The sequence below is a fragment of the Chiloscyllium punctatum genome, chromosome 10 (assembly GCF_047496795.1).
Source record: "Chiloscyllium punctatum isolate Juve2018m chromosome 10, sChiPun1.3, whole genome shotgun sequence".
In the NCBI taxonomy this organism is placed as follows: domain Eukaryota; kingdom Metazoa; phylum Chordata; class Chondrichthyes; order Orectolobiformes; family Hemiscylliidae; genus Chiloscyllium; species Chiloscyllium punctatum.
Genome location: NC_092748.1, coordinates 116,078,980 through 116,978,968, shown reverse-complemented (window position 1 = coordinate 116,978,968; position 899,989 = coordinate 116,078,980). Strand labels below are relative to the sequence as shown.

Sequence of the window (899,989 nt, the reverse complement as noted above, 5' to 3'; positions counted from 1 at the left end):
TGTTTATTGCTATTTCTCCATCTCACTCACCCTTAGGCCTTTTCCTGTTTCTTTGTGTTGATACTTCAGAGACGATTTTAACACATTCCAAAACTTGCACAGGCTTAAACTGGCTGCTTACGTTTTTTTTCTCTCCCTTTATACCTCGCAGTCTCTCTCCCTCTGCCTTAACCTGTGTGTATCTCTCCTGTCATCCTTTTGTGAAACTCTGTGTCCTTGTCTGTTACTCATCCCTATCTGCCGCAAGAGATGGAGAAATCTAGAATATAGCATCAGGAGGGGACAACTTGGTCTTTATGTTCCCATCTTTATCATTCGGACTACAATTGTAATCCTCTATTCCCTTCATCCAGGTCTCGTCATCGTCTGTCCCAACACCCATCAATACTATACCCTTCAAATCCTCCCTTGGGTGGAGCAAGTTCTTTGTCGTCTGATGTAAGAACATATTAGATTAGATTAGATTACTTACAGTGTGGAAACAGGCCCTTCGGCCCAACAAGTCCACACCGACCCGCTGAAGCGCAACCCACCCAGACCCATATCCCTACATTTACCCCTTCACCTCACACTACGGGCAATTTAGCGTGGCCAATTCACCTGACCTGCACGTCTTTGGACTGTGGGAGGAAACAGGAGCACCCGGAGGAAACCCACGCAGACACGGGGAGAATGTGCAAACTCCACACAGTCAGTTGCCTGAGTCGGGAATTGAACCCGGGTCTCTGGCGCTGTGAGGCAACAGTGCTAACCACTGTGCCACCGTGCCGCCCACCTATGAACTAGGAGCAGGAGTAGGCCATTTGGCCCATCGAGCTCGTGACGCCATTCTCCTCACCTCAGTCCTAAGTCCACTCCCCCTTATTTTGAGGCTATGCCCCCTCGTTCTAGTTTCACCCACTAGTGGAGACGATCTCTCTGCTTCTATCACATCCATTCCCTTCATAAAGCAGATACTCCTGAATTTCCAGTTGGGTTCCTCAGGCACTGTTTTGTGACATTGGTCTCTACTTCTGCTGTGCTCCACAACAGGAGGCTTCCTCTCTGTGGGAATGTTTCACAATGTTAAAGTGTTCAATGAGGACTCTGCAATGTGTGGGAGAAGGGACTGGGGTGGGTGCGGGGAGAGAGGGAAAGAGAGTAGGGGAGAGAGTGTGTCGTCCATTTAATGATGTGGAAGAGCCGGTGTTGGACTGGGGTGGACAAAGTTGAAAATCACACAACACCAGGTTAGAGTCCAGCGGGTTTAATTGGAAGCACTAGCTTTCGGAGCATAGCTGCCTGATGAAGGAGCAGTGCTCTGAAAGCTTGTGCTTCCAAATAAACCTGATGGACTGTAACCTGGGAGGAGAAAGTGAGGGCTGCAGAGATCAGAGTCAAAGCGTGTGGCGCTGGAAAAACACAGCCAGTCAGGCTGTATCTCCTGCTCCTCGGATGCTGCCTGACCTGCTGCGCTTTTCCAGCGCCACACATTTGGACTATAACCTGGTGTTGTGTGGTTTTTAATCTCGTCCATTTAAGACAGAGGTCAGGAGAATATCTTTTCTCGCAGGAAGTCACGAGTCTTTGCACCTCTCCCTCCTGAAAAGACTCTTGTTAAGCAAAGGATGGGGGTGTGAGGTAAAAGATTATCAGGGGTACGTGGAGTAATTAGATCCAACACGATCTTACAGAATGGTGGAACAGGCTTGAGGGGCTGAATGGCCTGCTGCTAGTTCACATGTTCAAACGAGTGGGAGACAGAAGAAAATAGGGAGAGAGCTGGAACGGGACGAGAGACAGAAGGGGAGAGAGACAGAAAGAGAAAGTGAGTGAGGCATTGAGATACAGTAACCAGATAATTTGAAAAGCTAACCAAGTTATATCCTCACTGCATTACCTCCCTTTTAGCTTTGGAAATGAAGTTCATAAATATTTAACAATGAAAAGAATTAAGCATCTGGATGTAGGTTTACTCGCTGAACTGGAAGGTTTGTTTTCAGAAAATGAAACCTCCCAGCTCAGTGAGCAAACCTACATCCAGAACCTCGATCTGAGCTGCAAATCTTCTCAAAACTTGCGAATTAAATATATGTGGAAAATGGATTAAGTGGAGAGCTCTTTCCTTGTACTTGCAGCTCGATAAATAACCTCCATCACTGCTGAAAAAATTCCTTATTGCTTTTAGCGTCAATGGTTGACCTCTCATGTGGTCTGGTGCAGCCCAGCTTACTATTCAGTTGTATGTGTGTGCCATTTCCAAACTGCGCTGTCTTGATTCAGCAAGGGCCCTCAGACAGCACCTTCCAAACCCACGGCCACTTCCATCTCGAAGGACAAGAACAGCAGATCCATGGGAAAACCACCCCCTGCAAGTTCCCATCCAAGCCCCTCACCATCCTGACTTGGAAATATATCATCGTTCCTTCAGTGTCACTGGGTCAGAATCCTGGAATTCCCTCCCTAAGGGCATTGTGGGTCAACCCACAGCACATGGACTGCAGTGGGTCAAGAAGGCAGCTCAGCCCCACCTTCTCAAGGGGCAACTAGGGACAGGCAATAAATGCTGGGCCCAGCCAGCAATACCCACATCTGTAAAAGAAAAATGAAATGGTTAAGTGCAGGCATCTCCATATTTATTGGCTGTCTCACTACCCTTCATTAATAGTGAGGGAGCGATCTGAGAGAGATTTTCTTTACCAAACTAGTGAGGGGAGTTTCATTTAATAACTCTGATTTCAGAATTTCAGTCATTGAACAAAGGACCAGGCTACATTAACAAAGACAGAACATTTTTTGACAAGATTAGATTCCCTATAGTGTGGAAACAGGCCATTCAGCCCGACAACTCCACACCGACCCTCCGAAGAGCCACCCACTCACACCCACCCCCCTACATTTACCCCTGAAAAATACACCTAACACTAGGGGCAATTTAGCACGGCCAATTCACCTGACCTGCACATCTTTGGACTGTGGGAGGAAACCCACACAGATACGGGGAGAACATGCAAACTCCACACAGACAGTCGCCCGAGGCTGGAATCAAACCTGGGACCCTGGTGCTATGAGGCAGCAGTGCTAACCACTGTGCCACCATGCTGTGGGAAGTGTCCAGAACCCACTCCCAGTGCCGGAGTTTGACAGTACAGGAAGTTGTTCACTTTGCAAACTCAGAAGACATTGTGATAGGGATTGGATCACCCAGGTCACGAATCACAGACTCACATAGAATTGTTACAATGGAGGAGGAGGCCTTTTGGCCCATTGATGAGTTGCTAGGAACTGATGAATACTTGTTGTCAAAAGTATTGAACAATTGGTTGGGATGATTGGGGGGTGGGAGGGGCAGTGATGTTGGTGCATCCTTTGACCAATGGCCCAAGGGTGTGGTGTGGTGAAGGGTAGTTAGAGACGGGAGGTTATGTGAACAAATCGCCCTGAGATCTGTCAATAATTAGCCCTCCCATTCGGCCACACCCTGTTCTAACACTGCCTGGAGTCTTCCTGAAGCAACCACAGTGGGTAACATTCGGAGAGACAAATCAATTGTGCATTGGCCTGAAATGTCGACTCTCCTGCTCCTCGGACGCTGCCTGATCAGCTGTGCTTTTCCAGCACCACACTCTTCGACTATTGTGTATTTGGCCAGGCAGCCTGGTGAGAACTAGGAACAGAGGGAAGCCAATCAACTGGCTAGAGCCTGTCCACTGTTAAACCTGTTAAACTATCTCCACATCCCTGTCTAGGGCTCTACACCTGGTCTGATAGAGATCCATCAATCACAGACTTAAAATGAAGAATTGATCTAGAATCTACTGTTTTTTACAGGCGAGAGTTACACCCTCACACCTCACATTCTGTGTGAAGGTGGGGTTTTTATTAATTTATTCACGGGATGAGGGTGTCTCTGGCTAGGCCAGCATTTATTGCCCATCACTAAGTGCCCAGAGGGCAGTTAAGAGTTACCCACAATGCTGTGGGTCTGGAGGCCAGACCAGGTAAGGATGGCAGTCTCCTTCCCGAAAGGACCTTCGTGACCCAGATGGGTTTTCCCAACAATTAACAATGGATTCATGGCCATCAGAGATTGCTAATTCAGATTTTTATTGAATTCAGACTCCACCATCTGCCGTGGCTGGATTCGAACCCGGGTCCCCAGACCATTACCTGGGTTTCTGGATTAACAGTGAAAATATCGCGAGGCCATTGCCTCCTCGAACCTCTCTAGTGAATAACCTGGCTCAACTTTTAATTTATGTCACCCTCTGTTAGACCCCACAACACGCATAATGAAAGGACCCTTTAATCATCTACAAACCTCACTGTAATTATGTTGAATTCGTCTCAGGGAATCAGGGCATGTGGCAAGAGGACAGGAAAGTGGATCTAAAGCCAGTGTATTGAATATTGCAGCAGTGTGATGGGCTGAATGGTCTACTTCTTGTGTTTTTATAACCTGAGCCCTGTCTGTGGTGCTATTCGATAGAAAGGGTGTGAGTGTATTGGAGAGAGTGCAGAGTGATTTACCAGAATGGCTCCAGGGATCAGAAACTTCAGGGATGAGGGTAAGTTGAAGACCTTGGGACTGTTCTCCCTGGAGAGAAGAAGGCTGAGAGGGAGATTGGATGGAGGTTTTCAACACCACGAGGGGACTGGACAGAGTCGACAGGGAGAAGGTGTTCCCGCTTGTGAAAAAACACAAGAACTAGAGATTTAAAGTGAAGTGCAAGTGAAGCAAGGGAGGTGTGAGAAAAACTATTTCACCCAGTGAGGCGTTAGGGGGGGGAATGGAGTGCCTTGGAATGGGGGGGGGGGGGGGGGGGGCAGAAAAACTGCAAATGCTGGATGTGGAATGAAATGTGGGGAGGCAGGTTCAATTAAGACATCTAAGAGGGGCATTGGATGGTTACTTGGATAGAAGTGGTGAGCAGGGATAAGGGGAAATGGCAGGAGAAAGGCACTGGAGAATAGAGCCAGGCTGGATAGTAGAGTTGGTGCAGGCTAGATGGGCCGAATGGCCTCCTTCAGCCCTGTATAATTCTGAGATTCTGCAGTAACATTCTGGTGGAGCTGTGCTGCTTTGTGAAGAGGAATTCTCACTGGGACATTATGGGAGGAAGCCATTTGGCTTTGCCCCCACCCTCCACACCTGTCTCACCGCCACCCCCATACTCACGCCCTCACTAGTGAATGTAAACCTTGGCATCGTTTGCCACTGTCTGCGAAAGCTGAGGGCACAGTTAATAGAGGGGACCTTTAAAACTAATCTGCAGTGAACAAATGGAGCTAGCTCCTGAGGGAGACATCGGGAGTGCTTTGTATCGATTTAAATGACATAGATCACTTTCAGAAAATATCATTTTGGGATCCAGTATCTGAGTAATTTGAGACGTGATGTGTGGTGAGTGAAATACAGCTTGAGAGAGAGAGAGAGAGAGAGACAGGTGACTTCAGATGTGTATGCTTTCCACAGCTGCCCACCGGGGAAAGCCAGTTTCAGGTTCTGGGCTGGCCCTGAGAGTCCTTAGTGAAAGGTAATGTCCTTTTGTTTTATGTGTTTCCTACGGGTTTGCTTCTGTGTCTCTTTAGACGTGTCTGTGGGGGGTGTCATTGTGGATGTACACAGGGTCTTCAGTGGATGAAATACAAACTGGGAATGCTCAACAGGTCTGGCACCAAAGAGAGAGAGAGAGAGAGAGCTCACATTTCAGGTAAATGACCTTAGTCATAAATTGGAGGACATTAGAAATTTAACAGATTTTCAATAGACTGACAGACAGATAAACAGGTGTCGGCATAGATAGATAGACCGACAAAAGATACAAACATAGATAGATAGATAGATAGATAGTTAGATAGACCGACAAAAGATACAAACATAGATAGATAGATAGATAGATAGTTAGATAGTTAGTTAGATAGATAGACAGACAGACAGATAGATACAACACAAATGATATTCTGAATCAATTCATAACATTGATAGAAAATTATTAAGATAAACATAAGCTGTAAAATGATCAAATTAAATAATTAAATATTAGATAATAATAGCAATGAAGTAATGATTTATGGGAAGATAGTGATGTTGTGGGAATGTCATTGGATTCAAAGCTTCCGGCTAATGTCCGGGGAATGTCGATTTGAATCCCATCATCGCAGCTGCTAAAACGTAAATTCAATTAATAAATGATGGAAGCTAAACCTCAGAGAGTGTGACCATCGTCAATTGTAGGAAAAAAAACCCCACCTGGTTCACTCATGTCCTTCAGGGATGGAAACTGCCATCCTTACCTGGTCTGGCCTCCATGTGACTCCAGACCCACAGCAACCCTCAGTTGTCCCTTGGTTACCCTCTGAAATGGTCCAGCAGGATTCTCAGTTCAAGGGCACTTAGAGATGGGCAGTGAATGTTGGTCTTGTGGAAATAAATGCATTTCCATTGAAAGAATAAAGAAGGAAAATAAAAGGTTTTGAACTTTTTAGACACACATGGAACTGTGGTATACTGCAAAAGGCAGCTGTCCTTAATTTACAGAATAAAAGGCTGACTATATTCATAGATTCATCCAGCACAGAAAGGGCCCTTCGACCTTTTGAGTCTGGACGACAATAACTACCACGGAAAGTGCTCTAAGCCCAATCTCCTGCACTCGTCCCATACCCTTGAAGGTAATGATATTCGAAGGGCTCATTTAAATATGTTTTAAAGGTGAGAAGGTTTCCAGGCTCCACTACCCTCCAGCCAGTTCAATCCAAATTCCTGCCACCTGCTGAGTCAAAATGTTTTATTCCTAAATCCCCTCTGAGTCTTCTGCCCCTTACCCTAAAACTATGCCCTCCTGTGATTTACCCCTCAATCGGGGTAAATCCACCTGGTCCTACCCCTCAGAATCTTACACACCTCAATCAAGGGCCACCTCAGGCCTTTCTGCTCTAAAGAAAAGAATCAAGTCTAGCTCAATTTCTCCATCCAAAGCAACGTCCTGGTTAACCATGTCTCACCCCCCTTCTATCTATCTATCTATTTATCACAATCTTCCTGGAGTGAGGTGTTTAGAACTGTACACAGTATTTCAGCTGTGGCCTAACCAACACTCTGTACAACTCCAACATTACCACCTTGCTCTTATACTCTATGCCACACTGATGAAAGCAAATACCCCATATGCCTTCTTAACTATCCTATTCACACGCTCTGCCAACTTACCCCAAGATCCTTCTGTTCCTCGGAGCGACCCAGTGTCCTGTCATTCATTAAATACTTCTTCGTCTTGTTTCTGTTGCTGAAGTGAATAACCTTGTGCTTATCAGGGTTAAATTCCAGCTGCCTATCTGACCAAACCCATCTTTATCTTCCTATAAACTACAACCATCTTCTTCACTATTAACCACTAACTACCTTGGTGTCATCTGTAAATTTGTTCAATGTTCCCCCACCTTTTCATCTATATCATTTATGTATATAACAAATAATAAAGGTCTCCCAATACTGATCCTTGTAGTACACTGCTAGACACCAGTTTCCAGTCACACAAATAGCCTCCTACCACTACCATTTGCGTTGTATTATTAAGCCACCTTCTGATCCATCTCGCCAAGTTTCCCTCAATTCTACCTTCTTCAAACATTCAATCAGTCTCCCATGGGCACCATTGCCAAAAGTTTTGCTAAGGTCCATATAAACTACATCAACTGAACTTCCCTCATCCACACATTTGATCACATTTTCAAAAGAAATTCTCACAAATTTATTAGACAGGACCTCCCTCGGACAAAGCCATGCCTTTCCAAATGGGTATTAATTCACTCCTTCAGAATTTTCTCTAATAGTTTCCCTAACGCTGATGTACGACTCACCATCTGTAATTTCCTGGTTCATCGCTACTACCCTTCTTGAAACGTGAAGCCACATTAGCCATCCTCCAGCCCTCTAGCACCTTCCCCATGGCCAGAGAGGAATTAAACATTTCTGTCAGAGCTCCTGCAATTTCCTGCCTCATCTCCCACAGCAACGTGGGACACAATTCATCTGGGCCAAGGGATTTGGCTGTTTTTAAGCCTGACAGAGCCTCCCATACCTCCCCATTTCCTATGGGAAACTCTGTAAGCTGCTCACCAACCTCCTTCTGTCCCATGGATTTTGAAAAATTAAGTCCCAAAGGTCAGATCATTTTAGCGGATAAACCCATGGGAGGAGCTAAAGGGAGATTCTGATATGGGCTGGAGGGTTAGAGTTCATTAACGAAAGGGATGATGGTGTGATGGAAAGGGAGGGGGCTGATGATGAAGGTGTCCCTGGATCAGAGGAAAGGGCATGAGACTGACAGAACCTAGAGCATAGAACAGGACAGCACAGTACAGACCTTTCGGCCCTCAATGTTGTGCCAACCTTTTATCCTACTCTAAGATCAAACTAACCGAGATACCCTACATTTTACTATCATCCAATCATCTATCCAGCAGTTGCTTAAATGTCCCTAATGTATCTAATTCTACTACCACCGCTGACAGCGCATTCCACACATTCACCACTCTTTGGGTGGCACAGTGGTTAGTACTGCTGCCTCACAGCGCCAGAGACCCGGGTTCAATTCCAGCCTCGGGCAACTGACTGTGTGGAGTTTGCATATTCTCCCCGTGTCTGCGTGGGTTTCCTCCAGGTGCTCCGGTTTCCTCCCACAGCCCAAAGATGTGCAGGTTAGGTGAATTGGCCGTGCTAAATTGCCCGTAGTGTTAAGTGAAGGGGTATATGCAGGGGAATGGGTGTGGGTGGGTTGCTCTTCAGAGGGTCAGTGTGGACTTGTTGGGCCGAAGGGTCTGTTTCCACACTGTAGGGAATCTAATCTAAAAGCCTGCCTCTGACATCTCCCCTAAACACCTTGAAATGATGCCCCCTTGTGACAGACATTCCTGCCCTGGCTATCTACTGTACTTCTGAAACCTGTTTCTATTTCCGTTCTTGGTTTGGAGGGGAAGGAGGGGTCAGTGGCTGGAGGAGGTGTCACTCTGTCCTGCCTGCACACTCTGTTCTGTGCTCTTTGTCAATACCCACTGGCTGTGAGCAGGAGGGAGGAGTATCTGCCTCCTAAACCACAAGACCTAGCCCATTTCACACCCTCAGTGGCGCTAGGTAAATTCAAACTCCATTCATTGTAGGCAACGAGTGCTCTGGGGATAGAGGTGACGTGAGGGTGATGGGCGTCAGCTGTGACGCTTCATGCAGTTGCATAGCTTGACTGTTGAGGTCTCCAATGTGTGAACCCACAACCACTTGACAGGGGGCACTAAGGGGCTGCTGGCATCTGTGCAACGGGAAAGAGAGGAACAGAGTGAGGAAACGCACTGTAGGAGATCTGAGGGGCGATGTCATGGTTACCACTTGGAGCAGGGAAAGGTCACAGGAGGGTTAACGGAGAGACCTCACAGGGAAAGGTTCTGATGGAGTAACATTAGAACTGAGGAAGGGGGTGTCTGTAACTAAAGAAGACGGGTTTAGAAGAATTGCTGAAGAACCAGAGAGGGAGATGAGAACACTTCTTTACTCAGTGAGGTGTTGTGATCTGAAAGAGGGCTGGAACAGATTTAATCAGAACTTCCTAAAAGGAATTGGAGAAATATTCAAAAAGAAACCATTGACAGGGGGTCGGGGGGGGGGGGGGGGGGGGGAATAGCAGGGTGTGGGGGAATAGCAGGGGGTGGAGGAATAGCAGGGATTGGGGGGAATAGCAGGGATTGGGGGAATGTAGTAGAGGGTGAGGAACTAACTGGAGAGATCCTTCAAAGTGCTGGAACAGCCAAGATGGGCTGAATGGTATCCTAGAATTCTCAATTAAATATGCACAATGCAGGTTCTGGCAACCGAGTAGAATATACCTCATTAAAAATGCAGGATTAGCACTTGTTCTTATTATTGCACTCGGACTCCTGGCAGAAGTCAGTGCTGACAGTATCGCTTTAAGGCAGTGACCCAGACTCCCTGCTGATCAGTTTTCTTCAGTTAGCTCAGCAGGGTCAACACAGGATTGAGAGGGATGCAGCACATACACGGCAACCACTCCCAGTATCTTGAAGGACAACTCCCTTTCTCAATGCAGTGCACACTGCCCTGGTGAGTTCACTGCCTGTCTTTACTGTCTGCTATGTATTATTCACTAGGCTCTGTGAGTGAGAGTCTGGATCAAAGTGTGTCACTGTGAGAGTGTGTTTCAGAGTATGTGTGTGGGTGCACAAGTGTGAGTGTATGTCTGAGAGAGAGTGTGTGTGTGTGTGTCTGAGAGAGTGTGTGCGTGTGTTTGTGTGTCAGTGTATTTCAGTGTGTCTGAGAGAGTGTGTGCGTGTGTTTGTGTGTCAGTGTATTTCAGTGTGTCTGAGAGTGTGTTTGTGTGTGAGTGTGTTTGCGAGTGAGAGTGTGTGTGTGTCTGAGAGACTGTGTTTGTGTGTCAGTGTGAGGGTGTATTTCAGTGTGTCTGAGAGAGTGTGTGAGTGTGTCTGAGTGTGTTCGCGGAGTGAGGAGTGTGTGTGTCTGAGAGACTGTGTGTGCGAATGTTTGTGTGTCAGTGTATTTCAGTGTGTCTGAGAGAGTGTGTGTGTGTGAGAGTGTGTCTGAGTGTGCGCGCGAGTGTGAGTGTGTGTGTGAGTGGGTATGTGAGTAGGGGGAGTGCCCTGATGTTCACTATCTGTGTCCTTTCTAACAAGTGTTGGTGACACTTTGCAATGAGGTGATGAGGCCTGTTGCCTGTGAACATGTTGAAGTGTGTCCAGGAGAGATCGGCCTGTCCTGATGATGAATTACCAAGAGAGTCCATTGAGAATATCCAGTACAGCGTGTGCATATTGTCCAGGGGTAACGCAGAAGGAGTTAGTGGGGGGGATGTTGTCGATAAGTTAATGACTTGGGCAGAGTACCAAGAGAACAAGCCGCACTGCTGCATCCATCACTACCCAGGGACAGTCACATTGCCGAGCAGCATTGTAAGAGTTAATCCACATCCCCCTCCTTTCCAAAAGGTTCCTGTCCTGGATAGAGAGTCACCGATACAGGCAGCATTACTGCCAGTGAAGAGAAACTGTTACCTCTCACACTCCATTAGAGACATAAAAGCTGCAGGTGATGGAATCCAAAGTGGACAGGCAGGAGGCTGGAAGATTACAGAAAGACAGTTTCTTCACCTCCTGATGCTGCCTGGCTTACTGTGTTCTTCCAGCCTCCTGCCTCTCACACTCCGGAACTTAAAATATGGAATTTTCTTTTAATTCACTCATGGGATTTGGCTATCGCTGACTGGATCAGCATTTATTGCCCCATCCCTAGTTGCCCCTTGAGAAGGTGGGGGTGAGCTGCCTTCTTGAACCGCTGCAGTCCTTGTGCTGTGGGTAGACCCACAATACCCTTAGGGAGGGAATTCCAGGATTCTGACCCAGTGACACTGAAGGAACAGAGATATATTTCCAAATCAGGATGGTGAGGGGCTTAGAGGGGAACTTGCAGGGGGTGGTTTCCCATGGATCTGCTGCTCTTGTCCTTCTAGATGGAAGTGGATGTGGGTTTAGAAGGTGTTGCCTGAGGATATTTGGTGAATTTCAACAGTTCATGTTGTAGATAGTACACACTGCTGCTACTGAGTGTTGGTTTTGGAGAGTTTGGATGTTTGTGGATGTGGTCCCAATCAAGCGGCTGCTTTGTCCTGGATGGTGTTGAGCTTCTTGAGTGTTGTTGGAGCTGCCCCCCATCCAGGGCAAGTGGAGTATTCCATCACACTCCTGAACTTGGCCTTGTAGAGGCTTTGGGGAGTCAGGAGGTGAGTTACTCATCGCAGTGTTCCTCGTTTCCGACCTGCTGTTGTAGCCATTGTGTTTATGTGGTGAGTCCAGTTCAGTTTCTGGTCAGTGGTAACCCCCAGGATGTTGGTAGTGGGGGATTCAGTGATGGTAAAGCCACCGAATGTCAACAGGTGGTGATTAGATTGTCTCTTATTGGTGTTGGTCATAGCCTGGCATTTGTGTGGTGCGAGTGTTACTTGCCACTTGTCAGCCCAACCCTGGATATTGTCCAGATCTTGTTGCATTTGAACATGGACTGCTTCGGTATCTGAGGAATCATTAATGATGCTGCAGATGATGCAATCATCGGTGACCATCCCTATTTCTGACCTTATGATGGAGGGAAGATCATTGATGAAGCAGCTGAAGATGGTTGGGGCCTCGGACACTCCCCTGAGGGACTCCTGCAGAGATGTCCTGGAGCTGAGATGACTGACCCTCCAACAACCACAACCATCTTCCTCTGTGCCAGGTATGACTCTAACCAGCGGAGAGTTTGCCCCCTGATACCCATTGATTCCAGTTTAGCCAGTGCTCCTTGATGCCACACTCGGTCGAATGCAGCCTTGATGTCAAGGACTGTCCCTCTTCCCACTCCTCTGGAATTCAGCTCTTTTGTCCATGTTTGACCCAAGGCTGTAATGGGGTCAGGAGATGAGTGGCCCTGGCAGAACCCAAACTTGGCGTCACTGAGCAAGTTATTGCTGAGCAGTTGCTGCTTGATAACACTGTTACTGACCCCTTCCATCACTTTACTGAGGATCGAGAATAGACTGATGGGGCGGGAATTGGCTGAGTTGGATTTGTCCTGCTTTTCTTGTACAGGATATACCTGGGCAATTTTCCACATTGTCGGGTAGATGCCGGTGTTGTAACTGGACTGGAACAGCTTGGCTCGGGGTGCGGCAAGTTCTGGAGCACACGTCTTCAGTACTAATGCTGGAGTGTTGTCAGGGTCCGTAGCCTTTACAGTATCCAGTGCCTCTAACTGTTTCTTGATATCACGTGGAGTGAATTGAATTGGCTGAAGACTGGTATCTGTGATGCTGGGGACTGCTGGGGGAGGTTGAGATGGATCATCCACTCTGGTTTTGCAGAAGCTGAAGATTACTGCAAAAGCTTCCGCTTTATCTTTTGCCCTGATGCACTGGGCTCTTCTATCATTGAGGATGGGGATGTTTGTAGAGCCTCTTCCTCCAGTGAGTTGTTTAATTGTCCACCCACCATTCACAACTGGATGTGGCAGGACTGCAGAGCTTAGATCTGATCCATTGGTTGAGGGATCACTTAGTTCTGTCTATCATTGGCTGCTTATGCTGTTTGGCAAGTAGTCCTGTTTGGTGGCTTCACCAGGTTGGCACCTCATCTTCAGGTATCCCTGATGCAGCTCCTGGCATGCCCTCCGACACCATCCATTGAACCAGGGGTGATCCCCTAGCTTGATGGTAATGGTGAGTGGGGGGAATGCCGGACCATGAGGTTCCAGATTGTGAACATAGTTCTTTGAAATTTGCATCTCAAGGGCCTGTACTGCACTGTTATGTTCTATGTTCTGTTTTTGTGCCACATCAATGACCCTTCCCTCCATCATAAGGTCAGAAGTGGGATATTCACAATTATTGCACAATATTCGGCACCATTCACAACTCCTCAGATACCGAAGCAGTCCATGTTCAAATGCAACAAGAACTGAACAATATCCAGGCTTGGGCTGACAAGTGGCAAGTAACAATCGCACCACACAAATGCCAGGCTATGACTCATCTTATAAATATAAGAACAGGTGGCACAGTGGCACAGTGGTTAGCACTGTTTGCCTCACAGCGCCAGAGACCCGGGTTTAATTCCCTGCCTCAGGCGACTGACTGTGTGGAGTTTGCACATTCTCCCCGTGTCTGTGTGGGTTTCCTCTGGGTGCTCTGGTTTCCTCCCACAGTCCAAAGATGTGCAGGTCAGGTGAATCGGCCATGCTAAATTGCCTGTAGTGTTAGGTGAAGGGGTAAATGTAGGGGAACGGGTCTGGGTGGGTTGCTCTTCTGAGGATTGTGTGGACTTGTTGGGCTGAAGGGCCTGTTTCCACACTGTAAGTAAATTAAATCTAACAGGTCAGGGGTTAGGAATCCTGCAGCAAATAATTTACTTCCTATCTCCCCAAAGCCTGTCCACCATCTACAAGGTCCAAGTCCGGAGTGTGATGGAATACCTCCCCACTTGCCCTGGATGGGGGCAGCTCCAGAAGCTCCACACCATCCAGGACAAAGCAGCCGCTTGATTGGCACCACATCCACAAACACCCACTCCCTCCCCCACCAACACTCAGTAGCTGCAGTGTGTACCATCAATAAGATGCTCTGCAGAAATTCACCAAAGATCCTCAGACAGCACCTTCCAAACTCACATCCACTTCCATCTAGAAGGACAAGGGCAGCAGATATAGGGAACACCACCCCCTGCAAGTTCCCCTCCGAGCCCCTCACCATCCTGACTTGGAAATATATCACCGTTCCTTCAGTGTCACTGGGTCAGAATCCTGGAATTCCCTCCCTAAGGGCATTGTGGGTCAACCCACAGCACATGGACTACAGTGATTCAAGAAGGCAGTTCACCCCCACCTTCTCAAGGGGAAAGTAAACAAGGGAAATAAATACTGGCCCAGGCAGCAGTGTCAATGCCCCAAGAGTGAATACATTAAGTCATCTCCTGCAGAATTATTAATGTTTTCCCTTCTGGGATGAATTAAAAAAGCTTATAGACCAACTGCAACCCTCCCCCCAGTTGCTTTGTGTAGACTGGCTCTGACACACTTGTCTGCATTACCAGTGTGTTGTCTAGATTAGATTTCCTACAGAGTGGAAACAGGCCCTTCAGCCCAACAAGTCCACACCAACCCTCCAAAGAGTAACACACCCAAACCCATTTCCCTCTAACTAATGCAGTTACACTATGGGCAATTTCCCATGGCCAATTCACCTGACCTGCACATCTTTGGACTGTGGGAGGAAACCGGAGCACCCGGAGGAAACCCACGCAGACACGGGGAGAACGTGCAAACTCCACACAGACAGTCGCCTGAGGCTGGAATTGAACCTGGGACCCTGGTCCTGTGAGGGAACAGTGCTAACCACTGAGCCACCGTGCCGCCTGATTTTTTAATATTCATTCACAGGATGAGGGCTGGGCCAGTATTTATTGCCCATCCCTAATTACCCAGAGGGCAGCAAAGAGTCACCCACATTGCTGTGGGTCTGGAGTCACATGTAGGCCAGACCAGGTAAGAATGGCAGATTCTTTCCTGAAAGGGTATTAGTGACCCAGATGGAATTTTCCGACAATCACCAATGGATTCATGGTCATCGTTAGACTCTCAATTCCAGATTTTCATCAAATCTGAATTCCACCATCTGCCGTGGTGTGATTCATGCCCAGATTCCAGGCACCTTACCTGGATCTCCAGATGATGCCAGAGATAATTCCAGGGTGCTACCATCACCATGTAGAGCAGGTGTTTGTGTGGCTCTGGGAGAAAGGTATTGAGAAGGGAGGGATCCTTTGTAACTGAACCTTGTTAGGCCCCAGCAGGTGGAGAAGGTGGATAAAGGAAGAAACCAGTTCGTCCTTCCTCACTGGGAGTGTATCAATTTGGGATATCCTGCCCAGAATGTTGACCACGGACTGGTGAGAGAGTGCAGCACTGTCAGGGGTACTGAGGCCTCACAGGAACATCACCTGGTCTCTCGGGTACGAAGAGGAGATCCCAAAGCTATGTTGGAATGAAGGCAGGCAGGTCTTCCCCGGTGCCCTCACCAACATCGATCCCTCCACCAGCATCACCGCAGCAGCTCCCTGGCTGTTTACTGCCTCACTGGTCTGTGGGATCTTCCTGTGCACAAGGGGTCGAAGAGTGACTGTGATTGACAAGGTTGTCATTGGCTGTGAAGCTGTTTGGGATCTCTGTCCTGAGGACGTGCAAGGTGCTCTCAAAATGCAGGTTCTGAGAGGGTGCGGAGGGAGATTTACCAGAATGGGATGAGGGATGGGGGAATCCAGCAAATGAGGTGGGAGCTGGAGATGCTGTGCTTCCGGGTGTTCAAAATTATACAACAGTTTTGATTAATGAAGGAGAAACATGATTCCAATGACAGGACAGTAACAGGAACATAAGGCCATTCAGCCCCTCCAGCCTGTTCCACGATTCAATGAGATCATGGCTGATCTGTGGCCTAGATCCATATACCAGCCTTTGGCCCATATCCCCTAATACCTTTGCTTAACAGAAAAAAAAATTACCTCAGATTTAAAATGAACAACTGATCCAGCATCCACTGGTGTTTGTGGACCAGAGTTCCAAACCTCTCCCACCCCTTTGTGTATCAAAGTGCTTCCTAACATCTCGCCAACCGCAGGGACACAGATCTTTGGAGGGAGGCAGCAGAGGGAGAGATGTAGCGTACATTTTAACTTGGCGATGTGGGAGGAGCTGCCTGACGGGACGCGGAAAGGAGATTCAACAGAAACGTTCCAAAGGGGGAGATTGGAGAATTGCTGGAAAGCGAGAAATGTGCGGGGCTGTGGGAACCAGCAGTGGGAGTGAGTGAGTCCTATTGGATAGTACCTTCCATAGAGTCATAGAGATGTACAGCATGAAAAACAGACCCTTCGATCTAACTTGTTCATGCCAACCAGATATCCTAAATTAATCTAGTCCCATTATACCAGCCTCCACCACTTCCTCTGGCAGCTCATTCCATACACGTACCACCCTCTGTATGAAAAGGTTGCCCCTTAGGTCTCTTTTATATCTTTCCCCTCTTTCCCTAAACCTATGCCCTCTAGTTCTGGACTCCCCAACCCCAGGGAAAAGACTTTGTCTATCCTATCCAATCCCCTCATGATTTTGTAAACCTCTATAAGGTCACCCCTCAGCCTCTGACGCTCCAGGGAAAACAGCCCCAGCCTGTTCAGCCTCTCCCTATAGCTCAAACCCTCCAACCCTGGCAACGTCCCTGGAACTCGTTTCTGAACCCTTTCAAGTTTCACAATATCCTCCCTACCGCAGGGAGACCAGAATTGCAAGCAATATTCCAAAAGTGGCCTAACCAACGTCCTGTACAGTTGCCCGAGGGTGGAAGCGTATCTGGGTCCCTGGCACTATGAGGCATTAGTGTAAGGCAGAGTGCTGCCCAATAGAGGATTGAGAAGCCTTTAGAAACCATCGGATCACAGAAAGAGAAATAAAGGGGGAGGAGGTGAAATGCGAGAGTCAGCTAGCTAGTAATAGAAAAGAAGGTTTTGATTAGATTACATTACAGTGTGGAAACAGGCCCTTCGGCCCAACAAGTCCACACCGACCCGCCGAAGCGCAACCCACCCATACCCCTACATTTACCCCTTACCTAACGCTAGGGACAATTTAGCATGGCCAATTCACCTGGCCTGCACATCTTTGGACTGTGGGAGGATGCTCGAATTCTGTTCGGTATCTGAAATGTAAGAGAGAGGCAAGAGTAAACATTTGATGCTGGAAAATGAGGCTGGAGGAAGAGTATTATGGAACAAGGAGGGAGTGCAGCCACCAGGGACATGTGACCTCCTTTAATGCTCCATAATTCAGTGATTAACAATTTGTTGTTTTGGGGAAATGTTCAGCTTTTCATAATCTTGTTTATTTTAGCAGATTGTGCAGTGGTCCAGCAGTGTGTCTCCGTGCCAATGGCCTCACTCAGGCCCAGTGTGCGTAAGTATTCACTCGGGCAGTAACCATGGCAACACGGTGAGGTTCAGCGGTGTGTAAATGGGTGTGGTAGGGGAGAGGGTGGGACAGTGACAGGGCATTGACACCCCATGTCCCCAAACCCCCCACATCCCCAAAACCCCCACATCCCCAAACACCCCACATCCCCAAACCCCCACATACCCAAACACCCCATATCCCCCAACCCCCACATCCCAAACTCCCACATCACCAAACGCCCACATCCCCAAACCCCCCATATCCCCAAACCGCCATATCCCCAAACCCCCCATATTCCCAAACCCCAACATCCCCAAACACCCCACAGCCCCAAACCCCCACATCCCCAAACCCCCACATCCCCAAAACCCCATATCCCCAAACCCCCACATCACCAAATTCCCACATCCCAAACACCCATATCCCAAAGCCCCAATATCCCCAATCCCCCCATATCCCCAATCTCCCCATATCCCCAAACCCCCCACATCCACAAACCCCCCACATCCCCAAACCCCCAAATCCCCAAACCCACAAATCACCAAACCCCACATCACCAAAACTCCATATCCATAAACCCCAACATCCCCAAACTCCCATATTCCCAAACCCCCATATCCCTACACCCCAAAATTCTCAAACCCCCCATATCACCAAACCTCCACGTCCCCAAACCGCAACATTGCCAAACCCCTATATCCCCAAACCCCAACATCTCCAAACCCCAACATCCCCAAACTCCAACATCCCCAAACTCCCACATCCCCAAACTCCCAAATCCCCAAACCGCCCATATCCCCAAACCCCCACATCACCAAACCCCCACATCCCCAAACCCCAACATCCCCAAACACCCACATCCACAAAACCCCACATCACCAAACCCACACATCCCCAAACACCCCACATCCCCAAACACACAAATTCCCAAACACCCACATCCCCAAACCCCACATCCCTAAACCCCCCACTTCCCCAAACCCCCACTTCCCCAAACCCCCACATCCCCAAATACCCCACGTCCCCAAACACCCAAATTCCGAAACACCCACATTCCCAAATCCCCATATCCCTAAACACCAACATCCCCAAACCCCCCACATCCCCAAACCCCCCATATCCCCAAACCCCCACATCACCAAACCTCTACATCCCCAAACACCCCACATCCCCAAACCCCTAAAACCCCAAACCCCAAAATCCCCAAACTCCCACATCCCCAAAACCCAAAATCCCCGAACCCCCCATTTCCCCAAACCCACACATCACCATACCTCTACATCCCCACACCCCCACATCCCCAAACCCCCACATCCCCAAACCCCCCACATCCCAAACCCCCAGATCCCCAAACCCCAACATCCCCAAACTCCCACCTCCCCAAACCTCCACATCCCCAAACACCTCACATCCCCAAACATACAAATTTCAAAACACCCACATTCCCAAACCCCCATATCCCAAAACCCCCACATCCTCAAACCCCCGTTTCCCCGAACACCCCACATCCCCAAACACCAACATCCCCAAACCCCCCCATATCCCCAAACCCCCACATCACCGAACCCCTACATCCCCAAACCCCCACATCCCCAAACCCCAACATCCACAAACTCCAACATCCACAAACTCCCAAATCCCCGAACCCCCCCATATCCCCAAACCCCCACATCATCAAACCCCTACATCCCCAAAACCCCACATCCCCAAACACTCCACATCCCCAAACACCAACATCCCCAAAATCCCCAAATCCCCAAACACCCCACATCCCCAAACACCCACATCCCTAAACACCCCACGTCCCCAAACCCCCACATCTCTAAACACTCCACATCCCCAAACACCAACATCCCCAAAATCCCCACATCCCCAAACACCCCACGTCCCCAAACACCCACATCCCTAAACACCCCACGTCCCCAAACCCCCACATCCCTAAACACTCCACATCCCCAAACACCAACATCCCCAAAATCCCCACATCCCCAAACACCCCACATCCCCAAACACCCACATCCCTAAACACCCATATCCCCAACCCCCCACATCACCATACCCCTACATCCCCAACCCCCCACATCCCCAAACCCCCACATCCCCAAACACCCACATCCCCAAACACTCCACATCCCCAAACACCAACATCCCCAAAATCCCCACATCCCCAAACACCCTACATCCCCAAACACCCACATCCCTAAACACCCCATGTCCCCAAACCCCCACATCCCTAAACACCCAAATTCCGAAACACCCACATTCCCAAACCTCCATATCCCCAAACCCCCACATCCACAAAACCCCACTTCCCCAAACACCCCAAATCCCAAAACACCCAAATTCTGAAACACCCACATTCCCAAACCCCCATATCCCCAACCCCCCACATCCCCAAACCCCCACTTCCCCAAACACGCCAAATCCCAAAACACCCAAATTCCCAAACACCAACATTCCCAAACCCCACATCCCCAAACCCCCACATCCCCAAACACCCCACATCCCCAAACACACAAACTCCGAAACACACACATTCCTAAATCCCAATATCCCTAAACCCCAACATCCCCAAACCCCTACTTCCCCAAACCCCCCACATCCCCAAACCCCCACTTCCCCAAACACGCCAAATCCCAAAACACCCAAATTCCCAAACACCAACATTCCCAAACCCCACATCCCCAAACCCCTACTTCCCCAAACCCCCCACATCCCCAAAACCCAATATACCCAAACCCCCACCTCACCAAACCTCTACATCCCCAAACACCCCACATCCCCAAACCCCTAAATCACCAAACCCCAACATCCCCAAACTCCCACATCCCCAAACCCCCAAATCCCCGAACCCCCCATATCCCCAAACCCACACATCACCATACCCCTCCATCCCCACACCCACACATCACCAAACCCCCACAACCCCAAACACCCCACATCCCCAAGCACACCACATTCCCAAACACCCCAGATCCCCAAACACCCACATCCCAAACCCCCAGATTCCCAAACCCCAACATCCCCAAACCCCCACCTCCCCAAACCTCCACATCCCCAAACACACCACACCCACAAACACACAAATTCCGAAACAGCCAGAATCCCAAACCCCCATATCCCCAAACACCAACATCCCCAATCCCCCCAAATCCCCAAACCCCCACATCACCGAACCCCTACATCCCCAAACCCCCACATCCCCAAACCCCTACATCCCCAAACCCCAACATCCACAAACTCCAACATCCACAAACTCCCAAATCCCCGAACCCCCCCATATCCCCAAACCCCCACATCATCAAACCCCTACAACCCCAAAACCCCACATCCCCAAACACCCACATTCCCAAACATACACATCCCCAAACACCCCACATTCCCAAACACTAACATCCCCAAACCCCCACACCCCAAACACCCACAACACCAAACCTCCACATCCCCAAACACCCCACATCCCTAAACACTCCACATCCCCAAACACCAACATCCCCAAAATCCCCACATCCCCAAACACCCCACATCCCCAAACACCCACATCCCTAAATCCCCCACTTCCCCAAACCCCACATCCCCAAACCCCCACATCCCCAAACACACAAACTCCAAAACACCCATATTCCCAAATCCCCATATCCCCAAAACCCAGTATACCCAAACCCCCACATCACCAAACCCCTATATCCCCAAACCCCCACATCGCCAAACCCCTATATCCCCAAACCCCCATATCCCCAAACCCCCACATCACCATACCCCTACATCCCCAAACGCCTACATCCCCAAACCCCCACTTCCCCAAACACCCACATCCCCAAACACTCCACATCAACAAACAGCAACATCCCCAAAATCCCCACATCCCCAAACACCCCACATCCCCAAACACCCACATCCCTAAACACCCCACGTCCCCAAACCCCCACATCCCTAAACACCCAAATTCCGAAACACCCACATTCCCAAACCCCCATATCCCCAACCCCCCACATCCCCAAACCCCCACTTCCCCAAACACCCCAAATCCCAAAACACCCAAATTCCCAAACACCAACATTCCCAAACCCCACATCCCCAAACCCCCACATCCCCAAACACCCCACATCCCCAAACACACAAACTCCAAAACACGCACATTCCCAAATCCCAATTTCCCTAAACCCCAACATCCCCAAACCCCTACTTCCCCAAACCCCCCACATCCCCAAAATCCAATATACCCAAACCCCCACATCACCAAACCCCTATATCCCCAAACCCCAACATTCCCAAATTCCCACATCCCCAAACCCCCAAATCTCCGCACCCCCATATCCCCAAACCCCCACATCACCATACCCCTACATCCCCAACCCCCCACATTCCCAAACCCTCACATCCCCAAACACCCACATCCCCAAACACTCCACATCCCCAAACACCAAAATCCCCAAAATCCCCACATCCCCAAACACCCCACATCCCCAAACACCCACATCCCTAAACACCCCACGTCCCCAAACCCCCACATCCCTAAACACTCCACATCCCCAAACACCAACATCCCCAAAATCCCCACATCCCCAAACACCCCACATCCCCAAACACCCACATCCCTAAGCACCCCACGTCCCCAAACCCCCACATCCCTAAACACTCCACATCCCCAAACACCAACATCCCCAAAGTCCCCACATCCCCAAACACCCCACATCCCCAAACACCCACATCCCTAAACACCCCATATCCCCAACCCCCCACATCACCATACCCCTACATCCCCAACACCACACATCCCCAAACACCCACATCCCCAAACACTCCACATCCCCAAACACCAACATCCTCAAAATCCCCACATCCCCAAACACCCCACGTCCCCAAACCCCCACATCCCTAAACACCCAAATTCCGAAATACCCACATTCCCAAACCTCCATATCCCCAAACCCCCACATCCACAAACCCCCACTTCCCAAAACACCCCAAATCCCAAAACACCCACATTCCGAAACACCCACATTCCCAAACCCCCATATCCCCAACCCCCCACATCCCCAAACCCCCACTTCCCCAAACACACCAAATCCCAAAACACCCAACATCCCAAACACCAACATTCCTAAACCCCACATCCCCAAACCCCCACATCCCCAAACACCTCACATCCCCAAACACCCACATCCCTAAACACCCCATATCCCCAACCCCCCACATCACCATACCCCTACATCCCCAACCCCCCACATTCCCAAACACCCACATCCCCAAACACTCCACATCCCCAAACACCAACATCCCCAAACACCAACATCCCCAAACACCAACATCCCCAAAATACCCACATTCCCCAAACACCCCACATCCCCAAACATCCACATCCCTAAACACCCCACGTCCCCAAACCCCCACATCCCTAAACACCCAAATTCCGAAACACCCACATTCCCAAACCTCCATATCCCCAAACCCCCACTTCCCCAAAGACGCCAAATCCCAAAACACCCAAATTCCCAAACACCAACATTCCCAAACCCCACATCCCCAAACCCCCACATCCCCAAACACCCCACATCCCCAAACACACAAACTCCAAAACACACACATTCCCAAATCCCAATATCCCTAAACCCCAACATCCCCAAACCCCTACTTCCCCAAACCCCCCACATCCCCAAAACCCAATATACCCAAACCCCCACATCACCAAACCCCTACATCCCCAAACCCACACATTGCCAAACCCCTATATCCCCAAACCCCAACATCCCCAAACTCCCACATCCCCAAACCCCCAAATCCCCGAACCCCCCATATCCCCAAACCCCCACATCACCATACCCCTACATCCCCAACCCCCGACATTCCCAAACCCTCACATCCCCAAACACCCACATCCCCAAACACCAACATCCCCAAAATCCCCACATCCCCAAACACCCCACATCCCCAAACACCCACATCCCTAAACACCCCACGTCCCCAAACCCCCACATCCCTAAACACCCAAATTCCAAAACACCCACATTCCCAAACTCCCATATTCCCAAACCCCCACATCCCCAAACCCTCACTTCCCCAAACACCCCAAATCCCAAAACACCCAAATTCCCAAACACCAACATTCCCAAACTCCACATCCCCAAACCCCACATCCCCAAACCCCCCACATCCCCAAACCCCCACACCCCAAACCCCCACATCCCTAAACACTCCACATCCCCAAACACCAACATCCCCAAAATCCCCACATCCCCAAACACCCCACATCCCCAAACACCCACATCCCTAAATCCCCCACTTCCCCAAACCCCACATCCCCAAACCCCCACATCCCCAAACACACAAACTCCAAAACACCCATATTCCCAAATCCCCATATCCCCAAAACCCAGTATACCCAAACCCCCACATCACCAAACCCCTATATCCCCAAACCCCCACATCGCCAAACCCCTATATCCCCAAACCCCCATATCCCCAAACCCCCACATCACCATACCCCTACATCCCCAAACGCCTACATCCCCAAACCCCCACTTCCCCAAACACCCACATCCCCAAACACTCCACATCAACAAACAGCAACATCCCCAAAATCCCCACATCCCCAAACACCCCACATCCCCAAACACCCACATCCCTAAACACCCCACGTCCCCAAACCCCCACATCCCTAAACACCCAAATTCCGAAACACCCACATTCCCAAACCCCCATATCCCCAACCCCCCACATCCCCAAACCCCCACTTCCCCAAACACCCCAAATCCCAAAACACCCAAATTCCCAAACACCAACATTCCCAAACCCCACATCCCCAAACCCCCACATCCCCAAACACCCCACATCCCCAAACACACAAACTCCAAAACACGCACATTCCCAAATCCCAATTTCCCTAAACCCCAACATCCCCAAACCCCTACTTCCCCAAACCCCCCACACCCCCAAAATCCAATATACCCAAACCCCCACATCATCAAACCCCTATATCCCCAAACCCCAACATTCCCAAATTCCCACATCCCCAAACCCCCAAATCTCCGCACCCCCATATCCCCAAACCCCCACATCACCATACCCCTACATCCCCAACCCCCCACATTCCCAAACCCTCACATCCCCAAACACCCACATCCCCAAACACTCCACATCCCCAAACACCAAAATCCCCAAAATCCCCACATCCCCAAACACCCCACATCCCCAAACACCCACATCCCTAAACACCCCACGTCCCCAAACCCCCACATCCCTAAACACTCCACATCCCCAAACACCAACATCCCCAAAATCCCCACATCCCCAAACACCCCACATCCCCAAACACCCACATCCCTAAGCACCCCACGTCCCCAAACCCCCACATCCCTAAACACTCCACATCCCCAAACACCAACATCCCCAAAGTCCCCACATCCCCAAACACCCCACATCCCCAAACACCCACATCCCTAAACACCCCATATCCCCAACCCCCCACATCACCATACCCCTACATCCCCAACACCACACATCCCCAAACACCCACATCCCCAAACACTCCACATCCCCAAACACCAACATCCTCAAAATCCCCACATCCCCAAACACCCCACGTCCCCAAACCCCCACATCCCTAAACACCCAAATTCCGAAATACCCACATTCCCAAACCTCCATATCCCCAAACCCCCACATCCACAAACCCCCACTTCCCAAAACACCCCAAATCCCAAAACACCCACATTCCGAAACACCCACATTCCCAAACCCCCATATCCCCAACCCCCCACATCCCCAAACCCCCACTTCCCCAAACACACCAAATCCCAAAACACCCAACATCCCAAACACCAACATTCCTAAACCCCACATCCCCAAACCCCCACATCCCCAAACCCCCACATCCCCAAACACCTCACATCCCCAAACACCCACATCCCTAAACACCCCATATCCCCAACCCCCCACATCACCATACCCCTACATCCCCAACCCCCCACATTCCCAAACACCCACATCCCCAAACACTCCACATCCCCAAACACCAACATCCCCAAACACCAACATCCCCAAAATACCCACATTCCCCAAACACCCCACATCCCCAAACATCCACATCCCTAAACACCCCACGTCCCCAAACCCCCACATCCCTAAACACCCAAATTCCGAAACACCCACATTCCCAAACCTCCATATCCCCAAACCCCCACTTCCCCAAAGACGCCAAATCCCAAAACACCCAAATTCCCAAACACCAACATTCCCAAACCCCACATCCCCAAACCCCCACATCCCCAAACACCCCACATCCCCAAACACACAAACTCCAAAACACACACATTCCCAAATCCCAATATCCCTAAACCCCAACATCCCCAAACCCCTACTTCCCCAAACCCCCCACATCCCCAAAACCCAATATACCCAAACCCCCACATCACCAAACCCCTACATCCCCAAACCCACACATTGCCAAACCCCTATATCCCCAAACCCCAACATCCCCAAACTCCCACATCCCCAAACCCCCAAATCCCCGAACCCCCCATATCCCCAAACCCCCACATCACCATACCCCTACATCCCCAACCCCCGACATTCCCAAACCCTCACATCCCCAAACACCCACATCCCCAAACACCAACATCCCCAAAATCCCCACATCCCCAAACACCCCACATCCCCAAACACCCACATCCCTAAACACCCCACGTCCCCAAACCCCCACATCCCTAAACACCCAAATTCCAAAACACCCACATTCCCAAACTCCCATATTCCCAAACCCCCACATCCCCAAACCCTCACTTCCCCAAACACCCCAAATCCCAAAACACCCAAATTCCCAAACACCAACATTCCCAAACTCCACATCCCCAAACCCCACATCCCCAAACCCCCCACATCCCCAAACCCCCACACCCCAAACCCCCACATCCCCAAATCCCCACATCCCCAAATCCCCACATCCCCAAACTCCCCAATCACCAAGCCCCCACATCTCCAAATCCCCATATCCCCAAACACCACACATCCCCCAAACCTCAAATCCCCAAACTCCCATATCCACAAACCCCCACATCCCCAAACACACATATCCCCAAACACCCATATCCTCAAACCCCCCACATCCCCAAACCCCCCACATCCCCAAACACCCCACATCCCCAAACACCCACATCCCTAAACACCCCACGTCCCCAAACCTCCACATCCTTAAACACCCAAATTCCGAAACACCCACATTCGCAAACCCCCATATCCCCAAACCCCCACTTCTCCAAACCCCCACTTCCCCAAACACCCCAAATCCCAAAACACCCAAATTCCCAAACACCAACATTCCCAAACCCCACATCCCCAAACCTCGACATCCCCAAATACCCCACATCCCCAAACACACATACTCCAAAACACCCACATTCCCAAATCCCTATATCCCTAAACCCCAACATCCCCAAACCCCCACTTCCCCAAACCCCCCACTACCCAAAACCCAATATACCCCAACCCCCACATCACCAAACCCCTACATCCCCAACACCAACATTCCCAAACCCCCCACATCCCCAAACACTCCACATCCCCAAAACCCCACATCACCAAACCCCTACATCCCCAAACCCCCACATCCCCAGACCGCCACATCCCCAAACCCCCACATCCCCAAACATCCCACATCTCCAACACCCACATTCCCAAACATCCCACATCCCCAAACATCCCACATCCCCAAACACCCCACATCCCCAAACACCCACATCCCCAAACCCCAACATCCCCAAACCCCCACATCCACAAACCCCCACTTCCCCAAACCCACACATTCCCAAACACCCCACATCCCCAAACACACAAATTCCCAAACACCCACTTCCCCAAACCCCCACATCCCCAAATACCCAACGCCCCCAAACACCTAAATTCCGAAACACCCAAATTCCCAAATCCCCATATCACTATACCCCAACATCCCCAAACCCCCACATCCCCAAACCCCCCACATCCCCAAACCCCCCATTTCCCCAAACCCCGACCTCACCAAACCTCTACATCCCCAAACACCCCACATCCCCAAACCCCTAAATCCCCAAACCCCAACATCCCCAAACTCCCATATCCGCAAACCCCCAAATCCCCGAACCCCCCATATCCACAAACCCACACATCACCATACCACTACATCCCCACACCTCCACATCACCAAACCCCCACATCCCCAAGCACACCACATTCCCAAACCCCAACAACCCCAAACCCCCACTGCCCCAAACCTCCACATCCCCAAACACCCCACACCCGCAAACACATAAATTTTGAAACACCCACATTCCCAAACTCCCATATCCCAAAACCCCCACATCCCCAAACCCCCATTTCCCCGAACACCCACACATCCCCAAACACCCCACATCCCCAAACACCCAAATTCCGAAACACCCACATTCCCAAACCCCCATATCCCCAAAGCCCCACATCCTCAAACCCCCCATATCCCCAACTCCCACATCCCCAAACTCCCTCATCCCCAAACCCCCACATCCCCAACCCCCCACATCCCCAAACACTCAAATTCCCAAACACCACATCCCCAAACTCCAACATCCCCAAACCCCCCACATCCACAAACCCCCACATCCCCAAACCCCCCATATCCCCAAACCCCCACATCCCCAAACACCCACATCCTCAAACACACCACATCCCCAAACACGAACATCCCCAAACCCCCCATATCCCCAAACACCCATATGACCGAACCCCTACATCCCCAAACCCCCACATCCCCAAACCCCTACATCCCCAAACCCCAACATCCACAAACTCCAACATCCACAAACTCCCAAATCCCCGAACCCCCCCATATCCCCAAACCCCCACATCATCAAACACACACATCCCCAAACACCCCACATTCCCAAACACCAACATCCCCAAACCCCCACACCCCAAACACCCACAACCCCAAATCCCCATATCCCTAAACCCCAACATCCCCAAACCCCCACATCCCCAAACCCCCCACATCCCCAAACCCCCTATATCCCCAAACCCCCACCTCACAAAACCACAACATCCCCAAACCCCCACATCCCCAAACCTCTATATCCCCGAACCACAACATCCCCAAACTCCCACATCCCCAAACCCCCAAATCCCTGAACCGCCCATATCCCCAAACCCCCACATCACCATACCCCCAAATTCACTAACCCCTACATCCCCAAATACCCCACATGCCCAAACACCAACATCCCCTAACCCCTCACATCCCCAAACACCCCACATCCCCAAACACCAACATCCCCAAACCCCTCATCCCCAAACACCCCACATCCCCAAACACCCACATCCCAAACCACCACATCTCCAAACCCCAACATCCCCAAACCCCCACATCCCCAAACACCCCACATCCCCAAACACCCAAATTCCGAAACACCCACATTCCCAAACCCCCATATCCACAAACCCCACTTCCCCAAACACCCCACACACAAATTCCCAAACACCCACATACCCAAACCCCACATCCCTAAATCCCCCACTTCCCCAAACCCCACATCCCCCAACCCCCACATCCCCAAACACACAAACTCCAAAACACCCACTTTCCCAAATCCCCATATCCATAAAACCCAATATACCCAAACCCCCACATCACCAAACCCCTACATCCCCAAACCTCCACATCCCCAAACACCCCACATCCCCAAACACCCAAATTCCGAAATACCCACATTCCCAAACCCCCATATCCACAAACCCCACTTCCCCAAACACCCCACACACAAATTCCCAAACACCCACATACCCAAACCCCACATCCCTAAATCCCCCACTTCCCCAAACCCCACATCCCCCAACCCCCACATCCCCAAACACACAAACTCCAAAACACCCACTTTCCCAAATCCCCATATCCCCAAAACCCAATATACCCAAACCCCCACATCACCAAACCCCTACATCCCCAAACCCCCACATCGCCAAACCCCTATATCCCCAAACCCCCATATCCCCAAACCCCCACATCACCATACCCCTACATCCCCAACCCCCTACATCCCCAAACCCCCACTTCCCCAAACACCCACATTCCCAAACCCCACATCCCCAAACCTCGACATCCCCAAATACCCCACATCCCCAAACACACATACTCCAAAACACCCACATTCCCAAATCCCTATATCCCTAAACCCCAACATCCCCAAACCCCCACTTCCCCAAACCCCCCACTACCCAAAACCCAATATACCCCAACCCCCACATCACCAAACCCCTACATCCCCAACACCAACATTCCCAAACCCCCCACATCCCCAAACACTCCACATCCCCAAAACCCCACATCACCAAACCCCTACATCCCCAAACCCCCACATCCCCAGACCGCCACATCCCCAAACCCCCACATCCCCAAACATCCCACATCCCCAAACATCCCACATCTCCAACACCCACATTCCCAAACATCCCACATCCCCAAACATCCCACATCCCCAAACACCCCACATCCCCAAACACCCACATCCCCAAACCCCAACATCCCCAAACCCCCACATCCACAAACCCCCACTTCCCCAAACCCACACATTCCCAAACACCCCACATCCCCAAACACACAAATTCCCAAACACCCACTTCCCCAAACCCCCACATCCCCAAATACCCAACGCCCCCAAACACCTAAATTCCGAAACACCCAAATTCCCAAATCCCCATATCACTATACCCCAACATCCCCAAACCCCCACATCCCCAAACCCCCCACATCCCCAAACCCCCCATTTCCCCAAACCCCGACCTCACCAAACCTCTACATCCCCAAACACCCCACATCCCCAAACCCCTAAATCCCCAAACCCCAACATCCCCAAACTCCCATATCCGCAAACCCCCAAATCCCCGAACCCCCCATATCCACAAACCCACACATCACCATACCACTACATCCCCACACCTCCACATCACCAAACCCCCACATCCCCAAGCACACCACATTCCCAAACCCCAACAACCCCAAACCCCCACTGCCCCAAACCTCCACATCCCCAAACACCCCACACCCGCAAACACATAAATTTTGAAACACCCACATTCCCAAACTCCCATATCCCAAAACCCCCACATCCCCAAACCCCCATTTCCCCGAACACCCACACATCCCCAAACACCCCACATCCCCAAACACCCAAATTCCGAAACACCCACATTCCCAAACCCCCATATCCCCAAAGCCCCACATCCTCAAACCCCCCATATCCCCAACTCCCACATCCCCAAACTCCCTCATCCCCAAACCCCCACATCCCCAACCCCCCACATCCCCAAACACTCAAATTCCCAAACACCACATCCCCAAACTCCAACATCCCCAAACCCCCCACATCCACAAACCCCCACATCCCCAAACCCCCCATATCCCCAAACCCCCACATCCCCAAACACCCACATCCTCAAACACACCACATCCCCAAACACGAACATCCCCAAACCCCCCATATCCCCAAACACCCATATGACCGAACCCCTACATCCCCAAACCCCCACATCCCCAAACCCCTACATCCCCAAACCCCAACATCCACAAACTCCAACATCCACAAACTCCCAAATCCCCGAACCCCCCCATATCCCCAAACCCCCACATCATCAAACACACACATCCCCAAACACCCCACATTCCCAAACACCAACATCCCCAAACCCCCACACCCCAAACACCCACAACCCCAAATCCCCATATCCCTAAACCCCAACATCCCCAAACCCCCACATCCCCAAACCCCCCACATCCCCAAACCCCCTATATCCCCAAACCCCCACCTCACAAAACCACAACATCCCCAAACCCCCACATCCCCAAACCTCTATATCCCCGAACCACAACATCCCCAAACTCCCACATCCCCAAACCCCCAAATCCCTGAACCGCCCATATCCCCAAACCCCCACATCACCATACCCCCAAATTCACTAACCCCTACATCCCCAAATACCCCACATGCCCAAACACCAACATCCCCTAACCCCTCACATCCCCAAACACCCCACATCCCCAAACACCAACATCCCCAAACCCCTCATCCCCAAACACCCCACATCCCCAAACACCCACATCCCAAACCACCACATCTCCAAACCCCAACATCCCCAAACCCCCACATCCCCAAACACCCCACATCCCCAAACACCCAAATTCCGAAACACCCACATTCCCAAACCCCCATATCCACAAACCCCACTTCCCCAAACACCCCACACACAAATTCCCAAACACCCACATACCCAAACCCCACATCCCTAAATCCCCCACTTCCCCAAACCCCACATCCCCCAACCCCCACATCCCCAAACACACAAACTCCAAAACACCCACTTTCCCAAATCCCCATATCCATAAAACCCAATATACCCAAACCCCCACATCACCAAACCCCTACATCCCCAAACCTCCACATCCCCAAACACCCCACATCCCCAAACACCCAAATTCCGAAATACCCACATTCCCAAACCCCCATATCCACAAACCCCACTTCCCCAAACACCCCACACACAAATTCCCAAACACCCACATACCCAAACCCCACATCCCTAAATCCCCCACTTCCCCAAACCCCACATCCCCCAACCCCCACATCCCCAAACACACAAACTCCAAAACACCCACTTTCCCAAATCCCCATATCCCCAAAACCCAATATACCCAAACCCCCACATCACCAAACCCCTACATCCCCAAACCCCCACATCGCCAAACCCCTATATCCCCAAACCCCCATATCCCCAAACCCCCACATCACCATACCCCTACATCCCCAACCCCCTACATCCCCAAACCCCCACTTCCCCAAACACCCACATTCCCAAACACTCCACATCAACAAACACCAACATCCCCAAAATCCCCACATCCCCAAACACCCCACATCCCCAAACACCCACATCCCTAAACACCCCACGTCCCCAAACCCCCACATCCCTAAACACCCAAATTCCGAAACACCCACATTCCCAAACCCCCATATCCCCAACCCCCCACATCCCCAAACCCCAACTTCCCCAAACACCCCAAATCCCAAAACACCCAAATTCCCAAACACCAACATTCCCAAACCCCACATCCCCAAACCCCCACATCCCCAAATACCCCACATCCCCAAACACACAAACTCCAAAACACACACATTCCCAAATCCCAATATCCCTAAACCCCAACATCCCCAAACCCCTACTTCCCCAAACCCCCCACATCCCCAAAACCCAATATACCCAAACCCCCACATCACCAAACCCCTACATCCCCAAACCCACACATCGCCAAGCCCCTATATCCCCAAACCCCAACATCCCCAAACTTCCACATCTCCAAACCCCCAAATCCCTGAACCCCCATATCCCCAAACCCCCACATCACCATACCCCTACATCCCCAACCCCCCACATTCCCAAACCCTCACATCCCCAAACACCCACATCCCCAAACACTCCACATCCCCAAACACCAACATCCCCAAAATCCCCACATCCCTAAACACCCCAAATCCCCAAACCCCCAAACCCCCACATCCCTAAACACCCAAATTCCGAAACACCCACATTCCCAAACCCCATATCACCAAACCCCCACATCCCCAAACCCCCACTTCCCCAAACACCCCAAATCCCAAAACACCCAAATTCCCAAACACTAACATTCCCAAATCCCACATCCCCAAACACCCCACACCCCCAAACCTCCACACCCAAATCCCCCACATCCCCAAATCCCCAAATCCCCACATCCCCAAACTCCCCAATCACCATGCCCCCACATCTCCAAATCCCCATATCCCCAAACACCACACATCCCCCAAACCCCAAATCCCCAAACTCCCATATACCCAAACTCCCACATTCCCAAACACCCATATCCCTAAACCCCAACATCCCCAATCCCCCCATATCCCCAAACTCCCCACATCCACAAACCCACCACATCCCCAAACCCCCACATCCCCAAACATCCGACATCCCTAACACCAACATTCCCAAACCCCCCACATCCCCAAACACCCCACATCCCCAAACCCCAACATCCCCAAACACCCACATCCACAAACCCCCACATCCCTAAACCCACACATCCCCAAACACCCCACATCCCGAAACACACAAATTCCCAAACACCCACATCGCCAAACCCCACATCCCTAAAGCCCCCACTTCCCCAAACCCCCACTTCCCCAAACGCCCACATCCCCAAATACCCCACGTCCCCAAACACCCAAATTCCAAAACACCCACATTCCCAAATCCCCATATCCCTAAACCCCAACATCCCCAAACCCCCACATCCCCAAACCCCCACATCACCAAATCTCTACATCCCCAAACCCCTAAATCCCCAAACCCCTAAATCCCCAAACCCCGAAATCCCCAAACCCCAACATCCCCAAACTCCCACATCCCCAAACCCCCAAATCCCCAAACACTCCACATCCCCAAACACCAACATCCCCAAAATCCCCACATCCCTAAACACCCAAATTCCGAAACACCCACATTCCCAAACCCCATATCACCAAACCCCCACATCCCCAAACCCCCACTTCCCCAAACACCCCAAATCCCAAAATTCCCAAACACTAACATTCCCAAATCCCACATCCCCAAACACCCCACATCCCCAAACCTCCACACCCAAATCCCCCACATCCCCAAATCCCCACATCCCCAAACTCCCCAATCACCATGCCCCCACATCTCCAAATCCCCATATCCCCAAACACCACACATCCCCCAAACCCCAAATCCCCAAACTCCCATATACCCAAACTCCCACATTCCCAAACACCCATATCCCTAAACCCCAACATCCCCAATCCCCCCATATCCCCAAACTCCCCACATCCACAAACCCACCACATCCCCAAACCCCCACATCCCCAAACATCCGACATCCCTAACACCAACATTCCCAAACCCCCCACATCCCCAAACACCCCACATCCCCAAACCCCCACATCCCCAAACCCCAACATCCCCAAACACCCACATCCACAAACCCCCACATCCCTAAACCCACACATCCCCAAACACCCCACATCCCGAAACACACAAATTCCCAAACACCCACATCGCCAAACCCCACATCCCTAAAGCCCCCACTTCCCCAAACCCCCACTTCCCCAAACGCCCACATCCCCAAATACCCCACGTCCCCAAACACCCAAATTCCAAAACACCCACATTCCCAAATCCCCATATCCCTAAACCCCAACATCCCCAAACCCCCACATCCCCAAACCCCCACATCACCAAATCTCTACATCCCCAAACCCCTAAATCCCCAAACCCCTAAATCCCCAAACCCCGAAATCCCCAATCCCCAACATCCCCAAACTCCCACATCCCCAAACCCCCAAATCCCTGAACCCCCCATATCCCCAAACCCACACATCACCATACCCCTATATCCCCAAACCCCCACATCCCCAAACCCCCACATCCCCAAACACCCCACATCCCTAAAAACCAACATCCCCAAACCCCCCACATCCCCAAGCACACCACATTCCCAAACACCCCAGATCCCCAAACACCCACATCCCAAACCCCCAGATCCCCAAACCCCAACATCCCAAACCACCACCTCCCCAAACATCCACATCCGCAAACACCCCACATCCCCAAACACACAAATTTCGAAACACCCACATTCCCAAACCCCCATATCCCAAAACCCCCACATCCCCAAACCCCAATTTCCCCGAACACCCCACATCCCCAAACACCCAAATTCCCAAACACCCACATCCCCAAACCCCACATCCCTAAACCCCCAACTTCCCCAAACCCCCACATCCCCAAACCCCCACATCCCCAAACACCCCACATTCCCAAACACCCAAATTCCGAAACACCCACATTCCCAAACCCCCATATCCCCAAATCCCCACATCCTCAAACCCCCATATCCCCAACTCCCACATCCCCAAACTCCCTAATCCCCAAACCCCCACGTCCCCAACCCCCCACATCCCCAAACACTCAAATTCCCAAACCCCACATCCCCAAACTCCAACATACCCAAACCCCCCACATCCCCAAACTCCCAATTCCCCAATCCCCCATATCCCCAAACCCCCACATCATCAAACCCCCACATCCCAAAAACCCCACATCCCCAAACACACACATCTCCAAATACCCACATCCCCAAACACCCCACATTCCCAAACACCCACATCCTCAAACACACACATCCCCAAACACCCCACATTCCCAAACACCAACATCCCCAAACCCCCACACCCAAACACCCACAACCCCAAACCCTAACATCCCCAAACCTCCACATCCCCAAACCCCCACATCCCCAAACACCCCACATCCCCAAACACAAAAATTCTGTAACACCCACATTCCCAAATCCCCATATCCCTAAACCCCAACATCCACAAACCCCCACATCCCCAAACCCCCCACATCCCCAACCCCCCCATATCCCCAAACCCCCACATCACCAAACCACTACATCCCCAAACCCCCACATCCCCAAACCTCTATATCCCCAAACCACAACATCCCCAAACCCCCACATCACCATACCCCCAAATCCACTAACCCCTACATCCCCAAACACCCCACATGCCCAAACACCAACATCCCCAAACCCCTCACATCCCCAAACACCCCACATCCCCAAACACCAACATCCCCAAACCACTCATCCCCAAACACCCCACATCCCCAAACACCCACATCCCAAACCACCACATCTCCAAACCCCAACATCCCCAAACCCCCACATCCCCAAACACCCCACATGCCAAACACCCAATTTCCGAAACATCCACATTCCCAAACCCCCATATCCACAAACCCCAACATCCCCAAACCCCCACTTCCCAAAACACCCCACACACAAATTCCCAAACACAAATTCCCAAACACCCACATACCCAAACCCCACATCCCTAAATCCCACACTTCCCCAAACCCCACATCCCCAAACCCCCACATCCCCAAACACACAAACTCCAAAACACCCACATTCCCAAATCCCCATATCCCCAAAACCCAATATACCCAAACCCCCACATCACCAAACCCCTATATCCCCAAACCCCACATCGCCAAACCCCTGTATCCCCAAACCCCACATCGCCAAACCCCTATATCCGCAAACCCCCATATCCCCAAACCCCCACATCACCATACCCCTACATCCCCAACCCCCTACATCCCCAAACCCCCACGTCCCCAAACACCCACATCCCCAAATACTCCACATCAACAAACAGCAACATCCCCAAAATCCCCACATCCCCAAACACCCCACATCCCCAAACACCCACATCCCTAAACACCCCACGTCCCCAAACCCCCAAATTCCGAAACACCCAAATTCCGAAACACCCACATTCCCAAACCCCCATATCCCCAACCCCGCATATCCCCAAACCCCCACTTCCCCAAAGACCCCAAATCCCAAAACACCCAAATTCCCAAACACCAACATTCCCAAACCCCACATCCCCAAACCCCCACATCCCCAAACACCCCACATCCCCAAACACACAAACTCCAAAACACACACATTCCCAAATCCCAATATCCCTAAACCCCAACATCCCCAAACCCCTACTTTCCCAAACCCCCCACATCCCCAAAACCCAATATATCCAAACCCCCACATCACCAAACCCCTACATCCCCAAACCCACACATCGCCAAACCCCTATATCCCCAAACCCCAACATCCCCAAACTCCCACATCGCCAAACCCCTATATCCCCAAACCCCCATATCCCCAAACCCCCACATCACCATACCCCTACATCCCCAACCCCCCACATTCCCAAACCCTCACATCCACAAACACTCACATCCCCAAACGCTCCACATCCCCAAACACCAACATCCCCAAAATCCCCACATCCCTAAACACCCCACGTCCCCAAACCCCCACATCCCTAAACACCCAAATTCCGAAACACCCACATTCCCAAACCCCCATATCACCAAACCCCCACATCCCCAAACCCTCACTTCGCCAAACACCCCAAATCCCAAAACACCCAAATTCCCAAACACCAACATTCCCAAACCCCACATCCCCGAACCCCCACATCCACAAACCCCCCATTTCCCCAAACCCCGACATCACCAAATTCCCACATCCCAAACACCCATATCCCTAAACCCCCACATCCCCAATCACCCCATATCCCCAAAGCCCCCACATACACAAACTCCCCACATCCCCAAACCCCCACATCACCAATCTCCCACATCACCAAACCCGCATATCCATAAACCCCAACATCCCCAAACTCCCACATTCCCAAACACCCATATCCCTAAACCCCAACATCCCCAATCCCCCCATATCCCCAAACTCCCCACATCCACAAACCCACCACATCCCCAAACCCCCACATCCCCAAACATCCCACATCCCCAATACCAACATTCCCAAACCCCCCACATCCCCAAACACCCCACATCCCCAAACCCCCACATCCCCAAACACCCCACATCCCCAAACCCCAACATCCCCAAACACCCACATCCCCAAACCCCACATCCCTAAACCCCCCACTTCCCCAAACCCCCACATCCCCAAATACCCCACGTCCCCAAACACCCAAATTCCGAAACACCCACATTCCCAAATCCCCATATCCCTAAACACTAACATCCCCAAACCCCCCATATCCCCAAACCCCCACATCACCAAACCTCTACATCCCCAAACACCCCACATCCCCAAACCCCTAAAACCCCAAACCCCAACATCCCCAAACTCCCACATCCCCAAACCCCCACATCCCCAAAACCCCCATATCCCCAAACCCCCACATCACCATACCCCTACATCCCCAACCCCCTACATCACCAAACCCCCACTTCCCCAAACACCCACATCCCCAAATACTCCACATCAACAAACACCAACATCCCCAAAATCCCCACATCCCCAAACACCCCACATCCCCAAACACCCACATCCCTAAACACCCCATGTCCCCAAACCCCCACATCCCTAAACACCCAAATTCTGAAACACCCACATTCCCAAAACACCATATCCCCAAACCCCCACATCCACAAACCCCCACTTTCCCAAACACCCCAAATCCCAAAACACCCAAATTCCCAAACACCAACATTCCCAAACCCCACATCCCCAAACCCCCACATCCCCAAACACCCCACATCCCCAAACACACAAACTCCAAAACACGCACATTCCCAAATCCCAATATCCCTAAACCCCAACATCCCCAAACCCCTACTTCCCCAAACCCCCCACATCCCCAAAACCCAATATATCCAAACCCCCACTTCACCAAACCCCTACATCCCCAAACCCACACATCGCCAAATCCCAACATCCCCAAACTCCCACATCGCCAAACCACTATATCCCCAAACCCCCATATCCCCAAACCCCCACATCACTATACCCCTACATCCCCAACCCCCCACATTCCCAAACCCTCACATCCCCAAACACCCACATCCCCAAACACTCCACATCACCAAACACCAACATCCCCAAAATCCCCACATCCCTAAACACCCCACATCCCCAAACCCCCACTTCCCCAAACACCCCAAATCCCAAAAAACCCAAATTCCCAAACACCAACATTCCCAAACACCACATCCCCAAATCCCACATCCCCAAACCCCCCACATCCCCAAACCCCCACACCCCAAACCCCCACATCCCCAAATCCCCACATCCCCAAATCCCCACATCCCCAAACTCCCCAATCACCAAGCCCCCACATCTCCAAATCCCCATATCCCCAAACACCAAACATCCCCCAAACCCCAACATCCCCAAACCTCCCACATCCCTAAATACTCAAATTCCCAAATCCCACATCCCCAAACACCGCATATCCCCAAAGCCCCCACATCCTCAAACCCCCCATATCCCCAACTCCCACATCCCCAAACTCCCACATCCCCAACCCCCCACATCCCCAAACACTCACATTCCCAAACCTCACATCCTCAAATCCCCCATATCCCCAAACCCCTCACATCCCCAAACCCCTCACATCCCCAAACTCCCCATATCCCTCAACCTCCACATCACCAAACTCCCACATCCCCAAACCTCCCATATCCCCAAACCCCCATATCACCAAACCTCTCATATTCTAAACCCCAACATCCCCAAACACCCCACAGCCCCAAACCCCCACATCCCCGAGCCCCCACATCCACAAACCCCCCATTTCCCCAAACCCCGACATCACCAAATTCCCACATCCCAAACACCCATATCCCTAAACCCCAACATCCCCAATCCCCCCATATCCCCAAACCCCCCACATCCACAAACTCCCCACATCCCCAAAACCCCACATCACCAAACTCCCACATCACCAAACCCGCATATCCATAAACCCCAACATCCCCAAACTCCCACATTCCCAAACGCCCATATCCCTAAACCCCAACATCCCCAATCCCCCCATATCCTCAAACTCCCCACATCCACAAACCCACCACATCCCCAAACCCCCACATCCCCAAACATCCCACATCCCCAACACCAACATTCCCAAACCCCCCACATCCCCAAACACCCCACATCCCCAAACCCGAACATCCCCAAACACCCACATCCACAAACCCCCACATCCCTAAACCCACACATCCCCAAACACCCCACATCCCAAAACACACAAATTCCCAAACACCCACATCCCCAAACCCCACATCCCAAAACCCCCCACTTCCCCAAACCCCCACTTCCCCAAACCCCACATCCCCAAATACCCCACGTCCCCAAACCCCCCATATCCCTAAACACCCACATCACCAAATCTCTACATCCCCAAACCCGTAAATCCCCAAACCCCAACATCCCCAAACCCCCACATCCCCAAACCCCCAAATCCCCGAACCCCCCATATCCCCAAACCCACACATCACCATACCCATACATCCCCAAACCCCCACATCCCCAAACCCCCACATCCCCAAACCCCCACATCCCCAAACACCCCACATCCCTAAACACCAACATCCCCAAACCCCCCACATCCCCAAGCACACCACATTCCCAAACACCCCAGATCCCCAAACACCCACATCCCAAACCGCCAGATCCCCAAACCCCAATATCCCCAAACCCCCACCTCCCCAAACCTCCACATCCCCAAACACCCCACATCCCAAACACACAAATTCGAAACACCCACATTCCCAAATCCCCATGTCCCTAAACCCCAATATCCCCAAACCCCCACATCCCCAAACCCCCCACATCCCCAAAGCCCCCATATCCCCAAACCCCAACATCACCAAATCTCTACATCCCCAAACCCCTAAATCCCCAAACACCCATATCCCCAAACCCCCACCTCCCCAAACCTGCACATCCCCAAACACCCCACATCCCCAAACACACAAATTTCGAAACACCCACATTCCCAAACCCCCATATCCCAAAACCCCCACATCCCCAAACCCCAATTTCCCCGAAAACCCCACATCCCCAAACACCCAAATTCCCAAACACCCACATCCCCAAACCCCACATCCCTAAACCCCCCACTTCCCCAAACCCCCACATCCCTAACTCCCACATCCCCAAACTCCCTCATCCCCAAACCCCCACGTCCCCAACCCCCCACATCCCCAAACACTCAAATTCCCAAACCCCACATCCCCAAACTCCAACATCCCCAAAACCTCCACATCCCCAAACCCTCACATCCCCAAACCCCCCATATCCCCAAACCCCCACATCCCCAAACACCCACATCCCGAAACACCCCACATCCCCAAACACCAACATCCCCAAACCCCCCGTATCCCCAAACCCCCACATCACCGAACCCCTACATCCCCAAACCCCCACATCCCCAAACTCCTATATCCCCAAACCCCAACATCCCCAAACCCCCACATCCCCAAACTCCCACATCTCCAAACCCCCAATTCCCCAAACACCCACATCCCCAAACACCCATATCCCCAAACCCCCCACATCCCCAAATCCCCCACATCCCCAAACCACCCACATCCCCAAACCCCCACATCCCCAAACTCCCACATCTCCAAACACCCATATCCACAAACCCCCACATCCCCAAACACACATATCCCCAAACACACATATCCTCAAACCCCCCACATCCCCAAACCCCCAACATCCCCAAATCCCCACATCCCCAAACCCCAACATCCCCAAACCTCCCACATCCCTAAACACTCAAATTCCCAAATCCCACATCCCCAAACACCCCATATCCCCAAAGCCCCCACATCCTCAACCCCCCCATATCCCCAACTCCCACATCCCCAAACTCCCACATCCCCAACCCCCCACATCCCCAAACACTCAAATTCCCAAACCCCACATCCCCAAACCCCAACATCCCCAAACCCCACACATCCCCAAACCCTCAAATTCCCAAATCCCATATCCCCAAACACCCCATATCCCCAAACCCCCACATCCTTAAACTCCAACATCCCCAAACCCCCACATCCTGAAACGCCCCACATCCCCAAACTCCAACATCCCCAAACTCACATATCCCCAAACCTCCCACATCCCCAAACCCCTCACATCCTCAAATCCCCCATATCCCCAAACCCCTCACATCCCCAAACCCCTCACATCCCCAAACACCCCATATCCCCCAACCTCCACATCCCCAAACTCCCACATCACCAAACTCCCACATCCCCAAACCTCCCATATCCCCAAACCCCCATATCCCCAAACCCCCCATATTCCAAACCCCAACATCCCCAAACACCCCACAGCCCAAAAACCCCCACATCCCCGAACCCCCACATCTAAAACCCCCCATTTCCGCAAACCCCGACATCACCAAATTCCCACATCCCAAAGACCCATATCCCGAAACCCCAACATCCCCAATCCCCCCATATCCCCAAACCCCCCACATCCACAAACTCCCCACATCCCCAAACCCCCACATCACCAAACTCCCACATCCCCAAACCCCCATTTCCCCGAACACCCCACATCCCCAAACCCATTTCCCAAACACCCACATCCCCAAACCCCACATCCCTAAACCCCCCACTTCCCCAAACCCACACATCCCCAAACCCCCACATCCCCAAACACCCCACATCCCCAAACACCCCACATCCCCAAACACCCAAATTCCAAAACACCCACATTCCCAAACCCCCACATCCCCAACCACCCACATCCCTAAACACTCAAATTCCCAAACCCCACATCCCCAAACCCCCACATCCCCAAACCCTAACATCCCCAAACCTCCACATCCCCAAAACCCCACATCCCCAAACACCCCACATCCCCAAACACCCAAATTCCAAAACATCCACATTCCCAATTCCCCATATCCCCAAACCCCCACATCCCCAAACCCCCACATCCCCAAACCCCCCACATCACCAAACCCCCACATCACCAAATCACTACATCCCCAAGCCCCCACATCCCCAAACCTCTATATCCCCAAACCACAACATCCCCAAACTCCCACATCCCCAAACCCCCAAATGCCTGAATCGCCCATATCCCCAAACCCCCACATCACCGTACCCCCAAATCCACTAACCCCCACATCCCCAAACACCCCACATCTCCAAACACCCCACATCCCCAAACCCCTCATATCCCCAAACACCCCACATCCCCAAACACCAACATCCCCAAACCCCTCATCCAAACCCCCCACATCCGCAAACCCCCACATCCCCAAACTCCCACATCTCCAAACACCCATATCCACAAACACCCCACATCCCCAAACCCCCCACATCCCCAAACCCCAACATCCCCAAACCCCCACATCCGCAAACACTCAAATTCCCAAATCCCACATCCCCAAACACCCCATATCCCCAAACACCACACATCCCCAAAACCCCTCATTCCCAAACCCCCATATCTCCAAACCCCCACATCGCCAACCCCCCACATCCCCAAACCCCCATATCCCCAAAAACCCATATCCCCAAACACCCAAATTCCCAAACCCCCAGATCCCCAAAAACCCATATCCCCAAACTCTCCACATCCCCAAACCCCACATTCCTAAACCCACCACATCCCCAAACCCCAATTTCCCCAAACACCCCACATCCCCAAACACCCAAATTCCCAAACACCCACATCCCCAAACCCCACATCCCTAAACCCCCCACTTCCCCAAACCCCCACATCCCTAACTCCCACATCCCCAAACTCCCTCATCCCCAAACCCCCACGTCCCCAACCCCCCACATCCCCAAACTCCCAAATCCCCAAACTCCCCATATCCCCAAACCCCCACATCATCAAACCCCTACATCCCAAAAACCCCACATCCCCAAACACACACATCTCCAAACACCCACATCCCCACACACCCCACATTCCCAAACACCAACATCCCCAAACACCCACAACCCCAAACCCCCACATCCCCAAACCCCAACATCCCCAAACACACACATCCCCAAACACCCACATCCCTAAACCCACACATCCCACAAATCCCAACATTCCCAAACCTCCACATCCCCAAACACCCCACATCCCCAAGCACCCACATTCCGAAACACCCACATTCCCAAATCCCCATATCCCTAAACCCCAACATCCCCAAACACCCACATCCCCAAACCCCCCCACATCCCCAAACCCCCCCATATCCCCAAACCCCCACTTCACCAAACCCCTACATCCCCAAACCCCCACATCCCCAAACTTCTATATCCCAAAAATACAACATCCCCAAACTCCCACATCCCCAAACCCCCAAATCCCTGAACCGCCCATATCCCCAAACACCCACATCACCATACCCCCAAATCCACTAACCCCCACATCCCCAAACTCCCACATCTCCAAACCCCCAATTCCCCAAACACCCGCATCCCCAAACACCCATATCCCCAAACCCCCCACATCCCCAAACCACCCACATCCCCAAACCCCCACATCCCCAAACTCCCACATCTCCAAACACCCATATCCACAAACCCCCACATCCCCAAACACACATATCCCCAAACACCGATATCCTCAAACCCCCCACATCCCCAAACCCCCAACATCCCCAAATCCCCACATCCCCAAACCCCAACATCCCCAAACCTCCCACATCCCTAAACACTCAAATTCCCAAATCCCACATCCCCAAACACCCCATATCCCCAAAGCCCCCACATCCTCAACCCCCCATATCCCCAACTCCCACATCCCCAAACTCCCACATCCCCAACCCCCCACATTCCCAAACACTCAAATTCCCAAACCTCACATCCCCAAACCCCAACATCCCCAAACCCCACACATCCCCAAACCCTCAAATTCCCAAATCCCATATCCCCAAACACCCCATAACCCCAAACCCCCACATCCTTAAACTCCAACATCCCCAAACCCCCACATCCTGAAACGCCCCACATCCCCAAACTCCAACATCCCCAAACTCACATATCCCCAACCTCCCACATCCCCAAACCCCTCACATCCTCAAATCCCCCATATCCCCAAACCCCTCACATCCCCAAACCCCTCACATCCCCAAACACCCCATATCCCCCAACCTCCACATCCCCAAACTCCCACATCACCAAACTCCCACATCCCCAAACCTCCCATATCCCCAAACCCCCATATCCCCAAACCCCCCATATTCCAAACCCCAACATCCCCAAACACCCCACAGCCCCAAACCCCCACATCCCCGAACCCCCACATCCACAAACCCCCCATTTCCCCAAACCCCGACATCACCAAATTCCCACATCCCAAAGACCCATATCCCGAAACCCCAACATCCCCAATCCCCCCATATCCCCAAACCCCCCACATCCACAAACTCCCCACATCCCCAAACCCCCACATCACCAAACTCCCACATCCCCAAACCCCCATTTCCCCGAACACCCCACATCCCCAAACACCCATTTCCCAAACACCCACATCCCCAAACCCCACATCCCTAAACCCCCCACTTCCCCAAACCCTAACATCCCCAAACCTCCACATCCCCAAAACCCCACATCCCCAAACACCCCACATCCCCAAACACCCAAATTCCAAAACATCCACATTCCCAATTCCCCATATCCCTAAACCCCCACATCCCCAAACCCCCACATCCCCAAACCCCTACACATCACCAAACCCCCACATCACCAAATCACTACATCCCCAAACCCCCACATCCCCAACCCTCTATATCCCCAAACCCCCACATCCCCAACCCTCTATATCCCCAAACCACAACATCCCCAAACTCCCACATCCCCAAACCCCCAAATCCCTGAATCGCCCATATCCCCAAACCCCCACATCACCGTACCCCCAAATCCACTAACCCCCACATCCCCAAACACCCCACGTCTCCAAACACCCCACATCTCCAAACACCCCACATCCCCAAACCCCTCACATCCCCAAACACCCCACATCCCCAAACACCAACATCCCCAAACCCCTCATCCAAACCCCCCACATCCCCAAACCCCCACATCCCCAAACTCCCACATCCCCAAACTCCCACATCTCCAAACACCCATATCCACAGACACCCCACATCCCCAAACCCCCCACATCCCCAAACCCCAACATCCCCAAACCTCCACATCCGCAAACACTCAAATTCCCACATCCCACATCCCCAAACACCCCATATCCCCAAACACCACACATCCCCAAAACCCCTCATTCCCAAACCCCCATATCTCCAAACCCCCACAACCCCAACCCCCCACATCCCCAAACCCCCATATCCCCAAAAACCCATATCCCCAAACACCCAAATTCCCAAACCCCCATATTCCCAAACCCCCAGATCCCCAAAAACCCATATCCCCAAACTCTCCATATCCCCAAACCCCACATCCCTAAACCCACCACATCCCCAAACCCCAATTTCCCCGAACACCCCACATCCCCAAACACCCAAATTCCCAAACACCCACATCCCCAAACTCCCTAATCCCCAAACCCCTATGTCCCCAACCCCCCACATCCCCAAACACTCAAATTCCCAAACTCCAACATCCCCAAACCCCCCACATCCCCAAACCCTCACATCCCCAAACCCCCCATATTCCCAAACCCCCACATCCCCAAACACCCACATCCCGAAACACCCCACATCCCCAAACACCAACATCCCCAAACCCGCCATATCCCCAAACCCCCACATCACCGAACCCCTACATCCCCAAACCCCCACATCCCCAAACTCCTATATCCCCAAACCCCAACATCCCCAAACTCCCACATCCCCAAACTCCCAAATCCCCAAACTCCCCATATCCCCAAACCCCCACATCATCAAACCCCTACATCCCAAAAACCCCACATCCCCAAACACACACATCTCCAAACACCCACATCCCCACACACCCCACATTCCCAAACACCAACATCCCCAAACACCCACAACCCCAAACCCCCACATCCCCAAACCCCAACATCCCCAAACACACACATCCCCAAACACCCACATCCCTAAACCCACACATCCCACAAATCCCAACATCCCCAAACCTCCACATCCCCAAACACCGACATTCCGAAACACCCACATTCCCAAATCCCCATATCCCTAAACCCCAACATCCCCAAACACCCACATCCCCAAACCCCCCCACATCCCCAAACCCCCCCATATCCCCAAACCCCCACTTCACCAAACCCCTACATCCCCAAACCCCCACATCCCCAAACTTCTATATCCCAAAAATACAACATCCCCAAACTCCCACATCCCCAAACCCCCAAATCCCTGAACCGCCCATATCCCCAAACCCCCACATCACCATACCCCCAAATCCACTAACCCCCACATCCCCAAACTCCCACATCTCCAAACCCCCAATTCCCCAAACACCCGCATCCCCAAACACCCATATCCCCAAACCCCCCACATCCCCAAACCCCAACATCCCCAAACACACACATCCCCAAACACCCACATCCCTAAACCCACACATCCCACAAATCCCAACATTCCCAAACCTCCACATCCCCAAACACCCCACATCCCCAAGCACCCACATTCCGAAACACCCACATTCCCAAATCCCCATATCCCTAAACCCCAACATCCCCAAACACCCACATCCCCAAACCCCCCCACATCCCCAAACCCCCCCATATCCCCAAACCCCCACTTCACCAAACCCCTACATCCCCAAACCCCCACATCCCCAAACTTCTATATCCCAAAAATACAACATCCCCAAACTCCCACATCCCCAAACCCCCAAATCCCTGAACCGCCCATATCCCCAAACCCCCACATCACCATACCCCCAAATCCACTAACCCCCACATCCCCAAACTCCCACATCTCCAAACCCCCAATTCCCCAAACACCCGCATCCCCAAACACCCATATCCCCAAACCCCCCACATCCCCAAACCACCCACATCCCCAAACCCCCACATCCCCAAACTCCCACATCTCCAAACACCCATATCCACAAACCCCCACATCCCCAAACACACATATCCCCAAACACCCATATCCTCAAACCCCCCACATCCCCAAACCCCCAACATCCCCAAATCCCCACATCCCCAAACCCCAACATCCCCAAACCTCCCACATCCCTAAACACTCAAATTCCCAAATCCCACATCCCCAAACACCCCATAACCCCAAAGCCCCCACATCCTCAACCCCCCCATATCCACAACTCCCACATCCCCAAACTCCCACATCCCCAACCCCCCACATCCCCAAACACTCAAATTCCCAAACCGCACATCCCCAAACCCCAACATCCCCAAAGCCCACACATCCCCAAACCCTCAAATTCCCAAATCCCATATCCCCAAACACCCCATATCCCCAAACCCCCACATCCTTAAACTCCAACATCCCCAAACCCCCACATCCTGAAACGCCCCACATCCCCAAACTCCCACATCCCCAACCCCCCACATCCCCAAACACTCAAATTCCCAAACCGCACATCCCCAAACCCCAACATCCCCAAAGCCCACACATCCCCAAACCCTCAAATTCCCAAATCCCATATCCCCAAACACCCCATATCCCCAAACCCCCACATCCTTAAACTCCAACATCCCCAAACCCCCACATCCTGAAACGCCCCACATCCCCAAACTCCAACATCCCCAAACTCACGTATCCCCAAACCTCCCACATCCCCAAACCCCTCACATCCTCAAATCCCCCATATCCCCAAACCCCTCACATCCCCAATCCCCTCACATCCCCAAACACCCCATATCCCCCAACCTCCACATCCCCAAACTCCCACATCACCAAACTCCCACATCCCCAAACCTCCCATATCCCCAAACCCCCATATCCCCAAACCCCCCATATTCCAAACCCCAACATCCCCAAACACCCCACAGCCCCAAACCCCCACATCCCTGAACCCCCACATCCACAAACCCCCCATTTCCCCAAACCCCGACATCACCAAATTCCCACATCCCAAAGACCCATATCCCGAAACCCCAACATCCCCAATCCCCCCATATCCCCAAACCCCCCACATCCACAAACTCCCCACATCCCCAAACCCCCACATCACCAAACTCCCACATCCCCAAACCCCCATTTCCCCGAACACCCCACATCCCCAAACACCCATTTCCCAAACACCCACATCCCCAAACCCCACATCCCTAAACCCCCCACTTCCCCAAACCCACACATCCCCAAACCCCCACATCCCCAAACACCCCACATCCCCAAACACCCCACATCCCCAAACACCCAAATTCCAAAACACCCACATTCCCAAACCCCCACATCCCCAACCCCCCACATCCTTAAACACTCAAATTCCCAAACCCCACATCCCCAAACCCCCACATCCCCAAACCCTAACGTCCCCAAACCTCCACATCCCCAAAACCCCACATCCCCAAACACCCCACATCCCCAAACACCCAAATTCCAAAACATCCACATTCCCAATTCCCCATATCCCTAAACCCCCACATCCCCAAACCCCCACATCCCCAAATCACTACATGCCCAAACCCCCACATCCCCAAACCTCTATATCCCCAAACCACAACATCCCCAAACTCCCACATCCCCAAACCCCCAAATCCCTGAAGCGCCCATATCCCCAAACCCCCACATCACCGTACCCCCAAATCCACTAACCCCCACATCCCCAAACACCCCACATCTCCAAACACCCCACATCTCCAAACACCCCACATCCCCAAACCCCTCACATCCCCAAACACCCCACATCCCCAAACACCAACATCCCCAAACCCCTCATCCAAACCCCCCACATCCCCAAACCCCCACATCCCCAAACTCCCACATCTCCAAACACCCATATCCACAAACACCCCACATCCCCAAACCCCCCACATCCCAAACCCCAACATCCCCAAACCCCCACATCCGCAAACACTCAAATTCCCAAATCCCACATCCCCAAACACCCCATATCCCCAAACACCACACATCCCCAAAACCCCTCATTCCCAAACCCCCATATCTCCAAACCCCCACATCCCCAACCCCCCACATCCCCAAACCCCCATATCCCCAAAAACCCATATCACCAAACACCCAAATTCCCAAACACCCAAATTCCCAAACCCCCAGATCCCCAAAAACCCATATCCCCAAACTCTCCACATCCCCAAACCCCACATCCCTAAACCCACCACATCCCCAAACCCCAATTTCCCCGAACACCCCACATCCCCAAACACCCAAATTCCCAAACACCCACATCCCCAAACCCCACATCCCTAAACCCCCCACTTCCCCAAACCCCCACATCCCCAACTCCCAAATCCCCAAACTCCCTCATACCAAAACCCCCACGTCCCCAACCCCCCACGTCCCCAACCCCCCACATCCCCAAACACTCAAATTCCCAAACCCCACATCCCCAAACTCCAACATCCCCAAACCCCCCACATCCCCAAACCCTCACATCCCCAAACCCCCCATATTCCCAAACCCCCACATCCCCAAACACCTACATCCCGAAACACCCCACATCCCCAAACACCAACATCCCCAAACCCCCCATATCCCCAAACCCCCACATCACCGAACCCCTACATCCCCAAACTCCCACATCCCCAAACTCCCAAATCCCCAAACTCCCCATATCCCCAAACCCCCACATCATCAAACCCCTACATCCCAAAAACCCCACATCCCCAAACACACACATCTCCAAACACCCACATCCCCACACACCCCACATTCCCAAACACCAACATCCCCAAACACCCACAACCCCAAACCCCCACATCCCCAAACCCCAACATCCCCAAACACACACATCCCCAAACACCCACATCCCCAAACCCCCACATCCCACAAATCCCAACATTCCCAAACCTCCACATCCCCAAACACCCCACATCCCCAAACACCCACATTCCGAAACACCCACATTCCCAAATCCCCATATCCCTAAACCCCAACATCCCCAAACACCCATCCCCAAACCCCCCCACATCCCCAAACCCCCCCATATCCCCAAACCCCCACTTCACCAAACCCCTACATCCCCAAACCCCCACTTCACCAAACCCCTACATCCCCAAACTCCCACATCCCCAAACCCCCAAATCCCTGAACCGCCCATATCCCCAAACCCCCACATCACCATAACCCCAAATCCACTAACCCCCACATCCCCAAACTCCCACATCTCCAAACCCCCAATTCCCCAAACACCCACATCCCCAAACACCCACATCCCCAAACCCCCATATCCCCAAAAACACAAAGACCCATATCCCCAAACCCTCACATCCCCAAACCCCCCATATTCCCAAACCCCCACATCCCCAAACTCACATATCCCCAAACCTCCCACATCCCCAAACCCCTCACATCCTCAAATCCCCCATATCCCCAAACCCCTCACATCCCCAAACCCCTCACATCCCCAAACACCCCATATCCCCCAACCTCCACATCCCCAAACTCCCACATCACCAAACTCCCACATCCCCAAACCTCCCATATCCCCAAACCCCCATATCCCCAAACCCCCCATATTCCAAACCCCAACATCCCCAAACACCCCACAGCCCCAAACCCCCACATCCCCGAACACCCACATCCACAAACCCCCCATTTCCCCAAACCCCGACATCACCAAATTCCCACATCCCAAAGACCCATATCCCGAAACCCCAACATCCCCAATCCCCCCATATCCCCAAACCCCCCACATCCACAAACTCCCCACATCCCCAAACCCCCACATCACCAAACACCCACATCCCGAAACACCCCACATCCCCAAACACCAACATCCCCAAACCCCCCATATCCCCAAACCCCCACATCACCGAACCCCTACATCCCCAAACCCCCACATCCCCAAACTCGTATATCCCCAAACCCCAACATCCCCAAACTCCCACATCCCCAAACTCCCAAATCCCCAAACTCCCCATATCTCCAAACCCCCACATCATCAAACCCCTACATCCCAAAAACCCCACATCCCCAAACCCCCACATCACCAAACTCCCACATCCCCAAACACCCATTTCCCCGAACACCCCACATCCCCAAACACCCATTTCCCAAACACCCACATCCCCAACTCCCACATCCCCAAACTCCCTCATCCCCAAACCCCCACGTCCCCAACCCCCCACGTACCCAACCCCCCACATCCCCAAACACTCAAATTCCCAAACCCCACATCCCCAAACTCCAACATCCCCAAACCCTCACATCCCCAAACCCCCCATATTCCCAAACCCCCACATCCCCAAACACCCACATCCCGAAACACCCCACATCCCCAAACACCAACATCCCCAAACCCCCCATATCCCCAAACCCCCACTTCACCAAACCCCTACATCCCCAAACCCCCACATCCCCAAACTTCTATATCCCAAAAATACAACATCCCCAAACTCCCACATCCCCAAACCCCCAAATCCCTGAACCGCCCATATCCCCAAACCCCCACATCACCATACCCCCAAATCCACTAACCCCCACATCCCCAAACTCCCACATCTCCAAATCCCCAATTCCCCAAACACCCACATCCCCAAACACCCATATCCCCAAACCCCCCACATCCCCAAACCACCCACATCCCCAAACCCCCACATCCCCAAACTCCCACATCTCCAAACACCCATATCCACAAACCCCCACATCCCCAAACACACATATCCCCAAACACCCATATCCTCAAACCCCCCACATCCCCAAACCCCCATCATCCCCAAATCCCCACATCCCCAAACCCCAACATCCCCAAACCTCCCACATCCCTAAACACTCAAATTCCCAAATCCCACATCCCCAAACACCCCATATCCCCAAAGCCCCCACATCCTCAACCCCCCCATATCCCCAACTCCCACATCCCCAAACTCCCACATCCCCAACCCCCCACATCCCCAAACACTCAAATTCCCAAACCCCACATCCCCAAACCCCAACATCCCCAAACCCCACACATCCCCAAACCCTCAAATTCCCAAATCCCATATCCCCAAACACCCCATATCCCCAAACCCCCACATCCTTAAACTCCAACATCCCCAAACCCCCACATCCTGAAACACCCCACATCCCCAAACTCCAACATCCCCAAACTCACATATCCCCAAACCTCCCACATCCCCAAACCCCTCACATCCCCAAACCCCTCACATCCCCAAACACCCCATATCCCCCAACCTCCACATCCCCAAACTCCCACATCACCAAACTCCCACATCCCCAAACCTCCCATATCCCCAAACCCCCATATCCCCAAACCCCCCATATTCCAAACCCCAACATCCCCAAACACCCCACATCCCCGAACCCCCACATCCACAAACCCCCCATTTCCCCAAACCCCGACATCACCAAATTCCCACATCCCAAAGACCCATATCCCGAAACCCCAAAATCCCCAATCCCCCCATATCCCCAAACCCCCCCACATCCACAAACTCCCCACACCCCCAAACCCCCACATCACCAAACTCCCACATCCCCAAACCCCCATTTCCCCGAACACCCCACATCCCCAAACACCCATTTCCCAAACACCCACATCCCCAAACCCCACATCCCTAAACCCCCCACTTCCCCAAACCCACACATCCCCAAACCCCCACATCCCCAAACACCCCACATCCCCAAACACCCCACATCCCCAAACACCCAAATTCCAAAACACCCACATTCCCAAAACCCCACATCCCCAACCCCCCACATCCCTAAACACTCAAATTCCCAAACCCCACATCCCCAAACCCCCACATCCCCAAACCCTAACATCCCCAAACCTCCACATCCCCAAAACCCCACATCCCCAAACACCCCACATCCCCAAACACCCAAATTCCAAAACATCCACATTCCCAATTCCCCATATCCCTAAACCCCAACATCCACAAACCCCCACATCCCCAAACCCCCCACATCACCAAACCCCCACATCACAGAATCACTACATCCCCAAACCCCCACATCCCCAAACCTCTATATCCCCAAACCACAACATCGCCAAACACCCACATCCCCAAACCCCCAAATCCCTGAATCGCCCATATCCCCAAACCCCCACATCACCGTACCCCCAAATCCACTAACCCCCATATCCCCAAACACCCCACATCTCCAAACACCCCACATCTCCAAACACCCCACATCCCCAAACCCCTCACATCCCCAAACACCCCACATCCCCAAACACCAACATCCCCAAACCCCTCATCCAAACCCCCCACATCCGCAAACCCCCACATCCCCAAACTCCCACATCTCCAAACACCCATATCCACAAACACCCCACATCCCCAAACCCCCCACATCCCCAAACCCCAACATCCTCAAACCCCCACATCCGCAAACACTCAAATTCCCAAATCCCATATCCCCAAACACCACACATCCCCAAAACCCCTCATTCCCAAACCCCCATATCTCCAAACCCCCACATCCCCAACCCCCACATCCCCAAAAACCCATATCCCCAAACACCCAAATTCCCAAACCCCCATATTCCCAAACCCCCAGATCCCCAAAAACCCATATCCCCAAACTCTCCACATCCCCAAACCCCACATCCCTAAACCCACCACATCCCCAAACCCCAATTTCCCCGAACACCCCACATCCCCAAACACCCAAATTCCCAAACACCCACATCCCCAAACCCCACATCCCTAAACCCCCCACTTCCCCAAACCCCCACATCCCCAACTCCCAAATCCCCAAACTCCCTCATACCCAAACCCCCACGTCCCCAACCCCCCACGTCCCCAACCCCCCACATCCCCAAACACTCAAATTCCCAAACCCCACATCCCCAAACTCCAACATCCCCAAACCCCCCACATCCCCAAACCCTCACATCCCCAAACCCCCCATATTCCCAAACCCCCACATCCCCAAACACCTACATCCCGAAACACCCCACATCCCCAAACACCAACATCCCCAAACCCCCCATATCCCCAAACCCCCACATCACCGAACCCCTACATCCCCAAACCCCCACATCCCCAAACTCCTATATCCCCAAACCCCAACATCCCCAAACTCCCACATCCCCAAACTCCCAAATCCCCAAACTCCCCATATCCCCAAACCCCCACATCATCAAACCCCTACATCCCAAAAACCCCACATCCCCAAACACACACATCTCCAAACACCCACATCCCCACACACCCCACATTCCCAAACACCAACATCCCCAAACACCCACAACCCCAAACCCCCACATCCCCAAACCCCAACATCCCCAAACACACACATCCCCAAACACCCACATCCCCAAACCCCCACATCCCACAAATCCCAACATTCCCAAACCTCCACATCCCCAAACACCCCACATCCCCAAACACCCACATTCCGAAACACCCACATTCCCAAATCCCCATATCCCTAAACCCCAACATCCCCAAACACCCATCCCCAAACCCCCCCACATCCCCAAACCCCCCCATATCCCCAAACCCCCACTTCACCAAACCCCTACATCCCCAAACCCCCACTTCACCAAACCCCTACATCCCCAAACTCCCACATCCCCAAACCCCCAAATCCCTGAACCGCCCATATCCCCAAACCCCCACATCACCATACCCCCAAATCCACTAACCCCCACATCCCCAAACTCCCACATCTCCAAACCCCCAATTCCCCAAACACCCACATCCCCAAACACCCACATCCCCAAACCCCCATATCCCCAAAAACCCAAAGACCCATATCCCCAAACCCTCACATCCCCAAACCCCCCATATTCCCAAACCCCCACATCCCCAAACTCACATATCCCCAAACCTCCCACATCCCCAAACCCCTCACATCCTCAAATCCCCCATATCCTCAAACCCCTCACATCCCCAAACCCCTCACATCCCCAAACACCCCATATCCCCCAAACTCCCACATCACCAAACTCCCACATCCCCAAACCTCCCATATCCCCAAACCCCCATATCCCCAAACCCCCCATATTCCAAACCCCAACATCCCCAAACACCCCACAGCCCCAAACCCCCACATCCCCGAACACCCACATCCACAAACCCCCCATTTCCCCAAACCCCGACATCACCAAATTCCCACATCCCAAAGACCCATATCCCGAAACCCCAACATCCCCAATCCCCCCATATCCCCAAACCCCCCACATCCACAAACTCCCCACATCCCCAAACCCCCACATCACCAAACACCCACATCCCGAAACACCCCACATCCCCAAACACCAACATCCCCAAACCCCCCATATCCCCAAACCCCCACATCACCGAACCCCTACATCCCCAAACCCCCACATCCCCAAACTCGTATATCCCCAAACCCCAACATCCCCAAACTCCCACATCCCCAAACTCCCAAATCCCCAAACTCCCCATATCTCCAAACCCCCACATCATCAAACCCCTACATCCCAAAAACCCCACATCCCCAAACCCCCACATCACCAAACTCCCACATCCCCAAACACCCATTTCCCCGAACACCCCACATCCCCAAACACCCATTTCCCAAACACCCACATCCCCAACTCCCACATCCCCAAACTCCCTCATCCCCAAACCCCCACGTCCCCAACCCCCCACGTACCCAACCCCCCACATCCCCAAACACTCAAATTCCCAAACCCCACATCCCCAAACTCCAACATCCCCAAACCCTCACATCCCCAAACCCCCCATATTCCCAAACCCCCACATCCCCAAACACCCACATCCCGAAACACCCCACATCCCCAAACACCAACATCCCCAAACCCCCCATATCCCCAAACCCCCACTTCACCAAACCCCTACATCCCCAAACCCCCACATCCCCAAACTTCTATATCCCAAAAATACAACATCCCCAAACTCCCACATCCCCAAACCCCCAAATCCCTGAACCGCCCATATCCCCAAACCCCCACATCACCATACCCCCAAATCCACTAACCCCCACATCCCCAAACTCCCACATCTCCAAATCCCCAATTCCCCAAACACCCACATCCCCAAACACCCATATCCCCAAACCCCCCACATCCCCAAACCACCCACATCCCCAAACCCCCACATCCCCAAACTCCCACATCTCCAAACACCCATATCCACAAACCCCCACATCCCCAAACACACATATCCCCAAACACCCATATCCTCAAACCCCCCACATCCCCAAACCCCCAACATCCCCAAATCCCCACATCCCCAAACCCCAACATCCCCAAACCTCCCACATCCCTAAACACTCAAATTCCCAAATCCCACATCCCCAAACACCCCATATCCCCAAAGCCCCCACATCCTCAACCCCCCCATATCCCCAACTCCCACATCCCCAAACTCCCACATCCCCAACCCCCCACATCCCCAAACACTCAAATTCCCAAACCCCACATCCCCAAACCCCAACATCCCCAAACCCCACACATCCCCAAACCCTCAAATTCCCAAATCCCATATCCCCAAACACCCCATATCCCCAAACCCCCACATCCTTAAACTCCAACATCCCCAAACCCCCACATCCTGAAACGCCCCACATCCCCAAACTCCAACATCCCCAAACTCACATATCCCCAAACCTCCCACATCCCCAAACCCCTCACATCCCCAAACCCCTCACATCCCCAAACACCCCATATCCCCCAACCTCCACATCCCCAAACTCCCACATCACCAAACTCCCACATCCCCAAACCTCCCATATCCCCAAACCCCCATATCCCCAAACCCCCCATATTCCAAACCCCAACATCCCCAAACACCCCACATCCCCGAACCCCCACATCCACAAACCCCCCATTTCCCCAAACCCCGACATCACCAAATTCCCACATCCCAAAGACTCATATCCCGAAACCCCAAAATCCCCAATCCCCCCATATCCCCAAACCCCCCCACATCCACAAACTCCCCACATCCCCAAACCCCCACATCACCAAACTCCCACATCCCCAAACCCCCATTTCCCCGAACACCCCACATCCCCAAACACCCATTTCCCAAACACCCACATCCCCAAACCCCACATCCCTAAACCCCCCACTTCCCCAAACCCACACATCCCCAAACCCCCACATCCCCAAACACCCCACATCCCCAAACACCCCACATCCCCAAACACCCAAATTCCAAAACACCCACATTCCCAAACCCCCACATCCCCAACCCCCCACATCCCTAAACACTCAAATTCCCAAACCCCACATCCCCAAACCCCCACATCCCCAAACCCTAACATCCCCAAACCTCCACATCCCCAAAACCCCACATCCCCAAACACCCCACATCCCCAAACACCCAAATTCCAAAACATCCACATTCCCAATTCCCCATATCCTTAAACCCCAACATCCACAAACCCCCACATCCCCAAACCCCCCACATCACCAAACCCCCACATCACAGAATCACTACATCCCCAAACCCCCACATCCCCAAACCTCTATATCCCCAAACCACAACATCGCCAAACTCCCACATCCCCAAATCCCCAAATCCCTGAATCGCCCATATCCCCAAACCCCCACATCACCGTACCCCCAAATCCACTAACCCCCACATCCCCAAACACCCCACATCTCCAAACACCCCACATCTCCAAACACCCCACATCCCCAAACCCCTCACATCCCCAAACACCCCACATCCCCAAACACCAACATCCCCAAACCCCTCATCCAAACCCCCCACATCCGCAAACCCCCACATCCCCAAACTCCCACATCTCCAAACACCCATATCCACAAACCCCCCACATCCCCAAACCCCCCACATCCCCAAACCCCAACATCCCCAAACCCCCACATCTGCAAACACTCAAATTCCCAAATCCCATATCCCCAAACACCACACATCCCCAAAACCCCTCATTCCCAAACCCCCATATCTCCAAACCCCCACATCCCCAACCCCCCACATCCCCAAAAACCCATATCCCCAAACACCCAAATTCCCAAACCCCCATATTCCCAAACCCCCAGATCCCCAAAAACCCATATCCCCAAACTCTCCACATCCCCAAACCCCACATCCCTAAACCCACCACATCCCCAAACCCCAATTTCCCCGAACACCCCACATCCCCAAACACCCAAATTCCCAAACACCCACATCCCCAAACCCCACATCCCTAAACCCCCCACTTCCCCAAACCCCCACATCCCCAACTCCCACATCCCCAAACTCCCTCATCCCCAAACCCCCACGTCCCCAACCCCCCACGTCCCCAACCCCCCACATCCCCAAACACTCAAATTCCCAAACCCCACATCCCCAAACTCCAACATCCCCAAACCCCCCACATCCCCAAACCCTCACATCCCCAAACCCCCCATATTCCCAAACCCCCACATCCCCAAACACCCACATCCCGAAACACCCCACATCCCCAAACACCAACATCCCCAAACCCCCCATATCCCCAAACGCCCACATCACCGAACCCCTACATCCCCAAACCCCCACATCCCTAAACTCCTATATCCCCAAACCCCAACATCCCCAAACTCCCACATCCCCAAACTCCCAAATCCCCAAACTCCCCATATCCCCAAACCCCCACATCATCAAACCCCTACATCCCAAAAACCCCACATCCCCAAACACACACATCTCCAAACACCCACATCCCCACACACCCCACATTCCCAAACACCAACATCCCCAAACACCACAACCCCAAACCCCCACATCCCCAAACCCCAACATCCCCAAACACACACATCCCCAAACACCCACATCCCTAAACCCCCACATCCCACAAATCCCAACATTCCCAAACCTCCACATCCCCAAACACCCCACATCCCCAAACACCCACATTCCGAAACACCCACATTCCCAAATCCCCATATCCCTAAACCCCAACATCCCCAAACACGCACATCCCCAAACCCCCCCACATCCCCAAACACCCCCACATCCCCAAACCCCCCCATATCCCCAAACCCCTACATCCCCAAACCCCCACATCGCCAAACTTCTATATCCCAAAAATACAACATCCCCAAACTCCCACATCCCCAAACCCCCAAATCCCTGAACCGCCCATATCCCCAAACCCTCAAATCCCTGAATCGCCCATATCCCCAAACCCCCACATCACCGTACCCCCAAATCCACTAACCCCCACATCCCCAAACACCCCACATCTCCAAACACCCCACATCCCCAAACCCCTCACATCCCCAAACACCCCATATCCCCAAACACCAACATCCCCAAACCCCTCATCCCCAAACCCCCCACATCCCCAAACTCCCACATCTCCAAACACCCATATCCACAAACCCCCCACATCCCCAAACCCCCCACATCCCCAAACACCAACATCCCCAAACCCCCACATCCGCAAACACTCAAATTCCCAAATCCCACATCCCCAAACACCAACATCCCCAAACTCCCCACATCCGCAAACACTCAAATTCCCAAATCCCACATCCCCAAACACCAACATCCCCAAACACCCCACATCCCCAAACACCCACATTCCGAAACACCCACATTCCCAAATCCCCATATCCCTAAACCCCAACATCCCCAAACACCCACATCCCCAAACCCCCCCACATCCCCAAACCCCCCCACATCCCCAAACCCCCCCATATCCCCAAACCCCTACATCCCCAAACCCCCACATCGCCAAACTTCTATATCCCAAAAATACAACATCCCCAAACTCCCACATCCCCAAACCCCCAAATCCCTGAACCGCCCATATCCCCAAACCCTCAAATCCCTGAATCGCCCATATCCCCAAACCCCCACATCACCGTACCCCCAAATCCACTAACCCCCACATCCCCAAACACCCCACATCTCCAAACACCCCACATCCCCAAACCCCTCACATCCCCAAACACCCCATATCCCCAAACACCAACATCCCCAAACCCCTCATCCCCAAACCCCCCACATCCCCAAACCCCCACATCCCCAAACTCCCACATCTCCAAACACCCATATCCACAAACCCCCCACATCCCCAAACCCCCCACATCCCCAAACCCCTCACATCCCCAAACACCCCATATCCCCAAACACCAACATCCCCAAACCCCTCATCCCCAAACCCCCCACATCCCCAAACTCCCACATCTCCAAACACCCATATCCACAAACCCCCCACATCCCCAAACCCCCCACATCCCCAAACACCAACATCCCCAAACCCCCACATCCGCAAACACTCAAATTCCCAAATCCCACATCCCCAAACACCAACATCCCCAAACTCCCCACATCCGCAAACACTCAAATTCCCAAATCCCACATCCCCAAACACCAACATCCCCAAACACCCCACATCCCCAAACACCCACATTCCGAAACACCCACATTCCCAAATCCCCATATCCCTAAACCCCAACATCCCCAAACACCCACATCCCCAAACCCCCCCACATCCCCAAATCCCCCCACATCCCCAAACCCCCCCATATCCCCAAACCCCTACATCCCCAAACCCCCACATCGCCAAACTTCTATATCCCAAAAATACAACATCCCCAAACTCCCACATCCCCAAACCCCCAAATCCCTGAACCGCCCATATCCCCAAACCCTCAAATCCCTGAATCGCCCATATCCCCAAACCCCCACATCACCGTACCCCCAAATCCACTAACCCCCACATCCCCAAACACCCCACATCTCCAAACACCCCACATCCCCAAACCCCTCACATCCCCAAACACCCCATATCCCCAAACACCAACATCCCCAAACCCCTCATCCCCAAACCCCCCACATCCCCAAACCCCCACATCCCCAAACTCCCACATCTCCAAACACCCATATCCACAAACCCCCCACATCCCCAAACCCCCCACATCCCCAAACACCAACATCCCCAAACCCCCACATCCGCAAACACTCAAATTCCCAAATCCCACATCCCCAAACACCCCATATCCCCAAACACTACACATCCCCAAAACCCCTCATTCCCAAACCCCCATATCTCCAAACCCCCACATCCCCAACCCCCCACATCCCCAAACCCCCATATCCCCAAAAACCCATATCCCCAAACACCCAAATTCCCAAACCCCCATATTCCCAAACCCCCAGATCCCCAAAAACCCATATCCCCAAACTCTCCACATCCCCAAACCCCACATCCCTAAACCCACCACTTCCCCAAACCCACACATCCCCAAACCCCCACATCCCCAAACACCCACATCCCCAAACCCCCGACATCCCCAAACACCCGACATCCCCAAACACCCGACATCCCCAAACACCCCACATCCCCAAACACCCCACATCCCCAAACACCAACATCCCCAAACTCCCCACATCCTCAAACACTCAAATTCCCAAATCCCACATCTCCAAACACCCCATATCCCCAAACACCACACATCCCCATAACCCCTCATTCCCAAACACCCATATCTCCAAACCCCCATATCCCCAACCCCCCACATTCCCAAACCCCCATATCCCCAAAAACCCATATCCCCAAACACCCAAATTCCCAAACTCCCATATTCCCAAACCCCCAGATCCCCAAAAACCCATATCCCCAAACTCTCCACATCCCCAAACCCCACATCCCTAAACCCACCACATCCCCAAACCCCAATTTCCCCGAACACCCCACATCCCCAAACCCCCACATCCCCAAACACCCACATCCCCAAACCCCCGACATCCCCAAACCCCCACATCCCCAAACCCCCACATCCCCAAACTCCACACATCCCCAAACACTCAAATTCCCAAACCCCACATCCCCAAACCCCAACATCCCCAAACCCCCACATTCCCAAACACTCAAATTCCCAAATCCCACATCCCCAAACATCCCATATGCCCAAACTCTCCACATCCCCAAACCCCACATCCCTAAACCCACCACATCCCCAAACCCCCACATCCCCAAACACCCATATCCCCAAACCCCCCACATCCCCAAACCCCCCACATCCTCAAACCCCAACATCCCCAAACCCCTCCCATGCCCAAACACTCAATTTCCGAAATCCCACATCCCCAAACAAACCTTTTCCCCAAACCCCCCTATCCCCAAACATCCCACATCCCTAACCACCACATTCCCAAACACCCATATCCCCAAACCCCCCACATCCCCAAACCCCACATCCCTAAACCCCCCACTTCCCCAAACCCCCCACTTCCCCAAACACCCACATCCCCAAACACCCACATCCCCGACCCCCACATCCCCTAACCCCCACATCCCCAAACTCCCACATCCGCAAACTCCCATATCCCCAAACACCCACATCCACAAACCCCCAACATCCCCAAACTCCCACATCCCCAAACACCCATATCCCCAAACCCCCCACATCCCCAAACCCCCCACATCCTCAAACCCCAACATCCCCAAACCCCTCCCATCCCCAAACACTCAAATTCCGAAATCCCACATCCCCAAACAAACCTTTTCCCCAAACCCCCCACATCCCCAAACACCCCACATCCCCAAATACCCAAATTCCAAAATACCCACATCTCCAAACCCCCATATCCCCAAACACCACACATCCCCAAAACCCCACATTCCCAAACCCCCATATCTCCAAACCCCCACATCCCCAACACCCCATATCCCCAAACCCCCATATCCCCAAAAACCCATATCCCCAAACACCCAAATTCCCAAACCTCCATATTCCCAAACCCCCAGATCCCCAAAAACCCATATCCCCAAACCCTCCACATCCCCAAACCCCACATCCCTAAACCCACCACTTCCCCAAACCCCCACATCCCCAAACCCCCACACCCCCAAACTCCCACATCCCCAAACTCCCATATCCCCAAACACCCACATCCCAAAACACCCACATCCCCAAAAACCCATATCCCCAAACACCCCATATCCCCAACCCCCACATCCCCAAACCCCCCACATCCCCAAACCCCACACATCCCCAAACACCCAAATTCCCAAACACCAACATTTCCAAAACCGACATTCCCAAACCCCCCTCATACCCAAACACTCACACCTCAAACCCCCACATCCCCAAGCCCCCACATCCCCAAACTCCCACATCACCAAGACCCCACATCCCCAAACTCCCATATCCCCAAACCCCAACATCCCCAAACACCCCACATCCCCAAACACCCCACATCCCCAAACACCCCACACCCCCAAAACCCACATTCTCAAACACCAACTTCCCCAACCCCCCACATCCCCAAACCACCCACATCCCCAAACCCCCACATCCCCAAACACCCCACATCCCCAAACACCCCACATCCCCAAACGCCCACATTCCCAAACACCCATATCCCCAAACCCCCACATCCCTAAACCCCCCACTTCCCCAAACTCCCACATCCGCAAACTCCCATATCCCCAAACACCCACATCCACAAACCCCCCACATCCCCAAACCCCCCACATCCCCAAACTCCCGTCATCCCCAAACCCCCACATCCCCAAACTCCCACATCCCCAAACACCCATATCCCCAAACCCCCCACATCCCCAAACCCCCACATCCCCAAACTCCCACATCACCAAGACCCCACATCCCCAAACTCCCATATCCCCAAACCCCAACATCCCCAAACACCCCTCATCCCCAAACACCCCGCATCCCCAAACACCCCACACCCCCAAAACCCACATTCTCAAACACCAACATCCCCAAACCCCACATCCCCAAACCCCCCACTTCCCCAAACCCCCCACTTCCCCAAACACCCACATCCCCAAACACCCACATCCCCGACCCCCACATCCCCTAACCCCCACATCCCCAAACCCCCCACATCCCCAAACTCCCGTCATCCCCAAACCCCCACATCCCCAAACTCCCACATCCCCAAACACCCATATCCCCAAACCCCCCACATCCCCAAACCCCCACATCCCCAAACTCCCACATCACCAAGACCCCACATCCCCAAACTCCCATATCCCCAAACCCCAACATCCCCAAACACCCCTCATCCCCAAACACCCCGCATCCCCAAACACCCCACACCCCCAAAACCCACATTCTCAAACACCAACATCCCCAACACCCCACATCCCCAAACCACCCACATCCCCAAACCCCCACATCCCCAAACACCCCCCATCCCCAAACACCCCACATCCCCAAACACCCAAATTCCAAAACACCCACATTCCCAAACCCCCATATCCCCAAACATCCCACATCCCTAACCACCACATTCCCAAACACCCATATCCCCAAACCCCCCACATCCCCAAACCCCACATCCCTCAACCCCCCACTTCCCCAAACCCCCCACTTCCCCAAACACCCACATCCCCAAACACCCACATCCCCGACCCCCACATCCCCTAACCCCCACATCCCCAAACTCCCACATCCGCAAACTCCCATATCCCCAAACACCCACATCCACAAACCCCCAACATCCCCAAACCCCCCACATCCTCAAACCCCAACATCCCCAAACCCCTCCCATCCCCAAACACTCAAATTCCGAAATCCCACATCCCCAAACAAACCTTTTCCCCAAACACCCCACATCCCCAAATACCCAAATTACAAAATACCCACATCTCCAAACCCCCATATCCCCAAACACCACACATCCCCAAACCCCACATTCCCAAACCCCCATATCTCGAAACCCCAACATCTCCAACTCCCCACATCCCCAAACCCCCCACATCCTCAAACACTCAAATTCCCAAATCCCACATCCCCAAACACCCCATATTCCCAAACACCACACATCCCCAAAACCCCTCATTCTCAAACCCCCATATCTCCAAACCCCCACATCCCCAACCCCCCACATTCCCAAACCCCCATATCCCCAAAAACCCATATCCCCAAACACCCAAATTCCCAATCCTCCATATTCCCAAACCCCCAGATCCCCAAAAACCCATATCCCCAAACCCTCCACATCCCCAAACCCCACACCCCTAAACCCACCACTTCCCCAAACCCCCACATCCCCAAACACCCCACATCCCCAAACACCCCACATCCCCAAACACCCAAATTCCAAAACACCCACATTCCCAAACCCCCATATCCCCAAACATCCCACATCCCCAACCACCACATTCCCAAACACCCATATCCCCAAACCCCCCACATCCCCAAACCCCACATCCCTAAACCCCCCACTTCCCCAAACCCCCCACTTCCCCAAACACCCACATCCCCAAACACCCACATCCCCGACCCCCACATCCCCTAACCCCCACATCCCCAAACTCCCACATCCGCAAACTCCCATATCCCCAAACACCCACATCCACAAACCCCCAACATCCCCAAACCCCCCACATCCCCAAACTCCCGTCATCCCCAAACCCCCACATCCCCAAACTCCCACATCCCCAAACACTAATATCCCCAAACCCCCCACATCCCCAAACCCCCCACATCCTCAAACCCCAACATCCCCAAACCCCTCCCATCCCCAAATACCCAAATTCCAAAATACCCACATCTCCAAACCCCCATATCTCCAAACACCACACATCTCCAAAACCCCACATTCCCAAACCCCCATATCTCGAAACCCCAACATCTCCAACTCCCCACATCCCCAAACCCCCATATCCCCAAACACCATGCATCCCCAAAACCCCACATTCCCAAACCCCCCACATCCCCAAACCCCCTCTTCCCCAAACCCCCCACATCCCCAAACACAAAAATTCCCAAACAGCAACATTCCCAAACCCCACATCCCCAAACCCCCCACATCCCCAAACCCCAACATTCCCAAACCCCCACATCCCCAAACACCAACATCCCCAAACCCCCCACATCCCCAAATACCCCACATCCCCAAACACCCAAATTCCGAAACTCCCACATCTCCAAACCCCCACATCCCCAAAACCCATATCCCCAAACACCACACATCCCCAAAACCCCACATTCCCAAACCCCCATATCTGCAAACCCCAACATCCCCAACTCCCCACATCCCCAAACACCACGCATCCCCAAAACCCCACATTCCCAAACCCCCACATCCCCAAGCCCCCACTTCTCCAAACCCCCCACATCCCCAAACACACAAATTCCCAAACAGCAACATTCCCAAACCCTACATCCCCAATCCCCAACATCCCCAAACCACACATCCCCAAACACCATCATCCCCAAACCCCCACATCCCCAAACACCCCACATCCCCAAACACCCCACATCCCCAAACACCCCACATCCCCAAACCCCCATATCCCCAAACAACACACATCCCCAAAACCCACATCCCCAAACCCCCCATATCCCCACACCCCCCACATCCCCAAACCCCCCACATCCTCAAACCCCAACATCCCCAAATCCCTCCCATCCCCAAACACTCAAATTCCGAAATCCCACATCCCCTAACAAACCTTTTCCCCAAACCCCCCACATCCCCAAACACCAACATCCCCAAAACCCTCCCATCCCCAAACACCCCACATCCCCAAATACCCAAATTCCAAAATACCCACATCTCCAAACCCCCATATCCCCAAACACCACACATCTCCAAAACCCCACATTCCCAAACCCCCATATCTCGAAACCCCAACATCTCCAACTCCCCACATCCCCAAACCCCCATATCCCCAAACACCATGCATCCCCAAAACCCCACATTCCCAAACCCCCCCATCCCCACACCCTCTCTTCCCCAAACCCCCCACATCCCCAAACACAAAAATTCCCAAACAGCAACATTCCCAAACCCCACATCCCCAAACCCCCCACATCCCCAAACCCCCCACATCCCCAAACCCCAACATTCCCAAACCCCCACATCCCCAAACACTCAAATTCCCAAATCCCACATCCCCAAACACCCCATATCCCCAAACCCCCCACATCCCCAAACACCAACATCCCCAAACCCCCTACATCTCCAAACCCCCACATCCCCAAAACCCATATCCCCAAACACCACACATCCCCAAAACCCCACATTCCCAAACCCCCATATCTGCAAACCCCAACATCCCCAACTCCCCACATCCCCAAACCCCCATATCCCCAAACACCACGCATCCCCAAAACCCCACATTCCCAAACCCCCACATCCCCAAGCCCCCACTTCTCCAAACCCCCCACATCCCCAAACACACAAATTCCCAAACAGCAACATTCCCAAACCCTATATCCCCAAACCCCCAACATCCCCAAACCACACATCCCCAAACCCCCCACATCCCCAAACTCCCGTCATCCCCAAACCCCCACATCCCCAAACTCCCACATCCCCAAACACCCATATCCCCAAACCCCCCACATCCCCAAACCCCACATCCCTAAACCCCCCACTTCCCCAAACACCCACATCCCCAAACACCCACATCCCTGACCCCCACATCCCCTAACCCCCACATCCCCAAACTCCCACATCCCCAAACACCCATATTCCCAAACCCCCCACATCCCCAAACCCCCACATCCTCAAACCCCAACATCCCCAAACCCCTCCCATCCCCAAACACTCAAATTCCGAAATCCCACATCCCCAAACAAACCTTTTCCCCAAACCCCCCACATCCCCAAACACCAACATCCCCAAACCCCTCCCATCCCCAAACACCCCACATCCCCAAATACCCAAATTCCAAAATACCCACATCTCCAAACCCCCATATCCCCAAACACCACACATCTCCAAAACCCCACATTCCCAAACCCCCATATCTCGAAACCCCAACATCTCCAACTCCCCACATCCCCAAACCCCCATATCCCCAAACACCATGCATCCCCAAAACCCCACATTCCCAAACCCCCACATCACCAAGCCCCCACTTCTCCAAACCCCCCACATCCCCAAACACACAAATTCCCAAACAGCAACATTCCCAAACCCTACATCCCCAAACCCCCAACATCCCCAAACCACACATCCCCAAACACCCACATCCCCAAACCCCCACATCCCCAAACACCCCACATCCCCAAACACCCCACATCTCCAAACACCCCACACCCCCAAAGCCCACATCCCCAAACACCAACATCCCCAACCTCCCCACATCTCCAAACACCCCACACCCCCAAAGCCCACATCCCCAAACACCAACATCCCCAACCTCCCCACATCCTCAAACACTCAAATTCCCAAATCCCACATCCCCAAACGCTCCATATCCCCAAACACCACACATCCCCAAAACCCCTCATTCTCAAACCCCCATATCTCCAAACCCCCACATCCCCAACCCCCCACATCCCCAAACCCCCATATCCCCAAAAACCCATATCCCCAAACACCCAAATTCCCAAACCCCCATATTCCCAAACCCCCAGATCCCCAAAAACCCATATCCCCAAACCCTCCACATCCCCAAACCCCACATCCCTAAACCCACCACTTCCCCAAACCCACACATCCCCAAACCCCCACATCCCCAAACCCCCACATCCCCAAACACCCCATATCCCCAAACCACCACATCCCCAAACTCCCCACATCCCCAAACTCCCCACATCCCCAAACATTCAAATTCCCAAACCCCACATCCCCAAACCCCACATCCCCAAACCCCCGCATCCCCAAACTCCCACATTCCCAAACTCCCCACATCCCCAAATTCCCCACATCCCCAAACATTCAAATTCCCAAACCCCACATCCCCAAACCCCAACATCCCCAAACCCCCATATCCCCAAACACTCAAATTCCCAAATCCCGCATCCCCAAACACCCCATATCCCCAAACCCCCCAAATCCCCAAACACCAACATCCCCAAAACCTCACATCCCCAATCCCCCACTTCCCCAAACACCCCACTTCCCCATACACCCAAATTCCCTAACACCAACATCCCCAAACCCCACATCCCCAAACCCCCCACATCCCCAAACCCCCATACCCCAAACCCCACATCCCCCAACCCCACATCCCCAAGCCCCCACATCCCCAAACCCCCATATCCTCAAACACCACACATCCCCAAAACCCCACATTACCAAACCCCCACATCCCCAAGCCCCCACTTCCCCAAACACCCCACATCCCCAAACACCCAAATTCCCAAAAACCAACATCCCCAAACCCCCCACATCCACAAACCCCCCACATCCCCAAACCCCCACACCCCAAACTCGCACATCCCCAAGCCCCCACATCCCCAAACCCCCATATCCCCAAACTCCCACATCCCTAACCCCCCTCATCCCCAAACACTCACATTCCCAAACCCCACATCCCCAAACCCCAACATCCGCAAACCCCCCACATCCCCAAACACTCAAATTCCCGAATCCCACATCCCCCAATGCCCCATATCCCCAAACCCCCACATCCCCAAACACCCACATCCCCAAACCCCCCACATCCCCAAACCCCCACATCCCCAAACCCCCACATCCCCGAACTCTACGCATCCCCAAACACTCGAATTCCCAAACCCCACATCCCCAAACCCCAACATCCCCAAACCCCCACATTCCCAAACACTCAAATTCCCAAATCCCACATCCCCAAACACCAACATCCCCAAACTCCCCACATCCTCAAACACTCAAATTCCCAAATCCCACATCCCCAAACACCCCATATCCCCAAACACCACACATCCCCAAAACCCCTCATTCTCAAACCCCCATATCTCCAAACCCCCACATCCCCAAACCCCCATATCCCCAAAAACCCATATCCCCAAACACCCAAATTCCCAAACTCCCATATTCCCAAACCCCCAGATCCCCAAAAACCCATATCCCCAAACCCTCCACATCCCCAAACCCCACATCCCTAAACCCACCACTTCCCCAAACCCACACATCCCCAAACCCCCACATCCCCAAACCCCCACATCCCCAAACACCCCATATCCCCAAACCACCACATCCCCAAACTCCCCACATCCCCAAACTCCCCACATCCCCAAACATTCAAATTCCCAAACCCCGCATCCCCAAACTCCCACATTCCCAAACTCCCCACATCCCCAAACTCCCCACATCCCCAAACATTCAAATTCCCAAACCCCACATCCCCAAACCCCAACATCCCCAAACCCCCATATCCCCAAACACTCAAATTCCCAAATCCCGCATCCCCAAACACCCCATATCCCCAAACCCCCCAAATCCCCAAACACCAACATCCCCAAACCCCCCACATCCCCAAACACCCCACATCCCCAAACCCCCCACATCCCCAAACACCCCACATCCCCAAACCCCCATACCCCAAACCCCCACATCCCCAAACCCTCACATCCCCAATCCCCCACTTCCCCAAACACCCCACTTCCCCAAACACCCAAATTCCCTAACACCAACATCCCCAAACCCCACATCCCCAAACCCCACATCCCCAAACCCCCCACATCCCCAAACCCCCATACCCCAAACCCCCACATCCCCCAACCCCACATCCCCAAGCCCCCACATCCCCAAATCCCCATATCCTCAAACACCACACATCCCCAAAACCCCACATTACCAAACCCCCACATCCCCAAGCCCCCACTTCCCCAAACACCCCACATCCCAAAACACCCAAATTCCCAAAAACCAACATTCCCAAACCCCACATCCCCAAACTCTCCACATCCACAAACCCCCCACATCCCCAAACGCCCACACCCCAAACTCGCACATCCCCAAGCCCCCACATCCCCAAACCCCCATATCCCCAAACTCCCACATCCCTAACCCCCCTCATCCCCAAACACTCACATTCGCAAACCCCACATCCCCAAACCCCAACATCCGCAAACCCCCCACATCCCCAAACACTCAAATTCCCGAATCCCACATCCCCCAATGCCCCATATCCCCAAACCCCCACATCCCCAAACACCCACATCCCCAAACCCCCCACATCCCCAAACCCCCACATCCCCAAACCCCCACATCCCCAAACTCCACACATCCCCAAACACTCGAATTCCCAAACCCCACATCCCCAAACCCCAACATCCCCAAACGCCCACATTCCCAAACACTCAAATTCCCAAATCCCACATCCCCAAACACCCCACATCCCCAAACACCCAAATTCCAAAACACTCACATTCCCAAACCCCCATATCCCCAAACCCCCACATCCCCAACCCCCCACTCCCCAAACACCCCACTTCCCCAAACACCCAAATTCCCAAACACCAACATTCCCAAACCCCACATCCCCAAACCACACATCCCCAAACACCCCACATCCCCAAACACCCCACACCCCCAAAACCCACATCCTCAAACACCAACATCCCCAAAACCCCCACATCCCCAAACACCAACATCCCCAAAACCCCCACATCCCCAAACACCCCACATCGCCAAACACCCAAATTCCAAAACACCCACATTCCCAAACCCCCATATCCCCAAACATCCCACATCCCCAAACACCCAAATTCCCAAACCCCCATATTCCCAAACCCCCATATCCCCAAACACCAATATCCCCAAACCCCCCACATCCCCAAACCCCACATCCCTAAACCTCCCACTTCCCCAAACCCACATATCCCCAAACACCCACATCCCCAAACCCACACATCCCCAAACTCCCACATCCCCAAACCCCCATATCCCCAAACACCCACATCCCCAAACCCCAACATCCGCAAACCCCCCACATCCCCAAACACTCAAATTCCCGAATCCCACATCCCCCAATAGCCCATATCCCCAAACCCCCATATCCCCAAACCCCCCATATTCCCAAACCCCAACATCCCCAAACACCCAACAGCCCCAAACCCCCATATCCCCAAACGCCCACATCCCCAAACCCCCACATCCCCAAACCCCCACACATCACCAAATTCCCACATCCCAAACACCCATATCCCCAAACCCCAACATCCCCAATCCCCCCATATCCCCAAACCCCCCACATCCCCAAACCCACACATCCCCATACCCTCACATCACCAAACCCCCATATCCATAAACCCCAACATCCCCAAACTCCCACATTCCCAAACCCCCATATCCCTAAACCCCAACATTCTCTATCCCCCACATCACCAATCCCCCACATCCCCAAACCCCAACATTCCCAAACTCCCACATCCCCAAACCCCCACATCCCCAAATCCCCATATCCCTAAACCCCAACATCCCCAAACCCCCACATCGCCAAACCCCCACATCACCAAACCCCTACATCCCCAAACCCCCACATCCCCAAACCCGTATATCCCCAAATCCCAACATCCTCAAACTCCCACATCCCCAAATCCCCAAATCCCCGAACCCCCCACATCCCCAAACCCCCCAGAGCCCCAGACACCCCACATCCCAAACCCCCCAATCCCAAAACCCCCACATCCCAAAACCCCAACTTCCCACATCCCCAAACTCCAGCATCCCCAAACTCCCACTTCCCAAAACCCGCCACATTCCAAGCCCCCAACTTTACAAGTCCCCCCCACATTCCCAAAATCTCCACATTCCCAACCCCCCAACATCCGAATTCCCCACATCCCCAAAGTCCACACATTCCCAAATCCCCACATCCCCAAACCCCCATACTGCACACGACCCTCCACATCCCCAAATCCCACAGCTCCAAACCCCCACATCCTCAAACTCCCCAAATCCAAACCCCCTACTGTAACCTGGCCTTATCTGGAGTGAGGGTGTCAATCTTATTTAATGTGCTCAGTTTTTTATAGAAATTGGAGGTGGCCATTCAGCCCCTCGAATGTATCACACAGGAACTGGAAGCAACTAATCCATCAGGATTATTCCATCATTCAATTTGATTTTGCCTGATGCCTGTTTCATGACCATTTACTCACATTTTTGTTCCTTGTCACTTTCACCCACAGAAATCAGTCTCCACAGAAATCAGTCCCTGCAGAATTCAGAGACTTCAGAAATCAGTCACTTCAGTAATCTGAGACCTCAGAAATCAGTCCCCTTTGAAACCAGTCCTCTCAGAAATCAAACCCCACAGAAATCAGTCCCCATTGAAATCAGTCCCCATTGAAACCAGACCCCACTGAAATCAGTCCACATTGAAATCAGTCTCCCTTAAAATCAGTTCCAGCAGAAATCAGTCCCCACTGAAATTAGTTCCTGCAGAAATCAGTCCCTTCAGTTATCAGTACCCACTGAAATCAGTCCCCTCAGAAATCAGTCCACACTGAAAACTGTCCCCATTGAAATCAGAGCCATCAGAAATCAGTCCCTACAGAAATCAATCCCCTCAGAAATCAGTGCTTGCAGAATCCAGTCCAATCAGAAATCGCCTCCACTGAAATTTGTCCCCTGAAATCTGTGCCTACTGCTATCACTCCCTTCAGAAATCAGTCCCCATTGAAAACAGTCCCCATTGAAATCAGACCTTTCAGAAGTCAGTCCCCAATGAAATCAATCCCCACTGAAACCAGTCCCCATTGAAATCACTCCCTACTGTAATCTGCCCCTTCAGAAACCAGTCAGCTCAGAGATCAGTCCCCTCAAATGAATTGCCTCAAAATTCATTCACCACTGAAATTGGTGCCAACAGAATTCAGTCCTCATTGAAATCAGTCCCTGCAGAAATCAGTGCCTATGGAAACCAATCCCCTCTGAAATTAGTCCCTTCAGAAATCAGTCCCTGCAGAAATCATTTCCCTCAGAAATTAGTCCCTATTAAAATCAGTCCCCACTGAAATCAATCCCCACAGAAACCAGTCCCTACAGAAATCAGATACCTCAGAAATCAGTCCCTAATTAATTCAGTCCCTGCAGAAATCAATCCCAACTGAAAGCAGTCCCCATTGAAATCAGTCCCAGTGAAATATGTCCCCACTAAAATCACTCCCTGCAGAAATCAGTTCCTACAGATCTCAGTTCTTGCAGAAATCAGTTCCCATTAAAATCAGTCCCCTCAACAATCATTCCCCAGAGAAATCAGTTCCTGCAGAAATCATAAACCTCAGAAATCAGTCCACATTGAAATCAGTCCTCACTGAAATCAGTCCCCTCAGAAATCAGTCCCCACTGAAATCAGCTATCATTAAAAATAGCCCCTTCAGAAATCAGTCCCCACAGAAATCATTCCATTCAGAAATAATTCCCCATTGAATCACCACAAAAATCAGTGACCTCAGAAATTAGTCCACATTGAAAACAGTCCCAATTAAAATCAGTCCCCACTGAAATCAGTCCACATTGAAATCAATCCCCACTGAAATCAGTTCCCTCAGAAATAAGTCTCCATTGAAATCAGTCCCTTCAGAAATCTGTCCAAATTGAAATCAGAACCTGCAGAAATCAATCCCGACAGAAATAATTCCTGGCAGAAATCAGAGACCTCAGAAATCAGTTCCCATTGAAATCAGTCCCTTCAGAAATCAGTACCCATTGAAATCTGTCCCCACTGAAATCAGTCCTCCCAAAAATCAGTCTCCACTGAAATCAGTCATCACTAAAATCAGTCCCTTTAGAAATTAGTCCCCTCAGAAATCAGTCCCCCAAGAAGTCAATCCCTTCAGAAATCTGTTTCCATTGAAATCAATAGACAATAGACAATAGGTGCAGGAGTAGGCCATTCAGCCCTTCGAGCCTGCACCACCATTCAATATGATCATAGCTGATCATTCCTAATCAGTATCCTCTTTCTGCCTTATCTCCATAACCCTTGATTCCACTATCTTTGAGAGCTCTATCCAAGTCTTTCTTAAATGAATCCAGAGACTGGGCCTCCACGGCCCTCTGGGGCAGAGCATTCCACACAGCCACCACTCTCTGGGTGAAGAGGTTTCTCCTCATCTCTGTCCTAAATGGTCTACTCCATATTTTTAAGCTGTGTCCTCTGGTTCGGGACTCACCCATCAGCAGAAACATGTTTCCTGCCTCCAGAGTGTCCAATCCTTTAATAATCTTATATGTCTCAATCAGATCCCCTCTCAGTCTTCTAAACTCAAGGGTATACAAGCCCAGTCGCTTCAGCCTTTCAATGTAAGGTAATCCTGCCATTCCAGGAATTGACCTCGTGAACCTACGCTGCACTCCCTCAATAGCCAGAATGTCTTTCCTCAAATTTGGAGACCAGAACTGCACACAGTACTCCAGGTGTGGTCTCACCAGGGCCCTGTACAGCTGCAGAAGAACCTCTTTGCTTCTATACTCAATCCCTCTTGTTATGAAGGCCAGCATGCTATTAGCCTTCTTCACTAGCTCCTGTACCTGCATGCTTATCTTCATTGACTAGTGTACAAGAACACCCAGATCTCTCTGTACTGCCCCTTTACTTAAATTGATTCCATTGAGGTAGTAATCTGCCTTCCTGTTCTTGCCACCAAAGTGGATAACCATACATTTATCCACATTAAACTACATCTGCCATGCATCTGCCCACTCACCTAACTTGTCCAGGTCACCCTGTAATCTCCTAACATCCTCCTCACATTTCACCCTGCCACCCAGCTTTGTATCATCAGCAAATTTGCTAATGTTATTGCTGATACCATCATTAATATATATTGTAAAAAACTGCGGTCCCAGCACGGATCCCTGCGGTACCCCACTGGTCACTGCCTGCCATTCCGAAATGGAGCCGTTTATCTCTACCCTTTGTTTCCAACAGCCAATCAATTTTCAATCCAATTTAGTACTTTTCCCCCAATACCATGTGCCCTAATTTTACTCACTAATCTCCTATGTGGGACTTTATCAAAAGCTTTCTGAAAGTCCAGGTACACTACATCTACTGGATCTCCCTCGTCCATCTTCAGAGTTACATCCTCAAAAAATTCCAGAAGATTAGTCAAGCACGATTTCCCCTTCATAAATCCATGCTGACTCTGTCCTATCCTGTTACTACTATCCAGATGTGCTGTAATTTCATCCTTTATAATAGACTCCAACATCTTTCCCACCACTGAGGTCAGACTAACTGGTCTATAATTTCCTGCTTTCTCTCTCCCACCTTTCTTAAAAAGTGGTATAACATTAGCCCCCCTCCAATCCTAAGGAACCGACCCCAAATCTATCGAACTCTGGAAAATAATCACCAACGCATCCACGATTTCCCGAGCCACCTCCTTCAGTACCCTGGGATGTAGACCATCAGGCCCCGGAGACTTATCAACCTTCAGACCTAACAGTCTCTCCAACACCAAATCCTGGCAAATATAAATTCCAGTAAGTTCAGGTCCTTCAGCCACTGTTACCTCAGGGAGATTGCTTGTGTCTTCCCCAGTGAACACAGATTTAATTCTTCTGCCATTTCTTTGTTCCCCGTAATATATTCCCCTGTTTCTGTCTTCAAGGGCCCAATTTTAGTCCTAACCATTTTTTTGCCTTGCACGTACCTAAAAAAGCTTTTACTATCCTCCTTTATATTGTTGGCCAGTTTACCTTCGTACCTCATTTTTTCTCTGCGTATTTCCTTCTTAGTAATCCTCTGTTGCTCTTTAAAAGCTTCCCAGTCCTCAGTTTTCCCACTTATCTTTGCTATGTTATACTTTTTCTCTTTTAACTTTATATGTTTCTTAACTTCCCTCATCAGCCACGGCCACCCATGCCTCCTCCTGGGATCTTTCTTCCTTTTAGGAATGAACTGATCCTGCAACTTCTGCATTATACACAGAAATATCTGCCATTATTCCTCCACGGTCATCCCTGCTAAGGTATTGCACCATTGAACTTTGGCCAGCTCCTCCCTCATAGCTCCATAGTTCCCTTTATTCAACAGAAGTACTGTCACTTCCAACTGTACCCTCTCCCTCTCAAATTGCAGATTGAAGCTTAATGTATTGTGGTCACTACTTCCCAATGGCTCCTTCACTTCAAGGTCTCTGACCAATTCTGGTTCGTTACACAACACCAGATCCAGAATTGCCTTCTCCCTGGTCGGCTCCAGCACCAGCTGCTCTAAGAATCCATCTCTGAGGCACTCCACAAAGTCTCTTTCTTGAGGTCTAATACCATCCTGATTCTCCCAGTCTACCTGCATGTTAAAATCCCCCATAACAACTGTAGTAACATCTTTGTGACAGGCCAATTTCAGCTCCTGATTCAACTTACATCCGACATCCAGACTACTGTTTGGGGGCCTGTAGATGACTCCCATGAGGGTCTTTTTACCCTTAGTATTTCTCAGCTCTATCCACACTGACTCTACATCCCCTGATTCTAGGTCCCCCCACGCAAGGGACTGAATATCCTCCCTTACCAACAAGGCCACCCCACCCCCTCTGCCCGTCAGTCTGTCCTTACGATAGCACGTGTAGCCTTGAATATTCATTTCCCAGGCCCTGTCCACTTGAAGCCACATCTCAGTTATCCCCACAATATCGTATCTGCCAATTTCCAAAAGAGCCTCAAGCTCATCCATCTTATGTCTAATGCTTCGTGTATTCATGTATAGTATTTTTAAATTTGTTACTGCCCTCACCCTTCCCATCAACCCCTATTTCACTCAACCTTACAGCATGATCCCTTTCCAAGTTTTCTGCCTCATTGATACAGTTGTCTTTCTTGACTTCTCTTGTTCTAACTTTCCCTTCAATTTCCTTTTTAAACATCCAGTTTGTCCCCTCCCCCCCCGCTACTTAGTTTAAATGTAGCTGTGTTGCAGTAGAAAACCTGTCTGCCAGAATGCTGGTCCCTAACCTATTAAGGTGCAAACCGTCTCTCTTGTAGAATTTATGCTTACCCCAGTGATCCAAGAACTTAAATCCTTGCTTCCTGCACCAGTTCCCCAACCACACGTTCAAGTTCATTATCTCCCTGTTTCTGGCCACACCAGCCCGAGGAACTGGAAGCAAACCGGAGATATCCACCTTTTCAGCCTTCTTCCTAGCTCCATACTACAGCTGTAGTATGTTCCTCCTCTTCTTCCCGAAATCATTTGTGCCGACTGAATCAGTCCCCACTGAAATCAATCCCCATTGACATTAGGCCCTGTAGAAATCAATCCCTGCAGAAACCAGAGACTGCTGTCCACTGAAATCAGTCCACATTGAAATCAGTCACCACTGAAATCAGTATCATCAAAAGTCAGTTCCCACTGAATTTAGTCCCCACTGAAATCAGTTCTTGCAGAATTCAGTCCCCACATAAAACAGTTACTTCAGTAATCAGTACCCACTGAAATCAGTCCCTCAGAAATCAATACTCACTGAAGTCTGTCCCCATTGAAATCAGAGCCATCAGAAATCAGTCCCTACAGAAATTAATCCTCTCAGAAATCAGTGCCTGCAGGACCCAGTCCAACCAGAAATCTGTCTCCACTGAAATTTGTCCCCACTGAAATCCATCTGCACCAAAATCCATCCCTATTGAAATCACTCCCTTCAGAAATCAGTCCCCATTGGAAACAATGTTACTAGCGGTGTTCCGCAAGGATCTGTTTTGGGACCATTGCTGTTTGTCATTTTTATAAATGACCTGAAGGAAGGGGCTAGAAGGTTGGGTGAGCAAGTTTGCGGATGATACGAAAGTCGGTGGAGTTGTTGACAGTGAGGAAGGATGTGGCAGGTTACAGCGGGATATAGATAAGCTGCAGAGCTGGGCAGAAAGGTGGCAAATGGAGTTCAATGTGGGTAAGTGTGAGGTGATCACTTTGGTATGAGAAACAAAAAGATGGGGTACTGGGCTAATGGTCGGATACTTGGTAGTGTGGATGAGCAGAGGGATCTTGGTGTCCATGTACACAGGTCTCTGAAAGTTGCCACCCAGGTAAATAGTGCGGTGAAGAAGGCATATGGCGTACTGGCTTTTATTGGTAGAGGAATTGAGTTCCGGAGTCCTGAGGTCATTTTGCAGTTGTATAAGACTCTGGTGCGGCCACATCTGGAATATTGTGTGCAGTTTTGGTCACCATACTATAGGAAGGATGTGGAGGCACTGGAACGGGTGCAGAGGAAGTTTACCAGGATGTTGCCTGGTATGGTAGGAAGATCATATGAGGAAAGGCTGAGGCACTTGGGGCTGTTTTCATTGGAGAAAAGAAGGTTTAGGGGTGACTTGATAGAGGTGTACAAGATGATTAGGGGTTTAGATAGGGTTGACCATGAGAACCTTTTTCCATGTATGGAGTCAGCTATTACGAGGGGGCATAGCTTTAAATTAAGGGATGGTAGGTATAGGACAGATGTTAGGGGTAGATTCTTTACTCAACGAGTCGTGTGTTCATGGAATGCCCTGCCAGTATCAGTGGTGGACTCTCCCTTTTTATGGGCATTGAAACGGGCATTGGACAAGCATATGGAGGACCCACAGCTACCTGGATTACACTCTTCCCACCCTACCTCTTCCAAAAATGCCATCCCGTATTCCCAATTCCTCCGCCTCCGCCGGATCTGCTCCCAGGAGGACCAGTTCCACCACAGAACACACCAGATGGCCTCCTTCTTTAGAGACCGCAATTTCCCTTCCCACGTGGTTAAAGATGCCCTCCAACGCATCTCGTCTACATCCCCCACCTCCGCCCTCAGACCCCACCCCTCCAACCGTAACAAGGACAGAACGCCCCTGGTGCTCACCTTCCACCCTACCAACCTTCGCATAAACCAAATCATCCGCCAACATTTCCGCCACCTCCGAACAGACCCCACCACCAGGGATATATTTCCCTCCCCACCCCTTTCCACCTTCCGCAAAGACCGTTCCCTCCGCGACTACCTGGTCAGGTCCACGCCCCCCTACAACCCACCCTCCCATCCTGGCACTTTCCCCTGCCACCGCAGGAACTGTAAAACCTGCGCCCACACCTCCTTCGTCACCTCTATCCAAAGCCCTAAAGGAGCCTTCCACATCCATCAAAGTTTTACTTGCACATCCACTAATATCATTTATTGTATCCGTTGCTCCCGATGCGGTCTCCTCTACATTGGGGAGACTGGGCGCCTCCTAGCAGAGCGCTTTAGGGAACATCTCCGGGACACCCGCACCAATCAACCACACTGCCCCGAGGCCCAACATTTCAACTCCCCCTCCCACTCTGCTGAGGACATGGAGGTCCTGGGCCTCCTTCACCGCCACTCCCTCACCACCAGACGCCTGGAGGAAGAACGCCTCATCTTCCGCCTCGGAACACTTCAACCTCAAGGCATCAATGTGGACTTCAACAGTTTCCTCATTTTCCCCTTCCCCCACCTCACCCTAGTTCTAAACTTCCAGCTCAGTAACTGTCCCCTTGACTTGTCCGGACTTGTCCTACCTGCCTATCTCCTTTTCACCTATCCACTCAACCCTCTCCTCCTTGACCTATCACCTTCATCCCCTCCCCCACTCACCCATTGTACTCTATGCTACTTTCTCCCCACCCACACCCTCCTCTAGCTTATCTCTCCATGCTTCAGGCTCACTGCCTTTATTCCTGATGAAGGGCTTTTCCCGAAACGTCAATTTCGAAGCTCCTTGGATGCTGCCTGAACTGCTGTGCTCTTCCAGCACCACTAATCCAGAATATGGAGGATAGTGGGCTAGTGTAGGTTAGGTGGGCTTGGATTAGCGCAACATCGAGGGCCAAAGGGCCTGTACTGCGCTGTGTTTTTCTATGTTCTATGTTCTATAATCCCCATTGAAATCAGACCTTTCAATAATCAGTCCCCACTGAAATCAGTCCCCATTAAAATCACTTCCCACTGAAATCAGTCCCTTTGGAAATCAGTTTAGAAATCAGTCCCCTCAGGAATGAATCCCCTCAAAAGTCAGTCCCCACTGAAATCAGTCCCCTCAGGAATAAGTGCCAACAGAAATCAGTCCCCCTTAAAATCGGTCCCTTCAGAAATCAATTTGATCAGAAACCAGTTCCACTGAAATCAGTCCCCATTGAAATCAGAGCCCTCAGAAATCAGTCCCTTCAGAAATCAATGACCACAGAGATCAGTCCCTGCAGAAACCAGATACCCCAGAAATCAGTCCCCATTAAATCCTTCCCTGAAGAAATCCGACCCTTCAGGAATCAGTCCCCGCAGAAAGCAGTCCCCACAGAAATCAGTCCTCACAGAAATCAGACTTTATGAAATCAGTCCCAACAGAACCAATTCCAGTCAGAAATCTGTGCTCACTGAAATCCGTCTGTGCTGAAATCCATCCCTATTGAAATCAGTCCACACTAAAATCAGTGCTTTCAGAAATCTGTCCCCATTGAAATCAGTCTCTGCAGAAATTAGTCCCTTCAGAAATCAGTCTGCATTTAAGCCAGTCCCCATTGAAATCACTCCCTTCAGAAATCAATCCCCATTGGAAACATGCCCCATTGAAGTCAGAGCCTTCAGATATCAGTCCCCCACTGAAATCAGTCTCCATTGAAATCAGTTCCCACTTAAATCAGTCACCTCAGAAATCAGTCACCACTGAAATCATTCCCCTCAGAAATCAGTGCCAACAGAAATCAGTCCCTGCAGAAATCAGTGCTCATGGATATTAGTCCCTGCAGAAATCAGTGCCAACAGAAATTAGTGCCAATGGAAATTAGTGCCAACAGAAATCAGTGCCCACTGAAAACTGTCCCCTCAGAAATCAATCTCCATTGACATCAGTCCCCATTGAAAACAGACCCATCAGAAATCAACCCCCACAGAAATCATTTCCCTCAGTAACCAGTCCCCCTTGAAATTAGCCCCTGCAGAAATTGATTCCCACAGAAATCAGTCCCTACAGGAATCAGAGACCTCAGAAAATGGTTCCCAGTGAAATCCATCCCTGCAGAAATCAGTCCCCTCACAAATCATTCCCCACTGAAATTAGTACCCACTGAAATCAGTCCACATTGAAATCAATTCCCACTGAAATCAGTATAATCAAAAAATAGTCCCCACTGAAATCAGTACAATCTATCTTCCTTGAAAGCAGTCACCACAGAAATCAGTCCCTGTAGAAGTCAGTCCCCTCAGAAATCAGTTCTCACCCAAACCAGTCCCTACAAAAGTCCATGCCAACAGAAATTAGTACCAACAGAAATCAGTCCCTTCAGAAATCAGTCCTCAATAAAAACTGTCCCCTTAGTAGTCAATCCCCATTGAGCTCAGTCCCAATTGAAATCAGACCCTTCAGAATTCAGTTTGTTCAGAAACCAGTCCCCACTGAAATCAGTCCCCATTGAAATCAGGGCCCTCAAAAATCAGTCCCTTCAGAAATAAGTCTTGCTGAAGTCAGTCCCCACTGAAATCAGTCCCTGCAGAACCCATTCCAATTAGAAATCTGCCTGCACTGAAATCTGTCCCCACTGAAAGCTATCCACACTGAAATTCATCCCTATTGAATTCTGTCCCCACTGAAATTAATCCTTTCAGAAATCTGTCCTCATTGGAATCAGTCCCTGCAGAAATTAGTCCCTTCAGAAATCAGTCCCCATTGGAAACATACCCCATTGACGTTAGAGCCTTCAAAGATTAGTCCCCACTGAAATCAGTTGCAATTGAAATTAGTCCCCACTTAAATCAGTCCCCTCAGAAATCAGTCTCCACTGAAATCAGTACCTCAGAAATCAGTGCCAACAGAAATCAGTTCCCATTGAAATCACTCCCACCAGAAATCAGTACTCATGGGTATCAGTCCCCCAGAAATCAGTCCTGACTGAAATCACTCCCTGCAGAAATCAGTGCCAACAGAAATCAATCCCCACTGAAAACTGTCCCCTCAGAAATCAATCTCCATTGATATAAGTTCCCATTGAAAGCAAACCCTTCAGAAATCAATCCCCCAAGAAACCAGTCCCCATTGAAAGCAGAGCCCCCCAGGAACTAGTTCCTTCAGAAATCAGTCTCCATTGGAGTCCATCCCTATTGAAATCAGCACCTTCAGAAAACTGTCTCTGCAGAAATCAGTCCCTACAGAAATCTGAGACTTGAGAAATCAGTTCCAAATGAAATCAATCCACACTGAAATCAGTCCCCACAGAAATTTGACCCCTCAGAAATCAACCCCCACAGAAATCAGTGCCAACAGAAAGTAGTCCCCTCAGAAACCACTCCCCACTGAAATCAGTCCTGCAGAAATCAGTACCCACAGAAATCAGTCCCCATTGAAATCAGGGCCAGAGAAATCAATCCCTGCAAAACTCAGTGCCTACAGCAATCAGTGCCTACACAAATAAATCCCCTCAGAAATCAGTCCCAATTAAGATCAGTCTACACAATAATGAGTCCCCATTGAAATCAGAAGCCTCAAAAATCAGTCCTCATTAAAATCAGTCCCCACAGAAATCAGTCACCTCAGAAATCAGTCCCCACTGAAATCAGTCCCAACTGAAATCAGTCTCCAATGAAACCAGTCCCAGCTGAAACCAATCCCCACTAAACCAGTCCCTGTAGAAATCTGTCCCTGCAGTAGTCAGTCCTACCATAAATCAGTCTCCACTGAAATCAGTTTGCTCAGAAATCAGTCCTCACTGAAAGCTGTCCCCATTGAAACCAGTCCTAAATGAAATCAGTCCCCACTGAAATCAATCCCCTCTGAAATCAGTCCCCAGTGAACTCAGTTCCTGCATAAATAATTCCCCATTGAAATCAGTTCTGACTGAAATCAGTCCTTTCAGAAATCTGTCCCCACTGAAATCTGTCTCCATTGAAATCGCACCCTCTACAATCAGTTCCCACTGAAATCAGTCCCCATTGAAATGAGTCCCCATTAAAATCAGTCCCCATTGAAACCAGTCCTCACTGAATCAGTTCCACCTGAAATCAGTCCCCACTGAAATCAATGCTAAGAGCAATCAGTCCCTGCAGAAATCAGTACCCACAGCAATCAATGCCAACAGAAATCAGTCCCCTCAAAATCAGTCCCAAATAGAGTCATAGTCATAGAGATGTAATGCATGGAAACATACCCTTTGATCCAACTTGAACATGCTGACCAGATATCCCAACCCAATCTAATCCCATTTGTCAGCACTTGACCCATATCTCTCTAAACCCTTCCTATTCATATACCCATCCAGATGCCTTTTACATGTTGCAAATGTACCAGCCTCTACCACTTCCTCTGGTAGCTCATTCCATACACATACCACCCTCTGTGTGAAAAAGTTGCCCCTTAGGTCTCTTTTATATCTTTCCCCTCTCACCCTAAACCTATGCCCTCTAGTTCTGGACTTCCCCACCCCAGGGAAAAGAATTTGTCTGTTTACTCTATCCATGCCCTTCATGATTTTATAAACCTCTATAAGGTCACCCCTCAGCCTCTGACGCTCCAGGGAAAACAGCCCCAGCCTATTCAGCCTCTCCCTATAGCTCAAACTCTCCAACCCTGGCAACATCCTTGTAAATCTTTTCGGAACCCTTTCAAGTTTCACAACATTCTTCTGACAGGAAGGAGACTAGAATTTCATGCAATATTCTAAAAGTGGCCTAACCAATGTCCTCCCAATAACCCATTTCCTCCCAACTGCTATACTCAATACTCTGACCAATAAAGGAAAGCATACCAAACGCCTTCTTCACTATCCTATCTACCTGTGACTCCACTTTCAAGGAGCTATGAACCTGCACTCCAAGGTCTCTTTGTTCAGCAACACTCCCTAGGACTTTATCATTAAGTGTATAAGTCCTGCATTGATTTGTTTTCCCAAAATGCAGCACCTCACATTTATCTGAATTAAACTCCATCTGCCACTTCTCAGCCCATTGGCCCATCTGGTCAACATCCTGTTGTAATCTCAGGTAACCTTCTTTGCTGTTCACCACACTTCCAATTTTGGTGTCATCTGCAAACTTACTAACTGTACCTCTTATGATCATATCCAAATCAATTATGTAAATGACAAAAAGTAGAGGACCCACCGATCCTTGTGGCACTCCACTGGTCACAGGCCTCCAGTCTGAAAAACAACCCTCCACCACCACCCTCTGTCTTCTACCTTTGAACCAGTTCTGTATCCAAATGGCTAGTTCTCCCTGTATTCTGTGAGATCTAACCTAGCTAATCAGTCTCCCATGGGGAACCTTGTCGAATGCCTTACTAAAGTCCATATAGATCACATTCACTGCCCAGCCCTCATCAATCCTCTGTGTTACTTCCTCAAAAAAACTCAATCAAGTTTGTGAGACATGATTTCCCACACACAAAGTCATGTTGACTATCCCTAATCAGTCCTTGCCTTTCCAAATGCATGTACATCCTGTCCCTCAGGATTCCCTCCAACAGCTTGCCCACCACCGAGGTCAGGCTCACTGGTCTACAGATCCCTGGCTTGTCCTTACCGCCCTTCTTAAACAGTGGCACCACATTAGCAAACCTCCAGTCTTCCAGCACCTCTCCTGAGACTATCAGTGATGCAAATATCTCAGCAAGAGGCCCAGCAATCACTTCTCTAGCTTCCCACAGAGTTCTAGGGTACACCTGATCAGGTCCTGGGGATTTATCCACCTTTACACATTTCAAGACATCCAGCACTTCCTCCTCTGTAATCTGGACATTTTTCAAGATGTCACCATCCAAGTTCCCACTTTCTATATCTTCCATGTCCTTCTTCACAGTGAATACTGATGCAAAATACTTATTTAGTATCTCCTCCATCTCCTGCAGCTCCATGCAAATTGAAATCAGTCCATGCAGTAATGAACCTAGTCCCCATTGAAGGCAGTACCCCCCAAACACAGTCCCCATTGAAATCTGTTCACACAGAAATCAGTTCCCATAGAAATCAGTCACCTTAGAAATCAGTCCCTTCAGAAATCAGTCCCCACTGAAGTCAATCGTGACTGAAATCAATCCCCACTGAAACCAGTACCTGCTGAAACCAGTCCCCACTGAAACCAGTCCCGTAGAAATCATCCCTGCAGAAATCAGTCTTACCAGAAATCAGACCCCACTGAAATCAATCCCCTCATAAACCAGTCCTCACTCAAAACTGTCCCCATTGAGATCCTTCCCCACTGAAATCAATCCCCACTGAAATCAGTCCCTACTGAAATCAGTCACCACTAAAATCAGTCTCTTAAGAAGTCCCCTCTGAAGTCCGTTCCTTCAGAAATCAGTTTCAATTGAAATCAGTCCCTACAGAAATCAGTGCCCATTAAAATCAATCCTCTTTGCAATCCATCCCTGCAGAAATCAGTCCCCTCAGAAATCAGTCCCCTCAGAGATCAATCCCTTCAGAAATCAATCCCCACTTAAATCAGACCCCATTGCAATCAGAGTACTCAGTAATAAGTCCCTTCAGAAATCAGTCTCCACTGAAGTCAGTCCCCACTGAAATCACTCTCTTCAGAAATCAGTCCCAGCAGAAACGTATCACTTCAGAAATCAGTTCCAAATGAAATCAGTCCCCACTGAAATCAGTTTCCTCAGAAATCTGTCCCCTCAGAAATCTGTCTCCTCAGAAATCTGTCTCCTCAGAAATGAGTCCCCACAGAGTTCAGTGCCAACCATAATTAGTCCCCTCAGTGAACACTCCCACTGAAATCAGTCCTTTCAGAAAACAGTCCCTGCAGAAATTAGTGCCCACAGAAATAGGTCCCAATAAAATCAGTGCCCAGAGAAATAGGTCCCTGCAGAAATCAGTGGTCACAGTAATCAGTGCCTGCAAAAATCAGCCCCCTCAGTAATCAGTCCCCATTGAAATCAATAGCCACCAAAAATCAACCTACACTGAAATCAGTCCTGACTGAAATCAGTCCCCACTGAAATCAATCACCACTAAAATCAGTCACTTCAGAAACTAGTCCCCTCAGAAATCAGTCCCTTCACAAATCAGTTCCCATTAAAATCAGTCCTTACTGACATCAGTCCCCATTGAAATTAGTCCTTGCTGAAATCAATCCCTGCAGAAATCAGTCCTTGCAGAAATCAGAGATCTCAGAAATCAGTCCCCATTGAAATCTGTCCATTCAGAAATCAGACCCCATAGAAATCAGAACCATCAGAAATCAAAATCATCAGAAATCAGTCACCACTGAAATCAATCCCCATTGAAATCAGTCTCCACTGAAATCAGTACCCATTAAAATCAGTCCCACTGAAATCAGTCCCCTCAGTAATCAGTTCCCATTGAAATCAGTCCCTGCAGAAATCAATCCCCAGATAAATCAATCCCTGCAGAAATCGGAGACCTCAGAAATCAGTCCCCATTGAAATCTCTCCATGCAGAAATCAGACCCTTCAGATAATAGAACCATCAGAAATCAGTCCCCACTGAAATCAGTCCCCATTGAAATCAGCCCCCTCGGAAATCAGTCTCCATTGGAATCAATCCCTTCAAAAATCAGTCCCTTTAGAAATCAGTCCCCACAAAAATCAGTTCCTGCAGAAATCAGTGCCCCACAGAAGTCAGTCCCTTCAGAAGTCTGTCCCCACTGAAATCAGTTCCCATTGAAATCACCCCCCTTGAAATCAGCCCCCTTCGAAGTCAATCTCCACAGACATCATTTCCCACAGAAATCAGTCCCTGCAGAAATCTGTGTCAACAGAAATCAATCCCCACAGAAATTAGTCCCCATTTAAATCAGTCACCTCAGACATTAGACTCCATTGAAATCAATGCCCTCAGAAATCAGTCCCCATAGACACCAGACCATCTATGTCTTGAAAGCTTCAATTGAGCAGAAGCACTGAGAGATGTTTTGGGGAGGGGTGGGGTGTGGATGAATTCCACATTTTGCCGTTGCTGGGTTTAATGTAGAAAAGATAAATACTGTGATGGGGGAGCAGGCAGCAGAGAGCAGTGAATCCTCTCGAGTCGTGTGTGTGCAGAGGGAGCGGGGTATCCTGAAGACGATGCCCTGACAGCTCAGTGTAATTGTTGTTGAGTGAGTTTCCTCACAGCCCCTGGTCAAAGACTGTAGGATCCTCACAGCAGGAAATGACACGGGGTTAGAGAGGGTTCCTGCTCCTGATCTTTATCGAGTGACCCCTTTCACAGTGGAACGCGAGTGTATATCGATAGCAAGTGTGCTGGCTTTCCAGGTTGAATAGCTTGTTAGTATTCACTCTCTGAGAACGTAAGAACTAGGAACAGGTGGAGGCCATTCAGCCCCTCAAGCCTGCTCCACCATTTAATATGATCGTGGATGATCTCATCTTGGCCTCGACTCCACTTTCCCACCCGCTCTCCATAACCCTCCAACCCGTTACTCAGTAAAAATCTCTTCATCTCCTTAAATTTACTCAATGTGCCAGCATCCACCAGACTCTGAGGGAGTAAATTCCACAGATTTATTACCCTTTCAGAGAAACCATTCCTCCCAATCTCTGTTTTAAATCTACTTCCCCCCCATCCTAAAGCAATGACCTCTTGTTCCAGATTGTCCCACATGAGGAAGCATCCTCTCTATGTCTATGGTCAACCCTCTTTAGCATCTTCTCAACCCCAGTTAGATCTTCACTCATTCTTCTCAACTCCAGAGAGTATCTGCCAAACCTGCTCAATCTGCCTAACCTGCTCAATCTGTCTAACCTGTTCAATCTACCTAACCTGCTCAATCTGTCTAACCTGTTCAATCTACCTAACCTGCTCAATCTGTCTCATCTGCTCAATCTGCCTAACCTGTTCAATCTGCCTAACCTGCTCAATTTGTCTAACCTGTTCAATCTGTCTAACCTGCTCAATCTGTCTAACCTGTTCAATCTGCCTAACCTGCTCAATCTACCTAACCTGCTCAATCTGCCTAATCTGCTCAATCTGTCTAACCTGCTCAATCTGCCTAATCTGCTCAATCTACCTAACCTGCTCAATCTGTCTAACCTGTTCAATCTACCTAACCTGCTCAATCTGCTCAATCTAACTAACCTGCTCAATCTGTCTAACCTGTTCAATCTGCCTAACCTGCTCAATCTACCTAACCTGCTCAATCCGTCTAATCTGCTCAATCTACCTAACCTGCTCAATCTGCCTAATCTGCTCAATCTAACTAACCTGCTCAATCTGTCTAACCTGTTCAATCTGCCTAATCTGCTCAATCTACCTAACCTGCTCAATCTGTCTAACCTGTTCAATCTACCTAACCTGCTCAATCTGCTCAATCTAACTAACCTGCTCAATCTGTCTAACCTGTTCAATCTGCCTAACCTGCTCAATCTACCTAATCTGCTCAATCCGTCTAATCTGCTCAATCTGTCTAACCTGCTCAATCTGCCTAATCTGCTCAATCTGTCTAACCTGCTCAATCTACCTAACCTGCTCAATCACTTGGAGTCATACAATATGCAAACACACCCTTCAGTCTAACTCACCCATGCTGACCAAGTTTCACAAGCTAAACTAGTCCCTCTGTGTTTGGCCCATGTCCCTCTATACCTCTGCTACCCATGAACCTGTCCAAATGTTTTTTAAACAGTATAACTGTACCACTTCCTTTGGCAGTTCATTGCACATACTAACCACCGTCTGTGTGAAATATTTGCCTCTCAAGCCCCTGTTAAATCTTTCTCCTATCACCTTAAACCTATGCTGTCTTGTTTTGGATTCCCCGACTTTAGGGAAAAGAGTTGCTATTCACCTTATCTATACCCCTCATGATTTTATGAACCTCCATTAGGTCACCCCTAAACCTCCTCCACTTCAGTGAAAAAACTCCCACCCTATCCAGCCCCTCCTTAGTACTCCATTCCTCGTAACATCTTGGGTCTTATGAACTTTCTCCAATTTAATAATATCTTCTTGTACGTATTTTCATAAGATAAACCCTCCATCTCTGGAATCAATCTCTTCAACCTCCTATGAACTGTCTCCAATGTCACTATATACACAGGACTCCAAACACGATCGCACTAATGCCTTGTATGGTTACAGCAACATCTCCCTATTTTTTACTCTATTCCTTCCGTATTAAATGTCAACATGAGACTGAACAGGCTGGGGCTGTTTTCCCTGGAGTGTTGGAGGCTGAGGGGTGACCTTATAGAGGTTGATAAAATCATGAGGGACATGAATAGGGTGAATAGACAAGGTCTTTTCCCTGGGGTGGGAGAATCCAAAACTAGAGGATATAGGTTTAGGGTGAGAGGGGAAAGATATAAAAGGGACCTAAGGGGCAACTGTTTCACACAGAGGGTGGTACGTGTATGGAATGAGCAGCTAGAGGAGGCTGGTACAACTGCAACATTTAAGAGGCATTTGGATGGGTATATGAATAGGAAGGGTTTGGAGGGATATGGGCCAGGTACTGGCAGGTGGGACTAGATTGGGTTGGGATATCTGGTCGGCGTGGACGGGTTGGACCGAAGGGTCTGTTTCCATGCTTTGTGACTCTATATCTCTAAACATCCATTGGTTAACTGGTGAAGTGTTGAACAGACAGTGAGTGGAGTAACTCGCTCAACACTTGCTCAAGGGGCTTGCTAGTCCCAGAGGGGGTGAAGGAAGAGAGGGGTTGACCAAGGGACACGATGCGAGACCTGTCTCTGATCCCCAGGCACCTTACCCTGTGCTCGGTCTGCTCTCTCGCTGCAGGTCTCCAGGTCGATGAGAACCTCCAGTCAATGCTGGTGGGCTCACTGATGAGGAAAGTCAAATCCAGGAACTGGAAACGGCAACGATATTTCAAACTGCAGGATGACTGCATGAGCATCTGGTACAAATCGAAAAAAACCGGGAACCCTAAATCTACCTGTAAGTAGGAACTGGGAGGGGGAACAGGGACGAGAGAGAGGAACAGGGATGGGAGTGCTGGAGAGGGAGAAGGGGGGAGAATTAGAGGAAACAAGGAGATTTTAGATTTTAGAGTCTATTGTCACGTGTTCTCAAGTACAGGAGTACAGGTCACTCTGCTATAACCTGTGTTCCGTCCGCGTGAATTGGCTGTAATGCAATTGATGAGTTTTGGAGATTGTTTGGATAACACAAACTTTCTACTGAACAGGTAAAGTGATTTTCTATAGTGCAGGGTCACAGAGGAACACTGCTGTCACATTGTAGCAGAGTGAACTGTTCAGTGAAAAGTGTTTAATATCGTCACACACGGCGCCATCTTAGATATCAAGGTATCTCGGTTCAAACAACATAAGTACAAAGTCATAAGAGAAATGAGAGTTAAAAAGTTAAGCATTACTTCATGGAATAGCAGAAAAATAAAGAAATAAGGTCATAGTTAACATTAAAGTCTTTAGTAGTTTAAACAAAGAAAATAAAGGAATAAGTTAAAATGTTCATCTGTCTTTGATGAGTCCCCTGTTGATCTCACTCTCTGGGAGACCTCAGCTACCTATTCTCAAAGCAGCTGCCTCCCACAGATACCATTGCTGCTGCTGAAACTGCCCCCTCTCCGATCTCCTCCAGTGTCTTGGGAATATGCCCGGGCAGGATCCACTCGCACACTGAGCCAAGACACCGCCATGAGCTGCCAAGAGAACAGGCCAAGACCCATCATGAACTGCTGAGACCTGGCTGAGACCCACTGAGAGACCAGGCTGAGACCCACTGAGAGACCAGGCTGAGACCCACTGAGAGACCAGGCTGAGACCCACTGAGAGACCAGGCTGAGACCCACTGAGAGACCAGGCTGAGACCCACTGAGAGAGCAAGGATAGAAAGACAGGAGAAGATGGGATAAAGAGAGAGTGAGGAAGAAAGTGAGTGGAGAGGAGGGAAGACATGGAAAGAGAAAAGGATTGATTTGATATATTGACATATGTTTGTGAGCAGTACAGGCAGATCATAGCAAGCAAGGACATGTACATTATAGGGTGTTTAGTCAGAGGGAGGATACACTGTCCAGGAGATGTGCAAAGCAAGATCAACATTAACAAGATCAACATTATTTGAAGTTAGAGAGTCCATCCATCAGTCTAGTAATGGAAGGGAAGAAGCTGTTCTTGAACATGTTGGTGCGTTTGTTCAAACTTTTGACTCCTCTGTTTGACAGGAAAGGTTAGAGGACAGCATTACCAGGGTGGGATGGATCTTTGATGATGTTGGTTGTCTTTCTGCAGCAACAGGCCGTGTAAATGGAGTCCATGGATGGGAGGTTGGCTTCTGTCATGGTACACAACCTTCTGTAGTTTCTTATGGTCCTGGGCAGAGCAGTTGCCATACCAGGCAGTTATGCACTTGGACAGTATGCTTTCTATGGTGAATCTGTAGCAGTTGATGAGGGTCCATACGGATGTACCAAATTTCCTAAGCCGCCTGAGAAAGAAGAGGCATTGTTGTGCTTCTTCACCATTGTATCTACACAGGAAGTCCAGGACAGACTGTCGAAATCATCACTCCAAGGAATTTGACACTCATCACCCTCTCAACCTCAGTTCCGTCGGTGTAGATGGCGCGGTGCGGTGTGCGTGTTCCCCTCCTTTCTTTCTGAAGGTGACGAGCAGTTATTTTGTTTTGCTGACGCTGAGAGAGGTTGGTCTCATCGCACCACAATAGACAATAGACAATAGACAATAGACAATAGGTGCAGGAGTAGGCCATTCTGCCCTTCGAGCCTGCACCACCATTCAATATGATCATGGCTGATCATCCTTAATCAGTATCCTGTTCCTGCCTTATCTCCATAACCCTTGATTCCAATATCCTTGAGAGCTCTATCCAACTCTTTCTTAAATGAATCCAGAGACTGGGCCTCCACTGCCCTCTGGGGCAGAGCATTCCACACACCCACCACTCTCTGGGTGAAGAAGTTTCTCCTCATCTCTGTCCTAAATGGTCTACTCCATATTTTTAAGCTGTGTCCTCTGGTTCTGCACTCACCCATCAGCGGAAACATGTTTCCTGCCTCCAGAGTGTCTAATCCTTTAATAATCTTATATGTCTCAATCAGATCCCCTCTCAGTCTTCGAAACTCAAGGGTATACAAGCCCAGTTGCTCCAGTCTTTCAGTGTAAGGTAATCCCGCCACTCCAGGAATTGACCTCGTGAACCTACGCTGCACTCCCTCAATAGCCAGAATGTCTTTCCTCAAATTTGGAGACCAGAACTGCACGCAATACTCCAGGTGTGGACTCACCAGGGCCCTGTGCAGCTGCAGAAGAACCTCTTTGCTTCTTTGCTTCCACGTCATCAAGCCTTCGATATCCCTTCTGTATTTTGACTTGTCATTGTTAGATATCTGTCCAACTACGATGGGGTCATCAGTGAACCTAGAGATGGTGTTCATATGGAATGTGGCCACACAGTTGTGGGTGCACAGCGAGTACAGTAGGGTGCTGAGGATGCATCCCTGGGGGACTCCAGTGTTGCGTGTTATTGTGGAGATGGTGTTGTCGATCTTCACTGATTGCGGTCTGTGGGTCAGGAAGCTGAGGATCCAGGTGCAGAGGGTGGAGCCGAGACCAAGGTCACAGAGTTTTGAGATCAGTCTAGGGGGAATAATGGTGTTAAAGGTGGAGCTGTAGTCAATGAGCAGGAGTCTGACGTAGGTGCCCTTGTTGTCCAGATGTTCCAGGGATGAGTGCAGAGCTAGGAAAATGGCGTCCGCTGTGGACTCATTACATCGGGCGGATAAATGTAGGGGATCGAGGCAGGCTGGGAGACTGGAGTCTGAGTGCTCAGCCAGGGACACCATCTGGACTCATCGCTTTGTGATGAGAAGTGAAAGGTCGAGAGATAGAGGGAGAGAGGGCAGATAGAGAGAGGGACTGGGGAGAGAATGTGGGGGGGGGGGAGGGGGGGGGAGAGGGAGCGAGGAGAGAGGGAGGGTCTTGAGAAAGAGAGGGATGAGAGAATGGGAAAAAAGGGGTAGAGAAAGAGAGAGGGTGTGAGATGAGGAGGGGGAGGGCAGGAGAGTTGGACAGAGTGTGAAGGAAGGGGTGGGCAGTGAGAGAGTGGGGGTACAATGAGGGAGGGGCAGATAATGAAGGGGAGGAGACACTGGGAGGAGAGACAGTGAGAGAGGACAGTGAAGAGGGTAGACAGTGAGGGACGGGAACACAGTGAGGGGGAGACAGTGAGGGAGGAGGGAACACAGGGGGGAGGACAGTGAAGGCAAGGGGAGTCACAGTGACGGGGCGACAGTGAGGGAGGGGGAGGCAGTGAAGGGGGGCAACAGTGAGGGGGGAGACAGTGAGGGAAGGGGGAGACAGTGAGGGAGGCAACAGTGAGGGGGGAGACAGTGAGGGAGGGGAGATAGTGAGGGCGGGGAGACAGTGAGGGGGAGAGACAGTGAGAGGGAGACAGTGACGGGGAGACAGTGAGGGAAGGGAGAGACAGCGAGGGGGAAGACAGTAAGGGGGAGGCAGTGAGGGGGGCAACAGTGAGGGGGAGACAGTGAGGGCGGGGAGACAGTGAGGGGGAGACAGTGAGAGGGGGAGACAGTGAGGGTGGGGAGACAGTGAAGGGGGGACAGTGAGGGTGGGGAGACAGTGAGGGAGACAGTGAGGGAAGGGAGAGAAGGGAGGGGGAGACAGTGACGGTGTGAGGGTGGGAAGATAGTGAGAGGGAGACTGTGACGGGGAGACAGTGAGGGAAGGGAGAGACAGCGAGGGGGAAGACAGGAAGCGGGAGGGAGTGAGGGGGGGCAACAGTGAGGGGGAGACAGTGAGGGTCGGGAGACAGTGAGGGAATGGAGAGACAGCGAGGGGGAAGACAGTAAGGGGGAGGCAGTGAGGGGGGGCAACAGTGAGGGGGAGACAGTGAGGGTGGGGAGACAGTGAGGGGGGGAGACAGTGAGGGAATGGAGAGACAGCGAGGGGGAAGACAGTAAGGGGGAGGCAGTGAGGGGGGGCAACAGTGAGGGGGAGACAGTGAGGGTGGGGAGACAGTGAGGGCGGGGAGACAGTGAGGGAATGGAGAGACAGTGAGGGGGAGACAGTGAGGGTGGAGAGACAGTGAGGGAAGGGAGAGACAGTGAGGGGGAGACAGTGAGGGGGAGACAGTGAGGGAGAGACAGTGAAGGGGGGGCAGTGAGGGGGGGAGATGGTAAGGGAGGGGAGACAGTGAGGGGGGAGACAGTGAGGGTGGGGAGACAGTGAGGGGGAGACAGTGAGGGGGAGACAGTGAGGGTGGGGAGACAGTGAGGGAAGGGGGAGACAGTGAGGGGGGAGACAATGAGGGAGGGGAGACAGTGAGAGGGAGATAGTGAGGGAAGAGGAGACAGTGAGGGTGGGGAGACAGTGAGGATGGGAGACAGTGAGGGTGGGGAGACAGTGAGGGAAGGGAGAGACAGTGAGGGGGAGACAGTGAGGGGGGGAGACAGTGAGGGAGGGGAGACAATGAGGGTGAGACAATGAGCGAGGGGAGATAGCCCAGTATCGTGTCTGTGACTGGGATATGGGGCAGTCGATAATGTCTGTATGAGTCAGGGTGTGAACTCCCTGGGTTTCTCTGAGTGGGTTGACTCTGAGCTGGACATTGAGGTAAAAACAATGACTGCAGATGCTGGAAACCAGATTCTGGATTCGTGGTGCTGGAAGAGCACAGCAGTTCAGGCAGCATCCAAGTAGCTTCAAAATCGACGTTTTGGGCAAAAGCCCTTCATCAGGAATAAAGGCAGTGAGCCTGAAGCGTGGAGAGATAAGCTAGAGGAGGGTGGGAGTGGGGAGAGAGTAGCATAGAGTACAATGGGTGAGTGGGGGAGGGGATGAAGGTGATAGGTCAAGGAGGAGAGGGTGGAGTGGATAGGTGGAAAAGAAGATAGGCAGGTAGGACAGGTCATGGGGACAGTGCTGAGCTGGAAGTTTGGAACTGGGGTGAGGTGGGGGAAGGGGAAATGAGGAAGCTGTTGAAGTCCACATTGAAGCCCTGGGGTTGAAGTGTTCCAAGGCGGAAGATGAGGCGTTCTTCCTCCAGGCATCTGAGCTGGACATTGTTGAGTGATGGAGTAATTTCTCTCTATTCCCTCCCCCCCCTCCCAGTCTCGATCAGTGACATTGAGGCCGTGCGTGAGGGTCACCAGTCCGAGATCCTGCAGAGTATTGCTGATGAGTTCACAGCTGACCGTTGTTTCACCGTGGTTTTCCGGGGAAGACGAGCAAACCTGGATCTGGTGGCTGACTCTGCCCAGGAGGCGGATCACTGGATCCAGGGAATCCGCAAACTCATCGAGAATGTCAAAAACATGGACCAGAAGGAGAAACTCGACCAATATCCTTCTTCAATAAAATCAACTTACTGTTAATGAGCGTCGTCTGGGGAGGGGAGTGGTGAAGTTTGGTGAGTGGGGTGTCAGAGATGAAGGTTTCAATGTTCCCATTGAACATTTTCAGTAGGAACCACACAGGACACAGTATCAGCGCTAACCCAGCTAGATACATGGGATCTAACCCCGTGCTGTCCCTATCCTGGGAGTGGTTGATGGGGACAGTGTAGAGGGAGCTTTACTCAGTATCTAACCCCGTGTTGTCCCTGTCCTGGGAGTGTTTGTTGGGGGACAGTGTATAGGGAGCTTTTCTCTGTATCTAACCCCATGCTGTCCCTGTCCTGGGAGGGTTTGATGGGGGGACAGTGTAGAGAGATTTACTCTATATCTAACTCCGTGCTGTCCCTGACCTGGGAGTGTTTGATGGGGAGAGTGTAGAGAGAGCTTTACTCTGTATCTAACCCTGTGCTATCCCTGTCCTGGGAGTGTTTGATGGGGAGAGTGTAGAGAGAGCTTTACTCTGTATCTAACCCTGTGCTGTCCCTGTCCTGGGAGTGTTTGATGGGGAGAGTGTAGAGAGAGCTTTACTCTGTACCTAACCCTGTGCTGTCCCTGTCCTGGGAGTGTTTGATAGGGGACAGTGTAGAGGGATCTTTACTCTGTATCTAACCCCATGCTGTCCCTGTCCTGGGAGTGTTTGATGGGGGACAGTGTAGAGGGATCTTTACTCTGTATCTAACCCCATGCTGTCCCTGTCCTGGGAGTGTTTGATGGGGGACAGTGTAGAGGGATCTTTACTCTGTATCTAACCCCGTGCTGTCCCTGACCCGGGAGTGTTTGATGGGGACAGTGTAGAGGGAGCTTTACTCTATATCTAACCCCGTGCTGTCCCTGACCTGGGAGTGTTTGATGGGGACAGTGTAGAGGAAGTTTTACTCTGTACCTAACCCTGTGTAGTCAGTATGTTGCAGAAGGCTCTGTGTTTCCTTTCCCTAACTCTCTGACGTGGATCAGTGATTGGTTCCATAAAGCCGATAAAGATAAAGATGGGTGCATGAACTTTAAGGAGGTGCGGCTTCTGTTGAAGATGATGAACGTCAATATGAATGAGGACCACTCCCTGAGGCTCTTTAAGGTGGGTCCTTCCTCCTAATCCCACTCTCTGCAGAGTCCATAGGTTAAGCGATGGTGTAGTACACAGGGAGGCCATTTGTCCCATCGTGTGTATACTGGCTCTTTAACAGAGCTGTCCAATTCATATCATTCCCCTGATGTTTTTCATTAAATCGGTGCTGAACCCTCCCTGCTCTGAGGAAGGTAACCCCAGCTTCTCCCGTCTCTCCACATTCCCTGGGCCCCCTCACCCCTCATCCTGTTCTGATCAATCTCCCTCCGTGTCCTTCCTAGGGGAATTAATGTCCTTCCCGAAGACCTGCTCTGTTCACTGTCACCCCCACAACAGGCTGTTACTGAGCTGCCACAATAAGGCTAAAGAGGTGGAAGAACAGAAGTAGGCCATTCGACCCATCGAGTATGCTTCACCATTCCACGGCCACCTGATCATCCTCAACTCCACTTTCCTGCCTTTTCCCCCCAAGATCTTTGAACCCCCCCCCCCTTCCTGGTTAAAAACTCTGACTGTCTCTGCCTTAAATCTGCTTTAATGACCCAGCCTCGACCACCCTCTGTGGGAAAGACTTCCACAGATGTTACACAAACCTGTGAAACCAATCTGAAGCCCATCTAACCTACACTATTCCATTTCCATCTATATGTTTATCCAATGCCCATTGAAATGCCCATCAAGTTGGCGAGTCCTGTACTGTTACAGGCAGTCCCTTCCTGTTGAATTCAGTGTAAAACTGAGATTGACAATAACTATGGAACTTCTGCCAATTGCTGGGGAAAAGCCCTGATGAGTTCACTAATGTCCTTCAGGGAAGGAAATCTACTATGTTTAGCTGGTCTAACCACCCCCCCCCACCCCGGCTATCCCTGTCCTCGGAGACAGTGTGACTCCACACATGACTCCAGACCCACAGCAATGCAGTTGCCCCCCAACTGCCCTCCGGGCATTAAGTGATGACCACCTCCTGTGAATTTCAGAAAAAAAAAACATTTCACGTGACACAGGTTCAGCAGAAAGTGAGATTGGTTGGAAAATGTTGTGTCGCAGTGGGGCAGAGTTTCACATGGGCAGTATGTTCAGGGAGGTGTCACACTGCAGAATAGGGGAATGGGTATCTCCAGGCAGTCCAAGAGAGGGAGGGGGTGCAGGGGTCCCCTGAGTTAGAGGGTTAGAGTTAGTCTTAGTGAATTGCTTTTGTTGTTCTGGTTATTGGTGAGGGTAATGCTTCCTCAGAGGAATGCAGTATATTGGCTCAGTGGTTAGCATTGCTACCTCACAGCACCAAGGACCTGGGTTCGATTCCACCCTCGGGCGACTGGCTGTGTGAAGTTTACACGTTCTCTGCACGGAATCTTCTGGGTGCTCCGGTTTCCTCGTATGGTCCAAATAAATGTACAGGTTAAGGTGGTTTGGCCATGGGAAATTGCTCATCGTGTTCAGGGTGAGTGGGTAAGCCATGGGAAATTGCCCATCGTGTTCAGGGTGAGTGGGTAAGCCATGGGAAATTGCCCATCGTGTTCAGGGTGAGTGGGTAAGCCATGGGAAATTGCCCATCGTGTTCAGGGTGAGTGGGTAAGCCATGGGAAATGCAGGGTTACACGGCATGGGGGTGGATTTGGTTGGGTAGCTGTGGACTCGAAGGGCTGAATGGCCTGTTTCCATAGGGATTCCTTGAGTGCAGCAAGAAGCTGGCACGGTAACTGGCTGGGAAAGCAGAAGATGGGAATGTCCAGATCTCCACTATCTGCAGGTCTTTGGGGTTTTTTTGCGATAAGTTATCTGTTAGTTAGGAAAGGAGAGAGAAAGAGAGACAGAGGTGGGCTTTTCTGGTGAAGGACTCCTGTCTGAGATGTCGATTCTCCTGCTCCTCGGATGCTGCCTGTCCTGCTGTGCTTTTCCAGCACTCCTCTCCCGACTCTGATCTCCAGCATCTGCCGTCCTCACTTTCTCCCGGATTATTGTGTTGTGGTTATAACAAACTGCTGACTAAGGAAGACAGAGCAGAGTGTTAAATCTTCCTGGATACAAGCAGTTCTGTAAAGCTATGACAGGGAGGCAGTGTTGGTCAGGAGAGTATTGCAGCTCTAGAGATAGAGGACATTTCAGAGGGTTAAAAACAGAATTGATTTGATAGAGCTACAGAACAGAAAGGGCATGATTACATTACATGACATAGTCTATAGACCATTAAATGTTGGGAAGGACATTACAGAGAAGTAGAGAAATTATAGAGTGGTTTAAATGAAGGTCATTAATTATCTGAATATAGACTGAGATACTGGCAGTGTAAGGAGCAAGGGTTCATTTAATTGTGTTTGAGAATTTCATACAACAGTGTACCATAGAATCCATACAGTGTGGAAGCAGGCCATTTCACCCATCGAGTCCATTCTGGCCCCCTGAAGAGCAGCGCACCCTAACCTATCCCTGCATTTCCCATGGGTATCCAACCCAGTCTGCACATCCTTGGACAATTTCCCATGGCCACTCCACCTTAACCTGCACAGCTTTGGATTGTGGGAGGAAACCCACACAGACGTGGGGAGAATGTGCAAACTCCACAGACAGTTGCCTGAGGCAGGAATTGAACCCGTGTCCCTGGTGCTGTGAGGCAGCAGTGTTAACCACTGAGCCACTGTGCCACCCCCATGTATGTCCAATCCAAACAGAATGGAGACCCCGTGAGACTTGGTTCTCGGGAATGAGGTGAGCCAAGTAGTTGAAGGGTCTGCGTGGGAGCAATTCCGAGACCATGATCATTATAAGAGTAATTAACGGGGGGAGTGCTGACTTCATTGAGACAGAACTGGGTCATGCAGATTGGAGCTAAAGGTTGTGGGCAAACAATGGGCTGTCTCCAAAGTGGTTATACCCAAGATACATTCCCTCGGTAAGGAAAGGTAGGTTAAACAAATCCAGACTTCCCTGGACGACAGCGGTGATAGAAAGAGTCAAACAAGAAAGAAAGTGTGTTTATGACAGGTGTCAGGTAGAAAATACAAGAGAGAGAAGCAAGCTGAATGCAGATATATCTGAGGGGGGGGGGGGCGGTGGTCGCAGAGTGAGAAAGCAAACAGAAGAAACAAAGAGGGATTATGAAGAGAAACCATCAGCTAACACACACAAGAGAATCGTGAAGCCATCGACAGGTACATACAGAGTGGGAAAAGGGAGATTTATACCCAGAGGCTGAGGTGTTAAACAATGTGGAGGTGCCAGTGTGGGACTGGGAGTGGACAAAGTCAGAAATCACATAACACCAGGATATAGTACGACAGGTTTATTTGAAAATACAAGCTCTCGAAGCGCTACTCCTGCCGGACTATAACGTGGTGTTGTGTGACTTCTGAAAGTACAATAGAATAGAATAGAATCCCGACAGTGTGGAAACAGGCCCTTCAGCCCTGCAAGTCCACATCGACCCGCTGAAGAATATCCCACCCAGACCCATTCCCTATTACTCTACATTTACCCTGACTATTGAACCTAACGTACGCATTCCTGAACACTATGGGCAATTTAGCACGGCAAATTCACCTAACCTGCACACCTTTAGACTGTGGGAGAAACCAGAGCATCTGGAGTTAACTCACGCAAACACGGGGAGAATATGCAAACTCCACACAGAGGGTTGGCTGAGATAGAAATCAAATCTGGGTCCCTGACACTGTGAGGCAGCAGCGCTAACCGCTGAACCCCGGTGCCATCCAAACATGTTAAACGAAAACTTTGCATCTGTCTCTACAAAGAGGGAGATGGCCAGGGTTGAGGAGAGAACTCACTCAGGACACAGTTTTAAAATTGACAAGGAGGAGGTATCTGAGAAACTGAGGCCGGGTGAAATGTATCGAGGGATGTGAGTGCAGAGGCACAGCCAATAATCCCCCAGCCTTCCCCAGAAAACAGGGTGGGATTGAGGGGGGGAGGGGGGGGGGGGTCTCCAGTGTCAATGTGCTTCTCTGAGTTCTTTGTCCCTCCAGATGGCCGACAGGTCACACTCAGGAACACTGGAGGGCGACGAGTTTGTTTTGTTTTATAAAGCTCTGACTCAGCGCGATGACATTCGCCGACTCTTCAACGAATTCTCCAAGGACAGGAAGAAGCTGACCCTCCTGGAGTTTGTAGATTTTCTGAAGTACGAGCAACTCGAGCAAGTGCAGAATTTGGAGACATTTGCCATGGATCTAATTGCCAGATATGAACCGTCGGAGACAGGTATGGGAGCTGGGGAGAGGGGGCAAACATCCCATCGTACACCGGGACAATAATCCAGGGTGACCACATCCTCTGAGTGAAGGCACCGGATCCCCTCTCTCCATCTTCACCAACTCTCGATTCCCAATCGAGGGAGCAACATCATCTCAGCTCTCATCCCGTCAATTCCAATCACTCCCCCCCACACCCCTACCACCTCAATCTTGTATCTTTCAAATAAGGTCACCTCTCATTCTCCTAAACTCCAATGAATACAGGACCAACCTTCTCAAACTCTCCTCAAAAAACTGTCCCTCTATCCCTGGGATCAGCTCCCAGTGAACTCTCTCTGGACTGCCTCCAATGCCAGTCTATCATTCCTTAGATAAGGAGCCCAAACCTGGCCACATTATTCTAGCTGTGGCCTGAGTCAGACGTCACATGACACCAGGTTATAGTCCAACAGATTTATTTGAAATCACAAACTTTCAGAGCACTGCCCCATCATCAGGTAACGTGAACATGTGAAGGGGCAGTGCTCTGAAAACTTATGATTCCAAATAAACCTGTTGGACTATAACCTGGTGTCATGTGACTGCTGGCTTTAGTTTTTTTTTGGATTACTTACAGTATGGAAACAGGCCCTTCGGCCCAACAAGTCCACACCGACCCGCCGAAGCGCAACCCACCCCCTTATATTTCACCCCTTCATCTTTGCTCCCCCCAGTCCCCCCAGTCCAAACCAGCACCTGTGGTCTGACTGGTGACTTGCATGTTCATAGCTAAATCTCCCTCCTTTTTCCCCACTCCCTTTGAAATAAAGATTAGCATTCCATTTACCTTTCCTGTTACTCACTGTTCATGGACTTTAGTTTTTTTGCGATTTGTGTATGAGGATTCACAAATCCCTCTGTAATGTAGCTTCCTGCAGTCTTTCTCCATTTAAACAATATTCAGCTCCTCTATTCTTCCTGCCAAAGTGCATAACCTCACATTCCCCATGAGGGGAAGCAATGGCTTAATGGTATTAATCTAGAAACTGAGCTAAGGTTCTGGGGACCCGGGTTCGAATCCCTCCACGGCAAATGGTGGAATTTGAATTCATTAAGAATCTGGAATAAAGAATCTAATGAGGACCATGAATCCATTGTTAATTGTTGGAAAAACCCATCTGGGTCACTAATGTCCTTCAGGGAAGGAAACTGCCATCCTCACCTGGTCTGGCCTCCATGTGACTCCAGACCCACGGCAACATGGCTGACTCTGAAATAGCCTAGCAAGGCTCTCGTTCAAGTGCAGCTCGGGACGGGTAGTAAGAACTCCTATCCCATGAGTGAATAAAAAAACCCATTACATTCTATCTGCCAATTTTCACCCCTCACCGGACTCTCTGTGACGCCCTCACCCAGACTCTCTGTGACGCCCTCACCGGACTCTCTGTGACGCCCTCATCGGACTCTCTGTGACGCCCTCACCCAGACTCTCTTTGACGCCCTCACCCGGACTCTCTGTGACACCCTCACCCAGACTCTCTGTGACACCCTCACCCAGACTCTCTGTGACGCCCTCACCCAGACTCTCTGTGACGCCCTCATCGGACTCTCTGTGACGCCCTCACCCGGACTCTCTGTGACACCCTCACTACTTACCCACCCACCTGCAACCTTACATTAATCCAGGTTGTAAGTAATGGCAGTCCCAGTCTGATCCCTGTGCCTCTCACTGGTTGCAGGTTGCCATGCTGAAAAAGCTCCCTTTATCCCAACTTAGAATAGAATCCCTACAATGTGGAGGCAGGCCATTCGGCCCATCGAGTCCACGCCAACCCTCCAAAGAGCTTCCCACCCAGACCCCCACCTCCACCTCCTACCCTATCCCTGCAACCCTCGTGGCTAACCCACCTAGCCTGCATGTACCTGGACACTATGGCCAATTTCCCATGGTCAATCCACCCTAACCCGCACATCTTTGGACTGTGGGAGGAAACTGGAGCACCCGGAGGAAATCCACGCAGGCACGGGGAGAATGTGCAAACTCCACACAGACAGTCACCCGAGGCTGGAATCGAATGGGGGTCTGTGGTGCTGTGAGGCAGCAGTGCTAACCACTGAGTTAAGGGGCCACACATCCTCCTCTCAAACAAGAATCCCATCAGTCCTGGAATCAGTGGAGTGAACCTTCTCAGAACTGTCTGCAATGTCAGTGAGTTCCTCTCCATGTAAACTGGCCAGGATTTGAACCCAGCGCTGATGGAGCACTGTGCTATTGAGCACAGGGTGAGCTCTGAGTTCAGATTGGCATGCCATGTTTGCAAGTGAGTCAAAGGGTGTAATAATTGCTGTTCTCTCTTTCTCTTTGATATCTTTTCAGCCAGGAACCTCCACGCTATGACATTAGACGGATTCCTCATGTACCTGTGCTCTCCTGATGGCTCCATCTTTAACCTTGAACATGAAGCTCTGTATCAGGATATGTCACAACCTCTCTGCCATTACTTCATCTCCTCATCTCACAACACATACCTGATGGAGGACCAGCTGTGTGGACACAGCAGCGTGGAGGGCTACATCAGGTATGAACATGGCTTCACCAATGCAAAGGCGTACGCTAGAGATCGGAAATAACTTAAATGGAAAGTGCTGGAGAAACTTAGCAGGTCTGGCAGTGTCCGTGGAGAGAGAAACAGGGTTAATGTTTCAAGTCCAGTCTGACTCTTCTTCAGAACTGAAGAATGAGAAAAGTTTTGCAAGAAAAGATAGATCTTGTTGGAAGTTTGCATCTCGCACTCATCACGACACTTCTCAAGAATACCAACTCAGGGGGAAACCAAACCTTATACTGCAAGGGAGGAGAGTGCTGATTGGTGGAAAGTTGATTCTTTTTCTCTCTTCCTCTCTCTCTCTCTCTCCAGATTCCATATGCCACATACAAAGGATGTAAAAACAAGCAAGGTTGTAGTGGTGGATGATCTTAACTTCCCCTATATTGACTGGGACTCACTTCGTACTAGGGGATTGAATGGGGCAGAATTTGCTAAGGACCATTCAGGAGGGTTTTTTGACACAGTATGTAAACAGTCCAAGTAGGGAAGGGGCCTGGCTTTGGGAAATGAGCCTGGCCAGGTGGGTGAAGTCTCAATGGTGGAGCATTTCTGAAGTAGTGATCATAATACTGTGAGTTTTAAGGGGCTCAGAGATAGGCATTATAGCAATCCTCAGGTAAAGGTGTTCAGTTGGAAGAAGGCGAACAATAACAATATTAGGCAGAATCTTGATTGGAGGCAACTGTTTGAGTGTACATTGGAAGTGCAGGAGTATTTCAGATGGCAGTTGGTAAGAGTTCAGCGGAGGCATGTTCCTGTGAGAATGAAGGATAGATGTGGCAAATTATGTGAACCTTGAATGACCAGGGATGTTATGACCTTGGCCGAAAGAAAAAGGAAGTATACATAAGATCTAGGAAGATGGGAACTGATGAAGCCCTTGAAATATACAAGGAAAGTAGGAAAGAACTTAAACAAGGAATTGGAAGGACTAAAAGGAGTCATGAAAAATCATTCGCAAACAGGATTAAGGAGAATCCCAAGGCCTTTTGTACGTATATATAAAGCAAGAGGGTAGCCAGGGAAAGGGTTGGCCACTCAAGGACAAAGGAGGGAATCTATATGTGGAGCCAGAAGAGGTAGGTGAGGGTCCTAAATGAATACTTTGTGTCAGTATTCACCAAAAAGAAGGTATTGGTGGAGAAAGATCTCAGGAAAAGGGAGTGTCAAATTGCCAAGACAAGTTGCTATTAAAAAGGAAGAGGTGTTGTGCATCTTAAAAAGTATTGAGGTAGATAAGTCCCCAGGCCTTGATGGAATCTATCCTAGAATATTGAGCGAGGCAAGAGAACAAATTGCTGGAGCATTGACAGACATCTTTGTATCCTCTTTGGCCACAGGTAAGGGCCCAGAGGACTGGAGAATAGGCAATGTTGTACCATTGCCCAAGAAGGGCAGTAGGGGTAATCCATGATATTACAGGCCTGAGAGCCTCACACCAGTGGGAGGGAAGTTGTTGGAAAAGATTCTCATAAACAAGATAAATGCATGTTCAGAAGAAAATGGACTTATTAACGATAGACAGCATGGTTTTGTGAGGGGGAGGTTGTGTCTCCCTAACTTGATCAAGTTTTTTGAGGAGGTGACAAAGATGATTGATGAGGGAAAAGTGGTTGATGTTGTCTACATGGACTTCAGTAAAGCCTTTGACAAGGTCCGTCATGGCAGACTGGTATGAAAGGTGAAGTCACATGGTATCAGGGTGAGCTGGCAAATTGGATACAGAACTGGCTTAGTCATAGGAGACAGGGTAGCGGTGGAAGGATGCTTTTCAGAATGGAGGTTTGTAACTAGTGGTGTTCCTCAGGGATCAGTGCTGGGAACCTCTGCTATTTGTGGTCTACATAAATGATTTGGAGGCAAAGGTAGCTGGTCTAATTAGTAAGTTTGTGGATGATACAAAGATGGTTGAGTTGTGGATAATTAGGAGGATTGTCAGAGAATACAGCAGGATATAGATCAGTTGGAAGCATGGGCAGAAAAATGGCAGATGGAGTTAAAACTGGACAAATGTGAGGTGGTGCATTTTGGAAAGTCAAGTACAGTGAATGGCAGAACCCTCAGGAGGATTGATATGCAGAGAGATCTGGGTCTGCAGGTTCACAGATCACTGAAGGGGGCAGCACAGGTAGGTAAGGTAGTAAAAAGGTTCATGGCATGCTTACCTTCATTGGCAGGGGTATTGAGTATAAGGATAGATAAATTATGTTGCAGCTTTATAGAACGTTAGTGAGGCCACACTTGGAATATTGTGTCCTGTTCTGGTCATCACACTATCAGAAGGATGTGGATGCTTTGGGGGAGGGTACAGAAAAGGCTTATCAGGATGTTGCCTGGTCTGGGGGATTTTAGCGATGAAGATAGGTTGGATAGACTGTGGTTTGTTTTTACTGGAACACAGGAGATTGAGGAGTGACCTGATAGAAGTTTATAAGATTGTGAATGGCAAGGATAGAATGTGAAGTATGAGGCTTTTTCCCAGGGTGGAGGGGTCAATTACTCAGGGGCACAGGTTCAAGGTGCAGAGGGATGGGGGAAGTTTAAAAGAGATATGCGAGGCAGGTTTATCACACAAAGGGTGGTGAGTGCCTGGAGCACGCTGTTAGAGGAGGGGGGTGGGAGCAGACACAATAGCAGCATTCAAGAAGCACCTGGACGGATACAGAAATAGGAAGGGAATAGAGGGATAGGGATCCTGTAAGTGAAGATAGTTTTAGTACAGAAGGGCAAAATGTGTCAGTGCAGGCTTGGAGGGCTGAAGGGACTGTTCCTGTGCTGTATTGTGCTTTGTTTTTTGATTGGTATAAAGAACAAATATAAACAATCAGTACTCTCCTCCCTCACACTATAACCTTTGGTTTTCCTTTTGAATTGGTATTCTTGTAGAGTGTCCTGATGAGGGTAAGTTGAAAAGCTGTGACAAGGTGAGTCTTCCTTCAGCATTATACAAGGTCTGTCTGACCAAGCAATTGAGGGAGTGGTGGGGAAGTGATGGGATATTTTGTAGGGAAAGGTAGGGAGGAGCGAGTGGAACACTGGGAAGGTCGGTGAAAGCACAGAGGCTGAGGGAGAGTAGAGGTCACAGCAGTGTCAGGTGTTCAGACCCTGGAGGACAGAGAACATGCTGAGAAGCTGGTTAACTCTGTGTTGAAGAGTGAAGACTGGAAAGCGCCTGTGCGGATATTGAGATGTTGTTCATCCAGTTTGCACTCGGCTTCACCCAGAACACAGCAGCAGGTTCCGTGATGGAAATTGCAACGTGGGAGCAAGATGGTGTATTAAAACGAGAAGCAACTGGACAGTCAGAGTCATACTTGTGGGTCTGAGGGGAGGGGCACAGCTATGTGGCTGCTCAGTTTGTGCTTGGTCTCCCCAGGGTACAGGAGATTGCATTGTGAGCAGGATTAGACCAAACTGACAGATGTAGCAGTAAATAGGCGGGACTTAGCGTAGTCATGGCCTGCCTTGGGCTGTCTATATTCTAACCCACGGCATGTCCCTGTGACCATGGACCAGCTTTAATTCCCAGTCTGCTATCACCTTGACTTTTAAACTGATGTTCGTCTTTTCCAATCCCTTCCTATTTGATTCGTTTTATTATTGTCACATGTACCTAGGGACAGTGAAAAATGTTGTTTTGTGTGCAGTACAGGCAGATCATACCATACAAAGTGCATTAGAGTAATAGAACAGAGCGAGGAACACATTGTTATAGCTACAGAGAAGGTGCACAGGGAGTGGGATCAACATTAAATTTAAAATTTGAGGGGCCAATCAGAAGTCTGATAATGGCAGGGAAGAAGCTGTTCTTGAATCTGTTAGTCTGTGTGTTTAAGCGTGTATATTTCTGTAATCTCCCTCACGCCCAGACACCTCTAAGAGCTCTGTGCTTCCTCCTGCACCCCCCCCCCCCCACACCCCTCCCCCCCACCCCCCAAACAAAAGCCCATCTCTGTCTCTCTTTCTCCCATCTCTCACACAAATTCACTCCCTTCAGTATTCCTTATACTATCTGGACCATAACTCTGCAATTCCTTCCTTAAACCTCTCCAGCTCTCATAGAACATAGAACGTTACAGCGCAGAGGCCCTCAATGTTGCGCTGACCTGTGAAATTAATCTGATGCCCATCTAATCGACACTATTCCATTATTATCCGTATGTATGTCCAATGCCCATTTAAATGCCCTTAGTGTCAGCGAGCCTACCACTGTTGCAGGCTCTGTCCTCCAGGGTCTGAACACCTGACACTGCTGTGACCTCTACTCTCCCTCAGCCTCTGTGCTTTCACCGACCTTCCCAGTGTTCCACTCGCTCCTCTCTACCTTTCCCTACAAAATATCCCATCACTTCCCCACCACTCCCTCAATTGTTTGGTCGGACAGACCTTGTATAATGCTGAAGGAAGACTCACCTTGTCACAGCTTTTCAACTTACCCTCATCAGGACACTCTACTGATGCCCCTACTACACTGAGTAAAGATATTACATAGAACATAGAGCATGGAACATAAAATAATACAGCACAGAACAGGCCCTTCGGCCCTCGATGTTGCGCTGACCTGTGAACTATTCTCAGCTCATTCCCCCTACACTATCCAAAAATCATTGTTGTGCTTATCCAAGGATTGTTTCAATCTCCCTAATGTGGTTGAGTTGACTACATTGGCAGGTAGGGCATTCCACACCCTTACCACTCTCTGAGTAAAGTACCTGCCTCTGACATTTGACTTAAATCTATCAGCCCTCAATTTGTAGTTATACCCCCTCGTACACGCTGGCATCATCATCCTAGGAAAAAGTCTTTCACTGTCTCCCCTATCTAATCCTCTGATCATCTTATATGTCTCTATCAAATCCCCCCTTATCCTTCTTCTTTCCAATGAGAACAGAGCCAAGTCTCTCAGCCTCTCCTCATAAGACCTTCCCTCCAGACTAGGCAACATCCTGGTAAATCTCCTCTGCACCTTTTCCAATGCTTTCACATCCTTCCCGAAATATGGGGACCAGAACTGTACACAATATTCCAAGTGTGGCCGCAGCAGTGTTTTGTATAGTTGCAGCATGATATTGCGGTTCCAGAACTCAATCCCTCTACCAATGAAACCTAACCCACCGCATGCCTTCTTAACAGCACTATCCACCTGGGTGGCAACTTTCAGGGATCGATGTACATGGTCTCCAAGATCCCTCTGCACATCCACACTGCCAAGAATCTTTCTATTGACCCAGTACTCTGCCTTCCTGTTATTCTTCACAAAGTGAATCACCTCACATTTAGCTGCATTGAACTCCATTTGCCACCTCTCAGCCCCAATTCTGCAGTTTATCCAAGTCCCCCTGCAAACTGTAACATTCTTCCACACTGTCCACTACTCCACTGACTTTAGTGTCATCTGCAAATTTACTAATCCATCCACCTATGCCTGCGTCTAAGTCATTTATAAAAATGACAAACAGCGGTGATCCCAAAACAGATCCTTGTGGCACACCACTAGTAACCGGACTCCAGGCTGAATATTTTCCATCAACCACCACTCGCTGCCTTCTTTCAGAAAGCCAGTTTCTAATCCAAACTGCTAAATCACCCTCAATCCCATGCCTCTGTATTTTCTCCAACAGCCTACCATGTGGAATCTTATCAAAGGCTTTACTGAAGTCCATGTACATCACATCAACTGCTCTACCCTCATCTACCCCGAATGTCTGTCCTAAATCTATCACCCCTCAATTTAAACCCCCTCATGTTAGCCATCACCTTCCGAGGAAAATGGCTCTCCCTGCCCACCCTATCTAACCCTCAGATTATCTTATACGGCTCGATTAAGTCACCTCTCAACCGTCTTCTCTCGAATGAAAACAGCCTCAGTTCCTTCAGCCTTTTTTCCAGAAAGACCCCATACCAGGCAAATCCCAGTAAATCTCCTCTGAACCCTTTTCAAAGCTTCCACATCCTTCCTATAATGCAGTGACCAGAACTGTACGCAATACTCCAGGTGCGGCCGCACCAGTGTCTTGTACAGCTGAAGCATGACCTCATGGCTCTGAAACTCAATCTCCCTACAATAAACGGCAACACACCGTGTGCCTTCTTAACAACCCTATCAACCTGGGTGGCAACTTTCAGGGATTTATGCACCAGGACGCTGAGATCTTTCTGCTCATCTACACTATCAAGAATCTTACCATTAGCCCAGTACTCTGCATTCATGTTACTTCTTCCAAAGTGAACTACCTCACACTTTTCCACATTAAACTCCATTTGCCACTTCTCAGCCCAGCTCTGCATCTTATCTATACTCCTCTGTAACCCACAACATTCTTTGGTACTATCCACAACTCTGCCTACCTTAGTGTCATCCTCAAATTGACTAACCCATCCTTCTATGCCTATCTCCAGATTATTTATAAAAATGATAAATAGCAGTAGCCCCAAAACAGGTCCTTGCGGCACACCACTGGTAACTGAACTCCAGGATGAATATTTCCCATCAACCATTACCCTCTGTCTTCTTTCAGCTCGCCAATTTCTGATCCAAACCGCTAAATCACCTTCAATCCCAAATCTCTGTATTTTGTCCAATAGCCCACCGTGTGGAATCTTATCCAACACCTTACTGAAGTCCATATAGATCAACCACTTTACCCTCATCCATGTGTTTTGTCACCTTCTCGAAGAACTCAATAAGGTTAGTGAAGCACGACCTACCCTCCACAAAACCATGTTGACTATCCCTAATCAAATTATTCCTTTTCAGATGACTATAAATCCTATCTCTTATAACCTTTTCAAACACCTTACCCACAATCGAAGTAAGGCTCACTGGCCTATAATTACCAGAGCTGTCTCGACTCCCCTTCTTAAACAAATGAACAACATTTGCTAGCGTCCAGTCCTCTGGCACTGTTCCAGGTGACAATGATGACACAAAGATCAAAGCCACTGATCTGGAGATTTAACAATTTGTTTCTCCTTTGAGAATTTTAACTGAAATGTTCTGTTTCTGTAGCTTCACATGAATAGAAACCTGTTTCCTGAACAAATTCAAGGAATCTAAGAAAAGCTCCTCAACAAGAGATGTCTCTCTCAGCCCTTTTACTTGACAAGCTATAAACATGGATTTTATGCTTACCATCCCAATAACGCCACACCGTTAGCTTGACTATTTAAATATGGTCTACACACACTCCCAAAATACGGTTAACAAAAGGTCAATTCAAATGTATGAACAGTGGATTTTTGTTAGGTAGGGATACCAATGATATGGAAGCTAAAAACGTAAAAGATCCAGCATGATTGAACAAAATAGTGGAACATTTGGGAAATGAACTGGCAAAGTTCTTTTCCTGTAGATACAGATGTATCTCCTGGTAAAACCTGAGGTAAGTCCATGATAAAGTTTGTACTTGTCACACGTAGAACAATAAGTGACTACCTTGTCACAAGCTGCTTAAAGATCCATCCCACATGGTTGACAAATATAAATTATATAACTGATGAGGAGACTGTGACATGTGTGAGAGGGCTTATTTGTTGCCAGGTAATGGAAATATGTTGTGATGACTTCTAAGCTAAGCAGCTTCCGGCAGATGTACTGCAGGAACTAGTGTGGGACTGGGAATGGTACAGTAACCTTGTCATGATCTGGGAATGGTAACACTACATTCAACAACTTAATGAGGTGTGTACCAGTCACTATGTCCTTGATGAGGTGTGTACCAGTCACTATGTCCTTGTTGAGGTGTGTACCAGTCACTATGTCCTTGATGAGGTGTGTACCAGTCACTATGTCCTTGTTGAGGTGTGTACCAGTCACTATGTCCTTGATGAGGTGTGTACCAGTCACTATGTCCTTGTTGAGGTGTGTACCAGTCACTATGTCCTTGTTGAGGTGTGTACCAGTCACTATGTCCTTGATGAGGTGTGTACCAGTCACTATGTCCTTGTTGAGGTGTGTACCAGTCACTATGTCCTTGATGAGGTGTGTACCAGTCACTATGTCCTTGTTGAGGTGTGTACCAGTCACTATGTCCTTGATGATGTGCCAGTCACCATGTCCTTGATGAGGTGTGTACCAGTCACTATGTCCTTGTTGAGGTGTGTACCAGTCACTATGTCCTTGTTGAGGTGTGTACCAGTCACTATGTCCTTGATGAGGTGTGTACCAGTCACTATGTCCTTGTTGAGGTGTGTACCAGTCACTATGTCCTTGTTGAGGTGTGTACCAGTCACTATGTCCTTGATGAGATGTGTACCAGTCACCACGTCCTTGATGAGATGTGTACCAGTCACCACGTCCTTGATGAGATGTGTACCAGTCACCAAGTCCTTGATGATGTGTACCAGTCTCTATGCCCTTATGAGATGTGTACCAGTCACCATGCCCTTGATGTGTACCAGTCACCATGTCCTTGATGAGGTGTGTACCAGTCACCATGTCCTTGATGAGGTGTGTACCAGTCACTATGCCCTTGATGTGTACCAGTCACCATGTCCTTGATGAGGTGTGTACCAGTCACCATGTCCTTGATGAGGTGTGTACCAGTCACTATGCCCTTGATGAAGCAGATCCACATCTATTGTTTCTGCCTTGAGAGGCCTCAACTGTTTAATAACTAGCTAACTACCTAACCTTTTGATAACTACCTAAATATCTAACTGTTTAATAACTACCTTAAAAAGGTGAGTAACTATTCTTATGGCCAGCAAGGATCCAATCAGAAAGCTTACCAGTGTGTTTTTAGATTAAACTCCAATACCACATTTTGCAAAGAGCGATTTCCACGACTTGATTCTTTCCAACCTGTGTCTGCGTTAGGTTAACAAATATTCCTCTGTGAACTGCTCAGCAGATTGACAGGGAAATCATTAAAGATGAAGACAAGACAAGAGCAATATTAAAATGTATTGCCAAAACAATACATTTGTGTCAAAAGTGCTTCTGCTCCACCACTGAACCTGCCCATTTTACTTTGTGAAGCAAGGCACTTAAAATAATTTACTGGTAGAATAAACATGTTCAAAATAGGATTATTCAACATAAGTTGGAAAGGAATGTTTGTAAGGTAAATTTTATTAAACACAAGACATTAACACAGTTGCTTTTCAATTGTGCCAGTGCCTATAAATTCAGGTATCCCCAACATCATTGATCAGTGTTTAGTTTAACACCTAACAGCTCTTCTGGGTGGACAAGCATGTTCACATGGTCAGTATATTCCAATTTTCCTGTCTTCTTGGAGTTCTTGTGTATCACCTTGTGAATGTGTGTCCAGCTGGTTACTTTGGAAAGCAGGAGTTTTCCTTCCTGACAACGCTCCCTTAAAACGTGCCACTATGACCTGCCCCAAATATCTCATAGTTGAATGTCGGGCCTCAGCAAAACTACCCCTCCACTGCACCCCCCTCCACACCCAATACCCCCCCAGCATGGTCTCACGGTTGTACTGTTGGGAGTGCTCTGATTTCCAGTCTCACTCACCCCTCAGAGCGCTGAAGAAGGGATGTCGCTGTGTGGAGCTTGATTGTTGGGATGGTCCGAACCTGGAACCTGTTGTGTATCACGGTCACACACTCACCTCCAAGATTCTCTTCAGAGACGCCATCTCAGTGATCAACAAGTACGCCTTCCGGGTAGGTACATGCGGAAACTTGTGGACCAGGCCCTTCAGCCCATCCTGTCCACACCGGTCAGAGAGTCATACAGCATGGAAACAGACCCTTCGGCCCATCCTGTCCACACCGGTCAGAGAGTCATATAGCATGGAAACAGACCCTTCGGCCCATCCTGTCCACACCGGTCAGAGAGTCATATAGCATGGAAACAGACCCTTCGGCCCATCCTGTCCACACTGGTCAGAGAGTCATATAGCATGGAAACAGACCCTTCGGCCCATCCTGTCCACACCGGTCAGAGAGTCATACAGCATGGAAACAGACCCTTCGGCCCATCCTGTCCACACCGGTCAGAGGGTCATACAGCATGGAATCAGACCCTTCGGCCCATCCTGTCCATACCGGTCAGAGAGTCATACAGCATGGAAACAGACCCTTCGGCCCATCCTGTTACACCGGTCAGAGGGTCATACAGCATGGAATCAGACCCTTCGGCCCATCCTGTCCACACCAGTCAGAGAGTCATACAGCATGGAAACAGACCCTTCGGCCCATCCAGTCTATGCCACTAAACTATCTCACCTGCGTGCTCCTAGCCCATTTCACTCTAAACCTTTCCTATTCATGTACTTATCGAATGCCTTTTAAACACTGTAATTGTACCCACACCCACCATTTCCTCAGGAAATTTATTCCATACGTGAGCCACGCTTCATGTAAAAAAGTTGCCTCCATGTCCTTTTAAAATCTCTCTTCTCTCACCTTAAAAATAAGCCCCCAATCTTGAAATTCTCCATTCTGGGAAAACCCACCTGTCCTTAACTTTATCTATACCCCTCATTATTTCTATAAACTCTATAAGACCATGTTTCAACCTCAAACGCTCCAGTGACAAAAGTCTCAGTCTATCCAGCCTTTCCCTATAACTCAAACCCTCCATACCCGGCAAATCCCTTCTGAATCCACTCCAGCTTCATCACATCCTTCTGATAACAAGGAGAACTGAACTGGACACAGTCTTCCAGAAGAGACCTCACTAATATCCTGTTCAACCTCAACGTGATGTTCTAGCTCATATCCATTTCCCACCTATTGACCCATAGCCCTGGAAGCTGTGGCAATGCCAATGAATATGAGAACCTTGTTGTTAAACTAGAGTTTGGCTCGGTCACCCTTTTCAGATGATGTGTTCTAAACTCTCTCACGGCTAAACCTTCCCCCCATCCCCACCCCCAACTCCAGAGTTGAATTCTAATGTTCACTTGGAGAGCCAGCATTGACACAATGGGCTGAATGGTCTCTTTCTGTGCTGGAAGAATCCTGTGATTGGTTGATTATACTTGGTCTCTATGATATCGGTGATTCCCTGCTGCTGAGGTTGAGGTGAGGAGCGCCCACACACATCACCGGATTGGGAATGTGGTTGGGAATGTTTTGCTTCAGTTTGTTTGCAGCTTCATTGACGGCCTGTTGATGGTGGCAGGTCTCGGATTTCCCAGTGATCCTATCGATCGAGAATCACTGCAGCATTGAGCAGCAGAGTGTCATGGCTCATCACCTGCAGAACATCCTGGGAGACAAACTGGTGAAAAGCACCATCGACGGGAAGGTCCCAACTCGCTTCCCATCTCCTGAGGTAAGACCTGGGAACAGGAACTGACAGCAGGGAAATTCGGGAATGCCCCATTGGACCCAGTCTGATCAGTGACACAGGAGTGAGTTATACACCATTCTACACCAGCTGTGTGTGAGAGTGGGTGTGAGTAAATGTGATTGTGAATGTGTGTGAGAGCGGGTGTGAGTAAAAGTGATTGTGAATGTGTGTGAGAGTGAGTGTGAGTAAACGTGATTGTGAATGTGTGCGAGAGTGTGAGTAAACGTGTTTGTGAATGTGTGTGAGAGTGAGTGTGAGAGTGAGTGTGAGAGTGAGTAAAAGTGATTGTGAATGTGTGTGAGAGCGAATGTGAGAGTATGTGTGAGTAAACGTAATTGTGAATGTGTGTGAGAGTGTGTGTAAAAGTGATTGTGAATGTGTGTGAGAGTGAGTGTGAATAAAAGTGATTGTGAATGTGTGTGAGAGCGAGTGTGAGTGTGTGTGAGTAAAAGTGATTGTGAATGTGTGAGAGAGTGAATTTGAGTAAAAGTGATTGTGAATGTGTGTGAGTGTGAGAGTGAGTGTGAATAAAACTGATTGTGAATGTGTGAGAGTGAGTGTGAATAAAAGTGATTGTGAATGTGTGTGAGTGTGAGTAAACGTGATTGTGAATGTGTGTGAGAGTGAGTGTGAGGAAAAGTGATTGTGAATGTGTGAGAGTGAGTGTGAGAGTGAGTGTGAGTACACGTGATTGTGAATGTGTGTGAGTGTGAGAGTGAGTGTGAATAAAAGTGATTGTGAATGTGTGAGAGTGAGTAAACGTGATTGTGAACGTGTGTGAGAGTGAGTGTGAATAAAAGTGATTGTGAATGTGTGTGAGTGTGAGTAAACGTGATTGTGAATGAGTGTGAGAGTGGGTGTGAGTACACGTGATTGTGAATGTGTGTGAGAGTGAGAGTGAGTAAAAGTGATTGTGAATGTGTGTGAGAGCGAATGTGAGAGTATGTGTGAGTAAACGTGATTGTGAATGTGTGTGAGAGTGTGTGTAAAAGTGATTGTGAATGTGTGTGAGAGCGAGTGTGAGTGTGTGTGAGTAAAAGTGATTGTGAATGTGTGTGAGTGTGAGAGTGAGTGTGAATAAAACTGATTGTGAATGTGTGAGAGTGAGTGTGAATAAAAGTGATTGTGAATGTGTGTGAGTGTGAGTAAACGTGATTGTGAATGTGTGTGAGAGTGAGTGTGAGTAAAAGTGATTGTGAATGTGTGAGAGTGAGTGTGAGTGAGTGTGAGTACACGTGATTGTGAATGTGTGTGAGAGTGAGTGTGAATAAAAGTGATTGTGAATGTGTGAGAGTGAGTGTGAATAAAAGTGATTGTGAATGCGTGTGAGTGTGAGTAAACGTGATTGTGAATGTGTGTGAGAGTGAGTGTGAATAAAAGTGATTGTGAATGTGTGTGAGTGTGAGTAAACGTGATTGTGAATGAGTGTGAGAGTGGGTGTGAGTAAAAGTGATTGTGAATGTGTGAGAGCGAGTGTGAGAGTGAGTGTGAGTACACGTGATTGTGAATGTGTGTGAGAGCGAGTGTGAGTGTGTGAATAAAAGTGATTGTGAATGTGTGAGAGAGTGAGTGTGAGTAAAAGTGATTGTGAATGTGTGTGAGAGCGAGTGTGAGAGTGTGTTTGAGTAAAAGTGATTGTGAATGTGTGAGAGAGTGAGTGTGAGTAAAAGTGATTGTGAATGTGTGTGTGTGTGAGAGTGTGTGTGAGAGAGTGTGAGAGTGAGTGTGAGAGTGAGTGTGAATAAACGTGATTGTGAATGTGTGTGAGAGTGAGTGAGAGTGAGTGTGAATAAAAGTGATTGTGAATGTGTGAGAGAGCGAGTGTGAGAGTGAGTGTGAGTAAAAGTGATTGTGAATGTGTGTGTGAGTGAGTGTGAGAGTGAGTGTGAGAGTGAATGTGAGTAAACGTAATTGTGAATGTGTGTGAGAGTTTGTGTAAGAGTGAGTGTGAATAAAAGTGATTGTGAATGTGTGTAAGAGTGAGTGTGAGTAAACGTGATTGTGAATGTGTATGAGACTGAGTGGAAATGAGAATAAGAGAGTGCTTGTATGAGTGTGAATGTGACTATGTGTAAGTGTGTGTGAGAGAGTATATGAGTGTGCTTGTGTGAAGATGAGTGTGTGTGAGTGAGAGAGTGTATGTGAATGTGTGCGAGTGTGGGTCAGTCTGAGTGAGAGTGTGGATTAGAGTGGTGCTGGAAAAGCACAGCTGGTTCAGGCAGCATCCGAGAAGCAGGAGCATCAACGTTTCGGGCATAAGCCCTTCATCAGGAATAATTTCCTCAGCCGTCATCATCACATTCCCGATGAGGAGCTTATACCCAAAACGTTGATGCTCCTGCCCCTCGGATGCTGCCTGAACCAGCTGTGCTTTTCCAGCCCCACACTTTTTGACTCCCTTGTTCATCAATCCATTGACAGAGAGAGTGTTGGAGAAACTCAGCGAGTCTGGCAATACCTGTGGGGGGAGAGAGAGAGAGAGAGAGAAACAGAGATAATGTTTTGAGTCTGGCTAGTCTCTCCCAGAAGGGGAAGGATCCTTTCATAAAGTCCCATCGGGGTCTTAAAAAGATAAAAATCACAACAGATTACTTTCCTGTTATCCTAGCTGGTCCTAATGTGCTGCTTTCCAACCACTTTGTAAATGTTTAGCATTTGTTCAACAATTAAAGCATATTAACCTCTGACTTGTTTCATCAGGAGAGGGTGAGAGAGAGCTGGAGGGGAATAAATGAATTAATAATAAGCAATAAGTGAACAATGTGATGGATAACAGTTTGAGCACTAGGACAGTGAGTGGAGACAGTATTGCAGACAGCGGGGACAGACACTCAGGGCAGGAGCAGACAGCACAGTCTCAGAATAAAAAGGTGCCAATTTAAAACAGGGACAAGGAGGAAGTTCTCTCAGGGGGTTGAGTGTCTTTGGAGTTCATTGTCACAGAGATCCGAGGGGGCACAGACTGAAATAACTCCGCAGAGGCTGGTATCCCATCGCCAAGACTCCCTTTCTTTAGAAGTGGAGAGTAATTAACTTTATTACTGTCCCATTCAGGGTCAGGTACCAGAACAAACAGAATCTCTGACACTTGTGGTTTTAATCTGTCAGCCAGGGCTCCCTGATTGGGGCTGTTAATCCGGTCCAATCAGGGAACTCATTTTCTATGAGGTGCAGCTGACTGACCTTGTTCCAATCCCTACAGAGTCCTTGTTTATATTTAAGGCTGAGAGGGATAGATTCTCGATCAGTCAAGAAGGGGGAAAAATCAAGGTCTTTTCCCTGGGGTCGGGGAGTCCAGAACTAGAGGGCATAGTTTTAGGGTGAGAGGGGAATGATATAAAAGAGACCCAAGGGACAACTTTTTCACACAGAGGATGGTACGTGTATGGAATGAGCTGCCAGAGGATGTGGTGGAGGCTGGTACAATTGCAACATTTAAGAGGCATCTGGATGGGCACATGAATAGGAAGGGTTTGGAGGGATATGTGCAAGGTGCTGGCAGGTGGGACTGGGTCAGATTGGGATATCTGGTCCGCATGGACGGGTTGCACCGAAGGGCAGCACGATGGCTTAGCGGTTAGCACTGCTGCCTCACAGTACCAGGGTCCCCGGTTCGATTCCAGCCTAGGAGGTTCAATCCCAGTCTGTGTGGAGTTTGCACATTCTCCCTGTGTCTGCGTGGGTTTCCTCCGGGTGCTCCAGTTTCCTCCCACAGTCCAAAGATGTGCAGGTCAGGTGGATTGGCCATTGCTAAATTGCCCGTAGTGTTAGGTGCATTAGTCAGAGGGAAATGGGTCTGGGTGGGTTACTCTTTGAAGGGTCGGTGTGGACTGGTTGGGCCGAAGGGCCTGTTTCCACACTGTAGGGAATCTAATCTAATCCTGTCTGAGGGCGAGAGACAAAGAAAGGACTTGCATTTCTATAGCACCTTCCACAACCCAGAGAATATTTAATCCAATTCCATTGTAAACACGGGAAATTTGGCAGTTAATCTGCAGGCAGCAAGGCCTGACAGACAACAATGTAGTTTGTTGAGTAATTGTGAAGGTACTGACCCCCACCCCCAGGGCTTTGTCCAGGAGTTACCTCAGAATATGTTCTGATATTAAATGTGTCCAACGAGTGTGAGTACCCAGGAGGAATCTTTCTCCCCCCTGCCCTGTGTTTGTGTCCAGTGCAGCCCCTCTCCTAACCCTATCGCTCAGTGCAGACCCACGCTAAACTCTGGGACCCACAACAACCTGCATTCAGATAGAGCCTTCAGCTCAAAGTGTTTCATAGGAGCAATAACCAAACAAGATGTGACACCAAAGGGACATAACTGAGGGGAGACAGTGGTGCAGTGGGATGTGTAATCCAGAGGTCGGGCTGAAACGTAGGAGCCAGACGGTTGGTGGGATTTAATGCAGAAACTGAAAGATAGTCCCAGTGATGGTGAGCGTGACACTGTCGAAAACATCCATCTAGGTCACTAATGTCCTTCAGAGAAGGACACTGCTGTCCTTATCTGGTCTGGCCTACACGTAACTCCAGGCCCACAGCGATGGGGTTGGCTCTTAACCACCCTCTGGGTTGGCTGAGCCAGCCACTCAATACAGATATAAGAACAAGGTCAGGATTAGGGATAGGGAGTGGGGGAGGGAGAGGGTGAGGGGTTGGAAGAGGGTGTGGGAGAGGGTGAGGGTGAGGGTGAGGGTGTGGACGTGGGTGAGGGCGTGGGTGAGGGCGTGGGTGAGGGTGAGGGGGCGTGTGGGTGAGGGGGAGGGTGATGGTGAGGGTGTGGGTGAGGGTGTGGGTGAGGGTGTGGGTGAGGGTGTGGGTGAGGGTGGGTGTGGGTGAGGGTGTGGGTGAGGGCGTGGGTGTGGGTGAGGGTGTGGGTGAGGGTGAGGGTGTGGGTGAGGGTGTGGGTGAGGGTGTGGACGTGGGTGAGGGCGTGGGTGAGGGCGTGGGTGAGGGTGAGGGGGCGTGTGGGTGAGGGGGAGGGTGATGGTGAGGGTGTGGGTGAGGGTGTGGGTGAGGGTGTGGGTGAGGGTGGGTGTGGGTGAGGGTGTGGGTGAGGGCGTGGGTGTGGGTGAGGGTGTGGGTGAGGGTGAGGGTGTGGGTGAGGGTGTGGGTGAGGGTGTGGGTGAGGGTGAGGGTAAGGGTGAGGGTGAGGGCGTGGGTTAGGGCGTGGGTGACAGAGAGGGTGTGGATGTGGGTGAGGGTGGGGATGAGGGTATGGGTGAGGGTGGGGATGAGGGTGAGGGTGTGGGTGACGGTGTGGATGAGGGTGAGGGTGTAGGTGAGGGTAGGGATGAGAGTATGGGTGAGGGTGAAGGTGAGGGTGTGGGTGATGGAGAGGGTGTGGGTGAGGGAGAGGGTGTGGGAGAGGGTGAGGGTGTGGGTGAGGGTGTGGGTGACAGGGTGTGGGTGTGGGTGAGGGTGAGTGTGAGGGTGTGGGTAATGGTGTGGGTGAGGGTGTGGGTGAGGCTGAGGGGGAGGCTGAGGGGAAGGCTGAGTGGGAGGGGGAGGGTGTGGATGAGGGTGAGGGTGTGTGTGAGGGGGTGAGTGAGGGTGAGGGTGAGGGTGTGGGTGAGGGTGTCGGTGAGGGTGAAGGTGAGGGTGTGGGTGAGGGTGAGGGTGTGGGTGTGTGTGAGGGTGTGGGTGAGGGTGAGGGTGTGAGTGAGGGTGTGGGTGAGGGTGAGGGTATGGGTGAGGGTGTGGGTGAGGGTGAGGGTGTGTGTGAGGGTGAGGGTGTGTGTGAGGGTGAGGGTGAGGGTGTGTGTGAGGGTGAGGGTGTGTGTGAGGGTGTGTGTGAGGGTGAGGGTGAGGGTGTGTGTGAGGGTGTGTGTGAGGGTGAGGGTGAGGGTGTGTGTGAGGGTGTGTGTGAGGGTGAGGGTGTGTGTGAGGGTGAGGGTGTGTGTGAGGGTGAGGGTATGGGTGTGGGTGTGAGGGTGAGGGTATGGGTGTGGGTGTGTGTGAGGGTGTGGGTGTATGTGAGGGTGTGTGTGAGGGTGAGGATGTGGGTGAGGGTGAGGATGAGGGTGTGTGTGAGGGTGAGGGTGTGGGTGTGTGTGAGGGTGTGTGTGCGGGTGAGGGTGTGGGTGTGTGTGAGGGTGAGGGTGAGGGTGAGGATGAGGGTGTGTGTGCGGGTGAGGGTGTGGGTGTGTGTGAGGGTGTGGGTGAGGGTGAGGATGAGGGTGTGTGTGAGGGTGAGGGTGTGGGTGTGTGTGAGGGTGTGTGTGCGGGTGAGGGTGTGGGTGTGTGTGAGGGTGAGGGTGTGGGTGAGGGTGAGGATGAGGGTGTGTGTGAGGGTGAGGGTGTGGGTGTGTGTGAGGGTGTGTGTGAGGGTGAGGGTGTGGGTGTGGGTGAGGGTGTGGGTGTGGGTGTGGGTGAGGGTGTGGGTGTGTGTGAGGGTGAGGGTGAGGGTGTGGGTGTGTGTGAGGGTGAGGGTATGGGTGAGGGTGTGGGTGTGTGTGAGGGTGAGGGTGTGGGTGAGGGTGAGGGTATGGGTGTCTGTGAGGCTGTGTGTGAGGGTGAGGGTATGGGTGAGGGTGTGTGTGGGTGTGGGTGTGTGTGAGGGTGTGTGTGAGGGTGTGTGTGAGGGTGTATGTGAGGGTGTGTGCGTGGGTGTGGGTGAGGGTGTGTGTGAGGGTGAGGGTGAGGGTGAGGGTGAGGGTATGGGTGTCTGTGAGGGTGTGTGTGAGGGTGAGGGTGTGTGTGAGGGTGTGTGTGAGGGAATGGGTGAGGGTATGGGTGTCTGTGAGGGTGTGTGTGAGGGTGTGTGTGAGGGTGAGGGTGAGGGTGAGGGTATGGGTGTCTGTGAGGGTGTGTGTGAGGGTGAGGGTGTGTGTGAGGGTGTGTGTGAGGGTGAGGGTGAGGGTGTGGGTGTGTGTGTGGGTGTGTGTGAGGGTGAGGGTGTGTGTGAGGGTGAGAGTGTGGGTGGGTGAGGGTGAGGGTGAGGGTATGGGTGTCTGTGAGGGTGTGTGTGAGGGTGAGGGTGAGGGTGAGGGTGTGTGTGAGGGTGAGGGTGAGGGTATGGGTGTGGGTGTGAGGGTGAGGGTGTGTGTGAGGGTGAGGGTATGGGTGTGGGTGTGGGTGAGGGTGAGGGTGAGGGTGAGGGTGAGGGTGTGGGTGTGGGTGTGTGTGAGGGTGTGTGTGAGGGTGAGGGTGTGGGTGAGGGTGTGGGTGTGGGTGTGAGTGTGTGTGAGGGTGAGGGTGTGGGTGTGGGTGAGGGTGAGGGTGAGGGTGAGAGTGTGTGTGAGGGTGAGGGTGTGGGTGTATGTGTGGGTGTGTGTGAGGGTGAGGGTATGGGTGAGGGTGTGGGTGTGTGTGAGGGTGTGGGTGTATGTGAGGGTGTGTGTGAGGGTGAGGGTGTGGGTGAGGGTGAGGGTGAGGGTGTGTGTGAGGGTGTGTGTGAGGGAGAGGGTGTGGGTGTGTGTGAGGGTGTGTGTGCGGGTGAGGGTGTGGGTGTGTGTGAGGGTGTGTGTGAGGGTGAGGGTGTGGGTGAGGGTGAGGGTGAGGGTGTGTGTGAGGGTGTGTGTGAGGGTGTGTGTGAGGGTGAGGGTGTGGGTGTGTGTGAGGGTGTGTGTGCAGGTGAGGGTGTGGGTGTGTGTGAGGGTGTGTGTGAGGATGAGGGTGTGGGTGAGGGTGAGGGTGAGGGTGTGTGTGAGGGTGTGTGTGAGGGTGAGGGTGTGGGTGTGTGTGAGGGTGTGTGTGCGGGTGAGGGTGTGGGTGTGTGTGAGGGTGTGTGTGAGGGTGAGGGTGTGGGTGAGGGTGTGGGTGAGGGTGTGGGTGTGGGTGTGAGTGTGTGTGATGGTGAGGGTGTGGGTGTGTGTGAGGGTGAGGGTGTGGGTGTGTGTGTGGGTGTGTGTGAAGGTGAGGGTATGGGTGAAGGTGTGGGTGTGTGTGAGGGTGAGGGTGTGGGTGAGGGTGAGGGTATGGGTGTCTGTGAGGGTGTGTGTGAGGGTGAGGGTATGGGTGAGGGTGTGTGTGGGTGTGGGTGTGTGTGAGGGTGTGTGTGAGGGTGTGTGTGAGGGTGTGTGCGTGGGTGAGGGTGAGGGTGTGTGTGAGGGTGTGTGTGAGGGTGAGGGTGTGTGTGAAGGTGAGGGTGAGGGTGTGGGTGTGTGTGTGTGGGTGTGTGTGAGGGTGAGGGTGAGGGTGTGTGTGAGGGTGAGGGTGAGGGTATGGGTGAGGGTATGGGTGTCTGTGAGGGTGTGTGTGAGGGCGAGGGTGTGTGTGAGGGTGAGGGTGAGGGTATGGATGTCTGTGAGGGTGTGTGTGAGGGTGAGGGTGAGGGTGAGGGTGTGGGTGTGTGTGAGGGTGAGGGTGTGTGTGAGGGTGTGTGTGAGGGTGTGTGTGAGGGTGTGTGTGAGGGTGAGGGTGTGGGTGGGTGACGGTGAGGGTGAGGGTGAGGGTATGGGTGTCTGTGAGGGTGTGTGTGAGGGTGAGGATGAGGGTGTGGGTGTGTGTGTGGGTGTGTGTGAGGGTGAGGGTGTGTGTGAAGGTGAGGGTGAGGGTGTGTGTGAAGGTGAGGGTGTGGGTGGGTGACGGTGAGGGTGAGGGTGAGGGTATGGGTGTCTGTGAGGGTGTGTGTGAAGGTGAGGGTGAGGGTGTGGGTGTGTGTGTGTGGGTGTGTGTGAGGGTGAGGGTGTGTGTGAGGGTGTGTGTGAGGGTGTGTGTGAGGGTGAGGGTGAGGGTGAGGGTGTGTGTGAGGGTGAGGGTGTGTGTGAGGGTGAAGGTGAGGGTGTGGGTGTGTGTGTGGGTGTGTGTGAGGGTGAGGGTGAGGGTGAGGGTGTGTGTGAGGGTGAGGGTGAGGGTATGGGTGAGGGTATGGGTGTCTGTGAGGGTGTGTGTGAGGGTGAGGGTGTGTGTGAGGGTGAGGGTGAGGGTATGGATGTCTGTGAGGGTGTGTGTGAGGGTGAGTGTGTGTGTGAGGGTGTGTGTGAGGGTGAGGGTGAGGGTGAGGGTGTGGGTGTGTGTGAGGGTGAGGGTGTGTGTGAGGGTGTGTGTGAGGGTGTGTGTGAGGGTGTGTGTGAGGGTGAGGGTGTGGGTGGGTGACGGTGAGGGTGAGGGTGAGGGTATGGGTGTCTGTGAGGGTGTGTGTGAGGGTGAGGATGAGGGTGTGGGTGTGTGTGTGGGTGTGTGTGAGGGTGAGGGTGTGTGTGAAGGTGAGGGTGAGGGTGTGGGTGTGTGTGTGTGGGTGTGTGTGAGGGTGAGGGTGTGTGTGAGGGTGTGTGTGAGGGTGTGTGTGAGGGTGAGGGTGTGTGTGAGGGTTTGAGTGAGGGTGAGGGTGTGTGTGAGGGTTTGAGTGAGGGTGAGGGTGAGGGTGAGGGTTTGAGTGTGTTGGATTTGCTTTACCATTCAGTATGATCGTGGCTGCTCTGATCTCGGCCTCACCTCCACTCTCGTCCCCGCTGCCTGTTTCTGATTAATAACCTGTCTATCTCCTCCTTCCATTTACTCAGCATCACAGCCTGCACCACCCTCTGGGGGAATCACTCCCACAGGTCCATTCCCCTTTGAGAGAAGCAATTCCTCCTTGTCTCTGTTGAGATCAGCCGCCCCTTATCCCTCGTGTTCTATATTACCCCACACGAGGATCACCCCTGTTAAATCCCATATCCCTCGGTTTTGTTCCCTGTATCTAAGGAAGACTGTGCTGGCCTTGGAGGGGGATCCAGAGGAGGTTTACAAGAATGACCCCAGGGACAAAGGGCTTGTCGTATGAGGAGTGGTTGAGGACTCTGGGTCTGTACTCGATGGAGTTTAGAAGGATGAGGGAGGATCTGATTGATAGAATACTGAGAGGCCTGGATAGAGTGGACATAGAGAGAGACTGGGACCCAAGGGCACACCCCCAGGCTGATCGACGCCCCTTTAGAACTGAGATAGAGTCATAGAGATGTACAGCATGGAAACAGACCCTTCGGTCCAACCTGTCCATGCTGACCAGATATCCCAACCCAATCTAGTCCCACCTGCCAGCACCCAGCCCATATCCCTCTAAACCCTTCCTATTCATATACCCATCCAAATGCCTCTGAAATACTGCAATTGTACCAGCCTCCTCTGGCAGCTCATTCCATACACGTACCACCCTCTGTGTGAAAAAGTTGCCCCTTAGGTCTCTTTTATATCTTTCCCCTCTCACCCTAAACCTATGCCCTCTAGTTCTGGACTCCCCGACCCCAGGGAAAAGACTTTGTCTATTTACTGTATCCATGCCCCTCAGAATTTTGTAAACCTCTATAAGGTCACCCCTCAGCCTCCGACGCTCCAGGGAAAACAGCCCCAGCCTGGTCAGCCTCTCCCTGTAGCTCAAACCCTCCAACCCTGGCAACACCCTTGTCAATGTTTTCTCCAACCAGAGGGTGGGGAATCTGTGGGACTCATTGCTGCAGAGAGTTGTGGAGTCCGAGTCACTGAGTGTGTTTGAGACAGAGATAGATTCTCAATTAGTAAGGTTACAGGGAGAAGGCAGAAGAACAAGGCTGAGAATCATGTCAGCCATGATCGAATGGTGGAGCAGACTTGATGGGCTGAATGGCCTCATTCTGCTCCCAAATCTTATGGTTTTACAGTCAATTAGAATCTTCCCTCATTCTTCTAAACAGCAGACAGGATCGGCCGAAACTGCTCAATCTCTCTTCATGAGAAACACCCCTCACCTCTGGAATTAATCAGGTTTAAGGGGCAATTGGAAATGGGCAGTAAAATCATAGAATCCCGACAGTGTGCAAGCAGGCCATTTGGCCCATCAAGTTCACAGCAGCCCTTTACCCAGACCCAACCACTATAACCCTGCATTTCCCACAGCCAATCCACCCTGACCAGCACATCTTTGGACTGTGGGAGGAAACCCACGCAGACCCGGGGAGAATGTGCAAACTCCACACACCCAGAGGTGGGAATTGAACCCGGGTCCCTGGTGCTGGGAGGGTGCAGTGCTAACCCCTGAGCCACCATGGAGTATTGAGCACAGCCAAAAGATTTTGTTGGAGGGATTTCCAGGCTCAGGGCCTGGTGATGAGGTTATAGTGGGGAAGACATGGAGGGTCTGGGTCTCGAGGAGATCCTGGCGATAGGGCGGGGTGAGGCTGGGACACACATTTCAAAGAATGAGTAACTCCCAGCTGAGATGGGTCCAGACCAGGAGCCAACGATGTCTCTTGCTCCCCCCCCTGTACTACACCAGGCAGCTAATAACCATCGGGCTTACATTGGGAAAGTTTTCTCAAATATTTGTCTTGACAGGCGCTGAAATGGAAAGTCCTGGTGAAGGGAAAGCGGATTGGCCAGTTGGAGGATTACCTGGATGGGCAGGGAGAGGATCACGATACTGGCGAGGTCACCGACGAGGATGAAGCTGCTGAGGTCGACGATGAGAACATCAAGAACGAAGTGAAGAGGAAAGGGAAGGTAAAGGTTGCATTGGGCTTGCACCAACTCAAGCCCTGTTGACATGGAGGCCCAGCCCTCCTCTTTACCCTGGAATGGTGGGGTGGCTGTGGTCTGCAGGGTGGGGTGGGTGGAGAAATCTTCCGCTGCAGGGTCAGGGAGGACCCTGGTGGAGATTTGAAGACTCGAGCTGGTCAATGTGCTTACTGTCTAAATCAGGCCTCCACCCTGACCCCGGGCACTGCCATGTTGAGACCCAAGGGGCTCCGTCTCACCTTCTCAAGGACAATTAGAGACAAATATCACCTTCACATCCATTTGAATAAAGACTTTACAAACCTACAATAAAGATCTTAAAGACTCTAAACTGAAGTTTTGGTTCATGTTTTGTTCTGAATATCTGTTTTATCTAAATCTGATAGTGGGCTTGGGGAGTGAGTGTTATTCACTGCATAAGTGTCAGGCAATGACTGCCTCCATCCACCCATTGTTCAATAGTGTCACCATCAGTGAATCCCACTTTGAACATCCCAGGGGTTACCATTGACCTGAAACTCAACTTTTCACAGAAACACAGCAGCTACAAGAGCAGGTCAGAGGCTGGGAATACAGCAGCAAGGAACTCCCCTCCTGACTCCCAGGAGTCTGTCCACTATCTGCAAGGCCCAAGTCCGGAGTGTGATGGAATACTCCCCACTGCCCTGGATGGGGGCAGCTCCAACAACACTCAAGAAGCTCCACACCATCCAGGACAAAGCAGCCACTTCATTGGCACCACATCCACAAACACCCACTCCCTCCACCACTGACGCTCAGTCGCAGCAGTGTGTCCCATCTACAAGATGCACTGCAGAAATTCACCAAAGATCCTCAGACAGCACCTTCCAAACCCATGACCACTTCCATCTAGCAAGGGCAGCAGATACATGGGGACATCACCCCCTGCAAGTTCCAGGCCACTCACCATCCTGACTTGGGAATATATCACTATTCCTTCAGTGTCACTGGGTCAGAATCCTGGAATTCCCTCCCTAAGGGCATTGTGGGTCAACCCACAGCACACGGACTGCAGCGGTTCAGGAAGGCAGTTCAACCCCCACCTTGCTATCCATGTCACCCCCTGACCCAGTGCAGCTCCTGTGTCTCTCTGTACCCAGTGTTGCAGCAGGATCACCCCCTGCCCCAGTGCAGCTCCCATGTCTCTCTGTACCCAGTGTTGCAGCAGGATTACCCCCTGCCCCAGTGCAGCTCCCATGTGTCTCTCTGTACCCAGTGTTGCAGCAGGATCACCCCCTGCCCCAGTGCAGCTCCCATGTCTCTCTCTACCCAGTGTTGCAGCAGGATCACCCCCTGCCCCAGTGCAGCTCCCATGTCTCTCTCTACCCAGTGTTGCAGCAGGATTACCCCCTGCCCCAGTGCAGCTGCAACCCCTCCTCTGTTTATTTCTAAATTCCGTTCTGTCTCTGATTGTCAGGGGTCTAAGCAGAGGTTGGCCAAGGAATTGTCGGATTGTGTGATCTACTGTAAGAGTGTCCATTTCCATAGCTTCAAACATTCCCGAACACATTACAGATTCTACGAGATCTCCTCCTTCACTGAATCCAAGGCCAGGAAACAGATCAAAGAGTCTGGTGAGTGAAAATAAGATAATTAAGACTGGAATCTAATGGAGCGGGTCAGGATGGTTTAAAAATTGAATAACAGATTCCTGGGAGGGAGTCACTGACTGGAATCTAATCGAGGCGTTTGGGTGGTTCATATACAGAATAACAGATTCCCGGGAAGGAGTGACAGACTGGAATCTAATTGAGGGGTTTGGGTGGTTCATATACAGAATAACAGATTCCCGGGAGGGAGTGACAGACTGGGATCTAATTGAGGGGTTTGGGTGGTTCATATACAGAATAACAGATTCCCGGGAGGGAGTGACAGACTGGAATCTAATTGAGGGGTTTGGGTGGTTCATATATAGAATAACAGATTCCCGGGAGGGAGTGACAGACTGGAATCTAATTGAGGGGTTTGGGTGGTTCATATACAGAATAACAGATTCCCGGGAGGGAGTGACAGACTGGAATCTAATTGAGGGGTTTGGGTGGTTCATATATAGAATAACAGATTCCCGGGAGGGAGTGACAGACTGGAATCTAATTGAGGGGTTTGGGTGGTTCATATACAGAATAACAGATTCCCGGGAGGGAGTCACTGACTGGAATCTAATGGAGGGGGATGTGGCAGTGAGGGGATATGGATGATATTGGGTGTTTAAAAATATGTTGCTGGAAAAGCACAGCAGGTCAGGCAGTATCAAAGTAACAGGAGAGTCGACGTTTCGGGCATAAGCCCTTCTTCAGGAATGAGGAGGGTGTGCCAAGCAGGTTAAGATAAAAGGTAGGGAGGAGGGACTTGGGGAAGGGCTGTTGGGAATACGATAGGTGGAAGGAGGTTAAAGTGAGGGTGATAGGCCGGAGAGGGGGTGGGGGTGGAGAGGTCGGGAAGATGATTGAAGGTCAAGAAGGCGGTGCTGAGTCTGAGGGTTGGGACTGAGATAAGGTGGGGGGAGGGGAAATGAGGAAGCTGGAGAAATCTACATTCATCCCTTGTGGTTGGAGGGTTCCTAGGCGGAAGATGATGCACTCTTCCTCCAGGTGTCGTGTTGCCATGGTCTGGTGATGGAGGAGTCCAAGGACCTGCATGTCCTTGGTGGAGTGGGAGGGGGAGTTGAAGTGTTGAGCCACGGGGCGGTTGGGTTGGTTGGTGCGGGTGTCCCAGAGGTGTTCTCTGAAACTTTCCGCAAGTAGGCGGCCTGTCTCCCCAATGTAGAGGAGGTCACATTGGGTGCAGCAGATGCAGTAAATGATGTGTGTGGAGGTGCAGGTGAATTTGTGGCGGATATGGAAGGATCCCTTGGGGCCTTGGAGGGAAGTGAGGGGGGAGGTGTGGGCCCAAGTTTTGCATTTCTTGCGGTTGCAGGGGAAGGTGCCGTGAGTGGAGGTTGGGTTGGTGGGGGGGGTGGATCTGACGAGGGAGTCCCGGAGGGAGTGGTCTTTCCAGAACGCTGATAGGGGTGGGGAGGGAAATATATCCTTGGTGGTGGGGTCTGATTGGAGGTGGTGGAAATGACGAAGGATGATACGATGTATCTGGAGGTTGGTGGGGTGGTAGGTGAGGACCAGTGCGGTTCTGTCCTGGTGGCGACTGGAGGGGCGGGGTTCAAGGGCAGAGGAGCGGGAAGTGGAGGAGATGCAGTGGAGGGCATCGTCAACCATGTCTGGAGGGGAAATTGCAGTCTTTGAAGAAGGAGGCCATCTGGGTTGTTCTGTATTGGAACTGGTCCTCCTGGGAGCAGATGCAGCGGAGGCGAAGGAATTGGGAATATGGGATGGCGTTTTTACAGGGGGCAGGGTGGGAGGAGGTGTAGTCTAGGTAGCTGTGGGAGTCGGTCGGTTTAGAGTAAATGGCCGTGTTGTGTCGGTCCCCCGAGATAGAAATGGAGAGGTCTCGGAAGGGGAGGGAGGAATCTGAGACGGTCCAGGTAAATTTGAGGTCAGGGTGGAAGGTTTTAGTAAAGTAGATGAACTGTTCAACCTCCTCGTGGGAGCACGAGGCAGCACCGATACAGTCATCGATGTAGCGGAGGAAAAGGTGGGGGGTGGTGCCAGTGTAGCTGCGGAAGATGGACTGTTCCACATATCCTACGAAGAGGCAGGCATAGCTGGGGCCCATGTGGGTGCCCATGGCTACTCCTTTGGTTTGGAGGAAGTGGGAGGATTGGAAAGAGAAGTTGTTCAGAGTGAGGACCAGTTCAGTTAGTCGAAGGAGGGTGTCAGTGGAAGGGTACTGGTTGGTACGGTGGGAAAGGAAGAAGCGGAGGGCTTTGAGTCCTTCGTGATGGGGGATGGAGGTGTACAGGGACTGGATGTCCATGGTGAAGATAAGGTGTTGGGAACCAGGGAAGCGAAAATCATGGAGGAGGTGGAGGGTGTGGGTGGTGTCCCGAACGTAGGTGGGGAGTTCATGGACTAAGGGGGACAGGACCATGTCGAGGTATGCAGAGATGAGTCCGGTGGGGCAGGAGCAGGCTGAGATAATGGGTCGGCCAGGGCAGTCAGGTTTGTGGATTTTGGGCAGGAGGTAGAAACGGGCGGTGCGGGGTTGTGGGACTATGAGGTTGGAGGCGGTGGATGGGAGATCCCCTGAGTGATGAGGTTATGGATGGTCTGGGAGATGATGGTTTGGTGATGGGAGGTGGGGTCATGGTCAAGGGGGCAGTAGGAGGAGGTGTCCGCGAGCTGGCATTTAGCCTCAGCGGTGTAAAGATCGGTGCGCCAAACTACCACTGCGCCTCCCTTGTCTGTTGGTTTGATAGTGAGGTTGGCGTTGTAACGGAGGGATTGGAGGGCTGCACGTTCCGTGGGTGAGAGGGGTGGAGAAGTTGAGGCGGTTAATGTCGCGGCGGCAGTTGGCTATGAAGAGATCGAGGGCAGGTAAGAGGCCAGCACGGGGTGTCCAGGTGGATGGGTTGGGTGTGTTGGCGGTGGGAGAAGGGGTCGTCAGAGGGTGGGCGAGAATCCTGGTTGAAGAAGTAGGTGCGGAGGCGAAGGCGGCGGAGGAATTGTTCAATGTCTCGCCGCGTGCTGAACTCGTTAATCCGAGAGGGTAGGGGAATGAAGGTGAGGCCTCTGCTGAGGACTGATCTTTCATCCTCAGAGAGGGGGAGGTCTGGAGGGATGGTGAAAATACGGCAGGGCTGGGAGCAAGGACCTAGGACCTGGTGTGGGACTGGAGGTGGGAGTGGGGTCGGGGTTAGGAGGGGGGACGGGGATCGGCGTGGGGGCGGGGATTGGTGCGGTGGTGGGGATTGGTGCGGCGGTGGAGACACATTCGGCGTGGTCGCTGTGCAGGCGAGTGACGTCACTGGGGGGCGGAAGTAGATGCGGCACCGGCAACTCCGGGGGCAGAAGTGGCTGCAGCGAATGCAGAAACGGTGTTGTTCCCGGTGGTTGTGGACCCCGCAGAGGCCGCGAATCTGTCAGCGATGGTCTTCCTGGCGATCGTGGAGGCGGTTGTCTGGGCGGCGATCGCGAAGGCTACATGGTCAGTGGGGGCGGAAGTGACATCATGGTTCGCGGCAGTGGTTGCTGCAGTGGCCGCGTGGTTAATGGCACCCGAGCGCTTCCGGAGGCCGATGGAAGATTCTGGAACAGTTGAGGAACCCGGAGTGTGGGGGTAAGTACATGAAAGTTTTTGGTACTTACTGTCTTTAATTTCCGATATGGCTAGGAAGAACTGTTTGTTTAGTGTCTGGATCCTTCTGTGGATGAAGAACAGTAGAGGTCCTTTACAGGTCTGTGAGAGTGTTGTCCTGGGCTGGGGTAGGGCTGACTGCAGGGAATGTAGGTAGTGGCTCATGGCTGCAAGCGTGGAGCGGAGAATCCGGAGGGAAGTCTGTTCCTGGAAGCTTCGGATATGTTGCAGGGACCGGTTGTCCTGGTTGGGTCCAAATTTTGTTGGTCTGAACGTAGTCGGGAGTCCGTGCGGAGTCAGTCAGTTCCGTAGACAGGTGCTGAGGAAGGAGATGTGGCTGCGGTCGTGAGTCTGTTTGAGGACTTGGCTGAAGAGCTTCAGGGCAGAGGAGATGACCTGGGGGGTGCAGTGAGAGAGGGACTCACTGAGATCCTTGTAGAGGGAGGAAGAGAACATCTTCAAGGAAAGCATCCTTGCAAGAGGATTCGCAGTAGGTTAAAATCAGCTAGGAGAAAGTGAGGACTGCAGATACTGGAGATCAGAGCTGAAAAATGTGTTGCTGGAAAAGCGCAGCAGGTCAGGCAGCATCCAAGGAGCAGGAGAATCGACGTTTCAGGCATAAACCCAGCTTCAGTTTGGGTGGTTTATATACAGAATAACAGATACCCCAGAGGGAGTTACAGACTGGAATCTAATCAAGGGGTTCGGGGTGGTTTATATACAGAATAACAGATACCCCGGGAGGGGGTTACAGACTGGAATCAAATCGAGGGGTTCGGGGTGGTTTATATACAGAATAACAGATACCTGGGAGGGAGTTACAGACTGGAATCTAATGGAGGGGTTTGGGTGGTTTATATACAGAATAACAGATACCCCGGGAGGGAGTTACAGACTGGAATCGAATCAAGGGGTTTGGATGGTTTATATACAGAATAACAGATACCCCAGGGTGAGTTACAGACTGGAATCTAATGGAGGGGTTTGGGTGGTTTATATACAGAATAACAGATACCCAGGAGGGAGTTACAGACTGGGATCTAGTCGAGGGGTTTGGGTGGTTTATATACAGAATAACAGATACCTGGGAGGGAATTACAGACTGGAATCTAATCGAGGGGTATGTGTGGTTTATATACAGAATAACAGATACCCGGGAGGGAGTTACTGACTGGGATCTAGTCGAGGGGTGTGTGTGGTTTATATACAGAATTACAGATACTCGGGAGGGGGTTACAGACTGGAATCTAATGAAGGGGTTTGGTTGGTTTATATACAGAATAACAGATACCCGGGAGGGAGTTACTGACTGGTATCTAGTCGAGGGGTGTGTGTGGTTTGTATACAGAATAACAGATACCCGGGAGGGAGTTACAGACTGGAATCTAATCAAGGGGTGAGGGTGGTTTATATACAGAATAACAGATACCCCGGGAGGGAGTTACAGACTAGAATCTAATCGAGGGGTGTGTGTGGTTTATATAAACAATAACAGATACTTGGGAGGGAGTTACAGACTGGAATCTAATCAAAGGGTTTGAGGTGGTTAATATGTAGAATAACAGATTCCCGGGAGGGAGTTACAGACTGGAATCTAATCAAGGGGTGAGGGTGGTTTATATACAGAATAACAGATACCACGGGAGGGAGTTACAGACTGGAATCTTATTGAGGGGTTCAGGATGGTTTATATATATAATAACAGATACCACGGGAGGGAGTTACAGATTGTAATCTTATTGAGGAGTTCAGGGTGGTTTATATATATAATAACAGATACCCAGGGAGGGAGTTACAGACTGGAATCTAATTGAGGGGTTTGGATGGTTTATATACAGAATAACATACCTGGTAGGGGGTTACAGACTGGAATCTAATTGACGGGTTTGAGGTGGCTTATATATAGAATAACAGATACCCGGGAGGGAGTTATGGACTGGAATCTAATCGAGGGGTTTGGGTGGTTTATATATATAATAACAGATACCACGGGAGGGAGTTACAGACTGGAATCTTATTGAGGGGTTTGGATGGTTTATATACAGAATAACAGATACCCCGGGAGGGAGTTACAGACTGGAATCTAATGGAGGGATTTGGGTGGTTTATATACAGAATAACAGATACCTGGTAGGGAGTTACAGACTGGAATCTAATCGAGGGGTTTGGATGGTTTATATACAGAATAACAGATACCCCGAGAGGCGGTTACAGACTGGAATCTAATGGAGGGATTTGGGTGGTTTATATATAGAATAACGGATACCCGGGAGGGAGTTATGGACTGGAATCTAATCGAGGGGTTTGGCTGGTTTATATACAGAATAACAGATACCCGGGAGGGAGTTATGGACTGGAATCTAATCGAGGGGTTTGGGTGGTTTATATACAGAATAACAGATACCCGGGAGGGAGTTATGGACTGGAATCTAATTGAGGGGTTCAGGGTGGTTTATATACAGAATAACAGATACCCGGGAGGGAGTTATGGACTGGAATCTAATCGAGGGGTTTGGGTGGTTTATATACAGAATAACAGATACCCCGAGAGGGGGTTACAGACTGGAATCTAATGGAGGGGTTTGGGTGGTTTATATACGGAATAACAGATACCCCGAGAGGGGGTTACAGACTGGAATCTAATGGAGGGGTTTGGGTGGTTTATATACAGAATAACAGATACCCCGGGAGGGAGTTACTGACTGGAATCTAATGGAGGGGTTTGGGTGGTTTATATACAGAATAACATATACCCCGAGAGGGGGTTACAGACTGGAATCTAATGGAGGGGTTTGGGTGGTTTATATACAGAATAACATACCCCGAGAGGGGGTTACAGACTGGAATCTAATGGAGGGGTTTGGGTGGTTTATATATAGAATAACAGATACCCGGGAGGGAGTTATGGACTGGAATCTAATCGAGGGGTTTGGGTGGTTTATATACAGAATAACAGATACCACGGGAGGGAGTTACAGACTGGAATCTTATTGAGGGGTTTGGATGGTTTATATACAGAATAACAGATACCCCGGGAGGGAGTTACAGACTGGAATCTAATTGAGGGGTTTGGGTGGTTTATATACAGAATAACATACCTGGGAGGGAGTTACAGACTGGAATCTAATTGAGGGGTTTGAGGTGGTTTATATACAGAATAACAGATACCCGGGAGGGAGTTATGGACTGGAATCTAATCGAGGGGTTTGGGTGGTTTATATACAGAATAACAGATACCCGGGAGGGAGTTATGGTCTGGAATCTAATCGAGGGGTTTGGGTGGTTTATATACAGAATAACAGATACCCGGGAGGGAGTTATGGACTGGAATCTAATCAAGGGGTTTGGGTGGTTTATATACAGAATAACAGATACCCGGGAGGGAGTTATGGACTGGAATCTAATGGAGGGATTTGGGTGGTTTATATACAGAATAACAGATACCCGGGAGGGAGTTATGGACTGGAATCTAATCGAGGGGTTTGGGTGGTTTATATGCAGAATAACAGATACCCGGGAGGGAGTTACTGACTGGTATCTAGTCGAGGGGTGTGTGTGGTTTATATACAGAATAACAGATACCCGGGAGGGAGTTACAGACTGGAATCTAATCAAGGGGTGAGGGTGGTTTATATACAGAATAACAGATACCCCGGGAGGGAGTTACAGACTAGAATCTAATCGAGGGGTGTGTGTGGTTTATATAAACAATAACAGATACTTGGGAGGGAGTTACAGACTGGAATCTAATCAAAGGGTTTGAGGTGGTTAATATGTAGAATAACAGATTCCCGGGAGGGAGTTACAGACTGGAATCTAATCAAGGGGTGAGGGTGGTTTATATACAGAATAACAGATACCACGGGAGGGAGTTACAGACTGGAATCTTATTGAGGGATTCAGGATGGTTTATATATATAATAACAGATACCACGGGAGGGAGTTACAGATTGTAATCTTATTGAGGAGTTCAGGGTGGTTTATATATATAATAACAGATACCCAGGGAGGGAGTTACAGACTGGAATCTAATTGAGGGGTTTGGATGGTTTATATACAGAATAACATACCTGGTAGAGGGTTACAGACTGGAATCTAATTGAGGGGTTTGAGGTGGCTTATATATAGAATAACAGATACCCGGGAGGGAGTTATGGACTGGAATCTAATCGAGGGGTTTGGGTGGTTTATATACAGAATAACAGATACCACGGGAGGGAGTTACAGACTGGAATCTTATTGAGGGGTTCAGGGTGGTTTATATATATAATAACAGATACCCCGGGAGGGAGTTACAGACTGGAATCTAATTGAGGGGTTTGGATGGTTTATATACAGAATAACAGATACCCCGGGAGGGAATTACAGACTGGAATCTAATGGAGGGATTTGGGTGGTTTATATACAGAATAACAGATACCCGGGAGGGAGTTACAGACTGGAATCTAATGGAGGGGTTTGGGTGGTTTATATACAGAATAACATACCCCGAGAGGGGGTTACAGACTGGAATCTAATGGAGGGGTTTGGGTGGTTTATATATAGAATAACAGATACCCGGGAGGGAGTTATGGACTGGAATCTAATCGAGGGGTTTGGGTGGTTTATATACAGAATAACAGATACCACGGGAGGGAGTTACAGACTGGAATCTTATTGAGGGGTTTGGATGGTTTATATACAGAATAACAGATACCCCGGGAGGGAGTTACAGACTGGAATCTAATTGAGGGGTTTGGGTGGTTTATATACAGAATAACAGATACCCGGGAGGGAGTTACAGACTGGAATCTAATTGAGGGGTTTGAGGTGGTTTATATACAGAATAACAGATACCCGGGAGGGAGTTATGGACTGGAATCTAATCGAGGGGTTTGGGTGGTTTATATACAGAATAACAGATACCCGGGAGGGAGTTATGGTCTGGAATCTAATCGAGGGGTTTGGGTGGTTTATATACAGAATAACAGATACCCGGGAGGGAGTTATGGACTGGAATCTAATCAAGGGGTTTGGGTGGTTTATATACAGAATAACAGATACCCGGGAGGGAGTTATGGACTGGAATCTAATGGAGGGATTTGGGTGGTTTATATACAGAATAACAGATACCCGGGAGGGAGTTATGGACTGGAATCTAATCGAGGGGTTTGGGTGGTTTATATGCAGAATAACAGATACCCGGGAGGGAGTTACTGACTGGTATCTAGTCGAGGGGTGTGTGTGGTTTATATACAGAATAACAGATACCCGGGAGGGAGTTACAGACTGGAATCTAATCAAGGGGTGAGGGTGGTTTATATACAGAATAACAGATACCCCGGGAGGGAGTTACAGACTAGAATCTAATCGAGGGGTGTGTGTGGTTTATATAAACAATAACAGATACTTGGGAGGGAGTTACAGACTGGAATCTAATCAAAGGGTTTGAGGTGGTTAATATGTAGAATAACAGATTCCCGGGAGGGAGTTACAGACTGGAATCTAATCAAGGGGTGAGGGTGGTTTATATACAGAATAACAGATACCACGGGAGGGAGTTACAGACTGGAATCTTATTGAGGGATTCAGGATGGTTTATATATATAATAACAGATACCACGGGAGGGAGTTACAGATTGTAATCTTATTGAGGAGTTCAGGGTGGTTTATATATATAATAACAGATACCCAGGGAGGGAGTTACAGACTGGAATCTAATTGAGGGGTTTGGATGGTTTATATACAGAATAACATACCTGGTAGGGGGTTACAGACTGGAATCTAATTGAGGGGTTTGAGGTGGCTTATATATAGAATAACAGATACCCGGGAGGGAGTTATGGACTGGAATCTAATCGAGGGGTTTGGGTGGTTTATATACAGAATAACAGATACCACGGGAGGGAGTTACAGACTGGAATCTTATTGAGGGGTTCAGGGTGGTTTATATATATAATAACAGATACCCCGGGAGGGAGTTACAGACTGGAATCTAATTGAGGGGTTTGGATGGTTTATATACAGAATAACAGATACCCCGGGAGGGAATTACAGACTGGAATCTAATGGAGGGATTTGGGTGGTTTATATACAGAATAACAGATACCCGGGAGGGAGTTACAGACTGGAATCTAATGGAGGGGTTTGGGTGGTTTATATACAGAATAACAGATACCTGGTAGGGAGTTACAGACTGGAATCTAATCGAGGGGTTTGGATGGTTTATATACAGAATAACAGATACCCCGAGAGGGGGTTACAGACTGGAATCTAATGGAGGGATTTGGGTGGTTTATATGTAGAATAACGGATACCCGGGAGGGAGTTATGGACTGGAATCTAATCGAGGGGTTTGGGTGGTTTATATACAGAATAACAGATACCCCGAGAGGGGGTTACAGACTGGAATCTAATCGAGGGGTTTGGGTGGTTTATATATAGAATAACAGATACCCGGGAGGGAGTTATGGACTGGAATCTAATCGAGGGGTTTGGGTGGTTTATATACAGAATAACAGATACCCGGGAGGGAGTTATGGACTAAAATCTAATCGAGGGGTTTGGGTGGTTTATATACAGAATAACAGATACCCGGGAGGGAGTTATGGACTGGAATCTAATCGAGGGGTTTGGGTGGTTTATATACAGAATAACAGATACCCCGAGAGGGGGTTACAGACTGGAATCTAATGGAGGGGTTTGGGTGGTTTATATACGGAATAACAGATACCCCGAGAGGGGGTTACAGACTGGAATCTAATGGAGGGGTTTGGGTGGTTTATATACAGAATAACAGATACCCCGGGAGGGAGTTACTGACTGGAATCTAATGGAGGGGTTTGGGTGGTTTATATACAGAATAACAGATACCCCGAGAGGGGGTTACAGACTGGAATCTAATGGAGGGGTTTGGGTGGTTTATATACAGAATAACATACCCCGAGAGGGGGTTACAGACTGGAATCTAATGGAGGGGTTTGGGTGGTTTATATATAGAATAACAGATACCCGGGAGGGAGTTATGGACTGGAATCTAATCGAGGGGTTTGGGTGGTTTATATACAGAATAACAGATACCACGGGAGGGAGTTACAGACTGGAATCTTATTGAGGGGTTTGGATGGTTTATATACAGAATAACAGATACCCCGGGAGGGAGTTACAGACTGGAATCTAATTGAGGGGTTTGGGTGGTTTATATACAGAATAACATACCTGGGAGGGAGTTACAGACTGGAATCTAATTGAGGGGTTTGAGGTGGTTTATATACAGAATAACAGATACCCGGGAGGGAGTTATGGACTGGAATCTAATCGAGGGGTTTGGGTGGTTTATATATAGAATAACAGATACCCGGGAGGGAGTTATGGACTGGAATCTAATCGAGGGCTTTGGGTGGTTTATATACAGAATAACAGATACCCGGGAGGGTGTTATGGACTGGAATCTAATCGAGGGGTTTGGGTGGTTTATATACAGAATAACAGATACCCGGGAGGGAGTTATGGACTGGAATCTAATGGAGGGATTTGGGTGGTTTATATACAGAATAACAGATACCCGGGAGGGAGTTATGGACTGGAATCTAATCGAGGGGTTTGGGTGGTTTATATACAGAATAACAGATACCCCGAGAGGGAATTACAGACTGGAATCTAATGGAGGGGTTTGGGTGGTTTATATACAAAATAACAGATACCCCGAGAGGGGGTTACAGACTGGAATCTAATGGAGGGGTTTGGGTGGTTTATATACAGAATAACAGATACCCCGGGAGGGAGTTACAGACTGGAATCTAATGGAGGGGTTTGGGTGGTTTATATACAGAATAACAGATACCCCGAGAGGGGGTTACAGACTGGAATCTAATGGAGGGGTTTGGGTGGTTTATATACAGAATAACAGATACCCCGAGAGGGGGTTACAGACTGGAATCTAATGGAGGGGTTTGGGTGGTTTATATACAGAATAACAGATACCCCGGGAGGGAGTTATGGACTGGAATCGAATCGAGGGGTTTGGGTGGTTTATATACAGAATAACAGATACCCGGGAGGGAGTTACAGACTGGAATCTAATTGAGGGGTTTGGATGGTTTATATACAGAATAACATACCTGGTAGGGGGTTACAGACTGGAATCTAATTGAGGGGTTTGAGGTGGCTTATATATAGAATAACAGATACCCGGGAGGGAGTTATGGACTGGAATCTAATCGAGGGGTTTGGGTGGTTTATATATAGAATAACAGATACCCGGGAGGGAGTTATGGACTGGAATCTAATCAAGGGGTTTGGGTGGTTTATATACAGAATAACAGATACCCGGGAGGGAGTTATGGACTGGAATCTAATCGAGGGGTTTGGGTGGTTTATGTACAGAATAACAGATATCCCGGGAGGGAGTTACAGACTGGAATCTAATCGAGGGGTTTGGGTGGTTTATATACAGAATAACAGATACCCGGGAGGGAGTTACAGACTGGAATCTAATTGAGGGGTTTGGGTGGTTTATATACAGAATAACAGATACCCGGGAGGGAGTTACAGACTGGAATCTAATTGAGGGGTTTGAGGTGGTTTCTATATAGAATAACAGATACCCCGGGAGGGAGTTACAGACTGGAATCTAATTGAGGGGTTTGGATGGTTTATATACAGAATAACAGATACCACGGGAGGGAGTTACAGACTGGAATCTTATTGAGGGGTTCAGGGTGGTTTATATATATAATAACAGATACCCCGGGAGGGAGTTACAGACTGGAATCTAATTGAGGGGTTTGGATGGTTTATATACAGAATAACAGATACCCCGGGAGGGAGTTACAGACTGGAATCTAATCGAGGGGTTTGGATGGTTTATATACAGAATAACAGATACCCGGGAGGGAGTTACAGACTGGAATCTAATTGAGGGGTTTGAGGTGGTTTATATATAGAATAACAGATACCCGGGAGGGAGTTATGGACTGGAATCTAATCAAGGGGTTTGGGTGGTTTATATACAGAATAACAGATACCCGGGAGGGAGTTATGGACTGGAATCTAATCGAGGGGTTTGGGTGGTTTATGTACAGAATAACAGATATCCCGGGAGGGAGTTACAGACTGGAATCTAATCGAGGGGTTTGGGTGGTTTATATACAGAATAACAGATACCCGGGAGGGAGTTACAGACTGGAATCTTATTGAGGGGTTCAGGGTGGTTTATATATATAATAACAGATACCCTGGGAGGGAGTTACAGACTGGAATCTAATTGAGGGGTTTGGATGGTTTATATACAGAATAACAGATACCCCGGGAGGGAGTTACAGACTGGAATCTAATCGAGGGGTTTGGATGGTTTATATACAGAATAACAGATACCCGGGAGGGAGTTACAGACTGGAATCTAATTGAGGGGTTTGAGGTGGTTTATATATAGAATAACAGATACCCGGGAGGGAGTTATGGACTGGAATCTAATCAAGGGGTTTGGGTGGTTTATATACAGAATAACAGATACCCGGGAGGGAGTTATGGACTGGAATCTAATCGAGGGGTTTGGGTGGTTTATGTACAGAATAACAGATATCCCGGGAGGGAGTTACAGACTGGAATCTAATCGAGGGGTTTGGGTGGTTTATATACAGAATAACAGATACCCGGGAGGGAGTTACAGACTGGAATCTAATTGAGGGGTTTGGGTGGTTTATATACAGAATAACAGATACCCGGGAGGGAGTTACAGACTGGAATCTAATTGAGGGGTTTGAGGTGGTTTCTATATAGAATAACAGATACCCCGGGAGGGAGTTACAGACTGGACTCTAATCGAGGGGTTTGGGTGGTTTATATACAGAATAACAGATACCCGGGAGGGAGTTACAGACTGGAATCTAATTGAGGGGTTTGAGGTGGTTTCTATATAAAATAACAGATACCCCGGGAGGGAGTTACAGACTGGAATCTAATCGAGGGGTTTGGGTGGTTTATATACAGAATAACAGATACCCCGGGAGGGAGTTACAGACTGGAATCTAATCGATGGGTTTGAGTGGTTTATATACAGAATAACAGATACCCGGGAGGGAGTTACAGACTGGAATCGAATCGAGGTGTGAGGGTGGTTTATATACAGAATAACAGATACCCCGGGAGGGAGTTACAGACTGGAATCTAATGGAGGGGTTTGGGTGGTTTATATACAGAATAACAGATACCCCGGGAGCGAGTTACAGACTGGAATCGAATCGAGGGGTGAGGGTGGTTTATATATAGAATAACAGATACCCGGGAGGGAGTTATGGACTGGAATCTAATTGAGGGGTTTGGGTGGTTTATATACAGAATAACAGATACCCCGGGAGGGAGTTACAGACTGGAATCTAATCGAGGGGTGAGGGTGGTTTATTTACAGAATAACAGATACCCCGGGAGGGAGTTATGGACTGGAATCTAATCGAGGGGTGAGGGTGGTTTATTTACAGAATAACAGATACCCCGGGAGGGAGTTACAAACTGGAATCTAATCGAGGGGTGAGGGTGGTTTATTTACAGAATAACAGATACCCCGGGAGGGAGTTACAGACTGGAATCTAATGGAGGGTTTTGGGTGGTTTATATACAGAATAACAGATACCCCGGGAGCGAGTTACAGACTGGAATCAAATCGAGGGGTGAGGGTGGTTTATATATAGAATAACAGATACCCGGGAGGGAGTTACAGACTGGAATCTAATTGAGGGGTTTGGGTGGTTTATATACAGAATACCAGATACCCGGGAGGGAGTTACAGACTGGAATCTAATTGAGGGGTTTGAGGTGGTTTCTATATAGAATAACAGATACCCCGGGAGGGAGTTACAGACTGGAATCTAATTGAGGGGTTTGGATGGTTTATATACAGAATAACAGATACCACGGGAGGGAGTTACAGACTGGAATCTTATTGAGGGGTTCAGGGTGGTTTATATATATAATAACAGATACCCCGGGAGGGAGTTACAGACTGGAATCTAATTGAGGGGTTTGGATGGTTTATATACAGAATAACAGATACCCCGGGAGGGAGTTACAGACTGGAATCTAATCGAGGGGTTTGGATGGTTTATATACAGAATAACAGATACCCGGGAGGGAGTTACAGACTGGAATCTAATTGAGGGGTTTGAGGTGGTTTATATATAGAATAACAGATACCCGGGAGGGAGTTATGGACTGGAATCTAATCAAGGGGTTTGGGTGGTTTATATACAGAATAACAGATACCCGGGAGGGAGTTATGGACTGGAATCTAATCGAGGGGTTTGGGTGGTTTATGTACAGAATAACAGATATCCCGGGAGGGAGTTACAGACTGGAATCTAATCGAGGGGTTTGGGTGGTTTATATACAGAATAACAGATACCCGGGAGGGAGTTACAGACTGGAATCTTATTGAGGGGTTCAGGGTGGTTTATATATATAATAACAGATACCCTGGGAGGGAGTTACAGACTGGAATCTAATTGAGGGGTTTGGATGGTTTATATACAGAATAACAGATACCCCGGGAGGGAGTTACAGACTGGAATCTAATCGAGGGGTTTGGATGGTTTATATACAGAATAACAGATACCCGGGAGGGAGTTACAGACTGGAATCTAATTGAGGGGTTTGAGGTGGTTTATATATAGAATAACAGATACCCGGGAGGGAGTTATGGACTGGAATCTAATCAAGGGGTTTGGGTGGTTTATATACAGAATAACAGATACCCGGGAGGGAGTTATGGACTGGAATCTAATCGAGGGGTTTGGGTGGTTTATGTACAGAATAACAGATATCCCGGGAGGGAGTTACAGACTGGAATCTAATCGAGGGGTTTGGGTGGTTTATATACAGAATAACAGATACCCGGGAGGGAGTTACAGACTGGAATCTAATTGAGGGGTTTGGGTGGTTTATATACAGAATAACAGATACCCGGGAGGGAGTTACAGACTGGAATCTAATTGAGGGGTTTGAGGTGGTTTCTATATAGAATAACAGATACCCCGGGAGGGAGTTACAGACTGGACTCTAATCGAGGGGTTTGGGTGGTTTATATACAGAATAACAGATACCCGGGAGGGAGTTACAGACTGGAATCTAATTGAGGGGTTTGAGGTGGTTTCTATATAGAATAACAGATACCCCGGGAGGGAGTTACAGACTGGAATCTAATCGAGGGGTTTGGGTGGTTTATATACAGAATAACAGATACCCCGGGAGGGAGTTACAGACTGGAATCTAATCGATGGGTTTGAGTGGTTTATATACAGAATAACAGATACCCGGGAGGGAGTTACAGACTGGAATCGAATCGAGGTGTGAGGGTGGTTTATATACAGAATAACAGATACCCCGGGAGGGAGTTACAGACTGGAATCTAATGGAGGGGTTTGGGTGGTTTATATACAGAATAACAGATACCCCGGGAGCGAGTTACAGACTGGAATCGAATCGAGGGGTGAGGGTGGTTTATATATAGAATAACAGATACCCGGGAGGGAGTTATGGACTGGAATCTAATTGAGGGGTTTGGGTGGTTTATATACAGAATAACAGATACCCCGGGAGGGAGTTACAGACTGGAATCTAATCGAGGGGTGAGGGTGGTTTATTTACAGAATAACAGATACCCCGGGAGGGAGTTATGGACTGGAATCTAATCGAGGGGTGAGGGTGGTTTATTTACAGAATAACAGATACCCCGGGAGGGAGTTACAAACTGGAATCTAATCGAGGGGTGAGGGTGGTTTATTTACAGAATAACAGATACCCCGGGAGGGAGTTACAGACTGGAATCTAATGGAGGGGTTTGGGTGGTTTATATACAGAATAACAGATACCCCGGGAGCGAGTTACAGACTGGAATCAAATCGAGGGGTGAGGGTGGTTTATATATAGAATAACAGATACCCGGGAGGGAGTTATGGACTGGAATCTAATTGAGGGGTTTGGGTGGTTTATATACAGAATACCAGATACCCGGGAGGGAGTTACAGACTGGAATCTAATTGAGGGGTTTGGGTGGTTTATATACAGAATAACAGATACCCCGGGAGGGAGTTACAGACTGGAATCGAATCGAGGGGTGAGGGTGGTTTATATACAGAATAACAGATACCCGGGAGGGAGTTACAGACTGGAATCGAATCGAGGGGTGAGGGTGGTTTATTTACAGAATAATAGATACCCCGGGAGGGAGTTATGGACTGGAATCTAATCGAGGGGTGAGGGTGGTTTATTTACAGAATAACAGATTCCCGGGAGGGAGTTACAGACTGGAATCTAATCGAGGGGTGAGGGTGGTTTATTTACAGAATAACAGATACCCCGGGAGCGAGTTACAGACTGGAATCGAATCGAGGGGTTCGGGGTGGTTTATTTACAGAATAACAGATACCCGGGAGGGAGTTACAGACTGGAATCTAATCGAGGGGTGAGGGTGGTTTATTTACAGAATAACAGATACCACGGGAGGGAGTTATGGACTGGAATCTAATCGAGGGGTGAGGGTGGTTTATTTACAGAATAACAGATACCCCGGGAGGGAGTTACAAACTGGAATCTAATCGAGGGGTGAGGGTGGTTTATTTACAGAATAACAGATACCACGGGAGGGAGTTATGGACTGGAATCTAATCGAGGGGTGAGGGTGGTTTATTTACAGAATAACAGATACCCCGGGAGGGAGTTACAGACTGGAATCTAATCGAGGGGTTTGGGTGGTTTATATACAGAATACAGATACCTGGATCTCCTCATCTTTTCCAGGAATTTCTGTTTCTGTTTCTGATTTACAACATCTGTAGTTCTTTTAGTTTTTAATTGATTCCCGGGTGGGAGTTGCAGACAGCAATCTAACCGAGGGATCTCTGAACTCTCTAGGTTACCGATATCTCGATGCTTTGATGTGTTGAATGGTTTGGTTTCGTGACTGGATTCCCTTCATTTTGCTTGGCAAGGCATTGACCAGTTCGGTTTCTGCTGTGATCTCTCTGCTGTGATTATTCTCTGTGCTGCCTGCTCTGTTTTTCCACACAGCGAATGAATTTGTCCGTCACAATGCCTGGCAGATGACCCGCGTGTACCCCAGTGGATTCAGAACAGATTCCTCAAACTTCAGTCCCCAGGAGATGTGGAATGCAGGCTGCCAGATAGGTAACCAATCACCTCATGGGATCCAGTGGATCAGGGAGCTGTGGTGCTCTGTGAGTTGCTCAGGGTGGGGGAACAGAATCTGCATAACGGATGCGAAACCTTCCTCTTAAAGATAGGGTGGGAAATATGGACCTTCATGTTTCAGAATCATACGATGGTTAGAGTGCATAGGAAGACCATTCGGCCTATTGACTCCATGCTGGTCTCTGTAAGAGCTACTCAGTAGTGCCACTCCCCTGCCCCACCTTTCCCACGTGGCCCAGTAAATGTTTGCTGTTCCCACACTCACAAACGGCACATGAAAGATTGGAACCACTCTCTGCGTATTTACCAGTGCATTACCCCGACCCCATCTGATTGAATTATGTTCACGAACCTCCCCCAGTGGGACCTTATCTAAAATTTGCTGAAAATCCAAATACACCACATCCACTGGTTCCCTCATCTCGTAGCATTCTAGTGAAACACGAACAAGTTTTGCCAGTCACGGTATCCCTTTCACAAATCCATGTTGACTCAGTCCCAGTCAAATCACCATGTTTTAAGTGTCCAATAATTGTGTGCTTTAGAATAGATTCTAGAATGTTCCTTATTTCTGATGTTTGACTAACAGTAGTTAATCTCTCTATTTCTTAAACAGTGGGCTGACATTTGCAATTTTCAGTCTGCAGGTACTTTGTCAGAACGATTAGAATTTGGAAGAATTATCACCAATACACCCACCTCTCAATAACCCCCTAAGATGGGTCTCAGTAGTTAAACTTCAGTCCCATTAACTTCTACAATATTATCTTTTTACTAATTTGTTTCAGTTCCTCACTCTCACTAGTCCCTTGGATCGCTATCATTTCCAAGCGATTTCTGATATGTTCCTATCAGACACAAAATAATTATTTGGTTTCTCTGCATTTTTTCTGTTTTGCATTACAAAAACTCCTGCCTTTGCCTATAGTGGACTGACATTTATCTTCATTAATCTTTTGATGTTTCACCTTTTTTAAACGTATTTTTACATTTAGAGACTTTTACTGCCTGTTTTTATGTTTCTTGCTAAATTATATTAATTATCTATCAACTTTCTTTATCAACTTCTTCATCTTTTGCTGAGCTCCCAATCCTTAACCATATTACTTTATTTTTGACAACTTTAAAAGTCTCTCTTTTTGATCTAGATAAATCTTTAACTTCCTTTGTTAGCGACAGTTGACTCATTTTTCCTGTTGGGAATTTTGTGCCTTAAATTAATGATGTTCATCGTAAACCTTGTACTAATTCTTTAAATACTAGCCATTGCCTGGCCACCATAATATCTTTTAATGTATTTTCCCAGTCTACAACAGTCAGTTTGCTCCTTATACCTTTATAGTTTAATTTGTTTAGATTTAAGACTTGAGTTTCAGGTTCAACTACATCCTTTTCCAACTTAATACATTTTCTAATATATTATGATCGCTCTTCCCTAAAGGTTCTTTTACAACAGGACTATTAATCAGCCCTTACAAATTGCATAGCTCTATAAAAACCGATTTCCTGGGTTTTTTTAATTGCTTGTGGGACATGGGCATCACTGGCTGGGCCCAGCATTTATTGCCTGTCCCTAGTTGCCCCTTGAGAAGGTGGGGGTGAGCTGCTTCTTGAACCACTGCAGTCTGTGTGCTATAGGTAGACCCACAATTTCACTTAGGGAGGGAATTCCAGGATTTTGATCCAGTGACAGTGAACGTAAAGCGATATATTTCAGGATGGTGAGTGGCTTGGAGGGGAACTTGCAGAGGGTGGTGTTCCCATGTATCTGCTGCCCTTGTCCTTCTAGATGGAAGTGGTTGTGGATTTGAAAGGTTCTGCCTGAGGGTCTTTGGTGAAGTTCTGCAGTGCATCTTGTAGATAGTACACACTGCTGCTACTATTGAGTTGGTTCCTCAATGTGCTGTCCAGAGAACCATATCAATCACATTCTAGGAACTCCTGCTGCACTACAGTGATTCACATCAAGAAATAGACTCAGAGAGGTCTACAGAGTAGAAACACACCCTTCGGTCCAACCAGTCCATGCCGAACATAATCCCAAACTTAACTCATCCCACCTGCCTGCTCCTGGACAATATCCCTCCAAACATTTCTTATTCATGAACTTACCTAAATATCTTTTAAATGTTGTAACTGCACCTGCATCCACCACTTCCTCTGCAAGGTCATTCCACACACAGACCACTCTCTGTGTAAAAATGTTGTCCCTCATGTCTTTGTAATGTCTTTCTCCACTGAGCTTAAAAATATGTCCCCCTATTGAAACTCGTCCACCCTCGAGAAAAGGCGTCGGCCATTCCCCATAGCCATGCCCCTCAAGATTTTATAAACCTCTGTAAGGTCACCCCTCAACCTCCTGCTCTGCTGTGAACAAAGTCCCAGCCTATCCAGCCTCTCCTTATCATTCAAACCTTCCATTCCCAGCAACACCCTGGTAAATCTCTCTGAACCCTGGATAGTTTTAATAATATCCTTCCAATAAGAGGGTGACTAGAACTAGACAGAGCACTCCTGAAGAGGCCTCACCAACTTCAACGTTATGTCACTACTCCGATACTCAAAGGACTGAGCAATGAAGGCTAGTGTGCGCAACACTTTCTTAACCTCCCTGTCTACATGAGATGCACTTCAAAGAATTATGTACCTGAACCCTGAGGTCCCTCATGTTCTACAACACTACCCAATGCTCCACTTTTAATTGTATGAGTTCTACCCTTGTAAATTAAAATCATCCACGTTTACTACATTGCCCTGTTACTGGCGTTTTTAATTTCCTGAATTATACATGCCCTACATTAGCCCGTTACCATTTTGAGGCGTGTTAAGAATTCCCATCAATGTTTGATGCTCCTTGCTGTTTCATAATTCCACCCGAACATTCTATAGATTAAAAGTCATTAATATATTGCCAAGTGAACCATGATTCTGGGAATCCCGGAGGATGTTGCCTGGTATGAAAGGTGCTAGCTATGAAGAGAGGTTGAGTAGGTTAGGTTTATTTTCATTAGAAAAAAGGAGATTGAGGGGGGACCTGATTGAGGTTTACAAAATCATGAAGGGTATAGACAGGGTGGATAGAGACAAGCTTTTTCCCAGGGTGAAGGATTCAATAACCAGAAGTCACGCTTTCAAGGTGAGAGGTGGAAAGTTTAAGGGGGATATGTGCATCAAGTACTTCACACAGAGGGTGGTGGGCATTTGGAACGCGTTGCCAGCAGAGGTGGTAGAGGCAGGCACAGTAGATTCATTTAAGATGCGTCTGGACAGATGCATGTGTAGGTGGGGAGCAGAGGGATCCAGATGCTTAGGAATTGGGCGATGGGTTTAGACATTGGATTTGGGTCGGCTCAGGGTTGGAGGCCGAAGGGCCTGTTCCCGGGCTGTAAATTTTCTTTGTTCTTTGGTTGTTAATCTATGGAATTATTTGCACAGTGATGAAACTTCAATAGACGCTTTTAAAGCTAAGGTTGATATATCTTTGAACAGTGAAGGAATTAAGGGTTACAGTGAGAGTGTAGGAAAGTGGGTCTGAGTCTATGGAATGGTGGAGTGGACTCGAGGAGTCGGATGGCCTACCCCTGCTCCTAGTTCTGATGTTCTTATGCGATTCTATTATGGAATGGTGGAGTGGACTCGAGGAGTCGGATGGCCTACCCCTGCTCCTAGTTCTGATGTTCTTATGCGATTCTATTATGGAATGGTGGAGTGGACTCGAGGAGTCGGATGGCCTACCCCTGCTCCTATTTCTGATGTTCTTATGCGATTCTATTATGGAATGGTGGAGTGGACTCGAGGAGTCGGATGGCCTACCCCTGCTCCTAGTTCTGATGTTCTTATGCGATTCTATTATGGAATGGTGGAGTGGACTCGAGGAGTCGGATGGCCTACCCCTGCTCCTAGTTCTGATGTTCTTATGCGATTCTATTATGGAATGGTGGAGTGGACTCGAGGAGTCGGATGGCCTACCCCTGCTCCTAGTTCTGATGTTCTTATGCGATTCTATTATGGAATGGTGGAGTGGACTCGAGGAGTCGGATGGCCTACCCCTGCTCCTAGTTCTGATGTTCTTATGCGATTCTATTATGGAATGGTGGAGTGGACTCGAGGAGTCGGATGGCCTACCCCTGCTCCTAGTTCTGATGTTCTTATGCGATTCTATTATAAACATTCCTCCTGTCCGATAAACATATGTTCACAATATTCTCCCTCCCCCCGACACTCAGCAAATTTTGGATCTTTTCCCCGATGTCTCTTTTATTCTCCATGAGCTCTGACCTGCCCACAGCTCGATGACATAACATCAACAGCATCCCCTTCGTCTAACCCCTCTGCAACCCGTTACCAACCCAGACTAGATCCCCAAATCTGATTACCATCCGGCAGGATCCAGAATGTACTTTTAAGTAGGCAGAGCTTGAAATCCCAGTTACTTATCAAGAGAATAATGTCACAAGGTTCCAACTTTAAACAAACAGAAGAAAATTGTACAACAAGAGTCAACAAGTAAATGGTGAATCTGACCTGTCTTATACTCTAACATTTGGAAATAACATGCGGTAAACATCAATTAACAGGTAAACTGTGGGCGAATGCACCATCAAACGACTCCTTAAGTACCAGGCACAACTGAGGCAGGTCCTAGGAACTTCTCAGTAACCAACCAGATGAGTGTAGTCACTAGGGGGTTCCAAACATTTGACAAAACTCCCACACAATAGATTTCAGCTGCTCTCTTTTGAGGATCCAGCCTCTGATTTCCCTCACTAGCCCCTCCCACTCTGATTTCCCTCACTAGCCCCGCCCACTCTGATTTCCCTCACTAGCCCCTCCCACTCTGATTTCCCCCACTAGTCCCGCCCATTCTGATTTCCCTCACTAGCCCCGCCCACTCTGATTTCCCTCACTAGCCCCTCCCACTCTGATTTCTCTCAATAGCTCCTCCCACTCAGATTTCCCTCACTAGCCCCTCCCACTCAGATTTCTCTCAATAGCTCCTCCCACTCTGATTTCTGTCTGTAGCCTTCCCACTCTGATTTCCCTCACTAGCCCCTCCCACTCTGATTTCCTTCACTAGCCCCTCCCACTCTGATTTCCTTCACTAGCCCCTCTCACTCTGATTTCACTCACTAGCTCCTCCCACTGATTTCCCTCATTAGCCTCGCCCACTCTGATTTCCCTCACTAGCCCCTCCCACTGATTTCCCTCACTAGCCCCTCCCACTGATTTCCCTCACTAGCCCCTCTCACTGATTTCCCTCACTAGCCCCTCCCACTCTGAATGCTGCTTCCCAATAGCTCAGCTCCCCCCTCCTGAGATTGGATTCTCCTGGCTGATATTGAATCACCAACATGGTTCTATCTCTCCAGTTGTTCTGAATGGAACCCCCCTGTACCGGGGCATCAGTCTACCCCACGTACAGCTTCACTAACAGCCAGCCACTGGCTCTGTTTGTAAAACTGTCCACCTCTCTCAGACACATCATCCTGTCCATCCCACTGCACTGATAAGTGTCCCAGAACTTTTCCCAGCTCCCAGCCTGTAACCTCAGTCACCTTCATAGCTCCGAGTGTGAAAATGTAAGTGTGTGAGCATGAGAGTGTGAGAATGTGTGTGTGTGCGCATGTATGTGTGTGAGTCGCTGTGTGTGTGTGTGAATGTCTGTGTGAGTCTGTGTGTGTGTGTGTGTGTCTGTGTGTGTGTCTGTGTGAGTGTGAGTGTCTGTGTGTAAGTGTGAGTGTCTGTGTGTGTGTGAGTGTGTGTGTGTGTGTGTGTGTGTCTGTGTGTGAGTGTGTGTGTGTCTGTGTATGTGTGTGTCTGTGTGTGTGAGTGAGTGTGTGTGTGTATGTGTGTGAGTGTTTGTGTGTCTGTGTGTGAGTGTGTGTGTGAGTGTCTGTGTGTGTGTGTGTGAGTGTCTGTGTGTGTGTGTGAGTGTGTGAGTGTCTGTGTGTGTGTGTCTGTGTATGTGTGTGTCTGTGTGTGAGTGTCTGTGTATGTGTGTGTCTGTGTATGTGTGTGTCTGTGTGTGTGTGTCTGTGTGTGTGTGTCTGTGTGTGAGTGAGTGTGTGTGAGTGAGTGTGTGTGTGTATCTGTGTGTGAGTGTGAGTGTCTGTCTGTGTGTGAGTGAGTGTGTGTGTATCTGTGTGTGAGTGTGAGTGTCTGTGTGTGAGTGAGTGTGTGTGTATCTGTGTGTGAGTGTGAGTGTCTGTCTGTGTGTGAGTGAGTGTGTGTGTATCTGTGTGTGAGTGTGAGTGTCTGTCTGTGTGTGAGTGAGTGTGTGTGTATCTGTGTGTGAGTGTGAGTGTCTGTGTGTGAGTGAGTGTGTGTGTATCTGTGTGTGAGTGAGTGTCTGTGTGTGTCGCTGTGTGTGTGTGCGAGAGAAGTACATTTGGTGACCCCCCCCCGGTCACAGTTGGCTCTCTCGTCTCCATGGTGACAGCACTGACTGACACGGTTTTTCCTGTTGTTTCCTGTGAAGTGGCGTTGAATTTCCAGACAGCTGGGGAGGAGATGGACTTGAACGACGGCCTCTTCAGTCGGAATGCTCGCTGCGGCTTTGTCCTGAAACCCACCTTCATGAGAACGGTGGCATCGAACTTTGACCCTGAAAACCCCCGAGGTACGGCTGGTTATCGGCCTCTCAATCTAACGATCCAGGTAAGCTCATTAATGTCTCCCCTCCATCTCTCCCTCGGTCTCTCCTTTCTCTGTCACCCTGAAGACCAGAAAACATAGAAGCCAGAATCCTGTACCTGAGTGCACTCTCACTCTGGTTCAGTACCGAGGCCCCTTGGTACCTAAGACAGTGCCATAACCATTACAGTGTACTCCTGCCAGAACATGTCATAACAAAGCCAGTTCTGATCCTACAGAAATAGACCACTCAGCCCATCTGTCTGCCTCAGCTTTGAGAACCCTCTGTGGTAAAGTTAATATCCACCCAACACCAGGTTATAGTCCAACAGGTTTATTTGGAAGCACTAGCTTTCGGAGCGCTGCCCCTTCATCAGGTCACTAGTAGAACAGGGTCACAGTATTAAAAGATTCGCAAGCTTGTATTTTCAAATAAACCCGTTGGACTATAATCACCCCCAATACCTGAGCAGTTTGAACTCTCTAATTCCTGAAACTTCCTGCAGCCTTTATTGTTCCCTCTAATCCAGGTAACATTTCAATCTCTCAACTGCACACACTGTTGTTGTGGTTCTGTTCGCCGAGCTGGGAATTTGTGTTGCAGACGTTTCGTCCCCTGTCTAGGTGACATCCTCAGTGCTTGGGAGCCTCCTGTGAAGCGCTTCTGTGATGTTTCCTCAGGCATTTATAGTGGTTTGAATCTGCCGCTTCCGGTTGTCAGTTCCAGCTGCCCCCAGCCTGACCCTCACCGCCGACCACACACCGCCCCAAGCCTGACCCTCACCGCCATCCACACACCACCCCCAACCTGACCCTCACCGCCATCCACACACCACCCCCAACCTGACCCTCACCGCCATCCACACACCACCCCCAACCTGACCCTCACCGCCATCCACACACCACCCCCAACCTGACCCTCACCGCCATCCACACACCACCCCCAACCTGACCCACGTCTGCAACACAAATTCCCAGCTCGGCGAACAGAACCACAACAACGAGCACCCAAACTACAAATCTTCTCCCAAACTTTGCACACACTGTAACTGTGCATCTACTCTTACACACACTCAGTCACTCACTCAGTCTCTCACTCACTCAGTCTCTCACTCACTCAGTCTCTCACTCAGTCACTCTCTCACTCAGTCACTCTCTCACTCATTCATTCACTCACTCACTCACTCACCCACCGGAGTGACACGGTGGCACAGTGGTTAGCACTGCTGCCTCACAGCGCCAGAGACCCGGGTTCAATTCCTGCCTCGGGTGACTGTCTGTGTGGAGTTTGCACGTTCTCCCCGTGTCTGTGTGGGTTTCCTTCCACAGTCCAGAGGTGTGCAGGCCAGATGAATTGGCCACGTTAAATTGCCCGTAGTGTTAGTTGCATTAGTCAGAGGGAAATGTGTTACTCTTCGGTGGGTCAGTGTGGACTTGTTGGTTCGAAGGGCCTGTTTCCATGCTGTAGGTAATCTAATCACTCTCTCATTCAGTCATTCTCTCACTCACTCATTCACTCACTCTTTCACTCAATCTCTCACTCTCTCACCCACTCACTCTCTCATTCACTCACTCACTCTCTCATTCACTCACTCACTCTCATTCACTCTCCCATTCTCTCATTCTCTCACTCTCTCACTCTCATTCTCTCACTCACACATTCACTCACTTACTCACTCACTCAGTCACTCACCCACCCTCTCACTCATTCACTGATTCATTCACTCACTCACTCTCACTCAATCACTCCTTTCACACTCAGTAAACCTGTCTCCCTTTCTCTCACTTCCTCACACTTCTTCTCTCTCTTTCGTTTTCTTTCCCTCTTACTCACCTTCCCCCCCTCTCTCTCTCCCCCCCCGCTGTATCTCTCACTCTGACTCTACCACTGTCCATCTCTCTCTCTCTCTCCCCCCCCCCACCCTCTCTCTCTCTCTCTCTATCTCTCTCCCCCCACCCTCTCTCTCTCCCCCCACCCTCTCTCCCTCCCCCCACCCACCCACCCACTCTCTCCCCCACTCTCTTCCCCCACTCTCTTCCCCCCACCCTCTCCCTCTCTCCCACCCCCACCCTCTCGCCCCCACCCTCTCCCTCTCTCTCCCCACCTCTCCCTCTCTCCCCCCCACCCTCTCCCCCCCACCCTCTCCCTCTCTCTCTCTCCCCTCACCCTCTCTCTCTCTCTCTCCCCCCCCCACCCTCTCTCTCTCTCTCCCCACCCTCTCTCTCTCCCCCACCCTCTCTCTCTCTTTCTCTCTCCCGCCCACCCTCTCTCTCCGTCCCTCCCCCCCACCCTCTCCCCCCCTCCCCCCACCCTCTCTCTCTCCCCTCTCCCCCCTCCCCCCACCCTCTCTCTCTCCCCCCTCCCCCCAACCTCTCTCTCGCCCCCCCACCCCCTCTCTCTCTCTCCCCCCACCCTCTCTCTCTCTCTCTCCCCCCCACCCCCTCTCTCTCTCTCCCCCCCCACCCTCTCTCTCTCTCTCTCTTCCCCCCACCCTCTCTCTCTCTCTCTTCCCCCCCACCCTCTCTCTTTCCCACCACCCTCTCTCTTCCCCCCCCACTGCCCTCTCTCTTCCCTTCCCACCACCCTCTCTCTTCCCCCCTCTCTCTTCCCCCCACCCTCTCTCTTCTTCCCCCCTCTCTTCTCCCCCCCACCCTCTCTCTTCTCCCCCCCACCCTCTCTCTTCCCCCCCCCACCACCCTCTCTCTTCCCCCCCCCACCACCGTCTCTCTTCACCTCCCACCACCCTCTCTCTTTCCCCGTCTCTTCCCCCCTCCCTCTCTCATCCCGCCCTCCCTCTCTCATCCCACCCCTCTCATTCCCCCCCATCCCCCCACCCTCTCTCTTCCCCCCATTCCCCCCCACCCCCCCACCCTCTCTCTTCCCCCTCACCCTGTCTCTTCCCTCCCACCCTCTCCCTTCCCCCCCAAACCCCTCTCTTCCCCCCCAACCCCTCTCTTCCCCCCAAACCCCTCTCTTACCCCCCAACCCCCTCTCTTCCCCCCCAACCCCCTCTCTTCCCCCCCAACACTCTCTCTTCCCCCCCAACCCTCTCTCTTCCCCCCCAACCCTCTCTCTTCGCCCCCAACCCTCTCTCTTCCCCCCCAACCCTCTCTCTCCCCCCCAAACCCTCTCTCTTCCCCCCCCAACCCTCTCTCTTCCCCCCCCAACCCTCTCTCTTCCCCCCCCCCGCCAACCCTCTCTCTTCCCCCCCCCCCCGCCAACCCTCTCTCTTCCCCCCCCCCCCCCCCCCCCCCCCGCCAACCCTCTCTCTTCCCCACCCTCTCTCTCTCCCCCTCTCCCTCTAGGTAATCAGTGGGCAGCAGTTACCGAAGGTGGCCAATAGCAAGGAGGGATCGATAGTGGATCCATTGGTGCGAGTGGAGATCCATGGAGTGGCTATGGACACCGTGAAACAGGAGACACGGTACATCGATAATAACGGTATGAGCACCCACCCCTCCCCAGATCATTGCCCCCCCCTCCCCATGTCCCCATCTGTCTCCTCCATCTTACCCCCCTCCCCATTCCTCTGTTCGCATTCCCATCGCCCCCACCGAGTTCCCCCATTAGCTCCCACCACCCACCCCCCCTCACATCCCCCCTCACATCCCCTTCCCTCACACCCATCCCCCACACCCCACTTTCTTGGGAAGAGAGAGTGAGTGAGAAACAAAGGGAAAGACAGAGAATGAGGTGGCGAGAATGAGACAGAGAATGTGAGAGAGGTAGAGGCAGAACGAGTACAAATGAGGGTGTGAGGGATTGAGAGGAAGAAAGTGAGTATCTGACAGTGAGAATATGGGGGGTGATTATAAAACGGGAGAGGGTACAAAACACTTTTTACCAGCGACAGGAGGGTTTGAGCTACAGAGAGAGGCTGAACAGGCTGGAGCTGTTTTCCCTGGAGCGTCGGAGGCTGAGGAGTGACCTTAGAACATAGAAGAATATAGCGCAGTACAGGCCCTTTGGCCCTCGATGTTGCGCCGATCCAAGCCCACCTAACCTACATTAACCCACTATCCTCCATATGCCTATCCAATGTCCGTTTAAATGCCCATAAAGAGGGAGAGTCCACCACTGCTACTGGCAGGGCATTCCATGAATTCACGACTCGCTGAGTAAAGAATCTACCCCTAACATCTGTCCTATACCTACCACCCCTTAATTTAAAGCTATGCCCCCTCGAGGTTTATAAAATTATGAGGGGCATGGATAGGATAAATAGACCAAGTCTTTTCCCTGGAGTCAGGGAGTCCAGAACTAGAGGGTTTAGGGTGAGAGGGGAAAGATATAAGAGATCTAAAGGGCAACATTTTCACACAGAGGGTGGTACGTGTATGGAATGAGCTGCCAGAGGAAGTGGTGGAGTTTGGTACAACTGCAACATTTAAGAGGCATCTGGATGGGTATATGAATAGGAAGGGTTTGGAGGGATATGGGCCGGGTGCTGGCAGGTGGGACTAGATTGGGTTGGGATATCTGGGCGGTATGGACAGGTTGGACCAAAGGGTCTGGTTCTGTGCTGTCTGACTCGGTGATTTATATAAGTGGATCTGGAGCACATGAGAGTGAATGGGAATGTGTGTGACAGTGTGTGTATACATACGTGTGAGTGTATGTAAGTGAGAGGGTATGTGAGTGTGTGTACGAGAGAGTGCATGTGTATGTGAGTTTGTGCGTGTGAGTGTGAGAGTGTGTGTTACTGTGTGAAGGTTTTGGTGTGTGTGTTAGTATGAGAGTGTTAGTGTGTGTGAGTATGATGTGTATTAGTGTGTGTTAGTGTGTCTTAGTGTATGTGTTAGTGTGTGTTAGTGTGACAGTGTATTAGTGTATGAGAATGTTAGTGTGTGTATTAGTGTGTTGAGTATGAGAGTGTGTTAGTGTGCATGTTAGTGTGACAGTGTGTGAGTATGAGTGTGTGTTAGAGGGTGTGTGTGAATATGAGAGTTTTAGAGGGTGTGTGTTAGTGTGACAGTGTGTTAGTGTGTGTGTATGAGAGTGCGTTAGTGTGCGTATTTGTGTGTTTGAGTATGAGAGTGTTAGTGTGCATGTTAGTGTAACAGTGTGTGAGTATGAAGAGTGTGTTAGTGTGTGTGTGAGTATGAGTGTGTTAGTGTGTGAGAATGAGTGTTAGTGTGAGTATGAGAGTGTGTTAGTGTGTGTGCTAGTGTGAGAGTGTTAATGTATGTGTGAGTATGAGAGTGTGTTAGTGTGAGTGTGTTAATGTATTCATTAGTGTAAGAATGTGTTAGTATGTGCGTCAGTGTGAGAGTGTGTGAGTGTGTATGTTTGTGTGAGTGTGTTAGTGTGTGTTAGTGTGAGAGTGCATTAGTATGTGTGTTAGTGTGTGGGTCAGTGAGAGAGTGTGTTAGTGTGTGCATCAGTGTGAAAGCGTGTTAGTCTGTGTGTTAGTGTGTATGTTAGTGTGTGTTAGTGTGAGAGTGTGTTAGTGTGTGTCAGTGTGAGAGTGTGTTAGTGTGTGCATCAGTGTGAGAGCGTGTTAGTGTGTGTGTTAGTGTGTGTGTCAGTGTGAGTCAGTGTGAGAGTGTGTTAGTGTGTACGTCAGTGTGAGAGCGTGTTAGTGTGTGTGTCAGTGTGAGAGTGTGTTAGTGTGTGCGTCAGTGTGAGAGCGTGTCAGTGTGTGCGTCAGTGTGAGAGTGTGTTAGTGTGTGCGTCAGTGTGAGAGTGTGTTAGTGTGTGCATCAGTGTGAGAGCGTGTCAGTGTGTGTGTCAGTGTGAGAGTGTGTTAGTGTGTGCGTCAGTGTGAGAGCGTGTCAGTGTGTGTGTCAGTGTGAGAGTGTGTTAGTGTGTGCGTCAGTGTGAGAGCGTGTCAGTGTGTGTGTCAGTGTGAGAGTGTGTTAGTGTGTGTCAGTGTGAGAGTGTATGTCAGTGTGAGAGTGTGTTAGTATGTGCATCAGTGTGAGAGCGTGTTAGTGTGTGTGTCAGTGTGAGAGTGTGTTAGTGTGTGCATCAGTGTGAGAGCGTGTCATTGTGTGTGTTAGTGTGAGAGTGTGTTAGTGTGTGTCAGTGTGAGAGTGTGTTAGTGTGTGCATCAGTGTGAGAGCGTGTCATTGTGTGTGTCAGTGTGAGAGTGTGTGTCAGTGTGAGAGTGTGTTAGTGTGTGCGTCAGTGGGAGTGTGTGTTAGTGTGTGCGTCATTGTGAGTGTGTTTGTGTCTGTGTCAGTGTGAGAGTGTGTTAGTGTGTGCGTCAGTGTGAGAATATGAGTGTGCTAGTGTGTGTTAGTGTGCGCGTTAGTGAGAGAGTGTGTTAGTGTGTACATCAGTGTGAGAGTGTGTTAGTGTGTGCGTCAGTGTGAGAATGTGTTAGTGTGTGTTAGTGTGTACATCAGTGTGAGTGTGTTAGTGAGTGCATCAGTGTGAGAGTGTTAATGTGTGTTAGTGTGTGTTATTGTGTGAGAGTGTGTTAGTGTGTGCATCAGTGTGAGAGTGTGTTAGTGTGTGTTAGTGTGTACATCAGTGTGAGAGCGTGTTAGTGTGTGCGTCAGTGTGAGAATGTGTTAGTGTGTGTTAGTGTGTACATCAGTGTGAGTGTGTTAGTGAGTGCATCAGTGTGAGAGTGTTAATGTGTGTGTTAGTGTGTATTATTGTGTGAGAGTTAGTGTGTACGTCAGTGTGAGAGTGTGTTAGTGTGTGCATCAGTGTGTGAGTGTGTGTGTTAGTGTGTGCATCAGTGTGAGTGTGTTAATGTGTACGTCAGTATGAGAGCGTGTTAGTGTGTGTGTTGGTGTGTGTGTGTTGGTGTGTGCGTCAGTGTGAGAGTGAGTGTTCCCGATGATTTGGGAGAGAGTGTGCTATCATCTGCTCACACCACATGGACCCCCCTTCAAAGCATTTCAGGAAAGTAGCCTGGACCCTAACCTTGCTGGGTGGTTTAAGGTGTAGTGTGGACATGCCAGGAGTGATACAGTTGGCCCAAGCACTTAGTTTTAAACAAAACAGAATTTATTTGCAAGATTACCGAATGAAACACAAACAAAAGAGAACAGAATACAGAATAAGTACAGAATTGTGTAAGACACAGTTTGTAATGTGAAAATATAAATGCTTCTAAGTAGTCCGCAATGCATGTACAAACAAACACACATAAACCTCAGGCAAAGGGAGGAAATGGTTCAGAAATTTTAAAAACTCCTTCTGGCCAATGGAGACGATGCTTGAAGGGATAAAGGGATAAGATGTAGACTGTCATGAAACCCCTCAGTCTGGTATTCTTACACATCATAATTGATGAAATTGAATTGAATTTATTGTCCGGTGTCCCGAGGCACAGTGAAAAGCTTTGTATTGCGAGCAATACAGACAGATCACAGAGCTAAGTAACGTAGTAAATAATCACACATGGTATTCTGTGCTGCATTGGCAGACACAGCTTGCTCAGGAAATATAACATTGAGAGAAATGTATTGAGTCACTCCAGGTTTTGCCCTGAGCTCAGAGCTGTGGGCTGGGCAGCTTGTCCTGTAGCAGGTTTTCCTCCTTCAGAATATTCAAACCTGACCATGCAAAGCTGCAGAAACTGTTCAAATGAAATAACCAGAAAACCCAGTCTTACACCAGTCTGAGGTTTTCCTACAAGTGGGTTAGAATCCAAGTATCTCCACAATCCTTCAAACGCAAGCCCACAAAAATGATTAAATATGAAGCATTCTTTCTAACGCTGGGTTTGAGTCTGTGTAAGTCTGAGTGGGTCACGGTTTCTGGCCTCCTCAGTAGCAAAAGGTTCTTGAATGGTTAAAAAAAGCAGCACGCTGCTGTGCAGAGGGACCTGGGTGTCTTGTGCATGAATCACAGAGGGTTGGTCTGCAGGTACAACAGGTAATTAAGAAGGTAAATGGAATGTTGTCCTCCATTGCTAAAGGGATTGAGGTTAAGCGCAGGGGGGTTATGTTGTAGCTGTACAGGGTGCTGGTGAGACCACACCTGGAGGACTGTGTGCAGTTTTGGTCTCCTTACTTGAGAAAGGATGGACTGGCACTGGAGGGGGTGCAGAGGAGGTGCACCAGGGTTTAATCTGGAGTGGATGGGGTTGTCTTATGAGGAGAGACTGAGTAAACTGGGATTATATTTGTTGGAATTCAGAAGATTGAAGGGGATCTTATAGAAACATATAAAATTATGAAGGGAATAGATAAGATAGAAGGATAGAGGATGTTTCCACTGGTGGGTGAGACTAGGTCAGGAGGGCATGGTCTCAAGATTAGGGTGAGCAGATTTAGGACTGAATTGAGAAGGAACTTCTTCACCCAGAGGGTTGTGAATCTGTGAAATTCCCTGCCCAGTGAAGGAGTTGACATTACTTCAGTAAAGGTTTTTAAAGCCAAGGGAGGTACTTTTTGAACAGTAAAGGAACTAAGGGATACGGTGAGAGGGCGGGTAAGTGGAGCTGAGTCCATGAAAAGGTCAGCCCTGATCTTCTTGAATGGTGAAGCAGGCTGCAGGGGCCAGGCGGCCTACTCCTGCTCCTAGTTCTTATGTTTATCACAAAAAAAACTAAATTTGCCGGAGTTTGGAGAAGGAGTAAACCGAGGAAGCAGAAGGAGGGGGATTAATCTGAGAGCTCTTTCAAAGAGCTGGTATAGGAACAATGGGCCCAATGGCCTCTTTCGGTGCAGTCAGAGCCTGAATTGTGTGGGCTGTCTGTCTCACAGTCACCACCTTCTCATTTTCTGTTTGCTCCAGGTTTTAATCCCGTGTGGTACGAGACTCTGAGTTTTATTGTTCACGTCCCTGATCTCGCTCTGGTCCGATTTGTGGTTGAAGATTATGACTTGGCTTCAAAGAACGATTTTGTGGGTCAGTACACATTACCCTTCACCACCATCAAGGAAGGTGAGCTAGCTGCCTCTTAACCCTTTACTGACATGAAATAATCACCCCATTTCTCTTGGGCCTTTTACGCTCTCTACAAAGATTAAGAACAAAGGAAATAGCAGCCACTCAGCCCCTCCAACCTGCTCCTCCATCCTGTAGGATCATGGCTGATTTAATAAAGCTCTTCGAAACCCCACTTTCCTCTCTGCCGCCCCCCCCCCCCCCCCACATCAACTTTGATTTCCTCTTTAATCAAACACTTGTCAATCAGCCTTCAGTGCTTCTCTGAGGGAATCAGCCTTCTCTGAGGGAATGAGTTCGAAAGATCAATGAGCCTCTGAGAGCAGAAATTCCTCCTTATCCTGGTCTTATTCTGAAACTGTGCCCCTTGTTGGAAATACTGCACTGGGCTGGGGGTTGGGAGGGGGTGGGGGAGGGGAACTGTCTTTGTAGCCCCCACACTCTCACCAGTGACTAAACTACAATGCAGTCTCCTCCACACTGGGGAGACAGGACGCCTTCTCACAGACCACTTCAGGGAACATCACCGGGACACCTGCACCAATCAACCCCACCGCCATCCCCTCACTGTCAGACACCTGGAGGAAGAACGCCTCATCTTCCCCCTTGGAACACTTCAACCCCAGGGCATCAATGTGGACTTCACCAGTTTCCTCATTTCCCCTCCCCCCCACCTTACCCCAGTTCCAACCTTCCAGCTCAGCACCGTCCCCATGACCTGTCCTAACGGTCCATCTCCCTTCCCACCTATCCACTTTGCCCTCCTCTCCGACCGATCACCTTTACCCCCACCTCCATCCACCTATCACACTCTCAGCTCCCTTCCACCACCCCCCCTCCCCCCCCCAGCCCCACCCCTCTTCCAACTTATCTCTCCACTCTCTTGGCTCCCAGTCTCATTCCTAATGAAGGGCTTTTACCCAAAACATCGACTCTCCTGCTCCTCGGATGCTGCCTGACCTGCTGTGCTTTTCCAGCACCACACTCCCAACTCTGATCTCCAGCATCTGCAGTCCTCACTGTTAATAGACAATAGACAATAGACAATGGATGCAGGAGTAGGCCATTCAGCCCTTCAAGCCTGCACCGCCATTCAATATGATCATGGCTGATCATTCCCAATCAGTATCCTGTTCCAGCCTTATCTCCATAACCCTTGACTCCACTATCTTTAAAAGCTCTATCCAATTCTTTCTTAATAGACAATAGACAATTCCTACGTTATATGCTTTCCCTTTTGCTGTTATGCTATCCCTGACTTCCCTAGTCAGCCTCATCCCCCCCCGGACCACGCCTCTTTTTCCTCAGGTTGAATCTCTGCTGCATCTCCTGAGTTCCCAGAAACCCCTGCCTTTGAGTTTCTGCCAATGGAACATAATGTGGGTAAACGTGAAGTTGTTCATTTTGAAAGGAAGAAGAAAAGAACAGAATATTATTTCAATAAGATTTAACTGTTCATGGTGTATATAAACGGTTTGGAAGAGGAGACCCAGTGTAACGTATCCAATTTTGCTGATGACACTAAATTGAGTAGAAAGGCAAACAGTGCAGAGGGTGTGGAGGGTCTGTGGAGAGATTTAGATAATTAGTGAGTGAGCAAGGGTCTGGCAGATGGAGCACAGTGTTGGTAAATGTGAGGTTATGCACTTTGGAAGTATAAGTAGTAGGTCAGTATTATTTAAATGGTGAAAGATTGCAGCATGATGTCGTGCAGAGGGACTTAGGAGTGCTCACACATGAATCGCTGCAAGTTGATTTGCAGGTGCAACAGGTCATCAGGAAGGCAAATGGAATATTGGCTTTCATTGCTAGAGGGATTGAATTTAAGGTTAGGGATTCTGCTGCAATTGTACAAGGTGTTGGTGAGGCCACACCTGGAGTATTGTGCACAGTTCTGGTCTCCTTACTTGAGGAGGGATACACTGACTTTGGAGGTGATGCAGAGGAGGGTCACCAGGTTGATTCCAGGGATGAGGGGGTTACCCTATAAGGAGAAGTTGAGCACCTGGGACTGTACTTGCTAGAATTTAGAAGATTGAGAGGGGATCTTATAGAAATATATAAAATTATCAAAAGAATAGATAAAGTAGAGGCAGGCAAGTTGTTCCTGCTGGTGGATGAGACAAGGACTAGGGGACCTGGCCTTAAGATTAGGGGAGTAGATACAGGACAGAGATGGGAAGGCACTGCTTTCCCAGAGAGTAGTGAATCTATGGAATTCTCTGCTCAAGGAAGCAGTAGAGGCAGCTTCGTTAAGTATATTCAAGACACATTTGGATGGGTTTTTGCATGTTAGGGGAATGAAGGATTTTGGGGATAATGCAGGTCGGAGGAGCTGAGACGATGGATAGATCATCCATGATCTTAATGAATGGTGGACCAGGCTCAATGGGCCAAATGGCCTACTCCTGCTTCTATTAATATGAGATAATGAAATGGAGGGAAACTGCAGAAAGCTGCAACACAAAGGGACTTAGGGGAGACTTGGACACGAAACACAGAAAGCTAGCACACGGATAGCAGGTAATCAGGAAGGGTTCATGGAATGTTGGCCCTCATTTCAGGGGAGTTGGGGTATAAGAGTAGGGAAGTTTTACTGCAAACTGTACAAGGTGCTGGGGAGACCACATCGGGAGCACTGGGAGCAGGCTTGGTCCCTTACTTAAGGAACAATGTCATTTTATTGGAGGCAGCTCAGAGAAGGTTCATTAGGGATGATCCCTGGGATGGAGGGATTGTCTCATGAGCAAAGGTTAAATAGGGTTGGGACTCTACTCACCGAAGGTTAGGAGAATGAGAGGTGACCTCATTGAAACATATTGGATACTGAAGGGGCTTGACAGGGTCAATGCTGAGAGGGTGTTACCCCTCATGGGAGAGTCCAGGACCAGAGGGCACAGCCTCAGAGCAAAGGAGCACCAATTTAAGACTGAGATGAGGAGGAATTTCTTCTCTGAGGGTTGGGAGTCTTTGGAACTCCTTACCACAGAGAGCTGTGGGGGCAGAGTCCTTCTGTGTATTGAAGGCTGAGATGGAGAGATCCTTGGTCAGTCGGGGAATAAAGGGTTACTGGGAAAGGGCAGGAAAGTGGACATGAGGAATGTCAGAGTGTTCAAGGGGCCGAATGGTCTACTGTTGTTGTTGTTTCTTATGACCTTGTCCCTTTGAAAACTCTTTGTGTTATCTTTACAGTGTATTTATCTTTTGGCTACAATACATTCAGTCCCTCCATCCCAATCTTTCAGATGGAGTTCAGGTCCCAGTGCTGTATTCCACTGGTTAGTTTGTTAACCTGACTCAAATTGACTCAAACTTTGCACAATGCTCTTTAGCCGATCTTCTGTGCATGTTAATATATCACGATCATCTTGTTTTCTTGTAGTAACCTTTTATGTGACACCTTATTAAATACCCTTTTGCTAATCTAAATATACCACAGTTACTGGTTCCTCTTTGACCCACCCAGCTTGTTATATCTTGATAAGCTCTTTACATTAGTTGAGCACAACTTACCTTTCACAAACAAATTGTGTTATGATTTTCTAAACGCCCTGTTACTACATCTTTATTAATGGATTCCAGTATTTTCCCAGTGACAGAGTTTAAGCTCAAAGTCACACAATGCCAGGTTATAGTCCAACAGATTTATTTGAAATCACAAGCGCTGCTCCTTTGCCAGGTGAAGTCAGGTAGAGAAGGGCAGCGCTATGAAAGCTTGTGATTTCAATTAAATCTGTCAGACTATAACCTGGTGTCATGTGACTTCTAACCTTGCCCGAAACGTCGATTTCGCTGCTCGTTGGATGCTGCCTGAACTGCTGTGCTCTTCCAGCACCACTAATCCAGTATTTGGTTTTCAGCATCTGCAGTCATTGTCTTTACCTTGACTTCTGACCTTGTCCAACCCCAGTCTAACACAGGCTCCTCCACATCAGAGTTTAGACTGACTGCTCTGAAGTTGCCCATTTTCACTCTCCCTCCTTTATCGAACTGAGATGTGCTTTTCCAACCCATCGGGACCTTTTCAGAATCGAGGGAGCTTTGGGAAGATTCCAGTCAATACCACCACTTCCTTTTAAGAGCCAGGATGTTTCTACCTGTGTGTGCTTCGAGTCGATTCACAAGGTGTGGGCATCTCGTGCCAGGCTGGTCTTTATTGCCCATCCCTTATTTGCCCTGAGAGTGTGGCAGTGAGACCAAGGCCTCCCATTCCTGAGCACTGACCATGGCCAGCAAGTATTGGCCGTCCCAGGAACACTCGATCAAAAGCAGATCGAGGAGGGGGAGGATGGTGGGGGAGAGGGAGGATGGGGAGAAAGAGATGGAAGTGTGCAGAGGAAGAAGGGAGTGTCAGAGGGGAATGGGGAAGTGGAGGATTGGGGAGAGGGAGGAGGGAGACCGAGTGGGAGGGTGAAAGAGGAGTGTTAAAGAGATTAAGGATGAGGTTTTCTTTGTTTTCCAGGTTACCGCCACATTCACCTGCTGTCAAAGGATGGGACAGGAATCCCTCCATCCTCTCTGTTTGTCCACACAAGGATTACTGAGGCCTCAGGAAGTTAGCCAATCCAACATGGTGAAGATAAATCCCTCCACCCTTAGCTACACTGCACCCTCCCCCGGAATTGTTTTTATAGCTATTTACAGATTTACTTGTATTTTTTATATTTATTTTCCTGTTATTTATAATCAGTTATTTGGTAGTTACCAAACTTGCATATTGCTGAAAAAAGACACAGTTTTTCAAAACTCTAAATGTTCTATTCATCAGGACAATTTGCGAGAATGCCAATGTCATGTGAAAATAATATTTTGCAGAGTGGCATGTTGACTGGTTGGAGCAAATGGACTAGGCTGAGGGGTGACCTTATAGAGGTTTACAAAATTATGAGGGGCATGGATAGGATAAATAGACAAAGTCTTTTCCCTGGGGTGGGGGAGCCCAGAACTAGAGGGCATAGGTTTAGGGTGAGAAGGAAAAGATATAAAAGAGACCTAAGGAGCAACTTTTTCACACAGAGGGTGGTGCGTGTACGGAATGAGCTGTCAGAGGAAATGGTGGAGGCTGGTACAATTGCAACATTTAAAAGGCATTTGGATGGGTATATGAATAGGAAGGATTTGGAGGGATATGGGCCAGGTGCTGGCAGATGGGACTAGATTGGGTTGGGATATCTGGTCAGCATGGACGGGATGGACCGAAGGGTCTGTTTCCATGCTGTACATCTCTATGACTCTATGACTAATACCGATCCTCATCCAATGACTATCTACTTGCCAACCAATCAATACTCTCTTTATTCAGTCTAAAAATGTTGTTCCCGTTTTGCTTTGGTATTCTTGCGAATTGTCCTGATGAGGTCAAATGAAAAGCTTCAATGAAATGAGTCTTTTCTGTTATTTTCCAAGTTCTCTGGAGCTGCTCCTTCGTCAAAGATCCATTTGCAGGTCACAGGTCAAAACAGGGGGTCACAGTTCAGCAGTGGTGAGTTGAAGTAAATGTAAAACCTATTCCATTGGAGGAAGGTTAGCTGCTAAGTTTCTATGGGGAGGTTCCTTGACATGGCTTCCAACCCCAAATCTAGGTTCTCACTTTCTCAGGGACACCAGGGTTGGTCAACATTGTACCTTTGCTGATAAGTTGGACATCTCAGGGTAGGTGGAGCCTGTTGGCATGGCAGCCATCTTGACCAGCCCTCTCATTGGTTGATGTCCAAGACCAGCTTGTCAGTTTCCTCATTGCATTGTCAAGTGGAATGGCTACCATGGGAACATGATTCCATGGTGAAGGAGTTGGTGAGAGCTTTTAAAGATTCTTATTCCAGTGCATTCCCGATACAGGGCACAAAGTTTCCCTGAAGAAGAATACCCCTGCCTGAATTGAGTGGCTACATTGGGACCCCCATTACAGAGAGATCTCTCCATCGAGACCCCATTACAGAGAGATCTCTCCATCAGGAATCCCATTACAGAGAGATCTCTCCATCAGGAATCCCATTACAGAGAGATCTCTCCATCAGGAATCCCATTACAGAGAGATCTCTCCATCGAGACCCCATTACAGAGAGATCTCTCCATCGAGACCCCATTACAGAGAGATCTCTCCATCGAGACCCCATTACAGAGAGATCTCTCCATCAGGAATCCCATTACAGAGAGATCTCTCCATCAGGAATCCCATTACAGAGAGATCTCTCCATCAGGAATCCCATTACAGAGAGATCTCTCCATCGAGACCCCATTACAGAGAGATCTCTCCATCAGGAATCCCATTACAGAGAGATCTCTCCATCAGGAATCCCATTACAGAGAGATCTCTCCATCGAGACCCCATTACAGAGAGATCTCTCCATCAGGAATCCCATTACAGAGAGATCTCTCCATCGAGACCCCATTACAGAGAGATCTCTCCATCGAGACCCCATTACAGAGAGATCTCTCCATCAGGAATCCCATTACAGAGAGATCTCTCCATCAGGAATCCCATTACAGAGAGATCTCTCCATCAGGAATCCCATTACAGAGAGATCTCTCCATCGAGACCCCATTACAGAGAGATCTCTCCATCGAGACCCCATTACAGAGAGATCTCTCCATTGAGACCCCATTACAGAGAGATCTCTTCATCAGGAATCCCATTACAGAGAGATCTCTCCATCAGGAATCCCATTACAGAGAGATCTCTCCATCAGGAATCCCATTACAGAGAGATCTCTCCATCGAGACCCCATTACAGAGAGATCTCTCCATCGAGACCCCATTACAGAGAGATCTCTCCATCAGGAATCCCATTACAGAGAGATCTCTCCATCAGGAATCCCATTACAGAGAGATCTCTCCATCGAGACCCCATTACAGAGAGATCTCTCCATCAGGAGTCCCATTATAGAGAGATCTCTCCATCGAGATCCCATTACAGAGAGATCTCTCCATCAGGAATCCCATTACAGAGAGATCTCTCCATCGAGACCCCATTACAGAGAGATCTCTCCATCGAGACCCCATTACAGAGAGATCTCTCCATCAGGAATCCCATTACAGAGAGATCTCTCCATCAGGAATCCCATTATAGAGAGATCTCTCTATCGAGATCCCATTACAGAGAGATCTCTCCATCAGGAATCCCATTACAGAGAGATCTCTCCATCGAGACCCCATTACAGAGAGATCTCTCCATCAGGAATCCCATTACAGAGAGATCTCTCCATCGAGACCCCATTACAGAGAGATGTCTCCATCAGGAATCCCATTATGTGGGTGGCATGGTGGCACAGTGGTTAGCACTGCTGCCTCACAGCGCCAGAGACCCGGGTTCAGTTCCCACCTCAGGTGACCTCTGTGGAGGTTGCACATTCTCCCCGTGTCTGTGTGGGTTTCCTCCGGTTTCCTCCCACACTCCAAAGATGTGCAGGTTAGGTGAATTGGCTATGCTAAATTGCCCGTAGTGTTAGGTGAAGGGGTAAATGTAAGGGAGTGGGTCTGGGTGGGTTGCGCTTTGGCGGGTCAGTGTGGACTTGTTGGGCTGAGGGGCCTGTTTCCACACTGTAAGTAATCTAAAAAAAAATTACAGGGCGATCTCTCCATCAGGAATCCCATTACAGGGAGATTTATCCCTCAAGACCCCCATTACAGGGTGATCTGTCCATCAGGAATCCCATTACAGGGAGATTTATCCCTCGAGACCCCCATTACAGGGTGATCTGTCCATCAGGACTTCCATTACTGCAGGTCTATCCCTCAGGTTGGATCTATCAGACCCTTCGTGTTTGGAAATGAATAGCCATCCCCATCGCTCCAGTTTCTAGTGGAATGAAGGAGAGATTGAGGTGAAAAGATTGAGAGAAAAGGTTAATAAACCAGAAACAGAAGTAAATGTTGCTGGAAAAGCTCAGCAGGTCTGGCAGCATCAGTGAAAGGAAAACGTTTCATGTTCGGTGACCCTTCCTCAGAACTGAGCTTTTCCGGCAACTTCTTGTTTCTGATTTACAGCATCTGCAGTTCTCGCGGTTAAAATAACGAGGCCTGGGATTGACCATTTCTGCTGGTAATCCCTTAACGAGAGGAATTTAAGGAGTGATCTCAACAGGGTGTCTAACATCTCATTCCCGGTGAGGTCACACAATGGGCAGTCGAAAATCTGGAACATTTTCCCCCTGCAGAGGCCTGGGGGACAGCGGGACAATTGAACATTTCAAATTCTGACGGAGATTGTTTGATTTCTGTTGAGTAAGAATGTTATGAGACAAGGAGACGATGCAGGCGCTACCATAGGGACGATCGATGTGATTGGAATAAACACGATTGGTTGAATGGTCTCCTACTGTTCATGCAAGGGGTTCTTGAATTATTGTGGCTTTCCAGTGCAGGATTCTGGCCTGGAAGATTCTGGAACCTTGCCAATGTGGATGGTTGATAGTGTTGGTATGTCGATTTTTGCCATGATGTCACGTGACCAGCTCAGTTACTCTGTGATCTATTGGTCAGAGGATAGCTGTGAAGCTGATTGGGTCTCCTGTCTCTCCCTGGAACATCCCTGCTTTGACCAGCATGTCCCCTCAGCAAACCTCGTCCTGTCCCTGAATCTGACATGTAGCTCAAACCCCCAGCCACGCCTTTCCAGTAAATTAAACATTAAAATGGTGACATATCACTGTATTTGTTTACTTCTTTATCTCTGGGGGAGTGATGGAGAATGAAGAAGTCGAGCCCTAAATGAAGAGTCCTGAATCGAAATACTGTTGGTTCTGATTTGACGCGATAACTCTGTTCTTGTGCAACTTCGTGTTTAGAAAATCACGCAATAGTCCCGCCATTTTAAACTAATGGGGTCAGAATCATGTTATCGCCAATACAGGCAAGGAAAGCTCACATTCGACGTAAAACAGGCTAAATTCTTCAATCACATTAAAAGTTAACTTGTTTTGAAGAAACATGCATTATAATAGAACCGACTGTTAATGGAACTAAGAGGGTATGAGACACAGATTGGTACGGATAGATGGGGGAAATCTTACAACGTTGTGAGGGACAGAGATGGAGTAGACAGGAGGGACCTGGTTCCCTGCACAGAGAATTCAAAAGCCAGGGGTCACAGAATCAGGCGATGTGGCAGAAGGCTTAGAGTGACATGAGGAAAAGCCTTTTTTACGCAGAGGGTGGTGGGTGTCTGGAATTCACTGCCTGGGTTCATGGTGGAGGCAGAGACCTTATACTCTATTAGAAAGGAGCTGGATCTGCTCTAAGTGCTGGGAGCTGCAGGGCTGTGGGTCACCTGCAGGAAGATGGGATTAGAAAGGGCACCTGGGTGTCTTTGGGTTGGTATGGACAAGATGGGCCAAATGGCATCCTTCTGTGGAGTATCATTTCTCTGGTTCTATAAAGGGGTTGATTGTGGCTAGGCAATGGATCATATTTAAAGAGGTGCGTGACTTACAATTCAATTAACCCATTTCAGTCTGGAACAAATAAAAGGGAAGCTGTCTCAACCCAGGGCTTCCGAAAGAAATTAGGAGTTAGTATTATATCCGAAAAGGAAACATAAAATTGCCAGAAAAAAAAAATCAGCAAGCATGAGGATTGGGAACATTTTAGAATTCAGTAAAAATGGTAAAAGGTTTATTCAGGAGAGGGATATTTAAATATTGGAGAGAATTGTGAGGAACATAGGAACTAACAGTAAAAACTTCCATAAATATGTAAAGATTAGCCAAGAGCAAATCTCTTACAGTCAGAAGCCCAGGAGGTTATAATGAGGAACAAAGAAATGACATAAGGAATGAACATGTACTTTGGTTCTGTCTTGACATCGTAATCTGATAAAGAACTGTGACAAGGGGTATAACCTACCTCTCACCCCCACAATCTGTTATAAAGGGGTGGTTAAATGAAATTAAATCTTTTCACTCAGTCAATAATCCACAAGTTACAATTTATTTATCTAACTCCATCAGTGAACAAATTAACAGAATCACAAACAATTTCCCCTCTAACTATTAACTATTCCTGAAGAAAACAAAATTCGAATGTTTTGCTGTTCCAATACAGTACAAATTCCATTTACATAACAAAGCAATAGAATTTACTCTCTCAACATTATAGCCAGGTTACATCTTCTGGACCTGTTTGTGTCTTCTCTGTTGATCTTCCTTCAGGAACGCTTCCTCCTTTGAATCCTTGCATCAGAAACACCTCTCTCTGCCAAATTCCGATGTCAGGAATAACTAAGAGCACTGCTGAAGCTTTAGTCAGATGATGGTTACTCTCAGAGCACTTAACCTCCTCAAGTAGCAGCTTGCTGGCTGCTGACTTTCAAATCCCCTCTTCTTGCACCCCTTTGATGACCTATTAATTTCTTTACAATTGGATTGGTTCTAGGCTGTCAAAGCCATCAGATTTATACTTAATTGGTCCTTAGTTTACAAGTGCCTGGTATAAATTGATTGTCTAAATTTAAAAACCTGTTGCCTTGGTAAAAAGGCTGCTTTCCCTGCAAACAGTATAAACGTTTGATAAAAATGTTCCAATTTGAAGACCTGCCAACAGGCAAGCTTCCACCCACAGACAGTCATTTTTTAGTTGCTAAGTGTGGGGAAACAGAAAAAACATCTTTTAAAGGGACCATGCATCCCCCATCCTACCTTCCAATCTACAAACACTCTACCCAACTTCACAACACCTTTCTCCTTCAGAAAAAAACAACTGTTATGATGAAAAGATTGCTTTATTGTTTTTTCTAAATCTTAATGCCATTATTACTAGATCCAGAGGTCATTAATCTAAAGTTACACATTTCATAGTAATTTTGTAAACAGATGTAAGTTGAACACTACTGTTTCTGTCTTATCTACACATCTTTCTTTGAAACCCGTGATAATGCATCTGCAATAACATTTTCACGTCCTGCAATCTGTAAATTAAATGCTTGTAACAGAAGACATCAACAAAATAGTCTGGTGTTCTTGTCCTAAAATCTTTCCAAAAATATCACAGGCTTATAATCAGTGTACACAATTTTCAATGATACATTGTCTGTAACATAAACATTAGGATCACTTGCACATCCACTAATATCATTTATTGTATCCGTTGCTCCCGATGCGCTCTCCTCTACATTGGGGAGACTGGGCGCCTCTTAGCAGAGCGCTTTAGGGAACATCTCTGGACACCGGCACCAATCAACCACACCGCCCTGTGGCCCAACATTTCAACTCCCCCTCCCACTCTGCCGAGGACATGGAGGCCCTGGGCCTCCTTCACCGCCGCTCCCTCACCACCAGACGCCTGGAGGAAGAACGCCTCATCTTCTGCCTCGGAACACTTCAACCCCAGGGCATCAATGTGGACTTCAACAGTTTCCTCATTTCCCCTTCCCCCACCTCACCCCAGTTCTAACCTTCCAGCTCAGCACCTTCCCCATGACCTGTCCTACCTGCCTAACGTCCTTCCCACCTATCCACTCCACCCTCCTCCCTGACCTATCACCTCCATCCCCTCCCCCATTCACCTATTGTACTCTATGCTCCTTTCTCCCCACCCCCACCCTCCTCTCATTTATCTCTCCATTCTGCAGGCACTCTGATGAAGGGCTTTTGCCCGAAAGGTTGATTTTCCTATTCCTCGGATGCTGCCTGACTGGCTGTGCTTTTCCAGCACCACTCCAATATAAACATTATGATGTTGTAAGGCCAGTACCAAACTCAATAACTCTTTATCGATGGTTGAATATTTTGGAGTTAGAGAGTCATAGAATCCTACAGCATGAAGACAGACCCTTCAGCACAAACTGGTCAATGGTGACCAAAACATTTCTCTCTGGTGGATAATGAGTTTCTTGGAAAAGTAACTGATTAGCCTTTCAATTCCACATTCATTCTCCTGTAACAACACAGCTCCATCCTGTACATCACTTGCATCAATGGTGACGTTAACGAGTTTCAAGGAATTTGCCTTGGCTAAAACTGGTGCTGTGTTTAACATGGCTCTTAAATTCTCAAATGCCTCCTGACATTGTTCTATCCACCAAAATTTCACGCTCATTTTTAACAAATCCGTCAGTGGTGCCACTACGTTACTAAAGTTTGGTAGAAATTTCCCGTAGAATTCGCTCAGTCCCAAAAATCGGAGCACTTCCTTCTTCGAGGGAATTCCTCGATGGTCGTCTTCTTCATGTTCCTCGGTGTCACCTGCCCGTATCCAAAGGTTGTGTCCTAACGATGTCACTTCCACCTTCACAAATTCGGCTTTTGCTAAATTTATAACCAACTTTGTCTTCCACAGTCTCTCAAAGAGTTCTGCCAAATGTGCCATGTGATCGTTGCACAAATGGCTAAAGATCACAATATTATCTTATTGACAGCACCATGGCTCAGTGGTTAGCACTGCTACCTCACAGCACCAGGGAGCCAGGTTCAGTTCCAGCCTTGGATGACTGTGTGTGGAGTTTGCACGTTCTCCCCGTGTCTGCGTGGGTTTCCTTCAGGTGCTCCCGTTTCCTCTCACAGTCCAAAGATGTACAGGTCAGGTGAATGTGTTATGGGATACTTCCCCATAGTGTTCAGGGATGTGTAGGTTATGTGCATTAGTCAGGGGAAATGTAGAGTAACAGGGTAGAGGAATGGATCTTCAGAGGGTTGGTGTGGACTTGTTGGGCCAATGGCCTGTTTCCACACTGTAAGGGACTCTATGATTCATCTGTGTCGACAGCACAATTAGTCAATCCTGCAGCAATTCTGTTCATAAGTCTTTGAAAAGTGGCTGTTGCACTTTTCATTCCAAAGGGCATTACTTTAAATTGATATCGCCCATTTGGGGTTACAAAAGCCAAAACTTCTTTTGCTCTCTCCAACAAAGCTAATTGGCAGGAACCGTGAAGTTGTGTCCAACTTGATGATGTAAGTGGCTTGTCCACTTTTTTCCACACAATCCATCAGCCGTGGAATTGGGATGAGTCAGATTGGGTATTGGTCACAGGTTTGACCTTCTGATAATCTGTGCAGAATTGTCAAGTACCATCAGGTTTGGGAACCAATACGATTGGTGAACTCCACTCGCTTTGAATCAACTCGATGATGTTTTCTTGGCATATCTCATCCACTTCCTTCTGAACATACGCTTCTTTGAGAGGATTAAGCCTGTAGGGGTGTTGTTCTATTGGAACAGCATTCCTTAGATCAACCCTTCTCCAAGTGTCACAACATCCTTCCAATAAGAAGGAGACCAGAATTGCCCATGATATTCCAAAAGTGGCCTAACCAATGTCCTGTACAGCCGCAACATGACCTCGCAACTCCTACACTCAATACTCTGACCAATAAAGGAAAGCATACCAAATGCCTTCTTCACTATCCTATCCACCTGAGCCTCTAACTTTCAAGGAGCTATGAACCTGCACTCCAAGGTCTCTTTGTTCAACAACACTCCCTAGGACCTTATCATTAAGTGTATAAGCCCTGCTTTGATTTGCTTTTCCAAAATGCAGCACCTCGCATTTATCTGAATTAAACTCCATCTGCCACTCCTCAGCCCATTGGCCCATCTGGTCAAGATCCTGTTGTAATCTGAGGTAACCCTCTTTGCTGTCCACTACACCTCCAATTTTGGTGTCATCTGCAAACTTATTAAAGTGACAACATGGGGTAACACCCCCACCCACTAATTTAAAACCGACGCATAGAAAAGTTTCACCCCGTGCTGTAATCTGTGAAATTCGAGAGGCAAGTAATTATTCCCAAGAGTCACTATTTAAAGTAAAAAGTAACAGCTTTATTTCTTAAAGTATAACAGTGAATAATTAACTAACAACTACTTACAATTCCTTCTACAATACCTATCTTTTACTTTCCCTTCTATAAAACTAGTCTGATAAACCTCTCCCCCTCCTGAAAAAGATTTACCAAAAATTCAAATTTCAAAACCAGGCAGCTGTCAAATCTTCCCTTTGTATTTTCCTCTGTAGATTTTCTTCTTCTTATGGATTTCTGTTTTACAGGTCACTGATAGATATAGGCACCTTTAAGAGAGTTATGTTTCAGGCAGTCTGTACATGCTGGTGGCTTGGCAGTTCTCCCCTCAACTGTTCAAAGTTTGCTAGTCTTATACCCCAAAGCATTGGATTGTTTTATTAGTTTTAATATTGTCAATATACGAAATTCAAGCTTGATGGGAGGGTTGGTATTTTGAGGTATAATTTAAACTGATTGGCCAAATTTGAATTTTTTTTGTCTCATAGCAACTCAGCCAGTGTTAGCTGCTGGACTAAATGTTACATTGTAAATTCTCCAGCACTTGGTGTGTTTCACTCTCTCAAAGGTACAGCACACTTCTACTCTTTCATAACACTAAATATACCTCCCATGTTCGCATCTAAATCATTTATATAAATGATGAAAGGTAGAGGGCCCAGCACCGATCCTTATGATACTCCACTGGGCACAGGCCTCCAGTCTGAAAAACAACCCTTCACCAACACCCTCTGTCTTCTACCTTTGAGCTAGTTCTGTATCCAAATGGCTAGTTCTCCCTGTATTCCACGAGATCTAACCTTGCTAACCAGTTTCCCATGGGAAACCATGTTGAATGCCTTACTGAAGTCCATATAGATCACATCCACCACTCTGACCTCATCAATCTTTGTCATTACTTCTTCAAAAAACTCAATCAAGTTTGTGAGACATGATTTCCTATGCACAAAGCCATGTTGACTATCCCTAATCAGTCCTTGCCTTTCCAAATATATGTACATCCTGTCCCTCAGGATTCCCTCCAACAACTTGCCCACCACCAATGCCAGGCTCACTGCTCTATAGTTCTCTGGCTTGTCTTTACCACCCTTCTTAAACAGTGGCACCACGTTAGCCAACCTCCAGTCTCCCGGCACCTCACCTGTGACTATTGATGATACAAATATCTCAGCAAGAGGCCCAGCAATCACTTCTCTGACTTCCCACAGAGTTCTAGGCTACACCTGATCAGGTCCTGGGGATATACCCAACTTTATGTGTTTCAGGGCATCCAGCACTTCCTCCTCTGTAATATGGACATTTTTCAAGGTGTTACCATCTATTTCCCTACAGTCTATATCTTCCATCTCCTTCTCTATAGTAAACATAGTAAACTTGTTTAGAATCTCCCCCATCTCATGCGGCTCCACACATAGGTTGCCTTGTTGGTCTTTGAGGGGCCCTATTTTCTCCCTAGTTACCCTTTTGTCCTTAATGTATTTAAAAAAAACCTTATGATTCTCCTTAATTCTATTTGCCAAAGCTATCTCATGTCCCCTTTTTGCCCTCCTGATTTCCCTCTTAAGTATACTCCTACTGTCTTTATACTCTTCTAAGGATTCACTCGATCTATCCTGTCTATACCTGACATATGCTTCCTTCTGTTTCTTAACCAAGCCCTCAATTTCTTTAGTCATCCAGCATTCCCTATATCTACCAACTTTCTCTTTCACCCTGTCAGGAATATACTGTCTCTGGACTAAAGTTATCTGATTCCTGAAGGCTTCCCATTTTCCAGCCATCTCTTTACCTGCGAACATCTGCTCCAATCAGCTTTTGAAAGTTTTTGCCTAATACCGTCAAAATTGGCCTTTCTCCAATTTAGAACTTCAACTTTTAGATCTGGTCTATCCTTTTCCATCATGATTTTAAATCTAATAGAATTATGGTCGCTGGCCCCAAAGTGCTCCCCCACTGACACCTCAGTCACCTGCCCTGCCTTATTTCCCAAGAGTAGGTCAAGTTTTGCACCTTGGAGACAGTGGGTACTGCAGATGCTGAAAACCAGATTCTGGATTAGAGTCGTGCTGGAAAAGCACAGTAGGTCAGGCAACATCCGAGGAGCAGGAAAATCAACATTCGGGCAAAAGCCCTTCATCAGGAATGAAGCAGAGAGCCATTAGGGATGGAGAGATAAGTGGGGGTGTGGGGCTGGGGAGAAGGCAGCTAAGAGTGCAATAGGTGGATGGAGGTGGGGGTAAAGGTGATAGGTCAGAGAGGAGGGTGGAGTGGATAGGTGGGAAGGAAGATTGGCAGGTGGGACAGGTCATGGGGATGGTGCTGAGCTGGAAGGTAGGAACTGGGGTGAGGTGGGGGAAGGGGAAATGAGGAAACTGGTGAAGTCCACATTGATGCCCTGGGGTTGAAGTGTTCCGAGGTGGAAGATGAGGCGTTCTTCCTCCAGGCGTCTGGTGGTGAGGGAGCGGTGGTGAAGGAGGCCCAGGACCTCCATGTCCTCGGCAGAGTGGGAGGGGGAGTTGAAATGTTGGGTCAAAGGGCGGTGTGGTTGATTGGTGCGGGTGTCCCGGAGATGTTCCCTAAAGCGCTCTGCTAGGAGGCGCCCAGTCTCCCCAATGTAGAGGAGACTGCATCGGGAGCAACGGATACAATAAATGATATTGGTGGATGTGCAGGTAAAACTTTGGTGGATGTGGAAGGCTCCTTTAGGGCCTTGGATAGAGGTGAGGGAGGAGGTGTGGGCACAGGTTTTGTAATTCCTGCGGTGGCAGGGGAAGGTGCCAGGATTGGAGGGTGGGTTGTAGGGGGGTGTGGACCTGGCCTGAATCAAAAAAGTTTCTTGTACACACTTAACAAATTCCTCTCCATCTAAACCCTTAACATTATGGCAGTCCCAGCCTGTGTTTGGAAAGTTAAAATCCCCTACCAGAACCACCCTATTATTCTTACAGATAGCAGAGATCCTCTTTGTTTCTCTATTCCTGGGAAAGATAACTCACTACCATATCACAATCCTTTCAGACTTCCTCATTATTTAATTTATTCTGAGCCATATCAATCATCTGGATTTGATTCCTCAATCTGAGTGGCAGTGACTAAAACCTGTTTTTCCAGTTCCCTTTCCCTGTCATAGTGCTGTTTCAGCATGTTCACATGACATGCTCGATAATTTTTTTCCTATTTGGCACCTTTACCAGATAATTCACCCGACTTAACTTTTCAATCTGATAGGGACCACTAAACCTTGCTTTGAAGGGATCTCCTACCACTGGTAACAGCACCATAACTTTATCCCCATGGCAAACATACAAATTTTAGATTTCTTATCTGTTTCTTGCTTCGGATGTTGTTGAGCTAATTCACCGACTCTGTTTAATCACCTCAGAGACAGAATCCAACTGAGGGATCTCTGACTTTGGACCTATCAACTTTTCCTGAATTAATTTTAGAATCTGCCTTACTTCATGTCCGAATATCAATTCAAATGGAGTAAACTGAGTTGATTCATTCGGAGCATCCCTAACAGCAAATAATAGAAACGGGATACCTTTATCCCAATCACTTGGATAATCCTGGCAATTATCCCCCAACATGGTCTTTGGGGTTTGATGCCATTTTCCCAATGCTCCCTGGGATTTAGGATGGTACACACTTGATTTAAGGTGTTTGATGCCCAAACTATCCAAGAGCTCCTTAAATAAAATGGCAGTAAAATTGGACCCTTGGTCTGATGGAATCTCCCTGAGTAATCTGTAATGGATAAAGAAAGCCAGCAACTCCTCCACAACTTACTCTGCCTTGACATTCTGTAATAGAGTTGCCTCTGGAAACCTGGCAGACGCATCCATCACGGTTAGCAAATACCAGTTCCTGATTTTGGTTTTAGGGAGGGGACCTACACAATCAATTCTAACCCGAGTGAAAGGTTCCTCAAATGTGGGAATTAGCATCAAAGGCATTGGCGTTATCACTGCTTGTGGCTCTCCTGCTATCTCACACGTATGACTGGTACGGCAAAATTCAACCTCATCTTTACACAATCCAGGCCAATAAAGGTCCTGCTGCACTTAACCTGAGTTTTCCTCATTGCTGGGGGACCTCCTCCAGGTAATTTGTGCTACCCACAATACTTACTGTCTGGATTCTACCAGTAATCTGCTGAACTTCTGCCCATCTCTCGTCTGCTCTGACCTGCTAAGGTCTCCATTTCCACCTAACGATTTTATCCTTAAGGTAATATCATTCTGGAATACATTCTGATTTGTTTTCCGAGAAGGATTTATGTTATAAGTCTTTCATCATCTCACCTTTCTGTTGTAAGTCCATTTGCCTTTCAGAACTAAACACCTCAACCTGATCCTCTCCCTGTTCAGGTTTCTCCTTTACCATCTCATCAGAGTGTCAGCTAACTGGACCTCAATTCCTTCACCTTTCCCATTTGTTCTCCCTTCTTGTTTTACTTTATGGCTGTGCAATCTTGTCTGTGGAACCTTATCAAATGCCTTACTAAGTCCATATACACCACATCAACTGCTTTACCCTCATCCACCTGTTTTGTTATCTTCTCAAAGAACTCAACAAGGTTAGTGAGGCACGACCTACCCTTCACAAAACTGTGTTGACTATCCCTAATCAAATTATTCCTTTGCAGATGATTATAGACCTTATCTCTTTTAACCTTTTCCAACACCTTATCCCCAACCGAAGTAAGGCTCACTGGCCTATAATTACTAGGGTTATCCTGACTCCCCTTCTTAAACAAGAGACAACATTTGCCATCCTCTAGTCTTCTGGCACTGCACCTGTTGACAATGATGACATAAAGATCAAAGCCAAAGGCTCTGCAATCTCCTCCCTGGCTTCCCAGAGAATCCAAGGAAAAGTCCCATCCGGCCCAGGGGTTTTATCTATTTTCAGATCTTCCAAAATTGCTAAAACCTCCTCTTTGTCAACCACAATCCCATCTAATCTCATAGCCTGTATCTCTGTATTCTCACTAACATTGCCCTTTCCAATGTGAATACTGATGCAAAGTATTCATTAAGTGCTTCCCCTATGTCCTCAGATTCCACACACAACTTCCCACTACTGTCTTTGATTGGCCCGAATCTTACTCTAGTCATTCTTTTATTCCTGAAATACCTATAGAAGGCCTGAGGGTTTTCCTTGATCCTATCCACCACCAACTTCTCCTGTCCCCTCTTAGCTCTTCTTAGTCCTCTCTTTAGATTTTTTCTGGCTAACTTATAACCCTCAATCCCCCCTATCTGAGCCTTCACGCCTCATCCTCAGATAAGTCTTCTTCTTCCTCTTAACAAGAGCTTCAACTTCTTTAATAAACCATGGCTCCCTCACTCGACAACTTCCTCCCTGCCTGACAGGTACACACTTACCAAGGGCCCGCAGCAGCTGTTCCTTGAATAAGCTCCACATTTCAGGTGTGCCCATCCCTGCAGCTTCCTTCCCTATCCTATGCATCCTAAGTCTTACCTAATGGCATCTTAATTGCCTTTCCCCAGTTATACCTTTTTTCCCTGCCGTATATACCTATCCCTGCTCATTGCTATTTTAAACATAACCGAATTGTGGTCACTATCACCAAAGTGCTCACCTACCTCCAAATCTAATACCTGGCCAGGTTCATTGCCCAGTACCAAATCCAATATGGCATTTCCCCTTGTTGGCCTGTCTACATACTGTGTCAGGAAACCCTCCTGCACACATTGGACAAAAACTGACCTGTCAAAACTACTTAAACTATAGTATTCCCAGTCAATGTTGGGGAAGTTAAAGTCTCCCATAACAACTGCCCTATTACTGTCAATCCTGTCGGGAATCACCTTTGCTATCCTTTCCTCGACATCCTTTGAACAATTTGGAGGCCTATAGAAAACTCCCAACAGGGTGACCTCTCCTTTCCTGTTTCTAACCTCAGCTCAAACTACCTCAGTGGATGAGTCCTCAAACGTTATCTCAGCCGTTACAATACTACCTTTGATTAACAATGCCACCTACCCCCACCCCCACCCCACCCCACCCCACCCCAACTTTTACCATCTTCTCTGTTCTTACTGAAACATCTAAATCCTGGAACCTGCAGCAACCATTCCTGTCCCTGCTCTATCCACGTCTCCGAAATGGCCACAACATCGAAGTCCCAGGTACCAACCCATGATGCCAGTTCCCCCACCTTATTCTGGATGCTCCTGGTGTTGAAGTAGACACACTTCAAACCATCATCCTGATTGCTGGTGCCTTCTTATGACCTTGTAAACCTATCCCTGACCTCACTACCCTCAACCTCCTGTGAACTACACTTCAGCTTCCCATCCCCCTGCTGCAGTAGTTTAACCCCACCCCCCAAAGAGCATCAGTAAATATTCCCCCCAGGATATTGGTACCCTTCTGGTTCAGGTGAAAACCATCCTGTTTGTAGAGGTCCCACCTTCCCCAGAGAGAACTCCAATTATCCAAGAATCCAAACCCCTCCCTCCTGCACCATCCCTGTAGCTGCATGTTCAGCTCCTCTCTCCCTATTCTTCACTTCACTAGCACATGGCATGGGCAACAAACCAGAGATAACAACTCTGTTTGTTCTAGTGTTAGTCTGGAAGAATTCCTTTTAGCTCCTCTGTTTCATCAAACACAGAACATTGCAGGACAGTACAGGCCCTTCGGCCCTCGATGTTGCACTGACCTGTGAAACCAATCTGAAGCCCATCTATCCTACACTATTCCATTCTCACCCATATGTTTATCCAATGACCATTTAAATGCCCTTAAAGTTGGAGAGTCTACTACTGTTGCAGGCAGGGCATTCCACCCCCTTACTACTCTCTGAGTAAAGAACCTACCCCTGACATCTGTCCTATATCTATCACCCCTCAACTTAAAGCTGCGTCTTCTCGTGCTAGCCATGCTTTCCTGGATTTCTTTTGGCTATTCCACGACAACAGGCATCACTCCTACCTGTGTTTCCAAGAACAAATTGTATTCCTGGAGTAGCCACTCTTTCTCTCTCTCCCACTGTCACTTGTCCAGTCTTGACTGAACTTTCTCGCGTTATCTTACATTGGGGAACCGGATACCTCTCTTCATTTATTCCACACATTACCAATCTCTCGGGCAAGGAATGCAAATGTTTTCATCTCTTACTATTCGAGACAGACTAGCTCTTGTATCTCTCAATATTTTAACCTCTTTACCTCCTCCCCCTGTTCCACCTGAGTAAACCTTACCCACACAGGTCAAATCTTTGAAATGATTGGGTGCTCTCTTACTATCCAGCCCCACGGAAGGATATGCACTCGCCTGCAGCTCTACAACTTCTCTTGGGATTTCCTTCACTGCTTTAACAAATCCCACCGATTTAACCTCGTCTACCACATCCTATTTCCCAGTGCCTTTTTTTAAACCACCAGCTCTGTGACTTTGTGTGTCCCACCTTATTGCAGTGAGAAACCTGAGTTCTCTCACCTCTTTTCCAGCCTCTTGGGTTTCTTTTCCACCGGTGGTAAACTGTTCCCAGTGTGATCTCCTTTTGGCTTTTCATTGAAAATTCTCAATGTTTATCCCTCACAGAATGAAATATATATATTTAATTACATATATTTTTTAGATTACTTACAGTGTGGAAACAGGCCCTTCGGCCCAACAAGTCCACACTGCCCCGCCGAAGCGTACCCACCCATACCCCTACATCTACCCCTTACCTAACACTATGGGCAATTTAGCATGGCCAATTCACCTGACCTGCACATCTTTTGGACTGTGGGAGAGAAACCGGAGCACCCGGAGGAAACCCACGCAGACACGGGGAGAACGTGCAAACTCCACACAGTCAGTCGCCTGAGGTGGGAATTGAACCCGGGTCTCTGGCGCTGTGAGGCAGCAGTGCTAACCACTGTGCCAACATGCCGTGATAGATGGTGATAGATAGGTTCTTGCGTATCAAGGGTTACGGGGAGAAAGTGGGAGAATGGGGCTGAGAAACCTATCAGCCATGATTAAATAGTGGAGAGACTTGATGAGTTGAATGGCATAATTTCTGCTCCTGTGTCTTATGGTCTTATGTCCTTGTGCTTTCGGAAGCCAGGTTTTGATTTATGCATTAATGTGTAATCATTCAGCATCTCTGCAGCTGTCCTCACTGTTGTAACTTTCTGTTCCTCAACATGAGTTCTTATCGTCTCTGGAAGCAAGTTTTTAAAACTCCTCCAGCAGAATGATGTCTTTAAGAGCCTCATATGCCTTTGCTATCTTTAATGCTCTCACCCATTGATCGATATAAGGCTGACATGGTTCCTTTCTACATTTCTGAACTGGTGTCTAACTGCTTCTGGCACCAATTCGTAGGCACTCAACATAGCCTTTTTTACGTTTTCATATAGTCCTCAGACTTGCTGTGACAGCACTGCAAACATCTCACTGGCCCTGCCTACCAACCTGATCTGAATTAACATTATCCACACAGGCTCCAGCCCGTCCATCCATGGAGACAATTTCTCAAAGGAAATGAAAAAGGTTTCTACATATTTTTGTTCAATTTTGGTAACGTTTTGGCTACGATGGGTTTGCTCATCATCACTATCCTCCTCACTAAGCCTACCTCCAAATTTCCCCTCCATCCTGTTATGTCAACTTTCCTATCTAATTGCTAACTTCTGAAGATCAGACTCTCTCTCTTTCTCCCTTTCTTCTCACTCTGTTTCTGGTTCCCTTTCCCTTTGTACCTTCTGTTGTCTTACATGTAACTTAGTTTTTTCTAACTCCACTGCACTTGCATGTTTCTCTGATATCCTTAAATCTTGACCAACTCTGTTACAATTCAGTTTTCCTCTCATCCCAAGTTAACCCCAATTCTAGCCTGTCTCCTAATTTTAAAAGTGTCTCCTTTTTCTGTCTTTCTAAACTTTCTTGGCAAATTTGGGAAGCATCTTTGACCCTTGGAACCTCGGTAGCACTGTTGAGCCATTTCCCACTTTTGATTTAACCCACAACAAGCGACCAAAATTAAACAGATTTTCCACTTCTCATTTAAGTTTTATTTAAAAATCTAGGAAGCAAGTCTCCAAGTCTGTTTAAATCTGCTGGGACCTTTTGTACCCCGAATCTGTCATGAGGGGCATGGAGAGGGTAAATAGACAAGGTCTTTTCCCTGGGTTGGGGGAGTCCACAACGAGAGGGGCATAGGTTTAAGGTGAGAGGGGAAAGATATAAAAAGAACCTAAGGGGCAACTTTTTCACTCAGAGGGTGGTGCGTGTACAGAATGAACTGTCAGAGGAAGTGGTGGAGGCTGGTACAATTACAGTATTTAAAAGTATTTAAATGTAAGTTGCTTGTCCCACATTTCTGACACAGTCCTCCAACTGTGGAATTGGATATGCATCAGTCTTTGTAACGACATTGATTTTGCGATAGTCCACACATGACTATTGGGTACCATCTGGCTTTGGCACTCAGAGGGTGGTGCGTGTACAGAATGAACTGTCAGAGGAAGTGGTGGAGGCTGGTACAATTACAGTATTTAAAAGCATTTAAATGTAAGTTGCTTGTCCCACATTTCTGACACAGTCCTCCAACTGTGGAATTGGATATGCATCAGTCTTTGTAACGACATTGATTTTGCGATAGTCCACACATAACCATTGGGTACCACCTGGCTTTGGCACCATGACTGTGGGTGAGCTCCAGTCTCTGTAACTCACTTCGATTATGCCATCTTGGAGCATGCGCTCTATCTCCTTCTGAACCTGTGCCAACTTTAGAGGGTTATGCCTATAAGGATATTGCTTAATTGGAACAGCATCTCCTATTTCTACATCATGTACAATTAGGTTAGTACTTTCCAGTTTATTTCTGCATATCTCCCCATGTGACAGTAATAATTCTTTGAGGTCATTTCGATTTTTTGTGGACGACAACTCAATAATTTATCCCAATTTTTGAGATCTTCCTCATTGTCCAATTTGATTTGAGGAATGTCCAAGTCAGAATCCTCTGAACCTGGTCCTTCCTTCTGTGCTGTAATCATTAACACCTTCTCCTCTTGCTTTCCTTCCCTGTCAAAATACCTTTGAACATATTCACATGACACACTCTGAGAGATTTCTTCCTGTCTGGAGTCCTTATCAAGTAGTTCCCCTCACTCAATTCCCTCTCAATTCGATAAGGTCCACTAAACCTTGCTTTTAAAGGCTCACCTGTTACTGGAAGTAACACCGATACCTTATCCCCAATCGTAAAATTGTAACTTTGTAATTTCTTATCCGCTTCTTGTTTCATTGTATGCTGGGATACTTTTAAATGCTGTCTAGCCAACTCTCCAGCTCTATTTAATCGTTCTCTAAAATTTGACACATCATCCAAATGGGTGGTCTCTGAATTCTGACTTATTAATTTCTCCTTCATCAATTTTAACAGCCTTCTTACATCATGTCCAAAGATTAATTCAAATGGACTGAATTTGGTCAATTCATTTGGTGCATCTCTGATCACAAAAAGTACAAACGGAATTCCCTTATCCCAATCATCTGGATAATCCTGACCATAAGCCCTTAACATGGTCTTCAGTGTTTGATACCATCTCTCTCGCGTTCCCTGTGATTTGGGATGGTACGCAATAGGTTTGAATTGCTTTATTCCCAAGTTATCCATAACCTCCAAGAATCCACTATTGTTAATAAATACATATTCCCACTTTTTGTTTGAGGTAGGGGACCTATGCAATCAAGCAAGACTCTTGTGGAAGGTTCCTCAAATGCTGGAATCGGTATTAATGGTGCAGGTTTTGCTACTGACTGGGGTTTTTCTGATTAGCTGACATGTATAACACATCTGGCAAAATTCAACTACATCTCTGTGTAGTCCAGGCCAGTAAAAATGTCTTTGTATTTTAGCCTGTGTATTCCTCACCCCTAAATGACCTCCTACACCCGGCTTTCCCCTAGCCCACCAACACTGTGACTTTGTGTGGCCCACTTTATTACAACGAAACCACAAGAGCTTTTTAACTTCTTTGTCCCTCTCAAGGGTTTCATTTTTTACCCTGTGGTAAATTATCCTTATGCTTTTCACTGAGATCTACCTTTCCCTTTCCTGGTGAGGATTTCTCTGCCCCAGTTTCTATCCCTCATGGACTGTAATTGATTCTGGAAGCCAAACCGTGTTTTATGGACCAGCTCATAACCATCAGCCCCTTCAGCTGCTAACCTCGCTGTTTTAATTCTCTGCTCTTCTACGTGAGTTCATACTACTTCCTCACTGAGCCTACCCTCAGCCTTTATCTCCAGCTCTTTAAGCTGACTTTCCTTTTTAAATGTCAGTTTCTGAAGTTCAAAAGCTCTCTCTTTTTCCCTCTCTTCTGCTTCTAATCATAACTCAAACTGTTTCATTTCTGCTGCCCTTTCCTTATCTCTCGCTGCGAACTCAATCTGCTTCATTTGCAATTGAATTCTTGCCATCTCTATAGATTCTGATGGTTTCTCCAGCAAGTTTAAATGCTGAGTTACTGCTGGAATCATCACTCCTTTCCTCACAGAAGCAGGCAGCTCCAATTCCAGCTTCTCTGCTAATTCCTGCAGCTTGATCTTAGTCACCTTTTGCAAATCTTCCAAAGTCGCCACATCCACTTCCAGAAAACGTTTGGCGACTGAAAGAGCCATTTCTATCCCAAGCTTTGTCTACCCACCCAAACCACCAACCGAAATAAAGATGCTAGCACCTACCACTTGCTGTTTAAAATACCACAAATAACCCAAGTCTGTTATGGACTAGGCCAGACCACTCAAAACATCCTTAAGCAGGCAGCACAGACTCTAACTTTGCAATTTGTTTTGGTGAGTGTACAGTGAAAATTACCCGGATTAATTTAGCGTGGTTGACTGACAGGTTTTAAAACAAAGAAAAATTCATCCACAAGATTACATAACGAAACACAAAGAACAGAATAAAGAACCCCTACAGAACTCAGTCTATCCAAACGAGACTTAATTATGTTGTTCCGAATATCCACAACAGTCCCTCTACGCAAACTCCCTTAAAAAACAAGTATAGCAAAAGGAACAGATGCTTACAGGTTGGAGTTAGAAGGACAGAAAGAGAGAGCTTCCTCAGAACTGAACTCCTAACTAGTTCTGGACTGAGCTGCTCAGCGAGAGAGCTGACCCTTTCATTGTACAGGTCACTTCTAAAACATGACCACTTTAGCCTGAAGTCTCATCTGTTTACATATCAACAAAAAGGTCCACAATCCCCTTTATTCTCTGTACCAAACCAGTCTAATTGTAACCAAGAATGTTTTATTAACCGTCTGAAAAAAACCAAGGACACAGTATCCAAACTGGGCCCCAATGTACAAATCCCTCTGAAAACCAAATACCCTAAAATCCCAGCACACCTCCACCACATCCCAACTCACTAACACACAGTGGCAGCACTCTGCACCATCTACAGTAGCACAGCTCCCACAGCCCCCACAACTCCCTCAGCTCCCACAGCTCCATCCACTCCCAAAGCACCCACAACTCCCACATCTCCCACAGCTCCCACAGCTCCCTCAGCTCCCTCAGCTCCCACATCACAGCTCCCACAGCTCCCACAAACCCACAACTCCCACAGCTCCCACATCTCCCACACTCCAATAGCTCCTATAGCTCCTGCCAGGGTGCAGGACATCTGTGAGTGGTTTGAAAGGATATTGGAATGGGAGGGGGAGTTGTTGTGATCTGAGTTAGCACTAACAGCATAGACACGGATAGGATGGAGGGCCTGTTTGGGGGGTATCGAACACTAGGAAGGAAATTGAAGAACAGGACCTCGAGAGTCATAATCTCTAGATTACTGCCTGAGGCACGTGCAAATTGGCACAGGGATAAGGACTTTAGGGAAGTAAACATGTGGCTCAGAGATTGTTGCGGGAAAGAGGGATTACAGGGTCAGATTAGTACAAGTCAGCATGGATTTAGTAAGGGGAGGTCGTGCCTGACAAACCTGTTAGAATTCTTTGAAGAGGTAACAAGTAGGTTAGACCGGGGAAACCCAGTGGATGTTATGTACCTAGACTTCCAAAAGGCCTTTGATAAGGTGCCTCACGGGAGGCTGCTGAGTAAAGTGAGGGCCCATGGTGTTCGAGGTGAGCTACTGGGATGGATTGAGGATTGGCTGTCTGACAGAAGGCAGGGAGTTGGGATAAAAGATTCTTTCTCGGAATGGCAGCTGGTGACAAGTGGTGTCCCACAGTGTTCAGTGTTGGGGCCGCAGCTGTTCACTTTATATATTAATGATCTGGATGAAGGGACTGGGGGCATTCTGGTGAAGGTTGCCAATGATATGAAGTTAGGTGGACAGGTAGGTAGTACTGAGGAGGTGGGGAGGCTACAGAAAGATTTAAACAGTTTAGGAGAGTGGTCCCGGAAATGGCTGATTGAATTCAATGTGAGCAAATGTGAGGTCTTGCACTTTGGGGAAAAAGAATACAGACATGGACTATTTTCTAAATGGTGAGAAAATTCATAAAACCAAAGTACAGAGGGATCTGGGATCTGGGAGTGTTAGTCCAGGATTCTCTAAAGGTTAACTTGCAGGTTGAGTCCGTGTTAAGAAAGCGAATGTAATATTGTCATTTACCTCGAGGGTTGGAATATAAAAGCAGCGTTGTGCTACTGAGACTTTATAAAGCTCTGGTTAGGCCCCATTTAGAGTACTGTGTCCAGTTTTGGGCCCCATACCTCAGGAAGGACATACTGGCACTGGAGCGTGTCCAGTGGGGATTCACATGGATGATCCTGGGAATGGTGGGCCTAACGTACGATGAATGGCTGAGGATCCTGGGATTGTATTCATTACAGTTTAGAAGGTTGAGGGGAGATCTAATAGAAACTTACAAGATAATGCATGGCTTAGAAAGGGTGGACACTGGGAATGTGTTTCCGTCAGGCGGGGAGACTAGGACCCATAGGCACAGCCTTAGAATTGGAGGGGGGTCAGTTTAGAACGGAAATGAGGAGACATTTCTTCAGCCAGAGAGTGGTGGGCCTGTGCCACGGAGCGCAGTGGAGGCCGGGATGTTAAATATCTTCAAGGCAGAGATTGATAAATCCTTAACCTCACAAAGAATTAAGGGATACGGGGAACGGAAACACCCATCAGCTAGGATTGAATGGGGAGTGGACTCGATGGGCCGAATGGCCTTGCTTCCACTCCTATCTCTTATGGTTTTATGGTTTAACTCCCACATCTCCCTCAGCTCCCACAGCTCCCACAACTCCCACCGTGCTCTCAGCTCCCACAACTCCCACAGCTCCCTCAGCTTCCTCAGCTTCCTCAGATCCATCAACTCCCACAGCTCCCACAGCTCCCACTGTTCCCACAGTTCCCTCAGCTTCAAGAGTTCCCACAGCTCCCACAGCTCCAACAGCTCCGTCAGCTCCCACAGTTCCCACAGGTCCCTCTGATCCCTCATCACCCACAGCTCCCTCAGCTCCCACACCTCCCCCAGCTCCCACAGCTCCCTCAGCTCCCACAGCTCCCTCCGCTCCCACTGCTCCCACAGTTCCCTCTGACCCCTCAGCTCCCTCAGCTCCCTCACCTCCCTCAACTCCTTCAGATCCCTCAACTCCCATGGGCCCATGGTGTTCGAGGTGAGCTACTGGGATGGATTGAGGATTGGCTGTCTGACAGAAGGCAGAGAGTTGGGATAAAAGGTTCTTTTTCAGATTGGCAGCCGGTGACGAGCGGTGTCCCGCAGGGTTCAGTGTTGGGGCCACAGCTGTTCGCATTATATATTAATGATCTGGATGAAGGGACTGGGGGCATTCTAGCAAAGTTTGCCAATGATACAAAGTTAGGTGGACAGGCAGGTAGTACTGAGGAAGTGGGGAGGCTGCAGAAGGATCTAGACAGGTTGGGAGAGTGGTCCAGGAAATGGCTGATGGAATTTAACGTGAGCAAGTGCGAGGTCTTGCACTTTGGCAAAAAGAATAAAAGCACAGACTACTTTCTAAACGGTGAGAAAATTCATAAAGCCAAAGTACAAAGGGATCTGGGAGTGCTAGTCAAGGATTCTCTAAAGATCAACATGCAGGTTGAGTCTGTGATTAAGAAAGCGAATGCAATGTTGTCACTTATCTCAAGAGGGTTGGAATATAAAAGCACCGTTGTGCTACTGAGACTTTATAAAGCTCTGGTTAGGCCCCATTTGGAGTACTGTGTCCAGTTTTGGTCCCCACACCTCAGGAAGGACATACTGGCACTGGAATGTGTCCAGCGGAGATTCACACGGATGATCCTTGGAATGGTTGGTCTAACATATGAGGAACGGCTGAGGATCCTGGGATTGTATTCATTGGAGTTTAGAAGATTAAGGGGAGACTTAATAGAGACGTACAAGATAATACATGGCTTGGAAAGGGTGGACGCTAGGAAATTGTTTCCGTTAGGTGAGGAGACTAGGACCCGTGGACACAGCCTTAGAATTAGAGGGGGTAAATTCAGAACAGAAATGCGGAGACATTTCTTCAGCCAGAGAGTGGTGGGCCTGTGGAATTCATTGCCACAGAGTGCAGTGGAGGCCGGGACGCTAAATGTCTTCAAGGCCGAGATTGATAGATTCTTGTTGTCTCGGGGAATTAAGGGCTATGGGGAGAATGCGGGTAAGTGGAGTTGAAATGCCCATCAGCCATGATTGAATGGCGGAGTGGACTCGATGGGCCGAATGACCTACTTCCACTCCTATGTCTTATGGTCTTATGGCTCCCTCAACTACCTCAGCTCCCACAGCTCCCTCAACTCCCATAGCTCCCACAGCTCCCACCGCTCCCTCAGCTCTCTCAGCTCCCACAGATTCCACAACTCCCATATCTCCCACAGCTCCCTCAACGCCCACAGCTCCCACAGTTCCTTCAGCTTCCTCAGCTCCCACTCTCCCACAGCTCCCACTCTCCCACATCTCACACAGCTCCCATAGCTCTGACAGCTCCTTACAGCTCCCACTCTCCCATATCTCCCTCAGCTCCCACAGCTCCCTCAGATCCCTCAATTCCCTCAATTCCCTCAACTCCCAAAGCTCCCACAGCTCCCTCAGCTCCCACACCTCCTTCAGATCCCTCAACTCCCACACCTCCCTCAGCTCCCACAGCTCCCTCAGCTCCCACACCTCCTTCAGATCCCTCAACTCCCACACCTCCCTCAGATTCCTCAGCTCCCTCAGCTCCCTCAGATCCCACAGCTCTCACAGCTCCCTCAGCTCCCACAGCTCCCACAGCTCTCACAGCTCCCACTGCTCCCACAGCTCCCACAGCTCCCTCAGCTCCCACAGCTCCCACAGCTCCCTCAGATCCCACAGCTCCCACAGCTCTCACAGCTCCCTCAGCTCCCACAGCTCCCACAGCTCCCTCAGCTCCCACAGCTCCCTCAGATCCCACAGCTCCCACAGCTCCCTCAGCTCCCTCAGCTCCCTCAGCTCCCACAGCTCCCTCAGCTTCCACTGCTCCCACAGCTCCCACAGCTCTCACAGCTCCCACTGCTCCCACAGCTCCCACAGCTCCCACAGCTCCCACAGCTCCCTCAGATCCCACAGCTCTCACAGCTCCCTCAGATCCCACAGCTCTCACAGCTCCCTCAGATCCCACAGCTCCCACAGCTCCCACAGCTCCCACAGATCCCTCAGATCCCACAGCTCCGACATCTCCCACACCTCCCATAGCTCCCACTCTCCCACAGCTCCCACAGCTCCCACAGATCCCTCAGCTCCCACAGTCCCCACTCTCCCACTTTCCCACAGCTCCCTCAGCTCCCACCGCTCCCACTCTCCCTCAGCTCCCACAACTCCCTCAGGTCCCACTCTCCCTCAGCTCCCACAACTCCCACAACTCCCTCAGCTCCCACAGCTCCCACAGCTCCCTCAGCTCCCACAACTCCCTTAGCTCCCACAGATCCCACAGCTCCCACAGCTCCCACAGCTCCCACTGCTCCCACAGCTCCCACAGCCCACACAGCCCACACAGCTCCCTCGACAGCAGCTTCCAAACCCACAACCTCGTCCACCCAGACAGACCGCAGGTACATGGGGACACCACCCAGTCCTATTTTCCCAGAGTGGAGCTCGATCTCCAGGTCAGTGTTCTTCTCTTTATCCGTTTGTCCTTCTATCTCTTTGTCATGGAACAGGGAACAGTACAGCACAGGAACAGGCCCTTCGGCCCACCATCTTGTGCTGAACATGACACCAAATGAAAGTAATCCCAAATGAAACTGAACCCCACCCTCCAACCGCAACAAGGACAGAGCGAACCCCCACCCCCCAGCTCCTTCCTGCCCACCCCACCAATCCCCAAAGGCCTTCAAGGACTGCAACCTCCACTCCCACGTGGTTGCTGATGCCCTCCAGCACATCTCCTCCACTTCCCCCACATCCACCCTTGAACCGCCACCCCCCCAACCGCAACAAGGACAGAAGCCCCCTCCCCAGTCCTCACCTTCCACCCCAACAACCTCCGAATTCATTGCATCATCCTCCAACATTTCCGCCACCAACAAACAGATCCCAGCACCAGGGATAGATTTCCCTCCCCACCCCTATCTGCATTTCGGAGAGACTATTCCCTCTGTGACTCCCTTGTCAGGGCCACGCCCCCCCACCCTCCCCTCCCGGCACCTTCCCCTGCCACCACAGGAATTGCAAAACCTGCGCCCACACCTCCCCCCTCACCTCCATCCAAGGCCCGAAAGGATCCTTCCACATCTGTCAGAGTTTTACCTGTACTTTCATACATGTCATCTACTGTGTCCATTGCATTTGATGTGATCTCCTCTACATCGGGGAGACAGAACGTCAATTTGCGGAATGCATCAGAGAACATCTCTGGACACCCGCACTAACCAACCCCAACGCCCCGTGATTGGACACTTCAACTCCCCCTCGTACTCCCCCATTGCCAGTTTATAGCCACCCAATGCCTGGAGGAAGAATGCCTCATCTTTCACCTTGGGACACTCCAACCACACGGAATTAATGTGGGGGTTCACCAGTCTCCTCATCTCCCTCCCCCCACTTCATCCCGGTTCTAACCTTCCAACTCAGCACCGCTCTCATGACCTGTCCATCTTCCTTCCCACCTATCTGCTCCACCCTCCTCTCCAACCTATCACTGTCACCCCCACCTCCATCTACCTATTGCATTCTCAGCTACCTTCCCCCCAGCCCCAACCCCCTCCCATTTATCTCTCTGCCCCCTTGGGCACCCCTCCTCCTCATTCCTGATAAAGAGCTTATGCTCAAAACATCGACTCTCCTGCTCCTCGTATGCTGTCTGACCGGCTGTGCTTTTCCAGCACCACTCTTTCCGACTCTCCCTTGGCCCATATCCCTCCATTCCTTGTATATCCCTGTGCTTATCTAAAAGTCCGTTAAATGCCCCCACCACCACTCCCTGGCAGTCTGTTCCACACTCCTACCACTTTCTGTGTAATAAACCTTCCCCCTCTCACCTTAAATGCATGCCCCCTTTATCCCAAATCTGGGATAAAGATTCAGACCGTCAACACGATCTGTGCATCTCAATTTTATAGACTCCCCTCAGGTCTCCCCTCAGCATCTACTGCTCCAGGGAAGACAACCTGAGTTTTTCTTGCCTCCCCTTATCGCTCATACCCTCTAATCCAGGCAGCATCCTGGTAAACCTCTTCTGCACCCTCTCCAAAGCCTCCACATCCTTCCTGTAATTGGGCGACCAGAATTACAGTTCATTAGTTCATCATTCTCTCCCTGTATTAGTCCCTTAATCTATCCCTCTCTCGTTTTGGGGATAATTGTGTCGATAATTGATAAACCCCTCAGTTGCTGTCATTTGCCCCGTCTCTGATGTTAACAGTGACAGCACACACACACTCACCTCATTTAGTGAAACAGTTTCAAATATTTATTTTAAACAAAAGCTGTAACAGTTTGACCCTGACGAGTCGGTCAGTGGGCGAGGAATGGAGTGGGCCCCCTTTTCCCGGGGCCATCTGTGATCCCTAACGGGGTGATCACTAACGTCAGACTGTTTCTGGGGATGAACCAGGGGCCATGACAGCTGAGACTGGGAGATTCAGGGGGATAGACAGCTGACAGACTGACAGTCTGAGGGAGATGGAGAGAGTGTGAGAGAGACAGGGAGAGCGACCGACAGGGAAGGAAAGAGATGGTGAGTGAGAGAGATCAGATGACATCGACTCTGGCGAAGGACTGGTCCATTCCCAGACTGTTCTCCACGAAGACTTCATACTTTCCAGCGTCTGCTTTTGTGACATTTTTGATAGTCAACGTGGTGGTGTCTGCGTCGATATCGTAAAACAACCTGAGAGAGAGAGAGAGAGACAGAGACAGAGAAAGAGAGAGAGAGAGAGAGAGACAGAGAGACAGAGACAGAGAAAGAGAGAGAGAGAGAGAGAGACAGAGAGACAGAGAAAGAGAGAGAGAGAGAGAGAGAGAAAGAGAATCAGACACAGAAACAGACAGACGGAGAGAAAGACAGAGAGAGACAGAGAGTGAGAGAGAGACAGACAGACAGAAAGGGAGACAGAGAGGATCTGAGTTTCCAATCAAAGCTCATAGTGTATCCATTTGTAAAACCTCTTTGCCATCCCAACCCCCTCCATTCCTGTCATACATCCCACGCCTGAACCTAAAAACATACAGTGCATTAAGAGGCCATTCAGCCCACAGTGCCTGTGCCAGCCCTTTGAAAGAGCTCTCCAAATAATCTCATTGCCTGCTCACTCTTCACCATCCTCCCCACTCCCAAGTAAATTTCCCCTCTTCATCTCCCCTGTTTGAAAGCTCCGGTTACCCCGCACATCCCCCCACCCCACCCCCGGCCTTTCAGACAGTGCCTCCTAGTGCCCAGCTGAGTTAATTCTTCTCCTAGTGCACCCTCCAGACCCATTGACCAGGGACGGAGATGACTATGAGACATCCCAGAGCTCCTTCAGGTTTAGTATCATTCTGATTCAAAGCTAGGGGAGGCCATTTGGCCCTTTGGGCCTGCTGTGCCATGCAGTAAACCCATGGCTGATCTTCGGCACTTCACTATTCAGACCCTCAATCACGTACGGATGGTAGGAAAGGGAGGGGAGTGATGTTTATTGTAGTACTGGTGGGATGATGGCATCGTGGGATTATCACTGGCCTAGTAATCCAGAGACCCATGCAATGTTCTGGAGGACCCGGGCTCCAATCCCACCACGGCATATGGAGGCATTGAATACAATAAGAATCTGGAATTAAGAATCTAATGATGACCATGAATCCATTGTCAATTGTTGGGAAAACCCACCTGGGTCACTGATGGCCCTTTAGGGAAGGAAACTGCCATCCTTACCTGGTCTGGCCTACACGTGACTCCAGACCCATGGCAACGAGATTGACTCTTAACCGCCCTCTGAAATAGTCCAGCAGGACCCTCGGGTGGTGGGTAATTAGGGGAGGGCAACAAAAGCTGGTGTTGACGGTGGTGCCCGGTGAAACCTCACTACCGGCGCCTCCTGCAGGCCACAGGCTGGACACTGCCATCCAGACACACGGCCCCTCAGAATGAAACAGAAATAATCGAGGGCACTCTTCCAAATGTGTTTCCATGGAAACCAATGTGGCCTAGTTCCCCAAGTCCCCCATTGAGCTCAGTCTGAGATGTAACTTCCTCACCCCCTTCCCCCCCCTCACCTTGGATTGGAGGTGTCACCACCCACTGCCCCCCCCAACGTGGATCAGTGATGTCACCCCCCTTCCCCCACCCCAACCCTCTGATTCAGATTGGAGATGTCACCCCCTTCCCCCCCTCGCCTTGGATTGGAGGTGTCACCACCCCCTCCCCCACTGCGCCCCCCCCCCCCCCCCCGACGCGGATCAGTGATGTCACCCCCCCCCACCCCCACCCCGAGCCGGGCGGGAGAGGCTGGTACCTGTCATCCTCCTCCACGTCCTCACCATCCTTGGCCCAGCCTACATCAGGCTCAGGTTCTCCGCTGATGTGAGCGACCAGCTTCACCGTCTGACCAGCCTTCACCTTCACACTGTCCGGCCCCTTCTGAATCTTCCCCGGGACTGCAACGAGACAGACTCCGAGTCAGAGAGACCCACCGGTGTGGGGCATGTGACACAGCCAATGCCCAGGGCGCTGAGGTCAAACCAAGAGGGTCTCACACACAGTGGGACTCTGTAACCTCAGGAGATCAGTGTTATCACAAGATGTCACAACACAGATGGCCATTCAGCCCATCATGTGCCAGGCTATCTGTTGCTTTCATCAACATCCTTTGACTAGAAACTCAACTAAACTTGCCAAATAAACACAGTGCTACAAGAGCAGGTCAGAGGCTAGGAATCCTGCAGCAAATAACTCCCCTCCTCACTCCCCAAAGCCTGTCCACCATCAACAAGGCACAAGTCCGGAGTGTGAGGGAATACTCCCCACTTGCCCTGGATGGGGGCAGCTCCAACAACACCCAGGAAGCTCCACACCATCCAGGACAAAGCAGCCGTTTGATTGGCACCACATCCACAATCACCCACCCCCTCCTCACCGATGCTCAGTAGCAGCAGTGTGTACCATCTACAAGATGCCCTGCAGAACTTCACCAAAGATCCTCAGACAGCACCTTCCAAACCCACATCCACTTCCATCCAGAAGGACAAGGGCAGAAGATCCCACGTTGAATTTCATCAGCCATTTCCTGGACCATTCTCCCAAGGTGCCACACGGGAGGCTGCTGAGTAAAGTGAGGGTCCACGGTGTTCAAGGTGGGATTGAGGATTGGCTGTCTGACAGAAGGCAGGGAGTTGGGATAAAAGATTCTTTCTCGGAATGGCAGTTGGTGACAAGTGGTGTCCCGCAGGGTTCAGTGTTGGGGCCGCAGCTGTTCACTTTATATATTAATGATCTGGATGAAGGGACTGGGGGCATTCTGGTGAAGGTCGCCGATGATATGAAGTTAGGTGGACAGGTAGGTAGTACTGAGGAGGTGAGGAGGCTACAGAAAGATTTAAACAGGTTAGGAGAGTGGTCCCGGAAATGGCTGATGAAATTCAATGTGAGCAAATGTGAGGTCTTGCACTTTGGGGAAAAAGAATATAGACATGGACTATTTTCTAAATGGTGAGAAAATTCATAAAACCAAAGTACAGAGGGATCTGGGATCTGGGAGTGTTAGTCCAGGATTCTCTAAAGGTTAACTTGCAGGTTGAGTCTGTGATTAAGAAAGCGAATGCAATATTGTCATTTATCTTGAGGGTTGGAATATAAAAACACCATTGTGCTACTGAGACTTCATAAAGCTCTAGTTAGGCCCCATTTGGAGTACTGTGTCCAGTTTTGGTCCCCACACCTCAGGAAGGACATACTGGCACTGGAATGTGTCCAGCGGAGATTCACACGGATGATCCCTGGAATGGTAGGTCTAACATATGAGGAACGGCTGAGGATACTGGGATTGTATTCATTGGAGTTTAGAAGATTAAGGGGAGACATAATAGAGACGTACAAGATAATACATGGCTTGGAAAGCATGGACGCTAGGAAATTGTTTCCGTTAGGTGAGGAGACTAGGACCCGTGGACACAGCCTTAGAATTAGAGGGGGTAAATTCAAAACAGAAATGTGGAGACATTTCTCCAGCCAGAGAGTGGTAGGCCTGTGGAATTCATTGCTGCAGAGTGCAATGGAGGCCGGGACGCTAAATGTCTTCAAGGCAGAGATTGATAGATTCTTGATGTCACAAAGAATTAAGGGCTACGGGGAGAATGCTGGTAAGTGGAGTTGAAATGCCCATCAGCCATGATTAAATGGCGGAGTAGACTCGATGGGCCGAATGGCCTTACTTCTACTCCTATGTCTTATGGTCTTATGGGAACACCACCCCCTGCAAGTTCCCCTCTGAGCCACTCACCATCCTGACCTGGAAATATACCGCCGTTCCTTCACTGTCACTGGGTCAGAATCCTGGAATTCCCTCCATAATGAGTAACTCCCCACCACCTTCTCAAAGGGAAACTAGGGACGGGGAATGAATGCTGGTCCCAGCCAGTGACACCCATGTTAGATGAACAAAGGGGAGCTGATGGCCTCATGGTATTATTGCTGGACTGTTAACCCAGAGACCCTGGGAATGTTCCTGGCACCTGTGTTGATATCCTGCCATGGCAGATGGTAGAATTTAAATTCATTAAAATCTGGAATGAAGAATCTACTGATGACCATGAATCAATTGTTGATTGTTGTAATAATGTATCTTGTTCACTAATGTCCTTGAGGGAAGGAATCTTCCATCCTTACCTGGTCTGGCCTACATGTGACTCCAGACCCACAGCAATGGGGTTGACTCTTAACTGCCCTCTGGGTAATAAGGAATTTAGGACAAATAAATACTGGCCTGGCCAGTGATATTCTCATCCCATAAAGAAATGAAAAACAAATCTAATTTATTTGGCTCTTTCCCCATGATTCCTCAAGTTCTTTTCCTGTCCAATTATTTATTTAAGTCTTAATGAAATTTCCGGTTGAAACTGCCCACATCGCTCATTTAGGCAGAGTGTCCCACATCACTATAACTCCCCATCATTCCCGTTTGATTTTAGCCAAGTGTAAGAATAAAGACGTTCGGGGAGAATGTCCCATAGAACGGGACTAGAGCTCGAATAGACTTGGCAAGACTTTCAGATTCACGGATTGGGATGTTCAATACCGTGATGTTCAATGTGGGGAACTGGACGAGAAACAGGTAGAGGAGGGTTCCACAAGGATCGTGAGAAACTGCAGGTGAGTGAGATGGTCCAGTCCAGGGGATTATCAGTGAGGGGCCTGGGTATACAGAAGGGGGGACTCCAGAGGGGGAGAAGGACTAGGGACCAGAGGGTAGTCAGTCACTGACAGCATCAGGTTTGAAAGTGACATCACAGAGGGTAAGGGCTTCACCAGCAAACAGACAGTAGCACTGAGGGGATATGGGGTGGTGTGGCAATGAGGGGATATGGGGTGGTGTGGCAATGAGGGGATATGGGGTGGTGTGGCAATGAGGGGATATGGGGTGGTGTGGCAATGAGGGGATATGGGGTGGTGTGGCAATGAGGGGATATGGATGATGTGACAGTGAGGGGATATGGGGTGATGCGACTGTGTGTGGATATAGGGTGATGTAACAGTGAGGGGATATGGGGTGATGTAACAGTGAGGGGATATGGGTAATGTGACAGTGAGGGCATATGTGGTAATGTGACAGTGAGGGGAAACAGGGTGATGAGGGGATATGGGGTGGTGCGACAGTGAGGGGATATGGGGCGATGTGACAGTGAGGGGATATGGGATGATGTGATAGTGAGGGGATATGGGGTGATGTGACAGTGAGGGGATATGAGGTGATGTGACAGTGAGGGGATACAGGGTGTTATGTCAGTGAGGGGATATGGGGTGATGTGGCAGTGAGGGGGTATGAGGTGATCTGACAGTGAGGGGATATGGGGTGGTGTGACAGTGAGGGGATACAGGGTGATGTGACAGTGAGGGGATATGTCGGGGACAGTGACCACAACTTGGTGACTTTTACTCTAGTGATGGAGAGGGATATGTGTGCACTGCAGGGCAGGAGTTATAGCCGGGGACAGGGAAATTATGATGCGGTGAGGCATGACTTAGGATGTGTGGATTGGAAAAATAGGCATCAAGGGAAGGACACAAATGATATGTGGGGCTTGTTTTAGGAGCAGCTATTGGGTGTCCTTGATAAGTATGTACCAGTCAGGCAGGGAGTAAAGGTACTTGTGAGGGAGCCGTAGTTTAATAAGGAATTGGAATCCCTTGTAAAAGGGAAGAGGGCGGCCTATGTAAAGATGAGGCATGAAGGTTCAGTTGGGGCGATTGAGAGTTATAAGGTAGCCAGGAAGGATCTAAAGAGAGAGCTAAGAGCAGCGAGAAGGGGACATGAAAAGTCCTTGGTTGGTAGGATTAGGGAAAACTCTAAGGCTTTCTATAGGTATGTCAGGAATAAAAGGATGACTAGGGTAGGTATCGGTCCAGTCAAGGATAGTAGTGGGAAGTTGTGCGTGGAGGCTGAGGAGATTGGAGAGACACTAAATCAATACTTTTCGTCAGTATTCACTCAGGAACAGGACACTGTTGCTGATGTGAATATTGAGTCATAATTGATTAGAATGGATGGCTTTGAGGTATGTAGGGAAGATGTCTGGGGAATACTGGAAAGGATGAAAATAGATAAGTCCCCTGGGCCTGATGACATTTATCCTAGGATTCTCTGGGAAGCTAGGGAGGAGATAGCGGAGCCATTGGCCTTGATTTTTATGTCGTCGTTGTCTACAGGAATAGAGCCAGAAGACTGGAGGATAGCGAATGTGGTCCCCTTGTTCAAGAAGGGGAGTAGGGATAACCCTAGTAACTAAAGGCCAGTGAGTCTCACTTCTGTTGTGGGCAAAGTCTTAGAGAGAATTGTAAGGGATAGGATTTATGCACATCTGGATAGGAATAATGTGATCAAGGATAGTCAGCATGGTTTTGTGAAGGGCAGGTCGTGCCTCACAAACCTTATTGAGTTCTTTGAGAAGGTGACCAAGGAAGTGGATGAGGGTAAAGCAGTAGATGTGGTGCATATGGATTTTAGCAAGGCGTTCGATAAGGTTCCCCATGGTAGGCTACTGCAAAAACTACGAAGGTATGGCATTGAGGGTGCATTAGAGGTTTGGATTAAGAATTGGCTGGCTGGAAGGAGACAGAGGGTAGTAGTTGATGGTAAAGGTTCATCTTGGAGTGCAGTTACTAGCGGTGTTCCACAAGGATCTGTTTTGGGACCATTGCTGTTTGTCATTTTTATAAATGACCTGGAGGAGGGGCTTGAAGGCTGGGTGAGCAAGTTTGCGGATGATATGAAAGTCGGGGGAGTGGTGGACAGCGAAGAAGGATGTGGCAGGTTACAGCGGGATATAGATAAGTTGCAGAGCTGGCCAGTAAGGTGGCAAATGGAATTCAATGTAGCTAAGTGTGAAGTCATTCACTTTGGTAGGAGTAACAAGAAGATGGATTACTGGGCTAATGGTAGGCTACTTGGTAGTGTGGATGAGCAGAGGGATCTTGGTGTCCATGTACACAGATCTCTGAAAGTTGCCACCCAGGTAAATAGTGCTGTGAAGAAGGCATATGGTGTACTGGGCTTTATTGGTAGAGGAATTGAGTTCCGGAGTCCTGAGGTCATGCTGCAGTTGTATAAGACTCTAGTGCGGCCGCATCTGGAGTATTGTGTGCAGTTTTGGTCGCCATACTATAGGAAGGATGTGGAGGCACTGGAACGGGTGCAGAGGAGGTTTACCAGGATGTTGTCTGGTATGGTAGGAAGATCGTATGAGGAAAGGCTGACGCACTTGGGGCTGTTTTCATTAGAGAAAAGAAGGTTTAAGGGGGACTTGATAGAGGTGTACAAGAAGATTAGGGGTTTAGATAGGGTTGACCATGAGAACCTTTTTCCGCGTATGGAGTCAGCTGTTACTAGAGGACACAGCTTTAAATTAAGGGGTGGTAGGTATCGGACAGATGTTAGGGGTAGATTCTTTACTCAGCGGGTTGTGAGTTCATGGAATGCCCTGCCAGTATCAGTGGTGGACTCTCCCTCTTTACGGTCATTCAAGCGGGCATTGGATAAGCATATGAAGGTTCTTGGGCTAGTGTAGGTTAGGTAGGCTTCAGTCGGTGCAACATCGAGATCCGAAGGGCCTGTACTGTGCTGTATTTGTCTATGTTCTATGTTCCATGTAACAGTGAGCAGATATGTGGGGCTGTGACTGTGAGTGGATATGGAGTGGTGTGACAGTGAGGGGATATGGCGTGATGTGACATTGAGGGGATATGGGGTGACGTGGCAGTGAGGGAATATAGGGTGATGTGACAGTGAGGGGATTTGGGGTAATGTGACAGTGTGAGTATATGGGGTAATATCGAGTGTTGTGACAGTGAGGGGATATATGTGATGTAACAGTGAGGGGATATGGGATGATGTGACAGTGAGGGGATATGGGGTGACATGTCAGTGAGGGGATATGGGTGATGTTATAGTGAGGGGATATGGGGTGATGTAACAGTGAGGGGATACAGTGTGTTATGTCAGTGAGGGGATATGGGGTAATGTGGCAGTGAGGGGATATGGGTGATATGACACTGAGGGGATATGGATTAATGTGATAGTGTGGGGATATGCGGTGATGTGACAGTGAGGGAATATGGGGTGATGTGGCAGTGAGGGGATATGGAGTGATGTGACATTGAGGGGATATGGGGTGTTATGTCAGTGTGATGATATGGGGTGATGTGGCAGTGAGGGGATATGGGTGATGTAACAGAGAGGGGATATGGGGTGACGTGGCAGTGAGGGGATATGGGTGATGTAACAGAGAGGGGATATGGGGTGACGTGGCAGTGAGGGGATATGGGTGATGTGACACTGAGGGGATATGGATTAATGTGATAGTGAGGGGATATGGGGTGATGTAACAGTGAGGGGATACAGTGTGTTACGTCAGTGAGGGGATATGGGGTGATGTGGCAGTGAGGGGATATGGGTGATATGACACTGAGGGGATATGGATTAATGTGATAGTGAGGGGATATGGGGTGATGTAACAGTGAGGGGATACAGTGTGTTACGTCAGTGAGGGGATATGGGGTGATGTGGCAGTGAGGGGATATGGGGTGATGTGGCATTGAGAGGATATGGGTGATGTGACACTGAGGGGATATAGAGTGATGTGACATTGAGGGGATATGGGGTGTTATGTCAGTGTGATGATATGGGGTGATGTGACAGTGAGGGGATATGGGTGATGTAACAGTGAGGGGATATGGGGTGACGTGGCAGTGAGGGAATATAGGGTGATGTGGCAGTGAGGTGATATGGGGTAATGTGACAGTGAGGGGATATGGGGTGATGTAACAGTGAGGGGATACAGGGTGTTATGTCAGTGAGGGGATATGGGGTGTTGTGGCAGTGAGGGGATATGGGGTGATGTGACAGTGAGGGGATATGTGGTGATGTGACAGTGAGGAGATATGGATGATGTGACAGTGAGGGGATATGGGGTAATGTGACAGTGAGGAGATATGGATGATGTGACAGTGAGGGGATATGGGGTAATGTGACAGTGAGGGGATACAGGGTGATATGACAGTGAGGGGATTTGGGATAATGTAACAGTGAGGGTATATGGGGTAATGTGACAGTGAGGGTATAAGGGGTGATGTGACAGTGCGGGGATATGGGTGATGTAACAGTGAGGGGATATGGGATGATGTGACAGTGAGGGGATATGGTGTATCATGTCAGTGAGGGGATATGGGTGATGTGACACTGAGGGGATATGGGGTGATGTGACATTGAGGGGATATGGGGTGACGTGTCAGTAAGGGGATATGGGTGATGTGACAGTGAGGGGATATGGGGTGATGTAACAGTGAGGGGATACAGTGTGTTATGTCAGTGAGGGGATATGGGGTGATGTGGCAGTGAGGGGATATGGGGTGATGTGACAGAGAGAGGATATGGGTGATTTGACAGTGTGGGGATATGGGGTGATGTGACAGTGAGGAGATACAGGGTGATGTGACACTGAGGGGATATGAGTGATGTGACAGTGAGGGGATATGGGGTAATGTGACAGTGAGGAGATATGGGTGATGTGACAATAAGGGAATATGAGATGAAGTGACAGTTAGGGGTTGTGGGGTGATGTAACAGTGAGGGGATACTGGGTGATGTGACAATAATGGAATATGGGGTAATGTGACATTGAAGGGATATGGCATGATGTGACAGTGAGGGGATATTGGGTGGTGTGACAGTGAGGGGATAGAGGGTGATGTGATAATAAGGGGATAAGGAGTGATGTGACAGGGAGGAGATATGGGGTGATGTGGCTGTGAGGAGATAAAGGGTGATGTGACAGTGAAAGGATAAGGGTGATATGATAATGAAGGGATATGGTTGATATGACAGAGAGGGGATAAGGGGTAATGTGACATTGAACGGATATGGCGTGATGTGACAGTGAGGGGATATGGTGTAATGTGACATTGAGGGGATACAGGGTGAAGTGCCTGTGAGTGGATATGGGGTGATATGACAGTGAGGGGATACTGGGTGTTATGACACTGAGGGGATATGGGGTGATGTGACTTTGAGCAGATATGGGGAGATGTGGCAGTGAGGGGATATGGGGTGGTGTGACAGTGAGGGGATATGGGTGATGTGACATTGAGGGGATATGGGGTGACGTGACAGTGAGGAGATATGGGATGATGTAACATTGAGGGGACATGGGGTGATGTGACAGTGAGGGGTATGGGCTGGTGTTGCAGTGAGGGGATATGGGGTGATGTGGCAGTGAGGGGATATGGGGTGATGTGACAGTGAGGGGATATGGGGTGATGTGACAGTGAGGGGATACGGGGTGATGTGACAGTGAGGGGATATGGGGTGTTGTGACATTGTGGGGATATGGGATAGAACATAGAACATAGAACATAGAACATAGAACAATACAGCACAGAACAGGCCCTTCGGCCCACGATGTTGTGCCGAACTTCTATCCTAAATTAAGCACCCATCCATGTACCTATCCAAATGCCGCTTAAAGGTCGCCAATGATTCTGACTGTACCACTCCCTCGGGCAGCGCATTCCATGCCCCCACCACTCTCTGGGTAAAGAACCCACCCCTGACATCTCCCCTATACCTTCCACCCTTCACCTTAAATTTATGTCCCCTTGTAACACTCTGTTGTACCCGGGGAAAAAGTTTCTGACTGTCTACTCTATCTATTCCTCTGATCATCTTATAAACCTCTATCAAGTCACCCCTCATCCTTCGCCGTTCCAACGAGAAAAGGCCGAGAACTCTCAACCTATCCTCGTATGACCTACTCTCCATTCCAGGCAACATCCTGGTAAATCTTCTCTGCACCCTCTCCAAAGCTTCCACATCTTTCCTAAAGTGAGGCGACCAGAACTGCACACAGTACTCCAACTGTGGCCTAACCAAAGTCCTGTACAGCTGCAACATCACTTCACGGCTCTTGAATTCAATCCCTCTGCTAATGAACGATAATACTCCATAGGCCTTCTTACAAACTCTATCCACCTGAGTGGCAACCTTCAAAGATCTATGTACATAGACCCCAAGATCCCTCTGTTCCTCCACCTGACCAAGAACCCTACCATTAACCCTGTATTCCGCATTCTTATTTGTTCTTCCAAAATGGACAACCTCACACTTGGCAGGGTTGAACTCCATCTGCCACTCCTCAGCCCAGCTCTGCATCATATCTAAGTCCCTCTGCAGCCGACAACAGCCCTCCTCACTGTCCACAACTCCACCTAACTTTGTATCATCTGCAAATTTACTGACCCACCCTTCGACTCCCTCATCTAAGTCATTAATAAAAATTACAAACAGCAGAGGACCCAGAACTGATCCCTGCGGAACTCCACTTGTAACTGGACTCCATGCTGAATATTTACCATCTACCACCACTCTCTGACTTCGACCGGTTAGCCAGTTTTCTATCCAATTGGCCAAATTTCCCTCTATCCCATGCCTCCTGACTTTCCGCATAAGCCTACCATGGGGAACCTTATCAAATGCCTTACTAAAAATCCATGTACACTACATCCACTGCTCTACCCTCATCCACATGCTTGGTCACCTCCTCGAAGAATTCAATAAGACTTGTAAGGCAAGACCTACCCTTCACAAATCCGTGCTGGCTGTCCCTAATCAAGCAGTGTCTTTCCAGATACTCGTAAATCCTATCCCTCAGTACCCTTTCCATTACTTTGCCTACCACAGAAGTAAGACTAACTGGCCTGTAATTCCCGGGGTTATCCCTATTCCCTTTTTTGAACAGGGGCACAACATTCGCTACTCTCCAGTCCCCTGGTACCACCCCCGTTGCCAGTGAAGACGAGAAGATCATTGCCAACGGTACTGCAATTTCCTCTCTTGCTTCCCACATAATCCTAGGATATATCCCGTCAGGCCCGGGGGACTTGTCTATCCTCAAGTTGTTCAAAATGTCCAACACATCTTCCTTCCTAACAGGTATCTCTTCTAGCTTATCAGTCCGTTTCACACTCTCCTCTTCAACAATACGGTCCCTCTCGTTCGTAAATACTGAAGAGAAGTACTTGTTCAAGACCTCTCCTATCTCTTCCGACTCAATACACAGTCTCCCACCACTGTCCTTGATCGGACCTACCCTCGTTCTCGTCATTCTCAGGTTTCTCACATACGCATAGAATGCCTTGGGGTTATCCTTGATCCTATCCGCCAAGGATTTTTCATGCCCTCTCTTAGCTCTCCTAATCCCTTTCTTCAGGTCCCTTCTGGCTATCCTGTATCCCTCCACTGCTCTGTCTGAACCCTGTTTCCTCAACCTTATGTAAGCCTCCTTCTTCCTCTTTACTAGACATTCAACCTCCCTCGTCAACCAAGGCTCCCTCACACGACCATTTCTTTCCTGCCTGTTCGGTACATACATATCAAGGACACGTCGTATCTGCTCCTTGAAAAAGTTCCACATTTCCACCACATCCTTCCCTGACAGCCTATGCTCCCAACGTATGCTCCTCAAATCCTGTCTTACAGCATCGTAATTTCCCTTCCCCCAATTGTAAAAACTTCCTTGTTGTGTGCACTTATCTCTCTCCAGAACCAAGGTGAAAGTCACAGAATTGTGGTCACCATCACCAAAATGTTCACCCACTAACAAGCCCACCACTTGTCCCGGTTCATTACCGAGTACCAAATCCAATATGGCCTCCCCTCTGGTTGGACAATCTACATACTGCGTTAGAAAAGCTTCCTGGACATACTGCACAAACACTGCCCCATCCAATCTACTTGATCTAAAGAGCTTCCAATCAATATTTGGGAAGTTGAAGTCGCCCATGACTACAACCCTGTGGCTTCTGCACCTTTCCAAAATCTGTTTCCCAATCTGTTTCTCCACATCTCTGCTGCTATTGGGGGGCCTATAATAAACACCCAACAAGGTGACTGCACCTTTCCTATTTCTGACTTCAGCCCATACTACCTCCAGAGGCAGATCCCCCTCAAACTTCCTTTCTGCAGCCGTTATACCATTTCTAATTAGCAATGCCACCCCCCCTCCTTTTTTACCACCCTCCCTAATCTTACTGAAACATCTGTAACCAGGAACCTCCAACAGCCATTCCTGTCCCTCATCTATCCATGTTTCCGTGATGGCCACAACATCATAGTCCCAGGTACCGATCCACGCCTTAAGTTCACCCACCTTATTTCTGATACTCCTTGCATTGAAGTATACGCACTTGAGCCCATCTCTGTGTCTGCAAGTAGTCCCTGTCAGTGCTACCTTCTCCACAGCCTCCCTACAGTCTTGGACATCCTGACACACAGCTAGCTTACTTGCTGGACTACAAGTCCGGATCCCATCCCCCTGCCAAATTAGTTTAAACCCCCCCGAAGAGTGCTAGCAAACCTACCCCCCAGGATATTGGTGCCCTTCTGGTTCAGGTGCAACCCGTCCTGTTTATACAGGTCCCACCTTCCCCAGAATGCAGTCCAATTGTCCAAATATCGGAAGCCCTCCCTCCTACACCATCCTTGCAGCCACGTGCTCAATTGCACTCTCTCCCTATTCTTTGCCTCTCTGTCACGTGGCACCGGCAACAACCCAGAGATGACGACTCTGTCTGTCCTAGCTTTTAGCTTCCAGCCTAACTCCTTGAGCTCTTGAATGACCTCCCCACCCCTCTTCCTACCTATGTCGTTGGTGCCAATGTGTACCACGACTTCTGGCTGCACACCCTCCCCCTTAAGGATTCTGAAGACACGGTCCGAGATGTCTCGGACCCTAGCACCCGGGAGGCAACAAACCATCCGAGAGTCTCGCCCATGTCCACAGAACCGCCTGTCCGTCCCTCTAACTAGAGAGTCCCCTATAACTAGCGCTCTCCTCTTCTCCCCCTTTCCCTTCTGAATCTCAGAGCCACAGACCCCTTCACTGCAGCTTACACCTGCAAGGCTGTCCCCCCCAACAGTTTCCAAAGCTGTATACTTATTTTTTAGGGGAACGACCACAGGGGAACCCTGCACTGCCTGTTTCTTCCCCTTCCCACCTCTAACTGTTACCCAGCTACCTCTGTTCTCTGGCGTAACTATGTCCCTGTAGCTTCTATCGATCACCCTCTCAGCCTCTCGAATAATCCTCAGCTCATCCAGCTCCAGTTCCAGTTCCCTAACTCGTTCGGTGAGGATCAGGATCTGACTGCATTTCCTGCACACGAAGTCGGCAGGAGTATCGGTGGTCACCCCTACCTCAAACATCCTGCAGGAGGAACATTCCACCGCCTGCGCTGCCATGACTGTACACTGTCTCCAAAAACAAGAACACTGAGTCAATAACCTGTGGATGATGTGACATTGAGCGGATATGGGGTGATTGTGGCAGTGAGGGGAAATGGTGTGATGTGACAGTGAGGGGATATGGGGTGATGTGACAGTGAGGGGATTTGGGGTGGTGTTGCAGTGAGTGTCTATGATGTGATGTGACAGTGAGGAGATATGGGATAATGTGTCTGTGAGCGGATATGGAGTGGTGTCACAGTGAGGGGATACAGGGTGATATGACAGTGCAGGGATATGGGGCAATGTGACAGTGAGGGGAAATGGGTTATGTGACAGTGAGGGGATACAGGGTGATGTGACAGTAAGGGGATATGGGGTGATGTGCCTATGAGTGGATATGGGGTGGTATGACAGTGAGGGGATATGGGGTGATGTGACATTGAGTGATTATGGGGCTATGTGTCAGTGAGGGGATATGTGTGATGTGATGGTGAGGGAATACAGGCTGATATGACAGTGAGGGGATATGGGTTACGTGACAGTGAGGGGATACAGGGTGATGTGACAGTAAGGGGATATGGGGTGAAGTAAGAGTGAGGGGATAGAGGGTGTTGTGACAGTGAGGGGATATGAGTTGATGTGACATTGAGCGGATATGGGGAGATGTGGCAGTGAAGGGATATGGGGTGATGTGACAGTGACGGGGTATGTGGTGAAGTGACAGTGAGGGGATATGGGTGATGTGACAGTGAGGGGATATGGGGTGATGTAACAGTGAGGGGATACAGTGTGTTATGTCAGTGTGGGGATATGGGGTGATGTGACAGTGAAGGGATACAGGGTGATGTGACACTGAGGGGATATGAGTGATGTGACAGTGAGGGGATATGTGGTGGTGAGACAGTGAGGGGATATGGGGTGGTTTGGCAGTGCGGGGATATGGGTGATGTGACAGTGTGGGGATATGGGGTGACGTAACAGAGAGGGGTTATTGGGTAATGTGACAGTGAGAGGATATGGGGTGTTGTGACATTGAGAGGATATTGGGTGATGTGACAGTGAGGGGATATGGGGTGATGTGACAGTGAGGAGATGTGGGGTAATGTGACAGTGAAGGGATGTGGGGTGCTCATGCAATGCGGGGATATGGGTGTTATGATAGTGAGGAGATATGAGCTGTTGTGACAGTGAGGGCATATGGGTGATGTGGCAGTGAGAGGATATGGGGTGATGTGACAGTGAGGGGATATGGGGTAAAGTGATAGTGAGGGGATATGGGGTGATGTGACAGTGATGGGATATGGGTGATGTGACATTGAGAGGATGTGGGATGGTGTGACAGTGAGAGGTACAGGGAGTTGTGACAGTGAGTGGATATGGGGTGATATGACAGTGGGGGGATATGGGGTGATACGAAAGTGCGGGGATGTGGGGTGATGTGACAGTGAGAGGATATGGGGTGATGTGACATTAAGGAGATATGGGTGACATTATAGTGAGGGGATATGAGTGAAGTGACAGTGAGGGGATACAGGGTGATGAGACAGTGAGTGGATTTGGGTGTGGTGACAGTGAGGGGATATGGGGTGATATGACAGTGAGGGGATATGAGTGATGTGACAGTGAGGGGATGTGGGGTGATGTGACAGTGAGGGGATATGGGTGATGTGACAGTGAGGGGATATGGGATGATGTGACAGTGAGGGGATATGGGGTGATGTGACAGTGCGAGGTACAGGGAGTTGTGACAGTGAGTGGATATGGGGTGATATGGCAGTGAGGGAATATGGGGTGATATGACAGTGCGGGGATGTGGGATGATATGACAGTGAGAGGATATGGGTGATGTGACAGTGAGAGGATTAGATTAGATTTTGTGCTCCGGTTTCCTCCCACTATCCAAAGATTTGCAGCTCAGGGGAATTGGCCATGCTAAATTGCCCATAGAGTTAGGTGCTTTAGTCAGATGGAGATGGGTCTTGGTGGGTTGCTGTTCGGAGGGTCGGTGTGGACTTGTTGGGCCGAAGAGCATGTTTTCATACTGTTCTGGGGTGATGTGATAGTGAGGGGATATGGTGTGATGTGACAGTGAGGGGATATGGGTGATGTGACAGTGAGAGAATAAGGGGTGATGTGACAGTGAGAGAATAAGGGGTGATGTGACAGTGAGGGGATATGGGGTGATGTGACAGTGAGGGGATATGGGGTGATGTGACAGTGAGGGGATAAGGGGTGATGTGACAGTGAGAGAATAAGGGGTGATGTGACAGTGAGGGGATATGGGGTGATGTGACAGTGAGAGAATAAGGGGTGATGTGACAGTGAGGGGATATGGGGTGATGTGACAGTGAGGGGATATGGGGTGATGTGACAGTGAGGGGATAAGGGGTGATGTGACAGTGAGAGAATAAGGGGTGATGTGACAGTGAGGGGATATGGGGTGATGTGACAGTGAGAGAATAAGGGGTGATGTGACAGTGAGGGGATATGGGGTGATGTGACAGTGAGGGGATATGGGGTGATGTGATAGTGAGGGGATATGGGGTGATGTGACAAGGAGGGGCTTTGGGGTAATGTGACAGTGATGGGATATGGGTGATGTGACATTGAGAGGATGTGGTGTGATGTGACAGTGAGGGGATATGGGTGATGTGACAGTGAGAGAATAAGGGGTGATGTGACAGTGAGGGGATATGGGGTGATGTGACAGTGAGAGAATAAGGGGTGATGTGACAGTGAGGGGATATGGGGTGATGTGACAGTGAGGGGATAAGGGGTGATGTGACAGTGAGGGGATAAGGGGTGATGTGACAGTGAGGGGATATGGGGTGATGTGACAGTGAGGGGATCGGGGCTATATGACAGTGAGGGGATATAGGGTGACGTGACAGTGAGGGGTACAGGGAGTTGTGACAGTGAGTGGATATGGGGTGATATGACAGTGAGGGGATATGGGGTTATGTCACAGTGAGGGGATATGGGGTCATGTGACAGGGATTATGGGGTGATGTGATAGTGAGGGCATATGGGTGATGTGACAATGAGAGAATATGGGTGATGTGGCAGTGAGGGGATATGGCGTAATGTGACAGTGAGGGGATATGGGGTAATGTGACAGTGAGGGGATATGGGGTGATGTGACAGTGAGGGGATATGGAGTAATGTGACAGTGAGGGGATATGGGTGATATGACAGTGAGTGGATATGGGTGATGTGACAGTGAGAGGATTAGATTAGATTTCGTGCTCCGGTTTCCTCCCACTATCCAAAGATTTGCAGCTCAGGGGAATTGGCCATGCTAAATTGCCCATAGAGTTAGGTGCTTTAGTCAGATGGAGATGGGTCTTGGTGGGTTGCTGTTCGGAGGGTCGGTGTGGACTTGTTGGGCCGAAGAGCATGTTTTCATACTGTTCTGGGGTGATGTGATAGTGAGGGGATATGGTGTGATGTGACAGTGAGGGGATATGGGTGATGTGACAGTGAGGGGATATGGGGTGATGTGACAGTGAGAGAATAAGGGGTGATGTGACAGTGAGGGGATATGGGGTGATGTGACAGTGAGAGAATAAGGGGTGATGTGACAGTGAGGGGATAAGGGGTGATGTGACAGTGAGGGGATATGGGGTGATGTGACAGTGAGGGGATAGGGGCTATATGACAGTGAGGGGATATAGGGTGACGTGACAGTGAGGGGTACAGGGAGTTGTGACAGTGAGTGGATATGGGGTGATATGACAGTGAGGGGATATGGGGTTATGTCACAGTGAGGGGATATGGGGTCATGTGACAGGGATTATGGGGTGATGTGATAGTGAGGGCATATGGGTGATGTGACAATGAGAGAATATGGGTGATGTGGCAGTGAGGGGATATGGGGTAATGTGACAGTGAGGGGATATGGGGTGATGTGACAGTGAGGGGATATGGAGTAATGTGACAGTGAGGGGATATGGGTGATATGACAGTGAGTGGATATGGGTGATGTGACTGTGAGAGAATATGGGTGATGTGATTGTGAGGGGATGTGGGTGATGTGACTGTGAGGGGATGTGGGTGATGTGACTGTGAGGGGATATGGGTGATGTGACTGTGAGGGGATGTGGGTGATGTGACTGTGAGGGGATGTGGGTGATGTGACTGTGAGGGGATATGGGTGATGTGACTGTGAGGGGATGTGGGTGATGTGACTGTGAGGGGATATGGGTGATGTGACTGTGAGGGGATGTGGGTGATGTGACTGTGAGGGGATGTGGGTGATGTGACTGTGAGGGGATGTGGGTGATGTGACTGTGAGGGGATGTGGGTGATGTGACTGTGAGGGGATATGGGTGATGTGACTGTGAGGGGATATGGGTGATGTGACTGTGAGGGGATATGGGTGATGTGATTGTGAGGGGATATGGGTGATATGACTGGGGAATGCACTGGGTGCTGTTTCTGATGGAGACACTTGGAGCTCAGCTCTGGGTGAAGTAGGTTGTGAGAACCTTAACGGGTGTCCAATGAGGGACCATAGCGTATAGGAACCAAAATAGGCCATTCAGCCCATCGAGTCTGCTCCATCGTTCAATCATGGCCAATCTGATCATCCTCAACTCCACCTTCCTGCCTTTTAACACAAGGGATTTCTTTGGGAACAGTGACCACAATGCTGTAAGTTTTAGAATACTCGTAGGTAAAGAAGAGAGTGGTCGTAAGGGAAGAGTACTAAACTGGGCCAAAGCCAATTATTTCAAAATTAGGCAGGAGCTTGAAAATGTGGATTGGGGGCAACTATTTAAAGGGAAGTCCACATTTAATATGTGGGAGGCTTTCAAAGATAGGTTAAAGGTAGTGCAGGATAGGCATGACCCCTTGAAAGCAAAGGATAGGAAAGGCAAGGTTTGTGAACTGTTGATGACAGGAGAAATCGTATGATTAGCCAAGAGGAAAAGGGAAGCATACGTAAGGTCTAGGCAGCTGAGAACAGAACGGACCCTGGAGGAATATCGGAAGAGTAGGACCAATCTTAAATGAAGAATCAAGCGGGCTAAAAGGGGTCATGAAATAGCTTTTGCGAGCAGAATTAAGGAGAATCCCAAAGCATTTTATTCTTATATAAGAAGCAAACAGGTAACTAGAGAAAGGATTGGTCCACTAAAGGATAATGAAGGAAGGCTGTGTGTCGAACCTGAGAGAATGGGTGAGATTCTGAATCATTACTTTGCATCAGTGTTCACTGAGGAGAGGGACATGATGAATGTTGAGATTAGGGATAGAAGTTTGATTACTCTGGATCACGTTGACATAAGTAGGGAGGATGTGTTGGGTAGGCTAGAGGTTATTAAGGTGGACAAATCCCCAGGACCGGATGGGATCTATCCCAGGTTGGTGAGGGAGGCGAGAGAGGAAATAGCTGGGGCCCTGACAGATATCTTTGTGGCATCCTTAAATACAGGTGAGGTGCCGGAGGACTGGAGGGTTGCTCATGTTGTCCCCCTGTACAAGGAGGATAGTAGGGACATTCCAGGTAACTACAGACCAGTGAGCCTGACGTCAGTGGTGGGAAAGTTGCTGGAGAAGGTACTGAGGGATAAAATCTATTTATATTTAGAAAAGAATGAGCTTATCAGTGATAGGCAACATGGTTTTGTGGAGGGGGAGATCGTGCCTTACCAACTTAATAGAGTTCTTCGAGGAAGTGACCAAGTTGATAGATGAAGGAAGGGCTGTTGATGTCATATACATGGACTTTAGTAAGGTGTTTGATAAGGTTCCCCATAGTAGACTAATGGAGAAAGTGAAGTCACATGGTGTGCAGGGTATTGTAGCTAGGTGGATAAAGAACTGGTTGAGCAACAGGAGACAGAGAGTAGTAGTTGAAGGGAGTTTCTTGAAATGGAGAAAGGTGACCAGTGGTGTTCCACAGGGGTCAGTGCTGGGGCCACTGTTGTTTGTAATATACATAAATGATCTAGAAGAGGGCACTGTTGTTATGATCAGCAAGTTTGCAGATGACACGAAGATTGGTGGAGCAGCAGAAAGCATAGGGGACTGTCAGAAAATACAGGAGGATATAGATAGACTGGAGAGTTGGGTGGAAAAGAGGCAGATGGAGTTCAATCCAGAAAAATGTGAGGTGATGCATTTAGGCAAGACTAATTCTAGAGTGAATTATATAATGAATGGAAGAGCCTTGGGAAAAGTTGATGAGCAGAGAGATCTGGGAGTGCAGGTCCATTGTACCCTGAAGGTGGCTGCACAGGTGGATAGAGTGGTCAAGAAGGCATATACTATGCTTGCCTTCATCGGACGGGGTATTGAGTATAAGAGCTGGCAGGTCATGTTACAACTGGTTCGGCCGCATTTAGAATACTGTGTACAGTTCTGGGCACCACATTACTAAAAGGATGTGGACGCTTTGGAGAGGATGCAGAGAAGGTTTACGAGGATGTTGCCTGGTATGAAAGGTGCTAGCTATGAAGAGAGGTTGAGTAGGTTGGGTTTATTTTCATTCGAAAAAAGGAGATTATGGGGGGACCTGATTGAGGTTTACAAAATCATGAAGGGTATAGACAGGGTGGATAGAGACAAGCTTTTTCCCAGGGTAAAGGATTCAATAACGAGAAGTCACGCTTTCAAGGGGAGAGGTGGAAAGTTTAAGGGGGATACACTCGGCAAGTACTTCACACAGAGGGTGATGAGCGTTTGGAACACGTTCCCAGCAGAGGTGGGAGAGGCAGGCACGGTAGATTCATTTAAAATGCGTCTGGATAGATGCATGAGCAGGTGGGGAGCAGAGGGATACAGATGCTTAGGAATTGGGCGATAGGTTTAGGCAGTGGATTTGGATCGGCTCAGGCTTGGAGGGCCGAAGGGCCTGTTCTTGGGCTGTAAATTTTCTTTGTTCTTTGTTCTCTTTGTATAACCCATGATTCTCCTTCCTGATTAAGCATCTGTCCATCACATCCTTAAATCTGTTCAGTGACCCAGCCTCGAGAGCCCTATGTGGTAAAGAATTCCACAGATTCACTCCACTCAGAGAGAAGAAATTCCTCCTCATCTCTGTCTTCAATGGGTGCCCCCTTACTCTGAGATGATGCCCCTCTGTTTCTAGTCTATCCCGCAGAGGAAACTGGCTCTCCACACCTCCCCTCTCAAGGCCCGTCAGAATTGTCTAAGTTTCAATAAGGTCATCTCTCATCTTCTATATTCCAAGAGTAAAGGGCCAACCTACTCAACCTCTCCTCATCAACAGTCCATCTAAAGCCAGCAGCAGCCAAGAGCTTCTTCTCTGGACTGTCCCCAACGTCAGTTTATCTTTCCTTAGATACAGGGCCCAGAACTGTTCACAGTGTTCCAGCTGGGTTCTGACTCGTGCCTGGTATAGTTTTAGCAAAACCTCCCTCTTTTTATACCTCACTCCATCAGAAATAAATTCTGTCTGCTTTCCCATTACTAATGGAACTTGGAGGCTAGCGTTTTGTGAGTTCTACATGAGGACTCCCGAATCCCTCAGTTCTGTAGCTCCCTGCCATGTTTGCCACATTGTCAGTAACTTTCAGGAAGTGGATGGGTTTTGGGGGTGGGAGGGGATTGTGGAGGCAATGGATTCGGGTGATGAGGGAGGGGGAGGGGGTGCTTCTGTTTGAAGTTTGCCCTGAGACATTGCCAAGGTCGGGGGGAGCATGAGGAGGTGAGGTTGGTCTCCAGCGATGGCTCTGGGGTCTCTACCGCCTAAGGGAGTTCAGGAGGTAGAGGAGGGAGGCACAATATACCGGGGACATTGGAGTGGTGGGAAGGGAAGGACTCCTACAGTTTGAGGAGGGAATGAAGTCAGGAATGAGGGAGGGAAGGGGAGTGAGGGAGGGTAGGGAAGGAGGGGAGTAAGGGAGAAGAGTGAGGGAGGGTAGGGAAGGAGGGGAGTGAGGGAGGGTAGGCAAGGAGGGGAGTGAGGGAGGGGAGTGAAGGAGGATGGGGAGGGTGGGGAGTAAGGGAGACGAGTGAGGGAGGGTAGGGAAGGAGGGGGTTGAGGGAGGGAGGAGAGTGAGGGAGGTTGGGGGAGGGGAGTGAGGGATGAGAGTGAGAGAAGGAGGGGAGTGAAGAAGGGGAGTGAAGATGGTAGGGAGGGAGGGGAGTGAGGGAGGGTAGGGAAGGAGGGGAATAAGGGAGAAGAGTGAGGGAGGGTAGGGAGGGAGAGGAGTGGGGTGGGTAGGGAGGGAGGAGAGTGAGGGAGGAGAGTGAGGGAGGTTGGGGAGGGGAGTGAGGGAGGGTAGGGAAGGAGGGGAGTGGGGGAGGGTAGCGAGGGAGGGAGTGGGGGACATTGGGGAGGGGAGTGGGGGAGGGGAGTGGGGGAGGAGAGTGAGGGAGGGTAGGGAAGGAGGGGAGTAAGGAAGAAGAGTGAGGAAGGGAGGGGAGTGGGGGAGGGTAGGGAGGGAGGAGAGTGAGGGAGGAGAGTGAGGGAGGTTGGGGAGGGGAGTGAGGGAGGAGAGTCAGGGAGGAGAGTCAGGAAGGTTAAGGAGGGAGGAGAGTGAGGGAGGTTGGGGAGAGGAGTGAGGCAGGGTATGGAGGGAGGGGAGTAAGGGAAAAGAGTGAGGGATGGTAGGGAGGGAGGAGAGTGAAGGAGGAGTATGAAGGAGGTTGGGGAGGGGAGTGAGGGAGGAGTGTGAGGGAGGAGAATGAGGGAGGGTAGGGAAGGAGGGGAGTGAAGAGAGTAGGGAGGGAGGGGAGTAAGGGAGAAGAGTGAGGGAGGGGAGGGAGGGGAGTGAGGCCAGGTAGGGAGGGGAGGGGGGAGTGAGGCAGGGTAGGGAGGGGAGGGGGGGAGTGGAGGAAGGCTGGGGAGTGAGGGGTATTAGTAAGGGAGAGAGTGAGGAAAGGTAGGGAGAGAGGGTAGGGAGGGAAGGGAGTTTGGGTGGGTAATGAATGAGGAGAGTGAATGAGGAGAGTGAGGATGGGGAGTGAGGGAGGGTAAGGATCTAAAATCTGGATCTAGGCTGTTGTCAGGAGCAACCATTTAATACATGCCCTTAATAACAACAAAATGGCATCTTAACACATGTAACATAAAGTAACAAAACAAAATGGCTCCTAGGCAGCAAATGGACAATTCTGGTTAAGATGGCTTTTAACGCTGCTAAAAGCTGCATTCCTGAACTACCTGAACCAAAGATTAGCAGACAATGCTTCCTTCACAGTATGGAATTAACGAAGCTAGATAGGACATTACTCATCATCACTAACCTTGGAGACACAGGTGCCGAGAGATAAAATGTGCAAAACAAAGTCAGTTCCCAGGAAATCTCATTGGCTTAACCTTATGTCTACAATGTCATTTCATTACATTTTATTGGATTTGCTCAGTAATTAAGGCTGTACTATTCCTTAAGAACCATATAAAAATTGTCTTTGTTTTAAGCCATTTGCATAGTTTCTCCAAGGAACACAAAAGCGTTTACCCTCTGTGTTACTGAACAACCTCAGCTCAGCCGTGATAATAAAGTGTGAAATCTTGCAGAACCAGCCCGAACTGCTCGTGTTTATTGGACCGATTGCAGAACCGAGAGACCCCTCCCATGGGTCAAGATCTTCAAGGGTAGGGAGGGAGAAGAATGAGGGAGGGTAGGGAGGGAGGACAGTGAGGGAGGGGAGTGAGGAAGGGGCGTGAGGGAGGGGAGTGAGGGAGGGTAGTGAGTGAGGAGATTGAGAGGGGGTAGGGAGAAAAGTTAGGGAGGGAGGAGAGTTAGGGAGGAGAGTGAGGGAGGGTAGTGAGGGAGGAGAGTGAGGGAGGGGAGTGAGGGAGGGTAGTGAGGGAGAACTGTGAGGGTTGGGAGTAAGGTTAGAGTATGAGGGAGAGTAGTGAGTGTGGAGTATGGAGGAGGGAGTGAGGGTGAAATGTTAGGGATGGTGGGGAAGGAGGAGCGTGAAGGTGGAGTTAGAGGAAGGGAGTGATGGTGATGTGTGGGTGGGGGAGTGAGGCTGGGGTGTTGGGGAGGCGAACAAATGTAGGGTGTGGAGGAGGGGAGCAAGAGTGGCGTTGGGGAGGGGGGTGAAGGTGGGGGTTGAGGCAGGGAAGTGAGGGTGAGATGGGGAGGGGAGTGAGGGTGAGATGGGGAGGGGAGCGAGGGTAGGGTGTGCAGAAGGAGAGTAAGAGTGGGAAGTGCAGGAGGTGAGTTAGGATGGGGTGTGAGGGAGGGGAATGAGGGTGGGTGTGGGGAGAAGGGTGAATGGGAGGTGTGGGGGAGAGGAATGAGGGTGGGTGTGTGGGAAGAGATTGAGGGTAGGTTGTGAGGGACGAGAGTGAGAGTGGAATGTGGGGGAGGGGAGTGAGGGATGGGTTAGGGAGACAAGTGGAGTCTGCTTTGTTGAGGTCAGTGCATGAAAGAACAGCCCTCAGTGAGGTAACAGTCATGGTGTCCACTGTCCAACCAATCAGAACCATTTTTACTCCTGTAGTAGAAATTGTTGTTCTCTTGGGGATTTGGTATTCTTGTGATTGTGTCCTGCCTCCAGTCGCCTCGGGCTCCAATCCACCAATCAGATCATGGAAGGAGCTGGGTGGGAAAAGTTCAAAGGGCTTTCAGATGTGATTGGCCAAGATTGTGATAGGTTAAAGTGAGCTTTGGGAACACCCACTTGGGAGCTCGGAGGAATCTTATGGGATTAGATGGAATGTGGTGTGATCTAGTGGTGCTGGAAGAGCACAGCAGTTCAGGCAGCATCCAAGGAGCTTCGAAGTCGACGTTTCGGGCAAAAGTCCTTCATCAGGAATAAAGGCAGTGAGACTGAAGCATGGAGAGATAAGCTAGAGGAGGGTGGGGGTGGGGAGAAAGTAGCATAGAGTACAATGGTTGAGTGGGGGAGAGGATGAAGGTGATAGGTCGGGGAGGAGAGGGTGGAATGGATAGGTGGAAAAGGAGATAGGCAGGTAGGACAAGTCCGGACAAGTCATGGGGACAGTGCTGAGCTGGAAGTTTGGAATTTCCGCCACCTCCAAACAGACCCCACCACCAGGAATATATTTCCCTCCCCACCCCTTTCCGCCTTCTGCAAAGACCGTTCCCTCCGTGACTACCTGGTCAGGTCCACACCCCCCTACGACCCACCCTCCCGTTCTGGCACTTTCCCCTGCCACCGCAGGAACTGTAAAACCTGCGCCCACACCTCCTCCCTCACCTCTATCCAAGGCCCTAAAGGAGCCTTCCACATCCATCAAAGTTTCACCTGCACATCCACTAATATCATTTATTGTATCCGTTGCTCCCGATGTGGTCTCCTCTACATTGGGGAGACTGGGCGCCTCCTAGCAGAGCGCTTTAGGAAACATCTCCGGGACACCCACACCAATCAACCACACCGCCCCGTGACCCAACATTTCAACTCCCCCTCCCACTCTGCCGAGGACATGAAGATCCTGGGCCTCCTTCACCGCCACTCCCTCACCACCAGACGCCTGGAGGAAGAACGCCTCATCTTCCGCCTCGGAACACTTCAACCCCAGGGCATCAATGTGGACTTCAACAGTTTCCTCATTTCCCCTTCCCCCACCTCACCCTAGTTCCAAACTTCCAGCTCAGCACTGTCCCCATGACTTGTCCGGACTTGTCCTACCTGCCTATCTCCTTTTCCACCTATCCACTCCACCCTCTCCTCCCTGACCTATCACCTTCATCCCCTCCCCCACTCACCCATTGTACTCTATGCTCCTTTCTCCCCACCCCCACCCTCCTCTAGCTTATCTCTCCATGCTTCAGGCTCACTGCCTTTATTCCTGATGAAGGGCTTTTGCCCGAAACGTCAATTTCGAAGCTACTTGGATGCTGCCTGAACTGCTGTGCTCTTCCAGCACCACTAATCCAGAATCTGGTTTCCAGCATCTGCAGTCACTGTTTTTACCTCTCTGGTGTGATCTGTTGGAATCTGGTCGGGCCTGGTGGAATCTGGTGGGGCCTGGTGGAGTCTGGTGGGGCCTGATAGAATCTGGTGGGGCATGGTGGGATCTAGTGGAATCTGGTGGGGCCTGGTGGGATCTGGTGGGGCCTGGTGGAGTCTGGTGGGGCCTGATAGAATCTGGTGGGGCCTGGTGGGATCTAGTGGAATCTGGTGGGGCCTGGTGGGATCTGGTGGGGCCTGGTGGAGTCTGGTGGGGCCTGATTGAATCTGGTGGGGCCTGGTGGGATCTAGTGGAATCTGGTGGGGCCTGGTGGGATTTTGTGGGGCCTGGTGGGGTCTGGTGGGATCTCTTTACCTTCGATGATGATCTTTGCCGAGTCGAAGGCTTCTCCGAAGGTATTGCTGATGGAGATGGTGTATTTTCCCAGATCAGAGAGTGTCCCATCCCTAACCACCAGTGCTACGACATCAGGGTCCTCAAACACATAGCGGTACTTGGGCCCATCCTTCAGCTCCTGCCCCTCCTTGAACCAGCGGATGAGGGGGTCAGGGAACGCACTGACCCTGCAATCCAGCCTTGCTGCACTGCCCTCGATCAGCACCACATCCTTCAGCTCTTTCAGGATCCTCGGTGGGCCCTTCTCCCGCAGCTCCTGCCGGGACCTGGATAGGACGGGAAGGCAGGATGAAGGGAGGACATTATCGAATAACCAATCATCGTGCCTGTTTACAGCTTGGTGGGCTGGTCAAATTATCCCCGAGGGAGGTACACGCTGAACCCCCCAGGGAATTACAGAGTGACCCCTGAGAGGATTAACACTGACTGGGATCTGCCGCAGTAGCTGAGCTTGCCCATGCCCCCTGCCCCCCTGCCCTACCCCCTGCCCCCCTGCCCCATGCCCCCTGCCCCCTCCCCTGCCCCATGTCCCCTGCCCCTTGCCCCCACCCCATGCCCCCACCCCTGCCCACTGCCCTGCCCCATGCCCCCTGTCCCATGCTCCCTGCCCTGCCCCCTGCCCCTGCCCCTCTGCCCCATGCCCCCTGCCCCTGCCCCTTGCCCCCTCACCTCCTGCTCATGCCCCCTGCCCCTTACCTGTGCCCTCGGTACGAGGCCTGGATTTTAATGGCTGCATCTTGAACTTTGGGATCGTTGATGTCGATGGTGCATCCTGGGGGGGGCGCAGCTTTCTTTGCAGGTGCAGCCTTCGACATCTGCCAACAACAACTACAACAATTGACTGGTGCCTGGCACTAAGGATTGACCACACAACACTGCCTGCTCCTTCACCATCATGTCCCTACACCCTCTGGGAGGAGCAGGGAAGGGGGGTGTCTGAGTGATGGATGTGGGGCGGTCAGTGTAAAGATGAAACAAGAGAGAAAGTCTTCCACCCAGCGAGTAATCCCACTGACAGTGGTTCAAATCCCACCGCAGGAACATCGGGAACTTCAATCGAACCAGAATAAAAACCTCCTCTCAGGACCAGTCACTGTGGAACCCCCAGGTTATCTTAAAACCAAGATATCGATCTCACTCAGCAAATCACAGGCTGGGTATAGTACTGAAAGAGGCCATTCAGCCACCATGTCAATACTAGAATAGCTCACTGCCATGAGCTCTGGCTCCAGGATTTATCCACCTCCTGCATCTTCCCTGCTTCCAAGACATTCCTGATGATCTGACAGACTCCAATCCCTAAGGAAGCAGCAATGGGGAAGACAGAGAGTATTTTGGGTGTTGGATAGGGAATACAACGCTCTCCATAACAAACCATCACAACCTGAAAGCAGAGTCACACCAGACTCTAACCGTTAACTCTGTTTCTTTCTCTCCGCGGATGCTGCAAGACCTGCTGAGTTTCTCCAGCACTGTCTGTTCCTGTCCCACAACTGGAACCCAATGTGAGGATGGTAACAACTCTCCCTTTCAATAAATGATGGGACCACCCTCTCCAAGTAGATCCCGGTGTTCCACATGACAGGAAGCTGGAACATCCGAGCCAGGAACAGGAGGAGGCCATTCAGCCCCTTGAACGTGCTCCGCCAATCGACAAGATCACAGCCAAACAAATGATGACCATGGCCCTCCGTCTCACTTATCCCTGATAACCTTTGACCCCCTTCCTAATCAAGGATCTAGCTTCAATGAATCTTCCTCCACTATTTTCTGAAGATGATATTTCCATGGACTAATGACCATCTGAGAAAAAATAACTTCTCCTCATCTCTGTCCGAAATGAGAAGCCCCCTATTTGCGAATGGTGACCCCTTCTTCAAATCTCTCCCAAGAGGGGAAACAAGCTCTCCATACCTACCCCTTCAATAAACTCACCTCTCGTTCTCCCAAATGCCAATGAGGATAGGCCCAACCTCCTCAGCCCTGCCTTGTGTGACAGCCCCATCATCGCAGGAGTCGGCCAAGTGAACCTCCTCTAAGCTGACTCCACTACACACTCCACTACGCACATGTCCCTCCTTTGGTCAGGCGCCCCACAATGCACACAGTCCTCCAAGTCAGTTCTCAGCTATACCCAGTCCAGTCGCAGCAAGATTTCCTTTTCTTAATACTTCACCTCTTTGATATAATCACAGAATTGTCATTGCTTAAAAGGAGGCACCTGCATCAGCTCTTCAAACAAAACATTGTTACTTTGTGCCATTCTCCTGCTTTTCCTTCGGCCCTCACACTCTATTCCTCTCCTATTTCTAGGTACAGGTCAACCTTACATTTGTCTTCCTAATCACTTCTTGTACCTGCAGTAAGCCATTTGTGATTCATGTACAGGGATTCCAAAATTCCTCTGTACCTCTCTCCGTTTGTGATTCATGTACAGGGATACCCAGATCCCTCTGTACCTCAGTGTTCTGCAATCTCTCTCCATTTCAATAACACTTTGCATTTTGACTTTTCCTGCTAAAATGCATCACCTTGCATTTTCTCACATTTGAAATGCCAATTCTTTCATTTAACCTGTTGATGTCTCTTTGCAGACTCAGAGCTCAGTGAAATCGCCCTCAGAGCTTGCTTTTCTGCCCACCTTTGTGTCTTTAGAAACTTTAGCGACAATGAAAAGCTGCTGCTCCTGGTCCCAATCTTTTAGATGGAGTTGAGGTCCCAGCAACAGTACGGGCTGTATTCCACTGGTTAGTTTGTTAACCTGACTCAAATTGACTCAAACTTTGCACCATGCTCTTTAGCTGATCTTCTATTCGTTAATATATCACCATCATCTTGTTTTCTTGTAGTAACCTTTTATGTGACACCTTTATGTGTCACCTTATGTGACAGTCCAAAGATGGGCAGGTTAGGTGAATTGGCCATGCTAAATTGCCCGTAGTGTTAGGTAAGGGGTAGATGTAGGGGTATGGGTGGGTTGCGCTTCGGCGGGGCGGTGTGGACTTGTTGGGCCGAAGGGACTGTTTCCACACTGTAAGTAATCTAATCTAATCTTATTGAAAGCCCTTTTGCTAATCTAAATATACCACAGTTACTGGTTCCTCTTGACCCACCCAGCTTGTTATATCTTGATAAGCATTAGTCGAGCACAACTTACCTTTCACAAATTGCGTTATGATTTTCTAAATGTCCTGTTACTACAGCTTTATTAATGGATTCCAGTATTTTCCCAGTGACAGAGTTTAAGCTCAAAGTCATACAACACCAGAGACTCTCATTGATGATGTGACCTAGTCATGGTAAGGAAATATCTGAAAACAAACCTTCCAGCTCAGTGAGCACACGTACATCCATATCATCAACCTGAGCTACAAATTATCTCAAAAATCCCTACCAGTACATAAGATCATGAGGGGCATGGATAGGGTGAATGCACTCAGTCTTTTTTTCCAGGTTGGGGAATCAAGGACTAGAGGATATCAGTTTAAGGTTAGAGGGGAAAGAATGAAAGGGAACCTGAGGGGTAACTTTTTACCCAGAGGGTGGTATGTGTATGGAATGAGCTGCCAGTGGAAGTGGTTGAGGCGGGTACATTAACAACATTGAAAAGGCATTTGGAAAAATACATGGATAGGAAAGGTTTAGTAGGATATGGGCCAAGAGCAAGAAAATGGGGTTAGTGTGGATGGGTATTTTGGTCGGCATCGACCAGTTTGGGTCAAAGGGCCTGTCTCTGTGCTGTAGAACTCTGTGACTCTGTGACCAGGTTATAGTCCAACAGGTTTATTTGAAATCACAAGCGTAGCCCCTTCATCACCGACTCTAACCTGGTGTTGGACAATAACCTGGTGTTATGTGACTTCTGACCTTGTCCAACTCCAGTCGAACACAGGCACCACCACATCAGAGTTAAGACTGACTGCTCTGAAGTTGCCCATTTTCACTCTCCCTCCTTTCTTGAACTGAGATGTTACATTTATGCTTTTCCAACTCCTGAGACCCTTCCAGAATCCAGGGAGCTTTGGGAAGATTCCAATCACTGTAACCACTCCCAGAATAGAGGCCGTCAGCTGGAGAGGAAACTGCCAGCCTTTACTTTCATTCGTTCTCCCAGAACTTTCTCTCCGCACATCGGGAACAGTTTAAGTTTCCCTTTTGTTTTGTTTTCCTAATTTATCCCCGATCCTGGGAATCCTTGATGTGCTGCTACCCATTAGAGTACCACAGCTGGATCGTTCATGGAAGTCCAGGAGGTAACAGAGAGCAATGTGGAGAGGATCCCTCACCCTTCCTCACTGATTGCGGTGGGAACAGGCAAAGTTCTCTATCCCTAAGGAACAAGCAATTCACCCGTGTGACATACCACTGCCTCCCCACAGCCTGGCAGGTTGCTGACGTTAACTTATCGCCAGGCTAGACCTGATTCCCCCTTCCCACACACCACCCCACCCCTCAGTAAATACTACACAATGTTGGTTTTGAGTTGGTGGAGAGAATTTCCATTCTGTCACTTACCCTGGTGAATCACTGAGTCCTCCCTCAGGCAGCCACTTCCTCCTTCTTATTTATTAGAAAGGAGAATATTTTATATTCTTGAAAAGTAGCAGCGAGATCGACAACCGATTGAGAAAGGGAGCGGTCACCTTATAAACCCGTGTTGGGCTGGGGGAGGGTGTGGGCGGGGAGAGGGACAGTGTGGGAGGGGTGAACAGAGGGGGAGGTAGAGCCAGAGAGTGATTGCCCTCCCCTTCCACATTCCTAGACAGCAATTAACCTTCTTTGGAGCAGGTCTCTGTGCACCTTGAGCACTCATATTGTGAACTCCCCACTGACTTACAGTCAGATCTTTCTCATCCCTTATATAGTGCTCAGTCTGGGGGTCTCGCGGGGGACTCTGGGCCTAAATGTGGAATCCATGCTGTGTAATCAAATAACTGAGGAGCACTTAATTAATACAGAGAGAAACTTAAAATGTCCCCAGTGACATCGCAACAGCTGGTTAATGTTCTCATAGCACCGTAACTCGGCTGATATTACAATTAGAGACCCTGCCTGTGTCTTACAGCATCAAGGCCTGAGGTGGGAATGTTTGCTGATCATTACAAATGGCAAGTAACATCAACGCCACACAAATGCCAGGCAATGACCATCTCCTTACGAGATAATCTAACCACCGCCCCTTGACATTCAATGGTGTTACCATCCCTGAATCCCCTACTATCAATATCCTGGGGGCTACCATTGACCAGGAACTCAACTGGACTCACTATATAAATGCATTGGCTACAACAGCAGGTCAGAGGCTGGGAATACTGCAGCAAGTAACTCCCCATCTGACTCCCCAAAGCCTGTCCACCATCTACAAGGCACAAGTCAGGAGTGTGATGGAATACTCCCCACTTGCCCTGGATGGGGGCAGCTCCAACAACACTCAAGAAGCTCAACACCACCCAGGACAAAGTAACCGCTTGATTGGCACCACACCCACAAACATCCACTCCCTCCACCACTGACGCTCAATAGTAGCAGTGTGTAATATTTACAGGATGCACTGAAGTTCACCAAAGTTCCTCAGACAGCACCTTCCAAATCCACAATCACCTCCATCTAGAAGGTCAAGAACAGCAGTTACACAGGAACACCACCCTCTGCAAATTCTCCTCCAAGCCACTCACCATCCTGACTTGGAACTATATCGCCGTACCTTCAGTGTCACTGGGTCAGAATCCTGGAATTCCTTTCTGAAAGTCTGATCTACTCTCATGGTGGTTAATCAGTGGAAATATCACTGTGGGTGGCTTGGTGTTGGAGGAAAAGAACAAGAACAATGAACACTACAGCACACAAACAGGCCCTTTGGCCCTCCAAGCCTGCACCAACACATTTTGCTCTTCCATACCAAAAATGACTAGCTCATTCCTGATGAAGGGCTTTTGACAGAAACATTGATTCTCCTGCTTCTTGGATGCTGCCTGATCTGCTGTGCTTTTCCAGCGCCAAACTCTCCACTCTTTAAAACTTCCCTCCATTCTGCACCTTGAATCTGCATCCCCTTGTGTTTAACCCCTCCACCCTGGGAAAAAGCCTATCCAGCCTTTTCAAAGCTAAAATCCCCCAGACCAGGCAACATCCTGATAAGCCTTTTCTGAAGCCTCTCCAAAGCATCCACATCCTTCTGATAGTGTGATGACCAGAACAGGACACAATATTCCAAGTGTGGCCTCACTAAAGTTCTATAAAGCTGCAGCATAACTCGTCTATCCTTATACTCAATACCCCTGCCAATGAAAGTAAGCATGCCATGGACCTTTTTACTACCTTACCTACTTGTGCTGCCCCCTTCAGTGATCTGTGAACCTGCAGACCCAGATCTCTCTGCATATCAATCCTCCTGAGGGTTCTGCCATTCACTGTACTTGACTTTCCAAAATGCACCACCTCACATTTGTCCAGTTTTAACTCCATCTGCCATTTTTCTGCCCACGCTTCTAACTGATCTATATCCTGCTGTATTCTCTGACAATCCTCCTAATTATCCACAACTCCACCCATCTTTGTATCATCCACAAACTTACTAATTAGACCAGCTACCTTTGCCTCCAAATCATTTATGTAGACCACAAATAGCAGAGGTCCCAGCACTGATCCCTGAGGAACACCACTAGTTACAAACCTCCATTCTGAAAAGCATCCTTCCACCGCTACCCTGTCTCCTATGACTAAGCCAGTTCTGTATCCAATTTGCCAGCTCACCCTGATACCATGTGACTTCACCTTTCATACCAGTCTGCCATGACGGACCTTGTCAAAGGCTTTACTGAAGTCCATGTAGACAACATCAACCACTTTTCCCTCATCAATCATCTTTGTCACCTCCTCAAAAAACTTGATCAAGTTAGGGAGACACAACCTCCCCCTCACAAAACCATGCTGTCTATCGTTAATAAGTCCATTTTCTTTTAACACTGTTCTGTTGTGTGTAAGAGCACTGTGGATGTAAAAAAAATAAAATCTGGAATGGTGTGGGCCCTTGTGGTGCAGTGTAGTGTCCTTACCTCTGAGCTAGGAGCCCTGGGTTTAAGTCCTACCTTGCTTAGAACATTAGCTTAGGTTGATATGAAAATAAAATCTGGAATTGAAACCTGGTCTCAGTGATGGGGACCATTCTTTAATGTTTTTGTAAAAGCCCATTTGCTTTACTGATGCCCTTTATCTGCTATCCTTAGCAGGTTGGGCCTACATGTGACTCCAGACACACAGCAATCCGGTAGATTCTTAACTGCCCTTTGCAATGGCTGAGCAAGGACTGGGGACAATTAAAGATGGATAATAAAATGCTGAGTCACGATTAGAATGGTGCTGAAAAAGCACAGCAGGTCAGGCAGCAACCAAGGAGCAGGAGAACCGAAGTTTCAGGCAAAAGCCCTTCATCAGGTTCTAGTCTCCAGCATCTGCAGTACGCACTTCTGCCCAATAAAATGCTGGCCTAGCCAGCGATGCCCCACATCCCAGGAATGAAGAGGACCCTTTTGTTAGTTCCTACTCTACAGTCATAGAGTCATAGCAACGTACAGCACAGAAATAGACCCTTGGGCCCAACCCGTCCATGCCAACCAGATATCCTAACCTTATCTATTTGCCAGCACTTGGCCCATATCCCTCTAAACCCTTCCTATTCATATACCCTTCCAGATGCCTTTTAAATGCTGTAATTGTACCAGCCTCCCACCACTTCCTCTGGCAGCTCATCCCATACACGTACCATCCTCTGTGTGAAAAAGTTGCCCCTTAGGTCTCTTTTATATCTTTCCCCTCTCACCCTAAACCTATGCCCTCTAGTTCTGCGCCTTCTTATACTAGTCCCGCTCCCCATTTTGGGACAGACTGTGAGCTGAGGAGACAGTAATCGGGGCCAGGTCTTGTCCTGTCCCGTCATGGCTGCTGTTACCATGGCTGCAGCCAATCCTCCTCCTCTGGGACTCCGTCATTGTCTGTGCAGCATCCTTTAGTCAGATTCCCTTCATTCCGAGATCTCTCTCTCCAGGCTGGGATTAGCTGTCGAGGTTTCCATTTCAGGAAGGCTGCAGCAGTAATGGCTGGCAGATTCCACTGCACAGCAGGTCATTAAAATAGTCTCCTGAGCAATCGACCACCTTGGGCAGGGATGTAGTGGCCCCACTTGGTGTCAGGACTGAAGCACATCAAATTGTTTTGGGTTTGACACTGACAGGCTCTTTCCCTCTGGCTGGGGAATATTAAAATACACAGGTCACAGGCTCTGTGACCATTTGGACTGAGGTGAGGGAGAAACGGGAACACTTGGATCTGAACATCTGACAGCTCCACTTCAAATGTATGGAATGAGCTGCCAGAGGATGTGCTAGAGGCTGGTACAATTACAACATTTAAGAGGCAGTTGGATGGGTATATGGATAGGAAGGGTTTGGAGGATATGGGCCGGGTGCTGGCAGGTGGGACTAGATTGGGTTGGGATATCTGGTCGGCATGGACGGGTTGGACAGAAGGGCCTGTTTCCATGCTGTACATCTCTATGACTCTAAGATGTACACATGGGGTTCTTACCAGTGCCTCTTGGTCATCAATTTTACTGATTTTTCTCCTTAATTTCTTCAATTAGGTATGTGCCAACTGTAGGGAAATGGAGTTAGCGTGGCTGGACATTTTGGTCGGCATGGACCATTTTTGACGGATAGGCCTGTCTCCCTGCTATAGGACTCTGTACTCTATGACAGAGGGTTGTCAATCAGAACTTTTCAGTTGGGTCAGAAATTGGCTAGCTGAAAGAAGACAGAGTGGTGGTTGATGGGAAATATTCATCACAGAGCTCAGTTACCAGTGGTGTGTCACAAGGATCTGTTTTGGAGCCACTGCTGTTTGTCATTTTTATAAATGATCTGAAGGTGGGTGTGGAAGGATGGGTTAGTAAATTTGCAAATGACGCGAAGGTAGGCAGAGTTGTGGATAGTGCTGAAGGATGTTGTGGGTTACAGAGGAACATAGATAAGATGCAGAGCTGGGCTGAGAAGTGGCAAATGGAATTTAATGCAGAAAAGTGTGAGGTAGTTCACTTCGAAAGAAGTAACAGGAATACAGAGTACTGGGCTAATGGTAAAATTCTTGGCAGTGTAGATGAACAGAGAGATTTCGGTGTCCAGGTGCATAAATCCCTGAAAGTTGCCATCCGGGTTGATAGGTTGTTAAAAAGGCATATAGTGTGTTGGCAAGCTTAGAGTGGTGCTGGAAAAGCACAGCAGGTTAGGCAGCATCCGAGGAGCAGGAAAATTGAAATTTCAGGCAGGAGCCCCCGATGAAGGGCTCTTCCTGAAACGTCGATTTTCCTGCTCCTCGGATGCTGCCGGATGTGCTGCGCTTTTCCAGCACCACTCTAAGCTTGACTCTAATCTCCAGCATCTGCAGTCCTCACTTTCGCCTATATGATGTGTTAGCTTTTATTGGTAGAGGGATTGAGTTTCGGAGCCATGAGGTCATGCTTCAGCTGTACAAAACTCTGATGCGGCTGCACCTGGAGTATTGCATACAGTTCTGGTCACCACATTATAAGGAGGATGTAGAAGCTTTGGAAAGGGTTCAGAGGAGATTTACTAGGATATTGCCTGGTATGGAGGGAAGGTCTTATGAGGAAAAGCTGAGGGAACTGAGACTGTTTTCATTGGAGAGAAGACGGTTGAGAGGTGACTTAATCGAGGTGTATAAGATAATCAGAGGGTTAGATAGGGTGGACAGTGAGATCCTTTTTTCTTGGATGGTGAAGGCTAACATGAGGGGGTTTAAATTGAGGGATGATGGATTTAGGACAGATATCAGGGATAGTTTCTTTACTCAGAGAATAATAGAGGCATGGAATGGCTTGCCTGCTACAGTAATAGACTTGCTGACGTTAAGGGCATTTAAATAAGCTTTGGATATACATACGGATAATAATGGAATGGGGTGTGGGTTAGATGGGCATCAGATTAATTTCACAGGTCAACGCAACATCGAGGGCCGAAGGGCCTGTACTGCACTGTAACATTCTATGTATTATTAATCTTTCTCCTAGGGATGTTAGTGAACCCAACAGGTTTTTACAATAATTACTGTTAGTTTTCAGACTAGCTGTCAATTCTAGATTTATTAATCAGATTTAAATCCCACCAGCAGGTGTGGTGGGATTTGAACCTGCGTCCCCACAACATTAGAGTGGTGCTGGAAAAGCACAGCAGGTCAGGCAGCATCTGAGGAGCAGGAAAACCGATGTTTCGGGCAGGAGCCCTTCATCAGATTACCAGTCCAGTGAGTCTATCACCTCACGATTATCTCCACTCCAAACTAAATAAATTGCCTTTATATAGCACCTTTCAGAACATCAGACAATGCCAAATATTTAACTACCAATGTGGAAACAAGATTCCACAACAGTAATTATAGAATCATAGAGTCATAGAAATGTACAGCATGGAAACAGACCCTTTGGTCCAATCCGTCCATACCGACCAGATATCCCAACCCAATCTAGTCCCACCTGCCAGCACCCGGCCCATATCCCTCCAAACCCTTCCTATTCGTATACCCATCCAAATGCCTCTTAAATGTTGCAATTGTACCAGCCTCCACTACATCCTCTGGCAGCTCATTCCATACACCTTCTGTGTGAAAAAGTTGCCCCTTCGGTCTCTTTTATATCTTTCCCCTCTCACCCTAAACTTATGCCCTCTAGTTCTGGTTCTTGTGAGAACCATCTCTTTTAGTGACATGAGATTATTATTGGCCCAGGACATCAGAATTAAATAGATCCCATTGTTTCTCGAGCAATGCTGTAGAATCTTTCACATTCACCCGAGAGGCCAGACAAGGCCAGAGTTTAAGACCTCATCAAACAGACAGCAGGGGTGTCACGGTGGCTCAGTGGTTAGCACTGCTGCCTCACAGCGCCAGGGACCAGGGTTTGATTCCAGTCTCGGGCGACTGTCTGTGTGGAGTTTGCACATTCTCCCCGTGTCTGCGTGGGTTTCATCCGGATGCATCAGTTTCCTCCCACAGTCCAAAGATGTGCAGGTTAGGTGAACTGGCCATGCTAAATTGCCCCATAGTGTTCAGGGATGTGCAAGTTGGAGTGGATTGGCAATGGGATAGTCAGAGTTAGGATGGGGGGTGGGTCTGGCTGCAGTGTGATTCAGAGGGTTGGTGTGGGCTGGATGAGCTGAATGGCCTGCTTTCACAGTGTAGGGATTCTATTAACAGACAGTGCAGCACTCCCTCAGTACAGCACTTGGGAGGGTGTGTTTTAGCCTCTAGACCGATACTCAAACCCACATTGCTCTGACACAGGGGTGAAGACACAAGCCCCCCTCCCCCCGGACGCAGCAAGGCAGCTGGGATCCATGTTCCTCAGCACTTCCCTGTGACTACTGCCTGAGTGTGGATTTCAGAGCATAGGGAAGGGTCCAATTCAACCTCTTGTTTAATGAGAAGACACACGAGTGGTTCATCCTGGAGCTACAGTGATTCAAACAGGTCCATCAACTCTGTGTAGAAAGGAGGAATTCAGTGTGTTGCACTTCAGCCCCTGCTCCTTGTCTATGGACACACCCTGTGGGCAGGGTCCATCACTGGGGGTTATAGTGCCAGACTTCCTGCCCTTCCTTCGTAGTTACAACCCCCACCCAGGGGCCCATCATCCTCTGAGAACGCGACTTGGGTTGAGTATATCTCCATTCATGTTTTTGTAAGCTTCCTGTAAAAGGGTTTGCTTGTATTTTTGTGGCAGTGCTCCATCAGGGGCTCGCTAACGATTGGTGAACGTGATGTTGAGAAAGTACAGAAAGGGTAATGGATGGAAGCCATGGATTATACACCATGGTGAGCAGCGGGAGGAGGGGGGGATTCTTCACTGAAATCCCTCGAGATACTCGATTGAGGAGAAGCTGTTTTTGAGAAAGCCAGGGAGTTCAGCATTTTCAGAACATTTAAGAAGATACAGGCATGGTCAGTAAGTGTAAGGGCTGGGACATGGTTGGTGGGGGGGGGGGGGGGGGGGGTGGGGGGCACAGTCTGCAGGGAACAACAGGGCACAGGTCCAAGTTGCTGTCTTGACACCAAGGGTGGTGAGCAGAGGGAGAATGAGGGTGCGGGATAGCACAAGAACAATCCCCTCATGCGATTGGAGTCTTTCGAGAGTCTGTAGATTCAGAGCTTGGGCTGAGAGCTTGGGTACATGAAAGGTACCTGCAGAGAAAGGAAAACTACACTAGACACATCCAGGACTAGGCAGGAACAAACAGGGACAAAAACGGGAGCACTTGCTACTCACACAGAGGATTGTCCTACAGCCACCACACAGCATGAGGAATGGCTACAGGGGAAAAGGCAAGGACCAGGGAATAAATCTCCAGCAAGATTACAGCATCAGGAAGATCATGGATCGCAGATGATAAAAGGGCAAATCTAAAATGTAGAAGACAGAGCCAGACACGACACAAAGGTAAGAAGATTTGACAGGTTGAAGAAATGAACAATTAAAACCAGGGAAGATGTTTTACATTCACATCCACAGAAGGATATAGGAGGTGGAGGAGGTGCCAGAGATAGAGAGGGGGTGTAGGAACTGGAGGAGGGGATAGAGATAGGGAGAGGATGTAGGGGCTGGAGGAAGTTTCAGAGAAAGGTGGATTGTAGGGGACTGGAGAGGGTTACAGAGACACAGTGGGGGTGTCGGGGCTGGAGGAGGTGACAGAGATAGGGAGGGGGTGTATGGGCTGGAGAAGATTAGAGAGATAGGGAGGGGGTGTCAGGGCTGGAGATGGTAGAGAGAAGGAGGAGTGTCGAGGTGGAGGAAGTGACAGAGATAGAGAGGTGTGTAGGGATTGGAGAAAGTGACAGAGATAGGGAGTGGGTGTAGGGGCTGGAGGAGGTGCAGAAGTTTACATGTAGGGGTTGGCAGATAACTGATATCCGGGAGTGAATTACAGACTGGAATCTAATTGAGGGGTTTGGGGTAGTTTACATATAGAGTAACAGATCCATGGGAGTGAATTGGAGGCTGGAATCTATTCAAAGGAGTCCGAGACTTATGTATGAAAGACCAGATACCTGGGCATTAGTTAAAGACTGGAATCTCAAAGAGATTTATGTCGAGAATAATAGACTCCAGGAGCAAATTTAATAGAAGGATTTGGGAAGTTTGTGTAGAAGAGTGAGTTACAGATGGGAATCTAACTGAGGGGCTCGAGGTGGTTTATGTACAGAATAACAAATACCTGTGAGTGAGTTACACACTGGAATCTAATTGAGGGGTGTGGGTGGTTTCTATACAGAATAACATATACCCGGGAGGGAGTTATAGACTAGAATATAATTAAAGGGTTTGGGGTGGTTTATATATAGAATAACAGATACCTGGGAATGAGTTGCAGACAGGAATGTAATCGAGGGATGATTTAAATATTGAATAACAGACACCGAAGAGTAAGTTAGAGACTGGAATCTAATCAGGGAGTTCAGGGTGGTCTATATATAGAACAACAGATACCCGGGAGGGAGTTACACACAGAAGTCTGATTGAGGAGTTCAGGATGCTTTATATGTAGAATAACAGAAGCATGTAAGTGAGTTACAGACTGGAATCTAATCGAGGGGTTCGGGATGGTTTGTACCTAGAATAACAGATACCTGGAAATGAGTTTCAGACTGGAATCTAATCAAGGCATTCACAGTGATTTATATATACAACAGATACCCAGGAGTGAGTTACAGACTGGAGTCTAACTTGAGGCATTCGATGTGGTTTATATATAGAATAACAAATACCAGGGAGTGAGTTACGGATTGGAATCTAATTAAAAGGTTTGGGGTAGTTTATATATATAACAGATACCCGTGAGTGAATTACAGACTGGAATCTAAACAAGGCATTTGGTGTGGTTTATTTATATGATATCCAGGAGGGTGTTACAGACTAGAATCTAATCGAGGGGTTCGGGGTGGTGTATATATAGAATAACAGATACCTGGGAATGAGTTACAGACTGAAATCTAATCTAGGCATTTAGTGTGGTTTATATATATAACAGATACCCAGGTGGGAGTTCCAGACTGGAATCTAATCAAGGGGTTTAGGGGTGGTCTGTATATAGAATAAGATACCCAGGAGTGAGTCACAGACTGGAATCTATTCGAGGCATTTGGAGTGGTGTATATATAGTATAAGATACAAGGACTGAGTTAGGCAGGAATCTAATTGAGGGGTTTGGGGTGGGGTTTATCATTTATGGGATCTATCAGGAATCTGGGTAGTTTCCCAATGTAGTTGCTGTCAATAGATTGAATGTGGACGATGACTGCAGTCAGGTTTCTGTCTATCTTTATTTAGCTCAGCTGTCATGCCTCTGCTGCACACCAGAACAAACAGCAACCGTCAAATCCAAAGATACTACATCAGTTTCAGTCATTCGCATCGATTAGATACTCAGTGAAAAACCATCTGGAGTCCTTTCAAAAAATTGATAGTGCATCCCTGTCATCACATTACAGCCAGGGCATTGGAAAGACCACATGTACACATAGATAATTTAAACTGTCCTTGACCAGTCCAGCATTAGAAACATGACTTGTACACAATACCATCAATTAGGTTCTAAACCAGACGTTAGCATTCTTAATACTACAATGTGCACGTGTTCTAGATCACAGTATGGCTTTATAAATAAGTGTACACAATTATTTTCAAGGTATTCTAAATCAGTCTGGCATCTTCATACTGCATATACACAAATACGCTCATAGCATTCTACATCATAATCTTAAATTACTGGCAGTTTAAGCAGCTTTACATCATATCCACTTTTTTTTAACTTAAAACCATTGATCAATGGTTATTAATGACACCAAAGAAACCCACTGACAGCTTTACTCTGTGTACAAGGAGGTGGGATTACATGTCCTGCTAACTATCCCCATCTTCATTGCTGAGACTGAGCCTACTGTGCTCTCTGGACTGGGAGTTCACCACCATCAGTCAAGAGGAAAGAGGCCAGTGAGGAGTGTGCATTGGTTCTGGAAAACTGAGTGTGAGGAACAGAGAACTGAAGTGGAAGAGGAGAGAGAGTGAGTCTGTAGGAGAGATGGAAGACACTGGAGAGGGCGGAAACACAATGGGAGACTGAGAGAAACCGAGACACGTCATGAGAGGTAACATGGGTGAAGGTGAACTACAGGGCGGACAAAGTTAAAAATCACACAACACCAGGCTATAGTCCAACAGGTTTATTTGGAAGCACTAGCTTTCGGATCACTGCTCCTTCATCAGGTTGTTGTGGAGCAACATCATAAGACACAATTTATAGCAAAAGATTAAGTGTCAGGCAGCTGAAATGGTATATTGAACAAACCTAGACTGTTGTTCTCTTCCATCTCTTAGAATGGATAGAATGAGTTAAAATGTTTAGAGTTAACAACAATCTGGGTTTGTTCAATATATATAATTTGTTGCATGACACTGTAATCTTTTGCTATAAATTCTATGTCATGATCCTGTTCCACAACTACCTGAAGGAGCGTCACTCTGAAAGCTTGTTGGACTATAACCTGTTGTGTGATTTTTAACTTTGTCCACCCCAGTCCCACACCGGCTCCTCCACGTACAGGAGGGAGAGAGAGAGAGAGAGAGAGAGAGAGAGACAGAGAAGTGATGGTGAGAATGAGCTGGGGAAAGGAGTCAAAGGTCATGGGGTGTTGGGGTTGGAAATGTGGACTTTTTGAATGGCTCATCAGATTGAGGAGCCAAATAACCTTCTCCTAATTAATCAGATTGTTGCACATGGATAGTGGTGGCAAACAAATCAGTTCACATGAGCTTTAATCCTGCTGGAGGATCGAGTTGAATCCAGGACATGGGACCCGGGGCAGAATGCACGGTTTGGCAGGAGGTTACTGAAAGGATAGATCAGCATCAGACTAGGTTTGATCAATTTGGACCTCAGAGATAGCCCAGAGAAAGGCTGGTACAGTCTCCTCAGAGAATATTACCAGGAGATTGGATCACAGTGTTTAGCTAGGGAAACATTGATAATGAAGTTGCATGTGAGGGGATGTAAATTCCTATACAACAGCTGGACTGGGATCAAGTTAGAAGAGGAGAATGGTACTGATCCAATAGGAAAAAAGCAGACAAACACTGGAAAAGAAGCATTTACAGGTGCATGAGGGAAAATGCACTGGGCACAACAGGCTAACTCTCCCTCAGTTCAACTCTGCTGTGATTCCACAGGAGTTGAAGATAAATGGGAGCTTACTGGGAGTGTCCCAGTAAAAAGAAACCCGAAAGGTCTCAGGGAGTCCAACATGTGGGACTCTGTGGGAAGCTAGAGAAGTGATTGCTGGGCCTCTTGCTGAGATATTTGTATCATTGATAGTCACAGGTGAGGTGCCGGAAGACTGGAGGTTGGCAAACATGTTTAAGAAGGGCGGTAAAGCCAGGGAACTATAGACCAGTGAGCCTGATGTTAGTGGTGGGCAAGTTGTTGGAGGGAATCCTGAGGGACAGGATGTACATGTATTTGGAAAGGCAAGGACTGATTAGGGATAGTCAACATGGCTTTGTTCATGGGAAATCATGTCTCACAAACTTGATTGAGTGTATTTTGAAGAAGTAACAAAGAAGATTGATGAGGGCAGAGCAGTAGATGTGATCTACATGGACTTCAATAAGGCGTTCAACAAGGTTCCCCATAGGAGACTGATTAGCAAGGTTAAATCTCATGGAATACAGGGAGAACTAGCCATTTGGATACAGAACTGGCTCAAAGACAGAAGTCAGAGGGTGGTGGTGGAAGGTTGTTTTTCAGACTGGAGGCCTGTGACCAGTGGAGTGCCACAAGGATCGGTGCTGGGTCCTCTACTTTTTGTCAATTACATAAATGATTTGGATGCGAGCATAAGAGGTACAGTTAGTAAGTTTGCAGATGACACCAAAATTAGAGGTGTAGCGGACAGCAAAGAGGGTTACCTCAGATTACAACAGAATCTTGACCAGATGGGCCAATGGGCCGAGAAGTGGCAGATGAAGTTTAATTCAGATAAATGCGAAGTGCTGCATTTTGGGAAAGCAAATCTTAGCATGACTTATACACTTAATGGTAAGGTCCTAAGGAGTGTTGCTGAACAGAGACCTTGAACAAGAGAGCAGGTTCATAGCTCCTTGAAAGTGGAGTCGCAGGTGGATAGGATAGTGAAGAAGGCGTTTGGTATGCTTTTCTTTATTGGTCAGAGTATTCAGTACGTGAGTTGGGAGGTCATGTTGCGGCTCTACAGGACATTGGTGAGGCCACTGTTGGAATATTGCGTGCAATTCTGGTCCTGTCGGAAAGATGTTGTAAAACTTGAACGAGTTCAGAAAAGATTTACAAGGAAGTTGCCAAGGTTGGACGATTTGAGCTACAGGGAGAGGCTAAACAGGCTAGGGCTGTTTTCCCTGGAGCGTCGGAGGCTGAGGGGTGATCTTATAGAGGTTTACAAAATTATGAGGGGCATGGATAGGTTAAATGGGCAAAGTCTTTTCCCTGGGTTGGGGAGTCCAGAACTAGAGGGTATAGGTTTAGGGTGAGAGGGGAAAGACATAAAAACCTAAGGGGCAACTTTTTCACACAGAGGATGGTACAGGTATGGAATAAGCTGCCAGAGGATGTGGTGGAGGCTGGTACAATTGCAACATTTAAGAGGCATTTGGATAGGTATATGAATAGGAAGGGTTTGGAGGGATATGGGCCAGGTGCTGGCAGGTGGGACGAGATTGGGTCGGCACGGACAGGTTGTACCGAAGGGTATGTTTCTGTGCTGTACATCTCTATGACTCTATGTGGGAAAAATGAGTGAGATGAGGAGTGTGTGTAAGACAGAGGGAGAGGGTCAGAGGGAGTGTGAGACAGATAGAGGGAATGTGGGAGGGACAGAGGGAGTGAGAGAGTGATAGAGGGAATGCGGGAGGGACAGAGGAAGTGAGAGAGGGACAGAGGGAGTGTGAGAGACAGGGAGTGTGGGAGGGATAAAGGGAATGTGGGAGGGACAGAGGAAGTGAGAGAGGGACAGAGGGAGTGTGAGAGACAGAGGGAGTGTGAGGGAATGGGAAAGGGACAGAAGGACTGCGAAGGACAGCGGGAGTGAAAGAGGGACATAGGGAGTGTGTGAGAGACAGAGGCATGGGATAGAGGGAAATTTGGCCAATTGGATAGAAAACTGGCTAACCGGTCGAAGTCAGAGAGTGGTGGTAGATGGTAAATATTCAGCATGGAGCCCAGTTACAAGTGGAGTTCCGCAGGGATCAGTTCTGGGTCCTCTGCTGTTTGTAATTTTTATTAATGACTTAGATGAGGGAGTCGAAGGGTGGGTCAGTAAATTTGCAGATGATACAAAGATAGGTGGAGTTGTGGACAGTGAGGAGGGCTGTTGTCGGCTGCAGAGGGACTTAGATATGATGCAGAGCTGGGCTGAGGAGTGGCAGATGGAGTTCAACCCTGCCAAGTGTGAGGTTGTCCATTTTGGAAGAACAAATAAGAATGCGGAATACAGGGTTAATGGTAGGGTTCTTGGTCAGGTGGAGGAACAGAGGGATCTTGGGGTCTATGTACATAGATCTTTGAAGGTTGCCACTCAGGTGGATAGAGTTTGTAAGAAGGCCTATGGAGTATTATCGTTCATTAGCAGAGGGATTGAATTCAAGAGTCGTGAAGTGATGTTGCAGCTGTACAGGACTTTGGTTAGGCCACAGTTGGAGTACTGTGTGCAGTTCTGGTCACCTCACTTTAGCAAAGATGTGGAAGCTTTGGAGAGGGTGCAGAGAAGATTTACCAGGATGTTGCCTGGAATGGAGAGTAGGTCGTACGAGGATAGGTTGAGAGTTCTCGGCCTTTTCTCGTTGGAACGGCGAAGGATGAGGGGTGACTTGATAGAGGTTTATAAGATGATCAGAGGAATAGATAGAGTAGACAGTCAGAAACTTTTTCCCCGGGTACAACAGAGTGTTACAAGGGGACATAAATTTAAGGTGAAGGGTGGAAGGTATAGGGGAGATGTCAGGGGTGGGTTCTTTACCCAGAGAGTGGTGGGGGCATGGAATGCGCTGCCCGTGGGAGTGGTAGAGTCAGAATCATTGGCGACCTTTAAGCGGCATTTGGATAGGTACATGGATGGGTGCTTAATCTAGTATAGAAGTTCGGCACAACATCGTGGGCCGAAGGGCCTGTTCTGTGCTGTATTGTTCTATGTTCTATGAGAGGGAAAGGGAGAATGCGGGACGGACAGAGGAAGTGCGTGAGACACACGGAGAGTGAGAGGGAATGTGAGAGGGATAGAGGAAGTGACAGGGACAGAGGGAGTGTGTGAGGGACTGAGGGAGAGTGTGAGGGATAGAGGGAGTGTGAAGGGCAGAGGGAGTGAGACAGGTACAGAGGATATGAGAGAGTGAGAGAGGGACAGAAGGAGAGTGTGAGGGATAGAGAGGAACAGAGAGTGAGTGGGATAGAGGGAGTGAGAGGGTGTGAAGTGGAGCCTGAGAGTAAAAAGGGGTCAGGGATATAATGTGAGAGATCAGGTGTGGGACAAAAAGAGAGACAGAGAAAAACCGAGGGATAGAGACACACAAAGAAAGAGAATCCATGGTAAGGTCAGGGTGAGCAAAAGCAAAGGATTAACTCAAACAGTGCTGAAAAAACTCAACATATGAACATTCAAAACCTAGGTGGTGGTCACTCTGCCCCTCAGGAAGATGGTGGCTGTTCTGATTACATCCCCAACTATTCCTGGTAACCTTTCACCCCACCCCCATTCAACAAGAATCTACCCAGCTGTCATAAAAATATTCAAAGATTCATTTCCACCACCTTTTGAGGAAGAGAGTTCCAAAGATTCAGGACTCAAAGTATTTTTCTCATCTTTGTCTAAAATAGATAAGCCCTGATTTTTAAAGTCACCTGGAGCTCTAAATCCTTCTACAAGAGGAACCATCCTCTCCCTCACCACCCAGTTAAGACCCCTCACTGTTTTCTGTGTTTCAATCAAGTTGCCTTTGTCTTCTCTAAACTGCCAGTGGATATGAAGCCAGCTGCCTAAGGTATTAGATGGGAAACGTTCTCTCAGCAAACAGAGGCTGATGAATTGGCCTGAGTGATTCCATCAAATCCCCTCAGTATAGGATGACCCAGTGTGGCTGGGATTGTCAGAACCATCATGACTTGGAGCTAGCTATTTCTCAGAAGACAGCTTCTCAAATCTCCCCCTGCTCTCAACCTCTCTAACATCCTACAGCTCCCAATCATGTCACACCTCCATGAACTTTCTAGTGCTGGGCTATCTCCTTTGCTCTGTCTCAGGGACTGTACCTTCAGCTGCTTGGGTTCCGAGCTGTGGAATTCCCTCCCTGTCTCTGCCCCCACTTTACAACACTGTTAAAACTGACCTCTCTCCCTCTTGCCAAACTTTGAACATCTGCTTTGTCACTGCCTTCTCTGTCTTGGTATAAATGTTTCCACCCACAATTGCACCTGCGTTTTCCATGTTAAAGGCGCCATATAAATGTAAGCTATTTTTGCCTGATCTCAGCATTGAGCTGTGCTAGTTGGTATAAGCCAGCCGTCTATGACGGGCAGGAAAGCGGTTGATGGTCAACGCTGGGTAGAGGTGGGTGATGACAGCTGTGGCTGCTGGGTTCTGACGCTGTTTCCTGACCATGGGAAACACCCCCACCCCAGCTTTCCTTTTGTTCCTAAAGATAGCAGCAAGGGCGTCCATTCAACAGGACAGTCCCCAAATTCCCAAAGTGATGGATGCAAGCTATTGTGATTTACACTTCCAGCGCAACCTCGCACACTTGCTTTGCAAGAGATTTTAGTCGCATGAATTATCGCTGGAGCTCAAAATATCCCTAAAAATATCAATTCAAGGGAAATTACATTCCCCTTTTTTTTGCTTGTGAAATCTCCTTGTGCTGTGTGCAATTAATTATTTAAAGTAGGCCATGTGTCACAAACAAACCAGTCACAAGTCTGTCTCAGTGTGCACGGATCTTAACACACGTGTCCGTGCACATGGACAAGCACACGTGCATGTGTTGGGGCACAGATGTTCACGCACCAGATCTGTGCACACTACGTCTTCGAACACAATGCATTTATGCACCAGTGTGGATGTGCATGCATGTGTGACCATGCGTGAATGTGTGCAAATGTGTGTTAGGCTGTGACTGCACGTACATGGCTATGGGTGTGTGTGTGTGTGTGTGCGCGAGAGAGAATGTGAGTGTGTGTGTGTGTGTGTGAGAGAAACTGTGTGAGTCTGCGCAAATGTCTCTGTGTAAGAGTGTGTGTACGTATGTGTGTGTGTGTGCATACACGCACATTTCATCCTATTGCAAACACACAAGTATGAAAATATATGCAGGAATCTCCCTGCCTCATTTCCCAACCTCCCTCCACTGTGTGGCAAAATACACAGGCCAACCCTCAGCCCAATACTCATCAAGTAAAATCTTACAAATGTCTTTCAGGAAGGCCTTGCAACATAATTTCTATTTACACCCATTTTACTCGCCCAAAGATATCCCCAAACTAGAGAGCAGGGACACCAGATTAGACCAGTTCCCTGCCCTGGGCCCTCAGGTGGAGCTGATAGATTTTCAGAGGCTGGTAGTTGAGAGGAGCTTTTCCAGGGACAGGGAGATGGCTCTCTCCAGTGTGACCTGACAGCCCAGAGATGCCAACCCTTGCTTAATTCTGTGGTGGTGTAGGTAATCTCCAGGAGGTTGGTGAGGAAGGAGTTGGGGGAAGGTGGGAGCAAGATCGGGATCTTCTCAGTCCCTGGAAATTCAGTCATGTATGGAACCGAAACTTCAGAGTCTGCTCGATGGGCTCGGAGGACCAGGGAGTCCTGCAGAACCAAATTGCACTTCATTGAGAGAGAATCGAAACTTAATTGAATCCCTGTTTAAAGAGACTGCTCACATCTCTCGATGTACAAAGGAAAATCAGATGAGAGAGGGGGGCATCTCTCTGTCTCCCTCTCTGCAAAGTATTGAGAAGATTGGAGTCCCGGAACAACGGGGCAAGGGTTTGGAAAGGGGCTGGGATGCACACATACTCAAAGGGAAAATCAACAGTAAGGCTGGTTGTATCTGTTTTTGTCCATTCTCTTATGAAGCAGGTCTCCACTCTGCCCCCAGTGGGTCACAATGAAGTTGGTTCCAGTCACTAACCTATGCACTGCTCGCTCCCCCCATTCCCTCCCTTGGATTCGGAGACAAAGCCTTTTGCTAAAAACCATTTGGACACGAGATGCACAATCTCATGTCCTTGGTTACTGTCTTAAATAAATAGTGAAAAGAAAACTGTCAGTGCTAGGTGTCTGTCCCTTAATGGTTTGATCGTTGGTGTCGAGATGTGGGGAATGGCTGTCCCCTCTATCCCTCGGCAGGATGGGTTCAAGTGTTTGCAATGCAGGTGTTGACTGGAATGTTGCCCTCAGATTTCTCATTGCCTCCCCGCTCCCCCAGCTCCTCGGGGTGGGGGTGAGGGGTCACTGGGTTGCCGGGGCGACACCAGGGCTCCCGGGCTGGCTGGTGGTGTTGCTGTAGGACCGCAGGAGGACTCGGTGCCGAGTGAGGGTCTCAGATCGCTTCTTCTGGTGGTGGACCAGGAACTCCTTCAGTCTGGTGGTAGTGAAGGTCAGCGTCTGTCGACGGAGCTTCATCAGGTAGTTATCCTGGAGCCAGGGGTTAGCATGACATTCCTTCACCGTCGGCCGTGTCCTGAAGCAGGCCGAGATAAAGAGGAATTAAAAACAACAGCAAGAATAGGCTACTCAGCCCATCTAGCCTGCTTCTTCATTCCAGCGCAATTCCTCCACTTCCCACATCTCCTCCCTTGAACCCCACCCCTCCAACCGCAACAAGGATAGAGCCTCCCCCCAACTGGTCCTCACCTTCCACCCTACCAATGGCCTCCTACTTCAAGGACTGCAATTGCCCCTCCCACGTGGTTGATGACGGCCTCCAGCACATCTCCTCCACTTCCTGCACCTCTGCTTTTGAACCCCACCTCTCCAATCGCAACAAGGACAGAACCCCCCCCCCCCCCCCCCCCATGGTCTTCACCTTCTATCCCACCAACCTGCAAATACAATGCATCATCCTCCGCCATTTCTGCCACGTACAAACAGACCCTAGCAACAGGGATAGGTTTCCCTCCCCAACCCTATCTGTGTTCCAGACAGACAAATACCTCCGCGACTCTCTTGTTAGGTCCACGCCCCCCACCAACCCACCCTCTCCTCCTGGCACCTTCCCTTGCCACTGCAAGAAGTGCAAAACCTGCACCCACATCTCCTCCCTCACCTCCATCCAAGGCCCCAAAGGATCGCTCTACATCCATCAGAAATTTACCTGTACTTCCACATGTCATCTACTGTATCGGTGTGGTCTCCTCTACACTGGGGAGACAGGACGCCAACTTGGGGAACATTTCAGAGAACATAGAGTCATAGAGGTGTACAGCAGGGAAACAGACCCTTTGGTCCAACTTGTCCATGCCAACCAGATATCCCAACCCAATATAGTCCCACCTGCCAGCACCTGGCACATATCCCTCCAAACCCTTCCTATTCATCTATCCATCCAAATGCCTCCTAAATGTTGCAATCGTACCAGCCTCCACCACTTCCTCTGGCAGCTCATTCCATACACATACCACCCTCTGAGTGAAAAAGTTGCCCCTTAGGTATCTTTTATATCTTTGCCCTATCACCCTAAACCTATGCTCTCTAGTTCTGGACTCCCCGACTCCAGGGAAAAGGCTTTGTCTATTTATCCTATCTGTGCCCCTCATAATTTTGTTAACCTCTATAGGGTCACCCCTCAACCTCCGATGCTCCAGGGAAAACAGCACCAGCCTATTCAGCCTCTCCCTGTAGCTCAAATCCTCCAACCCTGGCAACATCCTTGTAAATCTTTTCTGAACCCTTTCAAGTTTCACAACATCTTTCCGATAGGAAGGAAACCAGAATTGCACACAATATTCCAACAGTGGCCTGACCAATGTCCTGTAGAGCCGCAAATGACCTCCCAACTCCTGTACTCTAAACACTCTGACCAATAAACATCTGAGACACACACACAAAACAACCCCACTGCCTGGTTGCCGATTACTTTAGCTCCTCCAAGGACATGCAAGTCCTGGGCCTCCTCCACTGCCAAACTCTAGCCATCTGGAGGAAGAACGCCTGATCTTCTACCTTGGGACCCTCCAATCACACAGGATCAATGTGGAGTTCACCAGTTTCCTCATCTCTTTTCCCCTCACCTTATCACAGATTCAACCCTCCAACTCTGCACCATCCTCTTGAACTGTCCTACCCCCCCCATCTTCCTTCCCACTTATCCGCTCCACCCTCTTCTCCGACCTATCACCATCACCCCCCACTTCCATCCACTGATTGCCTTCCCCCAACCCCAACCCCCTCCCATTTATCTCTCAGCCTCCTTGGGCCTCCCCCACATTTCCAATGAAGAGCTTATGCCTGAAGTGTCGACTCTCCTGCTCCTCAGATGCTGCCTGACTGTGCTTTCCCAGCACCACTCTTTTTGACTTCTATATTCAATACAGTCAAAGACAATCTTGGGTCTGCATTCCACATTCTGTACAAGGACCTTGATTTCCTGAAAAACCCTGTCTGTTCCAGCTGAAGGTAGATTCAACCACGGAGCATCCACAGCTCTCTGGGATCAGCAATTCCAAACATTCCCCACCGTCTGTGGGAAGATCTTTCTCCTCATCCCAGTCTGAAACAATCAGTTCCTTATTCTCATTGAGAAGGTGGTCCCTCATCCCAAACACCCAGAAATAATTACATCCCCAACAGAATGTTCACCAGGAGGCTCTTTGGCCCATCAAACCAATTCTATCATTCAATGACACCGTGATTGAGCTGTATCTAAAATCTGATTCGGTTCTGTGAACCTTCCGAAAAGCTCATTCACAGGACATGGGGCTTGTTAAGAATGAGAATCCAAGATTTTGACCCTTAATTCCTTCACCTACCAAACCGTAATCAATTTCCACCTTAAATAGACAGCGAAGGAGGTTACCTCGAAGTACAATGGGATCTTGATCAGATGGGCCAATGGGCCGAGGAGGGGCAGATGAAGTTTAATTTAGATAAATGTGAAGTGCTGCATTTTGGAAAATCAAATCAGAGCAGGACTTACACACTTCACAGTAAGGTTGTGGGGAGTGCTGCTGAACAAAAAAACCTTGGAGTGCAGGTTCATAGTTCCTTGAAAGTGGAGTCACAACTAGACAGGATAGTGACCAAGGCGTTTGGTATGTTTTCCTTTATTGGTGAGAGCATTGAGTATAGTTGGGAGGGCACATTGCGACTGTACAGGACATTGGTTAGGCCACTTTTGGAATACTGTGTGCAATTCTGGTCTCCCTTTTGTAGGTAGGATGTTGTGAAACTTGAAAATGTTCAGAAAAGATTTACAAGGACATTGCCAGGGTTGGCAGATTTGAGCTATAGGGAGAGGCTGGATAGGCTGGGGCTGTTTTCCCTGGAGCGTCAAAGGCTGAGGTTATAGAGGTTTATAAAAATCATGAAGGGTATGAATAGGATGAATAGACAAAGTCTTTTCCCTGGGGTGGGGGAATCCAGAACTAGTGGGCATAGGTTTAGGGCGAGAGGGGAAAGATTTAAAAGGGACCTAAGGGACAACTTTTTCACGTAGACGGTGGTTAGTGTATGGAATGAGCTGCCAGAGGAAGTGGTGGAGGCTGGTACAATTACAGCATTTAAAAGGCATCTGGATAGGTATATGAATAGGAAGGGTTTAGAAGGATATGGGCCAGGATCAGAGATTATGTTCAGCATGGACTGGTTGGATCAAAGGGTCTGTTTCCGTGCTGTATGATTCTATGACTCGAGAATAAGGGCAGCAGATACACAGGAACACACCCCCTGCAAGTCCCCATCCGAGCCACTCACCTTGCTGACTTGGAAATATATCACCGTTCCTTCACTGTCGCTGGGTCAGAATCCTGTAATTCCCTCCCTAAGGGTATTGTAGATCTACCTACAGCACATGGACTGCAGCGGTTCAAGAAGGCAGCTCACCCCCAACTTCTCAAGGGGCAACTAGGGACAATTAAAGGACATGGGATAGGAGGTAATGTATTAACATGGATTAATGGTTGACGAACAGACAGAAAACAGAGTGTAGGAATAAATGGATTATTCTCAATTGCAGACTGTGATGAGTAGAATATCAAAAAGATATGTATTTGGGCCCCAGCTGTTCATAATAGACCTCAGTGATTTGGAGATAGGAACCAAATGAATTATTTCCAACTTTGTGGATGATACAAAGCTAAATGGGAATGTGTATTGTGAGGAGAATGTACGGTGGCTTCTGGAGGATTTGGACAGAGTTAGCGAATGGGCAGGAACATGGTAGATAGAATATAATGTGGAAAATGTGAGGTTTTGCACTTGGGGAGATGATAGTGTAATTCCAAACAGTGCAGAGTCAGCTTTACCTGTATCTAACCCCTTGCTGTCCCAGTCCTAGGAATGTTTGATGGGGGACAGAGGGCGCTTTATCCTGTATCTAACCCTGTGCTGTCCCTGTCCTGGGAGTGTTTGATGGAAGACAGTGTAGAGGGAGCTTTACTTTGTGGCTTTACCTCTCAGTTGCAGGTCATAGCTTGGACCAGGATGGGTCATTGATAAAGCAGAGTCGAGAGTGTGGCGCTGGAAAAGCACAGCAAGTCAGGCAGCATGCGAGGAGCAGGAGAGTCAACATTTTGGGCATAAGCCCTTCATCTTAACCTGCTGTGCTTTTTCCAGCACTACACTTTCGACTCGGACACTCCAGAATCTGCAGGCCACAGTTTCTCCACCGATAAAGCATAGAAAAAGACCTTTAGCCCAAACAACCAGCTAACTATTCTAACCCCATTTCTCAGCACTTGGCCCATAGACTTGACGTTACAAGTACAGTTTCTTCCTGTCTATGCCCCTCATAATTTTATACACCTCAATCATGTGCCCTCTCAATCTCCTCTGCTTGGAGGGAAACAGTCCCAGTCTGTCTAACCTCTCTTCATCACTGGAACTCTCCAGCCCAGGCAACATCCTGGTAAATCTCTTCTGCCCCCTTTCTCGTGCTATCCCAACCCTCCAATAACGTGGATACCAGAACTACACAGAATACTTTTGCTGTAGCTAGGATTGGCTTCTACTGGGATAAAACCGGAAACATAAGAACAAGGAGCAGGAGTAGGCCGTATGTCTCCTCGAGCCTGCTCCGCCATTCAATAAGATCATGGCTGATCTTTTTGTGGACTCAGCTCCACTTACCTGCACTCTCACCGTAACCCTTAATTCCTTTACTGTTCAAAAATCTATCTTTGCCTTAAAAACATTCAGCGAGGTAGCCTCAACTGCTTCACTGGGCAGGGAATTCCACTGATTCATAACCCTTTGGGTGAAGATGTTCCTCCTCAACTTGGTCCCAAATCTGCTCCCCTTAATTTTGAGGACCTCTTGTTCTTATTTCACTTGCCAGTGGAAGCCACCTTCCTGCTTCTATCACATCTATTCCCTTCATAATTGTTTATGTTTCTATAAGATCCCCCTTCATTCATCTAAGTTCCAAAGAGTATAGCACAGAAAGAGACAAGAGATTCCTGTGTCCAGACAGTATTAGTTTGCTGCCATGGGGTTGGTTACTCACGCTGGGAACATGCAGAGGACCCGTTTAAGAAAGAGTGCAGCATTCTGTGATGCATTGGGATAGCACTTTGTGAGGTCAAACTGTGCTGATTTAATCTTGCTCTCGAGTTCTGTTGGATCTGGTGCAGTGAAGGGTGATCGTCCACTTAACCTGAAACACAGAGAACATGAGTTATAAATAACACACAGAGTTGCCTCACACGACTGAGCCTCAGTACCAAGCAGCTGTGGTTGTCTTTCAGGGAGTCCCATTCCCATTAAATCCTTTTTTTTTAAATCCCTGACCTGCCGGCTACTCCTGAAAACTCTTACTCATGGGTAGGCTTTGGGAATTCACAGAAATCTTCCCCACCTGCACAGACACAGAGTGTTTACAGGTTAGTCCTTTCCACCCTCACCCCTTCCTTGTCCCTCTGTTCCCCAAGGAACTCCTTCTCTGTAGCCTACCTACCCAGCCAGAAAGTGGACAGTGAGACAGGATGGTCCGAGAGCAATGTGAATGTGTTCTTGACTGTCCCACAATTCAACAGTCTCACTTCCGTCAGTATCTGCATTTACTGTCACATATGTGGGGGCGATGGCCCAATGGGATTATCACTAGATTATTAACCCAGAGACAGGTAATGTTCTGGGACTTGGGTTTGAATCCCACCATGGCAGATGGTGGAATGTGATTTCAATAAAAATCTGGAATTAAGAGTCTAATGGTGACCATGAATCCATTGTGGATTGTTGTAAAAACCCATCTGGGTCACTAATACCTTTAGGGAAGGAAACTGCCACACTTGCCTGGTCTGGCCTACATGTGATTCTAGACCCACAGTAATCTGGTTGATTTTTACCTGCCCTCTGGGCAATTAGGGATGGGCAATAAATGCTGGCCTGGCCTGTGACGCCCTCATCCTACGAACAAATAACTGAAAGAAACCTCACGGTCTCTATCTGGGAATAATGGTGTGGAGGTGCCAGGGTTAGACTGGGGGCAGACAAGGTCAGAAGTCACACGACACCAGGTTATAGTCCAACAGGTTTATTTGAAATCACAAGCTTTCGGAGCACTGCTCCTTCATGTGACTCCTGACTCTGGGAGTAATGGCTTGAGTCTGCTCAGGAATGGGAAGCTGAAAGTGACTTTCCCCTTATCCCTGCTGTTCCAGAGATGCTGCTGTATTTGCAAACTGGCGGGCAGCTGGGAACAATGGGGGAAGCAAGAAGGATTTAGGACCCCAAGTACACAAATAGGCTTCTGGGATAGCTCCTTCCAAACCTGTCACCCCACAAGGACAACAGATACATGGGAACTCGACCCCCTGCAAATTCCCCTCCAAGCCACTCACCATCCTGACTTGGAAATACATCATTGTTCCTTCAGCATTGCTGTGTCAATACCCTGGAACTCCCTCCCTAAGGGCAGTGACTGGTTCACAAATCAGTGAATGTAACAATTACAGACCCAAGGGATCTCTCTGTCTCTCTATGGAGGGAGAGGATGTAAAAACAGCACTTATCTAGTGTGCACTGCCAATGGGAAAAGGTACTGAGTGAGAATGTGCGTGCATATGTATGTGGGGAGAGAGAGTGGGGGTTAAAAGAATCATGATTTAAAAAGCAGGTTAATGCAGCCCCACTCCAGGAGAGTGAACAAGCCTTGTACATGCACCAAACAAGCAAGGACATCTCGAAGGGGCGTATTCCCCCTCGCGCTGCACTCCCTCACACTGAGAGCTACAAAACCCACACCCAGACACTCAGAGATACCAGCAAACACCCTCCTACTCACATGATGTAAATAAGCACGCCCAGACCCCAGATATCAGCCGGTGGTCCAATCGGATCTCCCTTCAGCATTTCAGGAGCTTGGAGAGAACGAGAGAGACAGGACAGAGAGCGAGAGAGAGAGAGAGAGAGAGAGAGAGAGAGAGAGAAAGAAAGAGAAAGATGGAGAGAGAGAGATGGACAGAGGAACAAAACACAAGAGAGAATTATCAGTTAGTGAGAGAGTCACAGAGATCGCATTTTTGGAAATGACAGCCCTGGAACACCACCGGAGATGATGAGGGAGAATAAGTGAGAGAGAAAAATAATTGTGAGATTGAGAGCGGAAATGAGGCAATGGGTTTGAAAGATGGAGGTGATGAGAGTAAGAGAATGATCGGGAGAATATGAGGAAATCTACAGAGACAGACACTGAGTGATAGAGAGCAGGGGAAAGAGAGAGACAGAGAAGGAGAAAAAGAGTCAGAGAGAGAGTGATAGACAGAGAAGGGGAGAGACAGTGAAGGTGTGATAGAGGGGGAGAGAAACAGACAGAGATACAGAGAAAGAAATACAGAACAAGAGAGTGAGAGAGACAATGCCAAATATGATGGGACAGAAACAAAGAGAAAGGTAGGGAGAGATACAGACTTAGAGAACGAGAGAGAGAAAGTTGGAGAAAGACGGAAAGAGAGAGAAAGAGACTGAGGGAGATAGAGATGGACTGAGAACAAAAGACAGTGAGAAGAAAGAGCTAGAGACAGAGATAGATACGCAGAGTGAGATAGAAGCTGAAAGATAGATAGAGCTAGAGAGGAGGAGGTGAGGGGAGGGAAAGAGAGAGAGAGAGAGAGAGAGAGAGAGAGCTATGCAGACAGAACAAGAGCTAGAGACAGACAGAGATACAGAGATAAAGACAGAGAAAGAGAGGTATATGGTAGAGTAACATGCAGTTGCTCCAAGAGTGAACATTCAGCTGATGGTTTGGAAAGAGTGATTCTAACATCTGTTCTGAATAAATGTTTCATGTTGCTGCACATACATGTACACAAACATATGTGGACATTTGTAACAACCTGTGACATCTAAGTGGGTTCAGAATACAGCTTACTGACTGTATAGTGCTGTTCACACTATTTCCCCACCCAGGGCCCATCCAGCAGCCGTGACAGGGAGGGAGACAGGCTGTAGTCACGGTAACAGCACCAAAGCCTGGCCTGTGACTCCAGACATACACACACATATTGACACAACTCACACATATACACATGCACACACACACACATACATGCACACACAACAAACACAAACACACACAGACACACACTCACACATACATTCACAACACACACTCACACGTACACGCATTTTCACAACACACAATCAGAAAAACACTGACACACAGTCACTAATACACACTCACAGATACAAACACACTGACACACAAACTCAGTAACACACACTGACACACAGTCACTAACACTCATAGATGCATACACACTGACACACAAACTCAGTAACACACACAGACACACTCACTAACACACAAACACACATTCACAACACAGTAACACACACTGACACACATTCACTAATACACACTCACACATACACACACTCAGTAACATACACACAGACATTCACACACACTCACTAACATACTCATACGTACACACTCACTAACTCACACATACACACACTCACTTGGCACACACTCACTAACACAGATATTTTCACATACTTTTACGCGCACGCATGCACATTTACACATGCACACATGTTTACACTCATGCACACATAGACACCTACACACACACAGACTTACACACACACATTAATTCCCAAACAGAGACATAATGGAACATACAGTTGGGTAGTGGGTGGAGAGTGGGTGGGGGAATGGTTTAGAGGAAGGAAGGGGGAGCTGCTGCTCCTCAGTGTCCTTGATTCCCCCTCCACCTATTACTGTCAGCGGAGGTAACAGTGTTAGGATGGTGTGCTCTGAGGTGGCACCAATATCCAGTGGGTTACCAAGGGTGGGTATGGTGTGGAGGGTGGCAATGGCTCCCTGACTGGGATCAGTTGCGGACATTTCTCTCTACCAGGGGGTCAGGTCCTAGCGTAACACTCACACATATACTCCGGAGTGCCCACTCTGCGACCCAGCGGCTTTGGCACAGTAGCATTGAAGAAGTGGGCACTGCCAAAGTCCACCAGCTTGATGACGTTGAGGTAGGTGACAATGACATTATCCGGTTTGATGTCCAGGTGAACAATGCGTCGGCTGTGCAGGTACTCAAGACCCTGGAGGATCTGCAGGATGTAGCTAACAACATCGTCCTCAGAGTAACGGAACCTGGGGCAGGGAGGGGAACAGCACAGAACAGAGAGGAATGATTCGTCGCTCAGCAAACAGTGTTCCCATCTCAAAGTGAAAAGCTCACATTCAAGAGAGTCCTGGACTGGAATGGAGACTGGCCCTGGCAGCGTCAGGGTGTTCTTGCCCTGCTCGGAGAAAGTCAGGACTGTAGACGCTAGAGATCAGAGTCAAGAGTGCATTGCTGGAAAAGCACAGCAGGTCAGGTAGCACCCGAGGAACAGGAGAATCGATGTCTCGGGCAAAAGCCTTTCAGCGAGCTTATGCCTGAATCGTTGGTTCTCCTGCTCCTCAGCTGCTGCTTGACCTGCTGTGCTTTTCCAGCAACACACTCTTGACTGTTAGTGTCCTGCTGTCTGTGTCTGATCTTCCTGTGCAGTTATGTAAGAACATATGAACTAGGAGCAGGAGTAGGCCATCTGGCCCCTGGAGCTTGCTCCGCCATTTAATAAGATGATGGCTGATCTTTCAGTGGGCTCAGCTCCACTTACCCACCCTCTCATCATAACCCTTAATTCCTTTACTGTTCAAAAATCTAGCTTTGCCTTTAAAACATTCAGTAAGGTAGCCTCAACTGCTTCACTGGGCAGGGAATTCCACTGATTCACAATCCCTTGGGTGAAGAAGCTCCTCCTGAACTCAGTCCTAAATCTGATGACGTCTCCCCTGGCCTTCCCCGCTCCAGTGGATACAATTTCTCTTTCTCCCACTTCCCATCATTCAAGGGAACATTCCAGTAAATCACCTCAGCACGTATTCAAAAAAATTGTGAACATCCTTCCAACATCGTGGGGTGACACACACTTCCAAATAGGCTTCTCCAAGAATCACTTTTCCCCAGATATTCCAAATAGATCACTGCCCTGGGTGCTGGCTTGGCACTGGGCCAGTTGCATAGAGTATAGAACATGGAACAGTACAGCACAGGAACAACCCCTCAGCTTACCATGTTGTGCTGAACGTGATGCCAAATTAAACTCATCCCTTCTGCCTATCCTTAGCCCATATCCCTCCATTCCTTGCATATTCACGCGCTTATATAAAAGTCTGTTAAATGTCCCTATTGTATATGCCTCCATCAACTCCCCTGGCAGCGTGCCTTCATTGGCTCCTTTGAGCATTTCTCCTCTCACCTTAAATGCATGCTCCCTAGTTTTATATATTTCAACTCTTGGAAAAAAGATTCTGACCATCAACCCTATCTGTGCATCTCATAATTTTATAGAATCCCCTCAGATCTCCCCTGAGCCTCCACTGCTCTAAAGAAAACAACCTGAGGTTTTCTAGCCTCTCTTTATCGCTCATACCCTCTGATCCAGGCAGCATCCTGGTAAACCTCTTCTGCACCCTCTCCAAAGACTCCACATCCTTCCTGTAATGTGGTGACCAGAACTGAACATAATACTCTCACTCCCAAAGTCTTATAAACCTGTAACATGCATCCTGACTCTTTTACGCAATTCCCTGACCAATAAAGGCAAATACGTCATACGCCTTCTTTACCACCCTATTGCTTGGCAATTTTCAGGCAGCTATGGACTTGAACTCCAAGATCCCTTGGAGTTCAAGTCCATAGTCCGTGGGAGGCACGGTGGCACAGTGATTAGCACTGCTGCCTCACAGCGCCAGAGACCCGGGTTCAATTCCCGCCTCAGGCGACTGACTGTGTGGAGTTTACACATTCTCCCCGTGTCTGTGTGGGTTTCCTCCGGGTGCTCCAGTTTCCTCCCACAGTCCAAAGATGTGCAGGTTAGGTGAATTGGCCATGTTAAATTGTCCATAGTGTTAGGTAAGGGGTATGGGTAGTTTGTGCTTCGGCGGGTCGGTGTGGACTTGTTGGGCCGAAGGGCCTGTTTCCACACTGTAAAGTAATCTAATCTAATCTAATCCCTCTTTACATCAATGCTGTTCAGAGTCCTGCCATTAAATGTATACTTTCCTAAACATTTGGTCTCCCAAAGTGCAGCATCTCACACTTAGTGGGATTAAACTCCGCCCATATCTGCAACTGATCTGTATCACTCTGTATCTTTTGATAACCTTCTACACTATCCACAACTCCATTGATCTTTGTATCATCTGCAAACCAACTAATCCTCACTAACACTCAACACTGGAGCCCCCCCCCCCCCCCAGGGGTGCGTACTCAGCCCCCTATTGTACTCACTGTATACCCATGACTGTGTCGCCAAATACCAGACTAATGCTATTTGCAAGTTCGCTGATGACACCACCATAGTCGGTCAAATCTCTCAGATGGCGATGAAACAGACTACCGACAGGAGGTGGAAGACCTGGAAAAATGGTGCACTGAGAACAACCTACCTCTTAATGCCGGCATGACCAAGGAACTCATTATTGACTTTCGGCAGGAATTTACTCATGCCCCTCTACACAGAGGTGGAACGAGTGGAGAGTGTCAAGCTTCTGGGAGTGGTCATCCACAAAAAGCTTTCTAGGACTCTTCATGTGGATGCAGTGGTCACAAAGCTTAGAAAATTTGGCACAACGGCGAATACCCTTGCCAACATTTATAGGTACGCCATCGAGAGCATTCTGTCTGGATGTATCACTACCTGGTACGGCAACTGTACCATTGAAGATCGGAGACAGTTACAGAGAGGGGTGAACTTGGCCCGGACAATCACAAAGGCCAACCTCCCATCTATAGAATCCACCTACCAGGCCCGCTGTCAAGGAAAGGCCGCTAGCATTCTCAAAGATCCATCCCACCCTGGCAATGTTTTTCTATAACCTCTACCATTGGGGAGAAGGTACAGAAGCCCGAACACACGCACCAGCCAGCTTCGTAACAGTTCCTACCCTACTGTTGTTAGAATACTGAATGGAGTCACAAACCTTAACATTCACCTGTACCTGTGTTTTTGTTTTTGCCGATGTTTGCCCATTATTTATTTATTTATCTATGCTACTTAACTGTGAGATCTGCTTGCATTGTTTGCAAGACAAAGCTTTTCACTGTGCCACGGTACACGTGACAATAAATTCAATTCAATTCATTCATCTACATTTTCATACAAGTCATTTGTATGTCTCAAACAGCAGAGGTATCGGTATGGAACCCTGCGGAAAACCACTAGTCACAGACCTTCAGCCTGAAAAACAACCTTCCACCACTACACTCTGCCATTTATAGGCATCCAATTCTGAATCCACATGGCCAAATCACAATGGAACCCATGTATCTTAAATCTTCTGGATGAGCCTACCATGAGGGATCCTGTCGAAAGCCTTGCTAAAATCCATATAAACAACATCCACTGCTCGACCCTCATCGTCACCTTCATCACCTCCTTGAAAAATTCAATCAAGTTAGTAAGACATGTCCTGCCCGGCACAAACCTATGCTGAGACTGTCCCTATTAGGCTATGCTTTTCCAAATGTGCGTAAATCCCATCCCTAAGTATTCTGTCCAATGGCTTCCCAACCACCGAGGTGAGACTCACCGTTCTATAGTTTCCTGGATTATTCCCATTTCCTTTCTTAAACAGAGGAAGAACATGAGCTAGTCGCTAGTCCTCTGGGACCTCTCCAATGCCTAGCGAGGATACAAAGATCTTAGTCAAGGCCCCAGCAATCTTCTCTCTTGGTAACCTGGGATAGATACCATTGTGCTTCGGGGACGTATCCACCTTAATGCTCTTCAAGAGATTCAACACCACTTTTTTTCTTGATCTCAAAATGTCTTAGCATATCAGCATGCTCCACACAAATCTCGCTATCCTCCATATCCTTCCCCTAGGTGAATATTGACACAAAGTACTCATTAAGAATCTCACCCACATCCCTTGCCTCCAAGTACAAGTTCCTCCTTTATCCTTGAGTGGTCCTATCTTCTCCCAAGTTAGCCTCTTGTTTTCAATGTGTGTATAGAATGCCTTGGGGATTCTCTTTAACCCTACTTGCCAAGGTCATTTCATGGCCCCTTCTTGCTCTCCTAATTCCTTGCTTGAGTTCTTTAAACTCCAATCTGTCTGGATTATGCTGGGCCTGAAGATCTGAGGACCACCCATTACACCATAACACGTAGAGTCATACAGCACGGAAGAGAACCATCGGCCCACTGAGTCCACACTGACACGAGAAACAATATCACCCAGATCAGGTGAACAACCAATCAAACCATTCCAATTCTCATTGGAAATTGTGATGAAGTTGAACATGTACTGCACCTTTAAGAGAGAGAGAGAAGGCTGTTTTGGCAGTGAGAGTTTGCAGGCACCTGTCATGTGACTGACTAGCAGTCTCAGAGTCTACGGGAAAATTAAAAATATGTAACATTTGGCTGCTATGTTCACAACAGTTCAAATTTAACCAATCAAGTTAAATTATACTCCAGAGTACTAAAACCCAATCGAATTTGAATTTTACTCTTTTGACAACATTGAATCAATGATACAATCTGATTAGATTACTTACAGTGTGGAAACAGGCCCTTCGGCCCAACAAGTCCACACCGACCGCCGAAGCGTATACCACCTAGACCCATCCTCCTACATTTACCCCTTCACCTAACACTACGGACAATTTAGCATGGTAAATTCACCTAACCTGCACATTTTTGGATTGTGGGAGGAAACCGGAGCACCCGGAGGAAACCCACGCAGACACGGGGAGAATGCGATGTAAGGGGTATTAAGAAGTGAACATTTAGAGAGTTAGTGAGAGAGTAAACTGCCAGCGAGAGAGAGACTGCCATCCAAAACACACTCTATTACAGGTACCTTGTTCATATGAAACATCTTTGCAGCAAAAGACCGAGGCTGACCCAGGAAGATCTAGCCAGAGAGAGACAGACGCCAACGACAACAGCCGCTGGATGGTTTTGAAAATGAAGTTAATGTAATTTTAATCGGGCCTTTTATTGGATCTGTATATTGTTATAGAGTTGGAGGTAGACAACAGATGTTTAAGATAAAGGGGGCTTAGAGTGTAAATAGTGGCTGTTTAATGATCACTTTTAGAGTTATAGAATAATGGAGTTAAAGAATAATGGAATTTAGGGAGTTTTCTGTCACTCATACTTTAACAGATTAGGAAGCGAGGTGAGCTTTTCTGTGTGTTTGGTTTAATTAGTGGAAGGGTACACTGCTGTGTCGTAACAAAACGCAGTCGGCATTTTCATTCATCCATGGAATGTGGGTGTTACTGACTAGAGTGGTGCTGGAAAAGCACAGCAGTTCAGGCAGCATCAGAGGAGCAGGAAAATCGAAGTTTCAAGCAAAGCCCTTCATCAGGAATGAAGAATGATGAAGGGCTTTTGCCCGAAACATCGATTTTCCTGCTCCTCAGATGCTGCCTGACTTGCTGTGCTTTTCCAGCATCACTCTAATTTAGACTCCGGTTTCCAGCATCTGCAGTCGTCACATTTGCCTGTGGGTGTTATTGGCAAGGTCAGCATTTATTTATTTCCCATCCCTAATTACCCAGGAACAGAGTGGATTGGTCAGCCACTTCAGGGGGCAGTTAAGAGCCAACCACATTGTACCAAGACCAGGTAAAGATGGCAGATTCATTTCCCTAAACGATTGGTAGTGTGTCATTGTCGACAGTGGATCTATGGGAAATACATCAGTGTTTACACTGCTTCCAGGGAATTGTTAGAATTTACAGTGTGTCCCTGGAGAGTGTGCTATGGGAAATACATCAGTGTTTACACTGCTTCCAGGGAATTGTTAGAATTTACAGTGTGTCCCTGGAGAGTGTGTCAGTATTTACAGTGTGTCCCTGGGCAGTGTGTCAGCATTTAGTGTCTCCCTGGGCAGTGTGCCAGTTTTACAGCCTGTCCCTGTTCAGTATGCCCATATTTAGTATGACCCTGAGGAGTGTGTCAGTATTTAGAGTGACTTCCCTGGGCTTTGTGTCAGTATTTACAGTGTGTCCCTGGGCAGTGTGTCTGTATTTACAGTTTGTACTTGGGCTGTGTGTCAGTATTTACAGTATCTCCCTGGGCAGTATGTCAGTATTTACAGTATCTCCCTGGGCAGTGTGTCGGTATTTACACTGTGTCCCTGGGCAGTGTGTCAGTATTTACAGTGTGTCACTGGGCAGTGTGTCAGTATTTACAGTATCTCCCTGAGCAGTGTGTCAGTGTTTACACTGTGTCCCTGGGCAGTGTGTCAATATATACAGTGTCTCCCTGGACAGTGTGTCTGTATTTAAAGTGTGTCCCTGGGGAATGTGTCAGTATTTACAGTGTCTCCCTGGGCAGTGTGTCAGTATTTACAGTGTCTCCTTGGGCATTGTGTCAGTATTTGCAGTGTCTCCCTGAGCAGTGTGTCAGTGTTTACACAGTGTCCTTGGGCAGTGTGTCAGTATTTACAGTGTCTCCCTGGACAGTGTGTCTGTATTTACAGTGTTTCCCTGGGGAGTGTGTCTGTATTTACAGTGTCTCCCTCGGCAGTGTGTCAGCATTTAGACTGTGTCCCTGGGCTGTGTGTCAGTATTTACAGTGTCTCCCTGGGCAGTATCAGTATTTACAGTGTGTCCCTGGATAGTGTGCCAGCATTTCCAGTGTCTCACTGAGCAGTGAGTCAGTTTTACAGCCTGTCCCTGGGTAGTGCGTCCGTATTTACTGTGACCCTGAGGAATGTGTCGCTATTTACAGTTTGTCCCTGGGCAGTGTGTCAGTATTTACAGTTTGTCCCTGGGCAGTGTGTCAGTACTTACAGTGTTTCCCTGGGCAATGTGTCAGTATTACAGTGTGTCCCTGGGCATTATGTCAGTATTTACAGTGTGTCCCTGGGCATTGTGTCAGTATTTGCAGTGTTTCCCTGGGCAGTGTGTCCCTGGGCATTATGTCAGTATTTACAGTATCTCCCTTGGCATTGTGTCAGTATTTACAGTGCGTCCCTGGGTGGTATTTCAGTATGAACAGCATGTCAGTACTTACATTTTGTACCTGTGCTGTGTGCCTGTATTTACAGTGTCTCCCTAGGCGGTATTTCAGTATTTACAGTATCTCCAGGGGATGTGTGTGCCTGTATTTACAGTGTCTCCCTGGGCAGTATTTCAGTATTTACAGTATCTCCAGGGGATGTGTGTGCCTGTATTTACAGTGTCTCCCTGGGCAGTATTTCAGTATTTACAGTATCTCCAGGGGATGTGTGTGCCTGTATTTACAGTGTCTCCCTGGGCAGTATTTCAGTATTTACAGTGTGTCAGTCCATACATTTTGTACCTGTGCTGTGTGTCAGTATTTACAGTGTTTCCCTGGGCAGTGTGTCAGTATTTACAGTGCGTCCCTTGGGATTGTGTCAGTATTTACAGTGTGTCTCTGTGGAGTGTTTCAGTATTTAAACTATCTTCCTGGGCAGTGTGTCAGTATTTACAGTGTCTCCCTGGGCAGTGTGTCAGTATTTGCAATGTCTCCCTGGGCTGTGTGTCAATATTTACAGGGTGTCCCTGGGCAGTGTGTCAGTATTTACAGTGTGTCCCTGGGCGGTATTTCAGTACTTACAGAATCTCCTCGGGCAGTCTGTCATTATTTACAGAGTGTCCCTGGGCAGAGTGTCAGTATTTACAGTGTCTCACTGGGCAGTATTTCAGTATTTACAGTGTGTCAGTACTTACATTATGTACCTGTGCTGTGTGTCACTATTTATAGTGTTTCCCTGGGCAGTGTGTCAGTATTTACAGTGCATCCCTTGGGATTGTGTCAGTATTTACAGTGTGTCTCTATGGAGTGTTTCAGTATTTAAACTATCTTCCTGGGCAGTGTGTCAGTATTTACAGTGTCTCCCTGGGCAGTGTGTCAGTATTTACAGTACGTCCCTGGGCAGTGTGTCAGTATATACAGTGTCTCACTGGGCAGTGTGTCAGTTTTCGAGCCTATCCCTGGGCAGTGTGTCAGTAGTTAGTGTCTCCCTTAGTAGTATGTCAGTATTTACAGTGTCTCCCTGGACAGTGTGTCAGTAATTACAGTTTGTCCCTGGGCAGTGTGTCAGTATTTACACTATCTCTGTGGGCATATGTCACTATTTACAGTTTGTCGCTGGGCTGTGTGTCAATGTTTTCAGGGTCTCCCTAGACAGTGTATCAGTATTTACAGTTTGTCCCTGGGCTGTGTGTCAGTATTTACAGTATGTCCCTCGGCTGTATGTCAGTATTTACCGTGTCGCCCTGAGCAGTATGTCAACATTTAAATTATCTTCCTGGGTAGTGTGTCAGTATTTACAGTGTCACCCTGGGCATATGTCAGTATTTACAGTGTCTCCCTGGGCAGTGTGACAGCATTTACACTGTGTCCCTGGTCCGTGTGTCAATATTCACAGTGGTTCCCTGGGCAGTATATCGGTAATTAGTGTCTCCCTGGGCAGTGTGTCAGTATTTACAGTGTGTCTCTCGGCAGTATGTCAGTGTTTACAGCGTCTCCCTGGGTTGTGTGTCAGTATTTACGCTGTGTTCCTGGGCTGTGTATCAATATTTACAGTGGTTCCCTAGGCAGTATGTCAGTACTTAGTGTCTCCCTGGGCTGTTATCAGTATTTACAGTGTCTCCCTGGGCGGAGTGTCACTATTTACAGTTTGTCCGTGGGCTGTGTGTCAGTATTTACAGTGTCTCCCTGGGCAGAGTGTCTGTATTTACAGTGTCTCCCTGGGCAGTGTGTCGGTATTTACAGTGTGTCCCTGGGTTGTGTGTCAGTATTTACAGTGTCTCCCTGGGCAGTGTGTCAGTATTTACAGTGTCTCCTTGGGCAGTGTGTCAGTATTTGCAGTGTCTCCCTGAGCAGTGTGTCACTATTTACAGTTTGTCCCTGGGCTGTGTGTCAGTATTTACAGTGTCTCCCTGGGGAGTGTGTCTGTATTTACAGTGTCTCCCTGGGCAGTGTGTCGGTATTTACAGTGTGTCCCTGGGTTGTGTGTCAGTATTTACAGTGTCTCCCTGGGCAGTGTGTCAGTATTTACAGTATCTCCTTGGGCAGTGTGTCAGTATTTGCAGTGTCTCCCTGAGCAGTGTGTCACTATTTACAGTTTGTCCCTGGGCTGTGTGTCAGTATTTACAGTGTCTCCCTGGGGAGTGTGTCTGTATTTACAGTGTCTCCCTGGGCAGTGTGTCGGTATTTACAGTGTGTCCCTGGGTTGTGTGTCAGTATTTACAGTGTCTCCCTGGGCAGTGTCAGTATTTATAGTGTGTCCCCGGATAGTGTGCCAGCATTTCCAGTGTCTCACTGGGCAGTGAGTCAGTTTTACAGCCTGTCTCTGGGTAGTGCGTCCGTATTTACTTTGACCCTGAGGAATGTGTCAGTATTTACAGTGTCTCCCTGGGCAGTGTGTCAGTATTTACAGTGTCTCCCTGGGCAGTGTGTCAGTATTTACAGTTTGTCCCTGGGCAGTGTGTCACTATTTACATTATCTCCCTGGGCAGTGTGTCACTATTTACAGTTTGTCCCTGGGCAGTGTGTCACTATTTACATTATCTCCCTGGGCAGTGTGTCACTATTTACAGTTTGTCCCTGGGCAGTGTGTCAGTATTTACAGTGTGTCCCTGGGCATTATGTCAGTATTTACAGTGTTTCCCTGGGCAGTGTGTCAGCATTTACAGTGTTTCCCTGGGCAGTGTGTTAGTATTTACAGTGTGTCCCTGGGCATTATGTCAGTATTTACAGTGTTTCCCTGGGCAGTGTGTTAGTATTTACAGTATCTCCCTGGGCATTGTGTCAGTATTTACAGTGTGTCCCTTGGGATTGTGTCAGTATTTACAGTGTGTCCCTTGGGATTGTGTCAGTATTTACAGTGTGTCTCTGTGGAGTGTTTCAGTATTTAAACTATCTTCCTGGGCAGTCTGTCACTATTTACAGTTTGTCCCTGGGCTGTGTGTCAATGTTTTCAGGGTCTCCCTAGACAGTGTATCAGTATTTACAGTTTGCCCCTGGGCTGTGTGTCAGTATTTAAAGTGTCTTCTAGGGCAGTGTGTCAGTATTTACAGTTTGCCCCTGGGCTCTGTGTCAGTATTTACAGTGTCTCCCTGAGCAGTATGTCAATATTTAAACTGTCTTCCAGGGCAGTGTGTCAGTATTTACAGTGCATCCCTTGGGATTGTGTCAGTATGTACAGTGTGTCTCTGTGGAGTGTTTCAGTATTTAAACTATCTCCCTGGGCAGTGTGTCAGTATATAGTGTCTCACTGGGCAGATTGTCTGTATTAGAGCCTGTCCCTGGGCTGTGTGCCAATATTTACATCATCTCCCTGGGCAGTGTGTCAGTATTTACAGTGTCTCCCTGGACAGTGTGTCACTATTTACAGTTTGTCCCTGGGCTGTGTGTCAGTGTTTTCAGGGTCTCCCTAGACAGTGTATTAGTATTTACAGTTTGCCCCTGGGCTGTGTGTCAGTATTTAAAGTGTCTCCCTGGGCAGTGTGTCTGTATTTACAGTCTGTCCCTGGGCTGTGTGTCAATGTTTTCAGGGTCTCCCTGGACAGTGTTTCAGTATTTACAGTTTGCCCCTGGGCTGTGTGTCAGTATTTACAGTGTGTCCCTGGGCAGTATGTCAATATTTAAACTATCTTTCTGGGTAGTGTGTCAGTATTTAGTGTCTCCCTGGGCAGTGTGACAGCATTTACACTGTGTCCCTGGTCCGTGTGTCAATATTCACAGTGGTTCCCTGGGCAGTATATCGGTAATTAGTGTCTCCCTGGGCAGTGTGTCAGTATTTACAGTGTCTCCCTGGGCAGAGTGTCACTATTTACAGTTTGTCCCTGGGCTGTGTGTCAGTATTTACAGTGTCTCCCTGGGCAGAGTGTCACTATTTACAGTTTGTCCCTGGGTTGTGTGTCAGTATTTACAGTATCTCCCTGGGCAGTGTATTAGTATTTACAGTTTGTCCCCGGGCTGTGTGTCTGTATTTACCGTATCGCCCTGGGCAGTGTGTCGGTATTTTACAGTGTCTCCTTGGGCAGTGTGTCTGTATTTACAGTGTGTCCCTGGGCTGTGTGTCAGTACTTAGTGTATCCCTGGGAAGTCAGTATTTAATGTGTGTCCCTGGGCAGCGCGTCATTGTTTGATGTTGTCCCCAATGTGTGAGTCAATATTTAGTGTGTCCCTGTGGTCTGTGCCTGCATTTACAGTGTACCCCTGGGGGGTCTATCAGTACTTACATCGTATCCCTTGGAGTCTGCCCCGGGCAGTGAGTCAGTATTGACAACAGCATCCATGCAGAGAGAGCATGGAGAGAACTATTGATCACAGTTGAAGTGAAGCATGGAGGGGACAGCATTTATGCTATATTTGTGAGGCAGGGCTGCTGGACAAAGTGTGTTGATCGAGTCTATGAAGTGATCGGAATTGGAGAATGGCAAAACAATGATGTATCTACCTGCCAGTCTGGAAAGAACAGACAGTCCCAACTGGTGTGTGGGAAGTGGACATGGTGACCGAGAATGCAACAAGTCAAGCTAAAAGAAACCAATGGAATGGGAGGGTCATACTGACACACTCCCCGGGGAGATTCTAATGCTCACAATTTGACGGTGTTAAAGTCAATACTAAGCTCCAGAAGGCTGTAAAGTGCCCAGTCTGAAGATGAGATGTTTGCCCTGTGATTCCCTGAGAATCCTGGGAGTGAGCCAGCTCTCAATGTTTCCCCAGAGCCAGATGGATTCTCCAGCTGTCAATCAAGCGGTCCTACCTGTCAATCAAGCTGTAGAGTATTTCCTTGCCGAGACAGTTCTCAGAGATAAGCACCAGGTATCGAGGGGTGACATAGGCTTCATGGAGAGACATGATCTTCTCATGGTGCAAGGCTTTCAGGACCTCGTACTCCTGCAGCACTGCCTGCTTGTTCTCCCCCTCGTAGTGAATGATCTTGGCCATGAAGATTTTCCCTGTGGCATTTTCCTTACATTCCCGGACCACGCCAAAGCGCCCCCTGGAGAGCAATAAGAACACATCAGCCTTCACACATCACCCTTTCCCCCCATGCCCACCCTCGGAGAGGCAGCACTGGTCTAATTACTGAGCTCTCTCCCACTGTACACTAAAGTCATGGATAATTAAATTAGAGTAGAGGATTAGATTAGATTAGATTACTTACAGTGTGGAAACAGGCCCTTCGGCCCAACAAGTCCACACCAATCCTCCAAAACGCATCCCACCCAGACCCATTCCCCTACATTTACCCCTTCACCTAACACTATGGGCAATTTAGCATGGCCAATCCATCTAACCTGCACATTTTTGGACTGTGGGAGGAAACCAGAGCACCCAGAGGAAACCCACGCAGTCATGGGGAGAATGTGCAAACTCCACATAGAGAGTCGCCTGAGGTGGGAATTGAACCTGGGTCTCTGGCGCTGTGAAGCAGCAGTGCCACCATGCCGCCCATAAGTCAAACGCCCAAATCCAGCAGGGAGTTCCCTCCCCCAGTTTTCTGTTCACCCTCCGCCCATCCAAAGTCTCTGTCTCCTACGCTGCATGGATTAGACAAAATACAGCCGTGGGTTAATAATCCGCAGTCTTCCCTTTTTACACTCAGCCGCTTTTATTATAGATCCCTCTTGCTTCTGCTCACAGCACACTGGAGGTTTCTACACAGGCAGGTTTCTCAGGGAACAGGAGATCATTCAGCCCCTCCATTCTGTCCCTTCATTCCGTGTGACTGCTGCTGATACGTGTCATGATTAGAGTGATGCTGGAAAAGCACAGCAGGTCAGGCAGCATCTGAGGAGCAGGAAAATTGACATTTCAGGCAAAAGCCCTTCCTCAGGAATGAGGGTGGAAGCCTTGGGGGTGAAGAGATAAATGCAGCTGGTAGGTGTCTGTGTAATCTTGGTGTTAATTCCTTACCCAGCCAAAGTGCACTGACCTTCTCCCAGAAATCTTCAGCATAATGTTCGGGGGAAAGAATCCCAAATTAATGTTTAAAATTAACACCAGTCTGTCCGTGGTTGGCATTTCATCGCTCAAAGGAAGTGGAAATGTGAAACTCTGTCCCCTGTGTTCCCCTGATCGAGGTTGAGAGAGGGGTGGGGTGAGTGGAATATTTCCAAAACTGGAATTGGTAAATGTTTGGTGTCTTGGGAGTAGTCAATGGATTTGGAGCTAAGATCAAACACAGGACATGGATTGATACGGTTCAAGGAAGCACCACCACCTTCTTAAGGAGCAACTAGGGATGGGCAATAAATGTAAATGCTGGGCTCAGGCAGTGACATCAATGTCCTATGAATTAATTAAAGAAAAAGCCATGTTCCTCCTGTCCCTTTAATACTATGGCCTGTAGCTTTTCCCACAAGCCTGTTGCGTGGCACTATTTCATGAAGCCTTCTGAAAATCGAGGTAAATGACATCAGAAACAATTGGGGAGACAGAGGTTTTGTGAAAATGCCACTGGGCTATTGCTCTGGGGATGTACATTCAAAACTCCACATGATAGGTGGTGAAATGTTACTGAATAAAAAGCTGAGCCTAATGATGTGGAGGCTCAGGTGTTGGACTGGGGTGGACAAAGTCAGAGGTCACATTGCACCAGGTTATAGTCCAACAGGTTTATTTGAAATCACAAGTTTTCAGAGCAGGCTCCACCTGAGCAACATTCCAAGGGGTAGTGGGATCGAGGTGTTCTCATGGGTGATTCCAACAAGCTACTGTGCAAGTACAGCATAAAATGGAGAAGCTTAATGCAGAGGAATTGAATATAAAATTAAGGATAAAGTAGGTCTGTTATATAGGGGTGAGTGCACAGGGGAGAGTTGGTGAGTATACATTTCAAATACTATGCACAGTTTTGGCCTCCTAATTTAAGGACACATTTAAATGCATTTGAGGTGGCTCAGAGGAGGCCTACTGGAATGATACCTGGAGGAGCAGCTTGTCTTAAGATGAAAATTTGGCCAGATTGGGCTTGTTTACAGAGGTTCAGAAGAACGAGGGGTGACCTGTTTGAGATGTATAAGATCCTGAATGGTCTTGACAAGGGTAGATTTAGATTTTATTGTCACGTGTACTTGAGTACAGCAACATAGGAGTACAGCGAAAATGTACAAAGTCGCCATTCTCCAGTGCAAGAATGTCTTTTCTTGTGGAGGGGTTGAAAACCAGGGGATACGGTTTTAAAATCAGGCGTCACCTTTTCAGGATAGAGATGAGGAGAAGTTCTTTTATCTCAGAGGACTGTGCATTTTTGAATCTATTTGCCACAGAAGACAATGGAAGAATGTTCATTGAACATTTTTGAAACAGAGATAGGTAGAGTTCTGAAGAAGATCACTTGACTGAAAAGTTAATTCTGCTTTCTGTCCATGAATGCTGCCAAACCTGCTGAGTATTTTTCCCCCAGCAATTCCTGTCTGTGTGCAAAATTGGACACAGTACTCCAAATGGGGCCTAACCAGTGCTTTATAAAGTCTCAACGGTGCTTTTATATTCCAACCCTTCTTGAGATAAATGACAACATTGCATTCGCTTTCTTAATCACGGATTCAACCTGCATGTTGACCTTTAGAGAATCCTCGACTAGCACTCCCTGATCCCTTTGTACTTTGGCTTTACGAATTTTCTCACCGTTTAGAAAGTAGTCTACGCTTTTATTCTTTTTTCCAAAGTGCAAGACCTCGCATTTGTTCACATTGAAATCCATCAGCCATTTCCTGGACCACTCTCCCAAACTGTCTAGATCCTTCTGCAGCCTCCCCACTTCTTCAATACTACCTGCCTGTCCACCTAGCTTTGTATCATCGGCAAACTTCGCTAGAATGCCCCCAGTCCCTTCATCCAGATCATTAATATATAACGTGAACCATGTCCTTTATGATTTTGTAAACCTCTATAAGGTCACTCCTCAGCCTCCGACGCTCCAGGGAGAACAACCCCAGTCTGTTCAACCTCTCCGTATAGCTCCATTTTGTTACATATAGTCTTGTTAGGCAGGAGATTAAAGGCTTTTTGCAGTATTCAAAGCACAATAGACATTACTGGATAGAGAAGAAGGCCTGAGGGGATGTTTTTATGTTCATTTTCAGCAGATCCCTAATTAAGAGGGTGCCTTCTTGAATCCTTGCAGTGTCAGGAGTATAGATGCAACCACAGTTTTGTAGAATGTTACAGTGCAGATAGAGGCCATTCGACCATTGAGTCTGCACTGACTCTCCATCCAGACACAACCCCCATAACCTCACATTTACCACGTGGGGGGCGAGGGTGGAGGACAGTGGTGTGGGATATAGGTGGATTAGTGTTACTTCTGCAATTCCATTTTACAAAGGAGGTGAACTCACACCAGTGGGTAATTGTTTTAGTCAAGAGCTGAGTCAACAAGAATGGAAACGATGTAGAGGAAATGTAGAATTGTTTCTGTATTAGCTAAAATTGTATGTCAGAATGAAATGTGCCAATGAACAATAGTAGGCACGGTGGGCAAATAGATAAGATGTTGTGAGAGGATGAAGTTAAGCTAGATACACCTGTACAAACAGTAGGTATAAACATCTGCTTCCCACCTTTACGAAAACACAGGAACAAACCCCAATTAAAAGGGTCATAGGGATCAGAACGGCCTCGGGAAAGGCACAGATGAAGGGGGTAGATAATGATGAAGAAAGGATATGCCTAACAATGACCTATAGCAGGGTAAGGTCAAACAGCCTTGTGAGACCAGAAATAAGCATTTTATCACAGACAAGGCCGGATAAGGCAAGAGGCAAACAGGGGTAATGGGGGCCGGTCTTAGGGAAGTGGATGATGTAAGCAGGGGAGGGAGCAGTGTAAAACAATAGACATCAAATCATATAAATATTATGGATGAATTGAACCTGGTGTGTATGTCCTCTGCCTTTTTAGACACTGGACATCACACCCACTTGCAAGTGTAAAATAAATGACACTATTGATTCAGATCTTGTCTCGGACTGAAATTATTGAAGTGAGTGAGCTTTGTTTCTCACAGTGGGCAGTACATCTGCAAGGCCAAGAACAGCGTGGGGGAGACCTACGCGGCCGCCACCCTCAAGGTGGAGGAGTGCGACGGGGACCCGGAGGACCGGCCGGCCTTCGTGGTCAAGCCCACCTCGGCCAGGGTGGTCCGCGGCCACGACGTGGTCTTCACCGGGCGGCTGGCCGGCTCCCCGATGCCGGCGGTGACCTGGGAGAAGGACGGCAAGAAGCTGACCGAGATCTTCGAGAGCGGGCACTTCAGCGAAGGCTGCGACGGCGAAGGCTGGCACCACCTGAAGATCTTCAGCGCCCGCATGCCCGACGCGGGGGTCTACCTCTGCAAGGCGCGCAACCCGCTCGGCGAGGCCATGTCGGCGGCCGTCCTCCTCGTGGAGCCAGGCGACACCCCCCACGAGCCAGCCCCGCCCACAACCGCCAGCAACGGCCTTGGGCTCAGCGAGGGCTCGGGCGCCCAACGGATCCGGCGCGAGGCGCGGCGCGGGAAAAGGCACCGCCTCCCTCACCGTGAGCCGCAGTCAGCCTCCGGCGTCGCCCGCCAGAGCCACGCCACTGAAGACCCACCGAGGGCCTGCAAAGTCAAAGTCTTCTCCGTGACAGAGGGCAAGCACGCGAAGTTCCGGTGCTATGTCACCGGGAAGCCCAAGCCCGAGATTTTCTGGAGAAAGGACGGTAGGCTGGTCGCCCCTGGTAGGCGTCACCTCCTCTACGAGGACAGGGAGGGCTACTTCATCCTCAAGGTGCTGTACTGCAAGCAGCAGGATAATGGCCTGTACGCTTGTGCTGCCTCCAATGCAGCTGGTCAGACCCTCAGCTCAGTGCTGCTCAACGTCAAAGGTAAGACCTGGAAACTTCTCTCAATAAACATGACAGGAGGGGGAGTGGGAAAACAAAACACCAATCTCTATTTTATGCCGAAATGGAGTCTACACAAGTAAACATAATCCTTTAATATGCGCCACTAGCCAGACCAACGTTTTGAAGGAATAACTTGTGCAGTGAATAGAGGATGCCCTACAGACGTGGTGCTTTTAGATTTCCAGAAGGTCATTTGATAAGGAACTTCAATAAAAGCTATTATGGAAAATAAAAGCTCACAATGTAGGGGGTATTTTGTTAACATGGTTGAAAGAGGTGTCCTTAGTAGCCACAAACGCAGATGACAAACAACATGAGTTCGACTGGAACAATACTACTATTATAGGACAAGCCAAACAGAGAACAGCCAGGGAATTCCTAGAGGCATGGCACTCATCCACAGATTCTATCAACAAATACATCGACCTGGACCCAATATACCGACCACTGCAACGGACAGCTGGAACTGACAACCGGAAGCGGCAGAGACAAACCATTACAAATGCCGGAGGAAACATCACAGAAGCGCTTCACAAGCACTGAGGATGTCACCTAGACAGGGGATGAAACGTCTGCAACACAAATTCCCAGCTCGGCGAACAGAACCACAACATGGTTGAAAGAGAGTTGGAGAATAAACCTGTTTCCCATTCCCTCCCTCCCCAGGTCTGGGTGTCACTGGGTAGACCAGTGTGTAAGAGTCATATTGCTGTGGGCCTGGAGTCACACGTAGGCCAGACGAGGTAAGGACTTTACCCAAAACATTAACTTCTCCACCTCCTGATGCTGCCAGGCTTGCAGTGTTCTTCCAGCCTCCTGCTGTGCCCCCTCTCTGAAGAACATTAGTGACCCAGATGGGTTTGGTTTTTCCAGCATTGGTTACATGGTCTCAGTTAGACCAAATCCAGGTCTTTATCAAATTAAAATCTCACCAGTTGCCACAGTAGGACTTGAACCCACACCCTCGGGACAATAAACAGGAGCTCTCTGCTCCTGTCCCAGTGACAGCACCACTATCACCCTATTACAGAGCAGCTCTTCCTCTCAACATCATAAATTTGAAGATGTTCTGAACTCGTGAGGAAATGGGAGGGTTATTGAGACACTGCTAAAGGGGGGCAGAGGCTCCCTCAGCTGAACGTAGCCCTGAGTAAGATTGGTCTTAACCACTCACTGTGGTTCCAGTGTCCACCCCCTCACTATCCTCCACCTAGCTGAACACTCTATCCCCCTCCCCAGTTAGCTGCTATGATCCCTGAACTCTGCCATTTCCTCACTAACCCCCTCCACTTCTCTTCCATTTGTCCGCAGGCTCCTTCAGAGCTACCTACTTTGAGCAAACCTCTCCTCATTTTTCCTCCGTCAGCTTAGGCATCAGAACTTTACTGGAAAGTGCAGCTGCCAAGTACTAGGAGGCATCATGACCCAATGCCAGGTTGCTACACTGTGTTGTTGTGGAGGTGTCAGCACCACCTCCTGAAACCTTACCTGGCCTTCTCCTCCATGAATGTGTAGGGTTTCTGGGGGACACCTGGCCTCAGTCCCATGGTGGAACCATCAGCCAGTCGGGAGCTGGGGGAGAGCCTGGTGGGAGTTGCTGCAGAGTCCGATCCCACGGGAGAGACGCTCTGGGGTGTGGCAGTCTCTCGAGCTGGAGAAGAGGGGAATGATGCTGGAGAGATGGTTAAGGTAGCAGCTGCCAATGGGGAGACTGATGGAATGACAGGGGAGGTGGCCACAGGCATGACCTTTGTTGGGGCAGGGGTCACTGTCTTAGGGGTAGATGTCACTGTTGGGGCAGGGGTCACTATTGGTGTAAGGGTCATTGTCTTTGGGGTGGGGATCGCAGTTGGGGCAGGGGTCACTGTCTTTGGGGTGGGGATCGCTGTTAGGGCAGGGGTCACTGTCTTTGGGGTGGGGATCGCTGTTAGGGCAGGGGTCACTGTCTTTGGGGTGGGGATCGCTGTTAGGGCAGGGGTCACTGTCTTTGGGGCAGGGGTCACTGGAGCAGGGGTCACTGTCTTTGGAGTTGGGGTTGCTGTTGGGGAAGGAGTGAACTTTGAGGAGGTCGGGGTCACTGTCAATGTGGATGTCGATTGCGGGGTAATGGGTGAGGGTCCTGGGACTTGGGCTGGTGTCACTTCAGCTGGATAGACTGGCACAGAGGGGATGCTTAGAGCAGCCAGGGACTGTTGTTCTGTAACAAAAAGACAAAAGATTCAGAATTAGAGACACATTGTGAACTTCTGAGTAACACCCTGTGCAGAGGCAATGGGGATTAAAAAAACACAACAAAGACAAAACCTTACGATTAAGGACACATTCTCTAGTCTCCGTGTATAGTTATAAGGATCACAACAACTAAATTACACCCTGTGCAGACCCACAGACTGTTGTGGGATAATAACTGGAGTTGGTGAACTTTGGAGTTTAAATATTGACCCGCACCCTCCAAATGGGGCAATTGTGTTCTTACAGCCTCTCTAGGCATCAGATGAGGCCTCAGTCCGACAGTGCCATCTGAAAGACAGAACCTTAGATCTGTCAGTACAGCAAGACTCCATCTGGGATGGTATACACACACACATGGACAGAAGTGCATGCACACACACATCATGGAAGCTGAAGTCTCAGTCGGCAATAATATGGGATTAAAACGGGGACATTTCAGAGGCTGGAGTTAAAGGGTCAGAGAAGGATCTTGAGGGCTGTGGGGCTGGAGGAGATTGCAGAGATAGGGAGGGGGTGGACATGAAGGGAATTGAAAACAAAGTGGATGATTTTAGAATCCAGGTCAATCTTGGGCAAGGACAAAGATTTAGCAGTGACAAAGATTTTAGCATCTTTGCTGTTTTCTGGTGTAGGGTGACTCCATTGCAATCAGACTAATCTGCATGAGGGAAATGTTTCTGAAATGAAATGTAGGACAATCCCGCACCTAGGATAGCTGCCCTCACCAGATGACAGGATATCCACCATCACCAACACAATCCAAACTAGCTCCATCAAACCTAACTCAATCCTAACTCCGTCCAATCCTAACGAAATTTCAATCCCATTCTAATTCTAATCCCTATCCCAATTCAGTCCCAATCCCACCTCTATCTCAATCCAATCCTAATTCTAACATAATCCCAATCCAATCATAATCCCAATCTCAATGAAATCTCAATTCCATTCTAATCCCAATCAAACCCAATCCCAATTTCAATCCAACCAGGTCCATATCCAATTCAACACAATCCAATCCCAACTCAGATCAATCCCAATACAGTCCAATCCTTAACCCAACCTAATCCAGGTCTATTCAGCCCAATCCCACCCAACCTACTTCAACCCAAACCAATCTCCCCTGAAACCAACCTAATCTCAATCCAAGCCAGCCAGTGAATTATGGGATTTCGGGGTTGAGCAGCAATGGACCTGTCACCTGTGTATCTTTCATGAGAGCTCACACAATGATCCTACATACCTGGTTTCTCCTCCTCTATAACAATCCTCTCCGAAATTGGACTGTAGGGGCCTTGACCAGCCTTGTTAACACAAGCCACTCGAAACCTGAGGGTCCCACTTGTTAACTCAGTAGCATTGAAGAAACAGTCAGTGATTCCAGCGGAGATAACCTTCCAGCTATCCTCTCCTGTCACCGGAAAGCAATTGTTTTTGTTAAACATATGATTTACATTTACATAGCACCTTTATCATCATCCCTCAGGCACTTCACAGGGTGATCATCCGTCATATATGAGGACAGGTGAGTGAGAGCTGGGCCAATGATGGAGCTTTTGAGGAAGAGGGAGAAAGGCTGAGGAAAGTATGGAGGGAATTCTGGAGTTTCAGGTTTTTTTTAGATTAGATTAGATTACTTACAGTGTGGAAACAGGCCCTACGGCCCAACAAGTCCACACCGACCCGCCGAAGCGCACCCACCCAGACCCATTTCCCTACGTTTACCCCTGCACCTAACACTAAGGGCAATTTAGCATGACCAATTCACCTAACCTGCACATTTTTTGGACTGTGGGAGGAAACCGGAGCACCCGGAGGAAACCCACGCAGACACGGGGAGAATGTGCAAACTCCACACACAGAGTCGCCTGAGTCGGGAATTGAACCCGGGTCTCTGGCGCTGTGAGGCAGCAGTGCTAACCACTGTGCCACCGTGCCGCCCACTAATTCAACACAGTGTGGGATTAATGGTGAAGAAAACCCTCTCCAAAGGAGGGTGGTTCTGGACTCAAAATATTAACTCTGCTCTCTCTCCACAGATGCTGCCAGACCTGCTGAGTTTCTCCAGCATTTTGTGTTTGTTTCAGTGAGTCAGAAACTGGAAAACTGCAAGTGGCTAGAATCAGAAGATTGAAGGGACTCAGAATGGCTGAGACTGCGGAAGGTAACACAAAGAGAGGGTGGGGCCCTGGAGGGAGGTAAAATAGACTCTATGGATTGAATGGCCTATTTCAGCTGTTCATTGTCTTGCCATCAGGAAGGATATCAAAGGGTGATCGCACTAAGACAAAAGTGGAGATTAGGATTGTCAAATCAGATATGATCTCATTGAATGGTGGAGCAGACTTGATGGACTGAATGGTCTACTGCTGTTCCTAGCTGTGCTTTTCCAGCACCACACTCTGACTCTGATCTCCAGCATCTGCAGTCCTCACTTTCACCTAGTGCTGTTCTTATGTCTGATGGGGATGCGGATTTATAGGACTGGCAGCTGAGTGAGTGAGTGAGACTCTCTGGAGGTTCAGAGGTGAACTGTCCATGTTTACAGAGGATGAGAATATGCAGTGTTGAGCTGGAGACTGATGGGTCAAAAAGTGTGGCACTAGAAAAGCATGGCCAATCAGGCAGCATCTGAGGAGCAGCAGAGTCTACGTTTCGGGCATAAGCTCTTCATCAGAAATGCAGTCCTCATTTTCTCCCTGGAGACTGAGGAACTAGCCAAGTGTAGAGGTAGCAGGTGAGCGGGTTACATTGGGGTGGGAAGCTGGGGCAGGGAGATAGGAGACACCATGGTGACAGAAGTAGAGACAACGTTCGACACAAAACTGGGAAAGTGGGAATTTGAAGATAAAGTAGCTTGAGGCTCTCTCTGTGTGCCCTTTTACCCTTTCCAATGGTTTAAGACAAAACCCAGTAAAGGTGAGTGGACAGGTAAAGTACTCTTGGTATTGGCTAACGCTGAGGGTTGGTACAGGAAACAAAAACCAGCCACCTTCCTCTCTCTCACCCCTTTCCCTCCCCAACCCCTTCCCCTTCCCAACCCCGTACCAACTGGATGGAATCCTTACCAGAACGTTTCCGCTCCAACGTGTAGGTGCAAGGGCCCAGTGTATCGGCAGGTTTCCACAGGATGAGTGCTGTGTTCTTGTACATCTGAGGGATTTCGGGGGGTCCTGGCCTCCCGGGGAGCCCTGTGGGGGAAGAGGGGGAGAACTGGGTGACCTGTGGTGGGGCTCTGTTCATATCAGAGGGTCTGCACATACGGTGAGGGGGCTGCTGCTGCTGGGCCTCAGCATGTAGTGCTCTCGGCTCTGAGACAGGAGGACACGCACAGCCACTGCACAGAGTCCAGGCTTGAGGGGGGTGCAAGACTGCAGCACTGAGGCTTTGCCACATGGTAGTTTCCTTTTGTTGAGTTATTAAACCAAGGTGCCTCTTGATAGGTCTCGGGTTACCTGTTTAACTAAGAACAGGACCTGGAGGCCTGGCTGGTATTTACTCCTTAGCCAATCTCACTAGGAAGAAACAGATTAACAGTTTCTTGTGGAAGTTACTATGAACAGTCAGATATCTGGCTTGCTTGGTTTTTATAAATTTGTCCACAGGATGCAGGCATCACTGGCTACGCCTGCATTTATTACCTAGGGGGCAGTTACGAATTAGCCACATTACTGTGGGTCACTTTTATTATTGTTTCACAGGATGAGAGCATCTCTGGCTAGGCCAGCATTTATTGCCCATCCCTAATTGCCCAGAGGGCAGTTGTGAGTTAACCACATTGCTGTAGGTCTGGAGTCATGTGTAGGCCAGACCCGGTAAGGATGGTAGTTTCCGTCCCTAAAGGACATTAGTGACCCAGTCAGGTGTATTGACAATGGATTCATGATCATTATTAGATTCTTAATTCCAGATATTCGTTGAATTGAAATGCCACCGTCTGCCGTGGCAGGATTCGAACCCAGGTCCCCCAGAACATTATCTGGAGCCATGGTGATTTTGCATCAGGGTAGGAGAAAATAACAGCCCAACTTGACGGGAACCTTTATTCTGGAATATCCCTGCCTTACAGCCCAGTTTCCTAAGACTGTCAGAGCAGGGGACTATTCCCATTGGTCTGATAGTCCTTCCCAGGTGGTGACTTACGAGCGAGGGAGACAGTGCAGGAGCTGTGGGCTGAGCCCAGTGGGTTGGTGGCTGAGCACTCGTACACGCCAACGTCCTTTCGTGAGGTCTTTGCGATGGTGACGAGTTGGCGGCCATCAGGACAAGACACGATCAAAACCCGGTCATCAGAGAGAAGAGGCTGTTGGTCTGGAAGGAAAACCCAGGAAAAACAGTAGGTATCCCAGAATTATTAAAGCACAGCAAGAGGCCATTCAGCCCATCCAACCTCAACCCACTTTTTTCCCCTAGTGCCTATCTCCTGCTATTTCTCCATCTTCCTGCTCACCACTTCCATCCAAATAACCATCCAATGCCCCCCTGGAAACTTTCAACTGAACCTGCCTCCCCCACATTCCCAGGCAGTGCCTTCCACATTGTTAATACTCACTGAGTGAGAAAGCTTTTTGTTCTCACATCACTTTAATTCTATGCCCATCCAGTTCTTGCTCCTTTTACAAACAGGAACAGTTTCTCCCGATCACTCTCTATCTAGTCCCCGTTCATGATGTTGAAAACCTCTATCCGATCTCCTCTCAGCCACCTTCTCTCGAAGGAGAACACTCCCAACTTCCTCAATCTCTCCTTATTACAGAGGTTTCTCATTCCTGGAACTATTCTTGTAAATCGCTCTGCACTCTCTCCAGTACACTCTTATCTTTCTGATAATGTGGTGCCCACAACTGTATAACATACTCCAGCTGAAGTCTAACAATAGTTTAACATCATCTCCTTGCTCTTGTACACCATGTCCCTATTAATAAAGTCAGGGCTGCCATTTACAGAAATATGGGATGGTCACAGGAATGAATAATTACTGACCTTTTGACCAGATGACAGTGGGAGTGGGGCTTCCTGCTGGTAAACTACAGAGAGTCAAGGAATCATCTTCAAGCAGCACCTGGTCTTTAAGTTTAACATGGAAGACAGGAGGGAAATCTGTGAAGATGATCCAAATCAAATCTTGTCAAGTTTGAATGAACTTCTGTTAGAACAAGCCATTACACAAAACACAAACAAATGCAAAACATACACATAAAACAACTCAAAATTCCTGGAGAAACTAACTTGAACATTTCCAATCTCCACAACTCTTCCCTCCCCCCCCCCCCCCCAACTCCAACTTCAAGGATGGACACACACACACACAATCAGTTTAGAGACACACTCACTCACAGATCCTCACAATCCCATACACATACCCACGGCATAAAACACCCATACTCACATAGACAAGGACAGCACGAGATTAGATACAGGATGGAGCTCCCTCTACACTATCCCCATCAAACACTCCCAGGATAGAAACAGCACAGGGTTAGATTCAGCATAAAGCTCCCTCTCTCCTACCTGAAGCACTTCTGTGATAGAGCATTGAGGCTTCCTCAGATGCCACAGCCAGGGAGATATTGGGTTGTGATATCGCCTTGTCTCTCCTCATTCGCAGGAACCCCCAGCGTTCCCACTGTGACCTTCGCTCACCATGAGCAGATGCTGCAGACAATTAAAGACAAGTTTTTAAAATAAACTTACTCTTAAAACCACCCCTTGTCTTTGGTGGGACTCTGTCACTGCTGGCTGCATTGCTACATAATATTTGCCCATCGTTGGCAACATCCACTCAAAACAATTACATTCTGTGGTGAATCCCCCACTGTCATAATCATGGGGCTTACTATTGACCAGAAACTCAACTGGACTCACCACATAAACACTGGTGACAAGAGCAGGTCAGAGACTAGGAATTCTGTAGAGGGTAACTCACCTCCTGACTCCTCAAAGCCTGTCCACCATCTACAAGGCACAAGTCAGGAGGGTAAGGGAATTCTCCCCACTTGTCTGAATGGTGGAGGGAGTGGATGCATGTGGATATGGTGCCAATCAAGGCCAATCAAGTGGGCTGCTTTGTCCTGGATGTTGTCAATCTTGAGTGTTGTTGGAGCTGCACCCATCCAGGCAAGTGGGGAGTATTCCATTACACTCCTGACTTATGCCTTGTAAATAGTGGACAGGCTTTGGAGTAAGTTACTCGCTGTAGGATTCCCAGCCACTGTCCAGCTCTTGTGGTCACTCTGTTTATTTGGTGAGTCCCTGTGGTATGTCACCAATTTTAAGTGTCTCTCTCCAGGACAGGAGCGTGGAGTTGAGAAGGCAGCTGCTGGTGTAGCTCCTCTGTTGAAGATGTGGGCTGGATGACGGCTGCTACTAGACTACATGTGACTCCAGACCCACAGTAAAGTGGCTGACTTAACTACTCTCTGGGCAAGCAGGGACAGGCAATAAATGTTGGCCTGGCCAGTGATCCCCTTACACAAAAAACAAATAAATAAAAATCAACACTCAACTTGGGAGTTCTTTCAAGGTAAACGTGCAGACTGAGTCAGTAGTTAGAACATAGAACGTTACAGCCTTTGGCCCTCGATGTCGTGCTGACCTGTGAAAACAATCTGATGCCCATCTAACCTACACTGGTCCATTATTATTTGTTTGTATGTCCAATGCCCATTTAATTGCCCTTTACGTCAGCAATTCTCTACTGTTGCAGGCAGGCCATTCCATGCTCCTACGACTCTCTGAGTGAAGAAACTACCCCTAATATCTATCCTATATCTATCACCCCTCAATTTAAAGCTATGTCCCCTCATGTTAGCCTTCACCATCTGAGGAGAAAGGCTCTCACTGTCCACTCTATCTAACCCTCTGATTATCTTATACATCTCAATTAAGTCACCTCTCAACCTCCTTCTCTCCAAAAGCCTCAAGTCCCTCAGACTTTCCTCGTAAGACCCTCCTTCGTACCAGATGACATCCTAGTAAATCTCCTCTGAACCCTTTCCAAAGCTTCCAGATCTTTCCTATAATGCGGTGACCAGAACAGCACATAATACTCCAGATGCGGCCGCACCAGAGTCTTGTACAGATGAAGCATTTACCTCGTTGCTCCGAAACTCAATTCATCCTACCAATAAATGCCAACACACCATATGGCTTCTTCACAACCCCATCAGGAGAAAGTGAGGACTGGAGATCAGAGCTGAAAATGAGTTGCTGGAAAAGCACAGCAGGTTAGGCAGCATCCAAGGAGCAAGAGAATCGACGTTTCGGGCATTTACAGCTCTGATTTCCAGCATCTGCAGTCCTCACTTTCTCCTAGAAAATTCCTGAAGAAGGGCTCATGCCCGAACCGTCGATTCCCCTGCTCCTTGGATGCTGCCTGACCTACTGTGCTTTTCCAGCAATACATTTTCAGCTCACAACCCTATCAACCTGGATGGCAAATTTCAGGGATTTATGCACCTGGACACAGGTCTCTCTGTTCATCTATACAGCCAAGAATTTTACCGTTAGCCCTGTACTCTGCATTCCTGTTATTTCTTCCAAAGTGAACGACCTCACAGTTTTCCGCATTAAACTCCATTTGCAACTTCTCAGCCCAGCTCTGCATCTTATCTATGTTCCTCTGTAACCTACAACACCCTTCAGCACTATCCACAACTCTGCTTACCTTAGTGTCATACACAAACTTACTAACCCATCCTTCTACACCCATATCAGGATCATTTATAAAAATGACAAACAGCAGTGGCCCTAACACAGATCCTTGCAATACACTTCTGGTAACTGAGCTGCAGGATGAACATTTCCCATCAACCCAATTTCTGATCCAAACCATTGAATCACCTTCAATCCCAAATCTCTCTATTTTATGCAATAGCTTACTGTGTGGAACCTTCTCAAATGCCTTACTGAAGTCCATATACATCGTATCAACTGCTTTACCTTCATCCACCTGTTTTGTTATCTTCTCAAAGAACTCAATAAGGTTAGTGAGGCACGACCTACCCTTCACAAAACCATGTTGACTATCCCTAATCAAATTATTCCTTTTCAGATAAATTATAAATCCTATCTCTTATAATCTTTTCCAATACTTTATCCACAACCAAAGTAAGGCTCACTGGCCTATAATTACCAGGGTTGTCCCGATTCCCTTTCTTAAACATGGAACAATACAGTGCAGAACCGACCCTTCAGCCCTCAATGTTATGCCGACTTGTGAACTATTCTCAGCTCATTCCCCCTACACTATCCCATCATCATCCATGTGCTTATCTAAGGATTGTTTAAATCTTCCAAATGTGGCTGAGTTGACTACATTAGCAGGTAGAGCATTCCACTCCCTTACCACTCTGTGTAAAGAACCTGCCTCTGATGTCTGTCTGAAATCTATCACCCCTCAATTTGTAGTTATGCCCCTTTGTACAAGCTGACATCATCATCCTAGGAAAAAGTCTTTCACTGTCTCCCCTATCTAATCCTCTGATCATCTTGTATGTCTCTATCAAATCTCCCTTAGCCTTCTTCTTTCCAATGAGAACAGAGCCAAGTCTCTCAGCCTTTCCTCATAAGACCTTCCTTCCAGACCCGGCAGCATCCTGGTAAATTTCTGCACCTTTTCTAATGCTTCCACATCCTTCCCGAAATATGGCGACCAGAACTTACACAATTCCAAATGTGGCTGCATTAGCATTTTGTACTGTTGAAGCATGACATAATGGCTCCAGAACTCAATCCCTCTACAAATGAAACCTAACACACCGTATGCCTTCTTAACAGGACTATCAACCTGGGTGGCATCTTTTAGGGAGCTATGTACATGGACTCCAAGATCCCTCTGCACATCCACAGTACCAAGAATCTTTCCATTGACCCAGTACTCTGTCTTCCTGTTGTTCTTCCCAAAGTACATTACCTCACATTTAGCTGCATTGAAGTCCATTTGCTACCTCTCAGCCCAATTCTGCAGTTTTTCCAAGACCCCCTGCAACCTGTAACATTCTTCCAAACTGTCCACAACTCCACCGACTTTAGTGTCGTCTCAAATTTCCTAATCCATCCACTTATGCCTGTGTCTAAGTCATTTATAAAAATGACAAACAGCATTGGTCCCAAAACAGATCCTTGTGAACAAGTGAACAACATTTGCTATTCTCAAGTCTTCTGGCACTACTCCTATTGACAATGATGACATAAAGATCGAAGCCAAAGGCTCTGCAATCTCCTCCCTGGCTTCCCAGAGAATCTGAGGATAAATCCTATTCGGCCTAGGGGTCTGATATTTTCAGATCTTCCAAAATTGCTAAAACCTCCTCTTTGTCAACCGCAATCCCATCTAATCTAGTGGCTGACGTAAAGTTCACTGGTCTATAATTACCAGGGTCGCCTCTACTCCCCTTCATGAACAAGGGAACAACATTTGCTACCCTCCAGTCTTCTGGCACTATTCCTATAGACAATGATGATATAAAGATCAAAGGTCTGCAGTCTCCTCCTTGGCTTCCCAGAGAATCCTGAATAAATCCCATCTGGCCCAGGGGACTTATCTATTTTCACACTTTCCAGAATTGTGAACCTCAATCCTGTCTAGTCTAATAGACTATCTCAGTATTCTCCTCCACAATATTGTCTTTTTCCAGTGTGAATATTGGCGAAAAATATTCATTTAGCCCTTCCCCTATCTCGACTGACTCCATGCACTATTCCCCATTACTATCCTTGATTGGCCCTAATCTAACTCTAGTCATTCTTTTATTCCTGATATATCTATAGAAAGTATTAGGGTTTTCCTTGATCTTATCCGCCAACAACTTTTCATGTCCTGTCCTGGCTCTTCTTACCTCTCTGTTTAGGTCTTTCCTGGCTAACTTGTAACTCTCAAGTGCCCTAACTGAGCCTTCACGTCTCAACCTAACATAAGCCTTCTTCTTCCTCATGACAAGAGCTTCAACTTTTTTAGTAAACCACAGCTCTCTCGCTCGACCACTTCCTCCCTGCCTGACAGATACATACTTATCAAGGACCCACAGTAGCTGTTCCTTGAATAAGCTCCACGTTTCAATTGTGCCCCTCCCTGCAGTTTCCTTCCCCATCCTCTGCATCCTAAATCTTGCCTAATCGCATCATAATTGCCTTTGGCCTCGCCTCTTGTTGGCCTGTCTACATACTGTGTCAGGAAAACCTCCTGCACGTATTGGACAAAAATGGACCCATCTAAAATACTTGAACTATAGTGTTACCAGTCAATATTCAGAAAATTAAAATCTTCCATTACAACTACCCTGTTACTCTCGCTCCTGTCAAGAGTCATCTTTGCTTTCCTTTCCTCTACATCCCTGGAACTGTTCGGAGTCCTGTAGAAAACTCCCAACAGGGTGACCACTCCTTTCCTGTTTCTAGCCTCAGTCCAAACTACCTCAGTTGAGGAGTCCTAAAATGTCCTTTCTGCCACCATAATACTGTCCTTGACTAACACCACCCCCTCTTTTACCATCTTCTCTGTTCTTACTGAAACATCTAAATCCTGGAATCTGCAACAACTATTCCTGTCCTGGTTCTATCCATGTCTCCGAAATGACCACATCGAAATCCCAGGTACTAATCCATGCTGCAAATTCACCCACTTTATTCCAAACCTCACTACTCTCAACCTCCTGTATACTCGAACTACAATTTAGGTTCTCATCCCCCTGCTGAATTAGTTTAAACCCACCTGTAGAACATTAGTAAATTTCAGTGACGTGAGGAAATGTCATCGAAAGCTTTGTCAAGGAAACCATTAAAAGAGCACATAAATATTTTAATTTGCTATTCTTATGAAGTGTCCTGTTGAGGGCATTTGAAAAGCTTCAACAAAATGCCACTTCTTCTGCACGAGTCAGTGACCCAAAACGAGAACAAACTTATAGAGAGGGAGTGCTGTACCAACCTCTCTTGGAGAGAGACTGAGGGAGGGATTTCCAGAGCTTTGTACACAGGAAGCTGGAGACTTCACCGCTACCATTGGTGGAACAAATGAGAGCCGTTGTGAATGAGAGCCAAACTGCAGGGACAGAGAGATCCCGGAGTGACCAGAGATAGGGAGAGGCAGGTCTAGACTGGGATTTAGGACTTTTAAAAGCAACTTAATACTGGACTGGGAGCCCATGCAGGTTAGCGAGGCGAGGGCTGGGGGTGGGGAGCCAAGATTTGACATGAACTGGGATTGGGAGAGGAGACTTTGGTGTAAGAGGAGGGAAAGAATACATGGATATGTTGATGGGAGTTGGGAATTATCAGGTCAGCTGTGAACTCATCGCAGACTCGATGGGCTGAATGGCCTACTTCTGCTCTGGTAACTTGCAGGCTTGAAGTGTGGGCCACAAGAGAAAGGACTGGCGTGGTGGTTCAGTGGTTAGCACTGCTGCCTTACAGGGCTAGGGACACAGGTTCGATTCCAAACTCAGGCAACTGTCGCTGTGCAGTTTGCACATTCTCTCCATGTCTGTGTGGGTTTCTTACGGGTGCTCCGGTTTCCAAAGATGTGCAGGTTAGGGTGGATTGGCCATGGGAAATTACCTGTAGCATCCAACGATGTGCAAGCTAGGGGGTTAACCATGGGAAAGGCAGGGTTAAGGCAATGGGGTTGGGGTCTGGGTGAGATGTCTTCAGAGGGTCAGAGTGGACTCGATGGGCCGAATGGCCCTGCTTCTGTACTGTTGGGGGGGGGGATGTTGTACGATAAAGAACTGTGGATACTGGAAACCTGAAACAAAAACTGTAATCTTCAACTGCCGCAATTTAACACCAGGCAAATTGCTGGAAAAACTGAGCAGGTCTAGCAGCATCTGTGGGGAGAGAGAAACCGAGTTAATGTTTTGAGTGCAATGACCCTTCCTCAGAGCTAGCCTGGGCCGTTTGGTGCGAAAGGCCTGTTTCTTGCTGTACAAGACTGGGGAAGCTGAGAAAGGGAGAGTGTGGGTATCTGAGGGAGTTCTCCATACCTTTCTCCTGTTTGGAGGACACACTGGTGTCTGACTGCAGTGACTCTGAGGATGGACGAGTCTGCGTTGCCAGCTGGTTCTGTGGGATGCCCACCTTCTTCAGCGACCCTGCCTCCGAGGTGGATCTCCTCAGTAGGGACAGGAAGGGACCCCGCTTGCCCTCCTTCACCTCCTGTAGAGCGGGGACCCCGGGCTCTGAGGCGATACCCTCCACCCTCTCCTCTGAGTGGCTCCGGCTGAACCGCAGAGAGATGCCCGAGATTGTTGACTCGATTCTTCTTCTCACGGCCAAGGCTGGCGAGTCCTTGTGTTCCTTGTGGAGGGGCTCGGACTCGCTCAGGGGGGAGGTGGGCTCCCGTTTCCCGCTCTCCCAGTTTGACCCCTCCTCCGGCTTCCTGTCCTTCCCACTGCTTCTCCCAAAAGACCAGGAATGCTTGCGACCTCCAACTGGCAACTCATCCCTCACCTTCTCCTCCTTTGCTGGTACCCCTTTGAACCTCAGTGACAGCTTCCTGACGAAGCCGGGCTCCTTTGCAGCTTCTGGAATGTTCTGCTCAGACCTGGACCTGGATTTGCCCTCTCTGTAGCTGAGGGAAGTCTCTTGCCCCTTCAGGACTTGTATAGGTGCCCCGCGTTCCCCCGGGCGGTAAATGTTGTCCCCTTTCTGAGCTGGTTGCCCCAACTTCTCCTCAGATTTGGGTCTCATCAGATGTTTGAGACTTCGAGTCAACGATGACTGTTTTGCCTTCTTAAACTTGGCCTCAAAGATCTCCTCCGAATCGATATTCTCGATGTTCAGGAACTGGCCCATACTGGATGACTTGACTTTGATGGTAGGGACAGCCTTCTGGTTTGGACTGGGCTGACCCTGCTCCCCCTGCCCCAGGGGGGCTCCATCCAGCTGGGGGACCAGGACAGGGGGCTTGACACCGTCTCCTGGAGCCAGAGCGATCACCGGTGGCTGGCTGTTCTCTAGGAAGCCTGGGGCCCTATCACTAGGGCTCTTGTCCAAGCCATCCCAGGTCTTGACCACGTCTGTTGCCCCCTGAGCAGACACAGAGGTGATATCCGGAGGCTCCGGGATGGGGAGGGGCCTGACTGCCAGGGGAGCTGCTGGGGCAGGTGCTTGGAGTTTGCCCCCAGCAGCCGGTCCCACGCTTAATCGTTCTCCTCGGGAGGTGGGGGTTGGGATGGTGGTGGTCACCAAGGGTTGGTCGTCTGCCTGGGAGAGCTCAGAGGAGAGACTGGAAGGGGTGAGGGTAGGCGCGTCAGCCGTTAGGTTGCTGTGGGTGATGACTGCAGTCTTTCCAATCATTGTCTTCCTGCAGGGCCCCTCCACCTCTGGCTTGGGCTCCTCCACCATCTTCATATCAGGCGTGCCCGCTCTCTGCTCCTTGTTGATAGCGGACCTGACCGGCGTCGGGGGTCTTGAACCGTCGTACTTGGAAGGATCGGTCAGCGCCGAGAGCGAGGGCGACTCCTTCAGTGGGAAGGAGGGCTCAGAGTAGCCTCTGGAATCCAGCTGTGGGACAGGAATTTCCAGTGGCGCTCCCACGGGCCGGTGCAGAATTGTGGGCTCCCCCTGGGAGAATGAGGCACTTTTCCTCAGGATACGACCTTCAGAGGGCTCCTCACTAGGAGCCGTCTCACTCGACACTGCCCTGGCCAACCTGGGCTGAACACAGAAACACAGCTATCAGGAACAAGAAAAGACCACTCAGCCCTTCAAGACCGCTACACCCCTTCAATTGGATTTTAACCTGAACCTCTCCCCATCCCCCGATAATCTTCCATCAAAAATCTATCTCCCTTTGCCTTAAAAATATCTAAAGATTCTGAACCCACTGCCTTTTGATGATAGGAATTCCAAAGACTTCCTACCTCTGAAAGCAAACAATGTTTCCTCATCTCCGTTTTGACTGGGTGACCTTTGATGTTTAAACTCTGACCCCAAGCTCCAGATTCTCCCACATGCTCTCCATTGGAGAAAGAGAGTTCCAAAACTAAAATCCTCTAAGGTCAGTTTAAGACCACAAGATAATTAGACCATTCAGCCCATTGAGTCTGCTCTGCCATTCGATCATGGCTGATATGTTTCTCAACGCCATTCCCCCGCCTTCTCCCAGTAATCCTTGATCCCTTACTAACCAAGACCCTATCTAGCTCTGTCTCAATGACTTGGATTCCACAGCCCTCTGCAGCAATGAGTTCCACAGATCCCCCACCCCTAGCTGAAGAAATCCCTCCTCATCTCAGTTCTAAAGGGTCGTCCCTTCACTCTGAGGCTGTGCCCCTTGGGTCCTAGTCCCTCCTACTAATGCAAACATTTTCCCACAGCCACTCTATCCAGGCCTCTCAGTATTCTGTAAGTTTCAATCAGACCTCCCTCATCCTTCTAAACTCCATCGAGTACAGACCCAGCAACTTCAACCACTCCTCATATGACAAGCCCTTTGTCTGTGGGTTCATTCTTGTAAACCTCCTCTGGGTCCCCCTCCAAGGCCAGCATAGTCTTCCTTAGATACAGGGAACAAAACTACTAACAATATTCCAAAAGCAATCTGACCAGAGCCTTATACAGCCTCAGCAGTACATCTCAGCTCTTGTATTCTAACCCTCTTTAAATCAATGCTAACATTGAATTTACCTTCCTGACTGCTAAATGGATCTGCATGTGAATCTTAAGAGACTCTTTAACTAGGATTCCCAAATGCCTTTGTGCTTCAGATTTCCAAAGACTTTACCATTTCAAAATTAGTCTGTTCTTCTACTCTTCCTAGCAAAGTGTGATGGAGGTGTCAGGTCTCCCTTATTCTGATAAAACCTGAAGTTATCTCTGGGCAGTGACCTGAAAGAAATTCTGGGATTTACATATTAATCAATCGAAATGTGCACCTCCATTCTAACTGTTTAAAGACTTAATAACCATCCAGGTTGGTTCAGTATAGTCACATAAGTTGTATGAGCCGCTGATCTTTTACTTTAAATTCTGTGTCTGATATATTCTGTCTCACTAGCTGCCCGAGGAAGGAGCAGCGCTTTGAAAGCTTGTGGTTTCAATGTTGGACTCTTAGCCGGTGTCGTGTGATTTTTGACTTTGTTCTACCAATGTGTATAATCTCACTTTCCCACACTATTCCATCTTTCATTTTTCCTGATCTCTGTCATAAGTGGCTTTGCCATTCAGTAAGGTCAGGGCTGACCTGGTTCTGGCCTTACTGTTATTTTCCTCTCTGTCTGTCACAGCCCTCAACTCTTTTGTTCATCAGAGGTCTGTCGAAATCAGCCTCCTACACATTCAGTGGAGCAGCTCCACTCTTCCCTAGAAAGCAATGATAGACCTTCTGCCCACTTTATCCAAAGGCTAACCACCTCCCGCGCCCCCCTGAGAGGAAAGAAATCTGCCCCATCTCCATCTCAAATGGAGGAATCTGTATTCTGAAACTGAGCCCCCTCGCACTAATCTCTCCCACAACCTGCCCACATCAGCCTGTCCTTCCCCTCAAAGTATTGTATGTCTCAGTAACATGCTCAACCTTCCCTCGTCAGAACTCCCCCATTCCAACTCCGCACATAACCTGTAGGAATCACAGGTATACAGCACGGAAACAGACCCTTTGCTCCAACTCGTCCATACCAAGCTAATATCTGAAATTAATCTGGTCCCTTTTGCCAGCACTTGGCCCATATCCTTCTAAGCACTTCCCATTCATATACCCATTCAGATGCCTTTTAAATGCTGTAATTGTACCAGCCTCCATCAATTCCTCTGGCAGCTCATCCTATACACGTACCACCTTCTGTTGCCCCTTAGGTCTCTTTTATATCTTTCCCTTCTCTCCTTAAACCTATGCCCTCTGGGTCTGGATTTCCCCACCCCAGGGAAGAGACTTTGTCTAATTATCCCATCCATACCCCTCATGATTTTTTAAACCTCTATGAGCTCACCCCTCAGCCTTCGACGCTCCGGGGAAAACAACTCCAGCCTATTCAGCCTCTCCCTATAGCTCAAATTCTCCAACTCTGGCAACATCCTTGTAAGTCTTTTCTGAATCCTTTCAAGTTTCACAACATCCTTCTGATAGAACTGTTCTAAATGCAATTATATTCTTTCTTATATATATTGTATTTTGTACCCCTAGATACGATCTCACAAATACCTTGTATAACTGTAGCTGAACACCCCTATACATTACATCCATTATTTATATACATTATCAGATAGATGCCGTTATAATATTGCAATTCCCTGCTTTCAATAAACAACATCATTCCATTTGAAAGAACAAAGAGCAAAAGAGAAGTACAGCACAGGACCAGGCCCTTCGGCCCTCCAAGCTTGTGCCGATCATTATACCCTAACTAAACTGTAAAACAAACCTTCTGCCTTTATTCGGTCCCTATCCCTCTATTCTATCCCTATTCATGTAACCATCCTGATACCTCTTAAATGTCACCTATGTGCCTGCTTCCACTGCCTCTTCTGGCAGTGGGTTCCAGGCTCCTACCACTCTCTGTGTGAAAGACTTACCCTCCTATACCTCACATAAGCCTTCCCTGCTAACCTTGAACCTGTGCTGCCTTGTAATTGAAACTTTCACCTTGGGAGGAAGAAACCTCTGACTACCCACCCTATCTATGCCTCTCATAATTGTGTTGACCTCAATCAGGTCTCCTTTGAGCCACCATCTTTCCAGTGAAAACAATCCTAGTCTTTTTAACCTATCCTCATGGCCAATGCCCTCGATACCAGGTAATAGCCTGGTGAACATTCTCTGCACTCTCTCCAAAAGCTTCCACGTCCCTCTGGGAGTGTGGTGACCAAAACTGCACACAACGCTCCAAATGTGGCCTAACAAGGGTTTAATATCACTGCAACATAGTTGCCAACTCTTGTACTCCATGCCTTGGCCAATGAAGGGAAACATGCCATTTGCCTTCTTCATCACCTTAGCCACGTGAGGCCACCTTTAGGGAATTGTGGACCTGCACGCCCAGATCCATCTGTATATTCACTTACTGTGTCTGCACATTAACAATTTGTGTTTCCTGCGCTAGGACACCCAGATCCCTCTGCACTGCTTAGTTCAAGACTCCTCTATTTCAATTAAATTTGTTTTTCTCTTCCTCCTGCCTAAATGGACAGGGTCACACTTTCCCATGTTATGGTCCATTTTGTGAAGGTTTTGCCCATCCTTTTGCAGCTTCCCACTGTCCTCGCTAGCATGTACTCTCCTACCTACCTGGGTGGCGGCCTTCTCTGGCCTCGGAGGACGGAGGGAATGACGTTCCAGGGATGAGGAACGTTGCTTGGGCTCATCTGGGATTCCCAGGTGCTCCAGCAGGGGGCCCCGCAGGCCGCTCATCTTGCTGTCGACGGAGCCGCCCCGTAGGAGGCGCTGCCTCATCAGCTCAAGTTTCAGGGCGTAGTCCTCCTGCAGGGGGCCTGCTCCCTTACGCCTCTGGGCCGCCAGGTCATCCAGCCTTCCAGGGCTCGGGCTCCTCCTGGGCAGCTCCATGGACATGGACTTCTTTAGCCTGCCTGGCCCCTCCGCCCGTGTCCTCACCTCCTCCTCCTTGCCCATGCCCTCACCTGCTTCCTGGGCACCCAACAGAGCCAGAGCTGAGTCGGCAGAACTGCCCCGGCGGAACTCTCCCCTCCTAGAGGCCGCTTCCGCCCGCAAAGAATCCGGGGAGTCAATGCTCACTCCCTTCCGTAGACTACGCTTCAGCGTTCCGGGCTTCCTCTGAGCCTCAGAGTCTTCATCCGAGGAGGACTCAGGAGGTTCGACATCCGTTGATCTCTTCCTCGATACCTTTGGCCGGGTTTTGGCTGCACCCTCCAGTTTGGCCTCCCCATTCTCCTTCCTCCGGCCTTGGCTCTGCTCCAGCTCTTCTTTACTTTTCCTGGGCGAGGGGCTGGGAGCGGCTCTCCGCTCAGACACTGCCTCCTCACCAGCCGCTGGGCCCAGTCCATTCTGCGCGACCGACGCCTGGTAATGGTCTTGCCGGAGTTGCTGTAGGGGGAGCCGGCAGGACAGAAGCTCAGGCTGCAGGGGCTTTGGGATAAAGGGGAACTCGTCAATATCATCGGAGTCTGAGGAGGAAGACAGAACAGAGCCCAGGCGGCTCTCACTTAGGTGCTTGGGAATTCCGATGTTGGTGTGGCCAGATGTGTCCTCGAGCAGCTCATGGATAGATCGCATCACCATCGAGGATTTATAGTTGGTCAGAGAACGCTGGAAAATAATTGACATGAAACACAAGCATCAGAACAATGTCTCTATAAGAGTTCTACAGCACAGAAGCAGGCCCTTTGAATTTAAAAGCCGCAAGGTTTTGCTGCAGTTGTATGAAACCATGTTTAGACAAGGTTCTGGTCTGTTTGCCACATTATAGGAAGGATGTAGATGCTTTACAGAGGCTGCAGAGGAGAATTACTAGGATGCTGCCTGGTTTGGAGGGTTTGTCTTATGAAGAGAGGTTGAGTGAGCTCTGGCTTTTCAAACTGGAGAGAATAAGGAAGAGGTGTGACTTGGTAGAGCTGTACAATGTGATGAGAGGCATCGATAGAGTAGATAGCCAGAGACTTTTCCCCAGGGCAGAAATGGCTGACACGAGGGGGCATAATTTTAAGGTGATTGGAGGAAGGTATGGGGAGATTTCAGAGGTAGGTTCTTTACATTGAGAGTGGTGGGTGTGTGGAATGCACTGCCAGCAGTGGTAATAGAGTCAGAGACATTAGCGATATTTAAGCGATTGCTGGACAAGCACATGGATGGCAATAAATTGAGGGGTGTGTAGGTTAAAATCAACTAGGAGAAAGTGAGGACTGCAGATGCTGGAGATCAGAACTGAAAAATGTGTTGCTGGAAAAGCGCAGCAGGTCAGGCAGCATTCAAGGAGCAGGAGAATCGAAGTTTCAGGCATAAGCCCCTCTTCAGGAATGAGAGTGTGCCAAGCAGGCTCAGATAAAAGGTAGGGAGGAGGGACTTGGGGGAGGGGCATTGGGAATGCGATAGGTGGAAGAAGGTTAAGGTGAGGGTGATAGGCCGGAGAGGGGGTGGGGGCGGAGAGGTCAGGAAGAAGATTGCAGGTCAAGAAGGTGGTGCTGAGTTCGAGGGTTGGGACTGAGATAAGGTGGGGGAAGGGGAAATAAGGAAGCTGGAGAAACCTGTATTCATCCCTTGTGGTTGGAGGGTTCCTAGGTAGAAGATGAGGCGCTCTTCCTCCAGGCGTCATGTTGCCATGGTCTGGCGATGGAGGAGGCCAAGGACCTGCATATGTGTAGGTTAGATTGATCTTAGATTAAGATAAATGCTTGACACAACATCGTGGACTGAAGGGCTTGTACTGTGCTATTCTGTTCTATGTTCTACATTAGTGTAATAGAACAGAATGCAGAATAGCATTACAGCTACAGAGAAGATACAGAGAGACATCAACTCGAATATATGCGAGGTCCATTCATAAGTCTGATAACAGCGGGGAAGAAACTGTTCTTGAATCTGTTCATACATGTTTTCAAACTTTTGTATCTTCTGCCAGATGGGAGAGGGTGGCGGAGAGTATAATCAGGGTGGGAGAAGTCTTTGATGCTTTACCGAGGCAGTGGGCAGTATAAATGGTAGGAAGGCTGGTTTGTGTCATGGACTGAGCTGTGTTCACAACTCTCTGTAGTTTCTTGCGGTCCTGGGCAGAGCAGTTGCCACAGCACGCTGTGATATATCCTGGCAGGATGCTTTCGATGGTGCATCTCAAAAAATTGGTAAGAGTCATAGTGGACATGCTGAATTTCCTTAGCCTCCTGAGGAAGTAGAGGCATTGGTGTGATTTTTTGGGTTGGAGGAAGGGTTGTAGTGGAGTTCCCCAGGGGTCAGTGTTGGGCCTCTTGCTTTTCCTGATTTATCTCAGTGATCTGGATCTTGGTGTGCAGCAGCCAGTTTCAAAGTTTGGAATGAAGCTTGGAAGGATTGTAAACTGTGAGGAGGACAGTGTGCAACTCCAAAGGGACAATTTAGTGGATGGGTACAGATGAGGTTCAATGCAGGGAACTGTGAAGTGATGCACTTTGATCAGAAGAACATTGAAAATCAATATAAAAATCGGGGTCAATTCTACAGGGGTGCAGGAGCAGAGGGCATGTTAGATAAGCACATGAATAAGCAAGGAATGGAGGGATATAAACCATGGGCAGGCAGAAGAGATTAATTTAATTTGTACAGATCATTAAAGGTGGCAGGACAAGAGGGTAGAGCAGTTAATAAAGCACACATCTTCTCTACTTTATTAAGACAGACAGAGAGCAAGAGCAAGGAGGTGTTGCTGAACTTGTGCAAGACCCTTGTTAGCCCTCAGCTGGAGTGTTTTATACAGCTGTGGGCACCACATTACAGGAAAGGTGTGAGTCTATTGGAGAGAGTGTAGAGCGATTTACAAGAATGGTTCCAGGACTTCCATGATGAGGAGAGATTGAAGATGTTGGGACTGCTCTCACTGGAGAGACAGCAGCTGGGAAGAAATTGGATAAAGGTTTTCAAAGCCAGAGTCTAGACAGAGTCAATAGGGAGAGTCTGTTTCTGCTTTTAAACAGAAGGAGAACGAGAGGGGCTTGGATTTAAAGTGAAGTGCAAAACAATGTAAGGATGGTGTGAGGGAAAGCATTTTCACACAGTGAGTAGTTGGGGTCTGGAATGAACTGCGTAGAGACATGGGGGAGGGCTGTTTTAAAAACTCTATCAGATCTTCATTCAGTCTTCTTCTGACTATGGAGTATAGCCCCAATTTCTTTAATTTATCCTCATCACTGAAGACCATAAGATATAGGAGCAAAATTAGACCATTCTGCCCATTGAATCTGCTCCATCATTTGATCATGGTCAAAAAGTGCTGGAAAAGCATAGCCAGTCAGGTAGCATCTGAGGAACAGGAGAATCAATGTTTCAAGCATAAGCCCTTCATCAGGAAAGAGGGGGTGGTCCAAGGGGGCTGAGAGATAAATGGGAGGGGGCTGGGACTGGGGTGAAGGTAGCTTAGAGGGAGGAGGAGAAACCCATTCTCCTGCCTTCTCCCCAGTTACAGTTGATCCCCTGACTTATCAAGAGCCAATTGATCTCGGTCTAAATGACTTGAAGAAGTTTGTCATTCCTAGAACCACCCTTCTGAATCTGTTCTATTCTGACTGCAATGATTTCACATCTTGCTGAGGAGAGCAGTCACAATCAGTACATATCAATTAGAATCTTCAACATGGAAAAGCCTAAGACAATACCAGAATGCACTATTGAATAGCCAAAGGAACATTGATGTAACGTTCAGATTACCAAGGATTTAGTTCAAGATTAAGCAGCGGAGATGGTGGTGATGGAGAAATGGCACATGGAATTTAATCTGGGTAAGTGTGAGGTGCTGCACTTTGGGAAATCAAATGTTATGGGAAAGTATACAGTTAATGGACAGCACTGATGTACAGAGGGATCATGGGATTGAAGTCCATATCTGCCTGACAGTGCACATGCAAGTAGCTAGGATGGTGAAGGCGGTGAATGGCATGCTTGCCTTTATTGGAAGGGCAATTGAGTGCAAGAGTCAGGAAGTCATGTTGCAGCTTCAAAAGACTTTGGTTAGGCCACACTTAATAGTATTGTGTTCAATTCTGGTCGCTACATTACAGGAAGGATGTGGAGAGTTTGGAGAGGGTGCAGAAGAGGTTTATGATTAGATTAGATTAGTTACAGTGTGGAAACAGGCCTTTCAGCCCAACAAGTCCACACCGACCCACCGAAGCGCAACCCACTCACCTACATTAACCCCTTCACCTAACATTACAGGCAATTTAGCTTGGCCAATCCACCTGACCTGCACATCTTTGGACTGTGGGAGGAAACCGGAGCACCCGGAGGAAACCCACGCAAACACGGGGAAAATGTGCAAACTCCACACAGTCAGTGAGTCATCTGAGGCGGGAACTGAACCCGGGTCTCTGGCGCTGTGAGGCAGCAGTGCTAACCACTGTGCCACCGTGCCGCCCATAATTGTAAAGACCCACTCCATTCCTTTCCTTTCTTTTAGCTTTACTTGTTTTTACTTGTTACATTCTCTGTCACCATGTCCTGTCTCCCCTCTCCCCCCCACCCCAGTGGGACTGTCTGTCCTTCCCAGTCCGGCAGGTAGACACACAATTTGCCATTCTCATTCTGATAATCTGAACTATCAACACCCTTTCTCCCCCCACACTCCCTCCTGAATATAGATTGGATTAGATTCCCTTCGGCCCAACAAATCCACACCGACCCTCTGAAGAGTAACCCCCACCCCATCAACTAATGCACCTAACAACTATAGATAATTTAGCCTGGCCAATTCACCTGACCTGCTCATCTTTGGACTGTGGGAGGAAACCAGAGCACCCAGAGGAAACCCATACAGACACAGAGAGAATGTGCAAACTCCACACAGACAGTCGCCTGAGGCTGGAATCGAACCTGGGACCCTGTGCTGTGAGGCAGCAGTGCTAACCACTGAGCAACCGTGCCACCCGCATTACCAGGATGCTGCCTGGATTAGTGGATGTAAGGGGAGGCGAGAAAAACTCAGGTTGTCTTCCCTGGAGCAGCAGATGCTGAGGGGAGACCTGAGGGGAGTCTATAAAATTGAGATGCACAGATCGTGTTGACGGTCTGAATCTTTATCCCAGATTTGGGATAAAGGGGGCATGCATTTAAGGTGAGAGGGGGAAGGTTTATTACACAGAAAGTGGTAGGAGTGTGGAACAGACTGCCAGGGAGTGGTGGTGGGGGCATTTAACGGACTTTTAGATAAGCACAGGGATATACAAGGAATGGAGGGATATGGGCCAAGGGCAGGTAGAAGGGATTCATTTAATTTGGCGTCATGTTCGGCACAAGATGGTGGGCTGAAGGGCCTGTTCCTGTGCTGTACTGTTCTATGTTCTGTGTACTCTCTTCCGTAGACCATGATCAAGGCCTTTTAGTTTCAAATATTTAATATAGACATAGGCAGGATGCAAAGGTTATCCAGGGTCAGCAAGGATTGTGGAGTTGAGGTCAGGGTCACATTAACCTTGATCTTATTGAATGTTGCTACATGTTTGACTGGCTGAATGGCCTAGCCCTGGTCCTATTTTCTAACTTTGTTAGGTCACAGTTGCTTGATGAGCGAGTGAACAACTATTCTCTGCCACAAGGCTGCCCCCTCACTCCAAGCTTCTACCTTCAATTCATGCAGTTTAAATAGCAAACCAATCACAGACAGCTTTGGAGAAACTCAGCAAGTCTGGCAGCAACTGTGGAGAGTAGGAAACAGAGTTAACATTTCAGGTCCAGTGGCCCTTCTGCAGAACTTCAGTTGCATTTGCTTCATCTCATCCAGGATATTTTTATATATTCATATAAAACAGCCAAGGCTCAAGCATTGATAGAACATAGAACAGTACAGCACAGAACAGGCCCTTCAGCCCACGATGTTGTGCCGACAATTGATCCTCGTGTGAGGTAAAGCTAATGTACGAACCCTCAAATTTCTGTGACCATATGCATGTCCAGCAGTCTCTTAAATATCTCCAATGACCTCGCTTCCACAACTGCTGCTGGCAACACATTCCATGCTCTCACAACTCTCTGCGTAAAGAACCCGCCTCTGACATCCCCTCTATACTTTCCTCCAACTAGCTTAAATCTATGACCCCTCGTGTTAACAATTTCTGCCCTGGGAAAAAGTCTCTGGCTATCAACTCTATCTATGCCTCTCATTATCTTGTACACCTCAATTAGGTCCCCTCTCTTCCTTCTTTTTTCCAATGAGAAAAGTCCGAGCTCAGTCAACCTCTCTTCGTAAGCCCTCCATTCCAGGCAGCATCTTGGTAAACCTCCTCTGAACCCTCTCCAAAGCATCCACATCTTTCCTATAATAGAACTGGACGCAGTATTCCAAGTGCGGTCTAACCAAAGTTTTATAGAGCTGCAACAAGATCTCATGGCTCTCAAACTCAATCCCCCTGTTAAATGAAAGCCAAAACACCATATGCTTTCTTAACAACCCTGTCCACTTGGGTGGCAATTTTAAGGGATCTATGTACCTGCACACCAAGATCCCGCTGTTCCTGCACACTGCCATGAATCCTGTCTTTAATCCTGTACTCAGCTTTCAAGTTCGACCTTCCAAAATGCGTCACTTCGCATTTATCCAGGATTAACTCCTTCTGCCACCTCTCAGCCCATCTCTGCATCCTGTCAATGTCACGCTGCAGCCTACAACAGTCCTCTATACTGTCAATGACACCTCCAATCTTTGTGTCGTCTGCAAACCTGCTAACCTATCCTTCAATCTCCTCATCCAAGACATTAATAAAAATTACAAAGAGTAGAGGCCCAAGAACAGAGCCTTGTGGAACACCACTCACCACTGACTTCCAGGCAGAATACTTTCCTTCCACTGCCACTCGCTGTCTTCTGTCGACCAGCCAATTCTGTATCCAGACAGCTAAATTTCCCTGTATCCCATTCCTCCTGACCTTCTGAACGAGCCTACCATGGGAACCTTATCAAATACTTTGCTGAAGTCCATATACATCACATCCACTGCTCGACCCTCATCAACTTTTCTAGTCACATCCTCAAAGAACTCAATAAGATTTGTGAGGCATGACCTGCCCCTCACAAAGCCGTGCTGACTGCATTTAATCAAGCCATGCTCTTCCAGATGGTCATAAATCCTATCCCTCAGAATTCTTTTTAACACCTTGCAGATGACAGACGTGAGACTGACTGGTCTGTAATTGCCGGGGATTTCCCTATTTCCTTTATTGAAGAGAGGAATTACATTTGCCTCTCCCCAGTCCTCAGGCACGACTCCGGTGGAGGGCGAGGATGCAAAGATCTTCACAAGTGGCGAAGCAATCACATTTCTTGCTTCCTAAAGCAGCCGAGGACAAATCTGGTCTGGCCCTGGCTACTTGTCAATCTTAATGTTTGTCAAAATTTTCAGCACATCAGCTTCCTCAATCTCTATCTGTTCCAGCATGCTTACGTGCTCCTCAATGGTTTCATTCACTACAAGGTCCTTTTCTTTAGTAAAGACAAAAGGATAAAACTCATTTAGGGCTTCCCCTACCTCCTCAAACTTTATACACAAGTTCCCTATGCTATCCCTGATCAATCCTACTCTTTCTTTGATCATTCTCTTATTCCTCATATACGTGTAAAATGCCTTTGGATTCTCCCTAATCCTTCCTTCCAAGCCTTTTTCGTGCCCCCTCCTGGCTCTCCTCAGACCATTTTTGAGCTCCTTCCTCGCCTGCCTGTAATCTTCCAGAGCTGAGCAAGACTCTTGCTTCCTCCACCTTACGTAAGTTGCCTTCTTTCTTTCGACAGGAAGCTCCTCTGCTGTCGTCATCCAAGGTTCCTTAATCTTACCCCTTCTTGCCTGTCTCAGAGGAACACATTTATGCATCACTCACAACAACTGTTCCTTAAACAGTCTCCACATGTCTATAGTGCCCTTTCCATGTAGCAATTACTCCCAATCCATGCTTCCCAACTCACGTCTGATAGCATCCTTGTGGGAGCTCAGTAATCACTGCCTGCATTCAGAAGAAGACCCAATTAATCCCACTCTGTGTTATCCAATTTTTGATTGATTGCAATAAACTACCCACTATCCCATATGCTTTCGTTTTGCCCAACATTCCTCTTATGAGGAAGCTTATAGAGTCATATGGCACAGAAACAGACCCTTCGGTCCAACTCGTCCATGCTGACCAGATATCCTAAATTAAGCTAGTCCCATTTGCCAGCATTTGGCCCATATTCTTCTAAACCCTTCCTATTCATATACCCATCCAGATGCCTTTTAAATGTTGTAATTATACCAGCCTCCTCCACTTCCTCTGCAACTCATTCCATACATGCACCACCCTCTATGTGAAAAAGTTGTCCCTTATGCCCCTTTTAAATCTTTCCCCTCTCATCCTAAATCCATGCCCTCTAGTTTTGGACTCTGCTTCTTGGGGAAAAAATATTGTCTATTTATCCTATCCATGCCCCTCTTGATTTTAGAAATCTCTATAAGGTCACCCCTCAACCTCCGACGCACCAGGGAAAACAGCTCCAGCCTGTTCAGCTTTTCCCTATGGCTGAAACCCTCCAACCCTGGCAACAGCCTTGTAAATCTTTAAAATATCCTTCTGAAAGAAAGGTCCTTCTGGAAATCCAAATGAATCACATTCACTGGTTCTCCCATATTGATCCTAATAACTGCATTCTCAAAAAGCTTTTGTTGAGTAAGATTCGCCTTTCGTACACCCATGCTGACTTTGTCTAATCCTGTTAATCCTTTCCAAATATTCTGTATCATGTCTTTTGTAATAGAATCTAGCGTTCACCCGTTGAATGACGCAGTGGCTCAGTGGTTAGCACTGCTGCCTCACAGCATCAGGGACCTGGGTTTGACATCCTCAGGTGACTGTCTGTGTGGAGTTTGCACATTCTCCTTGTGTTTGCGTGGGTTTCCTTCCACAGTCCAAAGATGTGCAGATTAAATGAATTGGCAATGCTCAATTGTACCAGCCTCCATCACTTTCTATGACAGCTCATCCCATACATTCACCACCCTCTGCATGAAAGATTGTAGTGTTCAGGGATGTGTAGGCTAGGTGCATTAGTCAGAAGCAAATGTAGAGTAATAGGGTAGGGGAGTGGGTCTGGGTAGGATACTCTTTGGAGAGTCAGTGTGGACTTGTTGGGCCAAATGGCCTGTTTCCACACTGTAGGGATTTGATGATTGCTAATATGATGCAAACTTGTCTGGAATTTTCTGTTTAAGCAGAGGTGTTAAATTTGATACTTCCCAGTTTGTAGGAACCATCACTGAGTCTGTTGAATTTTGGAAATGGTCCCTGACATGGTCTCTTTAGAGAGTGGCACCCAGATTGGAAACACAATACCCTGCTGTGTGTTCAAAAGTTTTATCATAACTTCCTTGTTATTTCAATCTGCTCTCTGTTAATAGAGCAAGTTTTTTTGTTGATTTTTTAAAATTCATTCAGGCCAGCATTTATTATCCATGCCTAATTACCCAGAGGGCAGTCAAGAGTCAACCACATTGCAGTGGGTCTGGAGTCACATGTAGGCCAGACCAGGTAAGGATGGCAACTTCCTTCCCTAAAGGACATTAGTGAACCAGATGGGTTTTTCCAACAATCGACAATGGATTCATAGTCATCATTAGAAACTTAATTCCAGACTTTTTTTTTAAAATTGAATTCAAATTCCACCATTCCCTGGGTCTGTGGATTAACAGTCTAGCGATAATGCCATTAGGCCATTGCTTCCCCATTTTGGTTTCAAGCACAAGGGAGTGTGAGGCTGCTAGCTGAGGTGCTGGCAATGATGGTGGTTGAAGACACATCACTGAGACAGATTGCTAAAAACAAACCTGCCACCGTCGCCTGGACACCAAATTCTTCAGCTGTTCGGTGCTAATCACCTTCCCCTTCACTGTAAAGATACTCTGAAAAACAGAAGATTCGGAATGAGGGAGGTGTCTAGGACAAAGCAGTCCCCACATCTACATGCACCCACACCCTTCACTACCGATGCTCAGTAGCAGCAGTGTGTACCATCTACAAGATGCTCTGCAGAAATTCACCAAAGATCCTCAGACAGCACCTTCCAAACCCACGAAAAAGGAGTTAGTTTAAAGGGAATGTGAGAAGCAGGTTTTTTTATCCAGATGGTGGTAAATGCCTGGAACGTGCTGCCATAGGAGGTGGCAGAAGCAGATACAATAGCAACAGGAACAGGCCCTTTGGCCCACCAAGTCTGTGCTGACACATGATGCCTTTCTGTACTTGAACCCTTTTGCCTCCATACCATCCATATCGCTCTATTCCTTGTCTACTCAGGTATCTGTCAAGATGCCTCTTAAACAGTATTCCAAATGTGGCCAAAGAGGCATCTTGACCGATACATGAATAGACAAGGAATAGAGGGATATGGACGGTATGGAGGCAAAAGGTTTTAAGTTCAGAAAGGCATCATGTGTCAGCGCAGATTTGGTGGGCCGAAGGGCCTGTTCCTGTGCTGTACTGTTCTTTGTTCTTGTTCTAATTCTGTCATTTTTGTGATTCTGAGTGTCTTTCTAGCCATTACTAGACCTGAGAGATCTCCTGAAATAGGGTTTAAATCTCCGGAGGAGAGTCAGAGAGGGATTTTTCAGTTTCTTTGTTGTGTGTGTGTGCGTGCGAGTGAGTGAGTACATGTATGAGAGAGAGAGAGACAATGTGTGTGCCACTGATGAAAGGATGGGTGGAAGGAGTAAGGATGAGCTGGGTGGATAAGTATATCTTTTTACAATGCCCCATCACCGTGATGTAAAGGATTGTTGGAGACTATTAGTTTTGGAGATTAATTTCAGACTCCATTCACTAGGACTCCTGTTCCTGAGGTTAATTTATTTTGGCTCACAGAAGAATGGGGACAGACTGAGTGAGTGGGTAAATAGTGGGTCATGTTACAGTTGGATAGGAATTTGGTTCGGTCACATTTGGAATACTGCATACAGTTCTGGTCACCACATTACCAAAAGGATGTGGATGCTTTGGAGAGGGTGCAGAGGAGGTTCATCAGGATGTTGCCTGGTATGGAGGGTGCTAGCTATGAAGAGAGGTTGAGTAGATTAGGATTATTTTCATTCGAAAGATGGAGGTTGGGTGGGGGGGGGGGGGGGGGGGGGGATCTGATTGAGGTCTGCAAAATCATGAGAGGTATAGACAGGGTGGATAGCAAGAAGCTTTTCCCCAGAGTGGGGCCTCAATTACTCGGGGTCACGAGTTCAAGGTGAGAGGGGAAAAAGTTTTAGGGAGATATGTGTGGAAAGTTCTTTACGCATAGGGTGGTGGGTGTCTGGGTGCATTGCCAGCAGAGGTGGTACGGGTGGGCACGATAGCGTAATTTAAGATGTATCTAGATAGATACATGAATGGGCAGGGAGGAGAGGGATACAGATGCTCAGAAAATAGGCAGCAGGTTTAGATAGAGGATCTGGATCGTTGCAGGTTTGGAGGGTCGAAGGGCCTGTTGCTGTGCTGTAATTTTCTTTGTTCTTTCTTTGTTCTAAACACATGGTTGATGCTGTGTAATGAGGGTCAATGGGAGGTTATCCAGTTTGGGAGCAAAAACAGGAAGGCAGATACTTTGTACCTTGTGATGGATTGGGAAAGGGGGAGGTGCAGTGAGACCTGGCTATCCTGTGGACAAGGCACTGAGAGTAAACACTGCAGGGGGAGAAGGCAGTGAGAGGGGCAAATGGTATATTGGAGCAGGGATGTCTTGCTGCAACTATACAGGGCCTTGGTGAGACCACAGCTGGAGTATTGTGTGCAGTAGCCTCTGTATCTAAGGAAAGATGTTCCGTTGACGGACAGAGTGCAACAAAGATCAACCAGACTGATTCTTGGGGTGGCAGGACTGATATATGAGGACAGACTGGATCAGTTAGAACTATACTCACTCAGTCTAGAAAAATGAGGGGGATCTCTTAGAAATGTATAAAATTCTCACAGGAAGTAGACAGAGTAAACGCAGGAAGGATGTTCCTAATGACTGGGGTGTCCATAACTGGGGAGGGGAGGTCACAGTCTAAGGATACAAAGTAGGCTATTTCAGACTGAGATGATAAGAAATGTCTTTCCACAAAGAGTGGGGAGCCTGTGAGAGTCTCTGTCTCAGGAAGGGTTGAGGCCAAAACATTGAATATTTTAAAGAAGGAGTTAGATATAGTTCTCAGGGCTAAAGGGATCAAAGGTTATGAGGGAGAAAGTGGGAACAGGTGATTGAGTTGGATGATCAGCCATGATCATATTGAATGGTGGAACAGACTGAAGGGCAGAATGGCCTACTCCTGCTCCTATCATCTCTGTTTCTAAGAGGACTATCCACTGGGAACTGTTTTATTCACCAAGCTGAAACATTTGTTCTTCCCCGTGACAACCTCTGACACAATGAACCTTCCCTCATATTCTGATGGGAATCTTAAAATGGTTACAGCACAGAGAGAGGCCACTTGGCAACCAGATCCATGCTGGGTCATCGCAAAAGTCCCTCACTATCATGTCATATCCACAGAGACACAGTCTAAATCTCGACAGATAGTGAAACAATTATCAAACTGGTTCAAAGCTCAATGCCAATGGCAGCACACACACAGTTTGACATCCCTGTCAGGAAGGGGATAGCACGGAATAGTCTGTCCTGTACATGGAGAAACTTTCAGATAAATTCCCCAGTTAATCGAGACATAAGATCGGAGCAATACTCACTGAAAACCAGGCGTGTTGGAGACATTCATCTGTAGTTGGTCTCCTAGAAACAGAAGCCAGACAGAGTCAGACAGCCACCTCCTAGCAGAGCGCTTTAGGGAACATCTCCGAGACACCCGCACCAATCAACCACACCGCCCCGTGGCCCAACATTTCAACTCCCCCTCCCACTCTGCTGAGGACATGGAGGTCCTGGGCCTCCTTCACCGCCGCTCCCTCACCACCAAACGCCTGGAGGAAGAACGCCTCATCTTCCGCCTCGGAACACTTCAACCCCAGGGCATCAATGTGGACTTCAACAGCTTCCTCATTTCCCCTTCCCCCACCTCATCCTAGTTTCAAACTTCCAGCTCAGTTACTGTCTCCTTGACTTGTCCGACCTGCCTATCTTCTTTTCCACCTATCCACTCCACCCTCTCCTCCTTGACCTATCACCTTCATCTCCTCCCCCACTCACCCATTGTACTCTATGCTACTTTCTCCCCACCCCCACCCTCCTCTAGCTTATCTCTCCATGCTTCAGGCTCACTGCCTTTATTCCTGATGAAGGGCTTTTGCCCGAAACGTTGATTTCACTGCTCGTTGGATGCTGCCTGAACTGCTGTGCTCTTCCAGCACCACTAATCCAGAGTCAGACAGCACCCAGAGACAGGGATAGAGTCAGACAGCACCCAGACACAGGGAGTGCTGAGGAAATGCTGCACTGTCGGAGGGTCAGTGCTGAGGGAGTACCAAACTTGTCAGAGGGTCAATGCTGAGGGAATTCCGCACTGTATGAGGGTCAATACTGAAGGAGTGCCGCACTGTCAGAGGGTCAGTGCTGAGGGAATGCCAAAGTGTCGGAGGGTCAATACTGAGGAAGTGCTGCACTGTTAGAGGGTCAGTGCTGAGGGAATGCCGCACTGTTAGAGGTGCTGTTTGGAGTGGACATTGAACTCAGGATTTGGACTCCCTGTGGGATGGATGTGAAGGTCTCAAGTTCACTGTTTGGTTCAGGTCAGGGCTGTGCTCCCAATGGTGTCCTGATCCCTCAGCCATTGTCAGTGTCTTCCCAGATTATATTATTGTTCTATCAGTGTCTATGGGAGTTTGCTGTTTAATGTGGACTGTTATATCTCTTAACTTACAACAACATTCATATTTCACAAACTCAGAGGTATTCTGAAAGTCACAAAGTTCTCTGTATCAAGTTCTTTGCTTTGCCCTTTTTTGGATTTACTTTCTAAAAGTTTATTGATTTCATTTTTAATATAAATCCAATCGAGTAACTTTGGAAGTGAGACAGCAACGGAGATAGCCAAGATTTATCAGGGGTGTACGTGGTATCTCGCTGAGGGTGCAGGCAGGAGACGGTGGTTTCCTGTGTCGAATAGCTCTGTGTGCACGTGTGCGAGTATGTGTATTGGGGGGGTGGATTGGACATGGTAAGGTCCCTCTACAACAACAACAGCTCCAGCTGAAAGCACCAGAGCTGCTTGTATTCATAACTTTGACTGTGATGCCTCCTTCCCCTGCTGTTCCCTCTCTCAATCTGCCTCACTAGCAGCACAGGGTTCACCCCTCGTCAAGTAACCATCACCTCCCAACATCGAGCTCCCTCAGAGAGGGGCCTGTCCACCTCAGACATCTTAGACAGGCAGCACTGATGGCTCCCAGCCTCTGTTGAATCAAATCAACTACACAGGACCACAGGGAGGCCATTCAGCCCCCTTGATCAACCTTACACAGGAACAGCAGGAGGCCATTCAGCCTCTCAATCCCCTTACGCAGGAACAGCAGGAGGCCGTTCAGGCACTTGATTCCCTTACACAGGAACAGCAGGAGGCCATTAACCCCTCGATCCCCTCACACAAGAACAGCAGGAGGCCATTCGGCCCTTCTATGCCCTTACACAGGACCAGCAGGAGGCCATTCAGCCCCTCAATCCCCTAACACAGGAACAGCAGGAGGCTGTTCAACCCCTCAATCCCCTTACACAGGAACAACAGGAGGCTTTTCAGCCCCTCAATCCTGTTATACAGGGACAGAGGGAGGCCATTCATTGAAGAATGTCTTGAAGGAAGAGAGAAAGAGGGAGAGACGAAGGGGTGGGTGAAATTATTTATGGAGGGATTTCTTGAGCTGAGGGTACAGGCAGCTGAACACCCCCTGCCAATGGCAGAGGGAAGGGTTTGGGGAGGAACTGTGGCTCAGTGGTTAGCACTCCTGCCTCTCAGCACCAGGGATCCCAGTTTCGATTCCAGTCTCAGGCGACTCTCTGTGTGGAGTTTGCACATTCTTCCCATGTCTGCGTGGGTGCTCCGATTTCCTCCCACAATCCAAAGATGTGCAGGTTAGGTGGATTGGCCATGCTAAATTGCCCATAGTGTTCAGGGATGTGTTGGTTTGATGGATTTGTCGGAGGTAAAATGTAAGGGAATGGGTCTGGATGGGTTACTCTTTGGAGGATTGGTGTGGACTTGGGCCGAAGGGCCTGTTTCCACACTGTGGGGATTCTATGATTCTGTAAACAAGAGGCTGGACTGGGAGCACCATTGAGGGTTGCGGGCCTAAGGAGATTCTGGAGATAGGGAGGGGATGAGGCTATAGAGGGAGAATGTATTGAGAATGGAGATGTTGAGAGTGAATGGGGGTCAGTGAACAGTCAGTAGTCAGTGAAGGGTCAGGGTCCCCACCCACACTCCCCATCCTCACAGACACCCTCAATTCCCCCAACACTCCCCATCCACAATCTGCCCCACACAAACAACCCTCTGTTCCCTACCCACAGATACCCACACTCCCCACTCTCATAGACACTTACATTCCCCACTCACACTCCCCTTCCACAATCTCCCTTACACTCCCCCACCCAATCTCATCTGCATTCCTCACCTGGGGGTGACACCCACATCCCATGCACTCCCACCAACACATGCACCTCCCCACAGGTACTTACTGTGCGCTGTCCACAAGGAGGGTGATGACAAAGTCCCTTGATTCCCGGCTCAGGTTGACAAACATATTCTCCTCGAAAGCCACGTTATAATTTTTCACATTGAGCAATGTGGACTTGTCGTTCTCACCGTGAAACGGGGAGATCCCAGTCAGACTGGACGGGACAGAGAGGGGTGGGGGGTGGGGTGATGGAGTAGGGGGAGGGGAGAGACAGAGGGGGAGAGTGGGGGGGGGGGGGGGGGCAAGAGAGATGGGGAGGGAGAGAGAGAGGGAAGACAGGGGGAGGGAAGAGAGAGGGAGAGCCAGAGAGGGGATGAGGGGGGAGAGAGAGAGGTAAGAGAGGGGATGGGAGTGAGAGGGAGAAATGGGGGAGAGAGAGAGGGAGGGATAGTGGAAAGGGAAGAGAGGGGGAGGGAAGAGAGATGGATAGACAGAGGGGGGAGGGAGAGAGGGGGGGGAAGAGAGAGGGAGCGAGAGAGAGAGCGAGAGAGAGAAAGAGGGTGTAAGCAGGGAGAGGGAAGAGGGGGAGGGGGGAGAGAGTGGGAGAGACAGAGAGGGGGTGTGGGGTGGGAGAGAGGGGGAGAGAGGGAATGATTGGGCAGGGAGGGGGAGAGAGGGAAGAGAGGGATGGGAGAGAGAGAAAGGGAGAGGGCGAGGGGGCAAGTGAGAAGGAGGGAGAGGGTGAGGAGAGAGAGAAATTCACCAGCTGTCAGTCAGTCAGACTGCAATCCGAACACCCTCTCTGGGAATCCTCACTGTTCTTGTGGACTCGGCTGATCCAGCCTCTGTCCAGTGTCCATCACACTCCCCTTGCAGGATAGTGTGGATTTCGAAAAGGACACTGACAAAGTTTGTGGATGGGGTGGATGGGTACAGATGAGGTTCAATGCAGGGAAGTGTGAAGTGATGCACTTTGATAAAAAGAACATTGAAAATCAATACAAAGCAGGTGTTACATTCTATAGGGGGTGCAGGAGTAGAGGGAGCTGGGGGTTTACGTGCACAAATCATTGAAGATGGCAGGGTGGCGAAGAGAGTAGTTAATAAAGCACACAGTGTTCTAAATGTTATTAATAGGGGCATAGAATACAAGAACAAGGAGGTGATACTGAGTTTGTACAAGACCCATGGTTGACCTCAGCTGCAGTAATTATACAGTTGTGTGTGCCATGTTGTAGGAAACATGTGAGTGTGTTGAAGAGAGTGCAGAGATTTACAAGAATGGTTCCAGTGATGAGAAATTTACATGAAGACGTTGGGACTGCTCTCCCTGGAGAGAAGGTGGCTGGGAGTAAATCAGATCGAGGTTTTCAACATCATGAATAAGCTGGACTGAAATAGGAAGGGAGAAACTGTTCCCGCTCGTAAAAGAAACAAGAACGAGAGGACTGTAGATTTAGGGTGATATGCAGGAGAAGCAGGGAGAAGAAGTGGGGCGGTATGGTGGCTCAGTGGTTAGCACTGCAGCCTCACAGTGCCAGGGACCTGGATTCAATTCCTGCCTCAGGCGACTGTCTGTGTGGAGTTTGCACATTCTCCCCGTGTCTGCGTGGGTTTCCTCTGGGTGCTCCAGGTTCCTCCCACAAACACAAAGATGTGCAAGGCAGGTGAATTGGCCATGCTAAATTGCCCATAGTGTTAGGTGCATTAGTCAGGGGTAAATATAGGGTAGGGGAATTGGTCTGGATAGGTTACTTTTTGGAGGGTTGGTGTGGACTTGTTGGGCCGAAGGGCCTGTTTCCATACTATACGGGATCTAATCTAATATAGAAAAACACTTCCTTGCTCACTGAGTAGTTACATTGTGGGATGCACTGCCCAGTGTGTACAGTGTGAGTTGTACTGTCCAGTGAGTAGCTACAGGGTGGGATATGCAGCTCAGTGAGTACAGTGTGGGCTGTATTGTCCAGTGAGTAGTTACAGTGTAGGACGTACTACCCAGTGAGTAGTTACAGTGGAGAATGTACTGTTGACTGAGTAGTTACAGTGTGGGATGTACTATCCAGTGATAGTTACAGTGTGGAATGTACAGCCCAGTGAGTGCAGTGTGGGATGTACTGCCCAGTGAGTAATTACAGTGTGGTATATACTGCCAAGTATGTACAATGTGGGATGTATTGCCCAGTGAGCACAGTGTTGGATGTACCGCCTAGTGAGTAGCTACAGTGGGGTTGTACTGTCCAGTGAGTAGTTACAATGTGGGATTAACTGCCCAGTGAGTACAGTGTGGGATGTACTATCCAGAGATAGTTACAGTGGGGGACGTACTGCCTAGTGAGTAATTACAGTGTGGTTTATACGATCCAGTGTGCTTACAGTGTGGGATATACTGTCCAGTGACTAGTTACACTGTGGGATGTACTGTCCAGTGAGTATAGGGAGGGATGTACTTTACGGTGAGTAATTACAGTGTTGGATGTACTGTCCACTGAATAATAACAGTGTGGGATATGCAGCTCAGTGAGTACAATGAGGGCTGTATTGTTCAGTGCATACAGTGTTGAATGAACAATCTAGTGAGTATTTACAGTGTGGGATGTACTGCCCAGTGAGTACAGTGTGGGCTGTATTGTCCAGTGAGTAGTTACAATGTAGGATGTACCACCCAGTGAGTAGTTACAGTGTGGGCTGTACTGCCCAGTGAGTACAGTGTGGGATGTACTGTCCAGTGAGTACAGTGTGGGATGTACTGTCCAGTGAGTAGTTACAGTGTGGGATGTACTGCCCAGTGAGTACAGTGTGGGACGTACTTCCCAGTGAGTACAGGGTGGGATGTACTGTCCATGGAGTAGTTACAGTGTGTGATGTACTGCCCAGTGGGTACAGTGTGGGATGTTCTGTCCAGTGAGTACAGTGTGGGATGTTTAGTGAGTAGTTACAGTGTGAAATATACTGCTCAGCGAGTACAATGTGGGCTGTATTGTCCACTGAGTAGTTACAGTATGGGATGTACTACCCAGAGAGTAGTTACAGTGTGGGATATACTGTCCAGTGACAAGTTACAGTGTGGGATGTACTGCCCAGTGGGTACAGTGTGGGATGTCCTGTCAAGTGAGTAGTGTGGAATGTTCTGTCCAGTGAGTACAGTGTGGAATGTATTGCCCAGTGAGTAGTTACAGCGTGAACTATATTGCTCAGTGAGTACAATGTGGGATGTATTGTCCAGTGAGTAGTTACAGTGTAGGATGTACTACCCAGAGAGTAGTTACAGTGTGGGAGATATTGCTCAGTGAGTACAGTGTGGGATGTAATGCCTAGTGGGTACAGTGCAGGATGTACTGCCCAGTGAGTACAGTGTGGGTTGTACTGTCCAGTGAGTAGTGTGGGATGTACTGCCCAGTGAGTACTGTGTAGGACGTACTGTCCAGGGAGTAGTTACAGTGTGGGATGTACTGCCCAGTGAGTACAGTGTGGGTAGTACTGTCCAGTGAGTACAGTGTGGGATGTACTGCCCAGTGAGTACAGTGTGGGTAGTACTGTCCAGTGAGTACAGTGTGGGATGTACTGCCCAGTGAGTACAGTGTGGGATGTACTGCCCAGTGAGTACAGTGTGGGTAGTACTGTCCAGTGAGTAGTGTGGGATGTACTGCCCAGTGAGTACAGTGTGGGTTGTACTGACCAGTGAGTACAGTGTGGGATGTAATGTCCAGTAGGTAGTTACAGTGTGGGATGTACTGCCCAGTGAGTACAGTGTGGGATGTATTGTCCAGTGAGTAGTTACAGCATGGGACATACTGTCCAGCGGGTAGTGTGGGATGTATTATCCAGTGAGTAGTTACAGTGTGGGATGTGCCCAGTAAGCGCAGTGTGATTATATGCTGCCCAGTATGTAGACTCAGTATGGAATGTACTGCCCAGTGAGTAGGGTATGGGATGTATTGCCAGCGTGTTCAGCATGGGAGGTTCTGTCCATAGAGTGGTTACAATGTGAGATGTACTGTCCAGTAAGTACAGTGTGAGATGTACTGCCCAGTGAGTACAGTGTGGGATGTACTGTCCAGCGAGTATAGTGTGGGATGTATTACCCAATGAGCAGTTACAGTGTGGGATGTACTGCCCAGTGAGTACAGTGTTGGATGTACTGTCCAGTGAGTACAGTGTGGGATGTACTGCCCAGTGTGTACAGCATGGCAGGTTCTGTCCACTGAGTGGTTACAATGTGGGATGTACTGCCCAGTGAGTACAGTGTGGAATGTTCTGTCCAGTGAGTACAGTGTGGGATGTTCTGTCCAGTAAGTACAGTGTGGGATGTACTGCCCAGTGTGTATAGCGTGGGATGTTCTGTGCAGTGAGTAGTGTGGGATGTAATGTCTAGCGAGTATAGTGTGGGATGTATTACCCAATGAGCAGTTACAGTGTGGGATGTACTGCCCTGTGAGTACAGTGTAGGATGTACTGTCCAGTGAGTACAGTGTGGGATGTACTGCCCAGTGTGTACAGTGTGGGATGTTCTGTGCAGTGAGTACAGTGCGGGATGTACTGCCCAGTGTGTACAGTGTGGGATGTTCTGTGCAGTGAGTACAGTGCGGGATGTACTGCCCAGTGTGTACAGTGTGGGATGTTCTGTGCAGTGAGTACAGTGCGGGATGTACTGTCCAGCGAGTACAGTGTGGGATGTATTATCCAATGAGTAGTTACAGTGTGGGATGTACTGCCCTGTGAGCACAGTGTTAGATGTACTGTCTAGTGAGTACAGTGTGGGATGTACTGCCCGTGTGTACAGCATGGCAGGTTCTGTCCACTGAGTGGTTACAGTGTGTGATGTACTGTCCAGTGAGTACAGTGTGGGATGTACTGCACAGTGGGTACAATGTGGGCTGTATTGTCCAGTGAGTAGTTAGTGTAGGATGTAATGTCCACTGAGTAGTTACAGTGTGGGATATACTGTCTTGTGACGAGTTACAGTGTGGGATATACTGCCCAGTGAGTACAGCGTGGGCTGTACTGTCCAGTGAGTACAGTGTGGGATGTACTGTCCAGTGAGTAGTTATAGTGTGGGATGTACTGCCCAGTGAGTACTGTGTGGGATGTATTTGCCAGTGAGTACAGTGTGGCATGTACTGTCCAGTGAGTACAGTGTGGCATGTACTGTCCAGTGCATACAGAATGGAATGTACTGTCCAGTGAGTACAGTGTGGGATGTACTGCCCCATGTGTACAGCGTGGGATGTTCTGTGCAGTGAGTAGTGTGGGATGTACTGTCCAGCGAGTATAGTGTGGGATGTATTATCCAATGAGCAGTTACAGTGTGGGATGTACTGCCCTGTGAGCACAGTGTTGGATTAACTGTCCAGTGAGTACAGTGTGGGATGTACTGCCCAGTGAGTACAGCATGGCAGGTTCTTTCCACCGAGTGGTTACAATGCGGGATGTACTGTTCAGTGTGTAGTTTCAGTGTGGAATGTACTGCCCAGTGAGTACAGTCTGGGCTGTACTGTCCAGTGAGTACAGTGGGGGTTGTACTGCCTAGTGATTATAGCCATGATCATGTTAAACGGTGGAGCAGGCTTGAGGGGCTGAATGGCCTCCTCCCAGTTCTCATGTTGAACCTGCTCAAAGCCTGAGTGCCTACAGCTGTCTGGGATCGAGAATTCCACACACTCACTTCTGTCCGAGTGAAGAAGTTCCTGATCGTCTCACTCCAAATGGTCTGCCCCTCAATCTAAGTAACTCAATGAACGCCTGTGTCCTCTCCAGTAAGGGACCCCATCCTTTCTGCCTCTACCCTCATAAGCCCTTTAAGAATTTTGTAAGTCCTCATGAGGTCAACTCCCATTTTTCTATCCTCTCTGAGAATACTGGCCCAGTCTCCTCAATCACTCATCATTAGACAGCCACAACGTCCCATTTGCCCCCTTTCTCTGGCAAGTGTCCCTCCTTAGACAAGGACCAGAACAGCACTCCGGGTCTGCTCTCACCAACATTCTGCAGAACCATCAGACATAGGAGCAGAAATTAGGCCATTCAGCCCATCGAGTCTGCTCCGCCATTCAACCATGGCTGATACGTTTCTCATCGCCATTCTCCTGCTTTCTCCCCATCACCCTTGATACTCAAGAACCTATCTTATCACAATCTTAAATATACTCAATGACCTGGCCTCCACAGCCATCTGTGGCAGTGAATTCCATAAAATCCCCATTCTCTGCCTGAAGAGGTTTCTCCAGATCTCTGTTCTAAGAGGTCTATCCTTCACTCTAAGGCTGTGCCCTCTGGTGCTAGTGTCTCCTACCAATGGAAACAATTGTAGCAAGACTTCTTTGCTGTTGTCCTCAAATTCTCTTGTGATAAAGGTTAACATTCCATTTGCTTTCCAAATTCCCTGCTGCCCCCAATGCTTGAGGAACAAGAATACCTTGGTCCTTATGAATATCAGCATTTCCCAATCCACTCTCCTCACTGTTTAAGAAATACTCTAGCCCTCCACTCATCCTTCTAAAGTGAATAATTTCACACTTTTTTGTAAAACATTCCATCTGCCATGTTCTCACTCTCTCACTCAGCCTGTCGAAATGCCCATCTGTCTATCGTCCTCACAATCTCACTACATTCTCACAAATCTTATTGAATTCTTTGAGGATGTGACAAAACTCGTTGATGAAGGTACAGCAGTGGATGTGGTATACATGGATTCCAAGGCGTTTAATAAAGTTCCCCATGGTAGGCTCATTCAGAAAGTAAGGAGGCATGGGATCAGGGAAATTTGGCTGTCTGGATACAGAAATGGCTGTAGATGGAAGTACAGTAGATGGAAATATTCAGCCTGGAACTCAGTGACCAGTGGTGTTCTACAGGTGTTCTGGGACCTCTGCTGTTTGTGATTTTTATAAATGACTACGATGAGGAAGTGGAAGGGTGGGTTAGTAAGTTTGCCGATGACACAAATGTTGCTGGAGTGGTGGATAGTGTGGAGGGCTGTTGTAGTTTGCAACCGGACATTGACAGGATGCAGAACTGGGCTGAGTTTTGGCAGATGGTGTTCAACCTGGAAAAGTGTGAAGTGATTCATTTGGGTTGGTCAAATTTGAATGTAGATTACAGGGTTAAAGGCATGATTATTGGCAGTGTGGAGGAAATGAGGGATCTTGGGGTCCATGTCCATAGATCCCTCAAAGTTGCCACCCAGGGTTGTTAAAAAGGCGTATGGTGTATTGGCTTTCATTTGTAGGGGGATTGAGTTTAAGAACCATGAGATTATGCTGCAGTGCTTTAGAGCACTGGTTAGACCACAATTGGAATATTGTGCCTCATTACAAGAAGGATGTGAAAGCTTTCGAGAGGATGCAGAGAGGATTGACCAGGATACTGCCTGGACTGGAGGGCATGCCTTGTGAAGAAAAGTTGAGGGAGCTAGGGCTTTTCTTACTGGAGCGAAGAAGGATGAAGTGTATAAGATGATGAGAGGCATAGATAGAGTGGATAATTAGAGATACTTTCTCAGGCCAGAAATATCTATCTTGAAGGGGCATAATTTTAAGGTAATTGGCAGTAGGTTTAGAGGAGATGTCAGAGGTAGGTTCTTTATACAGAATGGTGGGTGCGTGGAATGCACTGCCGGTAGTGTTAGTAGAGTCAGAGACATTAAGGACATTTAAGCGATTCTTGGATAGGCACATGGAAGATAATAGAATGAGGGGTATGTATTTTAGTCTTACCTTAGAGTAGGATGTCAAAAAGTGTGTTGCTGGAAAAACATGTGCCGGTCAGTCAGCATCCGAGGAGCAAGAGAGTCAATGTTTTGGGCATAAGCTCTTCGTCAGGAACTGCTCCTGCTCCTCGGATGGTGCCTGACTGGCTGTGTTTGTCCAGCACCATATTTTTTGACTGATCTCCAGCATCTGCAGTCCTCACTTTCTTCTTAGAATAGGCTAAAAGGTCAGCACAACATCAAGGGCCGCAGGGCCTGTACTGTGCTGTACTGTTCTATGTTCTGGTAGCATCCTCTAGGTAGCAGTATTTGGGAACCTTCTAATAAATGTACCTTGTCATCGGTCTGGAACTAATGAGCTGAAGCTTGTACTGATTTAACTGATCAAACTGAAATCGGATTTCTGAGGAAGGGTCATCGGACATGAAAGGTCAACTCTGATTTCTCTCCACAGATGCTCCAGACCTGCTGAGCTTTTCTAGCAATTTCTGTTTTCATTTCAATCTGATCTTGAGATCACTCGAGTAAGACTAGGTTTTCTGATTTGAATTTTGGCCTCAGGTATCTCTCCTCCTCGGTGTTTGTGCGCTACCTTTCTTGAATCTTTAGACCAAAATGTGGAGGGAGAAACAAATGAAACTTCAAAGGCTGGAGTGTGGCTCTAAGCCTGGATTCTGATTGAACATGATACTTAGCACAGACGCAATACAGAGTGGCAGAGTTGGACCTCACCACTTCAATACAGACCGAAGATACAGCAACAGAATCTAGCTCCTCTCTCTGAAGGTGCAAGGAATTTGAAGGACATATCAATCTATTTACACAGCAAAAATCTGTCTCAGAGTCACTGATTTACCTAACGCCCAATGAGCGTTTAGTACGAAAACATACCACATTGGTTGAACAATGCCACATTGTCTCTCATGTCCAGGGATGTGCAGGCTAACCATAGGAAAAACAGTTACAGGGATAAAATGGGTCTGGGTGGGATTCTGTTTGGAGGGGTAGTGTGAACTCTAAGGTCCAAATGGGCTCTTTCTGCATTGTTAGAAATTTGTGAGTTGTGATCTGTGATGCAGTGGGAGCAAATTCAACAGGAACTTGCAAAAAAGGGGGTGGGAATGTATCGTCCCTCAGCCTCCAAGGTTCAAGTGAAAACAAATCAATTTTGTCCAATCTCTCCTCCTTGCTAATCCCGCCCCCCCCCCCCCATATCAGGCAACATCCTGGTAAACTGTTTCTGTACCTGGTCCAAAGCCTCCACATCCTTCTGGCAGTATGGCAACCAGAAGTGTATGCAATATTCCAAGTGTGGCCTAACTAAAGTTCTACACAGCTGCAACATGACTTGCTGATTTTTATACTCTATGTCCCAACTGATGAAGGTAAGCACACCATACGCCTTTTTGAACAGCTTCTCAGCTTTACTGCCACTTTTGGGGAACTGTGGACCTGTACGCCTGGATCCCTCTGTATGTTGATCTTTCAAAGGGTTCTGCCATTTACTGTGTAAAAGGTTGCCCTGTAATTACTGTGTGAAATGGCCCAGAAAGCCATTCAGTTCAGGGGTAATTAGGGACGGGTGACAAATTCCCTCCTTGTTAGTGAGGTCCACATCCCACGGAAGAGTAAAAAGGGTGATTAGTTCTCAACCAGCTGTCATAGCCATGACGGTGTGAACAGTAACAGCATTTCAAAACATCCTGGGAGACTCCCTTTATTCCTGAACCATCTGGCATCAGAGCTGATGATTGGCCTGAACTATGAGGGGCTGCATTAAGCTGAAGACTTACCCAATGTAGGCGATGACTCCCACGGGCCTGTCAGTGAAGAGAGCACAAAGTGAGTACAGATGTATCACAGTCATCACAAACCATCAGCCCAAACCTTTACCAGCTGCTGTGGTAATGACAGAGAGTAACATCACCAAATGGACCATTCTTAAGAAACCATCCACAGTCAACTCCATTGCAAATCAGTGCACTATCACAGGAATTAGCCTGGGGGGAGGGGGGAGGGGAATCACAGAACCACAGCTACCAATCCCCTTCCTTTAGGGTGGCACGGTGGCTCAGTGGTTAGCACTGCTGCCTCACAGCACCAAGGACCCGGGTTCGATTCCAGCCTCAGGCATCTGTATGGAGTTTGCACATTTTCCACGTGGGTTTCCTCCGGGTGCTCTGGTTTCCTCCCACAGTCCAAAGATGTGCAGGTCAGGTGAACTGGCCATGCTAAATTGCCCATAGTGTTCAGTGATGTGTAGGTTAGGTGCTTTAGTTAGGGGTAAATATAGTGTAGCAGAATGGGTCTAGGTTGGTTACCCTTTAGAGGATCTGTGTGGACTTGTTGGGCCAAAGGGCAAAAAGGCAGAATTTTCCATACTGTTGTGATTCTTCCATGAATCCCACCTGAGGAGTCTCAGCACCTTCCAAACCCAGGGCCACTTCCATCTAGAAGGACAAGGGTAGCAGATCCATGGGAACACCACCCCCTGCAAGTTCCCATCCAAACCACTCACCATCCTGAATTGGAAATATATTGCTGTTCCTTCACTGTCGCTGGGTCACAATCCTGGATTTCCCTCCCTAAGGGCATTGTGGGTCAACCCACAGTACATGGCAGCTCAAGAAGGCAGCTCATCCCCACCTTTTCAAGGGGCAGTAGGGACAGATGATAATGCTGGGTCCAGCCAGTGATGGCCATGTCCCCACAAGTGAATATATGGTAAATGTGGTTGACAGTCTCTGAGCAGCACTAAGGGAGTGCTGCACTGTCTGAGGCACCATCTCTCAGGGGAGATAATAAACTGAAGCTCTGTCTGCCGTCTCTCGATGATCATAAAAGGTGACCAATAACTGGAAGAAGAGCAGGAGAGATCTCCCCATGTCCCAGCCAATACCCAGCCCTCAAAGCAGATGATCTCACTTGCTGGGTGACATACTGGCTGCTGCCTTTTCCTGAATTCTAACATTTTGAAAGGATTTTACTGGCTCTTCTGTACAGTGTGGGAGGGTACGTCAATGCAGAGCTATCTTTTTATCGAAAAATGCACAGTTTCTGGGATTAGACCAACTGGTGTCCAGGCCTCATTGACTCCTTCCCTCCCTCCTTCCCTCACTTACTCCCTCCCCCAATCACTCCCTCCCTCCTTCACTGACTCTTTCCCTCCCTCCCTCACTGCTCACTCCCTCCTTCCCTCACTGCCTCACTCACTTCCTCACTGACTCCTTCCCTCCCTCACTGACTCACTCCGTCCCTTCCTCATCAACTCGTTTATTCACTCCCTCATTGACTCACTCATTCAATCCCTCCCTCACAGACTCACTTGCTTACTCCTTCACTCACTCCATTTCTCACTGACTCACTCCCTCACTCACTCATTTTTTTTTAGATTACTTACAGTGTGGAAACAGGCCCTTCAGCCCAACAAGTCCACACCGCCCCGCCGAAGCGCAACCCACCCATACCCCTACCTTTACCCCTTACCTAACACTACGGGCAATTTAGCATGGCCAATTCACCTGACCTGCACATCTTTGGACTGTGGGAGGAAACCGGAGCACCCGGAGGAAACCCACGCAGACACGGGGAGAATGTGCAAACTCCACACAGTTAGTCGCCTGAGGCGGGAATTGAACCCGGATCTCTGGCGCTGTGAGGCAACAGTGCTAACCACTGTGCCACCGTGCCGCCTCCTTCACCCATGCCCTTGGCCACTCCCATTACTCGCTCACTCACTCCCTCCTCTCACTCCCTTTGCTTGCTCCCTTACTCACTCGCTGCCTCCCTCCCTCCCTCCATCACTCTCTCCCTTCCATCGCGATGATGTTGCATACCAGATATCGGTAACTTTGGAGACTGGTTCCTGATTGACGATCTCTGGTGAGATGTATTCCGGAGTTCCGAACTGACAGAACTGCGGTGTGTCCGGAGTCATCACCTGAGCATTCCCGAAGTCACAGATCCTGATGCTCTCGCTGGTCGTGTCTGCCATGAGGATATTGTCTGGCTGCAAGGACAAAGGAAGGGAGGGAGGTAGGGATGGTGATTGAATCCAACAGCATCCGAGAAGGCCATTCGGCCTACTGTGTTACTGCCAGCCCTTTGAAACATCTACCCGCTCTTTCGCCCATTGCCCTGAAACTTTATCCCTTCAACGGTTTATCCAGCTCTGGGTCAAAACTCCTGTTCAACCAGTTTGCTTATGGAATGGGGAGAATTTTACAAACTCACAGATGGCAATGGGTACAAGATCAGTTATTCATCCCAAAGTTGAGTTTGGTTGGTTTTGGTTAAGGATAGAGGTCAAGGTAAAGTCACTCTCAAGCTTCTCTCATTAGAGAGAGATGACTGATGGTGGTTTAACCTGAGGGTCACCATGCCTCAGATGAGGGGAGAGGTTGAGAAGGTGATTGACACAATAGTGCTGGTGTGTTTAGAAATAGGAAAATAGGAGAGATGAATGCATAGTGAAGGAGCTGGTGCAGTGGTCAGGGTGTCAGATTCTTAGATCATTGGAACCTCTTCTGGGGCAGAGGTGAACTGTACCAGAGGGAGGAGCTGCACCTAAACTGGAGGGGAACCAATATCCTTGCAGGGCGGTTCACTTGTGCTACACGGGAGGGTTTAAACTAGAGCGGCAGGGGGCTGGGAGCCAGAGCAGCAGGTCAGCAAGTGGAGGGATTGAGGGGAAGGTAGATCTAGGATCAGCAAATCAGAAAGGAAGGACAGACAGAGACAGGTAAATGAACACAATGGTATGAATGGACTGAAGTGTATTTATTTCAGCACAAGGAGTATTATAGTAAGGTAGATGAGCTGAGATCCTGGATCAGTACATAGGACTATGATGTTGTGGCCATTACAGAGACTGTGCTGAGAGGGGGAAAGGACTGGCTGCTCAATGTTCCAGAATTTCATTGTTTGAGACGAGAGAGAGAGAGGAAGGTAAAAGAGGTGGAGGAGCTGCATTATTAATCAGTAATGTTACGTCTGCACTCAGAGAGAGGACATACAGGAGGGTTCATCCACTGAGGCAGTATGGGGATAGTAAGTACTGCAAAAGGCACAGTTGGTCAGGCAGCACTAGAGGAGCAGGGGAGTCAACGTTTCAGGTCAGGATCCCTCATCAGGACTGGGGAGGGGGAAGTGAGCTGAGAAATGGGGGGGGGGGGGGGGAGCCGGGGGAAAGGTGGGTGGGATGGTGATAGGTAGATGCAGATGGAGGGGTTTTGATAGGTTGAGCTCAAAAATAAGATGGGTGTAATCACTCTGATAGGATTGTACCATAGGTCATCCCAATAGCCACCGAGAGATTGAGGGATAAATATTTCAGCAGATTATGGAAAGACTCAAGAACAATAGGGTTGTCATAGTGGGTGACTTTAACTTCCTCAATATTGACTGGGCCTCCCTTACAGCAAGAGGCTTAGACGGGGTAGAATTTATTCAGTGTACCTAAGAGGGTTTCTTGAAACAGTATGCGGATAGTCCAACTAGAGAGGGGGCCATACTGGACCCTCTGTTGGCTAATGAGCCTGACCAGGTGACTGACCTTACAGTGCGAGAGCATTTTGGATATAGTGATCACAACTCCTTAAGTTTTAGGCTAGCTATGAACAAGGATAAGTCAGGAACTGGGGCCAAGTTGGGGGAGGGCATATTACACCAGTAATGGACAGGAGGTAGGGAGTGTTCACTGGGAGAAGCTTTTATCAGTCCATATCTGATATGTGGGAATTGTTTAAAGACCTGCTGATCAGAGTTCAGGACCGGCATATTCCAGTAAGGAGGGCAAGGTAAGGGACCCTTGGATAATGAGGGAGGATGTGCATTTAGTCAAAAGGAAGAAAGGAGCATATATAAGGTTTAGGGAGCTAAAATTGGACTGGGCCCATGAGGAATATAAGCAGGAAAGTACTCAAGCAGGGAATCAGGAGAACAAGAAGGGGCCATGAAATGACTTTGACAAGTAAGGTTATAGAGGATCCCCAAGGCATTCCATACAGACACTAAAAACAAGAGGGTAACTAGGGAGAAGGTGGGATCACTCATGGATAATGGCGGGAACTTATGCTTGGAGGCAGAGGATGTGGATAAGATCCTAAATGAGTACTTTATGTCAGTGTTCACCCAGGAGGAGGATATGGAGGATAGTGAGATTTGTGTGGAGCATGCTGATATGCTAGGGCGTTTTTAGATCAAGAAAGAACTCGTGTTGAATCTCTTGAAAAGCATTAAGGTGGATGAGTCCCCAAGGCCTGATGGTATCTACCCCAGGTTACTGAGATGGGCATGAGAGGAGACTGCTGGGGCCTTGACCAAGATCTTTATATCCTCGCTAGGCAACGGAGAGGTCCCAGAGGACTAGCAAGTAGCTCATGTTGTTCTTCTAATGGTCAGTGGGAAATTGGGAAACAAATTTGTAAGGAGATCCCAGTTCTCTGTAAGAATAATAGGGTGGTAATGGTAGGGGATTTTAACTTTCCAAATGTAGACTGGGACTGCCATACTGTTAAGGGGTTAGAAGGAGAGGAATATGTTAAATATGTACGAGAAAAGTTTCTGACTCAGTATGTGGATGTGCCTACTACAGAAGGTGCAAAACTTGAACTATTCTTGGGAAATAAGGCAAGGCAAGTGACTGAGGTGTCAGTGGGGGAGCATAATTCTATTAGTTTTAAAATAGTGATGGAAAAGGATAGACTGGATCTAGAGGCTTACAAAATTATGAGGGGCATGGATGGGATAAATTGACAAAGTATTTTCCCTGGGGTGGGGAAGTCCAGAACCTGAGGGCATAGGTTTAGGGTGAGAGGGGAAAGATATAAGAGTCCTAAGGGGCAAGTTTTTCACACAGAGGGTGGTACGTATATGATTAGATTACTTACATTGTGGAAACAGGCCCTTCGGCCCAACAAGTCCACACTGACCCTCCGAAGAGCAACCCACCCAGACCCATTCCCCTACATTTACCCCTTCACCTAACACTATGGGCAATTTAGCATGGCCAATTCACCTAACCAGCACATTTTTGGACTGTGGGAGGAAACCGGAGCACCTGGAGGAAACCCACGCAGACAATGTGCAAACTCCACACAGACGGTTGCCTTAGACGGGAATTGAACCCGGGTCTCTGGTGCTGTGAGGTAGCAGTGCTAACCACTGTGCCACCGTGGAATGAGCTGCCAGAGGAAGTGGTGGAGGCTGGTACAAATGCAACATTTAAAAGGCATTTGGATGGGTATATGAATAGGAAGGGTTTGGAGGGATATGGGCCGGGTGCCGGCAGGTGGGACTGGATTGGGTTGGGATATCTGGTCGGCATGGACGGGTTGGACCGAAGGATCTGTTTCTGTGCTGTACATCTCTATGATTCTATGACTCTCTTCTTGAAGGGAAATGGGAATAATCCAGGAAACTATTGAATGGTGAGTCTCACCATGGTGGTTGGGAAGCTACTGGACAGAATTCTTACGGATAGGATTTAGCATTTTTGGAAAAACATGGCCTAATAGGGACAGTCAGGTCGGAATGGGCAAGTTGGACCAAAAGGTCTGTTTCCGTGCTGTACATTTCTATGACTCTGACTCTAAGTACCTGTGATACAGGAAGACAGATAGAGGGTTTTTTTTGAAGAAGACAGACATAACTATCTGGAAGATTAGAGAGTGGACAGGTTATTTCAGAGAAAAACAAGCCATTCAGTGCGAAAAGGCCAGTAGGAGCAGTCTGCAGGACAGTCAAGGCAGGAGAAAAGAAATCATGCTTAGTTTAATGTTTTGCAGAGGGAGACATCTTCTGGTAATTCTTGCAAATTGTCCTGACGAGTACAAGTTTTTGACAAAATACGTTTGTTTTCAGCAATCTCCAACTTTAATATTCCCTTTGTTGTTTTGGGAATCTCCAAGATCTTGCTCCTATCTGTCTCTGTAATCTCCTCCAGATCCTCAGGCCCCTCCTCCCACCGTGATATTCTAGATTAGGCTTTATCGGGTTCCTTTGTTATGTCACTGACAGCTGTGCCTTTGGTTACCTAGACCCCAAGCTGTGCAATTCTTTGCCTAAATCTCTCGCCTTCTCCCTGGTACCGGGAGGGATGGGCAGTCACTGTCTTAAAGTAAGTGGCTGTCCGTCTAAACCGGAAAATGATTCCTTGGAGGAGTCGTGTGCCCTTTAAATAATCATCCTGAACAGGTAGTGGATGCAGTCCTTGAATATTTCTAGGCATGAGAAGGATCGATATTTCATTAACAAAGAGGTGAAAGGTTATCAGGTTGGCTGGGAATGTGGAGAATTAGATCAGCCATCATTTTATAGAATGATGTGCTGGGAATGAGGGGCTGAATGGCCTACTCCAAACACACATTTGCTTCCTTTGAGAGGCTGCTTTAAGAGGTTTTGAGCAATAATACCTAATGACTCAGTATCTCATTTGCTTCATTTGCTCCTGTGAATCTTTCTGTATTTCTTTTACCTCTTTGTACAGCTCTTTACAAACAATTTTTTTTTGATTTGTGTGTGCTGAGTGCGACTCCCTCAGGGGTGGGGAGTTGGCATGTACAGTGATCAAGAGGCCTGAATTAGCTTCCAGCCCAGGGTCTGTACATTGACCGGGAATGGATACTGTGATGTACTGACCAAACTGAAGGGCACAGCCTGATCTGCTGAGGCTGGAGCAGACACCTGTCAGTACAGTTGCAGGAGCAGTGTGCACCATCTTACACTGTCCCCTGAGACTACAGGAGGACCACAGGATTAGCTGTAATGTTCTGGGTCATTCAGTCTATAAATACTCCGAACTGGGTTAATGTTCTAAAATAACGGAGAGAGGGATTTTATTTCAACGCTTGCACTTTTGAATTCCGGAGTTTAATTTCAGGATAGATGGCATGGATTAACAGAGGGTGGTGGGGGGTGGAGACAGACAAACAGAAGCAGAGAGACAGACAGGGAAAGAGCAGGACAAAGAGAGAGAGACAGGCAGGCAGAAGCAAAGGCTGACTGGTAGTTACTGACAAACACAAAGAGATAGAGAAAGAGAAGTGTGAAGAAGTAGCACATGGAGAATGAGAAACAAATTGAAACATTCGAAAACTCAGTTACAGGCAACAATAGAAAAGTGGACTGACACAGACAGTGAGAGAGCAGAAAATGGGGGAAGGGAGAAGAAGGGGAGACAGGAGGACAGGCGATGACAGGCCAGAGGGTGGGGGAGAGAGAAAGAGAGATGGGGGAGAGAGGGGGATACTGGGAGAGACGAGGAGACAGGTCAGAGGGGTGGGGGGGGGGCCAAGACGGGGAAGGAGACGGATTATAGGGAGAGAGGGAGACAAGCCAAAGGTTCAGAGAGAGAGAGACAGCGATGATGGGGAGGGGGAGGAGGGATACAGGGTAGAGAGGGAGACGGGGGAAAACAGAGGGGGAGTGAGAGAGGGATGAGGGGGAGAAGGGGGAATGGGGAAGGTGGGAGACCGCGAAAGGGGGAGACTGAAGGAGGGCGGGAGGGGGTGAGAGAGGGGAAATGGGGGAGACAGGGATTGTGCAGTTGAGTAGGAGACAGGGAGAGGGAAATCCAAATCACAGGATGATAACATCACAAACATTTCTGACAAACCATAATAGATCAACTGACATTGTTCGAGCTGGAGGGCAGTGCATTAGTGAAGCCCAGGGGTCAGTGTGAGCTGGAGACGCACCATACTAACTCCTGAACAAGTTGAATGGCAGAGGAATGAACAGGATTACCTTAATGTCCAGGTGAAGGATGTTGTTCTGATGGAGATAATTGAGACCTTCCAGAATCTGACGGATATACAATCGCAGCTAGACAGGGGAGATCTCAGTTAGTCACTGATGATACAAAGCAATGACCCCACCCTACCCCACCCTGCTCTGCCCTGCCCGACCTCTCAGACTCACTGGACCAAATACACTGGTGCCAGGCCACAGTCGGTTCAAATCTCACAGGGGGCACTTTGGGAATCTGAACTCCATTTGTTCCTGAGAATGAATTATAGAGCAATAAAAGATCAAACAACTGCCTTAGGAAATAAATTTGGAATTGTCGATGACTGAACATGTTCAAAGTGTGAATGGACACCTCAAAATGTACTCTGACCACCATCTCCCAGTGGCAGTTAATGCCATTGATGTAAAGGATCCTGAGTTCAAGGCCTACTTCTTAAATTGGAGTGTAAAATCCAGCTGCCATTCCTAATGCCATTCACAGGAAATGCTACACCATGGGAGATACTATCTCTGGGGCGAGAGGTTAATCTGAAATTTCATCAGGTAGATGCAAACCATCATATAAACACTATTTTAATGAAGAATAGGAGGGTTAGCCATTATTTTAAACTCAAAGAGAAACAAAAACAGATAACTAATCATTCTTACATGGATATTTGTGGGACCTTAATTTCCTAGCCTCTGACTTGCTCTTGTATACACTGTGTTTATGTGATGAGTCCAGTTGAATTTCTGGTCAAAGATAACCCCCAGGATGTTGAAATTGGGGATTTAGTGTTGGTAACATCACCGAATATCATGGGGTGGTGATTAGATTGTCTCTTATTAGTGTTGGTCATAGCCTGGCATTTGTGTGGCACAAATGTTATTTGCCACTTGTCAGCCCAAGCCTTGTCCAGTTCTTGTTGCATTTGAACATGGACTGCTTCGGTATCTGAGGAATCATGAACGGTGCTGCAGATTATGCAATCATCGGTGAACATCCCTATTTCTGACCTTATGATGGAGGGAAGGTCATTGACATAGTAGCTGAAGATGGTTGGCCCTAAGACACTCCCCTGAGGAACCTCCTGCAGTGATGTCCTGGAGCTGAGATGACTGACTGCCAACAATCATGGCCATCTCCCTGTGATCCAGGTATGACTCTAACCAGCACAGAGTCTGTCCCCAATACCCACTGATTCCAGTTTAGCCAGTGCTCCTTGATGCCACACTCGGTCGAATGCAGCCTTGATGTCAAGGACTGTCCCTCTTCCCACTCCTCTGGAATTCAGCTCTTTTGTCCATGTTTAACCCAAGGCTGTAATGGGGTCAGGAGATGAGTGGCCCTGGCAGAACCCAAACTTGGCGTCACTGAGCAAGTTATTGCTGAGCAGTTGCTGCTTGATAACACTGTTACTGACCCCTTCCATCACTTTACTGATGATCGAGAATAGACTGATGGGGCGGGAATTGGCTGAGTTGGATTTGTCCTGCTTTTCTTGTACAGGATATACCTGGGCAATTTTCCACATTGTCGGGTAGATGCCAGTGTTGTAACTGGACTGGAACAGCTTGGCTCGGGGTGCGGCAAGTTCTGGAGCACACGTCTTCAATACTAATGCTGGAGTGTTGTCAGGGTCCGTAGCCTTTACAGTATCCAGTGCCTCTAACTGTTTCTTGATATCACGTGGAGTGAATTGAATTGGCTGAAGACTGGTATCTGTGATGCTGGGGACTGCTGGGGGAGGTTGAGATGGATCATCCACTCTGGTTTTGCAGAAGCTGAAGATTACTGCAAAAGCTTCCGCTTTATCTTTTGCCCTGATGCACTGGGCTCTTCTATCATTGAGGATGGGGATGTTTGTAGAGCCTCTTCCTCCAGTGAGTTGTTTAATTGTCCACCACCATTCACAACTGGATGTGGCAGGACTGCAGAGCTTAGATCTGATCCATTGGTTGAGGGATCACTTAGTTCTGTCTATCATTGGCTGCTTATGCTGTTTGGCAGTGCTTCATCTGGTGCTGCTCCTGGCATGCCCTACTGCATGAACCAGGGTTGATCCCTTGGCTTGATGGTAATGGTTGAGTGAGGGATATGCCGGGCCATGAGATTACAGATTGTGCTGGAGTACAGTTGTGTTGCTGTTGATGGCCCACAGTGCCTCACGGATGCCCAGTCTTGAGTTACTAGATCTGTTTGAAGTCTGTCCTTTTTAGCACGGTGATAGTGCCACACAACCCGATGGAGGGTATTCTCAAAATGAAGGTGGGACTTTGTCTCCACAAGGGCTGTTCGGTGGTCACTCTAACCGGTACTGTCATGGACAGACGCATCTGCAGCTGGCAGCTTGGTAAGGATGAGGTCAAGTCTGTTTTTCCCCCTTGTCGGTTCCCTCACCACTTGCCACAGATCCAGTCTAGCAGCGATGTCCTTTAGGACCCAACCAGCTCGATCATTAAGGCTGCTGCTGGTGGTGGTCATTGAAATCCCCCACCCAGAATACATTCTGTGCCCTTGCCATCCTCAGTGCTTCCTCTAAGTATTGTTCAACATAGAGGAGTACCTCAGCTGAGGGAGGACAGTACATGGTAATCAGCAGGAGGTTTCCTTGCCATTGTTTAACCTGAAGCCACGAGACTTCATGGGGTCCGGAGTCAATGTTGGGGACTCCTGGAACAACGCCCTCCTGACTGTACCCCACTGTGCTGCCACCTCTGCTGGGTCTGTCCTGCTGGTGGCGTTAGGAAAATGGTGGTGGTATTTGGTACAATTCAGTGTGTGACAGCTCTCCCAAATTTGGGACCCCCCCCCCCCCCCCGCTATTGCTAAGTCTGACTTTGCAGGGTCAACAGTGCAGTGTCTGGCTGACTTTCATTCCTTTATTAAGACTGTCTATTGAGACAGAGTGGTTTGCTCGGACATTTCAGACAGTAGACAAGAGTCTGTAATCACATATAGGTCAGATCCACAGGAGACTGGTAATGGTTACATGGTCACTATTACTAAGCCTAGTGTTAAGTTAAGTTGGCCATGGCGAGATTTGAACCAGTGTTCCAGAACAGCTCTATGGATTATGAATTCAGAGATATTGCTGCCATGCTAGACTATTGAATCCCTACAGCACAACCACAGCACTGAATGTTAACTGCTTTCAAACAACCTGAGGTCATGAAAGGCGCTATTATCAATGCAGGTCTGACTAATTGGTAAACCCTTCATAAAAGCAAACATTCCCCATCAGACACAAGGTGAAAGACTCGGGATGAGCACAGTTTAGGATGGGCTCTGACCCCTGGCTACTGTGCTCTTTGACAGACTGAGGCATGTGGGGACTGAGCCTCAGACTCACCTCGGTTTCCAAGACGTTGGGTTTCTTCACCAAGCGATCAAACAGCTCCTCCTGAGCACAGCTACAGTCCTAGTCAAGGCAGAGACAGACAGAGAGAGAGAGAGAGAGAGAGAGACCTGCCATCCCTCAGAACGGACAAGGTCAGAAACCCGCTGCTATTACAGTAGGAACACACTCAGTCACCACACACACATACACACACACACTCTCCACACAATAACACACACAATTCTTTCACTCACACACACATTCACATTCTCACACACACTCACCTACACACCACACACAGTCTACAATTCTACATCAGACTGTGTCAGGTAGTGCCATTAGGATGCAGAGACTCCGCTTTTACTGCAGTCCTCAGGCCTTTAACAGTATCAAATAAAACTCACTCTACACTGTCTCCCATCAAACACTTCCAGGACAGGGACTACACGGGGTTAGATAGAGGGTAAAGCTCCCTGTCACTGACCATATGGAACATGGCTGGTATTGGTTGAGTTGCTGATTTGATACCTCTCCCTCTGACCTGCCTGATGTCTTTTCTAGTTTCCACTTATCCTCACTTTTCAACATAGGAACAGGAGTAGGCAATTCAGCCCATCGATGCTGCTCCACCATTCTATAGGATATGTGGCCTTGCTCTATATTCCTGCCTTGGGTCAATATCCCTTACTTAATAAGAAAAAGCCTATCTCAGATTTAAATTTAACAACCAAATTAGCATTGACCACTATTTGAGGAAGGGAGCTCCACATCTCTACACTTGCACCATCACTGCACTTTCTCCCCCAGCACCCCCATCCCACCACATCACTTGATGAAGGAGCAATGCTCCAAAAGCCTGTGATTTCAAATAAACCTGTTGGACTGTAGCGTGGTGTTGTGTGACTTCTGACCCAGAATATCTGGGTTCAAACCTCGCTCTGAACCAGGAAGGCACATTCACAGCACAGACAGAAAGATTCAGTCTGTAAATCCTTCCAGTGCACAATAACGAAGGACAGTAAGGGCAGGAAAGATCTTGGTCAGTCACGTGACGGGGAAAATGCTGGAATACTGAAGAGGGATTGGGAAAACTGGACCTGTATTCCTTAAATTTTCAAAGAATCCCCTTGACACACAGAAACTACTGAAAGGGACAGACAGGGGAGCTATTTCCCCTGGTTGGGGAGTCTCAAACTTGGGTTACAATTTAAAAATAAGGAGGTGTTACTTTGGACAGAGGTGAGAATTTTACTCCAATTTGGAATTCTCCACCACAGAGTGCTGTGCCTGTTGTCTTTGAGCGTGTTTAAAGTAGAAACTGAAGGATTTGTGATTCCCCGTGAGGTACAGGCATATGGGGCGAGTAAAAGACATTGAAGTATTCACTCAGCCATGAGCGTACTGAATAATGGGAGGCAATGGCCTGGTGGGATTATCGTTGGACTGTTAATCCAGAGATCCAAGTAATATTCTGGGGAATCCAGGTTCAAATCCCACCACAGCAGATGGTGGAATTTGATTCAATAAAAGAAAATTGGGATTAAAAGAGTCTAATGATGACCATTAATCCATTGTCGATTGTCAGAAAACGTGATCTGGCTCGCTAATGTCCTTTGGGTAAGGGAATCTTCCATCCTTACCTGGTCTGGCCTACATATGACTCCAGACCCACAGCAATGTGATTAACTCTTAACTGCCCTCTGGGCAATTCGAGATGGGTAATAAATGCTGGCTGGTCAGTGATGTCCACATCCTGTGAATAAAGTTTAAGAAATGGAGCAGGATTGATGGGCTGAATGGCTTCCTAATGTTCCTGTCATTAATATCCACAGCTTCAGACGGCAATGATATGAGTGTAAATAGACAGGGAAATTAAATTCAAACCATAATCGGATCAGATGTGACCAAATAGGGACAGGCTTGAATGGTGTGGAAAAGTAAGTGTTGCCCCCAGAGGTATGTACTCAGGGTTGGGGGGAGGGGGGGTGTTAGTTCAGTTGGTTGGATGGAGTTCGATGAGGTTCAGGGGCAACCTCCCTGCCCGAGTCCCTGGTGGTGCTCACGGCATTCTGTGTCAGACTCTGCTGCTGGCCAAAGCAGAGTGGCCTACACCCACTGGACCCTTGACTAGGCCCCAACACATTTTGTAAAGGGGTTCCCCAGAGCCAGTCTCTGAGTGGGCGCTGTGTGAAGCGGGGGTTGGAGGTTGGGGGGGGGGGGGGGGGGGGGGCACAGGGGGGAGTGAAAGAAATTGTGTCCTGAGAGCAGTTTGGATGATGAAAGGATACAGCTCTAGGACAATTACAATACTGCTCTTTTTCTCAAAAGCATCATGGAAGAAGACAATCCTCTCGTGATCGAGCTGGGACAGAATCTCCAGCTCCCTCACGGCCTCGTCCCGCGGAGCAGCACGGAAGGAGATGAACTTGGCGGCGTAGTCTAACTTGCTACTCCTCTCCATCACTCGCTTGATGCACGAAAAGGCACCCCTTCGGAGAAGGGAAACAGAAATGCTGGTTAACAACTAACTGGCACACAGTAGCATCAGTGCCTCACAACCCCCTGTCTGCAGGGAGAGGAAGTGAGAGGTTCAGACTATCACGGGTTGGCTGAACCGACTGCTGCAGGGAAGAGAAGACCGAGGTCTTGAAGCGGGTCGAAGAATCTGACAGGGCAGGATATAAAAAGGATGTTTCCACATGAAAAATCGGGATTAGTGCATCTCCTGTGGCTGTTATTGTCGGTGCTGACTCAAGGGCTAAAGGGCGAGTGAGACCAGACATAGGAGGAGCATTTGGAGGATTCTGGGTCTGTAATTGATGGAAAATGTGGAGTGGGGGGGATCTGTTCAGAGGGATGTGGGCCAAACACAGGCAAATAGGACTAGTTCAGTTTGGGAAAGCTGGCCAACATGGAACGAGTTGGGCTGAAGGCTCTGTTTTTGTGCCTGCATGACACTATCACTCTATAATACTGAGAGACCTGGATAGAGCGAACGTGGAGAAAATATTTCCATTAGGAGGAGGGACTAGGACCCAAAGGCACAGCCTCAGAGTGAAGGAACAACCTTTTTGAATTGAGATGAGGAGGACTTTTTCCAGCTAGAGGGTGAGGAATCTGTAGAACTCACTGCTGCTGAAGGCTGTGGAGGCCAAATCACTGAGTGTGTTTGAGACAGAGATAGATATGTTCTTGATTAGTAAAGGGGAGAAAGTTTTGGGGAGAAGGCAGGAGAATGGAGTTGAGAAACATCTCAGCCATGATTGAATGACAGTTCAGACTGAATGGCCTAATTCTGCTCCTTTATCTTACAGACTTATAGGAGTCAAAAGTGTCAGTAATAAATCTGATTGAGAATTCAGGAGAAATGGCCTTAATATGGATAATGTGGGAGTGACTCCCTCAGGGGGCATTTGGGGCAACTGGATAAAGGTAAGGGAAAAAGGAATAGGAGGATATGGTAGTGGGGTCAGATGGAGCGGGTGTGGGACAAGCTGAGGGCTGACCTGAGAGGGGTGTTAGGTGCTTATGATGGGCAAGGACAGAATTAATAGAAAACAGCTGTTCCCCTTAGTCGAAGGGTCAGTAACAATAGGGAATCATTTTAAAGTGAAAGGCAGGAGGTTTAGAAGGGATTTGAGGAAGCCTTTTTCACCCAGAGAGTAGTGGGAGTCTGGAATGCACTGCCTGGGAGAGTAGTTGAGGCAGGAATTTTCAGAACCTTTAAAAAGTACTTGGATGAACTTTTGAGGTGTCATAACATTCAAGCCTATGGGCCTAATGTGAGAAAGTGGGACTGGTTTAGGTCATGGTATATTTATGGCAGTAAAGACTTGATGGGCCGAATGGCCTTTTGTGTATCATTCTATGATGTGAAGCATAAGCACCCACTTCATGGAATCACAATTGTTATGGCATAGCAGGAGACCATTCAGCCCATTACCTAGCCCTGAACTCCTGCCTTTTTGCCATTTCCCCGTACACCATTATTATCCAAACCATCAGCCACAGAGCGACTGAACTGACTGCGTGCTGTGTAGCAAGTCTGGGTGAAAGCAGCAGGTCAAACAAAGCTTATAGAGATATAACCTTGGAGGGTCAGAGAGGTATAAGTGACCTAATAGGGGTGTATAAAATCATGAGGAGCATAGGTAAGGTAGATAGCCAACAACATTTCCCCAAGACAGGGGAGTGTAAAACTAGAGGGCAGAGGGTTAAAGTGAGAGGGGAGGGTTATCAAAGGGTTCAGAGGGACAATTGTTTTCACACAGAGGGTGGTGAGTGTCTGGAATGGGCCGCCATAGGCAGTTGTGGAAGCGAGTACAATTTTGTCATTTCCGAAACATTTGGACAAGTACCTGTATGGGATAGGTATGGAGGAATATGGACCAAACGCAGGCAAATCGGGCTAGATTAATTGTGAAAATGGGACAGCATGGGCAAGTTGGGCTGAAAGGCCTGTTTTCCTGCTGTAAACCTCCAAAACTAACAGTATGTGATGGATGGCAATTATAGAAAGGGGGGAAAGTCTCAGATACAGTCACATGGATGGGTTAACTTCAGGTAAGGTAAGAGAGGTAGGCAGCGAGAGCAGGAGTCTTTTGTGGATATACCCATTTCAAACAGGTATGCTGTTTTGGAAAATGTAGGGGGTGATGGATTCTCAGGGGAATGTAGCACAAACAGCCAAGTTTCTGGTATTGAGACTTATTCTAATGCAACGAGGGGTACGTCAGTTTCCAAGAGATCAATTTTGTTAGGGGATTCTGTAGTCAGAGGTACAGACAGACGTTTCTGTGGCCAGCAGAGAAAAAGCAGAATGGTGTGTTGTTTCCCTGGTGCCACGAGAAAGTGAGGACTACAGATGCTGGAGACCAGAGTTGAAAAATATGGTGCTGGAAAACACAGCAAGCCAGGCAGCATCCGAGGAGCAGGAGAATCGACGTGCTGTGTTTTTCCAGCACCACATTTTTCATCCCTGGTGCCAGGATCAAGGATGTCTCAGAGAGGGTACAGAATGTTCTCACCGGGGAGAGGGGCCAGCAGGAGGTCATTGTCCACATTGGAACCAATGACATTGAAAGGGAAAAGGTTGAGACTCTGAAGGGAGATTACAGAGAGTTCGGTAGAAATTTAAAAAGGAGGCCTCAAGGGTAGTAATATCTGGATTACTCCCGGTGCTACAAGCTAGTGAGGGCAGGAATAGGAGGATAGAGCAGATGAATGCATGGCTCAGGAGCTGGTGTATGGGAGAATGATTCACATTTTTGGATCATTGGAATCTGTTTTGGGGTAGATGTGACCTGTACAAGAAGGACGGATTGCACCTAAATTGGAAGGGGACTAATATCTAATATACTGGCAGGGAAATTTGCTAGAACTGCTTGGGAGGGGGGAGGGGTGGGACCCAGGGAGTTAGTGAGGAAAGAGATCAATCTGAGATGGGTACAGCTGAGAACAGAAGTGAGTCAAACAGTCAGGGCAAGCAGGGACAAGGTAGGACTAATAAATTAAGCAGCATTTATTTCAATGCAAGGGGCCTAACAGGGAAGGCAGATGAACTCAGGGCATGGTTAGGAACATGGGATTGGGATATCATAGCAATTACGGAAACATGGTTCAGGGATGGACAGGACTGGCAGCTGAATGTTCCAGGATACAAATGCTACAGGAAGGATAAAAAGGGAGGCAAGAGAGGAGGGGGAGTGGCATTTTTGATAAGGGATAGCATTACAGCTGTGCTAAGGGAGGATATTCCCGGAAATGCATCCAGGGAAGTTATTTGGGTGGAACTGAGAAATAAGAAAGGGATGATCACCTTATTGGGATTGTATTACAGACTCCCTAATAGTCAGAGGCAAATTGAGAAACAAACTTGTAAGGAAATCTCAGCTATCTGTAAGAATAATAGGGTAGTTATGGTAGGGGATTTTAACTTCCCAAACATCAACTGAGACTGCCCTAGTGTTAAAGGTTTAGATGGAGAGGAATTTCTTAAGTGTGTACAAGATTTCTGATTCAGTATGTGGATGTACCTACGAGAGAAGGTGCAAAACTTGACCTACTCTTGGGAAATAAGGCAGGGCAGATGACTGAGGTGTCAATGGGGGAGCACTTTGGGGCCAGCGACCATAATTCTATTCATTTTAAAATAGTGATGGAAAAGGATAGAGCAGATCTAAAAGTTGAAGTTCTAAATTGGAGAAAAGCCAATTTTGAAGGTATTAGGCAAGAACTTTCAAAAGCTGATTGGAGGCAGATGTTCGCAGGTAAAGGGATGGCTGGAAAATGGGAAGCCTTCAGAAATGAGATAACAAAAATCCAAAGAAAGTATATTCCTGTCAGTGTGAAAGGAAAGGCTGGTAGGTATAGGGAATGCTGGGTGACTAAAGAAATTGAGGGTTTGGTTAAGAAAAAGGAAGCATATGTCAGGTATAGACAGGATAAAACGAGTGAATCCTTAGAAGAGTATAAAGAAAGTAGGAGTATACTTAAGAGGGAAATCAGGAGGGCAAAATGCGGACATGAGATAGCTTTGGCAAATAGAATTAAGGAGAATCCAAAGGGTTTTTACAAATACATTAAGGACAAAAGGGTAACTAGGGAGAGAATAGGGCCCCTCAAAGACCAGCAAGGCGGCCTTTGTGTGGAGCCACAGAAAATGGGGGAGATACTAAATGAATATTTTGCATCAGTATTTACTGTGGAAAAGGATATGAAAGATATAGACTGTAGGGAAATAGATGGTGATATCTTGCAAAATGTCTAGATTACAGAGAAGGAAGTGCTGGATGTCTTGAAACAGTTAAAGGTGGATAAATCCCCAGGACCTGATCAGGTGTACCCTAGAACTCTGTGGGAAGCTAGAAAAGTGATTGCTGGGCCTCTTGCTGAGATATTTGTATCATTGATGGTCACAGGTGAGGTGCCGGAAGACTGGAGGTTGGCAAACGTGGTGCCACTGTTTAAGAAGGGCGGTAAAGACAAGCCAGGGAACTATAGACCAGTGAGCCTGACCTCGGTGGTGGGCAAGTTGTTGGAGGGAATCCTGAGGGACAAGATGTACATGTATTTGGAAAGGCAAGGACTGATTAGATAGTCAACATGGCTTTGTGCGTGGGAAATCATGTCTCACAAACTTGACTGAGTTTTTTGAAGAAGTAACAAAGAGAATTGATGAGGGCAGAGTGGTAGATGTGATCTATATGGACTTCAGTAAGGTGTTCGACAAGGTTCACCATGGGAGACTGATTAGCAAGGTTAGATCTCATGAAATACAGGGAGAACTAGCCATTTGGATACAGAACTGGCTCAAAGGTAGAAGACCAAAGGTGGTGGTGGAGGGTTGTTTTTCAGACTGGAGGCCTGTGACCAGTGGAGTGCCACAAGGATCGGTGCTTTTCACACAGAGGGTGGTACGTTTATGGAATGAGCTGCCAGAGGATGTGGTGGAGGCTGGTACAATTGCAACATTTAAGAGGCATTTGGATGGGTATATGAATAGGAAGGGTTTGGAGGGATATGGGCCGGCGCTGGCAGGTGGGAGTAGATTGGGTTGGGATATCTGGTCGGCATGGACGGGTTGGACCGAAAGGTCTGTTTCCATGCTATACATCTCTGACTCTTCAATAATCCATACAGACAAACAGACGTTTGCAAGGCCTTCGACAAGGTTCCACACAGTAGACTGGTTAGATCATGCGGGATCCAAGGAGAGCTCGTCAACTGGATACAGAATTGGCTGTGTCGGAGCAAGAGGGTGGTGGTGGAGAGTTGTTTTTCGGGCTGGAGGCCTGTGACCAGCGATATTCCGCAGTGATTGGGGCTGGCCCCCTGTTGGTTATCATTCACATAAATGATTTGAATGAAAGTATAGGAGATATGGTTCATAAGTTTGTAGATGACACCAAAATTGGACGTGTAGTGAACAGTGAAGAAGATTATCTCAGAGTACAACAGGATCTTGATCAGGTGGGCCAATGGGCCAAGCAGTGGCAGATGACTTTTAATTGAGATAAATGTGAGGTAAGACATTTTGGTAAGACAGACCAGGGCAGGACTTAGGCAGTTAATGATGGGACCCTGGCAGTGTTGTTGTACAGAGACACCTAGGGGTGCAGATACATAGTTCCTTGAATGTGGCATCACAGATAGACAGGGTGGTGAAGATAATGTTTGGCATGCTTGACTTTATCAGTCAGAGAATTGAATACAGGAGTTGGAACGTCACATTGTGGCTGTGCAGGACCTTGGGGAAGCCACAGTTGGAGTACTGTATACAAATCTGGTCACCCTGCTATAGGAAGGATACTAGAAAGGGTGTAGGAAAGCTAAAAAAAGATGTTATTGAGACTGGAGGTTTGAGTGATTGGGAGAGGCTGAATAGGCTGGGATTCTTTTTCCTGGAGCATCAGAGGCTGACGGATGACTGTATAGAGGTTCATAAAATCATGAGGGATCATGGATAGGGTGAATAGCCAAGGTTTTTTCCCTGGGGTGGGAAGTCCAGAACTAGAGGTATAGGTTTAGGGCGAATAGGAAAGTTTCAAAGGGACCTAAGGGGCAACTTTTTCACGCAGAGAGTGGTGCGAGTATGGAATGAGCTGCCAGAGGAAGTGGTGGAGGCTGGTACAATTACATCATTTAAAAGGTATCTGGATGGGTATATGAATAGGAAGGATTTAGAGGGGTATGGGCCAAGTGCTGGCAAATAGGACGAGATTAGGTTAAGATATGTGGTCAGCATGGACGAGTTGGACCGAAGGGTCTGTTTCTGTGTTCTATGACTCTGACTCAATACCCATAGTCTGTGAAAATAATAAATAAACCTTCACGGATCATTCAGTCTTTGATTGAGAAATTTCACAAGTGTTATTCCTCTGTTCTGATTAGCTGGAGCAGTAGAACTGATTTTAAAATTGAAAACATCCCACCCCCACCCCTTTACCCCTTTCCCCCACCACCCACAGCCCTTAGTGTTATGTTCCTGCCGCTCTGTGTCATTCACCTCCCGATCTCCTGATGCACATCATAATAATCAGATAACAGCCTCATTTTCCGCAAGATCGTATCCTCATCATCCATAGGTTCATCATTTCCAATTTTCTCTGGAAAAGAATAAAGCATCAGGAAAACACAATTTACAGAGAGATACTGATAGGTTAAATAAGTGGGTGAAGAGGTGGCATATGGACTACATTGTGGGAAAATGTAAGGTTGTTCATTTTGGAAGGGAGGACAAAAAACAGTATTATTTAACTGGAGAGAAACTGCAGAAAGCTGCAACACAAAGGGACTTGGGGAGACTTGGACACGAAACACAGAAAGCCAGGACACAGGGATAGCAGGTAATCAGGAAGGGCCAATGGAATGTTGGCCCTTATTTCAGGGGAGTTGGAGTATAAGTGTAGGGAAGTCTTACTGCAAACTGTACAAGGTGCTCGGGAGACCACATCAGGAGCACTGTGAGCAGGATTGGACCCTTACTTAAGATTAGATTAGATTCCCTACAGTATGGAAACAGGCCCTTCGGCCCAACATGTCCACACCGACCCTCCGAAGTGTAGCCCATCCAGACCCATCCCCCTAACTAATGCACCTAACCCTATGGGCAACTTGGTATGGCCAATTCACCTGACCTGCACATCTTTGGATTGCGGGAGGAAACCGGAGCAAACCCACGGAGACACGGGGAGAATGTCCAAACTCCACACAGACAGTCTCCCAAGACTGGAATCAAACCCGGACCCTGCCATTGTGAGGCAGCAGTGCTAACCACTGAGCTACCTAAGGAAAGATTTAATTTCAATGGAGGCAGTTCAGAGAAGATTCACTCGGATGATCCCTGCTATGGAGAGATTATTGTATGTGCTAAGGTTAAACAAGTCAGGACTGTACTCGCTGGGAGTTTAAAAGATTGAGAGGTGATCTCATTGAAACATACCAGATTCTTAAGGGGCTTGACAGGGTCAATGCTGAGAGGGTGTTTCCCCTCATGGGAGAGTCCAGGACCAGATGGCACAGCCTCGAGTAAAGGAGCACCAATTTAAGACTGAGATGAGGAGGAATTTCTTCTCTCAGAGGGTTGGGAGTCTTTGGAACTCCTTACCACAGAGAGCTGTGGGGGCAGAGTCCTTCTGTGTATTGAAGGCTGAGATGGAGAGATCCTTGGTCAGTCGGGGAATAAAGGGTTACTGGGAAAGGGCAGGAAAGTGGACATGAGGAATGTCAGATCAGCCATGATCCTATTGAATGGAGGAACAGATGCTGAATAGCCTACTCCTGTTCCTATTCCTTATAGTCCCAAGACATGGTTTCTGTGGTGACTATCGTAGACTCTTGGTTGTTAAATTTAAATTTCACCAGTTGCCATGGTGGGATTTGGAACCCATGTTCCAATTGGGCAGGGATGGGGGGATGCCTGGATTGCTTGTCCAGTGACATTGCTCCCACTGAGTGATCACTGTGCTCGTTCCCTGACGGCCAGTGGCTGGTCTCTCATTGTAGAGAGGGAGAGAGAGACATAACAGTTGGAGGTGGAGGTGAGGGGTTAAACCTGAGGGTTACTACACCTCCAGGCACGGAGTGAGATTGAGGAACAAAGGTCTTTGCATTGACTTCAGGCAGGGCGAGAATTGAATCAGTGATGTTGGCGCTCTGCATTGCAAGCCAGACATCCGACCAACTGAGCTTGCCAGTTCCCCAGCCCAGAGGTCGTGCTAGTGGACGGGGTGTTGCTGGCCTGTCTGATGGAGTGTGCTAACCTCTCACTTTCTGCCCATCCTGGCTTTGGAATACAATCCATACATCCTTGTCCACGTTCCCCAGTCCTTGACACTCTCCCCTCCCCCATCCCACCCCCATTCCTGTCGCAGGGCCAAATCATTCCAGAGAAACCATTAGAAGGAGCAGGAATGATAATTCCTCGGATGAGCTCAGCACAGTCTCCTGAGACCTATTGCTCCTCATCGTGTTCGAGACAGAACCTTGACTCAGGTCTGAGCTGATTAGTTCACAAAAATCACAGCCTGCCAGCCAACTATTCATTACCCTGACAACAGCAATGGCTGGCTTCAAACCAGGTTAGCAACGATCGAGGGCACAGTGATGTTGCCAGAAAATATCACAACAGCTATTAACACAACAAGGTCAGTGAGCTGGTGGCTCTTACTGCAGCTCTGAGTGTTTCATAAAGGGACTGAACAGTTCTAGTCAGAAACAGGAGGCTGGAGATCTCCTAGAGTTCTTCCACTTATAGCCTTCGATAGGTTAGACGTGGATTTGTCATAGAGGCCTACAGCACAGAAAAAGGTCCTTTGACCTATTCAGTCTGTGCCAGTCAAAAACAGCCATCTAACTATTCTATCCCCATTTCCCAGCACTTGGCCCATCGATTCTCCTGTTCTTGACCGGCTGTGCTTTTCCAGCACTACACTCTTCAACTTTGATCTCTAGCATCTGCAGTCCTCACCTTCCCCGTTGCCTTGTATGCCTTGCCATTGCAAGGTCACATCTAGATCCTTCTCCTGCTGCACTCTCAACTGCCTGGCGTCCGTGTCCTCTGCCACGGTGAGGCAAGAAGAGAATGGGAGATCTACCCAGCCTTGCCCACGTCACTGAACACAGGGAACAGGAGCCAGAGAGAACATGTGGCCTGTTCTACCATCTTTTCTTGAAATACCTTTAAGCACAGCCTTAAATGGGGAGGCAGTGGCCTGGTGGTATTATTACTGGACTGTTAATCCAGAATCCAGGTTGGAATCCCGTCACAGCAGATGGTGGAATTTGACCTCAATAAAAATCTGGAATTAGGAGTCTAATGGTGACCGTGAATCCATTGTTGATTGTTGGGAAAACCCTGTTGATTGTCCAGAGTGTGCAGGAGGGCTTCCTGACACAGTATGTAGACAGGCCAACAAGGAGCGAAGCCACATTAGATTTGGTCCTGGGTAACGAGCCTGACCAGGTGTTAGACTTGGAAGCAGGTGAGCACTTTGGTGATCGCGATCACAATTCTGTTATGTTTACTTTAGTGATAGAAAGGGATAGGTGTATACGACTGGGCAAGAGAGTTACAGCTGGAGGAAAGGCAATTACGATGCGATTAGGCAAGATTTAGGAAGCATAGGACGGGGAAGGAAACTGCAGGGGATGGGGACATTAGAAATGTGGAGCTCATTCAAGGAAAAGCTCCTGTATGTCCTAGATAAGTATGTACCTGTCAGGCAGGGAGGAAGCTGTAGAGCACGGGAGCCGTGGTTTACGAAGGAAGTGGAATCTCTGGTCAAGAGGAAGAAGAAGGCTTATATTAGGATGAGATGTGAAGGCTCAGTGTGCTTGAGGGTTACAAGGTCGCCAGGAAAGACCTAAAGAGAGAGCTCAGAAGAGCCAGGAGAAGACATGAGGAGTTGTTAGCGGATAGGTTCAGGATAAACCCTAAGGCTTTCTATAGGTATTTAAGGAATAAAAGAATGACGAGAGTAAGATTAGGGCCAATCAAGGGTAGTAGTGGGAAGTCATGTGTGGAGTCAGAGGAGATAGGGGAAGCACTAAATGAATATTTTTTGACAGTATTCACTCTAGAAAATGACAATGTTGTCGGGGAGAATACTGAGATACAGGCGTGATTGAGGTGGGATTGAGGTTCACAAGGAAGAGGTATTAGAAATCCTGCAGAGTGTGAAAATAGATAAGTCCCCTGGGCCGGATGGGATTTATCCTAGCTCCTCTGGGAAGCCAGGGAGGAGATTGCCGAGCCTTTGGCATTGAACTTTAAATCCTCATTGTCTACAGGAATAGTGCCAGAAGATTGGAGGATAGCAAATGTGGTTCCCCTGTTCAAGAAGGGGAGTAGAGACAAGCCTGGTAATTATAGACCAGTGAGCCTTACTTCAGTTGTTGGTAAGGTGTTGGAAAATGTTATAAGAGATAGGATTTATAATCATCTAGAAAAGAATAATTTGATTAGGGATAGTCAATACGGTTTTGTGAAGGGTAGGTCGTGCCTCACAAACCTTATTGAATTCTTTGAGAAGGTGACCAAACAGGTAGATGAGAGTAAACCGGTTGATGTGGTGTATATGGATTTCAGCAAGGCGTTCGATAAGGTTCCCCACAGTAGGCTTTTGTACAAAATGTGGAGAAATAGGATTGTGGGAGATATAGCAGTTTGGATCAGTAATTGGCTTGCTGAAAGAAGACAGAGGGTGGTGGTTAATGGGGAATATTCATCCTGGAGTCCAGTTACTAGTGGTGTACTGCAAGGGTCGGTGTTGGGTCCACTGCTGTTCGTCATTTTTATAAACGACCTGGATGAGGGTGTAGAAGGGTGGGTTAGTAAATTTGCAGACGACACTAAGGTCGGTGGAGTTGTGGATAGTGACAAAGGATGTTGTAGATTACAGAGAGACATAGATAAACTGCAGAGCTGGGCTGAGAGGTGGCAAATGGAGTTTAATGCGGACAAGTGTGAGGTGATTCACTTTGGTCAGAGTAACCGGAATGCAAAGTACTGGGCTAATGGTAAGATTCTTGGTAGTGTAGATGAGCAGAGAGATCTCGGTGTCCATGTACACAGATCCTTGAAAGTTGTCACCCAGTTGGATAAGGTTGTTAAGAAGGCACACAGTGTTTTAGCTTTTATTAACAGAGGTATCGAGTTCCGGAACCATGAGGTTATGCTACAGCTGTACAAAACTCTGGTACGGCCACACTTGGAGTATTGTGTACAGTTCTGGTCACCGCATTATCAGAAGGATGTGGAAGCTTTGGAAGGGTGCAGAGGAGATTTACTAGGATGTTGTCTGGTATGGAGGAGAGGTCTTACGAGGAAAGGCTGAGGGACTTAAGGCTGTTTTCGATGGAGCGAAGAAGGTTGAGAGGTGACTTAATAGAGACATATAAGATAATCAGAGGGTTAGATAGGGTGGACAGGGAGAGCCTTTTTCCAAGTATGGTGACAGCGAGCACGAGGGGACATAGCTTTAAATTGAGGGGTGATAGATATAGAACAGATGTCAGAGGTAGTTTCTTTACTCAGAGAGTAGTAAGGGTATGGAATGTTTTGCCTGCAATGGTAGTAGATTCGCCAAATTTAAGTACATTTAAGTCGTCATTGGACAAGCATATGGACGAACATGGAATAGTGTAGGTGGGATGGGCTTCAGATTGGTATGACAGGTTGGTGAAACATCGAGGGCCGAAGGGTCTGTACTGCTCTGTTATGTAATGTTCTATGTTCTATGAGTTCATTAGTGCCCTTCTGGGAGAGAAACTGTCTGGCCTACATGTGACTCCAGACCCCAATGTTATTGACTCCTAACTGCCCTCTGATATGACCCAGTAAGCCATTTAGTTCAAAGGCCATTAGGCTTGGGCAACAAATGCTAGACTTACCAGAGATGCCGACATCACCTGAAATACAACACACAGAGTCTGGTAGATTGCTCCCGCCTGGTGTCACACACAGTGCTATCATTGTTCTACACTCTTTAAACTTAATAGCATGCTTTCAAAAATTACTAATAACTCTGTTTTATCTAAACTCACAGGTTTGAAGCTCCTCCCATCCTCAAAACCAACTTACTGGATGAAGGCAGCAAACCATGTGGTGCCCACGACCCATCCGACCACCCCGCACCAGGCCCGCTGTCAAGGAAAGGCCGCCAGCATTCTCAAAGATCCATCCCATCCTGGCAATGTTTTTCTATAACCCCTACCATCGGGGAGAAGGTACAGAAGCCTGAACACATGCATCAGCCGGTTTCGCAACAGTTTCTACCCTACTGTTGTTAGAATACTGAATGGAGTCACAAACTCTTAACATTCGCCTGTACTGTTGTTTCTGTTTTTGCCGCTGTTTACCTATTATTTACTTATCTGTGCTACTTAACTATGTGATCTGCCTGTATTGCTCACAAGACAAAGCTTTTCACTGTGCCTCAGGACACATGACAGTAAATTCAATGCAATTCATTCGGTGAATGGCCTTTGCTGCTCAGCTGCTTACCTTTCAGAATGGTCAGCTCTGCTTTACAGGACACCTCTCCAGCCAGGTTCTTTGCAGTACAGGTGTAGACTCCACTGTCTGACTCGGTGGTATTGAGAATGACCAGTGAACACTCACTGTCATCGTAAACAAAGGACAAATGATTGCTCTCCATCAGTACCATATCATCCTTCAAAACAAAGAGCAAGGCCAAGTTATTCACCCATTGGCTGGAGGGACGGTATGGATACAATACTCCTGGTCACCCATTGGCTAGCCTGGCCAGCCATTGGTTGGAGGGTCAATGTGGTAGACACTGGAAATATATCAATCATTGGCAGTAATGATAGACTGGTTAGTAAGGTTAGATCACAAGGGATTCAGGGAAAGCTTGCCAATTGGATACAAAATTGGCTTGATGATAAGAGACAGAGGCTGTTGGTGGGGAGTTGTTTTCTGGACTGGAGGCCTGTGACTTGTGGTGTTCCACAGGAATTGTTGCTCGATCCACTGTTATTTGTCATTTATAGAAATGATTTGGAGGAGAAGTTGGTTAATAATTTTGTGAATGCCACCAACATTAGTAGCATAGTCAACAGTGAGGAAGCTTGATTTTAACAGTGAGGAAGGTTATTTAAGTTTGCAAAATCAAGATCAAATAGGTCAATAGGCTGAGGAATAGCAAATGGAGTTTAATTTGTATAAATGCAAGATGTTACATTTAGGTAAAACAAACAAGGACAGGACTCGTACAGTTAGTGGTAGGGCCCTGGGGAGTGTTGTCGAACAGAGAGACCTCAGGGTTCAGGTACAGAGTTCTTTGAAAGTTGCATCTCAGGTAGACAGGATGGTGAAGAAGGCATTTAGCATACCTGCCTTCACACTCAGACTGTTGAGTATAGGAGTTGGGATGTCATCTTGAGGTTATACAGGAAATTGGTGAGGCCACTTTTGGAATATTATGTACAGTTCTGGTCGCCCTGTTATTGGGATGATATTATTAAATTGATGAAGATTTAACAAAGATTTACAAGGTTTCCAGGACTGCAAGATTTGAGTTATGAAGAGAGGCTGGATAGACAGGGACTTATTTCCCTGGAGCATAGGAGGTTATGGAGGTTTATAAAATCATGAAGGGTATAGATAAGGTGAAAAGCAAAGGTTTTTTTTCCTTAGGGTGGGGGATTTCAAAACTAGGGAGCATAGTTTTAAGGTGAGAGCAGAAAGATTTAGAAGGAGTAACCTTTTCACTCAGAGGGTGGTTCATGTGTGGGAATGAACTGCCAGAGGAAGTAGTAGAGGTAAGTATTGTTACAACAATTAAGAGATATTTGGACAGATACCACAATAGGAAAGATTTAGAGGGATATGGAACAAACGCAGGCAAATGAGACTAGATTAGTTTAGGAACATAGTCAGTCGTTGGACCCTGCTATATGACTCTGACTCTACAACTGACCCATGGGGATAGACTGTAGCTTGTCCATCAGTGTCTTTAGGGGTGGAGGGGAGGGGATGGGGTAAGATCTGGTCAATCATTGGCTGGAGGGCAGCGTGAAGATTCCAGGATAGTCATTGGCTGGAGTCACTGTGTGGGAGGGGCCAAGAAGTCACCAGCCTGGAATTCAGTCCTTCATCTTCTCAACTCCCAGGAATTATCCGTGACCTTCCCGCCAACCTGTTCCCCCATTCCCCTCGGCTCAACACCACCAGATGTCCATCAGCTCCTCTGGAGGAGCTGGCTCACCCTTCCCTTGCTCCAGCTCCCCCTCCTTTCATCTACCCCACCCCCTGTCTCCTGAAATCCCCTTCCCCATCCCTAGTCCCTTTCCCCCCTCCAGTCCCATACACCCCTCTTTCCCTGTCCTACCTCCCCATGTCACCCATTCTCCCCATGTCCCCTAACCCCGATCTCCCTTTCCTCATCCAACCCGTCCCCCAACCACTCATCTCCCACATCCTGTGTCCCCCTCCCTCTGATCTCCTGACCCCCATCCCTATTCCCCCAGCCCCCATTCCCCTGACCCCCTCCCTGTGTCCATTCCTCCCGGAATCCCCTCCTCAAACCCGTGTCACTGAGAGATTTACCTTAAACCAGAGAATGTCTGGTAAGGGTTTCCCTTCGACCACCACAGCCAGTCTTGCTGTCTCCTCTGGCCTCACCACCATGTCCTCCATGATGGACTCAAACCGTGGAGCCTCTGCAACACAACAGTCTCCGCTCAAGAACAGGCGAACAATCCAGAACCGGGTTTTGGATTCACAGAATTACACTCCCCCACCCCAACTCGCGGAGGGAAGTCAGGGTCCTGCACTGAAGGAGGGAACTCTTGTGGGGTCCAAAAAATAACTGAGGGGGACATCCTTCACTTCAGAGCCGCCCCCTCCTTACCTTCGCCACAGACACTCCCTCGCTTGAGAAGGTCATTGGTGTCAGTCATAGCCTCCTGGATCCTGAGAGGTTGTTGGGATTTGAGCGCTGCCCCCCCACCCCAATCTCCTGACCGTCCCAGTGCCCAAGCTGGTCATAGAAACTCGATGTTGATGCCAGCAGTACCCTTTGTGGTGTGGGACCTTAAACCAGTCTGCTCCAGTCTGGTTTGGATCTGAGGGATCTCACCGTCACCATTTCATAGGATCAGGATGGCATAGAAAGAGGCCATTCAGCCCATCATTTCGAAGGTCAGCAGGGGAGCTTTCCCTGGTATATCTCTTCACAAAAGTGAGAAAACGATGGACTCCATGACTGTTCGGTGTCCATGGGCTCACTCTCTGCACACATATATAGTGATGTTTTCTTACTCTGGTGACAACACGTCCGGAAACAAATAGCCAATTGGTGCTCCAGCACCAATTAAATAATGACCAACAGTTAAGTGCAAAGCTCTATTTGTAATGCTGGTGACTGACTGGCTAATCATATCAAGCGGCATGTTCCACACAATGTACTGAGTACACCCAGCCAGTTTGTACTGCTAATACTCAAAACCCTGTCTCCAGCACAGCTGTGATTTAGGCATTGGACAGCATTTGCTGAATAATCCCAAGTATGCTGAGAATGACGTCAGCGGCCCGTTTGCTTTTCTTTTTTATTCATTCATGGAATGAGGGCATCCCTGGCCAGACCAGTATTTATTGCCCACCCATAATTGCCCAGTGGGCAGCTAAGAGTCAACTACATTGCTGTGGAGTTAAATGTAGGCCAGACCAGGTAAGGATGGCAATTTCCTTCCCTAAAGGACCTTAGTGACCCAGAGAATCTTAATTCCAGATATTTATTGAATTCAGATTTCACCATCTGCTGTGGCAGGATTTGAACCCAGGTCCCCTGAACATTATCTGGGTGTCTGGGTTGATAGTCCAGTGATAATATCACTAGGCCATTGCCCTCCCTAATTTCGGTAGTCAGTGGGGCTAGCAGTGTGGTGCATTTACACACATTGGAAGCTGTACATATTGATATAAAGCAACCTGCTCTTTGTGAACTGAATAACCATGAACACCCATCGAGTCTATATCTACTCAACAAAACAGACAACAGCCCCATTAGATTTGCCGAGGTTTCCAGCACAGAAAAGGGCCATTCAGCCCGTTGAGTCTGCACTCTGTCAAAAATATTCTGGTTTATTTCTCAAGACAACACTTTCAGAAATCAGAGTCAACCAGCCTGGTTTAAATTTAAACAAAGCTCAGCAGTTAACTGTCAGTCATCAACTAATTAGTCGAAAGTGAGGACTGCAGATGCTAGAGATCAGAGTCGACAGTGTGGTGCTGGAAAGGCACAGCCGGTCAGGAAGCATCAGAGGAGCAGGAATGAAGGGATTTTGCCTGAAACGTCGATTCTCTTGCTCCTCGGATGCTGCCTAACGCGCTGTGCCTTTCCAGCACTACACTATCAACTAATTGATGTACATTTTCATGGCAACACCTCTATCAATCAGAGTCGACTTGCAAACCAATCAGTGCTCTCTTCCCATACAGTATAAATATTGTTTTCTCTTTATGTTTGTATTTATTATGTCTGAAGGAGTTTAAGACAAAAATGCCAAGAAAATGTGCCTCTTACCATTAATATTCAATTTCAGGAGGTTTTGTAAAGTTTTTGGAATGTACTAAGGATGTTATAGCAAATGCAAATTCCCCTTATTTGACAGCGACTAATTTCTGAGGAAATAAGGAGAGAAGCTGCATACCTGCCAGGAGCAGAGATATCCGACAAGAATCCTCTCCATGTTCGTTCCTGGCTGTGACCATTATCTCTCCAACATCAGCCTTTCCAACTTTCACAATCTTCAGCATATGTTGGTCATCATCAGGCATGCTCAGCTCGTAGACCCGAGGTTTATTGGTCAACTCCATGCCATTCCTGTAGATTGTCAACCAGGTAAGAGTGAGATAATCTCTATAACCAGCATTCCACAGCGTGGCCAGGATTGGAGGGTTTGAGCTACAGGGAGACGCTGAATAGGCTGGGGCTGTTTTTCCTAGAGCATTGGAGGTTTATATAATCATGGGGGGGCATGGATAGAGTGAATAGACAAGGTCTCTTCCCTGGTGTGGGGGAGTCCAGAACTAGAGGGCATAGGTTCAATGTGAGAGGGGAAAGAAATGGCTGATGAACTAAATTCACCTGTCTCTGTCTTTGTAAAGAAGAACACTAATAACATGCCAGAAATAATGGGAATCACAGGGCTTAGAGAGAGGGAGGAATGAAGTAAAGCTGTATTAGTACAGAAATGGTGTTGGAGAAATTGATGGAATTGAAGGCTGATAAATTTCCAAGGCCTGATAATCTACATTTCAATCTACTTAAGGAAGTGGCATTAGTATTAGTGGATGCATTGGTGGTCATCTTTGAAGATTCTTTTGATTCTGGAACAGTTCCTACAGATTGGAATTAAGTGAGGACTGCAGATGCTGGAGAGGCAGAGTTGCAACCTGTAATGCTAGAAAAGCACAGCAGGTCAGGCAGCATCCAAGGAGCAGGAGAGTTGGCGTTTCAGGCATAAGCCCCTCATCAAGAATGTGTGTGTTTAGGTGGGGGGGGGGCATGCATAAGGGGGCTGAGAGATAGATAGGAGGGTGGAGCTGGGGGAAGGTAGCTTGGAAAGTGATAGGTGGATGCAGATGGGGAGTGATGGTAATAGGTCAGAGTGGAGGCTGAAGCAAATAGGTTAGAAGGAAGGCGGACAGGTCCAGCGGGTGGTGCCGAGTTGGAAGGTTGAATCTGGGATGAGGTAGGGGGTGGGGAGATGAGGAAACTGGTGAAATCCACATTGATGCCATGTGGTTGGAGGATCCTGAGGCAGAAGACGAGGCATCAACACCAATTTCACCAGTTTCCTCATCTTCCCTCCCCCCACCATGTTGTGCTTTTCCTCCTTAAAGACACTTCTCAAAAACTGTCAGGTTCGGCGAAATGTTTTGCTATCTTATCCACTAACTCATGTTGTAGCCCGGTGTTGAATTCTTTTTTAATTTATTCAGAGGACGTGGGCATCACTGGCTGAGCCAGCATTTACTGCCCATCCCCAGTTGCCCCCTTGAGAGGGTGGTGGTGAGCTGCCTTGTTGAACCGCTGCAATCCCATAATGCCCTTAGGGAGGGAATTCCAGGATTTTGACCCAGTGACACTGAAAGAACGGTGATGTATTTCCAAGTCAGGATGGTGAGTGGCTCGGAGGGGAACTTGCAGGGAGTGGTGTTCCTTCTCGATGGAAGTGGTTGTGGGTTTGGAAGGTGCTGTCTGAGGATCTTTGGCGAATTTCTGCAACATATCTTGTAGGTGGTACACACTGATGCCACTGAGCATCAGTGGTGGAGGGAGTGGATGCTTTGTTCCGGATGGTGTCAAGCTTCAGCAATGACCTTCCCTCCATCATTAGATCAGAAGTGGGCATGTTCACTGATCATTGCACAATGTTTAGCATCATTCACAACTCCTCAGATACTAAAGCAGTCCATGTTCAAATGCAACAAGATCTGGACAATATCCAGGCTGGGCTGACAAGTGGCAAGTAACATTTGTGTGTGTTGTTGGGAGTTGCACCCATCCAGGCAAATGGGGAGTATTCCATCACACTCAGCCATTGAATGGCAGAGCAGACCCGATAGGCTGACTGGCCTAATTTCTGCTCCTTTATCTTATAAATGGTGCCTTGTAAATGGTGGACAGGCTTTGAGGAGTCAGGAGATGAGTTACTCACTGCAGTACTCCCAGCCTCTGACCTGCTCTTGTAGTCATTGTATATAGCTGGTCCGGTCAGTTTCTGGTCAGTGGTAACCCTCAGGATGTTGATAGTGGGGGAACTCAGTGATGGTGACACCATTCAATGTCAAGGGTGCGGTCAGATTGTCTCTTATTGTCAATGATTATTGCCTGGCATTTGTGTGGCACAAATGTTACTTGCCACTTGTCAGCCCAGCCTGGATATTGTCCAGATCTTGTTGCATTTGAACATGGACTGCTTTAGTATCTGAGGAGTTGTGAATGATGCTAAACATTGTGCAATGATCAGTGAACATGCCCACCTCTGATCTAATGATGGAGGGAAGGTCATTGCTGAAGCTGGTTGACCCTAGGACATTCCCCTGAGGGACTCCTGCAGAGATGTCCTGGAGCTGAGATGACTGACCTCCAACAACTTTCAACCATCAGCTTTGACAAAGGGTCAGTTAGACTCAAAACGTCAGCTCTTTTCTCTCCTTACAGATGTTGCCAGACCTGCTGAGATTTTCCAGCATTTTCTCTTTTGACCACAACCATCTTCCTATGTGCCAGGTGTAACTCCAACCAGGGATAGTTTGCCCTGATACCTATGGATTCCAATTTTACTAGGGATTGTTTATTGAATGTTCTCACATCCAATATTCTTCCCATCCCTTCATTGAGTGGCAGAGAGGCTATGAATCCTGACTCCCCAAAGTCTATCCACCATCTACAGACAAAAGTCAGGAGTATGAGGGAATGCTTCCTATTTGCCTGGATGAGTGCAGCTCCAACAACACTCAGGAAGCTCGACACCATCCAGGAGAAAGCAGCCCACTTGATTGGCACCACATCCACAACCATCCACTCCTTCCACCACTGATGCTCAGTGGCATCAGTGTATACCATCTACAAGACGCATTGCAAAAATTCACCAAAGATCCTCAGACAGCACCTCCCAAAACCACAACCACTTCCATCTAGAAGGACAAAGGTAGCAGATATATGAGAACACCATTCACTGTCAGATACAGTGGAATTTCTCTCCAAGCCTGTCTCTGACACTCTCCCACTCACACGCAGAAGCACAGGCAGTGTAGCTTGCTCTTACTTTGTCCATGACACATCTGCCTGTACGTAGTTCAGTGTACAGGTAATACAGCTGCTCTGATCTTCCACTGCAAACACTACATCTGGTTTGTCAATAAAACATGGAACTTCTTCCAGATAGGGACCTGCGGAAAGGATGAAAGAGCCAGTATCAATGTCTGTCCTTGTCAGTCTTCACTGAGCACTCCCAGCTCAGAGCTAGCCAAATCAACTCTGAAGACTTGAAAGCAAATGGAATCCTTACAGTGCAGACAGAGGCCATTCAGCCCATTAAGCCTGCACCAGCCCTCCGAAGAACATCCCAACCAGACCCGTTCCCCCACCCTACCTCTGTAAGCCTGCATTTCCCATGGCTAACCCATCTAGCCTGGTCAGAAGTCACACAACACCAGGTTATAGTCCAAGCTTGTGATTTCAAATAAGCCTGTTGGACTATATCCTAGAGTTGTGTGATTTCTGACCTTGTCCATTCCCAGTCCAACACCAGTACCTACACATCATGGCCACCCAGCCTGCACATCCCTGGACACTATGGGCAATTTAGTGTGGTCAACCCACCCTAATCTGCACATCCCTGGGCACAATGGGTAATTTAGCATGGCCAATGCACCCTAACCTGTACATGCCTGGACACGAAGGGGAATTTAGCATGGACAATCCCATCCTAACCTGCACATCCATGGACAATTTTGCATGGCCAATTCCACCCTAACCTGCACATCCCTGGGCACAATGGGTAATTTAGCATGGCCAATTCACCCTAACCTGTACATCCCTGGGCACAATGGGTAATTTAGCATGGCCAATGCCCCCTAACCTGAACATCCCTGGGCATTATGGGGAATTTAGCATGGCCAATCCCACACTAACCTGCACATCCCTGGATACTATGGGCAATTTAGTCTGGCCAACCCACCCTAATCTGCACATCCCTGGGCACAATGGGTAATTTAGCATGGCCAATGCATCCTAACCTGCACATCCCTGGGCATTATGGAGAATTTAGCATGGCCAATCCCACGCTAACCTGCACATCCCTGGACACTATGGGGATGGCCAACCCACCCTAACCTGCATATCCCTGGACACTCTGGGCAATTTAGCTCAGTCAACCCACCCTAACCTGCACATCCCTGGGCACTATGGGGAACTTAGCATGGGCAATCCCACCCTAACCTGCACATCCCTGGACACTATGGGCAATTTCCCATGGCCAATCCACATAACATGCACATCTTTGGACTGTGAGAGGAAACCCAAGCAGAAACGGGGAGAATGTGCAAACTCCACACAGACAGCCACCCGAGGCAGGAATTGAACCCAGATCCCTGGTGCTAACCAGTGAGACACCGTGACTAGATTCTAAACATACACTTCAGGATGTTGTGAAGTCGGGAATGGTGGTGCAGAAATTACTTTCCAATATTGTCATGGAGAAGCAACACAGTCAGAAACAGAAGGAGGCCATTCTGCCCCTCAAAACTAATGCACCAGTCAAGACCTTTTACTTCACCTCAACTTTTATTTCTATCCACTGATTCCCTCAATATCCAAAATTATATTGATTTCCGTCCGAATATATTGAACATTGCTTGAGAATGTTTCAAAATTGTAGACTGTGCTGCTGGGAAAAACAACTCTTTCAGTATCTTTTAATTAATTGACTGGATATGGGTGTCACTGGCTGGGACAGCATTTACTGCCCATTCCTAGTTGCCCCCTTGAGAAGGTGGGGGTGAGCTGCCATCTTGAACCACTGTTGTCCATGTGCTGTAGGTAGAACCACAATGCCATTAGGGAGGGAATTCCAGGATTTTAACCCAGCGTCACTGGAGGATGGATATTTTCAAGTCAGGATCGTGAGTGGTTTGGAGGGGAACTTAAAGATGGTGGTGTTCCCATTTATCTTTTTCTTAATTCACTCACGGGATATAGGCAGCTCCGGCCAGGCAAATATTTATTGCCCATCACTAATTACCCAGAGGGCAGTTAACAATCAACCCCATGGCTGTGGGTTTGGAGTCACGTGTAGGCTAGACCAGGGAAGGATGGCAGCTTCCTTCCCTAAAGGACATGAGTAAACCCGATGGGTTTTTCCAACAATCAACAGTGGATTCACAGTCATCATTAGACTCTTAATTCCATAAATAGATTTTATCTACTGAATTCAAATTCCACATCTGCTGTGGCAGGGATTTGAACCCAGGCTCCTGGAATGTGAGCTGAGTTTTTGGATTAATAGTTTATTGATAATATTGCTAGGCCATTGTCTCCCCTTATCTGCTGCCCTTGATAGAAGTGGTTGTGGATTTGGAAGGTGCTGTCTGAGGATCTTTGGTGAATTTCTGCAGTGCATCTTGGAGATAGCACACACTACTGCAACTGAGATCTACCCTTGTTAAGATCTCAAGAATTTTACACATTTGATCTAAACTCCAGACAATGTGGAACTTTTGAGAGCGCAGTGCTGACTTTGAAATGAAACTGTGAGTGCCAGAGCAGATCTGTGCTCCGCTGTTAGGAGTGTATTCTCCATATCAATTCTGTTGATCTCCAAAGATCTCAACCAGGTCACTCTTGATTCTAAAGGATACAGCTCTAAGCCATTTCAATGCTTCCTGATTAGCATAACTTCTCAGTTCCAGTGTAATCCTATTAAATAAGGGTTGGTACGATGGCTCAGTGGTTAGCACTGCTGCCTCACAGTACCAGGGACTCAGTGTGGAGTTTTCAGATTCTCCCTGTGTCAGCGTGGGTTTCCTCCCACAGTCCAAAGATGTGCAGGTTAGGTGGGTTAGCCATGTGAAATGCAGAGTTACAGGGATAAGGTAGGAAAATCGACGTTTCAGGCAAAAGCCCTTATGAGTCCTGATGAAGGGCTTTCGCCTGAAACGTCAATTTTCCTATTCCTCAGATGCTACCTGACCTGCTGTGCTTTTCCAGCACCACTCTAATCTAGACTCTGATTTCCAGCATCTGCAGTCCTCACTTATGCCGACAGGGATAGGGTAGGCAAGTGGATCTGGGTGGGACACTCTTTGGAGGGTTGGTGTGGACTCAGTGGGCTGCTTCCACAGTGTGGGGGAATTCTTAAAACAATTCGAGATTGAACTTTACCTCGTGCTTCTTATTCCCTTTCTCAATATGGAGACCAGAACTGTACAGCACACAGACTGCAACGCTTTAAGAAGGCAGCTCACCCTCACCTTCTCAAGGGCCACCAGGGACTCATAATAAATACTGACCCAGCCAGCGATACCAATTTCCAGTAAAAAGGATAAAATTGTCCATTGTGATCGAACGAAAGTCTGATATAAGTTTAACTGCTTTGCATTCCATTCATTGAGAAAGGACGCCAGTCCTAGGTTTTGTTTTTAGATGTGTCACTTCGTTCCCTTCTTCCCTGCCTGTGTGATATTCTGTCACCCAATCACACTGCAGATGGGCTGCTTACCTCTGTCCAATAGTTTAACAGGCTCAGAGATGGGAGAGGGCTTGCTGCAGCTCTTTGATGTGGTGCTCTGGATCCTGAACGCGTACTGGATGCCTTTGTTCAGTGATTGGATGGTATAGCTGGTGTCCTTGATGTTGGCTTTCAGGACGTGCCACTGGTGTGTGCCCACCACCTGGCTTTGAATAACATAGGTCAGTGTAGCAGGATCTGCAAAGTAAGAGGGGAGAACCATCACCAACATGCGCTCACTCTCACACACACTCATACACGCACTCATCCACCTGCTCTTACACACACACACTCATCCACAAACACACTCACGCAAACTCTCTCATACTGACACACACACATTCTCCGTCATACTGACACACACACGTTCTCCCTCATACTGACACACACACACACTCTCATATTGACCCACACATTCTCTTTCTCATACTGACACACACAGACACACACACTGTCTCTCGAACTGACACACATACACTCTTGTACTGACACATATGCACACACGCTCTCATATTGACACATACACGCTCTCTCATACTGAGACACACACACACACAGAGTGCAGGTCGAGGGGACAGTTTATAATAATGAATTCTTGACTCAGTGTTCCTGAGGTCACAATTAGAATGTGGGTTTCTGACCTCTACTTCAGAAGGTTGGAAAATATTGCAGGGAGTTTCCAGATCCAAGTTTTCCATGTCTCGTTGATTAGTACAGTATGATCAATGGGGTAAATCATCTACTGGTGAGTGTGTCCAGCTGTGGTCTAACTAATGTCTTGTATAGTTTTGGCAAAACGTCCCCTTTTTTAAAATCTCTTTCTTTTGTAATAAAGGCGCACATTCCACTTGCCTTCCCTGTTACCCACTGAACTTGGATGTTACCTTTTAGTGATTTATCCACAAGGATTCCCAAACCACTTTGTTGTGTAGCTTTCTGCAGTCTTTCAGCATTTAAATAATATTCAGCTCCTCTGTTCTTCCTGCCAATGTGAATCACCTCATATTTTCTCAATCATATTCCAACTGCTAAAGTTTTGCCCCTTCACATCCCCTGTCCATATCCCTCTGCAGAGTCTTTGCATCATCCTTACCACTGGCCTTCCCACCTATTTCTGTACCTTTCACAAACCTGGCGATAGTATGTTCCCTTGCCTCATCCAGGTTATTATATATATATTGTAATGACTTTGGTGGGGGGTTCGATAAAGTTTCTCCTTTGAGCCTTAAGACACCAAAGACCAATCCTGAAGCTGCTGCAAAGACCAGCTGAAGCAGGAGGAGACAGGACATGGAGAGAAGGAGCAGGTTCTTTCATCTACTGGATGCGACTGACAGGCGATGCACAGGGACTCTGTTTTGGGACCTCATCCATTCACAAAATTTATTAACAATTTAGATGATGGAATATTTAGAGAAATCAATGGATTTGGGGCTCTTGTGGAAAAATGGTTTTGAGAAAGAGGATCTGCTGTGATCTAGCTGAGTGGCAGAGCAGTCCTGATGGGCTGAATGGACTCTTCTATCTCCTATGAAGTGAAATACCCTTGTGATATAGCAGCAGTGGTGACTAATTTGTGCAGGGCAAAAGCATGGTGCCAATGATCATGCCAGTTGTTCTTTGTGATGTTGATCAAAAGGGTAAAGAATGTCAGTGTCACCAAGGAGAGCTACCATGCCCTTGTTTCTATCTTTTATAGTCACCCAGATTTGGATGTGAACATGGGAGGTGCAGTTAGTAAGTTTGCAGATGATACCAAAACACTGGAGGTGTAGTAGACAGTGAAGAAGGTTACCTCAAATTACAAAGGGATCTTGATCAGATGTGTCATTGGGCTGAGGAGAGGTGGATGGAGTTTAATTTAGATAAATGTGAGGTGCTGCATTTTGGAAAAGCAAATCTTTGCAGGACTCATACACTAAATGGTAAGGTCCTAGGGAGTGTTGCTGAACAAAGAGACCTTGGAGTGCAGGTTCATAGCTCCTTGAAAGTGAATTCACAGGTAGCTAGGATAGTGAAGAAGGCGTTTGGTATGCTTTCCTTTATTGGTCAGTGCATTGAGTACAGGAGTTGGGAGGTCATGTTGCAGCTGTACAGGACATTGGTTAGACCACTGTCGGAATATTGTATGCAATTCTGGTTTCCCTCCTATAGGAAGGATGTTGTGAAAGGATTCAGAAAAGATGACTTTATGGAGGATTATAAAATCATGAGGGGCATGGATAGGATAAATAGGCAAGGCCTTTTCCCTGGGATGGGGAAGCTCAAAACTAGAGGGCATAGGTTTAGGGTAAGAGGGGAAAATTTAAAAGGGACCTAAAGGACAACTTTTCACACTGGGTGGTGTGTGTATGGAATGAGCTAACAGAGGAAGTGGTGGAAGCTGGTACAATTGCACCATTTAAAAGGCATCTGGATGGGGACATGAATAGGAAGGGTTTGGAGGGATATGGACCAGGTGCTGGTAAATGGGACTAGATTAGGTTAGGATATCTGGTCGGCAAGGATGAGTTTAGCTAAAAATGTGTTGCTGGAAAAGCGCAGCAGGTCAGGCAGCATCCAAGGAGCAGGAGAATCGACGTTTTGGGCATGAGCCCTTCCTGAAGAAGGGCTCATGCCCGAAACGTCGATTCTCCTGCTCCTTGGATGCTGCCTGACCTGCTGTGCTTTTCCAGCAACACATTTTCAGCTCTGATCTCCAGCATCTGCAGTCCTCACTTTCTCCTAAAGGATGAGTTGGACCCAAGGGTCTGTTTCCGTGCTGTACATCTCTATGACTCTAAAAGGGCAAATAGTACCTTGATCACATTCCCGGCTGACAGACGGAATCTCCAACAGCGCAGCACACCCACTTTCCCAAAGGCCCATCATGGGAGATGAGCATCACTGGCTAGGCCAGCATTTGTTACCCATCCCTAATTGTGCCAGATAGAAGTTAAGCGTCAACCACATTGCTCTGAGTCTGGAATCCCATCTAAACCAGACTAGACCACCCTCCCCAAACCCCACACCCTGAGAGGACATCAGTGAACCAGATAGGCTTTTCCTTTATGGGTGTTGACAGTGATTCTTCAGAACCAATCTTTATTCCAGATTTTTTTGGCAGGGGGACATTGAATTCAAATTTTTAACCATCTACCAGGATGGGATTCAAACACATCTCCCCTAGAGTGATAACCCAGGGCTCTGGATTACTAGCCCAGGGACACTACCACCTAGAACATAGAACATAGGACATTACAGCGCAGTACAGGCCCTTCGGCCCTCGACGTTGCGCTGCCCTGTCATACTAACCTGAAGCCCATCCCACCTACACTATTCCATGTACGTCCATATGCCTATCCAATGACGACTTAAATGCACTTAAACTTGGCGAATCTACTACCATTGCAGGCAAAGCATTCCATACCCTTACTACTCTCTGAGTAAAGAAACTACCTCTGACATCTGTTCTATATCTATCACCCCTCACTTTAAAGTTGTGTCCCCTTGTGTTTGCCGTCCCTATACTTGGAAAAAGGCTTTCCCTGTCCACCCTATCTAACCCTCCGATGTATGTATGTCTCTATTAAGTCACCTCTCAACCTTCTTCTCTCAAACGAGAACAGCCTCAAGGCCCTCAGCCTTTCCTCATAAGACCTTCCCTCCATACCAGGCAACACCCTAGTAAATCTCCTCTGCACCCTTTCCAAAGCATCCACATTCTTCTTATAATGCGGTGACCAGAACTGTACACAATACTCCAAGTGTGGCTGTACCAGAGCTTTGTACAGCTGCAGCATAACCTCCTGGTTCCGGAACTCAATCCCTCTATTAATAAAGGCCAAGAGACTGTATGCCTTCTTAACAACCCTGTCAATCTGGGTGGCAAATTTCAGGGATCTGTGTACATGGACACCGAGATCTCTCTGCTCATCTGCACTCCCAAGAATCTTACCATTCGCCCAGTACTTTGCATTCCAGTTACTCCGTCCAAAGTGTATCACCTCACACTTGTCCACGTTAAACTGCATTTGCCACGTCTTAGCCCAGCTCTGCATCCTATCCATGTCTCTCTGCAACCTACTACATCCTTCGTCACTATCCACAACTCCACCGATCTTAGTGTCGTCTGCAAATTTACTAACCCTGTCCTGGGGTGTCTGTGCATTGAACTCTTTCAAGGGTGGGGGGGACTTGAACCCACAAACCTCTGACTGATTGTTGATGTACTTTCAGAGATTCTAAAAGCAGGGAGGAAGCAGACTCCTTTCGGCCCATCAAGTCAACCACCACAAAATACCACGACCTACACCAATCCCACTTTCTCACATTAGGCCCAGAGGCTTGAATGTTATGATACCTCAAGAGTTCATCCAAGTATATTTTAAAGGTTCTGAGGTTTCCCGCCTCAACTACTCTCCCAGGCAGTGCATTCCAGACTCCCACTACTCTCTGGTTGAAAAAGGTTTCCTCAAATCCCCTCTAAACCTCTGCCTTTTACTTTAAAGTGATGCCCCTTTGTTACTGATCCTTAGACTTTCCCAGTAAATAAGGCAAGATGACAGACTGAGTCAGACTGAAGCAGCAAAGATTGTTCCCAGCTTGATACTCAAAAGGGAGAGAAGCCTCAATATGTCAGCGAGGGGACTCTCCCACCCTGAATATTCTCCGAATCTGCTATCCCTCGTAGGAATTGCTCATGTGAGAACAAAGCCACAAGATCAGGATAATGGGTTGGGATGAGGAGAATTTAATTCTGTCCCAGAGTCATTAATCTTTGAGATTCCCTGTCCCGGACAGCTAGGGATTCTCTAGCATCGAATGTATTTAAGGTTCAGAGGGTCAGATTTTGGTTGTTCTGGGAATTGAGAGGACATAGCGAGTGGGAGGGAAACTGGAGCTAAGTCCCAAGATCAGCCAGAATCATATCAAATGGCAGAACAAGCTCAATGGGCCAAAAAGTCTACTATTGCTTCCATTTCTTAAGAATTTATATGAAAACAGAGTAAAGGGAGCTGTCCTAGGAGTGTTTGATGGTGACAGTGTAGAGGAGCTTTACTCTGTATCTATCCCCATGCTGTCCCTGTCCTGGGAGTGTTTGATGGGGGACAGTGTAGATGGAGGTTTACAAAGTAGCTAACCTTGTCCCTGGGAGTGTTTGATGGGGTTCACAGAGAATTTACACACATACATGATGCCACTATGGTTTCTGTTGAGTGTTACCTATCGATGGGTCGAGTTTCTTGGGTTTGTTCCATTGGAGAGTCACAGTCCTGCCCGTCACTGCCACCACCACAGCGGGACCATTGGGTGGGTCCGGGATCACATCTGGATCACAGTGAGGAGAGAAGCAGAAACATTTCATCAGCAACTTGCCCATCATTCGACACAGCGTCAGGAATCTCCAAAGGACAAACTACACAAAGAATCACTCAGGGAAACAAGCCAGCTCCGACCTCAGTGACAGAGGACATGGCCATGCAGGGACTGACGGTGCCATGGCCCACCTGCCAAACACCTTCAGGAAGCACAGAAACATAACACCCCAGCCAGGCGGACAGGTGAAGGACAGTGTTTACTCAACATGTAAACAGCCACACTGCACTCAACCCCCAATCCCTTGATTAGATTCCAATTTGTAACTCACTCCTGGGTGTCTGTTATTCGACATATAGACCATCCCGAACTCCTCAATTAGATTCCAATCTGTAACTCATCCCTGAGATCTGTTATTCTATATAAAAACCATCCCAAACACCGATTAGATTCCAGTCTGTAACTCACTCCCGGGTATCTGTTATTCGATATATAGACCACCTGAACCCCTTGATTAGATTCCAGTCTATGACTCACTCCCAGATATCTGTTATTCTATAAATATACCACCCTGAATCCCTTGATTAGCTTTCAATCTGTAACTCCCTCCCATTCCTGTATAATTTGATGCCATTCACTGGTTTATTAGGAGACAAAGACATGTCGAGGAGTCTGGGATTTTGACATTCCCAGCACAAAGCAGGAGAAGCAATATTCCATTTATTACCATGTTCCAAATGGATTCTGCCTCTATTTATAACTGTATTACTGAGTAATTTAATTCAATCCTCTTTCACTCCTGATCTGCAGCCATTTACGTCATGACCTTGGCTTTGGGCCATACACCTCATTAAAGACCATGGCAAGCAGCAAGCAGGAATTAACCGAACGTCCACTGAGCACACAGCAGCTCAAAGTCAACTTATTAGACATGTGGATTAGGACACACATCCCTAGAGTTACACACATCAAGTCAGTGCTGGGGCACTCAGTCCCTGTTTTACACGCACACACACACATGCATAGAGTCAGTGCTGGGGTACTCAGTCCCAGTTACACACACACACATACACACGTACACACAGTGTCAGTGCTGGGGCACTCAGTACCTGGTACATACACACATACGTACACACAGAGTCAGTGCACTCAGTCCCTGTCTCACACACACATACCCACAGAATTAGTGCTGGGGCACTCAGTCCCTGTAACACACACATGCACACAGTCAGTGCTGGGGCACTCAGTTCCTGTCACACACCCACACATACATACATACACACACACACACACACACACACACACACAGAGTCAGTGCTGCGCACTCAGTCCCTGTCTCACACACACAGAGTCAGTGCTGGGGCACTCAGTCCCTGGTATATATACACATACACACACACACACGTACACACAGAGTCAGTGCTGGGGCACTCAGTCCCTGTCACACACACATACACACAGTCAGTGCTGGGGCACTCAGTCCCTGGTATATATACACATACACACACACACACGTACACACAGAGTCAGTGCTGGGGCACTCAGTCCCTGTCACACACACATACACACAGTCAGTGCTGGGGCACTCAGTTCCTGTTACATACACACAGAGTCAGTGCTGGGGCACTCAGTCCCTGGTACATACACACACATACACACAGAGTCAGTGCTGGGGCACTCAGTCCCTGGTACACACACACACACACACACACACAGAGAGTCAGTGCTGGGACACTCAGTCCCTGTCACACACACACACATACACACAGAGTCAGTGCTGGGGCACTCAGTCCCTGTCTCTCACACACACAAACACACACACACACACACACAGTCAGTACTGGGTCACTCAGTCCCTGTTACACATACACACAGAATCAATGCTAGGGCACACAGTCCCTGTTACACACATGTGTCAGTACTGGGTCACTCAGTCCCTGTTTTGCACACACAATTATCCACACAACCCCTGTCTCTCTCTCTCTCACACTCACACACAGAGTTAATGCTAGGGCACTCAGTCCCTGTATTATACACACACACAAAGACACACATTCAGGGCTGGGATACTCAGTCAGTTTGGCAATGTCAGTGGGAGCAGTGAGAGGGTGGGGGGGGATAGGAATGGCAGATGAGGGGGAATGTAAGTTGGTAACAAGGCAATGGGGTGACCTTCAATGACCCACGCTCTTGGCCATGCCCTGTGTTTCTTGTATCAAGGGAGTCCATCTCTGGTTGGACAAATCTGACCGGGTCGGGGTGCGAATGGGGAATGTGCTAAGGCAATGTGAATGGGGTCAGTGGAGGGAAAGCAACTGTGTGGGGGGGATGGAGTGGATGGAGCAGATGTGACACCCTCCCAGTTATTCTGCTCTGATTCTGCACCCACCTCCTTTCCCTCCATCTGGCAGATGGTCACCATCCTGAGCAGCTACACCCTCATTTGCGGAGGGTTGATGGTAAGGAATGTGAACCAGAACAGGTCAGAGTGTGAAACTGCAGATCATGGGTCAGTGGGTTTACCTATGGGGCTTTGAATGATTGGAAACCTATTCTATTGGTGTAACTTATTCTTTCCATGATTCCACTAATATAGAAGAATGACTGTGGTTCCAAAGACTGAAGGATACAAAGGAAACAGGGAAGTAAGCAGGAACAGGGGGCTGAGTTAGATGGACAGCCATGATCGTACAGAATGGTGGAGCAGGCTGGAAGGGCCGAATAGCCTACTCCTGCTCCTATTTTCCATGTGTTTATGTTGCTAGAGAGGAAACAGAGAGAACATTTCCTCTTGTGGGAAACAGCATAACTTGAGTCCATCAGTATGAAGCTAGTCACCAAGAAATCCCTACGGAGAATCGAGAAGCTTCTCCTTACCCCGGTCGATGATGAGCTCACTCACTCCCGCCTGTGGGAAGTCAATATTCACACCAGTGTTCAGCGGAGACTCAATGAGGAACATTCAAGGGAGATGACAGGGAAGGGTTACACACTGATCGTGTTTGATGTGGAAAGATGGGAGGAGGCTCGAGTGGGACAGAAAGGCCAGTTGGGACAGGTGGGGCCGAATGGCCTACCTCTGTGCTGCAGACTGGGATCTGTTGGCTGCTGGGAGTTAGTAACAGTCATGCTGCTGGGTTATGGGGTTGCCACTGAGTATGCCAGTCACAGTCGGGACAGGATCTTACCGGATACATATACGTGGGCGTAGCTGGTGGCCTTCCCCACCTTGTTGGCTATGACACTTTTATATACTCCTGCGTGAGAATGGTCAGCACAGCGAATGACCAAGCGATGGATGTCTTTATCTGTGGCGGAGAGAAGCCAATGATGATGAAACCGTTAAAAAGGCATGAGGTGGGCAGCAAGCAGGGATGGGTGGGGAGGTGACCTCTCTCAGTCAGTGGGGCATTGTGTGCATGACCGTGACCTCTGACCCATGCCCGGCCAGGTCAGCTGACCTCACCTCGGGCACCATGTGACCCATGACCCACCTCATGGTCACCTTTGAGTGTTCGGCCATTGACAGGAGGCAGTGAATGCTGGATAGGCCTACTCCTGCTCCTGGTTCCTAGTCTCTTCGCTCTGCGCAAACAGTCAAAATTCCAGAACGTTCCACAAGCACTGGATCACCCGTTATGATCCAGAAAGGTCTGTCAAGGAGTCAAGGATGGAAAGGGCCATGAATGATTCTGAGAGCTTTGATGGGAGTCCCTCAGTTGTTGATGATGGTTGAGCTGTTGGATGTAGTAATGGGAGTGACTGAGTGGGTTGTTCGGCCATTTCAGAGGGCAGGTGAGAGTCACCCTCACAGCTGCAGATCTGGAGTCACATGTAGGTCAGACCAAGTGAGGATGGTAGTTTCCTTCCCTCAAGGACATTAGTGAACCAGATGGGGTTTTACAATCAGCATGTTTCCATGTTCACTGATTCCATGTTTTTAAAAAAATTGACTTCAAGTTTCACTGTCTGCTATGGTGGGATTCAAACCCATTACAGAACTTCAGCAATTTTTGTTTCTGCAAACTTACTGATCAGACCATCTACATTTTTATACAAATCATTTATAAATATCACAAACAAGAGAGGGATGAAGGAACCTCTGGTTTTCTGTCTTGTCTGAAATACTGTCACGTGACAACTGTATTTTGTATTCATTCCCAGAATGTGGATGTCACTGACCAAGCCTGTGTTTATTACCCAGAGGGCAGTTAAAACTCAACCATACATGGCTGTGGGTTTGGAGTCACATGGAGGCCAGACCAGGTAAGGATGCCAGTTTCTTTCCCTAAGGGACATTAGTGACTCAGACGGGTCTTGCCCCACCAATCATTATCAGTAAATTCAGATTTAATTAAAAAATTATCGTGGATCTCCAATCCCACAGGACATTAGCAGAGTGTCTGGATGATTAGTCTAGTGATAATACCACTAATCCATTGCCCTACCCAATGGCCTCTTACATCCTGACAAAATTCAGGCTAACCACGGCCACTAGTACACAGCCTTGTTTTTAGCGCCTCCCCCTGGAGGTTCGAGTGAGTGTACATACACTGTGTCATTCTCCTCTCGTCTGTACTGTCCAGCTTGTGACCATTATGATACCAGGTGATGGCAGGATAGGGCAGCCCCGTCACCTGGCACTCCAGCACCGCATCCTTGCCTTCCGTCACTTCCACATTCTGGATGGGTTTAATAAAGTCCGGCATGGTGAAGCGCTCAGTCTCGTTTTCTGGAACTTCCGGCTCCTCAGGGATCGATGGCATCTTCTCCAGTTTGGCCCTAGGGACAGAGGAGAGAAGGTGAGAGGCAGTTGTTAGGCGTTCTGAGGGCAACAAGGGTCACAGGGCAAGGGGGAGAAAGCAGGGCCAAGGCACTGAACTAAGGGAATGGCCTAGGGGTATTGTCGCTAGCCTATTAATCCAGACACCCCAAGTAACATTCTAGGGACCCAGGTTCAAATCCCATCATGGCTGAATTCTATAAAAATCCTTTAATGGGCTCTGCAAGTAAGTTAATCACCTGAGGGAACACAGGTCAATGTGAGGACTCTCAGTCTGTAATTTATGTATGTTAGAAGCCTGAGGATGATCTGATTGAAAGGGCTGGATAGGCACAATGGATTTACTGCCTGCTGAAACATGGACACAAGTTGATGAAGGTAGAGCAGTTTTTGTGGCGTATATGGATTTTAGCAAGGCTTCTGATAAGGTTCTCTGTGGTAGGCTCATTCAGAAAGTAAGGAGGCATGGGATACAGGGAAACCTATCTGTCTGGATAGAGACTTGGCTGGCCCATAGAAGACAGAGGGAGGTAGTAGATGCAAAGTACTCAGCCTGGAGCTTGGTGACCAGTGGTGCTCCGCAGGAATCAGTTCTGGGACCTCTGCTCGTTGTGATTTTTATAAATGACTAGGATGAGGAAGTGGAAGGGTGGGTTAGAAGTTTGCCGATGACACAAAGGGTGTTGGAGTTGTGGATAGTGTGGAGGGCTGTTGTAGGTTGCAATGGGACATTGACAGGATGCAGAATTGGGCTGATAAATGGCAGATGGAGTTCAATCTGGAAAAGTGTGAAGTTGTTCACTTTGGATGGTCAAATTTGAATCCAAAATATAGGGTTAAAGGCAGGGTTCTTGGCAGTGTGGAGGAATAGAGGGATGTTGGGGTCCATGTCCATAGATCTCTCAAAGTTGCCACCCAGTTTGCTAGGTTGTTAAGAAGGTGTATGGTGTGTTGGCTTTCATCAGCAGCGGGATTAAGTTTAAGAGCCATGAAGTTATGCTGCAGCTCTATAGAGCCCTGGTTAGACCACACTTGGAATATTGTGTTCAGTTCTGGTCGCCTCATGAAAGGATGCTTTAAAGAGGGTGCAGAGGAGATTAGCAGGATGCTGCCTGGTCTGGAGGGCATGTCTAATGAAGAAAGGTTGAGGGGAGCTAGGGCTTTTCTCATTGGAGCAAAAACGGATGAGAAGTGAATTGATAGAGGTGTATAAAATGGTGAGAGGCATAGATAGGGTGGATAGCCAGAGACATTTTCCCAGGGCTGAAGGGGGCATAATTCTAAGATAATTGAAGGAAGGTTTAGGGAGATGTCAGAGGTAGGTTCTTTATTCAGACAGTGATGGGTGTGTGGAATGCACTGCCAGCGTCAGATACATTAGGGAAATTTAAACGACTCTTGGATAGGCATATGGATGATAGTACAATGAAGGATATGTAGGTTAGTCTGATCTTAGAGTAGGATAAAAGGTTGGCACAACATCAAGGGCCAAAGGGCCTGTACTGTGCTGTACTGTTTTACATTCTATATTTTAAGTGATCAATTACCACAGACACTTGGACACAAGGGATCTGTTGACCACCAAAACTCAGGCACACAGGATCTACTGACCATCATGGACCCAGACACAGCTGATCTAATGACTACAGACAGTCAAACACATTGAGTCCTGTGTCTGTAGAAATTGAGACACGAGGGATCTACTGTAGCTGACTGAAAGGATCTATGCACCTTGTAATTCCAGACAGTGATCAGTAAAACTCAGACTTGCAGGATCCTTTGCTACTGGGAATTCAGATTTGAGAGATCTATTAACAATATAAACTCAAACATGGTACAGGTCATTTTGCAATAACACGTGGTTCGCTAATGCAAACTTGCTGTAACATAATTGACGCAGTGTGAACACTGTTTCTAAAGCACAAGGTTTTAAAACGTGTGTTGACTGTAACACGATTACATCACCAACACTTTAAGCGATGTTTCTAAGGTGTGATTTTTCTATAACCCGGGGTTGCACGAGAACACAACCATTGTATTATAGAAGAACAAGCTGTAGATCAACTGGCCACAAAATTCCAGGCCTGAAGGATCTCTTGATCCTAGAAACTTGGGATTGTGGGACAAACTGATCACAAAAACCCACCCTTGAGGGATGTGCTGAACATGAGAAATGAGTGTGACTGATGTGGAGTCTCCATATCTGGCCCAGCTTCAATAGAGTCTGACCAGAGAGGAAGGCCTTCCCATGACCTCAGGAACACCAGCGATCCTGCAGAATCCTGCCCAAATGCTAACAATGGAGATCTCCACATGACATGGTGCTTCATACGAGTGATTGTGTGGAGCTCCTTCCTCAGGCAGACCGGTGTAACATAGAGTGCGTGCTGCACTAGCAGGGGTACTGTCCATCAGCTGAGCTGACAAATGGAGGCCCTTTCCCCCACCTTCCCTCAGAATTGGACAAATAGACATCTCAGTAATTTCAGGGTCGCCCTACTCTCCTGAGCCAACAGTGACCCTCAATCAACCCCACTAGAAAATAAAATGACTCCTCGGTCATTTCTCTTCAAGACATTAGTGAAATCTTGCTGTGCACTAATGTGGTGCAGTATTTCCCACAGTGCAACAGTGTGGCTGCACTCTCACAGTACCTCATTGGCTCTCAGAAGCTTCCGGACTGCCTGAGGTGGTAGAAGGCGCGATGGAAATGCATTTGTGCCCTACACTGAAGCCTACCCTCTGCTGTTTCCTTACATTGGTGAGGAGACCACTGGGCGTGGCTCTTCCACGTAGAGGTCAGCTGAGCAGAAGGCGTCACCATGAGGGTTCTGGGCAATAGCAGCGTACTCGCCCTCATTCTCACTGACTGCGTGAAGGATAATCAGTGAGTGGAAACCCTGGTCCCGCACAATACGCACCTCCTCCGTCTCCACCACCCGCTCACCTGCCGAACAGAGAAATAGGACAACAGAGCACTTTAACGGTCATTACTGCTGAAGACAGGGAGTGAGAAAGTGTGGGCAAGAGAGAGGGGAAAAGGCAAAGAGCAAGGGAGAGTGGGCAAGCGAGAGGCAAAAAGGCAGAGAGAGGGAAAGTGGGCAAGGGAGACGGAAAAAGGCAGAGACAGGGGGAGAGTGGGCAAAGAAGAGGGAAAAAGGCACAGAGAGAGGGATAGTGGGCAAGGGAGAGGGGAAAAGGCAGAGAGAGGGAGAGTGGGCAAGGAAGAAGGAAAAGATAGAGAGAGGGAGAATGGGCAACGAAGAGTGAAAGAGGCAGAGAGAGGGAGAGTGGGGAAGGGAGAGGGAAAAAGGCAGAGAGAGGGAGAGTGGGCAAGGAAGAGGGAAAAAGGCAGAGAGAGGGAGAGTGGGCAAGGAAGAGGGAAAAAGGCAGAGAGAGGGAGAGTGGGCAAGGGAGAGGGAAAATGGCAGCGAGAGAGGGAGAGTGGGTAAAGGAGAGGGAAAAGACAGAGAGAGGGAGAGTGGGCAAGGAAGAGGGAAAAAGGCAGAGCGAGAGGGAGTGGGCCAGAGAGAGGGAAAAAGGCAGAGAGAGAGGGAGAGTGGTTAAAGGAAGGGCAAAAGGCAGAGAGGGAGAGTGGGCAAGGGAAGGGAAAAAGGCAGAGAGAGGGGGAGTGTGGAAGGGAGAGGGAAGAAGGCAGAGAGAGGGAGGGTGGGCAAGCGAGAAGGAAAATGGCAGAGAGAGAGAGTGGGCAAGGGAAGGGAAAAAGGCAAAGAGGGAGAGTGGGCAAGGGAGAGGGAAAAAGAGAGGGAGAGTGAGCATGAGAGATGGAAAAGGCAGAGAGAGAGAGTGGGCAAGCAAGAGGGAAAAGGGCAGAGAGAGAGGGAGAGTGGGTAAGGGAGAAGGAAAGAGGCAGAGAGAGAGGGAGAGTAGGGAAGGGAGAGGGAAGAAGGCAGATAGAGGGAGAGTAGGCAAGGGAGAAGGATAAAGGCAGAGAGGGAGGGTGGGGAAGCAAGAGGGAATAGGCACAGAGAGATGGAGAGTGGGCAAGGGAAGGGAAAAAGGCAGAGAGAGGGAGAGTGGGCAAGGGAGAGGGAGAGTGGGCAAGTGAGAGAGAAAAAGGCAGAGAGAGGGAGAGTGGGCAAGGGTGAGGGAAAAAGGCAGAGAGAGAGGGAGAGTGGGGAAGGGAGAGGGAAAAAGGCAGAGAAAGAGGGAGCGTGGGCAAGGGAGAGGGAAAAAGGCAGAGAAAGGGGGGAATAGACAAGTGAGCGGGAAAAGGCAGAGAGAGAGGCAGAGTGGGCAAGAGAGAGGGAAATGGCAGAGAAAGGGGGAATGGGCAAGAGAGAGGGGAAAAGGCAGAGAGAGGGAGAGTGGGCAAGGGAGAGGGAAAAGGGCAGAGAAAGGGGGGAATAGACAAGTGAGCGGGAAAAGGCAGAGAGAGAGGCAGAGTGGGCAAGAGAGAGGGAAATGGCAGAGAAAGGGGGAATGGGCAAGAGAGAGGGGAAAAGGCAGAGAGAGGGAGAGTGGGCAAGGGAGAGGGAAAAGGGCAGAGAAAGGGGGGAATAGACAAGTGAGCGGGAAAAGGCAGAGAGAGAGGCAGAGTGGGCAAGAGAGAGGGAAATGGCAGAGAAAGGGGGAATGGGCAAGAGAGAGGGGAAAAGGCAGAGAGAGAGAGAGGGGAAAATGCAGAGAGTGGGAGAGTGGGAGAGTGGGCAAGCGAGAGGGAAAAGGCAGAGAGAGAGGGAGAGTGGGGAAGGGAGAGGGAAAAAGGAAGGGAGAGAGAGAGATTTGGCAAGCGAGAGGGAAAAAGGCAGAGAAAGCGGGGAATGGGCAAGAGAGAGGGAAAAGGCAGAGAGAGGGAGAGTGGGCAAGGAAGAGGGGAAAATGCAGAGAGAGAGGGAGAGTGGGCAAGAAGGAGGGAAAAAGGCAGAGAGAGAGGGAGAGTGGGCAAGGGAAGGGAAAAAGGCAAAGAGGGAGAGTGGGCAAGGGAGAGGGAAAAAGGGAGGGAGAGTGGGCCAGAGAGAGGGAAAAGGCAGAGAGAGAGAGTGGGCAAGCGAGAGGGAAAAGGGCAGAGAGAGAGAGTGAGTGGGGAAGGGAGAGGGAAGAAGGCAGATAGAGGGAGAGTAGGCAAGGGAGAATGATAAAGGCAGAGAGGGAGGGTGGGGAAGCAAGAGGGAATATGCACAGAGAGATGGAGAGTGGGCAAGGGAGAGGGAAAAAGGCAGAGAGAGGGAGAGTGGGCAAGGGAGAGGGAAAACAGCAGAGGGAGGGAGAGTGGGGAAGGGAGAGGGAAAAAGGCAGAGAGAGAGAGGGACAGTGGGTAAGGGAGAAAGAAAAAGGCAGAGAGAGAGGGAGAGTGGGCAAGGGAGAGGGAAAACAGCAGAGGGAGGGAGAGTGGGGAAGGGAGAGGGAAAAAGGCAGAGAGAGAGAGGGACAGTGGGTAAGGGAGAAAGAAAAAGGCAGAGAGAGAGGGAGAGTGGGCAAGGGAGAGGGAAAAAGGCAGAGAGAGGGAGAGTGGGCAAGAGAGAGGGAAAAAGGCAGAGAGAGAGGGAGAGTGGGTAAAGGAGAGGGAAAAAGGCAGAGAGAGAGGGAGAGTGGGGAAGGGAGAGGGAAAAAGGTAGGGAGAGAGTGAGCATGAGAGAGAGAAAAGGCAGAGAGAGAGTGGGCAGGCGAGAGGGAAAAAGGCAGAGAGAGAGGGAGAGTGGATAAGGGAGAAGGAAAAAGGCAGAGAGAGAGGGAGAGTGGGCAAGGGAGAGGGAAAAAGGCAGAGAGAGGGAGAGTGGGCAAGAGAGAGGGAAAAGTCAGAGAGAGGGAGAGTGGGGAAGGGACAGGAAAATAGGCAGAGAGAGGGGGAGTGGGCAATAGAGAGGGAAAAAGGCAGAGAGAGGGATAGTGAACAAGAGAGAGGGAAAAAGCAGAGTGTGAGAGTGGGTAAGGGAGAAGGAAAAGGCAGAGAGAGAGGGAGAGTGGGCAAGCGAGAGGGAAAAAGACAGAGAGAGAGGGAGAGTGGGCAAGCGAGAGGGAAAAAGACAGAGAGAGAGGGAGAGTGGGCAAGGGACCAGGAAAAAAGCAGAGTGGGATAGAGTGGGCAAGCGAGAGGGAAAAGACAGAGAGGGAGAGTGGGCAAGAGAGAGGGAGAGTGGGCAAGAGAGAGGGAGAGTGGGCAATAGAGAGGGAGAGTGGGCAAGCGAGAGGGAAAAGGCTGGGAGATAATGGGCAAGAGAGTGGGATCAAAAGCAAGAGTAAGGCAAAGGAGGGAGCAAGGGAGACAGAGTTGGCAAGAGAGAGAATAAGATGGAGGGAGCAAGAGAGAGAGAGAGAATGGGCAAGGGAAAGCAAGATAGAGTGTGGGTCAGACAGAGCAATGGAACGATGGACCAAGAAAGAGAAAAATGGAACAGAGAGAGAGCAAGTGACAATGGACAGGAGAGAGAAGAGTGCAAGAGAGAGAGAGAAAGCAAGAGAGAGAAGAAAAAGGAGAGCAAGAGAGTGAAAACGGAGACAGTGCAAGAGAGAAAGCAAAATGGAGATATCAAGAAAAAGAGACAACAAAAAAAAAGGGGGAGAGAGAGATGTTTCTGAAGATGTACTCATCAGCATAAATGAAAGAATACCAAATTGCACAGCATCCCAACAATTGTTACCACGGGAGAAAAGGCTGACAGTGACAAGTTGGCTAGGATTGGCTGGTGCACTGCAAGGTTATGAGCCAGGTATAAGCTCCTCAAGCTCGCGGCATGAGACCTGGACATGTCCCTTTTGTTTGCACAGCATGTGTTGCCAAGTGACTGGCTTCTCCCAATTGTAAGTGACCCCCATTACGAGCTGAACTGGTCACCTGAAATGGTCAGTGCTGCTGTCAGCACACTGAGCTGTTCAGCAAGTGCTGTCTGAATGGTTTGCAACATTGAACATCCTGCTGTGGCTTTAGCAAGCAAAGAATTATAGAGTACAGACTGTTACCACCAACCGGGGGAGATACTGTTGGGTTCAGGTTGGAACCTGGCATTTCAGTGACATCAGACACAGTCCTTTAATTCTGTGGTCAACAGAAAATCTTTTTGGATCGGTGTCGAATGCAAGACCAAAACATCAGCAATATGCCTCGCTCTTTCTCAGCAATGTTAATGTTTTGTACAACCAAGATATTATTACAATTTTTACACAAAAATAATTAAATATATTACTTGGATTAATTAACAGTTCTTTGATAGACTCAGGAAGTGCAGGGGACGTATCTTCCTGGGCTGTGTGGGAGTCTCACATATATAAAGGGGTGAAAACTAGGTCAGAAAGGTCGGCCAGAATTTTATTAGGAAGTTCAGCTGCAGTTGACCAAAAGGCTAATAAAGTTGGAGAACATTAATTATGAAAGTAAATTTGCAAGAAGTATAAAACCAAACAGCAAGAGCTCCTACATCAAGATTTGGAGGAACATTCTTAAGGTGAGAGGAAAGAGATTTATACAGATTTTTTATACAGATGGTTCGCATGTGGAACGAACTTCCTGAGGAAGTGATGGATGTGGGTACAGTTACAATGTTTACATTTGGACAGTTACATGAAGAGGAAAGGTTTGGAGGGATATGCAGGCGAAGGTGAGGACTGCAGATGCTGGAGATTAGAATTGAGAGTGTGGTGCTGGAAAAGCACAGCAGGTCAGTTAGTATCCTAGGGGCAGGAGAATCGACGTTTTGGGTAAAAGCCCTTCATCAGAAATGAGGCTGTGAGCCGAGGGAGTGGAGAGATAAATGGGAGGGGGTGGGGGGGGGGGGGGGAGTGGAGGTGGGGGTGACAGTGATAGGTCGGAGAGGAGGGTGGAGCGGATAGGTGGGAAGGAAGGTGGACAGGTCATGAGGGCGGTGCCAAATTGGAAGGTTGGAACTGGGATAAGGTTGGGGGAGGGGAAATGAAGAAACTGGTGAAATCCACATTGATGCCCTGGGGTTGGAGGGTCCTGAGGCGGAAGATGGGATGTTCTTCCTCCAGGTGTCGGGCGGCCAGGCCTAAGGTGTAGGCATAGGTTTTGCAATTCCTGCGGTGGCAGGGTAAGGTGTTGGGAGGAGAGGGTGGGTTTCAGGATGCGTGGAACTGACGAGGCAGTCACGGAGGTAACGCTCTTTACAGAAAACGGATAGGGGTGGGAAGGAAAATATATCTATGGTGGTGGGGTCAGTTTGTAGGTGGCAGAAATGGTGGAGGATGATGTGATATATCTGGAGGTTGGTGGGGTGGAAGGTGTGGACTGGGGGGTTCTGTCCTTGTTGCGGTTGGAGGTGTGGGGTTCAAGGGTGGAGGCGTGGGAAGTGGATGAGATGCGCTGGAGGGCATGATCAACCACGTGGGAGGGGAAATTGCAGTCTTTTAAGAAGGAGGCCATCTGGTGTGTTCTGTGGTGGAACTGATCCTCCAGGGGTGGAGGAGGAGGAGTTGGGAATAAGCGATAGCATTTTTGCAGGAAGTAGGGTGGAAGGAGGTGTAGTCCAAGTAGCTGTGGGAGTCGATTGTAGAAGATGTCAATGTTGAGTCGGTCACCGTTGATGGAGTTGGAGAGGTCCAGGAAGGGGAGAGAGGTGTCTGAGATGGTCCAGGTGAACTTAAGGGGGCGCAGTGATAGTCTGGCGCACTGACCTCTACACCACTGAAGCCAAACGTCAACTCGAGGACACCTCTTCCTACTGCCCCCTCGACCATGACCCCACCCCCCATCACCAAACCATCATCTCCCAGACCAGACAGAACCTCATCACCTCAGGAGATCTCCCACCCACAGCTTCCAACCTCATAGTCCAGGAACCCCGCACTGCCCGGTTCTACCTCCTTCCCAAGATCCACAAGCCTGACCACCCTGGCCGACCCATTGTCTCAGCATGCTCCTGCCCCACTGAACTCATCTCTACCTACCTCGACACTGTCCTATCCCCCCTAGTCCAGGAACTCCCCATATATGTTCGAGACACCACCCACGCCCTCCACCTCCTCCAAGACTTCCGTTTCCCCGGCCCCCAACGCCTCATCTTCACCATGGATAGCCAATCCCTCTACACCTCCATCCGCCATGACCAGGGCCTCCAAGCCCTCCGTTTTCCCTCTCCAGATGTCCTCAACAGTACCCTTCCACTGACACTCTCATTCGTTTGGCCGAACTGGTCCTCACCCTTAACAATTTCTCCTTTGAATCTTCCCACTTCCTCCAGACCAAAGGGGTAGCCATGGGCACACGTATGGGCCCCAGCTATGCCTGTCTCTTTGTTGGCTACTTAGAGCAATTGATCTTCCGTAATTACACCGGCACCACTCCCCACCTCTTCCTCCGCTACATTGATGACTGCATTGGCGCCACCTCATGCTCTTGAGCAATTCATCAACTTCACCAACACATTCCACCCTGACCTTAAATTTACCTGGACCATCTCTGACACCTCCCTCCCCTTCCTGGACCTCTCCATCTCCATTAATGACGACCGACTTGACACTGACATTTTTTACAAACCCACCGACTCCCACAGCTACCTGGATTACACCTCTTCCCACCCTACCTCCTGCAAAAATGCCATCCCGTATTCCCAATTCCTCCGCCTCCGCTGGATCTGCTCCCAGGAGGACCAGTTCCACCACAGAACACACCAGATGGCCTCCTTCTTTAGAGACCGCAATTTCCCTTCCCATGTGGTTAAAGATGCCCTCCAACGCATCTCGTCTACATCCCGCACCTCCGCCCTCAGACCCCACCCCTCCAACCGTAACAAGGACAGAACGCCTCTGGTGCTCACCTTCCACCCTACCAACCTTCGCATAAACCAAATCATCCGCCGACATTTCCGCCACCTCCAAACAGACCCCACTACCAGGGATATATTTCCCTCCCCACCCCTTTCCGCCTTCCGCAAAGACCGTTCCCTCCGCGACTACCTGGTCAGGTCCACGCCCCCCCGACAACCCACCCTCCAATCCTGGCACTTTCCCCTGCCACCCAGGAACTGTAAAACCTGCGCCCACACCTCCTCCCTCACCTCTATCCAAGGCCCTAAAGGAGCCTTCCACATCCATCGAAGCTTTACTTGCATATCCACTAATATCATTTATTGTATCCGTTGCTCCCGATGCGGTCTCCTCTACATTGGGGAGACGGGACGCCTCCTAGCAGAGTGCTTTAGGGAACATCTCCGGTACACCCGTACCAATCAACCAAACCGCCCCGTGGCCCAACATTTCAACTCCCCCTCCCACTCTGCCGAGGACATGGAGGTCCTGGGCCTCCTTCACCGCCGCTCCCTCACCACCAGACGCCTGGAGGAAGAACGCCTCATATTCCGCCTCGGAACACTTCAACCCCAGGGCATCAATGTGGATTTCAACAGTTTCCTCATTTCCCCTTCCCCCACCTCACCCTAGTTCTAAACTTCCAGCTCAATAACTGTCCCCATGACTTGTGCGGACTTGTCGAACCTGCCTATCTCCTTTTCCACCTATCCACTCCACCCTCTCCTCCTTGACCTATCACCTTCATCCCCCTCCCTCACTCACCCATTGTACTCTATGCTACTTTCTCCCCACCCCTACCCTCCTCTAGCTTATCTCTCCACGCTTCAGGCTCACTGCCTTTATTCCTGATGAAGGGCTTTTGCCCGAAACGTCGATTTCGAAGCTACTTGGATGCTGCCTGAACTGCTGTGCTCTTCCAGCACCACTAATCCAGAATCTGGTTTCCAGCATCTGCAGTCATTGTTTTTACCAGGTGAACTTAAGGTCAGGGTGGAATGTGTTGGTGAAGTTGATGAACTGTTCAACCTCCTTGCAGGAGCACAAGGTGGCGCCGATACAGTCATCACTGTAGTAGAGGATAAGGTGGGGAATGGTGCCGGTGTAACTGTGGAAGATGGACTGCTCTACGTATCAACAAAGAGACAGGCATTAGCTGGAGCCCATGCAGGTGCCCATGGCTACCCCTTTGGTCTGAAGGAAGTGGGAGGATTTAAAGGTAGTTTAGTGCACTGATGTCTGCACCGCTGAAGCCAGGTGCAAATTCACAGATACTTCCTCCTACCCCCCCCTGACCATGACCTCACCTCCCATAGCCAAACCATTATCTCCCAGACCATATACAATCTCATCACCTCAAGAGATGTCCCAATCACAGCCTCCAACCTCATCTACATTAAACTCCATCTGCCAATCCTCAGCCCATTGGCCCATCTGGTCAAGATCCCATTGTAATCTGAGGTAACCTTCCTTGCTGTTCACTACACCTCCAATTTTAGTGTTATCTGCAAATTTACTAACTATACCTCCTATGTTCACATCCAAATCCACTTAAATGCCGAAATGTTGTGGACCCAGCACCGATCCTTGTGGCATCCACTAGTCACAGGCCTCCAGTCTGAAAAACAACCCTCTACCACCACCACCCTCTATCTTCTAAGCCAATTCTGTATCCAAATGACTAGTTTTCCCTGTATTCAATGAGATCTAACCTTGCTCACCTTGTCGAATGCCTTACTGAAGTACTTACTCTCTATATTAATGGACCTGGAGGTTACAGAGTGTATTGTATCCAAATTTGCTGGTGATACAAAAATAGGTAAGGCGGCAGGTTGTGATGAGGACATAAGGAATATGCAAGGGAGAGAGAGCTAGGTTGAGAGAATGGGCAAAACTCGGTAGGTAGAGTTTAATGGAGGAAAATATGAGATCACACACTTCTGTAGAAAGAAACAAACGTCAGATTATTATTTAAAAGGAGAGAGATTCCCAAGGAAGTGCACTGCAGAGGGATCTGGGTATCCTAGTACGTGAAAGACAAGATGTCAGCATTGGGGTACAATCAGTAATTAAGCTAGCATTGGAGTCAGTTTAAAGTAATTCACTAGGCTGATTCCTGGGAGAAAGGGGTTAATTTATCAAGAATAGCTCGAAAGTTAGCCTTTATTCATTAGAATTTAGAAGACTGAGGGGATTTGACAGAGTAGATGTCATGAAGATTTTTCCACTATTGGGGGAATTTCGAGCTGGGGACATAATTACAGAATCCAGAATAATCTTTTAAAACTGAGAATGTGAAGGAATTTTTTCTCTCAGAGGCTAGTGAGTGGAATTCGCTCCTCCAGAGAGATGTGGAGACTAGATCACGATAAATATTTAAAAAGAAGAAGGAGATTAATTTTATGAAATATCAGGGAGCTGAGGGCTTTGAGGAATTGTCACGAAAGTGGAGTTGATGCCTAGACTCCATCAGCCATGGTCCTGTCGAAGGACAGGACAGGCTTGAGGAGCTGAATGCCCTTTTTCTGCTCTTGTTTCTAATGAGGGTATGTGTGGTAGGTTCCTGTGGTGATGACTTGAACCCAGAAGCTCCTGTCTCAGAGTGAGAGCCTTGCCCACTGAGCAATGTATGACACAGGAGATAATCTGTGCTGGGCTTCTCGTGCAAGGTCTACATTGATCATCTCAGTGCCTGGCCACAGGTGCTGTCTTTACAACAAGGCAGGATGACTAGAAATCCCCAACATCCCCCCACCCCCCAAAATGTTTCTGAGGACCGCCAAGGGTTCATCAAAGTATCATGGACCAAAATTGACCCCCAATGCCAAGTAAGAGATGACTGACATCACTGGCAATGCCAGCTCCATTCTCCGAACTCCCCTTGAGCAGAATGGCTTGCTCAGCTGTTTCAGGGAGACGCCTGTGGGATATTGCTGTACACCAATTGACTGCTGCAGTATGGTAGTGACAGTGCCTCAAGATATAAAGAGCTGCCTTGGCAGTAGGGTTCTCCCGGCATGCTGTGACGTCGGGCATGGTGTGGAATGAGAGTCAGAGCCTGTCTCCATGCTACGTTGTCGGGGTTACCGTAGTGCATCCAGGTGACGGTGGGCGGGGGAGTCCCGCTCACTTTCACATCCAGGTGGGCCGTCCTGCCCTCGATCACAAATACATCCTCCAGCTTCCTGGTGAAGAGCGGGACGATGGAAGGAAGCACAGTCAGCTTAGCGCTACACGTCTTCTCGTCTGTGGGAAGGAGAAGGGCCAGAGATCAGAAACCCCTCACCGAGACCGGGTCCAGGGCTCAGAAACCCCTTCATCCAGACCAGGCCCAGAAATCAGAAACCCCTTACTGAGACCAGGCCCAGGGCATAGAAATACCTCACCCAGACCAGGCCAATTTATCAGAAACCCCTCACCCAGACCAGGCTTGGGAGCAGAAACCCCTCATCGAGACCAAGCAAAGGGCTCAGAAACCCCTGGCTGAGACTAGGCCCAGGGCTCAGAAATCCCTCACCGAGACCAGGCCCAGGATTTAGAAATCCCTCACAGACACCAGGCCCAGGCCTCAGAAACCCCTCACCCAGACTAGGCCCAAGGATCAGAAACCCCTCACTGAGAGCAGGCCCAGGGCTCAACAGCCTTTCACCGAGACCAGGTCCAGGGCATTAAAACCCATCATCGAGACCAGACCCAGGGCACAGAAACCCCTCATGCAGAACAGGCCCAGGGCTCAGAAACCCCTAACCGAGACCAGGCCCAGGGCTTAGAAACCCCTCACTGAGACCAGGCCCAGGGCTTAGAAACCCCTCACCGAGACCAGGCCCAGGGCTCAGATATCCCTCACTGAGACCAGGTGCAGAGCTCAGAAACCCCTCACCGAGAGCAGGCCCAGGGCTTAGAAACTCCTCACCGAGACCAGGCCCAGGGCTCAGAAACCCCTCACCGAGACCAGCGCCAGGGCTCAGAAACCCCTCATTGAGACAAGGCCCAGGGCTCAGAAATCCCTCACTGAGGCCAGGACCAGGGCTCAGAAACCCCTCACCGAGACCAGGCCCAGGGCTCATAAACCCTTCACCGAGACCAGGCCCAGGGCTCAGATATCCCCCACTGAGACCAGGTGCAGAGCTCAGAAACCCCTCATGCAGACCAGGCCCAGGGCTCAGAAACCCCTCATTGAGACAAGGCTCAGGGATCATAAACCACTCACTGAGACCAGGCCCAGGGCTCAGAAATCCCTCATTGAGACCAGGCCCAGAGCTCAGAAACCCCTCATTGAGACAAGGCTCAGGGCTCATAAACCACTCACTGAGACCAGGCCCAGGGCTCAAAAATCCCTCACTGAGGCCAGGACCAGGGCTCAGAAACCCCTCACCGAGACCAGCGCCAGGGCTCAGAAACCCCTCACCGAGACCAGGCCCAGGGCTCAGATATCCCCCACTGAGACCAGGCCCAGGGCTCAGAAACCCCTCACCGAGACCAGCGCCAGGGCTCAGAAACCCCTCATTGAGACCAGGCCCAGGGCTCAGAAACCACTCACTGAGGCCAGGCCCAGGGCTTAGAAACCCCTCACCGAGACCAGGCCCAGGGCTCATAAACCACTCACTGAGACCAGCGCCAGGGCTCAGAAACCTCTCATTGAGACAAGGCTCAGAGCTCATAAACCACTCACTGAGACCAGGACCAGGGCTCAGAAACCCCTCACCGAGACCAGGCCCAGGGCTCAGAAACCCCTCACCGAGACCAGGCCCAGGGCTCATAAACCACTCACTGAGACCAGCCCCAGGGCTCAGAAACCCCTCACCGAGACCAGGCCCAGGGATTAGAAAATCCCTTGCCAAAACCAGGCCCAGAATTTGATAATAGAGGTTAAACAATTTGGGGTTGATGTATAAACCTGCTGTTATGGGGTTGCCCCTTTGATGAACAATTCTCTGGAATTTAGCAGAATGAGAGCAAACTTTTCATCTTGACATTTCAACAAAGAGGGACCAGCTGGATGGTCATCGTTGCTCATACTGAACAGCAGCATAGGCTCAGAAACAAAAAGAGAAATCTCTGGAAAAGCCTGGCAGGTCTGACAGCGTCTGTGGAGAGAGATGAGAGTTAACATTCCAGGTCTAGTGGTCCTTCCTCAGAACGGTTTGACCGACAGTCATAGACTACTTACACTGTGGAAGCAGGCCATTCGGCCCATTGGGTCCACACTGAGCCAACAAAGGGCACCCTCCCAGACCCATACCCCTTTACCCTATGCCTGTAACCATGCGTCTCTCATGACTAATCCACTTAGTCTGATGTGGAGGTGCTGGTGTCGGACTGAGGTGGACAAGGTCAGAAGTCACACAACACCAGATTATAGTCCAACTGGATTATTTGAAATCACAAGCTTTCGGAGCTCTGCTCCTTCATCAGATGAAGTCGGGTAGAGAAGGGGCAGCACTCTGAAACCTTGTGATTTCAAATAAATCTGTTTGACTACAGCCTGGTGTCGTGTGACTTTGGACCTTGTCCACTTTTTCTGTATATGCCTGGACCCTATGGGCAATTTAGACAGAGTCATAAAGATACTGGATTAGTGGTGCTGGAAGAGCACAGCAGTTCAGGCAGCATCCAACGAGCAGCGAAATTATGTACAGCACAGAAGCAAACCCTTCCATCCAACTCGTCCATACTGACCAGATATCCTAAATAAATCTAGTCCCATTTGACAGCACTTGTTCATTTCCCTCTAAACCCTTCCTATTCATATACCCATCCTTTTAAATGTTGTAATTGTACCAGCCTCCACCTCTTCATCTGGCAGCTTATTCCATACACGTACCACCCTCTGTGTGAAAAAGGTCCCCCCAGCTTCCTTTTATATCTTTTCCCTCACCCTAAACCTATGCTCTCTAGTTCTGGACTCCTCCACCCCAGGGAAAAGACTTTGTCTATTTTTCCTCTCCATGCCCCTCATGATTTTATAAACCTCTATAAGGTTACCCCTCAAACTCCGACGCTCCAGGGAAAACAGCCCCAGCCTGTTCAGCCTCTCCTTATAGCTCAAGCTCTCCAAACCTGGCAACATCCTTATAAATCTTTTCTGAGCCTTTTCAAGTTTCACAACATCCTTCCGATAGGAGGAAGACCAGAATTGCATGCAACATGTCCCATATCTTGTCATGATGGGTCACTGGACCCGAAACTTTAACTCTGTTTTCTCTCCACAGACGCTGCCAGACCTGCTGAGCTTTTCCAGAGATTTCTGTTTTGGTTTTTGACTTCCAGCATCCATGGTTCCTTAGTTTATATTGGGGCAGAGTATTCTGGATGGGCCAAACAGGCTCCTCCAGCTGTGGTTTGCTGTGCTCTGTTACCCACCTTTGGCAGTGCTGAGCTTGCAGGTGTACACCCCGGTATCGTCCTCGTGCACCGAGTTCAGGAGGAGCTTACACCTCTTGCCGTCAAAGTGCATCTTGCAGTTGAGGAGCGCGGGCTGGACCAGCTTCTCATTGGTTAGCCAGTCCACGTCAACATCAGGAGGAGCCTGGATCTCGCACTCGAAGCAGGCGGACTCACCAGCGTTCACCGTAATATCCCGGGACGGAGCCAGGATGGTCAGTGCCTGGTCCTCACGCCGGGCTGCAACATAAACAACAACATGCATTTATATAGCACTCAGAGTGCCATGATAACATGAGCACTAGATAATTCATCATCCCCACAATTATCACCGCACATTCAGGGAGCATTACAGTCAGAACTCCCTTAGCACTGACCCTCCGACAATGCAACTTTCCCTCAGTACTGACCCTCTGGCAGTGTGGCACTCCCTTAGCACTGACCCTCCGACAATACAACACTCCCTCAGTACTGACCCTCCGACAGTGCGGCACTCCCTTAGCGCTGACCCTCCGACAATACAACATTCGCTCAGTGCTGACCCTCCGACAGTGCAGCACTTCCTCAGTACTGACCCTCTGGCAGTGTGGCATTCCCTCAGTACTGACCTTTCGACAGTGTGACGCTCCCTCTGTACTAACCCTCCGACAGTGCAGCACTCCCTCAGTACTGACCCTCTGACAGTGCGGCATTCCCTTGGCACTGATCCTCTGACGGTGCAGTACTCCCTCTGTAGTGACCCTCCAACAGTGCGGCACTCTCTTAGCACTGACCCTCCGACAATGCAGCGCTCCCTCAGTACTGAACCTCTGACAGTGCAGTACTCCCTCAGTACTGACCCTCTGACAGCACGATACTCTCTCAGCGCTGACCATCTGACAGTGTGGCACTCCCTCAGTACTGACCCTCCAACAGTGCGGTACTCCCTCAATACTGACCCTCCGACAGTGTGACATTCCCTCAGTACTGACCCTCTGATGGTGCCGCACTCCCTCAGCACTGACCATCCAATAGTGCGGCATCCCTCAGCACTGACCTTCTGACAGTGCAGCACTCCCTCAGTACATCCTCCGAGAGTGCAGAGTTCCGTCAATACTAACCCTCCAACAGTGCAGCACTCTCTCAGTACTGACCCTCTGAAAGTGCGGAATTCCCTCAATACTGACCCTCTGACAGTGCAGCACTCCCTCAGCACTGACTCTCCTACAATGCATACTCCCTCAGTACTGACTCTCCGACAGCACTGACCCCTTGAGCCTGTTCTGCCAAGGAATGAGATCGTGGCTGATCTGTGGCCTAACTCCATTTACCCACCTTTAGCACATATCCCTTAATACTTTTACTTTACAAAAAAAATTGAACTCAGATTTAAAATTAACAACTGATCCAGCCTCCACTGCTGTTTGTCGAAGAGAGTTCCAAATCTCTCCCTACCCTTTTGTGTGTAGAAGTGCTTCCTAACATTTGAAAGTAATTCATACAATTCCAGCAGCATTTCACAGTGCATTTTGAGAATAATATTTTGGTTAGTGCTTAGAATGTTCTCTCAGTATCTTTTGACTTTTCAAATACTAAGTGCAATTCTGGTCTCCTTATCAGAAAGCTGTTGTGAAACTTGAAAGGATTCAGAAAAGAATTACAAAGGATGTTGCCAGGGTTGGAGGGTTTGAGCTATAGGGAGAGGCTGAATAGACTGGGACTGTTTTCCCTGGAGCATCAGAGGGTGAGGGGTGGCCTTATAGAGGTTTTTAAAATCATGAGTGGCAAAGTCTTTTCCCCAGGGGTGGGAAAGTCTAGAACTAGAGGTTTAGGGTGAGAGGGGAAAGATATAAAAGAAGAAGTGGTGGAGGCTGGTACAATTACAGCATTTAAAAGGCATCTGGATGGGTATATGAATAGGAAGGGTTTAGAGGGAAATGAGCCAAGTGCTGTCAAATGGGACGAGATTAATTTGGGATATCTGGCTGGCACGGATGAGTTCAAGTGAAGGGACTCTTTCTGTGCTGGACTGTATAACTGTTCCTCAGGATCAGAGTGTGAAAATTGACTCCTAACCATTGTCCCTTCATTGCCACTAACCAGTTCCACTGAAACAGTGATAAGGCTGTGAGTAATAGCAGTGAAAATATCGAGATATATTCAGGTATTCGTGGGTTAACACCTCGAAAACATTTGCATATTATTAAAGCATCTTGGAAATGAATGTTGAAAGGTTGCACAGTGGGGGAGTATCACCGAGAAAGACATCACAAGCAGATTTTCCCTCACACTGCCAAACGCTGGTAGCGTTCAGGGGAGTGAAAAGGTTGGAGGACTATATCTGATGCTGTCATAGAAATGACACAGCACAGAACGAGGCCATTCAGCTCCCGGTGACTGTGTCAGGGCTTTGGAAGCGTTATCCCATTAATCTCACATACTCGCTCTGGCCCACAGCTCAGCAAACATTCTCTTTCCCAAATATTTATTTAATTCCATTTTGAAAGTTCCTTTTAAATCTGTTTCCTTCGCCCTCAGCGTTTTCCAGATCACTGTAACTCACAGAGTAAGCAAATGACCCCTCCTATTCCCCACCACACCCCCAGCCCCAGATTCTTTGATCAAGTATCTTGTCCTCCAGTTACCAACTCTTCGACCTGAGGAACTGTATCACCTGCTTCTTTGAAAGAAGCCCCTTCTGCTCTAGGGAGAATAATCCCAGCTTCTCCCATCTCTCCACATTCACTGGGGCCCATCATCCCTTGTTCCATTCTGGTAAAGCTCCATCTGCACCCTCCCCAAATACCCAGATATCCTTCCACAAGTGTGAGACCTAGGAGCTGAACACAATAACAATGATTTTTTAAAATATTTACTCACAGGATGAGGGTATCACTGGCTGGGCCAGCATTTTTTGCCCATCCCTAATTGCCCAGAGGCAGGTAAGAGTCAACCACATTGCTGCAGGTCTGGAGTCACATGTAGGCCTGGACCAGGTAATGGTGGTAGTTTCCTTCCCTCAAGAACAGTAGATGGGTGTTTATTTTCTGACAATCATCTTATGGTCATCATTAGACTCTTAGATCCAGATTTGTGCTGAGTTCAAACTCCACTGTCTGCTGGGGTGGGACTTGAACTTGGGTCCTCAAAAAACAAATGACCTACATCTCTGGGTTAATAGTCCATCACCATTCTGCATGGTTTTTGAGTTCTGAGGAAGGGTCACTGGTTCGGAAACGTTAGCTTTGATTTTTCTCCACAGATACTGCCAAACCTGCCGAGCTTTTCCAGCAACTTCTGTTTTTATTGGCAACAAGCTCCTTGCTTTCAGCTCAGATCTGTTTCATGTAGGTGGTATATTCTTGGCTCAGCTACTGCTGACAAAATCATCTACTTTTTACTCCTTCTGACTTTCTCTCGCACTTAGCGAATCAGACTGGGTCGGCCACATGTTGTAGCCTCTCGGTAATGGCTGTATATGTCAGAGCACAGACAGTTCCACCATTAGAGCGAGAGGGTACAGTGGGCTACACACTGCAGTCAGAGTATCCCACTCAGGACACTTGGTCTAAAAGGATACAAGCTCCCATCACATACCTTGCATTGCTTTATCCCTCTCTGTTTCTCAGGGCTGTGGGTATAAACGTGGAGTGTTTGCAATGTCAGAACACAGAAATAGCACACAAATCTCCTCCCACCTTACTCTGTCTCACTTTAGCAACATCTGCCTCAGTAACTTAGCAATACGGCCCTTGAACATATCTGAAGGTTTTATTCTGCACTCATCAGGATTAAGACAAGAAACGTTACATTTTAAAGCAGTGGGAAGGGTCTTCAAGGCTGATCCCTACATCATAACGGAGATTTGATACCAAAACCAAGGAGACTGCTAAACCTTTAGACTACCAGAGAGCTTGGTTGGCAAGGCAAATCTGATTGGCCAAGGTGTTGCTATGGTGTGAGGAACAGGGAGCTACAGGCTCCCTGAGCTCCCGAGTAATTGAAACCAAGGTATGAGATTCAATTAGTTTGCAGAGAATGGCTCCCCACATTGCTCATTCACCATGGTAACACCTCGCTTAGTCAGAGTCAACACGTCAACCACTTCCTGTTCCCCTAGATAAATTATGGTGATGGTCCAAAGTTTGGCATTCTTGCACATGTCCTGAGGACAGTAAGATGCCAAGCTTCGATGAGTGCCTCTTTCCTTTTTTCCTTATGAGCAGACTCGAAGGGCCAAATGGCCTCCTCCTGTCCCTATATTCCATATTTCTATGAAGCTGCTGAACCACAATCATTCTCCATCAGATTGAATTCCACTTTGTGATCTAGAAATAGAGGAACAGTAGTAGGCCATTCAGCCCCTCAAGCCTGTTCCACTATGCAAAGAGATCGTGGCTGATCTGTGGCCTAGCTCCATTTACCTGCCTTTGGCCCATATCCCCTAATGACCTTGCTGAACGAAAATGTGTCTACCTTAGATTTAAATGATCCAGCATCCACTACTGTTTGTGGAAGAGTCCCAAACCTCTCCCACCCTTTGTGTGTCAAAGTGCTTCCTAACATCGCTCCTGAACACTCTGGCCCTCATTCTCAGACTATCCCCTAGGTCTAGAATCCCCAACCAGTGGAAACAGTTCCTCTTCATCTGCACTGTCTTTCTGCTCCCCAGGCAAAGGATTGGACTCTTATTCTTGTTGAATTAATTTGTGATTATTTTAATATCATTATTCAGTAGAAGAAAGGAACAGGAGTAGGCCAATTAGTCCATCAAGTCTGCTCTGCCACCCAATAAAATCATGGATGATCTGAGAATCCTTAAGTTCACTTTCCTGCCTTTTCCCCATAACCCTTGATTCCCCTAAGTAACTAAACATCTGTCTGTCTCAGCCTTGAATATACTTAATGACCCAGCCTCGACAGCCTTCTGTGATAGAGAATTCCATACTTTCACTCCCATCTGAGAGAAGAAATTCCTTCTCATCTTTGTCTTACATGGATGACCCCTTAACATATGAATCCCTCCTTTTGTCCAGGTTTAAGGTGGAAGAGACCTGAATGATGAGGGTCACATGTTTCTGAGACGGAAATGGTTGAATCTCAATCATTCTAACAGGAACTCAACTCCTTTGCTCCATCAGGAAGCTAGCTGCTCTATGACAGTTGCTGCGATGGAGTTGTGGTATTGGGCTGAATCTTGATACAGGATGCAACAGAAATCCAGGGTGATCCTAGTCAACATCCCACATTCCACCATCCACAGCTACCAGCATGCTCAATTCTACGACCAACTATTAATGCACACCTCGTCCAATTCATTAATGCCTTATTCAACATCTGTTCTGGAAAACCAAAATATTAAAATTCTCATCTCTGTTTTCAAATGCCTTCAATATCTCATTGCTCTTTATCTCACATGGTCAGTACTGTGGGAGTGCCACACTGTTCAGAGGGTCAGTACTTTGGGAGTGCTGTACTGTCAGAGGGTCAGTACAGAGGGAGTGCTGCACTGTCAGAGGGTCGGTACCGAAGGAATGCCCCACTGTCCGAGGGTCAGTGTTGAAGGAGTGCTGCACTGTCAGAGGCTCAGTACTGAGGGAGTGTCACACTGTCAAAAGGTCAGTATTGAGGGAGTGCCGCACTGTCAGAGGGTCAGTGCTGAGGGAGTGCCGCACTGTCGGAGGGTCAGTACTGAGAGAGTGTCATGCTGTCGGAAGGTCAGTATTGAGAGAGTGTCACGCTGTCGGAAGGTCAGTACTGAGAGAGTGTCACACTGTCGAACGGTCAGTACTGAGCAGCGCTGCACTGTCAAGAGGGTCAGTGCTGCACTGTCAGAGGGTCAGTACTGAGGGAGTGCTGCACTGTTGGAGGGTCAGTACCGAGGGAGTGCTCCACTGTCCGAGGGTCAGTGTTGAAGGAGTGCTACAATGTTGGAGGGTCAGTACTGAGGGAGTGCTGCATTGTTCAGAGTCAGTACTGAGGGAATGCCGCAGTATCAGAGGGTCAGTATTGAGGGAGTGCTGCACTGTTGGAGGGTCAGTACTGAGGGAGTGCCCCACCTTTTAAGGTCAGTGTTGAAGGAGTGCCACAATGTTGGAGGGTCAGTGCTGAGGGAGTGCCACACTTGTCAGAGGGTCAGTACAGAGGGAGAATCACTTGTAATCACCTCAGCAATGAGCGAATGACATTGTTCATAGAAACATCAGAACTAAGAATGGGAGGAGGCCATTCAGCCCTTGAGGTTGCTCCACCATTTAATACGATGATGGCTGATCTCATCTAATCATCAATTCCACTTTCTTGACCACTTCCCATAACCCTCCAACCCATTACTCATTTAAAGTCTCGAATCTCCGTAAATTTCCCCAATATTCCAGCATCCACCGGACTCTGAGGGAGTGAATTCCATAGATTCATGACCCTTTCAGTGAAGTAATTTCTCCTTATCTCTGTCTTAAATCTGCTTCCCCCACATCATAAAGCAATGACCGCTTGTTCCAGATTGTCCCACATGAGGAAGCATCCTCTCTATATCTACTGTCAATCCCCTTTAGCATCTTCTCAACCCCAGTTAGATCTTCACTCATTCTTCTAAACTCCAGAGAGTATCTGCCAAACCTGCTCAATTTGCCTTCATAAGACCAAGCCCTCATCTCTGGAATCAATCAAGTGAACCTTCTCTGAGCTGCCTCCAATGTAACTACATCCCTCCTGAAGTAAGAAGACCAAGACTGTGTGCCCTCCATGAGGTGTGGTCTCACTATGGTTGGAGTAACACTTCCCTACTTTTATAATCTATTCCATTAGCAGTAAATGCCAACATTTCATTTGCCTTCCTTGTTAATTGGTTTTTTTGCGATTCATGGACAAGGACACCCAGATTCCTCTGCATAAGAACTAGGAGCAGGAGTGGGCCATCTGGCCCTTTGAGCTTGCTCTGCCATTCAATAAGATCAGGGCTGATCTTCCCGTAGACTCAGATCCACTGATCCGCCCACTCACTGTTCCCTTAATTCCTTTACTGTTCAAAAATCTATCTTTGCCTTAAAAAAAATTCAGCGAGGTAGCCTCAACTGCTTCACTGGGCAGGGAATTCCACTGATTCATAACCCTTTGGGTGAAGATGTTCCTCCTCAACTTGGTCCCAAATCTGCTCCCCTTAATTTTGAGGCTATGTCTCTGGTTCTCGTTTCACTTGCCACTGGAAACATTCTCTCTACTTCTAACTTTTCTATTCCCTTCATAATTTAATATGTTCTATAAGATCCCCCCCACCATTCTTCTGTATTCCAGTGAATATAATCCCTGTGTACTCAGTCTCTCCTCATAAGCCAACCCCATCAACTCCAGAATCAACCTAGTGAACCCCCTCCAGTGCCAGTCCATTCTTTCTCAAGTAAGAAGATCAAAACTGCACAAAATGCTGTGCATCTTTATTTTGTGCAACAACCTTTTGTGCGGCACCTTGTCAAATGTCTTCTGGAAATCCAGATAAACCACATCTACTGAGTACCCATGCTCCACCAAGACACTCTGAAGATTCTCTCCATTTATAGTAGATAATAAGTTGCTCTTCTGTTCCTCTGATCAACCCAGTAATACCCTATTAGTTACATCCTGCCAACTCATTGATCCTGATTCTTTGGAGCGTCATAGGCTGAGGGGTGACCTTATAGACGTTTAAATCGTAAGGGGCATGGGTAAGGTAAATAAGGTCTCTTCCCTGGGGTGGGGGAGTACAGAACTAGACGGCATAGGTATAGGGTGAGAGGAGAAAGAAATAAAAGGAACTTAATGGGCAACTTTTTCACGCAGAGGGTGGTACGTGAATGGAATGAACTGCCAGAGGAAGTGGTGGAGGCTGGTACAATTACAGCATTTAAAAGGCATCTGGATGAGTATGTGAATAGGAAGGGTTTAGAGGGATATGGGCCAAATGCTGGCAAATTGGACTAGGATAATTTAGGATATCTGGTCAGCACGGACGAATTGGACTAAAATGTCTTTCTGTGCTGTACATCTCTATCACTCTGCTCTCTATTGGTTAGCCAATCCTCTATCTAAGCCACTAAATGACCCTTCACCTCATGTGATCCTACTTTGTGTATTAACCTTTTCAAATATCTTCTACAAGTCCAGAGATACTGTATCTACAGGATCTCCATCATCCAATTTGCTTATTCATAAAACTTCATCAAATAATCAAGGCTGACTTACCTTACACAAAACCATGCTGACTCTGATGGATTGAATTCTGACTTTCCAAATATCCTGTTCCTTCTTCCTTTAGAATGGCAGGTGCCCCAATGCCAGGTGGGAAACTAACTGGGCTATACTTTCCTACTTTCTGCCATCCTCCCTCTTTGAATAACGGTGTCCTATTAGCATTTTCCAATCAACATGGACCTTTCCCATATCCCGGGGAATGAAGAGCTTGTTGAAAGCTGGGGAACTTTGAGAGAAACCCCGTTGAAGCAAGGGAGTATTGTTCAGGAGGTGTCCGTGATTCAGCCAGAGTGAATCTATCCTCACCCATATTGGCTATGTAATTCAGAGTGCTCTCTGTACGAACAGTTCATTGTAGAATTACACAGGCAGGTGACAATAACTGGGAGACATCATGCACCATTGTTATTCATTCAGAACCCTCCTTGACACAGTCTGCTGTTGCCTCTGTTTGAGGTGTACTAATTCCTGGATATTGAAAGCTGGGGGTTACTCGTATCCAGACAAACGGATCCAGTTGACGAGAGAGAACACTAGGTTCCTGCTCAGTCATGGCATTAGAGGGATAGACCTCAAGACAACACTCGGTTTGGTTTCAGTCCCTTACCAGAACGTCAAATGTTCCCTGCCCTGACACCTGATCAAAACTTGGTCATTCCCACTGCACTGGTTACCCAGAAACCCAAGCCTCTGGGAACATGATTTCAAATCCCACCAACAGTGGTAATGTCTCTACCTGTGAGCCAGGAGGCCCCGGGTTCAGGTCTAATCAGGTCCAGAGATGTGTAATAACATCTCTGATCAAATTGATTTAAAAAAAATGTAACTCTCTTCCTGGAATCTTGTGACACAGTGGTAGCATTCATATCTCTGAGCTGGGAGACCCCAGATTCCAGTTCTACCGCAATAGCTGGTGGAACTTAATCAATCAGAAATTGAAAGCTAAAGATTGATCACTGATTACTGTAAGAGCCCATCTGGGTCACTTATGTCCTTTAGAGAAGGGATTCTGCCATCCTTACCTGGTCTGGCCAACATGTGACTCCAGACCCACTCCAATGTGGCTGACTCTGGAATAACTGAACAAGGTACGTGTTCAAAGGGGTAATTAGGGATGGGGAACAGAAGCTGATTTTGCCAGCGACACCATTATTCCACGTAAGAATAAAGAAAATAAAACCTCTGTACTCCATAGGTTTTGGTTCAACAGTTTCCTTATTTCAGTCCTCACCCCCACAGTAAGAGTGTGCCTTCTCTCTCTCACCCTCTCGCTCTTTCTCTCTGTCTTTCCTTCCCCCTCTTTCTCTCTCTCCGTCTCTCTCTTTCTCACACACACACACTCTCTTTCTCACTCTCCCTTTTCCTCTCTGCCCCTTTCTAGAGAATTGGCAGCAGAGCAGGATTAAAAATCACAACAGATGCTGGGGAACAACAAGGCTTGTTTTGTGATTTGCATTTTTCCCAAGATTCTGGAGTGTTCTGCTGAGTCGTGGGAGGAGTGTGGGAAGTAAAGATACCAACCTTGTGCTGGCATACCGCATGAGCGGAGACAGATTGAAATTTCAATTCACTGTCACGGGCTGAGCAAGCGTCTGCACGGCCCTCAGGCAGAGAGCTATTGTGTGGTCCTCACATCCTCACAACTGACCAAATGGATAAGCACACTGGTCCTGGCTTGTGGCTAGGTTTGTGCGGTATGCCGGGGGTCCAAACCAGGCTTACTGGGGAAGGAATACCAGTATCTGAAACACCAGTACAACGTCCTGACCAAGAGCAGGCTGCAGTCTCTTCATTCTCCTCCCTCGGAAGGAGCTCATAGAGTCATAGATATGTACAGCACGGAAAGAGACCCATCGGTCCAACCCGTCCATGCCGACCAGATATCCCAACCCAATCTAGTCCCACCTGCCAGCACCTGGCCCATATCCCTCCAAACCCTTCCTATTCATATACCCATTCAAATGCCTCTTAAATGTTGCAATTGTACCAGCCTCCACCACTTCCTCTGGCAGCTCATTCCATACACGTACCACCCTCTGTGTAAAAAAGTTGCCCCTTAGGTCTCTTTTATATCTTTCCCCTCTCACCCTAAACCTATGCCCTCTAGTTCTGGACTCCCCGATCCCAGGGAAAAGACTTGGTCTATTTATCCTATCCATGCCCCTCATAATTTTGGAAGGTCACCCCTCAGCCTCCGACGCTCCAGGGAAAACAGCCCCAGCCTGTTCAGCCTCTCCCTATAGCTCAAATCCTCCAACCCTGGCAACATCCTTGTAAATCTTTTCTGAACCCTTTCAGATTTCACAACTTCTTTCCGATAGGAGGGAGACCAGAATTGCACGCAATATTCCAACAGTGGCCTAACCAATGTCCTGTACAGCCGTAACATGACCTCCCAACTCCTGTACTCAATACTCTGACCAATAAAGGAAAGCATACCAAATGCCTTCTTCACTATCCTATCTACCTGTGACTCCACTTTCAAGGAGCTATGAACCTGCACTCCAAGGTCTCTTTGTTCAGCAATGCTCCTTAGGACCTTACCATTAAGTGTATATGAAAAAAACTAGGAGAAAGTGAGGACTGCAGATGCTGGAGATCAGAGCATAAAAATGTGTTGCTGGAAAAGCACAGTAGGTCAGGCAGCCTCCAAGGAGCAGGAGAATCGACTTATGCCCGAAACGTCGATTTTCCTGCTCCTAGGATGCTGCCTGACCTGCTGCGCTTTTCCAGCAACACATCTTTCAGCACTAAGTGTATATGTCCTGCTAAGATTTGCTTTCCCAAAATGCAGCACCTCACATTTATCTGAATTAAACTCCATCTGCCACTTCTCAGCCCATTGGCCCATCTGATCAAGATCCTGTTGTAATCTGAGGTGACCCTCTTCGCTGTCCACTACACCTCTAATTTTGGTGTCATCTGCAAACTTACCGACTGTACCTCTTATGCTCACATCCAAATCATTTATGTAAATGACAAAAAGTAGAGGACCCAGCACCGATCCTTGTGGCACTCCACTGGTCACAGGCCTCCAGTCTGAAAAACAACCCTCCACCACCACCCTCTGTCTTCTACCTTTGAGCCAGTTCTATATCCAAATGGCTAGTTCTCTCTGTATTCCGTGAGATCTAACCTTGCTAATCAGTCTCCCATGGGGAAACTTTGTTGAACGCCTTACTGAAGTCCATATGGATCACATCTACTGCTCTGCCCTCATCAATCCTCTTTGTTACTTCCTCAAAAAACTCAGTCAAGTTTGTGAGACATGATTTCCCACATACAAAGCCATATTGACTATCCTGAATCAGTCCTTGCCTTTCCAAATACATGTACATCCTGTCCCTCAGGATTCCCTCCAACAACTTGCCCACCACCGAGGTCAGGCTCACTGGTCTATAGTTCCCAACTTGTCTTTACCGCCCTTCTTAAACAGTGGCACCACATTAGCCAACCTCCAATCTTCCAGCACCTCACCTGTGACTATTGATTATGCAAATATCTCAGCAAGGGGCCCAGCAATCACTTCTCTAGCTTCCCACAGAGTTCTCGGGTATACATGATCAGGTCCTGGGGATTTACCCACCTTTACCCATCTCAAGACATCCAGCACTTCCTCCTCTGTAATATGGACATATTGCAAGATGTCACCATCTATTTCCCTACAGTCTATATCTTCCATATCCTTTTCCACAGTAAATACTGATGCTAAATACTCGTTTAGTATCTCCCCCATTTTCTGCCGCCTGCTGGTCTTTGAGGAGCCCTATTCTCTCCCTAGTTACCCTTTTGTCCTTAATGTATTTGTAAAAACACTTTGGATTCTCCTTAATTCTACTTGCCAAAGCTATCTTATGTCACCTTTTTGCCCTCCTGATTTTCTTCTTAAGTATACTCCAACTGCCTACTCTTTTAAGGATTCACTCGATCTACCCTGTCTATGCCTGAAATATGCTTCCTTCTTTTTATTAACCAAACCCTCAATTTCTTTAGTCATCCAGCATTCCCTATACCTACCAGCCTTTCCTTTCACCCTAACAGAAATATACTTTCTCTGGATTCTCATTATCTCATTTCTGAAGGCTTCCCATTTTCCAGCCGTCCCTTTACCTGGGAACATCTGCCTTCAATCAGCTTTCGAAAGTTCTTGCCTAATACCGTCAAAATTGACCTTTCTCCAATTTAGAACTTCAACTTTTAGATCTGCTCTATCCTTTTCCATCATTATTTTAAATCTAATAGAATTATGGTCGCTGGCCCCAAAGTGCTCCCCCATTGCCACCTCAGTCACCTGCTCTGCCTTATTTCCCAAGAGTAGATCAAGTTTTGCACCTTCTCTAGTAGGTACATCCACATACTGAGTTTTTTGAGTTGGGCAATGAGGTCTTACAGGGTTTGGCACTTCACACTCGGAAGTCAGATTTTATGGGAAAGCGCTTAAACAGAGATGGTAAGCAAAGGTAACAGAAAGCTGGCCCTCCCAGCCTGTTCTGCCATTCATTATAATCATGGCTGATCATCCACCTCAATCCCCTATTCCCGCTTTCTCCCCCATACCTGTTAATCCCTTTAGCCCTCAGAACTATGACTAACTCCTTCTTGAAAACATTCAATGTTTTGGCTTCAACCGTTTCCTGTGACAGAGAGCTCCCCAGGCTCCGCACACCCTGGGTCAGGACATTTCTCCTCATTTCCATCCGAAATGGCCTACCTCGTATCCTTAGACTGTGACCCCCCTGGTTCGGGACTCCCTGGTCATCAGGAACATCCTTCCTGTGTTTATCTTGTCTACTTCCTGTGAGAATTTTATAGGTTTCTGTGTGATCCCCTCATTTTTCTAAACTCCAGTGAATATAGTCCTAACCAATTCAGTCTCTGCTCATACGTCAGTCCTGCCATCCAAAAGGGAGTGATGAGGAAGCGCGACCTCAGGGGGATGGGGTGAGCGTGGGAAAGAGGGGAAAGGGAGGTGGGCAGAGTTCCTGGCTCAGTGATTGGCCCAAACAGGTTGATGAGCATCCACTACCCTCCCAGCTGCCTCTGAGTATCTCGAATCTGAGTTTACAGTTAGGCCACATTGACACCGTACAATTATCGCTCTGTACGAGGAAGTGGGAGCAACCTTCCAGCCCCAAAGCTGACTCTGCTAAACTCCAAATTTATCCCATTCATCGATCCACCTCATCCCCACAAACACATTGCGATCTTCGAACCCACTCTCTCCCTCCGTCTCCTCAGAATCTTTTCACCAGTTCTCCATCCGCTGTCCAAATTTCCCAAATCTCTAAGAAAGTTCGAAACACACTCTGTGATCACTGTGAGTGACACAATTGCCGTGCTCACGATCAGAGTTGCACACTCTCTGTGCTCACTATAAGAGTGACACTGTCTCTCTGTGCTCACTATCAGAAAGACACTCTCTCACTGTGCTATCAGAGTGACACTCTTGCTGTGCTCACTATCAGAGTGACACTCTTGTGGCATTCACTATCACAGTGTCACTTTTGCTGTGCTCGCTATCAGACATAGAACATAGAACATTACAGCGCAGTACAAGCCCTTCGGCCCTCGATATTGCGCCGCCCTGTCATACTAACCTGAAGCCCATCCCACTTACACTATCCCATGTAAGCCCATATGCCTGTCCAATGACGACTTAAATGCACTTAAACTTGGCGAATCTACTACCGTTGCAGGCAAAGCATTCCATACCCTTACTACTCTCTGAGTAAAGAAACTACCTCTGACATCTGTCTTATACCTATCTCCCCTCACTTTAAAGTTGTGTCCCCTCGTGTTTGCCGTCCCCATACCCTATCTAACCCTCTGATTATCTTGTATGTCTCTATTAAGTCACCTCTCAACCTTCTTCTCTCTACTGAAAACAGCCTCAAGGCCCTCAGCCTTTCCTCGTAAGACATTCCTTCCATACCAGGCAACACCCTAGTAAATCTCCTCTGCACCCTTTCCAAAGCTTCCACATCTTTCTTATAATGCGGTGACCAGAACTGTACACAATACTCCAAGTGTGGCCATCCCTGAGCTTTGTACAGCTGCAGCATAACCTCCTGGTTCCGGAACTCAATCCCTCTGTTAATAAAGGCCAAGTTACTGCATGCCTTCTTAACAACCCTATCAATATGGGTGGCAACTTTCAGGGATCTGTGTACATGGACACCGAGATCTCTCTGCTCATCTGCACTCCCAAGAATCTTACCATTAGCCCAGTACTTTGCATTCTGATTACTCCGTCCAAAGTGTATCACCTCACACTTGTCCACATTAAACTCCATTTGCCACCTCTTAGCCCAGCTCTGCATCCTATCTATGTCTCTCTGCAAGCTACTACATCCTTCGTCACTATCCACAACTCCACTGACCTTAGTGTCGTCTGCAAATTTACTAACCCACCCTTCTAAGCCCTCATCTAGATCATTTATAAAAATGACTAACAGCAGTGGACCCAACACCGACCCTTGCGATACGCCGCTAGTAACTGGACACCAAGATGAACATGTTCCATCTACTACAACCCTCTGTTTTCTTTCAGCAAGCCAATTACTGAACCAAACTGCTATGTCTCCCACAATCCCATTCCTCCGCATTTTGTATAATAGCCTACTGTGGGGAACCTTATCGAACGCTTTGCTGAAATCCATATACACCACATCAACCGGTTTACTCTCATCTACCTGTTTGGTCACTTTGTCAAAAAACTCAATAAGATCCTTTAGACACGACCTACCCTTCACAAAACCGTGCTGACTGTCCCTGATCAGATTATTCTTTTCTAGATGGTTATAAATCCTATCTCTTATAACCTTTTCTAACACTTTACCAGCAACTGAAGTGAGACTCACTGGTCTGTAATTACCAGGGTTGTCTCTACTCCCCTTTTTGAACAAGGGAACCACATTTGCTATCCCCCAGTCCTCAGGCACTATTCCTGTAGACAATGATGATTTGAAGATCAATGCCAAAGGCTCGGCAATCTCTACCCTTGCTTCCCAGAGGATCCTCGGATAGATCCCATCCGGCCCAGGGGACTTGTCTATTTTCACACTCTGCAGTATTTCTAATACCTCTTCCTTGTGAAAATATCTTCTAATTTAGATACAAGTATCTCTGTATCTTCCTTGGCAACATTTCCATTTTCTACAGTGAACACTGTCAAAAATATTTATTTAGTTCTTCCCCTATCTCCTCTGACTCCAGTCACAACTTCCCACTATTATCCTTGATTGGCCCTAATTTAACTCTCGTCATTCTTTCATTCCTGACATACCTATGGAAAGCCTTAGGGTTAACCCTGATCCTATCCGCCAACAACTTCTCATGTCTCCTCCTGGCTCTTCTGAGTTCTCTGTTTAGGTCTTTCCTGACTTCCTTGTAACCCTCAAGCACCCTAACTGAGTTTTCACATTTTGTCCTAACATAAGCCTTCTTCTTCTCCTTGACCAGGGATTCCACTTCCTTAGTAAACCACGTCTCACGTGTTCTATATCTTCCTCCCTGCCTGACAGGTACATACTTATCTAAGACACACAGGAGCTTTTCCTTGAATAAGCTCCACTTTTTTAATGTGGTCATCCCCTGCAGTTTCCTTCTCCATTTTACGCTTCCTAAATCTTTCCTAATTGCATCGTAATATCCCTTCCTCCAGCTGTAACTCTTGTTCGGTGGAGTACACCTATCCCTTTCCATCACTAAAGTAAACCTGACAGAATTGTGATTGCTGTCTCCAAAGTGTTCACCTACTTCCAAATCTAACACCTGGCCAGGCTCATTACCCAGTACTAAATCGAATGTGGCTTCGCTCCTTGTAGGCCTGTCAACATACTGTGTCAGGAAGCCCTCCTGCACACACTGGACAAAAAGTGACCCATCTATAGCACTCGTACTGTAGTGATCCCAGTCAATATTTGGATAGTTGAAGTCCCCCATGACAACTACCCTGCCTCTCTCACTTCTATCGAGAATCATCTTTGCTATCCTTTCCTCTACATCTCTGGGACTATTCGGACACTCTGGGACACTCTCATTGTGCTCACTATCAGGTTGACACTCTTGCTGTGCTCACTATCAGAGTGACCCTCTTGCTGTGCTAACTATCAGAGTTCAACTCTCATTGTGCTTACTATCAGAGTGCACTTGTGCTGTGCTCACCATCATAGTGTCACTCTTGCTGTGCTCACTATCAGAGTGCACTCCTGCTGTACTCACTATCGGAGTGACACTCTCATTGTGCTTACTATCAGAGTGACGCACTCACTATGCTCACTATCACAGAGTCAAAAAGTCAGAGAGATGAACAGCACGGAAACAGACCCTTCGGTCCAACTCGTCCATGCCGACCAGATATCCCAACCCAATCTAGTCCCACCTGCCAGCACCCAGCCCATATCCCTCCAAACCTTTCCTATTCATACACTCATCCAAATGCCTCTTAAATGTTATAATTGTACCAGCCTCCACCACATCCTCTGGCAGTTCATTCCATACCTGTACCACCCTCTGCATGAAAATGTTGCCCCTCAGGTCTCTTTTATATCTTTCCCCTCTCACCCTAAACCTATGCCCTCTAGTTCTGGACTATCCCATCCCAGGGAAAGGACCTGTGTATTTACCCTATCCATGTCCCTCATGATTTTATAAACCTCTATGAGGTCACCCCTCAGCCTCTTACACTCCAGGGAAAACAGCCCCAGCCTGTTCAGCCTCTCCCTATAGCTCAAACCCTCCAGCTTTGGCAACATCCTTGTAAATCTTTTCTGAACCCTTTCAGGTTTCACAACATCCTCAGAGTGACACTCTCTCACTGTGTTCACTGTCAGAGTGACACTCTCTCGCTGTGTTCACTGTCAGAGTGACACTCTCTCGCTGTGTTCACTGTCAGAGTGACACTCTCTCGCTGTGTTCACTGTCATAGTGACACTCTCGCTGTGTTCACTATCAGAGTGACACTCCCTCTCTGTTCACTGTCAGAGTGACACTCTCTTGCTGTGTTCACTGTCATAGTGACACTCTCTTGCTGTGTTCACTGTCATAGTGACACTCTCTCGCTGTGTTCACTATCAGGGTGACACTCCCTCTCTGTTCACTGTCAGAGTGACACTCTCTTGCTGTGTTCACTGTCATAGTGACACTCTCTTGCTGTGTTCACTGTCATAGTGACACTCTCTCGCTGTGTTCACTATCAGAGTGACACTCTCTCGCTGTGTTCACTGTCAGAGTGACACTCTCTTGCTGTGTTCACTGTCATAGTGACACTCTCTCGCTGTGTTCACTGTCATAGTGACACTCTCTCGCTGTGTTCACTGTCAGAGTGACACACTCTCGCTGTGTTCACTGTCAGAGTGACACTCTCTCGCTGTGTTCACTGTCATAGTGACACTCTCTCGCTGTGTTCACTATCAGAGTGACACTCTCTTGCTGTGTTCACTGTCAGAGTGACACTCTCTCGCTGTGTTCACTGTCAGAGTGACACTCTCTCGCTGTGTTCACTGTCAGAGTGACACTCTCTCGCTGTGTTCACTATCAGAGTGACACTCTCTCGCTGTGTTCACTGTCAGAGTGACACTCTCTCGCTGTGTTCACTGTCAGAGTGACACTCTCTCGCTGTGTTCACTGTCATAGTGACACTCTCTCGCTGTGTTCACTATCAGAGTGACACTCTCTTGCTGTGTTCACTGTCAGAGTGACACTCTCTCGCTGTGTTCACTGTCAGAGTGACACTCTCGCGCTGTGTTCACTATCATAGTGACACTCTCTCGCTGTGTTCACTATCAGAGTGACACTCCCTCTCTGTTCACTGTCAGAGTGACACTCTCTCGCTGTGTTCACTGTCAGAGTGACACTCTCGCTGTGTTCACTGTCAGAGTGACACTCTCTCGCTGTGTTCACTGTCATAGTGACACTCTCTTGCTGTGTTCACTGTCAGAGTGACACTCCCTCTCTGTTCACTGTCAGAGTGACACTCTCGCTGTGTTCACTGTCAGAGTGACACTCTCTCGCTGTGTTCACTGTCAGAGTGACACTCTCGCTGTGTTCACTGTCAGAGTGACACTCTCTCGCTGTGTTCACTGTCAGAGTGACACTCTCTCGCTGTGTTCACTGTCAGAGTGACACTCCCTCTCTGTTCACTGTCAGAGTGACACTCTCGCTGTGTTCACTGTCAGAGTGACACTCTCTCGCTGTGTTCACTGTCAGAGTGACTCTCTCGCTGTGTTCACTGTCAGAGTGACACTCTCTCGCTGTGTTCACTGTCAGAGTGACACTCTCTCGCTGTGTTCACTGTCAGAGTGACACTCCCTCTCTGTTCACTGTCAGAGTGACAGTCTCTTGCTGTGTTCACTGTCATAGTGACACTCTCTCGCTGTGTTCACTGTCAGAGTGACACTCTCGCGCTGTGTTCACTGTCAGAGTGACACTCTCTTGCTGTGTTCACTATCAGAGTGACACTCTCCTGCTGTGTTCACCGTCAGAGTGACACTCTCTCGCTGTGTTCACTGTCAGAGTGACACTCTCGCTGTGTTCACTGTCAGAGTGACACTCTCTCGCTGTGTTCACTGTCAGAGTGACACTCTCTCGCTGTGTTCACTGTCAGAGTGACACTCTCTCGCTGTGTTCACTATCAGAGTGACACTCTCTTGCTGTGTTCACTGTCAGAGTGACACTCTCTCGCTGTGTTCACTGTCAGAGTGACACTCTCGCGCTGTGTTCACTATCATAGTGACACTCTCGCTGTGTTCACTGTCAGAGTGACACTCTCTCGCTGTGTTCACTGTCAGAGTGACACTCTCTCGCTGTGTTCACTGTCAGAGTGACACTCCCTCTCTGTTCACTGTCAGAGTGACACTCTCTTGCTGTGTTCACTGTCAGAGTGACACTCTCTCGCTGTGTTCACTGTCAGAGTGACACTCTCTTGCTGTGTTCACTATCATAGTGACACTCTCTCGCTGTGTTCACTGTCAGAGTGACACTCTCTTGCTGTGTTCACTATCATAGTGACACTCTCTCGCTGTGTTCACTGTCAGAGTGACACTCTCTTGCTGTGTTCACTATCATAGTGACACTCTCTTGCTGTGTTCACTGTCAGAGTGACACTCTCTCGCTGTGTTCACTGTCAGAGTGACACTCTCTCGCTGTGTTCACTATCAGAGTGACACTCTCTCGCTGTGTTCACTGTCAGAGTGACACTCTCGTGCTGTGTTCACTGTCAGAGTGACACTCCCTCTCTGTTCACTATCAGAATGACACTCTCTCGCTGTGTTCACTGTCAGAGTGACACTCTCTCGCTGTGTTCACTGTCAGAGTGACACTCTCGCTGTGTTCACTGTCAGAGTGACAGTCTCTTGCTGTGTTCACTGTCAGAGTGACACTCTCTTGCTGTGTTCACTGTCAGAGTGACACTCTCTCGCTGTGTTCACTGTCAGAGTGACACTCTCGCTGTGTTCACTATCAGAGTGACACTCTCTTGCTGTGTTCACTGTCATAGTGACACTCTCTTGCTGTGTTCACTGTCAGAGTGACACTCTCTCGCTGTGTTCACTGTCAGAGTGACACTCTCGCTGTGTTCACTATCAGAGTGACACTCTCTCGCTGTGTTCACTATCAGAGTGACACTCTCTTGCTGTGTTCACTGTCAGAGTGACACTCTCTCGCTGTGTTCACTGTCAGAGTGACACTCTCGCTGTGTTCACTATCAGAGTGACACTCTCGCTGTGTTCACTGTCAGAGTGACACTCTCTCGCTGTATTCACTGTCAGAGTGACACTCTCGCTGTGTTCACTGTCAGAGTGACACTCTCTTGCTGTGTTCACTGTCAGAGTGACACTCTCTTGCTGTGTTCACTATCAGAGTGACACTCTCTTGCTGTGTTCACTGTCAGAGTGACACTCTCTCGCTGTGTTCACTGTCAGAGTGACACTCCCTCTCTGTTCACTGTCAGAGTGACACTCTCTCGCTGTGTTCACTGTCAGAGTGACACTCTCTCGCTGTATTCACTGTCAGAGTGACACTCTCGCTGTGTTCACTGTCAGAGTGACACTCTCTCGCTGTGTTCACTATCATAGTGACACTCTCTCGCTGTGTTCACTGTCATAGTGACACTCTCTCGCTGTGTTCACTGTCAGAGTGACACTCTCTCGCTGTGTTCACTGTCAGAGTGACACTCCCTCTCTGTTCACTGTCAGAGTGACACTCTCTCGCTGTGTTCACTGTCAGAGTGACACTCTCTCGCTGTGTTCACTGTCAGAGTGACACTCTCGCTGTGTTCACTGTCAGAGTGGCACTCTCTCGCTGTGTTCACTGTTAGAGTGACACTCTCGCTGTGTTCACTGTCTGAGTGACACTCTCTCGCTGTGTTCACTGTCAGAGTGACTCTCTCGCTGTGTTCACTGTCAGAGTGACACTCTCTCGCTGTGTTCACTGTCAGAGTGACACTCTCTCGCTGTGTTCACTGTCAGAGTGACACTCCCTCTCTGTTCACTGTCAGAGTGACACTCTCTTGCTGTGTTCACTGTCATAGTGACACTCTCTCGCTGTGTTCACTGTCAGAGTGACACTCTCGCGCTGTGTTCACCGTCAGAGTGACACTCTCTTGCTGTGTTCACTATCAGAGTGACACTCTCCTGCTGTGTTCACCGTCAGAGTGACACTCTCTCGCTGTGTTCACTGTCAGAGTGACACTCTCGCTGTGTTCACTGTCAGAGTGACACTCTCTCGCTGTGTTCACTGTCAGAGTGACACTCTCTCGCTGTGTTCACTGTCAGAGTGACACTCTCTCGCTGTGTTCACTATCAGAGTGACACTCTCTTGCTGTGTTCACTGTCAGAGTGACACTCTCTCGCTGTGTTCACTGTCAGAGTGACACTCTCGCGCTGTGTTCACTATCATAGTGACACTCTCGCTGTGTTCACTGTCAGAGTGACACTCTCTCGCTGTGTTCACTGTCAGAGTGACACTCTCTCGCTGTGTTCACTGTCAGAGTGACACTCCCTCTCTGTTCACTGTCAGAGTGACACTCTCTTGCTGTGTTCACTGTCAGAGTGACACTCTCTCGCTGTGTTCACTGTCAGAGTGACACTCTCTTGCTGTGTTCACTGTCAGAGTGACACTCTCTCGCTGTGTTCACTATCAGAGTGACACTCTCTCGCTGTGTTCACTGTCAGAGTGACACTCTCGCGCTGTGTTCACTATCAGAGTGACACTCTCTTGCTGTGTTCACTGTCATAGTGACACTCTCTTGCTGTGTTCACTGTCAGAGTGACACTCTCTCGCTGTGTTCACTGTCAGAGTGACACTCTCGCTGTGTTCACTATCAGAGTGACACTCTCTCGCTGTGTTCACTATCAGAGTGACACTCTCTTGCTGTGTTCACTGTCAGAGTGACACTCTCTCGCTGTGTTCACTGTCAGAGTGACACTCTCGCTGTGTTCACTATCAGAGTGACACTCTCGCTGTGTTCACTGTCAGAGTGACACTCTCTCGCTGTATTCACTGTCAGAGTGACACTCTCGCTGTGTTCACTGTCAGAGTGACACTCTCTTGCTGTGTTCACTGTCAGAGTGACACTCTCTTGCTGTGTTCACTATCAGAGTGACACTCTCTTGCTGTGTTCACTGTCAGAGTGACACTCTCTCGCTGTGTTCACTGTCAGAGTGACACTCCCTCTCTGTTCACTGTCAGAGTGACACTCTCTCGCTGTGTTCACTGTCAGAGTGACACTCTCTCGCTGTATTCACTGTCAGAGTGACACTCTCGCTGTGTTCACTGTCAGAGTGACACTCTCTCGCTGTGTTCACTATCATAGTGACACTCTCTCGCTGTGTTCACTGTCATAGTGACACTCTCTCGCTGTGTTCACTGTCAGAGTGACACTCTCTCGCTGTGTTCACTGTCAGAGTGACACTCCCTCTCTGTTCACTGTCAGAGTGACACTCTCTCGCTGTGTTCACTGTCAGAGTGACACTCTCTCGCTGTGTTCACTGTCAGAGTGACACTCTCGCTGTGTTCACTGTCAGAGTGGCACTCTCTCGCTGTGTTCACTGTTAGAGTGACACTCTCGCTGTGTTCACTGTCTGAGTGACACTCTCTCGCTGTGTTCACTGTCAGAGTGACTCTCTCGCTGTGTTCACTGTCAGAGTGACACTCTCTCGCTGTGTTCACTGTCAGAGTGACACTCTCTCGCTGTGTTCACTGTCAGAGTGACACTCCCTCTCTGTTCACTGTCAGAGTGACACTCTCTTGCTGTGTTCACTGTCATAGTGACACTCTCTCGCTGTGTTCACTGTCAGAGTGACACTCTCGCGCTGTGTTCACTGTCAGAGTGACACTCTCTTGCTGTGTTCACTATCAGAGTGACACTCTCCTGCTGTGTTCACCGTCAGAGTGACACTCTCTCGCTGTGTTCACTGTCAGAGTGACACTCTCGCTGTGTTCACTGTCAGAGTGACACTCTCTCGCTGTGTTCACTGTCAGAGTGACACTCTCTCGCTGTGTTCACTGTCAGAGTGACACTCTCTCGCTGTGTTCACTGTCAGAGTGACTCTCTCGCTGTGTTCACTGTCAGAGTGACACTCTCTCGCTGTGTTCACTGTCAGAGTGACACTCTCTCGCTGTGTTCACTGTCAGAGTGACACTCCCTCTCTGTTCACTGTCAGAGTGACAGTCTCTTGCTGTGTTCACTGTCATAGTGACACTCTCTCGCTGTGTTCACTGTCAGAGTGACACTCTCGCGCTGTGTTCACTGTCAGAGTGACACTCTCTTGCTGTGTTCACTATCAGAGTGACACTCTCCTGCTGTGTTCACCGTCAGAGTGACACTCTCTCGCTGTGTTCACTGTCAGAGTGACACTCTCGCTGTGTTCACTGTCAGAGTGACACTCTCTCGCTGTGTTCACTGTCAGAGTGACACTCTCTCGCTGTGTTCACTGTCAGAGTGACACTCTCTCGCTGTGTTCACTATCAGAGTGACACTCTCTTGCTGTGTTCACTGTCAGAGTGACACTCTCTCGCTGTGTTCACTGTCAGAGTGACACTCTCGCGCTGTGTTCACTATCATAGTGACACTCTCGCTGTGTTCACTGTCAGAGTGACACTCTCTCGCTGTGTTCACTGTCAGAGTGACACTCTCTCGCTGTGTTCACTGTCAGAGTGACACTCCCTCTCTGTTCACTGTCAGAGTGACACTCTCTTGCTGTGTTCACTGTCAGAGTGACACTCTCTCGCTGTGTTCACTGTCAGAGTGACACTCTCTTGCTGTGTTCACTATCATAGTGACACTCTCTCGCTGTGTTCACTGTCAGAGTGACACTCTCTTGCTGTGTTCACTATCATAGTGACACTCTCTCGCTGTGTTCACTGTCAGAGTGACACTCTCTTGCTGTGTTCACTATCATAGTGACACTCTCTTGCTGTGTTCACTGTCAGAGTGACACTCTCTCGCTGTGTTCACTGTCAGAGTGACACTCTCTCGCTGTGTTCACTATCAGAGTGACACTCTCTCGCTGTGTTCACTGTCAGAGTGACACTCTCGCGCTGTGTTCACTGTCAGAGTGACACTCCCTCTCTGTTCACTATCAGAATGACACTCTCTCGCTGTGTTCACTGTCAGAGTGACACTCTCTCGCTGTGTTCACTGTCAGAGTGACACTCTCGCTGTGTTCACTGTCAGAGTGACACTCTCTTGCTGTGTTCACTGTCAGAGTGACACTCTCTTGCTGTGTTCACTATCAGAGTGACACTCTCTTGCTGTGTTCACTGTCAGAGTGACACTCTCTCGCTGTGTTCACTGTCAGAGTGACACTCTCGCTGTGTTCACTATCAGAGTGACACTCTCTTGCTGTGTTCACTGTCATAGTGACACTCTCTTGCTGTGTTCACTGTCAGAGTGACACTCTCTCGCTGTGTTCACTGTCAGAGTGACACTCTCGCTGTGTTCACTATCAGAGTGACACTCTCTCGCTGTGTTCACTACCAGAGTGACACTCTCTTGCTGTGTTCACTGTCAGAGTGACACTCTCTCGCTGTGTTCACTGTCAGAGTGACACTCTCGCTGTGTTCACTATCAGAGTGACACTCTCGCTGTGTTCACTGTCAGAGTGACACTCTCTCGCTGTATTCACTGTCAGAGTGACACTCTCGCTGTGTTCACTGTCAGAGTGACACTCTCTTCCTGTGTTCACTGTCAGAGTGACACTCTCTTGCTGTGTTCACTATCAGAGTGACACTCTCTTGCTGTGTTCACTGTCAGAGTGACACTCTCTCGCTGTGTTCACTGTCAGAGTGACACTCCCTCTCTGTTCACTGTCAGAGTGACACTCTCTCGCTGTGTTCACTGTCAGAGTGACACTCTCTCGCTGTATTCACTGTCAGAGTGACACTCTCGCTGTGTTCACTGTCAGAGTGACACTCTCTCGCTGTGTTCACTATCAGTGTGACACTCTCTCGCTGTGTTCACTGTCATAGTGACACTCTCTCGCTGTGTTCACTGTCAGAGTGACACTCTCTCGCTGTGTTCACTGTCAGAGTGACACTCTCTCGCTGTGTTCACTGTCAGAGTGACACTCTCTCGCTGTGTTCACTGTCAGAGTGACACTCTCTCGCTGTGTTCACTGTCAGAGTGACACTCTCGCTGTGTTCACTGTCAGAGTGGCACTCTCTCGCTGTGTTCACTGTTAGAGTGACACTCTCGCTGTGTTCACTGTCAGAGTGACACTCTCTCGCTGTGTTCACTGTCAGAGTGACACTCTCTCGCTGTGTTCACTGTCATAGTGACACTCTCTCGCTGTGTTCACTATCAGAGTGACACTCTCTTGCTGTGTTCACTGTCAGAGTGACACTCTCTCGCTGTGTTCACTGTCAGAGTGACACTCTCTCGCTGTGTTCACTGTCAGAGTGACACTCTCGCGCTGTGTTCACTGTCATAGTGACACTCTCTCGCTGTGTTCACTATCAGAGTGACACTCTCGCGCTGTGTTCACTGTCAGAGTGACACTCTCGCGCTGTGTTCACTATCATAGTGACACTCTCGCTGTGTTCACTGTCAGAGTGACACTCTCTCGCTGTGTTCACTGTCAGAGTGACACTCTCTCGCTGTGTTCACTGTCAGAGTGACACTCCCTCTCTGTTCACTGTCAGAGTGACACTCTCTTGCTGTGTTCACTGTCAGAGTGACACTCTCTCGCTGTGTTCACTGTCAGAGTGACTCTCGCTGTGTTCACTATCATAGTGACACTCTCTTGCTGTGTTCACTATCACAGTGACACTCTCTCGCTGTGTTCACTGTCAGAGTGACACTCTCTTGCTGTGTTCACTATCATAGTGACACTCTCTCGCTGTGTTCACTGTCAGAGTGACACTCTCTTGCTGTGTTCACTATCATAGTGACACTCTCTTGCTGTGTTCACTGTCAGAGTGACACTCTCTCGCTGTGTTCACTGTCAGAGTGACACTCTCTCGCTGTGTTCACTGTCAGAGTGACACTCCCTCTCTGTTCACTATCAGAATGACACTCTCTCGCTGTGTTCACTGTCAGAGTGACACTCTCTTGCTGTGTTCACTGTCAGAGTGACACTCTCTCGCTGTGTTCACTGTCAGAGTGACACTCTCTCGCTGTGTTCACTGTCAGAGTGACACTCCCTCTCTGTTCACTATCAGAATGACACTCTCTCGCTGTGTTCACTGTCAGAGTGACACTCTCTTGCTGTGTTCACTGTCAGAGTGACACTCTCTTGCTGTGTTCACTGTCAGAGTGACACTCTCTCGCTGTGTTCACTGTCAGAGTGACACTCTCGCTGTGTTCACTATCAGAGTGACACTCTCTTGCTGTGTTCACTGTCATAGTGACACTCTCTTGCTGTGTTCACTGTCAGAGTGACACTCTCTCGCTGTGTTCACTGTCAGAGTGACACTCTCGCTGTGTTCACTATCAGAGTGACACTCTCTCGCTGCGTTCACTATCAGAGTGACACTCTCTTGCTGTGTTCACTGTCAGAGTGACACTCTCTCGCTGTGTTCACTGTCAGAGTGACACTCTCGCTGTGTTCACTATCAGAGTGACACTCTCGCTGTGTTCACTGTCAGAGTGACACTCTCTCGCTGTATTCACTGTCAGAGTGACACTCTCGCTGTGTTCACTGTCAGAGTGACACTCTCTTGCTGTGTTCACTGTCATAGTGACACTCTCTTGCTGTGTTCACTGTCAGAGTGACACTCTCTTGCTGTGTTCACTGTCATAGTGACACTCTCTTGCTGTGTTCACTGTCATAGTGACACTCTCTTGCTGTGTTCACTGTCAGAGTGACACTCTCGCTGTGTTCACTGTCAGAGTGACACTCTCGCTGTGTTCACTATCAGAGTGACACTCTCGCTGTGTTCACTGTCAGAGTGACACTCTCTCGCTGTATTCACTGTCAGAGTGACACTCTCGCTGTGTTCACTGTCAGAGTGACACTCTCTTGCTGTGTTCACTGTCAGAGTGACACTCTCTCGCTGTGTTCACTGTCAGAGTGACACTCCCTCTCTGTTCACTGTCAGAGTGACACTCTCTTGCTGTGTTCACTGTCATAGTGACACTCTCTTGCTGTGTTCACTGTCATAGTGACACTCTCTCGCTGTGTTCACTGTCAGAGTGACACTCTCTCGCTGTGTTCACTGTCAGAGTGACACTCTCTCGCTGTGTTCACTGTCAGAGTGACACTCTCGCTGTGTTCACTATCAGAGTGACACTCTCTCGCTGTGTTCACTGTCAGAGTGACACTCTCTTGCTGTGTTCACTGTCAGAGTGACACTCTCTCGCTGTGTTCACTGTCAGAGTGACACTCTCTCGCTGTGTTCACTGTCATAGTGACACTCTCTCGCTGTGTTCACTATCAGAGTGACACTCTCTCGCTGTGTTCACTGTCAGAGTGACACTCTCTTGCTGTGTTCACTGTCATAGTGACACTCTCGCTCTGTTCACTGTCAGACTGACACTCTCTCGCTGTGTTCACTGTCATAGTGACACTCTCTCGCTGTGTTCACTGTCAGAGTGACACTCTTGCTGTGTTCACTGTCATAGTGACACTCTCTCACTGTGTTCACTGTCAGAGTGACACTCTCTCGCTGTGTTCACTGTCAGAGTGACACTCTCGCTGTGTTCACTGTCATAGTGATACTCTCTCGCTGTGCTCACTGTCAGAGTGACACTCTCTCGCTGTGTTCACTGTCAGAGTGACACTCTTGCTGTGTTCACTGTCAGAGTGACACTCTCTCGCTGTGTTCACTGTCAGAGTGACACTCTCTTGCTGTGTTCACTGTCAGAGTGACACTCTCGCTGTGTTCACTGTCAGAGTGACACTCTCTCGCTGTGTTCACTGTCAGAGTGACACTCTCGCGCTGTGTTCACTATCATAGTGACACTCTCTTGCTGTGTTCACTGTCAGAGTGACACTCTCTCGCTGTGTTCACTGTCAGAGTGACACTCTCTCGCTGTGTTCACTGTCAGAGTGACACTCCATCTCTGTTCACTGTCAGAGTGAGACTCTCGCTGTGTTCACTGTCAGAGTGACACTCTCTTGCTGTGTTCACTGTCAGAGTGACACTCTCTCGCTGTGTTCACTATCATAGTGACACTCTCGCGCTGTGTTCACTATCATAGTGACACTCTCGCTGTGTTCACTGTCAGAGTGACACTCTCTCGCTGTGTTCACTGTCATAGTGACACTCTCTCGCTGTGTTCACTGTCATAGTGACACTCTCTCGCTGTGTTCACTGTCAGAGTGACACTCTCTCGCTGTGTTCACTGTCAGAGTGACACTCTTGCTGTGTTCACTGTCATAGTGACACTCTCTCACTGTGTTCACTGTCAGAGTGACACTCTCGCTGTGTTCACTGTCATAGTGACACTCTCTCGCTGTGCTCACTGTCAGAGTGACACTCTCTCGCTGTGTTCACTGTCAGAGTGACACTCTCGCTGTGTTCACTGTCAGAGTGACACTCTCTCGCTGTGTTCACTGTCAGAGTGACACTCTCTCGCTGTGTTCACTGTCAGAGTGACACTCTCGCTGTGTTCACTGTCAGAGTGACACTCTCTCGCTGTGTTCACTGTCAGAGTGACACTCTCTCGCTGTGTTCACTATCAGAGTGACACTCTCTTGCTGTGTTCACTGTCAGAGTGACACTCTCTCGCTGTGTTCACTGTCAGAGTGACACTCTCTCGCTGTGTTCACTGTCAGAGTGACACTCCCTCTCTGTTCACTGTCAGAGTGAGACTCTCGCTGTGTTCACTGTCAGAGTGACACTCTCTTGCTGTGTTCACTGTCAGAGTGACACTCTCTCGCTGTGTTCACTATCATAGTGACACTCTCGCGCTGTGTTCACTATCATAGTGACACTCTCGCTGTGTTCACTGTCAGAGTGACACTCTCTCGCTGTGTTCACTATCATAGTGACACTCTCGCGCTGTGTTCACTATCAGAGTGACACTCTCGCTGTGTTCATTGTCAGAGTGACACTCTCGCGCTGTGTTCACTGTCAGAGTGACACTCTCGTGCTGTGTTCACTGTCAGAGTGACACCCTCGCGCTGTGTTCACTGTCAGAGTGACACTCTCGCTGTGTTCACTGCCAGAGTGACACTCTCGCGCTGTGTTCACTGTCAGAGTGACACACTCTCACACATTTCAGAGGCAGACACCAACACAAACTCTCTGACATACAGACACAAAACTAAAACATGAACAGTCACAAACATGACACTATACCCACATGAACAGAGTCATTAACTCACACAGGTCAAACACAGAGCTACCCACAGCAGCAACATGGCCCAGGTTTGCGGCTGGGAGCTGCAGATGATAACGGACATGAAACGACCCTTAAGTGAATCGAGTTTGTCCAGACGTGGCTGCAATGTCATAGGGACCATGGTGTGTACATCGCTGACCTGATCCCAGGGTGACCCAACCCCAGACCAATGTAGACTGACCCACACTGACCCAAGCCAGCCTAGACCAACTCAGACTGACCTAGACTGTTCCAGAAAGGATCTGCACAGTCAACGTTTAATCAAGTCCAGGGTATACATAGCTATTTCCATAAATGTGGAAGAGTTGGTGGTGGCAACTTGTGTCCTTGTTAGCATTCTGAGCACTGCCCTACCAAGGTGGTCATGTCATCCAGGTCAATCCAGGTCATCAATCATAACTTTTCACCAACAGCTTCATTTTGGAAATCCCTGGATGACTGTGATGGACTTCAGCCAGTATCTGGCAATGACTTTTGCTTGGGACAATCACTCTTACTCCCCATAATAATATGCCATTCTCTACTATGATCTGGTCACTCTGAGTCCAAAAAGGTTTCAATTCTGGTTGGGATCACACTTTGGTTTCACCCAACACCAGCTGTTTCGGTTTTGCCAGGACTGAATATATCTGCAAAGTCTGACATTGTTAGCTGTGACAGGACATGTGTCCAGAAGATTTAAGATCATTATGCTCACTTCCAGAGGCAGTACCACTGCTGGCATATCTGCCAGTGGGAGGCAGCACAATGCATCCACATTTGCTACTTGGCCTCCCAGATGGTGTTGGAACTTGTATTTATATGCACTGACAATTAGAGCCAATCATTTAATTTGGCCTGAAGCTATGGGTGGCATTGTAAATCTAGCAGAGCTTTGTGGTCTATTACAATTACAAAATTACACCTGCAAAAGGTATTGGTGGAACCTCCCGACTGCAAATATGGCCCCCAAGTCTTCATTCCCTACCTGGGCATATTTACTCTCTGCATTAGTCAAAGTCCTGCAAGCACACGCTATTAGGGAGGGTATCCATTTCCATTGGAATACCCTACAACTTATATGCTCCACTTGGCCCATTTTCCAATGTTAAAGCCAGTTGTAGCACCTGTTTAAAGTTGACTTGGTCTTCAGCTGGCAGGGGTTTCTGCATGGTTACATCATTAATCCACATATAAACTGGTCTCTCAGCATCTCATTAAATGTTAAACCAAAGTCACATGCCTTTGCCAGTCATATTTACATAGTTAAAAATCATGATATAGATTCCCTTGATTCTTGAATTGCCAAGCAAAACTGATAACATCTCAGAATTAGAGGAGGTTTGGGGTCGTAATATTCCTGAACTAAATCCGTCAACTCTTGAAAGGTTTTAGAATCTGGTGCCTCAGGGAAAGTTAGGTAGAGAGAATTCCAGGTTCACACTGCCCTTCCTGTGAGAATCTGTTTCCTGGAATCACGCCCGGGTGTGATCCAGTTTGAATTTAAAGATTATGCTCCCGCAACTTGCTCCCCGCACCCAATCTCCCCACCCCGCCAAATCGCACCTCCCCCCACCGACCAGAGAGCGGTTTCTGTGTGTATAACTCACAGGAATCCTTTACTCAGGTGAAGCACCTCAATTAGATCATCTCTATTAGATAAACTATTAAATCAAGCACCTCAATTAGATAAACTACTGCTTTCCTTCCAAAGGCATCCCAGTATTCCTCAGAGACATCAATACCCTGCTGCTCCCCCAGAAATCTCACAAATGTTCCCACTCAGTAATGAACTCTTCACTGTTACATGGTGTATTCTTCTCACTCCCTTCCCAGCCTGTGACTCTGCAAGGATGCAGGGAGCAAGGGTGCTGGGGAACAGTCTTTAGATTCAAACTGGATCACGTCTGGGCATGATTCCAGGAAGCAGATCCTCACAAGAAAAGCAGTGGGAACCTGGAATTCTCTCTCCCTGTGCCCCTGGGCCTCTGTTATGGACCAGGCCCGACCCCCTCAAAATATTTTAAGAAGGTAGCCCAGACCCTAATGTTTTCTTATTTTAAGGGTAGATGTGAAGTGCATATTCCAAGAGTGATACAGCTGGTCAAACCACTTGACTTTAAGTAAAACAGAATTTATTTAAACACTACAGTAGAAACACAAATTAAAGAAAGCAAAATTTAGAATAACAACTCACGGAAAACTTAACTGACTGAGATGGCAACTTAACAAAGGAGCTGATCCAATTCCTGTAACATCCCTTAAACACATCCCTTGGCAAAAGGCTAAATTCAAACATGAGTTCTTACAGGCAAGAGAGAGAAAAGTCAGCCAGGAATCATCTGCTGAAGCCTGGAACCTTTCTCGGGACTGCAACAGTTTCTCACTATTACAGTTAGTTTGCTGATGACACCAAAATTGGAGGTGTAGTGGACAGCGAAGAGGGTTACCTCAGATTACAACAGGATCTGGACCAGATGAGCCAATGGGCTGAGAAGTGGCAGATGGAGTTTAATTCAGATAAATGTGAAGTGCTGCATTTTGGGAAAGCAAATCTTAGCAGGACTTATGCACTTAATGGTAAGGTCCTTGGGATTGTTGCTGAACAAAGAGACCTTGGAGTGCAGGTTCATAGCTCCTTGAAAGTGGAGTCGCAGGTAGATACGATAGTGAAGAAGGCGTTTGGTATGCTTTCCTTTATTGGTCAGAGTATTGAGTACAGGAGTTGGGAGGTCATGTTGGATTATTGTGTGCAATTCTGGTCTCCTTCCTATCGGAAAAATGTTGTGAAACTTGAAAGGGTTCAGAAAATATTTACAAGGATGTTGCCAGGGTTGGAGGATTTGAGCTACAGGGAGAGGCTGAACAGGCTGAGGCTGTTTTCCCTGGAGCGTCGGAGGCTGAGGGGTAACCTTATAGAGGTTTACAAAATTATGAGGGGCATAGATAGGATAAATAGACAAAGTCTTTTCCCTGGGGTGGGGGAAGTCCTGAACTAGAGGGCATAGGTTTATGGTGAGAGGGAAAGATATAAAAGAGACCTAAGGGGCAACGTTTTCACGCAGAGGGTGGTACATGTATGGAATGAGCTGCCAGAGAATGTGGTGGAGGCTGGTACAATTGCAACATTTAAGAGGCATTTGGATGGGTATATGAGCGGGAGGGGTTTGGAGGGATATGGTCCAGGTGCTGGCAGGTGGGACTAGATTGGGTTGGGATATCTGGTCGGCGTGGACGGGTTGGACCGAAGGGTCTGTTTCCGTGCTGTGCATCTCTATGACTCTATCACTAGAATAAACCTGAATTGGGAGAACTGGCCATTGCCCTGCCATTGTTAAACTACGCTCTTTCAGAGCCCTCCGCATCTCTGCCTTTATAACGTGCCTCAAAAAAAAAACCCAAGGACAAAATAACCTCATTAAACTGACAGCATTGTCAAAGGGACAGTGAGCATTGTTATATCACCAAGACTCATTTCATTTACATATAAACTTACAGATTTGGAACAAGCGTAGGCCATTCAGCCCCTCAAGCCAGCTGCACTGTTCAATGGGATTTGGAACAGTTTACTTTCCCAATTGCACATTCTCATCTGCACACCCGCCCCTCCCCACACACACGGAATCCCCCTCGGATCCACCCCCTCCACTGCCAGACAGAAATCTGTCCACCTCCTTCTTAAATATATTCAATGACCCCACCCCCACTGTCTTCTGAGGCAGAGAGTTCATTCCTGGACACTATGGGTAATTTAGTATGGCCACCCCACCCTAACCTGCACATCATTGGGACTGTGGGAGGAAACCCACACAGGTATGAGGAGAATGTGCAAACTCCACATAGATAGTCACCAGAGGTGGGAATCGAACCCGGGTCCCTGGCGCTGTGGGGAGCAGTGCTAACCCCTGTACTTGCTCCTGCAGGTTTCCCTGTTTGTGAAGCCCTGTTTAGAATTGTTTATGTTGCTTTTGTGTGTTCTTGCATTTGGAGCAAATTACTTCAAACATCAAGTGTTACATTCCCCTCTCTGGCCATTTTGTCAGTTTTCCAAGGTCTTCCTGAGGTTCATCACTCCTCTCTTTCCTCACACCTTTAGTGTCATCTGCAAATATGAACGAGGTGACCTTAATACCCTCCACTCATCTCATGTAGCAGGAACAGCAAAGAGCCAAATACTGACCCCTGAGGGTGCCGGGGCTGAGGAGTCTCTGCATTTAACATCTTTTGCAAAATCCATACTGATCTGATCATCCCCAACTGCACTCTCCTGCCTTTTCCCCTCGATTCCCTTCCATCTGTCTGTCCTGGCCTTAGTGACTGAGCCCGACAGCAGCCCCCCCCCAACCCCCCCGCTGCTCTCCCTCCCTACCCCACAGATTCACTCCCCTCGAGGAGAAGAAATTCTCCTTCATCTCTGTCTAAAATGGGTGCCCCCTTAGTCTGAGATGATGCCTTTTTGATCCTAGACTCTACCCTAAGGGGAAACCACCTCTCGTCAGTTACACTCTCTGAAGGGCCTTCCGTCCATTGGAACCATACTAAGTCCAAGCTCCGAGCCACACAAGGCCAATGGGAGTCATACGGTGGATTGAGTGAATCAGGCCCATGGTCCCATGGTGTGGCTCTCACTCACCTTTGACCTCCAGCTTGCCGTCACACTGTTTTGTTCCATACTCGTTGATGGCCTTACAAGTATACATTCCAGAATCTGCCCTCTGCACAGCCACAATGTTCAAGTGGAACCGCCCGTTCTCCCCCTCCAGCACGTAATGGCGGCTGTCGCTTTTCACCGGCTCCCGGTTTCTCAGCCTATCCAGGGAAAATTTGACAGCAGTTATACTGTGGGAGCGGAGGGTTCTCCGAATGGCGGGGGGAAGGGAGGTGTCAGGGGTACAGGGGCATTGGGAGGAGCACCTGCTGACAAGACCCCAATGATGCGTGGCTCTGTTAGAATCCATTTGGGTGAGAGCTTGTCAATGTATTGTTTCAGCTTGTGTGAGTGTGTGTGTGAGAGAGTGTACGTTTGAGAGAGAGTGAGTGTGTGTGAGTGAGAGAGTGTGTGTGTGTGGGTGTGTCAGTGTGTGTGTGCCGGTGTGTGAGTGCATACATATCTGTGCACATTGGGTTCAGAAATGATTGAGACATCAGGATGTAATCGGAGTCGTGACCGGAGCAGGGACATGGGGAAGAGGCTGGGTCACGTGCTCTGAGCTCAATCTCACTCACCAGTAAATGATAGGCTTCGGCTGTCCAAGCACACACACGGTTAGACTGATGTTCTGTCCTTCCACTGCGACCTGGTCATTCAGGGGCACCTACAGATAGACACAGAGACCAGTCAATGGGTTCCAGTCAGGAAACACACAGCAGGCAAGAGACAGATCCAGAAATTCATCCCTCCCTGGTCTTTTACATGAGGTATTAAACTTTTCCCAATGATCACAGAGAGCTTTACACTGATGGCGGGGTATAGATCAGTGAAAGGGGTGAAGTGTGTTGTTTGTGTGAGACAAAGTGAGTGTGTGTGAGTGTGAGTGTCTTTTAAGAATTGGGGTGAGGAGTAGGATTGTTTTAAGTAAATATTATCTAAATTGGGAAAGATTGCAGCACAGAGGGATTTAGGATTCTTTGTGTGTGAATCATCATCTAAATTCATCCAAATTCAGTGGATAGCAGGAAAGGTCAATAGAATGTTGACCTTTATTTCAAAGGGAATGGAGTATAAAAGTAGGGAGGTTTTGCTAAGATTGTACAGAGCACCAGTCAGACCACACAGGAGTTCAGAAGAATGAGAGGTCACCTTGTCGAAACATATGAGATTCTTAGGGAGGGATGTGGAGAGGTGGTTTGGGAGGGATGTGGAATCGTAGTTTTCCCTCGGGGGAGAGTCTAGGATCAGAAAGGCATCATCTCAGAGTAAGGGGGCACCCATTTTAGACAGAGATGAAGGGGAATTTCTTCACTCTGGGGGGGGGGGGTGAGTGAATCTGTGGGATAGGGAGGGGGAGTGACGGGGGGCTATCGAGGCTCAGTCACTAAGGCCAGGACAGACAGATAGAAGGGAATTGAGGGGAAAAGGCAGGAGAGTGGAGTTGGGGATGATCAGATCAGCCATGGTCACATTAGGTTCTGGGTGTAGGTTTGCTCACTGAGCTGGAAGGTTTGTTTTCAGACATTTCGTCACCATACTAGGTAATATCGTCAGTGAGAATCTCCAGTGAAGCACTGGTGTTAGTGACCTGCTTTCTATTTATGTGTTTAGGCTTCCTTGGGCTGGTAAATATCATGTCCTGTAGTGATGTCACTTCCAGTTCTTTTTCTCAGGGGGTGGTAAATGGGATCCAAGTCAATATGTTTGTTGATAGAGTTCCAATTGGAATGCCATGCTTCTAGGAATTCTTATGTGTGTCTCTGTTTGGCTTGTCCGAGGATGGATGTGTTGTCCCAGTCGAAATGGGGTCCTTCCTTATCAGTATGTAAGGATACTAGTGAGAGAGGGTCATGTCGTTTTGTGGCTAGTTGATGTTCATGTATCCTGGTGGCTAGATTTCTGCCTGTTTGTCCAATGTAGTGTTTGTTACAGTTTTTGCATGGTATTTTGTAAATGATGTTTGTTTTGTTTTTTGTCTGTTTGGGGTCTTTCAAGTTCATTAGCTGCTGTTTTAGTGTGTTGGTGGGTTTGTGGGCTACCATGATGCCAAGAGGTCTGAGTGACTTATTCTGTACGTTGGTGTTCCGGGTAGCAAGACTATGGGTCTGAGGGGGGCTCCTGGTTTGTGAATTTTAGTGAGCTCCAGCTCATTGAGCAAACTTACATCCAGAACCTCAACCTGAGCTACAAATCTTCTCCAAACTCACTATCACCTCTCGGCGCAATACGCTAAAACTGGTCTGAAAATGGGAAACCAACACCATCCGACAGAGCACCACCCGCGAACAGCTGTACTTCCTGCACGAATGCCTAAGCAAACAGGTCCTACCGAAATGTCTTCAACACAAACCTCCCCTTAACACCCCACCAGCCAAAAGAATAGCAGAGCAAAACGGCCGCAGATGCTTAGGGAAATTATTAAAGATGCCCACAACAGACTCCGTAAATACAACCGGGAAACTTCGCACCCAAAAACTTAACGGACTGACACAGCACAACAAACACAGACGTTAGACAGCGGCAAACAAAGAAAACAAATGAACTAGACCTCAACAAACTCACACAAAATAACAACACAGACAACCGAGAAGCATGGAGAAAAAAACTTATCTGACCCACCCTTAACAGTCACTGAAAAAGCCATCTTAGTAAGAGGATTACATTACAACTTCTGGGACGCAGACAAGTAGATTCCTGAGCAGCATTAGAAACAACACTGAAAGATGGATGGCTCAGTGGCTCAGTGGTTAGTGCTGCTGCCTCACAGCACCAGGCTCCCAGGTTCGATTTCCAACCTCGGGTGACTGTCTGCATGGGTTTCCTCCGGGTGCACTAGTTTCCTCCCGCAGTCCAAAGATGTGCAGGTTGGGTGGATTGGCCATGATAAATTGCCCATAGTGCTAGGTGCATTAGTTAGGGGTAAATGTAGGGTTATGGGTCTGGGTGTCGGTGTGGACTTGATAGGCCTGTTTCCACACTGTAGGGAATCTAATCTAATACAACCAACTCACAGAGGAAACCCGACAGACAGTCGTACCACCATTAAGCAGGAAAAAGGAAAGAAACACACTCAATACAAAAGAAAGGAAAGCACTAGAAGGACTCAAAAAAGATAAAAGCATTGTTATCCTATCTGCAGACTAGGACAGTTGACAGTCATTTTAAACCGAACAGACTACATTGAGAAAGCAAATGCACTACTTGCAGATACTGACACTTACCAACAGGTGGTGATAGACCCAACTCCACAACTAGAGAACCGAATCACAGCCCTACTTAAGAAATCTGGAGAATTAAGTAAGACAGACTTCCAAAAAATGAAACCAAACGGATCCAGAAAACCACACGTCTATGGATTACCCAAAATTCACAAACCAGGAGCGCCCCCCACCCCCAGACCCATAGTCTCACTACCTGGAACACCAGCATCACATGAGCCAAGGAGCTACACCAAAGACTTAGTAGAAGACTCACACCACTCTATCCACTCCACCCAAGAATTCCTGAAGACCATCAAAGACACTAAGCTAGAAGAGGATGAACTAAAGTTCTCCTTTGATGTAACAGCCCTGTTTACATCCATCAACATCAACCTGGCCAAGGAAACTCTGATTACACTATTAGAGGGCCCAAAGACACATACCGCCTTCCTAACCTGCAATCTTCTTCCTGACCTCTCCGCCCCCACCCCACTCCGGCCTATCACCCTCACCTTGACCTCCTTCCACCTATTGCATTTCCAACGCCCCTCCCCCAAGTCCCTCCTCCCTACCTTTAATCTTAGCCTGCTGGACACACTCTCCTCATTCCTGAAGAAGGGCTTATGCCTGAAACGTCGATTCTCCTGCTCCTTGGATGCTGCCTGACCTGCTGCGCTTTTCCAGCAACACATTTTCAGCTCTGATCTCCAGCATCTGCAGTCCTTACTTTCTCCCCAAAGACACATACACCAAACACCACCAACTTCATCAGCAAGGACAGTGTCATCAAGCTAGTGGTCCTATGCCTTATCACCCACTTCACCTTCAACAACAAAACCTACAGACAAACCAACGGGACGCCCATGGGATCTCTGATATCAGGGTTCTTAGCAGATGCAGTAATGCAGAGACGTGAACAAACAGCTCTGCCAACCATCCAACCCAAACTTTGGGTCTGCTATGTGGTTGACACCTTTGTCATCACAAAACAGAACAAATTAGAGGAAACCTACAAGACCATCAATAATACCCTTATTGTCACAAAATTCACTAAAGTGGAGGAAAACAACAACAAACTGCCATTCCTAGATGTCACAGTAGAGCGAACAGTCAATGGGGAACTTCAAACCAGCATCTACAGGAAAATAACACATCCGGACCAAATATTGAACTACAGAAGCAATCATCCCAACACCCACAAACAAAGCTGCATCAGAACATTATTTCAACGAGCCAACACACACTGCAGCGCAGAGGAACTACGCAGAGCAGAGGAAAATCACCTATACCGTGTATTCAAAAACAATGGGTACCCAATGGACACAATCCACCAATTTCTCAGCAACAAACCCGAACAAGTAGACAAAAACACATCCAGAAACCCTAGCCACTCTCCCCTATATCAAAGACATCTCTGAAATGACTGCCAGACTACTCAGGCCCCTTGGCATCATTGGTAGCCCACAAACCCACCAACGCACTAAAACAGCAGCTAATGAACTTGAAAGACCCTATACAGACAACAAGCAAAACTAATGTCATTTACAAAATACTATAACAAACACTACATTGAGCAAACAGGCAGAAAACTAGCCACCAGGATACAGGAACATCAACTAGCCACAAAACGACATGACCCTCTCTCACTCGTATCCTTACGTACAGATAAGGAAGGAAACCATTTTGACTGGGACAACACATCCATCCTAGGACAGGCTAAACAGAGACATGCACAGGAACTCCTAGAATCATGGCATTCCAACCAGAACTCCATCATCAAACACATTGACTTGGACCCTATTTACCACCCCCTGAGAAAAAGAACAGGAAATTATATCACCACAGGAAATGACATCACCAACCCAAGGAAACCTAAACACATAAATAGAAAGCAGTTCACTAACACCAGTGCTTCACCAGAGACTCACTGAAAGTGTTACCTAGTAGGATGATGAAACATATGAAAACGAACCTTCCAGCTCAGCCAGCAAACCTACATCCAGAACCTCAAGCTGAGCTACAAATCTTCTCAAAGCTCGCTATCACATTGAGTAATAGCATGGACTGGACAGGCTGAGTGGCCTACTCCTGCTTGTACACCTGACAGCCAATCGATGATACCATTCCCCAATCCAGCGGGCAGCTGCCGGAACATTCCACACGGCGATAGTGTGGGGAGGGAGTTCAGTTTGCACCAACCTGAAAACTGGGTGGAGCTCTGAAGTGGGTCTCTATGATACTCAGTTGGTTCTCTGGTAGCCTCAGGGCCTGTCTCCCCTTGTACGTCAAATCGATGGGGTCCTCGAGGGGGCTCAGGTACTCCTCATCCGACGTGATGGGACTGTACAGCTCCGTGGGGAGAGGCAATGATTTCCGGTCTGCCGTGGAGTCTGCACCATCATCGGGGGGCGGGGGAAAGAGAGAACAGTGAGGAGAAAGCGAGAGAGACAGGAGAATGAGGGGGGGAGAGAGAGACAGGAGGGAGGGAGGGAGAGAGACGGGTGGGGGAGAGAAAGAATGATTGGAAGAGAGAGAGAGGAAGGTGGGAGGGGAAGAGTGAAGGAGAAGGGTGAGAGAGAGAGGAGTGGGGAGGGAATTGGAAGAGAGAGAGAGAAAGAGAAGGGAGAGAAAGAAAGGGGAAAGGGAGAGAATGATGGGGAGGGAAGGACAGGGGAGAGGGAGGAGGAGGAGAGAGAGTGGGAAGAGGGGGTGAGAGAGAGAGGGGGACACAATGGGAAAGAGAGAGGGGGAGACAAAAAGAAGGAGTAATGGAAAGAGGGAGGTGGATAGTGAGGTGTTAGGGGGAGAGAGAGAAAGGGGAGAGAGGGATGGTGGAGGGAGAAAGGGAGAGACAGGAGAAAGGGGTAAGAGCGGGGGGAAGAGAGAGGGTGGTGGGGGAGAGAAAGATAGGAGAGAGACATAGAGGGGGAGATGGAGTGAGAGAGACACACACACAGAGACACGATCACTGTCAGACATACACCATTCTGAAGGGGCTCAGCTGAGTTCACCCTGAGATGTTGTTGCCGCCCAGGGAGTGGGGTGGGGGGGGATCTAGAACACTGGGAGTTTGAAAACGGTCTCAGGATGAGGGTGAATTGCTTGGGACTGAGATGAAGAGAAATGTCTTTACTTGGAGATTGGAGTCTGTGACAGACAGTGACTGTAAATACAGCCACTTCCACCTTCACAGTCAGACACAGGGAAGCTCATAGATTACCAGGAAGAAGTCTCTCTGGTGTGAAGGAAGATTTTAAACATTACCGAAAGATTTGAAAGACGGAGCGTCTTTACCTGGAGGACGGGGAGAATGTGACACTCATTTTCCTGAGGCGGTGGGGGGTGTCCAGGATTACTAGGAGGGAACATTAAAGAAAATATAGGCTGCTGGACCCATCATCCCCCCCATCCCCACTATCATCCTAACCAATCCAGTCTCTCTTCATTCATCAATCGTGCCATCCCAGGGATCATGAGAAAGAGAGGATTGCTGATGTTGGGGGGTCAGAGTTGCGAGTGTGGTGCTGGAAAAGCACAACAGGTCAGGCAGTATCTGAGGAGCAAGAGAATCAATGTTCTGGGCAAGAGCCCTTCATCAGGAATGGTTGGGGGGCGGGGGAAGGGGGCTGAGAGATAAATGGGATGGGGGTGGGGCTGGGGGAAAGTAGCTCGGAAGGCGATAGGTAGATGGGAGGTGGGGGTGAAGGTGATAGGCCAGAGCGCTCCCTCTATCACCAGAACATCCTTCCTCAGACTGGCGGGGGGGCAGGGTGACCAAATCACACTCAATATTGAAGGAATGAAGGAGACAGGCGAAAACTCAGGGACAAAATGGGATGATGACAACTCTTTCTGAATACTCCTTGTGCCCTACCAGAAGGGTGTGGTCCTTGCTGTTCAATGCCTGATGGGCCAGTCCTATTCATTTCCAGCAGCGTTTGAAATCCAGTTCACACAGCACAAATTCCAACCTGTGATTACTCGTTCCCCATGCATATACCCTCCCAGTCAGATAGTCAGCCAACTGTGTCTTAATAACTCTTTACTCATTATCGATTCCGTCCCATGGATTCTGGCTAATGCCTGATAGATTACAGAGAGATCAGTCAAGATTAAAGTGGTGCTGGAAAAGCACAGCAGGCCAGGCAGCATCCCACGAGCAGGAAAATCGACATTTCGGCTAGGGGTCCTTCATGAAGGGCTCCTGCCTGAAACGTCGATTCTCCTGCTGCTCGGATGCTGTCTGACCTGCTGTGTTTCTCCAGCACCACTTCAATCTTGACTCTGATCTCCAACATCTGCCGTCCTCACTTTCGCCTAGAGAGATCATTCAGGCGGTCAGCAACAGCGTGGGTTCGATTCCCACTCTGGCTGAGGTTATCATGAGGGTTTTACCTTCTCAACCTCACCACAGGCACTGTGACCCTCAGGTTAAACCACCACCACCAGAGGCCTCTCAGTAATGACAGAGCAGTGTTAGGGTCTGTTAAAGCTGTATAGGGCAGTGGTTAGCACTGCTGCCTCGCAGCACCAGGGACCCGGGTTCAATTCCTGCCTTGGGCAACTGTCTGTGTGGAGTTTGCATGTTCTCCCCATGTCTGTGTGCAGGTTAAATGGCTTGGCCATGCTAAATTGCCCATAGTGTCTAGGGATGTGTAGGTTAGGTGCATTAGTCGGGGGTCAATGTGGAGTAGGGGAATGGGTCTGGGTGGGTTATTCTTCGGAGGGTAGGTATGGACTTGCTAGGCTGTAGGTTTTTTTTGAGGGTTTTTGGGGGGTTAGGAAGGGGGTATGGGGAGTTTAGTTGGGGTTAGGGAGGCAATGGAGTTTGATGAGAGTGTGGGAGTTTAAACAGGGTTATGGGGGGCCAGGGAGCAATTTGGGGGTTTGATGGGATAATGAGGGGGAGGTTGAGATAGGGTTAGAGAAAGGGCAGGGAAAGGGGTTTGAGGTCCTTTCACAACCCCAAGACATTCCTGAAACCCCAATAAAATGATTCTGAAGTGTCACTATGAGTAACAACAAGTTGCATTAATGTAGCCACCTGTTAGGTTGTTAGCTGACCCCAGCAGCCTGCGTGGAACATTGTCAGGACAAAATGCGCTGTTAGCTATTAGGACGCGTGACATCATGCTGAGTGAGAGAGGTCAGTTTGGAAGGAGAAGTGAATGGGGGTGGGGAGTGTGTTCTGGTCATTGTTGTAAGACAGAGCAAGTTTAAACACCCATTTGCATGTAAAGCCCTCATATTGTCCTCAAATTGTAAGCCCAGCTCTTACCAGACTCGTGACAAAGGGAAGTGGAGTTAGCCTTTATCCTGCCCTCTCCTCCACTTGGTATTCATCGCTGAGCGACACACGCTGTCTCCAATCCAACCTTTGGAAACAGCTGGAGTCCAGGCAGCTCCTGTCACACAGCTAGCTGTCCCTCTCAGGAGGGATCTATCCATCTCCCTGAAACATCGACTGTCATCCTCCAAGGATGAGCAAAAGAAAAAACTCCTTTCCCAACTCCTTCCCAAACTTTCAAAACAGGTCCCTCAGCAATTCCAGGACGGTCACAGACTGCAGGAGATCAGAACGTTGCAATTTAAATCCGGATCAGATTTCCAGAAGCCTTCAAACAGAATGGGTTGGGTGGGGGGGGAGCGTCCTCTTCATCCAGGATCGGGAAGGAGGGTTCAGAGACAATGGGAAAGTGCTGAGGAATATCTGTGAGCAGACACAGTGACCCAGGCTTCAGGGAAGGAGAGAGAGCGTGAGAGACAGTAAACAGTAATGGGCATGTCGTCACCAGGAATGCATGGCATTCCCTTTATATAGGGAGCGAGTACAATTCCAGCCAGCATTGAGTCTTTCCAATACTCAGCAGAGCTGGGGGAAGGGCAAGTGACAATCCACTTCCCAAATGGATCATTGTATCTGTTGGTCGGACACATGCTGTAGAAATACCCTCCGAAAACAAGAAATACTGGAGATCACAACGGGTCAGGCAGCACCTAGGGAGGGACAGCAAGCTAACGTTTCAAATCTAGATGACTCTGACTTGTTCCTAGAAATAACCTCCTTTTGTAATCACAGAAAGATGCCATTCAGTCCATCATAGCTGCAGTGGCTCCTCAATAAAGCATCATTACGTGGTGACAATCTCCTGCTTTCCCGCCATACCCTTGCTCACTACTTCCATTATCTTTCCCTCAGGGTGTTGACTGGGTCTCTTAGTATATTCAAGGTTGAGATGGATAGATTTTTAATCAGGGAGGGGAATCAAGGGGTATGGGGAAAAGGCAGGCAAATGGAGCTGTGGGTTAGCACAGTAGAGCTGAATGGCCTCCTCCCACCTCTTATGAGATGTGGTAAGGCCAGACCTTGATGCCAGTTCAGAGGGCAGTGAGGGGACCACATTGGTGTGGGTGTGGAGTTACAGACTGGGTAAGGATGGCAGATTTCCCTCCCTAAAGGGCACGAGTGACCCGGATGGGTTTGTACAATAGCTGATAGCTGTCAATCAGCTTACATGTAGTAACTAAATTTACCTCCCAGCAGCTGTCCTGAAGGGATTTGAACCCATGTCCCCAGAACATTATTAGGGTGACATAGTGGCTCAGTGGTTAGCACTGCTGCCTCACAGCACCAGGGACTCAGGTTCAATCCCACCCTCGTGCAACTGTCTGTGTGGAGTTTGCACATTCTCCCCGTGTCTGCGTGGGTTTCCTCCGAGTGTTCTGGTTTCCTCCCACAGCCCAAAGATGTGCAGGTTAGGGTGGATTAACTAAGGGAAATTGCCCATAGTGACTAGGGATGCTCAGTTTAGGTGGATTAGTCATGGGAAATTCAGGGTTACAGGGATATGGCAGGTGGGTGGGTAGAGTGGGATGCTCTTCAAAGGGTCGGTGTGGAATGATGGGCCAAATGAACTGTTTCCACACTGTAGGGATTCTATGGCACTACGAGGTAAAAACAATGACTGCAGATGCTGGAAACCAGATTCTGGATTAGTGGTGCTGGAAGAGCACAGCAGTTCAGGCAGCATCCAAGGAGCTTCGAAATTGACGTTTAGGGCAAAAGCCCTTCATCAAGAATAAAGACAGTGAGCCTGAAGCGTGGAGAGATAAGCTAGAGGAGGGTGGGGGTGGGGAGAGAGTAGCATAGAGTACAATGGGTGAGTGGGGGAGGAGATGAAGGTGATAGGTCAAGGAGGAGAGGGTGGAGTGGATAGGTGGAAAAGGAGATAGGCAGGTAGGACAAGTCCGGACAAGTCACGGGGACAGTGCTGAGCTGGAAGTTTGGAACTAGGGTGAGGTGGGGGAAGGGGAAATGAGGCGAGTTTGTTTCATGACATGGTTGATGAGCTTCAGGGCAGAGGAAACGACCTGGGAGTTGCAGTGGGAGAGGGACTCCCTGAGATTCTTGGAGAGAAAGGAGGAAAACTTCTTCAAGGCAGACATCCTTGCAAGAGGATTCGCAGTAGGGTTAAAATCAATGAGGTAAAAACAATGAGTGCAGATGCTGGAAACCAGATTCTGGATTAGTGGTGCTGGAAGAGCACAGCAGTTCAGGCAGCATCCAAGGAGCTTCGAAATCGACGTTTCGGGCAAAAGCCCTTCATCTTTCCTGATGAAGGGCTTTTGCCCAAAACGTCGATTTCGAAGCTCCTTGGATGCTCCCTGAACTGCTGTGCTCTTCCAGCACCACTAATCCATTCTATGACACTACTCTGAGTTAATAGTCCGATGGCATTACCACTACACCACCATCTCCCTCTTCTATCTGCTGGGAATCACTGCCAGAAATATTTTGCTGTATCTTTCTGGCCCTAAATCTTGTTCGCACTCCATTGGCTGGTCACAGAGGCTTGGGAGGGTGTCCATTCTAAGCTCAGAGCCATTAGTCCATGGGTTCGATCACACACGTTAAGAGGCTGTGACAGAGTTTCCTTCTCTATCACCACGGCCTGTGCAGCATCCTCCGCCTTTGTAAAGACAGATGCAAAATATTCAGTCATACTCCTTGCCTCCAGGTGTAAATCCCCTTTATGGTCTCTGATTTGTTCTACTACTCCTTTATCAGATAGTGAAGAAGAAGTACAGGAGTTGGGAGGTCATGTGGCTGTGCAGGACATTGGTTAGGCCACTGTTGGAATATTGTGTGTGATTCTGGTCTCCTTCCTATCAGAAAGATACTGTGGAGGATTTGAGCTGTAGAGAGAGGCTGAACAGGCTGGGGCTGTTTTCCCTGGAGCATCGGAGGCTGAGGGGTGACCTTATAGAGGTTTATAAAATCATGAGGGACATGAATAGGATAAATAGACAAAATCTTTTCCCTGGGTTGGGGGAGTCCAAAACTAGAGGGCATAGGTTTAGGGTGAGAGGGGAAAGATATAAAAGAGACCTAAGGGGCAACTTTTTCACGCAGAGGGTGGTACATGTTTGGAATGAGCTGCCAGAGGAAGTGGTGGAGGCTGGTACAATTACAGCATTTAAAAGGCATCTGGATGGCAGTATGAATAGGAAGGGTTTGGAGGGATATGGGCCAAGTGCTGGCAAATGGGATGAGATTAGGTCAGGATATCTGGTCGGCATGGATGAGTTGGACCGAAGGATCGGTTTCCGTGCCGTACAGGTCTATGACTCTAATCCCAACAGTTTGGGTTCATTACCTGCACCACCTGAGGTTACCATGAAGTGCTCTCCTTCTCAACCTCTCCCCTCGCCTGAGGTGTGGTGACCCTCTCTCTCTCTCACGCTCTCTCTTTCTCTCTTATGAGAGAGCAGCCCCGTGGAACTATAGTGGCTTTACTTACTAACTGATAGAAGGCTTTGAGATTGGGCGACACGTTGGCTCAGTGGTTAGTACTGCAGCCTTACAGCACCAGGAATCCTGGTTCGAGTCCAGCCTCGGGTGACCATCTGTATGGAGTTTGCACATTCTACCCATGTCTGCGTGGGTTTCCTCCCACAGTCTGAAGATGTGCAGGTCAGGGTGAATTGGCAGTGGAAAATGCAGCAATTGGTTGGGATGTTCTTCGGGGATCGGTACAGCCCACCTGTATGGATTTGACAATCTCCCCTTTTGGAATACTGGGAGCTCCTATCAGTCAAGAAAGGCTGCACCTCTCTCAGAATCAGAAAGAGTGGACCGAGGAGGAAATCATCAAATCTCTACAGGGAGCATCCGGTCCACACCAACGCTCCATAGAGCCTCCCACCCGATCCTTCTAACCCTACATCATGGCTAACCTACCTAGGAGAACGTGAGGACTGCAGATGCTGGAGATCAGAGTTGAGAGTGTGGTGCTGGAAAAGCACAGCAGGTCAGGCAGCATCCCCGGAGCAGGAGGATTGACATTTCAGGCATAAGCCCTTCATCAGGATCTCACACCTAGCCTGAAGACTAGAGAGTGCTGCATTGGGGGAGCAATTTCCCATGGCCAATCCATCCCTAACCTGCCATCAATATAAGATACTGATTCGAGTACGATCAGGAGAGAGGTCTGTTAGCAGGAGAGGATGTGGAACATGGGGAGTGGTGGCAGTGAATAGTATTAATGTAGCTCAGGGGAACAGGGTCAAAACATGATGGAGAAGGGGATGGGGGAGACGAGGATCAGTTGAAATGTAAAGGGGTAGAGAAGCCGCACATGGAAGAGAAACACTAGAATAGGGCAGATGGAGCAAATGGCTGGAATTAATGTAACATTGTGCGATCCTGGGCCATGCAGAGGGTGATATATAAATGCAGGTCTCTGCTTGCTGTCGGTCACGTACCTGCTCGCACCTGGACGGACGCACAGCAGCTGGCTAGTCCGACCTCATTGGCCGCACTGACGGAATACAGGCCCCCATCCAGGGTGCTCGCTGAGGGAATGTACAAGGTGTGTCTCTCTCCCTCTGCCTTCAGCACATGGGTCTGGCTCGACTTCAGGACCTCACCATCTTTCTTCCAGACAACTGTTCAGAGAGATAAAGAAAGACAAGTGAATGAATAAAGCAGAACCTTTCACAAAAGGTCCTTTCAAAGGTGATGGAAATGTCTTAGTCAGACAGGTTCGAGGTTAGTAAGGGGGTTAAATGTTACAGGGTGAAGGCAGGATAAAGAACCTGAGAAATATCACAGCTAAGACCAAACCCGAATGACCTAATTCTGGTCCCATATCTAATGGTCATGATGTGGAGATGCCGATGTGGGACTGGGGTGGACAAAGTTAAAAATCACACAACACCAGGTTAGAGTCCAACAGGTTTATTAGGAAGCACTAGCTTTCGGAGCACTCCTCCTTCATCAGGCAGCTGTGGATCAAAAGACACAGAATTTATTCTGACACTGATTTTTTGCTATAAATGCAGCACTCCCTCACTACTGCACTCCTTCAGTACTGCACTCGCTCAATTTGCAATCCGTCAATGCAGCACTCCCTCAATACAGAACTCCCTCAATACTGCAATCCCTCAATACAGACCTCCCTCAGTACTGCACTCCCTCAATACTGCAATCCCTCACTGCAGAAATCCCTCAGTACTGCACTCTCTCAATGCTGCACTCCCTCAATACTGCACTCTCTCAATGCAGCACTCCTTAAATACAGCACTTTCTCAATGCAGCGCTCCCTCAATACAGAACTCCCTCAATGCAGCACGCATGCAATACTGTATTCCCTCAATACTGCACTCCCTCAATGCAGCACATAATCAATACTGCACTCCCTCAATACTGTATTCCCTCAATGCAGCACTCCCTCAATACAGCACTCCCTCAATGCAGCACGCACTCAATACTGCACTCCCTCAATACTGCACTCCCTCAATACTGTACTCCCTCAATACTGTACTCCCTCAATACAGCACTCCCTCAATACAGCACTCCCTCAGTGCAGCCCTCCCTCAGTGCAACACTCCCTCAATACAGCACTCCCTCAATGCAGCACTCCCTCAATACTGCACTCCCTCAATACTGCACTCCCTCAATACTGTACTCCCTCAATACTGTACTCCCTCAATACAGCACTCCCTCAGTGCAGCCCTCCCTCAGTGCAGCATTCCCTCAATGCAGCACGCGCTCAATACTGCACTCCCTCAGTGCAACACTCCCTTTATGCAATACATACTCAATACAGCATTCCCTCAATACAGCACTCACTCAATACTGCATTCAGTCAATACTGCACTCCCTTAATGCAGCATTCCTTCAGTATTGCACCCCTCAGTGCAGCACGTACTCAATACTGCACTCCCTCAATGCAGCACTCCCTTAGTGCAACACTCCCTCAATGCTGCACGCACTCAATACTGCACTCCCTCAATACTGTATTCCCTCAATGCAGCACTCCCTTAGTGCAACACTCCCTCAATGCAACAGTCCCTCAATGCAGCACTCCCTCAATGCAGCACGCGCTCAATACTGCACTCCCTCAGTGCAGCACTCCCTCAATGCAACACTCCCTCAATACTGCACTCCCTCAGTGCAGCACTCCCTCAGTGCAACACTCCCTCAATGCAGCACTCCCTCAATGCAGCACGCGCTCAATACTGCACTCCCTCGGTGCAACACTCCCTTTATGCAGCACATACTCAATACAGCATTCCCTCAATATAGCACTCACTCAATACTGCACTCCCTTAATGCAGCATTCCTTCAGTATTGCACCCCTCAGTGCAGCACGTACTCAATACTGCACTCCCTCAATGCAGCACTCCCTTAGTGCAACACTCCCTCAATGCTGCACGCACTCAATACTGCACTCCCTCAATACTGTATTCCCTCAATGCAGCACTCCCTTAGTGCAACACTCCCTCAATGCAACAGTCCCTCAATGCAGCACTCCCTCAGTGCAGCACTCCCTCAGTGCAACACTCCCTCAATACAGCACTCCCTCAATGCAGCACTCCCTTAATGCAGCATTCCTTCAGTACTGCACCCCTCAATGCAGCATGTACTCAATACTGCACTCCCTCAATGCTGCACTCCCTTAGTGCAACACTCCCTCAATGCTGCACGTACTCAATACTGCACTCCCTCAATACTGTATTCCCTCAATGCAGCACTCCCTTAGTGCAACACTCCCTCAATGCAGCATGTACTCAATACTGCACTCCCTCAATGCTGCACTCCCTTAGTGCAACACTCCCTCAATGCTGCACGTACTCAATACTGCACTCCCTCAATACTGTATTCCCTCAATGCAGCACTCCCTTAGTGCAACACTCCCTCAAAGCAGCATGTACTCAATACTGCACTCCCTCAATACGGTATTCCCTCAATGCAGCACTCCCTCAATACTGTACTGACTCAATACTGCACTCAGTCAATACTGCACTCTCAGTACTTCACCCCCTCAATGTAGCACTCCCACAATCCTGCACTCCGTCAATACTGCAGCCCCTCAATACTGCACTCCCTCAATAGTGTACTCCCTCAATATTGCATTTCCTCAGTGTATCACTCCCTCAATATTGCACTCCCTCAAAGCAGCACTCCCTCAACATTGCACTCCCTCAATACTGCACTCCCACAATACAATACTCCCTCAGTGCAGCACTCCCTCAATACTGCACTCCCTCAATACTGCACTCCCTCAGTGCAGCACTCCCTCAATACTGCACTCCCTTAATACTGCACTCCCTCAGTGCAGCACTCCCACAATCCTGCACTCCGTCAATACTGCAGCCCCTCAATACTGCACTCCCTCAATAGTGTACTCCCTCAATACTGCACTCCCTGAATATTGCACTCCCTCAATGCAGCCTCCCTCAATGCAGCACGCACTCAATACACCACTCCCTCAATACTGCAATCCCTCAATGCAGCAGTCCCTCAATGCAACACACCCTCAATACTGCACTCCCACGATACTGCACTCCCTCAATGTAGTTTTCCCTCAATATTGCATTTCCTCAGTGCATCAATACTGCACTCCCTCAATGCAGCACACACTCAATACTGCACTCCCTTAATACTGCACTCTCGCAATACTTCACTCCCTCAAAGCAGCACACACTCAATAGTGTATTCCCTCAATGCAGAACTCACTCAATACCGCACTCTCCCAATACTGCACTCCCTCAATACTGTACTCCCCCAATACTGTAGTCCCCCATACTGCACTGTCTCAGTACTGCAGCCCCTCAATACTACACTCCCTCAACATTGCACTCCATCAATACTGCACTCTCTCAGTACTTCACCCCCTCAATGTAGCACTCGCACAATCCTGCACTCCGTCAATGCTGCAGCCCCTTAATAGTGTACTCCCTCAATGCAGCACTTCCTCAATCCTACACTCCCTGAATATTGCACTCCCTCAATAGTGCACTCCCTCAATACTGCATTCCCTCAGTGCAGCACTCCGGTAATATTGTCCTCTCTCAATACTGCACTCCCTCAGTGCTGCACTCCCTCAATACTGTATTCCCTCAATGCAGCACTCCCTCAATGAAGCACCATTCAATGCTGCACTCCCTCAATACTGCACTCCCTCAATACAGCACCCACTCAATACTGCACCATTCAATGCTGCACTCCCTGAATATTGCACTCCATCAATGCACAATATTGCATTCCCTCAATGCTGCTCTCACTCAACCCGGCACCTCCTCTATACTGCACACCCTCAGTACTGCAGTCCTTCAATGCAGGACTCTCCCAGCACTGCACTCCCTCAATACTGCGCTCCTTCATTGCAGCACTCACTCAATACTGAACTCCATCAATACTGTACTCCCTCAATAGTTTACTCCCTCAATGTCGCACTACCACAATACTGCACTCCCTCATTGCAACACTCTGTCAGTGCGGCACTCCTGCAATTTTGAATAGATTAGATTAGATTACTTACAGTGTGGAAACAGGCCCTTCGGCCCAACAAGTCCACACCGACCGCCGAAGCGCAACCCACCCATACCCCTACATCTACCCCTTACCTAACACTACGGGCAATTTAGCATGGCCAATGCACCTGACCTGCACATCTTTGGACTGTGGGAGGAAACCGGAGCACCCGGAGGAAACCCACGCAGACACGGGGAGAACGTGCAAACTCCACACAGTCAGTCGCCTGAGGCGGGAATTGAACCCAGGTCTCTGGCGCTGTGAGGCAACAGTGCTAACCACTGTACCACCGTGCCGCCCAACACTCAACACTGCACTTGCCCAACATTGTACTCACTTAATGCAACACTTCATCTATGTAGCACTCCCTCAGTGCAGCATTCCCTCAATAGTATTCTCCCTCATTGCAGCACTCCCTCAATAGTGTACTCCCTCAATGCAGCACTCCCTCAATTATGTACTTCCTCATTGTAGCACTCCCACAGTACTGCATTCCCTGAATAGTGCACTCCATCAGTACTGCATTCCCATACTGCTGCACTACCTTAATGCAGCACTCCCTCAATGCAGCACTTCCTTAATGCAGTACTCCCTCAATTCTGCACTCCCTCAATGCAACGCTCCACAATAATGAGCTCCCTCAATATTGCACTCCTTCAGTACAGCACTCCCTCAATACTGCATGCCCTCAATGCAGCACTCCATCAATGTAGTACTCCCTCACTACTGCACTCCCTCGATACTTCACTCTCTCAACCCAGCACTCCCTCAATGCAGCGCTCCCTCAATACAGCACGCACTCAATACTGCACTCCCTCAATACTGCAGTCCCTCAATACTGCACTCCCTCAATACAGCAGTCCCTCAGTAGGGTACTCAGTCAATGTAGCGCTCCCTCAATACAGCACTCTCTCAGTACTGCATCCCCTCAATGCAGGACTCCCTCAATAATGCATTCATTCATTGCATCATTCTCAAAATACTGCACTCCCTCAACACTGCTGTCCCTCAACGCAGCACTGCCACAATGCAGCATTCCCTCAATACAGTACTCCCTCAATGTAGCACTCCCTCAATACTGCACTCCCTCAATGCCATAATCCCTCAATGCAGCATACACTCAATACTGCACTCCCTCAATGCCATATTCCCTCAGTGCAGCACTCCCTCAATGCAGCATACACTCAATACTGCACTCCCTCAATGCCATATTCCCTCAGTGCAGCACTCCCTCAATGCAGCATACACTCAATACTGCACTCCCTAAATGCAGCACTCACTCAATGCAGCAGTCCCTCAATACTGCACTCCCCAGTTACTTCAGTCCCTCACTAGTGCACTCCCTCAATACTGCACTCCCTCATTGTAGCATGCATGGTGACGAAACGTCTGAAAACGAACCTTCCAGCTCAGCGAGCAACTTACATCCAGAACCTCAACCTGAGCTACAAATCTTGTTAAAACTCGCTACCTCCACTCCCTCAATGCAACTCTCCCTCAATAATGCACTCCCTCAATGCAGCACTCCCTCAATGCAGCACTCCCTTAGTACTGCGCTCCCTTAATACTGCACTCCCTCAATACTGCACTGCCTCAATGCAGCACTCCCTTAATATTGTGCTCCCTCAATAATGCACTCCCTCAATACTGCACTCCCTCAATGCAGCACTCCCTCAATGCAGCACTCCCTTAATACTTCACTCCTTCTAAGTAGCTCTCCCTCAATGCAGCACTCCCTCATTAGTGCACTCTCTCAATACTGTCGTCCCTCAATACTGCAGAACAAGAACAAAGAACAAAGAAAATTTACAGCCCAGAAACAGGCCCTTCGGCTCTCCAAGCCTGAGCCGATCCAAATCCACTGGCTAAACCTGTCACCCAATTCCTAAGCATCTGTATCCATCTGCTCCCCACCTACTCAAGCATCTGTCCAGACTCACCTTAAATTAATCTACCATGCCTGCCCCTACCACCTCTGCTGGGAACGCATTCCAGGCACCTACTACCCTCTGTGTGAAGTACTTACCGCGTGTATCCCCCTTAAACTTTCCACCTCTCACCTTAAAAGCTTGACCTCGTGTTATGAATCCTTCACCCTGGGAAAAAGCTTGTCTCTATCCACCCTGTCTATACCCTTCATGATTTTGTAAACCTCAATCAAGTCCCCCCCCTCAATCTCCTTTTTCTAATGAAAACAAACCTAAACCTAACCTACTCAACCTCTCTTCATAGCTAGCACCTTCCATACCAGGCAACATCCTCGTAAATCTTCTCAGCACCCTCTCCAACATCCCTTTGGTAATGTAGCGACCAGAACTGTACACAGTATTCTAAATGTGGCTGAACCAATGTTATGTACAATTTTAATATGACCTGCCAGCTCTTATATGCAATACCCCGTCCAATGAAGGCATGCATACCATATGCCTTTTGACCACTCTATCCATCTGTACAGCCACCTTCAGGGTACAATCAACCTGAACTCCCAGATCTTCATAACAAGAGGAATTGAGTATAGAAGCAAAGAGGTGCTTCTGCAGCTGTACAGGGCCCTGGTGAGACCACACCTGGAGTACTATGTACAGTTCTGGTCTCCAAATTTGAGGAAAGACATTCTGGCTATTGAGGGAGTGCAGCGTAGGTTCACGAGGTCAATTCCTGGAATGGCAGGATTGCCTTACACGGAAAGACTGAAGCGACTGGGCTTGTATACCCTTGAGTTTAGAAGACTGAGAGGGGATCTGATTGAGACATATAAGATTATGAAAGGATTGGACACTCTGGCAGGAGGAAACATATTTCCGCTGATGGGTGAGTGCCGAACCAGAGGACACAACTTAAAAATACGGGGTAGACCATTTAGGACAGAGATGAGGAGAAACTACTTCACCCAGAGAGTGGTGGCTGTGTGGAATGCTCTGCCCCAGAGGGCAGTGGAGGCCCAGTCTCTGGATTCATTTAAGAAAGAATTGGATAGAGCTCTTAAAGATAGTGGAGTCAAGGGTTATGGAGATAAGGCTGGAACAGGATACTGATTGGGAAAGATCAGCCATGATCATATTGAATGGCGGTGCAGGCTCGAAGGGCTGAATGGCCTACTCCTGCATCTATTGTCTATTGTCTTATCTCTCTGCTCATCAACTTTTCCCAAGGCTCTTCTGTTTACTGTATAATTCGCTCCAGAATTAGACTTCCCAAAATGCATCACCTCACATTTGTCTGGACTGAACTCCATCTGCCACTTTTCCACCCAACTCTCCAGTCTATCTATATCCTCCTGTATTCTCTGACAGTCCCTTATGCTTTCTGCTACTCCACCAATCTTCGTGTTATCTGCAAACTTGCTGATCATACCAACAGTGCCCTCTTCCAGATCATTTATGTATATTACAAACAACAGTGGCCCCAACACTGACCCCTGTGGAACACCACTGGTCACCTTTCTCCATTTCGAGAAACTCCCTTCAACTACTACTCTCTGTCTCCTGTTGCTCCACCAGTTCTTTACCCACCTAGCTAGAACACCCTGCACACCATGTGACTTCACTTTCTCCATTAGTCTACCATGAGGAACCTTATCAAACACCTTACTAAAGTCCATGTATATGACATTAACAGCCCTTCCTTCATCTATCAACTTGGTCACTTCCTCAAAGAACTCTATCAAGTTGGTAAAGCACGATTTCCCCCGCACAAAACTATGTTGCCTATCACTGATAAGCCCATTCTTTTCTAAATATAAATAGATTTTATCCCTCAGTACCTTCTCCAGCAATTTTCCCACCACCGACATCATGCTCACTGGTCCGTAGTTAGCCGGAATATCCCTACAACCCTTCTTGTACAGGGGGACAACATGAGCAACCCTCCAGCACCTCATCTGTATTTAAGGATGCCACAAAGATATCTGTCAGGGCCCCAGCTATTTCCTCTCTCGCCTCCCTCACCAACCTGGGATAGATCCCATCCGGTCCACGGGAATTGTCCACCTTAATAACCTCTAGCCCACCCAACACATCTTCCCTACTTATGTCAACGTGATCCAGACTAATCAAACTTCTATCCCTAATCTCAACATTCATCATGGTCCTCTCCTCAGTGAACACTGATGCAATGTAATCATTCAGAATCTCACCCATTCTCTCAGGTTCGACACACAGCCTTCCTTCATTATCTTTTAGTGGACCAATCATTTCTCTAGTTACCCGCTTGCTTCTTATGTAAGAATAAAAGGCCTTGGGATTCTATTTCATGACCCCTTTTAGCCCGTTTTATTCCTTGTTTAAGACTTGGTCCTACTCTCCCAATATCCTCCAGGGCCCATTCTGTTCTTAGCTGCCTAGACCTTATGTACGCTTCCCTTTTCCTCTTGGCTAGTCGTAAAATTTCACCTCTCATCCACGGTTCATGAATCTTGCCCTTCTTATCCCTTGCTCTCAACGGGACATGCCTATCCTGCACTATCTTTAACCGATCTTTGAAAGCCTTCCACATCTCAAATGTGGACTTCCCTTTAAATAGGTGTGTCCAATCCTCATTTCCCAGCTCCTTCCTAATTTTGATTTAATTGGCCTTGGCCCAGTTTAGTACTCTTCCCTTAGGACCACTCTCATTTTTATCTATGAGTATTGTAAAACTTACAGAATTGTGGTCACTGTTCCCAAAGAAATCCCCTACCACAACTTCTACCACCTGTCCTGGCTCGTTCCCCAGTACCAGGTCCAATATGGCCCCTTCCCTCATCGGACTGTTGACATACTGCTCGAGGGACGTTCTCGAGGACGTTTCTTGCACTCCCTTAATACTGTACTCCCTTGATAGTGCATTCTCTCAATGCATCACTCCCTCTACATTGCACTCCCTCAATGCAACACTTCCCCATTACTACATTCCCTCAAAATTGCACTCCTCTGTAATGCACTCCCTCAATGCAGCACTCCCACAATGCAGCACTCCCTCAGTAGTATACTCCTTCAATGCAGCACTCCCTCAACACTGCACTCCCTCAGTACTGCACTCCCTCAATCTTGCACTCCCTTCATGCAGCACTCCATCAGTACTGCGCTCCCTCTGTAGTGCACTTGGAGTTCAGTTGGCTGGATGACCGGTTTGTACAGCCATGCAATGCCAACAGTGTGGGTTCAATTCCCACACCTCCTGAGGTGACCATGAAGGACCGTCCTTCTCAACCTCTCTCCATGCCCACAGTGAGGAGCAGGTTAAACCACCACCACTCAGCTCCCTCTCTAATGGGAGAGCAGCCGTGTGGGCCGGTCAAACTCCAAAGACTATCCCCTCGATGGAATGGCCTTATGATCAGTGAAGGGTTCTCAGCTGTTCTGGGTTCCATCTTTCTGGGCTTTGCTGATTTAACTAAGGAGTCATGTCAAAAGTACTGCTGCCTTCTTAACAAACTCAATCAGTGATCTAAAGGTTACTGCAAATTGGTGACGCTGATCACACTGCCCTATCGGTGACGGTGATAACACTACCCTGCCTGTGACAGTGATAACACTACCCTGCCTGTGACGGTGATAACACTACCCTGCCTGTGACGGTGATAACACTACCCTGCCAGTGACGGTGATCACACTGCCCTGTTGGTGACGGTGATAACACTACCCTGCCTGTGACAGTGATAACACTGCCCTGTCGGTGATGGTGATCACACTGCCCTGGCGGTGACGGTGATAACACTGCCCTGTTGGTGACGGTGATAACACTGCCCTATCGGTGACGGTGATAACACTACCCTGCCTGTGACAGTGATAACACTGCCCTGTTGGTGACGGTGATAACACTACCCTGCCTGTGACGGTGATCACACTGCCCTGTTGGTGACGGTGATAACACTACCCTGCCAGTGACGGTGATCACACTGCCCTATTGGTGACGGTGATCACACTGCCCTGTTGGTGACGGTGATAACACTACCCTGCCTGTGACGGTGATCACACTGCCCTGTTGGTGACGGTGATCACACTACCCTGCCGGTGACGGTGATCACACTGCCCTGTTGGTGACGGTGATAACACTACCCTGCCTGTGACGGTGATCACACTGCCCTGTTGGTGACGGTGATCACACTGCCCTGATGGTGACGGTGATAACACTACCCTGCCTGTGACGGTGATCACACTGCCCTGTTGGTGACGGTGATCACACTACCCTGCCGGTGACGGTGATCACACTGCCCTGATGGTGACGGTGATAACACTACCCTGCCTGTGACGGTGATCACACTGCCCTGTTGGTGACGGTGATAACACTACCCTGCCGGTGACGGTGATAACACTACCCTGCCGGTGACAGTGATAACACTACCCTGCCGGTGACAATGATCACACTACCCTGCCGGTGACGGTGATAACACTACCCTGCCGGTGACAATGATCACACTACCCTGCCGGTGACGGTGATAACACTACCCTGCCGATGACAGTGATCACACTGCCCTGCCGATGACGGTGATCACACTGCCCTGCCGATGACGGTGATCACACTACCCTGCCTGTGACGGTGATCACACTACCCTGCCGGTGACGGTGATAACACTACCCTGCCGATGACGGTGATCACACTGCCCTGCCGGTGACGGTGAACACACTGCCCTGCCAGTGACGGTGATCACACTACCCTGCCGGTGACGGTGATCACACTACCCTGCCGATGACGGTGATCACACTACCCTGCCTGTGACGGTGATCACACTACCCTGCCGGTGACGGTGATCACACTGCCCTGCCGGTGACGGTGATAACACTGCCCTGCCGGTGACGGTGATAACACTGCCCTGCCAGTGACGGTGATCACACTGCCCTGTTGGTGACGGTGATCACACTGCCCTGATGGTGACGGTGATAACACTACCCTGCCTGTGACGGTGATCACACTGCCCTGTTGGTGACGGTGATAACACTACCCTGCCGGTGACGGTGATAACACTACCCTGCCGGTGACGGTGATAACACTACCCTGCCGGTGACAATGATCACACTACCCTGCCGGTGACGGTGATAACACTACCCTGCCGGTGACAATGATCACACTACCCTGCCGGTGACGGTGATCACACTACCCTGCCGATGACGGTGATCACACTGCCCTGCCGATGACGGTGATCACACTACCCTGCCTGTGACGGTGATCACACTACCCTGCCGGTGACGGTGATAACACTACCCTGCCGATGACGGTGATCACACTACCCTGCCGGTGACGGTGATCACACTACCCTGCCGGTGACGGTGATAACACTACCCTGCCGGTGACGGTGATCACACTACCCTGCCGGTGACGGTGATAACACTACCCTGCCGGTGACAATGATCACACTACCCTGCCGGTGACGGTGATCACACTACCCTGCCGGTGACGGTGATAACACTACCCTGCCGATGACGGTGATCACACTGCCCTGCCGATGACGGTGATCACACTACCCTGCCTGTGACGGTGATCACACTACCCTGCCGGTGACGGTGATAACACTACCCTGCCGATGACGGTGATCACACTACCCTGCCGGTGACGGTGATCACACTGCCCTGCCGATGACGGTGATCACACTACCCTGCCTGTGACGGTGATAACACTACCCTGCCGATGACGGTGATCACACGGCCCTGCCAGTGACGGTGATCACACTGCCCTGCCGGTGACGGTGATAACACTGCCCTGTCGGTGACGGTGATAACACTGCCCTGCCTGTGACGGTGATCACACTACCCTGCCGGTGACGGTGATAACACTACCCTGCCGATGACAGTGATCACACTGCCCTGCCGGTGACGGTGATAACACTGCCCTGTCGGTGACGGTGATCACACTGCCCTGCCGGTGACGGTGATAACACTGCCCTGCCGGTGACGGCAATCACACTGCCCTGGCGGTGATGGTGATCACAGTACCCTGCCGGTGACGGTGATAACACTGCCCTGGCGGTGACGGTGATCACATTCCCCTTGGCGGTGACGGTGATCACACTACCCTGCTGGTGACAGTGATAACACTGCCCTGATGGTGACGGTGATAACACTACGCTGCCGGTGACGGTGATCACACTGCCCTGCCGGTGACGGTGATAACACTACCCTGCCGGTGACGGTGATCACACTACCCTGCCGGTGACGGTGATCACACTGGCCTTCCGCTGACGGTGATAACACTATCCTGCCAGTGACGGTGATCACACTGCCCTGGCAGTGACGGTGATCACACTGCCCTGCCGGTGACGGTGGAATCGAACCCAGGCCCCGGGCACTGTGAGGTAGTAGTGCTAACTATTGAGCCACCATGTTGCCCTAGCTTTAGGCCATGTTGTTCATGAGTTCATATGGAAAGAACTAAAGGGCATAGGTTTACTAGTGTGTACTATCTACAATGTGCACTGCAGAAACTCACCAAAGATCCTCAGACAGCACCTTCCAAACCCACGACTACTTCCATCTAGAAGGACAAGGGCAGCAGATACATGGGAATGCATTACCTGGAAATGTGGTAGAGGCAGGCTCAATTGAGACTTTCAAGAGGGACATTGGATGGTTAATTGGATAGAAATGATGAGCAGGGAGCTGGGGTAAAGGCAGAAGATTGGTGCTGGGGGATAGAACCAGTACAAGCACAATGGACTGAATGGCCTCCTGGATTGATTTTGTCTCAGTCTACAGAATGTTCCAGTTACAGACCACATTTAAGGTGCTCTAATCCATCAATTTTTATATCATTTACTTATTAATTCATTGTGAGTTTTCAAAATACCATAGGGTCATACAGGGCGGAAGCAGACCCTTCAGCCCAACTCGTCCATGCCAACCCTGTTTCCTAAACTGACCTTGTCCTATTTGCCAGCATTTGGCCCATATCCCTCCAAACCTTTCCTACTCATGCATCATCCAGATGCCTTTTAAATGCTGTAATTGTACCAGCCTCCACCACTTCCTCTCATTCATACACACACCACCCTCTGAGTGAAAAAGTTGTCCCTTAGATCCCTTTTAAATCTTTTCCATCTCACCTTAAACCTATGCCATCTAGTTTTGGACTCTACTACCCAGGGGAAAAGACCTTGGCTATTCACCGTATCCATGTCCCCTCCTGATTTTATAAAACTATAAGGTCACCCCTCACTGGGGTTGTAGTTAAGAGGCAGGGAACGTTGGGTTGTGACAGGATAGTGTCCTGTTTGGGGTTTCACCATCTGCTTCGGATTAGGTGAACACAGCTGCGGCAAGGTTACCTTCCTGTTCTGCTCCATATAGTCTCTAAGAAATGATTACATCCCAATTGCCTTCCTCATCGTTGCCCGCACCGACATATTAGCATTCTGATGGGAGCAATGAAACATGCAATTTTTTTTGGGAGGTGCTAAGGAAAAGAAAGGTGCTGTGTATATGCCAATGCAGTGTCTTTCTTTAGGCGAGTGTCACATGACCAGTGCAATGTCCTACCTTGAGGCATAGGTGTTCCAGTGATGATACATTTCAGAAGGACTGATGCCCCCACAGTGACCACAGAGTCGGCGATGCTAATCTCAAATACTGGCGGCTCTAACGGATCTTCACCGGCCGAAACATAGGAATCATCCGAGGATTCTGCCAAACACAAAGAGGCCACATTTTGTTCATTCAGACCATTGTAAGGTTGGGACTGTAGGGAATGATTCCACAAAAGCAGTTGTCCTGTAGATCTCTGAAGCACTGAATGTCAAAATGGAATTGAGACAAAGCAAGCAGCTAGCTGTGAATATTGTGAATTGTCTTCCTCAACAGACTTCGTCACCACCCTCCCTTCCCCCTCGTGACAGCCATTGTCAGCTTGTCTGCTTCCCTCCATTGGCTTCTCTCAGAGTCAGCAGCACTCAGTCCCCAACTTAGCCCCTGACCCTCCTCATGGGCAACTTTACACATTTCAGACAGGGCTGGGGAGGAATTTCTTCTCTCAGACGGGAGTGAATCTGTGGAATTCCTTACCACACAGGGCATTCAGGGCTGGGCCACAAAGTATATTCAAGGCTGAGACAGACAGATGTTTAATTAGAAAGGGAATCAAGGGATATGGGGAAAAGGCAGGAAAATACAGTTGAGGCATAATCTCATTGAATGACAGAGTAGATTTGATGGGCTGAATGGCTTACTTCTGCTCCCAGCGATTATAGTCTTATGATCCAACTGATAACCATCCCTTTGGGTAAACTGTCAATTTCTTGTATATTTACCCCAGTCTCCCTGTGGATCGCCTGTATATTTACCCACTGTCCCCATGTCCATCTCCTGTATATTTAACCCCCATCTCCCTGTCCATCTCCTGTGTATTTACCCACTGTCCCCTGTCCATCTCCTGTATATTTACCCCATCTCCCTGTCCATCTCCTGTATATTTACCCCTGTCTCCCTGTCCATCTCCTGTATATTTACCCCTGTCTCCCTGTCCATCTCCTGTGTATTTACCCCTGTCTCCCTGTCCATCTCCTGCATATTTACCCCTGTCTCCCTGTCCATCTCCTGTGTATTTACCCCGTCTCCCTGTCCATCTCCTGTGTATTTACCCCTGTCTCCCTGTCCATCTCCTGTATATTTACCCCTGTCTCCCTGTCCATCTCCTGTGTATTTACCCCGTCTCCCTGTCCATCTCCTGCATATTTACCCCGTCTCCCTGTCCATCTCCTGTATATTTACCCCTGTCTCCCTGTCCATCTCCTGCATATTTACCCCTGTCTCCCTGTCCATCTCCTGTGTATTTACCCCTGTCTCCCTGTCCATCTCCTGCATATTTACCCCTGTCTCCCTGTCCATCTCCTGTGTATTTACCCCTGTCTCCCTGTCCATCTCCTGTATATTTACCCCTGTCTCCCTGTCCATCTCCTGTGTATTTACCCCTGTCTCTCTGTCCATCTCCTGCATATTTACCCCTGTCTCCCTGTCCAGCTCCTGTATATTTACCCCCTGTCTCCCTGTCCATCTCCTGTATATTTACCCCCTGTCTCCCTGTCCATCTCCTGTATATTTACCCCTGTCTCCCTGTCCATCTCCTGCATATTTACCCCTGTCTCCCTGTCCATCTCCTGTATATTTACCCCTGTCTCCCTGTCCATCTCCTGTGTATTTACCCCTGTCTCCCTGTCCATCTCCTGCATATTTACCCCTGTCTCCCTGTCCATCTCCTGCGTATTTACCCCTGTCTCCCTGTCCATCTCCTGTGTATTTACCCCTGTCTCCCTGTCCATCTCCTGTGTATTTACCCCTGTCTCCCTGTCCATCTCCTGTATATTTACCCCTGTCTCCCTGTCCATCTCCTGTGTATTTACCCCTGTCTCCCTGTCCATCTCCTGTGTATTTACCCCTGTCTCCCTGTCCATCTCCTGTATATTTACCCCTGTCTTCCTGTCCATCTCCTGTGTATTTACCCCGTCTCCCTGTCCATCTCCTGCATATTTACCCCGTCTCCCTGTCCATCTCCTGTATATTTACCCCTGTCTCCCTGTCCATCTCCTGTGTATTTACCCCTGTCTCCCTGTCCATCTCCTGCATATTTACCCCTGTCTCCCTATCCATCTCCTGTATATTTACCCCTGTCTCCCTGTCCATCTCCTGCATATTTACCCCGTCTCCCTGTCCATCTCCTGCATATTTACCCCGTCTCCCTGTCCAGCTCCTGTATATTTACCCCCCGTCTCCCTGTCCATCTCCTGTATATTTACCCCGTCTCCCTGTCTGGGGGTAAATATACAGGAGATGGACAGGGACATGGGGTAAATATACAGGAGATGGACAGGGAGATGGGGGAAAATATACAGGAGATGGACAGGGAGATGGGGTAGATATACAGGATGTTTACCCCTGTCTCCCTGTCCATCTCCTGTATATTTTCCCCCATCTCCCTGTCCATCTCCTGTATATTTTCCCCCATCTCCCGGTCCATCTCCTGTATATTTACCCCCTGTCTCCCTGTCCATCTCCTGTATATTTACCCCCAGACAGGGAGACAGGGTAAATATACAGGAGATGGACAGGGAGATGGGGTAAATATACAGGAGATGGACAGGGAGACAGGGGGTAAATATACAGGAGATGGACAGGGACATAGGGTAAATATACAGGATATTTACCCCTGTCTCCCTGTCCATCTCCTGTATATTTACCCCCTGTCTCCCTGTCCAGCTCCTGTATATTTACCCCCTGTCTCCCTGTCCATCTCCTGTATATTTACCCCCTGTCTCCCTGTGGATCTCCTGTATATTTACCCCTGTCCAACTCTGATGAAGGGCTTTTGCCCAAGACGTCAATTTTTCCTGCTCCTCAGATGCTGCCTGACCTGCTGGGCTTTTCTAATCTAGACTCTGATTTCCAGCATCTCTGTGGGAAGCTAGGAAAGTGATTGCTGGGCCTCTTACTGAGATATTTGTATCATCGATAGTCATAGGTGAGGTGACGGAAGACTGGAGGTTGGCAAATGTGGTGCCACTGTTTAAGAAGGGCAGTAAAGACAAGCCAGGGAACTATAGAACGGTGAGTCTGAACTCGGTGGTGAGCAAGTTGTTGGAAGGAATCGTGACGGACAGTACGTACATGTATTTGGAAAGGCAAGGACTGATTAGGGATAGTCAACATGGCTTTGTGCATGGGACATCATGTCTCACAAACTTGATTGAGTTTTTTGAAGAAGTAACAAAGAGGATTGATGAGGGCAGAGCAGTAGATGTGATCTATATGGACTTCAGTAAGGCGTTCAACAAGGTTCCCCATGGGAGACTGGTTAGCAAGGTTAGATCTCATGGAATACAGGGAGAACTAGCCATTTGGATACAGAACTGGCTCAAAGGTAGAAGACAGAGGGTGGTGGTGGAGGGTTGTTTTTCAGACTGGAGGCCTGTGACCAGTGGAGTGCCACAAGGATCGGTGCTGGGTCCTCTACTTTTTGTCATTTACATAAATGATTTGGATGTGAGCATAAGAAGTACAGTTAGTAAGTTTGCAGATGACACCAAAATTGGAGGTGTAGTGGACAGCGAAGAGGGTTACCTCAGATTACAACAGGATCTGGACCAGAAGGGCCAATGGGCTGAGAAGTGGCAGATGGAGTTTAATTCAGATAAATGCGAGGTGCTGCATTTGGGAAAGCAAATCTTAGCAGGACTTATACACTTAATGGTAAGGTCCTAGGGAGTGTTGCTGAACAAAGAGACCTTGGAGTGCAGGTTCATAGCTCCTTGAAAGTGGAGTCACAGGTAGATAGGATAGTGAAGAAGGCGTTTGGTATGCTTTCCTTTATTGGTCAGAGTATTGAGTACAGGAGTTGGGAGTTCATGTTGCAGCTGTACAGGACATTGGTTAGGCCACTGTTGGAATATTGCGTGCAATTCTGGTCTCCTTCCTATCGGAAAGATGTTGTGAAACTTGAAAGGGTTCAGAAAAGACTTACAAGGATGTTGCCAGGGTTGGAGGATTTGAGCTATAGGGAGAGGCTGAACAGGCTGGGGCTGTTTTCCCTGGAGCGTCGGAGGCTGAGGGGTGACCTTATAGAGGTTTATAAAATTATAAGGGGCATGGACAGGATAAATAGACAAACTCTTTCCCCTGGGTGGGGGAGTCCAGAACTAGAGGGCATAGGTTTAGGGTGAGAGGGGACAGATATAAAAGAGACCTATGGGGCAACTTTTTCACACAGAGGGTGGTACGTGTATGGAATGAGCTGCCAAAGGAAGTGGTGGAGGCTGGTACAACTGCAACATTTAAGAGGCATTTGGATGGATATATGAATAGGAAGGGTTTGGAGGGATATGGGCCGGGTGCTGGCAGGTGGGACTAAATTGAGTTTGGATATCTGGTCGGCATGGACGGGTTGGGCTGAAGGGTCTGTTTCCTTGCTGTACATCTCTATGATTCTCTGAGTCTATCTGCAGTCCACACTTTCACCTTGTATTCTCCATGGTCTGTGTGACAGCCATGATATCACACTGTTCAGATTGGACAGCAACGCTTCAGTTCAACTCTTTGTCTGCTCTCCTTACCCAACTCCGGTGAAGTGGGACGAGATTTCCTGGATTTCCCTCTGGGAGTTTTCCGGCCAGATTTATCCCGAGCCTGGGTGGTGGTGTCTTTCAAATCCGCGGAGCTTGCCTCCATGTCCTCAGGCCTGATGCTCTTCACTCCCGTGTCGGCCACATTACTGGGGGCTGTGGTGGGGGCGGTACAGGCCGGGCTGAGGGGGGCCAGGCCTAATCTCGGAGCACTGTCTCCCAGCTCCGCTCTGCCACCAAGGCTCAGGCTCTCCGGCCTACTCCTGAGCCAGTCGGGGCTCTCCTTTTGAAGGGGCGGCGAGGGTTTGACATCCTGCCTGGAGAGCGAGGGCAGATCGGGGGCGATAACTGGGGCCCGGCCTTCGGAGGTGGACCTCACCTTCAGGACAGTTTCCAAGACAGGCTGGGGGCCACCGGGAGGCCGGGATTGGGCGTGCTGGCTGACGGTTGCCAGGTTTGTTGCTCCTGCCTCAGCCTGGTCTGGGTAGTTGACGGCAGACACCCACGCTCTGGCCTTGTCTGACTCCAGATCCTCTGGCTCACCGCTAAATGTGGCTAGGCTTCGCTGCAGGGGTTTACGTGGGCTGTCCAACCATGACCCCTCTAGGCTCCGCGGTGCCTCTGCCGGGGGGGTCACCGCCCTGGCGGCTTTCCGTGATGATAGCTCGCGGTTGACGGCACGCTCCAGCACTGGGGACCGCAGCACGGGCCTGCTCACTGTTGAGCTCATGGCCGTCTTCTTAATCCTGCTCAGCTCCTCCGAGATCTTCAGCTCAACGTCGCGGGCCCTCGTGGCATAGCGGCCGCGCTCGTCGAAGGAAGCCGCTTTCTGCCGGAAGAGCGAGCGTTTCAGCTCGGCCCCTGCCCCACCCTCCGGCCTCGGGCCCCCCCGCCCTTCGCCGTCCAGCAGCTCGGACAGGGAAGGCCGCAGCCTGCCCTCCCGCTGCTCCGTGTGGTCGAAGGAACGCCACTTCCTGAATCCGGGCCACGGCTGTCCGTCCGCCAACTCGAAGCTCCGCCGCCGCTCTGGGAACGTCTCCAGGTACCTCATCCTGTCTGAGGCCCGGGATCCGGACCGGGAATGAGCGGGAGAAGAAGCGTCGCCCGAGCTGGCCCTCCTCACCACCGGGGGAGGGCTGTCCCCTCCCCCTGCCACCTTGTGGGGTTTCTGGGCCTTGTCCTGGAACTCAGCCGGCACGGTGTCGCGGTACTCCATTGGCGTGCTGAGCTTCCGGCGAGGGGTCAGCGGTGTTGTGGGCTGGCCCAGGTTCATCCGTGAGGCTTTGGGGCTGGCCGGCCTGGTTTTCAGGGCCATTGGTGGTAGGCCGGAGGCTCTGGAAGCTCCTTGGTTCTGGGCCATGGCGTCCCACCTGAGGCTGGGCTCCATGGGGTGATCCAGCGAGCTCCTACCCGACGTGTTCTCACAGAGGTCCCTGCAGGAGGAAAGAAACAAATTTCACCAAAATGCCACTTGGAGGAAACGGGGAGGGGGGTTTCAAAGTCCTCATCAACAATGAGCTGCTCCTTGTTCCCACATTCTATCTGTTTCCAGGATTGAGCTGTATGTAATCCAGGGCCTAAAATGCTGGAACACAGTGATCAATCACTTTTTTTCATTTAATATGTTTCGATTCTGAACAGAAATGGTGGAGGACTGTTTCCAAAGCTGAGGGTTATTAAAGGATTGCTGCACTTTCTGAAAGCTCTTTGCAAGTGCTGTTTACACAGCTATTGGTGTAGGCAGTGGAGGGGGGAGGGGGGCTTTGCCAGGTTTGCGGATGAACTGGAGCCGGGGCAGGTATATGATTGGAGATTCTGCTGGTAACAAGTCACTGATTGGTCTGGGAAATGGTGACCACAGCCTGCCAACAGCCGTGTGATTGGCTCCTGGACAACTTAACAGCTTGTGGGTGAGAATGTTTGTATCAGAAGCCTTTGGAAGGGCTGTTTTTGCTTTGCATTAAAAAGTCTGTCCAGCCTTGAAGAGAATCAATTTACCTTCCCTCACCTGTTCCTTTTTAATAAGTCAGAGACTTTTATCTATGTGAATCAGTCACTCTGTGTCTCCTGTATCTGGAGAAGGAAGACGGAGAAGCAGTATTCTGATCAGCCAAAGGATTATCCCAGGGATTCCTGGGGACAGGGACCACTAACTGCCTTCCCAGTCTTTCCCTCTGCCCACAACACCAATGTTTTGTTTGTGCATGTTTGTAGAGAAGGAGTTCTATAAGGACGTTAGAGTTTTAACTGGTGGAGAAATGGTTCATTATGGTTTCTTTGTAGTGGAGGGAAGCACACAGCTTGTGATTTCAAACAAATCTGTTGGACTCTAACCTGGTGTCTTGTGACTTTTATGCTTTCTGTCAGACCGGATTTAAAGAATGGTGTTTGGTAAAACAATCGTGATGATGTTGGATGCAATTGATCTTTATTTCCAGTCAGGGGCGACAATTGGTCAACCCCCCTCCCCTCCCCCCACCCCAGATCATCAACATTCTCTGAGCTGCACTCCTTGTGTTGGGCCTGCTCCCACTGAGCCATGCTATCTCCCGACCAATCAATCCCATTAGGCCCACACCACATGGCCCAGAAAATCCAGGCTTTAGTGTGATGGTGCTGTTACTTTAAAAAGGTTATTTTGTCCTGGGTTTTTTTTAAAAGAGGTTGTAAAGGCAGTCCGGATGAACTAGCTGCTGAATATGATTTAAGTAAACAACTTAGAAGGCCTTTAGGTTTTGTTTAAAAGCTGGAACAATAGAAGCAGCTTGAATGGGAATGGCCAGCTCTCTCTCACCTGGTTTTTTTCAGCTGTCAGAAACTATTTGGGGTCTTAGAAGATTTGGAATCTTCAGTGAATGATTCCGAGCTGCTACATTCTCTAGAATTTCTCTTGATTTTATTCCTTTTGGATTGGAGAACTGCACATAAGAATCTGTGTCTGAATTTGCCTTTTTGCTGAGGGGTATGTTTATGGGATGTTATTGAAACAGTTAATTAGTAATGGGTGCTGTATCTATTATTCAGTTAAGTTTTCCATTAGTTAAGTTATTCTAAATTCCTCTTTCTTTTGTTTGTATTTTAAATACCGGACTTAAATACATTGTATTTTGTTTAAAGTGGTGTGACCAGTTGCATCACATCTGGACGACAGCACTTTCCATCTCCATTTACAATCAGAAAACCTCAGAGTCTAGGCTACCTTCTTAATACATTGTGAGGGGGTCTGCTCTGGTCCAGAACGGGAGGCAATTCCCAATTTGAAAAGATTCCTGTTGAATCCTATGCCCTTTCAGGCAGCACCTTCCAGGTTACAACCACTCGCTAAGTGAGAGCAGACCCTCCCTGTCTCCTTCAATCACCTGACATGGTCAGTGCCCCATGGTGACCCTGGCTCCTCACCCGCACTATCAAAATCCCTTGAGATTTTTGAGCCCCTCTCTTAAATCTCCCTTTGAACACCCTTTGCTTTGAGGAGGTGAATGCAGAACTGTCTTCACTGGTCTCTCACTGTATTAACTATAACTGTCTCTGTTATCCAACCCCATGTAACAATCCCTCTGACAGTAGGTCAAAATGCCTAAGGTTAAAGTCTTCCTCAAACCCTGTGTATTTAAAGGCTTGAATTAGAAAGCTACAGGGTCTTCCAGGCAGTGAACTATTTTACGTTTAAAGCAAGTCATTTGTTGTGGGGCAAGGAATGTATCTGTGTGTAAAAAGTTCCAACAGACAGGATGGGAAAATGACTGGGAGAATAAATATTGACCCGGATGCTGGGAAGAACTTCCCTGCCCTTTTCCTGAGGTAGTGACTCCAATTCCAGTCAAGACCCTACGCTGCAGTTTCCTACACCCACCTGCTAGAAGGTAATATAATATTCTATATGATGGATGATACATCCGACAGTGTGGCACTTCCTCAGTCCTACACTGCGATTGTATGTCCTCGGCTGTCCAGTGTGGGAGCTGACACATGGTGGGGTTCTGACTCTGAGGCAGGAGGACCACTACTCAGCGAATCACAGTTCTCACTGCCACCCTGTTGGATTTGATCTGGGATCCTTTCAATCACACTGCCATCCTGCAGTGTTTGATTAATGACACATGGAGTGTTTAATTGTTCCAGGTTGATTATGTGAGACTGTTTACTATTGATGCTCACTGCACTTGACTGGCTAGGTCTGGGGTGGAGAAAGATAGAAACTGCGGAAAGTGCTGGAAGCTAGAGCTGTGGTCAAATTCTGTGACACACATAGAGGGCAGCATCAGCTCAGCCCAGATATAACATTGAAACATGGAGCAGGCATTGTCAGTGAGACTTGAGTGAAGAATGACATTACACACTCACTTTCACTCTCATGTACACACACACACACACACAATAGATACACACAGACAGGTACATACACAATCACACACTTTCACACACATTATTTCCCTCTCTCACACACATACATATACATACACACTCTCTCTCTCTCTTTCACACACACACTAATATCAAGTTAGTGAAGTCATGCAGGAGCTGGGGTTGAAAGGCCTGAGGGACAGAAACAAAAATCAAAATGTAACAAAAGGGGACTTCAGATAACCATCAGATCCCTCTATTTCCTTCACATTGATTGGCTATTTCCTCACCCAGCTCCCAGTACAGACCCTGCTCCCTTTCAGACACAATCATAGTCTGACACAACACTGGAGACCATTCAGCCTGCCATGCCTCTGTGATAAAGCTAGCCCATTCGTCTTACTCTTCAGTTCTTGCCCCTTAGCCCTGCAAACCTTTCCCCTTCAAAACAAACAGAATAGGAACAGGAGTAGGCCATTCGGCCCTTTGAGCCTGAAGCACCATTCAACATAATTAGGGCTGATCATCCAACCCAGTCCCCTGTTCCTGCTGTCTCCTTTGATCTCTTTAGCCCTGAGAACTATATCTAACATCATCTTGAAAACATTCAATGATTTGGCCTCAACCACTTCCTGTGGCAGAGGATTCGAGATCTCACATTTTTACCCAGTTGTGTTTTGAAGGTTCAAATTGAATCTGTTCCCATCTCTCGTTAAGGCAGATCATTATGGAACTGCCTCACCTCACCCTCTTTTTGCCCCTTCTCTTCAATCTGTGGGTCTGACCAAAATTTACTGAACCCCCTAACTGGGTTTTGAACACCTCGATTAACTCTCCCATCAACTTTCTCTGCTCTAAGGAGAACAACTCCAGTCTCACTGACCTCTGTCAGTCCCATTACTGATCCAGCTCCCTCTCCAAGACCCTGAGAATCTTTCCTGAACCTCCCAGTGCCCAGAATAATTCAGCTGAGTCCAGATCTGTGTTGTTTTTAAATTCACTCAAGGGATGTGGTGTTGCTGGCTAGGTCAGCATTTATTGCCCATCCCTAATTGCCCAGAGGGCGGTTAAGAGTCACCCACATTGGCAATCTGGAGTCACATGCTGGCCAGACCAGGTAACGATGGCAGATTTCCTTCCCTAATGGATGTTAGTGATCCCCATGGGTTTTCCTGACAATCAACCCAGTATTCACGGTCATCATTAGATTCTTAATTGAATTCAAAGTCCACCATCTGCTGTGTGAGATTTGAAGCTGGGTTCTCCAGAATATTAGGTGAAAGTGACAACTGCAGATGCTGGAGATTAGAGTGAAGATTAGAGTGGTGCTGGAAAAGCACAGCAGGTCAGGCAGCATCCGAGGAGCAGGAAAATCGATGTTTTGGGCAGGAGCCCTTCATCAGGAATGAGGCAGGGAGCCTCCAGGATGGAGAGATAAATGGGAGGGGGGTGAGGCTGGGGGGAAGGTAGTGAGTACAATAGGTGGAGGGAGGTGGGGATGAAGGTTGGAGAGGAGGGTGGAGCGGATAGGTGGGAAGGAAGATTAGCAATTAGGACAGATCATGAGGATGGTGCTGAGCTGGAAGGTTGGAGCTGGGGTGAAGTGGGGGGAGGGGAAATGAGGAAACTGGTGAAGTCCACATTGATGCCCTGGGGTTGAAGTGTTCCGAGGCAAAAGATGGGGCATTCGTCCTCCAGGCGTTGGGTGGTGAGGGAGCGGCGGTGAAGGAGGCCCAGGACCTGCATGTCCTCGGCAGAGTGGGAGGGGGAGTTGAAATGTTGGGCCACAGGGCGGTGTGGTTGATTGGTGCAGGTGTCCCGGAGATGTTCCCTAAAGCGCTCTGCTAGGAGGCGCCCAGTCTCCCCAATGTAGAGGAGACTGCATCGGGAGCAACGGATACAATAAATGATATTGGTGGATGTGCAGGTAAAACTTTGATGGATGTGGAAGGCTCCTTTAGGGCCTTGGATGGAGGTGAGGGAGGAGGTGTGGGCGCAGGTTTTGCAAGTCCTGCAGTGGCAGGGGAAAGTGCCAGGATGGGGAGGGTGGGTTGTAGGGGGGCGCGGACCCGACCAGGTAGGCACGGAGGGAACGGTCTTTGCGGAAAGTGGATAGGGGTGGGGAGGGAAATATATCCCTGGTGGTGGGATCCATTGAAGGATCCACCGGAATCCCCTGAAATATTAGCTGAGTTTCTGGATTAATGATCTTGCGATAATACCACTGGGCCATTGTCTCCCTGTAGTATAGCTTCCTTTCTTCTGTAAAAACAAAATATTCTAGATACTGGAAATCTGCAGTAAAAGCAGAGAGTGCTGGAGAATCTCAGAGGGTCTGGCAGCTTCTGTGGAGACAGAAACCGAGTTAATGTTTCGAGTGCAGTGACCCTTCCTCAGAGCTAAAAGGGGTTGGAAACGTAATGGTTTATGACACAACACACGCACTCTGTCCAGGGTCTGCTGCAGTTGTAGAGACTCAGAGAGTTTTTCCAGTCCATTGTATCTGCACTGGTCACCAAATATCCATCTATTCAAATCCCATTCCCAGCCTTGCATGCTATTGTGTTTCAAGTGATTCTTTAAATAGGCTGAGGGGTGGCAGATGGAGTTTAATTTGAATAAAAGCGAGGTGTTGCATTTTGGTAAAACAAACAAGGGCAGGACTTATACTTATAACGGGCCCTGGGGAGTGTTGCTGAACAGAGACATAATTCTTTGTAAGTTCAGGGACATAATTCTTTGTAAGTTGCGTCGCATATAAACAGGGTGGTTAAGAAATTGTTTAGCACACTTGCCTTCATTGCTCAGACCTTTGTGTGTAGGAGTTGGGATGTCATGTTGTACAGGACATTGGTGAGGTCCCTTCTGGAATACTGTGTCCAGTTAGGGGAGGCAATAGCAATGGTATTATCACTGGATTCTTAACCCAGAGACACAGGTAATGTTCTGGGCCATGGATTTGAATCCTACCACAGCAGATTGTGGAATTTGAATTCAAAAATCTGGAATTAAGAGTCTAATGATGACCATGAATCCATTGTTAATTATCGGAATACCTCATCTGGGTCACTAATGTCCTTCAGGGAAGGAAACTGCCATCCTCACCTGGTCTGACCTACACATGACTCCAGACCCACAGCCAATGTTGGTGACTCTTAATTGCCCCCTGGGTAATTAGGCTTAGGCAATAATTGCTGGCCGAGCCAATGACGCCCTCACTCTGTGAATGAATAATAACAAAGTTCTGGTCGCCCTGTGATAGGAAGGATATTAAACTGGAGAGGGTCCAGAAAAGATTTCCCTGGATTTTGCCAGGAATGGAGGGTTTGAGATATAGAAATAGACTGGAAAGGTTGGGACTTTTGTCCCTCCTTCAGGTGTAGGAGGCTGAAGGCTGACACACCTTATTGGGGTTTATAAAATCATGAGGGGCATAGGAAGGGTCTTTTCCCTAGGGTAGGGGAGTTCAAAACTAAGGGGCATACCTTTAAGGTGAGAGGAGAAAGATTTAAAAAGGACATGAGGGTAACTTTTTTACACAGACAGTGGTCTGTGTGCCAGAGGAAGTGATGGATGTGGGTAAAGACATTTGAATAAGTTCCTGAATAGGAAAGGTTGAGGTTGATTTAGTGGTTTGGGTCAGAAACTGGCTCGCTGTAAGAAGACAGGGATGGTAATTGATGGGAAATGTTCATCCTGGAGTTCAGTTACTAGTAGGGTACTGCAAGGATCTGTTTTGGGGCCACTGCTGTTTGTCATTGTTATAAATGATGTGGATGAGGGTGTAGAAGGATGAGTTAGTAAATATGCGGATGACACGAAGGTCGGTGGAGCTGTGGATAGTGCTGAAGGATGTTGTAGGTTACAGAAGGACATAGATAAGCTGCAAAGCTGGGCTGAGAGGTGTTTTTGTGGAAAAGTGTAAGAAGATTCACTTTGGTAAGAGTAACAGGAATGCAGAGTACTGGGCTAATGGTAAGACTCTTGGTAATGGAGATGAACAGAGAGATCTCAGTGTCTATGTGCATAGATCCCTGAAAATTACCACCCAAGTTGATCGGGTTGTTAAGAAGGCATACGGTGTGTTAGCTTTTATGGGTAGAGGGATTGAGTTTCGGAGCCATGAGGTCATGCTGTAGCTGTACAAAACTCTGGTGTAGCCGCACTTGGAGTATTACGTACAATTCTGGTCACCGCAGTATAGGAAGAATGTGGAAGCTTTGGAAATGGTTCAGAGAAGATTTACTAGGATGTTGCCCTGGTATGGAGGGAAGGTCTCTTGAGGAAAGGCTGAGGGACTTGTGCTGTTTTCATTGGAGAGAAGAAGGTTGAGAGGTGACTTAATTGAGACATAGAAGATAACCAGAGGGTTAAATAAGGTGGACAGTGGGAGCCTTTTCCCTCAGATGGTGATGGCTAGCACGAGGGCGCATAGCTTTAAATTGAGGGGTGATAGATATAGGACAGATGTCAGAGGTAGTTTCTTTACTCAGAGAGTAGTAGGGGCATGGAATGCCCTGCCTGCAACAGTAGTAGACTGGCCAGCTTTAAGGGCATTTAAATGGTCATTGGATAGGCATATGGATGAGAATAGAATATGTAGGTTAAATGGGCTTCAGATTGGTTTCACAGGTCGGCACAACATTGAGGGCTGAAGGGCCTGTACTGCACAGTTATGTTCTATGTTTGGAGGCATATGGGCCAAGCACAGGCAGGGAGGATTAGTTTGTTTGGGAGCATGGTCAGCATAGATTGGTTGGACTGAAGGGTCTATTTCTGTGCTGTGTGACTCTATAAGTGTCATACGATGACTGTCCCATCCTTTCACACAGAGGGTTCCAGATACTGACACTCTTGAGTGAAAACTCTTTCCTCAAATCCCCTCGAAACCTCCGGCCCCTGCCTTACTGTGCCCCCAGCCCACCCCCTGCAGTTACTGACCTCTCCACTATGGGGTAAGGTTTCTCTCTGTCTACACTGTCTCTGCCCCTCAGAGCTGTGGTCAACTCAGTCAGGCTGCCTCCCCCAGCTCCCCCCCCCCACCCCCACCCAAAACCCCAAGCCTTCTCTGCTCTGTGAGAAATCACCTGAGGTTACCCAGCCTCTCCATCGCTGAATGGTTCCAGCATAGGGAAGCTCCTGGTGAATCTCCTCAAGGTTCCAGTGAAGCCAACACAAACTCAACCAATAGACATTTTGGGACTCAATACTGAGTTCAGCAACTTCAGAACATGAACTCTGCCCACCATTTTGATTTTGATTCCATCCCTATCCTCCCCTCCACCCCTCTCAATAACAGCTGACATTTCTTTTGCCATTAACACCTATATCACTTCTCTACTGTCATTAGCAAACCCTTCACCATCTGTTCTGCTAAGTCCTCCTTCTCTCTCCCACCTCCCCAACATAAAAACCCACCATTTTCCAACCCCTTTCAGTTCTGAGGAAGAGCCAGACTGGACTGGAAACATTAACTCTGTTTTCTCTCCACAGACCCTGCCAGACCCGCTGAGTTTCTCTCTGTTTTTATTTCTTGTTTTGTACTCGGTGAAATAAAAGCTAGGATCCCACCTATTATTTTAAAAGCCTTGACATGCCACCATTTTGCACACATATGCACGGTGGCTCAGTGGTTAGCACTGCTGCCTCACAGCCCTAGGGACCTGGGTTCAATCCCACCCTCAGGCGACTGTCTGTGTGGAGTTTGCACATTCTCCCCATGTCTGCATGAGTTTTCTCCCACAGTCCAAAGATGTGTAGGTTAGGGTGAATTGGCCAGGCTAAATTGCCCATAGTGTCCAGGCACATGCAGGCTAATAAATTCACGATTACAGAGATAGGGGTGGTCTGGAAGGGCCTGATGGGCTGAATGGCCTCTTTCTGCACTGTAGGAATTCTACAATACCCCAGGTCTCTCTGTTCCTGCACCCACTTTCGAATCCAGTCAATCAGCTTCTCATAATTCCAATTCAATTTTTTTGCAGTTAAATTTCATCCAAGTTCACTTCTTCCTTCATGAGGATGTGGGGGTCACTGGCCAGGCCAACATAAGTTGCACGGCCCTAATTGCCCCTTGAACTGAATGTCTTACTGGACTATTTCAGAGTCAGCCACATTGCTGTGGGTCTGGAGTCACATGTAGGCCAGACTAGATAAGGATGGCAGATTTCCTTCCCTAAGGGACATTAGTGAACCAGGTGGGTTTTGGCAATAATCGATGCTTGTTCATAGTCATCATCACTGCGATTAGCTTCCAATTCCAGACTTATGACTTGAATTTAAATTCCACCAGCAGCCCTGTTGGGAATTGAACCCATTTCCTTAGAGCTTTAGCCTGGGCCTCTGGATTACTGACGTAGTGACATTACCATAATTTACCGTGTATCTTGGTGCGTCAGTTTACTGACATCCTCCTGAAATCCTATCCTCATTCTACTTCAGAGCTTTGTACCTTTTATAGACCTTGTAATGTATGCCATATCTGTCATTGGACCCGAAACGTTAACTCGGATTTCTCTCCACAGACCTGCTGAGTTTTTCCAGCAATTTCTAATTTCCAGCATCTGCAGTTCTTTCAGGTTTGGGTTTTGATCCCCATATTCCCAAATCAGTCGTGTTAATCGATGTTTGAAACTGCAAAACTGACCCTCTCCCCCATGCAATTCCAGCTATGTCCCTGCACCCCAGCATCAAAAGGTAACCCCTTGCTGTGTGCTCCCTGTGTTTGTTCCTTGTTCAGTGATAGCTTCCAACTGCCACTCTCCTGTCCACATTAACCTGGTTACCAGGACTAACATGGTAACTTCACACCCAGCTCCCGGCCTGAGTTCAAATCCTACCACAGCAAATGGTGGAATTTGAATTCAGTAAAAATCTGGAATTAAGAGTCTAATGATGACTGGCACGGTGGCACAGTGGTTAGCACTGCTGCCTCACAGCGTTAGAGACCCAGGTTCAATTCCCACCTCTGTGTGGAGTTTGCACATTCTCCCTGTGTCTGTGTGGGTTTCCTCCCACAATCCAAAGATGTGCAGCTTAGGTGAATTGGCCATGCTAAATTGCCCGTAGTGTTAGGTGAAGGGGTAAATGTAGGGGAATGGGTCTGGTTGGGTTGCTCTTTGGAGGGTCGGTGTGGACTTGTTGGGCTGAAGGGCCTGTTTCCACACCGTAAGTAATCTAATCAATCCATTGTTGGGAAAAACCCCATCTGAAGGAAACTGCCATCCTTTTGACTCCAGACCCACAGCAATGTGGTTGGCTCTGAGCTGCCCTCTGGGTAATTAGGGACGGACAATAAATGCTAGCCCAGCCAGCAACTCCCTCATCCTGTGAATGAATAAAAAGTAACAATCCACCAAGTAACTGAGTTCCTCAAATAGCTAACGTGTCCAGAAGTCCATGAAAGTGATTTAAAAAAAGGGGGGGATTGAGAGTAAAATCATATGCAGAAGACAACAGGAAAAGGGAATTGCTGTAAATTGGATTGTCGGGATAGAGCGGGAATGATTTCAGAGAGAGAGAACAAATGGCAAGGAATGGACTCAATCCCCCAAAAATGAAAACAGGTCGTCTTCTGGATGGAGATGTTTGGAGGGATGGAGCTGACCCCAGAAGGAGTGTGTTGTACTTACACGGGTATTGATAAGGTTTTGCCTCTGTACAGACTGAACATGCTCCCGTACACATCACTAGAGACAGACAGGCTGTCCTCTGAACCCCAGCTACTATAAGCCAGATTAGAACGAGATGCCCGTATCAGTGGCTCCACCCCCAGGTGCCTGATCCGAGCATCGGGTGACTGCGGTGTGTCAGCTTGCCTGGCGACCTCCCAGGGTAGGCACCCGTGGGTGAGGCTGACACTGAGTTCCTCCTCCTCCCTGTCCTCTCCTCCTCCAGCCAGCGCTCTCTGGCTCTCCACTGGCGATTGACCTGCGCTCGGGGGTTCGGACGGTGCCAGCTGTTCGAGGGCAGTCCGCAGCGAGGACGGTGTGCTCTCCAGGCTCGTGTTGGTCAAATTCTCCAATTCACCTTCTTCGGGAAAGAGAAGGAAAGGACTGTTAGCCGCGCCTGTTCCCAAAACCGAACCCTGGGAGAGGCTGGAGAACACTGGGGCTTCAATGCATTTCCATAGCACCTATTTACCTCCCAGGGGTATCCCAAAATGTGTCAGAGAGAATAAAGTACTTTTGAAATGTGGCTATTAAATAAGATAATCAGAGGGTTAGATTGGGTGGACCACGAGAGCTTTTTTCCTTGGACGGCGATGGCTAGTATGAAGGGACATAGCTTTAAATTGAGGGATGATAGATGTAGGACAGATGGCAACAGTCCAGCGAGGGAAGGGGCCGTATTGGACCTGGTACTGGGGAACGAGCCAGGACAGGTGGTAGAAGTTGCGGAGGGGGGTTTCTTTGGGAACAGTGACCACAATTCTGTAAGTTTTAGAATACTCGTAGATAAAGATGAGAGTGGTCCTAAGGGAAGATTACTAAACTGGGCCAAATTATATCAAAATTAGGCAGGAGTTGGGAAATGTGGATTGGACACAGCTATTTGAAGGGAAGTCCACATTTAATATGTGGAAGGCTTTCAAAGATAGGTTAAAGGTAGTGCAGGATAGGCATGTCTCGTTGAAGGCAAAGGATAGGAAGGGCAAGGTTTGTGAACTGTGGATGACAGGAGAAATCGTACGACTAGTCATGAGGAAAAGGAAGCATACGTAAGTTCCAGGCAGTTAAGAACAGAACGGGCCCTGGAGGAATATCGGGAGAGTAGGACCAGTCTTAAACGAGGAATCAAGCAGGCTAAAAGGGGTCATGAAATAGCTTTAGCGAGCAGAATTAAGGAGAATCCCAAAGCCTTTTATGCTTATATAAGAAGCAAACAGGTAACTAGAGAAAGGATTGGTCCACCAAACGATAAGGAAGGAAGGCTGTGTGTCGAACCTGAGAGAATGGGTGAGATTCTGAATGATTACTTTGCATCAGTGTTCACTGAGGAGAGGGACATGATGAATGTTGAGATTAGAGATGGACGTTTGATTAGTCTGGATCACGTTGACATAAGTAGGGAAGATGTGTTGGGTAGGCTAGAGGTTATTAAGGTCGACAAATCCCCAGGACCGGATGGGATCTATCCCAGGTTGGTGAGGGAGGCGAGAGAGGAAATAGCTGGAGCCCTGACAGATATCTTTGTGGCATCCTTAAATACAGATGAGGTGCTGGAGGGTTGCTCATGTTGTCCCCCTGTACAAGAAGGGTTGTAGGGATATTCCGGCTAACTACGGACCAGTGAGCCTGATGTCGGTTGTGGGAAAATTGCTGGAGAAGGTACTGAGGGATAAAATCTATTTATATTTAGAAAAGAACGGGGTTATCAGTGATAGGCAACATGGTTTTGTGCAGGGGAGATCGTGCCTTACCAACTTAATAGAGTTCTTCGAGGAAGTGACCAAGTTGATAGATGAAGGATGGCCTGTTGATGTCATATATATTGACTTTAGTAAGGAGTTTGATAAGGTTCCCCATGGTAGACTAATGGAGAAAGTGAAGTCACATGGTGTGCAGGGTGTTCTAGCTCGGTGGATAAAGAACTGGTTGAGCAACAGGAGACAGAGAGTAATAGTTGAAGGGAGTTTCTCGAAATGGAGAAAGGTGACCAGTGGTGTTCCACAGGGGTCCGTGTTGGGGCCACTGTTGTTTGTAATATACATAAATGATCTGGAAGAGGGCACTGTTGGTATGATCAGTAAGTTTGCAGATGACATGAAGGTTGGTGGAGTAGCAGAAAGCATAAGGGACTGTCAGAGAATACAGGAGGATATAGATAGACTGGAGAGTTGGGCGGAAAAGTGGCAGATGGTTTCAATCTAGAAAAATGTGAGGTGATGCATTGAGGCAAGTCTAATTCTAGAGCAAATTATACAATGAACGGAAGAGCCTTGGGAAAAGTTGATGGGCACAGAGATCTGGGAGTGCAGGTCCAATGTACCCTGAAGGTCGCTGCACAGGTGGATAGAGTGGTCAAGAAGGCATATAGTATGCTTGCCTTCATTGGAAGGGTATTGCGTATAAGAGCTGGCAAGTCATGTTAAAATTATACAAGACATTGGTTCGGCCACATTTAGAACACTGTGTACAGTTCTGGGCACCACATTACCAAAAGGATGTGGACGCTTTGGAGAGGGTTAAAATCAACGAGGTAAAAACAATGACTGCAGATGCTGGAAACCAGATTCTGGATTAGTGGTGCTGGAAGAGCACAGCAGTTCAGGCAGCATCCAAGAGGGTACAGAGAAGGTTTACGAGGATGTTGCCTGGTATGGAAGGTGCTAGCTATGAAGAGAGGTTGACTAGGTTAGGATTGTTTTCATTAGAAAAAAGGAGATTATGGGGGGATCTGATTGAGGTTTACAAAATCATGAAGGGCATAGACAGGGTAGACAGAGATAAGCTTTGTCCCAGAGTGAAGGATTCATTAACGAGAGGTCAAGCGTTCAAGGTGAGAGGCGGAAGGTTTAAGGGGGATACACGTGGCAAGTACTTCACACAGAGGGTGGTAGGTGCCTGGAACGCGATGCCAGCAGAGGTGGTAGAGGCAGGCACGGTAGATTCATTTAAGATGTGTCTGGACAGATGCATGAGCAGGTGGGGAGCAGAGGGATACAGATGGTTAGGAATTGACCGACAGGTTTAGACAGTACATTTGGTTCGGCTCAGGCTTGGAGGGCTGAAGGGCCTGGTCCTGGGCTGCAAATTTTCTTTGTTGTTTGTCAGAGATAGGTTCTTTACTCAGAGAGTAGTAGGGGTGTGAATACACTGCCTGCAACAGTAGTAGACTCGCCAACTTTAATGGCATTTAAATGGTCATTGGCTAAACATATGGATGAGAATGGAATAGTGTAGGTTAGGTGGGCTTCAGATTGGTTCCACAGGTCGGCGCAACATTGAGGGCTGAAGGGCCTGTACTGTGCTGTAATGTTCTATGTTCTATGTTCACTGTTGTAAGGTGGGGAATGTGACAGACAATTTGTGATCAGCAAGATCCTGCAAACAGCAATGTAAGAATGAGAAGACCGTCTGCTAGGGATTGAGGGATAAGCTTTGGCCAACTCACTGGAGAGAGTTCCCCTGGTCTTCTTAGAAATACAGCTCACGGGATCTTTTCAGCCACGTGAGGGGACAGTTTAACCAGAGGGAGGTAGTCACATTGGAGGCAGCTCTGAGGAGGTTCACTCGATTAATTCCAGAGATGAGGGCTTTGTTAAATGAAGAGAGTTTAAGCACTTTAGACAGATACTCTCTGGAGTTGAGAAGAATGACAGAAGATCGAATTGGGGTCGAGAAGATGCTATAGGGGATTGACCGTAGAGAGAGAGAGAGGATGCTGCCTCACGTGGGACAGTCTAGGTCGAGGGATCATTGCTTTAAGAGGGGGAGCAGATTAAAACAGAGATTGGGAGAAATTACTTCTCTCAAAGTGTCATGAATCTTTTATTTCCTCATAGGAAAAGCATATCTCTGGCTGGGCCAGTATTTATTGCCCAGAGGGCAATTAAGAATATTTGTTGTGAGTTGGAGTCACATGTAGGCTACGCTAGGTAAGGACAGCAGTTTCCTTCTCTAAAGGACATTAGTGACCCAGATGGGTTTTTCTGACAATCAACAATGGATTCATGGTCATTATTATTGCTCAGTGTTCAGGGATGTGGAGGTTGGGTGCATTAGTCAGGGTTAATATGTAGAGCAATAGGGTAGGGAAATGGGTTACTCTTCAGAGGGTCGGTGTGGACTTGTTTCTATACTGTAGGGATTGTATGGTTAGATTTTTAATTCCAGATATCTATTCAATTGAAATTCCACCATCTGCCATGGCAAGATTCGAACCTGGGTCCCCAGGACATTGCCTGGCTCTCTGGATTAATACCTTGCAATATCACTATAGAAAATGAAAATGTTGGCGAGGAAGATACAGAGATACTTACATCTAGACTAGAAGAGATTGAGGTTCACAAGGAAGAGGTATTAGAAATACTGCAGAGTGTGAAAATAGACAAGTCCCCTGGGCCGGATGGGATCTATCCGAGGATCCTCTGGGAAGCAAGGGAAGAGATTGCCGAGCCTTTGGCATTGATCTTCAAACCATCATTGTCTACAGGAATAGTGCCTGAGGACTGGAGGATAGCAAATGTGGTTCCCTTGTTCAAAAAGGGGAATAGAGACAACCCTGGTAATTACAGACCAGTGAGTCTCACTTCAGTTGTTGGTAAAGTGTTGGAAAAGGTTACAAGAGATAGGATTTATAACCATCTAGAAAAGAATAATCTGATCAGGGACAGTCAGCACGGTTTTGTGAAGGGTAGGTCGTGCCTAACGAAGCTTATTGAGCTTTTTGACAAAGTGACCAAACAGGTAGATGAGAGTAAACCAGTTGATGTGGTGTACATGGATTTCAGCAAGGTGTTTGATAAGGTTCCCCACAGTAGGCTATTGTACAAAATGCGGAGGAATGGGATTGTGGGAGACATAGCAGTTTGGATCAGTAATTGGCTTGCTGAAAGAAAACAGAGGGTTGTAGTTGATGGAACATGTTCATCTTGGTGTCCAGTTACTAGCGGCATATCGCAAGGGTCGGTGTTGGGTCCACTGCTGTTAGTCATTTTTATAAATGACCTGGATGAGAGCTTAGAAGGGTGGGTTAGTAAATTTGCGGACGACACTAAAGTCGGTGGAGTTGTGGATAGTGACGAAGGATGTTGTAGATTACAGAGAGACATAGATAAGCTGCACCGCTGGGCTGAGAGGTGGCAAATGGAGTTTAATGCGGACAAGTATGAGGTGATTCACTTTGGTCAGAGTAACCGGAATGCAAAGTACTGGGCTAATGGTAAGATTCTTGGTAGTGTAGATGAGCAGAGAGATCTTGGTGTCCAGGTACACAGATCCTTGAAAGTTGCCACCCAGGTTGACAGGGTTGTTAAGAAGGCATACGGTGTTTTGGCCTTTATTAATAGAGGGATTGAGTTCCGGAACCAGGAGGTTATGCTGCAGCTGTACAAAGCTCTGGGACGGCCACACTTGGAGTATTGTGTACAGTTCTGGTCACCGCATTACAAGAAGGATGTAGAAGCTTTGGAAAGGGTACAGAGGAGATTTACTAGGATGTTGCCTGGTATGGAAGGAATGTCTCATGAGGAAAGGCTGAGGGCCTTAAGGCTGTTTTTGGTAGAGAGAAGAAGGTTGAGAGGTGACTTAATAGAGACATACAAGATAATCAGAGGGTTAGATAGGGTGGACAGGGAGAGCCTTTTTCCAGGTATGGGGACGGCAAACACGAGGGAAACAACTTTAAAGTGAGGGGAGATAGGTATAAGACAGATGTCAGAGGTAGTTTCTTTACTCAGAGAGTAGTAAGGGTATGGAATGCTTTGCCTGCAAAGGTAGTAGATTCGCCAAGTTTAAGTGCATTTAAGTCATCATTGGACAGGCATATGGACGTACATGGGATAGTGTAGGTGGGATGGGCTTCAGATTGGTATGACAGGGCGACGCAACATCGAGGGCCGAAGGGCCTGTACTGCGCTGTAATGTTCTATGTTCTATATTACTGCGAGGGCCATTGCCTTCCCATCTACAGAACTCCATGCCCAGAATGCAGTGGATGCTGGGACATTGAATAAATTGAAGGAGGAGCTAGACAGATTTCTATTTAGTAAAGTGTTGTGGAGAGTGGACAGGAACGTGGAGTTGACGATTCTATTAAATGGCAGATCAGGATCAAGGGGCTGAATGGCCTCCTCCTGCTCCTAGATACTAGTTTTGAACACCTCATCAGACAGATGGTACCTCAGACAGTGTGGCACTGTCTCGGTACTGCATGGGGCATGTCAGCCTGGAGCTTATGCTCAGCTCACTGCAGTGGGGATAATGGTGGCTCAGTGGACAATATCGCTCACTCAGTGAAAGGGTAAGATGTACAAAAACACTGAAGGCATGTAACGACTTCCTGTGGTGAGCAAGGGCAGCACCCAACATTTTCAACAAAATGGCACTCCACCACCCACAGCCACCTTTGAGACAAGGAGGGAGACATGGTGGGCAGGAATTCCTGGCCTAGCCCACAATGCCAACATTCCAAGAATGTTCAAGAAGCAAAGGCATAAACCTAAGGACCATGAGAGAACAGAACGGGGAGGCAGAGATGATGGGCCGAGCAGCCTGCTCCTGCTTCTAATTTGCATGTTTGTGTGAAATGTAATTGAATGACTCTAAAGGTTATGATGGAGTCAAAGTAAGTGAGACCAGCCAATAACCAAGCTCAGCTCAAAGAGAGGTGAGCTCTCTCAGAATCCCAGCACGAGGACCGCAGCATTTTAGAGACAGAGACCGTCACAAACAGAAATTGGACATGACAAAGCCTTGGTCAAAGACACCGAGCTGACCAAGTGTCTAAAGGATGGGAGGTTCTGCGAGGGAATGACAGGGGGGAGAGCCCAGGAATCTGAAGGCACAGACACTGCTGGTGGAGCGATGGGAATCAGGGAGTCACACAGAGGCTGGAACTGGGGAACACAGAGAGATCCCAGATGGTCATCAGGCCTGGAGGGGGTGATAGAGATAGGGAAGGGGTGTAGGGGCAGGAGGAGGTGATAGAGATAAGGAGGGTGTGTAGGGGCTGGAGAGGGTGACAGAGGTAGGGAGGGGGTTAGGGGTTGGAGGAGGTTACAGAGATAGGGAGGGGGTGTAGGGGCAGGAGGAGGTGATAGAGATAGGGAGAGGGTGTAGGGGCAGGAGGGGGTGACAGAGGTAGGGAGGGGGTATAGGGACTGGAGGAGGAGACAGAGGTAGGGAGGGGGTGTAGGGGCAGGAGGAGGTGATAGAGATAGGGAGGGGGTGTAGGGGCAGGAGGGGGTGACAGAGGTAGGGAGGGGGTATGGGGGCTGGAGGAGGTTACAGAGATAGGGAGGGGTTAGGGGTTGGAGGAGGTTACAGAGATAGGGAGGGGGTGTAGGAGCAGGAGGAGGTGATAGAGATAAGGAGGGGGTGTAGGGTCTGGAGGGGGTATAGGGGCTGGAGGAGGTTACAGAGATAGGGAGGGGTTTAGGGGTTGGAGGAGGTTACAGAGATTGGGAGGGGGTGGAGGGGCTGGAGGAGGAGACAGAGGTAGGGAGGGGGTGTAGGGACTGGAGGGGGTTACAGAGATAGGGAGAGGGTGTAGGGGCTGGAGGAGGTGATAGAGATAGGGAGAGGGTGTAGGGGCAGGAGGGGGTGACAGAGGTAGGGAGGGGGTATAGGGACTGGAGGAGGAGACAGAGGTAGGGAGGGGGTGTAGGGGCAGGAGGAGGTGATAGAGATAGGGAGGGGGTGTAGGGGCAGGAGGGGGTGACAGAGGTAGGGAGGGGGTATGGGGGCTGGAGGAGGTTACAGAGATAGGGAGGGGTTAGGGGTTGGAGGAGGTTACAGAGATAGGGAGGGGGTGTAGGAGCAGGAGGAGGTGATAGAGATAAGGAGGGGGTGTAGGGTCTGGAGGGGGTATAGGGGCTGGAGGAGGTTACAGAGATAGGGAGGGGTTTAGGGGTTGGAGGAGGTTACAGAGATTGGGAGGGGGTGGAGGGGCTGGAGGAGGAGACAGATGTAGGGAGGGGGTGTATGGACTGGAGGGGGTTACAGAGATAGGGAGAGGGTGTAGGGGCTGGAGGAGGAGACAGGTAGGGAGGGGGTGTAGGGACTGGAGGAGGAGACAGAGATAGGGAGGGGGTGGAGGGGTTGACAGAGGTAGGGAGGGGGTGTAGGGGCTGGAGGAGGTTACAGAGATAGGGAGCGGATGTAGGGGCTGGAGGAGGGGACAGAGATAGGGAGGAGGGTAGAGGCTGGAGGGGTTGACAGAGGTAGGGGGGCTGGAGGAGGTTACAGAGATAGGGAGCGGGTATAGGTTCTGGAGGAGAGGACAGAGATAGGAAGGAATGTAGGGACTGGAGGAGGGGACAGAGATAGGGAGAGGGTGTAGGGGCTGGAAGAGGTAACAGAAATGGGGGAGCAGAGAGGCTGGCGGAGGTTACCGAATAGGGAGGGATGTAGGGGCTGGAATCAGGGACAGAGATAGGGAGGGGTTGTAGGGGCTGGCGGAGGAGACTGAGGAAGGGAGGGGGGTAGGGGCTGGAGGAGGTTACAGAGGAAGGGAGGGGGTGTAGGGGTGGAGGAGGAGAGAGAGGTAGGGAGGGGATGTAGGGGCACGAGGAGGAGACAGAGATAGGGAGGGGGTGTAGAGGCTGGAGGAGGAGACAGAGGTAGGGAGGGGGTGTAGGGGCTGGAGGAGATTACAGAGGTAGGGAGGGGGTGTAGGGGCTGGAGGAGGAGACAGAGGTAGGGAGGGGGTGTAGGGGGTTGGAGGAGGTGACAGTGATAGGGAGGGGGTGTAGGGGGTTGGAGGAAGAGACAGAGGCAGGGAGGGTGTGTAGGGGCTGGAGGAGGTTACAGAGGTAGGGAGGGCGTGTAGGGGCTGGAGGAGGAGACAGAGGCAGGGAGGGGGTGTAAGGGCTGGAGGAGGTTACAGAGGTAGGGAGGGTGTGTAGGGGGCTGGAGGAGGAGACAGAGGCAGGGAGGGTGTGTAGGGGGTGACAGAGATAGGGAGGGGGTGTAGGGGGCTGGAGGCGGTGACAGTGATAAGGAGGGGGTGTAGAGGCTAGAGGAGGTGACAGTGATAGGGAGGGTGTGTAGGGGTCTGGAGGAGGTGACAGTGATAGGGAGGGGTTGTAGAGGCTGGAGGAGGTGACAGAAATAGGGAGGGGGCGTAGGGGATGACAGAGATAGGGAGGGGGTGTAGGGGGATGGAGGAGGTGACAGAGATAGGGAGGGAGTGTAGGGGCTGGAGGATGTGACAGAGGTTGAGAGGGGGTATAGGGGCTGGAGGAGGTGACAGAGATAGGGAGGGGGTGTAGGGGGATGGAGGAGGTGACAATGATAGGGAGTGTGTGTAGAGGCTGGAGGAGGTGACAGAAGTAGGGAGGGGGCATAGGGGATGACCGAGATAGGGAGGGGGTGTAGAGGCTGGAGGAGGTGACTGTGATAAGGAGGCCATGTAGGGGGCTGGACGAGGTGACAGAGATAGGGAGGGGGTGTAGGGGCTGGAGGAGGTGACAGTGATAGGCAGGGGGGCTAGGGGGCTGGAGGAGGTGACAGTGATAGGGCGTGGGTGTAGAGGCTGTAGGAGGTGACAGAAATAGGGAGGGGGCGTAGGGGATGACAGATAGGGAGGGGGTTTAGGGTGCTGGAGGAGGTGACAGAGATAGGGAGGGGGTGTAGGGGCTGCAGGAAGTGACAGTGATAGGGAGGCGTTGTAGAGGCTGGAGGAGGTGACAGAAATAGGGAGGGGGCGTAGGGGATGACAGAGATAGGGAGGGGCTGCAGGAGATGACAGTGATAGGGAGGGGGCATAGAGGTTGGAGGAAGAGACAGAGGCAGGGAGGGTGTGTAGGGGCTGGAGGAGGTTACAGAGGTAGGGAGGGTGTGTAGGGGCTGGAGGAGGAGACAGAGGTAGGGAGGGGGTGTAGGGGCTGGAGGAGGTGACAGAGATAGGGAGGTGGTGAAGGAGCTGGAGGAGGAGACAGTGGTAGGGAGGGGGTGAAGGGGGCTGGAAGAGGTGACAGTGATAGGGAGGGGGTGTAGAGGCTGGAGGCGGTGACAGAGATAGGGAGGGGTTGTAGAGGCTGGAGGAGGTGACAGAAATAGGGAGGGGTTGTAGAGGCTGGAGGAGGTGACAGAAATAGGGAGGGGGCGTAGGGGATGACAGAGATAGGGAGGGGGTGTAGGGGGATGGAGGAGGTGACAGTGATAGGGAGGGAGTGTAGAGGCTGGAGGAGGTGACAGAGATAGGGAGGGGGTGTAGAGGCTGGAGGAGGTGACTGTGATAGGAAGGGGGTAGGGGGCTAGAGGCGGTGACAGAGATAGGGAGGGGGTGTAGGGGCTGGAGGAGGTGACTGTGATAAGGAGGGGGTGTAGGGGGCTGGAGGAGGTGACAGAGATAGGGAGGGGGTGTAGGGGCTGGAGGAGGTGACAGAGGTAGAGAGGGGGTGTAGGGGCTGGAGGAGGTGACAGAGATAGGGAGGGGGTGTAGGGGCTGCAGGAGGTGACTGTGATAAGGAGGGGGTGTAGGGGGCTGGAGGAGGTGACAGAGATAGGGAGGGGGTGTAGGGGCTGGAGGAGGTGACAGAGGTAGAGAGGGGGTGTAGGGGCTGGAGGAGGTGACAGAGATAGGGAGGGGGTGTAGGGGCTGCAGGAGGTGACTGTGATAGGGAGGGCGTGTAGGGGGCTGGAGGAGGTGACAGAGATAGGGAGGGGGTGTAGAGGCTGGAGGAAGTGACTGTGATAGGGAGGGTGTGTAGGGGGCTGGAGGAGGTGACAGAGATAGGGAGGGGGTGTAGGGGCTGCAGGAGGTGACTGTGATAGGGAGGGCGTGTAGGGGGCTGGAGGAGGTGACAGAGATAGGGAGGGGGTGTAGGGGCTGGAGGAGGTGACAGAGGTAGAGAAGGGGTGCAGGGGGCTGGAGGAGGTGACAGAGATAGGGAGGGGTTGTAGAGGCTGGAAGAGGTGGCAGAAATAGGGAGGGGGTGTAGGGGGATGGAGGAGGTGACAGTGATAGGGAGGGGGTGTAGGGCTGGACGTGGTGACAGAGATAGGGAGGGGGAGTAGGGGGCTGGAGGTGGTGACAGAGATAGGGAGGGGGTGTAGAAGCTGGAGGCGGTGACAGAGATAGGGAGGGAGTGTAGAGGCTGGACGAGGTGACAGAGGTAGAGAGGGGATGTAGGGGCTGGAGGAGGTGACAGAGATAGGGAGGGAGTGTAGAGGCTGGACGAGGTGACAGAGATAGGGAGGGGGTGTAGGGCTGGACGAGGTGACAGAGATAGGGAGGGGGTGTAGGGACTGGAGGAGGTGACAGTGATAGGGAGGGGCGTAGTGGGTGACAGAGATAGGGAGGGGGTGTAGAGGCTGGAGGAGGTGACAGAAATAGGAAGGGGCGTGGGGGATGACAGAGATAGGGAGGGGGTGTAGGGGCTGGAGGAGGTGACAGAGATAGGGAGGGGGTGTAGGGGCTGGAGGAGGTGACAGTGATAGGGAGGGGCATAGGGGCTGGAGGAAGTGACAGAGGTAGAGAGGGGGTATAGGGGCTGGAGGAGGTGACAGAGATAGGGAGGGGGGGTAGGGGGCTGGAGGAGGTGACAGTGATAGGGAGGGGGTATTGGGGGCTGGAGGAGGTGACAGTGATAGGGGGTGGGTGTAGAGGCTGGAGGAGGTGACAGTGATAGGGAGGGGGTGCAGAGGCTGAAGGAGGTGACAGATAGGGAGGGGGTGTAGAGGCTGGAGGAGGTGACAGTGATAGGGAGGGTGTGTAGGGGCTGGAGGAGGTGACAGAGATAGGGATGGGGTGTAGGGCTGGACGAGGTGACAGAGATAGGGAGGGGGTGTAGGGGCTGGAGGAAGTGACAGTGATAGGGAGGGGGTGCAGAGGCTGAAGGAGGTGACAGATAGGGAGGCGGTGTAGGGCTGGAGGAGGTGACAGAGATAGGGAGGGCGTGTAGGGGCTGGAGGAAGTGACAGTGATAGGGAGGGGGTGCAGAGGCTGAAGGAGGTGACAGATAGGGAGGCGGTGTAGGGCTGGAGGAAGTGACAGAGATAGGGAGGGGGTGTAAGGGCTGCAGGAGGTGACCGAGATAGGGAGAGGGTGTGGGGGCTGGAGGATGTGACTGAGATAGGGAGGGGGTGTAGGGACTGGAGGCAGTTACAGAGATAGGGAGGGGGTGTAGGTGCTGGAGGAGGGGGTTGCAGAGTTAGGGAGGGGTTGTAGTGGCTGGAAGAGGGGACAGAGATAGGGAGGGGTGTAGGGGCTGGAGGAGGGGACAGAGATAGGGAGGGGTGTAGGGGCAGGAAGAAGGGACAGAGTTAGGGAGGGTGTGTAAGGGGCTGGAGATGGTTACAGAGATAGGGAGGGGTGTAGGGGCTCGAGGGGATTACAGATAAAGGGAGGGGGCATAGGTTCTGGAGGAGAGGACAGAGATTGGGTGGAATGTAGAGACTGGAGGAGGCGAGAGGGATAGGGAGTGAGTATAGGGGCTGGACGAGGGGACAGAGATAGGGAGACAGTGTAGAGGCTGGAAGAGGTAACAGAGATGGGAGGGCATAGGTGCTGGAGGAGGTTACGGAGACTTGGAGGTGGTGTAGGGACTGGAAGCTGGTCACCGGTAGGGAGGGGTTTAGATTAGATTACATTACATTACAGTGTGGAAACAGGCCCTTCGGCCCAACAAGTCCACTCCGACCCGCCGAAGCATAACCCATCCATACCCCTGCATTTACCCCTTACCTAACACTACGGGCAATTTTAGCATGGCCAATTCACCTGACCTGCACATCTTTGGACTGTGGGAGGAAACTGAAGCACCCTGAGGAAACCCACCCAGACACGGGGAGAATGTGCAAACTCCACACAGTCAGTTGCCTGAGGCGGGAATTGAACCCGGGTCTCTGGCGCTGTGAGACAGCAGTGCTAACCACTGTGCCACCGTGCCGCCCACTGTGTAGGTGTTGGAGGAGGTTACAGTGATAGGAGGGTGTAGGGACTGGAGGAGGGTCAGAGATAGGGAGGGGTTTAGATGCTGGAGGAGGGGACAGAGATAGGGAGGGGGTGTTGAAGCTGGAGGAGGGTCAGAGAAAGGGAGCACTATAGGGGCTGGGCTCTGGGACACAGATAGGGAGGGGTGTAGGGGCTGGAGAGGGTGTCAGAGTTCGGAGTGCTGTAGGGGCCGAAGGAGGTGACAGAGATAGGGAGGGGGTGAAGGAGTTTATAGGAAGAATAAAAACAGGCTGCAAGATGTGAAGGTGATATCTGTCGTTATGCAGGGGACTGACAGGGGAATGGGATTGTTTTGATGGAGGGAGCAGCTCAGGAGGTGTGTTCAGTGGAACCTTTGCTCTCTAGAGCTGCCCTTTGACCTCAGGCCTACCTGTGGACACTCTTTGACTAGCTGCTTGCTGAGGGTGGAGGTATCCCTCCGTGGGTTCCACTTTCTGTGTTTCAAACGTTTCCTCTTCGCCACATTCCTCCGAGTCTAGATCAAAATAAAATTCTTCAGTATTTACAGAATTATCTCTGATGTCCAAGTAGAGTGTGACACTGATAGACAGTGACGGAGTCCTCTTTCGTTCAGGTAGGTTCATGTTAGAGGTGTGTACAGAACAGACACTAACCAAAAGGTTCATGAAATAACAGATTCATCCACCTGCCTCCTGCTCTCACTCCATCACCATCTCCTTCCCTTCCTTTTCCCTTTGTACTTGTCCAGCTTCACTCTTAAACACATCCATCTATTTCACTTTATATGTTTACAAGGTGTGGGTGTCGCGGCTGGTCCAAGCATTTATTGCCCGTCCCTAGTTGCCCTTGACCCACAATGTCCCTTAGGGAGGGAATTCCAGGATTCTGACCCAGTGGCATGAAGGAACGGTGATATATTTCGAAGTCAGGATGGTGAGTGATGTTCCCATGTATCTGCTGCCCTTGTCCTTCTGGATGGAAGTGGATGTGGGTTTGGAAGGTGCTGTCTGAGGGTCTTTAGTGAATTTCTGCAGTGCATCTTGTAGATGGTACACACTCCTGCTACTGACCGTCAGTGGACAGCAGATATATGGGAACACCATTCCCAGCAAATTCCCCTCCAAGGAAATATATTGCCGTTCCTTCAGTATCGCTGCGTCAGAATCCTGGAATTCCCTCCCTAAGGGACATTGTGGGTCAACCTACAGCACATGGACTGCAGCGGTTCAAGAAGGCAGCTCACCCCCACCTTCTCAAGGGGCAACTTGGGAGAGAGCAATAAATGCTGGGCCAGCCAGCGATGGCAACATTCCAGATGCTGGAATCTAGCACTAACAATGCACTTTGAAAAGCAGGAGCATATTTACAGCATGTCAACATGGTGTTATGAAAGGGAAATCCTATTTGATAAATTTATTTTATGTTTTGGGGAATGGAACTAGGTGACAGTCAGTAGATACATTTCCAAAATCCATTTGATAAAGTTCCACACAAAATGGTGAGTAGATAAGATCAGAGATTCAGAGACAATATTGGATAGTGATTGGTTCATGGACAGGAAGTGGAATGTAGAAATAAAGGGGCATTTTCAAACTAACAAGATTTTTACAAGTGGGATGTTGGAAAGATTTAGCTACATACAATGGAAATTAGAGACATAGACAATAAAGACAGACAGTAATGTCACTCGTTTGCCGAGAAAAACACTTTGGTGGAAATACAAACAAGAAGGAGAACACCAGGTGGCCACAGGAACACACAGACAAGGGAAGGAGAGGAAGGAGAATGTGCGAGTGTATTCACTTTTATCATTAGCAGAGGAAAGCAGGAGAGATTTTGGAAGACGTGAAACGTACAAATGTTGAAATTCCAAATGGGTTAGGTGTACAGGAATTCAGGAGATTGACATTGTGTAGTAATGTAGGAAAAGCAACAGCCAATCTGCGCATAGCAAGATCCCACAAACAATGAACGTGACTGGATAAGCTTACTTTTGGGAAAGTCATTGATCAAATCAGAGACAGAAATGACTGTCCATGGGATTTCCACGACGGAGAAGCAAGAGGGACCATCGCCTAAAGGTTCCATCAGAAAAGGTAGTGACTATCACAGTACAGTGCTCCCTCAGTACTGACTCTCCGACAGTGGGGCACTCCCTCATCACTGACCCTCCGACAGTGTGGCACTCCCTCAGTACTGACTCTCCGACAGTGGGGCACTCCCTCAGCACTGACCCTCCGACAGTGTGGCACTCCCTCAGCACTGACCCTGCGACAGTGCGGCACTCCCTCAGCACTGACCCTCCGACAGTGGGGCACTCCCTCATCACTGACCCTCCGACAGTGCGGCACTCCCTCAGTACTGACTCTCCGACAGTGCGGTACTCCCTCAGTACTGACCCTGCGACAGTGCGGCACTCCCTCAGCACTGACCCTCCGACAGTGTGGCACTCCCTCAGCACTGACCCTCCGACAGTGTGGCACTCCCTCAGTACTGACCCTTTGACAGTGGGGCACTCCCTCAGCACTGACCCTCCGACAGTGTGGCACTCCCTCAGCACTGACCCTCCGACAGTGTGGCACTCCCTCAGTACTGACCCTTTGACAGTGGGGCACTCCCTCAGCACTGACCCTCCGACAGTGTGGCACTCCCTCAGCACTGACCCTCCGACAGTGCGGCACTCCCTCAGTACTGACCCTCTGACAGTGTGGCACTCCCTCAGTACTGACCCTTTGACAGTGCGGCACTCCCTCAGTAGTGACCCTCAGACAGTGTGGCACTTCCTCATCATTGACCCTCCGACAGTGCAGCACTCCCTCAGCACTGACCCTCGGACAGTGTGGCACTCCCTCAGCACTGACCCTCTGAGGGTGTGGCACGGGGCCCTCAGCACCAACCCTTTGACAGATTAGGTGGTAAATTTTATTTTGATATTGTGATGACCTCAAGCTGCCTCAATCCCAGCGTTCCCACTGGAATATCTCTGGTAACATTTTGGGAATGTATTTTGATGGACCCCTGCATTCCACAGACCCACTGATCCCACCCACTTCAGTCCTTTCGGAGAAACAGAAGAGAGAGACAGAAGCAGTTCCATACCGTCACTTTGTTTTCTGCAGGAGCGGAATACTTCGCTTCCATGGGGGCAGCAAGAGAAAGGAGATATTATTAAATGGTTACTAACAGCAGCGAGCACACACATACATACACACACTTACACAGTGACAGCAACATGCACAACACGCTACACGTGGGAGGACTCACACTGAGCAAGCAGATACATTGGGTACAGCCATGAAATTCACAAGGGGCTACTTACACCTGACAACCTGTTGCACCTGGGGAGTCCCGCATCCCGCACCACCACCCCACCCCCCACTGCCTCCCCTTGTATTCCCCATTGCCTCCCCATCTCCCTCTGCAGACCGCAGATGCTAAACCACAAGAGAGTGTCCATCCGTTGCTTCAGCATCATCTACAAATTCCCATCGAACTGAGACCTACTCAAACACCTCCCATCGTTCAGAATCACAAAAACAATTACACTCGCAGGCATTTTCACAAATTCGGGATGTGACAGTGTCCCAATTTGCACACAGGAAGCTCCCATTATCAGCAAAGTGTTCCTGACCTGTTTACCTGTCACTGGCTGAGGGGGTAAACATTAACAGGACATGGGGGAGAGGTTCCCCACTCCCTCTCTTCCCACCCATTCGATTGTGGGATTGTGATCCCAACAAAAGCAAATGGTACCTGAGTTTAACTCCTCGTTAGCGCCACACCCTCTCTGACAGTGCAGCACTCCCTCAGCACTGACCCTCCGACAGTGTGGTATTCCCTCAGCACTGACCCTCCAACAGTGTGGTATTCCCTCAGCACTGACCCTCCGACAGTGTGGTATTCCCTCAGCATTGACCCTCTGACAGTGTGGCACTCCCTCAGTACTGACCCTCCGACAGTGCAGCACTCCCTCAGTACTGACCCTCCAACAGTGCAGCACTCCCTCAGTACTGACCCTCCGACAGTGCAGCACTCCCTCAGTACTGACCCTCCAACAGTGCAGCACTCCCTCAGTACTGACCCTCTGACAGTGCGATATTCCCTCAGGAGTGACCCTCCGACAGTGCGGTACTCCCTCAGTATTGACCCTCTGACAGTGCGACACTCCCTCAGTATTGACCCTCCGACAGTATGGCACTCCCTCAGCACTGACCCTCCAGAAATACTGGAGAAACTCAGCAGGTCTGAGGCTTCCCTCCAGAAAGAAACACAATTAATGTCTTGAGTCCAGTTCTTCAAAAGTTATGATCTGCAACGTGCTGCTCTTGAGATTGTTTATATTGAACTAGAACCCCTGTTTGTCTCTTCACAGACTCTGTCAGACCTGCTGAGTCTTTCCCCCATTCCCCGTATTCTGTCTTATTGCAGGTTTCCAGAATTCACAGGATTTTGCTTTTGTTTAAGTGTGTCAGCTACACTTGAGTAAAGAGTTTCAGTTGCTGTTTATAAATCAGAGAACTGCAGGGATCTTCTATTTTCAACATCTTGATATCACAATTAGAGCACAGAAAGAGGCCATTCAGCCCTTTTGCTCCGTTCTAGTGCACATGCTCAACACAACACTCCTACTATCCCTCCCAATCTCACCCAATCAGCATTTCCTTTCTGTATCACCTCATTATGTAGCTTCTCCTGGATGTATCCATGCTGTTCCTCTTTCCACATTCCCTGTAGAAGTGAGACCCCCATTATCCCTTCTCCCCATGGGAGCCCAGTCTCCAATTTTTTCCCCCCATACCCTCACTGACTCCATTCTCCCCCACTCCCTGTGGGAGTGAGACTCCATTCTCCCCCATTCCCCGTGGGAGTGAGTCTCCATTCTCCCCCACTCCCTGTGGGAGTGAGAATCCATTCTCCCCCACTCCCTGTGGGAGTAAGACTCTATTCTCCCCCACTCCCTGTGGGAGTGAGACTCCATTCTCCCCCATTCCCCGTGGGAGTGAGTCTCCATTCTCCCCCACTCCCTGTGGGAGTGAGTCTCCATTCTCCCCAACTCCCTGTGGGAGTGAGTCTCCATTCTCCCCCACTCCCTGTGGGAGTGAGAATCCATTCTCCCCCACTCCCTGTGGGAGTGAGAATCCATTCTCCCCCACTCCCTGTGGGAGTGAGACTCTATTCTCCCCCACTCCCTGTGGGAGTGAGACTCCATTCTCCCCCATTCCCTGTGGGAGTGAGACTCCATTCTCCCCCATTCCCCGTGAGAGTGAGTCTCCCATTCTCCCCCACTCCCCGTGGGAGGGAGTCTCCCATTCTCCCCCACTCCCTGAGGGAGTGAGTCCCCCATTCCTTGTGGAATGATATCTCTGCTGAATTGGTGATTGGATGTACTCAGGCTGTCCCTTACTGAAGGATCTTGCTTTGGTCCCTTCCCCAAGTGGGAGCAGTTTTCTGGGCACTCTGTGGGATAAATATCTACTGGGATGTGGGGAGTAACTGCAGTCTCCCAAATGTCCCATGGGAATGTTTCTCTCCAGCTGGGGAGTGCAGAGTGGGCATCAGCTGTAACACCTTTGCCCCTCAGCAGGGTACCACTTCCTCAGCTCTGCCCTGGGAGGGGGAATTCCAAATTTAAACATCTCTTATGAGTCACCTCTCACTTTCCTGTGGGCTGGAGGCTTGGGGTGTTGATAACAATTATGTGAATCCCTTTAGCACCTTCAATGGGATCTCTGTATCCAGTTTATTAAAGGGGAACAAATTTGTCTTATTGTTCACGGGATGAGGGTATCTCTGGCTGGGCCAGCATTTATTGCCCATCCCTAATTGCCCAGAGTGTGGGTAAGTGCCAACTGCACTGCTGTGGGTCTGGAGTCACATGGAGGCCAGACCAGTTGAGGATGGCAGTGTCCTTCCCTAAAGGGCATTAGTGACCCTGAGGGTGTTTTCTGACCATTGACAATAGATTCCTGGTCCCTCTCACTGAGACTAGCTTTATATCCTAAATTCAGGAAAATCGACGTTTCGGGCAAAAGCCCTTTGTGTTCGAAATGTCGATTTTCCTGCTCCTCGGATGCTGCCTGACCTGCTGCACTTTTCCAGCACCACTCTAATCTTGACTGATCTCCAGCATCTAGGAGAAAGTGAGGACTGCAGACGCTGGAGATCAGAGCTTAAAAATGGGTTGCTGGAAAAGCGCAGCAGGTCAGGCAGCATCAAAGGAGCAGGAGAATCGACGTTTGATTCCTGAAGAAGGGCTTATGCCCGAAACGTCGATTCTCCTGTTCCTTTGATGCTGCCTGACCTGCTGCGCTTTTCCAGCAACACATTTTCAGCTCTGATCTCCAGCATCTGCAGTCCTCACTTACGCCTTGTATCCTAAATGTGTTCGATGAGGGTAAATTCTATCAGCCCTCACACAGAGGCTTGAACCCATGTCCCAGAAAGTTATCTTGGGCTCGAATAAAAACAGAAAATATTGGAGAAACTCAGCAGATCCGGTGGCCTCTGTATAAGAGAGGGAACCATGTTTGAAGTCCAGGAAGGGGTTTTGATCAGAAACCCACGTCGATGATGAGGTTAGATTGAAGCAGTTGGGAGAGAAGAAGGTCGAGAGGGAGATCAGACAGAGATCATGAGCAGGGCAGAGTAGATAGCGAGGGACTGCTCCAGCTCACAAAGAAGGCAAGATCAAGAGGGGTATTGACTTAGATCGAGGCATAGAGTCATCCAGCAAGGATTCAGGGCCAGGGCCCTTGACTGCCGGGAGGTGCTGACTGAAAGGGCAGTACAGACAGCATTCCTAGGAACTTTCCAAAGGGAATTGCAAGATACACAAGGCCCTGGAGGGTTGGGGGGAGACAGGAAAGAGAGAGTAGAACTGGTCGGAGAGTTGTATCAAAGAGCCAGCTCGGATTCATATCACTGAATCCCAACAGTGTGGAAACAGGCCATTTGGCCCAACAAGTCCACACCAACCCTCCAAAGAGTATCCACCCAGACCCATTTCCCTACCCTACTACTCTACATTTACCTCTGACTAATCCACCTAATCTACACATCCCTGAACACTATGGACAATTTAGCTTGGCCAATCCACCCTAACCTGCACAGACCTGGCCCAAATGTCCTTTTTTCTCCATACAGAGGGACTGTTTTTGGTGTCAGTACGGAGCCCCTGCTGTTGTCCTTGTTAGGAGGAGCTCATTGCTGGGATGGATACCTGCCCCTTTACTGAGGATCCCACAATCTCACACAGCCTGACCCAGATGGAACTAAAATCCCACTCCTCCGCAAGATTCCACCCAATCCTGCAGCTCCTAGTTAGAGTCGGAACATACCCGGAGATCTTCCAGCAACTCCATCACTTGGAAGTTCTCATCCAACATCAAGACAATCATGCACACACCGACATATACAGAACAATAGCAGGAAGCCGTTGGATTACTGATGGCTCTTCTGAACATGGGAAACAGGAGCAGGAGTAGGCTATTCAGCCCCTCGTGCTCACTGATGGGATAGTCTGATGATGAACATCAAGTGCCTGCTTATTCCCATTGCCTCCCATCCCTTCGTTAGTCAAGATTCCAACTAACACTGCATGGTAAATAATCCGGGATCCTGCCCTCCACCACTCCCTGGGGAACTGGTTCCCACAGGTTCACAACTCTCGGGGAGAAAAACCATCTTCTCCCCATCTTTGCCTCTTATTTTCCAGCTATGTCCCCTAGTCCCCATCTTTCACACACCAGGAAGCATTCTTCCCGAATCCACCAGTCACACCCCATCATGCCTTTGGATGTCTCAATGTCTTTGAAAGAGCAGCCAATTAATCTCACTGGGCTGTTATCTCCCTCCAACCCAGAAGGCTTTTCCCCTTTGAGCATTTCTGCAAATCTCTCTCAAAATTTGCAGCACACAGTGTTGGAACACATGTCACAGAGTCATAGCAATGTACAGCACAGAAACAGACCTTTCAGTCCAACCCGTCCATGCCGACCAGATATCCTAACCTAATGTACTCCCATTTTGCCAGCACTTGGCCCATATCCCTCCAAACCCTTCCTATTCGTATACACATCCAGATGCCTTTTAAATGTTGTAATTGTACCAGTCTCCACCACTTCCTCTGGCAGCTCATTCCATACACATACCACCTTCTGTGTGAAAAAGTTGCCCCTTAGGTCCCTTTTAAATCTTTCCCCATCTCACCCTAAACCTATGCCCTCTAGTTCTGGACTCCCCCACCCCAGGGAAAATACCTTGTCTATTTACCCTATCCATGCCCTTCTTGATTTTGTAAACCTCTATAAGGTCACCCCTCAGCCTCTGACGCTCCAGGGAAAACAGCCCCAGCCTGTTCAGCCTCTCCCTATAGCTCAAGTCCTCCAACCCTGGCAACATCCTTGTAAATCTTTTCTGAACCCTTTCAACTTTCACAACATCTTTCCAATAGGAAGGAGACCAGAATTGCACACAATATTCCAACCAATGTGGTCTAACCAATGTCCTGTACAGCTGCAACATGACCTCCCAACTCCTGTACTCAATACTCTGACCAATAAAGGAAAGCATATCAAACGCCTTCTTCACTATCCTATTTACCTGCGACTCCACTTTCAAGGAGCTACCACTCTGCACTTCAAGGTCTCTTTGTTCAGCAACATTCCCCAGGGCCTAAACATTAAGTATATAAGTCCTGCCCTGCTTTGCCTTTCCAAAACGCAGCACCTCGTATTTATCTAAATTAAAGTCCATCTGCCACTCCTCAGTCCATTGGTCCATCTGATCAATATTCCATTGTACTCTGAGGTAACCCTCATCACTGTCCACTACACCTCCAATTTTGGTGTCTTCTGCAAACTTACTAACTGTACCTCTTATGCTCGCATCCAAATTATTTATATAAATGATGAAAAGCAGTAGATCCAGCACTGATCCTGTGGCACACCTCTGGTCACAGGCCTCCAGTCTGAAAAATAACTCTCCACCACCACCCTCTGTCTTCTACCTTTGATCCAAGTGTTGGAACACATGTTGCCAATTTATCCTTTATGCTGCTTGGAGACCCCTACCTTGGCCACCATGTTTTAAGGGAATGGCTCCCCTGGTGGTGACTTTATGGATGTGTGAGGCAGAACCTTGGTCAAAAGCCTCAACTGCATTCCATTCCATCAACCAGAGGAAAGGATATTGTCCCCATTGCTGTAGGATGGCACAGCACAGACGAAGACTATTCAGCCCATTGTGCCTGATCTTTGAAAGATCTATCGAATTAACCCCAGAACCCCAACCTCCTCTTCCACCTCAGCAACGCCATTTCTTTTTCTTGTTATTAATCACATTTTGAATTCTAGAAGTTTTGATTGAATCCATGAAAACATAGAAACATAGGCGCACAGGGACTTTTGAGCAAGAGTAGGCCATTCAGCCCTTCGAGCCTATGGGACCATTCACTTCAATCTCACTTCAACCTTACTTTCCTATCCCCCTCCCGTGATTGTGGACTCCACTCCAGTTCACAGCAACTCGCTGTGTGAAAAGAATAATTCATCTCGCACCCCACCTCCACCGACTCGATTCTCTGGGTATATGGGAAACAGCAGCTAGAGGACGATACTGAGCACCTGTCAGTGCAAACTGCTTCATATGGCCTTCCCCATCCACACCCTTCCCAACGTCAATGCAAATTCCACTGAGCTTCTCCAAATGGAACGATATAATTAACTTAAAACGACAAAGAATAGGAGAGCAGGCCGACATGGACAGCTCCTGAGTTTTGAAGAATGAGCGGAATCTCATAGAAATCTATAAAACTCTAACAGGAAGTAGACAGGGTAAACACAGGAAGGATGTTCCTGATGACCAGGGAGTCCTGAACCGGGGGGGGGGGGGGGGGGGGGGGTCAATGTCTAAGGATACAGGGTGGGCCATTTCAGATGGAGATGAGGAGAAATATCCTCACCCAGACAGCGGGGAGCCTGGGGAATTCTCTGTCACAGAAAACGGTTGAATCCAAAACATTGAATGTTTTCCAGAAGGACTTAGATATAGTTCTTAGGGCTAAAGGGATCAAAGAGTATGGGGGAAAGCAGGAACAGATGACTGAGTTGGATGATCAGCCATAGTCATACTGAATGGTGGAGATGGCTTGAAGGGCCGAATGGCCTACTCCTGCCCTATTTTCTATGTATCTATGTTTCTCCTTCATGGAGCTGGCACAGGGATGATGGGCTGAAGGGTCTCCTCCAATGCCACGAGATGCTTCCATGCTGCGAACAGCATGGGCAGTCAGAGCGAATGCACACAGAGGTTAAGTACAATGCAACGCACCATGAGTTAGTCGTCCAAACGTGCGGGTAGGGTGCCCAGCTTTCTGTAAGGGAACAACAGGAGGTTAGTGACAGTCACAGGCACTCCAGCAGCAATGTACAGAGCGGTCCCAGCCTCAGCTACTGGGTTAGCATTCCGCTCTCGCTCTCACCGCTCACACAGGTACAAAGGCTCACAGACAACTCACAAACTCCAGCACTCACTTCAGACTCAGAATCATAGGATTGCTAAAGTGCAGGAAGCCATTCGGGTATTGTGCTTGTATTGCTTCTATCCCCTAATGCCCATCTCCTGCCATTTCCCCATCTCCCTGCTCACCATTTCCATTCAGATAACCATCCAATCCCCCTCTTGAATGTCTCGATTGAACTTGCCACCCTCTCATTCCCAGGCAGTGTGTCCCACACCCTAACTACTCGCTGGGTGAAAATGCTTTTTTCTCACTTGCTTTGTTTGTACATCACTTTAATTCTATGCCCATCCAGTTCTTGCTCCTTTTACAAACAGGAACAGTTTCTCCCGATCACTCTCTATCTAGTCCCCGTTCATGATGTTGAAAACCTCTATCCGATCTCCTCTCAGCCACCTTCTCTTGAAGGAGAACACTCCCAACTTCCTCAATCTCTCCTTATTACAGAGGTTTCTCATTCCTGGAACTATTCTTGTAAATCGCTCTGCACTCTCTCCAATACACTCTTATCTTTCTGATAATGTGGTGCCCACAACTGTATAACATACTCCAGCTGAAGTCTAACAAGGGTCTTGTACAAGTTCAACATCATCTTATACACTACGTCCCTGTTCATAAAACCAAGGAAACTGTAAGCATTTTCAGCAAGTAGTTAGGGTCTGGAATGTGCTGCGTGGAAATGTGGGGAAGGTAGGTTTAATTGGGGTATTCAAGAGGGGCATTGAATGATTACATGGATAGAGGTGGTGAGTGGGGAGATGGAGAAATGGCAGGAGATTGGCAAGAGGGCTGAATGGCCTCTCTGCACTGTAATGATTCTGAGTTTCAAAATTACAAATCAGAGCAGAAATGAGAAGCTGGTGTAGGCCATTCCGCCCATCGAGCCATCCAATAAGATCACAACTCATTCTCAAGCTGACTTTCCTGCACTATCCCTGTGCCCCTCAACACACAGAATTGCAATGCCAAGATGGTTCAGGTGACCTTCAGAGAGATGGCAGAGATCTAGTGGAGCAGCTTTTGTTTGCATGATCAGTGATTCCAACAGGACATACCAGCCCCCCCACCCCACCCCCAGCCTGGTCCTGAGAGGATTCAGGAACACTATATGGTCCTGAGCTCTGAGTCCCATCAGCCCTGGTGGTGGGACCACCCACCTCCCCAACATCCATCACTTCCAACTGGGAACCCCAGGCACTGACCCCTCACTGAGAGACCTCCCCTCCCCAGTGATACAGATGGATAAGAAATGTGCAGCGAACCTCAGTGACCCAGAACATTGCCCCCTGCCCTATGACTAGGAGAAAGTGAGGACTGCAGATGCTGGAGTACCAGAGTTGAAAAATGTGGTGCTGGAGAAAAAATTGCAGCCCATCATCTCCTGATCCTCGGATGCTGCCTGGCCTGCTGTGTTTTTTTCCAGCACCACATTTTTCAACCCTGCCCTATGACTGTCAGTCATGAACTTTAACACATGAACTAGGAGCAGGAGTAGGCCGTCTGGCTCCTGGAGCTTGCTCCACCATTCAATAAGATGATGGCTGATCTTTCAGTGGGCTCAGCTCCACTTACCCGCCCTCTCACCCTATCCCTTACTTCCTTTACTGTTCAAAAATCTACCTTTGCCTTAAAAACATTTAATGAGGAAGCCTCAGCTGCTTCCCCGGGCAGGGAGTTCCACACATTCACAACCCTTTGGGTGAAGAAGCTGCTCCTGAACACAGTCTGAAACCAGCTTCCCCTTATTTTGAGGCTGTGCCCCCTGGTTCTTTATAGCACAGAATCAGGCCATTCGGCCCATCCTGCTCCATATCAGCCCTCCTCTAATGCTGCTCCATCTCACTTTCTCAACATATCCCGTTCTTCCTGTCTCCCTCAGCTCTTCATCCGGGTTCCCCTCCAAGGTGCCTCAACCATTCCACCTTCTCACTAATCCGTGGCTGAGCAGGATTCTCCCAGATATCCCGACTACAGGTTGCTGTATAACGCTGGCCCTTGAGTTCTAGAGTTGCCCGGTCTGTCTTGAGGGATTTGCTGACAAATCCGTCTGGGTGACTGTTGAGAATGTGCCGGGTTTATCCCGGACACGAGCTGTTTCCTCGGTTACTGTGGGGTCGGTGAGAAGGGAGCCGTCGATTGAAGGGGTTTCTCTGGGGTCTGTGTTGTATGAACGGGGGCAGAGCCACAACGGGTTGTAGAATCAGGATCAATGGTACGCCTGGGGGTCAAGGTGAATCTGAGAAAGATTACTATATCTGTACTCCCAGTATTATCCACTTTGATCTTGAAGGGAACTGCGTTTGTTACAGTTTCATTCTTGGCAGGTGGGTTTATTTATACGGCTGATTGGTAAGGCATAGGAGCACAGGGGATAGGAGCAAAAGTGGGTCATTCGGCCCTTCGAGCCTGTACCAGCATTTATAGAGTCATACAGCACGGAAACAGACCTTTCGGTCCAACCAATCCACACCAACCATGCTCCCAAACTAAACTGTTCCCCTCTGCCTGCTCCTGGCCCATATCCCTCCAAACCTTTCCTGTTCATGTTCTTATCCAAAAAGCTTTTAATCGGTGTCAGTGTACCGACATCCACCACTTCCTCTGGCAGCTCATTACACACGAACCACCCTCTGTGTAAAAAAGCTGCCACTCATGTCCCTTTTAAATCTTTCTCCCCTCACCCTCAAAACAAGCCCCCTTGGTTTTAACTCCCCCACCTGAGGGAAAAGACCCTTGTCATTCAGCCCATCGAAGCCCCTTGGGATAGCATGGCAATGGCTGATCATTGAGCTCCACACCCTAGTCCAATCCTCACCCCATATCCCTCAGCTCCTTTAACCACAAAGAGAAGGTGAGGACTGCAGATGCTGAAGAGTCAGAGTTGAGTGTGTGGTGCTGGAAAAGCACAGCAGGTCAAGCAGCATCTGAGGAGCAGAAGAGTCAACATTTCAGGTATAAGCTGTTCATCAGAAATGAGGGTGGGAGAAGGGGGCTGGCAGATAAATGGGGGAGAGGGTGGGGTTGGGGTTGGGGGAAGGTGACTGGGAAGGTGATAGGTGGGTGCAGGTGGAGGGGCAGGGATGATAGTGACAGCTGTTTCTGCCATCACACCCCAGTCCTGTCAGGTCATGGGCTCCTTCCAGCACCACCTACCCATTCCCTCCCACTCTCAGCTCTCGTTACCACTCCTTCAGTTTCTCTTCTGTCATGGTCCCCTACCCCTTTCATACCTCGTTCTGTCTCTGAGCTCCCCCTCCACCCATCCTATCACTCCCCACCACATCTTCAGCAAATTATACCACATTTCCAGGCTGCTCCCCTGACCATCCCTGTGCAGCCTCTTTCCTGGAAACACTCTCCCTGTGCAGTCTCTCCCCATGCAGACTCCCCCCGTGGACTCTCTCCCTCCCCTGTGCAATCTCCCCCCTGTGCAATGTCCCCCCTGTGCAGTCGCTCCCCTGTGCAATTTCTGGACTCTCCCCCTGTGCAGTCTCCTCCCGTGCAATCTCCCCACGTGGACTCTCCCCCTGTTCAGTCCCCCCCGTGCAGTTTCTCCCCATGCAGTCTCCCCCCGTGGACTCTCCCCCTCCCCCGTGCAATCTTCCCCCCTGTGCAATCTCCCCCCTGTGTCGCTCCCCTCTGCAGTCGCTCCCCTGTGCAATCTCTGGACTCTCCCCCTGGGCAGTCTCCCACTTGTGGACTCTCCCACCTGTGCGATCACACCCCTGTGGACTCCGCCCCCAATGCAATCTCCCCCCTGTGGACTCTCCCCCTGTGCAGTCTCCCCCCTGTGGACTCTCCCCCTGTGCAATCTCCCCCCTGTGCAATCTCCCCCCTGTGCAATCTCCCCCTGTGCAATTACCCCCTGTGGACTCTCCCCCTGTGCAACCTCCCCCCTGTGTAACATCCCCCCTGAGGACTCTCCCCCCGTGGACTCTCCCCCTATGCAATCTCCCCCCTGTGGACTCTCCACCCGTGCAATCTCCCCGCTGTGGACTCTCCCCGCTGTGGACTCTCCCCGCTGTGGACTCTCCCCCTGTGCAACCTCCCCCCGTGCAATCTCCCCCTGTGGACTCTCCCGCTGTGCAGTCTCCCCCCTGTGCAGTCTCCCCCCTGTGCAATCTCCCCCTGTGGACACTCCCCCTGTGCAGTCTCCCCCCTGTGGACTCTCCCCCTGTGCAGTCGCCCCTCTGTGCAGTCTCGCCCCTGTGTAATCTCCCCCCTGTGTAATCTCCCCCTGAGGAACTCTCCCGCTGTGCAAGCTCCCCCTGTGGACTCTCCCCCTGTGCAGTCTCCCCCCTGTGCAATCTCCCCCCCCTGTTGACTCTCCCCCTGTGCAGTCTCCCCACTGTGTAATCTCCCCCTGTGGACTCTCCCCTTGTACAGACTCTCCCCTGTGCAGTCTCTCCCCTGTGCATTCTCCCCACTGTGGACTCTCCCCCTGTGGACACTTCCCTGTGCAGTCTCCCCCCTGTGCAGTCTCCCCCCTGTGCAGTCTCCCCCTGTGCAGTCTCCTCCCTGTGGACTCTCCACCTGTGCAATCTCCCCCCATGCAATCTCCCCCGTGGACTCTTCCCCCTTGTGCAACCTCCCCCCTGTGCAATATCCCCCCGAGGACTCTCCCCCCGTGGACTCTCCCCCTGTGCAGTCTCCCCCCTGTGCAATCTCCCCCCTGTAGACTCTCCCCCTGTGCAATCTCCCCCCTGTGGACCCTCCCCCCGTGCAATCTCCCCGCTGTGGACTCTCCCCCTGTGCAGTCTCCCCCCTGCACATTCTCCCAACTGTGCAGTCTCCCCCTGTGGACTCTCCCCCTATGCAACCACCCCCCGTGCAATCTCCCCTTGTGGACTCTCCCCTGTGCAATCTCCCCCTGTGGACTCTCCCACTGTGCAGTCTCCCCTCTGTGCAATCTCCCCCTGTGCAGTCTCCCCTCTGTGCAGTCTCGCCCCTGTGTAATCTCCCCCCTGTGTAATCTCCCCCCTGTGTAATCTCCTCCTGTGGACTCTCCCCTGTGCAGTCTCTCCACTGCGCAGTCTCCACCCGTGCAATCTCCCCCCTGTGGCCTCTCCCTCTGTGGAACTCTCCCGCTGTACAATCTCCCCCTGTGCAGTCTCCCCCCTGTGCAATCTCCCCCCCCCTGTTGACTCTCCCCCTGTGCAGTCTCCCCACTGTGTAATCTCCAGCTGTGGACTCTCCCCCTGTACAGACTCTCCCCTGTGCAGTCTCTCCCCTGTGCATTCTCCCCACTGTGCAGTCTCCCCCACTGTGCAATCTCCCCCTGTGGACTCACCCCCTGTGGACTCTCCCTCTGTGCAGTCTCCCCCCTGTGCATTCTCCCCACTGTGCAGTCTCCCCCTGTGGACTCTCCCCCTGTGCAATATCCCCCCTGAGGACTCTCCCCCCGTGGACTCTCCCCCTGTGCAGTCTCCCCCCTGTGCAATCTCCCCCCTGTAGACTCTCCCCCTGTGCAATCTCCCCCCTGTGGACCCTCCCCCCGTGCAATCTCCCCGCTGTGGACTCTCCCCCTGTGGACTCTCCCCCTGTGCAGTCTCCCCCCTGCACATTCTCCCAACTGTGCAGTCTCCCCCTGTGGACTCTCCCCCTATGCAACCACCCCCCGTGCAATCTCCCCTTGTGGACTCTCCCCTGTGCAATCTCCCCCCGTGGACTCTCCCCCTGTGCAGTCTCCCCCCTGTGCAATCTCCCCCCTGTAGACTCTCCCCCTGTGCAATCTCCCCCCTGTGGACCCTCCCCCCGTGCAATCTCCCCGCTGTGGACTCTCCCCCTGTGGACTCTCCCCCTGTGCAGTCTCCCCCCTGCACATTCTCCCAACTGTGCAGTCTCCCCCTGTGGACTCTCCCCCTATGCAACCACCCCCCGTGCAATCTCCCCTTGTGGACTCTCCCCTGTGCAATCTCCCCCTGTGGACTCTCCCACTGTGCAGTCTCCCCTCTGTGCAATCTCCCCCTGTGCAGTCTCCCCTCTGTGCAGTCTCGCCCCTGTGTAATCTCCCCCCTGTGTAATCTCCCCCCTATGTAATCTCCCCCTGTGGACTCTCCCCTGTGCAGTCTCTCCACTGCGCAGTCTCCACCCGTGCAATCTCCCCCCTGTGGCCTCTCCCTCTGTGGAACTCTCCCGCTGTACAATCTCCCCCTGTGCAGTCTCCCCCCTGTGCAATCTCCCCCCCCTGTTGACTCTCCCCCTGTGCAGTCTCCCCACTGTGTAATCTCCAGCTGTGGACTCTCCCCCTGTACAGACTCTCCCCTGTGCATTCTCCCCACTGTGCAGTCTCCCCCACTGTGCAATCTCCCCCTGTGGACTCACCCCCTGTGGACTCTCCCTCTGTGCAGTCTCCCCCCTGTGCATTCTCCCCACTGTGCAGTCTCCCCCTGTGGACTCTCCCCCTGTGCAATATCCCCCCTGAGGACTCTCCCCCTGTGCAGTCTCCCCCCTGTGCAATCTACCCACTGTGGACTCTCCCCCTGTGTAGTCTCCCCCCTGCGCAATCTACCCACTGTGTACTCTCCCCCTGTGCAGTCTCTCCCCTGTGCAATCTCCCCCTGTGGACTCTTCCCTGTGCATTCTCCCCCCTGTGGACTCTCCCCTTATGCAATCTCCCCCCTGTGGACTCTCCCCCCATGCAAACTTCCCCTATGGACTCTTCCCCCCTGTGCAAGCTCCCCCCTGTGCAATATCCCCCCCCCCCCGAGGACTCTCCCCCCGTGGACTCTCCTCCTGTGCAGACTCTCCTCCTGTGCAGTCTCCCCCCTGTGCAATCACTCCCCCATAGACTCTCCCCCTGTGTAGACTCTCCCCCTGTGTAGTCTCCCCCCTGTGCAATCACTCCCCCGTAGACTCTCCCCCTGTGCAATCTCCCTCCTGTGGACTCTCCCCCTGTGCAATCTCCCCGCTGTGGACTCTCCCCCTGTGCAGTCTCCCCCCTGGCATTTTCCCAACTGTGCAGTCTCCCCCTGTGCAATCTCCCCCTGTGGGCTCTCCCCCTGTGCAGTCTCCCCTCTGTGTAATCTCCCCCCGTGTAATCTCCCCTGTGCAGTCTCCCCACTGTGCAATCTCCCCCTGTGGACTCTCCCCCTGTGCAGTCTCCCCCCTGTGGACTCTCCCGCTGTGCAATCTCCCCCACTGTTGACTCTCCCCCTGTGCAGTCTCCCCACTGTGCAGTCTCCCCCTGTGGTCTCTCACCCTGTGCAGTCTCCCCTCTGTGCAGTATCCCCCCTGTGCAATCGACCCACTGTTGACTCTCCCCCTGTGCAGTCTCCCCACTGTGCAGTCTCCCCACTGTGCAGTCTCCCCCCTGTGCAGTCTCTCCCCTGTGCAGTCTCCCCACTGTGCATTCTCCCCCCTGTGCACTCTCCCCCCATGCAGTCGCCCCCCGTGGACTCTCCCCCTGTGGACTCTCCCCCTGTGGACTCTCCCCCCTGTGCAATCTCCCCCCGTGGACTCTCCCCCTATGGACCCTCCCCCTGTGCAGTCTCTCCCCTGTGCAATCTCCCCCCCCGGTGCAATCTCCCTCCTGTGGACTCTCCCTCCATGCAATCTCCCCCTGTGGAATCTCCCGCTATGCAGTCTCCCCGCTGTGCAGTCTCCCCCTGTGGACTCTCCCCCTGTGCACTCTCCCCCCTGTCCAGTCTCCTCCTGTGGAGTCTCCCTACTATGCGGTCTCCCCCCATGGACTCTGCCCCTGTAGACTCTACCCCCTCCCCCCCCCCCCCATGCAATCTCCCCCTGTGGACTCTCCCGCTGAGGACTCTCCCCCTGTGCAGCTTCCCGCCCTGTGCAGTCTCCCCCCCTGTGCAGTCTCCCCCTGTGCAATCTCCCCCCTGTGCAATCTCCCCCCTGTGCAATCTCCCCCTGTGGACTCTTCCCCTGTGCAGTCTCGCCCCTGTGCAGTCTTCCCCCTGTGCAGTCTCTCCCCCCTGTGCAGTCTCTCCCCCCTGTGCAGTCTCTCCCCCCTGTGCAATCTTCCCCCTGTGGACTCTCCCCCCGTGGACTCTACCTCCGTGCAGTCTCCCCGCTGTGGAGTCTTCCCGCTGTGGAGTCTTCCCGCTGTGGAGTCTCCCCGCTGTGGACTCTCCCCCTGTGCAACCTCCCCCCGTGGAATCTCCCCTTGTGGACTCTCCCGCTGTGCAGTCTCCCCCCTGTGCAATCTCCCCCTGTGGACACTCCCGCTGTGCAGTCTCCCCCCTGTGGACTCTCCCCCTATGCAGTCTCCCCTCTGTGCAGTCTCGCCCCTGTGTAATCTCCCCCCTGTGTAATCTCCCTCTGAGGAACTCTCCCGCTGTGCAATCTCCCCCTGCGGACTCTCCCCCTGTGCAGTCTCCCGCCTGTGCAATCTCCCCCCCTGTGCAATCTCCCCCTGTGCAGTCTCCCCACTGTGTAATCTCCCCCTGTGGACTCTCCCCTTGTACAGACTCTCCCCTGTGCATTCTCCCCACTGTGGACTCTCGCCTGTGCAATCTCCCCCTGTGGACACTTCCCTGTGCAGTCTCCCCCCTGTGCAGTCTCTCCCCTGTGGACTCTCCCCCTGTGCAGTCTACCCCCTGTGGACTCTCCCCCTGTGCAATCTCCCCCCTGTGGACTCTTCCCCCCTGTGCATCCTCCCCCCTGTGCAATATCCCCCCGTGGACTCTCCCCCTGTGCAGTCTCCCCCCTGTGCAATCTCCCCCCTGTGGACTCTCCCCCTGTGCAATCTCCCCCCTGTGGACTCTCCCCCTGTGCAATCTCATCCCTGTGGACTCTTCCCCCTGTCCAGTCTCCTCCTGTGGAGTCTCCCTACTATGCGGTCTCCCCCCATGGACTCTGCCCCTGTAGACTCTACCCCCTCCCGCCCCCATGCAATCTCCCCCTGTGGACTCTCCCGCTGAGGACTCTCCCCCTGTGCAATCTCCCCCCTGTGCAATCTCCCCCCTGTGCAATCTCCCCCTGTGCAATCTCCCCCTGTGGACTCTTCCCCTGTGCAGTCTCGCCCCTGTGCAGTCTCGCCCCTGTGCAGTCTTGCCCCTGTGCAGTCTTCCCCCTGTGCAGTCTCCCCCCCCTGTGCAGTCTCTCCCCCCTGTGCAATCTTCCCCCTGTGGACTCTCCCCCCGTGGACTCTACCTCCGTGCAGTCTCCCCGCTGTGGAGTCTCCCCGCTGTGGAGTCTCCCCGCTGTGGACTCTCCCCCTGTGCAACCTCCCCCCGTGCAATCTCCCCTTGTGGACTCTCCCGCTGTGCAGTCTCCCCCCTGTGCAATCTCCCCCTGTGGACACTCCCCCTGTGCAGTCTCCCCCCTGTGGACTCTCCCCCTATGCAGTCGCCCCTCTGTGCAGTCGCCCCTCTGTGCAGTCTCGCCCCTGTGTAATCTCCCCCCTGTGTAATCTCCCCCTGTGGACTCTCCCTCTGAGGAACTCTCCCGCTGTGCAATCTCCCCCTGTGGACTCTCCCCCTGTGCAGTCTCCCCCCTGTGCAATCTCCCCCCCTGTGCAATCTCCCCCCCTGTGCAATCTCCCCCTGTGCAGTCTCCCCACTGTGTAATCTCCCCCTGTGGACTCTCCCCTTGTACAGACTCTCCCCTGTGCAGTCTCTCCCCTGTGCATTCTCCCCACTGTGGACTCTCCCCCTGTGCAATCTCCCCCTGTGGACACTTCCCTGTGCAGTCTCCCCCCTGTGGACTCTCCCCCTGTGCAGTCTCCCCCCTGTGGACTCTCCCCCTGTGCAATCTCCCCCCTGTGGACTCTTCCCCCCTGTGCAACCTCCCCCCTGTGCAATATCCCCCCGTGGACTCTCCCCCTGTGCAGTCTCCCCCCTGTGCAATCTCCCCGCTGTAGACTCTCCCCCTATGCAATCTCCCCCCTGTGGACTCTCCCCCTGTGCAGTCTCCCCCCTGTGCAGTCTCCCCCCTGTGCAATCTCCCCCCTGTGGACCCTCCCCCCGTGCAATCTCCCCGCTGTGGACTCTCCCCCTGTGCAGTCTCCCCCCTGTGCAATCTCCCCGCTGTAGACTCTCCCCCTATGCAATCTCCCCCCTGTGGACTCTCCCCCTGTGCAGTCTCCCCCCTGTGCAATCTCCCCCCTGTGGACCCTCCCCCCGTGCAATCTCCCCCCTGTGGACTCTCCCCCTGTGCAGTCTCCCCCCTGTGCAATCTCCCCCCTGTGGACCCTCCCCCCGTGCAATCTCCCCCCTGTGGACTCTCCCCCTGTGCAGTCTCCCCCCTGTGCAATCTCCCCCCTGTGGACTCTCCCCCTGTGCAGTCTCCCCCCTGCACATTCTCCCAACTGTGCAGTCTCCCCCTGTGGACTCTCCCCCTATGCAACCACCCCCCGTGCAATCTCCCCTTGTGGACTCTCCCCCTGTGGACTCTCCCCCTGTGGACTCTCCCCCTGTGCAGTCTCCCCTCTGTGCAGTCTCGCCCCTGTGTAATCTCCCGCCTGTGGACTCTCCCCTGTGCAGTCTCTCCACTGCGCAGTCTCCACCCGTGCAATCTCCCCCCTGTGGCCTCTCCCTCTGTGGAACTCTCCCGCTGTACAATCTCCCCCTGTGCAGTCTCCCCCCTGTGCAGTCCCCCCCCTGTGCAATCTCCCCCCCTGTTGACTCTCCCCCTGTGCAGTCTCCCCACTGTGTAATCTCCAGCTGTGGACTCTCCCCACTGTGTAATCTCCAGCTGTGGACTCTCCCCCTGTATAGACTCTCCCCTGTGCAGTCTCTCCCCTGTGCATTCTCCCCACTGTGCAGTCTCCCCCACTGTGCAGTCTCTCCCCCTGTGGACTCTCCCCCTGTGCAGTCTCCCCCCTGTGCATTCTCCCCACTGTGCAGTCTCCCCCTGTGGTCTCTCCCCCTGTGCAATATCCCCCTGAGGACTCTCCCCCCGTGGACTCTCCCCCTGTGCCGTCTCACATCTGTGCAGTTTCCCCCCTGTGCAATCTACCCACTGTGGACTCTCCCCCTGTGTAGTCTCCCCCCTGTGCAATCTACCCACTGTGTACTCTCCCCCTGTGCAATCTCCCCCTGTGGACTCTTCCCTGTGCAGTCTCCCCCCTGTGGACTCTCCCCCTGTGCAGTCTCCCCCCTGTGCAGTCTCCCCGCTGTGGACTCTCCCTCTGTGCATTCTCCTCCCTGTGGACTCTCCCCTTATGCAATCTCCCCCCTGTGGACTCTCCCCCCATGCAATCTTCCCCTGTGGACTCTTCCCCCCTGTGCAAGCTCCCCCCTGTGCAATATCCCCCCCCCCGAGGACTCTCCCCCCGTGGACTCTCCCCCTGTGCAGTCTCCCCCCTGTGCAATCACTCCCCCGTAGAGTCTCCCCACTGTGCAGTCTCCCCCTTTGCAGTATCCCCCCTGTGCAATCGACCCACTGTTGACTCTCCCCCTGTGCAGTCTCCCCCCTGTGCAGTCTCCCCCCTGTGCAGTCTCCCCCCTGTGCAGTCGCCCCCCGTGGACTCTCCCCCTGTGGACTCTCCCCTGTGGATTCTCCCCCCTGTGCAATCTCCCCCCGTGGACTCTCCCCCTATGGACCCTCCCCCTGTGCAGTCTCTCCCCTGTGCAATCTCCCCCCCCCGGTGCAATCTCCCTCCTGTGGACTCTCCCCCCGTGCAATCTCCCGCTCTGCAGTCTCCCCGCTGTGCAGTCTCCCCCTGTGGACTCTCCCCCTGTGGACTCTCCGCCTGTGCACTCTCCCCCCTGTGGACTCACCCCCTGTGCACTCTCCCCCCTTTGCAATCTCCCCCCTGTGGACTCTCCCCCTGTGCACTCTCCCCCCTGTCCAGTCTCCTCCTGTGGAGTCTCCCTACTATGCGGTCTCCCCCCATGGACTCTGCCCCTGTAGACTCTACCCCCTCCCCCCCCCCAGGCAATCTCCCCCTGTGGACTCTCCCGCTGAGGACTCTCCCCCTGTGCAGTATCTCCCCCCTGTGCAATCTCCCCCCTGTGCAATCTCCCCCTGTGGACTCTTCCCCTGTGCAACCTCCCCCCGTGCAATCTCCCCCTGTGGACACTCCCCCTGTGCAGTCTCTCCCCCCTTTGCAGTCTCTCCCCGCTGTGCAGTCTCTCCCCGCTGTGGAGTCTCCCCGCTGTGGACTCTCCCCCTGTGCAACCTCCCCCCGTGCAATCTCCCCTTGTGGACTCTCCCGCTGTGCAGTCTCCCCCCTGTGCAATCTCCCCCTGTGGACACTCCCCCTGTGCAGTCTCCCCCCTGTGGACTCTCCCCCTATGCAGTCGCCCCTCTGTGCAGTCTCGCCCCTGTGTAATCTCCCCCCTGTGTAATCTCCCCCTGTGGACTCTCCCTCTGAGGAACTCTCCCGCTGTGCAATCTCCCCCTGTGGACTCTCCCCCTGTGCAGTCTCCCCCTGTGCAGTCTCCCCACTGTGTAATCTCCCCCTGTGGACTCTCCCCTTGTACAGACTCTCCCCTGTGCAGTCTCCCCCCTGTGCAGTCTCCCCCCTGTGGACTCTCCCCCTGTGCAGTCTCCCCCCTGTGGACTCTCCCCCTGTGCAATCTCCCCCCTGTGGACTCTTCCCCCCTGTGCAACCTCCCCCCTGTGCAATATCCCCCCGTGGACTCTCCCCCCTGTGCAATCTCCCCCCTGTGGACTCTCCCCCTATGCAATCTCCCCCCTGTGGACTCTCCCCCCTGTGCAATCTCACCCCTGTGGACTCTTCCCCCTGTCCAGTCTCCTCCTGTGGAGTCTCCCTACTATGCGGTCTCCCCCCATGGACTCTGCCCCTGTAGACTCCACCCCCTCCCCCCCCCCATGCAATCTCCCCCTGTGGACTCTCCCGCTGAGGACTCTCCCCCTGTGCAGACTCTCCCCCTGTGCAGTCTCCCCCCCTGTGCAATCTCCCCCCTGTGCAATCTCCCCCCTGTGCAATCTCCCCCCTGTGCAAGCTCCCCCCTGTGCAAGCTCCCCCTGTGGACTCTCCCCCTGTGCAGTCTCCCCCCTGTGCAATCTCCCCCCTGTAGACTCTCCCCCTGTGCAGTCTCCCCCCTGTGCAATCTCCCCGCTGTAGACTCTCCCCCTGTGCAATCTCCCCCCTGTGGACCCTCCCCCCGTGCAATCTCCCCGCTGTGGACTCTCCCCCTGTGCAGTCTCCCCCCTGCACATTCTCCCAACTGTGCAGTCTCCCCCTGTGGACTCTCCCCCTATGCAACCACCCCCCGTGCAATCTCCCCTTGTGGACTCTCCCCCTGTGCAATCTCCCCCTGTGGACTCTCCCCCTGTGCAGTCTCCCCTCTGTGCAGTCTCGCCCCTGTGTAATCTCCCCCCTGTGTAATCTCCCCTGTGCAGTCTCTCCACTGCGCAGTCTCCACCCGTGAAATCTCCCCCCTGTGGCCTCTCCCTCTGTGGAACTCTCCCCCTGTGCAATATCCCCCCTGAGGACTCTCCCCCCGTGGACTCTCCCCCTGTGCAGTCTCACCTCTGTGCAGTCTCCCCCCTGTGCAATCTACCCACTGTGGACTCTCCCCCTGTGTAGTCTCCCCCTTGTGCAATCTACCCACTGTGTACTCTCCCCCTGTGCAATCTCCCCCTGTGCAGTCTCTCCCCTGTGCAATCTCCCCCTGTGGACTCTTCCCTGTGCAGTCTCCCCACTGTGCAATCTCCCCCCTGTGCAGTCTCCCCCTGTGGACTCTCCCCCTGTGCAGTCTCCCCCCTGTGCAGTCTCCCCGCTGTGGACTCTCCCTCTGTGCATTCTCCCCCCTGTGGACTCTCCCCTTATGCAATCTCCCCCCTGTGGACTCTCCCCCCATGCAATCTTCCCCTGTGGACTCTTCCCCCACTGTGCAAGCTCCCCCCTGTGCAATATCCCCCCCCCTGAGGACTCTCCCCCCGTGGACTCTCCCCCTGTGCAGTCTCCCCCCTGTGCAATCACTCCCCCGTAGAGTCTCCCCCTGTGTAGTCTCCCCCGTGTGCAATCACTCCCCCGCAGACTCTCCCCCTGTGCAATCTCCCTCCTGTGGACTCTCCCCCTGTGCAATCTCCCCGCTGTGGACTCTCCCCCTGTGCAGTCTCCCCCCTGGCATTTTCCCAACTGTGCCGTCTCCCCCTGTGGATTCTCCCCCTGTGCAACCTCCCCCCGTGCAATCTCCCCCTGTGGACTCTCCCCCTGTGCAGTCTCCCCTCTGTGCAGTCTCCCCCCTGTGTAATCTCCCCCCGTATAATCTCTCCTGTGCAGTCTCCCCACTGTGCAATCTCCCCCTGTGCAGTCTCCCCCCTGTGCATTCTCCCCCTGTGGACTCTCCCGCTGTGCAGTCTCCCCCCTGTGCAATCTCCCCCACTGTTGACTCTCCCCCTGTGCAGTCTCCCCCCTGTGCATTCTCCCCACTGTGCAGTCTCCCCCTGTGGTCTCTTCCCCCTGTGCAGTCTCCCCTCTGTGCAGTATCCCCCCTGTGCAATCAACCCACTGTTGACTCTCCCCCTGTGCAGTCTCCCCACTGTGCAGTCTCCCCCCTGTGCAATCTCCCCCCTGTGCAGTCTCCCCCCTGTGCAGTCTCCCCCCTGTGCAGTCTCCCCACTGTGCATTCTCCCCCCTGTGCAGTCTCCCCCCATGGACTCTCCCCCTGTGGACTCTCCCCGCTGTGCAGTCTCCCCCTGTGGACTCTCCCCCCTGTGGACTCTCCCCCCTGTGCAATCTCCCATCGTGGACTCTCCCCCTATGGACCCTCCCCCTGTGCAGTCTCTCCCCTGTGCAATCTTCCCCCCCCCGGTGCAATCTCCCTCCTGTGGACTCTCCCCCCGTGCAATCTCCCCCTGTGGAATCTCCCGCTATGGAGTCTCCCCGCTGTGCAGTCTCCCCCTGTGGACTCTCCCCCTGTGCAATCTCCCCCCTGTGGACTCTCCCCCTGTGCAATCTCACCCCTGTGGACTCTTCCCCCTGTCCAGTCTCCTCCTGTGGAGTCTCCCTACTATGCGGTCTCTCCCCATGGACTCTGCCCCTGTAGACTCTACCCCCTCCCCAGCCGTGCAATCTCCCCCTGTGGACTCTCCCGCTGAGGACTCTCCCCCTGTGCAGTCTCCCCCCCGTGCAGTCTCCCCCCTGTGCAGTCTCCCCCCTGTGCAATCTCCCCCCTGTGCAATCTCCCCCTGTGGACTCTTCCCCTGTGCAGTCTTCCCCCTGTGCAGTCTCCCCCCTGTGCAGTCTCTCCCCCCCTGTGCAGTCTCCCCCCCTGTGCAGTCTCCCCCCATGGACTCTCCCCCTGTGGACTCTCCCCGCTGTGCAGTCTCCCCCTGTGGACTCTCCCCCCTGTGGACTCTCCCCCCTGTGCAATCTCCCATCGTGGACTCTCCCCCTATGGACCCTCCCCCTGTGCAGTCTCTCCCCTGTGCAATCTTCCCCCCCCCGGTGCAATCTCCCTCCTGTGGACTCTCCCCCCGTGCAATCTCCCCCTGTGGAATCTCCCGCTATGGAGTCTCCCCGCTGTGCAGTCTCCCCCTGTGGACTCTCCCCCTGTGCAATCTCCCCCCTGTGGACTCTCCCCCTGTGCAATCTCACCCCTGTGGACTCTTCCCTCTGTCCAGTCTCCTCTTGTGGAGTCTCCCTACTATGCGGTCTCTCCCCATGGACTCTGCCCCTGTAGACTCTACCCCCTCCCCAGCCGTGCAATCTCCCCCTGTGGACTCTCCCGCTGAGGACTCTCCCCCTGTGCAGTCTCCCCCCCGTGCAGTCTCCCCCCCGTGCAGTCTCCCCCCCGTGCAGTCTCCCCCCTGTGCAATCTCCCCCCTGTGCAATCTCCCCCTGTGGACTCTTCCCCTGTGCAGTCTTCCCCCTGTGCAGTCTCCCCCCTGTGCAGTCTCTCCCCCCCTGTGCAGTCTCCCCCCCTGTGCAGTCTCCCCCCCTGTGCAATCTTCCCCCTGTGGACTCTCCCCCCTGTGGACTCTACCTCCCTGCAGTCTCCCTGCTGTGGACTCTCCCCGCTGTGGACTCTCCCCGCTGTGGACTCTCCCCCTGTGGACTCTCCCCCTGTGCAACCTCCCCCCGTGCAATCTCCCCCTGTGGACTCTCCCGCTGTGCAGTCTCCCCCCTGTGCATTCTCCCCACTGTGCAGTCTCCCCCACTGTGCAATCTCCCCCACTGTGCAATCTCCCCTGAGGACTCTCCCCCCGTGGACTCTCCCCCTGTGCAGTCTCACCCCTGTGCAATCTACCCACTGTGGACTCTCCCCCTGTGTAGTCTCACCTCTGTGCAGTCTCCCCCCTGTGCAATCTACCCACTGTGGACTCTCCCCCTGTGTAGTCTCCCCCCTGTGCAATCTACCCACTTTGTACTCTCCCCCTGTGCAGTCTCTCCCCTGTGCAATCTCCCCCTGTGGACTCTTCCCTGTGCAGTCTCCCCACTGTGCAATCTTCCCCCTGTGCAGTCTCCCCGCTGTGGACTCTCCCTCTGTGCATTCTCCCCCCTGTGGACTCTCCCCTTATGCAATCTCCCCCCGTGGACTCTCCCCCCATGCAATCTTCCCCTGTGGACTCTTCCCCCCTGTGCAAGCTCCCCCCTGTGCAATATCCCCCCCCTGAGGACTCTCCCCCCGTGGACTCTCCCCCTGTGTAGTCTCCCCCCGTGCACTCACTCCCCCGTAGACTCTCCCCCTGTGCAATCTCCCTCCTGTGGACTCTCCCCCTGTGCAGTCTCCCCCCTAGCATTTTCCCAACTGTGCAGTCTCCCCCTGTGGACTCTCCCCCTGTGCAACCTCCCCCCGTGCAATCTCCCCCTGTGGACTCTCCCCTCTGTGCAGTCTCCCCACTGTGTAATCTCCCCCCGTGTAATCTCCCCTGTGCAGTCTTCCCACTGTGCAATCTCCCCCTGTGGACTCTCCCCCTGTGCAGTCTCCCCCCTGTGCATTCTCCCCCTGTGGACTCTCCCGCTGTGCAGTCTCCCCCCTGTGCAATCTCCCCCACTGTTGACTCTCCCCCTGTGCAGTCTCCCCCCTGTGCATTCTCCCCACTGTGCAGTCTCCCCCTGTGCAGTCTCCCCTCTGTGCATTCTCCCCACTGTGCAGTCTCCCCCTGTGCAGTCTCCCCTCTGTGCAGTCTCCCCCTGTGCAGTCTCCCCCTGTGCAGTCTCCCCTCTGTGCAGTATCCCCCCTGTGCAATCGACCCACTGTTGACTCTCCCCCCTGTGCAGTCTCCCCCCTGTGCAGTCTCCCCCCTGTGCAGTCTCCCCCCTGTGCAGTCTCTCCCCTGTGCAGTCTCTCCCCTGTGCAGTCTCCCCACTGTGCATTCTCCCCACTGTGCATTCTCCCCCCTGTGCACTCTCCCCCCATGCAGTCGCCCCCCGTGGACTCTCCCCCTGTGCAGCCTCCCCCTGTGGACTCTCCCCCCTGTGCAATCTCCCCCCGTGGACTCTCCCCCTATGGACCCTCCCCCTATGGACCCTCCCCCTGTGCAGTCTCTCCCCTGTGCAATCTCCCCCCTGTGGACTCTCCCCCCGTGCAATCTCCCCCTGTGGACTCTCCCCCCGTGCAATCTCCCCCTGTGGAATCTCCCGCTGTGCAGTCTCCCCGCTGTGCAGTCTCCCCCTGTGCACTCTCCCCCCTGTGGACTCACCCCCTGTGCAGTCTCCCCCCTTTGCAATCTCCCCCCTGTGGACTCTCCCCCTGTGCAATCTCACCCCTGTGGACTCTTCCCTCTGTCCAGTCTCCTCTTGTGGAGTCTCCCTACTATGCGGTCTCCCCCCATGGACTCTGCCCCTGTAGACTCTACCCCCTCCCCCCCCCGTGCAATCTCCCCCTGTGGACTCTCCCGCTGAGGACTCTCCCCCTGTGCAGTCTCCCCCCCCCCCGTGCAATCTCCCCCCTGTGCAATCTCCCCCTGTGGACTCTTCCCCCTGTGCAGTCTCCCCCCTGTGCAGTCTCCCCCCCCCCTGTGCAGTCTCTCCCCCGTGCAATCTCCCCCCTGTGGACTCTACCTCCGTGCAGTCTCCCCCTCCTGCCTCCAAGCAGTTGGCCGCTGGCATTGCCTCATTGATGCCTAAGGCCTGAAGGTATTAATGTCAGAGCTCAGCATCTGCCCCTCAGCCCCAGCTCCCTTAGCCCCATCCCCAGAAACAACACCATACACCGCCCCCCCCCCTCCCACCCCCACCCCCGGCCAGTGCACACAGCAACGCACTAGGGCAGCAGGGACAGTGTGTACAGGACTGGCCATGGGACACTCAAGACAGGTCACTCCTCTCCTGGGGTCGGGGGGGGCAAGCCTCCTTGAGAGACTGTGGAACATTCTGTGAGGGGGGAGAGCAGCCATCAGAAGCTCTCGTAATTGTGAGGGTCTGAAACCAAGGTATCCTGAGCCTGAGAGGGATTTACACCAGGGTTGTAATCTCTGGGTGCCACACATAAACCTGCATTGGGAGTGGTTTGATAAACCAGTTAAATATCTGACTAGCAGGGGCTTCAGATTCCTTAGTCAGGGGTGGGCTGAGGGGAATGGACAGAGCTGACACTGAAATCCTCCGAGACACACTGTCCCACGCAACAGGAAAGGCCTTAAACTAACCTGGCAAAACCTCAGGGGTAAACATTTCTTTAATCAATATAACTGCACCTTCTTTCTCTTCCTTTCCTGTTTCCTGTTTGCACTGCAGCTAGGATTGCATAAGTTCCCCTTATTTAAGCCCAGACTCTGTTATTGCTCCAATGTCATTATCTGAGGAGATTGGCACCACTTCCACAAACATCCACTCCCTCCATCACCAACGCTCAGGGCAAACTGGCTACAGAAACAACTCGAGGAGGCAAAGAATGTGATGGAAAACATCATTCGGAAACAATTGAGATTAGACATGGGGGAATGCCAGACAGGTAACGACGGGTTTACAGAGTGCGCACATACATTTGGGAATAGCTCAGGTGAATGGACAGCTGGTTTGAGATGGAGAGTGATACCAACTGTGTGGGTTCAGTTCTCACACAGACTGAGGTCACCATGAAGGTCTCACCCTCGCCCCTTACCTGAAACATGGTTACCCTCAGGTTAAACCACCATCAGTCACCTTCACCTGTATAAATTCACATATTCAATAGCCTTGGTGATGACGGTGTAGGCACAGATATCACAAGACTTATGATTAACTCATGCAACATAGCCATTACTGGCTGGGTCCAGCGATTATTACCTGTCCCTAGTTGCCCCTTGAGAAGGTGGGGGTGAGGTGCCTTCTTGGACCGCTGCAGTCCATGTGCTGTAGGTTCACCCACAATGCCCTTAGGGAGGGAATTCCAGGATTCTGACTCAGTGACAGTGAAGGAACGGCGATATATTTCCAAGTCAGGATGGTGAGTGGCTTGGAGGGGAACTTGCAGGGGATGGTGTTCCCATGTATCTGCTGTCCTTATCCTTCTAGATGGAAGTGGTCATGTGTTTGGAAGGTGATGTCTGAGGATCTTTCCTGAATATCTAGTATCTAGTAGATGGTACACACTGCTGCTATTGAGGGTCGGTGGTGGGTGGAGTGGATGTTTATGGATGTGGTGCCAATCCGGTGGGATAATGATACAGGGGGAATAACACAGTTCAGGCTTAAACAAGAGGAGTGTTGAGAATTACACATTCCTGGCCGTAGCATATTCAGGAAGGTAAGAAAAGGAGGATGCACTTATATTGATTAAGTAAATGTTTATAAACCTCTCAAGCAGTTTAATTTCTTTCAGGGTCTCAGGACAGAATCTATCTGGTTATAACTGCGGAGCGATAGATCAGGCAGTAGACAGCTGGATGTATAGAATAGGCCAGCAAATAATGTGAAAGAGATAGAGTAACATTCTTTCAGATAAATAGTTAAAGACACAAGAACTTTAGGAACTTCCATTAACCTAATATTGACTCAGAAGATAACAGAGTAAAGAGTATAAAATGGAGAGAGAGAATGATTTCTGAATTAATATTTTATGATTTGTATACTTTAAGTCCAACAGGGAATGAAGCGATGCTGGCTCTCAGTCTGGGGTTTGAAGGAGGGCAAAAGGAGTATGTTTCCAGGTATTTTGGGAATAGTGACCATAACATCACTGTGCTTAGAACAGTTATAGAAAAAAGCAAGGTAAAAGGCAAGAGTTAAAGTATTTACAACATAGAACATCGAAAAGTACAGCACAGAACAGGCCCAATGTTGTGCCGAGGATTCATCCAAATGTAAAATATAATAACGTAATCTACACACCCCTCAATTCACTGCTGTCCATGTGCATGTCAAGCAGTCGCTTAAATGTCCCTAATGACTCTGCTTCCACCACCACAGCTGGCAACGCATTCCATGCATTCACAACTCTCTGCGTAAAGAACCTACCTCTGATGTCTCCTCGATACCTTCCTCTTAATATCTTAAAACTATGACCCCTCGTGGCTGTCAATCCTGCCCTGGGGAAAAGTCTCTGGCTATTGACTCTATCCATGCCTCTCATTACTTTGTATACCTCGATCAGATCACCTCACTTCCTCCTTCTCTCCAGAGAGAAAAGTCCGAGCTTAGTCAACCTCTCTTCATAAGGCAAGCCCTCCAGTCCAGGCAGCATTGTGGTAAACCTGCTTTGCACCCTCTCCAATGCCTCTGTACCTTTCCTATAGTAGGGCAACCAGAACTGGACACAATATTCCAAGTGTGGTCTCACCAGGGTCTTATAGAGCTGCAGCAAAACCTTGTGGCTCTTAAACTCGATCCCCCTGTTAATGAAAGCCAAAACACCATATGCTTTCTTAACAACCCTATCCACTTGGGTGGCAACTTTGAGGGATCTATGTACTTGCACACCCAGATCCCTCTGTTCCTTCACACTGCTAAGAATCCTGTCTTTAATCCTATATTCAGCATTCGAGTTCGACTTTCCAAAATGCATCACTTTGCATTTATCCAGGTTGAACTCCATCTGCCATTTCTCAGCCCAGCTCTGCATCCTGTCAATGTCGCGCTGCAGCCTGCAGTAGCCCTTTATACTATTGATAGCACCTCCAACTTTTGTATCATCTGCAAATTTATTAACCCACCCTCAACCTCCTCATCCAAGTCATTTATAAAAACTACAAAGAGCAGAGGCCCAAGAACAGAGCCCTGCGGGACACCACTCACCACTGACCTCCAGACAGAATACTTTCCATCGACAACCACTCTCTGCCTTCTGTCAGCCAACCAATTCTCAATCCAGATAGCCAAATCTCCCTATATCCCATACTTCCTGACTTTATGAATGAGTCTACCATGGGGGACCTTATCACATGTCTTGCTGAAGTCCATATACATCACATCCACTGCTCAACCTTTGTCGACCTGTCTCGTCACCTCCTCAAAGAACTCAATAAGATTTGTGAGGCATGACCTGCCCCTCACAAAGCCATGCTGACTGCCTTTAATCACGCTCTACTTTGCCAAATAGTCATAAATCCTATCCCTCAGAATTCTTTCCAAAACCCTGCTGACCACAGACATAAGACTGACTGGTCTGTAATTGCCAGGGATTTCCCTATTAACCTTCTTGAAAAGAGGAACAACATTCTCCTCTCTCCAATCCTCCAGTACAACTCCCGTGGAGAGTGAGGAGGCAAAGATCTTCACCAGTGGCCTAGCAACCTCCTTTGATGTTTCCTAGAGCAGGGTGACGTGGGTTAATTTGAGGGAGTAGAAAAGGAATCAAGTCCAAATGGATTGCAATGAAAAATTGGAAGGAAAAGCAGTCCGTGAGCAATGGGAAGCCTTCAAAAAGAAGATTGCACAGGTATAACGAGACACATTGCTACAAATTAGAGCTGCCTGAATGACTAAGCATAGAGAGATTAAACTGAGACATCAGAGTGATGACTCTCTCTCGCTCTCTCTCTCTATATATATATATGCTCTCTGTCCTCCAGAGTATTTCCGGAATTTTCTGTTTGTATTTCAGCTTTCCAGCATTGACAGTATCAGTGGTTTGCAAGAATGCAGAGTTGAGGTTAAAATCGGACCAGCCATGATAACATTGAATGGGGGAGCAGGCTGGAAGGGCTGAATGGCCTCTTCTTGTCCCTTGTTTGAGTGATCTTTGCTCGAAGGAGAAACTATGCCAGTTTCTCCAGTTGCTCGGCAACTGAGGATACATCTGTCAATGGGGGAAGAACTGAAATCAGGAGGAGTCCAGAAGGCAGGGTTAGAGAGCACTGTTCTCAAACCGATGTGGAATTGGAGGAGGTTAGAGAGATAGAGAGGGAAGTGAGACATTTTCAAAGGATGGAGCTTTGAAAAGCAAGACCATTTGTTGCCTTTTTTTAGTTATTTCCCAATTTGTGGGCTAGGCCAGCATTTATTACCCATCCCTAATTGCTGAGGACATTTAATATTTAAATACATATTACTGTGGGTCTGGAGTCACATGCAGGTCAGACTAAGTATGGATACCAGATTTCCTTCCATAAAGGACACTGATGAACCAGATGGGTTTTCCCCCTGATCATAGCCATGGGGGAGACGATGCTCCAGTCAGTATTATCGTTGGGTTTTTAATCCAGAGACCCAGCTCATGTTGTGGGGACCCAATCTCAAATCCCACCACAGCAAGCAGTGGAATTTGAATTCTATAAAAACCGGGGATTAAAAGTCTAACGATGACCATGAATCCATTGTCTATTGTTGGGAAAACCCATCTGGTTCACTAATGTCCTTGAGGAAAGGAAATCTGCCATCCTCACCTGGTCTGGCCTACATGTGACTCCAGACCCACAGCCATGTGGTTGACTCCTAACCACCCTCTGGGCTAGGCAATAAATTCCACGCCCAGCCGGTGACACCCTCATCCCATGAATTTTTAAAAAGGTTTTGATGCTCATTATTAAAGTCTTAATTCTAGGTTTTCGTTTAAACTGAATCCATGAACAGGATTTGAACCCAACTCTCCAGAACATTACCGCATAGACTTTAACTGGGGGCCACTGTAGGTCAGTGAGCACAGGGATGCTAGGGCACAGAGTCCAGAATTTTGGATGATGTCTAGTTTCATGAAGTTAGAATGTTGGAGACCAGACTAGGATAGCGGAGTTTGGAGGTGATGGAGACACAGATGAGTCTTTCAGCAGCACAGGAGCGAGGTAGAGGGGCGGAGGGGGGTGATGGTAGAAATAGGTGGCTCTCAGTAATGCTGCAGGAGTGAGGTTGGGAGCTCCTCGCCAAACTCAATGTGGCACAAGGTGCCAGGCAGAGTCTGGTTCAGAGTCAGGCTGGTGCCTGTGGGAGAGACACAGTCAGTGACTGGGCAGGGAGGCTGCGTTAAAGTCTCACGACAATAGCTTTGATCTTCTCCCTATTCATTGGAGAAATTAATTGATCCTTCAGTGGGAACCGAGAGGCCCGAGAGTACATGAAGACAGATCTTTAATGGTGGCAGGCCAAGGAGATGGAAAAGTCAATGGGATCCCTGTTTTTTTAAAAGAATCAAATAATTTAACCGGATGGAAGGAGGCCGTTCGGCCCATCGTGTCTGTACCAGCTCCTGAAACAGCTACCCCGTTACTCCCGCACTCCAGCCCTATCTCTGTAAACCTAAAAGTTCATCCCTTTCAAATATATCCCCAGCTCTCTTTTGAAATCTCCTGTGGAATCTGCCTCTCCCAGTGTCCCAGGCAGCGGCTTCCAAATCCTAACCACTCTTCCAGGAAAGGAGTTTCTCCCCGTCTCAGTGCCAGCACTCTCACTGACAAGCTTGAAAGTGTGACCCCTAGTTACTGACATACCAACCATTGGAGACAGAATATCCTTCTTTACTCTGTCAATACTGTTGGTAATTTTGAACACCTCAATATGGCTACATCTTAATCTGGAGAATGAGCCCAATCTTTCCCTATATCTAAAATCCCTCAATCCTGGGATCATTTCAGTAAATCTCCTTTACACTCTCCAGGCTTTAACATCCTTCTTAAATAAAGTGCCTACAATTAATGGAGGCCACAGAACACAAAAGCAAAGATGTGATTCTGAAAGCCTGAAGAACAAACAGTGCTTGGGTCCTGTTAAGCATCACCGTAGTGGTTAGCTCTGGGCCCCACTCCTTACAAAGGATGTCTGGACACTTAGAGAGGCTGCAGAGTGACATTTACCCAAATGGGAGCAGTGAACAGGGAGCAGCTCAGTGAACATGGAGAGAGTGCAGAAAGTGGGTTTGTTCCCCTTAAAACAAGGACGGTTCAGGGGAGGCATTCAGAATTGCAAAGGGAGAACGGGAGGACTGCAGATGCTGGAGATCAGAGTCGAGAGGATGGTGCTGGAAAAGCACAGCAGGTCAGGCAGCATCTGAGGATTTATTCCTGATGAAGGGCTTTTGTCTGAAACGTCGATTTTCCTGCTCCTCGGATGCTGTGCTTTTCCAGCAACACACTCGACTCTAAATTATAAAGGGGTGTGATAGATTAAATAAAAAGGAACTGTTTCCGTAATTCTCATGAGTAGTCATAAGACACAGACTTAAAGTGATTGGAAAATGAACCAGGGAGAAAACAAAGAGCTATTTTTGACGAGTTGCTGTGTTCTGGGAGGTGCTGCCGGAGAGAGTAGATTCCACAGGAACTTTCAAACAGGGCAATTAGACCAATGCTTAGAAGAAGCTAATGTAAGATCGAGGATGAGGGTTTGGAGACTAATTGAATTGATCTTTCAGAGAGCCAGCATATGCACAAGAAGCTGAATGGCCTCCTCCTGTGTTGTGTCACTTAATGATTCATCATAACCATATGTAACACTCACAAATAAATAACTCAGCCTCTGAGTCAAATGTGAGAAGGGGATGAAATTAAATTAAACAGAGAACAGCCCAATAAAATGTGTCTGAATCACCCTGTTCATTTTGGTGACCTTTATCAGTCCTTGTCTTGTTTACCCAGAGCATGGAGGGGGGTCTCACTGTCACCAATTCACCCGCCTCAGTATCACTCTCATTCGTCTCACATCTCACCCCCCAAACCCCCTCACAGCCCACACCTCATCCTCTCACCCCCAACACCCCCTCACTCCTCACACCTCACCCCCAACACCCCCTCACTCCTCACACCTCATCCCCTCACTCCTCACACCTCACCCCCCAAACCCCCTCACTCCTCACACCTCATCCTCTCACCCCCAACACCCCCTCACTCCTCACACCTCACCCCCCAAACCCCCTCACTCCTCACACCTCATCCTCTCACCCCCAACACCCCCTCATTCCTCACACCTCACCCCCAACACCCCCTCACTCCTCACACCTCATCCCCTCACCCCCAACACCCCCTCACTCCTCACACCTCACCCCAACACCCCCTCACAGCCCACACCTCATCCCCTCACTCCTCACACCTCACCCCCAACACCCCCTCACTCCTCACACCTCACCCCAACACCCCCTCACTCCTCACACCTCACCTCCCAAACCCCCTCACAGCCCACACCTCATCCCCTCACCCCCCCAAACCCCCTCACACCCCCTCACACCTCACCTCCAATACCCCCTCACAGCCCACACCTCATCCTCTCACCCCCAACACCCCCTCACTCCTCACACCTCACCCCCAATACCCCCTCACACCCCACACCTCATCCTCACACCCCCTCACTCCTCACACCTCACCCCCAACACCCCCTCACACCCCACACCTCATTCCCTCACCCCCACACCCCTTCACTCCCAAACCTCATCCCCTCAACCACCAAACCCCCTCACACCCCACACCTCATCCCCTCACCCCTCAAAACCCACACCTCATCCCCTCACACCCCAAACCTCATCCCCTCACTCCCCAAACACCCTCACACCCCCACACCCCAAACCTCATCCCCTCACTCCCCAAACCCCCTCATAGCTCACACCTCATCCCCTCACCCCCCAAACCCCCTCACTCCTCACCCCCAGATCCCCTCACACCCCACACCTCATTCCCTCACCCCCACGCCCCCTCACTCCCCAAACCTCATCCCCTCAACCACCAAACCCCCTCACACCCCACACCTCATCCCCTCACCATTCAAACCCCACACCTCATCCCCTCACACCCCAAACCTCATCCCCTCACTCCCTAAACCCCCTCACTCCCCAAACTCCCTCACACCCCAAACTTCATCCCCTCAACCGCCAAACCCCCTCACACCCCACATCTCATCCCCTTACCCCTCACACCCCAAACCTCATCCCCTCACTCCCCAAACCCCCTCACACCCCAACCCTCATCCCCTTACTCCCCAAACCCCCTCACACCCCACATCTCATCCCCTTACCCCTCACACCCCAAACCTCATCCCCTCACTCCCCAAACCCCCTCACACCCCAACCCTCATCCCCTCACTCCCCAAACCCCCTCACACCCCAAACCTCATCCCCTCACTCCCCAAACCCCCTCACACCCCAAACCTCATCCCCTCACTCCCCAAACTCCCTCACACCCCAAACCTCATCCCCTCACTCCCCAAACCCCCTCACACCCCAAACCTCATCCCCTCACTTCCCAAACCTCTCACACCCCAAACCCCCTCATACCCCAAACCTCATCCCCTCACCCCCACACCTCATCCCCTTACCCCCACACCTCATCCCATCACCCCCACAACCCCTCACACCCCACACTCATCCCCTCACCCCCACACCTCACCCCACACCCTCTCACTCCCCACACCTCATCCCCTCCCTCCCCACACCTCACCCCATCATCTCATCTCACACCCCACGCATCACACCCCTCAACCCTCACACCCCCTCACTCCCCACACATCACCTCATCCCCCTCACCCCCAACTCCCTCACTCACCACAACTCACTCCCCAACACCTCACCCCATCACCTCACCCTCCTCACATTCCACACCTCACGCCTTCACCTTACCCCCCCACCTCACCCCCTTGCCCCCATTACCTCATCCCCACACCTCACCCCATCATCCCCCACACCTCACTCCCTTCACCCCCCCACTCCCTTACTCACTACCTCACCCCATCACCTCACTCCCCTCATCCCCATCACCTCACCCCTACAACTACACCTCACCCTCATACCTCACCCCCACACATCCCACCCCACCACCCCCACACCTCACCCCCACCACTCCACACCTCATTCCCCACCACCCCCACACCTCATCCCCACACCTCACCCCCACCACTCCACACCTCATCCCCCACCACCCCCACACCTCACCCCCACCACTCCACACCTCATCCCCCTCATCCCACCCCACCACTCCTACATCTCATCCCCACACACCCCACCCCAAGACCCCCACATTTCATCCCCCACCCCCACACCTCACCCCCTACAACTTCCCCTTACCCTCCCCACCCCCACACCTCACCGTTATCCTTGCACTTCAGCACCCCCACCCCCACAACTCACCCCCACACACTCCCGATCCCAAAACAACCCGTTCCACAAACCTCACCACCTGCAACCCTGACACCTGACTCCAACACACCTCCCTGCACTACCCCTTCCCTCGGGTCTACTTAACCACCTCAACTTCACTCCCCTTGACCTTCCCCAGCACAACCCAGCCCTTACCTGCCCCTAACAGCCCCCAACCCTCTGCAAGCCCCTCACCACCTCTCTACCCTCCCCTAACTCCATTCCCAATATCCAGCCCGGCTGTGGCTGGAATCCTCCGATGTTCAACTCAGCAATTGGCTCATAAATGACCTTTGAACCTCAATCAGTCAGGTCAAGGTTCAGGATTCCATCTTTCGCCAGGGTATTGGCCTTTGTCTAAGAAATATTCACATGGCAGACACAATACCATGTAGGTAAATGTCAGCAAGCAAGAATAGGAAGGAAGTTTATAATTTGAATGGTTGTAAGTTGAGAGAGGGGAATGTGGAGGGCTGTTGAAGGTGCAACGGGACATTGACAGGATGCAGAGTTGGGCTGAGATGTAGCAGATGGAGTTTAACCTGGGAAATTTGAATGCAGATTACAGGGTTAAAGGCAGGATTCTTGGCAGCGTGGAGGAACAGAGAATCTTGGGGTCCATGTCCATAGGGTTGATAGGGTTGTTAAGAAGGTGTATGATGTGTTGGCTTTCATTAGCAGGGGGGTTGAGTTTAAGAGCCACGAGGTTATGCTGCAGCTCTATAAAGCCCTGGTTAGATCACACTTGGAATATTGTGTTCAGTTCTGGTCACCTCATTATAGGAAGATTTTGGAAACTTTTGAGAGGGTGCAGAGGAGATTTACCAGGATGCTGCCCGGACTGGAGGGTGTGTCTTATGAAGAAAGGTTGAGAGAGCGAGGGCATTTCTCTTTGGAGTGAAGAAGGATGAGAGGTGACTTGATCGAGGTACATAAGATGAATGAGAGGCATAGATAGAGTGGATAGCCAGAGACTTTTTCCCAGGGCGGAAATGTCTGTCATGAGGGGGTATGATTTTAAGGTAATTAGAGGGAGGTTTAGGGGAGATGTCAGAGGTAGGTTCTTTACACAGAGAGTGGTGGGTGTGTGGAGTGCACTACCAGCAGTGGTAGGAGAGTCAGATACATTAGGGACATTTAAGTGAGTCTTGGATAGTCACATGGCTGATAGTAAAATGAAGGGTATGTAGGGTAGTTTAACCTTAGAGTAGGATAAGAGGTTAGCACAACATTGAGGGCCGAAGGGCCTGTACTGTACTGGACTGTTCTATGTTCTATGAGACCTGGATGTCCTCGTGCACCAGTCACTGAAATTAAGTGTGCAGGTGCAGCAGGCAATAAAGAAGGCAAACTGCATGTTGACTTTCATAGCAAGAAGATTCAAGTATAGGAACAAGAATGTCTTGCTCCAATTATACAAGGCTTTGGTCAGATCACACCTGGAATACTATGTGCAGTTTTGGTTTCCTTATCTGAGGACTATCAAGGAAGTGCAGTGAAAGTTTACCAGGCTGGTTCCTGAGATGGCAGGACACATGTATGAGAGGGGAATGAGTCAGTTAGAATTGTATTCACTGGAGTTTAGATGAATGAGGGATCTCATAGAAGCCTATAAAATTCTAACAGGATGAGACTGGTTAGATTAGATTCCTTACAGTGTGGAAACAGGCCTTTCAGCCAAACTGGTCCACACCGACTCTCCGAAGAGTAGCCCACCCAGACCCATTTCTCTCCTAACACTAACACTACGGGCAATTTAGCCTGGCCAATTCACCTGGCCTGCACATCTTTGCACTGTGGGAGGAAACCCATACAGACACAGGGAGAATGTGCAAACTCCACACAGACAATCACGCAAGGCTGGAATCAAACCTGGGACCCTGGTGCTGTGAAGCAGCAGTGCTAACCACTGAGCCACCGTGCCGCCCTACAAATATCCCCAATGATGAGGAAGTCCAGAACCAGGGGGTCATAGTTTAAGGATAAGGGGTAAACCTTTTAGGACTGAGATGAGGAGAAATGTCTTCACCCAGAGAGTGGTGAGCCTGGGGAAGTCACTACCACAGGAGGTCGATTCTGATCTTATGGCTCAAGGGATCAAGTGATATGGAGGGAGACTGGGATTGGGGTATTGACCTCGATGAACAGCCAGGATCGTATTGGATGTTGGAGCAGGCTCAAAGGGCCGAATGGCCTTCTCCTGCTCCTATCTTCCATGTTTCTATGTAAACGTGAGGAAGGACAGCACTCAGTCAACTCTCTCAACTCACTGAATGGTTTGCATACCCACTCAGCCATTAACCAGAACTACACAATTATTCCAGCACAGCAGGAGGCCATTCGGCCCCTTCAACCCACTCAGGCACAGACAGGAGGGGATGGTTTTCCTCTCTGCCTGAATGACATTGTGTAAAGGAGAAATGACTAATCGGAACGGAGAGGAGAGGATCGTCATGCTCAGTAAGGTGTTAACACTTCACTGCTGGCTAACTACATTACACTCTGCCTCATTTACTCCATCCGTGGGAACAGTCAAAGAGTTTCTCTCAGGGGCTACGGGGAGAGGTCATGATCGAGGTGAGGGAATCACTTCAGCAACATGGGCCTCCCCACCACCCCCACATTTACAACCGGCCAATCAGCAATCTCCGATTCACCCAACTGATCAGTCATTAATCCATCTGCAAGTTTAGCCTGGCCAGGGAAGGTGGGAGGAAGGGACTGGAATAGAATGAGTACAACAGAGGGCGAAAGAAGGAGACTAAGGGAGAAGGAGGGAGAGAGGGAGGGATGGAGGGATAGGGGTTTGGTGAAGGGGAAGGAGGAGGATGGGAGGATGGGCTGGAGGGAAGGATTGAGGAGAATGCATGGTTGGAGAGGGATTGGGGGGTTTACAGGGAGGGATGGAGGGAAATGGAGATTTTGGAAGGAGAAAGAGAAACAACAGATCTAGAGGTTGAGGAGCAGTGGAAGGGGAGATGTAGGGGCTGAAAGAAACAGGAATAGAGGTAGTGGAGAGACACAATGAGGGCAAATGGGGGAAGAAGAGGAAGGAATTGAGAGAAAGTGGGGGACAGAGTAGACAGTGAGGAGGAGGGAGTAGGGAATGAGTAGGAGATGAAGGAAAGAAGGGGATGAGGGTGAGAGAGGATGAGGGGGAGGAGGGGATGAGGGGGAGGAGGGGTGAGAGCTGAGCGAATGAAGGAGAGGGATTGTGGAGAGAGGAGGGAGAACATAAAGGAGAGGAGGAGGCAGTAGGAGGTGAGGGGAGGAAGTAGGACACAAGGAGGTGGATGAGGAGTAAGAGGTGAGAGGAAGGAAGGGGTAAAGTGAGGGGCAGGAGGGGGTTAAGAGGTGAGGGGCAGGAGGGGGTTAAGAGGTGAGGGGCAGGAGGGGGTTAAGAGGTGAGGGGCAGGAGGGGGTTAAGAGGTGAGGGGAGGAGGGGGTTAAGAGGTGAGGGGAGGAGGGGGTTAAGAGGTGAGGGGCAGGAGGGGGTTAAGAGGTGAGGGGAGGAGGGGGTTAAGAGGTGAGGGGCAGGAGGGGGTTAAGAGGTGAGGGGAGGAGGGTAGAAGAGAGGGAGGTGAGAGTTGAGGGGGAGGAGGGAAGTGAGAAAATTCCCCAGACCAGGGCTTGGTCCCCGGGGAAATAGCAGCTTTTTCTAAAATTGCACCATGACGTGGAAACAGACCCTCCCAGAATCCTGGGCCCTGAGTTACTAACAGACCCTCCAAGGTCCTGGGCCCTGAGTTACTAACAGACCCCCCCCCAGAATCCTGGGCCCTGAGTTACGAACAGACCCTCCAGGGTCCTGGGCCCTGAGCTTTATTTCCAGCATTTTCCATGGAGCTCTGGGATCCTTCCTGTAACCTACCCCGTCACACTGGGGAAAAGGGGGAAGGGAGGGGGATTCCAACCATGCAAGGACGATTCCCTATATCCCCCCTCACCCCCAGCTAATCCCCTTTAACCCCTATTAAACTGAGTCCCACACCAGCAACAACTGTCTCTCTGCGTGGGGTGAAGTATTCTGCGCTTCAGGCTCTCCCTCTCCTCAACACACACACACACACAGTTCTTACACCTCTCTGATATTCAGCACCATTTACATCTCTCTCTGTCTCTTACCTGAAGCCGTTTCTTTGACCAGATTTTTTTCATGTTCCCAGCCTGGCTCAGGGTCTCTTGCTGATGCAGCTGGTTCTGCCTGATCATTCAGCAACTGCCTGATGATAATTCTTCCAGCCTCAGCCTCCTGACTGGCAGCTACTGGATAGAGCAACTAAACAACCCTCCTTGCATTTTTGCTATTTCAGCCCGCTGTGCATGTGTCTGTGCGTCTCTCTCCGTGTGTGTCTGTGTGTGCCTTTATGCCAGCCTGTTCGTATTTGTTTCTGTATCTCTCTGCGTCTCTGTGTGTGCTGTGTATTGCTGTGTATGCATCTCACTGTTTCTGCCTATCTCATTGCCAATGTGTTTATTCCTCTGCGTCAATGTCTGCCTATGTTTGTGTGTATTTGTGTGTGTGTGTGTGTGTGTCTGTATCTGTGTTTTAGTATGTGTTTTGGTATGTATATCTATCTCTGTGTGTCTCTATATATATGTACTGAACTTATGTCTGTGTAGATGTTTATGTGTGTAGCTTTGTGTCTGTATATGTTTGTGTGTCTGTGTACATCTGTCTCTGTGTGTATCCCTGTATGTCTGTCTGTGTGAGTCTGTCTCTGTGTGTCTTTATATGTCCTTGTCTGGATGCGTGTATGTCTCTGTCCGTCTGAGAGTGTGTGTCTGTGTGTGTAAACACTTCCAATCAGGACAGCCTCTCCTCCCTGCTGACAGCAATCCTCGTTTCAAAATCAACAAAGCAAATAATTTTCTCTCTAGTCTCCCTCTGTCAGTCTCAATTGTGCAGGACACATCGGCTGATGCAGAAAGGCAGACAGAGTACAAATTCAGCAGCTATACAGATCACTGGGGGAGAGAGATAAATAAAGGCCTAGTTGTCTCTTTGGAACACCAGCCTCTTGCGATATTCCCGTGTGCTGCACACCTTCTCTTGTAGGTGATAAATTATATACACACACAGATCAATCATAGTGACGTCAAACTGCTCCAGATCAATTCTCCTATTGTGATAACAGGCAACTTAACCATTACACGCCTCCTTAAAACCGCACCACCTCACCACAAACACAGCCTCTCTCACATAGACAAGGACAGACATACTGTCTCACCCACAGACACACATTTTATTTTATTCATTCACAGGATGTGGACATCACTGGCTGAGCCAGCATCTCTTACCCGTCTCTAATGTAAATAATTAAGAGTAAAACACACTGCTGTGGGTCTGGGGTCAAATGTAGGCCAGACCAGATAAGGATGGCAGTTTCCTCCCCTAAAGGACATTAGTGAACCAGATGGATTTTTACAACAATCAATGTGTTTCCATGGTGATTGATTCCAGGTTTTTTAAAAAAAGTATAGAATCATAGAGATGTACAGCACAGAAACAGACTCTTCAGTCCAACCCGTCCATGCCGACCAGATATCCTAAATGAACCTAAATTAATGGCCCATATCCTGCTGAACCTTCCTATTCATATACCCATCCAGATACCTTTTAACTTGTATCAGCTTCCACCACTTCCTCTGGCAGCCTTTCTATACACGCACCACACTTTGTGTGAAAAAGTTGCTCCTCAGATCCCTTTTGTACCCTTCCCCTCTCACCCTAAAGCTATGCCCTCTAGTTCTGGATCCTCTGACGCCAGGGAAGAGACTTTGTCTATTTACCCTATCCATGTCCCTCATTATTTTATAAACCTCTATAAGGTCATCCCTCAGCCTCCGACACTCCAGGGAAAACAGCCCCAGCCTGTTCAGCCTCTCCCTGTAGCTCAAATCCTCCAACCCTGGCAACATCCTTTTAAATCTTTTCTGAACCCTTTCAAGTTTCATAACATTCTTCTGATAGGAGGGAGACCAGAATTGCACACAGTCTTCCAAAAGTGGCAGAACCAATGTCCTGTCCAGCTGCAACATGACCTCCCAACTCCTGTACTCAATACTCTGACCAATAAAGGAAAGCATATCAAACGCCTTCTTCACTATCTTATCTACCTGCGACTCACTTTCAAGGAGTTATGAACCTGCACTCCAAGGTCTCTTTGTTCAGCAACACTCCTGAGGACCTTACCATTAAGTGTATAAATGCTGCCCTGATTTGCCTTTCCAAAATGCAGCACTTCGCATTTATCTGAATTAAACTCCATCTGCCACTTCTCAGCCCATTGACCGATTTGATCAAGATCCTGTTGTAATCTGAGGTAACCCTCTTCACTGTCCACTACACCTCCAATTTTGGTGTCATCTGCAAACTTACTAACTATATCTCCCATGTTCATATCAAAACCATTTATATAATGATGAAAAGCAGTGGACCCAGCACCGATCCTTTTGCCACTGCACTGGTGATAGGCCTCCAGTCTGAAAAACAACCCTCCACCACCGCTCTCTGTCTTCTACCTTTGAGCCAGTTCTATATCCAAATGGCTAGTTCTCCCTTTATTCCATGAGATCTAACCTTGCTAACCAGTCTCCAATGGGGAACCTTGTCGAACGCCTTACTGAAGTCCATATAGATCACGTCCACCACTCTGGCCTCATCAATCCTTTTTGTTACTTCTTCAAAAAACTCAATCAAGTTTGTGAGACATGATGTCCCACGCACAAAGCCATGTTGACTATCCCTAATCAGTCCTTGCCTTTCCAAATACATGTACATCCTGTCCTTCAAGGTTCCCTCCAACAACTTGCCCACCACCGATGTCAGGCTCACTGGTCTGTAGTTCCCTGATTTGTCCTTACCACCCTTCTTAATCAGTGGCACCTTACCATTAAGTGTATAAGTGCTGCCCTGATTTGCCAACCTCCAGTCTTCCTGCACCTCACCTGCTGACTTCAAGTTTCACTGTCTGCTATGGTGGGACTCAAACCCATTACAGAACTCCAGCAATTTTTGTATCTGCAAACTTACTGATCAGACCATCTACATTTTTATACAAATCATTTATAAATATCACAAACAAGAGAGGGCTGAAGGAACCTCTGGTTTTCTGTCTTGTCTGAAATACTGTCACGTGACAACTGTATTTTGTATTCATTCCCAGAATGTGGATGTCACTGACCAAGCCTGTGTTTATTACCCAGAGGGCAGTTAAAACTCAACCATACATGGCTGTGGGTTTGGAGTCACATGGAGGCCAAACCAGATAAGGATGGCGGTTTCCTTCCCTAAAGGACATTAGTGACCCAGATGGAGTTTTCCAATGATTGGCAACAGTTTTGTGGTCATTATTAGATGTTTAATTGCAGAATTTTAAAATTTAATTCACACTCTAACATTTGCCATGGTAGAATTTGAACTGAGATCTCCAGGATGTTACCTGGCGTACAATTGTCAAGTGACAATTCCAGATGCCCATCACCTCCCCGTATTTATTCTGTGCCCAGTTGATGGTACAATGCAGAAGTAAAGTTCCAGAATATAACCTGACTTAGTTGATCATAAAATTTGTTTAGTTTCGTTACCATGGGGGTTTGCCACTGAGACATTTTCACAGGAAATTCTTCAACAAAAGAGAAGACAATAGACAATAGACAATAGGTACAGGAGTAGGCCATTCTGCCCTTTGAGCCAGCACCACCATTCATTATGATTATGGCTGATCATCCACAATCAGTATCCTGTGCCTGCCTTATCCCCATAACCCTTGATTCCACTATCCTTAAGAGCTCTATCCAATTCTTTCTTGAAAGTACCCAGAGACTAGGCCTCCACTGCCCTCTGGGGCAGAGCATTCCATACACCCACCACTCTCTGGGTGAAGAAGTTTCTCCTCAACTCTGTTCTAAGTGGCCAACCCCTTATTTGTAAACTGTGTCCTCTGGTTCAGGACTCACCCATCAGCGGAAACATGCTTCCTGCCTCCAGAGTGTCCAATCCTTGAAGTTTATCACACATCAGAAAAATAACAAACCAAGCTATGTAAATGTAAAAGGCCAACACAGTGCTCTTAAAACACAGTGAAGTTTCAACTTGCTTCCTCACAGAGAACTCCTCTGTCATGGACTGTGGATATTTTCCAATGAGTCCATCCCAATTCTATTGATATGATCTTTTCACAAATTAGGGAGATTAAACTTTCTTGGTTCCAAAAGCCTGCAGGTTTCTCCCCAAACCTTTCAGGTTTGTGACCTGAACGAAACTAAACTCTTTTGCTGAGGTAACTGATTCTGTATAATCCCTGAGCTCCTTCTAGGACAGAGCCTATACATTTGCTTCAAAGTTAAACTCTAGGTTCTGGAACTAAAAACAAAGTAAAGACCATTAAACTGCACCAGTCTTGTCATGAACAGTGTGAATATCTTTCAATTAGCACCACAGGACTCTGCAGGATATACTGTCCATTAGCACCACAGGACTACTGCCCCTCCAACAGTGCGGCCTCCCTCAGCATTGCCCCTCTGACAGTGCAGCAGTCCCTCAGCACTGACCCTCTGACAGTGCAGCACTCCCTCAGTACTGACCCTCTGACAGTGCAGCACTCCCTCAGCACTGACCCTCTGACAGTGCAGCACTCCCTCAGTACTGACCCTCCGACAGTACAGCTCTGCAGATGGATTTTATTATAAGCAAGTGTGGGTTTATCTGTTACAGAATAGATCACGGTAACGTTTTAGGAGGTACAATGTCAAACACAGTGGATATGCAAAAAAAATTGGGGATTGAGGTGCATAGCTCATTAAAATACCTTGGACTGGTGCAGAAAATAATCTAGAAAGCTAATGGAGTGCTGCCCTTCAAATCTAGAGGGCTGGAGTATAAGACAACAGGTACGATACAAACTCTGGTTAGACCCCACTGAGAAATCTGTGAGCAGATTGGGCACCACACCTTTGGAAGGATGGTTTGGCCCAGGAGGGAGATCAACACAGGTTTACAAGAATAAAGTTAAAAATCCCACAACACCAGGTTATAGTCCAACAGGTTTATTTGGAAGCACTAGCTTTCAGAGCGCTGCCCCTTTATCAGGTGCTTCATCAGGAAAACCAGAATTGCACGCAATATTCCAACAGTGGTCTAACAAATGTCCCTGTACAGCCGCAACATGACCTCCCATCTCCTGTACTCAATACTCTGACCAATAAAGGAAAGCATACCAAACGCCTTCTTCACTATCCTATCTACCTATGACTCCACTTTCAAGGAGCAATGAACCTGCACTCCAAAGTCTCTTTGTTCAGCAACACTCCCTCGAACCTTACCAGGACATTAAGTGTATAAGTCCTGCTGGGATTTGCTTTCCCAAAATGCAGCACCTCGCATCTATCTGAATTAAACTCCATCTGTCACTTCTCAGCCCATTGGCCCATCTGGTCCAGATCCTGTTGTAATCTGAGGTAACCCTCTTCGCTGTCCACTACACCTCCAATTTTGGTGTCATCTGCAAACTTACTAACTGTATCTCTTATGTTCACATCCCAATCATTTATGTAAATGACAAAACGTAGAGGACCCAGCACCGATCCTTATGGCACTCCACTGGTCACAGGCCTCCAGTGTGAAAAACAACCCTCCACCACCACCCTCTGTCTTCTACCTTTGAGCCAGTTCTGTATCCAAATGGCTAGTTCTCCCTGTATTCCATGAGATCTAACCTTGCTAACCAGTCTCCTATGGGGAACCTTGTTGAACGCCTTACTGAAGTCCATATAGATCACATCTACTGCTCTGCCCTCATCAATCTTCTTTGCTACTTCTTCAACAAACTCAATCAAGTTTGTGAGACATGATTTCCCACACACAGAGCCAGACAATTTTTTTTATTAAGCAAGGGTATCATGGTATGTAGGTCCAAGATAGGTATATGGAGATAGGTCACTGGTCAGCCATGGTCTTATTGAATGGTGGAGCAGGATCAAGGGCTGAATGGCCTGCTCCTGTTCCGATGGCAGAGTGGCACTCCCTCAGTGCAGTACGGAGAGAGACAGCCTTGATTTTATGCTCTAGTTTCTGGACTAGGTATTAAAATCACAGCATGACACAGAAATGAGAGAGAAAACCAGAGGTGCGAAGTGACTTTGCAATTCAGTAACTCTGCTTCGGCAAAGGCTGTAACTGAACCCTAGGGTAGATTATTGCTCCCTGTGGGCTGGTCATGGTAGAACAATAATGTAATAATCCAGCAGCCAGCCTAAACTCCTGGGTCGCAGGTTCAAATCTCAATCTGGGGACTGTTGAAGTTTGAGATCTATGTGTGAATCTAAAGTTTCCAAACAAGTCTCAGTGATGATGATGACTCTGAGCTTATTGCTAAAACGTTTTGGATTGAGTTCACAAAACGCATTTCAATTCAGAGTGGTCTATGCATTGCCATGGAGATCGCACCAGGGTTAAGGTGTCTCCCGAGTTGGAAAAGGCCTGGGTGTCTTTCTCATCCCTACAGACGGCAGGGTCCTATGCATGAGCATCGGTTTCAAGAAAATGTAATGACCCCATTGTTGATGGGCTCTGAGACACAGGGTGAAACCCCGAGGGAGGGAGCTGAGCTGAGGGAGCCTCGAGAGAGTGGAGCCCTTCTGTCTCCTCCAGTCAGTGTCTGAGGTGAAGTGTCCTCAGGCCAGTATGGGCCTGGTGAAGGACTTTTGCCTGAAACGTCGATTTTACTGCTCCTCGGATGCTGCCTGAACTGCTGTGCTTTTCCAGCACCACTCTAATCTAGACATTGGAGTGAAGGTGAAGCCCCCTCTGGGGGCTATTTGTGGACAGGATCACAGTCTCTTTCTGCCCTTGGGCCCATCATTGCGTCACGGAACATGTAGTGAGGTTTCACAGCCAGTGAGGTAGCCCTTCGGATACCAATGGAAGACCAGCATGGAACAGGAGCAGGGATGTGTTGTTGCAGTTATACAGGGCCTTGGTGAGTCCACACTAGAATATTGTGTGCAGTTTTGGTCTCCGTTTCTGAGGAAGGATGCTCTTGCGCACGAGGGAGTGCAGCAAAGGTTTCCCAGGCTGATCCCGGGGATGGTGGGACTGAGGTATGAGGAGAGGTTGACTAGGTCAGGATTGTTTTTGCTCAGGTTTGAGGGGGATCTCAGAGACTTATCAAATGCTAACAGGACTAGACAGGTTGGATGCAGGGAGGATGTTCCCGACGGTGGGTGTGTCCGGAACCGGGAGTCAGTCTGAGGATTCGTGATGGACCATTTAGGACAGAGATGAGAGACATTTCTTCACCCAAAGAGTGGGGAGCCTGTGGAATTCCTTACCACAGGAAGGAGTTGGTGCCAAAATATTGAATGTATTCATGAGGCAGCTAGACATAACAATTGGGGAGAATGGGATCAAGGGGTGTGGGGAGAAAGCAGGATTCGGCTATTGCATTGGATGATCAGCCATGACTGTAATGAATGGCAGAACAGGCTAGAAGGGCCGAATGGGCTCCTCCTGCTCATATCTTCCATGTTTTTACGCTTTTATGAATAAATTGACCTCCTTGATTGGTCAGTCCACTGGAGGTGGGAGTGCATTGGACATTCTGCCACGTTTTCCCAGCATTCCCCCCACCAACTCCGACATTAAATGGCTGGCAGAGTGTACGTCAATGTGCCTTTAAGAGACTTACTCATGATATCATCACCATATTATAGTGTGTGACCTGAGGTGATGAACTCTCAGACTTCATCTTACTCAGGGATCACTTAAAGCATGCCATTCTGGATAATTGGGAATACAGCATATAGAACAATACATTGCAGAACTGGCCCTTCGGCCCTCGATGTTGCACCGACCTGTGAACTAGATTAGATTAGATTAGATTAGTTACAGTGTGGAAACAGGCCCTTCGGCCCAACAAGACCACACCAACCCACTGAAGCGTAACCCACCCATTCCCCTACATTTACCCCTTTACTAACACTACGGGCAATTTAGCATGGCCAATTCACCTGACCAATTCATCTTTGGACTGTGGGAGGAAACCGGAGCACCTAGAGGAAACCCACGCAGACACGGGGAGACTGTGCAAACTCCACACAGTCAGTTGCCTGAGTCGAGAATTGAACCCGGGTCTCTGGCGCTGTGAGGCAGCAGTGCTAACCACTGTGCCACCGTGCTGCCCACTATTCTCAGCTTGTCCCCCTACACTATCCCAAAATCATCCATGTGTTTATCCAAGGATTGTTTAAATCTCCCTAATTGGTTGAGTAAAGAACCTGCCTCTGACATCTGTCTTGAATCTATCAGCCCTCAATTTGTAGTTATGCCCCTCGTACAAGATGACATCATCATCCTAGGAAAATGTCACTGTCTCCCCTATCTAATCCTCTGATCATCTTGTATGTCTCTATCAAATCCCCCCTTATCCTTCTTCTTTCCAATGAGAACAGGTTCAAGTCTATTAGCTTTTCCTCATAAGACCTTCCCTCCAGACCAGGCAACATCCTGGTAAATCTCCTCTGCACCTTTTCCAATGCTTCCACATCCTATCCCGAAATATGGGGACCAGAACTGTACACAATATTCCAAGTGTGACCGCACCAGCGTTTTGTATAGTTACAGCATGACATTGCGGTTCCGGAACTCAATCCCTCTACGAATGAAACCCAACACACCGTATGCCTTCTTAACAACACTATCAACCTGGGTGGCAACTTTCAGGGATCTATGTACATGGACTCCAAGATCCCTCTGCACATTCACACTACCAGGAATCTTTCCATTGACCCAGTACTCTGCCTTCCTGTTATTTTTCCCAAAGTGAATCACCTCACATTTATCTGCATTGAACTCCATTTGCCACCTCTCAGCCCAATTCTGCAGTTTATCCAAGTCCCCCTGCAACCTGTGACATTCTTCCACACTGTCCACTCTCCACCAACTTTAGTGTCATCTGCAAATTTACTAATCCATCTACCTATGCCTGCATCTAAGTCATTTATAAAAATGACAAACAGCAGTGGTCCCAAAACAGATCCTTGTGGCACACCAATTGTAACCGGACTCCAGGCTGAATATTTTCCATCAACCACCACTCACTGTCTTCTTTCAGAAAGCCAGTTTCTAATCCAAACTGCTAAATCACCCTCAATCCCATGCCTCTGTATTTTCTCCAACAGCCTACCATGTGGAACCTTATCAAAGGCTTTACTGAAGTCCATGTACACCACGTCAACTGCCCTACCCTCATCCACCTGCTTGGTCACCTTCTCAAAAAACTCAATGAGGTTTGTGAGACATGACCTGCCCTTGATGAAACCATGTTGACTATCTGAAATCAGATTGTTGTTTACTAGATGCTTATAAATCTTATCTCTTACAATCCTTTCCAAAACCTTTCCTACAACAGAAGTAAGGCTCACTGGTCTTTCGGAATCTGATCTCTGCTTCATTTTTCATGGGATATGGTTCCGGTCAGTATTTATTGACTGTCCCTAACAGCTCCTTGAACTGAGCGTCTCACCAGGGATATTTCTATTGGCAGTTCGGAGTCAACCATGTTGTTACTGATCCCAGAATCACAAAGCAGAAAGAGGCCATTTGGCCCATTGTGCCTGTACTGGCTGTTCAAACGAGCATAGTTACCCAGTTCTCATTACCGTATTTTGTTCTGCACTCTCTCCAGTGCACTCACAGCTTTCCTGTAATGTGGTACTCACAACTGTATAATTACTCCAGCTGAGGTCGGACAAGGGTATTGTACAAGTCCAGCATCATATCCTTGCTCTTATATTCTATGCTCCTATTAATAAAGTTGAGAACACTGTGTCTTTATTAACTACTCTTTCCCCTGTCCTGCCACCTTCAATGATCTGTGCACATAAACCCCCAGCTCCCTCTGCTCCTCATACCCCCATAAAATTGTACCCCCATTTTATACTAATTTTTAAAATCTCTATAACCTCCAACAGCGCCTATACCCCCTCCCTATCTCTGTCACCCTCTCCAGCCTCTACACCTCTTCCCTATCTCTGTCACCCTCTCCAGCCCCTACCCCCCTCCCTATCTCGGTCACCCTCTCCAGCCCCTACACCTCCTCCCTATCTCTGTCACCCTCTCCAGCCCCTACCCCCCTCCCTATCTCTGTCACCTTCTCCAGCCCCTACACCTCCTCCCTATCTCTGTCATCCTCTCCAGCCTCTACATCCCCCTCCCTAACTCTGTCAACTCCTCCAGCCCCTACACCCCCTCCCTATATTTGTAAACACTTCCAGCCCCTACACCCCCCTCCATATCTCTGTCTCCTCCTCCAGCCTCTATACCCCCTCCCTATCTCTGTCTCCTCCTCCAGCCTCTATACCCCCTCCCTATCTCTGTCTCCTCCTCCAGCCTCTATACCCCCTCCCTATCTCTGTCACCCCCTCCAGCTCCTATACCCCCTCCCTATCTCTGTCACCCCCTCCAGCCTCTATACCCCCTCCCTATCTCTGTCACCGCCTCCAGCTCCTATACCCCCTCCCTATCTCTGTCACCCCCTCCAGCCTCTATACCCCCTCCCTATCTCTGTCACCCCCTCCAGCCCATATCCCCCTCCAGGTGTCCAGATGATCTAATCTGGCCTCTTGCCTTTCCCAGAATCATAAATTATTGTAATGCAGGAGGAGGCCATTCGGCCCATTGAGCATGCAGTGCCCCTTCTAACCAGTGTCATGACTTTGCTCCACCCTCTTTTGCCCCAGATTGGGTTAATTGTTGCCACCACCCCCCCCTCCCCCCCCCCCCCCCCAGAGGCTGTGTCCTTACCTGTCTGAGAATGGAAATGGAAATGATTGCAAAGTTAAGAAGGGCTGACTTTAATCATCGGTAATAATTGAAGAGTGTTGGGGAAGGAAGTGAAGGGGAATTCTGTGGAGAGAAGGAGATTAATAAATGGAAAACTGTTTGAAACCCCGGCTCTCTGTGATCTCTGTGAATTTTCAAGACTCAGACTGTGACTCCCCTGGAACCAGCTTTGGGAATGACCCCTCAGAATGTGATAATGCCCACTTTGGAGCAGGTGGAGATTGGAGAGCAGTCGGTGGAACTCTTGCGCTGCCTAGTGGCAACAGTGAGGTATTGACCTGAAAGGATGTACAGCTCCTGATCCCGATTTCACACAAGTGTTTTTCCCACATCTCAACGTTTGCTTCTGTCCTCCTTGTGTCAGTGCTCTCCCTCCTGTACCACCTTCAGCCAATTCCCCAGTTCCTCCTCCTGCTCCCCCCCCCAACCGTCATCCTGAAATGCCGTCCCACTGACACACTGGAGCAGCAGGAGGCCATTCAGCCCCTCCCTCATTCATATATAAAAGCAAATTACTGCAGATGCTGGAATCTGAAACCAAAAGAGAAAATGCTGGAAAATCTCAGCAGGTCTGGCAGCATCTGTAAAGAGAGAAAAGAGCTGATATTTCGAGTCTAACTGACCCTTTGTCAAAGCTTTGACAAAGGGTCAGTTAGACTCGAAACGTCAGCTCTTTTCTCTCCTTACAGATGCTGCCAGACCTGCTGAGATTTTCCAGCATTTTCTCTTTTGGTCCTCCTTCATTCATTCCTAACCATCTCCCTCCATGTCCTTTTCCCCACATTACCTCCATACCCTTAGATTTCATTACTAACGATTTCATTACTATCTCTGCCTCAAGCATGGAACATAGTAAACAGGAATGGGAGTAGGCCATTCAGCCCCTCCAGCCTGCTGCACTATTCAATATCATCCTGGCTGATCATCAAACTCAGCTAACTGCTCCCACTTTCTCCCCATACCGCTTGATCGCTTTAGTCCAAAGAATTATATCTAACTCCTTCTTGAAAACATTCAATATTTCACGGTTAACTGTGGCAGAGAACTCCCCAGACTCCCCAGTCTCTGGGAGAAGACATTTTTCCTCATCTCCATCTGAAATGGCTATCCTGTATCCTTAGACTGTGACCCTCCCCTAACCCTATCCCTACCCCAGGGAGCACCCTTCCTGTGTCTAACCCTGTCTACTTCCTGAGAGAATTTTGTAGATTTCTATGAGATCCTCATCATTTTTCTAAATTCCAGTGAATACAGTCCTCACTGATCCATCGCTGTTCACACATCAATGCTGCCAGCCCAGGAATCAGTTGGACATAACAGAGATTAGGACTTCCAAAGCCTCACCACTCTCTCAGTAAAAAATAATTTCTCCTCATCTCGATCTTAAATGACCTGTCTTTTACTCAGAGCCTCTTGGTTCTAACTGGGGGGTGGATGCTGGAGGTGAGGACTTAAGCTGAGTGTGAGAGAGATCAGGGACTGAGGCTGGAGATCAGGGAGGGAGGCTGGAGATCAGGGAGGGAGGCTGGAGATCAGGGAGTGAGACTGGGGATCAGGGAGTGAGACTGGGGATCAGGGAGTGAGACTGGGGATCAGGGTGTGAGACTGGGGATCAGGGTGTGAGACTGGAGATCAGGGTGTGAGACTGGAGATCAGGGAGTGAGACTGGGGATCAGGGTGTGAGACTGGGGATCAGGGTGTGAGACTGGAGATCAGGGTGTGAGACTGGAGATCAGGGAGTTAGACTGGGGATCAGGGAGTGAGACTGGGGATCAGGGAGTGAGACTGGGGATCAGGGAGTGAGATTAGAGTTCAGGGAGTGAGACTGTGGATCAGGGAGGCTGGTGATCAGGGAGGGAGGCTGGAGATCAGGGTGTGAGGCTGGAGATCAGGGAGGGAGACTGGAGATCAGGGAGTGAGACTGGGGATCAGGGAGTGAGACTGGGGATCAGGGAGTGAGACTGGGGATCAGGGAGTGAGATTAGAGTTCAGGGAGTGAGACTGTGGATCAGGGAGGCTGGTGATCAGGGAGGGAGGCTGGAGATCAGGGTGTGAGGCTGGAGATCAGGGAGGGAGACTGGAGATCAGGGAGTGAGACTAGAGATCAGGGAGTGAGACTAGAGATCAGGGAGTGAGGTTGGAGATCAGGGAGGGAGACTGGAGATCAGGGAGTGAGAGGCTGGAGATCAGGGAGTGAGAGGCTGGAGATCAGGGTGTGAGACTGGAGATCAGGGTGTGACACAGGTTATTGACTCAGTGTTCTTGTTTTTGGAGACAGTGTACAGTCATGGCAGCGCAGGCGGTGGAATGTTCCTCCTGCAGGATGTTTGAGGTAGGGGTGACCACCGATACTCCTGCCGACTTCGTGTGCAGGAAATGCAGTCAGATCCTGATCCTCACCGAACGAGTTTGGAGTACTGTGTGCAGTTCTGGTCGCCTCACTTTAGGAAAGATGTGGAAGCTTTGGAGAGGGTGCAGAGAAGATTTACCAGGATGTTGCCTGGAATGGAGAGTAGGTCGTACGAGGATAGGTTGAGAGTTCTCGGCCTTTTCTCGTTGGAACGGCGAAGGATGAGGGGTGACTTGATAGAGGTTTATAAGATGATCAGAGGAATAGATAGAGTAGACAGTCAGAAACTTTTTCCCCGGGTACAACAGAGTGTTACAAGGGGACATAAATTTAAGGTGAAGGGTGGAAGGTATAGGGGAGATGTCAGGGGTGGGTTCTTTACCCAGAGAGTGGTGGGGGCATGGAATGCGCTGCCCGTGGGAGTGGTAGAGTCAGATTCATTGGCGACCTTTAAGCGGCATTTGGATAGGTACATGGATGGGTGCTTAATCTAGGATAGAAGTTCGGCACAACATCGTGGGCCGAAGGGCCTGTTCTGTGCTGTATTGTTCTATGTTCTATGTTCTATGAGGCTGGGGATCAGGGAGTGAGACTGGAGATCAGGGAGTGAGACTGGGGATCAGGGAGGGAGACTGGAGATCAGGGTGTGAGACTGGAGATCAGGGAGTTAGACTGGGGATCAGGGAGTGAGACTGGGGATCAGGGAGGGAGACTGGAGATCAGGGAGTGAGACTGGAGATCAGGGAGTTAGACTGGGGATCAGGGAGTGAGACTGGAGATCAGGGAGTTAGACTGGGGATCAGGGAGTGAGACTGGAGATCAAGGAGTGAGGTTGGAGATCAGGGAGTGAGACTGGGGATCAGGGAGGGAGACTGGTGATTGGGGAATGAATCTGGAGATGAGGGAGTAGAGCCAGTGATTAGGGAGCGATGATGTGGAATGTCACTGAGGGTCTGGGATCTGAAGGGAATCGACGCTGTGACATCGGGAGAAATGAGAGGTGTGGTGGCAGAATAGTAAAGTAACAAGTAGCAGGAGGATGTTGGAGGATCTGAGCAAGAATGGGAAGGTGCTATCAAGGGAGATTGAGGTTCAACAAATGGGAGATAGAGTCTGCAAAGCAGGAAGGAGATGGAGTGGTGGAGATAGAATCGGAGTTGGTGATTGTTGAGAAATGAATGCAGGCCTTGTTATCTGTGGATTAGTCATTCATGGGATTGTGGGTATGACTGGCCAGGCCAGTATTTATTACCCATCCCTAATTACCCAGTGGGTAGTTAAGAGTCAACCACATTGCAGTGGGTTTGGAGTCACATGGAGGCCAGACCAGGTAAGGATGGCAGTTTCCTTCCCTGAAGGACATGAGTGAACCAGATGGGCTTCATTCCAGACTCATTATTGGATATAAATTCCACCATCTGCTGTGGTAGGATTCAAACCCAGGACTCCAGAATATTCCCTCAGTTCCTGGATTAATCGTCCAGTGATAATACCACTGGACCGTCACTCCCCCCTACCACACACCTGAAAATCAAAAACTAGCCTCCAAAAATCAAATCTCCAAATGGCCTTCATTGTACAATATTTGAGCCCAGGTCTGATCCTTGTGGATTTGTATGGATTAGTCAGGATACCTTTTCGGGGAGGGAATGTACTCCTTTAGACATGGTCCCGGAACAGCTTTCGGACAGTAACCTGCTCTTTCAGGAACAGAAGCTTCCAGTTGCAATTGTTAACAGGAGTCAGGAATGTGCGTAAAATCGTTAACTCATTAGTCCATTGGATCTATCAACAGACCTATTAAAACCACCTGTCAAAAACATTGAGGAATTCAAATAACCATCTTTTTTTTTAATGTCCAGACCAGAATACAGAAAGAAAGCTTTCTATTTTACTCTACTTGTTGACATAAACTACCATGACCAGGATTAGTATACCTGACGGCTATCACAATCTTCCATTATCATGGAGGGGTGCCTGCCTTTTCACAGTTTGATTGACACTCTCAGGTGGTGATAGACTCTTTGAACTGGAACAATGAGTGTTCTTGAATAGCATTTGGTGGATTGGAAAGGCAGTCAGTGTGGTCTTTTACATGAGGCTGTCTTTTCCTTTCATTTAAAGCCCACATTAGACACACCAACCTTCACACGATTTCATTTCTTGGAGGAAGGAAGTGAAAGTACTGCAGGGGACACAAAAACAGGTGGGACGGCAGGCTGTGAAAGGGACACACACACTTTACAGAGAGGTACTACTGGGCTAAGAAAGTGGATAAAGAGTTGGCAAATGGACTACATTGTGGGAAAATGTGAAGTTGCTCATAGTCATAGAGATGTACAGCATGGAAACAGACCCTTCAGTCCAACCCATCCATGCTGACCAGATTTCCCAACCCAATTTAGTCCCCCTACTAGTCTGAGAATGAGGGCCAGAGCCTCCAGGAGAGATCTCATTGAGTAGTGGAACGTGGTGGAAGAGGCTGGAGGGGCTGAATGGCCAACTCCTTATCCTTTATTTAATGGTCTTAGCTCAACGTGGGTCCTGAAGTCTGCCCATTGTGGCATGGCGGGTGTAAGGGAGAAGGATGGCAAACCAGGGGTTGGCACTGAATTGGCATGGGGGGGCTATAAAGGCCCGTGTGGAGGGACATAATTTGGTATAGGGGATATTGCGGTTGATTGGAGGGTGTTGGATAGGCATTGAGGGCATGATCCGCCATGGGGATGTGAGTGGATGAGGGATTGCTGGGTTGAGTGTTGTGGGGGCGGGTTGGGTGACATGAGGTAGAATGGATGGAGCTGGGGTGTACGTGGGAGTTGAGTGAACAGAACCCCTGACCCTCTTGTTTCTATCTGTCAGCCAGGACTCCCTGATTGGACCAGGTTCACAGCCCTATTCTATGAGGTCCAGCTGACTGACCCCATTACATTCCCTACAGTGGGATTTGTCCCACCTCAGGAGTGGAGACTCATTTCATATTTCAGCAACAGGCTTGGGATTACAGTGACAACATTAACGTCTCATCCCATGGGAATCAGCTGGAAAACAACATCTCTCTCCCAGATTTCCTTTCAGAATTCAGGCTGAATGTGATTGGATGCTGCAATGTCAACTCCTAACACATTGCCTGCTGACATCACTGATTCACTGTCTCGGTGCATTCCAACATAAAGGATCATGGGGATTGCTCTCTCGTTAGAGAGACAGAGAGAGACGCCTGCTGCTGGTTTACCCTGAGGGTCACCATGCCATGCCTCAGGTGAGGGGAGAGTCATAGAGATGTACAGCATGGAAATAGACCCTTCAGTCCAACTCGTCAGTCCCTTCAGTCCAATTAATCTCATCCCATTTGCCAGCACTTGGCCCCTATCTCTCTAAACCCTTCCTATTCATATACCCACCCAGATGCCTTTTAAATGCTGTAATTGTACCAGCCTCCACCACTTCCTCTGGCAGCTCATTCCATACACGTACCACCCTCTGTGTGAAAAAGTTGCCCCTTAGGTCCCTTTTATATCATTCCCCTCTCACCCTGAACCTATGCCCTCTAGTTCTGGACTCCCTGACCCCAGGGAAAATACCTTGTCTATTTATCCTATCAATGCCCCACATGATCTTGTAAACCTCTCTAAGGTCACCCCTCAGCCTCCGACGCTCCAGAGAAAACAGCCCAGCCTGTTCAGCCTCTCCCTATAGCTTAAACTCTCCAACCCTGGCAACATCCTTGTAAATCTTTTCTGAATCCTTTCATGTTTCACAACATTTTTCCTACAGGAGGGATACCAGAATTGCATCCAATATTCCATAAGTGGCCTTTCATGGTAACCTCTGCCGATGTGGGAATCGAACCCGCGCTGTTGCCATTCCAACCTGCCTGTCCAGCCAACTCCACCCCACATATCAGGGACTGAAACAAAAACTGGGGAAAGCATGGGCTTTTTTACAGCTTGGGACATTACAGTCTGAGCGGATGTGGTTCTACCAAAAAAGGAATATTTTCATTTCTTTTTCAAAACGACGGAAGTCTGTGTTTTACAGGTGAATAAGTCCTTCTTTATACATATGGGATTTGTTGTAAAGTTAGGAAAGCAGCAGAAATCTTTGCACTGCAAGCTGTCCCACACAGCAGAGCACTGGGACATGGACAGACTTCACACCTACTGTTAAAAAACCCGAGCTATCTTGGGAATGTAATTTGGGGGAAGATCTGGGATTTATATATCAAAGAACAGAAACCAGCATATCCCATTTTAAAAGATGAAAGTATTTAATCTAAGATTGTTCACTGTATCACATCTGCATGACACTGGACTCCTTTGGCTATAAATTCTGTGAGCACGACCTTAACCTCCACAACCACCTGATGAAGGAGCAGCGCTCCAAAAGCTAGTGCTTCCAAATAAACCTGTTGAACTGTAACCTGGTGTTGTGTGTGATTTTCAACTTTGTACACACAACAAAGGTGGTAATGACAAGATAATCTCTTCCTACCTAGTTAGTTATGCGGCAGGAATGCTGAACCAGCTGCAGACAGGATACAGACTGGGTGTGAGAGTGAGAGTGACTCTCTCTCTGGAACTGCTTGGAAATGTAACTATGGATGGACGTCACTCTGGGCTGGGACTCAATCAGAAGTTGTACTTCACCCCCACCATAGCCATGGTTTGCCAAACCCTCTGATCCTGCCCTGCCATTCCATAGCACCGTGGCTGACCGTCCAGCTCAGTCCCTGTTCCTGCTTTTTTTTTAGATTAGATTAGATTAGATTACTTAGAGTGTGGAAACAGGCCCTTCGGCCCAACAAGTCCACACCGACCCGCCGAAGCGCAACCCACCCATACCCCTACATTTACCCCTTACCTAACACTACGGACAATTTAGCATGGCCAATTCACCTGACCTGCACATCTTTGGACTGTGGGAGGAAACCGGAGCACCCGGAGGAAACCCACGCAGACACGGGGAGGACGTGCAAACTCCACACAGTTAGTCACCTGAGGCGGGAATTGAACCCGGGTCTCTGGCGCTGTGAGGCAGCAGTGCTAGCCACTGTGCCACCATGCCACCATCTCCCCGTGCCCTTTGATCAGCCTAGGAACTAAATTTAAAGCATCATATTGCACGGTCCTACTCTCCCATGAGAAACAGGGAGAGGATTCCTGATGAAGGGCTTTTGCCTGAAACGTCGTTTTTCCTGATCCTCGGATGCTGCCTGACCTGCTGTGCTTCTCCAGCAATACTCTCTTGACTCTAATCTCCAGCATCTGCAATCCTCACTTTCACCCAAAACAGAGAGAGGTGTCTGCTGCTTCAGGTGAGGGGGGAGGTTGAGAAGGAGAGTCCTTCATGGTAACCTCAGCTGATGTGGAAATTGAACCTCACTCGCTATCCAGCCAACTGAGCTAACCAATCCCCATAATGAGAACCATATCTCACTCCTTCTCAAAAACATTCAATGTTTTGGCCTCAACCACTTTGTGTGACAGAGGCTCCCACAGGCTCCCCACTCTCTGGGTGAAGACACCTCTCCTCATCTCTGTCCAAAATGGTCTACCCTGTATCCATAGACTGTGACCCCCCACCCCAGTGCTGGACTCCTTGGTCATTGGGAACACCTTTCCTGTCAAAATGTGTGGTGCTGGAAAAGCACAGTGGGTCAAACAGTATCCGAGGAGCAAGAGAGTCGATATTTCAGGCATAAGCTCTTCAGCAGAAACGATGTGCTCAAAACATCGACCTTCCTGCTCCTCAGATGCTGCCTGACCGGCTGTGCTTTTCCAGCACCACACTTTCTTCCTGTGTTTTCCCTGTGTAGTCCTGTTAGAATTTTGCAGGTTTCTGTGAGATCCTCTTCGTTCTTCTTAACCTCAGTGAATATAATCCTAACCAGTCCTGTCTCTCTTCATACATCAGTCCTGCAATCTCAGGAATCAATCTGGGAAAAACTAGGATTATCCCTGAATCTCCTTAATGTCTCTCCAGACAAAAATCTGTGAAAAGCCACAAGGACAATTGTTCTTTTGAGCCTGAAAATGATGAAAGGGTAAGAAATAGGAGTAGGAGAAGCTGATTACATTTTTTGAGGAGGTGTCGAGCTGTGTGCATGAGAGTAGTGTTGGGGATGAAGTCTACATGGACTTCAGCAAAGCTTTGGTCAAGGTTTTGCAGGTAATTTAATGAAGTAGCTCCAGGAATGATTTAATTCTAACTGGTTAACAAGCAAAGAGTCCACAGGACTTAGCAAATTGGATCCAAATTTGGCTTAGTGGCAGCCACCAAGGAGTGATGGTTGAGAAGTGTTTCTATAATTGGAAGCCTGGGTCTAGTGGATCAGTACTGGATCCCTTGCTGTTTGTTGTGTACGTTAATGATCTAAATGTGAATAGAGGAGGTTTGGTCAGTAAGTTTGCAGACCACATGATAATTGGCGGTGTGCTATACAGTGAGGGGGAGAGCCTTAGACAACAGGTCGATATAGACAGGCTGGTGAGATGGACAGAACAATGACAGAAAGGATTTAGTCCTGACCAGAGTGCGGTGATGCATTTTGGGAGGATTAACTAGAGAATGCACAATGATCGGTAGGACCTTAGGAAGTCCAGAGGATCAGAGGGATCTGGGTCTGCGTGCCCATAGATCCATGACGGTCGCAGGACTGGGACAGAAAGTGGTTCAGAAGACCAAAGGGATACTTGCCTTTATTAATCAAGGCACTGAATACAAGAGCAAGGGAGGGTTTGGGATGGAGCTGTCTTTAATGTCCAACAGGCCACAGCTGGAGTACCGTGTACAGTATTGGTCTCTCCACACTATAGGAAGGATGTGATCGTACTGGAGGGGAGTGCAGAGGGAGATTCACCAGGGTGTTGCCTGGGATGGAGCGACTCAGCAATGAAGAGGCTGGATAAGCTCTGGTTGTTTACCCTAGAGCAGAGAAGGCTCAGGGAATGCAGGGGGACCTGATTGATGTGGACAAAAGTTTGAGGGGCATAGACAGAATTGATCGGGTGAGACCTTTCCCCATAATAGCGGGACAATAACTCGGGACACAATGTTAAAGTAAGGAACAGGAGGATTGAAGGAATTTTATTTGACTCAGAAGGTGGTGGATATCTGGAACTTCCTGCCTGAAAGGATTGTGGAGGCAGGAACTCTCAAAGACATTTAAGAATTGTTTAGATGAGCACTTGAAATGCCAAAGCGTACAAGACTACAGGCCAAGTGCTGGAAAATGGGATTAAAATCGATGGATGTTTGATGACCAGCACCGACTCAATGGGCCAAAGGGCTTCCTTCCACGCTGTAAAAGCTCTATGTGTCTCGGACTCCATCCAGCCCCTCAGTCTGCTCTGTCACCCAAACCAGTCAAGGGTATATTTTTATCAGAAGATCATTTCCTTATTCTCTTCTAAGTCAGAAATCTCTCAATCTCAACCTTGAACATATACAACAGCTGCAGACGAACAGCTCTCCCGGACAGAGAGATCCCAAAATTCATAACGCTTAGAGTGAACACATTGCTTGCTGCTCTTCTCACTCTGCAATGGCCACACCCTGACCCTGAGAATGTTCTAGATTCCCCAGTCGGGGGAGGGGTAGGTGGGGAAACAATCTCTCAGTGTCTACCCAAGCAAGTCCCTGGAAAACTTTACACATTTCAGCCCACTGCTGCAGCCAGTTGGGAATCACAAAAGACACAAGAGCAGAGGTCGGCCAATCAGCCCATCGAATCTGCTCCTACATTCAAATGAGAAAATGGCTGAGTCGAGAATCCTCAACTCCATTTTCCTGCATTTTCCCCATAACCCTCAATTCTCTTACTGATTAAAAATCTGTTTATCTCAGCCTTGAATAAACGTAACGACCCAGCCTCAACAGCCCTCAGTGGGAAAGAATTTCATAGACTCCTTTGGGAGGGTCAGTGTGAACTGGATGGGCCAAATGGCTTGCTTCCGCACAGCAGGGATTCTATAATTCTATGAGACTCACTCCCCTCTGAGAAAATAAATTCCTCCTGATCTCTGTCTTAAATGTGTGACCCCCCACCCCACCCTGAGCTGATTCCCTCTGGTCCCATAAAGGGTAACAGTCCCTCCACATTAACACTGTCAAGTCCCTGAAGAATCTTAATAAAAACCAGATTACTGTGTGGAAACAGGCCCTTCAGCCCAACCAGTCCACACCAACCCTCCTACACCTAACACTACAGGCAATTTAGCTTGGCCAATTCACCTGACCTGCACATTTTTGGACTGTGGGAGGAAACCCACACAGACATGGGGAGTATGTGCAAACTCCACACAGACAGTTGCCTGAGGCAGGAATTGAACCTGGACCCTGGCGCTGTGAGGCAGCAGTGCTAACCACTGAGCCACCGTGCTGCAGATGCTGTAAGTTAGGAACAAAAACAGAAGTTCCTGGAAAAGCTCAGCAGGTCTGGCAGCATCTGGGAAAATAAATCAAGGTTAATGTTTCGGATCTGGTATTCTGAGGAAGGGTCAATGAAATGTAAACTCTGATTTCTCTTCACAGGTACTGCCAGACCTGCTGAGCTTTTCCAGCAACCTCTGTTTCTGTGCCTGAAGAATCTTTTACGTTTCAATAAGGCAACCTGTCATTCTTATAAACTCCAATGAACACAGGCCCAATTCACTCAACCTGTCCTCATAAGTACTTCCTGGATCAAAACGTGTGGTGCTGGAAAAGCACAGCCGGTCAGGCAACATCCGAAGAGCAGGAGAGTCGATGTTTCGAGCATAAACTCTCCTGTTCCTCAAATGCTGCCTGACGTGCTGTGCTTTTCCAGCACCACACTTTTTGACTCTGATCTCCAGCATCTGCAGTCCTCACTTTCTCCTCCTCTGTACCTGGGATCAGTCTAGACACCTACCCTACCCCCATCAGAGTGGTGAGACTGTGTAACAGGACTAGATGCATCTAATAGCTGTTTTAAATGGAGACTAGAGAGGGTATATGAATAGGAAGTGTTTGGAGGGGTAAGGGGCAAGTGCTGGCAAATGGGACTAGATTAGGGATATCTGGTCGGCATGGATGAGTTGGACCGAAGGATCTGTTTCCATGTTGTACATCTTGAAATCTGGGAGAAGAACAGGCATGTTACAGAATTCAGTGAAGCATTGATGGAGGATGCTCATCTTAAAGCCAGTATGGAAGAGTTGAGCCAAAGGGCCTGTTTCTGACCTTTGACCCAGCTCAGTTCTGATTTCATTATCAGTGACTAATCATCAGAAAGAGTCATTAGGAACAGAGTATCAACAGGGAGTCCATTCCCTCGAGTCCTTTTCAGCAGTTAATTCGATTCGGACTGATCTATACCTCAAATCCACTCCTCCATCCCTGCTCCAGATCCTTCCTTTTCCAACCCTGGTCTCCAAAGTGTTTTGATGGAAGATTAAAATTGATTAACAGCAAAATAGTTCACTGTATTCTATAAATCTCTGATGATTTACCCCAAGGTTGAATGATTGCAAACACATCAGTCAGCCCAGTTTAGCACATACCCAAATTCTAAATATAAGGCACTCTGCAAAGCTGTTGTAGCTTACTAAGTACCCAGTCAGCAACTACTCTGATTGCAATGAAATGCTGTTTATCCCTCTCAAACATCCCCAGCACAGGATCTAAGCTGGTTCTCCCAGTGTTGAGCTGAAGGACCGCTGCACAGTCACAGGCACTGTCTTTCAAACTATAAGTTCTGTGTCTTGCAATCTTATTCTCCACAACCACCTGATGAAGGAGCAGCGCTCTGAAAGCTAGTGCTTCCAATTAAACCTGTTGGACTATAACCTGGTGTTGCGTGATCTTTAACTTTCAAACAAAATATTGAACAGATGCCTCAATATTCGAGAATGACGAGGGAGACCAGTGCCTCGGTAAACGTTAACTCCTCAGAGAACACCTCTGGTCACTGTCCCATCATTGCATCAGTGGGAGCTGGCTGTGTGGAAATTGGCTGTCATGTTTGCCTACATTACAACATCGATGACATCACTTAATTGGCGGTAAAGTGCTGTGGGGACGTCCCACGGTTGTTCACAGTGCTAGAAGAAAGAAGAAAGTCTTTTGTTTCTGATTGTAGAGAATCAGGAGGAGTTCTGTTTGAAGTGGGCAGGTATTGTTCTGTTCATCAATCAGCATCTTGTGTTTCAGACTTGCCTCTTTCCCCTTCAGGCCTGATCTTAAACAGCGCTGATTTCCTTATTCATGCGCACTGTTGAATCCGAATGAGCAACTGGAGAATAAATTAATTCAAAGGAGATTCTTTATATTTGCTGCATTGAAATGTAGTGGAGACTGATTAACACGACTGGAGAGTGCACTGCTTCTCATTGCTACTATCTGAGTTTATCTGATTTGGTCAAATAAGCACAGCCTGAGGCTGGAATCCACATCACAAAAAGACATCGGGAAATAACCACAGCCCCTGCACTTGTAATCATTTTAATTATTTCCATTGATAAGTTTTTATTCTGGGGACTAGCATCTCAGCCGCTGACCCTAACTAGAGCAATGTCATTAGAATACGGATATTAACCTGCGATGCTGACACAGCTCAGTCTGAAGCAGGGAGCTGGGGAGAAGGAGGTGATTCTGGATGAAAACCTACATTGCACAGAAAAGCCTGCAGGGCTGAGGGTGGGACACTGACAGGAGCAAGGAGTCTCTCAGATCCTCTGTACTCTTTCTTGTGGCCATCATTGGGTGTGTGTTGCTCATTACCCCTCGAATGAGTTTCATGCTCGGCCATTTCAGAGGGCAGTTAAGAGTTAACCCCATTGGCTGTGGGTCTGGAGTCACATGTAGTCCAGACTGCGTAAGGATGACAGATTTCCTTCCCTAAAGTAAACCTGATAAGTCTTTACTACAGTGATTTCATAATGATGATTATTGACAGCTAATTTTGCAGATGTTATTGATGGATTTTAAATTCCACCAGGGGCCATGGTGAGATGTGACCGTATGTGCCCACAGCATTAGCCTGGACATCTTCTAGTGAGTCATTATCTCTCTGCCACATAGACCCCTCAGCCCCTCCAAAGATCGAAATCCCTCCAAGAGAAGTGGGGATGTTCTGAACGCTAATGGGTTATTGGGAGGGGTGGGAATGGAGAAGTCCACCTGGACAAAGGGTCTTGGGCCAACAGCTCTAGGAGTATCTCCCCAGGCAGCGCCATGACCTCCACAGTGGGCGCTGGTGACACTGCAGGCAGGCACACAGAGTCACAGAGATGTACAGACCCTTTGGTTCAACCCGTCCATGCTGACCAATTATCCTAAATTAATCTAGTCCCATTTGCCAGCACTTGGCCATATCCCTCTAAACCCTTCCTATACATATACCCATCCAGATGCCTCTTAAATGTTGCAATTGTACCAACCTCCACCACTTCCTCTGGCAGCTCATTCCATACCTGTACCACCCTCTGTGTGAAAAAGTTGCCCCTTTGGTCTCTTTTATATCTTTCCCCTCTCACTCTGAACCTATGCCCTCTCGTTCTGGACTCCCCCACCTCAGCCAAAAGACTTTGTCTATTTACCCTATCCATGCCCCTCTATAAGGTCACCCCTCAGCCTCTGACACTCCAGGGAAAACAGCCCCAGCCTGTTCAGCCTCTCCCTGTAGCTCAAATCCTCCAACCCTGACAACATCCTTGTAAATCTTTTCTGAACCCTTTCAGGTCTCACAACATCTTTCCGATAGGAGGGAGACTAGAAATGAACACACTTCAAATGAAAGAAAATTCTTTACCCAGAGAGTGGGGAGTATATGGAACTTGGTCAAACAGAATGGGTTTAAGGGGAAGCTGCATAAACACAGGGAGGAGAAGGATTGAGGTGAAGGAGAACCCAAAGTGGCCAGTACGGAACATAAACACGCCTGAAGAAGGGTTACACGTGAAACATCGACTTTTCCACCTCCTGCTGCTGCCTGGCTTGCTGTGTTCCCCCAGCCTCCTGCCTGTCTCCATCAATACCCCCAGCAGAGAGGGGTGTGGGGGCTGAATAGCCTACTGTTTTTTAATATGATCATTCATGGGATGTAGACCTCGCTAGGTGAAAGTGAGGACTGCAGATGCTGGAGATCAGAGCTGAAAAATGTGTTGTTGGAAAAGATCAGCAGGTCAGGCAGCATCAAAGGAGCAGGAGAATCGATGTTTCAGGCATATGCCCGAAACGTCGATTCTCCTGCTCCTTGGATGCTGCCTGACCTGCTGCGCTTTTCCAGCAACACATTTTTCAGCTCATGTAGACGTCGCTGGCTGGGTCAGCATTTATTGCTCATCCTGGATTATCCTGGAGTAGGTAAATTGCCTTGACCTGCTGCAGTCCATGTGCGAGGTATCGCATGGAACCTTCTGGAACATGTGCAGCAGGTTAAGTGAGGGTGCCTGACATGTTAGTGTGAGCTATCTCTGAGTGGGTCAGAGTTACTGCCTGCTGTTTCATATACACTGAGCTGATGTCTTTAATTGACAGACTCAGCTGTACCCCCTGTGGGGTGTAAATAGCTCTTGGGCTGCTCTGTCCCGAGCTATTTTTACAACATATTAATGTCATCCTTTGATCAACAGCGTGTGTTTTTTTTAAACAAAATTCTGAACGTTACAGATATAAATGTGGAGGGGCAGAGGTCCTTGCACATTCACGTTGGAATTGCAACATCATTGAGTATTGATGACGTCCAGCTCCCAGACAGTTTTAACCTCCACCTGGCAACCTTTGTCCTCTTGGTTTTTACACCACATGAAGAAGGAACAGAAGGAAGGCCGTTCAGCCCATCAAGTCTCGATGGTTGCAACCAGACTGTGCTCGCACAACCCAAACCATAGCGTCTAACATCAGATTTTGCAACTGAACAATTTTTTTCAGGGTGATCCTAAATGGGCAAAGAATTACACTGACAAGAAAATAAAGATACCACCTGGTACTTCCATAAAGACTGGAGGCTCCACATATGAATGTACAGGACCCTGTTTCACTGTGGATTTATGTTCATGCAGATACTGGAGATCAGAGCTGAAAAATGTGTTGCTGGAAAAACGCAGCAGGTCAGGCAGCATCCAAGGAGCAGGAGAATCGACATGCCAGGTAACAGCCATTTGCTAGTTCAATTCTCAGCGCAATGCCTCAACAAATTATAGTCAACATTACAATTTAAGCAAAGCTTGGCAGTGAACTTTCAATCCTCATTACCTGACACATTGTCTATTAAAGTGCCTTTACCAAGCTGAGTCCATTTGCTAACCGAATAACTACTCTCATGTCGTATAAATGTTGGACTTTCACCCCAGAGCCCCTCTGCTCTGCCTAGTCTTTCTCTTTCTTTTCTTTTTCTCCTCTGTTTTTAGCAGCCCCGGCGCATTGTGAGGGGAAGGGAGTCCCGGAGCAGGGAGATGGGAAGGGAATCCCGGAGCAAGGAGATGGGAAGGGAATCCCGGAGCAAGGAGATGGGAAGGGAGACCGGAGCAGGGAGACGGGAAGGGAGTCCCAGAGCAGGGAGACACGGAGCAGGGAGATGGGAAGGGAGTCCCGGAGCAGGGAGACAGGAATGGAGTCCCGGAGCAGGGAGACGGGAAGGGAGACCGGAGCAGGGAGAGGGGAAGGGAGACCGGAGCAGGGAGAGGGGAAGGGATTCCCGGAGCAGGGAGAGGGGAAGGGAGTCCCGGAGCAGGGAGATGGGAAGGGAGTCCCGGAGCAGGGAGATGGGAAGGGAGACCGGAGCAGGGAGAGGGGAAGGGAGACCGGAGCAGGGAGAGGGGAAGGGACTCCCGGAGCAGGGAGAGGGGAAGGGAGTCCCGGAGCAGGGAGATGGGAAGGGAGACCGGAGCAGGGAGAGGGGAAGGGACTCCCGGAGCAGGGAGAGGGGAAGGGAGTCCCGGAGCAGGGAGATGGGAAGGGAGACCGGAGCAGGGAGAGGGGAAGGGACTCCCGGAGCAGGGAGAGGGGAAGGGAGTCCCGGAGCAGGGAGATGGGAAGGGAGACCGGAGCAGGGAGAGGGGAAAGGACTCCCGGAGCAGGGAGATGGGAAGGGAGTCCCGGAGCAGGGAGATGGGAAGGGAGTCCCGGAGCAGGGAGATGGGAAGGGAGTCCCGGAGCAGGGAGAGGGGAAGGGACTCCCGGAGCAGGGAGAGGGGAAGGGAGTCCCGGAGCAGGGAGATGGGAAGGGAGACCGGAGCAGGGAGAGGGGAAGGGAGTCCCGGAGCAGGGAGATGGGAAGGGAGTCCCGGAGCAGGGAGATGGGAAGGGAGTCCCGGAGCAGGGAGATGGGAAGGGAGTCCCGGAGCAGGGAGAGGGGAAGGGAGTCCCGGAGCAGGGAGAGGGGAAGGGAGTCCCGGAGCAGGGAGATGGGAAGGGAGTCCCGGAGCAGGGAGATGGGAAGGGAGACCGGAGCAGGGAGAGGGGAAGGGAGACCGGAGCAGGGAGAGGGGAAGGGACTCCCGGAGCAGGGAGAGGGGAAGGGAGTCCCGGAGCAGGGAGATGGGAAGGGAGACCGGAGCAGGGAGAGGGGAAGGGACTCCCGGAGCAGGGAGAGGGGAAGGGAGTCCCGGAGCAGGGAGATGGGAAGGGAGACCGGAGCAGGGAGAGGGGAAGGGACTCCCGGAGCAGGGAGAGGGGAAGGGAGTCCCGGAGCAGGGAGATGGGAAGGGAGACCGGAGCAGGGAGAGGGGAAAGGACTCCCGGAGCAGGGAGATGGGAAGGGAGTCCCGGAGCAGGGAGATGGGAAGGGAGTCCCGGAGCAGGGAGATGGGAAGGGAGTCCCGGAGCAGGGAGAGGGGAAGGGACTCCCGGAGCAGGGAGAGGGGAAGGGAGTCCCGGAGCAGGGAGATGGGAAGGGAGACCGGAGCAGGGAGAGGGGAAGGGAGTCCCGGAGCAGGGAGATGGGAAGGGAGTCCCGGAGCAGGGAGATGGGAAGGGAGTCCCGGAGCAGGGAGATGGGAAGGGAGTCCCGGAGCAGGGAGAGGGGAAGGGAGTCCCGGAGCAGGGAGAGGGGAAGGGAGTCCCGGAGCAGGGAGTCCCAGACAGGGAGAGGGGAAGGGAGTCACAGAGCAGGGCGATGGGAAGGGAGACCGGAGCAGGGAGATGGGAAGGGAGTCCTAGAGCAGGGAGAGGGGAAGGGAGTCCCGGAGCAGGGAGATGGGAAGGGAGTCCCGGAGCAGGGAGATGGGAAGGGAGACCGGAGCAGGGAGAGGGGAAGGGAGTCACGGAGCAGGGAGATGGGAAGGGAGTCCCAGAGCAGGGAGATGGGAAGGGAGTCCCAGAGCAGGGAGACGGGAAGGGAGTCACGGAGCAGGGAGATGGGAAGGGACTCCCGGAGCAGGGAGATGGGAAGGGAGTCACGGAGCAGGGAGATGGGAAGGGACTCCCGGAGCAGGGAGATGGGAAGGGAGTCACGGAGCAGGGAGATGGGAAGGGACTCCCGGAGCAGGGAGATGGGAAGGGAGTCACGGAGCAGGGAGATGGGAAGGGAGTCCCAGAGCAGGGAGATGGGAAGGGAGTCACGGAGCAGTGCAAATGGGCTTGGACCAGCTGGGTTTCGGGCGGAGTGAACTGGAGGCTCAGAGCGGAACAGAACTTGTTGGACTGGGACCTAGCACTGAGCTGCTGCAATGTAATGTCTGTTTGAAATTGGACTATAATGTCAATCCTTTCACTATGTTATAACTGTCTTATTCCTAACTTAATGTTTAGACACTTTAGGAAAGGTTTGGTGGGATAGGGGCCTGGAGCAGGCAGGTGGGACTGGTTTAGTTTGGGATTATGGTCAGCATGGACTGGTTGGGCTGAAGGGTCTGCTTCTGTGCTGTATGACTCCAATACTATTACCTCTCCTTTTATTCCTCTTTGTATCCAACATTTGTACCTGGTACTTACACCTAAGGTACAACAATTAGAGGCGACATTGTAAAAACTTCTCCTGTAGTGGGGTACACCTGGCAATCAGGGATATTTCATTCACAATTAATTATTACTAATGGATATTTCTTGAGATTTGACCTGATGACTGGAAGATCTGAATATTCCATAAAAAGTGTCTTTTTTGAGCAATTCTTAAATTCTGTCCCACCAAATGATACCATTTATGTGTGCTAATTCCTTCCTGTTGTAGTGACCAAGGCTCTTATTTGGAGGACCCAAGTACCAAAATTCAACACCTACAATCCAAGACTTTAACTGAAAGATTTTCAAGGTTTGCAAGAACAGAAGTGGCATTTATTTACCTCTGCCTTTGAGGATGGCAGCTCCAGTCGATCAGGCTGTTGTAATTGCTATGGGGATCATTGGTTTTATTAATAGAGGAACAGAGTTTGAAAGAAAGACATTATTGCTGAACTTTTGTTTTAAGCAAGCACAGGGGAACCCTCTGCAGCTGTGTTGTGATTAACTCTCCAGAATTCACCACATTTTAGGAAGGTTTTGTTTACCAGATCCATGGGATGTGGCTGTCGCTGACTGGGGCCAGTATTTATTGCCCCGTCCCTAGTTGCCCCTTGAGAAGAAGGGGTGAGCTGCCTTCTTGAACCGCTGCAGTCCATGAGCTGGGGGTTGACTGTGAGCGAGGGAATTCCAGGAATTCCAAGTTAGGATGGTGAGTGGCTCAGAGGGGAACGTGCAGGGGGTGGTGTTCCCATGTACCTGCTGCCCTTGTCCTTCTAGATGGAAGTGGTTGTGGGTTTGGAAGGTGCTGTCTGAGGGTCTTTGGTGAACCTCTGCAGAGCATCTTGTAGATAATACGCTCTGCTGCTACTGAGTGTGGGTGTGTAGGGAGTGGATGGTACACACTGCTGTTACTGAGTGTCGGTGATGGAGGGAGTGGTTGTGGTGCCAATCAATGTCAGGAGCATAGAGAGGATGCAGAGGGAGACATGAAACCAGGGATGAGGGAGTTCTGTGAAAGTGGAGAGATTGGAAAAGCTGGGGTTGTTCCCCTTAGAGCCAGGAAAAGTACAGAAAGTTTGACGTAGGCGTTCAAAATGAGAAACAGTTTAGAGGGAGTTTAAAAAAAAAGAGGCAGTCACTTTCCACCAGCAGCAGGAGATAAATCACAGATCATTGCTAAAACAGCCAGATCATTGTGGAGGTGAGGAGAATGTTCATGCTTTTATTTTGACACAGTGAGTTGTTGCGATCTGAAAGAGCTGGGGAAACAGATAGAACAGAAACTTTCCAAAGGAGAAATGTTCAGGACCCTGAAGAAGGAGCGGAAGGAGGTTAGGTGAACCGGAGAACTCTGTTAAAGACCCATTACAGGCAGAATGCTCTGAGTGACTTTCTGTATTGGAGCATGGAATTCTTCAAACAATTTTCTAAAGGAGATAAGACATAAAATCGACTGAATTTGAACTTATCCATCTCCTTTTGGAACTTTGGGACATTGCGGAGCAGCTTGTGGGCAATAAGGTAATGAAGCAATGTCTCTGTTGTGACATAGGGAATACAGTACCAGTTCATACACAGCAAACTCCCACAAAGAGCAACAAGACAATGTTCAGGACCATGAAATGTAGGAGCAGAAGGAGGCCCAATCAGCCCATCGAGTCTGCTCAGGCGTTCAATGGCTGATCTAAGAATCCTCAACCCCACTTTCCTGCCTTTTCCCTATAATTCTTGATTCCGCTTATGGATTAAACATTTATCTTAGCCTGGACATTTGCTCACTGAGCTGGAAGGTTCACGTTCAGATGTTTCGTCACCATATTCAGTAACAGCATCAGTGAGCCTCTGCTGAAGCACTGATGTTCATGACCCACTTTCTATTTATGTGTTTAGGTTTCCTTGGGTCAGTGATCTCATTTCTTGTGATGTCATTTCCTGTTTTTTTCTCAGAGAGTGGTCAATGGGGCCCAAGTCAGTGTGTTTGTTCATAGAGTTCCAGTGCGTGTCTCTGTTTGGCTTGTCCTGGGATGGATGTGTTGTCCAATCGAGGATTCCTAAAAGCATGGCATTCTATCAACAAACACATCGACCTGGACCCCATTTATCACCCTCTGAGAAAAAGAACAGGAAATGACACCACAGGATATGACACCACTACAGGAAATGACATCACCAGCCTGAGGAAACCTAAACACATAAATAGAAACCGGGTCACTAACACCAGCACTTCACCAGTGGCTCACTGATGATGCTATCGAGTATGGTGATGAAATGTCTGAAAATGGAACTTCCAGCTCAATGAGCAACCCTACATCCAGAACCTCAACCTGAGCTACAAATCTTCTCAAAACTCCCTCTATCTTAGACTTTTTATATATTTAATGACCTCAACAGCTCTCTGTGGTAAAGAATTCCACAGATTTTCTCCTCTCTGAGAGAAGAAATTCCTCCCCATCTCTGTCTTACATGTGAGTTCCCTTATTCAGAGAAGATCCCTTTGGTTCCAAATTCTCCCACAAGGAGAAACAGTCTCTCCACATCTCCCTTGTCTAGCCCTCTAAGAGTCTTCAATGTTTCAATAAAAGTCACCTCCTGGTCTCCTAAACTCCAGTGAGTACCGACCCAACCTACTCAACCTCTCCTCATCAGGCAGTCGCATGACACATTCCTGATGAAGAGCTTATGCCTGAAACGTCGACTCTCCTGCTCTTCGGACGCTGCCTGACCTGCTGTGCTTTTCCAGCACCACACCTTTCAACTCTAACTTTCCAGCATCTGCACTCCTCACTTTCTCCTAGTTGCGTGTATTTCCTCTGGACTGCCTCTGATGCCAGTAAGTCTTTCCTTAGATAAAGGACCCAAATGTTTTTGTTATATCACCAGCTGTTGTCTGATTGGTGCCTTATATTGCTTTAAGCAAGATCTCCTTGTCGATTCAATTCCCTTTGAAATAAGGGCCAGCATTCTAATTGCCTTCCCTAAGCTTGTTTTCAGCTCTGCTAAAACACAACCCCCATACCTCCTTGTTGGGAAGGTTAACTAGTTATCCATCACGGAGTCTGTTGCCTCCGGGGGTATTTGCCATTCCCTTCCCTCACCTCTGATCCTGGATATGTGTCCAAACTGGTGGGCGAGGGAGGGAGGGTGGGTGGGCGGGTAGCAGAGGGTGACTGTGAGAGCTGTGCCAGAGCAGGGTGAGTGAGTGTGTGAGGAACAGGTGCCGTTAACTGGAATATCAGTACTGCTTCCAGAGGGATTGTGTCAAATTCATTATCTTGTCCTCCCCACAAGAAATTCAACAACACAAATCTAACTTTAACATAGAAATGGGCTCTACAGGGTATGTTATCGCATTAACGTGAACAGCAGTGAGGAGAGTGTGAAAATACTTGCTCAAGGAGGGGATGTGTTAAAGATTGAGGAGCATGATGAGGTTTGAGGAGGAACTAGTGGAGACTCGGACCTCAACAGCTGATGACAAGGTCAGAGGTCAATTATATGGTTTTGGGTCTGGAGTCACACATAGGCCAGACCAGGTAAGGAAAGCTTTCAAACACCAATCCCCCTCCCCCATCCCCCCACGTAGTGCAGGTCAGAGGACCTCTCCCTGATCAGACAGGGCTATGGGGAGGGCGTGGGGGCAGCAGGATTATATTGGGGATTGATACAGGACTACGGAAGGGGAGAGAGTGGGGCAGTGGGATAAGCTGACGGGAGATTTTATCAAGGTGTAGAAAACGATGAGAACATAAGAACTAGGAGCAGGAATTTGCCATCTGGCCCCTGGAGCCTGCTCCACCATTCAATAAGATCATGGCTGACCTTTCCGTGGACTTACCCACGCTCTCACCATTTCCTTTACTGTTCAAAAGATTATCGATCTTAGCTTTAAAAACATCGACTGAAATAGCATCAACTCCTTCACTGGGCAGGGAATTCCATAGATTCACAACCCTCTGGGTAAAGAAGTTCCTTTGCAATTCAGTCCTAAATCTGCTCCCTCTAATCTTGACGCTATGCCCCCTTGTCCTAGTCTCACCCACCAGTGGAAACATCCTCTCTGCAGTCTATCTTATCTATTCCCTTCATAATTTTACATGTTTCTATAAGATCTCCGCCCCCCCCCCCTCCATTTTCCTAAATTCCAATGCATATAATCCCAGTCTCTCCTCATAAGCCAACCCCATCCACTCCGGAATCAACCTGGTGAACCTCCTCTGCACCCCCTCCAGTGCCAGTCCATCCTTTCTCAAGTAAGGAGACCAAAACTGCACACAGTCCTCCAGGTGTGGCCTCACCAGCACCCTGTCCAGCTGCAACATAACCCCCCCTGCGCTTAACCTCAATCCCTTTAGCACTGAAGGACAAAATTCCATTTGCCTTCTTAATTACCTGTTGTACCTGCAGACCAACCCTCTGTGATTCATACACAAGGACACCCAGGTCCCTCTGCACAGCAGCGTGCTGCATTTTTTTACCATTCAACTGATAATCCTTTTACTGTTACTCCGACCAAAATGGATGACTTCACATTTATTAATATTGTACTCCATCTGCCAGACCTTTGCCCACTCACTCAATGTATCTCTGTTCCTCTGCAAGGTTTCTCAGTCCTCTGCACACTATGCTCTGCCACTCATCTTAGTGTCATCTGCAAACTTTGACACCGTACCCCAACTCCAAATCATTGAAATAAATTGTAAGTAATTGTGGTCCCAACACTGATCCCTGAGGCTCATCACTAGTCACCGATTGCCAACCAGAATAGTGCTCTTTTATCCCAACTCTTTGCTTCCTGTCAATCAACCAATCCTCGATCCACACTAATACTTTACCCATAATGCCATGCATCCTTATCTTACACAGCAGCCTCTTGTGTGGCACCTTGTTGAAGGCCTTTTGGAAATCTAGCTACACCACATCCACTCGGTCCCCTTTGTCCACCTTGCTGGTAATGTCTTCATAGAATTCCAAAAGATTAGTTAAGTATGACATGCCCTTCAAGAATCCATGCAGTATCTGCTCAACTGGACAATTTCTATCGAGATGCCTTGCTATTGCTTCCTTGATAATAGACTCAAGAATCTTCCCTACTAAATTAAACTACATTTATTTCAATGCAAGAGGCCTAACAGGGAAGGCAGATGAACTCAAGGCATGGTTGGAACATGGGACTGGGATATCATACCAATTACAGAAACATGGCTCAGGGATGGGCAGGACTGGCAGCTTAATGTTCCAGGATACAAATGCTAAGGAAGGACAGAAAGGGAGGCAAGAGAGGAACGGGAGTGGTGTTCTTGATAAGGGATAGCATTACAGCTGTGCTGAGGGAGGATATTCCCGGAAATACATCCAGGGAAGTTATTTGGGTGGAACTGAGAAATAAGAAAGGGATGATCACCTTATTAGGATTGTATTATCGAGCCCATAAGAGTCAGAAGGAAATTGAGAAACAAATTTGTAAGGAGATCTCAGCTATCTGTAAGAATAATAGGGTGATTATGATAGGGGATTTTAACTTTCCAAACATCGACTGGGACTGCCATAATGTTTAGATGGAGAGGAATTTGTTAAGTATATAAAAGAAAATTTTCTGATTCAGTATGTGGATGTACCTACGCGAGAAGGTGCAAAACTTGACCTACTCTTGGGAAATAAGGCAGGGCAGGTGACTGAGGTGTCAGTGGAGGAGCACTTTGGGGCCAGCGACCATAATTCTATTAGATTTTAAAATAGTGATGGAAAAGGATAGACCAGATCTAAAAGTTGAAGTTCTAAATTGGAGAAAGGCCAATTTTGACGGTATTAGGCAAGAACTTTCGAAAGCTGATTGGGGGCAGATGTTTGCAGGTAAAGGGATGACTGGAAAATGGGAAGCTTTCAGAAATGAGAGAACAAGGATCCAGAGAAAGTATATTCCTGTCAGGGTGAAAGGAAAGGCTGGTAGGTATAGGGAATGCTGGATGACTAAAGAGATTGAGGGTTTGGTTAAGAAAAAGAAGGAAGCATATGTCAGGTATAGACAGGATAGATCGAGTGAATCCGTAGAGTATAAAGGAAGTAGGATTATACTTAAGAGGGAAATCTGGAGGGCAAAAAGGGGACATAGATAGATTTGGCAAATAGAATTAAGGAGAATCCAATGAGTTTTTACAAATATGTTAAGGACAAAAAGGTAACTAGGGAGAGAATAGGGCCCCAGCTGAAATGTGTTGCTGGAAAAGCGCAGGTCAGGCAAAGATCTGCAAGGTGGCCTTTGTGTGGAGCCGCAGAAAATGGGGGAGATACTAAACGAGTATTTTGCATCAGTATTTACTGTGGAAAAGGATATGGAAGATATAGACTGTAGGGAAAAAGATGGTGACATCTTGCAAAATGTCCAGATTACAGAGGAGGAAGTGCTGGATGTCTTGAAACGCATAAAGGTGGATAAATCCCCAGGACCTGATCAGGTGTACCCTAGAACTCTGTGGGAAGCTAGAGAAGTGATTGCTGGGCCTCTTGCTGAGATATTTGTATCATTGATAGTCACAGGTGAGGTGCCGGAAGACTGGAGGTTGGCAAACGTGGTGCCACTGTTTAAGAAGGGTGGTAAGGACAAACCAGGGAACTATAGTACAGTGAGCCTGACCTCGTTGGTGGGCAAGTTGTTGGAGGGAATCCTGAGGGACAGGATGTACATGTATTTGGAAAGGCAAGGACTAATTAGGGATAGTCAACATGGTTTTGTGCGTGGGAAATCATGTCTCACAAACTTGACTGAGTTTTTTGAAGAAGTAACAAAGAGGATTGATGAGGGCAGAGCGATAGGTGTGATCTATATGGACTTCAGTACTGACTCAAAGGTAGAAGACAGAGGGTGGTAGTGGAGGGTTGTTTTTCAGACTGGAGGCCTGTGACCAGTGGAGTGCCATAAGGATCGGTGATGGGTCTTCTACTTTTTGTCATTTACATAAATGATTGGGATGCGAGCATAAGAGGTACAGTTAGTAAGTTTGCAGATGACACCAAAATTGGAGGTGTAGTGGACAGCAAAGAGGGTTTCCTCAGATTACAACAGGATCTGGACCAGATGGGCCAATGGGCTGAGAAGTGGCAGATGGAGTTAATTTAGATAAATGCGAGGTGCTGCATTTTGGGAAAGCAAATCTCAGCAGGACTTATACACTTAATGGTAAGGTCCTAGGGAGTGTTGCTGAACAAAGAGACCTTGGAGTGCAGGTTCATAACTCCTTGAAAGTGGAGTCACAGGTAGATAGGATAGTGAAGAAGGCATTTGGTATGCTTTCCTTTATTGGTCAGAGTATTGAGTACAGGAGTTGGGAGGTCATGTTGCAGCTGTACAGGACATTGGTTAGACCACTGTTGGAATATTGCGTGCAATTCTGGTCTCCTTCCTATCGGAAAGATGTAGTGAAACTTGAAAGGGTTCAGAAAAGATTTACAAGGATGTTACCAGGATTGGAGAATTTGAGCTATAGGGAGAGGCTGAACAGGCTGGGGCTGTTTTCCCTGGAGCGTCAGAGGCTGACGGGTGACCTTATAGAGGTTTACAAAATTATGAGGGACATGAATAGGGTAAATAGACAAAGTCTTTTCCCTGGGTTGGGGAGTCCAGAACTAGAGGGCATATGTTTAGGGTGAGAGGTGAAAGATATAAAAGAGACCTAAGGGGCAACGTTTTCACACACAGGATGGTATGTTTATGGAATGAGCTGCCAGAGGAAGTGGTGGAGACTGGTACAATTGCAACATTTAAGAGGCTTTTGGATGGGTATATGAATAGGAAGGGTTTGGAGGGATATGGGCCGAGTGCTGGCAGGTGGGACTAGATTGGGTTGGGATATCTGGTCGGCATGGGTTAACCGAAGGGTCTGTTTCCATGCTGTACATCTCTATGACTCCACAGGGGTTAAGCTCACTTGTCTATAATTCCCCATTTTTGTTGTCTACCTCCCTTTTTTAAAAACAGTGCCATCACATTCGCTGTTTTCCAGTCTGCTGGGACTGCCCCAGACTCCAGTGAATTTTGGAAAATTACCAGCAGTGCACTTGCTATTTCTCCGGACATCTCTTTTAGTACCCTGGGATGCATCCCATCTGGGCCAGGAGATCTGTCTACCCCTAGCTCCATTAGCTTGTCCAACACTACCTCGTCTGTAACAATGATTGTTTCCAGGTTTTCCCAATCATTTAGATTCCTGTTGTTTATGGCCACTTTGTGTGCCTTCTCTTTCAGTTTGATAGCCTCCCTTATTTCCTTCGGCACCCTTGGCAGATTACCCCTTTTCTTCCAGTCCTTCCTTTTCAATGGAACATACTTATGCTGGGCACTTTAAAAAACTGCTTTGAAAGTCCTCCACTGCTTGCCAACTGTCCCACCATAAAGTCTTTGTTTCCAGTCTACTTTAGCCAAGTCCTCCCTCATTTTATTGTTGTCCCCTTCGTTCAAGCACAGTCCCCTGGTACTGGATTTTATCTTCACCCTTTCCATCTGTATGAGGTCTGGGTACACAGCAGGAGCACAGAGGTCAGGAACCAAGGGCAGGGAAGGGGCAGAGATGGAAAGTAATTGGTCAAAAGGTTGAAAAGGGAGACGGGGAATAATTTTTTCACTCACCTTGGGAGTGTGGAACTTATTGACTGAAACAGTGATCAAAGCAGAAACCGTTGTTTCTTTAAGAAGTAAACTTTTGGATATGCCCTTGAGGTAATTTACAGGGATACAGACCAGGAGGGGAGAATGTGGGATTAGACAGGAAGGTGAGTGGCCTCTGTGCTGTAAAGTTTCAAGGTATCTGTATGTGAAAGCTAGTACTTCCAAATACACCTGTTGGACTATAACCTGGCGTTGTGTGATTTTTAACTTTGTCAACCCCAGTCCAACACCAGTTCTTCCACATCATGATCTTATTTGAGCGTGAGAACCTTCTGGAAGGTTCTGAATGAAGAAAGAAAACTTGAGATCGCTGTATTAATCAACGGTTTAACCAACAGCAGTGGGGGAACCACATGCCTTTGATAGGGTAAGGACTATCACTTTAACATAAGTTATTTTAATCATTGCAGATAGCAACAGAAAGACGGTAAATTCAGCAGTTTAATGGTGAGCACTTGTAATTTGTTGTAACTTGGCTTGCTGGGCATGTTCATCAGCTCTCTGTCAGTCTTGACTTCTTGCCAAGTTATGAATCCCTCCCGTTTGGAACTGCCTCAAACCACAACCGAGAATGGGCAACGCCAACCTCAGAGCGGCTCAGCTCCCATCAGCCTCCTGCCTCAACGCCCATTCAACTCAGTTCCCTCCTAAATCATCTTGTGAGCCTGCCCTGCTGTGAAAGGTTTGCAATTGTCAGCAGAGAGTATCTGTCTCTGGCTGTGACTTCAGAACTGCCAGACCCCCGGAGTGTCTCCAGCAGTGTATATATGTGTGTGTCTGCCTGTCTGTGTTTTACAGTCCCTGGGGTGTTCCCTGGAGGGGGCGAAGGAGGGTGCTGCGCTGATGGGAATCGCAGTGTCTCCCACACTGACACCTGCAGCTGAAGTAAACTTCCAGCCCGAATCTGTGCTGAAACCGAGCGGGCACTCGGCTCTCTGCCCCTGTGCGCGCTGTTGTCTGCTAAACAAAAAAAAGGACTTGCATTTCTCTAGCGCCGTCATCACATTGAAGAGTAGAGCGGACCCAGTGGGCCAGATGGCCTACTCCGGCACCCTCAGTTTTCTAGAGGGATAGATATTGACTCAGGACATCAGGGAAAACTCTCATAGCCTCCTCCAGGAAGTGACAAGGAGATGGTGGGAGGCCCAGAAACCATTGGTCTGATATTTCATCAGAAAGACAGCATTTCTGACACTGCAGCACTCCCTCAGCACTGACCCTCTGACACTGCAGCACTCCCTCAGCACTGACCCTCTGACACTGCAGCACTCCCTCAGCACTGACCCTCTGACACTGCAGCACTCCCTCAGCACTGACCCTCCGACAGTGCGGCACTCCCTCAGTACTGATCCTCCGACAGTGCGGGACTCCCTCAGTACTGACCCTCTGACACTGCAGCACTCCCTCAGCACTGACCCTCCGACAGTGCGGCACTCCCTCAGTACTGACCCTCTGACTGTGCAGCACACACTCAGCACTGACCCTCCGACAGCGCGGCGCTCCCTCAGTACTGACCCCTTGACAGTGCGGCACTCCCTTAGCACTGACCCTCCGACAGGGCGGCGCTCCCTCAGCACTGACCATTCGACAGTGCGGTACTCCTTTAATAATGACCTCCCTCAGTACTGACCCTCTGACAGTGCAGAACTCCCTCAGCGCTGACCCTGCGATAGTGCGGCACTCCATGTTGGAATGTCAGCTCTCATTAAGTGCTCTGGAGTGGGGGTCATACCCATTGCCTTCCCGGCTCCAACACACAACAGGTGTACACACACACACACACACACACCCCATTCCCATCATTGTCCGGATATCCTTGCCCTGTCCGTCCCTGCTGCTGTCACTATCCCCGCAACCCCTCCCCCCAGCCACTCGTCAGTGGGAGTTCAGAGGGCATGGGGGGGGGGTCACCAGACTGCAGGGTGAGACTGAGACCTGGTGCAGAAGCTAAAAAGTTCCAGGCAGGGAGTTGCCAAGGAAATCCATGTCTTCATCAGGAAGCAGGAGCTGAAAGTCTGTCTGACAGTCTCCCTCCCCCGGAGCCCACGGCCCTGATGAAGCACCAGGAGGGTGGGTGTCTACGTGTGTGTGACTGTGTGTGTGCATGTCTGTGTATGCATACGTTTGTGTGTATCCATGAGCATGTGACTGTGTGTGTGTGTATTTATCAGGGTGCAGTGGGCTGGTACATTTTCCCAGTCCTGATGGAGGGTCCTGTCTGAAATGTCGATTCCCCTGCTCCTCTGCTGTGCTTTTTCCAGCTCCATGTTACCGTCGGAGATTAGCTCATGCCAGACCTGCCTGATGCTGGATCCTGCTCTGTAGTTCAGTGAGGTTTCTGAGTCCCAAGACCCAATCTAGAGGCTCAATGTCCAACACTTAGCAACTTCATCTGCAAACATTTACACTCGGGAGACTCTGCGTCCCTTTCCTCTTTGAAGTGATTGGACATTGATCTCACTGACTGGGTCAGTATTTACTGCCCACTCCTCACTGCCAAAACTGCTGTGGGTCTGGAGTCACATATAGGCCAGACCAGGTAAGGATGGCAGATTCCTTCCCTACAGGACATGAGTGACCCAGATGGGGTTTTCCCAACAGTTAACAATGGATTCATGGTCATCATTAGACTTGTAATTCCAAATTCTTATCGAATTCAATTTCCACCATCTGTGACTGGATCTGAACTTGAATCACCCAAACATTCCCTGATTCCCTGGTTTAACAGCCCAGTGACAATATCACTAGGCCATTGGCTCACATTAGGCTAGCTTTCCTCTTCCAAATTTTTGTTAAATTTGAACTTCCTGATTAGCCGTGGTGGGATTTGAACCTATGTTACCGGAACATGGGCTTCCTGGATTACTGACCCAGAGACATTACCCACAGGATAACTGTTCCACTGCCTCTCTCAGGCCCTCTACTAACTCAGATTCAATGCTGCTCATTCCCAAACACTGCTGGATGGGAAGGAGTCTCCTCAGTCTGAGTGAGGGCACATACCAAAGCCACTAGCCATCAGTACACACCACAACCTTCATCCCTCAGCCACCGGCTTCATCCCGGTCCCTGGCAGTCCCTGGGGGCTAAAGCAGATTGTTGGCACAGACATGATGGGCTGAATGGCCTTCTTCTATACTGGTGGAGGATTGACGAGGGCAGAGCAGTGGACATGATCTACATGGACTTCAGTAAGGCGTTTGACAAGGTTCCCCATAGGAGACTGGTTAGCAAGGTTAGATCTCATGGAATACAGGGAGAACTAGCCATTTGGATACAGAACTAGCCCAAAGATAGAAGACAGAGGGTGGCGGTGGAGGGTTGTTTTTCAGACTGGAGGCCTGTGACCAGTGGAGTGCCACAAGGATCGGTGCTGGGTCCTCTACTTTTGTCATTTATATAAATGATTTAGATGCGAGCATAAGAGGTACAGTTAGTAAGTTTACAAATGACACCAAAATTGGAGGTGTAGTGGACAGCAAAGAGGGTTACCTCAGATTACAACAGGATCTGGACCAGATGGGCCAATGGGCTGAGAAGTGGCAGATGGAGTTTAATTCAGGGAAAGCAAATCTTAGCAGAACTTGTACACTTAATGGTAAGGTCCTAGGGAGTGTTGCTGAACAAAGAGACCTTGGAGTGCAGGTTCATAGCTCCTTGAAAGTGGAGTCACAGGTAGATAGGATAATGAAGAAGGCATTTGGTATGCTTTCCTTTATTGGTCAGAGTATTGAGTGCAGGAGTTGGGAGGTCATGTTGCGGTTGTACAGGACATTGATTAGGCCAGTTTTGGAATATTGCGTGCAATTCTGGTCTCCTTCCTATCGGAAAGATGTTGTGAAACGTGAAAGGGTTCAGAAAATATTTACAAGGATGTTGCCAGGGTTTGAGGATTTGAGCTACAGGGAGAGGCTGAACAGGCTGGGGCTGTTTTCCCTGGAGCGTCAGAGGCTGAGGGGCAAACTTATAGAGGTTTACAAAATTATGAGGGGTATGGATAGGATAAATAGACAAAGTCTTTTCCCTGGGGTCGGGGAGTCCAGAACTAGAGGGCATAGGTTTAGGGTGAGAGGGGGAGATATAAAAGAGACATAATGGGCAACCCTTTCATGCTGAGGGTGGTATGTGTATGGAATGAGCTGCCAGAGGATGTGGTTGAGGCTGGTACAATTACAACATTTAAGAGGCATTTGGATGGGTATATGAATAAGAATGGTTTGGAGGGATATGGTCTGGGTGCTGGCAGGTTGGACTAGATTAGACAATAGACAATAGGTGCAGTAGTAGGCCATTCTGCCCTTCGAGCCTGCACCACCATTCAATATGATCATGGCTGATCATCCTTAATCAGTATCCTGTTCCTGCCTTATCTCCATAACCCTTGATTCCACTATCCTTGAGAGCTCTATCCAACTCTTTCTTAAATGAATCCAGAGACTGGGCCTCCACTGCCCTCTGGGGCAGAGCACCCCACACAGCCACCACTCTCTGGGTGAAGAAGTTTCTCCTCATCTCTGTCCTAAATGGTCTACTCTGTATTTTTAAGCTGTGTCCTCTGGTTCGGCACTCACCCATCAGCGGAAACATGTTTCCTGCCTCCAGAGTGTCCAATCCTTTAATAATCTTCTACATCTCAATCAGATCCCCTCTCAGTCTTCTAAACTCAAGGGTATACAAGCCCAGTCGCTTCAGTCTTTCAATGTAAGGTAATCCCGCCATTCCAGGAATTGACCTTGTGAACCTACGCTGCACTCCCTCAATAGCCAGAATGTCTTTCCTCAAATTTGGAGACCAGAACTGCACACAGTACTCCAGGTGTGGTCTCATCAGGGCCCTGTACAGCTGCAGAAGAACCTCTTTGCTTCTATACTCAATTCCTCTTGTTATGAAGGCCAGCATGCTATTAGCCTTCTTCACTACCTGCTGTACCTGCATGCTTACCTTCATTGACTGGTGTACAAGAACACCCAGATCTCTTTGTACTGCCCCTTTACCTAAATCGATTCCATTTAGGTAGTAATCTGCCTTCCTGTTCTTGCCACCCAAGTGGATAACCATACACTTATCCACATTAAACTACATCTGCCATGCATCTGCCCACTCACCTAACTTGTCAAGGTCACCCTGTAATCTCCTAACATCCTCCTCACATTTCACCCTGCCAACCAGCTTAGTATCATCAGCAAAGTTGCTAATTTTATTACTAATACCATCTTCTATATCATTAACATATATTGTAAAAAGCTGTGATCCCAGCACTGATCCCTGCGGTACCCCACTGGTCACTGCCTGCCATTCCAAAATGGAGCCGTTTATCAATGCTCTTTGTTTCCTATCAGCCAACCAACTTTCAATCCAAGTTAGTGCTTTGCCCCCAATACCATGCGCCCTAATTTTGGATTGGGATATCTGGTCAGCATGGGCTGGTTGGACCGAAGGGTCTGTTTCCAATTTGCACATCTCTATGGCTCTATGATGAATTAGATGATTATCGATGGGGTCATACTGGACCAGGGGTCTGACTCACTGCTGCCATGAGCCTGTGCCTCTGTCCAAGGAGGCCGTTCAGCCCATCAAGTCTGCACTAGCTCTTCAAATGAGTGTCAGCACCTCATGCCAATCTCCTGCCCCATCTCCCTGCATGCCATCTCTATCCAAATAACCATCCATGCCCCACTTGAATGGTTCAATTGAACTGCCTCCCCCAAATCTCCAGGGAGTGCATTCATATCCTAACTTCTTGCTGTGCAAATCAGAGTCATACAGCACGGAAACAGACCCTTCAGCCCATCGTGTCCATGACAACCAACAGACACCAATCTACACTAATTCCATTTCCCTGCACTTGGTCCATTGTCTCCTCTGGCCTGGTATTTTAAGTGCCCGTCCAGATGCTTATTAAATGTTTTGAGAATCCCTGCCTCCAGCATGTTCTATGTTTCCACCACCCTTTGGGGGAGAAACATTTACCCTCAGATCTGCTCGAAACCACTTACTCCTCACCTTAAACTTAGATGACCTATGATTGTGGACATGTCTGCAGTTGTTGTGGGCCTGTTCACCAAGCTGGGAAGCTGGTTTGCAGACACGTCTCCCATGGGGAAAGGATTCTCACAATCTCCCCTGACTAATTTTGCACACCACAGTCAGACACCTTCCCCCCCCCCCCCCCCTCAACCTCCTCTGCACCAGAGAAAACAAACCCAGCCTAGCCAGTCTTACCCCAAAACAGAGTGAAAAAAAACACTTTCTCACATCACCCTTGGTTTTGCCCTTCGCTTTAAATCGATTCCCTCTCATTCCTGTTCCTTTGACAAGTGGGAACAGAGTTACCCTAACCAGCCTCTTCGATTCCAGATTGAAATCACATGCCTGGACATGAACACTAAGGGAAATTACAGCAGACACTAGGGCGCAGGACTAAGGGATTGCAATGTTGTTGGTGTGTAACAGGAGGGACAGTCTCCCTGTGCAGGTAAAAGCAGGAAGACCATCTGTACAAGAGAGTGAGAGGCATTGATATCGTGGAGAGCCAGAGACTTTTTCCCAGAGCAGAAATGTCTATCACGAGGGGGCATAATTTTACAGTGATTGGACGAAGGTTTCGGGGAGATGTCAGAGATAGGTTCTTTACACAGAGAGTGGGGGGGTGGGTGTGGAATGCACTGCTGGTAGTGTTAGTAGAGTCAGAGACATTAGGGATATTTAAGCAACTCTTGGATAGGCACATGGAAGCTAGTAAAATGAAGGATATATAGATTAGTCTGATCTTAGAGTTCGATAAAAGGTCGGCAGAACATTGAGGGCCAAAGGGCCTGTACTGTGCTGTACTGTTCTACGTTCTATCGCTGAACGACTATTTCCAAAAACAGTGGGGGAGTGGTTTCATTCATATTCTGCGCCCCTCTTCCCCACCCCCAGCCCAGTCAATGCTGGTATAAAACAGATTGCTAGGACTGCGTAGCATTCATCTCAGGGAAATGAGAGAGGAAATATCCAGAATTCTTTTCCCAAAATGGCAGGGAATTTTCTCAGTGATTTTGCTTCTTGAAGGGGGTTAATTGGCTGGAGGTCAAGGGAGGGCTGGGGCAGGGGAGCTAGAAGGAACAATGTCTTGGCCCTTTGAACATGGGGCTGGCTCAGAGTTAATCTCCCCCAGCACACCCATCTTGTGTGTGTGTGTGTGTGTGTGTGTGTGTGGGTCTGCGCGTGTGTGTGTGGGTCTGCGCATGTGTGTGTGGGTCTGTGAGAGAGATCTTACAAACTGGCATTACCACTGACCTCTCACAGGTAAAACCATTCAGTGTAACATGTTTGGAGATGTCCTGTAGTTAGGGAGGGCAGGATAGAAAATGCATGAATCTTATCTTTTGCTTTCAATAATGCAACCTGAAAATAGATGGACATGATGGTACCGTGGCTCAGTGGTAAGCGCTGCTATCTCACAGCACCAGGGTCCCAGGTTCGATACCAGCCTCGGGTGACTGTCTGTGTGGAGTTTGCACATTCTCCCCGTGCCTGCGTGGGTTTCCTCCGGGTGCTCCAGTTTCCTCCCACAATCCAAAGATGTGCAGATTAGGGTGAATTGGCCATGGGAAATTGCCCATAGTGTTCAGGAAGTTCTTTGAGAAGGTGACCAAACAGGTAGATGAGAGTAAACCGGTTGATGTGGTGTTTATGGTTTTCAGCAAGGCGATTGATAAGGTTCCCCACAGTAGGCTATTGTACAAAATGCGGAGGAATGGGGTTGGCTTGCTGAAAGAAGATGGGTGGTGGTTGATGGGAAATGTTCATCCTGGAGTCCAGTTACTAGTGGTGTACCGCAAGGGTCGGTGTTGGGTCCACTGCTGTTCGTCATTTTTATAAACGACCTGGATGAGGGTGTAGAAGGGTGGGTTAGTAAATTTGCAGACGACACTAAGGTCGATGGAGTTGTGGATAGTGTCGAAGGATATTGTAGGTTACAGAGAGACATAGATAAGCTGCAGAGCTGGGCTGAGAGGTGGCAAATGGAGTTTAATGTGGACAAGTATGAGGTGATTCACTTTGGTCAGAGTAACCGGAATGCGAAGTACTGGGCTAATGGTGAGATTCTTGGTAGTGTAGATGAGCAGAGAGATCTCGGTGTCCAGGTACACAGATCCTTGAAAGTTGTCATCCAGGTTGACAGGGTTGTTAAGAAGGCATACGGTGTTTTAGCTTTTATTAATAGAGGGATCGAGTTCTGGAACCATGAGGTTATGCTACAGCTGGTGCGGCTGCACTTGGAGTATTGTGTACAGTTCTGGTCACCACATCACAAGAAGGATGTGGAAGCTTTAGAAAGGGTGCAGAGGAGATTTACTAGGATGTTGCCTGGTGTGGAGGGAAAGGTCTTATGATGAAAGGCTGAGGGAATTGAGGCTGTTTTTGTTGGAGAGAAGAAGGTTGAGAGGTGACTTAATAGAGACAAAAAAGATCATCAGAGGGTTAGATAGGGTGGACAGGGAGAGCCTTTTTCCAAGTATGGTGACGGCGAGCACGAGGGGGCATAGCTTTAAATTGAGGGGTGATAGATATAGGACAGATGTCAGAGGTAGTTTCTTTACTCAGAGAGTAGTCAGGGTATGGAATGCTTTACCTGCAATGGTAGTAGATTCGCCAACTTTAGGTACATTTAAGTCGTCATTGGACAAGCATATGGACGTACATGGAATAGTGTAGGTGGGATGGGCTTCAGATTGGTATGACAGGTTGGCGCAACATCGAGGGCCGAAGGGCCTGTACTGCGCTGTAATGTTCCATGTTCTATGAATGTGTAGGTTAGGTGCATTAGTCCGGGGTAATATGTGGAGGAAGAGGGTCTGGGGGAATGTGTCTGTGTGGGTTACTGTGCGCTTGTTGGGCCAAATGGCCTGTTTCTACACTGTAGGGATTCTATGACCCAGCTGGGAGGGTGTATTCCTGAGAACAGAAGATTTGCAGGGGAATTGGAGGCAATCGCCTGGTAGTATTATTGCTGGATTAATTTAGGATCTCCGGTCAACATGGATGAGTTGGACCGAATGGTCTGTTTCCATGCTGTACATCTCTATGACAATGACTGTTAGTCCAAAGAGCCAAGTAATGTTCTGGGGGACCCGGGCTCGAATCCCATCACGGCAGATGGTGGCATTGAATATAATAAGAATCTGGAATTAGGAATCTAATGATGACCATAAATCCATTGTCGATTGTTGGAAAAACCCATTTGGGTCACTAATGGCCTTTAAGGAAGGAAACTGCCATCCTTACCTGGTCTGGCCTCCATGTGACTCCAAACCCACAGCAATGTGGTTACTCTCAAATGCCCTCTGGGTAAGTAGGGATGGGTAATAGCGAGTGACACCCACATCCCACGAATGAATAAATAAAACAGGAGCCCAGTCAATGTGGGGAACAGAGTTTCTCGAATGAGCAGGAAAGAAAGGATTTCAATCAAGTTACAAATTGCTGTCATGATGTTTATAATTCTCAGCTACAACAATTACTGATGAGTCATGCTGTCCTGCCCACTCTTGCTCTCTACAGTCATCCAATCCTAACAGGGAGACAGAACTTGCATTTATGTAGCACCAATCACAAGCTCATGATGCTCCCACAGCACTGTACAACCAATGAAGAACTGCTCTATAGAGCAGAGCAACCAATCAGAGACAGCCACAAGTTGCAAGGTTGAGGACACCATGATTTAGATTACTTACAGAGTGAAAACAGGCCCTTCGGCCCAACAAGTCCACACCGACCCGCCGAAGAGCAACCCACCCAGACCCATTCCCCTACATTTACCCCTTCACCTAACACTACGGGCAATTTAGCCTGGTCAATTCACCCTAACCTGCATATTTTTGGACGGAGGGAGGAAACCCACGCAGACCCGGGGAGAATGTGCAAACTCCACACAGAGAGTCGCCTGAGGTGGGAATTGAACCCAGGTCTCTGGCGCTGTGAGACAGCAGTGCTAACCACTGTGCCATGACAAACTCCCTCCATGTTTTCTCTGAAATAGTGGCCCTGGTCTCTTTTACACTCACTCCTCTCGTCATGTCTTCTCTGAAAATCAGCACCTCGGACTGGGCAGCACTCCCTGCACTGGGGGGAGAGATTGAAAACCACAGAGAGTCGGAGTGGGAGCTGGAGAATGAGGGAAGAGATCGGATCTGGGCAGAACTGGAAATGTGAAGGGAGATTTGGAATGGAGACTTGAGGTTTTTTTGGAATGGGCCAGTCAGAGAAAGGAAATTCTCCGATACAATAATCTGTGCACATCCACTTTCCCGGAGAGACAATGGGAGTACTGACCGGCTCTGGATCCCTATGGGCCCATGGCCTGTCACTGGGCTATCAGACTTGATAAAGTCCAATCCCACTCTGAACCTGGTTAGAGATGACTCATAGGAATACAGGAGTGAGTTTAGGCCATTCACCCTGTTCCACCATTCTAGACCAATCCTGATAATTTACCTCAAAGCCATCTACTGTGTTCTCCATATTATAGCCATTAACATCCAGAAGTCTATCAGACTTTGTCTTGAACACACATAGTGCTACATCCTGCCCAGTCCCATCTCCCTAACATCACTGTCCCCTGTCACCTGCTGTTGAATCCTTGATCTTTCAGTCTCTGTTACTTTCCGACTTGACTACTCCAGCCTGCTGTCCCAACGTGCAGTCCTGATGATTATAAACAAGCAGAACTCTGTAACCTGCCTCCTAACCGAACCCCATTCACCTACCATCCTATCTTTCAGTAACATCTCCTGGTCCAATGTTCTGCTCAGTATGAAAAAAACAGTTTTGTTTGTTCATGGGATGTGGGCATCATTGGCTGGGCCCCGCATTTATTACCCGTCCCTAGTTGCCCCTCGAGAAGGTGGGGGTGAGCTGTCTTCTTGAACCGCTGCAGTCCATGTGCCACGCATTGATCCACAATGTCCTCAAGGAAGGCCCACAATGCTGTCTTGGTTTTTCATTTATCTCCTCTGCCAGGCTTCTGACTCCATCTCCTTGTCCCCTCCTCCAGCCCCTACACCTCCCTCCCTATCGCCGTAACCTCCTCCAGCCCCTACACCTCCCTCCCTATCGCTGTAACCTCCTCCAGCCCCTACACCTCCCTCCCCATCGCTGTAACCTCCTCCAGCCCCCACACCTCCCTCCCTATCGCCGTAACCTCCTCCAGCCCCTACACCCCCTCCCTATCGCTGTAACCTCCTCCAGCCCCTATACCCTCCCTCCCATTGCCGTAACCTCCTCCAGCCCCTACACCCCCTGCCTATCGTTGTAACCTCCTCCAGCCCCTACACCCCTTCCCTAATCTCTGTAACCCCCTCTGGCCCCTACACCTCCTCCCTATCTCTGTAACCCCCTCCAACCCCTACACCCCCTCCCTATCTCTGTAACCCCCTCTGGCCCCTACACCCCCTCCCTATCTCTGTAACCCCCTCCAGCCCCTACACCCCCTCCCTATCTCTGTAACCCCCTCCAACCCCTACACCCCCTCCCTATCTCTGTAACCCCCTCCAACCCCTACACCCCCTCCCTATCTCTGTAACCCCCTCCAACCCCTACACCCCCTCCCTATCTCTGTAACCCCCTCCAACCCCTACACCCCCTCCCTATCTCTGTAACCCCCTCCAACCCCTACACCCCCTCCCTATCTCTGTAACCCCCTCCAACCCCTACACCCCCTCCCTATCTCTGTAACCCCCTCCAACCCCTACACCCCCTCCCTATCTCTGTAACCCCCTCCAACCCCTACACCCCCTCACTATCTTTGTCCCCTACTCCACCTCCCTATCTCTGTAACCCCCTCCCAGCCTCAACACCCTCTCCCTATCTCTGTCAATCCCTCCATCCCCTACACCCCCCCCACACTATCTCGGTCACCTTCACTGGCCTATGCACCCCCTCCCTATCTCTGTCACCTCCTCCCCCCACACCCCCATCCCCGCCCCACCCCGGGATACCTGCCTCTTCTATCCCTGCCCTGATTCCCCTCACACTGCCATTGGCAGTCTCGCCTTCAGCTGCCGGGGCTCAAAGGAATTCCTTCGGCCTCCAAACCTCGCTCCCTCATTCAAACCCTTGACTGAGCTCTCGATCATCTGACTGAGTGTCTCCTTACACCACATACTTTCAAACTGTGTGTCATCCACGTTCCTGTCAAGCACCTTGGGACTCTCTGAACTACATGGAAAGGTGCTATGAAAACCCCAGTTGTTGTTGTTGTTGTTTTTGGGTGGAGCTCACTGCGATTTCACCCCTGCATGTCACTCAACACCCACTCCCAACCAGATTAACCCTTTCCTACCCTTCTCCCCTTGTGTGTAGTGCACTGGTACCTGGAGGATGGAAGGGGGTGGGGTGTGGTGCGTGTACCCAGTGGGTCTGGGGGTTATGCTGTGGGGGTGGGGCGAATGGGTGTTAGATATTACTGGATGTTACGTTGGGGTGAACGGTTCACAGGGAGCATTTTCCAAAGTGCCACTTCCAAGATGATGTGGTAAGAATGGGTTAATAAGTAGGCATTCAGCCTCCCCAACTCCAGAACACACAGAAAACAGACTAATTCCACAAAACCACTGCCACTGTAAATCCCCAACTGTTGAAGGATATTTAGATCCAAAGTGAAATATTAAACCTTTGACTCTGCCCCAAAATTCAGAGCCCCCACCCCCCAGGACAAAAGGAGGATAGGACAGGAACACAGTTCAACTCACCTCCTTTACAGAGAATCCTGGAAATCTCTCTCTTTTCCCTTTCACTTGGCTCAACGCTCTCTCCTTTCGCTCTTTCCTAAATGTCTTTTCTCTCCTCCTTCTCTTGCCCACTGGAATACCGGCCTCGTTCCCAGCTGGATTCTCCCCACTGTTTTCCCTTGCATTCCCTTTCCTTGACCCGGGGGAGGGGGTATTGGAGTTTGTTTTTGCCCCCTGTCAGAGGTGGGGTTTGTGAATAGTCAGTCAGTCAGTTACCCCGGCTGTAGCCTGCCCCTTCCATTTAGCTGAAGCTGATGTTTCACTGCCTTACTCCAGTCAACAGCTGACACACAAATTCCAGCTTTAATGACCAACACTTTCTTTAACTCCTCCTGTCCTGCATCCGACTCTCCCGGGCTGAAGTGAGAGTCCGCAGCATCTCCCACTGCGAGCTTCCAAATATTTCCTTTTCAAGAAGCTCATCTTTAAATAAACAAAGACCAACGTTCGACAAGAACAGGCAACTGAACTTGGAACATTGGAGAAACGAGGAATATCAGGGCAAGAGCAATGACAACAACTCAAAGCAAGGGCTTCGAGAAGCCTGAACACTGAAGGCAATTCCGAAGGTGGCAGGATCAGGCATCCGGATCAGAATGACTGAGAACAGAGCCGAAACAGTCCATTCGGCCCTTCAAACCTGCTCTCCCATTCCATATGGTCTCGGGTCTGAGTTCTGAATTTCACGTTCCTATCTATTCCCAAAAACCTTTCATTCCCCTGTCCAACAGAGAAACACACAACGTTGGAGTAGGAGTAGACCATTCGGCCCTTCGAGCCTGTCCCACTATTCAATGTGATCCTGGCTGATCATCCAACTCAGCCGCCTGCTCCCACTTTCTCCCCAAACCGTTTGATTCCTTGAGCCCTCAGAACTATATCTAACTCCTTCTTGAAAACATTCAATGTTTTGGCTTCACCCACATCCTCTCCACTATCTGAGGGAAGACATTTCTCCTCATCTCCGTCCAAAATGGCCCACCCCATATCGTTGGACTGTGACTCCCTGGTTCTGGACTCCTTGGTCAGCAGGAATATCCCTCCTGTATTTACTCCTGTCTAGCCCTGTTAGAACTTTATAGGTTTTTATAAGATTTCCCTTATTCTAATAAACTCCAGTGAGTATAGTCCTAACTGATCCAGTCTCTTTTCATAAGTCGGTCCTGCCATCCCAGGAATCAGACTGGGAAACCTTCATTACACCCCCTCCATTGTCAGAATATCCTTCCTCAGACAAGGAGGCCAAAACTACACACAGTGGGATGGTCACATCCAAGTCCCTGTGTAACCGCAGTAAGACATCCCTGCCTTGGTACTCAGATTGATCGTCTTCACCTTAAAATACTCAATAATCACCATGTTCTGAGACAGCAAGTTCCAAAAGTCAAATTCAGAATACAAAATGCTGCAAGGGTTTTCATTTTATAAACATCAGACCCTGTAAATGCAGCTTGCAGGTGACATTAATATAGCAGGTGAAGTTCACTTTGAGGTGAGGCCAGGAATTTATAACAGGACACACTTGCATTCAGAAATTGAACTGGATTGGACCAGAGATATAGATTACACCAGCTAAAAGAGCAGGTCAGCGACTAGGAATCCTGCAGCGAATACCTCACCTCCTGACTCCCCAAAGCCTGTCCACCATCTACAAGGCACAAGTCAGGAGCGTGATGGAATACTCCCCTTGTGCCTGGATGGGGGCAGCTCCAACAACACTCAGGAAGTGAGTTTTGAGAAGATTTGAAGCTCAGGTTATTTTGGATATAGGTTTGCTCACTGAGCTGGAAGGTTCATTTCCAGATGTTTCGTTACCTTACATCACCACAGGAAATGACATCACCAACCCAAAGAAACCCAAACATATAAATGGAAAGCAGGAATTTTCAGCATTGCTTCGCATGAGGTCCACTGAAGATGTTACCTAGCTCAGCGAGCAAACCTACATCCACACTAAAGAAGCTCGACACCATCCAGGACAAAGCAGCCTCTTGATTGGTACCACATCCACAAACATCCACTCCCTTCATCACCGACACTCAGTAGCAGCAGTGTGTACCATACACAAGATGCAATGCAGAAATTTACTAAAGGCCCTCAGACAGCACCTTCCAAACCCACAACCACTTCCATCTAGAAGAACAAGGGCAGCAGATACATGGGAACACCACCCCCTGCAAGTTCCCCTCCAACCCACTCACCATCCTGACTTGGAAATATATCATCGTTCCTTCAGTGTCACTGGGTCAGAATCCTGGAATTCCCTCCCTAAGGGCATTGTGGGTCAACCTACAGCACATGGACTGCAGCGGTTCAAGAAGGCAGCTCACCCCCACCTTCCCAAGGGGCAAATAGGGATGGGTAATAAATGCTGGGCCCAGCCAATAATGTCTGTGTTCCACTGAAAGAAAGTGAATGAACACAAGCAAAGCTGACGGAATTCAATCTGAGGGAGTGAGGGATCCCCAATTTGGATCTTAAAAAGACATTGGTGAATAACCTCTTCTTAGTGAGACTTCAAAAGCAATGAGTGTGGAGATCAACATCGAAGTGTACAAAACAGGAGGAGGAGTAGGCCATTCGGCCCTTCCAGCCTGCTCCTCCATTCAATTGTACCATGGCTGATCATCCAGCTCAGTCCCCTATTCCCACATTCTCCCCTGAACCCTTTGATCCCTGTAGCCCTGAAGAATTGTATCTAACTCCTCCTTGAAAACATTCAATGTTTTGGCTTCAACCACTCTCTGTGACAGAGAATTCCCCAGGCTCCCCACTCTCTGGGGGAAGACATTTCCCTGAAAGACTCCAGCTGGAATCTGGCACTTTATTAAACTGTACCATTCATAACAAAAGTTAATGGACTCTTCCCTGAACAGAATTGAAATGTAAAGTAGGTGAGGTTAACATTCAGTTATACAGAGACTTGGTCAGAGCCCATCTGGAGAAAGTAGGTTCAGTTAGGATCAGGACTGACTTGGGACAGCAAACGCTCCCCAGAATGACACCAGAACAGAAAGGGTTATGTTATGAGGACAGGCTGCATAAACCTGGATCAAATTCCCTGCAGCTGAGAAGGTTGAGGGTGACCTAAATGAGATATTTAAGATGCTAAAGTGATTTGATAGGGACAAACCTTTCTGATGGTTGTGTGGCAGAGGGGAGTCGGGAACAAGGGGACAAAACAGGAGCCAGGTTATCCATGAGTGAGACCAGGACGTGCTCCTCCAAAACGAGGATCCATCTGGAAATTGCTCCTCTTCCCAAAGGCTGTCAATAGACGGGATCCGCAGGAAACTTTCAAAACGGAACGTGACGGGGCTCCTGGGTAACAGCACCAATGGGGCAGGGAGGAAGGGCTGGGAATTGGAGCTGGCTCACAAGTCAGCCTGTATTGGATAGAATGGCAATGCACATCAGAGGGGCTGAATGGCCTCCTGCAGTTGCTACGCTAGAGAATATGGGAACGTGTATTTCGAAAAAGGCAGCAATAAGGGAGGAAAACTCAAAGAACCTTATTTCAGGGCCACAGAGGCAAAAGGCTGTGCACACTCGAGTAAAGGAATCACAAATTCACTGGGTCATACCCAGTGAGGGGTCATGCCCAGTGAGGGGTCACATACAGTGTGGCATCATACCCAGTGAGGCACATGCCCACTGTAACTCAGTGAGGTTTCAGGAAGTCATGGAAATAAGGGTTCTGAATTTGGAGAAAGCCAATTTTAATACAACAGGGTCTGGGAGCAGTTACTTTCAGGAAAACCCTCAGAGCAGTGTGAGACATTCAAAGGGGCAATAGTGAGAGATTAGGGCTCACAAATCCCTGCCCAGGTTAAGGGTGGGACCAACTAGTCCAGAGAACCGGGTATGTCGAGGAATATACAGGGCAGCACAGTGGCTCAATGGTCAGCACTGTTGTCTCACAGAGCCAGGGACACAGGTTCGATTCCACCCTCAGGCAACTGTGCAAATTCCACGCAGACATTTCCCCGTGTCTGTAGGTTTCCTTACACAGTCCAAAAATGTGCCGGCTAGGTGGAGTGCCTATGGGAAATGCAGGGTTAGAGGGTAAAGGGCGGGTCTAGGTGGGATGCTCTTCAGTTGGATACGATGGGCTGAATGGCCTGCTGCAACATTGTAGGATTTTCTAAAGGAATAAAAGGGTTTATATTATGGTTTATAGTGAGGGCTCAAAGCACCGGAAACCCCGGAGGATTATAGAGAGAGTGCAAGGGTTCCTTAAAAAGGAAACTGGGAAAACAAAGCAGGGACATGAGAAAACTCAAAGTCAATTCTCCTGCTCCTCGGACGCTACCTGACCTGCTGTGCTTTTCCAGCACCACTCTTTTTGACTCCGATCACCAGCATCTGCAATCCTCACTTTCTCCATGAGAAAACGGGCAGGTAACATTAAAATTCAAAGGAGTTTTTTTTAAAAAGTATATCAGACACAAGAGGATAAATAGGGAAATAGTAGGATCCATAAAGAACCAAAGAAGTCGAGAGTGTGTGTGCGCGTGCATGTCTGTACGCATGTGTGTGTGTGTGTGACTGCGCGTATGTGTGTGTGTGGAGCCAGAAGAGATATACAGGAAGTCAATCACATCTCTATTCACTATAGAGAAGGTTAATATAGGTCTAGAAACCAGGGAGAGCAACTGTGACATAATTGCCAAATTAGCATTTCATGGGAGGAGGTATTTGTGGTTTTAACTGGACTGAAAATGGATAAATCCCCAGGTCCTGATGAGATGTAGCTGAAAATGTGTTGCTGGAAAAGCGCAGCAGGTCAGGCAGCATCTAAGGAGCAGGAGAATCAAGGGCTCATGCCCGAAACGTCAATTCTCCTGCTCCTTGGATGCTGCCTGACCTGCTGCACTTTTCCAGCAACACATTTTCAGCTCTGATCTCCAGCATCTGCAGTCCTCACTTTCTCCCTGCCTGGAATGGAGAGTAGGTCGTACGAGGATAGGTTGAGAGTTCTCGGCCTTTTCTCGTTGGAACGGCGAAGGATGAGGGGTGACTTGATAGAGGTTTATAAGATGATCAGAGGAATAGATAGAGTAGACAGTCAGAAACTTTTTCCCCGGGTACAACAGAGTGTTACAAGGGGACATAAATTTAAGGTGAAGGGTGGAAGGTATAGGGGAGATGTCAGGGGTGGGTTCTTCACCCAGAGAGTGGTGGGGGCATGGAATGCGCTGCCCGTGGGAGTGGTAGAGTCAGATTCATTGGCGACCTTTAAGCGGCATTTGGATAGGTACATGGATGGGTGCTTAATCTAGGATAGAAGTTCGGCACAACATCGTGGGCCGAAGGGCCTGTTCTGTGCTGTATTGTTCTATGTTCTATGTTCTATGTTCTATAGATGTAGCCAAGCATACTGTGAGAGACTGTAGAAGGTCTTACATTAAATTTTCAAATTCTTTCTGGCCACGGGAGGGGTACCACAGGTTAATATGGTGCCATTATTCAAGCAGAGAGGTAGGGAGAAATTGGCAACTGTCAGCCAGTGAGTCCAACATCTGTGTTTGGGAAGCAACTGAGGGACAGAATTAATCTGCACTTGGAGACGCAAAGATTAATCAAGGGTAATCAGAACTGGCAGTGAGATGGGACATTGCGTCTGACTGGTTTGACTGAATTTTTGGAGAAGGTGTAGTGCAGTTTAGAATCCCTCCAGTGTGGAAACAGGCCCTTCAGCCCAACAAGTCCACACCAACCCTCTGTAGAATAACCCACCCACACCCATTCCCTTACCCTACTACCCATTCCCCTAACTAAAGCCCCTAACCCACACATCTGGCAATTTAGCATGGCCAGTTCACCCAAGTTTGGAGTGTGGGAGGAAACTGGAGCACCCAGAGGAAACCCACATAGACACAGGGAGAATGTTCACACATTCAAGGCAGGAATCGAACCTGGGACCCTGATGCTGTGAGGCAGCAGTGCTAACCACGAGGCTCCGTGCCACCCCATTTAGTCCACATGGAACACACAAAGGGGTTTGGACAAAATCTGACATGGAAGACTGGTTAAGAAGAGAATAGCCTGTGTGCTCCAGGCAACTTGACAAACTGGATCCAAAACTGGTGCAATGACAGAGGGTGATGGTGGAGGGGTGTGCCACAGGGTTCAATGCTGAGTCCCTTGCTGTTTGCTGTGTACGTTAATGATCTAAATGTGAATAGAGGAGGGGGGTTTGATCCGTATGTTTGCAGGCCACATGAGATTGGAGCCATGGTAAATAACGGGGAGGAAAGCTGACAGAGAGGGGCTTGTGAGGTGGGCAGATCAATGCCAAATGGAATTTAATCAGCAGAGTGATGCACCATGGGAGGACTATCTCAGAGTGAGGCTCTGCCTCTAATGGTGTCTGATGGTGAAACACTGTCTTTGAAGGGTAGATCAACAATTACATTACGCACAGGCTCCTGCTCGTTGATTCTCTGGATTATATGGGGAGGTGATTGCCTAGTGGGATTATTGCTAGATTATCAATGCAGAGACCCAGGTAATGTTCTAGGGACCTGGGTCTGGATTCTGCTGCAGCAGGTGAATTCATTAAAAATCTGGAACTATGCCTCAAAGGATCAGCATGAAACCATTGTTGATTGTTGGGGAAAACCCATCTAATTCACTAAATGTCCACGAGGGAAGGAAACTGCTGTCCTTTTCCTGGTCTGCTTTCCTGTAAATGCAACTCCCTGTGCCCCAGACTCCTCTCTTTTTCTGAACGTCTCACCTCGTGTGCTCAAAGTACTTTCTCAATTAATGGCCTCCATCTGTGTATCCCTAACCTTGGGGATACAGTTAATGTGTGGGGGAGGGGTCAGTGTTGTGGTAATTCCCTGTCTCTGAGCCAGGAGGTCCAGGTTCAAGACCAAGGTGGGTAATAACATCTTGGAAACTATCTACAATTAACATGTCTTCATCACCTCAGGTCAGTACGTCCCAGACGGTGCTACTCAAGAAATCAATTACAGATCCGCTGAAGACTCCAGACACTCAAGCATAGAGTGCCCCAAGTGGCCGGCAGAGTCACTGTGCATGTGGCTGAGGGATATGGGGGGAGAAAAGACAAGGCAGGAGAATTTTTCTATTCTTTCATGAAAAGAGGCATCGCTGGCTGGGCAAAGCGATTATTACCCGCCCCTAGTTGCCCCTTGAGAAGGTGGGGGTGAGCTGCCATCTTGAACCGCTGCAGTCCATGTGCTGTGGGTTGACCCACAATGCCCTTAGGGAGGGAATTCCAGGATTCTGACTCAGCGACACTGCAGGAACAGCGATATATTTCCAAGTTGGGATGGTGAGTGGCTTGGAGGGGGTGATGTTCCCATGTATCTGCTGCCCTTGTCCTCCTAGATGGAAGTGGTCATGGGTTTGGAAGGTGCTGTCTGAGGATCTTTGGTGAATTTCTGCAGTGCATCTTGTAGATAGTACGCACTGTTGCTACTCAAATTCAGTGTTGAAGGGAATATACATTCAAGGCAGGGAATGGACTGCCTGAGAAGGGGTGAATGGTGCTGAACATAGTGCAATCATCGGCAAACATCTCCACTTCTGATCTTATGATGGAGGGAAGATCATTGACAAAGCTGCTGAAGATGTTTGGTTCTAGGACATTACTCTGAGGGACTCCTGCAGAGATATCCTGGAGCTGGGATGACTGACCTCATACAACATTTCCTGCAAATCCAAATACCTCGTGCATTGTGTCCGTTGTTCCTGATGCAGTCTCCTCTACATCGGGGAGACAGGACGCCAACTCACCGAGCGTTTCAGAGAACATCTCCAGGACACCCGCATCAAACAACCCCACCGCCCCGTGGCCAAACATGTCAACTCCCCCTCCCATTCTGCCAAGGACATGCAAGTCCTAGGCCTCCTCCACCACTAAGTCCTAGCCAGCTGACACTTGAAGGAAGAATGCCTCATCTTCCGCTTTGGGTCCCTCCAACCACATGGGATCAACATCAATTTCACCAATTTCCTCATCTCCCCTTCCCCACCCTATCCCAGATCAAACTCTCCAACTCAGCTCCGCCCTCATGACCTGTCCATCTTCCTACCCACCTATCTGCTCCACCCTCTGCTCTGACCTAGTACCCCACCTTCATCTACCTATCGCATTCCTAGCTACCTTCCTTCCCAGCTCCACCCCCGTCCCATTTATCTCTCCACTCCTTAGGCACTCCCCCCACCCCCAATCCTGATGAAGGGCTTTTGCCCGAAACGTCGACTCCCCTGCTCCTCAGATGCTGCCTGACCTGCTGTGCTTTTCCAGCACCACGTTTTGACTCTGACTGTCCAGCGTCTGCAGTCCTCACTTTCTCCTGACCTCTAACAACCACAACCATCTTCCTATATGTCAGGTATGACTCCAACCATTGAAGACCTTTTTCCCTGAGTTGTTTAATTGTCCACCACCATTCTCAACTGGATGTGACAGGACTGCAGAGCTTAAATGTGATCAGTTGGTTGTGGGATCTCTTAGTTCTGTCTATGCCTGGCTACTTATGCTGTTTGGCAAGTAGACCTGTTTGGTGGCTTCACCAGGTTGGCACCTCATCTTCAGGTCTGCCTGGTACTGCTCCTGGCATGCTCTCCTGTACTCTCCATTGATCCCCTGGTCAGATGGTAAAGGTTGAGTGGGGGATATGCTGGGCCATGAGATTACAGATTGTGCTGGAGTACAGTTGTGCTGCTGTTGATGGCCCACAGTGCCTCACGGATGCCCAGTCTTGAGTTACTAGATCTGTTTGAAGTCTGTCCTTTTTAGCACGGTGATAGTGCCACACAACCTGATGGAGGGTATTCTCAAAAACTGGATCCAGCATTCCCAATGCTGCTAACAGTCCAACCTATGGTTACACTTCACTCCCGATAAATCCAAAACCAATTGCTTCCTGTATACCCAGGGGTTTATTGACAAGTTTGACATTATTTTCCAGGCTCAAGTCCCCCCAGCCTTAGCTATCAACTCCCAAATGCATTCTCTACATTAGTTTGTCACAAGTGTAAGGGGAATTGGCCTAATCAATGAACAGAGGAAGTTCCCAGCTCTCTGGGGGAAAGAGTGGGTGGTCGTGGGGGACACAGAGTGGATCCAATAGGATAGCTCTTTCACAGGCACAGTACAGATAACAATGGGCCAAATGGCCCCCTTCTGGTGCATCAAGAGTCTCCAAGAATGTTAACATGCTATTCTCAAGTTGATTCACTGTCACACGGAGATGTAGGAAGGTGGATGTTTTTGTCTTTCTTTTCCTATTTTTCTGAAAGCGTTCGCACTCTCTCAGTGTAAAGATACCGTTCTGTAATCCGAGCCCCTGTTGCTCACTTACACGGTTAGAATCCGAGGGCTGGCAGATTCCTGATCAAAAATAAACCAGCACAGTTCAGCCCCAAGTGAATGTGTGTGACGGACCTGACAGGTGCAAGCCACAACTCCCCACGGTCATTCAAACCCCCCCCCCCCCCCCCCCACTGCCTCACTTTAACATCCTCTCACTAAACCCATCCTCCATGCCAACAGAGTGAATCTCTCTATCACTGTCAGACTCTCCCTCTCTCTGTATCACTGTGTCCGTTAGGAACAAACAGCAGTAAAAGTGCATTCGGCCACACCTGGAAATGAGAATACTCATCATACTGTAGCTCCTTCCTGAATTATACAGGACAGGTCAGATTAGTCTGTACTGTTTACAGGTTTTAGTGACTTTTCATTCTGGGTTTCTGTCTCACCATCTCTGTATCTGTCTCCCTCCCTCCCTCTCACTCTGCCTCTCCCACTGTCTGTGCATTCCTGGTTCTCTGTCTCTCTTTTATGTTTTTCTCTCGCTCACACTCTTTCTCTCTCTTTACCTGCATTCCTGTTATTGTCCCCTGCTCTCTTTCTCATCCTCATCCACTCAATCTCCCTCTCTCTGTCACTCTCCCTCTCTGTTTCTGCACTATCTTTCTCATTCTGTCCATCCTCTCTCTCTCTCTCTCTCTCTCTCTCTCTCTCTCTCGCTGTCACAATAAACGTCCTTCTCTATCTCTATACCACAGAAGCATTCAGCCCAGCTCCTTGAAAAGCTCCCCAATTTGTTCCACTATCCCCTTCGTTCCCCACACCTCTGAACATTTTCCCTTCCAAGTGTCCAATTCTCTTTTGAACACTCCTGTTGAATCCATTTCTGCTGCCCTCTCACGCAGATCACAATTGCTCAAAAAATCCTCATCTTCCGCCTGACCCTTTTCTTAGTTATCTTCAACCTGTGTCCCTCTGATCACCAACTTCCCTGGGAACACCACTCAGTAAAGACCATTCATCATTGCTTTCAATCTATCCTTTCACCTTCTCTGCTCCCAGGAGAGCAAGCTCAGCTTCTCCATCTCTCCACATTCACTGATATCCCTCACCTCATGTTCTGAAAATTTCCTCTTAGCTTCGTTTTCTCTCTCTTGCTCTCTCATTGTCTATTTTACTCTGTTCCTCTGAACTTCACAGGGCCCATCCTCCCATTCTGCCACACTCCTCTATTCCATCCTCCTGTAGGTCAGAGGCTAGGAATCCTGCAGCAAGTAACTCCCCTCCCAACTCCTCAAAGCTTGTCCACCATCTACAAGGCCCAAGTCAGGAGTGTGATGGAATGCTCCCCACTTTCCTGGATGGGGGCAGCTCCAACAACACTCAAGAAGCTCGACACCATCCAGAACAAAGCAGCCGCTTGATTGGCATCACATTCTCAACATCCACTCCCTCCACCACCAACGCTCAGTAGCAGCAGTGTGTACCATACACAAGATGCACTGCAGAAATTCACCAAAAATCGTCAGGCAGCACCTTCCAAACCCACAACCACTTCCATCTAGAAGCACAAGAGCAGCAGATACATGGGAACACCATCTTCTGCAAGTTCCCCTCCAAGCCACTCACCATCCTGACTTGGAAATATATCACTGTTCCTTCACTGTCACTGAGTCAAAATCCTGGAATTCCCTCCCTAAGGGCATTGTGCATCAAGAAAGTTAAAAAAGGCAGCTCCCCCCAACCTTCTCAAGGGGCAACTAGGGACAGAGAATAATTAACAGGCCCAGCCAGTGATGTACAAATTCGGTGATTAAATGAAAAAACAGCCAGGAACTAAGAGAGAGCTAGGACACTGACTGATACAGGGTGAGAGTGAGCAGTGTCGATATCTGAACTGTGGTTCAGTGGGAACCACTCTCACCGGAGTCAGTTCGGCGATTGAAACATGCAATAGCTCAACCCAGCATGGACACCTGTGTCCCCTCACCATCTGGGGAGACACCTGTCACCGCACCTGTACACACATTACACACCTGTACTCACACCTGTCGCTACACTCTACCCACAGTGCACACCTGTACTCACACCTATACCCACACTCTACCCACAGTACACACCTGTACTCACACCTACACCCACACTCTACCCACATTACACACCTGTGCTCACACCTATAATGACACTCTACCCACAGTACACACCTGTACTCACACACTTTACCCACAGTACACACCTGTGCTCACACTTATACCCACACTCTACCCACAATACACACCTGTACTCACACCTATACCCCACAATACACACCTGTACTCACACTGTCCCCATGCGCTACCTACAGTACACACCTGTACTCACACCTATACCCACACTCTACCCACAGTACACACCTGTACTCAAACCTATACCCACATTACACACCTGTAGTCACTGTCCCCATTGCCCATCCACAGTACACACCTGTACTCACACTGTCCCCATGCGCTACCTACAGTACACACTTGTACTCACACCTATACCCACACTCTACCCACAGTACACACCTGTACTCACACCTATACCCACACTCTACCCACAGTACACACCTGTACTCACACCTATGCCCACACTCTACCCACAGTACACACCTGTACTTACACCTGTACTCACACCTATACCCACAGTACACACCTGTACTCACACCTATACCCACAGTACACACCTGTACTCACACCTATACCCACACTCTACCCACAGTACACACCTGTACTCACACCTATACCCACACTCTACCCACAGTACACACCTGTACTCACACCTATACCCACAGTACACACCTGTACTCACACCTATACCCACACTCTACCCACAGTACACACCTGTACTCACACCTATACCCACACTCTACCCACACCTATACCCACACTCTACCCACAGTACACACCTGTACTCACACCTATACCCACAGTACACACCTGTACTGACACGTATACCCACAGTACACACCTGTACTGACACGTATACCCACACTCTACCCACAGTACACACCTGTACTCACACCTATACCCACACTCTACCCACAGTACACACCTGTACTCACACCTATACCCACACTCTACCCACAGAACACACCTGTACTCACACCTATACCCACACTCTACCCACAGTACACACCTGTACTCACACCTATACCCACACTCTACCCACAGTACACACCTGTACTCACACCTATACCCACACTCTACCCACAGTACACACCTGTACTCACACCTATACCCACACTCTACCCACAGTACACACCTGTACTCACACCTATACCCACACTCTACCCACAGTACACACCTGTACTCACACCTATACCCACACTCTACCCACAGTACACACCTGTACTCACACCTATACCCACAGTACACACCTGTACTCACACCTATACCCACACTCTACCCACAGTACACACCTGTACTCACACCTATACCCACAGAATACCCATATTACACACCTGTAGTCACACTGTCCCCATTGTCTACCCACAGTACACACCTGTCCACACACTGTCCCTATACTCTACCCACAATACACTTCTAGACCCCCACTGTACACACCTGTACCCACAGTTCACACCTGTACTTACACATGCACAGCTGAACCCAGTGTCACATGGTTGGGTTCACATTCACTTTGAGGTCCAGAACTGTATGGGGACAGTTACGCACCTGAATACACACTAACCTGGCCTCATACAGCTGGACATACCTGCACTGATCGGGTTAAACACGTTTACCTCCCTATGCAGTGGGACAAGTACTCCACACCTGAGGACACTGACAGATCTTTCCTCAACCTGTCAGACAGCAGGACTCACACCAACATTAACCCTTGAGTAGTCTGACCTCTTGTCAGTTCACCCTTTGGGATTCTGTAGTGACTCTGGCTATTTTAAGACCATAAGACATTGAAGTGGAAGTAAGGCCATTCAGCCCATTGAGTCCATTCCGACATTCAATCATGGCTGATGGGCATTTCAACACCACTTACCCACATTCTCCCTGTAGCCTTTAATTTCTTGCAAGATCAAGAATTTATCAATCTCTGCCTTGAAGCCATTTAACGTCCCAGTGTCCACTACGCTCCGTGGCAATGAATTCCACAGGCCCACTACTATCTGACTGAAGAAATGTCTCCTTATTTCCATTCTAAACTGACCCCCCTCTAATTCTAAGGCTGTGCCCATGGGTCCTAGTCTCCCCGCCTAACGAAAACAACTTCCCAGCGTCCACCCTTTCTAAGCCATGCATTATCTTGTAAGTTTCTGTTAGATCCCCCCTCAACCTTCTAAACTCTAATGAATACAATCCCAGGATCCTCAGCCGTTCATCGTACGTTAGGCCCACCATTCCAGGGATCATCCATGTGAATCCCCACTGGACATGCTCCAGTGCCAGTATGTCCTTCCCTGAGGTATGGGGCCCAAAACTGGACACAGTATTCTAAATGGGGCCTAACCAGAGCTTTATAAAGTCTCAGTAGCACATCGCTGCTTTTACATTCCAACCCTCTTGAGGTAAATGACAACATTACATTCGCTTTCTTAACACTGACTCAACCTGCAAGTTAACCTTTAGAGAATCCTGGACTAGCACTCCCAGATCCCAGATCCCTCTGTACTTTGGTTTTATGAATTTTCTCACCATTTAGAAAATAGTCCATGTCTATATTCTTTTTCCCAAAGTGCAAGACCTCGCATTTGCTCACATTGAATTTCATCAGCCATTTCCTGGACCACTCTCCTAAACTGTTTAAATCTTTCTGTAGCCTCCCCACCTCCTCAGTACTACCTACCTGTCCACCTAACTTCATATCATCGGCGACCTTCACCAGAATGCCCCCAGTCCCTTCATCCAGATCATTAATATATAAAGTGAACAGCTGCGGCCCCAACACCGAACACTGTGGGGCACCACTTGTCACCAACTGCCATTCCGAGAAAGAATCTTTTATCCCAACTCCCTGCCTTCTGTCAGACAGCCAATCCTCAATCCATGCCAGTAGCTCACCTTGAACACCATGGGCTCTCACCTTACTCAGTAGCCTCCCGTGAGGCACCTTACCAAAGGCCTTTTGGAAGTCTAGGTACATAACATCCACTGGGTTTCCCCGGTCTAACCTACTTGTTACATCTTCAAAGAATTCTAACAGGTTTGTCAGGCATGACCTCCCCTTACTAAATCCATGCTGACTTGTTCTAATCTGACCCTGCACTTCCAAGAATTTAGAAATTTCATCCTTAACGATGGATTCTAGAATTTTACCTACAACTGAGTTTAGGCTAATCAGCCTATAATTTTCTATCTTTGTCTTGATCCTTTCTTGATCAAGGGCGGTTTTCCAATCATCTGGAACTTTCCCTGACTCCAGTGATTTTTGAAAGATTACAACCATGCCTCCACTATTTCCTCAGCCACCTCCCTCAGGACTAACAGACGTAGCCCATCGGGGCCAGGAGATTTATAAATTTTTAGACCTTTTAGCTTTTCTAGCAGTTTCTCTTTTGTAATGGCTACCATACTCAACTCTTCCCCCTGACTCTCTTTAATTGTTGGGATAGTACTCATGTCTTCCACTGTGAAGACTGACATAAAGTACTGATTAAGTTCTTCAGCTATTCCCTTATCTCCCAGCACCAGCCTTCCTGCAATTTGGAGTGGCCCAATTTCTACTTTTGCCTCTCCTTTGTTTTTTTATATATTGAAAGAAACTTTTACTATCATTTCTAATATTACAGGCTAGCTTACCTTAATATTTGATCCTCTCCTTCCTTATTTCTCTCTGTGTTATCCTCTGTTGATTTCTGTAGCCTTCCCAATCTTCTGATTTCCCAGTGCTCTTGGCCACTTTATAGGCTGTCTCTCTTTTCTTTCCATTTCCTAGCTGTCTAATCCCTCCCCGGATAATCTTCCTTTTCTTTGGGATGAACCTTTGTACTGTATCCTCATTAACACCCAGAAACTCCTGCCATTGTTGCCCGACTGTCTTCCCCACTAGGCTCTGCTTCCAGTCGATTTTCGTCAGTTCCTCTCTCATGGCCCTGTAAATACCTTTATTTAACTGTAACACCATTACATCTGATTTTCCCTTCTCTCTTTCAAACTGTAGACTGAACTCTACCATATTATGATCACTGCCTCCTGAGTGTTCCCTGACTTTAAAGTCTTTTATAAAGTCTGGCTTATTACATAGCACTAAGTCCAGAATTGCCTGCTCCCTTGTGGGTTCCATCACAAGCTGTTCCAAAAAGCCATCCTGTAAGCATTCCATGAATTCCCTTTCTTTGGATCCACCAGCAATATTATTCACCCAGTCCACCTGCATATTGAAGTCTCCCATGATCACCATGACCTTGCCTTTCTGACATTGCCCTATCTATTTCCTGGTACATCTTGCGCCCCTGGTGCTGACCACTGCTGGGAGATCTGTACCTAACTCCCATTAGGGTTTTTTTGCCTTTGTGGTTCCTCAACTCCACCCAAAGAGACTCCACGTAATCTGACCCTATGTCATTCAGCGCAATAGATTTAATTTCGTTCTTAACTAACAAGGCCACCCCGCCCCCTCTGCCCACCGCCTTGTCTTTTCGATAAGTTGTAAATCCTTGGATGTTTAACTGCAGTCCTGAACCCCCTGCAACCACGTCTCTGTGATGCCTACCACACCTTAATCATTCACCATGATTTGTGCCGTTAATTCATCTACTTTGGTACGAATACTACGAGCATTCAGGTAAAGCGCCTTCGTGCTAATTTTCTTATCCTGGTGATTTCCAAAATCTCTAGTAGTATGTCCAAACTTATCCTTCCTTTTTGTTTCTTAAAGGGAAAGGGTGTGAAAAAAATCAAGTAAATCTCTGGAAAATCCGAAACAAAAATGCTGACAACACCTCCGAGAGAGCAAATCACTGAGTGAAAGAGCCAGATATTACAGGAAATGCAAAACAGCTTGTGGCAGACATTGAGTTGGTGACTCAAGAAGTGAGAGGTACTGGGGGAGAGAGTGAGAGAGAAAGGAGGGACACAGAAAGAGTGTGTGAAAACCAAACAATAGGGACTGATAGAGAGAGAGAGAGAATAAGCAACACTGAACGTGTGCAACGATGAGTATAAAAGAGAGAGAGAGATTGAGAACGAAAATAGAAAGTGAGGGGTAGGGAAGCGGTGAGTGAAGGAGAGACTGAAAGAGAACAGATCCAAGAAAGAGTAAGAGGCAGAGTGTCAGAATGAAGAGGTAGAAGCAAAGGGGAGAACAAGGAAAAAAAAGTGAGTGATATACAGGACGAGGAATCTAGAGAGAGAGAGAGAGAGAGAGGTTTGAAAGAGGGACAGAGAACTGGATACGAAAAGAATGTCAGAGAGAAAAAGGGAAAAGTGAAAAACACAAAAAGAGTGACAGAGGAGAGAGAGCAAAAGAGGGAATGAGTGATGTGTGAGAGAGAGAGAGACAGACAGACAGACAGAGAGAAGAGAAAGCAAATGCGAGAGAGAGAGTGAGTGAGCATGAGTGTGGGATCATTTAACAGCAGAAATGTGCACAGTCAGTTTGAGTGGGAAATTGATCCGATACCAAAATAAATAACTGGAAAATAACACATCAAAGGGAACTTCTCACCCTGCAGTGCTGTGTGAGAGAAAAAGGAATACAGCAAAAATCTCTCTCCACTATAAATGAACAATTAACCACAGCCAGTGGGTCCCAGTTACTTTGTTCTCCTCTTGGGAAAAATTCTTTTAATGCAGTGATTCCCACTCACAGACGGACCACAAGGGGGAATCTTCTTCCTCTGATATATTAAGACGGGATCACCAAAGGCACAGTAACCTTTACACAAAGCAAAACTTCTTCAAAGCATTCTGCAAATGTTATTGGGCCATGGCTGAGTAACCAGCATTCCTGTCCCTGAGTCGGCAGACCACGGCCAGCCAGGTCCATTCTCATTCCAAGAGATATGACAAGCAAAGGCCAGGCTGACATTCCCAGTGCAGCAGCAACAGAGTGCGTCACTGTCAGAGGTGCCATCCGGCAGGTTGGAGAGGTTAGACAAAAGCTTTGTCTGCTGTGGACAAAAATGGATCTTGTTGCTCATTTCACAGAGAGAGACAGGGATTCCCCTCGTGTCCTAGCAAATATTTAGTCTTTGACCGACATCAGAGAAGCACCTGAACTATCAGACCATGAGACATTGGAGCACAAGTAGGCCATTCAGCCCATCTGCACCACCATAGAATCATAGAGATGTACAGCATGGAAATAGACCTTTCGGTCCAATCATCCAGACTGACCAGATATCCCAACCCAATCTAGTCCCACCTGCCAGCACCTGGCCCATATCCCTCCAAACCCTTCCTGTTCATATACCCATCCAAATGTCTTTTGAATATTGCAATTGTACCAGCCTCCACCACTTCCTCTGGCAGCTCATTCCATACACGTACCACCCTCTGCGTGAAAAGGTTGCCCCATAGGTATCTTTTATATCTTTCCCCTCTCATCCTAAACCTATATACCCTCTAGTTCGGGACTCCCCGACCCCAGGGAAAGAGCTTGTCTATTGACCAAAAGAGAAGGTGCTGGAAAATCTCAGCAGGCCTGGTAGCATCTGTAAGGAGAGAAAAGAGCTGACGTTTCGAGTCGAACTGACCCTTTGTCAAAGCTGAGTCAAAGGGTCAGTTAGACTCGAAAAGTCAGCTCTTTTCTCTCCTTACAGATGCTGCCAGACCTGCTGAGATTTTCCAGCACTTTCTCTTTTGGTTTCAGATTCCAGCATCCACAGTACCTTGTCTATTGATCCTATCTATGCTCCTCATGATTTTTATAAACCTCTATAAGGTCACCCCTCATGGAAGAGGACAAAACACAGGTGACTACAGGCCAGTTAGTTTACTATCTGTTGTTGGCAAAATGTTAGTGTCTATTACTCAGGACGCAACAGCAAAATGTTTCAAAATACATCATACGATCAAGCAGAGACAGCTTCGTGAAGGGAAAATCACACCTGGCAAATTTACCACAATCTTCTTAGGAGGAAGCCCATGAGGATAGATAACAGGGAAGGATATGGACTTCCAGCAGGTGTTTGGTAAGGCACTGCACACTAGCTCATGGTTTTGGGGTGTTTCTTATTAGCGTGGATAGAGGATTGGCTAACTCAAAGAAGACAGAGACTTGGGATTGGAGGCCTTTCTCAATATAGCAATCTATATTGAGTGGTGTGTCACTGGGCCACAATTACTTACAAAATATATGACAGACTCAATGAGGAAAGTGTCGCCAAGTCTGAGATGACAAGGCAAGCGGTGAGGATGACACAAAGAGTTTGCAGAGAAATATGGACAGGTGAAAGCTTGTGGGGAAATGTGAGGTTATGCACTTTGGCAGACAACATAGAGGAGCTGAAAGACTGCAGAAAACTACAGCACACTGGGATGATCAGAGCCCTTGTCCACAAATCACAAAAAGCTAACCATCCAAGTTCAGTGGGTATTAGGGAAGGCAAATGGATGGTGGCCTTTATTTACAGCAAATGCAATATAAAGGTCAGGAGGTGCTAGTGAGACCCCAGCTGGAACACGGTGACCAGTTTTGGACCCCTTATCTAAGGAAGGATAGGCTGGCATTGGGACAATCCAGAGAAGGTTCACTCAGTTAATCCTGGGTATAGGGGGACTGTCTGATGAGGAGTGGTTGGGTAGGTTGGGCCTGTGCTCACTGGAGAATGAGAGGTGACCTTATTGAAATGTTCAAGATTAGATTACGTACAGTGTGGAAACAGGTCCTTCGGCCCAACAAGTCCACACCAACCCACCAAAGCGCAACCCACCCAGACCCATTCCCCTACATTTACCCCTTCACCTAACACTACAGACAATTTAGCGTGGCCAATTCACCTAACCTGCACATTTTGGGACTGTGGGAGGAAACCGGAGCACACCCACGCAGACACGGGGAGAATGTACAAACCCCAACAGTCAGTCACCTGAGGCAGGAATTGAACCTGGGTCTCTGGCACTGTGAAGCAGCAGTGCTAACCACTGTGCCATTGTGCCACCCACTAGGGGACTTGACAGGGGAGATGTGGGGAGGTTGTTTCCTCTTGTGGGAGAGTCATTAATTATATTCAAGGCTGAGACAGACGGATGTTTAATCAGGAAGGGGAATCGAGAGTGATGGGGAAAAGGCAGCAAAGTGGAGTTGAGGATGATCAGATTAGCCATGATCTCGTGGAATGGTGGACTGATTCGATGGGCTGAATGGTTTCCTTCTGCTCCTGTGCTGTCTGGTCTTACGTTGCTTTTGGGTGAAGGGATTAAGAAGCAAGGGCACAAGGTGAGGATAAAGCTGAGATCTGAATCAGCTCTGATCGAATTGAGTGGTGTAGCAGGTTAGGCGGCGTGAGGGCCTCCTCTGGTCCCCATCATCAATGTTTGGGGGTGGGGTGAGAATTATAACCTTTCATTTAAAGGAGGCATTTCAATCACATGGTGAACTGTGGCCTGACCGGAATATTGCCACCAAATGTGTTTGTCAATAGCGTGTCTCGGTCACCATGGTTACACTGTGTGGTATGGGTTAATGATGTTGTAATTGTCCATTCATCAGGCTGTCATAGGGAACTCTGTCCTGGACTTAGGGAAAATTACTTAATGTAAATTCCGAAAGAACGTTCACTTCTATCATACCCTTCACAAAGTCACAACGATCTAAAACATTTTCCAGCCAAAGTATTTCATTTCCATTCAAACCCATCCATGGGTGGGGGTGGGTGTCAATGGCTGGACCAGACTTTGTTACCTGTTCCTAATTGCCCTGGAAGTGGGAGCGAGCTGCCTTCTGGATTACAACTGGTTGCCCTGCTCAGCCATTTCAAGGGGCAGTTAAGAGTCACTGACATTGCTGTGGGTCTGGAGTCACATGGAGGCCAGACCAGGTAAGGATGGCAGTTTCCTTCCCTAAAGGATATCAGTGACCCAGATGGGATTTTAATAATCAATATAGCACGGATATTTCTAATTAACCAATTCAGAGATATTATTGCATACCTCGGGAGCACATGGGACTTGAACCTTGGTCTCCTGGTCCAGAGCTCAGGACATTACCTCTGTGCCACAAGGACCATAATCTTATAATTATATGGGAGCTATGACTAGATTTTTAATTCCTTGGAGGCTGGGGTGGGATTTGAACTCATGGATCATTGGCTCTGGTTTTCAGGTCACGAACCCAGTAACATAACCGCTCTATTGCTGTTCCCCTGCGGGATATAGGACAGGGCAAAGGGGGGAGCACAGTCACTGTTGTAACACAGGAAACGTGGCAGCTGGTTTGTGCACAGCAAGCTCCCACAAACAGCGGTGTGGTAATGATTAGCTTAACAAGACTCTTCGGGGCCTTGAGAGGGGAGGTGTGGAGAGGTTGTGGGAGAGTCTAGGACCAGAGGGGCATCACCTCACATTTAAAACAGAGATGAGGAGGAATTTCTGCTCTCAGACAGGAGTGAATCTGTGGAATCCTTTACCACAGAGAGCTGTCGAGGCTGGACCATTAAATATATTCAAGGCCGAGATAGATTTTTAATCAGTAAGGATTGTGAGGAAAAGGTAGGAAAGTGGAGTTGAGGATTATCAAATCAGCCATAAGGACATTGGTTAGGCCATTTTTAGAATGCTAATATTTTTGCATCATCGTTAGCCATGGGTGAGGGCCCGGAAGACTGGAGGGTAGTGAATGCTGTGCCCTTATTCAAGGAGGGCTGCAAAGATCAACCTGGAAACTATAGACCAGTAAGCCTTAAAATCTGTGGTAGGTAAGTTATTTAATAAGATTCTGAGGGATAAGATATGCATGCATTTGGAAAGATAGGGTTTGATTAGGAGTAGAGAGTGTGTTGCTGGAAAAGCACAGCAGGTCAGGCAGCATCCAAGGAGCAGGAAAATCGATGTTTCGGGCCAGAGCTCTTCATCAGGAATTTGATTCGGAGTAGTCAGCATGGCTTTGTGAGTGGGAGATCATGCCTCACAAATTTGTTAAAGTTCTTTGATGAAGTGACCAGGAAGGTTGATGAGGGCAGGGCGGTAGAAGTAGTCTATGTGAATTTCCGTAAGGCCTTTGATAAGGTTCCACATGGTCGGTTGCTCTGGAAGGCTAGATCGCACGTAATCCAGGGGGAGCTGGCAGATTGGATACATAATTGGTTTGATGGTAGGAAGCAGAGGATAATAGTGGAAGGATGCTTGTTGGATTAGAGACCCCGAGGTGCACCTCAGGGATTGGTGCTGGGCCCTTTGCTGTCAGTTATCTATATCAATGATTTGAATGAGAATGTACAAGGCATGATCAGTAAGTTTGCTGATGATACTAAAATTGCTGATAGTGAGGGAAGTTTTCAAAAATTCCAGCAGGACCTTAATCAGCTGGGGAAGTGGGCTGAGAAATGCCAAATGGAGTTTAATATAAATAAGGGTGAGGTCTTGCATTTTGGAAAGTCAAATCAAGGTTGGAGTTTCATGGTAAATGGTAGGGCCTTAAGGAGTGTAGTAGAACAGAGGGATCTTGGAGTTCAGGTGCATGGTTCTCTGAAAGTGGAGTCCCAGGTAGACACGGCAGTAAAGGAGAATTTTGGCACACTGGCCTTCATCAGTCAGGGCATTGAGTGTAGAAGTTGAAAAGTTATGTTGTAGTTGTACAGGATGTTGGTGAGGCTGCACTTGGAGTATTGTGTTCAGTTTTGGTCACCTTGCTACAGGAAGGAGGTTATTAAACTGGAAAGAGTGCAAAAGAAATTTACAAGGATGTTGCCTGGACTCAATGGTCTAAGTTAGAGGGGGAGGTTGGACAAACTAGGACATTTTATTTTTGGAACACAAGGAGACTGAGGGGGGAACGATACAGAGGTGTATCATGAGAGGCATAGAACATAGAACATTACAGCGCTGGTCATAGGCCCTCAATGTTGCACCAGCCTGTGGAACCAATCTGAAGCCCATCTATCCTACACTATTCCATTCTCGTCCATATGCCTATCCAATGACCATTTAAATGCCCTTAAAGTTGGCGAGTCTACTACTGTTGCAGGCAGGGCATTCCACACTCCTACTACTCTCGGAGTAAAGAACCGACTTCTGACATCTGTCCTATATCTATCATCCCTCAATTTAAAGCTAGGTCCCCTCATGCTAGCCATCACCATCTGAGGAAAAAGGCTCCCACTGTCCACCCTGTCTAACCCCCTAATGATCTTCTGTGTCTCAATTAAGTCACCTCTCAATCTTCTTCTCTCCAACAAAAACAACCTCAAGTCATAGAGATGTACCGCACGGAAACAGACCCTTCGATCCAACCTGTCCACGCCAACCAGATATCCCAACCCAATCTAGTCCCACCTGCCAGCACCCGGCTCATATCCCTCCAAACCCTTCCTATTCATATACTCATCCAAATGCCTCTTAAATGTTGCAATTGTACCAGCCTCCACCACTTCCTCTGGCAGCTCATTCCATACACGTACCATCCTCTGTGTGAAAATGTTGCCCCTTAGGTCTCTTTTATATCTTTCCCCTCTCACCCTAAGCCTATGCCCTCTAGTTCTGGACTCCCCAACCCCAGGGAAAAGACTTTGTCTATTTATCCTATCCATGCCCCTCATAATTTTGTAAACCTCTATAAGGTCACCCCTCAGCCTCCGACGCTCCAGAGAAAACAGCCCCAGCCTGTTCAGCCTCTCCCTATAGCTCAAATCCTCCAACCCTGGCAACATCCTTGTAAATCTTTTCTGAACCCTTTCAAGTTTCACAACATCTTTCCGATAGGAAGGAGACCAGAATTGCATGCAATATTCCAAAACTGGCCTAACCAATGTCTTGTACAGCTGCAACATGACCTCCCAACTCCTGTACTCAATACTCTGACCAATAATGGAAAGCATACCAAACGCCTTCTTCATTATCCTATCTACCTTCGACTCCACTTTCAAGGAGCTATGAACCTGCACTCCAAGGTCTCTTTGTTCAGCAACACTCCCTAGGACCTCACCATTAAGTGTCTATGTCCTGCTAAGATTTGCTTTCCCAAAGTGCATCACCTCACATTTATCTGAATTAAACTCCATCTGCCACTTCTCAGCCCATTGGCCAATCTAGTCCAGATCGTGTTGTAATCGGAGGTATCCCTCTTCGCTGTCCACTACACCTCCAATTTTGGTGTCATCTGCAAACTTACTACCTCTTATGCTCACATCCAAATCATTTATGTAAATGACAAAAAGTAGAGGACCCAGCACCGATCCTTGTGGCACTCCACTGGTCACAGGCCTCCAGTCTGAAAAACAACCCTCCACCACCACCCTCTGTCTTCTACCTTTGAGCCAGTTCTGTATCCAAATGGCTAGTTCTCCCTGTATTCCATGAGATCTGACCTTGCTAATCAGTCTCCCATGGGGAACCTTGTCGAACGCCTTACTGAAGTCCATAAAGATCACATCTACCACTCTGCCCTCATCAATCCTCTTTGTTACTTCTTCAAAAAACTCAATCAAGTTTGTGAGACATGATTTCCCATGCACAAAGCCATGTTGACTATCCCTAATCAGTCCTTGCCTTTCCAAATACATGTACATCCTGTCCCTCAGGATTCCCTCCAACAACTTGCCCACCACCAAGATCAGGCTCACTGGTCTATAGTTCCCTGGCTTGTCCTTACCACCCTTCTTAAACAGTGGCACCACGTTTGCCAACCTTCAGTCTTCTGGCACCTCACCTGTGACTATCGATGATACAAATATCTCAGCAAGAGGCCCAGCAATCACTTCACTGACTTCCCAGTGTTCTAGGGTACACCTGATCAGATCTTGGGGATTTATCCACCTTTAACCATTTCAAGACATCCAGCACTTCCTCCTCTGTAATCTGGACATTTTACAAGATGTCACCATTTATTTCCTTACAGTCGATATCTTCCATATCCTTTTCCACAGTAAATACTGATGCAAAATATTCATTTAGTATCTCCCCATTTTCTGCAGCTCCACACAAAGGCCGCCTTGCTGATCTTTGAGGGGCCCTATTCTCTCCCTAGTTACCCTTTTGTCCTTAATGTATTTGTAAAAACCCTTTGGATTCTCCTTAATTCTATTTGCCAAAGCTATCTCATGTCCCCTTTTTGCCCTCCTGATTTCCCTCTTAAGTATACTCCTACTTCCTTTATACTCTTCTAAGGATTCTCTCGATCTATCCTGTCTATACCTGACATATGCTTCCTTCTTTTTCTTAACCAAACCCTCAATTTCTTTAGTCATCCAGCATTCCCTATATCTACCAGCCTTTCCTTTCACCCTGATAGGAATATACTTTCTCTGGATTCTCATTGTCCCATTTCTGAAGACTTCCCATTTTCCAGCCGTCCCTTTACCTGCGAACATCTGCCCCCAATCAGCTTTCGAATGTTCTTGCCTAATACCGTCAAAATTGGCCTTTCTCCAATTTAGAACTTCAACTTTTAGATCTGCTCTATCCTTTTCCATCACTATTTTAAAACTAATAGAATTATGGTCACTGGCCCCAAAGTGCTCCTCCACTGCCACCTCAGTCACCTGCCCTGCCTTATTTCCCCAAGAGTAGGTCAAGTTTTGCACCTTTTCTAGTAGGTACATCCACATACTGAATCAGAAAATTGTCTTGCTCACACTTAAGAAATTCCTCTCCATCTAAACCCTGAACACTATGGCAGTCCCAGTCGATGTTTGGAAAGTTAAAATCCCCTACCATAACCACCCTATTATTCTTACAGATAACTGAGATCTCCTTACAAGTTTGTTTCTCAATTTCCCTCTGACTCCTAGGGGATCTATAATACAATCCCAATAAGGTGATCATCCCTTTCTTATTTCTCAGTTCCACCCAAATAACATCCCTGGATGTATTTCTGGGAATATCCTCCCTCAGCACAGCTGTAATGCTATCCCTTATCAAAAACACCACTCCCCCTCCTCTCTTGCCTCCCTTTCTATCCTTCCTGTAGCATTTGTATCTTGGAACATTAAGCTGCCAGTCCTGCCCATCCCTGAGCCATGTTTCTGTAATTGCTACAATATCCCAGTCCCATGTTCCTAACCATGCCCTGAGTTCAGCCTTTCCTCATAAGACCTTCCCTCCATACCAGGCAATATCCTCGTAAATCTCCTCTGAACCCTTTCCAATATAGTGGTGACCAGAATTGTATGCAATTACAGTAGTAGTTACTTTATCTCTTTCCTGCCCTGGTATATTGCAGATTTTTGGAATACCTTTTTGCTGCCTTCCACTGTGAAGACTGATGCAAGATATTTATTCACCTCTTCGGCCATCTCCTGCTTCCTATTATTGTTTCCCCAACCTCATTCTCTGAAGGGCCCATGTTCACTTGGGCTTCAACGTTTGCTGCCTGTTTTGATGGTACTGGTTTCCTTGAGGATTGTTTATCCTGACATTATTCATTAATCCGGCCTCATTATACTTCACCAGAACTGTCCCCTCACTATTGGAAATTTCCATTTACCAGGAGAAAGTGCGGACTGCAGATGCTGGAGATCAGAGCTGAAAAATGTGTTGCTGGAAAAGCGCAGCAGGTCAGGCAGCATCTAAGGAGCAGGAGAATCGACATTTAGGGCAGGAGCCTGATTCCTGAAGAGGGGCTCATGCCCGAAACGTCGAATTTCCATTTACCCCCAGCCTCCCCGATCCTTTCATGACGGAGAAAGTTCCAGATTTCCTTTGCCCCTTTGTGTGAACATGTCCTTCCTGACATCAGCCCTTGGTCAATTTTTAAGGTTCTGCACTCACCAACACACACAGTCCCACTTCCCTTTTCAGCCTCCCATCGGAGACAATGGTTCCTCTCTATCCACCTTATCAAATCCTTAATATTCTGCAATAAGACTTCAATCGGATACTTCTTAAATTCGTTCATGAAATTAAGGCAGCCCTGACATTTGTTGTCCATTCCTCATTGGTTTATACCTCAGTGAATAGGAACCTTGCCAGCCCCTCTCACCACCGCCTCCCCACCTCTGAATCACTTTGGGGAATCAGCAGGGATCACAGGTTCAAATCCAACCCTTAGAATTGCAAATTTTTCTCAGTTATGACAACCACTATTGATTATCATGAAGAGCCACTAATGTCCTTCAGCAAAGGAATTGCCTCCCTAAGGGCATTGTGGGTCTACCTACGGCACAGGGTAAAGGAAGGTGGAGGCTGAAACCTGGCAGAGTGGCGAAATCAAAAACCAAGACAGCATTGTGGGCCTTCCTTGAGGGCATTGTGGGTCAACGTGTGGCACATGGACTGCAACGGTTCAAGAAGGCAGCTCACCCCCACCTTCTCAAGGGGCAACTAGGGACGGGCGATAAATGCCGGGCCCAGCCAGTGATGCTGATGCCTCATGAGTGAGTAACAAACAAAATCTGCCATCCTTGCCTGGTCTGGCCTACGTGTAACTCCAGGCCAATAGCAGCAGAGCTGACTTTTAATTGCCCTCTGAAATGTTCCTGCAAGACACTCCATTCAAGGGAAAAAAAAGTTAGGGATGGACAATTAATAATGGCTTGGTCAGCATCACCCACATCCCATGACCGAATTAAGAGAAAGTGAAGGAGTTTAGAGAACGGAGAATGTTGTGTGGTGCTGGAAGAGACTACCAAGATTGGAATGGATTTGGAGGACAAGAGATTAGAAATAGAGTTGTTGTTGGATGGATCTGATTCTTGGGATGGTAGGACTGACGTATGAAGAGAGACTGGATCAGTTAGGACTATACTCACTGGGGTTTAGAAAAATGAGGGGGATCTCAAAGAAACCCCTAACATTCTAACAGGAAGTAGACTGGGTAAACACAGGAAGGATGTTCATAATGACCAGGGAGTCCCAAAGCAGGGGAAGGTCACAATCTAACGATATGGGGTAGGCCATTTTGGACTGAGCTGAGGAGAAACGTCTTCACACAGAGAGTGAGGGGAATGTGGAATTCTTTTTTAGATTAGATTAGATTACTTACAGTGTGGAAACAGGCCCTTCGGCCCAACAAGTCCACACCGCCCCGCCGAAGCGCAACCCACCCATACCCCTACATTTACCCCTTACCTAACACTATGGGCAATTTAGCATGGCCAATTCACCTGGCCTGCACATCTTTGGACTGTGGGAGGAAACCGGAGCACCCGGAGGAAACCCACGCAGACACGGGGAGAACATGCAAACTCCACACAGTCAGTCGCCTGAGGTGGGAATTGAACCCAGGTCTCTGGCGCTGTGAGGCAGCAATGCTAACCACTGTGCCACCGTGCCGCCCAGAATTCTCTGTTACAGGAGATGTTTGAGGCCAAAAGGTTCAATGTTTGCGAAGATGAGTTTGACACAGTTCTTCTTTGTTGTGGCCCTACACTGGGCCTTGAAGGAGCTCTGCAGTCAGTCTCACTCCCTCCTAATCCCTCCCCTGCACATTCCACATCAAAACAACTCACTGAGTGAAATCACATGCTATCCCCTCGCCCTATTCTTTCAGTAATTCTCTTTGATCGGTGTCCCACTGGTTACCAACCCTCCTGGAAACACTTTCTCCTCATTTATTCTATGAGAAGTCCTCATGCTCCAGAGCAAAATGAGGCCATTTGGCCCATTGTGCCTGCACCAGCTCTTCAAATGAGCTTCATTACAAAGTTCAGCATCAGCTTCTTGCTCTTATATTCTATGCTCTTATTAATAAGGTTGAGAACATTGTGTGCTTTATTAACTGCTCTCTCGCCCTGTCCTGCACCTTCAATGATCTGTGCACATAAACCCCTCGCTCCCTCTGCTCCTGCACCCTGTAGAATGTACCCCCTACTTTATATTGGTTTTCAATGTTCTTCTTAACAAAGTGCATCACTTCACAGTTCCCTGCATTGAACCTCATCTGTACCTGTCCCTTTGGAGTTGCACACTATCCTCCTCACAGTTTACAATCCTTCCAAGCTTCATTCCAAACTTTGAAACTTGCTGCTGCACACCAAGATCCAGATCATTGAGATAAATCAGGAAAAGCAAGAGGCCCAACACTGACCTACTCCAAATCTTCCTCCAGGCTAATTGTGGATCTGCCTTTCCCAGGAATCAGTCTGGTGAACGTTTGCTGCACTCCCTCCACAGACAGGACATCCTTCCTCAGATACAGAGACCAACACTGCACATAATACTCCAGGGGTGGTCTCACCAAGGCCCTGCACAACTGTAGCAAAGCATCCCTGCTCCTGTATCAAATCTTCTCACGATGGAAGGTCCAACATCCCATTCACTTTATTCACCGGCTACTGCTCCTGCCAATCTACAGTGTCAGAGTCCTGGCTGGCTTCCCACCTCCATCCACCATGAACCAGCACTCCCATAGATACCATGTCACAGGTCACACCAACTCCCATTCACCCATCATTCCCTGTTGCTCGGTCCAACAACAACTCAATTACTAAACTCCCATCCTTGTTTGCAACTCCATTTCTATCTCTGTGACCTCCTCCAACTGGAGACAGAGATAGTTAGGTTCTTGATTAGTAAGGGGGGGGGGGGGGGGGGGGGGGGGGGGTGGGGTCAAGGGTTATGGGGAGAAGGTGGGAGAACGAGGGTTGAGAACTATGCTCTGAGTGGAACAATCCCAGCTTCCACTGACGGTTAGTTAACTTTACGTAGATTCCTGATCAAAAGTGATGCTAGTGAGTTTTGAGAAGATTTTTAGCTCTGGTTGAGGTTCTGGATGTAGGTTTGCTCACTGAGCTGGAAGGTTCATTTTCAGATGTTTCATCACCACACGAGGTAACATCTTCAGTGGGCCTCCAGACGAAACACTACTGATGATTCCTGCTTTCTATTTATATGTTTGGGTTTCTTTGGGTTTGTGATGTCATTTCCTGTGATGATGCCATTTCCTGTTTTTTTTTCTCAGGGAGTGGTAAATGGGGTCCAAGTCAATATCTTTGTTGAGAGTGTTCCGGTTGGAATGCCATACTTCTAGGAATTCTCGTGCGTGTCTCTGTTTGGCTTGTCCTAGGATGGATGTGTTGTCCCAGTCGAAATGGTGTCCTTCCTTATCCGTATGTAAGAATACTAGTGAGAGAGGGTCATGTCGTTTTGTGGCTAGTTGATGTTCATGTATCCTGGTGGCTAGATTTCTGCCTGTTTGTCCAATGTAGTGTTTGTTACAGTCTTGCACGGTATTTTGTAAATGACATTAGTTTTGCTTGTTGTCTGTATAGGGTCTTTCAAGTTCATCAGCTGATATGTTTTAGTGTGTTGGTGGGTTTGTGGTCTACCATGATGCCAAGGGCTCTGGGTAGGCTGGCAGTCATTTCTGAGATGTCTTTGATGTAACATATAAATAGAAAGCAGGAGTCATCAGGAGTGCTCCGTCCGGAGACTCACTTTGTATTATGTCCCATGTGCCTTTGGCTAACAAAACTTTATCACAAGACACAGGAGCAGAATGAGACCATTTGGCCCATCAGGTCTGCTCATGGCTGATATGTTTCTCAACCCCATTCTCCTGTCTTCTTCCCCTTGCTTGTCAAGGACCTATCTATAGGGTGGAATCCCCACAGTGTGGAAACAAACCATTCGGCCCAACAAGTCCACACCGAACCTCCAAAGAGTATCCCACCCAGACCTCTACGCTATCCCCATGGCTAACACACCTAACCTACACATCCCTGGACACTATGGATAATTTAGCATGGCCAATCCACGTGACCATCTTTGGACTGTGGGAGGAAACCGGAGCAAACCCAGGCAGAAACAGGGAGAATGTGCAAACTCCACACAGACAGTTGCCTGAGGCAGGAATCGAACTCTGGTCCCTGGCGCAGTGAGACAGCAGTGCTGACCAGGCCTAAAGGCACTCAATGACTTAGCCTCCACAGCCCTCTGCAGCAATCAGTTCTACAGATTCCCCACTCTCTGGCTGAAGAAATCCCTCCCCATCTCAGTTCTAAAGGGCTGTCCCTTCCCTCTGAAGCTATGCCCTCGGGTCCTAGTCCCTCCTTCTAATGCAAACACTTTCCCCATGTCCACTCTATCCAAGCCTGTAAATTTCAATCAGACCTCGATCATCCTTCTAAACTCCATCGAGTACAGACCCAGAGTCCTCAACCACTCCTCATATGACAAGCCCCTTGTTCCCGAGATCATTCTTGTAAACCTCCTCTGGGCCCCTTCTGACACCAGCACATCCTTCCTTAGCTACAGGGAACAAACTGCTCACAATGTTCCAAATGCCATCCGACCAGAGCCTTATACAGCCTCAGCAGTATATCCCCACTCTTGTATTCTAGCCCGCTTGAAATGAATGCTAACATTGCTTTGCTTTCCTAACAGCCACACGAATCCTGAATTAGGATTCCTAAGCCCCTTTGCACTTCAGATTTCTGAAGTCTTTCCCCATTTGAAAAATAGTCTATTCTTCCTGCCAAAGTATATAACCTCACACTTCCCCCACATTGCATTCTATCTGTCACTTCTTTACCCACTCTCCCAGCCTGTCCAAGTCCTTGTGCAACCTCCCCAATTCCTCAACACAACCTGTCCCTCCATCAATCTTGGTGTCGGCTGTAAACATAGCGACAATGCCCTCAGTTCCTTCGTCCAAAGGGAAGTCACATCAGTCTCAGATTCCAAATCAACAATTAAACCAGCATCAGTTCCCATTGAGGGAAGAGAGTTTCCAAGCAATTCCCCATAATTTACATGAGGAAGTGTTTACTAATTTGTGAGGAAGGGTCACTCGACCCAAAACGTTAAACTCTGATTTCTCTTCACAGATGCAGCCAGACCTGCTGAGTTTTTCCAGCAATTTCTGTTCTTGCTTCTGATTTCCAGCATCTGCAGTTCTTTCAGTTTGTGTTCATTCCTGTGTGTCCCAGCTCAAACCTTTGGGCTTGGTTCTGTACCCCCACAATCTGAATCCCTCAGCACGACCCAAAATCTTTTCTTTAATCTTTACAAATCCGTGGCCTGCACGGTGGCACAGTGGTTAGCACTGCTACCTCACAATGCCAGAGACCTGGGTTCAATTCCCACCTCAGGCTATTGTCTGTGTGGAGTTTGCACGTATCTCCCTGTGTCTGTGTGGGTTTCCTTCCACAGTCCAAAAAATGTGCAGGTCAGGTGAATTGGCCATGCTAAATTGCCCGTAGTGTTAGGTGAAGGGGTAAATGCAGGGGAATGAGTCTTGGGTGGGTTGCGCTTCAGCGGGTCGGTGTGGACTTGTTAGGCCGAAGGGCCTGTTTCCACACTGTAAGTAATCTAACAAATCTACAAGCAAGGAAGAGGTGCCTGCTTCCCCATTCAATAAAATTATGGCTAATCTGATATAACCTCAGCTCTACAGTCCTGCCCAGCCTGATAATCTTCCATCCCCTTGGTCATCACAAATCTATTTCTCTCTGCCTTAAACATTGTGAAAGATTCTACATTCACTGCCTTCTGAGGAAGGGAATTCCAAAGTCTCCCAACTTTGTGAGAGAAATGATGTCTCTCATCTCGGTCTTAAATGGGTGCCACCTTATTTTTCAATTATGACCCTAATTCTAGATTCTCCCACAAGGGGAAACCTCATTTCTTCATCTGCCCAGTCCTGTCCCCTCAGGATCTTACATGTTTCAATTCGGTCACCTTTAAAAGCAGTTCACAATTCAACCTTTGAAATTCTTGGCTCATTTGGTGCAGAGGTAGTGCCCCTACCTTTAAGCCAGAAGCCTCAGGTTCAATCCAATTACTAGCCAATTGTATGGACTCTCTGGCCTCAAATAATGCTGATCTTGCTAAGGTTGAAAACTTTTGCTATAAATTTTGCGTCTTACAATCTTCTTCTCCACAATCCCCTGATGAAGGAGCGGCGCTCCGAAAGCTAGTGCTTAAATAAACCTGTTGGACTATAACCTGGTGTTTTGTGATTGTTAACTTTGTAAAAGGGGTAAAACCAAGGACTGCAGATGCTGGAAACCAGAGCTCTGTTCCTGGTGAAGGGCTTTTGCCCAAAACATCGATTTTCCTGCTCCTCGGATGCTGCTTGACCTGCTGTGCTTTTCCAGCAACCACTCTAATCTAGTCTCTGATTGTTAACTTTGTACACCCACCAGTCCAACCACCGGCATCTCCAAATCATTGCTCATGTTGATCTCTCTTGTATGTCCTGTACAATGCTACCTGTATGCCTCCGACTAAATCTTTTGTTCTGAGGGGGTGGGAAGGAAGGGTGGTCTACTGCTGATCTGCCTGAACTACTCTGGAACAAATCTTTTTACTGCTGATCTGCCTGAACTACTCTGGAACAAATCTTTTCAGTGTACTCTGGGTACACCTGACAATAAATTAATCAAACAATCAATCAACTCTCCCCTGCAGCTCTCCCCTCTCCCACCATCCCCCCTCCCCCCCCTCCCACCATCCCCCCTCCCCCCCCCTCCCCCACCATCCCCCACCATCCCCCCCCCTCCTCCCCCCATGTGAGTGTGATAACATCTCGGAGCAGATCGCTTCATGAAAAATACTGAATGCAGAAAGAGAACTTGCAAAGTTGAAACAAGTGAGCTCTACTTGGGGGAATCTAGTGGTGTGGGGCTACTGTCCCTACCACTGAACGGAGGTCAGAAATCACACCACACCAGGCTATAGTCCAATAGTCAAAAGGTGTGGCGCTGGAAAAGCACGGCCAGTCAGACTGTATCAGAAATCACCAATCCTGATGAAAAGCTTATGATCGAAACATCGACTCTCCTGCTCCCCAGGGTCCCCGCTCCCACCCCCCACTCCCCACCCCTAGGGTCCCCACGTCCCTGCCTCCGCCCCCAGGGTCCCCACTCTCGTCGGGTCCCCACTCCCCACTCCCTCCCCCAGGGTCCCCCACTCTCGTAGGGTCCCCACTCCCCACTCCCTCCCCCCAGGGTCCCCACTCCCCACTCCCCACCCCCCAGGGTCCCCACTCCCCACTCCCCACCCCCAGGGTCCCCACTCCCCACTCCCTCCCCTAGGGTCTCCACTCCCCTCCCCCAGGGTCTCCACTCCCCACTCCAGGGTCCCCACTCCCTCCCCCCAGGGTCCCCCACTCCCTCCCCCCAGGGTCCCCACTCCCCCCCCCCCAGGGTCCCCACTCCCCCCCCCCCAGGGTCCCCACTCCCCACTCCCTCCCCTAGGGTCTCCACTCCCCTCCCCCAGGGTCTCCACTCCCCACTCCCCAGGGTCCCCCACTCCCCTCCCCTAGGGACCCCACTCCCTCCCCCCAGGGACCCCACTCCCCACCCCCCCACCCCCCACCCCCCTCGGTCCCCACTCCCCACCCCCTCGGTCCCACCCCCCTCGGTCCCCACTCCCCACGGTCCCCCACTCCCCACTCCCCTCGGTCCCCACTCCCCCACTCCCCTCGGTCCCCACTCCCCACTCCCCTCGGTCCCCACTCCCCACCCCCCTCGGTCCCCACTCCCCACTCCCTCGGTCCCCACTCCCCACCCCCCTCGGTCCCCACTCCCCACCCCCCTCGGTCCCCACTCCCCACTCCCCTCGGTCCCCCACTCCCCACTCCCCTCGGTCCCCACTCCCCACCCCCCTCGGTCCCCACTCCCCACCCCCCTCGGTCCCCACTCCCCCACCCCCCTCGGTCCCCACTCCCCACCCCCCTCGGTCCCCACTCCCCACTCCCCTCGGTCCCCACTCCCCACTCCCCTCGGTCCCCACTCCCCACCCCCCTCGGTCCCCACTCCCCACGGTCCCCACTCCCCACCCCCCTCGGTCCCCACTCCCCACCCCCCTCGGTCCCCACTCCCCACGGTCCCCACTCCCCACTCCCCACTCCCCTCGGTCCCCCCCTCCCCACGGTCCCCACTCCCCACTCCCCACTCCCCTCGGTCCCCCCTCCCCACGGTCCCCACTCCCCACTCCCCTCGGTCCCCCCTCCCCCTCCCCCTCCCCCTCCCCCTCCCCCCTCCCCCAGGGTCCTACCTTCCACCTCCAGCACAGCCAGCACAGCCGAGGAGCGGGACTCCCCGATGGGGTTCCGGGCGATGCAGGTGTATACCCCGGCGTCAGCGGCTTTGCAATCCCGGATCCAGAGCGCTCCGTACTCGCCGCTCTCCTGGGCCAGGCACACGTTGTTCCGGTACCAGGCCAGGGTGGGCCACCGGGCTCCCGCTCACCGCCACCTTCAGCCTGATGTCGCAGCCGGTCCCCACCGCCGCGTTCTTCAGCTTCGGAGAAACGCCGGGGGGGTCCCGGGTACCGTCTGCTCGCCGCCGTGTACCCTCAGCCGCTTCGGGGGAGGTGCAGCCGACCCCCGTCAGTCCGCCTGACCCTCCCGGGGGACACGGCTACATCGCTGCTCTTCTTCAGGGTCAGGGTGGTCTGCACGGTATGCATGAATCAAAAATACCCCCCCACCCCCCCGGGGCAAAACTGGCAGCGGCTTGGAAAACCAGGAGGACAGCTGTCAGAGACACACACCTGGGTATTGTACAGGCCTGACCCTTCCCTAATACAATCACAGTTAATAAATACAAGGGTGACAAGAGGGGGGGAGGGGGAGACCAGATAATCTTTTAAAACAAAAAACTTAGTGGAACTTTCTGCACTTTGAAAACTTTTAATGTAAGTTTGCTTGCTGAGCTGCAGTTCAAGCCGAGCTACAAATCTTCCCAAAACTTTTAATGTCAATTGAGCGATGCTTCTCAGCCGACTTTACTAAACAATCCAAAACCACGGCCAGAAAGAAATAGGGAGGGGGTTGTATAAAACTTGCAAAAGAGTTTTAAAAGAATCTCCAGCATCTACACCTGCCTTTATTTATTTAACCGACTGTTTCTCTCTCTCTCTACACACCGGTTAAGGTATTTTATTTTGGAACAATGAGAATAAGAGTTTAGCGTACCTCAACGTTTTGGTTAAACAAGGCGTTTTGCTCAGGATTTTTTCCCAGGTTGGAGCGATGCTGTTAGGGGAGGTTTCCTTTGACGGAGGGCGAGGGCGAGGGGGAGGAATTAGTCGAGAACGGCGCTGTTAAAGAGGAATATTTTTAGCTGGTTGCAGCCACTAATCCTCTCCCCTCTCGGACGAGCCGGAGGAAAACTCCAGAGAATTTGCCCCTCAGCACTGCCTGCTTGGTTCCTTAAAAGTAAACCTTTTATCGAGAGCTCGGAGTGTACCGGGGGGTGGAGGTCACCAGCCTGGTCATGGTTAGACCCCCCCTCCTCAGGTACTGGTGATGTCCCACCAGTTTCAATCCTTGTCCATCTCTCTGTCCCTCTCCCTCTCCCTCTCCCTCCTGTCATTCCCTTGCAAAACCCCAGCTGTTTCCCGTCAGTCACAACTCTCTTTAAACAGCTCAGAGTCATCCCTTTCAACAGGAGGAGACAGGGTTGGGGGAGGGAGGTGGTGAGATTGGGCGGGAGCGTCTTGAACCAAAATAAAATCAAGGACCCTTGACCCTCACCATGATGGCGTTGTTGCTTAACGTTAAAATCCCACAACACCAGGTTATTAGGTCAGCAGGTTTATTTGGAAGCGCTAGCTTTCGGAGCGCTGCTCCTTCATTAGGTAGCTGTGGAGGGTAAGATCATACTCACAGAATTTATAACCAAAGAACTCCAGTGTCAGGGAGATGTGATAGAGTAAACAATCTTAGATTAAATACTTTCATCTTTTAGAATGGTTTATGCTGGTTTGACATGTAAACCCCAGAACTTCCCCAAATTACATATTCCACAACCACCTGATGAAGGGGCAGCGCTCCAAAAGCTTGTGCTTCCAATTAAACCTGTTGGACTATAACCTGGTGTGTGATTTTTAACTTCTCAAGATAGCTCAGGTTTCTAACCAATCGGTGTGAAGTCTGTCTGTGTCCTAATGTTATGTCAGACTGACAAACCCTCGGTATAGTTTTACACAGTTTAACACGGATTCATGCAGTTTCTAAGCAAAATAAAATGTAATTTGCAAAAACAAATTCACCCCATTAGGTTATATGAGTGAGCATGGAGGGGTGACAGATTGAGTGTGCATTTGGGTGTGAGTGCACATGACTGTGTGTGTATAAATGTGTGTGTGTGTAAGCTTGGTTAAGTGGGTGTATGTGATGGGGTATGTGTGAGGGGGTGCATGTGTGCAGTGTGTGTACATGAGAGAGAGCTTGTGTATGAGGGATGGTTTGTGTGTATGTGTGTGTGTGTGAGTGAGTGAAAGGGTGTAGTGCAATGGGGTCACCTGAAGTGTGACATGAACCCAATGTCCTGGTTGAGGCCATTCCCATGGGCTCAAAACTTGGCTAATCAGCCTCTCCTCAGCCACTCTGCGTTGTTGCCTGTTCCGAAGTCTGCCCTGGAGGATGGTTACCTTCCACAGGGACAGTTCTGGGATTTACACATCAAAGAACAGAAACCAACATATATCATTATAAAAGATGAAAGAGTTTAATCTAAGATTGTTTACTGTATCATATCTCCCTGACACTGGAGTTCTTTGGCTATAAATTCTGTGAGTATGATCTTAACCTCCACAACCACCTGATGAAGGAGCAGCGCTCCGAAAGCTAGTGCTTCCAAATAAATCTGTTGAACTGTAACCTGGTGTTGTGCGTGAATCTTAACTTTGTCCACGGCAGTCCAACACTGACACTTCCAAGTCTTATTCATTAACTTTCATCTGCACCATGCCCCCTCCGACCCCTGACCCTCAGCAGATATGGCAGACCCCCGACTGTTAACGTTTTGGAAACACAAAGGGAGTAAACCCCCCACCCACTCACCACCCAATCCCCAACCTCCCACCCACTCACCACCCAATCCCCAACCTCCCACCCACTCACCACCCAATCCCCAACCCCCCACCCACTCACCACCCAATCCCCAACCCCTCACCCACTCACCACCCAATCCCCAACCCCCCCACCCACTCACCACCCAATCCCCAACCCCTCACCCACTCACCACCCAATCCCCAACCCCCCCACCCACTCACCACCCAATCCCCAACCCCCCCACCCACTCACCACCCAATCCCCAACCCCCCCACCCACTCACCACCCAATCCCCAACCCCTCACCCACTCACCACCCAATCCCCAACCCCCCACCCACTCACCACCCAATCCCCAAACCCCCACCCACTCACCACCCAATCTCCAACCCCCCCACCCACTCACCACCCAATCCCCAAACCCCCACCCACTCACCACCCAATCCCCAACCCCCCACCCACTCACCACCCAATCCCCAAACCCCCCACCCACTCACCACCCAATCCCCAACCCCCCACCCACTCACCACCCAATCCCCAAACCCCCACCCACTCACCACCCAATCCCCAACCCCCCCACTCACTCACCACCCAATCCCCAACCCCTCACTCACTCACCACCATTCCCCATTCCCCCCCACCCCCAACCAACATTTATTCCCCAGGCAACGTCCCTGTGGGATGATGATCTGGCCGTAGCTGGTTGTGGGAGCTTGCTGTGCATAGAAGGGCTGCGGAGTTTCCTTACGCTGCAGCAATTCCAAAAGTATTTTGTTGTAGTTTTGCCTCTGATGGTGTGGGTCTCCCTCTCCCTCCATCTGGGTCTGGCGCTAAATGAAGACTTGCATTCTGCCAGTTAGACTCATCGAATCCCTACAGTGTGGAAACAGGCCATTCAGCCCATTGAGTCCACACCGACCCTCCAAAGAGCATCCCACTCAGACCCACTCCCGTACCCTATCCCTGTGACCCTGCATTTCCCATGCCTAACCCACCCAGCTTGCATAGCCCTGGACACTTGGGGTAATTTCCCATGGCCCATCCACCCTGACCTGCACACCTTTGGACTGTGGGAGGAAACTGGAGCACCCGGAGGAAACCCACACATACAGGGGGAGAATGTGCAAACTCCACACAGACAGTCGCCCGAGGCTGGAATCAAACTCAGGTCCCTGGCGCTGTAGGGCAGCAGTGCTAACCATACCACTCCAGTCCAACACTGGCACATCCAAATCTTGACAAAGGAGCATCGCTCCAAAAGCTTGTGATTTCAAATAAACCTGTTGGACTATAACCTGGTGTCATGTGCCTTCTGACCTTGTCTGCCCCCAGTCTAACCCTGGCACCTCCGCATCATGTGCCCAGAGCTTTGTAAATCCCCTCTGGGACACTAGTGTCCTTTAGGGAAGGAAATCTTGACCTGGTCTGGCCTACCTGTGATCTGAGACCCACAGCCAATGGGTTTGACTCTAAAACCCTCTGGCTGGGTAAATCACTGAGTTGTATCAAAGATGGTGGCTCAGCGTCACGTTCTGAGGGCAATTGACAGCAAATACTGTAACAGCCAGATGCTGAGAATAAATAAAGGTGTCTAAATTCACAGCTGCTCCCACTGTGTATCCCTGAGAAGGTTATGCCATTATTATAACATGGGGAGTATAACATAGGAAATGGGTGAGCTATACTGCTCCTGAACTTGGAACACAACAGTTCGGTACAGGAGTAGACCATTCGGCCCTTTGATTCTACACCATCAGTTAAAACAGACGTTACAAAATGTCCCATCTTACAGGGACCTGCTGAGGTGATGAACACTGGGGCACAGACAGCCTCACACAGGGCACCTCACACCTTCAGTACATTACCTGAGCTGACATGGCACCTATTGTTAAAGTTCACTCGAGAATGTAAACTTAAAAAAAATTCTGGGATTTACATATGAAAGTCCTGAAACCAACATGGTCATTCTAAAAGATGAGAGAGTTAACAAACAATGCAGGTTTTTTTCAATATATAATTTCAGTTGCATCACACTGTAAACGTTTTGTTATAAATTCTGTGTCTTATGATCTTATTCTCCACAACCACCTGATGAAGTGCTTCAAAATCAACCTGTTGGACTATAACCTGGTGTTGTGTGATCTTCAACTTCTTTCATCAGGTGATGGACTATAACCTGGATGCGTGTGGCTTCTGATTTTGACACATCGCACAGGTATTACTAAGTTTTAGTTCCAGCCTTTATCCATTTTCTGGCGATGCAGGGGGTAATGTCTCTGTGTCTCAGGGACTGCAGGGATTTTTTTTTGTGTTCCCCTTGGTACCTGAGGAAGTTGTGTGCAGAATGCAGCCACACGGGTCAGTTAATAATCTGTAAATCCTTCCCAAGATAAGAACGGGACTGCGTCATGTTGATCCCTCAAACTGCAGCCTCGGGCAATGGGCCAGAGATTAGTTCCAACAGAAACTAGCTACAGGAACAGATATGAGAGTCTGCTTTGCCCCGCCTCCTACGTTCCCAGGCATGGGAAAGCCTTTAAACCCGAGACTAAGTTAATTTAATTAATTGGATTTAAATTCTCCAGCTGCTTTAGAAGGATTTGGAAGAATGCTTAGTCCGTGAACAAAACTACTCTCGAAATGGAGTGTCACTGTTCACCTCCGGCACTGTGTCAGTGTAATTCCTCCCTTTATTGTACACACTGTCTGAAGGTTTTGCTCCCCAGTTCACAAATTTTATGTTACTCTTTCCGATCCTCTTCCAGGTGGGCACTGAGATTCCACTCGCAAATTGAACCGTTTCCAAGTTTGGCTCTGGGTTCTAATCTCACAGCTCAGTTCCCAGCAGTAATACAGCGTTATCACATACACACCGTTACATACACGTCGATTTATACCCAGAACAGGGACAACACGGAGTTAGGCCCAAAGTAAAGGAATGTGAGTTTGTCCCTTAAACCCGACACCGAGACTGGACATTACACACCTGAAGTGACAGTGAGATTAAAAAATCATGTTCAAGCAGAAAGTTTTGGGTTTTCGTCCACCTGTGTCTTGTCCACCTGTCTGTCTATCTACCTGTCTATCTCTCCAACTATCTATCTGACTATGGGTCTGTCTCCCTATGATGTGGAGGAGCCAGTGTTGGACTGGGGTGGACAAAGTTAAAAATCTCTCAACACCAGGTTATAGTCCAACAGGTTTAATTGGAAGCACTAGCTTTCGGAGCATCACTCGATCATCAGGTGGTTGTGGAGTAAAAGATCATAAAACACAGAATTTATAGCAAAATTTTACAGTGTGATGTAACTAAAATTATATACTTGCTATAAGCTCTGTGTCCTACAATCTTATACTCCACAGTCACTTGGTGAAGGAGCAGCACTCCGAAAGCTAGTGCTTCCAAATAAACCTGTTGGACTATAACCTGATGTTGTGTGATTTTTAACTCTATCTATCGATTTATCTATCTGCTTGTCTCTGTCTGTGTCTCTGGCTATCTGCTTGTTTTTTTTTACCCCTCTCTCTCTCTCTGTCTTTCAATTTGTCTCTTTATATTTTGGTCCACCTGTCTAACTTTCTGTCTGCCTACCTGTCTATCTGTGTCATCCACAAATTTGTTCCTCTGAGCCAGGTAAGAAGGGGTAAGGTTAAGGAACCTTGGATGACAAGAACAGAGGAGCTTCTTGTCAAAAGGAAGAAGTCAGCTTATGTAAGGTGGAGGAAGCAAGGATCTAGAACAGCTTTAGAGGATTACAGGCTTGCTAGAAAGGAGCTCAAGAATGGACTGAGGAGAGCCAGGAGGGGGCACGAAAAAGGCTTGGCAGGAAGGATTAGGGAGAACTCAAAGGCATTTTACTCATACGTGAGGAATAAGAGAATGATCAGGGAGAAGGTAGGGCCGATCAGGGATAGCTGAGGGAACTTGTGCGTGGAGTCTGAACAGATAGGGGAAGCCCTAAATTAGTTTTTTGCTTCGGTTTTCACTCAGGAAAGGGACCTTGTTGTGAATGAAAACTTAGAGGAGCTGGGATACAGGCTTGAACAGATCAAGATTGATGAAGTTGATGTACTAGACATTTTGGAAAATATTAAGATTGGTAAGTCCCGAGGGCCAGACCAGATTTATCCTAGACTGCTCTGGGAAGCGAGAAAGGAGGTTGCTAACCACTGGCGAAGGTCTTTGCTTCCTCACTCTCCACGTGAGTCGTACCAGAGGATTGGAGGGAGGAGAATGTTGTTCCACTTTTCAAGAAGGATAATAGGGAAATCCCTGGCAATGTTTTGAAAGAATTCTGAGGGAAAGGCTTTATGACTATTTGGAAAAGCATAGCCATGATTAAAGGCAGTCAGCATGGCTTTGTGAGGGGCAGGTCATGCCTCACAAATCTTATTGAGTTCTTTGAGGACATGACGAGACAGGCCAACGAAGATCAGGCAGAGGATATGGTGTATATGGACTTCAGCAAGGCATTTGATAAGGTTCCCCATTGTAGGCTCATTCATAAAGTCAGGAGGTATGGGATACAGGGAAACCTGGCTGTCCGGATTGAGAATTGGTTGGCTGACAGAAGGCAGAGAGTGGTTGTAGATGGAAAGTATTCTGCCTGGAGGTCAGTGGTGAGCGGTGTCCCGCAGGGCTCTGTTCTTGGGCCTCTGCTCTTTGTAGTTTTTATAAATGACTTGGATGAGGAGGTTGAGGGGTGGGTTGGAGGTGTCATTGATAGTATAAAGGGCTACTGCAGGCTGCAGCGCAACATAGACAGGACGCAGAGCTGGGCTGAGAAATGGCAGATGGAGTTCAACCTGGATAAATGCGAAAGGATGCATTTTGGAAAGTCGAACTTGAATGCTGAATATAGGATTAAAGACAGGATTCTTAGCAGTGTGGAGGAACAGAGGGATCTGGGTGTGTAAGTACATAGATCCCCCAAAGTTGCCACCCGAGTGAATAGGGTTGTTAAGAAAGTATATGGTGTTTTGGCTTTCATTAACGGGGGATCGAGTTTAAGAGCCGCGAGGTTTTGCTGCAGCTCTACAAGTCCCTGGTGAGACCACATTTGGAATATTGTGTCCAGTTCTGGTCGCCTTACTATAGGAAAGATACAGAGGCTTTGGAGAGGGTGCAAAGAAGGTTTACCAGGATGCTGCCTGGACTTGTCTTATGAAGAGAGGTTGACTAAACTCAGACTTTTCTCTCTGGCTAGAAGGAGGAAAAGAGGTGATCTGATCGAGGTATACACGGTAATGAGAGGCATGGATAGAGTCAATAGTCAGAGACTTTTCCCCAGGGCAGGATTGACTGGAACAAGGGGTCATAGTTTTAAGGTAGGTAAAAACAATGACTGCAGATGCAGGAGACCAGATTCTGGAGTAGAGTGGTGCTGGAAAAGCACAGAAGTTTAGGCAGCAACCGAGGAGCAGGAAAATCCGACGTTTCGGGCAAAAGCCCTTCATTAAGAATACAGGCAGAGTGCCTAAAGGGTGGAGAGATAAATGAGAGGAGAGTGAGGGTGGGGAGAAAGTAGCATAGAGTACAATAGGTGAATGGGAGTGGGGATGAAGGTGATAGGTCAGGGAGGAAGGTGGGGGAAGGTAGCAAAGAGTTCAATGGGTGGATGCGGTGGGATGAAGATGATAGGTCAGAGAGGAGGGTGGGGGAAGGTAGCAAAGAGTACAATGGGTGAATAGGGGTAGGGGTGGAGGTGATAGGTCGGGGGGGGTGGAGTGGATAGGTGGGAAGGAAGATAGGCAGGTAGGACAAGTCATGGGGACGGTGCTGAGCTGGAAGTTTGGAACTAGGGTGAGGTGGGGGAAGGGGAAATGAGGAAACTGGTGAAGTTCACATTGATGCCCTGGGGTTGAAGTGTTCCGAGGCTGAAGATGAGGCGTTCTTCCTCCAGGCGTCTGGTGGTGAGGGAGCGGTGGTGAAGGAGGCCCACGACCTCCATGTCCTCGGCAGAGTGGGAGGGGGAGTTGAAATGTTGGGCCACAGGGCAGTGTGGTTGATTGGTGCGGGTGTCCCGGAGATGTTCCCTAAAGCGCTCTGCTAGGAAGCATCCAGTCTCCCCAATGTAGAGGAGACCGCATTGGGAGCAACGGATACAATAAATGATATTAGTGGATGTGCAGGTAAAACTTTGATGGATGTGGAAGGCTCCTTTAGGGCCTTGGATAGAGGTGAGGGAGGAGGTGTGGGCGCAGGTTTTACAGTTCCTGCGGTGGCAGGGGGAAGGTGCCAGGACGTAGGGGGTTTTAGGGGGGGCGCGGACCTGACCAGGTAGTCACGGAGGGAACGGTCTTTGCGGAAGGCGGAAAGGGGTGGGGAGGGAAATATATCCCTGGTAGTGGGGTCCATTTGGAGGTGGCGGAAATGTCGGTGGATGATTTGGTTTATGCGAAGGTTGGTAGATGGAAGGTGAGCACCAGGGGCGTTCTGTCCTTGTTACGGTTGGAGGGGTGGGGTCTGAGGGCGGAAGTGCGGGATGTAGACGAGATGCATTGGAGGGCATCTTTAACCACGTGGGAAGGGAAATTGTGGTCTCTAAAGAAGGAGGCCATCTGGTGTGTTCTGTGGTGGAACTGGTCCTCCTGGGAGCAGATCTGGCGGAGGCGGAGGAATTGGGAATACGGGATGGCATTTTTGCAAGAGGTAGGGTGGGAAGAGGTGTAATCCAGGTCGCTGTGGGAGTCAGTGGTTTGTAAAAAATGTCGGTGTCAAGTCGGTTATCATTAATTTAAAGTATTAGGTATTAGGTATTAGGGTGAAGGTATAAAGGAGATGTCAGAGGTAGGTTCTTTATGCAGAGTTGTGAATGCATGGAATGCACTGCCAGTGGCAGTGATGGAAACAGAGTCATTCGGGGCATTTAAGTGACTGCTGGACATGCAGATGGATAGCAGTGAATTGAGAATTGAATTGAATTTATTGACAAGTGTACTGAGGCACAGTGAAAAGCTTTGACTTGTGAGCAATACAGGCAGATCACAGAGTTAAGTAACATAGATAGTAAATAATAGGGAAACAGCGGTAAACACCAAATGGGAATGTTAAGTGCTGTGAGTTGATTCAGTATTCTAACAACAGTAGGGTAGAAACTGTTTCAAACCGAGTGGTGCGTGTTAAATTATTTTATTTTAGATTAGGAATAATCCTCAGTACAACGTCGAGGGCTGAAGGGCCTGTTCTGTGCTGTACGTTTATATGTTCAATTTCCAAAGTTACAAATCACACAACACCAGGTTATAGTCCAACAGGTTTAATTGGAAGCACTAGCTTTCGGAGCGCTGCTCCTTCCTCAGGTGGTTGTCCGCTCCGAAAGCTAGTGCTTCCAGTTAAACCTGTTGGATTATAACCTGGTGTTGTGTGATTTTTAACTTTGTCCACCCCAGTCCAACACCAGTGTCTCCAAATCAATTTCCAAAGGTTCTGTTACAGAACACAGGTAGATGGTGCCCTCAAGTGGTTCCACCCCACTATGACAGGCTAGCGGAGACAGTGTGCATATCTGTGGAGAGCTCTGTATCTGGCAGCTTTCTCTTGACAGAGGGAAACCTGGGGATGCTGAAACTCGTTATCACCTGCAGTGTACCTGTCTGGGTATTTGAGGAGCAGGATCTCATTCTCAACACTAAGCTTGTGGTTTAAGACATTAAGATGTAGCAGCAGAGGTAGGCCATTCAGCCCATCAAGTCTGCTCTGCCATTTAATGAGATCATGGCTGATCTGATCATCTTCAGCTGACATGAGCCATTGGAGAGTCTAACCTGGGCACCTCAAAAGGCTTGAGAGGTCCCACCAGTGTCACCTTCACAAGATCCTCCAAATCCAAGGGCAGAAAAGGGAGTCTGACAGCAATATCCTCTCCCGCCATTGAAGGGACAGTTGACCAAACCTGGGCTCCACTAATCAGTACATGTCATTCGTGAGTCTGATCTGGATTCCCAATGAGACTGCTCGACTCGGACTTCCAAGAGGTGATAGGAAACACTTTGTGGACATCCTCAAAGCCACCCTGAAGAGGTCAACCACCCCGATGACTCATGGAGATCCTAGATGGGTACAATCAAAAAGTTCACCTGGGAAGACCGCTAGGACATCAAAAGACTCCATTGAGAAGATATGGAGCTAAAGATGAGCTGTTGGAGGGAACAGCATAAACACCCAATAACCTATTGACCCGACCTTCCAAACACCAGCTGCTGCAAACACAGCAGAGTCTGCAAACCAAGCATCAGACTTATCAGCCATCCGAGAAACCATCGAACCCTGACTGGGGGGAAACAAGCTCCCCTCAGGCCCAGCTGGGGAACCGGCTTTCAGCTCTGGGTCAGGGTCAAAGGCTTGAGGTCCGATAGTGAAGGAAAATCCCAACGTCCATCCATTTCCCCATTTGGTCAGGTCAGGGGATATAAACACAGCAAAGATGTTGTTGTTGTGCCGCCATAGCTTACCAGACCATAGGGGCTGCTCTCTCATTAGAGAGAAGCAACTGGTGGTGATTTAACCTGAGGGCCACTAGACCTCCGGGTGAGGGAAGAGGTTGAGAAGGAGAGTCCTTCATAGTTACCTCACACCGGTGATGGGAATCGAACCCACGCTGTTGGCATCACAGTGCTCTGCAAATCAATCGTACAGCCAACTGAGTTAAACCGATTCCCACAGCTGAATACAGACTAAAGGAAAGCAGCCTTTCCCTGGCTCCAGCATTAACAGCACATGGGGCAGGGGTCTCTGGGTGGGCCCAGTGCATCACCGTTCCTCACCTCAGAGTCAGGACACTCTGGAATCATGACCAGTTCCAGTGAGCTGACACTCAGAGTGCAACATTACCAATAGCTCAGACCTTAACCAGGCGCCTTATCTGCCAAAACAGATTTAAAGTAGACATAAGAGGCAAGTGTTTTTTTTCCATCTGACACTCCTGTTGTTTTAAGCCCCACACTGCCGCCTAACTGCGGTAGTGTTTATCTTTTCCCCATGGTGTGTGTGTGTGCAGGTGTGAGACACAGTGAGAGACACAAGGTGTACGAATCTTTATTCAATTTCCACCACCAGGAAGATAGGAAAACACCCGAGTGACCAGTGACGGGCACTGCCCTTCACATCAAAGGGCAATGCTGTGTGATCAAAACAGTGAAAGGGAGGGCAGAGATTAAATCAATTTAGAGTTGGAGGGGGAGATAATACACTCCACTCCCTGAACATCTCCAGGGTGTTGGTGGACACCGCGTGCTCCTTCTCCAGAGACACGCAGGCTCTAATGTAACTGTGGAAGAGGGGCAGGCAGTCGGCCCTAACGACCCCCTCCACGGCCCACTGCCTGGACCTGTTTATGGCCAGTTTGGCCAGGCCCAGGAGCAGACCCACGAGGAGATCCTTTGAGAGCAAGTGTTTTATACAGAGGTTGGTTCATGTGTGAAATGCACTTCTAGAGGCAGTGGTGTATGTAGGTACAGTTACAATGTTTAAAAGAAATTTGGATGGATGCATGAATAGGAAAGGTTTGGAGGGATATGGGCCAGGAGCAGGCAGGTGAGACTAGTTTAGTTTAGGATTAAGGCCAGCATGGACTGATTGGACTGAAGGGGCTGGTTCTGTGCTATATGACTCTATAAGATCAATAGGAATTAGTATTTTTTTAACTCACTCATGGGGTGTGGATGTCACTGGCTGGGTTCAGCATTTATTCCCCATCCCTAGTTGCCCCTTGAGAAGGTGGGGATGAGCTGCCTTCTTGAACTGCTGCAGTCCATGTGCTGTAGGTCGACCCACAATGCCCTTAGAAACAAAGAAAGACAAATTAGGAAGAGGAGTAGGCCATTCGGCCCTTCAAGCCTGCAATGCCTTTCAATATGATCAGGGCTGATCATCCAACTCAATAGCCTGTTCCTGCTGCCCCCCACCTCCCAATTCCCTTTGATCCAAATAGCCATAGAACATAGAACATTACAGCGCAGTACAGGCCCTTCGGCCCTCGATGTTGCATTGACCTGTCATACCAATCTGAAGCCCATCTAACCTACACTATTCCATGTATGTCCATATGCCTGTCCAATGACAACTTAAATGTACTTAAAGTTGGCAAATCGACGACCATTGCAGGCAAAGCATTCCATACCCTTACTACTCTCTGAGTAAAGAAACTACCTCTGACATCTGTTCTATATCTATCACCCCTCAATTTAAAGCTATGTCCCCTCGTGCTCGCCATCACCATACTTGGAAAAAGGCTCTCCCTGTCCACCCTATCTAACCCTCATTATCTTATATGTCTCTATTAAGTCGCCTCTCAACCTTCTTCTCTCCAACAAAAACAGCCTCAAGTCCTTCAGCCTTTCCTCATAAGACCTTCCCTCCATACCAGACAACACCCTAGTAAATCTCCTCTGCACCCTTTCCAAAGCTTCCACATCTTTCTTATAATGCGGTGACCAGAACTGTACACAATACTCCAAGTGTGGCCGCACCAGAGTTTTGTACAGCTGTAGCATAACCTCATGGTTCCGGAAATTGATCCCTCTATTAATAAAAGCTAAAACACTGTGTGCCTTCTTAACAACCCTGTCAACCTGGGTGTCACCTTTCAAGGATCTGTGTACCTGGACACCGAGATCTCTCTGCTCATCTACACTACCAAGAATCTTACCATTAGCCCAGTACTTTGCATTCCGGTTACTCCGACCAAAGTGAATCACCTCACACTTGTCCGCATTAAACTCCATTTACTACCTCTCAGCCCAGCTCTGCCTGAGATATTTTATCTCTCTGCTCCTGGAAAACAAGAATGAGTGTTTCTGGATTGTGACCCAGCAACAGTGAAGGAACAATGATCTATTTCCAAGTCCAGGATGGTGAGTGACTCAGAGGGGAACTTGCAGGGGGTGGTGTTCCCATGTATCTGCTGCCCTTGTCCTTCTAGATGGAAGTGGATGTGGGTTTGGAAGGTGCTGTCTGAGGGTCTTTGATGAGTTTCTGCAGTGCATCTTGTAGATGGTACACACTGCTGTTACTGAGTGTGGGTGGGGGAGGGAGTGGATGGTTCTGGATGAGGTGCCAATCAAGTGGCTGCTTTGACCTGGGCATCATGTTGCAGGATTGGTTAGGTCAGGTTTAGAATACTACACAATTCTGGTCGCCCTGCTGCAGGATAGATGTTGTTAAACTAGAAAAGTTACTGAAAAAAATTATTCAAAAGTTGCCAGGGTTGTAGGGTTTGAGTTATAGGGAGAGGCTGAATAGGCTGGGGCTATTTTCCCTGGAGCAGAGTTTGAGGGGCTTCCTTATCGAGGGGCATGGATAGGATAACTAGACATTGTCTTTTCCCTGGAGTTGGGGAGTCCAGAACTAGAGGTTTAGGGTGAGAGGGGAAAGATATAAAAAAGACCTAAGGGGCAACTTTTTCACACAGAGGGTGGTATGTGTATGGAATGAGCTGCCAGAGGATGTGGTGGAGGCTGGTACAATTACAACATTGAAAAAGGCATTTGAGCAGGTACATGGATGTTAGGAAAATGTTTCCATTGGTAGGAGAGGCCAGGACCCGAGGACATGTCCTGAGAGTAAAGGGGGAGACCTTTTAGAATGGAGATAAGGAGAAACGTCTTCAGCCAGAGGGTGGGGAATCTGTGGAATTCACTGCCACAGAAGGCTGTTGAGGCCAGGTCATTGAGTATATTTAAGACTGAGATAGATAGGGTCTTGAGCATCAAGGTTTACAGGGAGAAAATAGGAGAATGGGTGTGAGAAACGTATCAAAATGTACAAAATATTGTGCAAGGACCATAACAAACACTACATTGGACAAACAGGTAGGAAAACTAGCCACCAGGATACATGAACATCAACTAGCCACAGAACAACATGACCCTCTCTCACTAGTATCCTTACATACGGATGAGGAAGGACACCACTTTGACTAGGACAACACATCAATCCAGGACAAGCCAAACATAGACACGCATGAGAATTGCTAGAAGCATGGCATTCCAGCTGAAACTCTATCAACAAACACATCGAGTTAGACTCCATCTACCGCCCCCTGAGACAAGGAACAGGAAGTGACTTCACCACAGGAAATAACATCACCACAGGATATGACATCACCAACCCAAAGAAACCCAAACATATAAATAGAAAGCAGGAATTTTCAGCAGTGCTTCACCTGAGGCGCACTGGGATGTTACCTAGTAGGGTGACAAAACGTCTGGAAATTAATCTTCCAGCTCAGCGAGCAATCCTACATCCAGAACCTCAACCTGAGCTGCAAATCTTCTCAAAACTTGCTAAAACGTATCAGCCATGGTTGAATGGCAGAGCAGACTTGATGGGCTGAATGGCCTAATTTCTGCTTCCGATGGTATTTTGATTGAAGAAAGGTTTAGAGGGATATGGGCCAAACGCAGGCAAATGGGACAAGTTCAAGTTGACAAACCTGGTCGACATGGACCAGTTGAGCAGATGGGCCTGTTTCCGTACTGTCTGACTCCAGGATTCGTAGCTTCTCGAGTGACTGGGTAAAGGGTCGACTCTGAAAGGGTTCATGTTGAGAGATACATTCATTACCACCCAACATGATAATGTCGTGTGGACCTCCGGGTGAGGGGGTGAATGGTTTGGGAGCTTGAAGGGGTCAGACCTCAGATCCAGCCCCCCCTCCCCTCCCCCCCAACCATTGCCTCAGCACCAAGACTGATCACACCACTAACAGCTGGGAACACAGGGGCCTTTGTGCAATCATCACCATTTTGTTTAAGGCGCGGTGGCACAGTGGTTAGCACTGCTGCCTCACAGCGCCAGAGACCCGGGTTCAATTCCCGCCTCAGACGACGGTCTGTGGAGTTCGCACATTCTCCCTGTGTCTGCGTGGGTTTCCTCCGGGTGCTCCGGTTTCCTCCCACAGTCCAAAGATGTGCAGGTCGGGTGAATTGGCCATGCTAAATTGCCCGTAGTGTTAGGTGCAGGGGAATGGGTCTGGGTGGGTTGCGCTTCGGTGGGTGGACTTGTTGGGCTGAAGGGCTTGTTTCCACACTGTAAGTAATCTAATCAAGAACCTTATTTGGCTACCATGTGGTTCTCTGGGCTAGTCCAGTGCTGTTGATACCCTCCTAAAAAGAAGGGGACCTCCACATCTCCCTGATATATTCGGGATGTGACCTCTCAGAAAACAGTTTGCTCCCGTCACAAATACAGAAATTGCCGGAAAAGCTCAGCAGGTCTGGCAACATCTGGAAGGGTGACCGTATAGAGGTTTATAAAATCATGAGGGCCATGGATAGGATAAATAGACATTGTCTTTTCCCTGGAGTGGAGAGTCCAGAACTAGAGGGCATAGGTTTAAGGTGAGAGGGCAAAGATATAAAAGAGACCTAAGGGGCAACTTTTTGACGCAGAAGGTAGTGTCTGTATGGAATGAGCTGCCAGAGGAAGTGGTGGAGGCTGGTACAATTACAGCATTTAAAAGGCATCTGGATGGGTAAATGAATAGGAAGGGTTTAGAGGGATATGGGCCAGGTGCTGGTGAATGGAACTAGATTAGATTAGGATATCTGGGTGACATGGACGGAAGGGTCTGTTTCCGTGCTGTACATCTCTATATCTGTATGACTTCATGATCCGAAGGGACGATATTGTCAATGATCAGATTCGGAGGCAGGAGTCAGCCATCAGGCCCTCAAACTGGCTCCACCAGTTAATGATGGTCCCTTGGAGGATGAAGCATGACTTGGCCTGAGATAAGGGAATGGGGTCGATGCTCAATGGAGGGTACATTCAGGGGTATTTATTGAGAGAGAGAAAGGTGAGGCACGAAGGAAGCTGCAGTAGATTACCTCCCCCTCCAACTCCATTCCAATTTAGTTCAAAATCACACGACACCATTTATTTGTAATCCAGAGCAGCCTCGCTCCTGCTCCACAACAACCTGATGAAGGAGCAGCGCTCCGAAAACTTGTACTTACAGATAAACCTGAATTGAATTGAATTGAATTTATTGTCATGTGTACCAATGCACAGTGAAAAGCTTTGTCTTGTGAGCAATACAGGCAGATCACAGAGTTAAGTCGCATAGATAAGTAAATAATAGGGAAACAGTGGCATAAACAAAAACACAGGTACAGGTGAATGTTAAGAGTTTGAGTCCATTCAGTACTCAGGGTAGAAACTGTTGTGAAACCGGCTGGTGCGTGTGTTCAGGCTTCTGTACCTTCTCCCCGATGGTAGAGTTTGTAGAAAAACATTGCCAGGGTGGGATGGATCTTTGAGAATGCTGGCGGCCTTTCCTTGAGAGCGGGCCTGGTAGGTGGATTCTATAGATGGGAGGTTGGCCTTTGTGATTGTCCGGGCCAAGTTCACCCCTCTCTGTAACCGTCTCTGATCTTGAATAGTACAGTTGCCATACCAGGTAGTGATATATCCAGACAGAATGCACTCAATGGTGCACCTATAAAAGTTGGCAAGGGCATTCGCTGTCATGCCAAATTTCCTCAGCTGCCTGTGGAAGAAGAGATGTTGTTGGGCCTTTGTAACCAGTGCATCCACATGAAGAGTCCAAGAAAGCTTGTCGTAGATAACCACTCCCAGGAGCTTGACACTCTCCACTCGTTCCACCTCTGTGGTGTTAATGTGTAGAGGGGCATGAGGAACATCCCACCGAAAGTCAATAATGATTTCCTTGGTTTTGCCAGTATTGAGAGCTAGGTTGTTCTCAGTGCACCATTTTTCCAGGTCTTCCCCCTCAAATCTGTAGTGTGTTTCGTCGCCATCTGAGATTTGACCGACTATGGTGGTGTCCTCAGTGAACTTGTAAATGGCATTAGTCTGGTATTTGGTGACGCAGTCATGGGTATACAGTAAGTACAGTAGGGGGCTGAGTATGCAGCCAGCGTTGAGTGTTAGTGAGGATGAAATATTGTCCCCAATCTTCACTGATTGTGGCGTGTGGGTCAGGAAACTGAGGATCCAGTTGCAAAGAGTGGAGCCTAGTCCGAGATCACTAAGTTTAGTAATCAGTCTTGAGGGGATAATAGTGTTGAAGGCTGAACTGTAGTCAATAAGTAGGATTCTCACGTAGCTGTTCTTGGTGTCAAGGTGTTCCAGGGAGGAGTGAAAGGCAAGTGATATGGCATCTGACGTGGATCTGTTGGTCCGATAGGCAAATTGAAGTGAGTCAAGAGTAGTGGGGAGGCTAGAGTTGATTAATGCCATGACTAGCCTTTCAAAGCACTTCATGACCACTGAAGTTAGGGCCACTGGGCGGTAGTCATTGAGACCTGCTGCATGAGCCTTCTTAGGCACAGGGATGATGTTGACCTCTTGAAACAGGCAGGGCCAGTGGCCTGCTGCAGGGAGAGGTTGAAGATGTCCGAGAAGACCTCTGCCAGTTGATGTACGCATGCTTTGAGTGCACGGCCTGGTACTCCATTTGGTCCCATCACTTTCCTTGGATTCACACGAAAGAAAACTGATCTGACCTCTGATGCAGTGACTGTTGGGATAGATTCGTCAGGACTTGTCGGAATAGGTGTTACCTCTCTGCCAAAATTCTGCTCAAAGTGAGCATAGAAGGCGTTGAGACGATCTGGGAGGGATATGTCATCGTCTGCTATCGTGCACTGTCTCTTTTTAGAACCTGTGATGTCATTCAGTCTTTACCATAGTTGCCGTGTGTCTGTCTGGGTCTTTAGTTTGGATCGGTATTGGTCCTTGGCTGTCTTAATGGCTCTGCGAAGGTCATACTTGGATTCCTTATATTTGAGTGGGTCTCCTGATCTGAAGGCCTCACGCCTGGTTTTTAGCAGGTTCTGTATGTCCTGATCCATCCAGGGTTTCCTGTTGGGGAACACCCAGATTGTCTTCCTCAGTATGCAGTCCTCCACACACTTGCTGATAAAGTCGGTGACAGCGGTGGTGTACCCGTCCAAGGTACCTGCGGCCTGTTTGCACATGGCTCAATCAGCCAAATCTCGGCAGCACCAGAGTTGATCCTCTGCCTCCTCTGACCAGCACTGGACCTATATCCGCGAGAGGGTCTCCTGTTTGAGCTTTTCCCTGTAAGCCAGGATAAGAAACCCGGTATTGTGGTCGGAGTTCTCGAAATGAGGGTCGGGGATGGAGCGGTCGGCATCTTTCACAATGGTGTAGCAGTGGTCAAAAATGTTCGAGCCCATGGTGGGGCAGGTAATGTCCCGGTGGCACTTGGGTAACACTTACCTTAGATTGGCTTGATTGAAGTCACCAGTTACAATAAACAGGGCCTCGGGATGTCCCATCTCCAGAGTTGTAGGGGTGGAGTACAGCACATCCAGAGCTTCCTCAATCTTTGCTTGTGACGGTATGTACACAGCAGTTAGTATAGCAGTGGGAAATCCCCGTGGTAGATAAAGGGGGCAGCTTTTGATGATGAGGAGTTCAAGGTTTGGGGGAACCATGGCTGCCCAGGGTTACAATATCCATGCACTGCAAGTTGTTGATTAAAAAGCAAACCCCTCCACCCTTTGTCTTACCTGAGGATGCTGTACGGTCCATAGGATGGATAGAGAAACCATCAGAAGTGCGCAGTCGGGAATGGATGGGTTGAGCCAGGTTTCTGTGAAGCAGAATGCACAGCAGTCCCACAGTTCACGTTGGGAAGCTGAGCCATCATCTGAGTTCGTCCATCTTGTTCCCCAGAGATTGTACATTTGCTTGGAATAAGCTAGGAAGGGGGGGGATGGGGGGGTCTTGAAACCGCATAGTCTCAGTCTTACTAGCAGGCCAGCACACTTACCCCACTTCCTCGCAGGTACCTTACATTTGAGTGGTCTGGTGGAGTGCATTGTGACTGCTTCCAGTTAAGTGATCCTTCCTCAGTGATCCAGCCTGTTGGACTCTAACCTGGTGTTGTGTGACTTTTAACTTTGTCCACCCCAGTCCAACACTTGCTCCTCCACATCGTTTTAATTTAGTTCTGTCCCTACCCTCTCCTAACCGTGTTGTTGTTACTCTGCTGCTGAGGTCAACAATTGTTACTCATTTATTAAATTAGAAACCCAGCTGATTTGGTGATCATAATCAAAATAGGCAGAGGTGTGTAATAGGATCTCTGAACTGAAGGAAAAGAAGGGACAAGAGTTGTTTCATTCATTGTTTTCCCCCTTTACCAGGGACTCTGTCACTTCATGTTTCAATCTGAGTATCATCCAAATAGTTGCCTTGTAGTCCTGCCATATCCTTTGTAAGCCTACATTTTCCCTCTTCCCAAAACATCTCACCCCTAATTAACTTGTAATCCTCTCTACAGCCCTAATTATTTAATTTACCAGGATACTGGTCAAACTGCCATTCAATTGAAGCTCATCCTACTGAAACATATCCCAGTATTCTATCCTAATACTGGTTCCAGTCTAAGGATATGGGGTGGGCCATTTTGGGCTGAGATGAGGAGAGATGTCCTCACCCAGAGAGTGGGGAGCCTGGGGAATCCTCTGTCACAGAAAATGGTTGAGGCCAAAACATTGAATGTTTTTAAGAAGGAGTGAGATATGGTTCTTCGGGCTAAAGGGATCAAAGGGTATAGGGGGAACCTAAGTTGGATGATCAGCCATGATCACATCAAATTCGGAGCAGGCTCGAAGGGCCGAATGGTCTCCTCCTGCTCCTACTTCCTGTTTTCTGAGGTGGGCAATGTTTGTGTTTTATATTGGGGGATTAATTCATTTGTTTTAAGTTTACTCTTACATAAAAGAGCATTGGTTTTCAACACCCCCAATAATATTTTTTCCTCTTTGGTGGTAGGTTTCAGTTCATGGGTTAAGGGTCAAGATGGGGTGGATGTAGGGGCTGAGGTTAAGGGCCAGAATGGGGTAAACGTGGGAGCTGGGGCGAAGTGTTTGGAACGGGGTGGTTGTGGGGGCGAAGATTAAGATTTGAGGTAAAGTGAACGTGGGAGCTGGAGTCAAAGGTGGGGGTGGGGTGGATATCAAGGTCAGGGCTGGAGTCAAGGGTCAGGGTAGGGTGAAGGTCAAGGCTGGAGCTAAAGGTGGGTTTGGGGGTGGGGTCTGGGTTTGAGTAGGGTGGGGAGGATGTGGGGGTGGGGGTGGGGGTCAGAGCAAGAGTGGAGGTGGGGGTACTGGTCAGAGCAGGAAGGGGTGGGGGTGAGGACTGGGTTGAGCATCAGGGTGGGGTGGGGGTGGGAGCTAGGGTCAATGACCCACTCTTGCTGAAGGTGGGGTTGATGTCCTAAATGTAGTTGTTGATGGTGTACTGACAGGCACCACTAGGTGGCAGTGGTGGACAGCACCAGTGTGTTCCCTGGTGCCACTGGGCATTAACCCGGCCTCTTACCACAGGGGCTTGTGGGGGGAAGGGGTAAAGGGGCCAGGGTGGGGATGGGGGGTTACAGGGAGGGGTTCCCATTCATGGGGCCTGCTTCCTTCAGCTAGATGTGGAGCTGGGTCTCTCTGGGCTGGAGCAAGGGGCCGGTATGAGATGATGTGTAACATTCACCAGGACCAGAGCCACGTCTGGGAGGGGGGTCTCCTGCATTGCCTCGAAATGTTCCTCTCCCACAAAATTCCATGGCTCAGAATGCGGCCGTATGGATCCCAGGATGATCCAGGAGCTGTTTTACGCTGGCTGGAGCACTCTCAACAGTACACTGCTTCTCCAGCCTCACCCAGCTACACAGGGACCAGGTTCAGAAACTTTTCAATGTTTGAAATGCACCCCAGTGTTTTAAAAACTCTCCCCCACCTCACCCCTTACCTTTCTGTGTAACCTGCTCCAAACCCCAAACCCTTTGAAATCACCCACCATTTAATTCTGGCCTCTTGGTCTGTTTCCACTGCTTCACCATTGGTGGACGGGCCCTCAGTTACCTGACCCCAAGCTCAGGAATTCGCTTCGTACCCCTCTCTTAGGGTACCCCCGACCCCCCCTTCAGGGATATCTCTCTTACCCCTGCTCCCAGCATGGGGAAGCTAGAACAAGGTGTCCCAGAGTGATTCCTGGGATGGCAGGGCTGACATATGAACAGACACTGATCACTTGGGGCTAGACTGACTGCGGTTTAGAAGAATGAAGGGAAATCTCATAGAAATCTATCAAACTCTAACACGACTAGACAGTGGTAAACACAGGATGAATGTTCCTGATGACCAAGGAGTCCCGAACCAGGGGGTCACAGTCTGAGGAAACGGGGTAAGCCCGGGGAAATGTCTTCCCTGGGGGTGGGGAGCCTGTGGAATACTCTGCTATAGAAAGCAGCTGAGGCTAAAACATTGAATATTTTCAAGGAGTTAGATATAGTTCCAAGGGCTAAAGGGATCAAAGGTTATGGGGGAGAAAGCGGGAACATTGGAATGAGTTGGATGATGAGCCATGATCTTCTTTAATGGGTACAGCAGGCTCGAAGGGCCAAATGGCCTGCTCCTGCTCCTATTTTCTGGGTTTCTTAGAGATAAGGAGAAATGAGTGGTGTGGAGGTTGTAAATTATCCCAATTCTCTGACCCAGAGGGGAGTGGATTCTCCATCATTGAATATATTTCAGGCTGGGACAGACAGGGATTTGGTTTCTGAGGGAAGCGAGGAAGATGGGGAGCAGGTGAAAAAATGGGATTCAACCCCAAGATCAGCCTTGATCGTGTTGATTGGAGAAGTAAGCTCCTAATTTTCAGTTCCATAAAACCAGCACCTTTAAGCAAACTGTAGGTCTCCATGTCCTAATAAGGCCATAAGACATAGGAGCTGAAGTAGGCCGTTCAGCCCATCAAGTCTACTCTGCCATTCATTGAGATCATGGCTAATCTGATAGTCTTCAATTCCACTTTCTTGCCTTTTCCCCATAAGCCTTGAATCCCTTCCTGATTAGACATCTGTCTATTTCAGCTTTGAATATACTTAATGAATAAAGTGCTTTATTATGTTGTGGTGTTATATAAATGCAGATTGTTGTTGTCACCTCCTGAACATAATTTTCACAAATGTATGGATCATGCTGTTGAACCTCACCCATTCTGATGGGTGAGGTCAGGGGGTGGGGAGAGGGGTCGAGTGACAGCCTGGCGTTTCCCCATGTGACTGGACAGCGCCGTGTCCATCAGTGAGCCCAAACTGAACAGGAATCCCAGAAATTCAAACATTTCCAAGGAAGCGTCACTGAACCCAAAACTTTACTGACTTCTCTCCACTGATGCTGCCAGACCTGATGAGTTCCTCCAACAATTTCTGTTTTTGTTTCAGACTCCAGCATCTGCAGTTCTTTGTTTGTCACTGTGGCAATGGACAGAAGACAGCAGCTAACGCTGAGAAAGAAAGGTCACACTCTCACACACTCGCACAGGCGCACACACTCACACATACACACATACAGTCACACACACACACTTACATTCACTTAATACTCACACACACAAACACACTCGCACAGGCGCACATACAGTCACACACACACACTTACATTCACTTAATACTCACACACACAAACACACTCGCACAGGCGCACATACAGTCACACACACACACTTACATTCACTTAATACTCACACACACAAACACACTCGCACAGGCGCACATACAGTCACACACACACACTTACATTCACTTAATACTCACACTCACATTCACACACACATTCATATACACGCACACTCAGACACGTTCATATACACACACACACACACTCACACACACTTACATTCACTTAATACTCACACTCACACACACAAACACACTCACAGACACATTCATATACACACACACTCAGACACGTTCATACACACACACACACACACCACCCTCCTCCTCTAACCAAAAAAAAGACTCTCTACTAAGATAAGGTTTTTCTATTTCTTTAAATCATGTGATTGGTCATTTTTTTTTCCTTTTTTTGTTTATCTATTATTTGCTATTATAGTTGGACTAAGTCAAGTTTAAGATTAAAAATGGCAGGAGATCTCAGACCATGTTTTGTCCCTCTTGCTCACTGTGGGAGCTCAGGGACACAGCTGATGGCCCAGACTCCTTCATATACAGGAAATTAGTTCAGCCGGAGCTCTTGTTAGATCGGATTAAGGCTCTGGAGCTGCGGATGGCCTCAATTTGGAGCATACACGATGCTGAGGGGAGTCGTGGATAGCAGGTTTAGTCAGTTGGTCACACCACAGATTAACATTTCCAAGGGAAAAGGGGAATGGGTAACCAAAAGGCAGAGAAGAAGCAGGAAGGCAGTGACGTGTCCCTTGCAGTCATTTTCTTCCAAAACAGGTAAACTGTTTGGATACTTTTGGGGGAGATAACTCACTGGGGAATGCAGCAGTAAGCCAGTTTCATGGCACTGTGGCTAGCTTTGCTGGGCAGAAGGCTGGGAGAAAGAGTGGAAAGGCTATAGTCATAGGGGATTCAATTGTAAGGGGAGTAGATAGGTGGATCTGTGGTCAAAAACGAGAGTCCTCAATGGTATGTTGCCTCCCAGGTGCTCGGGTCAGGGATGTCTCAGATCAACTGCTGAACATTCTGAAGAGGGAGTTTGAACAGCCAGTTGTTGTGGTGCACACATGCATCAATGATATAAGTAAAAAACAGGATGAGGTCCTACAAGTAGACTTTAGAGAGTTATGAACCAAGTTAAAAAAGTAGGCCCTCAGAGGTCGTAATCTCAGGATTGCTACCAGTGCCATGCGCGGGTCAGAGTAGAAAAGAAAGAATAGGCATGATGAATGCATGGCATTAGAGACGGTGCAAGAGGGAGGGGATCGGATTTTTGGGACACTGGGACTGGTTTTGGGGGTGTTGGGACTATTAGAAATTGGACGGTCTCCACCTGGGCCGGACTGGAACCAATGTCCGGGGTGAGGGGAGACTGAATCTTCCTAACGCTGTTGGGGAGGGTTTAAACTAATGCGGCAGGGGGATGGGAACCAAATGAGGAGGTTAGTGGACATTAAGGAGGTAGTAACTAAAGGTTATAAGGAACTAGAAAATGAAGTCAGCGTGACTAAGGGGAAGAGTAGGCAGGGAGCAGACGATGAATGCAAAGGGTTTTGGTGGCCTGAGGTGCATGTCTTTTAATGCAACAAGTGTAATAGGTAAGGCAGATGAACTTCAGGCTTGGATTAGTACCTGGGAGCATGATGTTATTGCTATTACTGAGACTTGGTTGAGGGAAGGGCATAATTGGCAACTAAATATTTCAGGATATCAATGCTTCAAGCGGAATAGACAGGGAGTTAAAAGGGGTGGAGGAGTTGGATTACTCGTCAGAGTGTATATCATAGCTGTGCTGAAGGAGGGCACTATGGAGTACTCGAGCAGTGAGGCAATATGGACAGAGCTCAGAAATAGTAAGGGTGCAGTAACAATATTGGGGCTGTATTACAGGCCTCCCAACAGCAGCGTGAGATTGAGGTACAAATATGTAAAGAGATTATGGAAAGACGTAGGAGTGATAGGGTGGTGGTGATGGGAGATTTTAATTTCCCAACATTGACTAGGATTCACTTAGTGTTACAGATCTAGATGGGGCAAAATTTGTAAGGAGCATCCAGGAGGGTTTTATAGAGCAGCAGGTAAATAGTCCAACTCGGGAAGGGGCCATACTGAACCTGGTCTTGAGGAGTGAGCCCGGCCAGGTGGTTGAAGTTTCAGTAGAGGATTACATTGGGAATAATGATCACAATTCCGTAAGTTTTAGAATACTCATGAACAAAGACAAATGTGGTCCTAAAGGAAGAGTGCTAAATTGGAGGAAGGCCAACTATACCAACATTTGGCAGGAGCTGGGGAGTGTAGTTTAAAAGTAAATCCACATTTGATATGTGGGAGGCTTTTAAAGAGAGGTTGATTATCATGCAGGAGAGATATGTTCCTATGAAAATGAGAGATAGAAATGGCAAGGTTAGGGAACCATGGATGACAGGTGAAATTGTGAGACTAGCCAAGAGGGAAAAGGAAGCTTTCATAAGGTCTAGGCAACTGAAAACAGGTGAAGCTTTGGAAGAATATCGGGAATGTAGGACCAATCTGAAATAAGGAATTAAGAGGGCTAAAAGGGGTCATGAGATATCTTTAGCAAACAGGGTTAAGGAAAATCCCGAAGCCTTTTATTCAAATATGAGGAGCAAGAGGGTAACTAGAGAAAGGGTTGGCCCACTCAAGGACAAAGGAGGAACGTTATGCATGGAGTCAGAGAAAATGGGTGAGATTCTTAATGAGTACTTTGTATCAGTATTCACTGAGGAGAGGGACATGGCAGATGTTGAGGTTCGGGATAGATGTTTGGATTACTCTAGGTCAAGTTGGCACAAGGAGGGAGGAAGTATTGGGTATGCTAAAGTGCATTAAGGTGAACAAGTCCCCAGGTCCGGATGGAATCTATCTCAGGTTACTGAGGGAAGCCAGAGAGGAAATAGCTGGGACCTTAACAGATGTCTTTGCAGCATCCTTGAACACGGGTGAGGTCCTAGAGGACTGGAGAATTGCTAACATTGTCCCCTTGTTTGAGAAGGGTAGCAGGGATAATCCAGGTAATTATAGACTGGTGAGCCTGCGTCAGTGGGAGGAAAGCTGTTGGAGAAGATACTGAGGGATAGGATCTATTCACATTTGGATGAAAATGGGCTTATCAGTAATAGGCAACATGGATTAGTGCAGGGAAGGTCATGTCTTACCAACTTAATAAACTTCTTTAAGGAAGTGACAAGTTGATTGATGATGGAAGGGCTATAGATGTCATATACATGAACTTCAGTAAGGGGGTTTGATAGGGTTGCCTATTTTAGGCTGGTGGAGAAAGTGAAGTCACATGGGGTCCAGGATGTACTAACCAGCTGGATAGAGAACTGGCTGGGCAACAGGAGACAGAGAGTAGTAGTGGAAAGGAGTTTCTCAAAATGGAGAACTGTGACCAGTGGTGTCCCAGGGATCCGTGCTTGGACCACTGTTGTTTGTGATATACCCTAAATGATCTGGAGGAAGGTATAGATGGTCTGATTAGCAAGTTTGCAGATGACACTAAGATTGGTGGAGTAGCAGATAGTGAAGGGGACTGTCAGAGAATACAGCAGAATATAGATAGACTGGAGAGTTGGGCAGAGAAATGGCAGATGGAATTCAATCCGGGCAAATGCGAGGTGATGCATTTTGGAAAATCCAATTCAAGAGCAAACTGTAGAGTAAATGGAAAAACCCTGAGGAAAATTGATGTACAGAAAGATTTGGGTGCTCAGGTCCATTTATGACCTGCATTGCCACCTTCAGGGAACAGACTGGTCAAGGAGGCATAGGGCATGCTTTCCTTCATCAGGCGGGGTATTGAGTACAAGAGTTGGCAGGTCACGTTACAGTTGGATAGGACTTTGGTTCGGTCACATTTGGAATACTGCATACAGTTCTGGTCACCACATTACCAAAAGGATGTGGATGCTTTGGAGAGGGTGCAGAGGAGGTTCATCAGGATGTTGCCTTGTCTCGAGGGTGGTTGAGAGGTTGAGTAGATTCACATTATTTTCATTAGATAGACAGAGGTTGAGAGAAGACCTGATTGAGGTCTACAAAATCATGAGAGGCATAGACAGGGTGGATAGCAAGAAGCTTTTACCCAGAGTGAGGAACTCAATCATTAGAGGTCATGAGTTCAAGGTGAGAAGGGAAAAGTTTAAGGGAGATATGCGTGGAAAGTTCTTTATATGAATGGGCATGGAGCAGAGGGATACAGATCATTAGAAAATAGGCAGCAGGTTTAGATTGAGGATCTGTATTGGCGCAGGCTTGGAGGGCCAAAGGGCCTGTTCCTGTGCTGTAATTTTCTTTGTTCTTTTTTCCTTTGTGCATACACACAGTCTCTCTCTCTCTCTCTCTCATACAAACACACTCATATAAATACACACACACACATTCATATAAATACATACACATACAAGGGGCCGAACAGGGAAGGTAGATGACCTCAGGGCATGGTTAGGAACATGGGACTGGGATATCACAGCAATGGCTCAGGGATGGGCAGGACTGGCAGCTTAATGTTCCAGGATACAAATGCTACAGGAAGGATAGAAAGGGAGGCAAGAGAGGAGGGGAGTGGCATTTTTGATAAGGGATAGCATTACAGCTGTGCTGAGGGAGGATATTCCCAGAAATACATCCAGGGAAGTTATTTGGGTGGAACTGAGAAATAGGAAAGGGATGATCACCTTATTGGGATTGTATTATAGACTCCCTAATAGTCAGAGGGAAATTGAGAAACAAACTTGTAAGGAGATCTCAACTATCTGGAAGAATAATAGGGTGGTTATGGTAGGGGACTTTAACTTTCCAAACATCGACTGGGACTGCCATAGTGTTAAAGGTTTAGATGGAGAGGAATTTGTTAAGTATGTAAAAGAAAATTTTCTGATTCAGTATGTGGATGTACCTACTAGAGAAGGTGCAAAACTTGACCTACTCTTGGGAAATAAGGCAGGGCAGATGACAGAGGTGTCAGTGGGGGAGCACTTTGTGGCCAGCGACCATAATTCTGTTAGATTTAAAATAGTGATGTAAAAGGATAGACCAGATCTAAAAGTTGAAGTTCTAAATTGGAGAAAGTACAATTTTGATAGTATTAGGCAAGAACTTTCAAAAGATGATTGGGGGCAGATGTTCGCAGGTAAAGGGACGGCTGGAAAATGGGAAGCCTTCAGAAATGGGATAACAAGAATCCAAAGAAAGTATATTCCTGTTCCAGTGAAAGGAAAGGCTGGTAGGTATAGGGAATGCTGGTTGATTAAAGAGATTGAGGGTTTGGTTAAGAAAAAGAAGGAAGCATATGTCAGGTATAGACAGGATAGATCGAGTGAATCCTTAGAAGAGAATAAAGACAGTAGGAGTATACTTAAGAGGGAAATTAGGAGGGCAAAACGGGGACATGAGATAGCTTTGGCAAATAGAATTAAGGAGAATCCAAAGGGTTTTTACAAATACATTGACAAAAGGGTAACTAGGGAGAGAATAGGGCCCCTCAAAGATCAGCAAGGTGGCCTTTGTGTGGAGTCACAGAAAATGGGGGAGATACTAAACGAGAATTTTGCATCAGTATTTACTGTGGAAAAGGATAAGGAAGATATAGACTGGAGGGAAATAGATGGTGATACCTTGCAAAATGTCCATATTACAGAGGAGGAAGTGCTGGATGTCTTGAAACACACAAAGGTGGATAAACCCCCAGGACCTGATCAGGTGTACCCGAGAGCTATCTGGGAAGCTATGGAAGTGATTGCTGGGCCTCGTACTGAGATATTTGTATCATTGATAGTCACAGGTGAGGTGCCAGAAGACTGGAGGTTGGCTAACGTGGTGCCACTGTTTAAGAAGGGCGGTAAGGACAAGCCAGGGAACTATAGACCAGTGAGCCTGACCTCGGTGGTGGGCATGTTGTTGGAGGGAATCCTGAGGGACAGGATGTACATGTATTTGGAAAGGCAAGGACTGATTAGGGATAGTCAACATGGCTTTGTGCATGGGAAATCATGTCTCACAAACTTGATTGAGTTTTTTGAAGAAGTAACAAAGAGGATTGATGAGGGCAGAGTGGTAGATGTGATCTATAGGGACTTCAGTAAGGCGTTCGACAAGGTTCCCCATGGGAGACTGGTTTGCAAGGTTAGATCTCATGGAATACAGGGAGAACTAGCCATTTGGACACAGAACTGGCTCAAAGATAGAAGACAGAGGGTGGTGGTGGAGGGTTGTTTTCAGACTGGAGGCCTGTGACCAGTGGAGTGCCACAAGGATCGGTGCTGGGTCCTTTACTTTTTGTCATTTACAGAAATGATTTGGATGCGAGCATAAGAGGTACAGTTAGTAGGTTTGCAGATGACACCAAAATTGGATGTCTAGTGGACAGCGAAGAGGGTCACCTCAGATTAAAACAGGGTCTGGACCAGAAGGGCCAATGGGCTGCAGAATGGCAGGTGTAGTTTCATTCAGAAAAATGCGAGGTGCTGCATTTTGGGAAAGCAAATCTTAGCAGGACATATACACTTAATGGTAAGGTCCTAGGGAGTGTTGCTGAACAAAGAGACCTTGGAATGCAGGTTCATAGCTCCTTGAAAGTGGAGTTGCAGGTAGATAGGATAGTGAAGAATGCGTTTGGTATGCTTTCTTTTATTGGTCAGAGTATTGAGTACAGGAGTTGGGAGGTCATGTTGCGGCTGTACAGGACATTGGTTAGGCCACTGTTGGAATATTGCGTGTAATTCTGGTCTCCTTCCTATCGGAAAGGTGTTGTGAAACTTGAAAGGGTTCAGAAAATATTTACAAGGATGTTGCCAGGGTTGGAGGATTTGAGCTACAGGGAGAGGCTGAACAGGCTGGGGCTGTTTTCCCTGGAGCGTCGGAGGCTGAGGGTGACCTTATAGAGGTTTATAAAATTACGAGGGGCATGGATAGGATAAATAGACAAAATCTTTTCCCTGGGGTTGGGGAGTCCAGAACTAGAGGGCATAGGTTTAGGGTGAGACGGGAAAGATATAAAAGAGACCTAAGGGGCAACTTTTTCACACAGACTGTGGTATGTGTATGGAATGAGCTGCCAGAAGAAGTGGTGGAGGCTGGTAAAATTGTAACATTTAAAAGGCATTTGGATGGATATATGAATTGGAAGGGTTTGGAGGGATATAGGCCGGGTGTTGGCAGGGGGGACTAGATTGCGTTGGGATAGCTGGTCGGCATGGACAGGTTGGACTGAAGAGTCTGTTTCCATGCTGTACATCTTTATAACTCTCTGACTGTATGACCTGCAGACTGCAATTAGTAAGAATAGGTAACAACACCATCTCTGCAATTATCCTTAACATCGGTATCCTGTAAGGCTGTGTACTCAACCCCTTAATATACTCGTTATACACTGTGGGGCCAAATTCAGCTCTAAACTCCATTTAGAAATTTGCTGATGACACCACTGTTGTGGGTTGGATCTCACTCAATGACAGGAAAGTCCAGGAAAGAGATAGACAGCTGAATGGCTTGGTGTAAAGACAACAATCTCTCCCTCAATGTCAGCAAAATGAAGGAGCTGGTCATTGACTTCAGGAAGCGGAGTGGAGGACATGTCCCTGTCTGAATCAATGGGGCTGAGCTGAAGGTGGTCAAGAGCTTCAAGTTCCTTGGAGTAAATATCACCAGCAATCTGTCCTGGTCCATCCACATCAATGCTACAGTCAAGAAAACACACCAACACCTTTACTTCCTCAGAAGACTAAGGGAATTCAGCATGTCCAAAATGACTCTTTCCAATGTTTATAAATGCACCACAGAAAGCATCCTATCTGATTGCATCACAGCTTGGTATGGCAACTGCTCTGCCCAAGACCATGTGGAATTACAGAGAGTTGTGAAAGCAGCCCAGTCCATCACACAAACCAACCTTCCACCCATTGGCTCGGTCAACACTTCCTGCTGCCTCAGGAAAGTAGCCAACATCATGAAAGACCCCTCCCACCCCAGTTATACTCTCCTCTACCCTCTTCCATCTGGCAGAAGATACAAAGGTTTGAAAACATGCACCAACAGATTCAAGAACAGCTTCTTCCCCGCTGGTTTCAGACTTATGAATGGATCTCTCACATACTCGAGTTGATCTCTCTCTGCATCCTCTCTGTAGCTGTGACACAATATTGTGCATTTTGTTCTATTACCCTGAAGTACTTATGTAAGGTACGATTTGTTGGGATAGCACATAAAACACTTTTCACTGTATCTCGGTACACGTGACAGTAATAAATCAAATCAAATCCTTTCCCCTTTCTTAAATAATGATGTCACATTTGCAAATCTCCAGTTCCCCAGGGCTAATCAGAGGGGCCTGGAACACTTCTGTCAATGGCTCCATGATTGGCTCCTTACTCCACCTAGACCCTATCCGGTCCTAGCGACTTCTCTACCTGCCATTCTGCACCTCCTCATTATCCATCATTTCAAAGCTCAGTTGCTCAACACCCACATTTTCAACCAGACCGTTATCACCATTTTCTAACTTGGCAAAGACTATAGCAAAATGACCATTATCACCATTTTCTAACTTGGCAAAGACTATAGCAAAATGTGTATTTCATACCTCTGCTAGATCCTTCGCTTCGGTAAACAGCTTACCCTGCTTCTTCCTTATGGGCCCCACTCTCTGGGAAGCCAGGGAGGAGATTGCAGAGCTTTTGGATTTGATCTTTATGTCATCATTGTCAACAGGAGTAGTGCCAGAAGACTGGAGGATGGCAAATGTTGTTCCCTTGTTCAAGAAGGGAAGTAGAGACAACCCTGGTAATAATGGACCAGTGAGCCTTATTTTGGTTGTGGGTAAAGTGTTGGAAAGGATTATAAGGGATAGGATTTATAATAATCGAGAAAGGGATAATTAGATTAGGGATAGTCAACATGATTTTGCGAAAGGTAGGTTGTGCCTCATAAACCCTATTGAGTTCTTTGAGATGGTGACCAAACAGGTGGATGAGGGTAAATCACTTGATGTGGTGTATATGGATTTCGGTAAGATGTTTGATAAGGTTCCCCATGGTAGGCTATTGCAGAGAATATGGAGGTATGGGATTGAGGGTAATTTAGCGGTTTGGATCAGAAATTGGCTAGCTGTATGTAAGAAGACAGAGGATGGTGGTTGATAGGAAATGTTCAACCTGGAGTTCAGTTACTAGTGGTGTCCCGCAAGGATCTGTTGTTTGTCACTTTTATAAATGACCTGGATGAGGGTGTATAAGGATGGGTTAGTAAATTTGTGGATGACACTAAGGTCAGTGGAGTTGGGGATGGTGCTGAAGGATGTGGGTTACAGAGGGACATAGATAAGCTGCAGAGCTGGGCTGAGAGGTGGCAAATGGAGTTTAATGCGGAATAGTGTGAGGTGATTCACTTTGGTTGGAGTGACAGGAATGAAGAGTACTGGGCTAATAGTAAGGTTCTTGGTAGTGTAGATGAGCAGAACAATCTCAGTATCCATGTGCATAGATCCCTGAAAGTTGCCACCCAGATTGATAGGGTTGTTAAGAAGCTAGACAGTGTTTTAGCTTTTATTGGGAGAGGGATTGAGTTTCAGAGCATGATGTCATGCTGCAGCTGTACAAAACTCTGGTGCGGCCGCACTTGGAGTACTGCTTACAGTTCTGGTCCCCATTATAGAAAGGACATGGTATGGAGGGAAGATCTTATGAGGAAAGGCTGAGGGACTTGAGGCTGTTTTCGTTAAAGAGAAGGAGGTTGAGAGGTGATTTAATAGAGGCATACAAGATGACCAGAGGGTTAGATAGGGTGGACAGTGAGAGCCTTTTTCCTCAGATGGTGATGGCTAGCACAAAGGACATAGCTTTAAATTGAGGGGTGATAGATATAGGACAGATGTCAGAGATAGGTTCTTTACTCAGAGTAGTAAAGGTGTGGAATGCCCTGCCAACTTTATGGGCATTTAAATGGTCATTGGATAAATACAGACGAACCTCGATTGTCCGAACGAGATGAGCTAGCAGTATTTCGTTCGGATAATTGATTATTTGGTTAACTGATTCAATGCCTCTCCTCTGGGGCTCAGAGTTTTCTGAAATTTCCTTTTTCCTCACTCTGCCTGCCTTGCTCCCTCTCTCTGTCTCAGGATTTGTTTCTGAGCAGAGACACATTGTACGTAAGGGACCTGCAGCATTGCTCAAGCCTCAAGCATCAGTTCAATGGGATTGACTCAGCTAGCACTTGCCAAGTCTGCTCCCCGTTCAGGAGACTAGGCAGCAGCTCAGAGCATGAGCCCACACACACACACAGAGCTCAGAGCCCACACACACACACAGCCCCACAGCCCCACAGCCCCACCACCCGGGGGGCCCCCGCCTGCCCACCCGACCCACACCCCCATCCACCCACTAACCCCCATCCAATTGCGCCCTGTCTGCCCCCAGCCACCCCCAACTCCAAACACCCCCACCCCCTGCCCATCCACAACCCCGCCCATCCCTTCCTCCCAACCACCCCTACCCTATCCGCCACCACCCCAGCCCTCTGTCCGCCTCCCAACCACATCCAACCCACCCCTGTCCACTCCTTAATCCATCCAATCCTGCCCCTTTCTGACCCCACCCCCGCTCCCCAGCCTGGCCACCCAGTACACCCCTCTCCAGGGTGACCGGTCGGGACACAAGCAGCAAGACTGCTGCTGCCTTTTGGGGGTTGTGTCTCCAAATAGTGTGCGCGCGCACACACACACACACACACACACACACACACACAGCCACACCTACACACACACACACACAGCCACACCTACATACACACACACAGCCACACCTACATACACACACACATACACACACCCACCTACATACACATGCACCCACCTACATACACACACGCACACACCTACATACACACCTACACGCGCACACACACATACATGCACATACACACACCTACATATACACAGTCACACATACACACCTACCTACCTACACACACACACATCTACCTACACACACACACATCTACACACATACACACACCTACCTACATACACACACACACACCTACCTACACACACACACACCTACCTACACACACACACACACGTACCTACACACACACACACACGTACCTACACACACACACACACACACGTACCTACGTACACACACACACGTACCTACGTACACACACACACGTACCTACATACACACACACACGTACCTACATACACACACACACGTACCTACATACACACACACGTACCTACATACACACACACGTACCTACATACACACACACAGAGCCAGACACACACAGCCACAGCCCCCCCCACACACAGCCACAGCCCCCCACACACACAGCCACAGCCCCCCACACACACAGCCACAGCCCCCCCCCACACACACACACACACACACACAGCCCCCCACACACACAGCCCCCCCCACACACACACACACAGCCCCCCCCACACACACACACAGCCCCCCCCACACACACAGCTCCCCCCCACACACACAGCCCCCCCCACACACACACACACAGCCCCCCCACACACACACAGCCCCCCCACACACACACACAGCCCCCCCACACACACACACAGCCCCCCCACACACATACACACAGCCCCACACACACACACACACACACAGAGCCCCACACACACACACACACAGAGCCCGACACACACACACACACACACACACACGCACAGCCCCACATACACACACACAGCCCCACACATAACTTTTTACTGCAACCTTTTGACAGGTTCCACCTTTGCCCTGTACCGGACAATGTTGGAGAGATTATCTGGGGAAGGCGGGGTTTAGGGTACACCCCTGTGTCAAACTCCAGGGAAAGTTTGGGGAGAGAGAGAAAGAGCAGGAGGTCAGTCACTTGGAGACGGTACCTGGGCTCCCATCGATGTCCAGGGCTGTTCTCGGCAGCATTTCAATAAAGTCAAGTTCATTTTTAATCACTGTAAACAAAAGACGCGATCAGTGTTGAAACACCTCTTTGCTGTAATGTTTCTATTGGGACCTTGAGATCTCCTTCGGATAATCTGAAATTTGGATAATTGATATTCAGATAATCGAGGTTCCTCTGTATATAGATGATAATGGAATAGCGTAGGTTAGATGGGCTTTAGATTGGTTTCACAGGTTAATGCAACATTGAGGGCCGAAGGGCCTGTACTGCGCTGTAATGTTCTATGTTCTGTGCTCAATATCCTTCACTAATCTTTTACTTTTAATATGTTTTACAACTTGTTTTAGTGCAATCTGCCATCCTGTCTGCATACTTCCTGTTGCCTTCCTTATTCCAGCCTTAACCTCTTTCCTGCATTTGAGATACACCTCCTGATAGCTACTGCTAGTATTATTTTGGTATGCATCATATACCTTCTTTTTCTTCCTTTTGTTTTCATCAGTTTCCTTAGACATTTAGGGTATTTCAGCGTTGGATATCCTGTATTTATTTCTTATGGGTATGTATCTAGCTTGCACCCTCTTCAGCTCTGTTCTGAAATTCTCCCACTTTTCACCCATTATTTTACTCATCAAAATGTGTTTCCAATCAATGGACTCCAGTTCAACTTTTAGACCCCTAAAACCTGCCCTTTTCTAGCCTTGGATCTTAATCATTGACTGATTTTAATCCTTTTCCAACTTAATTTCTTTTATCCATTCATGAGATGAGGGTGTCTCTGGCTATGCCAGTATTTACTTGTTACGACCAGGGGTAAATCCCTCTGCTAATTCATACCAGCCACACAGAAAAGATTCACCCCGTGCTGTATTCTGTTAAAATTTGAGAGGCAAAGACTTATGCCAGAGGTTACTGTTTAAAGTAAAAATTAACAACTTTATTCTTTAAGTCCATCAGAGAATATTAAAACCAACAACTATTTCCAACTCCTTTCACTTAAGCCTATCTTTTACCTCCCACTTTACAATACAAGTCCAATAAAAAATCCTGATTAAGACTCAAAAAAAAATTCAACTTTCAAAACCAGTCAGCTGTCGAACCTTCTCTCTGTATCTTCCTCTGCGGATTTTCCTCTCTCGTCTTCTGGATGTTCTCCTGTACACACTGCTTATAGCCAAGTACCTTTCAGAGAACTGTTCTGCGGGCAGTCTGTATTTGTTGGTGGCTTGGCAGTTCTCCCCCTAGCTGTTCAAATGTCCAATTTTATACCCCAAAACATCAGATCGTTTCATTGGTTTTAATATTATCAAAATACTAAATTCAAATTTGATTGGAATCTGGTATCATGGGGCATAGTTTAAAATGATTGGCCAAATTTGAATTTGTTTTTGTGGTCCATAGCATTTCAGCTGTAATATGGTTTCAACCAAGTGTTACATTGTTACCTTGTTCAGAACACTGTGTGCTGTGACAGGCAGTCCTTGCTAGATTTTCAACCCTCTTAAAAGTACAGTACTGCTACACCTTCATAACATATTGCCCAGAGGGCAGGTAAGAGTCAACCACATTGCTGTGGGTCTGTAGGTGAGAACAGGAATAGATGTAAGTTTCCTTCCCTAAGGGACGTTAGTGACCCAGATAAACTTTTCCTGGTAATGAACAATGTTTTCGTGGCCATAATTAGACTCTGAATTCCAGATTTATATTGAATTCAAAATCTGTCGTGATGGGATTCAAATACAGGTCCCCACCAGAACCCGACCTGGGCCTTTGGATTAACAGTCCAGCAATAATACCACTAGGCCAATACCTCCTACTCTCCTGCAAGCCTTCTGTTCTTTAGAATAAACACTCCCAGGCCAGGTCATCCATTGTCAGATTGCATTGTTGGGTTTGGACAGGAAGCAAATAAAAACTGTGATTCGTTTCTTTCCTGCCCTCCCTGACCACAGGATGCCTCCAAGCCTGTTATTGCACATTACCTGGGTCCAGCGATAATACCACAAGGCTATCGCCTCCCCTTTATTGAACCTTATTACGTTAAGATCACTATTTCTCAAAGGCAGCCCCCCCCCACCCCCAGTCTGATGTTCTTCACCTGCCTCATTTCCTAGGACCAGATCCAGCACAGCTCCCTCCCTGGTAGGACTGTTCCAGTTTCACTCCATGTGATATCACAAACAGTTAGAGGCACTGGATACTGTGAAGGCCATGGGCCCTGACAACACTCCAGCAATAGTACTGAAGACGTGTGTTCCAGAACTTGCTGCTCCCCGAGCCAAGCTGTTCCAGTCCAGCTACAACACTGGCATCTACCTGACAATGTGGAAAATTGCCCAGGTATGTCCTGTACATAAAAAGCAGGACAAATCCAACTCAGCCAATTACCGCTCCATCAGTCTACTCTCGACCATCAGTAAAGTGATGGAAGGGGTCATCAACAGTGTTATCAAGCAGTACCTGCTCAGCAACGCCCAGTTTGGGTTCCCCCAGGGTCACTCAGCTCCTGACCCCCATTACAGCCTCGGGTCAAACATGGACAAAAGAGCAGAGGGGAGAGGGACAGCCCTTGACATCAAGGCTGCATTAGACCGAGTGTGGCATCAAGGAGTCTTGGCTAAACTGGAATCAATGGGCATTGGGGACAGACTCTGTGCTGGTTAGAGTCGTACCCGGATCACAGGGAGATGGTCGTGGTTGTTGGCAGTCAGTCATCTCAGCTCCAGGACATCACTGCAGGAGTTCCTCAGGGGAGTGTCTTAGGGCCAAACAACTTCAGCTGCTTCATCAATGACCTTCCCTCCATCATAAGGTCAGAAGTCGGGATGTTCGCTGATGATTGTACAATATTCAGCACCATTCGCCACTCCTCAGATACTGAAGCAGTCCATGTTCAAATCGAGTAAAATCTTGGACAATATCCTGTTTTGGGCTGACAAGTGGCAAGTAACATCTGTGCCACACATGGGTTAGGCAATCATCATCTTCAATTAGAGTCAATCTAATTACTGGTCCTTGACATTCAATGGTATTCACATCACTGAATCCCCAACTATCAACATCCTGGGGGTTACCACTGACTAGAAGCTCAACTGGAAACACCACATAAACACAATGGCTACAAGAGCAGGTCAGAGGCAAGGAACACTGCGATGAGTAACCCACCTCCTGACTCCCCAAAGCCTCTACAAGGCACAAGTCAGGAATGTGATGGAATATTCCCCACTTGCCCTGGATGGGTGCAGCTCCAACAATACTCAAGAAGCTTGACACCATCCAGGACAAAGCAGCCTGAAAAATGTGTTGCTGGAAAAGCGCAGCAGGTCAGGCAGCATCCAAGGAGCAGGAGAATCGACGTTTCGGGCATAAGCCCTTCTTCAGGAATCCTGAAGAAGGGCTTATGCCTGAAACGTCGATTCTCCTGCTCCTTGGATGCTGCCTGACCTGCTGTGCTTTTCCAGCAACACATTTTTCAGTTCTGATCTCCAACATCTGCAGTCCTCACTTTCCCCTAGGACAAAGCAGCCACTCGATTGGCACCACATCCATAAACATCCACTCCCTCCATCACTCAGTAGCAGCAGTGTGTACCATCTACAAGATGCACTGCAGACACATACCTAGGCTCCTTAGTCAGCACCTTCCAAACCCACAGCTACTCCAAGCCCCTCACCATCCTGACTTGGAAATATATCGCCGTTCCTTCACTATCACTGGGTCAGAATCCTGGAATTCCCTCCCTAAGGGCATTGTGGGTCAACCTACAACACATGGACTGCAGCGGTTTAAGAAGGCAGCTCAGCACCACCTTCTGAAGGGCAGTTAGGGATGGGCAATAAATGCTGGGCCCAGCCAGTGATGCCCACATCCCATGGATCATTACAAAAGAGATTTTGACACAAACATCATAACAAGTTTTCAACCTGCTTTCCATCACTATCATGACACACGTTCAATCCCCAGTGAAATATCATTCCTTACTCACCTTTATAAAACATTACTTCACTGAATTCCCCAGTTTTTCTTCGTGACATTGGAGACAATTGCTTGTTTTTTTTTCCCGGATTTGTGAATGTGAAACTCTTACAATTCTGATGACCCAAACCTTCCCACTTTGATCAACTTGATGATCTCTTGATAAACTCTCCTGGCTTGGAAACTCCACTGACTGAGAATCACTGCTGAAGTAATTGGTTCTCCTCTGACAGTGTGACACTCCCTCAGCACTGACCCTCTGACAGTGCAGCACTCCCTCAGTACTGACCCTCTGACAGTGCGGCACTCCCTCAGTCCTGACCCTCTGACAGTGCGGCACTCCCTCAGTCCTGACCCTACGACAGTGTGGCACTCCCTCAGTCCTGACCCTATGACAGCGTGGCACTCCCTCAGCACCGACCCTCTGACAGTGCGGCACTCCCTCAGCACTGACCCTCTGACAGTGCGGCACTCCCTCAGTACTGACCCTACGACAGTGCAGTACACCCTCAGCACTGACCCTCCAACAGTGTGGCACTCCCTCAGCACTGACCCTCCGACAGTGTCGCACTCCCTCAGTACTGACCCTCTGATAGTGCGGCACTCCCTCCGCACTGACCCTCTGACAGTGCAGCACTCCCTTGGTACTGACCTTCTGACAGTGCAGCACTCCCTCAGTCCTGACCCTCCGACTGTGCGGCACTCCCTCAGTACTGACCCTCCAACAGTGCCCACTCCCTCAGCACTGACCCTCCAACAGTGTCGCACTCCCTCAGTACTGACCCTCTGATAGTGCAGCACTCCCTCAGTACTGACCATCTGACAGTGCAGCACTCCCTCAGTACTGACCTTCTGACAGTGCAGCACTCCCTCAGTCCTGACCCTCCGACTGTGCGGTACTCCCTCAGTACTAACCCTCCAACAGTGTGACACTCCCTCTGACTGTGCAGCACTCCCTCATTACTGATCCTCTGACTGTGTGGCACTCCCTCAGTGCTGACCCTCCGATAGTGCTACAATCCCTCAGTAACGTTCCTCCCTCAGTACTGTCTGTCCTGAGGATGAGGGTGTGTGGGTGAATCAGTGGGTTTGAGGGTGTGTGGCAGTAGAGATTGAGGCTGAGGGATAAGAACATAGAACAATACAGTGCAGAACAGGCCCTTCAGCCCTCGATTTTGCGCTGACCTGTGAACTATTCTTAGCACATTCACCCTATACTATCCCAAAATCATTCATCTGCTTATCTAAGGATTGGTTAAATCTCCCTAATGTGGCTGAGTTAATTACACTGGCAGGTAGGGCAGTCCATGCCCTTACCACTCTGCATAAAGAAACTGCCTGTGATGTTTGTCTTAAAAGGGGAAGGAAAAATGGGCAGAGGGTTAGGGTGATGGGACAATCGTGAGGGGGTGGGTTTATAGGGTAGTCGTTGAGGGGTTGGTTTGGGTACCATGTGTAGTAGTGGGTTATGGGAGTATGATGAGGGGATTCGGGCAGGGTGGACAGAGGCTGAGACGGTTGGTTATGGGGTAGGGGTGAGGGGGAAGGGGTGAGGGGTTAGGGGTCAGGGGTTAGGGGTGGGGGAAAGGTGTGAGGGGGTAGGGATAAGGAGGAAGGTGTGAGGGGGAAGGTGTGAGGGGGTGAGGGTGTAGGGATGAGGGGCTAGAGGTGAGGGGCTAGAGGGGAGGGGCTAGAGGGGAGGGGCTAGAGGGGAGGGGGTAGGTGTTTGGGGTAGGGGTGAGGGGGACGGGTTGAGGGGGAAGGGGTGAGGGGGTAGGGGTGAGGGGTTAGAGGGGAGGGTGTAAGGGTGAGGGGGAAGGTGTGAGGGGGTAAAGGTGAGGGGTAGGGGTGAGGGTGTTGACTTGATAAATAACCAAAAACAACTCCTTGAAACTGGTGAAGGTGTTGGTAATGTTTATGGTGACCGCAGTGTGCGGATCACTCAGACTGGCTCTAGTTATGTCAGTAATTCCCTCTGTAACTAGTAGGGATCACTATCGCTCCATTTCTGAGAGCGAGCTAAGTGCTTTGTTATTCTGTCTCCAGTGCTCGAGTGGTAATTCACTCTTCAATGTTACACAATGGCCATATCAGTTACTCTGCTAACTGGTGAATTAACCATTAATCATTCCCTGGCAAGTGGTAAAGTAATACTAGTTACATCTGTTAATCAAGGAAGTCAGTAGCTTCTCTGTCTCGGTGACCAGGAAAATTATTACTTTTCCTATGGTAACCAGTGATCAGGGGTGAGTTATTGTATGTTATACCTCAGGGATCAGGAATGAGTTCGTGTGTGTTATACCCCAGTGATTAGGGGTGAGTTTTTATTCCTGATGAAGGGCTTTTGCCCGAAACGTCGATTTCGAAGCTACTTGGATGCTGCCTGAACTGCTGTGCTCTCCCAGCACCACTAATCCAGAATCTGGTTTCCAGCATCTGCAGTCATTGTTTTTACCTTATTGTATGTTATGGCCCAGTGATGAGGGGTGAGTTAGTGTGTGTTACACTACAGTGATCAGGGGGAGTTAGTGTATGTTATACCCCAGTGATCAGAGGTGAGTTAGTGTATGTTATACCCCAGTGATCAGAGGTGAGTTAGTGTATGTTATACCCCAGTGATCAGGGGGAGTTAGTGTATGTTATACCTCAGGGATCAGGGGTGAGTTAGTGTATGTTATACCCCAGTGATCAGGGGTGAGTTATTGTATGTTATACCTCAGGGATCAGGAATGAGTTCGTCTGTGTTATACCCCAGTGATCAGGTGAATTATTGTATGTTATACCCCAGTGATCGGGGGTGAGGTATTGTATGTTATACCCCAGTGATCGGGAATGGGTTAGTGCATGTTATACCCCAGTGATCAGGGTTGAGTTATTGTATATTATACCCCAGTGATCGGGAGTGGGTTAGTGTATGTTATACCCCAGTGATCAGGGGTGAGTTATTGTATATTATACCCCAGTGATCAGGGTTGAGTTATTGTATATTATACCCCAGTGATCGGGAGTGGGTTAGTGTATGTTATACCCCAGTGATCAGGGGTGAGTTATTGTATGTTATACCCCAGTGATCAGGGGTGAGTTATTGTATATTATACCCCAGTGATCGGGAGTGGGTTAGTGTATGTTATACCCCAGTGATCGGGAATGGGTTAGTGTGTGTTATACCCCAGTGATCGGGAGTGGGTTAGTGTATGTTATACCCCAGTGATCGGGAGTGGGTTAGTGTGTGTTATACCCCAGTGATCAGGGGTGAGTTATTGTATATTATACCCCAGTGATCGGGAGTGGGTTAGTGTATGTTATACCCCAGCATTGCCTGGTCACTTTCTCAGAATAACGAGGTGAGTGGCTGTGAATTCACATTGTGCTGTTTTGTTCAGACTTGTTTACTAAGTCAATGTTCTGCTCTCAGACATCTGTGGTTCAGGAGCTGTGCTCACTCGGGTGGAATGTACAGTCGGTATAACATCAAACAAACACGAAGGAACATCAGGGGCCTCCAAGAGGTAACACTGCCCAGCCCTCCGCCCACCAACGCACTGACTCAAGAGAAACACAACACCAGCTCTCCACTGGCCTTTCCATCCCTTACATTTCACTCTCTCTCTCTCTCGCTGCCTACAATGTTGGGTGAGGCCTATACTTGCTGGGGTTTACAAGAATGAGGGGGTATCTTGTGGAAACCTATACAAATCTAACAGGATAGACCCAGGAAGGATGATTCCAGTGACCAAGGAGTCCCGAACCAAGGGGTCACAGACTAAGGATATGGGGTGGGCCATTTAAGGCTGAGATGAGGAGAAATGACTGGATTAGTGGTGCTGGAAGAGCACAGCAGTTCAGGCAGCATCCTCATGAGGAGAAATGTCCTCCCCCAGAGAGTGGGGGAGCCTGTGGGATTCTCTGCCACAGAAAGCAGCTGAGGGCAAAACATTGAATGTTGTCAAGAAGGAGTTAGATACAGTTCTTAGGGCTAATGGGATCAAAGGTTATGGGGGAGAAAGTGGATTATCAGCCATGATCACTTTGAATGGTCAAGCAGGCTTGAAGGGCCGAATGGCCTACTCCTGCTCTCTATGTTTTGATGTTTGTCTCTCTGCTCCAGTCCTAAACGTTTACTGTCTCTATTTCCATCTACCTCTCTGTCCCCTGCTCTCTTGCTATTCCGCCATCTTTGTGTTATTCTGTATGGTTTGCTCCCAGCAACATGGTTCTGAATCAGATGAGAGTGTATTAATTTGCACGTGTTCCTCTTAGCCATTGCGAATCTTTCGCAATCCTGTCACGTCCCAGTTCAGGACCCCTCTTTTGGAATGACCAGAAAGGGGGATGTGAGAGAAGAATTGTCCAGCCAGTACTTTTCTTAACAGCACAGAAAGTCAAGAGGAGATTTATGCTGAGATCCTGAGGGATTTCAATGAAGAAAATGAGGATGAACTGTTTCCAGGGAAATGAGGGTCAGGAACCAGAGGGACACAGATTGGAGCGAACCAGCAAAAGGTTCAGGGGTACAGTCATGATGCTCTTCCTTATGCAGTGAGGTGTGATCTAGGACACATTGACTGAGAGGGCAGTGGAAGTCAACTCAATTAGAACTTTCCAAAGGAAGCTGAATAAATACTTGAAGAGGAACATTGTGGAGAGGTGGTGACCCAGTGGTATTACTGCTCATGCTCTGGTGACCAAGGTTCGAATCTCACCATGGCAGATGGTGGAATTTAAATTCAATTCTTGTAAAAAAATGGGAATTAACAGTCTAATATGACCATGAAACCAATATTAAGAAATTCCATCTGGGTTACTAATGTCTCTTAGAGAAAGAAATCTGCCATCCATACCTGGCCTGGCCTACATATGACCCACAGCAATATGGTTGACTCTCAACTGCCCTCAGGGGCAATTAGGAATGGGAAAGATGTGGTGGGATTTTTAGAGTCACAGAGCTTTCAGAGCACAGGAAGAGGCCATTCGGCCCATCATGTCCATTGTGAAGCATCTATCTACTCTCATCTCATTTACCAGCACTTGGTCCATAGCTTTGTTGGCTGGGGAAAGTTCTTGCTGATAACATGGGTCATTGATGTACAGGAGTGCACTGCTAATGATTGTTCTGTCCACTTGGACATTGGTTGACTGGGATAGGCCTTTGTCATCAAGGACTCACAGCTGTAGTATGAAGAAGGACACAGCTGTCAGACCTCCGCATCAATTGTGGCCTTTAGAAAGATGTGTCTGCAAGATACGGGGTATTCTCAATATATTCCAGACTTTAATAACCGAAAGAACTGCATATGCTGTAAATCAGAAACAAAAACAGAAGTGTCACAGTCTCACCTTCCATATCTTTGGGAGCTGGAATATTCAGCTGACCGGGTCTGGGGTTAATACAAGTTTGTTTTGGTGACGTTAGAACAGGTTGAGTCTATTTTGCGCAGCATTGAAGAGATTGAGAGTTCCTTACAGGTTTTGTTGAGACAGGGCAATGACACTGCAATCATTTGCAGACTAACGATCTTGTATGCTTCTTGCAGTCAGTTTAGTTTTTTTTTGATACAGAGGTCAAAGAGTTATCCACCCAAGCAGCACGTGGGGGCCAGAGGAGGGAGGTGGGAGCGGTATTTGGAAGCACTCTGGTAATGTCACTGGAGTAGAAACCTGGGAGGCCCAGTCTAATGCTTTCTGGAACATGAGTTCAAATCTCCCCAGAGCAGATGGTTGGATTTGAAATCAATTAAACTAGAATGAAAGGACAATGTCAGTAATGATGAAATGATGATTTACTGATCTTCAAAAACCCATCTGGGTCACTGATGTCCTTTAGGGAAGGAAACTGCCATCCTTACCTGGTCTGGGCTACACGTGACTCCAGACCCACGGCAATGTGGTAGACTCTTAAGTGTCCCCTGAAATAACCTAGTAACCACTCAGTTCAAGGGGAGAAACTGGTAGCCTTGGTAATGATGTTCACATCCCATGAAAGAATAAAAAGAGTCATTTGGTAGCAATAGAAATTGAGACACATTTTGTTGAAGGTTTTTTGTCTTGCACTCATCAGGATAATTCATGAGAATCACCAAAGTGAATGGAAATCAACTTTTGTACTATGTGAAAGGAGAGTGTAGTGATTGTAATGAGGTCAGCCAGGTGGACCTCATACAATAGGAGTTCCCTCATTGGGGCTTTTAACCTGGTCCAATCAGGGAGCCCTGGTTAACAGAAATAAACTGGAGATGCAGTAGTGTGGGGGTTAAATTAAAAAAAAGAAAGAAAGGAAAAAAGAAGTAAAAAAGAAAAAAAAGCAGCTGTGTAAGCACTACCGCAGTTAGGCAGTAGTGTTAAAAAGAACAGGAGATTGCCCTCCCCTTCACTGTTTTGATAAAAAAAAACAGGAGGGTTAGCCCGGACGGAATTAGCCTGTGCCCCACAACCTGAGCCACCTCCGGAATTTTAATTTTGTCCCTTTCAGGGATATAAAAAGTAAGGCCCTGTATAGACTGCTGCTGCACACCGTCCACCTCTTCTCCCTCATCCACCGTCCGGACACGCCTTGGCGTGCCCATTTGCCACCGGGCGGCGGAGATCCCCAGTGGAGGGCTCTCTACGCGGGAGTCCTCCCCCTTTCTCTCGGGGATCTGGGGTGGAGGGTGCTGCACGCAGCAGTCCCCTGCAACCGCAGGTTGCGGTGGTTCACGGACTCCCAGCCCAACTGCTTGTTCTGTGGCGCTGTGGAGTCCGTGGACCATGTATATATTGGTTGTGGGCGTTTGCACTCCCTTTTTGATTTTCTTAAGAACCTTCTCCTCTGTTTCTGGCTGCACTTCAGTCCCACGCTCCTGATCTTCGGGCACCCGGTACGGAGGAGGGAGGGCAGGTCCGAGGACCTCCTCGTGGGTCTGCTCCTGGGCCTGGCCAAACTGGCCATCAACAGGTCCAGGCAGCGGGCCGTGGAGGGGGTCGTTAGGGCCGACTGCCTGCCCCTCTTCCGGGGTTACGTTAGAGCCCGGGTGTCCTTGGAGAAGGAGCACGCGGTGTCCACCGACACCCTGGAGTCGTTCAGGGAGAGGTGGGCGCCGCAGGGAGTGGAGTGCATCATTTCTCCCTCCAACTCTATTTTGATTTAGTCCCTACCCTCCCCTTCACTGTTTTGCTCACACAGCATTGCCCTGTGGTTTGAAGGGCAGTGCTTGTCACTGGCCACGAAAAAAAAAAAAAAAAAAAAAAAAATAAACTGGAGATGCAGTAGTGTGGGGGTTAAATTAAAAAAAAGAAAGAAAGGAAAAAAGAAGTAAAAAAGAAAAAAAAGCAGCTGTGTAAGCACTACCGCAGTTAGGCAGTAGTGTTAAAAAGAACAGGAGATTGCCCTCCCCTTCACTGTTTTGATAAAAAAAAACAGGAGGGTTAGCCCGGACGGAATTAGCCTGTGCCCCACAACCTGAGCCACCTCCGGAATTTTAATTTTGTCCCTTTCAGGGATATAAAAAGTAAGGCCCTGTATCGACTGCTGCTGCACACCGTCCACCTCTTCTCCCTCATCCACCGTCCGGACACGCCTTGGCGTGCCCATTTGCCACCGGGCGGTGGGGATCCCCAGTGGAGGGCTCTCTACGCGGGAGTCCTCCCCCTTTCTCTCGGGGATCTGGGGTGGAGGGTGTTGCACGCAGCAGTCCCCTGCAACCGCAGATTGCGGTGGTTCACGGACTCCCAGCCCAACTGCTTGTTCTGTGGCGCTGGGGAGTCCGTGGACCATGTATATATTGGGTGTGGGCGTTTGCACTCCCTTTTTGATTTTCTCAAAAACCTTCTCCTCTGCTTTTGGCTGCACTTCAGTCCCACGCTCCTGATCTTCGGGCACCCGGTACGGAGGAGGGAGGGCAGGTCCGAGGACCTCCTCGTGGGTCTGCTCCTGGGCCTGGCCAAACTGGCCATCAACAGGTCCAGGCAGCGGGCCGTGGAGGGGGTCTTTAGGGCCGACTGCCTGCCCCTCTTCCTGGGTTACGTTAGAGCCCGGGTGTCCTTGGAGAAGGAGCACGCGGTGTCCACCGACACCCTGGAGTCATTCAGGGAGAGGTGGGCGCCGCAGGGAGTGGAGTGCATCATTTCTCCCTCCAACTCTATTTTGATTTAGTCCCTACCCTCCCCTTCACTGTTTTGCTCACACAGCATTGCCCTGTGGTTTGAAGGGCAGTGCTTGTCACTGGCCACTCGGGTGTCTTTCCTATCTTCCTGGTGGTGGAAATTGAATAAAGATCTGTGCATTTTGTGTCTTTCACTGTGTCTCACATCTACACGCACACACCATGGGTGCTGGGGAAAAAAATAAGCACTACCGCACTTAGATGGTAGTGTGGGGGTTAGATATATAAAAAAAAAAGAAAAAAAGAGAAAAAAAAAAGAAAAAAAAAGAAAAAAAAAATAAACTGGAGATGCAGTAGTGTGGGGGTTAAATTAAAAAAAAGAAAGAAAGGAAAAAAGAAGAAAAAAAGAAAAAAAAGCAGCTGTGTAAGCACTACCGCAGTTAGGCAGTAGTGTTAAAAAGAACAGGAGATTGCCCTCCCCTTCACTGTTTTGATAAAAAAAAACAGGAGGGTTAGCCCGGACGGAATTAGCCTGTGCCCCACAACCTGAGCCGCCTCCGGAATTTTAATTTTGTCCCTTTCAAAGATGTCAAAAGGAAGGCCCTGTATCGACTGCTGCTGCACACCGTCCACCTCTTCTCCCTCATCCACCGTCCGGACACGCCTTGGCGTGCCCATTTGCCACCGGGCGGTGGAGATCCCCAGTGGAGGGCTCTCTACGCGGGAGTCCTCCCCCTTTCGGGGATCTGGGGTGGAGGGTGCTGCACGCAGCAGTCCCCTGCAACCGCAGATTGCGGTGGTTCACGGACTCCCAGCCCAACTGCTTGTTCTGTGGCGCTGTGGAGTCAGTGGACCATGTATATATTGGGTGTGGGCGTTTGCACTCCCTTTTGATTTTCTTAAAAACCTTCTCTGCTTTTGGTTGCACTTCAGTCCCACGCTCCTGATCTTCGGGCACCCGGTACGGAGGAGGGAGGGCAGGTCCGAAGACCTCCTCGTGGGTCTGCTCCTAGGCCTGGCCAAACTGGCCATCAACAGGGCCAGGCAGCAGGCCGTGGAGGGGGTCGTTAGGGCCGACTGCCTGCCCCTCTTCCGGGGTTACGTTAGAGCCCGGGTGTCCTTGGAGAAGGAGCACGCGGTGTCCACCAACACCCTGGAGTTGTTCAGGGAGAGGTGGGCACCGCAGGGAGTGGAGTGTATCATTTCCCCGTCCAACTCTATTTTGATTTAGTCCTTACCCTCCCCTTCACTGTTTTGATCACACTACATTGCCCTTTGGTTTGAAGGGCAGTGCTTGTCACTGGCCACTTGGGTATTTTGCCTGTCTTGGGAGTTGGATCAGTGTAAGACTTTGTGTGAACACGTGCAAGGACTCTCCCTGTTGCTGCTTGGGGCCTGCCTCACTGCTGCTGCCTGGGACTTGCCTTGGGGCCGCTCCCCAGGACCTCCACCACTGCTGCTGCTATTGCCTGAGGCCTGTCTCCACCACCGCTGCCTTGGACTCAATTTTGGGACTGCCTGGGACTTGCCTTCGGGACCCTCCCCAACAGGCCTGCCCCCCACTGCTACAATCAAGGGACTGTCCAGGATTTGCCAGAGGCCTGCCTCCACTGCTGCTGCTGCCTGAGGCCTGCCTCCACCACCGCTGCCTGGGACTTGCCTTGGGCCCCTCCCCACAACCTCCACCACTACTGCCGCTGCTGACTGGGACTCAATTTCGGGGCTGCCTGGGACTTGCCTTGGGGACCCTCCCCAACAGGTCTGCCCGCCCCGCTGCAACCAAGGGCCTACGTGGGACTCGCCCGAGGCCTGCTTCCATTGCTGTGGTTGCCTGAGGCCAGTCCCCACCGTCGCTGCCGGGGGCCTAACGTTTAGCAGCGGAGTATGGCGAGCCCGAAGGTCGCGGGGCCCAGCCGCACCTACGCCGGGGTAGCTGCTGCCTTAGGCTCGGCTGTCCCAGCCCCGGCCGCAAACCACACCCCCTTCAGGCACCTACGCCTGGGGGTCAAGGCCTATCCCCACCCCAACATGACCATCGAGGCCTGCAGCAAGGCCATGGCTAGTGTGGTCGGCCCACTGGCCATTGTCGCTGCGGCCCGAATGTACGGGAAGGCCGTCTTTTTTCCTTAGGACCGAGCAGGCGGTCCACCTGGCCGTGGAGAGGGGGCTCACTGTGGGCGGGACACATTTGCCCGTCGACCCTCTGGAGGTTACGGCCCAGAGGGTCGTGATCTCCAACATCCCGCCCTTCAGTGCCAGTGAGCTCCTTCTCCCCCACCTCACCACCTTGGGGGAGATCCGGTCAGGGATCCAACCGCTCCTGCTCGGTCTGAAGGACCCCGCCCTCCGGCACGTCTACTCCTTCCGACGCCAGGTGTAGATTTGCCTGGCCCGGGAGGAGGTCACCGAGGGCTCGTTTACCCTCCTCCACGAGGGCGCGGCCTACCGCGCCTTCTGGACAGCGGACGGCGTGCGGTGCCACCTGTGCCGCGAGGTGGGGCACATTAAGAAAAACTGCCCCACCCAGAAGGCTGCCCAGCCCACGCCAACGGCTGATGGTGGTTCCGCCGCACCCACACCCCCCCCTCCCCCAAAATCAACACCACAAGCCCCGGCACCGGGGCCTCAGCTGGAGGCTTCCAATCCTCCAGCCTCCGGCAGGGAGGGGGGTGAGCATCCAGCCGGCCGGAAGGCGCTGAAGAAGACTCGGCGTGTCAGGCCCGCCCACGGGGAGACCACCCTATCCCCTTCCCCGACACCCAGCCCACGACCTGCCCCGTGCCAGCGTCACCCCGGCGTGGGAACCCTGACCCCTGACCCCCAAACCCGTACCCGACCCTGACCCCACTGCCCCCGACCTCCATAGAGAAGCCCCTGTGGCCCGAGCCCCGCCACACCCTGGCACTAACCTCGGGGGGAACCACCGCTGCCCAATCTCCCGCAGCGAACGTGTCTCGGGGCCCTGGAGAGGGAACTGGGCCCCTGCCCCGCCCACCATCACCTGACAAACCAGGGGTGGGGCAGGAAGTGACACAGCTGACCCTCCCCACCCTGGCCACGCCCCCTGCCTTCCCCCAGCCAATCATATTCCAGGAAAGGCTGAGGGGGGGGGCCTCAGGCCCCATGACCACCAAGGCGGGCGGGGAGGGGACAGCACATAAATTCCCCCCTGTCTCTCTGGGAAAGAGGGGCTGGCCTTTGGAGGAGAGAGACAGTCCTGCAGTGCGCTGGTGGCGCTGCCCCTCTTCAGGGGACAAGCCCATGGAACACCCCAATGATCCCGCACCGTGGCCCGACCTGCCCAAACCCCCAGGGGCTACAGCAGGGCTTCCTGCTGCCTCGACTCCTCTGGCCCCTGGGGGGGGACGTTAACAACCACTAAGGCCGTGGTGCGGGCGACGACAAAGGACCCTTTACTGGGTTGCAGAGGGGAGGAAGGTGTTATCCCCGCTCCTCCCTCCCAGACTGTTTTTCCGGGGGCCTTGGCCCTGGGGGATGACCTTTTCCTGGGGGATGACCTTTTCCCTGAGGAGCCAAGCGTCCCGGTGTCGGGAGAGGAGCGGGGCCCCGAGTCTCCGCCGCCCGACAACCCGAACTCGGGGCGTTCCGGGACGGGGTGCGCCAAGGAAGGTACCACCGGTGACCCTGGGGGTGGGGTCGCTGGGGGTTTGAGGCCGGTTGGCGGCGCCGGACCAGCCCCCATCCTCTCGGTGGGGGAGGGGTCGGTGACCGAGGGCGACCTCCTGGAGGAGGGTTCGGGATCGGTGGCGGACACCGGGGACGACGCGGACTCTGTCTGCGGCGATGTTTGAGTCCCAGGTGCCCCCCGCCGATCTCCCCCTCATCCCCCTCGAGGAACTCCGGGAATTTGTCGAGGAAACTCGAGGTCGCCGGGATAGAGCCCAACTGGCGCTCGACCGCTGGAGCTCCTTCGAGAAAGTTTATTGGTCGGCCCAAGCTGCTCGCCAGGCACCTGGGCTCGACATCAACGAGCGAAAGCGAGTCAGGAACTTCCTGGGGGCACTCCTGGTGAGGGTGAGGGTGAGGGACTCCTGTGCCCCTCCCTCGTCCTCCCAGTAATTTATTTGTTTTTAACTGTACTGGTGGTGGTTGCACAACGCTTCCGACATGGAGACAACTATAGCCAGCCTCAACATCAACGGCAGCAGGGAGTCACAGCGCAGATTCCAGACCCCCTCGGTCCTTCGGGATGGGAGGTATGCGGTGTGCTTCCTGCAAGAAACCCACACTACCCCGGGAGACGAAGCCACCTGGCTCCTGGAGTGGCGAGGGGGGGTCTACATGAGTCACCTCACCCGCAGATCTGGCGGGGTGGCTATCCTGTTGGCCCTGCATTTTCAGCCGGAGATCTTGGGGGTCAGGGAGCCGGTGCCAGGCCGTTTGCTTCACCTGACTGTTCGGCTGGGGGGCGCGGTGCTTCACTTGGTGAACGTCTACGCTCCCCTGGCCGGGCCGAGGCAAGCGAGCTTCTTCGAAGAAGTGTCCTCTCATCTCGCTTCCATCGACGAGAACCAGTGTGTTGTCCTCGGGGGAGATTTTAACTGCGTCCTCGAGGGCAGGGACCACGGCAGTGCCTGCACTGGCTGTGCGTCGGGGAAGAGGTTGGGGGACTTGGTCAAGTCCTTCGACCTGGTGGACGTCTGGCGGAACCTCCATCCCGACTCCATCGCCTTCACCTTCGTGAGGCCTGGGGTCGGAGCGTCCAGAATCGACCGCCTGTACGTTTCGCGGGCGTACGCCTCCTGTTTTCCGAAGGCCTCCACGCGGCAGGTGTCGTGCACGGACCATCACCTGGTGTGGGCGGAACTCCTTCCGTTCGGCGCCAGGCTCGGCTCCGCGTACTGGCACTTTAACAACCTGCTGCTGGAGGACAAGCGGTTCCGGGACTCGTTTCGTTGTTTCTGGGCCGGCTGGAGAAGGAAGCGGGGAAGCTTCCCCTCCCTGAGGCTATGGTGGGACGTGGGCAAGGCTCACGTCCGCGTCTTCTGTCAGGAGTACGCGAGGGGGTCGACCAAGAGGCGGAAATCCAGGATCGTGGAGTTGGAGAGGGAGATGCTCGACCTGGAGTCCCGCCTCGGTCAGCCCGACGCGGACCCGGCCCTGCGCGGGGTGTACGAAGAGAAGAAGGCCGCGCTCCGGGACCTGCAGCTCGTCGGGGCGCGTACGTGAGGTCGCGGATCCAGCTCCTCCAGGACCTGGACCGCGGCTCCCCCTTCTTCTACTCGCTGGAAAAAAGGCGTGGCACCCGTCAGCAGCTCCTTGTGCTGCTGGCCGACGACTGGTCCCTCGTCTCGGATCCGGAGGGCATCAGGGCCCACGTACGAAACTATTACACGGCTCTGTTCTCTCTGAATCCGTCCAGCGAGGATGCTCGCAGAGTTCTGTGGGAGGACCTGCCGCAGCTCAGCCCGGAGGATGCCGGAAGGCTCGACGCTCCCGTCACTTTAGAGGAGGTGACCGGCGCCCTCGACCAGCTCTCGAGGGGCAAAACCCCGGGGCTGGACGGGCTAACTGGAGTTCTTCAGGGCGTTCTGGGACGTCCTGGGGAACGACTACGCACAGGTCCTGGGGGAGTGTCTAAATGCCGGACAGCTGCCCCTTTCTTGGCGCAGGGCGGTCTTCGTCCTGCTGCCGAAGAAGGGGGACCTTCGTTCCTTAAAGAACTGGCATCCGGTCTCCCTCCTCAGCACGGACTACAAAATCTTCGCCAGGGTGTTGTCTTCTCGCCTGGCTTCTGTGCTGGCCCACATGATTCACCCGGACCAGTCCTACACGGTCCCGGGCCGGAGGATACACGACAACGTCCACCTGGTCCGGGACCTGATCAATTTCTGTCGACGGGCTGGTCTGCCGAGCGCCTTCCTGTCTCTCGACCAGGAGAAGGCGTTCGACAGGGTCGATCAGGAGTACCTGCTCGGGACTCTGCGGGCATTCGGGTTCGGGACGCGGTTCGTCGCCCGGATCTGACTTTTCTACGCCGCCGCAGAGTGTCTGGTTAAAGTTAACGGGTCCCTGACGGCACCCCTTCGCTTCAGGAGAGGAGTGCGTCAAGGCTGCCCCCTGTCAGGCCAGCTGTATTCCCCGTGCGTGGAGCCTTTCCTGCGCCTCTTGCGGAGGAGGTTGTCAGGGCTGGTTCTGCGCGGCGCGGGCACGGGGGTGGTCCTCTCGGCCTACGCCGACGACGTGCTCCTCACTTTCACCGACCCGGCTGACCTGGGGAGGATGCGCGAGTGCCAGGCCATGTACTCGGCGGCGTCTTCCGCCAGGATCAACTGGGCCAAATGTTCCGGACTACTGGTCGGTCCGTGGCGGGTGGACTCTCTGCCGGAGGAGTTACGGGGGTTCAGCTGGAGCACCACCCATCTCCTCTACCTGGGGGTCTACCTCAGCCCGGCTAAGGAGTCCTGGCCGGCCAACTGGCAGGAGCTGGAGGCCAAAGTCTCGGCTCGCCTAGGCCGCTGGACAGGACTGCTCCGAGTGCTATCTTACAGGAGTCGAGTGCTGGTCATAAACCAGCTGGTGGCCGCCATGCTGTGGTACCGGCTGGTCACTTTGGTCCCTCCTCCTGGCTTTGTCGCTGACATCCAGAGAACGTTGGTCGACTTCTTCTGGGACAAAAAGATGCACTGGGTCGCCGCGCAGGTTCTGAGTCTCCCTATCGAGGAGGGCGGTCAGTCGCTGGTGTGCGTCCGCACCCAGGTCGCGACGTTCTGCCTTCAGACCTTGCGGCGATACCTTTACATCGAGCCTCCTCCTAGGTGGTGCGCCCTGGCGACGTATTTTTTCCGCCAGGTGCGTAACCTCAACTACGACACGCAGCTCTTGTTCGTCGACCGCGACGGTTTGGAGGTCGCCCTCAAGACGCTGCCTGTCTTTTACCAGGACCTGATCACTGTCTGGAACATGGTCGAATCGCGTCGCGCCTACCCTCCGGCTGGAGTAGCGGCTGTCGTCAGGGAGCCGTTGCTCAGGAATCCGCACCTCCGTACTCGCAGGTTCGAGTGGCTGTCGGAGGGGAGGGCCGTGGCGGCGAGGGCGACCAGGGTCTGGGACGTGCTGGGTGCTGGGGGCCTGGGCTGGACGCTGCCGCAGGACATAGCTAGCAGGGCAGCGGTAGACGTCCGGTACGTGGCCACCGCCATCCGACGCCTTAAAACGGCGGTGCTCGGACCCGACGTAGTGCACCAGTTGGAGGACGCTCAGGTGTGCGGTGGGATCCCGTCCGCGCTCACCCCGGCCCGGACGGAATTTCACATTGGCCCCAAGGTCCCGTACTTCCCGCGGGAGCCTGTGCCCCACAACCTGAGCCGCCTCCGGAATTTTAATTTTGTTCCTTTCAAAGATGTCAAAAGGAAGGCTCTGCAAAGACTGCTGCTGCACACCGTCCACCTCTTCTCCCTCATCCACCGTCCGGACACGCCTTGGCGTGCCCATTTGCCACCGGGCGGTGGAGATCCCCAGTGGAGGGCTCTCTACGCGGGAGTCCTCCCCCTTTCTCTCGGGGATCTGGGGTGGAGGGTTCTGCACGCAGCAGTCCCCTGCAACCGCAGATTGAGGTGGTTCACGGACTCCCAGCCCAACTGTTTGTTCTGTGGCGCTGGGGAGTCCGTGGACCATGTATATATTGGGTGTGGGCGTTTGCACTCCCTTTGATTTTCTTAAAAACCTCCTCCCCTGCTTTTGGTTGCACTTCAGTCCCACGCTCCTGATCTTCATGTACCCGGTACGGAGGAGGGAGGGCAGGTCCGAAGACCTCCTCGTGGGTCTGCTCCTGGGCCTGGCCAAACTGGCCATCAACAGGGCCAGGCAGCGGGCCGTGGAGGGGGTCGTTAGGGCCGACTGCCTGCCCCTCTTCCGGGGTTACGTTAGGGCCCGGGTGTCCTTGGAGAAGGAGCACGTGGTGTCCACCAACACCCTGGAGTTGTTCAGGGAGAGGTGGGTGCTGCAGGGAGTGGAGTGCATTATTTTCCCCTCCAACACTCTTGATTTAGTCCCTACCCTACCCTGCCCTTCACATTAAAGGGCAATGCTGTGTGATCAAAACCGTGAAGGGCACTGCCTGTCACTGGCCACTCGGGTGTTTTCCCATCTTCCTGGTGACACACACAATGGGTGCTGGGGAAAAAATAAGCACTACTGCAGTTAGGCGGTAGTGGGGAAGGGAAGGGGAGGGGGAGGGGGAGGGGGAGGGGGAGGGGGAAAAGAATAAAAGGAAAAAGAGATTTTTTAAACTTTTTTAAAAATAAACAGGAGGGTCAGGATTTGAGGTTCTAAGAAAATAGAACAAAACAGCGTATGTGTGTCATCAGTTCCCTGAAAACTAGTTAAATGGTGGGGTTCGGGGCCTGGCTTTGCTGCCCCTCTCCCTTGTAAAATTGCTGTTTCTCTGTATACAGCTGTTAATGTTAATTATTTTATAAACTGTTTTGTTTAATAAAATACCCCATAAACAGGAGTGTCAGAGGTTCTGTTCAGGCTGAGAACTGGCTCAGTGTCATGTACAAATGCGTGCGTAAATAAAGGATTATCTGGTGATGGGATACGGTCCTTTGTGGAGTCATTTCGGTGATAAGAGAAAAACCCACCTCTGAAGAGATTCACTTGCAACAATCGTCTTTGAGTTGAGGGTCAGCATTTCCGGCATCACGCTTTATTTGGGAAGTTTGGCTCGGCCCAGCCTGTGGAAAGAATGCAACACTTTCCAGGTAAATGACATAGGGGCGATGGAAAGCAATAAGGAATTCCCTGACAGCTTGTGATCCCATGGCTTTTTTGGTTATTGGGAACCTAACTTTCCCTAAGGCACCAGATTCTAAAACCGTTCAAGAGTTGATGGAATTAAAAAGAATATTATGACCCCAAACCTCCTCTGGACCCCCTTCAAGACCAGCACACCCTTCCTTAGACATATTCCAAATACTGTGACCAGAGCCTCATACAACCTCAGCGTTATATCACTGCTTCCATTCTAGCCCTCTTGAAATTAATGTTAACATTGCATTTGTGTTCCTAATTACCAGCTGAACCTGCATGTTAACCTGAAGAGAATCCTGAACTAGGACTCCCGGGTCCCTCAGTGCTTCAGAGTTTTGAAGCCCTTTCCCACTTATAACACAGCCGAAGCCTCTCTTCCTCCTACCAAAGTATATAACCTCATACTTTCCCACGTTGCATTTCATCTGTCACTTCTTTGCCCACTCTCCTAGCTATTCAAGTTCTCCTCAGCCTCCCCACTTCCTCAACACTCTCTGTCCCTCCACCTACCTTTGTGTCATCTGCAAACTTAGTGACAAGGCTCTGAGTTCCTTTGTTGAGATCATTAATGTATAATGTGAATAATTGCAGTCTCAACACTGACCCCTGCAGAACTCCACTAGTCACCAGATGCCATCCTGAAAAAGACCCCTTTATCCCCCTCCCTGTCTTCTGTCAGTCAGCTAATCCTCTATCCATGCCAGTACTTTGACCCTAACACCATAGGCTGTTATCTTAATTAGCAGCCTCCTATGCAGTGCCTTGTCAAAGGCCTTCTAGAAATCCAAATAGATCACGTCCACTGGCTTTCCCTTGTCTGACTTGTTCGTTGCCTCCTCAAAGAATTCTAACAGATTTGTCAGACATGACCCCCCCCCCCCCCCCCCCACCCCTACCCCAGCCTTTGATGAAACTGTGCCAACTCAGTGACCTTCACAGCACACAAGTGCTTGAAGAAGGGCTGGTACACATGAATATTTTTGTAAACTAACTGATATATTTCTACTCGCGCACACAGACTGAGATTGAACTGGTTTTTAACCCTTGTCCTTCTGTGTTTTTGAATAGGGAAGTTACAGAACATCTCTCTTGTTCCAGGCTGCTGTGTTTTCTCCCATCGTGTTCACAGGTCAGGATATCACCCAGGAGATTCGGTTTGTTGCATATTTCTCCCTTTTACACCCATTGCCTTGAAGCTTCTTTCACACCTCATTAGGTCTAACCTTCCAGGCTCTCTCTCTCTCCACGGTATTTGTCTGACTATAGCAGTACACTTGTAACATTGGAATTAAAACCTCAATACGTCCATGGGTAACCTCAGGTTAGGACCTGGGGCTATGACAAAACTTACTATTAATTCAGAGGCCAAGGCTAATGTTCTTTGGACATGGGTTCAAGTACCATAATAGCAATAAACTGAATTAACAAACCGTGAATATAAAGCTATTATCAGTAATGGTGAGCTTGACGTTATCACCAGACAGAGGAGCAGATGTTGGTCATTCAGCCTATCAAGTCTGCTCCACCATTCAAAGAGATTGTGGCTGATCTGATAATTCCCTACTGCCTGCCTTTTGCTCATATTCCTTGTTTCCTCAGCTTTGAATGTACTTAGTGACCCAGACTTCACAGCCCTCTGTGGTAAAGAATTCCACAGATCCACTCCCCTCTGAGAGCAGCGCCAGAGACCTGGGTTCAAAGGGTCGCCTGAGGCGATCCTGACTGTGTGGAGTTTGCACATTCCCCCCGTGTCTGCATGGGTTTCCTCCGGGTGCTCCGGTTTCCTCCCACAGTCCAAAGATGTGCAGGTCAGGTGAATTGGCCAGGCTAAATTGCCCGTAGTGTTAGGTAAGGGGTAAATGTAGGGGTATGGGTGGGTTGCGCTTCGGCGGGGCGGTGTGGACTTGTTGGGCCGAAGGGCCTTTTTCCACACTAAGTAATCTAATCGAAAGTTGATTGTGGCAAAATCTTATAAAGGTTCATTCATGTCCTTCAGGGAAGGAAATCTGCCACCCTTACCTGGTCTGGTCTGTATGTGACCCTTAGCAATGTGGTTAACTCTTAACTGTCCTTTGAAATTGTCCAGAAAACCATTCAGTTCAAGCTCAATTCAGGATGGACAACAATTATCAGCGGAATTTGCATCCCATGGAGTGTAAAGAATAATAAAACTAAAAAGGATTATCAGGCCAATGCTGCTTGAATGATCTTGCTCTGCATTATTGATTGCTGCATCTTCTGCCTTAAAACAAGCAGTTCAGCGTACAAAGTCATTGGTTGTAAATTGAAAATATAAACTGCACTGTTTACGTCAAAAATGTGGGGGTGCTGGTGTTGGACTGGAGTGGACAAAGATAAAAGTCACACAACATTAGGCTGTAGTCCAACAGGTTTAATTGGAAGCACTAGCTTTTGAAGCGCTGCTCCTTTGTCAGGGAGCTAGTGGGGCAGGATCATAGGACACAATTTATAACAAAAGCTCATAGTGTCATACAACTGATTCCATTTTTGAACCAACCTAACAATCTAGATTTTTTCAATATATTGTATCAGTTATATGACACTGTAACCTTTTACTATAAATTCTGTGTCTTATGATGCTGCCCCACTAGCCTCCCTGACGAAGGAGCAGCGCTTTGAAAATTAGTACTTCCATAAGAACCTTGTGGGGACTACATCCTAATGTTGAGTGATTTTAACTACGTGGAAAATGGGAAGGTTGTGTAAATTTGTCACGTGCAATGACGTCCTGTCAGCAGTGGTGCGACAGTGCTTCCACTGGCGGGAGGGTGTAATTACAGGGGTTTAAAATTCCTTGTTTTCAAACAGCTCCATGGCCTCACCCCTCCCCCTCCAGTCCCCAACCCTCCTAGCTGGGTGTGTGCTCCTCCAACCCTGATTGTTTTTTTTACTCGATTTATCTTCAACTTCCATGACCCTAGACTCTGAAGTTCCCTCCCTGAACCTCTCCTTTACAACTCGTCTTAAAAACTGACCACTTCGACTATGCTGATCATCACCTACCTTAAATACCATCATTTTCTTTGCCTGACTGCGTGCCTGGGTTTGTTTTTTTAAAGAATGGCGTTAACGGCGCCAGATCAATGCAGGTGTTTGTTGTTGTGTGAGCGGGCATTCCAATCTCATCGTGATCAGAAGCACAAATTTGCATTTACCCAGCTCCACTGTCCAGTGTTGCAAGAATAAACCTGGATCTGACGTTAAACGGCGCGACATTAATGGAACTATTTGTTGTTGTCACGGGCATTCCAATCTGATCGTGCTCAGACGCAGAAATCTGCTTTTACCTCGCTGCCCTGCCCAGTGCTGCAAGAATAAACCTGGGTCTGACGTTAAAAGGTGCTACATCAATGCAGGTGTTTGTGGTTGTGACGGGCTTTCAAATCTGATCGTGCTTAGAAGTAGGGATTCCTGCTTTTACCTTGCTCCCCTGTCCAGTGCTGCAGGGATTAATCTCGGTCTGTTTCCCAGTTATTCCTGCATTTCCATCTCTCTCTCTCTTTCCCCACAAACACCCCCAGGTTTACTTCAATCCCCTGCTGTTTGTCTGAACAGAAACGCTCGCTGTTTTCCAACGAATTGATGAGCGTGGAACTGCCTGATCGGTGGTGCTTTAAGAGACCATGTGTCAACCAATCAGCATTCCATAGATTGGAAGTTAGGGAGCGTGGCTCAATGTGAGACAAACCAACAGCCTATTCTGGAAATGAACAGCAACAGTGTTCCTTGAAGTGTTAAAGAATTACAGACTGGTTACGGTGCAACAGGAGGCCATTTGGCCCACTGCACCTCTTCAAATGAGGATCATTACCCCCTTTGCAAAATGGCTTTCCCTCATATCCCCTACAAAACAACCTCTAGTCCCAATGCCCCAGCTAAGAGCACATTCCTGCAGATGCTGGAATCTATACTGAAAACAGCAAATTCTGGAAATCACAGTGGGTCAGACAGCATCCATGGACAGAGAGCAAGCTAATTTTAAAACAGAGATGAGGAGAAATTTCTTCTCTCAAAATGGTTGTGAATCTGTGGAATTCACTCCCCAAGTGCGGTAGATGTAGACGTTCATGTAAATTTAAGGAGGACATAGACAGATTTTTAACTAGTAATGATGGAGGGGTTGTGGGGAGTGGGCAGGAAAGTGTGGGTGAGGCTGAGGTAAGGTTAGCTATGATCGTATTAAATAGCAGGGAAGACTCAAGGGGCTGAGTGGCCTCTTGCTCCTAGTTCTTATGATCTAATATAAAATGCTGGAAATCTTAATTAAAAACAGGAAGTGCTGGAGAAACTCCATGGGTTAGGCAGCACCTGTGGAGAGAATGAAGTTAAACTTTCAGCTTCATTAGATCTGTGATGTGACAATACCACATGTAGGCTCTCTCTCTCTCTCTCTCTCTGTCCCCCTGTTGCTGGTAATGTGACCCAAGCCAGACACCGAATGATGAATATTTTAGCCAACCTGTTCAGGCACATTATAACACACTCTGTAGTGACAATAAGATATAAGAGCAGAATAGTTCACTGTGTCTACTCCACCTTTCAATCCTGGCTGATATGTTTCTCAACCCCATTCTCCTGCCTTATGACTGTAATCCTCCATCCCTTTACTAATCAAGAACTTATCAAATTCTGTCTTAAATACACTCAATGACTTGGCCTCTGCAGCAATGAATTCCACAGATTCCCTATCAGCAAATAAGGCTTGAACCATGGTCCTCTGGCCCAGAAGTAGGGACACTATAACTGTACCACAAGAATCTCTTTTCTTTAATTCATTCATAAGATCTGGGCATCACCAGCTAGACCATTGATTACTAGCCATCCCTACTTGACCAGGGGGGCATGGGGTTTAAGAGCCAATCAGTGGCTGTGGGTCTGGAGTTACTTGTAGGCCAGACCAGGTATGGATGGCAGATTTTCTTCCCTAAAGGACATTAGTGATTCAGATAGAGGTTTCCCCTCAACAATCATTTTATGTTTATCATTAGATTAATTCTTTATACAGCCTTAATTCCAGATATTTATTAAATTCAAATGCCATTAAGAGTCACAGCAGGATTTGAACCCTGGACCCCAGGTTAATACTCCAGCATTAATACCACTAGGCCATCACCTCCTCTTTTCTTCAAATGGTTTAACAGATTTGTCGTCATTAGTGCACAAATTAGCCAGCACTTTCAGAGCATGTCAAGATACACCATAGTCTTCCAGAATTCTGACAAAGGGTCATAGAGTCAAAGAAACGTACAGCACAGAAACAGACCCTTAGGTCCAACCCATCCATACCGAGCAGATATTTTAAACTATTCTGGTCCCATTTGCCAGCACTTGGCCCATATCCCTCCAAACCTTTCATATCCATGTACCCATCCAGATGCTTTTTAAATGTTGTAATTGTACCAGCCTCCACCACTTCCTCTGGCAGCTCATTCCATACACGCACCACCCTCTGTGTGAAAACGTTGCCCCTTAGGTCCCTTTTAAATCATTCACCTCTCATCCTAAAACTATGCCCTCTAGTTCTGGACTCTCCTATCCCAGCCAAAAGACCTTGTCCACTTATCCTATCCATGACCCTCATGATTTTATAAACTTCTAGAAGGTCACCCCTCAGCCTCCAATGCTCCGGGGAAAGCAATCCCACCCTATTCAGCCTCTCCCTGTAGCCCAAACCCTCCAACCCTTTGTTGAACCCTTTCAAGTTCACAAGAAGTGCTGGATGTCTTGAAATGCATGAAGGTGGATAAATCCCCAGGACTTGATCAGGTGTACCCTAGAACTCTGTGGGAAGCTATGGAAGTGATTGCTGGGCCTCTTGCTGAGATATTTGTATCATCGAGAGTCACAGGTGAGGTGCCGGAAGACTGGAGGTTGGCTAACGTGGTGCCAATGTTTAAGAAGGGCGGTAAAGACAAGCCAGGGAACTACAGACCGGTGAGCCTGACCTCGGTGGTGGGCAAGTTTTTGGATGGAATCCTGAGGGACAGGATGTACATGTATTTGGAAAGGCAAGGACTGATTAGGAATAGTCAACATGGCTTTGTGCGTGGGAAATCATGTCTCACAAACTTGATTGAGTTTTTTGAAGAAGTAACAAAGAGGATTGATGAGGGCAGAGTGGTAGATGTGATCTATATGGACTTCAGTAAGGCGTTCGACAAGGTTCCCCATGGGAGACTGATTAGCAAGGTTAGATCTCATGGAATACAGGGAGAACTAGCCATTTGGATACAGAACTGGCTCAAAGGTAGAAGACAGAGGGTGGTGGTGGAGGGTTGTTTTTCAGACTGGAGGCCTGTGACCAGAAGACTGATGGAGTTTAAGTCAGATAAATGTGAAATGCTGCATTTTGGGAAAGCAAATCTTAGCAGGACTTATACACTTAATAGTAAGGTCCTAGGGAGTGTTGCTAAACAAAGAGACCTTGGAGTGCAGATTCATAACTCCTTGAAAGTGGAGTCGCAGGTAGATAGGATAGTGAAGAAGGTGTTTGGTATGCTTTTGTTTATTGGTCAGAGTATTGAGTACAGGAGTTGGGAGGTCATGTTGCAGCTGTATAGAACATTGGTTAGGCCACTGTTGGAATATTGTGTGCAATTCTGGTCTCCTTCCTATCGGAAAGGTGTTGTGAAACTTGAAAGGATTCAGAAAAGATTTACAAGGATGTTGCCAGGGTTGGAGGATTTGAGCAACAGGGAGAGGCTGAACAGGCTGGGGCTGTCTTCCCTGGAGCGTCGGAGGCTGAGGGGTGACCTTATAGAGGTTTACAAAATTATGAGGGGCATGGATAGGGTAAATAGGCAAAGTCTTTTCCCTGGGTTGGGGAGTCCAGAACTAGAGGGCATAGGTTTAGGATGAGAGGGGAAAGATATAAAAGAGACCTAAGGGGCATCTTTTTCACACAGAGGGTGATATGGGTATGGAATGAGCTGCCAGAGGATGTGGTGGAGGCTGGTACAATTGCAATATTTAAGAGGCATTTGAATGGGTATATGAATAGGAAGGGTTTGACAATAGACACTAGGTGCAGAAGTAGGCCATTCTGCCCTTCGAGCCTGTACCACCATTCAATATGATCATCCTTAATCAGTATCCTGTTCCTGCCTTATCTCCATAACCCTTGATTCCACAATCCTTGACAGCTCTAACCAACTCTTTCTTAAATGAATCCAGAGACTGGGCCTCCACTGCCCTCTGGGGCAGAGCATTCCACACAGCCAACACTCTGGGTGAAGAAGTTTCTCCTCATCTCTGCCTAAATGGTCTACCCCATATTTTTAAGCTGTGTCCTCTGGTTCTGCACTCACCCATCAGCGGAAACATGTTTCTTGCCTCCAGAGTGTCCAATCCTTTCATAATCTTATATGTCTGAATCAGATCCCCTCAGTCTTCTAAACTCAAGGGTATACAAGCCCAGTCGCTCCAGTCTTTCAGTGTAAGGTAATCCCGCCATTCCAGGAATTGACCTCGTGAACCTATGCTGCACTCCCTCAATAGCCAGAATGTCTTTCCTCAAATTTGGAGACCAGAACTGCACACTAGAGGGATATGGGCCGGGTGCTGGCAGGTGGGACTAGATTGGGTTTGGATATCTGGTCAGCATGATTGGGTAGGACCGAAGGGTCTGTTTCCATGCTGTACATCTCTATGACTCTATGACTTGATAACATCCTTCCAAAAGTAGGGAGACCAGAATTGCACACAATACAGGTATTCCAAAAGTGGCCTAACCAATGTCCTATACAACTGCAGTATGACTTCCTAACTCCTATAGTTGATGCACTGACCAATAAAGGAGAGCATACTAAACGCTTTCTTCACTATCCTATCTACCAGCAACACACCTTTCAAGGAACAATGAACCTACATTCCAAGGTCTCTTTGTTCAGCAACACTGCCCAGGATCTTACCATTAAGTGTATAAATCCTGCTCTGATTTGCATTTCCAAAATGCAGCACCTCGCATATTTATCTGAATTAAACTCCATCTGCCACTCCTCTGCCCATTGGCCTTTCTGATCAAGATCCTGTTGTACTGAGATAAATCTTCTTTGCTGTCCACTATATCTCTAATTTTGGGGTTACAGGACTCAAAACTTTCACTGTTTCTCTCTCCACGGACATGGCCAGAACTGCTGAGTTTCTCCAGCATTCTCTGTTTGTTTCTGATTTCCAGCATCCACAATACTTTGCTTTTGTTTTAAAGCTCCAGGGACACAGGTTCAAATCCCACCACTGCAGCTGCTGGAATCTCAAGTCAATTAACAAAATCTGGAACTCATTTAACATTAAAAAAAGCCTCATCTTTAGGGCTTTGTAGGGCAGTGGTTGAGTCCCTACATCTGAGCTAGGAGGCCTGGGCTCAAGTCCCACTTGTTCCAGAGGTGTGTAATAACATCCCTGACCAGGTTAATTCAGAAATACCTAAAATAGTTCATCTCAGTAATTGAAATCACTCTCATTAAAACCTAATAAAAACTGAAAAAAAAACTGCAGATGCTGTAAATCAGAGACAAAAAGACTCAGAGACTAAAGTTCTGAGGAAGGGTTACTTGACCAAAACATTAACTCCAATTTCTCTCTACAGGTGCTGCCAGACTTGCTGAGCTTTTCCAGCAATTTCTGTTTTTGTCTCATTAAAACTTATCTGGTTTGCTAATGTCTGCATCCTATTATATAATAAAAGTAAAGTTTAATTGCTTATTTATCCATTGTAGATGTTTTCTAATCCATCTGTTCAGAGATGTTATGATATACCTTTATAGCAGGTGGGACCTGAACCCAGGATCTCCTGGTCGAGGCACTACCACTGTGCCACAAGAATCCTTAATTTATTGATTGGAGATATTTGTTAATACAAATCTTCTCAAAACTTGCTATTTGCTAATACAGCCAAAACTCTTTTTGACTGTTTCCTCTTCACTTGCAGACAGTGCATTCCAGACCACAACAAGATTAAATTTATTTTTAAAGTTTCCTTGAGTCAAATTAGGCCTTTTAAGAATACAATAAATACAACTGTGATCCATAAGACATGAAAGCAGAAGTAGACCATTCAGCCCATCAGGCTGACTCTGTCATTCAACGAGATCATGTCTGACCTGAACATCCTCAACTCCCTTTTCCTGTCTTTTCTTCACAACCCTGGATTCAATACCTGATTACAAATCTGTCCACCTCAGCCCTGAATAAACAATGGCCCAGCCCCGACAGCCCTCCGTAGTGAAGTATTTATTAGATTCACTACCCTTTGAGAGAATAAATATTTCCACATTTCTGCCTTAAATGGGTGACCCCTTATTCTGTGATTATGCTCTCTGGTACTAGACTGTCCCAGAAAAGGTAACAACCTTTTTGATATTTACCCCAGCAGGAAACCATGGCCTAATGGTATTGTTACTAGACTATTCATCCGGAAATCAGAGTTGACGTTTTGGATCAAGTGACCTACGGGGCAACTTATTCACACAGAGGATGGTACGTGTATGGAATGAGCTGCCAGAGGAAGTGGTGGAGGCTGGTACAGTTGCAACATTTAAGAGGCATTTGAATGGGTATATTAATAGGTAAAAACAAGGACTGCAGATGATGGAAACCAGATTCTAGACTAGAGTGGTGCTGGAAAAGAACAGCAGTTCAGGCAGCATCTGAGGAGCAGGAATCTGGATATATGAATAGGAAGGGTTTGGAGGTTTATGGGCCGGGTGCTGGTAGGTGGGACTAGATTGGGTTGGGATATCTGGTCGGTATAGACGGGTTGGACCGAAGGGTCTGTTTCCATGCTGTACATCTCTGTGACCCAAAATGTTAACTCTGGTTTCTCCCCACAGATGCTGCCAGATCTGTTGAACTTTTCCAGCAATTTCTGTTTTTGTTTCTGATATACAGCATCTCTCATTTTTTTTTAAATTTAGTATTAATTCAGCAAGACTGGGGACATGGGTTTGAATGCTGCCATCACAGATGATGGAATTTGAATTCAATATAAAAAGGAATCTGGAATTAAGAGTCCAATGATAAGTATGAAACTGTTGTCAATCATCAGAGGGGGAAAACCCATCTGGTTCACTAATCCTCTTTAGGGAAGGAAATCTGCTATCCATACCTGGTCTGGCCAAATGTGACTCCAGACCCACAGCAATATCATTAACTCTTAATTGCTTTCTTGGCTATTAAGGATGGGCCATAAATGCTAGTCCAGCCAGTGACACCCACATCCTGTGAAATAATAAAAGCTCCCTAAAATCCTATACATTTCAATAAAGTTATCTCTTATTATTTTACATTTCAATGAATACAGGCCCAACCTCTCTTCATAAGACAGCCCCTCCATACCTGGGAACAGCCTTGAGAATGCCTCCATATCTTGCCAGGGTTAATCACTTTGTAAGATATGAATCCCAGTGACCAAATGTGCACAGCAAGCTCCCAAAACCAGGAACGACCCAATTATCTATATTACAATAATGCTGTTTGGGGGATAAATATTGGTCAGGTAATTGGGGGAAGAACCCCCTTCTCTTCAAATTAGTGGCTAAGGGATCTCTGTCAATCACCTGAGATAGCAAATGGGACATTAGTTCAATATTGCCTTCAAACAACAGCATCTGTGACTGCACTGGGAGTGTCCAGCAATTCACATTGACTGCACCTTCCAAACCCACAGTCACATCCATCTAGAAGGACAATGTCAGCAGATACATGGGAACTCCACTCCCTGCAAGTTCCCCTCCAAAACTCTCACCATCCTGACTTGGAAATATATCACCATTCCTTCAGCGTCACTGGATCAAAATCCTGGAATTCCCTCACTAAGGGCACTTTTGGGTCAATCCACAGCACATGGACTGCAGTGGTTCAAGCAGGTAGCTCACCCCCACCTTCCCAAGGGGCAACTAGGTACGGGCAATAAATGCTGACCCAGCCAGTGCCACCCACAAAATCCAATCTGTACACAGCAAAATCCCACAGTTACCAAATAATTTGGGTTTAATTGTATTGACTGAAGGCCTCATATTGATGCAGGAGATACTTCCTCTGCTCTGCTGTGATTTGGGCTGGTGGGTCTCTCAGACCCACCCTGAGGGACGAATCATAACCTCAAATCAAGTATTTCATCTGTCAGGGAGGGCATGTCTAACAGTGCAACACTCCTTCAAGGGGTGCATTGTCTGCTCAAATCCACTAGAGAACTGGAACTCAGTGAGATACAGGAAATATTTGTAAAAAAGAATATGGATCCAGGAAGGGGAGCGGGGTGGAATGTGTGTTTGTGTGTGTGTGTGTGTGTGTGAGAGAGAGAGAGTACATGGTCTTTGTGGGCCTTCATGATTTTTTTTTCAAATGTATATCTCTCTCTCAAGTCTAAACACTGGTCTGCCTTCTCTCCTACGATTACCGTCAGGGAAAACAATTCGCTGCTTCAAGCAGGCGAATGCGCTTTGGAGACGGTCCCTAACCCTGGGGCTCCAGCGCTGCTGTTTCCAGGCTCCCCCCCCACGCATCTACACCAACTCCCATCAAAACAACCTCGGGGGGGGGGGAAAGAGAGTGTGTTGAAGGGTTCGAAACTTTTTTTGTTGTTGTTTTTTAAAACACACACAGTCGCAAAGAAAACGGAGTTTGGGGAAGGCGAACCTCAGAGACGCGGTAGTGAGGAGAGGAAGGAAGGGAGGACGGACGGACTGACTCACTCTGCCGCCTTCAGAAGCCGAGCCTTACGCTTGGAGAAGCGGCTGCCTGTTACAGGCTGAGTCCCTGTGCGGCGGGCCGCCTTGAAACCGAGCCTGACGATGCTTGTTAGTTTCGTGCTTCGAAACTGACGAGGAAAAGGTTTCCATGTTGAGATTGAGCTCCTGAACTCCCCCTCCCTCTCTCTTTCCTTTCCCCCCCTCCCCTCCTCCATTTTAAACAAAAATATATAGAAGCATTTTTTTAAAAAGAGAGAGGAGGGGGGGGGGGAAGGGGGAGAGAAGAGAGAGAAAAATCAGATTTTGTATTTGCAAAAAAAAAGACTGATGGACAATATGTCTATAATCACACAAGTCAGCAAAGAAGAGCTGAGAACACCGCTGCGAGAGAAAGGTAACAATTCTGTAACATTGTATCGATGTGAGTTACATTGTATCTCCTCCCCTATTGTTGTGGTTTAAACAGAAACTTTGTAACAAACTCAACCGCAACATTGTATCGATCCCTCTCCTGCCAGCTCTTGACGGACTTTGAGTCTCCTCTTCCTTTCCGAATTGTAATTTCATGTGGTTTAGTATTCTTTCGCTCTTTTTTGGGGGGGTGGGGGTGGAAAAACAACAGGGGGAAAAAAAAGTCTAGCCCTGTGTCTGTTGAAGATGTTGTTCATCCTGTCTGTTCTCCCTCCCCTCTTTCTCGCCCCCCCCCGTAAAGAGAAACGCCGCCCCGTGAAACCAGTCCTCACTCCGGGCAGGAGAGGTAGATAGCCTCCGGCCCCCGGGAGCCTTGTTTATTTTTAAATGTCAACATTTGGAATAGTGTCGATCTGGGTGAGGTTGATCAGGTAGGATTGTGTTGTTTTTGTGTGTGTACGCCTCTCTTTCTCGCCCCCCCCCCCCCCCCGTTGAAGGGAGAGCGGATGTTTGTGTTGAGTGGAACTTGCTTGGTGGGTGTGTCAGTGTTTTTGAGTCCGCTGCTGCTGGGGGAAGGGGGGAGCCTCGGCACCGCTACAGAATTCAGGGCCCGCCTCCCCGCCAGAAACTGCTCCTCTTTCCAAAAGGCACATCTGCCCGCTTGCCTGGTCTCTTCTGTTTGCAGCCTCGTGTCTGTACTTGTGCCCTTACGCCTAGGTCGTGGGCACTGCCCCTGGGCAGCTGGTGAAGGGGAGGGCTCTGCAGTGATGTGAATGGTTGTGAGGGGCTGGCAGTGTTCGTACAGGGAGCATGGAGGTTGTCAAATCTGCCCTCTGCCCAGTCTGAGGTACACACAGGGTCCTCTGGTCAGCAGTGCTCTGCTCGTCGTGACTTGCTGATCACCATCACTTGGTATTGAGCATCAAGTCTGTTCCTTCGGCATTATCTGAACTGTTTTTGTAAAAAAAAACTGTCGAGTGCAATCTTACTTTGAACTACCACATCTTTCACAGTGCTGGCTGGCTTCGTGTTTAATCGGAGTGACAGTCCGTACCCACATACTGCCCACCCAGTGTCAGTACTGAGGGAGTGCTGCACTGTCAGGTGAAGTGCTAAACGGAGGGATGGTCAGAGAAGATTCTGAGCCCACTATTCCAGAGAAAAATACGGAATTTCTCCCATGTCCTGCACAAATATTCATCCCTCAACCAAGTTATTCAATCATTGTCACCTTGTTGCTTGTGGGAGGTTGCTGTGCGCAAATTGATCACTCTTGTTTCCTACATTTCATGCAAAGTGTTTCATTGACTGCACAGCACTTTGGGAGGTCCTGTGGTATGTGTAACAGATAAGTAAGTTCCCTAGCCTAAGGAAGAGCCTGTTTCCTATTGAGAGAGTTGAGCAGGGAATCACCAGACTGATGCCCTGGTTGTACTGAGCAGAAATTGATTGAAGTGGACAGAGTTTAGGGGAATGAAGGGTGATTCCCATAGAAACTTACAAAATTCTGGAAGGGGAAAATGCAGAAAGGATATTTCCTCAGGCTGCGGCTCAGTCTCAGGATAAGGACAGCCCAGTTAGGAATGAACTGTGGAAGAAGCTCATCACTCAAGGAATAGTGAATCTTTGGAATTCTCTGTGGAACCAAGTACTGTACTAAGTAGAATCAAGATTTGTAGATTTCAAGATATTGGTCACATTAAAGACGATGGGAATAGGGCAGGATGATTGTGTTGAGGTGGTATAGAATGGTGGAGCTGGTTTGAAGGGCCGAATGGCTAATTTGTGCTCCAACTATTCTGAAGTCAAGCTTCCTTTAACTTCTGATAGAAGTATCTTTCAGATGACATCCTCAGAATACCCTCTCTTTTGGCTGTTCACCTATTTCCTGCTGCAGTGCTTTGGGATGGGGTTTCTACACTGAAGTGTAAATGCAGTGCAGGGAGGTATGCAGCAGCATTCAGGAGTGAGTGCTGGTCACAGTGTCTCCAGCCAGAGGGAGAACAGTGAAGCAGGTCTGATCACTGTCTGACAGCCCTTGTCCCGCCAATATCCTCCTCTCCACAGCTGGAGGTGAAGTTGTTCTGAACTGGGTTTCCCTACATGGTCAATTATTCTGGAGTGACTTGGTGAAGAGGTTTCCTGGAGCATTAGGGAGTCATGATGGAGAGCAACTGTGAATCTCCTCGATCTTGACCATTCATGGGGTGAGGGGTATCATTGGTTAGACCAGAATCAGTTGCCTTGGAGCCTTCTTGAACTGTTGCTGACTGTGCGCTGTAGGTTCACTCGCAGTGTCCCTTAGGGAGGGAATTCAAGATTCTGACCCAGTGACACTGAAGGAATGGTGATGACATATTTCCAAGTCAGGATGCTGATTGGCTTTGAGGGAGACCGACAGGAAAGAATTTCATTCCTATCGATCTGCTGTACCCTTCTTCCCACCGCACCCTGCCACCCCCCAGAAGGCTGCCTTGGCAGCTGATTGGGCTGAGGCTGAGGCAGCTTTGGCCAAATGGGTAGAAGACGATGGTAAAATTTGGCTGAACACTGTACCCCAGTGTTATACAGTGACAGACCTGTCCCCACCTGGACTGTACCCCAGTGTTATACAGTGACAGACCTGTCCCCACCAGTACTGTATCCCATTGTTATGCAGGGATAGACCTGTCCCCACCAGGACTGTACCCCAGTGTCTCACGGGGATAGACCTGTCCCCACCAGTACTGTACCCCAGTGTTATACAGTGACAGACAGTACCGGTGGGGACAATATCCCATTGTAATACAGTGACAGACCTGTCCCCACTAGTACTGTACCCCAGCGTTATACAGTGACAGACCTATCCCCACCAGCACTGTACCCCAGTGTTATACAGTGACAGACCTGTCCCCACCAGTACTGTACCCCAGTGTTACAAAATGACAGACCTGTCCCCACCAGTACAGTACCCCAGTGTTATACAGTGACAGACCTGTCCCCACTAGTACTGTACCCCAGTGGTATACAGTTACTGGGTAGTCTGTCATGTCACAACTGCACAATAGGGCAATTAGAAGGTGCTAATCTGGGTCCACTAAGATCTGAGACTATTTGCTTCCACTGTTATTACAAGGAACTGTAACCATAGGGCATTGTATTGTCTGTACATTTTAATGAACCAATCCTGGTAGCACACCGGGATTGAAGAGACAGCTCACTGGAGAGCAATGCACTTACAGGCCAGTTAGTGATAATTGCCAATTGTTGGGAAATATTGTCAACTGATGACGTTACAGCATAGTGAAGAAGTTTAAGTCTCATTCCCATTGACAGACCTGTCCCCACCAGGACTGTACCCCAGTGTTATACAGGGACAGACCTGTCCTCACCAGGACTGTACCCCAGTGTTATACAGGGACAGACCTGTCCTCACCAGGACTGTATCCCAGTGTTATGCACTGACAGACCTGTCCCCATCAGTACTGTACCCAGTGTTATACAGGGACAGACCTGTCCCCACCAGTACTGTATCCCAGGGTTACACAGTTTTAGAACAATAGCTGTGCTGCTATCCTGGCAGAGCTCAAACAGGAGAGGAAAATATTGATAATGCAGGATCAGTCAACAGTGAACCATCCAATAGACAGGGATGGTGTACCAGAACTTTCCTGTGGAATATTTTCATGGGAAGGCTGCCTTTGGAATACTGTGTACAGTTCTGGTTTTCCTGCTGTATGAAGGATGTTGTTCAACTGGAAAGGATGCAGGGAGGATTTACAGTGATGTTGCTGGCACTAGAGTCTATGAGTTATAGGCTAGGGCTTTTAGCCCCTGGAGCATTGGACTCCTTGCAGGGGATTATAAAATTATAAGGGACTTAGATCGGGTGAATGACCAAGGTCTTTGCCCTTGGGTCGGGGAGTCCAAAACTAGAGTACGTAAGTTTAAGGTGAGAGGAGAAAGATTTTAATGTTTCCCGAGGGGTAACATTTTCGCATAGAGAGTGCTGCGCATGTGGGATGAGCTTCCAGAGGAAGTGGTAGAGGCTGGTACAATTACAACATTTACAATGCGTCTGAATGGGTACATGAATAGGGAGAGTTTAGACAGATATGTTGCAAATGCTGGCAAATGGGACTTGGTCAGCTTGGAATGTCTGGTCAGCACAGATGAGTGAACTGAAGAGTCAGTTTCCATACTGTATGACTCTATGATCTGTCGTTACCAGTACTGTATGCCACAGGGTTATACAGGGACAGACTTATTCCCACTATTACTGTATCACAGGGTTATACAGGGACAGACTTATCCCCACCATTACTGTACCCCAAAGTTTATTGAATCCATGTGCTTCCTCCAGAGCCCGGTATGGATTGGTCAGATTGAGAATGATGCTGTGTGTAGTCTCAGTGTTGTTTTGCTGATCTTGCGATGTCCTGCAAATTGTGCTTTTCCCCCAACTGATGCTGTGAGAGGGAACACATCACATAACCGCCATTACCATTTCATCATTCTGCACTGATCAATGTAACATGGTGTGTGTTTCTGTGTAAACATCCAAAGCAGAAGTTGCAAGTGTACGATTCTTTTACGGAGTGTCAGGGAGATTTGCTGGTTCTGTGTGTCTTTGCAAGGGCTCTGTGGGAAATTTGTTACTGATGGAGACAAACTGGTCTCTGCGGTCTGTTCACCATCTTCCTCTCCTTTTCACCCTTATGGATGGGCATTACATATTGAGTAAGAGAAAACAACTTTCAGATAATGCCTCTTTGTAGCAGCCCTGGCCCTGTATGGCTTATTCTATGCAGATGAAATGATAACAGTTTGGACACGGGAGATGAATATGACGGTGTGTTGTTAACACTTGTTTTTTTTTACCCAATTAACATTTCTTCTCCCATATCTGTGAGAGTGTTTGTAGTTTGTTATATAGAGGGAGCTTTACTCTATCTAACCTTGTGCTGTACCTGTGCTGAGAACATTTCATGGAGACAGTGTTTTCGTTTTAAAATTGGCTAATGGGCAGAAAACAAAGAGTGGGGCTGGGGGGTTCTTTTCAGGTTGGTGACCCGTGACCAGTAGGGTTCCACAGGGATCAGTGCTGGGACTGCCACTGTTTACAATATATATAAATGACTTGGAGGAAGGAAGTGAATGTAACGGAGCCAAATTTGCAGAAGACACAAAAATAGACCAAAGGCAGGCTGAGAGACGGATACAGACAGTTTACAGAGAAATATTAATAGGTTAAGTAACTGAGCAAATGGCGTATAATGTGGGAAAATGTGAAGTTGCTCATTTTAGAAGGGAGAACAAAAGAACAATATTATTTAAATGGAGAGAAACTGCAGAAAGCTGCATCACAAAGGGAGTTTGGGGTCTTGTGCAAGAAACACAGAAAGTGAGCGCACACGTGCAGCAGGTAATCAGGAAGGGTCATGGAATGTTGGCCCTTCTCTCAAGAGTGGCTAGAATAGAATCTGTACAGTGTGGGAACCATCAGCCCAGGTCCACACCGACCCTCTGAATAGCATCCCACTCAGACTCATGCCCCTACCCTATTCATGTAACCCTGCATTTCCACCCAGCCTGGACACCATGAGCAATTTAGTATGGCCAATCCAGTTAACCTGCACATCTTTGGACTGTGGGAGGAGACCAGAGCACCTGGAGGAAACCTTGCTCAGACACTGGGTGAATATGCAAACTCCACACAGACAGTCACTTGAGGGTGGAATTGAACTCCAGTCCCTGGTGTTGTGAGGCAGCAGTGCCAACCACTGAGTCGCCATGCTGAGTTGGAGTTTAAGAGTAGGGAAGTCTTAGTGCAGCTGTACAAGGTGCTGGGCAGACCACATCATGAGCACTGGGAGCAGGCTTGGTCTCTTATTTAAGGAAAGACATTATATTTGAGGCAGCTCAAAGAAGGCTTTGTCTCATGAGCAAAGTTTGGGACTGTACTCGCTGGAGTTCAGAGAAATGAGAGGTGATCTCATTGACCCTGTCAAGCCCCTTAAGAATCCAATGCTGAGAGGATGGTTCTCCTCATGGGAGAGTCCAGGACCAGAGGGCGCTCTCTCAGAATACAGTGACACCAATTTGAGATGGAGATGAGGAGGAATCACTTCTCCTGAGGGTTTGGGAGTCTTTGGAATTCATTGCCACAGAGAGCTGTGGGGCAGAGTCCTTGCTTATATTTAGGACTGAGATGGAGAGATTTTTTTTTAATAGATATTTTTATTGAAAATTTAACATTTTTACAAGTTTACAGAATAAAAAATAACCCAAGTATAAACATTGGTATACAATTAAATCTTAAATAAATAATAACCAAAATTTAACGAAAGAAAAATACCGAGAGAAAAAAAAGCAAAACTCCACTAACTACTAATCTAACCTACAACTAACCAGAGTGTATGATTAAGTTGGAGAGATTCTTGATCAATTGGGGAGTTTAGGGGGAAAGATTAACGTGAATATGAGGAATATCAGATCAGCCATGATCCTGTTGAATGGGGGATGAATGGCCCGCTGCTGTTCCTATTTCTTACGGGATTATGGTGTAAAAGAGGAGGAGTTTTGTTTTGTATCTAATCCTGTGCTGTCCATGTCCTGGGAGTGTTTGATGGGGACAGTGCTGATGACACAAGGATAGGTGTAGGGACAGGTAATGTTGAGGAAGTGGGGAGGCTGCAAAACGTTGTTGTCAGGGTTGGAGGATTTGAGCTGCAGGGAGAGGCTGAACAGGCTGGGGCTGCTTTTCCTGGAGTGACAGAGGCTGAGGGGTGACCTTATAGAGGTTTACAAAATTATGAGGGGCATGGATAGGATAAATAGACAAGGTCTTTTCCCTGGGATGGGAGAGTCCAGAACTAGAGGGCATAGGTTTAGGGTGAAAGGGGAAAGGTATAAGAGAGACCTAAGGGGCAACAATTTCACGCAGAGGGTGGTGGGTGTGTGGAATGGGCTGCCAGAGGAAGTGGTGGAGGCTGGTACAATTACATCATTTAAGAGGCATCTGGATGGGTATATGAATAGGAAGGGTTTGGAGGGATATGGGCTGGTTGCTGGCAGATGGGACGAGATAGAGTTGGCATATCTGGTCGGCATGGACGGGTTGGAGCGAAAGGTCTGTTTCTGCGCTGTACATCTGTAGGAGTCTATGACTTGGGCGAGTTAGGAGAGTGGGCAAAGAAGAGGCCGATGGAATACAATGTGGGAAATTGAAAGGTTTTGCACTTTTGAATAGAAAGAATAGATGTGTAGATTATTGCCTAGGTAAGGAAAGACTTTGGAAATCTGAAGTACAAATGGACTTGTGAATCCTAGTTCAAGATTCAGTTAGTATTTCGGAAGGCAAATGCAATGTTAGCATTCGGTTCAAAAGGGCTGGAATACAAGAGCTGAAATGTACTGCTGAGGCTGTATAAGGCTCAGGTCAGATTGATTTTGGAATATTGTTAGTAGTTTTGTTCCCTGTAACTAAGGAAGACTGTGCTGGCCTTGGAGGGGGACCCAGAGGAGGTTTACTAGAATGATCCCGGGGATGAAGGGCTTGTCATATGAGGAGTGGTTGAGGACTCTGGGTCTATACTCGATGGAGTTTAGAAGGATGAGGGAGGTCTGATTGAAACTTACAGAATACTGAGAGGCCTGGATAGAGTGGCTGTGGGAAAATGTTTCCGTAGGAGGAGGGACTAGGACCCAAGGGGCACAGCCTCAGAGTGAAGGGACGACCCTTTAGAACTGAGATGAGGAGGGATTTCTTGAGCCAGAGGGTGGGGAATCTGTGGAACTGATTGACTTGGTCTCCACAGCCCCCAGTGACATTGAGTGAACTTAAGACAGAGAGAGATTCTTCATTAGTAAGGTTATAGGGACAAGGCAGGAGAAGAGAGTTGATAAACATATCTGCTACAATCAAATGGTGGAGCAGACTCGATGGGCCGAATAGACTTCTTCTGTTCCCATCTCTTGCAGTCATATGTAGAGGGACCCTTACTGTGTGTCTAACCCAGTGCTGTCCCTGTCCTGGGAGTGTTTGACGGGGGACAGTGTAAAGGGAGTTTTACTCTGTATCTAACCCCGTGCTGTTCCTATTCTGGGAGTGTTTGATGAGGGGGATATTGAGGGTGTTGCTTAAAGTTACTGTTCAATCTGCTTGCCTTGCACCGTAGCTACTTGTTTGATTGTGCTGTCGTGTGACTGATCATTCTGCAGACTTCTCCCCAACTCTCACATTTCACAGTTATCCACCAGGAAGGGTGGATGGGGACCAGGAGCTCGAGTCAGTGACTGCAACATCCCGAGCCCACTCACCCACTCCCTCGTTCCACCAGATTTGTAACTGATCCAATGGCACTGAGGCCAAATCTAGCAACAACAACAACTTGTACAAAGCAGCGGAACACCCCGCGGCGCATATACAGCAGTATCACCCAACACAAAGTGACACTGATTCAGACAGAGAGATACCAGAACTGGAGATGCTGTCTTTGAGATGTCAACCCAAGGTCTGGCCTTCTCATGGAGGCATAAACAGTCCTGTGGCTACTGGTTTTGAAGAATAATCAAGATGTTTGTCCTGTGCTGTTTAGTAAATAATGAGGGGAAAGCAGGTAGAATGTTGTTATTGACCGCGAGGGGCATTGAATTCAGGTTTATGTGTCAGTTACATCGGGCACTGCTGAGACCATGTCTGGAGTACTGTGGACAGCACTGGCCATCTTGTGGCCATGATAGACTGTCAGTGCATTAAAGGGCAGTCCAAAGCAGATTTGGGGGAGGCTGGTTAGCTCAGTTGGCTGGACATCTGGTTTGTGAAGCACAGTGATGCCAACAGCGTGGGTTCAAATCCTTTCTCTATATCGGTGAGACCAAACATAGACCTGGTGTCTGTCTCACTGAGCATCTCAGCCTGACCTCCCAGTCGCCGCCCATTTCAATTCCCCTTCCCACTCTCTTTCCGACATGTTCATCCTCCGCCTCTTCCATGGCCGCAGTGAATCAGACCGCAAATTGGAGGAACAACACTTTGTCTTCTGCCTCGGCTGCCCGGAGGACTCGACGTTGAGTTCTCCAATTTCAAATTACCACCTTTCCCATCCCGCGACTCCTGTTCCAGCCTCTCTGCCTCCCTCCCATTCCTCTGACTGACCCTTCCTTCCTGCCTCCAACCAGATTGATCCCTCCCATCAACCAACCTGTGTTCACCTATCCCTACCTCACCATTCTGCTACTCCCCCCACCGCCCCGTATCTGTAGCTCTCCCTACCCCACCCCCATGCCTGAAGAAGGGGGTTACACCCAAAACGTTCACTTCTCCCCCTCCGGATGCTGCCTGGCTTGCTGTGTGCTTCCAGCCTCCTGTTTGTCTACTTTGGATTTCCGCACTGGCTGAGGTTACCATGAAGCGCACTCTTTCTGAATCTCTTCCCACCTTCCCCCCCCCCCCCCCCCCCCCCCCCCCCCCACAGCTTGAGGTTAAACTCCCCACCAGTCACCTCACACCCACAGACAGCAATCCTACAATTCTCTGGGACTGTGGTGACTTTACATTTTACTGGGCTGAAACCTGGCATGAGCAGATTGGTGAGACCAGGTTAGGTTCATGGAGCTGGAAAAGTACAGCTGGTCAGGCAGCATCCGAGGAGCAGCAGAATCGACGTTTGGGCATAAGCCCTTCATCAGAAATTAGGGGGTGGGGGAAGGGGGCTGAGAGATAAATGGGAGGTGGGCATGGGGGCAAGGTAGCTGGAAAGGCGATAGGTAAATGCAGGTGGAGGGTGATGGTGACAGGGGAGGGGAGGGTGGCCTGGACAGGTGGGAAGGAATATGGGCAGGTCAAGAAGGCAGGGCTGAGTAGGAGGGGTGGATCTGGGATGAGGTAGTGGGAGGTAGGGGAGGTGAAACTGGTGAAGCCAAAGTTGATGCTGTGTGGTTAAAGGTTAGGTTCATAATCTCTGGAGTTTAAAACAATAAAAGGCAAGCTGATTGAAACATGTTACACATTGAGGGGATGTGACTGGGAGTGGGTGAGAGGGAGGGAGGGGCAGATGTGGAGATGATGTTGTCCCTCGTGGGAGACTCTAGAACAAGTGAAAACAAGGGGTTTCCCATTTAAGAGAGAGTTGAGGCAAATGTTATTCTTTGAGCATTATAAATCTTTAGAGCTCCCTTCCTGAGAGGCAGTGGATTCAGAGTCTTTGGGAATTTTTCACGCCGAGTTGGATCTGAGTTAAACAAAGGGGCGGAGGTGGGGGTTAGTGCAGAGTACGGATTGGATAGTGTAATAAGAGGGCTATGATCTTGCTCAGTGGTGGAGCAAGTCTGAGGGGCTGAATGGGCAAAAGTGAGGACTGCAGGTGCTGGAAATCAGAGTCTAGATTAGAGTGGTGCTGGAAAAGCACAGGGTTTTTGCCCGAAAAGTCGATTTTCCTGTTCCTTGGATGCTGTGCTTTTCCAGCACTACTCTAATCTCGACTCTGAGGGGCTGAATGGCCACGTCCTGCTCCTGAGTTGTGGTCAGTGTTAAATCCCTGAACTGAGACCCCTCAAAGCAGATTACCTGCTTGCTCTGATGTTGCTTCTGTGAAGGATGTTACTGTTTGAAACATAAAAAATATACTTCATTTGGGCCTTATAAATACAAGTTTCTTTTTTTTTCTGTCTTAAAGCAGGGCTGGGTGAGGAAACATTAATGATTGAGTGCTGGGCTTCTGGATGTCTCTGTATTTTACAGGGAGCCCCTTCCTGTGCGACATCATGGCTCAACCTTTATTGTACCCCACCTCTGTCCCCTGCCTATCCTGCTGTAACTGAGGAGCCCTGGTAGGGATGAGGGGCCCCGAACCTCGGTGATGCAGGGGCCTGTGTGGAGAGCTGTCTCCCCCAGACAGTCGTGTCCTCACCAGAGCACTACACTGTAGCCTCCATTGACTCCAGGTTTTACAGCATGGGAAGAGGCCATTCAGCCCATCATATCTGTCCTGGGTTGTCAGACAGCTATCTACTCGAATCCCACTTTTAGCCCATAACCTTGTAGGTGTTTTCTAATCCACTTGTCCAGAGATGCTGTTACACACCTACTGGGGATGGTAGGCTTTGAACTGAGGTCTCCTGGTCTAGAGGTAAGGACAGTGCCACAAGAGCACAGGCCCTGAACACTGCTCATGTTAATAGTTTTTAAATGCTGTGATGGCCCCTGTCTCCACCATGTTCTCCAGCTTTTCCAGGACATTACTGACCATATCCTGCTGTGCACACAGCCCTGTTCACCCATCATCCCCGAGCTCACTCCCAATTCTGCCACGGTCTCCATTTTTAAATTCTCTCTGTAACCTTTAGCCTGTAACCTCCCCCTTCAGCCCTCCCAGTCTCTGGTGTCTCTGTACACCCCTCATTCTGACCTCATGCACACCATTTCCATTCACACCCCAAACCCAAGAATTATCGATCCCACATGGACACCACCCCCTCGTTCGCCCGCACTCCCCTCCATCTCGTGCTCACCCGCTCTCCTTTTGAGAGTCTGATTTGAACTGATGCCTTTAACCAAATTATTTTTTTTTGCCATCCTTTCCAGCGCCTCCTGTTTTCTGTTTATTAGAGGTGCTATATAAATGCTGCTTGCATAGGGTAATTTGGAGTAGTATTTCTGGTGAAATCCAAGCCCCCCCCCCCCCCCCCCTCAACTGTGTACCGTTTATCTGGTCAGGAACATGGGCACAGCCACAGAGCCACAGCAGGCATTAGTGAGCATGTGCGGTGTAGAGTGAGGTCGGCAGAGTGAGTCCCAGTGTCGGTTTCTCACAGTGATAAGCCTGCCTGCTGCAGGAAGCACGGGGCCCTCCGAATGAGCCGAGTTGGGGGGGCGGGGAGCGGTTGCTAACCATTAACAGGCGCAGGCAGTGGTTTCCTGTGCAGGGAGATAGTGAGATGTGCCCCACTCTCTCTGGCAGGTTGTGTAACCCCTCTGTTACAACATGGTAGCTCTGACGATGCCGTGCCCATTCGGTTTGAGGTTGGGTTATCTGGGCATTGGTGAATCACAGTATTTACTGCCTTGGAGTTTGACCCCATGCCCGCTGCCCCCCATGTGGCCAGTTTAACTGCACTAATGAGGCTTGTACCATTGCCAGCAATAAGCAAGGAGTTCCACACAATGGGCACTTGTGAGGATTAGATAGCAGAGCTGGAGGCCATTCAGTCTATTGTGCTGTGTTGGCTCTTTGAGCAAACGATCCAATCAGTTCCATCGTTTCTCCGTCCCCTTTCCTCAAATTCCTGTAAATGTCTCCTTTTCAAAACCTTCTTTTGATTATTATTGAATCTGTTTCAGCTGCCCTCTTCAGTCAGATTTCAATAACTCGCTATGTTTTATGAGTGCGAATTCTGCTTCCTGTTGTCCTTTTGACAATTATCTTCAATCTCTGACCCTCTGGTTCCTGAACGCATAGCCCCACCCAGCTTGAATTGTTTTCTCTCCCTCCCCACTCCTTGTACTCTCTACCCTCCCTTCCCCCTCCTCCAAGGCTAATATATCCTGGACTTAGACTTTTCTTACTCATGTCATCAAAGTGCTTTCATGATTTTGAACTTGACAGTTAAATCCCTCTCTTTAACTTTCTCTTTATAACAATCCCAGTGTCTCTTTTCCCAGTCCCATTCCAATAAAGCTCCCTCTGTCTCCTTGCTAAAGTCTCCTAACTTTCCTAAACTGATGGCAGTTAAAACCTAACTGGTTTTTTAATATAAAACCTTAGAACATAGAACAGCACAGCACAGGAACAGGCCCTTCGGCCCACCATCTTATGCTGAACACATTGCCAAATTAAACTAATCTCTTCTACCTGCCCTTGGCCCATATCCCTCCATTCCTTATATATCCCTGTGCTTATCTGAAAGCCCCTGAAATCCCCCTGTTGTATCTGCCCCCCCCACCACTCCCTGGCAGTGCGTTCCACACTCCCACCACTCTGTGTAATAAACCTTTCCCCTCAAATCTCCTTTGAACTTTCCCCCTCTCACCTTAAGTTTATGCCGCTTAGTTTTAGACGTTTCAGCTCTGGGATAAAGAATTCTGACCATCAGCCCTATCCATGTATCTCATAATTTTCTAGATTTCTATCAAGTTTTTGCACCAGAGAAAACAACCCGAGTTTTCCTCTCCCCTTATCGCTCATACCCTCTAATCCAGGCAGCATCCTGGTAAACCTCTTCTGCACCCTCTCCAAAGCCTTCTTGTAATGGGGTGACCAGAATTGAACACAATACTCTAAGTGTGGCCTAACCAAAATCTTTTGAAGCTGCAACATGACATCCTGATTCTTGTATTCCATTCCCTGACCCATAAAGGCTACAGGTCAAACTCCTCCTCCATCACCCTGTCTACTTGCATGGCCTCTGTCAGGGAGCTATGGACTTGAACCCCAAGATCCTTCTGTACATCAATGCTGTTCAGGGTCCTACCATTAACTGCTTTGGTGTTACTTCAGTGCTTTTGGACTCTATGCTGTACATCTGGAGCATAAAGTTGGACCTATTGAAAATGTACTTTGTTTATAAAATTTAGGAAAAATTACAAAAATATTTCAACTTGCATTGTACAGAATTTGCAATTGAATCACAGAAGCAGACCCTTCGGTCCACCCAGTCCATGCTGACCGTGTTCCCAAACTAAACTAGTCCCCCCCCCTAGCCTGCTTTTAGTCCATATCCCACCAAAACCTTTCCTGCTCATGGACTTATCCAAACGTCTATTAACTGTATCCACACCCATCACTTCCTCTGGCAGTTCATTCTACACACGAATCACTCTCTGTGTAAAAACAAAACTTGCCCCATATGTCCTCCTTGAAACATTTCTCCTATCACCTTCAGAATATGCCCCCTAGTTTTGAGGGTCACCACCCTGGGGAAAAGACTGTCTGTAATCACATTATCGATGCCCATCGTGATCTTATAAACCTCCATAAGGTCGCCCCTCAATCTCCTACCTTCAAGTGAAAATAAAAGTCCCAGTCTATTTTTATATCTCAAACCCTCCATTCCTAGTGACACCCTGATGAATCTTTTCTGAACCCTCTCCAGCTTTAATGATATCCTTCCTGTAACAGAACAGCGCACTGTACTCCAGGAGAGGCCTCACTAACCTCCTATAGTATTCAACTTGTTCTGCTCAATGATTGTAATGGACTTTAATATTGACAAAATCTGTCAGATATGCCGCCTGAGGGGGAATACAGTTCAGGCAGAGCCAAAGGTGTAACATTTTACTTTAACCACCATTTTATATCTTGATGTGTCTTAAAAAAAGCTGTTAACACTCCTGTTTTACAATAAACATCCTTTGTAATGCACAGGATCCTTTTGTAATGGCCCCTTCCCACCGCCCCACTCTTTAGTGTGTGGATCAGCCCGGAGTTCCATCCTGTCCTATGCCTTTCCCTGCCTCGGCACCCGCTTTAAATCTCTCTGGCTGGGTTTGTATCGAGCCGTGGGCAGAGTGAGGGGAGGGGAGCTGAGGGAGGGGGTGGTGGATGTTCGAGGCCACGGCCAGGAGATCAACGACCCGGACTGGTGTATGTGCACAAAGTCTACTGTGTCTCCAGGCCGGCTGACACCGCAATCGTGACCCGGGTGGGAATAAACCTTCCAGTCCAGCGTGTGACCCACCCCAACACTCCAATCCCCCCCCATCCCCACCCCCGCCTCCGCCCCCATTGTGAGCAACTTGTGTGGGGAGGGCTGTCACCGTGGACTAGACTAAAGGGTCTGCACATCTTGGAGTCTCCCCCCACCTTGTGATTCAGTAACGTTGACTTGCATTCACTGGTCTCTCTCAACTTGAGAACTTCTCTGGTTCTTGTGTGTGTGTGTGTGTGTGTGTGTGTGTGTGTGTGTGTGTGTGTGTGTGGTGGGGGGGAGTGGTGGAGATTCAGAATGCCAGCCCCTTGCAGTGTGTAAAGGAGAAGGGGGACTGGATGGGAGGGAGTTAAATTAGTCAGTGTTGGAGGAGACCTACAAAGGTTCATTGCTATAGCACCTCCCGGATGTTTTGCTGCCAATGTTTTGATGTGTGGGAGTCTGTCTGCACCCATCGGGTCCCACAAAGCCAGGAGCGAACAACCCCGTTCCCTGGGTCCCGTTTGTTGAGAGGGGGGTGTTGACCTCAGGACCCCGGGAGAGCATTTCCCTGCTCGCCCTCACTCTGGGATCTTCCAGGCAGCGGTGGCATGGTTTGAACACCTCGTCTGAAACGGAGCCCCCAACCCGAGACAGTGCCACGCCCTCTCAGTACCAGCCTGGAATGTGAGCCCCACTTCACACCATCACCAGAGGAGGTGGGAGTGTCACACACTGGGTGTAGCTGATGCTGCCTCAGGCAGGAGGAGTGACCGAGCGTTTAGCCCTTCACATTGGACTATTTTGACTTTTAAAAAGGGAAGAGTTGTATTTATATAGTGCTTTTCTGACCTACCTAACACCTCATGAGCACTTTATAATCAGTGAAGTGTTGTTGTGTAGTCACTGATGTGTTGCATGTTGACCTCTCAGGGCAGTGTTTTGTTTGAAGGAGTCCTGAACCAGGTGGTCACAGTCTAAGGATACGGACTGAGCCATTTTCTACATGATGCGCTCTCGATAAATTCGACCAGTTGACCATTGCCGCTGCAGATCACCACCAGGGGTGCTGTATGTTCTGACAATCTGTGTCCTTGGTGTGTTTAATAAATGGCTCCCATCTGTCCCGCGGTGTCTGGCTCTAACTCTGGGTCTATCTCCGCACTCTCAGGTCGCCTGTCCGTCTCCAGCAAGAAGCTACGGCAGCGCAGTATCCTCCATACTATCTTCTGCTGTCTGGCTCACAGTGAGGACGACGGTGACCAGGCCCTCAGCAACAGAAACAACAACACCTCCCAGGTGCCTGACGGCAAGAACAGCACCTCCCAGGTATGGGGGTGGGGGCACCGGCCTGGGCGAGATGGTTACTCAGCTCCTCACTCAACCCTACAGGCCTGAGGTGGAGTTAGATACGTCTGAGTTCAGACCCTCTGAGGGACTGGGTTGGAGGTGGACAGGGGCTTGAGGATGGGCACGGAGAGGGCAGTGGGTGGAGGGATTGAGGTTGGGGGAGCGAGTGGGAGAGGGGAATGGGTAGGAGAGTAACAGAGGGGTGAGGGTGGGGGGAAGTTGGGAGGGAGGGTGAGAGGCGGGAGTGACTCTGGGATGGGGAGAGGAGGAATGAGTTAGGGAGGGGAGAGCAAATCGGGGGGGGGAACAGAGATAAGGATGGGAGGGATGAGTGAGTCAGGGACATGGGGGGGGAATGTCAGGAGGGAGGTGTTGGAGGAGAGCGGAGATAAGGATGGGAGAGGGGAGTGAGTCAGGGACAAGGGAGCAGGAGATATTGGGAGGCAGGGAGGTGTTGGAGGGGAGCAGAGATAAGGGGAGGGGGGAGTGAGTCAGGGACAAGAGGGGGATGTCGGGAGGGAGGTGTTGGAGGAGAGCGGAGATAAGGGTGGGAGGGGGTGGTGTTCGGCATTCCGTTGGGAGCGCTGGATGGGAGGTTGTGGGGGTGGGGACAGGATATGAAGATCGCTCTCATTGCTGCTCTGATACAGCCAGAAATCCCAGGGAAAACAGCTCTAGAAAATCCCTCTCTGACTTCCCACTGTGACGGAGACCCAGTCCAGGAGATTATCTGGAGCGAGAGGTCACTGTGGAAGTATTGAGAGACCCCATCCCAGTCAGGGTCAGAGAATCTGTACCTAGCCCCATATTCCAACAGCTCACTATTCCCTGGGGAAAGGGCAACGTTCCCAGGCTATCCTGACTGAGAGGTTATAACCATGACACCTGGTTCTTCCTGATTGGTCTTTCTGGAACAATCCCTCAACCTTCCCTGATGCCTCTAATCAGTGACATGACCTCGCTGAGTTTGATGTAGGATGAACAGTATCAAGCTGAGGAACTTAAAACAGGTAAACATTCTCGCTTCTGGTTAGCCCTTTGATTGTGTCCATTCCCAGTGAATTGGAATCAGGGGATTACTCCCAGCTTTCAATAATGCAACTCCTCTTTTCCCAGCTGGATTAAGTATTGGACAGTATGAGGGCCTGGGAAGGAAATCCTGTCTCAGTGACTGTAGTTACAGGGGGTGAGGGAGTCAGAGTGGATTCACTCAATTGGTCTCAGGCAGCGTGTGAAACAAGGAGCTTTAGATGGTCCAGAGTGTTCCCAGCAACATGCCCCTATCCCAAATCAAGGGGGTTTAAAAATACAATGAAAGGCAGTAACTGGAGGGGACACAATTCAAGAAAATCACCAGAAGAACCAGAGATAGGAGGAAACCAGGAAAATTTTCTTTAACTCTGAGTTGGGCAAACTGGGAGGGCAGAGGAAGCAAACTGACCAGGAATTTCCAAATGGGAGACTTGAATAAATTGTCCTCCAGAGAAAAAAGTAATTACAATAGTTTGGGACAAATGGGAGCGCTCTGACAAAGAGCAAGTGCAAGCACGTTGGGCTGAATGGCCTGTGGTGTAGCAGGCATTTCCAGCTTGAGTTGCTGGTACTAAGCAATGTTGACTTTTTGATTTAGGTTCTGGGCATCAATGAGGCAGAAGTGTTACCAATTATCCATCAGAAAGTTCCTGAGACCTTGAATCAGAGAGCAGACGTAATCTTAAAACAGGACAGAGCTCAGGGCTTACTGTGGAGGGCACCGCTGGCAGGTTGGCCCTAGCCTGGATCTGGGTTAGGAGGAGACTGTTAGAGAGCTGAGCCCATCCTGGTTGAATAGACAGCTCAAACAGGGAGAGGGAGGATGTAATCCAAACAGCAGCAATCCTGAAATATTTGGAAACTTCCAAGAATTGGAAGTGTAACTCAGTAATCCAGATTGAGTCAGCCGTAATGTCTTGGTGTCTGGGCTGGGGAAATGTGAAGGCACCAGGGTGATGGGGATGGGCTAGTGTGGAGACTATGATAGGGGAACATGGAACATAGAATAGTACAGCACAGGAATAGGCCCTTCAGCCCACAATGTTGTGCCGAACACGATGCCAAATTAAACTAATCCATTCTGCCTGCATATAAAGGACCTGGGGAGTATTGTGTATCTACTGTCCACTGATATCCTGCACAGGATGGTAACATGCCAACGTGGACCATGGGAACAGTTATAAACATGTCCATGCCCACCACACTGAGTGTTTGATTCTCAAAGCTCAAAGAACAGGGCTTCTGTTCCTGATGGATAGGTATCTCCCATCGGTGTGTGAACTCGCTGCCCATGGACAGGAGCAGACTCCACTGAACATCCCACGAACACACGTCTTTCCACTTGTGTACATCGGGTGTGTACAAACATAAGAAACTGGGGGAATGTGTGACCCATTCTAATGAATTGTAGCTAATCCAAGAGAGTTTAGTGGGGCTGAATGGCCTCCCCTCCTGTTCCTGTCCCCCACAGATCATGGGTGAACATGGGAGGAACCTCATTCAAGCAGCAAGTTGGGAACAGGAAGCTTCAGCTGCAGTGAGCTGCCTGAATCTACCAGGTTAAAAATCACACAACACTGGGTTATAGTCCAACAGGTTTAATTAGAAGCACTAGCTTTTGGAGCGATGCTCCTTCATCAGGTGGTTGACAATCACCTGATGAAGGAGCGGCGCTCCGAAAGCTAGTACTTCCAATTAAACAGTTGGATATAACCTGGTATTGTGTGATTTTTTAACTTGTGTACACCCAGTCCAACACTGGCATCTCCATATCATGAATCTAGCAGGCTACAGGATCTCCCAGTCTTCTGCCCCAACCTCACTCAGACCTGTTGTTCTTTCCTCTACCAGAAGGTGGCAGTGCCGCTACATTGTCAATCAGTGGTGTCCAGCTCCTTGTTCGAAAACAAAATAGCAAGGCGAATGGAATGTGAAGAATGTAGGACTGCTAGGGGGGTGGGGGTGGGGGGGCAACCTCGGGGGAAGGGTGGTTGAGGGGAGTGCAGGGGAAGCGGGGGCACTGATTGACAGCAGCGATAATCAGAAAGCTGAGTAGGAAACATTTAAAAACCCTCCTCAAACCTTCCCCTTTAGCCCCTCTTGTTTTGTTTTATTTAGAAAGAGGTTGAATTTCACAAGCAGTGATCCCTCCTGGCCTTTTCCTACACCGCACCATTAGAAAAATGTCCTTTTTTTTTGCTGATTGTTTTTCAGTTTAGGAAGAACAGAGAGTATTCTGGTCCCTCGGCTTCGAGTTAGATGCAGAGTCTGGAGGGAGTGCTTTCGGAGTAATGCCTTGGCTGTTAAGAGGAAGCAAAGGGCATCTCGCAAAGTGATGGCTTTAGAACTGAAAGGTTACAAATTCAAATACTTCGCAGTGACCCAAAAACAAAGCAACCCCGTCAAAGCTGGATAAAGGGTGTCCTGACAGAACTCTTTAGAATCTGGCAGCATCTGTGGGGAGAGAGAGAAAAACAGAGTTAACATTCCGAGTTGAGTATATCTCTTCTTCAGCTTGTGCTGACTTGAGAGGACGGCAATGGAGATTTTCCAACTTTGGGAAAGACCAGGAATTCTCGGGCGTCAATCTGAGAGAGTCTCTGCTTTCTCCTGAGAAAGTTGTTTACTCACCCAGCTGTGAGACTGTGGGACCTTGCATCCCCAGGGCATGGTGGAGGTGAATAACTGGCATGCATTTCAGAGGCTGTTGGATAAACACACGAGGGAGAGAAAGCTAAGGACCCCTTGGAAAATCGGCATCCAGTTTGGGCCGTTCTCCATTGTAAACCGCTTGCACCCATGTGGTACGTTTACTGTAGTGACCCAATGCCAGAGATCTCATGCAAAGTCATTAATACTGAACCAAATAATGGGCTGCTGACCCAAACTTTGAGCAAGGAGATTGTTTACAACATAAAACTTTGTCGAGGAGAGAGAGGCAGAGACCTTTAAGGTCAGAATCCCAGAGGAGCAATTATAAGAACATAGGATCAGGAGGAGGCCATTCAGCCCCTCCAGCCACTTAATGAGATCAGGGCTGGTCTGTGATCTAACTCCATTTACCTGCCTTTGGCCCATATCCCTTAACACCTTGGCTTAATAAAAATTATCAATCTCCGATTTAAAATTAACAACTGATCCAGCATCCACTGCCATTTGTTGGAGATAGTTCCAAACCCCTCTCACCTAGTGCCAGTCAAAGTGCTTCCTAACATCTCTCCTGAATGCTCTGGCCCTCATTCTTAGACTATGCCCCTAGGTCTAGAATCCCCAACCAGTAGAAGCAGATTATCTCCCTTTACCATGGTTTTCCCTGTTAATATCTTGAAGACGTTGATCAGACCACCCCTTAACCTTCTAAATTGTAGATCAAACAGGCCTCATTTGTATAACCTCCAATTGTAACCTAACCCCTGAAGTCCAGGTGTCACATTTGTAAACCTGTATTAAAACTGAGGAGCAACTTACTGCAGATGCAGGAATCTATACTGCTGGTGGAGATCCTAGTGGGTCAGACAGATGCTACCTGACCTGCTGTGACCTCCAGCATTTGTTGTTTTCCATTAAAACTGAGGGATGCTGGAAAGTGGAGGGTGATTGAGCTGGAGGAGATTGGATGGTAAGTCTATGGAGGGATTTTTCAAGATGCTTGATTTCCCAAACTGAAGAGGACCATTCTGGGTTTGCTGTCTCTGGTTGAGGGCTGGATTCTTCTTGTGTGGTATACACATAGGTTTGGTTTTACTCATGATAATATTGCATCCTTTATCATGTGTACCTCTGCTGGGTTTGTGCCTATCTGTTCTTACTGGTTTTTTTTAACAAACACACAGACTGCTGTTGACCACCACCTCCTCCCTGAAGTCAAGGTTCAGGACAGTGGGAAGAAATGTGTTGTCATTGACCTCGATGAGACTTTAGTTCACAGCTCGTTTAAGGTGTGTTAATCATTTACTTTCTCCACATTTTGTCACGTTTTATTTGTTTCTGCCGTCCACACCGTCCTCCCCAGCACACTGACTCCTTGTTCCAGTTTGGGATCTGGCCCTCTGGTTGGATGAAGAAAGCATCTGGTGAGTGAAGGGTGACCTCCCAGCCACACGAGACTCTACAGCAATGGACCCCAGTCTCTCTCCCAATGAAATTTGTGTTGCCTATCCCTAATTGCCCTTCACCTCAATGCATTGCTGGCTCAATACAGACCATTGAATTTAAATTTCACCAGCAGCTATGGTGGGGTTTGAACCCACATCCTTTAAGCATTAGCCCAGGCCTCTGGGTTACTAACCCAGTGATATTACTACAACGCTATCATCCTCTGCCTTGGGCCACGTCTGAGTGAGTTGGGTTTGATCACTGTAATTGCTCGAGAGCTCCCCCTCTGGTCAGCCAGGTTTCCTGACCATTTCATGATTGAGTCTCAGAAACCTTTTGGGTCACTTGGTCATTCCTGGAGACGCTGCGACGATAACAATCCTGTCCTATCCTACAAACTAGGAGTTGGGAGGCAGTTATAAAATATTAGTTACAGTACCCCTGCCCCCCATTCTATCCTGGTTTTTTGGTGCTGGTGAGCGTGAAATGGGTTGATGCGGAGAGGTAGTGAGGGTGAAGTGGGTTGGTATGGGGTGATGGTGGGAACGGAGTGACTCATTTTATCACCATCTCCCAACCCTTAGTTCAGGTTGAGCAGTTGTAACCCCTCGAGTTCAGGTCTCTTGCCCATCTCCCGACTCCCATCATTCCACCATTGGCATCCACAACTTCAGCTTCCTGGTCCCCAGCCTCTGGAATTCCTTCCACAAAGCCTCCTCTCGCCCCTCCTTAAAGTGAGGGCCAGTGTAGCTCAGTGAGCGGGGTGGGGGGGGGGGAAGAATCTGTCCTTCTGCTGAATGGGAGTCATGGCTGCTTTTTCCCTGAATTTGGACTGCAGGGTCCCAGAGAGTCGATAGATGCTGTGAATATGGGATTACTGCTTCTCGTTTTATGTATTAGTGGAAGTTTGATCTCATCCCATCCCCTCCCACCTAGTTGAACAGTTTCCCATATTTTTATGAACAAGCTGTTGAAGAGAAGGGCACAGTGTGTCTCCACCTCCATTTTACTCAATAAAATCCGTCTCTAATCCCTGGAGTGGACCACCCAGGCCAATCCTTGCAACAGCCCCCTTCCCCAAAACCAATAGAATACGCTAACATTACCGTAGCATTGTTTTTTTAGATCCTCAAGCTGATGCACAGACTTTACTTTATTTGACATTTAAATTTGGGAAACACAGCACATTTATTTGAATCCAAAACAGTCAGTGAGATCGAAAACCAAGGCACCTTCCTTTTGGACAGAGTTTATTAACTACTCAGTCTTGCAGCTCATTTCACACTCAATATTAATCATCATTTTTAAAAATTTAACCTATTTTTCTAATCTTGCCCCTGTTTACAGAAGGTATTACATCCCTCTGGAGCAGGCCAGACTTGAACCCAGGCCTCTGGCTCAGAGATAGACACCAAACCACTGCACCACAAGAGGGCGCCCAGAAATGAGTACAGAGGAACCTCGATTATCCGGCATTCAATTATCCGAATTCTGGATTATTCGGCAAGATTGCAAGGCCCCGATGCTTGCTTAACCTATGTTATCTGGCATTCGATCACCTGCCCATGTCCTTCAGATAATCGAGGTCCCTCTGCAATACCTGTGTATAATTAACAGGGACCGTCTGTCTCTTTTTAAGCAAATAAAGACATTTACTGAGCTCCACGTTGTGATTGACCAGATATTAATGTCACAGCTGATTTGTACACCGCAATCTTCCTCAAGTATCAAAGAGCAGCTGGTCTGTTCATTTACTGACATGGGTTAAAGATAAATGTTGGTCAGATCACAAGGGAGAAATGCCCTGCTCTTTGAAATAATGACCAGACCAAATAATGTACATTGAATAAGACCTACCTAGGGCTCAGCTGAGCTTGTCATCTGAAAGTTGACATTGTTGGAAGCGCAACACTCCCTTGGCATGGCCCTGGAAGGAGCAGCCTGAATCATTGGGCTTGTGGGACCTGAGGCAGGATTGGAGATTGCAGAGCTTGGCAGTGCAGAGGGATCTGGGTGTCCTGGTGCGTGAAACACAAAACATTAGTCTGCAGATACAGCAAGTGCTTAGGAAGGTGAGTGAAATATTTGTTGCAAGGCAAATGGAAAATAAAAATAAGGGTGTTTTATTCCAGCTCTATGAGCAGGTCAATTCTGGAGCACTTTGTGCAGTTTGGAAAGGTCTTATTTGGAAAGAGATACAACAGTATTAGAAGCAGAGGAGAGAAGATTCACTCAACACATTCAGGGCTTATTTTATGAAGAGAGGTTTGAGGGTATTAGATCCATTGGAGGTTTGAAGAATGTGAGGTGATGTATTGAAACATGAGGCAGCTTGACGGAGTGCGGTCTGGGAGGCTGCTTCCTCTTTGTGTGGGAGGCTAGAGCCAAGGAGCACCGTTTAAGAAGGAGGTCTTTGTTTTCAGACAGAAATGAGGAGAGATTTTTTTCCTCTCGGGAATGTGGAATTTCCTTCCCCAGTGATAAGTGGAGGCTGCGTCAGTGAATGTATTCACAGCTCTGTTAGGTATCTGATACAGAAAGGAGTGGAGAGCGTGGGGTGGTTGCAGATTTGGGAGTTGAGACCACAGTCACAGCAGCCATGAGCTTATCGAATAGGCTAGCGTATAAGTCCAAAGTTTCAATGACCTCATCGCAAGGTCTGAGTCAGGCAGGAGTGTGACCAATGACTAGATGGACCCAAGGGCTGTGGTGTGTGGGGGCAGGTGGGTGGTGGTGTTGGGATGGTGGAATGAAGGGCAATCTGGTGTGAGGGGAGAGTAAGGGTTGAACACAGACTCCTGATTCAATGCTGCCTTCCCTCCCAACAGCCGGTGAGCAATGCAGACTTCATCATTCCCGTGGAGATTGATGGCAACGTGCATCAGGTGAGAGTCAAAAAACTTTACCGAATGGGAGAATCGGCAGGAAGGGCGATTGCTCCTGGCAGAGGTGGGCAACTGGACTGGCGACAGTAATGGGTCAGTCATGGCTATTGGCATCGCCAGCCCAAGCCTGGGCAGAGTGATGGGCATTAGTTTCAAATACCACTGCAGGAGCGACCAGCTGGTGTTGATTCAGTGACTGTGAAACTCTCAAATTATCATTAAAGAAACCTTGTTAGCTAATATTCCACTGCACAGAACCCCACTGTACATGATCCCAATGGATCAAACCCACCCCATTGTACATGATCCCAATATGTTATATCACCTGCCCCCCACCCCCTCACCTGTTTGACATCAGCATCAGGCAGACACATGTCACTGTCCAGGGTGTTGCCATGTCACTATCTCTCTGCATTGACAATATGATGGTGGGGTTTCTTGATAGCTTCACACATCTAAGCTCCGTGATCATCAATAATCTGCTTGATCCTGAAATCAATTCGAGCATTTCAAACACTGCAGCTGTTCAGTACAAGTTGAGTGTGGAATAACAGCAAGCTGACTGAGATCACCAGTTTACCAAGCCTGTGTCCTCAGCTCACTCCTCAATGCTGATGAGATCTGGAGAACAAATTCTAGCCAGGGGCAAAGCTGAAAAACTTCTCCATTCCCTATCTCCGATATTTCCTCAACATCACTTGGCAGGACTAGGTCACCAACTCCAAGGTCCTGGATTGTGTTTTTCCATCAGCCTACCCTCATTGCTAAACCAACAATATCTGGGCTGGCTCAGCTGTGTTTGTTGGAAGGACAATGGCCATTTATCTGTAGACCATCTGGACAGTGAGTCATATCCCTACAACAGGTGAGGTATGAGAGTGCACGTTGACCCTGAAGGACACAGTCATTGATAGCTGTTACATGTGGAGGCTGACTGTTTGGAAAGGTGAGCAGAAACAGAGGCCTGTGAAAAGGAGCCAGACAAAACCAAGTCTGGAGAATGATGCACTTCCTTACTTACTTTCTTCCTCTGCATTAGAGACAGCTGTGTCAGAGAGGGGTTCCTGAGCCACAATGGGCTGTGTTTAACACTGAGTTGACAAGCGTGACTCAAACCCATCACCCTGTGAGACAAAAAACGTGCCTCTTCGATTCCCTGGGAATGGCCGTACTCTCCAATATTTTCATCAGATTTGCCATTTGTGATTCCCTTCTGTGAAAAGAAACCGCATTCTCAAAGTGGAATTGCATTTTATTTCCATTTGTCAACTTCTAAAGTTGCAGGTAGATAGGATAGTGAAGAGGGGTGACCTTATAGAGGTTTACAAAATTATGAGAGGCATGGATAGGATAAATAGACAAAGTCTTTTCCCTGAGGTTGGGGAGTCCAGAACTAGAGGGCATAGGTTTAGAGTGAGAGGGGAAAGATATAAAAGAGACCTAAGGGGCAACTTTTTCACACAGAGGGTGGTACGTGTATGGAATGACCTGCCAGAGGAAGTGGTGGAGGCTGGTACAATTGCAACATTTAAGAGGCATTTGGATGAGTATATGAATAGGAAGGGTTTGGAGGGATATGGGCCAGGTACTGGCAGGTGGGACTAGATTGGGTTGGGATATTTGGTCGGCATGGACAGGTTGGACCGAAGGGTCTGTTTCCATGCTGTACATCTCCATGACTCTACTGGAACAGTTTGGGAATGGAGGGAATCCAGTGATGAATTGCACCCTGCCCCTAACTAAGGAAGGTCCTAAAAGTGAGGTCAGCTCCTGTTGTAGGGGACAAAAGAGAGCAAAGGGGGCTGTAAGGGTCACTGGGGTGGGGTGGGCATGATGTCAATGTAAAGAGACATTGCACAATGCCAGCAGTGTGGGTTCAGTTCCTGCACTGGCTGAGATCACCATGACCCTTCTCAACCTCTGCCCTCACCTGAGGTGTGGTGACCTCTGGTTCAACCACCACCGGTCATCTCCCTCGAAGGACTGGTCCCTTTGCCTTTTCCCATCCTCGTGGCACTGTCTCTCTCATAACATGGAATGTCAGCCTGTCCGCTCCCAGGGATTTGTCTGCACTCAATCCCAATATTTCTTTCTGCTGTTTCTGATATTAATCAGAGTTCCTCAACTAGATTTGTCCCTTGGTTGCTCTCTCTCTCTCTCTCTCTCTGACACCTTTCTGTGCATTCAGACAGACACGTATCGCGTTTATTTTTGTGATGCCTGTGGCGTAAAATCGATTGTGTTGTGAAGACACGTTGGTGGGGAGGGAAGGACAGTGCTGTGAAGCAATGGAAGATTCTAGATCTCGCGAGGGCCACCATTGTGTAAATGCTTCTGATGATCTCACTCGCTGGGAAAGCTGAACCAGCTGTATGCTGCTCAGTGATGGGGTGGGGGGAGGGGGTTGCAGGTATAGTTTCCGTGACCCAGCTTTGGTGTGTAGGGACCTGGACGTTGACCAGGGGTGGACGGCAGAATCTAATCTTTTGCTGAACAAAGCTCCTCACTGGCTGGAGATCTGCTGAAGCTGTGGCTCGATTCAAGTAATCCAGGATAGGCTGTTAGTCAGGCTCTGGCCTGTCCTTGACTACTTGGCTCAGGACCCAGCTACTACGTCGTACTGCGATCTGCCCATCGCTTTCCTGCTGTCCCCGAGGGCTGTGTGAGAGTATCTGTTGTTAATGTCTCGTTGCTGCGATTGTCTGAGGGGACTTAACACACTCCCCAGAATGGTGTTCTTGCCCCAAACCCCATTCCCATTTACCTCTGATGCATCAAAGTCCAGATCTATCGGGTTTTTTCATTTGGAATATTCCTCTCCAACCTGTGCTTGGTGCTCTCCTCCTCCTTTTTTATCCTCATCCACTCTCATTTCTCCTTTGCTCGTTCTCCCCTTCTTTCTGTTCTACCTTTCTTCTCTTCTGTTCATCCACCACCTTCTCTCGCCCCTCCAGTTGCTCTTTTCTCTCCATCCCCCTTTTACTCATCCTCCCCTTCTCCCCAGCCGAAAAAAGATCCCTCCTTCCACCTTTTCCCAGTGTCTTGTTGTCAAATCATGGATAGTGCAGTCTGAGAGAGGCCATTCAGCCCCTTGTGGCCATGCTGGCTCACAGGAGGCATTTTTCTCTCTTTGCTTTCTTTGCCTCACCTGCGCCATCTTGTGTTTCAGGTGTACGTTTTGAAGAGGCCTTATGTGGACGAGTTTTTGAGGAGAATGGGCGAGCTCTTTGAGTGTGTGCTATTCACAGCTAGCCTCTCCAAGGTGAGTCCTCCCATCCCCACCCCTGTCACTCCGTCTGCCTGTGTACCTCCCCCCCGTCCCTGTTGCCCTGGTTGCAAGATTCCCGTTCTTCCCCGAATTGGGTGGTATCCTGGGAGGAGGCAGGATGGAGGAGTGATCTGTTCCTTCTGTGTAAGCCCTTCGAGCACGATCTTTTGTGAAGAGAGCTCCTCTCGGCTCTAGGTTCTTCGTGAGTGTTAGGAAAACAAAACTTAAGGCCATATGAGATGTCAGATCAGGTGACCACAGGTTTGCTTAAAGAGCTTGGTTTTATGAAGAATACTAAAGGTGGATGTACAGAGGGATCTTGGGGTTCAAGTCCATAGCTCCCTACAAGTGGCCATGCAAGTAGATTGGATGGTAGAGACGTTGTATGGTGTGCTTACCTTTATTGATTGGGGAATTGAGTACAAGAGTCAGGATGTCATGTTGCATCTTCAAAAGACTTTGGTTAGGCCACACTTAGAGTATTGTGTTAAATTCTGGTCGCCCCATTACAAGAAGGATGTGGAGGCTTTGGAGAGGGTGCAGAAGAGGTTTACCAGGATGTTGCCTGGATCAGAGGGTATGAGCGATAAGGAGAGGCTAGAAAAATTTGGGTCATTTTCTCTGGAGCGGCAGAGGCTGAGGGGAGACTTGATAGAAATGTATAAAATTATGAGATGCACAGATAGGATTGATGGTCAGAATCCTTTTCCCAAAGTTGAAATGTCTAAAACTAGGGAGCATATTTTTAAGGAGAGAGGGGGAAAGTGCAAAGGAGATGTGAGGGGCAAGTTTTATTACATGGAGAGTGGTAGGGGTGTGGAACACACTGCCAGGGAGTAGTGGTGGGGGCAGGGCGTTTCAGGGGCTTTTAGATAAGCACGGAATGTGCAAGGAATGGTGGGATATGGGCCAAGGGCAGACAGAAGGGATAAGTTGAATTAAATTGAATTGAATTTATTGTCACGTGTACTGAGGCACAGTGAAAAGCTTTGCCTTGTAAGTTTAATTTGGTGTCATGTCTGGTACAACATGATGGGCCGAAAGGTCTGCTCCTGTGCTGTACTATGTTCTGCGAGGACAGGGAAAGAGGAAGAGATGTTTAGGGAGGAAATTCCCAATTTGGAGGCACAGCTGCCAATAGTGATGGAAAACTGGAGTTGGGCAAGAGATCGGAATCAGAGGAGTGTGGTAACCCTGGAGGGTTCTGATGCTGGAGGGGGCTGTCTTTCTGTAATTAACCTGTTCAGCAATGTTATGATGCGTGCACTCTGGAATGGGTTGGGCTTGAACCTGGGCCTCCTGGGCCAGAGGTACAGATGCTACCGCTGCACCACAAGGTCCTTCCTAAAGAAGGATGGACTTGGCTTAGAGGGAGTGCAGCAATGGTTTGATTGGCTCATTCTCGGAATGAGAGATGAGACTGAACAAGTCCCCGACGTAGACTGATTGCAAACTCCAAAATTCTTAATCAACCTGGAGGATAGGATGAATAGACAAGGTCTTTTCCCCAGGGCGTAGAATCCAGAACTAGAGGGGTGTAGGTTTGAGGTGAGAGGGGAAAGATACAAAAGAGACCTAAGGGGCAACCTTTCCACACACAGGGTGGTATGTGTATGCAATGAGCAGCCAGAGGAAGTGGTGGGGGCTGGTACAATTACAACATTTAAAAGGCATCTGGATGGGTATATGAATAGGAAGGGTTTGGAGGGATATGGGCCAAGTGCTGGCAAATGGGACTAGATTAGTTTAGAATACCTGGTCAGCATGGACAAGTTGGACCGAAGGGTCTGTTTCCATGCTGTACATCTCAATGATTCTAAATGAACCTGTTGGACTGTAACTTGGTGTTGTGTGACTTCTGTCATTGATTGATGGAACAGGTGGAAGGGGCTGAATGGCCTTTCCTGTTCCTGTGTTACTGAGCACAGGAACTGGGTAGTGAATTGGACCCACGTTAAGATCCAGGCAGGAGAGTTTGGAATGGGGAGTTATTCCCTAGGTAACCGGTCTGAATGGGGAGTTATTCCCTTGGTAATCGGTCTGGCTTTGATCAGCATTGGCCTTAAGGTGACCCTAACTTCTGTTGCTTGTTGCAGTACGCAGATCCTGTCGCCGACCTCCTGGACAAGTGGGGAGCATTCAGAGCCCGACTCTTCCGTGAATCCTGTGTCTTCCACCAAGGCAATTACGTTAAAGACCTCAGCCGGCTGGGGCGGGACTTAAACAATCTCGTCATCGTTGACAACTCACCGGCTTCCTACGTCTTCCACCCCAACAACGCTGTAGGTAGCATATTGTTACGGGTTGTGTCTTTGCCCTGGTACAGGGCAGTGATGAGGGACCTCTCCACAAAGGGAGACTTGCATTTCTGTAGCACCCTTTGTGATCCTTTGATATGGACCAGGCTCGACCCCCCCCCCCCCCTCAAAATTCTTTCAGAAGTTAGCCTAGACCCTAACATTTTCACCTTTTAAAGGTCGGTGTGATATTCCAGGTGTGATGCAGCTGGTCAAAACACTCGGCTTTAAGCAAAACAGAATTTACTTGAACACCACAAATGAAGCACCAACAAAAGAAAATGTATCTTAGAATAACTTAAATACTGGAAAACTTAGCCGCCCCGATACAGTAACTGCTACTAACTAACTGTTCCAACATAGTAACATCCCATAAACACACCCCTTGGCGAAAAGGTAAATTCAAACACTGATTCTCACAGGCAGCAGGGAACAATATCCAGAGAGAGATTTCAGAGGAACGTCAGAGTGATTCTTTACTGAAGCCTACAGCTCCCCTGGACTCTCATGTCTTGTGACAGCTACAGCTACAACAAACTAGCAAAGACCTGACCTGGGAGAAGTGGTCACTCCCCTTCCATTGCCATTAAAACTCCCTCTTCAAAACAAGTTAACCTTTTCAAAGTGACAGCATTGTCACTCTGCTTGGTGGTGTTACTGTTAGACTACAAATCCAGAAACAGATGGTGTAATTTGAATTCAGTGAAAATCTGGAATTAAACATCTAGTGATGGCCATAAAACAATTGTCAGAAAAAGCTCACCTGGTTCACTAATGTCCTTTAGGGAAGGAAACTGCCATCCTTACCTGGTCTGGGCTCCATGGGACTATAGACACACTGCAATGAGGTTGACTCTTAACCACCCATCTGGATAATAGATGCTGGCCCAGCCAGTGATGCCCACATCCCATGAATGAATTTAAACTAAAATTTTCTCAAAGAAACATGAATCTGTGGGAGGCACGGTGGCTCAGTGGTTAGCACTGCTGCCTTGCAGCATCAGGGTCCCAGGTTTGATTCCCGCCTCAGGCGACTGTCTGTGTGGAGTTTGCACATTCTCCCCGTGTCTGCGTGGGTTTCCTCCGAGTGCTCTGGTTTCCTCCCACAGTCTAAAGCTGTGCAGATCAGGTGAATTGGCCATGTTAAATTGCCAGTAGTGTTAGGTGCATTAGTCAGATGGAAATAGGTCTGGGTGGGTTACTCTTTGGAGGGTCGGTGTGGACTGGGGTTGGGCCGAAGAGCCTGTTTCCACACTGTAGGGAATCTAATCGAAGCTAATCTGATCTGTGGACTTCACTCCCCCAGAGTGCGGTGGATGCTGGGACATTGAGTCAATTCAAGGAGGAGATAGTTTTATTTTTAGTTAGAAATGGGTTATGGGGAGTGGGCAGGAAAGTAGAGTTAAGGCACAGGTGAGATGAGCCATGACCATGTTAAATGGAGAGGCTGAATGGCCTCTTCCTGCTCACAGTTCGAATGTTGCAGAGCCGACAAAGTACTCTCTGATTGATTCCCAGAATCCCTACACTGTGGAAACAGGCCCTTCGGCCCAACAAGTCCACACTGACCTTCCAAAGAGTAACTCTCTCAGACCCATTCCCCCCTACCCTATATTTATTCCTGACTAATATACCTAACCTAAACATTATCCCTGAACACTATGCGACACTTTAACATGGCCAGTTCACCCTAACCTGCACATCTTTGGACTGTGGGAGGAAACCGGAGTACCCAGAGGAAACCAACGCAGACACTGGGAGAATGTGCAAACTCCACACAGTCAGTCATAGAGAGTCATCGAGATGTACAGCATGGAAACAGACCCTTCGGACCAACCTATCCATGCCGACCAGATATCCCAACCCAAGCTAGTTCCACCCGCCAGCACTCGGCCCATATCCCTCCAAAACCTTCCCATTCATATACCCTTCCAAATGCCTCTTAAATGTTGCAATTGTACCAGCCTCCACCACTTCCTCTGGCAGCTCATTCCATACACGTACCACCCTCTGCATGAAAATGTTGCCCCTTAGGTCTCTCTTATATCTTTCCCCTCTCACCCTAAACCTATGCACTCTACTTCTGTATTCCCCCACCCCAGAGAAAACACTTTGCCTATTTACCCTAACCATGCCCCTCATAATTTTGTAAATCTCTATAAGGTCACCCCTCATTCTCTGACGCTCCAGGGAAAACAGCCCCAGCCTGTTCAGCCTCTCCCTGTAGCTCAAATCCTCCAACCCTGACAACATCTCATAAATCTTTTCTGAGCCCTTTCAAGTTACACAACACCTTTCCGATAGGAAGGAGACCAGAATTACACGCAATATTCCAACAGTGGCCTCGCCAATGTCCTGTACAGCCACAACATGACCTCCCAACTCCTGTACTCAATACTCTGACCAATAAAGGAAAGCATACCAAATGCCTTCTTCACTATCCTATCTACCTGTGACTCCACTTTCAAGGAGCTATGAACCTGCATTCCAAGATCTCTCTGTTCAGCAACACTCGCTAGAACCTTACCATTAAGTGTATAAGTCCTGCTAAGATTTGCTTTCCCAAATGCAGCACCTCGCATTTATCTGAATTAAACTCCATCTGCCACTTCTCAGCCCATTGGCCCATCTGGTCAAGATCCTGTTGTAATCTGAGGTGACCCTCTTCGCTGTCGACTACACCTCCAATTTTGGTGTCGTCTACAAACTTACTAACTGTACCTCTTATGTTCACATCCCAATCATTTATGTAAATTACAAAAAGTAGAGGACCCAGCACCGATCCTTGTGGCACTCCACTGGTCACAGGCCTCCAATCTGAAAAACAACCCTCCACCACCACCCTCTGTCTTCTACCTTTGAGCCAATTCTGTATCCAAATGGCTAGTTCTCACTGTATTCCGTGATATCTAACCTTGCTAACCAGTCTCCTATGGGGAACCTTGTCGAACGCCTTACTGAAGTCCCTATAGATCACATCTACCACTCTGCCCTCATCAATCCTCTTTGTTACTTCCTCAAAAAACTCAAATCAAGTTTGTGAGACATGATCTCCCACGCACAAAGCCATGTTGACTATCCCTAATCAGCCCTTGCCTTTCCAAATACATGTACATCCTGTCCCTCAGGATTCCCTCCAACAACTTGCCCACCACCAAGGTCAGGCTCACTGGTCTATAGTTCCCTGGCTTGTTCTTACCACCCTTGGCACCACGTTAGCCAACCTCCAGTCTTCCGGCACCTCACCTGTGACTATCAATGATAGAAATATCTCAGCAAGAGGCCCAGCAATCACTTCTCTAGCTTCCCACAGATTTCTAGGGTACACCTGAGGCTGGAATCCTTACAGGACAGGTCCCTGGCACTGTGAGGCAGCAGTGCTAACCACTGAGCCACCGTGCTGCCCTGTGGAAAGAGGTGTGAGCTGTTACGTAGAACTCCAGCAGGAGCTGTGTTTACAGCACAACCCCCACACATGCAGTCCACACTGACCTTCCAAAGAGTAACTTTCACAGACCCATTTTCCCTACCCTATGTTTATGCCTGACTAATACACCTAACCTACACATCCCTGAACACTATGGGACAATTTAGCATGGCCTGTTCACTCTAACCTGCAAATCTTTGGACTGAGTGGAACCCAGAGCATCTGGAGGAAACCCACGCAGACACTGGGAGAATGTGCAAAGTCCACACAGGCCCACCCGGGAATCAAACCTGGGTCCCTTGCACTGTGAGGCAGCAGTGCTAACCACTGAGCCACCGTGCCGCCCCACTTGGGAGGTCAAGTCTAAAAGAACAGTTAGTCCTTTCAGGTGTGAACTTAGAAAATGCTTTGTCACAAAGTATGGTTAAAGGTTGGAATTCTTGTCTGCAAATGACAATTGAATATTAACCTTTAATCTAAATTGAATGGTTCCTTGCTAAGGAAAGCATTGAGGGAAGTGGAGTTAGTTGCAGATCAACTATGCTCCAATTGAATGGTTCCTGGGGCTAACTGGTTTGGTCCCGATCCTATCCTGGTAATGGTGTCGGCATCTTGCTATGTCCCAGTGGTATTCAGGTAGCCTAGAGATCCAGAAATCCAGCTGTGGGAATGGACAAGTTTTACTGCAGCAGGAATTCAATTGTTTTTGAGGTTTTGTTAAGTGTGGTGTGGGATAACCACCCCCGCTACCCCCCCCCCCCCCCCCCCCCCCCCAGAATAAGGACCTTCCATGCAGATGGTTTTAACATATCAACTGAAAGATGCCATACCAGAGACATGAGAGGAAACTGAGAGGGAAGTGAGTACTGTGTAGCCAGCACTGGAGCAGGCACAGTGGTGTTAGCACTGCTGCCTCACAGTGTCAGGGACCCGAGCTCGATTCCAGCCTCTGGCAAACTGTCTGTGTGGAGTTTGCACGTTCTCCCTGTGTCTGTGTGCTCCAGTTTCCTTCCACAATCTAAGGATGTGCAGGATTGGTGAATTGGCCAGGCTAAATTGCTCATTGTGTCCAGGGATGTAAAGATTAGGTGCATTAGTCAGGGATAAATGTAGAGCAATATTTTAGGGAATAGGTCTGGGTTGGATACTCTTCAGAGGGTTGGTGTGGACTCGTTGGGTGAAATGGCCTGTTTTCACACTGTAAGGGATTCTATGAACTCTAGGAGCACAGCTGCTAAGGGGCTGAATGGCCTCTGACAGACAGCAGGCTCTGTGATTCAATAACACAGCAATGGGAAAAGAGGGGAGGAGGGGGTTGAGGGATGTAGGAAGACAGTGAGGGGAGGGGCTGAGAGTCCAGGCAGGGGGAGCAATGTCTGTGGATGTGGGTAAAAGACCTTTGACTTGGAGGAATTTTAAAGTGTTCTGGAAAGGAAATGAAGGTGATATTAGGAATGTGGTGGAGACAGGTTCCTTTGAAGCACTGGGATGGTTATTTTAGAATGTCGAGCCGTACAGGGATATGAGATTGGTATAAGGGAACAGGGCCAGTACAGGCACATTGGACTGAAGCATCTCCTCCTGGAGGGACTTGAGTGAGTGGGAGTTTCTAACAGAGCGTTTGCTCCTTCCAGGTTCCCATTGCCTCCTGGTTTGACGACATGTCTGACACCGAATTGCTGGATCTCATCCCTTTCTTCGAGAGACTGTCGAAGGAAGAGGACATTTTCACGTTGCTGCAGGAACACCAATCGAGGTAGCACTGAGCGAGGCCCTGAATGGACAAACTTCGATCTTCCTGCTCCCTCACCAACACGCTCCCCTACCCTCGCTGATGGGGAGGTGGGGAGCACCTCCGCTCTGGGCGAAGCCATGACTCCTCTTACCCTGCGTGCCTTTCCTTCATCGAGAGGGAGAATAGCAAATACGTGAGCACTGCTCACCCAAACAGCGCGGGGGGGAAGAGACGCGCACACAGGCACACCGCACACACGCACACAGGCACAGCACACACACGTGCACATGCACACCACACGCATACAGGCATACCACACACACAGGTGCACATGCACACAGGCAGACACACTCAGACACGCATGCACACACACAGGCAGACACGCATGGGTGCGCGCGCACACGCACGCACGCATACACGCGCACGCACACACACACACACACACACACACACACACACACACACACACACACACACACCAACTGTTTGCAACCCCCTCCCCTCTGCACAGCACTTAGACATACACACACAGAAATCAGGACTGGCTCCTGCCGCACTTGGCCATGTTCTCTTCTACACTGTATTTCCATCGATTGGAACCGGGGGAGTGGGTGCTGTGTCTGTATGGGTTTCAGTTTGGGGAGTGCGATTTCAGGCAATCATCTCCATTGGTGTGACCATTGTTCTCTCCTGTTCTCTCACTCCTTCCTCGAACCCCCTTACTGGGGATAGAAGGTCAACCGCAATGCCTTCTACAGCTGATCAGCCGGCCATGCCAGTGAGCTGGGGGCTGTGTGGGATGATTGATTACAGAGTGAAAGTTGTTAAATCATTAGAAAGATTTCCCTTGACATAAAAGAATCTGGAGAGAAGGGCAGGCCAGTTGAGCTAATGGTAGATGTGTGAAGTGGTGTTTGATGCAGAGATGGGAGAGGGTGGGAGGAGAAGACAGGCCTGGAGATTGTGGAGGGATGGGGGTGGGGAACAGTGGCAAGGGTAAAGGGATGGGGTGAGTCGGGTGTTTTGGTGTGTCAGGTCTGAGGGGCTGAGTCCTGGGATTAGCACTGTGACTAATATTCAGGCTGCTTTCCGCCGGGATTAAACTCCGTGATTCCGTTTTTTAAACATTTGAACAATTAAATGCCCTGGCAGCTTTTTTTTTAGTATCCCAGTATGACAGCCTGTTAGAAACAGAAACTCAGGAACTCCCTTCCAATTGGAACACATTGTTGGAACAGCGGGGGATTTAAATAAAAACTCGCAGGTGAAGTTAAGAAGTTTGTTCTCTCCTCTCTTAAACCATCTTGACCCACATTGGAGCAAACGAGAGCCCCTTCAGTGCTGCTGTTCGGCTGTGGTAGGAATCACAGGCTTTACCTGCTAGCAGGCCGTCATGGCTTTAACTGGGTCGGGGTGTGGGGGTGGGGGGAGGTTAGGCAGCTAAACATTCCACTACCCCCTCACTCACCCCCCCTCACCCTGGGGCAGTGAGGGTCACGATATACCTTCCCACAATACCCCAGCTCTGTCATGCAGATGTACCATGCCTCCCCACCCCAGACAGGGGCCTACACTGGCCTGCTTTACTGCCTCAGTGTGATAATTAAACAGCTCAGCCTCTGAACTGGCCGTACACACCAGCAGGAGCAGCAGGTTACCGACTCTGACCGGGTTAAAGGATCCTTTCCCTTCACACCTCTATACATTGTACCGCTATACACCACGCTGAGGGATGTACAGGACAGAGACAGGCCATTCGGCCTGCATGATGCATCGTGTTTCTGCTCCTACTCTCCTGAGCTTCTACACTACCCCCAGCACCCACACCCCTCACCCCCCCCCACATCCCTCACCCTATCACGCTATCTCTCTGTGTCTCTCCCTCTGTTTATTCAGACTCCCCTTGAAGTGATTGCCAACTTCCACTCCCTACTCTCCCCACACCCCGCAACAGAGCTCTCCCTGCCCAGGTTCCCTGCCCTGAGGGAAGACGGTTTTCCTGAAATCCCAATGGGATTTTTTGGGCTTTATCCTGGGGGCCCATGTAGTGGTGCTCTTGGTGTGGCTCAGCCTGGGTGCTGATCGCCCACTGAAGCCAGCACACAGTGCTCAGGGGGAGTGGGATACACCACACGGTTACTCTGCTGTTTCTGACACCCCCACTGTGCAGTTTGACACTGCACACAATTATCACCAGTTTAAACCATTTTATTGAATCAGTGCAATTTCGTTAAACTGATAAATTACTGATTTACTTCGTTTGTTTATAGTTCAATTTAACTTAATTGTTTATAACTTAATGATTAAGTGGGTGATTGTGAATTTACTGTAACCCCCTTGGGAATAAGCAGGGCCCAATCTGTCAGGGCGGTGTTGAGGGGTCCCCTGACTGGGAACACACTCGCTCTCTCTCTCTCTCTCTCTCGCGCTGTCTCGCTCGCTCTCTTTCCTTCCCTGTCTTCTCTCTTTCTCCTTGCCCCTTCTCTCTCTTTCCCCCCACTTCGCACTCTCATTTCTCCATCCCCCCACCTTCTCTTCCCTTTCCATCTGCCTCCTCCCACCCAGTGTTTTCCCTGCCTTCTTACCCCATCCTCCTCCTCCTGTCACGCACGCACACACCCCACACCCCCCCCCCCCCCCCCCCCCAGTCCCTTGGGGAGTTAAATCTCCACACTTTCAGAAGCAGCTTCCCATTCTCCTCAGTGAAAGCCCCCCGAACCAGTTCATGGCTGTGTGTGCGCCAGTCATTCCCCTCCCCTCCCACAGACTGCCCGGGAAGAGTTGGGGGGTGGAGGTCAACCTTATCTCGATGGGGCGATGCCCCACCTGGTTGAATATCTGTGCGCTCCCACCTGCAGATCCGTGAGCTCTCAGAGGGACGGAGCAGAGAGGGGGAGGATGGTGGGTGTTTGGTATCGGCTGGCCTGACCACCAGGCCCTGGGTTGAGGGTGTGAGGTGGGAGGGTTGCTCATCCTCCCCCAGGGTCACCTCAGGAAGGACGGGGGATGGGGATGGAAGCTGCTTTGTGTCCTAAGCACACAGCGGTCTTGAGGGAGCTCTGATAGATCCCCCCCCCCCCCCTCGGCAGCTGTTCCTTGGGCACCCTCTGTCCGGTGTCTGGGTTTGGGGGGGGGGTCAGCTGAAATACTAGGCAGCTAACACACTGGTGTGTAACAAACATAAGGAAGATCTCAGTCATGGTCACGCGGGCTGAGTTTAGAATTTTTGCAGAAACTGTGATTTACTTTGAGGCAGGAAAGTGACATGGAGGGATGGCTGTGGTGTGGGGGGGGGGGGGGGAGGGGGGAATGCTGTTCTGAGGATGTCCTCATACAACGGCTGTCTGTGCAGATTCTGGGGTTGGGGTGGGGAATGCAGAGATTCCTGACGGTGGGAGAATTGGATGGGGTCAGTGGCACCCATTACCCCTCAGGGCAGCCCTTCAAAAGGGTGAATCCAGCGCTCTGTCTCAGGCTTGTGCTGTGATGCCCATCACGGTGGAATAGCCTGCTGACACTCCACCGCTGGGTGGTCTCAGGAGGAGGATGACAGCTGTTTAGCCTGCCAGGAGATGACACTTGCCTGAGGCGTGGGGTGGAAGTTACGTGATTGGTTCAAGGAGCTCTGTCAATCTCCTAGTTAGGAGCAAGAGTCTCAATGTCATGAGGAAAGGGCCCTCCATCACACACCCATCGCCTACCTAAACATCACCACCCTACATTCAGAGCTCCCCAGGTCCTGGGCCACCCCAACACCCAGTTTGTCTTTTGAACTTGCTTCCAGTTGACACTGAGCTGAGAGTTTAGGATTTGCCACTACCATCCCCCTTGAGCAGGGTGTGTGTGATGCAGGCTGCAGTGTGTATGGAATAGAGATAGGGTGCGATAGAGAGAGAGAGAGAGAAGGGCCCAACTGAGATCCCTTTGGGTTAAGCCCAACTGTAATTCCAGCTGCCTCCACCTGAGAGCAGTGTAGAGCTAATCTTGCCTTGAAATAGATCGTGCCTTATATGTAAATGTAATTAAAGATTTTAATACTTTGGAAAATGGGAGTTGGTATATAATATTTTTGTGCCTATTTTTGTATGTGATGCTCTGTGACTGGGAGGTGGTTTGTACAGAGTGGGGTTTGAGCCTACACAGCTGCCCATATGGGGAGATGTGTCATCACTGAGTGATACTATCTTGCCCACTCTCTTGTTGATTCTTCTAAAAGTAAAACAAAAAAGATGTCTTTACAACATTTTTGAGTCTGATTTGTGTCCGTGTGTGCATGTTTTGGAATTACGGATTAGTAGGGAGGATAGTGCATGACACAGGGGCTGAGAATATTAGATTAGATTAGATTACTTAGTATGGAAACAGGCCCTTCGGCCCAACAAGTCCATACTGACCCTCTGAAGAGCAACCCACCCAGACCCATTCCCCTACATTTACCCCTTCACCTAACACTACGGACAATTTAGCATGGCCAATTCACCTAACCTGCACATCTTTGGACTATGGGAGGAAACCGGAGCACCCGGAGGAAACCCACGCAGACACGGGGAGAATGTGCATGTGAGATCTTTTCAACTTAGGTCCCAACGCTGGAAAGGGGACCTAAGTTAAACCTCTTGTTTTTAAGATATTTTGTGATCTAAAATGAAAACCTGACTGGTTTGTCCATGAATGGGGTGGCATGGTAGCTCAGTGTGTAGCACTGCTGCCTCACAGCGCCAGGGACTGGAGTTCGATTCCCACATCGGGCAACTGTCTGTGTGGAGTTTGCACATTCTCTCCGTGCTGAATTGCCCATTATGTCCAGGGATGTGTAGGCTAGGTGCATTAGTCTGGGGTAAATGTAGAGTATTAGGGAAATGGGTCTGGGTGGGTTGGTGTGGACTTGTTGGGCTGAAGGGCCTGTTTCCACACTGTAGGGCTTCTATGATCCTAAGAAGGAAGCTTGTCCACCCACCAGTCAGCCTGCAGGTGACTCCTGTCCTGTCGTTAACTAATTGGCAGAAGAAAAGCAATAAGCTCAGCCTTCTCAGTTTTGCTCGTAGCTGAGAATTGATTCCGAAAGATTCTGGCCTTTGCTTTGCGAAACCACTCAAGTCAAAGGACAAATGTATGTTTTTCTAGCTCCTTTTCCAACCTCAGGACCCAAAATGCTTTGCAGCCAGTGAAGTCATTTTGAAGTGGATGAGATGGGGCAATCAATGTGTGCACAGCAAGCTCCCTAAAGCAGCAGTTTGTCCATCATGGAATGGTTACATCTCAAAAGGAGATCATTCAGCCCCTTGTGCTGTGCTGGCTCTCTGAGGGCCTGGTGAAGTTAAGGATTGCTGAAATGTGGACTGCAGCAGTTCAAGATGGCAGATCACCGCCACCTGGTGGTGTGGAGGTGCCAGTGTTGGACTGGGGTGGACCAGGTCAGAAGTCACAGGACACCAGGTTATAGTGCATCAGGTTTATTTGAAATGAGAAGCTTTCGGAGCGCTGCCCCTTCATCAGGAGAAGTCAGATGGAAAAGAGGCAGTGCTGCAAAAGCTTGTGATTTCAAATAAACCAGTTGGACTATAACCTGGTGTCATGTGACTGCTGACCTCTCGAGGACAACTAGGAATGGACAATTAATACTTTCCCAGCACTGACACATCCACGTCCCATGAGGGAATTTAAAAAATGAAGTGGACAGAGGGATCTGTTCTCCTTGGGATTTGATTGAGACAGGCAGATGTACAGGGTGGAGAATTTTCCTCTTCAAACAATCATTCAATTCCTTTTGAAAGCCACAGTTAACCCAATCTTCACTCTTCTCTCAAGGCAATGCGTCAATAAAAACAAAATAAAAAGCTCACGGATGCTTGTAATCCAAAATAAAACCAGAAGGTGCTGGAAAAACTCAGCAGGTCTGGCAGCATCTGTAGAGAGAGAGAGAAACAAGAGTTAATGTTTCGACTCTGGTATGACCCATCTTTGGAACTCCCTGCTTGAAAAAGAAAAGAGTTATCCTGCTATCTCCTTGTTGCTTCTTTCAGTCTGTGACCTCTTAATAGTGGGAATAGTTTCTCCTCTGACTAAACACCAACCTTCTCATCTCTGAGGAGAACGATTTAAAATTCTTTGATGTATCCACCTCACTAAAGTTCCTCCAGTACAACTCTGTTTCAGAACGCAGGCCTGAAACATTAACTCTGTTTCCTGGGCACTGCCAGACTTACCGAGTTTCTCTAGCACTTTGTTTTTTTTTATTTCTAATCTCTCTCAGCTTTCCCAACCTCTTTCTTGACCTGTTCTGCTGCCCTTGATGGTTTGTGCACGTACATCCTCCTGGTTTGGATTCTCAAAAAGTAACAGTCAAGTCACCAGCGTCCAAGAAGACCACTCTTCCATTACAGAGAGTTGCTGAGTAATATTTTAACCCTGAGAGCTGCCTTCTCCTATTAGGCGACACAGGTTGTGTTGCTGTAGTCTTACCAGATGGCAGGGGCTGCTCTCCCATTACAGAGAAGCAACTGGTGGTGATTTAACCTGAAGGCTATCAGACCTCCTCTGGTGGGGGAAGAGGTTGAGAAGGAGAGTCCTTCAAGGTAACCTCAAACTAGTGATGGGAATTGAACCCACGCTGTTGCTGGTTTAATGTGAGGGTTGCCACACTTCAGGAGAGGGTGGAGGATGAGAAGGAAAATCCTTTGTGGTAACCTCAGTCAGAGAGTCATATAGCACAGAAACAGAGCCTTCGGTTCAACTAGTCTACACCGACCATAATGCCAATCTAGACTAGTCCCACCTGCCTGCATTTGACCCATATCCCTCCAAACAGTTGGAGTAATTAAACCCACGTTTGAACTGATCTCTCAAATGTTTGTCCTGATCTCTGTACCTTTTCTGCAGCTGTAGCACTGTGGTCTGCACTCTGTTCTGATACCCTGATACACTTTCTATGGTATGATCTGCCTATAGAGCACGCAAAACACCACTTTCCATTGTGTCTCAGTACGTGACAACAATAAACCAATCGATCACACTGTTGGTATCGCTCTGCACTGCAGAGTGTCCGTCCAAGCTAGACTCTAATCCTACCAGAATGCACCACTTTGCAAAAAGACCATCTTTTGGTGGGGGTTGAAGGGTGAAACCTGGTCCAAAATGCCCAGATAAGCCATGTCCCTTCTTTGAAACAATGTCCCAGGAGCAGGTTGTAAGTTTGCTAGCTGAGCTGGTGGGTTTGTTCTCAGACGGTACATCATCACGCTAGGTAACATCATCAGTGAGGAATTCCTGTACACACAGCCAAAGGACACCACTCCAACTGGGACAACGCATCCATCCTAGGACAGGCTAAACAGAGACATTCCGGGAAATTCCTGAAGGCCTGGCTTTCAAACTGGAACTCTATCAGTAAACACATTGATTTGGACCCCTTTTATCAACCTCTGAGAAAAAGAACCGGAAATGATGTCACCCACCATAACAGACCAAGACACACAAATAGAAAGCGGGACATAACACTAGCACTTTACTGGAGGCTCACTGATGATGTTACCTAGTATGGTGACAAAACGTCTGATAATAAACCTTCAGCTCAGCGAGCAAACTTACAACCTGAATCTCAACCTGAGCTACAAATCTTTTCAAAAATCGTGATGTCGCAGGATCTTTCACATCCATGGGAGCACCTCAGCTTTGCTCCTGGTGTTGTGGGTGAAACCTCTGGCAGCTCAGCACTCCCTCAACACTGCACTGCGAACGACGGCTTAGATTCAGGCCTTTTGGGAGGGGAGGGCAGGGGGTTCTAGGACGCAAAAGTGTTGCTCCCTGTGTCACACCTCCTGTTTCCCAGCATGCTGTAGGAATGGTATGTGTGCCTCCATGTCACACTCAGAAAATCCTGGGGGCCTACAAAACACTCGGGGGGGAATTTAGCACAAAATTGTTTACACCCTCTCGGTATTTTTGAGATCTGAACCATTCAATCAGGTCAAAAGTTCTGTTGTTTTCAAGTTGGATGGTGAGAAACTGGGGGGATAGACTAGTCAAGGAACTGAAGATGTTTGGAAGCAGGAGATATGGGGATTTTGTTAATGCATTCACAGGATGAGGGTATTCTTACCCATCCCTAATTGCCCAGAGGGCAGTTAGGAGTCAACCACATTGCTCTGGGTTTGGAATCACAGGTCAGGATAGCAGTTTCCCTCCCTGAAGGGGTATCAGTGAACCAGATCAGTTTTTCCCCTGACAATCAGCAATAGGTTCATGGTCAGCAGTTGGCTCTTAATTCCAGATTCTGTTTGTTTTTAGTGAATTCAAATTCCACCATCTTCTGTGGTGGGATTTGAAGATGGGTTCCCCTGAACATTCCCTGGGTCTCTGGATTAACATTCCAGCAATAATACCACTAGACCATTGCCTGTTGTGGTGTTGAGAGTGCAATGGTGAAGTGATATTGTTCCTGGGCTAATAATCCAGAACCATAGGCTATTGTCCAATGTCAGAAACCTTCATAATATTCAAGAAGAATGGACTCGAGGGGCTGAATGGCCTGATTTACTTCCCATGTATGTGGATGTGCATTTGTGATGCCAAGATATACAAGGCTGTGGGCCAAGTGCTGGAAATTGGGATTGGAAGAGTTTGGTGGTTGTTTTAGCTGGTGCAGACTCAATGGATCTGTGCTGTAGGTCTCTGTGACTGTGCCTAATGAATATTCTAGGGGCATGGGTTCACCATGGGGGCTGATGAAAACTGAATTCAATAAGAGTTACCATGTGATGGCCACGTAAACACTATCAATTACAATTGTTGTAAAAACTAGTTCATTAACATCCGTTAAGGAAAGAAATCTGCTGTCCTTACCTGGCCTGGCCTACACATAACTCCAGGAGATAGTGAGGACTGCAGATGCTGGAAATCAGAATCAAAAAGTGTGGTGCTGGAAAAGCACAGCTGGTCAGGCAGCATCCGAGGAGCAGTAGAATCAACATTTCGAGCATAAGCTCTTCATCGGGAATGTCATTATGCTCGAAACGTTGACTCTCCTGCTCCTCAGATGCTGCCTGACCGGCTGTGCTTTTCCAGCAACACACTTTTTGATTCTGACTACACGTAACTCCAGACCCACAGCAATGATGTTGACTCTTAACTGCCCTGGGGGCTAAGGCTGGGTAATAAATGCTCATCCAGCCAGTGATGCCCACACCTTACAAATGTTGAAACTCACGTATGAGATGGCTCTCTTCTACCTCACCTTGAGTCCTGACCCACTCGTACCTCTGTGCTCTCTAACTGGCACTGGCTCACTTTTATTAAAATTAAAAATTCTCATCCTTTTCAAAACCCACCCATGGCATCCCTCTCCTCTATCTCCATGATCTCCTCTATTCCTAATGACCCGGTGAGGTTTCTGCCTTATCTTGCCCATCCCTAATTTTCCATCAGTGGGACCCGTGCCTATAGCTTCCTGGGCCCTGAGAGCTGGCATTCCCTCCCTGCATCCTTTCCTACTTTAAGACCATCTTAAGACCTTCCTATCTGACCAAGCTTGCAGTTCACCAGACCATTGTATTTATCACCCCGTCATAGAGCTATACCGCACGGAAACAGACCCTTCAGTCCAACTCATCCATGCTGACCCGATATCCCAACCTAATCTAGTCCCATATTGCCAACACTTGGCTCATATCCCTCTATACCCTTCCTATTCATACACCCATCCAGATGCCTTTTAAATGTAATTGTACCAGCCTCCACTTCATCCTCTGGCAGCTCATTCCATACATGCACCACCTCTGCGTGAAAAAGTTGCCTCTTAGGTCTCTTTTATATCATTCCCTCTCACCATAAACCTATGCCCTCTAGTTCTGGACTCCCCCATTCAATAGACAATAGATGCAGGAGTAGGCCATTCTGCCCTTCGAGCCTGCACCACCATTCAATATGATCATGGCTGATCATTCCTAATCAGTATCCTGTTCCAGCCTTATCTCCATACCCCTTGACTCCACTATCTTTAAAAGCTCTATCCAATTCTTTTTAAATGAATCCAGAGACTGGGCCTCCACTGCCCTCTGGGGCAGAGCATTCCACACAGCCACCACTCTCTGGGTGAAGTAGTTTCTCCTCATCTCTGTCCTAAATGGTCTACCCCGTATTTTTAAGTTGTGTCCTCTGGTTCGGCACTCCCCCATCAACGGAAATATGTTCCCTCCTGCCAGAGTGTCCAGTCCTTTCATAATCCTATACGTTTCAATCAGATCCCCTCTCAGTCTTCTAAACTCAAGGGTATACAAGCCCAGTCGCTTCAGTCTTTCCGTGTAAGGCAATCCTGCAATTCCAGGAATTGACCTCGTGAACCTACGCTGCACTCCCTCAATAGCCAGAATGTCTTTCCTCAAATTTGGAGACCAGAACTGTACACAGTACTCCAGGTGTGGTCTCACCAGGGCCCTGTACAGCTGCAGAAGAACCTCTTTGCTTCTGTACTCAATCCCTCTTGTTATGAAGGCCAGCATGCTATTAGCCTTCTTCACGACCTGCTGTACCTGCATGCTTGCCTTCATTGACTGGTGAACAAGAACACCCAGATCTCTCTGAACAGCCCCTTTACCTAATTTGATACCATTGAGGTAGTAATCTGCCTTCCTGTTCTTGCCACCAAAGTGGACATTTATCCACATTAAACTGCATCGGCCATGCATCTGCCCACTCACCTAACTTGTCCAGGTCACCCTGTAATCCCCTAACATCCTCATCGCATTTCACCCTACCACCTAGCTTTGTGTCATCAGCAAATTTGCTAATGTTAAGGGAAATGACCTTGTCTATTTATCCTATCCATGCCCCTCTTGATTTTATAAACCCTCAGCCTCTGACACTCCAGTCTATTAAGCCTCTCCCTACAGTTCAAACCTTCCAACCCTGGCAACATCCTTGTAAATCTTTTCTGAACCCTTCCAAGTTTCATAACATCCTTCCACTTTGGGCAGCACCTTGTGAGATGGCGCACGCTGTTCTAGGTGCCATGTCAATGCAAGTTGTTGTTGTTGAGGAGCCCCTGGTCCCCTAGCATTTGTTGACTCAGGCCTTCGAAGGGTTAAGGCCTTGCTGTGTCATTACTGGGTGGATGCAGCTCCTGAGGGAGGGAGTCTGGCAAATCAGAAACAAAAACAGACAGCCCTCGGCCCAGGGTTTATTGAGATATTCTGCAGCTTCCAGTTCTGCTTAGTGAGCCTCTGGCATGTTTCTCCCCCTGTCATGGGCCTCTAGGATAGAGAGTTACTCTGCCAGGAGCAAGAAACCAGGCACTGTGCTAAGTTCCTGTGTCGAAATCACGTGAGCCCATCGATTCCAAATTCGTAAGTGGGTGTGTGTTGTTTACTGCAAGGCTTGAGTTTGCCTTGTTACAGCTTAGATACACTGCAGAGGACCGGAAAAGGGAAAATCTTTGAAGATTGATTGAAAGGTCCTCTGTGCGAGAGATCGGAGCTGAAATGGGTAGACCAAGTCAGCAGAGCTAATAGAAATCACAGAAAGTTTTATAATTTATGAAGCCGCCTTACTTTCACTTGAATTATATCCCCTCCCCCCATGTATCCGCCTCATTTGATTATGCAACGACTTAGTGAAAGGCTGCAAATTCTTTAACCATTAACAGACCAAAGTCAGAGACCCAGGATAGGAGCACAAGACTTCAGGAATCTATGCTGACAACAACAAATGCTAGAGATCACAGCGGGTCAGACAACATCCATGGGGAGAGAGCAAGCTCACGTTTTGGGTCAAGATGATTCTTCATCAGAGTTGAAGTGAAGTGTGGAGGGGACAGCATTTATGCGGGTGGCACGGTTGCTCAGTGGTTAGCACTGCTGCCTCACAGCGCCAGGGTCCCAGGTTCGATTCCAGCCTTGGGCGGCTGTCTGTGTGGAGTTTGCACATTCTCCCTGTGCCTGCATGGGTTTCCTCCCACAGTCCATAGATGTGCAGGTCAGGTGAATTGGCCAGGCTAAATTGTCTGTAGTTGTTAGGTGCATTAGTTGATGGGGTGGGGGTTACTCTTCGGAGGGTCGGTGTGGATTTGTTGGGCCGAAGGGAATCTAATCCAATCTATATTCGGGAGGGAGTGCGGGGGGAGAAAGGGTGTTGATAGTTCAGATTATCAGAATGAGAATGGCAAAATGTGTGTCTACCTGCCGGACTGGGAAGGACAGACAGTCCCACTGGGGTGGGGGGGAGAGGGGAGACAGGACATGGTGACAGAGAATGTAACAAGTAAAGCTAAAAGAAAGGAAAGGAATGGGAGTGGGTCTTTACAATTTGAAGGTGTTGAACTCAATACCAAATCCAGACGGCTGTGAGGTGCTCAGTCTGAAGATGAGATGTTCCTCTAATTTGCACTGGGATTCACATGAGTGCAAATCACCATCAAACCAAACAAATGAGGAGATCTGGTGGGGAGAGAGAGAGAGAGAGAGAGAGAGAGCTCATACGTACAATGAATCATTGTGTTGTATATGTCAGTTGGCTTCATGTCCACTTTACAGTGAAATAGCCACCGTGGGCTCAAGTCCCACTCAACAAATGTCAACACAAAATCCAAGTTGGTATTCCCAGTGCAGGAAATGTATTCATGGCATCGGAAGAGCGAATGGGCCTCTCACTAAACATCTGGAAGATAAAAATCTACTACTGCTTCGCCCTAACCACACAGCACTGTCCCTCCACCTTCTGGACAATATGGATCAATTCACATACCTCAAGAGTATCCTTTCAGTGAGGGCTGACCTTGACAACAATATGTTATTTATTCATTCAAAGGACGTGGGTGTCACTGGCTGGGCCCAGCATTTATTGCCCGTCCCTAGTTGCCCCTTGAGAAGGTGGGGGTGAGCTGCCTTCTTGAACCGCTGCAGTCCATGTGCTGTAGGTTGACCCACAATGCCCTTGGGGAGGGAATTCCAGGATTCTGACCCAGTGACACTGAAGGAACGGTGATATATTTCCAAATCAGGAGGGTGAGGGGCTTGGATGGGAACTTGCAGGGGGTGGTGTTCCCATGGATCTGCTGCCCTTGTCCCTCTAGGTGGAAGTGGCCGTGGGTTTGAAAGGTGCTGTCAGAGAAGAAAAAAATAAATAAAAAGCAAGCTGTCGAAATATAGAACACAATTTAGAAAAATCTAAAACATCCAGCAAAACAAAGTTTGCAAACTACTTCCAACACCCTCACTTCATATTGATTCAGATCCAGAGATGGGATGCCTCCGTGTTAAAATTTTTAGTTTGACTGACAGATTCTTCTCAGTTTCCTTTCCTGTGAACTGTGAAGTCTTCTGACATAAATATTCACAAAACTGAGAGCTTAAACTTTCACAGCTTTTAAAAGTTAATGGCCTTCAATGTTCACTGTACCCGTGGTAAACTTCACAACATGAACATCTCCATTCCATTGACACTCGAGGGATTTGCAGTCACCTGCTCTCTGACACATGCTCCATTAGGACTGATGGACTCAATGTCAAAAAGTGTGGAATGTACACATGTCCTGAAGAAGGGCTTATGCCTGAACTGTCAGCTCTCCTGCTCCTCGGATGCTGCCTGACCTGCTGTGCTTTTCCAGCATCACACTGTTTGACTGTGATCTCCAGCATCTGCAGTCCTCACTTGTTCCTGAAGGACTGTCTAACATTGTTTCTTATCGGGATTTTTGAGAAGATTTGTAGCTCAGGTTGATGATAGGTATGTTAGTTAGCTTGCTGAGCTGAAAGGTTTGTTTTCAGATCTCTCATCACCATGACTATCTATCCAACCCAAACTTTGGGTCAGCTATGTGGAAGACACCTTTGTCATCACAAAATGGAACAAATTAGGGGAAACATAAACAACACCCTCAACAATATCCAGACAGGCATAAAATTCACAAAAGAGGAGGAGACTCCCATTCCTAGGCGTGACAGTTAAACGTACAGTTAAGGGAGAGCTTCAAACCAGCGCCTACAGAAAAACAACACGCATGGACCAAATACTTAACTTCAGAAGCAATCATCCCAAAACCCACAAACGGAGCTGCATCAAGACATTATTTCAATGAGCTACATCACACTGCAGCACCCAAGAACTACAAACAGCAGAAGAAAAATTCCCATACAATGTTTTCAAGGAAAACGGGTACCCAATAAACACAATCCATCGATTCCTCAGAAACAAACCCAAACAAGCAGACACAACACAACCAAAAACTATACCACATTACCTTACATCAAAGACATATCAGAACTGACTTCTAGATTACTCAGACTCCTTGGCATCATGGTAGTCCACAAACCTACCAAACACACTTAAACAGCGAAACATTAGATACCACCAGCAAAACTAATGTCATTTAAAAGATACCATGCAAGAACTGTAAAAAAACATGACATCAGACAAAATAGCAGGAAACTTGCCACCAGGACACATGAACACCAACTGGCCACAAAGGGACACGACCCAATATACATACAGACAAAGAAGGACACCATTTTGACAGGGACAACACACACATCCCAGGACAGGCGAAACAAAGACACGCACGAGAATTCCTAGAGGCATTGCATTCTAATCAGAACTCCATCAATAAACACATCGATGTAGACCCTATCCACCTTCCCTTGAAAATAAACTGGAAATGACATCACACACCTTAAGAAACGAAGGCCTCTAAATAGAGAGGTGGGACATTCCACCAGCACTTCACCAGAGACTCCCATTGATGATGTTAGTTAGTCATGGTGATGAACATCTGAAAGCAAACCTTCCAGCTCAGCGAGCTAACTTACATACACAGTTTTTTTATACTTTTAAAAATCCTTCACTAATCAACTCCCATACTACTTTGAAAACCAGACACTAAAATGATGTTAACAATGAACATTACAGCGCAGTACAGGCCCTTCAGTCCTTGATGTTGCACTGACTTGTAAAACCAATCTAAAGTCCATCTAACCTACACTATTCCATTATCATCCATATGTTTATCTAATGACCATTTAAAGTTGGCGAGTCTATTACTGTTGGAGGCAGGGCGTTACAAGCCCTTAGTACTCTTTGAGTAAAGAACCTATCCCTGACATCTGTCCTATATCTATCACCCCTCAATTTAAAGCTATGTCCCCTCATGCGAGCCATCACCACCCAAGGAAAAAGGCCCTCACTGTCCACCCTATCTAATCCTCTGATCATCTTGTATGCTTCTATAAACCAGCCTCAAATCCCTCAGCCTTTCCTTGTAAAACCTTCCCTCCATAAGGTTCCCCACAGTAGGCTCCTGCAGAAAATACTGAGGCGTGAGATTGAGGGTGATTTAGTGGTTTGGATCAGAAATTGGCTAGCTGTAAGAAGACAGAGGATGGTGGTTGATGGGAAATATTCATCCTGGAGTTCAGCTACTAGTGGGGTCCCGTAAGGATCTGTTTTGGGTCCACTGCTGTTTGTCATTTTTATAAATGACCTGGATGAGGGTGTAGAAGGATGGGTTAGTCACATTTTGTCACATTTTGTCACACTTCCTAATTAGTTATTCTAGCTGCACGCTGACAGTCTGATTTTCCTGCTCCTTGGATGCTGCCTGAACTGCTGTGCTCTTCCAGCACCTCTAACCCAGAATCTGGTTTCCAGCATCTGCAGTCATTGTTTTTACCTAGTCTGTAATTCATGTTCAAAGATATCCAGATCCCTCCGTGCTGCTATATTTTGCATCCTGTCTTCATTTAAATAATATGTTACATTTCTGTTCTTTTGCTGATTAGACAAGTTCAGATTTGTCCATATTATATTCCATCTTCCACATCTTTGCACACCCTATCCTTAAGAGTTTATAGATTCTTTGTAACATTTCTGTAGCTTTCACACAACTTACATTCTTAATTACAATCCCTTCATGCCATTAGTATAGATAGTACTGTGTATGTCTGAGGCCCTACCAGTGATCCTTGTGACCATCTAATGATGTACCACTTAGAGTCATAGAGATGTACAGCACGGAAATAAGACCCTTCAGTCCAACCCGTCCATGCCGACCAGATATCCCAACCCAATCTAGTCCCACCTGCCAGCACCCGGCCCATATCCCTCCAAACCCTTCTTATTCATATACCCATCCAAATGCCTCTTAAATGTTGCAATTGTACCAGCCTCCACCACTTCCTCTGGCAGCTCATTCCATACCCGTACCTCCCTCTGTGTGAAAAAGTTGCCCCTTAGGTCTCTTTTATATCTTTCCCCTCTCACCCTAAACCTATGCCCTCTACTTCTGGAGTCCCCCACCCCAGGGAAAAGATTTTGTCTATTTATCCTATCCATGCCCCTCATAATTTTGTAAACCTCTATAAGGTCACACCTCAGCCTCCGATGCTCCAGCGAAAACAGCCCCAGCCTGTTCAGCCTCTCCCTATAGCTCAAATCCTCCAACCTTGGTAACATCCTTGTCAATCTTTTCTGAACCCTTTCAAGTTTCACAACATCTTTCCGATAGGAGGGAAACCAGAATTGCACGCAATACTCCAACAGTGGCCTGACCAATGTCCTGGACAGCCTCAACATGACCTCCCGACTCCTTTACTCAATACTCTGACCAAAAAAGGAAAGCATACCAAACGCCTTATTCACTATCCTATCTACCTGTGACTCCACTTTCAAGGAGCTATGAACCTGCACACCAAGGTCTCTTTGTTCAGCAACACTCCCTAGGATCTTACCATTATGTGTATAAGTCCTGCTAAGATTTGCTTTCCCAAAATGCAGCACCTCGCATTTATCTGAATTAAACTCCATCTGCCACTTCGCAGCCCATTGGCCCATCTGGTCAAGATCCTGTTGTAATCTGAGGTGACCCTCTTCGGTGTCCACTACACCTCCAATTTTGGTGTCATCTGCAAACTTACTAACTGTACCTCTTATGCTCACATCCCAATCATTTATGTAAATAACAAAAAGTAGAGGACCCAATACCGATCCTTGTGGCACTCCACTGGTCACAGGCCTCCAGTCTGAAAAACAACCCTCCACCACCACCCTCTGTCTTATACCTTTGAGCCAGTTCTGTATCCAAATAGCTAGTTCTCCCTGTATTTCATGAGATCTAACCTTGCTAACCAGTCTCCCAAGGGGAACTTTGTTGAATACCTTACTGAAGTCCATATAGATCACATCTACCACTCTGCCCTCATCAATCCTCTTTGTTTCTCTTTCAAAAAACTCAATCAAGTTTGTGAGACATGATTTCCCACGCACAAAGCCATGTTGACTATCCCTAATCAGTCCTTGCCTTTCCAAATACATGTACATTCTGTCCCTCAGGATTCCCTCCAACAACTTGCCCACCACCAAGGTCAGGCTCACTGGTCTATAGTTCCCTGGCTTGTTCTTACCGCCCTTCTTAAACAGTGGCACCACGTTTGCCAACCTCCAGTCTTCCGGCACCTCACCTGTGACTATCGATGATACAAATATCTCAGCTAGGGGCCAAAGGTTCTAGGCTCCACCTGATCAGGTCCTGGGGATTTATCCACCTTTATGCGTTTCAAGACATCCAGCACTTCCTCCTCTGCAATATAAATTACGATCCCTGAAGACGGAGGTTATCTGGGTTGTTCTACGGTGGAGCTGGTCCTCCTGGGAGCAGATGCGAATGAGGCAGAGGAATTGGAAATAGGGGATAGCGTTTTTACAGGAGGCAGGGTGGAGGAGGTGTAGTCCAGGTAGCTGTGGGAGTTAGTGGGTTTGTAGTAGATGTCCATGTTGAGTCGGTCACCAGAAATGGAGATGAAGAGGTCCAGGAAGGGGAGGGAGGTATCTGAGATGGTGTAGGTGAACTTGAGGTCAGGGTGGAAGGTGTTCGTGAAGTTGATGAACTGTTCAACCTCCCCATGCGCGCATAAGGTGGCGCTAATACAATCATTGATATAGCGGAGGAAAAGGTGGGGAGCGGTGCAAGTGTCACTGTGGAAGATGGACTGTTCCACACACCCGAAGAGCAGGCAGGCATAGTTGGGGCCCATGCTGGTGCCCGTAGCTACCCCTTTGGTCTGGAGGAAGTTGGAGGATTGGAAGGAGAAGTTGTTGAGGATGACAACCAGTTCAGCCAATTAAATGAGTGTGTCAGTGGAAGGATACTGGTTGGGTCAGCGGGTGAGGAAGGAACAGAGGGCTTGGAGGCCTTTGTCATGGCGGATGGATGTGCACAGGGACTGGATATCCATAGTGAAGATGAGGCGTTGGGGGCTGAGGAAACAAAAGTCATGTAGGAGTTGGAGGGTGTGGAGAGTTCCTTGACTGGAGGGATCAGACAGTATCAAGGTATGTGGAGATGAAATTGGTGGGCCAGGAACAGGCCGAGACAATGTGTTGATCGGGGCAGTTGGGTTTGTGGATTTTGGGTAGGAGGTAGAACCGGGCGGTGTGGGGTTCCTGGACTATGAGGTTGGAGGCTGTTGGTGGGAGATCCCCTGAGGTGATGAGGTTGTGGTTGGTCTGGGAGATGATGGTTTGGTGATGGGAGGTGAGGGGGCAGTAGGAGGAGGTGTCTGCGAGTTGGTGCCTGGCTTCAGCGGTGTAAAGGTCAGTGCGCCAAACTACCACTGCACCCCCTTTATCTGCTGGTTTGATGGTGAGGTTGGGATTGGTGTGGACGGAGTGGAGGGCTGTGCGTTGTGAGGGTGAGAGGTTGGAGTGAGGGAGGGGGGATGGGCAAGTTGAGGCAGTCAATGTCTTGGCGTCAGTTGGAAATAAAGAGGTCGAGGGTGGGTTACAGACCAGCATGGGGTGTCCAGGTGGGTGAGGTGTGTTGGAGGCAGGAGAAGGGGATCCTTGGAAGATGGGCGGGAGTCTTGATGGAAAAGGTAAGCTCGGAGGTGGAAGCAATGGAAGAAGCGTTGGATGTCGCAACGTGTGTCAAATTCATTGATCTGGGAGCGTAGGGGGATGAAGGTGAGGCCTTTGCTGAGGACTGATCATTCATCCTCAATGAGGAGGAGGTCATGCATGTCCTGGGCCTCCTCCAACGCCAAACTCTAACCACCTGATGCGCGGAGGAAGAACGCCTCATTTTCTGCCTTGGGATCCTCCAACCACACGGGATCAATGTGGATTTCATCAGTTTCCTCATCTCCCCTCCCCCACCCTATCCCAGATCCAACCCTCTAACTCGGCACCACCGTCATGACCTGTCCCAACTGTCCATCTTCCTTCCCACCTATCCGCTCCGACTTATCACCATTACCCCCATCCTCATCTACATTCTCGCGCCTTACGATCAAACCCACCTCCCTCCCATTATCACTCAGCCCACTTGGTCCACAAGCCTCATTTCGGGAAATATCCGAAATATCAACTCTCCTGCCCCTCGGATGCTGTCTGACCTGCTGTGCTTTTCCAGCTCCACACACTTCGACTTTGATTTCCAGTATCTGCAGTCCTCCCTTTCTCCTCTTAAATGGACATGTGCTGGTTTAGTGCTTACACCGTAAGCAATCCATTCACCACCACCCTATTCAGGATATCTGTTCCCCCACACCCTATCCAGGGTATCTGTAACCCCACACCCTATCCCGGGTATCTGTAACCCCACACCCTATCCAGAGTATCTGTTCCCCCCCACCCTACCCAGGATATCTACACCCCAACACCCTATCCAGGGGTATCAGTTCCCCCACACCCATCCAGGTTATCTGTACCCCACACCCTATCCAGGGTATCAACACCCCCCCACCCTATCCAGAGTATCTGTTTCCCCACACCATATCCAGGGTATCTACATCCCCACACTCTATCCAGGATATTAACACCCCCACACCCTATCCAGTGTACCTACACCCCCCACACCCTATCCAGTGTACCTACACCCCCCACACCCTATCCAGGGTATCTACACCCCACCCCCCCATCCAGGGTATCTGTTCCCCACACACTATCCAGACAATCTGTTGCCCTCTCGCCCCCACCCATATCCAGGGTATCTGTTCCCCACACCCTCTCTAGGATATCTACACCTCCACACCCTATCCAGGGATCTACAACCGCACACCCTATCCAGGGTACCTGTTCCCCCACACCCTATCCAGGGTACCTGTTCCCCCACACCCTATCCAGGATATTAACACCCCCACACCCAGTATCTACACCCCCCACACCCTATCCAGGGTATCTGCTCCCCCACACCCTATCCAGGGTATCTACAACCCCACACTCTATCCAGGTTATCTGTTCCCCCACACCCTATCCAGGGTATCTACACCCCCACACCTTACCCCCACCCCAACAAACTATCCAGGACCTTTTCTCCCCTATCCACACGTTATCCAGGGTAACTACACACCCCTCCAACCCTATCCAGGGTATCTGTTCCCCTCCACCCTATCCAGTGTATCTACACCCCCACATCCTATCCAGGATATTAACACCCCCACACCCTATCCAGGGTATCTACACCCCCCCCCCCCCACACCCTATCCAGGGTATCTACACCCTCCCCCCCCACACCCTATCCAGGGTATCTACATCCCCCCCCCACACCCTATCCAGGGTATCTGTTTCCCCACACCCTACCCTGTAAGTTTCCACACTGTAAATCTAATCTAATCTAATCTAATCTAATCTCCCCAGGGTATCTACATCCCCACAACCTATCCAGGCTATCTGGTCCCCCCACCCTATACAGCGTATCTACACCCCCACAATCTATCCAGGTTATCTGTTTCCCCACACCCTATCGAAGGTATCTGTTCAACCCCACCCAATCCAGGATATCAACACCCTCCACCCTCTCTAGGATGTCTACTCCTCCACACCCTATCCAGGGTATCTACACCCCCCCATCCAGAGTATCTGTTTACCCATGCCCTATCCAGAGAATCTACATTCCCCACCCTATCAAGAGTATCTACACCCCACAACCTATCTAGGGTATCTGTTCCTCCCCACCCACTCTAGGATATCTACACCTCCACAGCCTATCCAGGGTATCTACACCCCCACCACACTATCCACGTTATCTGTTCTCCCACACCCTATCTACACCTCCACACCCTTCCAGGGTATCTGTTCCCCTACCCCCTATCCAGGGTATCTACACTCCCACCCCACATCCAGGGTATCTGTTCCCCCACACCCTATCCAAGGTATTTACACCCCCACACCCTATCCACGTTATCTGTTCTCCCACACCCTATCCAGAGATCCCCCACACGCTATCTACACCTCCACCCCCTATCCAGGGTATCTATACCTCCACCCCCTATCCAGGGTATCTACACCTCCATACCCTATCCAGGGTATCTGTTCCCCCCACCCACTCTAGGATATCTACACCTCCACGCTCTATCCAGGGTATCTACACCCCCCACACTATCCACGTTATCTGTTCCCCTGCACCCTATCCAGGGGTATCTACACCCCCACACCCTAACCAGGGTATCTGTTCCCCCACACCTTATCCAGGGTGTCTACACCCCCACATCCTATCTAGGGTATCTGTTCCCCCCCACCCACTCTAGGATATCTACACCTCCATACCCTGTCCAGGGTATCTACACCCCCCCACACTATCCACGTTATCTGTTCTCCCACACCCTATCCAAGGTATCTGTTCCCCCACACCTTATCCTGGGTATCTACATCTCCCGCCCTCTCCAGTGTATCTGCACCCTACACTATATCAAGGCTCTCTGTTCCCCCACACCCTATCCTGGGTATCTGTGACCCACACCCTATCCAGGGTATCTGTGACCCACACCCTATCCAGGGTATCTGTTGCCGCACACCCTATCCAGGGTATCTGTATCCCCACCCTATCCAGGGTATCTATACCCCCCACCCTATCCAGTGTACCTGTTCCCCCACACCCTATCCAGGGTATCTGTGACCCACACCCTATCCAGGGTATCTGTTCCCCCACACACTATCCAGGGTATCTACACCCCCTCGCACTATCCAGAGTATCTGTTCTTCCACATCCTATCCAGGGTATCCACACCATCTCCCCCATCCATTGTATCTGTTCCCCCACACCATATCCAGGGTATCTAAACCCTCAACACCCTACCCAGGCTATCTGTTCCCCCACACCCTATCCAACGTATCCGCACCCCCCCCCCCTCCCCACCCTATTCAGGGTATTTGTTCCACCACACCCTATCCAGGATATTTGTTTGCCACACCCTACCCAGGGTATCTGCACCCCACACCCTATTCAGGGTATCTGTTCCCGCACACCCTATTCAGGGTATCTACACAACCCACCCTATCCAGGGTATTTGCACCCCCACACCCTATCCAGGGTATCTGTTCACCCACACCCTATCCAGGGTATCTGATCCCCCCACACTCTATCCAATCTACACCCCCCACACAGTGGGTGGCACAGTGGCACAGTGGTTAGCACTGTTGCCTCACAGCGCCAGGGACCCGGGTTCAATTCCCGACTCAGGCAACTGACTGTGTGGAGTTTGCACATTCTCCCCGTGTCTGTGTGGGTTTCCTCTGGGTGCTTAGGTTTCCTCCCACAGTCCAAAGATGTGCAGGTCAGGTGAATTGGCCATGCTAAATTGCTTGTAGTGTTAGGTAAAAGGGGTAAATGTAGGGGTATGGGTGGGTTGCGCTTCGGCGGGTCGGTGTGGACATGTTAGGCCGAAGGGCTTGTTTCCACACTGTAAGTAATCTAATCTAATCTCACCCTATCCAGGATATCTGTTCTCCCACACCCTATCCAGGGTATCTACATCCCCACACCCTATACTCGGTATCTACATCCACCCCTCCACACCCTATCCAGGGTATCTCTTCCCCTACCCCCTATCCAGGGTATCTGTTCCCCCACACCCTGTCCAGGGTATCTACACCTCTACACCCTATCCAAGGTATCTGTTCCCTACACCCTATCCAAGGTATCTGTTCCCCACACCCTATCCAGGGTATCTGTTCCCCCACACGCTATCCAAGTCATCTGTTCCCCTACACCTTATCTAGGGTATCTACACCCCACACCCTATCCACGTTATCTGTTCTCCAACACTCTATCCAGAGTATCTACACCCCACACCCTATCCAGGTTCCCCACCACCCACTCTTGGATATCTACACTTCCACACCCTATCCAGGGTATCTACACCCCCCCCACTCCCACACTATCCACGTTATCTGTTCCCCCACACCCTATCCAGGGTATCAGTACCCCCACCCTATCCAGGCTATCTGTTCCCTCACACCTACCCAATGTATCTGTTCCTTCACCCCCTATCCAGATTATCTGTTCCCCCACACCCTATCGAGGGTATTTATACCCCGACACTCTATCCATGGTATCTACGCCCCACACCCTATCCAGGGTATCTACATCCCCCGCCCTCTCCAGGGTATCTACACCCCACACCCTATCCATAGTATCTGTTCCCAAACAACCTATCCATGGTATCTGCTCCCCTATCCACACCCTGTCCAGGGTATCTACATCCCCCCCCAACCCTATCCAGGGTATCTACACCCCAACACCCTATCCAGGGTATCTACACCCCCACACCCTATCAAGGGTATCTGTACGCCCACACCCTATCCAGGGTATCTACACCCCCACACCCTATCAAGGGTATCTGTACGCCCACACCCTATCCAGGGTATCTACACCCCCACACCCTATCCAGGGTATCTACACCCCCACACCCTATTCCGATTATCTGTTCCCCCACACCCTATCCAGGGTATCTGTATGCCCCCACCCATTCCAGGGTATTAACACCACCCACATTCTCTAGGATGTCTACACCTCTACACCCTATCCAGGGAAACTACACCCCCCACACTATCCAGGGTATCTGTGCCCCCACACATTATCCAGGGTATCGACACCCCCACACCCTATCCAGTGTATCTTTTGCCACCCAATCCAGGGTATCAACACCACCCACATTCTCTCGGATATCGACACCTCCACACCCTTTCCATGGAATCTACACCCCCACACCCTATCCAGGGTGTCTACACCCCCACACCCTATCTAGGGTTTCTGTTCCCCACACCCTATCCAGGCTATCTATTGCCCCCCACCTCCCAATCCAGGGTATCTGTTCCCCCCCACCCTATTCAGGATATCTGTTCCCCCACACCGTATCCAGGGTATCTACACCCCCACACCCTATCCATGGTATCTGTACGCCCCCACCCAATCCAGGGTATCAACACCACCCACATTCTCTAGGATATCTACACCTCCACACCCTAACCATGGAATCTACACACCCCACACTATCCAGAGTATCTGTTCCCCCACACCCTATCTAGGGTATCTACACCCCCACATCCTATCTAGGGTTTCTGTTCCCCATACCCTATCCAGGCTATCTGTTGAACCCCCCCCTCCCAATCCAGGGTAGCTGTTCCCATACACCCTATCCAGGGTATCTGTACGCCCCCACCCAATCCAGGGCATCTGCACACCCACACCCTATTGAGGGTATCTATTCCACCACACGCTCTCCAGGGTATCTGTACCCCACACCCTATCCAGGGTATCAACACCCCCACACCCTATCCAGTGTATCTGTTTCCCCACACCATATCCAGGGTATCTACAACCCCACACTCTATCCAGGATATTAACACCCCCACACCCTATCCAGTGTATCTACACCCCCCACACCCTATCCAGATTATCTGTTCCCCCACACCCTATCCAGATTATCTGTTCCCCCACACCCTATCCAGTGTATCTACACCCCCCACACCCTATCCAGATTATCTGTTCCCCCACACCCTATCCAGTGTATCTACACCCCCCACACCCTATCCAGATTATCTGTTCCCCCACACCCTATCCAGTGTATCTACACCCCCCACACCCTATCCAGATTATCTGTTCCCCCACACCCTATCCAGATTATCTGTTCCCCCACACCCTATCCAGTGTACCTACACCCCCCACACCCTATCCAGGGTATCTACACCCCACCCCCCCATCCAGGGTATCTGTTCACCCACACCCTATTCAGGGTATCTGTTCCCCACACACTATCCAGACAATCTGTTGCCCCCTCGCTCCCACCCATATCCAGGGTATCTGTTCCCCACACCCTCTCTAGGATATCTACACCTCCACACCCTATCCAGGGATCTACAACCGCACACCCTATCCAGGGTATCTACACCCCCCCCCCACACCCTATCCAGGGTACCTGTTCCCCCACACCCTATCCAGGATATTAACACCCCCACACCCAGTATCTACACCCCCCACACCCTATCCAGGGTATCTGCTCCCCCACACCCTATCCAGGGTATCTACAACCCCACACTCTATCCAGGTTATCTGTTCCCCCACACCCTATCCAGGGTATCTACACCCCCACACCTTACCCCCACCCCAACAAACTATCCAGGACCTTTTCTCCCCTATCCACACGTTATCCAGGGTAACTACACACCCCTCCAACCCTATCCAGGGTATCTGTTCCCCTCCACCCTATCCAGTGTATCTACACCCCCACATCCTATCCAGGATATTAACACCCCCACACCCTATCCAGGGTATCTACACCCCCCCCCCACACCCTATCCAGGGTATCTGTTTCCCCACACCCTACCCTGTAAGTTTCCACACTGTAAATCTAATCTAATCTAATCTAATCTAATCTAATCTAATCTACCCAGGGTATCTACATCCCCACAACCTATCCAGGCTATCTGGTCCCCCCACCCTATACAGCGTATCTACACCCCCACAATCTATCCAGGTTATCTGTTTCCCCACACCCTATCGAAGGTATCTGTTCAACCCCACCCAATCCAGGATATCAACACCCTCCACCCTCTCTAGGATGTCTACTCCTCCACACCCTATCCAGGGTATCTACACCCCCCCATCCAGAGTATCTGTTTACCCATGCCCTATCCAGAGAATCTACATTCCCCACCCTATCAAGAGTATCTACACCCCACAACCTATCTAGGGTATCTGTTCCTCCCCACCCACTCTAGGATATCTACACCTCCACAGCCTATCCAGGGTATCTGTACCCCCACCCCCGATCCAGGGTATCTGTTGCCGCACGTCCTATCCAGGGTATCTGTACCCCCCACCCTATCCAGGGTATCTATACCCCCCACCCTATCCAGGGTATCTATACCCCCCACCCTATCCAGGGTATCTGTACCCCCACCCTATCCAGGGTATCTATACCCCCCACCCTATCCAGGGTATCTGTTCCCCACACCCTATCCAGGGGATCTACACCTTTCCACCCAAACCAAGTCATCTGTTCCCCTACACCTTATCTAGGGTATCTACACCCCCCACCCTATCCAGGGTATCTACACCCCCACACCCTATCCAGGATATCTACACCCCCACACCCTATCCAGGGTATCTACACCCCCCACACCCTATCCAGGGTATCTACACCCCCACACCCTATCCACGTTATCTGTTCTCCCACACCCTATCCAGAGATCCCCCACACGCTATCTACACCCCCACACCCTAACCAGAGTATCTGTTCCCCTACCCCCTATCCAGGGTATCTACACTCCCACCCCACATCCAGGGTATCTGTTCCCCCACACCCTATCCGAGGTATTTACACCCCCACACCCTATCCACGTTATCTGTTCTCCCACACCCTATCCAGAGTTCCCCCACACGCTATCTACACCTCCACGCTCTATCCAGGGTATCTACACCCCCCACACTATCCACGTTATCTGTTCTCCCACACCTTATCCAGGGTGTCTACACCCCCACATCCTATCCAGGGTATCTGTTCCCCCCCACCCACTCTAGGATATCTACACCTCCATACCCTGTCCAGGGTATCTACACCCCCCCACACTATCCACGTTATCTGTTCCCCCACACCTTATCCTGGGTATCTACATCTCCCGCCCTCTCCAGTGTATCTGCACCCTACACTATATCAAGGCTATCTGTTCCCCCACACCCTATCCAGGGTATCTGTTGCCGCACACCCTATCCAGGGTATCTGTATCCCCACCCTATCCAGGGTATCTATACCCCCCACCCTGTCCAGGGTATCTGTTATCCACACCCTATCCAGGGGTATCTACACCCCCACACCCTAACCAGGATATCTGTTCCCCTACCCCCTATCCAAGGTATCTACACTCCCACTCCACATCCAGGGTATCTGTTCCCCCTCACCCTATCCAGGGTGTCTACACCCCCACACCCTATCCAGAGTATCTACACCCACATACCCTATCCAGGGTATCTGTTCGCCCCCACCCACTCTAGGATATCTACACCTCCACACCCTATCCAGGGTATCTACACCCCCCCACACTATCCACGTTATCTGTTCCCCCACACCCTATCCAGGGTATCTGTTCCCACACACCCTATCCAGGGTATCTGTTCCCCCACCCCCTATCAAGGGTATCTGTTACCGCACACCCTATCCAGGGTATCTGTTCTCCCACACCCTATCCAGGGTATTTGTTCCCCCCCACCCACTCTAGGATATCTACACCTCCACAGCCTATCCAGGGCATCTACACCCCCCCCACACTATCCACGTTATCTGTTCTCCCACACCCTATCCAGGGTATCTACACCCCCACACCCTATCCAGGGTATCTACACCCCCACACCCTATCAAGGGTATCTGTACGCCCACACCCTATCCAGGGTATCTACACCCCCACACCCTATCCAGGGTATCTACACCCCCACACCATATCCAGGGTGTCAACACCCCCACACCCTATTCAGATTATCTGTTCTCCCACACCCTATCCAGGGTATCAGTACCCCCACCCTATCCAGGGTATCAGTACCCCCACCCTATCCAGGCTATCTGTTCCCTCACACCTACCCAATGTATCTGTTCCTTCACCCCCTATCCAGATTATCTGTTCCCCCACACCCTATCGAGGGTATTTATACCCCCACACTCTATCCATGGTATCTACGCCCCACACCCTATCCAGAGTATCTACATCCCCCGCCCTCTCCAGGGTATCTGTTCCACCACACCATATCCAGGGTATCTCCACCCCCACACCCTATCCAGGGTATCTACATCCCCCCCCAACCCTATCCAGGGTATCTACACCCCCACACCCTATCCAGGGTATCTGTATGCCCCCACCCATTCCAGGGTATTAACACACCCACATTCTCTAGGATGTCTACACCTCCACACCCTATCCAGGGAAACTGCACCCCCCCACACTATCCAGGGTATCTGTGCCCCCACACATTATCCAGGGTATCGACACCCCCACACATTATCCAGCGTATCTGTTTCCCCACACCCTATCCAGTGTATCTTTTGCCCCACACCCTATCCATGGTATCTGTACGCCCCCACCCAATCCAGGGTATCAACACCACCCACATTCTCTAGGATATCGACACCTCCACACCCTTTCCATGGAATCTACACCCCCACACCCTATCCAGGCTATCTGTTGCCCCCCACCTCCCAATCCAAGGTATCTGTTCCCCTACACCCTATCCAGGGTATCTGTTTCCTCACACCCTGTCCAGGGAATCTACACCCCTACACCCGATCAAGATTATCTGTTGCCACCCACCCCACCCCACGTATCCAGGGTATCTGCACCCCCACACGCTATCCAGGGTATCTGTTCCCCCACACCCTATCCAGGGTATCTACACTAGCCCCACTCTATCCATTGTATCTATTCCCTCACACGATATCCAGGGTATCAGTTCCCCCACACCTCTCAGGGTATCTACAGTCCCACACCCTATCCAGGGTATCTACAGCCCCTCCCCCATCCAGGGTATCTGTTCACCCATACCCTATTCAGGCCACACCCTATCCCGGGTATCTGTTCCCCCACACACTATCCAGGGTATCTACACCCCACCCCCCATCCATGGTATCTGTTCCCCCAACACCCTATAAAAGGTATCTGTTCCCCTATACCCTATCCCTGGTATCTGTTACCCTACACCCTATCCCGGGTATCTGTTCCCCTACAACCACTCACCCGATCCAGCGTATCTGTTCTCCCACACCATATCCAGGGTAGCTACACCCCCACACTCTATCCATGGTATCTGTTCCCCCACACACTATCCAGGGTATCTACACCCCACCCCCCATCCATGGTATCTGTTCCCCCAACACCCTATAAAAGGTATCTGTTCCCCTATACCCTATCCCTGGTATCTGTTACCCTACACCCTATCCCGGGTATCTGTTCCCCTACAACCACTCACCCGATCCAGCGTATCTGTTCTCCCACACCATATCCAGGGTATCTACACCCCCACACTCTATCCATGGTATCTGCTCCCCCACACACTATCCAGGGTATCAACAATTCCCACCCTCTCTAGGATATCTCCACCTCCACACCCTATCCAGTGTATCTACATCCCCACACCCTATTCAGGGTTTCTGTTGCCCCACACCCTATCCAGGGTATCTGTACCCCCCACCCACCCTATTCAGGATATCTGTTCCCCCACACCCTATCCAGGGTATCTGTACCCCACACCCTATCCAGGGTATCTGTTTCCCACACCCTATCGAGGGTATCAACACCCCCCACCCTCTTTAGGATATCTACACCTCCACAACTTATCCAGGGTACTGTTTCCCCCACACCCTATCCAGGATATTAACACCCCCACACCCTATCCAGGGTATCTACACCCCCACACCCTATGCAGGGTATCTACACCCCCACACACTATCCAGGGTATCTACATCCCCCGCCCAATCCAGGGTATCTGTTCCACAATACCCTATCCATGGTATCTGTTCCCCCTCACCCTTTCCAGGGTATCTACCCCCCACATACCCTATCCAGGGTATGTGTTCCCCAACAACCTATCCAAGGTATCTGCTCCCCCAACCCCCTATCCAGGGTATCTGTCCCCCCACCCCCTATCTAGGGTATCTGTTTCCCCACCCCTATACAGGGTATATGTTCCCCTCTACCCTATCCTGGGTATCTGTTACCCTACACCCTATCCAGGGGATCTGTTCCCACACACCCTATCCAAGTTGTCTGTTCCCCCACCCCCTATCCAGGGTACCTACACCCCCACACCCTATCCAAGGTATGTGTACCCTACACAAAATCCAGTGTAACTTTTGCTCCACACCCTATCCAGGGTATCTACACCCCCACACCCTTTTCAGGGTTTCTGCTGCCCCACACCCTATCCAGAGTATCTGTTGCCCCACACCCTATGCAGGGTATCTACATCCCCACACTCTACCCAGGGTATATGTTCCCCCACACCCTCTCCAGGGTATCTGTACCCTACACCCTATCCAGGGTATCTACACCCCCACATCTTTTCCAGGGTATCTGTTGCCCTACACCCTCTCCAGGGTATCTGTACCCTACACCCTATCCAGGGTATCTGTACCCCACACCCTATCCAGGGTATTTGAACGCCCACACCCTATCCAGAAAGGGACTTCTTCCCTTGTTTTTGGAGTCAATGACTGGCCTCATAGATTTGCGAAGAGGGGCTGGTGATTTCAAAGTGATCTGAGGAAGATTATTTTTTTACCCAGAGGATAGTGGGAAGCTGGAACTCAGTGCCTGGATACACATGGTCACTGACCCCACTGCTTTCTGTGGCAACGAGTTCCAAAGACTCTTAACCCCTGAGAGAGGTTCAAGGCCTCCTCGAGGTGACTGCCTTCTGTGCACCTCCAGCTATAATCTGCCATCCTCTCCCTGTCTATTTGACATTGTTAGCCTCCTGTGGTGTAGGAGGGCAGGCGGGATTGGTGGAGCTTCAGATTAGTGCTATCGCTGAGAGCTCAGACTCAGTCAGTCCACCTTGATCAGAATGAAGGAGCTTCCAAAGGGTGGCCAAGGACCTGGCACCTGAGGTTTTGGGGGGATTCCAGCCCACGTTTCATGAGACTAATGTCCAGGACATACCCGACCATAAGCACATTTAGCATCCCATTGGGTATTTGGAAAGTCTGACCCCGACATATTGAGGACACAAATTTTGAACTTATGTGTTTTGTTGGGACAGTGCGGAGGGAGCTTTACTCTGTATCTAACCCCGAGCCGTGCCTGTCCCTGGGAGGGTTTGATGGGGACAGTGTAGAGAAAGTTTTACTCTGTAACTAACCCCGTTCTGTCCCTGTCCTGGGAGTGTTTCATGGGGACAGTTTAGAAGGAGCTTTACTCTGTATCTAACCCTTTACTGGCCCTGTCCCTGAGAGTGTTTGATGGGGACACTGTAGAGGGAGCTTTATTCTGTATCTAACCCTGTACTATCCCTGTCCTGAGAATATTTGATGTGGACAGTGTCGAGGGAGTTTTACTCAGTCCAGTTGAGGTCTGTGGTGTGAGTGGGTCTTATTCCATTTAGCCCTTGGCACAGATGTACTGATTGCCACAATGAGATTGAGGTTTGCTGATTTAGCAAGGTGTGTTTATGTCTTTATGGTCAAAGGAGATGGATCATACCAATATCCGAACAGAGATATTGAGCTCTTAATCACGATAACTGTTTCAATTATTGAGCAGGGGTCAAAGTTAATCAAAATGAACTTCATCTGATTTGACTCATTGAACAGTCAGAAACTGAGCTATATTTTATTTTGGTTCTGCAACAGTGCTCTTAACCAAATACACAAGAGAGACCATCGCTTTGCAAAGAGGTCTTTGTGTTCAAATGTTGCTTTTGTGGAAATAACTGCAGTACGGATTTGAGGGGCTTTGTGCTGTTATATTTCCACCGGTCGATTGGTTTGGGTGCTGCCCTCCTGTGGAGGGGGGATTGGGGGCATGGGCAATGGCCAGGTGATTAGCACTACCCTCTCTGTCTGCAGCAAGGGGGATCCATTCGGTACATTCTGGAGCTGAGTGTGGAATCCTGGCTGGCTCTCACTGCCTCACTGTGGGGCTGTGTCATGGATGGGATGTTAAACAGAGGGTCTCTCAGTTCCCTCTGGTGCCCTTGTAATATTTCTCCCTCAATCAACATTGCTGCATTGATGTTGCTGGCTGTTTGCAGTGTGCATCCGTGCTCCGGTTTCCTCCCATAGTCCAAAGATGTGCAGGTTCGGGTGGATTGGCCATTGGCTCGTAACGTCCAGGGATGTGCAGGTGGATGCGCCATGGGAAATACAGGGTTATGGGGATAGGATAGGGAGGTGTGTCTGGGTGGGATGCTGATTGGAAGGTCGGTGTGAACTCAAAGGGCTGAATGGCCTCCTCAACACTGGAGGGATTCTACGATTTACATCTCAGCAGGGACTTGGCTTTGTAAAAAGTATGAATTTGCAGCGAAAGCTGGACCTGTTCCTAGGACAGAGCAGTGCTGCTTCAGGACCACACTGGGAATGTCTGCCCAAACATCCAGGACTTTCTGACTCAGGTGAGAGAAGGAAAGACTTGCATTTTTGTAGCACCTTTCACGACCACATGACAGCCTAAAGTGCTTACCAGCTAACCAGCTTACAATTGTATTTGCAGGAGGTTCAAGAAGGCCGCTCACCACACCTTCTCCATGGCAGTTAGGGTTGGCTAATAAATACCAGCCAGCCAGCAATCCTTAGACCATGAATACGTGATCCATAGGTTTGATGCTGGTGGAAATAAGGCTCAGTCTGGGAGGCACTTTCATGAATTCCAAGTGTTACAGTCTTGCTTTGTAACAGGATTTGTGCTCCTACCACACAATGGTCTTCAGTTCTGAAAAAGACTCACATTGAGGTGCACAGTGGCTCATTGGTTAGCACTGTTGCCTCATAGCACCAGGAACCTGAGTTCAATTCCAGCCTTGGGCAACTGTCTGTGTGGAACATAGAACAATACAGCACAGAACAGGCCCTTTGGCCCACGATGTTGTGCCGAACATTTGTCCTAGCTTAAGTACCTATCCAATTGCCGCTTAAAGGTCACCAATGATTCTGACTCTGCCACTCCCACAGGCAGCGCATTCCATGCCCCCACCACTCTCTGGGTAAAGAACCCACCCCTGACATCTCCCCTATACCTTCCACCCTTCACCTTAAACTTATGTCCCCTTGTAACACTCTGTTGTACTCGGGGAAAAAGTTGCTGACTGTCTACTCTATCTATTCCCCTGATCATCTTATAAACCTCTATCAAGTCACCCCTCATCCTTCACTGTTCCAATGAGAAAAGGCCTAGCACTCTCAACCTATCCTCGTACGACCTATTCTCCATTCCAGGCAACATCCTGGTAAATCTTCTCTGCACCCTCTCCAAAGCTTCCACATCTTTCCTAAAGTGAGGCGACCAGAACTGCACACAGTACTCCAAATGTGGCCTTACCAAGGCCCTGTACAGCTGCAACATCACTTCACGACTCTTGAATTCAATCCCTCTGCTAATGAACGCTAATACACCATAGGCCTTCTTACAAGCTCTATCCACCTGAGTGGCAACTTTCAAAGATATATGAACATAGACCCCAAGATCCCTCTGCTCCTCCACCTTACTAAGAACCCTACCGTTAACCCTGTATTCCGCATTCTTATTTGTCCTTCCAAAATGGACAACGTCACACTTGACAGGGTTGAACTCCATCTGCCACTCCTCAGCCCAGCTCTGCATCATATCTAAGTCCCTTTGCAGCCGACAACAGCCCTCCTCACTATCCACAACTCCACCAATCTTCATATCATCTGCAAATATACTGACCCACCCTTTGACTCCCTCTTCCAAGTCATTAATAAAAATTACAAACAGCAGAGGACCCAGAACTGATCCTTGCGGAACTCCACTTGTAACTGGGCTCCAGGCTGAATATTTACCAACTACCACCACTCTCTGACTTCGACCGGTTAGCCAGTTCTTTATCCAACTGGCCACATTTCCCACTATCCCATGTCTCCTGACTTTCCCCATAAGCCTACCATGGGGAACCTTATCAAATGCCTTACTAATATCCATGTACACTACATCCACTGCTCTACCCTCATCCACATGCTTGGTCACCTCCTCAAAGAATTCAATAAGCCTTGTAAGGCAAGACCTACCCCTCACAAATCCGTGCTGGCTGTCCCTAATCAAGCAGTGTCTTTCCAGATACTCATAAATCCTATCCCTCAGTACCCTTTGCATTACTTTGCCTACCACCGACGTAAGACTAACTGGCCTGTAATTCCCAGGGTTATCCCTATTCCCTTTTTTGAACAGGGACATAACATTCACCACTCTCCAGTCCCCTGGTACCACCCCCGTTGACAATGAAGACGAAAAGATCATTGCCAACGGCTCTGCGATTTCCTCTCTTGCTTCCCACATGATCCTAGGATATATCCTGTCAGGCCCAGGGGACTTGTCTATCCTCAAGTTTTTCAAAATGCCCAACACATCTTCTTTCCTAACAAGTATCTCTTCTAGCTTACCAGTCCGTTTCATACTCTCCTCTTCAACAATACGGTCCCTCTCATTTGTAAATACTGAAGAAAAGTACTCATTCAAGACCTCTCCTATCTCTTCCAACTCAATACACAGTCTCCCACTACTGTCCTTGATCGGACCTACCCTCGTTCTCGTCATTGTCATGTTTCTCACATACACATAAAATGCCTTAGGGTTATCCTTGATTATACCTGCCAAAGATTTTTCATGCCCTCTCTTAGCTCTCCTAATCCCTTTCTTCAGCTCCCTCCTGACTATCCTGTATCCCTCCAATGGACTGTCTGAACCTTGTTTCCTCAACCTTATGTAAGCCTCCTTCTTCCTCCTTACAAGACATTCAACCTCCCTCGTCAACCAAGGTTCCCTCACACGACCATCTCTTTCCTGCCTGATAGGTACATACATATCAAGGACACATCGTATCTGTTCCTTGAAAAAGTTCCACATTTCCACGACATCCTTCCCTGACAGCCTATGCTCCTAACATATGCTCCTCAGATCCTGTCTTACAGCATCGTATTTACCCTTCCCCCAATTGTAAAACCTACCCTGTTGCACACACCTATCTCTCTCCATAACCAAGGTGGAAGTCACAGAATTGTGGTCACCATCACCAAAATGTTCACCCACTAACAAGCCCATCACTTGTCCCGGTTCGTTACCAAGTACCAAATCCAATATGGCCTCCCCTCTGGTCGGACCCATCTCTGTGTCCGCAAGTATTCCCTGTGTGGAGTTTGCATGTTCTCCCCATGTCTGCGTAGGTTTCCTCTGGGTACTTATTTACTCCCACAGTCCAAAGATGTGCAGGTTAGGGTGAATTGGCCAAGCTAAATTGTCCAGTGTTCAGGGATGTGTAGATTAGGTGCATTAGTCAGGCAAAAGTGTAGGGGAATGGGTCTGGGTGGGTTACTCTTCAGAGGGTCGGTGTGCAGATCCACACTGTAGGGATTCTATGGATTCTCAAAATGTCAGCCACTGCTGTTCCCCATTAGTTACTATCCATTCTCCCAGGCTGACCTAATCCCACTCCTTTGTCTGTTCAACTGTTGTTCTCTCTCTCTCTCTGGGCTCTTTGTCCACATATTGTTGACTCCACCTCCCTCACCCTTCTTTAGCAGATATACCAACATTTTCCCCAGCTACCATCAGTTCTGAAGTCATGTCACTGGACCTGAAATGTTACCTCTGCTTTCTCTGCACAGATGCTGCCAGACCTGCTGAGTTTCTCCAGCAATTTCTGTTTATTATGTGGTTGCTGTTTAGAGCAGGTGACAATGGTATTTGCAGCAGATTCGAGAAGACTTCGCACCCACACACACTCACGACTCCCCAGCACCCCTCTCCCCACCCCTTGGGGATTGACTTCACTCAGTGGATTGGATGGTTTGTGATGCACAGTGATGCCAACAATGTGGGTTCAATTCCTGTACCAGCTGGGGTGACCAGGAAGGGACATTGCTTTTTCCCAAGACATGGTGACCCTCAGGTTAATCCACCAGCAGTTGTCTCTCTCAAATCAGCGAGTAAGGCTGCAGTGACGTTACCTTTCCTCCCACAGTACGGAACACCAATCAAGATTACAACTCACTTCCCTATAAACCTTCAAACTCTGAGGGGAGGCAAAGAAAGTCTTGCAGTTTGATACTCTTTTTAAAAATTATTCGCTCATGGGACATGGCCATCACTGGCTGGGCCCAGCATTTATTGCCTGTCCCTAGTTGCCCCTTGAGAAGGTGGGGGTGAGGTCCCTTCTTGAACCGCTGCAGTCCATGTGCTGTAGGTTCACCCACAATGCCGTTACGGAGGGAATTCCAGGGTTTTGACCCAGTGAAGGAACAGTGCTAGATTTCCAAATCGGGATGGTGAATGGCTTGGAATGGCTTACATCATTGAGGTTGGGGATATTTGTGGAGCCTCCTCCTCTAGTGAGATGTTTAATTGCCCACCATCATTCATGACTGGACGTGACGGGACTGCAGAGCTTAGATCTGATCCATTAGTTGTAGGATTGCTTCACTCTGTCTATCACTTGCTGCTTATGCTGTTTGGCAAGTAGTCCTGTTTGGTGGCTTCACCAGGTTGACACCTCATCTTCAGGTATGCCTGGTGCTGCTCCTGGCATGCCCTCCAACACTGTCCATTGAACCAGAGTTGATCCCCTGGCCTGATGGTAATGGTTGAGTGGGGGATATGCTGGGCCGTGTGGTTCCAGATTGTGCTGGAGTACAGTTGTGCTGCTGTTGATGGCCCCACGGCATCTCATGATGCCCAATCCGGAGTTGCTAGATTGGTTCGAAGTCTGTCCATTTAGCACGGTGATAGTGCCACACAACACGATGGAGGGTATTCTCAGTGTGATGGTGGGACTTTGTCTCCACAAGGACTGTGCAGTGGTCACTCTTACCAACACTGTCGTGGACAGATGCATCTACATTTCCCTGTAGTTGGTTCCCTGCCGCAGACCCTGTTTAGTAGCTATGTCCTTTAGGACCCAACCAGCTCGATCAGTAGTGCTGCTACTCTTAGTGATGGATGTTGAAACCCTCCAGCTCTTCCAACTTTGGCACTAGTGCCCAGGAAGGATGACTTTGCAGGATTGATATTGTCATTGTCACTTTGCGTCTTCACTCAATGCCAGGTAGCCCGTCCAACTTCGTTCCTTTTTTGGGGATTTTTTTAGCAGTTGATACAACTAAGTGGCTTGGGACATTTTAAGAGGGCAGTTAGGAGTCAACCATGTTGCTGAGAGTCTGGGATCAGATGTCACTCGCATAAGGACAGGAGATTCTTCTCAAAAAAGAGCATTAGTAAACCACTCGGGATTTTTATGGCATTGATGTCATGGTCATCATTAGACTTTTTGTTGAGTTCAAATTCCACCACAGAGTCAGAGAGGTCTACAGCCCAGAAAAAGGCCCTTCGGCCCATTGAATCCGTGCCAGTCAAAAATAGCCATCTAACTATTCTAATCCCATTTCCCAGTGCTTGGTTCACTGCCTTGTGAAACTTGGCATTGCAAGTGTACATCCGAATATTTCTTTGATGTGAGGAGGGTTTCTGCCTCTCCCACCCTTACAGGTAGAGAGTTGCAGATTCCCACCACCCTCTGGGTGAAGACAAAATCCTCACATCCCCTCGAAACCACCTGCCCCTAACTTTCAATCTATGTCCCCTGATCATTGATCCCTCCACTATAGAGAAATGTTTCTTCCTGTCCATCCTGTCGGTGCTTCTCATAAATTTTATACATCTCACTCATGTCTCCTATCAATCTCCTCTGCTGCCAGGAAAACAACAGGACTGAAACCCTCCAGCCCAGACAACATCTCCCATGGTGGGATTCAAACCCAGGTCCTCAGAGCAGTTTAAAGAGACTGATATTTCGGCAGTATTCCTGATTCTACATGGACCCATTGAACTCTGAGTCAGAATCACAAGCTTAGGCTGCAGAAAGAATGGAATGCATGGCTCAGGGAACGAGCGCGTTCCTGATGAAGGGCTTACGCCCAAAATGTTGATTCTCCTGCTCCTCGGATGCTGCCTGACCTGCTGTGCTTTTCCAGCACCACACTCTTGTCTCTGATCGCCAGCATCTGCAGTCCTCACTTTCTCCTACACATTTGCACAGTAACCCATTATGAATGGTAGAAGCTTTGGGACTGGAGGGAGCCAGTGAGTCCCTCAAGCCTCTCGTCATAAATCAGTAAGACCTTGTCTGATCTGCAGTTGAATTCCATTTGTCCAGTTTGGTCCAGCACATTTCAATAGGTTTTACATAGAGATGTACAGCATGGGATCAGACCAATGCAACCAGACATCCTAACCTAATCTAGTCCCATTTGCCAGCACTTGGCCCATCTCTCTCTAAACCCTTCCTATTCATATACCTACCCTTTTAAATGTCGTAACTGTACCAGCCTCCACCACTTCCTCTGGCAGCTCATTCCATACATGCACCACACTCTGCGTGAAAAAGTTGCTTCTTTAGCTCCCTTTTAAATCTTTCCCCTCTCACCCTAAACCTATGCCCTTTAGTTCTGCACACCCCCATCCCAGGGACAAGACTTTGCCTAATTATTCTATCAATGCCCCTCATGACTTTATAAACCTCTACAAGGTCACCCCTCAGCCCCCAACGCTCCAGGGAAAACAGCCCCAGCTTGTTCAGCCTCTCCCCATAGCTCAAATCCTCCAACCCTGGCAACGTCCTTGTAAATCTTTTCTGAACCTTTTCAAGTTTCACAACACCTTTCCGATAGGAAGGAGACCAGAATTGCACGCAATATTCCAACAGTGGCCTAACCAATCATGTCCCAACCTCTGAGGCAGGAGGCCTGGGTCTCACCTGTTCCAGAGGAGTGCGTTAATATTGAAATAGGAGTAGGCCATTCAGCCCCTCAAGGTTGTTTTGCCATGCAAAGAGATTTGTGGCCTAACTCCATATCCCCGCCTTTGACCCATATCCCTAACACTTTTGCTTAACAAAAATGTATCTACCTCAGATTTAAAATTAACAAATGATCCAGCTTCCACTGCTGTTTGTGGAAGAGAGTTCCAAACCTCTCCACCCTTTGTGTGTTGAAGTGCTTCCTAACATCTCTCCTGAATGCACTGGCCTTCAATCTCAGACTATGTCCCTAGTTCTAGAATCCCCAACCAATGGGAAGAATTGATCTTTATCTCTGCTGTTTTTCCTTGTTATCTTTGAAAAAGTTGATTAGGAGATATTTATAAAAATTCATTTCCTTACCCAATGACAATCTGGCAGTCTCAGGTTTGAAGAGTTCAATTAACCCCCAGAGCTCCAGTATCAACAGCCTTTTTCAGTGCTGCCCCTCTGTTTGGATTTCCCTCACCAGAGGGAATAAGACAGACAGAGAGAATCTATTAAATCCATTAATAGTGCCAATACCTTCATTAGATAACTCTACTATAACTGGGGGAATACAGCAGATGTTGTTAACATATAACATAGAACATTACAGTGCAGTCCAGGCCTTCGGCCCTCAATGTTGTGCCAACCTGTGGAACCAATCTCAAGCCTATCTATCCAACACTATTCCATTTTCACCCATATATTTATCTAATGACCATTTCAATGCCCTTAACGTCGGTGAGTCTACTACTGTTGCAGGTAAGTCTTTCCACCCCCTACTACTCTCTGAGTAAAGAAACTACCCCTAATATCTGTCCTATATCTATCACCCCTCAATTTAAAGCTATATCCCCACGTGCTAGCCATCACCATCTGAGGACAAAGGCTCTCACTGTCCACCCTTTGATTATCTTATATATCTCAATCTTCTTTTCTCTAACAAAAACAGCCTCAAGTCCCTCAGCCTTTCCTCATAAGACCTTCCCTCCATACCAGGTAACATCCTCGTAAATCTCCTCTGAACTCTTTCCAAAGCTTCCAGATCCTTCCAATAATGTGGTGACCAGAACTGTACACAATATTCCAAGTGTGGCCACACCAGACTTTTTTAACACTGCAACATGACCTCATGGCTCAGAAACTCAATTCCTCTACCAATAAAAGCTAACACACCGTACACCTTCTTAACAGATTAGATTAGATTACTTACAGTGTGGAAACAGGCCCTTTGGCCCAACAAGTCCACACCGCCCCACCGAAGCGCAACCCACCCATACCCCTACATCTACCCCTTACCTACACTACAGGCAATTTAGGATGGCCAATTCACCTGACCTGCACATCTTTGGACTGTGGGAGGAAACCGGCGCACCCGGAAGAAACCCACGCAGACACGGGGAGAATGTGCAAACTCCACACAGTCAGTCGCCTGAGGCGGGAATTGAACCCGGGTCTCTGGCGCTGTGAAGCAACAGTGCTAACCACTGTGCCACCGTGCCGCCCACAAACCTATCAACCTGAGTGGCAACTTTCAGGGATCTATGTACATGAACACGAGATCTCTCTGCTCATCTACACCAAGAACCTTACCATTAGCCCAGTACTCTGCATTCCTGTTGCTCTTTCCAAAATGAATCACCTCACACTTTTCCATATTAAGCTCCATTTGCCACCTCTCAGCCCAGCTCTACAGCTTATCTGTGTCCCTCTGTTACCTGCAACATCCTTCGGTACTATCCACAACTCCACCAACCTTAGTGTCAGCTGCAAATTTACTAACCCATCATTCTACACCCTCATCTAGGTCATTTATTTAAATGACAAACAGCAGTGGACCCAAAACAGTACACACAAGTAACTGAACTCCAGGATGAACCAATCACCACCTTCTGTCTTCTTTCAGCTCGCTAATTTCTGTTCCAAACCGCTAAATCACCCTCAATCCCAAACCTTCGTATTTTCTTCAATAACCTACCATGGGGAGCCTTACTGAAATCCATATACACCACATCAACCTCTTTACACACATCCATCTGTTTGGTCACCTTCTCAAAGAAATGGGTAATGTTATGCATGATCTTTTTCTAGAAAGTCTGGGACCAACTCCTACCTCAGGCCTGAAGTTCTGAAGAAGGCTCTCAAAATGTTAAATCTGCTTTTTGTCTACAGATGCTGCCAGACCTGCTGTGTTTCTGTAAACTGTACATTCTATCATCATAATTTAACTCTTTCTATAGTCTAACTACAGAGGGATCATTATCTTCCAACTACCATTTACACTGAAATGCAGAAGCTGATTAGTTCTCAAACTTGTTTAAAAAAGTGAGTGATTTCACAACAAAACAAGCCTTTGGATTGCAGCTGAAAAATGCTGTATTTATGGGCTCGTAAACAAATTATTCATATTTAGAGACTTCTTCAAGAAAGAGGAGTGAAAGCAAAGGAAGGAAGAGAGAGGAAGAGAGAAAGTAGCAGTAGTCTTGTGGTTATGGTTCTGAATAAATAGCCTGGATTCATGTGCAAAATTGTTAGACTCTGGATTGGTCAATCTGAGGAGTGCATTAAGCACTTCTCAGTGACTGGTAATGTCATTCGGACACAGAGTCATAGAGATGTACAGCACGGAAACAGACCCTTCGGTCCAACCCGTACATGCTGACCAGATATCCCAACCCAATCTAGTCCTACCTGCCGGCACCCGGCCCATATCCCTCCAAACCCTTCCTATTCATATACCCATATATGATGCCTTTTAAACGTTGCAATTGTACTAGTCTCTACCACTTCCTCTGGCAGCTCATTCCATACACGTACCACCCTCTGTGTGAAAAAGTTAGCCCCTTAGGTCTCTTTTATATCTTTCCCCTCTCACCCTAAATCTATGCCCTCTAGTTCTGGACTCCCCAACTCCAGGGAAAAGACTTTGTCTATTTATCCTATTCATGTCCCTCATGATTTTATAAAACATCTAGAAGGTCATCCCTCAGCCTCCGACGCTCCAGGAAAACAGCCCCAGCCTATTCAACCTCTCTCTGTAGCTCAAAGCCTGGCAACATCATTGTAAATCTTTTCTGAAGTCTTTCAAGTTTCACAACATCCTTCCAATAGGAAGGAGACCAGAATTGCACACAATATTCCAAAAGTGGCCTAACCAATGTCCTGTACAGCCGCAACATGACATCCCAAATCCTGTACTCAATACTCTGACCAATAAAAGACCTAGATCTCAAAAGGAGACAGACTTACCACCCAGGTATTTTCGTAACCTTAGTAATGATGTTTACTATACCAAAGTAATAAGTTTCCTTTATGTAATAAACTGTATCTTGTTTATAGTTTCTGTGAAGATCTGTAGCTCGGGTTGTGGTTGGAGCACCGAACTGATTGTTTTTTCACAAGCATTTTGTCTTCACCCTGGGTGACATTGTCAGTCTGTGTAGTCTCTGGATGTAGCACTGTCATTGTGATCTGCCCCAAATGTATATGGTCCTGTCTGTCATGGCGGGTGGTTCGCTTTCTAGTTTTGTGCTCTGGCAGTCTGTAGATGGGGTCTACGGCACCAGGGGATGAACACCATGCCCCCAGGAATTCCCAAGCTTGTGTTTGTTTTACATGTTCCAGAATCTTCATGTTCTCCCAGTTGAATTGGTGTCATCCATTATCAATGTGTATTGATTTGAGGGTGAGCTGGTAATGTCGTTTTGTTGCAAGTTGATGCTCATGTATTCTGGTGTTGGGCTTAAGTAAATACCTCTTCTTGTTAGACTGCTGATTGGTTTGGACATCAACACAGCCTGCTTTTCCAGTGTGGTATAGGAGGATCAAAATGGTAGCCATGGGTATCACATGGGACCCAGCTATGCCTGTTTTTTTGGTGGGTATGTGGAATAGTCTATCTTCCACAGCTAAACCACCATTCCCCACCTGTTCCTCCATTACATTGATGACTAAGTGCCATCTTATGCTCCCACGTGGAGGTTGAACAATCATCAGCATCACTAACACCTTTCACCTGACCTCAAATTGACCTGGAACATCTCGGACACCTCCCTCCTCTTCCTGGACCACTGCATCGCCATCTCCGGTGACCGACTAACCACAGACATCTACTACAAGCCCACCAACTCCCACAGCTACCTAGACTACACCTCCTCCCACCCTACCTCCTGTAAAAATGCCATCCTTTATTCCCAATCCCTCCACCTCTGCTGCACCTGTTCCCAGGGTGACCAATTCCACCTCAGAAAGTCCCAGATGGCCTCCTTTTTCCACGATCACAATTTCCCCTCTCACGTGGTCAACGATGCCCTCCAGCACAGAACCACAAGGACAGAACCTTCCTGGTCCTTGTCTACCACCCTACCAATATTCACATACATCGCATCATCCTCCGCCACTTCCGCCACCTATGAACAGACTCTATCACCAGATATATATTTCCCTCCCCACCCCTATAGTGTTCTGGAGACACCATTCCCTCCATGACTCCCTTGCCTCCCCACCAGCCTACACTCCACTCCCGGCACCGTCTCCTGTCACTGCAGGAATTGCAAAACCTGTGCCCAGACCTCACCGCTTCACCCCTGTCCAAGGTATCAAAGGATCCTTCCACATCGGACAGAAATTTACCTTTACTTCCACACACGTCATCTACTGTACTTGTTGCATCATATGTGGTCTCCTCTACATCAGGGAGACAGGACACCAAATTGCAGAACGTTTCAGTGAACATTTTGGGACACCCGCACCAACCAACCCACTACCCCATGGCCGAACACCTCAACTCCCCCTCCCACTCCAGTCCACCAAGGACATGCAGGTCCTGGGCCTCCTCCATTGTCAAACCCTAACCACCTGACGCCTGGAGGAAGAATGCCTCATATTCTGCCTTGGGATCCTGCGACCACACGGGAACAATGTGGTTTCCTCATTTCCCCTCCCCCACCTTAACCCAGTCCCAAGTCTCCAATTCGGCACTGCCCTCATGACCTATCCATTGCCTTTCCCACCTATCCGCTCCACCCTGCTCTCCGACCTATTACATTCTCCTCCACCTTCATCCACCTCCCTTTCCCTTAGCCCCACCCCCCTCCCATTTATCTCTCAGCCCCCTTAGGCCACCCCGTCATTCCTGATGCTTGAAATGTCGATTCTTTTGCTCCTCGGATACTGCCTGACCTGCTGTGCTTTTCCAGCACCATATTCTCGACTCTGATCTCCAGCATCTGCAGCCCTCCCTTTCTCCAGGTCATGTTGATGCCAAAGTGAGTAAAAAGCCAGCTGAGTGAAGACCAGGTTAGCGCTGTTCATTCTTGTTTTTTAAAACAAAACCACCATCTGGTTTATTAACCCCCCTAAGGGAAGGAAATCTGCCATCTTTGCCTGATCTGAGCTACATGTGACTCCAGACCCACAACAATGTGACTCCCCACCAAATGTCCTTTGGACAGTTAGACTTGGGCAATAATATACTGGCCTTACCAGTGACACCTATGGCAATGAATGGCTATTAAAATGTAGAAGGATGGTACCAGTAAATCACTCAGTGACTGTGGTACAACTCCATCACATAACATGGTGAACAGTGCTGGGATTTCAGTGAGCTTTTAATACAAATTTAGGAAGGCCACTTATGCAGACAGACAGACAGCCTCTGGGAGAGCTGAATATTCCAGAAGCTTGCAGAAGAGAAACTCATGGCAATATTCAACAGGAAGATTATCAGGAGAGGTTAGATAATCTGGGACCTTTTTTCCTGGAGCATAGAAAACTGAGGGGTGATCTTATAGAGGTCTTTAAAACCATGAAAGGCATAGGTAAGGTAGAACATAGAGCAATACAGCACAGAACAGGCACCTCGGCCCACGATTAGATTAGATTAGATTAGATTACTTACAGTGTGGAAACAGGCCCTTCGGCCCAACAAGTCCACACCGCCCCGCCGAAGCATAACCCACCCATACCCATACCCCTACACTTACACCTAACACTACAGGCAATTTAGCATGGCCAATTCACCTGACCTGCACATCTTTGTGACTGTGGGAGGAAACCGGAGCACCCGGAGGAAACCCACGCAGACACGGGGAGAACGTGCAAACTCCACACAGTCAGTCGCCTGAGGCGGATGTGGTGCCGAACATTTGTCCTAGCTTAAGCACCCATCCATGTACCTATCCAATTGCCGCTTAAAGGTCACCAATGATTCTGACTCTGCCACTCCCACAGGCAGCGCATTCCATGCCCCCACCACTCTCTGGGTAAAGAACCTACCCCTGACATCCTCCTTGTACCTTCCACCCTTCACCTTAAATTTATGTCCCCTTGTAACACTCTGTTGTACCCGGGGAAAAAGTTTCTGACTGTCTACTCTATCTATTCCCCTAATCATCTTATAAACCTCTATCAAGTCACCCCTTATCCTTCGCTGTTCCAATGAGAAAAGGCCTAGCACTCTCAACCTATCCTCGTACGACCTATTCTCCATTCCAGGCAACATCCTGGTAAATCTTCTCTGCACCCTCTCCAAAGCTTCCACATCTTTCCTAAAGTGAGGCGACCAGAACTGCACACAGTACTCCAAATGTGGCCTAACCAAGGTCCTGTACAGCTGCAACATCACCTCACGACTCTTGAATTCAATCCCTCTGCTAATGAACGCTAATACACCATAGGCCTTCTTACAAGCTCTATCCACCTGAGTGGCAACTTTTAAAGAGCTATGAACATAGACCCCAAGATCCCTCTGCTCCTCCACCTTACTAAGAACCCTACCGTTTACCCTGTATTCCGCATTCCTATTTGTCCTTCCAAAATGGACAACGTCACACTTGACAGGGTTGAACTCCATCTGCCACTCCTCAGCCCAGCTCTGCATCATATCTAAGTCCCTTTGCAGCCGACAACAGCCCTCCTCACTATCCACAACTCCAACAATCTTCATATCATCTGCAAATTTACTGACCCACCTTTTGACTCTCTCTTCCAAGTCATTAATAAAAATTACAAACAGCAGAGGACCCAGAACTGATCCCTGCGGAACTCCACTTGTAACTGGGCTCCAGGCTGAATATTTACCATCTACCACCATTCTCTGACTTCGACCAGTTAGCCAGTTCTCTATCCAACTGGCCAAATCTCCCTCTATCCCATGTCTCCTGACTTTTCCCATAAGCCTAAAGGTCGATAGCCCACAGCTTTTCCTCATGGTAAGGGAGTCTAAAACTAGAGGGCAGAGGTTTAAGATGAGAGGGGAGAGCAGCATTTATTCTTCTATTTGGATCTTCCGGTGTCTTCTTTTCTTCTTCTTTGGAATTTCTGAGTCACAGGTTACTGATTGAAAAGGTACTTTTAAGAGAGCTATTTTCAGGCAGTTTGTTTACACGCTGGGATTGTCAGTTCTTCTCTCAACTGTTCAATTTTCCCTGGTCTTATACCCCCGAAACATTAGATTGTGTTATTGGCATTTAAGATTGTCAATATACTCAATTCAAACCGGATTGGAGTTTGATATTTTTCGGGGTACAATTTAAACTGATTGGCTGAATTCGAATTTGTTTTTGTTTCCAGTCAACAAGCTAATCGAGTTGTTCAACCAAATGTTACATTGTTGCATTATTGAGAACACTTGGTGCTGTGTCTGGTAGTTCTGCTGTTTTTAACTCACTTAAAGGACACCCACAGCTTCATAACACCTCCCCCTTAAGGAAATAAATGAACCCTCATAATGAAAAGATGGCTTCTTTTTTTTCTCTACCTTTTAAACACATTGTCCTAACATACAGATAATTTTAATGTAGGTTCACCTTAACTGCTTCCCATATACCTGCATATATATAACATTAAATAAAGATAAATCTCATCTATACTCTTTAGGTTAAATCTGCAATAACGCATTTGCAATTACAGTCTTCCAACCCACAACATGTATGACTTTAAAATTAAAAGTCTGTTACATAAGACTGCAATGAAATTGTCTCATATTCTTATCTTTAAAACGTTCTAAGAATGTAAGCGGACTGTGGTCAGTGTACACAACTGTCTCCGACACATTGTTAGTGACATATACATTAAAATGTTGTAAGGCCAGTACCAAACTCAATCGTTCCTTTTTCGATTGTGGAGTATTTTCTCTGGTGGATGTTGATCTTATTTGAAAAGTAACCAACTGGCAGTTCAATCCCTCATCTCCCTGTAGCTGTACAGCTCCAACTCCAATGTCATGAGCATCGATGGCGACTTTAAAGGTTTTGAAAAGTTTGGTGTAGCTAAAACTGGTTTGGTGGTGAATATTGATTTCAACTGGTCAAACGCCTCCTGGCATGGTTCTGTCCACCGAAACTTTGTGTTCTTCTTCAGCAAATTCGTTAACAGTGCCACCACACTGCTGAAGTTTGGAACAAACGTCCAATAGAATCCACTGAGTCCTAAGAATCAAAGCACCTTTTTCTTCGAGGTTGGTCGTGGAAATTCTTTGATGTCCTTTGTCTTTGTGCTCCGTGGGGTCAAACTTCCATGACCGATGTTATGTCCCAAGAACATCACCTCTGCTTTCACGAATTCTGTTTCATTTAAGTTTATCACTAGTTTTGCTTCTCGTATTCATTCAAAGAGCTCTGCCAACAGTACCATGTGATCTTTCCAGGACTTACTGAAGATCAGTGCATCGTCCAAATAGAGTGCACAGTTTGTTAACCCAGCCACAACTCTGTTCATGAGTCTCTGGGATGTGGCGGGTGTGTTCTTCATTCCAAAGGGCATCACTTTAAACTGAAATAGCCCATTTGGGGTTACAAACACAGACATTTCTTTCACCGTGTCTGATAAAAGTACCTGCCAGTAACCACACATTAATCCAACTTGGTGATGTCACTGGCTTGTCTGACTTTCTCCGCACAGTCCTCCAATCTAGGAAGTGGATGTGAGTCTGATGTTGTAATAGCGTTGACCTTTCGATAATCCATGCAGAATCATTGAGCCCCGTCCGGTTTGGGAACTAAGATGATAAGTGAACCCCACTCGCTCTGGCTTGATTCAATGATGTTCTCATCAAGCATGGCTTCCACCTCCAGCTGGATCTGTCTGGCTTTGAAAGGATTAAGCCGATAGGGGTGTTGTTTTATCGGAGTAGTATTCCCTACGTTTACTTCATGGACAATAGCATTAGTCCTCCCCATCTGATTCTTACATATGTCCTTGTACTGTAATAACAAATCTTTCAACTGCATTCTATGCTCCTGAGACAGAAAGCTTACTAACCTATCCCACTCCACAAGGACTTCTTCATTTTTAAATCTATTTTGAGGCATCTCAAAATCCACATCGCCTGGATTTGATTCCTCACTCTGCGGGACAGTAACTAACACCTGTTTCTCTAGTTCTTTCTCTCTAGTCACATTCACATGACGTACGCGATACCTTTTTTTTAAAATCGATCTGGCATCTTTAACAATAGTTCACCTGACTCAACTTTTTCTCAGTTTGATAGGGACCATTAAACCTGGCTTTGAAGAGATCTCCTATCACTGGTAATGGTACTAACACATTATCCTCTTGGGAAAATGTCCATGTCTCAGAGCTTTTATCTGCCACCTGTTTCATTTTACTCTGTGCCCTCTTTCGGTGCTGTTTAGCTAACTCACCTACTTGATTTAATCTCTCCTTCACCTCCATTACATAGTCTAAGTGTGAGATCTCCGATTTTGGTGCTGTCAATTTTTCTTTAATTTATTTCAAAGGGCCTCTCACTTCATGACCGAATATCAACTCAAAGGGAGTGAACTGAGTAGATTCATTTGGGGCATCTCTAATGGCAAACAATACAATTGGGATACCTTTATCCCAATCATTCAGGTAATCCTGACAGTATGCTCTAAACACGGTCTTCAAGGTCTGATGTCACCTTTCTCAAGCTTCCTGGGATTCAGGATGATACACACTGGATCTAAAGTGCTGTATACCTAAGCTATCCATCACCTTCTTAAACAGCCCAGCAGTAAAATTTGACCCTTGGTCCAAATGAATCTCTCTGGGTAGCCCATACCATATGAAGAAAGCTACTAACTCTTCTGCTGCGCTTTTTGCTTTGATACTCTGCAGTATCCGTGCAGTAATCTGTAAAACTTCGGAGTGGCCAAGAACTATTTAAAGTAAAAATTAACAACTTTATTTCTTAAAGTATAACAGAGAATCATTAACTAACCACTATTTATCATTCCTTACTCTAACCTATCTGTTACCTTCCCTTCTATAATACGAGTCTGATTAAACTCCCAATTAAGATTTACAAAACCACATTTCTTATCTCAAAACCAGACAGCATTTGTTCTTCAATTTGGATCTTCCTGTGTCTTCTTTTCTTCTTCTTAGGAATTTCTGTGTCACAGGTTACTGATTGAAAAGGTACTTTTTAGAGAATTATTTTCAGCCAGTTTGCTTACATGCTGGACTTGTCAGTTCTCCTCTCAACTGCTCAATTTTCCCCGGTCTTATACATCTCCCCAAAGCATTGGATTATGTCATAGGCTTCTAAGATTCTCAATATACTAAATTCAAACTGGATTAGTGTTTGATATTTTTTGGAGTACAATTTAAACTGAAATTCTTGCCTTATTGAGAACACTTGCTGCTGTGTCTGGTAGTTCTGCTGCTTTTAACTCTTAAAGTACACCCACATCTTCATAACAGTGGTGAGTGTTTGGAATGGGCTACCAGAGATAATGGTTGAGGCGAATACCATTTTGTCATTTAAGAAACATTTAGATAGGTACATGGATGGGACACACATACAGGGATATGGACCAAACAAGGTAAATGGGACTGGATTAATTGTGAAAACTGGGCAGCATGGAGGGCCTGTTTCCATGCTGTGAACCTCTGTGACTCTATGACAAAGTCTACAGTCTAGCAAAAAGCATTTCAGACCTGGTAAGAAAAGCACAGAAGCAAATGAGAGCTAGAAGCTACAGGGAACTGAAATACTCATCACACTCAGAGGTTACCAATTGCATTGGGCGCTGATAATCTGTAGGAGTGGTCTGTAGATGTGATCTGAAGCAAAGGTTCCACTGCAGAGCAAACAGACACTGAGTTAAGTTGAAATCTCTTGTGGACTGGCGGTTGTGGGGTGGGGGGGGGGGGGAGGGGAGGGGAGGGAGAAAAAAAAACACCATGCAAAGAAGTTAGAAATAAACCAAGTACTCAGGGTTCAGACCGAGTCTTGCCACCGAAGTAGATGGGCACTGGGGAGAGACAAGGGAAACCAGGAGCCACAAGTCATTTAAAGTAACTTAATAAATGAAGAAACCTGGGGGATTGAGGCTGCAGAAGAAAGTGGATAATCTGTTCCTTAAAAATCCTTCCTGCCTTTGTTGCATTTTAACTCTGCACAGAGTGGAACTCATCCAAGAAAAACTGTATGATAGTAAGGAATGGTACCATCACCTCAGAGTGTGAATCATCGAGGGAAATCAGTTCAAGAGAAGGGGATTCATTTTATAGAGCCACAGTGAAGGAGTAATTCCATAAAACTTAACAGAACAGTAATCATTTTCTAGGCTACAGCAAGAAGCAGAAGTTCACAAGTAAATACACTTCCTGCACTAACTTGGGACTACAGCTGACGATGATCTCTTAGCTTGTCAAAGCAAAAGAAGGATAAACAAATGGATGATAATGGAACAGTGTAGGATAGATAGGCTGCCGATTGGTTCCACAGTTTGGTAAAAACAATGACTGCAGATGCTGGAAAGCAAATACTGGATTAGTGGTGCTGGAAGAGCACAGCAGTTCAGGCAGCATCCAACGAGCAGCGAAATCGACGTTTCGGGCAAAAGCCTTGGCACAACATTGAGTTCCGAAGAACCTGTACTGTACTGTAATGATCTATTCAATTCTATTCTAAAGGAACTGAAACTGGTGAAGAAGATCTGAATGTTTTTGATAATTACTGTAGTTTTTAGAACGAATAACATGCTTGCAAAAGCAAGATTTAAGCCAAATAGAAGAGTTCACTATTCATAAATAATTTCATGAATAATCTCTACAGATCAGTGAAAAAAATAATGTACCTTCCTGTAAAGACAACACTTTTCACTGTACCTTGGTACACGTGACAGTAATAAATCACATCAGATAAGGAGCTTTTAAGTCTGCATGTATAAGAAACAGAATTGTTGAGGAGTCTTTGGTTAAATTTAATCACAGACCAAAGAAGGTTTGACTCCAGAGAGAGTCAGAGTGAATCAGAAGTCCAGCAGCAACACAGATCAGTTGTAAAGAAAAGGATCAGTCTTATTGCAGGAGACCAACAAGATCCATTCAGTTTTATAAGGTACAAAAACCCTAAAGACAGTGAGAAGACTGGACGGAGAGTGGAACAGACACCAGACACTAATAGTCATTGTCATACTGTGGAGCAGTCTCCTCAATGGCACAAGACAGTGCCCAGCTCTTAGAAAAGAATGATACAAAGTTAAAAATCACACAACGCTGGGTTATAGTCCAACAGGTTTATTCGGAGGCACTAGCTTTCGGAGTGCTGATCCTTTATCAGATGTTTCTGATGAAGAAGCAGTACTTTGAAAACCAGTGCCTCCAAACAAACCTGTTAGACTGTAGCCTGATGTTGTGTGATCTTTAGCTTTGTCCACCCCAGTCGAACGCCAACACTTGCAAATCACACCTGTATAACAGTCAGTCACTTCCAGAAAATGTGTAGAAGCAGGAGTCGATTACAGAGAAAAAGTAATGTCAAACTGCTCCTCCCACAAAGAGGTTAATGAAGCTCGGTAGGCTATAAATAAAAGAAAAGCCAAAGCAAGATATCCCTCAGGGAGAACAGTTGATCCAAACCAAATGTTTACAAAATAATATTTATGTCATTGGACATCTCTCTAATTTTAGACTTGACACAGGAGAGAGTTTCACTACGATTTAGATAGCATACCACAGGTATACATTGTCTGCAGCCTACAACTATACAATTAAATGGTCTAGGAAGTACAGCTCTCAAGATTAAAAGGTATATTACAAAGATCTCTTGTAATATACAAGCAAAACCTCCCATCCATAGACTCCATTTACATTTCTGTTCAACTAACTAGAACAGGAATCAACAGAGTGACCTAGAATGTGTTACTAATCATCATCATTGCATTGAAGGATGGTCAGAACAAGTGGATCCAATTGGTTGTCAACACACACATATTTTGAGCACTAACAGTTGCAGTAAAACCCGGACAATACCCAGGCTTAGGTTGACAAACGGCAAGTAACATTCACACCACACCAATGCCAGGCAATGACCATCTCCAATAAAAGACAATCTAACTATCAGCCCTCAATATTCAATGGCACTATCAATCATTGAATCTCCCACTATCAAGGTCCTGAGGTTGTCATTAACCAGAAACAGAACTGGACCCACAACATAAACACAGTGGCTTTAAGAGCAGGTCAGAGGCTAGGAATCCTGCAGCAAGTTACTCACCTCCTGACTCCCCAATCCACTATCTACAAGGCACAAGTTAGGAGTGTGATGGAATATTCCCCACTTTCCCTGGATGGGGGCAGCTCCAATAACTCAAGAAGCTCGATGCCATTCAGGATAAAGCAGCCTGTTTGATTGGCACCACATCCACAAACATACGCTCCCTCCACCACTGACGCTCAGTAGCAGGAGTGTGTACCATCTACAAGATGCACTGCAGAAATTCACCAAAGATCCTCAGACAGCACCTTCCAAACCCATGACCACTTCCATCCAGAAGGACAAGGGCAGCAGATACAGGGAACATCACCCCCTGCAAGTTCCTGCTAATAAATTACTTTGTGGAGTTTGATGGAGGGCTGGTTATTCTAGTATCACTTTGGGAAGATGTCCTGGACTGAACACATTATTACTTGGTGACACCTAAGGATCAATGAGCACCAAGTCAGAGAACAGTCAGTTCTGTGTACAATGGCTGCTCCAAAGACATTGAAAATCTCAAAACCCATTGCATAACCTGTGACTATAGAGGGTTAGCAGAAATGTTTTCCACCTCTACCAACACTGAAGAAAATCAACACTGCTGCCAGGGACCCAGGTTCGATTCCACCCTCGTGTGACTGTCTCTCTGGAGTTGCACATTCTCCCCGTGTCTGCGTGAATTTCCTCTGGGTGCTCTCGTTTCCTCCCAAAGACGTGTAGGTTCGGTGGAATGGCCATGCTAATTGCCCCTTTGAGTCCAGGGATGTGCGGGCTAGGTGGGTTAACCATGGGAAATGCAGGAGTATAGGGATAAGGTAAGGGCAGGGGCTGGTGGAGAGAAGTGCAAGGGAATCTGAATTAGATAGTCTTTGGAGGGTCAGTGTGGATTTGATGGGCTGAACGACCTGCTTCCACACCTTAGGGATTCTACGATGAAAATTCTGATGGCAAAAATCAGCAACTTTGAGAGAGTCATTGACAAGTCTTTATCTGATGTTATTCAGTTGGGAACCACATCCAGGACATTGTAATGGGACGCTCAAGTTTAATATCAGATGTTGAGAAGGAAACAAGTTTACATAGAACATTTCATTTCTTTATTTTAGAAAGAAGAGCCATCAGGCCCAATGACAGATTCCGTGTCAGTAAAGAACATTCCTCTCATAGCACAAACAATGAATTGAACATATTGCCCCATAGGGCAAAGGACGGTATCAAGTCTAATCGGTAAATTGAAGTACAGAGTCTACATATTTCAACAGGGATTTATTGGCAGATTGATAATTATGATTTTCTCATATAGATTGGTGATGGGTTGCATACGATCCCACTGAAATAGGACAACAGTCTGATTCTGCAGTCCAGGTCACCAAAACTAGGCTGTGGAGGTTTTGGAGAGGGTGCAGTAGAGGATTACCAGGATGTTGCCTGGATTGGAATTAGATTAGATTAGATTACTTACAGTGTGGAAACAGGCCCTTCGGCCCAACAAGTCCATACCGCCCCGCCGAAGCGCAACCCACCCATACCCCTACATCTACCCCTTACCTAACACTACAGGCAATTTTAGCATGGCCAATTCACCTGACCTGCACATCTTTGGACTGTGGGAGGAAATCGGAGCACCCGGAGGAAACCCACGCAGACACGGGGAGAATGTGCAAACTCCACACAGAGAGTCGCCTGAGGTGGGAATTGAACCCGGGTCTCTGGCGCTGTGAGGCAGCAGTGCTAACCACTGTGCCACCGTGCTATAAGGAGAAGTTGGACAATCTTGGATTGTTTTTGCTGGAGCATCAGTGGCTGAGGGGGTGACCTGATAGACTTTTAGAACATTATGAGAGGCATGGACAGGGTAGATATGTCAAAAAGCTGGGAATGTAGGTTTAAGGTGAGAGGGGAACAGTTAAGGATGTGCAAGCATGGTGTTTGTTGAAAAACACAGAGGGTGGTAAGTGCCAAGAATATGTTGCTGGAGAAGGTGTTAGAAGCCGATACGACAGCAATGTTTAAGAGGCATTTAGTCAGCCACATGAACAGACAGGGAATAGAGGGATACAGACCATGGGCAGGCAGATGGGATGAGTTTAGAATGGCGCCATGGTCAGTACAGACACAGGGGGGCCGAAGGGCCTATTCCTGTGCTGTACAGTTCTATATTCTATTCCAAACATGGTTAAAATGAAATTGGTTGCTCTGAGGTCCAGGATAGCACAAAACGAAAGAGAGAATGCTTGTTTGACAGTGCACCCATCCTCTGTGAAGAAGCTTCAAGAGTTTAAAAGGTCCCCTGGGCAGTGCCAGTTTCAACAAGACAATATCCTCTACACACGAGAGGAAATGTTGTTTCAGGGGAGACTGTGATGGTAGCATCATTGGACACAATCCATAGGTCAAAGTTAATACTGTTGAACCTGGGTTCAAATCCCACCACAAGACAGAGTAGAATTTATTTCAATTTTAAAAATGTAGAACTGAAAATGAATCCTTGTCTAATGATGTTGACCATGAAAGTATCATTCATTATTGCAGAAACCTATCTGGTTTACTAGTCTCCTTTCAAGAAGGGACTCTGCCATAGTTACCTGCTCTGGCCTGCATGTGACTGCAGACCCACAGTAATGTGGTTGACTCTGAACTACTCTAGCAAGATACTCAGGGTAAAGGGAAATTAGGGATAGGCAACAGATGCTGGTCTCAGCAGTGACACCCACACCCCCATGTAAGACAAAAAGAAATTAAAGCCAGTCTTAGTCATGGTGACCATCAGACTTCTGAATTTACAAACCCATCTGGGTCATTACTGTCCTTCAGGGAAGATTATCTGCTGTCATTACCTGATCTGACTTACGTGTGACTCCAGACCCATCGCGTGGGTGGCCTTATAGAGGTTTATAAAATCATGAGGGGTATGGATAGGGTAAATAGACAAGGTCTTTTCCCTGGGGTTGGAGAGTCCAGCACTAGAGGGCATGGGTTTAGGGTGAGATATAAAAGGGACCTAAGGGGCAACTTTTTCACACAGAGGATGGTACGTGCATGGAACGAGTGCCAGAAATGGTGGAGGCTGGTACAATTGCATAATTTAAAAGGCATCTGGATGGAAATATGAATAGGAAGGGTTTAGAGGGATATGGGCAAAGTGCTGGCAAATGGGACTAGATTGGGTTGGGATATCTGGTTGGCATGGACGAGTTGGACCGAAGAACCTGTTACGGTGCTGTACAGCTCTATGGCTATGACTCGATGCTATTGAATCGGATTGGTTTAGCTGGCCACTCAGCCACATTGTCTTGAATACAATGGATCATGAACACCTCCAGAGCAAATGGGATGAGCAAGCAATGCCAACAATCTCCACAGCCGTGTCTATTATGCAATGACCTCAGAATCTTGCGGGCTACAAAATGTTTTCGAAATATAATGTTGTTGTGTTACAACATTGGGAAACATGGCAGCCAATTTATACATAGCAAGATCCCAGAAACCACAAGGTGATAATGATCCTATTGTCAGCTTATTGAGAGATTAATATTGTCTCAGGATAGCAGGGAAGAACATCCATACCCTATGAAATGGAAGCTGAGGGATGTCTTACATCTGTGCAGATGGAACTGTGAGTTAACCTCTCCCAAAGACTATCACCTTTTCTATATGTCCCCAGACCCATGATGTTGCTGATATGAGCGAGCATTGTATTTTCTTTATTAATGCTAATTAAAGTTATGACTGGTTTTTATGGATTTGCTGGTGATACTGTTAGATTGTTGGTGTTAGTATTAGTCTTATTTTGTCAGTGGTAATTTCGATTAGTTTGTTAATTTATTCACATTTGGTAGCACAAACTGTGAGTCTGCTATTGCAATGATTGGTTGTTCAGATTTCCAAATTTCCAGAAACATTTGGCAAAATGTCAAAAGGTGTTGGTCTGGACCAGCTGACAATGTCCAAAGTTTCTTTCTAAAATGAGAATATGGGTGGGGCCCCGGCCTAATATCCACACTTCCCATAAACACCAACTTCCTCATTGTTCTTGCACATACACTGGGTGAGGGAGCTGTAAACATTTTGACAAAGTTCATTTTGAGAGATGTACACTCTGCATAGAACCATCTGTGTGCTGGATACCAGACCTGGTTTGAGGACAAGTGTGCTGTCTACATCACAAAATTTGCACCTGACAATGGCTGCAGTGTCCGTGGGCGATCATTTTGGGAATAGTGACCATAACTCTAAATTTCAAAGTCATTATGGAAAAGGGTAAGAATAACGCAGAAGTTGTGTCTAAACTGGGTGCAGGACGATTTTAATATCATGAGACAGGATCTGGCAAACTTAGACTGGGAGCAGCTACTGACAGATAAGTACATTTGGAAAATGCGGGTCTTTTAAAAACAGTGCAGTGAGAGTTCAGGGCTAACGTTTTCCTCCAAGAGTGAAAGACAAGGACTGCAAGTCCAGGAAACCCTGGATGTGAAGGGATAGAGAGTTTGATAAAGAGAAAGAAAGAAACACATGTCACATGCAGAATATTAAAAACAGGGGAGGCCCTTAAAGTAGAGAGTGTACAGGGGATTGCTTAAAAAAGAAATTAGGCGGGCAAAGAAGGGCCAGGAAATATCTTAGGTAGGATGAAGGAAAACCCCAAGACTTTGTGTATTATGATTAAGAAAATTACCAGAGAAAGAGTGATACCTCATAGAATCAGAGATCATTGAGATGTACAACACAGAAACAAACCCTTCAGTCTAATTCATCCATTCCGACCAGATATCCCAATCCAATCTAGTCCCACTGCCACCATCTGGCCCATAATCCTCTAAATCCTTCCTATTCATATATCTATCCAGATGTATTTTAAATGTTGCAACTGTACCAGCCTCCACCATTTCCTCTGGCAGCTCATTCCATACAAGTACCACCCTCTGTGTGAAAAAGTTGCCCCTTAGCTCTCTTTTACATCTTTCCCCTCTCACCCTAAACCTATGCCCTCTAGTTCTGGACTCCCCCAGGCCAGGGAAAAGACTTTGTCTATTTATCCTATCCATGCCCTTCATGATTTTATAAACACCTATAAGGTCACCCCTAAGCCTTCGACGCTCCAGGGAAAACAGCCTTAATCTATTCAACCTCTCCCTCTTGCTTAAATCTTCCAACCCCGGCAACATCCTTGTAAATCTTTTCTGAACGGTTTCAAGTTTCACAACATCTTTCCGATAGGAAGGAGACCAGAATTGCATGCAATGTTCCAACAGTGGCCTAACCAATGTCCTGTACAGCCACAACATGACCTCCCAACTCCTGTACTCAATACTCTGACCAATAAAGGAAAGCATACTTTAGAATTATTTGAAGAGGTAACAAGTAGGTTAGGTCAGGGGAACTCAGTGGATGTTATCTACCTAGACTTCCAAAAGGCCTTTGATATAAGGGGCCTCACGGGAGGCTGCTGAGTAAGGTGAGAGCCCATGGTGTTCGAGGTGAGCTACTGGCATGGATTGAGGGTTGGCTGTCTGTCAGAAGGCAGAGAGTTGGGTTAAAAGTTTAGAAGATTAAGGGGAGATCTAATAGAGACGTACAAAATAATACATGGCTTTGAAAAGGTGGATGCTAGAAAATTGTTTCTGTTAGGCGAGGAGACTAGGACCCGTGGACACAGCCTTAGAATTAGAGGGGGTCATTTCAGAACGGAAATGCGGAGACATTTCTTCAGCCAGAGAGTGGTGGGCCTGTGGAATTCATTGCCACGGAGTGCAGTGGAAGCCGGGACGCTAAATGTCTTCAAGGCCGAGATTGATAGGTTCTTGTTGTCTAGAGGAATTAAGGGCTACGGGGAGAACGCTGGCAAGTGGAGCTGAAATGCGCATCAGCCATGATTGAATGGCGGAGTGGACTCGATGGGCCGAATGGCCTTACTTCCACTCCTATGTCTTATGGTCTTATGGTCTTAAAAGGTTCTTTTTTGGAATGGCAGCTGGTGACAAGTGGTGTGCCGCAGGGCTCAGTGTTGGGGCCACAGCTGTTCACTTTATATATTAATGATCAGGATGAAGACACTGGGGGCATTCAGGCGAAGTTTGCTGATGATACGAAGTTAGGTAGACAGGCAGGTAGTTCTGAGGAGGTGGGGAGGCTACAGAAAGATTTAGACAGATTAGGAAATGGCTGGTGAAATTCAATGTGAGCAAATGCGAGGTCTTGCACTTTGGGAAAAAGAATACAGACGTGGACTATTTTCTAAATGGTGAGAAAATTCATAAAACGAAGTACAGTGGGATCTGGGATCTTGGAGTGCTAGTGCAGGATTCTCTAAAGGTTGACTTGCAGGTTGAGTCCATGTTAAGAAAGCAAATGTAATGTTGTCATTTATCTCAAGAGAGTTAGAATGTAAAAGCAGCGATGTGCTACTGAGACTTTATAAAGCTCTGGTTAGGCCCCATTTGGAGTACTGTGTCCAGTTTTGGGCCTCACACCTCAGGAAGGACATACTGGCACTGGAGCGTGTCCAGCAGAGATTCACACGGATGATCCCTGGAATGGTAGGCCTAACATACGAGGAATGGCTGAGGATCCTGGGATTGTATTCATTACAGTTTAGAAGGTTGAGGGGAGATCTAATAGAAACTTACAAGATAATGCATGGCTTAGAAAGGGTGGATGCTGGGAATGTGTTTCCATCAGGCGGGGAGACTAGGACCCGTGGGCACAGCCTTAGAATTAGAGGGGGGTCAGTTTAAAATGGAAATGAGGAGCCATTTCTTCAGCTGGAGAGTGGTGGGCCTGTGGAATTCACTGCCACGGAGCACAGTGGAGGCCGGGATGTTAAATGTCTACAAGGCAGAGATTGATAAATTCTTAATCTTGCAATGAATTAAGGGATACAGGGAGAGTGCAGGTTAGTGGTGTTGAAATGCCCATCAGCCATGATTGAATGGTGGAGTGGACTCGATGGGCCAAATGGCCTTACTTCTCGTCCTATTTCTTCTGGTCTTATAATCATACCAAATACCTTCTTCACTATCCTATCTACCTGCAACTCCAATTTCAAGGAGCCATGAACCTGCACTCTAAGGTCTCTTTGTTCAACAACACTCTTGGACCTTACCATTAAGTGTATAAGTCCTGCTAAGATTTGTTTTCCCAAAATGCAGAACTTCACATTTATCTAAATTAAACTCCATCGGCCACTTCTCAGCCCATTGGCCCATCTGATCAAGATCCTGTTGTAATCTGAGGTAATCTTCTTCACTGTCCACTACACCTCCAATTTTGGTGTCATCTGCAAACTTATTAACTATACCTCTTATGCTCACATCCAAATCATTTATATAAATGATGAAAAGTAGTGGATCCAGCACCGAACCTTGTGGCACTCCATTGGTCACAGGCCTCCAGTCTGAAAAACAGCCCTCACCTATTAGGGACTAAACAGGCAGTCTGTGTGTGGAGCCAGAGGACGTGGTGAGGTCTTGAATGAATATTTCTCATTTGTAACCACAAAGGAGAAAGATATTATAACTAAAGAGTTCAGTTAGGATGGTGAGATTCTGGAACATGTTAAGATTAATAAGAAGGGGGGCATTAAGTATTTTAACAAGCTTCAGAGTGTTTAAAACACCAGGGACTAATGAGGTGTTTCCAGGCTGCAATGAGAAGCAAGAAAAGAGATTGTTGGGAACCCGATGGAGATATTTAATACTTCACCAGTCACAGATGACTGGAGGATAGCTAATGTGGTTTCTTTGTTCAATAGGGGCAGCAAGGATAGGCCAGGCAATTACAGACCAGTTAGTCTGATGTCAATGATAGGGAAATTATTGCAAAAAATCTGAAGGACAGGATTAATCAGTACTTGGAAAGAAAGGGATTGATCAGGGATAATCAGCACAGATTTGTTGGAGAGAGATCCTGTCTGACTAATTTAATTGATGTATTGATGAGGATAGTGCAGTTGATGTGGTTTTCATGGATTTCAGTGAGGCCTTTGATAAGGCCCCACATGGAAGAGGACCCAATGAATTCAGGGCAAGTAAATAGAATCCAAAAATTGGTTTGCAAATAGGAGGCAAAAGGTGATGGTGGAGACTTGGTTTTGTAATTGGAAGCCTGTGATCAGCAGTGTACCACACAGATCAGTGCTAGAACCCTTGCTGTTTGTTATATACACTAATGCTTCCTGATGAAGGGCTTATGCTTGAAACATCGACTCTCCTGCCCCGCTGTGCCTTTCCAGCACCACATTCTCAACAGAGGAGGCTGAGGGCCAAGTACAGGTAAATGGGATTAGTGTAGTTTGGTGTTTGTAGGATGGTATAGAAATGGTAGGACAGAGAGTCTATTTCTATGTTGTATGACTCTATGACCATTCACTCTCCGAGCACATCATTCCTTCACCATTAAAAAATCTCTTGCACCAAGTCTTTACTCTCCTATTTCTAAAATCTCATTTTGTGTCTCAGCTTCAAATTGTATTTGATAGTTCTGTAAAGCGGCTTTGAACATTAATTGAGCATCTTTTAGAGTAGTGAAGACATTGAATCTGGCATCACTGGCTGGGTCAGCACTTATTATCCAGATCTGTGCTTCTTTAAGAAGGTGGTGGTAAGACCAAGGAACAAAGAACATTACAGCACAGGAACAGGCCCTTCGGTCCTCTAAGCCTGTGCTGATCCAGATCCTCTATCTAAATCTGTTGCCTATTTTCTAAGGATCTGTACCCCTCTGCTCCCTGCCCATTCATATGTCTAGATACATCTTAAAATGACCGTATTGTTCCCACCTCTACCACCTCCGCTGGCAACATGTTCCAGGCACCCACCACCCTCTGCGTAAGGAACTTTTTCCCTCACCTTGAACTCGTGACCCCTAATGATTGAGTCCACCACTTTGGGATAAAGCTTCTTGCTATCCACCCTATCTATACCTCTCATGATTTTGTAGACTTCAACCAGGTTCCCCCCTCAACCTCTGACTTTCTAATGAAAATAATCCTAATCTGCTCAACCTCTCTTCATAGCTAGCACCCTCCATATCAGGCAACATCCTGATGAACCTCCTCTGCACTCTCTCCAAAGCAACCACATCCTTTTGGTAGTGTGGTGACCAGAACTGTATGCAGTATTCCAAATGTGGCCAAACCAAAGTCCTATCCAACTGTAACACAACCTGCCAACTCTTGTAACTCAAGGAAAGCATGCAGTGTGCCTTCTTGACCACTATCGACCGGTGTTGCCACCTTCAGGGTACAATGGACCCAAACACCCAGATCTCTGTACATCAACTTTCCTCAGGACTTTTCCCATTTACTCTATAGTTTGCTCTTCAAAAATGCATCACCTCGCATTTGCCCAGATTGAACTCCATCTGCCATTTCTCTGCCCAACTCTCCAGTCTATCTATATTCTGCTGTATTCTCTGACAGTCTCCTTCACTATCTGCTACTCCACCAATCTTAGTAGCCTCTGCAAACTTGCTAATTAGACCACCCATACATTCCACCAGATTTATTTATGTATATCACAAACAACAGTGGTCCCAGCACGGATCCCTGTGGGACATCACTGGTCACCTTTCTCCATTTTGAGAAACTCCCTTCCACTACTACTCAGTCTCCTGTTGCCCAGCCAGTTCTCTATCCATCTGGCTAGGACACCCTGGACCCCAGGCGACTTCACTTTCTCCATCAGCCTACCATGGGGAACCTTATCAAACACCATGTATGTGACATCTACAGCCCTTCCCTCAATCAACTTTGTCACTTCCTCAAACAATTCTATTAAGTTGGTCAGACATGACCTTCCCTGCACAAAACCATGTCCTTGTCACTGATAAACCCATTTTCTTCCAAATGTAAATAGATCCTAACCCTCAATATACAGAGGAACCTTGATTATTCGGCATTTGATTATCCAAATTATGGATTATCCAGACAAGACCGCAAGGTCCTGATGCTTGGTTAAACTGAGTTATCCGGCATTTGATTATCCGAACAAAGTATTCCCCTTTTTGTGTCATTCGGATAATAGAGGTTCCTCTGTATTCTCTCACAGCTTCCCTCCCATTGATGTCAGGCTCATCAGTCTAAAACTACCTGGATTATCCCAGCTACCCTTCTCAAACAAGGGAATAACATTAGCAATTCTCCAGTCCTCCAGGATCTCATGTGTGTTCAAGGACACTGCAAAGATATCTGGTGGGGCCCTAGCTATTTCCTCTTGCGCTTCCCTCAAAAACCTGGGATAGATCCCATCCGGACCTGGGGACTTGTCAACCTTAATGCCTTTTAGAATACCAAACACTTCCTCCCTCCTTATGCCAACTTGACCTAGAGTAATCAAAGATCTATCCCTAACCTCAACATCCATCATGTCCCTCTCCTCAGTGAATAATGATGCAAAGTACTCAAGAATCTCACCCATTTTCTGACTCCAGGCACAACATTCCTCCTCTGTCCTTGAGTGGGCCACTCCTTTCTCTATTTACTCTCTTGGTCCTTATATACGAATAAATGGCTTCGGGATTTTCCTTAACCCTGTTTACTAAAGATATCTCATGACCCCTTTTAGCCCTCTTAATTCCTTGTTTCAGATTGGTCCTACATTCCCGATATTCTTCCAAAACTTCACCTGTTTTCAGTCGCCTAGACCTTATGTATGCTTCCTTTCTCCTCTTAGCTAGTCTCTCAATGTCACCTGTCATCCAAGGTTCCCTAATCTTGTCTTGCCATCTGTATCCCTCATTTTCACAGCGACATGTCTCTCCTGCACTCTAATCAACCTCTCTTTGAAAGCCTCCCACATGTAAAGTGTGAATTTACCCTCAAACAGCTGCTCCCAATTTAGATTCTCCAGTTTGTGCTGAATTTTGCTATAGTTGGCCTTCCCCCAATTTCACACTCTTCCTTTAGGACCACTCTCGTCTTTGTCTGAGTATTCTAAACTTATGGAATTGTGATCACTATTCCCAAAATAATCCCCTACTGAAACTTCAACCAGCTGACCAGTCTCATTCCCCCAAGACCAGGTCCAGTATGGCCCCTTCCCCAGTTGAACTATTTACATCCTGCTTTATAAAACCCTCCAGGCTGCTCTTTACAAATTCTGCTCCATCAAGACCTCGAACACTGTGGAATCATAGAATCCACACAGTGTGGAAGCAGGACCTTTGGTCCAACAAGTCCACACTGACTGCCTGAAGAGTAACCCACCCAGAACCATTCCCTGACATTTACCCCTGACTAGTGCACTACAGGCAATTTAGCATGACCAATTCACCTGAGCTGTGTATATTTGGATTGAGAGGGGAAACTGGAGCAGCTGGAGGAAACCAGAAGAATGTGCAAACTCCCCTCAGAGTTGCCAGAGGCCGGAAGCGATCCCAGGTTCCTGGTGCTGAGGCAGCAATGTTCACCACTGAGTCACCATGCCACCCATGAATTGCATCCCAGTCAATGTTGGGAAAAATAAGATCTCCCATCATCGCCACCCTGTTACTCCTACATTCTTCTATGATCTCTCTACATATTAATACTTCTATATTACGCTTGCTGTTGGGAGGCCTGTAGTACAGGAAGAAAAGTAAGGACTGCAGATGCTAGAGACCAGAACTGAAAAATGTTGCTGGAAAAGCACAGCAGATCAGGCAGCATCCAAGGAACAGGAGAATTGACGTTTTGGGCATATTCCCTTCTTCAGGATTAAAGAAGGACTTATGCCCGAAATGTCAATTCTCTTGCTCCTTGGATACTGCCTGACCTGCTGCGCTTTTCCAGCAACACATTTTTCAGGCCTGTAGTATAGCCCCAACATTGTTACTGCATCCCTCCGATTTCTGAGCTCTGCCCATATTGCCTCACTGCTTGAGTCCTCAATAGTGCCCTCCTTCAGCACAGCTGTGATACACACTGACCACTAATCCAACTCCTCCACCCCTTTTACCACCAACTCTATCTCACCTGAAGCATCAATATCCTGGGATATTTAGTTGCTACTCACACCCTTCCCACAACCAAGTCTCAGTAACAGCAAAAACATCATACTCCCATGTACTAATCCAAGCCCTAAGTTCATCTGCCTTACCTACTACACTTCTTGTGGTGGTGAGTTGCCTTTAACCACAGCACTCCTTGGAGTGAAGGAACGCTCACAATGCTGTTAGAGAGGGAGATCCAGGAAGCTCCTCAGCTAGCACCTTGCAATCCTATGACCACTTCCATCTAGAAGGACAAGGGCAGTAGGTGGGGATGTTACCCCCCCCCCCCCGCCCGGCAAGTTCCCCTCCAAGACACTCACCATCCTGAGTAAGAAATATAACACCATTCCTTCAGTGTCATTGGGTCAAAATCCTGGAATTTCCTTCCAGGTAGCATTGTACACACACACCAAAAATAGTTCAAGAAGGCAGTTCACCAATCTCCAGGGCAACTAGGGCTGGGTAATAAGTGCTGGCCCAACCAGTAATGCCCACATCCCCCTGCATGAATAAAGAGAAGTATCAGCTCGGACAAGCCTCATGGTCTCCTTTAACAGACACAAGATTTACAATAAAAAAACTCAACTCAATTAATTTTCATTCATTGAGTATCAGGTTGCTAACAATCTACTAATTAGCATCACACCTGCTAACAAATACTTAAGCTGATTTTCTCATGCTAAGCTCTCCCACCACACCCAACTTTAATATGATGAATAAGTAATTTTTTAATGTTTCGTGTCATTCTCTCTCCAGAAGTGTGTAGTTAATTTCTGAAGTTTACACAAGCTCAAAGTGCAAAGTTCATTCCCTTTATAGAGACAGACTCCTCAATTTCCCTGTTCTGACAGACTTCCAGTTTGAAGGTAAGACTATCTCTTGCGTTCTTGGGTGTGGTGTGGTTCTGAAACGGAGAATTTTTTAAAAACTTTAAGTAAAAGATGTTAAACATAATCAAGAGTCTGATTCCTGTCCGATAAAGGAAAGTAATAATCTGTCAGGTGAATGGAACGCTTCCTGATAAACAGCCTTTGTTTAATTTGAAAACTGATCCTTTAATTTCCCTCCTGATGCCAGTGACCGTGTCTCTGAAACACAATGCTGGGAAGCTGGAGGCTGAATCCCTGGGGGTCAACCCGATTTGATTTGACTGTGGAGTGGTTACCTCTCCCACCCTTTGGGGCTGTCTGTTCCAGTGCTGTGATTCTGACTGTAATTAGATCTCCTTGCATCCATGTTATAGAGTCATAGCGATGTACAGCACGAAAACAGACCCTTCGGTCCAACCCGTCCATGCCGACCCAACCCATCTAGTCCCATCTGCCAGCACCTGACCCATATCCCTCCAAACCCTCCTTCTTCATATACCCATCCAAATGCCTTTTAAACGTTGCAACTGTAGTGCATCGGTAATGGTAGAGTGGAGGGAGAGGAGGATAGTGATAGGGTAAATCTTTTGTGGTGAGGGTGGCAGCAGGCTGGGTGAGATGGAGGAGCTCCTGCCACTCAGTCAGCCCAACTTTGAGGCAATGCACATTTTGGAAGATCTGGGGTGTCCTTGTCCTTTTAACTGGAGTCGCCGGTTAAAACTGGGACGGGAGGAATGACCACAGCACTGTGTTTTTCTTGCATTGTAAGTGTGTCTCTAATTGATTTTGTTTTATTGGGGAACGACAGCTGGTCGATTTGGTCTCTGCTACTGTTTCCAGCAGTTTCTCTGCTCCTTGCTATTGAGATTTTGTTGACCAGGATACAATTTTTTTTTGGATGCAAAATTTCAAGATTAATGGGCATTGTCAACTTGCCAGAATGGTCAGTGACCTGGTTCACACTCAGTGCTGTTTTGCTATGGTGTTTAGGTAGGAATTATCCAACAGCTCCCTGCCCCCCTCTTCCCTTGTTACCCTAATATGCAGTGGGAATAAGGATTTGAAGGGAGAAGGGATTTAAATGCTCTCTCCAGTTGTACAGAAATACTACCGAATATCTGTGCTGCAATGTCCATTGTAATTCCTGCTCAATCTCCTGAGCCTCTGCTAACAAACAGTACTGTATGCATTCTGAAGCCCTGCATACCCTAACCCTATTGCAGTTGCTCATCTATCTTTATCCTTTCATAGGGCATTGGTGTCACTGGCAAAGCCAGCATTTCTTACTCATCCCTAACTGTCCTTGAATTGTGTCTGGCCCCAACCATTTCAGAGGGTGGTTAAGAGTCAACCACATATTGTTGTCAGTCTGGAGTCCTTGTCACCAGGCAAGGACAGCAGAATTTCAGTTGTTAATCTTAAATCTCAGATAACTTATTTTATTAAGCAAAGGTATTAAGGGATATGTGCCAAGAGAAGGTAGATGGAGTAAAGCCACAGATCAGCCGTGATCTTAGTTAATGGTGGAACAGGCTTGAGGGGCTGAATGGTCTACTCCTGTTCATATTTCCTTCCCTAAAGGATGTTCATGGACCAGCTGGAGTTTTTAAAAAAATTTAACCCCTACATTACTGCCTAACTGCGGTAGTGCTTATATTTTCCCCAGCACCCATGGTGTGTGTGTGTGTGTGCAGGTGTGAGACACAAAGTGCACGAATCTTTATTCAATTTCCAACACCAGGAGGATAGGAAAACACCCGAGTGGCCAGTGACAAGCACTGCCCTTCACATCAAAGGGCAATGCTGTGTGGAGTTCTGTTTTTGTGCTATTGACAATGGTCTCATGATTGTCATTAACACTGATAATGCCAGGTTTTATTAATTATATTCAAATTCCACAAGCTGCCGTGATGGTGTTACACCCCTGTTCCCAGAGCATTAGCCTATGTCTATGGGTTACCAGTTGCGTGATTTTACCCCTGTGTCTGTGCTTTCACCAGCTATAGCTGCAGTTGCAGTGTTTGGTCTAGATAGCTTTATTTTAACTTGGTTTTTATATTTTAAAATAGGAGTGCAGGTTCATAATTCAATGAAAATGGTGTTGCATATAGATCGGATAGTGAAGAAGGTGTTTGGTATGCTTTCTTTTATTGGTCAGAGTATTGAGTACAGGAGTTGGGAGGTCATGTTATGGCTGTACAGGACATTGGTTAGGCCACTTTTGGAATATTGCATGCAATTCTGGTTTCCCTCCTATCGGAAAGATGTTGTGAAACTTGAAAGGGTTCAGAAAAGATTTACAAGGATGTTGCCAGGGTTGGAGGATTTGAGCTTCAGGGAGAGACTGAACAGGCTGGGGCTATTTTCCCTGGCGCATTAGAGGTTGAGAGGTGATGTTATAGAGGTTTATAACATCATGAGAGGCATGGATAGGGTAAATAGACATAATAGGGTTGGGGGAGTCCAGAACTAGAGGACATAGGTCCCTTTTATATCTTTCCCTTCTCACCCTAAACCTAAGGGGCAACGTTTTCATGCAGCAGATGGTACGTGTATGGAATGAGCTGCCAGAGGAAGTGGTGGAAGTTGGTACAATTACAGCATTTAAAAGGCATCTGGATGGGTATATGAACAGAAAGGGTTTAGAAGGATATGGGCCAAGTGCTGGCAAATGGGACTGATTAATTTTGGATATCTGGTTGGCAAGGACGAGTTGGACTGCAGGATCTGTTTCTGTGCTGTACATCTGAATCTAAGTGGAGGAAACTGGTCTGGTGCCTTTGTGAGGATTTGATATTGGTGTGGGAGAGTACTCCGAGCATTGACTGAAGCCATGATGCCATGCTAACACTCCAGGCTGGCACTGATAATGCCAGATAGGACTTGAAATGCTCCCCAGGACATTCCCATGGGAGGGGGTATAAAGGTCAAGAGAATACCTGGTCGGCATGGGCAAATTGGACTGCAGGATCTGTTTCTGTGCTGTACATCATTAGCATTTACTGCCCATCATGCGTGGGTTTCCTCCGGGTGCTCCAGTTTCCTCCCACAGTCCAAAAATGTGCAGGTCAGGTGAATTGGCCATGCTAAATTGCTTGTAGTGTTAGGTGAAGGGGTAAATGTAGGGGAATGGGTCTGGATGGGTTGCGCTTCAGCGGGTCGGTGTGGACTTGTTGGGCCAAAGGGCCTGTTTTCGCACTAAGTAATCAAATCTAATTAAATGGTTAATTTCTTTCTAAACGGAAACAGTCTGATCAGTTTAACTTAACAAGGAGGCTGCTGGGGATTTTACATATTTGCTCTTGTGATGAGTGTCATTAGCATTTATTGTCCAATCCCTAACTGCCGTTGAAGGTGTGTGTAAGCTGCCACTTTGAACGGTTGAATGTATTTGCAAAGTGGGACAATGGCCTGTGACCAATAGTGTTCCACAGGGATCAGGGCTGGGTCCACTGTTTGTTGTTTTTATATAAACAATTTTGGATGAGAATTTAGGAGGCATGGTTAGTTAGTTTGTGGATGACATCAAAATTGGTGGCACTGTAGACCATGAAGAAGGGTACCTAAGATTACGAAAGGATTTTGGCCCAATTGGGCCAATGGGCTGAGGAATGACAGATGGTGTTTAATTTGGATAAATGTGATATTGCATTTTGGTAAAACCAACAAGGGTAGGACTTTTACAGTTAATGGTCAGGCCCTGGGGAGTGTTGTCAAACAGAAATCTAGGGGTGCAGGTACATAATTATTTTGAAGTTTAAAAATCACTCAACAGGTTTATTTGGAAGCACTAGCTTTCGAAGCGCCACTCCTTCATCAGGTAACCACCTGGAGTATAAGATCGTAAGATACAATTTATAGCAAAAGTTTACAGTGTGATGCAACTGAAATTATATATTGAAAAAGCCCTGGATTGTTTATGTCTCTCCTCTTTTAGAATGACCATGTTGGTTTCAACTCTTTCCACACCATAATTCTTTGATGGTTCTGTCACAGGTGGACAGGGTGGTTAAGGAGGTGTTTAGCAAACTTGCCTCATTGCTCACTCCGTTGAGTATAGGAGTTGGGACATCCTGTTGAAGTTGTACAGGACATTAATGAGGCCACTATTGGAATACTGTGTATAATTCTGGTCACCACACCTATACTGAGGAAGGGTCACCGGACCTGAAATGTTAATTCTGATTTTTGCTGCCAGTCTGGCTGAGCTTTTCTAGCAACTTCTATTTTTGTTTCTGATTTATAGCATTCACAGTTCTTAAGGGGTTTTTGTTCATGCATTTTTGGTTGCCCTGCCATAGGAAGGGTATGGTTAAATTGGAGAGAGTTCAGAAAAAAAATTACCAGGATGTTACTGGGACTGGTGGGTTTGAGTTAGAAGGATAGGCTGGGACTTCTTTTCACTGGAGCGTTGGAGATTGAGGGGTGACCTTGTAGAGGCTTATAAAATCATGAAAGGCATAGATAAGCTGAAGAGCAAAGGTCTTTTCCATAGGGTGGGGGAGTTCAAAACTAGGAGATACATTTTTTTGAGGTAAGTGGAGAAAGTTTATAAGGAACTTTAAGGGAAAATTGCAGCGAGTAGTGTTCCCATGTATCTGATGCCCTTGTCCTTCCAGTTAGCAATATTCCAGTAAACCTCTTCTGCACTCTCTCCAAAGCCTCCCCACCCTTCCTATAGTGTGGTGACCAGAACTGCACATAATATTCCAAAAAATGTGACCTAACTAAAGTTTTATACATTGAAGTTTCCTTGAATAGAAGGAAGTTAACAGTGATTTAATGGTGTAATTTTTAAGATGATAGATTTGCAAAATCATTCTAGCAGGGCAGGGAGTCCTGAACAAACTCCCAAAGCATTGCCCCATCCTCTTATTGGCCTGAGCTGACACAAGCCCATGCCCCTCTGGGGAGAAGCAAATGGTGAGGGACAGACAATCCAAAGAAAATTGGTGATTCTTCAAAGAATACTGCGCCAGAGAAGAGCATTCCGCCCCTCATGTCTGGGTGGAAACAACTGTTCACTTTATCCCACTTTTCCCCATAGCTCTGCAAAAAAAAACTTGTCCTCTTCGATATTTTTCTGATTCTGTTTTGCAAGATCTTCACTGCCTCTTCAGGCAATTCACTGCTTTTACAAAAACAAATCCTCATCTTCTTCTTCTCTCTTGGTTTTGTTTGTCAATCCAATGCCATCACAGATTCTGGGCATACCTGTGACTGCTCAGGGCAAACTATTTCTCCTGACTGGTACAGGTACAAAGAGCTGCTCCAGTTACTTTGCCACAATCTCTCAAAACAGAGCAGGAGGAGGCCATTTGGCCCTTTGAGTCTGTTCCGCTATTCAACATGATTATGGCTGATCATCCAGCTCAGAGTCAAGAGTGTGGTGCTGGGAAAGCACAGCAGGTCAGGTAACATCCAAGGAGCAGGAGAATTGATGTTTTGGGCAAAAGCCCTTCATCAGCCCCTCATTCCTGATGAAGGGCTTTTGCTCGAACGTCGATTCTCCTGCTCCTCTGATGCTGCCTGACCTGCTGTGCTTTTCCAGCATCACACTCTTGACTCTGATCTCCAGCATCTGAAGTCCTCCTTTTCTTCTGCCTGATCATCCAGCTCAATCCCCTGTTCCTGCTTTCTTTCCCCCCACCCTCCCTCCATATGCTTTGATCCTTTTAGCCCCCAGGGACTACATCTAACTCCTTCTTGAAAACATGTTTTGGCGTCAACTGCTTTCTGTGGCAGAATTCAACATTCTCCCCACTCTCTCTGGGTGAAGATGTTTCTCCTCATCTCAGTCTGAAATGGCCTACCCCATATCCTTAGACTGTGTCTCCTGGTTCTGGACTCCCTGGTCATCAGGAACATTCCTTCCTGTGATTACCCTGTCTACTTCCTGTTAGAATTGTATAGGTTTCTGAGATCCCACCCTACCTTCGTTCTTCTAGTCTCCAGGGAATACAACCCTAACCAATTTAGTTTCTCTTCTTACATCAGCCCTGCGCTGCCAGGAAGCAGTGATAGAAACCTTTGCACTCTCTCCATTGTTAGAATATCCTTCCTCTGATAAGGAGCCCAAAAAAGCAGACATTACTCCATCTATGTCATGAGCAGGCCCATGTTGTTATTTTCACCCCTTGTTTAACCCAGGGAGTATCCAATGTGATTGAAAAGCCTGGATGTCCCCTCTAACTGAGCAACCAACTTCACCTAAAGAGCCATTCTGGTCCCTCCCCAAGAGCTGATCAAAGGGCAGCTAGTGAAATGTGCATTGTTGCAAAAATAATTGTGTAGAGGATACGAGAGATGATTGGAGGACGGCAGCCAATATTTTATTATTGTTAGAGCCAAACCTTATAAGGTCATTGTGGAGACAATGGTCATAAAAACGTTACGTAGATTGTGTGATAGAGAGAACCGGTGATGTCATTGGCTGTTAGCAATGCATGGTTTGGGGCCTCTGGGAAATAGTTGGGAACTAACCACGAGAGAGCAAGAAGTGGGCGAGCAGCTGAGAGAAATGAAAAAGCACTGACTTGTGTTGATTTAGCGTACATTGGAGAGTCAGGTAAATGAAGCCAGGGAGTGTCTACAGCCTGTTCTGCCGTTCACCCTGAACATGGTCAGTCTGCAGCTTAACTCTATCCTCTCTCTCCTTGAGCACTGAGACACACGCATAGACATCCCTGTACACACGCACACACAAACCTGTATGAGCACAGAGTTCCAGGTTTTTACTGTAGTCTGGAAGAATCCCACACTCCTGAATGGTGGTCCTGGATTCCTTTGTTCTATTGACCGAGAGGGCTACTGTGAGGGGTTCAAACCCGGGACCAGACCCCCCTCCATGCACCCACACCTCCCCATTTAAAGCCATAGGAGCATGCTATCCTACAAGATGTATTACCCGCAACACCCCCTCAGCCTGGATAGGTTTACAATAGAACAGTCTAAGTCTCTCACACCAATCTACACTAATCCTATTTTCCTGCACTTGGCCCATAGTCGTCTCTGCCCTGCCATATTAAATGGCTGTCCAGATGCTTTTGAATGTTGAGAGTCCCTGCCTCCTCCACCCTCTCGGGCAGCACATTCCATATTTATACCACCCTCCTGGGGGGCGGTGGAGGAGGGGGGGGGGAGGGGGTGGAATCTTTTCTCCAATTTCCCCCTAAATGATTGTTCCTCACCTTTTTAAAATGTCCTCCTGTTTTAGACCTGTCTAGCCATGAGGAAAAGATTCTAATGAACTACCCTGACTATGCCTCTCTGGTCCTAGACTTGTTTTTTGAGCCTAAGGTATGCACCCTAAAAACAAATTACTGGAGATCTGAAACAAACAAAAAACAACAGGAAGTGCTGAGTTTCTGCAGCAGGTCTGGCAGCGTATGGGGAGAGAGAAACAGAGTTAACATTTCAAGTCTGATTTTTGATTCCTCTTCAGAACCTGGTTTATGAAATCTGTCTGGATTGAACCTGCATTGCATTCACCCCCTCCAATCACTGTTTGAAATGAATCAGTTACACCTGCCTTTACCTCTTTCTGTGTTGTGTGTGTGTGTGTGTGTGTGGGGGGGGGGGGGGGTGCAGATACATCCCAGTTTCTCAATGTAAATTAACCCCTTGCTGCTGCTTCTGGTGTAGCACAGATACTGACCGGTCAGTCAATGCCAGTGTTCAAGCTCCTCTCGATCCTTTCTCCAGGTCCCCCACCTCCCTTTTCTTGCTCAGAAGTTTATCCAAAATCCCCAGAAATGTATCCCCGTGATGTTTTTTTCTTTCCTCCCCTTTTGAAAGAATAAAGATGTGACAAAGTCAGCATTTGTTGTCCATCCTTAAACAGAATGGCTTACTAGGTCTGGAATCACATGTAGGCCAGACTGGGTAAAAACAGTAGATTTCTTTCCCTGAGGAATTTTTCTTTCAGAGCAAGCACTTGTGGCTTATACTGAGATTAACTATTAAATTCCATGCTTTATTAATTAGCCTTCAATTTAATTTCGCTAGTTGCTTTGAGCACCTGTCTCTAGCACATTAAACTGGGCCTCTGCAGAACTGGTCCAGTGACATTACAACCACATCACTGTCTCCCATCAGCTCGGGCCTGTTCCTCCTGAATATTATTGCCTTTTTTAATTACTTTGTTTATATTTACAATCTCTAGATTTGGACTTCTCACCACTGGGTAGAAAGCTAGAAACAGGAGTAGGCTATTTTGCCCTGTTCTGCTATTCAACATGATCATGATTGATCATCCAACTCCATCTCCTATTCCTGCTTTCTCCTCCATATCCTTTGATCCCTTTAGCCTTAAGAACTGTGTCTAATTCATTCTTATATTTTCTGTGGCAATGAATCCCCCAGGCTCCCCGCTCCCTGGGTGAAGACATTTCACCTCCTCTCAGTCCTAAATGGCCTATCTCACATCCTGAGACTCTGACCCCTGGTTCTGGACACCCTGGTTGTTGGGGACATGGAGTGTGTACCCTGTCTAATCCTGTTAAAATGTTCTAGAAATTGACAGAACTGTGGATGCTGTAAACCAGAAAGAAAATCAGAAATGGCTGGAAAAGCTCAGCAGGTCTGGCAACATCTGTGAAGAGAAACAAAAGTTAACTCTCTTTTTCAGTCAGTTGACCCTTCATCAGAGCATTATAGGTTTCTGTGAGATCTCCACACCAGCACCTCCTTTCCCCCCCCCCCCCCCCCACTGCCCCAACAATCCTTCTAAACCCCAGTGAATATAGTCCTAACCAACTCGATCTCTCCTCATGTGTCCATACTCCCAACCCAAGAATCAGTCTGAGAAACATTCAGATACTTATCTATTTATTTATATTTTTATCGTGTGGATATATAGAAAACATTGTATTATTTATTTCATTCTAATTAATATCCTGTGCCTACACTCTGTAAGGACTTGACATCCTGAAGTATGGAGCCAGGAATGTTGTCTGGATTTCTGGAATGCTTGACCCTTCAGTGCTTCCTGTCATCTCCTTTTGTCTCCTTTTGTTGAAGGTAATTCAGAACAAGAGCCATGCCTGACCTGACAGAGGCCATCTCCAAATCCTTGAATAAAACCACGCCCGGGATTCAAATATGGCGAATCGAGGTCAGTAGAAGGTTCCGGTTGAAATAGTGAAACCAACAAAGTGCGTACTCTGCGTGAGAATAGTTTTCTACACGTTCGTGAGAAGTGGGCATCGCTGGCTGGACCGTTCCAAACTGAGCCCTAAACGAGCCAACCTGTGGGTTTGGAGTCACATGGAGGCCAGGCCAAATTAGGAAGTGGTGGAGGCTGGTACAACTGCAACATTTAAGAGGCATTTGGATGGGTATATGAATAGGAAGGGTTTGGAGGGATATGGGCAAGGTGCTGGCAGGTGGGACTAGATTGGGTTGGGATATCTGGTCGGCATGGACGAGTTGGACCGAAGGGTCTGTTTCCATGCTGTACATCCCTATGACTCTAAGTCGGTGCTTTCCTTCCCCAAAGTACACAAGTAAATCGGGTGGACTGTTCCACTAATGGTGTCATGGTCCTCATTTGACTCTTAACTCCAGATTTTTATCAAATTTCACCATCTACTGTGGTGGGTTTTGAACCTGGGTCCCTAGGGCATTCCCTGGGCTTCTGGATTAATAGTCCAGTGATAATACCACTAGGCATCACCTACCTGCCTTCTCCAATAGTGACTATTGGACCAGGTTTGTTCCACTCAATCCAGCTGGAAGAATGATTGGATTAATTAACAAGTATCTACATCTGGGACTGGACTCCAGAATGGATCAGGCTCCTTTAAGGATGGCAGCGCCTTTTCTCAGAGGGTATTACCCGGCTTCCTGGGTATTTATGTGGCCTCATCAGCTTCCTGGTAACTTTTAGTGAAAGCAGATTCCTAGACAGAGATTACTTTGAAATTGCTTTTAAATCATTAAACCACTGTTTTTGGAGTTTGCATTCGATGATTACAGCACAAGCATTACTTTCCAGTGTCCGAATGATAATGAGTGAGAGCTTTGCTCTGTATCTAACCCCGTGCTGCCCCTGTCCTGGGATTGTCTGATGGGGATAGTGTAGAGGGAGCTTTACTCTGTATCTAACCCTGTGCTGCCCCTGTCCTGGGAGTGTTTCATAGAGGGTGGTGTAGAGGAAGCTTTACTCTATCTAAGCCTGTGCTGTCCCTGTCCTGGGAGTGTTTGGTGGGGACAGTGTAGAGGAAGCTTCACTCTGTTTCTAACCCCATGCTGTCCCTGTTCTGAGTGTTTGATGGAAAATGGTGTAGAGAGAGCTTTACCCTGCATCTTGCTTGCGTTTGATGCTAACAACTGGCGCCTTCCTGTGCTCTTCAACATTGGTGTTTAAAGTGAGCTGACTGTTGGTTGGCCTGTGGGTCTTGTGTATAATGTCATAGACGGACAGAATGCTGGAAAATGTGGGGTTGCGCATACTGACATGTTGCTATAACAACAGGTTGGTCAACAGAAGTTTAATTTTTGCGATGTATTGGTATTTACAGAAAATGCTGATGGTTCCTGTGCCCCTGAAATCCTATGGTAATTTCTACGAAGGTGATTGTTACATTGTGTTTGCGGTGAGTAGACTGATGCTGATGTTTAACAATTAATAAATTAGATTATCCCTATGCCAATGTCCATAGCCTCTGCACTTACTGACTCCTGGTCCTGCAACACTTTATTTTTCAGTTCAAAATTCATTTTGTTTTCCCATTTCTGTGCTGCCTTTCCTCTCCCTGTCTTTGGAAACACCTCTGGTCCATTACAACTCTCCAGTCCCTGGCCTCCTCTGTTTAGCTGACTGACATTGTTTCTGATTTCCATCGCTCTCCCAATGGTGACTGTATCCTCAGTGACCTGGGCCAGGATTTCTCTGATTCTCTACTGATTCTTTTCTCCTGCTTGAAGACATTTTTTTTGAACCTCCACCAAAATCCCTTTTTGTAATGTCTTCAGTTTGTAAACTGGCCTGACTGAGGCTATGACTAAACCAATATAACTGGGCTATACCAGGAGATCAGCTGCTCCATCCATGCTGTTTTCTCTCTTCTTCCAATGCAATTATTCCTTTGCATTCCTGACTGGTCTATACCTATTGCCCTCTAAGTAGCCATACAGACAGAGGCTGGGATGAATGTGTGCATGGATAAAAGATGGGGTGTGAGGGCTGAGTGGCTGTGTGCTGCCCCCCAAGGGGTTTACTACACAATTAGTACCATAATCAGGGAGGCACAGTGGCTCAGTCGTTGGCACTGCTGCCTCACAGCGCCAGAGACCTGGGTTTGATTCCAGCCTCTGGCTACTGTTGTGGGGGTTTCCTCTGGATGCTCTGGTTTCCTGTCATAGCCCAAAGATGTGCAGGTTAGGTGAATTGGGGAAATGTAGAGTAATAGGGAGGGGAAATGGGTCTGAGTGGCTTCCTCTTCAAAGGGTTGGTGTGGACTTGTTGGGCCAAATGGCCTGTTTCCACACTGTAGAGATTCTATGAAATTTCTACAATACTAGCCACGCTGGTGTGAAGTCAGGGTGATGGTTGGTGATGTTGTCCAACCAGAGACAAATGGGATCTGTCATCTCCACTTATTCCTGTCTCTCTGGTTCTTGTGCTGCCCTTAAAGGATTCCTCCAATTTCCCCCATCCCAGCGCCCTGCACCAATCCTTCAAACTAACTCCGTGTCTTCCCACTCCCAGACTCATAAAACCGGGAGCTCCTTCACTTATGACATCCACTTCTGGATTGGCCGAGACTCCTCTCAGGATGAGCAGGGGGCAGCTGCAATCTACACCACTCAGATGGATGACTACCTGGGGGGCAAAGCTGTCCAACACCGGGAGGTACAGAGATACGAGTCGGAGATCTTCAAGGGCTATTTCAAAAAGGGGTTCATGTGAGTCAAGCCTTCAGCATTCTCCAGTGGTGGCAGGGTCTGTATGGGGATAGGAGACAGGCTGAAGGGCCTACCTCTCTTCATGTGGGTGAGGATGGGGTTGGAGGGGATGCATTCCTTGATTTGTTTTTCTGTTGGAGGGGGGGGGGGGCGTGACTGTGATAGAGAGCAGAATAAAAGCAGAGGGCTCTACTTCCTCCCTGTCTGCTCAGCACATTCAATCAAAACTTGGATGGTCCATTCTGATCCCCTCAAGGGACTGAGACCAACTAGAGGGACAGTACTGGGTTGGGTTTGGGTGGAAGGTAATGAGACTCCATCCAGTCGGATCCGTAAACCGGGAGGTCATACAACTGCCCCAAACAGCAAGTTCGTCCCAAAGTAGGTTGGAAGACCACACTCTCTGAATATATCTTGAGTTTTCTTTTTAATGGCAGTGTCTAATGGTTGACCAAATGAGATTAAAGGCAGTGTTGTTGCACATGGCCAGGGTCCATGTGACTGGGCCTGTTCCTCATGCGCATGCCCAACTGCTCATAACTGCTGTCCAACATTTCCAAAGATTTTCACTTCTGGGATTTAAAAGGAAGTGGGCAATGGAATATAGCAGATGAAGTTTCACCAAGAGCCTGAGTTTGCTCATTACCAATTTCAAAATGGCAGACAGGTTGCTGATTTTTTTTTTCCATGCCCACTCTCCTTCCCTAACTTTACCGGCTGGAGTGATGATGTTGCATTGACAACCCAATGCCTTATTTGTCATTTACATTTTGTGGATAGGAGATGGGGAGGATTGGGAGACAAAAGGTCCTACACTCCCCAATGAAATTCTGAGCATAACATCCAGCCCAGGGTCTGCTCTGAGTCAATGGAGGCTATGTGGGATTTGAACTTCTGACTTTGAAGTGATTGTGTCACTCTCTCCCTGAATCATGACTGGCATTTACAATTGGTGAACCCTGGCCGATTTTTTTTTTCTTCAATGAAGGAATTGGCTCTGGTTGGAAGCTGATCTTCTGTTTGCCTTTTACAGTTATAAACAGGGTGGTGTTGCTACTGGACTGAAACACGTGGAGACCAACTCCTACGATGTGAAGAGACTGCTTCATGTAAAGGGGAAGAAGAATGTGTATGCGGGAGAGGTCAGTCCATCTCCCTAATTCCAATCTCCCAGGATTCTGGACAGGATCTCCGCTGGGGAATGTACCATCTCCATACCATGCCAGTTTGTGTTGTTACCTGGCAAGTGAAGAAAGATGGGGTGTCGGGGAACATGAGTGGTGGGGGGGAGGTGACAATGAGCCTCAGTACCTGGAGATTGGTGGAGAGTGTCGTAAATCTGACAGGAGGATTGCGTTGATAATCAAGCCCCATTACTCCATAAACCATATCCCAGGGAGAGATGTCCATTGCTGAGACACACCCCCTTTGAGGTAAAAGGGGGAGAATTGAAGGGAGACGTGAGGGGCAGCTCTTGTACACAGAAGATGGTATGTGCCTGGAATGTGTTGCCAGAGGAGCTGGTTGAGGCAAAGGCAATACTAGTGTTCAGTTCTGGTCTCTCTCCTATTGGAAGGATGTTGTGAAACTTGAAAGGGTTCAGAAAAGATTTACAAGGATATTGCCAGGGTTGGAAGTTTTGAGCTATAGGGAGAGGCTGAACAGGCTGGGACTGTTTTCCCTGAAGCATTGTGGACTGAGGGATAACCTTTAGAGGTTTATAAAATCGTAAGAGGCACGGATAGAGTAAATAACTAAGGTCTTTTCTCAAGGGCGGGGTAGTCCAAAACTAGAGGGTCTGGGTTTAAGGCGAGAAGGGAAAGATATAAAAGGGACTGAAGAGGCAACCTTTTCATGCAGGAGGTAGTGGATGTATGGAATGAGCTGCCAGAGGAAGTGGTGGAGGTTAGTACAATAACAGCATTTAAAAGACATCTGGATGGATATATGAATAGGGAGGAGTTGGAGGCATATGGGCCAAGTGCTGGCAAATGGGACCAGATTAATTTAGGATATCTGGTCGGCGTGGACAAGTTGGACCAAACAGTCTGTTTCCGTGCTGTACAGCTCAATACCTCAGACTTTAACAGCAATATTTAAGAGGCAGGGAATAGAGGAATATAGACCATGTGGAGCAAAAGGTTTTTCTTTTAGAAAGGCATTGTGTCAGCACATGCTTGGTGGGCCGAAGGGCCTGTTCCTATGCTGTACAGTTATTTGCTCTCTTTGTAAAAGTGTAAACATTGTATTTAATCATCAAATGGTCAACTTGTCTGTCTTTAATGTGTTATTCTGGCCAAAAGAGACTTTTACCAGGTTTCTCTGATTAAATTTGAGAATAACTTTTTGTTATGAGCAACCTTATTCGATTTGATTTGATTTATTGTATTGTAGTCATGTGCGCCTGAGTACAGTGAAAAGCTTTGTTGGCAAGCAATACAGGCAGGTCATAGTAAGCAAGGATACAGGGTCTTAGACATAGTGAGACTACACTGCACAGGAGGTGTGCAAAGCAAGATCAATATTATTTGAAGTTAAAGAGTCCATTCTTCCGTCTCATGTTGGTAGAGAAGAAGCTGTTCTTGTACCTTCTGCCCCGTGTGTTCAAGCCTCTGTATTCAGGCAAGTAGCAAAATGCACTATCAATTAAGTCACAATTCAGATTTTAAACTAGATCTTGTTTAAACCCAAACACCTTCGCATTCATACACCAACAACACAGCTCTGCAGAGGGATTTATGGGTTTAGAAAAAAACAACAATTAATAGGAATAACATGACCGGTTAATGATGTGAATTCCCAAGATAGAATGGGTTAAATTCTCCCGGTTCCTTCTTGATTCCTTGTTGCTGAGATCTGAATACTGACAGTCACAGCGTGGTGGGAGATCGTTGTACCAGATTTCAAACTTGGATTGGGAAATTTGAAACTTCACAAATACATCATTTTAGAGAGTGAGCTGCTTTCTGCCACAACTTCCTTCAACGGCATGAGCTAGATTTGTGAAAATACACAGCAACTGGACTCCAGAGACTGTTGCTAGGCAATGCATTGCACAGATCCAAGGCTTCTTCAAGTCTATTTGTCCCATAAATAAGCCACAAAAACCTCTTATCTTTTTATTGGAATCTTTCTCTCCCAATTATTTGGTTATCTGCTGTTTACTGGAAAAGTCAATTCTCCTTGACCTTTTGACTTTGATTTCCAAGAAATCACATGATCAAGCCTATCCAACCCAGGAATGTTCCAAAATTTTTCCCTGTCTGGTTTCTCCTAGGAATACATATATTTATGAACTAACAGGAGTAGACCAGAATTGTTGCTTCTGACTTCGTAGTTCAATTCTGCTTTCCCTCATAACAGATGACATAGAGGTGCCAGAGTTGGACTGGGGTGGAGAAAGTCAGAAATCACATGATGCCAGATTATAGTCCAATAGGTTTATTTGAAATCACAAGCTTTCAGAGCGCTGCTCCTTCATTTGACAAACCACTCCACCTGATGAAGGAGCAGTGCTCTGAAAGCTTGTGATTTCAAATAAACCTGTTGGATTGTGATCTGGTGTCATGTGATTTCTAATTTCATAACAGATGAGGACAAAGTCAAAACCAATCCAGACAGACACTTTGATCACATGAGGCACTGGAAAAGCACAGCAGGTCAGGCAGCATCCAAGGCACAGGAAAGTCAACGTTTTGGGCGTAAGCTCTTCATCAGGAATGGCCTTCTCCGATAGAGGGCTCATGCCTGAAATGTCAATTCTCCTGCTCCTCAGATGCTGCCTGACCTGCTGTGCTTTTCCAGTGTCACACAGATCTTGATCCATTTGAACATGGACTGCTTCAGTATCTGAGTAGTCGCAAATGGTGCCGAACATTGTACGATCATCGACAAACATCCCCAAGTCTGACCCTATGCTGGAGGGAAGATCATTAATGAAGCAGCTGAAGATGGTTAGGCTCAGGATATTACCCTGAGGAACTCCTGCAGAGATGTCCTGGCACTGAGATGACTGACCTCCAACAACCACAACTATTTTCCTGTGTGCCAGGTCTGACTTCAACCACTGGAGAGTTTTCCCCTGATACCCACTGATTCCAGTTTTGCAAGGGCTCCATGATGCCATACTCAGTCGAATGCAACCTTGATGTCAAGGGCTGACCCTCTGCTCTTTTGTCTATGTCTGACCCAAGGCTGTAATGAGGTCAGGAGCTGGGTGACCCTGTGGGAACCCAAACTGGGCATCACTGCGCAGGTTATTGCTGAGCAGGTGCTGCTTGATAGCTCTGTTACTGACCCCTTCCATCACTTTACTGTTGATCGAGAGTAGACTGATGGGGTGGTAATTGGCCAAGTTGGATTGTCTCACTTTTTATGTACAGGACATACCCTCTGCAATATTCCACATGGTTGGGTAAATACCAGTGTTGTAACTGTACTGGAACAGTTTGGCTAGGGGAGCAACAAGTTCTGGAGCACACGTCTTCATTGCTATTGTTGGAATGTTGTCAGGGCCCATATAGCCTTTACAGTATCCAGGTTCTTCAATGTTTCTTGATATTATATGGAGTCGATTGAATTGGCTGAAGGTTGGGATCTGTGATTTGGGGGACCACTGGAGAAGGATTGTGGGGAAAAGGCAGGAAAGTGGAGGTGAGGAACGTTGGATCACCCATAATTCTATTGAATGACCAAGCAGATTTGATGGGCTAAATGGCCTACTTCTATGTCTCTTGGTCTTATGGTCATCAGGAACATTCTTCCTGCATTGACCCTGTCTAGTCCTATTAGAATTTTGTAGATTTCTGAGATTTTCCCCTCATTCTTCTAAACTCCAGTGAATGTAGTCCTAACTGATATAGTCTCCTCATACAGCAGTCCTGCCATCCTAGGAATCAATATGTAAACCTTCACTGCTCTTCCTCTAAAGCAAGGACATCCTTCCTAGTTGCACGCAGTAGTCTAGGTGTGGCCTCACCCAACCCTGTACTAATACAGCAAGAATTCCTTATTCCTGTCCTCCAATCCTCTCACTGTTATCGTTTCCCTCCTTCACTGCCTGCTGCACCTGCACGCTTATTTCAGTAACTGGTGAACAAGGACACTTCACTTATTGTGCCCCCCCCCCCCCCCAAGCCCAGCTTTGAAAAGTGAGATGGAGCTGCTAACCTAGTATGACTGAAAAGAGAGGCACATCGCTGAAGTGTTCCCGTGTACACTTAAGACCCTTCCTGATGAAGGGCTTATGCCTGGAACAACATTTCTTCTGCTCCTTGGATGCTGCCTGACCTGCTGTGCCCTTCCCAGCAACACACCCGTGAATCTAATCTCCAGCATCTGCAGTCCTCACTTTTTCTCCCTGTTAACCTGCTCCAATCAGGGAGTCCTGGCTGACAGAAATAAATGGGAGTGTCAGAGGTTCTGCTCACTGAGAGCTGGATCAATGTCAAGGATTCTCTCCATGTAATTAAAGGGTGATTTGGTGACAGGGTACTGGTCTCTGGAGAGTGATATCCATCCAAACTGCGAAACTTTAACATCAGTGAAGGTGGAACAGACTGATCCCCCATTTAGGAAAGGGAACACTGAGGGGTGACCTGGAAAGGTCCTTTTTTAAGGCTTTAAAAATGTTTTGATGAACAAACACACTCACTCTCTCACACTCTCTCACTCTCTCACTCTCTCTGGCAGAGGTGACAGAATGCGAGGAGTTCAGCTCCCAGCCATCCACTCCCTCTCGTGTGACCAACCGCATCCATCTTTACAATTTTTCTTTATTTAACGTTTGAATCCAATTCATTTTTGCGGCTGCGGTGGTAGGGAGAGGTTTCAGGGAGCTGTTGAGTGGTGGATCTGGTCCATTCCTTGTGGCCATTATGGTCGCAGCTTGAGTTTGAAGTTGGGTGGAAGAGTTCCAGAGCACGAAAGTGGGCCTGATGACCATCACTGTTCCAGCGCCGATGGATTGGGATCCATTCTTTTTCCTTCGGTGTTTTGGCAGCATTTGCACTGGTGGCAGAGTGAATGATCTCTCAGTCCTCGGGAATTAACTCAGACAGTCACTTGGTTGTCGAAAGTTGAGATGGGCCCCCGTCCTCGAGTTGGGACAGTCTCTTGACTATGGTGACGGCTGGAATATCAGCAGCAATGAGACGGCTTTGGAAGAGGCAGCCTTCTGGGTTTTTGTAGCGATGGTGGAGATCGCTTTAGTGTGCTTCCTCCTTGGTGTCACAGCTGCAGAGTGAGGTTGTGTCCTGGAGCTATTTCAGAAATCAAGAAGCTGTGGATGCAACAGAAAATGAAATCCATCCTATTTTTATAATTTTTAATAAGTTATTTATGTAATTAAAATGACTCCAGCTAATGGCAGCTTCTACACATTTTGCTGTATTTCCACAAATACACAACAATAGATTACGATGACCATTTCCCATTGTTGGGAAGTCCTAGATACATTCACTGATAAAACTGATTGGAAATTCAGGAAAAAATGTCTTCAAGTGGCGAAGGCATTGCCTTGGAGAATCCAATCAACAGAGGGAGATTCTGAGATAGAGGGGTGGGAATGGGGAGGCGATGGTATTATTGCAAGATTCTAGACCCAGATAATGTTCTCTGATCCTGGGTTTAAATCCTTCCATTGCAAATGGTGAAATTTTGAATTCAATTAAGAGAATCAGGGATTAGGAAGTCTATTGAAGATAAAATTACCTCAATAGTTGGATCAGTAATCCTCTTTAGAGGAGGAAACTGCCATCCTTATCCAGTCTAGGCCAATATGTGACTCCAAACCACAGGCAAAGTGGCTGACACTTTAAATGCCCTCTGGGGAAATTAGGGATGGGCAACAAGTGCTGGCCTAGCCAGTGACACCGATATCCCGTAAATGAATTTAAACTGGCATCGAGGGATTGAGCTGAATGGACTGTATGTTCTTATAGAGGTATTTAATTGGGACGAGACACCACTACATTTAATGAATTGGCCTCTTTCCACATTCAGCTGATTTGTGCAGCAGTTTGCACATTGTTTTTAATTAAGAAAGAGCATCTGCAAATGGAGAGCGAGAAAAGGAAGGCGTCAAAAAGGTTGCAAGTGTGATCTCGGTGTTGATGTGGCAGTAAGTTTGCTTTAAGGAGGACGTTTGAATATTGCTTCTCTGCTTCTTTTCAGGTTGAGATGAGCTGGAAGAGTTTTAACACCGGGGATGTCTTCCTGCTGGACCTGGGGAAACTCATCGTGCAGTGGAACGGACCCCAGAGCAACCGGATGGAGAGGCTGAAGGTAATGGGCTCTTCCAGTTAAACCGATTTGGTCAGATTTGAGTGGGGAGAGTGGTGGGCAATTTTGATTAATGGAGATACTTTACACCACCAGGTCACTTGGATGTATTGACGGTGCGTTACATTTAATCAGCCATGCCTTTATTGTTCATTTCGAGCTAACCTGTCCAATTCCTTACGTTATATTAGATCCTTAATTATTTTCATGGGACTGTTAGATGTCCCTGGCAGGGCTGGCGTGTCACCTCCCTGGGGTTGTGCACCCTGTTATTCTGAGAGAATTTACAAAAGTTAAGAATTTTGAAGTCACTAAGATTCTGCAATTTCTCTTTGGATCCGGTTGACAGAGCAAGTTTCTGTATTTAGGAATTGCAAATAAAGAGCTTAGCCAAAGGGAAAACCATTAAAAACTGTCAATATGTAAGAAGGGCTCTCCTTCTCAACGTCTCCCCTTACCTGAGGCATCATGACCCTCTGATTATAGAGTCATAGAGATGTATAGCGCGGAAACAGACCCTTCAGTCCAACCCGTCCTTGCTGACTAGATATCCTAAGCTAATTCAGTCCCATTTGCCAGCACTTGGCCCATATCCCTTCAAACCCTTCCTGTTCATATACGCATCCAGATGCCTTTTAAATGCTGAAATTGTACCAGTCTTCACCTCTTCCTCTGGTAGCTCATTGCATACACGCACCACCCTCTGCATGAAAAAATTGCCCCTTAGGTCTCTCTTTTTTTTATATCTTTCCCCTTTCACCCTAAACCCATGCCCTCTAGTTCAGGACTCCCTCCACCCCAGGGAAAAGACTGTCTATTTATCTTAACCATGCCCTCCATGATTTTATAAACCTCTATAAGGTCACCCCTGTGCCTCCAACACTCTAGGGAATACAACCCCAACCTATTTTGCCTCTCCCTATAGCTCAAATCCTTCAACCCTGGCAACATCCTTGTAAATCTTTACTGAACCCTTTCAAGATTCACAACATCCTTCCTGTAGCATTTTACTCACACCATCTAACAATCTTGGTCACCTGCAGCGACATACTATTCGAAGCTCCATTTATATCATTGTTTGTTTGATCTTTCTGCCCATAAATTCTGTGTCTGTGCGCTTCTTACCTACTTCACATGACAAATGAGCAGCACTCCAAATCTTGTGACTTCAAATAAACCTGGTGTCATGACCTCTGACCTTGTCCACCCCAGTCCAACACCGGCATCTCCACATCACATTTATCCACCATCAGTTGTATCCCTCTAATGAGGGAGTGGTCTTATGGTCTGGTAGGACTAAGGCAACTTTACCTTCACCCACTTGTTAAAACTCCTTAAAACTCTTCCACATGTTCAGACAGACACCAATATATTTTTGTAAAAATCGGTGGTATGGGTGGAGCGAAAGACTGCAAAGGCAAGGGCAGCAAGTTGGCTCAGTGGTTAGCACTGCTGCCTTACAGTGTCAGGGACCTAGGTACAATACCAGCCATGTGCAACTGCAAACCCCACGTTCTCCCTGTGTCTGTGTGGGTTTCCTCCAGGTGCTGCGATTTCCTCCCACATTCGAAAGAAGTGCAGGCCAGGTGGATTGGCCATGGGGAATTGCTCATAGTGTCCAAGGAGATGTTGGCTAGGTGGATTAGCAATGGAAAATGCAGGGTACAGGGATAGGGTGAGTGAGAGAGTCTGGGTTGGATGCTTTTTGGAGAGTTGGTGTGGTCTTGGGCCAAATGATCTGTTTCCATACTGTAGGGATTTTGAGAGTCTATCCACAGGATTCACTGAGACTATCCTTTTGTTTTGTCAGAACTTGCTGCTCCACAATCTTGTCATTTTCATTCCAGGAGGCACTGAGCAACTGATTCACAACTTATGAAATCTCTGACTTATTGATTGAAAGCAACTGGTGAGGGGAAATGGATTGCTTTGGTTTAGGTGTATTTTCATTGCCGAGATGAACACAGCAGCTTCCTTTCCAGGGAACGAGAGCTTCTGTTTGTGTCCTTCAGCTTCCTAGGAACCAACCACAGTTGCTGACAGGCAGAAGGCGTATGTCATTCATAGAATCCCTATAGTGTGGAAGCAGGTCATTCAACCCATCAAGTCCACACCAGCCCGCTGAGCATTCCATCTAGACCTGCCCCCATCCTTTTAACCCTGCATTTCCCATGGCCAATCCACTTAACCTGCACATCTTTGGACTGTGGGAGGAAACCACAGACACCGGGAGAATGGCCAAACTCCACACACAGTCGCACGAGGCTGGAATCGAACCCACGTCCCTAGTGCTGTGTGGCAGCAGTGCTAACCACTTAGCTACCATACCACCCTGTTGGAAAATCGGCATCACTGCACAGACCAATCAGCTCCTTGTTGCCAACTGAACGAATGTATATTTTTGTACATGGACCCTGGTGTTATCTGCAACGACAGCCCTCCCACTGGTTAAGCAAACAGTGGTGCACAGCCCTTATAAAAATGTTGGTATCTGCTTTCAAAAGGTACAGCAATCCCTTCCACAATCCTTAGTTTTTAAGACTGCCATTTCTCATTTCAGTCCACAATCCAAAAACACATGAAAATTAAAAGATAGTGTTTACTCTGGTATTTTAAGAGGTAGCTGGGCTTTACGCTCAAATCATTGCAGCTTGTAGTGGTCTGACACAACTAGGAGGATTTCAGAAGAGGGTATGTGCATTTGTTTATTGACTGATTGGGCGGCATGATGGCACAGTGGTTAGTACTGCTGCCTCACCGCGCCAGAGACCCGGGTTCAATTCCCACCTCCGGCGACTGACTGTGTGGAGTTTGCACGTTCTCCCTGTGTCTGCGTGGGTTTCCTCCGGGTGCTCCGGTTTCCTCCCACAGTCCAAAGATGTGCAGGTCCAGTGAATTGGCCATGCTAAATTGCCCGTAGTGTTAGGTAAGGGGTAGATGTAGGGGTATGGGTGGGTTGCGCTTCGGGGCGGTGTGGACTTGTTGGGCTGAAGGGCCTGTTTCCACACTAAGTAATCTAATCTGATTGATTGGGGAGCGGTCATTGTACAAACAGGTTAAACATTCCTACAAATGTGGCTTGTGTGTTGAGAGGAGCTAAATCTATTAATTTTTTTTTTCTTTTTATCTTCAGTCAGCATCTTGAGTCAACTTTAGAAAGTGTGGGATAGATTTTTTTTTTGAGTGATCACAGTGTGAGGGTGTAGCACATGCAACATTTCTTTTTGCAAAAGATTGTCTAAAGTTTTTTAAGGAATATGAGCCAAAGATGGGTATGTAGAATTTGACTGCAGATCAGCCATGATCTCATTTAATGATGGGATAGCCTGAGGGGTTGAATGGCCTCCTCCTGATCCAATTTCAATATCTACTAACATTGCAGGGCAGTAATGGACATGTCACTGGATTTGAGGTACAAGTTTTTTCCTGGAGATAGGGGTACACAGCAGTTGGTGGAATTTTAATTGAATTAATAAAATCTAGAATTGGAAGCTAGACTCCATGAAGGTGACCATGAAACTGACATTGATTGTCATAAAACCTGATCCAGTTCACTAGCATCCTTTTAGGGAAGGGAATCTGCCAACCGTACCTGGTCTGGCCTAGATGTGACTTAGTGATCGTAACTACCTTATGTAATAGCTAGAGAGGCCATGTGGTTCAAGGGGCAATTAGGGACAATCACTGAATGCAATGTCCATAAAATAATCAAACAAAGACATATGTCCACCTCGATGGTGGGACTATACATTTCTTTGGTTAGTTTGTGGATGTCTACCCTTCCGTCTCCTCACTTTTGGAGACACTAATGATCTGTTGTTGAAGTATTCACACTGCACTGTGTGCCTACCACCTCATACTCGGAGCCACATACAGCTGTTTGACTGTTTGTTTACTTTTTATAGGCTCACATTAGTGAGTCCAATAGCCGGTCAGTCATTATTCTCCGAGCCTGTTTTAGTTATTGTGTGGAGCTCCACATTCTAATCATGGTCTTCAGATTCCTTGAGTGTCCCACCTCCTCTAATCCCCTCTCACCCCAGAACTTTCTCCGCTGATGCTGGCCCTTTGATCCCATGGCTTTGTTTGTCTTGGTCATCAACTCTGGAATTTCTTTCCTAATGCTTTGTTCGTCTCTCCTCAGTGGTGGAGTGAGCTGTGATGCCAACCACGACCAACCTCTGGTTTGCTGCCTCTTTCCTTGATTGTCAAGGAGGATCATCAGTGAATGAGAGGAGGGTCTTCTGTCGAGCACATTGCTATCATGTAATAAAGGAGGAGAAAGTGAGGACTGCAAATGCTGGAGATCAGAATCAAAACGTGTGGTGCTGGAAAAGCACAGCCGGTCAGGCAGCATCTGAGGAGCAGGAGAGTTGACGTTTCGAGCATAAGCTCTTCTTCAGGAAGGAAGAGTTCAAAACATAGTCTCTCCTGCTCCTCGGATGCTGCCTCACCGGCTGTGCTTTTCTAGCACCACACTACCAAGCAATAAACTACAGATTACATTCGTCAGATAGGCATCGTCACTGAGACAAAATCTTTTTCTCACTTGTCCCTATCTAGTTCAATGTAATGTCATCAGTCTGATGAAGCTCTGTGCAGTCTTCTGCATTAACCCATTCAAAACCATTACCTTGTATAGCACTGTTGTTACAAACCCATTTATTTATGGATTATTTGAATCGGAATGGCTTGCAAAGGATTTATTGTTTGGAACTGGAAAGGTAAAAGGAGGATACAGTCTATTTGCTTTTTACAAATAAAAAGTCAAGTGGTTTTGGAAAGCTGTGAAATTTTTTTTCTGAATAGATAAATGTGGACTTCATTGTTTTAATTGTTGAGCAAGCAGACCTAGAGCCATTAGAGCTTTCTTTGTGGCTTACATCTAGCAACAGCCTCTGGACTGAGGTGATCGGTCTTTACGTTTGCATCTAGAAGCTGTGGGCAGTTAGAGAGGTTTACAAGGATCTCTGTCTCACATACTGTCTCCGAGTCAAACATGCCTTTGTACCTGTATGTAAATGTGAGATTGGGATTAAGGGGAATATATATTTAATTTGTTATATATATATTTACTTTAGTTAATGACACATGAACTAGGAGCAGGAGTTGGCCATCTGTGCTTTTGAGCCTGTTCCACCATTCAATAAGATCATGGCTGATCTTTTCATGGACTCCACTCCACTTACCCACACTCTCCCCTTAACCCTTACTTCCTTCACTGTTCACCAGTTAGCTATTTGTTTTGAAAATTTGTCCAGTTTTGATGGTGAATGGACATTGACAATTTAGATATAGCTAGTGGAGTAGTGAGGCTTGATTTCCAAAGTGCTCTGCTTGTCAGAATTGCAATCAAGTCCACTCCAGCCTTGAGTGGCCATGTGTTTTTATGTGCATGTTGCAGTCTGGAGCTATGAATTGTAAAGGTGGAGACTCTATCCCAGAAGTGACCAGGAATTTCTCCCATTTTGTACTACCCGCCATTCATGTGTTGAAGGATTTGCGGGTGGTTAATCAACCCTCTCCGCAGCACTGTGACTCTGACTCTACCTTCCTTGGCCACCAGAGAGGGACTCAAACTGAGAGCCTCATGCTCAGGCAGGGTCATGATCCCCACTGCACCTCAAGATCTGCCTCTCCTTAACAATTGACTCAATTCCCTTGTCATATCTCTTGGCTCCAAAGCTATAATAAAACCATGGGACATAGGAGCAGAAATGGACCGAATGGCCTATTGACTTAAGGTCTAGTGGTCAGTGAGTTGGTTGATCTGAATCTTCAAATCCACTTTTTTCTGTCTTTCCCTCTTAACCCTTGATTTCCTTGTGTAATAACTCAGGAAGTCTGACTGGAAAGGAACATCAATTATTGTTTAACACCAAAATAGAGCCACTACTTGTATCATTCATAGGCTAGTCCCAGGGTAAAAACAATGACTGCAGATGCTGGAAGCCAGACTTTAGATTAGAGTGGTGCTGGAAAGTCCCAGCCTGGGTCAGAGAGATCTGCAGCCCCATCTCAGGAATTTTTGATTTATTTGATTACCAAGAGATACATTCTTCCTATCACTGAGACTGGGAGGGAGGGACTCCTCCTCTGATCCAGGACCATACTCCCGATACTTGCTTCCTGAGCTACAGATGCTGCTTCAGATTTCATTTAGAATCTGCCCATCACAATCTTCACATTCCCAGGCTTGACCCACTCCTGCAACCTGCTTTTGCTTCTTGGGAGATTCAAAGTCACTGTTGTTCCCATCCTCCTCTGAGCTGATTTTCTGCATGGTTTAGCTTGTCCTTCACTGCTGAGCTTCTGTTTGCTTGTTTTGAAGCATTCACAAAGTGGAATTGCAGATTCTATCTCAGTAACGGAGTCAGGGGGCAACTCCTTCAGCACTGATTAGTCAATGCCACAGTTTGATCCAATATTTTTTCTTGCATGTATTTGTGGGACATGGATGGCAGTCCCTAGTTGCCCCTTGAGAAGGTGGGGATGAGCTGCCTTCTTGAACCGCTGCAGTCCATGTGCTGTATGTAGACCCACAATGCCCTTGGGGAGGGAATTTTGACCCAATGACAGTGAAGGATGGTGAGTGCTGTCTGAAGATCTTTGAATTTCTACAAGGCATTTTATAGATAGTGATAGCAGTGTGTCACTGTCGATGGTAGAGAGAGTTGACTTTTGTGGATGTGGTGCCAATCAAGTGAGCTTTGTCCTGAATAGTGTTGAGCTTGAGTGTTGTTGGAGCTACATTCATCCAGGCAAGTGGGGAGTATTCCATCACACTCCTCTGGATTTGGGTCTATGGTTATGTTTACGGACACTCCTCCAGCCCTATTTAACTCCTTTACTAAAAGGGCTCAGGTGATGAGTTCCAGGTGGACAGGCCATTGCTTCATAACAAGGGAAATCACTAATTAATCTCATTGTGTTCCCAAGGCCCTTGTAGGGATTATCACACCCATATCTCTTTTTTTAAAAAGGTTCTTTATTAGATTAGATTACTTCGTGTGGAAACAGGCCCTTCGGCCCGACCCACCGAAGCGCGACCCACCCAAACTCATTCCCCTGCACCTAACACTACTGGCAATTTAGCACGGCCAATTCGAATAACCTGCACATTTTTAGACTGTGGGAGGAAACCGGAGCACCCGGAGGAAACCCACACAGACACTGGGAGAATGTGTGCAAACTCCACACAGTCGCCTGAGGCAGGAATTGAACCCGGGGCTCTGGCGTTGAGGCATCAGTGCTAACCACTGTGCTGCCCCTAGTCTCCTAGTGTCAAATTTAATTTCTTTCTTACATTCGCAAATGGGCTTGGATTGCTATATCAATGCAAGTGGTGGTCGGTGTGCTGTTTCAGTACTCGTGCTGTCTTTGTTTGATTTCAGGCGATGCAATTGGCGAAGGATATTCGGGACCGGGAGCGTGGGGGCCGTGGGCAGGTTGGTGTGGTGGATGGCAATGATGAAGCTGCCTCCCCACAGCTGATGAAGCTCATGTATTACATCCTCGGGGAAAAGAGAGACATAAAATCCCCTATTCCCGACACGGTGGTGGAACAACACCAGAGGGCAGCTGTCAAGCTGTATCGGTGAGTGGCAGGTACTCCACGGGGTGTGGAGGGTGGGTAACAGGGGGGTGGGTAACTGGGTGCGCTGTGAAAGGCGGGGGCAGAGAATGCTGTGAAGTGGAGGAGAAAACTACAAATAGTGGGGGAAAATAGGAGGAGGTGTAAATGAGAGACACTGGACTGCGGGAGATAACGCTGGAAAAAGAAACCTTGCTCTGTCTAAATTTTGCTGATTTTAAAAATCCCATTCAGCAGGACACAACTTTTTAACTCTTTGTCAAATTGGCAGGAACAGGACCATAGAGCATTTAGAATAGAATAGCTCCACACTTTTTAAAATTGGTTTATTGGATGTGGGTGCCGCTGGCTGGGCCACAGTTATTGCCTGTCCCTAATTGCCCCTTGAGAAAGTGGGGGTGAGCTGCCTTCTTGCACCGCTGCGGTCCATGTGCCGTAGGTTGACCCACAATGCCCTTAGGAAGGGATTTCCACGATTCTGACCTAGTGACAGTGAAACAACAGCGATATACTTCTAAGTCAGGACGGTGAGTGGTGGCAATAGAGTGTTCAACTAAGTGAATTTCTGCAGTGTATTGTAGCAACGTGTACTGAGCATTGGTGGTGGAGGGAATGGATGTTTTGTAGATGTGGAGCCTGTGTTTTTGTCGCTGCACCCATCCAGGCACCACATCCATGAAATCTCGATGGGGAGTATTCCATCACTCTCCTGACTTGTGTCTTGTGAATGGTGGACAGGCTTTGGAGAGTCCGAAGGTGATTTACTCACTCCAATATTCCTAGCCTCTGACCTGTTCTTATAGCTACCATTTACATAACTAGTCCAATTCAGTTTCTGATAGATAGTAACACACAGGATGTTGATAGTTGGGTGTGTTCAGTGATGCCAACAGGTTTGGTTCTTGTACTCACTAAATTGCCTTTGAGGGAGTTGATGGTGTAATGATAATGTCACTGGGCCAGTAATCCAAACCATGGGGACAAATCCAATTGTGGCAGATGTGAAATTTGAAGTGAATTTTTAAAATCGCGAATAAAAATAAGTAGCCTTACATATCAATTACCATTTTTTTGGTGAACAGATTTTTTTTTTCAATGTCCTTCGCAGAAGGAAATCTTCCATCCTTATCTAGTCTGGTCAATGTGTGACTCCAGACCCACCTTTTGTAAATGTCTGAGCAACTTTTTTTTAAATTTCAAAATATACTTTATTCATGTAAATAAATCTCTGGTACTTGTACAATTTTTCCATGTTGTTCATAGTTATATACATTGCATGTCTTAACATTACAAAGAACAAATTGAATTAATCGAATTCAGTTATCCTATTAACAGTTACCTTTATTAACTATCCAGTCTCTTGGTATTTGGCAGTGGCTTCAGCGGAACCCACCTACTGAGTGGGTGCCCTGTTATATGAAAGCAAATTAAACTTCTTTAGCCCCCAGTTTATGGGGTTACCATTGTCCATTTGACTGTCCTGTCTCTGGGGTGGTTGTCTACATCCCCATGGTGAGCACGAACTGCTGGACCTTCGCTGGGCTGAGGTAGCTATCCAGCTCCTCACTGGGGTCATTTGCCCGCTCTGGTGTCATTGAGCCAAGGCAAGGGTCCTCCCTGTCCAGTTCTGTGTCTGAGCAACTAGGGACAGCAATGGCCACATTCTGTGAAGACAATGCATTGATTCTGGCTGAGGGTGGGACACGGTCCAGTCTTGGGGATGTACTGTGTTTCACATGGTGACCCATTGTCTGACCTCTCTAGAGTGACTGATTCCGAGGGGAAACTGGTGGTGCAGGAAGTGGCTGCCCGACCTCTGACCCAGGATCTGCTGAACAGTGAGGTAAGTGCCTGCACCCCGTCCTGCAGGAAGGGGATTGATGGGACAAATGAGGAGGAATAGTTTCAATTGGAAGGAGGAGAGTGTGAGTCTTACAGGTAAATGGCAAAGCTACTTGAAGGGAAATAATTTTCAACAAGTCCACGTGATCTGAGATACATGGCCTGAAGAGAAATGGAAGGGCAGATTCTGTTTTTAAACTCTGATCTAATCCGCTAGTCAAATGAGCATGAATAAGTGATTTGATAGTCTCTTAGCTCAAAGGAATGTGGGACAAGAAGTTTATGCGGAAATAAACTGGCAGGAATTTTGTTCCTTGAAGTTAGGGAGTGAGGCAAGATACAGAGAAAAGCTACCTCTACACTGGAGAAAGTGTCAAGATTACAGTGGTGCTGGGAAAGCACAGCAGGTCAGGCAGCATCCAAGGAGCCGGAGAGTTGACCTTTTGAGCATAAATTCTTCATCAGGAATGGTGATTTCTGAGGAGTAGCTTATGCTCGAAACGTCGACACTCCTGCTCCTCGGATGCTGCCTGACCAACTGTGCTTTTCCACACTGCACTTTTTGACACACTCTATACTGCCCCCATCAAACACTTCCAGCTCAGGTGTGGATCAGGGTTAGGCACAGAGGAACACTCTCTCTACAATATCTCCATCTCTTACCTCCCAGGGCAGTTACAGCGTTATCTCAGGTTAGGCGTTATTTTGTGAAGAATGCTTTTGGCTTTTTGCGTGGTTTAGTAGACTGAGTGGTGCTCTTATTGAGACACATGAACATGAGGAAACCTGACAAGGTGGCCACCAATGAATGCTGCCCCCTTGTGGAGTGACTAGAAATAGGGGAATAGTTTTAAAAATAAGGAAATCTCCTGGTGAAGATGGAGATTGAGACATTTCTGTCTCAGATTGTTTTGAGACTGTGAAACTTATTCCCAGAGTGGAGGAGGTGGAGTCACTGAATGTTTTTAAGACAAAGAATCTTGACAAAGAAGGGAAGTCACCTTTATTGGGATTAGGTCAGAATATGGAGCTGAGGCTGTGATCAAATCAGCCATGATCTTGCGCTGTTATCTGCCATTTGAGAAGGAAAAGGAGGGGGTTATTTAGCCTCTTGACCTTGCTTTGTCATTCAATGAGAACATGCCTGGTCTTCTATTTAGCACTATTGCCCCCCAGTAGCCCTTGGCGTGTCTAACATGTAGAAATCTATCAAGGTTAGTTTTAAACATAAAGGCCAAGTCTCCACATTTGACCCAAATGGGCTGAATAGCCTGGTTCTGTTCCTAATTTGCATGTTTTCAATGATATGCTCATATTCTGGGATGCTATCCCTTGGTTCTAGACTCACCTGTCAACAGTAAACACAAGCATCCCCCCTCTTAGACCCAGTAAGAGTTTTCTAATCTTCAAGGAGATCACCTCTTTGTTTTTTGACAATCTGGGCAGAGAGATCTGAACAGGTCTCAGGAGTAGAGTTGGTAGGTGACCAACGTTGGTTAGCGGGACTGGGCTACAAGATTGGGAAGAGCTGGTCATTCATGACGATACAAGTCCTTCTACAAGAGTGGGCATTTGGATGACTAGATCATTAAGTGCAATGAGCAAAAGCGGTATGGAAGTCAAACTGGACTTTTGGGCTGTGCTGGGATTGCTAGTTCTGGATATATGTATTCCAGGAAGTTCTCCAGGAGTCCCTGTCCTCGACTACCCCACACTCTTATTGTATGATGGCACTTGCATCACCACATGTGGTGCCCTGTCTGCCCACAACCACTTTGAGGAGTGAATAAGTTTTGTCCCTTGTCACAACTCTTCGCTACCATCCCTTTGCCCACTTCCCCACCATCATCTCCTCATTCCACCACCGATTTCCAACTTTTCAGAATTAATAAACAGAAGATTAGACAAAATAATTGCTTTTGTATGTTCGAGTTTTTTCATTTCATGTTGATTTGGGAACAGATCGACAATGGAGCCAAAGAGCACATTGTTTATTTTGTGTGTGTATTGTGTTCACTGATGTTAACCTTTTGTAGGGGATCCTTTTTGTCTAATGGTAATGCTTATCATCTGATGTAACTGAGCATCTGGTATTTGCTGGTTTTGTTTCACTCTCCCGTCATCCACAACGTCTTTTCGTGTGCTTTAAGCTCTCAATTTTGATCATAATCAATCCGACTGGTAGAAACTCATTCTAAATTGTGAGAATAATGTGATAGACCATTGGGAAGCACATGACACACAAACTTAACCCAGTGTTACTGTAAATCTTTCTCGCTGTGGATTAAAGTCAGAACAGATGGTTTGTACCAAACTTTTATAGAGGTCTACAAAATCATTGAGGGGGAAGATAAGGTGAATAACAAAGGTCTTTTCCCTAGGTTGGGGAAGTTCAAAGCTAGAGGGCATAGGTTTAAGATAAGAGGATAAAAATTTAAAAGGAACCTAAGGGGCAACCTTTTCACACAGAGGGTGGTTCATGTGTGGCATGAACTGCCAGAGGAAGTGGTAGATGCAGGTTCAGTTACAACATTTAAAAGATATTTGGACAGGTACGTGAATAGGAAAGGTTCAGGGGGATATGCACCAAATGCAGGCAAGTGGGACTCGCTTAGTTTGGGCATCTTGGTCGGCATGGACAAGTTGGTCCGAAGGGTCTGTTTCTGTGCTATATGACCCAATGGCTCTATAACATTTTGGTGATTAGCCTCCAAGCCTTGGAAATTTTGCTATATCCTAGTTTGTGTAGCTAGCTATTTTGGTGAGGTGTGTGATGATGGATATCTATGGACAACCAGCCTTAGCTTTTTGGTCAACCAATTCTTTAGATCAATGTCAACGATTCCTGACTTGTGGATTTGAGATGTGGATGGCATAGATGGCCATTCTGTCCCTTCAGCTGAGTCTCACAATGAAATTCCCTCACTGTTTCCCTTTCCCTTCTTGAACCCCCAGAAGTATTTATCCAAATCTCCTCTCATTATTTCACTGTCTCTAGCATCTTGCATTGTGGTTACATTCCGAGCTGCCACTCCAATGAGGTAAGGCAGGCAAAGGGACATCCTAAACTGATTGTTACCTGTTGCCCAGCTGTAAATACATCCCAGTTGTGCCTCAACTGATAACGTTTGTCCTCCCTGGAGTCTGAAAATCACGAGTTCTTATCCTACCTCAGGCCCTGGTTCAGACTGACTATTCCATGCATGAAGTAGAACAAGGAATCATTTCCAGAATTTTTAAAATATATTTATCTATTTCTTCATTTGTTTTATCCCTCTAACACATTAACTGAACATTTCTAATTATGGGAGCTTGCTGTATATAAACTGCCATGTTTATTACAATGGATACACTGTCCCCAAAAGAGCTGCAATGAAGACAGAGATTCTTAATCAGTCAGGGAATTGAGGGTTGTAGGAAAGTGGAGATGAGGAGTGTTGGATCCTATGATCCTATTAAATGGCGGAGCAGGCTTAAGGGGCTGAATGGCCTACTCCTCTTTTGCGATGTTCTGAAGTCATGAAACATGGAACACAATCTCGTGCTTTTTAAACTGTGCAATAGAATTATATTTTTAACCTTTTTCTGTTGTTGTTTGTAAGGATTGCTACATTGTGGACCAAGGAGGAATTAAAATTTTCGTATGGAAAGGGAAAAAGTCCTCTAAAGAGGAGCGTCAATCATCTCTTAGCAGAGCTCTGGTGAGTATTGCGCATCCTGTAACTTCCCACTGGTGTGAGGCACTAAACACCTTGAAGATTTCAAGAATTCTATCTTTACAAATAAATTTAAGAGGCAGAGAATATAACGGTACCTTGGCAAGCTGTAACTGAATTAAAATATTGACCGTGAACTCTCTAAAAGACTGATTTTAATGCTGCTTCAATAAGGATACTAGTGGGCTGGCAGCAAAAGGGTTAAATACCTGGAATACTGAAATGGTGTGGAGCTGCTGCTGTTGAGGAGAGTGGACAAGGTCAGATGATGCCAGGTTATAGTCTAACAGGCTTATTTGAAATCACAAGCTTTAATAGCTTCACAGTAATTGAAGCAAGAGTAGCCATTTGGCCCATCGAGCCTGGTCCACCATTCATTAAGATCATGACTGATCTATCCATCGTCCCAGCTCCTCCGACCTGCATTATCCTCATAATCCTTCATTCCCCTAAAATGCAAAAAACCCATTCAACTGTGTCTTGAATATATTTAATGAAGCTGCCTCTACCGCTTCCTTGAGCAGAGAATTCCATAGATTCACTACTCTCTGGGAAAGCAGTGCCTTCTCATCTCTGTCCTGAATCTACTCCCCTAATCTTGAGGCCAGGTCCCCTAGTCCTAGTCTCACCCACCAGCAGGAACAACTTGCCTGCCTCTATCCTATCTATCCTTTTGTTATTTTATGTTTCTAGAAGATCGCCTTTCAATCTTATAGATTCTAGCGAGTACAGTCCCAGGTGGCTCAACACTTCACTCCAAAAGCTTGTGATTTCAAATAAACCTGGTGCACTATAACCTGGTGTCATGTGACTTCTGACCTTGTTTAAATGGTGGTACTCTACAAAACCAACAACTGAAGAGCCATCCATGTTGAACAATATTCTCCATTTTCCGAGTGGTGCTTGCTCATGCTTTGTTACTCCTCAGGAGCTAGTGTGGAGCTGTCTCCTTGAGTCACTGCAATTCCTGGTGATGGGACTTTTTCCATTTCCCATTCTGTTTAAGAACAGTAGCTTCTAGCTCTGGGCAGTGTTAAGCAAGTAAATACATAAATAGTGATGGTTAGGAAAAGTCCCTCTGGTACATCAACTAGTCCCCGACAATTATGATCACAATGTGTCCACCCTTGTCCACATATACGCCCCATCTCTAACATAAAGGCAATGGTCACTTTATATCAAATTTATAAAGATTTTGTGAAACTTGAAAGGGTTCAGTAAAGACTTACAAGGATGTTGCCAGGATTGGAGTATTTGAGCTATAGGGAGAGGTTGAATAGGCTGGGGCTATTTTCTCTGGAGGCTGAGGGGTGGCCTTATAGAAGTTTATAAAATCATGAGGGACATGGATAGATTAAATACAGTCTTTTCCCTGGGGTCGGGGAGTCCCGAGCTAGAGGGCATAGGTTTAGGGTGAGAGGAGAAAGATATAAAAGAGACCTAAGGGGTCATTTTTTCCATGCAGCGGATGGTATGTGTATGGAATGAGCTGCCAGAGAAAGTGGTGGAGGCTGGTACAATTGCAGCATTTAAGAGGCATTTGGATGGCTATATGAATAGGAAGGGTTTGGAGGGATAGAGGCCGGGTGCTGGCAGGTGGGACTAGATTGGGTTGGGATATCTGATTGGCATGGACGAGTTGGACCGAAGGATCTGTTTCCATGTTGTACATTTCTGACTCTATCTTCTAGTGGTTTCTAGTAAGTATATTTGCCTCTTCTAGAGTACTGTGTTCAGTTCTGGTCAACCAGTTATAAGAAGGATATTATTAAAATGGAGAAGGTTCTTAAGAGATTTATCAGGATGTTGCTGTGTATGGAAAGTTTGAGTTATAAAGAAAGGTTGGGACTTTATTCACTGGAGCATAGGATGATGAGAGGTGACCTTCTAGAAGTTTATAAAATCATGTGGGCTATTGATAGTTAATGGAGGTGTCTTTTCCCTAGGATGGGGAATTTCAAAATGAGAGGCAACTTTTTTTAAGGTGAGAAGGGAGATTTAAAAGAGACATGTGGGGCAATTTTTTTTTAACAATGTAATGGATAGAGTTTGTAAGAAGGCCTATGGAGTATTATCGTTCATTAGCAGAGGGATTGAATTCAAGAGTCGTGAAGTGATGTTGCAGCTGTACAGGACTTTGGTCAGGCCACAATTGGAGTACTGTGTGCAGTTCTGGTCACCTCACTTTAGGAAAGATGTGGAAGCTTTGGAGAGGGTGCAGAGAAGATTTATCAGGATGTTGCCTGGAATGGAGAGTAGGTTGTACGAGGATAGGTTGAGAGTTCTCGGCCTTTTCTCGTTGGAACGGCGAAGGATGAGGGGTGACTTGATAGAGGTTTATAAGATGATCAGAGGAATAGATAGAGTAGACAGTCAGAAACTTTTTCCCCGGGTACAACAGAGTGTTACAAGGGGACATAAATTTAAGGTGAAGGGTGGAAGGTATAGGGGAGATGTCAGGGGTGGGTTCTTTACCCAGAGAGTGGTGGGGGCATGGAATGCGCTGCCCGTGGGAGTGGTAGAGTCAGATTCATTGGTGACCTTTAAGCGGCATTTGGATAGGTACATGGATGGGTGCTTAATCTAGGTTAGAAGTTCGGCACAACATCGTGGGCCGAAGGGCCTGTTCTGTGCTGTATTGTTCTATGTTCTATGTTCTATGTTCTAATTCGCGTGTGAAATGGACTTCGAGGTGGTGGATGTGGGTACAATTACAACGTTTGAGACATTTGGCTGAGTACATGGATAGGAAAGGTTTGGAGGGATATGGGCTAGGAGCAGCAGAGGAGAATAGTTTAGTTTGGAATTATGTTCGACTCGGACTGGTTAGACCGAAGGGTCTGTTTCTGTACCGTATGACTCTATGACTTTATTGTTGGTATGTTCTTCAGGAAATGAATGAATAAGTCTGGGTTTTCAGAACCAAGTGACTGGTGTGGATTAACATCAGATACTTTGATTTGGAGTTCCCCAAGGTGCCAGAGCTGGGCAATGCTTGTGGCCTGGTGGTAACGTCACTGAGACCCATCTCTTTGGGACATGGGTTAAACTCCCACTGCTGAAATTTTAAATTACATTCCAGATTTAGTGAATGAAAGTTAGTCCCAATAATGGGGACCATTACAACTATCCTTGACTTTTTTTTTATATTTTAAAAACCCATTTGGGTTTACTAATGTCCTTTTTTAGGGAAGATAATCTGTCATCCTTACCTGGTTTGGGTCTACATGAGACTCAAGAGCCTCAGCCAATGTGGTTGACTCTTAATTTCACTCTTGGAAACCATTCAGTGCCAAGGTGATGACAGATGGGAACCAAATGAGATGCGTGAAGGATAAATGTAATGCTGAGGGCCATCTACGGCTCACCTTAGCGTGCCCACTGACCACCCATGATTGTATTGAATGGTGGAGGAGGCTCGAAAGGCTGAATGGCCGCCTCCTATCCTCTGTGTAGAGCGATACCTTGGGATGATTCGAGGAGGAGTTGGAGAGTTCTTCTTCCCAACACTTTCCCATCAACCAACATCAGAAAATGATTGGCTATGTAGTTCCTTGTTTTTAAAAAAAAATTCTCTGGCTGTTTATGGGTATCCATGTTTCCTAAATTACGCCATGTAAAGTGTTTAATTGGCTGTTAAGTACTTATCATGGAATGTCTCGAGGTGATGCTACCAAGTACAAATTAAGTTATTATGTAGGGGCTGAACTGCCAATGTTTTCTAAACAGTTAGAATACTCTCTTCCACAGGGGTTCATGAAAGCTAAAGGTTATCCTGAGTCTGTGAACCTTGAGATGGAGAATGATGGTTCGGAGTCTGCAATATTCCGGCAGCTTTTCGTCAAGTGGACAACAAAATACCAAACCGTTGGCATCGGCAAAACTCACAGCGTCGGCAAAATTGGTATGAGCCTGGTTTGGTTGGGATAGTGGGGAATCTGTATGGAAGTGAGAGAGACTGAGAAGGAAAGACAGAGGGGTGCTTAGGGGTGGGGGGAAGACTGGTAGGGGAGACTTGAGAGAAATTGGGGGGATAAGACTGAGGGGAGGTGGGAGAGACTGAGGAATGGGCAGTCAGGAGGTGGGAGGAGGGAGGGTGGGAGGATACCGAGGAGTGTGAAACCATGTGAATCTGAAATGAAAATGATTGCTGATTTTGGGGGGGGGGAGGAGGGGGAGAAGGCAGGAGGCAGGAGGCAGGAGAGTGCAACTTGCTCAGTTGCTCTCACAGGCAGACATTTGAGATGAGATGGGCCAAATCACCTGCCCCTTTGTCTGATGATGATCCAACCCCCTTTCTTCTGCAGCTAAGGTGGAGCAGGTGAAGTTTGATGCCATGGAGATGCATGCCAGGCCTGAGGTGGCAGCCCGGGAGAGGATGGTGGATGATGGTTCTGGTGAAGTGGAGGTACCTCACATCTTCCCACGCTCGCACACACAATCTGCTCGACCTATTTGAAATTCTCTGTCTTGTCTTTGAATCCTTTGATGCCCTTGCCTTCTGTCTGGCCCTCTGATCTCTGCTGTCCTCCATCCTCCTCTTTATCCATCACACTACTGACCCTGTGCTTCCATGCATCTAGGCACTTAACTCTGAATTTCCAACCCCCTCTCTCTCTCTGCACCTTGAGACACACACACTCCTTCTAACTAAGATTTGGAGATGCTGGTGTTGGACTGAGGTGTACAAAGTTAAAAATCACAACACCAGGTTATAGTCCAACAGGTTTAATTGGAAGCACACTAGCTTTTGGAGCGACGCTCCTTCATCAGGTGATAGTGGAGGGCTCGATCCTAACACACAGAATTTATAGCAAAAATTTACAGTGTGATGTAACTGAAATTATACATTGAAAAGTTGATTCTGTTAAGCCTTTCATCTGTTCGAATATCATAGTTCACTTCTTTCATGTGTAAATCATAAAGCCTTTTTTTTAAAAAGTTGCATTCTTGGGTTAGCTGTTAACAATGGTGAGAGCTAGACAATATGTTGAAGGTGTTAGCTCCCTGTGTTCTCTGTCTATGACCTGATGTTTAGATTGATTCTAATCTAAAAAGTGAGATAATGGAGTTTTACATAAATTCATACAGTTTTTGAGCAAAGTACAATGTAACCCTGCAAGTACAAATTCACCCCACAAAATATGTGTGTATGTGGGTCTTTGTCTGTCTGTGTGTGTCTCTGTCTGGTTTGGGGGTTGAGTGTGAGAAAGTGTGTGTGCGTGTGTGTGTAGTGAGTGCAGAGTGTCTTAAGTCTGTGAGGAGGTGCATGTGTGGGTGTGTGTGTGTGTGTCGGAGTATCTAAGTGTGTGTATAGTGCAATGGTGGTCACCTGTAATGTGACATGAACCCAAGGTCCTGGTTGAGGCCCTCCCTTTGGGTAGCGAACTTAGCTATCAGCCTCTGCTCGGCCACTTTTCTCTGCTGTCTGTCCCGAAGTCCACCTTGGAGGATGGTCACCCGAAGGTCCGAGGCTGAATGTCCTGGACCGCTGAAGTGCTCCCCAACTGGGAGGGAACACTCCTGTCTGTTGATTGATTGTTGTGCGGTGCCCATTCATCCGTTGTCGTAGCCTTTGCTCGGTTTCCCCAATGTACCATGCCTCCAGGCATCCTTGCCTGCAACGTATAAGATAGACAACGTTGGCTGAGTCACATGAGTACCTGCCATGTACAAGGTGGGAGGTATCCCCACGCGTAATAGTGGTATCTATGTCCACATTCTTGACACTTCTTGCAGCGCCTACCGTGACAGGGTTGTATGGAGTTGTCCTGATAGCAAGCTGCCCAGCTCTCAGTTACATCACACTGTAAATTTTTGTTATAAATTCTGCGTGTTACGATTGAACCCTCCACTACCACCTGATGAAGGAGCATCTCTCCGAAAGCTCCAATTAAACCTGTTGGGCTATAACCTGGTGTTGTGTGATCCTTCTAATCAAATACTTTTGACAAGCACGGCACAGGAACAGGCCCTTCAGCCCACCATGTCTGTGCTGACCACAATGCCATTCTAAACTAATTCCATCTGCCTGCACATGGTCCATATCCCTCCTTCCCTGGCCATTCATGCCTGTCTAAATGCCTCTTAAACATTGCTATTGTATTTACTTCGCCCATTCCCCTGACAGCATGTTCCAGACTCCTACCACCCTCTGTGTTTATATTAAAGAAAAACTTTCCCCTCCCATCCCTTTTTAATCTTTCCCTGTTTCACCTCAAACCTATGACCCTTATTTTTGAAATTGCCATTCTGGGGGGTGAAAGAGTCTAGCTATCTACCTTATCAATACCTCTCATAATTTTATGTACTTTTATCAGGCTGCCCCTCAGTCTCTGACACACTAATGAAAACAGTCTAAGTTTTTCCAACCTTACAGCTAAAACACTCCAATCCAGGCAACACCCTGGTAAATCTCTTTTGCACCCTCTCCAAAAGGCTCCACATCCTTCTATAGTATGGTGACTATCCAGGACAAAGTAGCCTGCTTGATTTGGCACCATATCCACAAACTTCACTCTCTTTCCCCATCGACACTCAGTAGAGGTAGTGTGTACTGGGGTGGCATGGTGGCTCAGTGGTTAGCACTGTTGTCTCACAGCACCAGGGTCCCAGGTTCGATTCCAGCCTTGGGTGACTGTGCAAACTCCACACAGACATTCTCCCCGTGTCTGCATGGGCTTCCTCCGGGTGCTCCTGTTTCCTCCCACAGTCCAAAGATGTGCAGGTCAGGTGAATTGGCCGTGCTAAATTGCCCATAGTGTTAGGTGCATTAATCCGAGGGAAATGGGTCTGGGTGTGTTACTCTTCGGAGGGTCGGTGTGGACTGGTTGGGCCGAAGGGCCTGTTTCCACACTGTAGGGAAGCTAATCTTAAAAAAAAATCATCTCCTTAGACAGACCCTTCCAAACCTCGTGGCTACTTCCCAGAAGGACAAGAGCAATAGATACATGGGAACACCTCTGTATCAAGATTCCCCCTCCAAGCCACTCACCACCCTAACCTTCACAGTGGCTGGGTCAAAATACTGGAATTTTGTCCCTCATGGCATTGTGCGTCTATCTACAGCAGGACTGCAGCGGTTCAAGAAGGAAGCTCACCCACTTTTGGAGAGCAATTTGAGATGGGTGATGTGGGTCTGCTAGCCACACCTACTCCCATTCCCTGTGAGTTAGTGTTAAAGGTGCCATTCTAAAAATAAAGTCTTGTCATGATTACAGGCCTCAACACTGGCATGTGGAAAGATCTAGTGAAAAAGTTTTCAGTGTGTGAATACTTGGGACATAGGTAAAAGGCTGAAGCTGCTTTCTGGTTCTCTGGATTGGTCAGTTTACAGGAACGGAATGGAAATTGTTTAGATTCCACTTTGTTTTCCTCAGCCACCTGCTCATTCCTTACCCGTACCCTTGATGACCCCCACCCAGCCTCCAGAACAATCTGATTTTAGTTGGACAATTGCCTGAAGTTCCTTGCAATGAGGTCAGCACCTTTTATGATGCACTCAGGGTGGGGGGAGGGTGCCAGTTGTCTAAGGACCAGCAGCCTTGAGAATGTTGAGTTGATCTGATGTTCAAGGTCTGACTTCTGACTGGCCTGATGGGGAAATGTGCTGAATCATTTTCCTTCTGGATGTAGGTTTGCTCGCTGAGCTGGAAGGTTCATTTCCAGACGTTTCGTCACCCTACTAGGTAACATCTTCAGTGAGCCACAGGCGAAGCACTGTACATGATTCCTGCTGTCTATATGTTTGGGTTTCTTTGGGTTGGTGAATTGAAAGCAGAAATCCTGTACAGTGCTTCACTTGAGACCGACTGAAGATGCTACTTAGTAGGGATGAAACGTCTGGAAATGAACCTTCCAGCTCAGCGAGCAAACCTACATCCAGAACCTCAACCTGAGCTACAAATCTTCTGAAAACTCACCATTTTCCTTCTCCCTAAATCTGTGGACTCTTTTGCAAGTAATAACCTCTCACAGCCCCTCTCTCTGATATGTTTGTCCCAAATAAACTTTCAGAGGTGATAATGTCATAATGATACAATCACTGGATTAGTAATCCAGGAGTCCAGGTAATGCTCTTGAATCTGGCTTCAAGTCCCACCACATCAGCTGGTGGAGTTTAAATTCATACCAGTGCTGCCTCACAGCGCCAGAGACCCGGGTTCAATTCCCGCCTCAGGTGACTGACTGTGTGGAGTTTGCACAATCTCCCCGTGTCTGCGTGGGTTTCCTCCAGGTGTTCCGGTTTCCTCCCACAGTCCAAAGATGTGCAGGGCAGGTGAATTGGCCATGCTAAATTGCCCATAGTGTTAGGTAAGGGGTAGATGTAGGGGTATGGGTGGGTTGCGCTTCGGCGGGGCGGTGTGGACTTGTTGGGCTGAAGGGCCTGTTTCCACACTGTAAATAATCTAATCTAATCTAATCTACCAGTAACATCATTCAGCCCCTCTAGCCTGCTTCACCATTTTAATAAGATCTGACTGTAACCTCAAATCCACATTCCCACCGCACCCTGATAATCTCTCCCCCTCTTATCAAGAAATCCATCTGTCGCTACCTTAAGATTGTGCTTCCACTAGCTTTTCTAGGGAAGAGAGTTCTAAAGACACTCAACCCTTGGCAAGGGAAAGAAAACTGCTTCACTTCTTCTTTATTTTTAAAATGGGTGACCACCAAATTTTAAACAGTGAACCCTGTGTCTTGACTCTCCCAAAAGAGGAAACATCCTTTCAATGTCCACCCAGTCAAGTCTCCTCAGGATCTTGTATGCTTCAATCAAGTCACCTCTTACTCTATTCCAGAAGATACAAGCCCAGCCTGTCCAAAGTTTCCTCACAAGATAACCATTGCCACCCCCAAACCCCAGCCCACCTCCATTCCAGGTGTGAGTCAAGCAACCTTCTCTGAACTGCCTCCAATACATTTACCTCCATCCTTAAACAAAGAGACCAATGCTATACCCCATACTCCAGATATGATCTCATCATGACCTTCATACCTCTGTATTCACTTCCCCTCATGATAAATGACAACGTTCTACTATCCTTCCTAATTACTACTTGTATCTGCATGCTAGTTCTTTTTGTGATTCACGCGTGATCCTTCTGCAATCTCTCAGTATTTAGATAACGTGCTTTCTGTTTTTATTTCAATCATTTAAGATTTATAAGGATGTTGCCAAGGTTGGAGGATTTGAGCTAAAGGGAGAGGTTGAATAGGCTGGGGTTGTTTCCCCTGGAGCGTTGGAGGCTGAGGGGTGACCTTATCGAGGTTTATCAAATTGAGGGGCATGGATAGGATAAATAGTCAAGGTCTTTTCCTTGGGGTGGTGGAGTCCAGAACTAGAGGATATAATTTTAGGGTAAAAGGGGAAAGATGTAAAACAGACCTCACTCCATAGATGCAGAGGATGGTGCGTGTATGGAATGAGCTGCCAGAGGAAGTGGTGGAGGCTGGTACAATTGCAACATTTAAGAGGCCTCTGGATGGGTAAATGAATAGGAAGGGTTTGGAGGGATATGGGCCGGGTACTGGCAGGTGGGGCTAGATTGGGGTGGGATATCTGGTCGGCGTGGACGGTTCCATGGTGTACATTTCTATGACTCTATTACTATGGTCGCTGCTACCTAGGAGGGATGTCATGACATCATTCACCCTATTTTGTTACACAATAGCAGCTTTAGTAGAGTCTGCTCTCTTACTGGCTCCAGAATCTATGACTCTATAATGTGCAAAACTAATCCAAAAACATTATTTGAACTCTTTATCTAGACCACTCTTTTCCTGACTGACATTTCTAGCTATTACAGTTTAAAATCTCTCATTATTATTATTACTGCCTTTCTGACAAGCTCTCATTATTTCTGCCTTCATCCTACCTTGTAGTCACTATTAGGAGGCTGGTACACTACTCCCAGGAGTGACTTCTTGTCATTATCATTTTATTTCTCCCTAAACCATTTCTACTCTGCCTTCCTTACGTTTGGTCATCCCTCTCTAATTTGCTAATGCCATCATTGAATAATAGAACTACCACTCTGCCTTTTTGTATTAGTTTCCTAAAGCTCCTGTACTCTTCAATATTCAAGTACCAGATCATGTCATCTGAACTCTTTTTATATAATGGCTACCAGATCATATTTATTTATTTATTCATTCCATTAAAGATTTTGGAATTGAAAGCTTTTAACAACAAAATTATCATCAATGGTTAGAAAATGGTTAGTTTCCCTTTGTGGAAGGAAATTTTTTGTTCTTGCCTGGCCTGGCCAACATGTGACTCCAGGCCCATTTCAAAGTAGTTGACTCTGAAGTGGCCCTAGTGAGACACTCTGTTCTGAAATATTGGTCCCTGGGAGCCAGCAGCTGTTACACTGCGGTTGAGGTAGTTCTCTGCCACTAGTCCTCTCTGTTCTCATTTTTGAATAAATTTTTAAAGTGGTTAGACAGCCCCTTGTGAAATAAAAGTCCAAAAGATTTCCAAAAGGGCTTTGACAAGGTGCTGCACAAGAGGCTGCTGCATAAGAGAAGGATGTATGGTGTTAGGGGTAAAGTATTAGCGTGATTTGAAGATTGGTTGACTAATAGGAAGCAAAGAGTGGAGATAAATGAGTTCTATTCTGGCTGGCAATCAATGACTAGTGGTGTGCCTCAGGGATCAGTGTTGGGACCACAATTATTCACAATTTTTATAGATGATTTGGAGTTGGGGAACACTTGTAGGGTGTCAAAATTTGCAGATGCTACTAAGATGAGTGGCAGAGCAACCTTTGCAGAGGAACGTTGATACTTTAAGTGAGTTGGCAAAGTCGAGAGTTGGTGCTGGAAAAGGGCTTAAAGGTAAAAACAATGACTGCAGATGCTGGAAACCAGATTCTGGATTAGTGATGCTGGAAGAGCACAGCAGTTCAGACATCCGAGGAGCAGTAAAATCGATGTTTCGGGCAAAAGCCCTTCATCAGGAATACAGGCAGAGAGCCTGAAGGGTGGAGAGATAAATGAGAGGGGGTGGGGGTGGGGAGAAAGTAGCATAGAGTACAATAGGTGAGTGGGGGTGGGGATGAAGGTGATACGTGGGAAAGAAGATAGGCAGGTAGGACAAATCATGGACAGTGCTGAGCTGAAATTTGGAACTGGGGTGAGGTGGGGGAAGGGGAAATGAGGAAACTGTTGAAGTCGACATTGATGTCCTGGGGTTGAAGAGTTCCGAGGCGGAAGATGAGACGTTCTTCCTCCAGGCGTCTGGTGGTGAGGGAGCGGCGGTGAAGGAGGCCCAGGACCTCCATGTCCTCGGCAGAGTGGGAGGGGGAGTTGAAATGTTGAGCCACGGGGCGGTGTGGTTGATTGGTGCGGCTGTCCCAGAGATGTTCCCTAAAGTGCTCTTCTAGGAGGCGTCCAGTCTCCCCAATGTAGAGGAGACCGCATCGGGAGCAACGGATACGATAAATGATATTGGTGGATGTGCAGGTAAAACTTTGGATGTGGAAGGCTCCTTTAGGGCCTTGGATGGAGGTGAGGGAGGAGGTGTGGGCACAGGTTTTACAGTTCCTGCAGTGGCAGGGGAAGGTGCCAGGACGGGAGGGTGGGTCGAAGAGGGGTGTGGACCTGACCAGGTAGTCATGGAGGGAACGGTCTTTGCGGAAGGCGGAAAGGGGTGGGGAGGGAAATATATCCCTGGTGGTGAGGTCTGTTTGGAGGTGGCGGAAATGTTGGCGGATGATTTGGTTTATGCGAAGGTTGGTAGGGTGGAAGGTGAGCACCAGGGGCGTTCTGTCCTTGTTACGATTGGAGGGGTGGGGTTTGAGGGCGGAGGTGCGGGATGTGGACGCGATGCGTTGGAGGGCATCTTTAACCACGTGGGAAGGGAAATTGCGGTCTCTAAAGAAGGAGGCCATCTGGTGTGTTCTGTGGTGGAACTGGTCCTCTTGGGAGCAGATATGGCGGAGGCAGAGGAATTGGGAATACGGGATGGCATTTTTGCAGGAGGTAGGGTGGGAAGAGGTGTAATCCGGGTAGCTGTGGGAGTCGGTGGGTTTGTAAAAAATGTCGGTGTCAAGTCGGTCGTCATTAATGGAGATGGAAAGGTCCAGGAAGGGGAGCGAGGTGTCAGAGATGGTCCAGGTAAATTTAAGGTCCGGGTGGAATGTGTTGAAGTTGATGAATTGCCCAACCTCCTCGCGGGAGCATGAGGTGGCGCCAATGCAGTCATTAATGTAGCAGAGGAAGAGGTGGGGAGTGCTTGACACATTGATTCTCCTGCTCCTCGGATGCTGCCTGACCTGCTGTGCTTTTCCAGCACCACCCTCGACCCTGATCTCCAGCATTTGCAGTCCTCCCTTTCTCCCTGTGAGTGGGCAAAATTCTGGCAGATGGAATATAATGTTAATAAATTGGAAGTCATCCATTTTGCTAGGAGTAACAGTAAAAGGGATTATTACTTCAGTGGTTAAAAAGTTGCAGCATGCTGCTGTGCAGAGGGACCTGGGTGACCAATAAAAGGTTGGTCTGCAGGTACAATAAGTAATTAAGGCAAATGGAATTTTGTTCCTTCCGAAGGGATTGAGTTTAAAAGCAGGGAGGTTATGTTGCAGCTGCATAGATTAGATTAGATTACTTTGTGTGGAAACAGGCCCTTCAGTATAGGGTGCTGGTGAGGCCACACCTGGAGGACTGTGTGCAGTTTTGGTCTCCTTACTTGAGGAAAGGATGGACTGGCACTGGAGGGGGTGCAGAGGAGGTTCACCAGGTTGATTTTGGAGTGGATGGGGTTGGTTTATGAGGAGAGACTGAGTAGACTGGGATTATATTCATTGGAATTCAGAAGATTGAGGGGAATCTTATAAAAACATATAAAATTATGAAGGAAATAGAAAGGTTAGAAGTAGAGAGGGTGTTTCCACTGGTGGGTGAAACTAGGACAGGAGAGCATAGCCTCGAGATTAGAGGGAGTGGATTTAGGACTGAGTTGAGAAGGAACTTCTTCACCCAGAGGGTTGTGAATCTATGGAATTCCCTGCCCAGTGAAGGAGTAGAGGTTTTTAAAGCTAAGGTAGATATTTTTTGAACAATAAAGCAATTAAGGGTTATGGTGAGAGGGCAGGTAAATGGAGCTGAGTCCATGAAGAGAACAGCCATGATCTTATTGAATGATGGAGCAGGCTCAAAGCACAGATGGCCTCCTACTGCTTCTGGATCTTAAATTCTTATGTAAGGGTGTCAGAACATTAAATTGAAATGTCAGTACTCAAGGGAGGATACACCCAGCCCCTGTGATGCCAGCCAGTCTCTAAAGGTCTATATTGTGCCAATGTATTGGCATGATCCTTCTCCATGGACATCTGCGCATGGGCATAACTATGTAAAAGGGGCAGGCAACTGGGTGAATCCTCCTTTCTCTGGTCTAAGAACTTAATTAATTATCTATAACAGGAGATAGTTAGTGAGTCTTAGTGAGAAGAGGTGGTTGCCTTGCCCATTGAATAGTTCCAGTCAGTCTAAATGACATTAACTGATTTGGTATTTTTACAACTATCAGGAGCCAGGGATGTCCCATCTGTCTCTGATTGGGACATCCCTGGGACTGATTCTCTGCCAATGTCAGTGTGACATCACTGGATAGAGTGGAGCTAATGTAACCTCAACATGAACTCTCTTTCAGAGTCATTACCTTCAAATCCAACACCCCTAGACCTTTCCCTCCCATACTTAAAATTTACACATTCAGGTATAATACCACTTTTGCATATTACCACTGGTCCATCTTACAATTTTAAGGTGAGTTTAACAGGCAGGTTTGGGTGAAAAAGTTTTTCCTCAAGAGGCTGGTGGGAATCTAGAAGTCACTGCCTGAAAGGGTGGTAGAGGCGGAAATCGTTTGTGGATAGCCCTTTTGTAAACTAACTACATTAGTTCAGCAGTGTTCTCACCAACATTGCACACTGATCATCCAGTAGAGAAGACCAAATAATTTGCTCCTTGCCACTGGGACAGTAGGACCCTGGTTCTGAGACTAACCCTGTGCACCCTATAAACCAAGAAGGAAGCTGAACCTAACCTTGCAGTGAAACTGAAATCCACAATCTCCACGACTGACTCGCTCTTTTTCTCTTTGCTAACTGATCTTTCCCAGGTCTGGATGATTGAGGATCTGGAATTGGTCCCAGTGCCAAGTCACTGGTTTGGACACTTCTACAGTGGAAACTGCTACCTGATTCTGTACACCTACACCGTCAACAACAGACTTCACTACATCCTCTACATCTGGCAGGTTTGTATGTCTCTGCACTCTGTCTAACCTGGGGAGTGGTAAACAAGCTAATAAAAACAAAGTGCTGCCGCTCTGATATGAGAACAGAGTGCTGGAGAAAGCTCTAATCCAGCAACATCTTTGTAGGGAAAGATACAGAGCTAATGTTTCAAGTCTGATAGGACTTCTTCAGAATTGAAGTTGGACTTATTCTGAGGCTTGGGGGTGTTGCTGGGCAGAAGAGCAAATATGAAGTCAACAAATAAGAAATAATAGTTTATAGCAAATACCATGCAAGCTACAGGCTGCATTAGTCAAGTAATTGGGGTAAGTGTCACATAGAATGAAAGTGAGACTGGAAATTAACCAAGGGGTTGTGGGGGTTTGCATATAGAATGGTGGGTACCCTCGAGTGTGTTTTGAAGGCTGGAACCTCATTAAGGGGTTGAGAGAATCAATGAGAATATTGGAAATTTTGAGCACAGGAACTATACATTGAACCTAAAAGGACTGTCTCTACTGGTCTGCACTTATTTTCCTACAAGCATCCTCCAGAAAATAAGCATGTTCCTGCCATAATGTTACTTCCAAAGTGGAGAAATCCCGATCAGGCAAGTTCTGTTCTGCTCTGTTGATCATCCTAAGCAGAACAGCAGATAAGGGTGAGGGTGAAAGGCAAGGTTGACAGGAATAGGGAACCCTGGATGACAAGAGATTGAGGCTTTGACCAGAAAAAAAGGTGGTGGTATGGCTCATGTACAGGCAGCTGGGATCAAGGGAATCCCTCGAGGTATACAGGAGCTTATCGAAATCAGGAGGAAAAAGGGGACACATGATAGTCTTGGCTGAGAAGATTAACGTGAATGCAAAGAGGTTATTGAAATATATTAAAGGAAAAAGAATAATTCGAGAGAGGTTTAGGGCTCCTCGGGAACCAAAGTGGACACGTATGTGTAGAACTGCAGGAGATGGGCGAGATCCTTAATGAATATTTCTTCTCTACCGTGCACAAAGACATGGAGGCTTGGGAAATTTAGTGATCATATCTTGGGGATAATCTATATCACAGTAGAGGAGGTGTTGGATGTACTAGAATGTACTAAGGTGGACAAACCTCCTGGTCCTGACCAGATATATTCAAGAACACTACAAGAGGCTAGAGAAGAAGTTGCCGGGGCTCTGGCTGATATTTTATAGAACATAACAGCGCAGTACAGGCCCTTCGGCCCTCGATGTTGCGTCGACCTGTCATACCAATCTGAAGCTCATCTATGTGTTGCTGGAAAAGCGCAGCAGGTCAGGCAGCATCCAAGGAACAGGAGAATCGACGTTTCGGGCATAAGCCCTTCTTCAGGCTTATGCCCAAAACGTCGATTCTCCTGCTCCTTGGATGCTGCCTGACCTGCTGCGCTTCTCCAGCAACACATTTTTCAGCTCTGATCTCCAGCATCTGCAGTCCTCACTTTCTCCTAGTGGAAGCTCATCTAACCTACACTATTCCATGTATGTCCATATGCCTGTCCAATGACGACTTAAATGTACTTTAAGTTGGCAAATCTACTACCGTTGCAGGCAAAGCATTCCATACCCTTACTACTCTCTGAGTAAAGAAACTCCCTCTGACATCAGTCCTATATCTATCACCCCTCACTTTAAAGCTATGCCATCACTATACTTGGAAAAAGGCTCTCCCTGTCCACCCTATCTAACCCTCTGATTATCTTGTATGTCTCTATTAAGTCACCTCTCAACCTTCTTCTCTCTAACGAAAACAGCCTCAAGTCCCTCCGCCTTTGCATCATCGTTGGCCATGAGTGAGGTCCCAGAAGACTGGAGGGTAGTAAATGTTGTGCCCTTATTCAAGAAGGGCTTCAAAGAAAAACCTGGGAACTACTGATCTGTAGGTTAGCTTGATCTTAAAAGGTTGGCACAACATTGAGGGCTGAAGGGCCTGTACTGTGCTGGACTGTTCTATGTACTGACCAGTAAGCAAGTGGTAAGTAAGTTACTTGAGAAGATTCTGGGAAATAAGATTTATGTCATTTGGAAAGATAAGGTTTTATTAGGAGTAGTCAGCATGGCTTTGTGAGTGGGAGATCATACCTCACAAATTTGTTCGAGTTCTTTGATGAAGTGACCAGAAAGGTTGATGACGACAGGGTGGTAGACATCATCCATGTGGATTTCAGTAAGGCCTTTGATAAGGTTCCACATGGTACGCTGCTCTGGAAGGTTAGATTGCATGGAATCCAGGGCGAGCTGGCAAATTGAATACACAATCGGCTTGATTGTAGGAAGCAGAGGGTAATGGAAGGATGTTTGTCGGACTGGAGGCCTGTGACTAGTTGAGTGCCTCGGGGGTCGGTGCTGGGCCTGTTGCTGTTTGTTATCTATGTCAATGATTTGGATGAGAATGTACAAGGCATGATTAGTATGTTTATAGATGACACTAAAATAGATGGTATCGTGGACAGTGAGAACGTTATCAGAAATTGCAGCAGGACCTTTATCAGCTGGGGAAATGGACCAAGAAATGGCAAATATAAATAAGGGTGAGGTTTTGCATTTTGGAAAGTCAAATCAAGGTTGGAGTTTCATGGTGAATGGTCGTGCCTTAAGGAGTGTAGTAGAACAGAGGGACCTTGGAGTTCATTTTACATTTCTCGGAAAGTGGAGTCCCAGGTAGACAGGGCAGTGAAGGGGGCTTTTGGCACACTGGCCTTCATCAGTCAGGGCAGTGAGTATCGAAGTTGGGCAGTTGTGCTGAAGTTGTACAGGATGTTGGTGAGGCTGCCCTTGGAGTATTATGTTCAGTTTTAGTCACCTTGCTACAGGAAGGATGTTATTAAACTGGGAAAAAATGCTGAAGAAATTTAAAAGGATGTTGCCTGGACTCAAGGGTCTGAGTTATAGGGAGAGGTTGGACAAGCTAGGACTTTTTTCTTTAGAGCATAGGGAGACTGAGGGGGGATTTTATGAAAATGTAGAAGATAGTGAGGCATGGATAGGGTGAATGCACTCAGTCTTTTTCCCAGGGTTGGGGAATCAAGGACTAGAGGACATCAGTTTAAGGTGAAAGAGGAAAGAATAAAAGGGAACCTGAGGGGCAACTTTTTACCCAGAGGGTGGTATGCATATGGAATGAGCTGCCAGCGGAATTGGTTGAGGCGGTTACATTAACAACATTGAAAAGGCATTTGGACAAATACATGGATAGGAAAGGATTAGAAGGATATGGGCCAAGAACAGGGAAATGGGGTTAGCCTGAATGGACATTTTAGTTGGCATGGACCAGTTTGGGGCCAAGGACCTGTCTCTGTGCTGTAGGACTCTGTGGCTCCATGCCTCCAAGAGAGGAAGATAATGTGTTGCTGGAAAAGCGTAGAGGCCAAGCAGCTCCAAGGAACAGGAGAATCGACGTTTCGGGCATGAGCCCTTCTTCAGGAATGAGGAAAGTGTGTCCAGCAGGCTAAGATAAAAGGTAGGGAGGAAGGACTTGGGGGAAGGGCGTTGGAAATGCGATAGTTGGAAGGAGGTCAAGGTGAGGGTGATAGGCCGGAGTGGGGGTGGGGGCGGAGAGGTCAGGAAGAAGATTGCAGGTTAGGAAGGTGGTGCTGAGTTCGAGGGATTTGACTAAGACAAGGTGGGGTGAGGGGAAATGAGGAAACTGGAGAAATCTGAGTTCATCCCTTGTGGTTGGAGGGTTCCTAGGCGGAAGATGAGGCGCTCTTCCTCCAACCGTCGTGTTGCTATGGTCTGGCGATGGAGGAGTCCAAGGACCTGCATGTCCTTGGTGGAGTGGGAGGGGGAGTTGAAGTGTTGGGCTACGGGGTGGTTGGGTTGGTTGATCCGGGTGTCCCAGAGGTGTTCTCTGAAACGTTCCGCAAGTAGGCGGCCTGTCTCCCCAACATACACGAAGCCACACCAGGTGCAGCGGATGCAGCAAATGACGTGTGTGGAGGTGCAGGTGAATTTGTGGCGGATATGGAAGGATCCCTTGGGGCCTTGGAGGGAAGTAAGGGGGGAGGTGTGGGTGCAAGTTTTGCATTTCTTGCGGTTGCAGGGGAAGGTGCCAGGAGTGGAGGTTGGGTTGGTGGGGGGTGTGGACCTGACGAGGGAGTCACGGAGGGAGTGGTCTTTTCGGAACGCTGATAGGGGAGGGAAATATATCCCTGGTGATGGGGTCTGTTTGGAGGTGGCGGAAATGACGACGGATGATACGATATATATGGAGGTTGTTGGGGTGGTAGGTAAGGACCAGTGGGGTTTTGTCCTAGTGGCGATTGGAGGGGCGGGGCTCAAGGGCAGAAGAGCGGGAAGTGGAAGAGATGCGGTGGAGGGCATCGTTGATCATGTCTGGGGGGAAATTGCGGTCTTTGAAGAAGGAGGCCATCTGGGTTGTTCGGTATTGGAACTGGTCCTCCTGGGAGCAGATGTGGTGGAGATGAAGGAATTGGGAATATGGGATGGCATTTTTACAGGGAGCAGGGTGGGAGGAGGTGTAGTCTAGGTAGCTGTGGGAGTTGGTCGGTTTATAGTAAATGTCCGTGTTGATTCGGTTGCCTGAGATAGAAATGGAAAGGTCTAGGAAGAGGAGGGAGGAGTCTGAGACGGTCCAGGTGAATTGGAGGTTGGGGTGGAAGGTGTTGGTAAAGTGGATGAACTGTTCAACCTCCTCGTGGGAGCGCGAGGCAGCGCTGATACAGTCATCGATGTAGAGGAGGAAAAGGTGGGGGTGGTGCCAGTGTAGCTGCAGAAGATGGACTGTTCCACATATCCTACGAAGAGGCAGGCATAGCTGGGGCCCATGCGGGTGCCCATGGCTACTCCTTTGGTTTGGAGGAAGTGGGAGGATTGGAAAGAGAAGTTGTTCAGGGTGAGGACCAGTTCAGTCAGTCGAAGGAGGGTGTCAGTGGAAGGGTACTGGTTGGTACGGTGGGAAAGGAAGAAGCGGAGGGCTTTGAGTCCTTCGTGATGGGGGATGGAGGTGTACAGGAACTGGATGTCCATCGTGAAGATAAGGTGTTGGGGACCGGGGAAGCGAAAATCATGGAGGAGGTGGAGGGCGTGGGTGGTATCCCAAACGTCGGTGGGGAGTTCTTGGACCAAGGGGGACAGGACCGTGTCGAGGTATGCAGAGATGAGTTCGGTGGGGCAGGAGCAGGCTGAGACAATGGGTCGGTCGGGGCATTCAGGTTTGTGGATTTTGGGCAGGAGGTAGAAACTGGCAGTGCGGAGCTGTGGGACTATGAGGTTGGAGGTGGTGGATGGGAGATCCCCTGAGGTGATGAGGTTATGGATGGAACTTCACCGCCTCCAACCTCATAGTCCCATCCATAACCTCAGGGGATCTCCCTTTCACTGACACCTCTGGGACACCCGGACCAACCAACCCAACCACCCCGTGGCTCAACACTTCAACTCCCCCTCCCACTCCACCAAGGACATGCAGGTCCTTGGACTCCTCCATTGCCAGACCATAGCAACACGACGGCTGGAGGAAGAGTGCCTCATCTTCCGCCTAGGAACCCTCCAACCACAAGAGATGAACTCCGATTTCTCCAGTTTCCTCATTTCCCCTCCCCCACCTTGTCTTAGTCAATTCCCTCGAACTCAGCACCACCTTCCTAACCTGCAATCTTCTTCCTGACCTCTCCGCCCCCACCCCCACTCCGGCCTATCACCCTCACCTTGACCTCCTTCCACCTATCGCATTTCCAATGCCCCTCCCCCAAGTCCCTCCTCCCTACCTTTTATCTTAGCCTGCTGGACACACTTTTCCTCATTCCTGAAGAAGGGCTCATGCCCGAAACGTCGATTCTCCTGCTCCTTGGATGCTGCCTGACCTGCTGCGCTTTTCCAGCAACACATTTTCAGCTCTGATCTACAGCATCTGCAGTCCTCACCTTCTCCTCCAAGAGAGGAAGATTAGGTTAGGGTAATCTCCCAAGATTTCCAAGGAGACTCTAGAGAGAATGAGAGACAAAAGCAGATTAAAGGGAAAAGAAAAGCTTTTTCCTAAATTTCTTTTGAACTTTTTTGTTTTTCGTTTCAAATCAGAGTGTGAGATGTTGGGCTAATTGGATGTACTCCTGGAGTTTACACACAATCAGAGTTGTACACTCCAGACTAGACAGTGGATTGGCTGTGCAATCTCAATAGCTCAAAAGGCAGCTGATGTACAATATTCAGGCTAGTGTGGTTACATCGCCGAACTTCGGTAAAGTCCCATTGGAAACTGGTCATAGTTTCTGGAGAGTGGAGAAACAAAGGCATAGACAAAGAATTAAATGATTATTTTGTCATTTGGCAATACTGAATTTAAGCACTGCTGAAATACAATTTCTCGAAGCTTTTCATCTTTCATCGAACAGGACAACTTGTAAGAATGCTCATTCAAGGAGAAAACCAACATTTATGCTGCATGAGAGCGCTGATGAAATTATTCTTTATGTGGGCACATGAATCCAGTTAGCCCTTGGCAATATCATGGTTGATCCTCAACCAAGCTCCACATACCTGTCCTGTCCCATATCCTTAGTGTGTTTGAACTTCAAAAATCAATCAGTCTCTGATTATTAAATCCCTGAATTAAGCCAGCATCAACTACAGCTTCAAAAACCAACCAGTTTTTGTTTCTGATGTGACCATGAATTTCACCCCTGGCTGAAGTTTCTGGATAATACTAAGATTCTCCAACCAGCAGAAGTCCTTTCTTGCAGCCTCCCTTAACAACACCTTTTTTTTAAAAAGTTCATCAAATTATCCCTCCATTATAAATTCTAGATGGTAATCCTTTGTGTAAGACTGATTTTTATTTTCCAGAAATTGGAGATTAGGTTGAAAGTCGATCATGATCATAATGAATAGTGGTGTGATATCATTTGTGGAATCAGATCTGTTCCTTTATAAATGGACACTGCTGTTGACCTGGATTTAGTCTGGGGTGTGGTGCTGGAGAAGCACAGCAGGTCAGGCAGCATCTGAGGAGGAGGAGAATCATGTTTCGAGCAACAGCCCATTCATCAGGAGGGGCTCTTTCCTGAAACATTGACTCTCCTGCTCCTTGGACACTGCCTGACTGGCTGTCCTTTTGCAGCATCTGCAGTCATCACTTTCTCCCACTGGATTTAGTCTGCCCTCCTGACCTCCTAGATGTAGTAGTGGGCTTTTCTCCTTCCGCCAAGTATTTGCTCCTGATGAGGTGATATTCACATTGTCTCCTTCATGTGTTACGGGAGCCATAGTGCTGAAGGATTTGATAGACTTTTATTATAGTTAGAACATTCACAAATACTTGTGCTTGAGCTAAAGCTAAGCAATTCAGATGTAAACTGTAGCATGCTTTCTTCATGCTGTGCTGCAAAGGGAACTCTGAGATTGAGAACATTTTTAACCATCAGATCACATGTGAATCTACAATGACATCACGAGCATTTCCTCTCCAGTATATTGCATGCCTGCTCTGTGATGTAATGCAATAAATGATGGAGTGAGCTTGAGAAGCATTATGAACCACTCTTGGCCCTCCTTACATTCTGGTAGATATTTTTAACCAATGTTGTGACATGTGGGTGGGGCAGGTGAGATTTCAACTTTCTGCCCTCGAGATGGGGACACTACCACAGGAGCCTTTTCTTGTATTCTTGTACATTTCCTTCATAAAGAGCATGAGGTGCCTCAATGGCAAGTTGAAAGTCCATTTTCACCAGGTTTTCCTCTTTTTTTTATTTTCTTTCCTTCCAGGGTGCCCATGCTAGTCAGGGTGACGTCACTGCCTCAGCCTATCAGGCTGTTCACCTCGATCAGACCTACAATGGAGAGCCCGTGCAGGTCCGAGTGACAATGGGGAAAGAGCCACAACACCTGACGGCCATTTTCAAGGGCAAACTTGTAGTGTTTGAGGTAATGTGAAGGACAAGGTTGTGTGTGTGTGTGTGTGTGTGTGTGTGTGTGTGTGTGTTTGTTGAACATCCAATCTCATCTCTCTCTCTCTTCCCTCCCCACCATTAACCACCTCCCCAACACACTCCCTGTCCAAGCTGACCTCTGACCCCACAAAGACTTTATACAGCAAGGACATGTGTATGGAATGAGCTGTCAGAGGAAGTGGTGGAGGCTGGTACAGCTGCATCATTTAAAAGGATGGGTATATAAATAGAAAGGGTTTAGAAGGATATGGGCCAAGTGCTGGCAAATGGGACTAGATTAATTTAGGAATCTGGTCAGTTGGACCAAAGGGTCTGTTTCCGTGCTGTACATATCTATAACTCTGACTGTCACTGCTTCTGTCTCAGCTCAAGTAGTAACTCATTGAACCTCGAAATGAAAACTAGTCTTTGACCGTGACCATCGATTATTGTAAAAGAAAAAAAACCCATTGCCAGTCATGCCAACAATCCCTGAAGGAATAAAGAGAAGTCCTTGTGTACTAGAGAAGATGGTGGAGTATTGTCACTAGGTTTGTGATCCAGAGCCCAGTCTAATGTTCTGCAGATGTGGGTTCAAATCCAACCACAGTAAATGGTGGCATTTAAATAAATGCGAAATTGAAAGCCATGATTAGTGATAACATAACATGACAATGTCATTGATTCATTGTAAAAACATTATCTGCTTCATTAACGGGTAGAAGGAAATCTGCCATCCTTACCTAAATTTGACTCTGCTAGTGGGAAAGACTAGGACCTGAGGGCACAGCCTTGGTGAAGGAAGGAGGAATTTCATCAACCAGAGGGTGAGGAATCTGTGGAACGTTTTGCCACAAATCATTCGGTGCATTTAAGACAGAGGTCCTTGATTGGTAAAAGGATCAAAGGCTGCACAGAGAGAGAGCAGGAGAATGGGTGAGGAACCTCTCTGCCATTTGATTATGGCTGGTTAGGCTCAATGGGCCAAATGGCCTAACTGTGCTCCTGTATCTTGTGGTCTAAGAAGCAGTTTAACACCTGATGTTCAGGCTAGTCCCAAAGCCGTGCCAAATGTCTGACACTGGTCACTAGCAGCTCCAGGAGCAAGTGATCATTGACCCAGGTAAACTTCAACCCTTAAACCTGATTTGTTTGCCAGTATGCCCGAAGCCAGGGTTCCAATCTAGCTTGTGTGAAGTCTGCTCCAAGATTGATGTCGCAGTTGACTGTGTCTGAGCCAATTGTACCAGTTGGAATAATGGGTCTGGTTTTTGAGGTGTATGTGACAATTCTTATATTTTGCAGGGGAATGCCTCCACAGCTAATGACCAGGATACCGAGGCCTCTGTCCGCCTCTTTCAGATTCGTGGTGAGAACCAGTACAATACCAAGGCCTTTGAAGTCTCAGCACGTTCCTCCTCCCTCAATTCCAATGATGTCTTTGTGCTGAGGACAAGTGAAAAGTGCTTCTTATGGTATGGGAAGGTGAGAACGCTTCAGACTCAATGGGCAGCACCACTGGGATCCAGTAACTAATCCTATGCTTTCCTTGCAATGTGCTGTAATCCACTCTGACCACAAGCTGAAGCAAGTTCACAACATGGCCCTCTGGCCTGTAAATGGGTTGGGGTGCTCAGTGGGTAAAGGAGGAGAATACAAAATGACTGAAACAACTAGCCTCGTAAATACTAAAATAGCCAAGGGATGAACTACTTTCCTCTTTCCCTAGAGGGCTATGGGGGCTCAAGCATTGAATATTTTGCAGTGATTGGAATGAGGTCAGCCAGGTAGACATCATAGGTAGTGAGTTCCCTGATTGGGGCTGTTAATCTGGTCCAGGAAGCCTGGCTGACAGATATAAACAGGACTGACCCCTCTGAGAAGGGCACTACTTGTCACTAGCCACTTGGGTGCTTCCTTTCTTCCTGGTGGTGGAATATAAATAAAGATTTACACACTTGCTCTTCACTGTGTCCGACACCTGCACACACACGAAAGAAAAGGGGAAAGAAACGAACAGGAGTGTCGGGGTTCTGCTCTCTCTGAGAGCTGCCTCTGAGGGAGCTGGATCAGTGTTAACTCTCCCCATGTAAATAAAGGGTGACTTGATAACAGGAGGCCGGTCTCCATGGAGTTATATCATCTCTCATCAGGAGTCCTTTGTGGCTATACCCATTTCAAAAAGGCATGCTGTTTTGAAAATGTAGGGGGTGACGGATTCTCGGGGGCAAGTAGCACGAACAGTCAAGTTTCTGGTTTTGAGACTGGCTCTAATGTCATGAGGGGTACGTCGGGTTCGAAGGGAACAATTGTGTTAGGGGCTTCTCTAATCCGATATACACTGAGATGTTTCTGTGCCCAGCAGTGATAAATCAGAATGGTGTGTTGCTTCCCTGGTGCCAGGATCAAGGGTGGTCTCAGAGAGGGTGCAGAATGTTCTCTCAGGGGAGAGGGACCAGCAAGAGATCATTGTCCACATTGGAACTAACGACATAGGAAGGGAAAAGGTTGAGATACTGAAGGGAGGTTAGAGAGTTAGGTAGGAATTTAAAAAGGAGGTCCTCGAGAGTAGTAATATCTGGATTACTCCTGATGCTACAAGCTCGTGAGGGCAGGTATAGGAAGATAGAGCAGATGAATGCATGGCTGAGGAGCTGGTTTATGGGAGAAGGATTCACATTTTTGGATCATTGGAATCTCTTTTTTGGGGTAGAAGTGACCTGTACAAGAAGGATGGATTGCACCTAAATTGAAAGGGGACTCTTATACTAGCAGGGAAATTTGCTAGAGCTGCTCGGGAGGATTTAAACAAAGAAGGTTGGAGAGGGGGTGGGACCCAAAGAGATCAATCTGAGACTGGTACAGTTGAGAACAGAAGTGAGTCAAAACAGTCAGTGCAGGCAGGAACAAGGTTGGAGTAATAAATTAAACTGCATTTATTTTAATGCAAGGGGCCTAACAGGGAAGGCAGATGAACTCAGGACATGGTTACGAACATGGGACTGGGATATCAGAGCAATTACAGAAACATGACTCAGGGATGGGCAGGACTGGCAGCTTAATATTCCAGGATACAAATGCTACAGGAAGGATAGAAAGGGAGGCAAGAGAGGAGAGGGAGGAGGAGGAGGAGGAGGAGGAGGAAGAATGGCACTTTTGATACATTACAGCTGTGCTGAGGGAGGATATTTCTGGAAATACAACTAGGGAAGTTATTTGGGTGGAACTGAGAAATAAGAAAGGGATGATCACCTTATTGGGATTGTATTATAGACTCCCTAATAGTCAGAGGCAAATTGAGAAACAAACTTGGAAGGAGATCTCAGCTATCTGTAAGAATAATAGGGTGGTTATGGTAGGGGATTTTAACTTTCCAAACAAAGACTGGGACCGCTATAGTGTTAAGGGTTTAGATGGAGAGGAATTTGTGTGTATAAGAACATTTTCTCATTCAGTATGTGGATGTACCTACTAGAGAAGGTGCAAAACTTGACCTAGTCTTGGGAAATAAGGCAGGGCAGGTGATTGAGGTGTCAGTGGGGGAGCACTTTGGGGCCAGCGACCATAATACTATTGGATTTAAAATAATGATGGAAAAGGATAGACCAGATCTAAAAGTTGAAGTTCTAAATTGGAGAAGGGCCTATTTTGATGGTAATAGGCAAGAACTTTCGAAAGCTGATTGGGGGCGGATGCTCGCAGGTAAAGGTATGGCTGGAAAATGGGAAGCCTTCAGAAATGAGATAAGGAGAATCCAGAGCAAGTATATTCCTGTCAGGGTGAAAGGAAAGGCTGGTAGGAATAGGGAATGCTGGATGATTAAAGAAATTGAGGGTTTTCTTAAGAAAAAGAAGGAAGCATATGTCAGGTATAGACTGGATAGATCGAGTGAATCCTTAGAGTATAAAGGAAGTAGGAGTATACTTAAGAGGGAAATTAGGAGGGCAAAAAGATAGCTTTGGCAAATAGAATTAAGGAGAATACAAAGGGTTTTTACAAATACATTAAAGACAGGAGGGTAACTAGGAAGAGAATAGGGCCCCTCGAAGCAAGGAGCTGCAGAAAATGGGGGAGATACTAAACAAGTATTTTGCATCAGTATTTACTGTGGAAAAGGATATGGAAGATAAACACTGCAGGGAAATAGATGACGACACCTTGCAAAATGTCCATATTACAGAGGAGAAAGTGCTGGATGTCTTGAAAAGTGTAAAGGTGGATAAATCCCCAGGACCTGATCAGGTGTACCCTAGAACTCTGTGGGAAGCTAGAGAAGTGATTGCTGGGCCTCTTGCTGAGATATTTGTATGATCGATAGTCACAGGTGAGGTGCTGGAAGACTGAAGGTGGGCAAACGTGGTACCACTGTTTAAGATGGGCGGTAAGGACAAGCCAGGGAACTATAGACCAGTGAGCCTGACCTTGGAGGTGGGCAAGTTGTTGGAGGGAAACCTGAGGGACAGGTTGTACACTTATTTGGAAAGGCAAGGACTGATTTAGGGATGTTCAGCATGGTTTTGTACGTGGGAAATCATGTCTCACAAATTTGATTTGAGTTTTTTTTAAGAAATAGCAGAGGATTGATGAGTGCAGAGCAGTAGATGTGATCTATATGGACTTAAGTAAGGCATTTGACAGGGTTCCCCATGGAAGTCTGATTAGCAAGGTTAAATCTCACAGAATAAATGGAGAACTAGCCATTTGGATACTGAACTGGCTTAAAGATGGAAGACCGGTGGTGGAGGGTTGTTTTTCATACTGGAGGCCTGTGACCAGTGGAGTGCCACAAGGATCGGTGCTGGGCCCTCTACTTTTTGTCATTTACATAAATGATTTGGATGTGAGCATAAGAGGTACAGTTAGTAAGTTTGCAAATGACACTAAAATTGGAGGTGCAGTAGACAGCGAAGATTACCTCAGATTACAACAGGATCTGGACCAGATGGGCCAATGGGCTGAGAAGTGGCGGATGGAGTTTAATTCAGATAAATGTGAGGTGCTGCATTTTGGGAAAGCAAATCTCAGCAGGACTTATACGCTTAATGGTAAGGTCCTAGGGAGTGTCACAGAACAAAGAGACCTTGGAGTGCAGGCTCATAGCTCCTTGAAAGTGGAGTCACAGGTAGATAGGATAGTGAAGAAGGCATTTGGTTTACTTTCCTTTATTGGTTAGAGTATTGAGTACAGGAGTTGGGAGGTCATGTTTTGGCTGTACAGGAATTGGTAAGGCCACTTGGAATATTGTGTGCAATTCTGGTCTCCTTCCTATTGGAAAGGTGTTGTGAAACATTTTGAAAGGGTTCAGAAAAGATTTACAAAGATGTTGCCAGGGTTGGAGGATTTGAGCTATAGGGAGAGGCTGAACAGGTTGGGGCTGTTTTCCCTGGAGGCTGAAGGCTGACCTTTATAGAGGTTTACAAAATTCTGAGGGGCATGGATACGGTAAATAGGCAAAGTCTTTTCCCTGGGGTCGTGGAGTCCAGAACTCGAGAGCATAGGTTTCGGGTGAGAGGGGAAAGATATAAAAGAGGCCTATGGGGGAACTGTTTCTCACAGAGGGTGGTATGTGTATGGAATGAGCTGCCAGAGGAAATGGTGGAGGCTGGTACAATTATAACACTTAAAAGGCATTTGGATGGGTAGATGAATAGGAAGGGTTTGGAGGGATATGGGCCGAGTGCTGGTATGTGGGACTAGATTGGGTTGTGATATCTGGTTAGCATGGTCGGGTTGGACCGAAGGATCTGTTTCCATGCTGTACATCTCTATGACTCTATAAAATGTTCCTTCCAATAGTTTTGATCCAAAGACTATAAGGCATCTCTTTCAAAATTCAGTGCAATTATTTGCAAAATTAAAGCAAAAAGCTTAGTAAATTGACTGCTCATATAAAAATTTACAAAAAAAAGACAGGAGTGTGAAAGGTTCTCTTTCCTCCTGAGGGCTGGCTCTAAGGGAGCGAGTTCAGTGTCATGTACTATGCACGTGTAAATAAAGGGTGACTCAATGATGGTATACAGTCCTCTCTGGCTTTATTTCAATGTTCAAGACACCTATTGATAGATTTCCAAAGGCTGGTGTAAGAAAGTGGCATAGAGGTAAATACTCAGCCATGATATAATTGAATGGTGGAGCAGTTTCAAAGGGCTGAATGGCCTCTGTGCTCCTATGTTCCAAAAAGGAGGGAGAAAGAAGGAAAAATGTTGCATCCCTGCTCTTTGTGACTCTTATGTTGGTTCCATTGTAGGGATGCAGTGGTGATGAGAGAGAAATGGCCAAGAATGTGGCTGACATTATCTCCAGGAGGGACAAGCAGAATGTGTGTGAAGGCCAAGAACCGTCTGATTTCTGGGTATCCCTTGGAGGCAAAGCACCGTATGCCAACAGCAAAAGGTATGCTCCCCTGCTGAAGGATCATAATTGGCAAGTGGTTCCTTAGGAGAAAGTGAGGACTGCAGATGCTGGAGATCAGAATTGAGAGTGTGGTGCTGGAAAAGCACAGCAGGTCAGATAGCATCCAAGGAGCAAGAGAATTAATGTTTCAGGCGTAAGCCTTTCATCTGGAATCAGTGGTTCCCTAGGAATAGCACTTTATGGTTTCGTGAATCCTGCTCTTTGTGTGTATTCACCATCTTATTTATGTGCATTTCACTCAGAACAGTACATCCCTTTGGCTCATCAAGCCTGTACTGAGCCATGACACTTTTCTAAACTAAAAACATTCTTCCTCTACACAAGTATCCCTTCATTCCCTGCCAATTCAGGGGCTTTGGAGACTTAGGGATGACTTTATAGAGTTTTTTATAAAATCATGAGAGGCATACATAAGGTGAATAGCCAAGGTCTTTCAAGATTACTTACAGTATGGAAACAGGCCCTTTGGCCCAACAAGTCCACACCGCCCCGCCGAAGCGTAACCCACCCATACCCCTACATCTACATCTACCCCTTTTACCTAACACTACGGGCAATTTAGCATGGCCAATTCACCTGACCTGCACATCTTTGGACTGTGGGAGGAAACCGGAGCACCCGGAGGAAACCCACGCAGACACTGGGAGAACGTGCAAACTCCACACAGTCAGTCGCCTGAGGCGGGAATTGAACCTGGGTCTCTGGCGCTGTGAGGCAGCAGTGCTAACCACTGTGCCACCATGCCGCCCTCAACCAGAGAAGGGGAGTCTAGAACCAGAGGGCATAGGTTTAGGGTGAGAGGGGAAAGATTTTAAAGGGACCTAAGGGGCAACTATTTCACACACGGTGGTGTATGAATGGAATGAGCTGCCAGAGGAAGTGGATGAGGCTGGTATAAATACATCATTTAAAAGGCATCTGGATGGGTATATGAATAGGAAAGGTTTAGAGGGATATAGGCCAAGTGCTGGCAAATGGGACTACATTAATTTAGGATGTCTGGTTGGCATGGATGAGTTGGACTGACAGGTCTGTTTCCATGCTGTAGATCTCTATATCTCTCTGTATCTATAAAGATGCTGCTTAAACGTTGCTAATTTATCTGTCTCCAACACCTCTTCTGGCAGCACATTCCAAGACATTACCTGTGTGTTTTAACAACAAAACTTGCCCCTCATATTTCCGTTAAACCTTTTCCCTTTACCTTTTAATAAGATTAGATTACTTAGTGTGGAAACAGGCACTTTGGCCCAACAAGTCCACACCGACCCGCCGAAGCGCAACCCACCCAGACCTTTACCCCTTCACCTAACACTACGGGCAATTTAGCCTGGCCAATTCACCTGACCTGCACATTTTTGGACTGTGGGAGGAAACCCACGTAGACACGGGGAGAATGTGCAAACTTCACACAGTCAGTCGCCTGAGGTAGGAACTGAACCTGGGTCTCTGGCGCTGTGAAGCAGCAGTGCTAACCATTGCACCACAGTGCCACCCACCTTTTATGTTCCCCCAATAATTGACATTTCTACCCTGGGAAAAGACTCTGAATATCCACTCTGTCCCTGCCTCTTAAATTTGTAAACTTCTATCAAGTCACCCTTCAGCCTCTGACATTCAAGTGAAATCAAACCAAGTTTGTCCAAGCTCTCCTCTTAACTATGGAAATCCAAAATTATATTTTGTCCCAACCTGGGTTTTCGCGACTGTGTGATTATTTATCTTGCTATGTTTAGGATGTGGAAGATCATGCAGCTAAGGTCAGTGAATGAAGTAGTTGATCTACTATGATTTCACTGGCACATGCCTGCGGGGCTGAATGGCCTGCTCCTGTTTCTTTGACAGTGGGCGGAATGCAGAGCAATGGCGTTGTGCTGTAACGGTGGCGATGAGTAACTCTCTCTATTTCAGTTTACAGCATGAACATCAGGCTATTGTCCCACGTCTGTTTGAATGCTCCAACCAAACCGGACGTTTCATTGCCACAGAGATCACAGACTTCACTCAGGACGACCTTGATGATGATGATGTTATGCTTTTGGACACCTGGGAACAGGTTTGTGGAAAGAATAATTCAAGTATCATGCATCAAACCTGTGTTCTATAATCCACTGTGCAATCAGAATAGGTCCCAGGTCCTGAATCAGTCCTTGAGTTTGCTGGATATAGAATGAAAGTAGACCCTGTGGTCATTCAACAGCAAAAGTACAGCATGTGCTGGAATTCCATGTCCTATTGCTCAACGTGGGATCAACGGAGATTGTTCAGGGAGTATGGTTGTGTTGAGAAAGTGGGTAGGATAGTTGAAGGTGCAGATTGGCCATGATCCCAGGGATTGGCAGAATAGGTTGGGACAGACTGAATAGCCTTTATGCACCTTCCAATATGCTTCAGAAGAAGGTAAAGGTGGGGGCCACTGTTTTTAAGGTGGAGGAAGATTATTTCTCATCAAGAGTGGGGAATCAAAGGTTATTGTGGGGTAGATGGGAATGTGAAATTCAGTATACAAACAGATCAGCCATGGTCTTATTGAATGACAGAGCAGGCCCAAAGGGCAGAATAGTCTATGTCTGCTCCTAATTTGTATATGATGCATAGTCAATCTTTCTGGGGTGGAGATAAGGAATTTGGCACTATTTAGTCTGATTTACATCATGCTGCATGTGGTCCTTCTCCGGATGTTCTTAAGAAGGGTCACTGGACCCAAAATGTTAACGCTGTCTTTTCTCTCCACAGATGATACCGGACCTCCTGAGGTTCTCCAGTAATTTCTGGTTTTGTTTCAGATCTTCAGAATCTGCAATACTTTGCATTGGTTCATTCAGCCCTGTCAATGAAACAATGTGCCATGTAGAATTGACAGTCCCAGGAATAAGTGTCAAGATTAGAGTGGTGCTGGAAAAGCGCAGCAGGTCAGGCAGCATCCGAGGAGCAGGAAAAATCGACGTTTCAGGCAAAAGCTCTTCATCAGGGAATAAGTCAATTGATCCAACTGGCTCATGCCAATGATCATGATCCACATTCGCCACCTACCATCATTCCCATCTCATCTGATCACCTCATTCTAAATTCCTTTCTCCCTCATACTCTCATCTCCCCTTAAATACATCGACCCTGTGGGAGCACGTTGCATGTTCTCTGGGTAACGATTTTCTCATTAATCCAATAGGAAATTGATCAGTGACTACACCATTTAACTGGCCCCCAGTTTTGAACTGACCCACCACTTCCCCACTCAAAGCAAAATACTGTGCTGAAAATCTGAAATTCAAAAAAAACATATCTATGGGGAGAGAGACCGTTTAATGTTTCAAGTCCAGTATGTCTCCTTTCTTTCTTTTTTTTTGGGAGTCACCACAGATGCTGCCAGATCTGCTAAATTTCTCCAGCATTTAGTCTTTTTATTTAACATCGTGCTCATCTCAATCCTGTCGGACCCCTTTTCAATGTTATACACCTCTCTTGGAACATTTCTCTCCAGGCAAGAGGCCCAGGTTCTTCCAATGAGTTGGTGCTTAGAAGTTAAATGTGCTCTCTCTCTCTCTCTCTCTCTCTCTCTCTCCCTCCCTCTCTCTCTCTCCAAATGCCAGATTTTCCTATGGATTGGTAATGGAGCCAATGAAAAGGAGAAGGAGGATTCTATTGTCACAGCACAAGAGTACCTCAACACCCACCCAACCAAGCGTGACTCCAGCACTCCAATTGTGATTGTCAAGCAAGGTTTTGAGCCCCCAACTTTCACTGGTTGGTTCATGGCCTGGGACCAATATCTGTGGAATGTAAGTAGGCGGGGTCCAACATGTGTTCACATGACACTTCACTTCCCCAGCTAGGTCAGCTTGCACCTAAAAACAAAAGTGTTTAACGTACAACACACAGTTAGGAAGGCAAATTGTATGTTCGTCTTTGTGTGTTGTGATCACAGCTGAAGGGACTGCTAGACCAGTCAGAATAAAATCTGGCTTGTTTGTGCTTCTCTTTGAAAGATTAGTTAGTGATAGTCAGTCTTCAAAAGATATTCACTTAAGGCTGCATATTTTAACAACAGGATAGAAGATTTTCAAATAACGGAAATAAAAGCAAAGTAATCTAAGTATAGAATGATATTAGAACACACCTCAACACAAAGTTTTATAGAGTCATAGAGATGTACAGCATGGAAACAGACCCTTTGGCCAAAGTTGTCCATGTCGACCAGATATCCCAACCCAATCTAGTCCAATTTGCCAGCATTTAGCTCCTATCCCTCCAAACCCTCCTTATTCATATCCCCATCCTAATGCCTTTTAAATGCTGTAATTGTACCAGCCTCCACCACTTCCTCTGACAGCTCAATCCATGCACTACCCTCTGCATGAAAAAGTTTCCCCTTAGGTCTCTCTTATATCTTTCCCCTCTCGCCCTCTAATTCTGGACACCCCCACTCCAGGGAAGAGACCTTCTCTAGTTATCGTATCCATGCCCCTCAAAATTTTGTAAATCTCTGTAAGGTCTTCCCTCAGCCTCTGATGCTCCAGGGAAAACAATCCCAGCTTATTCAGCCTCTTCCCTATAGCTCAAATCCTCCAACCCTGGCAACATCCTTGTAAATCTTTTCTGAACCCTTTCAGAACATCTTTCCAATAGGAAGGAGACCAGAATTGCACAAAATATTCCATAAGTGGCCTAACCAATGTCCTGTACAGCTGCAACATGACCCCCAACTCCTACACTCAATGCTCTGACCAATAAAGGAAAGCATACCAAATGCCTTCTTCACTACCCTATCTACCTGTAATCATGTTCCTGACACTATCTGTCTCAGAAATTTAAATCCAGAGAAATTTCAGTTTCTATCTCAACTCTTTTTTTGGCTGAATGACCTCTTCCTGTGATGAAGATGCAATGAAACTTCTTTACTGAGTGCCAAAGCAGCCAACCAAATTCTGGGAGGATGTAATGAAAGGAAAGCACTTGCATTTCTATTGTAATGTTTATAACCTCCGATTGTCCTGAAGCAGTTCAGTCATTTAGGGCTTTTGTTCCCTGGAGCGTAGTCCCTGCAAAGAAGGGGCATTACATTGGTAACATCACTGGACTAGTCATCCACAATCCCATTCTCATGTTCTGGGAACAAGAATTTAAAACCAGCCATGGCAGATTAAGAAATTTAAATTCAAGTTTTAAAAATCTGGAATTAAAGACATTGTGTAATAATGATTGTGAAATTGTTGTAAAAAAAATCTATTTGCTCACGAATATCTCTTTCAAGGGAGGAAATTTGCTATCCTTGACTGGTCTGGCCTTTGTGTGACTCGACTTGCAGCAATTATTGCCCAGGAGGCAATGAAATGCATCCGAGCTAGTGAGACCCACAGAATTTAACTTTGGGGGACAAAAAACCTTAAGAGAAATCCCCTGCTCTTATTTTAAACTATGGCCTTCAGGCCTGGGTTAAATATCACTGTGGAAAGACAGCATCTTCGACAGTGTGGCACTCCCTCAGGAAAGCAATGAGACTGCTGTGTGGGATCTGGACATCTAATGATTTTGTTTCTTTTTAAATTCTTCAAGGATGGAAAATATGAAGACTTGAAAGTGGAGTTTGATAATTCTCAAGTTGTTGATGAACTGATCAAAGTAAGCAAGGCTTTCACTGGAAACCATAAGCTGGTGGGGGTTCTGTCTGCTGTATAACATGACAATTTTGAGTTTGAATGTTTATATAAGGAGCCCTTTGCTCTAACTTCTGGTAAACACTCAGCAGCACCGATAGATGGAGAGAATGTTTTGACTCCTTTCAGAGGATGTTAGGGTGAGGGTACAGAGATTTTCTGTGTGAAGGGTCTCATCTGCCTGATACTATTCCAGATGAGAGGCTGCAAAGGATAGGGTTGCTCTTCGAGGACAGAGGGCTAAGAGGAGATCTGAGAGGTTGAAAATCACGAAAGAATGAGTTTGCAGTTACAGAAGGGTCAGACTTAGAAGGAAAGGCTAACAGGGCAACGGGGAAAAAGCAGGCACAGGATATGAATTGGATAGCTCTTTCCAAGAGCAGCCTAGGAACAATGAGATGAATAGCTTCCTTTCTCTGAGATTACAATTCTGGCTGGATTGCAACCTGTTGCGCTTACTTTGTGCTTACAGGAAAGGATGGGGTAATGATCGATTCAGTGGACTAAAGGGTCTGGCTGAATCTCTGGGGACCCAGCTTGGGAACTGGGTGGAACCTGTATTTAGTTCATAAATATGGGATATTGAGAGAACTGCCATCATTGGGACTATGGCAACTATAATTGATTATTGTAAAAAACCATCTGGTTCACTAACGGGGGAGTAGATAGGAATGCGGAGTAACCCGATCAGTCAAGATCTTGCTGAATGGAAATATGGGCTTGTGGGGCCAAATGGCCTACTTGTGCTCCCAATTTGTATGTTTGCATGTTACACTGCCCACTAAGCTACAATTACAACAATTTTTCTTAAAATCAGATCATTTCTATTTAAAACCATTTTTGTTTTCTGTCTCTCTTCTCCCCGTTTTCAGGATATGAAGTCAGTCCAAATTTCTGTGAATTACAATAATGAATCATCAGTTAGAGGACCTGTCCAGACTTACCCAGCAGAGCAACTGATTAATAAGTTGCCTGAGGAACTGCCCCCAGGAGTGGATTCTACACGGAAGGAGGTGAGTCATGGAAAATTGATGGGTCTTATCCTCATCGTAGAGTGACCAAGTAGCATGTGCATGCTCACTGTCACTGCTGCTTCTGATGCTAGCATTGAGGTGATGTAGAAGAGCTTGCAGAAAGGAAATGGGGACTAGTTAGAATCATTGGGTTTTGCAGCCTGTGCTTGTAGCTGTTCTTAGTGGAAGATCTGACATGATATGTGACGTTCATCTGCCCCATGTCATCTTTCCTACCCACCGCAACCACCCTGTGACATTTGTCATCCAAATCCACCCAGGTGGACCCCTCTTTCTGTTTTTCACCACCTTTGCACTGGTTGATTAGCTCAGTTGGCAGGGTGTTTGGTTTGCAATATACAGAGGAGCAAACCAAAGTGCAGGTTCAAATCCCATACCAGCTGATGTTGTGAGTTTTTCAGACTTTGCCTTGGGTATAATGGGATATTGCTAAGGTCTTATCTTTTCCATTTGTCACACAGGAGTACCTCTCAAATGAAGATTTCCTGATCGTTTTCAATATGTCAAGAATAAAATTTGATGCAATGCCAGAGTGGAAACAGAGGAACTTGAAGAAAGAAAAGGGTTTGTTTTAGAGACATAAACCGAATGATGTGGCTCTATTAAAAAAAAATTTGTATTAATTCCAAACGGTGTTTGACTTGACTTAAATCTGTTTGGAAAGAGCCATTGACTTTTATTTAAAACATAGCCTGCCACAAATCATTTTAATGCTTGTCTAGGTTGCTGTGTGAGAATGTAGATCAGCTGACTTTTGTTTTTCCTCCAGTGCTGAATTACTGTAAACTACTTTGTTCCTGAAGTAGCTTTCCATTTCAGTTGAGATGTGACAACTGCAATTCTAAAATCAGGAGGCTCTCTAGCCACATCTACTGCAGAATCCCCATTCTCCTACCAACAGAAAAATAAACAAAACCATAGTTTGAGAGGTTACCTTTAAAAACCTACTGCTTTTGAAGAGAGCAGTACTGTGCTGTACAGAAAGATCAAAACTTCTTGAGACAGGTTTCCCAGTGTTCTAAGGACATATTAGAAATTACTTATAGGTTCTTTTTTAAAGTTTGTTTGTTTAAATTCTGCATAATCTTCTATTCTGGATGAACGGTGAGACACCTTACAATTAGGTCTTGGCTTGACCTGCTGTGGAATTGTCTTTTTTTATTAAAAAGAGAGGCTGTTTCAGGAGCACGTTGCTAAAATAGCACTCACTTTGAATGTCATTACTGACAAAATGCCATTTGCTGCTGCTTTTTCTCTCTTCCCCACCCAGACTTGAAGCAGTGTTGGAAATTTGAAAACAGTACAAAATTAACGAGACATAACACTGCATGTGTCCTGCACCTTGTTGAATCTGGAATAAAGCAGCAAGGCAGCTAATTCCTTGGATTAGCTTTTGCATGGTTTCAAATCCCAGAGTGGCTCACTTTCCGGATGTTTTTCCCATCTTCCCACCTCAAAAACATGGCCAGCTTCAGTTCTCTAAATCTCCTCTACTTTGCCTGTTTATAAAGAGTGTGTTAAAAATTTCTGTCAATAACAAGAATCGACATGGAGGCCAACATTTCAGTTCTACGAATGAGGCGGGGTGAGTGGGGATGTGTCTGAATAGCACTGCATGAACCACTGGTGATGTGGGTGTCAATTCATTTCAACTTCCAAATAGGCACGAGATGTATTCACATGAATTGTCCACAAAAATAAAAATGAAATGGTTCCTGCAATGTGTTCTTTGCTTTTTTAAGATAGGAAGAGGGGCCTGAATTGTATCATTGGGTGGCGTGGTGGCTCAGTGGTTAGCACTGCTGCCGCTCTGTCAGGGACCTGGGTTCGATTCCAGCCTTGGGCGATTGTGCGAACTCCACACAGACATTCTCCCTGTGTCTGTGTGGGTTTCCTTTGGGTGCTCTGGCTTCCTCTCTCAGTCCGAAGATGTGCAGGTTAGGTGAACTGGCCATGCTAAATTGCCCATAGTGTTGTCTAGGTTAGGTGCATTAGGGGAAATGTAAACTAGTAGGGTAGGGGAATGGGTCTGGATGGGATACTCCTCGGAGGGTCGGTGTGGACTTGTTGGGCCAAATGGTCTATTTCCACACTAGGGATTCTATTACAGAGGAGGTTGGACTATAGGGATCCCTGATTCATGTATGTCCAATTTACAAACACCATCTCATGCAGAGTTGTAATTTTAAAGACTCAATGTGGTTATATTTCTCATTTTTAAATGTTGCCCTGACTTGAACACAAATCGACTTGCAAGCAGGCTCCCGAGCAGAACCTGGAACTCCTTGTGATCTCAATAATTATTGAAGGTTGGAACTCAGAGCAGGGAGCTCTGACCTTTATCCTTGCTGACAGATTGTGAATAAAGTTTAATAGGAAGCATGACTCCTGGCCTGATCTTGTTTGAAGAGCCTAAACTAAAATGTGATCAACTATTAGGGTGGTGATGTCTATTCAATACCCCTTTCTGCAGCAATGACTGCTATTGTACAGTAAAAAATATTTATTTCCATTCATTCATTCATGGGCTGTAGGTGTTTCTGGACTTTCACTTTCCTGCATTTTCCTGTAACGTTGATTCCCTTACCGATTTAAAAACTGTCTATCTCAGCCCTGAATATGACTCATCCCCGACAACACTCTGTGGTAAAGAGGATGAGTTCAAAACTCAGTTTGAGAAACTGAATTTAGTTTCCTCAAAAGAAAATCTGAAGCTAGAAAGCTGGTGTTCGTGTAAGTTGTCATGAATCTATTTTGATGGCACTAGAGCCTAAAGGGACTCCCAATGAGGGGATGGAGACTTTCTTGCATAGTGCCCTGACTCCTATTGACTTTAGATCACTTCACGAAGCAGTTAGGAATAATGAGCCTTTTTTTGTCTCAACCACCTACCAGCAGAAGCCTCCAGAATCAACAATACAACCCCAACATTCTGATAAAAGGAGAGATAATGTCAGACTTCAACTGAGGAAAATTTAATGAGCTGAGTAATTTTTTTAATCCATTGGGACATGGTGTTGGAAGGTGAGGCCTAATGGAGGTTTCAACAAAGTTGAAGCAATAAGGTTTTTCACTGGTGAAAGATTTCATTTATTATTGTCACATGTACTGAGATACAGTGAAAAGTATTGTATTGCATACTAACCAGACAAATCATACCTTGCGTATCTACATCTGGGTAATAGAACAGAATGCAGAATATAGTGTTAAAGCTATAGAGAAGGATCAACTCTAATATATGAGAGGAAGTGAGGATTGTAGATCGACTCTGATATTAGGTACTTTGTGTGGAAACAGGCCCTTCGGCCCAACAAGTCCACACCGACCCTCAGAAGAGCAACCCACCCAGACACATTCCCCTACATATACCCCTTCACCTAACACTACTGGAAATCTAGCATAGCTAATTCACCTCACCCGCACATCTTTGGACTGTGGGAGGAGGTGGAGATGGAGATGGTCAAGAGCTTCAAGTTCCTAGGAATAAATATCACCAACAATCTGTCTGGTCCATCCACATCAACGCTACAATCATGAAAGCACACCAATGCCTCTACTTCCTCAGGAGGCTAAGGGAATTCCGCATCTCCACAATAACTCTTTCCAATTTTTAGAAATGCACCACAGAACGCATCTTATTTGGATGCATCACAGCTTGGTATGGCAACTGCTCTGCCCAAGACCAGAAGAAATTACAGAGTTGTGAACTCAGCCCAGTCCATCACACAAACTAACCTTCCATCCATTGACTCCATCTATACTGCTCACTGCCTTGGGAAAGCAGCCAATATCATCAAAAACCCCTCTCTCCCTGGTTATACTCTCCTCTAGGAGAAAGTGAGGACTGCAGATGCTGGAGATCAGAGCTGAAACTGTGTTGCTGGAAAAGCGCAGCAGGTCAGGCAGCATCCAAGGAGCAGGAGAATCAACGTTTCAGGCATGAGCCCGAAGAAGGGCTTACGCCCGAAACATCGATTCTCTTGCTCCTTGGATGCTGCTTGACCTGCTGTGCTTTTCCAGCAACACATTTTCAGTTATACTCTCCTCTACCCTCTTCCATTGGGCAGAAGATACAAAAGTTTGAAAACATGTACCATCAGATTTAAAAACAGCTTCTTTCCCAATGTCATCAGACTTATGAATGGACCTCTCATATCGTGGGTGGCACAGTGGTTAGCACTGCTGCCTCACAGTGCCAGAGACCCGGGTTCAATTCCCGCCTCAGGCAACTGACTGTGTGGAGTTTGCACATTCTCCCTGTATCTGCGTGGGTTTCCTCTGGGTGCTCCAGTTTCCTCCCACAGTCCAAAAATGTGCAGGTTAGGTGAACTGGCTATGCTAAATTGCCTGTAGTGTTAGGGGTGGGGTAAATGTAGGGGAATGGGTCTGATGGGTGGCAGGTCGGTTTGGACTTGTTGGGCTGAAGGGCCAACTTCTACACTGTAAGTAATCTAATCTAAACAGCCCCATTGATTCAGACAGGGACATGTCCTCCACTCCGCTTCCTGAAGTCAATGACCAGCTCCTTCATTTTGCTGACATTGAGGGAGAGATTGTTGTCTTTACACCAAGCCACTCAGTTTCCTCTTTCCTGTCATTGTTTGAGATCCAACCCACAACAGTGGCATCATCAGCAAATCTCTAAATGGAGCTTAGAGCTGAATTTGGCCACAGAGTCTGGGTAAGGGGCTGAGTACACAGCCTTATGGGGCATGAGTATTGAGGATAATTGTGGAGATGGTGTTAGAACATAGAACATAGAACATAGAACAATACAGCACAGAACAGGCCCTTCGGCCCATGATGTTGTGCCGAACTTCTATCCTAGATTAAGCACCCATCCATGTACCTATCCAAATGCCGCTTAAAGGTCGCCAATGAATCTGACTCTACCACTCCCTCGGGCAGCGCATTCCATGCCCCCACCACTCTCTGGGTAAAGAACCCACCCCTGACATCTCCCCTATACCTTCCACCCTTCACCTTAAATTTATGTCCCCTTGTAACACTCTGTTGTACCCGGGGAAAAAGTTTCTGACTGTCTACTCTATCTATTCCTCTGATCATCTTATAAACCTCTATCAAGTCACCCCTCATCCTTCGCCGTTCCAACGAGAAAAGGCCGAGAACTCTCAACCTATCCTCGTACGACCTACTCTCCATTCCAGGCAACATCCTGGTAAATCTTCTCTGCACCCTCTCCAAAGCTTCCACATCTTTCCTAAAGTGAGGCGACCAGAACTGCACATAAAGTCCTGTACAGCTGCAACATCACCTCACGACTCTTGAATTCAATCCCTCTGCTAATGAACGATAATACTCCATAGGCCTTCTTACAAACTCTATCCACCTGAGTGGCAACCTTCAAAGATCTATGTACATAGACCCCAAGATCCCTCTGTTCCTCCACCTGACCAAGAACCCTACCATTAACCCTGTATTCCGCATTCTTATTTGTTCTTCCAAAATGGACAACCTCACACTTGGCAGGGTTGAACTCCATCTGCCACTCCTCAGCCCAGCTCTGCATCATATCTAAGTCCCTCTGCAGCCGACAACAGCCCTCCTCACTGTCCACAACTCCACCTATCTTTGTATCATTTGCAAATTTACTGACCCACCCTTCGACTCCCTCATCTAAGTCATTAATAAAAATTACAAACAGCAGAGGACCCAGAACTGATCCCTGCGGAACTCCACTTGTAACTGGACTCCATGCTGAATATTTACCATCTACCACCACTCTCTGACTTCGACCGGTTAGCCAGTTTTCTATCCAATTGGCCAAATTTCCCTCTATCCCATGCCTCCTGACTTTCCGCATAAGCCTACCATGGGGAACCTTATCAAATGCCTTACTAAAATCCATGTACACTACATCCACTGCTCTACCCTCATCCACATGCTTGGTCACCTCCTCGAAGAATTCAATAAGACTTGTAAGGCAAGACCTGCCCTTCACAAATCCGTGCTGGCTGTCCCTAATCAAGCAGTGTTTTTCAAGATACTCGTAAATCCTATCCCTCAGTACCCTCTCCATTACTTTGCCTACCACAGAAGTAAGACTAACTGGCCTGTAATTCCCGGGGTTATCCCTATTCCCTTTTTTGAACAGGGGCACAACATTCGCTACTCTCCAGTCCCCTGGTACCACCCCAGTTGCCAGTGAAGACGAGAAGATCTTTGCCAACGGTACTGCAATTTCCTCTCTTGCTTCCCACATAATCCTAGGATATATCCCGTCAGGCCCGGGGGACTTGTCTATCCTCAAGTTGTTCAAAATGTCCAACACATCTTCCTTCCTAACAGGTATCTCTTCTAGCTTATCAGTCCGTTTCACATTCTCCTCTTCAACAATACGGTCCCTCTCGTTCGTAAATACTGAAGAGAAGTACTTGTTCAAGACCTCTCCTATCTCTTCCGACTCAATATACAGTCTCCCACCACTGTCCTTGATCGGACCTACCCTCGTTCTCGTCATTCTCAGGTTTCTCACATACGCATAGAATGCCTTGGCGTTATCCTTGATCCTATCCGCCAGGGATTTTTCATGCCCTCTCTTAGCTCTCCTAATCCCTTTCTTCAGGTCCCTTCTGGCTATCCTGTATCCCTCCACTGCTCTGTCTGAACCTTGTTTCCTCAACCTTATGTAAGCCTCCTTCTTCCTCTTTACTAGACATTCAACCTCCCTCGTCAACCAAGGCTCCCTCACACGACCATTTCTTTCCTGCCTGATCGGTACATACATATCAAGGACACGTCGTATCTGCTCCTTGAAAAAGTCCCACATTTCCACCACATCCTTCCCTGACAGCCTATGCTCCCAACGTATGCTCCTCAAATCCTGTCTTACAGCATCGTAATTTCCCTTCCCCCAATTGTAAAAACTTCCCTGTTGTGCGCACCTATCTCTCTCCATAACCAAGGTGAAAGTCACAGAATTGTGGTCGCCATCACCAAAATGTTCACCCACTAACAAGCCCACCACTTGTCCCGGTTCGTTACCGAGTACCAAATCCAATATGGCCTCCCCTCTGGTTGGACAATCTACATACTGCGTTAGAAAAGCTTCCTGGACACACTGCACAAACACCGCCCCATCCAATCTACTTGATCTAAAGAGCTTCCAATCAATATTTGGGAAGTTGAAGTCGCCCATGACTACGACCCTGTGGCTTCTGCACCTTTCCAAAATCTGTTTCCCAATCTGTTTCTCCACATCTCTGCTGCTATTGGGGGGCCTATAATAAACACCCAACAAGGTGACTGCACCTTTCCTATTTCTGACTTCAGCCCATACTACCTCCAGAGGCAGATCCCCCTCAAACTTCCTTTCTGCAGCCGTTATACCATTTCTAATTAGCAATGCCACCCCCCCTCCTTTTTTACCACCCTTCCTAATCTTACTGAAACATCTGTAACCAGGAACCTCCAACAGCCATTCCTGTCCCTCATCTATCCATGTTTCCGTGATGGCCACAACATCGTAGTCCCAGGTACCGATCCACGCCTTAAGTTCACCCACCTTATTTCTGATACTCCTTGCATTGAAGTATACGCACTTGAGCCCATCTCTGTGTCCGCAAGTAGTCTCTGTCAGTGCTACCTTCTCCACAGCCTCCCTACAGTCTTGGACATCCTGACACACAGCTAGCTTACTTGCTGGACTACAAGTCCGGATCCCATCCCCCTGCCAAATTAGTTTAAACCCCCCCGAAGAGTGCTAGCAAACCTACCCCCCAGGATATTGGTGCCCTTCTGGTTCAGGTGCAACCCGTCCTGTTTATACAGGTCCCACCTTCCCCAGAATGCAGTCCAATTGTCCAAATATCTGAAGCCCTCCCTCCTACACCATCCTTGCAGCCACGTGTTCAACTGCACTCTCTCCCTATTCTTTGCCTCTCTGTCACGTGGCACCGGCAACAACCCAGAGATGACGACTCTGTCTGTCCTAGCTTTTAGCTTCCAGCCTAACTCCTTGAGCTCTTGAATGACCTCCCCACCCCTCTTCCTACCTATGTCGTTGGTGCCAATGTGTACCACGACTTCTGGCTGCACACCCTCCCCCTTAAGGATTCTGAAGACACGGTCCGAGACGTCTCGGACCCTAGCACCTGGGAGGCAACAAACCATCCGAGAGTCTCGCCCATGTCCACAGAACCGCCTGTCCGTCCCTCTAACTAGAGAGTCCCCTATAACTAGCGCTCTCCTCTTCTCCCCCTTTCCCTTCTGAATCTCAGAGCCACAGACCCCTTCACTGCAGCTTACACCTGCAAGGCTGTCCCCCCCAACAGTTTCCAAAGCTGCATACTTATTATTTAGGGGAACGACCACAGGGGAACCCTGCACTGCCTGCTTCTTCCCCTTCCCACCTCTAACTGTTACCCAGCTACCTCTGTTCTCTGGCGTAACTATGTCCCTGTAGCTTCTATCGATCACCCTCTCAGCCTCTCGAATAATCCTCAGCTCATCCAGCTCCAGTTCCAGTTCCCTAACTCGTTCGGTGAGGATCAGGATCTGACTGCATTTCCTGCACACGAAGTCGGCAGGAGTATCGGTGGTCACCCCTACCTCAAACATCCTGCAGGAGGAACATTCCACCGCCTGCGCTGCCATGACTGTACACTGTCTCCAAAAACAAGAACACTGAGTCAATAACCTGTGGAGTTTAAAGTTAGGTTAGAGGAGGAGGATGGGAGGGAGGCCCTACGGAAGTAGGACCTGGGGTCTAGAACACACCCACTCAAATACTAATCACTTGCCTTCCCGCCCAGCTATGCGCTCCAACCTCACCTATTCACCTATTCTTGTTGTCACCTATTCTTACCGATTGCAGTCTGCAGGTCAGGAAGTCGAGAATCCAGTTGAGGAGGGGAGCGTAGAGTCCTATGTCCCAGAGTTTGGAGATGGGTTTTGTTGGAATTATGGTGTTGGAGATAAAATCAATAAATAGGAGTTTGATGTAGGTGTCCTTGTTATCCAGATGTTCAAGGGATGAGTGCAGGGCCAGGGAGATGAAGATGATTTATTGTTACTTGTATTCTACAATGAATAATACAGTAAAATATAGTTTAAAAACCCCAACCATTGCCATATTCAATGCCCTTTTGAATAGTTTTAAGGATTCAAAGATATAGTTGAAAGAGAGTCCAAGTTCGTTCTGCCTCCTCTGCCATGGGCCTGAGCTCTAAGCTACCTGTCTAATGACACCTGCACTGCCACTCTCCTCCAATGCTTCATTAGTGTCTGCACTGAACACCCCCACCCCCCCCACCCCATGTCAGAGTCATCACTCTCCAGGTGCCATCTCTTTGTGGCTGGGTCCACCTCGCCAATGGGCTACCGATGATGGGTCCTGTGCTAGACCCACACTTGACCTACAACCACTTCTGCTGTCGCTGCCACCTTGGCGATAACCAGGAGACTCTGACTTCACTCCAGCCACTGTTGCATTGCCAATGGCTGGAATCTCTGCTCTGGTCCTTCCACAACCAGGATTCACTCACTCTGCTGCCAGGCCAGGGCAGGCCAAGACTTCTGCTCTGGCCACCAATTCCAAGCAGCCTCATTGGAACGAGTCTGTTTCTTACAACCAGGCTTATGCCCAAATGTTGATTCTCCTGCTCCTTGGATGCTGCCTGACCTTCTGTGGTTTTCCAGCACCAACCTCACGACTCTGTACGACTTTCTGTACCAGCCCCTCATGCTTCAGTTTGTGCGTGTAAGCCAAAATTTGATTTGATTTATTTTCACGTGTACTCAAGTGAAAAGCTTTGTTTATAAGCAGTACAGGCAGAACATAGTAAGCAAGGACATACAGGTTTTAGGGTGAAAAAGAAATTAGATGGAGGCATACAGATTACATTGCAGAGGGCATGTGCTAGGCAAGATTAACATTAGAAAGATCAGCATTATTTGAAGTTAGAGAGTCCATTCATCAGTGAAATAATAGCAGGGAAGAAACTATTCCTGAACCTGCTGGTGCATATGTTCAAGCTTCTGGACTTTCTGCCTAACAGAAGAGGATGTAGGAGAGCATTAAGATGACATTAAGTCTGATTTACCAAACTGTAGGGGAGGGGATGGAACAGTAAGCGTCGTTGATGACTGTTTAGCAATGTCCACGGTGTTTGGGCTTCTGATGGGACAGGAGATGTGTTGGCAGTATCTTGGTGGCATTCCTGATGAAGGGCTTTTGCCCGAAACGTCGATTTCGCTGCTCGTTGGATGCTGTCTGAACTGCTGTGCTCTTCCAGCACCACTAATCCAGTACTGTAGTGGTTGGCCTGTATGAAGTCCCTGGCTGTGATGAAGAAGGCCTTGGGGTATTCATCTCAAGGCTATTTGTAGCGGTGTATATTTCATCAAGTGTGCTTTTTTGCATCATTTAAACACTGTGATAAAGATTATTATTCATCTAAGACTCTGATTTCCACACACTAGTGCAACTATTTTTTAAAAATTCTATTAATTTTCCATAGATAAAATAACACAATTATATTACTGGTTGAGTAATTCAGAAGACTTTAGATGTTAGTTCAAATCTCTTCACTGTAGCCATGAAATTTAAATTCAATTAATAGAAGTCCATCTGGTTCAGTTATGTCCTGCAGGGAAGAAAATCTGCTATCCCTAACTGGTCTGGTCTAGTTGTGACTCCAGAACCACAGCAATGGGTTAACTCTTAATTACCTTAGATACCTCACAGGAATTGTTTTATGAGCAAAAGTTAAACAGATTTGGATTCTATTCACTGGAGTTTAGAAGAGTGAAAGGTGATCTCACTGAAACATTGGATTCTTAAGGGGCTTGACAGGATAAGTGCTGAGAAGATGTTGCCCCTCATGGGAGAGTCTAGGACTAAAGGTCATGGTCTCGGAATATAGGGATGCCAATTTAAGACTGAGGTGAAGAGGAATTTGTTCTTTGAGGATTGAGAGTCTTTGGAACTCCTAGCTACAGAGAGCTGTGCGGCATGTCCTTCCGTGTATTTAAGGCTAAGTTAGATCGGTAGAGGAATTAAGGATTATGGGGAAAAGGCAGGAAAATGAACATGAGGAATGTGGTTGTTAGTTTGCTCATTGAGCTGGTAGTTGTTATGCCAACGTTACATCACTGTGCTCGGTAACATCACCAATGCGACTGGTGAAGCGTTGTTTTCCTCCACTTAATATTTATATGATCCGTTAAGGTGGGTGTTGTCATTTCTGGTTTTGCTCTGCAGTGGCTTGTATCTGGGGTCTATTTCTACATGCTTGTAGATGGCATTCAGGCCTGTAGGAATTCCCATGCATATCTCTGGTTAGCGTGTCCTAGGATGGTTACATTGTCCTAGTCAAACTGATGGCCCTCCTTGTCTGTGTGTACTGAGATAAGGGAGAATTAATTGTGCCGTTTTCCTCCTAGTTGGTGTTTGTGTATCCAGATTGTTAGTTTACTATCGGTCTGTCTGATGTAGTGTTTATGACAGTTGTTACATGGAATTTTGTATATTATTGTTGGTCCTGCATGTTGTGGGTACAGGGCGTTTCATTTTTGTGAGTAGTTGGTTTGGTGGGCTGTGGGTTGGTGTGCTACCATGATTCCCAGTGGACATAGGGGTCTGTTTTGTTCTTAATAAAGGGCAGGGTAACCAGTGTATTGGGGCATAAAGTGTCCTCTTGGCATTGTCTGTCTGATAGACATGGGCAGTCAAAGATATTGGGTTATCTGTTGTTTCTGAAGGCATGGTTAGGTGTTCTTTCTCATTTTCAAGTGGTTCTGGTGTGTTACAGTGTCATTTAAATAGTGTCCTGACACATCTCTGTTTGTGGACATTGGGATGACAGCTGGTGTAATTAAGGATTTGGTCCGTGTGGGTTTTCTTCCTATATTCTTTGGCAAGGAATTCACTGTTGGTCACCCATTCCACCATGACATCTGGGAATAGGAGTTCATTGTTGTTCTCCTCTTCTCTGGTGAATTTGACACCAGTGAATATGTTGTTGATGAAATGGTGTGATTCCTCTAAAATTGTGCATTTGATGACAAATGTGTCATCCACGTATCAAATCCATAGCTTTTTGATGGATCAGGGGAAGGGCTGTGCTTTCCAGTCTTTACATAATTGCTTCTGCTATGAGTCCTGAAATTGGTGATCCGAGAGGTGTCGAGAGTGGTGCTGGAAAAGCACAGAAGGTCAGGCAGCATCCGGGGAGCAGGAGAATCGACATTTTGGGCATTAGCCCTTCTGCAAGAATTCCTAATGAAGGACTTATGCATGAAACATTAATTCTCCTGCCCCTTGGATGCTTCTTGACTGCTGTGCTTTTCCAGTACAACACTCTCAACTCTGATCTCCAGCATCTGCAGTCTCACAATGGACAATAGGTGTAGGAGTAGGCCATTTGGCCCTTCGAGCCAGCACCACCATTCATTATGATCATTGCTGATTATCCACAATCAGTATCCTGTTCCTGCCTTATCCCCATAACCCTTGATTCCACTGTATTTAAGAGCTCTATCCATCTCTTTCTTGAAAGTATCCAGAGACTTGGCCTCCACTGCCTTCTGGAGCAGAGCTTTCCACATATCCACCACTCTCTGGGTGAAGAAGTTTCCCCTCAACTCTGTTCTAAATGGCCTACCCCTTATTTTTAAACTGTGTCCTTTGGTTCTGGACTCACCCATTAGTGGAAACATGCTTCCTGCCTCCAGAGTGTCCAATCTTTTAATAACCTTATACGTCTCAATCAGATCCCCTCTCAGCCTTCTAAACTCAAGTGTATACAAACCCAGTCGCTCCAATCTTTCAGCATAAGATAGTCCCGCCATTCCGGGAATTGACCTTATGAACCTATGGTGCACTCTGTCAATCTGTCACGACCTCAAATGTGGGGACCTAAACTGCACACAATACCCTAAGTGCGGCCTCCCCAGGGCATTGTACAGCTGCAGAAGGACCTCTTTGCTCCTATACTCATTTCCTCTTGTTATGAAGGCCAGCATGCTATTAGCTTTCTTCACTGCCTGCTGTATCTGCATGCTTGCTTTCATTGACTGATGTACAAGAACACCTAGACCTCGTCGTATTCCCCATTACCGAACATGACTCAATTTAGATAGTAATCTGCCTTCATGTTCTTGCCACCAAAGTGGATAGCCACACATTTATCCACATTAAACTGCATCTGCCATGCATCTGTCCATTCACCTAGCCTGTCCAAGTCACCCTGTATTCTCATAACATCATCCTCACATTTCACCCTGCCACACAGCTTTGTGTCATCAGCAAATTTGCTAATATTACTTTTGATACCTCCATTTATACCATTAATGTATATTGTAAACAGCTGCGGTTCCCAGCACTGAACCTTGTGGTACTCCACTGGTCACCGCCTGCCATTCTGAAAGGGACTTGTTTATGACTACTCTTTGCTTCCTGTCAGCCAACCAATTTTCATTTCAAGCGCAGCAGGTCAGGCAGCATCAAAGGAGCAGGAGAATCGACATTTCAGGCATAAGCCCTTCTTCAGGAATGAGGAGGGTGTGCCAAGCAGGCTAAGATAAAAGGTAGGGAGGAGGGACTTGGGGGAGGGGCGTTGGGAATGTGATAGGTGGAAGGAGGTCAAGGTGAGGGTGATAGGCCGGAGAGGGGTTGGGGGTGGAAAGGTCAGGAAGAAGATTGCAGGTCAAGAAGGCGGTGCTGAGTCTGAGGGTTGGGACTGAGAAAAGGTGGGGGGAGTGGAAATGAGGAAGCTGGAGAAATCTGCATTCATCCCTTGTGGTTGGAGGGTTCCTAAGCGGAAGATGAGGCGCTCTTCCTCTAGGCGTCGTGTTGCCATGGTCTGGTGATGGAGGAGGCCAAGGACCTGCATGTCCTTGGTGGAGTGGGAGGGGGAGTTAAAGTGTTCAGCCACGGGGCGGTTGGTGTGGGTGTCCCAGAGGTGTTCCCTGAAATGTTCTGCAAGTAGGTGGCCTGTCTCCCCAATGTATAGGAGGCCACATCGGGTGCAGCGGATGCAGTGTGTGGAGGTGCAGGTGAATTTGTGACGGATATGGAAGGATCCCTTGGGGCCTTGGAGGGAGGTGAGGGGGTAGGTGTGGGCACAAGTTTTGCATTTCTTGCAGTTGCAGGGGAAGGTGCCGGGAGTGGAGGTTGGGTTGGTGGGGGGGCGTGTGTGGACCTGACGAAGGAGTCGCGGAGGGAGTGGTCTTTCCAGAAAGCTGGTAGGGGAGGGGAGGGAAATATATCCTTGGTGGTGGGGTCTGTTTGGAGGTGGTGGAAATGACGAAGGATGATACGATGTATCTGGAGGTTGGTGGGGTGGTAGGTGAGGACCAGTGGGGTTCTGACTTGGTGGCGATTGGAGGGGCGGGGTTCAAGGGCGGAGGAGCGGGAACTGGAGGAGATGCAGTGAATAGCATCGTTGACCTGCTGCACTTTTCCAGCAACACATTTTTCAGCTCTGATCTCCAGCATCTGCAGTCCTCACTTTCTCCTAATTTTCATTTCAAGTCAGTATTTTGCCCCCAATACCATATGCCCTAAATTTGCTCACTAATCTCCTATGGGGACTTTATCAAAGGCTTTCTGAAAGTCCAGAAACACTACATCCACAAGTTCTCCCTTGTCCATCTTCATAGTTACATCCTCAAAAAATTCCAGATGAGCAGTCAAGCACAATTTCCCCTTCATAAATCCATGCTAACTCTGACCTATCCTGTTACTGCTATCCAAATGAGTTGTAATTTCATCTTTTATAATTGACTCCAGCATCTTTCCCACCACTGACATCAGGCCAACCACTCTATAATTCCCTGTTTTCTCTCTCCCTTCTTTACTGAAAAGTGGAACGATGTTAGCCACCCTCCAATCTGCAGGAACTGATCCTGAATCTATAGAATATTGGAAAATGATTACCAATGCGTCCATGATTTCTCGAGCCAGCTCCTAGGAGTATCCTGGGATGCAGACCATCAGGTCACTTTCTCCTAGATCCAAGAGGTGTGCCATTGATTTATAATGTGGTTATAATTTGTTCATATACTTGGCTGTTAAAGATGAAGTGAGTGGTGAGGCATAAGTTTGAGCATATTGTCCTTGCTGATAGTGTTTTTGGTGGGTCAGCGTTTCTGGTTCTTCCTATAGTGCTGTGAGTGTTTCTTTGGCTAGTGGTATGTCATTGGAAGTGAACAGTGCTGTAATGTCAAAGTAAATCATCATTGTCATCAATTTTAATGTTTTTGATGTTGAGGTAGGGGAAGGTGTGTCTGAGTGGGATGCTCGTTGGAGGATTGGTGTGGATTAGATGGGCTGAATGCGATTCTAAAAGTTCTGGTTCTATTGCCACCACGAGTCCTTGCTCTGGGAACTGCCATGACAATTATCAATCCATGCTGCCAACAATGCAGCCATCATCCTGCCAACACCACTCGGCTCTTGAAGATTAGGAAAGATAAAAAAGACAAAAATACATAAAGGATCCTTTACAAAATTATGAGGGGCATGGATAGGATAAATAGACAAAGTCTTTTCCCTGGGGTCGGGGAGTCCAGAACTTGAGGGCATAGGTTTACGGTGAGATGCTGTACATCTCTGACTATGTCTCTATGATCCACCAGCATGGAGTAGACAGTCTCAAATGAGCCCCAACACTAACTACAGTGCTGACACCTCCATCTTACTTCCCTCTTTTGTATTCTGTGTGGGGTTTCTGCCCATTGCCCTGGTTGCAATGGTCATTGGCAATACTAACCAAGATGGTACAGTCACCTCCTGTCCAATGGTGCCCTAATCCAAGATGGTGGCCGTGGCTTCACTTTCTGACGTTTCCAATTGGCCAGACCTCCGTTTCGGGGCCTTTAACCACGGGCAAGGAGAAATGGTGTCTAACTTAATGCCCAGGATATTTTTCAAAAATAAACTTTGAAAAGTAAAGGCCAGTTGCGTTTTATTCCTCTTCTGGACAATATTTAAACATGGGTCGCGGCTACTTGGCGATGCGGATAACAAACAAAATTCAATGAAATATTCCTCGAGGCCCCCATCCCTTCTCTGGCATTTAGTCGCCCGCGGGGGGTGAAGGCGCAAAAACAAAAGGTGAGGCGGGCGGGCGGAAAACAAACCGCGAGTGCGGGGACAGTGAGGGAGGCGGAGGGCGCCGCCAGCTGGGGGCTGACGCTGGGACCTCGGGGAAGGTGGGTAACCGGCCCCGGTCCCGTGTGTGAGGGAGGCCGCAGGAGGAGTCCCGACTGTGAGAGAGAGGCGGGCGGGCCCCGTAGGCAAGGGAGGGCCTAGAGGGACAAGCCACCCCTCCCCAAAACCCACCCCAATCCCCCTCAATCATCTTCCCCCCCCCCTCCGTAAACTGATACAATTAAAATCAACCAACCACTGCCCAAACCTGTCCTCCCTCTCCTCCTCCCCCTCCCAAACCCCTTCCTCCTTTTCCCCACTGTCCTCTTCCCCCTTCCCCCTCTTCCTCCTCTTCCCCTCCCTCCCCTCTTCCCCTCCCTCCCCTCCTCCCCTCTTCCTCCCCTTCTCTCTCCCTCTTCCTCCCCTCTTCCTCCCCTTCCCCTTCCCCCTCTTCCCCTTCCTCCCCTCTTCCTCTTCCTCCCCTTCTCCCTCTTCTTCCCCTTCCCCCTTCCCCCTTCCCCTTCCCCCCTTCCCCCCTTCCCCTTCCCCTTCCTCCCCTTCTCCCTCTTCCTCCTCCCCTCTTCCTCCCCTTCTCCCTCTTCCTCCCCTTCCCCTTCCTCCCCTTCTCCCTCTTCCTCCCCTTCCCCTTCCTCCCCTCTTCCTCCCCTTCTCTCTCTTCCTCCCCTCCCCCCCCCCCTTGCTCCCCTGCCCCTCTCCCCTCCCCTTTCCCCTCACTACCAGAGCAGGTCTTCATACTCCAGCACCCCCATTCCCCACCATCCTCTCCAATCTGATTCCTGATCCTCCACCCCACCACAAGAAGTGGTTTCTCTCCAATTACTCTGACAGGACAGACATGTTTTCCATGTTTTGATAGATCTGTTCTCCAAGGAGGTGCAACGGATCTGTGTCAGGATGGAAGAGCATGGAGGGGGCATAGCGGACAATACTGGAATCTTCACGGAATTTGCCGATGAGCCAGACTACGCACTGCATGGCATTATCGAGCTGAGGGGTGAGCCTCATGGTGTCCATGGCAGTGAGTGCTTTGGGGATGACATGGCTCAACTTGTGGTCGACGCTGCACAGGGTGCCGATCCTCGGATGGAGGTCAGCCATAAGGTCACATGCCAGACCTTGACCTTGGAGGTTACTGTGGCGTCCACCCAGGAACCATCAGAAAATGGCGAACAGCATGGTGGGCAGAACTTCACACAAACTCTCCAACAGGATGAGAAAATGAAGGAAGCTACCAACCCCCCAGGTATGTTAACTTGGTCTGTAGTACAAGAGAGAGACCATCCTGTGTACTGTCAGGATAGAAACCTTGAAAGTAGGATATGGTTAAGCCATTTTGACCCTTTGAACCTGCTTCACCGTTAATTATATCATGGCTAATCATCTATCGCCATCAGTATAGGGAAGGAGGGACCTGGCGAATTGCAATAATTAGGGCTGCGGATAGAGCTTTAAACTAAATAGTGTGGGTGGGGAGGTGTTCACAACATTTATAGCGAAAGTTAAAGGGGAGAAGGACTCAGCAGAGGTTAAAGTTTCTGGAGCAAGTAATAGGCTAGAAAATATGGAAAGGCTTAGAAATCTAACTTCAGGCACAGTAGATGAGGGAACAACAAAAGAAGGGGTGGGCAGTCAACACAGGACTGAGGTTGTTGTACTTAAATGCACACAGTATTTGAAACCAGGTAAATGAGCTTGTAGCACTAATTGAAATTGGCAGGTGTGATGTTGTGGATGTGACAGATATGGTTGTCAGGGGATCAGGGCTGGGAACTAAGTATCCAAGGATACATATCCTATCGAAAAGACAGACCGATGAGCAGAGAGGATGGGGTTGCCTTGTTATTAAGAAATGAAATTAAATCGATAGCATGAACTAAATAGAGTTGGAAGGTGTAAACTTTGTGTGGGTAGAGTTTGGGAGCTGCAGACAAAAAAAGACCCGAATGGGAGTTACGTATTGGATTCTTAGCGGTACTCAGAATGTGGGGAAGAAAATAAATCAGGAGATAGAAAAAGCATTTAAGAAAGGCGCTATTAAAATCACTGGGGATCTTCATTATGCAGGTAGACTGGGAAAGTCAGGTTGGTAACAGCTCTCAAGAAAATGAATTAATGTAATGTCTATGAGGTGCAGCTTGATGCTTTTTGGAGCAGCTTGTGGTAGAGCCCGGTAGGCAAGAGGCACTTCTGGATTTAATGATGTAAAATGAGATAGACTTGGTTAAGGAACTTAAGATAAAGGAACTCCTAGGGGGCAGTGACTATAATGATCAAATTCACCCTGCAGTTTGAGAGGGAGGAACTGGAATCTGATGTAATGGTATTACAATTGAGTAAATGTAACTCCAAGCACACGAGGGAGAAGCTGGCCAGTGTTGATTGGAAGGGAAGACGGTGGAGCAGCAATGGTGGGCATTTCTGGGGTAATTCAGGAGGCACAGCAGAAATCCATCCCAAGCAAGGAGGAACATACTTGGGAGGATGAGGGAACTATGGTTTACAAGGAAGTCAGGGATAGTATAAAAACAAAAAGCAACGCATACAATGTGTTGAAGATTGTTGGGAAGCCTTTTAAAAACCAGTAGACTGTAACTGAAAAAGCAATAACGGGGGAGAAGATGAAATGAGGGTAAGTTAGACAGTAATATTAAAGAAGATTGCAAGAGATATTTTGGATATCTAAAAGGTAAGAGGCAAGAGTAGACATTTGAAAATGAGGCTGGAGAAGTCATAATGGGGAGCAAAGAAATGGCAGACTGAATAGGCACATTGCATCAGTTTTCACAGTGGAAGACATGAGCAGCATACCAGAACTTGAAGAGAGTTAGGGGGCAGAGTTGAATGTAGTGGCTATCACTAAGGAGGAGGTGTTGGAGAAGCTGAAAGGTCTAAAGAGAAAAATCACCCCAGACAAGATGGACAACACCCCAGTGTTCTGCAGGAAATAGCTGAGCAGATTGTAAAGGCATTGGTGGTGATCTTTCTGGAATTGCTAGAGTCAGGGAATGTCCCAGAGGACTGGAAAATGGCAAATGCAGCACAACTGTTTTAGGAATGAAAAAGACTAGATTATTTTCTAAACAGAGTCGTAGAGATGTCCAGCACAGAAACAGACCTTTCAGTCCAAATGATCCATGCTGACCAGATATCCTAAATTAATCTTATCCCATTTGCCAGCACTTGGCCCATTTTCTCTCAAAACCCTTCCTATTCCTATACCCATTCAGTTGCCTTTTAAATGTTGTACCAGCCTCCACCATCACCTCTGGCAGCTCATTCCACATACGCACCACTCTTTGCGTGAAAAAGTTGCCTCTTCAGTACCTTTTATATCTCTTCCCCCCCCCCCCCCCCCCAACCCTTTAGTGCTAGACAGCCCCCATACCACTTAAAAGATCTTGTCTGTTTATCCTATAATTTTATAAACCTCTGTAAAGTCACCCCTCAGCCTCCGATGCTCCAGGGAAAACAGTCCGAGCCTATCCAGCGTCTTGCTATAGCTCAAACCATCCAACCCCGGCAATATCCTTGCAAATCTTTTCTGAGCCCTTTCAAATTTCACAACATCCTTCCTATAGGTGGGAGACCAGAATTACAAACAATATTCCACAGATTAGGAAAGGCTTTAGAAATCTAACGCAGTGATTTTAGGCACCGTATCTAAAGACAGATATGCTGGTATTGGAGAGGGTCCAGAGGAGGTTTACAAGAATGATCCTAGGGATGAGGAACTTGTCATATGAGGAGCGGTTGAGGACTGTGGGTCTGTACTCGATAAAGTTTAGAAGGATGAGGGATATCTGATTGAAACTTGCAGAATACTGAGAGGCCCGGGTAGAGTGGATGTGGAGAAGATGTTTCCACAAGTCGGACTGACTAGGACCCGAGGGCACAGCCTCAGAGTGAAGGGACAACCTTTTAGAACTGAGATAAGGAACAATTTCTTCATTCTGGATTAGTGGTGCTGGAAGAGCACAGCAGTTCAGGCAGCATCCAAGGAGCTTCGAAATCGACGTTTCGAGCAAAAGCCCTTCATCAGGAATATTCAGCCAGAGGTGGTTAATGTGTGGAACTGATTGCTGACAAGGGTTGTGGAGGACAGGTCACTGAATGTATTTAAAACTGAGATAGATTCTCGCTTGGTAGTGGGATCAAGGTATAACTAGGAGAAGGCAGGAGAATGGATTCAGCCGTGATTGGCTTGCAGAGTAGGCTCGATGGTCATAGAGTCACAGAGATGTACAGCATGGAAACAGACCCTTCGGTTCAACCCTTACATGCGGACCATATCCCAACCCAATCTAGTCCCACCTACCAGCACCTGGCCTATATCCCTTCCTATTCATATACCCATCTGAATGCCTCCCCGAAGGCCTAATTCTGCTCCTATATCTTGTGGTCTTGTGGTCTATGCAACTTTCCTGCACACCCCCCGTATGGAGAGTCCTTGTTTTAAGACTCCTTTCTTCAAATTATTTTGTCCTTTCTTTCCTCATTTAAAATGCCATTCTCGATTTTAACTTCTCTTATTTCCTAACTCTTGCATCATTGTGGTGTTATTTTGAGTGAATGGCAGCATCACATCATCAATGAGTTGCCTGGTTGACTTGTCAGAGTTGGTACTGTTATGTCCGTGCCCTCAAGTGTATGTTCATTGCTTTTAAAAGAAATGTTCTCTGCTCTGGTACTGAAGTAATGTATCCCCCACTATCTGAAAGTAGAGCGTTCCACGAAACCTTTCATAAGTTGAAAATGGTGTAAAGCGAAGATGCATGATTTATATGGGGAAAAAGCTTGCTGTTTTTGTAAAAGTAAAAATCCTCTTTGGATTTGTGAAAACAGGTCCAATGTAGGTCTTTTGTAAATGTGAAGTGGCATAAAGTGAATGTTCGAACAGCGGGGGCTACCAGTAATTTTTTGTTTTAATCTTTTTTTTGAAACAAAACCTCTGCTAGTTGTATATGTACTAGTACAGAGGAGCTGTTGGGGGTTTAGTCTTTTACTCTGTATTTTACAAGTTCGGATACTGAACCTGCACAAGCACTAGTAGAAAAGGTAAAGTCACTATAATCCTGCAGGACCATAGGCCTGTTCTCTCATTAGAGCAAAGTGACTAGTACCTGTACTGAAAATTTATTTGAATTTTGCAAACTAGAAACCTGCCACCTTCTCTGGACCTTTCATTGCTTGATTTGCAAGTTAATTCAAATGGGAATACTCACAAATGGCATAGTAATTCAAATGTTACTTTGGCTTTTCCAGGCAAAATTTGTCCTGAGGAACCTAACTCTGGCCTTAATGCTTCATGAAATCAATGCTTCAATTAAGCACTACATTTTAAAGTCATGATTATCTTAAATACAACCCCAAATTTGTAAGGACGTTTCACTGGGGTGGTATGGTGGCTCAGTGGTTAGCACAGCTGCCTCCCCGCACCAGGCACCCAGGTTCGATTCCAGTTTCGGGCGACTGTCCATGTGGAGTTTGCACATTCTCCCCGTGTCTGTGTGGGTTTCCTCCGGATGCTCCGGTTTCCTCTCATAGTCCAGAGGTGTGCAGGTCAGGTGAATTGGCCATGCTAAATTGCCCATAGTGTTAGGTGCATTAGTCAGAGGGAAATGGGTCTGGGTGGGTTACTCTTTGGAGGGTCAGTGTGGACTTGTTGGGCTGAAGAGCCTGTCTTCACACTGTAGGGAATATAATCTAATTGGTGTTCAAAAAATTATCAATTTCTGTATTGAATGTGCTGAGTGGGTAGAATATTAGAAGATTTAGCAGCCTCTAAGTGAAGAACTTTTATCTGCACTTTGGTCTTAAGTGGCCTACCCCTTATTCTGACATTGCGCCCTCTGGTTTGGATTCTCCAGTGAGACATTATGTCCTCTTTTACATCTATGTCAGAGGTAAGACTTTTGCAAACTTCACTGAAATCACCACTTGCTGTCTTAAGCTCAGAACACAGGTCCAGTTTTCCTCCTTCTCTCCTTTAAAAAAAAATCCTGTTTTCTCGGTGTTTACACTGATGAGCCTCTGCTCCCCCCGAGGCCAGTGTGTCCTTCCTTAGTTAAGGAGATCAAAACTGTGCAGATTGGGGTGTCTGGTTGGCATGACGAGTTGGATCAAAGGGTCTGTTTCCATACTGTATCACTGTATGATTCTAACTCTTCTGGATGTTTTCTCACCAAGATCTCTACAATTGTTGTAAGCCCTCTTTACCCCTGTATGTTAGTCCCCTTTCAATAAAGGCCAACGTACTTCTTCTGAATTGCTTGCTGCATCTGCATGCTGGCTTTTAGGGACTTGTTCACAAGGAGACCCAGATCCTTCCCAACTTCTTTCCATTTATGAAAACAAGATAAACAAAACCAGTTGTCTTTAATAATTTAGGTTATAACAAAGTATTTCATGTACTTGACCAAGAATCCTCTTCTGAGGCAATCAATTTTAAAATTACTTGCTTCTACCCAAAAGTATGCTTCAGTCCTCTGGAAGCTTTCTAATTCTCTGATCCAGCTCTGAGGTAAAAATTTAATTTAGCTTCTCTTTAGTCCCTTGCTCTGGTTACTTTTTCAATACTTTCAAACTAATCTATTGTTTGGCTGGTTTCTTTCTCTGCCACAAGAGTTTGAGGACCGTTATAGATTCTTCCACTAGTTTCCAATTGGTTAATCTTCCAACTGCTGTTTCATCACAAAATTCAAATTGAGATTGAACCTCACCTGCATTCCATATGGCAAATGATGAGGTCAGTTTTTCACATTGCTCACACTGTAAGTCTATCTGTCATTTTACTTTGTCGTCTTCAGTGAGCTTAACGCTGCAACTACTGAGCTGAAATGGTTTTGAATCCCTTTTATTTAGTTCAACCAGTTTCAGTCTATCCAGAGGTTTTAGTTTCAGAGACTTGGGTTCAGTTTTGATTCCTAAAATACCAGAAGTGTCAGTTTCCTTACCATATTTTACTGTTTCCGTTTTCCTTTTCTGTTTTCAGTTAGATCAAGTATTGTCTTAAGTTTCTCCACCCACTGTTATCTGTATCTATCTCTTGTATTCTGATATTTTAAATTGTAGTGACCACTGACACTTGGTGGCAGCAGCAGTGTATGCCATCCAAAAGATGCACTGTAGGAATTCACCAAAGATCCTGAGATACAACTTCCAGACTCGTGACCACTTCTATCTGGAAGGACAAGGGCAGCAGCCATATGGCAACACAACCCTCTGCAAGTTCTCCATCAAGTGATTCGTAATCCTGACTTGGAAATATATCACCGTTCCTTTAGTGTCGCTGGGTCAAAATCCTGGAATTTCCTCCCTAATGGCATTGTGGGTCTACCTACAGCACATGGACTGCAGCGGTTCAAGAAGGCAGCTCACCCCCACCTTCTCAAGGGGGCAACTAGGGACAGGCAATTAATACTGGGCTAGCCAGTGATACCTATTGCCCATGAGTGAATTTAATAAAACATATCCTCCCAGCTTGTTTGCTTTGCATTTGCCCTAATTTCTACAGTTTAAACTCTTATTTATAAAGTTTGTGTGTTTTAGAATATGTAGCAAGTTTTGCTGGATTGGGAGACAGTGTAGACCTACAAACAGAATAGTGAGTGGGACATTGGTGAGAGTTAGATGAGAAACAGCATTTTGTATGAGCTGATGCATGCAGAGGAAGATTTGAAGATATGCCAAGAAAGCACTGGCATAGAAAGGTGAGCAGGTAGCAAAAGCACAAGTACAATTAACCTCTACATCACTGGGCTAGGAAAGGGTCATTCCTCTGACCCCTTCTGTAAAATGCTTGTGTGGGTATTACATGGAACAGGTAGATGTGCTCCTTCCCTCTCTCTGGGGAAACTAAATGCAAACACTGTTTTAGTCATGTATAAAGTTACACTGTTCTGTTCTGGCAAGCCAGTTTGTGAAGGGTAGCTTTCGACCTGATCTTTACACAGCCTTACATTTATTTACAACATGCACCTTTGCAAGCGTACACCTCCTAACCTGACCATAGTACAAATTCAGTATATGCTTCTTTTGAACTGTTTGAGCAGACTTAATTAATTGATTAGTTGTACAGGGCCTTGGTGAGACCACGTCTGGAGTATATTGTAAAGGTTTGGTGTGTCATTTGAAAAATTATGCAATTGTTTTAGAAGTACTTTAGACAATGTTCACTTGACTGATTCCTGGAACGGAGGCCTCATGAGAAAAGATTGAACAGACTGAACCTATACCATTGGATTGTAAAATAATGAGAGGAGAACTTATTGAAACACATGTGATCTAGAGAGGGCTTGACAGAGTGGATACTAGGTTGGTTATTTCTCTTGAACTGAAAAGTGTGTTGCTGGAAAAGTGCAGCAGGTCAGGCAGCATCCAAGGGGCAGGAGAATCTCCTGCACCTTGGATGCTGCCTGACCTGCTGAGCTTTTGCAGCAACACATTTTTCAGCTCTGATCTCCAGCATCTGCAGTCCTCACTTTCTCTTGGTTATTCCTCGTAGCAGGGAATCTACGTTTAGGATCAGAGTCTTCCTTTTAAAGACTCAAGTGAGGAAAATTCTTTTCCTCAGGGTGATGTTAGCCTGTAGGATTTGGTTCCCCAGAAAGCAGTGGAAGCTGAAAACAGTGGTCGTTGAATTTCATCATCCTGCCTTCGATAGCGTTTTGATAGGCAAGGAAGCCAGCGGCTATGGGGTGCTAGCAAGAAAGTTCAGTTGAGATGACATCCAGATGAACCATGAATAGTGGAGCAGGCTTGAAGAACCAAATCTCCTACTCCTGTTCAAGATCTCTACTCCTAGAAGGTGCAACCAAAACCCGAGGAGCAGTTTCATAAGGCAGGGAGACAGGGACAACAGCTTCACACCATCTGTTTTTCTGTGGAACACAGACTGCTCAAAGTTGCATAAATGACAGGCACCAAGAAGTGTTTCCTCAAAGATGTTTCCTAATCAACCTGTTTAGAGATATTGTCACATACTTCTGGGGCATGTCAAGCTTGAATCCAGACCTCCTGGTCCAGAGATAAGGACACTACCACTACACGGCAAGACCCTAAATGAAACTTTAATTGCCTGACCAGGAATTGAACTTGGGCCGTGGCAGTGAAACCATCACATCCTAATCACCAGGGAATATAAAACTGTGTGACATTTAAAAACATAGTTAACAGAATTTGAACCTGCACAAGGAGAGTCCTATGGATTTTAAATCCAACACTTTAATGGCTTGGCCTTGATTGCAATACTAGTGTTTCCTCATAATCTTTACGATAAAAAAACTTTAAATTAAAGCAAATTAATAAGTGACAGCCTTTGAAGAGGTACTAACAAAAAGTTTTAAAGGAAGCTTACAAAGTTAAAACATGGGGGAAGACAATACCCTGCAGTATCGATAACACCTCACTGGCCCAGTCTCAAATATGCTGTTGGCCATCACATACTCGCTCTCCAGTGCCATCTGAGGCCTGAAGTAGCCAAAGAAATTATGTCTTTGCATCTGAAAATAACCAGTAAGTACTAAATAAATCATCTTCTGGTACTACAGAGCTTGAGTAGTGCAGTGTTGCTACTATGTAGGAGCAGAGTGAAAGAGCGAGGCTTACCTATTGCTTAAATATCTGACAAGTTGCCCTTCCTTTGAGGTAGACTGGGTATTTTTCAGGACCAAGGGTCCGTTTTTTTTTGTGTGATTACATGATACATAGCTAGGAATGATATGAACAGAGTAGCCATTATTTAACAAGATGGCTTTGGAGCACTATTTCAGTATCAAGTTTACACAGTGAACAAATAGCTCAGGCCCTTTACAATTTTGGAAAAGATTTGTAGTTCAGGTTGTGGATCAGGTTATAAGTTTGCTTGCTGAGTTGGTTAGACAAGACAGATAAATAGCAAGCGGAACAGAACACTAGCGCTTAATCAGAGGCTCACTGATGATGTTACCTGGCATATTGATGAAACATCTGGGAGCAAATTTCTCAGTTCAGGTCCTATTTGTATGGTTTCTGAGGCCAGTTTAATAGCACGTGCATATGTAGGAATCCTGATGTGTATATTGACGAGCGATGGAAGGTTTGTGATGACCTATACAATAGCAGCATGAGTGGTGTTAGCCATGAACCAGATGTTGCTGTTAAGCCAAAATGACACACTTTCTGGTATATGAGAAATGTGAAGGTCTGTACTGGCTTGATGCGAGGTATATCGACGTTATGTCCTTAAGACTGGTGAGCATATCAGAACAGTATTTCCCTTCAGCTGTTTGTAACAAGCAATGTACCCAAACAGTTCACATGTGCAAAGCTTACAAGATGCTATGCGATATTAATTCTGATTCTGCGATTGGACTGCACTCACTGGATAGTCCCAAATCTGTGAAGAATTACACTGACAGCCAATTCAGGATTATTGCCAGTGCTAGCAGTATTGTGCACTCTTCTGGGTACTGGAAGCTGCAAATACTTCACCATCAGAATGAATATGTACATGCTGTGTGCCTGTTTTAGCTCAATAAATAGGCAATAGCTATTCTGTGGTTCATTTCTCAGGGAACGATGTTGACCAAATAGAAATTGAAGCAAACTGTTTAAATATCTGTCAATCAGCATTAATGGGTGCATTCTCCATGGCAAAGTCTCTACCAATCAATCAGCATTCTCCTCTCCTCTCACAAATGTTTTCCCCTTGGGTTGGTATTCTTGTGAACTATCTTGGTTTGTGCAAGATGCAAGTTTTGACAAAATTTATGTTTTTCAGCACTACTCAAAACCAAACTACTCAATCGAACTAAATTAAACAAATGAATAGTTTATAGCTCTTTATGGGAGCATTGTTTGTTCTTTAAGGACAAGTTCAAAGCAAGTTTAAAATTATTAGGATTTGTTTTGGGTGGAGACAGATGTGTGCCAGTCCCTGCAGTATCCATCGATTGCAAGCAACCTCAGGTGAGCAAGTGAACACCACGTCCTCTTGGGCCACTGGGTGCAGACATAACTAAAAGAAGTGTTCCTTTAAAAGTATTTAAATTGAAACCCCAATTGATGCCCTCCACATGCTTAAAATTAAACAGCATTGGGGCACAATTCAAAGTCACTTGTATGAGGGATTGAGTGAAGCTCAAATCTTAGTGAAATCTGTAATGCAGCCAGTCATCTGACATTGATAGGAACATGAGCCAATCCTTTAGCTCCCTCAGTGCTCTTAAAGAAAGGTGGACATTGCAGGTGGTCGAGTGCCTTATCTCTACTTTCAACTCCATTTTGGTTTCGCTGTCTATCTCCCCTTAAGGGGCTTTGTACGCAGACTAATTGATTGGAAACATGACGATTTTGTGGTGGTGGTTAATAGATGAAAAATATCACATTTTGTTTGGTGGTGGGAATAGCCTTTCGGTTGTGAGCAACCAAAAACAACTGACTCTTCAGTCAGGATTCATAGCCTATCCTGACTATTCATATAGAACATGGCAGAACTGTAAGTGAACTCTGTTCACCTTCCGTCAATGTTAATCTCCTTTCGAAGCAAAAATTGGCTATGTCTGAATTTCCCCTCCCAGCCATTCCTGAAGGAAATAGGTTCCCTCTGTTGACCCTGTTGAATCATTTTCGTAAACATCTGAAAAGCTGTTGTTGCAGACAGGATTCTGGGTTGTATGAATTAATGCGTAGATCACAAGAGCAAGGAAGTTATTATGACCTTTAGTCATGATAGTCATTAGACCTCCATTGGAATACCTCCATCCAGAATAGCCAATTCAGGACGTGACTTTAATAAGATAGTAAAGGCGCTGCAGAAAAGACTTAGCAGGTGGATTTCAGAGGTGAGGGACTTGGACATGTGGATCAATTTGGATAAGTTAATCTCGTTCTTCCCAAAAGAGAACGTTGAGTCTGCTTCAAAATCATGATGGTCTGAACAAAGTAGATAAAACTATTTCCATTGACGGAAGAGTTGAAAGTTGGAGAATACCTGTTTCAAGAGGCAGTTGCCAAAAGAACTAAAGTTGACATATGGAAACATTTTTTTTTCCCAGTGAGCAGTTAGTATCTGGAATGCTTCACCTGAGGGTGTGATGGAAGCAGATTCAGTCATGGTGTTTGTAAAAGAGCTCTATAAACACTTGAAAAGGGGAGAAAATAGCAGGATGTGAGGGAGTGGGTCTAGTAGAATTGCTTTTGTAGAGAGATATTATGGAATAATTGGGCTGAATATCCTCCTGTGCTGTATTATTCAATGAATTAGATCATCCACTGCTCATCTCTACTAAAGGGAGTACAAGCTGACAAATTACAACAAAATTTCTCTTGTATTCCAACCCGTTAGAAGTAAAAGTGGATGCTTAGTTTACCTTCCTTATCACTTGCTGCACCCACATATTAACATTTTGTTTTTTTTTTGAGCAAAGACGCACAAGTTCCTTTCAGTTCCAGACCGAGTCTAGCACCTTACACTACAGGTGCTCAATTAAGACATTGACATGTAGTCTGGCCCTTGGATAAATGATGACACTGACTGACAGAGTTTTATGTTCTCACTAGATGATTTGATCGAAATGGAAGAACTTCACTGCTGTCAACAATGCAACAAGAGCTTTGAGAACCAGAACCTTTTGACTGATCACCAGCAGCATCATGAACTGGACACTAAATGTACTCTGTCTGTCAAGCACAACAGTGAAGGCAGATCACAGGCAAAGCGCCTCAGGATCTCTTGCAAGAAGCAGGTCACCAGCAGCGAGGAAAACGGGCTTTCCCTGGCTATTGCAGACATCGGTGCTTGGGAGAAGTATCTTTGTCCGGTTTGTGGTGAAGAGTTTGCCCAGTTGCAGGCCCTGCAGGAGCACATAGTCACGCACAACAGTGACCAGGTGGAGGTTTGCAATGGTGAGCAGCCTGACCATGCGGGAACCAGTTGTAATGTCAAGGCTGTTCCATGCCCTTACCGGACCTGTGGACTGACATTCCAGAGCTCAGCAGATATGGAGGAGCACCGACGTAGGCACTACCCATTCCGTTGTGACCAGTGCGATTTTGCCTGCTCCAGTGCTAAGCTCCTCACCCAGCACAAGAAACGGGGGAGACTGAAAGGAAAAAAATTCCCGTGTAAACTCTGTCCTTTCAAGAGTTGTGTGGCACATGACCTGAACAAACACTACAGTGGGACACATCGAGATAAAGCAGGTTATGGCTGTAACATGTGTGAGTTCACTAGCCGCTACCACAAAGCCTTGAAGAAACATCTTACCGTACACTCTGGTAGGTAGTTCTATTTTTCTTACCATTGCACTAACAGTCCTGCAATAGCAATCTGGATTTTGAGAACTCATCTTCTCGTGAGACCAAAAGGCCCCTTGAGCCTGCTCACTGTTTAATCGTATCGTGGCTGACCCAGCATTACTCACGTACACCTTCCTGCCTTTTTCCCTGTAATCCATGAATCACTACTATGAAGGATCCATCTCCGTCATCAATATACTCAAGAACTCTGCCCCCATAGCTTGCTCCATGGCAAGGAGTTCTAAAGACTCAACTCTTAGAGAAGAAATATTTCCTCATCTCAGTCTTAAATTAGCTCCCCTTTTATTCTGAGACTATGCCCTCTGGCTCTAGACTCTCCCATGAGGGCAAACATCCTCTCAGCATTTGCCCTGTCGAGCCCCTCAAAAATCCCAAATGTTTCAATAAGATCACCTCTCTTGCTTCTAAATTTCACTGAATAGAGTTCCAATCTGTTTAGCCTTTGCTTGTAAGACAAAAAAAATCTCTTTGTACCAGGATTCATCCTAGCACAATTATATAACAAATTATAAGTTGTTCAACTCCAGAACTGGTTTTGTTTTTACAGGAACCTGCATCCACGATTGACAGTAAGCAATACCTCTGGCATCTTTTCTAATCCTGAATATTAAATGCTGTGGGATGTGTGGTAACTAATTCTTAGATAATTTCACACAGAGGAAGAATGCAACAAAATATCGCCAGGTGTTACTAAACTTGCAAAATTGGTGCTCCGATGAGTAATTAATTTGAATATGGGGAAATATGAGGCGCTATCCTTTGGTAGAAAAGACAAGAAGGCCATATCCTACTTGGATAATGGGGCAAAGGAGCAGGAAGCTCTAAGATCAAAAATACGTCGATCACTTAAAGCAGGGCCACCGATTAATAAAACAAAACAAACATTCATGTTAATTCCTAGAGACATAGAGTTGAGAAACAGAGAAATGATGTCACACTTATTAGTACAATCTATCAAATATTATAGAAAGGATATAGAGGCACATGAGAAGATGTAAAAAGATTATCCAGGATGATGCCAGAACCGAGAACTAATACTTGCCAAGAAAGATTGAAAATGTTTCCAGGAAAGGAAAGACCACGGGATGCAGTGATTGAGGTCATTAAAATTGTCAAACTGTTTGTTTGAGGATAGTTATGCAGAGGCTGTTTCCACTTGTTGGAAAGACTGACATGAGACAATAGTCACTAGGCGCAGGAGTAGGCCATTCTGCCCTTCGATCCTGCACCGCCATTCAATATGATCATGGCTGATCATTCCTAATCAGTATCCTCTTCCTACCTTATCTCCATAACCCTTGATTCCACTATCTTTGAGAGCTCTATCCAACTCTTTCTTGAATGAATCTAGAGACTGGGCCTCCACTGCCCTTTGGGGCAGAGATTTCCACACAGCCACCACTCTCTGGGTGAAGAAGTTTCTCCTCATCTCTGTCCTAAATGGTCTACCCCGTATTTTTAAGCTGTGTCCTCTGGTTCGGCACTCACCCATCAGCGGAAACATGTTTCCTGCCTCCAGAGTATCCAATCCTTTAATAATCTTATATGTCTCAATCAGATCCCCTCTCAGTCTTCTAAACTCAAGGGTATACAAGCCCAGTCGGACAAGTCTTTCAGCGTAAGGTAGTCCCGCCATTCCAGGAATTGACCTCATGAATTCCTGCACTCCCTCAATAGCCAGAATGTCTTTCCTCAAGTTTGGAGACCAGAACTGCACACAATACTCCAGGTGTGGTCTCTCCAGGGCCCTCTACAGCTGCAGAAGCACCTCTTTGCTTCTATACTCAATCCCTCTTGTTATGAAGGCCAGCATGCTATTAGTCTTCTTCAGTACCTGCATGCTTACCTTCATTGACTGGTGTACAAGAACACCCAGATCTCTTTGTGCTGCCCCTTTACCTAAATTGATTCCATTTCGGTAGTAATCTGCCTTCCTGTTCTTGCCACCAAAGTGGATAACCATACATTTATCCACATTAAACTGCGTCTGCCATGCATCTGCCCACTCACCTAACTTGTCCAGGTCACCCTGTAATCTCCTAACATCCTCCTCACATTTCACCCTGCCACCCAGCTTAGTATTATTAGCAAATTTGCTAATTTTATTACTAATATCATCCTTTATATCACTAATATATATTGTAAAAAGCTGCGGTCCCAGCACTGATCCCTGCGATACCCCACTGGTCACTGCCTGCCATTCCGAAATGGAGCCGTTTATCACTACTCTAACCAGTTAATATTCTTTACCCAAAATGTTCCAAAGACAGTCATTGAAATGATCAATACAGGGAAATTTCAGGGGATACTAAATAGACAGGAGGGAGACAGGAATAGAAGGTTATGATAAAGTAGAATGTGAGGAAGGTGACACAGAGCATAAACTCTGGCTTGGCTCACTTGGGCTGAATGGCTGCTTTTATGCCATTGACATGATGTGACACCAGTTGCTAACATAGAATGTGGAAGAAGAGTAGGCTAAGTGGTCTCTCTAGCCTGTGTTACTATTTAATAATATTATAGCTGACCTGCTTCCCCCACATTCCTGCTACCCTTGCTAATCTTTCATCCTTTTCTTTAGCAAGCATCAATCCACCTCTGTCTAAAACTATTTTCTAATCAGCCTTTTCAGAAATGTCATTACACATACCCGGAACAGGTGGGCCTTGAACCCAGCCTTAAACTGCTCAAGGATGAGAGTTTTGAAGACTCAGTGACCTTCAGTGAGGAAAAAAAGTTATTTTTGTCTCTGTCTTGAGTGGGCAACCCCTTTTGTTTTTAAACCCTAGTGACCCCCCAGTTCTAGATTCTGTCAGAAGAGGAAACATTCTTTCCCCCTCCTACCCTGTCAAGACGACTCTGGGACTTGTATGTTCAAGCAAGTCAACTCTTATCCTTTTAAACTCCAGCGGATACAAGCCAAGCCTGTCAAATCTTTACCTCAAGTAGACCTTTCACGTCTACTAGAAAATGGTGGGTCAACAGAAAAGGATTCTTAAATGCACAATTCCAACTATAAGGGTCAGTTTGCATCTGAACTAGTTCGCCAACTTTCCATTCTATATAGAATGTTCATCTAAGATGCTCACCACTTTGTAGAGAGTCCTGCAGTGTGACGCAGATTGTTTGTTTGCTTGTAGATAAGAGTACAGGTGCTACTAAAGGGAATGAGGAACAGGAGGGAAGGAGACAGGCAGCAAATCAAGGTAACAGCACAACACAAAGAGTGTCCAGAAAGCGGAAACGGTCCAGGTGTGAAGAAGAGCTGTTCCTGGAAACTGGCTCAGAGAGAGATACTAACAGAGAAGCTAAATCCTTCAGACAGAGACATTTCAAAGGTGAATTAATAACCGATTGCAGTTATATCTTGTATAATCTCTTTGGTCACAGGGTATCGCAAAGCATTTTACAACTAGTCAGGTAATTTCAACTGTAGACATTGCTGTAGAAAAGTTGAGAGTGTGGGGCTGGAAAAGCACAGCAGGTCAGGCAGCATCCGAAGAGTAGGCGAATCGATGTTTCGGTGGTAAGACCTTCATCACGGCTGATTCTCCTGCTCCTCGGATGCTGCCTGACCTGTTGTACTTTTCCAGCACCACACTCTTTACTCTGATCTCCAGCATCTGCAGTCCTCACTTTCTCCAATTGCTGTAGAAAACTCGAGAATCAATTTGCGTACGACTAAAATTCAACAAATGGCAGTGAGGTAGATGACCAGATAATTTGTTTTAGTGACATTGGTTGAGAAAGAAGTGTCAGCCATGGGAAGCCAGGGAGTGGGTGGTGCATCGTGAGAGTTCTATTTGATTTGATTGATGATTGTCACGTGTACCGAGATACAGTAAAAAGTACTGTTTTGCATGCTATCCAGACAAGTCATTCCTTACATAAGTATATCAGGGTAATAGAGCAGAATGCAGAATATAGTGTTAAAGCTACAGAGAAGGTGCAGAGAAAGATCAATTTTAATATAAGAGAGGTCCATTCATAAGGCTGATAAAGTGGGGAAGATGCTGTTCTTGAATCTGTTGGTACACATTTTCAAACTTGTGTCTTCTGCCTGATGGAAGCGAGTATAACTAGTTGGGAGAGGTTTTTGATTATGTTGGCTGCTTTATAGTTTGTATGTGTGTGCATTTAGCTTTACAACATTTCTTTGATGTTTTTATTTTGTTTCTTGTTTTTGATTGCCTGTGCCAGTTGATGTTCAGGAAGGAATGGAACACCTGTATAAGACTCACATCTGTCCTGAATGCAAGCGCTGCTTTAAAAAGCGAACACATCTTGTGGAGCACCTTCACCTGCATTTCCCGGACCCCAGTCTCCAATGCCCTCACTGCCAAAAGTTCTTCACCAGCAAGGGCAAGCTAAAGGTACACCTGATGCGAGAACTCGGTGAGAAGACCCATCACTGCCCACTTTGTGACTACAGCGCGGTGGAGAAGAACTCCCTGAACCGACACATGGCCAGCATGCACGAGAACACCACCAACTTCTACTCTGATGTGTACTCGTGCCCGGCTTGCGAGGAGAAATTCACTGTCAGCAATTCGCTGAAGGAGCACATGAAGACACACAAGGAGGAGCGACGGCCGCTGGACTGCTTCGAGGGGGGCTGCACTTACACTGCGGAAGAGCGCAAGGACTTTGTCCGCCATCTCAAGGAGGTGCACGGTGCCAGGGCGATAGAGTGCCGCTACCGCACATGTGGCTCTCTGTTTGGCACCGAGGCAGGGATGGAAGCACACCGCAGGACTCACTATGCCTTCCACTGTGACCAGTGTGACTTTGTCTGCTCCAACAAGCATGTCTTCCGGCGGCACAAGCGGAGAGGTCACCCAGGCAGCGAAGAACTGGCCTGCAGCTTCTGTCCGTTCAAAACTTTCAACCCTGTGGAGTACAATGACCATGTTGGCAAGATGCATGCCAATGAGAAGATCCACAAATGCAGTGAATGTGACTTTGCCACAGCACACAAGCGAGTCCTCAACCGGCACATCCTCCTGCACACAGGTTAGTGCTGGTAATCGGAACACACAGGGGAATGCACAAAGAGACCTCTCACAGATTAGAGAAATATCACGGTCATTCAGTGCAACATCTTGGGGAATTTCACTCTGTATCTGACCTTCTGCTGTCTCTATCCTGGGTGTGTTTGATGTGGACAGTGTAGAGGGAGCTTTACTTTCTGCTTGAGTAAAAGGAGCTTTAGGACATACTTTACCCTGTCTAATTACCTGTCCTGAGAATGTTTGACACTGTAGTTTAGTTGAGAAGATTAAGCTTTGTTAAAGTGGATTAATTATTTTTTATTTGTTCATAGGATGTGGGCACTAGTGGTTAGATCAGTATTTATTGGTCCTCACCAGAGTCGGCCACCATTTTGTGTGTTTGGAATCGTAAAGTTTGGCGCTGGAAAAGCACAGCCGGTCAGGCAGACTTCTGAGGAGTAGGAGATTTGACATTTTGGGCATATTCCTCATGAAGGGCTTATGCCTGAAATGTCACGCTCCTGCTCCTCGGATGCTGCCTGACCTGCTCTGCTTTTCAAGCACCACACTTCTCAACTCTGAATCTCCAGCATCTGCAGTCCTCACTTTTTTTTTTCCCCTGTGTGTTTGGAGTCACAAGTAGGTCAGACCAGGTAAAAATGGTAGCTTTCCTTCTCTAAAGGATGTTAGTGGATTGGATGGGTTTCACGACAATTGACAGCAGTTATGTGGTCAATACCAGAGCAGCTATTTATTCCAGAATTTTATTGAATTTAGATTTCTACATGTTACGTGGCGGGATTTGAACCATGTGCTTGGAATTCTTGCAATATAAACTTAGATTCTTTTAGCAGAGCGTTGAAGGCTGAGGCATAAATAGGGTGGATAGTCATAGTCCTTTTCCCAGAGTGGGACCGCCAAATATTCAGGGGCACAGGTTTGGGGTGAGAGAGTCAGCACAGACATGGTGGGCCGAAGGGCTGATTCCTCTGCTGTGGTGTTCAGTTTTGTTAGCCTGGACTGTGGATGAGTAGTCCAGTGACATTACCGCCATGCTACTACTTCCCCACAGGGAAATCTTAAAGGGGGAGAGAAACTGAGAGGCCGAGAGCTATTTGGAGTTTAGAGCGAGAGCAGCTGAAGGCATGGCTGCCAGTGGTGGAGTGATTAAAATCATGGGGGTCCCAGAGTCTAACAGAAATGGAAGGGGTGAGGGGGGGTGTGGTGCGAGGTAAATCCATGATCAAAAAGGTGAACATTTTAAAATCGAGGTGTTACTGTAGCAGTAAGCAGTGCAGATTAGTGGGCAAACTGATGCTCAGCTGTTCCTTGGTGTGAGTTAGAATCTGAGCTGTGAAGTTTTGGATTGGATTGGTTGTTAGCTCATGTGGAGGATTGGAGGACAGCCAATCATTGTTATCACAGCGAGCAATAAGGACATGTACTGTGAGCGCAGCTCCTGTTGGAAGTAGTTGGTCAATTAAAGTCACTGAGCTTATTTACCCTGTATAGTATGGGTAAGTATTTTGGTCTGTAGGTGACCCTAGTAGTTTCAAAAAAACTTTGCATGTTATGATGATCAGCATATTGTTGGATCCCTCAGGCTTTCTCTTCCTGTCACTTATCCTCTATCTTCGACGTAATCTTTGCCTTAAGCTGTTGGAGTGCTGCTGCCTTGAATTGTGACCCTGGGACTTATGCATGTCTGGGTGGGATGCTGTTTGGAAGGTCGGTTTGGAATAGATGGACTGAATGGCCTGCGTCCACACTCTGGGAATTATATGATTCTGTAAATGCATGGCAAGGTAAATTGCCAATATTGAGTTTTATTCCTTGAGTAACAAAGAACTAGTTAGTTGCAAATAAACCTTCCTTAACCAAAGATTTAATGCCTCTTAGCAAAAGTTATAAACTGTTCAAGTATATATTACTGCCGTTCTTGGGAAAATAACTGATATAGACATAACCTCCAAGTCTGGGAAATATTACAAAAAAAAATCTTTGTAGAGTGGGACATGGGACTGGGATATCATAGCAATTACAGAATTGTGGCTCAGGGATGAGCAGGACTGGCAGCTTAATGTGCCAGGATACAAATGCTACAGGAAGGATAGAAAGGGAGGTAAGAGAGGAGGGGGAGTTGTGTTTTTGATGAGGGATAGCATTACAGCTGTGCTAAGGGAGGATATTCCCAGAAATGCATCCAGGGAAGTTATTTGGGTGGATCTGAGAAATAAGAAAGGGATGAGAGGGAAATTGAGAAACAAACTTGTAAGGAGATCTCAGTTATCTGTAAGAATAATAGGGTGGTTATGGTAGGGGATTTTAACTTTCCAAACCTCGACTGGGACTGCCCTAGTGTTAAAGGTTTAGATGGAGAGGAATTTCTTAAGTGCGTACAAGACAATTTTCTCATTCAGTATGTGGATGTACCTACTAGAGAAGGTGCAAAACTTGACCTATTCTTGGGAAATAAGGCGAGGCAGGTGACTGAGGTGGCAGTGGGGGAGCACTTTGGGGCCAGCAACCATAATTTGTTTTAAAACAGTGAGGGAAAAGGATAGAGCAGATCTAAAAGTTGAACTTCTAAATTGAAGAAAGGACAATTTTGACGGTATTAGGCAAGAACTTTCAAAAGGGACGGTTGGAAAATGGGAAGCCTTCAGAACTGAGATAACAAGAATCCAGAGAAAGTATATTCCTGTTCGGGTGAAAAGAAAGGCTGGTAGGTATAGGGAATGCTGGATGACTCAAGAAATTGAGGGTTTTGTTAAGAAAAAGAAGGAAGCATATGTCGGGTATAGACAGGATAGATCGAGAGAATCCTTAGAGTGTAAAGGAAGTAGGAATATACTTCAGAGGAAAATCAGGAGGGCAAAAAGGGAACATGAGATAGCCTTGGCAAATAGAATTAAGGAGGATCCAAAGGGTTTTTACAAATATATTAAGGACAAAAGGGTAACTAGGGAGAGAATACGGCCCCTCAAAGATCAGCAAGACGACATTTGTGTGGAGCCGCAGAAAATGGGGGAAGATACTCAATGAATATTTTGCATCAGTATTTACTGTGGAAAAGGATATGGAAGATATAGACTGTAGGGAAATAGATGGTGACATCTTGTAAAATGTCCAGATTACAGAGGAGGAAGTGCTGGATGTCTTGAAATGGTTAAAGGTGGATAAATCCCCAGGACCTGATCAGGTGTACCCTAGAACTCTGTGGGAAGCTAGAGAAGTGATTGCTGGGCCTCTTGCTGAGATATTTGTATCATCGATAGTCACAGGTGAGGTGCCGGAAGACTGGAGGTTGGCAAACGTGGTGCCACTGTTTAAGAAGGGCAGTAAAGACAAACATAGAACATAGAAAAATACAGCGCAGTACAGGCTCTTTGGCCCTCGATGTTGCGCCGATCCAAGCCCACCTAACCTACATTAACCCACTATCCTCCGTATGTCTATCCAATGCCCGTTTAAATGTCCATAAAGAGGGAGAGTCCACCACTGCTACTGGCAGGGCATTCCATGAACTCACAGCTCGCTGAGTAAAGAATCTACCCCTAACATCTGTCCTATACCTACCACCCCTTAATTTAAAGCTATGCCCCCTCGTAATAGCTGACTCCATACGTGGAAAAAGGTTCTCATGGTCAACCCTATCTAAACCCCTAATCATCATCTACACCTCTATCAAGTCACCCCTAAACCTTCTTTTCTCCAATGAAAATAGCCCCAAGTGCCTCAGCCTTTCCTCATACGATCTTCCTACCATACCAGGCAACATCCTGGTAAACCTCCTCTGCACCCGTTCCAGTGCCTCCACATCCTTCCAATAGTATGGCGACCAAAACTGCGCACAATACTCCACTTGCGGCCACACCAGAGTCTTATACAACTGCAACATGACCTCAGGACTCCGGAACTCAATTCCTCTACCAATAAAAGCCAGTATGCCATATGCCTTCTTCACAGCACTAGTTACCTGGGTGGCAACTTTCAGAGATCTGTGTACATGGACACCAAGATCCCTCTGCTCATCCACACTACCAAGTATCCGACCATTAGCCCAGTACCCCACCTTCTTGTTACTCTTACCAAAGAGAATCACTTCACACTTACCTACATTGAACTCCATTTGCCACCTTTCTGCCCAGCTCTGCAGCTTATCTATATCTCGCTGTAACCTGCCACATCCTTCCTCACTGTCAACAACTCCACCGACTTTCATATCATCCGCAAACTTGCTCACCCAACCTTCTAGCCCCTCCTCCAGGTCATTTATAAAAATGACAAACAGCAATGGTCCCAAAACAGATCCTTGCGGAACACCGCTAGTAACTGCACTCCAAGATGAACCTTTACCATCAACTACTAACCTCTGTCTTCTTCCAGCCAGCCAATTCCTAATCCAAACCTCCAACTCACACTCAATGCCATACCTCCGTATTTTTTGCAGTAGCCTACCATGGGGAACCTTATCAAACGCCTTACTAAAATCCATATACACCACATCTACCGCTTTACCATCGTCCACCTCCTTAGTCACCTTCTCAAAGAATTCAATAAGGTTTGTGAGGCAAGACCTGCCCTTCACAAAACCATGCTGACTATCCTTGATCACATTATTCCTATCCAGATGTTCATAAATCCTATCCCTTACAATTCTCTCTAAGACTTTGCCCACAACAGAAGTGAGGCTCACAGGCCTATAGTTACTAGGGTTATCTCTACTCCCCTTCTTGAACAAGGGAACCACATTCGCTATCCTCCAATCTTCTGGCACTATTCCTGTAGACAACGAGGACATAAAAATCAAGGCCAATGGCTCTGCAATCTCCTCCCTTGCTTCCCAGAGAATCCCAGGATAAATGCCAGCAGGCCCAGGGGACTTATCAATTTGCACCTTTTCCAGAATTTCCAACACCTCTTCCCTACATACCTCAAAGCCATCCATTCTAATTAATTGTGACTCAATATTCACATCAGCATCAATGTCTTGTTCCTGAGTGAATACTGACGAAAAGTATTCATTCATTGTCTCCCCAGTCTCTTCAGCCTCCACGCGCCACTTCCCACTACTATCCTTGACTGGACCTATTACTACCCTAGTCATTCTTTTATTCCTGACATACCTATAGAAAGCCTTTGGGTTTTCCCTAATCCTACCAACAAAGGACTTCTCATGTCCCCTCCTTGCTGCTCTTAGCTCTCTCTTTAGATCCTTCCTGGCTACCTTATAACTCTCAATCGCCCCAATTGAACCTTCACGCCTCATCTTTACGTAGGCCGCCCTCTTCCCTTTAACAAGGGATTCCAATTCCTTATTAAACCACGGCTCCCTCAGACGATCCTTTCCTCCCTGCCTGACAGGTACATACTTATCAAGGACACTCAATGGTAGCTCCTTGAACAAGCTCCACATATCGATTGCGCCCTTCCCTTGAAGCCTACTTTTCCAAGCTACGCATCCTAAGTCATGCCTCACTGCATCATAATTTCCCTGCCCCCATCTATAACTCTTGCCCTGCAGTGCACACTTATCCCTCTCCATCACTAGAGTAAAAGTCACCGAATTGTGGTCACAGAGTTAGTTTAAACCAGGGAACTATAGACCGGTGAGCCTGACCTCGGTGGTGGGCAAGTTGTTGGAGGGAATCCATCGAGCCTGACCTCGATGGTGGGCAAGGACTGATTAGGGATAGTCAACATGGCTTTGTGAGTGGGAAATCGTGTCTCACAAACTTAATTGAGTTTTTTGAAGAAGTAATAAAGAGGATTGATGAGGGCAGAGCAGTAGATGTGATCTATATGGACTTCAGTAAGGCGTTCGACAAGTTCCCCATGGGAGACTGGTTAGCAAGGTTAGATCTCATGGAATACAGGGAGTACTAGCCATTTGGATACAGAACTGGCTCAAAGGTAGAAGACAGAGGGTGGTGGTGGAGGGTTGTTTTTCAGACTGGAGGCCTGTGACCAGTGGAGTGCCACAAGGATCGGTGCTGGGCCCTCTACTTTTTGTCATTTACATAAATGATTTGGATGCGAGCAAAAGAAATACAGTTAGTAAGTTTGCAGTTGCACCAAAATTGGAGGTGTAGTGGATAGCAAAGAGGGTTACCTCAGATTACAACAGGATCTGGACCAGATGGGCCAATGGTCTGAGAAGTGGCAGATGGAGTTTAATTTAGATAAATGCGAGGTGCTGCATTTTGGGAAAGCAAATCAGAGCAGGACTTAGACACTTAATGGTAAGGTCCTAGGGAGTGTTGCTGAACAAAGAGACCTTGGAGTGCAGGTTCATAGCTCCTTGAAAGTGGAGTCATAGGTAGATAGGATAATGAAGAAGGCATTTGGTATGCTTTCCTTTATTGGTCAGAGTATTGAGTACAGGAGTTGGGAGGTCATGTTGTGGCTGTACAGGACATTGGTTAGGCCACTGGTGGAATATTGTATGCAATTCTGATCTCCGTCCTATTGGAAAGGTGTTGATGATTAGATTAGATGATTAGATTAGATTAGATTACTTACAGTGTGGAAACAGGCCCTCCGGCCCAACAAGTCCACACCGCCCCGCCGAAGCGTAACCCACCCATACCCCTAGATCTACATCTACCCCTTACCTAACACTACGGGCAATTTAGCATGGCCAATTCACCTAACCTGCACATCTTTGGACTGTGGGAGGAAACCGGAGTACCCGGAGGAAACCCACGCAGACACGGGGAGAACGTGCAAACTCCACACAGTCAGTCGCCTGAGGCGGGAATTGAACCCGGGTCTCCGGCGCTGCGAGGCAACAGTGCTAACCACTGTGCCACCGTGCTGCCCACAACTTGTGAAACTTGAAAGGGTTCAGAAAATATTTACAAGGATGTTGCCAGGGTTGGAGGATTTGAGCTACAGGGAGAGGCTGAACAGGCTGGGGCTGTTTTCCCTGCAGCGTCAGAGGCTGAGGGGTGACCTTATAGAGGTTTTCAAAATTATGAGGGGCATGGATAGGATAAATAGACAAAGTCTTTTCCCTGGGGTCGGGGAGTCCAGAACTAGAGGGCATAGGTTTAGGTGAGAGGGGAAAGGTATAAAAGAGACCTAAGGGGCAACTTTTTCACGCAGAGGGTAGTACGTGTATGGAATGAGCTGCCAGAGGAAGTGATGGAGGCTGGTACAATTGCAACATTTAAGAGGCATTTGGATGGGTATATGAATAGGAAGGGTTTGGAGGGATATGGGCCGGGTGCTGGCAGTTGGGACTAGATTGGGTTAGGATATCTGGTCGGCATGGATGGGTTGGACCGAAGGGTCTGTTTCCATGCTGTACATCTCTATGACTGTGACTCTGAGTGCTATGCTTAAGTACTTTGGACAGGAAACAGTTAAATTCAGGGAAAAAAAAGACTTACCATGGAATGTACAACTGATGGCTGAAGTCTCTGTGCACACAAGCTGTTGGCTTCCTGGATCAGTTGTGGTTGGCTGTCTTCTCTCTTCTGGAGACTTTGGTCTTTATTTTGAATTCAGCCTTGTAATGCTGAGGTTTTCCATTGGTTTGCAGAGAAAAGTGAGAGAGGCCAGAGGCTGTTCTCCAGGCAGGTTTCCTCCCTAACTGTCTCTCTATTCAAATCCAATAGGTTTTCTACACACACAAACTGGGTCATATATTACCTCTGTCTGAACATATTGTAGACTTTGACTGCAGTCAGGCAGTTCATGCTCTTTGTAAATGCAGTATTCTCCCGACTGCAACCAGTCTCTTTGCATTGCAAACTGTTCTTCCAGAAAAGTTGAAAATATTGATATCTGTCCAATCATAAACTAAAATTTCCGAGGACACATTTTCGACCTGTTTTAAAGTTCCTTTTTAACTGATGCTTCATACCAAGTGGGAGAAGGCAGTGCAGCAGAACCTGATCTGCCTGATATGAGCAGCTTCGTTTGAAGTTTTAAAACCTTCACTTTGCAGTTTATTTATCTCCCTCTTTCCTACGATATTGAGACCAGAATTGTGTACGGTAATTCCCAAGTGGGCTAAATAATTTCTAAAGAAGTTCAAAGAGTAGGAGGAGTATTGCTAGAGGATGTTTCTGGGTCTAATTATTTTATTTTACTTGTTGGTTTTAAACCTTCCTTTCTAGGCGAGAAGCCACATAAATGTGAACTGTGCGATTTCACCTGCAGGGATGTAGGCTACCTATCGAAGCACATGCTCACACATTCTGACGATAAGAACTACATGTGCACAGAGTGTGGTTACATCACCAAGTGGAAACACTATCTGACTGTACATATGCGAAAGCATACTGGAGACCTGAGGTAATGCACTTTGTTGTATGTGAATTATATGCTTGTCCAAGAGTGATAGGTGTCTTTCTGGGGGACAGTGCTAGGGAGTTATATCCATTATTCAAACACACTCAGCCTGTGTGCATTAGTGCACTGGAAAATTCCCCTTTTAACTATCTTGTCAGGTGCACTCAGGATAAGTTTGGCATTGGGTGAGATACAGAGTAAAGGATTATATGCTCATTTATACTGAAAGTAAAGCTATCTCTACATTCTCTCCATCAGACAGTCCCAAGCCAGGGATAGCATGGCTTTAGATACAGAGTAAAGATGACTTCGTGCTTTTAAAGTGAAAGTAAGGCTTACTATACTCTTGAAGTGAAAGTAAAGCTCTCTCTGCAATGTCCCTGTTAAACAATCCCAGGACATAGACCATATGGAGTTAGGTACAGAATAACGCTCTCTCTACTCTTCTAAAATGACAGGAAAGCTCACTGTACTGTTCAAAATTGAAAGTGAAGCTTTTTGTACAACGTCCCATCAATCAGTCCCAGGATAGTTCAGAATTAGATACAGAGTAAACTAACATTGCTCTTTTAAACTAAAATTAAAGTTCCCTCAACACTGTCCTCATCAAACACACCTAGGACAAATACATCACAGGATTATATACAGACTAAAGAGCTCAGTATTCTCTTTAACTTTAGGGCGGCACGGTGGCACAGTGGTTAGCACTGCTGCCTCACAGCGCCAGAGACCTGGGTTCAATTCCCACCTCAGGCGACTGTCTGTGTGGAGTTTGCACATTCTCCCCGTGTCTGAGTGGGTTTCCTCCGGTTTCCTCCCACAGTCCAAAGAGGTGCAGGTCAGGTGAATTGGCCATGCTAAATTGCCCGTAGTGTTAGGTAAGGGGTAAATGTAGGGGTATGGGTGGGTTGCGCTTCGGCGGGGCGGTGTGGACTTGTTGGGCTGAAGGGCCTGTTTCCACACTGTAAGTAATCTAATCTAATCTAATCTAATCTTTAACTGAAATTAAAGCTTCCTCTATTGTAGTAAACTAAATGTAAAGCGTCCTCAACACTAACCCAATCAAACACTCCCAGGACAGGGACAGCATCGGGTTAGCGACATAAAGCATCCCCTACGCTTTTTATTTGAAAGTAAAGCTCACTCTACGCTGTCCCAATCAAACACATTCCTAGGGCAGGTACAGCACAGGGATAGATACAAAGCAAAAGTTCCTTGACACTGTATCCTATCAAACATTCCTAGGACAGGGAAAGAACAGCCTCTTTTACCGTTTAAACTGAAAGTAAAGTTCCCTTGACGCTGTCTCCATCAAACACTCCTGGTATAGAGACAGCACAGGGATAGATCCAGAGTAAAACACTCTCTGTATGGTCCCTAGCAAGCACTGTCAGGACAGGGACAGCACTGGGGTAGATACTGAGTAAAGTTCACTCTACATTTGTAAACTGAAAGCAAACTGAAAATAAAGCTGTTTTTATTATTTAAACTGAAAGCAAAGTTCTCTCAACGCTATCCATATCAAGCACAGGTACAGTAAGGGGTTAACTACAAAGTAAAGCTTGTTGGAGTTGTGGATAGTGTGGAGGGCTGTTGTAGGTTGCAACGGGACATTGACAGGATGCAGAGCTGGGGTGAGATGTGGCAGATGGAGTTCAACCTGGAAGTGTGAATTTGAATGCAGATTATAGGGTCAAAGGTAGGATTCTTGGCAGTGTGGAGGAACACATGGATCTTAGGGTCCATGTCCACAGATCCCTTAAAGTTGCCACCCAGTTTGATAGGGTTGTTAAGAAGGTGTATGGTGGCTTTCATTAGCAGTGGTTTGAGTTTAAGAGCTGCGAGTTTATGCTGCAGCTCTATAGAGCCCTGGTTAGACCACACTTGGAATATTGTGTTCAGTTCTGGTCGCCACATTATAGGAAAGATGTGCAAGCTTTAGAGAGGATGCAGAGGAGATTTACCAGGATACTGCCTGGACTGGAGGGTGTGTCTTATGAAGAAAGGTTGAGGGATCTAGGGCTTTTCTCATTGGAGGGAAGAAGGATGAGAGGTGACTTGATAGAGGTGTACAAGATGGTGAGAGGCATGGATAGAGTGGAGAGCCAGAGACTTTTCCCAGGGCAGAAATGTCTATCACGAGGGGGCATAATTTTAAAATAATTGGAGGAAGATTTAGGGGAGATATCAGAGGTAGGTTCTTTACACAGAGTGTGGTGAGTTAAGGAATGCACTGCAAGCAGTAGTAGTAGAGTCAGATACAGTAGGGACATTTAAGCGACTGTTGGATAGGCATTTGGATGATAGTAAAATGAAAGGTATGTAGGTTACTTTGATCTTGGAGTAGGATAAAAAGTCTGCACAACATCGAGGGCCAGCAGGCCTGTACTGTGCTGTACTGTTCTATGCTCTATGTTTTAAAGCTATCTGTACACTGTCACCATCAAACACTCCTTGGACAGGGGCAGCACGGGGTTAGATAAGTAAATTCCTCTTTATTCTTTTAAACTGAAAGTGATCTGAAAGTAAAGCTGCCTCTACACTGTCTCTAGACAGAGACAGCATGGTATGTTGATATCAGCATATGGGAAGGGGCGATAGGACCCCTTGAAATGCGTATTTGAAACCTGGTTGGAAAGTTTGCTAAAGCCGTTGTAAGAAAATACCGGTTGGAAGAGAAGGGGAAAGAGAAATACTTTACTAGCCCCCTCTTACTGAAATTGGTTGTTTTGTCATTGTGCTCCTACTGTCCTTGTCTTCTTGCAGGTACCATTGTAATCAGTGCTCGTATCGTTGTCACCGTGCAGACCAACTCAGCAGCCACAAGCTCCGACACCAGGGCAAGTCGCTGATCTGTGAGGTGTGTGGCTTTGCTTGCAAGCGGAAGTATGAACTTCAGAAGCACATGCAAGTGAAACATTCAAAGGACTACCAGATGCCCCTCTACCAATGTCAGTACTGCAGCTACCAGACGAGATACAAGCAGGCCCTCCTGAACCACGAGAACTGCAAGCATACTAAACACAAGGAGTTCCGCTGTGCCCTGTGCACCTACAAGACTTTCAGTAACACTAGTCTCTTCTTCCACAAACGCAAGGCCCATGGCTATGTGCCTGGAGACAAGGAGTGGTTGGAGAACTATGCCAAGGAGGAAATGGCAATGAACTCCAGCCACATTCTTCTAGGGTACGGTGACACAAATCTCCCTTTTTCCGGCTCATCCCAGACGGAAATGGCTGTCGTGACTCCAAGAAGTGAAGGGTGGCAGAAGAATTCAGCTGCAGTGGAGGACCAGGAGAAGTTGTACCAGCAGCAAGACTTTGTGAGCCCCCTCCTTGGGCAAGAGGCCTCTCAACCTGGGGAAGAAATGCAGAGTGGTACCATGCCACATGAACCCACACAGTTAGAGCAGCACCTGGTGTACTCTGCTACGGCAAGGCAGGAGGCTCAGCCTCTCACCACCCACCCAGGTGGCACTGGTTCGGGAATGAGCCGTGTTATGGAGACAGAATTTCAGAAAGGTTTGGGAGGAAATGGCTCACAACTAGAGGAAGTGTTTGAAGCACAGCTGGAGTTTCATAGTGCCCCATCAGATGAAGTAGCAAAGCAGCTTTCAGACTCCCAGCTGCCAATCTTGGACTCCTGGGGACCGTGTGATACTGGAACCATCTACAGGGACTTTGGACTTAACACTGGGGTCCATGTGGAGGCTAGTGATGGCAACGATGAGGCTGACATTGGAGAACACATTGAGGATGAAGTAGCTGATGGTGGGGAACACATCATCGGGACTCGAGACGAAGTAGGCCACAGTGTTGATGTCTTTGCTGATGAAGATCAGAGTGGCAGTTATGAACTCCCAGGTAAAAGTGAAGGAATTGGCAGATCCTCCCAGATGGAGGATGATACTTCCACAAATGTCAAGGCCGATGGGACGTGGATTAGTGTGATGGAGTCTCCCCTGACTCAACCCAGCAATGAAAACGGGGACACGGCCGTATTTCCGGACACGGAAGCTGTGAATCAGGTCAGTCCTGAAAGTCAGGAGCAGGCGCAGCTCTCCCAGTCGGAATCTGAGATTAAGGCTTTACGGAAGCAGGACAAACAGCAGGCACAAGCCCTGGTCTTGGAGGGAAGAGTACAGATGCTGGTGGTGCAAACAGATGCCCAGGTGTTCAAGTGTGAGAGGTGCTCATACGTCACCAGGAAAGAGAAAGCCATGGTCCTCCATACAAAGTCTGGCTGCCAGAATAAGAAATCGCCCCTCGTGTGCACTGCCTGTGGAGCCACCTTTAAACAGCAGAGAGGACTCAATACACACTTGCAAAAGAAATGTCCTGTCATCGTAAAGAAACACAAGCTTTATGTGCGGCAAGCAAGAGTGACAGAGTCCAAACTGGACCTGGTAGGAGAGAAGGAACAACGTGTGGAATCAGAGGTGAGGAAGGTGAGGGCGATAGCAAAGAACAAAGGCAAGCGCACCAACGTTGATGCAAGTAAGTGGCAGGAGCTGAGCCCAGTTCCAGTGCAACCTGACCAGCTGCTCACTAAAGTAACTGATTGTGGAGTGAACAGAGGTCATGTCGTTGAAGACTTATCATCTATCTCTGCCGGAGAGCAAGACCAGCCTGAAGGAGAGCTCCTTGCTGCTTGTGAGGGGGTGGAGGCCGGATTCTTCACAGATGAGGCATTGGCAGGTGCTCCTCCGGTCCTAGATGAGAATCTTCCATCAACTCCGAGGGAAGGGACACCAGAACACACACACATTGCTGAGCAGTCCCAGCAGGAGTCAGGGACATGCAAGTTCCGGTATGAACAGGGCAAGTTCTCCTGTGCCTCATGCCCTTTTGTCTGCTCCAGTGAATCAGATATTGGCAGCCATGTGGCTGGTGGCTGCCCAGAGCCCCTCAAGCTGCCCTGTGGATTCTGTGACTTGCTGTTCCGCTCCGAGAGGGCATTAAGGAACCATCAGGCCATCAAGCACACTCAGGAGGAGGAGCTATCAGACCAGAGCGATTCGGATGAGCTGGAAAAAGGATCTTGTAGTGAGGATGAGGGGAATGGAGATTCTGGGGAGGGAGACAACCTAGAGGACAGCGATGGCTCAGAGCTGGAGGGCAGCCCCAAGCAGAGACGTTTCTTCTGCTCCTCGTGCCCCTTCAGCTGTTACCAGGAGCGAGCCTTGGACACTCACAGGAAGAAAGGCTGCATGAAGCCTGGTGAGCTCCAGTGCAGCCTCTGCTCGTTTGTCTGCAAGTCGGCCGTGGCCCTCAAACACCACACCCACCTGCATGGCAAGAAGTGCTGCCGCAAGAGGCCCCGCTTGAGCTGCCAGCTGTGCCCGTTCACCTGTAAGCAGGCCCGATGCCTCAAACAGCATGTGGCCATTAAGCACGATGGTGTTAAACCCTACAAGTGCCACTACTGTGATTTCAGCACCACCCGGCGCTACCGTCTTGATGCACACGAGTCCCTGCACACGGGTGTGGGCCGCCTGGCATGTGATTCCTGCCAACAGACCTTTGGCACCGGCTCCAAGCTGCGAATCCACAAGCTGCGAGTCCACGAGAAACGGCCCACCCACTTCTGCACCCTGTGCGACTACAGCGGCTATAACCAAAACGACATCACCCGGCACGTCAGCAGCTGCCACGCCGGTGAGCCGAGCGCGGCCTGCGGGCGCTGTGACGCCCGCTTCAGCTCCGAGGGTGCTCTCAAGCAGCACTGCCTGCGGAGGCATGAGGAGAAGGTGTGCCACGGCTGCCCGTCCTGCGTGTTCGCCTGTTACAGTGAGTCCACCCTGCGGAGCCATGTCCAGAGGCAGCACCCGCAGCTGGAGTGCTCCTCCTGCAAAGAACGCTTCGAGAAGCGAGACCAGCTGGAAGAGCACAAGAAGGTCCACTTCAGCCACCACTGCCCGCACTGCGACTTTGCCACTCGGGAGCGGCAACAGCTCATCCAGCACCTGCTGGATACCCATGAGGACGAGGAGGAGGCAGATGGCAGTGAAGAGGGCAAACCCTTCCATTGCCCCTTCTGTGAGTTCACCTGCCGCCACCAGATGGTATTTGACTATCACATGAAAGCTCATGGTGGCACACGGATGTACAAATGTACCGACTGCGACTATACCACCAAAAACCGACAGAAGATCACGTGGCACATACGGATTCACACCGGGGAAAAGCCCTACAAGTGCCACCTCTGCAACTATGCCTGCGCAGACCCATCGCGTTTGAAGGTGAACTGGTTTTCATTGGTATATGTTCACCACTCATTCCACAGCAAGGTTCATTCACTACATGTGCTCACTCACCGCGCCCGCACGCATGCACACACACATGCGCGCACACCAGTTTTGAAATTCCTCCACCCTTTTTCTCTCTGATCTCCTCCAGCCTTTCAGCTACAACACTGGGTTAGATACAGAGTAGAGCTGCCTCTATACCATCCCATTCAATACTCCCAGGACAGGGACAGCACAGAGTAAAGATTACTCTATACTATCCCCATAAAGCATTCTCAGTAAAGCTACAGCACAGGGTTAGATACATTAACAAAGCTCACTTTGCACTGTCTCCATTAAAAACTGAAGGACAAGTACTGTACTGGGTAAGATATGGAATAAAACTCTCTCTACACTGTCACCCATCAAACACTCCCAGGAGAGATACAGCACTGTGTTATATACCGAGTAAGGCTCACTCTACACTATCCCTATTGTATACTCTCAGGAAAAGGACAGCATGGGATTAGATACAGAATAAAGTTCACTGTACACTGACCCCATCATATGCTCTCAGGAAAGGGACAAAATTGGGTTAAAATCAGAGTAAATTGTTCCAGTTTAGAATAGGTGAAGTGATTCAAAAAAAGGTAAAGACTATCACCAGTTCATTTGTTCAATAATCCTTGGGGAAAAATGTCAGGGAAATTTATAGAGTCAAAGAGCCCTGGAAAAAGCCCTTCTTGTTCTTGATTTAAGTAAAAGCTTTACTTCTGTAAAGGATCCCAAAGCTCTCCGCTGTCAGTGCCTTGACCAACACGAGCCTGATAACTAATAGATTAACTTAAAATTCATCTCATCTGGTCCAACCCTGCAGCCCACAAAATGTGCACTTGAACATAGAACAATAGAGCGCAGAACAGGCCCTTCGGCCCTCGATGTTGCACCGACCTGTGAACCAATCTAAGCCCATCGCCCTACACTATCCCATCAACATCCATGTGCTTATCCAAGGACTGTTTAAATGCCCCTAATGTGGCTGAGATAACTACATTGACAGGCAGGGCATTCCACACCCTTACCACTCTGAGTGAAGAACCTGCCTCTGACATCTGTCTTAAATCTATCACCCCTCAATTGGCAGCTATGCCCCCCTTGTACAAGCAGATGTCATCATCCTAGGGAAAAGACTCTCATTGTCCACCCTATCTAATCCTCTGGTTATCTTGTCTAACCTGACAATTCTGAATTTAGTTGTACTTTTTCTGATCTAAATATACCATATGCAGTCCTAATTAATGTAGTCTCCTTTGTGGTGGGAGAACCAAACACACTGTTTTGTGGAGCACCCCCTTTCATTCTATAAATATGCCCAAGAGCTTTCAGGCATCTGTCATTTTAGTTCTGTGTCCCAGTCCCTACTCTGACCTTTTTGTCAGTTCTACCCTATGCTGTAAAGTTAAGGATAAACTTGAACAGCAACATTATTTTTGATTAGGTATATCATAGCTTTCCAAATTCTTTCCAAATTGATAATTTTATGTAATAATAACCTTTGCACCATTTCTTTTGAACAGAACTTAAAAACATAAACTTGATTCTGCTATTCCCGCTTGCAACTTCTTTAAGCCCATCTTTGTTTCTTTTATTTGTCACGTTGCCATCACATTTTGCCTTTCACAATCTGCTCTTTCGTTATTTTAATGTATTCTGTCTTTCACACTGCGTACCTTTTGCTGTAATTCTTCCTTGTTCTTTTTCTGCATCTTTAATTGTTTATAACTATTGTTTATAACGACACCTCTATTTTCTACTTCCAAGATCACCACCCTTAAAACTTAGTGTTATTTCTCTATAGATATGCCTGACCTAAGTGTTTCCCAGCATTTTCTGTTTTTATTTGGATTTCTGACATCTGCAGTATTTGCTTTTGTACTGGGCAGAGATTGGCAATTGTTAGTCTTCAAAATTAGAAGAACAAATTAATTGTTTTATATTTTTGAAAAAAAAACATTTTATTTTCCAGACTCTTTTTATTTGTCTACATTTAAGAGAAAAAAAAAGTCCCTTTGTAAATCACTATTACAATTTTGTTCAGTTTTGAGTGTCTTGATTTCACACAGATAATCAGGTGATGGGAACATTTATTTGGCTGGTACCTAAGATCAGAGGCTTCAGTTTTGAGAGAGATTGAGAGAAATGGGCTCTTTTTTTCTCTTCTTTTAAAAAGAATGTTGGGAGGAGCTCAAAATTAAGGCTTTGACAGTATGTATGAGAGATATTTCCACTGTTAAGGGATTGAAAAATTGGAGGGCAGAAATTTAAGACATTACAAAGACAAAAAGAAAGATACTGTGATTTAGGTTTTTGAATGTAGCGATGTTCACGTCTCAAATACTCATGAAGAAATAGTGGCAGAATCGTCACGCCTGTCCTTTTTAAAAGTAAATAAATTCTCAAACATTTTAAAAGATATGTGAGTCACACTGAACAGCACTTTTAGAGAATTAGCACCAGCATAATGAACCCATTTGACCTGAGTACTATAGCTTAATTGTTTCTGGATAATAATAATGGGTATCTTGCAGCATGTCATTTTGAATTCGAGGACTTGAGCGCAAAACTCTATGCTGGCACTTGTGTTGTGGGAGTGTTAGATTGTTGAAAATTTTTTGCTTGTGATGTTAAACAAAAGCCATGTCTGCTGGTTTGGGTGCATATAAAAGATCCCATGGCATAATTTTCATTAATTTAGCCTCTTTAATCTGACCTTATAGAGGTTCACAAAATCATGAGGGGCATGGATAGGATACATAGACAAAGTCTTTTCCCTGGAGTCAGGGAGTCCAGATCTAGAGAACATAGGTTTAGGGTGAGAGGGGAAAGATATAAAAGAGACCTAAGGGGCAACTTTTTCACACAGAGGGTGGTACGTGTATGGAATGAGCTGCCAGAGGATGTGGTGGAGGCTGGTACATTTGCAACATTTAAGAGGCATTTGGATGGGTATATGTATAGGAAGGGTTTGGAGGGATATGGGCCGGGTGCTGGCAGGTGGGACTAGATTGGGTTGAGATTTCTGGTCGGCGTGGACAGGTTGAACTGAAGGGTCTGTTTCTGTGCTGTACATCTCTATGACTCTGCCTCTTAGCCGCCTTCTGTTCAATGAGAACAAACCCAAGTCCCTCAGCCTTTCCTCATAAGACCTTGCATCATAAAACAGGGAGCATGATGCTGATTTTTAAGCTGAAACATTATGGATGAATGATAAAACATTTGGGATGTTTTCCTCTGATATCTTATAAATGAATGAATATAATAGTCACTGCTATGCTGTAGGAAGTGGAGCAGCCAGATTTTGTTTCTAGTATTCATTCAGGGATGGCGGTGTTTGCCTTGATTGTTTGTTCGAATCTCTGTAACTTTCCAACTCTGAAGCAGGAGAGTATTACCCATTGAACCACTAAGGCTTACGTGTGGAATCTTTCTGCCAGAGACCATTCTGAAGTTTTTTTGTTATGGGTTGATTTAACATTACTGCTCACAATATTCCATGTAAAAATCTACAAGCAAGTTTCATATCTCGTTCTGCCCAGTGTATCCCCTCAAGCAGATCCCACCACCAGAGATAAGTCAGTACTGTACCACAGCCTGTCCCCACCAGTACCCCAGTGTTATACAAGGACAGACCTGTCCCCACCAGGACTGTACCCCAATGTTATACAGGGACAGACCTGTCCCCACCAGGACTGTACCCCAATGTTATACAGGGACAGACCTGTCCCCACCAGGACTGTACCCCAATGTTATACAGGGACAGACCTGTCCCCACCAGGACTGTACCCCAATGTTATACAGGGACAGACCTGTCTCCACCAGGACTGTATCCCAGTGTTATACAGGGACAGACCTGTCCCCACCAGGACTGTATCCCAGTGTTATACAGGGACAGACCTGTCCCCACCAGGACTGTATCCCAGTGTTATACAGGGACAGACCTGTCCCCACCAGGACTGTATCCCAGTGTTATACAGGGACAGACCTGTCCCCACCAGGACTGTATCCCAGTGTTATACAGGGACAGACCTGTCCCCACCAGGACTGTACCCCAGTGTTATACAGGGACAGACCTGTCCCCACCAGGACTGTACCCCAGTGTTATACAGGGACAGACCCATACTCCAGTGTTATACAGAAATAGACTATATTCCAACAATACAATGCCATAGTTATCTCACCACTAGAAGTGTTCTTGACAGGGATGAAACACTGAATCTATCGTTGTTGTCTATAAACTTTCTGCAGTTCAAGTAGCTACTTTCCATTTTCCCAGCTTTACTCATCGCTAGTGTCCTGGAAATGCTACCAATAGGTAATTCTGGAGGATGTTAGTAGCTGTACATTCACCAAATTTTTCCCTTTCTTTGTCAGTACCACATGCGGATCCACCAAGAGGAGAGGAAGTATCTGTGTCCAGAATGTGGCTATAAGTGCAAGTGGATTAACCAGCTCAAGTACCACATGACGAAACACACGGGTAAGAGCTGGCAGGAGCACAATGCCAGGTCACAAGAACTATATTGCCTGATAGTCAAAGGAGAGCTCTAGATTGGCTATATAGTTCAATTCCTGCTGGGGAGAAGTATATTCTGCAATTGTGCCTTTGCAACTAAACTTTTCATCACATTCAGTGCGTTTTGAGAGTAAATTCCAGTTATGCGGCTAACCCAAGCAGGGGCTCCTGCTTTATTTATTTTGATTCTTTCGTAGCATGTAGTTGTTACCAGCAAGGCTACCATTTGTTGCTCATCCCTAATTGCCCCTTGAACTGCCCTTGACTTGCTAGGTCATTCCAGAGGGCAGTTCAGAGTCAGCTGCCATTGTTATGGATTTGAATCAGCTGTAGGCCAGACCGGGTAAGGATGGCGGATTTTCTTCATTAAAGTGCATTAGAGAACTAGGTGTGTTGTTATGACTTTGGTTGGTTACATGGTCACACTTAGGCCAGCTCTTTATTCCAGAGTTTTTAAAAGATTATTCAATTCAAATTTGACCATCTGCCATTCTGGGGTTATCTCTGATTCAGATTCCCAGTCCATTGGCATTATTACCACACACCTTGTCCCCAGTGAGTTTATAGTGACATTGGGATCCGATTCAGTGTGTAGGTCACCAAACTAGGAATGCCAGTAACTGTTGCTGGACTCCAATTAGCACATCTAGCCAAGTGTGGGAATGCAGTTAACTCTGGTAACTGTTCAGTGTATCTGGTGTAATATAGAAGTAATATTGTTAGCATGTCTGGTGAATGCTGTTGATCTGGATAGCTAGGCTAGTGCCACTGTTTAAATGTTGGGGTAACTTGATTAGGATTACTGGTTAAAGGTAATAGCACAGTAAATTGGTCAGTGCTGTCCTGTATAGTGTGTGCAGGCAGAGGAATTGTAGTTAGTGTGTGTAGTTATGAATGTTGGGGCTGGGTAATGTCCTTGCTGTGTCTAATTGTTCACTGCCTCCTTGTTCCCAGGTGCCAAGCCCTATCAGTGTGATGAGTGTGATTACTGCACCAACCGGGCAGATGCACTGAGGACCCATAAAGAAACCCGGCACAAAGAAACGCGGGGCTTCATCTGTGAGCAGTGCGGGAAGGGCTTCAAGACTCGCTTTCTCCTGAAGACCCACCTGAAGAAGCACAGCGAGGCCAAACCATACGTCTGCAGTGTATGCTGCCGTGGTTTCCGCTGGCAGGCAGGCCTGCGCCACCACTATCTCACCCACACCAATGAGCACCCCTTCTTCTGCCGCCACTGCAGCTACAAAGCCAAGCAGAAGTTCCAGGTGGTCAAACACATCCAGCGGCACCACCCCCTGAAAGTGTCAGGAGACCCAGCTGAGGGAGTGGGCAAGGTGCAGGTGAGTCACCCCCACAGCTCCCTGGGAGCTGACAACAAGCCGCTCCTCAGCCTGACCACCAGCTCCTAGTTACTAAGGCGATAGTGGGAGCTTTTACCTTCAGGTGCTCAGCGACGGCTACGTGTGGGGCTGGTCCACGTCGCTTGAGGTTTGGATGCTGCAGTAACCAGAGACACATGTGTGTGTTCGTGCACAGTGTGATGCGCATTGCTGCAGAGAACCCCAAAGGAAAAGGGCCAGGAAATCTCCATATTTAAAAATAGGAGCAACCTGCTATTCCCTTGTATCAAGTTGAGACTCAATACCCTGTTGGGGCCAAGAATACGAATCCTGCAACAAATTTCTTCAGGAAGAGCTGGCACCTTTTAAATCGAGAAATGACGTGTCAGAGAAACACCTTCAATAGAGAAGAACGACTTCTCTCAACAACGTCCTGAGGTGGATTGCTGCATTGCCACGTTGAAAGAACATTCTGAAATGCAGAGAGGAAGACACCAAGCTTTCTAAAGGAAGAGAGGAAACTGTAATGTCGAGGCAAGATAATTGACTTTTGTGGCCGTGTTTGCTTCATGTTACGTGGGGTTTGAGAAATATGTTGACCAGCCAAGCCACTGCTGAAGGATAGAATTACCGAAGAGTGAAATTGTGTGGGCTTCCCACAATCAATCTCGTGGTATAACAGTACGGTTAGTTATAACATTTTCACAGGATGTGGATTAGTACTGGGCAATGTGTGAATACTGGGGTGGAATGCACAAAAATCAGAAAATCACCCTTGGATGGAGAATTTGTCGGAAAGTTTGTGCCATTGGAATTTATAGGGGACCTGTTCAAACAGGAGGTTTCCCTTCCTTCCCCTTCTCACCCAAGCCTCGTATTTGTCGCTGTCTCACAATGCATATATTAAAGTACAGCAATCGCCACAGCAGTGGTGATCTAAAAAGAAACAAGTGGAAACAGTTGTTTACAGAGCTATGTTTGCTTAGAGGACTGAGCATAGGAGTCACATGGAGAGAGAAAATAGGGTGACTGAGTGACTGCATGGCAAGGATTTTTTAAAAACTCCTTAGCTGCTTTGTCTGCTGACTTTTTTTCCTCTTTTAACTATTAAACCTTTGCTCCATAAATCCACTTCCTGTATTTTTAGAGACTGTTTGTTTGGTTTCTTCAGGTACTGGTGGAAAGGAGCATTGAGCTTTGCCTGAGATTTATTGTTATACAGCATGCAGTTTATATGCAGGCCATTCACCCAACTGGTCCACGCTGGTCTTTATGTTCCATGTAAACTTCTTCCCACTCTAACTCAACTTGCCCAACCAGCATATCCTTCTGGATGTAAGTTTGCTCGCTGAGTTGGAAGGTTCGTTTTCAGATGTTTTGTCGCCATACTAAGTAACATCTTCATTGAGCCTCCGGATGAAGCATGGCCCGCTTTCTATTTACGTGTTTAGGTTTCCTTGGGTTGGTGATATCATTTCCTGTGGTGATGTCATTTTCTGTTCTTTTTCTCAGGGGGTGGTAAATTGTATCTAAGTCAATGTATTTGTTGATCAGAGTTCTGGTTGGATTGCCACGCTTCAAGGAATTCTCGTGCGTATCTCTGTTTGGCTCGTCCTAGGATGGATGTGTTGTCCCAGTCGAAGTCATGTCCTTCCTCATCTGTATTTAACGATAACGAGTGAGAATGGAACATGTCTTTTTATGGCTACTTGATGTTTACATATCCTGGTGGCTAGTTTTCTGCCTGTCTGTCCAATGTAGTGTTTGTTACAGTTCTTGCACGGTATTTTTTAAATGACATTAGTTTTGTTTGTTGTCTCTATAGGGTCTTTCCAGGTCATTAGCTGCTGTTTTAGTGGGTTGGTGGGTTTGTGGGCTACCAATGATGCCAAGAGTTCTGAGGACTTGAATACATCTCGGAAATGACTGCCAGACTACTCAGACCTATTGGCATCATTGGTAGCCCACAAACCCACCAACACACTAAAACAGCAGCTAATGAACTTGAAAGACCCCAAACAGACAACAAGCAAAACTAATGTCATTTACAAAATACCGTGCAAGAACTGTAACAAACACTACATTGGACAAACAGGCAGAAAACTAACCACCAGGATACATGAACATTAACTAGCCACAAAAAGACATGACCCTCTCTCAGTGGTATCCTACATATAGGTAAGGAAGGACACCACTTCGATTGGGAAAACACATCCATCCTAGCACAAGCCAAACAGAGACACACACAAGAATTCCTAGAACCATGGCATTCCAAGCAGAACTCTATCAACAAACATATTAACTTGGATCCCATTTACCACCCCCTGAGAAAATGAACAGGAAATGACATCACCACAGGAAATGATGTCACCAGCCCAAGGACGCCTAAACACATAAATAGAAAGCAGGCCATACTACCAGTGCTTCATCCAGAGGCTCACTGAAGATGTTAGCTAGTATGGTGATGAAAGGTCTGAAAATGAACCTTCCAGCTCAGCGAGTAAACCTACATCCAGAATCTCAACCTGAGCTACCTGGAAATCTTCTCAAAACTCACCAGCATCTCCTTCAAAAACAATCTTTTTTATTTTCAGTGTTGTTGTCACCGCTCTCCTTTCCCCTTATGTCTTGTGTTGACCACGATCAAGGTGCAATTCTGTTAACACTGAGCACTGACATGTAAACCGTTGATTTTGTGTATGTTCTTCTACAGACTGTTGACAGAATATTCAATGATGAAGGCATTATAACTGAGTGGGTCCAGCACCCCCTCCCATTCACCCCTAACAACCACATACTGGTGACCAGGGCTTTGGCTCATCTATTCTTTTGGATCCTATATTCCTTCCCAACCTCTGCCTATCTATTCCCCAGCCTCAGCCCCAAACACCAGTGAGGCCAATTCTAACTGTCTTCTAGACTGCAGTCTGACCTTCAAAGCTGGGGTCTTTTCTCAGGCTCAGCACCAAAATAGCTCATAACTTTTGGCACCAAAGCCTGTAAGAAGTCCCTGTATCCAGTGATCTTTCTATCACCCACCATTTCTGCTCTGAGGCTATTCTCAATGCATTGCACCAACTGCAGACAGTATGTGTCAAGTCTTACTGGAAATCTGGCTTAAATGCCCGGCAAACCAACTACAGGTTCTCGTAGCCCATTCAGTCTTGTTTGTGTCAGCCAAATGAAAGAGTTCAGTTGCACCTATCCTGCTGTTTTCCACATATTGTTCTGTAAACTTTCACTCCTTCAGGTATTTCCTTCCGAACGTTCCTATTGAATCATTTTCTAGTGGCTTATCAGGCTGTGAATTCCTGATCTCAACAATATGCTACATCAAAACAGTTCTTTCATCTCACCTTTGTTTTCTTTCACTGATTGTTTTAAATCTATGTCCTCTGATTATTGTTCCTTCTTCCACTCGCAACAATTTCTCTTCATTAATCCTCCTCAGTTCCTGTATTGGAAATCCATAATGATGATTTTGGGAGCCTCTGTTCAATCTCCCCTTAACCTTCCCTACTCTGAGGACAGTGCCAGTTTCTCCTGTCTTTCCACATTCATTGCAATTAATAACTTTGGACATCTGAGCATTTGTTTGGATTATGGGATTATAGTGGAGCTATTTTCTTGTGAGTCCTGTAGCTTTAACACTTTTAATTCCCCCGCCCCATTATTACAGAACTTGAACATTGCTGAAAAATAGACAGGCTGCTAAGGCTTTTTGTAGTGTTCTCATTAGAACACATGCAAACATGTTAGGTTATAATGAGAGCAGCAATTAAATAACAGGAGAGATGTGCTGGTAGGTTGCTTGGTTAAAAAGACACAATGCCTGGACATTTTCCTTTACAGTTTCAGAGAGTAGGTTCCTGCGTATGAATATATCCACCTCCAGCAAGGGTAAGTGAAGCAGGTTATAATCCCAGATAATTATAAATTGTTTGCTGGTATAATTCTTAGCGAAACCATTGTGCTTTTTATTTGAAGTGGAACAGAAGCATGAATGATGAGAGTTCCCTGGTGCATTCCCCGTGGCAACCCCTAGACAAATCAATCAACATCCATTCCTTATGCAGTACAAATTGCATCCTCCGAAATTAGACATTCTTGTGAGTGCAAGGCAAACGGCTTCACATCTTTTGGTTTTCAGCAATACTTGCTTTTCCATTTTTGCATCCCCCTCTGGAATGAGGGGAGTGCAGCTACCTATGCATCAGGTTAGATTCTGTTATCTGGCTCCTTTGCTGCTGCCCTCTGTGCCAGGATCAACCGTAGAGCAGCCACTTGGGGGCTGAGATCCCTCTGGCATTTAACCTGCAGCTCAGCCTGGTTTGTGAGACAGAAGCCAAATAGAGTAAAGGAGGAACCTGTCCCTTTTTTCAGGATAGGTGAGATCACTGAAACATCACTGAGACCTAGGGTTAAATCTGTGTCAGAGCTGACCCGAGTATAGTTCCAATGTATATATAAAAGAACTGGATGTTGGAAATCTGAAACAAAAAGAAATTGCTGGAGAAACTCAGCAGGTCTGACAGCATCTGCAGACTCCCCACATTGGTCATCCACTGGACTCAAAATTTTAACTCTCTTTCTCTCCACAGATGTTGCCAGACCTGGCGTGTTTCTCCTAACAATTTCTGTTTTATTTCAGAATATATCTCCATTCTGTTAGTGTAATAAAGTCCTGTATTTCTTTACTGCCTTTTAGTGACCTTGGAAGATTCCACAGCACTTCACAGCCAGATGAGAACAAAGATTTGAAATTTAATCGCTCTAGTAATGTAGGAATTGCAGCAGTCAACTTACAGATATGATGGAGGAGCCAAAGTAGACTATTCAGCCCATTGAGTCTGCTGTGCATTTCGACCAGATCATGGCTGATGTGATAATAGTCGACTTCACTTTCCTCCCTTTTCCCCATAATCCTCGATTCTCTTACTGATTAAAAATCTACCTGTCTCCGCCTTAGAGTATATTAATACCCAGCCTCAAAAGCCCTCTGTGGTAAAGAATTTCCTTTGAAACCCTTGCCAATAGTGAGCTCCTAAAAACAGCAGTCTGACAATGGCTAATAATTTTATTCTCCTCAAACTGATTGAAGTTAACTCTTAGCCAGGACCCTGGGGAAAGCTCCCCTGCTCTTTGATAAGTCACCTGAGTGACTGAGTGTTAAATTCAAAAGGTGACATCTCTGAGAGTGCTGTAATCCCTCACTCAGTGACAGAATGGGGTTACAGATTTTGTATCTCTGAATTGGATACTTGAACCAACTGAACTGACAACCTGTCTGATTATTAGTAGTCGTGCGCCACTGTCCATCATTCACAGAAACAGTTATGGGGCAGGAGGAGGCCATCCAGCCCGTACTGACATGTTCAAGTCGCATCATTACCTAGTGCCAATGTCCTGGTTTGTTGCCAAACACCTGCACCTGATTTCTATCCAAATAACCACGTCACAGCTCCACCATTCTTCCAGGCAGTGTGTTCCAAATCGTAAATACTCACCTGAGGAAACATTTTTTTCTTGCATCACCCTTGCTTCTTTTGCACGTCACTTTAAATCCATGCCCTCTTTATTATTGTTCCTTTTATGAGTGGGAACAGCATCTCCCAACCTATTCTCCCCAGCCTGCTCATGATTTAAAAAACCTCAAAACTCCTCTCAGCCTTCTCTCCAAGGGCAGCAGTGCCAACTTCTTCAATCTACATTCAGTTCAATTAGTGCTGTATGTGCAGTCTTATCCAGATGCCTCATTATGGGTATTTCTTTCCCAAAGTGAGATGACCAGACTAAGTGGACAGGGCACCCATTTGCTGCCTTTGAGCATGAGTGTAGACAAAAATTATAGAATTTTACAGTACAGAAGGAGGCCATTCAACCCATCATGTTTGTATCAACTCCCAAAAGAGCTACCCAGCTAGTCCCACTTTGCAGGCGTACGTTTGTAACCCTCAAATATTATCACTTTCAAATATATATTCAGGTCTGTTTTGATACCTCCTATGAGATCCATCTCTACCACTCCCAAACAATGCATTCCAAATCCTAACCACTCTCCGAGTAAAGGAGTTTCTCCTCTCTCACTCCCAGCTCTCTCGCTGATTTGAGTCTTGAAATTGTGAGCCCTAATTGCTGACATACCAACTAGTGGAAACAGACAATCTGGGAAATGCCCATCTACACCTACCTCTGCTTCTGATCGCTTATTCAATTTCTAATCCATGCTGGCAAGGATCCATCAATCCCAAAACATTTCTAATTTGCGAACCAACCTGCCATGTGGCAACATTTCAAATACTTTATGAAAGGATATATGTACAACATCCACAGCACTACCCACGTCCACTGCCTTGTCACCCTTGTCAAAGAACTCTCAAATATGGCCACCATGAATTTTCCCACTATTGACAACAAGATGACAAGTCTGTAGTTTCCTGGGTTACCCATTGTCCCTTTCTTAAATAGTGGTGTTGCATATACAATCTTCTGGTGCCCTGGACCAATCCTGTGTACAGAGAGGCACGTAAAATTTCTTGTCAATGGCTTTGGAGTTTGCTCCCTTGCCCCTCTCAGCAATCTAGGATGCATCCCATTGGACCTTCCCTACCTTTTTAGCACTTTAATTATCACTACACATCTCAGTTCTTCAACTAGGCCATTTTCACCATCAGGAGAAAGTGAGGACTGCAGATGCTGGAGTACCAGAGTTGAAAAATGTGCTGGAAAAACACAGCAGGCCAGGCGGCATCTGAGGAGCAGGAGAATCGACGTTTCGGGCATAAGCCCTTCTTCAGGAATCGGGTCAGTCGGTTCCATAGGCAGGTGCTGAGGAAAGAGATGTGGCTGTAGTCGCGAGTTCACCTCAGGACGTGGCTGAAGAGCTTCAGGGCAGAGGAGATGACCTGGGGTGCAGTGAGAGAGGGACTCACTGAGATCCTTGTAGAGGGAGGAGGAGAGCATCTTCAAGGTAGGCATCCTTGCAAGAGAATTTGCAGTAGGTTAAGATCATTTTCACCATCATCTTTAGTAAAGACAGAATCAAAGTATTTGTCTAGTATTTTTTCCATACTGAGTAAAGAGAAATACAGCACAGGAACAAGCCCTTCGACCCACCAAGTCTGTGTCAATTCCTAGTCCTTATTTAGATCCGTTATGTACTGCCCATACGTGGTTTTCTATCCTTGTGTTTGCCTCACGTTCATGTGTCTATCAAGATGAACCTTAAACATTGCTAACAGCCTGCTTCCACCACCTCCACTGGCAGTGCGTTTCAGACAGCTACCACCATCTGTGAAAGGTTTTCTCTGCACTTCTCCCCTAAACTGTCCCCCTCTCTCACCTTGAACCCTCTCAGTTTATCCAACTTCTCAACTAAAACCTTCCAGACCAGGCAACATCTTGGTAAACTTTCTCTGTACCCTCTCCAAAGCATCCACGTCTTTCTGATAGTGTGGAGAGTGGAGCTGCATGCAGTGTTCCAAATGTGGCCTTGGTAAAGCTTTATACAGCTCTAACGTTACTTGCCAACTTTTATATTTGATGCCCTGGCCAATGAAGGTAGGTAAACATGCCGTGTGCCTTCTTGACCACCTGTGTTAACACTTTTAGGGATCTGTGGACCTATATGCCCAGATCGTTTGCTTTAGTAAGCAGCTACTTGTACCTTATGGCCCTACTCTATTGTTTGCTAATTTTATAGTATTAAATGTTTGAAGAACGTTTTACTGTTTGTTTTGGTGCAGCCTGCCAAGCTTTCTTCATGCTTGTTCTTAGCCTCCCTTATTCCAGATTTAACCTGTCCCCTGCATTTGAGATACTCCTCCTGATTTCTATTGCTAATATTATTTAAGTGTGCAGCATAAGCCTTCTTTTTCTTTTTTACTTTATCATCAGTATTCTTAGACATTCAGGGTATTCTAGCTTTAGATGCCACGTACAGAGGAACCTTTTATTATCTAGCATTCAATTATCTGAATTTCGCATATTCTGAACAAGATTACAAGGTCCCGATGCTTGGCTAAACTGTGTTCTCAGGCATTCGATTATCCAAGCAAAATACTCCCCACCCATGTCGTTTGGTTAATCAAGGTTCCTCTCTATTCATTTCTTATGGATATGTACCTAACTAGCACTCTCTTCATCTCTGTTTTGAAATTGTCCTTTTTTTCATCCACCATGTATTTCCAATTGGCACACTCCAGTTCAACTTTTAAATCCTTCAAATCTACCCTTTTCCAGTCTGGGATCTTAATAATTGACTGACTTTAATTCTTTTCCAACTTAATGTTGAACTTTATTATGTTATGATTGCTGTTTCCCAAATGCTTCCTCATTCTGATGTTCTCCATTTGGCCTGCCTTATTTCCTAGGACCAAATCTAGCACAGCGCTCTCCCTGGTAGGACTGAAAATGAGAAAGTCCTCATGCACACATTGCAAGAATTTCTCTCCTTTTGTGCCCCATGCTCTAGTTTTTCCCAGTCTCCCCTAGGGTAATTGAAATCACCAATGATTACAACCCTTCTTTTCCTGCAGATTTTAATAATCTGCCTACAAATGCTCTCTTCTACTTCCTCCCCACTATCTGGATGTCTGTAATAAATATCCAGTAAGGTCACTGGTCCCTTCCTGTTACTCACTATCATACCATGCATGTCTTGTGCACCTGGACAAATCGTCTTTCTATTAAATGTCTCCCCAGGTCCCAGTTTACCATGTCTTTCTTAGCCTCATGGTAGTCTTCTGATTATTCACGAGGGTTGAGTTAAGGATGGTTTTGTATGACCTTGATTAGGAGAGGAGGGGTGTTTGCAGTCAGTTTGGCCCAGTCCTGGCAGTGAGTGGCCCTGGGTCATTTGTGCTCTGCTGATCACTGCATGTTTATGCTGTTGAGATGTGAATGTCAATCCTACAATGGCTTCAGGGGAAGGGGGTTCCTATGTAGTGGTAATATATATGCCTCTTGGCCTACCTGCTCCAGAGATGTGTAATAACTTCTCTATCTAGGTTTATCAGAAAAATATTAGATAACAATCTCTAATGGAGGCTACAGCCTGCGGACCCTTGCCCCATTGACCCATCCTATATACTGGCCCTGCAAATGAATCACTGAGATGTCATTGTCCATAGAGACCACCACATTGACATGTTGTCCCCACCCCTACTACTATCTAGAGTCCGCACCTTACCCCAGGGTACCCAGGAAGCCCCTCTGACAATTGCATCCATAGGCTTTGACTCTTTGGGAGGGAGTGATAAAGATTGAGAGAAGAGGCAGGGAATTTTTAACTTCTTTAGAGTATCATTACAAAACAAATTTACAGAACCAAGAGAATAAACAGATAAAAGGCAAAGTTCGGTGTGAACTTTTGGAGCAGTATTGTAATATGACTGAGTCGGGCTGTTACCTGCATCCTGAACTGCTTCATGCAACATACTGGTGAAGGACCCTAAATTGTCTTGTATGTGCCTATCAAGGGTAAAGAAATATTGGTCAAGGATACTGGTTTGTCAAGGGGCTGGCTCCAATGCTGTGATGGTGTTGGGAGCAGCAGGATAGAAGCCTGCTCTCCTCACTTCCTGCAAAATAACTTGCCTTCGACCTACCTCCTTCCCCAAAGCCCTACAGCTCTCTTCAATCCAGGAGTCTTTCTGCTGGTTAGACCACCATGACTGTAGGGGTCTGGAGACAATTTGAGGTCAGGGTCAGACTAGAATACCAGATAGGATGTTGATCACTTAAGTGATGCAGACCCTAAAAGTATTCCCCTTTTGTGGGACAATGCAAAGTATTTAATGATTGAGGTGATTTTGCACACTGTATGGACTCCTAATTAAAAATATTAATATATTACCCAGTTATCATGTGCTAATCGAATGTATGTGTTCAGCTTGCCTGTACAGAACCAGAAGACTAAATAAGTATTTTCTTTTTCTCTAAATGTCATCCTGAATCCCATTAAACCAACAAGGAACAGATGGACTGCTGTGAGCTGCAGTTTTACCTAGTGATTCTCAGTGAACAGCAGGATGGAAATATGTTGAAAATTTAATGGAGTGGAGCAGGGTGGGAGGGAAGAGAGTCTCATGCTTGCTTCAAATCAAGCTGTCCTTCCCAACTTCAGAATGTCACAATGTACTTTAAAACATTTCTTACATTTCAACAGACCACAATTTAAGAAATACAGCAGATGATTTTTGCACAGCAGGATCCCATAATACAAAAGCATCTTTGTAATGTTGATAGGTGTTCACTCAGGAGAGCAGCCCTCCTCTTTAAAGCATTGCAATAGGATTTTTGCACATCTGAGATGGAGCCTTGATTTAATATCTTGACTGAAAGGTAGTGTTGGTCAGTGGAGCAATCCCTCAGTCCTGTACTGGGGCCATGAACAAAAATTTGTACTCAAGTCTCCAGAGGAGGATTGGGATATGCACCTCCTGACTTGAAGACTGCATACTGATCTGATTGTACTTGGGAAGTTTTGCTTTCCTGGGAGAAAGCAAGGACTGCTGCTACTGCTGGAAATCAGATTCAAAGTGTGGTGTTGGGAAAGCACAGCTGGTCAGGCAGTATTTGAGGAGCAGGAGAATCAATGTTTTGAGCATTAGCTCTTCATCAGGAATGCTTTACGTTTTCTGGGTTTGCAGTATGGTGTTCGATGATTTGATTGATCAGCAGGTGAACTGGTTAATGTTGAATTCCCTGAGGTTGTCTGGTCTGGCTAACCAGGTGATTGGCATGTTAGTTTAAATGCAAAAGTTACTTTTGGCAATGTTGATTCTTGTGCTCCAAGGCAAGCTAGGGCTTTATTGGACCTGATCTGATTACCACTGTTGAGAAAGAGTGGAAGTGTTGGAGCGAAGGCAAGTTCAAGCTCTATGATAATACCTGTCATTTCAGCATAGTCTCACTGACCAGGCCCACAATTGCATGCACATGTTGAACAAGGGTCTGGAGTAGTAACCTGAGAAAATTGATTGTCATTTAGAAGGAAAAGATAGTGTTGTTTTGGGCAGATAGTGAGTGAACAGAATTTAATTTCAGTCATGGTCAAGTGTCTCCTCCCATCAGCATGGCTCTCACTGGGGTTGCAACTCCAGAGGAGTTAGCGTCTGCCTATACCTCCACCCTAACTACATTGCTGCACAAAGCCAAAAACAGTGACACCTCTTACTGTAGTGCAACATGTTTGCAGGCACTGACACGAATTAAGTGAATCATATTGTAACATCAGAGGGCAGTCCTTTGTGATGTCCTTGACAATGAGATCGACTGAACATCATCAGCAAACTGAGTGTGAAGAGTGAAGAGACTCTTCAAGATTAAAGTGATGGTATTCACCTTAATCATTCCTTTAACACGGTGATGGTAATACACCTTAATGTATTTCTCTGATGTAAGGTAAGGTTTGCTTTATACATAATCATGAGCTTTGCATTATTTATTTCTGATCTTCAATTGCCCTGGAGAAGGTGTTTGTGAGCTGCCTTCTGGCACTGCTGCAGTCCATGTGGTGTAGAGTAGACTCACTCTATACCCCCTTGTTCAAGAATCTGTAACCAGTGAAAATGTATATATGATGTCTATTCCTGTTAATATCTTGAAGACTTTGATCAGATCACCCCTTTAACCTTCTGAGGTCTAGAGAAAACAGGCCCAATTTGTATAATCTCTCAACTCCCAAAGTTACATATAATTTGTATAAACCTATGCTGTATTTCCTCTTGTACTCCAAATGGAATCTAACCACCTGTTCCTGATGAAGAGCTTGTGCTTGAAACATCGAATCTCCTGCTTCTCAGATGTTGCCTGACCGTGCTTTTCTAGCACCACACTTTTTAACTCTAACGAGTGGAGCAATTGTATTTATAATTCAGAACTGGAACAAGAACAATACAGTACAGGAACAGGCCTTCCACTGACAAATTTTGCACTTTGAGGATCCATATCTCTCTAATCCCTTCCTATTTATGTATTTGTCCAGGTGCTGCTTGAATGCTGCTATTGTGAGTACTTCCACCTCCTCCTCTGGCAACATGTTCCAGGCACTCATCACCCGTTGTGTGGAAAAACTTGCCTTGCACATCTCTTTTAAATATTCCTGCCCCCAACCACCTCGTAACCTGTGTCCTCTAATAATTTACCTTTCCACTCTCCGTACCATTCACAATCTTACAAACTTCTAGTAGGTCACCCCTCAAATTCCTGCATTCCAGTGAAAACAAACCTAATTGATCCAACCTTTCTTCATAGCTAAAATCTCCCATACCAGGCAACATCCTGATAGTAGTGTGGTGATCAGAACTGTACACAATATTCCAAGTGTGGCCTAACTAAAGTTCTATAAAGCTGCAGCATAACTTGTGTATCCTTATACTCTATGCTCCTTCCAATGAAGGCAAGCATTTGTATTATGCTGCTACGGGTGAAGTACTTGGACTGGTACAAGGCAAACAAAAGCAAAAACATATGGAGTCTACAAGATGTACAGCATGGAAACAGACCCTTCAGTCCAACCTGTCCACGCCGACCAGATATCCCAACCCAATCTAGTCCCACCTGCCAGCACCTGGCCCATATCCCTCCAAGCCCTTCCAATTCATTTATCCATCCAAATACCTCTTCAATGTTGTACCAGCCTCTGGCAGCTCATTCCACACACATACCACCCTCTGCATGAAAAAGTTGCCCCTTAGGTCTCTTGTATATCTTTCCCCTCTCACCCTAAACCTCAGGTTCTGGACTCCCCGACCCCAGGAAAAAGACTTTGCCTCTTTATCCTATCCATGCCCCTCATAATTTTGTAAACCTCTATAAGGTCACCCCTCAGCTTCCATCGCTTTAGAGAAAACAGCCCCAGCCTGTTCAGCCTCTCCCTGAAGGTCAGATCCTCCAACCCTGGCAACAGCCTTGTAAATCTTTTCTGAACCCTTTCAAGTTTCACAACACCTTTCCAATAGGAAGGAGAAAAAAATTGCACGCAATATTCCAAGTGGCCTAACCAATGTCCTGTACAGCCGCAACATGACCCTCCTGTACTCAATACTCTGACCAATAAAGGAAAGCATACCAAACACCTCCTCCACTATCCTATCTACCTGCGACTCCACTTTCAAGGAGCTATGAACATGCACTCCAAGGTCTCTTTGTTCAGCAACACTCCCTAGGACCTTACCATTAAGTGTATATGTCCTGCTAAGATTTGCTTTCCCAAAATGCAGCACCTCGCATTTATCTGAATTAAACTCCATCTGCCACTTCTCAGCCCATTGGCCCATCTGGTCCAGATCCTGTTGTAATCGGAGGTAACCCTCTTCGCTGTCCACTACACCTCCAATTTTGGTGTCATCTGCAAACTTACTAACTGTACCTCTTATGTTCACATCCAAATCATTTATGTAAATGACAAAAAGTAGAGGGTCCAGCACCAATCCTTGTGGCACTCCACTGGTCACAGGCCTCCAGTCTGAAAAACAACCCTCTGCCACCACCCTCTGTCTTCTACCTTTGAGCCAGTTCTGTATCCAAATGGTGAAATCTCACTGTATTCCGTGAGATCTAACCTTGCTAACCAGTCTCCCATGGGGAACCTTGTCGAATGCCTTACTGAAGTCCATATAGATCACATTTACTACTCTACCCTCATCAGTCCTCTTTGTTACTTCTTCAAAAAACTCAATCAATTTTGTGACATGATTTCCCACGCACAAAGCCATGCTGACTATCCCTAATCAGTCCTTGCCTTTCCAAATACATGTACATCGTGTCCCTCAGGATTCCCTTCAACAACTTGCCCACCACCGAGGTCAGGCTCACTGGTCTGTTGTTCCCTAGCTTGTCTTTACCGCCCTTCCTAAACAGTGGCACCACGTTTGCCAACCTCCAGTCTTCCGGCACCTCACCTGTGCCTATCAATGATACAAATATCTCAGCAAGAGGCCCCGCAGTCACTTCTGTAGCTTCCCACAGAGTTCTCGGGTACACCTGATCAGGTCCTGGGGCTTTATCCACCTTTAACCATTTCAAGACATCCAGCACTTCCTCCCCTGTAATCTGGACATTTTGCAAGATGTCACCATCTATTTCCCTACAGTCTATATCTAATCAAGAATGAAAGTCTGAGGTTCAAAGACAATCAGAAACTGGAGAATTAAAGAAATTGCATGCGGGACTGGAGGAGGTTACAAAGATGAAGAATGAAGCCAGAAGAAGGATGACAGCTTTAAACCTTTCCTGAACTGGGAGCAATATAGGTCTGTGATTGAATACTGAAGACACTTGGGTTTAAGGATGGGATCTGTACAAAAACTGTCAGAGTAACATGACTGCTGCTGATATAAAGCCGTGTGGGAATGTAGCGTGAGATATGCAAGTTATTTCTCCCTAGCTGGGATGTCTAAAACATGGAAGTGCAGCCCGAAGTGAAGAAACAAATCATTTAGAAAGTTCTGACACCAACCATCTGATGGTAAGTTCTGACTGCATATACTCATCTCTCATTAAATGCATATGCAACATAAAGTGGATTTTTGAAGTTTTCTTTTCTCATTTCTTTTTTTCATTTTTAAGCATTTGCTAAGTATCACTATTTCTGAGATTTCGCTGCTACTACACATGCCATTAATGTATGCAGTCAATAATTTTGGAGTGTGATAGAGAGAAATCTTTTCAGAGGGTCGTGAATCTTTGGAATTCTCTACCCCTGCTGAAGTGGATGCTCTATTGTTGAAATATCGAAGGCTGGAACAGGCAGATTTTGGAATCTCTGAATTGTGGGCTAAGGGCAGTGGGCGAGAAGTTGCAGTTAAGATTAGATTAGATTACTTACAGCGTGGAA

The 899,989-nt window shown here is 48.2% G+C and overlaps 8 protein-coding genes across 11 annotated transcripts; 6 read left to right on the top strand and 2 right to left on the bottom strand.

The window, feature by feature from the left end:
• The first annotated feature begins 9,997 nt into the window (after positions 1-9,997).
• On the top strand, positions 9,998-167,280 carry LOC140482483 (1-phosphatidylinositol 4,5-bisphosphate phosphodiesterase delta-4-like). Its single transcript, XM_072580015.1, has 16 exons — positions 9,998-10,093; positions 17,480-17,539; positions 91,246-91,404; positions 96,585-96,813; positions 97,814-97,943; positions 101,918-102,152; positions 104,502-104,703; positions 114,222-114,366; positions 115,832-115,984; positions 127,238-127,402; positions 128,856-129,012; positions 146,669-146,785; positions 153,288-153,466; positions 156,749-156,884; positions 162,144-162,293; positions 166,759-167,280. The coding sequence occupies exons 2-16, from the start codon at positions 17,515-17,517 to the stop codon at positions 166,854-166,856; spliced, it is 2,280 nt and encodes a 759-aa protein (XP_072436116.1). The 5' UTR covers positions 9,998-10,093; positions 17,480-17,514; the 3' UTR covers positions 166,857-167,280.
• On the top strand, positions 167,079-169,365 carry LOC140481825 (uncharacterized). The gene is made up of 3 exons (XM_072578351.1): positions 167,079-167,127; positions 168,179-169,170; positions 169,201-169,365. The coding sequence occupies exons 1-3, from the start codon at positions 167,079-167,081 to the stop codon at positions 169,363-169,365; spliced, it is 1,206 nt and encodes a 401-aa protein (XP_072434452.1).
• Positions 169,366-194,924: 25,559 nt separating this feature from the next.
• LOC140482482 (SPEG neighbor protein-like) lies at positions 194,925-226,399 on the bottom strand. Its single transcript, XM_072580014.1, has 5 exons — positions 226,225-226,399; positions 222,406-222,524; positions 221,668-221,975; positions 196,971-197,112; positions 194,925-195,367 (listed from the first exon to the last, which is right to left on the bottom strand). The coding sequence occupies exons 2-5, from the start codon at positions 222,522-222,524 to the stop codon at positions 195,229-195,231; spliced, it is 708 nt and encodes a 235-aa protein (XP_072436115.1). The 5' UTR covers positions 226,225-226,399; the 3' UTR covers positions 194,925-195,228.
• Positions 226,400-240,304: 13,905 nt separating this feature from the next.
• On the bottom strand, positions 240,305-594,975 carry spega (striated muscle enriched protein kinase a). Its single transcript, XM_072580011.1, has 44 exons — positions 594,793-594,975; positions 478,469-478,511; positions 471,239-471,273; positions 468,549-468,653; positions 455,185-455,584; positions 443,201-444,642; positions 438,642-438,785; positions 425,136-425,318; positions 417,570-417,760; positions 412,746-412,834; positions 412,153-412,328; positions 378,527-378,787; positions 375,251-375,409; positions 365,201-365,390; positions 362,213-362,442; positions 360,849-360,968; positions 357,568-357,672; positions 352,354-352,560; positions 348,901-349,024; positions 345,775-345,947; positions 343,670-343,782; positions 341,603-341,771; positions 335,603-335,702; positions 328,884-329,084; positions 326,608-326,668; positions 323,273-323,350; positions 317,362-317,534; positions 315,319-315,345; positions 305,879-306,031; positions 302,941-302,983; positions 300,057-300,131; positions 289,847-290,842; positions 284,604-286,278; positions 278,134-278,277; positions 277,606-277,722; positions 276,766-276,933; positions 275,691-275,813; positions 273,866-274,033; positions 271,882-272,590; positions 265,277-265,516; positions 253,386-253,609; positions 251,279-251,354; positions 249,500-249,649; positions 240,305-244,519 (listed from the first exon to the last, which is right to left on the bottom strand). The coding sequence occupies exons 5-44, from the start codon at positions 455,223-455,225 to the stop codon at positions 244,288-244,290; spliced, it is 10,050 nt and encodes a 3,349-aa protein (XP_072436112.1). The 5' UTR covers positions 455,226-455,584; positions 468,549-468,653; positions 471,239-471,273; positions 478,469-478,511; positions 594,793-594,975; the 3' UTR covers positions 240,305-244,287.
• On the top strand, positions 269,392-341,254 carry LOC140482480 (obscurin-like protein 1). Of its 2 annotated transcripts, none has more exons than XM_072580012.1 (2): positions 269,392-271,136; positions 341,145-341,254. In XM_072580012.1, exon 1 carries the CDS (start codon positions 269,712-269,714, stop codon positions 270,471-270,473), a length of 762 nt encoding a protein of 253 aa, XP_072436113.1. In that variant the 5' UTR covers positions 269,392-269,711; the 3' UTR covers positions 270,474-271,136; positions 341,145-341,254. The 2 variants fall into 2 exon arrangements, with proteins under 2 accessions (XP_072436113.1, XP_072436114.1); XM_072580013.1 differs by lacking the exon at positions 341,145-341,254 and adding an exon at positions 328,924-329,028.
• Positions 594,976-662,312: 67,337 nt separating the features above from the next.
• On the top strand, positions 662,313-701,860 carry LOC140482478 (carboxy-terminal domain RNA polymerase II polypeptide A small phosphatase 1-like). Its single transcript, XM_072580010.1, has 7 exons — positions 662,313-662,904; positions 678,700-678,857; positions 683,744-683,848; positions 686,834-686,890; positions 690,060-690,152; positions 692,255-692,440; positions 697,517-701,860. Exons 1-7 carry the CDS (start codon positions 662,838-662,840, stop codon positions 697,640-697,642), a joined length of 792 nt encoding a protein of 263 aa, XP_072436111.1. The 5' UTR covers positions 662,313-662,837; the 3' UTR covers positions 697,643-701,860.
• Positions 701,861-762,631: 60,771 nt separating this feature from the next.
• LOC140482477 (villin-1-like) lies at positions 762,632-831,989 on the top strand. Its single transcript, XM_072580009.1, has 20 exons — positions 762,632-762,673; positions 771,698-771,791; positions 773,200-773,274; positions 774,390-774,586; positions 775,620-775,728; positions 781,760-781,870; positions 789,262-789,464; positions 791,226-791,304; positions 794,906-795,004; positions 798,770-798,923; positions 799,327-799,427; positions 809,148-809,285; positions 817,011-817,169; positions 818,480-818,659; positions 823,422-823,567; positions 825,500-825,644; positions 827,179-827,367; positions 829,142-829,207; positions 830,115-830,255; positions 830,738-831,989. Exons 2-20 carry the CDS (start codon positions 771,717-771,719, stop codon positions 830,849-830,851), a joined length of 2,481 nt encoding a protein of 826 aa, XP_072436110.1. The 5' UTR covers positions 762,632-762,673; positions 771,698-771,716; the 3' UTR covers positions 830,852-831,989.
• A 14,339-nt stretch (positions 831,990-846,328) lies between these two features.
• On the top strand, positions 846,329-887,109 carry znf142 (zinc finger protein 142). Of its 3 annotated transcripts, none has more exons than XM_072580007.1 (9): positions 846,329-846,357; positions 847,271-847,657; positions 858,955-859,671; positions 862,854-863,051; positions 863,914-864,726; positions 872,834-873,011; positions 875,775-879,249; positions 883,666-883,771; positions 884,762-887,109. In XM_072580007.1, exons 2-9 carry the CDS (start codon positions 847,309-847,311, stop codon positions 885,214-885,216), a joined length of 6,291 nt encoding a protein of 2,096 aa, XP_072436108.1. In that variant the 5' UTR covers positions 846,329-846,357; positions 847,271-847,308; the 3' UTR covers positions 885,217-887,109. The 3 variants fall into 3 exon arrangements, with proteins under 3 accessions (XP_072436108.1, XP_072436107.1, XP_072436109.1); XM_072580006.1 differs by lacking the exon at positions 846,329-846,357 and adding an exon at positions 846,376-846,455; XM_072580008.1 differs by lacking the exons at positions 846,329-846,357; positions 862,854-863,051 and having other exon boundaries at positions 847,084-847,657.
• The last annotated feature ends 12,880 nt before the right edge of the window (positions 887,110-899,989 follow it).

Excerpts from the sequence above, each read along its gene's own strand:
- LOC140482483 (XM_072580015.1), top strand. The coding sequence starts at position 17,515 with ATGGCCTCACTCAGGCCCAGTGTGC. Across the intron at positions 17,540-91,245 it reads CTCACTCAGGCCCAGTGTGC|GTCTCCAGGTCGATGAGAAC; the intron begins GTAAGTATTCAC and ends CTCTCGCTGCAG. Across the intron at positions 97,944-101,917 it reads ACTCCCTGAGGCTCTTTAAG|ATGGCCGACAGGTCACACTC; the intron begins GTGGGTCCTTCC and ends TTGTCCCTCCAG.
- LOC140481825 (XM_072578351.1), top strand. The coding sequence starts at position 167,079 with ATGCCAATGTCATGTGAAAATAATATTTTGCAGAGTGGCATGTTGACT. Across the intron at positions 167,128-168,178 it reads GCAGAGTGGCATGTTGACTG|TGGCTACATTGGGACCCCCA; the intron begins GTTGGAGCAAAT and ends GCCTGAATTGAG. Across the intron at positions 169,171-169,200 it reads GAGAGATCTCTCCATCAGGA|ATCCCATTACAGAGAGATCT; the intron begins GTCCCATTATAG and ends CTCTCCATCGAG.
- LOC140482482 (XM_072580014.1), bottom strand. The coding sequence starts at position 222,524 with ATGTCGAAGGCTGCACCTGCAAAGAAAGCTGCGCCCCCCCCAGGATGC. Across the intron at positions 221,976-222,405 it reads GCCTCGTACCGAGGGCACAG|GTCCCGGCAGGAGCTGCGGG; the intron begins GTAAGGGGCAGG and ends CGTCCTATCCAG. Across the intron at positions 195,368-196,970 it reads GACGTGGAGGAGGATGACAG|GTTGTTTTACGATATCGACG; the intron begins GTACCAGCCTCT and ends TCTCTCTCTCAG.
- LOC140482480 (XM_072580012.1), top strand. The coding sequence starts at position 269,712 with ATGCCGGCGGTGACCTGGGAGAAGGACGGCAAGAAGCTGACCGAGATC.
- spega (XM_072580011.1), bottom strand. The coding sequence starts at position 455,225 with ATGTTCAGTCTGTACAGAGGCAAAACCTTATCAATACCCGT. Across the intron at positions 375,410-378,526 it reads CAAGCTCAGCACTGCCAAAG|ACGAGAAGACGTGTAGCGCT; the intron begins GTGGGTAACAGA and ends TCCTTCCCACAG. Across the intron at positions 276,934-277,605 it reads CACTGTCATCTGGTCAAAAG|ACCAACAGCCTCTTCTCTCT; the intron begins GTCAGTAATTAT and ends TTTTCCTTCCAG.
- LOC140482478 (XM_072580010.1), top strand. The coding sequence starts at position 662,838 with ATGGACAATATGTCTATAATCACACAAGTCAGCAAAGAAGAGCTGAGA. Across the intron at positions 678,858-683,743 it reads GCAAGAACAGCACCTCCCAG|ACTGCTGTTGACCACCACCT; the intron begins GTATGGGGGTGG and ends ACAAACACACAG. Across the intron at positions 686,891-690,059 it reads TTGATGGCAACGTGCATCAG|GTGTACGTTTTGAAGAGGCC; the intron begins GTGAGAGTCAAA and ends CTTGTGTTTCAG.
- LOC140482477 (XM_072580009.1), top strand. The coding sequence starts at position 771,717 with ATGCCTGACCTGACAGAGGCCATCTCCAAATCCTTGAATAAAACCACG. Across the intron at positions 774,587-775,619 it reads TATTTCAAAAAGGGGTTCAT|TTATAAACAGGGTGGTGTTG; the intron begins GTGAGTCAAGCC and ends TGCCTTTTACAG. Across the intron at positions 825,645-827,178 it reads TTTTGGACACCTGGGAACAG|ATTTTCCTATGGATTGGTAA; the intron begins GTTTGTGGAAAG and ends TCCAAATGCCAG.
- znf142 (XM_072580007.1), top strand. The coding sequence starts at position 847,309 with ATGGAAGAGCATGGAGGGGGCATAGCGGACAATACTGGAATCTTCACG. Across the intron at positions 859,672-862,853 it reads ACATCTTACCGTACACTCTG|ATAAGAGTACAGGTGCTACT; the intron begins GTAGGTAGTTCT and ends GTTTGCTTGTAG. Across the intron at positions 883,772-884,761 it reads CCACATGACGAAACACACGG|GTGCCAAGCCCTATCAGTGT; the intron begins GTAAGAGCTGGC and ends CCTTGTTCCCAG.